This window comes from Ursus arctos, unplaced genomic scaffold (assembly GCF_023065955.2).
Source record: "Ursus arctos isolate Adak ecotype North America unplaced genomic scaffold, UrsArc2.0 scaffold_8, whole genome shotgun sequence".
NCBI lineage: Eukaryota > Metazoa > Chordata > Mammalia > Carnivora > Ursidae > Ursus > Ursus arctos.
This window is the reverse complement of record NW_026623100.1, coordinates 18,097,102-19,250,534: the sequence shown is the minus strand read 5'-3', so window position 1 is coordinate 19,250,534 and position 1,153,433 is coordinate 18,097,102. Positions and strand designations below refer to the sequence as shown.

The following is a 1,153,433-nucleotide window of genomic DNA, read 5'->3' as shown; positions in this document are numbered from 1 at the left end:
TTCTATTAAAAAAACCAGTAGTAGTATCCTGGCACGACCAAAACCTAGGATACTTAACCTTTTGTATCATCCTGCTTGTCTGGAAATAGGTTGAAATGAATTTGGTCTGTATTTGGCCTCATAAAACCCCATTTCACTTTAGAACACTTTAAAATTAATACTCTAGATCCCCTTGGATATTTTAGAGCTGAAGTTAATTGGAGAGAAAGGAATGGTGTTAGAAACTTCCTGAACTCCCTGCTGACCTTTAAGTCTTAATGAGCATTAGGAGGGAAACATCCAGATTTCCTTGTATTAACATATGATCTGTGCACTGCAGTTTCCTGACAATAGGCTAATTGTACATTCAGCTGAGCATTTTTAGATGCAATTGCCTCTGAGGGCTCAGCCAGTTGAAGCTGAAGTTAGCTGATGCAAACAATCACAGGTGTGAAAATTAATAATTATGATAGTAAAACCAGCATGGGAGGAGCCCCTTATTAAACTGGGTGATGGCAAACTTCTTCTTGGTTATTAGAACCAAAAGGAATGATTCCAAAAGGAATGATTAATCAATGCTTACAATTTCATTAATGTTAACTGTTTATCTTTTTTCCCACGGCCAGTGCAGATGTGCTAATGGATAATTGCTTTCTAGATTTCATTATGAAAGGGTCTATAAAATGTTGGATAATTCCATGCACTTCTCACAATTAAGTTCCTTCCACCCAATGAGCTGATGAAGACTTCTACTGCCACAAGATGGATGGATATTAGCTGCTCCAAATGACCCTTCTGTTAAATTGATGCCCCCTGGGTCCCAGAAAAGAACAGTCTGAAATATTTAGCAGACAGTACACGAGGACTTTATACTTTCATTATGGTACCTGGATCAGTTGTACAAAGTATGGAGGTTAAAAGCACACTTTGGAGGGGTGCCTGGCTGGCTCAGTTGATAAAGCATGCGACTCTTGATCTCAGGGTGGCGAGTTCAAGCCCAACATTGGGTGTGGAGCCTTGGATAAGGCACCTGGGTGGCTCAGTTGGTTAACTCTAGATTTCAGCTCAGGTCTTGAGATAGAGCCCCACGTGGAACTTGTGTTGGGCTCTGTACTGGGTGTGGAGTCTGCTTAAGATTCTCCCCTTCTTTCTCTGCCCCCTCCCCCCCTCCCTATCTCTCTCTTTCCCTCTCAAATAAATAAATAAACAAATGTACATCTTGGAAATGTATAAACAGCAGGCCACAAAACAGTAGCAAAACTTTTCTTTTGACATTAGTTCTAGCACAGTGTGGGTTAATATATTACAACCATCTTCTAACAATTCTTAAAAACAGTGCATTATAATATGATTTACTAAGTGCCGAAGGTACAATTTATCAGCACAGGAAAGGTTAGTCTACACTATGGATTCCTGAGCATACAAATGATCATATTAATGGGAACATTGTGAGGTGATATAAAATGGTAAGCATGAAAGCATAAGATTAAGTAAAAAGCTCAAATGCCACAATCATATTGTGATCACATACACTCTATTTGTCTTGTTAAAACTGAGTTGTATCCTTCAATATGGTAGTGCTCTGTTAACAGGATAAATAAAAATCATTCTTTAATGATGTTTCTTAAAAAATAGAAGTCCTAAGTCTAACTTCCTAATATTCTAATTTGGGATCTCTGTGTTGCAGAATAGTAACTTTTTTTTTTTTAGATCACCAGGCAATTATAATGCAGGAGACCTAGTAATGCACATAATAAATAGTACACTAAAGTGCCAGTAACAGTAGTAACTGTTGTGTATTGAAACCTAATAAATGCTAGGCACTGTTTAAGTGTTTCATATATTATTATTAATGCTCACAGCCAACCGGCAAGGTATTAGTTTCCCCATTTTATAGAGGAGAAAATTGATGCTCAGTTTAACTGACTTTCCAGAGTCTCAAAGCTAGTAAATGACTAAGCCTCCACAACTTCAGTGTCCATTTCTACTACCTAATTAGGAGAAAGTTGGCCCTCACCATATTTATTATAATATCCTAATAAATTATTACTGTGGCACTTGATTGATCTTCATCAGTTTTATCGTAACTTTTTGAACTAGTCACAAGGCCATGTTTCGTTACTTTTCACAAGTCTTAGCTTCTAAAAGTGCTTAGCAAAGACCTGCATCTTTCTAAGTGAAAAGATAGCCTTTAAATTGACTCTCAAATTTTTACAGTAAAATTAAGAGGGAAAAGTAGTGATTTCTTTTAATTATTTTTGTAATTATAATTATTTTAAAACAGTCACTTCTCCAGACATGTACAGAAACTCCAACTGGTCTTTAGTTTTGTTAAACTAAAACTAGATTCATTTTACTAACTTCTCCTTCAATTCAGTTAGTATACGGCAGTCAGAGAACTGAAAACCTAAGCAAACACACAAGCATTATGGGAAAAAAAATGAAAAAGTGTTTGACAACCACAACTACTACCAAAATTTTATTTACTAAATGTTGACCATAGCAAGAAGCAGAAATTTAATATTTTCCCATGAAATGGAGTAGTTCAGCTATTGAATGTTGAGGAAACCAGGAAAAGTAGAATCAGATAACCTGCTCTCTGGAGCAATTTAAACAAAGTCAGAAGGGAGAAGGACGGATTTGGTGCCTGGTCATCATGTTCCCCATACCTATGTAGTCTTTTGTTGTTGTTGTTGTTGTTTTGTTTGTTTGTTTTTAAATTTAAATTCAATTACTTAACATAAAATGTATTAATAGTTTCAGAGGTAGAGGTCAGTGATTCATCAGTCTTATATAATACAATACCCAGTGCTCATTACATCACATGCCCTCCTTAATGTCCATCACCCAGTTATCCCATCCTCACACCCCCACCTCTCCAGCAACCCTCAGTTTGTTTCTTATGATTAAGAGTCCCTTATGGTTTGTCTCCTTCTCTGATTTCAGTCTTACATGTTTATTCCACATTCTCATCACTGAGCCAAACTGTGCTGAGATTGTGAGGCAAAGAACAATCTTGAGAGTTGAAGCAGATAACTAGATGAACTTGATCTTTAAGTTCTACTCAGACTAGCTGAGTGCTCTAAGGTTCCCCCAGGCTAAACTGTGTTTCTAAGTAGACTTTGTTGTGAATATTATATACCGTGGAAAATTAAACAAGAAGTTGTGGGGTCACCTGCTATTTTTCAAAATGAATTGTTTGTCTATGGACTTCACACTGGGCATGGAGCCTACTTCAAAAAAAAAAAAAAAAAAAAAGATGGGGTGCCTGGGTGGCTCAGTTGGTTAAGTATCTGGCTCTTGATCTCAACTCAGGTCTTGACTTCAGGGTTGTGAGTTCAAGCTCCACATTGAGCTCCACTCTGGGTGCACAGCCTGCTTAAAAAATAAATAAATAAGCGAATTGTTCAGTTGGTCTAGCTTAGCATCAAGCTGGTAAGATGCCATTTTAAGATTGCATACTATGGAGAAAAATGAATATTAACCGACTATGAATTTGCAAGTCAAATATACAGATGAGTTCAGTATAATTTAGTGTCAATTTAATTATGCTTAAAAGATTTATGAATGAGAGGGCTTCAAAAGGATACCAATATAATAATTACAAGTACAAATAGTTTAGAAAGAACTAGACAGGACATTTTGAACACATCAGAGTTACTTGGGGTATTAATTTTTTTGCAGTTTTATTAAGGAATGGATGACTTCCTGGTTTCCTGGTTCATAGATTTTTTTCACTTGTGATTCATTGTTTAATCTATTTATTCATTGAATATTTAGAGGGTGTTTATTATATGAACCGTACTAGGCACCAGACTAGTTAAAAATAAAATGTCCAATTACAGTACCATGGGTTATATTAGAGTTAAGCTCAAAATGTCAGAAGATTATGTATAGAGGAGCAAAAACTAACCCAGGCTGGTAAGATCAAATACGGCTTCCTGAAAAAGATAGTGTTTCTTGTGAGTTTGAGGAAAGAACAGGAGTTAAGGTGAGAGGGAAGGTGTTATAAGTCTGTAACAGTATTCTGGAAACCCTGAAAATAAAAGAGACTTGGGGTGTCTGGGAAAATAATTAGATATGGTGAGAGAATGATCAGTGATAGGCTGGCTAGTAAGGATGAGACTGGAGAGGTACATAGGGGCCAGAGGATTTAAGGGCTTGTAGATCACGGGAAAGACTAGGCCTCTTTAACTACACGTGATGCAAAGGGCATGACCTACAAATTTCAGAAGTGGTGTGGTACCCAGCACAAGGGACTAAATATTTAATTAAAGGTTTTTAATGCTAATGAGTGTTCTAAATTAGCAACACAAAGCAATATTCGCAAGGACTTCAAAGGAAGCCAGCCACCTCCATTTAAGCAGCAGGTTTACTCCCTTTTTTGTTTCATTTCTTTTTGCCCTAACCAAACCTAAGCTTCCTTGGTTCTTCCATCCCCTAAGTGACTTAAAAATTCGCTTCATAAATAATTGAGGAGAATGGACTGAAACAATTCCAACTTCTATTGTTTAGTGATATATTTACTTACTTTACTAAAAGAAAGGTTTAATAAAGGAGATTACAGTACTAAATGTAGACATTGAATGTAGAAATATGCAGTTAATAAGCTTTGTTAGGAATATGGATAACAATAATAATTGAAGGGTTTTCTTTCTTTTTTTTTTCTTTTTTTTTTTTTTTTTAATTTAACATGCAGCTAGTCTTGAGGCTGAACTAGTCAGTCATTTCCCACTGATGGAAACAGGGTGAGTCAGAATGAGTGAGTTTTCCTGTACCTTAAAATGATGCATATTGGTATACCTTCTAATGAAATAGCATTGCTGTGTGTTCTTAAAATCTTTTTTTGCAAGTTATTGGCAAATTATCTTTAAATGACTGTGGCCATTATGTGAAGCCATGTTTTTATAAGCAATGATGACTTTTGCTAGGCAGTAAAATATTGTAAGTGGCTTTGGGTTTATGATTTTGTCTTAAAATTTTACATAAATGCTGTTGGTTAATGTTTATTTTTCTTTCTAGATATATCTGCTCCCATTAAATTACCACTAATGTTTCTTCCCTCTGGTGCATGACTATGGCCATAGCCCCCTAGGATTTAAAGAGAAAATCTATATACATTAAAAAGATATGTAAGTATTTGAAGCAGTAATACCAGTACTTTATTTCCCCTTTCGCTCTCTCATCTTTCTTTCAAACTTTAAGAAGAGTATTTTTTTTTTCTGGATTTTGGATCTATCAGCCTCTTTACTGATGACCTAGATCCTGATCAAATATTTTTATTTGCAAACTAAATCCAAGCAAATTAATCACCTATTTTCCTAACTGGTAGAATCTCTTACCCTAATGAAATTTTACAGGACACAGATTTTCTTTTTCAGCTCTGATGGCTATGTATACAGAACAAAAGTCCATTTTGTACTTTTCTTTTCAGTCATGTTTTATTTTATCTGTATTCATTCATAGTCATAGAGTTACTTAGCTTACCCATAAGTTTTATAGAAGAATGGATATTACTAATGCTTGTAAAAGATATATTTATGGTCATCACAGAGTTTATAATGCAATGCCAGCCAGTAAAAATTGTCCTCAAATTAAGTCTGTGATACATATGTGAAGAAATGTTTGATGTTTATAACCCTGGTCAGGAAAAGCATAGCCCCACAGGACTCTGTGCTTTGATCCTTCCTCATTTGGGTCTGGAGATCAGTGTCTCAGTAATTCTGGCCTTCCATCAGGAATTTAAACACATGGCCATCAGGCCCTTCCACTTATTGTTTCCTTCTCCCTCCTTTTCCAGTTAACATAGACTCATCCTTTAAGATATCAGCTTAAATACCTTTCCTTAGGGTAGTCTTCCCTATCCTCTTATATGAGATGGCTCCCTCTTTTTTATGAGCTCCTGATCTATATATTTCCTTTAAAGCATGTTTCACCATTAAAAACATAGATTTACATTTCTTTTTTTTCCATTGGTAAGAATGTTTTTAATTGCAAATGACAGAAATATAACAAAAATAGGATTATACAAGATAAATATTGCACAATATCTGAGTATCTTCCAGAATCTGAAGAGGCAATACAGACCAGGTCACTTCCAGGGACTGGGTTCTAGAAGCAAGGATAAAACTAGTAGGATTTCATTTCTTTCTTTCCAATTTATATCTAATTTATGCATATCTGTGCTTGGCTTTAACCTTTCCTACTTCAAATGAACCTTTTTCATCTGGTGGGCATCATGGTGGCCAGAAGTTTCTGAGCTCTTTCCCATTGTTTCCAAGTAGAAAAACCCAGAGAGAGGGTCCTCTGGGGTAGTTTGGGTCACATGCCCAACTTTGGACCAATTATTATGGATAGAGAAATATGCAGTACTTTGATTGGCCCTGTCAGAGAGACACGGCCACTCCCCTAGGGGTTGGTGCCTATTACCAGAAAAAAAAAATGTATATGTGTGTAACACAGACTCAATCTAGAAGTATGCTGAACAAACAAAACAATGGTTACTTTTGTGTCATTATTTATTTAGTATCCATAGTTCATGACAGGCTGGGAATGTGCTAATTTTCATCATCACCTTTTTTCTATTACCTATAATAGTGTCTGAAAAATCAAATATACTTGATATTTGTTTACTGTTGAATAAATGAATGTATGCAAAAAATTGTTTTAAGAAGAAAGAGGTTATATGATGAGGCAATGGATTCTGTTAGCGAGAATTTTGTAGTATAGGGAAAGATATGGATGTAATTCTAGCATTCTCTTTCTATGTATGTTTATTTTGGGGTTCACTTGCTTGAAATTTTTAAGTCTTACTTCAAGCAGTCAGGCAGTGAGACTTACATGGGGAGAAGAACATTAGGTGAACAGATGTTATATTTCCAATGAACTTGTCGTGCTGAGATCAAATGAGTTATATAGCTCTGCTTTAAACCCAGTGTAAGCCTAGATGAGGAGATGTTAGATAATTCTGACCCTAAATATTCCCCATCTCTTTCAATATGGCAACTTCATATTTTCCATTTAGAATAGCCATAGGCACTGCTCCCATATAGAAAGTGACCATCTCTCTACGTTTGCACCTGAATGTGGGTAACACTGACCCAGCCAGCATAAGCATGGGAAACAAGATACTTCTGAGGATCCTTTGACTGCCTGCCATCAAGTTATTTCCTGCTGGATTGGTTTTATTACATTCCTGGGAGCCTAATGTTTGTGAGAGTTTTAATTCCCATATTCCCATGTGAGGTTATTCTTGAGTCTTAATCACTTTCTCAAATTCAACCCTCAGGTCATGGTTGAATTTAACAGTAGTGTTCAAGATGCAAGTAGTTGAAAAAAGGCAAAGAGGCAGCCAAGAGAGAAGAGGGAGTCTACAAAATTAAAAGGGATGACCTGATACTTTGCGTCTACAAGGAAAAAGGAAGAAAGAGGTGGAGGTGGAAGGAAAGAAGAGAAGTGGAATTGAGGTAAACTTTTGCAGAACACCTACTGTGTGTCACATTCTGCTAGATATTTACGTATGAGGATATCTCTAATCATCTCTTCAACCCAGTGAGGTACCTTTAATCTCAGTGTAGCAGGTAAGAAAATGGAATCTCAGAAAAACTGAATAATTTTCCCTGATTCACACTAGTTCTCAAGTTTTTGCTATGGCTACTTCTTAGGGAATAAGATTTAAAAAAAAAAAAAAGTAGAGATAAAAAGATAAAAGAACCTGAAGAAAAGTTAGTTGAAAAAGCACCAAAGAAAGCTATATGGATAGTTAAGTTTCCAATTATACTCTTTTAATTTGGATTCTCTAGTTGCACCATGAAGCACCCAAAAATACATAATTATTTAGTGGGAATAATTTAACTCAAAAGAGGCAACACATTAGAAAGAATCTGGTTAGTTGAAATAGTTATTATATATGAAAGAGCTTAACTCGCCATTTATGCTGGAGACATTTTTCTCCCTAGGAAAATCTAAATGATTGAGTCATTCAAATAAAAGAAGATTCTAAATTCACTCCCTTTGGATGCCTCAGCAGCAATTAGGTCTCTTTTGAAAGAGAATATACATGCACCTCTTAAAGGGACTGCTAATTCCAAGTATGGCACAAAAACTCTTGCATGGAATGGGCCCACTCTGCAAAATATAGTGATATCCCTGTTGATATAATTAGATGTTGTTATTCAGTGGATCTAGTCTCTGCAGGTTCTGTTGTAATAAAGTTGTCTAATATTATACATAATAATTACTGGGCCAACATCTAAATGCATGCTCCTTCTTATCCACCCACACCTAGATAGTTCTTTTACTATTTTGAAAATTAAATGTTATTATTCTTTTTTATTTTAAGTACTGATTCTTTAGGCCTTTTCATTTTATGATCCCTTTCAAGCATCTCATTCAAAAAGCGTTTCTTTCTTTTCTCCTCTTTCCTTTTACCTCTGTCCATTCTTTAGTACTTTAAAAATCAATGTTTTGAAGTTGCATGCTGGTTAAATGACAGACCTATACTTATGTTTAACTAGGTTAGAAAATATATCCAGAGCATAGTTGGCTCAGACTCAGTCAGTGTTCAAATTTTGTCTTCTGCCAGAAAGCAGGAGCTACATTCCTAGCTTTAGATGTAACCCTAAATGTGCCAGACACTAGTATGTGCCTATCCAACATCATCTATCCCCCTTTTTCCTCTACTGAAGTATTCCAGTTTTGTTCAAGAAGAGAATGTGCCCAGCTCAAATCCTGCCTGCCCCAGTCTATCTTATAAGTAAAGATGGTAGAGCAGGAACATAGAAAGAGTCTCAGTCTTTGATGTTTTTCTCAACAAGCTGCACCAGCCCCAAACTGCATATTTTGTGATAAATAACCCTTTATGTGATAAAGTGGGGTTCTGTTGAACGTGACCTGATAAAAAGTGAATTAATCATCAATTCCTTATCTTAGTGGTTCTAGCCACTGGAACCTAGGCATTATCCTCCCTTGAATAATTCAAGTAAAAGGATATCTAAATGCCTACTTGGACAGGTAGCTGCAAATATATATGAATGATGTCCTCTTTGTTTTTATTTTAATTCCAGTTAGTTGATGTACTGTGTTATATTAGCTTCCGTATTACAGTATAGGTGAATGATGTGAAATTGTGAAATGCGCAAATCATATCACTGTACTCAGGAACCCTCTAGTCAAGGCAACTACTCTATGATTCTTTGAATATTAGGATTCAACTTGAACCTCTCGAGGGTGTGATCTTTTATTCTTTTCCAGTGCTTCCCATGGGTGATAGCCACCAGTTAGCCATCTGGATTGATATCTGATGATCATGTTCTTATCCTTATTCCACAACAGTGCACTTTGTAGGAAAAAGGAGTCTGTTATCTTCTGTGCACAGTGGAAAGTAATGTAAATTAGTGAATGGGTTGTGTTTTTTCTTTAGTCTCTGAAACAGTCCCTTTCTGTGACATTTCCCTTTACTGTTCTTTTACCTCAGTCAGTTTGGTAGCACCACTGTGCTCTCTCAACTCGTTCCCTTATCATGATTCTCTAGAGAAGATGTGGTTTTGGTTACTTGTGCTTGGAAAGGAATATATTTTAGTGAATCAAATATTACTAGTGGTATAGTATGTGGTAGGCCCTGAGAAATGAACAGCGAACAAAAGAGACATGGTTTCTGCCTTCATTGAGCTTATGTTTTATTAAAGAAGAAAGATATTTATGAATACTTTCAGATTGACATGCAAATAATTATAAACCTGGTGACCATAGAAGAGAGGAACTTAACTTTAGTCTCAGGGGACATAAAATGCTTTCCTAAAGAAATAGTGTGTAAGCTGAAACATAAAGTGTTAATGGCGATTACAAAGGAATAATGGTTTGTTTTCAAATAGACAGAAATGTGGTTGGAAGAACTAGGAGTACCAAAGTCTTAGGAACAGAGAGACTTCTAGCTGAGATGGACAGAAAGGACAAGAAGAAAGACTGAACATAAAACTGGAGATGTAGGTAGGAGCCAAACCACACAGTGCTATCTGCCAAGATCAAGTCCATTTTAAGTGTTATTTCAAATTGCCAAATAAAGGAGTTTTCCTCAAATGAAGGTCTTTCAAGCATCAAAAAGCAAATTAAAAAAAAGTGTTTTTGGAAATTGAAATTTCAGTGCTAGGCTGACCCTCTGAGGAAAATGCCCAAGTTTACCAGGTCACAAAAGAAACAACTGAAATTAAGTTGCCCTTGGCCCCAAAGTCTAGCATTTTGAAACATATACTTTCCCCAGAGGCCAGTAGATATAACTTAGGTAAATGATTCTCTGAGAAACTTATTTCTCTTGAGAAGAACACATGATTTCACCACCAAAGAATTGAATAAACTCGTGAAAACCCCTTTAATTTACTGAGGTCTAGTTTCTTCATATGTATATTGGGGCTAAAACTACCTGTTCCCAGGAATATATAGTGATTGTATATATCAATCAACTTAGTAGAAAACTTTGAAACTATAAACTACCCCAAAAATGCCAGAAGTTTTTTATGGATGCCATATTTATATATAACATTTGTGTGAGAATTGCTAACAGCCCAAAGGACCTAGATAGTTATAATCTTAATAGATTAAATGCATCCGGTCCCGTGTAATGCTTTGTTACTATTACATTTTAGAGATACAAAAATTGAAGCTTAGAGAATTGAATAAATTGCTTGATTTTATAGCTAAGAAATAAATGGAGTGCCTTTAAATCAAGTAGTTCAAGGAAACAGGGGGAAGCAGGAAGAAGGCTCCTCACAGAGCAGGGAGCCCAACACAGGGCTTGAACCCAGGACCCTGGGATCATGACCTGAGCCGAAGGCAGGCACTTAACCAACTGAGCCATCTAGGCACTCCTAAATAAAATATTTTTTTAAAAAAAAAGTTGCATTTGACTTGAGCACCTATTCAGAAGTATAAAGTTGTTCACAAGTTTCCCAACACCAAATGTTCATGTTCTCTTATTCCATTTATGAAAACTTTATACTCTTAAAGGATGTGAAGTACATTCACATTAAGACTTAGGTAACTTGTGCTTTTATGTTTCCCCTGTGGAGTCTAAAACAGTATTATAGAAATATAATTAACAATAAAATGACAGATATTGTCAAAAGGTGGCAGACACACTATGCCACACTGCAGCCTTCCAGAGGCTTAAAAATGACCTTATGTGTGTAGTTGCTAGTTACTTTCAAGTGAGACCAAATACATAGACTGTTGGATGTTTCAGTTTTCCTTTTATTGGGTCTGGGAAAAAATAGTTCTTCCAACATAAAGCTATGTTTAGTCTAGGAAACAAAATAATAGGATAGAGAATTAACTACAGTTTAATTTTATCTGAAAAATAAAAGGCTCTTATGGGACAATTTCAAGGCCCCATTTGCTTCCTTCTTGAATCTATATAAATTATTAATCTGTCTTTTCCTTTATCTTTTTAAGCAGAATATATAAGAAAGTGTCTGTTTTAGTTGAAATGGTAAAAATGGTAGTAAAAATGTACTGAGTCCTTATCAGAGATTATAAATCTAGAGCAGACGTTGGTAAATTAGGATGCATGGATCAAATGCTGCCTACTGCCTGCTTTTATTAAAACAATTTTATTGAAACACAGAAACCCATTTGTTTTCATATTGTATATGGCTGTTTTTGCACAATTCGAGTTGGGTAGTCACCAAAGAGTCTTTATGGCCCACAAAGCCTCAAATATTTACTATCTGCCCACCATTGTTCTGGAAATAGATATTACATGTGTTATAGAAAGACAGTTGGTAGGTCAGTTTGAGAGTCAGTTTAGCCAAGAGACCCAACAACACAAACATAAGTAGGGGAAGAAAAGAAAGCAATGGGGATGTTGTTGACACAGTCAAGAAGCCGAGTGGATTGAAGAAACAGTGCATTTACTGTGCAGAGTATAGTGAAGGAGCAGGGCGTTCTTATGGAGCAGGTGGTAGTCAGGGGCCAGGGTAGTATGGAGCAGAGTGTAATCAAAGAGTAGAGTGTGGTCAGGCAACAGAAGCCAGTTGTAGTCAGGGACAAGGTTGCAGTCAGGGAGCAGAATGTAGTTGTGAAGCAGGGTGTGAGTATAGTCAGGAAGTATGGGTAGTAAGGGAGCAGGGGCAGTTAAGTTGAATGTAGTTACAGAGCTGAGTGTCATCATGCAGCAGGTGTACTCCAGGAGCGAAGTGTAGTCAGGTGGAAGAATGCAGTCATAAAATAGAGTGCAATCAGGGAGCAGGTGTAGCCAGGAAGAAAAATGTAGGCAGAGGGAAGGGTGTAGGCAGGGACCTAAATGTAGTCCTGGAGCAGAGTGCAATCAGGGAGAAAGGTGTAGGCAGAGAGCAGAGTGTAGTCAGAGAGCAGGATGTAGGAAGAGAGCACAATATGTAGTGAGATGAATGCAGTCATGGAACACAGTATGGTCGAAGAGCTCAGTGTTGTCAGGGAGCAGAGTATATTCAGGAAGCAAGGTATGGTCAGAAGGAGCAGAGTGCAGTTAAGGATTAGGGTATAGTGAGGGAGCAGGATGTAGTCAGGTGGTGAGATGTAGCAGGATGTATAGTCAGGGAGCAATGTGTGGTCAACATGCTAGACGCAGTCATGGGAAAATGTATAGGCAGAAAACAGAGTATAGAGAAGGAGTAGGGTGTCGTCACAGATAGAATCTGGTTAGGGAGCCAAGTGTAGTGAAGGAGCAGAGCGTGGTCAGGAAGAAGAAATGCAGTCAAAGAACAAGTTTAGTCCAGGAACAGGGTATGGTCCAGGATCAGGTGTGGTCAGGGGGTGGGTGTGATCAGGAGCCCAAGAAGCCAGAGAGCTGGTGAAAGTCAGGCAGTCAGGGAGCCAACCCTAGAGCTTCAGGAAATTAGAAGGCTGGCATTGGTGAGATTGAGATACCAACTTTGAGTTTTAATTCTAGGTCAGAGTCTGTTTACCCTCTGGGCTCCCCACCTTAGCCCTACATAGAGAGATATCTAGTTCCTATTTTGAGCAAGGCACTGTGCTAAGTGTTCTTCCACCTGCTGGCTACACAATTGCTTGGACCAAGGACAGGTGTTATTATGGCCTAAAGGAAGTCAGAGAGCTACAGTGATGGAAACTGTTTTGTGAATGATGCCAAGGTACTGGGATCCTGAGAAAGCTTGACTCTGAGCTTCTATGGTTTGTGTTTTTGCAAATAATAATGAGAATAATTATGAAACCTGATACATGTGTACCTGCCAGCCTTAGTCATTGTACATAATGTTAGTTGAAACTTATTGTGTATCAAGAAAAGAATAGAGTTTTATATAATGAAATATAACGCTTTATTCAAAACGATTTGTCAGCTTCAGAGAATAGCAATGATGTTGTACAGTAAATTAAACCTTGAGTAGTTGGAGGATTTTCCCCCATACTGCCAGCTGTTAATACAGTATGACAATATACCCAATCAAAACCACATACTTAATTGCCTTTGATGCATTCGTAACTATATTTACCAGGGCTTTAATACACAACCCACAACACACACAAGCACCTTGATACACAACACACACAATCCTCCCACACATGAGGAATTGGAAAATAATTTAAAGAAGTGGTTTTTAGGAGGTAAATGCTTCAGTAGTTTTTAGATAGCATTTTCACGTTACATCTTGAGATAAACGTGTGTTTTTTTTTTAATTTCTCCCATATATTATGCTTAGTAATAAATAGTTCATCTAAATGTGCTGAGTATATCCTGGTAGTAAGAAACATTTATTGCCTCGTAAAATGAAAACCGAGTGAAGCTGTCAAGTGGAAGAACAATTAAGCCATTTGACTAAGTTGTTAGAAACAATAGCATTTTCCTGGACACCATGGACTTGCAGGAGAGTGCACATTTGAGGCAAGCATTCATGAACGCACACACATCCTACAGTTGTCCATCAGCACACATATTTGAGAAGGGACAGAAGAAAAGGAAGAAGTTCAGTCAGCTCTGATCAATGAAGGGCTTTGACCTTGCTTACAAAGAAACTTTGGAGTTTTTTTTGTTTGTTTGTTTTTAAGACTTTATTTATTTGAGAGAGAGAGAGAGAGAGCATGAGTGGAGGGGTAGGGGCAGAGGGAGAGGGAGAAGCCGACACTCCCGCTGAGCAGGGAGCCCGATATAGGATCGATCCCAGGACCCTGGGATCATGACCTGAGCTGAAGGCAGGCGTTTAACCGACTGAGCAACCCAGGCACCCCAAAAATTTGTTTTCTTAGTCTAAAATATGTATTTAGAATCTATAACATTACAGCCCTGTCAGCAAGCAAAGGGAGCAATAGAGTCAAAACCATACTCAGGACAAACTTAAAAACTAAGTCAGTAATGAAGAAATCTTTAAGAAAGCACTTCGTCCACTTCCCTAGTCTGTCACTTAGTCAGCAGTAGAATAAATATGGTGGTTTCCCTGTGGAGAGACCGCTTCTCTGTAGGTTTGTTCGGCAGGTTACATTTTTATTTTTATACTTTCTACAGCTTTCAAATGATACTTTAGGTCTTTGAAGGCCTTGTTCTCCTTTACAAAACTCCTATTCTACTCAAATTAGTGTAGTCACTGACCCACATGTACTTGCGTGATCTCATCTCTGTGTAGTTTCTCTTTCCTAGAAAAAGTTTACCTTTTCACCCATTAAAATCATACTCACTTGACTCAGCTGAAAACTGACCTGTTCTGTAAAGCTTTCCTTAAACACCCAAGCCTGAAATGATCTTTCCTCTGAGTATTTGTTTTACTTCTCGTGTGTGCTTTGATCCAGATGAGACTCCAAGTTAGCCACATTAGAATGACCTATTTCAATTCTACACGACTTAGGCATGCTTATCAAGATTTGATCAGTATTCTACACGTTTAAATCTTTGATCACAAAGGCTATGCTCTTTGTGAACATAGAATGGTATTAAACAAACATAGTCTCCAGATATTTTCCCCCTTGAAGTATATGTGTCTGCATTCCATATTTGGGGCACAGAGGAAGGAATTGGGCAGGTCAGTCAGAAAAATGGAACTGGATTTCAGTGTTATTACAGGAGGATGAGAGGTTAATTGCAGCAGCCACAGCCTAGGGCCAAATCAGCCTCTCTGACCCATTCCCTTCTACAAGAGTGGGCTTTTTTCTGTCTTACTCACTTCCCTAAAATTGTTACAGCAGAGTTGGGAATCTTTTTCTATCATTGCCTTCTTCCCTCATCGGACTCTGAATAAGATCCATTTTTATTGGTTCAATTTCCTTATCTTATTCAGGGAAACAAAATTTGATAAACTTAAGAATCAAAACATTTTTCTCTCCCTGTCAGATTTCCTAGAACAAAATAATCTTGGATTTTCCTTTATCATTAACAAAAGCCTGTTATCTGACTCTGACATAGTCTTTATGGCTTCTCTTTTTAAGGGGCTTATAGAAAAAAATACATTAGGTGGAAAACATTAAAACATTGCTCACCCTTTCTCTTGTTTTCACAAGGTTAAAGGTCAAAAACAGAACTTTAAAAAATGTTTCCTGGAGTCATTCATCTGCCAATTAACTTTTACTGAATCGTATTGACAGTATGCACCTTCAGAGACTATCTTACTCAGTTTAGGCTATTATTTTTTTTTTAAATCATGATTTAAACAATAACCATATATTTCTCACAGTTCTAGAAATTCGGAAGTCCAAGATCAAAGTGCCCACAGATTTCATGTCTGGAGAGAGCCCTCTTCCTGGTTTGCAGACAGCTGCCTTCTTGCTAAATATATCCTCGCATGGTTGAGAGAGAGCTGTGGTATTTTCAACTTTTTATGAGGCACTAATCCCCTCATGGGGCTTCTACCCTCACAACTTCATCTAACCTAATTACCTTCCAAAGACTTTATATGCAAATATCATCATACTGAGGATTAGGACTTCAACATATGGAGGAGCATAAATGTTCAGTCCACAGCCGAGACCTTCTACTTTTTGAAGTTAGGGATCCAATCATTACCTTTGCCTTTGTCTCTGATTTCCCTCCACCAAACCCCAGCTTCAGGAATACTACTTCACTCATGCCCTTTTCATCTAACTAACAATGATCAAGAGCTTACTGTATACCTGTAACTGTCCAAAGTGCTGGAGATGCAGAGATGAAATAGTACCAGGCATCACCTATGAAGGTACTCATTTTCAAGTTAGGGAGACAGAAATGTACATAAATGGTTACAATTCTGTGTGAGGAATACTGGAATAAGAAGAATGTTTCAGGTGCTATGTGAATACTAAAAAAGGAGTGACTAACTTCCTTGTTCGAAGATGAGTCATTCAGTAGTGCAGAAACCAGATGTGAATAAATGAGAAATCAGATCATAGTATCCTAAGAAGTTTATCCTTTCTATATAAATGTTGGAAATCTGGGGATGAAATTTTAGATCAGCATTAGGAAGCTAAAGAAGTATATACTTCTGTTCACACAATAGATGTTTTCCCAATAATGATTGATTAAACTAAGGAAGTCAGTACAAAGAGACACATGGGAGAGAACTTTTAGGATAAAGGAACAGTTCTTTCTGGCATTATAATGATAGATAACTGACATCATCCCATAGAGCTGTACATTAAAAGTAGTAAACTTTAAGGTATACAACACATACAAAAACAAAAGGAGATGACCCAAGTAACTTTAGAAAAATATATGTTTTGACTGGGAAGTGTAAACCATAAACAAAAAGAATTATACATAAACACTGTGCTCTAGTTAGTAAAGTTCTTACAGGAGCACAGACGAACAAGTCTGAAACTACTATATGTGTATACTGAGGAGGAACAAATAAGTAAATGGCTGGCAGATGGCAGGAATCAGGTTTCTCACTGTTGGAGAGGGGAGTTAAAGAGAAACAGCAAAGTAAGGCTAGAATAAACCTTTTGCTATGGAATTAGAGTCAGAGACATCAGCATGGTCTTAAATTTTGCTTAATATGTATACAGAGGGATAGGCACAGATATATATAATATATATAATATATATATTATAGATATATGTAGATATCTATAATATATATATATTATAGATATATGTAGATACGTGAGTTAGTATACATAAATATGTTACCTGTTCTGTCCACTGCTATTGGCAAGAAGTAATGAAACCTGAGGAGGAATGAGCACACCTAGCACACGAGGTTCATCTTGGATTTTCCCTGCCCTGGCTCTTAAATCAGCCATTTCTCCAAGAAGCCCTGGAAGGTACCATTAGACATTTACTCCATTTAATTGGAGAAAAAGAACCTCTGCGTTTACATAATTGTATAGCAGAAATTATCAGAGAAAGTATTTTGTGGGATCTATGGTTACACACTAGGAATCAAGATAAGAATTATAATTAAGCAATGCCCACAATATATAAACCTTACTATGGATATTTCTCTACCAGCATACTGATGAATGACAGCACAATCTGTGGCCCTTTCAGTCACTGCTTTTGAGAAGTAAAGGAGTCAGTCTTCACTGTCTTTTAGTTGACAGGCACTGAAGAAGCCATCCTTTATTTTTCAATGGATGACAATCACAGAATAATCAAAGAGATAAAGTGTGTCCTTTGAGGGACCTTGTTTTTACAGAATTAATTGCCTTGAAAACTTTTCTTTCTTGTGGGTTCCTTTTTTTTTTTTTTTTTGACTCACATAAAACATGGTTGTGTTAAATAGTTGTGTTAAACAAATAGAAATTATATAATTGTCATGGACTTGCTTATCTTCTATAGTAACTTTTTCTTTTAAAACATAAGGGTTTTGGTGAACCAGTGGATATAAGCGGTAGGAGGAAGGAGGTCATTTGATTGTAAATATACATTACCTTTTACACAAGAATGAAACTTTGTTCCTAATGCTACACAAATAACTCAATCAAGAAGATAAAGAATGTCAAGGATGATAATAGAACCACATCGGCATGGTGCGAACTTTGCTAAGTTACAAAGTGTTAGATATCTACTGTATATCTTTTATCTGAGTCCAATATGGAAAATAAAACCACTGTAAGTATTTTAGAAAGGAGGAATTTGGTGAAGGTAATTTGTTACACATGTAATAGAAGCGATAGAAAGCCAAATAGAAGATAGTGAGGCAACCCAGAGGTAAGCAAAAGAAGGTATGACCACACTCCTGGGACTGTGGGACACTGGGAAATTTTACCAAATCTCAGAAGCCAAAGTGATCTGGACAAAGTTGTAACTACAGTGATGGCCACTTTCAGGATATGGTGCCCCAAATCACCAGGATCTCTTCTTCCCACTCCAGTGTTTTGTCAGTGTGCATTATAGTGAGCCTTGCCAAAAACTAGCAGGCAAGAGGAAATGGGAGATTTGGTCACAGGATCAGAACAAGGTAGAGTGAGGAACAGGAGGGGAATGGATCTGAAAGCAAAAATGCAACCTAATGAACCCTTCTTTTGAAAATACTTTGTGTGAGATTTGAGCAGGAATTCATGTTTGCTTGTCAGTGAAGTTCCTACCCATAATAGATGATCATTTGCATGGATATTATAGAAAGATTTTATACCTTCAATGACAAGACAGAAAAATCTAAACACAGTATGTTTTCTAAAACTGTAAGCTACAAAGCGGAATGCATTAGATAAAGTGAGGAGGAGGAAGTTTAAATACATTATTTTTTTAAATCTAATAGTAGGACACTTCTTGAGAACCTGCCGTGTATATGCTCCTATATTATCTGTTTAGTTACATTCCAAAGAAATAAAACAAAAGAGATGGAACCTGCTCTCAAGGACCTTGAAAGCTATTTGTGGCAGGTTAATAGTAAGGCATTAGACAGTAAGTGAACAATGCAAAATCATAGAAAATTAAATGTTAACTATATTGGTGCAAATTTAAAGTAAATTAGATTTTCTTACCATAGCCACTTACTCCAAAATACTTCAGTTTTCAATCATGCTTCAAACCCAGATGCAGCACAAGATAGCGATCAAAAGAAAGTACTTGACACAAACTGCCTGGATTCAAATCCTGTCTCCACCAATTTTGAAAAAGTTGCATTAACTTTGTTTCTTAATTTTCTCATTTATAAAACTAGAGAATAATAATTGTATCTACCTTATAATATGGTTATATAGAGTAAATAATTACTGCATAAAAAGTATTTAGATCAGCTTCTGCCACAAATACTGAAGAATTATTAGCTATTATTTCTCATGAGCTGTTTACAGCCTTTCAATACAGAGGCAATGCTATTTTGATTTTCATGAGAAGCAGTAGTAGAACAAAACTAATTACTTTGCTCTTTGTGTTGTTCAATTTTATTTTTAATTTGCCTCATCTTTCAATGGATATGGATATGAAAATGCATATTTACACACACATATAAGCACTTATAGAAACATGTGCACACACACTCACACACATACTTATACCCACACATGCAATCTCTGAGCCTACAGACAAAGAATCATATTAAGGAGTGCCTGCCTGGTATTACTGCAGCCTAAATCCCTTACTACACTTGATACCTTTCTTCTCTTATCAAAAGAGAGGGTAAAAAAATCAATAAATTATTCATATGGCAATCTGATGATAGCTCAGCAAATAAGAAGGGCAATAGGACACTCCATAAGAAAAATTATTAAAACAATAAAATTAATCACACATAAATGACTTCTCATTTTATTTTCCCAACTAATTAATTTTTCACAAATTTATCTCTCTTGCCCAGTTTAGTATTTATGATATCAGTCTACAGAAGGAGTGTGTTTTGTGCAGCATTTTTGCTTAGGCATTATATTGATTTTTGTAGTGGAAATAAAGTGTTCCCAAATGTTAGCTGCTGCAGTTGTTGGCATTTCAGATATTTGAGCACATAAATCCAAAATTGTTTGGGTATATGTGAATAGAACATCAAAATATTATGCCACCTTTTTGTGGGGGGAGGAGGGAGATTAGGGATATTGGTTACTTAAAAAAAATCTATTGCTCTAAAAAGGTTATTTGATAATAACTTGGATATTACAAATATAATTTTTTTCAACTAAGGACAGTATTACTCATTTTTTTATGATGTAGATATCAAGGTAGGCAGACATAAGGAATTAAAGAATTCTTAATCCATAAGGTCATGAACATTATTTCTATGCCCGATTATAGAATTATAATCCTTTGTGGCCATTATAAAGGATACCGTAGCCTTCGTCTCAAGTGTTCTAAAGCCATCGTAAACACAACTGTTAATAGCATTGCACATGCCCCAGAATTACAAATCGAGAATTCCTTCTAAAAACATCCCATTAAAGAAAGCATTCTGTGGTACTGCAATGAGAACCACTAACTACAGGCCTTAAATGGAGTCTTTTGACTATTTGCCTTCTGAGGAATTTCACTGATATCCTACTGTTTTTCAAGCAATTAAAATGCAAATAAACATTTAAGGGTACTAGATTGGGAGCCCAGATTTGAAAAGGATATTACTCTATATTCACTGAAGCTGTTTGGTTTCTTTTAATTGAATGCTTCTTTGTGGATGCACTTTCTGATTAATACTATTCACCTCAGTCTTTTTACTGGCAGATAGAACTTTTGTTTCCTTGCTTTTCATACTAAAATTCAATTCTTCTCTCTTCCGTAGTTAGCAAGATTGTTCATCAAATAAATGAAAATAAATAAATAAACAAATAAATACTTGAAATTCGGCTGCACATAAATGTCTTTTCAGAGTTGGTAACTTAAAATCCTACGATGAGGTTTACGAATCTCTCCAGGATGCATTGAAAAGCAGGCATTGATGTTTGTTCACAGATAAAGGAATAGCAGCAAGTTAATGTTGCACTGTTTTCATCAACTAACTCTTCATCCATGAATAAATGTATGATGAAGTACATTAATCGGTGAAAAAGGACTCCTTAACAAAGAGATATCCAGATGGTGCTATGGCAATCTAAATGCTCCTAATGGAATTATGTGATGCTTCTGCAACTGATGTCAAGGTATTTCATCTCATCTTGTCTGCACATAGGCTGGTATTATCTCAGACTATAATTATAAGAGCTATCATAATTGCTCAAGGAATTGGTAGAGATAAAATTCCTTTCATAATTCAAGATTGAGAAAGAGGAATTTGGATTTCATGATATTTGTCAGAAAATGATATTACAGGTCAAGTGCAATTTTCAAATATAGTTTTATCTTTATTTCCCCATACAGTGATGCAAAAGACACAGAAGGACATAGTATAATATAGGATATGTTAAATTGAAATGTCCCATGTTTTTACTTTATTTTCCTCTTATTACATATCTATCCTTACCATCTCTAATATTCACCAATTGGAAGCAGTAGATCTGCGATCATAAGATTTATTAATAGATCAGGAGTTCAGAGGTGGTAAGTTGACATTGCAGTTCTCACGGAAATTTTCATGAAACTTCAGATGAGCCACTGGCTCCGAGATTAGTCTCTCCATATTCGTTTCAGCAAAAACAAATGGAGATTATGTAGTACAATAGATGTGCTTGAAGAGGTTAAGGGACGGGAAATAGATCATCTCCTGTTCAAATCGTTGAATGACTTTGTTTATACTGATAAAATCCAAGGTCCATAAGTAGGTTATGAAAGAATTAGAATATGCCATTCCAAATATGCCTCTTTGACATAAGGACTATTTTGGGCTAAAGACATGTGAGAATCAGCAGATGTAGGAAGAGTTCTCTGTCCTCCCCTTAACTGTCTAAGGCAGGGCATGTATTTCTTTTTGAGAAATGTGTTCCCATCTGTACCCAGAAGAGGAGCAAGAAAGTACTATTAACACAAGAGAAAGATGAATACCAAGACAAATTTGCATAAACAGACCTTACTGAAATAGCCCTCATCTTCCATTAGTTCCCTCATATATTTCTTAGTCATTTCCTCATGATTTATCATCCCTTGAAGTCCAAACACTCCTTCCTTTGTTAAAATGGTATATAAGCCCTTGAGTCTAACCACTTCTTTGAATTTCATTTCTCTTCTATAAACTCCTGTTCATGTAAAATATTCATAAAAATTCAATTCCTTTTTCTTCTATCAATCTGTCTGTTGTTAGTTTAATTCACATGACCTCAGCAGCTTAATCTATGAGGGTTGACAGCCTCTTGACAGCCATTTACTATCTAACCACCTATAGTGTTTTCAAATTCACCACTAATAACTTACCTACTCCAGTCCTCTAGTCTAGTCAACACGGCCTATTTAATCATTTGTGTCCTGTCATTTTTTTGCTTGCTGTCTAAATAGCATATGAATTCAAGCCCTGTAACATTATTAATGCTTTTACCTTTGTCATGCACTTGGTCTGAATCTTTCAAGTTGCATTTTAATTTCAGCTCCTTCATGAAGCTTTCTCTGACTCCTCCATACAGAGCAACTTAGTTCTCTGAATGCCAAGAGGAGTTTGGTCACTTCCACTCATTTATACATGGCCTATATTCCCTTGTAGTATTGTTTTGTTCACTTATACTTCCTCATTGTATATCCCTGGTGATCAGCAACCATACTTTATAGTTCTGTATGCCCAGTATTTAGCACAGAATTCGAAAACTCAAATGGTATTCAGTAAATATTCAGTAAGAGTGAATACTGATTGATTTGGCACATTAGCCCCATTAGGTTAAAAACAGGATACCCTTGACTTCTAAAAGTCAGAGACAGTTTTAAAAGGCAGAGATTTTAGCATCATGGGAAACCTGGAATGTTATACAGATAGAGCAAAATATGTCACATTGCCTAAACTGAAAGAAGGTTTAAGATGGGTCCATAGGATAAATAGTACCCTGGTTTCTTTAATCATTAATTAAAAATTATAGTGTATAAGATGTTTATAATGTGGACAGCAGCACCATGTTGTACTCTGATGGGTGCTTTTTAGTCATTTATTCCTTTGTTTTTCCATTTATTTAATAAGCTTTAGTTTACACTATTTTCTGGGATGTAATAAACCTTCCCTTGGAGGTGCTCAGAGTCTGAGTCAATCTGGAACCATGTTAAACTTATTTTAATGTATCACTGTAAACACACATAGAAATTATGTTGAGGTAATGCCACAGGGAAATAGTGTCTTTAGACAAAGAGATAAAGAAAACTTGCTTGAGTGTCCCAGGAAGGATTACTAGGATGCTACTAACAACTTTGGAGATGATTCTCCAAAACCCATTAATAGAGACTGCACAAATTGGTAATAAGAGGATAATCACTAACTAAATCATGCTTCTTGAATGCCTATAAAAGGGAAGACACTATATTTGCTATAGGTGGGAATGCAGTAGGTTTCTGCCTTGGTGGAGTTAACATCTTAGTGGTAAAAGCATAATATATACAAATATTCAATTACTTTAAAACAACAATGAAAAGTATTGTGAAGTAGATGTTTTGGTAGTTACATAAAATGTGGGTGTTGGTTGACTTGGGAGCTTGAGTTACATTGAGATCTGAAAGACTGAGAGCAAGGATTGGGTATGTGGACGGTAGAGAGTGGTAAAAGTATTCCAAGCCACAGGAAGAGTATGCACTTTAGGCAGAAAGGAAATTGGCCTAATCTATATTAGCTGGATTTCTATCACTTGTGCCAGTTCCATCTTCATTCTAGAGATCACCAGATGGATAAGAAGTTTGCTGAAGCAAATCACCACGAGGTGTCTGTCTCAGGCGGCCATTCCAGGGAATAACATTTTTGAAATGAATAAAAATAAAAGTTGAACATAGGCATTTGCTTTATTGCCTTAATTCACAACCTGGCTGAGTCACACTTGCTTTGGGAACTATAATTTTGAATTTCTGGACTTGAATGCATCTTAACAATTCTCTGCACGAATGGAAGGTGGGAAAAAGAAAAGTGTTAGATGTAAAAGCCAGACACACAAATAGCTGCAAGAGGGAGTATGACTTAGTGTCACTGAGGGAACTAAACTCAATTCTCAATTCTCAAAATCATGTTTAAAATATCAGCTGTGACACAACGTTAGGCAAACCCAGAAGAAAAAGTACTGGGTTCTTTTGCTGCCTGGGGCATATATATACCCAAAGTGTCTCTTTTTTGCCACAATTCTTTATTGGGACTAATTCTTAAAGGTTGGGATAAACTACCTAGGAATAGAAAACTGGGATACATTTTAAAAAATATCTAAAGCAATTACACTCCATAAATAAAAACTAAATTTGGACTACCCTAACTGAAAGGTGAACTGATGGAGAGGAAGCTTTCATTTGATTCCACATGAAATTCAAGTGGCAAATCAACTGAGAGTCATTTGAACAAAAGTTTATCACATAATAATATTAATTTACCTTTAATAAATTGTCCGAAGAATTGTTTTGGTATCAGAGTTAGGGAATACAATTTAGTACTAATACTATTAAAAGATAGTTTTATGTATTCTTACATTTCATGAAAATATTCCATAATAAAATTTTTAAAATAATAGAATATAGTTCCATCAAATTATTAAGGTCTCTGTCTCACTGTAATAACATAAAATTACATTTATTTAACTCTTTAAACTCCATTTAAAATAATACCATAGTTACTTGCAAATCCATTTTGCTTAAATCTTATAATACAGTAGATAACTTTGTAACGTTTGTAACATTGACACATAGCTAAGAATCTGTAGGTAATGTCCAGCTTTAACCATAAAATTAGGCTTGCTGGACACAAGAAAGCCTTTTGTCATTAAATGATAACATCTTTATAAGGAGAAAACTTTTAAATATTATTTTATACATCAGATTAAAGATAAAACAAAATGCTTAATTCACCCATTTTTTGGACAAATGTTTGTTAAGGGCCTACTCTGGGTATTGGGAACATAGACATGTAGTGATCCATTTCATATCATCAAGGTGCCTGGATACGTGTGGGGACACAGGCAGGTCTACTTAAAACAACTAAGATAATTGCCATGGTGATGTAACACAAAATACATTGACAGAGCCAAATGAATTCTACATTTCCCTGGAAATGTAGGTGGGAAATGGAAGGTGGGAAAAGGTGGGAATCCAGAAATTCTTCATAATATGAGACATAGTAAGACCCTTGCATGTGGAAGGTCTGAACTCTGCAAAATCACGGTAGATTGGGAGAATGTGGGAAACTCAAGAGGCCAAAAGCATTGGTCTATGTCAGAACTTTGAGAGGAAGATAGGAGAATTGATAAGGGCTAAAGGACAAGAATTCAGATGCTAAAGTTCATACCATGTGCTTTGTTTGAGTTCCTCCAGAAATAGTACTTAAGCAAAAGATGGAAGTGCAATTAGTTTATTTTTCAGGTGAATGCCAAAAGCCCTTAGGAGAGTAAGGGAGGGAGGTAGGAAGAAAGGTAAACAATTAAGAGCTTATTATGAAGCATGCTAACATTTAATCCCCTTAGTCCCATTGGGGAAATCTGAAGCCATTGTAAAATACAGGCCTGAGAATTATTCCACTTGAGCAGGCAAATGGGACTGGTGTATTTATATGCCAACTCCCTTTGGTCGTTGCTTAAGGGTGGGCGGTAATTCAGTGGTACTTCCAACCTACTGCACAGGCAGCAAAGCAGGCTCTAGAAACCAAATAAGACATGCAGGCAAAGAATTCAAGTGCTGGGAATTCAAGCTGTGTGCCCTGAAGCGATAAGTACAAGGTGATAGGCATAGGGTACTAACAGTTTCATGTAATTAAATTTATAATTTGTTAAACATAGGACACTTATGAAGGACAACATGCAAAAGAGGCTTACAACAGTGTCAAAAGTCATACTGCCTGAGTTTGGGTCCTGACTGCTATTCATTAGAAATGTGAAGTTGCAAAAGTTGCTTAACTGCTCTATGCCTCAGTTTCCTTGTCCAGAATAATGGAGATAAGTACCTTATAGGGTTATAGTGAGAATTGATTGAATGAATTCATAAAGGACAGTGAGACTAGTGCCAGTGGTAGATGTCCAAGAAATGTGAATTATTACTACAGTGATCAAGAGATTTTGAGCATGGAAGGCCATGATCAGATTTGGGGTTCAAGGGGGTAACAATAAGAGTATAGTGTGGAGGATGGTGCCACCAGGGGGTTGAATTTAGGCAATGCCACTGTGAAGGAGAGAAGAAAGTAAACTCCTAAAACGTTTTAAGGAAGAAATGAGGTTGGAGTGGGGATTTTTGACATGGGGAAGAGGTTGGATAGAACAGATTTGAGGGAAAGTTTGAGGGTTCAGGTTTGAACAAAGTTGATTCTACCCACCTCCAAAAAACTCATAACGTGTTTGTCAACATGGAAATATAAGAAGATACATTGATAATTCTGGATATATAGATACTGTTCAATGTATCTTATGACCAATGATATTAAAAGAGAAGGAATATATATATATATATACACACACACACACACACTCCATTTCCTCATTTAGGAGTCAGGAGATAAGCCCTTATTTCAAGTTATGGCATAAAAATATACATTATATAGAAAATGGAGTGGTGAAAAACTATGTAACTATAAATATATGTAGTGTCAAAGACATTACATGCTATATTATACATGTATTTCAAACACTGTATTTCTGTAGAATTCTGAAACATCCTCTGACAGTATATAGTCAATCATTTCCAGTCTGTTTAAATACAAAGTCTCCCCAAAATTCCTTATTGTCTATCTTGATAATTTTGCTACTTCACTCAATATTAAACTTCCTTTATTTTGCTTGTCTAAATTCATAGTGAATGAAATCAAGAGAACATTAGATACAGAATTATAAAGTTGGAATGCTATATGCATTTCTGAATTTCCTTATGAGAGATATTTTGGAGCTAAACTTTGGATTTGTAGTAAAGTAAAGATAGCCTAGCTTTGTTTGCTGTACTCGTAGTTCATGTTCTGTTCCACTGGTCAAGGAGACAGTGCAATATAGAAAGGGCATGGTATATGGTGCCTGGGTGGCTCAGTCAGTTAAGTGTCTGACTTGATTTCAGCTCTCATCTTCATCTGAGGGTTGTGAGTTCAAGCCCTGTGTTGGGCTCCATGCTGGGCATGGAACCTACTTAAAAAGAAAAAGAAAAAAGAAAAGTCATGTTACTTGGAAGTTATCCCACTTTTATTTTCTTGACAAGAGTATTCTACATAAAAATAGAATGGCTGGAACGCCTGGATGGCTCAGTTGGTTAAAGCGGCTGCCTTTGGCTCAGGTCATGGTCCGTCCCAGAGTCCCTGGATCAAGCCCTGCATGGGGCTCCCTGCTCAGCGGGGAGTCTGCTTCTCCCTCAACCCCTCACCCCACTCATGCTCTCTCTCTCTCTCAAATAAATAAAATCCTAAAAAAATTTGGCTATACTGGATAATCCCCTTTATTTTAAAAAAAGATTATAAGAAGAGTAAAGGATCTAAGAAAAAGGATGAGGCAAACTGTAATTTAAACTTTGGTTCCACCACTTTTGATTTATCCTTGGAAGTTTAATAATGTACACGTTTAAGGTTAACTATGATTTAAAATAGCAACTTGCTGAAGTAATGAATCAAGGTATCACAAGACATAAGCAAGTTTTATATCATAGTCAAGACTATTACGCTATAGAATGAGTGTTAAGGACCACTGTTTCCTGTGACAATAAATTATCAGTTGAAAACAAAAGTAGTGCATGCCCCCTAGATAATACTGACACAAGGAAGACTGAATACCCAATTTTATTTGTTACAACTTTGATCTCTCTTGAAGTCTTTGGAAGTTGGACTTGAGGTTGAGAGGGTCAAAAATATGAAGAAAACTTAAGATTTAAAAATACACACAGAAGATTCAATTTCATGAAGTTAAATTATCCATGTTGAACTTTTGATGAACTGAACAATATATATAGAAGGAATAGGTGTAGGAATAGACCATTTTCTTCCAAATTCAATAGATTCCATCTCCCCCCATTACACAATTCACCCATTGATTCTTTTCAACCCCCTAAAACCTATCAGTTCTATTATGAAACTTACAGACTTAGTGTGAGGCATTTATTTGTTTATTTGTTTTGCATATCTCCAGCTGTGCATACCTTTTCCAAGAGAATAGTTCTTATCAATATTATGAAGAAAATAGAGCAGCATATACAAAGTCCTGGCGTGTTCTTGCACATCCATGCATATCTATACACTGAAGCAGTAGTTTTCAAATTACTTTTCAATCTTATAGGAAAACTCAGTATAAAAGACATTAAAATATTTTATCATTAGAAATGCTAACTCAAATGATTCTAAGTCAGTCATAAAGAATAATAAAAACTACCAAAGCTGCTTGAAGAACAAAAATCCGTGTTGTTGTGTTTGTGGTTCAGACTTACTTCAGCCTCAATATTGTTAATATTCTTTTACCTTTTGTTTTTCTTCTTTGGTTGTCCGATGCTGCAAAAATTTTGGTTCAGGTACTGAAGTTGTTATCAGTATTAACTTTTGAAACAAATTTCTCACCTTTTAATGTCAGAACTCTCTTCTGATAAACAGAGATTGCAGAGGGAAAAAGTTAATCTGATTATTAAATGAATGTATTAGTGGCCTCCAATGTAATGATCAATATTACACATCCATGTGAGATGTATGTTTTATAAAAGCATGTATCTTTGACTGCAATTTTCATTACAGTTTTTTTTAGTGTTCATATAAGTATTCAGAATTTTAAAATAAAGTACCTGGGAAATCCTGGAAGGAGTTGTGAGAGCCTTTAGATTTCTCCTCTTAGTTTATAATATAGTTTGGAAATGAACAGTCTATGAAAACAAGGCCAGGTGTGAACAGAATAACTTTAGTGAAAATTAGAAGCACTACCCATAAAACTCTCAGCTTCTCCATCTCACTCCCAATCTATATTTATAGCACCATCACCATTTTTCTTTACCTCCAAATTGTATCTGAGAAAAAGATATCTCATTCTCAGACTAACCCCTTCACTTTTGCTCTAATCTCACCCCACTTTCTTCCCTCTAAAACCACACCAGTAATTTTTCCTTCATTCTCTTGAATCTTCATCTCTCCTCACTTGTTTGTTCTCAGTTAATAAGTACATAGTTTCCATCCTAAAATAACAGTAGAAATCCGGCTCTAACCCTTTATTCCCATACATTTAGTGCACTATTGATTTGCTTGCTGTAACATGTCAATGCTTTGAGAGTGCCAAATTCAGATTTGCCATTTTCTCTCCTTATATTCACTGCTCATACCGTAGCAGTAGTGTGTCTGTGCTTAATTTTGGGGGGAAAAGATCTCTATATATGTCATCACTAAACTTTTAAGTTAATTATCTGAGTTAATACTTCATTTCAGTTGATCCCTCAGAAAACACTCAAAATTTTTATTGCTTTTGTCATTAACTTCCTTCCACTTTGGGTGTCTGTGGACCCATCAGTTCATGAGTCTCTTTTGTTTTTTCCTCCAGCTTTCTTTGATGCCTTCAAAAGCTGTTCTGTCATTTTCAGAAATGACTCTTTCAGAGGTTTATCCCTGGCCTCTTTGGTTACTCTTACACTTCCTGGGAGATGTCTTCTATATCTTCTATATCCAGTTTCAATACTTCTCTGTAAATAAGTGACACCCAAATCTTTATCTCATACCTTGATCACTCTACTAAGCCCAGACTAGTATTATGGAACACATTATCTGCCAATTTCCACCACAACTTTAAAATTTAAATGTTTGGAATGTACTTTATAAATTTCCCTCATCATCTCTTTCTCCTAGTGTTTTCCTCTTGGTTAATTGTGCCTTTAGCCATCTAGTTGCCAAAAATCAGAAACCTGAGCATTATCTCCTCACCTCCTCCTTTCTCCTCAGTTCCCACAACCAACCAGTCCCCAGGTTCCAGGATTCTACATCAGACTGTCTCATTCATTGGAACATTCCCTTCTGTTTGGAATGTCTATTCTCTCTTGTCTAGCTTAAAAATATTTCATTCCTAAGACCCATCTAAAATGGCATTCCCACTATGAAGACTTATATGACACTTTCCAATAGTTACTCTCTCCTTAAATATGTTCTGTCAAACATTGTCCTGTGGTTTATATATCATGCCCTCTTCTTGTTAGTTATTATCTGATTATATTATTATTTTGTTATTATTATATAATTATGCTGTGGCATATATTATTATCTAATTAGATAATTATAAATGATTAGGTTATTGTGTAACATATGCTTTATTAAACCCTATCTAATTCAATGAAATTTAAATAATTGATTCTCTTATTCTTTATAATACTTGTTAAGTTCCATTATATGCTAGCTACGCTGCTAGGCATATTAATACCATGAATACTTGGAAGTCTAGAATTACTTGGTTGTCTTAATGTTAGCTAGCAGTTGTACTAAAAATAGAGCAACTATAGTATTGACTATACAAACCAGGACATGTTTCAGTATGAAAGGAGGTCCTATTTTATTTATTTATTTGTTTGTTTGTTTGTTTGTTTGTTTATTTTGCTTTTTAAAAAATTTTGAGTGTAGTTGACAATGTTATATTAGTTTCAGGTGTACAACTTTGTGATTTTACAAGTTTACACATTACTCTATGTTCATTACCACCTGTCCTATTACGTTGCTATTACAGTATCATTGACTATATTCCTTATGCTCTGTTTTGCTTAGCTTTTTTTTTTCCTCCCTGTGACTTACCCATTCCATAACTAGAGACCTGTATCTCCCCGTACCCTCTCTCTTTTTGCTCAACCCCCATCCTTTCCCCTCTGGCAAATATCAGTTTTTTCTCTGTATTTATAATTCTGATTCTGCTTTTTGTTTATTTATTCATTTTTTATTTATTCCATTTGTGAATGGAATCGTATAATATTTGTCTTTCTTAGTCTGACTTATTTCTCTCAGCATAATGCCTTCTAAGTCTATCCATGGTGTTTCAGAAGGCACTGTCTCATCCTTTTTATGGCTGTGTAATATTCCATTGTAGATATATACCACATTTCTCTTATCCATTCATGTACTGTTGGACATTTAGGTTGCTTCCATGTCTTGACTACTGTAAATTATGCTGCAATAAACATAGGGGTGCATTTATCTTTTCAAGGTGAGTAGAAGAAAAAATAATAAAGATCAGAGTAGAAGTAAATGATGTAGAGACTAAAAACAGCAGTAGAAAAAAAAATCAATGAAGCCAAGAACTTCTTTTAAAAGATAAACAAAATTGGCCAACACTTAGCCAGACTCATCAGAAAAAAGAGAAAGGACCCAAGTCAATAAAATCAGAAACAAGAGAGAAGTAACAACTGATGCCACAGAAATACAAAGAGTTATAAGAGAATACTACAAAAAATTATATGCCAACAAACTGGACAACTTAGAAAAAAATGGATATTTTCCTTGAAACAAACAATATTCCCAGATGGAACCAGGACAAAAATAGAAAATCTGAACAGACTGATTATCAACAATGAAATTGAATCAGTAATCAAAAACTACCAAAAAATAAAAGTCCAGGACCAGATGTATTCATAAGTGAATTCTACCAGACACTTAGAGAAGAATTAATACCTATTCTCCTCAAACTAATCCAAAAACATTAAAAAAAATCATTCACCATGATCTGGTGGGATTTATTCCTAGGATGCACAGATGGGTCAGTATTCCCAAATCATTCAACATCATACAAAGCATCAACAAAATGAAGGATGAAAATCACATGATCATCTCAATAGATGCAGAGAAATCATTTGACAAGATTCAACATTCATTCATTACAAAAACTCTCAACAAAATAAGACCAGAGGGAACATACCTCAATATAATAAAGGTCAGGAACAAGACAAGGATGTCCACTCTCACCACTCTTATTAAACATAGCACTGGAAGTCCTAGCCACAGCAATCAGACAAGAAAAAGAAATGAGGCACCTATATTGATAAAGAAGAAGAAGGTCTTGTTTTTAATTACACTGTTTACATGCGCAACAGGTAAAGCGGGATGTATAGTCACTATTTTAGTTGGTTTCCCAGAAAATAAAGGTTTAGGCAAAAATTCATGCTTATGCTTTATAAATGAGTGCCTCCCAAGGAGCAGGAATGAGAAAAAGAGGGGTTAAGAAAGAGAAGAATAAGAAAGATGAATAGAATATACATTACCTAGCAGTTCATGCAGAGTTAAGTATCACAGATTGTTCAGTCCTATGGGGCCTTCTTCTGAAAGACAATAAACACTTACTTCCTTGACGCTCCATTCTGTTGAAAATGGGAGAAATATTTTTGGTTCACTTTTGGGTTGTACATGTATGGATATAGAGTGGTTTCCTGGGACCTCAAATCTGCAAATCAGTAGGAAAACCTCTGGACACAGGTGAAAAAAGTGGAACAAGCATGATGCAAGACATTGTCAGGTGTGGAGTTGCCCAGTCACTTCAGTATTAGTTACCATATGATTCACACTGGAAAAAGTTACCAAAAACCCTAGTGTCAAGTGAGGCCAGGAGGATGTGAATGACACATAAGAGACATCTGTTACAGTTGACCTAACTAAATAGGATAAAATGGACAAAAAAAAAGCCTCTGAGTTTTGGATTTGATGAACTATCTCCAATATGATATGGTCAAAATTCTGAAGTATGAAGTGTATATTAAAAACTCATGTAATATTTGTATATTTTTATGATCAGCATCATTGACTGATGCAACTTTTATTCATGTCAAAGCAATACACATACTTGCATTAAGATATATATTACAGAGTAAAAATAATTGTCTTCTGTTATTCATAATTGTATAGACTAAAAAAGGATTTTTAAAAGTTCCATGCAACTACATGATGTAAAAACATGAAACACAAATATTTATTGATGATTTTATAATGGAGGTAAAAATTAAATCCAAATAACTACCATGTAGTTTAAAGTATGAGGATATCCTGTGGAAAAAATTATCTGCTGACCTACTTTACTATCTATAATTGACCCAATCAATGGTAGGACTAGGCCCCATCACAATTTGTGAATCACAATCCAATATTAAAGCTGTGATATCTTGGACAAAATTGGAAATTTAGGTTTTTAGAGGCGGAAAAAAAAATTGACTTGATATTGCTAACTAGACATAGATCAATGATACCGAGTAGGTATCAAAAAGCTCCACATACCAAAAAGTAGATGAAAATGAAACATTATCCTTTTGTTGTTATTATTAAAGGAATGCATGCCTGTTTTAATAATTTGATTATTTTGCTAGAGAGAATACTGTAGTATTTTATTGAAAAGAATAAGAGGGTTTCACAAATACATTAAGTAGACGAAATTGTTCAATACTTGTTTTGACTTGAGTATTAACTAGCTGGGCAAACTCAGGAAAGTCTTACCTCTCTGAGCTGCAGATTCTTCATACAAGTGGGAAAAATAATATGTGAACATTTCTGTAAACATATATTTTGATCTTCCCAATAACTATGGTGCTATAGACATAAAACAGGCTCACTGGAAAAACAGCATTGTTGCATGGGTTAAAAAATCCACTAGAAATAAAATAGCCCAGCAGGCCTTGGATGGGTCAGTCGGTTAAGCATCTAACTCTTGGTTTTGGCTCAGGTCATGATCTCAGGGACATGAGGTGGAGATTGAGCCCTGCATCCAGCTCCATGCTCAGTGTGGAGTCTGCTTGAGATCGTTTCCCTCTCCTTCTCTGACCCCCACTGCTTCTCCCCCTGCTCATGCTCTCTTGCTCTCTAAAATAAATAAATAAATAAATAAATAAATAAATAAATAAATAAATAAATAAAACCTTAAAAAAAAAAAAGAAATAACATAATCTAATGACATGCACTGCCAGTGTTTGTCTTCTTTTCTGCTAGGCATTTAATCAAGCTGATTTTACAGTGAGGTGAAGTGAGCTAAGATGAATAACCATGTAGGGGGACTCCAAAAGGAAGAACCCCAAAGTTTTACTATGTAAATCCATTTATTCTATTAATTAAACTTGAGATATTGAGAGTTTTACTGCCATTTGATTTATTTAGTTCTTTAGTTTAATTCTAAGATACATGTATAGTTTCAATAAAGTTATTGTTCTAACTACATGGAAAATACAGATATTGTTAACTTCGATTACTAGATCATACATTTTATCATCTCTGAAATCAAGAGGTGACTCATAACTAAAAGTAGCTGACAATTGTTTTCAGCCTTTTTTTTTTTCACATGTGAGCATTTCTCATATCAGGATGCATCTTATAGTTAATGGTTCTTAAATTCAATGAGATGTGGGAAGATATGGTTTGAACTTGACACTTATGATTATTTCACCACTAACACATTTTTGTAAAAAATGAGAATTCCTGCCCACCTACTGTATTTTAAAAGATTTTGTTCACCAGAAATTAAATTTATGTGCTAATAATTAACTTGTTTTTCTTTTCAATTAATCAAAAAGATGTAGCAGTCAATCAAATCTGTGAATTAGTGTTAGATAGCCAGTGTTACCATACTGCGTTGCACAATTTCTCCCATTTTGGCATTTTGCTTTGTTGTAGATAAATATATGATTTATATTCAGCTTTTTTGAAATACTGGAAATAACTCAAAGGCTGTCATTACTATTTCATGGACCCCTATGAGACCAGAGACACCATGTTGGGAATCACTGTACTAGAAAAATATACATTTCTGAATTATAATAAGTTCTCATGTGGTTTTACAGGTTAATAAATTCTGTGCAGGCCCATGACATAGGACTTCTTTATTTTTGTGTAGGTTTGATTGTTATACTAATAAGGAAATATGAATACTCTGTAAATCATTTACATTTAGAAGGCACTTTATACTGTTTAGAATGTGTAGGAGTCTAAAATTCTGAGAATTCATAGGACTTTAATAGAAACAGTGAAAGCATATTGTAAAAGATTAGATTGGAACTATATAATGTTCTATCATGTGCTTATTTTAAAACTTCATTTTTGAAGTTTATAATGCTCATGAGATAATAGTAAGTGAAAAAAAGCCAACTTTCAAATATATATAAAGTATTTATTGATTTTTTTTTAAAAGGGTATATATATATGTGTGTGTATGTGCGTATATATGTATTCATGCATATAAATATTAATGTATAATTACTGGAAGAAAATACAACAAAACAGTAACAGCAAATTGTGGATATACATACAAATGTTTATTATTTTCTTCTTTATACTTATATTTACATGATTATATATAAGAAGCATATATTAGTTTTATATTCAGAATATAATAAGCATTATTAAAAGATTAAGCTATGGGGGGAAAAAGGGCCTATTTCTTCACTCTAACTCTCTAACAAGAATTGCTAACCACTTCCTCCTTTTCAAATGATACGATGAACTCTTTTAAGGCAGAACTTTCCTTCCTAAGGGGCTCGTTCCCTCCCATGGGCAGAGTGGTATTTGCTTTGGCTTGAAGTTTTGCTTTCTGGTTCCATTAACATTGCCAAACTAATTTAGACACACAGCATAGCTGATGATGTAAAATATTATTTCACACAAGATTCCTAAGTTTCTTGAGATAAGGATGCATGGTTAGCCCATGTCTGTATTTCCATGTGTTGTATATTGTGGGTGCTCAATACTAATTCTTTGGAAATACTTGAAAAAGTTTGGTTGCTTTAATGCTGTCCTCATTCTCGAATGGTGCAACATCATATGCCATTTTACATTTATGAATTTCACCATGTATGTTTTAAATTGATAATCTTATAAAACATTTTATCCTTTTTAATAAGGATTCAAAAAACACTTTTAACTCTGAGAATTTAGGTACCTTGTTTAGATCTGTATAATTTAATTCCTTATAAACTATCATATAACTTATAAATTCATCAGTTATCTTATAAAATAACTATATAAACCATCTCTAGATAATTGAAAATAACCAATTATGTGAATTTTCATAAATTTTATAATTCAGGCCACCTGAAGGTTAGGCACATAAGTCCTGGAGTTGGAATGGCTATGTTTGAATCCTGGCTTTGCTACTCATTAGCTAAGCGACATCCACTTACTTTTTGTCTCTATGCTTCAGTTTTTTCATTTATAAAGTGGGTGAAGTAGAATTTACTTTGTAAGTTTTTTTATGCAGAATAAATGAGTTATTTATAAAATGATGATTAGTACAAAGTGTTTATTAAATAAATATGTACTAATTTATAGCAAAGGTGCTGATGAATTTCAATGGGGGAATATGTTTTGTTTTGTTTCATTTTCAATAAGTGGTGCTGGGGTAATTGGATATCCATGTGGAAAAAATGAATCTTGACCCCATACCTCATATGATAATAAAAAATAAATTTATATACAAATATGAAAAGTAAAACTACATAGATTCTAGAAGAAAATGTAGGAAAAATCGTCATGACCTTGGTATAGACAAAAAAATTTAGAAGACAAGTACAAGTCATTAAAGGAAAACATTGATAGATAGGACTTAACCAAAATTTAGAACGTTAAGAAAATAGGGACACGATGGATTAGATAAGATATATATATAATATATGTAGCCAAGAAAGTGTTCATATCCAGAACATATGAAAAACTCCTTCAAATAAACAAGAAAAAAAAAAAAAAACCATACAAGATAATCTTTAAAAATGACAAAACTCTTGACCAGGGACTTCACAAAAAAGAAAAGCAATTGGCCGGTAAGCATCTGAAAAAGTAATCAATATATTTATTCATCGGGAAAACACAAATTAAAACCACAATGAGATTCCACTTCACACTCACCATTGTGGCTAAAATTAAAGATTGACAATGCCAAATGTTGATGAAGCTATAAGACAACTAGAATTCTCATACTTTTCTGGACAGAATGTATGCAGTGCCATGAGAATGTGCCTTATAATTCTCCAAATCCTAGCAGCCTCTCTGATTGCCTTACCAAAACTCCCTTACAGTTGGTTACTGACTAACCTTTAGGTTGATAACCATCCAGCATTTCTTCTTAGCATCCTTCATGAGATGTTCAGATTTGCATTGTGCCTTGATAGCTCTCTCAGACTTCCCTAGCTCTCAAATTCTCTCACAAGTGCTTTCCCTAATAAAATCTTTGTACATTTAGTCCCATTTTAGTGACTGCCTCTAGGAAGACCTGGACTAACATGAATCCACTTGGGAAAAAAAATGTTTGAAATTAGACCCAAAGGCTAAGTACTTACATCATTCCAAAGTATAAGTCCAAAAGAAATGAGTACATATTTCCATTAAAAGACCTGTACAAGAATGTCTATAGCAGTTATATTCACAATAGCCCCAAAGTGGGAGTAACTCAAATGTTCTTTGGTAGGAGAATGAACAAACTGATAAATTTATAAAATGAAATACAATGCAACAATAAAGAAATGAAATGCTGGTACACTAGACATCATAATTGAATCTCAGCAGTATTTTGCTAAGTAAAATAAGTCAGACAGAAACAAGTATATAGTCTGTAATTCTATTTATATGAGGTTCAAAAACAGATAAAATTAATGATATAAAAAATAAAATGTCATAAAAATATTGCTCCAGTTGGTGGTCACAAAAATTAGTATCTTGAATATTAAAATGTTAAAATGTGTAAAAAATATTGAACAGAACATTTAAGGTTAGGTAACTTTGCATGCTTTACTATAGATTTGTTATCCTTCAATTAAAAAAATAAAAAAGATAGTGATACATTTATTACATGGCACATACAATATGTAGATATGTATAAATTATACACACATGCATATAACTAGAATCTAGTTTTCCTCAGTTAAATTCCTGTTTCTTTAGGTTGTTTGACATTAAGATAATTTTATTTTTTGAATTATTATCCGCCTTTTAAAATTTCACTTTTTAGTATTCATTCAAGTACACATGAAAGAAAACAGGATAAGTTGATGAACTATAGGTAAAGAAACCGCACTGAGAAAAAGATTACGTGCTAGGAGTTTCACTAGAGCCATTGTGCTGAGCAGGAAAACCCATGACTTGTTCTAGTAGGCAGATCCAATAGAAATATTTTTGGCTCAACACTCATCTCTAGCTACAGGCAATTGTACCTCATTCAAATAAGAAGCTTCTGTATGACGTAGAATGACAATTGTTGAAGAAGTAGTGGGAATGCCATTCTGTCTCTCAGCTGCTATAATTGGGTAGCTATATTTTGGGAAAGAAATATGTTTAACTTCCTTCCTTATGGCTACTGTCAATTTTTTTTCTTAAGAGCTAGACATGGTTTTGTGCTTGAAATGATTCTAGGATTTTTTTTTTTTGACTAGACATGGAATGAAGTTTTTTTCTTTGAGCACTGCTGTTGAAGAGAGGTTCTTAATTTTAAATAAGAATTTTATACAACATTTATGCATGCCTCCTTATTAGTGTGAGCAATTTTTCCACTTAATGCTGGTGAAAATGACAGAAAAAAAATCATTTCTGTTGGTTCGACTTCAGAGAAAAAAAAAATCATTGTACTTATTAAATAAACTTGCCATCAAGAGGCCTCTTTTTATTTGGATATTGAACTTCAAGTCTTGCAGGGCAATGAGTTCTTATGAGTTGTGTATAATTTATCAGTTTTATTTAAAAGATATGGAACTTGGAATGACTGTGCAAAGCACTTCAGTTTCCATTATCCCTCTGCTATCTATGTACGTACTGCGTAAATCTTAACAGGTTCTGTAAATGGAGCAATAACACCCAGGAGAATATGGCTTACCTATTCATGCCAAGTGTGTTACATTCCCAGCAGTCATAGGAAAAAAAAGAGATTTGGTATTGGAGGAAGCCTTAAGACAGTCATTCTCAAAATGTGGTCTGGACCTTCTTCTTTATCACTGAATTATATATTATTTTAAAATTCATATTCCTGCTCCCTCTACACAGAACTTATGGGCACAGAGCCTGGAAATCTATAGTTTGAACTTGCCACCCAGATGATTCTTAAATACATTTATTTAAGATCTTAAATACCTTTTATTTAACCCAAGAATAAGTGTGATGGTTACTTTTGGAACTACACTCACTGTGCCTGCTGACATTACTCATTCTACTCCCACAATATAAACTAGCACCAAGAAGACAAGGCAAACAATGAAGTATGGTATAATGTTTGTTATTCAAAATGAGTTTTAAATAATCCTGCCCATTTATTAGTATTATACCACTCCAGGAAGTAGCTGCATTTTGTCCTCATGTAAGAACTCTGTCTGTCTTTTATAATTTAATGATATCAAAAAGGACATCTCAGAGATATTACAAAATTATAGGTTAATTCTGGCATCAGTGATTGCTGTATGTTATAATGAAAAACAGTGATGTTTTTAAATTTTATAAAATGAACAAAAGAGCCAAAATGCTAATTATTGTCTCTTTACTATTAATCTAAAATTATGTTGATAAATTCAGAAGAATAGAAGAAAAATATTTTCCTTGAGGATTTATATTTTTGTAAAAGAACCAGGTGAAAGACAAGAATCTGAGACTTTTAGTTTCTTTTCTACAGACTTGATTCAGTTTCAGGCCAGAAATCTCAAAATTCTTAACAAACTTAGGACATGCAACACAAATGTGAGAAATAAAGGCAAAGCATTTCATTGTAGAATGATATTTCCTTTAGAGTTTGAAGTGGGTACAAGTGGAACTGTTAAATTTTACCAATTTAAAATGTGAGAGACTTGTCTATTACAATGATACCAGCTCGCCTTTCACAGGCTATTGGGGAGGCAGCCAGTTTTCTTCTACTTACTGAATGAAGAAAATTGAAGCTGAAGTAGAGAATTCTTGTCCAGGGTTCCAAATTTAGTGTCCTCACCTTTTTTGGGTGCTGATTTGCTTATTTACTCTGGATCATATTTGTATCTGTACTTTTACTAATTCAATGATGTAATGGTAATGGCCCACTTACCTCTTAATGTTAATGTAGGATAACTCTGAACAACATTCAAGACAGGGTCATAGCTAGATCTTTTTTATAATATTGCCATAATAATGAATTCTTAGTATTCTGTTATTAATTATTATGATGATAAAAGAAAAAAACTCATTAAGGAAAAGTGCTTTTGTCTCTCTTCTTCCTACTATCACATACAGGTAATGATATTCTTACTTCATTGATGGAAAATTTCAATTTTTTCCATGGATTTTTTTCTGAGGCCCAATGTTTATAAGAGAAGTTAATAAAATATAAAAAAATAATCTTGGTAATTGTTAAAAATAGTGCTTCAGGATTATGAGGTGAAATAAAGACTTTCTTTTTTAAAGAAGTCCACAGTAGGGTGTTAATATGAATTATAATGAGACCATGGGAAAGCACCTGGCTCTTAATACTGTCTCTAAAAAAGTTTCTAAAAAATTATGTATTTTATGTATATGAATATATATATGAATACATGTAATATTACATTATATTAAAATATATCAATTTATAAGTTATATAATTTGTATATAATACACATATATGTACATATACACAAATTATAAATCTACATCTCTGTATCTTCCTATAAGTATCCTAAGACAGATGCTCTATTCTTTGAGAAAGAGTTCCCTTGGAGAATTTCGCTCAAGTCTGGAATTACCCCTTCATCTCTAACTTTTATCATATGTGTCCAGACTGCTTCAAGCCTAAGGTACCTCTGTGGAATTCCGAAACATTGCAGTTTCGTAACTGGAAACAGACAATCAGACTTTCTCATAGGAAACCAAGCACAAACCTTGTGGCCACGGAACAGCTCTATAGTCTTCCCTTGCCCAGACCCCACTTTTTCAAAACTATAAGAATTTATTATGGTTCCAGCCACTTCAGGATAGACTTCTTAACCATTTCTCAATTTTGGCATTCAGTTGGTAATATTTTCTTAATTTACCTTCTCTACTGGCTTAAGGGCTGAAGAAAGAGTAGGGACAACTTCATAAAATACGCACGGTGTGGCCCAAATAGAATGCTTGTGGCTAAATGATATTTGACACTATTTGCAAGGCTAGCAATTTTAGAGCAAATGCTGGAGATTAACCTGCTCTTCTCAAGGAAGGGACAAATTGTTCTCATATCATTGCTAAAAGAGAAGTGTTAAAAAAAATGGATGCCTACTTGACTTGTCAGACGTGAAAAGAATCTTGGGCTTTGGAGCTAAGAATATAACCTTGTCTGCAGATTGATACGAGGCTGAGCCTTGGCTCTATCACTGATAGTACGTGGGCCTTGGACAATTGACTTAGCCTCTTGAAACTTCAGCATCTTCATCTTAAAGTGGGGATAATCCATTCAAAATGTGTTCAACCAATATGTACTCTGCTCAAGGCCTGCCAAGCATGCAGTGATGGTATCTAGTTTATAATACTATTGCAAGGACTGAAAGAGGTGATGGAAGTTATGTTTTTAGAATAGGCCTGGGACATAAAAAGGCACTCTATATATGTTCATTACAACGTTTTGTTGACTATTTTTTGATATTAAGTAATTTTTTAAAATTGAATTATATTTATGAAATAAAATGTTTAATATAGTCAATTCTTTAGAAATTAAAAATAGGTTTAGTGGTGATTTTTTTAGATTTGACATAAAAAATAAAGGCAACAAAAGCCAAAATAAACAAGTGGGACCGCTTCAAACTAGAAGCTTCTGCACAACAAAGGAAATTATCAATAAAATGAAAAGGCAATTTACTGAATGGAAAATATTTGCAAATGATATATATGAAAGAGTTATATCTAAAATATATAACAAATCTAAATATATAACAAATCTCATAAAACTTAATAGAAAAATTAAAAATGGGCAGAGGATCTGAATAGATATTTTTCCGAGAAGACATACAGATGTTGAACAGGTACGTGGAAAGATGATTAACATCACCAATCATGAGGGAAATGCAAATCAAAACCACAATGAGTTATCATCTGTTACCTGTTAGAATGGCTATTTTCAAAAAGATAAGAAATAAGTGTTGGCAAGGATGTGGAGAAAAAGGAACCTTTGTGTACTCTTGTTGGGAATGCAAATTGGTGCACTGTGGAAAACAGTATAGAAATCTCAAAAAATTAAAAATAAAACTATTACATGATCCAGCAATTTCATTTCTGTGTATTTATCCAGAGAAATGAAAAACACTAATTCAAAAAGATATATGTACCCCCATGTTCACTGCAGCGTATTTACAATAGCCAGGATATGGAAACAAGCTCAGTGTTCATTGACAGATAAACTAATAAAGAAAATGTGATATATTTCTCACATGTATTATATGTGAGATATTATTCAGTCATAAAAAAGAATGAAACCTTGCCATTTGTGGCAACATGGATGGACCTTAAGAACATTATATTAAGTGAAATAAGTCAGAGAAAGACAAATACTGTGTGATCTCACTTATGTGTGGAATCTAAACAAAAACAAAAAACCAAAAAGCCCAAAAACCAACCTTCTAGTAAGATACAGAGAACAGATTGGTGATAGCTAAAAGTGGAAGGTTGAGGGTATGCCAAATGTGTAAAAGGAGTTGAAAGGTACAAACTTCTAGTTTTTTAAAAAATGCCACAGTTTTTCAAAGTGGTTGCACTAGTCACTCCCTCCAGTAGTATATGAGAATTCCAGTTGCTCCACATTCTTTCCAACATTTGCTACTATAGCCATTATAAGGGAGTTGTTTGGGTATCTCATTTAGTTATGTGTCATTTCTCTGGTGACTAATGATGTTAAGGATATTTCCATCTGCTTTTTGGCCTTCTTTTGTGAAATATCTATTCTAGTCTTTTGCCCATGCTTTAATTGGGTTCTTTGTATTCTTAACATTGAGTTGTAATTTTTTTTAAATATATATTCTGAGTATAAGTCCTTTGTCAATAAATACAAATAGTTTCTCACAGTCTATGGTTTTAAATTTCATTAAGTGTCATCTTCTAAGAATAAAAGATTTTAGTTTGAATAAAGTCCATCTTATAAAATTTTCTTTTATGCATAGTACTTTCTATTTTCTGGGAAATCTTTGCTAGACCAGGGTTGTATAGATTTTCTCCCTTATTTTAATCTACAAATTTATGTTTTAACTTTTACGTTTAAGTAAGTGAACATTTCAACATATATTAATTCCTTTTGAGAATATAATCTTTTCTGTGATTTAAGACTCTTTCTTGGAAAATACAGAAGTACCACTAACAACTAACATACACATTTATTTTTTAGGTGAAGCTATTGCAAGAAACGTGCCATTGCTCTGTGAATTAAATAGGATAGCATGTTTACTATAAACAGTATAAGATCCTCAATTTTTATATTTAAATCTTTATAGTGCTAAACAGATGCTGGCTAAGTAATACCACATTTATTTTCATGAGTTTTTCTCTTATCCAAATTCTCAGCTCTCACTTTAGTACTGCGATTTAACAGTGGATAAATCAGATGAGAATGCAAAACCAGTACAACCTTTATAGAAGGAATTCAGCAGTATGTGGCAAAGTTGTCTATGTATTTATCCTTGGACCAGCAAAATGACTCCTGGAATTATATTTCAAAAATAAAATGGCAAAAAAGAAAGAAAGAAAGAAAGAAAAACAAAATAAAGTGGCAAAAATACAGAAACAAAAACAAAGTGGGAAAAATACAAAAGGTCTTTGCATAAGACCATTTAGCATAGTACTATTATATTAGCAAAAGTTTGGAAATAATTCAGCCATCATCAATTGAAGACTGTTGAATAAATTATGGTTCATCTACATTTTGGAATACTATGTAGCCACTATATAAATAGAGAATATATTCATACACTGTTATGTAGAAGCCTCCAAAGTGTTTGTTAAGTAAATGACAAATTAAGCATGGAGAAGTATGTATAGTATTTGTTCATTTCATTAAAAAAAGAGAGTAAAAACTAGATATATAACAGAAATTGTATGTAATATTGATTTACAATTATATAGTTTTGAATAGGAAGAATAACTTCAAGAATAAAATAATAAACTGATGAAAATTATCTAAGAGGGGAGAGTAAGTTAGAGGAATCAGGGATATACTTTACAGGAAATACTTTATTTACATCTTATTTACAACTATGTAAATATTTTACATAATTATAAGAAAACTTTAAATTCTAACAGCAGCTTCTAAGAACCAAAGGAAAAATGAATCTAGTAATGCATCAAGTTGGTGCCTAAATCATATACTGAGAAGTTATTATGAATGACTGTTAAAGAAAGTAGTTTGATGATGAATTCCTAGGGAGATACAGCACACACACATAAAAAAACCTATAAAATAAATCTCAAAGTACTTTCAGTAATCATATAGTAGTACTAATATCAATATTCTGAAATTATTTTATATATGTAGGAAAATATATGTACTTATAAATTAAAAACATTAAGTAAAATCTTAAAATCTTAAATTTTTATATTTTGACTGAAAATATTGATATAAATAATGACATATTTTCTCTTAGGAAAGAAAAAAAGGGGGCGCCTAGGTGGTTCAGATGTTAAGCATCTGCCTTCAGCTCAGGTCATGATCCCAGGGTCCTGGGATCCAGCCTTGCATCAGGCTCCCCGTTCAGCAGGAAGCTGGCTTCCTCCCTCTCCCACTCCCCCTGCTTGTGTTCTCTCTCTGGCTGTCTCTCTCTCTCTCTCTCTGTCAAATAAATAAATAATTAAAAAAAAAAAAAAAAGGAAGGAAGAAAAGAAAACTCTAGCTCTGTCCAGTGAATCAGCTTAGAAACTGATCAACATAGTCCTAATGGTATCTCTAGCACTGAGATTTGTTAGCTTTTTTTTTTTTAAAGATTTTATTTATTTATTTGTCAGAGAAAGAGAGAGAGAGCACGTGCACATGCACAAGCAGGGGGAGGGGCAGGCAGAGCAGGCAGAGTGAGAAGTAGGCTCCCTGCTGAGCAAGGCGCCCGATGCAGGATTCGATCCCAGAACTCCAGGATGGTGACCTGAGCCGAAGGCAGTCGCTTAACCAACTGAGCCACCCAGGCGCTCAGTTATTGGCTTTAAATAACATTTTACATTAAAAGGATGCAGAGCTTTTGGAGAAATGGCTAACTCCAGACCTGGGGCAGGAAATGTACAAATGAACTTGGAAGATCTAATTATAAGAGAAAGCAATGAAGTTATCAAAGACTACTAAAGTTAGGTCAAACAGAGGGAGGAGGCAGTTTGAAGAGATTCCCTGCTGCATAAAAGTGAGACATTGGTGAATATTCTAATAATAAAGCAAATGGATTGCAACACAGCAAACCTCTTAAACTACCAGTTCATGATAATGTAAAATCCTCTGTGGTCATTATATCACTCATCCATTACCAATGCTAATCTTGTGAAATAAAACACCCTCAAACTCAGCGGCTTAAGCAAAAATCATAGATTCTTGCTCATGTGTCTTTGGGGTTCCTGGAAGACAGCGACTCTAGTACAGGTTTTTCTGGGCTTGACACCAAGTAGCAGATGGGGTCCAGTTCCCCTCCACATTTCTGTCATCCTCTTTGGGTCTGCAACAGACTGATGTAAATGTTCTTATGGCAATGACAGAAGACAAGAAAGAAAGACCAACCACACAAGCACGTGTGAAGCTGCTTAATGCTTCACAGCTGCTAACATGCCTTTAGCCAAAGTAAGACTGAGCCTGAAGTCAGGAAAGAGAACACTCTGCTTCAGTTAAAAATGAACTAAAAAGTAACATAGCAAGGATGTAGACACATGTAGGATGAAACATTAATATCAATGATTTAATCTTCCACAATCACTTATGGGATCTTTTAAAGAGAACCAACTAATAATATAAAATATCAGCAAATAAGATATTTTTTTAAAATATCCTGCCTTTCTAGTACAAAGTATAAATCAAGATATTCAAAGAGTTGATGGAGAATATATTTCTTCAACTAATAAAAAAAGGGAAGAAATGATAAAATCAAAATATCATCTTTCTTAAATATTCTAGAATTAGAGTATCATTCCCTACATATAACAAAATAACATTTCGACCCATTGTCATCATTGCTTGATAAAAATATTACAAGAAAAGCTTATGGAACAAGGAAAATAACAATACCAGAGTGATCAAGGAAAAAAAATTAGTAACTAGCCTAAATAGACTACCAGTAGTCAAAGATGATAAAATTTGAGCAACGATAAACATAATAATAACAATACATTGAATTCATTAAAATATTTAAACATGAGTCATAAAGATATTAAACACAAAATTTATACAAGCAAAAATAACAGTGTTTATGTTATGATGATAGAAAGAAATTAACTCATTATTTTAAACATAAGAAAGAAAGAAAACAGGCATTTGTCCAGCTTTTCCTATATGAACTGTAACTCAGGGTAACCAAATAGTTGATAAGAGAAAGTTTCTCTTTATATGAGTATTTCAGTTACTAAATGAATGAAGGTTGAATGAATTAGAATATCACTATTCTATAACCCCTAATCAAATAAGCATCAATTGCTAACATTACCCAAAAAAAGACAAATGACTATTACATATCTCTTAAATTAGATATATAATGCCACCTGTAAAGGAGTATTCCCAAAAACCTTCTAACTTTAATCTAATCAAGTCTCTAGATCTTACCTCTAATTTATTTCAGATGCAAAGGGAGACAGAAACACATTACATTAAACCACAGGATGCAATTTGCAAAACCCATAGTTCTCATAGGGAACTATGATGTAGAAACTGCTTAGAACAAATAAGGTTGTCCATGTTTGATGATTATTAAAGTTGAGTGAAGGAACATGGAGGTTTTTAATAACATTTTTGTATATATCTGAATTTGAATAATATGTTTTTCTTAAAGTAAGTCACTGGGCATTTTTTGAAAGGTGTGATTTAAACAGATAGAACATGTCTTATTTTGGGAGTAGAGAGCCCGAGTTACCCTTTAGGCTGCCTGACTAGAGAACCAGAAGACAGTGTCTTATGGACATTTTCTAAGTCATCCCTTCTGAATACTACTTAGAGTACAGCCTGATATCAATGACATTGAGAAATTAATAACAAAACTAGAGTGGGTGCTACTTTCCAAGATTCAGAAGTTAATCTTTAATCCAGAGCAGTAACTAAAATTCCTAGAATAGGGGATTGAAAACCTAAAAGAAAAGCCTTACCCATGTGGCCATATTCATGTATTAGGCTAAATATGTTTCCGTATCTGATGATCAGACATCCTGAGTATCTTTATAAGTGACTTATGATGGTATATCATCACAACCAATTGTATATTTCATAATAAGAAATTCTTGCTGATGTGAGACAGTTAATGAATTGCCACCAATACTTAAAGAAGTAAGACAGGGACGTAGTAATTCTGTATCATTTATATTTTGTAGGCATTCATGAAGGGCTGGCGTTAAATGACATAATTTATTTTGTGCCACTAGACTGTGGTGTGCTAGAGCTATTCTCTTATTGCTCCAATGTCATTAAACCTCTTCACAAACGTTATCTAATAAGAATTTTAATAGTGCAAAGACAATGTGGCTCCAAACGAAAATGTGTAAGAACTGCTATTAAGAAGTATCTATCAGTGCTCTTCTTGTCTTAACTATAGAGGCTCTGATTTGCAGATGGGAGTTCTGTGTGGTTATCTAGCTGATTTTTCTAGACAGTGAAGACATTAGTTCCTGGACATGTGACTTTGAAGTAACAGTATTTATCGCCTTTGATTATGCTTTTTAATGAGGGCAATGTGAAACTTTGGCATTAGAAAGTGTGCCAAATGTTGAGTTGTATGTGAAGTCAACAAGCAAAACAAAATTTCAATTTGGGAGAAGAAAGTGAGGACACAGTCAAAGGTTAGGGAGATGGACGGACAGAAAGAGAGAAAGAGGGAGAGAAATACAAAGATACAGAGATATGGAGGGAAGGAGGGATGATGCAGAGCATATAAGTAGATACATGAATGAAAGTCTCCCTTACATCATCCAAGGTTGACAGTGTGCTCATGGAACTGGTCTTGTGTTGACAAAGTTGGCCAAAATTTAAATATTGTTAGTTTCAGGGAGGAGATCAATAAGTGATGATACTAGTACTAAAAGAATTAAGAATATGTCTTTCCCGTACCTCCTTTTAGGTTCATTTCTAGAGCAAGAATGCTGTTATATACAATCAGATGAATTATTCGTCTGGCTCTGTATGTCAACTCCCATATCCATGTAGGACATTTATAACTATAAAGATACAACATGAGATGTAAACTCCCCAGAAAAGGCATCAGAGAGAAATCTGAATTACAGTTCTTGCTCATGAGATGCTATTCTGTAATAACCTTGCTATTCTGTTATTTTGCTATTTATGAAATGGAGAAGAGCAGTCAGACATTCCTGTGCATTTGGAGGCCAATTGGCAAATGGATAGAGCTTTTAGGAAGACTGAATCATCCCACCAAACTATCACACTGAAAACATACAGATTTTATATATATATAAACAGAAGGATTAATACCCATTGGTACTCAAGTAGAGTACCAATTACATGGACAAGAAAGTTAAAAATACAGAGTCCTAGGCTCCATTCTTAGAAAATTTCAATTCAGGGGCGCCTGGGTGGCTCAGTCGTTAAGCGTCTGCCTTCGGCTCAGGGCGTGATCCCAGAGTCCTGGGATTGAGTCCTACATCAGGCTCCTCCACTGGGAGCCTGCTTCTTCCTCTCCCACTCCCCCTTCCTGTGTTCCCTCTCTTGCTGGCTGTCTCTCTGTCTGCCAAATAAATAAATAAAATCTTAAAAAAAAAAGAGAGAATTCCAATTCATTAGATAATGGAGTAGGTCTAGGAATCTGTATGTTAGTGAACAGCCCAGGTAATTTCAATATGTCTAGTTCCTGGAACATGATTGTCATAAACACTAATAAACTTTCACAATATGAAAAGAGGTAGAAATTAGAAAAATCTACATTTATTCCTCATGCAATTATAGGAAAATATTAAGGTTCTCATTGTAGGTTGTAGGTATGTTCATAAGCATATATATATATATCTACATTATATAATCACATGAAATATATTCTTATTCACATTTTTTAATGAAAAATAGCTAAAATGGTAAATTTCCTGCAAGGCAAATAAAATTAAAGTCTAGATCAACTAGGCGTAGAGTTCGCCAATTACTATCATTTTTAGAATACCAAATAGATTCTACTTTAAATTTCCAAAAGGCATAACTTAATAAAAGTAACATAGCTGTGAAAGCCCCATGAAAACATCAAGACTCATAAAAATTCCACACTTCAGGGGAGGGGGGGACATTGCATTGAATATAACCAGGCGCAGTCTCTGACCACTTTTTTTTTTCTTTCTTTCTTTCTTTCTTTCTTTCTTTCTTTCTTTCTTTCTTTCTCTCTCTCTCTCTCTTTCTTTCTTTCTTTCTTTTCTTTCTTTCTTTCTTTCTTTCTTCCTTTCCTTCCTTCCTTCTTTTCTTTCTTTCTTTCTTTCTTTCTTTCTTTCTTTCTTTCTTTCTTTCTTTTCTGCTTCTTTTAACCATATAGTTACCCTTAAGAATACTTTGCCCTGCCAGGAAAGATACAAGCAATAGAAAACTGCTGTTAAAGTCTAGCCAAGTGTCTCTCCAAGCATTATCCTTGGACAACCTGCAACAGAATCACTTAGTATTTACTTTAAAGTACAGATTCCTAGACCCTCCCTTATGTATATTAAATAAGAAACTGATTGAAGGGGTGGTTCCAGGATGATGGTGAATATCTTTAAAGAAATAATTTCCAGTTTTAGAGTTTGAGATGCACTGCATAAAAATGTCAATTCCTTAAGTACAACAGAGAGGAAAAAGGATTATGTGGCTTGAATTTCCACTGTATTTTCTGAAATTTTTACTTCTTTCAATACTGGACAAAGGAAAGCATCGGGGTGGGGGGCAGGGCTAAGATAAGGTGAGTGAGGCACTTCCCTTGGGTACAAAAATTAAGGGGCGATTAAAAAAAAAAGAAAAGAAATAATAAAATCAGGATAAAATGCTGTGCCAAGCCATATTGGAGATGAAGTAAAAGAAGTAATACTTAAAAGAGGTAATTATTTTTATTCATGATGGGTATTTTTGCATTAATTTTATTTTTTTCAATAGTATATTGAAATATTGTTTAACTTGGCTACTGAGTTTTTCAGCACCCCCTTAATTTTTGCACCAGAAGCAAATGCCTCACCCTAGTTCTGGCTCTGCACCTCTACATTGTGTGGAATGGACTTACCTCAGTTATTTAAAAGCCTGTGAACATCCAAGCACTAAAGGTTGTTTTCCTCCTATTGCATCTTCTCGGTAAATATGTTTCTGCCTAAAGGTAGGACCAATTATACTCCCCAAATTCAATCAGATCCATTATATAATGAAACCAAATGAACTTGTTTTCTTAGACTGAAATGAAAGTGGGAGTGCCCTAAAATACATGCTTTGGTTAATATTTTTTAAAATTTTAACCAGTTAATGTACTAAAAATGAAATAAGGTGGGAAGAAAGATGCATAAAGAAAAAATATATCATGCCAAACTAGAATGCCTATATTCAGGTTTGGGTATATAATAAAAATAGAGTTGATTAAAAATAATCTTCAACAACAACCTGCGTCTTCAAAGTTTCTACTTTATCGTTATTATTATATTTTGGATGGAAGAGTTTCTCTAAAGAAAATGTTTTGAAGTCCTATGACCAAGAAGAGGAAATCCAAGCCAAGTATTTGATTGCCTACTAAGTACCTGTTGGGACATATATTCATAGAAGCAGATTTTGTCATACTGGCTCTTTCACTCTTGCAGAATGGCACTATTGTCTTCCTTAGACTAAAACAGTTTGTTTAAAGCCTATGCAGGCAGGGCTCCTTAGAAAATTTTTCAAACATGGCATAGATTTGCAGGCTATAAAGGAATCAGAAATCTGAAAAACTCACGTAAATGTATTGTGTTGAGCACAGTTAAGGGAGTCAGGATTTGGGTAGATGTGGAAGTAAAATAAAGTAACACGTTGATGATAATTTCTTAAAAGCTTCCAAAAGAAAAATAAGCAAATGTATATGAGTAAAATCAGCAGTGGTGTTGGTCATCAATATGTTGATTGAGATTATCTCTAAAAATTAGATCTCTAGATCTGAGTGCTTTTACTCCCTATAAAAAAGTGCATTGTTTGATTTTTTTTCTACAATGAGATTGTTTTGCCTACAGACAAAATATTATAATAATTGTCACTTTCAAAAATATATTCATATCCTACTGTCAGTGGAAAAATTTAGGGGTTAGAACCTAAAAGGAAATTTGTTTGCATTATAAGGATTATGAAGCCCTAAGTTGCATCAGTTTTATATAGTAAAATTTTAGGGACATTAAAAATTGAAGTTGATCCTTTTTAGAAGTGTTTATGTTACTACCCTACACAGTGGTGGAGAAATGAGAAGGAAGACTGCTTTAGGTCATTTCAAGCTTTACAATTATATTATTTGAAATGCTTTTTCAAAAAAATCAGAAGGAGTACCATAATAAATGTTGAAGAATTTTGTTGGTTCTGTTAAGTTATTGGAGAAAATATTTTTATCATTAACTTATATGAAAATATTATATAAACCACATACAGTTTATCTTAATATAGGAAAGTAGACACCTTATACCAAAAACTTAGTTCATTTCAATAAAATAAATGACAAAGTTCTAACAATTCCTTAATATTTAAAGATATGGAATTTTTTCCCTTTGCCTCAAGCCTTTCTGGCAATTTAATAAGGGGGCATTAATACTCCTATTTACATACCATTTTTACTTACATTTGGTCCCAAACTTAACCATTAATCTTCATTTTAAAGAGTATTCTCTTATTTATCCATTTATTAAATATTGACTCTGTATCTACCAGGTAGCAGACACTGTGTGAGATACTTTGACCTGAAGAAACAAAGGCAGACAAGCTAGACATAATGACTGTCCTCAGGAAGCAAAAGCTGTAGGATTGCCTCATTTGCCTTGCAAAGACATTACCAATAAGAAGAACATTTCAAAATATCCAATCCATAACTTTGGAGATGATTATTCTGGAATCTCTCTACCCTGTAGATAATATTTACAAAGTCATTTAATTTTTTTAAAGATTTTATTTATTTATTTGAGATAGAGAGAGTGAGAGCCAGAGCTGGGAGACAGAGAGAAAGGGGGAAGCAGGCTCCCCACTGAGCAGGAAGCCTGAGGCAGGCTCGATCCCAGGACCCTAGGATCATGACCTGACCCAAAGGCAGACACCTGACTGACTGAGTCACTCAGGTGCCCCAGTCGTTTAAATTTTTATGGTGACAATTCCCTAGATTACTTTGAGGAATAAAGCAATAGCAAATGGGAAAATGCATGCTCACTCTTACTTAATTGATGATGAATTCTTTTTGAATAAAGCCTAGTGCTGATAGCCATGGTAATGTCATATAAAAATTCTGTTTAGGTCTTGAAGTCAAATGCATTCATGGTTTACACTTTAGAGGAAACATTTCTATGTACTCTCACCTAGGTGTACAGTAACAATTTACACATTGGGTAACTACTTCATTTGCATGCTTTTAAAATTTGAAAATTTGTAAACATAATGAAAAGCATGACTGTTTGCACATGAGATATTTGCTATTAGAAAAAGAAATTCTGCATAAAGCTATCTATTCCATAAGGACATACATTCTACCCTCTGTACCTCCTGCATGAAGAATAGGGCCCTCACACATACATACAGAAATGTCTTGACATCTTTCTAAGAGTGTAGTTTACAAATCCCTCCCTCGACATGTCATAAATTTTCTTTAATGATACAGATGATGGACATTCTTTGAGCTTCCACTTCCAGTGATGATAGAATGGTTTATGTAGATTCACTGGCCCACCAAGAACAGCTAGAAAAATCTTGAAAAAAGTTTACAAGCCTCAAGGAGCAACTGAAGCTGACAAGAGATGATGGACAATGATATGTAACAATAGGTAAGTACATTTTGATTAGACCGACAGTCTGCTGTGCTGTTACTTTCACAACATTTCCATTAGGTAAAAGGCTAAATCAAAAAAGAATGTGGCATCCAATCAAAAATTACTGGGCATTTGACAACAAAACCAAATGATTAAAAAAAAAAAAGATTTTAAAAAAGGAAGCACAAGTAAAATGACAAGTGATTCAGATATTGGATTTAATCAGATACAGAATTTGAAATAATTGTGATTAATATGTTAAGAAAATAGATAATATGATGTAGAATTTTATTAAAAAAACTGGAATTATAAAATAATCAAGTATAAATTCCATAACTGGACAAAAAACAACTACTTAAGTAGGAAAAGTTAAACGGGGCAGGTTAGAGTCCGCAGCAGAAAAAAAAAGTCAGTGAATGACATAAGTCAATAGAAGATATTAAGACTAAAGCATAGAAAGAGAAAATAATAGAAATTAGAAATTTAAAAAATCACTTGAGACATATATAATGTGGCGAAATTATCTAATATGTTTGAAATTGCAGTTCAAGTAACAAAGCAGAGAAATCATTGGTATTAAGCAATATGTGATAGGATACTGGCCAAGAATTCTTCAAAATTGATGAAAGACATTAAGTTACAGATTTAAGGAGACCCTCAGCAGGGAAAAACACAAATAAATCACAACTTAAAAAATCATTGTAAAACTGCCCAAAACCAGAATAAAATTCTTGAAACCCATCACTGGGCTGGCAATATACATTAACTTACAGAATCAGCAACATGACTTGACAGTGGACAGTTCAACACTCCATAACTGGTAGAAGCCAGAAAAAATTTGGGTGATAGTTTTAAATTGCTAAAGGAAAAAAAAATTCTAAATAAGAATTTTCTGTGAACTAAAATTTTCTTTTAAAAATGAAGGCAAAATCAGTATATTATGAAACAAAATTTGGGATTTTTTTGCCACCAGTACATCCATGCTAAATGAAATAACAAAAGCAAGTTTTCATACAGAAAAAAATAAATCTAATGAAACAGTTAAGTGAAGGAAGGGATGAAGAGCTATGGAAAAGTTAAGTATGTGGCTAATTATAAATAAATATTGACCTATAAAATAATAATAATAATAATGTATTTTCGATATTACAATATAGAAATATAATACAAAACAACAATAACACCAAAGCCAGAAAGGGACAAGGCATTTAAAAAGTCAAAAGCCCATGCATTGTCATGGCAATATTAATTTATGTTTGGCTCTGGTAAATCAAGCATGCATGCTATAATCCTAGGAAACCACTAAAAGCTGCTAGAGGAGAAAAATTAAATAATACAAATAATTCACTAAGTTGATAAAATGCAAGAAAAGAGAAGAAAAGAAAACATAAAACAGGACCATTAAAAAATAAATAGGAAGATACTACTAGATTTATGCCCAAATATATCAGGAATTAACTTAAGTGTAAATAGGAAAAGAACTCCAACTAAAACTTTAGAACACAACCAAATACAATTTATAGAGAAGCATGTTAAATACAAATATGCAGAAAGGTTAAAGTAAAAGGATAATAAAAAAGATATACCTTACAAGAACTAACCAAAAGAAAACTGAGTTAGCTACACTAATATCTGACAAAATTAACTTTAAGGCCACAGCATTACTAGAGATAAAAAGGGTTAGAGCATACTGATTAAAGCATTCATCCACCAAGAATATATAACAATTATATTTTTATTCAACAACTTATACAAGTATATAATGACAAAATATATTAAATATATAAAATTATATTTATTATAGCAAAATACATTAAAGTAATTTATAGAACACACAGCATATATAATATATGAATTACACGGTAAATAAACTTAATTTAATTGACAACATAGAACACTTATGTACAATAACACTTATGTACAACACTTATCTACAACACTTAGAGCAAACATTCTTTTCAAGCATATGTGCAACACCTAAAAAAATTAACATATATAAGCCCTTAACATAAGTTTCCACAAATTTCAAAGAACTGATATATAGATTATGATTTTTGATGTACAACATTATGAAAAAAAACCCTAATGTTTGAAAATAAAGTCATGTACTTTTTAAGTATCTAAGGATCAAAAAAGAAATTATAATTACAAGTGAAAAAAATACAATTTTTTACCCAAATCATAATGAAAATTCCACATATCAGAACTTGCAGGTGTAGTGAAAGTCATGCTAAGAGGGAATGCATAATCTTCAAAAAAGATATTTAAAAAGAAGAGTGACGATGGATATTATAAGTAACCATCTCAAGAACTTGGCTAAAAGCTAGAAAACATGCACTAAACTTGAAGAAAAGAAAAGAAATATTTTTTAAAAGCAGAAGACAATTATATGGAAAACAAATATACAATAAAAAGTTAACAAACCTTGACTCTTAAGAAAGATGATTAAAGTTATTAACTCCCTACCATGAGTTATGAAGGTAAAAAGAGAGGAATTAAAAATTACTAATACTAGGGAAAATGAAAGATTCGTAAATATTCTATATGAATGAACAAAATATAACGTCTTAGTTTAGATGGCCTCATTGGTGATTAATTTACCAAGCATGAGAAAAAAAAAATGTGAACATTTCCCATTTTGTTTTATAAGGATAAAATTACTTTGTTTCCAAATTACAGGCCATTCTCTTTCATAAATTTATATGTAGAAATCCTATATAAAATTTCCCAAACAAAATTAATAAAAGAGTAATATATTATGAACAAGTAGGGTATATACCAGGAATTTAAAAGTGATCAATATTTGCAAATTAACCAGTGTTATTGATTACATTAACAGAGGAAAGAAAAGAAATTTTATGATTGTATAAAAGTATGTTGAAATAGCATTTGATGGAATTCAATATTAGTAGACTGAGATTAGAAAGAAATTTACTTAACAGGATAAATTATATTAAAATGCCATGGGAATTATACAACAGGTATGCTTACTTTTGGTATTTTTTCTCTCCTTATTTTCAGTCTCTTAAATATTTATTTATTTGTTTGTTCATTTTGAAGATTTTATATATTTATTTGACAGGGAGAGAGAGAGAGAGGGAGGGAGAACACGCAGGGAGAGCAGCAGGCAGAGGGAGAGGGAGAAGCAGGCTCCCCGCTGAGCAAGGAGCAGGATGTGGGGCTTGATTCCAGTACTCTGGGACCATGACCTGAGCCAAAGGCAGATGCTTAACCGACTGAGCCACCCAAGTGCCCCTCTCTTAAATATTTAAAGAAGATTCCAGAATAATAATTTTATATTCTATTGTATAGCTTTCTGTTGTTGAAGTACTGTAATAAAATGATGCAGTGAATAAGGATATGGACTTTAGTTTTAGATTGCTCCATCAAGAAGCAATCTGTTAATTATAGAGGATGCTAATTAGCATCTCTGAGCCGTATCTATCTATCTATCTATCTATCTCTCTATTTTTTTAAGAGAGTGCGCACGTGTGAGCGGGAAGATGGGGCTGAGGGAAAGGAAGAGAGAATCTTAAGCCCAATACTCGGCTCCATCTCCTGATCCTGAGATCATGACCTGAGCTGAGATCAACCTACTGAGCCACCTAGGCATCCTATCTAAGTCATATTTTGTTGAAAGAGTCAGAGAGACAGAGAGATGGAGGGAGAGAGAGGAAATGAGAAAGCAAGAGAGCAAGAGCGTGGGAATGAGTGAATGTCTATGTCTCAAGGTTGTTATATGAATTAAAGTCGTGTATATGTAAAATCATCTAGCAAATCACCTCTTATACCTGTTTGTCCGTATCTGTGTTTCCCCAAACTCTCTATCATGTATACCATATTAGTTTCTTAGGGCTATTATAACAAATTATCACAAACTAGGTGGTTTAAGACCACATAAATTTATTTTCTCACAATTCAGGAGGCTAGAAATCTGAAATAAAATCAAAATGATAGCAAGATTGGTCCTTTCTTGAGACTCTACCAGGGAATCTTGATTGCATTTGCAAAGACCTTATTTCCAACTAAGGTTACATTCATAGATACTGAGGGTGAGAACTTCAATTTACGTTTTGGGGGGACAGAATTCAACCCGCAACATATATCAAGCAGGCAGTAAACTGAGAGAAGCTAAGAGGATTGTCCAGAGTAGTAAATGAAACTATTAACAAAGCCAGAACTAGAAACATATGTGATTCAGAATTCAGTGTTTCTTCTCATATGACAAGCTACTTAAAAAATCATCTTCATGATTCCAAAGGTAAACTTTTAGTCTTGATTGTATCTATTTATAGTCTATTCTATATCCTTGGCTGGATTTAGAACATGTAAATAAATCATTTGAAGTGTTGAACTTAGAGAAAAATAATACATGAGTGTGAGTTGGCAGGAGTCTGTGTGAACACAAAGTGAAGGTGACATATAGACACCCTGTGTGTCATTTCCAGCTAGCAGAGAGATCCGTTTTGTCTTGCACACAGTGGTTGTAGGGGTTATTATTTTTAATGAGCTAAGATTTTTTTTTAAATCAGAAGATTTTACTTCAAATTCCAGATTTGTAACTGCTCTTGAAAAGTCAAGATCTGGCAACAGTGGATCCACATGACCACAGGCTGCTAGAGCTGAGAAGTGGGGAGATAGATAGATAGATAGAGATAGAGAGATTTTTTTAGAGAAGCATGTGATTTTTATTTGCCCACAAAGCCAACCGATCTTCATCGTTTCCCTGGTTCTGTTTACCTAATTCATGTATATTGCATGCCAGACTTTGTCAGTCATTTCAGTCTGCTCTACTTGATCTAGAGAAAATTAAATTGCCTAGCACTGCCTACAGTCTCATGCAATGGGATGTCTAGATCAAGTGCACAAGTATAATTTAAGGTCCAGTTCATCTCTATTTTACTGTCATTTTTCCTTCAGCAAGAATAAATCTCTTATAAAAATTAAGCTCTTGTCAATTCTGATTCACAAGTATTTGAAAGACTGACTTTTTTTAAAATAAAAAAGTAGGTGTTAGAACTCTAATTTGTGAAGTTCTAATGGAGTATGTCTAATATTTACCATTGTCTTATTGCCAACATATTTAACTGTGTGTGTGTGATATGATTTCTAAGAGATATATATTTGATCATTCAGATGACCAAAATGTATTTCTCAGTTTTCTCTTTTTTCATTCACAGTTCCTGAAAGCATTTAGACTTGTAAAGGTGAAAAGGGTGTTTTTTAATTAATGAAGGCAACTTTTAGACCTCACCCAAAGATGGGGCTGATTACCAGAAGGACCAACCATGTAGTCAGATGGTTGGAACTTTCAGTCTTACTGTGTCACCTTCAGGCCTGCTGAAAGGGGCTAGAGGTTGAATCAACCAAGGGCCAATGACTTGGTCAATTACAACTATGTGATGAAGCGTCCATAAAAACCCAAAAGGACTAGGTTCAGAGAGCTATTAGCATGCTGAACCTGTGGAAATCTGGGGGAGAGTGGTACCCTTGGAGAGGACACGGAAGGTGCAAGCTCTTTCCCACACCTAGCCCTATGCATCTCTTTATCTAGCTGTTGGTTTGTATGCGTTATCATGTCCTTTAATAAGCTGGTAAATGTAAGTAAGTGTTTCCCTGAGTTCTGTGAGTCACTCTAGCAAGTTAAAAGAACTCAAGGAAGAGGTCATTAGAACCTCCAATCTGTAGCCAGTCAGATGCACAGGTAACAGCCTGGGGCTTGCGACTTGAATATGAAGTGGGAGTTTGGGGGGCAGTCTTGTAGGACTAAATCCTTAACCTGTGGAATCTGATGGCATCCCTGGGCAGATAGTGTCAGAATTGAATTGAATTCTTAGATATTCTGCTAGTGTCTGAGAATCGCTTGGTGTTGTGTCAGGGACTGGGGTGATGGCGTGGGGGAGCCTCCCTCTTCAATGTTGGAACTGGGCCCAGAAATACTAAAAGACTTGGTGTCAGTAGTGTTTGTGTGTTTATGTATGATTATATATTTAAATAATTATATATTTGTGTGTATATGTATATATGTGTGATTGTATGTTTAAATAATTATATATAATAGCAAACAAAAATAATATTAAGCAGATGCAAAGACGCAACAGGGTAAAAAGAAAAAAAAACTACACTAGATAAGAAAGATGAGCATAAAAAAATAGAGGAAAAAGAGAGAGCCCTGCAAAAATAATGAGGCTTAGTGATAGGAATAGGAAAGTGATAACAAACAAACAACATAAAATAAAATCACACAGGATGTGTTTAAAAAGCCAGCTACAAAATATTTCAGTTTGCTACCACAGAAAATTGATTTTGCTCAGATTTTTGGGGTAGAAATAGCTTAAATGGATCAAGGCACAAGGCTCTGAATTTCACTGTCATTAACTTCAGCACAATTCTCTTGCTCTTCCCTCAAAAGCCATAGTAAAGGTTTTTAAACAGGACTGGTTAAGCAAATTAACTGATTGCTGGGACCCAATGAAAATAAGTGTACAGCTAGATTCTGATGAATGAGAAAATTCCTTTCCTGGAGTCTAGCAGTTTTGAATGGAAGGGGTTGACTGTATGTGGGGGTGATGGTGGTGGTAAGGAGACAGTTTCCATACAGAAGGAGAAATAAATTTCTATAGGGAGATGACGAAGACAGGCTCAAGTATGCCACTAATCATGAGAGAAACTTCCAAACAGGGGCTTCTCTTGGTAACTCCTATTCTTCTTCAGAAAGAATTTTCATCATTAAGGGGGGTAAGAGGGGTGGGAGTAGGCATGGCAGAACATACCCAGGTGTTAGTGCTGCCCTAGATTTAAAAACATTGCCCATTGAACACACTGCAGGGTTCCCACAGTGAAACCTCTCCAGCAGGTACATCCTTTAGAACTTAACCACTATTCTCAAGTACCTATCCATGTGCTTCTCTATTGTAGCTTGACACCTTAATAATTACCATTATTCTAATTATTTGTAGCCATTTTAAAATCACATTCTCTTATGATTATTGAAAAATTATATACTCATGTGAAAGTAGCTTAGTTTTATGATGCTGAAGATTTTTTTTCAAGGAGTATGACATTGTGTAACATACTGAGTTTGCTTATTTCTCCTGAAAGTATCATAGTCAACTTCATAGGAAATTATGTGAATTTCTCTATATTTAAATTCTGGTATGTTTATTCCAGTCTATAGCTGAGTCTAAATCCCCACACTTGATTGTATTGCCTTGCATTTAGGAATTTCTCTAGTTGTTGTGCTGAAAATGAGGTTTATATAGCAGCATGTTCCATAACTATTCATCAACTTTTGTAACTAGAAAACTCATATTGGTTTATGTAAAGGAAAACAGCTAGAGACATTTAGCCACAAACCAAATAGCAAGGGTTATATTTGTTATTAAAATAAATAAGTTATTGAACTAAACAGTAGCATTCCAATTATGCAACAATGGTACTATAATTAATTAGAGGAATTCATTATTAATCTGAAATTTAGCTGAGAATACCATGTAATCTAATCTCTCCCTAGTAATACCATTATTTCAGCAGAAAAAAAAGGCTCCATTTTGATTACCTACATCACAGCGAATAGAAAATCCCCTCAGATTGATAAATCTTATTGCTCTTTTAAATTGTTTACCATCTTTAGCAGAAACATATTTGATGTGTATCAACTCGTATTCCTCTCTCCATTATTACCATGCATTTCTTCTTAAATTACTTATGCATAAAGTTAAAGCCCCCTTCCAAATTCATATCAATCTTAGGATTCATGGGTATCTCAAAGACTCCACTTTGCCTTAATGTTAATTGAGAAAGTAGGTGTTTACACTGATTTCCTAATGTTAAAGCACAAGCTATGATTGCAGCAATAAACACAGAGTCTCTCTGTATTCATTTATCAGTCAAAAAAATCTTATCACTTAGTTTCATTTATTTTTAGTGTAGAGCCAGTTTCCATGTTAGAATGCTCATTAATATTTAATACTATGGAAATATATTTGTGGTGATCATGCATTTCCATTTTCATTGTTGCAAAATGTTTACCAGTTTATGGCATGAGATATTACTTATGTTTCCATATTCGGGTTGTCAAAAATTCTCCCAATCAGACATAATCATAAACAACCATCTTGATTTCACAATTATCTCATTTGTTCTGAGTGGTAGCAAGGGGCAGGAGTTAAAATCCTTCACACATTACTGTAGCCTAAAATTGGTAGATTCTCTAAGGTGACTTGAGAGGAATTAGCCCTAGCTTCCACCTTTCTAGAAAAATACTAGATTGCTCTGACAAATGTTAAATTGCCTCAAAATCAGATCTATAGGAATAATTTTAAATTTCACCCACAAACAACAGCAATATAACATTAAAAACATCTCACCTGTTTTCATTAAGATATTTCATATAGTATTTGTCATTAAGAATGACATTACAACATTCAAAAGTTGATTATTTAGTTTCCCAGATTCCTCTTGATGAAACTCTTGGGAGGGAAAAAAGGAATTAACACTCATTAGCATCTGCATTGTGCCAAGCAGTGTGCTAGGTATATTTGATCATTGGATGAGAGGCATATGTTTAACATCACGGACATGAGTTTGTATCCTTCCTTGCACTATACCTGCTAGGTGTGACCTTGAGTGGATCAATCTCTCTATGCTTCACTTTTCTCATTGGCAAAATGAGTGAAATTCTAGAATTTACCTCATAGGGTTGTTTTGAGTGATAAACTAAGGTAATGTAAGTAAAGCACTTGGAGTGCTGTTTGGCATGGAATAGGCACTTAACATCAAATATTGGCATTGCCCTCATCAAATCTAATGAAGTGAGATGCCATTATACCTATTTTACTGATGAGGAAACTAAGTCTCAAAAAGCTGGAGCAATTTATGTAGAAACAACACAGGAAGTCCTACTTTAGAATAAAGTCAGAGCTTTTATCACTAAATTATGTTTTGATTTTTCCCCCATTCTAAGCACATACTGATAGTTTCCCCACTGCATATTAACTGAAAAAAAACCCAAACAGATTTTGTGGCTGTCCGTGTTCCTTAGACTAGATACAGTAGTTACTTTAAATCTGATAATTGCAAAGCACATTACTGCAGCACATAATGTAGTTCCTCAGTTTAGAGTGTGTGTGTGTGTGTGTGTGTGTGTGTGTGTATGTGTGTGTGTGTGTGTGTGTGTGTGTGTTTAAGGGGTGGGCACAGAGGACTTTTTGTTTTAAAACTTATACATGAGGAATAAGAATTTTAATGCACGTTTGAATGAAAACCATTGAAGAGAGCCCAATTAAAACCATGATCCAATGGAAGCTCTGTGTAGCCCAACTGAAGATAAGACCAAAATTTACAAGGGCAAATTTAAATAAACTAGATAATTTTTTGGGTCATATGCAATAGTGGCAATTGATTTTTTTTAAAAAAATAATTCCAGGTAAAACATAGGGCTTTGACTATTATGAGTGCATGTAGAAATCTGCCATCACCATAGGATTCACTGGTAAATATGCACACAAGATCTGAGGGGCATCATGGAAACTTTAGATTCAATTCTTAAAGATTGGTTGTCCATTCCACTTACTTTTGCAGTATGGTTTACCTCTATCCTAGACACATATGGGCATATCTTATGTGCTGTTTTCTCTAGAACCTACTGGTAAATGGTAGAAAAGTTTTTTAAAAAGACCCTGCTTTAAGTAGACTATTTGGGGGGCAGGATTCAAGTTCACTTAATGACTACATAACCTTAGATCAGGTATTATTTTTGAGTCTTAGCTCTACATCATTTAAAATTCCATTTATGTATTTTAAAAGTCATGTTAACAGTTATTATTTCAGTCGATTTCCAGAGAAATCCTATGGGATGAGTTGGCAATCACTAGTATTCCTATTTTAAAGCCAAGAAATGTAGATTTCAGAGAAGTGACTTCCACTGAGTCAAAGAAGCTAAATATCTTATGTTCAATTATTTGATCTTCACAACATCAAACATGTGGGAGCTATTAATATATCCATTTTACAGATGAGGTGGCTGAGGCATCGTAAGTTTAAGTATGTTACCTAAGGTCACAGCTAATAATGGCAGCGATGGAATTCAAGCCCAGACAATCTGATTCTAGTTCCCATCCACTTAATCATGTGACACACTGCCTTTCTTAGGGCAATAAAAATAATAAAACTTGTGGTTCCTGCCTTAAAATTATTTAGATTCTTTAACAAAGGAAGTGAAAGTATAAATATGCTTATCATAGGAATGAGTTATTGTTTCTTTGGAAGGAAAAGAATATTGCATTTGGAATGTATATTATTTCAGTACTCCTGAATTTGTCTAGGTCTTACAGTCTTGCTTTATAGGGCCTAGAGGCAGAAAATAGTTTTATCCTATAGCATTTGAGGCTGGAGCTGTTAGGGTTGTGGTGTTGAAATAAATATGTCTGCTGTTTCTGCTCTAAAACTAACCCAGGCTAGGAATATAATAGGGTTAGGAATTTAAATGTCCATAGCACTCAAACTGTAATTTAAAGCCACACACTTCGGACTTTTCTACCACCTATTCTGCAAGCTCCCTGAGAGTTAACTCCTTTGTCACCAAACCCAGCAATGCCTACTGGGCATGCCCAATGATCTGGTTAGAGCTTCGCATGCATGGAGTTTCGCTTCCTCCAGGTTTTACCAGCTGCAAAAGAAAGGAGGAGACGGAGAGAAGAGTTAAACAGGTAGAGAACTTGGTTCCGTTCAGAATGCCCGTGGCCAAGGCAGAGCGCGGAAAGCTGGGGGAAGACAAGAGGCTGTCGCAGAAAGCACCTTGTCAGACAGGCTTGAGTCTGGTCTCCAAGTTGGCGCGTTAGCCCCGTAGGTCCCTCTCACGTCTTTTTGGCACAGCCTAGGCAGATCGTGAAGATTTGAAGAGATCACTCAGACTAGGGCCACAGTAAGGGGTGGGGCAGGGACGTTGGATCTGGTGGAGTGCCAGCGACTGTGTGAGTCTTGCCTGTCCCTGCATTCCTCGAAAAGCTGCAGCTTTTCAGGGGTTCCAAACAGGAGACCAAAGCTCGCAAGTAAAACCGGAGCTCATCTTAATCACTGACTCCTTGCCCCCTTCCTTTTAGCTGCCGAGCTCTTCCCTGGCACCCTTTCAGGTACCCTCGCCCAATCACGACTAAACCCCGGAGAAGTGGAATCTCCACACAGGTTTCCGTGGGTCTAGCAGGGGCCTGGGCATGCTCAGTAGGCTACGTGGTTCTCTGGTTCTCTCTCTCTCTCTCTCTCTCTCTCTCTCTCTCTCTCTCTCTCTCTCTCTTTCTCTCGGGGGAGGGTGGGTGGTGACAAGTTAGAAGCTCTTGCGGCAGGTCCCCGCCTCCAGGATCGGGCTTCCCCTGCAAAGGGACGAAGCAAAGATATAAACACCTCGCTCCGCAGCATCCCGACCTGAAGGGGTTGTGCCCGCGGGCCGAGCCCACCAGTATCCCCGCCTGAGGACGGCCCGCCGCTCTCCATGGTACTGCGGAGAGCTCAGCTCCGCCCTTCTCTTTCAGAAGGACAGCACCCGGCGTCACGTAACCCAGCCTTCTCAGGCTCCACCACCGCCTCCTCCTTCCCAGCTCTTTCCCTCTCTTCCTCCTCCTCCTGCTCCCCTCCGTTGCCTGTTTTCCCCTCCCGCACTCCTGGAGATAGACGCTCAAGCCTGACGCCTCTGAAAAGGCAGCGACAGTCGCCTTATCCACAGACCTCAGGAAATTCGCTTTGACCGATGCATGCTTCAGGCTCTGGGTCCAGCTAAGGGGAATAACCGGGCAGGTAAAGAAGCTCAATTTGGGTTGGGGGAGGGGATGGGGCGAGGCAACCTGGAGAAGGATATATTTCTCCCTAGTAACTGAGCCAGGATCTGCCACAATTGCACAAGGAAGGATGGGTGGTGGGAGGGTGGAGGAGTATAGATCTTCGTTGTTTTGCATGAAGCTTTTTAAATAGATGGGAAGAAAATGAGATGGTGGAACTGAGGTAGTAACTTAAAGGCTGAATGCAGTGATTTATTAGCAAAAGAAAGAAAACAGACAAGTTAGAAACCAAAGCAATAAAATATATCTGTACCTACATCTTTATTTCCCTTCCCCATCAGCCCCATGCTGTGCCTATCCTTAATTTGTGCAGTTGACTCCAGGCTCCAAGAAACTGCACTGGTATTAGAGATGGAGCTTAGAGACTGGGCGGGAAAGCCAGGGAGAATTTGGGTGTGCATTGGTATTGAGGGACTTCGCAAAAGCGAGGGGGGGAAGGCACTTCTATAAATTATCCCAAAGATTTCAGGTTCTTTGCGATGGTATATATTGAAGGATGCATGGAAAGATATGTGTGCATATGTGTATGTGTGTTATAAACATATTAAAATAAATGCAACTGCAGCAGATGAGCATACTGTATCGATCCTTCTAGTGGCTTGGGAATGAATTTGATTCTAGAAACGAAAGAAAAGATTAATGAGGCTGTTAGTCTGCTTTTGAATTAGAGCGCTTCTTCCTTTGGCTGCAGTAAGGTTGTTTTTCAGATTCTTTTATTTCATCCTCTAATTTGTGAACTCACCAGGTTTTTCCGGCACCTAGAGAGAATCCTTTCTCCATATAAATACAGATACTCTCTCACACACAATGAGCTTCCTCTAAGAACTGGGAGAGTCAGTTGACCTCCCCTGTGGTAAGAATATATGTGTGTTCCCCCCACTCTCTATCCCTTAAAAAAATTGGCAAGGTATGCATTAGTGGAGGAGGGCAGGAGAGAGGGGTGAAGAAAGGTTTTGTGATCATGTCATATTAATTAATAAAATAATCGGCTCCAGTTGAGTCACACACATAGACACTCATGCTTGCGTGCGCGCGCGCACACACACACACACACACACACACACAAAGGTTTTCTAACACATAAGCTTCTGGATGGTTTCAAAGCACTACTCTTGATCTTAAAATTCCAGATTTATTTTGCAAATGACTGAAAAATTGGCAGATGCCCAAGTCCACTTAAAAATGAGAGTATATTGAATAATATGCTATCTTAGGATGATTTTTAAGATCACCTTTCTTTGGGCTTGGCACAGAAGTAGACAAGATATGGCTGGTGATTGCTGATGGTGTGGAATGTATCAGCCATAATAAATAAGCAACTGAGATTTTTATTTCTTTTTTATTTCTACTGAGCAATATGTATATGTGTGTGTGTTTGTTGTGTTGTATGTGTGTTGAAAAAGAGAGAACCAGTCATCAATTTCATCTGGGGAGGAACTTGAAGTGGGATCCCCTAGCTTGGTGGTGGCTCTCAGCTGACACCTGTAGGGATTGCTCTGTACTGAAGAGAAATGCTCTCAGTTCCCTCCATGCAGGAGCAGCAGCACAATGCGGTGCCATAAATTACTGCTAGTTTCAGCTTGTAAGAAAAAAAAAAGTGTTAATTGGATAGTGAGCTTCTGTGTCCAGGCAATAAATGTGTGTGCGTGTGTGTATGTGTGTGTGTGAGGGGGTGGGGTATAGTGGGAAATGCTGAGAGAAATGCATGTGTTTGCTTGACATGACCAGAAGAACCATTTGTGATTTTTTTTTGGGGGGGGGGCATAATGTAAGAGTAATGTTCTTTGGTTAAAAAAAAATGACTTAAAAACAATTCACTACTTATGATTTCTGTACCATTTCAGGAACCTGTCAGATTAGGGTTAAAGAGGTGATTTTATAATGAGTGATTCAAAGATATGATTTTATATTCTAGCATTCTGGAGCCATAGCAGCTAAGGTGACACACATGCCAACTGCTGGTCTGACCACACAAATTCTAAGAGCTGACAGCCAGATAAGGACTTGAAGAGGAGTTAGGATCACTACACTGTTTGGCAAAATATTAACACTTTACCCTTCTTTAGAGGAGTTAATATTATGGCAATTGAGACATAAATGCTGCCCCAAATAGATAGGATGCCAGTTAGATGTCTTCTCCTAAAAGAGATTATTCCTTTAATAAAAGGACAAAAATACTTGTTCGAAATTTAAAAGAAATTCCCAAGAAACTATCAATATTCTTTCTCTGAAAAACATAAAATGGTAAGAATGCTAACCAAATCCAAGCCAGCAGCTTCCAGTCGTGGTTTGATCTCCTTTGCCTGTTGTGAAATCTGTATTAACTGAGATCTGAGTAGGTTGTATTTTTATTGCCCATGTTATCAGTACACATGTTAAGCAGAAGTCCTTAAAAGGGCCTTTTTTTCCTCCCCTTCTCATAGTTTAAAAATTAAGCTTTCTCAGAAAAAGTAAAAGATCACCATAAACATATCTCTATAAAATTCTGAGAGGGTTGCATATTAACAGTTATAATGAACTGCAAGGGTGTAATGACTGATTGTAAAAGTGCAATATTAACTATTAGGAGACATTAGGTCTTCCTGGCTAGATCAGGACAAATAAGCCCCTTCCAGTAAGGTTAACTCTGGCTTCCTACCAGCTCTAGTTTTACACCTGGTTTCTGAGCTGAATAATAATTTATATGATACTATAAATGACTTTAGAACTTAATTTTTATTTTAATTCTCTGCAGATTTTCTGGGTCCTTATAAAAAGACAAAACCAAAATGCATCACCAACACACAACCAATTGATATGCTGGCATCTTAGCTTGGCCTTGCAGAGGGAGAGAGAAAAGAAGAGGAGCTGTTGTGACATCTAACAGCTTCTGGCTATTCCACAGCTTCTGGGTTCGAACCCTACTGTTGGGGAGGGAAAAAGAGAAGTAAAATCCAGCCTGTGAGGCCATGCATAAGGAATTCTGCGCTGGCTACAGTGGTGCAGGAAGTCCATGATATGACAGAAGAAGCAGGCCTTTGAAGCTACTCAGGGGTTAAGTGGTGCCATAAAGAGGCAAGGAACCTGTCTCTCCCTTCCGGTTTGGGACACCGCATCTGGAGGAGAAACACTTGAGGCATTCACAAGTATCCAAGGATCCTGGTTCATTGCTGGCTTCTTGTACTTCCCCGAGAGGTATTTGCTTCTTAACAGACTCTAACTGCTTTGCTTTTTCCCGGTACCACTGATGGTACCTGGCAGATGACAGTATTTGAGGAGTGAAGCATCTGTTGACACCACTGATGCCCTTGAACTAGGTCATCGGACTCAAATGGATAAGTGACTTCCCTTGACCTTCTGTTAACGCCTTTTCCAGAACGTTGCTTCCAAAGTGTATCCTCCCTTTGGTCTGGAAGATCTGCTGCTCCCCTGTACCACTGGGGTCTACGTTTTCCAGTTGGGAGGGGACTATCGGGAGAGAGGGAGGGGCTGCTGGAAGAAGAAGAAGAAAAAAAGAGCTAGATAAAGGAGGGTGCATCCCTCCTACTCCTGCCTATCTCCTTACCCTACTTGTTTCTGGACCCTTATTTCTACATCACGGTGTCCAGGACCATTTTGACCCTGTCGGCCCCGGCACCCCCCCGCCGCACCCCAGCCCCGAGCATGGGGACGGCGCTTCTCCAGCGCGGGGGCTGCTTTCTCCTGTGCCTCTCGCTGCTGCTCCTGGGCTGCTGGGCAGAGCTGGGCAGCGGGCTGGAGTTCCCGGGCGCTGAGGGCCAGTGGACGCGCTTCCCCAAGTGGAACGCCTGCTGCGAGAGCGAGATGAGCTTCCAGCTCAAGACGCGCAGTGCCCGCGGCCTAGTGCTCTACTTCGACGACGAGGGCTTCTGCGACTTCCTGGAGCTCATCCTGACGCGCGGCGGCCGCCTACAGCTCAGCTTCTCCATTTTCTGTGCGGAGCCCGCCACGCTCCTGGCTGACACGCCGGTCAACGACGGCGCATGGCACAACGTGCGTATCCGCCGGCAGTTCCGCAACACCACGCTCTTCATCGACCAGGTGGAGGCCAAGTGGGTGGAAGTGAAGTCAAAGCGCAGGGACATGACGGTGTTCAGCGGCCTCTTTGTGGGGGGGCTGCCCCCGGAACTGCGCGCTGCAGCGCTCAAGCTGACGCTGGCCTCCGTAAGGGAGCGAGAGCCCTTTAAAGGGTGGATTCGCGACGTGAGGGTCAACTCCTCCCAGGCCCTGCCGGTGGACAGCGGCGAGGTGAAGCTGGACGACGAGCCGCCCAATAGCGGTGGGGGGAGCCCGTGCGAGGCGGGCGAGGAGGGCGAGGGCGGGGTGTGCCTCAACGGAGGCGTGTGCTCCGTGGTGGACGACCAGGCGGTGTGCGACTGCTCGCGAACCGGCTTCCGCGGCAAGGACTGCAGCCAAGGTAAGGCCCGACGCCCGACCCACCGGGGGCCTCGGCCTGGGCAGGGTGCGGGGAGGCAGGGCGAGGCAGGCGGGGCCGGCTGGTGCATGGGGTCTTCCTTCTCTGGACAGTGTGTTTCAGCTAGTTTCAAGGTGAAGACCTGTTTGTGGCCTCTCTGCCTTAACACCTCCCACAGCTCCTCCCTTGGCATCCGCTTAATGGTTAAGCAGCCCCATTTCCGGGTTCAGTTTTCTCCTGGGAACCCTTTGTGCCAACCCGCTTACTTCCAAGGGGCAAGCAGAGTGACCTCTCCTCTTCATATCCTCGGGTTCTTTGTCAGGCTGCTCCCTAACTTCATTGGGCCATGGCCCGCCTGAATAACCGCTGTGCTTTCCTCTACCACCTCTCAGTCTGTAAGACACAGATGTTCCCCCTAAGATGCAGACAAGCATCTAGAAGATTGGGCACACATTTGGTGTGAATCAAGAATCAAGTGCAGGAGAGGTTCGCTCTGGTTGAGAGTATCCACGTTTGTTATTCATGGTGAAGGACAGAAGGGGAACAGGATTCATAGGAACTGCTTTGCCTTTTATAAGTAAAGTATAAAGTCCTGTCCTGGTTGTGGAAAAAGGGGGCCGTGGGAGGGGGCACATGTGAAGGTTTTCTGGATTAGAAGGAGAAGGGTTCTTGGAATTAACGTTAGCTTCTCTGGTTATGTCCAAGTCCAACATTTGTCAGTTTAGGAAAAATTATGTGATTTCTTGAAGTGGAAGACAGGTCAGCTAGTATTTAGAAATGTTAGAGATTAAATAACATATTTCTCAATTAGCAGATGTCTTGGGAAGATAACAGAAATTCAGACGTTGTTGGACTGGGAAGCTTCTGTAGGCTAATAAACAGGGGATGCATATGAAGGATTGCAAGAGATTTTCTGAGTACATTTAGCTAATGATATTTATCTGAGTAGGGGGGCCAACATGGATTCTGTTTTTAAGGATTGGAAGTGTGAAAAAAAAATCATACCTAAGTTTTGTTATCTCCCCTTAATAAATAAAACTCAGTCATCCATCTGTCTCCAATATTGCTACACGATGATGACCAAGGAAAAATATTGTATAAATACCAAAAAGCCTATGAACAGAAAGTGTCTGATATGAAAAAGAGGAAGCATGGATATATCTGTGGCTGAGCAGGAGAGGTGTCAGGGTTTAAAGTAGATAGCATATGGGTCAAATCAAGACAGCACATGGATAAATGACATTTATGGCTGCAATTGTTTTTTTTAAAAAAGATGAATTATTAAATCTGATTTTGAAAGCTGTGAGGACAAAAGCTCTATTGTGGCAGAATTTTATTGTATAATGTCTCCTGTTTTTTGTTTTTGTTTTTGTTTTTGTTTTGCTGACACTGCTATTAGGAACTAGCCCTTGTGAATCTTATTAGACTTGGCAGTTCTCTCTCATCTGACTTGAAGAGAAATGAAGACTTGATAAAATTTCTAATTGTTTAAACAGCAAAGGGAATTTGTTAGGAAGGAAAAAGCTGGTCATCAGAAAAAGAAGAGTTATGTAGCCTTCATGGGTTTATGGGGGAAAAAAGTAAAGGGTTATGTTTTTATGTTCTGCCTTCATGAAGGTTTTTGTTTTCATTATGTTTTGGCTTAAGTAATCATAGAAGCCTGTGTATTCCATGGCCTATGCTGCACTTCAGTTTGGCCAGTAAATTTCCATGGATTTAGTACCAGGCTTTATAGTTAGGTTTTACGAAAATATAACAGTACATGTTTTTCCTCTCCCATACCTAATTTAATTGTAAATCTTGAATGAAATAGCAGGTACATATGATGATTTGCTGTATTATAATTTGAAGCTCCATACCTCTGCACTGATTAATAGAAATACATTTTTAAAAATGAACATTTTATGGTAAAAATTGCTCTACGTATCACAATGCCACTTTAAAATACAGAGCAGACCATTTAATGAAGGACACATGAGATATAACTTCCTTCCTTAAATTAGGAAACAAATATGACACAATGACAGCTTGTTCTGTGTGGGAGGGTGTTTTAAATTAAAATTTTTATTTTCTTGTGCATTTTAAATGTAGGGATCCAGGGATCATGCATAATCAGGAACACTTAAGAGTGGAGAAAGCGTGGCAAAAGTAATATGTTGAAGAGAAGCAGAATTAGATGTTTCTGAAATGCATTTTATTTTGTCAGTGGATAGGCTCTTTCCATAAGAGGAAGAATTTGGAATTACCAAGATGCATAATTGAACGGTATAATACCTGATGCTTAAGGTAATTCAATTCAGAAAAGAGAATCCATCAGGATGGTTCTGGAGCATTGATTCGTTTGAAAATTTGATCTGAAAATGGAGTAAAAGATCACCACTAGTCACGAAAGGAAAACAAAAGGCTGGATTCTTTTGATTATCACAGAAATGGGAGATGGAGTGATAAAGGCAGAGCCGATCTGCCCAGAAGGATTGGCTTCATTTTTATGTATTTTCTCTATTTCATGTGTGTCAAGTGACTGTTAAATAATTAATTGAGAATGGATGCCTCTCCCAGCACCAATCATGAATTGATGGCCAGGGATAGATGGTTTCTATTCAGATGAAGTATGAGCAGAGCCCTCCCTCTAGCCAGTATTTACTCTGATTGCCACATTCTTTTTAAAAACTAGTTTAAGAACAAATCCACATTCATTAGAGAAAATTTAGGAAAAAAAATTAACAGCAAACATTAAACAAGATTCAAATTATATCTAGTTCTAACCACAATTTCTTTTTTAACTTAATAAAGTCTAATATTATTTAGTTGCCTTCATATTAAAAATAGAGTAAGAACTAAAAAAGACAATAATCATATTCTTTCTCTCTTCTCTCTTTTTTTTTTTTTCCCCTGGCCATGGCCCAGAATGTCTTGCAACAACTTGTGCATCTGTGGTTTTCTAGAATATTTTTATTTAATGATCTGAGTTTCACCCTTACTATAGTTTATTCAAGCCTAGCAAGTTTTATGTATTTATTTATGTAATGTTGGAAAGAGAACACAAGAAAGGTTATATGTCATGACCAGGTTAGTGGCAGAGCCCGCATACAAGAGCAGGCACTCTCATTCTAGAGCCCTGTATTATCTTCTCTGCTGAATAAGATTTCCATTTTATAAGGATTAATATTTTTTCAGGTTCAGGCATTATTCAAGAGAAAAAAATTATGTATAAATGGCTGATGGAATAGAACTAACCTATGTATTACTTAATGTTCTTTGACCCTGAAAATGGGCCTCAGAACTCTACTATCCAAGAATGTCGTCTTTCCTGAATGATGGATGCTTATGGGGCACATAGCTTTTTCAGTGAATCATACTCATCTAAGTGCCCCAGGACCATTATTATTTAATAAGTTTCTACTTAAGAGGACTAATAGTTTCTTAGCAGCTATAAAGAACTAGTGAATGCCATGGCTATCCAGCTTAAAAATGAGAATAAAAGGCTGATCAATAAGAAGTGAAGTTTTACTTTTAAAAATGATTTCCAGGTTTCACGCATTTTAGGGTCATTTATATTAAATTTTCATACTAGACATACTAGACACTTTTATTTACTTTCACTGTTTAAATGGCCATAAACACATATCCTTGCAATGGCTAATTACTAAATATTACTAAACATGGTAGTGTGATAGATGTCACTTAATAAAGCCCATGCTTTCTATGACTTTACTACTGTGACCAGATCGACACCAATATTCACTTAGTCATTTCTACATTCATTTCTTTATTCAACAAATACTGGTTGAACGCTTTGTAAGTGTCTGAGTAGCAGGCTCAGGTAAAAAAAACATGGTGAGTAAACTCTCAGAAATAGTTCCTACCTTGCTAGACCTTTGCATTCCAATGAAGAGACATAGTTATTTAAAAAGTAAATGGAAACTTAAAATGGTGGTATGTATTTTGGAGGACAGATACATGGTACTGCGAGAACTTAAAATAGCGTGAACTAACCTAATCAAGGAAGGTTTCCCTGAAGATTGAGGTTTAAAATCTGAGAGATGAGAAGGAGTTAACCATGTAAATGCAGAGGACAAAAACTAGGTACAAAAGTCTGGTATAAGAGTTGGCCTGGCATATTCAAGCAACTGAGAGAAGGCCCTGGAGTATGGAGCTCTTAGAGGAGTAGGGCCAGCTCTTTTGGGGCCTTCCAGACCATATCAAGGATTTGAATCTTTATGGTAAAAGTGATGGAAAAATATTTGAAGGAGTTTAGTATGGAAGGTGGGGAGGAGGGTGCCATTATCAAATTTATATTTCAAAAATGTCACTCTGGCTACAGTGTAGGGAACACATTGATAGGGGGCCAGAGAAAAAGAGAAAACATTATTTTCTATTTGTCAGTCAACAGAATTTGTTGAAGTACCCACTGTAAGCTGTAGACTGAGTGAGGGGGACATAGGGAAAAACAAGATTCTTTCTTTAAGGACCTTAGAATCTTTGTGAGTTTGGTTATATATAGAAATCTAAGGACATTCATTGTTAGGAACACTTGGTTCTTTCTGTAAAAAGTATCAGAACCCTTTCTGTGGATTATCATGTAGTTTCCTCAGATAAACCTAGCAAATCCATAGGCTTCTGGAGCCTGTTGGCAGTGAATGTCATACTATGTCGTGCCCTCCAAGAACCTTGCTCAATATGCCTTTCTTGTGACAGGATATATTGGTTGATTGATTCTAGGCTTTCAATATTTTAACTGCTGCAATAAAGAAAAATATTGCTTAGGTTCTCAATCTTTTATTTATTTGAGAATTTTTATTATGAGAGACTTTTATACAAAAACATTTGTAAAAACTATCACCGTACATATAAACTAGTATATTTATTCATTTCAATCCTATACTTACATAGTTATGCTTACTATATTTACTCGAGTGTGTAGATATAGATATCTAATGGGCCTGTCCTATTTATGATTTGTCTTTGAGACTCTCCTATAAGTTAAAGTTATTTACATGTATCTGCAGAGAAGCTAGGTAATATATTCGAGCTTTAAAAGCTTAAGTAAGATACTCTTATAGTTATTATAAACAGATAATACTTTTAGCATAAATTTATATGTATGCCAGTGAAATCATGTTCCAGTTTTGGATACCTTTAGATGAAATGTGATAATAAACTGATAAAAAAGTAACTCCTGATTGACTACAGGAAGGACCAGCACTATATAATATTTATGCTATTCTTAGCTGTATTGTGAGAATCAGCACCCTGAGCTACACTGGTTCCTGAAAAGCAGTCATTGACCACATTCTGTATCCCTTTCTCAATAAACATTTGGTGGCCACACCGCATGCAGGGTTAACTCCTATAAATGTTCATTGAAAATTAAGTATCATAGATACTTACATTTTGTTTTTTTTCTGGAGATATAAAACTGCTGTTTGAAGTTTTACTGCAAACTGTATTTTCAAGAAGTGCACACGTGTATATGACATAATTCAGAATAAATAATTTTTTGCATTCTGAAAGTTTTGATTTCATACTCACTTCACATATTCTAAAGGTTTTGAGTTTGGTGTATGAAACAATATTATGCAAACCTCCTATACTTTTTTCTTGTGCACTTATATATAATTTTATGGCTCAGTCCCTTTTCTATTACTGAAAAAACAAGAATTGGTAATTTTCTTGGTCTTTGTTAAATAGTAAGTCTTAAAATGTCCCAATAAGGTTTTGGAAAAAGAAAAAGTTTTTTGGTTAGTTGTATTAGAGCTCTTCCGAAATTGCATGCCTTTTTTTTTTTTTTTCTTCTCTTAAGCATGGATTTCATGTGTTTCTACCTGAATATGGGAATGGGTGTGGTGCTCGCTCAAATTCTTTTCTTGCCATGTTATTTACACAATGTGTGTAAACAGAATGTGGCGTGGTGTCTGAGCAACTAAATTCCAGATACGGCGTTGCCTGTAAATCAACTGTTTTAAGTAGAGCAAGATCACTAATGTTCTGTATTTCAATTTTCAAGATTGTAAATCGAGAAACACATAATCAGACAACTAATACATTGTTGTCTAGTACTTCTAATACTTCTAACCTATTTCAGAGTATGAGTAGTTAATAGATGTAAACTCCCAGAGAAACGTGAACATTGGGAAGAGATAACCAATGGCATCAGGGTAGATAGCCCTAAAATCTTGTAAATGTTAATAGTGAAAATGTTAAACATGTTTTTATAAATCTATGTTGGGGTCATTTTAGATGAAGTTTAGATTATTTATGCCCAGTAGTATATATAAGATTTGGTAGAATTTTCTTATTACACATTGATACGTTGGTACAGACAAGCTGAGTAAAGAGGGCATCCGTCCCCATGTTCCTTCTGTGTAAAATCTGAACAAATGAAATGAATAATTTAAGGCAGCAGCTAAATGAGTGCATATTATATGATTCTATTTATATGAAGTTCAAAACAGACACAACTAATCTATGGTGATAAAGTTCAGAATGGGGTTACCTTTTAGTGGTATTGACTAGAAGAGGGCGCAGTGAAGCCTTTCACATAATCTGGGTGATGTTTACATGGGTATATATGTATTTGTAAAGACTCACTGAACTATGTGTACACTTAAGATTTACATACATAAAGTATCTACACATAAGATATACACATAAGATACTTTATATATGCTCTACTTTAAAAAAATCATTCAAGTTATAAAAGAATGATGCTCAATGAATACATGTAGTGTGTACATATTCATGCCCTAAATACATATGAAAATGCACTTTATGAGGGAATTCTTAATGGAAATCCATATTTTAAAATGGTAGGCAAAAGTGTCAAATATTTCTAACATTCCAGAGAGCAAGTATATGTATATATGAATAAATTTTAAGGGTAAGGAGAGTATTCTGTTTTAAACACCTGTACACCTTTTAACTTGTTTCCAATTTCTTGTGTCTTTTGTAATAGAGATAACACATAGATAAAATAGAGATAACACAGATAAAATTAGCATCTATTGAACTAAAGTCCTACCAACACATTCAAGCAATGTAAGTTTTCCAATTAGGACAATTCAATTACTGGAATTTTAAGTGATTGAATGATGAGTATGTTGTAAGAGCTTAATAAATATTTGAATGAGTGTTGGGATATTGGAAAAAAAAAAGACATTACCAGTCTAACCATAACTCTCATAATATTCTCTAAATCTATAAATATGCATGGTTTCTTCCCCAAAATATTAGGCATAAAATTATTCAGAAGGTGAACTAAATGCCCCTCCTTTCTTGGTGCCATAAACACCTTTTGTGTTTGAATATAATTTGAAATTATTCTGTTCAGAATCATGTTATTGTTTAGTGTTTACTGAGTGAAAAACACTGTATAGTATGCTTTGTCCCTCTAAACTTCTGTATTCCTACAACATCGTACTTTGATAGGTTTTATAAAATTCCCATTTTACAGAGGAGAAAACTGCGGATTAGAAGAGCTGCCTTGCCAAAAGTCCCCTAGCTCAGTGGCAGAGCTGAAATCTGAGCCCAGGTGTGTCCATTGCCCCAGCAGGCAACTGTCTATTATATGACATAACCTGTGTGTTTTTCTTAATAAACAGCTAGTGGATGCTGGGAATTTGTTCTTGAGTTGTCAGCTTGCTGCTGATATGAATGGCTGACTTATAATAAAGCCTTCAGAATTGAAGATTGTGGCAGACCCTTACATTTAGTGCCATTTCCTAATGTCATGATAATAAAGAAACAGAATAGCTTGTCAGAATTCATTGCACTTTGTTTCTGTAACACTTGCTTATTTGCTGCTTTTGTTGACCTTCTATTAATATTATGCTTAATGGGTTGATTTTACTTTAATGTAACTAGAAATAAAGCCCCAGTATATTTCATCTAAAGAACTACAATTCTTAATCTTCTGAACGAAAATACTTAGTTTTCACAAAACAAGCAACACAGAATTTACATCCACTTCAGATAACATTATTGAAATTATCAAAATGCATGGTGATTTAGCACAAGTACAAAGATCTGTCCCCCTCACATAAGTAGACACTTAGACTTGCTGAGTTAGAACATGGTTCTGCTGAAGGTTTAGATGATGGTATACTGGACCCTTAATTAAAATTACATAATGAGAAGGTAGTGTCTCTTTTTGGATAAGTTTGGCTTCCCAACACATTGCTTAAAATTGAATTCAGGAGCAGTTCTTAGAGTTAGAAAGATGTATTCCCTATGCTATTTCTGGTATATATGAGACACTATTATTAGAAGGAAGTGGGAGGAGAACAAGACTGACCTGGCAAGCCAAAGTGCTGACCTGGACTCTTGTCTAGTAACTTGTGCTCAAAACTGTCTGTACTGTAATTAGAAATACACTGACGCCACGTTACAGGAAACTGGTGCTACTTCAAATAGCACTTTCTTAGGTTGGTTCCCAGGAGGGATCTGGTGGTCCAAAAGTTAGAGGAGGAGCTGCCAAGAAGAACAGTTGCTTCACAAGCACCCTAACATCAGGCGGGGCTTTCTGTATTTAATTATAGACATAATGAATTCTGTGCGGATGACATTCCATAACAGAAACAACACTGATCACAGTTTAGGAGCTGCAGTTGTGGGTGACCTAACAAGACCAGGCCTTGTATGTGAAACCAGCTAAGCTTAAGTGTTACTGAGGCATTGCTTGATTCAGCAGAATGAACTGCCCCAGTCCAGCAGAGGCAAGGAAATTAAAGACTCATGTTTTTCTTCTAAGTAATGATGTCTCTCTATAATTAAGGGTGCCTGGACTTTCCTTAGGGAAATAGCTGGCATGGTAGCATATAACTATAGCTGCCATATGGAAGATACTACTTTTCAGCTTAAACTCTTTATCTGAATGCAGCATTTTTTCCCCCAGCAAATAACGTGATTATTTATCTAAAATTGTTACATGTGAAGCTTAAGGGACTAAATGTTTAATTTATACAACCAGAAACATTGTAAAAATAGGAAGTGATATATTGTACTTCATGACCCAAATGCACAAGTAAATGTTTAAGACAATACTTTTATGAACCCCTATTTTAAAAATTGGGTCAACTTCCTGTGATATAGAGTACTAAGATTTTTTAAATGATGAGACATGTACTTTTCATATATAAATGATGGTGTGTATGTGTATAAACATAGATATATACAAACATATGACATATATAAGAAAATTATATAATGTAAGCAGAGAAGGATTTTTTAAAAGTCTTTGAAATGTTAAAATAAAATCTTCACATACTGGTTAAACATGTCATTAAAATATAATGTCTTTATGATTTAAAATACTCCATGTAATATATATATTTTTTCTACACAAGACCTTAGAAACCTAAAAAGTCTATGCTTTCGTAGTAAGGCAAATGACTTTCTGTGGTTAGGCATGGGATTCGAGATTTTGAAGTTTCTACAAAGTGCCATTTTCATATTATTGATTGACAACATTCCACCTATTCCTGGGGGTTATATGAAAATCTAACTATATTAAGTCTTGCTCTAAGATTGTTCTGACAGTTACCAAGAGTAATTTGCTTTGATGGAACTTTAACTATTGTTATTAAATAATAATAGTTATTATTTAACTATTTATTGAAATGAGCCACAATTATGTTCAAACACATGGAAAAAATGGGCTAATATTAATAATGGCATTTTAAAAGTTTTATCCATAAGAAAACTAGGGGGTTAAACTTATTTAATGAACTCCCAATGAGTTCAAAATAAGCCAACCACCACAGGGATATTTTGAAAGAGCGATTTAGGTAAAAAATAGTTCCCAAATCTCTTACCAGAGTAGTTGGAGAATCTATAAGAACTTTAGTTTTTAAAATTTAAAGGAGTCATGTGTAAGTTTCAGAACATGCCTTGTTGATCAGTTTCTATCATTATATGAGAATTTTTGGGTTCATGCATCATTAATTTTCTCTTCCTCTGGCCTCTTTAACCTTTGTTTAGATTAGAATGTTAGAATTAAAATAATATGGCTTTTCTGTTTCTATCACAATTTCTATTTTTTGGCTTTAAATAACATTTAAAGTTTTTTTTTTTTTTTTATTGTTGCTGATGTGTGTGTGTGTGTGTGTTTCACTTGAATTTTATCCATTGTTTACTCTTCTACTCTCTACATTGATTTCCTTCATAAAAACACAGGCAGTGGTAGAACTCCAAGAATTAGAGTAATTCTTCATCTGGGAACGGCACTCTTCTATGACTGTTAGCCGAGAGCTGTGCGCTTTCCCAGAGGTCATTAGAAATAAAGGATGATGGGTACCTCCCCTTCCCCTAGACCCAAGATGTTATCCATCCTGGACAAAGTCCTTGTTTGTATGACACAGAAAATGCTGTGTTTCATCCTAAATAGAGGCAATAAAAATTTGGATTGGGGCCAAATACACAATCCTGTAGTGTCTTCCGCCCACAGGGGATGGAGGATGGAAGGACGATGAGGCCTCAGGGAAGTTTTGGAGCTTAGGATGTGTAATAATTGAGAAAATGAGACTGAAGACTGAAAGAGGAACAGAGATAGGAGAAAAGAAGATGATTGGGGGGGTGGAATGAGTGCTGGAGAAGAAGGTAAATTGAGAGAGAGAGAGAACAGAATTTGAAACAACCAGAACACTGAGATCTGGTGAATTAAAATAAGAAAAGTCACACATCTGGTTAGTGGAGGAGGGGACTAGAACATGAATTTCTTGACTTCTAGTCCTGAGTTTGCACTGGAGAGCTAGGAGGAAGAAAAAGGCAAGGACAAATACATTATCATCTAAACTTTTAGTCACATAAAATAGAATCATTCTTTAGTAGGTTCTCGCAGTGTCATTGCACTTTTCCTGCTAACAACAGGAACAGCAATAGCAAAATCTTGCATAACTCATACTCTGTGCCAGGCACTATTTTAAGCTCTTTACACATTCTAATCCATTTAATCCTCCCACAACCCTATAAAGTAGGTGCGGTTTTCCCCAATTTACAGCTGAGAAAACTGAGGCACAGAGATATATATATTTTTTAAATCAGTTCACACCCTGGGCAGTTGCAAAATTGGCATTCATACCAAGGCTATGTAACCTCCTGAGGACGTGCCCTGAACTTGTAATTCCTTCTTTTTTAATAATAACTGAATGTACATCCTCCACACTCTCTTTCACATATGAGAATCTGCCCTGTGTCTAAACGATGCCTGTATAAACTAATGCAATTTCATTTTCTCTCCCTCTCAGTATTCCATCTAAGTGTTTAATAACTTTTCCTGGGCAGAATTTCTTTTTTAAATTTAATGAAAATCCTTTCTCTGCTGACATAAATTAATTATTTCTTGTTATGTCCTCAGTGGAAATAAAATTCATGTAGTCAATATCCCCTTGAATTATCATTATCTGCTTAAGAGAAAGAGTGCTGTCTTCACTGAGCTAAAAATGTTTTAGATCCGGCTTCTGTGAAACTGATCTGACATTCAGCCTCCTTGCCCTAGTAGCCACCTGCTTTATTTGTGTTACTCAGTGTTACCTCAACTCACTAATGCTCTCCCAATGCTTAGTTCCCCAGATCTGGGACAACCCTTGCCTCCATTAATCACATGCTACACTTTCAGTGACTCCCTAAACTTTCCTTTTGCTTCTGTCTGACTTGCTAATTTCCCATTGTATCTTGAAAATATCAAGATACATATATATATATATATATATATATATATATATATATATATATATATATATATCTTGGGCAGAGGCTTTCTGAAGTCCTTAGTAGGTGGTTGTTACTTGGCAGTTAAAAAAAAAACCAACAACAACAACAACAAAAACCTTCCTGTTACTAGTGTCTGTAGATCAGGCAGTCTAGAATTGTGTAAAGGAAAAAGTCTTGATAGCACTACATTTGTAAGCAGGAAAAGTAGGCCAAAAAAATACGAGTTGATAAACAGAAAAAAGAATTTGAACTAAGGAAAACTGGCAGCGGTAGTCTGGTCCACAGAGGACTACACAGTGGAAATGGATTTGAACAAGAATGTGTTGATTTAGGCCTAAGGAAAGAGAAAACAGCATTTGCTTGTAATTCTAGCATAAGTGTGAGAAGAGGCTAGCAGAAGTGGTGGGTCAATCTCTATTCCTGGAGATTCTTAACAATAGCTTAGATACACAACTGCCAGTTTTAAATTGCTTAGTATTTCTCTTTTTCTGGTCAGAGGCTTGGACTAAATGACCTTCAGAATACATTCTCAGCTCTTGTATCAGTTATATAAATAATCAAACTTTTTGGAAAACATTTAACACAAGTCTTTCAAATATGAGATGGAAATAGCCCAAAACAATCCCTCCCACCAAGCCCAAATGATCCACTGGTGGGGGGGAGGGGAAAGCAAGCAAACAGAAAAACAAACAAAACAAAACAAAAACTACTTTAAAAAGTATCTGAGGTTATAATTCACAGATGCATTTGGGTAAAATTTGGCATCAGCTGCTACAGGAGAACTTAGTTCCTGAATTCCTTCCTGATTGCCTTAACTGCTGTTGCTGCACATAGGTGTCCCTGGAATACACTCTGGGCAGGCTCTTTGCCCACATGCTTGTGTTTGCCCTGAGCCAGCTGCCCTTGTTGTCCTCTTTACATAGTGGATTGCCCCAGTTTCATGTTTCCTTGAATGGTCGAGCTCGAGTTACGGCTGCTGCCTGTATCTCAATCCAGTTCACACTTCCGCTTGCTCATTGTGCCTTCTCTAGGGTTTCCTCCCCAAACTGAACCCACCCCCACCAGGTGTGGCGCTGGGCAGCATAGCCACGTGATGCCCTCCTGTATTCATCCTTTTCTTTTTTTTTTTTTTTTTAAGGTTTTATTTATTTATTTGACAGAGATAGAGACAGCCAGTGAGAGAGGGAACACAAGCAGGGGGAGTGGGAGAGGAAGAAGCAGGCTCATAGCGGAGGAGGCTCGATGTGGGGCTCAATCCCATAATGCCGGGGTCACACCCTGAGCCAAAGGGAGACGCTTAACCGCTGTGCCACCCAGGCACCCCTGTATTCATCCTTTTCTATTCTGTGTCAATTGCTCTTTCTCTGGGAAACATAGCTTTGGATGGAAGGGGTTTTGACAGTGTTGTGAGTTGTTCCTGGAAGAGAAAGGGATGAGAAGCCTGAAAAATAATTTTTTATTTGAAAACAAAACAAAATAAAACCAAAGTAACCACAGCGTCAAAAAATACTTATTCATGGGTGCTTCGTAATGTGTATGGTTTCTCAGTACAACAGGTTACGCAAACCAGAAATCTAGTCTCATCTTTGAGCCCTGTGGTTTTTTTTGCCCATTCATGAATCCATTCATCATTCCTAAACCGCTTACTAGGAAGCCGTCCTACACATGATGAGACCGTAGCATCTGTGTGGTTGTTCACCTCTGAGTTCTCAGTGCTCTTGAAGACAAAATTTGGAAGCACAAATGAAAGTGTTGAAACCTAAATACAGGTATAAAACATTCAGGGATCAAAAATATGAATAAAACTTACTATTAATCACAAGGTATGAAGACCTATAATAGGGTGTACATTTGTACCATTTAGTGACATTATTGATATCCTCAGTTGTAGTTAAAATGATCCTTACTTTTGAAAAATCCACATATGGTGGTGTGCCTATGAAGAGTGACAAACATATGGATCCTTTTAAAAATTATAGTTAATGGATTGTTTCACACTTTCAATTAGGTTACCATAATTTCAAATTACTCCAATCACTGAATTTTTCCATATAAAAAGAAAACGGTGGTGAGCCATTAGTAGTTATAGAGGATAGGTAGAAAAAGCATCAGATGAACAAATACTTGTTTTGGCATAAACTGAACAAGAGAAGGTCAGGAAACTTGTTATTTTATCTTTTGGTGAAATACTATGTTTTGGTTAACCACTGGTCTAAGAATTCAAAGGGAAAGAAGTCATATTCTAGTGGAGTAGGCTGGCAGATACATGCCTGATTGTCTAAATTTGTTGCATGAATGCAATTAACGCTGTCACATATGTGAGCGGGTATAGTCATGTGCTTTCAGTGACCAAGTTCACTTGATTCCACTGATATACTATTTCAACCTCTCCTGTTCACCCGTCAGGATTGTTGTTACAGTCTTTACCACTTTTCCTGATCCCAAGCAGTATTCCTCATTTCCCCACCCAAAGCCATCCCTGTCTACTACTGGGATGATCCTTTAAAAGTAGTATTTCTTCTTTGGTTCAAGATTAAGGAGAAAGCACATTCTTAAGAATGGCAAGCAAGCACTTTATAAAATCTGTGTCTGATCTTCCCAGCCTCATTTCTTACCACTTTCTCCCATTAGAAATCTTGAGATCTAAGCCAAATAGATCTAACCTTGTGATCTATTTGTATTACGAATAATTATTGCATTTACATGTCTTGGGGCTGTTTCTAGTGCTATTCTTTCTGGACCAAAAGCCTTTTGTTCACCCTAAGTGAAATTTCACCTATCATTCATGACTCATCTAAAAGATCTTTCTGAAATTCTCCCTGACGTTCTTCCCTGACCCTCCTGCAGAGCAAATGTTGGCTTTGTATAGATCTTTGTTCATATAGTATTGCACTCAACACATTTTATTATAGTTATTTAACACCCCACCATATTTCTTCATGTGATTCTAATCCCCAGGGGAGCATTTATACTCCTATTTATTATTCTATTATATAAGTAAGAGCCAGCAGACTAGCCCATAGTAGGAGCTCAATAAATGTTAGTAAATTTAATTAAGTTCAAAATCTTAAGAAGAAAGTATTAAAGATAATGGTCAGAGAAAACAAGTGTTTCTTTAAAAGGGAAATACAAAAAGCCAATACATATAAGAAAGAAGCTTGATCTCAGTAAGTAAAGCAAAATAATTTAACGTGAGGTTATTATTTCTTGTTTAGCTGATTGAAATTAAAGAGCGTGATTGTACACAGTGTTGCAGACATGTGGCATTACAAGCACTCTTATCCTCTTGCACATCTTTGGTTGGAGTGTGAGTTACTACAACTGTTTTCAGGGGCAATTTAACAGTTGCTTTGACAATTTTAAATGTGTGTATCCTTTAACACTGCAGTTTCCCTTCTAGGAATTTTTTTAACAGAAATACCTAAACAAGTCTCACAAATGTATTATTGCTGATACATATTGCAATTGTCTGTAATGGTGAAAACAAATAAATGGAACCAGCTCAACTATTAATTAATATGTAATTAGCTGACTAACATTGGTAGACCCGTATACAATGCCTCACAAGATAATATAAATAAAATATATCTACATAAACTAGGATGAAATATGTTAAAATATATTGTTTAGTAAACATAATCAAATTACAAATATACACACACACATATATATAGTACACACACAGTAGGATTGTATACATATATGTATTTATGTAAAAAAAGTAAATACCTGGTAAAGATCAGATGTTTCACTGTCTTCACAGAGGGAGGAAAGAAAAAAATCTATTTAAATTGCTGTAAGATAAATATATTTGCAAGCTCTAAAACCAGATTAACAAAGGACGTTGGTGACTCTCCATCTTGAGGGATTTTCAATAAGATTTTGAAATGTCAAACTAATAGCCCATTTCAGAAGATTTTCAATAAGATTTTGAAATGTCAAACTAATAGCCCATTTCAGACTCACTATATGACTTACCAAGGATTTGTATCATCACTCTAGGTTGAACATTCTGTTATAGAAATAAAATCAGAATGTTCATGCCGTTAGAACAAAGTATGTTGTTAACCTTGAAGGATATATTCTGAAAGAATATCATAAAAGAGAGAATTACAGAATTTAAATCCTATATAATTGCAAAGATTGATTGATTATTTATTTATTTATTTATTTATTTAATTTGGACCCATTTGTCAGGTTATATGATTATTCTCCTGGTGTTTAACAGAGGGGTCCTTATAAGGTGCAGGGTCTGGAAGCAGATATAATATTTCTTATCAGCAGAGTGATTTCTGTTAATGTTCGATTTACAACATCTCCTCTTGCCCTCACCTTCTCCAAAACGAAACTCGAGAGATGGCTGAATAAGTCAGTGCTGTGTCTCAAACTGGCTTCATAGTCAAGTGTATTATCATTCTTGTAATGTCTTCTTTTCCTAATGGAACTTCTAGAAACATCTGAGAAGTTCCAAATGACTGACAAGGCTTTCCTGCTTTACTTCATACACGTGTATGTTATCAATAATTACTTAGTTGACTCTTTAATTTGTCTGAATTTGTGCAGGCATAATGGAAACTGACAATGCAGTTTTCCATTGAAAATTGTAAATGGATGACTAAGCTGAGCAATTCACATCCTTCCCATTCCTTTTGTACAGATATCTTATGCTACACCAGGATGCCTATACTTTGAAAATAGCTCATCTATATTCATTCACCCATGCATATAAATTGATTTGCATGCTCATTTTGCAGTTTCCAAATATGCATTTGTTGCATAAAGTTTTTCATATCTAACCCAAAATGGTTCTTTTACCTCTTCCTCAAAGATTTAGCTGTCATGAGCCAACTACACATGCTATTCAGGTGCTTGCACAACTAAATTTCTATGAAAAATGCTAAAAGCCTGTAGAGGAAAGACTTAGATCTTTCCATTAGTCATAATTTCTAGCTTAGATCTGGCCTTTATGGGTCACCTCCTTGAAATTATTCAGGGCAAGATTGGAATAAGTAGCAAGAATTTATTCAGATATCCAGATTATTTACCAACTTATGATTTCACTAGGAACTAAAGATATTTGGTAGAATGACTGATGGATTGTATTTTTTTTGCTTTGCCAACAACTAGCTCTGCCTTATTGGACATTGGATTCCTTTCACTGTCTATCTCTGATTTTCCCAGTTAAAACAAAACAAAAAACAAAAAAGCAAACTAAGTTAAAACAATGATGTGATTAACCTCCATAGAAAAATCCAAATATTCTTACTAAATTAAAGGCAATCTCTTGAAAAATATAAATATCTGAGTACAAGTTTTTAAAGTCTAACAAAATGTTTTGTGATCATGACCACTTATAGTTAAAATACTGTAAGCTGAGAAATTATCATTTTTGATGACTTTTAGTATTTACTGATAATCTTTATACACAATTTAAAATCATGTGTTATATGAAGTATAATTAATATATTTTTAAAAAGCCTTGAGTAACAATTTGTAAGAGGAGGAAGGAATTGATATTTACTGATTGTCTATTATATACTGGTATTATCAATTTTACGTATGTTATCCCATTTAATTCTCACCCCTACAACTAGATTTGATTTATTATTTTTGTTTTGCATTTAGCAAAAATGCAGAATGTCTAAGCAGCAAGGAGAGAATTTTAACAGGCTTCAAACCCCATAGGCCTCTACAACCCCACGCTTTCTGCCCCGTGTCTCCACGGTCACCACTCGCAGCTTTAGAATAGCTTGTGTAGGTCCTGTGCAGTCATATATATACAAGTGATCAAGAGTCATCCTCCTCTTTTTGAGAGCATAATAGCATTTGAGATACTCTTAAACTTTGAGAGTATTTATTTTATTTGGAACTTGCTTTTTGCCAATTTGACTGTCATATTTTTCTTTATACCTCATCTCTTTTATGTATGGATGAATGTATTTCCCAATTAAATGATGTATTGCTGGTAATGATCAAGAAGAGACCTTTAGATATCATTTCCAAAGACTTTACAGGAAGACCATAGGCAAACCTCAACATACATACAGAGTCCCTTGTTTTTGACTCTTATTTTCTTCATCTGATCATTCGTATGTTCCTGATTTTGTTTTTTTCCTTCCACTCTAAGAGTAGTTCTTTTTTCTACTACTACTTTCTCTTTTAAGGCTATATAACCTTGTGATTTTTTCCATTATATTTTGGCTTATTTTTCATTAAAACATTCAAATGATGTACCTACTAAGATGACAATTATTGAAAAGAAGGAAATATCTCAGAAAAAAATTGTCCTAACCTCTGCAGACTCTAAGGATTTGTGCACCTTTTAGTTAAATATATTTTATGACATTTTATCTCAAAATTTACCCAGTTTAAAAAAACGAAGATTCATGTAAAAATACTTTCTGTGAAAATGTTTATTTAATGTTATTTAACCAGTATTACTCTTTTCTCCTTTCAGAACTCTCAGTTGTCAGTAATTCCACAAACATAATAAAAGAGAATAATATGTAAAACACACACAAAAAGAATATAAGTAAAAATATGTTCTTAAGTGCATAGTGGTTAACTATGTATTATGTATCCTTTCCCTAAACCCATGACAATTTCCAGGTAACTTAGTTTGACTTTGGCATTTATTTCATAAATGACTCATAAAGAAAGTATATTCCCAGTTTTCCTGTCCTATCATCACCAAAACTTCTGTAAATAATTCAGAAATTGTAGTGCAATGCATTTTTGGCACTCCTTAGATCCCAAAACCAATAAATGGATATTGTATCAGTTTTTCTTTGGGCAATATTTTTTTTTTCCTTGACTTCTGTCTGTGCATTCCAGAAGTTGTTCAGAAAATCCTAGTTTTTACTAATCCTTTGATAATGATATGAAAAATATGTCCAATTACATATCAAAACAAAGATAGTTTATTACAAAATGGAACTCTGAAGTAAAAATGGATCAATAGCTATAGCTTATTATAGTGTCTGAGGTGGTAATCAATGCACCAGAGAGAAATTTTTAAACATTTATGACATTTTAAATGATATTTAAAGGCATTGGGCTTAGACATTGGGGACATATTTGTGATTAGATGTGCTTGGTCACTACTCTCATGGAGTTTATATTTCTGTAGGTGAATACAGAAATATATAAGGACGGGGTGCCTGGGTGGCTCAGTCGTTGAGCGTCTCCCTTTGGCTCAGGGCGTGATCCTGGAGTGCTGGGATCGAGCCCTGCATCGGGCTCCTCTGCTGGGAGCCTGCTTCTCCCTCTTAGACTCCCCCTGCTTGTGTTCCCTCTCTCGCTGTCTGTCTGTCAAATAAATAAATAAAATCTATCTATCTATCTATCTATCTAGTCAACCTTATATATATATACATATATATGTATATATATGTATATATATACTACAATATAGAATAACCAACACTAATGATAAAGTATATAAAACTCAGATTTAGGAGGTACAGAAGGCCTCCCAAAGGATAAGACAGCTAAGGTGAGACTTAGTTAACTAAGGAAACAGAAGGAAAAACAGAAGGCATGTGAGAAGAGACTGTTCCTCATTTGCAGAACTGAAAATAGATTAGAATTTATGGTACATAGAGAAAAAATGGTGAAAGTGGCTTTAATACAGGCCACAAACTAAGCTGTGCAAATCTTATAAGCTGTGTTAAGGGGCTGGAACTAACCTTTTGACTAGGTGGTAGAGTTAAAAGAACAGGAAGTAATGTAAGATTGTAATTTTAGAAAGACTGCTGTGACTACAAAGGTAGATCTTGGATCAAAAGCAGAACTGGAAATAAATAACTGTGGACCCAAATGAGACAAAGATGTTCTCATAAGAAAGCTCTGTGACTACCCCTAGATGGGTACATGTTTGGAAGACTGTCCACTTGCACTGTATCTAGAACCACAACAAAAAGTGTAGGTTTTTGTTTAGGGAAATAAGAAGAGGCCTAGAATTGAGTGATTAGGATATGGGTAGGCTAATTGTTGACTTGAGATGGAGAGAGTGAGAAATGGAAATGAAAGCAGAGAACGTACAGTGAAATCCAGAGGAAGATGTAGGTCATAGATCGGATTAACAGAGTCATCAGAGAAAACCAGAAGTGGCAAAATGGACGTATCACAGTAAATAAACTGCCTAATTTTTGCAAACAGCTAGATACAGGCAGACATGCATATTCTAGTAACTATTGGATATACTTTATCCTTTATTTTAAAGATTTTATTTATTTATTTGTCAGAGAGCACAAGCAGGGGGACCAGCGGGCAGAGGGAGAAGCAGGTTCCCCACTGAGCGAGGAGCCCAATGTGGGACTCGATCCCAGGAATCAGGACCTGAGCCAAAGGCAGATACTTAACTGACTGAGCCATCCAGGTGTCCCTATGCTTTATCTTTTGATGGCAAGATTCATTCATTAAGTTTCACCATCCTCTAAAATTAATATCCTTCAGGACTTTGCCCCTTTGATTTGTGTCCGTGCTTACAAACCACACTTTCCTTCTAATCCAGACTTCCCAGTTATCTTGGCATAAGCTCTCCTCTGGATGGGTGAAGAAGTGATTCTCCTAGTTTCTGATATCCCTTTAATTTCAAATAATATATTTATATCACAATTTATAGGTGAGGGAAAAAAAAAAAAAACAGCAAACTGCTGTGCTCCCAAATTTCTTTTTAACAAATGTTTATAAAGTCATGTACTTTAGTTACCTTTATGAAACTTAATTTTCTAAAATGTTCAAAAGTTTTAAAATATGTATATTTGTCATGTAATAAAATAACCAGGTTAATCACATGTCCAAAGATAATACAAAATGCTGGCAAGATGGAGAGAGAAGGGATGCGGAGCGACAGAAGACAGAAATAACCCGTACTGAAAGCAAATATTTATTTAGTGGCTGCTGTGTCTTTTTTAGGCTCTGCATATTTCCTTTGTTTTCTCACCCAGAATCTGTTTATTTATGCTATGTTTTTCCAAACCTATCTAAGGCTTTGCTTCAGCAGGTGTGTGGGCAGGAGTTTGCCAGTTATGTGTCCACCATCCATGGGAAAGTTAGCCAGGTCCTGAGCTAGGGCTTCCTTCCTCCAAATCCAGCAATCTGATAAATGGCTGGGTTTCTTTCAAGTTTTCTTCAAAAACCAAGAAGTGAGGGTCCATCTAGGATTAAGATGGGATGACTGGGAGAAAGGGGATTACTAAAATTAGATTTTAGCTGTTCTGTGAAAAGAGAACTTAAAAGTGTTAAAAAGGTGATGGTTGAATGGTAAGCAAAGAAGAACAGCCACTCTGTTCACTAGCTGTAATTTCAAAGTAACAATGTTCTTGTTTGGTAACAGTTACAAGAATAATTGTTACTCAACTCTTCTTCCTCCTTCCCTTCTTTCTTTTTTGTTCTTACCTTTGCTAGAAAGAAACATCTTTCTCTTTGGCCCATCTATTTTCATTTTGCTCCGTGAACAGGGGGACCCTGATGGGCAAATAAGTTACTTAATTATAATACATCTAGTTTATCTGATTATATTTTGGGCAGTCTTTCTTTTTTCAGTTAGAATTTTGTCCATGTCTTGTATAGTCACCCCAAATCCTACATGGAGGTAGATTATAACTAAATAAATCAATTTTTAAAGAGGATATTTTGATGATCAAGTGTGATACTAATTTTTAGAAAGGAAGTTTTAAAAAAGTTTCAGTAGCCATGATAATTAATCCCTAATCATTTTCTTCTCATTATGGAATATTGAGTAATTGGAATCATATGTGAACATGACCTGAAACACTGATCTCAATTGTCTATATTCTTTATTTTAGATTTGAATATGCTACAGAAGTAATAAATATAATTCAGTTAAACATAGGCCTCACATTACTTTAGTAGTGTATCACAGCTGGCCCATAAATTATAGTTATTCAACTATAGAATTCATAGTTCCTTCAAGACCCTATACTTGTATGCTGTTTTACCTTATGAGGGCTGCATATAATACTGAAAGCTCAAGTGAGGAGAACTTTAGGACACTCCTGGATAGTTATATCTAAAACCTCTCCTCCTCCTCCTCCTCCACCTTTTTAAAAATCATTCAATTCACCTGTTCCTTCAGCTGAAGGAGCCTATATTTTGATGTTTGAACTCAGTATTAATTTGTCATTAATTTGTGAAGAAGAATTTACTAAGCAATGAAAATATTGAAAATATCCAAGTTACAGAATCCATAGGATTTTGGAGTTAAGAGAGACCATGGAGGGTATCTACTACAGTCACTCTTATTTTAGAGATGAACAAACTGAGGCAAAGAGAAGGTGGAGAACTCTCCAGGTCACAAAATTAGTTTCATAGTTGGAACAAGAACACGAGCCCAACATAATTTTCCTCATTCCATGTTTAGATAGCAAAGGAAATAACACTTCAAAAATTGTATCTTGTATATTATCTTGTATATATGATGTAATATTTCTGATGATGTGTCTCTTTTTGTTCTCTTTTCATTACATTTATAGAGAATTCTTAGCTCTGTGTAGCCTGTTTGGGTTGCTTCATTCTTAGGTATGCAGAAGAGACTTTTAGATTCATAACAAACCTCTTTACATGCACCGGAAAATAAATGTGTTTTTCTTATGGAAAGTCATTTTAACAAATTCATCATTATAGGAGTCTCTTACTTTGTATTTTGGAACACAAAAGCAGTGGTGTACTACAGCAAATAAATCAAAACCTTCACAATATGGAGTAAGATTGTATTTTCTAGGAAGGCATGTCAGTTGATGAAAAGAGTACTTTCCTAGAAACACTATATTTTAATAGTGCTTCTGGTTGTGTCATAAGAGTTTATTTAGTGTACTGTGTCAGACAACATTTAGAAAATTTTATTAAATGTAAAATTTTATTTTTTCATATCAAGAGTGAAATAAGACTATTGCCTGTATTAATCAAATGCATGAATGGGGGATAGTTTATTTCTTATGTTTGCTATGCCTAAATTTTGATAAAACAAAGTTCAAATTTTCTGAGAGTATTATTTGAAAAAGAAGAAGAAAAAAGTATGCCTAACTGATCTCCCTTTAAAGGAGGTTACTAAAACTGGTGTAGTAGATCAAAGCCTAAGTGATTCATTCATTACAATTGTAATAAATGTGTGGATCTGTTTTTATTTTAAGTACAGTATAGTGCAATAATGAAATTAAGTTTGCAGATAAAAGACTTACAGATGCTCTTTTATCAAATTGCTGTTTTGGAAAGGCACCAACAAAATGATGTTCTAAGTTTGACTTTTTGCTCTGGCTTGCATTTGAACTCTTGCTCATTAAAGTTCTAGCAACACAATGCCTTTTCTAGGAAAACGACTTCTACTTTTGTTTGTTTGCTTTCACTGAATCTACCATTGTATGTGGTTGGAACCATATGGAGGCAGTAAACTTGACTTCAGCTTCCCTCTGTTTAGTACCCAAAACATTTGTTGAGTCCCGAGGGCACATGAAAACAAAACACAAAACCTACTCGTCTACCAAAGGTATTATAACCCTCTTTAGGCCTTATCATACTTTCCAATGTTCCTTCATCTGTAAGCTCTTGCATACTTGCAAGTTCCAACTATATTCTATAGCTTACTTTCAAATTATGATTTGTGCCTGGTCTAATGTATCATAAGTTAGGACTGTGTCTGATATGGAAACAGAAAAATGAGGGAGTAATTCAGTCATGGATACTATATGTTTTCCATAATTTCTCATCCTTTATAAGTAATGGCCATTGTTTTTGGTCTTTAATTTTTAACTTGAAATTAAGGAAACAAATTGAGTTACTGAATTAAGGTGCAATTTTCCCCTAAGTATTTATTTGTAGTATTAAAATTAAGGAAATTAGGAGATTAAAAAAAAAAAAAAACCACACAAGACAACACAACCTTGTCTTTCGTATTTCTACTTCCTTCCTCATTGTTTCCATCCTGTACTAGGCATCTGTTCCTCAACCATAAAGCCCCATTTCTGAAATGTTTCCAAAAATGTTTGCATTATCTGTTTTCATCTTACTGTTTTTGACTATAAAATAGTAATATTAGCAACTTTAGAGAATGTAGGGATTTAATGAATAATTTGTTCTTTCAAAAAATGGTTTCTTAACTCTTGTTATATGCTGTGTGCCATTGTAGGTGTTGAGCCGTATAAAGACAGAGCCTTGCTCTTATGGATATGTTCACATAATGTATTCTGATGCCAGAAAACAGCAAGTGCTATGAAGAGCATTAAAACAGGTTAAGGGGATAGAGAATGGTTAAGGGGCATTTTGATTTTGGGTAAGGTGATCATGTGGGGCCTTCTGAGAAGGTGACACCTAATAAACACAAGAAAGAAGCATGCAGTTCTGAGGTTAAATGCTCTGTTGCAAGTGCAGCAGGTCTGAGGTGGGAGGGAGTGTACTTGAATGCTCATGGGAGAGCTTGGAGGCCAGAGGGATTGAACACAGAGAGCAAAGCACAGCTCGAGAGAGAGACTGGTACGGTAACTGGAAGACAGATTACATAGAATTTGACAGGCCACAACATGAACTTCAAATTTTATTCTAAACCCACTAAGACACACCATTGAAGTATTTGAAAAAGAGGATATTATTTCTGTTTCAGTCACTTCAGAGAGAATAGATTGTAGGGGCATGAGAGAGGGAGTAGAGGAACCTCATATTGGCCGGATGCGAAGATGGACTGGAGTGGTAGTGGAGAAGGTGGGAAGCACTGGTTCATGCTGCTACATGTTTTGAAAGCAGAGTGGACAGAATTTGCTGATGGGATTATAGTAGGGTGGAAGTGAAGGAACATAATCAGAAATGACTCTGAAGTGATTGACCAGAGTATCTGGATGACTGGAGGGGCCCTTTGCTGAGCGGAAGGACTCTGGGGATGAAATGCTGAGCACTGTGCTTGCCACATAAGAGGTATGCAGTAAGCACTGCTTCTTATCCCCCTTACTCCACTGTAATCTTCCAGCCCCACACAAACACCCTCACTCCCAGGGATCTTTTATTCCAAACTAAGCTAAGAGAAGGTGAGGGTCACATCCGTCCACTGTATATGCCACATAATAGGAACTCAGTAAATATTTATTGAATAAATAAAAGAATAAGTTAGAATGATTATAGTGGACCAAAAAAGATAAGGTAACATGGATTGAAGAATCACCATGTGGTGTTTGCCTTTCTTCTTCAACTCCGGGTCCTATGCTAGCAAATTCCACAAAGGAGTAATACCAGTGATGGGGATCTGTAGGTGTGTTGGCAGAATGGTTTGGTCTTCTTCAGGTTAAAGCGTTTGGAAGCATACTTTGCTACAACATTTAAGCTGTTGCTATAAGGCTTTTTGCAGAATATGTTTTCAACAAGATAATGGGTATGTTTAGTCAATTTTAGTTTTAATTTTCTGGGAATCCCTTGCTCTTGTGAATACAATCGTATTCACTTATATGCTAAGAACGGTAGTTTCTAACACTTGGCTAACTGCATTTCATTCATTCATGTCTTAATTAATTTTACAAATATATATTGTATTGATACTGTACTGTGTGTGGGAAGGACGGTCCTTGTTTTGAAGGAGTTCCCATTGTGGTAGTGTATGTATTGTACAAAAATTTGTAAAGTACTTTGAAATATCAGAAATTTATCTACAAGATATTAAAATATGTTTCTGTCATCAATACCACTTTACTGTAGATTTATTTTCTAATCGTAACATTAATAGCTTTTTAATGGAGCATTAAATGTGTGGCAGGCATATTCTAAACACTCTACATACACATCCTCATGCAGTCGTATACTTAATAGCATTTACCTAAGTTGTGTCCAGCCAAAGTTCCTTTTTGAAAATCTATTAGAATCAAACATGATAGGTGAATGCAATCCATTATCTGTGAAGTAGTAAAAACAATATGATTCATGAATAACCGAATGCAAATCCTTTTAGCATGTCCATTAATGTAAAAGGCAATTTGAATGTGCAAGATTTGCCTTGGATGCTAGAGGAGAAATGGCTCTTGTGTTTCAGCATCCTGTTGGCAGTGGCATTCTAGTTAGCACAGGAGGGCTTAATTTGGGAATGAGAACATTCATTAAACACAGCTGAAATATATCTGACCTTAGTGTTTTCTCTGTGCATGTGTATCGTTGAGTTACAATTTGTTGCATATCAATACTGTTCATACCTAGTAAACTTATTGAGGTTTTTGGACGAAATACCTGACTTAGAATGTTTGTATTATAGTTAATTGGCAGGAGTAAATAAGGAAGGGGTGAAGTACATACAGATTTTCATCAGCTATCCTTAGTTATAAATGTAAACAACTTTTGGTCTGTCTTCCTCTGGCTGGTATTGACGATAGCCCTGCTTCTATTTTCCAAACTAGACTTGGCCTTTCTGGAATGTACATTTTCTTCCGATCTTCTCTTTTGAATTCGTCTTTTCTAAAAATTCAGAAATCTTCATAGTACACACATGCAAGTGTGTAAACAATCCACATTTTATTTAAGAAATTACGTTCATTATATGTTGGTCTTCAGAAGTATTGCTCAGGTTGTCTAAATTAAAATGCTTCCCCATTATATATTTTAAACTTGGAGATATTTCCTTGGGGAAAATTTGGTCCCCAAATTGAAAAAATATATATTAAAAAACCTGTATTTAAAGAAATTGCGATAAATTCTGTGCGAAATATAAAAACCTAATGATATATTTCAAATGTTTTGTTGCAACTTTCTCAATTTCACGATCCATAAAAAAGAGGGAGAAAGAGAAAATCCTCACCAATTCATTTCTCTCCCTAAATGCAGCCTACAAGGTAGGTAATTCTAGCAGAGACCCAGAAACTTCGCTTCTGTATTAGCCAACTCATGATGCTCACTCTCGACTTTTGTGAGTTTGGTAAAGCCTTGATCATGTGAAGAATTTAAATATCAAGGGAATCTGTGAAAGGTGGATTTTAACCTTCCCGCTTCTACAGTAGTAGAAAATAATATAGAAAGAGGTTAAAGTGGTTCCTCACTGAGTCCTAGCTCAGCCACTTAGTTACCTAGACTTTGCTTTTGAAAAGCCTTAAGCACGGTTTCCGTATCTATGAGAGGAGGAAGTTGCCCTGGGCAGGTTCTAAGATTTTGTTTTTCTAGCCCTAGAATCCTGAAGCTGTTGGTTTGATGAAGGCCAGAAGCGAGGTAAATGCATATTTGGAATGTGAAATGAAGTTTTGTGGTTTTTATTCCAGAGCTGTTTTCCATCATCACTACTGTCTTTGACACTAATTAAAATGTGTGAAAAATAAATACATATGCACATGCAAACATAAATGCATACATGCATACAAGACTTAAGCTAGTTTGAACTAGTCTTGTGCTTACTCTGAATGACTCAGCCTGTTAGGCAAGGGGCCTAAATTCAGCCCACCTTCTCCTACCTCATCCTGGTTCACAAATTTTTATCTAGGCTTTTCCTGGAAAAAGATGATAGTTTCCTTCAAGTGAGTATTCTTTAAGCAGAGTACATAGATAGTTGTAGCATTGTGCCATAAAAATACAGATTAAAAAAAAAAATGTTACCTTCTTCTCGCAAACTGCCTATTTATCATCTTTCCAGAGAAGTGATTGTTTTATTTCCCCTATCTTTGGTTTAGTCACAGGAGCTTAGTATTTCTAAGATATCTGCTTGTAGGACGTGTGCACTTTTTATTGTCAAAGTCCTATAGATTCCTCATACCCAAGACTTCCCTCTACAACAGCCTTATTTACCGGTGTATGGACTCAGAAGAATATAACCTATTTAAATGTGTATCTACTAAAATCAGCTGAATTTTTTAGAAAGCTAAAAGTTATGACCTCTAAGGGCCCTTCCTACAGTGAGAGATTGGACCAGGATGACAGCGAGGAGATTAAAGCTTGCAGGGCTTTATAGCGGCCGAGGCCTTTGCTTAGTCACACAAGAATTATTGCTGTGAATCTCTGAGCTGGGCTACTTTGTATAAAGCCAGGACGTGTCTGCAGGTGCATTTATCCTTGACTGAAAGATAAACTATGAGATGGGATGCAGTATTTATTTAAAATCTAGTGACATCTTTCAAGATTGTCCCATTTTCAAATGTAGTCTCTCAGATGTAGGCCCCTCTGAGATCTTACCTTTTCTCTGCCACTAATTTGTGGTGGCCTTGGGGTAGTAATTATTCTTGTCTGTGTCTCAGTGTTCTCATCTGGAAAACTAGAAGGTAGGACCAAGTGACCTCTGTGATCCTTTTCAGCTTCACAATTCATTATTTCCCTGTTTAAGCCCTTTTGTCAGCCCTTAAAGCAAGGTAGCTGTCCCCCAAATTGATAATAAGTGACATATTGATTGATAGTTTGGCCTCAGTAAATGTTCCCATCCATGTATTTCTTTTCCTGTGATCCTTTATATTCAAGATTGTTATCCTATGCTTATCTTGACCTGAGTGCAAATAATTTTCTTCAAGCTTGAGTGACTTCAGTATTTAAAACTGAAAATCATATTGAGAATGAATTTTGAAGAAAGGAATAAAAAGCCCAATATAACCACATCACTGTTCATATTTAGTTACCAGGTAAGGTTCAGGATATTTTTTATCCTGTGCTTGCTGTAGCTTTCATGGAGTTAATTTTGCATTTGGTGTTCTTGTATGTAATTTAAAACCCTATTTTAAATTTACACTTTCTAAAAACTCAGATGTGTGTATTACGTGTGCAATTTATATTATCTATAGCATTGGTAATTATCTGTTAATATTTATTGAGCATTTCCTGGATGCATGACACTCATCTAATGTATTCTCCAGTAGTGAACTGCATTTAAATTAGTAATACTCTTTATGGAAGAGACAGTTTGAAAAATATTCTATGGCAAACCTCATCATATTCAGAAGAAATCTAAAGATCAGAAGAAGATTAAGAAGCAAGTTAGTACTGTACCTGATAAAAAATCTTGGGGGTAGTGTATGTGGAGGGAAGAGCCCTAGACTAACCATATAAATCTGCCTATGGTGTACATTATCTGGGCTTCCATTTTCATTTAGTGAAATGAAGGAATTAGCATCCTTTCTTTATGGTGTCTTGCAATCCAATTACTCTGAGGTTAGTTTTCCTTGTAAACAATTAATACGTAACCATTTTCTCCCATAACCATCATTACCTTTCCTTAACTTAAAGAAACTATACTAATTAGTATTTGTATATTTCAAATATTCTTATTAGTGGCCTTTTTCCCTGTTCCTTGTATGTCCCTGTATTTGAGTTTCTTCTATGTGTTATTTCAGAAGTCATTAGAGAGGACTTAGTTTATGTAGCTTTTGGTCATAAAAAAAAAAATTAAGTTATTCTGTAAAAGCACATACTTGGTGAATTCTGTTTCATACTTTTGTACCTACAGGCTTGCCAATAACTTCCAAAGATATTTATTTGCAATTAACCCACATGTTATGTTGATCCATCTGTCTTTACTAATAGTCCGTCCTTTTTAAAATCATCCCCAGAACCTATTCTGGTCCCATGCTTCTAAAGAAACATGAATAGTATCTAGGCTATGTGAAAAAGGAAAGCTGTAGTAAGAAAACAGACTGAGTCGTTCCTAGATGAATGCACCAAACATAAAAAGATTGAAGGAGAGGTGAAGTATATTGAATTTCTTTCTCATTAAACCAGCTTCCTGATTTTCATTATATCTTCTCCTTAATCTTCATGGGGCCCTCTTTGATTTCTTTCAGGTCTAGCCAACAGCTTATTTTTATAATAGGTAGCATTCTGGCTCCAATGAACTCTTCCTTTTATAAGCACTAAGCCTATTTTGGGGCCCTCAGATTCACTGATGTGCCAGGTTATATTTTCTATTGTATGCCTACTGTGTGCTAGATAAGGAGGGAGATAGCCTTTTAAAGTCCTACCATGTGTAGCTAAAGAAATTTTTGAGGACAGAATGTTTACATTTAAATCCTTTCTGTTGCTGGTTATCTGTGTGACCTTGGACAAGGTTATTTAAGTTCTATAAGCCTCAGTTTATTTTCTATAAATGCAGATAGTGTTTATATCTATTTCACTAGTTGGTTGGGGAATAAAAGAGATCACTTCTGATTTAAGCACTCAAACTCTTTACTACTAGTTATGTTAGCTGGTATTTGGAGAACGTGTGTGTGTGTGTGTGTGTGTGTGTAATATGAAACAAAACATAAATTATTGATGGGTACCTGAGTCTGCCCTAGGTGTCTGCTCATGTTGGGTGCCATTGGTTATTATTTGGTTAAAAGATTAGATTCAGATATTGAGCAGTTTCCAGTTATAAGTATATAGATAAAAGCTGACATCTTGTTGAGAAGAACTTTGTCAATAGAAATAGCAGTGAAGTTTATTCATTTTCTCTTTTTCTTGCCCTCCCTATCTCTCTCAGTTGATATGGTGACAGTTCCTCATGGGATGGAGAGAAAACTGGTCAGGTTCTAAAGTATTATTCTATCCTCTTTTGGACTATGTCTTAGGCTTTTAGGCTGAAAGATTCATACATGCACATTCTTGATACTCTTCCTTTTTAGCCATTTATGATATAAATAAAAGTAGATAAAATGTCTGGAAAGTAGTGGCAGAAATTCCAGAGCAGCCACCAGATGGGGAAGCATTTCAATTGGGATCCTTTATTGAAACCCGAGTCACAAGAATGAGATTAACAATAAAAAGCTTGTATTGCTTTGGCATCTTTTAATACTTTGTATTGTCAACCTATTTTTATCTCAGAAGAATGTGCCCCTTGAATCACGTTCCTAAGACATTAGAGAATCTGTTTTCTGGAAATTTAGTATGTAGTTAATGCCAAACTGTTTTCTGGTACTCTTTTGCAAATCTTTCTCCTTGAAGTGCAAAGATTTCATTGACATGTGGAAAGAGGATGTATGAACAAATGAGAACTAGAAAGAACAGGGAACGCATTAGTATAGGAGTGAAGATATTTTGAAACGGAGCATGTTCTGCTGAAAGTTTATTCAGAGGCTATTGCAATAATACCATAGTTTTGAATGGATTATCAAGAACATGCAACGGAAAGTTGGTTTGCCGAGGCTTCCTGTTACAATCAGCTCTCCATTCTCACAAACATCCGTGTCAGTGAGATGCTGCAGCTGGACTTTTCTTTTCACCCATAGAGATAAATTATTTAGGAGGTCACTTTTCGCAGAAAGTGGAGGAGGGAAGGTCAAAAGGAATATCCCATTCCCCTCATTGTTAAAAAAATTATAGATATTTGTGTATGTCTTAGTATCTCTCACTTAATTATCATGTTCAGTAAGTGTGTGAGCTGAGAATTTCTTTCCCCGTTTCAGAGTAGGAAAATGAAACTGGAACACTTAAAGCTTACTCAGGACAACAAACAGTCTCCTATTTCTTTGAGAGAAAAAGCTTAGTCTGTCTCGTTCACTAATGTATTTCCAGGTTCTAGTGCAGTACACACAGCAGATGGTCAAGAAGTATTTTGCTGAATGAATGTATGAATACATGAAGAAAAGAGTAAATAAACATATGAATGGTGATAGATCCAGAGCACAGACCCAGTTCTCTTGGATTCCCCAAAGTGCATATTTTCCCTACTACTATTCTCTTCTATCTCCATTTCTACATATCCAGAGAAGTCGAGGATTTGAGAAATGTTGAGGTGTCAGCCTGGGAAAACTTGTTCTTTATGACACTCTCAGCACATTGGCCATCATGCAAGCATGTGATCTGGGGAAGAGCTGACGGGAGAAAAAGAAAGTTAGAGGGTGTTGGCTTATTGAAATGGGAGAGCAGAAATCACATTTTTAAATAGGGTGCAGAGATGAATGTGGGTCCAAATCTAAATTGGAAAAGTATTAAGAATGGAGAGGAGAGATAAGAGAAGACAAAGTCTCTGTCTCTAGTTGATGACAGAATTAAAAAAAAAAAATGTATTATCCCCAGATTCCCCTCTGTACTCTGCAGAGCAAATAGTGTTTCCATAAGTATTCTTCCTTAGTAAGGTAAGGGAGGGGGGGAATTCAAAAGAGCATTTAAGTGGTCCCTATGCATGTTTTTTGAAACTAGATTTTAAAAGTGTTTGTAAGAAGAGCTGGGGACGTTGCAACTAAAACTACAAATTTCAAAATATTCTAAGATGCTTAATTCTTACCGACCATCCCTCCAATTAGGAAAAAATAGCATAATTTTATAATATCTTAGAAACATTGATTAAAAAAAAAAAAGAATAGAGAATTCTCTGAGTTCCTGAGTTTTGAAACAAAGAAAAACAGGTGAAAGAGAAAGGGAAGAAAAGGTGAAAAAATAAGAGAAATAAATTGAAAGACAAGGGGGGAGGATATTATAAAGAGGGAAAGATAGAAAACTGGGGCAACAGAAATGTTAATGAAAATAATCTGTGTGCTTTGGGTGTTTACTATTTATGAGCCACTGTGGTGAGAATTTGCATGGATAATCTAATTTAATCCTCACAGCAACCTAATGGATTAGATGCTGTTGTTGCTCCCATTTTGCAGACGGGAAAAGTAACGTTTTAGGCAGGATACATAATTTAGGCAACCTCACACAGCTAATAAAGGGGAGCAAAAGCATTTGCAGATCAGGTATAGCTGCTGCTAAAGCTTGTGCATTGATTCCCTGCATGGAGCTTTTTGGAAGACTGCTACTTCATTACAGCTTATCTCAGTGAATTGTATCTCAATACACATTGTGGCTGTATTGGTTTATAGACCATAAGAGTAATACAAAATTAAATAGGGCAGGGAATATGGAATCACTGTTAACCTTCTCTCGGTTTGGTCTAAGGCTCGTGTATCATGACACTCATTTTCCAAAGAATCCTCTCCTTAGTGAGAAATTATTGACTTGGCATTTTTTAAAAGTGTTTAATGTTTTGTTTGTTTATTTATTTATTTATTTATTTAGAGAGGGAGTGGGGGTGGGCAAAGGGAGAGAGAGAGAGAATCTTAAGCAGGCTACATGCCCAGTGTGGGGCCCCACGTGGGGTTTGATCTCATGTCCCTGAGATCATGACCTGAGCTGAAATCAAGAGTTGGACGCTTAACCACCTGAGCCACCTGGGCACCCCTTGACTTGGCATTTGTGATTGTCCACATTGTCATAATAATGAAAGTCATGAAACCATATTGTTCACCTTATCAAGTGGTCCTTTGGGGAGAAAATAAATACAGTCTCTGTTAAAAGAAATTTGTATTATTTCAGTCTGGGTGCTTTGCCAGATGAGTTATTAAACGGGAACTAATACCATAAAAAAGAGATCAAGAATTAGGCTTATTTAGGTTTGCCCCTGGAATATTCATCAATGTTGCAGGCTGCATGTATGGAATAGATGGTACTCATGTGGCTTATTTCTATCAGCTGCATGTTAGAGATACGACTGACCCTCATAGAAGAATCCATATCCCACAAAACACTGTTGCATCAGAACTATCTCAGTTCCCTGGATAGACTTGAGTAATGTATGAAGATTTCAATAGCAGTTATCCAGATTTAGACTTACAGATTTTCTGAATTGAATAGAATATTGAGAGCTTGGCCTCTAAAATCAATCCTTTTTGATTGCTTACAAAAGATACGTGCTAAGGAAACATTGGAGTGAAGTGTAAAAAAGTAAGTCTGTATTTTGTAGAGCTCCTTTACTGCAGCTGCCACAAACCGGATAGGGACCAATTGGGGTTAATGGTGTTTGGCTTGAATAGCTCTAGTTAGCTAGCCATTAATCCCCAAAGAAATGCCCAGATTCTAAATTATTATTGATTCGTTGACAAGCTCTTCCAACAAAGCCAACAGCAAATGTTCCAGAATAACTCAGGACATATGCACCCTCTCTCAGAAGCTGCCTTAAGTGTATTCATACAAATTGGATGTAGAGTAGGAAGATACTTCAGTGATCATGAAGACTATACTTCTGGTCTTTCTCTAGTTAAGATTCTTGTTTCCTAAAATACATGTAAGATATGCTCAGATGTGATAATCCATGTGTTCATTATTTTGTTCTAAGTTTGTAACAGGTTCTGGGAGCATTGATTGTTCAAAATATGTTACACAAATTCCACTTGACAATGTGGGCAAAGGAGCATGCATTTCACAAGTTATATATTAACCTGAAACTGACTCCTTGTATACGGAAAGAATATTTAGAATGAGAAAATGAGGACCATGCCTTAAAAAGCACCTAGATTTCTGGGGTGCAATTTTTATTTTATTTTTAATAATTTTTATGGTGATGACTGTACTAACTTAAATAGGAAATTCTTAATATTTGTTACTAAATTAGTTTACATGATAATAGTCACAATATAAGGAACTATTTGCCCACATTTCACTCATACATGGATGCATATCTACTCATATGTGAATAAAAATTACGATAAATTTGAAAGAATGAAATTGCTAAGAGCTAACAACTACCAGATTACCCTGGAAGGAATTCTCCCAGTTTATACTTTCATTAGCAGCATATAAAGCTTTTGTTTTAATCACCTCACCAAGACACAATAACATCATGTTTCGCTTGTATCAGTCTTTAATTTCTATTTTCCTGCTCACTGGTGAGGTAGGACATCTTTTTACATATATAGGCCATTTTTTCTTATTTTTTTCCTCTAATTTTTCTGTTTATATCTTTGCTCGTTTTCCTTCTGTAGTTGTGAAATATTTTATGTACTCTGGATATTGATATTTTGTCAGCTATGTTGGGAACAGATATGTTTCCCAGGCTTACCACTGGCTTTTTAAACTTTGTGTTGTCTTTTCTTCCCTTAGAAATTTTAATTAAAAAAAAATTTGTAATATATTTTTTTATATAGACAAATATTTCAAAATCACATGTTTCAGGCCATCTCTCTATGGTCTTCTGCTAGCCAGGGCTGAAAATGAGAAGTCTGATACCAGTCTGATTTTTCTTTCTAATATGGGCAATTTTTATTCCTTTTCTCTGGAAGCTTTTTGGATTTTCACCAGAAACCTTCAAAATAAAAACATATTCTTCTATTCCTTATAAATGTTCTGAAATTTTATCAAGCTATCTGTATTTTTTTCATGTTTATCAACATTTGATAAACCTCTGAACCAAACATGTGTGTCCTCACTATGAGGAATTTTATTTTGCCACACCTATTCTGTCTGTTCGACCTGAAATTTAATTAAATAGATTTGAAAACTTTCTTAACTAATGTCCATGTCTGTTAAACTGTTTTCCATCATACATTCCACCTCCTCGATATTTTGCCTTGCTTTCTGGAAGTACTCCTCAGCTCAGTCTTTCAGTTTAGTAAGTTGAGCTGTAGCTGTAACCAATCTATTGCTATAGAGTTTTTATTATTTTATTTTATTTTATTTTATTTTTTATTTTATTTTATTTTTTTAAAGATTTTTATTTATTTATTTGACAGAGAGAGACAGCCAGCGAGAGACGGAACACAAGCAGGGGGAGTGGGAGAGGAAGAAGCAGGCTCCTAGCGGAGGAGCCTGATGTGGGGCTCAGTCCCAGAACGCTGGGATCACGCCCTGAGCCAAAGGCAGATGCTTAAGGACAGCCACCCAGGTGCCCCTGCTATAGAGTTTTTATTTGAAAAGTCTTATACTTAATTTCCAGTATTTCCATTTTTTAAAGTCTCAGTAAGTCCTCTTAGGCTCTTCAAATTTATACTTATATTTGCTTTTATTTCTTCTGCTCTCTCCAGTGTGAATTCTTGTTTTAGTAAGATTGGTGCCTCTCTTTCATAATGTTGATGGCCTTCAATTGTAGAATGATTTTTAGTTTTCTGCTTAACCTTGTGTTTGAAAATGCCTATCATGGATGTTGGTGATACTATTAGTTTCCATGTTGAGTATTGAGGAAAACAGTTCTGCTAGTTAAGTAATTGAGTCTTGAAGCCAGACAGATCTGAGCTTGAACTCAGCTTTACAAGTTAATAGCTCTAACCATAGGAAAGTTATGCAACCCCTTCATGTCCTAGTTTTTTTGTTTATAACGTAGAGCTCATCATCATGTCTACCTGTTGGAGCTAAGGATTTAATAAAAGGATGCACATAAAATTGCTGAGCAGAGTACGTAAAGTGTGGTGAGCTCAGTAAATATAGCTGGTGATGATGAGTTGATGACAGTGATGATGGTGAGAGCAGTGGTTGTAGAGGAGGATGAAGAGGAGGAGCTGCAGAACCAGGTGTAGCAGCAGCTTCTCCTCAGGGCCAGGAGCCAGTAGCCCTATGCATACATCCTCAGTGACCACATTTACTGCTTTGCCTAGAAGTAAATGTCCTTGCTGCGTGGTGCTCTTTCTTCTGCCACGCAAGTCAGGAAGAGTAGAGAGGTGGCCTGGCCCGGTGCCTGGAATGCCCTTCCTGGTTGCGTCTTCCTTCACTCCCAGTTCTGTAGCATTTTGTCTCATGTGTGTTTTAGTCTATGGTAAAGTAAATCTCTGGATTTACTTCACTCATTTATTTATTTTCTGTTTTTAAGATAGCCCCCAAAATCTGTCATCTGTCTCTGCCATTCTCTTTTATTTTCTGACATTCTTCTGGATCTTTAAAGAGCATATTTTCTGTCATTTCATGGATCTGGAATAGAAAGGAAAATTGACAGGTGTTGAATCTGCAATCTCAGTGCAATCTCCTGATAAGTTTATGGGCCGATTTAAATCATAATATTATATAATAAGAAATTCTTAAATCTATGAAGTATTTACAAAGGGAGTAGATGTTATTGAGAGGTAAATAAAATTTGGGATACAGTATAAGCTAATCACTCCTTAAGCTGTTTATCTTTTCAAATTCTCTTAATGCCATTCAGTTGATTTGTTGGTATTCACCAAAGAAACCTCCCTCTGCCAAAGTACATCTTGGCAAAAATAAGAACACAACGTGTTACCTTTATCAGTGTTAAAGATCGAGCCCAATATACTTTTAACTTATAATACATGCATTCACATTTGGTGGTAATTTTTTAAAAAGTATATTTTAGAAATAGTCATTCTTCCCTGTCCCAGTTAGAACCTACAGCCTATGACTCAGCAGGAAAAATCAAGATGTTTCTCTTCATATGCCTTTCTTCTAAGAATCTAAGACTTTTTGTATAGTAGGCAAATACATTTTCCATTTTTTTTTTTGAATTTTCACAACTACTTCTATGGGCAAAAGTGCCCTGAATTGTATATATATAGTCAAATAAATGTGGAACCTTTCCCTAGGAGGATCAACAGTTATTAATAATTTGTTAATTGTCCTCTGAGGAGCTCCCCAGAACATAAGGAAATAAAAATACCATTATTGTTGTTGTTGTTGTTGTTGTTGTTGTTGTTGTTTTAAGAAAAGCCTAGGACAAGCTACCAGGTGCCACAAGTGCCCTGGGACTTTAACCACTTTTTATCAAGCACCCATAGACAATATTGATTCAGTGTTCCCTGAAACAGGAAAGGAACCGTCTCTGAGCTAGAGAAGCACCCATAGTGTCTGTGGAAAAAGCACTTTCTATCCAGGAGAAAGTGAGAAGTATTTCTAACACCCTAAATGTAAAAAAGTAGCTTCCATCTCTCTTTTTGGGGAGGAAATTGTAGAGAAATAAATTTAAAAACATTTAATTGGACTTAAGTGGCAAAAGCAGAAGCCAAGGTATCATACTATATCTGGACTAATAAGCAACAAATGTTCTGTAATTTAGAAGTGTGAACTTCTAATATAACACATTTATAGTGAATTTTGATCAGGAAAGATGACTCTCCTAATTTGGTGAATAGAAAGACTTACATATAAAATTCCCTGACCAACCGATCTCTGTTTCTAAAGCAGAAAGAATCACTGAATGAAAAAAAATGAGAGAATAAATTAGAGAAGAATACAAGCAGTTGATGTTGCTCAGAAAGCTTCAGGAAATTACATGTTTACAAACCATGAAAGAACCAAGTTCATCAGGCGATATGATGAAATAAGACACTGTTGAGTTTGAATAATTTTATTGGCGGAGGATGTAAAATAAGATAGTATTAGGCACACATTAAAGTATCAAGTAGATATAAAAATATTGACAGATTTATTTTCATATTTTTCTAGTTTCAGCCTCATTCTAGTCAAAAAGCAAGTTTTATAAGCTTGAGTGCAAAAGGAAAAAAATTAGATGAGATACTGAATGACCTATCATTGATGCCTTTGGGTTAAGATAATGCTTCTAACGGGGCACCTGGGTGGCTCAGTCATTAAGCGTCTGCCTTCGGCTCAGGGCATGATCCCGGCATTCTGAGATCAAGCCCCACATCAGGCTTCTCTGCTGGGAGCCTGCTTCTTCCTCTCCCACTCCCCCTGCTTGTGTTCCCTCTCTCGCTGGCTGTCTCTCTGTCAAATAAATAAACAAAATCTTTAAAAAAAAAAAAAAAAGATAATGCTTCTACTTGTTTCTGGAAGGTAAAGTTCAGGTAAATTCTGGTAATTATTCATTAAGTATTATTGATGAAGCACTTTCTGAATGTAATACACTGTTAATATTAATATCAAGGGCTTTTTTTTTGATGGCAGATTAGAACCATTCTTAGCTTATATTCAGAGCAGGTATCCTGTGAACTCCAAATTAACTATTGATGAATTACAAAAACAGAATGGTTTCAGTGCATGACTTGCTTTTTTAAGATAGGCTTTTCATTAATAAAACTAATAGCTGAGCTGCCTAAAGTAATTTATTCTTGGGGCCTTATAAATAGATTTGATTTGTCCTTTAGATTTTTTTTTTATTTTGCAGTTGAAAAAAATCACTATAAAGAAATAGTTTTAAGCTAGTCATTTTTAGAAAACACAGTTGAACTATCAACTTAGAAGCTGGCAGGCTAAATTATAAGATAAATCTGTATAAATCTGTGTGTTTTTTCCCTCATGGCTTTTTGCCTGTTTGATATTTATTTCAAGGTGTTTTTTGTTTTGTTTTATTTTATAGTTTACTCCTTCATCCAGGATGAAATTGGAGTTGCCCCTAAAAACTGTCAAGATGAATGATGGAAGCTTAAATGCCCTTTGAGATTTCAGGATTAAAAGAGTCTATGTCAATTATATTCAGGGCCCCTCTTTTTCTCTTTTCTTTAAAAAAAGATATTTGGATTTATTTCTGTTAATACTATTGAACCATTGTTAAAAATATTTAATCCTCTCTCTGTGTGTGCAGATCACACACACACACACACTCATCCTTTATCTAAATAATTATTAAGCTCTGCACTTAAAAAATACCTGTCGCTAGGAGAAAATCCGTACTCAACTCTGGAATCCCTTTCTTGGTGGTTGTCTTTTCCTTTTTTAATTTCTGAGCCAAAGCTGGCAAAGGCATTGCAACTCAAAGGATTTATTTTGTAGCCTGTTCCTTTGGTAAGGAACTTTTGAATCAGTTCATGGTCAATGAATAAATGACAAAAATATAAACCATAATTTAAAAAAAACCCCACCATTAACAGATAATACAAATAACTGAAGAGACTGTTTTCCACAGTGAATGAATTGGGTAGGTTTCTTACAATTTGGGGAAATAAACATTTTATTTCAGAATCTGGTTTGCCATTTTGTTGTTCCCTGCCTTTAGAGTTTACATTAGATGATCACAGACAATATTTCTGTAATCACTTTTTGACATTTGTGTTGGTGCTACACATATGCATCTTAATGCCATACCAGGTCTCTGTACCTAGAAGGAATAACAAGCATTTGGAAAAATTGTTAAATAGGAGAGCAGGATACATTGGGATTTATGTAGAAATTCTTCTACCGCAGGTAATCTTTTTGGATATAAACCTGTAAGAAATATGGTCAAATTAAAATAAATGCATTTGTAGCAAAATGCAGGGAAATGCTATAGGGGATAGTTTTAGTAATTGTCACTTTCTCATATAGCAGTCTTACTGTGCAGTACCATTGTGGTATTTAACATAGTATCTTCACATCTATGGATCTTCTTGATTGAGTTAAAAAAAAAAACAACACTTTCTTACATGCATTTATTTACTCCCATCTTCTAAATTTGCTTCATAATGAAAGTTGGTTTTATTAAATGATTAACATCTTACAGTGATGCTCATTACCATCGTAATTACCACCACAATTCCTAATCAGTTAATATTTGTCACTTATTCAGAAGATGCAAAATAAAGAACAAAGCTCTTCTATAGATTAAAGAAAGCAGCATTTCAGAATTTTACTCAACTCTAGTAAAACCATATCAACAATAGAAATACTAAGAGAATAATAGGAAAAAGTAGCTTGTGGTAGAGTTTTGGTTTGTTTGTGTTGTTTACTACCTATTATTTTCCCCATTATATTTAGCAATTTTACTTTGTTATTTACAGAGAACAAACAACATATTGCTCAAAATATTTGGCTCCTAATCAGGGATCAAGTTTTTGTTAAAATCAGGACAAGCAGATGTTTGAAACCAGTGTTGATGCTTTAACCTCACTTTCAGGAAAATAAATATACTTGACAAAGAAGGGATATAGGAAAACGTCATTGAATTATTTAGGTCTGGGATGGCATTGTTTACTGAGTAGCCTCTCATTGCTGAAATGGAATCCCTTTCTTGTAAGACTCTGTGTAGTGTACTCAGAAAGAGTCCATGGGATTCTATATGTTGAATAAGATTCACTACTTGGCATAGCCAAAATATGGAGTTAGCCTGTGTGACTTGGTCCATAATTTTGTGCATAGAAGGTATATAATTTTTAAATTCAAATGAACTTTTGTGAATTTTGTCAGTCTGTGAAATAATTTATAATTTAAAACATAAATTATATTCCCCAGTATCATGATAAAGCAATTAAAAGAAAACTAATTCTTATTCTTATATGGTACACATCTGGCCTGTTATTCTGGTTTCATTGTGAATAGCTGGCTACTATCCCAAGATGAGCGTTCCTGAAAACTGGCGAGTTTCCAGTGTGTTTGTTAAACAAGCAAGATACTGTGCTGAGAATAGGGGTGGAATTGCTGTCACATTGTCCATTGGTGAGAAGTTCTGTCTTCCTTCCAGCTGGTATAAATATCACATCCATTTATCTCCGCTGGAGAATGAACCACACAGTCTTTTCTCATCATGGAGAGGAAATCTGGTATTACTTTTTTGGGGGGCACCAAATAACACAGTGATGGTCATGTAGGGTTTGTATGGTTTTGGCTATAGAACTTTTTAGTATTCCCCATAGTGACTAGCATAATACAACTACAAATGTTCAGTAGATGCTTACTAAATCAAATTTAGAAAACTTTAGAGAAGAGAATGGAACCTATGAATTAACCTGAAAAATATTTTTTTCCATGTAACTTTAGATACTCTAGTCAGGAAAAAAAAAATGGAAAATTACAATGTGAGGTCAGAATTTACACTATTTTTAAAGCAGTAATTTTGTTTTTTCTATACTATCAGAGTATTAGTTGTATATATTATCTTACACAGAGTATTATTGATAGTCCCACAAAATTACACATGTTAAGAAACCATCCAGGGATGAAAGTCGTTTAACCATTATGCATATTTTCTTTTTCTCATAATTCAAAGGGAGAAAGCACAACAGTGTGTGAAGTGACTAGAGTCAAAATCAGAATGTCAACTAGACATGCCCCTTAAGTTATTTTTTGAAATCTTCATTCTATTCATCCATCCAGTTACGCATGTAACAGCCTTATATTGATAACCTGCATCAGAGCATTGTACTAAAAAACAATCAGAAGAATGTACACATTTTAGTAATCAAATATTCATTCCAGCATTGTTTTCAATGCCAGAAGTTAAAAGGAAAGATGTCCAGTGAGAGATTTTTAGCTGAATTGGTATAGCCATTAGTAGCATATTGTACAGACATTAAAAACATGCTACAGATTATATAAGTGTATATTGTTGCCATGAAAATATATTGGTGATGCTACGGAGTAAAGCAGGTAATGAAATAATATTTAAAATGTCTGCCAGTTTAAAAACAAATCTATATACGATATGCATATGTTATATCCATTTGCATAGTATGTTCTCTAGGATATATTGCACACCAAAATTTTAATGGTGTTTTTTCCTGGGAAGTAAAATTACAGGCAATATATTTCCATATCTATTTTTTTCTTATTTGTTTAGAATGAACATATAATTTTGGAACATTACAAAAAAAATTTGAATATGTATAGATCATTATAGTACCAATAGGAAGATATATTACTTTGGAATGGCCAACTTTTAGTCAAGAAAATGGTCTGGTTAATTTAGCAAAATCTTCAACCTACTGCAGCACATTAGAAGAGAGGAAAAAAAAAATGAAACAAGACGAAATCAGAGAGGGAGACAAACCATAGAGTCTCTTAATCATAGGAAACAAACTGAGAGTTGCTGGAGGGAAGTGGGGGAATGGGATAACTGGGTGGTGGTCATTAAGGAGGGCACGTGATGTAATGAGCACTGGGTATTATATAAGACTGATGAATCACTGACCTCTGCCTCTGAAACTAATAATACATTATATTTTAAGTAATTTAAATTTTTAAAAAATCTACCCGTCTCCCCCCCAAAAAAAAACAAAACAAAAAGAGAACAACTGCCACTGTCTTCACAATCCTTTGCCTTTCTTGTTAAGGTTATTCATAGGTTAATGTATGCTTTTACTAATTAAAAGGGAATTCCTCCCCCTCCAAGCATTTCTAGTGTAAAGTACTTATTTGGCGCAATAGAGAACAGCTAATGAATTTGTATACTTACCTTAAATTCAGCCATCTCACAAAATTGTTTTAAGTCTGGTAGTTTCTCTTGGTTGGGAGGCTAATTATAAAAGTCATGTTACCTAAGAGTTTTCTTTTCTTTTCTAAAGCTTTAAAAGTTCTCATTCTCTTGTCTTATTTGCTCTACCTCCATTATATTGATAATAATAAGCAGACAGACCTGGCAAATTTTCTGTTTTAAGTACAATTATTTTAGTGCTTGTAGTCTATGATATTTACTGTAATTTTTGTTAAACAGTCTACTATATTTAAGAGGTCTTCTTCTATCCCTAGTTTACTTAGCGTTTTTTATATTGAGGACTAGCTGCTGGATTTTTCAAATTCCTTTTCATTGTCTATTGACGCATCATTAGGTTTTTCTCTTTGATTTGTTGGTTAATAGATAAGACCAATATATTGCCTTACATGGACCCACTCATGCAGTCTTGTAATAAATTATATTTAGTCTTGAAAAAAAAAAAAAAAAAAAAGAATGACCCCAAGAGGAGAGAGCTTTCCTTGCTTAGTTTTGTTTGTTTTAATCTACAGGTGTTTTTTTTTTTGTCTTTGTTTTTGTTTTTTTTTGTATTTTGGAAATAAGATTAGAAGAAATGCCTTATTGTTAATGATTAAGCAATTTTTTGAGTAAGGAAAGATGTGCTTAACTCAATATGATTTTTTTTTTAAAAAACAGATTTATAAAGTGATGTGAGCTAAGATAGTGTAATAAATGGGTACTTTGGTTTTTGAAAAGATAAGAGGGTTGAAGTGACTTATATAAATTCTATAGCTTGATATAGATTATGGAAAATAGGTCAGAAAAGGATAGGAGTGTACTTAATACTGTGGACAAGCTCATATTACTTTCAAGCTGTCTAATATTTCGACTGACTAGAGAAATTATTTTGCATTAAGATTAACTGTTTCTCAAATTTCACCTAAACCCGTAGTATTTCCTGCATGAAAATTTAAAAATGGAGATTATATTATTTTTTTACTGGGATGTGTGTGGTCTTTGTATACATGAATATATTTAAGAAAAACAATTTAAGTGATTCACAAAAAAGTAAAAAGTAATGCAAATCTTATATATTTAATGTGTATAGTAATGTATATTATATTAAAATATATAGTATAAAATATATTCATAATAAAATCTGACTGAATAGATATTAAATGCTTTTCATGGTTGTATAAAACAGGAACTTTTCTTTTATTGTGAAAAATTGAGCAAAACAGTCATCTCTGACCCCAAAATATAGCTATAATTACATTTGTAAAACAAACCAAGATGAAATAATGAATATGCTGTAAATGTTCTCTCTCTTCTTTCTTCCCTTTCTTTTTATTTGTAGTATTTCTAAATGTTAATGAGGTATCCTATTATGATCAATGGACCAAGAGATACTGAGTTTCATGAATTACTGTTTATGTCATTTTAACCAAGTTTTTTTTCACCCTTGTAATTCTATTATGCTGTTTGGTTAATTAAAAAGTGCTAATTCTAAGAATATTAAGTTATGCCTTGAAAATTTCAGATGACCTCTTGAACAATTAAATTCAACATGAGAAGTCATGTTTGACCTTTGATTCACATCCTTTTTAATTTCTGCAAGGAGATAATGGAATCATTGAATTCTTCTAGGCTATGTCTTAATTGTGAATCTCAGGCATATGTAGCAAAGCCTGCTCAGGCCATTCAGAATGTGATTTAATTGATTACTCTGTGGTATACTCAAATCTTCATCTTACTGAAATTTACAGTGTCACATTTCCTGATTACTGTGATCTTCTGACATTACAGAAATGGATTTTCAGTTTTTTCTCTATTAGTATGAATATAATGAGTTGCTTTTCTACTATGTATAATTAAAAGATTTCAGCTTTACATTTTAAGAGCATGGAATTTATCTTCATTTCACATGTGTAAGTTGTGTGTCTTAAATCATAAAAGGGTAATGTTTGGAGGGGAGATAACATTTTCTTTCTAAAACATAAATTAAAAATAAAAAGCTGTGCATGAAACAGCAATCTAAGGAAATGTAAGGAAACTGTTAAGATAACCAAGTATTCAATTTGTCAGTTGTCCTCAAAGGAAAAGCAAAAATTCAAGTGTGTGGATTCCAAAAAGATACTAAAAATTAGGACCTTCCTAGAGTTCTCAGAAAGATTAAAACAAGCAAAAAGAAACAAAAATCCCACAAAAAACATCTACTTAGACACTGAGGCAGAATCACTTTCTTTTTGCATCTTTGATTTTGCAAGAAAAAAAGAAAGACATAAAAGAACTAGTCACAAAGTAAGATAATAGGATGTATCTTCAAAGAGAATGATGAGGCATTAGAAGATAGTATAGGTCTTCATCAGAACATAGAGGTGATGCTGACATCCTTGGGAGCAGTGCCAAGCAAGGGCCCGAGATTATACACAGATCTCTAATCAAGGGATGACTCATATTATTTTTAAAACACTTTTTTTTTTTTTTAAAGATTTTATTTATTTATTCGACAGAGATAGAGACAGCCAGCGAGAGAGGGAACACAAGCAGGGGGAGTGGGAGAGGAAGAAGCAGGCTCATAGTGGAGGAGCCTGACGTGGGGCTCGATCCCGTAACGCCGGGATCACGCCCTGAGCCGAAGGCAGACGCTTAACCGCTGTGCCACCCAGGCGCCCCTTTAAAACACTTTTTATCTGAGCAGGGTTCTTCCCACCGTGGCCCTCAGCCATTGCTTAATCCAATGGGTCTCATTGCCTTTCTGATCATGATCAATCTCAAAGAAAAGAATATGATTTCTTCTTCTCCTAGCATTGATATTGCTCCCTGTGTATCTCCTTGTATGGCACTTCCTGTGTAATCTGTATGCTGTAGTAATAGTTATGCCAAAGGTATAGGGCTCTTTGATCGACTAATGTGGATCCCCAGGTCTGTGGAAAGTTAGGGCCATGTAATTGTATTCCCACATGAATCTACAGAGTCCTGAAGGGTCAGTTTTTAAAAACAACAGAGGGCAGGGGTACTTGGGTGGCTCAGTCAGTTGAACGTCTGACTCTTGATCTCAGCTCAGGTCTTGATCTCAGGGTGGTGAGTTTGAACCCCATATTGGGCTCCACACTGAGTGTGGACCCTACTTAGACAAACAAAACAAAACATAAGGCAAAGCCAATAATGACAGATGTTACAGAGATAGGATTTATCTTGTCAGAAAGTTAAAAAAAATAGGTTTAAGCTTAAAGATATTTTAGGAACAGAATATGAACTAAGACTCAGGCAGATGTGAACAAGGTATGGTTAGAGGTCCTAGAATAGAGTTTCTGGTTGAGTAGGGTGTTGTTTGTAGGTAACAGAGAATCATGACTAAGTTGTTGAAGACATTTGGTTCAAGGTTGCATTTGCTTTGCAGGCCATAGAGGGTTGTAGAAAGGGTGTGTGTGTGTGTGCGTGCACTCATGTGTGTGCGTGCATGCACGCAGTGAGTGTACTTAAATCAGTGATTTTCAACCTGCAGCTTGCTTTAGATTAGTGGTTCTCAAACTTTTTGGTCTCATGGTCCCTTAAATTCTTAAAAATTATTGAGAAACCCGAAGAGCTTTTGTTTATGTGGTTATACTTATTGATATTTATTGTATTGTAAATTAAAGCTGAGAAAAATGTTAAAAAATATAGAAGCATATCTTCCATTAGCTGTCAGGGTGATGACATCATCATATCATGTAGTTCCTGGAAAATTCTATCATACACTCCTTAGAGAATGAGAGTGTGAATAAGGCAAATGATGCTTTAATACTGTTATGTAAAGGATATTGATCTCACGGATCTCCTGAAATCATCTTGAGTACACAATAGGGTCCCTGGACCACATTTTAGGAACTACTACTTTAGAGGATCATAAAATTACTTCAGTGTCTTATGAGTAGTATTTGTGGGTTGGAATTAAATATGATAGAACAATGAAAAGGAATGGAGAATATGAATGTACTGTAGATCTGAAGGATACAATTTTTTATGAACTTTGTGTGTTACCATGTGTGTATTTTTTCATAATGCATTTTTTTCTTATGAGGAGTTTTAGTTTTAAAATTTTGAAAGTTACCTTTTAAAGTTACATTTATGATTGACTTATTCAGTGTAAGGATGAAGGTTAGCTTTTAGGTGAAAAAAAGCAGAGGTGGGGAGAATAGTTACACAGGCATGACATGGAGGGACTGATTTAGAAAATGCCATAAACGTGAACAGCCAGCTCGTTCAAAAAAGGAAGGACTCTTGGATGGATGTGAGGAGAATAAAAGCCTGAGTGCCTAGAGTGAAGTAATGGCTGCACTATCAGACAATAAGATGGTCAGCAATTTTAGGTCAACTTTTCTTAAATATAGCTGTGTCTCATATTCTGACAAATATGTTATTCTTTGCAGTTCCTTTAGCACAAATCCTGACCTCTTTTCTTCATATCCTGCTGCGTAAGCTTGAAAAGCACAATCCCCAGGTACTGGTCTCTTTTTGCTTTTCAAACCTAAAGATCTGTCAGGCATATATCTTATAGATGTGAGTGAATCATGGTCAAAATGAGAATAATATGGAATAGAAGCTCATTTCCTGTCCCTTGTCTGGCATTTTGTACAAAAAGTCCTTATTATTCACCACAACTTTTATTGAAATAGTCAAAATGTATTCACATCAAGAGAAAAAATGGCAATTTGAATAATCGAGTGATCTTCACTTAGGGAGTTTTGCACAACTCTCCCTCACTGCTTTCTGTTTCGATAGCTTGGGTCACTCAGAGTAGAGGGCACTTCTCAGGCTGTTCTGTAATCTGCAAATCATCTCATGAATGATAGTATCTCTCTACACCAGGAAGATTATCTCATGAGTGCAAGGACCTCTTATTATTTCTGTACTCTCACATTGCATGCTGTGATTTTGAGTAGACAGGGCTCAATTAATATATGTTAATTGATTTGGTCAATATGAATAAACAGAGAGCCTCAATAAATGTTTTTTTCCTTGAAACCCACCAATAATGACTGAGATAAATGACCAAAAATATGAAAATAACATTATAAAAATTCTGTAGTAAATAAAGATTTCATTAAACCAAAATGTTCTACCTGTTCAGAAATGAATAAAGATAATTGTTTCTTATGATGCCCCTAGGATATTTGGAGAACTTCAAAAGTCTTATAAATCACTGAAGATAGCACCATCGTTTATAATCATAGCTTAAGTGCAAATTCTTCTATACTTATATTATTTTGCTGCATTAGCAGAACTCGAAATGTTGAATGGGGTGATGGTTCTGTTCTACTTTGTGTTAGAGGATTAAGTTCTGCCTGTTCTTAGTACTGTCTTTAACAGGAACTCTGGCAAAATGATACAGGGACTATAAAATCTTGATATATTTTTAGTGATTGGAGAAACAAGAAATGTTGAACTTAAAAAAGATATTCCTAAAGCAGATGATAGCTGTCTTCAAGTGCGAAAAGGACTGGGTTCTTAGTGGGTGTTTTTTTGGCTGGGATTCAGTTATCTTTAGGACAAATGGGAATTATTATATAGGGACCGCAATTAGAAAGTCATCAGCCCTTGGAAGACTGGCTTCCCTTTTAACAATTGTGCAGAATAGTTCGTGTGTATCTCTGTTCCTCCTTGGACATTTGCTCTTGCCAGTATTTGCCACTGTTTTTGAGGGAGCCAGTCTGACGAGTTCAGCTAATAATTATTGCACAGTGCCACATCCCTGGCTGCTTTTAGGGTTGCCAGCCAGCTTCTAGATGAAATGTATTTGGATCAGGTCCCTACTCCTTGTTTAATATTTAGTCAGATCTGTGCTAAGGATCCCCAGACGGGGGAAGGGGGTCACGGTTAGTTTTATTCTAATCGAAAAGGGGGAGATAAGACATGAAAGGCACCATGACCAAAGCACCTACTCTGGACTGTCATGTGAAAGAAGATGTATAGCTAAGGGACAGGGACACCATGTGCAGTAACACAGCTTGTACCCTGCAGAAGGGCATCTAGCTGCACTGGCCAGTGGGGCTTGATTTCTAGCTGCTACTCAGCTCATCAAGTCTTGCCTTGAAGGCTCTGTGTCTCTATGTGGAGGTGGCTCATTTTCCAATTCCCACAAAGGCGTAGTTTAGAGGGGTGGTTGCCATGGCATAAAGGTAGATCAAAATCACAATAAAGCATATTTCAGGCCAAAAGAAAGCAATAGTATTGGCATGTTTATCTAAATTAATCACTTGTTTCTTTATCAATAGAACTTCTGAGGATTTTTTTTTTAAGTATCGAGCTTTCCAAATGAAGCACATAAAAATATACATAAATCATTACAAGAGCTCTACTGTTGAATCACTGTATTATACACGTGAAACTAATATTACACTGTATGTTAACCGATTGGAATTTAAATGAAACCTTTAAAAAATTACAAAGAAAAGAGCTCTACAGTATCTCATAGCATAAAATTAAAAGATTAGTGGGACATTATGCAATGATAACCCCATAACTTGTTATAAATATGACAACCCTGGGTTAAGTTGTTTTTCCATCTATGATAAAACAGTGAACTTTCAAAATTTCATTATTTGTTTTCCTTCAGCTGATCTTAATGATTTTTTTCTGATGGTGTAATAAATTTATTAACAATTGGGGTTAGAATTATGAATAATTCTTTACATAGAGTTCTTCAAATATTTAGATTTTCTGAGGTCTTCTTACTGTTCACTTTCACATAAATTATTTTTTTTATCATTGTTTTCATTGATGTGCTTTGTTATAACATGGAAACCCAATCTCTATAGGAATCTAATCACTTGATATGTAGAATGCCAGATGACTTGATTTTAGTGAGTAATGTCTTGATAATATTAAATATAAGGCTGTGAACTTCCAGTACTAAGCTTTGATCCAGATACAATTATTAAATAAAGATTTGCCTTAGTAGTCCCAAAGTTAGATGTATGTACAGCTTAAAAAAACATTTTTTTTTTTTTTTTTACATTCTGAGTGTTTTCTGACACTCATGAAACAATTTATTCAAATGTAAGTAGTTTGGCAGGTTCTAAATAGTACTGTATTTTCTGCTCAAAACTTTATTGTTAGTAAGTTCTTTCCTGAAAGATATTAAAACCTGCTAAAAATCACTGATTAATTACTATCATAAAATAATAGCTGGGTAAATTCATTAAGAGAGTTTATAATTATTTAAAGTCAGCCTCTTCTGGGGCACCTGGGTGGCTGAGTTGGTTAAGTATCTGACTCTTGGTTTTGGCTCAGGTCATGATCTCAGGGTTGTGAGATCAAGCCCCATGTGGGCTCTGCACTGGGCATGGAGCGTGCTTAAGATTCTCTCTCTCCCTCACCCTCCCCCCCCTCATTCTCTGCTCATGATCTATTTCTCTCTTTAAAAAAGTAAAAAATAAAAATAAAAAAAAATAATAAAGTCAACCTCTTCTAATGGGGAGTTGTAGAAGCAAAAAAAGGTAATAATATTTCTTCTCTCTCAGGTCTCATATCTTTGGGGGTAGAAAATCAATGTTATTATAATATTAATTGATGATATGTGCTCTGCAGAAAATTGGAAGTGTACATATGAGTGACTGGGTGGGGACTTGCAGTGGGTAGTCTAGCAAGATTTCCATGAGAATGTGATAATTGAAAAGCAAGTAAGAGTCCTCCAGTGCAGTTCAGGAAGAAGAGTGTTTCATCAGAGGGAGCATGCAGTGCAGAGAGGCTAAGGTGGGAAAGGGCTCAGAGTGTTCCTGGGAACTGGACTGAACTGGAGCAGGAAGTGAGAGGAAAGAGTAAGGAAATAAAAACAGAATAGAAGTAGAAATATAGACCAGGGCAAGGTGTTTGCATATTATTTTGACTGGTGTGTCAATTCTTTGGCAAGTTCTAAGCAAAAGAGTGATATGATACAACATGGAACAAATACGTAATCAGTAGAGTTGGCAAAATGGAAGTTACTGGAATGTTTTAAAAGAAGAATTAGTGAAGTAAGATAAAATCCAACTGGAGCAGATTAGGAGAAGGATTAGAAAAAGAAAGGGACAGCACCTACAGAAAATTTTCTGTGAAGAACAAAGAAAAGGACAGCTCTAAGGGAACGTGGGTTTACAGTAGTTTCTTCTTTTTAATGAGAAAATAAAACTCTATTCCTGAATGTTGTTGTGAATGATCTAGTAAAAAGGGAGAATTTGTGATTCAAATAAACTGTTTCATCATCTCAGAGAAAATCTTTGAGTCAGAGAAATGAGATGGGATCGAGATCCCCACCAGAGAGATTAGCCTTGACCTCTGATGGATGAAAGATGAATTTATCCACATTGGCAGGAGGGAATGCAGGGAGCTTGGGGTGCAAATGGGGGCTGGCTGGTATAGTTGGTGGTCAGAAGATAAAACACTTCCATTTTCTTAATGATAAATGGTTCAGATTGAGTGAGTGGACTGAGTATAGGACATTTGAGAACAGTGGAAAACATGAATAAAAAAATTTCAGCATCAGCACTGAGCATATCAATTAAAAAATTAATCATTGCAGGCATTATATAAAACTTTGAAATGTGGATGGCACTCTATTGATTGTATCACATGCTGTAATGAAAAGAAGATGCAGAGACCTTTGTGCAGGGCGGTCGGTCAAAGGGAATGGTAGGGTCAGACTTCCTGAAAAATTTTGCCATCATTCTATCCATTACTTTTTGATCACTTATTCAGAAGACTTTATTAGTAGTATTAGTAATATTTTAATTTTAAATTTCTAACCTAATCCCTCTTTTTAGAACTACTCCGTTTCCTAAGTTAGGAAGTTGTCCCCCGGGGAGTTCCTTAATTATTTCATTGAGAGGTGTAATCATTACTCATGAACTCCATGCATTGCTATTATCACCATGCTAAGTTTAGCCTTTGATATTTTCATCCCATAATTTTAGCCTACTGTGAGATAAATGAGCAGAAAAGCCAACGCAATAATATGGACTCATCAAATTTCTAGAGCTAGAAAATTCCTTAGAAATGATGCAGGTTAGCTCCTTTTGCTAAAAAGGAAACAAGCTCTGAGAGTGAAATGACTTACCAACATCAACCTTTAATGGCAATACTGGAAGGAGAATGAGGCTTCTCCATTCCAGCCCTTTGTGTTCTCTTACCATTTAGCAGTTAGTTTAGGGTAAATAATTTCTTTGTTTGGGATCATAACAGCTCTACAAATGAACATCTCCTTTCTGCATTTTGGGCTCTTCATGATTAGCGGACCTCTTATAGTTTTCCAGAACATCATTGGCAGACATGATCCTTCAAAAAAGTTGGCTGACACCATATTTTTAAATAAGAAATGTTATATTGGGAATTTACCTGGACAGTGTGCAGGATGGATTTAAGTAGCTAAAAGTGACTGTACCATTCAGATGAAATGATAGATTTTACTAGATTTTCTTATGGAAAATGTTGGAGAAAACACATGAAGATTGGAAATAATTTTGGATGTGTCTGTGTTAAATAAATATAATTGTCAAATATCAGAGTCTGTATAAATTTATAATATCTTTTAAGTTCAAGTGTATGTGCCTTATCTCCATTATCTGAGATCTAAGTTTATGTTATCTGGATTAGCGTTAACGAAAGGCACCTAATGTGGGATTAAAATGGAGGAGAAATTTAAAAAATATATTGAAATAAACTGATTTATTTATTTAAAACATTTTTTTTTATTATTTTAAACAATAAATTGGAGGATGACATCTTACAGCTTTTTCCTAGTTGCTGACAGTTTGGTTTGTTTTAATGCTAAACATCATAAAAGATGATTTTGCCAAAACAAAACACATAGTTTGAATACATCCAACAGAGCAATAGCTAATACAGTTTTTTGATTTAAGAAGAGGTGCTATCTTACTAAATAAAAATATCATATTATTCACTTTTTAAACAACAGAAAGAAGTTTGATATATAAATGTGCATAACGGTTATAGTATAATTTCCAAAGAAATCAAACTAGATTTCACCTTTCCATTAATTTCCATTACCACCCATTCATTTCTACCCACTAGCAGTCAGTCTACTCATGCAGCATTTGCCTCACGTATTCTATTAACTGATGTTTAGCAAATCCCACTCTCAATCTTATCAAATGATAGGCACTAAATTTTTGGCAGTCACATTAAAATTGAGTTTCTAATTGGGAAGAAGTGACATAATAGGTAGCACAGAATGCCTTTCTAATGTAATGTCCATTAAGGCATCTGCATTTGGAAGAGAGTTGAAGATTGTGCACTTTTCCAGAGATGTAACCCTCTCCTCATCATGCCTAATAAATGCCCACGGGAGGCAAAATAATAAGGGCCTCCATTATTGTCAAGGGGAAACTAAAGAAACAGACTAGACCTACAGGCTACAGGAGTGCTATTAATTGTAGACGTTACTTTTTTTGTTTGTTTGTTTGTTTTATCTCTTTTGGGATTGGGGGAAAAGCTGAGATGGCGCCGTCTAGAATATTTAATTGGCTTGTAGGCAGCTCTGTTAAGAATTTCCAGCCCCTGACATTTCATTAACAGCAAAGGATCATAGGTATATGTTACTCTCTTCCATATGAATAAGATGCATACGCATTTTATGGATTCATGAATGTGAAACAGCGTTAATTTTAAAAAAATACTGGATTACTGCATAGGAAGTGTTCATAATAACTGGACTAACTAAAGAAAATTTTAAAAAAGCACATTAGGGGAATTTTCTTTTATTACTATTGAGGAAAAAAAAATACAAAAAACTGATCATGCTATGTCTCCTGTATTGTGAAAGTCTCCGATTTTTAGTAGAAGGTGTAACTGAAGAATTGAAAGACTAAATTCTATGGGTGAGAGGACAACATGATATGGAAAAGTAGTGGTAGGCCTTTCACTGATCTTTTGTGAAAAGTTCCATGTAAATACATAAAACTAAAACTGTGTGTGTGTAAAAAGCCTAAAACTAGCATGAATATTGAGGTCCATTTTAATTAGAAAATTTCATTCTTAAGAAAAGGTTTTCCTTAAAAAAAAAAACTTTTATTTGTTTCCTTTGGCTACATTAGCGCATTCACCCATGTGTAAAATTTATTAAGCTCTACTAATTTCTTGTCAGCATTGAAACTATGGGCTTTATCTAGCATAATATCTGCATGGCATCAAAAAATCTATAAAAGATTTTACAAGTTCTATAAAATCATGGAGAAAGCAAAACTTAAATTATTCAAGCAAAAATAAGTGTAATCTGGACTATTAGATAATCATGGTAAGTCACTTTTGAAATATTTAAGTTTTAATAATGTAAGACAAAAACATCAGTTTGAAATTTATCATTAGAATAAAGTAATTGAATGGTTATTATGCAGAATGCTTTCAAAGAATTTTCTCTCCTGAGTTTGAAAGCAGAGACCTGTGTAAATTATCAGTAAACATGATAATCTCTATTTTATGACAATGTATTACTTTTCAAGGTATTCACAAAGCTAATATTTTCAATTCATGTAGTCCCAAGAACTGTACTCTTTCATTGAAGTAAAAACGTTTGTGTTCAAGAGCTTGAAATCACCTTAAGATAAAAATTATTTCAGGTAGTTATATTTTGCATTTGTATGTAAATATACATAGCTATCATACATTTGCATATACATGTGCACATACATAGTAAACACAGTCACATATATGCATATACCTATGTATGTGTATGTATATATATACTAAGTCATGGTGCTTTATTAAGATGTTTCATAATTTTTTGAGAGACTAGGATGGCTGTGAAAGTCATATAGTTCTCTCCCTTAACTAACTTCATAATGGATTCTAAGTTGTTTAATGAGAAGTACATTTAACGTGTATTCAGCTCTTAAAAATAAAATTTAAAACTGGAAATATATATTTATTATTTATTTCTTTAAATGCATTTATGTGGGCTCAACAAAAACTCCAGAATATGTTGCACATTTCCCGTCTTTAACTTTCATAAGTTAAAAAAAATATTGAGTTTTCAAAGAAGCATCAATAGGAACTGTTCATAGGAGTGACTTAATGGAATTTGGAATCTGATCAGATTTAATACCTGATTATATAACAATATTTTTATGAGAATGTACCTTAAGGTAAAAAATCCACCTGAAATAAAGCATTTATGAACTTCTGCCACATGATAATCTCTAAAGAAAATTGGATGTAAATGAAAAGTTGTCAGTCAAAATCAAGTAAAATGAAGGATACCTAACTAGGTTTAAACAAACAAAAAAAATCACGGTGACTTCTTTTATAAAATGCAAATTTCTTTTGGAGACAAAGTGACTGATCACAACTATTTAATACATTTGGATATTTGTAATTTAGGTTGTTATTTAAAAAAAAAGACACAATTAAGGGGAAGGATAAGGTTGTATCCTTTAACTGAGAAGTCATACTAATTTTTGTGTTCTCTCTCTTCAAGGAGAGAAGGGACAGAATGCATATTCTCTGTGCTCTAGCAGACTAACAAAAAGCCCTGCGGACTATATTATCGGTTTAGTGGTTATCTGAAACATATGGACTCATCCTAAATGTGGCCACAACTTTCCCATTGTTTAAAATAAAATACTGCTTGATTCTTATTCTAAACATGGGACTTGGGATGGCAGAAAATTTGAGATGATTAATAACATAGAGATTTTTCCTTTGCACGGTCTGAACATTCTACTGACTGGACTTTTTCAAATGTATCAATAATTCAGATGACAAGGATTTTGTAATGATTCTTGACTAAATACCATGACAGAATCTTAATACTTTCATTCCCCATTCTTCTGCATAGTAGGCAAAAAGTTAAATGCTGATTAGGATATTAATCTATTTTTCATCAAGAGAAAGGCAATGACACGTATTTGGTCCATTATTATTTGAGCTCAAATTAAATTGGAATGATGCCTGGTGCAGGGATACCATAATTCATTAAACAAATATATATTGTTGACTATTTGCAAGGTATTGTGTATGGGGAACAGAAAGTGGCCCTTGCTTGCAGAGCTATTCAATAAATAGAAGAAAATGATTTATTCAAACACTGACTTTGCTTGGAAAGACATAATTCTTCATTACCAGACTAGAAGTGTGTGCTTAACAGGGCGTGATCCCGGCGTTATGGGATCGAGCCCCACGTCAGGCTCCTCCACTATGAGCCTGCTTCTTCCTCTCCCACTCCCCCTGCTTGTGTTTCCTCTCTCGCTGGCTGTCTCTATCTCTGTCAAATAAATAAATACAATCTTTAAAAAAAAAAAAAAAAAAGAAGTGTGTGCTTAAAGGTAAGGTCCCCATCAGTCAGTCTTTCTGCTACTTTATATATTCAGGGGAAAAAAAACCCATCATGTCTTACCTTCTTTTTTTTTTTTTTTAAAGATTTTTTTAATTTATTTATTCGACAGAGATAGAGACAGCCAGTGAGAGAGGGAACACAAGCAGGGGGAGTGGGAGAGGAAGAAGCAGGCTCAGAGCAGAGGAGCCTGATGTGGGGCTCGATCCCATAACACCGGGATCACGCCCTGAGCCGAAGGCAGACGCTTAACCGCTATGCCACCCAGGCGCCCCCATGTCTTACCTTCTTAAACATGAATGTGAATTCCTGTTGTCTCCCATTTTGGCACACTGGCAGCCTCCCTGTTAATAATGATCACTGAAGAATTCCCTTTGTCAAATGTATGTAAGTACATAGTTCAAACTTTTATACTTATAAATTCATCAATTAAGGAAATTTATAAACTTTAAAGCTGTTGGAGGAAAAATAATAAGGGGGAAGTACTTTGTAATACATATGTATTAGAGGAATTACTTTATATTTTTCTTTTATTTTTTCAACTACTATAGGATATTTTCAGGAGATGAAGGAAAGGAAGAAGGAAGGGAGGGAGGGAGGAAGGAAAGAGGAAGGTTAGGATGGAAGGAAAGAAGGAAGGTTGGAAGGAAAGGAAGGATGGAAGGAAAGAAGGAAGGAGAAAGAGAAACTAAAGGAAGAAAGACAGAAACGGAGAAGGAAGGCAGGCAGGCAAGAAGAAAAATGGGAAGGAAGAAACTAGGCCAGGACTGATCCATTGTTTTCTTTAATATCAGAACAGTCTTTTTTCCCCCAAGATTTATTTATTTATTTGACAGAGAAGGAGAGAGAAAGAGAGAATGGGGGAAAGGGGCAGAGGGAGAGAGAGAATCTCAAGCAGACTTCCCACTGTGTGTAGAGCCCAACATATGGGGCTCGATCTCACCACCCTGAGATAGTGACTGGAGCGGAAACCAAGAGTCAGATGCTCAACCGCCTGATCCACTCAGGTGCCCTACTATTTGAACAGTCTTAATGGACAACAGCATCCCGACAATTGTGGTGAAATAAAAATGGACAGATTAATGAGGCGACTCCTAGTCAGATTAAAGAACAAAAAGGGAAATCTGCACTTGCAGCATATGCCGTAGTCAGTTTAATGTACAATCGGGGCTACATGCTTTATACCCTTAATGTGAAGGGAATACAGCTTCTCTTCTGTTTCTTGGGAAAAATCTGTTGTAAAATAATTATTCATGTAACCCAGTTTAGGGAGATATTCTGTAATTTCAGATGCCAGGATTAAGCCATCTTTGTACATTTCTGTTAATCTTGGCCGTGTTTTCCCTCTCCTCATGCCTTCTGTAGCGCTGAGTATAGGGAACACATTGCTGGCTGACTGATGATGAGCAAAACCTTAGGAAGTCTTTATCTGTGGTTTGGAGAAACTGAGATCATCTGGGGGCAGAAGCTTAACATACTAACTGGTGCACTTGATTTCTTGATGAGGCTTACCATTTTTTTTTAAAGATTTTATTTATTTATTAGGGAGAAAGAGAGAGAGAACACGCACACAAGCAGGGGGAGCTGCAGGCAGAAACAGAGAGAGAAGCAGGCTCCCTGCTGAACAAGGAGCCCCATGAAGGACTTGATCCCAGGACTCTGGGATCATGACCTGAGCTGAGGCAGATAATTGACTGACTGAGCCACCCCCTTAATTGTTTTTATAACATTCATGGAAACTTGAAAAAAAAAAAAAAAACTGAAGACAACATTTACAGCAAAAATACAATTTCTGAGGCAAAACTAATGATTCAGTCACCATCAACACAAGAAAGCTGACATAAGGCAATGAGATCCGGTAAAAGTTGGGCAGCTTGTAGCGTGGATCCCAGGTCTTGAACACAGTTACTTTGGGAAATAAAAGGAGGCAAGCACTGTGTTTTCTTGGGTTTGGGGATATAGAGAGAAGACTTCAAAACTTAGAAGCCGTCCTGTGCAGAGACCACACTTACATTTCCATGGTGCATACTGGAAGATTCTCCATCATTGGATTGTTCTGGTATTTTAAAGTACCAGCATAGAGCTCACCTAGCAACTACTAAAAAAGAAGCAGTGGCCCCAGGGGAGACTCACAAAGATAATCAGAATTTTAATTGGAAGCCAGATATGAAAAACAGTGATAGAGGGAACTACAAGTAAAGGGAGATAGGCCTTTTGTTATTATTAACTGTGGGCACATCCCAATTGTGGAATACAACAGAGATGAAGGATACATCTATAATTCCATTTGTTTTATATGAGTATGAGATGCCGTGAATGTAAGTAAAGAAGAGAGTATTTTGTTAACCTGGGAAGTAGTCATTAGTAGTTTCAGAATCACTTCATATGCTAAAAAGGTACTTTCAGGGCAAATGCCAGCTTGTTCTACATATGCTTTAGATTTTATACATTGCCTTTAGTTAGGTTTTTTTTTTTTTTTAATTTAATTTCTATTTTATTTTTAACCAGCCAGCTTGCTCTAGATGTTGTCTTCAGGTGTAACTGATAACTTACAGAAAATCTTGTAAATTTTCAAATGTGACACACAGTATATACAAGAATAAACCCTGTTCCCAGGAAGATGTGTTCATCCGTATGTATATACAATGATTTTTGCTTCTGAGGAAAAGGTTAATAAAAATCCCCTTTTTGGGGCCTGGTTCAACACCACAAATGCCCAGAGATTGGATCACCATTCTGGGCCATTTATCCACAATTAGACACCAACCAATGCCACTGAATCAGTGGCCGAAATGTGTGGTCTCATTGAGTGTGTTACATAGATTGTCTCCAGATGGTAGAGCTGAATCCCAGTTGATTATATTATATCCTCTCTTTTTATCTTTCTAGAACTTAAATATTCCATTGTGTGTGTGTGTGTGTGTGTGTGTGTGTGTGAAAGTGCGTGTTTTTTCTTAACATCTATTTTCTTTGAAATCAGTAACTGTAAGAATTAGATCAGCTATAGCCTTGAGTAGTATGGAAGAGTTATTTTAAAAAAAATGATGAGTCTGTCTTATATATGACTTTTTTTTTTTTTTTTTTTTTTTTTTTTGGTTGTGGTTCAGGTGTTAATTTCTTAAAGTGTTGTCCAGGGATCAGAAGCATTATCAAAACCTGAGATTTTGTTAGAAATGTAGAATCTTAGGTCCAATCGATACCTACTGAAAAATAATCTACATTTTAACAAGATACAAATATTGAAATTTTTACATTTACATTAAAATCTGCATATTAGTTTGAGAAGCTATGCACTTCGATGACTAGCCAAAACCAAGAGTAAAAATAAATGTTTTAAAAAATAATTACTTGTTAAAGCAATATTGAAGAATAATAGGCAGAAAGGATAGATAAAAACACCGAGACCAGGCTATGCCTTAGGGTCAGAATGAACATTTGGGAAAGGAAGTTGGAATTTGACACAAATTGTGAAGACAAATATGAACTCATGAAAGTTCCTAAATGTGTGGATGGGATGAGGGAAGGGATAAGTGGGAAGGCTGCTTGTATGGCAGGATTATTGTGAGTTCTGTCATTCTGAAAAACCAATAAAGATTGAAATTATGAAGACATTGACAAGGAATGACAGTCCATCCTAAGGAAATGCTTTTTGTACAGAAATGTGAAGTAATTATGACACTGTATTCACTTTTGACTTAACATCTGTAGAAAGACTGTTAGCTACAAGGGACCTGTATTTAATCAGGAGAAGTCTGTTGTGTATGTTGGTTTGTGCCTGACCTATCACACAGGATTCTCTGTGGTGTTACTTGGAGCTAAAGAGCTGAGCCAAGGAACTCTCCCAGGAATGGAAGCTCTATATTCTATGTGCATATGATTTGGTGGTGGGCAGACCATGGCTCAAACTCAGTCTCTATCTAGTTATGTGACTTAGAAAAGTCCTTTATCTTCTCTTACCTTTTTCTGCCTTTTTTTTTTTAATTGGGGGGAAGGAATAGGAAAGATATGGCTTTATAGCCTAGAATTATTGTAAGATTTCAGTAAAACAGTATATGTAAATCAGTTGGCATAGATTAAACATGCAAGTTATGGTAATTATCATTATTTATTAAAAAAATATTTTACAGCACAAGCCCTTGAATATGTTTGGAACACATTTTGGCAAATCGTAACAGTTGAGAATTTCAAAGAATCATCATTTGTATTTTGTCTAGGGTTTCTTTGGTCACACACACACACACACACACACACACACACAAGCATTATTGTAAAGGAACATAGTTTTATTGCCGCCATTTAGGAAGATTCATTCTAATCTTGGGTGATGCAATGACAATAAAATCTATTTAGGTTTTGAAAATCTATACAAGGCTTCTTAACGGAGAAAGTATTACTGTGGTTCTAGAAATGACACCCTGAAAGGAAGGATGGTATTCTGGAAAAATAGGAAGGTAGCATATTTCAAAAATTGTGCTTGATTTTATTATGTTATGACAAAAAGAAAGGGGGTAAGTGAATATAATAAAAATATTATAATGGCCAAATGGGATTCTTTTTTATTATTAAAAAAAAACCACATCCTTGAAAAGCAGTTTCTCTTCATAAAATTATAGTGACTTACTGTCATCTAATCACATTTCTACTCTGTTTTAACATAAACAATGTTGGAAAGGTGTCTAGAGAGACAGTGTAGGGAAGAGGAAAATTTATTTGGGGGTCAAACATTTTGAAACCACTGTGTACTCTGAATAGCTTACACTTCATTGCGTGTCATTTCCGTTATAGTGTCTAGAAAAAAACTTATAATCTAGAACTGAATTTTGATCCTTAGTGTACTACTCCTTCAAGATTCAGTTTTCTCATTTGTAAAAACGCCACTATAATATATATTTGAGCCACTTCACAGGATTCCTGAGAGAAACCAATACAATGGATATGAAGCAATAGTTATAGATTTGTCAGTGGACATATAATTTCTGAAGGTTCTGTCTCCATTATCAGCATATCTGTAAATACTGAGCAGTCAAAAGATAGATGCTCATTTCTTCCAAATATGTTATCTGATTTTTACGAAAATTTTATACACTACTCACCTGAACACAGTAACAATGGGACTGATTTAAGGATTAGAAGAGATATATGCTTATACTATATTATTTTTATATCATCTTTTGACTTCTAAGATACAAGTTAATTTGTGCAAACTCAGTAGAGAATGGTAATTTTCTTGGAAATACATACTTGTGGTTTTGGCTTGTGTTTGCCCTTGCTGTTTTTATTGTTTTGGTTGAACATCTAAATCTAGCCTGCTAGCATACTGGGAATTACATTTGCAAGAGATAGAATCTGTTTTACATTCTTAAAATATGTTTAAGCATACATTATTCCATTTTGGAAAGTAATTTTTACAAAGTTATCTACAAATATACATTTTGGTAATTTTCTAAAATATTTGGTTGTGTATGTAAATGCATCATAGTGTCAGAATGTGGCTGCTGGACATGGTAAGACCTAACTCACTCAAAAAATCCTGGGTTAACAAAACTGGATTGTAGGGACCACAAACAAATAAGAAGGAACTGTGTCTTGTTGTGAATCAGCGTGATGTATTTTGGAAATAAGTTTCCATCATTCTTAATGATTATAGACTTGGTATACTATATCGAAAAAAAAAAACCTACTTCATTGTTTTTGCCTTTTTTTAGTGTTGCCTTTTTTCTGTTTCTCTTTAGAATTTAAGCACAAATATTTATTTTCCCTATAAAACAAACTGTGGCAAATAAAATTCACTGAGAATCCTCAGACTACAGTCTGAGACTGTCACAACCATATAGTCCGTTCAGTTCAGTTTATTCATTTGACCTACGACATGGTTTCTGCATACGTGTGACCAACATGATTTTAAGGGTCTGTTTCTCTCCAAAACAAGCCAGAGTGTGTCACATTAGGACAGGACTCTATTTCCTTGGTCTTCATCAACTTCAGGACTTTCAGAACAGAAATAAAATAATACATTTTTTCCCAATTATAACAGGGTTAAAAGGAGAGAAAAATTAGCTGCATTTCGGAGAATGAGGTGGAACTATCTGAATATAATCTCCAAAACAATCATTCCTCTGTCACTTTAAGAGACTACGAAAACGTTAGCCCTGATTTTTTAAGCACCCGATAAAAGAAGTGAAACCAAATCTGTGTATCTCTATGGAGGGTAAATAGTGTACTTTTTAAAGAAATTGTCTTGAACATGCACTAGGTAGAAGAGTCCTAACAGTCTGCTGATATGAACCCAGATGCAAAGTAGAAATACCCTGCGGCCTCTCTCCTTGCATTAAAATAATCCGAGTTCAGGTCTCAGGAGCTACAGATTAATCCTGAAAGTGAGCGAAGTCTAGAAATTCAGATTTGTCTGGCCCCTCCATTGATGCCATATATACTTCCTACTTTTCAGAATTTATATCTGTGTCCTTTTGTGCACCAACTTCACTAGCTTAGGGTTCTTCCCAGTATTTATTTTCTGCACTTCTTCGTTTTTAAAGTTTAATTATCTTGTTTAAAATGAGACTGCAAGTTTCATATAAATGCTGAGTATATTCCAATTGTATTTATCCCAAGAAGAGATGACTGCTTTAGAAAATCAGATTGATAATTAGAAAAGAAAGGAAGGGAGGAAGAGGGAAGGAGGAAAAGGAAAGGAATGGGAAGGAGGGAGGGAGCAAGTTTGGAAAAAGAAAATCCTTAAATCTTTTTAAGAGCTTCTGTCTACATCTGATATGAAAAATTAGTGCCTTATTATCTGATGTTCTCTTTTGGGCTAATTTTTTTTATGGAAACAAATTCTTGATATTTAGTGTTTATTTCTCATCTGAAAGATAAGGGAGTAACATTGATTGTATCCACTTAGAATTTTTCAATGTGAGTCACTTTCTGAGAGTGATAATAGATTTGTTAATATTCTTAATATTAAAATCTACCAAAAGAACATTTGTTACAACTTAGGAAAAAGTAAACTGATATAAAAAATTATTTGGGGAACAAGGAGTCAAAGAAACAGCTGCTTTAGGGCTTTTTTAATGATTTTTTGTTTTTTATTTTTTAATGCTTTCAACATTGGAGAACTTTCATGTGTAAGAAAATGGTTCTAGAAGCAATCCAGGACCATAAGTAATTTTTAAAAAATTTCTGTATAATTAACTCTGTGATTTTGAGCAATTTCACTTCTCTAGGCCGCAAGTTTCCATTTGCTAAAACAAGATGTTAGCATGAGCTATCAGGCAATGTTACCTCCCATTTTAAATACCATGCTTCTTGAAAATAATCAAATGATATATGTGATACCGTCAGTGATGCATGTAGGTATATGTGCACATGCGTGTGCAGCTTCTTAAATTGATCTATAATTCGCAGACCATAAAACGCACTTCTGGAGTGAACAGTTCAGTGGATTTTACCATATTCTCAAGATTGTGCAACTGTCACTACTATCTAATTCCAAAAAGATTTATCACTCAGATTCATCACCCTTACACATTAATAGTCACTCCCTTTCTTTTCCCCAACCCAAGCCTTTAGGAACCATTAATTTACTTTCTTACTCTCTGGATTTGCCTATCTAGGACATTTAATATAATGAAATCATACAATTTGTGGACCTTTTGTCTGGCTTCATTCACTTAACATAGTGTCCTAATGTTGAAGCATCTATTAAGTGCTTTATTTTTTTTTTTTTTTTTAGTAGCTGAATGATATTCATCTGTATGAATGTACCACATTTTGTTTATTCCTCAATTGATAGATATTTGGATTGTTTCCACATTTTGGTGGAATAAAGCTGCTATAAACATTCTTGAACCAATTTTTGTGTGAACATATATTTTCAGTATCCTGAGTACATACCCAAGTGTGGAATTGTTGGGTCATACATAACTCTATATTTAAATATTTTGAGAACCTGACAGACTGTTTTTCAAAGCAGATGCACCTTTTTACATTCTAATCAGCAACTTATGAGGGCTCCAATTTCTCTCCAAATCTTCACCAACACTTGTTATGGTCTGCCTTTTTTACTATACAGATATCAAAGCTAGACAAAGTAATTTATGTAAAACTATATAGATCAATACTTCTTATAAATATAGATGCAAACATCCTAAACAAAATTTTGACAGACATTATCCACCAATATATAAAAATAATACTACATGACCACTAACTAGAATTTAGGATGCAATGTTAGTTTAATATTTGGAAATAAATAATTTCAGTTCATCATATTAGTAAACTGAAAAAGAAAAAAATGTATATGAAACCATATGATCATTTCAATAGATTAAAAAAAAGCGTTTTGCAAAATTTATTTTAGATTGATGGTTTAAGCAAGCAACCAAACTAAAACAGCAGCAGCAACAATAACCAAAAAAACACCCCAAAACAAAAACAAAAAACAAAAAAACTAATGGCAAACAGAAAAAGAAGGGAAGGTCTTTAACCTGATAAAGAGCATTTATGGAAAACCACAGCAAGATCATACCTAATGATGAAAGTCTGAATGCTTGTCCTCCAATAACAGGAACTAGACAAGGAGGCTCACTGTTTATTTGGTTTTTTTTTTTTTTTTGGCTTTATTGAAGCATAATTTACAGATAAAATTGTATATTTAAAGTGTACAATGTGAAAATTTGATATGCACATAATTGTGAAAGGATTCCCACATTTGCATTACTTAACACATCAATCACCTCATCTATTTATGTTTTGTGTGTATGTGTGTGTGTAGGAGAACACTTAAGGTCTAGTTTCTCAGCAACTTTCAGTTATACAACACAATATCATCGTTGTCAACTGTGGTCACCATGCTATACATTAGACCCTCAAACTTTTCATTTTGTAACTGCAAATGTATGCTCTTTTACCTACTTCTCCCCATTTCCCCCGGCCCCCTGACTTGGCAACCACCGTTTCTGTTACTGTGAGTTTTGTTTGTTGTAGATTCCATACACAAGTGACACCATGCAGCCTTTGCTTTCTCCTGTCTGGCCTTATTTCATTTACCATAATGACCTCTAGTTTCATCCATGCTATTGCAAATTGCAGGATCTTTCTTTCTTCTTTTCCTCCCCTTTCCTTTCAGGGTTAGATAATATGTAATATATGTATTTATTTTTCTTTAAGGAATGTCCACTTTGGTTATTTCTGTTCAACATTGCATTGTAGGGTCTATCCAGGGCAATTAGGTAAGACAAAAAAATAAATAGCATCCCAACTGGAAAGGAATAGATGGAACTATCTGTTTGTGCTGATTATATTATCTCATATTAGAAAATCCTAATTAAACCACCCCCCCACACACACGCACTTAGAACTAATGAGTTCAGCAAGCATGCAAAACACAAGATCAATATGTAAAAATCAGTTCTCTTTCTACACATAGCAACAAATACTCCAAAATTGAACTTAAAAACCAAGTCCACTATGGTAGCATCCAACAGTGCAGGTTGTTTAAGGACTTATTTCCAGCAGAAAGCATAAAGAAAAAAGGTAAGCTAACAATTTGGAAATAGTACTTACATTAAAGTACTTACGTAAAGTACTTACATAAAGCTGAAATGAAGGCTTAGAGACCCTCCTTGACAGCAGCCACCTGTGTTTAGAGTCTGTGTTGTTTACTCTTATGTCTAGAACAGTGTTGGGGACACAGTAAACTTGTTTAACTGCAGAGCACTTAAAGTTACTTTGCAACTGTTCTCTGCAGGAACCTGGGAGCCTCCTGTTCCCTGGACCATATTTCCTGATTGGCATATTTCCACATATTTCAGGAAAACAGTCCAATTTCCATCACTGATGTTTTAGAAAAGAAACTTTGGCCCGGAAAGACAGATACTCAGAGCAATTGAGTAAGACAAATAAATAGAGAAATCTGATCTCTACTGTTTTCTTAAAGAAATGTCACAAATGGGGAAAGAGGAATAGATGGGTTCTACTACAAAAACAAATCTTTGAATTGGCCTCTTTCTTTTTCATTTCTAAAAAGTTCTCCACTGTTCCCAGGGGATATTGTAAATGAGCTATAAGCCACTGGGACTTCAGGGCCAGGCTGACAGTTTAAGTTACCAACTGTTTTAAATGTCATTCAAATTTTGGTTTTACTTAATGTGAGAAAGAATCAGAAAAAAATAATTCACACAAGGACTCAATACTTACATAATTTGAAGTCATGTTTTTCTCCTAGATTAAAGAAAGCATAAAAATCTTTTAGTCTTTACTATTTAAAAATTTGGCCTAAATTATCCCACAAGTTTTGTGCATACAATAAAGCAATGGTAAAAGGCTGTCATTTATTGATCATTAATGTTATGCCAGGCATATTGCAAACCTATGTTTGGCCAGGGTTTTTCAGATTATTGGCTTTATTGACCTTTTGTGTTGAGCAGTTTTTTTGTCGTGGGCTTATTCTGTGCATTGCACCATGTTTAGCAGCATCCTTGACCTCTACCCACTAGATGCCAGTATCATTCCCACTCAGTTATGGGAATCAGAAATGCCCTGTGGGGCATAATCATCCTTGCCTGAGAACCTGATAACCTCAGAACAACTTTGAGGTAGGTATAATTGTAATTCCCCTTTTATATACAAAAAAAATTGAAGCTGGGAGAGATTAAATACTTGCTCAAAGACACATAGCTAAAAAGTGCCAGAGCCAAATTTGAAACCGGGTTTATCTTGATGTCTGCATGCAACATCTTGATCACCAAATTCTCCTACTGAATTCATATTTTTGGTCACACAGTAGAGGTTTACATAAGGGCACAGATTTTGAGAGCGACATGTAGCACAAAGCAGCAGTGATGATTGCGCTGATATTCCAAGGTCAGATGACGTTTTAGCTAACGTATTTGAACACCACAGACCCCCAATTATGTCTTTCATGTCCTTCTTTTCATTTCATGTTGAGGTGTGGACTCTGGAGTCAGAATGATTGTATTTCAATCGAGACTGTTTCTTTTTAGCTGCGTGGTTTGGGGAATGAGACCTGGTCTTTCTGACCCTTAGTGTCCCCACGTAGAGTTATCATATGTAAAGCGTTTAGAACAGTAAACGGAACTCAGGCTCTGTAAATGTTAAATCTCAGTTTTAAAATCTAATTTGTTTTAAGCCCATCACCTTCATAAATGTTACTAGAAGTACATATCAGCTTTGCTTCACTATGACCACTACCCAAACATTTTCTCTAATGCCTGAAGAGGATCTGAGTTTCTGGGGTACAGACAGCCACTCTTTCTTTAACACTGTTTCCCTACAGGTGTGTCTCTTGTATTTTGCTAACCCAGCTCTCGGTGGACAGTACTTTCTGGAAACGTTGGCCCTACTGCATAATGTGATGCTACTGAACTGTCTGGGAAAGCTACAGTTTTCATTCGTTTATTGATTCGATCGTTTGCCCTTCAAATAATTGTCACTCCCTACATTCCAGATTCTGTGCTAAGCACTGGATGAGAAAGAGGTATTGCCTTTTCTGTAAAAATGTTTTTGGGAGATGGAAAATGCAGCTTTGTCATATCCATTTAATGGAATCACTTCTGTTTTTTTTAAAAAAGTTTTATTTAAATTCTGTTTTGTTAACATAGAGCATAATATTGGTTTCATAATGGAATTATTTTCAAATCTCAACTTCAACATTATCGAGCTGTTTGATTATAAGCCAGTTGCTTACCCTTTCTGTGTTGTTTCCTCACATAGAAGAATGCCACAGTCATGGCTCCCGCCGCAGGGGTATTGTAGTGGTAGATGGAGATACTGTGTGTGCAGTACATAGCATCGCTCTAGCCTTTAGAGTGAGTGTGCTCTAAAGGGTAAGTTTTCTTCTTGGCTCCTGTATGTCAGCTCTGAAATAATAGTAATAAAAAGAAGACTATATGAGGACTTTCAGTTTGGTGCCAGATGTCAAGCCAGGTTTGACAAATGACCAGAGTGGCCGTCGGATTTTACGTGGATTCCAGCTAGGGTATCGTAGCACATTGGTGCATCCAGAGATGTAGTGAGACTGACAAGAAGGGTTATATTTTCTTGTTCTTGTTTAATGTGGTAGAACACAATCTGGGTTGAAGGGAAGGATTTGTTTGATTTTTTCTTTCTTTAAATACATCCCCTCATCCCTGCTCTTTGAAGCTTTTCCTATGATGCTAACCCCATTGACATCTTTCATCGTTGGTCCCATTGGCACTTTTTCCTAGACTTTATAAAATTCATTTCTTTTAAAATCAATTATTCTGAATATGTTTTGCTTCCCCAATTCGATTCTAAACTTGTAGGCGTAAATACATCTCTCTTTTTCTAGTAGCTTGTAGCACCTGCCATAGCGTGTTTTATATAACCGTGATAGATTAATGTGTGTTAATTGATTGGCCAAAAACAGTAATATGGAAATCGATGTGTTTTGCTCAGAAAGTGTGGGAGATGCTGACCTAGTCTTCCTCCAGTTGTTCTTTTCTACAGCCATTATCTGACATAGATTTAGGGAAAACTTGAGAAGCTTTCATACATGGTTTATTAATAAAATTCATTTTTAAACTGGCATATCTGCAACCTCACTTTTTAAAAAACCCTATTTAAAAACTTCCCTCTTAAAGAAGGAACACAATGGCTAAATAGATGACCACATGAAATGTTGCACAACCACCACTCGCTTCTCTGTAATTACTCTGAACTACACTGAAGGACACTCACTGTCCACTGCTGATGACAGTCAGGCCTGAGCCTTGCCTCTCCTGGTTTTTATTTACTGACAGTTTGGTGAACTGTGGTTTCCACCCTCTTCATAATGTCTCTGGTGTATAATTACTTGCAGCCTTCACTTTATATTTTTTATTGTATGAGTAGTGATTCTGGTCAGTTATGGATTAAAATGCTACTTCCCTAATGAGACCATTGTGTGTGTGTGTGTGTGTGTGTGTGTGTGTGTGAGAGAGAGAGAGAGAGAGAGAGAGAATCCCCCCACCACCCCCGCCACACACCTGACACCTTCTCTTTGTTCTCCTTCCCTAGCTGTCTTTCCTCACCTGCTGCACCCTGCATGTGAGTGCCACATGAGTCAGTCGTCATGGCTAAGTGTTTACCTCCCATCGGAAAGTAGTGCACACTCACACCTATAGGTCCTGGGACCCTCCTGACGCAGTCATGTGTCATCATCAAGTCTGTCATTTGCTTTGTTTGTTTTCGCAGTGAATTCTGGTTTTGGAAACTAAGGACTTTTCTTGGTGAGGAAGCTCCTGTTGAGTGCCCAGTTTACAGAAACTCCATCTCTGTCCTGGTTCCCAGCTTATGAGTAACTGAAATTCAACCTTGAATCCCAAGCCTTTTGATCAAACCACTTTTGCCCAAGGTCATTCCTGCTTTCCTGTCTGATTCTATGTGTTTCTGGAATTCTGGCCACTGTGTATTACTATATTCCCTTAATTATCTCCCTGCCCATCCATGTTTTCTTCCCAGCACTGCTGGACCTTGAGTTGAGTATTTACTCCATTTTCTGCATCTGTCAGTCCCTCAATTCCTGGATGTCTGTCACCTGCTCCATAAGTTGCTGAATCATCCCTGTGTCACACTCTTTATGGGTAGCATTTGCATGAACTGAAGTTTGCCCTGCAAGCAAACTTGTGAACTGAGTGTTGGCAGTAATGTGTAGTCAGCTTGGGAATGGAAGTTTCCACAGGGTGGTCCATATAACTCCATTCCTTCAAAAGAATTTCCTGAGTAGCTTTAAAATAATTGTATTAAATTGGAATTGAGTAGTAGTGTTGTGCTTTGGTTTTTGACTTCCATTTGCAAAAAGAAGATGTATGATATAAACATTATATAATGAGCATATGAGTAAGATTTGATGGTATATGATTTCTTTTTTTTTTCTTTTTTTAAAGATTTTATTTATTTATTTGACAGAGATAGAGACAGCCAGCGAGAGAGGGAACACAAGCAGGGGGAGTGGGAGAGGAAGAAGCAGGCTCATAGCAGAGGAGCCTGATGTGGGGCTCGATCCCATAACGCCGGGATCACGCCCTGAGCCGAAGGCAGACGCTTAACCGCTGTGCCACCCAGGCGCCCCTGGTATATGATTTCTACATATGGTATATATCATTTCTCCTCAGGAGGAGGAATAAATAGTTAACTTTATTAGAATGGATGAATATTTTAGGCGTCTGGGTATCATTAAAAAAAAAAATGTTGCTTTTGTGCGACTGTATGTAGGGGGCCGTGGGCTAGAGAGTTCTGAAATGAAGTATGTAGAAGGATAGATCCAAATTTTAAAAGTTGTTTTTAGGGGCGCCTGGGTGGCTCAGTCATTAAGCATCTGCCTTTGGCTCAGGGTGTGATCCCAGGGTCCTGGGATCAAGCCCCGCATGGGGCTCCCTGCTCTGCTGGGAAGCCTGCTTCTTCCTCTCCCACTCCCCCTGCTTGTGTTCCCTCTCTCTGGCTGTCTCTCTCTCTGTCAAATAAACAAATAAAATCTTTGAAAAAAAAAAGAAAAAAATAAATAAAAGTTGTTTTTAACTAATCAATGTGTGTATTTTGTCTCCCAAGGTCAGACTTCTTATCTTTGAAAAAATATATTTTATGTTTAACCTACATACAATATCCCATGTAATGACAAATGGTATGACTCAGATTTATCAGTTGAATATAGATGTAAGATGTACTTGTTTTGGGGTGCCTGGGTGGCTCAGTTGCTCAAGTGTCCAGCTCTCGATTTTGGCTCAGATCATGATCTCAGGGTCTTGAGATCAAGTCTTGCATCAGGCTCTGTACTGAGCGTGGATCCCCCTTAAGATTCTCTCTTTCCTTTTCCTCTTTAAAAAAAAACTAAAACAAACAAAAACCCCTTATCTTATTGCAACAGCTTTTTTTTTTCTATTTCAGTTTTTAGAATCCACATGATATATGATGTAATTGGTGTGGTCCAAATCACATGTAAAGAATTTAGACCATTTATTTCCAATGCTGTAAGCACAGCTCTTGAACTAGTGAGCTGGAAATAAGCTATACTTGACCACTTATATTCTACATAATTTGCTAAGTACTTCTGAAATATCCTATTGTAACAACCTCATAAGGTTTTTCATTGCTCTTAGGAAACTAAAACTCAAACACTTTGAGGAATTTGCCTAAGGTTATGATAATAAATTGCTGAATCAGGATTTGAACTCTGTTCAACAGACCTGGTGTCCACAGTGGGTCCATGCTTACCCTAGTCTACATTCTGTCAGGAAGTGGAAATGAATAATTAAAGGAAAGTTAAAGCCTGTCTCTTAAACCTCCCATTTGCCTGGCCTATTCTTGCCAGGCAACAGTGTTCATCTCTCTCAGTACTTTTCTCCTCAGTATGTATTGACCTTTTATGGATGGCAGCCTGCGTATAACACTCTGTTGGGCACATGATTGAGCATCAAGAAGCGTGAGAGACTACTCTCTCCTGGCAGCCTCCTTTTGGTTGATGAGTCAAAATTATCCCAATACAGATGATTAATAAAAAAGGCAGAGTATGTCAAGTGGGAGGGTGGAGGTAAAGCCCACTGTGATCTGGCATAGAAGAAAAAAGGTGGAAGATGATTCAGACTAGAGAAGGCACGAGTTAACTTTGGAGAAATAATTTGGGGCCAGATTGGATGGCCTGGCCTGACGCTGATCTGATATCTCCTAACAGGCATTTTGGAAACATGCTCCTGTACACTCATAGGAGGTGCCTTTTTGCCTTTTATTTTTAAAAATATTTTTAATAGTTTAATAGTTTAATTTGTTTAAATTTAAACTAAAATAGTTTGGTTTTGATTTAATTTTCATCTCTCACTTTTGAAATATGAAGTCGATGATGTCATGGGCCACGTCTGACTTGTTCACCTCTGTATCTCTAACACCTGCAACTCTCCCTAGCGTGTGGTAGGTTCGTAATAAAAATTTGGTGAGTTAGACAAAGTCTTATTCATTTTGCTTTCCAATTACTAAAACAGCTCATATTAAAGAGTTTTACATTGTTGAATGCTCTTTTCAATAAATTACCTGGATCTATTATTACAGACAAGGGGGGAATTACTAGGTTTATCATTTTGTTGTAGTATTTCTCTGTGTGAGAAAAGATAGAACTTTTACCAGGGTCTCAGTTTCAGTACTTCTTTTAAAACATATTTATATAAGCCCTGTTTTACTTTTTTAATTATAATTCATAAATAATCTCGTAAGAGAAGAGATGACATAGGTAATATACCACATAATTTAACATAATATAATTCCACATTGTCAATGTAAAGACGAAATATAAGAAAAGCTATTTTTATAAAATTCTGTGTATCTCAATGTGCAAATATTCAGGGATGTAAATAATAGAATTCATAAAAGGTAGTCAGCTGCTTATACCTAAATGTAGAAGCTCCATGGCTGTGAAGCCATATTCGCACACTAATTTTTTGAAATGATGAACAACTCTTCATAAATTCTCAAACCAAATGAGTTTTATGCTTCTGCAAGTTTACATAATGGTTGAATTCTGGAAACAAAAACAAAAGCAAACCTATAAAAGGAAAAACAAACAGCCACAATAACAAAAATCCAGTGAAAGTGGGCAAAAAAAATACTTGGTGTTTATTTGCTTAAAATTAGATTCTAGGCTTCAATAATTATAAATGGGCTATTCATTCAGATATATGTAGGGTGTTTAAAAGCTGCATGGGTTGTACTGATTGTCCCTTGCATTGTACGACATCTAGTATTCCTAACCCCGGCCTACTCACTGTCAGCACAAGCCCATTCTACATGTGTATCTACACACACACACACGTGCAATCACAAATTTAAAAGATTTGTGCCTTTGGGGTAGTATTACCCCCTTTGAAAACCATTGCTGTAAACAAATAAGGGAGGGGTAGGCAAAATTTATTTCTCTCTTGCCTTCATTTGAGGTACAAATTTCTCCCCTCAATCAGATCTACAACCACTGAAATTGGTTGCCTTCAGTCATTCTTTCATCCCATCCCTTTTCAGCCCTCACCTTGTCCTTAAGATGCATCTCCTGGGAACTATCCTGGGCTTTGAGCCTGTGCTTTCTCCACCCTTATTATAAGCTGCTATCGTTGAGTAGTTTAATAAAATCTGATAAATTAACTCCCGGTGTACTACTGTTGACATATAGGGACTTAAACCTTTACTTGAAAAAAATGTATGTGTGTATCATATGTGTGTGTGTGTGTGTGTGTGCGTATGTGTATATATGTGGGTGTATATTTATAGTGTGCATATATATATATATATATTTTTTTTTACCTTGATCAGAACTAGGACATCCTATGTAAACATCAGACCTCTACCACGTATCTGGGAAAGAATTCAGTTTTGCTGGCTTCCAAAGCCATTACATGCTTTTGCTAACCACCTATTATAAACCAGAACTGTTAGGTTATTTAATGTCTTGGAGATTCAGATTTTCCGGCTATAAAAATGGAAATGATAATTAAAACTAAAGTTATTATGTCTGTGATCATTAAACAACATGTCCTCTGTGTAACATTGTTAGCGTAAACCTAAGCACACAGTTGATGTTTGTGCTTTATTGTTACTAAAAAGTCTTTGCCTTTCACCTTCCTATAGATCTGTGGTTCCCAGTTAGGAGTGGTTTGGGTGGAGGGCCTGGAGGTTTCTACTGATATTTAGTGGCTGATGCCAGGAAGGTTACTTAACAATCCTAAAATTCATAGGACAGTCCCCTACAAGAAAGAAAGGTCCAGCCCAAACTGTCAATAGCACTGAAGGTGAGGAAACCCTGCTATAGATATATAGCATGTAGTCTTCAATTTACTGTTAGTATTTGCTTTTCATCTGCTTTCTTTTATTCTTAAAGAGAAAAAGCTCATGAACTCCGATTCACTGAGTTATTTCTGTAGTGAAAGCCAGCCTGAATTGCCAAATATATATTCTGAAAAACGAATGAGAACAAGGTATATAATTTCACATGCTTATAAATATTTATCTTTTAATTTTTATTGCTATTTTAAGACCCATTCATTTTCATTTTCCCTTCTTTATAGCTTTCCTGTTTGAATTATTTATGAAACTAATATCTTGTCACATTTTAGAAAATTTGTAGTCTTCAGAAAAGAAAGATAAATCCAGCCACTTTCTCCCACTACTTTGGGAAGAGAAAGAGTGAGTGGGAAGGTGTTGGAAGCATTTATAGGTTGCTCTAAACATTAGGCCAGGAGGTGGTTCCAGTATTGTTAGTCTGCTTAGCACATGAGTAACTAGCATTTCCATGCATGTTCTTGTTTTAATGAATATCTGCTGCCCTTACTTATATATAAGGTAGCAATTGAATTGTGCTTTTTCCAGAATCTTCTTTGTATATAAACACTTCAAAGAGAAATAGGTGAGACAGACGTAAGTGATAGCAGGAAAAGCCTATTTGTGGATCTGGATTCACTCATCTGTGGGACTGTCTGACCTGTGAAATGCAAGGTTAAGAAACGTGGGTGCATGGCAAGTGCTGGCTATGCAAGTAAAAGCTGTCCAGGGAAGTTTTTATTTTGAGCTCCCAATTTTTCCAAGATATCAGAAGATTCTTTCCTTGCAGAAACAATGAGAAGCTCTTAGGAGAATGAAGGCCTGAGTAGGAATGCAACCACACCATGCCTCGTGCTCTGAAATGTGTTCCCATTGGAAAACATGGCAGGATGTCTGGATTGCAGCAGGAAGAAGGAGAGTGAGAATGACCTTTTAATTCTGGAGACAACATGGAATTAGCAGATGAGAACTGTGGCCTTCTCTATGCCTTGCGTTCCCCAGTTTGATTTTTTTTTATGTGGAACTATATTAATAATGATTTTTTTAAAGGATATGTTTCAGTATGAGTGTGTGTAAACTGTTCAGCCAAGTCTATGTCTTGATGTCATTTTCTGACCCTTGGAAACATCAGAATTGAAATGAAAGGTAAGTGACTAAATTAGACACATTTAAAACTAAACACACTTTCATCCTGTTTATTTAACCGAATCCCTATTTCAACTCAGTATTTTGTGTTTGAATAGTGATTTTTTTTTTTTTCCTTTTCATTGGAGCCCCGTCTGTTATTTTGGAAATGAGACTATGTAATAAAATGCATTTCTATAATTTTAATACATTGGATAAGATTGTGATAATAGCCAGGTGTTTTCATCTGGCTCCTGTATCCTGCTTGCACAGTCCTAGGCACAGATCTGCTTATTAACAAACACTGGACCAACTAAGTGTATATATTCCCTTGGGTGTATAAACAGACTTAGCCTTTTTTCTTTGCTTCCTGGTTGTCACTTTCTGTAGCAAGTTTTCTTGGTGTACTCTAACAGCAGGTCTAAAATTGGTGGGTAAGCCATTTTGATTTCATGGAAATACATGTTCAATAAATTTATAGTGTTCTGGGAACTTTTCAGGAAAAGGGTGTCTTTTTCCTTGTCCCTATTTGTAAATTATCTCTTAATTCTTATGAAAATGAACTCTACATCTATAATTCAGTTGGGTGTCTTGACTATGAAACAGAGACACAGAGCAACTGTGTTCAATCAGCGACTGCCATAGAGAGAGTTGTCTATGGTGTGGCTGCTCTGAATCTCAAAGAGTTGTTCATTTTTATTATTACATGAGAGGCCTGAGGAACAATATGTATCAGGTGCCCCCTCAATCAGAATTCTTGACTGAGTGAATTCTAAACCAGTGAGACAGACTTCAGTAAATAAGTCTAGAGCAACCAGTGAACCTCAGAAAACCAAACAGAATTCGTACAATATTATCCTGCCTATCAGTATTTTTAATTTTGATTCTCATTATTTTATTTCCTGGCATTGCATTTAATATACTTTTTCAAAATTATTAGTCATCTGTTGCGTTTTATCCCCATAATTGAAGAAAGAGCACTTACTATAATTTTAAAATACTTTTAATTGTAATTGTGTTCCTTGCACAATTTCATTGAAGTGTGTTTTTTATGGTTTCATTTGTCATCTGGCTATTTCATTTATGAAGGATATCTAGTTATTAGTAACAATTAGCGCATAAAAACATTTAGAAATAATACCAGATTTAGTTTTGTGAAATTTGGAATCTCTTTAAATTGCCATGGAAGTGTTTATTAATTCTTCCGTAATAGTTAATAGTCATATGATGGCTTTGAAGTTTTGTCAATATTAAAATGTTAAGTGGTACATGCATTATTGGATAAAAGAAAACAAAAATCACCTCAGAAAATCATTTTAAGTGCACTTAGAGACAAAGACTTACTTTTTCAGGGAAGGAAAATGTGGTATGTGGCCCATATACATTACAAGCATGTTCTGGGAAGTGTGTTTTGAAATAGTAATATATTTTAAGATAAGATGAATAATTTTCCAGCATTACTGAAAAAGAATGAACTTACTTTGAGTTGAGATAAGTCAGTGTTTCGTAAATGGCAAAGGAATATGGTGGAACCATGCTCTTAATCTGAGTAAAGGAAATTAATACTTTGCAGATTGTGTAACCTATCAGATTGATACTGAGAGTGACAAAAAAACATTTTTTTTTCCCTTTTCACTAGTGTGAAAAAATAATTTAGGAAGTACACTTTAAGGAGATATTATACATGTAGATTTTACTAGAAATGGGAGGAACCTTCATAGCCTCTGTATGAGTGGCTCTATTTGGATGTGTACGTTTTCCTAAGCATTTGATGGAGGATTGTTCTATTGCTTTGTAAAAGAATTTTATGACATTGAATTTGTATTGATGGTTTTTAATCCTTCAAAGTACTAAGATAGACTCTGCAATGTAATCTAAGAACTATAATAAAAAGTTTATTCTGCCTAGTGTCTCTGTATCGTAGATGGATTTATTATCTTATCCAGCACAAAGTACTTTAGTTCTTCATTACTGTGCATGGGCAAACAGTAGTTATGATGTTCAAATGAGTAACTGTAATAACAGATTATCACTTTGCTTGTTTCAGTTCTCTTGAATTATTGGATATTCAGTTTCAGAAAGTATTTCTAAATTATTCAGTAAAAATGATTTATAAATAATATTACTTGTGTATTTGAGCTAAAGTAGTTGATGTCTCTCTTTGATTGATCTTTTCATTTACTCATTCACCAAATATTTATTGAATTCCCTCTCTATGTCAGGGGTTATACTAGATGCTGGAAATAGGATATCTTGAGATTTGTTTGTTTGTTTGTTTGTTTTTTCTAGATAGAAGTTGGTTTTGGTTAATTTATATGCTTAATTCCAGAAGTCAGCTCCAGCTTCTAGTACCCAAACTGATGTTAGACAAAAATGTATAGCTTTGTGTAGAAGAAAATTTTGGTCTCGAAGGAAAGAAACATTGGGAAATTAAAGACCTATCATAATGTCCAGTAAGGCTTTGCCAGTAGAACAGAGCTGCCTTTTTTGATTAAACAGTCTGTGAAAAAGCCTCCAGAAGAAATCCTATAAGTAGGAAGTCATGTATAGGAAACTGATGAACTATGCAATTTTTTTCATCCTTTCTTCCTGTTGGACAGCTTAAGCAACATTCAGCAAAATCAAGAATTATTTGGATTTTAATGGATTTCACTGCCTTCAGCACAAAGATCTTTAAGTCTTTATCACTTGATATTATCTCAGTGGGTATGTTTGTAGTTAACTTTCAAAGTTCAAATCAGAGATATTTGATGTTTGCAATTTATTTTCCATTCCCCCTTTTCAAATATACTGAGGTGAGCGTAATTTTCATAGTGCTTATTAGGCTCTCTTACAAATTTGATTGGTCTTCACTCGATTGCTATAAATAAAAATCCCAATGTAATGCCACACTGATGGAATGTAAGTTAATGGTTAAGTGAGTGTTCCTACCCTCATACTGTCAGATGTGAGAATAGTGGGGCAGTTTTCCTACACCCAGGCTGAAGGAATGTTAATAGTTCAAAATAATCTCTATGACAGCTCTTCCCACTGTTTAGTTTGAAGAACTATGTTAATAGGCTTCACCAACAGAATACAGAATTTCTATAGAAACAATTTTTGGAAATACCGGGTTGGACAAAGGTACAGGTTTTTATTTACTGCAGGACATGTTGGCATCTTCACTGTGCAATCATGCCCTGTGAATCTCTGACAGAGGAGTGTAAGTGTTCCAGACTTATTTGTCAAGGACTCCTTGACAAATATCTTTTTAATGCTAATGTTCATAGTGTAACAATATGCTCATGTTTCTAATGTCGTATGCACTGTTTCCAAATGTATTGGTCAAGGACTTCTTGAAAAACGTCTGTCGTGAGGAATGCACCTTGGGGCTGACTTTAGGAAGCGTTGCCATGATGGCAGTCTATAGGCTCCTAAGTCTACCTGATCTTTATCAAATTGTAGAATTCTAGACCAGCTCTGAGTGAGTTTTATGTAATTTGTATCCTCTGAGGTTATCCCAGGTAGATGTGACTTCCAGGGGTCTTGAAACAGAGCTGAAAAGAGCAGCAGTCAACAACAACAATGATAATAATAAGGATGATGTAATGATTCAAAAATATATAGCATTTTTTTTTCAGAATGCTTTCAGATTGTGAGTCACTTTAGTTTTACAACAAACTTGTGATAAATTCAGCTTGTCATTTTTCTTTCTAATTTATGTTTGAGAAAATAACGTAGAAAGGTTGAAAAGCTTGTCAAGTTTTCATGTCAGGTTTATACTCCTTTGTCCTTACCTGTTGTACAAATAATGCTTTTCTAAGATAACACTTTGCATTGTACTAGCTGAGAGTTAAGATCTAGGTCAGGGGTCAGCAAACTGTGGTTCAGGGTTAGGCAAACTATAACCTATAATCATACAGACCATTGGGCTAAAGCTGCCCCAGTACTTGTTTTATTTATTTATTTTTTTGGTAAAGTTTCATTGGAACACAGTAATACACATTTGTTTATGTGTTGTATGTGAGTATTTTCACACTATAACAGCAGAATTGAGTGTTTGCAGCAGAGACCACATGGCCTGAAAATCCTAAAATGTTACTCTCTGGCCCTTTTTAGAAAAGTTTGCCCACTGCACATCCAGATCATGGCCTGAACTAGAGGCTCTATATAGATGTTAGAATGCCATTTATATTGTACTGTGTTTAACCATTGTGATGGTTAGTAGAAAACATGGAGGTAGTTCCCCCCAAAAAGAAACCTATATTTGTACCGTTAGTGTAAATGACACTCAGTTGTTAATTTACACACATCCCTATGCATTAATTACAGTTTTTAGCACACCGCAGTGCTAGCTGAGCCTGCATCCTTCACACACAGGGTTATTTAATTATTGCTGCTAGAGGCTTTAATCAAGTCCTTCTTATAGAAAACAAACAAATGATTAGCCTTTACATTGCAGGCATAAACAGGAATTTGACTCATGAATTTCCTAATTATACTGCACCATTTTGAAAATCAGTTGGCATTCAAATTCTTGCTGTTACTCTGTGTACAATTTCCTTTTGCAAGATACAAGTATAGGATAAAAAAATTGTTGTTAAATATGTTAAGATTAAAGTTAGGTTTAATTTAAATATTTTTTCCCTACTTGCTCATAAAAATGATTAAATTGAAGTAGGGGAGTAATTAGGTGTCAGCTGTATATCAGCTACATGCTACACATTTTATATGACTCTTACTAATTTATTCTTACATTAGTGCTATGAGGTAGGTGTTATTATTTTCATTTTAAATCTGAGGAAATTGAGGCCCAGGATGTGAAATGACATGCCCAATGCCACATGAGAAAGTAGTTTGTGATGGGGCCTGATTGGGACTCCTACTCTCTGGGCCTGGCTGTGGGCTCCTTGTATACTGACACAGTGCCTCAGCCACAAGTCCAAGGTCCATTCTCCATGATTTCTGTAACTGGTGCCTAAAATGGATCAGCTCTTCCCCCTGTTTGTTTGTTTGTTTGTTTGTTTTTTAATTTCCAAGATGCCCTTTTAGTTGTGCACAACAAACAAGTAAAATTCACATCCCAGCTTTATAGCGGTAGATTATCCTGCTTATTCTTTTACCCATGTGAAAAATCAATTCTGAAATAAGATCTATGAGCGTCTTTTTAATTCTGTCTAAACAAAAACAACCCAGTTCTGCATATTTTGAGTGCTGAAGCCAATTTTGATTTTGCCAGAGATACAAGGTGGTTCATAATTTCTCCTTTCTGTTTCCTTCCATCATTTGTCAGAAGTCAAATGCCAAAAGGTCTTCCACAAATAAAATTTGCTTCTTGAGGGATTCTTTAAGGAGTTCTTTAGAAGAATAAGGAAATGTACCTATGGGAAATTATTTTCTTTTCTGTACTATTTTCTAACATGTTCTTAGTGTCTTTGCAGCATACATTCTTTTCTGAGACTTATTTCACAATACATTCTTCTTTACTTTGTGTGGAAGACTGATCTCAACTAGACCATGAGCCTTCTTTTATTTTCCCAGAGCTGCCCTGAAGTCCTCACAGACAGGAGTTTTTATTGAGATGATTGCTTCTCATTTAGATCTTTATAAGGACAGTGGGATATTTCCTAAGCCATGATTCTCTTACTTACATGGTGGAGGTTACTCTTGGTTAGGGTCATAATCCAGTCCTAGGTTTTATAGAATATTTCTACTGTTACAGAAGATTCTTTTGGACAGTCCTGGTTTAGAAAGTTGCATAAAAATGTCCTTAGACTCTATGTCTTGTTGCTAATGACATTTATGTATTAGTAGCTTATCCACTCCAAGGTCTCACTTTTTCATGTATAAAATGTAAAACAAAAACAAAAACAAACAAAAACAATCACATGGGCACTCCACCTGTACTCGATGCAGACAAATTTTAAATGGTATACTTGCAAATTTTGTTAGATGTGTTTTCAGATGCTCTTTTTTTGGTAGGGGGCTTAGTTAATTGGTTATTCTTTATCATTTTTTCAGAACTTTCAATACAGGAATCTGTTGGGAAGAAAATCAGAATTCTAGTTTCTTATTTAAAATTCATGTGAAAAGAAAAAAATGACCAACTTGAATTACAGTAAGGAGTTTAAGAAGTATGCAGCTTTGGTCTGATTTGGTAACCTTGGTTGTTATTGATACCATTCCTTTTAAAGTTTTGCTCATAGTTGTGACTCTGAGGCCAATAACCAAGGGTTTATCATGTGTTACAGAAGTGGGCCTTTGGTTTAATTTCTTAATCAGTTGAACAAGAAAATATCCGTTCCAGTTTTAAAACTCTAAAATTATAGTTTTCTAAATACCATTACACTTTGGGATTATTGTTTGTAAAAAGATAAATTCAGTCAGAATTTCAGGGGCCGTAAGCAGGATTAAACTACAAATAGGAAATAATTACATTTCTTAGTGCATTGCATTTAAAGATATGCCTTGGATAGTAATGTCTTCACAGGAAAGTCACTTAAATATTTAGTTGAGTACTATATGATTCTACACAATGGATGATTCAGTTATTTCTGCCAAGTTAGCTTGGCAGATGTAAAAGCATTGTAGTCAAAATACATCCCATTGGAACCAACAGATGTGTATCACATTTACCAGACTAGCATCCCTGAAGGTAGTATTTAGAAATGACTAAAAACAACTTTAAATTATATATTTCTCACATACATAATTGATGTAGTACTTTGAATTGTTTTAGTTAGATGGAGCATTTAGTTTAGTAACTACACATCAAGTACCGTGATGACCAATTTAAATGAAACCTGAGGTAATCGTTTTGACCAAAATGTGGAGAATGCCATTTTAAATAGTACCTTTCTGATTTTGTAAATCCTTCAAGGCAAAATTGGTAGAAAACTAAAATTTATTTGAGACCATCGTAAAATGTCACTAGTCTAACCATTCTAAAGATTCACATTCTATCCAATACAAATATGTGAGCTTAACACATGTCATTATAATTAATAAATCCTATCACTTATTAAAATTAAGAAAAATTTAATATAATTTCATTAAAATCATTTTAATTAAATGATATTTTAATCATTTTAATCATTTTAATTAAAAATATTTGTTTTTATTAATATGTCACTGTAAGTATATCATGAAACATTAGATTACATGCAGGAAACAATACTCGTATTTCACAGAAGCTGATTAAAAAAAAAACCTCCAAAATAAGCCATTATTTTAGTGGGATTATCTACATTTCAATTTTTTTTTTTAACTTAAATAATTTCCTTCCTACAAATAAAAGGCTACGAGCCTTTAGGGTACATGTGATTTATTTGCTAAATCTCCATAATGTAGAGGAAAGAGCACATAATTTGGGGTCGGAAGAGCTGATTTCTACCATTTAGTCCTTCAATTTTCATTTGTTCCCTCATGTTTATTGAGTATTTACAGCATGCCAGGCACTGTGCTAAGAACCGTGTATAAAGTGATAAGAAAACAGAAATTATGTATGCCCGGTTGGATTTTGTTACTTTCTTAACTGACCTTGGCCACATCATTTTAATAATTAATAAGATTACACTTATGGTTTTGTGAACTTCAGTGACAGTTCTGTTCTGCAGCTTTGCCATCATCTTCTTCATAGTTAGACCAACTTAAGAAGCAGCAGTCCAAGGAGGAATCAGTTTGGAAATGTCTGATTAATGAATCTTGAGCTGCCTCAGAATAATATTTTAATAGAAACTAAACCCTTTGATTTACCCGGCCCAAATAAAAATGTTTCCAGTTGTTCAAATTCTTTACTTCCGATGTAAGAATATAGTAACTAAATTTGGCCTATTGTGGCAAGTAAATCTTGCTATGAAAAGAAACTTAATCATCTTCATCCCACATTGCTAGTTTCATAGAAGCTAAGCAGGAAATTAAGATCAGAAATTAATTACTCATTAAATACATTTATTAAGCAGCTCTTATATGTACACACTAGGCTAGCAGCTGAATAAAGGAAGAGGAAGAGAAAAGGCACGCTCTTAAGCAACCAATAGTTTGTATGAGGGAGCATTAATTATAATAATGTCATGGCTGACATCATTAAATAGGTATTATCTATACATGAAATATTTTACAATTTGTCATTATTGACTAAGTGGTTTTGCATTATTTTACTGCTATGAGCCACAGTCTCTCTATGGAAAAAGTTGACATTTAGCTCATGGGAAAATTAAAGAAGTGTTCTGAAAAAATTGTATCTAGATTCCTAAAACTGATTTGTGGTGGGAGAGCCAAAAGGAATCCTAACTGCAGGCTCAATGTCATTTCCTTCTTTAGGGAGAATGAGACGAAACATTGAAGTATTGTCAGGAAATGCCTAGATTCTCTAAGGATTTCTAGTTTCTTAATGATTCAGTGTTGACTGAATTCCAGTTGACTCTGACAATTCATTCAAATATTTTTTCCTCTCATTTTGTGAATATTTTATTCATATTTATAAACTTTAAAGTGGTTGATTTCATTATTTATATTGGTAGACTCATGTATAATTATCAGGTTTATTTTCTCAATCTCCATTCAGAATAGTGCCCAAACTAAGAGAAGTGTATTAATTAAAAAAAAAAAAAAAGATGGAGTCATCTATTCGGTATTTTTTTTATTTATTTATTTATTTATTTATTTATTTATTTATTTATTAGAGAGAGAGGTGGTGGGGCAGAGGGAGAAAGAATCTGGAGCAGGCTCCATGCCCAGTATGGAGCCTGATGTGGGGCTCGATCTCATGACCCTGAGATTATGACCTAAACTGTAATCAAGAGTAGGACACTTAACCAACTGAGCCACCCAGGCGCTCTTATTCAGTATTTTAAAAAATAGTGACTTTTCTACTCTTTTTCCATCATGTTTTCCCACAGGTTGAGTATTACTGGCAACATTGCACATTTTGAGCATAATTTACCTCAGACAGCCATAAGGTACACATATCCTAAACTACTAGGTACTGCCACGAGCTACATTTGCTAGCAGATATTAGCCATTCCACATACTGTACATATGGTGCAACTATTTTTTTTTCCTCAGTTATTGTAATAATATCAGAAATCTATTGGGTTTTTGTGTCATATTATTTTATGTACCAGTGAGTTTTCTCTAGTAACACAGGATCTGAAGTAGTAATGTCTTAATTGAGGCTGCTATAAGAAGGTATCATTCAGTGGGTGGCTTATAAAAAAACAGAAATTTATTTCTCACAGTTCTGGAGATGGCAAATCTGAGATCAGGGTGCCAGCATAGTCAAGTACTGGTGAGAGCTCTCTTCCAGGTTGAAGGCTGTGGACTTCTTATTGTATCTTTACGTGGTGGAGAGCAGAGAGGGGAAGCAGGATCTCTCAGGACTCATAAGGGCATTGATGCCATTCATGAGGGCTCCGTTCCGATGAACTCACGTAACCCTAATTACCTCCCAAAGGCTCCACTTCCTAATACCGTCGTACTGAGAAGCAGGGTTTCAACGTGAGAATTTTGGGGGGATACATTCAGTCCGTAGTAAGTACTGAATCAGGATGCTGCCTCTGGTTTTGCAACACATATTTTCTTCTTTGAAAATAAGATAAATATATGGTTATGTCACATAATCTCTTTCAAGCCATTCTAATGCTAGGGTTGGACTAAGATGTGAGATGACCTCAGTAATCTGTAGAAATCAGCTGTCCTTCTCAATACTTAGTTCGCTTGCCAGACTACAGCTCTTTGGGATACCTAGATTGTTATTCATTAAGGTGTAGAGGCTATAAATATATTTTTGTTTTTATTCTTACATTGCCTCATTTCCCTTACTTTGTAAAAGTAGAGTTTGGATGTCACTAACCAATAGTGAAAAATGACGCTTTTTGATAATAAAGTGGAAAATGTTCAACTTTAAGAGCGGCCTATATTTTTTAAATACTGAAAATAGACTTTCTAGGTCTACTCTAAATTTTTGTTGTGCGTCTTACTCATTTTTATATAAAACATGTTCATCATTTCATCTCATAAATGTTTTTGCCATTTTTTTCCTTTTATTACTCCACAGTTAATGCTTCCATATTCAGAGTTATTTTTCTGTTTGTCCTCATAGTTTTTATTTGCTTACTCAATGATGCATTTGTTATCATGTAATAGCCCCTTAACAGGATCTTGGATTTTTATAAAATTAACTAGAAGTTTGAGCTGTTCTTTTTATTCTTTTATATAATTCTTTCCTGTTGTATTTCAGTGTTGCAGAAATCTTGATTCCTTTATTTGTCCGCTTGGTTTATTTTCCCGTAGGGTATTATTCAATAAGTATAATACCCTCTTATTCAGTAAGAGGCCTATTTTACGGAAAGGGAAATCTTTGACTTATTATAATGTAAGAGAATTTATTATATGAGATTGTGGGATGGAGGGTACTCTTTACTAATCTAAAAACTGCTGTTGCTATTAAACTATTGTCTAGTTCACACATGAAGTCTATGACAAATAATATTAAATGATCTACTGGAGAATACCGAGAGAAGTGGGGAGAAATCAGGAGAAAAGTTATTTAATTGCTTGTTTAATTTCACTTGAAAATTGAAACATATTTAGTATTTTCTCATTGTCTGTGAGGCTTAAGAAAAAGGACTTATGATAAAAGGGTAATTGTCCAGAGCTTATATTATCCAAAGACATTTTAGCATGAGAGCAAAGTTTTTATTAGAGTTATTTTCCAACTTTTGTTTTTTATTTTAAGGTTAAAATGGAAATATCTTATAGTTCTCCTCAGTGTACAAATTCAGTGACCATATCTAATATCAATTTAGGTGTCCCTTTAAAAATATCATTATGAATTTAAATTATTTCCTTTTATAAACAAAATAACAATCATATATATATATATATATATATATATATATATATATGCAACAGCTTTATATTAAAAGATATTACCAGAGAAGTAGTAACTTATTTAAAACCCTTAACAGTACTGCCCAGTAGGACTTTCTGCAATGATAGAAATGTTCATAATCTGTGATGTCCAGTCTGGTAGCCAATGACCACATATGACTGCAAGACAAAATTTTTGATTTTATTTAATTGTAATTAATTTTAATTCACCTGTAAGTAGGCATACATATCTGATGGCTAACATACTGGACAGTAGAGTTAGAAAATAGTTTTCTTCTCTTCTAACATGAACAAACATGTAAAGTTAAATAAAAGAAGAGAGGGAAAAAATAGAGAAATTTATATTTAATGCTTATTATCAGTAAATATATTTCCAGTGGAGTAAAGAAGCAGTTATGTTATTATTGATGATACTATCAAGTATTTATTGTAAGTAGTTTCCTATTCTACCCAGATTAATTTTTTTTTTCCTTTTTCAAAAAAAGATATTTATTTGAGAGAGAGAGCACAAACAGGGGAAGCAGCACAGGGACAGGAAGAAGGAGGCTCCCCGCTGAGCAAGGAGCCCTATGCGGGACTCAATCCAAGGACCCTGGGACCATGACCTGAGCCCAAGGCAGATGCTTAACCAACTGAGTCACCCAGTCACCCTTACCCACATTAACTTTTGTAGGAAAATATTTTTATTAAGAAGGATGTGAAAGTTTGAATTTGTTTATGAAAGAACAGACTAAATGGGTATGTGTGTATGTGTCAGAGAGATGGCACAGCTGCTTGTATGAGGTTTAGAGTTTATGAAGTGGTTACAATATCATGGTGTTGCCACCACACATTTTAAAGCAATATGTAATAAGTTATAACCTGATGAGATTATTTTGAAAATTAAATCTTCAGTTTGAAGTTGTTTGGGTCAAAAGAATTCGGACTTTCCAGTAATCAGAAAGCAGTTTACACGAATGTCAAGAAATAGTTATATTGCATTCCTGTAGTTTCTTTTTAAAAAATAAAATGAACGGTTTTGTATGATAGAATTAACATTTCAGTATGTTTTATAAGAGTCCAAAAAAGAAATCTCTTCATATTTCAACATGTTTTCTTAAGCAGTGAATGGCCATTTTAGGAAAAGATAAGATGGGGAATTATAAGGCTACCTTAAAGGCTTATATTTGTGGTGATTTCATTTTACAGATCAGTAAATCAGCAGATAAAGGGTAGATTGTTCAAGCTCATAGCTCCCTCTGCAGCATGGGCTTGCATTCATATGGGCCTAAGTAGTAGATATTAAGACAAATAACTACATATATGAAATCTTCAAAAATACAGAATTGGTTGTGCCTGTGAACAAACTATTTTCTTCTTAGCCTTTAACATAAACTTATTTTATTTTGTTTTTAAAGAAAATAGGAGTTTAGACAATCTTTAGTTTTTCTTCCTACTTGTCTGTTGATTCAAAGTTTAAAAGATTAGGACTTGCTGCTCAGTCCCCAGGAGGTTTACTATACAACATATATGTAAAAAGAATAAAAGTAATATTTTATCAGATTTGCGTTTTATAACTAAAATGAAAGGGCCAATATACTTTGTGTGGCAAATGTGTACATTACGTAACCTTCCAAAATATTTGATTGGGAATGTAAGTGTCTTTTTAAAAAGGATGAAAAATTGTGTGTGCTCTGAATGAAATAAACACTTTCCTTTAAATTTTAAAAACAGCAAGAAATTTATGGATAATTTTGCTCTTACATCTAGTGGTTAGAATGCCCGCAGGTCAACACGTTTATGAACCTGGTCTGCTTTTTGCTATTAAAGTAGGGCGAAGATTCTCTAAATGTGCTTTTTTTTTTTTTTTTGGTCTGTTTGTTTTGTTTTATTTTTTTATTTTTTTATTTTTTCCCTGGGAAATAATTTTAATAGCACACGGAGAAGAATCCTAGGAAATTGTTTTTTTTTTCAGTGAAGGAAAGTAAACAGTATTACATTTTCTTGACTTTATGGAATCAATACATAAATGCAATTAAGAAGGAAATATTTTCCATAAAATATTTCTGTCTTCTTACAAAAGAGTCAAAGAAATCATAAATACAGTCTTCGTACTCCTTTATTATATTACTTAAAAAAAGTGATGCTAATTGATACATTTTGGTAATAGTTCCAGGAACGTAACACAGATTTAGTAGACATGCCAGCATTACCCTATATTACCCAAATTCCTTATGCTCATTTTCTTTTTACAATTTTTGAAATCCACACAAACTTGGACAGGGAGACTTCAATCATACTTTCTATACACTCTTAGCACCTTCTACTTTTTACTTGGGTGTCTTGGACAAGTCACTCAACCATAGCAAGTTAACTGAGGAGATAATATAAAGATTATATAGGACAGTATTTATGCAAGTACATTTAAAGTGGTAAGATGACCTAAGTATTATTTTATTATTTATAATTTCTCTTGAACGTTTGGAGCAAGTTTCTTGAGATCTTCATAACGTTTTCTGAAATATTGTATAAAAGTTACATTTACTCTGTTTTCTTCTTCCTTTTTTTTTTTTTTAATCATTGCTGTTGATTGATTGAAGTATAGTTGACACACAGTGCTGCATTAGTTTCCGGTGTGCAACATAATGATTCAACAACTCTATATGTTATTCTGTGCTCACCCTCGCCAGAAGGGTAACTACCCATCCATTACCATACAATGACGTTATGATGCTATTGACTGTATTCCCTATGCTGTATCCTTCATTCACATGACTTTTACATTCCATACGTGGAAGCCTATACCTCTCACTCCCCTCTGCTTTCCATGGATTGATTCTCATGAATTTAATAGTGTTTTAGTTTAAGTTGATATTACTACAATGTATTTAGGAGGCAGAGAATAGCATCAACTTAGGAATATTAGATTTAAGCATATTTAACTATTACTGTTTGACCAGTTTTGATCTGAAAACAGTAATTTCATGTTTCAACCTCAGGTGTTATTGGACTTAAATGATTTCAGGCTTTGGAGAAGCAGAAGAATTCTTTGTAACAATCATCCTCCTGTTGAAATGTGCTGCAGTTGAAAAGCTAACTAGATATTTGGTTCATTATAGTAATATTTTAGTCAACCACAGGAGACTTCTAGATAATTTTGTGTACTATCTCATTTATTTAGAAAAATAAACAAAAACAGTCCATATCCTTTAAAATGATTTTCAGTGACCTCTATAAAACTTTAAAATTAAATTAGCCATGAATTATAAAATATGTAAATTTCTTGGGGTTTTTAAAATTTAAGTATAATTAATGTACAGTGTTTTAAATACTGAAAAAAATGAAAATTAAAAGCCCTGAAGAAGTGTTAGATCTTTTAATGGCCAATGGATTTTTTTCTTCTAGACTATTTGTTACGTACACAAAGGTCCATTGAATTAAAGACAATATGAAGTATTATCTTGAAATAAAATTTCATTTTCCTTAAATATAAAGATATATGTATAATTAACAAGTCAGTTTTATATGAACCTTTTTCTATTCAGTGTATACAAATCTAATTTATTAAACTCTAAATTTAGAACTTTTTTTTTGTTTGTTTACATTATGGTTGATTTAATCCTCTATTTTCATGCAATGGCCCCATACTTAAAATACGTTTGCTTTTTCTTAGAGAAATTAAGTAGATTTATTTTAGACTGGTCTGAGAAACTATAGATGAGTAAAATCGAAAGTATTTGGAAGTTTAATTGAAAATTCTCTGCGATAAAATAATCAGTGAAAAAAAATTGTATAAATCTAGCCTAAGTTAATTCTCTCAAATGAAGGGCCATTGGTGGTCTTCAGCAGTTCACCTATTCTCCATGGTGGTGTTGGAGAACCTAGGACACTCTGTGGAGTGTTCTCTTCTGGTACCACACAACTAGAGGGTATTTCCCATTCATTTGTTCATAAGAAAAGTCATATCTGAGTACTGGCACATCCATAAAACCGTGAGAAGTGGTGGTAAATTGGGTAGCTAGATAGGGATATATTTAAATTTATTCTCCCAACTCTATCCAAGAACTTTCCTGCTCTGTTTTCTAAAATATGATGACTTCAGACTTTTAGAAAGGAAACACTCCTCACCTCAACCAGCTTTCTTTGAAGTTGTATAACAATGATTGAGTTTGAGAAAATACATGCTAACACTCTGTTCAGTTTTATCTGTCAATTTCATATTAGGAAATGTTTATTTCTAAGTAAGCAATAAAACACTAAAAATGAGTGACATGAGCAGAAACAGGGTAGACTGTTCTTGTCACAGTTTTTATGGTCACTCATATATAATGTTCTTTTTGTAAGTCCAGCTATTGAAATTAATATAGCAATGTTCACTCAAAGTTAACATTTGTAGGGAAGAATTGAAGCTATAAAAGCAAAAGAAAATCTTTGTCATAGTCCCCCATGAAAATAAAATTTGAAATTGTATTCAGTATAGTTCGTGTCGAGCCATTCTGTATATATTTTAATATGTTGACTAATAGCTGTTAAATTTCATCAGGTCCATTGAACAGCTTACGTACCAGAAGAATCTGCCATACAATTATCCTTCCTCTCTCTCATCCTTCTTTCCTTCCTTCCTGTCCTCCTTACTTCCCCTGTTAACAGGATAGAGCATTTTGAATTGAAAGCCACGAACTTTGTAACAGAATTGGCTGCTGTGTGATGCAGAAAGAAAGGCAATCTGCAACTTAGGAAAGTACTATTATAAAATATCTTTGAATAAATAAGTTGAAACTCATATTTTCCAACAGAGAGAACACTCTTAGGCAAGGTGAATTTCTCAGACCACTTCACAAAGGACTCATTAATTCTATAATACACTTGAATCGTAGTTTTTTTGTTTGTTTGTTTGTTTTTTTACCAAAAGTGTAGTTGGATGTTGCTCAAAATGTTCCTAGGGAAAATGTTTTCATGGTTCCAAGTGTGATGCCAGGAATGTCCTTGCTGCTGCAAGTTGGTTTACTTCTTCTACTTCTGAACAGTGAAGAGAGAGAAAAAGTATTTGCTATTCTAGTTGGCTCCCCTCATGCCCTAAGACTGGGATGGCAGCAGGCTGGGTGGGAATGTCATTTAGGTAGATTTAAAGCAGGTGGCTGAGGGCACCTGTTAATTTTTTTTTTTTTTTTTTTTTTGAACTAGCCATTCCTGCCCAGGCTGTTTCTTTCCTTCCATAAGCCTCCATAATGTACCTTTTTGCTTCATTTGCTGTTTGAACTTTCTCTTGGTTCTGGCCAGCATTTCTCTTCCTCCAGCTGACCGCTACACAGATCCACAGTTTCAATGCTTTCCTCCATTTCCCAGTCCTTGAAGCATTCCCAGATGATTGAGGCTTTCTAAAGGCTTCCACTGTTAGCACCAAAGGAAAAATAAAATAAAGCAAAGGTCCATCTGGTGCCACCATGGGAACCAGACTCTGGTATACTGGCATTGAATCCCCCGAATGAAGGATAAAGTCCTGAAAATAATGTGATGGGCTGGAAAGGCAAGGATAGAAGCTAGCAAGCAGATGTATGTAAGAAGGAAGTAAAATTTTACTCTGTATTCCTCTTTCTGCTGGCCTGTACCACCCCCAGTTTCGTTGCTATGTACCCCACTTTGAATGGCATAGATCTGGGTGGGAAGTCACCTGCAGTAGAGGCAAATTTGCTGAAGGAGAGACGGAGCCAAAGAAAAATAAAGGGAGCTGGTCACAAGCAACTAGCAGAGAAGGAAGGAGGCCACAAGAGAGAAGGAATGGCCAAGTGGTGACAGATTCCTTTCAGCCAATTTTGAACATAAAATGTAGCACATAAGTTGCCTCTTGCTTTTAGATTTAGATGAAGCCTTTCATATTGCTAAACTTAAACGTTGATTATACAACAAGGAGTTACCTGTGATATGTTATATCATACTTTGATTTATCCATGTGTCATGATTAATTTCCTGATTTGCTTTATATTGAAGCAAACATATTTGTTTCCTTGCTCATTTTTCTCTTCCTAGAAGTATGTAATTAAAATTCTGTGCAAAGTACACTCATGATAAATTAAACTTACTGTCCTTGCATTCTTATAAGCTGGGGGCCAAAGGAAAATTTTTTGTGGAGATGTTCTTTTGAAGTAATTCAAGAATGTACAGTTTAACAGTCTGCAGCTTCCCTTCATGTCAACAGCACACAAAGTATTCGTAACACAACGGATGTTTTGGTGCCTATTCTCATTTTTGTGAGGAAAACATGTTTTATCCCAAAGAAAAAGAAAATTTAAGATATCTTTTTCTTGCTTTTATTCCTTATTTTCACAATGAAAAGGAAAAAAAATGAGTGTGATCTTTATAGGTGGCATGGTCATCATAGTAAAGTTGATGACTAAGACTCACTTCATGTACACAGCAGGATCAGTCAGCGAAATTAAGAATCCAGGGTTTTCTGCAAACCAAGAGCTTTTCCCTAATTTGACAATGTCCACAGGTAAGGCTGGATGGACTGCTTTCTGAATTACACTAAAGCAAAATACACTGGTTTACCTTTACACTCTGGCATGCCAATTTTTACCTTCTCTGTAGCTGTTAAAAATCAAGATACTATTTGATTGCAAAGGATCTACAAAGAAAAAGCAAGAGTTGATGTTATGAGGAAAATTATTCTCTTTAAATGCAGTATTCTTTTATTTCAAAAACCAAGTAGAAAGGAAAGAGAAAAGAAGAAACACCTGGAGAGTGATTATAAGTGATAGAGCTACTGCCATTTATAATTATGTGCAAATTATGGAATAATGTAGGGATCATCTTTAGGTTAACCAGATTTAATTTTTTTTTTCAAATTTATTTATTTTTTAGAGAGAACACATGTGAGCGAGCAAGTGGGGGCCAGAGGGAGCAGAGGGAGAGGGAGAGAAAGAATCTCCAGCATACTCCCTGCTTTTTATAATTGTGTGCAAATTATGAAATAATGTAGGGATCATCTTTAGGTTAACCAGATTTTAAAATTATTTTTTCAAATTTATTTTTTTTTTAGAGAGCATGCGAGTGAGTGAGTCAGAGGAGGGGCAGAAGGAGAGAGATAATCTCCAGAATCTTCAGCACACTCCCTGCTAAATGCAGATGTGGGGCTTGATCCCAGGACCCCGAGATCATGACCTGAACCGAAATCGAGTAGGATGCTTAACCAACTGAGCCACCCAGGCGCTCCTAGGTTAATAGATTTTAAATTAACTAAAGCAAACAAATGGATACCACAGGGGTAGAATAGAATGATGCAAGTAGAGTTGGTGTTTTTTTTTTTTTTTTTTTTTAAGTCTAAGATTGAGTCTGAAAATATATGGAAAGTCAGTAAAGTCTGTTCTAAACCAGCTTTCTTCCTTTTTTTATTCTATTTTTTTAAAATATAGGAGTTAATATATTACCCTTCCTTTTATTCTAGTACTTTATTTCTTTTTTTTTTTTTAATTTTTAAATTTATTTTTTTAAGTAGGCTCCATACCCAACATGGGGCTTGAACTCACAAGCCTGAGATTAAGAGTCTCACACTCTATTGACTGAGCCAGTCAAGCACTCCTGATTATTTTTTTAATCTGAGTCTTATGAGACAGCCCATTTTTCTGAACTGGTCAAGTCAGGATTTGTTTACACATTGGGCATGACTTGAATTTCCATACAAGGGGTCCCATTAGTTAGCTGGTTCTGGATGGCAGGGCAAGTCCAATGGTGCCCCCTGTGTCCCTGTGTCTTAGTTAATGGTGAAAGAAGAAAACTCTCAGGGGATCAGAATCAATGACTTTGATTTTATTATAGCACAACTTCCTTTCCTTATCTTACTTAGCACATTTATAAAACTGGTGTTGAGCCTGGGCCTGTTTTACTTTCTTTTTCACTTTTCGTCTACTGTTAGATTTTCATGTAGCACTTTACCAAAAAAACTGTTTTTCTGAGACTGTGCTCTCACAATCATGTTTGCCAGTCTTTGTTAACAGGAGTTAAGTCGGGCCATAGTAAATGATAGACTATTTTGACAGTTGAGTCTCCTCTAAACTCCCTGATTTTGTTCTTGTGTCCTATATATTAAACAATTTTATTTTTTCAAGCAAGCATCTTACATGGGGAATAGAAATTCAAAGGGTGGTTAACATTAGACAGAAGTATGTCTTAAACATTGAAATAATCTATATCTTTGTGTAATTTCCAATGTAGTAAAATAGATCTTTAATATTTATGTCCATGTCATGCCAGAGTTGCCATTGGAAAGTAGCAAATTCAGTCTTAATTCCTTATTTAGCAGATAAACCAAACCAATCAGGAAATGAATATCGCATACCAAATATTTGTCTTTTTTTTTTGTTATATCTTTTAAAATAAACTCTGGCAAACCAAGTATTTTGTATAGATTCTATTGTCCACATTTATCCACTAGCTATTTTTTATTATATGTTAGGACCCCATCAGTAAATGTGCCTATGTTGATATTTCAGTTTCCAGCTAATATATTTTAAACAATATTGATGATTTTTAATGCATTAATAACTTTAACAATTAAAAAGAGTTTTGCTGATCCTTATGAAATGGTACATTTGTAAGTTGTTTTTCTCAAAGTTCCTATATTTTGCTGTTGTTCTTTATAAATGCTTTTGATCAAATAACCACTTTTAAAATTACAGCTGATTAAATAAAAGAATGAGACTAGAAATGTCAACATGGCTATCTTTTATTACTGAAAATGTTTGATAAGTACTGAAACCTTGCTGTTGCCCTAGTCCTGCAAAATAGCTTTCTCTTCCATTTCTAATTGGATGCCAAACCCTGTGTATCGATAGTGCTTGAATTGTCTAGTAGTTACTAAAAATAGTTTAAATCCCATATACTTGCATTGTTTATGTGTAGGAAATACATGCAAAATCTGCTTGTATTATGTGTGTGTGTTTGTATATATACGTATATATGTGCACATATGGAAATACATGCAAATATATGAAAATATGTAAATATTATGTAGATTATATGGAAACATAAGGGGAAGTCTACCAAGTAGTGTCCTTATATTAACTATATTCATATTCCCACCCTAAACAGAAGTACTAAGTCAATAAATCATAAATTTTGCCTAATGGACAGCTCCCAAATGGACTTCTCTTGCAGTGATTACTTTTTCTAGTTAACAGTTTTAAAAATTAGCATTTTTAACAAATTACGATAAACTACCATTATTTTCAATGAAATATGAACACATTATAAATAAGCCATATTATAAATTTTAGTTCCATATGTTTATGTTGTGTTTAGGGAAAGAAATTGAAGTATTAGAAATACTTAAAGGCCATGATGGTAAATGGATTACATATTTTGTACAAGTGGAGTATGTTTAAGTGAAATATCATGGCTCTTGGCAATGGACTTTGTTTTATCCAAGTCCAAATCAGAGTTTAGGAATAGACTTTTTTTGGAATTGTAAATAAATAAATAAATAAAGCTTTAAAAATAATTGCCTAGGAAAACCACATCAGCAACATGTAAGAATAATGTTTATTTTACACAGGACAGTGAAAAACTTTTTAAATTTCCTTGCTCAGGACAAAATTTTGTCTCACATTCTTTAAATGCTGCCAATAGGCGGGAACCTGCTTCCCATGATTTTGTTTTCCCCTTTGAACGGTAGTGATGGAGCACTTGCATGATGTGTTTGGTGCCTTGCATGAGGAAGACATGCAAAGGCAAAGGTCCAGTCTGCATGCTGCTTAATGAATGTTTTTCCTTTTCTCTCCCTCCTTGTCATGTGCTTTCAGAAGACAACAATGTGGAAGGTGGGTGCTTTCAATTTTATTTTCCAACTCTCATTTGCCTTTTATTTCTTAGTATTAATAGAGTACATCTCGAATTTAGACGGTAAGTTGAACTTCTGAGCATTTGTTGATTTCTGGATTGTGTATCACTTTCCATATAGAACACGCACTGTCAATCCCATCAGCCTCTAAGTATATGAAACTCTTTCAGCCTTAACTCCAACTCTTGATGGATTCCATCATCCCATATAAACCTTAGAATACTTATTGCAGTGTTCTGTATGGAAAAAAAAAAAGATACAATCCTGCTTCTTTTATTTTAAATGAGAAAGTATTTCTTTGCAGTTTCAGAATACAGTGCATGATCTTTTCTCCATTTTTTTTCTTGATCAGAATGATTTATTTTCTTTTGGAAATGTTTAGCATTACATCACCTCAAGCTCATTAGTTTAATTTCAAATGATTTGACTTATATAAAGAACACAGAATAAAGCATTGACCATAAGAGGCATAAATTTAGATTAAAAAATAAGCCACTGGCCATTGGAAATGAAACTATACAGCACTCCAGCATGATTACTGGTAAGTATATTTGTCATATTCTGTGTCTGTTAAATAAAACTATAATATTTATTAAAGCTTTTCCAAAATTATCTCTGTCAAGGCACTTTGAGAAGGTTACACATTCTTCCTATAGACTCCAACAAACTAAAACATATTTCAACATTCGTATCTTTAAAGAACTTAAATGTATATGTCAGTGTGCTACCAAACAAATCTATCTCTAGATAGACCAAAGAATTGTGAGAGGGAAGCTGATGTTCTATCAGCTTATACAATCACAGCATTAACAATTCTTGCATAAACATTTAACTTATGTCTATATTTCAGAGGTGTTTAATGTATTTTATTTTGCTGCAATATTTTGAAATAGAACCATTCTGTAAAAATAACGAACATTTCTACAAAATGACAGATGTCAGAAAAAGACTTCCCACCTGAGGTTACAGATAGCTATTAAAGTTACTAAGATTTGATGTCTCAAAGAACAATTCACAGTAATACAAAGTTGGTCAGTAGCAGGCTGAATATTAGTTGCTTAGTTGCCAAACATTTCTATTCCATTATTCGAGTAAAACAGATTAAGATTTCAAAAGTAATCACCAATGACTGCTTTTCCAAGTGTTGGCTCTGTGTATGACTTCTGTTTTTCTATACTATAATTTTAATAGCATGTGAATATGTACTTGATAAAGATGCTATTACCCTGCGGGTCTGACAACTTTCAAAATAAGTATCATTTTATTATGCATGTTAATTGAGATTGAATTTTTTTGTAAGTACTTTTTCAACTTCTTTTGCATTTCCTTAACCATTCTGTAAAATGTTCCATGTTTTTGTTCTTTCTCCTTAAATCCAGTTGTATTCCAGGAAATCAGCGTAATAACCTGAATGCCTCTTTCCTCACACATGCATCTCATGAAAAATTTTGACAAGATTTTCAGAGTATAGGCCCATAAATGATTGTAATAAAGTTTATTCAATCATAATTGTAACATTCCTATTTATAACTTGACTTTGGCAATATAGTGGAACTCCCTTAGAGATAAGAAAGGTTAGCATGAGGAATGTGAATGCTTTTGAGATTTATTAACTTCCATCCTTACTGAGGTGGTATTCAAAACTACCATTCGAAGTGTCTTATATATTTTCTAAAAATTAGATCTTACAGAGACCATGCCCTGATTTAGTCTACAAAAAATTATAAACCATTTCTAGGAAATATTTGTAGTAGTTTTAAAAGTGAAATTAGATGAAAAATTATATAACCTACACAGAATCATCAACAGATCATAAACTTTTTAATCTGCCTGTGTGATTTTTTTTTATTACAATCACTTTGAAAATACAAAAAGAGGCTATATTACAGAAACATTAAACTTCTATGTTCAGTAGTCATCATATTTTGATTATATGTTGATTTGTAATTGTATCTGCCCCACAGAGATGTTTAAATACTCCTAAAATTTTAAGGAAATAATGCAGATTATTTCAGTATTGATATAAGTGGTGTGTAATATCATGTGGCTCAATAAAGTCTCAAATATATTTGAAATAATACTAGATGAAATATAAACTCTATTGAAATTGCTGTGTATATTACTATATTGCTCTAACATTTTCCTATATTCTTGAAACAGACATGGATTGAGGAGTAACTTTGTTTCTAAATATGGAATTAATGCCTCTCAGTAAAAAGTATCTTCTTGGATAGTAAGAGAGTTTTTTAAAAGAACATTAGCAGTGTTCTTTAGAAAAGGAGTGATTTCAAACTGAAGTAAATTGTCAAGCAACAGATAATAAGTAATTTAAATAAAGGGAATTCAGTATTATTTTAGAAAACTTCCTTGATGAAATTATGATTTATATAAAAATATAAAACATGATTATATATGTATTCACATTAACTCATAGTTCGGTATTTAGGTAATATTTAAGTAAAAGACTAAATAGTTTTGCTCTCCATGGAAAATTACTTGAGCCTATTTAAAGCTGATCTATTGTTTCCTAAAAACATCATTCTGTAGTAAATTCCAACTTTACAGCTGCATGTTTAATAGTCTTTTTTTTTGTATTGGAACAAACTTAGTTGCCACATGTGTCAGACAAGGAGACATTTCTGCATTATCATTTCAGTGTGACTAAGGATTTTTTTTTAATTCAATTATAAACCTCATTTTTTGATGAGGGGAAAAAGATCAGACCCAGCCCATGTTTCAGATATTCCTTTGGGTTTTTAAAAATATAATTTCATCACCAAAGAATAAGAAGCCCTGTGGTGGCAGTGTTCCAAACAGTCTCATCAAAGGGCACAAAGGGCAGATGCAATTTTTAAGGGATTGGTTGGATTTTAAGTCATGCTTTTATGCTCTTGATTGTTCCAACTGATATATCGAAGAAATACACAGGGCAGCATATGCCAGTGTTTAAATTGCAGTACTGTAACTCTTTGCCCCAAAGCATTCCAACCAGTGGTTGAAAGAATGCTTTTGATTTGCCTCTGTGATACAGACATGTCTCATAGGAAACAAGATGTCTGTCACTGAACATTTTTGTCACCGTGACAACCCTGCCTTCCCATGCTCCCTTGTTTATTGCTGACTGTGCTCTTGTTTCCCTTCAAGGTCTGGCGCACCTGATGATGGGCGACCAAGGTATGGGCTCTGTTCCTTTTCCACTCTGCTTTCAGTGTTTTCTTGTTCTGTAGCTGCTTTAAACCATCACTGCAAAGGATGGGCAAATGCTTGCAAATTATCTGGCTGCAAATTAAATACATAACTTCTGTTCACATTTTTTCATGTTTTTTCCCCTTTATTTGTTTGTTTGATTTTGGTTTCCTCCTTTGACTTTTATTTTCCTTCATTCTTTGCACTATAATATCTGCAAATAAATGAGACATAAGAATTTGTGATTGAAAGTTTCCATACATTTATAAGCATATGCAGTTAAGGGTAGCTATAGTAAAGAAAAACTGAGAACCATCAGAAGTTAATATCTGATATTCAGTTTAACCCACTGTACCAAAAAGAGTCCATTTTTCACCCATGCATGGCAGTTTGGGAACATGCAGACATCTTTGGCTTCTGGCTTCTAGAATGCTGAGTATACTGTTTCACAAAATCAGTACTTTTTCTACATATAATATAGTCATTGTGTATCTTCTTTTTTTGTGTAATCTTTTAAAGTGAGCATGGGTGTTTCAAGTTTTTTGCATGTTGCCTTAAAAAAAAAGGCAGATTTCTCAACATGTGCTGATTATAACTCCATGTGCTTTCAAACCCTTATTCATACTTTCTTGTCTTGTTTAAATTTCAAAGAGTAGCACATTTACATATATTCATAATTCTTATTGTTGTTTCTCTTTTTATTCTCTTTGTATGGAAACCCTTTCTTCATGGAACCATTTCATCAAATCCATAGGTAAAAGTAAAGGTATTACATTATTTTATTTCTTCTTAATATCATCTGTATGAATTACAGTACGTATACATTTTTGAAAATGTATTTAGACCTTTTTGCATTAGTAATGGGCACTGGGAGGTAGGTATGAGTGTTAATGAATGTTTTATTAATTTAAGGTAAGAAAAATCCATCAAAATGTTTCACTCTTTTTTTTCTTGCTCTTTAGAGTGATTTTTTTCACGTCAGCTGCTTATATAATTAGTATATTTAGAAATTAGCTACAGGTTTCCGTATCATTTTTTGCAGTATCATTTAATGGTAGCTAAATGATGAGCGTAGTCACCATAAATATATCATCTTCAAACATTTAACTCGGGAGCACGCCTGCCCCAGCCATGTTGCATTGGGATGTAAGCCTAAGCATGTGCAGCATTGAAATGGTACTGCAGCGCGCTCATCACCTTGTTGCCTGCTCGATGTCACAAATACACATTAATTCCACAATAACCTGAAAAGGCAGTACCATGAAAGAGACAAAGAAACAAGACAAGCCTGTTCTTTCTTTTGCACATACTAACTTTGTTTTAAGAACGTTATCAACCAGGTATACATTTCTGCATCACTTGGTAAGTCAGGCATGTGTACTCCTTGACAGCATTGATGCCAGATTAGCATGCTTAATTTGCCGTTCAGAGCCATCCACATTGTGTTCAGTGTTTTCATCAACAAGAAGTAGATAATACGTAGCTGTGGTTAATATGTATCATGGCCTTTAAATTAACCATTTTTAACTATGTATTACTGAATGTGCCCTTGGTCTCTAGTTTTTGTTTTTGTTTTTGTTTTTTTTCCCCATGGGTTGTTTTTTATTTTAAATGCAGGAATGTATCTTATCCTTAAATTCTCTGAATTTTCTTGTGCTCTGAATCGTAATCTGAATTGGGACAGTTTTTCACCTTTACATTTGTATCACCTAGCAGGGAATCTTTTCTGCTTGAAAAAGCACCTGAATTTGGGCCAGGCAATAAGTAAGAAATGATATAAGTTTTAAATGTGTAAAACTGAGCTTTAGAAACAAATGTTGCTTGGGTATTTTGAGCCAATTAAAAGAGAACATATGCTGTTGCATTTTGTGTTTTGGTCAACAATTTCCAATAATATAATTTAATCTTATTTTAGGCCTTCCAGCAACTACACAAATGACAAAATTTATCAATTGTTTTAGAGATTTCTTGTACCATTTGGGATGCTTTCTAAACTATTTAGGTCAAATTCCCATCTACTTCCCTTTCTTACTGGGCATTTCCTATCAAGTTCCTTCTTAGAGGACTCAAGATGGCATAGAGGGAATTGTATTTATATTTTATTTTACTGGCTGTGTGGAGTATATGCATATGTGTCTGTGTATGTATGAATGCCATGTATATACACAAACTTTCTAAATATACATACATACACATATACATTATGTTGTAAAAAAGTAACTCAAAAATAATCTTTTAATTCTATAGCCATTTAACTCTATGGAATAATTCATGTCTATACTCAGGTGATATTTGTTTTGATGTAATTAATGTTAAGTGTCACTTAACTTCAATCAGTTTTATTATGTCAGTCTTAAATGTTTTCTGTTGGCATGTGTGTCAAACATATTTTACTTCACTATTTTTCGTTGAATTGTATTCCTCAATCAGCACAAAACTACAGAGTGCAGGAATTTGGTTTTTCCTTTACATTTTTCTTCTGTTAATGGGTCCAGGATGCCTTTTGTCGTTAAATGGGGAAAGAAGATTTTAAGATAGATTTGAGTATTTTGCAAATCAGAGTGGTAACCTTTACATCTTGGTTAATTAGATGTATAGAAATGAGAAACATGATTTGTAAGTCTCCTTTAATTGCAAATCAGTTCAACAAATCTGCATTCTAGAGCAAAAATACAATCTTGATTGTGACATGGTGTGCACATTCAAAGAGTTTCAGTATAATAGGAAATGACAAACTGGACAAGTTAGTATAAATGACAGAATGGAAGTGCTGAGAACGTTAAAAAAAAATGTGATTAGCATTCAGAAAAGATAAAGATAACATGAATCAGGGGCTCCCTTAGGTAGCTCTCCTTGCCTTGTGCCACATGTCGAAGGAATCAAAAAATACCTAGAAACTTTCCATTATAGTTTCCAATATCAAGTTAAATCCCAGTTGTGCATAAAATAGGTGTTAAACCTGTCTAGTCTGAAATAATTGATTTGTATTGTAAATTAATGCGTCCCAAACTTTTCCATCACAGTATAATCCTGGAGCATTTTTCTTGACATCGCTGCCCTCTTTAGCAGTAGTCAATTCAGGGACTCTGAACTGAACATCTGTGCATTAATGTCTTTTCTTTTCTTTTCTTTTCTTTTCTTTTCTTTTCTTTCTTTTTGAGTCCAGAGGCAAAATTGGATTCAAGAACATTATTACTATCATTTTGATTTTTTCTATATGGATTTTTAAGTATTTTCTAAGTTTTTAAATGCCCAGTGATAGATGAATGCTCTTTCTTAAAAAGCAAAAAACAAAAACAAAAGTAACTCATCTAAAGAGAATGTTATTCCTGTTAACCTTCCTCAAACTCCTCGGTATTCTCCCTAGAGGTAAGCAGTGATATCACTTTGTGATGTATCCTTACAAAGCTGGTATGGATCCTTTCATACTCCCTAATTAAGTTTTCAGGGTTTGGAAACTGCAGAATCCCTTATGATGTGTGTATGACAAGAACAGCTAAGCCATATTAAAGGAGACGTGTTAAGGATCATTGCTATGTGTTGGCAGAATCATAATGAGTGAAATGGAAGCTTTCTCACTCTTCCCATAGGCCATCTTGCCTCATATTTTCAATTGGTCATTCTACTTCAAACTTTAGAGTATTTGTTTTCATGTTTTCTGAACAAGGCATGTCACCTTTAACTGGATGCAGTTAGTAATAAACTTGGTTTCAGTGAAACATAGCTTTCTTTGGGATAGACGAAGAGCGGTGTTGTCCAGAGCCAACCTTGTTTCTGCTAGTTGTGGCTAGATGGATCCAAGTGGGTTTTGTGAAAATCGTGTTTGCTTTCTCTTTTAGGCTGGAAATTTGTCATTAGTATTCTTAGGACCATTGACAATGCTAACTTTATTCTCCATTCTATTTAGAATATAGGTTTGTTTATTTGCCTGGGAATTGAGTTGTTTTTTTGTTTTTGTTTTTGTTTTTTCCATGATTGTTTGGTTGCTTCATTTCAGTAACTACTTATTTATGCATACTTTATTCTAATGGTTGTCTGAGAGAAAGGAATGACCATTTAAATCAGAAAATGCCAAAAAAGTTATGCTGCAAATCCAGCCATTGTGGCTGGTTAATAGCTCAGGAGCTATTAATAATTAACATTAATAATTAATGTATGTTGGTGTTTTGAATGGAGACTTGTATTTTCCTTTATAGCAATCATTTTAATTGTAATTATGTATTTATATGAGTGGTTATATATTTAATGTTAACTTTTCCTAGTAGAATGTAAGCTCCATGAGGGCAGGAAGCTTGACTTTCTTTTTAAACATTGTGTTTCCAGAATATTTTTCATACTGTATCTTGAATTTACCATTTTTCATGACTTAAGAATGCATGTGTGTGAGGTGGGGGGGTGCACATGGGAAAGGGTAGAGGTAGAGGAAGACACGGAGGGTTTGGAGTGGACAAAGTAGAGGGCGGAAAAGGAAGAGGAAATTTATGCAAATAACTAAAAAGAATTGTAGCAACAAATTACATGGGATCCTCTCTTCTCTGTCTCTCAACTTCCTTCTGATTCCTATCATTCATATCCTTTTTCCAGAGCTGCAGTATTTCTCTCTGGTAAGGCATCGCTCCGAAGATATCACTTTGTTATACCCTAGCATATGCACCGCGGTGGGTCTGTAAGGAAGTGAAGTCAGTGTATCTTTGTATTTCAGGGTTTTCAAGAATTTTAACGTGATTTGTTGTCACAGTGTCAAATGACCAAATTTTATTTTGTAGCTTTCATTGTTTATACGATGCAGAAATTTTCCTGAAAGTTAGATCTGACGTTATGCTATCTTATGTGGTATCCATGAGGTTTTTGTTTGTTGTTTGCTTTTGTTGTTGTTTCAAATCTCACTGTACCAACTGTAATGTACCAAAAGACCTGTTTAGATTGGGTTTTGATTGCAGGGTTCCAAAAGAGCCAAAATTTATAAGTCCTATCTTGTGATATGAGCATATTTGCTGTTTCTGCATTCATAAAATCTACAGCATTTTTGCAAAGTGAATGTCCATTTGACCATTTCAAATGAAACAGTAAGTATTTGATTATCCAGGTTTCTCATATTTCTACAAGGCCAAGGTATTACAAATACAGCTGTCAGGCATAAAATTACTGTAAAAGGGCTTAAACTTTATTGTATTAGTGAAAATGAAGATCTTAAAATAGAGTAATTTATAAAAAAATAAAATAGATTTTTTCTAAAAACTAATTGTATCAATATCTAGGTATAATTGATTCCACTACAATATTAGCAGTATCAAAGATAATGTGTTTTAAAATTTTATCTGTAATGTCACACAACAGCTAACATTTTATTATATGTACTCTTAAAATATATTTGATATTATTAATATTTAGGGGAAGAAAAAGGCATTTAGTATTTTTTATACATTTTCCTTTGTTTCTATGATTTTTGTTACCATCTTTTAATTCTTGCATTGCTAATTTGTGTATGAAGTATCCAACTTCAGATCACCAACATTATGATGCATATTTGTTTTATAACTTTTAAATACATTTTAAGGTGGTTTCTGATGTGGATCTAATTTGATTTTGAAAATATCATATTTCTCTTCTTCTATATGGCTTTAATCATATTTCCTTACTTAACTGTATAATATTAAGTATTCCTCATTATTCAGAAGCATTTGTGAATGTTGACAGAATTTTACTGTATTGAAATGCCTACATTTGGTGCATATGCAAACTAAGCAGTAATTTATTTTGAATTAACTGTTATTACTTTTACTGTTGGAGTACCAGGGGATGCTCCTCGTTCACAGTTATAGAACATGGAAAGACTAGAATTTCACTTTATAAGATCAGACATTAAATAGTTTCATCATCTTTATAAATATCTTCATCAATATGACATACATAGAAGCTTACGTGACTAGAATTTGGAATTTTTTGGTATTTCTTTAGCCTACATGCCTATCATCTTTGGGTATAATCAAGAAAAATTGCTTTTAAAGTAAATATTTATGTATTACCTCTTGTTGTAATTCAGTCATTTCTGTCATTATAGTTGTTACTAATAAGTCCCAGCTCCTTTGAATCTCTGCACTCGTGACTCTGGGATGAGATATTTCACATGTCTTCATTGAATTCTATAAACAGTGGTGACATTGAATAACTAATAAACTAAGCAAGGATTTTATTAGACTTGTAGTAGTAGATTAATTTATCCTTGGAGAAGAGCACAGAAAGGACTCTCCACAGTCTAATATTTTTAAGAATGAGGTAGTATAAATATAAATTTAGATGCTCTACTGAAACAGATCAAAAATGGCAAAAAATTTTAATTATGGCATACTAGACTTTAAAAGGATGATTCTTGTGGTGCCTGGCTGGCTCAGTCAGTGGAGCATCTGATCCTTGATCTTAGATTTGTGAGTTCAAGCCCCACATTGGGCATGGGGCCTACTAAATAAATAAATAAAATAAAAGGATGATTCCTTTTCCAAAATTATGATTTTATCTTATCTGTCCATTTCAAAATATTTTTTTATTAATCTAGATTTTGTTTAAAAAATAATATCAACACATTTAGATTGGTAAGAGGGAATATTTTTAAAATTTATGTTGGCTAGTGGCTTTAAAGAAAATTGTAATTTCCCAGAGTGCTTACCTCATATACTAAAGAAATCTGAATCTTGAAATAGAATCATAGAATTTTAGGGGCGCCCAGCTGGCTCAGTTAGTGGGGTGTTTGACTTGATCTCAGAGTTAGTGAGTTCAAGCCCTTTGGTGGGTATGGAGATTACTTAAAAATTAAATATTTTATTTTCTAAAGACTTATTTATTTATTTTAGGGGGGAGGGACAAAGGGAGAGGGAGAGAGAATTTTAGGCAGATTTGACAATGGGCTCAATCTCATGATCCTGAAATCACAACCTGAGCCAAAACCAAGAGTTGGATGCTCAGCTGACTGTGCCACCCAGGGAGCCCCCTAAAAAGAAAATCTTGGGGCACCTAGGTGGCTCAGTTGGTTGAGTTTCTGCCTTTGGCTCAGGTCATGATCTCGGAATCCTGGGATCTAGCCCCACGTTGGGCTCCCTGCTTGTGGGAAGCCTGTTTCTCCCTCTCCTCTCCACTTGTACTCTCTCTCTCTCAAATAAATAAATAAAATCTTTAAAAAAAATAAATAAATAAAATCTTAAAGAGACTGAGGGGCGCCTGGGTGGCTCAGATGGTTAAGTGTCTGTCTTTGGCTCAGTTCATGATCTCTGGGTCTTGGGATCGAGCCCCTCGTGGGCTCCCTGCTCAGCGGGGAATCTGCTTCTCCCTCTCCCTCTGCCTCTCCCCCCACTTGTACTGTCACTCTCTCTCTCTCAAATGAATAAATAAAATCTTTTAAAAAGTCATAGAATTTGAAACAGGGAAGAATGTTACAGATCATCTAAAAAACTATACTGTTGATTATAAGGCATGATAGGAGATATTATTTATTATGATAGATAAAACACTGTGGAGATTTTGAACTAAAATAACTGTTAGAGAATAAACAACCTTAAGGAAACTTTAAAGACTTTCCTCTAGGGGCGCCTGGGTAGCGCAGTGGTTAAGCATCTGCCTTCGGCTCAGGGCGTGATCCCAGCGTTCTGGGTTTGAGCCCCATATCAGGCTCCTCCGCTGGGAGCCTGCTTCTTCCTCTCCCACTCCCCCTGCTGTGTTCCCTCTCTCGCTGGCTGTCTCTCTCTGTCAAATAAATAAATAAATTCTTTAAAAAAAAATAATAAAAAAAATAAAAAATAAAAAAAAAATAAAGACTTTCCTCTAATTACACATTGATAATCATGAAGCAAAGTTTCATATTTTTATTCTTACAAAATAAATTTAGAGGTAATGTGAAGGAAATCAGAGTATTATATAGGATGCTATTGATTCTCATTTCAGGGTTTCCTTTTTAGTGGTGTAAAATTTTATTTTATAATAAGAGAGTGGTATAGTGTGATGGGCAAGAGTCCATGAAGTCATGAGACCTGGGTTCAGATCCTGTATTTGTCCTTGGGCAAGTAATATAGCCTTACATATATCAATCTTATGATCTATATTATGGGCTAATAAAAATACCCCACCTTCGAGGATATGTTACATGACAAATTGCATAAGTACTTAGAAGATGGTTGTTATCCATGGTGGCAATGAAATAAAAGAAGATACTCTGTACGTTTAGATTAAATGAATTTCAAAACTAATGATCTGTAATCTTCCACAGGTTTAAAAAACAATTTCTTAATATCTTCTGTCTATCATATAAATACCTATAATTTATGATTCTGTGATTGTTTTAAGTTATAACTAATTGGACCTCATTATCCTGATGGCCCATACTACATAGTATTGGCACAGTAAAGCATTAAAGGTTGATTCTACTTAATCAAAATTATTTAGATACTTCTCTAACACTTTACGCTTTCATCTTTCTCTTTCATACAATGATGAAGTTGAAATGGACTTGTCTCCCCTTTGAACAAACCTAGGAGTTCATCCGCAAAGTGCTGCTTTTTAGGTGCAAATTTGCAAGCTGAAGGAAGCAGGGAGGTAAATATTTTCTCAGGGACTTAAAATAACCATCCAGAGAAAAGTTCTTGTGAATTAATGATTTGGCTCAGTAAGAACTCCACAGAGTTATACATGAGTTGAGCTTATAGGAAACCACTTAGTCACCTGAAAACCAGATTTTCAAGGAAAAGCTAATTAGGGACTTCTCTTCCTACAGAGTATCATTGCTAGAAAATAACATGTAATTACCTTGAAATACTTAAGTACTTGGGTAGCACCCTCACATCCTTCAAGATTTTGTTCAAATGGCACTTTCTCAAGAGATTTACTCTGATTATCCTATTCAATAGTACAAGTTGCCCTTCTCCTTAACTGTCATACCCCAATCTAGTTTTTCTTCCACGATGATTATTATCTTCTAACATACTGTAATATTTTTTCATTTACTTTGTTCACTGTTTATTGTCTGTCTTTCTCCCTCCAGAATACAAGAGGGCAGAGACTTCTGCCTGCCCTGATGTATCTCAAGAGCCCCTAGAACAGTGACTGTCACAAGTAGGTACTGAGTAATCCTTGATTAATGACTGAACTAATTGGCTAAACAAGTGTGTAAAATTTCCTTTTAGATTTTACTACAGATATTATTTTTTCTTTCTTATAATACACTAATTTTAACGTTTCTTTTTTCCTTTTTGCTTTGAGGTAAATCTTCACATGAAGGACAAACTAAATCAATAAAAACAGATTTTTTTTTTCTCCTTGAATTGAGAGTGTGGACTCAGCTTGACCCTTTTGATCTTCCTTGTTTCCTGCCCGATTTAGGCGATCTCAGAAAATTTGGAAAGGATTTGAAAACCACCCCAACGACCACTGATGATCGGGCTCTTCCTTTTAAATTCCTCTAAAACCAGTCTTAACATTTCTTTAAGAAACAGACAGTAATTCATCTTTGTATATCTTTGTGTGTATATAGGTAACAGGAAGAAGGTCCTGCACAGTTGGCTTCTAAACAGCATTATTCATTGTGACTGTCAGGAAGTGTTTTTTGGCTATTCGTGAGAGGGAAATTTCAAAGAATGAAGTAGATCTGTTGTACTTCATGTATGTAGCTGAGCTTGTGCTTCTAACATTAAAAGAAATATATTCGTTCTTCTCAGGTCCTCAAATAGCTATTTATACCCTAAGGGTCTTTGACTTTTCCCCAGCCCAGAGATAGATGATCATATCTTCAAGTAGATGATATATCAAGTAGTCCGGGTCCACAGCCAGCTGTCGTAACCTATGGAACTTGCACTGAAGAACTACTGTGATTTGAAATCTCCAAATCAAAAACCAACGACAAAACTGCAGGGCCCAAGGTCATACTTCCCTTAAAATTAGTGTCTTATTGCTTGTCCTTTTGCGAGAGAGAGAGAGATAGAGAGGGACAGAAAGAGAAAGAGAGAGAAGGGTTTCATTCAGTTTCAGTCATGTATTACTAAAAGCACCAATGAGATTTTTCTTTATGTGGCACTCTTATACATGGTATAAAGCCATAGCCTTTCAGAATGGATGTTCTCAAGGTCTTTCACATTAAGAAATATAAGCACAGTGATATTAGTTACCATTTTTCAGGACATGTCTTTACACGTGCAAATTATATCTACTTATATACATGTGTATTCTGCTAAGTGCAGTTTTCCCCTTTCTGTTTGGTTTGTTTGCCTATGAATTGCTGTGTGCCTATGACCACATGACAGCTCATTCAGAATAGCATCCGTGGAAGTAGTATTTACTTTTACCAAGTAGAGTACAGGTATACTACCATAGTTGTGAACTGAGAATAGTGTTTTCTTTCGCCTTAAATAATTTTCTTAATACATAGCACAGATACAGAGCAGAAAATTTGACTACCCAAACACATGATAAGATAATTCAGGAAATTAAAATGACTCATGCATTATATGAAGTTTCTAAGCAGTATTGTATTTTTTGGCCTGAATCACCTGGTCAACTGACCCAGTTCTTCATTTCATTTTCTAAACTTGGCATTATAAAGTCAGTAGACATTTGGAGAAAATTAAATTACTCCATTCAAGGAAACAATCAAATTTAGATTGGACTAAAGTACTGCCAGAGGGATGGAAATCCCTAAATTGGTCAATCGTGATTTCAGTTCCCAGGGAAATCCTCATTCACAAGCTAACCATAGACTTTTTGCAGATAGCTAATGGCAAAATATGCCAGAAATCTTCTCTTAAACTTAGGGAACAGCTATTTTTGATGCTATTCTGACCTAAAAGAATTATGCGATGGCTTGTTATGACTGTCTTTCTAGTGATTATTTGTTTAGCTAAAAGAATGCAGTATCCGACTGACAGCAGGGCATACGGTTTGAATTGCTTCCCCAGCAGAGCCCTTGGATTTGCGCGGACCCGTCTGTATTTCCTGTGACCAGTGGTATTCTTTGTGAGAAGACTGAGTGAAATTAGGAGTCATTCATTGTGATGGAAAGGGAGAGAGCAGATTGCTCCAAAAGAAAGCCAGAATTTGAACTGATACATGTAAGGACAATTTGGTTTGGCACTTGCCTTCTCATTGTTTATAAAGAGTGATGTCATGACCTATTAGGGTTAAGACACTGTTGCTCTTCTCTTGAACATCTTCAATATGTCATTCCCTAATTAAAAAAAAAAAAATGTTCTGGGGTGCCTGGGTGGCTCAATTGATTAAGTATCTGACTCTTGATTTTGGCTCAGGTCATGATCTTAGGGTCGTGAGATTGAGCTCCGCATTGGGTCTGCCCTGGGTGTGGAGCCTGCTTAAGATTCTCTCTCTTCCTCTCCTTCTGTCCCTCCCCTGCTCGCTCTCCTTCTCTCTCTCTTTCAAAAATAATAAAAATAAAAAATATCTGATATAAAGGCAGACTGCTGTTTAAGAGAGGCTGGTCAAGTAACTTACCTCCTTCTTAGAACTTCTGAACAATTTCTCAAACATCACAACAAACTTTGACCTCATTACCATTGTTCTGACCCCCCAGTTCTCAAGTTAGCTGCTCTGCCCCACCCACCCACCAATCACCAGGGGCACATTTTAAAAATACTGATTTTAAAGGAATTTGCCTGATAATTTTATTTAGTAGGCCGAGGATGGATTGGAATCCTATACCTTTAAAAGGCCCCTCAACTCCTTCTAAAGCACAGCCATTTTGTGAAGTGTTACTGACTCAGTTAATTGGCTTTTGGTCTCTTAAGAATGGAAGTTTTACTTCATGGTGATGAAGGTCATTTATTTCTTCTTGCAAAGGGCATGTACAAGTTTTTAATTAAATCCATATTGCTTCTGCATTGAGAGACTTTTCTTGCTAATAAAAAAAATTTATCTTGCTTTAATAGAAGTTGGTCCGTTATGAAAAGATAGGGAAATAAGAGATGGTTTTTGAGTTAGGCCTTCCCTTTATCCTTGAAACTAAACAGTTGGTATTCAGATTAGTAAAAATTTCATTGGGCTCTCTCAAACCTTGTGCTAAAGGTCATTACAATTTTCATTGTGTTGAGTTCAGATAGGTGCTTAAAAAAATCAAATCGGATATGTGGCAGCATTTAAACTTTTTATGTGATGCCCACCCATGGATAATTTGTAATATATTCTAGGATCATTGTCCATAATAGGCCATGGTAAAGAGATTCAGATAAAGGGAAAACCAAACAGTAAATGCTGAGCTCACATAAGAAATAGTCACATATATGTCTCTATACAATGAAAAAGTTGATTATGATACTTTTTTTTAAAACTGGAGATTATGGTAAAAGAGGCATTAAATAAAATAAGAATATGCCATTTCTACAAAGGCCAAGCTTTAGGGGGTGGAAATTTGGTCCCTGGAGTCTATTAAAAAAGAAATAATGTTCTTATGAGACATTTTAGAAATGATTGACACAAGCATAAGACTTATATGGAGATATATTATCAGATTTTAAAAATCTACAAAAGGAAGGGATAAAAAAAATTGTTGTGAGTAGAAAGAAAATCAGGAAGAGGAGTGCTGAAGGGGAGAAGCTCTGGGGGTGGGGGCAGGGGGAGTTATCATGTGGCTGCAGTGACAACACAACATCATTTCCCCAGTGAGCGAAGATGTGGAAGAGTTATGGTTGCAGCCTGAGTCAACTTCAGGAACTAGAAAGCTCTAGAAATAGATGGGTACATGTTTCATGTGAAAATAACCCATATTGCCAAAGATATCTTGCCAAAGATAAATCTCTCAGTAGCCCTACCCTGTTACTTGCTAACTAACAAACATATAGTGTTTGAAAGTACCATATAATTTCCTTTTTTTTTTTTTAAGATGTTATTTATTTATTTGTCAGAGAGAGAGAGAGAGAGAGAGCACAAGCAGAGGGAATGGCGGGCAGAGGGAGAAGCAGGCTTCCCGATGAGCAGGGAGCTGGATGTGGGGCTTGATCCCAGGACCCTGGAATCATGACGTGAGCTGAAGGAAGATGGTAAAACGACGGAGACACCCAGGTGTCTCTGTACCCTATAATTTCAATTACTGTATCTGTTCTTAAAAAGAGATCTGCTGAAATGGGATACCAGACAACTAGACAGATATTTGTTGGTGAGTGAAACATCAGATGGAATTGTGCAGCTCTTAAGTGACCCTTAGTGAAATCTAGGCACATTGGCATGACTGGTAATTAGAGTCACGGAAGAATTGGAATCCACTCAAAGAAAGAACACTTTTTTTTTTTTTTTTTTTTGCCAAGGACCGGCTACATTAGTAGTAAACATTTAATCATTATATATACTCTTTGCTAGGCAAAGTGGATTATTCTGTCCTTAAGGACCATTTTTACACCCAATATTTACCTTTTATTTTAATATAGGCATAGTGGATTATTCTGTCTGTAGGAACATTGTTATGCTTAATGTTTACCTTTATTATAAAATTCTCTTGCTGAATTTAATTCATTAATTTGTTAGCCACTGCTATTAGAATGTCAGATCACTGAAGGCGGTGGTTTTGCTATTTTCAGCTTTGCGTGGAGGACAGAGCTTGGTAGGTGATATAAAGTGGACAAAGTTCGTGGAGATTGGAGTTGCGTATATCTGCATTTAGACCCTAGACTTATTATATATTAGCTATGTGGCTTTGGGAAAGTTATTTGACTATTCTGAAACTCATTTTCCTCATCTATAAAATCAGAATAATAAAATCTACCTCTTTTTGTTTGAGGATTGTGTGTATGATTATGACTAAAGTATAGATTTCTAGAACATAGTGAGCTCTCAATTGTAGGACGCGCGGTAGAGTACTGGGTGTCTCTTTCAGATAGATGATTCAAATAAAATTAAGTCATTTTCTAGGAAAACAAAAGGTGACTTTTAAAATCACCAACTATAGGGAGGAAAGATTTTGTTTTTTTAAAGGTCAAAGACATTTATCCTTTGTATACATGTTATAAAGTTTCATTGAGTCACAGATGTTAAAAAAGGGAGTAGGTGAATGGGGGAGTAGAAGAAATTGGATTTTTACATCCTTCCATTTTATTTTATAATGACTTATATTACTGTTAACACAATTATATTTACCTGAAGTGAGCCTAAGAATGCTAAGCAAGAATTACTTGTCATTTTTTTGCCTCTTAAATAACAAAGGCAAGATGTTTTCTTTTAACTTTTTTTTTTCCTTGATTAGAGTATTAAGATTCTGTTCAAAATGAAGTGGTTTTAGCATAAATCTGGTAAACGTTTTGCTCTCCATGCCTCAGTAAGAAAAAGCGCAGCTTGCTTTTGACTTGTTTTACTTAATTGCTTTTCTTCATTAAAAGATAATATACAATGAAAAAAATACCCAGAATTCCTTGCTGTCCTTGAGTTCCCTTCCTAGGTGTGTTTTGGAGAGTTAGAAATTACATGAAAGTTATGGGAGAGTGTTAATATATGAGAGTATATACAGATAGGTTTGGGAGGGGGTACTTATTCATGTGACTCGGTAGGTCTCTTAACACTTTGGACCCAGAGATAACATTTAAGTTAATAGTAGTTTACTAGGATTCAGACAGTTTGTGCTAATGTGTCTTAAACCAGGATAATTATGGAATTCACTGAAATCAGAGAATCACAGTACAGGTTTCCCCTGCTATCTGAAAGTAGAGCGTTCCTAAGAAAAATTTCATAAGCTTAAATGACATAAAATGATGAGGCAGTTACCATTAATTTACATGGAAATTGTAAATATATTTCCCCGACTTAAAAAATAACATCTCTTAGGCTCTTCTGAGACCTTAGGACGTATCTTGCTAATGGATGCACACAGTGAATTGAGACAAAGCACAGATGCTCACAGATGACGTTTGAAGGTATGGATGCTTGATGTTGAGATGCTGAGTGTAGTTCCAAGGAGCTTGAAGGGGCCACTTTTTCTGCTCCTGGCACATGCTGCTTCTGTAGTGGTTCACTGCAAAACAAATGCTGGAAGCTGTTTTCGCTTTACAGCTTTTTTTGTAAAAGCAAAAATCTTGTGGATTTCTTCAGGCTAGCTCAAACAGGTACTAGGGTAGATCTCCTGTAAAAGTGAAGGGGTATAATGTAAATGTTCAAAAACTGGTGTGTACATGTAATTGCTTTAGCAAGGAAAAGGACTTAATAATAGAATCATAAATTTGACTAAAACTTGAGAAGTAAACTAGTCCAGATGCCTACGCAGCAAACTCTTCTGTGGGTTCTGAGATCATCATCTGTGGTGATGATCCAAACTGTGTTTCCATGTCTAGAAGGAGAGTGTACTTGTGGCAGTCTTTTTAAGGAGAGTTTTAATTATTAAAGAGTTTTTCTTCTTAACTTGAATCAAAATATGCCTACTGAAACTATCGCCTATTAGCCATCTGCATGTTGTTATTGTTACTAACTAAGATATTTATCAAGTTTCTCCAGTGTGGTGTGCTCTCTGTTTTCAAATTATCTGGAGTTAAACACAGTCTGTCTAATTCCTCATGCACATTTAAAAAAATAATTTCTATCAATATATCCCCCACTGCCATAGCCAGACTCTGATTTTTCTTTTCCAAATTTTATAACTTCAGTTTCTAAAATCATTCTTCACAGTGTTTAAATCCTTTCCATGTTCTTCCTGGCCATCTCCTCCTGGTGTAGACATATTTTAACTGTCAGAGTATCTCTTAAAGCCAATTTCAGAATTAATCACAGTACCCCTGATGTCTGAGCAGGGAGGGCACAGTAAGGTGTAAGAATTCTCTGGTTTTGGAAATAATGACACCTATAGTCAGAGGTGTGTGTGTGTGTTTGCTATTTTTCTTTGTTTTGTTTTTGTTTTGATAAGTGTTACTGTTTTGTTGACTTCTACTAAACTTTTAGTTAGTTGAAGCCTGTAAGGTTTTCCACCTGAACTGTTGGTAATTCAACCTTATTCTCTACTCAACAATTAATTTTGTGAGCCTATTTCAAAGCATGAAACATATTTCTATTCAATTTCATCTTAAAACAGTAAAAAAGAATTTAAATATCTACCCAGTCTCCTATGCAAAATGCTGGGAATACAAAAGTAAATAAGCCCTAGTATACGGGAAGGTATCTGCCCTAGAGAGGTTTATAGCTCAGTAGTAGGTAAAGACATTAAAGAGATAAGTCCCATCAACAGTTAAAAGCCCTGTGATAGAAGTCATTTACAAGAACCAACATTCCTCATTATCTGAGTCTCATAGAATGGATGTTCACTAGATTAACATGGTTGAGTTGTGTATTTATTTTCTGTTGATGCCATAATAAGTTCCATAAATATAACATCTTAACATGAATTTGTTATCTTACAGTTCTATAGGTCAGAAGTCCAACATGGGTCTCACTAGGCTAACCTCTGTATGTCAGCAGGGCTGTGTTCCTTTCTGGAGGGTCTAGGAGAGAACCGGCTTGTTTCCTTTTCCAGCTGTTTAAGGCTACAAAAAAGCTACAGTCATGACTCCTTTCCTCCATCTTCAAAGTCAGTAATCTTGCATCTCTCTGACCATTCTTCTGTAGTTACATTTCCCTTAGATGTTCTTCTGTTTCTTTCTTCTGTTTATAAGAAGTTTGCTGATTATACTGGCCCTCTCTGGATAATCCAGGAAACTCTTCCTACCTTAAGCTGATTAACAGACTTATTTACATCTGCAACCTTATTTGCCTTTGCAAAGTAACCTAATGTAGTCAGAGATTCTGGGGATTAGGATGTGGTCATCTTAAGATGCCATTATTTCTTTGTAGCATGGGTAGAAATATTAAAGCAAAGGAAAAAAGTAAGAAAAGTCATGGAGTTATGTGCTGATTTTAAGAATTGGAAATAGAGCATGAATGCAACAAGGGAGCCTAAAAGATAGAACTGGAGAAACAGATAAGGGTCAAGATGATGAAAAGCCTTAAGGAACAAGATAAAATTTGCTTTTTAGAAAGATCACTCTGACAAGAGAACCGATTTGAGGAGTGAAAACTAAAGATAAGAAAACAGCAAAGCAATTATGATTTAGTCAAGAAGCATCAAGGGCTTATTCTTTTGTCTTAGCATCAGAGATGGAGAAGGGTGAGTAGATGTGCTACATCCTAATTCTTTGGGTTCAGCAGGACTTGTTGATTGGTTAGATGCAGGAGTGAGGGCAAGACGGGAGTCATCACTGACTTCCAGATTTTCATCCTAAATTTCTAGGTGGATGATGGTGTCATTTATCAAGACAGTGTGGATTAATGAAGAGAAAATGGGGGTGAGGAGGAAATGGAAACAAGCATACTCTGATTACTGTTTTAGATCAGGCATACAACCAGTCAACTATTTTGAGTCTTACCCTGTAATTTCATCCTTGTGCCATCTACAAACATGATTTACATCTACTCTTTGGTTTGTTTGTTTGTTTTTGTTTGTTTTTTTGTTTTGTTTTTTGTTTTTTAATGGATAAAAATATGGTGGAGAATAGACTCATCAGAATGCTGCCGGGGACCCACTTCAATAGCCACTATTACATCAGTCTGAATTCACTGTATATTACCATCCAACCAGCTTTGACTCTATCCTGTTAACTAGATCATATTTCTTCATGTATTTTAAAATCTATCTTAAAAATTCAGTCATATGCTTTGCTGAAACATTTAATATACTCTATCTAAATCATGAAGCATTATTGGGAAAGTTATTTGTATTCAGTAGTGATAAATATTTAATTAATTCACCTGATCTTCCACTTCAATATCTATGCTTAATCAGTGCACTCTGTGGGAAAGGTTCTTTGTGAAGCCGTTTGTGGAACATAAATACATATGTCAGGTTTATAATTATGTAAAAAATAAAAAAATAGTGACAGCAAAGTCCCCTAAGAGATTAACTCTTACTAGAAAAACGAAAGAAATTTCCTGGAGGAAGTAGTAGTTGAACTGGAAGAGGTGAGAAGTGAGGATAGAGGATAGACTTGGCAGGGAGGGGAGAATCTAGAAGATAGATCATCATGATCAAAAACATTGAAACAGTTACGCAGAACATGACACAATGTGGTTGAAACACAGGTGTAGCTAGAGGGAGGTTTAGGATCAGGGAACAGGTAGCATACTGGTCCACAATTGTAGTTATTTTTAATTGAATTTGAATACCACAGGGTAGGTATGCTTTCTCCATATCTATACATTCTCTATAATCTCCTATTGTGTGCCCTAACTAGATTTATGCATTGATATTTCTTACCTCGTACCTTAGATATTTGGTCTATCACCCTAGGTTGAAAAGCTTACTTTGCAATCAATACACAACCAGTTTGTGTGTGTGTGTGTGTGTGTGTTTGTGTGTGTGTATGTATTTGGGGGTGCATTACCATAGCCCTACTTTAGATTTCGTATACTAAGATATTTTAATGGCAGAGTGGATTGCAAATTAATAGTGTTGAAGGATGGTATCATTAGAGGAAGGTAATTGAGTTAGGAGGTTGTAAAAACAGTTCTGGTAGGAGGTAATGGGCACTAAACTATTCTAATAATTGGGAAAAGGAAGGAGGGATCAAATGTGAAAAGCTAGATTCAAAATTCCTTCAGGACATGGTCTCGTTTTTTCTATGGTGCTTAATATGGGGCAAGACACAAAGTAGATGCTTAATAAATGAATGGATGAGGACATCAGAGAAGTTGTATGTAAGAGGTTAAAGGAAGTAACTGAAGATGACCTTAAGAGCCCAAATATGAATACCTGGAAGGGTTATGCTTCTGAAAATGTCTGTGAGAGAAGAAATTTCATTTTTGATAAAGTTCAGAAAAGACATTCAGGGAGACAATTCAACCAACAGACGGGTGAAAATATGAATATGGCCCTCAGGGTGGAGCTTATAATTAAAAGGAAAAATAAAAATCTACAACTTGGATGTGATGGCTTATTGCAACTCATCAGCAAGAACATAGTATCAAGATAAAATATGGATTAGTAACTATTTTTTAAAAAAGGTCAAAACAATTAGTGCAGAGCAATCGTCTTATGGGTAAAGAAATTGAGAGAAAAATGTTTGTTTTGCCCAAAGCTGTTCAACAAATAAATGGGAAAATTGGTCCTAGAACATAAAAAAGATGTCATTTAAATCACATCAACACATTAACTTCAGTGCCTCCTGTTTCCCACTGAAAGTTTCCACACTGAGTCATTCTCTACTTAAAGGACAGCCATTTTAACCTCTTTTCTGTTGCCAAATCTGAAGTTTGATCCATTTGGAAAATTCAGCTGTAGACTGTTTATTATCAAGATAGTTTTTCCTAATTTTCACAAACTATTATAAAGAGAATGGGGCTACAAGAAAGCCTAGGCTGAAAGCTACCAATTTTATTTTATTAATTCCAGGTACTTTGGCCTGGCCACCCTGACTTTTCTCATTCCTTAAGTCAAATTGTTGTTACAAAACAAATTCTTAAGTTCTAAATTTCACAGAATTATGTAGGCCAGTGAATGTCAAGTTGTGCTTTATGAAACCGAAGTGTCTAGTAGGCACCTTAGGACTATACTGGGCATTAAGAGCACAGGGAGGAGAGGACTTAAAGCCTCTGCCCTGATACAAACACTGTACCATAGCCTTTCATCTGTTTTAATATTGAGCTGTCTTCAAGATTTTTATAAAAGAAGGATCTCTTATTTTAAAATATTTCTGAAACTAGAGGTTATTAATCTCAGGGCTATAACCAGCATTTCAGATCTTTTCCTTTTCCATTTGTGAATTACGTTGAAACACTCCAAATCCTCTTGCTTCAAATGAGTAAATCATAGAAATTAAATTTTATCATGAAAGTACCATGGAGTCATTTAGCCCGGTAGCGAGCAACATCTCTGGCCTTTGCCAGCACAGCTCCGTTAGCCTGAGGCCATATTGAGAAGAAAGGTTTTCAAGTTTTCACAACTAAATGAGAGATTTTCTACTGAGATAAGATAAAGGCAAACCTTGAGACATTGTTTACAGAAACAATGAAATATTTATATTCCGCCTTTTCTATATCTCATTGCTATATATAAACCAAATTTTATTTTGTATTATAATTTACAGAATGGCTATTCATAAAAGGCCCACAGAGTATATTTGGAGATACTATGTCAGTAGTATATTGAGAGTAAATATCACCAGTAAAAACAAATCTTCTCCAAAATTTCTATCATAATTCTTTGGGTAAAGAGTGATGATTTAAAAAAAAAAATACAGTTTCTTGCAAGACAACCCAATAGTCCCTTCTCAGACAACCCAATCTTTATTTGAAGCAGATTAAAGCTTTACCATAGTTAGAATGCTTTCCACTTTGATATGGTTTAGGTTAAATAGCTGTCATTTTGGTCAACAGCACTACAGTGGAGATAGTTAAAATTTAGGTCAGGGCACCCTGGATGGTGAATCCCTGGAAAGCAGAGAACATAAAGAGAGTTAGAAGGGTGCCCAAACTAATTTCAGTATCTTATTTATTTTAGTTATTTATTTAGTTAGCTTATTTATTTATTTCGGTAGTTAATCCTAGCCCTCTTTACATAAAAAGTAACTTCTTGTTCCTATAAAGTAATACACTGGTACTGGGTGGTAATATATGTTCAATATTTTCTTGTATAAAGTGATATTATTATAATCTTCTATTCTTCTTCTCAGCCCTTTTATTCATGAATACTTATTTATGGTTTGTAAAGGCGGTTCTGCAATCTCACTAATCCTCCCCTACCTTATCTCCTTCAAATAACACCAACACTAGTAGTTCAGATTGAGATGAATTTACGGATTAATATATTAAATTAATACATTAATGTTCAACTTTTAAAACATGTCCTTATCTATTATTTTATAGTAACTCTGAGATAAACAGGCATTGATATTTAACTCTCTTTGACAGATGAGAAAATATGACCAAGATGGTAACTTTCCCAAATTACACAGTTAATGGCAGAGTTAGAAATGGATGCTGGTGCTAAAGCTTCCAGCCTAAGGCCAGGCTTTATGCCATGCACAAATTTTTTGAGGGTGGAGTAGTAACATTTTCAGTGCTCCTTAATGATCCTATGTCTTAGAAGATCTGGAGATGTAGTATTTCTCAGTGAATCCACTGTTACCTCACAAATTTATTAGAAAGCAAAATTAACTGATATATATATATATAAAATTATTATTATTTTTTTTGACCAGCACTATATTCCAAAGTAAGTTAAAATGATGATTTCTGGTTTGGAGTCTTGAAAACCTTTCTGTTACAATTTGTGTGGATCTAATATATTACCTCTATTTGTGGCCTCTTTTTTTGTTGTTCCTTAGAAAACTTGTTTTTGTTCTTAACTCTATTCTAAACTTAGAATATGTTTCAGCATCCTTTTTTTTAAAATTTAGGTGTGTTTTTACTTCAATGGTTCTGATAAGCAAAATAGATAAATGCTTTCATATAATGAATATTGCTATGAATAAACTCTTTGTGTTGCCCATCTGGTTAAAGAGTGTTACTAGACATTGATGAGTGATTAATGATATTTAAGATCCATCAGGATCTAATAAAGTCATCCATCTCAATGGTCAATTGAGGTTAGGCTCTTTTAAAGGAAAAAAAAAAATAGGTTCTTCTCATTTCCTGAACCTGATGGCTCTAAATTCTTCTTAGAGAATCCCGTTATTTTCCAACTAAATGCTGGGTTAGTACTAAGGTGAGTAATGCCCGATCATGGCGTTGGGAGTGACAGCATATAGGAGGCTGTTTAACCCCTGTGTGTCTGCATCTTCTTTCTGCCATGCATATTGCAATCACAGATAGAAACATTCTGTGAACACTTTGAAATTCTGAAAAAAAGGCAGTTTAATAAATATAAATTAGCAACAGCATTGCCATAATTCACATTTATTAGAGGATAAGTGGACTATTAGAAATCTTTCTGATTTGTTGTTGATCTCTTTTCAGTTACCTAGTGATACAAATTGCATTTTCGTCTAATGTCCTACCACACTGAATCATTGTTGAACTTAACTTTTAAGAACATAAAAAAAAGTTGGGCGCCTGGGTGGTTCGGTAGGTTAAGCATCTGCCTTCGGCTCAGGTCATGTTTCAGGGTCCTGCCATCAAGTCCTGCATCTGGCTCCCGGCTCATTGGAGAGTCTGCTTCTCCCTCTGCCCCTCCCCCCAGCTCTTGGGTGGGCTCTCTCTCTTTCAAAAATAAATTTATATAATCGTTTAAAAAAAGATCATAAAAAAGAATATAAAATTTATTTGAGGTTTCTTAATGAAATTACCTCTTGCATATTCATTTTTTACCAGCACTCCAGGTAAGGAACATAGAAAACATAATGTTTCCCCATTTTTGTTTTCTTTATTGAATATTAATTTATTCACCACATTCAACTCAAAATTAAGGAACCCCTTCCTCTGGGAAATAAGCAGAACAAAATCATTGTATTTATATTTTAATGCTGGGAAACAAGCATTGATGAAAAAACTATATAGTATGTTAGATGGTGACACATTTTATTGTGAAAAATAAAACAGTGACTTGGACATGGGAGTGCACAGATGAGAGAAAGAAGTATAATTTTTATATGTTTGTCTGAAAAGACCCTCATTTGTCCAGTGCTGAAAGAGACCTGAAAGGGGAGATTCAGTGTATATTCAGTCCTTTTGATTCTTCTGAGAAATACCTTTTCCTTTCTACCTTGGGTGAGCCCAGCCTAATCTGGGTGCCCCTCATCAATCATTCTTACATTATTTTGTTCTTCCCAGATGATTGAGCTGATTTCTCTTTTTTAGGTCTCATCCTCTCTGGCTTGTGTGGTATCATAGAATGTGCTCAGAAATAGAGTTGTTTCCTTTTGTTGATTGTATGAATTCTAGAGTCTTCCACATCATTTTAGTATTTTTTAAGAGCCCTATTTATTTTAGAATTTTATCTGTAATCCTTACTCCCAGAAAGTAGATCTCTTTCTTTTGTCTTGAGTAAGTCATGCTTATTTCCATTTTTGTGCTCTTACTTATGACCTCCTTCCCAATTAAAATGTCATCTCTTTTCTGAATTTTGTTTCACTGAGCTTAAGGTTTGATTCATTGATAACGACAAATACATTTATTGTGAAACAAAGCAAAACTTAACCTGATAACCTCAGCTGGAGGCTGATCCCAAGTTTGTACTTAGACATTTACAACTGCTGTCTTTAAAGGACATGTTTGCAGATATTTACACCCCCATTGAAAAGTCGCCATGTGATGCAATGTGGAGATGGTGAGGGATCCATCATGCATATACAGATCCAGCGTTGTTCAACTCTGTTATTGTGGACAGTAGTCCCTTAAGCTAGTCTGTCACTCAAGGGGAAACTGAGGTTCAGACAGGTTGAGTGCCTTGTGTGGCCTTGGAGACATGTTATTTCATTTTTGTGTAGTTTAGTCTTCCCTTAATAATATGCACATTAATCTAGATTGCCTGATTCTCTATTTTATGATTAGGTGCTTTATTCACACCAAAAATTCCCTACTAGTAGCTTTCATACCTTATCCCTTCAGTTTTTATATATATTTTAAAATACCTTCTGTGTGCCTAATATCATAGTACATCGTCTGTATCTCCCATGACACGTAATATACTGCTGTAGTTGGTGTTCAAAAACCATTGCTGATTGCTTTGATGTAGAAGGCTTTAGAAAGCTGACATTTATGCTTCTTAAACTGCAGTTCATATATTTGACTTAATTCTGCCAGATATCAAAAGTTCTGTAACATCACCTACATGAGGTTATGTCAAGCAAAAAAGCTGTAAACAAGAACATAGAAGTGATTTGTGTGGTCTCCTGTCACCTTTTTTCCCCAGCCTCTCCACAGAGTTCTTTAATATAGCCTGGAAAATATTAGAAAAAGACAAGCTCAGCCTCTTTTCAAAGGGGACTTTGATATAATTTCTACCCTTTTTTCTTTCGTAAAGGTTCTTTTTTTTTTTCTCTATGTTTTGTTTTTGTTTCTTTTCTTCTTTGGTATTCTTGTTATATGACTAGCCTTGCATAGAAATATAAACTCTCAGGAAGGGGGACCCACATCTACTAGTTGTGGCTGGGAGAGAAGTAAACAACAGGGCCTTGAAATGTGGCAAAGGGAGCCCTGGAATTTAATAAACACAGTGTAGCCCAAAGACCTTCCTTTTAAGACCCATCCGACTTTATTTATTGTTATTTTTGTAAAAGCATTTACTGTTGTAGGCTTTGGGATCAGTTTTATCTAAGAAACATTTTCAGTTGCTTGCATCGAAGATTTCAGTGTTAAGAACTTCAAAAATTACAATGGCACCCTGCTAATTCAAATTATTGATATGGAGACTTGCTGCACATGCTTGAATTTTGTGTGTTTAGAAGTATGTGAAAAATCAGGATTAAAAGTCAACCTATTGCTTCAGAATATGGTTCATTTATTTTCATGACTGTAGTTTAATTTTAATTATTTATGTTTCTGCTGAATAGTCCTTTGGCAAATGTTCCATAGAAAATACATCATCTTATTTTTCAAACTGTGTCTGCATTCAAAAGTCTTAACTCTCTATTTGACAGGTATTTCTTTGAGTCATCTATATTAGGAAGTAATTTCAATCTGTCTACAAGAATCCTGAATTTGCTTTCCAAAATAGGTGCTATATTTTAAATCCAGTGTGACTCCTTAGGCATTTAATATGCTGAACAGAAAGCTTTCCTAGAGATTCAACCCCCTTCACTCCTGTAAATGAAAACTAAGCAATTTAGTCTTTCAGCTATATTTCACTGTTAATATTCTCTTCAATATAAAATATATTTTATGTTTCTAGATATGCTTTCAGAGCATTCATTTCTGGAGAATAGCTTATGAATGTGTTGTTATATTAAGCAATTAATGTTATAAGAAAATAAAATTTAAATAAGTAGGAATTTGGGTCTTAATACAATTAATTGATAATTCCACAGAACATTATACCAAAACTGAATCATATGAAAAATACAATACGCATTACCATTTCTTGCCTCACGCTCTGGTAACATGGACAACTATTTTATTTGCTATTTCATAAAACTGTGTTGTAATTCTTGGAACCCAAATATAATATGGGATTACTTAAAAAAACTCATTTGAAAAGTCCCACCCTTTTAGAATGAGATATGAGGGGCACCTGGGTAGCGCAGTTGTTAAGCGTCTGCCTTCGGCTCAGGGCGTGATCCCGGCGTTCCAGGATCGAGTCCCACATCGGGCTCCTCCGCTGGGAGCCTGCTTCTTCCTCTCCCACTCCCCTGCTGTGTTCCCTCCCTCGCTGGCTGTCTCTCTGTCACATAAATAAATAAAATCTTAAAAAAAAAAAAAAAGAATGAGATATGAGACATTCCCCCTCTTCTCTTATATATCATTTGAAAAGTGTTTCGGATAGAAGCTACAGTTCCTTCTATTTAAAAAATGAAACTGTAATTAAAATCTTTGTTGGTTACATTGAAAACAGAAAAAAAAAATGCTGTAAATCTATATAAAGGCCACTTCCAAGAAGAGACAATGTATAGAAAAAAGCAAAGAAAATAAGCTTCAAGTGAAAGGATCCTCCCAAGAGAAATAGGAGGACTGACATAAGGTTACTAAAATATTGACTGGAAGAGTCCAAAACTAATCAACTCAATAAGAAAACTTTATCTTCAAGCTCAACAAGATTTCTAGACCTAGTACAAATCAAGTAATATTTGGAAATTTCTATGTGACCTTTCAGATCTGAGCCAAACTTGTCCAGTAATTTTGTAGTCAAAACTAGTAAAAGGTATACTCTTGCTTGATCGTTCAACCCATTGTAATCAATTATTATTGCAATTGATTTTGGTTTTACTGGCATCAGTTTTATGAAGGAAGCTTACAGGCAATAAATGGCACTTGTTTAAAGTACAGGGCATTTCTATTACTTCCAAAAGACTATCTGCATCCCTTTGTGTAGTCTAGTCCTGTATCTTGCCCTGGACCCAGGAAACCACTTATCTGCCTTTGTCACTATAGATTAATCTTCATATTATAAAAATGTGCTCTTTTGTGTGATTTCTTTTACTCTGCATTATGAATTTAAGATTCATCCATGCGTTCATTTATGACAATTTCTTTGTATTGGCAAGTAGTATACAATCACCATGTTTTTATATGTATGTTTTATTTCTTCACCTTAATCACATTCTTATTAAGAGCTTCATTTTTAATTTGTAATCCCCTTGATACCTAGAATAGTCCCTTGCACATAGTTGAGATTGTTTGGTTGATTGATTCATCTGTCTGAAGTTAGATGTTGGAAAGGGGTTTTAGAATAATCCTGGTATCAGCTGTACTCATTTCTGGACAAAACATTTGTTAGAAGTCGCAAGGTAAGAGATAATTTATTGAACAGTTATAATATGCCCGTTAACAGTACAGAGTTCTTTGGCTGCATTATCTCATTTATCTTCACAACTCATCCTATGTGGTGTTAATATTATTATGCTCATTTGGTACGTGATACAGGGGATTAAGGAATTCAGCACTGATTATTCAAATTGATACGCAGTAGAGCTGCTTGACTCCAGCACTGTTGCTCTTAAGGACGTACCCTATTTCACCAGGGAAACAAAAACTTGTTCCTTGCTCCTCCTCTGCTCAAAACACTGCAGTTTCTCTCCATTTCTTTCATACTTACAACAAAAGTTCATACTGCAGCTACAGGGCATTATGTTATTTATTTCCAGGCTGCCTCTCAGATGTCCTACTCTCTCCCTCACAATGGCCTCCCTGCCATTGTTCCTCAGGCACGTGACACATGCTGCCATCTGGGCCTTGACAGTGGTGGTCCTTCCATCTCTCTGTAAGCTCACTTGCCTCACATCTTCTGTTGTTGCTCAGACTTCAACTCACTGAGGTCTAGCCTGAACCTCTGTATTAAATAGTGCAACCTCCACTCCTCACCTCCTGCCCTCCCAGTTCCTTCTACCCTTACATGTTTTCATGTTTTCCCTATTTTCCTTCATAGTACATATTATTTTCTACTATATCCCTGTATTACTCATTTTACTAGGTTTAACGATTGCCACCTGCCTCTCTGCAGAATGTAATATGCACAAGAACAGGTATCTTTGACAGTGTTGTTTCCTTGCTTATCCAGGTATCTGGAACAGTGCTGTCTTAGTTCAGGCTGCTAGAGTAATTACCATAGACTGGGAGATGTAAACAGTGAACGTCTACTTCTCACAGTCCTGGATGCAAGGAAGTCCAAGATCAAGGTGCTGGCAACTCTGTTCTGGTTGGTAGTTGTCAGTCTTCTCATTCTACCCTCACTGTGGAGAGCAGAAGGAGAGAGCAAGCTCTTTTGTCTCCTCTTACAAGGGCATTAATCCCATTCATGACTTAATCATTCCCCAAAGATCCTACCTCCTATTACTCTTACATCAGGAGTTAGCATCCCAACATACGAATTTCAAGGGGACACACTGAGTCCATAACAAGTGCCTTGCACATAGAAGGTTCCCAATAAATGTATTGAGGATATGAGCTGGGATATTTTTCATCTTCTTCCCCTACTAACTACTTTTTCTCCCCAGAAGAAATGGCATTAAGCACTATCTGGATGACTTAGGGACAAGGTAAAAGACTACAAACATTGATATCTAGCTGTATAACAGGAGTCCATAAAGAAAAAGAAACAATTTCTTATTTTAATCTCCTCTTACAATGCTTTATCTCTCATAACTTATTAGTTCATTGCTTCAGTGATTTCCTAGATTGCTTCTTAGAGCTGGGAAGAGCCTGAGGGTTTTGAGGTAACTTGGTCCAAAAATCCCAACTTTGGGAGATTTGGAGGGTTGTGAACCAAATGCATGTCACATGGGTTTTGAATTTGAATGCCTGTAGATGAAACTTCTTGTCAAAACTGTCTTTTGTCTTAATCCACCCTGACCCACTAACTTTGGCATCTGACCGCAAAACATACTTAATTAGATTGCCTCTAATACACCTTTATTTTATGGAAGAGAAAACAGACAAGTGGTGAAGTGAGTTGTCTACAATGAAATGATGACTTAGTGCAATTTTTTTCTGATGGGGAAAAAATCCAATATTGTGGAAGCATTTGCCGATCAATTAGAGCAAAGATTAATTAGAAAATGTTATTATTTCTGTCCTTTTAAATCACCTTTTTATTGAATTCCTTAACACCCATAAAATGGCTCATTGTTTGTGGGCAGGTAGGCTCAAATATGGTGTGTTCTGTTTCAGTATCATAAATTATTTCTAAATGGTCCAGGATGTACAGAAGCTTCCGTTAAACTTTATGCAGGGAAAAGTAGATGACTCACTCGTTATTTACTCTTGTGTCAATTCATTTGTGGTGAAAACCCTATTCAAAGTTGAAATATTTTATTTACTGGCTATTCGTGTTACTTTTTTGAAAAAGGAGCATGTGATGTAAGTAACATGGGATGGGGAGTAACATGAAGAAATGAGAACAATACCATTTCATATGTCTAGGAAGAATATAATATTGGCCAAAGGCCAGGAAACTTTTACTTCCTAGTCAGAAAACTATCTTATTGCTATTTTGAGCCATATTGATGTGATGATCTGTTTAAAGAAAACTTTCATGGCCATATTTTCTTTCAATTAATTTAAAAATGCAAAACAACATTTTTCAAATGATATCTTCTTCTGGTGGATTGAGTAATAGAAAATATGCTTTTTGGTAAGTTTATTTTTTAGTGCTGAGGTAATTTCTAAGTTATGTAACCACATAGGGAGCCCATCATTATATTAGCAGTAATTTTTACATTAATCTTTATGAACGGTGGTAAATATTTTTTCATGTTCAACGAGCCTTAGACACTATAAAATACATTTGTACAGTAAAGTACTTCCCATATTATTCCAGCTCTTTCTGTGTGTACAGAAAATATTAATGAAATGTTTCTGCTTCTATGAAAAGCATGTGGAAAATAAGAATTTCCACATGAATAATCAGGATGAGATCTTGAACTGTTCTTTTAATTGATTTAAATTCTCTTTGCTGAAAGTAATGAACAATTACTGACAATCTCCCCAATTTCATTTGTCAAAATTCTGAGAATGAGTCAACATTTTAATATATTAAGTGTTGGAAAATCCTGTAAGACGCATATAGCACCAGGGAGATCCTCATTAATAAACTGAAGTGCAGAAATCACTCTCTATTTGTGAATGTATGGTCTGACATATTTATGTTACTGTAATTATAATACTGTCCTACATAATTAAAGATAATGCTGTCAGTTCAATAAAAATAAGAAGCACATGGTAAAGACTTGTCCTACACTAACATTTTATTTATACGATGTGAGAGTATCTCAGGTGTAAGAACAGCTTGTAACATCTTCTGGTCTTTTAATAATTAAATGAGACAACTAAACCAAATCCTGTATCAAACCCTACAGAAGACTCTTCTAGTGAATCTTCCTTCTATATTAAAATTTTCATTAAAAAATTCTACACAGATGTCAAATATTTTGTTATGGGAAAGGCTCTTTTAGTATTCTAGTAGAATGAATGCATTTACAAAATATTTTTCTGTCTTTTTTGGCATTAGTCAAACTGTCAGTAAATGAAGGAGTTTCAATCATGCATTGATCTCTAAATGAACAGGTACTTCTGTGTGCACGTGTAAGCATGTGTGTGTCTCTTGGATCTTTGAGGGGTGCAGATGCTCAGATGTAGTTAGGGGTACAGAAAGCTGTTCAGGGGTAGGAGCTGTGAAAGAGAGAAGAGGAAAGAACCAAGATGGGTCAGGGAGGCAAGCCTCAAACTCTGGTGCAGATCTGATCATCTCTCTGCCGACTGTGGAAAGCTCTGCAGCAAAGATTGCTCCTTAGAGGTCCTGGTTGGGTAGAAATGACCAGGTCCCAATATCTTCACTGCCTTTCCTCAGCCTCCCCACCTCCCCACCATGCTTAGTCATTTTCTAGGGGCTGCCCAGAGAGCATGGTCTCAGTAGAACCTGAAAATGATCATTGTTGGGGGTTATCACCCAACTCTATTCCTTGCAGCTGAATATTGTGTTGTCGAAGGGACTGCTGATTGACACACAGCAACTGAACACCTTCATGGCAACTCCAGTATGTAATCACTTTGTGTGCATATGTTTATGAGTAAATATGTTTATGTGCATAATATGACATGTATGTTTGTTTATTTATTTTTATTTACTTGACAGGGGGTGGGAAGGGAGAGAGCACAAGCAGGGGGAGCAGCAGGCAGAGGGAGAGGGAAAAGCAGGCTCTCCACTGAGCAAGGAGCCTGATGCAGGGCTTGATCCGAGCACCCTCAGATCATGACCTGAGCCAAAGGCAGATGCTTAACCCACTGAGCCACCCAGGTGCCCTGCCATGTATGTTTAAATATGAAATGTTTATATAATTTGCAGTGGTATCTTAGGCCCAGTATGATCTTTAAAGTTTGTAGATATTTCTGAATGGTTTAAGAATTTTATGTCAAAATAATTTTGAAAAATCAAATAACTGTACCTGTCAAGCTAATGCGCCGTGTGCAGTTCAAACTGATTAGATGGCTTTTTCTCTGCTCAACTATAAGCACTGGAGCCTTCGTAAGGTCATCAAGTAAAGTTTGTACTGATGTATATTCTTTTTTTGAATGAGAAAAATATAAGTTGTGAGGGATTGATGAGTTGTGATGCATAATGTAAATAACCTGATATTTTACAACTTTAGGAAATATTGATCCTATAACCTTAGACGTTATTCATCTCTCAATTCCTGATAGCTAAGAAAAAACAGCTTGCTATAAAAAGCAACACAATTTGTATCAAAAATTATTCTCAATATTATATTTCCATTTTCAAGACTTCTTCATCCAGTGAACATGCCTAATAAATGTCATGTTCTGTATCGGGGACTTTTTAGCTGATATTCATTGCTATTCTATTCTGCCCTTAGATGTTGGCAATACAAGCTTCTTTTTTTTTTTTTTTTAAGATTTTATTTATTTATGTGACAGAGAGAGAGAGACAGCCAGCGAGAGAGGGAACACAAGCAGGGGGAGTGGGAGAGGAAGAAGCAGGCTCTCAGCAGAGCGGCCTGATGTGGGGCTCGATCCCAGAATGCCGGGATCACGCCCTGAGCCGAAGGCAGTACGTTTAACGACTGCGCCACCCAGGCGCCCCGATACAAGCTTCTATGTTTTGTTGCAATCCCTGTTCAAAAGCCATGCCTCCATCTCGTCTGAAGCAGCAGACCGCAGTTATCTTCTCTGCTTTTAAAAAAAAGAGTAGTTATTCCCATGGGACATTATATTCAATAGCTATTTATTTATGTGTTTATCGTACAAGATCGCATGCTCTATAAGGGCAGAGATTTTGCCTATATTGAATGATCTTATACCCCCAGTCTCTATAATAGGGCATGACATTATATAGTAGTCATTCAAAAAATATTCATAGATGGATGAATATTCATTGTATGGATGGATGGATAATAAAGTAATGTGGAACCAGATGACAATGTTAAGTGGTCTCCACCCATTCCTCAAAAATATAATTGTGCCTGTGTAAAGGCAGGAGTTTACCCACACCTGGGCGTATGGCATTCCCAATTCACGAGAAACTGTAACATCATGAGCTAAAAATGGATTTTTTCCCCAATAATACACTTAGTTTAGCAAGATAGGTTAAAGAGAAAAAGTGTTTTTCTAACTTAGGCATGTGATTTCATGAGAGTAGCAATCTGTTTTAAGCAGTCATTACTTCAAATAATGACTAATTAGTTTTTATAGAAACCTCTTTCTCTTCTTTTAAACATTTGAGAGTCTTTCAAACAGTATAATGGCACAAAGTCAGTGAGTCTCAAAGTCTTCTGTGAAATTGTATATATATATATATATATATATATATATATATATATATTTAGGAATAAACACAGTCAATTCTATTCATGTATAATTGTATAATGATATATATTGTATATGTATAATGATAATTGTATAATGATATATATATATTTAGGAATATATATGATATGTATATATGATATATTGTATATGTATAATGATAATTGTATAATGATATATATATATATATATATATATATATATATATATATATTTAGGAATAAACACAGTCAATTCTATTCATGTTCAGTAGAAAGTGAAGGAAGGGCAGACAATGTGGCCTTTGCAGTTCACCTGGTGTTCTGTGCTTTATGGTCAGTCTGGTAATCATGAGGCATCTCATCAATAAGACTAAAATTAGTATTGATTTCAACTTGCTACTTTTCTATTTCTCCTGCCTCTGCAGCAGCAATATAGGAGGTACTCTTTTCTCCATGTCATCATATCATGGTTTGCTTGGCCTACTTTTGCATTTCCTATTGTAAGATAGAAGTATGGATCTTTCAATAAATCACTAATATTTTCCCTAAATAATCAATAGTTACTGACAGATTATCTCCCTGGCTGAAAGTTATGACCTCAAGGAAGCTATAGAATACCTTTTCCAGAATGAGAAATCTAAGCCCCTGAGGAATAAAATACTGACTACCTATACATATGTGCTATGTTTTTGCTAAACTGGGGTTAAAATATGTAAATTTTGCAATAGTTTGTTCAAGCTTTAAAGATCTACTCTCTTAGTATATTCCTTAGGTTGAAGTAAAGTTTAACAACAATAACCACAGTGAAAAGAAATCTAATTATTAGCAGTTTGTGTTTTGTGCACAATACAATAAAACAGAAATCAAAGACCATTCTGTCTCACTAAGGAAATGGTATGTAGACATCTTGTTTCAGAATGGAGCTGTTATGAGCTATAAGGTGATAATTAAATGAATTTTCCAGTGCAGAATTATGTTCATGTTGTTGTTGTTGTTTTAATTGTTCAGTATAAATGGGGAAAAAAATTCCTGAACATAACGCTTTAGGAAGAACCAAAAATTCTGATACAGTAGTCACAGTCACACTCATGCAGGCTGACAAAATGCCAGATATATTTGATCTCAACTTTCAGTTATGGATGAATGCTAAATACCATTGAAGAGTAGCTAAAGACAAGTATGGTCTGACAAATCATACAAACAATCTACATTTTTCATAATCTAGGTTAAACTTTGAAATGAATAATAATTTCTTCAGTGGCCACCATTAAATTTAAGAAGTCTGTTTCTATCTCTTATTTCATCTTATGATTACAATGTACAACTTAAGTAGTAGTCTTCTATACTGTATTTACTCAGTGCTTGCAAGGTTCCTTGAAGGCAAAGACACTGTCCTTTCCAAGTTCAGTGAAGTACACGGTATCTTTTTTTTGGTTAGGCTAGAGATTCACTTCACCACCTTTTCAACGGACTCTAATTAACGATATAATATTGCTTGCCTGTATATCTCTCTCTGTTACCAAAACAGGCAGCAAAAGCACTCTTTAAAATTAGATAACTCAAAAGATAAAACAGCATTATATTTACAAGTTCCAAACCCTGCCCAATGCATACATTTATGTTTGATATACAAATAAACAGCCTCTCTATGAATGTGAAATCTTTAGGTTGTAATATGAGCATTAAAATAAATAGTAAAAATAGTAAATGGAAAAAAATAGTAAAGTTATGCAGTATATTTTAAGTACTTATAAATTGGATTTTTTCCCAAGATATTACACGTTTAGATTTTTATTTTCTGAAAGCAGCTGATAGAAAAGACTCAAATGAGGGTCACCCGGATGGCTCAGTCAGTTAAGCATCTGCCTTTAGCTCAGATCATTATACCGTGAGGCTTATGTCCAGCTCTCTGCTCAGCGGGGAGCCGGCTTCTCCCTCTGCCTACCACTCTGCCTGCTTGTGTTGTCTCTCTGTCAAATAAATAAATAAAAATCTTAAAAAAAAAAAGACTTAACTGTACAAGAAGGAATAACCTGGCATGATATCCTAAATGCTGTATTTTACTAAGTGTATATTATAAATTGTATGCAGTTGTTACACTTATGAATGTTTTATAAAATTTATTAAGTATTTATAATTTTTCATAGTATTTATATTTTCTGAAGTTTGCTTAAAGGGTAATTTAAGAATGTAAATTAATTATACTGTACTTAATTCAAATGCATATAGCAATTACATAGATACATTTGAATGTTAAAATTTCATATATTTATTTCTGGAAAGAACATACAAGTTACTTCATAGTCTTTTCTTATTTTGAATTTGAGGCTAAAAAAATTGGAAAGGATGTTATTGCCAGAAATTGTTTTTCATTTGTTTTAATGGAATTCAATTGATTTATGATTTGTCTGAATGTAAGGAATGTTTATTGAGCATTTGCTATGTGCAATGACAGGTGGAGTGAGATTCCTGAGGAAAGGAGAACATGGTTACTATCTTTAAGTAAACATACTACATGCAAATGTGCATAAAAAAACATAGGAATAGAGTGCTTTGGATGTTCTGAAGAGAGCAATTCAACAGACTTCCTGAAGAAAGGCACATCTGATATGAGCCAATTCGAAATCTTGGTGGGATTTTAAACACATTAAAGAGTAGTTATAGAGACTTACAGTTCACATTCAAATTCTTTATCAGCCCTCACATTTCCGAAGTGATTCTTTTTTTATTGAAAGAGTGAAAAATGATCAAGTTGTGACTACATGTAATGAAAATCTTGGATGCTGTGCTAAGATTAGACTTTACTGTTTAGGCTACAGTATCTGATTGGTGAAGTAGAATGCCGATTAGATACATTGTAATCTGATATTTCCAAACAACAAGTATGTGTTTCCATGTTGTGACAATCATAAAAAAATTAAAACAGGAAAGCAAACTCTGACAACAGGTAGTTATCAAATTTGTCAGGTCAAGAGAAGCCATTTCTTAATCAGAGTATGTACATAGTGATTTGTGCTAATTATCATATGAAAATTAAGCAAGACTTAAGTCACAGAATTAAAATAGAGAACCTGTGTTATTGTTCTGATTTTGTGTGATTATTGAGAGTACATTGTTAGGGCAATTAGGAATCTGCTGTTCTCAAAACAGAATTTGTTATAAAATTCAAGGAACGTTATACTTTTTTTTTTTTTTCTGAAGGTAATAATGTATTGTAATTACTACACTTCAAGATTCTCTGCAGAAGGAAAGAGGGAGGAGAAAGAGAGGGTGCAGGGAGGGAGAGAGGAAGAGAGGGAGGGAGAAAAGCGACAATTGTGTAGTCTGTTTTAACTCTCCCAGTTACTTGGTTAATTTTACATTCTCCACCCACCCCATTTGTATTCCTTCTGTTCTAATCTTTCGCACATCCACTGCTTTCTTTACCATTCATAATGGCCTGAGAGCCCTGGGCTGTTCTTTCTTAGTACTGAAAATGCTGTGTGACCTCGGCCAAAGTGAAATCAGAGGAAATAATGAATTTCAGCTTCTTCTGAACTTTCCTTTCCTTCCAGTCCATATATTCTTTTTATATCTTGACCATCCCTCCTCTTTCTTTTTCACAATTTCTAAAGGTTTTATCTGTCCTTTAATGTTTGGGGGTAATATTTATACTGTTTTTCTGGAAGATCTATAATTCAAGGAAGAGGTGAGGCAGTTTTGACTTGTGCAGGGAGTAAAGAAATAGAGGAGAGTACAGGTGCTATTCTCAGTGCTCTTCTGGCTGCATTCTGACAGATTTTTCAGGGTTCTCTCTTTCTGCCCAGCCACTTTTGCCACCATACTTGTTTTGAGGAATTGGAAGACAGATGCTGTTATTTCCCAGTGTAGGGATGGCGGTGACCAATAGAAAACTTAATGGCCAAATAATTTGTTTAAAAAACAAAACAATACAAAATACTGGCTATATATTCTTGGGCCTTTTTTTTTTTTTTACATTTTTTCCCTTAAAAGGGAAAATGGATGTTTCTGTTTTGTTTTTCTTTGCAAAGAGGAAAGATAAAATGTTAAGTTTTGTTTTTGTTTTGTTTTTTTTTTTTTTTACTATTTTTTACTATGTTTAAATATATGATTTGCTACTGAGCCCCTTGAGTCTATTCCTTAAACACCCAAACACCTCATACTGGTGACTAAGTCTCATCTTTCTTCTCACCGTTAGCATGAATTTAATGGGTAATACACAATAGCAAAATTAAATATATGATAGTTACTGACTACAGGCATACCTGTTTTATTGTGCTTTCCTTTATTATACCTCACAGACATTACATATTTTACAAATTGAAGATTTATGGCAACTCTGTGTCAGGCAAGTCTGTCGGCATCATTTTTCCAATAGCATTAGCTTACTTCATGTCTCCGTGTCACATTTTGCTAATTTTCACAATACTTCAAATTTTTCATTATTACATTTGTTATGCTGATCTGCAACCAGTGATCTTTGATGTTACTATTATAATTGAATTGCTCCCATATAAGACAGTGAAATTAATCTGTAAATGTTATGTGCGTTCTGACTACTCCACCGACTAGCCATTCCTCTATCTCGCCCCTCTCCTTGGGCCTCCCTATTCCCTGAGTCACAGAAATATTGAAATTAGGTGAATTAATAACACTACAGTGGCCTCTAAGCATTCAAATGAAAGAAAGAGTCACATGTCTCTTACTTTAAATCAAAAGCTAAAAATTACTAAGCTTAGAGAGGAAAGCATATGGAAAGCTGGGATAGGCTGAAAAATAGGCTTTTTGTACTAACCCGTTAACCAAGTTGTGAATGCAAACGAAGAGTTCTTGAAGGAAATTAAAAGTGCTACATCAGTGAACACACCAATGGGAAGAAAGCAAAACAACTTTAACGCTGCAATGGAGAGAGTTTTAGTGTTCTGCATAGATCAAAGCAGTCATAGCATTCCTTTAAGTCATAGTGTAATCCAGAACAAGGCCCTGACTCTCTTCAATTCTATGAAGGCTGAGACAGGCGAGGAAACTGCAGAAGAAAAGTTTGAAGCTAGCAGAGATTGGTTCATGAGGCTTAGCAAAAGCGGTCCTCTCCATAAAATAAGTATGTAAAGTGAAGCAACAAGTGCTGATGTCGAAGCTGCAGCAAGTTATCCAGAAGATGTAGCTAAGATAATGAATGAAGGTGGCTGCACTAAACAACAGATTTTCCATGTAGAGCAAATAGTCTTCAATTGGAAGAAGATGCCATCGAGGACTATGATAGCAAGAAAGAAGTCAGTGTCTGGCAAAAAAGCTTCAAAGGACAGGCTCACTCACTTCTTAGGGGCCAGTGGAGCTGGTGACTTTAAGTTGAAGCCAATGATTATTGTCCATTTTGAAAATCCTAGGGCCCTTAAGAATTATAATAAATCTGTCTGTGCTGTATAAATGGAACAGCAAAGTCTAGGTGACAGCACATCTGTTTACAGCATAGTTCATTGAATATTTTAAGCCCATTGTTGAGACCTACTATTCAGACAAAGATCATTTTCAAAGTATTACTTCTCACTGACAGCACACCTGGTCACCCATGAGCTGTGATGGAGACGTGCAGTAAGATTAGTGTCGTTTTCATGCTCGCTAACAAACATTCATTCTCCAGCCCAGGGATTAAGGAGTAATTTTGACTTTCAGGGCTTATTATTTAAGAAATACATTTCGTAAGGCTATAGCTGCTAAAGATGGTGATTCTTCTGATAGATCTGGATAAAGTGAATTGAAAAACTTCTAGAAAGAATATCCCATTCTAGATGTCAGTTAAGAATGTTTGCGATTCATGAGAGGAGATCAGAATATCAGTATTGACAGGAGTTTGGGAAAAGGTGTTTCCAGCTCTTACGGATGACTTTGAGGGGTTCAAGACTTCAGTGGAAGAAGTAACTCCAAACATGGTGCAAATAGGACGAGAATTAGATTGAGAAGCAGAGCTTTAAATGGGACTGAATTGCTGCAATCTCATGATCAAAATTTAATGGATGAGAAGTTGCTCCTTATGGATGAGCAAAGAAAGTAGTTTCTTGAGATGGTATCTACCCCGGTGAGGATGATGTGAAGATTGCTGGAAAACAATGAAAGGTTTAGAATATTAAATAAACTTAATTAATAAAGTAGTGGCAGGGTTTGAGAGGATTATCTCCAATTTTGAGAGAAGTTCTACTGTGGGTAAAATGCTGTCAAACAGCATCACATGCTACAGAGAAATCTTTATCATGAAAGAAAGAGTCAGTTGATGCCACAAACTTTAATGTTGTCTCATTTTAAGAAACTGTCACAGCCTCCCCAACCTTCATCAACCACCCCAGTGATCAGTCAGCAGCTGCCAACATTGAGCCAAGACTCTCCACCACCAAAAAGTTCTCAACTTACTGAAAGCTCAGAAGAAGGTTAGCACTTTTTAGCATTCTTTTTATATTAAAGTATATACATTTTTTAGGCATAACTCTATTATATACTTAATAGACTGCAGTATAGTATAAACATAATTTTTTTGTAAACATAATTTATGTATGCACTGAGAAACCAAAATAATTCATTCGACTTGTTTTATTGTCATATTTGCTTTATTGTTGTGGTCTGGAACCAAACCTGCAATATCTCTGAGATATGCCTGTATTATAAAGAAATGTATGCCTAATTGCAAGCTCCAAGGTATACCTCTGGACAGAATTCTGATCATTTTAACTCGTAGATATTAAAAGGTCACCAAATGGCTTGAGACATTTTCCAAAAGCTTCTTTTATTTCAAAATTCTGCCCTTTTCTTAGAATTGTACCGCAGAATTTGTTATTCATTATTTTTAGGGCAGGAGAATTTTTCTGAAGCTTTTAACTGTTCTGAGAATTTACAAATTCTGTTAGCTTTCTCACTAAAATAGTATTCAGTAGCGTATTATGTATCTTCCACTGACATTCTCTGAAAATCGTTAAGTGCTTAGCTTTTAGATAGGACTTTGAAAATCTAAAATAAATGAATGAATGAATGAATGAATGTAGACTGGATCAATTAGGGGAGAGACTTGGAATTTTCTTTCCCGACACCAGAACTCTATTTAGTGGTGGAGAACAATCTAGCAAAAGTGGAGTGGTCAAATCTCTCTAGGATGCTAAAAATATAAATTTGAATAAAATGAGGCTAGTAGCATTCAGTTTTAAATAATTTTATTAATTTTGTAAGAAAAATATGTTCACTAACTATAACAAGTACCCATTAAAGCTCCTAATTTCTACCAATTCCTCATCCCAGTTTTGCCATGTCCTGAATATTTTTTGAAGTTCAACTTACTAATCTTTTTCTTGAGGAAAAACATGTAGATATACAAGGCCAGGGGAACCCGTACTTGTGAATTGATGATTCAGATTAATAACCCTCATGTGTTTCTTCAGATATTTTAGACCTTAGGTTTTCCAAAGAGCAATATAGCTAGAGACAAAAACAAACAAACAGAAACAACAAGCAAAACAAAACAAAACCCAACAACAACCACCAAAAAAATTGTGTTCTTAAAGGATATTTAAAACTTGCCTGGCAGAATATGAGCAAATGTCTTATGACTGTTCAGTGGGCTTACTGTTTCTTAGATGGACATATTGTCTGTTTCACACAAACACTCCTACCCAACCACTCAAGTGACTATTGATAGAACATGGACTTTAATAATCTAATTTGTTTCCTAGCAGCATTTAACTTCCCTTGGGCCTTCAAAATCATATACATTTTTTTTTTTTTGGTTGGTAATTCTCTGCATCTTGAATCTTACGAGATTTTTGTCCAATTTATTCTGTGTTTAATTCTGTTTCAAAATAAAGATTTTCTTTTTTAAAAAAATTAGAAACATTTATTTAAATAGGAGCTAGGGTATTATTGAAAAAAAAATTAAACATTTGGGTCTCAGAATTTTCCAGAGCTTTATTTAAACCATTTTTTTTTGCCTTCCAAATGTGAACACATTAGACGAAAATTTCACAATATATGTTCCAGAATAGGAAGTAAATTTCTATATTTCCCACCACCTCTGTCCCTTTCATTTTTCTAATTTCTGTGTTCTTTCCCCTTTACCTAGCCTGTTTGGATAAACACCTTTATATGTAGTTTCACATTAATTAAGTCAGCAGTATATGTTTGTTATACTCCCCAGTAGACTACTTAAAAGGAAGTGCAAAAATGGTTTTAGCGGTCTATAAAATGATCAAATAAAAATTTCTGTATTAGTTATAATCAAAACCAGAAGCTTAGTCCAAACCAAATTACAGAGTTCTTTATATTTAGTCTGTGGGTTGAATTCCCTTATTTTATTTTGTGTTTTATTTTCCTCTTAAAGAGTTATTTGAGGAAAGACAATTTTTTAAAATACATTTATAACTCCAATCTTTTCAGACTAAACTAAATGGTTTAGACAAAGGGTGTGTGTCTGTGTGTGTGTAAAATACACATATATAATGATATAACTGTATAATTTATCAATTTATGGACACATTTACAATTTATTTGTAATTTAGACATTCTGGGCAAAATGACATCCTTAAACTTTCCCTAGAGTTCTTGATGTAGATTATGTCCTAATTTTATCATCAAACATATTTAAATAGAAAAAAACCTATTTTCTTTCACATTGAGTCCATCATGGGGATTATTAATGATGCTCACTGCTGGTTTCAGTAGGTATGTTCTTTAAGTCTCCTGGGACAGCTTCATTTTCATGTGTCAAGTTTTGTGTACTTCGAGATCAAGGGGGTTTTATCTTGGAAGTTTTCACTACAGAGCCATTATAACCCTTTTGATCAGTTTTCCTTATTCTAATATAAAATAGTTGTTGAAAACAAACATATAGATAGGTATTGTTTTTTTATGTTAAAATAAGATTGTTGGCAGAGTTGGCTTTACTCGTATATTCATTTTTGGTAATTTATAGTTAGGAAGCTTAACTGTTTCAACACCACATTTTGATTTTAAACATGTGTATTTAAGACATAACTTTCTTGACTGGTAATAAATGAGCCATTGGTTATAGTTAATAATGTCTATGTATTAGGATGTCACAGCAGACCAGAAAAGATAGTACATACTGTCACATCTAGGATGATAAATTTTACAAAACTGTGTTGCATAAAGATGAGCCCTTTTGTGCTACCTTGCAGGGTTGCTATAGTTACTGAGTGTTGCTTTATGGGAATTTCACTTTTCTTGGTAATATTAGATACTGAACCCAGAGTCTCATTTTATATTGTTCTTAAATCTCTTCTTTGAAAATAACCTCCTTTGTAAAAGATTCTGAATTATTTTTATGATCTTTTTTCTTTTTTCCACAAATAAATTATTTTGAATAAAGCAGAGAACAAAAACATTGAACATATGTTTTCCTTCCAGACACTGAGTATCAGAATTTTTTGCCCCCACTAATTACTGTTTTTCACTTTATAGAAAAAAGCTAGTATTATATTTTTTAAAAGGCAATATGTTCTCAGCTGGAAAACTCCATTTAATGGATACTATTAAAACTAGTATGTTTCTGTTATCCCAACTTAGTATAAGGCTGGGTTGTATGTTCCCATGAAAAGTGGATTTCAAACTGTCATAGAGTTTCAAGTTTCTATGAGATATTACTGCATTTTTATTGAAAGACAATGTGGTCTTAGAGAACTTAGTTCATATTCACCTCCTACAAGGTATGTCAGGTACTCGGGCTCCAAGGCATGAATATATTCTCCAACTATATGCCCAGTCCAGTTTCCACTCTTGGTATAGAGAGATAGAGGAAACATATTCTCCACATTCAAGGTATTTCTAGTTTATGTGGAAGGAATAATGAACTTCTGTCTTTTCTGGATATGTAACCAAATGGTGCTAATAACCTGTCAGAACATTCATATATTTTAGTAGTATTATAACTGCATTGTGTTATCTACAGTGCAGTAAATTTCTTGTTGGTAGGATTATATTTTCCTTATCTCCATATCTTTCCATTAAGTGTGATTAGATCCCTTATACTGAGAATATGTTCAAAAGAACTTTAGCAATAACACAAAAACCAGTGAACTAAGAGATTGTGTCTGTACATGGCAAAATGTTATTGTTATGATTGCTATAATAGCTAATATATATCGAGTGAAATGCTTTACCTGAATTACCTTGTTAAATTATTTAATCCTTACTTTATGGAGTAGATTCCATGTTATGTTATAAGTGTGTACATTTCACCAATGAGGAGTCTGAGGCTAAGAGAGGTAAAGTTACTTGTCCAGAGTTACAGTTATTAAGTTCAGAGATTTTAAATAATAACAGGAAATAGAACATTGCATCTTAAATTGTAGAATAAGATAAAGTAGGTTCATAGATAATTTTAATAATTTTGATAACATGATAAAAAGTAAAAGTGACATCAGCAAAATGGTGGATTGGGTGGCTCCAGGCTCTCATCCCCACAAAAACATCAAAACACAACAATGAAATGTCAAAACCAAACTTTCCAGCTCTGGAAAATTCAGAGGTTTAAAGCAACCAAGTGAGTGCTGAATTATGAATATACATGTGGTCAAAATAAGTACATTAATGCATGTAATGCACCACATTAATAGAACAAAAGGGAAACAAATGATAATTTCAACTGATGCTGAAAAGGCTTTTTACAAAATCCAACATCCTTTCATGATGAAAAACACTCATAAAATAAGAAAAGAAGGGAACTTTAACATGATAAACATTTTAGAAAATCACACAGCTAACATTACACTGAAAAGTAAAAGCTTTCCACTTAAGATTAGGAAAAGACAAGGATACCCACTTTCACCACGTCTGTGTATTATTGTGCCGAAAGTTCTAACAAGGTAAATTAGGGAAAAGAAACAGATCCAAATTGGTAAGTGAAATTATCTCTATTCATAACAAAACTTTGCTGAAAAAAATTAAAGACCTATGTAAATGGAAAGTTGTCCTGTATTCTTGGGTAGAAAGACTTACTCTCACAGATTCAGTCCTTATCAAGGAATTTTACAGAATGCTTATGAAAATCTCAGTAGCTTTTTTCCCCCTAGAAAAGAAAAAGCCTATCCTAAAACCCTGTGGAATTGCAGGGGGCCCCAAATAGCCGATCCCACCTTAGAAGTCAGAGTGCTCCATGTTTTTTAACTTCAAAACTCACTACAAAGCTTCAGTAATTAAACCAGCGTGTTACTGGCACAAGGACAGAAATTTAGATAACTCATGGAACAGAATTGAAAGTCACTACATCTGGTCAACTGATTTTTGACAGCGGTGTCAGTATCATTCATTCAGTGGGGAAATAACAGTCTCTTCACAAATGGTGGGGACACTGCTGGATTTCCACACGCAGTATTTGGTGCTGTATACAAATATATTTAAAAAATCATTTCAAAATGAATCACTGGCCTAAATAAAAGAACTAAAACTATAAAACTCTCAGAAGGCAAGTTTTCATGACCTTGAATTTGGCAGTGAGTTCTTAGGTATGATGACAAAAGCCTGAACAAAAGAAGGAAAAAAACTAAACAAACATAAATTGGCCTTAATATTATAAACAGTCGATGAGAGGAGGTTATCAATAAAATGATAATGGTAGGGACATCTGGGTGGCTCAGTTGGTTAACTGTCTGCCTTTGGCCCAGGTCATGAGGGATCAAGCCCCACATTGGCCTTCCTGCTTAGCAGGGAGTCTACTTGTTCCCTTCTGTCTTCCCGCCCCCCACTTGTGCTCTCTCTCTCTCAGATAAATAAATAAAATCTTAAAAAAACTAAAAAATAAATAAAGCAAATAATAATAGTAGTTGCCAGAGGTGGGGGTGGGGAGATGGGTGAAATGGATGAAGGTGACCAAAAGCTACAAACTTCAGTTATTAGATAAATAAGTTCTGGAGATAAAATGTACATTATGGTGACTATCAACACTATATTGTATATTTGAAAATTGCTAAGAGTAAATCTTCGAAGTTCTCATCACACACAAAAAATTATAACTATGCAAGGCAGTGGATGCTAACTAAATATATTGTGATAATTTTACAACATATACATATATCAAACATTTATACTGTATACCTAAAACAAATGCAGTGTGTATTGTCAATTATATCTCAATAAAATGGGGGGAAGTAAGAACATACTGCAAAATGATAGAAAATATTTGCAAATCATGACTCTAAGAGTTTAATATCCAGAATATATAAAGAACCCCTAAAATGCAACAACAAAATTACAACTCAGTAAAATGTACAGAGGGCTTGAATAGACATTCCTCCATAGAAGGCGGACAAATGGCCAATAAACACATGAAAAACAATGCCCAACATCATTAATTACTAGAAAAATACAAAGCAAAATGACAATGAAATATCATTTCATGCCTACTAGAATCTCTGTAGTACAAAAAATGGAAAAATAACAGATAGTTGGAAGGGATGTGGAGAAATTGGAATCCCCTTACATTTCTGGTGGGAATGAAAAATGGTGCAGTTGCTGTGGAAAACCGTTTAAAAGTGGTGTACAGTTTGGTGAAAAACAAATGCTTCCACTTATATTAAATATCTAGAATAGGCAAACTGAGAGAAACAGAAGTAAATTAAAAATTATTAGAAGCTGAAGGAGATTGAGGGAATGGGGAATGGTTAATGGTTATAGAGTTTCTTTTTGGGTGATAAATACATTTTGGAAATATATAGTTACGATGAGTGTACAACGTTGTGAAGGTAATGAATGCCACGAAATTGTACACTTAAAATAGTTGAGATGGCAAATTTTTATATGTATTTTCCCACAAAAGGGAACTTAAAAAGTAAGATAAATACTTAGAAGTAGTGAAAAATACTTTGAAAAGCAGAATTGCAGAAAGACGGAAGTATAGAATATTTTATCTCTACAAATTACCTATTTTAAGCCATTTATAAAAGTGATTTCTTATTTCAGATTTTCAAATTATGTGGAATTATATGAAGAAAAAGTAAAATTATTCTCGCTAATCCCTGCTCACATGTATCCTGTCTCAAAACTGTATTGTACCTTCCACAATTATGACTGAAGATCTAAATACACATACACATATTCATTTTAACAAAAAGTGAGTCCCATAGTACGTATTGTTCTGAAACTTTTTTTTTTTTTTAACCATACCTGGCAGATATGTTTGGATATCTGTTTGTAGAGACTTTTCTTATTCTTTTTTAGTTACCATAGGAGAGACTTTTCAGTTTAGAATAATGTGGAGGGGTCACAGTTTGTCTTATGTGGAAGAGCGGTGTGTGTGTATTTGTTGAAAGTGGTAACATAAACCTTAGGTGCATTTTCAGAGCTTTCAGTAACTCCTGATTCATCCCCTCCCGAATCCAGCTCATTCCCCCTTGTTTTTTAAAAATAGGCTCTCTGAGGAGTGAGTGAGTGGTCTTCTCCAGCTTACACTTGTTTGAGAATGATTGCAAAGCTGATGACTTCTTTTAGAGCTGAGTCATAGATTCAGCAGACTTCCAGACATATGGTGAACAAAACTTCAGCTAAGCTTAGTCACAGTTGCTATTTAATTGGTGCTACCTGGCTTCAGTGCTACCACGTTGGAATAATCCTTAGATGCTTCACATGTGTTCGAGAATTCATGATTGGCCATAAGATAGTCAGATTTGATGTTACAAAATCTGAAATGCTAAAACCCTCCACCCATCCAAATGAAAATCTATTACATGTTTCTTACATTGATCTAACCATTTACCTTTTTTAAAAGACTTTTATTTATTATTCATTTGTTTATTTGAGAGAGAGAGAGAGAGATAGCGAGACAGAGCACAAACGGGGGAGAAGGAGAAGCAGGCTCCCCACTGAGCTGGGAACCAGATGTGGGGCTAAATCTCAGGACAGTGGGATCTCGACCTGAGCCAAGGCAGACTCTCAACCGACTGAGCTCCCCAGTGACCCCTCTCCCCACCATTTACTGTTTTGTAACACAAAGACAAATCTACTTACAAAGATTCATTTTCTGTGGCATAGTATTTTATATCAGGCAATCTGTGAAAACAAGTATTTATCGAATATTAACTCTATTCCAATAGAAGTTTAAAATCCACATTTGAGAAATCAAATAATACTGAAAATATTATGAAATGAATATACATTCTAGAGGAAATAGATACTTAATACTTCTAACAATTACATTATGGGGGGAAAGTGGGTTCTTGATAAGCTAACGTTTGTGGTAAAGCCAGACAAATATTAATTTTCTACTTAAAATTATTTTTTAATTTAACTTACATTTTGGATAATAACATAGAGAAGAAAAGAATAGTCACTAGAAAGAAGGAATGGGGAGTAAAGAAAATTGTTTTTCTTATTTTGTGTTTGTGTGATTTGCTTTCTTAGATCATTGCATTAGGATAATCTCTAGATTTTTGATTTAAAAATTCTAGAGATAGTTTATAATTTCACTATTTTGTAACTGTATTCTAGCAGAGATGTAGAAAAACCAATTATTTAGTAGATAGGTTATCAGACTATATTTCTTCAAAAATAAATACAGTAATGACTTATTTTTTAGTAGAGGTTTGCAGTTGAAATTGCTTTACTCCCAACATGAAAACTTTGAATAATATAAATAGATTTATTTGAAAGGTCATTCTTCAAATTTATTTAAAGTCCTCATTTAGGTACTGTTAAATGTGCATTGGCATAGGAAAATTTGGATTGCTAGAAATCATTCCTGACTTAAGATCAATTGGAATATAATCAAACAGCTTTGATTGATACATTGTTGAGAAATAACATTTATCGTACAATATGTCAGTTTTTATCTATTGCATAAAATAGGTGGCTGTGTTATTTTTCTAAGTGCTTTTTTTCTTTAAAATTTTTTAGTTTTTTGACTTGTAAATTCTTGCCTGCTAGAGAAGCTAGTTTACACCATAAACTTACCCTTCCATAAGCTTTTTTTTAAAGATAGATTTATTTATTTATTTATTTATTTTATTTATTTATTTATTTATTTGAGAGAGAGAGAGAGAGAGAGCACATGTGCAAGAGTGGGGGAGAGGGGGGAGAGGGAGAAGGAGAGAAGCAGACTCCCCACTGAGCACAGAGTCGGACTCGGGGCTGGATCCTGCGACCCCGAGATCATGACCCAAGCCAAAATCAAGAGTCCGACACTCAACTGACTGAGCAAACTAGGCACCCCTTTCCATAAGGTTTTAAAATAATACACTTTTGTGATTTGTATTTACCTTTTTAAAAATGTTTATTTCTTATTGAAGTATAATAAACACACAGAAAGATGAACCTATCAAAGTACGTAGTTCGGTGTATTTTTAGAAACTGAGCACAGCCATACATCCAGCAAATGGGATAACATTCCTAGCACCTGGAAGCACCCCTTACTGTGTCTCCTCCAGGCTGTATACCTCCACCCCTAAAGATATCCAGCGTCTTGTGGATCTCTGAACAGACTAGTTTTGCCTGATGCTGAACTTTGTAAATATGCAGTCATCACAGTGTGCTCTTGTGTCTGGCTTCTTTGACTTAACCTTACATTTGTAAATCGTCATTGCCGTTGTAGGAGAGCATTCCTTGGAATGGCTAAATCACTGTTTATTTGTCCATTCATTGTTGGTGGGCATTTAGGTACTGTGCACTTTGGGGCTACAATGCATAGTGATGCTGCGAACATTCTAATGAACGTCTTTCTGTCAGCATTTTCTGTTTTGTATAAGCCTGGAGTTTGGGGTCATATGATCTGCAGATATTCAGGTACATACTACCAGTTTTCTCATAGTTGTACCAATTTACACTCTCACCAAAGGACATGAGGGTTCTGAGTCCTCCACCTCCGTGTCAGCACTTCATAATTAAAGCCTTTTCCACTGTAGCCATTCAGATGGATGTGTGGTTACATTTAATGGTGGTTTTAATTTGCATTTTCTTAAAGACTAATGAAGTTGAATATTGAACACCTGCTTATTTGTTCATCAGCCCTTTGGATATTCACTACAATACATTCGAATTTTTTGTTTATATTTCTATTTTATTGATTGCATTCTTTAAAACTGGTTTATGTATTCTGGATGTTACTCAAATGTTTTGTAAAAATCTCCTTTCACTCTTTGTTCTTTTCATTTTTTTTTTTTTTTAAGTAGGTACCATACCCAACTTGGGGCTTGAACTCAAGACCCTGAGGGCAAGAGTCACATGCTCTACTGACTGAGCCAACTAGGCCACTCCTCTTTTTATTTTTTAAAGATTATTGTTTAATGATCAGAAATTCTTAATATTAGGGCAGTCTAATACATTATTTCTTTCTCTAAGAGTTAATATGCTGTGTTCTCTTTATGAAGTGTTTGCCTACTTTAAGGCCATAAAAATATTTCATCTCCTTTGTTTTTAAAAGATATAGATGTGTGGGATCCTTATACACACACACACACACACACACACACACACACAAATTTCACATACAAATATTTTCATAGGGATATTCAGTTGACCTCGCACATTTACTGAAGAGAGAGTCCTTTCCCTTTTGTATTACAGTATTTACTTTGTCATAAATCAAGTGAATATGTGTATGTGGTTCTATTTCTAGACACTCTCTTTTGTTTTCTTGGTCAGTTTGTTTAACTCTGTGTCAACATTATAGTTCTTAATTATTATAGGTATATAATAGTGATATCTGGTGGGGCACATCCTCTTTGTTCTTTGCAATTGTATTAGCTATTTTAGGCACTTCGCATTTTGTTTGAGAATCAGCTTATCATATCTGCAAAATGTTTTGCTAGTATTTTGATTGGGATTGCATTGAACCTATAGATGAATTTGAGGAGAATTTACATCTTTTTACTAGTGAGTCTTCCAGAACATGAACATGGTGTATCATATCACACTTTTAAAATTCGTAGCAGAAATTATTTTAGATTTTTGTGTAAATGTCCTGTGTATCTTTTTTAGATCGAGTCTTAAACATATGATATTTTTTTGTGCTGTTCTAAATGATATTTTTAAACTTCATTTCTATTTGTTGCTAGTTTATAATGTCAGATAAAAATTGCACCTGACAAAATCAAAAAAGGCAAGGCATACTAGTCAAAGCTATTGCGATAGGTGAAAGAGGACAGAACACGTCTAAATTCAACTCTGCTGAAACAAAGTATGGGAGGGATTTTAAGAGCTGGAGTGGGAACATTGTAGGCCATCTGTTTTGTTAATTGTCCTTACCTAATGGAAAAGCAAACTTTCTCGTATCATCATAACTAGGGGGTTATTTACAAGTTGGAGCAAGATGCTCACCAAAGTCGGGCTTCTACCCTCATACAGATGGGGAAATAGGGGCAGTATCTTCCTTGATGATTACATCTCAAAGGGTTGGCTTTCAGGCCTTGAGAAAGACGGCCCTGAGTTGTAAGTCTGGCAAGAAGCTTGAGAAAAGATTTACATCTCAAAAAGGCAAAGAAATAATTTAGATTTACAAATTTTCTAAAGTAAATTCTCTAAGAAAAGGGACTAGAGAGTCTTCTGTGGTTAGACCATCTGGATTCTTTTAGAGCAGAGATGAGAAGGAGGTCAGGGGCCTTGAGGCAGAAAGAAGTCAAGCTGAGGAAAATGTTAAGACTGCCTTAGTCAACAGAAATATGATTGATTGTGCTACAGTGACCTTATACTCGGCAACTTAGCCAAATTCATTATTAATTTTAATAGTTTGTAAATCTTTGGATTGTTAAATATATAATCAGATTATATATGAATAGTGGCAGTTTTATTGCATCCTTTGTAATCCTTATGCTTTTTTATTTCCTTTTCTTAATTTATTATACCGGGTAAGACCTCCAATAATATCATGAATGAAATTGATGATAGAGGCATTCTTATTTTCAGCATTCCACTATTGAGTATGACCGTGTAGGGTTTTTGGTCAATATTTTTTGTCATGTTAAGGAAGCTTCCCTGTAAGCAGCGTATGTTTTAATTCCTATAAATTTCTATCATCTAAAATAATCGGAATAACATTAGATACTTCTCAACCATAAAATGAGTCTAATCAAATATTCCCTTAAAGTTTAAAATCTTAATATGAAAAGTTCTCTCATTGAAAGTTTCTTCTTTTTTATTTTTATTTTTTTTTAAAGATTTTATTTATTTATTCGACAGAGAGACAGCCAACGAGAGAGGGAACACAAGCAGGGGGAGTGGGAGAGGAAGAAGCAGGCTCATAGCAGAAGAGCCTGATGTGGGGCTCGATCCCAGATCGCCGGGATCACGCCCTGAGCCGAAGGCAGACGCTTAACCGCTGTGCCACCCAGGCACCCCTGAAAGTTTATTCTTCTGTCATTCAATGTCTGCTAAAGATATATATTAGTTATTGTAACCATCAGTTCCAAAATTCAGTGGCTTAACACAGCAAAGTTTTATTTCTTACTTATGATGATAGTTCAGTGAAGGTTGGGAGGATATATTTACGGTGGGGAACAGACTGTGCTTTCCCCATAATTTAGGAACATAGGTTCCTTCCATGTCATGGCCTTCACAGCTCTAGGGCCTCAGAATCCTCTGTGGGACCATATGTATCTGGTTGGCAAGAAAAGAGAGATGAGGTTTCAGGAGGGGGCAGGGTAGGAGGTTGACATCACACCAACCTAAATCCATTCAATTTTAATGTTTTGCCAAAGCTAATCTTTCTATAGAAACTATACTTTTACTGTAATATGTCATTGTTACTTTATGATACTAATGAATGCTTTTGCAACTCTCTTGAAATTCCTTTTTTCAGAGGGACTGTGATTTATTTTAAAACTCTTGGCTTATTTTCTCTTGATAGATTAGATGGATGGATAGATAGATAGATAGATAGATAGATAGATAGATAATGGATTTCTTTTAAAAGATTTATATAAACAACACCGTGCAGTTTTTCTCAAGTCTCAGGAAAAGAAAAACTAAAAGATAATATACCTAAGGTCCATATTTTCATGAAGGAATTCTTTCTTGGCATTCTCAGAAAATATATGTTTGTTTTACTTTTTTTTTCTAATTCTACATTCCATGTACACAAAAAAGACAAGACAACACAAAACAAAAACACATAAGAAATCAGAACAACCAACCAAAGTATTATCCTTTTTCCTTGCGACTTAAGAGATTGGTAGTCCACATAGAAATGTTACTGGTTCGAAGGAATCCCCTGATGTCAGGTCGAAGGCAAGATTAAGAAATGCTAACTGATGGAGTAGAAGGTTAAGGTTGACTTCATGAGAACTGGACAAGAGTGCATAGTGAACTGGTCACTTTACAAAGTGATCAGTACCTCCTGCTTATAAACGTTTCCATGTAATAAATATATGCTTATGGCACTGTCTGCTGCTTGCACAGTCATGCTTTCAAATAAAATAAACGTTAATGTGTTTGCATGCATAATATGCTTTATGCAAATCCTAAAAAATGATATTCTAAGAAAGAAAAACTTTTGGAAGCAAAGTATGTCTTTGAATTGGCATTTCTACACTTGATCTGTGCAGTTTTGTTAACTTTGCTAGGACAACCAATTTTTATGTTATTTGAATACTACTCAGTAATGTTCATTGGTTTTTTCCAGTGTTTGAATACTTGCTGTCACTGTGAATATTTTAGCAAACAAAATGCAAGGAGAAGATGTGAATATTGTGGACAACTTCAATATAAAATCTGAAAATAATTTAAAACCTGAATTTTGCAAAAGCAACCTTGATTTCAACAGTAAAACAAAGCTCAGAGGAAGTCTATAAAATATTGTGCTCAAACAGGAAATAAGCATATGAAAAGCAACATATAGCCTAATGCCCAACTTGAAGATCACTTTGGATTTACTCTTAATAATGACTAATGTCAATATAAAATGAAAAAAAAATTATATGTCTGGAATATTTCTCATAAAACAATGATCAGGGCTATCAGAGCAATTAGTTTGTGCACTTTAAAATGTCATTTTAAAAATGACTTTTAAATATTAAATAGCTGTGGTATTATCGTACAATTCTAAAAATAATTTTCTGGGTATATATGTTGTGTTGATGTTCTGTTAAAGTTTTCTATTTTCAAATACCTATACAAGTAAATATATTTTAATGTTACTGAAATATATAATATTGCCACAGTGTATTTGTTCGTAATAATAAACAGCTGTGCATGTGTGTGTGTGTGTGTATAAAGAGAGAGAGAGAGACAGAGAACAGAAAATAACTGAAACTTTGTATAATCCTGTCACAGAAATATGCTTTACTGGTTATCATGGTCACTTATTATTATTTAAAAACACAATGTTATTAAAAATGTAGACTAATTTAAGGTTAAGGAATTCCCATGAAGTCCTGTGAATTCCGATTTTTTGTTCCCGAATTCCAAAGATTGTTATTTTTCAGGAATTTGGAACACTCCTCAAGGTGACCATAAAAATACTGTGGGTGTACGTGGGTTCTTCTTTAACTGCATGCTAAGTGATTTTGGCCTCAATCTCCCTGTGTAAGACCCAGTACCTATAAAGCCTTTTATGGTTTGCTGTTTCTCTCTGGGTGGCCTGAGAAAAAATCGCACTGGAGTCTGATAAGCAATGGTTTAATCATCAGCTTTATCATTTACCAGCCATGTCACCTCTGCTATTACTTAAATTCTCTGAAATTTATTTTCTTCCACTAAAATACTGAAGGCAGTATTTTATGCAAGAAATAATGCATATAAAGTGCCTGACAAATAGTAGGAACTTCATAAATGAAGTTATTGTATACTTTTAAAATTGTACCATAGCAATAGGGTAAAAACAAACATAATAATGAAAGTCTTAAATTTGAAATAACTGTGTCTGATTTTAGTAAAAAAAAATATTGCCAGATATTTTACTTAAAGAAAGGAAATGTATAAGTGAATATATGTACTGAAATGTTAGGAAATTGATTTTTGATATGCTAGGCAGTATAATCTAATTCAGAGTCTAGAAAATCATAAATTCCACTATAAGATTTTAAGTCATTTTTCATGGAAATAGTGTTTTGTTTTGAATGATGCTTGCTTTTTGTGGATGCTTTACTGAAGGAGGGTGTGTTAGTCAAGAATCTGTTATAGCATTTATGTCATAATTTTTTATTGAAAATCATTACCCTTAACTGAAAGTTTCATGTACTTTTAATTCTATAAAATTTCATAGTCATTATTATTTGGCTTTTTAATTAGCACATAAATTTGAACTTGCCACAACTCAAATTAGAATGTAACACTTACCCAGTCCTGTTTGATCTCATGCATACCTTGTTTCCCATAACTCAGAAGTCATGTCGGGTAGGAGAGAAAACATCATGAATCTTTTCGTACTTAATTAGTAGCGTATCACTGTTTTCAGTCCTACTTTCATCAGCACCATGAGAAGAAAGACATCTAAATGTTAAATTACTGATATTGCATAGGAAAAGTAGAAATGGCCAACCAAAATAAAGGAAATGTTATTTTAGAAAATGTATGGCTAAATAATATTTAGCTTGCTAAAAACGTTAGTCAGCACTCTTCTATTTCTTTAGGAAAGCAAGGACACAGGAGAAATGTGTATATCTTGGAGCGGAATGTATTCGAGGCAAACAGATAATCTGCTTTTAGAGGCAAAAAGGGAAATAGATTGCTAAAGCAAACAAGAAAATAAAACTTCCAGAAAATGCTGAAGATTAGATTATAGGTTTCTATCTGTCTGAGATTTTAATGAATTATGCTTTTAAGCAGAGACGTCTCTCAAATTGTAAATCTTTGTTTTTGAAAAATACCACTTTTGGCTTATTTTCAGAGAACTTTAGTTTATATGAATCAAGTTTTGAGCTTGATAATCATGATAAATTTATTTGATTTAGCTGATAACAGGCTATTATTTAATAATCTATGGTCAGCCTTCAGATCTGATCTATGCCTCTTGACTTACCTGTTCCCTAGCATATTATACCTTGCCTCAACTTGTATCTTCTTCAGTCATAATTGTATGACTAGGGGCTTAGTACAGGCATTGTTTAAAGCTTGTTATCTGTGGCAGCTTTTGGTTGGTTCAAGTTAGTACATCTCCATATTGATATTTCTTGTGGTTTATCTTTTTCCTTGAGCCATCCGCAGAATTATTTTCAGTATGTTTCCATAGACCTAAGTTCCAAAATTGGTGATCACTGTCAAATTCCATTTCTTTGTGTCAGGAAGAAAATCCTGTCAATCTGAAAACAAAACAAAATGCAGAATGCCTGATCTGTTGTCTATGTAACCTAAGGCCAATTCTTGATCATTGAAGCCAAGATTTTTTATTTGAAATATAAAGAACCTCAGAAATCATAATGAAGATTAAACGATTGGTGCCAACAAATATTGGCAGTTGCCTTCCATGTCCTATGCGTTGCTCTGTGAGACATACAATAGTTAATGGAACTTATATTCGGATGCTTATGGATTATAAAAGTCTGCATGTAATATATCACCACTACTATAACCAGATACTTTTATTTTTCTTGAGTTTAGTTAAATTTACCTGTTCAACAAAAAATGTGGCATCATCTTGGCCTTTCAGAATACTACTCCCAATATCCATCGGCCAGAGGAAAGTACAGGGAGATGGCCTGATGTTGTGTGAGTGGAATTAAATTTACCAAGAGCTCACATATAAAGTTTCAAATAATTTTATAAAACATTCTAATTTGATCTTCTACCTCTTGTTGATTACTTAAAAAATGGCAGCTCCTTTGCTTTTTGGATGTGTTGTAAGTTAACTGCAGGGCAAATGTTTCAGCTCTCCCCATATCTGACTACAGAATTGTAGCAAAGAGAGCTATTTGTCTATGTCATTGTTTTCCATGTCCTCGGAATTAATTTCTTTTGCTATTGCAGAGTACCGGGACAGAAGGCATCTTTTAACCAGTGTTGAAAAATGTATTTTTATTTCTCCCATAGCCCAATTTGTGTGGACTCCTGCATAGCAGAACTTAAAACATGCCAGAGATCAGTCCCAAGTAAAAGAATGCCTTGGTGCATCTTTTTAATGCTATTCTCAGTAGCATTAGGACCATAACACGATTTGACATGATTCTTTTCCTGTAACAGATACTCAGATCCACAGATGCCTACAGGCACACCCAGGCACTTCAGAATAGCAAGAAAAGCAAAGGTGGAAACAAAATTCTAATTACGTATCTATCCCTTCACGGAATAGACCACAGGTAAAACTGGGAAAGAGTTTCTCAGCAAGTAAGTCCCACCTGCCCTCCTGGAACTTCTATCTTAGTCTTTTCATTTATACCTTCATGTGCTGCCTGTAACATCATATGGCTGATCTCAGATTGTTAAATGAAGAGACTTGCCTTTTTATGAAGGCAATTTCAACACTATGGGGGAAAATAAGAAATTTTGTTGGAGCTAAATGTTTGAAATACTATATAGACTAGTGCCCAGCCTTACACACTAACGTAGAGAGAAAAATAATTAGTAATAACTACAAATTAACTAGTAAATTGCCCTGACTTGCTTATATGCAGATTTTTTTAGGCACTGGGTTCAGTGCTTTTACTAATCAGAGTCATATATATAGATGGAGAGAGTAGGGCGGAGGGCAGAGAGGGCGACTGACTGAGATTGGTTCATGGCACTGGAGGCTGTTAAGTCCAAAATCCCTAGGGTAAGCCAGTAGGTCTGAAGATAAATTATCTAAGAGTTGGTGCAGTCTTGAGTGCAAAGGCTGAAATTTCAGGCACAATTTCTATGTTGCAGTCGGGAGGTGGAAGTCCTTCTTTGGGAAACCTCAGTCTTTGCTCTTAAAGTCTTTAAATGATTGTAAGAAGTCCACCCACATTATGAAGGGTAATCCACTGTACTTAAAGTCGAGTGACTGTAAATGTTAATTACATCTACAAATACCTTTATAGCAACATCAAGACTAGTGTTTGACCAAATAACTGATCACCATAGTCTAGTCAGGTTACATGCAGAATTAACCAGTAGAGTGCTCTTAAATACAAACACAAATAGTCTTCATCTACCTTGTAAAAATGTATTTATAATATCGTTAAAATATTTCTTTGTACATTAAAATTTGAAAGAGAAATAAAAACCTCCCTGATGAATTTACAAATCCGGCACAGGTGATTCTAAAGAGAGCTCTCCCCGCCAAGTATATCTAATAAAAGATTCTCAGGCTCAGTCTAGTAACCTACACTGTTCTTTGAATTCTGTGGTTGGCATAAAGGGAAACATGTACAAATGAATGTGCATTTTATTCTTCCCTTAATTAAATCCTTATAGCTCCATCACTTTAAAGGGCTGGTATCTTCTCTGATCCCCGGAGTTTTAGACACGCAGTATTTATAAAAAGCCAGTATATCAAGCCCATGTGTATTTCTTTTAAGGAAAAAACAAAATGAAACTAAATAGGAACTGCTGTCTATTTCACATGGTCTAGAGCTGTAAGGCACAAGGGAAGGAGGAGTAGTTTCTGGGTATCAGGCTCAGCAACTGATCAAAGAAACAACTTGACAAAAAGCAAAACAAAAACAAACAAACAAAAACAAACCTACTGCACCTTCTAAAGCTTCTCCACAGGCTCTGTTCACAGGAGAAATTCAAAATGTCGCTCAGCCTCATGTGGGTTTGAGGGGGAGAGAGGTTTGGGTGGGGACCTAGGAATGATGAAAATTTGAAGCAACAGGAGTGGGGTCTGGCAATGTAGAATTTGCGAAAGACAGTATTAGTTTTTTCCTGTTTTTGATTCTTATTGACAATAACTTTATAAGTCCCCTTGTTTTTAGGCACTTACTGTATTGCTTCAAAATATTTAAAATAATATCCCTTTTCACTACCATGATACCTCCTACCTTCAAAAACAGAATTTAGAGAAGCAGGGAAGGCAAACCTTGAAAACAGATTTAGAGTCCTTTTGGAATCTAATATTGGAGGTAGAGGAGTGGCAGCTGGTTGGATATGAATTCTTGGAAGTAAAATATGTTGATCACAATCAGTTAACATTTATAGAATGCTATATGGCTCCATCTCAGTAGATTTTTGCCAAGAAAAATAATTCTCCGGTGTTCTTGGATTTTGCATTCTTCTCACAGAACATGACTTTGCTAAGCACCCTCTAGCTTGTTGCTACCCGTATAACAAATTTCACTCATGGCTTTATGAGTATGACATTATAGTGAGGCAGTCATCACTATGTATTTACTATAACTGCATGCTTATTATCATTCAGATGCTCTAAATAAAATATATAATCATCAAGTTGTTTTCAAAAAAAGTTACAAGATGAAGCCAGAAGGGCAAAATATGGATTCAGAAAATAATAAAATATCAGCATATAGAAATATATGTGTGTGTATATATGTTTATCTGTTAAATTGTCAAAGACTGAAAGCATATAGAGTTCAAACTAAGAAGGAAATACTGCAGTGCAGTGGTCTAGAAAAGATGGGTGGGGATGGTGGAATTTGATCTGGGTTTGGAAAGAAGTTCAGCATTTGAACAGGTAGAGCAAAAAGTTCAGCTGTTAAGATATAATTTTTTACTCTCCATCCTTTAAATTGGCTGCTAAATAGTTGAGTGTTTCTAAAGCTTCTTCACAGGGCTCTATTCACAGGAGAAATTCAAAATGTGTCTGTGTGTATGTGTGTGTATTGAGGGGTATTCTGTCAAGCAAGCCAACATTCAACAAGGATACCATCTTGCAGATGAGTTCCTTAAGTTCTCATTGGAAAAGAGAGACAGAAATTAGTTTAAAAACATATGAATACTTCAATAAAAATGAAAAAAAAATACTATTGTGGATGTGTGGAGGGGAAAAGGGGGAAGTAAATAACTCTATCAAAAGTATTACAATATTTGGGGCTCCTGGGTGGCACAGTCAGTTGAGCATCCCACTCTTGGTTTCAGCTCAAGTCATAATCTCAGGGTCGTGGGATCAAGCCCCATGTAGGACTCCACACTAAGGGCAGAGTCTGATTGTCCCTCTCCCTCTGTCCCACCACCCCCCACTCATGCTGGCATTCTCTCTCTCACTTCTCTCTCTAAAATAAAATCTTTTTAAAAAAAGTATTACAATATTTAACCCAGGAACACTCTTTGGCCAATGAGAGAATCACAATTGTTTTAAATCAGTCTCACATATGCTCCTCAGGACTCATTCACCACAATAATATTTTGGATTAATTGGACATAAGCTTAATTGTCTCCTAAGCACATACAAAGTCAATGTCTATCTCTTCTACCATGTTACTGCTTGGAAATATGAAAGCTGAACAGTAGACAGTGTTGAGATGGCTGGCAATTTTTGGATATATATCAGTTGCTGTGATAAATTGGCATATTTTATCTCATTAGAATCGTGGATGCTTACTATAAGTTATGTGAAAGGAAATTTTTGAAAGAAATGGGGACCTCATGAATAAATATTAGTATTGTAATATGCATTTAATATGTCCAAAGAAATACCAAAGAAAACCAAAAGGTGAATATTTCTATTTTATTTACATCAGGCATGGAGCCTTATCCATTTTGTTTTCCTCATGTTTACTGCAGTGCTTGATATATGATAGATATCAAAAAAAATATATATTTGTTGGGTTCAATTGCATTTTAGTTGTAAAGCATTTAGTTGTAAAGCATGTAACAAATACTTGAAATAGTAGTTTCCATCGCTAGACCATAGTATTTTTTTTGTGGCTTTCTGAGTGGAATTTTTCATCATTATAATAATGTCACAGACATTTGGAAGTGTTTTAAGGAAAAAGAAATCCTTGCCAAATTTTCATTTGTTAGAAAAAGACTTGTTTTCAATTTGTTGTTTGTTTTGGGTGTGTGTTTTTTTTTTGGAGTTTTTGTTTGTTTTGTTTTTTAGTCTAGCTGAGTCTCACATTCACCAAGAAAAAAATTGTACTTCTACATTTCAACATTTTTAACTGTGGGATCTTTATTTGGGATCATGCCCTCCCATCAAATATTTACAATCCATGAGGGGCAGGAAAAGGATACCTAGTCTTACTAGTTCTGCTCTGTTTCTGCAAATACACACAACATGACCTTTAAAGAATCAGGCTGACATTAGACAATCTAATAAACAACACAGAATTATAGGCTTCCATCCACTTGCAAGGCCCGCTGCTTAGTTTTTGAATCCTTTGGGGCACTCAGTTGAGCTGGGTCTAGTTGCAGTTGGCAGTGCTAGATTCAGGAGTCTGTAACCTTTTCAACTTTGAGTTGTTATTGAATTGTTTTATGAACATGAGATAAGACTTGATTGAAGCAGAAAAATTAACTGAGGTGTTATTTGCTTCCGCTACCCATTAGTCTAGTTTCACCGTCTGCCATCTCAGAATCATAATTCCTGGGGTTTTTGTGCCTAGCTATCAAGCTGTTGGTTCTGTTGGTCCCATGCTAACCTCTACCAGAATCCCACAGGACAAAGTGACTGGGAAAAATCAAATCAAATTACTACTGAGCAACCTAGTTTTCCAGATGTAATGTAGTTGATAGGCATAAAGTATGAGTCTTATCTTGCTTCCTAAGAGCAAACTTGAAAGCTATAAAAAGGAAAGCATGGAAGAAAAGATGCTGGATTTTAGCAAAGGGATTTGATTATGTGGAAATAATGCAACAGCAGCAACAACAACAATTGTTAACATTTATTGAGGAACTATCATATGCTAAGCATGTGTCAGCTTTTTGATGGAATATCTCATTATTAGAGAGATTATATTAATACAACTTTAATATCTCCATGTGTAGTATACTAAGGTTTGGGGACAACTTAGTTTTATTTAATTCAAAGTTTTGTATAGTCCTGCCAAGAAAATCTACTCCATGTAAGAAGAAATTAAGTTGTAAATGTATTTCACTAATAACAAAAAGAATTAAGAATGTCTCAGCAAAAGGCTTGGTATTACTAGAGAATTTTCTAGTTAAACAAATCAAAACTGTTGGTTGCAAAATGTGCTAGTATAAATAGAATACCACTTTTTTTGGGGGGGGGGGTAAGCAGCTGATATGGCTTTTTAACATACTTTCTATTTGTGATCCTACCAGTTTCAATCTTTAATTCCTTCCATTTGATAATTTTCTTACAGATATATGCATTTCTAAGATGCATTTGACAGACATCTCCTTGGTGCACACAGATTCCCAATTCTCAACATAGTATTTGAAAATGTAAAGGATTCTCATGCTGCTTAGTAGACTGAAGAAAATAAAAATGGTAGCAATGTCTTAATGCTCAGAGTGCCCATTCCTGTGAAGGAAGGCCCCCAAAGGAATTCAACTTCTTTCCATCGAGGGTATTAAGGATTCTTTTTCTTTCACTAAGCGTCTTTCTGTGGAAATAAGAGAAAGACGGTCTCTTAGAAAAATAAAAGGGAATAAAGTACTTTACTTTATTGGCACCATTTCATTTGGGGTGGGGAGATAACATTTATTTTAGGATTCATTTACGCCACATTTTATCAAAAAATTTTCTCAAGGCAAGATCCTAAGGAGTAAGATAATTTCAAAGGTAATGTGGAGGAATGGTATCCTAAGGTTTCCTCTTTTCCCTATGTGATCTGTGTGCACTTGCTGCCTCGATGTCCTCATCTGTAAAATAGGAATGGAAAATATCCAGTTTGCAGGATAGTTGTGAGAATTATATGTGCACAAAGCACATGATGTGGAATGGATATCATGGTATTTTTAAAAAGATTTTTATTTGTTTATTTGAGAGAGAGATAGCACAGAGGGAGAGTAAGAGGGAGAAGCAGACTCCCCGCTGAGCAGAGAGGCTGATGCGGGGCTTGATCCCGGGACTCTGGAATATGACCTGAGCCTAAGGCTAATGCTTAACTGACTGAGCCACCCACATGCCCCTCATGGCATGTATTTACTTTGATATTCAATTTAAATTATTTAAGGTTCTGTCCTGGGAAAAAACTAAGTAGAATTACCCATTTTCTTAGAAATTTCATAGAAATATTGGATAAATGGAAAAAGTAAGGATAATATCCAAGCCAATATTTCTTTCTAAAACATCTGATGCTCCAGGGGCGCCTGGGTGGTGCAGTCGTTAAGCGTCTGCCTTCGGCTCAGGGCATGATCCCAGCATTCTGGGATTGAGCCCCACATCAGGCTCCTCCGCTAGGAGCCTGCTTCTTCCTCTCCCACTCCCCCTGCTTGTGTTCCCTCTCTCGCTGGCTGTCTCTGTCAAATAAATAAATAAAATCTTTAAAAAATAATAATAAAAAAATGAAACATCTGATGCTCCAATACAAAACAGAATTTGTTAATGACATTTGTTGTGTTTATTTTTAACTAACTTAATAAATACGTGTCAAGCATGTGTAATGTGTAATGTGCCAAAATACTATGTTGGGCTCCAGAAAAACAGGTAAGAGGCAGACTGTTTGCCCTCAGGGAGCTTTATTATAAATTGAATTAAGGAATTTTTAAACAATCAGGTCACAAACCAGTGGGGCGGGCTGGAGTCAAAGCTGGGTACCGTAATTAATAGCAGTTTATTTCATTCAATGGAATCTGAAGCTCCTGTCTTCCTAGAGGCGTTTGCAAGGTCAGCATTGTTTATCGCAGAGTATCATAAATCTCCAGTGACCAGCCTTTGGCTATAAATACAGAGAAATACTTGTGGGGTTTTTCTTCCATGTACAATATAGAACTTCTGGAATAATAATGATCTAACAGCTGCAGTCTGGGTATTTTGAAAAATTACTCAATCTTTTGCAGTTTATTAAGCAATTTGTATATAATGCCAAAAATATTCTAGAATGCAGGTATTTCTGAGTATTTCTACAAGTTCTCTAAAATGAGGCTATGGTAGTTCAGAGCCTAGACACCCCCATTTCAGAAATAACTTAGAACTTATGTATTCTGTTACCCCAAAAGTGCCAAAATCATCAGACCTGAAAATGAGTTCAATCATGATCAACTTGGATGCTTTACGTTTTTAATTCATCCATAGAAATATTAGACTGATCCATTTTAGGATTTCAAAACCATTTAGAAATAACTGTGTAATGAATTAGCAATTACCTGGAAACACATGGACTGTGTTCTATAGCAGGAATTTTAGATACTACGTTGTTTGTTTGTTTAACATTCTTTCCTGATACTCTGGGGATATTGACTTTATTTAATAACAATTTATACAGTGTTAGGTGCCTATCACATTCGATCCTTATAACAACCTTAAGAGTTGGATATTATTATTTTTATTATATAGGTAAGGAAACTGAGACACAGATAGGACAATTTGTCCAAGACCACACAGCCAGTGAGTGGTGGAGCTAGAATTCTAAGCCAAATAATCTGGGCCCAGATTCTGTAACCCTGACTACACTGAGAATCCCCTTAGCCCTAGATCTTAACACTGTGGAGGTTACCCTGGAGATGAAACATTAGTCACCTCCAAAATCTTTTAAGCTTCTGACAGTATATCCTGTAGCCCTTATGGCAACAGGGGCTTACAGTAGAGGTTGGAAGGGACTCATATTGGGCATCAGAGTGGGGAGAGAGGGAGGTTTTCAAGGGTATCAGCAACAAGAATATATTTGTTTTCTTGTTCATTGTATTTTTTTTTTCTTGAGCACCAGTTTAGGCAAAAGATCCAGCTACTTAGCAAGACATAACCCCAATGCCCTCTGCTTTGTCCCTTAGGCCCCCAAAGTACTCTACCATTCTGCTAGTTTTATAGCATCTCTAAGGTATCCATTAGACCCAGAGTGCCCAGTCCCATTGCTTTGTTTCCTACCCCACCCCCCATCAGACGTCTCTTGGCAACTGTTGCATACTCCACAACCTTCAGCTCCAGCAATTGTGTCTTTCCTTCACCAGACAAATGGATGGACCTTTCTGTATATATGCACTGTAGGACTGTATGCAGTCTCCATTTTTACACGTTACATTTTAGCTAATCTTCTGGTCTCACATCTGTCTCTCCTGCTAAGGGGAAAGTTCCTGGAGGATAGTGACTGTTCCTTGAATAAAAAAAGTCTCATTGCAGAGAAGAAATGTAAAAATGTCACATAGAATAATAACTCATTTATGTCATCAGGGGAAACGTAGGGAAATATGTGAAGAAAGTTAAGGGTAGATATCTCTGAGTAGTGGTTATGAGTGGTTATTTTTTTTACACTTTTTCTAAATTTTTCAAATTCTCTACAATGAAAATGAGTTGCTTTTATTAAATTAAAAAAAGCAAGCATGTCAAGCTCTATTAGAAATAAAAATGGAGTTTCTCACTGAATAAGAACATTATATACAAAGAGCTTTTTAAGAATAATTCTTAATGTGTGGAATGTAATGTTTAATATATTTGGATTAATGGATGAATAAAGAAATTGAATGTGACATCTCTGTTCAAACCAAGGACATCCTTGTACTTGAAAATTCTTTTGCACCATCCCTTCTGAGAATTTTAAAGCTCCCTGATATGTTTTTAAAGACCCTACATGTTGAGAGTTTTTCCTTTCTCTCAGTCCTCTATGGGAAAGACAAAAATTTGATATAAATAAATATGGAATTAGAATTATTATCAGAGATGTCCTTAAGCATATCCAGATCTAACAATGTGACATATGCCTACGTATTTCTTGTAAACTAAATTAATGATTATTTTCATTTACTCAGCATAATTTATTGTTCATATTTATAAAGTCCTGCTTAAAATGATACCACAAGATTTTAGAACTTTGTATAATCCTGAGCCTTATAAGCCCATTTGAGAGCCTGTGTATCCAAGTTAACTTCAAAGAAAATCATATTATAGATAGGATAGAATGGAACTCTTAAAAAATTTCTTGCTTTGTAAAATTTCAAACATATGAGATTAAGTCATTTCAAATGATAAATTGATAAATATATCAAAATAAAGTCAGGGAAAGGAGAACACTCATGTTTAGAGTTAAACTAAACATATATACATGAGATAGTTTCAGTAGATTTCTGGATATATTTCGGAATAATTAGAAAATGAAAGGTCTAGGTGCACCTGGGTGGTTTGGTCAGATAAACATCTGCTTTTGGCTTGGGTCATGATCTCAGGGTCCTGGGATGGAGCCCCACATTGGGCTTCCTGCTCAGTGGGGAGCCTGCTTCTCCTTCTCCTTCTGCCCCTCACCACCCTCCTCTCATGCTCACTCTCTCTCTCAAATAAATAAATAAAATATTTAAAAAAAAGAAAATGAAAGATCTAATTAACAGACTTTTCTAATTATTAGGGATTTATCCTATATACTACTGGTAAATGTTTAGTTTTGAAGAATTAAATTTTTTAATAAAATATATGATTAACATTGTATTTACAATGTGTGTATGTTCGGAATATAATTTAAAATCAGACCATGCCCCAAAATTATTATTAGCATGTCATTCAGAAAAATAGATTGACTTTATTCACAGCAGTATACTAACTTCTGGGGACATATACAGAAGTCCAATGCATAGGTACCACCCACAGACAGTTTGCAGTATTAGTGACTAAATGAAATATACGAATACAGATTACACATGGTCCTGTGTGAGATGGGATGAGTTGAAATGATGGACTGCTGAAGAGGTTCTCCTTGAAGCTCAAAGAAAGGAGAAATATTGTCAATGTCCAAGTAGAATTCCAGTCATTGGAGGGAAGGGAGCGAGAAGATGCTAGGCCAGAAAATGGGTTACATGGCCTAAAATATGGTGATAGGAAGTTGATTTCTGCATACCGAGACAAGAAGGTGTATGCAAAAGAATAGTAAGTTGTAAATGCAGAGCAGTAATTAGGACTAGATAAGAAACCCATATGAAGGTCTGGCTACAAAATGAGACTCTTGGGCTGAAGGAACTCCATTCAATGTGGAAGCTGTGGTAGAATGAGGAAGTCAAAGCTGACTCCATAATTTCAAGCTTGGGTAGGTAGAGTGTAAAAGAGAAAACCTATGTTTATTTGGATCCTTTGTAAATGAATATTTATTATACTAGGAAATCTGGGAATTTAGAGAGTAATGAGTCTATTCATTTTTTTCTATATTATGTATCTCCAAATTTCACACAGATTTGATCTGCCAGTACATATTTCCCTGAGTAGAAAATGTTATTGATCTGTCAGTAAATTTTTATAACATTCAAGAATCCAATCACCGTATCATTTTAGCTACCTAGAATTATGTAGAAATGACAATCAGTTTATAAGATGTAATTTTTAAAAAGCCAAAGAGCTTTTAGGGGACCTTATGGCTCAGTTAAGCATCCGACTCTTGATCTCAGCTCAGGTCTTGATCTCAGCATCATGAGTACAAGCCCTGCACTGGGCTCCATGCTGGGTGTGTAGCCTACTTAAAAAAACAAAAACCAAAACCTGAAAAACAAAAAAGCAAAGGGGCTTTTAAATGTCTTACTCACTTTGGCATTCCCAAAACTTATCATTGTACCTAGCCCAGAGCAGGCACTTCTAATGAATAATGTTTTTAATTAATTTATTAAAGTGTGTCCTTCAAGTTTAATGCCTTATGTTGTCAATTAACTAGAAATTTCAAATCAGCTCACATGTGTTGAGTTCCTAAAATGGCTAACAGTGTTTGGGTTTTGGTGGGTACTAGGGGTATAGTGCATTATACCTGACCTTATGGAATTCAAAATCTAGTGACATAAGTACCTTTTAATTAGATAAATTAGTTAATTAAATTAAAATTTTATTATGATTTATTAGTATAGAATTTCTAGGCTATGTCATCAGCTACATATGTAATTACATCACTGATTAAACCTCTGAGACTGGTCAGAGTTCCATGTCAAGGTTCTTTAAAATTTGATTTAACTTATACTTTTAACATGAGAATTAATTCTTATATGTATTAACCTTCCTTAGTCCTCCAAGTAATTAAAGCATTAATACTTATTTGATTTGCTGATTTTCATTTATTTTCAGGATTACTTTTAAATCAGTAAACCTTAACTGACAGCATTTTCTCCCAAACTGTTCTTTAGCAAAGTTTAAAAAATAATTAAAATTGTCATGGTGATGGTAGTGGTTATGCTGGTAATAGTAGTAATTCTGTCATCACGAAAGTATTGCCTATTAGTTCCTCATCCTTCTATTACATAAATAATAATTTCAGCCCTTTAACCTTGAAGATGTTTTAATAAATTAGTTTTTGTCTTCCTAAAAGAAAGGACTCACTTTGTTTTATTATTAAGCTTGAGGAGTTCTTACATTATAAGAAGTTTATCACATGTCAGTAGGAAAAGTATATCATCATGTCAATTTATTCATTTGAATTTATTTGGGAAAGAGAGTGAGAGTGATTGCTCATGGGGAGAGAGGGGCAAGGGGAGAGAGAGAGAGAGAATCTTAAGCAGGCTCCATTCCCAATGTGGAGCCCCATGCAGGGCTTAATCTCACGACCCTGACATCAGGACCTGAGCCAAAATCAAGAGTTGATGCTTGATCAACTGAGCTACCAGGTGCCTAGATCATATCACTTTAAAAAAGAAAAGTTGTGTCTGAGGCACCTAAAAAAGACTGGACCCTGACTATGAAGGGATTTCTACACTGTGATTTTACATCTTTGGACTATGTCATTTCACCTTAGAAATTGATTTAAAATCCCTGAATTGGTATTTAGGAAGTATTTTTTTTCCAAAATGGTATGTGTTTGGGTTTTTTAAAATATTTTTTTAGTTCTTCCCCTTGCCTTTATGACTATGATTTGAAATTTAAGGCATTTCTTTGGGCAAAAGGATATACTGAAGGATGGGGAGGAGATAAATCAATGTTTCCTCAACTGACCATCAGGAAAGCAAAATTGTTGCCAAAATGGAAATAAAATGTCAGTGAGTCTTCTCTAATTTTTGGCTTACATTTATAATATGAAGTAAGAAAAAAAAAACATTAAGTATTATAATTGATCTACAACAATAATCCTCAACAGTAAAATCTGGTAATATTCCTTTAAATAGAAATTTTAAGATTCTGTTTCTGTAATTCTTGCTAAACCTGAACAATAACTGAAAATTATTTCTGGTTGGGGAAAATGCAATTAAATCACCTTGTTAAAAGAACTTGTAAAGAAGCAATTTAATTATATTTTTCTATAGTTCAGATCATTATAAACTTTAGTGGAAGCATTTCTCTATAAAAAGTGCATCTTGTTATGTAGTTTAAAAATATTTTCTCGGAATTTAAGAAATGTGTCCCTTGTAAAATTAATTGCTGTCAAAAATCTTTCAGAAAATCATTCTTTTTAACTTTGCCCATTCTTATGAATCTTGCCCAAGAGTAATAACTCCCGTGCCTGTTGGAGTATTTAGTTAGACGCAAAAATGTAGCCAAAGTGCTTTTCAAAAAAAAAAAAAAAATACTCTGGAGACTTTTGACTTGTATAATTCACATGTCCTGCCATACTTTTATATTAGTTTTACATTGCAATTACCTGATAGATAATTGTCATTAAAATAATCATATAAAGCCATATCCGTCCAGCAGACCAGAAAAAAAACTGTTTAAAGTCATTCTGGTCTATTAAATTTGGAAGCTTGAGAATACTTTCAAGCAAATCTAGCTAAATAAATGTGCACCCTGGAGAGCAGAATGGCTTTTTGTTTTTAATCCATTAAAGGTCCTTTAATTTCTTCACAGTTCTCCGTCTGTCCCCTCTCAGCCATTTCCCCTCAGTGAATGAACATTTGCACAATGTCAGTGAGAAAGTAAAAATCCCCCGTTGATTTCAGTGAGCCATCTAAGCAGGTGTTTCAAATAGAGTCCCAAGAACTCCCAAGTACAGGTCTTAATAGGCACAGTGAGCATCTAGGACTCAGTGCTTTGACCAGTCAGAGCCCAGCCACAGCTGAGGAGTCGGAGGAGGACCCCTGGCCAGATGTGTTTAGGTAAGAATGTGCTCTGTATCTATTAGGGGTGGTATGTGGGAGAGATGCCAGAGTAAAGTTAAATATGCCTCTGCAACTCAGGGTGGACTTCCCCAGAAAGTTAGATAAGTGAATTTTATTACTGAAATAAAGTATTTTCAAGGTGGTTCCTTTCAGTTATCCTCAAAAGACAAATGCAAACAAACAGCCTGCAAAAGTATAGGAGGAAAGGCAGTGTCCTGGGCTATATTATCATTTACTAGTGATTGTGCCACAAGAGATCCTTCTCCTTATCTCATTGGATTTCAAGGAAGCAAAGAATTGCAGGGTTTTTTTGTTTTGTGTTGTTTTGCTTTGCTTTTTTGTTTTTTGTTTTCTGTAGAGCCAGTGAATTTGTAGCTGTTTGGAATTTTCTGAAGTATGTGAATTGACAGAGCTCTCTCTGAGTTCCATAACTTCCGATAATGACCCAGTTTTGTTTTGTGTTAACTCTAATCATTCCATTTTTAACCACTGTTTTCCCTTTCCTCTACCTGTCCTGGCCTTGTATTTGCCCTTAAGGAGACATGTGAATTAAAAATATATTACTCATGCTGTTAAAGGAGGTTAGGGAAGAGTCAATCGCTTGACAACTTTAACTTCTTCTGTAATGATAGCCATGTATACTGCAAGAAAATGACCTTTAGCTTAAAACAGTTCATATTGTGTCAGAGTGGATGACTCTTTTTTTTTTTTTTTTTTTTGGTTAGGAAATTTTAACTCTATTGCCTGGTCAGTTATCTCAAGAAAATTATTTCTTCATTGGGTGATAACATTTAATTAATCAATTTAATGCAAAAAAGCTATCATTGGAAGGTATACAATTCATAATAATTTATTCAGGTTCATTTCATTTTGAGAGTGGAAAAAAGGTAAGGATACATTTTATTTCACATTAACTGAAACTCTAATATAGGTATAAATCATCCCTAATGCAGCCATTAGCCACAGTTTCAATGTGGTGGACTTATTCCCACCATTCTATAATAATTGGTATTCAACAGTAGGTATCTTTATGTTCTTGGATATTTCATTTACATATTAAATTTCATTCTGAGGACCTAATTTCATAGAAACATAATTAGAAATAAGGAGTGAGAGACAGACCAGTTTGGAGGAATGGTGGAAGGTAACTGGTATTAGGAAAGAAAAAAGCTAAAGATGATAGCTGTGAGGTAAAGTTGATTTGGGATTCATTTTTTCTGCCACTGGTTCTGCAAGGTGTGCCAAGTTACTTAAACCTCAATTTTTAAAATCTGTATACTTGGAATTATGTGATATCTCTTTCTTAGGATTTTTTTTTTTTTTAAGTAGCCTCCACGCTGGGCCTGAGATCCCTGAGATCAAGACCTGAGCTAAGATCCAGAGTCAGACACTTAACCAACTGATCCACCCAGGCACCCCCTCAGGATGATTTTTAAATGAGTTAACATAAACATCAGTACCTGACGCAGAGTACGTACCCAACGAGAGTTTAATAGTATTAAAAAAAAAAAAAATTGAGGCCACATAGGGTGGACAGAGGTCGAACAATACAGTGGGTATGTACATGGTCTCTGGAACGAGGTAGACCTGGATTGAATTGAGGATCTTTGCTTCCTTGTTTTGTGACCATAGTGGTGCTGCATAACTGCTCTGAGCTTCAGTTTCCTTGTTTGTAAAACTGAGATGATAAAAAAGAATCTACTAATCTTAGGATGTTTCAATTTGGGCATCCTTCTCCTCTTTGGGTAAGACTATCCTTTTATTCTTTAGTAACGGAATAGAAATTGCAGGGTACTGAGAGACCAAGACTCGTCAGAGGACTTTCTTTCTCTTTACCCCCCAATAGCACCTTTGGCAGATAACACGTGAATATTCCTTGGGCTGCTCTCAGCTGTCCTCTGCAGTTCCACGTGTCCCTGGGCCCTAGTTGCTCACTCTGAGATGGAGGTGAACCGCAGAGAGCTTTGCCTACAGCTTCCACCCAGGCTGTGCAAGTACAAGCAAGAGGCATGATGTGGGGAATAATTGTTCCACTCCTTTTATTTTTCTTTCAGAGATTAAGTTAAATGGCTTTAATATTTTTTCTGTATTTTTTTTCTTTTACTTTGTCTGGGAGAGTGGGGAACCAGTTTTCCCTAGTCATCATATTCATCTCTCCCCACTTACTCCATTTCAGAAGAACTAGCAAGCATGCATTCCATAAGTGGTTCACAAAGCCAGTCCGTAGACCAAGCAGCATCAACCTCACCTGTGAACTTGTTAGAAAATGTAAATTTCTGGCCCCACCTAGGACTTGCTGAGTCAGAAACTCTAGAGGCATGGCCCTGGAACTTGTGTTATAACTATCCCTCCAGGTGCTTCTGATGGGACTAAAAGTTTGGAAACCTCTGTTTTCAACATAGTGGGCTCCTCAGAAACCAACTTTCAAGGAAGATCTTTCTGATGGTGAACATTCTCTCCCAATGACATAGGTAGGCATTTGGAAGAGGACCAAAGATCTTGGCATGCCTTCCTTAAAATCAATAGACAGTCTATTAATCTCATCAGTTTCCTGTGAGAAGTGAGGATTGTTACATGGCAGTGTCAGAGCATCTGCAGATTCTATGTAGGAGGTTTTCCCAAGTGTCACCTATCGTTTTATGTGAAAAGATTCTTTTGAGCAATTAGTGTTCAGCACAGAGTATGCTTTTGATAAATTATAGTAATTATTATTACTTTAAAACTAATCTTTATATTCTTTATTTTAAAGCTTCCACTATGTATTAGGTCTCTATAATTTATAAGTCATTTTGCTAGTCTACTGGAGAATGAAAATATTAATAAGACAGTCCTCTACTTCAAGGAGATTAAAATCAGGCTGAAGGTCATGTTTCTGTTTGACCCATAGGTTTTTAAAATTTCCTTATGGCCGGAAGCATTTGTTTTTGTTCACTGCTATTTTGTTCACTTAATAAAGTACCTTGATCGTGCTCATTGTTTAATAAATGAGTGATTGAATGCATGGAGTCCAAATACCTAGTGAAAGGAAAATATCCTGAGATCCTTTGTTTGTCTGTCTTGCCTTTTTTACCCAAAGGGACCAGCAGTGTGTTCTGTTTAAATTGAGTAAGACAGGTGGACACTTGTGCACAATGGAGACCCAGAAACACTAATCCCGCTGTTTGCACACTATTAAGACTTCTTTAGGTGTCCTGCACACAGGACTCTTAGGTTTACATTTCAACCTGAGGTGGTGCCCTATTTTTAAATGCTGGTGCTAATGAGACAAAAATCTCCCATCCCATGGGCTCACCGTGTTCTAGCAGATTTTTATTGCACATAGACCCTATGTCTCAAAAGGATTTGATAAATCAGCAAGATTTTGCCATTTTTTTTCTGTGTCTGGCTAGGGTTTCTATAATAAATTAGGCCATTATCCAGCCTGATAAGCAATCAACCCAATGCTATTCATTTGGATATCACTGTAATAGGGTGGGAAGGGATGGAGGACGGGGATGGGAAAATGTAGTTCTGCGCTTCAGCTTCAAGAACACATTAAATTGTTTTCAGATATTTTTAGAAGAAACCTTATGTCAAAAGCTTTTGTGTTAAAGTCTCAAAAAGTATGGCCGTTTACAGCCTAATCTTTAGAGAGTAGTGCACAGACACACAGTGAAGCTACAGGGTGTGAAAGCGGACAAAATGCACTTGTCCTTCACTCTGCTAACCTCGGATCAAGCTGTGCTTTTATTCCCTCAGCTGACTGTGAAGCAGATTGGCTCTGAAACTCAAGATAGTTTAAAACACACACAAACCGACTCAGCTAATTAGCATATTTGGAAAGTGTTTTGAAGACCTTTATTTGGGGCAGCATTCAGGAAGCAGCCCAGACCTGAAATTGCTGCAGTGGTGTAATTATTTATCTTAGACATGATAAAGACTAGAGGTCTTTTTGATAATCATTTCAGAAAGGTCATCTGAAAAACCTGATGATTCTTCTTAAAGTTAGCTCATCGTTCTTTCTTTGAGTAGCTTAGAAGGAAACATACTATTGAAACTCCTATGTTGTTGTTATAGTAATATAAACCCCTTGATAAAATATCTTACCACATATAAGATTGATACTGAAGATCATATTCTCCTTGATAAGGAACGTTTTCCTCTTTCTCCGTGTTCAATTTGCAGGCACTTGACTTGAATAGGATTCTAAGTCTGCCCTTTTGTCTTAGTCTCTACTCTGCGTGGCCTGGGTCATGCCTGTTTGTCTCACCCTGGGGCTCTTGTGCAGGACCTGGCCCAGAGAAAGAACTCAGTCAATGGTCAGGGAAGGTGAAATGAAAGAATAATTTGCATCGAATACAAACTCCTCTGTCTGGTTTTCTAGGCTCAGCCTGACTCTGTCGCCTGTGCTTCTGACTCCTTCCCACCTTGGCAGGTTAATGTCCTCTACCGAGGTGGCCAGATACCCACATAAATCCCAGGTCTAAGTCTTTGCATACTTTCTTGATCAGAAATAGCCTTTCATATCTTTTCACAAAATACCGTCTCCCACATTTTGAGGACCTCTTCAGCCCACAACTTAAGCCACAAAGACTTTTTTCTGATCTCCCTTTCCCTAAAATCCTGCTTAGCCTCTGATTTCTATAAGTAGAATTAAAATATTAGGTTGAAGTTGTTGGCATAGGGTTCTGAGGTTCTGAAAATCAAACAAATAGACAAGCAAAAAGATAATTGACCTACCTCACAGTTTGGTTTTGTTTTTCCTGATGTTGACATGTTGTTTATGTCAGGGACAGTGTTTTTATCCTCTTATCACCAAATCAATTTAGTACAGTGCTGTCCATGTTGTGGATAACCACTAAATAATAGGTTTTCTTCCATCTTTTTTTTTTTAATCAAAATCAAAGACAAAAACAAAAACTAAAAAAAAAACAAAAAACAAACAAACAAAAAAAAACCCCAAAACAAAAAACACCCACAAACTGTGATATATAATAAGGGCTTTAGAAAGAACAAAATATGAGGACAGTTTTCCATGTGGAACTGGATCCCAGTAGGGAAAAGCCTGCTTTATTAGTGTCCATAGTTTATAAGGGGATAAAAATAAATATTTAGCTCTAACTTTGATAAATGTGTATCTAATAGAGCATGAACATTCATTTTTTAAGAGGAAATGACATTCTGAGTGTTAAAAATGTGAAATTGTTGAAGAGTTTCTCCATGGGTTCAAGTTACTTACTTGCAAGGGCAAGTTGGGTATATCTTACGATTTATTTTTTGTCCAACAATGATTATCAGTGACAAGCATTTTGTCCATACCTTCCCCATGGCACCCTTCCAAATTGTTCATTTGTCAGACACACACACACGAAACCTATAATCAATCTGTATATATTTCTATTACACTTTTCCCTTCACCCACCCCCAAAAAACAGATATTGAAAAATTCCTCTTTTTTCTTGAACCTCTTCTATTTCTCTGAATAATCATTTTGTTTTTCTGTAAAATTATCTAATTTTGTCTTGCTTTTAGTAATTGCACATTGCCTCTAGAAATAATTCTTATCTGAACGTAACAAGATGATGCAGTGTACTGTGGCATTCAGCTAATACTTAGAAAATCTCCTTCTCTCTTGCCAAATCTTGCTTCTTTACATTACCCCCAGCCCCTGCCAAGGCATTGGTCATTTAGGGAGTAAAGGAGTCTGGTGGGGTGTTGGAAAACAAAGTATGGATGACTTCTGTATGCAGAGACCAAAAGCTTCACTGGACCCAGAGCCAGTAACTGTACAAGCGAAGTGAGCATTAAGAGAAAAAAAAAAGAAAATTTATTTCCTTTCTTCTCTTCCCTTTTTAAATATTCTTAGGCCATTAGGTTGAAGTACTGACTCAGAACAGGATGATAAGGGCCTCAGCATAATGAAAGAATAATGCCATTTGCTTTAAGATCTCAGTGGAGATAAGATTTACAGGCCAGGCTATTAATGAATCCATCAAAAGTTTATCTCTGCGCCGGACTTCCTATCAAGGAGGAAGTGCACTTCACTCAATGTTTTCATCTGAGAAAAATGAATTTTCTACTGATAGCCACTTTCTGGGCCCCCAAGTAAATCATTCTTGCATTGAGACTTTGCCAGGTGAGTTTTATTCTAGATAAAATGGTACAATTTTATATTGAAATGCAGATATCATATTAACAAGCCTAATTTCAACCATCTTGATTTCTGATTTAAAATCCTGGAATTTTCAGATGTCAATGGTTTGAGCTTAAGTATGACTGAAAATGATAATAGAATGATCTGCAAATATATAGTGTGCTCCATTGCTTTAGCAAAGAACAACTTTTTTTTTTTTTTAAGTAGCCTTTTGATGTGGTGTTTTTATTCAAGACTTTTTTTGTTTCCAAGCCAATCACTGCTGTTAATCTCACACTGTAAAATAAATTGCATCTTGTGTTTGAGTGGAGAAAGCTGTTTCTCAACTTAAATGGAAATTTCAAAATTCAGATTTTTTTTTTCCCCAACAAAGGAGTCTGGGTATGATTCAGATAGCAGCCTTCCAAGCTTGAAAAGGAGACAGCACAGATGTCCTTGAGAATGATTGTGCTCAAACACTGAGACAATGGTGCTTCTTCTTATGTTAGTGTTTTGTTCATTGAAACCACATAGACATTTTCTGAAGACACAATTTTCAAAAATATTAATTTGCTTTATTTGTGTCTTTATTGGCAATGCCTGTTGATGAATATGTAGTTTAACTCAACCAGCCTTTTGAGATTTAACCATAAACTACGAAGCATTTCACTCCAAAGTTTGTCTTGAGGCATTCTGAAAAAATCTGTGTAGATAAAACATCCTGAGTAACCCTCCCCCCCCAACCTCTGCTAATTTTAGATGTTAGGAAAATAAAACAGATACCCACCAATAAAATGCTGATACCTACCTCTGTAACCAAAGCACCCAGAAGCACGTGTAAAAGCAGAACAGAAAAGGATCCTTGCATCATATTGCATCATGTTTTAGCAGGTGTTGTAAACCCTCATCATCTAGTGCTGGGTTGAATGAATAATAAGGTTGCTAGGCTTTGGTCTGAATTCCATTCTGTTTTCCATCTATTTGTATTAAGCTTTCTATAAGGCAGTAGATTTGCATGCTAAATTAAATGGCACGGGCTGTAAGAATTGTATGACTTCAAAAGGAAGGAAGATCACTGAGGAGAGGATAATCAGTGATGGCTTCCTGAAGAAAAAGGCCTCGACCTAGACCTTGAAGAACTGTAGACTCATGGGGAATGATGAACCACTCTCCAGAGAAATCGAGGTCCTCATGTATCTTTTTGCAAAGAGGTTAATCTCTGAGTATGTACTTCTAAAACCTAGATGTTAACTGCCTCTTCATTTTTCTCGTAAGCCCTCCAAACAGAATCTACTTCCACAAAAGCATCAGTGAGCCACATAGAATTTACTAGTAATGATCGTTTAGAACAGGAAAGCAAGACCATTTTTCACATCTGAAATCGACACATAAAAAATACCGCTAGCCATAGCTATTCACCAAAGTTCTTTCCCAAACATGCAACTGCCAAAGGCTTTTTCACTGACCTCTCCACCAAGTGCCCCCCTCAGCCAAGTCCCTCCCTGCTGCCTGAACTCATCCTGGTAATATGAAGTTCTCTTTCCTACTCTTTCTAAAAACTGACTCAGAGGGCACACAGGCTCAGCTCTTAGCCTGAAGTGAATTTATCAAGTCATCTCCCCATGAAGCACCCAAGTAATTAAAATATTATCCGTATCATTCAATACATATATGCAATGAAAAAAGAAAGCAGTACTGTGAAATTCAGTGTTAACATTCAGACCGGTGCAAGAGTTTTGCCAGCTTGATCTAAAAGTAAGTGTAGAAGATTGGCCCTTGATAACAATATAAAAGGGCATTTGTCCCTGGTAGTGTGTGGTGCGCTGGACATGACAATTTTTGTAAGAATTATTAATGACTAGTTCTCTGAAAATTATTCATGACTCAAAACCTCTCTAATATCTAAACTAGTCATACCATAGGAATGGTATTCCTGCACAGGAGCGTGATATTGAAGTGGAAGATAACTTGTATATATCATGGCTCTGAAAGACTAAAGAATGCAGACTTGTCTGCATATAAAATTTGGGGGAAGACATTGATAATATATTAATACAAGATTTGCTCTAAGTTATAAGCCTAGAATGAATCTTATTTTTTTTTTCCACTAAGTTATTCTTTATCTCATCTTTTCTCCTGGAGTTTCTCTGGAATACAGTAAATGGGAAAAACAAGTAAGAAGATATGTGCAGGTTGAGAGAGAAATCTGTTTTCTAAGGTTCCTGCAAAAGACTTAACCATAAATATACAGGGCTGCAAACAGCCTGAGCAGGTTTCTCAGTCTTCCTCCTGCCTTCTGGGTAGGAGAGGTGTGGATGAATAATGCTAGCGAGGTGAGGTGATAAGCCCCTCAACATCCTCTTCCATAGCTGAAACTAGAAGTACTTTGTCATCAGACCGTTCTTCCCAGGAGTTCTAATGATTACTTCCCAGCAATGTAAGCATTACCTGAAAGGTTGAAGCTCATTATCTTTCATTCTGTCTTCAGGGAAAACTGAGAACTAGCTGTCCTCTGCATAATTATGCCCCTAACAAAATGCATTCTTAGAGATTCTGGCTTCCTACTAGGTGGAAAAATGACTACTCCTGCCCTGTTGTTCATTGTACACAGTGTTTTGTTTTGTTTTTTTTCCAGTTTGCACATGGAATCATCAAGTTCACATGCAGAGCAAGTGAGAAGGGGACTATAGGTATCAACAGGGACATTAAGAGAGCAAATTCTCACAAATATGTGTCCGTGGCACTCTATATGCAGTTCAAATAAATAGCTGGTCTTCCTTTCTTCTGCTGAACTGATATTTAAGACAGAAAGTACACATTAAATGGAATAATAAAAAGGTACAAAACTTTGGAGTAAGAATATCTTCTACATACACTCTCTTCCTCTTCCCCGTCATGCACTATTGGTTTTCTGGTAATTTAGTCGCTACTCCAAGACATTCAGAGAGGGTACTTGAACTGGAACACGGCAGCCAATATAAGAATAATTTGAGGAGCTTTTTCAAAACACAGGTTTACTGGCCCAAACCCCAGACACACTTAATTCAAATCTCTAGAGAGAGGACCCTATTATAATCTATCTTTTAAATAGTTGCCTGGTGCTTGCCAAGTAGGAAAAACAAACAAACAAAAATAACCCACAAAAAACCTGTCCTGGTCTGTGGCTCTTTCTTCTACTCTTACATGTCATCGACGGAGAATAATAGTTAGAAAGCCAAATAAAAAATACTTTTATAGCTGTAAAAATATTATATTTTCATCTCCCTTGTGCTTGCATTAGCTGTAGAGCAGAATCCCAAGTGGAAGAAAACTGAAGGTATCACACCACTTACAGAAACCTGTTAAAGTTGTCAGGAAGAATGACTGTCAAGCTGGGCCAAGTAAGATTTGAATAGTAGTCAGAAAAGCAAAAGGCCTTTGGCTATTCTGCCAAGCACCAAGTCTCATTTTCCTCAAACTGTAATAAGTTTTCAGTGAGACGTCTTGGAAATAGCCAGTCTGTTCTTTCAAAAGCCGTGTGGTTTAAAATATGTAAGACAATATAGCTTAAAGTTAGGCTATTGCTATTCAGAATGTACTCCGTTGAATGCACTCTTCTGCAGTGCATAGCAAGATGAATACACTCCACTTCCAATGGTAGGTTTCCATTGGATTTTCTTTTTCTTCCCCTTGCACTGTTGTGTGGATTTTAGCGTTTGGGTATGCTTGCATACTAGAACAGATCTTACGTGAAGACAGGTTCACATGGAAGAGAGGTTATGCTCTGTATTTTTAGTCAGTTAAGTGAAATGCAATTTTAACTTCTGGTAGGAAAATAAACGTGCATGTGTGTACATGTGTTATTTTTTTCTTTTTTGAAGTCTAATATAATTCTGTATTAAATGGCAAAATTGAATTGTGAGATGAAGTGACAATTTTTATAGCTATTCAAATAATAAGCCTCGGGGTCTCTAAGTTTAAAAGGAAGGGAAATATCTATTGCTATATCTGCCATGCTGATCACACAATTTCCTGAAAATGGAAGTGATTTCAATCTTGTCTTTTGCCAAGGAGAATTTTACAGACGTTTCACATTCAAAATGTAGTCATCATTTAAAGTAAGAAAATTGCACTCAATGGGGGAAATTTCATTAAAAACATTATTTTGCAAAAACTTAGTCTGACTAAAACACAGAAATTAGAGAAAGTCCGTAAAGTGTTTACAAAATTAACATTTTATGTAGGCAGGAAGTTCTATACTCTTTTTTCTTCAATTATGAGAAGATTTTCTCATTATGCTGCTCTATTTAAAGCTTGCTATAATTGACTTACGTATTAAAGAAAATAACAGTGACAAATACAGATTAGGGTGCCTGTGTTTATGGATAACAAGTTGTATAGAGAACCTCTTTGAGCAATTTATCCAGTAAGGGATATGCTTGGTTGCAGGGAAAATTAAATACCCGAATTTATCATAGGTATAGAAGAGATTTCTTCCTTAAGCCTGGAGTTCTAATCACATGAATGTATGATGGGGCTTCTAGCTCTATTTTTTCTGGCCCTGTTTCTCGCACAAAGCTAAGACATGAATAAAGATAGGTTACTACAAAAAAGCATCTCACATATAATTTGCAATGCCATCTCCCCTATAAACCACAGTCTGCTTTGCAAGTTAGGAAGTAAAACGCACAGACTGAATGGAACTTGCGACTCTGATACAGGGAAATGTAAGTGACCTGTTCCACTGCAAATAATCATAGAATGAGCCTTTGGAGAACTTGGATGTGAAGGATTCTTTCTCTCTGAGCAATGATAGCATGTTATCGCAGTGCTTTCATGCATATTTCGATTTTAAAATCTTCACTGATACCCTACAGTGAAATTGTTTTGTTCAGTAAGCGGTTGAAGAAATGTGAACATGTAAAATGTCTGAAAGTTCCTTTGTGCAACTAGTCAACACATGCAGACAGTCCTAAGACAATAGAGAAAGAGATCATTACAACACATTTATTCCACAAAGAACCACTCCTCTTACAAGTGTCACAGCATCTGTGTGGTTCTGGGTTGTTTTCAGAAGTGCACACTAATAGCGAATCAAGGTGGGCTTCCTAAGAACAAACCAAACCTGAATAATTGAGATTTCTTTTCTGGGAGAACCTCTTCGGGAATAATAGATACCTGCTTGTTAGCACAGCATTTTGAAAAATCCTTTATGATACTCTTGTGGACGGCAAGAGGAAAGGATGATATGTCTCTAAGATAGTGAATAATGTATATACTAGTTGATTTTAGGTGGTATTCAGATAAACATCTTCTTAAATTAATATTTCCTATTTGTGACTTATGCTACCAGTTTTTTATTCATGTCAATGGTATTCATTTTCTTTTAAGATACTATGAAAAGGTAAAAAGTGAATTCATTCCCCTCCAAAAGTGAACTTATTTAAATAGAAATATCAAGCAAATATTGACACAAGTAGTATGCATGTATGAATGAGAAATTAGATTTGATAACCTCTATTTTTTTTCCAACTCTGAGATTGTGTGAAAGAAATACAAAACCATTCTTCTCCCTAAGAAAAAAAAACAGAATTCAAAGAAGTTAAGTTGCTAAAGGTCTTGGACCAAAACCTAAGTCTTTTTGACAAGCAAGGCGGTGGCAGAAATCTGGCTCTCTGCTGGGATCCAAACAAATAGGCAAACTTATATTTCAATCATAAAAAAATTACACTTTAATTCTCTATGCATTCTCTTATGTAGCAACAAAATGAAATGAGAAGCATGTCAAAGACTCTTCAAAGTTCAGTTGGCTAGAAGGGCACCTGGATGGCAGAGGTGATTAGACATCTGACTCTTATTTTAGGCTCAAGTCATGATCTCAGTGTCCTGAGATCAAACCCTCTGTTGGGCTCCGTGCTCAGGGCTCAGTGCAGAGTCTGCTTGAGTTTCTCTCTCCCTCTCCCTCTCCCTCTACCCTTCTCCCTCCCCACCACTGCACACTCTATCTCTCTCTCAAATAAAGAAATCTTTTTATTTTTTAATAAGTTCAACTGGCCAGAGAAAAGAAAGAATCATTCCCATTCTTGCTTAGAGTTGCCTTCCTCTTGCCTTCTTTAATGGAATGGGGAGAAAAGAGGGCTGTGGTATTCCCCTTGTGTATAATATTCTAGAATCCATTTAAGAAGGTATTTCAAATATCATGTTGTAAAGCTACTATATGAGAGAATAGGTCCTTTTGCCTGGTCAAATCCTGTGAGGCCAGTTATCTCTCCTAGCCAACATTGTATTCACCTTCCATCTCTATATCCCATGGGTTCCAAGAACTTGGCCCATTCTCTCCCCTTCTGGCTACAACCATCTGCCCTTCCACCTGGGTTCCTTGACTTTCAGACCATCACTAACAGCTTAGCAATTTTTCCTTTAGTTTTTTATTGCTGAAAAGATCTTTAGCCCTTTGAAGTATTTTCTGTTGTTACTGACAATAAGAACAAAGACACAGTTAGGAGTATCTTAGTGTGTCTTTTCTTTTCAATTAAAGAAAATAATTTAAGCCACGACTAGCAAAAACTGTGAATTATAAGACACCGTTGTATCTCACTGAATTTAAGGGTCCTCATAAAGGCCTGGAAAAAGGTAATAGAAAGCAGATGAGAACCTTGGGCAGCCATGTTTCTGTTTTCTTTCCATCTCTCTTGTTGGTCTCTCCTTCTGTTTTATCTGTCTGTTTCATCTGGAAGATCTTTCATTTCTCATGAATTATCTTTAAGTTAATAAACCATACTCAGTTTCAAATTCCCTGAAAATCATATCACTCATCTTGTGTCAAGTGTATACCTCAATGTACAAGACTGAGTGGAGATAGGGCTTTTTTTTTTTTTTTTTGAGAGTTCTTGACAGACTCTAATCCTGTCACCCCATTTTTTTGTAATCTTGGTAATTAATTCATCTAGGAATCAACCTTGAAACCAATCTCACCTCCCTCCTTTTTTAGCAATAAATATCTAATCCCTTTAAGGCAGAAAACAATGGATACTAACTGGCTGTATGGTGGATTCATGTCCTTCAGATCTTCAATTCTTGTATTTTTACCTTAGAAAAGCATCTTTCTGGTGATCCCTATTTCATAAGGTTAGTCTGCTAGAGTGATTCCTTGTTTCTTTTCTTTATATCATAAACCCTAAGGTATGGAAAGCTAGTAAGAAAGAGTGATCCTGTTAGAAAGGAGAACATTCTACCCCAGCTTCATTCCCTCAAAAATAACAATGCCCACTTTTAGAAGAAAAGCAGTGGAAAATTTTCAGGCAATCACAATTAGAAGGCTTTATTTTCCAAGGAAGATATACTGACTGGGATAATTCTCTCAAGAAAACAAAATCTGTTGTTTTTGAGCATGTTTTTGGTCTGTTTAATTTTAGATGCCCTCTGCCAGTGATTTTCACAACTCAAGTATGTGTGGGGGGGGGAAACAGTTTATTCTTTGATATTGATTTTTTAAGAATGTGAAATAGTTTACTCACCATATAATAAACGGTCCTTTAAGCACAGAGGTGAGGAACCTTGTCAAAAGACAGTTGGAAATCATTTGTTCTTTAGATTAAAAGGACTTCTTTTAGTCTAAGAAGGACAAGTAGGTTTGTGTGTGGAACAAACAGAACTAGCTGTCTGGAATGTGACGTTGAAAGAATTCTGTGCCCACTCTGACTGAGGCAGGAAAGAGTTAACAGTTAGAGTGGGTAGTAACTGTGGGCACATGTGTAATCTGTTTTCTGAGGTCCAGCATGTGACTACCAACGAAGTTGGTATTTACTGACAGCTTCCTAGTTCCTTGTTAAAAGCAGTGGGAGAGGGAAGTCCAGATATGTACTTTTCCAAAACTTAGAATTCAGACATAGAGTGTGTAGAAGATTGGGGCGGGGGGCGGGGGGTATTGGGAAAAGTGCAGGTGGTCAAGGAAGAGATGGAATATTTTAGCCAAAAACTTTGCAGAAAGACCCAGGTTATTTGATTATACATTCTAATTCAAATGTTCTGGTTCAGGAAAATTAACACACAGGAAACAGCTGTTAAATTCAAAAGGCAGTGTGTCAAAGAGAAATTGCACCACACAAGTTAAATAAGTGAAGACTTTATTCAAGATCATTGTAATGGGAGTCAAGACTGTTGCAATAGGAGAGGGAGGTTAAATTCAGTCCACTGAAATGAAAGGCAGGAGAGTTTTGATAGATGGGGTGAACTAATGGAAAGTACTAGAGGACATTTGTGGGAGAGGTTGGTCAAAATGATTAGACCCCTCTGTGGTTGCTAATTGGTGCTTACTATAATTAGGCTTCTGCCATCTCACAACCACAGGGATTTGGGACCCTATCTTTCTTGATGATCACATGTCAAAGGGTTGTCTCCCAAGTCCTGAGAGAGTCATCCCTGGGTTGTAAAACTAGCAAGTATCTAGAAGGAGATTTATATCTCAAAGGGACAGAGAAATAAGTTACAATTCCAAGTTCTTTGAAGTATATGCTCTAGGAAAACGGAGGTCAGTAGCCTTCTTTTAGACTGGAAGAAACCTGTCTAAAATTTAGTCAAGGGCAATATTAAGGCCTTCTTGGCCTAGTGTCAAATTATATCTTTGTTACATAGTTCAGAATACATATGCCATAGCATTTTAGAGATGCTGGGAACCAGAGAGAGATCAACAGAGTTTTCTGGAGGTGGAGAGATTTCAGTTGCTCTTCGAAGAATCTTATAAAATAACTGGAAAGAAAGAAAGACATTTCTGCCAAGAGCAGCACAATGAATGATGACAGGTAAGACATAGTAAGTGCTACATGTGGGGAACCAGGTGGGACTTACATTTCATTAGACGAGTCCTTTCCTCAGTTTTAGATCAACTTGAGCAGCCTCCTTTCCTCCCTTACTGGAAGCCCCAAGGTGCCATTGTTCTGCCCTCCCTCCAGGGGCCAATCCATGCACCAACCCCTGGGTTCTGGCCCCCCAAGAGTGTGCAGGAGGACACAGACAACTCTACCACTTTCACTGCCTGCAAAGACAAGGCTTGGTAGATTTGTTCTATCACGTGTTTCCACCTACATCACTTTTGAGTCTGAGCAGCATAACGGGGAAATTTGAAACAAAATAAATCCTACAAAGCTCTAGACTCCTCAGGTGTGAATCCTTTCTGGACTGGTAACAGGAAACCCCACAGGGTTTTTCTTCAGGTTTTTTTTTGTTTTTTTTTTTTTCCAGAACTTAATAGCCATCAACTTTTCTTCAAACATTTCCCCCTCTAAAATTGTAGGTGAAAAGCAAGCCGACCACCTGCAGGCCAAGCCAAGGCAGAGAAGTAGGGGTTAGTTCTTCTGAAATACGTAACTAGCATTTTTAAACTTGTGCACTCAAGGTGATAACCCTGACTCCTTGAGGAATGGCTTTCCCAGGAAATGCTAGCATCAGGAAGAGGAATGGCAGAGTACCAATGGCTTGGAGCCTTAACTCTGGAGTCAGACCTGGCTTTCTATCCAAGATCCTTCTTACTTATCTGTGACCTTGATTGGTTCCACATTCTCGCTAAGTGCCAGTTTCCTGATTTATTAATTGAAATGAGGGAATCATAAATGAAATCATATTTTTTACCTGAATTATTATTTTGTCTTGAATTGTTGCTTTCATATTAAAAACAATGTGAACAATTTAGTAGCACAACTGCAGCTGGAATTTTTTTTTTAATTTTAATTTTTTTGACCTACACTATTTCTTTGACTACAGTGTCTTTTAGGGTGTAAGATCTAGCCTCAGCGTACTTCTAAAAATTTTATGCATCCTTTAGAGGATACAGAGATTTCATCAGGATATTAAGATAAATATAGTAGAATGAGCAAATATATACCGTAGGATTCACATCTTTAAAAAAAGAAAGAATTTCTTGCTTTCAGACCAGGAGTTGTTAACTGGTTACTGTAGTAGATTGATTTGAGTGAGCAAATTGATTTGAGTGAAGAACATTCCTTCTTTTCAGGCCTCACGCCTGAAATTTTGAGAATACTGATTCAAGACAGGTCTGTGATAGCTTGTTGTGGAGAATTCAATAAGACCTTGTATGTTTTACTGATGCTTGAAAAAAATGAAACAAAAAAAGCAGCCTAGTGGTTGTGTGCAGAGGTAACCTGTGATTCTAGGGGGAAAAAAAGTATGGAATTACTGACTAAGCCAATGGGAATTTTTATTTAAGTCATCTCTACAGACCTCTCCTATTCCTATCTACCACCCCCCCCCCACCACTTGTCTCCCACTATCAGATGCTAGAAAGGAAATTTTAATGTGAAAAACAACACTGAAGCAGTAATCTCAAAAAACCAGTCAGCGATATTGATATATGCTATTAGCAGTTGATTGTAAGCTAACATTCATTATTGCTAACAAATCGTCACTTTTGTCAAAGTGAGCTTTCATATGAATTTTCTACTTTTTTTCCTCTAAAATATAAAAAAGCCTTTATTTTCCTTTTAGTTTTTGTCAGAGTAGATATTTATACCAGACATGTTCATGAAGGGGAGAGGGTTGTGCATATCAGAATTACATAAGGACCTTTTAAAAACTTGTGTTTCAACCCTCACACCTTTGTAATCTCTATCGTATCCATTTAATATCTTTTGTGCATCTACTGTGTCCTGAGGACTATTCTAGGCAATGATTATATCGAGGTAGGTAAGTAGCAAGGTCCCTAATCTTCTGAGGCATAAATTTATGTTGGGAAACAGAGTTAACAAGTAAACAATCAAATGAACAAGATAATTCTGGATGATGAAAAGTGCCGTGAAGAAAACAAACCATTGTTTCAAGAGAGGGTGACTGAGATGGAGGAATTTTTTATTGGAAGGTTCCTTAATCTATCTGAATCACTTTCTTCTTTGGAAAATGATTTATAGTATCTACCATAGAAAACTGATGTGAAAATTAAGAATGATCACATATTTTCATTCTCTGGCTCATAATAAGCACTCAGTAAACAGTAAGTATTCTATAAATGGTAGTTCTTATAATGGTTTTGTAGGCGTGGTCCCTTTAGGGATAAGGATAACATCTGAAATGATCTCCTGGATTCATCCAAGCTATAGGACTCTCTCCTATTCATCTCAAAGGCAGTAGTTTTAATTCAGGGATTAGTTGAGGATGGCTAAACTATGAGAGAACTACTCTGTAGTTCTCATATCAGTCTCCAACCCATGATGCTTCCTGTAACCCAGGACAGTCTGTTTACCCCTTTTCTTGTGTTAAAAGTGACATACCAACTATTCTGGAAACCAGGAACATGGGAGGAATTAACAACAAAGATTAAATTCTCTTCAATAGGAATTCTAATAATATGATTTATACCGTTTAGTAGAACAGTTTCTCCCACTAATCTGTACACTCTTCTGTCTTGTGTAAGAAATGGTTCATTCCAAGTGTCTGCTCTCCAAATATCACCAACATCATCTGATGATAAGACAAAGCTGAATGCATTGCTTACTCTGGTAAGGGACTGCCTAGACTGGGCTATGACGTGGTCTCGGAGGAGTAAAGACAAGGTCAGAATAAATTGAGAATTAGAAGTTCGGTTTAAGGGGCACCTGGGTGGCACAGCGGTTGAGTGTCTGCCTTCGGCTCAGGGCGTGGTCCCGGCGTTATGGGATCCAGCCCCACGTCAGGCTCTATCGCTATGAGCCTGCTTCTTCCTCTCCCACTCCCCCTGCTTGTGTTCCCTCTCTTGCTGGCTGTCTCTATCTCTGTCAAATAAATAAAATAAAATCTTAAAAAAAAAAAAAAAAGAAGTTCGGTTTAAGGTGGGTCTTTCAGTGTAGGGACTTAATTGAAAATAGCTAAAGATCATAATGTAACAGTTAAGGTTTGATAAAAATAGCATTTGTAGGATTTGGAAGAAAGAGGTGCAAAGAGTCTTAGGGTATTAACCGTATGTTATTGAAAATGGATGAGTCTTTTGGGACTTTCCTGTAATTCAAAATCAAGTTATTTGCTGGACCATGAGTCTCCTAGAATAGTTAAGTTATACTAATGAGAAAAATGTAACAGCGAAGTCGTTAATGAATAGTAAACCAGGGAGGGGATAAGTAGTTTCATTTCCCAGTGGGAATTACCACTATGTGGGCTTCTCCTCCATTATCAATGAAATGAAGTTAAAAGGTGAGTGGGGCAGTTCCACAACAGGCATATTCCATGGCAGGGTACATAATAAACTAATAGGGGGAAACATCGGAAGTCCTTCTGAAGGAGGGAAGTCTCTCCATCTTTAGTTCAAAACTGGTACCTCCTTTTCCTCATTTTCTCATATGTTGAGGTCCAGTTTTCTTCTGTGAGGTAAGGGAACTAGACTTATACATCAAAAGCAGGAATTTAATACATTGAAAAATAATGTGCCTTATGTGAAGGTTTCAACTTATATGGTATTTTAAACATTTTTGATAAGCCTCCACTGGGGGAAAAGCATGTTTTAATTAAAGGAGTTAATAGCTTGTGGAAGAAGAGTCCTGGTGATCCCCTTTCCAGAGAGACAGGAGTTTGAATGATGGGGTTTCCTGGCCCTGGATCCAGGGTCCCAGCATGAGTGATATATCCAAGCTAGTTGGTGTCCTCCACAGAGCTCCCAGCTGTCTGGCTCTCTGAACTTGTTTCTCTGCCTTGCCTTCCCTTCCCTTCCCTTCCCTTCCCTTCCCTTCCCTTCCCTTCCCTTCCCTTTGTTCCTCTCCTCTCCTCTCCTCTCCTCTCCTCTCCTCTCCTCTCCTCTCCCCTCCCCTCCCCTCCCCTCCCCTCCTCTCCTGTCCTCTCTCCTTCTTTTCTTTTTATTCTTTCTGGAGATAATGAGTACTATACACACAGACTGCACCTTTACTACTTCCAGACTTGTGTAAATGATGAGATAGCTCTCTAATAATGCCGAAGGGACAAGATCAGCATAAGATTCTTGTAACGGAAACTATACATAATCTTAAGAACTGAACAATCATAGCTTCCAAATCCCTACTTTGCTAGCAGGAATAGGAAAGTTCTATTTACTGACATGAAACTTTATAATAAAGAAAGCAATCTTGCTTCATAAAAGCAATGCGATGTTAGAAGGGGTTCCATTGGGAGTCATTACTTGAACATTTGGAGATCATCCACTTTGGGGCTCATCTTCATAAATTAATTTTAATTAGCAGTTGGTTACCAGTTAATTACTCACAGACAATTTGACCAAGCTACAAAAACTAGCACCAGTTTAATTTCCAGGGGCAAAACAAACACGCATTGAGCCATTAAAGCAGACATCCTGATGTCATGTTGCATTTATTCTCTACTATGTAATTTTGACTAGGATCCCCATAAATTTTTGGCTTTAGCTTCTTTGGCATTCTGTAATTTGCTTAAGGAATCAAATTCAGAGAATTTTCAACATTTTACAGCATATGATTTATTTACAGTTGTCTTGTATTCTATAAAGATGCCTTAAGAAATTACCTAAGAGTCATTCTTCTAAATTGTTGATACTCTTTATTAATTGTTAGAATGTTTTCCTTCAGCCCCTCACTGTTCCCAGTTATAGTAACATGTATCTATATTCTAAATAGGATTGTGAATAGTGATACAAAACAATTTGAAGGGGATAAATATGGCAGGACCGGTGGCAGGGGATGATTTAGTGGAAGGTAAATTGATAAGCAGTTCTGCTGGTGACAGGTAACCTGCCCACTTACAGAGGAGTGCCCAGAAAAAGGAAGGGCAGTAGATTCAATGTCCTCTGTAAGGAGAGGCTGCGTCCATTTGGGGGGCCAAAAAAACCTGTGGAAAATAAAGCTAAGTTAGTTATTTGGTATTATGTGGTCAAAATGAAATTCTTTCCGTAAAATTGTGTTTGTTGGTTAATGTAAACCAGTTTTAGTAAGACTTAGGTATGTCCACATGTAAAACACCTTGTTTCTTCCACAAATTACTCATCTAAATGGATTATACTTCATTAGGTTAACTGCCAAATATGTACATTCTAGGGTTAATAAGTGGATTTGCAACACAAGAGTAGGGAATTGGTGCCAAGAATATGAAGACCTTATGAAATACACTGTGGTGGTTTTTCCAGAAACCTTCTAGATTACAGGAAACAGAAGGAGGGATGAACCATGAGAGACTATGGACTTTGGGAAACAAACTGAGGGCTTCAGAGGGGAGGGGGGTGGGGGAAGGGGATAGGCTGGTGATGGGTAGTAAGGAGGGCACGTATTGCATGGTGCACTGGGTGTTATACACAAGTAATGAATCATGGAACTTTACATCAAAAACCAGGGATGTACTGTATGGTGACTAACATAATATAATAAAACAATATTATAAATAAAAAAGAAATTACAAACTATCTTTCCTAGGAAATAACAAAAATGTTAGATGTGCTTATTTTATAACAGCCAGCTAAACAATAAACAATGCTTAGTTTTCAAAAACTGTTGACATTTGTCTTGCCAGAAAACAAGTGCTCTAAATAACAGATATTAAATTGAGGTAAATGTCCTGTGACTAACGTAGATCGTTTACACAACAGAAATAGAGGGATTTTAGCAATGCAAAATATGCACATACACACACACATGTAGCATTGTCACTTTTAGACAGTGACCTCTTGCTTGGATTGATTTCAATAAAGGATAGGAAAAGCTTAAATAAAATTAATTAAATGCAGGCAAGCGTAGGCATGAATGTGGCAATTAATTTGATTTCTGCAAGTAGCTTGTTAATAAATGGAGATAGGAAAAGCTAGTTATGGCTGGAAATTTCAAATTCCTTCAACAATACAGCTGTGTCATATTCCTGACACATACTGATGTATGGAGATAAATTGCCTGTCACTTAGTGTGGAAGATACTGCTTAAGTTGTACATTAGATGCATATTAAGTTGTGTAGGAGCCCACATTGAGTCTGTCTGTTTCCTCTAGGTAATGTAGCTCATTCATAATGTCATTTTCTTGGATGTGCTAAAGTGGCTAAATGAGCATAGAAGTTACTTATACATTAGCATGGTATGTAGAACATCACTATTTTCCATTTTGCAGAGGAGCATAAGCAGAGTTGACAGGGCTGAATTTATGCAGACTCCAAAAGAGACTCCAACTCTAATTAGCATTTCTTCCTAAATCTGGAATCGGGTGGGGAAAGTAAATTACACATCTGAGGTGAAGTCTTTGTCTTCTTCTGACAACCTACTTATACAAATTGGATGGGCCAGCCTGACAAACATGGAATGCTTCAAAGTTTCCTCTTGTAACAAGGAACTCTAAAGTCTTCTGTAAGATACAATCTCAGATAATTAACATGGGATTTCTGTACAGTTAATCATTTTTGATGAATCCCTCACTTCTAAAATGGATGTGATGAAGCTTATTTGTAGTGGGAAGAATTTTAATTGTCCATAGCACCCCTCTTTAGTATACAACTACTGATCTACTTACATGTTATCTAAAGTTGCATGAGGCATGGTGCAGAGCAAGTGCTCCATCTGATAAGGACATAGTGAGTATGTAATTGAAATTGGTCTTTCAGGCAGGCCGTGATTTGTTCTTCCTTTAGGCCCTCAGCATGAACTACCTTTCATTGTTATAATCTCTCTACACCATCTGGACCTCTATAAAGATGTTGGTCTCAGCGGTGAAATGAAAGACAAGGAGGATACTAAATAAAACTTACACAGTGAGAGAAAATTGTTATTGTTGATGCTAATCATAAGTATATCTTTTGAGCTTTTCACCTAAGGATATTAAAAGATTCTCTCAGTGCCAATCTTGGTCTCAAAGTTTTGGGATTGATGGCCACGTTGCTGTTCAAGGAGGTTAAACAATTTGACAAATAACAAATGATGAGACATGAGACGGAGATACTCTTTTTTTTTTTTTCTCATTCATTTAACAAACATTGCTACATATTCTGCAGAGATGATGAGCTAGGTAGTCTGACAATATAATTCACCATTCAATCTGAAACACCTGTAAGAGTTAAACGGGGAGCTACTAATAGTTACACTAGGATAAGAGACATATAAACTGGGACCATCCAGGCAAACCAGGAAGTAATACTATCTTATTTCTTGACAATGAAAAGATGCAAGTAGGTTTTCAAGCTTATAGCAGCTCAAACACACATTCTTTAAGTCTTTGCTCAAGTGTCAATGTCAAGTTGAAATCTTCAACAGCCCTAACAGCCTTTTCAGCCCTGACAAAAACGGCAGCAACCCTCAGTATTCCTTAATCCTTGCCCCTTGCCTTATTTTTTCCTTAGTTCTTATCACATTCCAATATACCATATAATTTATTTATCTTCTTTATTCTCTATCTCTCTTCATTATAACATAAGCTCAGTAATGGCAGGGATTTCCGTGTGTTTTCTTCATTGGTTTATTCCCTGCATACAGAGTAATGTCTAGCACACAGTAACTGCTAAATAAATCTCACTGAATGGGTGCATTGATCCATTTTGGAGCACCAATTTTGTGTTGGGCATAGTGCTAGATATTAGAGGTACAAAAAATGTTTCTTTATGTTCATGAAGCTTCTAAATTAGTTGGAAGAAATAATTATTCTTACAAGTGAAGTAAAAAACAAGATGTTTCTGGTCTTCCATAATACTTTCATTTTCCTCTTCATTTTGTTATAATGATTTTTTTTTAAGTAGGCTCCACAACATGGGGCTTGAATTCATGACCCTGAGTTCCAAAGTCACATGCTTTACCAACTGAGCCAGCAAGGTGCCCCTTTTTAAATAATTTTTAAATGTCACATCACTTTGCATGTACTAATAAGTGAATCATTTGATAAAAATCAAAGATCAAATGGATTAATAAGAAGTTTTCATTTTATCTCAAAGATTGAAAACATAGCTTTAGGGACGCCTGGGTAGTTCAGTTGGTTAAGCATGAGGCTCTTGATTTTGGCTCAGGTCATGATGGATCGACCCCTGAGTTGGACTCCATGCTCAGCGGGGAGTCTGCTTCTGTTTCTCTGTTTCTCTCTCTCTCTCTCCCCCCCCCCCACTGCCTTTACTCTCCCTTTGCCCCTCCCCCCTCATACTCTGTCTCTCTAAAATAAACAAATAGATCTTTTTTTAAAAAAAGAAAAGATAGCTTTAGAAATTGGATCATGGCTGCTTGGAAAGAATTAGAATAGAAACAGAGTATTAATGTTTTATTTTCAGTTTTAACAAAAGACTCTAAATAAAGTGGCTTAAAGGAATGAACTTTTGATGAGCCTTTTAACTCTGAAATCTAGGTATAAGCATGGCCATCTTGTCCCTGACAGCCCTAGGGAGAATCATTCTCTGCCTCTTCCAGCTTCTGGTGTTTTCTGCCAGCTCTTGGTGTTCCTTGGCTTGTGGGTGCATCACTGTAGACACATGGCTGTCTTCTCCCTCTTTGTTATCACATTGTCTGTCCTCTGTGCATGTCTGTGTCCAAATTCCCCTTTTTAGAAGTCATATTGGACTACTGTTTACCCAGAGATATAATTTTAACTTGATTACCTCTGCAAAAACCCTATTTCTACATAAGGCCACATTCTGAAGTAATGAGGATTCATATGCTACAATGTTCTTTTTTGGGGGATGGAGGGCAGGCAGTGGGGCACAGTTAACCCATAACAGTTCCTTTAGTTTCTACACAATTATAACTCTAAGTAATACCAAGAATTAATAGGAAATTTAAAAAAATAGTAAATTAAAAAAATATATATTTTACACACACACACACACACACATATATATATATATATATATATATATATATATATATATATATATATATATATATAATGAATGGTTATGTATGGTTTTAAAAATTACTTGGGGGATATCTCAAAATTGCTTTGCAATAAAAGATATTCTTTTACCATCATCTAAATATAAAGATCTTGTGGATCATTATGGAAGACAGAATGATTTTCATGATTTATATACATTTTTTAAATTGTTTATAATGGTTTTCATATTAATGCCTAAACTCACAACAGTTAAAGAAACGTGATTTAGACAACTAAAGATGGATTTCCGGATTTATGTTGAACCTGTGCAGTTTGTAGTAGACAATGAAACTTCTATAAAATTTGAGCAACTCTTTTTTCAGCCATTTATTCTCTGCCACTTCATAAGAACAAGGTAGATTGGGATAATTTTTAGCTGTGGTTCACTTAGACAATAACTAAAGAGGCCAACAACATAGAATACTGAAGGACTGGTAACGTACTAGAATTCCAAATCAGTAACCAAAGTAAAGAAATCATCTCACTGTGGATTACCATGAATTCATATTTAGAAATTTCTAGGAATACTTCTGAAAAGGAGTTCTATACCAAATTTCTGTATTTCCTTGTAAAAGTGGAATTATTTATTTTTATAATAACTAATACGTTTTCATAAATGTCAAGCACATTGACTCACTTAAATTGGTTAAAACTTATTCTGTCTCTTTTACTGACTTATGCAAAAATATTGCATGCATCTCTAATGTAATAAGAAATTATTTCCTTCTTACTATTACTATAAAAAATACTATTCAGAAATAGTAGCAATTTAATTAATCACTCCTAGGGCTAAATGCTTCTCAGATATAAAACTAGCAAATTGCCAGTGAAACCCACACAATAAGAGTAAATTTTTTCAAGATATTAGAATAGGTAAAATATCTTAGTTTGTACTTTTTTTTCTTAAAATTTAATTCTTTTCAATCAGTCAAATCAAATTTGATCTCATTTCAGACCTCCAGAAAACATGTAGTCAAAAGAGTTGTGCAAATCCATTAGCACCTTTGACATCTTCACTGAGGTTTAGAAAGTGTTTGGCAGAGGTTGCTGTGTTAAATAAAGCCTCCATTGAGCAGAGCTAGCGTGTTTTCTTCTGAAAGGCCCATTAATCTGTGCTGTATGATGGGACATGTTCTTAACAGAAAGCTCCTGGACTCGTTACCAGAGATTCTAACACACTGCTGACTTAATTCACTTCTTTCCCTTCCCTTGGTCAAGAGAAAGGCATGTGTTATGACATTGTGTGAGTGTCCTAATCAAAGACCAGTCCACTATCTTTTCTCCTAAAATAGTTTTGTTTCGTTTTGTTTTGTTTTTTTTAAGTGCATGTTTATTTTTGTCTTACCATTGTCATTGTTCTTATTTGCCACATCAAAGAGTGGCATACTTGAGAACCAGTCATCTGTTTTGTTGGGTTCAGTGTATTGTGTCCATGTTAAGAATCTTTCTGATTTCCTGAAATCTTTATATCTGCGCAGCAGTGGGGGTGACAAGAAGGGAAGGGGAAAGCATGGTGGTTTGAAAATGATGTGAACCATGAGAGAAAGGTCTTTCTGACACTCCTCTATCTCATGCAACCCATCACTATGATTCAGATATACACTCATAGTCTACAAAGTGTATAATCTGACAAGCATGTTTTTAAGACATAAAATAATTTCCTTTCATCAACATACTACTGTCTTTCTCAGTGCTGCTGAAATATGTCTCTGATCAATAGACCATTCAAAACATAGAACATCCTACCATGTAACTAATGCATGACTAGGCAATGTGATAATTTACATAAGTATAGAAATGGTCCTGTACATTTAGTGTTTTTCATCTAGTTGACTTTATTTTTCTTTATATCTTGCTTATTATATTACTGTCTCAATTCCTTAAATTCCCTCTGTTTTGCTTAATCAGAAAACAAAGTTATGAGTTAAGATAACAACTCACCATTGTTTAGTTTACAAAATGAAGAGAAGTTCTTAGAGTGAGGATATCTTTGTAGAAATATAACTTGACATTTTAACTACAAAGTCAACACTGATATTAAATAGAAAAGCAAAATAGTGGAGTATTTGAGGTTTAATACTAGATTATTTAACTTCATAGTTTGAATTTCTTGATTTGTAAAAATGATTTCTAAGAACTGACCTATCTGATACTGGTTTGTGAAACTTAGAAGAAATATATTTTCAATAATGTATTTGTTGTAAGTATACTTGCTATTATTTTGATAGACAATTACATGTAAATTTCTGAAGTTTAAGGTTTTTAAATATTTTAATATAGCTCTGAAATGACAATGTAAATAAATAGAAAGATGTATTTGGAAAAATAAAAATTTGACCCATTCTCAGCTTTGTAAAAGAATACATTGTATAAAAATTGTTATCTATATACAATGAGCAAGATCCTATTGGAAGTGTAAAGTAGGATCATTTTTGATGATCTTTGGAAATAGAATACAAATGCTTAATTGCATTGTTATGAAAAATTAATTTTTTCACAAAAAGAAAAAAGGGCTCTTGGAGTTTTTATCAAAGTGAGATACCATCATACTTCTTAATAGGCAGAAGGCATTTTGCTGATAATTTTGTTTTGTTGATATTTAGAGCAGCTAGCTAACTGACCAAAATTTAGTTGTAAATATTCAGAATGCCAACCTATTTTTTATTTGTAGTATTTTGTTCAATGACTGTTGTGAGGAATTCTTCAACAATAAAGTTGAAATCAAGTATAAAGTCCCCTATGCTGATTTAAATACAACTGTCAAAATCTGAGTTGACTGAAAAAATCCAGCATCAAGCACTGCCTAATAAAAATCTCTCAAGTGCCTCTTTCTAACCTATCATGAACATGTTCAGTGTCTAGCAAAATAATCTTGCATATTGTAGGCATTTATACATATTTGTTGGCTTAAAACGTTTCTCCAACTTGAGATAAAGGAAATTAAATTATAAATTTATATATTTATATGTTTATATATTAATATGTATTAATTATATTATTTTATATATTATATATAATTAATATATATTAAATTTATGTATTTATATATTTATAAATATATGTTATATATTTAATATATAACAAATTATAATTTACTGTACACATTTTATATATAAGCAACTTTATAGTATTATGCTGCTTTAAATATGTTAACTACATGGAAATATCAATTTATAATAAGTATATAAATTATATATTGAGTCATACTAATGCAATTACATCTAAATAAATTTTGCACATATATATTTATATCTGAAGTCACAGAAAAATAATTGGATCACTAGCATTACTGATTCCATCCCAAAAGACAAAGAAAAAATGTTATTTGATGTCATTTCAGGAATGATATTTTTAAATCCAAATGAAGACATGTCATATGACAAATGTAAATATAGTCATGAAGATACAATTGACAAGCTATTTGAAATAAAGACTGACCCAGGATATCCATTTTTCTAGAAGGATTGAGACTTTTGTTCTCAGAAGTTCAACGAATATGTATCTATGGACAGGAAGAAAACTGGCAGTCTTCAGGCAGATACGGCACACAAAAATGGTTAGTTTGACTGGTGTAGTGATTTTTTCCCCTTAGTTTTCTGTCTCTCTTTTTATTTAAATGTTTTTTTAGCAGAGCATGTACTCTGCACTTAGCCATAGGCCCCATCCCTCCCTGCTTCTGAAGCCTGGACCCTGGACATACCAGAGAGGGGAGCCCCTATGTACACATAGCCAAAAGTTTTCCTGTAGACCCAACTGTGCGAGTAAGGGAAGTAAGATGCCTGTTTCTTACTGGGGAGGGGTTTGTCACTTGAGGGATCATCTACAGTTATCTCGTGATTACTCACATACTGGTACGAGCCTGTTAGACTAGATACATGTGTACAAGAAAGGCAAAGAAGTAGAAGGTGAAGTTCCTCACTGTCCTGGCATGCAATTTATTTGATGAAAAGAGGAAAGAAACAATTTACATAATGCATGAAACAATTAATATTAAAAGAGGACAGCACTAGGAGTATAGAGAAGAAGACAAAACAGTAGAATTGTTGTGCATGACCTATACCCTAAGGAGCTCATTGTGTAGTTGCAGAGATAGAATCAGCATAAACACAACCTGCTAAAATATGTGTATGATAGTGGTGGGAGGTCAAAGGAGGAAGAGACTGTATGGGCTGAAATTCTTCCAGGTGTCATAGGGGAGGTGGAGTTTGAATTTGTATGGAAGAGGATAATTATTTGCATGCTGTAAGGAAAGGCCAACATTATTAATCTTGTGCGAGCAATACAAAATAAGCAAGGAGGACTTAAAAAGCAAACTGACGTCTTAATGTCTTGAAAAGTATCTGCAAGAAAAAGAAAAAGAATCATCTTGCTACTATGTATTAAATTGACACCAGCCTGTCAGGGAAAGCTGTGAATTATGTAAATTGTGGTTTTTTTTAAATTTTATTTTCATTTATTTGAGAGAAAGAAAGAGCACACAAGTAGGTGCAGAGGGAGACGGATAAGCAGACTCCCTGCTGAGCAGGGAGCCCGACATGGGGCTTAATCCCTAAATCCTGGGATCCTGACCTGAGCTGAAGGCAACTACTTAACCAACTGAGCCATCCAGGTTCCCCTGTAAATGGTGATTTTTAATAGCTGTCCTTACAATCATTTATTGAGCAATTGCTATGTGCTTGTCACTGCACTAATGTTTTATAAAATTTGTGACATTTCAATCTTTCAGTAGCACCATAAGTTAAAATTCATTTTCCCAATTTTGTAAGTAAATGAACCTCAACAAGATGAAATTACTTTCCCAAGTTAACAATGTTTGTACAGAGGACAGCCTGAATCTTACCTATTTTTTACCTGACTCAAACATTATTCCTGCCCTAAACCATTATGTTATACAGCCTTACCCAAATACAAAGAAGATGTTCAGTTTCTAGTTAAATAAATGACTTATCTCCCTCGTACTTTGAAGGGTAATATGATCTCCTTGTGCCAATCTTCAGAATATTCAGCTGGATTCTCACTTGACTGTGAGTAGATAACAGTAAAGTTATACAGTTCTGTTGTTTCCTCAGAACTATTGTACATTGTTCATTCGCTCATTCTTCAGTTATAGAAAATTAACACCTATGAAGCAGCAGGCATTGTGTTTTCCTCTGGGAATACAGTGATAACCAGGGTGGACTTCTTTTCACAGAGCAAAGTCTAGTTAAGGTGATGAGGCTATGCAGAGTATCTGTAGGATTTGTACTTTTTTAGCATTGTAAACTCAGACGTCACCATGCACCCTGGATCTTGATGTTGAATTGTTGTTCCAGGTGATTTATTTCAATTATATCTAATTTTTAAATTTAACATAAACTAATCAGTGTCTATAGTTATTGCCACAATCAATATCTGTTGTCCCCCCCAGATTTCTTACACTGATTCTTCAATGACTTAAATATTCCTCATATCCCAAGGATATGAAAACCTAAAGGATCCTCAGGTTTGTAACCTAGATCAAAATTATGGAAGATCACAGAAGGAAAATAGGAACAAAACATTTTAAAAATGAAAAATAAAACCTGTTCTCTTACTGTGCATGACTAAAACCCAAACATGACTCTTTTTATTATTAATTTCTAAAACTATAGCTATGCAATTCATTTTATGGTTTACAGTGGCTGATAGCATGTTTTCATATTTAGCAGATGTGAAGAGAGTATTTAAATGTTTTCAAGCACCACAATTTAGATATTAGAACATAGGGATTAACAGAGGCCTTTAACTACCCTCATTTAATTTAAGGAATTAACACAGAGAGATTTGGTGATGTGCCCAAAGTCATTCCTACCTTATAGATAAAGAAAATGGGACTCAGTGAGCTTAAATTATCTGCCCCAAATGACCTATTTTTTTTACGGAAAAGATCTTGAATTCTCACCTACCACCCTCATCTGATTTTGGCTGAAATGTTTGATGTCAGCGCTCTGCTTCCAGGGTCTTCCACGCAGTATGTACACTTGGGCAGCATAAATGAATGTGATTATGTTGATTTTCCTCTCACTTAAAGACTATTTTTTATTCTGGAGATTTATTCACCTAGAATTAAAATAATTAATTATCTCCAAGTTTAATTTTGAATGTTTATACCCATATTTCCTCAGAGAATTTTAATATTCTCAAAGCAAATGTCATCTACTGGCATGTCAATTATCATTATTATTGGAAACATTTACATTTTTTAAGTCACAGGATAAGATTAATCTACTAGAATTTACTTTTGAAGTAAAATTAAAACTTTCTTTTAGAACCAATAGTAGAATTCCCTTAACTAAATATCAAAATATTTTAAATGTAATTTTCTCTTTATTGTTGAAAAACAAGGCAGAATTATGTAAGAAATTGAAAGTAAAGGTCAAACATAATTTTCTTTGGTAGGCCTTTTAGTTTGCCTAAATGCACTCTTTTTTTAAGGATATAACTAGATTTTCATCTATATCATATTATTCCATCTCACACTTAGGAGTTTCAATCTTTCTGAGGAGGCAATCGAAAAGGTGACTCCTTTAAGATCAATTGTGGTTTATGAGCCCTGTTTGAATTACAAAAATTATAGGGAAGGTGAGACTGCAGAGTAGAAGATACCCCATCTGAAAGCAGCTGTGAAAAGTAAGCTCTCCCTGGGCTGCCTGAGGTTATCTGTATTATTCACAGAAAATACAGATCTAAGGGAAACCCTAGTAATTTCTTTGCCTTTCTGATATGAAAGAGGACAAATCTAATAGCCTGGTCTACACTGCTAAAGAGCAGGGAAGGACAATATAAAAGTAGGCTACAAAGGCATTGACTTAATCATAGAGTATTAGAGCTACAAGAAGGACGGACTCTCTCTCTAGTTCAGTGTTTCTCAAAGTGTGATCTAAGGACCATCTGGGTGAGCAACATTAGGGCTCCTTATTACAAAGGTAGATCTCGAGCTGTAACTCAGACCTGGTATTGAGCCTTACCTAAGAATCTAAGATACACACACACACACACACACACACACACACACACACACACAGAGAGAGAGAGATGGGGAGAAAGAGGGAGAATGTAGGAAAGATTAGAACGACTTATCTAATCCAGACACTTTACAAATGAGTAAACTGAGGCCCAAAGAGATTTAATAATTCACCTGAGATTATCTAGTTTGTTATCAGCATCCTTCAAATCCAGATTTTCTGACTTTTCATACCAACGATTCCCATCTTAATTCAACACCATTATGACACATGAAACCGGTCTGATCATTTAGACTAACTTTTTTAAAAGGTTGCCTTAGTTTGAAAGGTGACCATGTATTGATTTTGTTGTGGTTGTTTCTTTCCTCATGGAATTCAAGCAGCTGAATTGTCTTTTAAACCCACACAAAAAGAAACTGAGCACCAGATCCTTCAAAATTGCCGGGTCAGTTAATTGTCTGAGAGGTCCAAGATGTACTCATGAGCCCCATTTTGACCAAATTGACAAAACGTTATTCACTGATGATTTATTATCATCCCTGTTCATCTAGAGAACATATCCATTCACATTATAAAAACTGATTACAAATAACCATAAAGGTAGGAACAAAACCCATCCATGATCAATTTATTTGAATATCTTTCATTTAGTCTCTTGACTATTCCTTAATTTCCTAACAAGCCCACCTGGGTATTTGGCCATCTCAGTTGGTATCCATGTAAACTTGCTAATAGATTTGATAATTAATTTTGCGTTAAATATTTTGTGCAGTATGATACAAATTAGTTTTAATTGTTGGGTAGAAAAGATTCTAGCCTTGTTTGTTTGTTTGTTTATTTTTATGTCTGCTTAAAAGGAATACTGAAGATTTTCTAGTAACTTGGCCTGTTGCTGAATTTTTAGAAGTCCTGTTACAGACATAATACTTTTTTTTATAAAGATTTTATTTATTGGAAAGAGAGAGAGTGCATGCACAAGGAGGGGGAGCTGCAGGCAGAGGGAGAGGGAGAAGCAGACTCCCCACTAGGCAGGGAGCCCGATACGGGGCTCGATCCCAGGATCCCGGGATCATAACCGGAGCTGAAGGCAAACGCTTAACTGACTGAGCCACCCAGGTGCCCCTATAATACTTATACTGATATAAGACTTATAATGCAAAATAATGTTAACATTGAAACATTTGCTTTGTGTCTGTGTGCTTCCTTACAGATGTCATTATTAAGATCGTTTTCTTAAGTTAACGTAAAAATGACTTGTGGGGACAGAGAGGGAATTCTATGAATTTTAACACATGAATTGGTTTGTGTAGCCACCACTGTAGTCAGGATTAAAGAACATTTCCATCACCCAGAAAACATCCTATGCTTTCACTTTGTAGGTACAACTTTCTCCCACCTTTAACCACTGGCATCCACTGAACTGTCTACTGTCACTGTAGTTTTGTCTTTTTGTGAATATCATATAAATGAAATCATGCCCTATATGACCATTTGATACTGGTTTCTTTCTCTCAGCCCTGCCTTTGAAATTCATGCCCTTCGTGTGTGTCAATAGTTCATTCCTTTTTTATTGCTGAATAGCAGTATTTTCATTGAGGAGATGTACCACAGTTTGTATATCCATTCACCTGGTGAAGAACATTTAAGTTTCCTCTCACTGATGATTATGAATCGAGCAGCTATATATATTCATATGTAAATCTTCTTATGGATAGATGCTTTCCTTTCTTTTAAGGTAAATACTTACGAGTGGGATTTCTGGGTCATATGGTAAATGTAAATTTAACTTTATAGGAAATAGCCAAACAGTTTTCTAGAGTAACTATAACATTTTGCATTCTCAGCAGCAATGTGTTAGTGTTCCACATCTTTGCCAATATGGGGTATTATCAGTACTTCTTATTTTAATAATTCTAATATGTATTTGGTGGTATTTCATTGTAGTGTTCATTTGCCTTTTCCTGATGGCTAATGATATGTTTTTCTTCAAGGTCAATTTTTTTTATAGTTTCAAATTTTTATTTAAATGCCGGTTAGGGGCTCCTGGGTGGCACAGCTGTTAAGGCTCAGGGCGTGATCCCGGCGATCTGGGATCGAGCCCCACATCAGGCTCTTCTGCTATGAGCCTGCTTCTTCCTCTCCCACTCCCCCTGCTTGTGTTCCCTCTCTTGCTGGCTGTCTCTATCTCTGTCGAACAAATAAATAAAATCTTAAAAAAAATAAAATAAAAAAAATAAATGCCGGTTAGTAAACATACAGTGTAATATTAATTTCAGGTATAGAGTTACTGATTCATCACTTACATACAAAACCCAGTCCAATGGCTAATGACGTTAAACAGTTGTTTTTCCTCTGCTTAGTTGCCATCTGTATATTCTATCTGGTGAAGTATTCGTTCAATTCTTTTGCTCATTTTTAAATTGGAGATTTGATTAATGTTGAGATTTGAGAGTTATTTATATAGTCTGAATGCAAGTCTTTTGTCAGATATGAGATTTGCATATTCTCCTAGTCTTTAGCTTGTCTTTTTTTTTTTTTTTTAATGATTTTTATTATATTATGTTAGTCACCATACAGTACATCCCCGGTTTCCGATGTAAGGCTCGATGATTCATTAGTTGCATATAACACCCAGTGCACCATGCAATACGTGCCCTCCTTACTACCCATCACCAGTCTATCCCATTCCCCCACCCCCCTCCCCTCTGAGGCCCTCAGTTTGTTTCTCATAGTCCATAGTCTCTCATGCTTCATTCCCCCTTCTGATTACCCCCCCTTTCTTTATCCCTTTCTTCCCCTACCAATCATCCTAGTTCTTATGTTCCATAGATGAGAGAAATCATATGATAGTTGTCTTTCTCTGCTTGACTTATTTCACTTAGCATTATTTCCTCCAGTGCCGTCCATGTTGCAGCAAATGTTGAGAATTCGTTCTTTCTGATAGCTGAGTAATATTCCATTGTATATATGGACCACAGCTTCTTAATCCAGTCATCTGTTGAAGGGCATCTCGGCTCCTTCCACGATTTAGCTATTGTGGACATTGCTGCTATGAACATTGGGGTGCATATGGCCCTTCTCTTCACTACGTCTGTATCTTTGGGGTAAACACCCAGTAGTGCAGTGGCTGGATCATAGGGTAGCTCAATTTTTAACTTTTTAAGGGACCTCCACACTGTTTTCCAGAGTGGCTGTACCAACTTGCATTCCCACCAACAATGTAGGAGGGATCCCCTTTCTCCACATCCTCTCCAACAATTGTTGTTTCTTGCCTTGTCTATTTTTGCCATTCTAACTGGTGTAAGGTGGTATCTCAGTGTGGTTTTGATTTGAATTTCCCTGATGGCTAATGATTTTGAACATTTTTTCATGTGTCTGTTAGCCATTTGTATGTCTTCATTGGAAAAGTGTCTGTTCATATCTTCCCATTTTTTGATTTGTTTATTTGTTTCTCGTGTATTGAGTTTGAGAAGTTCTTTGTAGATCTTGGATACCAGTCCTTTATCTGTAGTGTCATTTGCAAATATCTTCTCCCATTCCGTGGGCTGCCTCTTAGTTTTTGTGACTGCAACCTTTTTCATGACACATCCCCAAAGGCAAGAGAAACAAAAGATAAAATGAACTTATGGGACTTCATCAAGATAAAAAGCTTCTGCACAGCCAAGGAAATAGCTTGTCTTTTCTATTACCCATTATTTCCACAGAGAAAAAGTTATAATTTTGTTGGTATTCAGCATTTCTAAATCTTCTCATGATTTCTCACTGTAACTATCCACCCCTTAGGGTTTTTAAGGCATTGGAGAAAAAACAGAAAATAGAATATATGATATCTGAGCCTTGTACTTATATAGTTCCTGCATTGACCTTCACCCTTAGCTATTCATTCTGTCATTTTTTTTTCATTGTCTTCTCAAACCAACTGACCCATAAAGTTTTCCTCTCTGTGTCAAGATCTCATTCTGTTTCCAAAACTGAGTCATGTTAGACCCTCCATCCAACTCCCAACACCTGTTAATTTCCAAGTTCAGTAGATTATCTTTGTCTAACTTTTCTTCACCTATAGGCATCCCTATTTTCTATTGGTGCTACTATCATCCTAGTTCAAGGTTTATCCCCTCGTACAAACCTTGCTAACCGGCCTGTTAGCACTGATTTACCAGGTTCTAGTCTAGCATGAATGCTCAAAATGATATTTTCAGTTTGTGATCCTTACTTAAAAGCTTTCTATTCACCATGGCTTAAAGAATGGCATCCAAACTTGGAAACCTACTATTATTCAAGATCTTCCAAACTTTAGCCATTTTTCCTTGCTTGCCTACCACTATTACTCAGAGTGAGCAGTTAGCTCCATTCAGAATGTTCTTTCTCTTTGCAGTGGTGCTGTATATAGAAATGGCTTCTACTTTTCTGATCTTGGCAAACATACAATCTAGTTTATAAAGCAACCTGGCTATTTGCATGACACTAAAAGTCAGCTACCAGTTCTATACTATTTTGGAGAATTATTTGGTTATGTTATGAACCTGAAAATATGGCCCGAGCATGAGGGTGGGTATAAGAAGAAAGAAGAAAACAAACAAACAAACAAAACAAAACAAAGTACAGCCATTTAAAAAATCTCCTTAGTAGGGGCACCTGGATGGCTCAGTTGGTTAGGCAGCCGACACTTGATTTTGGCTCAGGCCATGATCTCAGGGTCATAATCTCAGAGTCCTGAGACAGAGCCCCACATTAAGCCCCACATCGGGCTCCACGCTCAATGTGGAGTTTGCCTGGGATTCTCTCTTTCCCTCTCCTTCTGCACCTCCCCCTGCTCATGCACTCTCTCTGTCTCTCTCTGAAATAAATAAATACAATCTTTAAAAAATATATCTGCTTATTAGGGATGGAATTGAGAATTAAACTTTAGATTTTAACAAGATTTTTAGGAGAACCCACCTTGTGCACCCGTTTGCAATAAAAACGATCTCTCTAAAACAAATCGTAAATGTTCACATTAGCCAAAATTTTCCATTTATTTTATCAAATCTTTTTTATTAGGCAGGATAAGGTATTAGTAGTTTATATAATGAAAACATTCACTCTGATAATCTCTATCTAATGTCTTTCATTCAACAATCTGTTCTTTTTCCATATTGCATAATGTTGTAGCCTGTTTATGAAATTGTAGTACAATTTCCATTGTGTGATCACTTTATCCATTCTATTCTTGATTTGGGCACATTTAGGGTGTTTCCAGTTTTGTGCTATTAAGAATAGCATTGTTCTTCATAATATTATAGTGCATGCCGTTTGGTGAACCATGTGTAAGTCTTTTCTATAGGGTCTCTATTTAGGTATGGAAAGTCTAGGTCATGGAGTATGCTTATGTTGAGCTTTAGTGAAGACCACCAGTTTTTCAAAGTCTTATTTACTCAATTTTTTTAAAGGTTTTATTTTATTTTTTATGTATTTGAGAGAGAGAGAGAGAGCACACAAGTACAGGGAGGAGCCGAGAGGAAGGGAGAGGGGGAGAGGCTTAAGCAGGCTCCACTTTGAGCATGCTCACATGGGGGCTCGATCTCATGACCCTGAGATCATGACCTGAGTGGAAACCAAGAGTTGAACCAACCGAGCCACCCATGCTCCCTTATTTCCTCAAATTTTAAGAGAAACTGAATGAGCCAATTTATAGGAATCTAGTGTAAGAGGGGATGTATTATAATATTAAATGGACAGAAAAGTTAAAATTAGAAAAAAAAATGCATGTCATAAAGCTCTAACAAAGCAGAGAACAATGCTGCCCTAAAGAATGATGACCATGATTTTGGTACAGGCAGCTTATGTATAAATGAATGTGTTCTAAGACTGAGAAAGAACTGAGCCTTACTTTTTTTATAGTAGATAGTATATGATGCAAAGCTTTTGAATTTTTTTTTTTTTTTGCATTGAAAAACATCTGCCTAAGGTTTCGAGTGCTTTTAAATTAGCTTAGTCTTGAATAGGTACTAATAAAACTACTGTGTGTGACAATTGATAATAAAATCCCTGTGTCATGTCGGCATGTGGATGAGTGTTTTTTATTATTCAAAAGTGAACATGGGGCTTTGTTCATTTTCACAAAATATTCATTCTTCAAGGTAGTTTGGGCCTCCTTCCCTCTTCCTGCTAAGCTACTGAACTATCTCTAGTTTTAATTCCTTCTACCTGCCTAGATAATTTTTCATAATTCACATCTGTAGGTATTAGTAACTGAATCTATTGAAGAGCACAAATAAAAATGAAGTGCATTTGCCAGTAAGGAAATGCAAGCTCAGGCAATGGCCTGGGGCCAGTTAGGAGATCCATAAATGGATGCTGTGTTCTGTGTGACCACAGCCAGAGACTTTATGAAGAAAAAAGCTCTTTTTTTTTTTTTTTTTTTAAAGCAGGCAGTATTCTCTGTGTTCCTGTGTGGTTTTCCCTGATACCAAGTAGAACAGAACGCACATTGTGAGCTTTGGTAAGGGCCAACAGAGAAGACACACAGAGCACACTTAATTGGCTTCATTCATACTCTATAACTCTTTAAAATAAAATGGTCTGTTAAAGCAAAGTTATATATTATATTACTGAGAGTTAAATGTTACTTCATAAATAAAAACATTAATTTTAGATGTGGAAATCAATAATTTATTGCTGTGGTGACATTTGAAAATAAGTTTTTAAAAGAGTTTACTATGTTTTTCCTAATTTCTTTTTTCAATATTATAGCCAAAGGGTCGCATTTATTACTTATAAGAGTAGTGCCATTTGGAACAGTAAGTAGTAAGGCATATTTCCCCAAAGCATTTTATAAACATACAGTTTATTTGCTACTAATTATTGTGGGTTCGCACCACTTAAAAAAATAACTGCTCTGAAACAATAAATTATTACCAAATCCTGTATTGTGATATTCATAAAATCAGGCATGAATTCCAGTGTGAGTGAAAATGATAGCATTTCTGTGCTGCGAGCCCTGCTGCATTTTAATAAGACTTAGTCCATCTTATCGTGGCTTTTCATACCATTTATATCCCAGATGTATGTCTGTAATCTTGACCTCTATGATGAGCTCCTAATTTACATAACTGACCACCTACTTGACATTTCCACTAGGATGTCTAAAAGCTATCTCAGACTTCTTAGGACTGAAACAGAGCTGTCCATTTTCCCTTTCCAAACCCATAATTTCTGCAGAAATCCCTTCTCAATAAATACCATTATCATACACCTAGTGGTTCAAACCCAGTACTTCATAATTGTTGTTAATTCCTCACTGAGCCCCTCCCTGAAATACAAGTGCACACATGTCATCCAACAATTGAAAGACTGCGTGAGTCCACTTTCAAAACATAGCCTCAACTTCAGTGTTTTTCCGTTACCATAGCTAACACTCTAATCAAGCCATTGTCATCCAGTAACAAGATGACTGGAATAGCCCTTGATTTAATCCTAAAATCACTCCTTACTCTAGTTCTACACGACTTAGCACCTTTCTCTATCCATGACCCCCAGACTGTCCCGTACTTCACTCTCCTTCACTTGCTTTGTTTCAATCTTACTCATCTTTTCATGTCTTATGTACTCCAAGTTTGTTCCTACAGTAAGGCTTTTTTGCTAAATAAATGAATAAACTATGGCTACATTGGAAGCATTCAGGGGAAGATGGTGGTGGCGTATTATCTAAAGGCAGCCCTGGTGATTTACCAATTTATTGATTTTTTTTTTTCTTTTTTCCTCTATAGTCTATCACTTGCATGCATTCAGTTTAAGTACCCAAGAAAATTCTAGGGTCCAAGCTTTAAAAAGTTGTTATAAATTATGAATGCCTTTACCGAATTTTTATTTTTCAGTTAGCTTGATGCAATTTTAAAACATTTTCTCCTGTTATTCATCTCACCAATCAGAAGTTCCCTTACTGAGGACTGACTTCTGGAGTTCTGGTTCTTCTTGTAGTCCACTTAACTTTTTATCTGACTCCAAGGCTGCCTGCGTCTATTTTAGCTTAGTAATCCCCTGGGTAAGTGAGTATTTTTTCTGTCAGGGCCCCATGTGTACGTAGAGGCTTCGCGTGGGGACTGTTGTCTACCCTAAGAGCTTGACCCTTGACTGTGCCTCTGGCCTCCGCATGCTTATTCGTGTAGCCCTTAGGCCAAGCCTCTGTTTCTCCTTGCTGGGCCCTGGCATAATCTGTTCTCAGGGAGTCTCACAGCTCAAATACATACTAGTATTTTAAAAGCCGCTACTTTTAGTCAGAACTGTAAAATTATAGAATTTTAGGAATGGTAAATTTTTCAGGTATTGCCTACCCCTACATGTTTATATTTAAAATGTAAGTGACAACTGGTCAAGGTGTAGTAGTCATACCCTTAAAATATTTAAGATTATAAAATGCCACACTTAACATTTTTGTAAATTTAACTTCTTTTCACATACACACAAAGGCTTTGAATTACAGTGATAATAATATAAGACTACACTCTAGTTGTATTTTTCTTTCTTTTCTCAAATAAATTTTTAATATATTGGATATAAACAATAGATCTTGTTTCTTCTCTTCCTTTAGCCTCTAATTTTACAATTTCATTCCTCCTCCTTCCTTTTTTTTTTTTTTTTGCATGAAAAGATATAGTTAGAAGATGACTTCATAGGAATGGTTGTGGCGTCTTCTTCTGTATTATCCCCTATATCAAAAACTGCTCTGTAAGCAGGAGATTGTTTCTATGACAATCAGTCCATAGGATTTCCTATCACTTATTCAAAGAGTATGTAGGGAGGTGTGAGGGTAGGAGAGGACAAAGCTCCGCACAAGTGTCCCATGGTGTTGCCATTCACAGAGAAGACCATCAGATTTGTTGTAGATTTGAAGGACACAAGAATTTAAATTCACCTCCAGCATGGTAACCATCTCTGATTCATCTCACTCATCAATGCCTGTTTGATTCTTTGAGTCCTTCATATTTGGAGCTTACTCAAAAATCAGCAATACATAACCAATTATGGAACATTTACTGTGGCTCCAGCACAATTCTGGGTGCTCTCTAGGACCCAACATTTATTATTTGCCTTCTAGGAGCATAGAGAATAGTTTGGCCGACTTAATTAACATATAGACAAAGCACTTTGTGCTTTGGCAAAACAAGAATTTTTTCTTTCTTTTTTCTGGTCCTGCAGTTTAGTTTGAGGAAACCAAATTAATCCATTGAAAAGCAGTGCTATGTGAATCAGGAATATGGGTCTTGACATTGCCTCTGCCACTAATTACAATGACAAAGGTTAGCTAATACGTATTGTCTACTATGTGACTTTACTTATTAAAGTAAAGCCTTTATTGTACTACAGCTATATGATGGTAGGTATGCTTATTTCCCATTGTTCTTCCCAGGAAAATGTTTCTATGTATTATTTCAGATCTTCAGCACTTCCAGCTTGTACTGGTGGCCTACGGCAATAGCTCAATACCTCTGTCTTTCTCCTCATTCTGGCAGGCTTGGAATAACAGCCTTTAAGTCATTTTGTTAGTTATCAAAATTGTATGACACCTAAAATATTTGGCAACACTGGGCTTAATGACTTCTGAAGGGGCTGTTTGGCCTAGCATTTGAAGCATTGCCTGCCTAAAGAGATCTTAATATGCAAATAATTAAAGTGACAAAGGAGTCCCTGGAAGCCTTTCAGGCTCATTGGTGCCCAGGATCTCTGGTGCAAGTGCGCATCAATGACTGACTTGTGTGGTTTGTTTACCGAAGTTGAGTGAGCAAGTACTGGAAATGCAGTCACTGACCCTTTCCATTGTCACAAAATATGCTCAATAATCTATAATAAGTCAGAGATTCTAATTAATTTATTACAATATATAAGCTATAACTGTAAAAAAAAAAAGTCTTTGCAATTTAATTAAAAGGCCAGGTTCTTAACCTTAGTTAGGGGCATAAGCTGTACTGACAGGGCCTTTAAATACATTATTATTTTTCTAACTGTGCTATGTAGTTCTCAGGTTATATTAAATCTGGTAGGAAAGAAGAATGAAGATGAAGGACTTTAATATCTGAAGGATTTCACTAGCAAGGTAGCTAATTATCTTATTCATTATGTGCAAGGTACATGTTCCCCTCTTTCTGTTCCCTCCGAATTAAGTCTTGGCTAAAAATAAGGGTGATTCCTTTTGCTTTCTGTGATAATCTCAGCTTGATTAGATTTGGCTGCCATTTCTTTAAAGGCACCATGCGCTAACTGCATCTATGGGTTACCCATCTTACGCAAATGGCGGGAACTCCTCAAGACTGGGATGTGGTTGTGCATTTCTTGGAGGAAAAAAATACTCATTTTTTAAGGATTTCCCTTGTATGTGTTCAGTCAGTTAAACACAACCAATCTGGAAATTGTAGATCAGTGGTATTTGCAACCTTTATTCCATTTTCTCTTCAATAAAGGAATGAATTATTACTTTGAAGCATATCACATTTACTAATTTTTTTGATATTGAAAGTATTTCATGACAGAATTTGAGGGGGAAATTAAATTTATTTTAAAGGAAGAACTAAACTTTTATTAAACTTTCAAACTTAACTTTTTATATTTCTAAAAGTGATGTTAGCACTCACATATGAACAGATGAGCAATAGCTCATCCTTTTTGTTGTATCCCCTTTGTTAAAACTCTTAAATCAAAGGTACTATCACTTAATTAAAACAAAGACTAGAATTTATTCAGTCCTGAGTGAAAATAAGTTAATGTTTAAAATGTTTTCCTCCCTGAACAGTTAGGTCTTACCTATGAGTATCTTTCCTATTTTTTTTTTTAGAAAATGTAAAAAAGAAAAACAAAAGGAAACATTTCCAGCTTGAGCAGATTTGGAGTCTCTAGGACCGGTCTCCTGGCCCTATGATGCTTATAAAAACTTGCTACTTTGCCCGCCTCCTTGATCTTCTATTTTCTTATTTATGAGCTAACTTAATCTAAAGCAAGTATCACCTTCATCCCCTCTTTTTTCTTAGATTCCTTTTTTCACTTGTATGGTGTGTTGTTACCTTATTATGAATTTTATATTCCTTTAATGTTTTGTAACAAATAATCCAATAGCTAATTTTTTCAGCCTACAATCCTTTCTATGCCATTTAGCTGTTCTATCTTCCACAAGCCATTAACCAATAATAGCTTTCACTCCTATGGTGCTTATTCTGTATCAAACATCATTTTACATATATTAACCCATATAATAATCTCTACATCCGTATGAGAGAAATATTCTTCTTATACCCATTTTACAGATGGGAAGATTTAAGCAGAAAGAAGTTAAGTACTTTGCCTAATCCACACCATGCTAATGGTGGAGGTAGGATTTAAACTGAGTCAGGCTTCATGTTCTTAATTATAAATCTTGCTGCTTCTCTGAACTTCAGTTTTCTCATTAGTTAAATGAGTGGATTGGCACTGGTGACACCTACAGTTCTGCCAAGCCCTAAATAAATGAATATGTTGATAGGGGTAAATGTATATATGAAAATTTCACATTTGCTTAATTAGAAACATTCTCTTATTGACGATTTTCCACATATATGTTTTAAGAATGATAACTTCAAAAGTTTTTTGTTCCTATTCTCATTATAACCTGTAACACAATTATTCCTCATGTGTTCTCGGTAAGAATTTGGTTGGTTGATAAAGTGGTTGATTACTTGGCTTTTGAGAAATTGGCACTGCAGCACCTGGAAACCAGACTGGACAGGTGGCACCGGGAAACCAGAGCCTGAAATTATACCAGGCGCTTCTCCTCACTTATGACTGAGAACAGAACAATGTTCCAGTTTAGAGGTATTTGGGAAACTTTAGACACTGCTGTCTACTTTGTAGGATCACTTAGAAGGAGGATATGGGAAACAGGAAGGGCAGAAAGAAGACCAGGATAGGAGGGACACTTCGTGCCATACATCTTTCTGTGTTTTATGATTTTTGAGTTTTGTGAATATATCATCTGTTCGACAATTTGAATAAGTCATTGAGAAAAGTTTCTGTGGTCTCAGACTAGATCCTTAGCAGCAGAGCTGAGAAATCCTGAGGTCAAGGTTCTCCGCTGTTTTGTCTAAAAGCAACCTTCACTGAACTGCAAGAAAGTCATGTGAGTTCAATTAATTGGAATCACTCAAGCAGTGAGACTATGGGAGACAGTCCTCTGTAGGAAGTAGTGTGAAAAACTAAAATAACAGAGTGAAATAATCTAACAGGGAAACAGAATAATGAATGACAGACACCATCAGAAAGCAATTTTGCACTAAACCAAAAGGATGAGTAGTAAGATTAATACGAATTTAGAGAGGAGAGTAATCAGGATGAGCCAGAACAATTTTCTGGACCACTTAATGGCTCTCTTTTCCACATTCCCATCCCCGGAGCTAAGAGAGTAACATATATAGTCTATTACAAAAATACTAAGGAAAGAGAATGAGTCCTAGTTAATCCATCCTTGGTGGACAAACACCTCAATATTTTTGATTCTGCTCTACTTACTTTGAAGAGAAGTCTATAATTAAATTTAAGGACAGAGTGACCTGTGACCACTATGTACAGATGGAAAACATGTCTATTATCAAGCAAGTAGAGTGGTGCTGGTGCATCCAGGGACAAGTCAACGTGGTATAATGGAACAGGCAAACACAGTGACTGTTTTGAGCAAAGTCGGCTCAGTTCAGTGTCTACTGGCAAGGACTGATGAGTCAGGGATTATAGCGATTATTCTATGGCTGAATGAGCAACCAAGTTTTTCTTCTTTTTTTCTATTGTTGTTGTATTACAAAAGTCACATGAGATCTATTCTTTTAACAAGTGTTTAGGTGTACAATAGAGTATTGTTAAGTATATGCAAATTCGTTGTATGGTGGATCCCTAAATCTGTTTTTTTTTTTTCATCTTGCATGATTGAAACTCTATACTATTGGATAATAACCACCCCATCCCTATTCACCACCATTCTATTTTCTGCTTCTGTGGGTTTGACTACTTTAGAGACCTCATATAAGTGGATCATGTATTATTTGTCCTTCTATGACTGATGTATTTCACTTTGTGTGATGTCCTTTAGTTTTATCCATGTTGTGGCATATGACAAGGTTTTCTTCTTTTTGAAGGCTAAGTAATAGTCCATTGTATGTATGTATCATGTTTCATTTGTCCAATCATTGGTGTATGGACATTTAGGTTGTTTTCATCCCTTAGCTATTGTGGATAATGCTGCAGTGAACATGGAATTGCAAATATCTGACACCCTGTTTTCAGTTCTTTCAGATAAATACCTAAGAGTGGGATTGCTGGATCATGTCGTAGTTCTCTTTTAAATTTTTTGAGAAACCTCCATACTGTTTTCCATAGCAACTGCACCATTTTATATTCCCACCAAAAGTGCACAGGGTTCCAATTTCGCTACATCCTCACTAACACTATTTTCTGTTTTGTTTTGTTTTATAATGGACATTCCAGCAGGTGTGAGGTAATAGTTCCTTGTGATTTTGGTTTGTATTTCCCCAACAATTAGTGATATTGAACATCTTTTCATATACCTGTTGGCCATTGTATAACTTCTTTGGAGAACTGTCAATTCAAATTGTTTGCCCATTTTTAAATTAGGTTATTTTGTTCTTTTGCTATTGAGTTGTAGGTGTTCCTTATATATTTTACATATTAACCTCTTTTTTTTAAAGTTCATTTTTTTTATTATTATGTTCAATTAGCCAGCATTAACCTCTTATACATATGCTTTGCACATATTTTATCCTATTTCATAGGTTGCCTTTTTACAGTGTTGATTATTTCCTTTGCTGCATAGAAGGTTTTTAGTTTGATATTGTCTCAGTTGTCTATTTTTACTTTTGTTGCCTATGCTTTTAGTGTCCTATCCAAGAAATCAGTGCAAAGACCAATGTCATGAAGCTTTTCAACTATGTTTTCTTCTATAGTTTTATAGTTTCAGGTTTTACATTTATGTCTTTAATCCATTTTGAGTTTACTTTTATATATGGGATAAGAGGCCAATTTTATTCTTTTGCATGTGGATACCCAGTTTTACCAATACCATTGGTTGAAGAGACTATCTATCTTTGTTCCCATTGTGTAGTATTGACAGCCTTGTGGAAGATCATTTGACCTTATATATGCATGGGTTTATTTCTGGGCTTTTTATGCTGTCCCATTGGTGTCTGTCGTTATGCTAGTACCATACTGTTTGGATTCCTGTACCTTTGTAATTATCTTTTGAAGTCAAAAAGTATGTGGCCCCCATGTTTTTCAAGATCGTTTTGGTTCTCTGGAGTCCTTTAGGGTTCCATATGAATTTTAGGATTTTTTTTCTATTTATGCAAAATATACCATTGCAGGTTTTTTTTTTTTTTTAAAGATTTTATTTATTTATTCGACAGAGATAGAGACAGCCAGCGAGAGAGGGAACACAAGCAGGGGGAGTGGGAGAGGAAGAAGCAGGCTCATAGTGGAGGAGCCTGATGTGGGGCTCGATCCCGGAACGCCAGGATCACGCCCTGAGCCGAAGGCAGATGCTTAACCGTTGTGCCACCCAGGCGCCCCCCATTGCAGTTTTGATAGGGATTACATTGAATTTGTAGATCACGTTGGGTGGTATGGATATTTTAACAATATTAAGTCTTCTAGTACATGAACATGAGATGCCATTCCACTTATTTCTGTATTCTTTAATTTATTTAAGCAGTGTTTTATAGTTTTCAGTGTGTAAGTCTTTCACCTCCATGGTTAAATTTATTCGTAAGAATTTTATTCTTTTTCATTCTAAAAAAAAATTTCTGTATTCTTTAATTTATTTAAGCAGTGTTTTATAGTTTTCAGTGTGTAAGTCTTTCACCTCCATGGTTAAATTTATTCCTAAGAATTTTATTCTTTTTCATTCTATTTCATTCTTTTTCTTAATTTCCTTTTCAAATTGTTCATTGTATGTAGAAATGCAACTGATTTTTATATGTTGACTATATATTCTGCAACTTTACTGAATTTCTTGTAGTTCTAACAGGATTTTTTTGTGTGGAATCTTTAGGATTTTCTACATGGAAGATCATGTCATTTGTGAACAGATGATTTTACATCTTTTCCTATTTAGATGCCTTCTATTTCTTTTACTTCCCTAACTGTTCTGGCTAGGACTTCTAGTACTATGTTGAATGGAAGTGGAAAAAGTGGGCATTCTTACTTTGTTCCTGATGTTAGAGGAGAGGCTTTTGGTTTTTCACCATTGATTATAATGTCGGCTGTGGGCTTTTTGTATATGGCCTTTATTATTTTGAGATAATTTCCTTCTATATCTACTTTTTTGAGAGTTTTTTTCATGAAGTGTGTTGAATTTTGTCATAGGCATTTTCTGCATCTAATGAGAAGATTTTGTGATTTTTTTTATCCTTTGTTCTGTTAATGTGTTGTATCACATTCACTGATTTGTGTATGTTGAACCATTCTTGCATCCCTAGGATAAATACCAGTCTGTCATGGTGTATAATTATCTTAATGTGCTGTTGAATTTGGTTTGCTAGTATATTGGTAAGTATTCTGCACCTATATTCATCAGGGATAGTTGCCTGTAGTTTTCTTTCCTTATAGTGTTTTTGTCTGGCAATGGATTAAGGATAGGGTTGGCTTCATAAAATGACTATTGAAGTATTTGCACTTACTCAATGAAGTTTGAAGAAAGATTGTTGTTAATTCTTCTTTAAAGTTTGATAGAATTCTCCAAGGAAGCCATCTGGTCCCGTTCTTCTCTTTTTTTGGAAGGTTTTTGACTACTTATTCAATATCCTTACTCATTATTGGTCTGTTCAGACTTTCTGTTTCTTTATGACTCAATCTTGGTAAGTTCCATGTTTGTAAGAATTTATCAGTTTCTTCCAGGTTATCCTATTGTTGCTGTATAATTGCTCATAGTAATTTCTCATAATCCCCTCAAAGTCACTGAGATTCTAACTGGAAAAGCATTTACTATCCTATATCTCCTTCTAAGGTAGTTTTCTTGCTCTCTTTCTTTCTCTCTTTCATGGTCTCCTCACTTCCATTGCCAGAAATCAGATTTACCCAAACATGGAAATTCAGTCATGAATACAGAGAGAGCTGGTTGCTTACTCATGAAGCACTTTCTTGACACAATTTTGGGTCTCTGAGAACCCTATGGTTCTGAGAGGCCCATGTGGTCTGAGAGGCCTTATGGTATTTTTAAAGATAAGTACTTTAAAGATAACTTACCAATAATGTTAAAGCAATCCATATTGTTTTCATCTCAAAGAAAGAAACCTGAATTCTCCCTGGCTCATCTGTGTTTTTAGTATATTTAGGGAACGACATTTGTTGAGTCATTAAATTTTGGAATCTCTGCTTTTAGTGGGCCTTCTATTGGGGACCCAGTAGCAACAAACTCATGGTTCAAATTATCATCAGCGTCAGGGCCAGAATCTTCTCTGGTCTGGGTGACAACAAATTGCATCAACATGGGAGGTATTCTCTTCTTGCAGCTCCTAGTTCTCTTTTTGAAGCACAGGCTTTTCACCACACAAGTCAAACAAGCAGTACTTTGAAGGATCTTTCGCAGAATGAAACAAAAAGATCCAGATGAGCAGCCTCTGGTTTCTAACCATCCTTGCTTTGTTTCCCTTTTAAATTTTATATCTACTCTACTTGTTTAATTTCACCCTAAAACACCATGCATGCTATCTTCAAGGTTGCTGAAAGCTATTTGACTTTTTTTTTTTTTTTGGTGTGTGAAACATTCCTCTTCTCTCAGCATAAAATTCTTTGCTCCAGTCTGTGAGGTCAAGCAAACAGGACCACTGAAATACATAAACTGCAGTTATATAATATAATATCCAGTGAGAGTCCTGCACTAAACAGAAGAAACTTTAACATCATCCTCCCAAAACGTTCATAACATACTAGAAATAGGTCGCCATGTGACCTATTGTGTGTTTTCTAATGTGACTTCGATTCACCATTATATAGTTTATTTCCTTGAACATCAGGAGCAAACCACAGGGCTCTGGTTCTTAGGAAACAGAGGGATAACAGTATTTTGAAATGAATGCAATTAAAAAGAATAAAAGTGATATTTATGTGTTTTGGTTGCATTAATTATACTTCAGATTTTATTGGATAGCTGTTTATAAGTTGAAGTCTATCGAGGCATAGTGAAAGAGGACCCACAAACATAGCAGGTCTCTTTTACAGAAATTAGAAGTGGTTCATTTATATGCAGTTCCCTGAAGAAAGTTATTCTAACATTTTTTTGGTTAAGCATATGTATGACTTGATGTGCAGAAAGGTAAGCTCTGAGGATCCTTTCACAAAGAAAATTCTATGATTCTATTAAAAAACTATTGATTCTTTGGATAAAATAGTATGAAAATAATGCTTTGCTTGAAGACTAGTTAAGCCAGTTTTTAAGTATATGTTTCAATGAAATCTCAGTCTCTCTTAAAATTGCTGTGACACACACACACCACACATTGGTGTTGAAATAGCCATGGCATTTATTTATTCATGCTTTTCATTTACAATTTATTAAGGGGTCACAAAATTTTTTTTTTAAAGTTACAGTTTTAAAAGTTATTATATAGTATCTCCCCTGAAATACCAGAAATGTGGGTATGACTATTTTTAATAATTAGTAATATATAAATAGAAATCAGAATAAATACCACAGATTCTTCAGTAAGAGACTTTTATAAGACACAGATCTGTTACAAGATCCAGTGCCTGAAATATTTCTACCTATTGTTCCTCTGTTGTAGTATATCAAGTATAGACCCTGTAAAGATTTTAATTACCTCACCCCTTCATCCTGATCAAATAACAAATTAAAAAACATACGTCATCCTAATGGGAGTTAGAAAAAATGTAATGTCAATATGTCTTTTATAATTACCACTGCTTCTGTTGTCGTATTGTCTGACATACCTGTACACTGGAGACTTGTGTCTGTCTTGATCTGTGTACACGACATGCATAATCACTGAGGGTGCACGTGGTTTAATGAAGAAAACTTTTAAAATGTAACTTGCTCTTCATAAAGGAAGGAACAGGTTTTTCAGTAAGGATGAAGTAGGACTATTACAAACATGGTCAAGGTAAATAATTGCAAGTTGATTATATAAAAAAGAGGGGGGGAAAGATGTCAATTCACCTTCCAGTTGCAACATAATTTTAAGGATTCTGCCCCATTCATGTTCTGATTATAGGCATAGTTTTAGAATTCTCCTCTGTGCACCTTGTGCTTCTATGATATACAATCAGAAAGGGTATCAACATAGATTTTTTTAGAATTTTTCTGAAACTTTCTCCCTTTTGGGGGTAAATAATTGAATAAAATAAATGGTGTCCACTTTATTCCCAGTGAAATGCTAGGTAAATAAAGGGGACACAAAACAGCTTTTGAATTTAGTACTGTACCTCAAAAAATAAATGTGTATAAATTACAGATATCTGTAGATTTTAAAACAAGAACCTTTTCTTTCTTTCTTTCTTTCTTTCTTTCTTTCTTTCTTTCTTTCTTTTTCTTTTTTTGTCTTCTATTAAGACCTTTGAAGTCTTATTTGCAGGTGGTATAAGAAAATTGATCAAATTTCGGGTATAATTTTTATCTCATGTGGGTATAAATTTGGAAAGGGAAATAGGCAGGAATGAAGGGGTTTTTCAGATTTTATGTAGTGTGGTATACTTCTAGAAATTATTCTTCATTTTCCAGAATTTTTCTTTCTGTGGTTTTCCAGAAAGTACTTTCCTACCTCTTTCTGGGGTTGCTATGTAAATATGTAAGTATTGGAATAAAAGGCAATATTTCTTGGTTTATGAATTCATTTCACAGTAGACACCCAGGGCTTAGGAAATGAGAAGGAGAAAGGGATGGAAGTTTGAGGTGTTATTCAACCTTGGTAATGAATGAAGTTTTATAGTTTATGGTGATTTTAAAATTTAGGAAGAAAGCCTGGTCATATAGTATTATTGATAAAGTGCACGGCTGCTGCATTTTCCATACTGTTGCCGAATTACCCTATACTGGGAATGAATGACCCAAATTAGTGTTTTACTAATTGTGCCCTCATTTTTTTCTTCACTTTCTAAGAATAAGAATACTTCAGTTTTTGAATAAAACTGGATTATGATATCCTCTTTAATCTTGGTGGAATAAACTAAGCTTCTTAATTAAAAATAGATTAGTGAGAACAGAAAATGTGTTTAGTCACAATAATAAAATAATAGAAGCATTGTAAAGAATAATTAGTAGTTCAATGAAGAAAGTTTCTATGCCTATCATCATGATGGGTTTTTGTGTTTTTTGTTTTGTTTTGTTTTGTTTTATTACTGGGGTTGGGGATTATATAAGGAAGATGGGAATGTGGATCTTCTCTGGGTTAATGGCTTTCTCTATGCATGTTCACATCTTCAACCGCCAATCACAGTGCCACTCCTTTAACATACCTGGTTGATCTACATTTGGTAACAATTCTTTAAAACCCTATTTTCTGAGATGCCTGGGTGGCTCAGTTGGTTAAATGTCTGCCTTTGGCTCAGGTCATGATCCCAGGGTCCTGTGATCCAGTCCCGCATTGAGTCCTGCATCAAGTCCCACATTGGGCTCCCTGCTCAGCAGGGTGTCTGCTTCTCCCTCTCCCTTTGCCCGCCCCCCCCCCCCCGCTTATGCATACTCTCTCTCTCAAATAAATAAATAAAATCTTAAAACAAACTGTTACTTCCTTGAACATTCAGTATGTAAATAAGTACATGCACTATATTTATTGAAAACATAGTTTCTGTTAACCATATTAGACACAGACTGACAAAGAGCAAAATTCCTTAGGTCTAAAATTAGGACTTTCCTATGTCTTCTGTAGTGCTCTTTTTCTGTAATATCTGGGTGTTCCCCTGGTGATCTGATTTCCTTACCTCTTGACCTCATAAGGGCAACAGTTTGGTCTGATCTGTTGGAGTTATATGTGTAACCACAAATATATTATTTCCACATGATCAGATATTCAGTTCACCATTACGTTGGCAAGCACATGCTGCTTGCTATATGTTATTCACTTGGTTACTTCTATATAACTTCTTATTTAAAAATCATAGAAGTGACTGATGAATTGGTATTTAGTTCACATGGCTTCATCTACTAATGTAATTTAAATATATACTACATGAAATCAAATGCTTCAAATATTCCAAAAGAATATTTAAGTGTATGAGCAGCTGAGATATAGTGAGTTAGCAAGATCCAATCCCCAAAAGTTCTTAGAAAGTATAAATTTAAGTCACAGTGATTTTTCAAGGAAATCATTAGTGTTACTTTAACAGGTCTTTGAGAGCAAAGATATATGTTATATTAAGGAATTAAAGGCAAAATTTTTATACGTTTATTTGCAGGCCAACTATAACTTTTCCCCCCAGCTTTTTTGATTTATAATTGGCATATTATAACTTTTTAAATGAGATCATTATCTAAGGGAAACTACCCCCCCATAGTTCTTTTAGGTTATCTGACCCACTTTTCAAGTTATGCATTTCTTTATTAATGTTCTCAAAGTAAGATGCAAATACTTATTAAAGTATTAACTTACTTACACTGATTAATATCTGTGTTGTCTCAAGCAAGATACAATTTTTTTAGAGGAAATTGAATATATGTAGGGAACTCAGCCAGAGATTTCTACTAATAATGCCACTTACCATGCTTGTTTATGTTATAAGATGAATTTCTGGATGTAAAATGTTTATTGGAGAGATTAATGTTTTTGAAGTATCAGGTGGCAACTCTTCAGAAAGACACTACATCTTAGTAATAAACATCCTTTGGTTCACTCTCAAGTTTCAAAGCACTTTATTACTATATTCAGAAACTTTTGATTATCTATCTATTAAGAATGCTTGCTGTGTTTTGGAGGGTTTGAGGTCATTTGAAATAATTAAATTATTTAGTGTTAGGTAGCATGTATTTGGCCTCAAAGTAGCATCTTTAGCATATAAGGAAATTCTTGGCATTAGTGAGACTTAGATTCTTTGTACTTTAAGTCTAAGAATTGATCTCAAAAGATTGCTTTAAAATGTTTTAGAATAAATTCATCAACAGTAGATGGTACAAGGCATCAATAAAATTAATACGAAGTATATAGTCCTCCCTCGATGGATGCATGTTATTTTTATTTGTATGTGCCTATATGGAAAGACAATACACTAGTAGGTTTAGTGAAAAAACTGAATTGGAAGACCTGAAAGCCTTTTTAAAGAAATAAACTCAACAATATATTTCTATGTAGGCAATTGACAGGTATGCCTCCCTTTTCACCAATGAAAGAACAAATTTTAGTGGATGATTTCTCCTTCAGAGAGTCATTTGGATTCAACTCATGAAGGGTGGTGACCTCAAACCATTGTTATCGGACAGTTGTTTGGCAATCAGTGTGGAATATGTAAGTGACTTTGGTCTGGCTCTCTGAGACATGTATATATCACAATAAACTGGCGTTCTCTTCTCTAACCCGGGAATGTTTAAGCTGATTATCCACAGAGGTAGTTTAGTTCTTCTAGATTAAAATTTGCATTCTTTTATGTTTTTTGGAGCCCGAAAGTATAGAGCATAGCAAGCTTTACCTCAGGAGTTTTAATAGCCTGAAAAACATTCAACTTTTTCTCTATATGATTAAAAAAGGGAAAAATATTTAAACTAAAGATAAAATAATTTTACATGTTAACAGTTTCTAGAATAACATGAATTGTGTTGGATTATTTCCTCTGTCTTGGAAAGCATCTCCAACAGCTTTTCTCCTCTATTCATATGACACAAAATCTTTAATGTAACTATTAATGTCTAAGCATGAATGTTTGAGAGCGTAATGATCTAAAAGTATTTGGCCATTTGGCTTTGGGGAGCTTCAGGTAGAGGTCATCAAGTATCTTGATTTGTTCTTGGGAGAAGTTCCTATGGTCATGTTTAGGTTTCCTTGAGGACTTTTATTATCAGAAAGCTAGACTTTTTGCAATAACTTGGCAAAATCTCTGATTATTAATGAATATTAAATAAATTTTCAGGGGCACCTGGGTGGCTCAATTGGTTAAGAATCTGCCTTCGGCTCAGGTCATGATCGCACGGTCCTCGGATTGAGCCCTGGGTTGGGCTCCCTGCTCAGTGGGGAGTGTGCTTCTCCCTCTCCCTCTGCCCCTAAGCCCCACTCGTGCTCTCTGTCTCAAATGAATAAAATCTTTAAAAATAAATAAATAAATAAATAAATAAATAAATAAATAAATAAAATTTCATTCTCTTCTATAAAGAGACCCCTCTCAATTGCCTCTCAGTCTGTAAACTCTAGCTGTATACTGTACACTGTATATAATGTTCTACTGAATCTATTCAAGGAATTTGAACAGGTTAGAAGTTCTGTGTATTTTCTCAAAACATTCTCTTAGGAACTGTCTTTTCTAAAAAGTTTCTTATATATTCATGAGGAAATTGCACGAGTCAAGATAGTATTGTTTACCTGGAGTGACTGACAAAATTGTGATTATTTGTCATCTTCAGAAGGTCCTTAAAGCTTGTTACATCAATTTATGATATTGTGTTGAAGGTTAGGAGGTTGGGTTCACTAAGCCAGTTGGTTTAGTTATCTGGGTAAGTCTGAATATACTGATCTTTAAGTGTTCATTTCAGCACTCCTGAAATATAATTTAAATACTAGCACATTTTACCAAAATGAAATTTTCTGAAAGACTGATAAGTATTTTCCCAATGCAGTGAGAGTTTGAAAACCCTATATTTAAAATGTGTATGCCCTCCCTTGGTTTTTGTTTTGACTGTATTTCATTTCCTTGCATATAAATATCTTTATTTATTTACATTTCCTCTTTAGTCTTCGTAAACCTTTGAGTTTTCTATGCCTGATATAATGCCTATTTGCAATCAGGTAAGATTTAACTTATAATATATTGATATCAAGAATCACTAAAGGTAGTAATACAAGACCAGGACAGGCAGAATGAGTACTAGGTCAGATTTACAGTAGTAGAGCTAGGCCAAGGAAAGAAATTCAATACTGAAGGGCCCTCTTTGCAAGCTTGTGATGTGACAGAATTAAAGCTTATGTATGCTTACTTCTTCTGCTAGGGGAGCTCTCCATTACAAAAGCCTATCTCAGATGCCACTACCATCCCTTCATGCACTTTCAGTATTCATATCAGTTTGTATAGCTATCATAATACCTTTTGGGGGTAGGCATAAAACTCCTGGAAGGTCATTAATGGGGTTGGAACCCTATTGTTCTTGTCATTAATCATTTGATCTTCCAAATGACTTACCTCAGCTATTCTAAGGCCAAAACCTGTCGCTGACTTATCCCTTATAACCCCAGTATCTTAGTTAAGATTTCTCCAAAGCAGTGGTGAACAAAATGTTCATATCTGAGAGAGAAAAAGAAGTAGAAAAGAGAGAGGAAGAGAGAGAAAGAAGGAAGGAATCAAATATTTCAACCTGAGTCAGAGACTTCATGAGGTACTCATCCTTAATCCATTGACTTTTCTGGAACACTCAAGGATACCACAGTTTTTATAAATTTCAACACTTTCAGGAGTGTATGCTATTTCCATAATTCCACCTATAAAGCAAAATAAATAATCACAAATTACATTTTTAATTTCAGCCATATTTTTCACACTGGACTAAATATATATGAGATAAATTAGAACAGCAACACAAAGTTGGAACTACCAGGATAATGCTTATTAACAATTAGATAAAAATGCAAGGCAGATTATATTAAAGTTTCAGGTCATATATTTCTGAGTATAGGTAGAATAGAAAGCATGTGTTACTTCAGGCTTGAATCTTCAGAGGTGGCTTCATGAAAGACATAGGCAGCATGGAAGGGAAACCATCTTTTAATTAGAGGGGGGAAACACCTCATCATGAATAGACATATTGATACAATAAAATTTCTTTCTTTTCTTTCCTTCTTTTCTTTTCTTTTCTTTTCTTTTCTTTTCTTTTCTTTTCCTTTCTTTTCTTTTCTTTTCTTTTCTTTTCTTTTCTTTTCTTTTCTTTTCTTTTCTTCCTCTCTTTTTTTGCTTAACTTGCTCATTGTGAAAGTATCCCTAAGGGAAGTTACTGAGCAAGACATTCAGCTAAGTCATACATCTGTCATTTTTAGGGTTTATACTCCTTAAGCAGAGTGGAGAAGTTCAGTTATGTGAAAGTAAAACATTTGAACAGACCTTGAGTAAAACAATAACAGAAAAAAATATTATAAAAATGCATTTTGCTATTTTATGTTTAATAATAGGGTTAAAATATACATCATAATGAGGTCTCCTACCAAAATGATTAAATACAAGCTTATATATCTTAAGTTGTAAAGCATTAGTTTTCAGAGTAAAAGCCATCATTTGACAAAACATTTTCTTAACTGTAATTCTTTCAGTGTCAAGCCGGTATACAGTAAATGTTTTCCTCTCATGCTAATAAGGTTGACCATCATGTCTTAAGTCTTGCCTACAGCAAATTGGAAAAAAAAGTATGCCTGCTGTTACATTTAAAAAGGTACACTTTTATAGTGGTTTCTGATTATTTATAGCGGGCAGTGTGGATTTTAAAGTACAATGAAATGAATTGTGTCCTTCACTCAAACACATTTGTATATTGCCCATCAGAAAAATTAAAGTCAATTTCATGTACCTAAGTGGTAAATATGGCTGGAAAATAATACAACTTGAAGGGCAGAAAAAAATGTAAATAGCTATGGCCTCTAAGTGAAAATAATATATTTCCATGCAACTTTTAAAAGTCCAGGGAATAAGGAAAAGAGTGGAATGACCCCATAAAAGTAACCAGCAAAATAGATCATGACAGGTATCAAGAGACTTTAAGGCACAAAAGCCAGGCTCTTATGGAATTTAGAGAATGAATATTTCTCTACTTTTTTTTTTATCAAGCACATTTTTAAGTTTATTTCAGTTTTCCTCTATTTTCTAATCCCCCATTCAACACCATTAATTCAAAATGAAATCATGTGTAAGTGGAAAAAAACGTGAATATTAAAAATGAGCATCTTAAATTACTTGACATGTTTCCATTTTACTTCTACATAGAAGTGACCTTGTCTGTCTAAATCGTTCATGTGATAGGATTTCAGTAACCCCCCCCCCATAACTGTGTTATACCTCTACATGGTATTTTATGCAGTTCCTTTGGTAGAAGATGTGTTTTAGTTATTTTTTAAATCAATGACAGATACATTTAGATAATAATGACAGCTATGTGCCGAACATCACTGTAAGCATTTCATGTATATTACCTCATTTAATTCTCACAATGAGCCTTTTAGATAGGCCCTGCTTTACACGTAATAAACTTGAGGCACAAACTGGCTAAGCAGTTAATGAAGTGACACTGCTTAAAGAGAGGCAGAACAGAGATTCACATCGAAGAGTCGGGCTCCAAACCTGTCCTCTGTATTATATGGCACTGCTTCTTATATGTGTATGCCTTGGCCCTGAAGAAAACAAAGGGACTTAAATTCACAGATTTACAGTCATCCAGTAATACTGCTGATATCAAAGAATTTATTGGGGTTGGGGACCTGTTGGAGATAGAGAAGCAGTTCTGATAGTTAAATGGGAAGAGAGCATGCTCCAAATGTCTGAAAGTATAAGCAAACATTTTTGTTTGTGGTGGGGCTGGAGGCAGGGGGTGGAGGGGGGGGTTGTTGGTAGAGAAGAGGGAATTAGGAAGAGAAGCTGCAACAATAAAAAAAGACAAACTGGGGTATTTCTCCCTTTGTCTGAAGACAGTCTTGTACTTTTATATCCTCTTCCTATTCTTCAAAGTAGACAGCATTCACTGTATTCACAGTGTCAAAAAAGATGTGCTGACTTTATGGCAAGGGTCAAAAGTGTCAGTGTAGAAATCAAGGTGACATAGTTGAAAAAGATCCGGACTTTGGAATCTGAGAGACTAAACTTAAAACTTTGCCTGAGGCATGCATTTCCTATATGGCAGTGGGGATCACATCCCTCACGTGTAAAATTGGAAAAATAACATGCACTTCATAGGCTTATTAAGAGGATTAGTGAGTTCAAGCCCCACGTTGGGTATAAAGCCTACTTGAAAACAAACAAGAAAACAAACAAGAGCAGGTTCAGGCAAGGTAATGCTGGCAAAGCATCAATTTTTACACATGGAAACATTGAATAAATGGTAGCTCTTGTCAGTATAAGCTCCGCTTTGTCTATTAAGTGTCTGTAGATACCATGGTTCACTTAATACAAGGTGACCAAGGTAATCTTAATGATGCTCGCAATTGATCCAATTAAAAAAAAAAAAAAAACCTGGCACCTCAATCTTTTTATAACTGGTAATCATATTGAAAAGACTTATTTCTTCTATAGAACTGATTTGCTGTTTGAAAGGGGGAAAAAGGTAGGAGAATATCTCAGTAAAAGAATCAATGATATTTACTTTTCTCTTCTATTTTCCACTGTGGATATTGCAAGGACTTAGTTAATGGATTATACTCTAAATGTCAACCCAGAGAGAATTTAACAGAAAGTGCAGTAAAGCCTTTGAGGTTTGTCAGAGTGGTACAGAACATGTTCATGTGTCAAAGGCCCAGTCCAAAGGCCCAAAAGAATGACAAAAATATCAAAGCTCTGGGTTATTATCAAGAGAGTAAAAAAATATGTGGAGTACGTTGTTTTGAAAGCAAAGTCTTAAGTGTGGAAAAGAAATTGCCTAGCTCTGCCAGCATACCACTTATGATCTGTGCAAGCATCCCTCGTGACTTTCTACATATGACAATGATGCAAATAGTAGCATTCGGCAATACTGACCTCAAACAACATGCTCTATTCAGCTTACCATTCCCATTTGCAAGGATATCGTTTTGAAAATCTTCCAAAAATTCATTTTCTCTGCCAAGGGGAGAACTCAAGAGAATTCTCAGCATTGAATCCATTTTAGAAATCTTGCACAATGAGTAACTGCAAAAATTATACATTGACTATGCCAAGGGATAAAAATTATTATTCTTTATATTTAAATGATCAATAAATAGAAATATTTACTGTAGAGACTATGGCGTAAGCATCAAGGAATCCTTACCTGTAATGATGAAGGATCCATTACTCAATTGATGATGTATGGGGTTTGAATTAGTATCTCCCCCACTTTTCTCTGTGATATCAGACAGAAAAATAAATCTATGAAGTTTTCTGACAAAAAGGCTTGTCAAAACATCATCATTGAGGATCTCTTCATTAAGTGCATTTTTTTTCCTGTACTTGAAACATCTACTAGTAGTTCTTTAATTAAAATTGTATGTAAATGTAATCAAATCAGAGGAAATGAGTCCCTGGCAGATTTTACAAGAAGAGTAAGCAGAAAAGTAGGCTTTTTATTATTGGCGTTGGGATTTTGCCATGGGAAAATGTTGGAAAAAACAGCGTATTTGTTTCCTAGGGCAGCCTTAACAAAGTACCCAAAACTGGGTGGCTTAATGGGGCGCCTGGGTGGCTTGGTAGGTTAAGTGTCTGTTCAGGTCATGATCCCGGGGTCTTTGGTTGAGTCCCACATAGGCTCCCTGCTCAGCAGGGAGCCTGCTTGTCCCTCTCCTTCCGCCCCTCCCCCTGCTTGTGACGTGCTCCTGGGCATGCGCGCTCTCTCTTTCTCTTTCACTTTCAAATAAGCAAAATATTTAAAAACAAACCAACAAACAAGAAAACCTCATGGCTTAAAACAACAGAATTGCTAATCTCACAGTTCTGGAGAATGGAAATTCAAAATCCGTGTGTTGGCAGGGCAATTCTTCCTCTGAAACCTGCAGAGACCTCCTTCCTTGCATCTGGCTGTCTGCAGCCACTCTTCATGTTCCTTTGCATGTAGGCACATCTCTCTGATCATTTTTCACATGGCGTTCTCACTATGTGTCTTCACACTGGCTTCCCTCTGGGTGTGCTTTCTTTCCAAATATCTTCTTGTTTTTAGAGAAACAGTCATATTAGATTAGGGCCCATGATAATGACCTCATTTTAACTTGACTGCCTACTTCCAAACAAGGTCACATTCTGAGGTCCTTAGGGTTATGACTTCAATCCCCCCCCCCTTTCTGGTCAGGGGACATAGCTAAACCAGTAGCTTGTAGTAGAGAAGACCTTATAACTCTGTATCACGTATTATTTTCTTTTGTTGGGCATGGTTTTTCTCTGTTCATAAATATGAAATTATCAAAATCTCAAAGATGGCAAAGTTTGTAGCATTCTTATTCTAGGTTGGTGACATTTTAATGGTGATATTAGAACTTAAAAACCTTTGGCTATCTCTGCTTTTGAAGGGTCCACATGACGAAGAACCCATGGAAACCAAAATGGCAATGCAGTTTGATTTCATTTTAAGGTAACTTGATACAAGAAAATACACATTTCTTCAAAAGTTACATCAAGGATAATTTGTCTTTAGAAAGAGTTGATGCTTTAATCAAATCTTAGCCCTCATTTCCATTACATCAAATGTAGTCCTGAAATTATGAAAATGCAAATACAAAAACTACAAAAACTAGACTCATATAAAAATTTTTTAGGAACAAAACTATATATAACTTGAACTTTTTTTCTGTGAAAACCTTCAAGATAATTTAGGTTTCTTTTTGTTTTTAAAGGACAAAGAATAGAATTTGGGTCAAAGGTCTAATGTGATAGCATATGATGTTTTAGCCTTAGAGTTTAGACCTGCCATTTAAAATTTACTATATATAAGGATCCTGTATTTTTACCTAACAAAGATATTTTTAAAAGGACTTTATTTTTTAGAGAAGTTTCAGGTTCACAACAAAATTGAGAAAAATGTACTCCCTATATATCCTCTGCCCCATACATGTATATACTCCCCTATCATCAACATCCCTGCCAGCGTTGTACCTTTGCTATAATTGATGAACCCAGTTGGGCACACCACTGTCACTCAGAGTCCATAGTTCAAATTAGGGTTCACTCATGGTGTTACATTCTGTGGGTTTGGACAAATGTATAATGACATGTACCTACCATTATTGTATCATGCAGAGTAGTTTTATTGCCCTAAGAATTCTCTGTATTCTGCCCATTCGTCATCACTTCTTACCCTGCAACTCCTGGCAACCACTGATCTTTATAGGGTCTCCATAATTTTGCCTTTCCTAGAAAGATATAAACTATATAGTTGAAATCATGAAGTATGTAGTTTTTTTAAGTTGACTTATTTCACTTGGTAATAAGCATTTAAGATTTCTCCATGTCATTTCATGGCTTGGTAGCTCATTTCTTTTTGGTACCTAATAATATTCTATTGAGTGAATGTGCTACTTTATTTATCCATTTACCTATGAAGGACATCTCGATTCCAAGTTTCAACAATTATGAATAAAGCTGCTATAGACATTCGTATGCAGATTTTTGTATGGATGTGAAGCTTTCAACTCCTTTGGGTAAATATTAGGGAGCATGACTACTGGGTTATATGGTGAGGGTATGTTTAGTTTTGTAAGAAACTGTCAAATTGTCTTCCCAAGTGGCTGCACCATTTTGCATTACTCCCAGCAGTGAATGATTGTTTCTCTTGCTCCACATTCTTGCCAGCAGGATTTGGTGTTGTCACTTTTCTGGGTGTTGGTTGTTCTAATAGGTTTGTAGTGGTATCTCATTGCTTTTACTTGCATTTCCCTGATGACATATGATATGGAACATCTTTTCATATGTCTATTTTTCCTTATGTATGTCTTCTTTGGTGAGGTGTCTGTTAAAGTCTTTGGTGTATTTTTAAATCTATGTGTGTTCTTATTGTTGACTTTTAAGAGTCCTCTGTTTATTTGGGGTAATAGTCCTTTATCAGATATGTTTCTTCCAAATACTTCCTCACATTCTGTAGTATGTCTCTTTATTTTCTTGACAGTGTCTTGTAGAGCAGAAATTTTTAATTTTTAGATTTTTTTTATCAAGAAAACTATGCAAAATCTGGAACTTTTACCCAATCCTTTACTCCAAGAAATAATATAATTCACAGTAATGCTGGTAGACATAACTACATATAAATTACTGAAACCAAGTAACAGTTATCATAGGTTAATTTTTACGTTGAACAAAATCTGCTATCTGAAAATTTGTCTCAGAAAAATTGGGTTTGGTGGAAACTTTAACAATAATTATAACAAAAGCCTCACAATGCCAGAATAATATTAATAAAAAATTTTGATATGGACAAAACTGATAAGTGACTCACAGTTATTTTTTTTATAAAAAAGGTATTTCTATTACATAGAAAATAATTGATAACAGTAATTTTAGTTAAGAAATAAGGGAGATTTAAAACTTGGAAATGTAACATTTTGGAGAAAATTCATCAATTAATTAATTTAGTTTAATAGAAGTAAGTCAAGAAAATTCTGTGTAAATTCTGATGGTGTACTTGCATGCATTAAAAAATGTAAAAATACCTTTGAAGTCCATACAAGCAATGGGTCAAAGTAAAATGGTTAAAATGACAAGGTTAAAACTGTAGGGGTGCCTGGGTGGCTCAGTCCACTAGGCGTTCGATTCTTGATTTTGGCTCAGGTCATGATCTCAGGGTTGTGGGATTGAGCCCCACAATGGGCTCTGTGCTGAGTGTGGAACCTGCTTAAGTTTCTCTCTCTCCTTCTCTCTCTGCCCCTCCTCTCTCTCTCTGCCTCTTTGAAACAACCAACCAAACCACACAAACAAATTGTCTGTATTCCAACTTAGAGGTCAAAGACTATAGAGTCATAAAATAGTGTCTTTTGATTTTTTGTGCGATTATGATTCTTCAACATTCATTTTGTGAAACCACTTCTGTCATTCATTTCCACTTATTATATACACAGGATCTTCTGAGTTTAATTAAATTTAAATAAATTTTTAAAATTCTCGTGTGTGTGTTTGTGTGTGTGTTTATGTGTATCTTGAAGTGTCACAAAATTAGAGTTGGAAATTGATCACAACAAGTATTTCCTAAACAAATACCATGTACTAGGCACATCCTCCCAGTGCACCTCAGATTTCAGTGGTTTTGCTAGATAGTTTTCAGACACTCTCTCTCTCTGCTTTTTGGCTCATTCCTCTGCCCCTGACCCCCTAAAAAAGCAGGTATTTCTTTAGGTCAATGTGACTTTCAACTTTGTCATCATTATAGGAATAAAATCACTCCCTTTCCTTCAAATATAAATTTAAGAACTACTTCTTACAGGAATCCAAACATAGCACAAGATTTTGGGGAAGCTTAATATACCTCCTTGGAACAAAGTACAAAATAACTCATTTATTTACCAAGTAAATGTATTTTGAGCATCATCCTGCTGCATGTATCAATGACTAGGGGAGATTCGTCTATATTAATCTTTTCAATCCCCACAAAAGAAAAAAAGTTACTGAGAGATATAGATAGATAAAATTGAACCAAGATGTCTAGATATATTCTACCAAAAAGGAAGTAAAACTACTAAATTTTCAGCACTTGCTTCCAACAACTAAACTACCAACTGTAGAAAATGCTTCTCGAATTACTTCATCAAGATCTTCTAATCTTCTGATATTGCAGGTTAAAATTTGAATGTGTTTAATATTTAAACATTCTTTTTTTAATGACTTTGTAAGCTATTATTCAAAAGAGAGCTGATCTAGACTGTTGTAATTTTACTGCATTTGAGGCTCAAAATTAACCTTGTTGTAATATCTGATATGGCTTCACAAGTTTGTACAGAAATATCAATCAGTACATGGCTTCAATGGACTTTCTTTTGTAGGGAAAATGTGTTCTTCATTTAGGTTTGCCTCCTAAAGTATTACAGTTTTCTTGGTGCAGTGTTAACGTGTTGAGTCAGAGAGTTTCAGCAGCCCAAATGATGGGTGGTTCAGAAAAATAAGCCCTGGATCAGAGATACGCATATAAAGTTTTCACTCCCTTTTCATGTGGTGTTGAAACTCAATTGCTTGTCTGAATTATTTGTAAGTCCTCTTAAGACTTGAAAAAAGCAGATTTAAGAAGCAGTACCTGGTTGAGAAAGGTAGAAGTGTATTCCATTTATACAAAGTAGTTTTCAAATAAAACATGCATTTTGACTTTTTGAGGAAAATGTTGGTTTGGAATATTATTTAAAGGCTTAAATTTTCCAAGTCACAACAATTAACTTTATAAATATTTTCACTGCTATTGGAGTCTTCTAAGAAGTTAGTTAAATATAGCTTTTTTTTTTCTTCCCAAGTTGTTTTTATTACTCCTTTCTCTAAGTAAACTTTATATTGGGTGATTATTTCCCAAAAGACTAGAGTTTATTTTATTTCATAGTAAATATTTTATGAAATAATAGGATATATCTATTTTTAACGCACAATTTCCACTAGCCTCCTTCAAATAAATAACAAATATCAAGGAAATATTTAAATAGTTGAGTTCTTAAATGGACAAAGAAACCTGATTAAGTATTTATGGACAAGGAAACTGTTCTCTTAGCTTACACTGGGAATTTTTAGACATTTTTACAGAGAATGGTTTATCTGAGAATGATCATTTTCTCTGGCAAAAACTTACAGCCAAGGTAAATTTGAACTACTGGAAGCTAGCATTTATGTAGTGCCTGAGATGTACCATGGCTATGACATACTCTTGCTGTTGTTTATATTTGAGGCTAGATAACTCTTTGTTGAGTGTGTTGTTCTGTGCCTTCAAAGTGTTTAACAGCATATCAGACCTCTACTCACTGTATGCCCATTCCTTTCTTACGACAACTAAGTATGTTGTCAGATATTGTTAAATGTCTCCTGGGGGACAAAATCTCTCCTGGATGAGAACCACAGTCTAACTAAACCTGGACATTTGTTGTGTCTTTACTGCATTTCTAATAACACATCCATGACATGAAAATGGGAAGAAAAAAATCCGCAGTCTAAGCCTTCATGTAACAATAAATCAAATTATGAACCAATCAGGCAGAAAAAAATAAACAACAACCTGAAAAAACAAAAACATGTAGATTAATGGCATGGTTATAAAATTAAAATAAAAATTCTGATCGTTAATGTGAAGTAACCATGACATTGGGCCCTTAGAGCTGATCAGCAACTTTAATTTTTATTTTGTTTTTTAAAAGATTTTATGTTTAAGTAACTTCTACACCCAACATGGTGTCAACATGGGGCTCAAACTCACAACCCCAAGATCAAAAGTCTTATGCTTTACCAACTGAAACAGCAAGGCACAACCTGATCAACAACTTTTAAATACAAATGTCCTGACACCTTCACAGAAATTCCTTAACACTCAGAGAGTTCCTTTGTTACTTCCATTTATGTGGAATCACATGAGGAAAGCCAGATTTTTTAACAAGGACTGACAAAGTGTGAAATTTTCCTATGGCCCTCAGAGAGTTAATCTTCTACTAGCCAACTAGATCTTAGAGAGAGAGAGAGAGGGAAAGGAAGCTTTGATCATCCTTTCAAGACCTCTCCTGGCATTCTACTATTTATGATACCTACATCATCTGTGTGTCCAGAAGGTATTTATTCCAAATTGCTTATGTTCAAAACCAAGTGACACATCAGATAGGAGAGGATAGTTAAGAGAGTTTTCATTTATGGATCAGGGCATACTAGGCTATTAAAGAAGCATAGAAATTAATTTTAGGAAGTTCTCTTTCCTCTGTCAATAGTGGCCATTTTAGGAGCATTTAAACATGCTAAAAATGGTTTCTAAAAAATCCCTGCTGAATGTTGTGCAGACAATCTCACAACATTACCAACCTTATTTAACATTTCTTCCATACAGTTCCTTCATCAATAGGATAATATCAGCAAACACTGAGAAAGCTAAAGCAGCATATTTTAGAACTGATTTCCTCCAGATTTGGCTGGTGACTTTGGTTGTAGTGCTAATTAGATATCTTTTGAACTGTCAGTCATTAGTGATGGAACACTGCTTTGCTTTGTAGCCTCTTTCTCGCTATACTATTGTGCTAACCACATTTATTACACACTGATTGTGAGCCACTCATCCTAGCAGGCATTGTCATGAATAAGAAACTATGTATATAAGAAATAATATAATATAATTAGGGCCATACATCATAGGCATGCACCAAGGCTATAATTTATTAAGTAATGTACCAAGGAATACAAAGGAGTATCTTAAAAGTGAGTACATCAGTACTGTGTGGTTCAAGATAGTAGGGAAACATTTTTATTAGGTCAGGTGAATCAGAGATGGTGTCATGGCCAAGGTGAATGTGGAGTTCAAAGAGATCATAGTGATAGAATGGTAAACAACATAAACAAAAATATAAAATCATACAGGGAAGAGAGAGAAAGAAAGAAGGGGGGGAGAAGAAGGAGGAGGAGGTGGAAGGAAGGGAGAGGGAATGAGGGAAGGAAGGAAGAAAAGGAAGGAAGGAAGGAAGGAAGGAAGGAAGGAAGGAAGGAAGGAAGGAAGGAAGGAATGCAGGTGGGAGAGAGGAAGGGAGAGGAAAGGGGAGGGAAGGGGAGGGGAGGAGAGGGAAGGGCAGGACAGGAGAGGGGAGGGGAGGAGAGGAAGAGAGAAACAAAATGCAGTCATTCAGATGGAAAAAGATTGTTCTAAGTTTCCTAATGAGGAAAGAGACATTAACGTAAAAGTAGAAGTGAGAAATAAACTAATGTCTCTAACACAGTAAGTAAGAGCACATCTAGATTACTGTGTCATGATGATAATTGGCTTTTTCAAAGTGTGGTCCCCAGACCAATAGCATCAACACCACTTGAGACCCCATTAGAACTGCAAATTTTGGGGCACCCCACACTTACTTAAATAAGACCTCTAGGGCTCCTGGGTGGCTCAATAGGTTAAGCTTCTGGTTAAGTGTCTGCCTTAGGCTCAGGTCATGATCTCAGGGTCTTGGGATTGGGAGCCAGCTTCTCCCTCTTCCTCTGCCTGCCACTCCCCCTTCTTGTGCTTTCACACACACACTCTCTCTCCTTCTCTTTCTCTCTCTCTCTGTCAAATAAATAAATAAAATCTTAAAAAAAAAAAACAAGACCTCCAAGTGATTCTGATACTGTCTCAAGTTTGAGAACCACTGATCAACAGTATAGAATGAATTTGAAAAGACTGGAGATCTCATTTGAAAGGACAGTGAGTCTCCAAAACAAACATAAATCCAAACTAAGCAAACAGTTAATAAAATTATTTGAGGATAATAACTAGAGATATGTATGGAAATATAAATCAGGGTGGATTTGTGAGGTTTTAAAGAAATGGCTTTTTAGGGTTTGACACCTAAGTGGGTCATTCATAAAACCAATTGGATGAAGTTGATGAGCAAATTGTTGTCTAATTATATCACTGTAAGAATCTGGAAAAGGTTTTCAGGCGTAATATTGAATATAAAGAAAAAGTTTAAAAAAAAAATCCTAGTCTTCTGCTACTATACCATATTATCCATCCATAAAGTTGATGTAGATGGGCAATTATGTATAGGTAATATATTGCACATTTGGCAGTGTTTCCTTTGCATTTCTTTTAAAAATATGCATTCTTTATTTAAATACACTGACAGAGATGAGATCTCTCCTCACATTTTCATGCTGCTGTTCTGGGAAAGTAAATTATGCTGTGATAAAAAATAAGTAATTGCTTCTTGTGTTTAATTGATTTTTTTATAGAAATTACAATGCAGATTTGATTAAAGGAAGATAGTGAATTACCTACAGTTGGTTCACAAGGCACATGATGGTATGAAAGAGTGCCACCCAGCACAGAAATTATACCATCATTTTGCCTGAATGTGTTGAGTGGGAGATACTTAGAATTCTTTATGACTTATAAACACTGCAGAATGTTTCTTTTCCCATCTAAAGCAGTATGATAGGGACATCTATTTCACAGCCATAACATGTCCTGACTGTTAAATTGTAGAAGCCTTTTGGGGAGAAATAACTAATGCTAGACTTTAAATAAGAAAAAGTACTGTGAATCTGATGCTGACAAATGATGTGCCTTGTAACAAGGTCACTCCTGAAGTTTGCTAGTTAGGCTGTTTGAGACAGATGTATCAAAGAAACGTGAAAAGTGCCTGTAACCAGACCAAACAAGCAAACAAAAAGGATGACGTTCTAGTTTCTGCTTTACTCCAAGATTTCACAACCTTGGCACTATTGACATTCTGGGCTGGTTAAGTCTTTGTTGCAGGGATGGGCCCATGTTGTAGGATGTTTAGCAATGTCCCTATGTCTATCTACCAGATGCTAGAAGTACGGTCACAACCTCCCCCCACAAGCTGTGACAACCAAAAATGTTTGCAGATGTTGTTACATGTCTCCAGGGTCTCAAAATTGCCCCTAGGTGAGAGCCATTCTTTGATTTCATTGAAATAAAAGCTTAAACTGTAAAATGTTGCTAATTCAAACAGACAAGCAAACAAGAAAAACAACAAACATATTGTGTGTAAATCATCTTGGATAATTCTGCTACTCAGTCTCAGGGCCATTTTGTGGTTCCAGTTTCTTTTATGCATTCTTCTTTCTATCTTGTCCAGAAGTGCAAGAATATTATATTTTCCTCTCATTCAGTGAGTACCCTCATCCAGTGGGTCCTTTAAGTCTTACTTTGTTTATCTTCTGGTGTGAAGCAGGGGCCTCTTCTTTGGCTGCCTCTTCTTTTATACCTTTGAAAGAACAAATTCCTTTGTATCTGAAAGGTTTCATGCTAATTCCCTTGGTAAGAAAATCAGGGAATAAACAAGGGGACATTATGAAGGTTTTCAGAATTTTTTGGAGATTTTAGTGTAGTGGTTTCTGATAAGTTAAAGTCCTACTAACTTTGGATCTCTGCTTTCATATGAAGGATTTCCTCATGCAACTTAGCTCCTGTTCCTACCATTAGTGAAAGCTAAGTGGAACCTTAAATCAAAAATGGCCCTGCTGTCCCCCACTGAACATGAAGATGTCAAAACTGGGGAATAATGGTCTTAACTCAATGGACATTAATACTTCATTGATGACCACACAACAGAGACATAAGCTTTCCATCTTATGTAGACATGGTTTCTTTCCCTGGACATCCCCATACCATTGATAATCACACACTTTTACTCATACTATTAACTATTATAGGCTTTCATCAAACATTAATCTTAAGGAGTTTATTTTTGTTGGTTTTTACACAATTATTTTATTATAAATAGATGTTAGACCTCTAAAAAATGTTGATATTTCTTCTCAATAAAAATCACATTAACTTCCCAAAATGTATTTTTATCCTATTATTTACACTTAGTAGAGGCAAATATTTCTCATTAATTGATGCCAGTGTTTAATTTACCTTTCTACCCCAGGAGTGCTCAGCTCAATATCTGATGGTTGGTAGATTCTCATTTAATGTGAGATGTATAGGAGAAAGAGGGCCAGCTTTAGAACTATGGTAGCAAGACTCAAATACCGGTTTTCCTGCTTACAGCTTATGTGACTTTGGGTAAGTCACTTAACTTTTTTATGTTTTAATTTCTTCTTATTTAAAATTGGTATTGTGTCTATAATACAGAATTGTTGAGAAATGTTAATTTGTAATTAATGTTCATTAAATGGAATGTTTTCTTTACAAAATATTATAGTTTTATTTCATTTGATTCTTAACTAACCATTGACCCTTTTTTGTGATATAAGTCTCTACTCTCAGTATATTTGAAGAGTTTATACCTATTTTTCCATTAATAATATTTCAAGAAATTTATTTCTCATGTAACACCTAACCTCTCTTTACATACTCAGCTATCACCAATGTCATCCCTTCTCATGTTTATGTTAGAGAGGATGCAAATGTATCTATTTTATGAGCAAAAAACTGAAAGACAAAATCATCATGGTATTATGATACCAGATAAGATAGATAAAACCCACTTAGTCATTCCTCTAGTTTTTAATCTGCACTGTACTAGGCATAAAAGATAAAATCATGACCAAGATAGACATGATCCCTGCCTCATGGGCTGAGAATCTTGTGGAAAAGATAGAAAATTAAAGATTGATGATAAAGGGTTTTTTTTAATCATTTTTCTTCGATCATTCAGTTAGTGATCATGTTCAAGATTTATGTTCAACTTCTTTACTTTGTAATTACTTTCCATCCTTCCAAACTTCAGTTTTCTCACACATAATTCTAATTTTACATAAATCTCCAGAGAGATTATATCTTGCCCAAAATCACTCGGCTAATTAGTTGCAGAGCCCCTAATGTTCTTCCAAAGAACTATACTTCCAGTGGGACTGGAATTTATATATTCTTTGAGAATTTTTTTCTGTTTCTTTAGTTTTTAGTGCTTTCTGCACCTCCCCTTTAATTATTCATAATGCCCACCCACATCTCAGTTGTGACAGAGCTGTGTTTTCAGAGCACATTTTAAACCTATGTAGAACAGAAACAATAACAGAAGTGTTTGCTTCCAGAGGTTTCTTTGTGGTTCTGAATGACAAATAAGACCCTGACCCTTCTGTTGCAATTAATACAAGCAGATCTAAAGATATGGAAATTGCAATTTGATATAAAGGGTGTAATTCTAATTTTTAAGCAAACAGTATTTATTAACAAAGGTCTTAATTTTGAAATAACTTCTAAATTACCACAGTCTGAGGAGTATAATTGGGGTTGTGCAGGTCGAATATACTGCAGAGTATTTTTTTCTAAAGAAAACCTGAATAGATAAGGATTCAATTCATCACTGAGCTGTTCTTCAGCAAAGAGTCTTCAGTGGTCTCCAGTGCGCATTTGGCAAACTTAGGAGTGCACACCGAGGACCAAACGGAAGGGAAAAGCCCCAAAGCGAGAGGAGAATCTGGCCAAGAAGATGAATCCATATGCATCCTTTGGAAGCCAGATGAGCAGATGGTGCTGTTGACATTCTGTTACGAGAGTTGAGAAGCCTAGCCATCATTCTCCCTGGGATGGAAGACCACATCTTTCCTGCGTGGAAGAGAGCTGTACAGTCAAAACTAGGATTTTTCGTAGCAAAAAGTTTGGAATCTGCTCTACTATTTAGACTGTTTCTATCCCACAAAGGAATTTCTCCAATTTCCGATTCCACTGTTAGTATTTACATCCACATGTAACTGTGAACTGTAGAGTCAAGCTCTCCAAAGCTTTTCCTCTTAGTACATGCCTTGCTTTTGAGAGTTGCTTTTGTTTGAACCCATTTTGATTGCATTTACTACTGAAAGAGGTAGCAACATAAATTGAGTTTCAGTTACTCTTTTTCTCTTGTATCTGTTGGGTTTTTATCATTTTTAGAAAAATTACTCCAGAGAAGCTCAAAAATCAGGAACCAGTATGTATTTTATCCTCTGAGTTTGCTCTCAAGGAACAATGCAGTCATTTTTCTTAGTGGGTAATGTATTAACTCCTTGAAATAAGGTATCTCTAACGTTTTTGGTTTTATTTTTATTTACATAGAGGAGAATGAGTGGCCAGGAATTGAGATGTTTGGGGGATCCAAATCCAGAGAGGAAATGCTCGCTAAAATGCAAACTTCAAGTGACATAAGAGATCACCATGTCTACTGAGTTATTAAAGCAGCTGCCAATTCCAAATATTACTGTTTCTTTGGGTTGAGATTAGATTCCCAAGAGAGAACAAACAGAGTGGGTAAGAACTGAATGGAGTGTGTTTCATAATTAGGAAGCCATGGGACAGGTAGGCCTGGTTTCTGTCTGAGAACGATGAGGGGTGAATAAAGTTAAAAGCAGTTAATCCAATTATTTGGTGGAGGCTTCAAGGCCAACATGGCAGGAAAAACTGAAGGACCAGGTTTACAGAAGTTTAAGAGGCCAGCATATCATTACCAGTAGCAGAGACACAGGTAACAATGGGCTGAAAAAGGATTTATTCCTGCCTTGGCATGTAAAGCTGTCCATTCTCTTAAAGGAACATAATTTGGAAAACCTAGGACTCCGGGTGTTTTTGTCCATCCAAGCTAGGAGCAGGAGAAATGTAATGTTCTAAAATGATCCTTCTTCATCTCACCATGTATAGTAAAGTCCAAGTTTGATTGCTTTAACTATTCAGTAAATTAATATCTCAGGTGAATGGCAGTTTTCTTCAGTATTTTCCTTATGTACCAATTCTTTTAGAAAATAATTACTTCTTTTTATCTAAATTGGTTGGCTGTGGCTTCGATTCTGAAGTGTCTGCTGTCCATAGTTTACCTTAATCTTCTTCCCATCTTCCTTCAAAATCAACGTGTTTATTTGTATGCAAAGCTTCCATTCATTAACATTGCCGCCCACTGTCTCAGAAAGGCACTGCTGTTATTTTTGGTTTTATTTCAACTTCGGGATTATTTATTTTAGATCATTCTTTCCTACTGTAGCATGAAGCAATATTTTAATTTCATTGTCAAAAGATGAAAGACGTAGGAGTTAGTTACAGTTGCAATTGCCCTGTAGCTGAGATTGAAAGGAGCTGGAATCTATTTAAACTTGCATTGTGCTTGCAAGATGAAACTTCAATGAATCTTTGCTAAACCCTATCATTTCATGGTTGCGTTTAATAGAAAGAAGCCTTTTTAGATGTCACAGCCATGTTGTATTTGCCTTTTCTTGCCTTTATGTGGTGGAGATGGGAGCCAGGAATCAGATTTTGGGTCCAAGCAATTACGTATAGAAAGGTGTCTCTCTTGTGTTTATGTAGGAAAATAGGAAAATGGATAAAAGATATAAAATTATGATTTAAAACTTCCACCATTCTGGAATGATGAAATTTTTTTTAATTTATTTTTAACTCACAGACCTTATAGAAGCTATTCCTTTCCCTGTAATGTTCTTTTTCTCCTCCATCCCATTCCCCACCCTTGAATTTATACTTCTCCACTCCCTACACCTTTCTATCTCCCTATTATCCATCAAGGAGTTATCTTTTATGTAACACCTTTGTTGAAAAAGTTTCCATGACCACTTAAGACTTTAATTACCTTTATTATAGTGCTTATGTGGTAATTGCTGAGTTTACTTGTCTATTTTATCCTTGTACGTTGTAATCTCCTTATAGATAGGATGCATATTAGCCACCCAATGGAAACTACCATGGCTACCATTACTTAGGTTGAAATTTCTATCTTATTCTCAAAGTTGGATTTGAGGAGCCATTGTCAAAAGGTGTATATCCTTGTCCTTATGGGCTTGTGCTCTGTCTCTCTCCCCACTGCTTACACACACACACTCATACACATGTTGTCAGTAGTAGGTATCTTGGAAACAAGAGCCTGTGATATAGGTTACCCAAAACTGATGACCTTGTCCTTATCCTCTAGCATCAGACTCATATGAACATATTTTGTGTGGAATTGTTATATGACATTGATACACTGTAAATGGAAAGCTGTTGGCAAATAGTGTGCAAAGAGTGGGGAAGGCAATGATGCAGATAAGATAAAATACCCCAGTGAAAAAGTAGTATTTACTTCCTCATATTTTGGAGCACAAAACATTTTGAGATCTTTATCTCCACAGACTCACAGTAGATTAGTATACCCAAATGTCCAAGGCACTTCCATCTGCATTATGTCATTTAATCCCATGACGTCCCTGAGAAGTGGCGAGATCTCCATTCTAGATGACAGAACTGAGAATCACGAACTCAGAATGCTTCAGGACAGGTCACCAGTGCCAAAGGCACCCCTCATCCTCTGCTTCACAAATGCCCTTACTCAGGGAAAACAGTTAAATTATGGTGTGGTCAGGAAGAAAACGATTTTACTTTAAATTACTTGGTAAATTAGGGTGGAGGTTTTTTTGTTTTCTCACTTTGTGTTTTCCTAAAGAAACGTACCAGAGATCCACAGGAGAGATACTTGGATACGCTAAGAGATATTTCAGAGTATGATTGGAATCTCTGGTCAAAACGATTGAAAATACACGACAATGCTCTCCATAAAGCTCTCCAAAGATGAAGACAGCATCATTTTTTTTGACATCTCTTCTCAGTTTTATTAAGATAACTCCCCCTCCTCATATTTTCCACAGATGTTTTCCCAACGGTGAGAGTAATAATGTTAAAACAGCAACGCTACCTACAGCTGTAAATGTGTTCATCTTTGCACCTCACGCTTGCTGCACTGGTAGCGAAGGCCGTTCTGTCACCTTTAATTAAAAGCACACAAACAAAAACAGATGAAGACATTTCCATCTCTTCTATGATTTTATCCTGGTGTCCTATTTCACTGTTCTGCCTTCAAGCAGATTGACTTCCCTAATTTGAGGGAAGGTTGGTTTACCATTTGTAATTCTTACATAGACATTAATCAGTATAATTAAAATATGATAGCATCTGGATATTAAAAGCACAGGTGGAATGTGTTAATGTGGAAAACAAAAGGAGAGAATCTGCCACAGAAATTGTCTCTCTCTCTGTCTCACACAGACACACACACAGACACACACACACACACACAGATATGCCTCAGATCAAAATTGAAACTATTTTTAAGCAGGCAGAAGAATAATCTAGTTGCCAATTCCTCTACAAGGACTGTCTAAATCCTATAATCTTACTTGTCTTCAGCTCGATGGGGCTATAATGGCACAGAGGTAAAGGGAAGATCATTATTCTTCATTTGTTCCATTTATGAAATTCTGTCCGAAAACTCAGGCACCATGTTGGCAGGTGCTAAAAAAAAAAAAGCGCACTCAGTGCTTTCCTTCATTTCTTTTCTCAAAATTGGTAGGTATTGAGAATGTGGATGAAGGCTTTTATAGCCTGGCATTTAAACTGAGCCAATTTGTTATAGAGGTGAATAAAAACAGATTTTGTGGTGTCAGTTTTAAAGAGGCCCTCTTCATTTAGAGCCAGCCGCATGCCACACTCTCTGTGTTACATAGATGGCTCTCATTATGTGCATATGTGGTTTTTTTAATATCATAAACAGGGTTGCTAAAATGAAAAGTTTGTGTTTTGTACAAAATCTTTGTATTACTAACATCACATCCCAAGATTTCTTGAGTCAGTCTGTAGTCATTATTTCCGTTCTGCTCATCCTGTCATGAACTCTTCCTCCCACTCTTTATTGGCAGTTTGAGAGTGCAAGTGAAAAGCCCCACTCCAGCTGACTCCAGAAAAGGCAGGGGCATAGCTGTTACACCACACTGGGAATCCAGTCGTACGAGAAACAGCCTTGGCTGTGAAACAGCCTCCAGGAATGAAGGTAGAGATCAGGATACAATAGTAGTTGGACAACACTGTGGCTGATGTAATCACAAGTCTGGAATAGTCTCCTCAGAAACAAATGTCCATCGCTCTTTGTGCTAGAACTCCCTTGTACAAGAAACTCATGGGGCTACTCTATTTCAAACGAACGAATGAAAGCTTTCTGTACTCTGTGAGCCTTTCCACCTCACAGTTTCTGCTTGTTCAGGACTTTGTTTACTTCATTACTTTTTCTTACAGTCTTCTCCCTGCTTTTGTGTGTTTGTTTGTTTTGTTTTGTTTTTGTCTTTTTGTTTGTTTTGTTTTCACGTCTTCCAACAAAATGCTCTGCATTAGTCTGCTCTAGCTACCATAACAGAATACCACAGATTAGGTGCCTTAAACAACAGAACTGAATTTATCCCAGTTCTGGAGGCAGGCAGTCCAAGATCAAGGTGCCTGTCAGTGTTTCTGTTGAGCCTTCTTTTTCTGAATCAAAGACAGCTGTCTTCTTGCTGTGTGCTCATTTCCTCTGTGTGTGTACAGAGAAAGGAAGAGAGACTAAGAGGGGGAAACTGAGGGGATGCTGTTTCCTCTTCTTATAGGAACACCCATGTGTTCAATCACTCTTCCCACCCCTTATGACCTCATTAAAATTTAATTACCTCTTTAAAGACCCTATCTCCAACTATAGTCACATCAGAGGTTAAGGCTTCAACATATGAATTCGTGGAGCACAGAATTTGGTCCTTAACACCCTCTGATAGATGTCACTTTCGTGTGTCCCTGGAGAGAGGATCTCAATATGTATAGTGTCCCCATGACAGGCCCTCCCATTCTCACTACTACTATAGCCCTTCCTAAGGCCCTCATCATGTCTTTTGGACTCTGTATCATTAACTCCTTAATGAGTTCCCTGCATATGACCTTAATTCCATTCCATCCTTCACAAGCCTACCTAAAAACAAACATTATTTTGCCGCACTCAACCCTAAAGCCTTTTGATGATTCCTGATTACCTACCGGTTAAATTTCAAGCTTTGTAGTAACATACGTGGTCTTCCATGATCTCTTTATCATAACCTATCTCAAGCTTTACCCCCTACCACTACTTGTCCCATGCTTTAAATCTTAGTGATGATAAATTGCTGTGCTTTTTCATCCTTATCATGCTTTTCCACGCCTCAGTTTCCTCTACCTGGAACTGTCTCCACATTCTTCTCCAGGATCACTCTTATGCATACATATTATCCACTACCGACTCCTTCAAGAAGTTTTTTTTTTTCCCCCAGAAATCAAGTAACCCTTCTCTGCTCCCAAGGAACCCTGTGCACATTTATATCCTAGTATTTATGATGGTACAGTAAAAGTGTTTCTGCATCTGACTCTGACTAAAATGTAACAAGGAGTTAATTTCTTCAATGTCAGGGTCTATTTGTGACTCATTACTTAGCGCAATGCCTGATAAACTGTAGATACCCAATCACATATTTGTTGAAGAAACCTTCAATAGATCAGTCTGATTAGCCAATCTCTCTTTCCCTCCCCCACACTGACAACCCCACACACACACACACACACACACACACACACACACACACATTACCTCTCCCCAACGCACGCTCTCTGTCAATCTCTCTGATATATACACAAAATGCTCTACCAACACTACTTCCACAGTATTACCTCAATGTCGTTTTCTAGGATTTTGCCAGATTTGAGTCTCAGCAGGAGACCTGCTTGACCTGATTGTGTGATGCTTTGAATATCTGTTACATGTACCTTTGAGGAAGTGGAAAGTAATCTTTAAATATGGGGCAGGGCAAATGGTGGATGCAGAGTTAAGAACAAGGAACACAATAGGTTTACTACCAGGTTGCTTTCCTGGGTGAATAGGTGAAATGATAAAAGATACGCTGTCCACAAACAATAGCTACTTAGTCCTATGATTCCTGTCAAAGGATAAGCCAAGTAAAGGATATGAATATGTCTGTTGGAGACTGGTGGTTTAGCATGAGTTATTCCTACCCTTGGAAAGAAGTACATCAGTTATGTGTGAAGAACAATAAACTATTATGTATATTATGAAGGGATTTATGTAGCTAATGTATTGAGACAAAAAAATGTTCTAAATACCACCTCGCTGTGAATAGTGTTTACCATGTGGAAAGAAGGCAGGGAATGCTGGTCAAATAGAACTTGTGTCACCCCTTTTCCCCATAGATTTGTAGCTGCACCTGTGATTTATCTGGAGGAGTCCGAGAATAAGAGCGTCCAGGACAAAATAAGAAGAACAGGCTGATCTCTGATTTTGTTTAATTCTCCTAGGATATGGGCTTAGCCAGGAGTATAGCTGAATAGTTTAAAAAAAAAAAAATCATAGACTGAGAGCTTGAGAAATCCCCAGTAGGTGCCAAAGTTAACAGAAGGATCCCCTGCAACCAAGAGCATCAGCTATATCACCATCCCTATGCTGGCTGAGAACCAGGAGATGAGACTGTTCTTTATTTGATAGTTGGGTTGGCTGAGAATTATGTCAGTGGTCTGTGATGTAGGCTTTAGGGGCATAAACACTTGGCTGGAATTCAGGGTCAGAAGAGGCAATATGATATAATGAAAAAAATTAATATCAGGATTCAAGTCCTGGATCCATTGTTTACTACCTACATGATCTTGAACAAATCAGAAAATTTCTCAATAATTCAATCTCTTCATCTGTAAAACGGGCATGACAATAATAATAGAATAGGGTGATGGGGGAAGGGAAACAAATTCCTTCCATCTCTCTAAAGTGCAAGTCTCAGAAACATGATAGAACTTTCACAAATGTTGATGTTAGTTTGTGCAAATTGTTGTTTTTCCCCCCTCATAATTGTCCAGTGGCTTTTGCCTTTTCAATAGCCATTATTTATTAGTTAGCTCCTTCTTTGTTCACCACATTTTCTTCAACTACAGCCTTTTCCCTCTACTTCAGAATCTTCAGAAAATGACCAGAGTGACTGGTTTCAGATTTAAAAGAACCAGCTATTACTCAGGGAGGAATAATGATTAAATACTGGAGAGGAAGACCATGGAGCCCTCTGTACCCCCAGAAACATTTTAGTACTTTTTCCCGTGCTTCCACGATTGCTACGTGTAAGTGAATAGTATGTTATAGAGCTTTATAAACTCTACAAATTAAGTTTTTGTTAATATTTGTGTCTCTTTGTTAGCATCGTACACAAAAATGTAGAAATAAAAGAAGTTCTCCTCGACAGTACAACCAACCCTAAGGAACTCGGCATTCTCTTCTTAATATTTTTCTTCTTTCACTTTTAGAAATAACCCACAATATGAGTGGAACCAATGTCTTACTGGAGTTAGTTTGTAAAGCTTCTTTTATTTAGCATCCCTCCAAATCAAGAAAAGAAGACGTTTTGTAGTTAATTGTACATAGGGAGCAAAAGAGCAGAAGAGCATATATCTACTTAATGACCTCCTTTTAGGTGGTAATAATAGAATAATGGTGACCGACGTTTATTATTTCCTAGGTATCAGACACTGTCAAAAGCTATATATATATCCCCCTTAATTCATGCAAGCATTTCACCAGCTTTATGAGAATGAAGTTAATATCTCTCAGTAATTCATTTTTACAACAGAAGGAACTTAACCAAGTGCTTAATCAAGTACACTGAGCCAAATTTGAACTGAGGGAGTTTGGTCCTTAGCACACCCTCTTAACTAATATGCTAAAAAATATATAAAAATTTTTAGATTAATCTATCTTCTAATCATGCTAGGAATACTTGACATTTAAAAAAGCCTGTAGAGAATTGTTTTATAAAGTAAAAATTCACTGTCGCTTTAACCTTTTTACAAAGACCAGTTTTCAGAAATCAGTTTAACCAGGACCTACCCCTCATTTATTTTCTTTATGCTGATGTGTTATTGTTGTGATGGTACACCGTTAAGGCTAAGTCAGGAACAGAGTCTGAATGCTGAGTGCCCCTGATTCACTCTCCTTCCTTCTGCTGCAATAATATTTATTCTCATTCTGCATATTCAGGAAAAAGTCTTTGGAGACAGTTTTCCATAAATCCTTTGCAGTTCTTTATCTAGCATAGCAAGATACTGACTGCCCTTTTTTTTTCCAGACTATCATTTCAAGAATGGTTTATCATGAGTGTTCTTGGAACATAGATTATTTATATCTACGGGTTTCCCTCCATGCACACATATTGTCCAGTATAATAAAGATAATATTTTGCTTTGAAGCAAAGGGCAGGTACGTTTACTGCCCATTTTAAGTGATTGGTGCTTACTAAGCTCAGAGTTCCCCTCCTTGAACATAACCTACTGCATGTGCGGGTGCCATCTAGCATTCTTTGCATTCCTCTACAGAAAATGGGGATCACAGAACCAGCACAAAAAATACTGATACCCTGGCTATTGTTTTTGCTGCAGGTAATGAACTCCTCGTCTCTGATCTAGGACACTGTAGTCTTCTACCAGCATTTATGAAACTAAAGCAGGTTAACTTGTTAGCTTTCAAGTTGGGTAAAATCTCCGGGCCTTGACAGTCCTTGACACTAAGTATGCACAAAATCCTGAATCCAAGTATATTTCCAAGGGTAACATGAGCTGGGTATTATAAGTATTGAAGTGGAAGAAACCCAGAAAATGGTCACAGGAAAATTAAAGATGAAAAAACACCCAAAGTGGACTTATTACATTACAGTGGAAGATGAGTCATATCTCTCTCACTCACACACACACACACACACACACACACACACACACACACACAATGTAATTAATGCATTATGAAATGTTCAACTTAGTATTCAACAAAAACCCTGAACAAAAATTAAGAAAATAAATAAAATGCTATTTTCACATATTGAATAGGAAAAGTGTTTAAAATTCAGATATCCAACATTTAAGAAAATATAAATAGAATAAGGCGAACCCTTGATAATAGAATGAAAATTAGAATAACTCTTTTAGAAGGCAGTTTTCAAACAGCCTAGTAATTGTAATTTTAAAATTAGTTAAATAAGTAATCAGAAATTTACATACTGATTTATCTAAAAAGATGATCGTGGCATTGTTATTCACACAAAAAATAAGAGTAACCTGGGTATGTAATAATAAAAACTAATAAAATAAACTGATGGACAATCCACATAATAATATACCAGGGAGCCAGAGAGTGTTTAATGCTGTATAAAGTTATTCAGCTATACTGGTAAGTGAAAACAGCACATTACAGAGCAATATGTATGTAATGTTTCTATTTTTTATTTAAATGTATATGTATATAAGACAATCTTTTTCACCTTAAAACTTTATTTTCTTTTTATTGTGATATAATTGGCATAGGATACTGTATTAGTTTAAAGTGTACACTGTGACGATTTGACACATTTATATTTTGCAGTATGACATCCACTGTAGCATTAGTTAACACCTCTATCATGTCTCATAATTATCATTTTTTGTTGAAGACAATTAAGATCGACTCCTGGAAACTTTATAATATTGTTGACTGTAATCACTATGCTGTGCATTAGGCCTTCAGATGTAATCTTGAAGGACATACATCACAATGTAAACAGCTAAGGGTGGTAGGATCATGTGTGATCTTCACCCTGAGTACTTGCGTTTTTTTTAATTTCTAAAACCATGTATTGCATGCAAAATAAAATGTTACATTTTTAATCTACAGGGACTCTACTATTTGCCAGTTTAAAAGGACTTTTTTTTCTCAATTAATGTTATCCATGTCACCTGTTGTAATTAATGAACATGAGCACTTTGCACAAACACGTGCAAGTTTAAGAGGATAGGGAATCTGTGGCAGGATGTTCTTGAAACCCTTTGGACTTCTGAATGTTGAATATATCCCTCTTTCAGGTTTTTGTCTTCGCTGATATTTCTCTTGCTAAGATCCCAGGAATCATTTAGTTATTTCAAATGTCATCTTCTTTATTGATTTTATTTAAACCTTAAAAAATATCTTGCCCCCTTTCTTTTGTTAATTCCAGCAGCCTTGGTGTTTACTAAACCTCTTTTTGTTAATTCCAACAGCCTTTGGTGTTTACCTCTTGTCTAACCACAGTTTTACCTGAATATAGAATTAGTTGTGTGCCATTATTACGTCCCATATTCTATTATTAAGCCATGTGTTTCTTGAAATTAGGCAGGAGTCATAATGTAGGACAACACCTAGCACAGTTGCAGACTATTAAAAAATAATTACTAAATTATAACTGAATTCTGCTTTTACAAATTAGAGGGAAATGTCTTTCCTAGTTGATCTCTTTTCTTTTTGTTTTAAAAACATTGGGCTTGGTGAATTTCATTTTCTTTTCATTTTGTCCTTTGAATGAAGAGAGGCAGACACATCTGTAATGATTCATTGTTTTTACACCTTCAGTCCCCGAGGAATCAGACGTGATTGTCAGCGGCACCTGCTTCCGATGCTGCTAAATGTGTCTGAGGAGTTTGGTGACTGATTGTATCTCAGAAGCTCATCAGGTGTAAAAAAATATATAAATATTGAGATGACTAAAAACTACTGTCTCCTCTCCAATTATGTTGTTAATGACACAGTACCTAAGTCCTGCTCAGAGACCTGCTGCAAGATTGTCAGAAAAATGAAATGATAGTATTATCTAGTATTTGTGTTACATTGTCTACATTTTAAAGCATTTTCACATTCAGGCTTTTATCCTTGTAGTAAACCACAAGTTAGTAGAGCAACTTTATTACCCCTTTTTAACAACTAGAGACACTACACACAGAATGTGTTTGACCTCTCCCAGACCTAATTCTCAGTTCACTCTGTTTTCTTTATTTCATCAAGCTGCTTTTCTGACCCTTGAGGATTTATATCTGTTAGAACTTAGCCTTTTCAGATATTTAGATACTGTGCAATATTTTCTTTTGTATTTTCCTTAATAAGAATGTCAAGTATTTGACATTTTTCCTTTAAAATAGTCTTCTGATGTTCATGTAATGCCAGACAACCAGATACAGATTGGAATGTTTTTGTTCTACATTACTTGGCTTCCAGAAGAGCTTTCAGAAGCTTTACAGTAGCAGAGTAGCCAGTGGTAGTCAACATGGGCTGAGCCCCAAAGAAATTCTGCTTGTTAAATGTTATCAGGAAGTTGTCTACCAATCTCTAAACCATTCCCCAAATGAAAGCTGTGTTTTTGCAAAAGGTTCCCTTACTAACGTGGTACAATCATAGTAAACTAATCTCAAAATGTTTGCTTTTAGGCACTTGACCATGAAAACTTGTATACCATAAGTATTTTTCCTTGATTTTCTTTAATCCATTTAAAACACATATCCCATTTGCTTAAAGAAATTAAAAGTAATATTACAAAAAGTCATTTTACCTCTTGGAGGCTTTCCAGTTAATTTTAGCAATGTATATAATCCAATAGGAATAACTGGACCCTACTCTCTGTATTTAGAAAGTAAATATTCACCGTAAGAGAGTATATGCATCTTTTGAAATGGTTACCTTTGTCTGCAAGCATGCAGATGACCTCCTAACTTTGAAAGCCAATTCTAATGGGAGAAAATTGACTGGCAGATTTTCTTAGGCAGATACAAGAAGAAATAAATGGTCACTTAACTGTATACTGCAGTGAAAGGTTTATGTGCTTTAAGACCTAACATTAGCTAGTGTCCCGTTTCCTCCATGGAAGTAGGATTGGTGGACCCTGGCCCTGCGGGCTGAAGAATATTGGATTCTGACACTGTAATGTGGCAGTACTACAGTCTCAGAAAAAAACCTGTGCAGGAGTCATAACTGCAAGGGGCCTGGGGACTTGGGGATGTGCCTCCATAATAATGAAATATGAGCTTCACTTGGATTTTCTTATTGTTTTAAATGAAATGTCTGTTGGCATGAGTATTTACCTGTGTGTGTGTTTGCCTGTTGGGTTTGGTAAAAAGTGTTTCTGTCCAATCATTGATATACAGGCGTGTTCAGTCAAATGGAGAAGTTCCCACTGGTGAGTCAAAAGCTTGATACGAGACTTTAAAAATTGCGAATGTTCTAAAATAATGGATCAGAGTTTAGCATAAAAAAGTCCTCCCTTTGTCCATTCTTGGCATTACTAACGAATCCTGAACCCATGTCAAATTTCTGTTAAAATGATAACATATTTAAATCCACTTAAATCCAGCAGAAAAATATGCTATTTGAAATGTGTGGACCAAATAATTTTGTAAAGTAAATCATTCTCTAAAATACGTTTTTAAGTCTTGATCTTGATTTTTTTTTTTTTAAGATTTTATTTATTTATTCGACAGAGAGAGAGACAGCCAGCGAGAGAGGGAACACAAGCAGGGGGAGTGGGAGAGGAAGAAGCAGGCTCATAGCAGAAGAGCCTGATGTGGGGCTCGATCCCATAACGCCGGGATCACGCCCTGAGCCAAAGGCAGACGCCTAACCGCTGTGCCACCCAGGCGCCCCTTGATCTTGATATTTTATATCCAATTTTTATATCAAATTTTTGTTGATAAGTTTTTCTTGGAATTGTTCAGACTTGTGCCTAATGATCCACCAGAAGCTAAAATGTGAAGGGACATATGTTGTTCTCAGTACTGTCAAAATGTCAGTCGATTTGTTCATAATATCATTTTAAATGGCCCATTATGCATTGACTCTACAGTAATATTTTGGAATATTTACTTTATCTTAGATTTCAAGCATCGAGAGGTCAGAAACTGAGAAGTTTTTCTATTATAGTGCCAACAACCATACCACACCCAATTAAACAATACATAAATGCATATTTAGAGATGATTCCCATTCCAACAGAAAAGAATCACCCTGATTGAACTTGGGGATGTTTTCATGGAAGATTTAAACAAGAGATTACAAAAACACCCAAAATGTTTGAGTTGAGACAAAGTACAAACCTATAAATACTGTTTTGTTTTTGGTTTTGGTGAACAAAAAACATTCTGATTTTCCTTTCAACTTATTCATTAAATGATTACTTGGAAAGTCTCTCTGTAGTTCATAGTGACTACCTGCAGAACTCTGACAGTGTCCACTAATATATCAACCCTTGTCCCTTTAAAGGCAAAGCTCAATAAATAGTCAGTCTTTATAGTTTTGTTAGTTATCCTCAAAGTTATAACAATGGGAATTTACGAATTCTCAAAGCATATGTTAATGGAATGACAACAACTCTAACATGTGATTGCTAACAATAAATTGGTCGTTTTTCAGATCACAATAGAACAGAAGAGTTAGAGGAAATCTTTATAGAATCTAAATTCATGACGTGGTTGAGAAACAGAAATCCAAGGAAACGATGAGATTATCTCAGAGGAAAGTTGTTAGAATGGCACAGAAGGAAAGAAAATACAGTATTACTGAGATTTTGGTTGTCCTCTGGGACACAGGATGAACAGCTATTCTCTTTGTCATTGTTTGAGAATCCTATTCACCTGGGATGCTACTTATATTAACTGACTATATAGACTATATTATCAGATGGCTTGGATGGAGATTTAAATGCAGAAATGGAAACATTTTTACCACACAGGAAATCAGACTATCTTGGAGCTATTATGAGGCAAATTATATTGTCTGTTTACATTTAATTTAATTTAATTTGTGCTTAAGCCTGGGGCTGGAGTAGGGGATGGGAAGGCAACATTCTATATTTAGGAATTTATATACTAATAATGAAGACAAGGCAAGAGAAGAAAAATATGTAATCAATAGGGATAAGTAAATGTATCAAGTCGTGTTTGTTATTTTGTGCTTGCTTTTATTTGCTTGTTTTAGTTTAGATAACAAGTTTAGAAATTTCATTGGCAATTAAAGATAGGGAGAAAAAATATGCTGTATAATAAATAACTGCCATCGTAACAAGGATTTCATAAATGGTAAGAAACTATTTATGGATGAGAAGCAAGAGATACATCTGAATTGTCTGGATGCTTTCATGAGGAACTAGGACTTGAGTCATCGGGACTCCAGTGCAGTTTAACGGTGTGCTTTTTCAAGCCAAGATTCTTATAAAAGCTGGAATTGCAAAATACATATTAAATGCATGGCTCTAATCAGTTGATTATATACCAGTTTGAAGTAATTACAGCTTCCTTCATGATATTTTAATTTTGTGTAACATATGCCATACATGTAGTAGAAATTACATGAGCATTATTTTATAAAAACTACTTCCAAGAGAAATGCACAATCAGCTAAAATATAGTCTTAAAAAGAAACATATACATTTTTGTGTGACACACATCCAGTAATTATTGTTTAGTGCTACTTCAAAGAATTCTATAAGGTTTAAGAAATTGAAATAAGATGACAGGCATATTGTTCAACTGTATTAAGTGTCCTCAAATCAACCCATCTAAAATGTGTTTAATTTTATGCTTCCAACTATTTTCTTGAGTTGCTTAAGTGCAGATATTTAGAGGCTTTTTAGTAAGCTTAATCTTTCTTTCTCTCTCTTTTAAATAGATGCTTGGGGGGGGATGATGATATAATTTTAATATTCCAATGAGTATTTTTCTGTAAGGCAACAGAATCATTAAAAGGAACAAACATGACATGATTTTTTAAAAAATTCTGTATAAGTAAAAATACTGACCCTCATAGCATTTACCATGACTTTGGTCTTTATTGTCTTTAATCGAATATATTAATCAGTAGTCATAGGGAAAAAGGCATAAACTGATATGAAAGTTAATTTAGTAGGCAGGTTGTATGGGGTTACCTTACTAGGTAGCCTAGATACTGAGCCACTGGCACTTGGCTTGTTCTTTGGCAGTGTTCTTTTGCAGTCTTTGTGCTGCTTGTGGGTGAGCAAAAGACATTTGTGTTGAGCAGAGTGTGACTCCAGCTGTGTGACTCAGCTCAGGGCCATGGAAACTAGACCTTGTCCTTCCTTCTGCCAAAGTACCTCAGTTTAGAACAAATGGCCTGGAAATCCTCCCTCTCATTGCTTCTGCCACCCCCAGCCCTGTCCCACCTGGAATTTGAGGTCAAAAAACAGGCCAATTTATGGAGTGAGCTCATCCCCCTGAACAAAGGTGAAGGGATTTGCACTTACAGCTTCTGAGAACACAGGATTAGCTTGGGAGCTCACTGAGCTTAGCTCCTACACTCTACCACTGTTTCAGATTCAGCTTTTATTGATTCTCTCTTATGAAACATTCTGGAAGAAGAGGCGGAATTCAGCTACGGGTGGTGCAGGTCATTTATTTCAGTCCTTCTGTCTGGCAGCTTCTGTTTCTATCCATTTCCTTCCCCTGAAAAGGGAGAGGAATATAGGTTTGCCCGTGAAAACATTTAACTGCCTGTACCTTCCCTGTGTCTCACTGGAAAATAATAATAAATGTTAAGAGCTCCAAATTAAAGTACAATAAAATATAAGATCTGAAGAGAGATCCTTTGGACTAAACTTGAAGGAGTTGAATAAATAGAATAAGAAAGAGGGAGGGTTTTTCCATGGAATAGAGAGTGTGGATTAAGAGATGGTGCTAATCATAGTGGTGATGAGGATTGAAATATTATAGAATTCAAATTGCTATAATATAGAAATAAGAAATAGTCTTATATGGATAAAGGAAGTAAAGTAGGTGAAGTAGTTGTAGCACAGCTCGTTACCGAGATTTAATAAACCTTTCACTAATAAATTTTTGGCAAGAACAGAACACAAAAAGAAATGTTGTTCTCATGATGTCAAGGAACTGCACTGTTCTTTATTTGGCAGGATGAGGACAAGGCTCCTCTTTTGTCCCTGTTTGTAGGACACTGCCTTTAGCCTCCTCATGCTGCACCTTACAGAGAAGCCACAATGCAGACGCGTTTTCCTTCACACTATTCTTTCCTACATCGGCCAGCTACTTTTGTGCGGGGGATGTTTTCACTGTGTGGGTTTCAGCCTGTATTTAAGGCATGGCATTTGAGATATGGGAAACTCAACCAATGGCCAAGGATGGGTCAGGACAAGTTAGGCATTGTAAGTGGAAAGGCACATTCCTGTGTCTTGCTCTGATAGGGTTTGAAGAGCACCAAGAGTCCAGAAGCATTTATAAATGGCCTTCCTTTTTTGGGAAGTTATATATATCACAGGAGCCTCTGAACTTCTTTGTAAATGCTCTACAAAGCTGAGTTCATTTTGATGTCATTACTCCTGATATTTTTCTGACTTTTAAGTTTATGTTTTTATATTTGATTTTTTTAATAGGAAAGTCAGTATCATGAGCAGCTTTTATTAGTCTTGACAGTGCCTGGCACCGTGGTAGGCACATTACGTGACAAGTATTGCGTGAATACTTCTTGCTCATTATCAGCGGCTTGCCCTAGATAATGTGGAAAAAATGCTGAAAATCTTATGATGCATTCCACCTTATTTTTTTAAAGATTTGTTTATTTATTTTAGGGGGGAGGGGCAAAGGGAGAGGGAGAGAATCTCAAGCAGACTCTCTGCTGTGCTAGGAGCCCAACTCCCCGACCCTGAGATCATAACCTGAGCCTCAATCTAGAGTTGGACGCTTAAGCAACTGAGCCACCCAGGCGCCCTGACGCCTTCCTCTTTGTATCCTGAGGGAGCGTATTCTAGAAATCCTCACCTTTTAGATTGAGTTAGGTTGGACTTCTGTACATTAGGCAAGAACAACTAGGAATTTTGATTCATTGTCTACAGATTGATTTGGAGAAAGTTTGTGCTCCAGGACTCTTAGTCAGCAGGCGGGTACCCTGGTCAGCTAGTATTTCTTTATTGTCTATTATATGCTCATATCTGTGCTAGATATTTTGGAGGATTGTGAAATTTTAATATTTTAAAATACACTCTCCCATTCTCTGAGACCCTTACCCTGCTTTAGCACTTATTACTACCTGACCTTTTTTTGTCCACTTATTTGTTCTGTTATCATCTGTGCCTGTCCCCTCCAATATAAATTTTATCAGGGCAGGGATTCTGTCTGTTTACTGCAGTATTTCCAGTGGCTAGGACCTACTGAGTGCTCAGAAAGTACTTACCAAATGAATGAATGAACAAATGCCTTCAGGTTCACCCCAAACACAGGGCATTCTACAAATAACCCATTACTAAGCATCCCTGCAAACTCCTAGCATCCTTTTAAATACTTCCTTCATGAAAATACCTCTTACTACCCAAAACTCTTATTTGTATCAATAATCTATCTCCAAATTTATCTTCATTTATTTCCTGATTATACTGTTCACATTTTCATTTGTATGTTTTTGCTTATGTGTCTTGCTTAACTGGAAATAGCCTATTTCTGCACCTTTATTTATTCAAATAAATGGACCTGATTCAATTCCTCCTCTTGGCAGCTTCTACTGACAGTTCAGCTCACAATGAACTTTTCTCTCAACTCATATATTTTTAAAAAATCATGTATTTCCATGTAGGCAATGAAACTCTTAAGTTTCTTGAAGATAAAGGTAATTTTATTCATTCATTCATTTATTCATGCATTCCTTTATTATAAAATTTCAATATATATGTACATAGTGTACATACATATGTATATGTATACATATATACACACACATACATATATATATGTATATATATACATATATATACACACATACATATATATATGTATATATATACATATATATATATGTATATATATATGTAGAGAGAGAGAAAGGGAGGAGGGACAGAGGGAGAGAGAGAGAGAATCTTAAGCAGCCTCCACACCCAGCACAGAGCCCGATGGGGGGCTCAATCTCACGATCCTGAGATTGTGATCTGAGCCAAAACAAGAGTCAGGCAGTCAACTAACCGAGCCACCCAGGAGCCTCATAAGTTCTTAAGCAGTTGAGTAGTATTGGGATTTTGTGATTTTGGAGAATAGTTTTGACAATAACAAAGGGTGAATGGCATAGGAAGTGAAGGTGGAAATTAGAGACCATCAGAAATTTTCTTTTGGTGACTTTCTTGGTTTTCCCATGTAATCGCCTATCATCTCTTTAGAGCAATCTGCAGCCTTTTTCCCCCCCTACGTCTATCTCAGTCAGCTCTAAAATTGCATTGTCAGTTACTTTGATGATGTCCGTGCTGGTTCAGTTCAGAGATTTCATGAGTGTCCACCATGTGCTAGGTCGGAGATAAGTACCAACGGTTCAAATATAATGAAGACATGTTCCTTGAAAGCTAGGATCTAGAAGGCCTGTACATTATCCTCGTGCCATGTTTGAGAATATCGTGGATGCACATGGAATACTTGAAGGATTAAGAAATAGTCCTTTCAAAGTAAACATGGTTTACATCCATTAGCACTTATGACAGTTTTAAGCTGGAAACTTCACTTTCCACAAATCTCTGCTGCTCTAGAGTATTGAGCATTTACCTACAGTTAAAGAATGGACGGAATTCATTTCCTATAACGAGATTAAAAAAATTAATTCAGAACGATGATAGTTGAGTTTCACTGAAGTATGCATCTCTAATCACCAGCCAGAATGTAATAGATGTGTCTAGAAATTAATCATGAATCTAAGCAATGGCAAAGCCCATATTAAGAGCTGCCTTGTGAGATGGGCCCAAGTTTAATGCAACTGAGTGGATCAATAGCAAGAAAAAGCATTTAGTGGAGCCAGGATTCACTGATGCATCTTTGTAATTTACGCTATGCTTAGAAGGAAAAAAAAAACTCTCTATCTATACACACATAAGTATATATATTCATGCACATGCAGATATATACACACACGCACACACACACAATTACATAGTTGTAAAAAATTCTTCCTCTAAAGTAAAAACTAGGTCCGATTTTCTGAGACTGATTATTAATGATTTTTAAAAAATTGTATAGACATTCTTAGATTTTGCTAAACTTCTGCAATGTTTATATAATGTTATTGTCCTGACAAATCTTGTCCACCTGTCAGGGCACAACACACCCAACTGGTGTATGTTTCAAAGCAGCTGTTAATGGCAGCATCTGATTGAAAGTCCCGCATTGGAGATACAAGGAAGTACAAGTTAAGCCACACTGCTGCAGAATACAAATGACCTTCATTAGTGACTTTCTGGCTGCCTTGGCTTCTAACCCCCCTGGCAGACAATACAATTCCCAGACATTATTTGTTCAGCATTGGATTTGGATTTTTGATTTCTGAATTCTGTGCATGGTCCTGAACTAATTTTTCTTTATTTTGTCTAGGCTGTCAGTTTTTGACACTGTATGGTCACGTTAATTTCCCATTTTTTCCCCAAAGCAGATTCCCAGATTTTGCAGAGTTTCATGGCAATAATTTTTGAAGGCTTTACTAAAGTATAAATTTTCTTTATCATCATAATAAGGCTTGACAAATGGTCCTAAAGGATCAGGTAGAATTTCCTTGTAGCTGAGTGAGTTGGTTGTAATCAGGCTGTTTCCAGGCAACGGGTCCCGCGGTTACTGGTTTCTTAATATCTCTCAAGCTGGAATCTCATTCTGTAAAGGGGTGAGAAACCTTGGGAAAATAAATATGGAGAAAGTGATTTCTCACTCCTTCTCTTAACAAACCACTCTGTGAATTGTTTTTGACTGAAAAATTTATCCTACATTTGCATTAACCAAAAGGTATAATATTTCTGTGAATAAGACACCCAGAGAAATGAGACCTTGCCCCAGGGGAATGATACTAGTGCATTAGAGAGACAGCAGGTTTCCTTGTTGGAAATTAGGGGAAAGTCTGTGATTGAGTTGGCTAACCCATCTGTGATCCTATGGGCTTGCTTTGGCCTACCGTGGCTTAACTGCAGATTTTAAGGGCTGCCCTCTAGTGTTGGAAAAGATACCTTTGGTGCTGTCTAAAATATAGATAATCTATATGGTGGAGAGGGAAAAGGGGATTCTCTTAAAGCAGAATCCCAAAACCATACGTTATCCTCCAGCATTGTCAGAACCTCATAAACTGAGTGAAAGAACAGATAACATTTCTTTGTCTCCACTCGCTTTTAGGAGAACATGAAGTGTTAACACTTGCCACCTGCTTTATTGTTTAGGAAGTTGGTTTAGCTGAGACTATGTCTTGAAAAAATTCCAAGAAAAGTTTTGGTCTACAAGCTCAGGCTATCTGTGGGTGTGTTGTTGTTTGGGGGACTGTTGCTTTACCAGCTGATATCCCTGAATCCAAATGCATTTTGGGAATTTGACGAGGGAGTGGATGTAGGGTGTGAAGCTGAGGGAGCTGTGAACTATCCATATATAAGAGTCACACTAGGAGTGTGAACTTCCCACGTGGAGGTTGTCCGTGACCCAGCTGCAACCAGCCATCTCTTGCACATAAAATCTTCTCTGACGTTACTGCTCATCACTAAATCCTACAGACTTAGAGCTAGCAGTGATATAAGAGACCTCCTATTCAGATGCTTTCCTGCTATAAAGAAAAGAACAGAAGCCTAAATAAGATTGGTTCCTTGTCTGAAGCCATATATTAGTTATTATCATTTTCCACTAGTATCTGTATCTCCTTATCTCAGTTCAGTGCCCTTTCAATAGAACATTTTACATATGTCTTCTACTTGCTTAAGAACCATACTGCAGGGAGTCCTCAACAACAATCCCAACATTTCTTCTTTTGCATCAGCCATGGAGAAAGAAACACATCACATTCATGAGAAAAAGGAGTTGGCTGCACATTTGTAAAAATGTGCAGTCCCCAGTCCTGGGCAGAAATTCAGGGCCATGGGTGCCTGGGTGGCTGAGTTGGTTAAGTGACTGCCTTCGGCTCAGGTCATGATCCTGGAGTCCCGGGATCCAATCCCCATGAGTCTGCATTGGGCTCCCTGATCAACAGGGAGCCTGCTTCTCCCTCCGAACCTCCCCCCTCTCATGCTCTCTCTCTCTCTCTCTCTCATTCTTTCTCTCTAACAAATAAATAAAATCTTTTATAAAAAAAAAAAAGAAAGAAAGAAAGAAAGAAATTCAGGGCCAAAATCTTATCTGGAATTAGAAATACAGTTAATGTTTTTATTATTTGTTTTAAAATCAGCAAATGGAGATTATGATAAATTATGTCAGGATTACACTACCTGATAAAATTTAGCACTCATAATCAAAAATCTGAATTCTTCTAGTGTCTCTTTAGTGTACAGCTATATATTTAGGCATGTTTATAATAAAACAAACATTAATTGCTTGTCCTTATTTGTATTACATGTACGGCCCAGAGTTAAAATGCATTAGTAATGTAAATTACATTGCATAGGTAAATTCAAACAAACTCAGCATATGAAAATTTGAATGTGTTATTTAGGGAGTGACTCATTTTAAAGGAATATCTGTTGTTTAGCAAAGATATTTGCCAAAGCGCTGTAATACATTCACAGATTTTCTCATCTACTAGACTGTGACCTTCTCAAGGGCAGGAATATTTTCCATCCATATTTGCATCCCCAGTGCCTTAGCATAGTGCCAGAAACCTAGTAGTCACTGCATTACTGTTCCCTGAGTTGTCTGATAGAAATTCTCTCTGCCAAATACACATTTAGAACAGATTTACTTGGTAAACATTTATGGAAATATGTATAACATTACACCAAATACTGGGCACTTTAGATTTTAGTTTACAATCTAGTGGGGGGAGAAGATGTAAAAATGATCGATTACAATACAAGGTGCTAGGTGCAATAATAAAGATATCTTACTGTGTAAAGCCCATTAAACAACACACACACTCATATGTATATATGTATATTCACATATATATGAAACCTAAGACATTTTTAACTTTGGTATTTAAGGCATACGCTCCCATAATGGCCATGTACTTTTCCCCACAGCTATGATAGCTGTGTCATCTCTAAGTTTGACTGAGCAGGACCTTAGCAAATTCCCTGGGCAACTGCCTCCAGCATGTGGGGCTCCTTGAAATTAACTGACCTATTTGTCCAAATTCTTATGGGAGTCAAGATCAGAAGTCCTCCATCCAGTCATTGAATTCCAAGTATTTTGTTAATTTTAACGTTACTTTAATGTTTTTAAACAGTTTTCCTATCTTAGAAATGGCTTGGTATGGATAAAAGTCTTGGTTCATTCCTTTAGACAAATCTCCCAAGTACTGTTTGTTTCACTTGGGTATGACTTTCACTAATTAGCGTATTGCTTAGTGTTTAATGATGCTGGACTTTATACCCCTGCCTAGCTCTGTTGATGCATGTAGAAGCCTTGATCATAATCACATTTGGTATCCGATAGTACATTCTCTTCAGTTTCCCTCTCCTGCAAGCATGACACACCTCACTAGGCTTCAGTTAATACTACGGTTGATACCACAATGTGTGGCAGGACTTCTTCTTTCCCTTTTCCCTGGAGTGTTGATGACAAAGAAATAGGACGAAGTGTTAGAAAAAATACTCATAAACCTAGAAAGAGATACTTTTCCTTTCTTGGTGATAGCTTAGACTTGACTACCTCTTGTCTAAGAGGAAGTCCTTTCCCTTCTCTCTCTAAGACAAAATTTCCAAATTGTTAACTCAATAGAATTGTGTTACATTGCAGAAAGTCTAGGTAGTTTCTCTTATAATGTGAACAGTTAGGGTTATAGACACAGGAAAATGTGGTAAAGTCTACTAGAAAAAGAGAAGAAAAGAAAGCAGGTGTTTTGTTTTGTTTTTTTCCTGAAATTAAGTATTGTGCCTCAAATATCCTGCAAGATAATTAAATTGCTTTCATGGAAAGAATTTATCCCTTGGTTGGTCAGAGTAGTTTTCACAGAGCTGGTCTGATATCTCTTTTCTTCCCCTGCAAATATCAACCAGTGACACGAGGAGGCAGGAACTACCAGATGTTCTCTTTGTTTACAAACAACAGTGAGGACTGTAGCTTATAGGCAGTTGATATTTGAGGGAAGTTTCTCCACAAGTTCTACAAATACATGATTAATATCTTTAGCAGCAGGAACCATTGTAGGTGTACTCCCTTTAAGAGATGAGGTACTTATTTCCATTATTTACAGGGGAAAAAAAATGAGCAAATCAAGCCTTTGAGCATTTTGGCAATTTAGTGTCCCTGAGTTATGTTGATGTGATTTGATTTTCAGATTCATGACACTCACTCATTCACTTTTCAGTGAGTTTTTCTGAAGCATCTCTGGAGACAATGTGTCATAGTTTCTATGTCTGTGCACATGTTCTCTGCAGCCAGGATGCCTAGTCCAACGGCAGCTACTAACAGCATAACTTTGTACAAATTGCTTAACTCTTCTGAGTCTTTTTCCTCATCTGTAAAATGGATATAATGATAAGCATATTACATATAGGGAATTTTTGTGTATGAGTGACAATCAAGTGAGAATACCTGAAAAAACATAGTAAACGTTCCATATGTGTTACTCATTTTTACCTTCTCTGTAGCTGGAGCTGAAATAATTGCAAAAGGATTGCCAGCCTCCAAAAAGAATATTTACCTCAAAAACTCAGTTTTCGATGTCAGGTTTTACTGGTGCACTTAAAGTATGTTTTGCTTCTCATTTACTCAACTTGGAATTTTTTCAGGAATGTATCTGCTTTATGCTGTGTTTCCCCCTAATTCTGTAGGAGCAGAGACTTTTTTTGCTCACCATTGTATCCTCAGAGTCACAGTGTGTGGCACATAGTAGTTATTCGATAAATATTTGTGGACAGGAGGAAAGGAGGGATGAAGGGGGATAGTTGTGTCCCTGTTGCTCTGCATGGGCTTTTGCCTGTAAATCTCTTCCTGGCCAGTGGAATAAAATTATCCTTAGAACAAAGAGATACAGACTGAGGAGACGAGGGGGAGTGATGTTTCTTTTTAAGCAAAAGGAAGTACTGAAGGTTGTGGCAGAGCCTTAACCTTCTTTTAGTTCTAATGCTTCCCTGGGATGTGTCACGTGTCATCTCAGTGGGAGTGTCATTGGAGGGGAAAGTAGGACACTCCTAAGTTCCAAGAGGAATAAGTCAGTTGAAAATTTGTCGTAATTCAGTAAAAGAAGATGTCCCCTTTATTTTTTATGGCAAAATTATTCTGTGGAGGTAACAGCAGGGAAGGCAGGTCACTAGCTGTTATAGGCTTTTTCATTACTCTGTATAGGAAATCTCATAACTGACTTCATAGGATGAAATATCACCTTCAACAGCAGAGTTACAAGACAAAAGTGGAGAACTCTGACATGTGCTAGAAGAAAAATAATCTTTTGGTGTTGGGACCCTTCTCTTTCTCTTTCTGCACACTGGCCAGGAAGCTAAATTGGAAATTTTGTTCCTAGGTATAAAAAGTTTTCAGTTTATTAATTTTAATGCATCAAGTATTTATTAGGTACCTACTGTAATAATAATAATAACATTAGATAAGAACAATAATAATATGAAGGAGGAAGAGGAACCATTAATTAACTCTTATTAGTATTATATACCTTATATGTTTTATCCTACTTAGCAGCCACAAAAACCAATGGAATAGTCATCATTATTTCACAGATAAAAAAAATTGAGGCCTAGAGAAATTAAATAAGAAGTAATTAGTGGTAAACTAGAAGATATAATTGATCCCAATCCTCTCTAACCCTGAAGTTGAAAACCCATAGTTCAAAGAGTGTTTTGGGCAGTCAGGAAATGAAGTAACCAGTTGGGATTAATCAATAGTAGCATCATGTATCTTTCAACTATAGAAACTAGTCTATTCTCACAAAAACTTAGAGAGAGAAATAAAGATATTATTAATTTTATTATAAAACTGAGGAAGCTGGCCCTAAAGTAGTTTGATTTGTCCAGCTTCACAGAACTGCTGAGGGTGAGTTTCAAAACCTTTCTACTACACTATACTGTCTCACTTACTTTTTCATGGCTTTTTGAAATGTCATATAATTCATTCAATTTATTCATTTAGTCATTCCCCAGTGCTAACCATAATGCTAGACATTGAGGATATAAAGAGAAAGAAAAGGGTGAAAGAAATTGAGAAAGAAAGAAAGAAAGAAAGAAAGAAAGAAAGAAAGAAAGAGAAAGAAAGAAAGAAAAAAGAAAAACAAAATAAGACATTTCCCTTGATTTGAAGAGCTGATAGTCCAGGGAGACCGAGACAGAGCTAGGATAATTAGTGTGTGATAGATTGTGATAAGGGTCATGGCAATGTTAATGCTAAAGGAAAAGGAAGAGCAGCTCCTAGAAAGCTCTCAGAGGTTAAAGGAGGCCTCAAGGAGGAAGTGGTAAGTGAAGAGCATCTTGAAGAAGCTAAGTAGCCTATTTAGTAAGACAAGGTAGAGCCGGAGTCATCCAGGAAGAAGAGCTTGTGCAAAAAGCTCTAAGAAATGACTGGTGCCATTTAGAAAACTGCAAGTAATGCTGAAGGACACGAGCCGAGCTCGGAAAGGAGGAGGGCAGCACAGGATGGGAAGAGAAGGGGCTAGAAAGCTAGGAAAGGCCAGAACAGATGTTGCAGCTTTCTCCACCTTGCTGAGAAGTTTGAATTTAGTCTGCAAGAGAATGAGGAGACACTGAAGATTTAACAAGGGCCTGGTGGAATCAGGCTTGCACTAAGGTCACTCAGCAAGCAAGGTAGAGAATTAATTTGTTGGTGGAGGTCACGGTTAGGAGAGCAGAACTAAAGGTGGGAAAGCCAGTTGGGAGGATGTTGCATGAGAGGTGAGATTCCAGAGACTGGAACAATGTGAATAACTGGGGTGCTGGCTGTGAACAGTGCATCTCACCTCCAGACAAGGCAGCCACGCTCCGCATGCCCCACCACAATGCTGACGGCATCTGCCTTGGAGATTTGGTGTCTCCGTCAGCCCCCTACATATGCACGTACAGTTGGAAACCACTGGGATAATAGATACAGGTGTTGCTTGTTTGGTTGCGGGGGAGAGGAATGTTGAGATCCGAGATGTGTTTAGAGATTCCCAGAGACCTTTTTTAAGGGCTGCATGTGAAGATGAGAGTCAGTACGGTTTGGATACATGGTGTTTCGACAAGAAAGGAGCTGCCAGAGAAGAGGTGCTTTGATGGGGAAGCAGTGCCTCACAGTGGCTCTCTGAAGTCCACTGGAGGAGAGGCTTCCCTCAGCAGAAGAGTTTTCATAAAAGATACGGGACTTTGGGTCTGGGGGAACACCTAAGATTTGACTGCTGGGGCAGAGAGAACCGAGAGAAGAGAGGGGCCTGAACAGAGGTCTGTAGTTGGAGCAAGTAATGCGTGACTAACACCCTTTCCACGTGCAGTAAAATACAAGGGCCCTTCTCTGAATTTACAGAGGCTGGGTTCTCTGGACTCCCTCATGCTGAAAAGACATGTTGTAACTTGCCTAATAACTCATGAAGGGACAGATCCGTTTGCCAAGCTCCCAGTGGAATATTGAACACCAACTTGAGGCCTTTGAAGAATAATGAATCATAACAATTGACGTGTTTGAGTAGTACAGGATCAGGCTGTGTGCAGCGAGATTTTTAAAAATGACCTATGTGCAGTCACCACTAAATAGAGTTTCTTGAAGCGTAAACTGAGTCTATGATCTGCTTGTGCGGAAGCTGTAATTCTCCTAGAGGAAGCTTCCTGAGACTTGATAAGTGGAGAACACTTTTCCTCCAAGTAACTGCTGGTGCAAGATATAATGTAGGAGGGATCTTCACCCTGATAATCTTTATCAGTTGTTGACCAATTAAATGAGAACCTAGGTCAGTTAGATTGATAGTGCTAAAGCACTGGTCAAGAAACGTTCCGGATTAATTAATAAAATTCTTGGCTGCAGTGGTTCCCACCTCTGCTTTCCAGAGTGAAACAACATAAACATATTTACACTCGCCTCTAACTGAAGCAAAAATAGACTATAAGACTTATTCTGAAGCTTACTGATGGTCCTGGGGCATTAGCCCTTTTATAACTTAGATCTTGTGCTTTCACAGCACATCATTTCCAATGAACTTTTTAATGTGCTGTGTCATTGGATTTTTTGCCCAGCTGTGCTTATCTTATCTGATAGATCTAGGAGCTCAGACATAGAGTAATTAACCTTCCCCCAGTCATATTCCAAGAGGGTAGCAAAATTGTTGCCTAATGACTCACGGAGTGCCTCTTGGTTTATGCCAGTGATCTTGATATGTGTAAGTTATACAGAAGCACAGGCTGAAAAGATATTTTGCTTATGTAGAACACATCCATAAAGGTGCAACCTCTGAGCTTTGGAAGACTCTGAGCTCCAAGCTCTCCCCATCAGTGCCACTTCTGACTTTTTGGCAGGAGGTTGCACACAATGCACTGTGAGGTTTATAGATTTTGGTTTTAGATAGATGAACAAGAATTTGTATGAGTGTCTTTCATTCTTACCTTGAAATATACATACATAGGCAATATATGGTTTACCCCCAATATTTCATTGTTAAAGGGGATTTGTTTATTATGAGAAATGAAAGGTATTTTCTGGTTTAGATGCTACCTATGCACACCATTGCTCTCATATTTATGCTTTTGCCAAGAATCAATAACTTCTTTTTATTTTGGGTTTGCTCATAATCTTCATGTTAATGAATAACTCTAATAAACCCTTGAACATAGTTTTGTGATACCTTCCCTTAGGCAACAATCATTTTATGGGATGAAATTTCAATCATCAATCAGCCAGGTAAATTAGCTCCAAACTGGCTTGGAAGGAATCCTCATCTTAGAATAGACCACACTCCTATTATGTGGCTGTCTTGGAAGCACAACTTTGTGATTAGTTTGGTGAGAAGGGATGAGTGAGAGCTCTAAAAAGTGGTTTGTTTCCTTATAGTTTTTATTTCCAAACATGAAATTGGTCTGCATGACCTATGTGACCAAAAGGAAAAAGGACCATATTAACAGCAAAAAATGCCACCAACCTAATTCATTTTGGGGTGGGGAGAAAGGGACAGAATAGTGGTTATTTTAAAAATAGCTCATAAGAAGGAAGATATAATCAACCCTTGTTTCTCACTCTTTAAAGAATAAAATTCCATTGCATTAAATGATAAATAAGTCTTTACTTTTCATTAGCATCTAGATTTAGTTTTTTAACTAATTAATCTTGGTCACTAGGGAGTCAGCTATTAAATAAAGGTCAACAATTCTAAGCATCATAATTGCTGCTCTGCCGTAAACTGATATGAAGCATAAGGGAAAGAAAACCCAACATGTTTGAGTCTAGGAAAGGGACATTTGCATTCAAGTGTTGTGTCTGGTCCTGAGTTGGTTAAACTATTTTAGTTTCTTGTTTTAGTTTTAGAGAAACTCGAAGTTCCCTGGTGGATAAGGACCTCACTAATCTCCTCCAACTGCAAATTCCACAGACACATCTGCAATAAAGCAGTGCAAGAGAGCTGTCCGTTCCATTCTAAAAGTACATAGATTTCTTCAAGTTAGAGAATGAAAATAGTACCATATTTTTTTCTGCCTGTCTCCCTTGTGAGCATAGCAGATCTTATGGGGTAATATTGGAAAGAGGATCCAGTTGGCAATAGTGAGACCTCAAATGCTACCTCCTGTCTTGAAGGCCAGTGGTTTTGTTGCCTTCGACTTTTTCGTGGGCACGCCCATTTGGAGACCATTAGACCGTTCTACTGACAAGGCAACTGGTAGGTTTACCCGGTATTACTATACTATATTCCGGTATTAACGATACTACTCAGGCATCACTTACCAAGCCACTTGTGATGAAGTACTTTATTGGGATTTTTTTAAGGGGTGTTTTGTATATGTAATGAGCGATGTAAGACTTGTTCTCTATTTCTTTAGTGTTAAGTTATTGGCTTGTGCCAGGGTTTGTCTGGTTGCAAAATCAATACCAAAAGTGTGAGGTCCTTTTCCTGCTGCAGTCTCTCCTGAGCTCTTTATTGTTGCCTCTTCCACAGATGGTCCTTTTATGTGCTGTTCTATGTATGTGCCATAAGCCTTGTTTTACAGATTCTGTCACTGTTTCTGTTTAGCTCAAGTCCCTGTGGCCGGACTAAGGGTTCTTTAATTTCTGTGGAATCCAGTCGTTGGTTACGGAATGTGCTTCTCTGCACAGTTGAGAGGTGCTGTTTGTCTCCACACACTAGCACTTGAATACAGAAATCCTGTCATTCGGGAGGAAAATGACTGACTTCAGAGTGTCACCAAGAAAACCATCCCTTTTAAAAACAAAACAAGGTCTCTCACGTTAGTATGCCGGGATTCTTTTCTTTAAAGCATTCTTTAGCTACAGCAACACAGACATCTTTCAAAGACTGCCAGATAAGATGAGGCTTTCAGTTTTGACACATAAATATCCAACATGTATGGATTATATGTATGATATAATATTTATTAATTTTATTAGGAACTTACAAAAAGTGCTCTAGGACGGAAGGTAAAAAAGCATCTATAATTCCAATACTGCTGGTCTTGATTTTATGTCCTGATCTTTCTATGTGTATAATGTAAACAAAAAATTTTGAGATCATGTTGATTTTAACATATCAGAATATTTTTCTATTCCAATAACTTTTTAAAAAAATTAACTGCCTATTCTTTACATAAATGCATTAATATTACTCTTGTATTATTGCTGGTTATTTTGGTTGTTTCCAAAACTTTACCTTTGTAGATAATTCTGCAGTGCAAACAACACTGTCTGTATTCCTTTAGAATAGATTTCCTGATGTGAATTAATAGGACAAAGGGTATGAACAATTTCATGCTCTTGGTAAATATCACTTAATGGAATGTTGAAAGTGACTTTTATGCATCTAGCGGAGTTTCAGTGGGTTTTTTGTTTTGTTTTGTTTTTTGTTTGTTTTGTCATTGTGTTTGAGTTCTTTCTAAACAAATCCTGTTTAATTTACTTCAATGACCATTATTTGTATACTGGCATCCAGACTATGTATTGCTTTACTGGGAGCTTTACTACCATCCCTGTATTTGTGAGATGGAAACTTACAATTTTATTTTAGGTGAAGCCATACCTGGAGAACAGGGGTGACAGTCTCATGATGGATGATTTGGCCAACCTCCATTTTCTCATTGCTAAGGAAATAAGACAATATTGGAGATAGATCCCTGTGGGAAGGAAAGAGATTGTAGCAAAAAGAAGTGCAAAGAAAGGCCTGAGGATTTTCTGCAGACACCTAACTCACATTTCTGCTCTGTCTCTTCATAAACATTTAAGCAAATAAAATTAAATAAGCCAGCTCTTTCTCATCCCACTCCTCTGCCATCCCCTGCTGACCCACTAGATACCTTTTTGCCACATCTTTCACATTAAAAATGACCTCGATTTCCATTTTATCCTAATTTTACTGCATAAAAATGTAATATATTAGAGTAAAGGCAGCCTCACAGCATGAATACAGTCCCCTCCAGGACTGGCTCTCATTTTTGGAAAGCCTCAGGAATCTTCAGAGAGTAATTTGGCCTGGAATTCAAGAATAATTGTATTAGTAATAATTATTATTTTTATTGTTGTTGTTATTGTTAGTTTACATGTATAGTGCGGCCCAGTTTGAGTATATCTGATTTTCCTCAGGGGATTGAAAGCATTCTTTCTTCTCAGAGGAAGCAAGAATGGCTTCCCTCTCTTTTTTTCAAGCCCAACATTTTGTGAATCTTCATTGCAATTAGAATCAAAGCTAAACTTAGTTACAGTAGGTAATAAAGATTAATCCCATCTTTCTTGAATCACAGGCTGTTACAGCCAGTGAGTCTTGCTATCTGAAGAGAAAGAAAAATAGTTCCTTAGGAAGGAGCGTGGCTTCCAAGTGAAGCTCTGGTTTTGTGTTTGGCTTGTGGTAAATCAGTTATGTAATGTTGGAACATGCATTGCTGAATTTCGTGCTCACAAACTGGACTCAAAAAGCAGGATAGGATATGTAGTCGCCCACTTTACAAACGAGGAAGCTGAGATTCCAAAGGTTAAGTGGCTTATTGAGGGTCACATATCTAAAAGTGGGGGAGGTGAGATTTCTAGTCTAGTTTTACTTGGACCATATCATACTACCTAAAGTGAATAGGCTATAATGGAGTTTATAGTCACCTAACATATCACTACAGTGGGGCATTATTAGACTCTGGCTGGGAGACAGGAAAATAGGCAGATTGATCAAGAAGAAGATGAATACGAGTGTGAAGAAACAGGGAAGAGATTTTCCACAAATAATGAGATGAGGTCAGCTGCAAAAAAGTAATGGTTGGTCTGCACACACAGGAGATACTAGTGAAAGTTACCTGGTGCAAGACAGAAAGTGCTTTAGACAATCATTGTGTGGCAACTCGAATCCTCACAATCAAGATAGAGACTGACAATTTTCGAAGTGACTCGTGAAATGAGATCAACGTTTTAAAAATGTCTTGTGTTCAATAAATATCTGACTTTTCAGTAGAAAATAAATTCCAGTTTCTATATAAAAACAACTTGACATTTTTCAGTAATACTTTTTAATGAGCATTGCTCTGAGCTACAATATAATGAAATTTGCTTAAAAGTAGAACAGGCTGGAATGCTTGGCAGAACAAAGAGGCATATGGCAAAACAGTTGTGATTTATTGGCAAAGGCTTTCAGTTTTTGGAAAGCTAGAGGCTTTCGGCACAGTGGACTACATCTTGATATTCACTCTTGAAATGGAACCATAGCAAAGCAATATGCTTAGATTACTCTAGGCTGATGTATATTTTAAGCATTTCCCTTTGAATTTATAGTTATAAATATGGGCTGTGTTCATATTACAAAATGAAATAGATAATGAGGGGAATTTTCCTGATAATTCATATCCCATACCATTTTATATGACATACAGAAAATTCTGACATTTTCAAGGGCAAGGAGATGATTGATTGGGGGTGGAAGAAAAAGCAGTTGATTCTTCACTTCCCTTTGTGTTAATAATTGTGGGATGTTAAATTTAGTCTTCTATAAATTTACTGTAAGATTTTTTCTAGTCATTTATCTTATTTTATTGTGGTAAAAATGCTTAATATTAGATCTACCCTCTTAAGAGATTTTTAAATGTGTAATACAATGTTTTTAGCTCTAAACTTATTTTTAATAAATAATAGGAGAATGTGTGTATAAGTACGATGAACTAAGATCATACTGTAATAGTAAAATCACTTAGAAATGAGACCAATATCTAATCAAAAGATCAATGATCCCACAAACTGGCCTGATTACCAAACCACTAAATAACATTCCCTTTGTCTTTTAAAGAGAACAGGCTCTTTTTACTTTTATAATCTAGGAAATCTCAAATGAATAGTAAATGAATCACCTACCTATTTTCCTTTTATGGTATATCTGAATTTAATATGTTTATCAAAACTATTTATTTTCCTGAAATATTATTTTATTTTTCAGTTAAACCAGTACATTAATACTTTTAGGAATTCCCCTTAAAACCCAACTTGTCATTGTGAATTTATCGAAATGTGGAAAATGGTAAAATAATGAGCTACCGAATGATTTCCTTTTGGTTTCACTAATTTATGTTTGTGGCTTGTCAGTCACACTTTATACTCAGAAATTTGCAGTTGTAAAAAAATTCTCCCACTTAGGGATTAACTTGTCGGAGTTCATGGAACATGATATAATCATTTTCTTCTTTCTGTTCCCTTACCTAATCAGTCTCATAAAGTTGCCTGAAAACATTCGGTTTTTCCTACATTAACCTATCTGGGTACTTGTTTCCTTCCCTGTTCAGGCAGTGTCTTCTTGTAACAGCTTCAGGAGAGAGATAAGAAAAGATAACTGGAAATGGTCATAATAATGCTGCTAATAATTACAGTACATCATGTGAAGCAGGCCTGTAAGAGGGTGCTGTAGTCCCTGAGCCTCCGCTGCCAGCGGGACTGAAAATCAAGATGTGCATGGGAGTGATTTAGTTGTCTGTAGACTGCCCATAATGCTGTCGTTCCCTTTTCTCCTTTTGTGTTGGCCGTAATGGAGAGGCTGTGAGGCATTTTGTTTGTTTTTACTGGGAGCCTTCCCTATTCAACACGCTCAACACATCTATTTCCCATTTGCGATTTCCTCAAAACCTGTTCCTCTCCTGTCTAGATATAAAATAATGAGAAGTATACCATTTCAGCCTTATTTTATTGTATCTTATTTTTCTCTACAGTCTTAGCTATCTCAAAAACCCTAATAAAATATTTTTCCCAAAATATTAAAGGGAGAGGGAAAAGACTTTACATATATTTCACAAAGCTAAAATAATACTAAACCTATAAGCTTATTAAGCAAACAAACAAATTAACACCTAGATTGAACAATGCCAGTTTTGGGACATGTATATTTTTCCTCTGATGAAGTGTAATAAGTAAACCGTGTACATTGTAATAGGATTCAGTTAAATAGGATTTCTGTGATGAGTATACCAAGATGACTTTTAAATTAAAATTAAATACATCTAACTACCAAATATTACATTCCTTAATTTGGGGCAGTATTAAGGAACATGGACTCGTTTGTCTTACATATTTCAAACAAATTGCAGAGGCTTAGGGATCACTAAATTATTACTAATTCTTTCCAGTCCTCCAGACATTCTAAATATTACAGCAATCCCTGAATTTTCAATGTCTCTGGATTCTGGAATAAAATAAAATGGATGCCTTGGAAAAACCTGCTATTTGTTCACTTTTATCATGGTGTTGTGTTTAATAGGCCTTTAGTTGAATACACATAATGGGGAGAAATCTGTTCTGAAATGTAAATTAATGAAAGCTTTCCAGAGTGGCTTCCAAATAAAAAATTTAGGCTTCTTTTCAGAGCATGGGTAAGGATGAGAATTCTGATTAGCCACACAATGTAGATTGCTTTGTGATTCATCTCTGCAAATCAGCAGTTTGAAATCCTATAGTTAGCATTGGGTGCTCTCCAGTAAGATTTTATGAACATCAGCTTGGTATTTGGCAGAAATGCAATGTCAGTTGTCCAGACATCATTTTTCTCAATGAGCACATGTTTATACGTTAAATAATCACAGAACCAAATCAATTATAGTTTTATTTCCATTGGCAGAGGTTAATACCCTGCGCGGTGTATTTATATCGTCAGAAGGCGAAGTGTTGTGAACCTTGGAGGAAAGAAATAATTGTAAAAGTGGAGATGATAGGCCAAAGAACTGTTGTTTCTTGAGGATTTGGAGGCTCTTTTACCTATTGTTTATTTATCTGAGTTTATTTCCTTGGCTGATTTAAAAATAGTTCAGTTGGATTAAATCTAACAATGCTAAAAGGGGCTGTTTGAGTCTGAATGAACATTTTTAACAAGCTATATATAAACTAGCACGTTACGAGATTCTGTGCTCAGGGTAACTGTTCTGAAGTGGGCACACTGGGTTTCATTTCAATTTGGTAACTGTTTCCTGGTTCTTACTATTTGCCTGGCGCCATGCTGGGTGATAACGCAGTGTGGGAGACTTCAGCCCTCAGTTTTCCAGAACTGGTCTGATGGACTCTTCTCTTAAGCATCGTGGAGAAGTGGCACCTGTGGGAAGTTTTGCTTAAGTGAGTCATGTTCTAAGTGCCTCTTTTGTCTGGAAAATGTCTCATTTAATTGTATGATTATTTTTCTCTCTCCTTCCTGGCCAGGAAGCCTGGCAAATCAGATGTTAGAAAGCTGAACAGAGAAGCTTCTACTCTCTCATGCTAGAGATCTCATTAAAGCTGAGGACTGTGCACGTGTTTCCACCTCTTTGCTCACGCAAGGAGCACCAACTATGTGCTGAACCAAGCCTTGTACCTACAAAAGGTGTTATGTGGGATGCATCCTGTTTCTGCTCTGGGAATTGCAGCCTTCTGCAGGCTTGCTAGGGAGCTTCGTTAATTCCTGTGCAAGACAGTCTTACACAGACACTGGGTTCTGCTGCCATTGCTTGAAGTTTATATTCCCTAGTGTCTGTACCAGCCCTACTCTGGGGGCAGAGGAAATCAGGCCCTCAAGAATTCTTTCTCTAAGAGAGTGTACTTCGCCAACTCAGTCCTACCTTCAAAGGAAAGCACGAATGTACTTACCGTTCATAATCCCAACTGCGTACAATAGTGTCTAATGGGCTCACTATTCAGGTAGTAACCTCTTATTTACTCAAACTATGAGAACAGTTCTATAAGTGTGAATTAATGTGATTGAACAGCTCACAAGAAACATTACCTCCAAAACCTGCATGGCCATCACAGGCCCAGCTTGGCATGTGTGACCCCTCTTTCAGAACCTTTAGGTAGACCTTACTCTTGCTCTGCCAACTCTCTGTTCCAGTTCTTCCTAAATCAGAATGTATTTTTTTGTCTTATTATCTCAAAATTTGTTCCTAATGTGTAGCAACCTATTAAAAAAGAGTACATAGAGCAGACAAAGGGCAGATTACATGGCATTATACATGAAGGAACATGTGTCCTCTACATATTTTGCTTTACTAAGGAGAGTTGTTGAGTGTGACATTCTGAACATTTATTCATTTCCCTTGAAACTAGAAAGGTGAGGATTGTCATGTCAAGGAGATACATTCATTTAGAGTGACTAACTTGTGTTGGTGCTTTGGTGGTGGTTAGAAGAACTGCTTGTACAGGAATTTTGGTGGTGGTGCTAGGCAAACACTGCTGAGCCCACAGGGGAGGGATGTTTTGGTGTTCCCTCTCTTCCCTTCCTTAGCCCCTTTTCTGTGTTGCCCAACATCTAGTGAGCTACCTATAAGAAAAGAGCAGTCAGGTTTGATGTGAACTTTTAAATTTTTTTTTCAATTAATGATAACTAATACAAACCAAAAATAAAGTGAAACACTGTGGAAGCCACTAAATATGAATTTTTAAAAAATAACTGCAGGTTAGGTAAGGACTCCCAATATTATGCAACAAGTTCTACCATAAAATATTGTATCTTCCTGCCATTATTATCTGTCATCATCATCATCATCATCATCATCATCATTATTTTAGTTTGTATAAGACCAACATTAGAATATGGACTTCAGTGCTTGGTAAAATCTCCTGTCCACATGTATGGGTGGTATTTTAGGTCACACTCCCCTAATTCTGGATGTCGACAGTGTGGAGAATCAGTGTTAATGATGACTGTGTTGGTGGTGTTAGGATGGAATCAAGCATTTTATTTTTTAAATTTTTTTAAAGATTTTACTTATTTGTCAGAGAGAGAGCACAAGCAGGGGGAGCAATAGGTAGAGGGAGAAGCAGACTCTCCGCTGAGCAAGGAGCCCGATGCAGGACTCGATCCCAGGACCTTGGGATCATGACATGAGCCAAAGACAGACGCTTAATCGCCCGAGCCACCAGGTGCCCCAGAATCTAGCATTTTAAAGTCATAAATCTAAGATTGTGCCTATTATCATTCTCTATGATAAACTTTTAAAAATGAACTAACCATTTAGTTTGAGAGTGGTGGCAGGTGGCATGGTTAAGATGTATCAGTTCCAGTCACATTTTAACCATCATTTTCCTGGGTCCCCTTGGACAAGTTACTTACCTTTTCTGAATCTCTGCTCCATCATTTGTGAGATGGACGGTGGGCTTCAGGTGACCTTTAAGGTTATTTCCACATCTTAAATATTATAATTTTACAAACTAATTTTTCTGAATGGCCAGTAACAGTTATTTCTCTAAAGAATCCAATTTATGGATTGCAATCTAAAATTGTCATAGTATTTCTCTCTTTGAATTATTTAAAGAGGACCGTGTTCTCTGTTATACTGATGCGATGATGCTCTGATCAAGTATTATTTATTCTGAGCCTCTGTTTCTTCCTCCCACATTGTTTCTGAGGCCAGGCAGCTGCTGAGGGTTATGCACTAACTCCTGGGAAATCATCCAGTGCAGGAATGGAATCAGGAAAGGACGTGGGATGCCAAGAGGGAATAGGTGCTGACCTTTGTCCAATGTAACAACAATAATGGGATCCATGGAATTCTAGACTCTCTTGCATAGATCAGGGCCTCAGAAGCCACTGGTTTAGTTTTCGATGAGGCAGAGTGGATTGTCATGACACATTTTCTCGAAATGGATCACTTCTGAGGCAGCACGTTGTGTCTTTGGACAACAATAGTAGTAGTTTTCTCGGATGAATATACAAATCTAACCATTTAAAAAATCCACTGTGTCCTGATGTAGATCTTTGATAAAACGTGTGGAAGAAAATCTGAGGATGGATTGGGAGATTTTGAAAACAAGATTCAGAGACCAGTTTTTCGTAAAGGGTTCATTTCTAGCATCACTGTCAGTATGCCTGTTCGCTTTGCTTCTCTGTGCGATTGAGCCATCAGGAATCTTCTTTGAGGACTTTCAAGATTAGACACACTTGCTGTATTCAACTCCAACAAAACTGAATCCAGACATTCACTGACAATAGGTGTTATCTGAAGCAGTATATTGCTCTGAGAACTGAAAAGTTGTATATCTGATTTGGGGCATCTCTTGACTCAAGTGTTAATTATTTTTATTGCCCTCCAGGAATTTATAGTTGTCGGTGGCAGTTGGGACTCCAATTTTAAGCATTTGCCTAATTAGGTACATTAGTGAGATAGGTAATTCTGGGTGAGGAGCTATCGGTTTCCACAGACTCTTCCAGCCCCCAAACTAAATGTGTCCTAACCAAAGAAACAGAAGGAGCCTTGAAAAGTGTCTGAGGGATTTGGGGATTATTTATAATTTACCATGGAGCCTTTGTTGTATTGATTATAACTTTCTGTGCTTATGGGGATTAATTAATAGGACTAAATATGAAAGGCTGCACACTAATGACATTAACAGGAGCCATAATTACAGAACATAATTGCCAATAATTCTTCAATGGTTATTTTGTAATCAGATTCTTTTGAGGTTAAATGAAAATCAAGTAGACTTTTATTCATAGGGATATTAGCAATGCAGCGATGCATAATCACAATTGCCATTTAAACTCATCCAAGCTGCGCAGTGTGCTAAAGGAGGCGTAAGGTATTTTCAGGGGTAGTTGGGTGGCATCATTACAGAGGGCCAGAATGGGATGCCTTTCAAATCAGAGAAACATTGGTTCCAGTCTTGGTTGCATTACTTACTAGATGTGTGACTTCTGACAACCCACCGACACCAAACAAACCTCTATTTCTTTATCTGTCAATGGAGACAATGCCTACCTGATTGTATTATTTTGAAAATTAAGTGACACGATGCTTACAAAATCCTTAATGTGTCTGGTACATAGTAGGTACAGCTCAAAAAAGGAGACTGTCGGTGGCCATAGCAGAGGTAATGGTGTTCGGCAGTAGCCAGGACACTGTTGATGAGATGGACTCTGGGTTCACATCCCAAAGGCACCTCCTCCTTCCTGACTAGAAGTCTTATGTGAGTTGCTCAGCCACCTGTATGTCAGTTTCCTCATCTGTAAAATGGTGCCAGTGATTAGCCTACCTGATTTGTTCATAGGATTAAATGAAATAATCATCATTAGGGATTAGCAGATTAGCACATGGAAGTGTTTATCTTGTGACCTGTGTAAAAAAGCCTCTTCATGGGGGCATCTGGGTGGCTCAGTTGGTTAAGCGTCTGCCTTCAGCTCAGGTCATAATGCTGGGGTCCTGGGATCGAGTCCCTGGTCAGGCTTCCGCTCAGCAGCGTCTTCCTCTCACTCTGACCCTCACCCTGCTCTCGTTCTTTCTCTCGGTCTCTCTCAAATAAATAAAACCTTAAGGGGAAAAAAAAAAAAGCCTCTTCATGAATAATGAAGTAGAGAAAATTACCAAAGACAGTAGAATCTTGACCTGCCTCAAGAAGAGTTATTAAAGTCTGTTAGAAGGAGAAGGCAAGATATGTCAGATATAGCCTCACTGTCTTTGATGTCTAAATCAAACTTGGAATTCCACCATCTAGATTGGCTTGGGTAAGATGAAACAGAATTAAAGGAAGACCAAGGTAGAAGATAGAACCTTCAACAATCTAGCAGATGCTGCTCATTACATTGTGCCAAGAAAGAGATAAAAGATAAAAATTACATAAAAGGGGAGAAGTCTGTTCCCACCACACATCCACAGAGAAATCTGTGGGAATTGAGAGACATCACTCTAGGGACATCACTCTAGGCACGAACAGTCTGTTTCCTTCCTGCCCTCCCATTTGCCTTATCCCCCCAACTCCTATCCCGGCTGCCAAGAATGTACCAAGTAAACTCAACGTCAGGGAAGAAGTTCTTCAGAAAAACTAACTAGAGGTCAGTGGCCTGTGTGCAAAGCCACTTTCGAGGTATGGTTATCTTTTTCGGATTTATGTGAGCGTAAATGACCTACTGCATAAGCGTGTGTATCAAAGCTATACTGTCTAATGCCAGTCTCTGTCTTGCTTCATCTAATAATGTACTCTGAAACACAAAGCGTGTAAGGGAAGTCTATTGGTTAGGTTCATTTGTATTCATGAATACATTTCCTGGAGTTCACTCTCCTTATTCTCAAAGAAGCGTAAACCGTCTCTGGCCACCCCAGTTGGATTAAGGAAGCCAGCTGTGCAGTGTTCAGCTATTCCCCATCTCTCTCTCTCTCTCTCTCTCTCTCTCTCTCTCTCTTTTAATTCTGCTTCCAACCCACTGCCCTCATCTGTCTTCTACAACAGGATATTGATCAGCTCTTAAAATGGTCTTTTTCATTTCTAGACACTTTCTCTGTAGATACTGTAGGAGTGGAGGAGAATATGCTTCTGCCCTTGAAATGTATCCTGATTTCAGAACTGAGCAGTAAGAGCCTCTGATAAGAGAGACGACGCATAGCACCCCTCTAGTGACCAGCAAGGGCCCAGCCAACAACAACAGAAAAAGGAAAACCAGCCCCCAGTCTCGGAATGGCTTGTTTCAAAAGTGCTTTTGTGAACTGGTTGCTCGAAACTCACATCATTTTTTTCACTGATACAATAGTATACTCTGTCTTTTGTTCCTCAGGCCAGTGTTCTCTTGAAAGCCTCCTTAACCCTTAATGCCCCTGAGGCAGTTAGTATGGTACAACAACCACAGAACTTAGCAACTTTGCATATCAATTTTTCTGTAGCAAAGTTGATTTTTTTAAAAGATTTATTTACTTATTTCAGACAGTGGGGAGGGGCAGAGGGAGAAGGGGAGAGAGAGAGAATCTCAAGCAGACACCCCACCCCTGCTGAGCATGGAGCCCAGTCTGGATCTCATGACCCCAAGATCATGACCTGAGCCGAAATCAAGAGTCAGACGCTTCACCCTTTACCGACTGAGCCATCCAGACACCCCTATGGTGAAGTTGATTTAGAAATACAATTTTGCCAGGGGGGAAAAATGTCATCACTCAGGAATTGGAATGGGATTTCCCTAGGTTCAAGTCACTGCTGGATGCTCCTCTGATCTGAGCAGGGAGGAGGCTGGCCTTTGTCAATGAGAGGGAGGGGGGGAGCCTGTCTTTCTGTCTAGGTGTTTCTCACTCCCGTGTTTCCCACCACGATCTGTTAACCCTGTGGTGAATTCAGGCATGATTGGCTATGGCAAGACAGAAAGAGGGAAGCCATGTTCAAATTAGATTTCAGTTCCTTAATGGAAAGAGAAAAATGAAGGGAAAGAAATGAAAGAAATAGAAGACACTTCGCAGTGACACTTAGCACTTGTGGAGGAAAAAGTTAAGGCAGTTCCTTCTGAACCCCAAAGGGGCGGCCGTAAATGTAACGTATCTGTAATTTGCTGTGCACTTATCAGGGGCCAGGTACTGTGCTGGCTCTTCACTTGTATTATCTTATTTAATCCTAGTAAGAACAGTTTTACGTAGATACCATTATCAACTTCATTTTACGGAGGAGTAGCAGAGATTTAGGGGGATTAAGTATCTTGCCCAAAGTTGCATAGCTAGCGAGTGACGGAGCTAGGATTCCACCATGCTGGTTGGTTTCTGAAGGCTGTCTAATTAACCAGGATGCTGCATGCCTTCCAGCCACATATTCAGTTGGGGCGTGCCTGCCTGCCTGTAGTTGCTTTTCATTTAGAGGATGGGATGTGATGCATGAAGCATGAAGCAATGGATAAAGAAATAGCAAGTGATTCAGTCAGAAAATTATGATTCAGTTAAACCTCTTGGATTCAGGAAAAATTCCTTTGTATGCTTTTATTGCTATAATTTTAAAAGCAAATTCATTTTATCCTGCACTACTCCATGCTGCCTTTAACATTCTTTGCTAAGCATGTATTTATTTTGCAACAAGAGAAGAGCATTTTTTTAGTCTCGTTAACTATAATCAAAGTATTATGAAAATATGTTCATAATCTACAGCTCAGAGCAAGACAATTAAATAGGTAACCTCTCTGTACTTGAATTTTGCTTTAAGGAATCATGTAACTAGTCTGGACCTTAATTTACTCACCTATAAAATGGGCAAAATGGGTTTTATGAAGGTCAGTAGAAATGGATGGCAAGTGCTAAGCCTAATGCTTCAGATTTAATAGAGTCTCAACAAAAATACCCTTGATTATTAATAATGTTGTCTTCTAGTATTATTGTTACTATTACTAGAAATAAAATATTTCCTAATGTAACTTGTTGGTTATTCCTATTTGGGGATATGAACAGCTTTGAGAAAAGTCTCCAAGGTTCCCTGTGCTCTTAAATGGTGTTCATACTTTTTTTTTTGTCTTTCCAGATTGGAGATTTCTTATTTTATAAATATTATCTTCCTAGATTCATTATTAAATGTTATTGTTTTAATCAAAGTACTAGAAACTAAGTATAATAGCATCTATATCATTATTGCTTTTTATTGTACAGAGATATATAGTTCTTCTGACTATAAAAACATAGCTTACATTTTATAAGTACTATCTTCTAAATTGCATAGTTCAAGTTTTGAATGGTACATAAATATTCTCAAGAGATGTGAAAACAAATTACATGTAGAAGAAAAGGCTCAGTGCGCATGACAATACCAACCCCTCACAGTTACAGTGCCAATAAAGACTCCAGTTTTGTGTTGGCTCTGGTATAAGGGCAATCTTGAGTTAAAATTAGGTCCAGGACTAGTGAGTATATGACATTTCTGTGAGGGAAGAAATTGTTTCTGTTTTCATTAATCTGTATTTTCTTACAAAGGTGTAAATCCCTGGAAATTTGCTATCAAACGCTTTGCTGTTGACTAAAATTCAGTATAAAGTAGTTATTTCTATACTCTTGTTCAAGGTAGATTAGTATTTAACACCAAAAAGAATTTTAGGGTTTTCAATAAGGAAACAAGGCAAAAGATGGGTCTGTAATGAACTTCTTAAAGATCATATGATAGTTGAATCAATTAGACAGGATTCAGATTTTTTAAATGTCTTTTGCCATTTTTCATATGAACTCATAATACTGTTTTGTTTTGTTTATCTGCAAATTGCCTTCCTCATTGTGTTTTCAGAAAAAGGAATTGATATGGAAAATGCTTGGCATTAAATCTGGTGTGTATTTAATGCTCATGAAATGTTGCCTTCCTTTTTCAAAAACTGCCCAAACTTCATGTCCCCATTTCTCAGCTAACTTAAACTACTGAACCAAGAAATGCTCTTATTTGAAATATTTACTGACAAAAAATGCTAACCAGTCCCCTAGATTTAGTTTTCTTCCCCCTATTAGCAACTCCTTATTAAGCCTGTCAATAGAGTATGCAATTTTTGAATTTCAGTGACTTCAAGTATATAGCTCACTGATTTCTAGAAGGAAACCAGGACATTCAGATTTAAATTATACAAAGCAATAGCATCAAAAACAGGAGGTAGAGACCACTTACACTCAAGTTCAAATACCAGATCACCTAAGTAAAGCAAGGTCTGTCAAGAAGAGAAAACACACCCTTTTCAAGGATATTTAAGTGTTCTAATTGTGTTTGCCATCTCTTTCCAAAATGAAAATATCAGTTAGTATTTGGAAATCACCATCTTTACTTATGCTGTTTTTTTGTTTTGTTTTGTTTTTGTCTTTTTCTGCTACAATTTTGAAATGTGTTACAGCAAATTCTAGTGAGCTTGAGCAGGGTTTCTCTTGTCCAATCTATGCCACTAGCTAATTAGGGGATCTTGTGTCTGTGTACTGAGCTCAGAAAATTAAATTTTCTCACCTTGAGCAAAAAGGTAGAAACAAGTAATGTGTTGGAGAATATCTGCTGAAATCATTGTCTGTATGTCTGTGAATCCAAGGTTCTACCAACATTATTATTTCTAATAGTAGCATTTACCATTTATTATGCACACATTTAGTCTTCTCGAGAGACCTATTAGATAAGTACTATTATGCCATTTACAGACTAGAACACTGAGAATTTGGGATTAAGTAATTTGTCTATGATTACTAGGCTTGGGTTTCTAACCCAAACCAAAGCATTCTGACTGCAGAGCCCATATATTCCACGTGTAACCACTTGTGTAGAGAAATTAAGTTGTATATATTATTATGCTTATAATATATACTATATTATATATTACATGCAATAATATACACTTCTTATATATAATATTAATATGTGTGTGTATATATACACATATATTTTAAATCTCAAAGGTAAATTTCTTTCCTCCTGGAACATTTAGCAAAAGGTTTAAACTATACTTCATTTTCCTATACACTGAGCATAAATTGTTAAAATGGGACCAGATGAATGATAAAATTACCTAAACTAGATGATTGAGCAATATGTATTTATCATCTTTATTTCTCTCTCTCTCTCTCTCTCTTTTTTTTTTTTTTTTTTGGTTTTTTGTTTCTGGGTGATATATAACTAATTCATGATATTCATTGGCATAGGAACACCAGCTTGTTAGAACTAGAATTATTTGAATGAGTTTTTATGTTGATAAAATATTTCACATCACTTAGAGTCACAGGTCTCAGAGATGGCATAACTGGGACCCAGACCAGGAAAGGACAATGGAGACTCCAACCCTAAATTTCCTGTTTGAAATGGTTAGTGTTAGAGTTCCAGAGTAAATGGCGGCTAACATCAGTGATGCTAACATTTTCCGGGATTGCTAACATTTTCTTTATTGACAGTGCCCTGCGGAAAGATAGATAGCATGAGGAAAATGGAGAAAAAATAGAAAGAAAAAGAGGTATCATGAGACTTCACAGACTGAGGCACACACGTGCAAAGCCACCAGAAGAACATGGTGCACCATTACTTTTGCATTAAAATAAATGTGTAATAACAATGAAATTTTTAAAATACATGAATTTTTAGGACAAAATAAAAGATGTCAGATACATTTTATACTTTCTGTAGGACACAATGATTACACACTTCTGAAACTCATTTTTATTTTGTTCTCATACTGGCAGTATTGTTTTTTCATGGGGTGAAGAGTATATAATACAGATGTGTTGAGCAGAAAATTTTAAAATATGGCAGTATCTTATTTTGATCTTTTTAAATTAATATTGATTTTTATGTGTCAGTTTTATGCAGCCAGGGAGACACAATTATGCTCTAAGTGCAGTAAGTCATACCCTTCACAGATTTTGACAGAGAGAAGGAGTATTTTTAGTGGTAGGAGTTAATTTGCACTGGTGTTAATGCATGATAAGGTTGGTGATGATGTCTAATTGTTTCCTATGTTACTAGTTCAACTAAAAATAAGGTTCATGAAGGAAGCTGTGGGAAGTTGTCGGGTATGACAGTTTCTCCAAAAATGAATTGCTTAAAATCACTCTTCTTACTAATCAATTTCTGATTCCAGAATGAACTTTTATTCCATCCGTTTTCCCCTTTCCCTCCCCTTCACTCTTCTAAGCCTTCTACACTAAACATTGGGATATGCATGAAAAGTGGGGAAATTTATAACCTACTTTAATCTTTCCAGGAAAGAAATGCCTGGGAAAAATTCATTTATTTTTTTTTTCATAATTAACCATCTTTTTGACTGTTTCCTATAAATATAAACAAACGCACATTAACACGAACACAAAAATAACTGTCCATTAAATTGATACTCTGCATATATACAGTTTCTTTGGAAGTATCATGAATCAGTTGCACTAAAGGTTTAGCTTTATCATATTGAGATGGTCTTAAAAATTGTCCCTTCTGTTCTCATTCATATACTCAGAGGTAATTTCCTGAATGCTAACTGTACATTCTGCTGGATACTACATTCTGCTAGAATCTTGTAAAGTAAGATCAACAAGAAGATGTTAAGACTTAGTTTGCATCTGTGTCAGAATATTTCCTCTTTAAGGAAAATAATGCATAAGCCTATTATGTCACATAACTCAAAATCCAGAGGTCAGATAGTTTGACAGCTCCAGATTCTTTGGAATCTGGCAGTCTTCGCTCTGGCATCTTCAGAATATTGGCTTTTGTTGTTAAGCTTGTCCAGTTGTGGCCACAAAATGGGTGTCGTAACTTCACCTATCACATCATCATATAACCGTCTGCTAAAATAGCCCAGGACTCTCTGTGCACGGGTATATGAACCTTTCCCACAAGCTCCACAATGGTTTCCCTCCAGTCCCTTTCTTAAACCAATCAAAGGCATCAGAAGAACTTACCAAGACTGTCTTGGCTAATCAGGGCTCATGCATGCCCCTGGGGAGGGCCAAGAGTCGGGTTTCCCTAGAAGTACAAAGATCACTTGAATGCCTAACCAAAGTAAAGTGGGGAAAATGGATGGAAAAACAGCACAGTTTTTTAAGCTCTTTAGAGGTGAATACAAACAAACCAACGAAACCCCAGAATCTTGCTTGAGGAATATATCATGAACCATATGTACAGGTAAAAAGTGTGATGTGGTAAAGGCCGAGGGGCTTAGAGAAACCACCATGGACTGATGATTTGCCTGTCAACTGACTTTTAAAATCATGGACAATTTTTCAGTATTTGAAGTGATGATGAAAGTAACCAAATTCTATGTCTCAATGGCAATAAAAGACGTATTCCTGAATCACTCCACATATTTCCCTATGGACATACCAGGTTTTTAAGTCTGAGAAGACTTTAGCCCCTCTTCAAGTCATGCCCCATTGAACAAGTAACTTACTTAAATTTTGATATTTCACTGTTAAATAATGAAGGCAATGTTGAAATCCCTTCCTGCTGTGTCTCTTTATGAAAATGATAATATGAATAAATAAATATTGATGAAAGATGCCATTATGGAATAGGAAAGACCGGTGAAATAGAGTGAATAGTCCATAAAAGCTTATTCCATTTAGTAAATTTTCTGAGAATGCAGGTAGCCATCTTATTGGATTCATCTAACATTTTAATTAGTGTTATACACGTAACACATAATATATCACATATATACAGACAGACAGACATAAACAGATTAATACAGTTTACACCATATAAAATGTTGGTTTGTTTAGGTCAAAAATGAATATCACAAGTTTGCCTGGGTGGCTCATTCGGTGAAGTGTCTGCCTTCGGCTCAGGTCATGATCCCAGGGTCCTGGAATTGAGCCCCACATCGGGCTCCCTGCTCAGAGGGAAGCCTGCTTCTCTCTTTCCCTCTGCCTGCTTCTCCCCTGGCTTATACTCTCTCTCTCTGTCAGATAAATAAATAAAATCTGTTAAAAAAAAAAAAAAGAATATCACAAATTTCATATCGTTCAACTGAAGATTTTTAAATGGGTGGGATATAGATGAATTATTTGTAGCTAGTACTCTGTTTTCAGCCCCAGTGCATAATGAGGTATCTTGAAAACAATATTAATATGTGCTTTTTAATCATATAAGGAAGTCTCATTAATAAGATATTTTCAATGAATAGAATGCCCTTGGTCTATTTCTACTGTGCTACCAGAAACTCCAGAAATAATAGGGAGGATTTGTAAAATTTTTGCTATCTACAGATTTAAAACATACAATGTTGTAGAAATATCAAAGCTTACAGTGAATTGGAACTCAGAAACTTAATTAGAGTCCAGGTTTAGCTTTCTTTGCAGGTAATAGTCCTACAAACAATTTAGGAAACCTGGTATTTTAAGTCTAGACCAGGTCTTAGAGAGTGCTGATGTAAACCAAGTCTTCTAAAGATAAAGATAGTGGGTTTCAGAGATATTCACTGATTTATCCGAGACACACTTTGTGACATTTGTAACCTCTCCTCTAAGGCTGTCCTCACTAAACATCTAGTTGCCCGGTGATGCAGTCAGAATGCTGCCCTTTAGCCTCTGGGGCCCTGCTTGCCTTTCCTGTACATCAGGATTGTGAGGATTTGTTTCACATTTTAATTATATATTGTTATTCTTTTCAGGCATAAACTTGCTTTTCAGTTTTAATATATCTGAGCACCTTAGGGCCTTCCTTTAGTGAGTTACGTTTAATATTTGATTATTGAGATATTTCCTTCTTCTCTCCCCAAATTTATCAGATTGCCAGTAATGGTAATATTGTGTGGGATTCCAGAAAATTTACCAATATCTGCCATATTCTATGAAATAACTTAGACCCTCTCTGTTTACTATACTGGCTGGGAGTATTGCAGTATTTTTCTGTTATGCTTAGAAATCTGTAGTTTCTAAACCTTTACTGTACACGAAAAATTGAGTCTTCAGTGTGACATTCTCTCAGTTCTAAGTAAATTAGACATTAAATGACTATGTATTGTTTAAAGGTGAGCAGAGAGCTGGAATTTGAACTAGAAAAAATTAATTTATTTGGAATACACACAAACTGCTGCTTCCATCATCCTATGGAGATCAGTGACAAATAGGTCAGAGTATATGGAATGTTCATGCATCATAGTGGTGTGATGCCATTAATGTGAAAATTTCCCCACTACTTAACCAATATTGAATTTTTTTTCAAAATGGGCCCCAATAGGTTCTTCTTAAAACCAGCAATTTCACTGAATTAAGCAAGATTTATTCATTTATTTTTTTTTTAAGTGAATACAGTTGTTGGAAGGGCCACACTTGCTTTGTGGTAGATACCCTGCAAGCTAGTTGCAGCTCCGTTGTTTTTTGTTTTGTTTTTTTTTTTTAATCTATGCCATTTTAAGCCAGAAATTGTCCTCAAAAATAGTATTTAGTCTAAAAAGTAATTCTGCAATTAAATGTTTTCTCAGCACCCGTGGTTTCCAAGCTATTTATAATGCCTGTCCTCAGGTCAGTCTCACCATGCCTTGCCCTTTCTTTTCTTTCCTCTCCTCTCCTTTCCTTTTCTTTTAAATATTTTATTTATTTGAGAGAGAGAGAGCGAGAGCACAAGGGGTGGGGGGGGGGGTAAGGGGCAGAGGGAGAAGCAGACTCCCCTCTGAGCAGGGACCCAACACAGGGCTAAATCCCAGGACCCTGAGATCACGACCTGAGCCAAAGACAGATGCTTAACCAAATGAGCCACCCAGGTGGCCCTATCCTTCCTTTTATAATTTGCATGTTTGGAGAAAATTTGCCTCCCATAAAGCTCACTTGATAACCCTTTGTGATTCTGATATGTTGATATTACTCAGTGTTTTTTACAAAATTCTTGTACTCTTGATTTTTTTTTTTTTTTTTTTAAAGATCTTTGGAGCGCCTGGGGGGCTCAGTCATTTGGGCATCTGACTCTTGGTTTTGGATCAGGTCATGATCTCAAGGTCCTGGGATAGAGCCCTGCCCTGAGCTCTGTGCTCAGTGCAGCCTGCTTGAGATTCCCTTCTCTCCTCCCCTTCCCTTCCCCTCTGCTCGTTCCCCCACCTCTCTCTCTAAAATAAATAAATAAAAAAAATTTTTTTTAATTGTAAAATAATAAATAAATAAACAAATAAATAAATAAATAAAAGATCTTTAAGGGAAATTCTGTTTTCTCCGTAAGATCCTTGTTATAATGACTTTGGACTAGTGTCAGTAAGCTTTTTTGTAATAAAATCTTTTAGCCATTTTAGTAATTGACTTTTATTGAATAACCACATATTACAGTTAATATTGTACCCCCAAAAATTGCCAAGTATTGCCCTTGTATATTTACATAGAAGATAGAACAAGGCTCTTCAATAGAAGGTGAGCCTATAAAATTGTTAAGTGGCTAAGAATTATTAACATTAAAAAAAAGTATTCATGTCATTCTCCTGCAAATAGTCACCTGAATTAAATGTTACTAGTATCCTATAAGCATAGAATTTAAACTCATGGACTTTAGAATTACTTACCACCTAGGTTCAAATCCCAGCTGTACCATTTATGTTTTGTTAGACGCTGGGCAAATTATTTAACCTTTTTTAAGCCCAGTTTTCTGATATTTGAAATGGGAATAATACCATCATTCTCATTGAGCAGTTGGCAAGATTAACGAAAGTAATCTGTTTATATGGTATAGTAGGCATTCCATAAGTGAGAGTTTGTTATTGGTCTCAAGCCATTATGGTTTTCTTTCAATGGTTTTCAAGCATTGACCTTTAATACCATTGTCAGAAAAATGTGTCTTTCCTCACAATGTATCACTGCTTCCAAAATTAGGGTCAACATCTCAAATAGTTCATTTGTATCATTCTTAATTTAAGGTATCACTTGAATGTCCATCTACTTATTTGACAAATATTTATTGATGATGCACTAGGTCCCAAGCGCTGCTGTATGACCTGTGGGTCTAATAATGAGCAAAAGCAGGTTTTTTCCCTGTCGTCTTTCATATTCTTATAACGGACAAAGACACTGGGCAACTCCACAGCAAACCTAAAACTACAACCATATCTGGCAGCTAGGAAAGAGAGAAACATGGAGCCCTAGGAGTGTTTCAGAGATTCGGCCTAGTCAAGGGCTCTGGGGAAATTTTAGTAAAGAAATGACATTTGTGATGAAATCGGAAGGACGAAGAGGGGGAACCAGGTGACAAGGGAAAAGACATTCCTTGTAGAGAAAACCAGCACATGCAAAGGTCTTGGAGTAGGACAGAGAAGGGGAAATGGAGGTGAAAGGCCATTGTAGCTAGAATTCAAGAAGTAGGGAGAGAGTAGTTTGACATGAGACTGGATTTTGTTTCCAGAACAAGTGAAGACTTTGAGTTTTGCTTTTATTCTAAAATAGCAAAGAGACTATTTTCAGTTTTATGAAAAAGCCGATATGATCAGTTTTTTTCACAGATTAGGGGGGTTTGGAGTAAATGTGTGACAGCCTGTTAGGAAGGTATTGCAGGAATTCCTATTATAATGTCTTGGACCTGAATGAAGGCAGTGAAGATGGAAAGCCAGCAATACATCAGATGTATAGATTCAAGTAGAGGGAGATAGCAAGAATAAGAGGTGAGGTACCTTGTGGTCATTATAAGAAAGATGCCAAATAGGCAGTTGGATATTTGGATCTGGACCCCAGAAAAGAGATCTATGCTGGGATAATGTATTTTTAAGTCATCTGGGTGTGGCTCCTAACTGCAGGACATGGTATCGAAGAGAAAGGGATTTACTGGGTTTTAACAGGATTGGTGTTTGTTTTTCAGAAGAGCAATGGAAAGACAAAGACTAGAGTGTTACCAAAATGAAAAACTGTGATATCTTAGCTGGATGTGAGATATACCGAGCTCGTGTTTTGTAGTCATTTATTGAAATTTGTTGACACTTGGACTTGTTGAAGTCCTGAATATTTCATTTTCTGTTCTCTGGATTTATTTGCTTGAAATAATTTAGTAACAGAATATATTATCTGTGTACTTTGAAATGCATCTGCTCTGCCTTTTTAGCCAACAGAATAGAGTTTTGGGGTGTGTGTGTGTGTGTGTGTGTTTGGTTTATTATCTTCCTGGTGAGAAATATTTTAAGTTATAGGTACACTGCCAGAAAACGCATTTTTCTACAGCTCATTTGTTTTATAGAGACTGCCAGAGTGAATGGAGGACCTTATATGAGCAGGCAGTGGACCTTTGAGCCAGATGCTTGTTTTCACTCCTCTTTTATGATATTTGATGGTTCATTAGAATTCTGTCTTCACACCTAGCAAAACAGAAAGTAAGCATAAATATGATGTTTATTGTCACAGAAAGAAAAAAAAGCAATAAAACATTTAGGGCTATTGAAGTTTCTTCTTAGTCATTTTATCTTGAAATGATGACTTGCTTTTATTTTATTCTGGATTCACGTTAACCAGTGTAAGTGCATTCTTCATCCATCAGTGCTGAGGAAGAGAGGTGCTACTGAGAGGCAACATTTGTGTGCCATTGAACAGTGCTTTTCTTTGAAACAAAAATTTGCAGGAGATTAGGGTTAAAGTTAAAGGTTTAGGGCAGGGTTTCTGAAGCTTGGCACGGTTGACACTTTGGGTGGGATAACTCTTTGCCGTGGGAGCCTGGCCACTGTACTATGGGGTGTTTGGCAGCCTAGCTCTATTCTCTTTATGCCAGTAGACTCCCCCTTAGTTGTGACAACCAAAAATGTCTCTAGACATTGCCAGATGTCCTCTGGGAGGCAAAACCACTACTGATTTATAACTACTTCAGGGAATTTAAGAATAACTTTTAACAGCTAAGTCGAATGAAAAACTATGATACATAAACATCCCAGAACTACACCCCCTCACACACACACATACATGCACACATGGGAAAAAAAAGTTCTTTGGTAGTTTGAGTATTTTTAAAACACCTTATGCCATTACCTTAAAGTAAGAATTTAAAAGCACCTTTGTTAGTCCAATTCAATTTCCATTCTTAGAAATATCTTTGTAAATCACTGATTAAACCTGCTGAAAATGGATTTCCTTTCATCTAACCTCATTTTCAATGGTTAATCTTTATCGAAACTGTATTAACAGGTATTAATCTTCTCCAAAGATTAGCAAACTTGAAAAACAGTGCCAATCCTCAATCCGCATTTGTGTCTCCATTTAACTGTCGATTCTGGTAGTCTGACAAAAATAATAAATCATAACTGTATTTGCTTTTTCATTATTAAATGCAACTGTATCATCTATTTAAAGAAATAAAACAGTAGAAGGAAAAGCGCAGTCTGCAGAGATAATGAAGTCATTCATTCTTCACTGTTGGCCATTACATTAATCACTTAATGCTCATTTCCCATCTCAAATGAACCAATCATTAGGAAGGTGGCTGTTGTTTATCATTTGGCATAATATAAAAGAAGCTGGAATATTTTTTTCAAGATTTATTTTTTTTTTTTTATTTTAGAGAGAGAGTGCACAAGCACATGGGAGGTAGGGTCAGAAGGAGAGGGAGAGAGAATCTTAAGCAGATTCTGTGCTGAATGCAGAGCCTGATGCGGGGGTCCATCCCATGACCCAGAGATCACGACCTGAGCCGATACCAACAGTTGGATGCCCAACCAACTGTGCCACCCAGGTGCCTCAGAACCTTGAATAATTTAAACAAATTTTGGCTCAGTTATGATGTGGGCAATAAAAATAAATTATTTCCCAATTTTTACTTGTCGAAGTTTGGTTTGCTTTTATCAATTTAACTTATGCAATTAAATTTGATTTTTCTATATGTACTGGTCCACTGCCTGGCAACATTACAAAGTGCTGATCCAATCAACAGTAGAAACAGGTTTCAGTCTACCTAAATTTTTCCCTGTTGCATTATTTAAAGCTCTGAAATGGTAAATGTTTATTTATAGTATAATTAACAAAGATTTTCCCCTCATTCAGTATTTCACTCGGTGAATGACAGGATAGTTATTCTACTCCTGGAGTAGCTCCCTGTTGTTTTAGGTAAGAATAACAAACTAGCATCTAGTTTTGAGGGTATTGGCCACACCGAAATCTAAGCTACTTGATGTGATAGTACATAAATCTTTATGAATCAGGAAACAGAATCTCATGTACTAGAAGAAAATCTACTGAGGTCAAACTTTCTGTTTTATGCTCAGCTCAGTGCTTCTATTTTTTTGTTTAACTTAGGAATATCATGGGTCATAAGCGAGATGGATTCTGTAGATATAAAATATAGACATGAAAGGTGTGTATTACGGAGAAGTGGTAGACGCCAACAAGGAAAACAGTATGTGTTGCCCCAATGTAGATAATCTTTACTTGACTCTGTTTTATACTTGCTCAAGAGGCAAGTTTAAAAGAAAACTAAAGTCAAACTAATTTCATTCTATTTTGCATTAAATCTAGTTCTGACTATACAGCTCTAGCTCCATTAAACATATAATCTTATAAATACATATTTATCTGTAATTTTGAACATCTGTAAAATTTTCAAAAGAGGACATGATCTAAATATTCTAGGCTTCACTCAGTAAGAAATATGGAGTGTGTTGCTTTGCTCCATTGATACTGTTGCCCCGGTGATGGGAAACACTCCTTGCTGCCCCTCTCAGCTGATAACTGACTTTTGCCTGAAGTGTTGCTGTTGTAATAACAATTATGATGCTCAATTACTGGCTGAGAACATTGAGCTGGGAACAGTACATTCCCAGAATTTTTTTCTCTCTCCTTTTATTCAATTGACTCTTTTCTTTTCATTTTCCTATATTTTTCTCTCTTTTGAGAAGAAAAACACACCATTTTTTTTCACATCCATATGTGCCTACATATCTAATGTGAGAAATGAATTATATTTTTAAATATTTATTTTTCTACTTCATTATAGGTAAGAAGAGTACATGTGGTTTTATAACCAGCCTGAAAGTGTGATATATAAGTCCAGTGGTGACATATGCATATGCATAACACTGACATATTTTTAAGGAAATATGAAGTACTGAAAGGTCATGCCTAACTTTTATGACCTAGATAGAGGCAGACATTTCAAATGAGACTCAAATCAGCCCTTTCCCTGATAGTAATAGCACTCAGAACAGATATAAAATAAAGAACTTGGCCCATAGGCTAGTAGAAGGAAGAAAACATGGCACACGGAGTCAAATTGAGCAAATGGACAAAAGAATTTTAATATACAGGCCTTGGTTTGCATCTTTTGTTTTAGTTTGCAGAAGGCCTGTATTGATTATCTGTGCATTGATAGCTATGAGAAGATTTTCTAACTTGGTGGCACAGTCACCTTAGATGGAATGGGGGGTTCACTGCAAGGCAGATTCCTGGGTTCCATTCCCAGAGATTCTGACACAATAGATCAGATGTGGGTTCTGGGGAAGTGCACTTTTAACAAACACTTACATGGGTTCCAGTGCACATCACCCTCTTATCCCTTAACTGTACCCTCTGACCCACCACCAACCCCTCAAGATCTTCGCACTCATAGTCTTGCCAAGCTCCCAGTGACCTAGCTCATGCTCTTTCCTCCTCACTCTTTTCCTTCATCTCCCTGACAACATCTCCTCTGACTCTGATTTTAAAATCTCCATTCAGTGAGACTATTCTGTTCCCCTGAATTTTAAAATTCCAGGCAACTAACTTATGAAAGACTAGTCAGATTACAACTTGTCTTTAACTTGGAGATGTTCTGTTCAATTTCTGTAGCAAATTCAGTAGTTCTGACAATTTTTTAAGAGTCACCTCAATTCTCAATTCATCCCTGTTTCATCTCAATTTCTCGACAGTTTTCTTTGAGTCAGTGTATGTCTGTTTTCATATGGGAGAAAAAAATATGTATTACATCAAAGTGATAACCAGAGTTTTATTTCATTGTTGTTTCTTAAAATCTAAAGTATTGTTGCGGCTACAGCAAAGATTGAGGAACTAGGCCAGATATCAAGATTAGAGGACTAAAAGAGATTGTAATGAATGATTCATTCGAGTTATAGTCAAGGAGGAAGCTAGAAGTCTCAGAGTAAATGCAATCGCAGTAGGAGAGGGAGGGGGACATTTTGAAACCAGAGTAGAAGAAAACCAAAGAAATATCATGGACCAACACAATATACCACAATAAATTACATACCATCAAAGAGATGCAGGGAGACTCCTCTGGTTCTCTTTTCAAGGGCTGCACTCCTCAACAGTCAGATAATGAGAGAAGGTGGGAAAGAGCTCTGATCTGATCGACTACACTTCAAAAACAAGCTTTTTTCAAAGACATACACAGTCTGAGAAATCTCATTAAAGTTATGCCTCATTCTTTTTTATACTATAATAAATAGTCTTTAGAAACATGATACTTTATTGTGGCTCTAATGACTCTTGGTTGAATCTGACAGTACTGACGTCACACATAGTGCCAGTCAGACTGGCAATAGGACATTTTTAAAAAATTAGTAGAACATAAGACTCTTCCAAAAAATGATACATAAAACCCACTTCTCCATGAAAAATGAACGTGTTTCAAAAGAATACTGGCAACATAATCTTGGAGAGTTACATTATAAAATGAGAACAAACTTTTCTTCAATGTCATCCTTGTGATTCTGGCCTGTGTTCCTATTAATATCATGTAAATGTTATGGAAAAAGAGCATGCTGGGTGCCTCATCTGTCTTAGAGAGTGGTTTCGAGATGACAAAGGTAAAGAGAACTGTTTTAGTTGAGAAGGTAAAGAAAGGATGAAATTTCACTCAGCAGTAGTCTGTTGATAATGAACTTGGGCCTCTCCGTCATGCAAAACAGAGGCACTGTGTGAATGTGAGGAACCGACAGGCTCAGAGGAGAACGGAATTTTTGAGCCTTGCTTCCAAAACAAGCCTGAAGAGAATTGTAAGTCTGAAGCAGAAGACAGGCTGATGAATAGAGTTGTCAGGGAGAATGCAAAGCAAGGCGTGAATTTTGGTGGTGTCAGATAGCAACTCCATATTCCCTAAGGGACCCTGCTCTTTATGCTGATGAGAAGGTGAGGAGTGCTGGTAGTTCAAGAGAGGAAGCCTCCCTTCACTGTTTTCCATCTTATTTGGAATTGCTTTGTCATTTTCTCTCAGAAGACCGCATGCTCTTCCGTGCAGAGGTAGTCTGTCATACTCTAGCGTTGTAGTTAAGACTGCAATAGTCGTTAAGAGTTCCTGGGTTCAAATCCCAACTCTATAGATTCTGATACATTTTACGTCTCTCATTTTTTTTAAGTGTACAGCTTAAATTCTTTATCTTCTCATCTGTGAAATGGGAATAATTATTTTAACCGACTCACAATGTTATGTGGATCAAATAAGACAAACTTTGTAAAATACATAGCATATTAAGTGGCACAGTGAGACTCTTAAGTAAACCTTACCTGGATAGTTTAAATTCTCAGCTAAGATTTCAGTTACAGAGATCTTCCAGTCCTCAGGGAATTTACAATTAAAGGAGAGAGACCGCACCAATAAGCACATAATTCTTGAGTATAGGAAGTTTAAAAAGTTGTGGAGCATAAGGATGCAATTAAAAAAAAAAAAACTTGATGGGAAATCAAGCTGGAAGTCATTGTAGATTAGAGTAAGCATATGCTCTCTCCAGTTGGGAAATGTATTATATGATTGGAGGTGAAAATGATATTAAAAAATAGGTTTCACAGTAGTATATAAGACCTTTCTAAAGATGATAGATAATAATCATATCTAGGACAAGCTCTCCCCAGTGTGTTCAGTAAACTGTTATAAGCCATGCACTCAAGCCTCTTTGGGTCAGAGCAAAGGAGAATTTAGTAAATATACTAGCTCTGTAGTTTTGAGGATATTTTTCTAAAACATGCTGGCGCACATATAGAAAGTACCTGTCCTTCATTTGGTCGGTGGAAGTTATATTAGTAGACACAGAAATGCCATCGATTATCAGTGTTGTTCACCAGGGCAGTGTGGCAGGTGTCCAGGGATGTTTTGGCGTATGGGCTCTATATTAAGCAGACAGTCATTGTCTTAAACTTTTAGACACTAGGTGAGAGCTGCTGTTTCCAAGAACTGATATATCTAACAAAGACATCCAAAAACAGGAAGAGATACTCAAACCAAAAAGGTTTTGACATATTAAGATATGTTGATGCCAAAACACTATTTCCATGAAATATGGAAGGAAAAAAATCATCTTTTTGGCATTTAAAATTTTTAATTCCTGTTAGTTAACATACAGTGTAATATTTAAGATGTACAATAACGTAATTCAGCACTTCCATACATCACCCAGCGCTCATCACAAGAGCAGTCCTTACTCCCCATCACCTGTTTAACCCATCCCTGCACCGCTCTCCCCTATGGTAACCATCACTTTGTTCTCTATAATTTAGAGTCTGTTTCTTGATTTGTCTCTCTCTCTCTGTTTCCCCTTGCTTGATTGTTTTGTTTCTTTTCGTTTATTGTTCTGTTTCTTAAATTCCACATATGAGTGAAATCATATGGTATTTGTCTTTTCTGACTGACTTATTTTGCTTAGCATTATACTCTAGCTCCATAGATGTCTTGCAAATGGCAAAATTTCATTCTTTTTTGTAGCTTAATAATATTCCTATAGGGGCGCCTGGGTGGCACAGCGGTTAAGCGTCTGCCTTCAGCTCAGGGCGTGATCCCGGCGTTACGGGATCGAGGCCCACATCAGGCTCCTCTGCTATGAGCCTGCTTCTTCCTCTCCCACTCCCTCTGCTTGTGTTCCCTCTCTCGCTGGCTGTCTCTATCTCTGTCAAATGAATAAATAAAATCTTTAAAAAATATATTCCTATATATATCGATATTGATATAGATATAGATATAGATGTCACTTTGCTATGGTAGATGTCAACGAAATTACTGCCTATGTTCTCTTCTAGGATTTTTATGGTTTCAGGTCTCGTGTTTAGGCGTTTAATCCATTTTGCATTTATTTTTGTGTACGATGTAAGAAAGGGGTCCCATTTCTTTCTTTTGCACGTTGCTGTCCAGTTTTCCCAACACCATTTGTTGAAGAGATTGTCTTTTACCCATTGCATATTCTTTTCTGCTTTGTCCCAATTTTAGTATATGTGCTGCTGAAGCAAGCACTCTTTTCTGTTTTGTCAAACATTAATTGGCCAAATAGTTGTGGGTTTCTATCTGGGTTTTCTGTTCTCTTCTGTTAACTTATGTGTCTATTTTTGTGCCAGTACATAGTGTTTTGAATACTGTAGTAGCTTTGTAATATAACTTGAAGTCTGGAATCGTGATGCTTCCAGCTTGGTTTTTCTTTTTCAAGATTGCTTTGGCTATTTGGGTTTTTTGTGGCTCCATAGAAATTTTAAAATTGTTTGCTCTAGTTCTGTGAAAAAACACTACTGGTATTTTGATAGGGATTGCATTAAATGAGTAGATTGTTTTGGGTAGTGTAGAAATTTTAGTAAAATTCGTTCTTCCAATCCGTGAGCATGGAATGTCTTTCCATTTCTTTTTGTCATCTTCAATTTCTTTCATCAGTATTTCTTTGTTTTCAACATACAGGTCTTCCACCTCTTTGGTTAGGTTTATTTCTAGGTATCTTATTATTTGGGGTGTAATTGTATTTTTTTTTAATTTCTCTTTCTGCTGCTTCATAATTATTGTATAGAAATACAACATATTTCTGTACAGTGATTTTGTATCCTGTGACTTTACTGAATTCGCTTATTTGTTCTAGCAGTTTTTTGCTGGGATCTTTAGCGTTTTCTCTATATAGTATCAAGTCATCTGCAAATAGTGAGTTTTACTTCTTCCTTACCAATTTGATGACTTTTATTTCTTTTTGTTGTCTGATTGCTGTGGCTAGAACTTTCAGGACTATGCTGAGTAAAAGTGCTGAGTGTAGACATCCTTGTCTTGTTTCTGACCTTAGGGTAAAAGCTCTCAGTTTACCCCACAGTAAGTTTGATGTTAGCTGTGGGGTTTTCATTAATGGTCTTTATCATGTTGAGGTATGTTCCCCCAAACCTACTTTGTTGAGGGTTTTATCATGAATGGATGTTGTACTTTGTCAGATGCTTTTTTTTTTGCATCGATTGAAGTGATTGTATGTTTTTTATCCTTTCTCTTATTGATGTGATATATCACATTAATTGATTTGCAAATACCGAAACACGCTTGCATCCCAGAACTAAATCCCACTTGATCGTGGTAAATGATTTTTTTTAAGGTATTGTTGGATTTGGTTTGATAGTACTTTGTTGAGTATTTTTGCAACTATGTTCACCAGAGATCTTGGCCTATAGTTATCTTTATTTATGGTGTCTTTATCTGGTTTTAATATCAGGGTAATAATGCTGACTTCATAGAATGAATTTTGAAGTTTTCCTTCCTTTTCTGTTTTTTGGGATAGTTTGAGAATAGGTATTAACTCTTTTTTAAGAAGCCATCTGGTCCTGGAATTTTGATTTTGGGAATGTTTTGATTACGGATTTAGTTTCGTTGGTGGCAGTCAGTCTGTTCAAGTTTTCTATTTCTTCCTGATTCAGTTTTGGTAGGTCATATGCTTCTAGGAATTGAACCATTTCTTCTAGGTTGTCTAGCTTGTTGTGTGTAAGTTTTCATAATATTCTCTTGTAATCCTTTGTTTTTCTCTGGTGTTGGCTGTTATTTCTCCTCTCTCATTGTGATTTTATTTATTTGAGTCCTTTCTCCTCTTTTCTTGATAAGTCTGGCTAGAGGTTTATCAGTTTTATTGATTTTTTCAAAGAACCTACTCTTGGTTTCATTGATCTGTCCTATTGGGTTTTTTTCTTGTTTTTTTTGTGTTTGTTTTTGTTTTGTTGTTTTGTTGTTGTTTTTTTGGTTTTCTGTTTTAGTTTCTAAATCATTTATTTCCACTCTAATCTTTATTATTTCTTTCCTTCTGCTGGTTTTAGGTTGTTTATTGTTCATTTTCTAGTTCCTTTAGGTGTAAGTTTAGGTTGTTTAAGATATTTTTTACTTCTCGAGGTAGGCCTGTATTGCTATAAACTTCCCTCTTAAAACTGCTTTTGCTGCATCCCAAAGTTTTTGGACTGTTGTGTTTTCATTTTCATTTGTTTCCACGTACTTTTAAAATTTCTTCTTTGATGTCGTCATTGGCCCGTTCATTATTTAGTAGCATGTAATTTAACCTCCATATATTTGTGGTCTTTCCAGATTTTTTTTTCTTGTGGTTGACTTCCAGTTTGTAGTATTGTGGTCAGAAAAGATGCACGATATGACTTTGATCTTCTTGAATTTGTTGAAGCTTGTTTTGTGGGCTAATATGTGATCTATTCTGGAGAATGTTGGTCCATGTGCACTTGAAAAGAATGTGTATTCTGGTATTTTAGGATGGAAATGTGCTAAATATATCTGTTAAATCCATCTGTTCCAGTGTGTCATTCAGAGCCATTGTTTCCTTGTTGATATTCTGTGGAGATGATCTGTCCATTGAAGTAAGTGGTATGTTAAAGTCCCCTACTATTATTGTATTATTATTGATTAGGTCCTTTGTGCTTGTTGTTAATTGTTTTCTTTTTATGTAGTTGGGTGCTCCTATGTTGGGTGCACAAATATTTACAATTGTTATATCTTCTTGTTGGATTGTCCCCCTTATTATTATGTAATGTCCTTCTTTGTCTTGTTACAGTCTTTGTTTTAAAGACTGGTTTTTGTCCAATATGACAAAGTCTGGCTTTTTTTTTTTTTTTTTTTTTTTTGGACACCATTTGCATGATAGATGCTTCTCCGTCCTCTCACTTTCAGTCTGCAAGTGTCTTTAGGTCTAAAATGGGTCTCTTGTAGGCAACATACAGATGGGTTTTGTTTATTTAACAATTCCGTCATAGTGTCTATTGATTGGAGTGTTTAGTCCATTTACATTCAAAGTAATTATTGATAAATATGTATTTATTGTTATTTTATTATGTGTTTTGTGGTTGCTTCTGAAGATTTTCTCTGATCCTCTGTTGTCTTTCTCTCATCATGATTTGCTGATATTCTTTGATATTCTTTAGTGACATATTTGAATTTTTTTCTCTATATTCTTTGCATATTTATTAATTTTTTTAAAGATTTTATTTATTAATTTGACAGAGAGAGACAGCCAGAGAGAGAGGGAACACAAGCAGAGGTAGTGGGAGAGGAAGAAGCAGGCTCCTAGCAAAGGAGCCTGATGTGGGGCTCGATCCCAGAACGCTGGGATCACGCCCTGAGCCGAAGGCAGATGCTCAACGACTGAGCCACCCAGGTGCCCCATATTAATGGGTTTTGATATATAGTTACCACTAAGTTTGTATATAACCTCTTCTGCATATAGTAGTCTATATTAAGTTTATGGTTGTTTATGTTTTAACCCATTCTTTATTCCTCTCCTCTCAATGTTTTACATTTATTTTCTTATATTTTATAATATATATATTTTACAATATAATTTATATATAATATATATTACAATATAATTTATATATATTTTATTTTGTGAGTCCCTTGACTGATTTTTTAGAGAAATGCTCTTTTTTTTTTTTTTACAGTGTTTGTGTTTCCTACCAATTATACTGTCATTTTTTATCTCTCTCTTCCACTTGAAGAGTGCCCTTTAATATTTCTTGCAGGGCTAGTTCAGTGGTCATGAACTCCTTTAGTTTTTGTTTGTCTGGGAAACTCTTCATCTCTCCTTCTGTTCCAAATGATAGCCTTGCTAGATAGAGTATTCTTGGCTGCAGATTTTTCCCATGCAGCACTTTGAATATATCATGCCACTCTCTTCTGGCTTGGAAAGTTTCTGTTGAAAAATCCCCTGCTAGCCTTATGGGTTTTCCTGTAAGTTGCTGTCTTCTTTTGTCTTGCTGATTTTATTTTATTTTTTTCCTTTATCATGATATTTGGTCAATTTAATTACAATATGTCTTGGTGTGGATCTGGTTTTCTTTATTTTTATGGGAGTTCCCTGTGCCTCCTGGGTTCTGGATATCTGTTTCCTTCCCCAGATTAGAAAAGTTTTTAGATGCTATTCCTTCAAATAAATTATCTGCCCCCCTTTCTCTCTCTTCTTCTTCTGGGACTCCTATGAATGTTATTCCATTTGATGGAGTCACTGAGTTCCCTAAGTCTATTCTCGTTTTGCATAATTCTTTCTCTCTTTTGTTCTGCTTTAATTTCTTTCCATTACTTTGCCTTCTAAATCATTAATTTGTTCTTCTACTTCTTCCAGGCTACTGTTCATGTTCATCAAGCATGTTTCTAATCTTATTTATTGAACCCTTTATCCCTGCTATGTTATTCCTTATCTCTGTGTCTCATTCATGTCCTCCACTCTTCTCAAGTCTAGTGAGTATTGTTATGATCATTACTCTAAATTTGCCATCAGGCATGTTACTTATATCTGTTTTGCTTAGATCTCTGACTGTGGCCTTATCTTGTTCTGTCATTAAGGATAAATTCCTCTCTTTTCTCATTTTGTCTAAGTCTCTGTGCCTGATTCTCTGTGTTAGGAAAATCGTGTGTCTCCTCTTCTTGAGGTTAATGGCCTTAGGAAGGGGAAGTTCTGTAGTGCCCTGCCATGTAGTTTCCCCTGTTTTCCAGGGCCTGGTGCTTCTGGGAGTATCTTTTGTGTTCCTGGGAGTGTCTTTTATGTGTTCTGCATGTGGTCTTCCTTTGTGTCCTGGCTTCTTTATCTTTCAGGCCAGTCATCTGCAGAGGCTCGCTTTGCCTATTGTGGGCAGTGTTTTGTTCCTGATCTGAATGTAGTGTATATGAACTGGGTGTGTATTGTTCTGTTTGTGAAATGTAGCCTGTCACCACCACCAGGGAACTATGGCTCTGAAAAACTGCATGGGAAGACATAGTGTGACCAGGAGTTTGGGTTGGTCTTCTGGGAATAAGGAGCCTGCCATGTTGGGACTGAGTCAGTGAGTGGGCGATGCAGTTCCCTGGGCGTGGGAGTGGGGGTTTGGTGTAAGCAAGTTAGGTAGCAAGTTTTGGTGCTATGCTGGTTCCTGCAGGTGGCCCTGTGCTTTCACTAAGGAGCAGGGGAGGGAAATGGCACCAGCCAGTTCCTTTGCTCCTGAAGTGGTCTCTCCAGGAATGCTGTCTCTCTGGGACACACTCCAAGATGAGTGAATAATCTTTGCGCTGTGTGTCCCAAGTGCTCCTCACATTGCTGTTTCCACGCTATATGTCTGTGGTTGTTTTCCTGCCTTCTCTCTAAGAGCAGCCCAATGCCCTCTGGGCTCTATCCCAGCCAAGCCTACTGACCTTTAAAACTCTAGGCTTTAAGCCCTGCTGGTTGCAAGAACTCATGAAATCTCCACCCCCTCTCCCTTTTCAAGCCAACTGTTATGGGGATTCATTTTCCCTGTGTGCTCTCCTGTGTGCTGGTCTGTCTCTCACCCTTCTCCAGAACTGCAGCTTCCCTCCCACTGCAGCAGCCATGATCCGTTTCTCTCCCAAACCGCATCTCCCTCCTTCCTACCTTTTTTGATGTGGGCTTTTCTCTACCTTTAGTCATGGAGTTTGTTCTGCCACTCTTCAGGCTGGTTTCTGGGGTATTTAGGATGGTTTTATAGTTATCTAGTTGTCTTCATGGGATGAGGTGAACCTAGGGTCTTTCTACTCTGCCACCATCTACCCTCTTTTTCCAGAAATATCAACAAAAAGCCATTATTTTAGTTACATACACACATGCATACATTGTTGATTTTTTTTTGAATCTTTAGGAAAGAGAAATGTATATTTTTAGTGTATAATTCAAACTCAGAAAGCACAAAATTTTGTGATCTGCAGAAATGGACTATAGTATAAATGAGTTAGGCAAATTGTTACCTTATTATTTAACTTAATTTAATTACTAAGCTTACTGGGATAAGTGGAAATGAAAACAAGACTGATTCTTGCTTTCTGAAAAGTCATTTGTCAGCAAAATTTTCAGATTATTTTTTTTCTTGGTAGTAAAAGGACACTATGGGACATACATGTATAAGGCAAGGTAAAGCAATCTCTGTCTCAAAGTTGAGAATCAGACCTGCTATATATATTTATATGGTGCAATATTTTTTTTAAAAGATTTTATGTTTATTTATTAATTTGACAGAGAGAGACAGCCAGAGAGAGAGAGGGAACACAAGCAGGGGGAGTGGGAGAGGAAGAAGCAGGCTCCTAGCGGAGGAGCCTGATGTGGGGCTCGATCCCAGAACGCTGGGATTGCGCCCTGAGCCGAAGGCAGACACTTAATGGCTGCACCACCCAGGCGCCCCTATATAGTGCAATATTATTTGCAGCATAGACATCATTGATATGTATGCTTATTACAATAATTTTAAGGAAGATGATGGTACAGAATCTGGTTCTAACGCATGGACAATTTTCCAATGGATGGAAATAATGCATTTTAATAAAGGGTCGCCTTTTCCCAACTTATAAAAAGATATCTATGGATACTCAATAATCCTGACAATCCTGATAGAGATTTGTCAGTGGGATGGAGATTTCAGCTCAACTCAATATTCTTCCCCCATCACCTCCACCCACCTTCTTCTCTTCAAAGTCTCTCTCTCCTCTCCTGATTCATGGACTGCTAACTTCATCAGCCTTGACACGGGAGCCAATATCTTCTTCTCTTATATTGCCTTGGCAATAGATTTAATTAAAAATATAAATCTTCTGAGTAGATTGAAATCCTTAGAGCACTTTATAAATGCTTTTATTTTCTCATTATGGTAATCAATATTTCAGTCTTATATTTGAAAATTACTGTCTAGGTGTTAGTTTTTTAAGATCTATTTTTTTAATAGTGATTGATCTTTTGAGGATCATCATGGTTAATTTTTGTTTGAGGGAACTTGTTTAAAGAAAAACAAATAAAATGTATTATTTTTTTGCTATAGGGAAGGATGTTTGTGTGTTTGGTGTGTGTGTGTGTGTGTGTGATCATACATATTATTACTACTGCTAGAATAGCAAGAGGTGGGTTCCAAATTTCATAAATGAAGCATTTATGAAATACCATTATGGCTCCATCATTAGTATTACAATGTTAACCCAGTGCCTTTGTCTTCAAAGAGCATTAATGTTGTGAACAGAATCTTGCTTAGAATGATACATGAATTCTCGGGGTGCCTGGGTGGCTCAGTCATTAAGTGTCTGCCTTAAGCTCAGGTCATGATCCCAGGGTCCTGAGATCGAACCCTGCATAGGGTTCCCTGCTCAGTGGGAAGTCTGTTTCTCCCTCTCCCTCTGCCCCTCCCCCCCACTTGTGCTTACACGCGCACGGGCTCTCTCTCTTGCTCAACTAAATAAAATCTTTAAAAAAAAGAATGATATATGAATTCTTAATAATATATGAATTGTTTAACATGTGACTTCAGAAGGGGCAATTTTGTTTTAGAAAAAATATTTTTAATGTAATTCAATAAGGAATTCTTTAAGTGTGAGAGGCATTTGATTAAAGATATCTTTTAAAAGATCTCTGACAATTCTTGCTTTATAGGCTTAAAAAACTATGGATTTTTGTATGTATGTGAAATACAGTGTATTTCTCTATATGTTAACTTTTTTTCTAGTCCCTTTCAATTCCATGGGCTCCAAAAAGCATTTAAAAATGTTTAGAATACTTCTTATTCACTTAGTCCTCTTTGATGATTCTTTCTAGCCATATTCTAATTTTTTTAATTAGGCAAATGATATTCATGACCATGGTATATGATACTGATGAATTAAGATTCAGTCCCACTTGTTTTTTTTTGTTTTGTTTTGTTTTGTTTTGTTTTGTTTTGTTTTAAGTATAGGATGAAAATGAGTTATTTAGAATGGAGAGAATTTATATTGTTTAATTTATGTCACTCTTCTTTCAGTTAAGGATTTGAAATGACTACATTGGCGTCTTGTTGAAACAATGAGTCAGTGTGAAAATCTGTTTATTGACAAAAAGAAGTAACATGATGCCAGATACCATTTTAGATAGTTTGCATCATTACCTAAAGGATCTGTTACTTTCTGTGCAGCTCTGCACAAATTATTATTCCCTTTCTGTGACTTAGTTTGGTCCATTATAAAATGTGAATAACAGTATGACCTATTTTATGGAGTTACTATGAAGATTGAGTAAGTTACCTGATGTAGCACAATTAGAATAGTATTTAGCATAGAGTAAATAATCAAGAAATGTTAAGTATCATCATCATCATTATTATTGTCATTTCGATGTTCACAAACATCTATGATGAAGTATTATTGTTATTATCCCCATTATTACAAATGAGGAAACTGAGGCTCAGGGAGGTTGATGCTTACCTTATCTACTTCTAAGAATTATCTGAGATTTAAACATCAAAGATATTAAAGCATTTTTGAAGCATGAATCACAGTACAAACAAAAGGAGTTAAGCGATTATTTGAGGAAAGAGAACAAAGAACAATCACATTAGCAGGTACTTGCTAGATATGCAAGCAGTGAAGTGTGAAAGAAGTGGTTTTTGCATTTGGACTATAATTTATGAGGAATATGATTCTCACCGACTCTAGAATCATAAACTGTGCCCAGGATACCCCAAGGCAAAGCTTCTATGATACTGAGAGTGAAAGCTCTTTAATCTGACATTGGTTTATTTAAATCATACACAATTAGAAACAAATGCCATTCTGCAGTCGACTCCATGCTCTGCTGTTCTTTAATGAAATACCAGATAATCCAAACATAATTAATTCAAAGTTTATTTTTATGGGTATTATCTTTAATATTAATGAGGTTTGCCCATGTTTATTGGAATCATGATTTCTGAGATTTCTTTTTCTGTTTCATACTAAGAAAGTTGAATAATTGAAAACTAGCTGACAGATCTATTCTATGCAGATAATTTTTGTTCTAGTAGATAATGTGGGTTTTTGTTTTATCTAATAGAAGAGCTTCAGATTCGTTGTTATAAGAATTACATTTCCATGTGTACCATCCAAATGCTTATGTTTTTAAAAAATGCATTTGCCCCTTGTGCTGGAAAAATTACCCAGTTAACACCATGATAATAGTAGTGATTTTCAGGAAAGAATCTGTGGATCCTTTTCTCTGTAATTTACTTGCTGTTTCTGACAACCCTTCACAATGGCTATAATCAGTGTGGTGATTTTTCCCGTGAACTCTGCCCAGAGCTGCCCATCACTGTTTCACTCACATGTTTTTAAATACTGCACTACCTTTCCCAGTTTACTATTGATTGCAATTAATCAGTTTTTTTTTTAATTATTAAGAACTTTCCACTTATAAACACTATAAACATGAGTGAAATGTCTTTTTCTCTCGAAACACAGTATTATGGAATTTTATAATTTAAATAAATGTTAGGGATTATCTAGTGTTACCAATCAACACATATAGTAAAAGGGAAAGATGGATTTTCATAGGTTAAGCATCAAGGCCAAGTCACAAAGAGATTAGGTAAGAGATTAAACCTTTTAACTCTCTTTTCATTTCTCCATAATTCGCACATTAAGTGGCTTACTAATAGCAATGAATTAAATCTAAATGTGCAAATCTAAATGTAGGTAATTATTGCTTATCTCAATTATCAGAACACTCCCAGAGGGCAGACACTTTAGTGCTTTTGTTCACTGTTGTATTTGTACTATTTAGAAGGATGATGTCTGATGCTCAATAAATATTTTTGAATAAGTAAATGAATGATTAGTTGAATAATACCCCATCACATACATGCATAATTTTTCCCTTAATTACCTGTATTTTTAAATAGTGTGTATTTTACTTCTTTATTTACCTACATAATTTTTCTTTTTTGTATATTATGTACAATCTTACCACTACATTAAAGGTATAATATTTATCCACCCAGGGGCACCTGGGTGGCACAGCGGTTAAGCGCCTGCCTTCAGCTCAGGGCGTGATCCCGACGTTATGGGATCGAGCCCCACATCAGGCTCCTCCGCTATGAGCCTGCTTCTTCCTCTCCCACTCCCCCTGCTTGTGTTCCCTCTCTCGCTGGCTGTCTCTATCTCTGTCAAATAAACAAATAAAATCTTGAAAAAAAAAATATTTATCCACCCAGCTAGTATTTTGTTTTTTGTTTTCCATATGAAGTCATATGACATGTTGATTATTATTTTTCTAATTCAATTGACTAAATGAATTCATCCATTAATATGTTAAACAATTTAATTTCATTATTTAAAGAGCTGCCACTGAAAATATTTTTTTATAATTACGAACCATGGGTTAAAAATACATGAAATTTATATGAAATCTAACTTGCTGCTATTGAGAGTGTAAATGAGAAAATAAATGTTTAGAAATATTTGTCCCAATAGTAAAACTATTTCTATATCCTCTTCCCTACTACAGCCTTCGTTTCATGGGAAATAGTTTCCCATCCTATTTTCCTTCTTCAAGAAGATCTAGGTACCTTATATATGTTCTGCCAATAAAACAGCGTGATCTTTTTTTTTTTTTTTGGTCTTGGGTCAGATCCTCTTAAAAAATAGCATGGCTTCAAATATAACTTCTCGGTAGTTTAATTTAGAGGGTGTCGCCCTAGAGAATCATGATTAACCACAACTGTGGGGGTTTAGTGTAACAAAAACAATAAAGATCATCAGAATGCATCTTGTATTTGAGTGAGCACCTGCAATGGTGTGCATGCTCGAGTCACCTATTACCAAAAACAAGAAAAAGGGGGGGGGGGCAAATTAGAAAAAAGAGGAAAAAAAAGTAGTAAGAAACTGCCTTTCTGTCATCTCTTTGCTTTAGTGTTGAATTAACAAGCTGGTGATCTATAAGCATGTGTAAATTATGCTGTTTTTCAGTGCACACTGGGAAAACAAAAACAAAACTTCAGAAACAAACAAACAAAAAACATATGGTTATTGCACAACAGATCATTCACAGAGATCTGCAGAAGTCATCTCATTTTTTTTTTTTCCACTGAGTCTGCTGTTGCAATTCTGGCCACATTTGTGTCTGTGACCCAGGCTGTTTAAGGTCAGCCCTCAGCAACCCAGGTTGTACATGATCTGAGCTGGTAATCTATGCTCAGACACTCACTGCATGATGCTCACCCCTTCTCCAGACTGTGGGTAACTTTATCAGTGACAATCTTTCTCCATTTCTTAAATTCAGACAAACTGGCCCAGAGGAATTAATGTCTTCCTCTGAGATTCTGGCTTTCCTCCTAGATTAGTTGGTTGTTAATAACTCTGAATTCCCAAATAATAACAATAATTCAAACTCTTCCTCCTCTTTTCCCAGTGGCACAGCTCCAGATGCATGAGTGATGTGGCTAGTCATCAGAACACTAGACTTTGAAGAGAAACAGTCCTGAGCATTTTGGCTGTAAATAAATGGGAAGCTTTGGGTAACAATTCTCCAAGCCTGACAAGACCCATGAAATCCTTGGCCAGTTCTTAAAACTTTCCACTTGCAGACTATGATTAAGCACTTCTGCATTTCCAGTCTTATTTTACGTTTCATTGTAGTGACTGTTCACCTCATTTTCTTTCATGGGGCCTGTCCAACTGCAGATCTTAGAGCATTTTTGTTCTTTATTTCTCCTTTACACTTTCAGGATTCACAGCAAATCAGAGAGAACAGGAGTCCTTCATTACTTGGTAGGAGAGGCATGTTAAACTGACCAGAGAAGCAACCAGCATTTTTACCAACTGGATGACAATACAAAGCAAAACAATCTGTTAACTTCCAAGCAGAAGAGCCACTCCACTTCATTATCCCAAATATGAGAGGCCTTTAAGATCATGAGGGAGGCATTGGACCAAGGGAAGATGCCATATCTGCTATGATTCCAAAATACTGACTAGAAATTCAAGGCGCAAGATTAATCACAGTGAGGCATCTCGGGGCTCATGAGGCCCTCTGCAAAAATAAATCCTAATTAAGTTAGGAATTTTATTTTTTCCCTCATTTGGCGAAATTTCAAATAGGTTTTTTTTGTTGTTGTTACTAACACTATTTGATTTTTAAATAAAATGCATTTTTTTTCCAATTACAAATAGAAAATATATTCACTGTAGAAAAATCAGAAAACACGAAAGAGCAGAAAGCAGAGGAGATAAACAATTCTAATCTTTACATAACCATTATTAACATTTGCTGAAATGTTCTCTCCATATATTTTTGTGGGTGAAATTGTATTGCTTATATGTTACAGCCTGCTTGTCCACTTAATATATAACAAAAGTATTTTGAAGTCATTAAGTACTCTGCTGTCATGTGATTTTAATAGCTGTCTGGTATTCCATCATGTGGACATAGAATAATTTACCTGACCAATATCTGCTTGCTCATTTAGGTCATTTCCAATTTGCTACCATTATACTTCTTCCTTTATGATTTCTTAGTACTCTGTTCACAATGCCAATACTCCACATTATATTATATTATATTATATTATATTATATTATATTATATTATGGCTAATTGCGAATATATATGTTTGCCCCTTTTTGCTGATAACACCTTCATCTTTGGGATTTGGTCTTTTTACATCATTGTTCCACCAGCATCTAGTCCAGGATCAATGCAGGAAATGAAGTGTGTAACCAAACTATATGTATGAACATAATATGAAACCTAAGAATTAAGTTTGATATACACGTGGACCCGGTAAATGTTGACATATAGCAAAGACCAGGAAAAAATGTTTATAGTGTCTTACTGTGGATGCTAGTTTGATTTGGGGCTATCCTGCATTATGACCACCCATCCCTCCCAAGAGCAACAGAGGGTCTAGGGACCTCCTGCAAATAGAGCCTTTCAGACATCTGTCTTCTTTCAAAGTTTTATCACCAAGGGGCATTTTTTAAGAACTGTAACTGCAGCAATCATAGTTTAATTCTGTTAAATAAATTCTGGTATATGGTAGGTTAGGTTTTGCATTCCAGCTCTGGTCATCCCTAGCTATAGCAGTTTGGTTAAGTTATTTAACCTCTCTGTGTACCACTACTTTCTGTCTGTAACATGTGAGTATAAAAATGTCCACTCCAAAGGTTTATGAGGGAAAATTAATTAGGTTTTTAAAAAGTTAAATAAAATAATGTATAAAAATCGTAACAAGGCCTAACAAATAAGTATGACACCTTGGGCTTCTTTTATTTTTCCTTTCCTTAAATCCTCTTGACACTTCAGTCAGTGACTTGGTTTCCTGAGGATTAATGCTTCATGTAGTCCTCATCTGTTTGGCAGAGACAGAGGAGAACGCCCTATATGCAAGGAAATGAGGTCGCCCTGGCTTTCTGCTTTTCCCTTCTTTTAATAGTTATAAATACAGAAGTAGCTATTACATGTCAGAGGCGTCTTAACATTATGTATTTATAGTTAGGACAGAGCAAGGCATACCATTCTGAAATTCATGCTTCAGCATCTTGCTCATGGCTCTGATAGTTTTAAAGTTCATCATAAATTAGAGCTCATTTTAAAACCAGATCGGCACATGAAAGAACATTGTAGATTATCCGAACTGCTAAGGTGGAAGTCTGTGGTTGGTAGCTCCAGAGAGATTGATGGTTCCTTGGACGCTCTGCTCTGTGACTGGGAGTTGAAGGTGTAATCTGGGAGAGCAGATATGCGAGCTGTCCTCAGAAGTTGAACGGTCCACTCCAGCTAAGTCATCTAGACTGGGATCACAGTTTCCATGTTCACACCTATTTTTGTAGAGCTAAGCCTTCCATGCGTTTGGAGAGAAATACCTATTTACTAGGTACAGAGAGGGACAAGGAACTTCTCACCGCCAGAACTGGGTGAGAGTCTGTTGTTGAATCCCAGGCTAGAGCTGAGTTCTGGGCAGAACAGCTGTGGTGAGATGCAGGTGTTGTGTGGCATCTAGCCATGACTATCAAGCTGTTCATCTGAGTGGCTGGTTCAGGTTTCAGAGCTGGGGTGGGGAGAGGGAAACAGGAAGGAAGGAGAGCTAAGTGGCTCCTGGGAGCTTTTCTCCTGGTCTAGTGTTTCCCTGAACCGTAATTACGGTCATGTGCCCGAAGCCTTGATAGCAGGAACAGAGAATCTCTTTGGCGAAGTGCCTAACCTGTAATACGATCTGAGTGTCTTTGGACAGGCAGGAGATCCCAGAGAAACTGTGATTAGTGATTTATAAATGTAAAATAGCACATTGTGGCTGAGCACAGATCCTTCCTTTACACTCCTGAGAGCTCTAAGATCCATGAAAGAAGAATGTAGCCCTTTGCGTAGGTAGGAATGCAGATGCTTGTTTCAGCCGCTGATTCTTGTCCCTACCCTCCTGCCAGTAATACCACATAATACAAGGACCTCCTGTGAGCAAGGAGCCCCTCATGGCTCAGAGCTGTTGTGTGTGCTTACAGATAGGTGGAGTTCAAATGACAGGCAGAGTTCAAATTAACTGGAAGATGCAGCTCTACCTTTTTAAATGTGTCTGATGCGTAGCTTAGATCGGAGGAAATAAGGCAGGCTGAAAGAGACATGTTGGAACTAGTTGGACATAAACTGTCTATTTAATTTATGAGATTTTCTGGAGATAAATGTCTCTATTATAATTTCTCCCAAGGCTCAAGATGTGGCCTAAAAATAAATTAAGAGGGTATATATATATATATATATATGTGTATTGTATGTGTATATGTGTGTAGGTGTGTAGTATTGGTTATACAGACACTGCATTTTTGATCCAAAATCAGATCACATACTTCACATATTTACAGCAAAGGCATGAGCCAAACACCTAGACATCCTGTGCAGGCTGCAAATTTGGCACACTGAGGAGATTAATGATTTAATGCTTTTATAACATATTCTTTAAACATGTGTCTGTATTTATATGGAAGTCTGAGGGCTACTTTGGGCATGGCTAGTGGCTTCACTCAGCTTTACCCCTTCTGTTGTTCCAAGCATTTCACTGGAGATGATAGGGAGACCTCAGGAAGGCCACTGAATGTGAACCTGGTTTTGAAATACAGAGAGAATTTTAATAAGCAAAGTTAGCCTAAGGAACGATTTCAAGATTAGGAAAGTAAACACCTAGAAATTCCCGTTATATGGAATTCCAGAAATTCCAGCAACCTCAATGAAACCTCCATGCTAATAGCCACAACCAAGAAAAACCCAAATGATAAATAATAAATGTATTTTAAAATGGAAATAGTTTCCTTTTTTTAATAATCATTGTTGCTTGAATATGCTGATTATACTAACAAAGTGGTTTTCTTTTCTCCCATGTTCAATTCATTATAAGGGTTCATGAACTGGAGTTACACTAAGAGGTTTAATGAACAGAGCATAATATAAACAAACATAATTGTGACAGTTGAGGGATAAAGATGAGAAGTCTCCCACCTCACACTGGCTAGTCTCCAAATCTCCAATTCTTTGAATATCCTTCAGTATATTCCCAATGGCGGAAGCTGTAGTTTGGTTTTTGTTTGTTTGTTTGTTTGTTTATAACATCTGTGCAACACATCCTAAAGCAGGGATTAGAAATGGTCTGTTTAGTCAACTTAGTGTCAAAGAAAGAAGAGAAGAGGGATGAAGGAGGGAGGAAAGGAAGGACATTGAATGTCCATGGCTTTAACAAAATCCAATAAACCTAACAAGGTTACTGTGTTATCTCTTTTCCATAGTTCCTTCTTGTTTATATCACACACACACACACACACACACACACACACACACACACACACACCCTCTTTTATTCATACTCAGCACTTGACCTGAAAAAGCTTTGAACTTGAAACCTCTGCTGAAAGGCTCTTATTTTCCTGATATCACAGTTAGTGATGGCCTTTGTTTTTTTTTGTTTGTTTGTTTTGTTTTGAAAATGATATATTTGCATGGAATAATAGAGAAAATCTTTGTGTGTTTGAGAAGGGAGTGTATGGTTAGTATGGCTGTTCTTTTTTTTTTTTTAATAATATGTTTTTATTATGTTAGTCACCATACCGTACATCCCTAGTTTTTGATGTAAAGTTCCATGATTCATTACTTGTGTATAACACCCAGTGCACCATGCAATACGTGCCCTCCTTAATACCCATCACCAGCCTATCCCATTCCTCCACTCCCTTCCCCTCTGAAGCCCTCAGTTTGTTTCCCAGAGTCCATAGTCTCTCATGGTTCATTCCCCCTTCTGTTTAGCCCCCCCTTTCTTCTTCCCTTTCTTTTCCTACCAATCTTCCTACTTCTTATGTTCCATAAATGAGTGAAACCATATGATAATTGTCTTTTCTCTGCTTGATTTATTTCGCTTAGCATTATCTCCTCCAGTCCCATCCATGTTGCTGCAAACATTGAGAAATCGTTCTTTTTGATGGCTGAGTAATATTCCATTGTATATAGGGACCACATCTTCTTAATCCAGTCATAGTGATGGCCTTTGATTGCTCTTCCAGCTTTGGACTCATTGTCAAATAAATGAAATCACTGTGTGAACTTGAACACATTACTTAAAGTTTCTGACCCTGGTTGCCTTATGTGTAACATAGACACATGACAGATCAATAGCTATATTGTATTGGGATTATATACAGCAATATAAAGTTTGTTTTTTGAGAATAAAATGACTTCATCTTTTATTAATATGCAAACATGTTTCTCCCTCCACTGCCCATATGCCAGCCACGGTGTTGTCTGTGTGACTGTGTCAATCCATAGCTGACTTTATTGATGGTAATGTGGCTAAACCAGTTTTTTGGGCCTCTATACTCATGTACATATGCAAAATATTTATATTACAACATATGCTTTATTATCTCGTCTCAGAAAGAAGATAAACTTTCCATGGGGGTCTTTTTTTCCTCCTTTGACTCACATACATTGACATATCATTTGATGAATGCTTAGTATATAATGATGGGCTAGGTACCGATGTTTAGATGCATTTTTATATGCTAACTCTCATAAAAGTCCTAAAAAGAGGAAATTACTTTTATCTAAAGTCTTATCTTAAAAACCCATGCATTTATTCTGCCTTTCAAAGAATAGCAAAAAGAACAACATCCAGGAATAACTAAAGATGTGAAGATCAGAGACCCAAAATATTGCCCTAGCTTCTGTCTGTTGGACAGAACAAAGTACGTATTTCTAAGTGAAATTCTTCCACCTGATATCAAAAGAATTTCTATTTTCAAATGCGAAATCTTATTAAAATAATCAAAGGAAGTCTTAGTCTTGTCTGAAGAGATACCAATTAAGAGTTTATCATCCTATTACTGACAATCACAGTAAAAATTCACACTGGAAGCTAAACTATCATCATAATAAATATGGATATTATTCTGAGTAGAACAGAAATCTGGCCTAGAAATCTGTATAAATAATTGTATTTCAATGGGGTCAGAAGGGTTGGGGGTGGGAGGGATATGTGGAATATGGACACCAACCTATGAGACTTACTAGAATTTTCATTGAGGGGCGCCTGGGTGGCACAGCGGTTAAGCGTCTGCCTTCGGCTCAGGGCGTGATCCCGGCGTTATGGGATTGAGCCCCACATCAGGCTCCTCTGCTATGAGCCTGCTTCTTCCTCTCCCACTCCCCCTGCTTGTGTTCTCTCTCTCGCTGGCTGTCTCTATCTCTGTCGAATAAATAAATAAAAATCTTAAAAAAAAAAAAAAAGAATTTTCATTGAATCTTTAATCCTTACCAAATAATCAGGATTTGATGTCTTAAGATTCTTAGAATCTTTAAAGAAATAAATATTTAATAATTTTAATAATTTTTAAATTATTTTAATAATTAATAATTTTAATATTTTTAAAATTATTAAATATCATTTACTTCAGTAATGATAAACATTTTTTAACAGAATAACATATATCTATGGAATGCCAATTTTGAATTAAGTTCTTACCATGCTAGGCACTACAGAGGGTACAAAGAAATGAAATTAAGGAACTAGCTTCCAAGAAGCTAACAATCTAGTTTGGGCTCATATATATAAAAATAATTGAATAACACTAACATGAAGGCTCTTTTAGTTAATGGACTTTGTTTTATCCACCAGTCTATGTCCAGAGCTAAAAACAGTACTAGCACCTAGTAGTCACTTAATAAATATTTAACCAGACTAAACAAATGGAAGGGTGAGAGAGAAATAGTAGTTCCTGATAAGTAATGGAAAAGATATTATGAATGTCTCTTAGTAGTACCCAGATAGTATGGGATCAAATGTCAAATTAACCATAAAGGACATAGTTAAGGAGTTTGAAGGATGAAAATTAAGAGGATTAAAAGAAACTATGTTTCTGAAGGTGCCCATCATGTTGTCTGACATTTGCTAAATCCTAACAATTGCCAGTTCCTCAAATCTAATGTAGTAATTGAGTAAACTATGTCTTTTCCATAACCAGAGATATGTATGTGGACAGACATGATAATTTAGGTCAACTAGAATGAAATAAAGTCTTGTATTCATAACTAATGAGTTGCAGATTAGTAGACCACTTGCTTATTGAGTAAATTTATTTCCTTTGTTTTCAGTTCATAATTTATTATTTTTACCCATATTCTATTAATTTGTTTTTTTCACCTATATTTTTCACCCATGTTCTATTATTTTTCACCCATATTTTATTATTTTACTTTCCATTATTAGCCAATTGTTTGAGTCTCTCTTTTTCATCAGTGATTTGTGTTTTAATTTAGTCAGTATTGCATAGATTCCTTCCAAATATACTGTGGATTGCAGCTTCTTAAACACTTCTCCTCTGTGAAAAGAAATTGGTTTGTTTGTAATCTGTGATAACCTTCTAAACTTTGAAATGGTCTTTTTATATCAGGCTCTCTTTCGGCAATTCTGTTAAACATTTGTACACTGAAGTGGTACAGTATGCACATTTCAACTGGAAAATCATATTGGAGCATAGTATTTAAAAAAAAAAACACCCTGTCACATGGATAGATATTTAGACCTCAGTTATTACACCTGCATTATGTTTTCATTCCTTTCATTTATATCAGTCATCACGCACGTTGACTACTGCTTTTCAGATACCTCAGTAGGTATGTTGGGGCTAGAGAGTGTGTTTCATGTTCTCTGAACTCAAGAACCTTTATCCTTGGTGCGCTTGGGTGGCTCAGTCGTTAAGCGTCTGCCTTCAGCCCAGGGCGTGATCCCAGGGTCCTGGGATCAAGCCCTGCATCGGGCTCCCTGCTCCGCTGGGAGCCTGCTTCTTCCTCTCCCACTCCCCCTGCTTGTGTTCCCTCTCTCGCTGGCTGTTTCTCTCTCTGTAAAATAAATAAATAAAATCTTAAAAAAAAAAAAGAACTTTTATCCTTATGATAGCAATAAAGAATGCACACATTGTTTGAAAAAATAACTACAGAGAGGGATGTGGGTACAGTAAGTGCCAAATGAGTTGCTCCAAAAAAAAGCTCTGTAAGAGTTCAGGCAACAATAACATTGGAAAAGAGATCAGTAAGTATGGAATCTGATGACAGTGGGGGTGGGGACTTCACAGAAGAGGTGACAGCTGAGCTGGGCCTTGAAGGACGGATGGAGAGAAGCAGAGAGTGTTTCATGTGGATATAGAAAGAGAGAATGTGGCAGGTGCACTGAACAAAAAGGCGAGAAGGCATGATACAGGAGAGAGTGAGTTTACTATGTTATCTACGATGAAATCCAGTGTGGTGAGTATTAAAAGATGTCTGGAAAAATTAGGTTGGAGCTACGATGTTTGAGGGAGTTACTTAAATTTCTAGAAGTAGATGGCATATTTATAAACTCTGTATCTATGTAGTAATAATAACAATATTTCAAAGCAATTTCCAGTTTACAAATCACTTTTATATATCCAGTTTCTCATGTGATCTTTATGGTAACCCTGTAAGAAATATTCTTAAAGTTAAAATCATAGGTAATAGAAACTGAGGGTCAAACTGTGGAGGTTTACGCAATGTCACAGATCTGAACATCTGTCGGAACACACATGTGAATCCAAGTATGACCTTAAATCCCATGTTCGCCTTACCACTCCACTTTACTTCTGAGAAGATGACTACTAATCATTATCATCTGACTAAGATGAAATGAACTCACTTCTGGCTAGATAATACCATTAGAACAAACGGAGGCGTGGTCACCCTTTGAGAAGAAGAGGTTGCTTAATCTACATCCTCTGCATTATTTTCAATACAATGGCTCATTCGAGATTCTGCCACTTTTACCAATAAACAGACCATATATGGATTTTAACCTGAATTTCTCTGGAGATGCTGCAAACTCCTTTCTATGTCATTATAACATAAAATTAAATAGTAGTTTCAACTTTTTCTGATTTCACATTCCGTTCATATGCTAAATTGTTATGACATCTTTGTGATTTAAACATACCAGGTATCATTATGCCCACTTAACAGTTGTATGAAGGCAAAAAGAGAACAATCTACCCATCATCTGACTCGTATTTGTGGTGGAGCCAAGCATCCTGACTCTCAGATTAGCTAACAGTCCACAATTCTAGGCTGCTGCCTAGATACTCATCATTACAGTTTGCATTTGCTAGAACAATTGAGCAGCATGTATCAGAAGATATGAAAATATCTGTTGAGAAGTTAGCATATTTGGATTCTTTCTGGAAACTTGCAATTTCAAATGAGCTCCAGGCCTTTCTATCATTGTACTTGGTGCTATAAAATGAACAAATTAACATTAATCTATTTTTAGCTCATGTAACTGTGTACTAAGACACTTACCGTTACTAAAGATTGCTGGAGGGAGGACACTATCTTTCACTTCCAAGATGAGCTATACAGCAGAAAAATGGCCATGACTCTGATGTGATGTTGAACACACACCAATCTAGCTTCTAAGTATTAGAGACAAAAAGGGGTTATCTTCCTGGGCAATGACACTAAAAAGAGACAAATTTCCCATAATACATTACAGTGAGGTCTAAGTTATGACTTTCTTCTCTCCTCCTTCTAGCTGGATGTGAAAGATTTCATTTGGCTTCTTGCAATTTCCAGGAGGATTAAAGTACAAATAGTATAGCCAAGGGACCCATCAATGGCAATAGAATAGAGTTAGTTAACCTTGACTAAAGTTAATTTAAGTACTGGAAATGGTAACAGGCAAGGATTAGGAAGGCAGATGCTAGTTCAGACTTTTGTCATGTATCTTGCCACCTTCCCTAATGTTTCAACTAATTTGTTTCTTATTTTTAAAATAAAAACTGTGTACCTTATTTGCTGTTAGATACTAGTCATATAGTTTGCTCATCTCTCTGTTCCTTTGAAATTTATATGATCACTGTCAAGGATGTGATAGTATAATTCAAATTCAGCAAGACTTTAATTTACTGTACATTGGGTGATAATAAAAATATCAAAGCACATTACATTGCCTTTCTATTACACTTTTCCAAGAAGAACAGGGATCTTAACAGCATTTGATTTTGGTTTAGGAATAAACTTGTCTGGTTCAGGTTATTCCTCAATAGACCAAACAGGTTTTTATATTTATATGTGATGTTATGTTATGTTTTGGCAAAATTCAATTGATAATAAGGGGTAGAATAGTCTCTCTCTACAATTTTTTGCTAAGTACATTTAGACACACACACACACACACACACACACACACACACACACATACACACAAACACACACACACTGGGCTCCTAACCAGTTTCTTTCTTACACACGTGGAAATTGGAAGTAGAAGAGAACCTAGGATGTGTGTTTGAAAGGGGCAGGATGATTTCATTTTTTTCCTCTCTCTGAGCTGACTTTAACTCAGGGTCAAGCCCGTCACCCATAGCTGGCTGCTTCATGGTGCAGCTGGAACACCCCACATACGGAGCGTCTGCCAGCCTAGTGCTTGCCAGGTCAGGGCTCCAGAGATTCTGTAAAATGTTACTGTCTAAAGGCTTCTGATAAAATTCGGTGGTCATGTGTTAGGGCATTACATTAGAATAAGATTGTTTCTAAATGGACAGAGGGTTAAATTAGCCATTGTAACTGTCATATTTTAAATATAACTGTCAGAAATACAAGCACAAAGGATGTAAAGCCACATTTTTAGACTGGGAAACAAAATGAACAGAAGATAGCATTTTCATCAAATGAAATGTTTAAATTTGAATATTTGGAGAATAATTTTTCTGGGATTACCACCTTTCCCAGAGAAAAATTAAAGTTAAGGTATTTCGTCTTAACACCGCCTTTTGCTGGTTAGGCTGGTCCCCTTCATTAGATGCTGTAGTCATGAGGTTATACAGGGACACAAAGCCACCAAGCTCACAGGGCAGGGGAGCAGCTCAAATAAATTCTGCGTATGTGAGTTAAACTGCTGAAATGATGATGCCTCTGAACTAAGGACCAGAGTGAGAACCCTGTTGTGATTTTGGTATTAGGAGACAAAGATGTCATCTATTTTGTGTGATCTATTAGTGTTGTTAGAAGAATCAAATGAGATAATGTATCTAAAAGCCCTTTGAAAAGTGCGAAAGGCTATATAAGGACACAGGGGTCCTTGTTTGACCTACATTATAGCAAGATCTTTGATTAGCTGAGAAGCTGACCACACAGGGTAACTAAGAGACTGAACTACCATCCAACTTTGATAAAGGAGAGCTTGATGAAAGGGGTGATTTTGTTTATTAAATTTGATAACCCTGAAAGCTTTCTTAAAATTTTAATTTAAATTCATATAGTTGAGAAATGTTTTTGAAAAATAGTAATTTTTTTTGTTTTGTTTTGTTTTAGTATATAGAGTAGCAGCATCAGAAAGGAAGGGGAAGGTTTTGGAATCTGACTTCTCTTTTTTGGAACCTGATTCCCATAATTTATTGTGTGATCTCAGCCAGGTTAAGTTCTCTGAACCTGTAAAATAGACTAACCATTATATTTTTTTGAAGATCATGTGATTTAACATAATATATAGTACTTAGCATGTTTCTAGAAGTTAGTAAGCATAGAGGTAAATCTGACTTCTTTTCCCACCTGTAATAATGTAGATCAGTGTTGCACAAAGTGCAGTATCTGAACCAACATTTTAGAATTACCTGGAGGGATGAAAATGCAGATTCCTGAGGCCTGTTCCAGACCTTTTACAGGTGGATCCTAGGAATGCATTTTTCAGTAAACATTCCAGCTAATTAAACTTACCACGGTCAATGATTATTGATTTAGATAGAGACTTATAATAGAAGCTAGTATTTACTCTGCAAGGTTGTTCAATTTGAGGATATAGGAACAAAATTTTAAGCTCAACTGACCTGGTAACTGCATGGAAGTTTCTAGTTTCTTTACGTTAATTTTGTCTGTTTTGCTATCATTTGCTTCTTTATCCCAAGAAGAGCCAGAAGAGCGATTAAATATTTCTTTTAATTAGGGATCTTAGTAAATAAAGGTCTTCCAGGTCTTACTGTACTTCATTGTAATTCAGCATTGGATATGGATGCATGCAGAAAGAAAATTAATAAGCAATAAATCATGTTGAATTTGTCATCTCAAGAAACCAGTTTGAAGTTGATAAACAAACAGAGACCAAATAAAGATTTGTCCTTTCCTTGCCAAAAAAAGCAGAAGGAAATAGAAAAGTTCAAGCTAGATGCTTAGCAGCCCTGCCCCGTATGCTCACTTACCAGCAAAAAATTAGACATACATTTTTAATACGTTAAGCTAAATGTTGAGTCCATTTATTTTTGACATTTTTAAATGTTTATTCATAAATCCTTCAAAGATGGGTAAAGTATATTTAGGCTGAAAAATATGTCAATTTGACATTAACTTAAAAGTCTGAACCTTATCCAAAGAATAAACTATTGAAATTGTGGAGAGTATTAATGACATCTAATAGCTTGTTGAAAAATACATAAGTCAAACTCAAAAATAGGCAGAGCAAGAATAAGGTTTATAAGGATCTCTCTGTACAGAGAGGAGGTGTGTGTGTTGGAGGGGCGGGTGCCTCATGAATGAGAAAGAGGTATATATTTATAGCAGTGGGAACTGAAATATTCTGCATAGTGGTCTGAAGTTAATATATGATCAAGATATGAGTTTATAAATTTCATCTCTTTTGCAGTTTGTTGAAATATCAAGGCCCTTTGACAGTTATCAGGGATACCAATTATCTTTTCAGGAGGTTCTTTCCTAGCATGTGGTTGACAATTAAGTTACCTTAAGTAGTAATACAAGTCTACAGCTCCGTTGAAAGCTCTCTGTTCACCCATAATGTGAAGTTGCGAGTAGACGACTTTACCTGCTCTTCCTATTTTCACCTTACCTTCCTTATATAGGAAAGCCTTGCTTAGTTATTGCATACGTTCTCATGGATGCTTGCTAGCCAGCAATTTAGATGGCCCTAGATATTTCCTCACTCTTTGACCATTAAGAATGTAGTCTTAGCGCACCTTGGGGGCTCAGTCAGTTAAGCGTCTGCCTTGGGCTCAGGTCATGATCCTGGAGTCCTGGGATCAAGTCCCACATTAGGCTCCTTGCTCAGCTGGGAGCCTGCTTCTCCCTCTGCCTGCCCTTCCCCCAGCTTGTGCACGTGCACGCTCTCTCTCTCTGACAAATAAATAAAAAAATAAATTTTTTTTTTTTTAAAAAAAGAGTGTAGTTTTACTTATGTCAATTCAAAATACATCCTTTGGACTGGGATTGCTGGGGAACTGGACCACCAAAGTGCCTCCATTCTAGCTAAGCTCTTGATATTCTTGTGATCTTAGAGTAATATCCCAATCTGGCAGATGGTGGCCTCCTTCTAGGAATGTACAAATAATTTAATGCAAGCCAAAGTTCTAACATTCTGGAATAGAACCAATGGATAGTTCATTCTTTAAACATAAAATAGTCCTTACCCAATGGGCCAAGAGATCTGCCAGAATCAATTTAGAGCAGAGGTACCAAGCCAGAGAACAAAATCTTGTTTTGGTTTGGTTTATTTGTTTAGATTCCTCTCAGTCTTCCTGGTTTATTTCTTCAGGCTTAGTTAGGATGACCAAATCCCTGTCTGTGACTATTATTCTATATAAATTGTTAATGGTACCTCTTCTCCAAAATGTTTCCTTCTTTAAAAGTGTTCCAATTTGGTTGCTAAATTATGTGTCCACCCTTGTCAGACTACAAAGCTACTTCCTTTGGGAAGCCTTTTCTGACTCTCTGGAGCCAGATTGGATTCCCTTATTGTACTCTCTCATAGCACTATGCATTTCTACTTCATTGTATTTATCGTAAGTATAAGTAAGTTTTGGTACCCATAGACTTAATATGTTTTTCCCTGCTAGAGTATAAGCCTGATAAGGACAGAGTCTCTTTGTGGTTGAGGGTGGCATCTCAGTGCCTAGCAAGTATATAACAAGCATTCAGTAAATATTTGTTGAACACATGCATGTATATATTGCATGCCATCTACCAAGACTAAGCTCCTTTTTCAATAAGTGGGCCCATGTGGTCATCTATGAAGAAGTTAATGCCATCTGCCAATGCTGTGAGAGGGGTCTATACTGCCCTTAACATGTCTATGAAGCTCCTCTAAATGGCTCTCGGGAGGCCAAGAGTGGAGGAATATCCCCCCTTAGAAACCACCAGAAAATCTGCTGTCCATATGAGACCTGGGTTCCCCTTCGTAAAGGTCAGAGGCCACAGCACAAAGAGGCCTTTTGTGGGTTCTGAGGAGACTCCCTGGCTTTGAGCTACTTCTGGGGGCTTACTTAGTGGTCTTGACTCTGGCTTCAAGGCCTTAGGCTTTTTCCACCTGCCCTGACTCCCTACTTGAGTAGTCCCAAGAAAAGAAAATGTGAGAAGAGACAGAGAGGCTGGAATGAGGAATGTAGAGAAGCAGAATATATCCTACTGATACACCATAGATTTTCTCTTCCTATGTGACCTTATACTTCTCATCCTACTGTACAGAGTTATTTTGAGCAGGGGTACCATATCCTATGGGGAAATGAGTCTTCCCTTGTGGAACTTAGGTACTTACTGTCATTGAGCACTACATTTCAAGGACATGCAAGTCCTCTGAAACTATGAAGCTTGTCTTTCTCCAGGTGCTTCAAATCCTTTATCCTGGTATCCTGGGGACCTGGCAGGGAAGCCACAGCCCTGTTCCCAATAATAAGATCCAAACAATCTTATCACCAAGAAAATTAATTGGACAATAAGAGTAAATGCTAAGCTGTGCACACTAAGCCTATATAATTCCAGCCTAATGCTGATAAAATTGGTATTTTAGTTATCCTGTGCAGTCCTTTCAGTTACAATTGCTATGATATTTTGGAAATACCGAAAATGGTTCATGAACCACCAATACCTGCTTATCCATTCCCTGAGTACCTGAGACACCTAGATTAGGAATCATCACATGAGATTACCTCTAGTTCTTTTTTTCAACTCTAACTTTCCTTGACTGTAGATTAATTTATATCAGTTTTAATTTTCAGAATGTTGGCCAGCGTAAGAACACATGCCCTTGTGGTGGTTAGTCCTAAAATATTAATGAGTCGTCTATTCCTTTATAAGTCAAAGGTGAGTAGGCCACTTCTGTATAATACCTGCAATCCTTATAAAATATATAATGTTCAGTTAGCAATCTGCATTTTTAGGTATAGGGTATGCAGTAACGAAAGGCACCTCTAACATCGCTGGCTGGAGATTATGCAAGTATAACTGATTACTGAGATTTAAATGCAAGTGACATAATACAACACAGGAAACTGTAAGATTTAACAGAATCTGAAAATCTGAATGATGGGGGACTTTATCTCTAGGCAAAGAATGAAGAGGGAAACATTTTTCAACTAGATTGGATATTCTCTTCCGTATGAGTACCCACAGTTCATTGCCCCTGGTTTCTTCTGGATCGATCATATTGTTCTAAATGAATGATGCTGTCAGAGTTTTAAAGAATGACAGGGAGTTCTGCAGTCAGGTCTGGATATAATGAAAACGCCCTGGCAGCTTCCTTGGCTTCATCAGGGCAGCAGGATTAAATTTGAAGTGATAAAAAGCTGTTTGACTGCATTTTCAGTATGTTTATCAGAAGAAGCTGAAAGTACAAGATAACTTCTGCAAGAAATTTGGAAGTTGAAATGGGTATCAGAACCAGCTGAAAGGAATCTGCCGCAGTTGAACGTTACTCAGTTTCCACCGCCAAGAACCAGAACGGCACTTTTCTTCCAGAATTATTTTTAACTAGCTTGGAAGTCATCCAGGTTTGAATCTCCCAAAAGCAATTTGGTAAATGTGAGAGGGACTAACTGGGTTCTGATTCAAAAGACAGGTGCACCTGGATGTCTTTTGTACAACTGTGAAAATCCACAGGATGGTCATCACTTACCATTCCACAGTGGAACAGCTTAAGTGTGAAATGCAGTTTCTTCCAAAGGTGATGAAAGCCAGCAAGACATATCAAAGTTAAGCCAAGCAAATGCATACACACCTATTTTCCTTTTCTCCTTCCTCAGAAAAAATATCCGGACAATAAAGTGAAAGATTTATGACCAGAAACATGAGAGACAGCTGCATATACCTAACAGAAATTACAGTTGCCACTTTAAACCTGTCTAAACGATGTGCAAGTTCATTTGAAATGTCATGAGATAAACTGGCTACTACCAGCTGGTAGTTGTTAAAATTTTGTAAAATAAGGAAAAGTAGGAGGCTTTGTGTTAAACAAGGAAGCAAAAAATAGGTAGACTCTGAAATGGGAAATACTACAGATGATCCTGGATAAAGTCTCCCTGACGTGAATAGAGGTGTTTGCTTTGGATAAAATAAACCAGAATGTGTCCCATGCATCATGTGATTATTGCCTTAAAGGTCTTCTCAAACTCAGGACAGGAAATGAATAGATGACTCAGTAGGTATAGATAAAAAGGTACCCCAGATCCGTAGACTGTTTTGTTAGTTAGTTTAAAGGAGAGGTTACTCATGTTTCTTTGATAATGGAAATGTATTTTAAAGATTTACAAAGAAGGGAAGAAGATAATAATCATAGTGTTCTTGAAATAGCTGCATGTTCCAGGCTTCAAGAAAGAACAAGAACCTCATGATAATCAGGTCAGTCTATAGAGAATGCGATGGGCTTTAGCAGGAAGGTTGACTCAGATCCACGGCAGAATCTGGAGGATTACTGATCTAGTGCTCTCCCACTAATTGTTTTAAGTATGCAATTTGTCTCTCTTTTCTATAGTGATTTTTCTACTTTCCTTTCTATGATCAACTGACTCCTTTATCTCTAGCTTGATTCTGTAGGAGAGATGCTGATAGGTTTAGTATATTAACATTCTTCCTATCTATGCAGATCTTTTATCTGTGGGTACATAATAAACCAAAGGCCAACCTCTGTAAGGGCCTTCTTTGAATCAGGTGATCCCTGGAAAATCAGGTGTGGCCAGGGAGGTGACAGCAGGCAGTCTGCTTACGTACATGGAAGGACTTAGAAGGAAATGTTAAAAGAAGGTTGAAGGTTAACTGGTATTCTAAGGCTTGGCTAATCTACTTACCCCCAAGTGATTCAAGAAAAACATTTTATGTTGGCAGTTGAAAATAATCCAACTCCATAGGTCAGGACATTTCAATTGAAATTATGATGGTCATGATATACTTCATGGTGAGATATAAAGAAAGAAGTATGTTACTCTTATATTTGTTGAGCATTTACTATGTACCAGACACTTTGCTAAATATTTTTATACATTATTACCTTTAATTCTCACCATAAAGCTTTCAAATGCTTTGATAGGTTTAATATAACAACACTATCAGTTGATTAAATTTAGCCTATTATAAGCAATGAAATTGTATCCATACATTTAAATAAAAATGACAAAACATGCACCAATTGAATGAGGAGTTAGAAGTTTGACCCGTTAGAGTATGATAAAAATAAGTTTGATAAAACATTAATCTTTGTCTTATTTCCTGTTATAATCATCGTATTTGTCAAAATATCAATTTAACACCAAACTAGATAATTATTTATTCAGTTATGAGTCACAATAGATTCATACTAGAAAACAGCAATCCTTGGATGTTGTTTCTTATATATAAGTTATATAAATATATGTATATATGTGTGTGTGTGTGTGTGTGTGTGTGTATACATATTACTGCACTGCATAACTTCAGGCACTCATTTTACCTCTTGGAAGGTCAGTTTCTTTAGCTGTAAAAGAGTTAACAGTTTCTGCTTTATCATACTGACAGGTTTTGGTGAAAAAAATATAATTAAAAAGTGCTATAAATTGTAATATGGTGTTATTAATGGGCCACATTAATTGATGGGGTACCAATGTTTTGTTATTCTTATTAGTATTTAGCTTGTGCTATGTTGTTTTGGAAAATTATAATCATAAATATTAAGGGAAAGGAATTGAAGTGAAGGAAATGAATTACAGTGCTTTAAAATATCAGTATAAGAGAGAAACTATAATTCACACATATAAATTAGGGCACATGATGGAAACACCTAGGTTATATTATCTGATATGGCTTTGTAATATAATACTTGGAAATTTACCTCAAAAATGAAATCATTATTTAACCTCTAAATTAATACCTGAAAATCTTTTAAATGTTTTTGAAAGTACTCTGTAGTATACTGATCAAATAATTGTCCCATGGTCTTTTATTTTTCACTTTTTAAGGTAACACAGACTTTCTACTCCTTTAGAAATAAAAATTGTAAAGGGCTTGCCCAAAAGATGAACAATATACATTATAAAAAATGAGATTTGACCCAGTTGTGAACCGTAAAGAGGACAATTTGGAAAACAGTTCAAAAGGACTGTATTTGAATTAGTAGAGATCCGTGATAATCCATTTTAGGTCCCTATTAGTACAAGGGAGTGCATGTCACTCTATCGGTAGAAGATGCTAGAACTAGTATTGGTCACCAGCTTTCTTCTAGAACCTGATCCGCTTTACACATGGCTATAACCAGAAAAGTTTCCATTTATATATCACTGTAACACAGCCAGGTTTGTGAACACTGGAATAGAACCACCAGAATTTATTTGAGCTACATATATAAAACTCAAAAGTTAAATACCTTTTAGTCCATTCATATTTTGTATTATGGTTTTGCTTTCTTTTATAGTAAAGCTTAACATTCCAGGCTCTGGGTTTGAATCCTGCCTGACTTCACCACCTAGCAGCTTAGGCAAGTTTCTTATTCATCCTGTTTCTATTTTCTTAGTTGTAAAATGGGTTAATATAATGCATCTCACAGATCGGTCCACATGATTCAAGTGGGTGCTCTGTAATCTATGTTAAATTATTGGCATGAAGCCTGACCCATGATAAGGCTCAACTGTAGTAAATCATCCTCATTGTTGCATAGCTCCAGTCTTGCTTTATTATTCTTTTAGAGTGCACGGATACTCCAAGGGCCTTCATGTCACTCCATGGGTTTCTCTGTTTAGACAAGAGTCTATTTGAGCAACCACTGATCACCAAAACAGACCTGATACGAAACATCCCTAAACAGACAATAATATATGAAAAAGTCCTGTAAAAGCGGTACTAACCCATCTTTCTCTTTCCTTTTTTTTTCCACCTGAAATAAAACTTTTAAGACATGATTACTTCTTTCCCTTAATTGTCATTCTGACACTTAGAACTACATAATGTAGAAATCAGCTTCCATTTGTTAAAAGGTGGGGAGGGACAATCAAGTATCCACCAAATCGAGCAGGCTCTTTGAGACTGAAAAACGAAGCAGGCCTCTCCTTACAGTTTACACAGTTTTATTCAGGGTAACTTACTGACAGAGGTAGACAGTGATCCAGCTGCAAAGTCTGGACCTTAGTCCACAGATTTTTCAGAGCTAGGGGAGGAGCAGAAGGACCTTGTAGTGAGATCAAAGGGCTTGCATTCTCCCAATGGACAGCTAACCTTTAATTAGAGTTTGTGGCACCACCTGCGCGTCAGGAAAGAGAAGACTGTGTGATATCTAACAGATTCATGGGAGGCCAAAGCAAGCCTTCCCCCATCCCTGCTTTGACGGGCATTTCTAAGGTATGTTTATTAATCTCTAGGGGGCCTGTTACACAGAGCCCCAAGAGAGGTCATCAAACGAACATGAACAAGATGGAGGGCCGAAGATGGAGTTAATATTGTCAGCACTCCTGCAACGTTGATGCAGGACTGCAGCCATCAGAATGCAATCCCCTCCTATTATTCAACATACTCACCTTCTTTATAGATGAATTTTAGTCTTGTGCCCCTCCCTCCAACCCCCCTCTTACCATTAAAAATTGTTTTTTGCTTTTTCTCAGTGAACAGCCCCTATATATAGGTATTTTTTAAAACTGTCCTTGGAAAGCTTTAGCTTCTATTATTGTTTTGCTTTGCTGTAAAATCTACCTTACTTACAATTAAATGAAATATGCAGTCTTAACAGTAATAGAGTCCTTTACCAAAACATTGAGAATTTCACAAGCTCTTTTTCTTACTGTTGTTGGTAGTTTTTTTTTTTTTTTTTCCCTCCCACTGGAGATTTAGCTGTTATCTCTTGTTCAGGGCCTTGTTATTAAAGAAGGGGGAAATGAATAAAACAAAAGGGCTATATTGATAGGGGTATTCAGTCAAAGAGAACTCTGAATAAATATTTGCGTGATTATTTTTAACATTTGGAAAATAATTATAATGCTGACAATGGCTAAATAGCAATTTTATGCTATATATTGTTATAAAAGTCCATTTTAAAAAAAGCAAAATATATTTACCACAGTTCTTTATTTTAGTGAACTCATCTGAGGAGTTAGCTAAAAAAGGAGTAATCGTATAATGTAAATACAGCAAAGCCAAGAAAATATGATAGAATGTTATTGTTTTAAACTCTTTAATCTGAGCTACAGAGGTCAAAGTATTATAAATTCACAAAAAGCTATGCATACATCTATATACACAGAAAACATTTTCCCTATCCTTCTCTGAGTTATATTGAGAAGATAAACTATATAGTTTTGCAAAGCTTGTAACAGAGAACTGAGCTGTTTATGTCACTCTATCAGATATGCCTTGTAGTCTGTGTTTTATGCATGGTGAATACACTGTTTGTTTGTTTTTTTTTAACTGCAATATCTTTTAAGACAAACATCTTTTAAAACTTTTTCCCCATAGTCTGATTCATGACATGGTCTGTAGGACACTGACGTATGCTGTTTGGGAAGGGAGTTCCACATGCAGATATGTTTGAAAACACTGGTTTGAGCAAAATACCCTCACTCCTTAGCTCTTTGTATATAATAACAGGCATGGTGAATTTCTAAGAACACATAACATTTCCAGAACTTACTTAGCCATATAATATTTTTTCCTCAAAATGCCTTTAGGTCTTATTTTCTACGAAACAGTCTTTTCAGAAATCAAGTTAAAGAATACTGGCATTATATAATCATCATTTCACTCATTAGTGTATAGTTAAAGATAAATTATTAACAAATGCTTATTTTGTATTGAGTGTTTACCAAATATATAAAAAAAGCAACCATGATCAAGAACTGGTATCCTATGAGAGACGCAATATGAATGATTCTTACCATCACTATACTCATTCTGGTTGGGAAAACAAATAAGTACATTGCAAGGCACAACTGGAAAAATGGCAGAAGAGAGAAGAGAGGAGAAAATATGTTTACCACTCTTAACAGATTTTTGACCTATTATAGGCATCCAAGCATTTGAAGAGACATGAATGTTATAATGTGATACCAACACTAAATGGATAGATGAATGAAATGAGTTGTAAGGCCCTTTCAGTCCCTTGCAATCCAGTGATTTGTATGCATAAAACTGTCAGAGTATAATACATGACTATAGGCTATTAAGTACTAAGAATAGTAACAAAATATAGTAGAAATAGAATACAATTTGGAGAAACACAGACTCCAAATCGATGATATAAATCCAAGCAAAGAACTTAATTTTCCTGAGCCTCAACATCCCAATCTGTAAAATAGTCCTAAGAATTGCTATCCCTCTGTAGAAAGTAAAGGATACATGATCTATTGGACCAGGACAGTATGTAAGTGCAGGCAGGCTGGGTCTGAGCACAGAGTTCGGAGTCCTACAGGGCCAGCCAAGATGGTCCTTGGCTTTGTGATAGATAGAAATCAAACTAAGCTGGAGAAAGTGAAAACAAAATTTATTGAATAGCGTGAGTGACAGAATAGCAGACTGACTGTCTGGGAGACTTGGGAAGGAAAGGAGAATGAGTCTCATCATTGGCATAGGGTTAGTAGTTTATATTGGACAGAGGTCTAGGATTTCCTTCAGGAATCCAGGGCACAATGGAAGGCAAGTGTCAGGTGAACAATGGGTGTTATTGCATCAGTCACTGAAGGTAGGGGTGGTTGATGCCAGCATCAGCTGAGGTTTGTTCAAAGCTAATGTCCTGGAACATATTTGGGATCTGGCTTTTTTTAGATGTCACCGGTGTTTGGAGCTTAGGACAAAACTCAAAGAATGATTAACTTTCTTGCTGCCCCCTTGAAGTGGCTGCTTCTTTGGCTTATTCAGAGGCAAAATATAGAACCTGAGTAAATGAGGCCTAACACAAAAACATCAGAGACAGACCCTCTCTAAAATGAAGTCCCTGTAACTTCCGTATCTCAGTGTGACACATTGTTAAGTATTTCATGACTCTCAGATCTTCCTCAGCACATACGAAAAGGAGTACAGAAATTCCATACTTAATTATCCTGAAAGATTATAGATGGTAAATTTAAAAGAAGTCATAGGGTAGAATAGAATAACCAGGTGATGTATAGAATTGTTGAATCACTCTGTTGTACACCTGAAACTAATATAACACTCTACTTTAACTATAGTAGAATTAAAAAAAAAAAAAGGAATGTTGCTCCATGTGTAAAAAAAATACAGTAATAATAGTATATTTATTTTTGTTTGTATATGCCTAAAGCAATTCTGAAAGAATCAACAATAATAATAACAATAAGGACAGTTACCTTTGAAGGTGGTAGTGATTGGGAAGGAAACTGGACAAATGAGATACAAATGGGAAAGAGACCTTTCTCTGTATATTTTAATGCTTTTTTTTAAAGAAAATATTACCTCTTAAAAAATAGACTAGGTAGTTGTTAATGTCTAAGAACAGAGTGTCTGGCAGGAACTAGAGTTTACTTCTCTCCATGGTATATTGGGAGGACCACTTTTTGGACAATTTAAGAGATTAAAAACGATTTTTTTTTTTTTTTTTTTTGAGTTCCCTTTCCCTGCTCTTTGGAAATCTCTTGGTCTGGGTATAAAAAAAAAAAAAAATTATCATCACGTTTGTTTTTGTTTTTGTTTTTTCTCTAAAGAGACTGAACAACCAATAGATAAGGTCAGCCTTTATGTCTTAACTCCAAGATAGGCCCTATGAAAATGACTTAAAATAGGAACAAAATCTGATCTTTCGTTAGAGTTTTATTAGATTAATAATCTATAGCTGGAGAAGGATTCCAGGGACTTCTCACCTTAGTGATACTGTTACAACAAGGTCACAGAAACTTCGACTTTAAACTTCAAGTTTCATGGCGTACATGAGATGGTTTACATTTGCATCTAGAGAACATGTCTTTCTTTTTATTTCCCTTGAACTTTTCTCTTTTGTTTTAGCCTCACCGTTTACAGAGTATCTTGTCCAAAAAAATTACCACTGGCCAGGAAAGGATACAGTCTAGTCGATACTGATTTCATATAAATTAAATGGAAGAGTTGTGCTCCATCACTTTGACAACTGAATTACATGAAACTCAGCTGCAGATCAGGTGCTGGTTGCTTTTCCAAATGGAGCTGGTGGTGAAACAATCTCATTTGACACTATTAACAGTTTAGATGGCTTCAGATTTGGACAGCCCTTTGGAGCCACTTTCAACTGCATTGACCGAAAAGTTTAAACATCAAGTTTTATACAGCAGCCTTTCAAACAGGCCCCTATAGGAGGACAAATATGCATTTAGAACAAACAAGGGGAGTAAAATTTTAAAACAGTGACTGTTTATGACTTTTCCTACTTAGTCTTTACTCATACAAGCACATCTACTGTGTGCATAATTTGTATGCTAAGGAAGGCAGCAGGGAGAGCAGAAAGAGTGCAGTATACTGACCTTAGTGGATGTTGGTGGTATTTTGTGTGTACTGTTAGAATTACTTGGAATTAACATACCAAAGATGCTATATTAGTTTTTTTTATTGTAGCTGTAAAAATCACTACAAATGGCTTAAGACAGCACAAATATATTATCTCACACTTTTGTAGGTCAGAAGTCTAAATACATTGTGTTTAGTCTGAGACTTCTGCTTAGGCCAAAATGAAGATATTGGTGGGGCTGCTTTCCTTTTTGGAGGCTGTAAGGGTAAATCTGCTTCCAAGCCCGTTCAGGCTTTGGCTGGATTTAGTTCTATGCGATTGCAGGATTTGAGGTCCTCTTTCCTTGCTGACAATCAGCAAGGGGCTGGATTTTGCCTAAAGCTTACCCTCCTTCCTTTTTCATGCTTCCCACATGTGAATCTCCCTACCCCCTAGAAATCTTGAGTCCGTTTTGGGCTCAGTTCTTTGATTAAGCCTTCTGTCGCATCTCCCTGCTTCTAGACAAACATTCTCTGCTCTTAAGGACTCATACAATTAGATTGATCCAATTCACATAATCCAGGATAATATCCCCATTTTAAGGTCTATAACCTTATTACACAATCCCTTTTGCCATGTGAATGATATATTCAAAGGATCCAGGGATTACGGTACGGACATCTTTCATGGTGATGAGAACTCTGCCAACCTCAGGCAATTTCAAAAGAAACAAGTTGTATTACTGGAATTTTTAAGTTTTGGAATGGAGAGTTAGTGCTGTCCTTACAACTTACTCTTCATCATCTCATACTCTACATTTTAAGATAAAGTTTTTGAGAACAAGATCCTGTTTGCATTTTATGTTGTCTGCGTGGTACATATACAGGCTCCGCCATTGCCGTCTGTGAAAGACCATTAGCTCCTGTCCCCAAGGAGGTTTACAGGAAACTTGGGAAGATGAGAAACAATCCAAATTCTCATTTAAGTGATAGAGGTGATTAATGCTTTAAAGACACATAAATAGAGAACTTTTGGTGGTGTAACTGTGGGGAAGATTTCATAGAAAAGGTAATACTTCAGATGGCTTTAAAGCATGTTAGGATTTGAAGAGATGGAAAAAGAAAAAGAAATAGTCTTCCCATAAATAATGAATAGCAAAACCAGCGATCAAGAAAGAGAAAACCCTATTTGGGAGCGGTTCTACCTGGAGCAAAAGGTTCTACTGGATATTGTCTAGGGAATGAAGGAAACTAGTTGGTGATATTCTGTTCTTGTACTTTTCAGACTTTCGCTCTTAGGACCTTGTGGCACTCTTAAAATTGAGGATCCCTAAGAACTTCTGCTTATGTAGATTACACCTATCAATATTTACTATAATATTGAGAATGAAAACTAAGAAAACATTTAAATATTTATTTTATTTATAAATTTTGACCCCATTGCATATTACAATAAATATTGTGCTTTTATGAAAAAATAACTGTTTTCTAAAAATAGTTTAGTGACAAGAATGGCATTGCTTTCCATTATCAAAAAATTTGTCCACCTTTGCCATCAGTCTGTTGTAAAATCACATGTTATGTAGCCTCTAGACAGCTCCAGTGCATATTTGTGAGAAAATTAGAATGGTTTTGATCCTTGGGCCCCATGAAGGGGTTTCAGGGACTACTAGGTTTCCTTAGATAATACTTTGAGATCTGCTTTCCTGTATTGTCAACAAATATGTACTGCGCACCTACAAACTGCCAAGTCCTTTTTTCAAAGGTAGAAAATACAGGGTAAACAAGAGAGAAAAGGACTCTGTCTTCAAAATGCTTACTTTCTCATGAGAGAAGGCTGACCTTAAAATGAAACAAATAAGATGATTTTAGGTAATGACACATACAATAAAGAAAATAAAGCAGGTGTTGGGATGAACTGTGGTAGAAATGGTTCTGAGTTGTAGGAGATTTAGATATGGGGTAGTCAGGCAAGTCAAGTCAAGGCAGGGACTTTAATCAAGAGCTACATAAAGTACAGCCGTGTGAAGTTAGGAAAGCATTGTACTCTGAGGGAACAGCTGGGACAAACGTTCAAGTAAATTGAAGGGTTAAAGGAACAAAAAGACTGACCAAGAGGCTGAGAAAATGAATAAGAAAAAGAATCAGAGACATGGGCAGGACCCATTTCATCTGAGGACTTGTAGACCATGGTCAGGATTTTTGGATGGTATTCTCAATATTCTTTGAGGATTTTAAGAAAAGAATGACATAATCTAATTCACATTTTCATTTTTTTTTAAAGATTTTATTTATTTATTCGACAGAGATAGAGACAGCCAGCGAGAGAGGGAACACAAGCAGGGGGAGTGGGAGAGGAAGAAGCAGGCTCATAGCGGAGGAGCCTGATGTGGGGCTCGATCCCAGATCGCCGGGATCACGCCCTGAGCCGAAGGCAGACGCTTAACCGCTGTGCCACCCAGGCGCCCCTAATTCACATTTTCAAAACATCACTCTAGTTGCTATGTGAAGAAAGGTCTGTAAAAGAGCAAGAAACGGGGCGCCTGGGTGGCACAGCGGTTAAGCATCTGCCTTCGGCTCAGGGCGTGATCCCGGCGTTATGGGATCGAGCCCCACATCAGGCTCTTCTGCTATGAGCCTGCTTCTTCCTCTCCCACTCCCCCTGCTTGTGTTCCCTCTCTCGCTGGCTGTCTCTATCTATGTCAAATAAATAAATAAAATCTTTAAAAAAAAAAATAAATAAAAGAGCAAGAAAGAAAGAAGGAAGACCATTCAGGACACTGTTGCATTAGGCCAGATAAGAGATGTTGTTTCCAGTTCTTCCTGGAAACAGCAGAGGAAATGATGGCAGTCGTCAGATTCAGAATGGAGGTAAAGCTGACAGAGCTGATACATTAATTTTCCCTTTAGTCTGATTAAAATCCATTTCTTTACTTGACCATTTCTCTAACTTGTCAAATTCACTTTGACATATGTTCCAATCTTTCAAAGTCTTAGCACTTTCTGCCACTTATTGTCGCCCACAACTTTAACGAGCATCCTCTCCCTTAGACATCATTACAGCATATTAATCATATTGTACATAACTTACCTCACTGACCTGTAATAGTGAGTCTTTTCTAGAGCAATGCTTTTTGTGTATTCCAAATGAAGATTAAGAAAAGTTACTGTTAGAGGCTGAAATTATGACACCCAGACTTTTCTGTGCAAAATATTCCATTCAGAGTATATTTACCATTGCTCTTTCTACCTTCCCATCTCCCTCACAGCAAACATATCTTTGTCTCCTGGTTGTTGACAGCTTGCAGGGTATTAGCTTTGTCATACTGCTGATAAATTAGAAGATTGTCTATGAGCCAGGTTTGTTCAGTAGGGTGCTTGGAATTAACAGTAAGTTCTCAATAAAACAAAAGCAAAGATCTGGAAACAGGTGAAATAAAGATACTGTTTTCTATTTAAAGAATTTATACATTAGGCTTCCCCTGTGAATAGATTGAATAAACATCTGCTCAAATAGTATGATTTCATGGGCCAGGAAGATGCCCTTGGTCTTCAAAATGGCTCCTCTGTGACTATTGTTAACATATGAGACTTCATAATTATAATTTCTTCAACTTTGATGAAATAAAGATTCTGTTCTCTATTAAAATCAAAATATTCCCAAGGGAAACACACCAGTCCTTCCCAAAATCCATTTTTTGATTTTAATAGGTGTGTTGGTTCCTTTATCGAGAACTGCTTTGAAAGGTAGAGGATAAAGTAAGTGAGGTTCCTGGAAACCAAGAGGGAAATGAACAGACACAGAAGAAGAGGCAAAGAGTTTTCTCTGTCTGCTTTACCCCTCTGCCTCAACTCCCTTGTCCTGCATTTACCTCATCATCACCTTCTCTGTCTAAATATGATTTAGCTGGGTATGGAGGCATATTTAAAGAGTTTTGTAGACTTAGATTTCCATTTTTAACTGTCCATAGGTATATTGCTTGCTTCTGAGTCTGTTTTTCCCCTATCTGTAAGAAAGGAGATTTATAGTACTGTTGGTCACCTGGGTGAAGTAAGGAGTTGAGTGTATTTCCGTTCTCATTATTTTCTGATATGTATAGAACATTTTATGGTCTTCATAGCTGTGCCTTATATACTGTCTTTGAAAATCTCCAGAGTCATTCTAGTCAGATTTATCTCCTCCATACTTTTTTGAATATTAGCAAAACTGAGGTTCAAGAAATCAATGTGCCAAAGTTATATGGCCAAAAAGTGATGTGTTGAACTGAGCATTTGTCGTCCCTGCTTCCCTCTATATCGTTTTGGCTTTTATTACTATGTCCTAGGTAAAACATTTTTGTATTTCATAACTGCTAATATATTTTATTACTTCAAATTCTATTTCCGTTTTTACAATCGTTTGCCTTTATTACACTTTAACATAATTATGTAATTAAATTAATACTTGAAGGAGGAAGAGAAATCAGTTGGCCTTTGCCCCCCAAAGAAAGACAGAAAAGGCTTGGTAGAATCATCTTGTCAACTTTTCCTTTGGGTAAATAAACTAATAATATTTTCAAGGAGCAAGAGGCACATCTCTGACCTTAGCTAGATGGCCCTGGCTAAGGATTACCTATAGTGTATAGGACCCAGCATCTATGAAATAGGATTGCCTGGGGCATGTCACTACCCTATACCACTGGGTGGGGTGCGCAATGCTTTATCTTTGAAATTACTCAGCGAAGCTGGATACTGGGTAAAATATTTTAGTTTATGTGAGTATGATGTGACAATCCGATCCTCACATTTGTCAGTGGACAGCACAATCATATATTCTGAAGAAATCTCAAGTAGAAACATCAGAGATAAGAAGCCATTTTGTTTTCCTTTGCCTTTACCCAGATTGAAATGTTACTGACACAATAGGCTGGTAAATAGTCTCCCTATTGAATTGGTGAACTCAAAGCCACCCTTTGTAAACAGTGAAAATGCCTGATTTAATTTCAATAGTTATAAATCAAAATTAAGCCCAGGAAACTGGACCCATAAATAGCTGTAGAGAATCCAGCTGCTATTATTCTAAAGGCACTCTGAGATCAATTTGCATGGAGGTGATGTAGCTATGAGATAAAGGAATTGTCTTTCTGCCCAGTTAGGAGCAGTCACCAGGATTTAAAGTACCCAGTAGGGAGAGAAACCGGCAATTATTATTATTTTTTAAAGCCAAGGAAAGATTGTATTACTAAAATGAGGAATAAAGTCTATTTTTGTAATGATCATTTTTGTTCCATAGAACATTTTTCTGGATTAAATATGAAGATTGGAGATAAAAGGAATATCTGATTTCACCTCAAAGTCATTAAGACAAAGAATGTAAATCCCACCTCTCCTAATCAAATTAATTTGTCCGTTGATAGAATTTTTTTCTCTACTTTGGATTTAACCAAATGAAATGGTGCTTTTTAGAGTGTGACTTTGTAAAGAACAACAGACAAATCATTCATCTTGTGTGTTAAATTTTAAGTAGACAGTCCTCAGGCTTAGAAATAATTACTGCAATAAACAGATAAGAAAGGTTGTGGAGTGAAACAATGACTGATTTCAAGGATTTTTGTTAATTTTATAAGTGTTTATTTGTAATATATAGCTTAGAAGTTGACCCAGGTTATGGTTTTGTTTTCGTTGTTATACGTTCACCCATAAAATGAGAGGGAAAATAGGTCCAAAGAAGTAAAATAACATGTCCAAGATGACATAAATATGTAAATGAAAGAGAAAGTATTAGAATCCCTCTTTTTTCCCCTCAAATTGTTGTGATCTTTCCTCTTTGGTCTAACATATCAAATTACAATGTTTTATTATATTCTAGTAACATTTCATATATTTGTAGTTGGTATCCATTGTTTAAAAATACCATTAGTCTTTACCCATTAAATCATACACACGTCAGTTCCCCAAAACTCTAAAAAAAAAAAAATGCTGTGAAACATACTTTTAGGTTACAGACATTTCTGTGATTTTGAAAATACACCAACTTTCTTAAGTTGAGTTACTAAGACAGAAATTGGATCCTAATTACCATCTCTCTGTTTTTCTTTCATAATTTCCTGAGTCATTTGAGTGGTAGTAAAAAAGCTATCTTAGCACAGAAATAACAGAGCTCATTTATACAAAGTATTTATTTCGGCAGTGCAGTTATGACATCTTTTATTTGTGGTCACACAGGGTGTTCTGGACCAGTTCATTTGGTCTTTGCACACAAGTGTAGGCAGAACCAAGTGCAAACATCCCTGGATCCAGTGGACCATAGAAGCATGGCCACATTCTGAGGGACAGCTAGGAGAAGCCAGGAGGTGGCTTGGGAAAAACTGTTCAGCACCTGACTCTCACTGCCCAGTGGAAATGTCCTCCAATCCTGGGACTGAGGATCCCTCCTACACTCTTTCTGTTAAGCGTTTGAGTGTGAGAATCCTCTTTCCCCGGTTTCCTCCATCAAAATCTGGTCAAAGTGCTGATATCTTTCCTTTATATATTTTTGTATTTTCCCCTTTGAATTTTTGCCTTTAAAATATGCTTTCTGTTGTGATCTGAGAAACTTTGCCATATCAGAAACTATTTGAGTGTCAGCATCCAGCAGAGTCAGCAAGGCTAGTTTAGGGGAGTGGAACCTGGCAGACAGTGAAGTTCCCTGACTTTGCACGGAGTAGATATTTTTCTGTTCAACCCACGAATAATGGTGGCCTTGCCAGTAATAATTGGCACTTCCCATTTACAAAAATTCACTAATTGTTTTGAGTGTTTCCCAGATTGAATGTTTTAAATTAAATATAAAACTCCTAAATTGTCACAGATAAGGATACAGAGCCTATATTCATAAAATGAACATTTTGACTGGCAGATGAAGAAACAGTGATTGATAATGGGACTTTTGTGTTTTGCTAACATGAAAAAGCTGACAAGGACAGATTAGATGGGGTGTGAGTAATTATTTAAATGCAGCCCTGACAGAGTGCCTCATACCATCCAAAAGGAAAAAAATAAATAAATGAAAGGAGAGAAAGAAAGAAAGAAAATAACCCCTCTCCTCAGTTTTTAATCTTGGGTCTTCATTGCTGGCAAATCTAATGAGATTGATTGCAAAAATAGCTTTTTGTGATGGGTCATAAAATAAACAGGGACAAAATAGTAGATAAGTGATTTTGGATTCTTTGTGTTATATCATATTCGAGTGTAGCCCTTCACACTCTGATTCTGATTAGAATTTTAAACATGTCTGGGAATTAAAAAGAAATAGAAGTTATGAAAAAAAGATCTCCACAGAGTAGCTTCTTAGGCAGACTGGAATTCTTTGACCTTGAAAAGATAAATCCAGAACAAGCTAAAAACAGCACATAATATTACTGCTAATATACAATGCATAGCATGTAATTGTATATTACAAAGTAAGAATAAAAAGAAACAACCAGAAAATAAAAAAGGAATTATGCTGAAAATGGGGATGATATAATGATGCAATCTTTAATAATATTCAGAGGCATTTGTATTCCGTTTATGAAAGGGAGACTGCTTTCTTATGGAGGATCGGTTAGGTAATGTGTTCCAAAATAATTCGCCCCCTCATAAATAAATAAATAAATAAATAAATAAATAAATAAAGCTAACTAGGCTTACTTGGAAAACAAAAGAGGAAGGGGAATTAGTAAGAATTAGAAAGAATCTCCTCTTTTTTTATGGTCTCAAGTCAATTCATTTGGTATTTTTTTTTCTTTATTTACATACCCGGATATATCCTCTAAAGCCAGCCTGATTAAGTAGAGGATATAAATTAAAGGTTTTTCAGATGGGTGTAGGTAACTTCCATCTAGATAACTTAAAATTTATGGGGAAGTAAAACTAAGTGTGTATTGGAAGACTTCGCAAATGAGTATCTTATCTTCTCCACAGGGAATGGAAGCTGCTATTACAGTTCAGAGTAAGAAAGCAGAGGGAGGGTTTTGTATGGCAATAGCCCTGAGGCTGCCCAAGGGGTTCTCTGGCCACAGGAAGACTGACTGAAAGTGAGGGGGAGCTGTCGATACGCAATGGGACAAGAGTCTTAAAGGGAACTGGGTGCTTACTCCATGTTCTTTTTTGTCTTCATTGGTCCAATCTGCCAGTTCTATAAAATGCAGTATTATTCTGCAGTACAGAAGCAACAACCCTGATTGTAAAAAGTTAAAAAAGCATCACAAATCTTTACCGTGACATTTCAGAACAAAACTGGTCACGTGTATTGTTTCCACATAAAATAAGACAGTTCTATTTGTCCTAATGAAATAAAATGAACACTTGAAGACATTTTAAAATTTCTTCAACTTCGATGTTAAAAAAAATCACTTATTTGGATTTCTATCAAAATGTCTTATGAAATAACAAGATCATTCTGAACCTGTTAGCACAGAGTTCAGCTTATAAGAACTATTCTAAGAACACGCATTTTCGTTTACATGTAATACGTTTAGTCAAGTACTATATATTTGGCCAAGCCTAGTTCTATTTTCCTGATTTTTTTCTTTCTCCGTGTCATTCATTTTTCTGTTTACTGTTAAGCTAAGAAATTTCACTTCTAAAGATCACTTAGTGTATGAAACCAACTAAGCATGGCTCTCCTCATATCTTTAAAGCCTCTATATATTTGCCTACAAAGAGAGTATGGCCATTAGAGATTCCAGTCATGGCTCCATCTAGAATGTAATCATTGACTTTTGAAGTATTAAAAGGAAATGCCTTTAGAAAAATGTCACCCCCGGACAGTGAGGTGACTGAAACAGCATCCTAAATTTAACATCCAACTTAATACATCATTTAATCTGTTGTACCTGATGAAAAGATATTTCACATGGAAAATACAGAGAAGACAGTGCTTAAGCAATTCTCCTGGCTAGAGGAAAAGAATAGGGAGGAGAGTAGTTAATTTAATATGTGGGCGTGTGGGTATGAGAGTATCAGGAAAAGTACTTAACCATATTTAGTCTGCTTTGGTTTGTGCCACTTAGATCTCAGAAACTATAGTTTTCAGGCTTGGAGTTTGATGAGATCTGTGTTCCAAGATGACACTTAGGATAAAAATACTTCAGGTATGTACTGAATCCCCAAACAAACATATGTCCTCAAGGCCACTTACTGAGACTTTTATAATGTGATAGGAAATACATATTTGGTCTTTCTCCCTACTCCTGGCACAGAGTTTCTAAAATCCTTGAAACGTCCTGAGTGATAGACATCAGAGGAGTGTCTTTTGTTGTTAATAAGCTCCTTTCAACCATACGTGAGCTGATGAGGCGACCCCAGGAAGATGGGGGCTGGTTACCTGAGGAACCAACCAAGTGACCAGAGGTTGGAACTTTTAGCACCACCCCTTGACCCTCTGGGAAGAGATTGAGTTCAATCATCAAGGGCCAACGGTTTAATCTATCGGACCTACAATATAACAAAGCCACCATAAACACCATAACCAAAAGGGGTTTAGAGAACATTTGGGTTAGTGAACACATACCGGTGTGGGGAAGGTGACATATGGAAGCTCCATGCCCCTTCACACATGCCTTGCCCTATAGATCTCTTCCATTTGGTCGTTGCTGAATTGTATTCTTTATAATAAATGGGTAATAGTAAGAAAAGTGCTTCCCTGAGTTCTGTGAGCTGTTCTAACAAATTTTTGAACTTGAGGAGGATGTCACAGGACACAGCTGAAGAAGTGAGAGAAGCCCAGGTGATGGCCTGGGACTTGCAATTAGCATGTGAAGTGGGAAAGATTATTGCAGGACTGAGCCCTTAAACTGTGGTGTCAGCTCTGACTCCTGGTAGTTCCTGTCAGTATTGAATTGTAGGACACCCAGGTGGTGCCCAGAGACTTGGGGAATTGGTTGATGTGGGGAAAAAAACGCCACTCACTTGGTATTAGAAGTGTTGAAAGTAAAGGAAACCAGCAGGTTTTTTGGGGGGGAGGGGGACACATTGCAATTTACTCCTGTGACACTCACTCTCACACCTATGAATGTACTTGTGTATGACATCTCTGAGTAAAGATCCAGAGAAACCCGGAGACTTGTAAATGCTTTGCAGGGGTTTCATGGCTTCATGGCGTGATGCACTAGAGAATCCATCCATTGTTGCCTCTAGATGGTTTTTATTCTATACGTAAAGAGCACCATTAGAATTTCATAGGTCTGTGTGCTGAATCATTCATAGAATGGGCCACTGAATGCATATTTATGAATGCCTGGAATATTCTGTTTTATAACACCATGCTTTTCGTTGTGTTTTGCGTTTCAGGTTATGTACAATTATCAAGTAGGCTAGCAGCAAATTGAATCGGCTGGAAAGTTGAGTTTGACTTAAAATTTGATGTGAAAACGAAATGTCAAATCACGGCATTCTGTTTGCCATTGTTATTCAAAATACAGGCTGATGAGAAATCCCAAATGGGTTTATAAAGTTATTAGCCTTTGTTTCTTCATTTCAAGATAACTCTTGGTAGGCATAGTGATGGATAACACTCTTAAATGCAATTCCATTCCCATATTGGACTTTATTCTAGGTTCTTTTGGAGTATATAGAGATAGAAATAACTTGTCTTTTGTTACCTAAGAGCTTATCATTTCCTATGGAAGAGATCATATGGTAAAAATTAAAAACACAGTGTGAAACCAAGCAACCATGCTAAACATAGAGACTAGACATAAACCAAGGACTTCTGGCTAGGGAATCTGGAGAGCTTCATAGAGGATGTGATTTTGAGCTGGGTTTTGAATACAGAGAATTTTTTTAAATGGAACCTATTTGTCTATATAGGCATGGCATTTAGAGCAGAATTGTCTTGGTGTATACAAGTGATTACCCAAACTGATATGTAGTTGTACTGATTGAAATCTGTGAGGCTGATGGAACTGTTAAGCTGGTTTTATTTGTAAGTCTTGTTTTTTTTTTTTTTTAGGCTTTTAACATTTCTGGAAGAAGAGATAAAATGAGGGCTACAGAGATTGTACACTTTTATTGGTTTGTCTACAGTAATATTTTGTTTCAGTTTGCTTTTTAATGTAATAAGTCTGTATATATTAAATTTAGTTGAATGTCTATTTAAAAGGTTTTGATGTGGATCTCAGTACACTGTCTTAAAATAGAATAAACTGATTACCTCAAATCATATTCTCATAACTTAGATCCAATTGCAGAAAACCCAACTATTAATAGTCAAGAGGTATATCTATTTATTTTTAAGTCCCCAAATTGGAAAAGAATCCATTGCAAAGTGTTTGTAAGAAGCAAGCATAACTTAATATACCACGAAGGACCTAAAATTGAACATGCCACTACAGAGGAACATTCTGTGATTATCAGTGGCAGGTCCATGGTGTTCGTTTCCCTGTGACCTTTGAGCTTTGGAACTAATTGTATAATCAATATTCTGCTGGATTTCATACTAATTTTACTCTTCAGAGTGTTTGAGACATGGAGGGCCTTACTATCCAGCACATAGGTTGACATTAACCAAAAGTCCATAGTAATGCTGGAAAGGAGGTCCCTGGGAAGATAGAAGATACTGTCTCCCACTGCTTTCATCTTTGTATGAATCTAAAATATGCTTACTTATGGGCTGTACCTGGGCCCTAGAGACACAGAGACAGGCAAAGCAAATTCATTTTTCCTTCTCACCCAACCAAACACCACTCAGTTTTAGAGCAATGAAATCCCTTTAAAATGACAATTGTGGGAAGTGTTTAAAGAGGACCAAAATGGACTGTATGAGGCATGAATACATAAGACATACACGGAGTGTTCTGAACGGGTGTTGTGATCATTGCCAAACCATCAAGAAGTCAAATACAAATAAATGGATGGGTGAGTCTATGTTTTAACACAGACTGTGTTTAGCAGGTTGTGGTAGTGTGTGGAGGTGTGAAGATTCTGGATGCCGCAGATATTTGGGGACCCCTCAGGGACAGCATTTGACACAAGGAAAGAGACTTTAGGTAGGGCTGCGGATTGGGGCATTATCTGGGAAGAGATGCAAGTGAAGTGGATAGCTTAATACATGTGAAAACACAGGCTAGTTCTGGTCAAAAGCCCATTTTTTTCCAAGATTATCTTTATCTCACCTGGCCAACATTCTGTTATAAGGGGTAAAGGAGAGGCATCTGGGTGGCTCAGTCGGTTAAGCATCTGCCTTTAGCTCAGGTCGTGATCCCAGGGTCCTGGGATCAAGCCCCACATCGGGCTTCCTGCTCATTGAGGAGCCTGCTTCTCCCTCTGCCTGCCACTCCCCCTGCTTGTACTCTCTGTCTCTCTCTCTCTGTAAAATGAATAGGTGAAATCTTAAAAAAAAAAGGGGGGGGGGGTAAAGGAGCAATTCTGAGACATTCCAACAGGAAACCATACATTTTACCTGTTATTCTCTATTTTAATTCTTCTGAACATTGCCCTCCATCTCCGTATGAAGAATAGGACATCTTCTAGTTATCAAGGGAAGATTTGCATCTTCACGGTTTCCTGAAGATTTAAATGAGAGTCCTTGAATATTGTCTCACTCAAATCCTTTACTTCCAGAGGGTCCTCTCAGCTTCTCTTGCCTGTATCTTGTCAACATTATCTGTCTCTCCTATAGAGAAATACTTTGAGATGAAATGCAGAAATATTCTGCCATTTAAATAACAACCTCAACCCTAAAGGAGTTGCCTGAAATCTAGAATTAAGTGAAAAAAGCTGCTGCATATCCAAAATAACTTTCCCCAAAACTCCACACTAAAGACACATATTTTATTTCTTAGTGCCTCACTCTGAGCCGTATTGACTTATTCAGCACATCATTCTTAATGAGCCTAGTTATCTGGTTTCCCAGCCCACAACAGATTAAAAACAGCAAAGGAGAGGCTGAGAAGAGGCACAGTGACAGCCGAAGTGATGGCTGAACGCTTGACATTGAGGGAGGAGAAAGAAAAATGGTATGGTAGGCATAGAACTATATAACCATATGGTAAAATAATGAATGCTCACCAAGATGACCTCTGAGTTATCAAGGGAAAAAAAAAGATAATATTATGTTTAGAGATATCTATTTGGGAAGGCAGGAAGCCAGCGGTTAATGTATTTTATAAAGACTTCCATCTAAAATTTAGGTTTTGAGTGGGCATAAGCTTTAGGTGCATGGAAAATGCAGTTCTCCAGAACTGCTTTTCCAGGAAATACCCAGGTAAATGAGGTGTTACTAATCTCATCTTTAAATACCCTACTGATTTTCTCCTACAATTTGGCCATAAATAGTCTCACTATTCACTGGTTTTCAGCAGTTACCTTGTTATAGGACAAAACAAACTCAACATAATTTTCTCCTTCTGTTCAGTGCTAAGCATTTGAGTTCTGAGTTGATGCAATTGATAACTCACATAACAACTACCTAGTTATGGAAATATTAAGAGTCTTGCATCCTCCTCCGAACACAGACTTCAGAGAATTGAATTGAAGGTTAAGTGCAGGGTTTCATTTTTACCAAACTCAACAAAATAACTGCTGGCACTCTGTGGACATTAATTCTCATTTACATGCATAATACAAAAGATGCCCTGACCTAATCAACCCATCGCTGTGCATTTTGATGCATCTCTGGAGAGAGAGAGTCCTTGTCTCATTGACTTGGCAACAGTCCCTACCAGTGACCTTTAATGCTATTATACTCTCCCTGGGGAGGGAATTGAGATGTGGTGGACATAGCAGAAACAAGGCCTTTCCAAGAAATTGGATTTGAAAGCATGGTTTTTGTTGGATGTCTGTTTTTCCTTGTAGTTTTCATGTGGTTTTATGTAGCATTTTATAGATTGTATGTGTTTTTTTAAATTGTTTCTGTTTACTAAATAAGACAAGCAGCAGTATTTTTGCAGATAGAGGACCTGGAGCAAGTGGGCTCCAGACTATAGAGGATGGGAGAGAAGTAAAGGGATGGATATGAGAAATATTCCAAAAGTAACAAGACTTAGTGTCCAAATGAATATAAAGAATGAAAAGAATTAGGTGACTCAGAGTTGTGAAACTATAGCAATGGAGACAATGCTGGTGTCAAGAAACAACTTTGTGAGACAGAAAATGATTATGATTTGGGTCCTATCAATTTGGAAAGGGTAGAATATTTAGACAGAAATGCTAAAAAGTCCATGTACAGATAGTAATGGTGTGCAAAGGGTATTGGACAGTTGTCATTGTGTTGATTTCAGCCCCAAAGAGTGATATCCTTAACATTTAAAAGAAGGGTTGAGGATAAGAAATGAAAAAGAGTATCAAGGAAAACAACCAAGCTAGCTTCTTAAAAAGTAAGACAGGATAAAGTGAATGAAAATAATAATAATAAACCTTGTTTAAGTGAAGTGTTCATTTCATAGCATAAAAAACTGATTTCATTCATCCTGAAGAAGGAAGTAAATAAAAATTAAACCCATTTATAAAGACTTTATAATGTATAATAGTTCTTAGAAAATCATATTTCAAAATAAAAATGTATTCCCATTTTTGGTGATTTTATTATTTAATGGCCTAGTTCTCATCTAAGATCCAAAATCCAAATTCTCTAATTCATGTTCTTTTCACATTTGTCAACAAGGATGAGGGAAGATTCCCAACATTCTCCAAGAAAAGAGTAACATGTAAGCCAAGAATTTTATAATTTTATGAACATTTAACATGCTAATTTATTATTATCTAAAAATGTAGAGAAAACTTGAAACAGAAAGTGGGTTTCAAGGTTTTCCCTTATCAGTTCAGTGTGGACATAAACTGAGAAAAGACCGCATCTCTCAGTGTGTCCTAATCTACATCTTAACATATATTAAGTGATCTGTGAAGATGCTTAGGGCTTATCAATATGTGTCAATTCATGGTTACCTTAAAAGCTGGAAGAGATATTTGGGAAACAACTCAGCAGTAATATAACAGAAACCACCTAATATTACGTATTTTCTTGCTCGATTTTTCTAAGCTTTCAAGAATGTATTTTTACAGAATTATTTAAAATTATCATTCATGTTTAAGAATTTGTTTAAAAATGCAATTATAAATAATATAGTTCAGCCATCAGTGTGATTTTTTTTTTTTAACTAAACAGCATACTATGCTGCAGTTTGATGAGATTTGCAGTGGTAGGAGCAGTGGGTAACTAAAAGAACAGGAAATTCAGTTCATGGATGGATAGACGGCAACATGTAATAACCGTCTGATACCATTAAAGACGATTGTTCAATGAAAATGAGCTTTCCAAATAACGAATACTTTCCAGTTTATGCAGTAAAACTTTTCTTTTTCATTTTAGCATTTTGAAAGTAATACACATTTCCCACCCTGTTAAATGGAACCCACTAACATAAGTTAACCTCTTTTTGATGACTCAAGGTCACCATTATGAGCATTAATCATCGTACTGTGCTACAATACAGTAATTCCGATGGGGCTGCTGAGGTGTGTAAAGTGTGTTTGCCCTCATGCTAAGCTGCTCTGCTTCCTAAGTTCCTGTATCTGTCTTTTGTAATTCATTTTTTAAATCCTCCTTCTTTATGAAGAGCACAGTTGCTTGTTGTTATCATTGATGTGCCTGCTTATTGAAGCTACTTCCCTGCCAGAAGTGGCTGTAGACTGGAATGTCAAATAGCACAAAATTTCCAATCATGTCACAGATAAAGCTCATAGATTACAAAGGAGGTTCGAAAGAGTACTTCCTTGTGCAAAGTGAGTACCACTTCTGTGAAGAAATTTGTAGTAGTTGTTTCAGCTTTTGGATACCTTGTTTTCTGATTCTTATCTGGGTTCTGGAAAGTTAGGATCGCTGAATAGACACCTTCCAGATAAGTGTGATCTGTGTACACAGAGCAACCTAAAGTTGCTGCTTTTATATTATTGAAGTACTCTGCACTTAGTAGGCCCTCAATGGCTGCTGAATAAGAATGTATTTAGTGATATAACTATATCTGAACATAGATATATATACATATATAGATGTAAAACTTGCATATAAACATGTTAGTATATAGGAGGCTACATTATAAAATTTTGAAGTCACTCGCCTTAAAGTCTTATAATTAATACAAGTATTTAAGTGAATAAAATATGCATATGAGCTTTGTCTTTTAAAATTACTCCTGCATTACTGAGATTCCTTTTGTTCCTTTCCTAGACCTTAGAACAGACCATGTGCTATTTCATTGTGTCTTGCTAGACCTGTGGAAATATTAGCTATTGGAAAGTGAGATCTACATTAGTCTGTTGGAGTGGGAAGGTGTTATCTCCTGATAATGAGAACAATATTACATGTCACCATGACTTGCCTTTGTTTCCATCTTTATGCCTTTGGGATGACATCAAACTCAAACATTGTTAAATGCTTAAACTTAGTAGTGCCCTGTCTTTAGTGCTCTTACATATGCCAACCAAGGCATGGCACTTCTAATAAATCTCCTCCTTTATTTAATTTTAATAAGCCAAAGAAGTTTAGCACCATAATTTTGAGACTATTACCACCGCTTTGTGTTGAAAGTCAGTTCTCACCTTTTAAAAAGTAGGAAGAGATTGGATGACGTAAGTGAACAAGAACAATTTAAAGATGGATTGGTTGTATATTATAAGTAACTGGGCTAAAGATTTACGGAGATTTTCTTGAAAAAAAAGTAAACAAGCCTATATGGTTCTTTGTAGGTAGAAAGATGCTACTTAGTCATTGTCATCAATCTGGGTAATTTACTGGGACATATACATGGTCTCACCTTGTTCCCAGGTAGAGATACTATATTAGACAAACAGTTTTAGGACACTGAAAAGGAAAATTAATTAATCTAGGAGGGAATTCAATCTTATGGCCTTGATACAGTGTTCTGACCTACAAATTAACAGGCCTTGTATTTCTTTAATGACTAGCAGCTACCATTTATGGGCTCTTGCCCTGTGTCATGAACTGTGCTTTATATTTTATATACCATCTTATTTGATCCTCTCCAAAACTCTACAAGTTGATATTATTATCAGTCCCTATTTTATAGATGAGGCAGCTTGAGGTTTAGAAAGATAAGATACCATGTCCAAGATCACTGCTAATAATAGTGAGAACACAGTTTTAATCGTTGGCTGATTTCCAGCCATAATGTAAATGTGACCACATTCAATAAGTCAAATCTATATACACATTGTTGACTTAACATCAAACCACTTACTTTGATTAGTTATAAAAATGTCATGACTGCCAAGTACCAATATTTATTGCCATCAAATAGTTCAACAAAGCAAAGCTTCTGTTTCCCATTTTCTCCAAGTCTTTATGCTTGGTGGGCTAGAGAGGAAGGGTTAAATTTACTTAATACTAGAATTTGCATCTAGATTAGGGTTTACTAGTTTGTATTTGGTATTTTTTTTCTTATTACTGTCCACTGGAATACACATTAATTAGTATTTACTAGAATATTTGTAACGTAAAACTCTGCTGAATAGCTTGTTAGTTCACGTGTGCCTAAGTGAAGTCAAAGTTCATGATTCTAGACTGCTTCGGTATGGCTTGGGACCCCAGGATGCTTTTGTGTGCCCACTTGTACTACTATATTTCGGTTCCTTTTGCACCTGTCCTCCAGCGTAGGATGGGATATTCGGTCTCATGGCTGGCCTGACTCCCAAAATAGAAGCATAAGACACAGACCACAAATTCTTTTGTCCCTTGGAAGATTTAGCTCTGATTATTTTCTTAAAAGGGGTCAAGGTCCTTTCCATTTCCATTTGGCCTAGTCTTCTGAGCAATTAATCTATGCCTCATAGACATTGGAAAGATAGGTATTGATTTTTTTTTAAATGTGGAAGCAACACGTTTTTGCACATTTTTTGTTGTTGCTGTTGTTGGTTTCATGCACTTAAAATGTGGTAGATAATATAAAGGCCAATTGCCACGAGAGACCAACCTCTCTGTTTTTCGACGTCTTGGCTGTAGGCTGATGAATAAGTCCTTTGGGTTTGTAACAGGCATTGATACAAAAGCAGGATATATATAAAGAGAGACAATGGAATTGTTGTTCTGGAAAAATTATGTTACTGTTGCGGTATTAGAAACTTAAACGCTGTAAGATGTATTTGACCTCCTAACTTAAATGCCGTAAGATGTACTTAACCTCCTGCATCCTAAGGCAGGTTTCAGTGTTCTAGTGGGAGATAGCTGAGAGAGTCATTTTATTAAAAATGATGCCAGTGATTTGAGAATTAGACAACATAACTTCGAATCCCAGATTATCCTTTTTGTCCACTACGTGCTTAGTTTTTCTTTCTTTTCTAAAGTCACTCAAAAAAAGGAAATTTCTTTTCCTATAACAAACTTTTGATATATGCTAATTTCTTCCTTATGCCAAAACAATCTCCATTACACAAAGGCCACGTAATATCCTTGGTAACATTCTGTAAGTTATTAGTTTAAAAATATAAAAATCTAGTGCCTTCCAGGTCTTAGGGGCTCACTTGATCCGATTGACTGAAATTTTATATTCATGTTTTTGACGTTATATCAACATCATAGTAGTGTTTTTCTTGAACTTCATTTTAGCTGTACCTATAGTCTATTTTCTTTACTGAAAGAAAAAAATCTTACATGATATTTTAAAAACTTGTTTCCAAATTTAAAGCTAAGTCATGTCTGAACTGAATCCTTCATAGGTCTCTACATTGTGTTTAGAGTGACTTAGGAAATGTATTTGATAAAAAAGGAAAAAATCAATTCCGAAAGTGCTTTTTTTCTTTTCATTTATCCAGGCATCAGATACATCATTTTTATGTATTCATTGCACGATTTGTATATTTAAGAAAAATAGTGAATGCGATATTAATATCCTAAGTTAAATTTTAAACAAAATATGTTGAGAGGTTCCCTGAGGTAATGTTTAGAGGCAGCATATCTTCTAGGACAGGATGTTAAACAGGAAGCAAAAGTCCTAACTGTAGCACTTACCACCATATCACTCAGGACAACTTAGTTAAACTTAAAAGATGAATTTTCTTCTTACATATTGCTTTATTGGTAAAATGAGGATAGTTTTGTTAAACTTTTTGATTTTGGTGAGGCTCATGTAAGTCAAATAAAGGAATTTATTTCACAGTATCCTACTACCATCAGTTCTCAATGGTCAATAGAGAATACTTCCAAATCATCTCTAGTTGACTTTGATGTGTGGTGTGAGCTTTATTCTAGTGTACTTGGGAGTTTGTAATATCTCAAAACAATGAAACTGCGCTAAAATTTTGATTCTGGAAGAGCTAAAACATTTTTAGCTTTTCTTCCTTGCCTATATAATTCAACCATTCTCTCTTCTTTCCTCCAAGCGAAAAACAGACAACATGGCTTCTCGTTCTTTGATTCCATGTGGTCTAGTTATCTGCTGGCTTGGTCATGCTCATCCAAATGAGGGAGGACCTCAATTGCTGCCCCACACTGGGGGAGTCTTCCCAAAGGTTTGCCTCCTCATGCTCAAAAGCTATTCCACCATCTTAGTCCCTGCTTAGTATCCACCTGTTATTTTTCTCCTCCTTGGGAATCTGATCTCCTAATCCTCTTCTACCAGTATAGCATTGTGGAGAAGAAAATATCAATGTGGCCACTGTCCCAGTTCACAACAAGTCTATGTCTGCAGATTCCCCCAGGAGCTACCAATCTCTGGGCTCCAGAGTGACACCACATCTTGTAATAAGTAGATAATTTCTTCCTTTCCAACTGTGAGCCTCCATTGATTACTCAAATTTCTAATGCCCCTCTGTGTGGCCCATAGTCTCACATAGTTCCTTTTGAATTACTCTAAAGGCTATCTTTTGGGGGCTAAAACCAGTAAAATGAACCTCATGGATTCCAATTCATTTTCCTCAATCATCCTGCTCTATACCCCACCTCTGGCTCTTCCCTGGCTTTCTCTCTCCTATCATCATCATCATCATTATCATCTCATGCATATCATGTGCTATTGAGTTGGGACAGTGGAAGAGAAGAGAATATTCTCTGCACTAGCAACAAGCAAAAAGAAAAACAAATGTCTCAGGGAGGATTAACATATGGCATTTAAAATGTTCTCTGGGAAAAGAGTCTCTAGGGTTAACAAGTCATCACATTTTAAAAGGTGCCAAGAACTTGAAAACAAGATTTGCCAGTGCTGGTCAGTGAATGGTTGAAGACAGATTCCTAACAGTTGATTCTAAAACATGTAAAATGAATATATACTCACTCGGGAAAAAATTACCTTTACTTAATTTTTGCAATTGCCATCATAGCTACTTTGCATTTTTACAAGGATGTCATTTAGAATAATAGGATACTTTCTAAAGATTTTCAATAACAAACCATAAAATTCATCTAAATTGTTTAAAGAACTTTTTCTTTTGCATGTGAAATAAAACTTAAATTGTAATGTAGGCTTGTGTATTCATGTTATATTAATCCAAATAATGCTTGATCGTAATGTGTTGTTGAACTTGCCCCACAAATCTGTCCTATCAAACAAAACACCAGATGCAATGCTTAGAATGGTGACTTGATAAAATTAGATTCATAGAGCAGAAAAGAAAATGGGATGCTCTAAATAGATGTCATTAGCAGTTGGGAGGATGGAAGCAAATTATTCTGATAATACCTTAGACCCTTGCCCAAGGGACAGTTTTTAAAAAGGTATTTTGGATACTAAAGAAGATGACAGAATTAAGAAAAAAAAAATATGAAGGAAAATTTAGTATTCCTGAATATGGTTTGTAGAATACATCTTCTTATTAGTCATGATTCTAAATGATTCTGAATTGGCATTTAAAAGCAGGAGGTGATTTGCAGAATTACCAAAGGCAACATCAGTAATAAACTCCTTACGTGCATGAAGCAAGGGTGAGCTTGGGAGTGGAAGGGTGGGAGAGGGAGATCGCTTTTCCAAATATTGATCTGAGAGGAGGAATATCCATTTATAATTTTGTCCTTGGGCTTTTTTCCATGTAAATTTTCATGGCCTAGATACCAGGATTTAACAAAGAAACAACTGTCTTTTGTACATGCTCAGAAAATACATTTTCAGAAGTCCAGTCTAATCATTCAGCCTGTTGAGGTAAAAAAATAATTAATTCAGTGAAAAGTTCTCCAAACCAATTGAATTAACTAAATTGATTGTCTCTGTGACTGAATTAGGCCAGTAAATTTAGTCAAAACCATAGACTTTGCAACTGAATGCTAACACAAAAACCTTGAGTTGGCAAAAGAGATTGAAATACAGTGGTGTTTCTTAGAGAGCGTCAGGAAATAGGAAGGCCAATTTAAGACTTGTATCCTTAAGTTACAATACAACTAACTTATTCCAGAGTCTTTCAATAGCCTGAACATAGACGTTGCCAAAGATAAATTCTGGAAGAGAGTGTCAATTATACATTGGCTGTTGAAAACTCTTTGAAATTCTGACCGTGAGATTCTTCACAGAGTTAGACAAAAAAGTGTGTGGGAATGTCCCAAACCAGCTGTTCCCTGTGCTTTTTCCTGCCTAGAATGTACTATTTCTAAAGGCACAGACGTTTAATAAGAGTGTTCAAAAAGAAAAGACTGAAGGAGATACAGAAGCTTTCATGCCCCTTTGTGGCTTATTAGACATACAGTGCATGGTTATTGGGTAGCAAAGGACTGCTGTAGTGAAAACAGTGGTGAACAATGGTCTACCCTCTGACCTGTTACTCATGAATGGCCCCACATTTATTTATACCTCATTGGTCTCCAAAACAAATCCTTATTTTAGTCACACTTGCCACTTTATGGCCTTTAACACCTGGTATCAAATAATGATTCAGTGTTTTTACATGTAATTTTAAAATGAATGAATGCGGAATGAATGAATGAATGAGTTGTAACAGAGATTTATAATGACCCTGTTTCCTCTTTATCTCACAAAGCTTAATCTCTTTTTAAAGCATCAGCATGTAGCCTAAATGCTCCAGGCCTAATTGAACTTCCCCTTCTTTGAAACCCTTTAGCACTTGCATATCCTTACCAACTGGTATGAGAATACTACTTAATAGTATTATTAGAGCTAACACTTACGGAATGGTTAGCATGTGTATAGCACTGCCTTAAGCCCATGTTATCATCTCACTTAATTCTCAAACCAACTCGTGCAGCAGACTCAAATATCACATTGTACAGATGAGAAAATTGAAGCTCTCAGAGGGTATTTTGCCCCATATCACATAGCTAGTAACTGGAGAATCAAGCCCAAACAGTCTACTCTTAAGACTTAATTTTTGACCACTAAACTCTCTTGCCTTCTGTTTGGTTTCCCATGTTTGTTTGTTTGTTTGTTTTAATGCATTGTTTGTCTTCCTGATTAGATCTTAAGCTTCTTAATTCTCTTTGTCCCGCACAGTGTCCTTAATAGCACTAACCACAGTACAGGTAACTAACACAAGCTTAATTTATTAATTATTGATATTCTTAGCTAATATACTTCCTTTCATTTAATTATTTTTCTGGCAATAGTTCTTAAGATTCAGATTTCTCGAAGAATGGTGTGACGGAGTTCAACAACTAAAGTGTATTTGTGCCATGTTAATTTTAAACTGGAGTCATCATAGTGACATAAATGATTCGTGGTTTCATTGGTGAATTTTTGGGATGATGTATAAATATTGCTTATTTATATCCCGTTGGAATAGCTTGAGTTAACTTATTTCACTGTTGTCCAAAAGGAATCTTCGAGTTTATCATCACTTCACTGGCCAAATGCAAATGCTTATTTTCTCCTAATTGTGCTGCTTATTTATACAGATAAGCCAAATTCGGTTGATTTCCTGATACAGCATAAATTTAACTATGTTTTCCAAAAGCAGTGGTAGTCTAACACAACAAATTAAGTCATTCTTGAACTCTCTCTGTTTCTATTATTGACTAGGAACCCAATTTACTCCAGCAGCCTGAAGAAGCAAATGGTATTGCCAATCAATTTAAAAATCTATTGATTCCCAAAATAGCATTTGTGGTTTATAGGATTGCTGGGCTATTTCATTTCTTTCATCCATAGCTAGTCTTTTTCATTTCAAATTCAGCACATCTAAAATTAAACTCATTATTTTTGCTCCAAAACATATCCCTCTTCCTTTATTTTCTCCCTATTTAACTGGGCCACCATTCATCCAAGCCAAAAACCTGCAAACCATTCCCAACTTTTACCTCTCCCTCATCAGCAAGTATAAGTGATCACAAAATTCTGCTGTTTCCACTCCAAAATACTCTCAAGTCTCTCCCCATTTCTTTATGCCACTACTATAGCTGGACTTATCATTCCTTGCCTTAACCATTGTCATAGTCTCTCTGTTGTCCTCCCTGACTCCTATTTTGCCTTTTTTCTGTTTTCCACACTTAGTAAAACTCCAATGTGATTTTTTTCACTCCCATTAAGACAATTATTCCATATATTTCCCATGACCTAAGAATAAATGCCAAACTTCATGGCAGAGCAGAGAAAACCGCTTTGATTTGGCTTCCGCTTACCTAAGACATCTGCTTCTACTCTGTGCTCCGGCGATTTGAACTGGGGAACCTGGCAGTTCTTCACCAGTGCCTTCCTGTTTTAGGCCTCAATGCTTTCATTCAAGCTGTGTTCTCTAAAGAAAATACCCTCTGTCTATTCTACCTTTTTCTTTCCAGACCACATGTTCAAGAGTTCCTTACTCTTCTCTAAGTACTGGTATATCTTGTGCACATCTTTCTGAAGGCTTTTATTACACATTATTGTAGTTAGTTCTTTACCTGTCTATCTTTTCTACTAATTGACAGCTTTTGAAGATGCTGCTCTATGTCTTTCTGATCATTGCGTACTCTGATAAATAATAACTGTTTTATTAGTGTTAAATAGATGGGTTCATTTCTTCTTCCTATGTTGGTATTTTCCAACAATCACTTTTTCCTATAAAATAATTTTGCTGATTCTGGATTTCCCTGCCAAATAAAACAATACGGAGCAGACCTCTCTGAAGCATCCTGATGACCTTACCCATCCAGCCATGATTCCTGTACTTGCTAATGTAAACATCTTTTAGGGGTAATAGTGAAGATAATTTTTCTTTTGTGTTCTGCATTGCATTGAGGAGCTCAGTGTGTTTTTACATTCATTTTCACCTGAAGAGAAAAATTGGACACTGTAAATGTTGTACCGGAGGCATCGCTATAAAGTATAACTGCAAAGGGACTGGCTTCATATTATTCCCATTTGAATACATACATAATTTGACAAGAGCACTCCTTTTGTTGGTATTGGTAGAAAAACTAACAAGTTTCAAACATTTCTTTTTTAAAAAGTTTCATAAGGGGCTCCTGGCTGGCTCAGTTAGTTAAACGTCTGCCTTCGGCTTAGGTCATGATCGCAGGGTACTGGAATAGAGTCCCGCATCCGGCTCCCTGTTCAGCGAGGAGCCTGCTTCTCCCTCTCCCTCTGCTCCCCGGCTTGTGCTCTCTCTCTCTCCCTCTCTGTCTCAGTCAAATAAATAAAATCTTTAAAAAATCTTTAAAAACTTTTTCAAAAGCATCATTTCTAAAATAATAAATTGCAATTGAAAATGTATCTGGGTAATCTGGTCTATCATAGAAGTGCATTTTTAAGCATCTGACCTCAGAGATAAATAGACAAATCTGACAGCTAAGAGCTCCCGAGCTTTCTAAAGTACTCTCAATTTGAATTAGTCACTCTCTCCATTTGGTGGTTCTTTCAGGAGTCAGATTGTGTACTCTTACTGCCTACTTTGTAACTTACTGCCTATGCAGAGATATAGGTTAAAGAAATACCAATTAAGTAAACAGTTCATTTTCCAGTTTAATAAATCAGAACCAAATGATGGTTGCATTATATTTGATGTGATCTAAATGTGTTGTTTTGCCAATATAAAGATATGTCTGAATTATAAATGCATAGCGATGCTCACAAAAACATGTTTGATTTAACAGATAATTTTCCCAAGGGGTTTTCATTTCCAAGGGATTCATGAGAAAGTTTCACTAGATGTAACCATCTGAAGTGTATTTAATAAATTTAAAAGATAATAATCAAAAACCAGTTTTTTTAATAAGTATCACAAAGAATGTACACGATTTTATCCATAACAGAGCTAAGAGATTCAACTGAATACCATTTTGGCTTCACTTATTGACTTTTCTCAAAACTCTATTAAGCAAATTATTGACATTCACATTTTATTCAAAAGAAAACTGAAATGAGAAGAGGAATAAAACTTCAGAGTGGATGATTATAACACTGAATTTCAAAACTTGTTGTCTTAAGACCTCTATAATGAATTCTGTATTCCTCGTCCAGGGAGTCAAGTTCAATTTAAAATTGCATATCAAGTCAACAAGCATATGACTTCTCTTGACCAGAGCAATTAAAGACCAAGAGGGTGTTCTTTGTGGAATAACAAAGGTAGAGCCACTTTTCAATGACATCATGTTTTTAGTTAACTTGAATGTTACATTTCACTTAAAAAAAATGATTCACAAGAAATTTGTACTGGACTAACTTTGAACTGTATTTCTTTACCATTAATGGTTGAAGGTATGGTTTATGGCTGATAGACCAAAAGAGGCAATAAAAAAAAAATCTTGAAATTGCTGTTTGAAAAATCAAATTATTTAAATTCCTACAATATGCTATGAATTGTCGATGGAGGTTAGTGCCTATTATAACAAATTATGATTAGAAATATTTTTCAAAATTTATCAATCATTAAGTATTATAGATCATTATAGACTTATTCTCACGGATTTCTACATGTATTTTATACATTAGGTTAGGAGCTAAGTTGAATATTTAAAATTCGGATAGAGAACTGAAAACCAAAAAGAATCAGATGAAATATAAGAGCAATAGAAGATACACAAGTAATGTTAAATCCTAACGAACACACTGTTGACTTTTTTTAGTTTGGTTATTCCTGTCATGAAATCGGGTGGAAAATTCCCATTTTTCTCCAAAGATTTATTGCATCTATGGCTATCATGTGCTTACTGGGAGCTTAAATTCTGTTAGTTTAACAAAATGGCAAAAAAATATTGATGGTTAAAATATACTGCTGAATTAGCAAAGCTCCACTTAAGCATGAATTCTTTATTTTTGTACTTAAAATGCAACATCATTTTGGAATACAGAAGCTTTTTCCCAAGGCCAGCATGCTTTCCTCCACAACAAATTACACTCCAGGTTCTCGCTATTGATAACATATATTTAGTTACAAGATGTGCATGCAATAAGCAAAAATTGATTTGTGTGACTTGAGGCATAGTGAATATTTAATAAATTTGGTGTAATGAATATTTATCATCAGGAGAAAGAAATGATTTGAAAATAATAAGATTGATAATATAAATCAAGAAGAAGATTATCAGGCAATATATTGTTTCACTCCGTTCAGCAACTGGAAAATCTAAATTTTAGCCATCAAAGTGGGGGGAAAATGGTTTATTGTTTTCTATACAAATAGCCAAATAGATTAAAAACTAAAAGACTCTGTTAAGTTTCTCATAAAATATGCAGAATATAAAGTACTATTAATATTCTCTATCATTTCTTAGTTTCTATAGAAATGTGGAAAATCTTGTGCTCAAGAAAGATTCCCTGGCATTCGTTTGCACTGTCAGGGAAAATAAAAAGAGAGAGAGAGAGAAAGAGAAAGGGGAAGGGAGGGAGAGACGAAGGAAGGAAGGAAGGAAAGGAGGAAGGAAGGAAGGAAAGAAAAAGAAAAGAAAAATCTAGGATCCTAAGCAATCAGGTCTTTTTATATATTTTTTTTTATATATGGTTCAGTTATATAGTCTGATTTACAACAACAAAAATGCCATCAAAGCAGACAAAATCCACAGGTGGATGCTGAAATTACTGGGCAAAAGTTTAAGAGAAAAAGAATGTTTCCATAGTCTCAAAGTATCTCCCCCAGGGCATTTATTAACTACAAAGGGGAAAATAGTCACTTTTACAGTGCAGAAACACAGCAGACACTAACCAAACCAAATAATCCAAGTTAAAATCACCAATAATAAAACACAACAACATCATTTACCCTCCAAGGGTACTTAATGCACCAAGAAGGGTATATCAGTCCTGGAATATTCTTGCAAACATGCATAACCTCATCCTAATCATGAGAAAACATCAGACAAATCCAAGTTGAAGAATGTTCTACAAAATAAGTGATAAGTACTCTTCAAGTGTCAGTGTCCTTAGTCCCTCTAAGGGTACTGAGGAGACATAACAACTAGATGTGAGGTGGAATCCTGGTTTGCATTCTGGGACGGAATAAGGAAAACCTCGTAAAATCTTAAAAAAAATATGTAATTTGGTTAATAATATTGAACCAAGGTTACATTCTTTTGATAATTGTCCTATGAAAATGTAAAATATTAATGTGAGGGGACACTAAGTGAAGAGCATACAATAATTCTTTCTAACATCTTTGCAGTTCTTCTATAAGTTTAAATTATTTCCAAATACATTTTAAAAAATCCAAGTTATTCTTATATTGTTGTTTACCTTACAGTAAAAGCAAAAATTCATACCCACGTCTCCGTAAAATATATTATAATGGGAAAAAATAACATTGAAGGTTTTGAAGAGCACCTGTAAATTTTTCACTTCCTTTTTTTTTTTTTTTTTTAGTAATAAAGAAATGATTACTCAGTTTGCAAATCTGAGCAGCTTTTTACATGATCTTACAGAACACTTATGGAACATGATTGATGTTTTCTCAGCTTGAACCAATCTGTAGAAATCGAGTAGAATGAGAAAACACCTGTAATTATTCTTAAGCTATATAGTCCTGTGTTCTTCTAAAAACTAATGTATTCCTTTGGTAAGTACACTAATTTAGGATAATCTTAAAAATAATCAAATAGAGTAAGACAATGCTGACTATAGTTTTATGAAGTTGTTCTTAAACTTTAATTTGTTCAGAACAAAATTAGGGTATTCTAGTTCACATTATCTTTCTTTTTGAAATAGCTCTGAAAATTATGCTAGCTGCAGCCTTTTGGGAGATGGTCCTAAATTAAAGTCTGGTTGATTCAGTGTTTTTGAGTAACTGTGGGCAAGACAGTGTACTTTTCTGTGAAATCACTACTTGTGTTTCAGTTTCTCTACCTCTAAACTGAAGTTGCTCTGATGGTTTATATTGATTCTACTCTGGGAAACCATGGTGACATGTTTGAAGGATAGAGGATGAAATTTTTTTAAAAAATCATTGTTACTAGAAATATTATATGACATCTAATCAGGTGGCATCAAATGTAATGCAAAATAATTGTCATAGAGCTTGCTATAACTATGTTGTCCAATTTCTCAACTTTAATGAAATGGTTATTTAACAGTTATGCTCTATCTCCAAAGGAGGGCAATAATTGGTAATTATGGAAGCATCTTGTAAAGCTTAAAATATCATGTAGAAAGGTTATTTATTTTTGTTTGTATTTTTCATATTGCTCTTCGTTTCTATTATAATGATTATTTCAGTAATATATATGTCCTCTGAAAGCTTTCAGGGATTTTTTTCTCCAGCCTTAAACAACATGAAGTTCAATCTCCCTAATCTTGCAGCAAAATTCTAATATCTCATTGCTACCTCAGTTAATAAGCAGCTGAGCCCCACTGTGTTCCAGGTCAAATGGCTATCACTGCGGACCAAAGGGAGTAAGACTGGGCCTCTCTTTTAGGAGCTTGCAGCTTAGTTCTGCACACCTGTTTCTTGGTATTTCTCTGGGTGAGCCCTGTTTTGTGTCTAGCTGGGCACACTCTGTTTCCTGATGGCCGCCACTCCCTCCCTCCCATTTCTCCTGCTTAGATTTCCTTCTCTCCAGTCCTACGCCCCCATAAGCTCCATCACCCTGAGGTGCTGCGTCCCCTGACCAGCACAGTCCTCTGCAGTCTCTTCATCTCTACGCTGAAGAGCTCAGCTCACACTTCCTGTATGAGACGGTGCATCTAGGCTTCAGTATGTCATTTTCCCAAAAAGAGTGTCAGCAATTCCAGCATGGGAACCACCTTTTCCTTTCCTCTCTTTGCCTCTCTAGCAACAGCTGTGGGAACCCATACGGAACCAATTTTATTTTAATTTGTGTACCAGAGCATCAGTATAGGAGTCATTTCTCCCCAAACCTGAACGTTTTATTTGACTTTTCTTCCATTTCCCTCCTCCTTCCTTTCTCACACCCCACAAGAAAGCTCTCTATTATGAAATTGCCTCCCGAAATCCCTTTCCCATACTGACATAGTTCTAGAGCATGAAGCCAATGGTAGGCTTGTTTTGGACGAGGGGGATGATCAGTCCCTATGCTCTCAAGGCTTGTTTGCTTTCCAGCCTTCTTCACATCAGATTGCCCAAGAAAATGATGATACTTGAATGGCACACTGAAGTAAATAGGAAGCCATATGCCCTGGCTTACCCAGCTGCTCCAGGGCAAGGGTATTGATACCATAGCACAACTGTCCAGTTGTCAGTACAGCACAGTTCATTGCACTAATTAATTGTACAAGGTGATTATAGGGCAGCATTTCTTCTCACATTCTATAAGTGATGTATTTCCTTTTCCTTGATGAATGATTTCACAATTACTCCTTTTACATGAATTTCTGGAGACATTAGTGTAAGATTTGAAGATATTCTGCAGTAGTGGTTAAATAAGTTTGTAGACTGTAATAAATAAGCAAATAAAAATTGTCCACACGTTGACTCTACCTGTCAACTATTTGAGCCATTCACTTTGGCTCAGACAAAATAAATGGTTAAGCAGGGGATGCTTGAGACATCACTGCTCTTTCTCTATTTCATTGTCCCACATAGCTTATCATCATGAATGCTCCATGAAAACACTGACAAGATACTAAATTGCCAAACCAAATATGGTCCTGGATAGAAATAAACAGAGACCTCTGTTGAAAGAGAAGAGGGAAATTGAGATGTGAGGCACTGTGTTGACTACTAGGAATGACATATGTCCAAAATTCTTTGCAGTTCCCATTTTTTTTCTAAAGGCATCTTATTACTTAAGGATAAACTGTCATTAGATAAGTAACGTATAAAATTCTTACTTGTTTCAAGGCATTCTTTTTTAGATCAGAGACAATATCATATGTAAATGTTTTCTTAAAATTATCATGTACATTATGATAAAAATGACAGTAAACTTTGTGAATGGGACATAACAAACTTCAGAATATGGTTTCAGAATTATGGAAACTTAACGTTGTGGAATAGGTAGGATACAGAGATGCAGTAATACCTAGGTATATAAGGCTAATTCGGGATGACACTAGGGCCATATAAGTGGTAAAGGTAAAAAGGAATACAATGTTTTAAAGGAGGAAAATATCATTTGTAACCAGAGATAACAGGGAAGGTTTCTCAAAGAAGTTAAAATTAGAGCTGAGCATTGCAAGATGAATATGGGGGGGAAATTCAGAGCTCAGATTAGATGTGACAGTCCCCCAGTGTACTTCTTTTACCCCATTTGTATGACATTCCATCCTCATTCTTAAAAACTAGCGAGATAGTCAGCCCTAAGAGTCAGTACTCACATAATGCAGCTTCGCAACAATTGAAAAACTGAAAGAAACTAAAAATATCTTTCTCATTCTATGAACATGTATAACTAATATTATGTCCTTCTAATAATTTGAAGACCTTTATTCACCCAGTGCTTTTTGTAACACTTTACTACATGTTAATAGAAGAAACCCTCTGTTATTTTACTTCTCTGAAGATAACAATTATAAAATTGTCCCTGATGAATAGGAAACCATGCTGATAACTTGCAATTAAGATGCATCATCAGAAAAAGAAAAGTGCTGTTTACTTGACAGAGTTAAATTTCCAAAATGGAAAGAACTTGATTTAAATCTTTCTGGATTTTCTGTATTTCACATTTATAGTTTGTGGGGCGGGGGGGGTTGGGGGGGTTTTTGTTTTGTTTTAGAACAAAAGCACCAGTTCATAAATGATTAACACATTCTAATAGCTTTTGAAGAATGAAGAAATATTGCGTAAAAGAGCAAGTCATTAAAGTAAAACAAAAAACAAATGATTTTTCCTTAGCTATTTAAAAGCAAAATGATTTCATTTCACACTAGTTATACAACCTTCTCTTTCATATACCTTCACCATGGCACCCACATGTTTTCTTTTTTTACCCACATGTTCTTTAAATCTAGAATCTATAAGTTTGTTAAACTGTCTTTTGAAAAAAAATAATTATCTTATTCTCTCGAACTTGGATACTGTTTACCTTGTTTGACCTGGGATGCTAGGTCAGTAGTTCTAAAATATTGCAACAACTATTACCATTAATACTAAAAGCAGTTCTGACGTTTCTTTTAGTTACATGATCTATTCTGATTTACAAAGCCTTTTATCTTTTATCTATGGTGTGCTACTTCTTATTTCCATCATTTATGATCTTTAATTATATATATATGAGATTATATATATATATGAGATTATATATATATATGAGATTATATATATATATGAGATTATATATATATATGTATATATATATATATGAGATTAATAATGTGCTTCATCTTTTTGTCTTTCCAAATATGTGGCCTTAGCCCTAATTGGCTCAATGCACCTATTTTCCTGATTGGAAACTAAGATTTGTTCAGAAGTAATGCAAAGAGAGAGGGAGAGAGAGAGAGAGGGAGGGAGAGGGAGGGAGAAAGAAGTATCAGTTTCTGACATGTAAAAGAGAATTCCAGAGTAAGATATCAGTCTGATACAATCATTTATTACTATGAAGTAGATAAGGCATATATTATCATGATCATGCCAAGTGTTGGCAAGGTTATGGAAGAACTGGAACTCTTGTACACTGCTGATGGGAGTATAAAATGATACAGCCACCTTGGAAAACAGTTTGGCAGATCCTTAGAAAGTTAAACATACCCCTACCATATAAATCTAGACATTCCATTCCCCAGTATTTGTTCAAGAGAAATGAAAGCTTACTTTACTACAATGTCTTGTAGCAAACATTTGAATGTTCATAGCCACTTTAATTATAAGAGACAAAAACTAGAAATAGCCAAAATGTCCATCAACAAGTGGCTGGATAAACAAATAGTTGTATATCCATGCAATGGAATACTACTGAACAATAGAAACAAATTAACTTTTGATACACATAATAACATGGGTGGATCTCAAAATAATTATTCCAAGTGACTGTATCAGTCAGGATCCTCCAGAGAAAAAGAACCAATAGGGTATATAGATATAGATAGAGTTATATAAGAGAAAATTTGTTATGGGAATTGGTTCATGCAATTATGGAGGCTGAAACACACCACTCTCTGACATCTGCAAGTTGGGGAACCAGGAAAGCTGCAGTAAAATTTGGTCTGAGTCTAAAGGCCCGAGAACCAAGAGCTCCAATATCTGAGGGCAGGAGAAGAGGGATATCACAGCTCAAGCAGAGAGAGAAATAATTCATCCTTACTCTGCCTTTTTGTTCTTTTGGAGCCATTAAAGGATAATGCCTACCTGCACTGGTGAGGGTCCATCTACGTTACTCTGTTTACTGATTCAAATGCTAATCTCTTCTGGAAACACACACACACACACACACACACACACACACACACACACACATATCCAGAAATAATATTTTACCAGCTATCTAGGCATCCCCTAACCCGGTGAAGCTGACACATAAAATTAACCATCACAGTGACAGAAGCCAGACAAAAAAGAGCATGTACTGTATTGTCTCAATTACATTAATCCTAGAAAATGTAAACTAATATATAGTGACAGAAAGCAGGTCAATGGTTGCCTAGTGCTGGGAGGATGGGTAGAAGAGTTTACGAGGAAGCGCAGGAAAACTTCTGGGGTGATGAATATCTTCTCTATCTTAACTATAGTACAGTCTCATGAGTGTATACATGTCAAAACTTTTGAGATTATGCATTTTAAATATGTTCAGTTCAATGCATGTCAATTATATGCCAAGAAGCTGTCTTTAAAAAGAGGAGAGGCATTCAGTTAATTACTGGGAGAATTGCAAACAGGACCCAGGTCTCTGCCCTTTTGCACTACTAGGGCACACTGTGAGGTCCTAAGTTTAAGTCACATGATCCAGCCAAATATGGATTTAGAATTGATTCAATTCTCAAATATTATTAGAAAAGGAGGCCCACGTTGATTATACAGACCTCCCAAAATATAGCAAAATCAATCCCCTTTCCTACATACTGGGTTATTATAGATTGTGACCTTACAAATATGGATCCTCAAAATCTTTTGCAGAATTAGGCAAAGAAAGCACAGACTCTGTGTTTCTGACTTTTTGCTTCATTAATTTATTCTAGCCTATCTGATCAGTTGAGAAGATTGCCAACAGGTTAGTTATTTGATTTGACAGAGTAACTAGTAAGGAGATCTAGAAAAGTGGTTCCCTTGGTAGTAAAATGTAGACACTTGAGATACAGCTGCACTAAATAAATTAATTCTAATTGGGATTTATCAGTTAGAAGTTTGAGGATCAATAACAAGATAGAAATTCTTTCTGGTGGCCTTCATATCTATCAAACAGAGTATCTTAAGGTAGGAGAGGGCCCTCTCCTTATATCCCAGATATGTTTTAAAGTCTATTTTATTAACTAGCAGGAAAACAGTATATCTACTGAATCTAGTGCATGAAATTAGCATAATAATTAAAGTCTGACCTTAGTGTAGGTCACAAAAATTGTTTAATCTCTTTATTCATCTGTGCATACTGAGAAAGAAAGTGGCCTATGGAGACGCTAGGAAGCTGGGATCTATCAAAGCAACCATGTTACGTTAAAAGAACACAGTTAATTATGCTTTTCAGTTTATCACTTTTTTGATGCTGTAAAGGTTAACATGATTTGTTTTTTTTTTTTTTGTTCTCTCTTCAAAAAGCTGACATGTGAAAGAACCAAAAATTACACAAAAGTTTCTATATGAAAGATAAATACCTCTTTGCTTTTTATTAAGAATTTTTGTTCTGCTCAAAAGGTGATAGCATGAGGCTAATTTTCTTGCAAAACAGGACTAAAATATATCTTACAGCTTCATTTTCTCTTTAGGAACACCAACCCCGTTTCCCATCATGTGAACCTTACAGCTTTAGCTCAGCTTCAGTGTGAATATTGAAGTATGTGATTTGATTTCTAGACTCAAAACAGTTTCTGGTTGAGATGAGATGGCTAGCTTCTCTCCGCCAATACAGTGGAGAACACCTGCACAAAACAAAATTAACTACAGACACTTTCCTGTTAAATCTTCCAAAAGAATCAAGTGCTTTGCATCTGATTCCACATGGTAATTATGGGATTGAAACTGTAGAAGTTCGTTTTTACCACCAATGCAGAAGACAAATAGAAAAGCCCATGCCTGTCCATCTATCCCTTTCACACACACCTTACTATATAATCTCTTAAACTTTGAATTGTCACAAGTTTCTAAGCTAGAGAGTCAGGATAAACATTTTCTTCCGGATGGCTTAGGCAAATTTCTCTGAAGAGGGAAGCCTGCCATTCTTTAATTTGTATTGTAATCATTTTCTTTTTTAAGAGAGAGAAGAGACAAGTATTCTTATTAGAAAATGGAAAATGCAAATGGTATTTCCATTGAATTTCAAGATTCCGTTAGCATTTAAAATGTATTCAAGTAATTGCTTCATGTAACTGTATGTTTGTCATCTCTGTGTCATAATAGTTGGCAAATTCCAAGAGGGTGTGTTTCTTCACCATTGTGTTCCTAACCTCCCAGCACAGTGCCTGAACCATAATAGGAGATTCTTAAATACATCTTCATTAAAGAGTGAATTACTGAAATTAATGAACAAAATACATTTTTACTATTTAAATAGTGTTTTTCCCAGAGATCTATGCGATTGAGACTTTTGGTACATAGATTCAGAAAGCAGGATTTTAGCTGTTGGGAGACAGGCCCTAGATATTTTCAGAAAACCAAAATAAGAAAAATTAAAATAATACAAATATTCTTAAATCTTTAAACTCGGAATTGTATTTTGGAATACAGAAAACTCTAGTTACAAGAATGAAATAGACAAGAGAGTGCATATTGTTATAGGTATCGATCCCCCATCTCATCTGGCAACTGTCCATTTGTTCTCTGTTTTTATAGGTCTGATTCTGTTTTTTTGCTGTTTATACATTTGTGGGTTTTTGTTTTTTATTTTTTGTTTTAGATTCCACATCTGAGTGAAATCGTATCGTATTTTTCTTTATCTGTCTGACTTATTTCACTTAGCATAATAGCTTCTAGGTCCATCCATGTTGTTGTAAATAGCAAGATCTCATCCTTTTTTATGGCTGAGTAATATTCTGGTGTGCGTGTGCATGTGTGTGTGCACACACACACTTGCCATTCTATCGATGGACACTGGGGCTGCTTCCATATCCTGAGTATTGTGAGTAATGCAGCGATAAGTATAGGGGTGCATACATCTTTTTGAATTAAGTGTTTTTGATTTCTTTGGGTAAATACATAGTAGTGAAATTAACAGATTATATGATATTTCTATTTTTAATTTTTTTTTTAAGATTTTATTTATTTGAGAGAGAGAGTGTGTGTGAGCAGGGGGGAGGAGCAGGAGAGAAGCAGGCTCCTGGCTGAGTAGGGAGCCTGAAACGGGGCTCAATCCCAGGACCCGGGGATCATAACCTGAGCCAAAAGCAGACGCTTAACTGAGAGACCCACCCAGGCGCCCCTCCATTTTTAAATTTTTAAAGAACCTCCATAGTATGTTTTTTCAGTGTTCTCTCATTTTTGGATTATCATGACTTGATTGTTAATGTTAAATTTTGTCACCCTGCACTTTAAAAGCCCCATTGGGTCAGGGTTGGAATAGGCAGTTTCTTACCAAAGATCATGGATAAGAAGTCACTACACTAAAAACGGTTGAAGAAAAAGCCAGTGTCTAGGAAGCAGAAAGGAGAGCCCAACAATTCATTTACCTGAAAACAAACAAACAACAAAACCAGAAATTCTCCCAAAACCCAGAAATCTAAAAGACAGAGAGATGTAAGAATAAGCAGCAAAGATGGAAAAGAGTAAGTGATTGGGAAAAAAAGCTTTCTTTTGGAAACAGGAAAAAAATAACGGTTGGTGTGAGATTGGTGTTTCATTGAGCAAAAATATAGGATGAACAGTTTAAGTCAAAAGAGCGTATGAGGAAGACCAGCCATTAGAAATACTGTGAAACAGCTTAAGGTGTCTTGGATATGTCTTCTCCTGGCCTCCATCACCTGTATCTTAGTTTATCATCCCTAAGCATCATTTCTCAAGGAGTGGTTTATGGACCAGAATGATCTGTCAGAACAAACACCTGGGTGTTTGTTTAAAAATGAGGCTTCCCAGATGCCAATGCACGTCTACCGAGTAAGAATGACCATAGAGAGGTCTAAGAATCATTGCTTTTATAGTTTCTGGAAGATTTGTATCCTTTCTAAAGTTGGGAAGTCCTGTATCAAAACCTTCCATGCCAGTGGCCTCATCTTGCTCCCTATTACCTAAAATTAGGTTGGATTCTTAGTTTCCTAGATAAGACATTACCTTGTTTGAAATTGTCATTGCTTCAAAAACTAAAGGATCAAAATTTGCTATTCAACACCGTAAGCCATTCTGATGTATTAATTTGTGAAGTAATAGGCTTATTTTGTAGTAATTGTCTATGGGCAATCCTCTCTTTCTCTTGATATTCTAACCATTCATACTCCTCTTGGCTAGAATTTGAAGATGGGAAAATGGAGGATTGGGTAACTAATGGGGATGTTTGTAACAAGATGATCATTCCTTTGTGTCTCAAAACACACTGTGTAGGTGGCCACTCACTCTGCCTGTGCAAAAATCTAACTGAAGAAAGCAGGGTAGGTGTAATGTTCAATATACTGAAGGCAAAATGAACCAGCTGCTTTTCCTTGCAGATGATATACTTTTCTAACTCATGCAAGCCTTGGTAAGGACATTCTGTTTAGTTTGTAGCATTTCAGTGTCTGTTGGAAAGAATTGAAATAGACTTTATACACAGCACCCTCAGACTCTTGGAAAATATATGCTATGTACATTATAATATTAATACTGTCACAGAATCTGTAGGGAGTGAAAGCCTTACAGAATAATACAAAAAACAATTAGGAGGAATTGCAGTGATGGACGGACCAAACAATTCCTTTCTCAGGGTCTGCAAGTCTAAGAAGCCTTCAGGAAACACTTCATGAATATAATAACAGGCCTGCCCTGGAGAGAGGCAGCTGCTACAGTATTTGCATGTCAGGCATTTTGGTTTTTAATTGATATAAAAGTACCTGGGAGAGTTTTCAGATGATGCATCAGAAACTCGGATGATGCCACTTTGGGTTCTAAATAGCCATGAAAAGATAAAATTATTTCAGAAGGTAGGGGAAAACCCTGCTCTATATAATTTCATCATTTTATGAAGGCATACTGGTGCTGTCACTCATGTTACTGTTCCATAGAATGCTCCTGATGTAGCAAATAGAAAACCACACCAGCCTCTGGGGCTATGTGTCTAAACAGCCCACGGGTAATTACTGGGAACCCTTAAGGCACAGGCAAGGAAAAGTAGAGGCTATTAAGAATGGGGGCGCCTGGGTGGCATAGCGGTTAAGCTCCTGCCTTCGGCTCAGGGCGTGATCCCGGCGTTATGGGATCGAGCCCCACATCAGGCTCCTCCACTATGAGCCTGCTTCTTCCTCTCCCACTCCCCCTGCTTGTGTTCCCTCTCTCGCTGGCTGTCTCTATCTCTGTTAAATAAATAAATAAAATCTTTAAAAAAAAAAAAAAGAATAAACTATAGTTGAGCAATGTGATAGAGCGAAGCTCTATTTGCATTTGCTGAATAGAATGACACTAGTTTCTCAAAAAGGAAAGAGAAATTTATGTGCCTAATTTGCTTTTAGAGTCAGGCAGTCCGGGCTAAACCGGAACTGGGATGAGGAAACAATCGGGACAAAAATACAATAAGAAATAGGATGAAAAACATATCTCATTGTCAGTTCTTCTGTGAACCTTTTATTGAACCTCCTCTTCCCAGATGGGTTAGGAAATTTGTCTTTGTTATCAAAAAGTCCTGAGATGCCTCTACTCTGGATTTGTCACTATTTGCGGCGGGAACCTAAACCAGTCACCTGATGTCCGAAAATCTCAATCTCTTCATCTGCAAAATGTAGATAATAAAATTATTAGCATGAATACTGGCAAGAATGAGCACTAAACCCTTGATAATTACACTCATAATAATGATTTCATACTACATAAAGAAACTTGCGGTGTTATTTTAAGACAAACGTGTGTGCGCACACACAATGATTTTGAATTTTCTGAGGTCAGAAACTTTTTTTACCAGTTTTATTGAGGTATATTGACAAAATTGTATATATTGAAGGTGCACAGTGTGTTGATTTGCTGTAGTATACATTGTGAAGTGATTACAATAAAGTTAATTAAAACATCCGTCACCTCACATAGTTAACTCAGTGTGGGGGTGTGGGTGTGTGTGTGTGTGAGAGAGAGAGAGAGAGATAAGAATACTCACCATCTACTCTCTTAACAAATTTCAAGGACACAAGACAATATTATTTACTGTAGCAACCATGCTGTACTTAAGATCCCCAGCACTTATTTATTTTATATCTTTACCCCTCTATATCCAACTCTCAGACTAGTGCCTAGCACATAATTGAGACACCATACATTTTTGTTGGCTGCATTAATGGACTCCCTGAAGTTCTGGGAGTTCCTGCTCCAGTATCTTGTAGGACCCTCATTGCAAATCATAAGCAGCCAACCAGATTCATGGTATCTGCTGGCTTCCTGGGGAGCCCAATTATCAGACATTCACAGTGATGTAAACCAGTGGCCAAGGGTCCTGATCATATGGCCAAGTCTGTCACCTCTTCTAACTGCATGTTACACTTTACCCTTGCAGGACATCTCTTCTCCTTTCCAGATGGGTTTTAATGTTTCAGCTGGGAGAACCACCCCTCTTAAAAACCCAGACAAGTTAGTGGTATTAGGATATGACTTAGCTGTGGCACTGACTTACAAAGATATGAACAAGCCATTTCACCTCAGTCATTCTCAATATTCTTATACAATGTGGAGTAGGAGAAGTATTTGCTATTCCTTCTATTTCTAATGTCTGAGCAAAGGAAAGCAACATGAGAAGTTGTTAAGAGGCCAGAATTTGCAGAGAGAGAGACTTCAAGGCTTTGATCCTAACTTTGCAACTTATTAGCTGTTATCTTAGTAGCAGACATGGTCTTTTTTTTTAATGCCTCTGTTTCCTCATCTATAAATTAGGGATAATAATACCTACAAGAAAGAATATCTGTGATAGTTAAAGGATATAAGATGAGCAAATAGCTTAGTTTGTTGCCTAGTTCTCCTGGGCTCTAGTGACTTTCCACCTCTCCAAGGCAGTAAGAGCAGGCGTGAGGAGGCATTCATCCAGTTGATATATTTGTTGATCACTCCTGTGTACCAGGCACTGTTCTAGGTGCTGGGATAAATCACGAAACAAAGCAGACAAAAAGTCTAGTCCTGGTGGAGCAATTATAATGATAATTCTATTCCTTAATATAAAGTACAAGTATACTTCATAGATTCTATTGTGTCTTTAAAACCTCAAATCTAATTAAAATAGAAACTTAATTCAGGGTGAAATCAAAGCAAACTCAAGTGTAAGTGATGCTTATAATTTATTGTAAGGTATTCATCAAGGCATGGACTAATTCCAGACAGGGAAGTCCTATTGAAGGTTTTTTAAGGTTGTGGATTCAGAAAGAAAAGAGAGAGAGAGAGAGAGAGCACTATAATTCATACTGATTAAAAAACAAACCAGTAATTTTTCTTTAGAAACATTTAAATGACATATAGTTCCTAATATGGAAAAATATATTCCCAGATAAGTTTGGCATTTATAGAGGTATCTTTGGTTCTTAAATTTGAAATGATTTATGTATCTTAAAATTATAATATTCTTTATATTTTATGTCACAAAATGATTTTAAATAGATTTATTGCATTTATCAAGCTAACCCCCAGACTATATATCAGTATGCTACATATTCCAAAACAACTGATTTTTAAGCTTCTTGGATCAAATATAGCTTACTTTTTTCTTGAAGGACATATATTATCATCTACATCCAATTAAAATGGATCAGGGAGTAGAGCTATCAAATAAACTTGCTTTCTGTGCAGGAGAAACTATACATATTAAACATAATGAAGCTCTTTGTAATGGCTAAATATTGTAAGACATGTCCAAGAAAATGAAAAATAGTTTACTACATCAAAACATGTGCATTGGCAACGGAACAATGGCTTATATATCCATTTACAGTGCCGTGGAACCTTGAAGCGGTGTGTAATTGATGTATTTAGCATTTACCCTTCTTGATGGAACCAGGGGACCATAGCTCATGTCATCCCTTATATGTGTGACATCTGACTGGTGAGAGAAATGGAGGCCCGGGTAAGGGCCAAGAGTGCTGATGCTGAGTGGTGAAAAGGGACAAGCAGATGCTTCTTACTACCACCATTGCTAATAATCCACCTGAGGCTATCTTTTGAGTTTATGGTTCATTCTTCAGTTACCTGTTGCTTGTGCAGTGTGATAAGTGCTATGCTGTATGTATTCTGGGTGGTATGAAATTATACAGCCTGTTCTCAGGAAGCTTATACAATTCTAAAAAGGAGGAAGAAAGCTTTTCAAAAGTGGACATCATATGCATAGTTAGGGGATAAAAGGAAGCACTTTTATTCGTTTGACCAAAGGGGAGCTGATGTTAAGTCTGGACCTAGAATCTGGCAAATTCCACTGAAATCACTGAGGATGGCACAGAGGGAACAGCTGCAAAGGCTCAGAAACAGGAAGGTAATGAGACTGAAGAGATAGCGAGGGATGGAACGGGAGGGAACTTCCAAAGAATCGGTGTTCGTGAATGATGCTGGCGGAGTAATCGCCCAGAGATAGAAGTAGAGTTCAGAAGTGATATATTTCCAGAAGACATTTGTAGTAAGAATAATTTAGGTCATTCTTCCCATTACATAAATGTACCCTCCAAAAAAACCAAAAACACAAAAACAGCACATGCAGTTCCAGTAAGTTAAGAACTTTGGGTTTATACTTAAAAGATCTGTGTTTGTGTCTTGGTTTCAGGATTGTCAGTTATGTCCCTTGGGACAGGTCATTCAGCCTTCTGAAGCGAAGAAACCCCTGCCTGCTCTTACCTCAACTAGGGTTGTTTTGAGTTTGAATCAAATGAATTTATACCTTAAGTAAGGTGTGAATGCTTTCTGTACCCTGAGATGGACACTGCAACTGAAGGGTTTATATTATAGGATGAAATTAAGTAAAACAATGATTCAGGCGAAGCACTTGCACATTGAACCAAAACAAAGGCAACACATGACAGAAATGAAAGAAAGGCTAAGACTTGCTGAAATCATAACAATGAAATAGTCATTCTTGTAGCTTTATTCAGAGGCTAAATGCATAGACTAAAAGTCTCTCTTGAGGTGGAGAAGGAGACTCATGTCTACTTGTTAATTTACTGTCATCTGAGATGTGGCTGCAGTTCATTGTGACTGTATAGAAGAGGAAATCCAATAACATGGTTTACTAGTCTTGGTTCTGCCACTTAGGGCCTCAATAAACCCTACAGCCTCTTTCTTTCTCTCTCAATTGGGGATAATAATAGCTCGGAGCTGTTGTAAGGGTCAACAGATTATCCTTGTGATTGAAAGGAAGATGAGAATTTCAAGTGTAAAAGAGTTAAAAAGACATTCAATTTCCTTGTTCTTTTTGAGGGCAGAATGCAGAACTCTTATCTCGTGTCTATCCTTCAGCTCCGACAGAGTCCTGCTCAGTAGAAAGCAGAGTCACCCACCACTTCCCGGGGAGAAGGAAGGGGCTTTATAAGTCCACATTCTGACCTATCACAAGGAGCAACAATAATCATTTAAGAACTGCCTATCATGAATGTGGCATCTGTGTAGGCCCTGGAGAAGGTCCCTGTCCTGTGGCCATTTAACATTCCATTATGGGAGATGGACAACACATGTTAAGGATAAATAATTATGTACTATATTAGAAGGTATAGAAGTTCAATGGAGACAAATGGGGCAGGGCTAGGGGAGGAAGGGCAAGGGTGGGTGATAGTGGAACGAAGACTTGAAGTAGGTCAGAGAGCAAGCAATGCAGATATCTGGAATAACGTATCAGGCAGAGGAAAGCGCCAGTGAAAGGCAGTGATCCAGGAACTGTCTGGCTTGTTAATGTATCCGCGGGTGGTGGTTGTGCCTGGAGCACAGTGTGGGGCCTGGGGTGGCAGGAAGATGAGCTCACAGATGTAAGAGTAGGGACAGATCATGTAAGCCCTTCTAAGGATTTTGACTTTTTTTCAGAGATGGGAAACTACGAGATGCTTAGTTGTTTTTTGTCTCTGAAGAGTTTTTAATGAGATAGGAAAGCGTCTATGTCATGTTTCGTGGCTAAAGCACGAAACAAAACTAACAGAAAATATTAATCGTGTTTGTTTCTGGATGGTTCTTGGTGATGTCTCTTCCATTTAATTTCTTTCTTTCCAAAGCATTAAAAAAAAGAAAAAATCCTCTAGGATTGCCTTTTTTCCCCTTAAACCAATGAACAAGGGAATTCATTTTAATCACGGACATCTCATAATAGAGATCTTGTCTCAAGTGTGAATGAGGTAATGTTCTTGGTGAGAGGTGTTGTTTGTTTGTTTGTTTGTTTTTGGCTGTTACTTTATTCATTCTTGAGCTTGAGTGTAATGGTGAGGACGTGGGAGCTGTGGTGTAAATTGTCCTTCAAATAATTAATGGTGATAATTAATATTACACAGACAGAACTCTTCGTCTTGTCAGTTACGAATAACCAAGAGAAGCAGAATAGGCTACCGAATATATTTGACTATGCGTTTGTGAACAAAATTAGTATTTACTTAGGTGATAAATTAATTTCACTTTCCACTTACTAACTTCAGTTCACACGTTTTAATGGAGTGAAAACTATTTACAATGGAGAAAATTGGTACTTCTAGAACTTTATAAACTCCTGTTTCTCTAAATATTCACTCATTTATCTTGTCTTTTACCTTGTGACTGTCAGATCATTTTCATGACTTCTGGCTGCAACTATGCTGGTACAAATTGAATTGCTTTGTAGAATATAGATGTTACTCTTTTTATTGACACCTCTTCTGCTTCAAACTCAGAAAGGCTACTTATTTTCTCATGAGTGGAATTTGAGCCAAAGAATGACATGATTCAACTTTAAGATTTAAAAGCATCATTCTGATTTCTTGTGTTGGCAGGGACTTGTTGGGGGGGGGGGGGGCGGAGAGGAACAGGAGACTCAGGGACACCAGTTTGGGAGGTATTTCAGGAATCCAAGAGAGATGCTGGTGACACACGTGAGGGTGGCAACAGTGGAAACGATGAAAAATGATTAGATTCTCGATATATTTTGATGGTAGAGCAGATTTGTAGTGGTTTTACCTAAGCTTTCTGAAGCTGAGAGGTCAGTACCTTCTCAATTTTTTTAGTATTGGTAATTAGATTGAAAAGTGATTTAAGTTAATTTCACCACATTTATATGTCAGTTTACCCTCAAACGATCACTGGTCTAAGAATTCCTTGTCTTCTTCCTCCTTCCTTATCTCCTCCTCTTGAGTATATTTTCCTTGTATAAACATTGATACCAAAATAAGTGTCAATTTATAAATTTATACTACTACAAAGTTACAATTATATATATCAGCTATAGTTTTGTGGTGGGTAGGTAAATATGTTGTCCTAGCTTTCAAAGTCCCAAAGTCCTAGTTCTTGTCTGTCCCCTTTCTTTCCCCTGCCCTCCTAAAACAGAAACAAGTCTTCCCCATTCACAGGTATTTTTTCCCAACAAGATGCCAAAATGTAGCTCTCAGACTAAGTCATACCAATGTAGCTTTTTCGCTGTTAGCAAATATTTTTCATTTCAGTTCGTCATTTTACATCCAAACAAGCACTGCGTCCTTATCAAGCTGGACCGGCTCAGATTTTATTTATCAGAATTTCTCTAAACACATCCTCATTGGAAAGCATATACTCTCATGCCTAAGTTATAGGTTAGAAAAATCGGGGTTCCAAAAGCAATAGCTTTTCAATATGGAAAGAGGTGTTTGAAGAGTAAATAAAAAGGCATCCAATGAAGTCCTTTTTATTTCTTTATTAAAGCGTGAAAGAAGAAGTAGTGGTTTTTTTATTGTTGTTGAAAGGGAAAAGAGAAAAAAAAAAAAAAAACAGAAGAAAAAGTAAAGAGGGAAAAGAGAACTATATCTTGCCCCAGTGCTTGCTACTTTCCAGAAGAAAAATACGGATAACCAGATCAGTCCATTTTACTATTTAGTCATACTTTATTGCTTCTTTTAAATTGGCCAAAACACCACACATCAAACAATCCCGGTTTTCCAAACTTTCTATTTTACATCAAAATCTGACATGTTTCCCCCGCTTGCAAAGGACTTAAATTAATTTGACCTTTCCTGCTCTTTTGTTCCTTGCTTTGTTCTCCTGTCTCCCCATGTTCACTTGGTTGCACACTGTGAAATGGACAATAATTTTTGTTTAAGCAACATTTGAACTTTTGTATGGAGTCATCCTATTGCGTACTGATTAGATAGGAAGATGAAAAAGCCAGAAGGGAAGAAAGGGAGGAGGAGATAGTGTGGTTCTACTTGTGTGCCTCAGCTGCAGCCATTATGTCACAAAAGAAAAAGAAGGACACAAAATAAAAGAGGCAGGTGGAGAAGATAGTGATGACAGCTGAGTTCTAAATTGAAAGTGTTTCCAGCCAAGGGAATCCTACACTATCCATGAGGCAGTAGGAGAACAGGGACGTCTGATCATGTGGACAACATATTAACTTAAAGTCCAAATGATTGTACTGTACTGATATTTTAAGTAATTATATGTAGATCAAGGTATACCTGAAATTTTCTGTATCATTGATGTATAAATTTAAAATTCAGCTTACCTGCCTCTTTTCCAGGTAGAAATGTGACCTCAGCAACTTCATGAAGATAGATTGAGAATGAGTCATAAGCTGCAGGCATTTAGATATGGAAGTTAATTATATATTTGTGGGATGGCAAACACATCAAAGAACAGTAATAAGAAGAGGAATTAAAAAAATAAAAAGAACACTGAGACACAAATGAGAGATGGTCAACATTATAAGCCATTAGGGAAATGCAAATGTGGTTTTAACACAGTGAGATATACCCACTGAGATGTCTATAAACAAAAAGACAGGTATAACAAGAATTGGTAAAGATAAGGAGAAATTGGAACCCTCATACATTGCTGGTCGTAATGTAAAACTTTGGAAAATTTTTTGGCAGTTTCTTAGAATGTTAAACATAGATTTAACATATGACTCAATAGTTCCACTTCTAGGAATCTCCCCCAAGAGAAATGAAAATATGTCCACACAAAAACTTGTACATAGGTGTTCATAGCATAGCAGCATTATTCGTAATAGCAAGAGGTAGAAACAACTCAAGTATCTGTTGGTGGGTGGGTGGATAAGCAAAACGTAATATATCCATTCTGTGGAATACTGTTGTATCCCATATACTACATGGTGCCACATGGGTGAGCCTTAGGAACATTATGCTAACTGAAAGAAGTCAGACACAAAAGCCCACAGATTATATGATTCCATATAACTGTCAAGAAAAGACAAATCCACAGTGACAAAGATCAGTGGTTGCCTGGGTCTGCCTGAGGATGGGAACAGGGAATGACTGTACATGGGCACAAGATTTCTTTCTGGAGCAATGGGAATGTGAAATTAGATGCGGTGATGGTTTGCACAGTACTGTAAATTTACCAAAGCTTATCGAATTGTACACTTAAAAAGAATGAATTTATGATGCATGAACTATACCTCCAAAAAATATATGAGACTTTTTTTTTTTTTTTCAAAGATACAAATAAGTCAAAACCATGACTATAGAAGCCTGGAGGTCAAAGAGGGCAACATTTCAAGGAAGGATAGGAATGATGAATGGTGTCAGTTGCAGAAGAGATGTGTGAAATAAAATAGAAATGTAAGGAGACATTAACGTTGCCTCTCTGATTTTTACCAGGGAAGCCATTGTGCGGACAGTCCAGCCTGCAAGTTTCTGCAGGAAAACCTTCCATTACTCAGAACGCGTTATCTTTCCTACCACGGAGTAGCTCATAAAGACCCTACAAGAACGCATTCATTTAAGAGCGTTCATTATGCATAGAATGTTAGGGTTTGTTGTTGTTGTTGTTGTGTTTTCAGTGCAGCTCTGAGTAGACTATTATTATGCAGTGCTTATTTTAACAGGAGTTGATTAGGACCAGAAAACTGTCCTTGTTTATTATAGTTCCAAAGCCCCAGTACAAATTGTTCTAATCCTATCATTATGAGTGATGGAAAAAAGAAGGGGTGGGGTTGGGGATGGCAGGGGAATGAAAGAGAACATGTTTTGTCAGCAAGTTCACATTTTTACTTTATAGAGATAGTTTTCCTTTAGAAAAGCTCCTAAGGATAAAGTCAACTTTTATCTTTCAACATGGTCAGAGGGCATTTTACGCAGGAGAGAATTACAATATGCATGCACAACACATACTTCGAATCACTTACTTCGAATGAATCGAAAATAAAATAGCCCAATAATAAAACTACTGAAAATTTCTTATTTTTACCATGATCTAATTCTAATTCCGAGGACTTTACAATGTTTTGGGGTGATTATTATGGATATCAATTAGTTTCTTGCCAGTTATTGAAAGAAGCCGCGGTTAAAGAGCTATTTAGAGTGCCTGGTAATAAAGTTTACTGCAACCTAATTCATTAGATATCAGGAACCATAGAAAAATGGGTCCCTATTGTATAGTTTTCTACCACTTAAAATTAATTCCAAAGTGTTGACTAAAATGTCTATTACTTATTTTCCTACTTTTTTTTTCCATCTTCACATATTCATATTCTTAAAATTTTAAGTTAGCTTTGTACTTCTTGACTGACATTTTTGGTTTAAAAGTCAAAAGCTAATTAAGGACACAGTGAGGGGTTTTTAAAATAGACTCTGAGAGACTGATTTCCGTGTGTTGGTTGGTTTTAATAGCTTGTATTAGCAAGCGTTTTATCACCCAAATTACAGTGAGGTACAAAGAAAAATCCTAGGTTTCATTGTCTAGCATTTGGAAAAGCGCCTATTTTTCTGCTCTTTTGAGCATGCACATAATGAGCTCACCGAGTGTTTGTTTTCCTGACCTCTGAATAGAAAAGCAACCTGACATTAAAGATGGGGGTAAAATACTAGGCTGACGCCCATAGGTTTATTGGTGTGTTTGCTGTCACATTAATTGCTTGGAAGCATTTTTATTCAATGCTTAAATTTCAGAGTAGTTTTTTATGAGGATCCACAGGAAGAAAGCATAGTACCGGAAAGCGAATCATCCTTCGAGAACTGTGTTGACATCTCCCCAGAAACAATGTGCTGTGTTATCACACGACGTCAGGAGCTGTACGTTGCTTGCTCTGACTGAAATCATATTTTGTCATATATATAAAGGCAATGACGAGGAGGTCTGGCATCACAAAACAGGGGCCGCACACTTGGGGATCTTTTCTTGTATCGGAACCACTTTTCCTAACTACCTTACAATAGCATCAATAAAAGAAGTGTTCTCAGTACAGTATTATCACAGCACACATTTATATTACATCTGCATACCCAGAGGACAGGGCACAATTGAGGCAGTTCTTCAAATTCCTCAGGAACAAGAGCATTTCTGATTGGAATGGCCAAAACTGGGAGACAAAAACAGCTGGAGGGAAATACAGATGCCACCAGGGACCACTTCATTTTAATCTGGATTTAGACCACCTGTGGCCGTTAGACAGTGAAAATATAGGTGGCCACAGCTGCTTCATTTTTTCCTCATTTTAGGGACAGAGCAAGGGCAGTGATGGTGTCTAAGATTCATTCCCATCCATTAAACAAAGCAGCCCTTAATCAGTGAAGTTGGTATTGGGTGCCGGGGAAGAGTGCTAGGGAGTCAATATAACTTCCTCGCCCTGGAGGAGTTCTCTTCTAATGTAGGAATTTTCAGACAGTAGTATATAAATACATTTTACTCTGATTGCACTTGATCTTCCATAGGAATCAAGTAATGCAACATGTATTATTAGTCCCATTTGACATGATTCTAAAGACATTTAAATAACTTAGCTAAAGTCACAATGTCAGTGGCAGAAACAGACCCCCCCTCCACCCCCAGCAAGGAAAGACTGACACACAATAAAAAGCAAAACCAGTCAATCTATTATGGAAAAGAATGAGCACATTTCTGTAAACAGAAATTTTTAATTTGATTTTCCCCTCTTAAAAACCCAGGGCTCTTTAGTTGTGCCTGCCTCCATGAAGTTGTAGGAATTGTAGAGGGTTCTCCGAAAGGAGAGAAAGGCAAATTGTAATCAGATTGTATTCAAATTCAAATTTGAATACACTTCTATTATCCATCCTTTCTATAGGTTGATGAAGGAAACAAAACCTTTCAGGCAGAATGGGTGTTAAAAATTAAGCTGAATTCACTACTGGGCAGCCCTGACCCAGCACACAGGTATTGGGATCTGAAGGGAGGTGACATTCAGATTAACTGCCATGGAAAACTCAGAGACTATGAGTTTTGAGAATTTACGTGGATATATATTTATACAAGAGAGAGCAACCCCTGAGAAGACGCTCTCAAAAGCCAAATGTAATGGTGGCTTACAAGGGTGAGGGCCAAAGTTTCCACAAGAGAAGTGGATAGGTGGGTTTAAATAAGTCCGTGGCTTCTCAGTCCACCATGAGGGGTTACAGTGTAAATGAGTAGTTGTGAGGGCAGGCTGTTTGCTGAACCCATGTCCATTGGGGTTTTTTATGACTCAGTTGATCCATTAATTCTCTTGATTAGGTACAAGTAATATACTTGAATTATAGACCATAAAGGGCTGCAGTCTATTTTTTCCTGGTATTTCTGGTGAATTTTAGGAGAAATCGTTGCTCGGGTGTCATCTTTTGGAGCCTTGACCACTTGCTAACTTTCATCTTTCATACTTTCCAAATATAGGGTCATACAGAGGACAAGCCCAGGACAAATGACCTTTATCAGTGTGATAGCCAAAGTGAATTCCATTTGGTAGAGGAAGATGTTCACAAGTACATGTTTTATATATATTGCTTTAAATTTTGTCAGCCCAGGTAAAAATATAACTCAGAAATAGATCTACTAAGGGATTTTCCCTGACAAGAGTGTGATAGAAAATACTTTCTGCTAATGATCTCATCTGTAGCTTCTCAGCATTTCCAACTGTTAGATACTGTAAAAAAAAAAAAATGCAGTGTTGTGTGAAAGAGAAGAGGGTCTCTGTGGGAGGTTTTGTATTATGTCACTGTTGGCAATTGAGTCTCTGTAGAACCCAATACGGTATGGCATCTTTTTGGCTTGACTTGTAAAAGGGAGCTATTTATGTAGAATAATTCATGCACATGGCAAAATTAGTCTAAATTAAGAATTTAATATTATTAACTTTTCCCTGGGTACAAAAAAATGTTCATTATTGAAAACTTGAAAGAATCAGAAAGATTAAAAGCAAAAAAAAAAACAAAAAACCACAACACACTTTTATACAACACAGAACTGGTAACATTCTGGTGTATTTCCTTCCAGAAATGTGTTTATATATGTATGTGTGTGTATCATACATATGTATATATACAATATAATTATAATCATACAATTTATAATACAGTTTGTATGTCCAAGCTTTATCTTGTTCTTTATGTGGGAAGTATTGTTTTCCTTTATCATTAGAATGTGTGAAAGTATGATTTTTAATGGTGGCAAAATATTCCATCTTAACGTTGTTTCATAAGTTACTTAACAATTTCTCAATAATTGAATATTTTAATTATTTATAATTTTCTTGAAATTTAGGGCTGTAATGAATATCTGATATACAGAGTTTTGTTCACATTCCTGATTTTTTTTCCCCTTGGCTATGTTATTTAAAAGCAGAATTATTAGGGCAAGGGTAGAACTTTTCCTTGAGTCTTGAAACACCTTGTCAACTTAATTCCCTACAGATTGTACTGCTTTTTATCTTTACTAAGAGTATGAAGTGCTTGTCATATTACACCTAACCAGTGTTGAGTGTTGTGAGCTAAGCACAAAAACATTCCTGTTTTGTTTCTCCTTACATTTCTTTGAATGCCTATAAAGTTGTATAATTTTTCATAAGTTTATTGGTTATTTAATTCCATGGATTATTTATTCATATTCTTATCAGTTTTTCATTGAAGGACCAAAGACTTTCTCTGAACTGATTTTCATAATCTTAAATATTTTATACCTTACATGAGTATTAAACACCTAGAACAAGAACTATGAGGCCCTCAATACTGGCTAATAAATTAAATAATTTATATATTTTTTCCCTTGGCCAACTATCTGTAAGTTTCCACTTTTTTCCTACTTCAGGACAATCTCCAGAGAATGACCTAAACAAACATGTCTAAAGTTGAGATGTGTTTGCGAGATATGATTTGTTTGGCAAGTAATTATTCGATTAATAGGACCTCCTATTGCACAGAGATTCTATAGAAAAATATTAAAACAGTATTCCCAAATTGAATAATGTTCTCTCAAAGAGTGTAATGCTTGACCTTGAATTGGTCTTTACATTCACATTAGAAATTACCTTTTGAGAAAAATACTCTAAATTCCCATCTGTAGTCTTCCTACTTTCCTGCTGTCTCCTGCCTTCTTCCATCTCTTCACCTCAGGAATCATATCTGATCAAGGGGGAAACTGTAATGAAGGGTATAAGTAACAGAAGAGATCAGGGAGGGATGGCTAAATGAGGAAGGATCCTGGTAGTGGGACTTAAGGTGATTGTAGAAATACGTGGTTCGTGGGACAGGTCAGAGAAAAAAGAGGAAATGAAAGTACAGAGTCAGGAACAATGATGGCATTTGAGGAATTATAAGAAAAGTGAGATTTTCATAGTTGAATAGTCAAAACTATTTGTGTCACTAGTGTGAAAACAGATTGATGAGGTTTGGCTTCCTTCTCTTTTCTCAGGGAAAGATCTCAGATCTCCAGCCAAAGAGCTGATTCTCCTCAGTTTGAGCTCTCATATCACAGTGTGCTTACGCAATCTGGAAACCCATCTAAGGAATTTCAAACTTTCTGAATACAAAATGCCTTTTCCCACCAGCTAGAAGTCATTCTTGTCACTAAACAAATCAGCCAATTTCAGAGTATTTCCTGCTTCCACTTGTTACTGACGCAGCGTCTGGCTGAGAGAGTTCTTCTGGGTACGGGAACGTTCTGGAAAGTACCAAGGACTGCAGATTCAGCATGAAAAGAAAGTCTACCACCAGAATAGCTGCCTTCCACCTGTTTTGCCCTGATTCTTTCCTTGTATATCTTCATTCTCATAGTTTCTGAAATTTGTCAAGATCTTTCTGGCCTCAGAACTTTCTAGGTGTCACTAGAGGTACCTAGAATGTTCCTTGCCCTTCCCATCTGCTTTAACCCTTACTCTTTTTTCAGGTTCCAGCAACTGAAATGTTCCTTTTTAGGGAATCCCTTCCCAGGTTCAGTTAAGTATCTGCCATCAACACACATTTTGGTTTTCCTTCCTTGGTGACACTTTGAACAAATGTAATTATGTGATTTGTTTAATGTGTGATTACTGTCTGTTTTCCCTCTTAGACAGGGAGTCATGTAAATAAATATCATTCCTGATCTCACATTCAAGCAGTACCTCTCTTTTAGCTCTATAATCAAATTTGATTTTAAGCGAAGTAAAGTTTAAAAGGGTCTTGGATAGTAACAATAGAAAGTTTCATTTATATTTAAAAATAGTTTATTTGGTTAGTTTTTAGCTCTTTTGCTCATGTGCAACTTATAAATTAAATAAAAGTAATTATGAGTAATTCAGTCAACAGCTAGTTCCTGAGTGCCTCCTAGGTGCTCGCAGTGTCCCCGGAATGCAGTGATAGACAGCGACCATCACAGCAAGAGTCAAAACCCCCTGCCCTCACTGAGCTCACACTTCAGTGGGAGATGTGAAAATAAATCAATAATTATTCTATACCTTAGGTAATGATGAATGTTACATAGAAAGAAAAATAAACACCAGTAAAGTGACAGAAAGATGCAGGTATATTAACTCCAGAGGCAGCACTCCGTTATTTTTTATTATTATTATTCATTCTCATATTATTTGTTTTCTCTTAGAAATGAACATTAGAGCTACTTTTTTATACAGCTTAGAGAAAAATACTGCTTTCTGGTCTGTGGCTTTAAATGTGTATTTTGGATTTCATTTGGAATATACCTGTATTTGACATGTTATTTTCAATATGAAAATTGAAATTTATGTAGCCATGCTTCTAAAAAGAAAAGTTTATATTTAACAAACCTGTAGCTGTTGCCCAGCAGCTGGAATTGACTTAAATTGAAACATTTTTATTTCCTGGGTTAATAAGAAAAGTGTTGGACCTCAGTAGTGAAATTGCAGGAGAAAGATGGCTATTTCCACTTCTGATGTGATTTTATATCCCTTAGGGTTGCTACTGATAAGTAATAGCAAAGAATTATTTTCCTTCAACCTGTAGGATAGCCTAAATGAATGATCCAATTCAGAGGGAAGAATGTCTTCGCATGAGCTGGTAGATGAGAATTTTATTCTATCCCATAAGTATATGAGATTAAAACTCATACCAGGATGGTTTAATCCTTACTTTCTGACTATAGTGTCACAGAGATTAGCAATGTACCTGGGGGTTGCTTGTTTGTTTCCAGTTAAATTATTTGTTATTGTTTTCTTTTGATAGTGTCTTCCAGAATTTATGGGAGTGTTCCATTCCACAGATATAATTTTAAAGTAGTAGAGTTTGCTTGGTATTTATGTATGTATGTATGTATGTGTCTGTCTATCTATCTATCTATCTATCTATCTATCTATCTAAGTCTGGCAAGAAAAATATCCTTTCTGAGATCTGAAAGGGTAATATGAAATAAATCTTTTTCTTACCAATTCAGTTACTTTGCATAATCAGGATAGAAGGCTAAGGGAAGGCAAACATTTTGATGGAATTTTCTGTCAAATCATCATGTTTATCAAGTTAATGTAGATGTTTAAATTATTAGTATGCTTTACCTGCATGAAGATTTTAGGACTATGAAAGGCTTTCCCAAACATTACAAAATACTGACCTTGTGCAAGACTTATGTAAAGAAAATAATAAAACTTTTACTGAAGGACAGAAAACAGGATTTAAATGAGTAGAAGAAGAAAAATAATAGTAACAACTATGTGCCCCTGGACAGGATGATTCAAACTTTATTTTTTTTTAAAGATTTTTATTTATTTATTTGACATAGAGACAGCCAGCGAGAGAGGGAACACAAGCAGGGGGAGTGGGAGAGGAAGAAGCAGGCTCATAGCGGAGGAGCCTGATGCGGGGCTCAATCCCAGAACGCCAGGATCACGTCCTGAGCCGAAGGCAGACGCTTAACCACTGTGCTACCCAGGCGCCCCGGATGATTCAAACTTTAAATTAAGTGATAGAGTTAGGGCAATTTAACTCACAAGGGATTGGGGGCTTGACAAATTATTTCTGAAGTTAATAGGCAAGCATAAATCTGCATAAAAGGCTATTTTTTTTTTAGAAAGATGATCAGGTTACCAACATGATATTAGAAGGTACTGTGAGGGGCACCTATAGCTCAGTCAGTTAAGCATCTGCCTTTGGCTCAGATCATGGTCCCAGGGTCCTGGGATCGAGCCCCACACCCCATCCACTGCTCAGCAGGGAGTCAGCTTCTCCCTCTCCCTCTGCTCCTCCCTCTGCTTGTGCTTGCTTGCTCTCTCTGTCAAATAAATAAATAAAATCTTTTTTAAAAAAGGTACTATGAAATGACAATAATTAAAACAGTCTGGTTCTGTCACAAAAACAAACAGGTATATGGAGAAGAATAGAATCTCAAAGTGGATCAAGTACTTACGGATTTTAGTATGTGATGTGTGACGTTAAAAACTGTGAGGCAAGATGTAATAGTTAATAGATAGTGTTGGGATAACTGATTATACATGTGGGGAAAAAGTAGAATAAGGTTCCTCTTACATACCATTCATATAATTAAATAATAAAGGCATTGCAATATTATAGAAATACTAGAAGAGAGGGAGATATCTTTATAATTTGGGGAGTAGGGGATGTTTTATTAACCAAGAAATGAAAAGAGTTTGCCATGAAGTAAAACTCTAATGGATTGATTTTATAATATTAAAAACAAACAAAAATTCTGTACAGGATAACTGGATGACATTTTTGGCCAGACTCTATGCTAACAATTTTATAAGCATCAACTTATTAAGCTCAAGGTAAATATTACTTTTCCCCCCACATTTTAAAGAGGAGGGTTTGGAGAATTATCATGTTTAAGCATAGTCACAAAGCTGATAAATGATGGAGAGGTGATTTGTCTGCTGTGATTGTTGAGCCTGAGCTCTTAACCACATCAACAGGAACAAAGACAAAAGAAAATGTATTCACTACTCAGCCACCAAAAAAGTGAAATCTTGCCATTTGCAACAACTTGAATGGAACTAGAGGGTATTATGCTAAGAGAAATAAGTCAATCAGAGAAAGACAATTATCATATGATCTCACTCATATGTGAAATTTAAGAAACAAAACAGAGGAGCATAGGAGAAGAGAGGGAAAAATAAAACAAGACAAAATCAGAGAGAGACAAGCCATAAAAGACTCTTAATCTTAGGAAACAAACTGAGGGTTGCTGGAGGGGGGTGGGGTGGGGGATGGAGTAACTGGGTGATGGACATTAAGGAGGGCACGTGATGCAATGAGCACTGGGTGTTATATAAGACTAATGAATCACTGACCTCTACCTCTGAAACTAATAATACACTATATGTTAATTAATTGAATTTAAATTTTAAAAAAGAAGAATTTTAAAAATAATTTTAAAAACCATAACTAAAAAAAAACTATTTAAATTTTAAAAAAGAAAATGTATTCAGACACTATAATCATTTGCATTTAAACTTATTCTATAAGAAAAGTTAGCATTCACATAGGATATTCTTTAAAGAGTAACTTGCACTGTTATTGCTTATATGGTCACCATGTCAGTTTTGAAGAATTTAAAGGCTCTTCATAATAATCTTTAGTTGTGTTCAATACACCTTATTAGACTATATTTCACAGTTAAATAGAATATAACCTTGCCTCACTTCCTGGGATCATTAGACCAATATCCTCCCTGGGAGATAGTGCAAAGCAAACCTTTTTTACATGAAGACTTTTTCCTCACAAATGTTTGTCTATTTGATAGGAAAGAAGAATAAAAATACCTAGTGATGGACAATCCACCTGTTCTCCCTGCCCTCCTTGCCGCGAGCTAAACCTGAATAATAATTTCTAAATGTTAACCCTTCTTATTTTGACATTGGAATCGTTATCTTCATTTAGGTAGACTGCATTGTTGAAAATTATAATATTCATAACAAAAATTGGAGGTGCAATTGGTGTCCCTAAATTCACACCAGTCAGTAGTTCACCGTTCCCTCTTAGATGGATATTCCTGATCCGAGTGTTAGAAACATCTCCGCCCTTTCTAGAGGCCTTTTACACTTCAGCCTGAACCAAACTTTCTCATTTCATTTGCCATTATTCCTCATCATACCACCTTAGTTCCAGTCAAATTTTATGTGTTGTTTGATTTCTCACCTCAAAACCATCACTCATCTTCATCTCTTCACTTGCCAGGGTCCCTTTTCCCTAAATTACCTACATTTCAAATCAGTCATCCTTCAAGATATTATCCAAGTTTTACCTTCTTTATGAAATGTATCTCAACACTTTGAAAATAACCTCTTATTTTCAATTTCCATGGCTTTTTATATGCCTTGTATCATCTTTGCATTGTGAACGTCTTATAAAATAGAACGCGCATTCACCATTGTTTTCTTCACAGTAATTAACGTAGTGCCTCACACAGAGTAGGTCTTTAATATGTTCTTTAATTAATGATGTAATTAATTCCTCCGTGCTTCCATGGCCTATTTTGTACATAACACATTCTAAAATGGTACTTAAGATCTAAGGCTCTGAAATGCATCAGTTTAAAAAAACAAACTACCCCCCTGCCTTGACGGTTTAACTATTTAGCTATTTATATATGTATGTATGTACAGATCTTGATTCATGGCAGCATTTCTTTGAAAATCTTTGGGATTGCATATATATACGTATATATACATATATATACATATATATGTATATATATGTGTGTGTATATATATATATATATATGTATATATATGTATATATATACACACACATATATAATACGGAGAGGGGATGTAGAGGGAATGTGATTTTTCAGAGAGCAGACAGCATCCCGAAGGGGATGTGCAAATGTAGGGACTCTGGCAGTGGCTGTCTAGGAGGGAGGTCTCCTCAGGAGACACCTGCAGCGGCATGCAAAAGCGCTTGGAAGGCTCAGAGTGGCTATTCTGCTGAATAACTGAATATCCACAGAGCCAGGGTCCATGACCTTGAGCACAGCAGATCTTTTCTGCTGAATATGATCTTACTCCAAGCGAAGTCAAATTATTCTTCCCAGTCGCCAAGAAAACCTCAAAGCTTTCACACCACTTTGCCCTAAGAGATACCTCAAATCTGCTAAGGCAGCCCCGCAGGACGAGAGGACCACAGAATGCACTTGAATTGCTTGGAAGCATAAAACTTTCCATTTTGTACTGAATTCTGATGCATCTCGGTTGCACGCCAAGTATAAAAAGGACTTTGACCTCAAGTCGGAAGACTGAAGGGCTGCTTCTCTGCCTTCCTTGAATCTTAGCTAGACGAAGAATAAAGGATTTGTTTTCGTGAAGAGAGTCACAGGCGTGCCTGAGCCTGGGTCATTCTGTCTTGACCCATCTGCCCACTCTTCCATTTTGTGTCCTTTCAGCATTCAAGCGCCATGCTTTTTAATCAACCAAACAAGCAACTGCAAATGAGAGAAAGGGGGAAGAAACTCTTTGTCTTCAAATTGGAAATACATGTGAAGGAAACAGAAGCCAAATTTTATTAAAGGCTTTTGTGAGGAGGCTTTTAGTCAGCATTTGACTTGGTTAAAATCCGGAGCCGACTGTTTATTAAGGCACAGCAGCAAGGCAAGCAAAAACCAGTCCTTTGTGCATTTGTCTATTAGAAGAAGGAAGAGGAACTTACACACTGACAATTTCAGCTTGCGGTGTATAGACGTGTCAGCTCCTTAGACAGAGATGGGCCTGTCAGGGAGAGCTTGCTGATGGATGGGTGTCGGTGCCTCTCGTTAACTATTTCAGGGCTAGCTCTCATTCTGCATCTTTCTTTCTCTATCTGTTTTATCCCAGGACTCCTTTCCAGGCCTTTCTCTGTAGTATAGACTGTCCTTGTTTTTAATGTCCATAGTGGGTTATTTAGCTTCCATATTCTCTTCATTGGCTTCAGGTTTTATTCTGACCAGCAAATAAAGAGCACTCTTCAGGGCGCCTGGGTGACTCGGTTGGTTAAGTGAGTGCCTTTAGGCTCAGGTCATGATCCTGGAGTGCCAGATCGAGCCCCGCAGTGGGCTCCCTGCTCAGTGGGGAGTCTGTCTCTCTCCCTCTGATCCTCCCCCCTCTCATGATCTCTCTCTCTCAAATAAATAAAATCGTAAAAAAAAAAAAAAAAAAAAAAGAAAGAAAGGAAGAGCACTACTCAGGACAGGCTTTTAAGGATTTGGAACATTTGCCTTCTTTCAATGCTTGTGGTAAGTTTTGCCAGAAATACTTAAATCTTACATATTTTAATAACGAGAGTTTTGGATTGTGGCTGCATTTTTAACTTTAAAAAAAACTGAAAACAACTGAATTCAGCCATTTTTAAAAAAAAATATTTTGGGGCAAATGTGATTGAGTCGGTAGTAAGATACAATTCTACAATGCTTCCTTGGTGATGTTTTCTTCAGGAAGATACGCAATATCGGCGTGGGTTTTAGTTTACCATACTATACTGAATGGGTAAAGTATTCATTCATGTGGTTTTACAAAATGATTGGCCCTTAAAAGGAAACTGTGACTTTAAATCAGGTGCTTCCGAAGGTCAATCTAATAACGTTCTTGAAGGGGAGAGAGGAAGTGCTATTGTGTTCCCACTTTATAAGCTAAAATATGCCAACTACTTATTAATTACTCAAGCAATATGCAAATGTACAGCAGTACTATACACAGATGGTCACATCTAAAGTGTAAATTATAGCTTAAAAAGCTGAAAGACTTTGGCACATTATTATAACTAAATTAGAAGAGTTACAGAGGCACTATTATTACACATTAAATGCCTAGGTCGTATTTCTCTTAGCCCTTGATTCTCTACCATATCTGCACATTAGAATCATCTAGAATATTTCAGAGTATCCCTATGCCCAGGCCACACACTGAACCAATTAAATGAGTTTTGAGGTCAGGAACTGGGACTCAGGCACTCAATATTTTTCAAGGCTCTTTAAGGTGATTTTATGGTAATACCAAGTTGAGGACCACTATGAATATTAAACATTTTATCATATCACCTCAGTCTGGTATAACTAATGAGCCAGTAATTAGCTTCTTGTGAGGACACTTATATGTATCCAATTTATCGGGGTTTTTTTTACTGTGAAGTGATAGATTTTTTTTTTTTCCCATGTCATGGGCAATACTATCAATTTAAAATAAAATGCACTGTGTGTTTTTACTTTTTTAAAGATTTTTTATGTATTTATTTGTCAGAGAGATAGCACAAGTAGGGGGAACGGAAGCAGAGGGAGAAGCAGGCTCCCCGCTGAGCAGGGAGCCCGATCTGGGACTTGATCCCAGGACCCTGAGATCATGACCTGAGCCGAAGGCAGATGCTTAACTGACTGAGCCACCCAGGAGACCCTCACTGTGTGTTTTTAAATAGGAATATCTGAACATCTTAGTCAAAACCTTTCATTATAATACTATATACCAAAAGAAACTGCAAACTTCAAATGTTGGTGTTGAGAAGCTTAACATAGTGCAAATGTAGTGAGGTAGTTAAGATAATTACTTCACTTTTAAATTGTAAGCTGAGAAAAATAATAGTAATGTTGTTTGGTGATATGAAAGCTATAAAGCTTTAATTTTGTGTATTTTCTCTAGGAGTTATTAAAACTAGGTACCTAAGAAAGCGATTAAATTAGGATTGTGTGTCACGGTGGGGGAAAAAAAAAAGACTGGCCTATATTCTTCAAAATGAATTTTCTTTTCCCTGAAACTGTGAAGGTGTCCGTTCAAACCTATCCAAAATAGCATTAGAAATGCTGCAGAATGTAGTAGAAAGAGCTGAGGATTCAGTCCAGAGATCCAAATTCTAGTCGGAAGCTAAGAGGTTCTTGCCAAGTCTTTTAAATTCTCTGGGCTTTACTTAGTTTCCTTGTTTGTAAAATACAAAGGCTGAATTAAATCGGTATTTTTCAAAGTTAAGTGGTGAACCATTATTAGATTATGAAATCAATTTAGGATAATTCCTATTTCTATAAAACACAGAAGAGTAGATTACAGGTAGCAAAGTTGGTATATTGTACGTGAATCCTGGGTACCTAGGAAGAAATTTTGAAAGACCTTGAATTAGAAGATCTCTTAAAATTTTATAGTTTTCTGAATTGTTCATGAGAAAGGCATGCAGTATGGGGAATGGAGGTGGAGGCAACTTATTTCAAGCATGGGACATAAAATATACCACATATTCTTATTATGTAGTATCAAGGCAAATAATCTTTAGAAAGAAAAGACTTGTTCCAACAGGGTATTTGGTTCACTTACAACAAGTAGAAAAAGGCAGAAACAAGCATTTACAGCCTGTCAGTGTGGAAATGTGTCCCATCCTTGAGATCAGAGAATGGTCACTATAAGAAGTGAATGGATGCTTTGTGAATTATAAGTACAGTTTCAAGAGATGGTATTATTCAGTCTGGCCAGAATGTTCTCTTACCAATCAAATTACTTCCGTACTAAAAGTGAGAATGTGCTTTGATTTTTGGTTGTTTCATTTGTATTTTGTCTCACATTTTGTGCTCACTGTTTGTTGGGAAATGAGAAGCTAGGGAAGCAAGGGAGGCCCAGTGCTTTACAAAAAGACATTGAGTTTCAAATTACACTGTATACTGGAAGTAACTAGAAAGTAAATAATAATAAAGTATTGAGGCACACCAACCCAGTCTTATCAAAGTAAGACTTATAGGGATGGGTGCAAGAAATATGCTTTGCCTACCTGGGTGGCTCAGTCAGTTAAACGTCTGCCTTCGGCTCTGGTCATGATCTGGGGTCCTGGGATCAAGTCCTGCACCGGGCTCCCTGCTCGTTGGGGAGCTTGCTTCTCTCTCTCCCTCCACCCCTCCCCCCTGCTTGTGCTCTCTCTCTCTCTCTCAAATAAATAAAATCTTTTAAAAATATATACTTTTTTAAAGGTTTTCACAGATGATTCTGATGACCAGCCCTGTTTGGGATCAACTGGTGTAGAAACCCAGCTTCTCATCCCAACTTTGCCTATGCCTAGCTATAGGCACTAGAAAAAATCTCATAACCTCTATGAGTCTCCCTCTTTCAACTCCAAAGTTTACAATTTTTTTTTTTTTTGAGAGGGAAAGGGGGAAAGAGAGAGGAGTGGCAGAGGAAGAGGGAGAATCTTCAGCAAGCTCCAAACCCAGTACAGAGCCTGATGAGGGGCTCGATCTCACAAACCTGAGATCATGACCTGAGCTGAAATCAAGAATCGGATGCTTAAGCAGTTGAGTCGCCCAGGCACCTCTAAAGTTTACAATTCTGTGATTTCACTGAGATTTCTGATGAAGTTTCAGAGTTCAAATAAAGTTAGTCACAAATCAGCCAACATCCACTTTTTTTTTTTTTTACATTGGACTTGAAGACCTAAGTTTATATCATAGGTAAAACTAAAAAGGAAATTGTAATAATTATTCACCTCCTAAGAAGGACACTCTTTTCTTTTAATTGAAGTGTATAGTTGACACATAATATTACCTTCATTTCAGGTGTACAATGTAGTGATTCAACTTCTTTACATTAAGCTATGCTCACCACAAGTGTGGCTACCATCTGTCACCACACAACACTGTTACAGTACTATTAACTGTATTCCCTATGCTGAACCCTCACTGCCGGTGATTCATTCATTCCGTAACTGGAGGCGGGTATCTCCTGCTCCAGGAGGGTGCTCTTTTAGTATTAGGTCACAAGACCAACGGGTTGATAATGTCAGGTGCTAATGGATGACTCTTCTCACAATGTTCATGTTTTATAACCTGGCCATTCCACCCACTCTGATCATAAAAGTCTGATCTGGAGCAAAGACTTCTGACTAACACAAGTTGAACTAATCAGTTAATTCCCTTTGGAGAGTTCAGAATTTGAAAGGAGTTACTTTGAGTCTGAGGTTCACTGTTGTTGAGTTATATGAGTGATACAATCCCAGGAACTCTGCTGTGAGGAGCTTATATCTTCCCTGTGCTCCTTCCTTTCCAAAACTCTGTGGTTCAATGATTCATTTATTCTGGGAGCTACTTCCAAAATCTTTCTGCTAAATTCTGTGTGTTTGCATTTAGGCTAGAACTCTGCGGGTGTTGGGAAGAGAATAAAGCCGTAAGGAATTCACTGTACTTAATGAACCAACTTCTCTCCTATGTATCTAGAAAGATGCTAGTTTTGTACCATCGTTGGGAAAATTGAGAAGATAGTATTCAAATCAGATGAGGAACCTGGGATGAGAAGTGCTGAGCTAGACAGTGTAGATTTACGATGCTTTCAACACAGGTATGATAGATGGGATGAGGGGAGTTTATGGAAGAATTAGTATATAGTTAATAATATTAATTCCATAATCATTATATTACAGAGCCTCATTTTTAAGAAATCTAAAAGTGCGGTATGATAGCATGACCACAGTCATTATACTGAAGAAAACTCAGACTCAATTACATTTACTTGCCCATGATTATGTAGCACTAATCACAAAGTGGGGAACTGAACCCAGGGCTCCTAACTCCAAATTAAGGGCTGTATCCATAAGAAAACACTAACACTAGTCATTATTGATTGATTCTTCCATACTTTTATTCAAGAAGTATGCATAATCCTAAATTCATATAAACTTTTAGTAAGTAACATAAACTTTCTCTTAAAATATTTTATTATTCCAGGGATTGCATTTATATGGAAAAGTACCTTAAACTTGGGGGGAAGTTATCAAACACATTCTTTTAACACCCCAGCATACATAGGACTAGAAAATCTGTTGAAGGTGTTCTTTTCTGGGCTAACGAAAAAAGGTGATCAGAATAGAAAGTTTATTTCTGATAGTGTGAATAGAACATCTTCCCATGCCCCCTTGTTTCTCTAGATTTTTTAGTCCTCACAGAATAAGAACTAGCTCTAGGAGCCCAAAGAGGCAGAGGTTGCTATAGAAAGTTCCTTTTAAAAGCAGCAGCCATCAGAAATCTTTAAAGACATTTTAACTCTAGCATGTTGCCTGATTTTGACAGCAGGGAAGCAATAAAGTTTGGCACAGAGTTGGGCCTCAGTAAATGTTTATTGAGTGAACCAAAGAAACAGTGACTCAATAAATCAAGCATGTTACAGAACCACAGGATTTTAGAATTGAGAGAAACACTGGAGAGCACTTAGTCCAGCTCTGTGACTTTGCCAGGAAGGAAAACGAGGAGCATGGAGGCTAAGGGAGAAGGCCAGGGGCAGACAGCTGAAAAGTGGCCAAGTGGAAACCCGTGTTCCAGGTCTCCTGATTCTTAGCCCAATGTGTTTCCCTGAGAGAATGAAAAATAAAAATAACAAAAAAATCATGAATATCCCATGAGATCATCTTACAGGTCATCTAGGTACAAACCTGATTAAAAGGGTAAACCATCAATAGAGACATTTTTTCTAACTTTATGACATTTGTAATATTCCATCTCTTTCTTATTCCATGAATCTTAAGTAACCAAAATTTTCCTGGAATTAGGGTGCTGGGCATGATATTCTGGTTAATAAAAGAATTGGTAAAAAAAAAAAAAAAAGCTCATTTTTTAACTGCTAGACAGTCATTTGAAATATAGTAGTTACTTTATTATTTTTTTTTTAGATTTTATTTTTATTTATGAGAGAGAGACGTGGAGGGGAAGGAGCAGAGGGAGAGAGACAAACAGACTCCGAGCTGAGCTGGGAGCCTGACGCAGGGCTCCATCTCACGACCCTGAGATCACAACCTGAGCTGAAACCAACAGTTGGATGCTTAACCGACTGACCCACCAAGGCGCCCCTGTAGTACTTACTTTAATAATAATGTTAATAATAATTAGCAACTGATTCCCCACCATTTGCCAGGTATGACTGTGTACACAATTTCATGTTCAAGAGACATCTTCCTCATAGAATTATTAACTAGAGCCCCCTGAAACGAAATTATTTAAGTAACCTCCACTGTAAAGTGAACCTCTAAACACTGGCCAGTTGTCTCCCTCTGCACATACTAAAGACAGCAAAATTGACCCTTTCACCACTCCTAATGCACTGTCCACCTCCCAACTTCCCTGTCCACCTAAGCATTGAGGGATGCAGCAGGTAGGGGAAAAAAGACCACTAGTGCAGGGAATGGCCAGCAATCCCTGCACTGATGGATAAAAGATCACTCCAGACTTTACTGTGAAAATGAGGAGAAGGTGGGGGGGGGGGGTGTCAACATTCAGAGACAAAGACCCTTTGCTCTTCTTTGCTCCCACATTTATTGGTCCTTCAGGATAATCACAAATTCTTATCACTGTTTCTCAAGCACAGGAGGTGTGACAAGGGGTCTTACTGAAACTGGGAGGTTCTGTTTACAGGAAAGATACGATATGCTAATTTGCCTAGTCTCTGAGTTCTGCTAAACATAGCCTAAGGGACAATGCCTACGTCTCTTAGATCACAGGGTGGCTGTTGGGGCTAGGATAGTTTCGGGAAGGCTACGCCCTTCTCCGAAACCTTTCCTGCCCTCAGCGGCCTCTGTGTTACATTTAACAAGTCAGGTATTATGGCTGATGTCATGCTCTACATTAACTCCAACACACTAGGTCATACGTACTCCAGAATTGTACTGTTCAAGAAGTGTGCTTCCTTTGTCCAGCCTAACTGGGGGACACGGAGAATCATGTGTAGAACCTGATGATGCAAAAAAAGACAAGCTCGTATTCTACGTTCCTGATGCCTGGCAATGTATGCATCACACTGGCTGATCTGCCCTGTGCCTTCCTGAGGAGGGGAGAAAGGAACAGGCAAGGTGAAAAGAGTTGACAAAAGGAGTATAGCCTATGCTTTCAGCATTTGGTATAGCCAAAAAGATACCTAAGATTCTATGGCTCAAACAGACACTCCCCGTAGGCTGGGGCTTGAGCCATCTGGCCAGTATTCCAAGAAGGCCACTTGCTGGGCCAGAGAACTGATCTCTCTCTCTCTCCCCGCCCCCTTTTCTCCCTCCCTGTCCTTTTCTTGGTTATGCTGTCTCATTATCATGCTCTCTCTCTCTTCCCACCAAGCCCCTCCTTCTTCTTTCTCTCCTTCTCTCTCTCTCTCTTAATATTTAGAAAATGCAAGAAGGACAAAGTCTTAAGGCAGAGGGTAAGAAGATGCCTACCTAGCACCATACCACGTTCCTCCTCCCTACCCCCTCAATTCAAGACTATGAGATAAGGGATGAAATTTACATCAAATTTTAGGTTCAAATTATAAATTAGCCTGAGTTTTTGATAACCAATAGTGACCAGAAATTCAGTGATTCTGCCAAGATAATAAGAGATGGAGAAAAAAAGTGACTGTTTTTGCATAAATACATACATAAATACTGTTTCATGTTTATATACCATGAATATATGCCGTGGGTTGCGACTCTTTAATAAACTCACTACGCATACGTTATATTATTTAATCCTCACGACTACCCTGTCAGATAGGTCCTCCATTTACTGATGAGAAAACATTTTATTGCTTCCATTTACTGATGAGAAAACTGAGATTTTAAGGTAATCAGTTATTAATCAAATACTCACAATGTGAGAGGGAAATTCAAACCCAGGTGACTATGACTCCGTAGCTCACACCCCTATGGTCCAAAACTTCATAAATGTTAGTTTCATTGCTACCACTTCCATATATACCATAGTCCAATCTCCATACAGAAGTCAGACGTATCTTTTTGGAATATACATCAGATCATATCACTCCCCAGTCTACAATACTCCGGTGGCTTCCCGTTGTACATGGAATAAAATCTGAAAGTTTGACGAAGATCAAGAAGGGCTTATGTGACCTAGCCCCAGATCCCATCTCATTCCAGGTTACCTCTTGTTTCACTGTGCTCAGCGCTCACTGAATTTTTCTCCATTCCTGAAGTAAACCAATTTTTTTTTTCTTCTCATTTCAGGAAGTTGCCCTTTTGAGTTTTTTGTGCTTGGAATACTCTTTGCCCAGATCTCCCCCAGGGGCTCCTCAGCATTCAGGTCTTGGTTTCAGTGTCATCTGCTGAGAGAGCTCCCCTGGCCACCTACATCGGTCACCCTGCGCTGGTCATTCTTGCTCTCACTGTGCTCTTTTGTGTGTTCAGTGTCCTTGTTTAGGGTCATCTCTTCCTCACTTGTTGGATGAGAGTGGAAACCCTGAGGACCTTGTTTCCCAATGTATTTCTTACACCTAGAATAGTGCCTCCAAATTGTAGGCCCTGTACATGTAATTATGAAATGAATGATGCCTGTGAGTAAACAGTAATCTCCCTCTTGATTCCATTTTCAGTACCAGATGCTTTACATGTGTGACTTTTGGGTTCAGTATCACTGTCTTAAGATCAAAGGCGTGCCGTGGGTTACCAGTATCCCTTCTCTTCCTCTTGTGAAAAGAACGCTACCTTGCAATCTAAGTGTTTCCATTTTGTACTGATCTTAGTGTATGCTGACTAACTACTTTGAATTAATTTTATAACAAGTTAGCAGTTTATCTTAAAATACACACATACACGATAAAGTTAAACAAATTAAAAACCTTAGCCAACCCTCCTAAGAAGAAGAGTTATGTGAGTACATCCCTTCTCATCTCAGTTTCATTCCTCATTACACTTACCACATGTTTATTTACTCCCATCTCTAAAGATACTGGGGATGCCAAGATAAGACACATTTAGTGCTTTCTTTTAAGGATTTGTCATCATGGTTTTAAATATAGTAGGCCGTATTTAGTAGTATATATTTCCCTCATTGATAGATATTGTTGACTTTAACATGTTTCAAGTTCACTCAACTGTAAAAAATAGAAATGTGACAGCCCAGGCCCATTGATTTTCAGTGAGTTGGATCACATCTAGAATGAATGATGGTTTGTTTTCAGTTTCAGCAGGGGATGAACCAAGGTATTTCTAGAGAGAAATAAATGCAGTTGCATGAACCTCATTAAGTACATCCACTAGTAAAGATGACTTGCTAGATTGTACCAGGAGATAGACACCCCTTAGATTTATTCAGAAGAGTAGTTCTAAGTTCCCAAACCTACAGAGGATCCTATCGTAATATTGCCTAAAGGGGAAACAAGTTGAGAATAAGAATTCAGAGATTACCTCCAATGATTTAACGACTAGACTCTGCTGGGATGCATATTAAATAGATATGTGACACATATACACACTGATCAGATCGCTCTGATTCTTTTTTTTTCTTTCACAGTCTTTGTTTTTCCGACCAAAAGATGCAAAGTAGCTGATCTGGATGTTTATCCTTTAAGAGAAGTGCCATGATATCAAAATATTTTGTCTTTAATACTTAACTCAGACATCACACACACACACACACACACACACACACACACACATCCTTCTTACAATCCTTAAAAGCTATTCTAAATCATAGTTCGGTTCTCACAATAAGACTTTGACTTTAATTTCACTGGGATCACCTGGGGACTCTCATTAAAATCCAGATTCTGGGGGAATGAAACATGAGAGACTATGGACTATGAGAAACAAACTGAGGACTTCGGGGGGGGGGGGGGGAATGGGATAGGCTGGTGATGGGTAGTAAGGAGGGCACGTATTGCATGGTGCACTGGGTGTTATACACAACTAATGAATCATCGAGCCTTACATCGGAAACCGGGGATGTACTGTATGGTGACTAACATAATATAATAAAAAATCATTAAAAAAAAAGAAAAAAAAAAAATAAAATAAAATAAAATAAAATAAAATAAAATAAAATAAAATCCAGATTCTGCATCAGTAGTCTGCAGAGGGGTCCTGAGATTAACACTTCTCATAAGCTCCAAGTCATGCCTGATATGGCCCCTTGGGGAAGGCGCTGTTGAGATCGTATTTTCTAGGCATTTCCACTTTAGCCAACACTTTGTTCTTCCCTATGAGGTTCTCCTCCACTCTGCTCTTGCCTTTCAAGATGCCACAATTTGTGTCTATAAATTTGTGTATTTTATAATGTGGAGCAGTTTGCCACATGACCAAAATATGTGGATATCCCAAAATACAGATTTGTAGAATTAGAGGCAGCCCCTCTCTGATTCTAGAAAGAAAGCAGCATGTTATAAATTGGCCACTCTTTGGAGCATGGTTCTATAGACGAGTTGTTCATTATAAATTGCCCTGACCAAGTTGGTAATAAATCGATTTCATATTTGAAATTATTTACTCCATGTCCATTTTATAAATGAGGATTGTCTATAAATGTAGAGTATCTGTAAATTTGCTATAAATATAATTTTATTCCTATAATTATATGTATATTATATAATTTACTTCTTTATTAGGTAATCATTAATTGTCACCTAAAGAAATCGTAAGTTCATGTTGAGATTCTTTGTAAATTCTATAATCACCGAACTATGTTTTTACTTTGATTATGTTCCTGGTTTTGTCCAGGTTAAAATATGCTAGAGTCTAGTTGTCATAGATTCAGTTGTTGCGAGTTGAGCCTGAGACAGGCCCAGAAATTGCAATATTGCACACCTGGTGAATGCCAGAGTATCTGTTTATTGCTGTCCCTGTGTATCATATGATCCATGCAGAACTGATTGGTCATCAGCCCAGACAGGCACAGAGTGGCTTTTGGTTCCCAGCACCTGCAGTTATTTAAGCAATTGCAAATCAGTTGCACAATAGGATTGGGAAATTGTAGTAGAGTTTTGGACTGTGTCCTATTTCCTTTTGGAAAAAAATATGTTCAAGCTTAATCTGTATTTAATTATTGGTCTTGAATAAGAGACTCATTTCATGGCAATATCTGGGAAATAAGGAAAACCATGAGATTGGACTCAAGAGGGCAAGGGTTATATTTTGATTCTACACCAATTAGTTATGGGACCATAATTTTATCTGTTATCACTCTCTTCATCTAATAAATAAAGGTCTTGTGCTGAATAATATATAGATCTTCTTTAGCTTTCATATTTACTGACCTCAATAATATCATCATTAAGACTGTCCTTCTTTTTTGGGGGGGTTACCTGATAGATGCTTGGAAACTTATTCCCAGATTGGTTACTTTGAGGTATACCTAATGTGAAATAAAATCTTGAGTGATGAGTATTTTATAAAGCTTGATTTCTTGCTGCAAATAATGGAAGTTAGCCCAGAATTTAGATAGATTGTATCATATTTGAGAATTTTGGAATGATTTACAACATTGAATCACATAGAAAATGTAAGGAAAGAGTGAACTACTCTCCCTTTAAAGTAATGCTTGAGGCACCTGTGTGGCTCAACTGGTTAAGCATCCAACTCTCGATTTTGGCTCAAGTCGTGATCTCATGACATCAGGGTTGTGATATAAGGGTTGTGAGATTGAGCCTCACGTTGGGCTCCACGCTGGGCATGGAGGCTGCTTAAGATTCTCTCTCTCCCTCTGCCCCTCCCCCACCAGTTTGCATGTACATGCACTCTCTCTCTAAAAAAATTAATGAAATATATAAATAAATAAATATAAATAAATAAACAAAATAAAAGAAAGTCATACTATTTTTCCTTATAGTGATCAACTGATTGTTTTAATTTTTAAAGTACGTAGGGTTGTGGCAAATAATATGATGCTGTTTTCTGTTACGCTTCTTAGGGACAGGATTTAACCTGTGATTTTCAATAATCAGACTTTCCTCTTTCTGTTTTTCTAAACTTGCTTTATCTTTAAAGTCAGACAGCCAGGCTTATTATTTAATTTAATCATGTAAACTTCTAGTGCGTACCTTTGTTTAGTCAAGGATGTTTTTGGCACAATATTCTTGTGTATTTGACTTGGAGAGTAGTAAAACAAATGAAGTAAGTCTCTCACTCAAATATCTACTTTTTTTTCCCACATGTTGACTTTAGTTTCTAATTTGTGTTGAACACAATCTTAGAATCACGTAAATATAGTAAAACCTTAAAAACCTGTGTAATTTGGGATTGCACATATGAAAAGCAAGATAATCAAGAACAATAATAAAGGATATGTTTTTGGCATACATAAAAGGCCTAACATTCCTCATCTAAGTGGGGTCAACGTGACTTCTCTCTGCCCAAAGGCATCTTTGTCCTTAGGAGATAGGGTCATTCCCTTGCAAGTCCTTCACTTAGTGAGGAAGCTCACTGAACTTGATAGATGTGGAAACATAGGGCCAAATTAATGAGATTTTTGCCCCATGCATAGGCTGTGTGAAGGGGCTTCATCCTGAGAATCAATTTCTCTCTGAACTTGAAAGTCATTTCACCTCTCTTTGTCTGACATTCCTATCTATAAAGTAGAAATTCTTGGTGTTGAAATCAATCCATTTGTACAGTCTAACCTTCAAAGATTGAAAACTTTGTATCATATCCGATTAAGTGGTTCAGTTATATTTAAGTCCTTTTTATAGTGAGAAATTGGTTTACTATCAAATGAAATGTTCTACCTATGGATAATTCTCTTAGAAAGTCTTCATTATATTGACATATATTATCCCATAGCTTTTGTGCTTTGATTCTATTTACACCGTGATTCCACACAAAATGGAATTACTCTTCAAAGGGACATTCTTTCTGATATTTGAAGATGCTGTCATATGTCCCCTATTTTTTTTTTCCTTTAAGAGATCTTTCAGTATTTCATTATATGATCTAGAAGCCTTTCATCATTTCAGCATATATTGAAACACATTCTAGCTTGACGAAGTAGGAGTATAACAGGTGTGAGTGGACCAGCATTAAAGTACAAGAGCATGCCATCCCTCTTCTAAGCACTTGTATGAACATAACCATGCTTACGTGGACTTTTTTGAATGTCTCTAGCACACAGTTGATTCATATTCTAAGTCCTCCAAAGATTTTGCTTTATTTGGTTTTATCTCTTGTGCCTGGGAAGTCATGTTAACTATATTATTTGTTTGTTCAGTTGAATGGTTTTGGACCAGAAAATAGGACTCAGATTTATTCCCATCAAATTTAACTTTGTCGGAGTCAGCTCATCCAGTCAGCATAACAAGAATTTATAGAATTCCAAATTTTCCATTGAACTTTCCCTCAGAAAATTAGATGAGCAGAACCTGTATTTTCATCTAAATTATTGAAGGGATGAAAACTGAATAGGACTACAATCCAATGGCATCCTATTCAATCTCTTCCTGCAATTGTATAGCAGCATTAAAACAAATTAATTTATGATTTTAGTAAAATCCTCCAATTTTTTAAGTTTATTTTTTTAACTGTCTCTCTACTATCAAAACATTTCTGTGATTATGAAAGAAACTTCCTTCACCTTGACATCGATCCATCACTTAGCACCTTTAGAGTATGGTCCTTCAAACAATTATGATTGTATTTATGCAGCCGATATATTTCATTCTAAATGTGGTGAGGTTGTTTTGAAGGGCAAATGGCATTAAGGGATATTAATATGCATTGAAAAGTTTTTACATGATACATATTTGATAGTACTACTATTGCTATTATTTTAGTGTTCACTAATAAAAGTAGCATTAATAGGAGTACTGTCTTGCTCATATCACCCTATTAATTGGAACAACAATACTATGTCAGATGAATTTTTTCTCAATTATCCAGATTATTTAAATTGGATTATTTAAACTATTTTATTGAAATATAGCATAAATACTGGGAAGTGCACATAAGTCTACCACTGTGTGATTTTTGTAGTCTGAGCACACCCATAACCAAAACCCAGATCAAGAACAGAACATTACTAAGACTAAATGTTCCAATTGAAAAACAGGGTAACAGAATGGATAAAAGAAATAAGACCCATTTATATATTCTGACAAGAGACTCATTTTAGACTGAAAAACACCTGCAGATTGAAAGTGAGAGGATGGTGAAACATCTACCATGCAAATGATGTCAAAAGAAAGCCAGAGTAGTAGTACTTATATTGGACAGAACAGTCTTTAAAACAATGACTGTAACAGACAAAGAAGGATACTGCATAATAATAAAGGGGACAATCCATCAAGAAGATATAACAATTGTAAATATTTATGCACCCAAGATAGGAGCACCCAAATACATAAAAAAGTTAATAACAAGCACAAAGGAACTAATTAATAATAATACAATAATAGTAAGAGATTTAACACACCACTTACATCAATGCACAGATCATCTACACAGAACATCAACAAGGAAACAATGGCTCTGAACAACACACTGGAACAGATGGCTTTAACAGATATATTCAGAACATTCCATCCTAAAACACCAGAATACACATTCTTTTCAAGTGCACATGGACCAATATTCTCCAGGTTAGATCACATATTAGACCACAACACAAGCCTCAACAAATTCAAGGAGATTGAAGTCATACCATGCATCTTTTCTAACTACAATACTATAAACTAGAAGTCAATCACAAGAAAAAAATCTGGAAAGACCACAAATACATGAAGGTTAGATAACATGCTACTCAATAATGAATGGGTCAAGCATAACATCAAAGAAGAAATTTAAAAAGTACATGGAAACAAATGGAAATGAAACCATAACAGTCCAAAAACTTTGGGATGCAGCAAAAGCAGTTTTAAGAGGGAAGTTTATAGCAATCCAAGCTACCTCAAGAAGCAAAAAAAAAAATCTCAAATAAACAGCCTAACCTTACACCTAAAGGAACTAGAAAATGAACAAGAAGCAAAACCTAAAACCATCAGGAGGAAGGAAATAATAAAATTAGAACAAAAATAAATAACAGAAATTAAAAAACAATAGAAAAGATCAATAAAACCAAGAGCAGTTTCTTTGAAAAAATCAATAAAATTGATAAACCTTGGCCATACTTATCAAGAAAAAGAGAAAGAACTCAAATAAAATCGCAAGTGAGAGAGGAGAAGTAACAACCAACACCACAGAAAAACAAAGGATTTCCAGAGAATATTACATGCCAACAAATTAGACAACCTAGAAGAAATGGATAAATTCCTAGAAACATATAAAGTACCAAAACCGAAACAGGAAGAAATAGAAAATTTGAGCAGACCAATAACCAGCAAAGAAATTAAGTCAGTAATCAAAAAACTCCCAACAAACAAAAGTCCAGGACCAGATGACTTCACAGGTGAATTCTACCAAAAATTTAAAGAAGAGTTAATACCTATTCTTCTCAAACTGTTCCAAAAAATAGAAAAGGAAGGAAAACTTCAAAATTCATTCTATGAAGCCAGGATTACCTTGATACTAAAACAAGACACCACTCAAAAAGAAAACTACAGGCCAATATTCCTGATGAACATAGATACAAAAATTCTCAATAAAATACTAGGAAACCTAATTCAACAATACTTTTAAAGAAATCATTTACCACAATCAAGTGGGATTTAGTTCTGGAATGCAAGAGTGGTCCAACATTTGCAAATCAATCAATGTGGTACATCACATCAGTAAGAGAAAGGATAAGAACCATATGATCATTTCAATAGACACAGAAAAAGCATTTGACAAAGTTCAACATTTGTGATAAAAATTCTCAACAAAATAGAGTTAGAGGGAACATACCTCAATATAATAAAGATCTATAAAGACTCACAGCTAACATCATCCTTAATTGGGAAAAACTGAGAGCTTTTCTCCTAAATTCAGGATCATTACAGGGATGTCCACTCTCACCATTTTGATTCAACATAGTACTAGAAGTGCTAGCCATAGCAATCAGACAACAAAAAGAAATAAAAGAAATCCAAATCAGTAAGGAAGAAGTAAAACTTTCACTATTTGCAGATGACTTGATGCTGTATAAACAAAACCTGAAAGACCCCACCAAAAAATTTCCAGAACTGATTTTAGTAAAGTAACAGGATATATCAACATACAGAAATATGTTGCATTTCTATACACCAATAATAAAACAGCAGAAAGACAAATTAAGTAAATAATGTAATTTACAATTGCATCCAAAATAATAAGTTACCTTGGAATAAACCTAACCAAAGAGGTGAAAGACCTGTACTCTTGAAAACGGAAAAACACTTATGAAAGAAATTGAAGATGACACAAAGAAATGGAAAGACATTCCATGCTCATGGATCAGAAGAACAAATATTATTAAAATATCTACACTACCCAAAGCGATCTATTAATTTAATGCAATCCCTATCAAAATACCAATAACTTTTTTTACAGAACTAGAACAAATAATTCTAAAATTTGTATGGAACAACAAAAGTCCCTGAATAGCCAAAGCATTCCCGAAAAAGAAAAGCAAACCTGGAGGCATATAACTTCAAGTTATATTACAAGCTATAGTAAACAAAATGGCATGGTACTGGCACAAAAATAGACATATAGATCAATAGAACAGAAGAGAAAATCCAAAAATAAACCCCACAATCATATGGTCAATTGATCTTCCACAAAGCAGGAAAGAATACTCAATGGGAAAAAGACAGCCTATTCAGCAAATGGTGTTGTGAAAACTGGACAGCTACATGCAAAAGAAATAAATGGGACAACTTTCTTACACTATACACAAAAATAAATGCAAAATGGATTAAAGACCTAAATTTGATACAAGAATCCATCAAAATCCTAGGAGAGAACTCAGGCAGTAACTTCTTTGACATTGGCCATAACAACTTCTTCCTAGATATTTCTCCTGAGGCAAGGAAAAAAAAAAAGCAAATATAAATTATTGGGACTACATCAAAATAAAAAGCTTCTGCACAGTGAAGGAAACAACAAAACTAAAAGGCAACCTATGGAATGGGAGAAGATATTTGTAAATGACATATCCAATAATGGGCTAGTATCCCAAATATATAAAGAACTCATCAAACTCAACACTCAAAAACCAAATAATCCAACTAAAAAATGGGCAGAAGACCAGACATTTCTCCAAAGAAGTCATCCAGATGGCCAACAAACACATGAAAAGATGTTCAACATCACTCATCATCAAGGAAATGCAAACAAAACTGCAATCAAATATCACCTCACACTTGTCACAATGGCTAAAATCAACAACACAAGAAACAACAGGTGTTGGTGAAGATGTAGAGAAAAAGGAACACTATTGCACTGACGTAGGAATGCAAACCAGTGCAACCACTGTGGAAAACAGTATGGAGTTTCTCAAAAAGTTAACGGTAGAACTACCCTATGAGATAGCAATTGCTCTACTAGGTGTTTACCCAAAGAATACAAGAATACTAATTCAAAGGGATACATGCACCTCTATGTTTATAGCAGCATTATTTACAATAGCCAACTGTCCATTGATTGATGAATGGATAAAGAAAAAGTGGTACATTTATGCAATGGAATATTCTTCAGCCATAAAAGAGAACAAAATCTTGTCATTTGCAAAGACATAGATGGAGCTACAGAGTATAATGCTAAGTAAAATAACTCAGTCATAGAAAGACAAATTCCATATGATTTCATTCATATGTGGAATTTAAGAAACAAAACAAACAAAGGTGAAAAAAATTAAGAGAGAGAGACAAAGCAAGAAACAGAGTGTTAACCATAGAGAAGAAATTGATGGTTACCAGAAGAGAGATTGGTGAGTTTATGGGTTAAATAAGTGATGGAGATTAAGGAGTGCACTTATTGTGATAAGCGCTGGGTGATGTATGGAACTGTTAAATAATTATATTGTATACCTGAAACTAATATGATACTCTATGTTAACTAACTGGAATTAAAATAAAAACTTAAAAAGAAATAACAGAACACTACTAGCACCCCAGTGTCCTCACTAGTTCTCCCTTCATCTAGCCATTATCTTGATTTGCAACAGTAGAGATTAGTTTTGCTTATTTTTAAGTTTTTTATATATTTGGAATCATAAAAAGTACTTTTTTAAGTCTGGCATTTTCCTTTTCTTCTTCTTCTTCTTCTTCTTTTTTTTTTTTTTTTTTTTTTTTCTCTCCTTAGAGAGATAGAGGTGTGGGGAGGGCTGGTGGGGGGGGGAGGAAGAGAGAATCCCAAGCAGGCTCCATGCCCAGTGCAGAGTCCAACATGGGGCTGGATCTCACAACCCCAAGATCATGGCCTGAGCAGAAATCAAGAGTCAGATGTTCAACTGACTGAGCCACCCAGGAACCCCCTGGCATTTTCCTTTTTTACTTAACCTTATTATTGTGAGATTTATCCATATTTTTGTGTGTAGTTGAAGATCATGTATTCCCATTACTGCTCCTTTGTGTAACTATAACTCAAATTATTTATCAATTCCATCGTGATTGACATTTTGGTAGTGTTCAGCTTGAGGTTATTTTGCAGAATGCTGCTACAAACATACTGATATGTTATTCTGATCGTCTTTGTGTGAATTTTTGTTGAATGTATACTTACAAGTGGAATTGCTGGAAGATAGAGTATGCAGATATCCAGCTTTAAAAGGTATTGCCAAACAGTTTTAAAAAGTAGTTCCCACCGGTAATATATGAGAGTTCTAGTTGCATCATGTCTTCACTAACACTTGGTATATTTTGCCTTTGTCATTTTATTCATCATAGTGGAATGTATTGATATTTTACTGTGGTATTAAATTGATTTCTCTGAAGACAAAGTTGAACATCTTTTCATATGGATATACTATTATCATGGAGTGTCTGTTCATATATTTTGCCTGTTTTTTTTTTTCTGTTAATTTGTCTAGTTTTATTCTTATTGGTTTGTATAAGTTCTTTATGTATCCTGGATATAATTATTTTTTCCTATATGTATTGCTGTAAATCTAATTTATTTCGTTCTTTCTCCTTTCTTTCTTTCTTTCTTTCTTTCTTTCTTTCTTTCTTTCTTTCTTTCTTTCTTTCTTTACTGCCTATGTTTTCTTCTGGACTTTTATAGTGTCAGGTCTTATATTTAAGTCTTTAATCCATTCTGAGTTTATTTTTGTGTATGGTATAAGAAAGTGGTGTGGTTTCATTCTTTTGCATGTAGCTGTCCAGTTTTCCCAGCATCATTTATTGAAGACACTTTTTCCCCATTGTATATTCTTGCCTCTTTTGTCATAAATTAATTGACCATATAAGCGTAGGTTTATTTCTGGGCTCTCCTATTCTGTCAATCTGTGTGTCTACTTTTGTGCCAGTACCATATTGTTTTGATTATTACAGATTTGCAGTATATCTTGAAATCTGGGATTGTGTTACTTCCAGCTTTGTTCTTTTTTCTCAAGATTGCTTTGGCTATTTGGGATCTTTCGTGGGTCCATATAAATTTTAGTTTTGTGGAAAATGTTGTTGGTATTTCATTTCTTTTTGATGTTTATTGTTTTAGCACATATTAGAAATGCACAAAATATTCAAGACTTATATTTTAAAATGGAAATAGACCCGTTATTTACATGTTCAACAGGAAAGCATAAGTAATTACTCACTATGCTGCTTCTTATTTGCATATAACATAGCCCAAAACTTAATGACAAAGACTATACAGCAACAAAGAGTTGGAGAAAATATAATCCTTTTGTGTTGTAGAAAATAGAATGATTTATGCATTTTTATATAGAATACATATTCTTTCATGAAAAACAATGTAGCAAAAATATTTTTCCTGTTTAGATTCATGTCTCATTTATGGCTTTTTGAGGTAAGGATACGTTCCACATTGAATTTTTCCAAGACTTATGTGGTTGCCTTTAATGCAATTTGAATTACCTAAATTTTTTAATTAAACAATACAAAAGTGATGTTTTCATTTTTAAGTAATAGAAACATCATGGTGTTAAATGTCAACAACACTCATTTAACTTCAAAGCTTGCCATCTAGTGAATTGCAAACTCTTTTTACTATTTTTCCCTTTGGGTCTGCCACATTATCTGGCAAAGGAATCCTTTGTCAAGATGCACTGTGAATTATGCTGATTCGAAATGACATTAGGTCACTTGGATAAAATGCTACAGCTTTTTAACTAAACCAAACCTCTTTACACCCCCAAATTTTGTTATTTTGTTATTTAGTTATTTAGTTATTTAAAGGTAGTCAGAGGTTGAGTTCTAGTCTGCTTATGTTCCTGTCAAACTTTCTGAACTTGATAGTCATTTAAGCTTTATGGGTCTGAATTTTTTTTCTCCAAATTTTAATTTAAATTACAGGTAGTTAACATGCAGTGTAATATTAGTTTCCTATGTAGAATGTAGTGATTCATCACTTACATAAAACACCCGGTGCTTATCACGAGTGCCCTCCTTAACAACCATCACCCATTTAATGCATCCCCATGCCCACCTCCCCTCCAACATTCCTCAGTTTGTTCTCTATAGTTCTGAGTCTGTTTCTTAGCTCAATTTCTTAATATGTAAATTAAAAGGTTGGGCCAGAGGAGGGTCTCTAAAACTTTCTGTGGCTTAGAGACCTATACTAGGTATTCAGTGGGGATGAAAATTCTGCAAATATCGTCTTCAGATAAGTGGACCCACCATATATCATGTATGTATATATATATATATATATATAAATGAACCGGAATTCATGTGACTACCTATCATCAGAGGATCAGAACAATACGCAGAGAGAAGTGAATTGAAAGCAATGGGAATGCTATTTCTATTGATTATAGCAACCATTTTCTGAGGACTGAGACCTTTACAATATGAGAAATTCCCATGGGATTATATAATGCCAAATAGTGCTTATTGCAGTTGGTCAATTTTCATCTCATCAGCCCTCTCAGCGGCAGTAAGTAAGAATCACTCTTTATCCATGGCTTTTCCAAACCTGGGATTTTTCTTTTTTATTTTCATTTTTTGCCAATTTCAGGGTTATGACATGATATTTGAACATAATTTGGTTTTTGCCTTTCCCAGAAGGCTCATAGGATTGAGCATCTTTTCATTTATTCTGTGAAATTACTGTGCTTTATTTTGCCTATTTTCCCCCTTGTTCGTCTTGTTTCATATTGATTTATCAAAGTGCTTCACATACCCTGGATTGTAGTCCTTTTTAAATTAATATGGTGTAAAAATATTTTTAGGGCGCCTGGGTGGGTCAGTTGGTTAAGCATCTGCCTTCAGCTCAGGTCATGTTCTCAGGGTCCTGGAATCGAGCCCCACGTTGGGTTCCCTGCTCGGTGGGGAGTCTGCTTCTCCCTCTACCTGTCACCCCACTTGTGCTCACTCCCTCTCTCTCTCTCTCTCTCAAATAAATAAATAAAATCTTTAAAAAATTATTTTCTCCCGATTTTTAAATTTAGATTCTTTCTCTCTTTGTGATATTATCGATGAACAGATATTCCTAATTTTAATGTGGTTGAATGTATTGATATTGTATTAGTACCTTTTATGCCTATTTAATAAATCATTCCATAATTCAGTATCTTACTCCCTTGTCTTACAAAAATTTTACAGATTTACCTCAGTAACTTATATCCTTAGTGCATGGAGAATTGATTTTTGTAGATGATGTAGCGAACCAATTTTCCTTTATTCATATAGATAACCAGTTGTCCCAGTGCCATTTATTGACTAATCTATACTCTGCTCACTTAACTGCAGTGACGGACTTGATATAAATCATTTTCATATAGGCTTAGGATTATTTTTAGTTTCATTATTTTTATTCCCCCTTTTTTCATTTATCCTAATGCATTGTCTTCATTACCACAATTTTCTAATAAATGTGCACCTTTACACAAGAAAGTTCCTTCATCTTCTTTCTCTGGCATATCTTGGCCATTTGGGGCTCTTCGTTTTTCCCAAAGAACTTGTAGAATCAGCTTTTCACATTTATTTAAAAATTTCATTTAGATTTTTAATGGAATTTCATCAAATCTATAGATCTGTTTATATATGTTTAAAGCACTGACTGTCCTAGTACATAGAACCCTGCAGTCTTTCTGAAATATCTTGTTATAAACCCAGTACTTTTCTGAAGATTATTTTGGTCTTTCAATTTATACAATAATATTTACTAAATGATTTTTTATAATGTTTATAATTTTTATAATGTTATAATTTTATAATGTTTATAATTTTTATAATGTTCATATATTTTTCCTATCTTCCTACATTACCTAGGACTTCAAGTACAGTATGTTGATAGTAGGCGTCCTTTTCTGACCTTAAAGATAATATTCTAGATTCATAATAAAGTTGACATATCCTATTTGTTTTAGATTATTTATCACATTTATTAATTAGATAGGCAAGAAAGAAGGCATCTACAATTCTTAATGCCTACCAACTTTGCCAGATGCCTGTATATGCATTATCTCATTTTATCCAGAAAGACTGGTATAACTAATCATTTTCAGAAACTGAGATTTGAAAAGATGCATAATTGCCCCCCCCCCCCCAGTGCACTTAGCTCGACCTACTTCCCCACCCCCTCAGTATATATACTTATAAATATTTAGTTGTGCTAACTCCCAATATCAAGCCACTTGCCATATTGAACTGAACAGAGGAGTAGGCACCCTGACTGTAAACTTTCAGAGACAGGACTCAGGTCCACTTTGGCCACTCCATTATCCCTAAAGACTGGTACTGGGCTTAACACTTGGGAGGTGCTCAACCAATATTTTGAGTGTATGAATGGGAGGGACCCTCTAGTTTGGCTTGCATTGTCCTTGCTATGATTCTGCCACAGAATGTGATAGATTTGGCTTGACCACTAGTCGTCACTAATAACTTACTGGTAGGCAGTAACTTTTCTTCAGGGCTCACACCCTTGTGAAAGTCCCTAGGTGCTCACTGTTTAACTCTGTGCCATGCCTTTCCTACCTCAGCCACTTGTGGCACTGTCTGCATCCAGAGAGTCAGGTCATCAGGCACTGGTGAGACCTTGATTTGAGCTCTGATTCAAGGACGTGAGTTATTTCACTATCAAATTAAATAGCCTTGAGATAAAAACCTATTGCCAAGGGTAAGCCCCTTTCCAGCATGAACCGGCTGTGGACAAGGTAGAGATGTTATATTACCAGTAAAACAGATTAAGATTCCCCAGTATCACTTATAATTCTGTGTTTATAGTTTATCAGAAGATGATTCCAGACCATACTGTTTCATTTTTCTTGGCACAATACCATCATTGCCTAGGAAGTTGAGGAAGCTTTTGGCTTACATTCTTCCTTTGGTTAAACTCAATCAACCCCCATTTGGGGTTGATCTGTCTGACATCTTGTGGGATCCACATTGTTACTTGTAAATATAGTAAAGACAGATATATAGAAAATTTGAGACTTCATTTACATGCTATTCCCATGATGATGTGCTGGAATTTTTACCAGGCTCATAAAAGCCAGCCCTACCATCTGCTTGGTGAGATCAGGGAATGAATCGACAATCCAGCAGACTCCATTAAGCACGCTATCACTGCTCCCTCCACCCAGGGAGGGAACAGGAAAAAAAATGCACATGCTCTGTAGATCTATTTACTCCCAAACCAAATTCTATTTTTTTTTCTTTGCTTTCCCCTTACCAGATAATTTGTTATGGTTTCTCAGTGATGAAAATATTTGGCTCTTCACTGAGAAGATCTTTGAATATAAATGTCTCACTGAAAATTAAAATAACGCCTCAGTTGGATGGAGAGAATGTTGCAAATACACTGGAACCCATTGTTGCCAGCAGAGTAGAACCATCCAATATGCATTTATGGTACCTGATTCATGCCCTGGAGATATCACAGAGCTGCTTTCTCTCATCAGAGCTCTTGCAGTGATACTTAAAAATTAATTGAATTTTCAAGAATGTCAGCTTTAGCTATTGCAGTTGATGGCCCAATAGCTAAGGAGGTTTATTAAAAATATACTGCCACCTGCAGTACCATTTGACTCTGTTTGACAGGGCTCTTGTCATGAACGTTAATTAGACAGAGTTAATTTGGGGGGCTGATTAATTTTGTTTCTGTTAAGGTCTGCTGATCTACGTAGTATATTTCTTTACTTATGCACGTATATATCTGTTTCCCCCTAGGAAAAGAAGAATATATTGCCACTTTCAAGGGATCTGAATACTTCTGCTACGACTTGTCTCAAAACCCCATTCAAAGCAGCAGCGATGAAATAACTCTGTCCTTTAAAACTCTTCAGAGGAATGGACTGATGCTTCACACCGGGAAATCGGCTGATTATGTCAATCTTGCCCTGAAAAATGGAGCTGTCTCTCTGGTCATTAATTTGGGATCAGGGGCCTTTGAAGCGCTAGTGGAGCCCGTGAATGGAAAATTTAATGATAATGCCTGGCATGATGTGAAAGTCACCAGGAATCTGCGTCAGGTAACAGCGCAGCGGATAAGAGAGTTACTGGCTTTGTTTCTCACTACAGCTGTGTGTGTGGTACTTGAAAATCCTAACAACATGATATAGGGTTCCTCAGAGTCGCTTACAAATTAGCTTTTTCTTCTTCTGAGATGAATCTTCCTGCCATACTTGAGCAGGGGCATATCTAGAAAGTTCTGGGGGCCCAAAGGCTATTTTGATACGGCGACATGTGACAATTTCCCAGAGGGCTGCAAGGATATCCCTGCGACCTGCCCTTCCTGTGATGTGTGTGATTTTGTTGTGTTTTTTTTTTTAATTTTATTTTTTGTTTGTTTGATTTTAAATTATAGTTTTCATGGTGATCATTTGGAAGCATGCACATTGGGGTCATTAAATCACAGTTCCTTTTTTGTAGTAAAAAAATCAGTGTGTTTGTGATTTGGGATTGTATCAGTCCCTACTCCCTCTCCACCCCCACCTCTGAAATAGGGACAAGAAAAGCCCCTGAGGCAGAAAGAATGACTTTGGGGGCCTATACATCTCCTGAAGAGTCTGTTTATAAAGCCATTTTTTATTTTTAGCACAGATACTTTAAATCCCAAATGACTCTGGAGAGACCAGTTCATCTTCTACGTGCCCAGTTCTATTTGGTTGTATTAAAAAAAAAAAAAAAAATCCTTGCAAGAGTCTATATACTAGGAAAATATCAATTCTTTAGTAAATCTATGGGTCCACATATACTGTATGTTTTTAACTGAGGCATATTATTACAGTATATATATCTATCTATATATATATACAGATGGAAGTGAATAGATTGTCCTTTTATATTGAACATTATAAGTTCTGGTTATTATTTGAAATTTTATATTACAGTGTGTCATTTTGTTAAGTGTTGACAGTGACTAATTTTTCTGCAGTACTTGCTGATCTCAAACTAATATCCTTAACATATTTGTTGTTTCTCTGAACAGTTGCAGAATGACTGGATTGTCTCTGGTTTTCCTTTACTAAAACAGCCCTCTCTTTCTGAGCTGTTAACCGTCTAACCTTTTCTTTCCCGCTTCTGAAAGGCTTAAACTATCCAAACTTGAGGCAAAAAAGAATTTTAGGAGTACAGACATAGCCTAGCTAAGGCAGACAAGTAAAACTGAAGGACTCTTAGACCCTCAAAGACCTTTCAGAGGCCTGCTTGGCATGGGAGGGGCCCTGCATGCTTCACACCTTCCCTGGGGGGAAAAAGTCACCCTCCCCCCCCCCCCCCCCCCCCCCCCCCGCCCAGTGCAGCAGGAGACCACGGATTTCCTATAAGTCTGTCTCTTTGGTTTTCCTTTTTTTATTTTTTTCTCTCAGATTCTCACCAAGAGACCGGAGGCTCATTTGAGAGAAGCGCAGAAGGAAGGGTGGGGCTTGAGGAGCCCACTTTCTAGATTTGCCTTTGCTCAGGTTACAAACCAAACTGCGAATTGGTAGCTCAAAGGAAACTGTGGTTATACAGACGGGGTGCATGTGTGGCAGGACAGATTAAAAACAAATCCATTCTACTCATTCTATGTGTCAGGATCTTTGCTTTGTTTCATTGCAGTAAACTGTGACCCTAAAGTCCATCAATATGACCGAAGGAAGTTTTGGAGTTGAGAAGGAGTCCTTGTGTGCTGTAAAATTGAGTAGCAGGGCAATGCCAACCAATTCCTATGAATTTGCTGGGGCTGGGGTGGGTCAGGGTGGGGGAGGGATCACTTCCGGGCATAAGGCAGCAGTGGTCAGCTGATGAGCTTTAGGCTTTTGAATCCCTTATAGACTTTAAATGACTGTCAGATGTACTCAGGGAGACAAAGGGAACGTTGCCATATGTCTGTTTCTATCTAGTAGGAAGCGATGAACAATACTGGCAGGAAAAATATTACCTCTGTGGGAGGCCTATTTGTTAGTCTGCTTTTTTCTTGTAAAATTTTTTTGCCCTTTTTCTATGTTACTAACATGCTTAATAACTAACATGTCATTCATGGAATGTTTCATTCTACTAACCGTTACCTGAATCAAAAAATGTACTAACATGGTAGAGACCATCATATTTTTTAAGTAACGATCGTTATTCTGTTCACAGTTTTTAATTTCCTTTCTCCCCCCTTCTCCACAAAGCACTCAGGCATTGGACACGCTATGGTAAACAAACTACATTGTTCGGTAGATATCATTCTAATTGTTTCTTATTTTGGGTTTGCCGTGTGTTTTCTTTCTTTCTTTTAACTGTAGACATCATTAACAAAAGAGGAACTGCGGTTGGTACTCTTCTGCTTACTTTGACCTCCTTCTTTTCATCTGTTGTTGACCTTCTTATTTTTTACCTGTTCCTGTCAACTTCTGTTTTCCAACTCACCTGTAGGGGCATCGTTAACGTTTCGAACGTTTTGCATCCAGCTGTGGTTAACACGGGATAAGACAAAATGGTGGCTGGCCCGAGTGACCGCAAGCTCAGCCAGTCTCTAACCATTCATGATGCATGGCATGCACACCTGATTGGGGAATGTCGGAGATGCCACACCCACTCATCTTTACGTCATCACAAAGCAGTTGTGGTTTTTTTTTTTGTTGTTGGTTTTTTTTTTTTCCTTTGGTTCTCCCCGTTTTCCTTCCTTTCCTTCCTGAACTGTACTGTCGCTCCTGCATGTGCACATCCGCGTGTGCTGCTTTCACGGGTTGTTTTGCCTTCCCTCCCCTTTGGCATGGACTTAGGCACTTGCATGCTGAACAACTGCCGCTCAATAGTGCAAATAGTGACGTTGCTGGAAATAGCTTGCGCCTTTTATGTTAACAAGGTGCACGTTGTGATTAGTTAATAACAGACGACTAAACTTTACTAATATGTACACCAGCAGAACTAACCTAGGAAGCATTTTACTAACACCATTTTTGTGTCTGCTAAATAACTTTTGAGTTGCAGTAGGGATGATGCTGACACTAGTTCAATAATCAGTTAACTCTCTAACTAGTTTAGATCGCTTAGGGCTAGTTGAATAGAATCCAAGAATAAACTTCAAACAGACATGAAAATGGGTTCCGCCATAGGTCTAAAAATAAAAACCAAACAAACAGAAAAAAAAAAGCAAAAAAAAAAAAAAAAAACAAAAAAAAAACAAAATGAAAAAAAACAAAAAACAAAAAAACAAAACACAAAACAGGCATATCCCAGGATTACAGTATCTAGGTCTGAGTATAGCGTGTCCTTTCCCTGTGCTTTGTTATCTAGGTGACAATATCAGTGGATGGGATTCTTACCACAACGGGCTACACGCAAGAAGATTATACCATGCTGGGGTCTGATGACTTTTTCTATGTTGGAGGCAGTCCCAGCACAGCCGACCTTCCAGGGTCACCAGTCAGTAACAACTTTATGGGCTGTCTCAAAGAGGTAAATATCACTGTCACCGGAATCATTCCTAATCCATGATCCCATCATTTCAGATCCGGACTGAAAGCACCTTTGCTGAAGACCCAGTGTTTGCGGAGTCAAATGGCACAACCTTAAATTCAATATTCTACTGTTGTTTGTATAGGATGGGGGAGGGGGAGGCAGCTCATAGAACATTATGAAGGAATGAAGTGTGTCTTCTTTCGTAGTCTGTGAGTAAGTCACAGTTAAGGTCTGCATGGGCAGTTGTATATTAGCTATAAAAGAAAGTGAAACAAAGAAACACTGGATCTAGAGTTAAGTTCAATGCCTTGCTCATTTTTACTTGACTGTCTTAGGTGTTTTTAATACAGTGGTGACTTGCTTGATGATTACAGGAAAAAAGAAGAAAAATATTAGGATACAAGAAAGAAGTTACATAAAACAAAAACAAAATGAGTCTGTGTGATGAAATAATTTTGTTCTTATGTTTGAAAAATGTTCCGAAGGAAGTGAAGCTGTTTCATTTGTGATCTGATGAGCACACTTGATATTTACCTGAGCAAAACTATCAGGTTAAAAGATACCAGTAATTTCATCCCTCATACTCAGCTGTCCTTATCTGTTATAACTCTTGATAGAATTGGAACTTGTCGGGGTAGGTGGAGAAAAAGATTGGGAAGTCCTTGAATTTCAACTTATTTTTTTTTCCATAAAAGCTGCCTGTTTTCAATCAGGTAGAACCCAGTTTCTTTTGGCTGCTAGAACCAGAGGTTTCTCTTTTATTGTATGGCTGCAGTTCAATGGTGTAGACCTCCAAAATGTAAAGTTTAATCACTGAATTTATGAGTGATTAGCCATGGTGCTATTGGTAAGCACTTACATACTTTGGTTTATTCTAAAGAAAATATTCCAATCATATAACTTGATTCAGGTAAGCAATGGTGAAAAACAGCCACTGCTTTCCATACCCTTAACCTCTCCTCCACATATACGAACATACTGCATGGTGCAATAGTGGCTGGATATAGAAGGATCCCAAGAGGAATTTAAAAATGTTCATTTTAACAAATACAAGGAGATGCAGTTCTAGAAAAGTTGAATTTTTAACCATACTTTGTGGTGGGAGGGATAGACTGCCTCCCAGAGAGTAACGTTCACCCTTTATAAATATGTAGTATAACCCAGGACTTTGCTAAGCTCTGTGGGCATAATAAAATAATTATTATTTTCATTATTATAATAATAGCACTGGCATTTTTTTGAACTCTTATTTTGTGCCTGATGCTATCCTAATGCTTTACAGGGATCTCCTTGGTATAGGTAGTCATTTTATTGTCTGCATTTTTTCAGGCAAGGTCTCAGGTTTGGGAGCAGGTAAGTTTCTTAAGCAAGTCTCACAGCTAACAACTATTAAAGCCTAGAGCTTAATCAAAGAAATCCAGTATCAGAGTCTGTTGTGCTCTTAACTGCCGTAATATACAGTGTCCCAGCAGAAACGTTTGTTAGGGTCCCTGCCATGGAAGACTGTGCGAACCCTCAAGTTGCTTACAAACTGAAACAGCTCTTAGAAAAGTCTAATAGACTGTGAGGAATGAGGTATTAGATTGTGTGACAGAGTTATACCCTTTGGAGTCCAAGTGAATGAAATGAGTGAGATCTAGTAGAAAAGAAGATGCAGAGAAGAGTAAGAAGGTGAGAATCTCGATGGATGGCCATGGTTTAGATAGGCAGGGGATAGAGAAGGTGTTTCAGACAAGGGAGAAATGGTTAAAAAAAAAACAAAACTAAACTAAAAAAAACCAAAAACTAGATTTCATGGTAAGATGCCTAAAATCCCCTTCTGGTAAAGGGAATTGTGAAGGGGGGCGGGCACAGAACCACACTGCCACCCACCCATCCCATGTCCTCACGTTCACTGTGAACAGGCCGGCCTACAGTCAGTCCCTAGGCTCTGCTTCATTTATGGTCAGTCAGTCCTGCTGTGGGCTAGGAAGAGGAAGGGGATCTAAGAATCTCTAGCAGGAACACGACTGTAGCTACAGAGCTCTGCCGGCTATCCAGTAAGACCATGAGCTTTCCGGCAGTGAGCACAGAGGGTCGGCTGAACCTCATCGTCTTCTGACAGTTCAGCATGGCAGGACAACTTTTTGAGTGTAAGAAGCTGCTGGGGATTGCCGTGATCAGAAATGACAGTTTCCGATTAAACTGTGTGTCAAGTTAACGCTGTAACGTTTAAATGTTAATGAGTAGTAGACACATTTTAGAACTCATCTATTTTTATTTGGTTTTTCAATCACAAAAAATCACTATAGCACAGACAAGCCAATTGGTCTTCCCTGTGACATTCAATTAGCCCCTACTGAGCCTATACAATGCAGGTTCACTGTGTCATTATCTCTACAGGTTTTGGATTGATATCGCTCCTTTTTATTGATTAGCACCTCCCTTGTCTCTCTCTCCCACAGCCCGGGGCATGTGTGTGGAGCAAATGCTGCCAGGTTTTTTGTTTTGTTTTTTTGTTGTTTTTTGGGGGGTTTTGTGGTTTGGTTTTGTTTTGTTTTGACATGTTATCTCCCTCACTTTATTTCCTCCTGACACAGCAGAGGGTGCAAACGTACAGGCACAATCAGCCTGTAAATCAGAACATACCTGACTTGGGGGGCTTTTGGATGGGTCGTTGTTTCTGTCCATGTCTGAATTACTACTTATTTGGAATGCCCTGCTCTTCCTACTTCTGAAATGAAATTGTGACAGTGTCATAGATTTGGAGTTAAATCACCTCATTTCAGGTACATGAGCTCGGCAGAGTTACTGAAAAGAGAGGAACATGCCCATCTTCCTTCTCACCACTTCTCTTAACACTAAGCCCATAGAAGCCTTCCTTAAGCTTCCATAAGTTTTCTGCCCTGAAGCACATTGCATGTCTAAAACCTTAATTATGGTTTCATTTATGGCTCATAACAATTTGTTTTTCAGTCTGTTACGTAATCCCTTTTAGGATGACCAATCCTGGGGGAGATACTAGCAACGCCATGCCTGAAATCATAGAAGCAATTTTGGAGTGTTAGATTAAGAAGGATCCTGGAAGTCATTCTCCAAGTCCAGTCTCCTTATTTTGGAAATGGAGAAACAGACCTAGAGAAGTTATCTGACCTACCCAAGAGCAGTGAAGGGGTAACAGGAATAGAACACACAATACTGTCAGATAAAATAGAATTTTTGAATGGCTGACTGTTCTATTGTAAACAGTGGCCTGAAGTCAAAAGTAGAGATGGCCTACCATTCTCACTAATTCTCACGTTCATTCTTTAAAGATTAAAGTGTAGGGGCGCCTGGGTGGCTCAGTCAGCTGAGTATCCAACTCTTGATTTCAGCTCAGGTCAGGACCTCAAGGTCATGAGATCAAGCCAGAGGTCGGGCTCTGTACTGGGCGTGGAACCTGCTTAGGATTCTCTCTCTCCCTCTGCCCCTCCCCACTCGTGCTCTTCCTCTCTCAAAAACAAGTAAATAAATAAATAAATAAATAAATAAATAAATAAATAAATAAATAAATATTAAAGATTAGAGTGAAAAAAAAAAAAAAAAAGACATTACTCAACATGATGAAACAACCCAAAACCTGATGTTCATTAGAAACAGGGCTTTCCCTGTATGGTATTTGATAATGCCTATTTGAAATGAGACTTGGCTTGCACGCAGAGCAACGAACACTTGTTAAGAAAAGTGTTATTATGGGGCGCCTGGGTAGCGCAGCCATTGGGTGTCTGCCTTTGGCTCAGGGCGTGATCCCGGCATTCTGGGATCGAGTGCCACATCCGGCTCCTCTGCTGGGAGCCTGTTTCTTCCTCTCCCACTCCCCTGCTGTGTTGCCTCTCTCGCTGGTTGTTGCTCTGTCACATAAATAAATAAAATCTTTAAAAAAAAAGTGTTATTATATTTTAGTGATTATCAAATTTCAAAATAAAGTAAAATTAGTTTAACATAATTTGGCAAAACCTAACCTGAGTTTGTTTTTAAAAAAGAGGGAAACTTGAATGGCCAGAAATTTATAATAAGGCAATCAAAGTAGTTTTTTTTTTAATTATTTAAGTTTTCATCATAAATAAATCAAAAAGTCTTTAGAGAAATGTTCAAGCTCACTGAAAATGACTTTCAAGGATACAAATTTAAGAAAAGTTAAAGGGAAAAATTGTAAATAATAAATTACCATTATATAGCCCACATCTATGAAATTCCTGGAGGATGATAGGTCTTTAAAAATATGCTTTGTAAATCCAGTTTTTACAAAAGCGATACTAATCATGCTTTGGCAGAAACACTTGTTTATATTCTTTGCATTTTTTATAACATTGAGTAAAAGCTGAAAATATATGTTGCTTAAGAATTATTGATCATTTTAGTTAAATTTAATTTTTCTAGCAAGCAGTTTTTGAGTGACTGCTGCAACAGGCGAGGGCTTGGAGGAGCCTGCAGAAAGATAAATCACATCAGAGTGAGGTGCTTGGGGTCTGTCTGAGGACACCTACCGCCCTGCCCATTCACCTTAAGCTACTTGGGAAAGCATTTTTCCGTATAAAAGTATCACAGTTGATTCCTAAGGTGCTCATTAGAGATTTTTTTTAAATCTTCTAATAGAGATGAAAATCCCACTAATATGTGCTTCTGTCCCAATATTTTCACGGTGAAGGCTTCTGTAGAAATGACTTACAAGGAAGGGTCATGCCACTCCCTCATTAATCTTGCCTCAGAATCTACTCGTGCTATTATGCATTTCTTAGTCTCTTTGTACCTCCAAAATGCTTTGAAACACCTATTTCCCTCCTGCAGTGAAGATTATTTAACATAGTTTATTGGTAGGGAAATGAAAGTGAAGAGGGAGGAAAGGATTGACTTCAATAAAACAACCTAGAATCTTTTATTTGAAGTTTGTTTTTAGCCATATGTACCTGCTGGAAGTTTTACAATTAGTTATTTGAGTGGAGACACTGCCTGTGTGAGACAATTTAAAATGTCGCCACTAAGTCTTTTGGGATAAGCCTAAGGAGGGATTCTAGAGAAAAAGAAAATAGTGAAATGCTAGGGGGAATTAAATCCCTCCTGAAAATTTCATCAACCTAATTAGATCAACTCAGCCTTTAATTACACTGAGAAACTTTTAGCACTAAAAATTTGGAAGATGCTATGAGGTGGATGAAATTCAGAAAATATCCTCTTATGTAAGCATCCCTCCCCCCACCCTGGTAAAAAAAATAGTTGATTCCTATCAACCATATTTCCTATGGTCTTCTCTGCCATTTGCAGTGGCAGCTCTGTAATTCCCACGGGGTACCAGCGTCAACACTGGGAAAGAGGTACAAAATATCCTTTGTGCAAATACCCCTTAATTCCTATCTTTCTTCTTTTGGACAATAGTGAAGGCTTCCCAATTTAAACCCTTCTGTGGTAGAACCAGCTTGGCAAATGTTTGTCCTCAGGTGTCCTTCTGTTCTTATTTCCCTCACTGCTCAGGGAAGTGCCTGTCATTTACATGTAAGAAAATCCATGGCAAAATTTGCATTTTTAGTTACTTCCTGAGTTTTCAAGAGAAAGCTTTGTGACCTCTTGTAGAAATTTGACCTAGCCGGAACTTTGGAGGGTAAGGAGGTCTTCGCCCATGTCTGCAAATCATGCAATTTGGGAAGAGCGAGGACTTCTCTAGGTGAGAGGACCTTCTCATAGGAGCTCCAGAGTCATGATGCAACACATTTCTCCCCAGGTTTTCATTTCCTCCAGACTCTTCCATGTTGGGGTCCCTGATACCTATCCATACTTTCTGCCTTTGCTCTCTTCCTGTCACAGCCTGTGTCTCGGTAGGTGGCATTTGACAGTTTACGCTGCCCTTTCCCCAGGCCTCCTTCACTGTCTCAGGAAGGGAACTGCAGTTTGCATTTCCTTGGGACAGACGTGTCCCATTAAGATCTGAATATTTTTTTATTCACCATATCATTAGATAACTAGGGATAATACCACCGTAACTATATTTGGTAAAATGTCCTCACTTGAGCTAACCACTTAAAATTAGGTTTTGCTAACGATCCTCAAAATAATAGGCTGCAGAAAATAGAGAAGGATTCCTGGAACTCAAGGACTCACCTGTTTGCGTGGGGCTGACTTTTGAGAGGCAGAGTCTTGGCTTAGTGACACATAAGAGAGCTTGGTTTAGTCCAACTGGAAAGGAGGCAGATTGGCCTGCAGTGTTTTGGGCAGAGGTTCTTGTCTAGAGAGAAAATGAGTTTTCTCCATCTAATTTAAAACACAGAAGATGGCAGTTTGCCTTTAAAACCGTAACAAGAAAATGAGATTGAATTTGTGGGAATGTCAAAGAACTTGACGAATCTTTATGTGCCATTAGGCCCTGTCTAATTTCTTCAGATCTTGGAAATACTGAAATGTGTTTTATCTCTTCCACTGTAATAAAGTGTCAGCACTAAAATGCAAACAGGTCAATTACCTTTGCCTCATTTCATTTGCTGGACAGCAGACCACAGCTTTTTTTAAGTCAGAAATCCCTTTTTCCTTTTAAAGGTGTCTTTTCAAGAACCCATATGAGGTAATAATAATAGTGGTAATACTAATACTACTACTGATAATAATATCCCCAAGAGTCCTGCAAATGAGGACTCTTGAGATCTCAGCAGAATACATGTCTCTGAGTGGTGAGGTTGAACATGACCTTGATATTACATCTGTAAACTGAGTGTTCATGCTGATTAGACTGCATTACCTCAATGAGACCATCCAAATAAACCCCAGTGGTATAAGCTCTGTGGTATCTGTGTCTAGGATTATACTAGACACTATATAAAGGGACATTAAAAGTCAGAGCTATGACTGAAAGGATAATGCAGTAGGTATATTCCAGAGTAGTAATGATAATGTATTAATCATTTTCTATTTCTCACATAATATCTACAACATCCAGTGAATTACCCAATAGGCTTTTGCTGGGGGCATCAGCAGCACAGCAAACATAATTTACTTTAAAAAAAATAAATGAAACTGTTAAATAATTTGATATTTAGTATTTAAGCTTAGCAGCAAGAGAGTCATGGAAGAAAAGAACAATGTGTGTGTGTGAGAGAGAGAGAGAGAGAGAGGGAGAGAGAACTTAGGGCATTTTATCTTTAGTACAGCTCTTATTATTAAATCCCATAGTGGGGTGCACTATCATTTTTTCAGTGCCCTGTATGTTCAAAGGTAATACTCTGAGCATGACAATAGTTGCACATGAGTATTATTCCTACCTGACAGAGGACATGAGACAGGAGAAGTTATGTAACTGACTAGGAGAAAACAATGACTAAGTAGCGGCGCCAAGATCTGAACCTGAACAGTCTGACCACAGAATCTTTGCCTTCAACTGCTGTTCTATGTTGCTTCCTCTACTTGCTTCCCATTCCTTGTGCTCAATATTTTTATTAAAGTCCAATTAGATGAAATGAACTTTTTTAAAAGGTTTATTTATTTATTTATTTATTTATTTATTTATTTTAGAGAGAGTGAGCAAGCAGGAGGGGCTGTGGGGCAGAGAGGACTCTTGCAGAATCCTCAAGCAGACTCCTCACTGAGCACAGAGCCTGACAAGGGGCTTGATCCCAGAACCCTGAGATCATGACCTGTGCCGAAATCAAGAGTCAGCCACCTAACCAACTGAGCCACCTGGAGGCCCCAGATGGAATGAATTTTATAAGAACCTTGAGGGGAAAGGGAAAAACACAACAATACAGCCTAGATTGCTAGGACATTAAAGATTGTGTCAAAGAGGGAAGGGAAGGAACAGGAAAAAAAATCCTGGATGCCCAGTTATGCACGAGCTTCCAGTGGGATTATTTCTCCCACTGTTCTAACTGGTACTGAGATGTTATCTCCATGAGCCTCTTCTTCCCTTTAGCAGCCTACATACCTTTCCTCCTCTAAGGGGGTAAATAAGGTAAAAATGCTTGTCATAAGTTTCTGTACTCTGTAGCTGACCATATATACAGGGATACACAGAAAACACATTTGTAAGTACTTTGTAGACTTCTCTGAAGTATTGGCTTCATACATTGCTAAGGCTAAGTTTCCCTCTGTACACTGTAGCCTTGGGGACAAGTGAGACAAGCAATTGGGGCAGAAACCAGGCATTCTGCCATAGACACTCTTTGAGACTGGGTTCAGGGAGTCCCATCTGCTCAGGTCCCCAAGGAAGTGGAATTCAGCTCTTTAGTTTACAAAGCATCTGGTGAGTCCTTGCCTGGAATTCAGCTTTTTGGACATAGCAGCTTCTCTTCCAGGGGACCCACAGATTTTTATTTCCCATCATTTTTGGCAGAAGCCCCCATAGCCTGGAACTATATCAGCAGTTGGCATAACGGATTGTAGTGCTTTCAAATATCAAGCTAGCATAACATTGTTTGGTAGGGGGTTCAATGACATTTTAATTCTGGGGACTTGATACATTTTATAGAAGATGACATTTTCTAGCCCAGAAGAAAGCAGTGATGAATAATGCCTAAGACTGAATGTCTCCTCTTAATTTCAGCATCCACTAGAGTATCTTGTTTAAATTGTTCCATTTGCTTATAATTAACACTTGCATGGGTACGTTCAATGAGTCAACATTAATCAATACCCGCTATGTGCCAGGCTCAGTACTAGACACTGGGGACACATAGAATAATAAGACAATGGGCTTAGGAATCTGGAAGAAGAGCCTGACAAGGAAATAGGTAATTACAAGTTCTTTAAATAAGGTATCAAAAAGTGCTCTAGAAGTACAGCAGAAGCTGTGGTTAATTCTGCCAGAGGAAATCAATACCACTTCAAAGAGAAGGTGACAAAGTAATCCAAGTTATCCTATCTGTCTCTCTTTGCTCAGCTCTATAATGGGTTTTTGCCCCACTCTCAGAACTGGAAAAGAATAGGAAAGATAAAATGACTATAAAGGATCAGAAAACACATTATAAAGAAAAGGAAAAATTCCATGTAAGTGCAGGTTTGTACTTACCAAGTTTGAGCCGTATTTTAAAAATATGAAATCCATCCAAAACAAAGTGAAAATCTTGGATTTCATCTGAATTTCTATTATGAAATGATATACTCTATATACTTTAGTTCGTTGGATCAAGTGCTATATTTAGAAGAAAATTATTCCTGTGCACAGTAATTAGTCTTTTTCAAGAGAATTGTCACTATTGAAACACATTTAAAACAAATTAATTACTTTAAAATGAAAATAATTCTGGTATCATTCAGAAGCATGTGATTTTAAATAATAGGAAAATGAGATTTTTGTCTTTGTTGAGTAAATATTCTGTGCACAAAGAAATTGGTGACTCTCAGGGTTCAGTTTATTTCCCTGTGTATTATATGACTATGTCCTATCTACCAGGCTCCATACGAAGTACCAGGATATCAGATAATTGGGTTGATGCAGGTCATCTAATCAAGGTCTTAATAATTGAATTGCCTTTCAAATATATTTTTTCTGAGCCTAAGTTTGTAAATAAAATCCAGTGGGGATGACAGTAAGTGGTTATAGATTGATATTACTTTAAATTGCCTAAGATGAATGGCTTTGGAAACAGACAGACCTGGGTTCAAATCTTGACTCTCCTGTCGTTGTATAACCTGAGAAAAGGTACTTAATGTTTTTGTGCTTCAATTTTCTTCTTTCTAAAGGATTAAGTGAACTACATAATTAAAACACTTAGCATAGTGCCTGGTATACTGTAATATTTCAATAATTAGTATTAGCTACAATTATATCGCAAAAAGAACATACAACCTATATATACTTCATGGACACATGACCTATGTAGGCACCCAGGGCCCACATGTATTCTTGGTTTAGTATCTTACTGTTTCCATGTTGAGATTCTTAGTAACTTTTGAACAAGGAGCCCCTTATTTTCACTTTGCCCTGGATCCTACAATGTATGAGGATTTTCCTGATTGCTGATGAATTTATGAGATTTGACACAAAGTATCTCACTTTAAAAGTTATTTCATTTAACTATCCTAACAGCTTTGTGAGGAAATGGAATTAACTTGGGAATCACAAATTATTTTTAGTATCATTAAGGCCACATCACTAATACATGAAATAATTCAGAAAACCTCTGTTCATTGATTCTCAGCCCAGTGTGCTTTCCTTGTTTGTTCTCCTAAATTATAAAATAGTCACCTTCTGCATCAGAAATTAGTAAAGATAATTGAGAAACTCTGATTTTTTAAAGAAAAACATGGGTATCTTATTAAGAATTGAGAAGAGTCACGTAATTTTTATAGTTCAGATACATTTTTTTTTTTTTACCTCTTAAAGATAGTATCATCAGATTTCAGTTAACATTACTTTTCAAAAGCAGTTGCTGTACCCTTGCCTGCGTCTACCACCTGTAGACAGAGCAGAGCCTCAGACAGGAGACTTAAACGTTTGAAAGAGTAAATTAAGATTTTCTTCCCCAGTGTCCCCAGGCAAAAAGCTATGGTCACCAAAGATGGACATCAATCCTTCACTATCTTTACCTTTAGTTATTATTTAATAATTATTTGATTATGTATTAACCAACATATTTATATAACATTACATAGAATTTATATAGTATAACTTCTAAACAATAGTATGCAACTAAAAGCTGCAGTTTTTAGGTGATTTAAAAAGAAATAAAGCCCACCAACCACTCTTACCCCCCCCCTTAGGGATTTATCCTCAAGGTGTGGCCTGTGACCCAGCAGCATCAACATCACCTGGGAGCTTATTAGATGAAAAACCTCATGCTCCTCCCCAGATCTGCTAAATCAGAAGCTACAGTTTAATAAGATCCCCAGGTGATTTCCTATGCAAATTAAAGTTTGAAAATCACTGAGCTAGAGCACCTCAACTACCATATTTTATTGCCATCATTGACTATAAGATGCACAATTATGTTAAAATCACTAAGCACTGCCAATTAACCTAGGCTAGTATGCATCTCAGCTGCCACTCAGCTCTGAATTTTAAAGATCTTAAAATATAAGACAATGTACAACCTAGTAGCTTACTAGTGGTTCTGAATCTTACAGCCAGAGCCTCAGCATCTCAAAGTGCTCTGATCCCATGGAAACTCCCCCAGGCTCAGTTCTCTCCAAGGCTTTGTATGGGCTCAACCTTCTTTTCAGAGATGGACATCAGGACCTGATTACACGCAGGGCAGAGAAGCCACCTGGACACACACAGGGCCAACACTTTAAATTTAGGGGTGAATACAGTCTTGGGATGAGTCATATTTACTATCCAAGCAATAAGCTTTTGCTTCTGAAATAGTTGGAACTAAGCCCATGACCATTAAAGTAAAATTCCTGCGTGTTTTAGTAACAATTTTAAACTAGGTCTCTTAACCTTTATTTCATTTTTAGAGTACTGCTTTCATAGCAGAATTTTTCCCCTTAATGCTGAAAATTACTGTGTGCAGGTTTACTTGGGTTAATTTTCATTTTTGCATGGTAATATTCTTATGCTGCATTCCATATATACTCTCTATATTTTTTTAGGCCATGGTTTATATAGGATTATTTTACCTTACCACAATTTGCTAACTTAAACAGATTTCTATGTATTTATTTACATTTTAACAACTTTGTAATATAATGGGTTATGCCCTAAAGGAGGTAAACTCTTCCTTGGGTATAAATTAGACAGCTGGGGATTTGAGTCATTAAGGAACCATTTGGAGAAATGCTGCTTCTGCAGCATGAATTTTAATAAGAGCCCCCTAGAGGCAGCTAAGAAGTATGGCACTTTTCTAAACATTAAACGAACAGAGATGCCTTTAATGGACGTAAATGAGAAGACCATTATCTCAGGAAGAGTGTGCAGTGTGATGCTTATAGAAAGACAGGTCTATCTGAAGCAAGGTGACTGCAGACCTTTTAATAGAAGAAGGAGGTATCACAGACCCCTGAAAATTTCTTTAAGACACCAGAATTTTATGGCATTTTGTATATTTCCCTATTTTCTCCTAAACCCAGTTTGTAATTGGAGGCTATTTGTTCTTGAAAATATATTCAAATTAAATTTACTTGGCTTTATTAAATATAGAATAACACTAAAAATACCACCACTTACCCCCACCTTCCACCCAGGGAAATGCAGCCTTTTTTCACTTCATACAACTTTACTTGGCATGTTTAATAAACTCTTTCTTTTTGTCTTTGAAATACATATAACACAGGAAGCAATTAAATTTAAAGCGAGGTACCCAGAAATGTAGTTTAAGTAATAGGGCAGATTTTTTACATTCATATGACTTTTTCTTTAAGTAGTACTTAGGATCCTTGAGTAACAACCCTTCTAATTTTTTTTTCCTTTATTCACCAAGTCCTCACTGAGCACCAGATGTGTCTCAGGCACTGAGTCAATGCTGGGTTTACAAATATGATTTGCATTGCCTTGGCTAGATTCCAAAAACACATAACCATAATGATGAATTCCAATGCTTTTCCTTAAAAATATGTATCAAAGGACCGCCATAAGATGAGCCTGTGCTAGATGCTAAGTGAGGATAGAAAAAGATTAAGACACGATACAAGGGAAACAAACACGTTATTAGGTGTTGTTATTCTCCTTCTCTGTTCTCACCTTGGGCTTATCTCTGTCATAGCACTTATTGCGACTATAACTGACCAGTGTTTGATCACCTAGGGTTTCTCAAGAAGGTGAAGCCCAAATGCCCTAAGACAGTCATTGTACGTAATAGTGCTAGTTACTATCATCCCTGAGAGAATTGAGAAAATGGTTATTGCGTTCTGTGGTTCAGATAAAGACTCTGCCTGGAAAGAGCTGGGGGATGATTTTCTTGGTAGCATGAACTGTGGGTTTTATTTCTTTAGTGGCGGCACTTAGGGCATAGTTGGTGCTCCATAACCCTTGAGTAGATTTATTGTAATTACACTCAAGTGAGATAAGTCCTGTAACAAAGGTTTGTGCTACATTCTAAGTGAACACGGTACTTGCAGAGTGGATGAGAAATGTCAAAAAAAAAAGTTTCTCATGGAGCTAATATGTGAGTTTGGCCTTGAAAGAAAAGTAGTGTATCTCCAAGTGAACAAGATGTGAGATGCAAAGTTGAGACAGAGGAAAAATTGGAGAAAGGGCAGGGCCATAAGAGAACTGATACTGTGTTTGAGGGAACCAGGTCAGTCAGTGTGTGTAGGCAAGGGTGCGTTGAAGACAGGCCACAGTGATGCTGGATGAAAATTGGGGGAGATGAGAAATGGATAAAATGATGGCAGGTGTGACTGCTGCAGGGGCTGAGAGCTGTGTGTGTCAGAATCACCTGAGAGTTTATTAAACTGCAGATCCCTGTCTCCGCAGCTTCTGGTTTAATAGTGAGCCTGCATTTTTATTAACAATTTAGGGCGTTACCGATGCAAATGATGGAAGGACTTTAACAAAGGCTACCGTTTGTTACCAGCGGCCCCGGAGACTTCTAGAAAGGTCTGTGATAGGCCAGAAGTCAGTAGGCATGATCAAAAGACCCCAAGCCTCCAAGAAAAAAAAAAAAAGTACAGCAGATCAAGGGAGAGATGTGAAGGGTTGATCTAGGGACAAGAGAAGAACCAGGAATACCAAACAGTCCAGGGATTCCAGAAGTGGAATCAAGATGAGTTGCGTTTTGGAGGAAAAAACAGTAAAAAAATATGAACAACAAGAACAATCTACATGTTTCCACCAAAACAAAGCAATCAAACCAGTATTCTTCAGATTAGAATTAAAAGGAGTGAGGGGCAAAAGTGGTGGGAAGCAGGCAGGCAGGAAGGAAACTGGCTGCAATTTTTCATCATTCGGACTGTACATCTCTAACAGTTGACCAGCACGTGCGAAGGGTAACCCGGTACATTTGACTCAACCTCTGTGAGCACCGGGTGTTTCATGTGTTGGGTGCGGGGATGAAGCTTTGTATGCTTTGAGGTCCCTTCCTACAATAAGACTTATGTAAAAGCTAAAACCCTTGCTGTGGTAGTGGTTATCTGTACAAAAGATACATATTTGGGTTATAAAGCTCTCTTAAAATCCTACTCTCAAAAGTGTTCTAGCCAAAGGGGTTCTGACGTATCACTCTGAGCGATTTATCCTCAAGAGGTAGGAAAGATAAGAATTTCCAACCACTACCACCTCCCTGATCAAAAACAAAACAAAGCAACAAACAAAATACTTCTAAAATCTAAGAAAAACATGTGGGTTGAAAGAGATTCCGATCTGCTATTTATTTATTTATTTATTTATTTATTTATTTATTTATTTATCCATCCCCCCTTAGGGAAAGGTAGGCAAAGCATCCAGACTATTAAGAAATGGGGCATATGTAAGAAGAGTCTTTCTCTGCCCAGGCCCTTGAAGCCTTTCTGAGGCACCCACCTGCTTTGATGCTCAGAGCCCCACGTTCTCATTAAGTTTTACAGGTTCCCATCAAACAAGCTTCATTGCTTTAAGCCTGTAGCTGGGCCCACAGTCCAGTCATAGGGCATATGATCAAAACACTTGGTGCTGTAAAAAATTCAAAATACTGGGTATGCTTCCACTGCTCTACACCTCCCTGTGTTCTAGCAAAGGTAGCTGGATGAGCTCTGCATGTAATTGCCTCGTAGTCCATTTTGAAATAATAATTTGATCCCAGGAGGGGAATGGTGCTTGTGAACGGTGAGTAGATGTGAAGAATAATACCATTAGCAATTGGCTTCTAGGGACGTTTTCCACTGGAAATTCTTAGCATGGGCCAGGGAGATACCAGAGGCCAACTATGGCTCCTGTTCTTTGAAGAAAGAGTTCTCATACCAATCTCTCCTTCCTGACTCTAAAACTGGACTCCAATAAAGAATGGAAATTAGAGGAGCCATCTCTCCGGTTGGTCCTGTGATCGTACATGCTAAGCAGTGTGGGAGGAGGTGAAAGAGCCAGGGGAAAGATAGATGAGATTCAGAAAGTGCTTTCCCTTACTTTGGGTCATTAAAATCTGTTTTCATTCATACAACCTTTTATTCTATTAAGACCTGAATGTGCATCTGAACCTTTGATAATTTTATTAGGAAGGAAGGGGGGAGGGAGGGAGGAGAGAGACATGCACACACAAAGAGAGAGGAAGAGAAAGAACTTCTTTTTGATAGTCTTCTTTCTTAGTGGAAAAAAAAAGTGTACAAAATCCAAAAATAAGAGCAACTATAAGAAGGTGAATAATTATTTATTTAAAGAAAAAAATCTGAATGGGAAGCAATCTTTAAAGATACACATAATTAAAACCTTAAATAGGGGAGATCTCTGTGGAGCTTGAAGGAAAGAATTAGGAGACATGATCTAATCTAGCTTTCAGTGGAATTTTCCAGGATGCCCAAACCAGGAGGACGTAGGGCAAGACGTTCACTATCTCTTTCCTGTCCATAAATCTGCGGTGCTATATTTTTGTTTGTTTGTTTTGGTCCTAAGATCTCATACCCAATATAGTACATGTGTGGTTTTCTGTGTTTTCTGTGTCAATTTGAATTTCTCAGATCTGGATGAGATACAATGCAGTTTATTAAGTGTTAGCCCCTCAAATTGCCAGCCTTTTCCATAAAGCCATATAATTTTAAAGAAAAAAAAAAAAAAAAGCTGGGATCATTTAGTCCATTCAAAATGAAGAGAGAACTAAAGACATGTTTTGGCCTCAGTGTTAACCATTAGTAGAGCTAGGTAAAGAAATAAGCCTTACAATCCCTGCTCCAGACTCTCTCACGATATAACTCCCTCCATCAGGTCCCTTTTCTAGCTCCATGGAAGCAGCAAACAGTGCAGATATCAAAGATGTCGTAGTTCTGTTTGATAACACAGGGTTTGTGTCTGACTAACCAAGGAGACAAAATTGCCTCAGCGCAAAGGAGCTAAAGCTATCTTATGCAACAGTACATTTTCATGGTATTTAAATACACTGTAATCTGTAATGTGCAGGGCAAACCTGGCAAACACTGACAAAAAGGAAGTCATTTTTAAATCTGCCAGGTCAACACTATACAAACTTAGGAAAGTCCACCTGAAACAGATTTAATATACAGTAAAGTTATCATGAAAAAATTTTTAAAAACATGTGGGGTTAATTTCAAATCTCATACTCTGCTCACCACTCTTCCCATGACTTAAGCAATTTCTAAGATGATCATTTTGGACCTTCTTAAACACCTGACTTTCTTAGAATTCCATCACAGACGTCAAGGTCACGGTTTCTGAGAGTTAATCTCACAATCATTGAGTTCACTCAAGCCTTAGACATACTGTATCTGACACCATTCATCAGAATTTCTGTTGTTCTAGCAGCACCTAAAAACCATGGGTCTAGCATACATGTCAAACCCAATATACTATTTGAAGGGCAGATGCAAGTGTTAAATTCTCAAGTGCCTAAGCATATCAGATCTTTGCAGCGCTCTGATTTAATTTACCTATAACTGTTTTCTTAGATAGTCATCTCACTCCATAAACAGCAAATGTTGCCATCAAAAGAAAATACAGCAATGTATATATCATAGTGGTTAGGGAAAAAATACTAATTATACAAATGGGGAAACTAAGGCACAGCCGGATTAAGTGACTTCCCAAGTATGATCAGTATTTTTTGCCAAGGTGTGTCCAATAAGTTGCTCATCCTTGACCCATCCAACAAAATCTTCAGTTTTACAAAATAATCACCATGTTGGTAGAAGCTTCCACAGCAGTACCTAATACTTCTTTCCCCTAATGTTTCACTTACAAATAAACTTAGAATGTGTGGAGGCATTTTCTCATTGCCAGTTTTTAAATGTGAGAATCTTTTGTGTCATTTTACTCTTTTTATAATCTAACCAGAACTTTAATGATCACACGATTCTACAAGCATCTCTCAATTTAACCTTACCTTTCTTGTCTGTCATTGTATGACTAAAAAGTTTCTCAAATGGTGTTAGGGAAAGGTAAATACTTCAGTTATTTCTTTCTCTAGAAACTTTACTTCTAAGTAAAGTTGTGAGCTTTGCAGGGTCCATAAAACATGTCTTTCACATTTATTACTATTCCTTGGCACAGAAATCAAAAATTAGGGTGCTACTTAGAAATCCCCCCAGCTCCTTCAAATTTTCAGTCTCCAGTTATAGCCAAACTTTGCAGGTTATACTCTATCTGTGCCTGCAACCGTGTAACTCTAATTAAGCAATAGAACTCTAATTAAGCAATTATAGTATGTGCATTCTTATCATTTTCAGGGGAAAAAAACAAGTCCATTTTAGTTTGGGGTGTGTGTGTGTGTGTGTGTGTGTGTGTGTGTGTTTTAAGCTTTTCAACAACATGCTGTATTTGAACAGTTCTTTCTTCTTTTGGAGTCAGATACATCTCTTCTAAATTACTGTTTTTGCTTCTCATTTAATCTAAAACTCTGTTAGGTAATTTGCAATATGAATTTCTTATGTTAGCAGTTAACCTGCTTTCCTCCATTTGGTTTTGCGCCCCCCATTTTCTGATATGCCTTTCCGCATTCCTTCAGTTAGGCTTATAGTCACTGCAATGACTGAAACCCACCCCACCAACTGACAAAACAATTATTCACCCTTTCCACCCTGCTTAAAATGCATTAAATTTCTATCCACAACTTGAATTATAATGTGTTTTTTAGCTTCTCGTAGAAAACATCAAAACATTTCTGATGATTTCCTTTTCATCAAGTGCAACTGCTTTGACCCCAATTAGCAGGACAAATTTCCTAACCATGTATTTATTCCCTCTTCTGATGAAGAAATTACTACTTGGTTGCTGGGATGTTGACTTACACAACTTGCAGTGAAACACATTTGCTCTGAATTATTTCTCATTTATCCCATTCTTAAAATTCCTCTGTCATGCAACACCCCTACCCTCATGTCTTTGGAAAAACATTGCCAAGTATGTTTTCCTTATTACTTCATAATCTTTAAATAAAGAATATTAATTGGGGGTGGTGGGCCTGGGTGGCTGAGCCAGTTAAGCCTCAGACTCCTCGTCTCAGTTCAGGTCAGGATCTCAGGGTTGGAAGATTGAGCCCCGTGTCAGGCTCTGTGTTCAGTGTGGCGTCTGCTTGAAATTGTCTCCCTCTCCCTCTGTCCCTCCCCCTGCTCACACTCTCTCTCTCAAATAAATAAAATAAAATAAATCTTTTTTTTTTTTAAAAAGAATATTTATTGGGCATATTGCACTTAGCCTTGTTGGGGATACTTATAAAGTTTCCCCTGAAATAGCTTATCATCAAACGGGGAGGTCAGATGTCATGCAGTAAATGAACTTGTTTATTCCTTCAGTATTTAGTGACCACCTTCTAAAGGCTCAGTTTTCTTGGGGCCCTGTAGTTTATTCATTTTTAAAAGGTCTAAACCCTACCTCTTAGTGAACGTGCTGTCTAAGAGGGAGGTGGCTTGTGTATGGACTCTGGAGTAATACTGCCTAGGACTTGATTTTTGGTGTGACTGTGGGCAAGCAGGTCACAGTCTCTGTCCTTCGGTTTCCTCTTCACCTCATCTGTAAAGTAGAAACATAAAAGTACATATAAAAATAATTAAAAAGTATATATGTAAAATATAAAATATCTCATGAGGTGTTTCTGAAATTTAAATGAAATCATCAAAGGACTTTCAAAGGAACTAGGAGAGGTAGGAATGAGGGCTGATAAGGACGTGTATCACTGGCACTGAGGTAATGTAGAATACTATTTCATCTTCATAATAAACAGAGTGATTATTATTCTCTGTGATTTTTTTTTTTTTTTTAAAGGAGATGGTTGGGAAAGCTAAGTAGTTTGCCTGAGGCTTCATCCTATTAGTAGATTGAGCAAAGATTCAAACCAACTCAGTACTATGCTAAAACCTGTTTCAGGGCAGTGGCAGGGAGAGTGTTGGATAAAGGCGGGAAAAAATGAGTTTTGCTTTAGACTCATTCATTTATTTGTTTAACAAATTCACATGGAAGAGGTATTGAAGCTTTGGGAAAGGGCGGGCTCATCAGGAAAGGTAATGAGGAGAGACAGGAAGAGACTCATTCATTTATTTGTTCAACAAACATTTCTTCAACACCAAGCTGCATTCCAAGTGTGCACTGGCTGCTGAGCGGCAAACAAAAGCTATGTTGCAGTGCGTTAAAAACCTGCAGACAGTTTCCTCTGCTGCTATGGAATGCTCAAGAGAGACTAGGAGCCATTCACATGGAGGAGGTAATGAAGATTTGAGAATGGACATGTCCATCTGGGAAGGGAATGAAGAGAGATGGGAGGAGAATGGAACTACCAGAACCTTGAGAAGCATGCATGTTAGGAAATAAGGGCAGGGATAGAAAACAGGGAAAAGGGAGTCAGAAGGGAAGAGTTGTGTCCCAGAGTCTAGGGCAGTAGCCTAATGACAGATAAGACCATAGGAGGAGACAGCTTGAAAAGGGGCCTTATGCCTGGGGAGGAAGAGGTAGATCTTTAAAAATAGATTTCGGCTGCTGCAACATATCAGGGAGATGGTGACCATGCTGACACATCAGTCAAAGGTTTAAGGGATTGTGACATGGCTGGAGAGTTGTTCTCATCTGAGGCAGCCAGGACAAAGACCCAGATCAGTCCATGTCCCTCCCCACAGCAGACCCTTCCATATGGCTCTGCTCATTAAGAACCATGTCCTAGGACATTTTCATAGGCCTCATAAAGACCTGAGGCGTAGTCCAACAGGATTCTTCTTCCAGACAGACCAGGGAAATCCCTACTGCAATGTCTTGTGTATGGCGGGGCCCCTGAAGGCTGCCAAGCCAGATGGGCAGTGGGGCACTCCTCCCAGGGAGGACTGGCAAAGCTCACCATCTGTTCTGCTAGAGACAAAGCTTTTTCTTTGCAATTCTGACCTGACCAGGCCCTCTCGTCTAGTAGTTGTGATGAGATCATTGCAAAGTACACCGCATCCCAGTCCAGGCTCAGTGGAAGAGGAGGAGAGTTAAGTTAAGTGGGAGAGGAGAGAGATTTGTCGAGTTAGACAAATCTGCATTCCAATCCTGAGTCCAGCACTATTGATAAATTGTACAACCTCTTTGAATGTGACTTTTCTGTGTAATGAGAGAGGATAGCAAAATTTTGTGTAACGAGAGAGGATAGCAGAATTAAAATGAAATGGTATGGGGGCTCCTGGGTGGCTCAGTCAGTTAAGCGTCTGCCTTCAGCTCAGGTCATGACCCCAGGGTCCTGGGATTGAGTCCTGATTCGGGCTCCCTGCTCAGCGGGAAGCCTGCTTCTCCTCTCTCTGCCACTCCCTCTGCTTGTGTGCTCGCTCTCTCTCAAATAAATAAATAAAATATTTTTAAAAATAAATAAACGAAATGAAATGGTATATAGCAACATAGAAGCACATAGAGGATGTTCCAAAAAACAGAAGTGTATTTAATAGCATGGCCTATATAATGAATGACCGTAACAGCTGTTAAAACAGACAGGGAAGATCTGAGAAAAAGTAATGGGGTAGCTCTGAAAGGGCAGTGGTCCCAAGAACTCAGATGGCAGGAGGCTAAGGAAGAAGAAGCTGGTGAAGAGATAGAAGCTGTGAATTGTTTTTGTGCTTTTAAGAAAGTTGGCAGTGAGCAGAAGGAGAGAGATGGGCTGTTGCTGGAGGAGGTCTAATGCTGAAGGGAAGTTCCTAACTCCTGATTGTAACTGTGAAATCAAAACAAACATGAAACTCAGTTCTACTCTCGCTAAGAATAAATGTGCTTTCAAAAAGTTAGTTTTCTTACAGGTAATCACCGCTAGAGTTTTAGGGAGCCATTAGGAGAGAGAAATGGAAAATGCTGGAAAGATAATAGCTTCTGTAGTATGTAGTTTATTCTTATTTTACAACCTGTGTTTACTTTTGCATTGTTTTAGTACTTTGGCCCTCATTTCCCCATGCCACAGTAGGCTGAGGAGAGCCCTTAAGAAGCACGGATAATAATAGCAATGGAAGTTAAAATCATGTTTGACTCTAAGCCCTCACTTGAGAAAATAGCGGGGGTGCCGAGCCCCTCAAGTCCTTCCTCGCTATGGCAGTATACTAAGCGATGTGCATTGTCTGAGGCAGCCTTTCCGATCTTACTGGGACCACAATGAATACTATTCTTTGATCTGTTTCCATGAATCTTTTATGTGTCTGCCAGGGAGAATTATTCATCCTCACAATCTCAAATGCTGACCTGGCAGTCTTGCTAAGGTGCTTCCCTCACTCAGAGTAGGGTCAGGGGGGAGGGGTAGGGAGAGGGGAGGGTGGGGTGGGGCTCTTTTCTTACTCTGGCCCATAAAAAAAAAAAAAAAAAAAATCACAATAGAGGACTTTGGACCATACCCTACCTCCTGCAACAACAACAACAAACCGTCCAGAGAACAATTGAGTAACCCAGAAAGTATCTCTTATATCTCAAAAAAAAAAAAAAAAAAAAAAATCAGAGACCAAATTCCTCCCTGCTTTCAAAACTCAGAACATGTTTTTTGTCAAATCGGATCACAGCCTAAGAAGGGGTTCTCTTTTCTTGGTTAAGTGATACACTACTAGGGTCTCACCATCATTTCCAAAGCCCTCTTTATATTTTATTCCAGGCGTCTACCAGAACCTCATAAAATATACATCCGAGGCTCGATTTCCCTAGCACAGCAGAATTTCTAACTTGGTCATGCAAATTGGGTCCCCATTCTGGTGTTCCGTTAGTTTTGTTTGTTCCTTCAAAGCAAAGGTCTTCTTTTATTTCTTTGAGAGTTCATCCTAGAGCTTGCAGAGTCACCTGGACATAGGCACAAAATACTGGACTGCTGGATAAATGGACAAGGGAATTAGATCTAGAGTATTATAGAAGGCTTGTCCCTAAGTAGTATGAGAGTCTTCCCTAAATTTGAGACAGGATGGAAGGAAGAAGGGAGAGGAAGACCCTATGATGAAGGGTGGAGGGAAAGGAGAATGAGAAAACCCCAGGTTTAGCACTTTTTTTTTTTTTTTTTTAGGATTCAGGTAGGACTAGACTGAATGGAATAAAAAACCAAAACACAAACATAAATCATTTCTTCAATATTAAGTAGCACACAGCCCATTTATCCTATTTCTGTGAGTCTTTAGGAAGAGACGTGCTTCAGCCCCTTTTCTCCAGCCTCAGGTCTGTATTAGAAGGCTTTCCTTTTTGGCTTAATGGAACTCAGCAAAGCACACATTACCACGTCCAATAAAGTTATCAGGAGGCCTTTCTCCATGTTTGATGACCTGGAGCAAATGGCTTGTTCTATGACTCTCCCACACAGATGCCTACAGGTGTTGAAGGTTGCTGGGCAGTTCTAATGGGTATTTTGATTCTTGAGGACAAAGAAACTTATAGATCAATACATGAATCAAGTTTCACTTTAGGTAGATATGACCCTATGTCCTGATCTACCTTGATATTAAATATGAAATACAAAATCAAGGAAGTTTAAACATGATTTCATAAATGCAAATATACTTTCCTCAGTTTGGAAATATCTTTAGCTGCGATCCCTAATCAATTATATTATTGTTTCAGATTGCTAGTTTTAAAGGAATGGATCACTATTTATTAATAAGTTTCCTTTTTACAATTTTCACCTTTTTAAAACCTTTCTGTGGCCTGGGATGCCAAGGGTATCATTGTCAGACAACTTAAAGTGTATGATAATATCTACTTTTCTTTATTGTTTTTAATATATGTTATGTTTCATCCAATAACATGTTTTCAACAGCCTAGATGGGCTGGATATAAGAATAACTATCACTTCCTATTTAAAACATTAATCTCTAAAGTGTGGTCAAAACATGTAGATGTTACTAAATAAGTCAAGAGAATTTTGGCTGCTGTCCTCTTTGGAAGTAACAAATGAAATTGCATTTTGCTATTAATACACAAAATCTATTCTGTTAGAACCACTGACTAGAGGAATTAGATCTACCCCCAAAATAAAGCATTGTATTTGGGTCCATTTGATCATAAAATGTTTTCCTTTCCCCCCATCTATATCTTTTTATTTTGTGAGTTGTGATTTTTAAAACTGATAGTATTTAAGACAAACATTGAGTGCCTTGCCATATTTTTTATGTGGCACAGTTTGTGTCATTTTCAAACTAGGGGACATATGGGAGAAACGTACTTGTAAATCCAGTGCCCTGTAAGTGTATCTTACTAGTCTCCACCGGGGCTAGATGACACAGGCTCCGTGGGCTCTTGTCCAGTCCTCTCGTCAGTGCGGAAGTACCGAGGCAGAACTGGACTGATGAGAATGAAGAAAACGTACTCGAAACATGTCTTTTACATTCACATGAAATGGATCACCTTAGTTATCCTATCACAGGGTTGTTCACCTGATCATGCTCAAGATGAGAAGATTCACAAGAAGTAACACTTGATCTATTAAACTGATGACTCCATTTAGATAAACTGCACAAACATTCTGATCTTAGAGAATGTCATTTTGAAGTGACTGAGGGTAGGGCATCCGGTGGAGGGGAAGGAAAAGAATGTGCTCATCTGGCCCAGGCCACGGCTGTTGAGGGCTGGCAGTGATTGATCACTACATTGAGTTTGGCCCATTTGGCTAGGATACCTTCCTAAATAAATGCTCCAAGAAAATGCTCTGCTTCCCCATCTTCATGACCAGCTTCCTGCCATTTGTGTTTCAAAGCCAGTTTTGTCCTCTGCACTCGAATGAACTGTTTTTTTCCCAGAATTTTTTCCTTCAATCTTTTTGTGACCACGCATACACCACGCACAGGTGTTTCTCACTATGAGCATCCTTGTCACTGAAATAGGTGCCTTAAAGGAAAAAAAGGGGGGGAGGGCATCAAAAGGGTCAAAGCTCACCACAACAGATTACACGGTCTTTATAGGTGGACAGTGTCTATGCTCTGAAGCCTATAACCCTCTCTGTCCTGGTTAAAGAGAAAATGGAAGGCGTCTTTGAACTCTTACTCTTTGCTCCTTGAACCAAGAACAAGCTCCGTTTCCAGAGTGACCTCTTCTGACTCTGTTGCCACCACAAGCCCAAAGAACCGTCCTGTGTTGTCACTTTGGAACTTCTGTCTCTTCTCACAGATGCTCTCTCAGCTCAGGTACTTGCTCCCCAAGTGCGTGAAAACGCGTGACCGGCTCCTCTCTTCCTTCTGGCGTGCACAGACCGTAGCAAGTGTCTGTTTCTGCACTGGATTGATGGCTTGCATCATCATGAAGCCTGTCTAGATGTGTCACTTGCCCTTGCAAACTCTGAAGTTGACTGATGGCGTTTCAAATCTGGCTTTAACAGTTAGTGATTGTGTAACTTGAACAAGTTTCTTTACTTCGTCTGCAAATACAGTTACTAGAGTAATCATAGCAGCGAGCAGACAGGGCTTCTGGTAAGGATTAAATGAGGTGCTGCCTTCAGAGCTTAGCACAGTGATGGGCACAGAGCAAGTGATCACTAAGCAGTAGATTTTATTTTTATCCCTTTCTTTATTATGTGTTCTTGGAGTTTGCTGCCAGGGGCATGGCTGGAAAGCATTCGGGCTTGCTTAACCAAGGTAGAAATTTGGATCCAGCACAATAACTGTTTGAGATCCACACAAAGGATTTTAGAAGCCTCAGACATGTAGTAATTCTGTGGAAAGGGAGCTTAATAGCCAAGGAAGAAAGCCAAGCCTGAATCTTCACTAAAGGGTGCTTGACTCTTGTTTAACACACAGACTGGGGCGCCCTTCCCTGCTCAGCTTTGGTGCATCCGCTGAGGGGTAAGAAATACGCACCCTCCCGCCTGAAGGACACCCTCCTCCCCAGCCCAGCACGGAGACCTTGCTGATGTCAACCCCTTAGGAAGAACCTTCGAGTGCAAGAGAGAATCATATGAGCAGGAAGGGAACTGAAATAAGATTTAGTGAAACATCAAGGAGCAAAGAATCATAGGCGTCGTGATGATTAAAATCAGATAACCCAGAACGTCCCTCGACCTACATTCTTGCATCACCGTCATCTTTTGTCCTAGTTTTTCTCCTTTCTGCAGGTCATCGTCTGTCCTTCATTAAAGGCCTGCCTCAAAAGTATATACATGGTAGAACCTTCCTTGACTGTCCTACTTATAAAAAGAGAGACGACTCCAGACTTTATACTAAACAGCTCTTCTTACCTTGTGAATCTCTTATTTTCCCTTTATCTTCTCATCAGACATTTATTATGTGCTCACTTTATACAATAAATCAAGCTTAGAGCTGGGGATAAAATGTTCAACAAACTTCAGTCTCTGACCTCAACTGGCTCTGCTTTGTGTCCTCTCCTCACCAGATGGTTAGCAGAACTGCTGAAATGCCGTGGACATCTTCTCTGCTTCTTTTCAGCACACTGATCCCAGCATTTGTACATGTGTTGTCATCCATTATATCAGAACTGTCCACCAAAAAACAGAGATGTCAGGGGAGAAAACCATGTTTTGCAGAACATTGTCTATTCTGAACGGGGAGTTGGAGTATGTAGAATGTAGTGAGACAATTGCTGGAAGTGTTTGGTGAGTTAATGTTAGTTGTCCAGGGGAATTCCATAGAGTGCCCCATGCTCTCACTGGTTAGGAATGTAAAAGTATTCAGATCATGGGGAAGTTGTCCATACTAGCAGAATAGTCTGGATTGTTCCATAGATACAGTGGCATCGCAGAAAATAGTTCATAGGCGATATTATGAAGAACCAGCACTTCATGGAGCTATGAAACAGAGCATGCATTGTGCAAGCACATTCTAGGACCATAGCAGCATAAAATTCCACTTTTTGAAAAAGTAAATGCAATCTTGACAAAATCTCCAGTTGAGAATTTGTCTAATGGTTCTGACTGAAAACTTCATGTAACCGATTAAAAAAAGAACACAAAAAAACTATCTAAAAATATATTTGTAACATCTCACATTATAAGGGGCGATGAAGTTTACAGTGTGTTTTCATTTATTTCACTATGTTTAATACTTGAGCAACAAGGGACTGTACTCAGTAATTGGCACATAATGGGGACCCCATCTATACATTTATTCATTTGTGTCTCCATTCATTTCATTCTAATATTTGTGAAGAATCGGCTATGTGCCAGGATACTGTGGATGTGACAGTGATTAAAGCTGAATGGTTTCTGACTCTCCATAGTGTTTACACTCTAATAGGCGAGATGCATGTCTAGAAAGCCAGCAAGTTAGATACTTGTCTATTTTCGGAACAGATATAATTAATTTTTAATTAATCTGAGAAAATTAAGGAAGTAATAGGTAACTAAGTAAACTTAGATAAGCTACGAAGTAAAGGAGAACGTCTAAAACGGAGACATTCTGTGTGAATGACTGTGCGCTTTCACCATCGCACGCCAGTCCAGGGTGGGTGAGGGAGCAAGTCGTCGTTCCTGCCACCACCGCCCGCCCCCAAGCCCTCCAGGGCTCCTGCTGCGTGTCTCCCATGTGGTCCCATCGACATGCACACTATGTATATTCTGCATGCTTCCCATTAAAATACACAGTTTCATGAGGTTCACATTCTTTGAGTTCTTTCTGTGAAAGACCCATTATCCCAGTTATCATTTGACTTTAGCAATGCTACTGTTATTATTTGATACTGATCAGTATGGCTCTAATTCTGTTTTTCCACAGTGCTGCGTAGTGAGACACGAGGAATGTGTAAAAGAGCAGCCTCCTCACGTGCAGAGTTTGCCTGTTGGTTTTTCCAAAAAAAAAAAAAAAAAAAAAGTTTATTGATTTCTAGTTGCCATTTCTGAAAATTTCACTCTGCTAGAGCATGGTCTAGGATGAGCGGAACTGGGTTTATGGCGTGGATGTGTGCTGTGGGGAACAGTCACTGTGATATGGCCAGTTTCCAGTGGGTTTGTTTGTAGGGATTCTGCTTACAGGTGAAATGCCTAGGTTTACTGAGTGCCAAGAACATAACAAGCACTTGGGGGGGGGGGAGGGAGATAACTTTTACTAGAAAAGTCATTTTAATAGTTTATTTTATTTACATGTATTTAATACTAATACCATCTTAACAGTGGTTGGCACGGTTAACTTTGAAAAGAGCAACTATATGTCATCACAATTGATCCTCATAAGACTCTCCTAAGCCTCAGTTGTTTGGATACCACTTTCATAATTACATCATATTTATAGGTTACCTGTATTATGATTTGCCTAATATTTTACATTTAAACTTGGTTTACTTTTGAAATTAATCTCGTCCTAACTGATTATCCAAAAAAATGACAACTTCAGTATGCTGGGTACCCTTTTTTTTTTTCTTCCAAGTACACATTAAAATAAATATAGCTTGGAAATTAAATAGAGTTTCAAATCACCTAATATCATCCAGCACACCCCCCCGGGTATGAGTCCCGATCTTCCAAGTTACAAGGCAACTTTGTGAAATAGGTGAAACAGGAAATGTTATGTTCATGTCAACAGTGAGGCAGCTGTGGCTCGAAGTTCAGCTATGTTTGTAGTGTGACACCATCTTTATAGCCAGAGTTGGAGAGATTATATCTCACCCGAGGTCAGGGAGCTGGATGGAGACAAAGTTGGCACTGGAACTCAAATGGCATATCTCACTGTTGTAAATTCATTCTAGCACTCTCTCTTTTTGGAAGTTCTCCTAATGCAGAGCAGAACCGATTTATTGGTACCACCTGCAAGTATAATAATGATATTCATAAATATTTAGTTTTCAGGCATAAGCCATGAATCCAAGGTATATTTTCATAAAGCTGATTATCATAACAAGTGATTTGTAGTAAAATAAATTAAAACATTGTTAACATTTGTAAAATATCTACGTGTTCCTCTAACTTTGCAAATTGTTGTCAGCAGTTGTTGGGACTAGCTTCTATGTGTGCCAACCCCTTCCAACTAGGGAAATGGTAGCAAAACAGATACTAGAACTCTCACTTTCACTGGAGTGGAAAGGAGTTTGAGGTTAAAGCAAAATAACTTTCAGTAGGGAGATGTTGTGGAGTTCCTAAGTAATATTTCTTATTCCTTTGTGAGGATCCCTTTTAGTTAAGCCATAATTGCTTTTTTTATGGTGAATAAGGCTTTGACCAATATACTCATTTGTTCAAAAAATTTTGAATATGTGCATACTCTGTATCAGGCAGTTTTAGGTGGGAATACAGTAGTGAACAAAGGGGAAAAAATTTACTTTCTGGAGCTTATACTGTACTGGAAAGACATAGACACTGAATAGATTTTAAAAACAGATAATTAATCTGTCACTGGTATGTGTTTTTGAGAAAAATCAAGTAGGGTGCTGCTGGGCTGGGAGAGGAGGAGCGTAGCAATTCCACATAAGCTGGTCACAGAATTCTTATACCGAGAAGTTTACAAGGGAGCAAAACCTGAAGAAGGTAAAAGAGTGATCCCCTGTGCCTTTCACTGAGGAAGAACATTCTGGGAAGAGAGAAGAGTATGCAAGTGCAAACACTCTGAGGAATGAACAGATCTGGGGTGTTCCAAAAATAGCAAAAAGGCCAGTGTGGCTGGAGCAACGTGAGTGAGAGGAGATGGATCAGAGAGGTAAGGGGACAGTCGGAGAAGGACTTGGGCTCTTGCCCTCAAGTAGTCACCAGCCCATTTTCTCCAGCAAAATTCTGTGTGTCTCCGCTCTCAGTAGGTGCTTAGAAGTTGTTGTTGCCTACCAGAATGCCTGAATGAATGCTGCCAAATAGGAGTGAATGACCCCTTTCAGGAGACTGGCACTTCCCAGAGTTAGCACCCACCCCTTCACTGAAGACGGGTCATGTGAATCACTGACGGCAGCGTCAATGAACCATGTGACTGACTGCAGTCATTCTCTGGGCTGATTTCCCATCAGTAGCCGGCTGACACAGTGATTGAGAAAAAAAATCATTCACTGAATCAGTAGAAATTTATCTATGCTTTTGATAATTTGCATGGTTTCATTGAAGAAAGAACAATAGTTTCTATTTATAAAGAATGCTGACAATGCCAGGTCCTGAGTAAAGTACTTCACACTGATTTTTAAAAATTTAAACTTCGTTATAATCCCATATCATTTCTTGCCCTATTTGTGTAGGTAGTTGTTTTTTTTTATTGTGGTTAAAAATAAAAACACATAACATAAAAAGTTATCATCTTAACCATGTTTAAGTTTACAGTAAAGTATATTCACATTGTGGTGCAGCAGGTCTCCAGAGCCTTTTCATCTTGCAAATCTGAAAGTCTGTATTCATAAACAACTCTCAACTTCTCCCTCTCCAGACCCTGGTAACCACCATTCTACTTTCTGTTTCTAGGAGGTTGACTATTTTAGATAGCTCAGGTAAATGGAGTCGTACATTATTTGTTCTTTGTGACTGGCTTATTTCCATTAGGGACAGTTTGGTTGTTTTTGTTCTTAATTCTAGTCTTACCCCTGAAGAAACTAAGGTATAGAGAGTTTAACTTGCTTAAAGCCATCCATTTACTAAGCAGCACTGAGGACTTGATTCTCTATCTGGTATGGCATCCATGCACTTGACTATCCCACTATTTCTCAAACCAGAATGCTCAGAATGCATGGAGGGAGGGTGGCGTATATAAATTTTTCTTGGGGATCTTCGTTTTTGTTTTTTTTTTCTTTTAAAGTTTCCATACACTAATCAAGTTTGAGAAACAAAGGGCCATACTGACTCTCTGACTTTGTGCCAGATTAAAGAACATTCCAGACTTCCTCACCTATTATTTTGTTTGACACATTGACCTTTTCATTTGTATGTGGGGCTGAGATTCAGAACTCTCTTTCATATTTCCATCGCATTCACGTAGGTCTACTGTGATTGAAGCATTTTATGCATTTTATGCAACACGCCAAAGTATAATGACGGTATTGATACTGACCATGTATTTACCGAGATGGCCCATTTATTTCGGTTTTCCAACCTTATGTCAAAGAAAATCCTTTATCTAATAGAGGGAAATTTTGTCTTTCTTGCTCCACCACCTGCACATTTCCAATTCATTTGATGTTGAAATAAGAATAGTTCATCATATTCATTTTCTCTGCCAATAACTGCCCATTTGTTCCTTACTTTTTTTCAGACAGAGAGCTAAGATAATTTTAAAATTGTTAAACATAAAAGAGACACTTTGGATGGTTGGTGGGAAATAAATAGAACATTTACAGTGACCACATTTTCCAAACCAACAAAACCAGGACAGACGGGCTGACGAATACAAGTGTATTTATGGGGTACGTAGAAGAGACTATTTGATCAAGACTGACCTAGAAATGTAGGAACATATGGTCAGCCAAACAACTTGGTATTTTCCCTTTTTAACATATTGAGTTTAAAAGATAATTGTTGGCTTGCCTTGAACAAAAGTAGAACTTTCTTAGTACAGCAGGCCTTTGAAGCCATTAACTTTGGGAATGGGTGGGGAAGATATCTCTATGCAGACTCCAACACATAACTTCTTACTCTCCTTCAAAATATTCTGTAGCCAAAACTTGAAATCAGACATTTTCAAGAACACACTAGCACAGTGCATTGAGTAGACTTTTCCTTTCCATATACTTAAAAGAAGGAAAGGAGAATTACAATTTTGTCAGTTCCATGGTTTCCATTCAACAAGCATTCCTGGGCTGCAACCATTATTTGTTACTTGGGGTCAAGATAAGGAGCAGATATCAGAGATCTAAAGCATACAGAGCACAATGAGAGAGATACTGTTAATAATTTTATTGTAATATTTTGTGTATCATTATCTTAGTTTTTATATAAGACTTGACAGTTGAAGATTCATGGGGACTGGGACATCTGTTCTGGATCTTAAACTTTCAAACTTTACCTCTAGAAAAGAATTTCTAGATTCTGTAAACCTTGAACATAATATACTCAGTACAATACTTGATATGTAGAAGGTGCTCAGTAAATTTTGGCTATTTACTCAGCCTTTGCACATTTGGTGAGTATCACTCTATGCCAGGTGTTGTGCTAGGTGCTAAGATGTTAAAGTTAAAATGTAGTTTCTGATTTCAGTACATATGCATTCATCCTAGAAACAGGCAGGTAAGGAAGCAATTGCAGTACTCCATTGTAAGTCTGTGTTAGAAGGAAACCCTTGATACTAAGGGAGACCCAGAGGGCAGTGGCAGAGAAGGCCTCCCAGCCTTCGATATACTAGTGAGTTTTAAAACCTAAGTTAATCAAGTGACAAAGTTGGGGGTAGGGGTGAGGGTGAAATGTATCAAATGATTAAACAATGGGCTCAGAGAAAAAGGAAAGATGAAAGAAATGAAGGGAGTGAGTCCATATATACAAAAGCATGTATTTCTTAGGGAGAAAAACAAAGTTTGTAGTGATTGGAGTTTAGGGTTTCTGAAAGTGAGTGACAATGATGAAGTTAGGAGGGTACCTGGGATCAGTTATGACAGCCACTGTGAGGACTGAGGCAACTTGAACCCGTAGGATTCAAGTTCAGATATTCAAAGCTACTGGAGGTGTTCCTGAGGAAGTACTTATATAAGTATTTTAGACATAAATGCAATCCTAAAAAATAAGATTTTTTTTGCTTATCTGATCCCAAAGTGTGATTAAGAGCTGAGAACTATTTAGACTGTATGTTAACTTTACTAGTGGTATTCCCCTTCTCTGTTTCCTTTTTCTATCTTTATTTTCTCCTATTTTATCTTTTTTTCCATCTGCTAAGTAATTATTTTTATAGCCTATTTTTAGGGTCAGAATTTTGTTAGCTATATATAAAACCAATATCTAAACCAAATCTGCAATTTATATTAAGAAATCTGTTAGCTTTGCAGCTAAGAAAACTTTTTGAAGATCAGAAAAAATGTCCCGGATATTAACAATATTGAATTATTGTGAACTATCATATACTCCCAAACAGAATCTTATTAATTTATGGCTGTTTTTATCAGAAAAGGCATAACCTCCCATAATGGTATACTAGAGTGAAATTTCACTATGTACACAGCATTTTTTTTTTTTCCTTAAAATTGTCATTGCCCACCATGGTCTAAGCCATGTTTCAAAGAGCATCTAGTTTATAATACCTATAATACTTAGCTCATAGTCTTGGGTCTGCCTCTAAATAGCTGTATGTTCTTGGATAAATCAGTACTATGTTCCAGCTCTTAAGGATAATCCAGTTTGGGGGCACCTGGGTGGCGCAGTCGTTAAGCGTCTGCCTTCAGCTCAGGGCGTGATCCTGGCGTTCTGGATCGAACCCCACGTCAGGCTTCTCTGCTAGGGGCCTGCATCATCCTCTCCCACTCCCCCTGCTTGTGTTCACTCTCTCACTGCCTCTCTCTCTGTCAAATAAATAAATAAAATCTTTTTTAAAAAAAAAGTATAACCCAGTTTGGCTGCACCATTCCTAGCTATATGCCTTGCCCAGACAGGCAGCCACACACTGTCCTTGGCACTCTCAAGAGACCTTGAGAGGCTCCCGTAGTCTTTTATCCTCACAATCCTGACATTCTCACTTATGATCCCCCTAAATGTTATTTAATGTTAAACCCGTTTCTCTTTGTTGGTTCCCTTTGCACCGGAAAAGATTATCACAGAAAATTCTTAAGAACTTAACACATATTTGTTGAAAACAATAATTAAATTCAACCCTTTAGTTTTCTTTTACTAGGCTACAAATCTGTCCTTCATATCACTTACATATCTGATGGGAAGGTGAAATATAGCCATTTTTAATTTCTTTGATTTTTAATTGTCTGAAGAGAGATGAATAAACTATCCATAGAAGTGGGAATAGTAATATGAGTACTGATTATTATTTGAACTAGCTATTATCAGGACTTTGGCACGCACAGGTAAAATATGCTGCCATATTAAACTGAAAAGTGTAGGTCAGGTAAGCATATTTCCATCGACCATTTTTTTAATTTTTTTAAATTTAAATTCAGTTAATTAATGTATAGTGTATTATTAGTTTCAGAGGTAGAGTTCAGTGATTCATCAGTCTTATATAACACCCAGGGCTCATTACATCATATGCCCTCCTTAATGTCCATCACCCAGTTACCCTCCAGCTACCCTCAGTTTGTTTCCTATGATTAAGAGTCTCTTATGGTTTGTCTCCCTCTCCGATTTCATCTCTTTTTTTTTTTTCCTCCTTCCATTACGCTCCTCTGTTTTGTTTCTTAAATTCCACATATGAGTGAGATCATATAGCATTTGTCTTTCTCTGATTGACTTATTTCGCTTAGAGTAATACCTTCTAGTTCCATCCACATTGTTGCAAATGGCAAGATTTCTTTTTTGATGGCTGAGTAATATTCCTTTGCATATGTAAACCACATCTTTTTTATTCATTCATCTGTTGATGAACATCTGGGGTCTTTCCATAGTTTGACTATTGTGGACATTGCTGCTATAAACAGGGTGCAGGTGCCCTTTCAGATCACTACATTTGTATCTTTGGAATAAATACCCAGTAGCGCAATTGCTGGGTCATAGAGTAGCTCTATTTTTGAATTTTTTTTTTAAAGATTTTATTTATTTATTTGACAGAGAGAGACAGCCAGCGAGAGAGGGAACACAAGCAGGGGGAGTGGGAGAGGAAGAAGCAGGCTCCCAGCGGAGGAGCCTGATGTGGGGCTCGATCTCAGAGCACCGGGATCACGCCCTGAGCCGAAGGCAGACGCTTAATGACTGCGCCACCCAGGCGCCCCTATTTTTGAATTCTTGAGGAACCTCCATACTGTTTTCCTGAGTGGCTGCAGCAGCTTGCATTCCCACCAACAGTATAAGAGGGTTCCCCTTTCTCCACATCCTTGCCCACAGCTGTCCTTTCCTGACTTGTTCATTTTAGCCATTCTGACTGGTATGAGGTGGTATCTCATTGTGGTCTTGGTTTATATTTCCCTAATGCCGAGTGATATTGAGCATTTTTTCACGTGTCTGTTGCCCATTTGTATGTCTTCTTCGGAGAAATGTCTCTTCATGTCTTCTGCCCATTTCTTGATTGGATTATTCATTCTTCGGGTGTTGAGTTTGATAAGTTCTTTATAGATTTTGGATACTAGCCCTTTATCTGATAAGACATTTGCGAATATCTTCTCCCATTATTTCGGTTGTCTTTTGGCTTTGTCCACTGTTTCCTTTGCTGTGCAAAAGATTTTTATCTTGATGAAGTCCCAATAGTTTGTTTTTGCCTCTGTTTCCTTTGCCTTTGGAGACGTGTGACATGTCTAGCAAGAAGTTGCTGCGGCCAAGGTCACAGATATTGCTGCCATTTGTTCTCCTCTAGGATTTTGATGTATTCCCATCTCACATTTAGATCTTTCAACCATTTTGAGTCTATTTTTGTGTATGGTGTAAGAAAATGGTCCAGTTTCATTCTTTTGCATGTGGCTGTCCAATTATCTCAAGACCATTTATTGAAGAGGCTACCTTTTTTCCATTGGATATTCTTTCCTGCTTTATCAAAGATTAGTTGGCCATAGAATTGAGGGTCCATTTCTGAGTTCTCTAGTCTGTTCATTGATCTATGTGTCTGTATTTGTGCCAGTACCATACTGTCTTGATGATTACAGCTTCATAATACAGCTTGAAGTCCAGAATTGTGATGCCACCAGCTTTGGTTTTCTTTTTCAACATTCCTTTGGCTATCAAGGTCTTTTCTGGTTCCATACAAATTTTAGGACTGTTTGTTCCATCTCTGTGAAAAAAGTTGATGGTATTTTGATAAGGATCGCATTGAATGTATACATTGCTCTAGATAGCATAGACATTTTAACAATATTTGTTTTTCCAATCCATGAGAGTGAAACGTTTTTCCATTTCTCTGTGTCTTCCTCAATTTCATTCATGAGTATTCTATAGTTTTCAGAGTACAGATCCTTTGTCTCTTTGGTTAGGTTTGTTCTTCGGTATCTTATGGTTTTGGTGCAATTGTAAATGGGATCTATTCCTTAATTTCTCTTTCTTCTGTCTCATTGCTACTGTATAGAAATGTAACTGATTTCTGTGCATTAATTTATATCCTGCCACTTTGCTGAATTCCTGTATGAGTTCTAGCAATTTTGGGGTGGAGTCTTTCGGTTTTCCACATAGAGCCATGTCATCTGGGAAGAGTGAGAATTTGACTTCTTCTTTGCTGATTCGGATGCCTTTTATTTCTTTTTGTTGTCTGATTGCTGAGGCTAGGACTTCTAGTACTATGTTGAACAACAGTGGTGACAGTGGACATCCCTGCTGTGTTCCTGACTTTAGGGGAAAAGCTCTCTGTTTTTCCCCATTGAGAATTATATTTGCTGTGGGGTTTTTTGTATATGACTTTTATGATACGGACATGTATTCCCTGTATCCCTACACTGTGAAGAGAACAACACATTTTTTAAAGCCATTAACCCTTTCATCATTTCTTTAAAATGCTTACTATGTGCCAGCCAGTATTTGAGATTCAAGAAGTATGGCATTTCTCAAAACAGACAAAAATTACTGCCATTATAGAACACCTAGTCTTAAATTTCTGTATTCCTGTTTTATAGATGTCAAATATGTATGGGAAGGCTAAACCTCAAATCCCAAATCCCTAATTCTGTTGATTTGTTTCTACATAGAATATTCTCCTCCAAAAAAATTTTTTTAAGTGAAAGAATTGTTACATTTTTAAGATTATATGACCTTCAGTTAAGGCCCTTTAGTTATGTGGATGGCCACATTCTAAGACTTTTCTTGAGACTCCATTAAGTTACATTTAATTCTGTCATTATTTTCTTTAATAAGTATTTGGGCCCAATAGTGTTCTAGATGGTGTAGGAAATGGGACATACGTCATATGTCTCAGTCCTCTGCAGCTCTCTCTGCCAGCATCTACTGGAGAAATTGGTCAGTCAGAATTTTCTTGTAAACTGTTACTCTTAGTTTTATTTCTAGAAAAAATAATATAGTTCTCTATGTTAATCAAGTAACTACTAAAAATAATTATATACTCAGACCATAATTAATTAACACCAATATGTTTAATTAATATAAGATCATTTTGAAAAACTCTTATTTTATTTTATTTATTTATTTATTTTAAAGATTATTTATTTATTCGACAGAGATAGAGACAGCCAGAGAGAGAGGGAACACACGCAGGGGGAGTGGGAGAGGAAGAAGCAGGCTCATAGCGGAGGAGCCTGATGTGGGGCTCGATCCCACAACGCCGGGATCACGCCCTGAGCCGAAGGCAGACGCTTAACCGCTGTGCCACCCAGGCGCCCCTGAAAAACTCTTATTTTATAAACATTTCAAAAGGAGAATTCCTGTGAATACCTTTGTATATGGGTATGGGTTTGGGGCATTTATAGGAAGAATGGATGTATCAATAAACAATAGACCTAAAATTAAAAATTAGACCCAGCACCATACTTTAGGGAATTTTCATCTCTGAATTGATAATTTGCAGGTCTGTTTTGGAATTACCTTTTTCTTCTTTCAAAATATGTGCATGGGTTTTCTTCTGGAAATATTAAACTTGGACACAATTTATTTCTGTAAGTGTTTATTGAATATTTATTACGTGCAATTACCTAGTCCAAAATCTGCAGGGGATATAAAGAAGAGTAAGACCTATTTTCAAACCTCATGGGAAAAGAGCTTTGCAAGAGGGGAAATAAAGCAAATACCGTGGAGCAGAAAACACCCCTTCTGCATTGAAACATTCATCTTAAAAAGCCACTGTTAGAAAATGCAACCCTCTCAAAATAACTTTGGTGACACTGTCGTCTTTTCTGTGTGGATCTCAGGGAAGGATGTACTTGACATTCGAACTGTTGCCAGTGGGGGGATTGTCTGCACTCACCGGGTTGTATTTTCCCATTAGTTTCTTCACAGCACATCCAGGCGAATCTGGTCACGTTCAGGTACGTGGAGTTCCCAGCTCACTCTCCCCGCCCTCTCACTCCAAATAAGGTCGGGGCTCTTTGTGACTTTATGGTCCCTCTAGGAGTCTAATACAGGTTCCCCCTATTTAGCCATGCGACCTTCGCAGCATAAAGTATAAACGAAATCAGTCCCGTCCCAGACTTCTTAATCGCTGAAGACAGTAGCTGAGAATCGGTTTTCTCCTTCGTCCCAGCTCTGGGAGCTGAGTGGCAGCTGCCCTGCCCCTGCATTAGAAGCTAATACAAAACCAGGCATTTTACTTTACTCACAGTTTGGTGAGGAGGGTTCATATTAAGATTAGCATCATTTGACTTCAATATAAAATATTAATTTTTGGAGTGATCTCTGTGGAGGACCATGTCAAACGAGAAAAGAAATCTAAAAATGGAACATGTGTTTGCGGTAAAGAAGTGATGGTTTCATGATACCTGATGCAAGGCAAAGCCCAGATGCCTTCAGTGTTGAAAGCGAGTTGGGGAGGGTTGGTAGTAAGAGAGTGGATTTCATGCTATTAAGACTGTCATCAGCACCTCTCCAGTGATCCCAAATCAGAATAATAACAGCACGGTTTGTTGATGTGAACAATTTACATCTTCTCCTATGTACTCAAGGCATAAATTTAAAAAATATTTAGCATATTTTGCTATTTTTACATACCGTACCGTACAATACAATACAAAAATGTGGGGCTGTGGTGGTAGATACATAAAGCTACACATGTGAGATAAAATTGCAGGGGACGAAGTTCATGCACGCTCACAGATACATCCCTACAAATAAGAACGAAGTGGGGGAATCTGAATAAGACAGGTGGGTTATATCAGTGTCCATATCTGGATTATGATACTGTTCTAAAATGTTTCATTGTAGGGGAAAATGAGTATGAGGTACATGGCATTTCTCTGTGCTTTCTTACAACTACATATGAAGCTACAATTATCTCACTACAAAATCTTTAAAAAACTCACAGGCTTGCTGTGCAAATGCAGCTTCATAACGAGTCTCCTGAGCATTCCTTTCAAACACTGTGCACCCTAACCCTTCCTGTATCGACATTCTAGAACAAACCCTGTCCTGAACCCTGGACAATGTTCGCCTGCTGTGAACACATATAAAAAGAGTGATTTATGAAAAATAGAAAATTTGTTTAGTTTTTCCCAAATTTCCCAAAGTCTAAGAATGAAAAGTCCAAGAAAATCTAGGGCATTGAAGTCAGTTTTGAGATTGTAGATATTCAGGGCCATTGTGTGCCTCATAATATTTTTCATGAACTTGTCCTGGGGTGGGTAGCACGAATTTTTTAGTCTTTAATGATTTTATGAAATTAGTAAGAAAAATAATTCCTTTTTTGCTCAATTTAGATTTCAGTTCGCCTAGCTTTTCATTTGCATTTAAATATGATGTCAGGAAGTCAGGCCAGGCTTCATAATGCTTACATATGTACAAATGCCCAAATAAAAAGATAACTAGATCACATTATTGCATGCTGCGCATAAGTTCATTGGTTAATACCTGTCTAACAATCTCTTCCATTTCTTAAAAACTTACGTTTTCCAATCAAAAATAACTATTCTGAATGACTGCAACTTCAATTTAGTTTTTTTTTTTCCTTCAGAAAGGCATACCACCGGGCTATCTATAAAAATATGTATTCATCAGGTACCATTACCATGACTATATGTACTATAGCAGAGTTTTCTTTATATTGGTTCCAAGTCTTCAATCATAATGATAGATGTAATACCCTACATTTTCTCAATTGGTATTTTTATACAACGTTTAATTTAGCTATAGGTTGTAAAACTACCTGTTAATATTCTTCAACTAAACATTTACTTAAAGTAAAACTGGAATTCCATGCATCGTCTGACCTTAGGAACTAAAATATGGCATGTTTGAGGGCACTAATGATAAGGTAAAATCAATCTTAAAAGTCTACTTAGCATTAGATTTTTTTTTTTTAAGATTTTATTTATTTATTCGACAGAGATAGAGACAGCCAGCGAGAGAGAGAACACAAGCAGGGGGAGTGGGAGAGGAAGAAGCAGGCTCATTGCAGAGGAGCCCGATGTGGGGCTCGATCCCAGAACGCCGGGATCACGCCCTGAGCCGAAGGCAGACGCTTAACCGCTGTGCCAACCAGGAGCCCCAGCATTAGATATTTTTACCAGTTATTCCCTTGTTAGAGAAATCTTTAGCTAGTGTATATGCAGCTCGTAATTATCCATTTACTGGTGAGACTTACTGTATACTTACAGATATTAAAAAACATTTTATTTTGGATTCCAGATTTTTACTTGTGCTAGTAACAGGGAGAAAAACCAACATGTTAGAATTTCATCTCTCATCTCTCTATACCATTCTCGGAGTTGTCCATCGGCTGGCATTATTTATTCATTGATTTTTGTATGTGAAGCATCATACCGAGAATGATTTGGAAGTGAAAAAATGCTGAGATTAGGAATTGGAATAATAGTTAAGAATATTCACAACCAATAGGTAGTAGTTTATCACTTGCTATGATGGAAATATAGATACAAGTTCTGGGGGAGACTGTAGCTGCTATCCCCAAGGAGCTTATTATTAAGGTAGCAGAAAAGATTAGCAAGAGTGTAATAAATTCTCACACAGAGGTATAGTATTTGCAAGTTACAGCTCCGAAGAAGGGCTACTTAACCACAGAGGGGTTGGGGGAGAAGGCCAGGAGGCCAGAGGAAAGCGGATGAGAGAATAAGAAAGGGGATCAGGGAAGCCTTAGTTTAGAATTAGGAATTAGCGATGCTTTCAAAAAAGAGCCACTGTCATCGTATGCCCTGACCAAACCAGATGCAAACAAATTCCTTTCTTCGATGCAGGACCTGCATCTATTTACATAAAATGCAATAAGGAAATTTGGAGGCAGTTTGAAGGTGTGTGTGTGTGTGTGTGTGTGTGTGTGTGTGTGTGTGTGTGTGTGAATTAGTGAAAGTGAGGCTATTGAATTTAAGTTCAGAAGTAAAAAAGAAATTTATTTCAGGTAGCTTAAAATCAAGCTATTTTGGACACCTGTGTTGTACAGTATAATGAAAAAAGGAGTAAAAATGTGATTCAACAGGAAGGCAATCAGGAATACACTAGTTTTAGTTTGAAATGGAAATATAAAAAGTACTTTTAGGGTTTGTGTGTCTGTCTGTCTGTCTCTCTGTCTGTTTTGGACCTCAGCATATATGACACTGTCATATATAATAGCCAGTGAAGTCTGTAACTGACAATAACTTGTACCTGGAATTTTGTCGCTAAAAAGCTACAATATCTAAAAATGTTATTATAAGGTATTACAAATTCTATAATTCATATGTAAATTTTCTTATTTATTTATAGTCACCCCCACAGCATAAACTTTGTGTAGGTGTATATCTCTTTACAAAATAAAGAGTTTTCTGAAAATATGTGTATGAAAAAAGCACTGGTAAGTCCTATTAATAACCAAATTATTATTCTTTCTTTCTCTCTCTCTCTCCCAGCCTCCCTTTCTTTCTTTGTTTCTCTGATTCTCACCTTCTCTGATTTTCGTGTTTTATAAATAAAGATCATCTTCCTAGGTTGGTTTTAGCAAGGTCTATAGGTTAGAAACATTTCTTTAAAAAGAACTGCCATTACTTATCATTATCGGATGCAATTTAATTTTTGCCTAGGAGGGAGGGCAATTACATTTTTGAAGGAAGTCATGCTCTGTTTCCAGAGAAAAATTTGCTGATGAAATAGTTCTACTGTTAAAGAGAAGCATGACTATTAATGCATTGAATAAATATTTACTGAACACTTTCTTGAGGCCAAGCACAGTGCCCGGGGGGGGAAAATGGTCAGCAAAATAGATGTGGTCTCTGTCTTCATAGAATGTGCATTTAGCAACAAATTATAGGTAATAAAAAATGATAATAGAAGAAAGACTAATAACTATTTTTAGCATTTCTAAATTGCTAATTTTCTAAAACTTACTCCACCCTTTCATTCAATAAAATTAGTGAACGGAGAGATCAGAATTCTCTGGCGCACACAACTGTAGTCACATGGACACTGTCATGAAAGAGAATGCAAAATTAAAAAACAAGAAAGTAGTTGGACAGAGCTTTTTGCCTCTAGGAAGCAGGTCCAGTTGGCTTCCATGTTTCCTGCCCAAGGCCCACCACTAGCCCATATGGTGCCCCTGGAGGAGATGTAGCCCAGCACCAGGGCCGATGCTGAGGACTGGATTTCAAGGCTGATTGTACAGCTATGCACACAGACCTCTTCACTCACTCTGTGTCACACTCAGGTGAAGCTCAATTACTGAATGTTCCTATTAAAAATGATATGCAGTCAGAATGTTTTTTTGTGATGGGTAAAAGTACTGAATTCCAAAGATCAATGGTAACAGAATCCCAACATGTGTCTTCCAAACCACCAAAAAGGTTATACAGACATCATTCAATACTAAACATTAGAAATTAAGTCTTTAAAACATGCCTCTGGCCACCATTTTTACCACACATGGCGATACATCATATAAGCTAAAGCATTCCGGTGATGTATGGCTCTAATACACCCCAGAGAGTGTGCTCTAAGAGCATATTAGTGCAATGCATCATCTCTGGGGGAGGCTGTATGATGCACACGCAGCAGTCTACGGCCCAGAGGGAACAAGACTCACTTTAGCTCCTCCGGCCAAAGCATGGGGAAACCCTGATGCGGTGGCTGCCCAGGGATCAAGGCAAGGATACCGCACAGCCTGTGGGCTGTGAAAGGAGCCCGGGTTCCTGCTGACTCTCAGCAAATGTTAAGTAAAAAATCCAGAGAACTATAGTGTCATCAGTGGGAACCCTGAACACGAATGGGATAATTCACTCTGTGCCATTCCCTTCTGGAAATCACACTTCTCGTTAGATTTTGCAGTGATCTTGGGTGAAGTTAATATTTGGATTTCTCTCTTGGGTGGATATTAAGAGACCTTAGAGAGCTGGAGTGAGATGATGTTACAGTTTGTTACTTCCTTTCTGTATGCATCTAACCTCTTCTGTTTGAAGTTAATTTGATTTTGCCTGCATGGAAAAGGAGCCTCGGGAAATGATTTTTTATTAGAGATATGCTGAACCGTTCATTTTCCAAACTTGCAAACTGGAGGAAACGGCAAGGTCCTTGAAGACTGAACCTTTTGGTGTACAACTGAATTTCACTTCAGATTGCCTTTCTTGGAAAAACCCAAAGCTCAAGCAGTTCTGAAGGGCATGCCCTTATGGGCATTTGACAGTTTAAGTGAACTTATAAGATTTTTTTCCATCAGTTTATCATATCTCTGTTGGTTAGATGCCATTTTACATTACAGCTCCATTTTACTGACATTTAACACACACACGGTTTCTAATCTCTTCCTTGGTATTTGTTTATTGACATACTAGAAGAGAAGTAAAGGTGGACTCTTCTATCAGCAGCTTAAGGCCTTCTAAAACCCAGTGCTTTGTACACATGCTAGGAAGAACTTTTGGAGGCAGTTTGTGCATATGCAACAACACAAACAGCAAAAGAAATTTTAATAGCATGTATGTTTTTTATATAATATGAGGATATATATATATATATATATATATATATATATATATATACACACTAGTGAGAAGCCACTTGCTGCTGGATTTACTAGAGCAGTGGATGTTGTCTTCGTACCTCCAGGAAGCATTGGAAGAGTTTACTAGGGAAGTTAGTCTTTGCACTTGACCCATGGCCTAATGACCTGTCATCTTTTATGTGTGTAGTTAGAGTGATGCAGTGGAGAAAAAATCACCCTGTTATTTCTTCCCCCTAATTTCAAAAAGTAGCTTTTGCATCAGTGTGTACCCAGCCTTTTTCCTTTGTAGCTTACACATCGTCCTAGCCAAGGGGGCGGTGTAGTAGATGGAGTTAGGAACTAGGAGTCAGTGCTGTGGAGCCACCACTGGGTTCCACTCTCCCTTCCGTTACAAGGCTCTTTGTGGCTTGGTTGGGACAAGCCACTTTAGTTTGCTAACTCTCGGTTTCTTTTATCTGTGAAGTGAGGATGATACTAGTACTTACTATATGGGGCTATCAGAAAAAAAAAAAAAAAGAATGAAATGAGAATATCCCTACAAAGTTCTTTGTACAATGCTTGGTACAAAGAAAATAAACGATAAATGGTAGCTATTATTATTATTTTGCAGGTGAGAAACTCACATTGTCAAGGAACTCTGACTTCTCCATTATGTTTTTTGAAACTACTCAGTTTTACATCCTTAGGGGGGGCTCCATCTCCAATGAGCAGCTCATTACTATCCTTTACTTGCTTATGACATGGACAAAAATACAATTATATTCTATTGTGAGCCTCAAAAATGTCTTGAATTTTCTTTTACTATCTAATAACTAACCTTATACCTTCTAGGATGCTTCTGTTTCTCACAAACCAATTCAAAAATTACCACCAACACACATCTGTGGATGATACACACTTCTCACCTAAAAGAGCCTAAGTTTGTTTGCATATTATCCACTTCTTTTACAATTAAGACAAGGCTAGAAATACTTGGAGTGCTGAGAAGGAAATTAGACCGTTGTTATTCCTATTGATCAAATGAGAAAAATGAAAAGGTACTTACCCAAATTCACACAATTAATGGCAGTGCTGAAACTAAAAACAAGATTCTCAAGACGCTGAAATTCATTCCAGTGCCCAGTAGGTTCTGTCTACTGAGAAAATGAATAATTCTGAAGATAAATGTTGGATAGGGAAAAAGAAAATTAGCCCTTTTGTCACAGACCTCTCCATTTCTTAGAGGTTGTCAGGGTCCATTCATTTCTTAGAACTCATTTGTTGGGATTTAGTGTGATATAATGGAATGAGCTTTTACTAGCTGTGTGACTTTGGGAAAGTTACTTAAATTCTCTGAGCTTTGATTACTATAAACGGAGATACAAAAACATAGAGAATTGATGTAATAATTAGTGGAGATGGCTGCAGCGCCTACTGACTGGTACATGCTAGACGTTAGTCAGCGGTAGCTCTTACTGTTCTCGTTATCTACGGGATGAATAATATCCCCCTTCTAAGAGATGGGCTAAATAAGTCTATTTTTATAAAAGAGATATGCTTGTGGAAGCAGAAAAAGCCAGATCAGACAAGAAAGATCCTTACATTTAAAAAAATAAAAGAGTACAATTTTATTCTTTTGGTCTAGAGGGCTTTGGAAAGGATCTCTGGCTGCAGAATTTAGCCAAGCATCATGTTTATTACCTGTCTGGAGTTGACCACATATTTTAAGCATCACAAAGCTTTCACTATACAGACAGCCTTACTACTATAGTAGGATGGGAGTAGGAAAGATATAAAAATTTATACAATGTAAAGAAGTTAGGCAGGGAACAATTTTTTTTTTAAATTTTTTGTGGTACTAATCTTTTTAATTTTCCATTCCTGTAGTTGGTACTTTGAGGGCAAGTGATGCAGAAATTTTCCGATTTTTGGTCACTTATTTTTTTTCTTGTTTAAAAATATTTCTTTTAAGTGAATGTTCAGTCAATGAAGATTTCAAATTCTCTATCAGAGTTTTTTTCTGCCTCGGAAGGGGTTATTTCTTTTTCCACCATCCCCAGCATCTGGGAAAAGGGTTTCTGGTTTGAAGGCTTTCCTGGGGATTATCTCTGGCTTCCCTGAGGTGTCCCACACCCAGTCTAGTCTCTAGCCATTCTTTGTGGACTGAGACATGGGTGGCCTTGGCTCATCGTTTGGGCACTTTGTTGATGTTGATCAGACAAGGAAACTTCTGGACTCTTGGTTCTCCTATTGTCTCTGGGTCCACCTGGGGATCCCAAAAACTTCTCTGCAATCTCCTGGGGTCTTTGGGACTTCTCTAGGATATCCCTCTCTGTCATTGCCCCCTCTCTTCCTGGTCTTGGTGAGTAGAGCACCAGGCTTGAAATCGGGGCTTCTCTGAAAGGCTTTCAGGTTCCCTAGAGGAGTATGGCTGCAGCACCAGTATATTCTGTGTTCTCCAGACATATCTGGGTGTGTGATCTTCTTAAGGTTCAAGTCTGGTAAGGAGGGTCACTCTATCTACCTTCTTTTCCATTTATTTTCCCCCTCTTTCTAAGCTCCTCCCTCCAAGCATCTGAATGGTCTTTTTTCCTTCCTCTGTGGTAGGAAGTTATTTGTCCTTTGTGGTTTGGTCTGTGGTTCACCTCCTACTCTGCAGTGAAATGTTAAAGTGCTTTTAGATCTGAAAGATCAAATCCTTTTAGGTTTTGATTTTCCTCTCAAAAATTGCAGCTTTTACAAACAAACAAAAAATATAAATGCTTATTTTATGACCTCATTGCAGACTTAAAAAATACTTATCAGACTTAAACCTAAGCAAAACTGCACATTTCTCAAATGTGTGCAGCCATAAACTTAGCGGGTCAGGGAATCAAGAGAAAACAAGAAAAGATATTACTTTAGACAAAAATACACTGGGACAATCAGGAATTAAGTTTAAAAAGGATAAAACTATACAGGCTTAACCTCTAACAAATTTTATCTCTGCTGAATCTAAGAATCTAAAAGGCACTTCTTTCTTGGTCCTCTCAAGACCTGGAAGACTTAATGCAGTGTTCTCGAAATTTCTAATTTATTGATTGAGTTTCCTTCCCTGTGCAAACATAATCTTCTCAATAAGTATTTATAATTTACCTTTTCGGAGCAATCAGCTATTAGGGTTGTACTTCTCTTAAGTATCACCCTGGGAAACATTTTATATTGTGGTGATTTAAAGTAGTATCTCTTTTAGAGGCTTCCTGGTGTCAACTAGATTCTTTACGAAACAGATCCTTGGGTTTATAGCTAAAGCTATGACCAGCAAACATTTGTATATTGCTCCAGTGTAGACATTCTGATTTGGGATTTAAACCTAGGCCTGCTTGTGAAAGGAGAGAGTCTTTATTTGCTAAGCGATTTCTTGTGACCTGGTCAAAAACAGCTGCAGTGACTGTCGAAACCCCTTCTTCCGTCCCCACCTCCCTTACTTTTTGTTTACTTGCTGGTATGTATCAGTAAGATAAAAAATATTACCATTAGTGCCCTCATTTAGAAAAAAAATGCCAGGAAACAATTACATTATTATCATTACCATTACCAATATTTTTCCATTGATATTTATTCAACAAATGTGGAGAGATTTACATCTTCCTACCATGAAGTGTGGTCATAGAACACACACTTCTCTTTGATTCAATCAGAAAGGTGATCAGGATGTAGAAAACACTTTGATTTCAAAATAAATGTCCACCAACCTTAGCAGCAGTTTGAGTCTTTATTTAATAAGAGTCAGCATTGTATGGACATCATGAAAGGTGTCATATAAATTTGTCATAACATAGGTGTGCAATAATAAAAAGAACACTTCTGAGCCTCCCATCACTAGTCAGCATGTCCATTAGAGGTTTTTCTTCTGGCGTGGATGGGTTTACTTTAATCTACCCACGTTTGCATCTGTTTCTTTTCATGACCTGTGGATCACATGTATAGCCCAGCTGCCAGGGCTTAGGGTTGCTTTCTGCAAGTCAACCACGGAGCAGAGCAAAGACTCAAATGAACAGCTCATAGTGAGAGTACACGAATAAGGGATCAATGAATGAAAACACCCCTGAATTTGCTAAAAGTAAAGTTTTTCTTCAGTAATACCTTAGCATGAGGAAGAAGGAGCCAAATTTTGCCACATTCGTGGATTTGCCACATTTATAAGAAATTAATTGTAAATGCAATTATAAATCTCAGTTAACCACGTATAATGAATAGCACCAACCTACTTACCAGTACTATGGAAACACCCAAATTTTTGTGTGGAAGAAAGGCATTTTATATTCTACTTCTCCTGGGTTTTTCTGCCTTTGAATCTTCCTCTCAGTACTCTGCTACCAGCCCATGTCCTAACCCTTCTTCCTCTCTGGAATAAATTTTCCCAAGAGCCACGCTTACTTTTTCTTATTCTTCAAAGATTCTCTTACCCTGATACTGGCTTATTATAGGCCTAAAAATACATCAATAGTCCATATTCTACAGTTGGGCCATTGAAGCTTTTGTTTTTTCTTTAATTTAGTGGTAAACCAGATAATCAGAAATCCACATGTATGAACAGCATGAATTGGTGACAGCGATTACTTGAAAGGACCATGTATCAGTCATGATATAAAGGCTTTATTCTGGATTATTTATCCTTTTGTTTATAATCCTTTACAATGCTGTAGTTACAGCATATAATTATAGTGCTGTCGAGCATGGGGATGAAATTTATAAAATTATATTTTATTTTGCTAATTCTTTAATGTAAGAACACTAACTATGCACCTGTAGGAGTTAGTTCATCAGCAGTGGCAGAGACTAGGGGACTGGATTCTATTGGCCTTTCAGTGCCTGTGAGCTACTGAATTTATTTTTACTTACTCATTACAGTTTTATAAAAATATCTTGAGTGGGTAGTCGAGTTTGTATATTTGACCTGTAGGTTGGTGGGTGATGACAGAGATCTATTACAGTTCTCAAATCAATATGATTGACTCTCAAGGTGATTTAATGACAAGTCACTGAATTTGATATAGGTATGTATGTATGTATATATTCAAGCCTTGAAATTTTGACTAGTGTCTGTAAAAGCTCATGCCAAGATCTGTGTTCTTGGGCTCATGAGTATTATCAAAGTTAACGGCCATGTAGGATTGTGTGGGGAAAAAAAGGTTGAGGTAGGCATAAGCAAGATTATTTGGTCTTTGAGGGGCTTGGCTTATTTCTGTAATGCTGTTAAGAGCAAGGACCTTGGATTCAGACTGCCCGGGTTTGAACCTTGGTTCTGCCACCTACTGCATGAGCTCAGTTTACTCATCTGTAGAATGGGGACTCCATCACTACCAGAGTCATGGTGCACAGCTCCACCGACATTATAGTCTAATGAATGTGCCCCTGGGAATTCTGCAGCCCTGGGCTTGTTCTTCCATCTCAGCAGGTTGTCCTGAGGACTAAATGAGTAAAGTGTTTAAAACAGGGTATGACTAAGCATGCTGTAACTGTTTGCTATCATTATTCTTTGGGTAAAAGTGGTTTTATTAATGATAGTTCTATTTTTATTGGTCTCCAAAGATGGCTTTCCTTCCCCAACCCCAAATACTTCTAGTTACTGGTATTTGTTCTAATAAATAGATTTTCAACAAATTAATTTGGGCTAGGAAAATACTATATTGCGGTGCTGTACCAGGCCATTTTGGAGCATGAGGCAAAAAGAATAATCAGTAATACTCATTCTATTTTATTTAAAGTTTTTATATTTTGTTCACCATAGGATTTTTTTGCATTGATTTAAAAAATTGCATTGAAATATTATGTTTCTTGATTACTGAGTTTTTAGCACTCCCCACCCCCTTGTATTTTACATCTCAGGTGAGTACCTCACTCACTTCACCTATCTTATCCTAGTCCTGGCCCTGCTGTAGTGGACTTCATCTGTTGTCATGGAAAAAAAAAAGTCTCAAATCTGTGCTGACTCAAGGGGGCTGTAGCAGCCAAATCTAAATCCAGACCCTGGAAACTGACCCTTAAAATGTCATTCCTATTCATGCTAAATCTCATTTTTATTTTCCAGTTACAAGGTAACTTAGAAAACCTTAGTTTAAGGAATTCTTTGAAGTCAAAGCAAGTTTTGTATTCACTTGATAACATGGCCAGGTAATTTGGTCTTCAGAGTGAAATGAGCACAAAGTAAGCGTGACACCAAATTAGAGTATCCTAGGACAGCCATGGGAACAATGTTATCCTGAAATCAAGAGATAAAGAGAATAGGATGAAACTAAACCAAAGGGGATTTTTTTTTTTTTTTAACCAGTAGTGTTAAGAGAATCCCACTTAGTCAAAGGAGCCAGATCATAGAAGAATAGAAAAAGGCATAGATGCCCTTTACTTGTAGATAACAAGGTTGAGAAAATGTGCCAGAACCAATGCTGGCTAAGTAAACAGGAACTCAGCCAATATCCCATGAACTAAAAACCACATCTATGAGTTTGTAATCAGATAAATGTTGAGTTGCATTACTGTTCTGTCATCTATTTGTGCAATTTGGACAAGATCCTTAAATTCTCTGAACCTTGGTATGGAGATAAAGATTATGAGAAACAAGGGTGTTTCTATAATGGAGCTAATGCATGGGACACACAGAAGGTGCTTAATGGTTGGTTATTGGTGCTATTATGATTCATATTAATATATATCAAGCAACATGCTCGCTAATCAAGGACAATTAATAACAAGTGGGTGTAGATGGCCAAACCCAGGGAACTGTCTGTTGGGGGAGTGTTTCAGTCCTGAGCCAGGATAGATGACAGCCAAGCAATTAGGCCTGAAGAAGAAAACACATGTGTCCGTTTAGCTACCGGAGAGGTGGCCAACCTAGCATCAGATTAGCATTTATGTGCTGATGAGACCAACCCTCTTAATTTTGAATAATGTGAAAAAATGGCACCAAACAGACAGGAACCCAGGGAGCTAGCCAGGCCTCTGATAACCCAAGATGCAGGGAGGCTCCAGTAAGCCAGTAGAGAGAGAGAGCTAGGCTAACTCAGGAAATTGCTCTTCCAGAGAGGGAAGGGGGTTGGGACATGGGCTGGCAGAGTGCATAGAATTGAAGGAAGGATCTAAAGACAGTGATATCCGTGAGGAGGTGACTGCAACAGGCCTTCCTTCCACACAAGCCTGGACGTTCCTCTAGCAATGGCAAGTAAGCTCGTGCTCTCCATCTTAAGTTACTAAAAGATACATTCTCATCTTTATTTTCTCAAACTTGGGTTTAATTTTTTAAATTCCCTCCTCATTTTGTAGTACTACTGAGTAAAAATAATAATGATAATAATAAATAAAATAAATAAAAAATCTTTTGGTGGATTAGGGACTTTTCTGAGCCTACATATTTCAGGGCTTTTTTTTTTTTTTTTTTTTCCCCTTCCCAGTCCTCAAAGAAAATATAACTGGTAACTGATGCTTATACAATATCTAGGTTCCTGGCCAAATCATTTTAAAAATATAGCCATCTGGATGTTTGTTCTAGGATGTTCAGTCACTGCTGCTGCAACTTTTTTTAAAAAATGCAATTATTATTTCTTAAGTGAAATGAATAAACTGATTGTATCTTTCGATAACATCAAAATAGGTTTAGATTCATCTCCGTAAGGAAGAAACATGTGAGAAATTACATAAGACTCCATTTTATTTTTCTTAGCCGCTAGCTGAGTATCCCAAGCAATCAAGACATTTAAGCATATTGTCATCCTCCAAAGCAAAGGGATCTCATTCCCGTTTCCCTCCCGAAATTGTGAAACATTTCCCTCACTTCTATTCATAGGCCACCTGAGATACCCAAATCCAGCATTCATTTAATCCTAGACACCAAAGTCAGTTTTCCTTGCATTGTGTGCGAGTTTGGTCTTTGCATTTTTTATTTTAGTGAATTTTCCTTGGCAAAGGCACTGCTCCTGCCTGGGAGCTGACTGAGCTTCCGTAGAGCCAATATGTTTCTCAGTTCTCCAATTTAAATTCTGCCAAGAATTTCCTAACGTGTGCCATGAGAAATTCAGCAGCACATAAAACCCCATTCATTAAATAAACAGTTAACTAAGCAACCCTTGGCAAAAGGCACAACCCATCTGACATTTGAAGCACTAGGGACCTTCCAAAGGAAATAATTAAAGAATGCATTAAGAAGAAATACCTCAGCGCTGAGCAGCCATAACTGAAAAATAACAGTTCACAACCTAGAGTCTCTATACTTTTTTAGGGTCCTCAAATTAGAAATGAAGAACAGTTACGTATGCTCAGTATTTCAACAAATCTAGGAAAGGCTACATACTTACCCACTCTTAGCATAATCTAAATAAAACAGCTATTTGCATCAGGCTGGAGTTCTATCAACTCAGTGTGATTATAGAGGCAATCTCATTATGCCTTTGATAAATTTAAAATTACAAACAAAGTATTCCTTAATGAATACCTTTTGTTTGGTAGATGAAATCTCTCAAAATGCAAAGTTCATGGGAGATAAGGAATCGAGTTATGAGATTTAGGAAGTAATCATGTAAGCATGAAGATTTGAGGATGATTAATTACTTGAAGGATGCTTCTTTACTTTTTAGAGAAGCCATTTATTTATTTAAATGACCAGCATTCCTCTCTTATACATTTAAGATCATTAATAATAACAATAATGGCTACTCTTTACTCAGTGCCCAAGACCAAGCACTTAGTACTATATGGGCTTAAATAATACTACAAAATAAGTGTTAACTTTATTTGAAAAAGGGGAAACTACTTCAGAGAAACCCAGGAATTTCTCAAGACAGTGTAGTTAAGTAGCAGAGCAGGAATTCAAACCTAAGGCTGTTTGAGTCTGTATTCATATCTATAGCTATACTTACGTATCATATAATGCATTGCTTCAGATAATATTAAAATTATGGGGCACATTTACACACAACATCTAGTTTACAAAATATGTTTATCATGGATGGCAAAAACAGCAGCGTTGGCTGTCTTAAATACAAGCTTCCCTGTTTCCTTGGTGGGTGCTCGGGTGTGGTCAAGAAGGAACGTCTGGGAGCCAGGGCAAGAGAGGGGATTAATACAATGTGACTAATCACAAATTTGATAATCAGATCTGGAAATCTCAAGTCAACAGGGCTTAATAGAGTTGTAAGGCTTTTATTGCTGAAGGAAACTTAATTATCATCAAAACAGCCCCCTGGAAAGAAAACAAGCAAACAAAAAATTATACGGCCTATTCCTGGGTCTGGAGAAAGCCATTCAGATTCTACCTTCTCCACCACTTACTAGCTCGACATGAGCTGTGCGGCCTCAGGCAAGCGGCCCAGCCTCTTGAGAGCCGCAGGAAAGTGGAGCGCACTGGGCTTTTCTCCTGCCTTGAGAGTCATTCAGCCTGTCCTCCAAATCCGTCTAAGGGACTGGCACTCAGTCCTAGCATTTTCCTGCAAGGAACTCTACCTGGACTTGTGGTTATTGCAATAGAATTAGTGTGCTTATCATTTCATTTTCCTCCTAGTTTTATTCTTCTCCATAGGTGTATATCTATCCTCCAGCTAATATATAATACACTTTTCTGGCATGAGGCCAGATTCTCTGATGTGTTAAAATCAAAATTATTATAATCACTTATGGATGGTAACTTTACACATAATTGTAATAACAGGAATGTAATTCTAACCAAGTTATCATTTCCTTTTGCTATTCAAAAATCTCTAGGGCACCTGGGTGGCTCAGTGGGTTAAGCACCTGACTCTTGATTTCAGCTCAGGTCATGGTCTCAGGGTTTTAAGATCGAGCCCCATGTTGGGCTCAGTGCTGAGTGTGGAGCCTGCTTGAGATTCTCTCTTTCCCTCTCCCTCTGCCCTGCCTTCCGCCCCCACAGACACATGCAAGCTCTCTCTCTCTCTCTTAAAAAAAAAAAGTTTCTTTAAGTGAGTTTGAATGAATAATTTGCCACCAGCTTTAGCTGGCTACATTTTGGAAAGCGAAATCTGAGTGACTATAATAGTTCTGTTATATATATTTATCTTATCTATGCAGAAACCAGAAAATCTATATGATGCAATGTATAAACATTATTAGAATAGTTAATGTAAATAGCTTAGTAGGAGAGACCTAACATATATTAGAACACACTATAGAGATATAATAATTAAATGAACTGGAACTGGATGAAAGAAAGAAAGAAAGAAAGAAAGAAAGAAAGAAAGAAAGAAAGAAAGAAAGAAAACAATAGAATGCTCAGAAACAGAATCTTGTACAGTATGCGTAAGAATTTAAAAATGTGGTAGGCTTTACAAATCAGTAGAAAAAGGAATTATTCAAAAAATGCGTTGGCTCAAATAAGTAACTATCTGGGCAGGGGCACCCAATTGGATTTTCACCAGCAAAGAGAAGACAAAATATTTTCAAAAATATTACAAAGTTACACACACACACACACACACACACACACAAATAAACATCTATAAAATTAATAAACATTGTACAAAACAATATGTTTATCAAATCTCTCTTGATGGAGGACTTTCTAAGGTAAAGAGGATGAACACAATCAAAAAGTGATAGTAGAATGAAATGTTAATGCTTTGGCATATCCAAACAACATAGAGTATGTCATGGTAAATGGACAGAGGAAGACCAACTACATAGTATATGGTATTTTGTATGTATGTATGTATATCCATGCATATTATGGACATACATATACTAGATGGTATATTATATACTAATAGCCACCCCTTTAGAAAAATGTAAAATTAGACGATGGGGAAGCTTTGCTGAGCTTGTGGGGCTGGGGATGCAAAAGAACATGAATTGGTTAATCCAGACATAACATTTGATGCCACTGTTTTGTTATGATCAGTTCTAAGACATCATTCTTGCTTCATTGTAATATGGGTTCCCTTAAAAAAAAATAACAATAAAGCGGCCTCCTGTCCCTCATTGAGACTGGTAGAGGATTTTAAAAGTTTTGGGATAAAGCAGACATGCATTGTCCTTATTAGCAGCATCTGTCAGCTTGGAATAGAAGCTTTAAACCCTAATTTATGGCGTGTCACATTCTGCAAGATCATGAAAGACTGATGCTGAAAATATCTTCATCACTTAGTTGCAAAATAGCGGTAAACATTGCAAGTTTATTGTTTCTAGTTAACTTTTCCAGTGTCTTTGTCAATGCCATTAGTGGGGGAAATAACTGCAAGATTTTTCCCCCTCAGGACTTTTATTTTTATATTTGAATGTCAGCTTATTGTGAAGCGATCACAGTTTTAAAGATAGAATTGCCTTTAAATCAGTTACGGTTCCCTTTCTGCCATGTTGCTGAAAAGACGGCTGCTTTTCATTTGCAATTGCTTTAGGGCCTCTCCTGTTCCACGCCTGTGCTAGAGACGGCTCATCGCTTCATCATCCCATTTGTTTTTGAACAGAGTCAAAAAAGAACAGAACACCGAATTCCTCAATACTTGCTCAGGATCAGAGCTTGAGGCCAACTGAGACAGTGCCTGAGCTTATCTGAGCCTCAGTTTCCTCATCTGAAAATAGGAGGATTTGATCTAGTTTTCAGTTTTTACTTTTCAAAAATAAATATCTCAAATCTCGTGTTACTGAAATAGTGGTTCATTTTTCCAATCCCCCCCCAAGGGCATTACTGAGTTACTTTGAATCTTTAATTTGAGAGAAATAGACATTCCTATTTAGTGGAACTCAAGTCGCCATACACCCAGATGCCACTGAAAGCTTCATGAAATTGAGCTGTTAACCCCAGGACAACACAGGCTTTCTGCTTCCATGGCTGACTGAACAGCTGGCATCCAAGGTTGTCTAAATAACCGTAGGCACTTCGCTGACGGTGGAATGAAGGAAGCGCAAAGCAAGAGGGTGTTTTCTTCTGCTTTTCCTTCTTTTCGTGAATAAGATGTAGTTGACCATGTCTAATTGGAACGAAGCAGAAAGATTTCTTTCTCTACATTGCTTAAATAAATATTGCTACTTTTTGTCCTTTCCAAATTTCAACTAATTTTTGGTTTAAAATTAATAAGTCACATAACTTTACTAAGAAATGATGTTATCGTAGACTATTTTTACATAACTTAATTAGTTTATTTAGGTGTGGGGAAAGTTGCAATTTGGTTGAAGATTTTAACTGCACATAATCTCTAAATTGTATTAGATTATGAGGCCAAAAAAACACCAACTCTACTGTTCCCCACCCCCCCACTCCCGCCCAAAAAAACCCAACCTTCTTATCTTTCAAAATTCCTTATGTAACTCTCTTTCAAATCAGATTTTCTGAATGCTAGGTATTGTTTTTACGGTGGCATTGGGCTACTTGGAGCAGGGCTTGTGTATTTCCTGTCTGCCACCCCCCCTCTGACTCAAACCCAGCCCAGGGATCTCTGCAACTAGATGCAAACCTGCCTCGAGTGGTCATATTCAAAGCATAGATGAAAACTTCTCTGGTGTGATATTCTCAGGAAAGCTAAAATCCTGTCAGTCCCTCAGTTAAGTGCAACAGACTTTTTTTTTTTTTTTACCTTTTTATTATAAGCACATTCTGTGCTGGGCTCTCAGTATAAGAAAGTGAACAACATTGGCAACTTGACCTTGGGTGGAAGATGGGACAATAATGAATGCAATGATTTTTTTTTTTTTTTAAGTGACCACTTTGCCTCTGCTTTGCTCTTATAATTGTCTCTCCATGGTGGCAGGAACATTGGAGAAAATCTGTTTAATTTTCTCATTTTTTTAATAATAATTTTTTTTTTGGGGGGGGGGCTGCAGCCCTTCCTTTGGAGTGAGCCAAGCTTAAAAGTGCTGATATTTGTTTTTAGGCCAAGACATTTTTGATTTCAAATGAGTGAGACCATCTGTGTGCTTTAGCCAAGAACTCTGTAATTTCTGAAATTACTAAATATGCTATTACTATTACTAACAAATATGTATATTTGTATTTTGGTGTGTATATGGTATATATACATATGTGTTATCTACTTATCCACTAGCGATGTGCTATATATTCTAATATATACGTACATTTTTTCTGGACATCAATTTTAACAGGTTTGACCTATTATGTATAAACGCATTTATACTAGGTAATGTATAAGCTGTATGTATGTGTATGTGTTCAGATATAGTTTACACATTACAGATAAATACACCAATAACAAATACTCATGAGAAATTATACTGGTTTATTCTAATATTTTAATTCTAATACTTTATTATATATATATCCTAATATTACATATATCCAAAAGGCATAGCTGTTGAAAAACTACACTATAGTTCCAGAAACAGAAATAAGCCCCATTACTTAAACTGGATTTGAAGAGACTTTTTTTTAAAGATTTTTATTTATTTATTAGAGAGAGAGAGAGCACGAGAAAGGAGAGCAGCAGAAGGAGAGGGAGAAGCAGGCTCCCCGCAGAGCAGGGAGACTGTCGTGGGGCTCCATCCCAAGACCCTGGATGATGACCTGAGCTGAAGGCAGACACGTAACTGACTGAGTCACCCAGGCGCCCCTGAAGAGACATTTTATTTTTATTTATTTATTTTTTTTTTGAAGAGACATTTTAATCAGTAGGCACACGAAAACGCTCTCCTGCTCAGTTGTGATATTTGATTCATTTAGAGATATTTTAATAAGGAAAAACAGAAGGAAAGATACTATTTTTGTAATAATCCATGTAACTCATAGCAAGGTCATCCTTTTGCATGGTGGCAAATAGCTGTTTGATTGTGAATCTCTTGCTTAGCAACTGCTATCAAAAATATATAAGTGAAATCATAAATGAAAACTGTAAGTGAAATTTCCTGCTGAGACAAACACAGAGTTTGAAGTTAATGTCATTAGCTATTCACAGTATTTGACAGTCAGAGTAGAAGGCATTCAGTGAGCCCTGTGTCTCCATGTTATTTACTGATAAAATAGGATAATGTTTTCTATTTCCTAGGATGCTTGTGAGGGACAAACACAAAAAACATACACATTTCTTTTAACAGGTTCTGACAGAAAATAAACACTCAGTAAATCTTAGCTGATTCTTGTTGTAGTGGTTGTGGTGGTTTTGTTGATGTCAAATGCCAGGGAAGTTCTCTCAGGAGTGAAAGCAGAAGCCCTAGACTCGCTGGCTTCCTATGTATGTGCTGTGGTTAAGAAACCTCAGCTATAGAGAAAGCCTGCAATATACATGCCAGGATACAAAAAGAAGCCCCAGTCTGCTGTGATCTCTTTGATCCTGCCGGTTGCAGCCTTGTTAATTACTGTAAAACATTGAGCAGTCATCTATTTTGTACCATGTTAGCTGTAACCTTTGTTACAAGTCCATTCATTCACTCCCAGAATAATAATACTGTTATTTATGATAACACACTAACAAGAGCAGCTGATATTCACCTGGGCCCTTCTTCTGTGCCAAACCCTGTTGTTAGCACTTTCATTGAAATATAATTTATTGTTGACAATACCCCTAATGTGGTAGGTATGATTACTCCATTTTACAGATAAAAGTGAGCCTCTGTACGGTCGAAGGACTTGTACAAGGTCACAGGATTGCCAGTGGGTGAGTTGCAATTCTCTTTGAAATCTTGAGAACCAGATTCTTAGCCCTTACTTATTATTATTCCCAAGAATGGAAGAGAACCAAGACTCAGAATAAGCCGTTCATGTTCTCAGGGAGGTCGCGACTGAGTCTAGGTCCCTGCATCACTCCTTAACTGAATGCAGTGCCCATCTCATCACCCTGTATACTCTCATAGTTAAGATATGAAAAGCCTTGATCAATGCATGTTAATGAATGCAGGAGCCTCATGAAAATTTCTAAGCTGAAACATTTATTTATAACAACATAAAAACCATTATTTGAGTAGCACATGCTTTCTACCGATGCGCATATTTCACACCCTCCCACTTCCTGTGGAAAGGGCCTTATCTCTCAGCCACCAGTTCTTCAATACCATCTGTACAAACCTTAGATACATATAATCCTTGATGTATGTCTGTGTACCTAAAGATGTAGCGAACATTCTCTTTACCTAACGGATTAGTGTTTCAGTGTATCTCAGAATAGAGATTATCCTGACATCAAAACCAAAAAGCCAGACATAGAGAAGGAACGATGGAATGTCTTTTACCTTTGTCCCAAATTACATAGATTAAGGATTGATAGATATAACATGCTTTTCCTTTTTAGATATGTATATTTTTTTTAGAAATTAAGAAACTGAGAGATAGAAAGGTTAGGCAAGTTGACTTAGATAAGAGCTTTGTGTTTAAGCTATGTCTATACCCAGACTCTAAAATTTTTTTTTCACCTATTTATTTCCCTTGCCTTTTTAGGATTAATATGAAGAGCAAATAAAATATTCAGTGACTGTCTACCTCAAATTTCAAGCCTAGGAATATAAAAATACAGATATATTGCTCCTGTTCTTGCAAATTTAAGTGTGAGGGACATTTAAAAAAAATTGTAGACCAAAACAAAGAAACAAACAAACAAACCACCTAGTTTCTTTCATGTTTTTATCCCTTTGGGATTTATGATAAAAGCCCATGAAGCGGAGAAGTGAAATTCAACATTGTGAATTACTCTTCAAAAAAACAAAGGAAAAATCAATATCCCCCCAAAATCTTAATTTTATGAACAGACCCAAATGAGTGTACAATACTATCATCACTAATTGTTAAGACGATAGCGTATATAGATATTTTTTGAAAGTTGAAACTATTAAGTAAATACAACTTTTGACATAAATAAAAAAGATATATGAAAAAAGATATATGAATAATTGTAAATGTTTGAGAATCATATTATCTCAGAAAGAGTAAAAAAATAGCTTACATGTGAATTTTTAAAAGATTTGGAGTGGCTGCTGTCTACTTATTATTATAATTGTACTATATTCAGGTCATCTGAAGAGTATGTCTAACTTTGGAAAAGTAGGGTGATTAGGAAACCTGGGCCAGATGAAGTAGTAGTGTAGTTGTGAGAGCTATCAGCCTGCCTATTCAAAATTGCTTTTCTGTCTTCTGGAGTTTCCTTTCAAAGAATGCAAAATGAGAAGGAAAAAAAAGTACATCATGCTTCTCCTCAAGGTAGTTCTTCTAGGAAGATGATTCGACCGCTGGAGAATTTTAACTCAGGTGTTTTTCATTCTGAAACTAATTTAAGCCCCACAATATGAGTTTGAAGATAAAGTTTTCCAATACACCGGCCAACTTGCGTTTATAACTGAACATGCACAGAAGTTTCCACATTTTTCTAAAGAAATAGACTAAAAATAGTAACCAATTTGTGAGATTAGTCTGCAATACCACATCTGTAGATGCTTTACATAACTACATTGGTAAATATCGTTCATAGTAGTCTATAATCTGGGACTAGGTTAAAAGAAGTGAATAAAGAATTTTATTCAATTCTCAGCAAATATTTGTTGAGTGTCTACTTTGTGCCGGACACTGATCTTGATGCTTGACTACAGTGAGCAAGATCCCTGTCTGCACAAAGCATAGATTCTGGTGGAAATTCTTTTTTTTTTTTTTTTTCTTGTGGGGTGGGGCACAGGGATTAGGCGTGGAGGCAGTGTGTGTGTGCATGGCTGACCCTAAGTTTGCTGATCAAAGGAATCCGTACTTTTCTTCTCCATTTTCTTGACCCTCCTTTTCGCCAGGGCATCCAACTCATTCATGAGATTATAAATCACTCACTGAAATCCTTACCTAGAATTGCCCTAACCCCACGTCCCTCAACTTTTTTGTAGCTGATATTGGACTCATGAGGCAATATACCCAGCCTTATACCTACTTACTCACGTCAGAAACACCTGACTCTGTTGCAGTGGTTCTATTTCACAGGCAATGTGTCAGCGTAGGTCAGTGTTATCATCCGCATCAATTAGGTCAGAAAACACTATACTCATTCCTGATCAATATCTTTGTCAAGGGAATCTCCAAATAATAAAATATAGATTGCCAAGGAAATTGAAAAAATATATATATATATAGGCTTGGGTAGCTTGAAAGTCATGGTGAGAGGTTATACAACTTGGAAACTCATCCATGGAAACCATTTTCTCCACTTCTAAAGATCCTCAAAGAAAGACAATCCTAAATCAACTTCCCCAAGGCTTAATAGCTCTTTCTGTCTTCAAGAAAGTATGCTTAAGAATTAATCTAATTCCCTTTTGTTATTGCTTGAGTTCATTTTCTTTTCTTTTGTTGTCAGTATTTGCTTATTAAACCATTATACATATTTGCTCAAAGAATAATGGATATTCTTTGTAATAATCCTCCTTCAAGATAAAGGTAAACTGAAACACCAGGACTAGCAGTGGAAAGATGGGACTTCTTTGGTTGGCACAAATCAGGTATAAAACACCAATCATATGTGTGTGCTTAATTTCTAAGCATTTCCTTAAAATGAATTAATTTACAGTATTTCTGTGTCTACTAGATGATGATGAAGAGATGATATTTATTATCATGCAGTTTGATGTAGTTGATATTTATTGAAAATCTCACAATGTGCCTGGCATTGGATTGATTCCCTTTATGTAGATTCTCTCACCTACATACATTTTCTTCTTTAATAATTACAACCATCCTGTAAGGTGTTATCTCCCTAAAAGGGAAAAAAATAAGGCTTGGAGAGATCATGCAGTTAGATATATGTTAGCGCTGGTATTTGAACTCAAAGAGTCTGATACCAGAGCCTACATTCTTTATCACTCTGAAAAATAAAGTATCTATTAACAAATATCAGGAAATTCATTAGCCACACTAACTAACTGTTGGCTCAGTTAGGTTTTGCCGTAGGTTTGGAGGAAATAACTGCTATATTGACCAGTTAACCGTATAGCACTAATCAGACACAGGCTGTCTTTTTTTTTTTTTTCTATTATATAAATATAAATGAATTTAGAACCTGTCAGTGTTGGCTGCTATGAACTTTTGAATGGCTTCTTAAAATATTTTAGATAGTTCTCTGGAAGTAGATAGCTAATTTTTTCTTAAGTCAATATGACATATGTATTTTAGAAATGTAATTATACATGGTATGCATTTTATAGAGGTGGGGTATGGCTCTCTCTTTATCTTTATGTCAGAATGGCTTCAGGTTTTTAGGTGATGTGATAGCAGATGCATGATATTGGGAGCCCTGCCAGTGGATTTGTCCAATGTGCCATTTAGAGTCCAAAAACCATAGGACTATCAATGAGCAGTCAGAACCACCTAGTCAATTTGGATGAAGTGCCTTGGGAAATGAGAATACAGGACAAACTTTGTTCCATATTTGTATACTTTAAAGTAAAATGGAGCATAAGTAATACAGGTTGAATGGATTTAGAGCCAACATTGTTCCAAAGTTACCCAACATTATTCAAACAGTTGCTAATGTAGACCATAGGGGGAAAGAAAGCGTCTGCTTTTTAGTTGTATTTTATGATTTTTCTGAGAAAATTCAGGATGTTTTCCACCTTAGCTTGTTGTGATTATCTTACAAAGTTTACACTCATTATGGCTATATAGACCATAGACAAGATCCTATATTTTAAGAGACTGTTATACAAAATATCTGATTTCAAATACTTTAGTAGTGGGAAAACTAAAAAACCTTTATATTTAATAAACAAGTATAATAGCCAACAACAAAAGCAAATATGTAAGTTTGAGTCTATATATGCTTGAAATAATGAAAACTGTATGCAGATTCACTCAAATTATTTGAGTCATCTGCAACCAGTTGGGATGTGTGTATACACACATTATTTGAGTGAAATTAGATTGGAATGGTTACTGTTTGATGAGTTGATACTTGAATTTTATTTGGCTGAAAAAGCTATCCTATATATCAAAATGCACTAAACATTGTGTTACATGCGTTGCAAACATGTGTTGCAAGTTACATGAATTGAAGACAAGTTCTAAATACTGAAATATGGGCCTGGTTTCTCACTGCTATCCTCTGCCCACAGGTTGTATATAAAAATAATGATGTAAGGCTGGAATTATCTCGACTTGCCAAGCAAGGAGACCCTAAGATGAAGATCCATGGAGTGGTGGCATTTAAATGTGAGAATGTGGCAACTTTGGACCCAATCACCTTTGAAACCCCAGAGTCTTTCATCTCTTTGCCTAAATGGAATGCAAAGAAAACAGGCTCCATATCCTTTGACTTCCGCACAACAGAGCCAAATGGCCTCATTTTATTTAGCCATGGCAAGCCAAGACACCAAAAAGATGCCAAGCACCCTCAGATGATAAAGGTTGACTTCTTTGCTATTGAGATGCTAGATGGCCATCTCTACCTCCTCCTGGACATGGGGTCAGGTACAATAAAAATCAAAGCCCTACAAAAGAAGGTGAATGATGGAGAATGGTATCATGTGGACTTCCAGAGAGATGGACGGTCAGGTAATTTATCATTTTTTCTATACTTTTTACCTGCTGGAACACTCGTTTCATCCCTCAACAAGGGAATTAAAAGCAAGACATATTAAAGATTTCCTGCATTTCTGTCTTTAGGGTAAAGGAAATTGTCTGTTATTATTTCTGTTTTACATCATATACAAATCAGAAGGAGCTAATTAATCATTATAGTTGGGCATCAAACCCCACATGCTCAAATGACTTCTGGAATCACTTCTTAAATGAACATTTATTGGATAATCAAGTGCTAAATCTTGCAAGAAATTTTATCTTGAATTTGCAAATGACAAAATTCAGGGTTCTTGTATTCCCAATTATTGCTTATTATCATTGGCTGTTTGGAGGTGCCTGAAGTGGCAAATACAAAATATGAAAAAAGAAATTCAACAATCCACATAGAAAATCCTTAGTTTAATTTTTAATCCTTCGTTTAATTTTTACCCAAGTTGGATCTGTGGTATCATAAACACTTTAATCAATGCCGTAAGATTTCAAGAACACGGGCAAAACTCTGTTGACTTCCAAATAGCTTCCCTTTCTAATGAAAGATGTTTGGAATTGAGCCAATTCCTCTGGCTTCCTTTCGCTACGCTTTTTACTGGAGGGGTGTGTGTGTGTGTGTGTGTGCGTGTGTGCGCACGCCTGTGCCTGTGTTGTGTATGTGTGTGCATGATGTGTGTGATTGGGGAAAGGAGGGGGCATTATAGGGAAGGGCTGAAGAAATAACACTTACTTTTACTAAATGCTACTAAACTAAAAAAACATTTGAAATTTGAGAATGGATTAGGGGACTTAAGGAATTGACTAGCATTAGGTTTGTGGGGACAGGATCATCCAGACAGAGGAAATAGCATTTGTGGAAACCAAGAAAGTGAGAGAGACTGAGAAAAGAAGAGGAGGAGGGAGAGAGAGAGAGAGGGAAAGATAGAAGCAACTTATTTTATGTATATAACTTTATATTATATCTTTTTTACTTTCTTCACTTGTGCTCCCATGCTTTGATTGTTCCTCTCACTTACAAATCATAATTTGTAGCTAATTCTTCTTATAATAGAAGACAATGGAATTTAGACCCAACCACTCTCCTCCCTTCCCTCAATGCACTGCCTTATTTACTTATGTATCATACCATGCGCTCTGGATTTTCTACTAAATAGCGATGTAAGGTTGGCCAAAGCATTTTTTGTGGGTCTGAATTTCTTCCTTCATAAAACATATTGGGAAGGACCCAGTACCCAGTATTGACTGGCTCCCAGAACCGGTGAAGGGGTATCAACAGTGATGGCATCTAGGATTCTATATTTTTGCAAAGCTTTCCAGCCGACGATCAGCATAGACCAGAGAGCACTTAGTGCTTCTTTCAGATCTAGTCATCTGTGATCACCATCCTATTTTAGGAGGACCGAGCTGCAGTCCTGGGGGTGAGTGCCCTTTCATAGATCGCTTTGTCACTTGTGTCCTCCCAGCTTCCCTGCAGAACTGTGTCCTAGTTCCCTCTTAGTCATGCCTTGCTTTCCTGCTCATCAATCAGAAAGATTGTGATTGACATCCTACAAATATATTTTTCTCTCCTTTTGCCCAATAAAATAAAGAAATGGAATGAATAGGAATTGGGAGGGAGTCAGCGGTGAGGGTGGAAAAGGAAGGTCAGAACCCACTGCTCTGATCTCAGATAGTTCGGAGACAATTTCTGGTCCGTCCCTCTCTGGAAACTTGGTCCCCTGCGTTCTTTCATTTCCCTAAAATCTTCCACAGGGAAGATTAGTTACCATTCTGCGCTACCTGTACTTCTTTTATCATTTCTATTATCTTAGATGACTGAGAGTAGACAACATTTCTTTTTTCCTGCTGCATTTATACTGATTGCATTAGAAATTAGATTCCTCTTTGTTTTTTTCTGATTTAAGCTGAGAAGTGTACATTGAGGGGAATACAAAAATTTAGTAATAGAGTACCTCCCTTTTGCTTCTTCCAGCCTGTTTCTATCAGAGTTAGCAGTTGATTGGCTACTTAAGAACTTTCAAACAGATCAGGCTCCCCCGGTGGGAGCCTGCTTCTTCCTCTCCCACTCCCCCTGCTTCTGTTTCCTCTCTCTCTGTGTCAAATAAATAAATAAAATCTTTAGAAAAAAAGAAAAAAAGAACTTTCAAACAGAAGTCTTAAAAAGAGGAATGGAGCATGGACTAATCTTGTGCTTTGAAATATTAACTTCTGGATGATATAGTTTGACTTAAAATACACCTAGAATAAAATTTTTAAACTTACTCTCAAGTATGTGTATGTACATGTTAGACTCCATAATGATTTATTTTTATTTGTTTACTTATTTATTGAGAGACAGAGAGAGAGCAAGTGCAAGCCAGGGGAGGGTCAAGGGAGAGAATCTCAAGCAGACTCCACCCTGAATCCAATGTGGGGCTCGATCTCACAACCCTGAGATCATGACCTGAGTCAAAATCAAGAGTCAGATGCTTAACAAACTGAGCCACTCAGGCACCCCAGACTTCATAATAATTTAAAACATAACTGATTAGATTAAGTGGACTTTTTTTTTTAAGATTGTATTTATTTATTTGAGAGAGAGCTCATGAATGGGAGGAGGAGCAGAGGGAGAGGGAGAGGGAGAAGCAGACTCCCCACTGAGCAGGGAGCCCGATGTGGGGCTCGATCTCAAGACCCCGGGATCATGACCTGAGCTGAAGGCAGACACCTAATCAACTGAGCCACCCAGGAGCCCCATTAAGCTGACATCTTTTGGAAGTTCAGAAGGGGCAAAAATTACCATACTTCAGATCAGTTGTATTTCATTCACCTAGAAATGAGGTATTTTATAACTACATGAGGAAATACGTGGTTAATGCCAAAATTTTAATAAATGCAAACAATGTATAAAGGGAGAAAAAACCAGCCATTATTCATTTGATAATGGTAATTTATTCTAGTCTTAAGTGTTGATGTGGTCTAATTAATTTCCCAAGGTCCTTGGATGACCTATTACAATGAGAGTTGGATAAATGCCTTAATCCTCAGGCTGAATAAAATCCATTTTTTTCTCTTTAAGTTCTTTAATTCTTCCAAATTGCCAATAGTTTATTAACTGCCCTACTTGTACCCTTATTGGAAAAGGTCAAAAGCAGAGAATATCTGTGTTAATTTAGAAAGTTCAATGCTGGATGGGAAGATGAGAAAGATGCCTTAAGACAGTGTAATTTACATTAAGAAAGAAAATAAGACATGAGATTTTGTTGGAATCCAAAGGAAAGATTAAGTTAGTATGTTTGGCAATGTACAGCTAGTGAAGTACTTTTATGTGATCACAATTTCAGATTAGTGAATTGAGACAAACAGTGTAAAAACCCAGGCTCATTCACTACACCAAGTTCTGCCCTTTACAAAATTGAAAGAAAAGAGAGCTCATTTTATGTTGGCCTAGCTCAAGGGAATTTAATGTAATGTTAATAACTGAAGCTGTTAATATTTTATATATAGTATTTTAATTAAGTTCTATATTTGCACACTGCATTGGTTTGGTATAAAGCAGCCTTTTAAAAATTGAATGAATAGCTCTACTAGCTTTTATTTTACTTAAAGGGTATTTCTGAGTTAGGTTGGTGAAATACCAAGATTTATAGCTCTGTTAAAACTAAGAAACGTAGAATTTCAAGAAATAATTCATTTTATCCATTTTTCACACCAGTTATATTCAGAGGCTATATGAAAATTAGTCTTAATATAACGTGGGAAAATGATACTTCTATGACAAGAGGTCAGTGTGGGCTGCTTTCTGACTCATGGATGATGAAGTTTGCCTGGGATACTCTTCAGCTGAATATTTAAAAATATTTAATGAGCCATTTTCTCTGTTATTAAAGTAGAGGGAGCTTAGCGCTGAGAATTATTCTTTCTGCTATTGACCATTCTAAAGTTAGTAGGAATAAAGTCACGGCCATTAATTTGATGTCAGGAACTATTGGTTACCTTGGTCAGAAGTAGGGTTAAAACCATATTTGGTGGACAGACTGAATTTTTAATATTCCCTCAACAATTTGTAAAAGAAACCTATGTATGAAAGGGAATGTCTTATTTAAGCTTATACCTACAGGTCCTGGTACTTTCTTGTGCAATAGCAGTTGTTTAATAAATATTTGGTACAATGAAAAATAAATAATAAAAATATGTGAATGGCTCAATGCCAACCCACCCCTAATATTCTAAAAATAGTAGTAGCATCTTTACATTTGAAGAGTAATAGCACTCTTTTAGTTGTAATGCAAGTTTTTAAGGAATTTACCCTACTTCCTACTTCCTAAAAGCAGTTTACACAATATAAGATAATAGATGCCACCCTTTTTAATGAATACAAATCCCTCCTCCAAGCCCAGATGTCAAAAAAAAAAAAAAAAATTGCAGTGAGGAGGTTACAAAATTATTGGAGAACTGTGGTAAGCCTGGTACGAAAATGACAAGCTCTTATCAGAACAGGACTGCTATCTTTGCTTGTTCGTGAGATCACTATATCGTTTAGCAAACATGCAGGTAGAAGGAAAATTAAGGGAAGGTGTTCACTTCTTTCTGAGGACTGAGATATGCAGTCACAGTAAGCATGCTAATGACAGGGAAGACAGTTACCTGCACGGCCCATCATTCTGGCGATTTGCCCGTTAGTCCTCTGTTCACTAAAAGGAGGATCTACGAGCCCCTGTGAGAAACATTGCCTTCAGATGAATACTTTTTCTAGAGCTTCATTGTCAGCACAATTAATTGTATTGGGTTGTGCATCCCTTCTTCCATTCTGTGACATGGGGAAGAGACATTTTATTCCCACTTTGGCTGCTACTCTTGGCCACAGCTGCTCTCTTCTTCTGTGTACAGCATAGCTTCTTCTATTGCCTGCTTAGTCTGTGACCAGTGACATGGGGCCTGGTAGGCTGAGCCATGAGTGGCCTTTTCAGATCCTGGTCTAGACTGTCCAAGGAGGAACCATACAAAGTGCAGGCATGATTTCCTGGTCAGAGCGTAGGATTTGAGTGCTCTAAAAAGTGAATATCTTCCATGGATAGCGTAGCTACTTAACAGAGCAAAACCCCTAAGTTGCTGAGTTAATAAAAATGATTGAAGAGGCTCATTACTCTGCAAACTTTGCAGGACTTAGAGCTGAACACTTCCTTATCAGCCCCTCTTCCCTTTCCAGAGCTCCCCTTTCCCTCTCTTTTGCTCCCAAACTTAATACAAAACAACTGTGTTCAGGTATTTAACTGAAGTGTGAATTGTACTAAAATTAGGATGAGGTTAATGACTGTTTTCTTGGGGCATGAATATTGTTTAAATTTGTATTAAGCTCTTTGGCTCAGTCAAGGGTATCCTCTCAAGTATTCTTATAGCAAACTGCCAGTATTTTTTTTTTTTTTTTTTTTTGGCAAACCATCATTACACATTGAAATCAAAGAGAAAACTCATTATTATTGTCAAATTCTGCTTGTGTACAGCAGGGCACAGCAGATTGTATCAGTGGTTATTCATGGGTAAGCCTACATTTAACAGCTAAGAAACCATTGAGATTGAATTGAAGTCATAGAGTTCCAGTTTAAGAACTAGAAATTACAGTGGGAAAGGCACAAGGCTCTCTCCAGAGCACATAATTAGAGGTTTATAGTAATCACTGTTTGATGTGAACAGCACTTTCTAGCTATCTATTACCAACACTGATTTCTGTGTATACCATTCATGAATCACCACACTTAAACATTTCTACTTGAACAACCATTAGACGATTTCTCTGTTTAGGTCTTGATTTAAACTTGCTCTTTGACTATAAACATTCCTCCCATGCCTCTACCTACTAGCTCGCTGCAAAAACTGAAATAGTTTTAAATAAATTTATAATATTGTTTTATATGCATGTCTGTAAACCACTACACATCAGTGGGAAAACTGAACCACTTTATCAATAATTTATTAATTATTTGACTATCCCAATGACCAGATGGAGTCAATTTTGCATAAATTTATGAAGTTAAATTTTATTAAACCAATGCTTATGTTCATTTCTTTATTTTGAACATGTTTAAAAAGAAATAAAAAGTCATCTATTTTCTTTCCCCAAAAAAATATTTTCAGTTTTGCACATTTTCTTCCAGACTCTGTTAACATGTATATGTATATATATATATATATATATATATATAATATATATATATATATATATATTATATATAACATACATACTTACTGTTACTATATAATAAACAGAATTCTTCATTGGAAGTCTGATTATAGTAGATGGGTATAATTGACCAGTTATAGAGATATGAGTATTCGGGTTCCTGTTACCAATTAAATTTCCCATCTAAGTGAATAAACATTTGAATTGTAAGCTGGCATCTCATACTGGCAGAGCTCCACAGGAAGCATTCCATATCCTGTGACAGTTAATAGCTCATACAGAATTAATAACTTGGCATTCTTATTTTATACTGCGGTCTTATAGGCTTGGTACATCAGTCAAACCCTGAGAGCTGGAACCTGCTCTCTCAATCTACCAAATCTCCTTTCTGGGTCTACCAGTTTAAAGGGCAGACCTCGGAGGATGGTGTCCGTTGCACCCTGAGGAAATAGGCAGTTACCTGACCACACCCAGCAGCCACGACTCTCATTGTGGAGTGCCGAGTAGAAATCTGGAAAAATTCTGCAAAATAATATTTTAATTTTAATATTTTACTATTTTAATTATAAAGTATGCCACTTGATTGATGTTTACAACTCTCCGACATTGTGTGTAATCATCTTAGAAATTTGTATGTATACATATTGCTATGAGTGTGTATGCATGTTCTTATATGTGCATGTGCTTACCACATGGGATGTATGTAACATATAAATATGTGCTATTGGTGAAAATGTTCAGGCGTTTCAGAAAAAATACGTAGGGCACCTGGGTGGCTCAGTCGTTAAGCATCTACCTTCAGTTCAGGTCATGATCTTGGGGTCTTGGGATCGAGCCCCATATTGGGCTCCCTGAGCAGAGAGCCTGCTTCTCTCTCTCCCTCTGCTGCTCCCCCTGCTTGTGCTCTCTCTCTCTGTCAAATAAATAAATAAAATCTTTAAGGGAAAAAAAAGTATGTACGAGTTTCCCCGTGCCACACACCTCCCTCACCAATTCATTCCCTCCTTCACAGGTAACCACGTATTTCCACGTCATTTCCTTTGCATCAATATAACTATACATATAGTTACACTTATAAAATAAATGTAGAGCTTTTATTTATATGAACAAGACCATTCTTCACCAATTATCAGGTTACTTAAAAAACTACTGAAAACTTTTTCTGTGCTATTCTTTATAGTGGCATCATGTATCTCTGAGTTTGAACGTATTAGAATTGACTTAGTCATTTCTCTATTGATGGACATTTAACTTTTTACTTTTAAATTTTTTCACCTTTTTAAACTAATTTATAAAGAAAATTTTCATGTTAGGTCATTATGCGTGTTGATCAGAATTTTTATAGGATAAATTTTGAGAACTGGAATCACTGGGCGAATTGCATTTTTAATTTTGAAAGCTAATGACAGGTCATTGTGCTAATAGGCCATTTCAATTTCCACTTGTCCATAGAATATGATGTGCCTTTTCCCCCCTCATTGTTTCCCCTTATGAGATATTATCAAACTTTTAAATTTTTCCAAGATTTATATCTTCATATGCTGGTTTAATTCCTGACATTCCTGGCTCATGGGTGGATCCAAATAAGGAGAAAACATAAGAATAAGCAGAAAACTGAATATTAAAATTTTATTTTTCTTTGTTTTTAAATAAACTTTATTTCAGTCCCTATTATAAACCTAACATTTGACATTATGTTCTTAAAAGACACTAGGGACTCCTGGGTGGCTCAGTGGGTTAAGCATCTGCCTTCCAGTCAGGTCATGATCCCAAGATCCTGGAATCAAGCCCCGAGTCGGGCTGCCTGCTCATCCGGGAGTATGCTTGTCCCTCTCCCTCTGCCCTTTCCTCACTTGTGCACTCTCTCTCTCAATCTGACTCTTACTCTCTCTCTCTCAAATACATAAATAAAATCTAAAAAAAAAAAAAAAAGACACAAAACTAAAAAGAAAGAAACTATCCACTCATAATTCAAAACTACCGTTGTCAATATTATGGTTCATTTTTTGTACTATTTTGTTGGAATTCTGTATTTTGCGTTTTGCATCATACTATATAATCAGTGTTTCATTCTACTTTTAGCACTTATATTATGTCTTGCTACTGCATTTAATTTGTTGATAGAATATGAATTTGGGGCACCTGGGTGGAAGGATTGGTTAAGTGTCCAACTCTTGGTTTCAGCTTAGGTTCTCATCTCAGGGTCATGAGATTAAGCTCTATGGTCAGCGCAGAGTCTGCTTGAGATTCTCTCTCCCTCTGCCCCTTTCCATCTCTCTCTCTCTCAAATAAATAAAATAAAATCTTTAAAAAATATGAATTTGACAAGTAAATTTTTAAGTTTTTGGAATCTGATTCTCTTCTGCAGTGAAAAGTTGAAACAGAATAATAGAAAAATAAAATTTGTATGCAACTAAAATTTATTTTAAGTAGTAATTTCAGAAAATTTTATTCAAAAATGAACCTTAGTGACACCCAGTCAGTTCCTTTATTTTTCATAAAAGCCACATTGGGGCCTAGTGAATCCAGTATTTGGCTCACTTGCCAGCTAGTTATTTGCAAAAGCTGAGCATGAAAGTTGGTTTCCTCTGACTTGGCAAAGCATTCTCATAACACACTGTTTTCTGCTTCCCATTTCCTGGTCACTTAAACTTCTGCAGTAATTAAAACCAAATTACCTTTTTTTAAATCTCCCCTTCACTCTATGCTCTTTTCACCCTGAAAACTAATCTTTTGGAAGTGGAAGGGCCAAGAAAAATTATATGGAAAAAAAACAAACAAACCAACTAACAGGTTACAAATACCAGCAAAATGGGAAAGATGATTTCCATTTTTATAAACTAAGAACTGTTTCCAACAGTTTTTCCACTTTAATGTATACTTTTATGTAAAGCATGAATTCATTAGTTATGCTTCATGAATATTCTTAAATAAACATTACTTTGTCTATTTGTCACCTTTGTTTTACCCTTCGCATATGCAATGAAAACGAACAGGTTTAAACATTAATATATGTTAGTGTGATTTCTTTCTTTTTTAAAAAAAAAGATTTTATGTATTTATTTGACAGAGAAAGCACAAGTAGGGGGAGCAGCAGAGGGAGAAGCAGGCTCCCCGCTGAACAGGGAGCCTGACACGGGGCTGTATTCCAGGACCCTCGGATCATGACCTGAGCCGAAGGCAGACACTTAACTGACTGAGCCACCCAGGCACCCGTTACTGTGATTTCTATGTTAAGATTACAAAAGTCATATGTACAGAAATACATTTGGTTTTTAGCTGAAATTTTATTTCTTTAAAAGCAAAATAACATAGACAGGTGCTCTGGATTCTTAAATATTGAAGCATGTAACACTGATCCAAATAAGTCCCCAAATAGGACTACCATCTACAAATTTTAACAATTCAAATATAGCGATGTTTACATAAAATACTTACTTTACCAAAAACTTTATAGGTAATTATAGTGAAAGAAGGTAAAATGTATGAAATAATCAAGCTATTCAAGATAATACATAAATAGTTGTAGTTCTTGGATTAGAGAGATAAACCAATAATATACCCAGATTTTTGTTTTCTCTTAAAAATTATTTACATCTGGTCCTATCTCAACCTTTGCAAAATTCTCATTTTCTATTGATATATACCAACTACTCAGTTGTCTCTAATTATCAAAAACAAGGTTTAAGTGTTCATTTCATATTTTCTTGGTAACCACTGCTTTTATAACTCAATTATAATGAATAGGCACTTAGGGACCTTAATACTGAAATTTCACTATCTTCAAATATATGTGTTAAATTGGTGTAAATGAATTCAGTGATTCTGTGATGAATCTTTTGCTTATTTGAAAATGTCCTTTGATTCATTTCAATAATAAAATCATTAAGGAATTTGGGATTCGAATCCCTTATCAGAAATGTGTACATTTCAGGGCATTTGCATATGTGTAGGCTAAATATGATATCAATAGAAATATAAAATAAATAGAAATATAATATAAATGGAAATATAATGTAAATGAGTTTGACTCATATTTAAATACAGTTTTTATTTTGTGACTCTTCAGAATATAAAAATAATAGTTTCCATTCCTACTTAAATTAATTTCTACTGTTTCCCTTTTTTTTTGGCCATATTTTCTACAAAGATATTCTAAAATTTAAGTACATATGGATTAGTAAACCTTGTAGAGAAGATAGTAGTTGCTTTTCAGTCACGGTTGTCTCATTCTATTATATTTGTTTGCAGAATATTTGTTTTAAAGATTTTTATTTATTTGAGAGAGAGAGCGTGAGAGAGAGCATGAGAGGGGAGAGGGTCAGAGGGAGAAGCAAACTCCCCGCAGAGCAGGGAGCCCGATGCAGGACTCAATCCTGGGACTCCGGGATCATGACCTGAGCCAAAGACAGTCGCTCAACCAACTGAGCCACTCAGGCGCCCTTCAAAATATTTTAATGAATGATATCTGATATATGTATATGCTCAATGTACCTCCTTACCTTGAATCCAGGGCTAAATTAAAGTTCTAGTTCTTCTTGGATTATATTGGAGTTGAAGTTAGGATTATATTGCTTTTGCTTTCTCTCTGATCTTGCGTTCCTTCTTCCCAAGAGAACTCTAAAATTCTCTCTCAAAGAGACAATGAGGAGCTATGGGAAAAACATCTTGTCCTTTATGTTAGTAACCTCTCAGCCTGTGGTTTTTGAACTGTGGGTCAGAGCCTCTTAATCAGTCCTGAAATCAATTTGGTAGGTCATGTCCAGCATCTGTATTAATAAAATAATGTAAGAAAAAAATATCAAAGTTCCTCAGAAGTAATAGAGCTAAATATTTTTCTGTTAAACTTTTGTTTCACCATGTGTGTGGGCCGGGGGGGGGGGGGGGTTGCTTGTGTGTGTGCACTAGACTGTATAAAATCTGTGGATTAACTTAGGTGTCGTGATCAGAAAACTCTAGTCTAATCACAAAGTTATAGTGAATATCTCACTCTGGCCACAACAAACACATTCATAACAACACACTGGAATTTTCTTACAGCACTTTGTTCAAAGCAGGCACCAACACACCATAAATAAAAATTAGGATATCCAGTCACTCCATCCTCACTGTCAGATTGTTTATGGGTGACTGTGTGAAATTCCTGGCCCAGTGAAGACATCGTGACTATGGAAACTACGTAGTGTACTGAGTTGAGCAAACTCTGGGGGGGAGAGGAGAGCGCAGGTGTGATCCAGCCATCGAATTCCTCATCTCGGGAACCCTCCAAGCACCTCTTAGTGCAGACTTCTAACACCACGTGTTCACCAAGTGTTGTTTTTGGGTTTTGTTTTGTTTTGTTTTGTTTTTCCTCTTGAGCTGAATCAGACTTGTTCCATGAGTAAGAAGGCATATGGGAAAATTACTTATTTTTTAAAAACAAATGCCCACTCTTGTAAAACTTTGTCATCGTTCACTTGCTCTGTGTCTCCTAACAGTTGCCTCTCAATATCATATATTCATTTTTAGAAGCCTTTTTGAACTAATTAGAAAACAGGGTGTGGCACTTGTCATACATTTGTCTTAAAAACAGAAATCACTGTGTTCATTCCCTACAACTTCTCGTAGAATACATGTAATATAAATATAATATATACACATATATATACACACACATATATATATCCACCTTTCCTTTTGTCATTAATACCCTTTCTCATCATTTTCTAACTTCCATTAGCCGCTGCAGAGGGTAGGGATCATCTTTTAACTCACTTCTTAAAGCATTTTGGACGGTTAAAAATGCGTGTCATGAAATTCTATTAGGAAGAGAAAAATGACACCATTCTCTCTCAAAATCATATATTTCATTTCCCCCAAATGATATTTTTTCTAGGTAGGATTTTATGGCACCTATATGTTCCTAAATGTGTTTCCTTCTAGTCACTTGCACAAATGTGACCTGTAAAAGCGAATCCATTCTTCTTTTGCCTTTTTGCCGCCTCCCTCCAAAATCCCTGTTAATGCTCCTCTTTGGAAGGCCAAAATAGCAATGCCTTTGAGTGTTTCTCCCCTGGGAGCTTTTTCCATTTCTTTCTGTGGAAGTCTAGAGAGACAAATGCCCCCTTAATGACTTGGCTGCCTGTGCAGTCTCTGTCAGTGGCGTCCATGGCCTTCTCTCACACGAAAACAGATCCCGTTACACTGCCGGTCTTGAGAAATGCCCCTTCTGCTGGGGTTTGGAATGCTCCTGGGGACGGTGCAGACGCTGGCGGCCCTGCATCCTTAGTTAGAAGCATGTTTCACATTCATCACAGGCTGTATTTTCACTTGGACCTTAGGTATTTTGAGAAACCACTAAAATGCATCTTCCTACCTATCCTCTGCCTACACTAGACTCTCCCTTTCTGTCTCTACCTCTGTACCCCATCTTCTGTCTCCTGGCTTCCCTTGGATGTCTGCCCCCCAAATCCCTGAGGCGCTCTGTCAGCAGCTAGCATGGCCCCAAACATTTCTAATCTACTTTCTCTCTTAATACTCTACCTATTCTGCTTTTATGGTCCAGACCTGAAAAATGAATCTGGGACAATCTGGTAACGTATAGTGGGGTGTCCTTTTCAGGTATCATATTTTCATTTTTATAGATATCCTTCTGGAGATAGAACTTTGGCGGAATTTTGAGTAATCTGGTGGTACACAATAGATGTTTTAATCAAAAACTGTCTTCTGTCTTTCCTTTTTTCTTCATTTAATGGATCCTACAAATATTTTTTCTGTGATTCTCAGTTAACCCCCTGTGAATGTCTACCTTTTCATCCTTTGCTTAAAACCAGGGTTCCTGTATATTTGTAAACTAATAGAATTATTCTCCTCTTACATTTGGAGTGAGTGGGGGAAAACTTGTCAATTTAGATGACTAACTAGTTTGGATTAAAAATTTTTTTAAAGTAAACAGCCAGTTTGACTTGGTTCTTGTGATGAATCATGATACACAACATTTATGCAGTGCTCATTATAAACCAGATAATTTTATTAATATCACTTTATTTTACCCTTAAAGCAACCATGAGAGGTATGTCTTATTATTAGACCCATATTATGGATGAATAGACAAAGACCATAGAGCTTATCAATAGGCTGATAGTTAAGAGTGGTGAAGTCAAGTTTTGACACAGATGATCTGTCAAACTATTATGTTCATTAAAAGCTATCACGTCAGGTAAAGGTGGGGAGATGCAAACTTTTTTTTAGCTTGCAGATGCATACCAGCTTTGAAAATGAGCACTCACCAAACGTGAATCTGACTTTATTCCAAAGGGCGGTATATAATGTCAACTTCTCCTTCTTTCTTTTTTTTCTTTCCTGACTGAACTGTCAGAGAGCGATATAGAATGCTGATTTCTCTTTCTTTCCTTCTTTGTTTTTTAATCTTCCTTTTTCTTTTCTTCACTGAACTGTGGAAAGCTGACCGACACTCTTGGTCGGCCGTCCACTTCGGTTTTCATTCCCCTGGGAAGAATAAGAAAGGCACCTGAGGAACAGAAAGAAGAATCAGATGAAAGGGAGAAAGGGTGATTTTTCGAGCATGTTGCACTCCATAAAGACCCGTGTGTTCTCTTGTCTCTGCAACAGGTACCATTTCTGTCAACACACTGCGCACGCCCTACACGGCACCTGGTGAGAGCGAGATTCTGGACCTGGATGATGAGCTGTACCTGGGGGGCTTGCCGGAAAACAAGGCTGGCCTCGTCTTCCCCACCGAGGTGTGGACTGCTCTGCTCAACTACGGCTACGTGGGCTGCATTAGAGATTTGTTCATTGACGGCCAGAGCAAAGATATCCGGCAAATGGCTGAAATTCAAAGTACTGCTGGAGTGAAGCCCTCCTGCTCAAGGGAAACAGCAAAACCGTGCCTTAGCAACCCTTGCAAAAACAATGGCATGTGCAGGGATGGGTGGAACAGATATGTCTGTGATTGTTCCGGAACAGGCTACCTTGGCAGGTCCTGCGAGAGAGGTAGGATTCCAAAAACCAAGCCGCTGACTCCCCTGAGATGAAAGAGTATTAAATGTTGACCTCAGACCTTAAACTGACCATGGGAGCGTAAAGTGTGCTCTACTGATGTAAACTCCCTGCAGGCCAAGCAGCCATGCCGAGCGCACTACTGATGAGTCCTAAGGGACTTTCAGAGGGGCTGATTCTGGGAAGACACAGGTTGGAGTATACTGCAGGAAGAAATATTTGAGTCTTCCATATCCTCTAGAGTATGGAGTATCTAAGAGTATCTAAGATGTATAATCGACAACAACCACTGTCTCTTTTGCCCAGTTTTTAATTTCAGGACCCTAGAAAATAAAAAAGGTATGAATTAGAGATCCAGTGCTAATATCCATGACCCGAACAAGAGCATGTGAGGCACCTTCCCTAACATTGTGGCATGAGACTGCAGTCAGCCTGCTTACATCACCAGTCCGCTTCCCCAAGTTTGAACTTTAGAAAGTAAGGTGACTTTCAGTCGTCTAATTTACACCGGCAGTTTCAGAAATGTACCATAATTTCAAAGACACTTACCTTTGCCTAGGACCTGAGTGACCACAGAAGATGTATTTACCTCTATGGTGTTAAGGCTCCGGTGTGTCTGCTGAGCTGCTGAACAGTGGCCTCCCTTTCTTCTCTAGTAGGAAACACAGCCCACATTTTTTTTTCTTTTCCTCTCCCATTAGAAGGAGAAGAATAAGGATTAAAGGAAGAGTGAAGAGTGAGGACAAACCACTGTTTGTCTGCAGACTAAAGGGGGAACAGGAGAGAAACAAAGTCCTCCCATCGACCTAAGAGTGTCAGATAAATGCTTTAGTCACTATACCCATTGCCACTCATCTTCGACGATGGAACAAAAAAATCAATATGGAAAACCATCCGATGAAGTTGTTCTATTGTCCTCTCAGGCTTCAAATAACATCGCTGCGTTAGACATTTAGCCTGAAAGCACCTGGCATGTATTGTTTAAACCATGTACATTTAGTCTTCTTTCCCCCTTTCCATCCTGAAATTAATTTGCTTAAACTCACACTTCCTAGAGAACAAAAACAGTGATTTTCTAGAATCCGAAGTTGAGATGTGACTTCAGTTCTTTGTCTTAATAAGTGGTCCAGCGTATCAGTTCTATTATGAACGTCGATCAACATTAAAAAATAATAATAATTTAATAACATAATAATGATCTTAAATTACCAACCAAAATACTGCCACTGTTCCACACTATACAGTTAGATATGTCAATAGATGGGTAAGTAGTTTAATCAACCAGATTCATTCATTCTCCTGGTACCGAATTGCAATTCCTATAAATTGTCATTGGAGGCTAGCTATTTCTGTGTAGTGTCACTCGGAGGGGGTATATTCCCTGGGAATTCCCTCTTCTCATTTACCCCTCAATTTCAGTTTGTTTCAATAGTTTGGTCTTTGGAAACTGGCAAAAGGGGCCAACAACAACCACCAAAAAGGCAACAAAGTTTGTAAGGTATATTACAAGTTAGACATAATGGGAGATTTGCAGACCTGTGTGATTTAAGCTCTTGTTTCCTTTTTAATCACTCAGAGAGCTGCCAGCATTTTGATGCCTCCTGCTTATGTGAAGCTAGGAAAGGATATAACCCAACTGTCACACAGATTACAAAAGCCTTCAGTTAAATATGTGTGGTGTACCACCCTGTGGCAAGATCCCGCTACTACATATGGCAGAAATAAAAATAGAAATTGTCAAGCTTCCTGAGCCAGAATGAGGGAAAGGGAATATTTATATTTTGCAATAATTAGAAGGAGGGGTGGCAAGCATATGTAGATTTGCAAATGAGAATTTAATAGCAAGCTTCATCACTGGGATTCAACATACATTTTTATCTGACAGGTGGCTAGAAATTTCTGCAGATTTCTTTGTCTCCAGGTTGGTTGTGTGTTGAGGAAAAAATGGTCATTTTTGTGTGATTTTTGTTTCCAGACTACCCAGCATGTTGTTAGAAGTCTTTGTTTTTCAGAATTAATTTCCTTGCTCACATTATGGTATCTCCGGAGAACAGTGGTGATGTGGGATGCTTGTCATGCTCAATACCACAGAATTTGGCTTCCGTCCAGTTCCCAGTTATGCCCTAGTTCAGTCAACATAAGATCGTGCCCAACCCTTGAGGTTTCCAATTCAAAAGAAAGGGCTTTGACTGTGGTTCTTCTCCAGATATACTCTGATCACATAAGGCTGTTAATCACCTAAGAGTTGATTGACAACTTCTGAAATTAAAAAAAAAAAAAATAAAGATACTAATAGTCTCTATCTTACTATTATTGAGCAATAATTGATAATTTATAAAGATTATTATTCATAGTAATTAAAAAGTGTGGTCCAGTCCTTGGATAATGCAGTGTGAGGAATAATATTGTAGTCACATTACTACAGGAAATTTTTATTCTGTATTAAGTAAGCAAAGGAAATTATAAGAAAGAATGGAGTATTTGCTGACTTAGGCAACTAGGAAAACAGTATTTTATGTGTATCGATCCCATAAGGAAGAGTAATATAGAAATAGTGTTCAACTGAATATAAATTAAATTCATCATTTTCCCTCCCACTTTATTTTTAATGAAGCTGAGAATTTGTGGAGACTTGGCCGTGTAGAAATTATTCTTGGTTATGTGTATATGTTGTAATCAGAGGTCTGCTTTATACTTGTTTGTTAAAACTCTAACAGATGGAGGGACAGATGTCAGAGCAATATAATTTGGCTCCCTGTCTGATTTTCATCGTTGCACACAACATGTGACTGCCTTTCGGCAAAACTGAGCACAGGTGTACACTTTAGACGGCAAGAAGGAATCCTACAGAAAAGCAGATTTATCAAACTTAACGACAAGGGGGAAGGAGATCCAGGAGACTAAGCTGAAACTTTCTTCTCCCCCTGTGGGAAGTGTTGTCTTGGAATTAGCCTTTTAAAGTACTCTTTTGTGTTCTAAGTGGTAAAATAATTTTACTAATCTGAAAGGATGCTGCCAAATAGCATAACCTTCAAATGTCAGAGTGTTGTTTACCATTTATTTGGCAACTCTAGACTCCAACCTTGTGCATTTTCCATTGCTTGTCTAATTAAACATTAACTCTAATTATGAGGAATCATTTAGGTGTTCATTTGTCGTTTATCAACAAGTTATTTTCACATTGGGAATTATTTAAAATGTACTCAAGTTTTATTACTTTACTATGTTATTTCATTCCTGCAGTTTTTTGGAGAATGTTATAGGCTAATGACTCGATTATTTTCCTACTTTGGATTGTATTTCATACTACGTTGGTGATCCATTGTCAGTCATCTCTCTTTCTGGAGGGGTGTTCCCCCTCCTCAGTTTTTAATCAGATTAAGCTGCATTTTAGAGAAGATTAGAAAACCATTTTAAAATGTGATTATTGAATATTAGGCACTAGATTTATAGACCAAATAAATAGAAGAAAACTAACAACATTTCAGTTCTTTTATCAAAGATACCAAAGAACTGAGCAATTGATAATGACTTTTAAATGCTTATTCAGGCGTTTGTTGCTCTATAGATATGAACAATGACTGGCTGTAGTTTAGGCAAAGAAATAGTAAAGATCAACTCTCCTTTAATATTATACAAGAAACACGTTTTTTCTAGTGTTCACGATAGCTTTATTTATTTATTTATTTATTTATTTATTTATTTATCTGAGAGAGAGAGAGAGAGAGAGGGAAAGAGCATGGGTGCAGGGTGGGGAGGAGCAGAGGGAGAGGGAGAGAAAGAATCTCAAGCAGACTCCCTGCTGATCGCAGAGCCTGATGCAGGGGCTCAATCTCACAACCCTGAGATCACAACCTGAGCTGAAACCAAGAGTCAGATACGTAACTGACTGACCCACCCAGGCTCCCCTTAATTATTTTTTGAGTAAAGGACTACTAGCTTTTCTTTTAGGAAACTTATCTAATAACAAAAATATGTGGTATAATATAGAACCACTGTATTTTAAAAGGATCATCCTTTCTTTTCTCAAAGTCAGGTCCGTGCCTAGCCACAGGACTGCTATTTTGATAAATGGACCTGTTTCCTAGTCTGTCGATTGTGGTACAGTATGTCCTTCAAAGCAGATACTTTGTTCACATACTTTACCAAAATTAGATTCCACTTACAATAGGCAGAGTAAATACTTCACTTCTTTAGTGAGCATTTATGTAAACTTGGCATCCAAACTGAAATAAGCTCTTTCATACATCTTCAGTATCGAATGCAATCATTAATTCAGTTAAGTACGTACTGTGGCTCTCCTGTGTGCCTGGCCCTTTCCAGGGCCCTCAGCTGCTGCTAGAACAACATATAGGAGAGCTTAACCCCTGCCCTCACGACACTTATATTCTAAAAGGTAAAACAAATAACAATATACAAACAAATAAGAAATGGTAATCATTAAAAAAATGAATAAGTAAATATGGAATAACTGGAAGAGGGATTAATGGGGTGCTTGGAGCAGACCTCTTGAAGTCCCATTTGACCAGAGACCGCAGTGCCAAAGGAACCAGCCATGTCGAGATTTAGGGTTAAGCCTTTTAAGACAGAGGAATCCAGGGGCGCCTGGGTGGCTCAGCCATTAAGGGTCTGCCTTCGGCTCTGGTCATGATCCCAGGGCCCTGGGATCAAGCCCTGCATCAGGCTCCCTGCTCAGTCGGAAGCCTGCTTCTCCCTCTCACACTCCCTTAGCTTGTGTTCCCTATCTCGCTCTCTGTCAAATAAATAAATTTTAGAAATCTTAAAAAAAAAAAAAAAAAAAGACAGAGGAATCCACGAGTGCAAGTATTGAATGAGGGGTGAAATCAGTGTTGCTGGAGTTCACTAAACAAATAGCAGAGAAGCTGAAGGCTGAGGCCATTGAGAAGGGCTGGGGCCAGATCACAGAGAACCTTAGAAGTAGAAAAGGAGTATAGCTTTTATACTAACTGCAGTGGAAAACTATTGGTGGGAAGTGAGGAAACATAATTTAAGGAACATAGGGATATAATCTGATTTTACTTTTTTTTTAAAAGTTTGGCTTGGCTGCGGTCTAGGTGGGAGATGGGAGCGGAGTCAGAGATAGTTTTGTGGTTAAGGGTAAGAAGTGATAAATTCAGGAAGTGGATTGGAATAAGAGCCTACAAGACTTGTAGGCTTGCACATAGATTGGGCATCGGAGGGAGTTGAAGAGAAAAATCAGAAAAGCTAAGTTCCAAACAATGGGATTATGCCATTTACTAAGATAGAGAACATTGGCGAAGGAGCATGTTGAGTTGCTTCATTTGGAGGGTGCCTTTAGTATTCAAATTGGAAATATTAAGTGGGCAATGGATGAAGGAGCTCAGGAGAGAAGTCAGGACTATTAATAAATATTAGGGGGAGTTGACCAAGATCCCTTAAGTCAAGGGGTATATGGAAGAGAAGAGCACCAGGAAGGGAGACCTGGAAGGAACCATCCGTTCTTTCTCGGTTCTGGATGTGCATTCAGTCCCATGATGACAACAACTAATGATTAAAGTCTGTCAGAAGCAGTATTTGACTCTCCTGACATTTTGAAAGACAAACTTGCAAGACCACAACTCCAGAATATAGTCCTAATAATAAGCAACTGTATCAGTAAAACTAATTGTTGTGCCTTGTAAATAGGCAAGATAATGAGAATTTCCTAGTTTACTTTAATTTCAGGTAGTTTTTCTTTAATTAAACGGTACTCTGAGTTGTCAGAACCAATGAGAAAGCGGAATTACTCATACTTATTTCGCAACGTTCCACCACCATATGGTGTTTAACATTAAAGAATTCTATTTCTTAAAGCAGGCAGTTTGTGATCAACCGTTTCTGCTGTCCTCTACTTTATGTGTTTAATACAGTATGAAGCAACTTCCCTCTTAAAACAGTCCGCTTTAGTTTAGTAGCACACACCCACACAGGCTCCGCAGACCCACCCCCATGTTTATCCAATACGACCCAAGTACATAGTTGTTGACTTTTTGGTGATAGCTTCACATTTTCAGAACACCAGGGTAGTTCGTACAGGAGATGTTTTCAGTTCCCCCTTACCTGTAAATAAAGCTTAAAATGAAGTTTCAGTTTGTGTCTTTGTAAAAATTAATTAGCTTGTTAAACAAAGTGACTCAGAAGAAGCGTCACCTGTTGTTTGGACCTACTGATTTTTCTTCTCTTTTTGAACATCACCTTTGGTAAAATGTTGGCCTTATTCCTATCCTTAAGTCATTTCTTTTTCTTTTTTTGATCCTATGAAGGCAGAAATTCTGAAGGAAGATAATGTTAGTAACTTCTTTTAGAATCATGGACTTTTAGGGTAGACGAAGGCCTTGGAGATCCTGGGCTAGACCCTCCTCACTTTGTCGATGAAAGATCTGGAGCTCAGGCAGATTTCGCAGAGCTCGTCAGCCGCCTAGCCGCATGTAAACACGCAGTGAGTGATCGCTAGTGCTTCATCCCAGGCTCGTACTGCGGCTACACACGAGAGAATGTGAGCTCTGCCTTTGAGAAGGGAGACACCTACATAAACACTGATAAGCCAACATGATGAATGCTACAGATAGAAAGGGCTGTTAGATCCGAAAGGGAAGTAGTGCCATCTCTGTGCCGGTACTTCAGCAGAGACTTCACAGAAGTCCTCTTCACTGTGATTCTCGTCCAGGCTTAAAAAAAAGAAAAGAAAAAATCTCATTTCTTAGGAAGACGAGTTGGGTTTGTAGTGTTGTGTTCTATCTGGAAGCCGTTAACAGGTCATGCTTTTCCTTTTCAAAGTATAAAGGTACCAAACTGACCAAGAACTGTTCCATTCATTTCCCATCTGTAGAGGCAACGGTTCTGAGCTACGATGGGAGTATGTTTATGAAAATCCAGCTCCCAGTGGTGATGCACACGGAGGCCGAGGACGTGTCCTTACGGTTCCGATCCCAGCGTGCATATGGCATTCTCATGGCAACCACCTCTAGAGACTCGGCAGACACCCTCCGCCTGGAGCTGGATGCAGGGCGCGTGAAACTGACGGTCAATCTAGGTAACAACTCGCCTTCCCCCATTACTAATACTTTCCGCTTTTTGTTCAGTTTTGCCTGCAAACATTTACCGAGTAGCCTGTTTTGCCATGGAAAGTTAAAACACTTAATGGTCTCATTTTCATCATTTAAATTAATTTAGGTTTTGGGGGCATCTTTTTATTGTTTCATTTTGTTTAACATAATTTACCATTTTGTGATTTCTACCACGGAGGATTCTTAAAAGGGAAGCCGTATGTATCAATGAGGTCAATTGAAAGCATAAATTGTTAGGCTCGAAGAGACCTCAAATAATTTCCATTGTTATATTTACGGATATTCTGATTTGCTATAGAGGATACCCTTTCCGACGAATCAAAGTCCATCCGCTTTTACTTAGATAACATCTGCACAAAATATCAAATTTCTACTTCGTGTCGTAGAGCAACAGTTGTTTTTACTCTACACCCTGGGCTTCTCCTTTGACTGGTCACCTTTGTGGTATCCCATCTTTTCTGTTTGGAAATACTGTGTGGTGATATTTTGCTATCAAACAGCAATCCACAACCCTTCAATGCCCAAAGACTGCGGCCCGTAGCAAACAGCCATGAGAACACTAAAACACAGGCTCTTCTACAGAGAAATAATGCTTTCCTGCTTCACTGTAGCATTAGGGGAGAGTCACTACAGTAAAACCTCAAAAAGCTGTATGAAATATGGGGGAGGGCTAGGCCGAATTCAGAACGAGTCGGAATTGTAGACGTAAAAAAATACGCAGTTTTCTTTTCGATTCCATTCAAAAACAAATTGATAGCTAGAAAGGCTTCTTAAAGAAAGGTCTTACTAGGCTGATTTTAATGGGTGGATAAGAATTACCAGTAGTTAGGACATCGTTTCATGCAAGTTGTGCCATCAGTGTACAGGGAAGTACTGGAATTCAGTTTCCTTCCTGAAGTTGATCCTTGACAACTTGTTTAATTTTTTCTCAGGAAATCTCTGTTCATAAAGAATTACAAATATTCTGCCCAATAAGCTTCATTATTATCATTAGCTCCAAGAGGAGTACCGATTAATGAGGTTTTACTGTATTTCCTGGAAGTGCTAAACACACCCAAAAATAAATTAATGGAGAAAGAAAAATAAAATTTGAAACATAGATTGACAAAAAGAATAGTAACGTGATGAGGTGAGGCATTTGTGGAATTGTGCTGGGCAGAATGCTAGCTCATAAAATATAAAATTATTTCAGTGATAGCTTACTGCATACAATTACATTCAATTAATATTAGTTAAATAAAGTTAAATAATAAGGGTGTTTTTTAAAGATCACTGAAGAATGCGCTGCACTGTCATTTACTGTTCTGTTAGAGTTCCCTCTAGTGACAATGATAGGTTACTACAACAAATCAAAGGAAATCGCCTAATTGCAGTAAAGGGGCTGCGAGCCAAAGTGGAAACACTCATGGGAATTTTCCAACAGCAAAGCATTCTGTGGAAAGAGTTGTGTAGGTGCTGGTCCTTGGCTGTTTGCAACCACTTTTCTGATGCGGTTGACGACACATGACAAACTCAGCTATATGGAAACAGAATCTAGGTTTCTATTCTTCATGTTCCCCAAAGGCATTAAATACTACAACTAAAACCAACAAATATGTATCTATACATAAAATAAACATAAAACATCCCACACAGTCCTTTAAAGACAACCCTGATAATCACAGTCTGTGTTATTCAGATCAGACATTCTGTTCTTAGAGAATCCGTGTTTATAGAGGAAGCAAGTGTACAAAAAGGAAGATCAATACCAGTGTTAACCATGACACTTAGTACATAGAGATAACATTGTTAGCTCCTGAGAGAGGCATAGGCTTGTGTGCTCTGAAGAATGACATTACTCCTTAGCCACTAGAGGCTTCTAAAGGAAAATACAGTCGTTTCTTTCTTCCTCCAGTTAATACAAGGCACAGAATCCAGCCAGTATCTGGCTGTTAACCTTTTTTGCCTACGCCAATGATAATAATAACAAAAGTAAAATACATTAGGGTGAGATTAGAATAACTTCAACTTGCTCTCCATTTGACCACCACAATTCTCAAGAGTTCTGTTGGCCTTTGTGGGATATTAGACTCTGAAGGTCCAAGATGTCTGAGCCTAGCTGGGTTTGCACTGTACCCCATTGTGACGGAGCACTTTTTAATTATGCTGAAAAGAATGATATGTTCTTTCACAGATGGGGAGAAAGTCGCAGCCAGTCTAAGCCAAGCATCTTTGACAGTTAACAACTCTTTCTTTCACTTAGATTTGTCACCATGTAGCTTTGTTTGAATTGGCCATTTAAAAAAAAAAAAAAAACCTTCTATTGTTGTTTCCAATGTAAAGTTTTATAACAATGAATCTGGGTTCTAGAAGTATGTAAAGAATACATGATATGGAGTGGCCATATTTGCATGTGTCTGTCCCCGGAAGGGTGGACTGTGATTTTATTGGATGTCTGCAGCTATTACCTTGAAGGATAAATTTTCATTTTTCATCTATTCTTCCCCATCTAGATTGTATCAGGATTAACTGTAATTCCAGTAAGTGCCTATTCAAAATTTTTAAAATGTTATTCCTCCATTATGATGTAAGCTAGTCCAGAAAAAAATGAAAGCAAGAGAAAGATGTTTATCAAACTCATGAATTCACTTTTGAAGTATACCAGTCCATCATCTGGGTTGTAAAAATTCATTTTGAAATCTGTCCAGCTGAAGACTTTCCTGCTATAGTTCCTACATCTAAGTGGGAAAAGAGGTGACAAATGTTTTAGAGCAGAAGGTGCACAAACCTCCCTTGACCTTTGATTAAGGAAAGTAGCATTTGTATTTTGCCCGATCTTGGACTCCAGTGGCTCTCTTCATCACCAAATTAGGAAAAAAACACTGTGGGTCATATTTCCTTCACTTTCTGTTTTTATCTCTTGACTCAAAATATAGAAAAAATTGAATTCCTTTTATTTTGAGAGCTACTATTAAACTCTTCTAAATTCAGCCAAAATTTTACTTAGAAAAATGTATTTTTCAACGTTATATATATACATATAAAGAAAATTACTTGTCTAAGAGTTGTTTTCTTGTTCATTAAGAGTATTTACATGATGAATTTTTACATCCTCATCACATATCTGCAAAAATAATCAAAACCCTTCAAATCTGTGATATGCATGCCAAATGATGAATCAGAAAAGATGCATGGACTGAGTTTTATTTGACTATGGACTAGAGAACCTGAAAGGATATAAGGACTGTGATTTTATTTTGAGTTGTAGCATTACCTTAAGAATAAATTTATTTTATTTCTTTACATAAATGTTTAGGTTTTTCCTTTCCAGTTTTGCTGACCACATTAAGGAATCTCCTCCATTGATACCAAAGTTGTTAGCTTTGTAAATAAAATGGTTCTAACAAGATTCTAATCTCTCATTGTTAAAGTCAATGAGAACAAACATTTTCTATATCCTTGGAAAATGCTGAATGTGAGTTGATGAAGCGTACTCCCAAAACCATTGGCTGTTTTTGAAAACAGCGATGTCGTCCTCTGAGGAACAAAATGGTGGTGTTAAACGTATAAAACAAGAAGCTTCATCTAATGAAATACATACTACTTTGAACACCATGCTTCTTATAACTCAGATTTGTCTTCGAATATTTTAATATTCATTTTAAAGTTACATAAATGTGAATCTTTCCAATCATAGCAATAAAAAGGTAACTGAATCATGACTTATGAAAACTTAAATTGATAAACTGTCATACAAGGCATAAACATCATCTCGAACAGAACAATTCCTGAAATAATCTTTCCAAGCTCTCACACAAATGGAATTTTTCAAGGTTACATCAGCTCCTCTCAAACCCCATCCCACACTTCCTGAGAAGGAGCACAGTTTTTGCAAGTCTCACGTCACGGTCCAGTTTACTTTCAGCTCTGGGGCACTGATGTGGGCAAAGTGGCAATCATGAAATACTTTCCCAAAGCTAGATTTGTGCCTTAATGCAGTTATCGATGTCCTTGATACATCCTGGGTCTTAGAAAATAATTGGAGGAAAATATTCCTTTCTAGACTCCTGTTTTATGTGCTCTTGTTTATTTATATTAAGCATACAATAAAGCATGAATTTCAAAATTTACAAAATGTAACTATATAAACTCTAGTATTTGGAATTCTAGTATGAAAATTAGCCAAATCAAATGTGATGCTGTGTTTTCTGACTTTTTTTGAAATATATATTTATAGTCTAATTACCCTTGTTAGACACTTCTCTTCAGTTGGCTTATATTACAAGATTCTAATATTAAGCACAGTCTTTTTTTTTCTCTGGATATTCCACAGAATAATACCTTTGGGGACAAAGGTTTTTGCTGGTTAGTGAAATTTTTCCCTTTTTAAGGAGTATGCGTTACATGTAAATTACTTGAATTAAATGAATGATTGTGAGCTTTCAGTGCACACCTCGGACAGGACTGCAAATGCCTTAACTTGACAGCAGTCACTGGAAAGAACATTCGATGAGCAGGTAACACTTTCATTTTCTTTTGCCTTTAATTTATTTGGGGAGTAGTGGGCAGATATGTCAAGAACCCCAAGTTCCATCAAGAATTCATGTTATTACTCAAAGTTAGGAGAGGGAGGAATTTACATATCAAACAATGCAAATCTAATTCATAGTGATTAAGCAAGCAGAGATTTCCACCTGGAGTGCATTTCCTACCCCATAAAAATATAAATTAAAATCTCTGTATCTCAGGATAACTTGTAGTCTGAGAGACTGATTTATTACATTTATCCCCTGTAAACTTTAAGTTTGTCTGAAACCGAGATGAATGTACGTTTATTGAATCACAGCATCTACCATCTACCATCATCTCTAAAAATCATATCATAACTAAGATATCAACTGTATTATAAAATTAATATGACATACCTCAAGTGATATTTTTAAGAAAATTTCCACAACAAATATACAAACTATAACATAAAAGATTATGTTAGGTTGAGAATTAATATTAAGCTCTAAATTATTAAGGTTGGATGGGAACATTTTCAAACTTCTCTACACTTACTCAGAATTGCTCTGCTCTTTCCTTTGGTGGCTCCATCCTTCTTCATCCTCTCCACCCCCCAGCGTAGAGCAGATGTTACTTGATAAGGAAAAGAAAATATATACGGAATCAGACTATCCAATCTTTGCCCTTGAAGAATAGGTAGAAGGTGAAGAGGGGAGCAGATCTAGCTGCAGGTGCTCAGGCGTGTGGGACCATCAGAGACAGCAGGTGCATTCCTTTGTCAACCATTTCTGTTTGAGTAGTTTAGATGCAGCCATAGAGTCTTCAGTGGATAAGCCGGGACAGCCTTTTGTTCGGGTTCCTTGGAGAAAGAGCAGATTTGAATTCCAGACAGCTTCTCTGGCAGATTCTTTGTTGCCACCATTTTTCCTCCTCATAGGAAGAGCTGTCAAGAATCTTTAAATGGAAAGAGAGCCTGTTTTCATTAAAAAATCAAAAGCTTATTTTCATATGTGGAGAGGGTAGTTTTTTAAAAAGAACCGTCTCTATGAACAGTGGTCATATCGGTGTCAAAATGTATGCTTTGATCTTTCAGATTACAAATGGGATGTCTCTGCACACAGTCCCAGACCAATCCCAGCTCTCTGACATCCATTAGCTTATATCATTGCTAAAATATGTTTCTTATCTGCCACTTGGAATTAAATTAAGGTCAGTTTGTACAGATTCATGGCCTGGAAGGTAAGCATGGAAGTGTGTTATCTCCCACTCTCCATTCTCCTCTAGCCACAAGAGAAATAAAGGAATAGTCAGATTCCTCACGCCTTCTCAATCAACTGCAATATTAAGAGCGACGTTCTGCCATCATAAAATAATTGTGTGTGGAAGTTGCTTAAAGAACCACCATCTTTTAATGCATATCATTTCTTCTCTGGACGGTATTTCAAAAAGGTAGATGAGAAAGGACTCGAAAGTCATATTCTTCTAACATAAAGAGAAAAAAAATATTTGAGTTAATGAAAAAAAGACAAGTTGTAGACTATTTTACAAAAAATAATTATTGTAGAAATTACAAACTATTAACAAATTATTACCGAGAAAATCCAAATCAGATTGAGTCGTACTCTTCTGACACATTAATTATTTGCATTAAAAGGTGTGTTTGACAGTCTCTTCCTTAGGTTCATATTAATGGACTTAATACATCTTTTAAAAAGTATAAAGATTGCAAAGGAAATGTTTTAATCCTTATGAAATTATCTCAAATTCATTATTACTTCGATCTGTAATGGCCATCGTTCTTACTGTGTATTCTCTTTGTCTGCCAAAGTACATAGCCGAGTGTCTTGGTTAGCTCTGAGATAGAGTTAGCAAGACAGTCTCAATCTTAAATTTGGTGTCCAGCAGTTCCCTATAATACTTCCGAACTCATTAGACTATGTGTTTCTCTATAATTTTTTTCTGAAAGCTTGGATTTGTAGTGCTATATTGCATCTTTAAATCATCCCAAATTTTATTCTTTCTCCCTTTTTCTCATAATCTTAAAAATTGTTAGTGCTATAATCCTTAGCAATTTAAATATATTGGACATTTGAAAACAAAATATGTTCCTATCAACTATAGATGAGTCCTAACTGTCCTATAATTAACTAAATATGTAGTGGATGCAGGGAGACTTCGTGCTTATGTTTTTGTTAGTATTTCTTTCTTTCCTTTCTTTTATTTATTGTTTTATTGGTGTATTTGCTTGTTTTTATCTTTTCAAATTAAAGACATAATTACAGAAGTCCTTCTTGCACAGAGGAAGGCTTGGGGCCACCTCTACAACCGCATAAAAATTTTATTTTAATATAAACTCATGATCTCTGATGTTTCTTTTGCTTGTATGCATTATTTTGTATGCTTGTATCTGTGTCTCTTCTCCTGCCCACCTGATCTTTCTTCCTACCAAGATGTACTCTTCCTCTCCACTTCCAGTATCGTTTCCTCCTGTTCTGTTTCCTCTTGTTTTCTTACAAGAATAAAAATTCTCTGGGTTGACAAAATATTTTAGTAAGCAGATCTTCCAACTATTTTTAGCTTCTCATAGAAAATCATTTATCTAGTGCAAAGACAACAAAATTGCAGATCACATTAATGTGGACAAAATGTCAAGGGTCGAAGTTGAGCTCCTTTTATTTGTAGTTCAGTGTCTAAAGTATCAGAGAGAAAGAGAATGTGAGGCCGAGTACTTAACCTCACTTTGCACTTAGATAGAGTGAAGGAACACTCCGAGTAGTATGTTATTGGAAAATGTACTGTGATGGATGTCTGGAGTGGATAATAAGATCTTTGTATTATCATTTTATTACCAGAATGAAAAGATCAACTGGATATTAGTTATCACCCATTTTTTTTTATGTAGTAAAAATGGAAAGCAATAAAAGAATGCAAAATGTCAAACAGTGGCACTTAAGCCACATTAAATTGCTTTGATCAGGCCGCTGTTTGGCAGGCTTCTTAAAAAGATAGAAGGAAATTTCTGGGGACTGGCTCTTGTTAACATGAAGCAAATGTTCAGTTCAGAGCAGGCGTCCAGTGCCTACAGACCAGACAACTTTGAAAAGGCATCCTCTAGCTCTGGCCCACACGACTGTCCCCCAGTTTGTAGAGTTATGTTAGTCATTGCCTCTCATGACTGGTGCTCTTCATCTGCCTAGGACAGGAGCTGCTCAAGCAACAAAGGAAGATGACCATTGAAATACGGAACATGAGAGTTTTGCTTGTTTTTTCAGTTACTGTCATTTTTGGTTTGGGTATTTTTTTTTTTAAGCTGAAAGTAGATATAAAGGAAAGGAGAATAAAAGTTCATATATCATTATTTTTAGCAAAAATCTAAGGGAAATAAAATATTGAGACCATAGATTTCGGATTTAAAAAATACCAAATAGTTAAACAAAAAGGGAATTAGCACATGACAACGAGTCTTTAGAGAAATATCAAAATTGGAGTGAAATTTAAGGAACAACCATTTGGATTATCTACATTTAAAGTTTATGAGAATTATAAAGAAGAGTACCATTTTTCCATGCACATTTAAATGGCTGCATAGATTGGGCAAATCTTAGTGGGAGAGCCTGAGAAGTAGAAGACTTGGGTCCATTTTCATGAACAATTAATCTGTTCATTGCTTATGTACAAATACAGAATGCTGCAATATTTTAAAAGACCACTCTTTTGTGCAGGTGAAGAATACCTCTTGAAATCAGGCTCAATTATTAATTGATTGTTTGAAGCATTTTCTTATTGCTGTTGCAAAGGCTGTGCTCAAAGTGATGCAAAATTCCAGATTAGGGTGCACGGAATTCATCAAATTCGCTTTCGTTGTTGAAACTCGGTGTTATAGCAACGGCCTAGGTAGATATTGTCAGAAAGGCCTAGAAAGTTTCAGAAAACCACTCTGACTTGATATTCCTTTCGTTTGTGTGAAAAGGAATTTTTTTTTTTTATACACAAATATCACCAAAGTAAGAGACCACAGCCTGTTGGTGAGATGTCTTTGTCTGTTGTGTTATTAGAAAGAGCTGGTTTGTAACTATCCACCACTCCCTTCATAATTTTGAGTTTCTTTTTTCTCTTCCGCGTTTTTATTTATGTATTTCTTTTGGTAGGGATGTAGCATTTCAGTATTTATCACTGACCCAGAAAATCAAGGATATTAATTTGAATCGACATTTCTTGCCATTAATAAGACTTTTTTTTTTTTGCTTCTAGTTTATTTCATTGTGAGATGTGTGATTCAAATTTCATTCACGTTAAAGAAAACAATAATCTTCTTCTGTACTGGAGCATTTGGTCTTTTACTTGTACACCCTGGTTTGGGTTCATAGAAAGTTAACTGCTAAAAAATCAAAAAGACTAAAAAGAACTCAATAACTTCCATTTAAAACAACGTACAATTTTTAAGACAGGCTTGATGTTCAATGATGATCAAAGCCCCATGCCACGGCACTCATTTTATTAATATAGAGAAATATAGATTAGAAAATTTTCGGGGCGCCTGGGTGGCACAGCGGTTAAGCATCTGCCTTCGGATCAGGGCGTGATCCCGGAGTTATGGGACCGAGCCCCAGGTCGGGCTCTTCCACTATGAGCCTGCTTCTTTCTCTCCCACTCCCCCTGCTTGTGTTCCCTCTCTCGCTGGCTGTCTCTATCTCTGTTGAATAAATAAATAAAATCTTTAAAAAAAAAAAAAAAAGAAAAATTTTCTACAAGTTTTAGGGGAAGGAAAGGAAAAACAAAATAAAACAAAAACAGGGAGACAAGCCATAAAAGACTCTTAACTCTAGGAAAGAAACTGAGGGTTGCTGGAGGGGAGGTGGGTGGGAGGATGGGGTAACTGGCTGATGAGCATTAAGGAGGGCACTTGATGTAATGAGCCCTGGGTGTTGTATGCAACTGATGAATCACTGAACTCTACCTCTGAACCTAATAATACAATATGTGTTAATTAAATTGAATTTAAATTTAAAAAAAAATTCTACAAGTATTGTATTCCTAATTTTACTCAAAAGAAAGCCATTAACAATTTATACACTATTAATTGCTTATTTATCAGAGAATATGAAAACAAATATGATGGATTTCAGTTCCTCATATGGTCACTAGAAAGGAGTTATGCATCTGCTACCTGCTGAAGTAGATGCATAATTTAAAAAATGATTCCTTTGTTTACTTAACTCTGGGTCCGATATGAGTAATACAAGCATTCCAGCTTAGCTTCCATTTATAGGAGAATACATATCCTTAAACACCAAGGTTTACAATGTAGAATGTGATTTTTTTTTTTTAAGATCTTGGAGAAGTTTGATGATTTTTCAAAGTTTTAGTCTTGAAAAATAGGTGTTTTTTTAGATTAATTATTTATATATATTTTACTTATGAAATTGGCAGTGTTTTCTGAGAAAATAGCTATTTGAAGATGTTTGCATAATTTGAAAATGCAGATTTTTTTTAATTGAGACAAATTGCAAAAAAAAAAAAAAAAAAAAAAAGGAGTGGCACCTGGGTGACTCAGTCGTTAGGCGTCTGCCTTTGACTCAGAGCATGATCCCAGGGTTCTGGGATCAAGCCCTGCATCGGGCTCCCTGCTCTGCTGGGAGCCTGCTTCTTCCTCTCCCACTCCCCCTGCTTGTGTTCCCTCTCTCACTGGCTGTCTCTCTCTCTGTCAAATAAATAAATAAAGTATCTTTAAAAAAGGAGAGAGAAAAAAATGTAAAAGATTCCGTAGCCTAAGTTTCAGAGAAATTCTTGGGTTCGCATTTAGTAAGTTAGTTTCCCTAAAGACTATGGTATACTATATAAACACTCATCAAAACATAAAATATATTATTTTACATTGATGTCTAGGCACTCAATAATTTGATTTTAACCTAGAATTTTAGAATGTTTTTATTACAACAAAAACTCATGAATTTAGTTCCCACTGACTCAGAAGTTATGTTTAGTCAAATCTCCTATAGATTGAATTTCCCTATATACAAAAAAAAAAAAAAAAGATTGTTAAGCCATTGGATACTTTTACTAGATAATAAAAGTGTATTTCTAATCCACCTAAGAGAATGCACTTCAAAAAAATTCAAAAAAAATTCAAAAAAAAAATAAAAATTAAGGATAATTGATACACAATATTACATTAGTTTCAGATGTACAACATAGTGATTCAACAGGTTTATACATTATGCTCTGCTCACCACAAGTGTAGCTACCCTCTGTCACCGTACTAGGCTATTAAACATCATTGACTCTATTCCTTATGCTGTGCCTTTTATTCCCATGACTTATTCATTCCAAACTGTATCCCCCAGTCCCCTTCACCATCTTGCCCATCCCCTCACCCCCCTCTCCTCTGGTAACCATCAGTTTGTTCTCTGTATTTATAGGTCTAATTTTGCTTTTTGTTTGTTTATTCATGTCTGTGTGTGGTTGTGTTTTTCAGATTCCACTTATAAGTGAGATCATATGGTATTTGACTTTCTCTGTCTGACTTATTTCACTTAGCATAATACCCACTAGGACCATCCATGTTGTCACAAATGGCATGATCTCATCCTTTTTTATTGCTGCATAACATTCCTATATGTATATTCATATACATGTCATACGCACACACACACACACACAACACCACACCTTCTTTATCCATTCATCTATGAATGGACACTGGGTTGCTTCTATATCTTCGCTATTGTAAATAATGCTGCATTGGAACATGTGGGTGCATATATCTTTTCAAGTTAGTGTTTTTATTTTTGGGGAGTAAATACCCAGTAGTGGAATTATTGGATCATATGGTATTTCTATTTTTAATTATTTGAGGAACCTACATACTGTTTTCCACAATGGCTGCACAATTTACATTCCCACCAATAGTACACAAGTGTTCCTTTTTCTCCACATCTTCACCACCACTTGTTATTTCTTGTCTTTTTTATTTTAGTAAGAAAATACACTTTTGAATGCTTGATAAGAATTTGTTTAACTTCACTCACTATTCTTATCTATTCATTAAAAATAATCCCTGAAGAATGTTACTGATCAATACTTCAGAATAATAATATATTTCTGTAATATTTTATGTTAATTTATATTGTACCTCTGGGGGTTTTTTGTTTTTGTTTTTGTTTTAGTATTTAAGGAATAGACATATATTCAGGTAATATTAGTTAGTGAAGGTTTATTATAAGAACACACTAAGAGTAGATATAGACAGGAAATCACCAGTCACAACACGGCAGATTTTGTAGAGATTAGAATGAGACTCAAGAACTGAAAGATTGTTCAATGCACAGTGTGGCTCCAATGGCCCAGGTATTTTGCCATCCTTTCACCTGCTGTCACTTAAGACCCCCTTCTCAGTGTTGTGTCCTTATGGTAACTTCATTATGCTGTCTTTTCTTCTGGTGCTCCTGCTACTCCTCTCCTCTATACTAACTTGCTTCAGTTAGGTTATAGCTTCTATTTAGTAATGTCTTCTGCTTGTTCATGGTATCTTGTCTCCTGCCTCATGGTTTCTGTTCTCTGCTTTTTCCTGTGCATGTCCTCTGCCTTTTTGCTGCTCCTTCACCAACTGTTGTCTCTATATAGGTTATGTATTCAAACTCCCCTAGAAAGAGAAATAGTGGATTCATTATTTATTGTTGTGCTCTTGAGCAGAACTTTCAAATAATGTCACCTTATAAGCTACTGACCAGATTTTAGCCTGGGGAGGGGGGCACTGATGCCAACAGGTAATCCCATCAGCTGTCATCAGAGCAGGGACCCACGTAATATATTCTCCTCAAAGGAATGCAGGAGCAGAAGGTTTTCCACACAAGCATCTTTTTTCTAGAGTATCTAATTAAAAATGTTTTCTCTTTACCCATAAGATACCCATAAGGATTAAAATTTCTTCAACATATAACTGGCTAACATATGATGCAGTGTCCTCAGAGCTCTTATCCATTTCTTTTACTTGTTACCAATGGGAGCAAAGAGCAGGTTGGATAAGTGCATTTTGAGAACAGCTTCCTCAAAGATAAAGTAAGAAATGCTAAGGGAATTTAAATTACCATTCTTTTTATTTCATTTAATGCTGAATTATTTGCTCATTGTTATTTGTTCTTTGAATGCATCACTCATAAAGTTGTGAGAATTCTTTACCCGCCCATCACCCTTCCCAGGAGATCAGTATAAATGTAGACTTGAAATATATTGTACAAACTACTATCGAAGTAAATTAAATTTCAAAGTCAATTGTCTCTTTCTATAGATAATTATTGTAGTTAAAATTTCTTTGGAAATGTAGGATTTAGAGTAAGAATGACCAATTCTCTTCTAAAATTTGCATACAAATAATAAAGGCAGCCTGTGAATACAGGCACTCATTAAATTGTTGGATACTTGGGGAAAAAATCAACTCATTTTGGAAATCAAGAAATTTCCAGTATAAATAAATCTGTACTGCTAGAGAATCCAAAGAATTCTGAAATGTTTTACATTTCCATAGGTATAAAGGAAATAGCTAATGCATGTGAAAATTAAAACCCAAACATTATAGAACTAGTATACTATACTGGCATGACTTAAAATTGTTATTACTGATTTTTCACGCATTATAAAGGTGTCCAATAAAAGAAAATAAAAAATTAATGATTTAATAAGTTATACAAATTCCCTTGAAATACATACATATTCATCTAATAGTGTTGAAATAGGGAGACCAAAATGGAGGTAGGACATGATAATGATTACAATAACATTTAAAAAAATAAATATAGAAATAATAATAACCACATGGAATTCTGAAGGTGACGTTATAGGTGATGAGATTCTTGAAGTATCTTAAATGTTTATAAATTAAATTACTTTATCTGAAGTTTCAGTTCAGGAAATCAACTGAGAAGCTTTACACTGTCAAAAATAATATTTGGGTAATTGATCGAGTCTTAAACTGCTCAATTAAGGAAAATTAGTTCAAACAATAGGCAATGAAGAAATAATTGGTATCTCCTATTTTTTGAGTTTTTAATTGCAAAATTGACAAAGAACCACAGTAACAAAATGGCTTTTCTGGGATGTTTCTGAAAATATAGCCCTCAAAATATTTATAGCACCTGCTATGTAGATTGTGGATAATTTTTATTATCTTTGTTCATTATCTGTAAATTGTAAATTTTGTAAATTTTCTTTGTAAATTTTCTACAGTGATTTTCTTTCTACTCTACCAATTTAAAATATGCAATCAAAAGTGAATAGAAGTAAGGCTTTGTTAAGATATAATGGAAACCAATCCCACCATTATTTAGGACAGTCTAGGATTACACTACATCATATGTGGTATGTTATGGTTTGTATATTTTTAAATGTATTTGGAGACTAAATTTCCCACCAATTTTGACTTACAAAACAGTCAAAATGAGTCTCTTTTTGAGCAACACTTGGCTCCTACTTAGAAATAATATTCACGTTTGGAAACTAGAGGAAACAGAAAATATAAAAAGTAGCCTAACATTTCAGTTCTCAGAGAAAAATTTTATTCATATTTTAAATGCCCTTATAACACATAGTGCTTTGCATGTTACATTCTTAATATATGACACATTGTGTAATATATGTTTCTTTAAAACTATAGCTTCATGGTCATTTGCAACATGTTCTTTTATTTTAGCATTTTTATTACAAACATTATACCCAGAATGTGACTATAACATGTAGTATTTTAAAACCTAATCTATTGCTCAGCTTAGATTTTCTGCCAAAGTAATATAAAGCAGGTTCAGGTCATTGAACCAGCTGAAGAAAGATAAAATAGAGAGAAAACATATGTGTACAAAAGTAAGTTCTATTATGATTCATCAGTGATCTCAGAGCAGTCAAATTAAAACTGATTGGAAGCATCTGTGAGCAAGATCTTGAGAAACAAACCAGATTGGAATAACCATGAATGAAAAGACACTTACAGATGCATTGCTGTAAATTATCATTGACTGTAATCCACTAAGTGAAAGCCTAATGTAATCTCATCATAGGAAAATTGACCGGGAACAGGCACGCAGACATAACATTACTTCTAGCAGTTGGTAGACCAGCTCCAAGGAATCTGCAAACACTATCTCCTCAGATTGAGCAAGTTAACTTGACATAAGATTTAACTGCTAATAACTGGTGCTAGAGTTGGACAAGCACCTTTTTAGACTACTTCCAGGACAGGAAGGCAGGCCATTCATTTCAGAAGATTTTGACCCAAAGATGCCTTCAAATAAATGAGCAATCTTAATATTTTCCCATTACTAAAATAAATGGTTGAATTAAGTCATAGCACTCAATAACTAAATCATAGCACTTAATGACTAAAAGTTAGCCTGATAAATAAGCTAATGACAATAAAAGAAAACAATCAAGTTAACACAGTCTGTTATTGCATTATTAAAATTCAAAGTAAAGAAGGATTTTGTAAGTCATCGTATCATTGCTTGGGAAAAAACATATATTATTATTCCAATTTTTATATGATGGATGGATGAATTATCATGTGTTACTTGTCCATAGCCCTCTTTGATTCAGTCATTGAGGAAAGAAAAAAAAAAAAAAAAGACCAAAACAAATGAGATGCTACAATTCGAAATTTCTAAAGACAAAATATTTCTTATCATATTCCTTAGAATGTGTTTTATTAAAAAACAATAATTTCATAATGGTTAAGACAAATACTGAAAAAATACTGATTTTCAAGCAGCACAATGGCTTCCTAGGGAAAAGAAAAGAAGGGGACAAATAAATTAACAAGGTCAGGAATTGAGAATTATTTATTTATTCTACTATGCTTTTTATTTTTGGAGAAAGTTTGTTCAAGAATACCCTAAAAATAGTGAGGGACAGCTAAATTCTATAAATTCAATCTTTAAAGATATTCCAATGCACTTATATTAACAAGATACGGAAAATAAAACACAGGTAAACCATCTTTCCTTGTGTCATGCAAAAATACGCATTCTTCTTGGCCTCATAAAAATAAATTCTATAACTATTATAATAGAGTATTCAGATGAGGAATAATATATTTAATTAAGTAATCTCTGTGTTTTATACTCTAATCGCATTGCTTTTTATGGATTGTCAAATATTTGTAAATTTCTGAATGCTCAATATCTGTGTGCTTTTTCATTTTTTCATTCAGATAGCTTGACATTTGTAAGTATTGCATAAGACAAGTTAAATAAGTATCACTGTAAATCAATATAATCCTTTTCATGTTACACCAACTCTGTACATTTTCCAATTATAATGCTTACTTAAAAGCACATTAACTATTTAGTATTCAATTATACCTGCAAGTTATCCTATTATGTGATAAGCATTTCTTGGAAATGACCTTTTTTCCTTAAAATAAAGTCACAGTCCAAATTTTTTCTTTCAGTATATTAGTTTATTTTATGATGCTTCTTCCTAAACTTGCCAGTTGAGCTAGATTAGATTTAAAGAGTTATTTTAAAACATTCTTCAAACAATATGTTTATATAATTTGTGTTCATTTTTACTGTGCTGTAAATATAATTATATTCTTAAAAGGTAATTTATATTTCTTAAAATGTATGTTTTTCACATTGAAAATTATTTACATCGGAGATACTTATCCTGGTCTGTCATAAATGGGTACAATCAATGTCAATGCTATAGAGGCTAAATATTTCTTAGTAGATGATTTAAACCTTGTTGATTCATTTGCCTAGAGCTATGTATGGTATTAAGCCAGATATGGAGCAGTACGTGAAGCAGCTACATATGCTAAAGTTTATTTTGTAGATCATAGAATAGGGTTGGTATGAGTTAGGAAAATGGCAGAGGAGTCTCTGCAGGGCATTTCCAGCAGCTCTCCAAGGTCAGATCTTTTTGCAGACAAGGCCAGTGTTTTCTTACAATCACTCATTAATTCTTGAATCCCTCAATTCCTAAACCAACTATTTTCTTTGCATTTGGAAATTATTGACTGCTAGCCTTAGGCATTTTGCTCTCCCAGGGTCTACACAATATTAAATTTATTTTCAAGGGAACTGAGTAAAATAGCTAGCCAAATAGTTAGCCAGATAACTGAGTTACCCAAACTCTCCACCTGTACCACTTACAGATTCCGTGCTGCCAAATATGAAAACAGAGGGATGAGGCTTTCTATTTCCTGATACTTCCCAGTGAATGTAAGCTAAAAGTTAATGGAGTTAACTTTTCTTTAACTGTTTGGCTTAATTCAGTATCAAGAGATATTTCCTCTAACACACACACACACACACACACACACAATCACACAATCCAACAAACTCTAAACAAATACACCCGTTCAGTAAATATTTAGTGAATGGCTATTACATTCAAGGCACTGAGCTGTAGATATATGATATTTTCTTTGAAATTTGAATACACTGAAGGGAAGATATAATAATAGTGATAATATAATAGTGAAAATAATATTATTACTATAACTGAGGGCTTACTGTGTACTAGGCGTTGCTTTAAATTATTCAAATGCATTAAATCTATTTGTGTTGCGAAGTATCTCTATTACTAACTTACTTTACAGATACAAATACTGAGGCCCAGAGAACTTAAATAGATTACCCAAGTTCACACAGCTAGTAACTTACGGAACTAGGATAAAAACCAAACCCGTGAGTCCAGACACAGGCACCGGACCAAGATATAGGGCTCAAGCACTTTCTAAAACACAAGGACAGATTTAAGTAACAATCTAACCAAAACAAGTACAATGTAATTAATTAGCATGTTACTATTTTATTTCTCCAGAGAAATTAAGTAGTTTATAAAATGCCTTTCTCCTGTGTTCATATTCATTTTTGAAAAACTAACACCTAGAAGCTTAATGTCTCACTTTATATGATTTACTCAAAGTACTTTTTAATTAAGGAAGGGTAGTTCTAATATTTTTAGTATAGAGAAATGTGTCTATCCTCAGGACTCTATACACATCACTTTGCTTGTACAGAAAAGCCAAGCAGCTCTCTTCATAAAGACATCCTGAATAATTGTCAAGGATGTACCCTCAACTAAAATGAGGAGAAGTTGAGGAGAGACAGAGAAGAGGGAGGAGTTACATGGCTTGGCAAGGAGCTCCACTTCATGATTGTTACGATAATTATTAGTATGTCACCAAGCCCAGGTCCTGACTGATGGGCACCAGACTTGGCCAGTAAGGCACCTCTGAGTCAGCTTCTCTGCTACCCCAGAGGCCTTGCCATGAAGTGCAGACAGTATGGGAAAGGTGACCCAGCTTGCCTCTTAAGTGAATAAATGAAGTGTTTTGCTTCCAGCCTTGTCTGCACATTTCTGAATATAGAACTAAATTAAACTTAAAATAAATAAGCACAAGACGTAATTCTCCTAATCAGGGCTGGCTTCAACAGCGTGTAATTTGTGTAATCACCCATGGCCCTATGCCTAGAAGGACCTGTGCTTATCCTAGAAGGACAGCTGTAACTGTCCAAAAAGTCTTCATTTTGAAAAACAGCCCCACGTTTTCAATTTGTACTGGGATCGCAAATTATTTTGTTGGTCTTTCCCCTCGTAATGCTAGCGAATAGCAGAAAAATAATTTGGAAGTACAATTTCCATGTGTCTAATTTTAATTTATAATTAAATTCACTAACTGATTCAAGTGAGAAATAAAAACAAAAGAATTTTGCTCCCAGCCCAATATCTAGACATAGAGAAAGATAACATAGAAACATTTAATGAAGAGTTACTCCTCTCCCCTCCTTCTCCTCCTCCCTCTCCTTCTCCTCCTCCTCCTTCTTTCTTTTTTAAAGCACAAGTTAGATTATTTCTTTGAAGTAATTCTTTTAAAACCAGAAAAAAGGAGAAATCAAATAGCAGGCTGAAGGTGTCATCATTACGACCTGAGAAACCCGTCGTCTAGTCACTTACAGGTGGGAATGCTGCTGCCAGGAGCTCTGACTCAGGCATAAGGCACCATGGATCTAGCCCGTTTCTCCTGCTTTTCTCTCTTCCCATTATTGTCACAATGACAAGCCTTGTTTCCAGCTTCCCACAGGGTCCTGCCTCCCACTAGCCGTTACCACCCTCAAAGTCAACTGCCAAATAAAACTTGTTCGTATCCGGAAATGTGGATATATGTAGACACCTAATTTTACACACACACACAGATACCATGCATTTTAATAAAGGCTTCTATTCTAAATTTGTAGAACCAGGAAAAGTAACTAAAATTTAGAAGTGGAGGGACCTTGGGACGCCTGGTTGGCTCAGTTGGGAGAGCCTGTGACTCTTGAGTTTAAATCCCACGTTGGGCATAGAGTTTACTTAAAAAAAAAAAAAAAAAAAAGGCAGCAAAGGGACTTTCCCATTGGCTTCTGACATTTAAAGGCTTTTTAAATTGCTTTCGTTTTTTGTTATGTTGTTTTACTGACAAGAAAACTCAGACCAGGAGCAGTGAGAGGGAGAATCAATTAGCATAATTCATGTTATGCTAGATTTAATGGCAACATTGAATCTAAAACTCATGTCCCCAGACTCTTAAGTTCTTGAATATATTTCCATTAGTTATTTCTTTAATACCCCATGTAAAAGTCTACGACATAAGGGAATTTAAATTTGTCTATTTATTTACGTGTATTTTATAGGGGCTTGAAAACTGCAGCACACAGGGGTCTGCCTCTTTTAACACATATTTTTATTGAAACCAAGTCACACCCATTTGTTTCCATATAATCTATGGCTGCTTTCACAGTACAATGGCAGTGTTGAGTAATTGTAATGGCAACCATATCCTGCAAAGCCAGCATAAATCAATATTGTCCTACTGGTTTCATTTGAGTTTAGTAATTCTAGGTCTAGAATAACTCGGTGAAGTTCTTTCTGTCTTCTGCCTACCCGTGTCAAAATAAAAATGACGAAATTGCCAATGATAATAATTAAATCTCATGAATTTAGAGAACTTCACTATAATATTGTGCTCTTTCATGTTGCCACAAGGTTGGAAATGGTGCAAGGCTAGCTCTCTTCCTTCCAAGAATGACAAAATTTTTAAGTTGGTTAACAGGAGAATATTTTTATTATGTTCTTACCAAGTATTCTCATTTTACAGATGAAATATGAGGCACGGAAAAGATAAATGACTTACTTAAGGTGACATAATTAGTTGATGGCAGACCTAGGGAAAAAAATCCAATTTTCTCCACCATCCCCTCCTATAGTGGAAATGAAGGTGAAAAGTAACGAGCTAGTGTGATTACTAATCAGGTCGAAAACATCTATCATTTTTTATCAAGTGTATGTCCTAGTGGTTAAATCAAGGCTCTATAGTAGTAGATTTCAAAGAATTTATTTGACTAACTACTGACTCCCCCCTCTCACTCCCACACAAACCCCTGCCTCTCTGTCCTACGCCTTAGGTTGGGGTTATCTTCAACCCTCTTAGGAGTAAAATTGTAAGGACACTTGAACTTCTTACGTGGGTAGGTTGTAAAAGGACAATCAAATTGAACTAGACTGAGGAAAACTGAAATGTTTATTGTGTCTACTTCTACCTGTAATAAATAACTTTAAATTATTTAAATTAATGTAAATTAATGAATTTTAGCTACAGAGTCACCAGAAAACATAGTGAATACCACCAACTAGAAAACACTTATACCGTAGCTTAAGCCCTGTTAAATACTGTTAGGAAGCAATATTTATTCTTGCTTAACTTTCACCTTAGATGCAGAAAAAAATCACAGTCACGGACCAAATCGTAGAGTCAGACCTTGGTGTTCTTCAAGAAGATCAGTCTAGTTCAGCATAATATAATGGCAGAATAATTTAAAGAAAGTTCACTAGACTGACAATCTGGGGAACTTGATTCTTCATTTAAATAGCAGAGCATCATCTAATTGCTTCGGACCTCAGGGTGTTTGTAGACGGGTCCATGGGCTGCTCTACCTCCCACATCCCATCTAGTTCTAAAATTCTTTAATATAGCATTATCCTTTAGAGCTGACTTGTGATTCAGCCTGGTTAAATATTAGCTATTGTCATTCAACCACAGTGTACCTTTCTTTTACTGTCTGCAAATCATTTTGGAGCCTGTGGAAAAGACACGAGAAGGGACTTGGAAGACCTCAAGATCTCAGTCTTAATTCCACTCCTTACTGCCTCTGAGTCTTAGAATAATACACTCAACCTTTCTAAATCTACTTTCTTAACTAAAATATGGGGGGGAAAGTCTCTATGACTTAAATAATAGGTTACAGTAAGAATCAAGTGTAAAATTACAAATTTTAACTCCCTTCAAAACATGAGGAATGATTATCTTTAAAATAGAAACAATGCTATTGGCTTTCTTTAAAACCTTTAGAATATTGCTTACTAAGTCTGCTTGGACTCCTGTAACAACATTCCATGGACTATGTGACTTGAACGGCAAACATTTATTTCTCACAGTTCTGGACTATAAGTCCGAGGTCACTGTTGGCAGGTTTAGTTCTCGGTGAGAGCGCTCTTCCTGGCTTGTAGATGGCCACCTTCTTTCTGTGTCCTTCCATGATGGAGAGAAAGAGCTCTAATGTCTCTTCTTACAAGGTAACCAATCCTGTTACGGGGCTCCACCCTCATGACCTCATCTAAACCTAATTACCTCTCAAAGGCCCCACCTCCTTCCTAACACCATCACAGGAGGGATTAGGGCTTCAACAAATGAATATTCAGCCCATAACACTCACATTAATGCTGTGAGAAAGATGTTACTGCCACTATTTTGATATCCTCAAAAGAAGAGGAAATCTCAAAAGGAATTCAGATCATCGATGACTGTAGTGACTATAATTTTGCCATTAAAATTTTTACAAGAGGACAAAAGACTCTCAAACTCAAAATTAAAACAGTTAAACCATCTTTCTTTACGAATTCCATAGTTTTAAATGTGAGAATGTGAGATCTCTAAGGTATTACCGAGATCTCCTACACCATCTCCTCCCTTTCATAAGTAGGGTTGTTGAGACCACCAGAAGCTGAATGTTTTAGCAAATTGCTGATTATGGGGCACCTAAGTGACTCAGTTGGTTACGTGTCTGCCTTCAATTCAGGTCATGATCCCAGAGTCCTGGGATCGAGTCCCGTGTTGGGTTCCCTGCTTGGCGGGGAGTCTGCTTCTCCCTCTGCCCTGCTCATGCTCCCTCTCTCTCTCAAATCAATAAATAAAATATTTCTTAAAAGATTACTAATTATGTGGCTTCAGTCCCAAAATGATGGCCCTTCTTCTATATCATGCCTTTAGTGCCTTTAGAGGTATGGTGTGCTGTTTAGAGATTTCCGTCTACCAGGACTTATGCAGAGGGTGTGTAAGATTTCCTGACATTGTGATCATTCTGCAGAGCAAGCTGGGAGTCATAACAAAGAGCAGCTTTCCCATCCCCTTCATTTAGATGTAGGGCAACTGAGAAGTTACCTTTCTAGCCAAAGGTCGTATAGCTGGGAGGCAGGCTAATGCAGGGGAAAGAAAGCGTGCAGTCTTTGAGTCCGCTAAACCTAAGATGGAACACTTTTCTATCACATTTTAGCTGTGTGACCTTGAGGCAAGAAGTTTTAGCTTCCTAAGCCTTCAGTTCCACATCTGCAAAGTGATAACAACGTAAAGATGAAATAAGTTAACAGATAAAATGCCTGGCACATAATAAGCATTTACCAGCCCCCGACTTCTTTCTTAGTAGCAAATCAAGGGCTAGCAACCACAATTCTTAACTCCTTGTCCAGTGCACTATCCATTACACTTCAAGTTGCATAGATAACACTGTTGTGAACTGAGAATATTAAGTGCATTTTTTAAAACCTTGTCTTCCAAAATCAATCTCTTCACATTTTTAATAATGCAAGAAAGGAGCTTGAAGTTGGCCCACAGAGATTTTTATGAACCAAAGGGTTATTTTTAATTGGATTTTGTGCCTGTTGTTATGGAAATAGTTGTTTCATAGATTAAGCATTATGACTTGAGAGCAAGATCAAGCCCAGAATGGGGTATAATGATGATATCACTCCTAAGCTTCTTTTTCTTGACAAAACACTTTTAAAATTAAGAGAACAGGAGTGAAGCTGCTTCAAAAGCACATATTTCTAAGAGAAAAAGTCTTCCTTATAAAAATAGCTTTAACATGATATATTCTCTTTTCAAAGATCAAAACTAAGAATGACCCATGCTGCCAGTAGGATGCTAAGATTCTGCAGAGTTATTAAGCGCTTCTTTCTTCACTATTGAAACTAGAAAGAGTTCCTTTGATCGTGGAGCTTGCTTTCAACATTTGGTCTCAAAGCTTTTTTTTTTTTCAGTTGCTGAACTAAGAGGCTTCGTCTAGTTATTTAGTGATCAATCTCTCAAAACTGTCCTGTCTAGACTCGTTTTTATTCATGTATCCGGATGTGTAATTTAACTTTTCTAAAGAAACAAAAAGAGATTATTTCTAATCTTAATGATGGTTTCTTTTAAAGACATGAAGCAGTTCCTCCTGTAAAATTTAGCTTATCTCACTGGTTTGTTTTAAGCCCCAGAGAAGCCTCAACCAAGAAAGGCAGAACTTGCACCTGTACAACCTAAGAGAGAAATCAGGATAGCCAGCAGCACCAAGAGCAAACAGTGATCTGTTGTCGGATAGACTACTGAAGTTCTTCTGCTTGGTTCTATTCTTCCTTCCTTCCTTCCTTCCTTTCTCTTTCTCCTCCTTCTTGGCCTTTTCTATGTCCTCATCTGATTCTTGGACATTGATCAGTTTTGCTGGTAGAATTTGGTTAAAGAAATTATGAACCTAACCCTGACTCTGAATCAGTTGAAAGTCATGAAACACAGTGATGTCACATCTTGCATTATTTTAGCATACCAACACATATCTGTACTTGGAAAATAGGAGGAAAATCCATCACCAAAAAAAATGTATCTTTAAAAACTTTTCATTATTTTTTCCTCAGTGCATCTTAGTGTCAGATTAGTGGAAGTACTTTTTTTATAGTTAAAATTTTCCAGGCATATTAAAGTGTTTTTTTTTCTCCCTTGCATTGTTTTTAAGTGGAAGAGGAATATTTGTCTAGCTTTGTCATTTCAGTGATTTCCACAAAATGACTTTCTAAAGTAATTTGTCTGTTCTAAGCCAATGTAAATCCATTTGTAATCCATTCGAATGGATTTACATAGATTCACCGGCAGTTACTTTCCCAGGTGGTTCCATTTCTTGCTTTTTTTTTCTTTTGGGCCTCAGCTGGGAATCCCCGCCCTCTAGTACTGTTTAATCTCACTTTTCTTTCTCCCTTCCCACCCTACACTTGGCCCTTATTGGCTGTGACTTTTTTTTCCCCCTAAGAGTCAATACTTTGACTAAAACCACTCCACCAGACCTAGTTTTTAGACACAAAATTCCATACACTTATGAATTTTGGTGAACATCGGAGGTGATGTAAGAGTGAAAAGCAACCATCACACACGCTGTGCCGGGCGCAGTCTCCTCACCAGAATCCAATCGGCCATTTGCTCCAGCTGCAGGTGCTTAGCTAGTTACTTATGGTCCGTTCTCTCCCTGAAGTCAGACGCTACAGCACTGCTATCTGCTTCATTAGTAAGAAAGCCGTAACTGCAACGATCAGAGAATTCCTTGGGAACAACAACAACAACAAGCAAGTGTGTATAAATTTGGGAGGCTTCCCGATGCTATATTGACTGTGCCTATTTATGACAACAAGGTTCATTCCCTTGTCTGATCAATGCATAATGTTAAAGATTCTTCTTAAAGTGTCACACCTGAATGTCTGTTAACTTGTCATTTTCCTTGCTTGCTCTGACTCTAATGGGCTTGAAAATTGATCCAGCCAGTCTCTTCTCTCCTCTCTCTCACCTCTCTCTCATTTCTTTCTCTCTTGTCTCTCCTCCCTCTCCCGTGCTTCCCCCCTTACTTTGTCTCTTTCTCTCACTCTCTGTGAGGTTCATTTGCTTGACTGATTCTGAGTGTCCATAATGACTGTTTGGCATATCCTACAGGCAAAGGTCCCGAGACCCTTTTTGCTGGCTATAACCTCAATGATAACGAATGGCACACAGTGCGTGTGGTCCGTCGAGGAAAAAGTTTAAAGTTAACCGTGGATGACCAACAGGCCATGACAGGTAAATCCCCGTTTCCATTGCCTTTTCTTTTGCTGAAGCTTTAGTCCTTCCCATTTCTTACAGAGGACTATGAAAACCAACTACACAACTTGATGCTGATACACACAGTTCATTTTTTGTTCCAATTTTTCCAGCAACAATGCCATTTAATAAGCAGCATGTTAAATGTTTTTTCTCTCAAATGAGCAATACTTTCATGTCATGTTCTTTCCCGTTTAATAATTCAAGAAGATGTTATATATTTCAGTGTTGTGGCTTGATAAATATCTTAGGGCCTCATAAAATATTGAAGTCATTGTTTACATGCAATTTCTGTTCAATTTCTTTGTTTTTTATATATTTTGGTGATGAACAGCAGCGAGTTATACTTTTTAGTGTCTAGGGAAATTGATAGATATGCTGGCATTCTGTCGGGTGAACCACTTTTTCATTATAAGCTGTAATAGATTATTTCTGGCCGTTTACCTCAGTTGGTTAAACTCTAATATTAAAGATTGCATGTTCAATCCCTGACATGTAGATTCCTCACTGAGGTGAGCTGTATAAAAGTCCACCCCAGAGACTTAGGGAAACCAAATGAAAGAGGAATCGGTGCACCTTTGTTCTCTCTGCTGAAAATAACTCCAAGCACATGACCCGCTGGGATATTAACTCTTTTTCTTTTTTAGAGAACATCTCTAAAATTATTAATTATTTTAGAACAAGACACAAGACAGTCCTTGTGCAGCAGGGAAGTGTGTCCTACATTCAGTCCTGAGGGGCTCCCATGATCAGAGATCAGTTGATTCTATCAATGTGGAAATAGCATGTGTGGGATTTTAACTTTTAAGAGAATCATTTCTGAGTTCAAATGAACCAAACTACCAACTTCTAGCTGTCTTTACTATCTTACATTTCAATAGCCCTTTATGGTTTTCCAGAACTTTTTTCTACATGTAGGTGCAACTTTATTTCAGAATCCCCTAAAGAGCTTTAAAAGGACCAGTTCCTGGCCTGACATCATAGAAAGTCTAGGAAGAGCCCTGTGATTGTTTTTCTTTTCATTTTGTTGTTGTTGTTTTATTTTAGGTTTTGGGGGTTTTTTATTTGTTTGTTGAAACTCTCTTCAGAGGGGACTCGCACGCAGCTGGTTCATGGATTAGCGTTTAGAAACCACTACTATGTTATATCATTTTGTTTCCTGAGGAAGAAAATAAACCAGAAAGCTGTTAGCATAAGCCTTTATTCAAAATTGCCAAACATGAAAAGGCTCTAAGCAACTGGGTGAACTTAGGCAAGGAAAGCAGAATTTTTGCCGGGCTTTGGCAGGAGTGTCAAATGAAGTTCATGTAGTTTTGGTTAAGGGCGGCTCTTAGAAGAAGAATGAATCATTTTTCTAGATTAGCCTCCATCGTAGGGATGATTTGGGTTTTATCAAAAGGAGCAGAAATGAGTTAGTGTCAAAGGTCATGTGCAAGAGGTTGTGAATACATAGCTCCTGGGGACAAGGACATGTGAAAACCACAGAGGAACACTTGTCAGTCCCTAAGTGTGTCTTAAAGGTCACACAGTGCAATGAAATGGACAGGACATATGTATCCTCACTTTACAGATAAGGAAACTGAGGTTCAAAGGGGTTAAGTGACTTCTGTTTCTTTGAAATGCCACTGTTGCCAGAACTTAGAAGAGGACCAAGAATTGTCTATATTGTTGCTGTTGTTGTTTTGTTTTTTTGACTCATGGTCCATTGCTTTATATTCATTAATATCCTAATACAGGTATGAGTCAAAGACAAGTACTTTCCCAGACATAACATCATGTCACAAAGACATACACACATCTAAAACTCAAACAAACTGATAGTCTAGGGCAGTAGGTGATGGACTGAATGGTTGACGTAAGCGATTCATATTCTTGGAGTTCAGAAGAGAAGTTGAGGACCCTGGTTTAGGATAGCTTAAAGCAGTGGATTATATTTGAGCTAGGCTTTAAAGAGAGGGTGATGCAGATGATGAAAGTATGTGGGGGGCATTCCAGACAGAGCAGAATGGCTCCAGTGGGGCTACACAGACCAATGTTCAGGGGGCAGGGAAGTTTTGTTTTCTTCATGCAACCATATGGTAGTTGACAGGGCTAGAATGACCTTTGGGGGCAAATGGGTCAATGCTCTCAACTAAGGTGTTTATTTTTCATGGACTTTCAGGCAATTGGAAAGCTTGAGAGTAAGCTGGAAAATATTTTTTGAGCAAAATGAATCCTGTGGTAGATGCTTCAGGATGTAAAGTCCTAAGTCCTGAACTACAGTGGATGAAGAAAAGATAGAAATAAAGTATGGTGTAATACATTTTGTTAAATTGTCTTTAGAAATAATTTCAAGTTTACCAAAAAAAAAAAAAAAAGTTTCAAAAATACAGTACGGGGGCATGTGGCTCAGTCAGTTGAGTAACTAACTCTTGGTTTCAGTTCAGGTCATGATCTCAGGGTTGTGGGATCCAGCCCTGCATCGGGCTCCGCGCTCAGCACAGTCTGCTTGTCCCTCTCCCTCTGCTCCTCCCCCTGCTCATGCTTGCTCTCTCCCTCCCTCTCTCTCTCTCTCTCTCTCTCAGACAGATAGATAGACAGATAGATAAAATCTTTTAAAAAATCAATTTTAAAAATTTAAAAAATAAAAACAGTACAAAGAACACTGATATATCTTTACTCTTATTGTATCCCATTTCCTTTGACATTTTCACTCTCTCCTTTTTTTCCCGCCATAACCAGTTGTGCAAAAATTAAATACAAAATGGCCCTTTACCCCTAACTACTTCAGTGTGCATTTTCTAAAAATAACGATATCCCCTTACATAACAAAGAGTTACCAACTTCGGTAAATGTTGCTCGGATGCAATATATTTTATCTGTTCTGTCATCCATATTCCAGTTTAGTCGGTTGACCCAGTGTTGTCTTTTATAGCATTTCCCCTCCAGCACAGTGTGCAGCCTGGGGTCAGACACCGCATATAGCTTTCAGGTCTCTTTAGCCTTCTTCCATCTGAAACATTTCTATTGACTTTTTTTTTTTTTTTTTTTTTTTTGTCTTTCATGACATTGACATTTTTGAAATCTATAAACCTCCCACCTTTTGTCACTGTAGAGTCACTCATTTTGTGTTTGATGTTTTCTTGTGATTAAAGTCTGGTGTTGCATTTTAGGGTGAAATATTGCATAGTGTCGCTGTGACCTCCTTCCAGTATCCCATCTGAAGGCACAGGACGTCCCTGTCCTTGACCGGTGATTAAATGTAACCACTTGGTCAACACTTTGTCCAGTTTCTCCGCTGCATGAAGAGTATGTTTTCTCCCTTGTCACTAATAAACTGTGGAGAGACATTAAAACCATGAGAATAGCCTGTACCTCATCAGAGGTTCACCCAAGATTTAGCATCCATCGAAGATTTTCTCCTGATCCAGTCTTTACTGCGGTAGTTACGAAATGATTATTTTCCACCTCCAGCACTTCTTTTTTTCTTTTCCTTGTTTTCCTTTCTCTCTTCCTTTTCTCTCCCCTTTCCTTCCACTCATCCTTCCTTCTTTACTTCCTTCCTTTATTTCTTCCTTATTGGTATGAGTTTCTGTTTTTCAAACAGTTTATAATTACTTTACTTAATTATTTTGGTGCTCAGACTGTCCCAGTTTGGGCCAGTGTAAGTCCCATGAAGTTGGTCTTTGTCAAATTCTGACATGGCCCACCCCAACATTTTCAGGGTTTGTTTTTTTGTTTTTGTTTTTGTTTGTTTTTGCACTTCCTTACTTGTACCGTGACAGAACATTCCAGGCACAGCTTATACCTACCGTACTCCTGCCCTGGAATCAGCCTTTCAGTCTTCAATTAGTCACGAATGATATTACCAAAATCTGGGTAGTTGCAGTGCTCAGTGGTCCTCCAGTATATTTGTTTCCTGATGCTTTCAGCAGGCAAAGATAGGAAATATGTTCAAGTATGCACACATACACCTGCATGCATACACACACACACACACACACACATACACCCTGAACTGAAGAATGTTCCTCTGTGGTTTTCACCTGTCCTTGTCACCAGCACCTATGTATTCACAACCTCTTGCACATGACCTTAGACACTAACTCCTCATTTCTCCTCCTTTTGATAAAACCCAAATCATCTAAAGAGTGGATGCTAATCTACAAAAAATACATATGCACACACACGCATATACATGTATAGTAGAAAATATGAGTTCGCACTGCTACCTCCATATCGACATCATTGTTTCTTGACTTCTCGCATTCTGTGTTTCCATGTTCCTTCTTCCATGGTGGGATCCTTGGTCCCAGTAAAGTCAGTTACTCATGTGCTAAATCCAACAATCATTCTAAACTAGTTTCAGGATTACTTGAAGTGGCCCACACCACTACAATTAATAAATCAACTAAAAGAAATTAGGATTAGTTTGTGACTCTTCTCATTCTCCACCGCCTAACACTTAACAGATACAATCAAATGCTGAGTTTATAAGTAACTTGGATGATAACTTGGCTTGTTTCCTTCCTTCCTTCTCTCCCTCCCTCCTTTTTTTTTTCTTTTCTTCCTACCCTCCTTTCCTTTAGTGTATAGTGTTCATTTGAAATACAATTAGTTTTATTTATTTCAATTTAATTTTTCTTTCCCATTCTTACGTCCTTACACTTGTGGGTATGTACAACATTAGCATTCTTTTAAAAAATCAGTGCAACACATTTTGAATTAAGAAGTAATGAACAGAGTGTGAATACGATCAGTGTAATATAGAGAATTCCAGAAATGGCCCCTAAATGAATTGCCATCTAATTTTCATAGAAAATTCAAGATCTATATTTTCAATTGCATAGATTCCTATTAAGCTTCTAAATGAAGAGCTGTGTTCTACCTCAGTGAATTGCCTTCTTCACCTTTCAGTGAATACATCACTCCTTTGTTTACTTAAATGGCCACACATTTATCTACTACCAGCAATCATAATGTTAGGAAACAGAATTAACAGATACTTTCATGGATATAGTTTGCTTACAGACGTAGGAACAAATGAGTGACCTATTCAGTGAGGGAACTCCCAAGAGAATTGACTGTATTGAGGAATCCTGCCTAAGCTACCATCACGAGTTTCTATCATGCTGTTCCTGGGCATGGACTAGCTCTTTGTGGCAAAGATACTCCTGTCCCTGTGGCTGGTTCACACTCGGACTCTGGCACCTAAGACTTCATTAGGAATTCACAGGCCATTGATGAGGTTTGACTTACGATCTGAAAGAAAAGGGATCCTTTTTAGAATTCCCAACTTTGGGGGCGCCTGGGTGGCACAGCGGTTGAGCGTCTGCCTTCGGCTCAGGGCGTGATAACGGCGTTATGGGATCGAGCCCCACATCAGGCTCTTCTGCTGTGGGCCTGCTTCTTCCTCTCCCACTCCCCCTGCTTGTATTCCCTCTCTCTCTGGCTGTCTCTATCTCTGTCGAATAAATAAATAAAATCTTTAAAAAAAAAAAAAAAGAATTCCCAACTTTGGAAGACAAATATATCCTAAGGCATTTGTCTAACAGGTTTTTGTTCAGTATGTATTATTAAAATTATAATATTCTTGCTCTACCAACTCAGGTGTGCAAGAGATGGAACATTTCTTAGTTGCCTTTATGTCAATTTAAATTGGCACAATTTAAATCAGAAAGGCCTTAGGCATTTTTCTGGATTTACAGGATATTTAATCATAGTTACCGTTGCCCCCACTCCCTACTCCCCACCTTGGATCAGGCAGAGGCCCCTCTTGTCTTCTCTCTGCACTTGACCTTGAAGAAAACACTTTTCCAAGTTTGTCCTTCGAATTGCAAGAACCCTGTTGCTCCTGTCCTAAGTGGTAGACTGGGTCTTTGTTGACTCCTGCCAGGATCTGCGGGCTGCTGTCCAGGTCCGGTCTCCCTATGTGCACCTCACCCATTTTCTCTGAACCCTTGACCCTGAGCAGAGAGCAGGATGCTGGAACTCAGCACTTATAAATCCCACCAAAGTTCTCTCTCCTCTCCCCTAATCAGTGGTAATCCCATTGTCTCTGTCAGCCCTGAAATGCAACCTGTTCTCTCCTTTTCTTTTCTTTTCCTTCCTTTTTTTTCCCCTTCCTAGAGAAACCTTGATCAGGCCCTCGCAAAAGACTAGAGAAGCATTGTTTTCCAGCAGCTTCTACTTCCTGCCAAGAAAAACCCTTTGAGGCAAAATACTTGGCTAGCTTTTCAGAATTGAAGGAAGAACAAAATATAAACTAGTATTTCAGTAAATTAGCTTGCCATTTACTCTTTCTCAAAATCGCCCAAGGCTTTAGAGCAGAAATTTGATTTTATCCTGTGCTCTGTAGGAGTTGATGTTTTTTTTTTTTCCAGTAGTAAAAACCAACATGGTCTTTCTCAGAGTTTAAAGATGAAGGGGAATATAGGCCAAATAAATATTGATGATTCACCCAAATTATGCATTCCCCCCCTCACCTTGACCTCACCTTTTTCTTTCCCCCAGCTCCCAGCATCTTGCTGCACAGAGCTAAAGGCAATTTTATTTTCACATCAATTTACCTTAAATTGGTGAATTTTCATCAAGGTGATTCATATTTGGGGGATCATGTTTTGTGAGAGATCTCACAAAAGCCAACAATTCATAAGAATAAAAAAGTCTCGATTTATATAGCATGGAAAATGTTTCCAAAACGGGCATTGGAAACTTGCCACTGAGGCTTCAATTTAGAAATGGAACTTTTTTCAAACACTCCAGTGGCCACTTGAAGCCAACCATGAATCAGGAAAGCAATGGGCTATTTACTTATTTGTGTTTTTGGTTTTGGTTTTTGTTTTCCGTTTTTTTTGGAGTTTTTTTTTTTTAATTGGATTTTACAGCAAGTCGGGAATCACTAAACAGGAAAAAAAGTAAAGGAAAGTAGTAGACACTCTTCATGCATTTCTTCCTACATTTGACCCCCTCTTCAGAGTTAAATGTACTGTTAAGCCTGTGTTGAACACAGCACAGTACACACTCAGGCCATTCATTCTTGGGAATGTCTGCGCTCACCTAAGAGGCATGAAAGAAACTCAAGGGATTCCCTAGGCCTTGGGTGGGACCGGGTTCTACAGGCTGTATGGGGCTCCCTAGGTAGGGATTCCTTGGGTTTCAACTCATCGCTTTGATGAGGTTGGGGAATATAGGTGAGGTTCAGTGGGGTAGAGTCCCGAGCCGATGACCAAGAAAGAATTCTTAAGACGCCGTTGGTGCAAAATTGGTGGTTTATTAAAGCACGGGGACAGGACCCGTGGGCAGAAAGAGCAGCTGTGGAGTCATGAGGAATGGCCCATCATATACCCTCAAGTTTGGAGGGGGTTAAGGATAGCATAAGTCTCTAAGGAATTTTGGAAGCAAGGTTTCCAGGACCTTGAGGGGGCTAGCTATTGTTGGGAAAAAGTCATTTATTACCGTCTAATAACACCTTAGTCATGAGACCCTTCAGATGTATATCGGTGGGCCATATGCTTGGGGGATGATTGCCAACACGTATCTTGGGGGGGGGGGGTGCGGTTAGAGATAAAGGAAGTTTCCAAAGGAATTTTTATAGGATCTTGGTGGAGTGAAGGGGGTCAGGCTAGCACTGCCTTTGGCCCTTAGCAAAGTATTAACATCGAGGCAGCTGAGTTCCCAGAGGAATGTCACTGTGCGCGTTTCAAGGACTGTCAATGGGCTGTAGGTAGTGAGGAAATTAACTGTGTCTACATACATTCCCTCCTGGAAGCTAGGTTACTGATAGCTTTGTCCTTGTAAACTGCTAAGACATTTGTAAACTGAGGGAGACTCAAGTGTTGCAAGATTGTGGTCTCTATAGGTTAACTGTTTCTTTGTCCTTTAGGGCAGCCAGGAGTGCCTGAGGAATGTTGCATACTTCCCAGGGGGAGGGGGTTGCAGGGTGTCAGCTTCTGCTTTGTCCTCAGCTTGCCTTCCGTTCCCTCATCAACGTAGTCTGTCTAAAAACTCTGACTCTATGTGTTTTGAATGTGTGTGTCTTTTGCTGAACAACATTTACGACACGTGCAGTTCCTCGAGCCAGCAGGCTGGGCGTCGTCATCCTATAATGGAGCTAACCTGAGTTCACTCCTTGGTGACTTACAGATCATGATGACACCAGGTGGAGTTGTCCCACAAAGGACTGTATTTGCAGCAAATAAGGAGATCAGGAGCAGTAATTGCCAAGCCTGTGACTCCCTACACAGGAGGAGAGGTGTTCCTTTTATTTAGGGTTAGGAGGAATATTCAAAAAAGAGAACTTTGTCATCCCAGGTAAAGTCTTGCTCAGGTGTAGAAAGCACACCTACACCTGCGGCATTAATTATGGTAATGAAGCTCGGGCTCCTCCTTGGGCGGAGACTGTAACATTATAACGAAGCAGAGGAATCTGTCGGAGGAGGGAAGGGGTTCTGGGCAGGCTCCGACGTTGGTATGAACTGGATAGGGTCTTGGGCCCTTATCTCAGGTAAGGAATGTAGGGTCTTGCTTACTTTTGAGATAGCACTGCGAGTTTTTACCCCTGATTTATTGTCTCTGATATGGTTAGGCTATTTCCAGGCCTGGTAGAGACTTAGTTTTTGCATTCCCTTTTTCTCCTTGAAGTCCTTAAGTACTGACGCTTTTGCATTTCTTCGTAATTCTGACGCCTCCTAGGAGGCTCTATGGGGAGTGTGTTGGGGCAAGGAGGGCTAAAATGACTTCTCTCGAGTGTCACAAAACCAGGGTCTCATTTGTCTTTTGCCGGAGACCCCCTAACTCTTTCTGCTTACAGTTTCCCTCCTCTCCATCATCTATACATTACTGGTAAATCCTGCAGATTATATCTGTAAAATTATCTCATTTCATACATCTTTTTTTTTTTTTTTCCCACTTCTGCTATAACTCTCCTTCAAATTGTCTCCAGTCTACACTGCCTACATCAGAGAGCTTGAGCGTGCGCCCTAACACTGACTCGTGGCTTCTGGCTGCCGAAAACCCTCCCGTGCTGATGAATGTAATCAGGAGACGCTGTGTGTGATTAACTGGCCCACGACTCTCCTTCCCGTTTCCCCGTGAGCCACTAATTTCACTTACCTGAGTCTCCAGCCCCAGGGTCTAGCTCTTCACCTGAAAGCCTGTCTTCAGCTGTTTCCTCTTCCCGGAACCCACCTCCCCATGCTGCTTCTCCGGTTCTCAGCATGTCTTTCTCGTGTTAGTCCTTCAAATTTAACTTAAATATCAACTCAGGCCCCCGATTCCACGCTTACCAACACAACTCCCTATTTATCAAATTCATAGGAAGTGTTTTTGGGGTTTTATCATTATATATTTTATTATTTCCTTACCTCTTTTTGTCTGCCTTTCCCCGATATACCATGGGTTTTGTAAAAACAGGAGCCAAGTCGGCTCGTCACGATATTCTCTCTTCATGACCTAACACAACACCGGACACCCTAGATACACCACACATTGAATAACTTCAAGTGAATTAGCAAGTTGATGTACGTCTGGGGGTTATTTTGTTCTGCAACCAAAATGTAGCCTCTGAGCAAGACTGAACATAGAATAGCTGATACTGTATATCTGCTTGGGTATAAAGGTTTGATTTGCATAGTAAGACTTCTGTGCAGACACACTGTCCAGTGGTTGTTTCTCGTTGGTGAGTATTTTCAATCTGGAATACCCATCCCATACCCTTGGAGAAGCGTTTTGCTAACTCACCCCATCTCTGGAGAAGACACTGCATTTTTAAAGGCTTGGAACCTTAAAAAAATCTTTCTCCTTTAATGTCCTTTATTTTTTCATAATCAATATATGTGTCTAATAGTAGGGGTGGGGACATTACTGCCAGAGGATTAAACTCGAGTAAATTCTGAGGGGGAAAAAAAAGAATGTTTAGAAGGCAGCAGTTAATGTCTTCTTAGTGGATAATGGCTTTGAGGTGCTAATTTTCTCTTGTGAGCAAGCCTATCTGCTGTTGTTGTCAATGCGATTTATGTATGCTTATTAGAGAAAGAACAGACTCTTGACCATAATGATTTTTCTTGTAACTGGGCCATGGTTGCTCCCAAACTGTTTTACCACCTTTTTATTATTTATGTTCTGCATGCATATTCTATTCCTTTGAGAAAAGAAAACCGACAATACGTGTTATTTTTATCACTGAACTTCTCAGTCCTGTTATACCAAAGGTGCTTCCCTATTTCAGAGCTATCAAGAACTTGACAGTTTGAGATATTTAATTTTAAGTATTTGAAATTTGGGGGAGGAGTGGGCTAGGGGGGTGGTATTTCCTTACTGTCTATAGGTTCACTAATGGAGCTTTTAAGAAAAAAACATGGCAGTTTCAGGCTTGGGGTGGGTTCATTGAGTTAAGGCTCAGATTTTAATATAATGAAAAAAATAAAAAATCCACACAAGGAAGTATAAAAGTCCAAGTGACTTTTTTTTCAGCCTTTTATATTGTTCCTTCTATACAACTTATTAATTCAATGTTTCTGGTGTGCTATTTGAAAATTATTAAAGGCTCCTTTTATTTGTTAACAGTGAGGTAGTTCGCCACAGAATAGTATCGAGGTCATTGAACAAAAGAACTGAAGAAGGAGAGAGAAATGATGTCATACAAGAAACCAGAAATGTTAGGGATTTGATAGTATTTTTACATCAGACAGACAAGAAGGAGGCATCATGGGAAGGAAGGTGGAGGAGAGAAATTATTTACAGTCATATTTTTTGTATTAAAAGTTTGCAGACACAGAATCGGAAGAGAAAACTAATAGCTAAAAAAAGAACATGTCAAGGGATGGCAAGAATGCTGTTACCAGGATCAAGGACTAGTAAAGAGGTGTGGAAATTAAGCGGAATTAAGTACAGCTCAGGGGAGAGTTTCTTACACCAATGAGTTTATAAGCATCAAAATCAATTATGTATGTAGACAGTTTTTCTTGCGCAAGAAAAAGTATGCCTTTTATGTTTCACTTACTAGCATTTCCTCAAAATGCCATCGAATATTTTACTGTCTTGACTAAGGAAATGGAAATCTGTCAAACTGGTCAAGGGGGGCCCACGGAGATGGTTGTTGAATCTTCATTACACCTGGGAAGAAGGATCAGTGCATTTTCTCAGGGGCTGATGCTGGGATTGGTTCTAATTAATATTTTCATTAATATCATGGATGACGGGATAGGGCAAGCTTGATAAATTTTCCAATTATGCCAAATTGAGTAGTGAAGCCGGCACCTGGAAGAACTTGATTGCAATTTAAATGACCTTTTTGAGTTTCAGAAGAAAGCAAATGGCAGTTTAATTAGACAAGAGCAAGATACTGGGAGCAAATCGCTAGCAACGTTAAGAGTACTTTATGTTGTACACTGAAAAACAGGTTCACATCTTTATTTTACCTTCAACAGTATAGGTAGGTTACAATAATCACCTTAGAGGTAAAGATGGGATTTATTTGGGCTTTCATGGGGTTGAAAGAGTAATTTGGTGGGATGCAGAGGCAAGGGGGCTGAGTTGAAAAGTCAATCAATAAATAAATCTGCAACCAAATTTCATACATTGTGCTTTATGGTAATGTGTGCTAATTTTACTCATATTCTCAAAATTGGGCATGCCTTGATTTAGCGTAGTGTACCCGCTTTAGAGCACAAAACATAAGTGCAATGAAAAGAACATGGGTCCAGAAGAGATCAGCAGAAACTCTGCAGTGGCTGGGAGGCGAGTTCTAGCAAAGACTATGGGAATTGTTCAGCACAGAAAAGGGAAGGTGAAAAGTGCATTTTTACCTTTGGACACATTTTCATGGTTCATTGTTGGAAGAATAATCAGCCTTTCATTTTATCTATTGAGTATAGGAAAATATACAAGCATTTTTTTTTTTCTTGAAGAGCATTTCTTTATAAAGAAAAGCACATCCTCACCAAGCTGGGATGTATCACTTTCTAATGAAATGATTTAGGACAATCATCACCTTAATTCCTCCTTCTCTTCCTTCCTTCCCGCCCTCCTTTCTTCCTTCATTCCTTACCTCCTTTTTCTTTCTCTCTCTCTCTCTCCTTCTTTCCCTTCCTTCCTCTCTTTTTTTCTCTATTTCTTGCTTCCTTTATTTCTTCTACTTTTAAAAAAATTTTCTAACTTTGCCTATTGAAGGTGATTTTTGTTAAGGCTATAATTTGGACAGAAATTAAAACCTGACCTAAGGAAGTTTTATTAAGTATCCAGCCTCACCTTTTACTATCATTGTCATGTTTTTACTATATGTAACTGAATGTCAAAGGGTATTTGGATCCTTGTATTTTAAAATGTGATATTGTCATGGAAGTCTAAAGTTGGGCGTTTCTTTCGGATACAAAAAAAATAATCACACATTATCTTCCCTTCAGGTCAAATGGCAGGCGATCACACAAGGCTGGAGTTCCATAACATAGAGACTGGCATCATCACGGAACGCCGGTATCTTTCTTCTGTCCCTTCCAACTTCATTGGACACCTGCAGAGCCTGACATTTAATGGAATGGCATACATTGACTTGTGTAAAAATGGGGACATAGATTACTGCGAGCTCAATGCCAGATTTGGCTTCAGGAACATCATAGCAGACCCTGTCACCTTCAAGACCAAATCGAGCTATGTTGCCTTAGCTACATTGCAAGCCTACACTTCTATGCATCTTTTTTTCCAGTTCAAGACAACATCCCTAGATGGACTAATTCTATATAATAGTGGGGATGGAAATGACTTTATTGTGGTCGAATTAGTTAAAGGGTGAGTATATGTCAGTTCAATGACAAATAAAAATTTTCAAAATGGACCTCGGTATCCAAAAATATACGTTAAACAGATGTGTTGGCTTCGAAGGCGATGGGCAGGGGGTGGGGGAGTGGCTTAAATAATGTATTTGCTCAGATCACTTCTTATCTTATGAAGATATCTTATAAAGTTAATAGGAAATCAGTAGAGTCTTCTCTACCTACATTTTCATACACAAGGTACAAGTAATACTGAGTTATAATCACGATAAGCATTCCATGAATCGTATACTTCAGATGTGGGTCTCCTTACTATGCACACTGTAATTCTACAGAAGAGTTTCTACAAATGTATAGAAATGTGTGCTATTTAAATATCTAATATTAAATAATCAGATTACTTTAATTCCACAAAATCGCATTTAACTCGAACTTAATTCTATATCAGAATTCCTCGAAGAATTTAGAAGGAAAGATTTTTGTAAAATTTCCTTGAAACGGTGAGGAAAATTTGATGTCTTTTAATTGATTTGGGTACTCATTCATTTAATCAGTGACATTATAGCATAGCTACAGTGGGCTGGAGAATGTACTAGGCTCGAAAGCAGGTGAACACATAGATATAACAGAAAAGCATTATGAAAAGTTGCCTGAGATGATCATGTGGAAAGGTTCAGGAAAGTCTTTAGGGAAATTAGGAAAATGTATGAGGCAGGGAGTGGATATCAGAGCTGAGTCTTGAAGGATGAGTGCACATTTCCTGTATAAGAAACAGGCCTTCAAAACAAAAGAAGAGCAGGTGCAAGAAACTGGCAAAAGATGAAGGGTGTGGTGGAAATAGGGAATGAGTAGTGAAAGGTGACCTTCCAATGTCATAAGGTGGGTTGTAGACCATGATGTTAAAAATAAATTTTCACTATTTACTATAATGCAGACAGTGAGTAATCCTCTTGGATGAAATCATATTGTTTCTTATTCTCTTGTTAGCCGAGCCTCTATACACCTCACTCTCAGACTTCTAGCAAAGATGGAACCACATGTGAAAAGATCTCCATTTCTAATATCTAGTTGGACTCCATCAAAAATTCAAAAAGTGATGGCACTTTCTCAACCTTTGCTTTTTTTCCCAGGTACTTACATTACGTGTTTGATTTGGGAAATGGTGCTAACCTCATCAAAGGGAGCTCAAATAAACCTCTCAACGACAATCAGTGGCACAATGTGATGATATCAAGGGACACCAGCAATCTCCACACTGTCAAGATTGACACGAAAATCACGACACAAATCACCGCGGGAGCCAGGAACTTGGACCTCAAGAGTAAGTGCATCCTGAGTCAGAGTACAGGGACGAACCCACATGGGCTCCACTCACATGGCAGGTCCTTTGTTTTGCAGTGTGTGTATCTACTGTTTGCAAGGACTGACCAGAATATCATTTCCAACACATGATTAATAATACAACACACAAGCCTCTGTTCCTCCTCTTTAATGTGGCAGAAACATATGTATTTTTAATAGCTCAAAAAATGCGACCTCTAAGAATGCATGCATGATTAAAATTTAAAGAGAAAACATGTTCTTAGACTTGATACTTTAAAGATGAGTAGGTTGTTTGCAAGTTTCTTTAGTCCCTACAGTTTTTAATCGATTTGGGGTCAGGATAGCTATGTACCTAAGGAGTTTCTTCTAGGGCTTATTAGTTTTCTTTCCTTGGTGAGGTTTCCCAGATACTTACAAAGCCTCTGACCAATAGGGGTCTGAGCTTGGCCTATACCCTTGTGTCTCCAGCAGTGAATTTGCCACATCCTACCCCCAACACACACACACACACACACACACACACACAATCACCAGCTTCCATCACCAGCTGCTAAGAAAGTTTAACAGACTTTTTCCTTCCCTATTGATTTCTCAAGTGAGCAAGACAAATGCTTAGAAAACATGTCAATAACGGGAGAAAATAACAGAAGCTTCTATTTGAATGAGCCTTTGTGATTCACTAAGAACATATCCGTATATCCCATCTCATTTAACATGGCAGCAAGCATTGGATGAAGTTTTATCAGCATTTTATTATGTATGTAGAAATCTGAGCTTTGAATGGCTTGCCCAGGGATAAAACAACTGCCACAGTAAATACACCCCCCACCCCACGTTCTGACGCACGCCCCCTCCATTGCTCCTCTACCCTTATGCATCCCAAAGCCCTGCAGGGGCTTTGTGCTCACATTTTTGCTTGATAAGGGCTGTTGATTTATATTGATGGGATCTTTTCCTTTGATTCAAAACGTAAATACATGGGGAAGTTAGAGAAATGGAAAGAGAAAATCCAACAGAACTCTTTCTAGAAAAAAAAAGGCTCTTTCTAAATCAGGTGAAGGAAGAAAGAAAAGTGTTTCACGTCCTGTAATTGAAGAATATATTTACAATCCCAGGACTCTATTTGTCCAACACATAAAATGTGTGATAATGGCTGTCTTCCTTCTTTCAGAGTGGGCCTCTTGTTAACTTCAAAGCGATCCTGTTTGTGTCCACACAGCTAATAGCTTAGCTCAGGAAGGAAAATGAAATTCAAAGGAAATGCTGTTTAACAGGCTAAAGCTCTTTCTCTTTCTTCTGACTAAAGTGAATGGAGTGCATTTTCCGTGTTTTCGTATTTTGTGAGTACCCCTGTTTTGCTCAGGGTGTTCAGGTGGTAATTGTCAAGGAAAGGGAGAGATTGTGACATTTAGTGTGCTGGCCACGCCAGCCACCAAAGCTAAATCTAGATGGTGTCCTGTTTGTGGAGGGGGAGACCTCAGTGAGCATAAATGAATGTCACTGGAAACTGTGGACACTGTGCGGGACACTGAAGTGGCTGGAAAAGAAGCAGTTTGTGGTTGGTGGAAGCATGTGACCTGCACAGACCTACGTACACATTGAGGGTATAGCGAAGTAAGGTTCTATCTCATTGGACAATTAGGGCTCTGTCTCCTGAGGTAAATATTTGCTTATGGCTCATTAAAAAAATTGAAATGAGGGTAATAGGAGGTCATGGTATAGCTTTCTTTCTGGTGGTGGAGGGGACTTTTACAGGTCTACGTGACCTTCAGAGCTGATTTTGATTAAAATAGTCAGTGTTTCATGATTCCGAATGTAAGAAGGGCTTTATCCACAATGCAAAAACTAAAACTATGAGTTAAAAAGTGCATTTTATATAATATTAAGATACTAAGCATTGAATTCTGACTGAGCGCATCTGTATTTAAAAAAAAAAAAAAAAAACCAAAACACTATTTAAATTTGAAGCGAAGTTCCCAGGTGAATAGAGATTCCATACTGACTATCCCCCTTCTCCTCATAAAGTTCCTGCATGTTTACAAATTTATCAGACTATGCCAGAAAATGGAAGCAAATTCCTAAAATTAAAACTTAAAAATTAAAAGCCAAAGGTGTGGGCTTATAAATTGAATGTGTGATCCAGTGGCGACGATCGCCCCAAAGAAGCCGCTTGCTGCGTGTGCCACTGACTAGAAGGAGCTTGAGAGCGTGGGCATGTGGTAACACATCGCCTAGCTTCCATCATTACCAAATTTTGGTGTGTGTGGTGAGAGGCCTTGGTCAGATGAGGAGTATTTACTGAGTTTTTGAAGAGGAAGAAAGAGTTCCTGTCATGAGAAGCTTTCTGTCCCATGGAGCAAATGGACTTGGGTCATTTAGGGGACAGAGAACAGGAGGACTTTTAGAGGAAGGTGTGTTTAAGGGATTTCAGAAGGATGAGTAAAACAACTAGGCATTTTCTCCTTCCCACCTGGATGCCCACTGGAATTAGGGAGGGCTAACCGATGTAGGAGAGCATCTACAGGACCTCTTCTCTCTGAATTGACCAGCATTGTTTTCTTAGCATGCTCATCACGTAGAATTCAGACACTCCAAATATGGGAAACACGAAAGGTGACCTATTTTGGTCGGTGGTTTTATTTCATGTATATTTCCCCTTAAAGAATGAAAAGAAAGTTATCCTATTTACACTCTACTTTAAGTGTCTGCCATAATCTTATTTCTCCTCAAAGTGAGGTCAGCCAACTGGACTACTTCAGAGTCCTGTGGTGGGGTCCATAAAATGCAAGTTTCTGGGTCCTGCCTCAGACAGACTGAAGCAGTAATCATTTGACAGTAATGTGCAGGAGATGGCCGGTGTCTGTGTTTTTGAAGAGCACTCACTAATCTAGATGCCATGTGTTTCAGAAGCCTGAAAGGATGCAATGTCCACGTTGAAGCAAAATTTAAGTCACTTTTGAATTTAGTACAAATCCTGGTTTTAATTGTATTTTAGAATTTTATTTGTTTTGTTTTATCAGGCCTGGCTCAAAGAGACATTGGTGGCTTCAGGATTATTTGAAGTATTTTTATTCCTCATGTTACCATACCATAGAAAGACACTAGAGGGCAGCATCAAGCCACAAAATCTGCCAAACAAGACTGAGGTTGGGGGGGAACTTCAACAAGCTCTGCTTGTGCTGAAGCAGAATTTCTTTGTCTTCAGCCATCTAATAATGTTTTGGGCCTTCATAATAACGCACGCTTTTATCTGTATCTCTGTGTCATTATACAGACAGGGATTTAGTGTAGACGTTTGCAAGCTAGGGACCATTTATCCCATTCCCCACCTTGACTCCGCTGGAGATGGTCAGAAACGGGCAGGAGTCTAATGATCTTTCTCAGAGAAGAGGAATTCCATGCAGGTGACCTTGTTTAAATTATCTTTCGTAGCACTGCCGAGTTCTCGGGGGGGTTCTGTGTCTCTCCCTGCTGATAGAGTTTTGCTTTCATCTTTATTTCCCAGCTGTTTGTGTTCTATTCCCTCTGGCTATTATGTACAAGCTGCAACATGCAATGAAAAGAGCCGCATAAATTTGCTCTCTGCAATGATTTCCTAGTGCAGCTGCACATTCATTGTGGGACTTCTGAGTCCTGCCCCCTTTAGAGAGAGAAAGGGTTCATGTAATTCTTCCTTATGTTCCTTCTCTTGTTCCTGTATTTGGCACATTTGTATGTTTGTATATGTATGTGTATGAGAAGGAGCTAATATTTATTGACTTTCTGCTAAGCACTAAATAGATTTAAACAAAGTTATGTTATTTCATCCTTGCAGTTACCCAGGGATTTGAATTAAGTTCAGTCTTGCTCATATATTAATCTAGTAAAACAACAAACATAGGCAGAAAGGACTGTCTTTGGCCCCCATTTTCCATGGGCACCCCTCTTTAGGGCATTACTTAAATTATCCTCAATTTGCTAAAGGATAAACTTATTTGATGGGGAAAAAAATAGATTTCTGAGCGCAAGGAATACAGTGCCCTCAGGTGGCCACTTAGCAAACTAGTTACAATTGAATAATCCAAGTACAGACCACAGCTAGGTCAGCCTAGGCAGAGTGTTGCCCTTTGTTCTCCCACTGGGACCCCATTCCTTGCCCCCAGGGGCTTTGAGCAGGCTCTCCTTGGTCTTCCTATCTTATCTCTTCTCTCCTTTTGACCATTATCTGCTTTTTAACCTTCTTGATATTCCTCCTTAAATCTTACTTTGAAAGCAGCCACCTGCTATTGTTTATCCTGCTACCAAGGCCACTAAAAGTTTCCATAATCAGAGACAACCAATCAGGGCTGTCCTTTCAAATACATTCCGTCTCTCAGCAAAGATTCGTCTTGATCCTACATGGTCTCACTCAGCTGCCCACCCTCTGCAATCCTGAATATAACACCTACGCCCCCCCTCTCTCTACCCTTTAATGTTGCTATTTGACAAATCATTGCTGCTGTTCTTTCATGATTCTGATTTTATTCCCATGTCCTGATCATGTTTCAATATGCCCGAGCTGTGTATTTTCAGCTTATATGCCTTGCCCAGATAATTTACTCGAAAAGAAACTTTCAGAGAGGAGTCCAACTTTGAGAGTAGCCTTTTAAAGCAGGAGACAGCATTGAAACTGGAGGCAAGTGTCTGTTGTCCCGTTGGTTAAGCAGTCTTTATTGGATTTTCTTTCTTTTTTTTTTTTTTTTAATTTGTGAGGAGCCGAGATCTATTCACATTACTTTAGTTAATGGGAGATTATTTTAAGGATCCATTAGGAAGAGATATAAGAAATCCTTTCAGAGGATGAACAGCGAGGCTACTTAGAGAATAAGGACTTTATTCTGATTGTCGTACTGGGATCTCAAGAGCAACCCTCCTAGTTGTTTCCTTGTACATGAATATCTACCGCTCCCTAATTCCAAGCTCCATGGCCGACCCCCTATCAGCTGTGTCTACTCCCACTGAGATCATTTCTCTCTGATGCCTGACTTTTCCCACTCTTGGCTTCTGCCTCATGGCTTCAAACCATTGCTTTTGTTCCTGGGCATTATCACTTTGTCTCCTTCTCCCTCTCTTCATCTCCCTTTCAAATTCCCCCAAAGATGTGATCTCATAGAGTGAGTGGACCTTTCTAGAACACAAGTTCATGGGCTTTACCCCTGCTGTTGTGGGTTAGGCTCACTTCCTCTGGCCGAGTAGCTGTACACACAGACTAGACTTGCATTGGCATAAAACCTGAACTTGAAAGATGACCCCTGGGAAGGAGGTCGTGGGCTGAAAGGCTCTGTGAACTTCTTAGAAGGGAGCGGGGTGATTTCCTTTTTCAGAAGGTTCACGAGTGTCATGCCAGAGGTGAGGAGGAGGGAATGAAGGGATTTTAAGCAGGAGGGTAGAGTTCACCGTGCATTCTACAGTCCTTCCTTTGGCTTTGCTGCAGAGGATGGGTGCAAGCTGGGGGAGAGAGACGACTTTGGAGGCAATCGCCACAGTGCAGAACAGAGACAGTCAGGCTCTAAGTATGTAAAAGTAAGACTTGACATCTGTTACTCTGTTTCCCACACAAGAATTGAAAGACAATTAGAGCTATGAAACTATTGTTTCTCTCCTGGTGTCTCCACTGGATTCCCAGGCTTTGCAGAAATCGGTCTTCATCTGGTCTCTTTACTGCAAGGCCGTTGTCAGTGTGTTAAAATCTCACTGTCACCCTCTCTCCCCGTGAGATGTCTCCTCCCCATGCCCAGTTGTCTTGGACCTGCTCTCTGACCTTGGGCATGGAAGTTTCTCCTTCTGCTTCTCTGTAACCCTTGGACCAACTTACACAACTGAACAGAGTTCAAGTTCTTTATTCCCAGTCAACGATTCTGTTTTCTTTTGTATTCCTCCACTTATTGTACTAGTTTTGGAGTCTCTTCCACATCAGGCATAGGTTTTCTATGTTTAAATTTTTCTACACCCTCTAAACCTATTATTTGAAGTTTACCTTTCCACCATTAGGATCATAGGAGTTTAGGGCTCAAAGTAATCTTAGAGACAAACTGATGTGAGTATTTTTTTTTTTTTTTTTTTTTTTACACATGAGACCAGTGTGCTCAGGGGAGATGTGCCAGCACCGCCGTACAGATAATTAGTGTTTCTAGATCTGGTCTTCTAATTCCCAGTTTAACACTTTTTACAATAGGCTAGGGAAGACAAGTTTTATTGCTCATAGCAACTCAGTTGGCTACAGGCGAAAGCCTGGAGCAACATGCTGAAAAGAAATCTGAGAACTTCCGTGGACTTACTGGAGAAGACTCTTCATGTGGTCATGCCTAGGCTCAAGATGGAGACTGGTGGTGTGTGGGTCACCTACTGGCTTTTTATTTCTGATGCAGCTTTAAAGACCCCAACCCTTCCAATCTGCAGTTGCTTGAGGACAGGTGATATAGGTGCTGAAAGCCCCCATGCTGGTTTCTGCTCACCCTTGACAATGAATGGCTGAGCTCTGACACCCACAGGCCTTGGCTTGTGTGCTTGGAATAGCTGAGAGGAGGTCATGTTCCAGCAGAGATAGCCTTCCCTAGTCCTCCCACAGCAAAGTGTGGGCTCCTGGAAATCTGAATCAGGTGCTCAAATGCCTTTTGGACAAGGTGCCCATTTACCATGTCCCAACAGGATAGTGATTAGACAAGATGAGCTCTTAGAGCTGGTGACATTTATGCTGTGGAGGAGAAAGTGCCTACAAGTGCTGAGGTGGGTTCTTAAGGGTCAGGTACTGCTCACAAGACCTCACCTCATTGTAGCTAGGCCTTCAATGGCCGTCCCTCTTCAGGGTATGCCTGGGATGAAGCTGAGATGTCTTCTTAGAAGTTGGGCTTCTTGGTCAAGAGCTCCCTGTGTTAGAACCATCTGAGAAACTAAGTTTGGAACATCTCTCTCACTGAAGAAGTACTTGGGTCTTCAGAGAAGCATAAACCCATTCAGACTAATTTTAATGAAAGAAGTGATACGAAGTGTATCATTCAAGGAACACAAGGGCCAGAGAAAGTTTAAGACTTGACCTCATGAGAGCCATATTTGGGAAACCTGTCAGCAACAAGCCAGCATCTTTACTCTTGGTCTCCACTGGGGCTATGACTTGCTTTCTCTTGGCTCCCCAGAAAGCTCTCATTATTTCCCTCTCTGCAGATTGGCTTTCCCTGCTATCATAGACATTGGAAAAGGGACTCCTGGACCTGGCTTTTCACACCTGAGCAATTCCAACACCCAGGAGAGACTCACTTGAGTTTAGGAGTCCTAGTGCCAAATTCTTGGAGAATAAAGTTGACTGGAACATAACATCCTTCCTGTGACCAGGATGAGCGATGGCAGGAGGCCGGGTCATACTGTACAAATATGAATTCTCTGGATTTGTTTGAAGAAATATTTGGAGAGACTACTTGGGAGTATAAGTGGAGCCATCAAAGGCTCTGAAAGGTCATCTGTAAGCTCCAATGCAAAAATCAAGGTGGTGTGTCTGCCTTGCTCTGGAGCAGGGGTTGGGGTGGGGGGCTACAGCCATCAAGACGGTAGAAAACTGGGCTTTGCATGGCACCAGAATGTTCATATGACTAAATTCGCAAATACTTGCATGGACAAAATTCTGTGGATGGAGTGGGACTGTTGATCTGGGGTCAGAGACAGCACATTAGATACGAAAGCCAGAAGCAGAAGTCAAAAGCTCACTGGATTTTTGGGAAACTAGGGAATGAGAATGCTAGATTGTTATCCTCTATGGAATTGGAAAGATTTAAACCGGCCCTTCTAGATCTATAAAGAACAGAGCGGCCATGGCTGACTTGTGGGTAATATTACATTGGTTCGTTATAGATCTCAAAAGTAAATATCACTGTTACTTTCAGGGGTGGTTCCATTTAGTTAGAATTTAGTAATAATGCGGATCCAGCCCTCTTTTACTGTAACCCAGAGGTCACAGTAGTTTTTAGTTTCTCCTTTTAATCCTGAACAATTCCTCTTGAGCCATCGTTCAAAATTAGAATAGACTGGAAATGAGTTGGTCTTAGGACAAAGATACCCCTACCACTGTACAGAGATGCTTCAGAGCCATTTCTGCCATCCTGACTCTCTTTTTTTTTTTTTTTTTTAAGATTTTATTAGAGAGAGAGTGAGAGTGTGTGTGCACAAGCAAGGGGGAGCAGGACAGGAAGGAGAAGGGAGCAGCAGGGAGCCCGCTGGGGGGCTTGATCCCAGGATCCTGGAGTCATGACCCGAGCCGAAGGCAGACGCTGAACCAGCTGAGCCACCCAGGTGCCCCCGAAACCTTGATTCTTGTAGCAAAGCACATTTTTCGTGGCGCCGTGCTGCTGTTGGCCCGGTATTTTGACACACTGGAGGGCACCTCCAATACTACTTTGGAACTGCATTAGCTCAATCAAGCTTTCTTGTTAATGCCACATTAATGTGGCTTTCTCTTTCCGTCCTTAAAAGGGCCCCTTTCTTGACCTTTGCAATTAATTATTGTGGTTTTTCTTGAGGATAAGCAAGAAGCAATATAGCATCGTAATTAAGGACACAGGCTTTGGGGTCAGATGGACTTAGGTGAAATAGCATCCCTCCTATTTATTTTATGTATGTCCTTAGGGTACATCACGGTGCTCGCAATCATGGCATACCCTTTGCTAAGCATCAGCTAAGAGATTTACATAGATCGTCTCTTCAATTTTCATGACAAAGTGGTGAGGTTGCTGTACTAAGCTCCATGTTACAGACGATAAAACTAAGGTAAGGTTTTAGGGAGGTTAAACATCTCACCTAAACAGTAATTATAGTGATATTAAATATTAAATAGTTATAATAATTATTTTAACCGTTTCTGAGGGCTTTTCATATCCCATGCATGGTTATAAATACCTCACACATGAGATCTCGCTTCTCACAACAGTGCCCAAGATCAGCCGAAGTGCTCTTTGAAGCTCAAGGGTTTATAAGGAAGGGGACCTCGTAAGGCCCACCTGGGTAGGACAGGCATTGGCAATATTTAGGCCACTTTTTCCAGGTTCCTTAGAGGTTGCTTATTAACATTCTGAGGCAGGCTGCAGGAGGCTCCCCCGCCTCTCCTGCTCCTACCCACTCTTACTTCATTACACCTACTACTCACATTGCTCACCATCGGTGCCCCTTGAAGCTCCAGGACTGGAAAAAGACTTGCCCAAGCCCTTTAAGGTCCTGTGCTAATGTACTGTACCACACAGCAGACCTTTGGCATTTATAAATTGGACACGCACGAGTCTGTTTATTTTTGAGAAGCTGGATGGTCTGAGACAGAATTATTTATACTTTTGCTGGGACACAAGTTTGAATCATGCACAGCAACAGGGCGCTATGCAAAGAGTTTTTGTGAAAGCAACTGTCTCCTGGCCTGGCACTTGTCTTTGTTCTCTGTTCAGAGATGTATAAACCGCCTTCATTAGTGCCATCAGCATCATAATTAGTAACTTAATAAATAATGGCATTTATTGAGTACCTATGTGTCGGACACTGTGTTAAGGGCTTAAATGTGAAATCATTAAATAAGCATGATGTTCAAATATAATCAAGCTACAATATTATTTTTTACCTCAAGCCAACACTTCGGAATGTATTTGTACCATATACTGGCTTAGCGGAAATGTTTGGGTTCACTGTTAAGACAATTCTATAATCATTTTACATTACAGAACTTTTTAAAAAATTATTTGCAGTCGGGAAGTGTGTGAATTTTACATTGAGCTGTCTGTCATGTTGGCCTTTTAGCCAGGACTTCAATGTTGATATTCTTTTTCACAGGTGTGGCTTCTTAATCTTTACAATTAGATGAGTGAGATATTAGTGTTTCCATGTTACAGATGCGAAAACAGAGACTCAGGAAGGCTGAGTGAGTTGCCTAGAAATAGAATTTGAACCCAGGTTTGTGGAAGTATTTAAATACTACTATGTGTATTTGCCAACACATAAGAAGGAATTTCTTCGGAATGTCTAGAGTGAAAGATACTGCTTTTTTTTTAAATCTTAGGGTGAAATGATATTTAATAAAAAAAATCCCCTCTCCATATAAAACTTCAAACTTGTACATGACTACATTGTGTAGCGCTGAAAATTTCACTTGTGGTAATTACAGGAGAACTGGATATTTCTACTTTCATTTTCTACACGATCTTCCCACACATATGCTTGCTTGGAACCTATATATTGGTTCTCTCCCCTCAGCCTCTGAAGTCTTTCTCAGGCATTATAGCCAACAATTTCAATTGTTGTATGTTCTTAATATGTATTCTATAGGACATTTACGTTTATAGGTACTTAAAACAGGCCCAAGCAAATTAAGTACTTGGTTGGATGATCGGACAATAGCCTGTCAATCAGTCCTTAGCTTTTATTTATAGGCCATTTGCAGTCCATTCTGTGGTTGAGCCCTCCATTGTGTTAGCCTTTAGGGAAGGTTGCCCACACCTCCCTGTTCCCCTTTTTGTCATTGTTGTTAAGTATGAGCTTTTCTCTTTAAGAATAATTTAAATATTGGAGGAACAAAGTATTTGGAGATATGCAGTAGAGAATTATAGTATTCTAGTGGGATTTGATAGCCTGATTGAGAATATTCCATCTTTCAGGCACAGAAGGAATCCCTTCTTTGAAATAAAAAATATATATATAAAGTTCAGATACTTAAGGAGAAAAATAAGACTTTTATTTGACTCTATAAAGCTCATGTATTTTAGAAGATTTTTGGCAATGTCCATAAAGTTTTTTTGGTGTACTTATATCATTTTTGTCCTTCCAGGCGATCCAAAAAAAAACCACTGGTGGCTTTACCCTCTTCTATTCTGTACAGCTTACTTGAGACAGCTGCCACTTTTTTGACCTGCATTACAGGCCATTATTATGGGGAAGAGCTGTTCTTCTAAACTTACCCTGTATAGCACTAGATCTTCCCCACCCAAAATAAATGTTCCTTTATTTTGAAATAGGAAAAGAAATTTTCTTTGAGTTAAGGAAAGTTATTTTGAAAAAGAAGCAAAGCCAAATTGCTATACAGAACTACTCAAAATCTCAGGAAAGAGAAGATTTGCACAGGTCCTCTTACTGGTCCCTTAGTTACACGTCTCTGTTAATTTCAGGAATAGTCATTTCTAAACTCCTCCACCTGTTCTATTCCTGTCACAGAGATGGTTTTTAGCAGAAATGGGAGGCCGTGTAGTGTAGCGGGAGAAGAGGTCGCCTGGGAGTTGGAGGTTTTGGTGCCAGCATCGTTCTGGTACACGTTGCATTGCCTTGGGCATTTAACTTACCTTTTCAGAAGGGTGGTTTGCTTACCTGCACGTGGGGTTAATAATAACTTCCTGCCTATCGTGAAGAACTGGTGTGAGGATCAAATAGAATAGAGGGTGGCTCTGTGCATGTTTAAGGTGCGACATTATTTTTGAGATGGAGAACCTCTGCACGCCGTGCGCAGTCCCAGAGAGCATCACACACTGAGTGAAAAATGAAACAGGAAATGGTGACAGGACTGTCTGATGCTAAGAGGATGTCTAAGGTATCTGCACTGGCTGTCAATCGGATGAGGAACAGGAAAAGTAATGATAGTATCTGAACTGTGTTTTCACCTAAAGGCAAATTTACAAAGCCATGAGACAAAGTTAGCTTGGCATGAATTTATATGCCTGAACTTGTCTCCCATCTGCCATGGTGTCACTGGCATAGAGTGGGTTTAAAAGAAGATGGGTGGCTACACACACCTCCGTAGCGATTTCATTTTATTATTTCCCATTTAGCATGCCCACCAGCTTTTCCTCGCAGTCTGTTGGCCAAACACACAAACAGAATCTGTCTTTGTGTTGTAAGTTTTATAATCCTACTTTTAAAACAAAAATTCTTTTTTTGGGCAAGTGTGTTTTGAAAATATCAGAAACAAAAATTTCAGAATGTTGAAAGCCTTATATGTCCTGTTTATAAACATAATGTCACTATTAACTCCTAATGCTCACCACAAGGAAAACATTAAAGTCTGAATGTGACTTGATCAGAGCCCCCGTCCCCTACCTGTTCATACACAAGTATTAAGCTGGGCCATCGATGAATGCAGGTGTCCTACTTAACTCTTTGTAGGAGGCAATTGAAAAATAGCTGCCATATCTAAAAACCAAATTGGGGAGTCCTAAGAATTCTACCCACTCGTCAGAATTTTGATACCTAATATTAATGCAGAAGCAAATTGATTTTGTCTTGATGAGATTACTCATTTAACATGCAGTTGAGTCTCCCGTTGTCCTGGACATCTGTGTTAGTGTGCACGGACTCCTGCTAACATTTATTACTGTTACTTTCCTCCACTGGCCAAGATACTCTAAAACATTCCTGTATTTTGTAGTCATGGAGCTATCCAAATTGGCCACTTGCCACTTGGAGTATACAGTGTATAAACCAGTGCAGAGTCAGTGAAAACCATCACAGTTTCAGGGAACCTGTGCTTGGAATCAGGCCCTGCCATTTTCTGGCATTGTAGCCTTGAATCGTAGTGTCTTCATCTGTGACATGTTTCCAAGATAACCATTATTCCTTTTGTCGCTCAACAGGCAAAAATCAAATGAAATGATACGTGGCCAAGTGCTCACTGAAGTTTAGAATACTGCACCAACATCAGTCGTTGCTGTACTCTAAAATCAATGCCATCTTTTCTGGTTTTGACCATGGCAATGCTTGGGGCTCAAAGCTGTGGGGAGGCTCTCTCTCTCTTGCCCAGACAGGGATCTGTACATTTGAATTCAGTTGTCTCTGTGATTTTTGTGAAATTGAGAGTCTTCTTAGCAAAAGCAGTCTACTGCTGGATGTGGGAGCCTGCTGCAGGATCTGGAATACCTGTGGCTGGCAAGGAGCTAAGTGATAGTAGCCACAGACCAGAAAGACTCTACTCCTAGGAGTCCTTGAGTGGTGGCCCAAGGGCTGCACGGAGCGAGACACTTGCAAACTCATAGTGCACATCGGGATGAACAGATTTCCTAGGGCAGAGCATCAGGAGTCCACAAAGTCAGCTTGGCGCTGTTCTATGGCCACAAGCAGTAAATGCATGCTTTTCTGTGATGCCAACAGGGTGACAGAATAGAAGAGCTTGGAGAAATAGTGTGAAGGGTCCACAGCGTGAAGCGCACCTACAGAGGCCCCATGAATTATATCCTGTGTTTTTATGGAGCAACGCAGAGAATGGCAGACCAGCCAGAGACAGAATGAGGCAGAGGGCCAGGGTGGGCTGGAGTTTAATTTCCCACAAAGATTTTGGCACTTATTTTAACTGCAAAACGCTCCTGAAGGGGTGCTCTTCAACACACATTGGTAGCCTAAACTCTTTCTGCGCTTCTGTCTTTGCCTGCCTCTGCAAATCAATTCAATATATGTTACTTAAGATCAATCATGGATTGGGACGCCTGGGTGTGTCTCAGTCTGTTGAGTGTAGGATCTTGGTTTCGGCTGGGTTTGTGATCTCACAGGTGGTGGGATCGAGGCTGCCTCTGGCTCTGTGCTCAGCAGGGGAGTCTGGTTGAGATTCTTTCTCTCCCTTTCCCTCTGCCCATCCCCTGCTCATGCTCCCATGTGCCCTCTCTCGTGCTCTCTCTCTCTCAAATAAATCTTTTTAAAAAAAGTGATCATGCATGACTTTATTAGAATGGAGAAAAGATGCCACTGCATTGAATTGTCTTAATGAGTTGGATGGCTTCACTTCTGTGTTCAGGAGAGGAGTCAGTAAAAGAAAAATTCCCCAAAATTTACTTCATTATTTCTCAGGTGGAGGGAATGAGGGACAAGCATGACTGCTATATTCATAAAACCTTCACTATGTCTTTATTGTGCAAGTGATTATTTAGTGAGTGCAAACCCGCCAGTCCATCCATTCATTACCAAGTGAAAATGAGAACATAAAGATGCTTAGCTCATGATCATTTTTCAAGGAATTTATAAAATTATGGGAAGATAAGATAGTCACACAAAGAACTGGGGAAATATATGGTGATTGTCAGAGAAGAGGTTCAAAATGTTATGAACACTCGAATACTGCTAAGCCTCTGGTTTTATTTAGAAGCTGGAGGGAAGTATGGAAGTGATCAGAACACAGGAGAAGACCGATATGGTGTTGATGGGGCTGGGACAGTAGATGACAGGCTCTGGCATGAAAAGTATATGAGGAGAAAGGTAGACAAGAACTGGAAAAAAAATTTTAAACGGAGGGACAAATATCTGAGGTATTGGCAAAGCTGAGTTATCGATTCTTGGCAATAATTTTAATGAAAGGTGTGAGATACAGAATACAGTTTAAAAATGATTTGAAATTTCAATTTGGGTAGCAGGGAGATGAGAAATGTGAATGTTGTAAATAGGGATGTCTAGAAGTAGTTTCCGAGGGCAGGGGAGAGATGATGGCTTGATTTTAGGCTGAGGCTTAGAAAGCCAGGGTAAGCCTAAAGATATGGATTTACAGGTGTTTACCACAGAATTAAAGCCAGGTTGTTTTAGGACTAAACCTCATATATCAAGGAAGACTAAGGTATAGAGAACTTGAGGAATAACGAATAAATCAAACTGGTGACCACTGAGCATCTCCTCAGCAAAGAGTTTCTAAAATTAACCTGATTTTTTTTTTTTAAAGAGACCTATAAAAGACACAGATCTTCTATCTCAGAGCAAAACATCTACTCAAATTGCCAACTTTGACTTCAATATTGAACATTTGGTGTCTTCTGATCTTAGATGTGGTCTTGAATGGTGCTTGTTGTTTAATCCCACGTGTGGTTTGTTATAAGTTTCCATTTGTCTACTCTTAAGCCTAAATGTGTTACAGAAATATTAATGACTCCCCTTGCTTCTGCCCTCAGTAATTTAACATAATTTATTTAAGCAGTCAGAGGAAATAGTAATTTCAGCTTTCTCCCCAGGAAAAAAAAAAGAAAAGCAAAAAACCAAACATAAAGTAAATAAATGAGTATTTGTTCCCTGGGGATTAAAGATGATTTTTTTTTTTTTCTTATAACAGGGCACACCTGTTGTAAAAACTGGTCTAGATTTAATTTGTCTCCCAAAGAAAAGCACGTATTAAAGTATATGGTCAAGATCTGACCTGCAGATGTTCGTTTGTAGATGTGCAACAGAAGATTAAAATTAAAGATGATACAAATTTGGGGTCAGAGTTCATTTGTTCCCTGGGGTAAGGGAAGGTACTTTTCCAACAGAATAACTCTCAGAAATAAGCCTAGTCTGAGTGCACATTTTCTGCCAGCCAGTCACAACAAGAATTGAAAGAAAAGTTAAGACTTGTGCCCCAGTTTGCTGTCCAAGGTCCAATCCTGCCAAAGCAAGGCCCCCAGAATTGTACTTTCTCCAGTCCAGCCAGCAGGAAAGAAAGGCAGCAGGAATTACTTCAGTCTTCCCCCCCCCCCAGTTGCCACTTACAAGAGATTGCGGGAGCCTTCTTAAGTTTCCCTAGAGTCTTAGCCATCCAAATCCACAAAGCAGTTGTTCTTTTTAATGTATGCTCTTTTTTAATTAAAAGGAAAGTGAGATGTTTAAGAAGCACAGAAAAAAAAAATTCATATGAATAAACAGGAAAGCTGAGTCAAAGAACTAATTATACCTTGACTCTTGCATTCTGCTTCTGTAAGGCAGAGCTTGGAGTCCTCGCTCTAATTGCCGTATGCTCCCTGTTTTAACAAAAGAGAAAAAGTCTTACACCACTTCATTTACCTGCTTTTGGTTGATGGCTCCCAAGCCGCCCCTCCCAGCCTCAGCATCTCTTTCTGAAGACCCTGGTTCATATCATCTGATCCCTAGGGAATCACTCCTACTCAAATTCCACATGTTTAGTGTTGAATGCAGTTCCCTCACTTCTGTCCAAATTATCACTGCTTCAAATTCTGCTCTCTCCTAGCCCGCATGACTTGTATTTTTGGATTTCTCATTGTCTTTTTTTTTTTTTTTAAACCAATAGTCGTAAATTCTATTGTGTTACTCAATAGGCTTTGACTTTACTTATCCAACAGTATTTATCATGGCTCCTGTGGAAACTCCTGCCTTCCAGCCAAGTCTGGCCCTTTATACTTTCTTGAATGCTGTATTTATTTTATCTGTGCTCCTCTCCAGGCCAGGCGCTACATTTGTGCTATTACGGAGTAATGTATCCTATACTTTCTTCTGGTCTAAACTCTTCCATGATGTTCCACGTTACAGTCAAAGTCCACACAAGCCTTTTATTTTTCTGGTTTTATAAGGCACATTTAGCTTGAATCTTCTGACCTGGCCCTTGGGCTTTATAGAATTCTTGTGTTTCCTAATCTGTTTACATCAGATGAGAAGATATTTACCAAGTCATTGTCTTCTTTTTGTTATCAGGTTCAGTGAGTTTGTAACCAAAAACGTCAAAGGAGCCTTTTGAGCTTCTTACAGCACAGGGCGAGGCATATTTCAAGTATACACGTGACTGCAAACTAAGTCAAGTAAAATGAGACATAAATTTGACATCTTGTCATTCCATTTATACTAGAAACAAGGAGACAGCCTAGACTTCTCGTTCTTCTGTATCTCTCACTACAGTCAACCTAGAATGAGGTACACTATAGCTGTGCGGTCCTCACCAGACACACCAACCCCGTCACACCAGTAACCCTCGTGTGCTGAGTACATGCGCTCTACCCAGTGCTCGCACACCTTCTCTGTAATTCTCACAGCCTGGCGAGGTAGGCGTTTCACATATGAAGAATCTGACTCTGAAAGAAGTCACGTAACTTAATGTGCCTGCACAAAGGCAACCAGTAAGTGGCGAGGCCAAGGATTCTAGCCACATGTAAGTGAAAAGCCTGTGCGCGATTCCCTCCTCATTACTGCACAACGGCTGGAGTGTGGATACCTGTGTTATCACCTCAGATCGTTCCACAGATAACAGTCTTGAGAGACTGTGTGTATATGTTGCACTAGTCTAAAGGGTATTTTGAGATTTCTTAAAAAAAAAAAAACAAAAAAAACTTTCCAAATACTTGAGGTTATCTGGGTTTATGCATGTTCTCAGCATCTCCTGCTAAAAATGCCCCAGTTCCATCATTGCCTTGTCAATTGCATACATGGCCTACTTAAAGGTTAGGAATAAAAATCAACCCTTCATCAGCTTGGAGAAGGGGTAACAGACTGGCTTGAAGACTGTAGGAACCTGTCTCTTACTAGATGTCCATCCTGGCTTTTGTTCACACACAGGGTCATTAAAAAGTATATCCTCCTTTCCGTGCACAGGATTTTGCCTGCAAGATCCCATTAGTGCTAATGGGTCATTTTAACTTCCATCACCTCAAGGATCAAAAGGAGAAGCTGCATCTTTGATGAAGTGCTAATGCTACATGGGGCTCAGGCCACTTAAGGGTTTCCTTTGTTCTCTTCATAGGGCAACCCACCAGGGGACTTCAGACCACTATCTACGATATGAAGAGTTTATAAAGACAGTATTAAGTGGTGGTGCTAAGTGCAGCTTCAGGAATGAAAATGAGAATGCATTCCCTACTTACAAATCAAAATCTCATCCACCTTAGTATTTGATTGAGGCTTATATCCTGCACTACTTGAATCAATATTTTCTGCTCTTTAATAACACAAGGGAAAGATTACTACTTCTTTTCAGTAATCTCTGAAAAGTTGTTCAGGCACATATGTTTGCCAAGAGGAAAAAAATAGGATTGTGGCAGGAAGCGGGGAAAGGAAGTAAGTGCTTTTTAGAATTAGCTCGCTCTCTCTGTGTGTTGCCTTAGCATTCTTCCTTTCTCGATTCTTTTCTACTGTGACCTCAATCCATCAGGTGGCTGACAATGTGTACTGAGTGCCCACGGTGCTTGTGGCCCAGTACGAGGCACTGGGGGAGAATGTGAAACAAATAGAGACACAGTCTGTCTCTTCCAGGAGGTTGCAATCAGAAAGAGGAAGGACGGTTAGCAAACTTACGGTGTCCCATACATAACTTTCAGTATAAGTTCTACCTCCAAAAAGCCTGTAGCAGTGCCAAGAATTCTTCAGTTAACTCCCCTTTGTTCTCTAACACTATATCCAGTAGGCCTGGAGGAGAGTTGAAATTTTCTAACAAATTTAGTTCAACAAATGAATGGAGGGAGCATCTCCTCCCACTGATGTGTGACATGTAACAGTGTAAATCTCTTCCCAGAGTTTCAGATGTGCAAGAAAGGTGACTCTTTTTCTATAACTCACCTTGGTTTCCACTTTGAGTTCTGATTCTTTGAGTTAGTGAAAATGTAATCTCAGGCAATTTTAGTACCTTTATTTCCCTGAGATTGTGTCTGAATTATTTGGGGTGGGGGGGACTTCACTGTATCAATCTTTGGGGAGATACAGATTACATAGGAGCTGGTCTCGAGTATTCTGTATTCATAGCTCAGGTGCCCACTGAATTGCCAGCATCTTCCTTCTCGTGTGCATGAGAAGGTCATTCTTTTTCTGTTTATTTCTCTGAAACTCTGGGAATTGTTGTGTTGCTCCCATACCGCAGTTGGAATATGGGAAATTCTGTGAGGCTGCCTAAGTTCCTAGCATGTCTGAATCCACCAGGCACTCATCTTTTCCCTCTTGCCTCTGGGTTCTCTTGAACACAAATCAGTGTCATTCTGTAAACTTACCTAAAATTTTGACCTCCACAGGGGCTCAGCCCTGCAATTAGAGCACTGTCCTCTTTTTGGTATTCATCGATGACTATGCTCACATTTCTCTTCCTCCAGTTTCTCTCCTGCTTGCCTGATGAGAGGCAGGAAAGCCTTACTCTTCTCATGTAATTGCCTGCATATTCTGTCTCTTTCATTCCTTTAAGAGTCTTGGCTTTTAAGACTTAAATGAAGAAAGATAATTTGATATCTTTGGGTTTTGATTGTTATCCTTTCTCGAGACAACTAAAACACAATAGTTTTACATTTAAGTGAGAAGAAAAACCATGGAGAAAAAGGAAATAGAGTGAAAAAAACAAGATATTTCAAAAATAGTGTCCCATCTCAGATGAAAACCATGCTATTCTTTAATATTAAGAATATGGCCAGACGTCAAAGATGTTTTATTGAAGAGGTAGGGGAAGTAAGCACATTCGGTACCTTCCATACAAATTACGCAGGATCAGTGACATCCTAGTATAATACCTAGAGCTTTAGTTAATAGGTCAGGGATTAAGTCTTCAGTTTCTAGGGCTAAATGACTTTAAGCAAGCTCACTTTACTCCTCAGTACAATTCAGGACTGTTATATCCGTGGTTTGATTTCAGCCTACTTACAATCTGGTCAGTTAGCTTATCACTATTTCGTGGATGCTGGCAGAAGACACAAGCTTTCTGGATCAGAGACCAAGGACTTTGTTACTCATGACTCAACAAACAGGATGAGAGTTCACTTGGGTATCAGTTCTCCTTTATCCCAAGTCCCATGAAGACAACACAGAGGGACCCAGAGAAACATTAGGAATGTAGGAGTTTTGTGTTACATTGGGGAAAAGGCAGCAAGTGGCATGAAAGTTTGGGTGGCTAATGTGAGAAAGAAAATTCAACTGACAGTGAAAGGTCAGAAAAGTAGATTGCTCAGTAGAGTATGTTAGAGCTTTTAAACAGGAATATATATTATGGAATATTGGGGTTACCCTCCATATCTTCTGCATTGATTGTTTACTAAAGTCAGTGAATTACATCTACTCAGATGTACAGCTTTGGCAGATGATCTTTGGGAGGAAATGAAGCATAATCAAACACGGATTGCAATCTCTCTTTTTAAGTAGTGGCCCATGAAGTTGGGAAATCTCACACCTAGAGACATGAGATGACAAAGCAGAGCAAAGTGTTCCATTAGAAACTGCAGTAAAATTAGAAAAAAAAAATAATCGATAACTTGTTAACAGATCCCAGAGCAGCATAAAGAATTCAGAGTGGTATAACTTCACCTAAAAAAAAAAATACCTGAACAAGGATGTAATATTCAGATATATGCGACTGTTATGGGAGTCAGTTAGTGAAGATAATGGGCTTAAGCCTAGTAAAAAGGGTAATAGTGGACCCTAGAGAGAATTTGTTGAGCTTCTGATGAACTGAAAGACCCAGAGTTCTCAAAGCAGAAGGTTGACTGAGTATCTACTTCATTTTTTTACTGTGGCAGATACTTCTTATATTTTATCTCATTTAATTCTCATGAAAACCTATAGAACAGATTTTATCGTTTATGCTTCAGAAATGAGGTTTCTAATGATCCGAGAAACTGGAAAGAAAAAAAAAAAGTTAAAAGCCGTAGAGTTGGTAAATAACCAGGCTCGGATTTCAGTGCAAGGATGTACACCTCCGTGTCCCATATTCCTTCCACTCGGCTACACTGTATTGACAAGCTTCTTCAATCCCTGTGGAAATAGCTTCTAGAAATGTCTTTGAGTGCTGATGTATTACTCAAACACTTCTGTTGTTTTACACTTTTAGGGAAATATCTAATTATAGATATACTTTTGAAATTAATGAAATATAAACCAAACTAATTTTTTTTTCCTGTCCTACTGTGTGTTTAAAGGAATGACAAGTTACTTTGGTGACCAAAACTTTGATCTTCCTACAGGTGACTTGTATATAGGAGGAGTGGCTAAAGAAACATACAAATCTTTGCCGAAACTCGTCCATGCCAAGGAGGGCTTTCAAGGCTGCCTGGCATCAGTTGACTTAAACGGACGGCTTCCAGACCTCATCTCAGATGCTCTTTTCTGCAATGGACAGATTGAGAGAGGGTGTGAAGGTACTAGATCTTTGTTATCAAACTCTAAGTAATTCTAATTCCACCCATAAATAAGAACAAATCTCTCTAGTCAGCAAAATTTATTTCTGCCAACTGTTCAAGCCCCAACATAGGGCTTAGAAATCCTTATTTGTCTTTTTCACTTTTCATCGCGTGAATCCTAAATTTTCTGGACTGTTTGCAAACCTACAGTAAGGCCTTATGTAAGATGGGGGCTCTGTGGATGGATCTTGTTATTTTCTGCTCCTTCGTATTCGGTAGTTTGCCTAATTAGTGTGTTAATCAGTTCTGCAATGCCTGCTTTATAACGTTAAATAGATACCCTGTTTGGACTAAAAAAATAGTTTTGCTTCCGCAAGTGTCAATCATTTTGAGACTGTTTTTTTCAAATCTACATTCAGCAAAATATAACAGGAGAATAAAGTTCAGCTACCCATTGTCACATCACTGTTTGGTTTGTATCTACCCAGCACAAGAATTTCTTCCGTATATCATCAGTTTGTTTTAGCAAAAATTGGTTTCTTCTATTACCCAAGACTAATATTCCTTTCTTGAGAAATGTGCTCAAGAGTCTTTCTGTTCTTTTGTGCTCTCTATCAGACTAAGATCTGTAGGAGTACTTTTTGATTGCTACTTTCATTTTAGATAATTTTCATTTCAACACCTCAGATTATTTGAGCCAATTCTCCCTCCATAAATGTAATTTAATCACATTATCCTGAATTTTGGGGCTCTGAATGTGTTGCTGCTTCTCCTTTAATGTTGAAAACAGTTTGGGCTATTTTGAAAATTTTAGATTCATAAGGAAATTTCATATGGGAGAGGCAAAGAAAGACATACGAATTCCTATCCCCCAGGAGATTATGAATCATCTCTTCTCGGCCAAAATAATGCCATTAGATTTAGCAATTACCTAAGTACGTGGAGGGTTTTGGCTTTTTTGGGTTTTTTTTGAAAATACGTTTTTTTTTTTTTTTTTTCTCTCTGCAATATATATTCCCCTGAAAAGTCAGGTGAAATTCAAACTGTTTCAATCCTGCCAGAAGATAATGCTATTTAATAGAAGACTTTGTTGAATTTTTTTAATGTTATTGCTGTATTTATTTTCTTTATTTCAAATTATGATATAACACTTGTAAAGCAAAGAGAAGCTATTTTCTCCATTTACCAAAGGAAACAAGATTGTTAAGTGAATAATTCCTCTACTGGGTGGATATAAGAATGTGGTTCATAACTTGGATTCTTGAAGGTGATCGAATCAGTGAGAATATGTACATTAAAAAAAGGAAAAAACACTACAAACTCCTGACACTATTTTTTATTTTTTTTTAAATAGGCCTTTCTACAAGTTGTTTGGTAAATGACTTCTCACCTACAGAGATGTTAGGAGCAGACAGACACATTCACAGCTAAACACCCACAGGATGGAAAACCAAACACACACATGACCCCCCACCATGGGCACATACGTTATTTGTGTGGGTGGGTAGAAGGGAAAACTAATGAAGGGAAGCTGTACTGAGAAAAGAGTACTTGGTTTTATTTTCTAACATAATCCGTTAAGCAATTTGATTAAGATGATTATGCATCCTCTTGGGTAACAAATTACTGTTTGAACATTTGAAATCGTTCCATAGATTATGACATGGGTTCCTTCCTTACCTTGTCTATGATGCTTTAATATTTGAGCTTTAATAATGTTTACCCTCTTTTTACCCCCCTTTATTGTTATTCTTAGAATGTTACTATGCCCCTGCCTTTCTGCCTTGACACTTCCCTGATTTTTTCATTCCAACATCAAGATTAACAACTTTTAATTTATGGATATTTCTATCCTCTATAGTTTCTAGGAATAATTTCAGATGTAACTGTCATCGGTGTAATTGATGAGATACACATGTTTTTAGGATTAGTGATCAAATTCTAGATGCTTGATCAATTCTCTCTCTAAAGATAGTTGTCTCATGGAATTTTAAATCCAAATCACATTGGAATCACTTAACTTTCATATTAATAGAAATAGTATAAATGTGACAATAACCAAATAATATCTTTCAAGATTTTCCATCATTCCATCCTTTCCTAATAACCACTTGCTACCTTCCATTTTTAACTAATTGCATTGGATAATAGCTGCTTTTATTTATATGACACACTGGTAAGGGGAGGAAGCTTGCCTTGTCCAAGTCCCTTCAGATGAATGTTTCTCAAACTTGAACCAGTATCAGAATCCCCTGGAGAATTATTAAAACCTAAATTACAGAACCCTACCCCCAGGGTTACTGCTTCAACAGGACCCTAAAATTTCTGTTTCTAACATGTTCCTGCAATGATGCTGATACTGTTGTTCCAAGGACCACATTTTGAAAATTACTGCTAGGGTAGCATTTTCCTGCTTGCGTATGAGAAAAGAGAGACCAGCGATCCACCAATAATCAGGTTTAATTAAGTTCAATACTGAGTCAAGATAACTTTTGTACATAAAGTCAAGGGGGAAAAATTAATTCAGACGCTCTTTGCATAGTTTCGTACCACTCAGCCCCAGAACTATAATAAGCTACAGAAATACTTAAGTATTAAAGCTACCATTGATTTAGCACTGGTGACAATAAGTTTACATATTCTTCTCCATTGAATCCTCAAAACTCTGTAAATTTGGTAGTGCTGACTTTTTTTAGATGAGTAAATTGAGCCTCAGAGATGTAAGGTGACCTTCCTAAGGTCACACAGCTCGTACGTGGATGATGGAAGCTTTGAACCCAAGCTTGCCGTACTTGAAAGTGCAGGCATCAAAACACTTTCTTGCTTCTTTGGTTTCCAGAGATTTTAGTTTTACCTTCACTTCTTTTCTTTTTCAGACATATCCTTATACTTAACCACTTAATACAAATGTCCTTGTGGCTTGTTCCCAATTTTATTCAGTGATAAAATAAAAGGAACATTACATAACTAAAGGGAAAATAAATTCAGGGCTTTGTCTTGTGCAAATGCCTGTCAATGTTTAAATATTGTTCTCGAAGGTGAGTATTTTGAAAAATGTGTCTTGTCAGGCATAGGCATGCATTCTCTTGTAATATCTGAATATAAAAAGACTGTTGTGATAATGAAAAAATAATAATAATAAAGCATGTCTTTATGTTCACATAAAGGTTTGGCAGGTACTCTGAGTTGCGGCTCTGCCATATGGGCACATTCATCTTCAGAATTGTAGTTTTACCATTTTTAGAATTTAGTATTATGTTGCAATTGTATTTCTGATAATTTTTACAAAAGTAAAAGTAAAAACGATAATCTGGCTCTTCATCCATTCCTGTTCTTGCTCTTACCTTCTGCTGGGCAGGTAAGGGTGCAGCCACGTATTGATAACCAGCCCCTGACCCAGGGCACTGCGGTGCGCCACTCCCTGCTCCTACGCTTGTCCCAGGACAGAATGTGCAAGGAGTATTTCTTTAAGTATTTCTTGTTTGTTGTTGTTTTTTTTTCTAAGCAAACAATAATTATTTTCAGTCTCTAATGCCGTGGGGTAAAGATCATTAGACCACTGACCTCACACAGATTGGAGGAACCACAAAAACTAAGCAGTTCAGTGGTTCTTAGTTCTTTGATGAGATAGGTGAGAAAAACTGTTACATCCGTTCAGGGCTTCCAGGCCTGGGAAATTATCATTAATAATAACTATTATTATCATTGCCATTAGTATACCTATTGTTGCTGTTATTATATAATTAGTTGTTACAATGTTATGATTTCTTAATTTGTGAGAACTCGCATAGGTTAGGCTAAATTCAATAACTTTCTATGAGGAATACCTTTACTGAGAAAACTGTAATAGAAATACCATTGTAACGAGCATGTTTAAAAGGACATTTTACGAAAATGTCAATTTACACAAAGGCTGATTACAGGTAGTTCTCATTTATTCACTAAAGCAGTTACCTCATAGGCTCTCAGCGTTAATAGAATCTAATTGGGCCGGTATCGTTTTTATATTTTTGTAAAACCTATAAAATTGTGTTGACTAGGAAATATCTTTGGTTTTCTACTCTAAAGCTATTTAGATGGAGTGTATTCGCTTTTTAACCTTCCCTAAGATAGTCCTTACTAGTGAGGTTCTATTGTAATAAATATTCACAGGGCAGTTTCGAAGAGTTGCAGGGAATTAGGAAGGTGGGGAAAATGCTGGCGTAACTCTGAAATCCTTAAGCGATATAGGCCCAGCCCAGTAAAAACAAAGATAAACACTCCACGCTGGAAGCTTGTAGAGGGATTTTTTGGTAAGTGGAATGGCATCGCAGTTTGTTTCTTCCATCCCTTACTTCTCTCATCTGCCCCAAATGATATATATAGTACATTTTGATAGTTTGGTGTCACTCTGAAGTCCAGCTGTTGGCAGTGAATGGCTGGCATCACAGTTTCAAGCCTTAATTGCAATTGCAAGATAAAAAGATGTAGAGGGAAAGAGAAGTGGAACGGGATAATTGGTCTGCTAATGACCATGGTCTACACTGTATCTGCACATGACAAACGGTGCCGCGTGTTCCAAATAAGCAAGACGATCGCGTTGGTTATGCATTCCTATCCAAGAGAGGAAACAATACAAAAGCTCTTTTAATTTCTTTCATTACATGTCATCAGCTCAATTAACCATTATATATATATCTATATATATACATATATAGTGAAATTCTAATAAATTACCGCTTTCTCATTTTTGGCTTCTCTTAAGATTTATGGCTGTTAGTATTAATTTGTTTGCTCTACATAGCATTTTTTTTCTCCCCCTTTACAACAGCATGCTTTTTGAATCTGAACGTTCTTCTGTGTTTGCCCCATTTTGGTATTGCTTACTAACATTTAATATATTTTGCTTTTTTTTTTTTTTTTTTATTTTGCTGACAAAGTTGCATTGATGAAAGCTGACTTGCAAGGTAGATAGCCCTGTGTGTAAAAAACAAGACTGAAACCCCCTAATACAGAGTGGAAACCCCAAAATAACATTTTTTTTTTACATTTTTGCAGTAACTGTTGTTTGGGTTCAGATTTAATTTTTCTCCTTCTTGAACCTTGTGCAAGAAACCTCATTTTATAGCATAGTTTGCATAAAGGCTTTCAGTCTTGAATATGTTTGTATAGTGATTGCCTCTAGTGCTTTGATCATCTTTTTTTTTTTTTTTCAGTTTTGTTTCTCAGTGTTCTAATGATTCCTTAGAAATAGACTAGAATTCTTTTTACTCGTATGTTAAATGGGAGCATGTCATTTATACAGACTTTTTCATTTTATGTTTAACTGCATGAATTGTTAAAGCATGTGAATCGATACTTGCCAACATACCTATCAAAAACACCCAACAACCATAACTTTATCCATAGTTTGTGCAGGGAAACTTCTGGAAACTTCTAGGGCATTTTTGCATAACTCTTTTCAGTTACTTAGCCAATCTTTATCTCAATTTCATGAAGCTCTAATCTCCATTTCTCATGGTGTCTCTATTCATTGCTCAGAAGTTAAGGAGATCCATGCATTTTTTTTTTAAATCCAAATGGTGATAGAGAATCACTGATGATGGAATGAGATCACTTGCTACCATGATCATACTAGAAGCTATGTGCTTGCTTTTACGATTTGTTGTTTACTATTAGAATGTATTTTTGTCCTATATTTGAAACTTCAGAAAACCTTCCTATTACAGCTTCTCTGTCGCTAATTCAGGTGTGTGAGCTAGAACTTTCAACACTGGTTTGGTCATGTAATTTGAGGTGTTGGCAACTACTATATGTGACCTAGCTCATGTACAAAACACTTGTGGATTTTTTTTAAAGAACCCAAGTTTCTTTTGGATTATTTTTGCAGGACCCAGCACAACCTGCCAAGAGGACTCCTGTTCTAATCAAGGCGTGTGCTTGCAGCAGTGGGATGGCTTCAGCTGTGACTGCAGCATGACTTCCTTCAGTGGGCCGCTCTGCAATGACCGTAAGTACCTGTCTGAGCGTGGACTCAGATGGTCCTCATTGCTTCCTGTTCCTGTGTGAGGCCCAGGCTCTGAAGCTGGGAGTCTTTATATTAGCTGTAAGTTAAACTGTCCTAGTGAGGAGAAGCAGCTGTTTCTACAGAAAGGGCATTTTTGAAATGCTAAAGTATTAATCAAGGATGCCATTAGCTAAATGCTGTGATGACGGTGAGCCTTTGGTTTGCAACTGTTTACTGTAATTTTTTGAATTGCTAATGGTCACCTTATTGAAAATATTTTCTTCGTTTCCTACCTATGACAATCCTCCCCTGGTTTTCAAAAGAGATTTCTTACTGCTTTATATTAAATAATATTTAATTCCAGAAGATTATATGTTGAGGGCTGTAATTTTCGTGAAAGGTGACGTGTCTCATTATGCTTCTCTTTCTCTCTTTTTAAACCCGTATCTGCCTTTTGCTTTAAAAAACAATGTTTAAACTTTGTCCTTCAAGTACTCTCTCTTATATTCTAGCCACTTGTGGATTTTTCTTCCTTTTAGTCTCAAATTATAAGCATGACTCAGAAACACAGCATTCACGTTATATCATGAAATATCTGCTAGTGTCTCATCTGTATGGTCGCAGTGAGAATTTTAAGACTGAATTCACTGGTGTATAGGAGCAAGTCCTATTTCTTAACTTTCAAATGGATTATGCTTACAGCACTACATCAACATGGTAAAAGCATTTTCTACAAAACGACAAATTCCACTGTATCGAGAACATTTTTCTGACAAAGTCTGCTGCTTGTGAAACCGAGTGCATAATTTATATTATAAATGGGACAACATTTAAGGAAAAGCTCTAGGATGGAAGTGGCAATGATTGAAGTTTTGGGCTTTGGGACAAAGGCTGGGCTTGAGTACGGATTTAAAGGAAGATTAGTGTTTGTTCACTTTGACGTTTGTCTGTTTGAGACTCTGTTTACGCCAGTATATTTGTGTATGGCAACGTTGAAGATGAGGTCAAACTAAAATATTGCACTGAAGTGAGTTTAGCAATATGGTACAACTCCCAAGCTATCTTCAGAATTTCTCTTCAAAACACTGCACACAGGTATAACAAACCATTATTACAAAGTGAAATATTGGAAGAGACCTGTAAAGATCACACCACCATAAAAGGGGAAATATTTGGCCTCCATCCTACCAGCATCATCTTCCATAGAATTACAGGGAACTTGAAGCAGGAACATGTATTCAAACCATCATACATTTGCACAAACAATAACCCCTGTTGGGGTTCTATAAATAACCTTAAATGGAGGCCCAGTAAATACTTCATGTATTTCCATGTACCTAAAGCAAAGCAAATAAAAAGCCTTATATATGCTTTTAATATATGTACATATGTATACAGAATAGTAACTTCCTGCATTTGCTCCTGCCCCATAGAAAATAACATAAATTTATTTTCAAGGACAAGCAGAAGACTGATGACTTGTTATGATTTTATTATGGTAAATTTTTAATCCTGAATATGATCCTGACAGATGTATGACTACATGTGGTAGCTCAGAGGGCTTTTTATTGCAGGAAAATGTTTTCCATTTTGCTAAAGAACTTTCTCTGCCAAACTTTGCTTAATCTAGTTTCCATGTTTTATAAAATAGTTGCCATTTGGTTGTGTCAGATTGTGTATTTTCATAGACCAGTTAAGTTTGAAGAATATAATTTTCTGTGCGTATTTGCTAGACATTTCCTAACGGAACATCAAGATCCTACCCTAAGTATCATGCTGTCTTCACATCATTTTTACAGAAAATTATTTGAATGCTGCTCTTGGGTGATAGTGGTGGTGATGATAATGATAAGGCTATTTGTTATTTTCTTGTAAATAAGGTAAATGTCATTCAATAAATGTGTCTCCTGATATGCCTCTTGCACAAATCAGCATTAAAATTACTTTGGAGGGCTCTCAGAATATATACATTTTGATTAAATCATTACCTCTTAATGGGTTTTCTGGAAATAGGAAATGGTTTCTTGGTTTGTGCATGGAGTTTTGGTGGTGAGGATACGTAGGTATAAATCAATATCTAAAAGCAAATCTTATTTTCATATCAACTTTAATTTGTAGAAAGTACAATAGCAACTGCTACTTTTGTTAAAAGGTAAACTGAAGCATATTAAAAATTTTAAGAGTTTGAGCAAAAACTGATTCAAAATGGGCAGCGTCCAATCTAGCAGATAGAAAGGAGCTCCAAGGAGCTGTATGAAATGAAAGAATTATAGGCAGAAGGGAGCAGGACAAGGGAGCTATACTATGCAAAAAAACAGGCTGGTTATTGAAAAGTTACTTTCCTTTAGGGAATGGCAGGGGTCTGTGAGGCAGATTACCTAACTATTGCTGATCGAGAGATTCCTGATTGACTGGTTTATGGGAGAGCCAAAACTGTAATTAAGTCTTGGTTTGGAGACATGGGGCTTAGCATATAAATGACTCCATTCTGGGTCTGTTGTCTTTTTCTTTTTTTAATACCTTGAAGACGTGCAATTGACACGGCAATAAGAGTAACAGGCCATGTTTCTTCAGTTGTTAAATTCAGCAAAATAAGCATTATTTTTCTGCATCTCCCTATTTTTCTGAGTTGCACAAACAATGTGATTCCTGGGATTTTCACAAACTCCTTTTCTGTATAGAGGTTGGCTTTTCTTTTCTTTTTTTTTTTTTTTAAATAAAGCTATTTAGGTCAGTTTATTTTTTAATTTCCTTCTGTAGCTTAGGTATTTATCCATAAATTCTGTGACAGCAGTCTTCAACTGCATAGAAAACAAAACAAAAACAAACAAACAAAGGAAAATGAAATAAAGTATTTTAGAAGGGGAAAGAACACACCACATTGCAAATAAGACATATTCTCTCTAAAATAGACCTTCTGAATATCATCTCTCTGATAAATTTCACAGAGTGGGTTAGAGTAACTAGAAAAGTTTATTTATGTTAGCCTGGAGATATAATTAACAATGGAAAGATGGGAATACTTTTTAACTTGTAAGTATAATCTTGGGTAAATCATACTAATTAATGCACTTAAAGGAATCTCTCAAAAAAGAGGCACTTACGTAAAATGATGCCAAAGGCTACTTTTAAAGAAAAGTGCTTGTGAAACTCTTTTTTCCCTAGAAAATTGCCATGTAAATGACCTACTCACTGAGAGAAGCGAGTGCTGTGTTTATGTGGGTAGGGTGGTGAAGTGTGGTGGACTCAGCTCGATTCTTCCATACCATTACTGTATTTTAGGTCCCTAATATTATTTGGGGGGGTTATTGTAGTCATTTCCTGGTTGAGTTTCCCATTTTTTTATCCCTTTCTCCTCCAATCTGTCCTATGCCTCCTTACCAGTTTTGTTCTTCCTTCGTTCCTTTGTTCTTTCTCCCTAGTTTAAATATCACCAGCTCTTCCTGATTCTCCTAGCCAGAGGCAATATTTTTCCTCCACTGACTGCTATGAACTTTGTTGATGCTATTTTATCAGCCATCATTATTTAGGTTTGGTCTTATCTCCCTGTAAGACTAAGACTACATGCTTCTCCCACGCAATATTCTTTTTTTTTTTTTCGTCTGATAAGCCCAGTGTTTTGCACATCATGATGCATATAATTGGTAGTAATAGTAACTTACTAAATCCGCCCTGACTCGAGGCATGCATCTTGCATAAGGGTTTCTAGTACATCCTCAGTGGTTAACAATACTTTCCAAGTTCATCGATTTGGAGTTTGTGAACCTCTGTGGTCTGACCCTAACTTTCATTTTCATCCTTATCTGTTGCAGAACCTTGTCTGCCCATATGGCATGTTAGTGCCAATTAACTTACTTATGGCTTTCTGAACAACATTATACTTTCCCAATTTCCTCACCATTGCTTATGCTAATTTATCCTCCTGGGGAATGCACTCATTCCACCTGGAATGAATTCCGTTCACTCTATCTGTTTGAAGAAATATAATTTCATTTTCAATCTCTACTTAACTGTTTCATCCCATGGAAACTTCTCTAGTCCTGGGAGCTGGGCCTTACCTTTCCCCTCCTCTGAAATCCTAGAGTAGAGGTCTTTTTAACATACCATATATTGTAGCTCTTTGTGAACTTTTTCTTGGGTGTAACCACTTACTTGGTGCTTGCTATGTGCCAGGCCTGTGCCGAGAGTTTACATTCATTATATAAAAATCAACGTATCACCTATTCACACGCACACACACATACACCATCATCAAACCATTGTGCTATACAATAATTCTTTTTCTACTTTCACCCTATGGTGCAGAATAGAATGTAACTATATTACCTAATTTAATGTCAGGTTGGAGAAGATGAATATGGCTATGATCACATGGAAAGTAGTGAACATAATAACATTGTCACATTACATTAGTGCAGAATTGTTGTGTGCCAAATTACAGTTCAGCTTCAATGGTGTCTGTTACCATAAGGGAGTAATACATCATAGTGCTGTTATTTTGGTACTAGGGGGGTATGGTCCCTGCCATTAAAAGACTATTTTCAGAATTCTAAATTTGCCAGAAGAAAATCCTTCTGATAGGAATTTATCGTATCTTCGGTGTGAGAATTAGAAATGTTCACTGAAACAAGATTTGACTGTGACTTGTTACCATGACATTTAAAAATATATTCAGCTTTGTTTCTCACCTTTTTTGTTGTTTGACAAGAGAATCCAATATCCACTATTTGAGCATCAGCATCAGAACTACTGGAAATGAATCATAACACGTATAAAAATAACTGGATCAAAGTCACATTATTTCTGTCCCATTTAGAGCTGCCAGTAGTATTAAGCTGTGAGCTGATTTGTTGCCAGTACCATTTAGGGATGAATAAAATTTAGCAATTAGCTATGTCCACAACCAGATCCTCACTGTGAGTATGATGAATCTTATTAACCTTGAATCATTCAAGCATTTCTAAATGGCAGTCTTTAAGTTGTTTAAAGCAATTCATAAGCAGTATTTACAGATAATGCCATAGAAAAATTATCTATGGGGAAACAAGGTCAGACCTATCTTATGTTAAACTATAAAGAATTAAAATATTATTCATACTGATCAGAAAATGCAATAAAAGAAAGCATCATATATGATAGAGAAATGTACTTTATAATAGAAGTATTATCTTCTATTTAATAAAATTTATCTTTGTTCCTGTGGTAATAGACATCATAAAAGTAAATACATAACAGGAAGCATTGGTCTTTTCATATTGCAATTAAGCAGTTAAATGACAGTTTTAAGCTTTATCTATATAAGAAAACTCAAGTGGGGAGAAAACCCCAAAGAGTGGTGTAGAGCACTGCTATATTTGAATTATCCAGATTAGTCCCCTGTATTGTTCATCAGGTAAATGATCCATGACTCTGAATAGCTTTTGACTCTGTGTAAATGGTGCCAGTTTGACCCCAGAAGTCAAGAAGGAAGGCCCAGTTGAATTTTCCCCCCTACAAGTACGCTCTAATTTTTCTGGCTCACTTAGCATTCTAACTGCGTAGACCTTCATCGGGCTCTTATGTTATTGGTCATCATCGCAGGGCTTATGTAACTCTAGAGGTGGCCTTTGATGCTTGCGTTCCTGGGGTAATACTGTCACACCCCACCAGAGCCCAACTAGACTAGGGCTCCATTAAGAGAAGATTCTGCCAGTCACCGTGGCTAACTGTCCTTAAGGGATTACAGTGCTTTCCGCTCTCACTAGATGATACTTCAAAGAGCTCTATGACCCTAGTCTGTGTCTGAATGATTTTTCTCTCTCTGTGAGTATATTGTGCTGAGGTCTCTCACTTTGCTTTCCAGCTATGGCAACACAGCAGGTGCAGGAGCCAGCTTAGGGTAGGGAGACTGTCTGAATCTAAGGTATGCATTTTTTAAACTTGAGGCCTTTAGATTTACTTTTACTTTTTATAAAATCGCTTTTACCTCACCAGAACTGAGGCACCGAAAGCCCTTGTGAACAAAATGAAGATCAATCACGGTAAATTCTCAGAATCCTGTTTAATACTAAATAAGTATCAATGATAAATAATTTAGCATCCATTTATTAATCAAGAAGCTGTGTGAAAAGAGTAAATGTTAAATAATTCTCCAGCTTTATAGAATCAGATTATCATGGGCATGTTTTTATTGTTTTTATTTGTTTTTTTTTCTTCCTCCAAGTTTTTATTTAAATTCCAGTTAGCTAACATATAGTGTAATACTGGTTTCAGGAGTAGAATTTAGTGATTTACATACAACACCCAGTGCTCAGCACAACAAGTGCCGTCCTTAATCCCCATCACCATTTAACTCATCGCCCCCACCTCCCCTCCAGTAATCCTTACTTTGTTCTCCATAGTTAAAGAGTCTATTTCTTTAAAAAAAAAAAAAAAAAAAAAAAAAAAAAAGGAATCTATTTCTTGGTTTTCTGTCTTCCTCCCACCATGTTCATTTGTTTTGTTTCTTAAATTCCACATATGAGTGAAATCAAATGGTATTTGTCTTTGTCTGACTTATTTCACTCAGCATTATACTCTCTAGCTCCATCCACGTTGTTGCAAATGGCAAGATTTCATTCTTTTTTATGGCCGAGTAATATCCCATCATATATAATCTCATATGAATGAATCATATGAATATATGATGGACATTTGGGCAATTTCCATAATTTGGCTAGTGTTGATAACGCTGCTATAAACTTCAGGGTTCATGTATCCCTTTGAATTAGTATTTTTGTATCCTTTGGTAAATGCTTAGTAGTGCAATAGCTTCATCATAGGATAGTTCTATTTTTACCTTTTCGAGGAACCTCTGTACTGTTTTCCAGAGTGGCTGCACCAGTTTGCATTCTCACCAGTAGTGTAAGAGGGTTCCCCTTTCTCCACATCCTTGCCAATACCTGTTGTTTCCTGCATTATTAATTTTAGCCATTATGACAGGTGTGAGGTGGTATCTCATTGTGGTTTTGATTTGTAGTTCCCTGTGATGAGTGCTGTTGAGCATATTTTCATGTGTCTGTGGGTCATCTGTATGTCTTCTTTGGAAAAATGTCTATTCATGTCTTCTGCCCATTTTTTAACTGGATTTTTTTTTTATTGAGTTTGATAAGTTATTTGTAAATTCTGGAAACTAACCCTTTATCAGATATGTCATTTGCAAATATCTTCTCCCATTCTGTAGAGTGCCTTGTAGTTTTGTTGATTGTTGCCTGTGCAAAAGCTTTTTATCTTGATGGAGTCCCAATAGTTTATTTTTGCTTTAGTTTCCTTTGCCTCAGGTGACATATCCAGTAAGAAGTTGCTACCGCCAATGTCAGAGAGGTTCCTGCCTATGTTCTTCTCTAGGATTTTGATGGTTTCCTGTCTCACATTTAGGCCTTCCATCCATTTTGAATTTATTTTTGTGCATGGGTAAGAAACTGGTCCAGTTCTTTCTTTTGCATGTTGCTTTCTAGTTTTCCCAGCACCATTTGGTGAAGAGACTGTCATGTGTATGTTTTTAAAGAAGGTGTATAAGATCAAAAGTAGTTTGACTTCGTGAAATGTTTTATATTAAAAGAATACAATTGTGATGGAATTTGGAAGGAAGTGATTAGATACGGCAAGTTATTTATATACTTTGTCACTGTGGATATACCTAGTTACTGCAGAAGAAGGACTACAAAATATTTTAATGTAGATCACACCAACCTATTTTAATGCTAATGACATAATTAATAGGTATTATATGCATAAAGTTTACATTTTATAAAACTTACATTTTTCAGACTTCAAAAAATCTTATTTTCAATTTACAAATAAGGATATTGAGGCATGTTCAGTTAAATAATTACTTTGGGCTAAAATAACTAATAATTTGCACAGACAGTATGAATGCAGGTTTGTCTAACTTGAAGCTCATATTCTTACTTGCACCCACAATTCCTTTCAAAGAGGGATAGATTCAGTGTAGATGCTGTTGAAATTTCCCAGATACAAAATCCCTACAGAGGTTAGTAATGACTGACAGTTAACATTGCAGATTTTTTTCCCATCTTCATCTCACTCTTGATTCTTATATTTAATTTTAAGCATTATGTTGCAGGAAACATGCTCCTCCCCTCAACTGCTCAGTTGCCGCTTCTGAAGATGAGTTAAAAATTTGTAGCTGTCTAAGGCGTGTACTGTCATTAACTTCCAAGTCTGTTATAAAAAGGTACTGATTATGAAAGAGAGATGGGGATTTTCTGTGATTTTTCTATGACAGCCTGAGTTTCTTAAAAATGATAATTTAATCTTTGATAATGAAATCAGGCGAAATATTTCCCAAGATTCTTCTACTTCAATTGGATTCACAATGTATATTATGGGGAACAAGCAGGTAAGATTCAGAATTGTGCTAACCAGTGAATGCACACTGAGTGTTTCGTTGTGTTGATTATATCTCAGTTTCCTCGTTATATAGCTGTTGAGGAAGAAAGAACAACAACAAAAAATGAAGTCAGAGATTAGAGTCGAGTCTTTGAAGGTTTTTGGAAGACACCAGGGGAAAACACAAGAGAATGCATGAAGCCCACATCCTGAAAAGTCGCTATGAGATTAATAGTAAAGACCAAGGGCCCCTTATATTTGAGGAGAAGGGAAAGAAAGCTCAGGGGAAATGTGCAGAGTCCAGAAAAAGGTCATGATAAAAATAACGTTGTGCTTGCATTTAGGAGTAATTCTAGTCATAAAGAAAAAAATATTACTGTGAAGAAAATGCACCTTCACCAGTGATCCTTTTTCCTTCCCCGAACAAAGCATTCTGTGTCTTTAATGAGATTTACTATAGCAATTAAAAAGTGTAGGATTCTTTTATGGGGAGGAATTATGGTCTCCTCTGCAGCTCAGCGCTGTTACACATTGTTACTTGTCTGGTAGCATTCTCCAGCAGCATAAAGTACAAGGATGGTCTGTTAGCTCGGGGTATTAGGAAGTGTATGATTTTAATGACCCTAATGATCTAAATTCACATCTCTCAGAAAATGGCCTGTAGAGCCTGAGGCTTAATCTCCCCAGGATTTGGTGAGATAGGAAGGTACAAAGGCGTTTCTTAACTTGAAATGATTTCAGAATGAAACAAGTTTCATAAAAGGATGAGCTGATACAGAAGGATGTTTTAAAAAAAAAAAATGGGTCGCGAGCAAGGAGGAGGCTGCATTTGACGGGGACAGAGGAAACTGTGTTCGCGTAGGTGTGAACACTTCTTATAAATATATAACATATGACCCTTTAGGGGGAGAAACAGATGGAATATGTAGCGGGAAATAAAGAATACATTGTGCTTGGTTTCTTCACGGGAATGGCACAGAGTGTATTTTGATATTTGGCTTCTCCTGTTGGAAAGCTTTCAAGGCTTCATCTGGATTCCAGCGGCTCAGGGCAATACTGACCTTGGGAATGGTGCTGGATAAAAGCAGACCTTTAGATATGTTTGCGAAGCTTTTTCAGCTCATGACATGATACATTAAAGATCTCAGCCATGTTTCCACATCAAATCCTTGATGGTCACTTTGCATGCCCACGAGGAGGAATCTAGAATTGAGGATCTAGATTCCTGCAACCATCATACCCTCAGAGTAAGACAGTGTTGCTGACACTGTGGGGTTCATCTTCCATGACATCCATCATGAATCCATTCTCCTAGGTCCTATTCGGGGCAAGAGCTCCATTTTACTAAATTAAAAACAGAAAATTGTCAGAGAAATACCATTTCCTCTCAGCCGCAGGAGACATCACAGAAGTAATTAAACTGGATTTTGGTGTGTCGGGCACATTCCTTTTATTGACAGTGACAATAATTCTCTAAATCAAAACCTGGAAGCACTTTCAGTGTTGTTGAAGTGCAAAAGATAAAAACTTAGGGTTCTGAAAATGACATCAGTCTATGGAGTGCAGTGAGAGTCTGCTGTGTGAGTTGTGAACGCAACCTGTATTCTGGAGTTTGGTGCCTACGAGCTCTGTGACAAGGAGGATCTTGTTTTTAGCTTAGTCCCTGCAAACTATATTGCTATAAAACCAAATGGAGTAGGTCTTTAATACGAGCTATCATTTGTGGCTTTAAGGTCACCCAGAAATTCCAGTCTCCCTAACCCCAGTATTTCCTTTTCTGATGTTGTTAGGTTTTGTTGACATCCGTTGTCTTGACATTTCTGCATTCCTTCCTTCATCATTGAAGGTTCTCCACATCTCGCTCAACAAATGCAGCTGTACAGTATGCTTTAGCTCTCATATGCCCAGCCATTCGCTCTGTGATACATACGTACAGGAACACACCAGTGTAGTCCTGAATGCTCTCTTTGCCTTCATCTCTGATGAACGACTGACTCCCTCCCCTGGTTGGTTCTCCTCAACTTCCGCTCTACCCAGGAAAATTCAGACCCAGCTCAAATCAAGTCTATCCAGAGTAAGACAATTTCCAGTTGGTAGGTGATTCTTCTGCTTCTGAATCTCCAAATATTTACTGTCCAACAGGCATGGGTTTTGTTATTTTTTAATGTGTGCTAACCTTTATTCCCTAGCTGTATTTTACATCATACTCTACTTTTGATATTATTTATCACAGGCCTAGCCTTTATAATGCTGAGTAGTATTTGAAGTTTAGTGTTTTGCAAACCTCCATTAGTTACCTGATTTTTTAAAGATTTTATTCTTTTAGAGCAGGTTTCGGTTCACAAAATATTAAGAGGAAGGTGCAGAGATTCCCCCATGCCTCCTGTCCCCGCGCATACGTCACCTCCCCCATCAACATTGCTCACCAAGGTGGTACGTTTGTTACGATGATGAACCCGCACTGACACATTGTAATCACCCAGAGTCCATAATTTACAAATTAACTGATGTGTGCACCCATCCCTACAGTCGTTTAAAAAAAAAATACACACACACACACACACACATATATACATATTATATAACATCTGGCAGGGTAAGGTATTATGTTTTATCACATTACTGTAAATGCATTTTTCATTATCTTTATTCCCGATGGTAAAGACCCATGTGGAATTAGAGTGTATGTAGCTAGAAAGAAAGTGCTGTAAGTAAAGATCTGTGTATTTGTCGGGGAATGTGGGTGAGTGTGTGTGCACGTGCATGCCCACGTACCATGGGAGAGGGATTTAGAAACATGACATTCTATTTTCTTCAAATTCTGCTTGAGTCTACTTTGTAGATTACATTAAATTTAACAAATTCTGGGACCTCAGTGTTTGCAAGGTAACTATTTTTTGTTCAGTTTACTTTTTTTCATTAATTAGCCAATACCTGTTGGAATAATCACATCATTATGAAATGCTACACTGCTTATTTGATCTTTTTTATAAGCTTTAATAAAGTTTTGCAATGTTGGGGTATTTTTCTAGCAATAGTGTAAGCTCTCTTGGGGAAAATAATACTATTTCTCTTATAATGTCACTTGTGTGCCCTGATTTAGTCCACCAGTGTCCTTGAAGAATTCTCTGAATGTTGCCTTTGCACCAGCTCCAGAAGAGCCAAATGCCCATTTGGTGTTACATAGATGGAGCTCAGAATATTCTTATTGTTTTTTTTTTTTCTTTTCCATATTAAATATGATGAAGATAGCATTTGTATATACAACTGTACCAATTACAAGAGGCTTACTTGGCCTAATTGTTCAGGTTCAGTATTTTAAGCAAATTTGCCTAAAATCAATTTAGTAGGATGGTGAGTATTCTCTACTTCCCAATCTACTTAAACCATAATAGATCTGCCAAGTCTAGATTGACAGCATCAGAAATAGAACTTGCTTGGTTGTTAGAAGCGTTGAGAAAAAAATTTAAAAAGTAATTTCCAAGAATACTAGACTTTGTCTACCTTAATCAAAAAGAAGGTAGTAGAATGAAGGGGCTGGAATGTCATTGGTTCCCAAATTGTCATTCCTGGACCAGCAGTGTCCACATAACCTATGAATTTGTTAGAAATGCCCATTCTCCAGGCACCTGGGTGGCTCAGTAGGTTAAGCATCTGCCTTCAGCTCAAGTCATGATCCCAGGGTCTTGGGATCGAGTCCTGCATCAGACTTGCTGCTCAGTGGGGAGTCTGCTTCTCCCTCTTCCTCTCCCTGCCACACCCCCTGCTTGTGTGCTCTCTTCCTCTGTCAAATAAATAAAATCTTTACAAAAAAAAGAAAAAAAAAAAGAAATCCCCATTCTCATATTCAAGACCTCCTGAATTAGAAAGTATGGTCTGGGTCCCAGAAATATGTATTTTAGGAGACTCTGGATGATTCTGATACACACCCGGGTTTGAGTACTATTAGACTAGATGATCTCGAAGGTCGTCTTCTTAGTTCTGTGCTTTCCAGATAATGTAAGACTTAATGAAATAAAGGAAGATTTGCCTAGGAATTTTTACAAGTAAAACATCATAACTAGATTTATGAAACAGTTTCAACACAATCTTGGATGTTTCTTACATAGCAGTTTAGAAGAAATAACACAAATTTTCATTTTGATTATCAGCCTCCTCAGTTGGCGGGCAATCTTAAGAATGTTTGAAAAGTTCCCATTCACACTATTCATGCTGTGAAAAATCTAGTTCTAGGCAAAATTTCCCCTGCAGTATGAGGAGAATGACTAAACCCAAGTGTACATCCCTCTGTGGTTATCCTGAGAGGTTCTTTGGAATAATATTCTGATAATTGATATAGATTGGGAAATAAAGTATTATTCTTACCTGCAAAAGATTTGTAACCTGGAAGAAATTTGAGTCAACCAAACCACTGTCAAAAATGCCCTTCAAAAAAAAAATGCCATTTATAGAAGATAATAATATTCTTCCTTTTTTGTTGCCTAAAACATTCCACATCGCTACCTATCCCTTACCACCTGCTAAATGAATGTCATCTCAGTTCACTAGGAATTCCCACATATAGTTTCCCTTCTCATTGACACATACGTCGTGCTAGTACTGTCTTCATATTTGTTTATTTATCTGTACTCACATAGAATGATCAATATCTGACAAATCTTCAGCTGCAATCCCAGTTTGTGACCTTGAGCAAGTCACAAGGTTTGTGAGCCCCAGTTTCCTCATTATAAAAGTAAAAGTCTAGTTTGCCTCATCTTCAAGGTCCCTAGAATTCCAGCGGTCTGTGATCCATTGTCACTATATTCTTTACCTTCTTTTTCCTCAACCCTAGACCTATTTTTACTTATATTTAAGGCTCTTCTAAAACACAGCCTACAGATCAGTCTCACCACACTAATCTTAAGCTGTATTTTAGACAAAGACCTTTCCTGCCAAGTCCTATAAAAAGGAAGAACTTGGAAAAAGAAATCTGATTAATGGGCTGTCTTTCTCTCTGAGAAAGGAAACTTTGAATTAATCCTGAAACGCAAGGTGAAGACTTCAGCTATTTGTTTCTTTTATGTTTGTATTGCTATTTATTAATAGCTCCTTTCAAATATCTATTTATATCAAATTTGTCTTAAGCTGAAAATTTTACTGGTGTAGGGATCATGCTTGTGTCCTCACTTAGCTAAATGCTAAGTGTAATTATTATTGGTACTTAGGTAAGTGTATTTTGGTGATTTAAAAAAAAACAGTAATATAAGTAGGGGTGCATAATTGTTAATGTGATCTGGAATACAACAACTAATGAGCATCTACTGTGTGCTGAGTTTTTTACATTTTTCTTTTCCTCTTCGTACCATCCTTGCATAATACGGATACTGGCATCTGTTTTACAAAAGCTGCATCTAAGGGGAAGAAGTGCGCCCATGTTCGCATGTTAATTAGAATAAGAATTCAGGTTTATCTCACTTAAAACTCTATCATCTGCCATCCAGAGATGGCATTGTGCAGTCTCTCGATAATGAATAAAATAGTCAAATTGAAAGGATTTCTGTGCACTCTTTACTTCCTTTTCAAATATTTTAGAACACAGAAGGTGAATTAAAATATGCAGGTATCCTCAATATAACAAATTGTGAAGTTGAAGAAGAATCGATACAGAGCAAGTTTAGTCCTATTTTCCTTTTGAGTCACTCCCCAGCAGGCCTATATGCTATACTGATACATAGTAACACTTGTGACCAGCGCACCTGTAAAACTTCATCAAGCCTGCAGCATCAAAGAGAAAACCTTTGTTAAAAAAGGGGAGAAAGAGAGTGAGAGAAGACCTTTGTATACCTTCAGTGAATGGTCAGACTCTAAGAGTAACACTTTTTATGAAGTAGAGTATAGAACATTCTGAATAACCCAGGAAAATACATGTGTTCTCTATTTAAAGATAGTGCAAATTTGGGATATTGTTGACAAAAAAATTCACAAAACGATAAGCATGTGATTTTTCCAAGTAGCAGGTTTGTAGTCTGAAGTTTTGGTGTGTCAGGAAAGGATCATCTTTGACAGTGAGGCGTAACCTTCATGAGGTTGGCTCTTCCTTTTATGATTTCTACACTTCCTAACAAATAATTTCCTCTTGCTAAAAATATTATGATTTAATTTTAGTGAATCCTGTCTCTCTGGCTGATACTTAACACTATGTAGGAGACTTTAATACCTCTGCTTCTGGTCTAGAACACTGCTGGTAGGAAGCGAGAAATGGAATAAAACATCGTTCCAGGGGCGCCTGGGTGGCACAGTCAGTTAAGTGTCGACTCTTGGTTTCAGCTCAGGTCGTGATATGAGGGTGGTGAGACTGAGCCCCACATCAGGCTTCATGCTGGGCAAGCGTCAGCTTGGGTCTGTCTCTCCCTTTCCCTCTGCCCCTCCCCACCCCTCACTCTCTCTCTCTCTCTAATAAATAAATCTTAAAAAAAAAAAAAAAAAGAAGAAGAAAAGCATTATTCCACTTTTCAAGAGTCACTTGTGCAAAAACGGGAAGGCTGAAGTCTCTCCTGTAGATTAGGAATGTATTTACATAGTTAATTATCCAAATCTGAGACTGTTATTAATTGTGCATTTACTAGGCAAAGCACTGTGAGAAATAGGGAAAATAAAATGATTGGGTCCCTGTCCCCAAAAGAGTTATCATTTTAGTTGGGAGAATGATTCCCAAGACCCAGGGCAGCAGAGAGTTTTGTCTGCTTTCTTCTATGACCTATCACAAGTGCTTACAACAGTACTCGATACTTGATAAGTACTCAATAAATATTTCTAGAATGAATAAAATGCGTTCTTTGCTAATAAGATAACTAGTAATTTAAGTGCTCATTGTGTGATGAGTTGTTGTATGTGAATTCGGAAGACAGGATAAGCACAGTAATGCTCTAGGTAAGTGGAAAGATGGGAGTGAGGTGGACCTTAACGGGACAGAGAGAAGCAGGGAAAGCACTTCGCACAAGGGAAGTAACATGAGCAAAGGTGATTCTGTAGATAAAATATTCACAGATGCAAATACATCTATTGAGTACCTTCTAGAACATTAAATACTCTACTGGGGGGGGGCATCTGCGTGGCTCAGTCAGTCGGGCATGTGCTTTTGGCTCAGGTCATGGTCCTGGAGTTCTGGGATTGAGCCCCACATCGGGCTCCTCGCTCAGTGGGGAGTCTGCTCCTTCTGACCCTCCCCCCTCTCATGCTCTCTCTCTCACTGTCAAATAAATAAATAAAACCTTTTTTAAAAAAAATATTCTGCTAGGTTCTGTGTATCCAGAAATAAACAAGAGGAGTCTGTGGGTGCAGTGCAAAGATAACAGACTTGGGAGGGAAACAGATTTGCATTCTGATGGCCACAGCCACGTGGATTAATGTATCTGAGACTCAACTTCCTCATCTGTAAAATGAGGACGTGATTACAGATCTTGCAGGGTTGTTTGGACAATTAAAGGTAATAGATGGTAAGATGCTTACTGTACCCCCAAACTGGTCAGCATCCTGTAATTGTTATCTGATGCAATACTGTCTTCATGTTTGCTTTCAAGGAGCTCATAGATAAGAGGAAATGGCTGGCATGTGTACAGATCATTACAGTTTAAGAAATGCTTTAATACTTCACTTGCAAATGTGGTCTGAGGACCAGCAGCACCTGCAAACTCATTAGGGATGCAAACTGACAGACCTCCCCACCTGCTACACACGGACTGAATCAGAGTCTGCATTTAACAAGATGCCAGTTGATTCATATGCACATTGAAGTGTGAGAAGCACTGGTCTAATAGAAGCATGTAACTAGGCAGAGGAGGGAGTGGCGATATCGACCTACGGAACTGAGGGAAGACTTCTCTTAGTGAAGTTTAGAGGAATTCAGATCAAAGTATTACAGATGTGTGGCTCAATTTGTTTAGTACGTCAGAATTCCTAATTTGAAAAATTCGGTGAAGTTTCACTTTCTTGACATCACTATTTACATATCACATGGACTTTTAGTAATCCCCTGGTGTTTAGCAGGCCAAACAAAGGCCAGGGTAACAATTTAATCAAAATGAGGCCAATCCTTGCTTCCTGCTTCAATGTATGGGGATAAGCTCTAGAATCTAGCATTTACAATGAACCTATCCATAAGGAGGTCTGAATTCACCAGTCCTCTCCCAAGCAACTCAGAATGCAGACATTTCATTGGATAATTTAATTTAACCAGAAAGGTCTTGGCAGACCCTGCCTCTTTTTGGGCCAGTAAATGGGGTAATATAAAAATCAGTCATTCAGTGCTCAGAAGAAAATACCCAGCTTTCCCTAGGCTGTCCCCTTGGACCCCTCTGGTTTAACACTCATTTTCTTTTTAATGTTAGAATTGCTTCTATTTTATGTGGAGCCACGTGGTTCTGTTCATTGAGTTGGTAGGTGGCTCCAAGCCTGTAATTATGATCTTGATTGTCGGCTGCCAAAGTACAAAAGGAAACCGTAGTAATCCACTCCGGTGCTCTTTAGTGAATTGTTGCATATGCTTTGTGGTATATTGCTGCACATAAATCTCACAGTACCAATAAAACTATTAGGGTAGTAAAAGATATGCATTTTAATTTTCATAGAAAGTGTCATAAAATTCAATTAACTACACTTTCCCAAACAGCAGTTCACTCTGGGAAGCCCAGGGTTTCCTAATCTGGAATTACACAGTCCTTTCACTTTCCCTGTGACCCCCATTAATGCTTTAATCATTATACCTGCTTGTCATCTTGCACTGTTATCATCTCCAGGGTCCCTTTGTCTCCTTAGCTTGGTATAATTTTTTTTCCAGCTTCTCTACTTAGAGCTTCGTAAAGGTGCTTCCAATACAATGGAGGTTTTTTTTTTTTTTCTTTTTTCTTTCCTATTTCCTTAATTGGAGGGAGATAGGGAGATGAACAGCATAAATAATCCACACAAATTTAGGGATTATAATTACCCAGGAATGGAGTAGAATGTCCTTTGGTGCTATATTCACAAGTAACAAGGAAAAAACAGAGAGATCTTATTTATTAGACTACAGGAGAGTCTGACTAACCCCCACTTCGCTAATCTATAAAAATGAACATCCCTCCCATATTTTTAGATTGTTCACCTTCTTCTCAAAAGTAGTTTAATAGCATAGACTAGAGAAAGGTCCCCTGGTGTTCAGATTTTATTACTTTCACTGACTAAAGTGCAGTACATTTCCTAGTATAATTACACCCCAGTTGTCACAATAAATGAACACAGTATATTTTACGATACACTTTACTTGCTTATTATCATGTTTGTTCACACATCTCTCAGACTTAATAACCCATGGGGGGCTTCTACCATCATTGGTGAATGGAAATTAGTGAAGTTCTCTATTTCATTTGGGCAAGATTTTTATTTCAATTGTAAAAAGCCATAAGCAGGATGAATAGTAGATTTAAGGAATTTAAAAATATCTGTAGCTAGGTAATATTCCCCTGCTCACTGTGTGACTTTTCTAAATCTCACTTGTAATCTCCCAACACCCACAAAGGTGAATTTTAGCTAAATGCATTTTTAATGGAGACCAACTGATGTTTCTGATTATTTTTAAAAACAAAAACAAAGAACACCCTGGATGTAAACAGAGCTCTCTTTTGAGATATTTATTGAGATATTTATATTTGATTTGGGTTGACCTTACCAAGGACAGGGTTGCTTCCTAAACTTATGGTAGTATTAGAAAAAAAAAATCAGAATTTCCATTTAGTTTAATGAATTTGGAGTCAAAATAGAACAATGCAACCCTATGGGAATTAACATTTGAAAGATTGTCCATTATACTTGCCATATGACATTTGTAGACCTCATCATAGAGATCAAAATGTAGCATGACAATAAAGAGATTATTTTATTTGATAAGAGGATAAAGAAATTGCATGCCCCAAATCATGTGGTGTTATATTAAGTTTTTGTAAATATGCAGGCATTTTCCTTCAAATCAGACAAGACACGGTCACTTAGGCTTGGCCGTAATACAAATACTTAGGTTCTAACTTTTTGGCAAATTTAAAAACAAGACATACTTGTAGGACAATTAAAAATACAGGAGAAATAAAAAGCAAAGTAAAACCACCTGTATTTCTACAATCAGGCTTCTTTTCTGTTAAAGGAAGTTTTCAATTCAACAGCTAGGAAAAAGTCACTCAATCCTTGCTATGTCCTTAGAAGTATTTTAACTATTAAAAAAAACAGGAAAGCACAGAATAAAATTAAATTTCCTTGCTAAATCTAAGACAAAACTGTGACATAACAATGAGCAGCACAGTATTGGAAGAGTAACCACTAGGTAGTGTTGTATAGTTCTAGACTGCAGAAATCTAGGGGGCACCATCTACCTCATAGTCATAGAATCATTGAACCATTGTTTTGACAGATATCTTGGCAACTATGTGTCTTGATGGAAGGAACTGTGCCCTCTTGTTGTTGTTGTTCCTAGAAAGTTACCATATGTGCTACAGTAAGCAATTCAAGATGGTATATAATCAAGAGCAACATGATCTAATACAGTATAAATCCCACAGTGAGGAATAATTTAAACTAGGCCTTGAAATCCATCTAAGATCTCCTTTCACGAATTTAAAAGGCTTAGGAAGTCAAGGATGTCAGTACCAAGTTCCCAGATGTGTCTCTGGGAACCAATGAGGAGGAGTGGTAAGTAAAGAGTAAGGGCTTTCCCTACTGCTGGGTGGCTTTCTCTTGAGGATATTTGCTTTTGGCAATCTTGAGGTAGGATTGACACAGGTGTCCTCACCCTGACATAAGCCCAGTTTCCCTGCCACATCCTCTGCTTATTTGCTAGAAAATCCTTCCATGTGTCATTGCCTGGAATTAACACTTACACCCATCCAACCTACATTGAAGTGAGTCCCTCCCCGTGGAGAGCACAGGGACAGTTAGGATGCCATGGACACAAAGATAAGCAAACAGAAGTCGTGGTTCTTCACCTTGCGGAGCTTTGAGTATGTTTCGTTGGAACACCAGGCACTGATACACTGATCATAAATCTCCACAAATTGTTAATTTTTTATCTTTAGTGCTGAAATGGAGAGTGGTTCACATACGGGAAGTATAACAGAGGTGGGTCTTCAGTATCTCATTGTTCAAAAATCATTTACTTAGCATTTGAGGTCGGACACAGCCTTTTCGTTTTTCTTTGATTGCAGTCATTCATTTTGTGCTCCAAGAGGTACATGGACAGAACTATTGTAGATTTGTTAGGTTTACGCATAGAGATTCACTGATTTACTCCTGTTGGAAAACTACTCTTTGCAACTATTTGCCCGATACTGAGCAAAAAGTATGGAATTTATTTTCCTTTTTTTTTTTTTTTTCCTTTCAAAGATTTTACTTATTTATTTGACAGGGAGCACAGGCAGGGGGAGCTGCAGACAGAGGGAGAGGGAGAAGCAGGCTCCCCGCTAAGCAGGGAGCCTGGCGCGGGGCTTGATCCCAGGACCCCTGGATCATGATCCAAGCTGAGGGCAGACACCCAACCAGTTGGGCCACCCAGGCATCCCTGGAATTTATTTTCCTTAAGAGTATTCTGTATCTCCCCTGATTGTTGTAGTAGGTTGTTTTGGTTGTTTGAAGTATTGAATGCCACCCAGAAGGATTTGTCAAGAGCAACACACAAATAATGCTTTCACAGGGACTAGAAGGAAGAGAACTTAGTGGGGGAAATAGTGGTTGAGGTCCAAAAGGAATCGTGCTCCCACAGTGGCAGCAGAAGCAAGTAAGGGGCACCATGCTTCCTATGTGTCAGCTGTTTGGTGGTAAATTTAAAAGGCTGAGAGTAAGGGAGAGGCAACTGAGGCACTTGCCTGTATGCAAAATTTAAGGGAGCACTAAAAACTCAGTAATTAGTGCAATATTTGGGAAAAAACAATGATAAAAGAAAACCAAAAAAACCGTCTGATGAACAAAATACCAAACATCTAAATCAAGGCAGAATCAGTATTCCTGAGCTTTCCTTTTGTTTCAGACTACACTATAACTCCGCATACCACTGTTATTAGTCCTGTCTTTATATGAAATCTTGGCATTTTATTCATCATGAACCAATTTTGATGTTTAAAATATGAGTTTTGATTTTTAAGTATTGCTTTCAAATAGTATTTGTCTTGATCACGGAGTTTTGGTGCCCCCTCAAATATTGCTCCTGCGCTAAGTGCTTTCCCTCTGTAGCCCTGGCAAATGTCCACTTGAAAGGAGCCCAATGGACAGACGTGTAATTAGAGCAGAGACAGAGCTGCAACTTAAACTTGGCTCCGTTCGTTATTAATCCACAGGTCCCATGACTTCACTTGCAGGGCTGCAAATCAGAAGACAAATAAATAATACCGAGTATATGACATCATTATGGGTGCTGTGGGGACTATAATTTGCAGAGGGGACCCAGCTTCCAACAGGCTAATCACAACCAGGGAGTTAATTGCATTCCCTTGCATTTCAGAAAATTAAAATCAGGCAACTCTTCTCCACACTGTTTTCTATGAGATCTTATTACTTTTATGTATATTTATTCTTTGTGTGACAGAAAATGGATACCCCACGGCTAAAATGAAATGTCTTTTACTACGCCCTAAGTTGGCGAAGACTAAAGATTCTTGTCAGAGAAGAAGGAAAAGATTCATCGCACATCTTTGATTGTGTTATCATTGGATAGATATTTATAAAGCACAACTTAAAATCACAAAAGCAGTGCAGGAGAAGGTAGAAAATCCATGATGAACATTTGGTGGGTAGCAGCCTTGTTTGCTCCTCAAAAGTACCCCGTCTGTAGCACCAAAAATTCAAATAGCCTTTTATGTTTAATTCTACTTCTTATGCCCCAGACACATGTTTGTCATTAAAGGTAATGAAATTGTTTTTAAATTTCTAAATGACAAACTGCTAAGAAATTGACAACATCCTGCAGGTAACTGAGGACACGTTTTATAAAGGGCCTATTGAAAACCTAGAGGATTTAAAAGTTTCATCTGTAAACACACATAAGAATATATGTAACTGTTTTGACTGTAATGTACTTGGAATTTTGAAGACTGTATTTAAGTTCTGTAATAAAACAAAGAGTGACATCAGGCATTTTTTTGGCCATTCTTAAAGATCCATCTCATTCTCCTTCTACAGGAGCAAAAGTTAAGGTTTAGAGATTGCAAATACTTAGCCCAAGATCAGACCTTCATTTAGACATACATACTAACTAGGGCCTCTGGAATCCTAATTCTCAGACCAGTCCCCTTCCCACTCTGCAGCATGACATCGTTTAGTTACTAAACAATGTTCTGCCACTTCAGCTGGCAAACAACAATGAAACATTACTGTGATTTGTCCTCACACAAATCCACAAGTGAGCCAGTCCGTACCCCACACTTTTATATGACTGAAAGCCATACTTGAAGACAGAAGCCAGTAGAAGAAGGCTCTCTCTTATTGGCACATCTCCACTTCTTTTCATATTATCCTTTGGATTTGTTTTTACTCTCCTGTCTGGCTTATCTACTCAGGGACCCAGTCTTTCAGTTATTCCCCTCCCACCCCTGGAAACTTCAACATTATTTATTGGATTATACTAATCTTAAAATCAAATAAACCAAAACCCTTACTCTTGACCTAACATCCATCTTATGTACTTTTCCTTGACTCTCCTTCACAGCTGAGCTCTGAGAAAGTTTTTAATGATAAATGCAACCCAGAATTCAGTATTCCACCCACACCATTCTGGCTTTCCTGGCAGAACTCAGCCGAAACTGCTCTTTCTAAGAGCACCAATAACCTTTGGGTTGTCAAATCCATTAAACATTTTTCAGTTACCATCTTAATCTTTACTGGCTTTGCTCTTTGATCACTCCCTTGTTCTAGAAGCATCATCCACCCGTGACACTACACACACCTGGTTGTCCTCATCCCTTTGTGATTTCTATCCAGGTTTCTGCCAGTTCTGCCTACCTCTTTAATGTTGAAGTTACTCAGTTCTTGATTTTAGAGTTCTCCTTGTTTAATATCCCCTAAGTAATCTCATCCATCCCTGTGTCCCCAAATACTACCTTTATGCCACATGTTTAAATTTAACTCTTCCCACATCTTCCCTCTCCCCCATCTGTCTCTTTATTTTCCCCTATTTAGTCAATGGTGCCTTGATTTGTCTAGTGGAATAATCTATAAAATTTTAAACTTCAACCATAAGTATATATTTAAGAAAAAGATTTTTTTGGAAAAGTATTTGCGTGGCATTGCATTTGTCTTTTATTACAAATGTTTCAACCGTGGGTCTCATAATATTTCTGGTTTATAGACCTTAGAAATAATAGCAATGACAGGCAACATGTAGGTCCTACTATGTGCTAGGCACTGTGGTAATATTTGATAGGTACCAGTATTATCCCACATCTTATGAATGATAAAACCAGGACCATAGAGCTATTAAGTGTCAGAGCTGAGATTCGAAGCCATGCAGTCCGGTTTTAGGGTTCTTACTCATAAAAACTATGCTATGCGTCCTTAAAAAGGTGGCAGTGATGGGCGCATGTGATTTTAGCCCAGTAACAGTCATGGATACATATAACGTTAAGCCAGTGTATTGAAGGCTGAGAACAGACTCAACTAAAAGAAATTAGCAGTGCATTCTGATCTAACTTTGTAAACTTTTAACAGTGCATAGAAAAAGCTGAGGTTTTATCATATCATCTGATTCTTTCCAAGTTTTTTGACAACACAGACTTGAGTAGTAGGTGTATATGCCTTATGGGCAGCAAACCACCAAATCAGATGCTGATGGATAATCATTTTTTACATAAGCTTTCAGAAATTCACAATACATTTTTCATTATTTTGACATTCTAAGACCAAAATAATATGTCACTGGTTCGTCTCTATATGAAGCCTTTCCTGTTTCTTCTACCTACAACTACATTTATAATAATTGATGTTTATAATACAGAAGTCGAGAATAGGTCATATATATAGACAGCCTGTTGTTTACATGGAGTGGGAGTCTTGGACAAAATGCACAAGCCCATTATTTTCCTGCTAGACTCTTTGGAAACTTGTACTGGTTTTTCGTCTTCCCCAACTACTGGAAAGAACAAATGCCAGTCTTCCCAATTAAGATGACATTGGTGAATTTCAAGTTACACTAAAATAAACTTTGTTAAATATTTCATATCTTTGGAGAGTTTATAAAGTTTTCATTTTTAAAAGATTTAAGAAATAGAACTGTACCCAATCAAGCCTGAATCTTTTTTTTAATTAGCTAATTAGAAAAAAGAAGGAAGAATAAATGGAAACAAGTAAAAAGAGAATATTCTTTTACCGATAGATAATTAGGTAGCTAATCTATAAATCAAGGAACATTGAGACAAGTGGCAACATTTAAGGAAAACTTTCTACGTTGCCTGAATTATAAGTGTTGTCATTCGTTATTTCTTAGGTTTCTTAAGTGATAGTATATAATCTTCTGTGGTGTTCTGATGAAAAACCAAATTCAAGAATTCTGGAGAAGAAAAGGTACAAACCTAGAAGAATCAAAAGGTCTGGAAATTCAGTGAGCTCTGAGTTTGAATTGCATAAAAACTAGATGAACATGACGGGGAAAAAATTCAGTAAACAAGAGGGATTATTCTTGATAAAGGGCTGAGATGAAATGGAATCACATTAAATCTGTTGTGGATTTATTTTCCCCCCTACACCATAATGGATGAACTTTAAACTTTTTTACATCAAAACAAAAGCAAACTTTGTCTGAACAGTTATAAAAGCATTATATAAAGATCATGGTAGGTTGAAGGTTATATGCATGTGCTTTCTTTAATAAAACAATATGTCCAAAGGGAAAAGTAACTCTAAAAACAATACAAGATTTTTGTTTGTGACAATCCCAAACCACATTGGAGGGAGGAGGCGTTATTGCAATAGGAAAAACGAAGGAAGAGTTTGTTTTGTTTTGTTTTCTATTTAAATGCCACCTTCCCAATCAAGCCATTCCTGTCCATCTTATATAAATTCCATACCACCCACCAGCTATTCTTTACCCCTTCCTTAACTTACTTTCACTTTTAAACTTCATTGACATCTATTGAACTCTTTTTTTTTTAAAGATCTTATTTATTTATTTGAGATAGAGAGCGAGAGCATGTGCAGGGGGGAGGGGCAGAGGGAGAGGGAGAAGCAGGCTCCCCACTGAACAGGGAGCCCAACTTGGGGCTCGATCCCAGAACCCTGGTATCATGACCTGAGCCAAAGGTAGACACTTAACCGACTGATTGATCCAGGAGCCCCTAATCTTAGATTTTTAAATTGCACATTTATGGTATTTATTTTAATCTGTAATATGGTGAGTCTATTGTGGAAAAGACCTAGCAAATGACATGTCTTTCAGTAGTAATATTATTATTTTTATATTATTATGTAATATATAAATATGTAGTAATAATATAAATATGACATATAATTAATTTAGCTGCACTTATATGGAATTTGCCAGGAGTCAGGCTTTCCGTCTCGTTTACATATCAGAAAATTTCAGAAATATTTTGTTAGGGGCGCCTGGGTGGCACAGCGGTTAAGCGTCTGCCTTCGGCTCAGGGCGTGATCCCGGCGTTGCAGGATCGAGCCCCACATCAGGCTCCTCCGCTATGAGCCTGCTTCTTCCTCTCCCACTCCCCCTGCTTGTGTTCCCTCTCTCGCTGGCTGTCTCTATCTCTGTCGAATAAATAAATAAAATCTTTAAAAAAAAAAAAAAGAAATATTTTGTTAGAGCTCCTATAGCACTGTCAATACTATATTTGTACTTTGTGTTCATATGCTTCCATTTTGTTGCGTATGGTTTACCCCAAGTAGATCTTGAAGCTCCTTCAAGCATGACTGTATTTTATACTATTGTATGTTCTAGAACTTAGCACATTGCTAGCTACCCAGTGCTTACTACTTGTGACATCCTCTAAAAGATGTGGCTCAGTCTTTCGTTGCAGGTTTAGGTTTCGTCATCTAACACAGACGTAGTCAGCAAGGTTCAGAGACATCAATCGATTAGTCATAGAGCTCAGTAGCATAACCTAAAAGTGCAGTCTATTGCTTGTTTCCAAGCTGCAACTCCTGATGCTGGACTTTTCTTCACCATGTCCGATCTTTATCTTTTAGTGGGACAAGAGAGCCACCAATCTTACTGACATAATTATGGTGTTGTTGTTGTTGTTTGTTTGTTTGTTTGTTCATTTGTTTAAGCTAGCTGTCAGAACCCAGAGTGGCCCCTGCAGACTGGGTGGTGTTACTTTATGTAAGGCCCAGCCCTCCAATGACTGCCTACTTAGAGTAGTTCTGGCAGCTTTCCAAGATGACAGTGCAAGTGACAAGGTCTCTAGCCAAACGGAGCAGTATGCAAATGGTAACAGAATGCATTGTGGTCATTAAAGAGCCCACTGAGAGATTTATTTTAGAAAATATTTTCTAGGGGCGCCTGGGTGGCACAGTGGTTAAGCGTCTGCCTTCGGCTCAGGGCGTGATCCCGGCGTTATGGGATCGAGCCCCACATCAGGCTCCTCCGCTATGAGCCTGCTTCTTCCTCTCCAACTCCCCCTGCTTGTGTTCTCTCTCTTATTGGCTGTCTCTATCTCTGTCAAATAAATAAATAAAATCTTTAAAAAAAAAAAAAAAGAAAATATTTTCTAGATTTGTCCTTAATGCTATTTTTCCTTCTTCTGGATTTAGTGGCAGTTTAGAGCACATGTAGCCACAAAGCCCCCATGTATAGGAATTATCCATGCTCTGATTATTGATAAAATATGTATTAACCTTTTTTATTCCCCGCTAAATCTTAGGACCAGTCTTTTTTGAATACGTATTTGAGAATCTTTTTCCTCCTTTAGTTAGAGTAAAAACAAAACAAAAAAAAACACAAAAAACCCCCATAAAAACAATATATGACCTCAGTGAAGTATAGCACCTGCCCAAATATACTCATAATGTGAGAAAAATTGCACTTGCCAGATTGTGCTGATCATTTACAAGTTGACACAATGAAGTGACATCTGTGCTTAAGCAGTAACCTGCCATTTGCTGTCAGCATTTTTGAGTCAACTCAGAAAAGTCCATTCTCCCCAATTCCAGTAGAGTCAGAAGGTCTTCCCAGGCCTATTTCTGGACAGGCTGAAAGCAAAGATTCGTTGCCTGACATTTTGCTGTGGCTGCCTCTAGTGAATTATGTAAAACAAATCCCACTGCTCATTTTCTCTATCCAGGCTGTGTGTCCACAAGCAAATCAGCAAAGTGAGGTGCACATCCAGGGCTCTTGTGCACCCAGTTAACTTCCAGCCATGCCCGGAGAAGAAGGAAAGAGAATAGAATCTTTTTTTTTTTTTTTTTTCTTCTTAGTTGGAAATCAGAGCCACAGGTGGAAGGACAGGAAAGTTCCTTTTGGTGTTTGTAGTTGTCGCTCTTAGAAGATGCCACGCTAAGTCTGCTGTAATTCGGTAACTGACGTTCTGGGGTTCTCTTATTTGACTGGTTGTTGGTATCCAGGAAGACTTTCCTTCTCTTTAATTGTACTAAGTTTCTGTTTGATAATTGCTGTGCAGTGAACATCCCCAAAAGAATCTGACTGGGTTTTGGCACCTTCTATCCCAAGATGTAAAGCCTTACATCCGCACTTGATCCATGACTTCTCAGTGACCAAAGGATCACTAGTAGCCAAGATATCAGGAAATTGGGAAAATTTCCCTTTTCATCTTTTCAGAAGGGAAACATGCACCTAGGGCTGTCTTTACCATTAAGTAAAGTCATTAGGAACCTACGAGCATATTTTCAAGATCAGAGACAGGGTTTTGCCTTCCCTTTTCACTTCCTTCCCACCTCCCTTCAGCTCCACCTGCCCCAGCACGTGACAGGGATGCAGAGACGCACTGCACACAGAACCACGTGGCGGAGCTGCCACGTGTGCACTGACACAGAAGCTATTTACGGACGCAGAGGGCAAAGCCATTTTATTGACTAATAGGAGATGAGACTTCAAATGAAAATAACCCAGGGCCTTGAATTAGAAGAATTATTTGTGAGATATAAATAACACAAGATCCTTCCCTAATTAAGCATCCTCATGGGGGGGGGGATTGTTCTAGGTTGCTGGTGGAAGGGCAGGTAGAGGGGAGAAAGGTTTTGTGCAAAGAGGACAAGTGAAAACGAAAAGGTTGCCTGGACCTTACAGATACATTAAATACTTCAAATGCTCATTTAAGCAGGTCTGCTAGGTATTTATAGTTTTTTTCCCCATGTCTTTAGCAAAGAATTTTTTCGCTTAAGTAGGCTTTTCTGTAATTATTGGCTTTGTGAAACTGAAACGGGCCTTAAATATTCATATAAGAGCTTGGAAGTTGGCACCCATGTGTGGTTTTCCCAGCATGGATTTGGAGATTGAAAGGCTGCTTGTAGCTACGCAGCATTGAGAAGGTTTTGTTTTATTTTTTTAATTTTTTTAATTTATTTTTTTATTTTTTTACCATGGAGATCCTAATTGCAGTGAATATTTTGCCTAGTAGAGAGGGTAGGGTCTGGATACTGTGGAAGGTAATTATGATTGTTATTAAGAGACAAATTACTTTGGGAGCTAGAATAATCTAGTATAGGCATTCTTCATCCTAGTTTTGAGATGCCCTTGGGTATCTCCAGACATCGCAAGGGGTATCACAAGACTCCCCCAGCAAAATTAATTTTACTCTGTCCTACTTTTTAAAAAATATGGTACACAGCACTATTAAAAGAAACAGAATCTCTTGTAATCAAAATATGATAGAGATGGCTGCAAGTACAAAATATCGATGCCATGCCTGGTCCACTATCCATTTCTCTGTTCTGAAAATGGTCAACTTTCAGGCAAAAGTAGTATCTGCCCTGAAACCTATCTAGGATATAATAAGAATAAAATGATTTAGTATGAAAGTATGCCTTAGAACTAAAAAAATTCCATACTGATGTAAGATTTTTTTTTTAAAGCAGTAAGTTCTGGAAAACTCTGCTACATTTAACAGACAGTGGAGTTGTTCGGTAGGAATAAAATGGAAAAAGAAGTGCTAATCTAGACTTCTTTCTCAAAAATGTTTTGTTTTTTAACTTCAGATAAGTCATTAACATTTCTAGGTCTGTGTTCTTTCCCTATAAAGTGAGGGAGCTCAACTATATGAGTTTTTAATTTCCTTATACTTCTCTAATTCTGTGATTCTAGCAAGAAAAATGGATTCTTAGAGCAGAAAGTAAAGTCCTTGATGAATTGGAAAACGTCATCTTTCAAAGTTTCTTCCATTTATTGATATATCTTCTTATGGCTTGGATAATGTTTTCATATACATATTTTCATTCGTTCATCATAAATGAGGCAAGCACAGCAGAAATCACCTGCATCTTACACATGACTTGTTACATGACTTATATTACGAGCACACAACTGGTGAATGGCACATGTGGAACTTGAACCCATCTCTCCTGGATCTAATGTCAGTATCAGGTATCCAACTCTCTCTCCCAAACTTAGCAACTTTGATCTTTGCTGTCTGGGAAATGTTCATTATTTCAGATTGTTTCAATTTTGTACAATATAACCCCATAAATACAAGTATCTTACTATGTGATTTGCATTTTGAAATAGATGCTTACATCTCTGAAGGGTGGCTTGGTACACCATGATTTTCATTGAGTTTTGACAGCAGATAATTTAATCTTGGTAAATACAATACTGTATCCTGACAGAGATATAAATATGTGGGCAAGCTGGGTTAGCAAATTTCTTAGCACTTTCGATGCTGTTTCCATTTCTAGAAAAAAATCAAGTCTGAACTGCAGGAAGGAAAAAAGATACGGTTTATGAAAATGGCTAGAAGATGGCTCTGAACAGTGGTGCTTGCATGGCACAGTTGGTTAGGTGTCATACTCTTGGTTTCGGCTCAGGTCATGATCTCCGGGTCATGGGATCGAGCCCCATGTCTGGCTCCACGCTCAGCGCAGAGTCTGCTTGAGATTCTCTCTGCCTCTCCTTTGGCCCCTCCCCACACTCATGTTCTCTCTTTTTAAAATAAATGAAGAAATCTTAAAAAATAAAATAAGGCTCTGAACAATGCAGTCCAAGACAGACAGACAGACAGTAGAATTGCTGTTGGTATCATTAAATCTCTCCCACACTTTCAAGATTCACGTACTGAACAAAGAAACTAAAAGCTTCTCTGAATTGACTCTAAGGATATACCACTTCACAGTTATGAATAGGTCATCTAAAGATGACCTTCCCATTTCATTTTGTTTTTCTCAAGCTTGGCATCCATCCAGCTTGTAGGAAAATGCCGTTTCTGATTCAAAATGTGTCACTCTTACTCCAACTACCTCACTGTCGTTCGCTCAGGGAATCTTCAGTCTTGGGAGATGCTCTGAAAGGTGGTGGTGGTTGATTTATTTGTTTATCTATTTATTTATTTGTTCATCTTCATGAAGAAGTTGTGTGAAGAAGGAAGCAGGCCTATAGGAAAGCAGGAACTGGCTTAGATGCCAGAAGCAAGGAATAAGCAGGAGGTGTGGTGGTGTTTAATATGAAATTCAGAACCTACTCAAAACCTAACTATCACTGGGAGATGAAAGAGCAGCTTGTTCGGTTGCTACGTCAATTAGCAGGGGCTTTGTGGCCAAGAGGAAAAAGCAAAAGCTCTCCCATCTGCTTTTATTTCTGAAGCTGCCTCAGTATTGGGCAATTGACCTCTTCGTCCTGTTCATCATTTGCATACAAAATACTCTTTACATTTACCTCTTCTTTCTCCCCGTCTTCCTTTTCCTCCCTCCCCCTCCCATCCTTTCTGTCTTTCTTTCTTTCCCAGACTGATTTTTGGGTGATCTGGGTGATGATGCATTTTACCGTATTTTTGCTGCACATGGCATACTTTGAAGAAATCAGAAAAGAATTCTTCTTTCCCTCCTGGTAGCCACTTTTCTCTACCCCTCATCCAACATAGTGTATTCCGTCAATGAACAGATATTTGGTATCCGTAATGTGTTTAATGCTGAGAAAATATATACAATACAGATTTCTTCCACCAGAGTTTCAGAAGACATGCTCTATCCTTATTAAGTGATAATACAAGTGAAATGTTAAGTATAAGGCAAAGTAATAAAAAGCATCAAGCAGCTGAATACGGAATACATGTACTATATAAAAGTATATGTATTTTTAAATGCACACTCATACATTTGAATTTCAATAAATACTTGGTGAAGATTGACTCAGAAGACACTGTAAATAATAGAAGACTCAAGTAAAAGTCATCTAAACAGTAAGAGATTTCTTTTAGCCCTTAATGAAAAGTCTGGAAATGAAGAGTACGATAGGACTGGTTAATTCAGTGGTCAGAATAAGTCATCAGGAACAAGAAGTTTTCCATCCTTCCATCTGATAGCTTGAGTGTGGTAACTGTGTCTGCTTTCTTCATCGCAAGATGGTTGAAGCTGTTCCAGGAACAGGAGTTCACGCCCATGCATCAGTTTTTATTAAGAAGAAAACCTTTCTCTGAGGGTCCCCTTTACCTTTCAGTAGGTCAGTGTTATAGGATGAATGTTTCTGTCCCCCCTCCCCCAAATTCATATGCTGAAATCCTACTTCCCACTGTGGTGGTATTTAGAGGTAGGGCCTTTGGACAGTAATTAGGCTCAGATGATGTAGGAAGGTGGGGCTGCCATAATTGAATTGGTGTCCTTATAAGAAAAGGAAGAGACCAGAACTTTCTTCGTCATGTGAGACTACAGCAAGAATGTAGCCATCTATAAGCCAGGAAGGAGGCCCTCACCGAGAACCCAACCATGCTGTCACCCTGTTCTTGGATCACCAAGCTTCTCAAACTTTAAGAAATTAATATCTGTTAGTTAAGCTACCCAGTCTATGGTATTTTGTTTCAGCAGCCAGAGCAGAGTAAGACAGCCACTTACCTCGACTGGTTTAGACCAATCATGATTAAACAAAATCTACCTCAAACACGATGTCCTGGATACTGTGAGGAATTCTGTACAAAGAGAATAAGATGAGGCCATGCCTTCAAGGAAATTATGGTAGAGTAGTAGGGCTTAGATGTGTGTACTGGTCATCATCATGCAAGGTGGTTAGAAGAAAAAAGAACAGGGAAGAAGAAGTAGTTCATAAGGGGGGGGATAAAAACTGTCTTGTTTTGAGAAACCAGATTTAAATGAAGGGAAAGGCATTTCAGTTGGAAGAAAGAATAAGAACAATGTGGTTTTGCCCAGAGAGTGACAAGATGGCACCTCGCTAGACCCTTACAGAGATACAAACGTGAGTGGCATGGATTCACAAGGGCTCCTTCAGAGAGATTGGTGACGATAGCACATATGAAAAATGGAAGGCAGAAGAGAGGAAAGTTAGTACAACAGAAAACATGCACTAATTCAGTAAAGCAGTTCTTTTCTGAACTAGACTGATGGCAAGGGGAATGGAAAGGAAGAGAAATGTATGGGAAGAAGTGTCAGGGCTGGGATGCAGTGAGCAGTGCGGAGTCAGAGTTGAGTAGGAAGGAAGCTTGGGTGTGGCACACATTTATTGACTCCCCGCAATCAACTTAGAAAGCCTGCTCCACAAATACGAGCTAACCTCAGGCAATATGCTTGGCAAGTTATGGAAGCCGAGCATCACATTTCACATTTTACAGTGGCATTACTTGCCTCATTTAGTGGTGACGATGACAATGAGGCCAGTGGAGTGCTGACATATCGCCTGACGTATAATAGGAATTCAGCAATTGTTAATTCTTCCTTCTCTTCATAAAAGTGATGGGAAGCAGATATAGTGATAGAAGGAAAAGGTTTTAAGAAAAGAAAGTTGAGAGCCGTCTTATGCAGAAGTCAACAACCTTTTGTGTAAAGGGCTAGATAGTAATTATTTTCAGATTTGCAGGTCATATGGTCCCTGTTGGAACTATTCAACTTTGTCATCGTAGCATGAAAGCAGCTGCAGATAATATGTAAATGAATGAGCATAGCTGTGTTCCAATAACACTTTATTATGGACAATGAAATTTGAATTTCATAGTATTTTCATATGCCATGAAATATTAATCTTCTTTTGATGTTTAATGTAAAATATTTTAAAATGTAATAAACATCCTTAGCTCTTGTGTCATACGAAAACAGTCAGCAGGCTAGACTTGGCCTGCAGATTGGAGACCCATGATCCCTGATTTTAAGTTTCCTCAATTTCAAGGAATGAAATAACAGGATATTGAGTAAGAATGAGCCATTAAAGAGCCACAGGAAGAACCAAGAGAGTATACAGAAGTTGGACTGCTCAGACATGTAGCGTTTCCATCACGGCAGACAGTTCCATTGAACAGGGCTGGTATAGAGAACGGCTTGCTGGTTTTGTTTTTACCTGTGTGGAAGTCACTGAGATTAAAATGAAACTACAAGGATACTCAAAATTTGCACATAGGTCCTCAGCCCGGAAACCTGGAAACATTAAAAAAAAAAAACAAAAAAAAAAACAGTTTCAAAGACAAGCCCATGGCTCAACCTAGGTTAAGCTCTGCCTGACTGATAGGCAAACTGACAAAAATAGAGTTCAATTGTGTGACAGTTAAGGATTTAAAATCCAAGGCATTGAAGAGAACAATGGGAGCAACTGTATTCATTCTGTTTCTTTTTTCTCCCACTCTCAAATTTTCCCTTAATGGCTGAGTCACGCAGGTTAAATGCATGTGACAGAGTGTATTCTGTTGTGTGCGAACATAAAGGGCACATGCTGAAATGCAGAACATTAATATGTAAATGAATGCAATTTTTCATAATAGGTATATAATGGAAGTGCTTAAGAGACAGCAAATGCAGCAGGTATTTTGATCAGTTTTTAATTTAATAGCCCTTCACCTGATAACTGTGCCCCCTTTGTCTCATTCCATTATTACAACAGAAGCTACATGGATGGGGCACAGCCCATGATCTCAGAAACTGGGGTGGTTCTTTGGGAGATGGTACTCAGTTACCACAATTATTAGATAGGCATTCATTAGATAGTGTTTGTGTGCAGAATTTTGGATATTTTACTAACTACTCTCCAGTCGGAGTTTGTTTTAATAGAAGTATTAGCTGGCGCATAATGTTACGTTAGTTTCAGGTGGACAATATAGTGATTGGACAAGTCTGTACCTTATGTTATACACACCACAAGTGTAGCCCCCTTCTGTCACCACACAACACTGCTACAGTATCATCGACTGTATTCCCTATGCTACACTTTTTATGGTGACTTAATCATTCCGTAACTGGAAGCCTGGACCTCCCAGTCCCCTTCACCCATTTTTCCCTTTCCCCACCCCCTTTCCTCTGGCAACCATCAGCTTGTTCTCTGTATTTATGGGCCTTCTGTCAGACTTTTGAACAAATCATCATTAATTCTAGAAAGATACTGTGTGAATTAACTCTTGATCTGTTTTTCACGGACCTGTTTTTATTTTCTCCAGAAGTAAACTTTTGAATATTATCTCCCCCTCCCCCTGCGAATAAAGGTGTCTGTAGTTTGTAGAAACTCTGTACGGTCTGATGCCTGTCAGGTGACCAGTTGTCAAAAAAGTTGTGAAAACGGTACTATTAGTGCTATTTTTAATTCTAAATATCATGGTAAATAGGGAACTTTATTTCCGAAAAAGATACATGGCACAAATATATTTCTTCTATGGAAAAATTACATGAAGTAAGACAAAGTTCTAAGAATATAGACATTTTATTCAATATGTACACATTTACGTATACACAGTTGCTTATTGTTCAGACAAGCAATATACTCACAAGCATGAATCTAGAAATAAGGTACTAAAACTCTGTGATGTTGGGCAAGTTACTAAATTTTGCTGAACCTCTTTTTCCTCTTCTGTTCAAATGGTTTTAATTACAGCACCTTTCTCAATACATTTTTGTTCACATTAAATGAGCTGGTGAAAAAATAAATAAATGAGACAATGAGTAGCAGTCCCTAGGCTAGAGATAAATGTGGTAAAGCAAGCTTTACCTTTCTTTTCTTGTTTCTCTAAAGCCCTAGAGCTAATAAATGTTCAGAGACTCATATCCGGATCAGACCGTCCAAAGAACCGATCCTCTTCCCTGCTCCATGGTGAGAAACACCATCCTTCCAAGCATGTGTCAAGATGCCACACACCTCAGGGATCTGGGCAGTTTATAAGCAATAATTATACAGGAGCATCTTCTAGGAAAAACAAAATTAATGAATATCTAAATCTCTTACGGCTGAATACAGTTTACAAAATGGAGCCGTTTAAGTGTGCTCACAAAAATTCTTAAAACCACAATTTTAAAAGTTCTTCTCACTGAAAATATATCCCTTATTTTATTCTTAGTTACAGTTTGTTTTTGCCTTCCTTGTTCATCTTACTAGAGCCTCTCTTGAATGACAAAGCTCTCACGAACTGGGGACTGGCTTCTTTCAGGAAAAGGAAGCAGTAGAACTTTGCCTGTAGAGAGGAAAGTCAGTGAGTCAGGACTTTGAGTGTCCATTTCAGATTCTTCCGTCCTCCTACAGAGAAACTACTTGTCCTCATATCCATTTTCAAATTTCGTATTCTAAATTTCACGTTCTAAATCCAGGGCCTCTCTCTGAAGATAGGCATTTTTGTCGAGGCATGACAGAAAAAAGAATATCAAGAAAAAGGGAATGAATAAGACATGATTTTTTTTTTTTTTTTTTTTTAGAATGTTACTCTTAGCCCTTGGGATTATGTCAACAGAACCAAAGGACAGTATAGTTCCTGACTGAGGCGAGGGCAGGGAGCAGCCAGACTTTTGCCAGAATGATTTGGATTAGATATTTGTCATTTTTCGTTTGCTGGAGAACTTCATGACCTTCCTTCCAATTGGCTTTTACTGCATCAGGAAGAGGGAAGGCAGCAATTAAACCACCAATGTCACACACGTTGTTGATGTCTCCCTAAAAGATAACCTACAGTTACAGCGGTGTCTGGGTGGCTCAGTCGGTTAAGCATCTGCCTCGGCTCAGATCATGATCCTAGGATCCTGGGATCGAGTCCCGCATCAGGCTCCTTGCTGGGCAGGGAGCCGCCTTCTCCCTCTGCCTGCTGATCCCCCTGCTTGTGCTCGCTTACTCTCTCCTGACAAATAAATAAATAAAATCTTTTAAAAAATAAAATAAAAAGAAATCTATCATGAAAACTAGCCTAATGGGTCACACACATACTTTGTATATGATCAGAATAAAAAACTGGGGTATCTCTGCTGTTTACAGATATGACAGGAAAAGTGAGAGATATTGATTAGTTGTCAAAATGTTGTTTTGTTTTGCTTTCGGAATATCTATTGCATGACTTTCCCAAATTAGACTGTTGCATAATTACATATCAATAATTTATCCTAAAGAAAGTTCCAATAACTTCCATTTAGTTATTGCATAGGTTTACATATTTATAAACCGATGGTTTCCAATTTGGACATTGCTCTAGAATTTCCTGAAGACAGTAGATTATTATTAAAGTATTTTATTGTTATTATAAAAATGCATTTGGGTGATGTAAGTGATTTAGTTGATTAGGCAAGACAGCTGTGATTTGGAATCCACCCTCTTCATTTGTGAGATCTCACTGTAAAGTTAATGTCCCTCTTCTCATAAAGGATGGGGGAACTAAGACTTAGCAAATTTAGCAGTAAACATATTGTCTTCGTATTTTAAGACTGAAACATTCAAGTGTTTCTCTCACTGCCTTCACATGTACATTAAATGCTGTCATTGTGCAACACAATTCTGAACTTTCGAATCTTGAAAAAGGCTGTGAATTTAAAGAAGGACTGTGTGAAGCAAAGAGAATATATATTTTGTCAGTCATGGGAGTGGCACGGGAAAGAGACCCCCTGTGAAATGCGTCATCCCACAGAACTGGCTTGAGGTTCAGGTGAATGTATTCTGTCCTTTGGGCATGGGTCAGGACCTGAATTTGCAGTCGGAGTTTTCAGGGCTAAATGCAACAACAACAACAACAAAAAACTGCTTCCCTCAGGGAAAATGAAAGAGAAGATTTTACAAGACTGACCTCTAAAGAATTGGTATATTAGATGTGGAAATCATCCTGGTGGAACTCAGTTAGATTTCTGAAATCTCTCTCCACTCTCAAATAGACGTCATCGTGGACCTGAAAGTGGGAACGTGGGAAACAAGATATGACACACTGTGTTGCTGTAGAATTGGGCAAAGTCTGCGTGCTTTTTAAAGTTTGTTTATGTAATACCTCGAAAACTAGATTAACTGAGATCCAGTCCAATTTTTGTTACATTACGTGAATTTGAAGGAAAAAAACACACATATTTTGTCTTCCTCTGAAGATGAATGCTGGGATAAGAACTTATGTAATTGATTAAAACCATCGACACCATATGGCTTCATCGGTGGAATTAGATGAGTAACCTAGTAAGTCTCTTGTAGGGGCAGTAACTAAAAAAACACAATTGGGGGCATTCACAGCCCTGTAAGTTTTAGTACTTGGAATTCTGTTTCAAAACGTTAATCTAGTTAAGCTGCTCTGCTAAGAAACGTGAAATTTGGAATTTCCATAAAATAGTTTAGAAAATCAAAAAAGGCAGGATGGGTTTACCAGGAAGTGCATGACTCATATCCTTCCAATAATATCATTTTATTTCAGGCACCACAAAAGCTGTAAGTACAAATAGTTACCTATTGAAGGGATTTTAAAATGTCTCTGCAACCGGTATCATTGATTGATGCAAACAGAGGGTGGGAAGTGCTAAGGGTGTTCACGGTTTGGCATGCCCAGTATGCCTCCTCTCCTGTAACCTACATTTTCCGGTTTTGAAGAATAGGAGTAAAGTGCTGTTCAAGGGCCTCGAGGAAAGAACGAAGCTTCTTGGAAATGTGTGTGGGTCTGGCCCTGGTGCCCCTGTCAGGGGTCATCTGTGACAGCGCAGCTCTGCATCTCAGGGGCACCATGCTTTTTCGGAAATCCTTAGATCAAACTCACAAGAAGAAGGAGGCGTTCAGTGTATCACAGGGAACCAGCCAAAGCATTTCAACAAAGAGAAACGAAGCCTAGATCGGAAAGTGTTCAGGATTAAACATCTTGCACTTAATTTACAAAAATCAAGCTGTCCATAATTATGGCCTCATTCTGGCCTTTAATTCCTAATGCACTGTCTGCCTGTCCCAACCCTAGCCCCTACCTGAAATTCGGTTGATCGTTAAGACAAAGACCAACTTACAGATGATAAATCTGACAGTTAGACAGTAGCGACAAGACAGGAAGTTTGCTGGGTGAATGGATGTTAATAATTAAGACGAGACATAAGGTGAAACTTCTCAGATATCCAGATATGTAGGTTAAGTGAAGGCACATACTCCCAGGCAAGATATTGATCAGAGCGTAACAAAAAGGAGTCTGTTCCAGTATAAAGTCTTAGCTTCCCAGTTGTTCCGAGCAACTACTGGCATATAATAGAAGCGATCATGTTTTAGTGTCGTATCTTAGGATCTTGACAGAATATTTTAAAGCTAATTATTCCAATCACAAAAGTCCTCGGGAGGCAGTGGCATGCTTATCATTGAATTTCGGCATTTTTAATTTTTCTAGCAAAATGCATCCTGCGGCCTGAAGTGGTGATATAAATTACAGCCTGTTTCTCAACAAGGCTTTCCTTATTACTGAGATCCAGTCCCTTGTTTCCAAATAGGAATCTTTGAGAGCATCAGTGAATTGATAAGAAAGATGCTTCCTTTTCTAAATTATAAATGTGTCATGCAATAGGAAGTAACGAGTAGTTAGTGGTATTAATCTGCCAACAAGCAGTGTCTACAAGGACAGAAAACTGGAATCAGAGAAGAGAAGGAGCCCCTGGTACAAGCCAATGAGGCAGACTTTGAGAACAAATACGAATCTAGGTCTAAAACTCATTAGAGATGAGTACAGTATTCTTGAATTCTCCACAAAGCTTTGCCTGGAACTGGGCATTATATAAAATGCTAATAGAAGTCATCAGATTAATTAAATCAAGTAGTGTTTGATGCTATTAAATATGAAGAAAACATTTTTAGTATCACAAGTGGTCAGAGCTGGCCCAGCCAACGCTTTGTCACTGACTGTGGTGAGAGCTGTTGTTGGACAGACCCTTACCCTCACTTGTCGTGTACTTTCTCTCTAACCCCTGCCCTCATCCAGCTTAACTGGAAACAAGCAGAATGGCTTTCAGTTCTTAACAGTATCAGAGGTTCTAGGCCCAGACACAAGTACCTTCTTAAAGACTTGCAAGGACTCTCTGTATTAAATTATTCCTGGTGGAAGGTAAAGAATCATGATGTTCTTTTGTTTTTAAAACATCCACTGGTGTCTCATTGTAGTTAAATAGAAACCAAACCTTTTATCATGGTCCATAGACCCAACAAGATCTGATGCTAGTCTGTCTGCACACTGTTTTGCCTCTGCTAGAAATTTTTTGTTTTAGAATGAGACAAACTAGATCTCATCTCAGGACCTTTGCATCTGCTACTCCCTAGTCCAGACACCACAGTGATCACCCAGCTGCCTGAATGTCCGGCTTCCTCTCATCTTCAGATCTCTGCTTTGATATCTTCTCTTCACAGAGCTCTTTTCTGACTCCTAGATGTCTCTTTCAAATCACTCTTTTCCTTTATAGCATTGAATAAGGTCACGATTTTATGCTTTACTGCATGTCTATCACCTCTACCACCTCTAACACAGGGATGTAAGCTCTCCAAGAGCAGGGGCTCTGCCTCGTTCATTGTTGTAGCTTCAGCTCCTAAGAGACATAGGAGGCACTTAGTAAGTATTTTTGATTAATTAACTGATGATGAGACTAATTTTCATATTTCATTTCTGGTTTCCTTTCCAGAGCAATAAAGCAGGTACATTGCTCCTTCTCTTCATTTCTAGTTGTTTATCTTCTTAAGGTGATTTCTCTTGCAGTTGTTAAAGGTAGAGGAAGTTAGTCCATTGAGGGCACAGAAGGAGACAGCATCATTGGGAAGTGTGGCAGAATGACCCTAGCACTTAACGGCTGAGGAAAGGTCGGAGGGGGGGGGGGAACATGCGCAGCAAAAGGAGGTGAGAGTTAACAGGAGAGGATCTGACCCAATTATTTGAGAATTCCCAAAATGTTCACAAATACTTTCTTTATGCTGGGGAATACAGCCATATTCCTGCTTTTAAGGGCTTACTTCTGGTTACAGGACTAAGAGAGTCAAATAAAAGAACCATGGATTTAAAGATAAAAGCAAAGACAGGAATGCAGGAGGGAAAGAGGACTTCAGCAAATACAGAAAACCAGGAGAGCAATACCCTGCACCAGTGAACAGTCCCGACTTGTCAAGGATTCAAAGTACAGAACAGTGGGATAAGCGACTGAAAATGTTAGTTTATGCCAGACTTTGTTGAGATTTGAATGTGAGGCTTTGGTCTTCATAGTTGGACTAGGGGAGCACACGTTTTCAGTAGGAATATGACAATGACATTTAAGTAAGAGCCGTGTATCCTCAGTATACAGGCTAAGCTTAGTACTCTCCGAAAATGGTGAGCAAGTTTGGGGAAATGTTTGCATGTATTTTATGCCTAAAGAGTGTCCCCTGTAACTGCCTGGTGCACTTCTTCTGTTATCTCATCTGCCCGTCAGCTTTTGCTGTGTTACTTGTCATATTTGTGGTTCTGGCTTGCTGTGGTCAAACCAGCACTTCTCTGAGAAATAGCACATCACGAATCCAACCCTCATCTGCACTGAGATAAGTGATTGAAATTGATCAGCAGTTGTGAAATATTCTGCTGTGTTTGTGTGTTTTCAGCACAAAATCTGGACTAGACCAACATATAACCAACACCATAAACAAGATCGTATCCGCCAGACTGAAATGGTAGCTTCAACTGAGAAGCAGATCATCATGAGATTTCTTTCTTGAGTTTGCCAATTCAAAGTCCAGATGCTTGCTTCCATAGATGCTAAAATATTTCTAATAATACTGGTTCTAAAGCAGACCAATTTTATTTTAGTTTTTCATGGTTTGTCTTTCTCTAGAAAAATAATCAGCTCAGCGGTAATATGTTTTCCTTATTACAATGTTTTATCTTTATTTTAACAACAGGCTGTAGTTAGAATTCGTGGGTATGCAAACTGGTATTTTTGGAGGAAATTAAGTCTATTATCATGTTACACTTTGTACCATTAGAATCTCTGACATTCTAGAACCATACGTTTGAACCGTACAATTTTTAAAAGTTGTGTATCACTAAATAATGTATTACCTTATAAATTTTACATTTTATTTTATAGCTGACAAGTTAAATGTGATGTTTCTCATTATCATTCATTTAAAGTCAAACATCCTAGCCCAAATAAGCTCCTTTGAGAGTGGAGGTCAGGGATAATTCATTATGTGAAGAATTCTTAACTTGAGAGCATATGCGAAGGAAAGTTAGATAGGGAGCTCGAACTGGAGAATTACAGAGAATACAGTGCCTCCAAAGAGTTTGGTTGTTGTTGTTTTTTTTGTTTTGTTTTGTTTTTTAATAGTCACAGACTACTAAACTGGCCACACTTAAACTATTTGTGGTTTGCTAGAATTGCTTGTTTCATAAGGAGAAAAATTAAGAAAATAAGATAACTCTGTGGTGCTGATCTCTTGATGATGAATGATGCATCTTGCATACACGACTAGTTTGTCACTTTTAACTTGCAATATTCACTTGTTTAGCTACAAAATCCACTGAATCACTCTCTTTAGGAGTCCAAATATTCTAGTGCGCATGGGTGATGTCATCCTGGGGGTAATCAACATAGTTCAGTGGTTTTGAAGATAAATTGAAACTTGCTAATTATATTCATCTTGTGAAAACTCAGATTAAAAAGAGACAGCCATATGAAAATTAAATACATGCAGCCCAACTGAATTATATTGTTTCATGTCTGTGCTTTCTAAATAATAGATAAGGTAACTATACAGAATGATTCTTTTGAATCTTCTGACAAGCATGATTTTTGGTGTTTCTAAGATGTATTCTTTGCTTAATAGGCAAAAGAAAGGCTTTACTTTCCCACTGATCTAATATTGCATGAATTTATATTATAATGTAGCTCCATTTAGAAAGTGAAGGGGGAGGGGAGAATGGATGTAAATTATATCTTACCAAAATGTACAACAGGTTTGAAATTGAAAATTGATGTTTTAACATGCAAAGTGGAAAGCCACAATTAATTGCTTTTTTTTTTTTTTTTAACAACAGACTTCATGGTGAACTTTGTAGAAATGTTGTACAACCTCACTATAAAAGCACTTTGACATTATGAGTACCCCACGGGGGAAAGGGGGGGGCAAAGGGGGACAGATTTTCCTGACTTTGAAATAAATCAGATTAATGTCTTTTCCCCATCTAGCAACAGAGAATCAGTTGCAAGATATCTGAAGAAAAATGTAGTAGGCCAGAGGGATAGAACGATACCCCCCCAAAAAACCCTCATTGTTTTGACTAGGGTGACCAGATGCATCTGTTTGCTTGGAGCAATCCAAGTTTATGCCTTTTGTACAGTTGCTAATTATTAATGGTACTGCCTTTCCTTTTCTTAAGTGTCCCTTTTTTGAATGATAAATTATGATTACCTTAATAATTACTTACCTGACAAAAATAAGAACCAAGGTTAGGTGGTTGAGCATTCTTACTAGTCTTTTACCTTGATTCATAAGTTCATGCACAAGGAAATCATGGGTAACCAGAAAAGGGGGGGGGGGAGGCTGCCTAGGATGTTCTTTAATCACACAATGCCAGAACCTCATCCTTGGGGTACTATTAAATGAGATAATCCCCATGGTCAACTCAACACTAAAAATAAGTGTAGCTGTGTATCATGGCAAGAGGTGGCTCAACCACATTTGTTTTTCCATTCACCAGAGTCAGGGAAATACGAACACTCCAGCAATGACAGCAAACACCAATAGTAACTTTTGCTTGCAACAGAAACCACCCCTGATTTGTTTTCATCTTTGTTTTACTTTGCATGGGTACCTTCTATAATTCTGCTCTTTTCAGTGTTAATTTTCTTCATCTGTTTCTATTCCCTCTTCTAGCTCTGTTCTTTTTGTAGAAGGATGAGAATTCTCTGTGCTATGTTTGGTGTCCCCCCCCCCCAAACATTTTATCTCTGTTCTCTCTCTTTAATATAGGTCCCCGTTACAAATGTAAGGCTGGCCTGATCACTTGTTCTCTGTCTTCAGTGCATTCAGATTTATTTGGTGCAATGCAAGACTGTTAACTAGGATACAGGGGAGGGCTATTTCAGTGTTATTTGTAACAAATAAAGTTGAGATTTCAAAAAGAAGTGCATTACCTTTTTTTTTTTTTAAGCTTTTATTTATTTATTTGACAGAGATAGAGACAGCCAGCGAGAGAGGGAACACAAGCAGGGGGAGTGGGAGAGGAAGAAGCAGGCTCACAGCAGAGGAGCCTGATGTGGGGCCCGATCCCATAACGCCAGGATCACGCCCTGAGCTGAAGGCAGACGCTTAACCGCTGTGCCACCCAGGCGCCCCAAGAAGTGCATTACCTTAACCATGAAATTTTCAAAACATTCTTATAAGAGTGTATAATAAGAAGAGATGCAAACAGATGTTTTCTGTAGTTTTTGTGGCTGAGCATTATTTTCTTAATCTTTGTATTTTATAAGGAATAAACGTGTTTTTCAACTTATTCAAACTATTATATCCATGCAAAGTTTTGTGGGTTTTTTAATGTTTCCCTTTTCCCTTTCTCTCCTTTCCTCCCTTCCTTCCTTCCTTCCTTCCTTCCTTCCTTCCTTCCTTCCTTCCTTCCTTCCTTCCTCTGATCCACCCTTGGAAAAGACATTAAGAAATAAGGAAAATTGGACAAAAATGTAATGGAATACTCAGAAGAACAACAGTGTGCTATAAGTCAATAGCAGTTACTTGGATGATAATGCCACTTGTACTATTAACATAAAACACTTTTAACTGTGGGCCAAGGTGACTCTAATGAGATTCCAGGTCGGGGACCAGTTGATGCAGGGATGAATTGCTGGGTGTGAAAGTTTAGCTAAGCGCCAGACTATCACACCTTATGTCTGTGAATAGATACTCCAGACCCAAAACCCATTACTGAGTATGTCTTCTGAAAGAGTAACTGATTGCCTGAGTCCCTTTCAGATGTACTATTTGTTCAAGCCTGGGGTTAACTGCCTGGATAGCAGCATGATTTTACACCTCTGTTCCAAAACTGAGAGGAATTAATTGATCAAGTGTGGACATCTGATTTCTATGCCTGACTCAGAGATCATTGGTTTCCTTCATTTGATGACAGCCTTGGAGCAAATCATGCCCTCCTCATTAATTGTATATTTTATCCTTATTTAAGATTTGACTTGAAATTTTTCAAAGGAGAATCAAAAGACTTTTGCAACAAACATAATGAAAATATTATAATTATAAAAATATTACTAAAAACATGACAAAGTACTTGTCACTTAAATATGATAAACCGTTCATGCCTTTATACCTGTTCGTAGATGTATTAAACAGCAAATTAATGGATTTGCTACATATATTGTAACTCCTTTGTGTTAATAGCATCCCAGATATTTAAAAGTATATATGAATCTTGACCTGTATTTGAGAATAATTTCTATATTATAGTATAAAAGTTGATAATGGAGTAGAAATATTATTGATCACCCTTGACCATCTGGATGAGTTTGTTCCATTGAGCGAATTACAAAGGGCACAAAGTTATACCTTCCTTAAAATTCACTTTTTTAGTGACCATTGTAAAGTCAAAGAGAACAGATCTATTAAATGATGATCGACCTAATCAAAATGTATCTGCAAAGGCATTAATCAAAGTATTGACTATTTACCAACCACCTGCCAAATGCAGAGCACAGCTGCCTTCCTCAGGTGTCTGATTTATGTCAGTCACTCAGTGAAAGTCTTTGACGATTGATGAATGTGTAATGTACATTTATGATCTGCAGCCCCTGATGTAAAACATCTGTGTATTTTAGAAAGGCAGCCAGGAGGGGAGACTATGGGTTGAGAAATGATTCTGAACCAAATTATTCTGGGGGATAGTGCTTGGACAGGGATAGTTCAAAATTGCCCATCCAGGGCTCATTGGAGATACCTGCTTGCTTGGAAGGTACAAGATAAGGCATGCATCCAGTGGCCCAAGACAGAGACCCTCTCCCCTCCTTCTATCCCATCTGTTACTAATTTCATCTTCTAAATGACTCTAGAACACAAGAGGAAAATCCTTTTTTTTTTTTCTTTCTCTTCTTCATCTTCTCCCCTGGTTCAAGTCATCATCACAGACTCCTAGAGACTCCTAGAACCACCAGTAATGTTTCTAAAATGACATTTTATTTTCCTGCTTACCACTGCCCAGTACCTGGCCCCCGCCTTACCTTCAGGATGGTCCTTCTTCTCTAGACCTACAAGGTGACCACTTAGCCTTTTCCCCTCCCCAGCCCCATCTCTGCCTCACCCTGTCTTTGTCCTCCGCAGTCCTCTTCACCCTCAGGAACTTGTTGTCGTTGCTGGAATGTGCTCTCCGTAGGGCTTGGCACAAGTTATTTCCTCAGCATGTTTCTTCATTTCTTTCATTTCTACTCATTTTCCAGGCTTCAGTTCAGATGCTGCTGCCTCAAGAAAGCCTTGCCTTCCTGCTTCCCACCGTGCAAGCGATGTGCCCTTCCTATGTGCTTCCAAAGCATTTTTACCTTTATTTAGAATTGTTTGGATTGCTAAATTACTTGTCAAGCCATCAGCTTCTGTGTGAGCATGAAGGTTGTCTTCTGAACCAAGACCGATGCTAATCTCTATGACCAAGCAGAATGCCAGGTCCTGGGAGAATGCAGAATGGCAGCCCTTAGGACCAAGCACAATACCAGGGTTTTAGCCATTGTCAGAAATCCTGGGTGGCTTCTTCCTCTAGGCCAGGGCAATTTTGCAGTCTTTTAACATTAACAGGGGATGAGAAGTGTTAGGATAAAAAGAAACACAGTGACACATTACAAAGGTTTTCAGCTGCCCCTTTTATTCTCTACCCAGTAGATTATTACACAGCTTACAGATATTTCCACATGCAGTTCCACTTTGTTTGTGAAATCTCTTTTGTTTGAAATGTTCTAGAAGATCAAGGGCACACAGCCTTTTTTTTTTTTTTTTTTTTTTTTTAATTATTCTTTTTGGAGGTAGGATGGGGAGGTAGGTGCAGGGGGAACTGCCCTCAACTAGGCATCTGCTTGTAAGAAAGAATGGTCCGGCCCCTGTTTGAAACATTGCTGGAGGCAGAAATGAAATTCAGTCAGAATCTCCTTCCTCATTTAAGGTGGGTTCAATAGGCAGGTCCCTCTTTACCTTTTAGATAGGGCAGTCAACAAGTGAGCTGTTGCTTTTTTTTTTCTAGATTAAGTTTGCAGAATGAATCTTTTAAACATAACAGATGCAATTCATTTCAATAATGCCAAGTGTAACTTTCCAAGAAAGATACACACATACCTTAATCGATAATGGGAAGTTATAATGTTCATTTCCATATTTCTCCTAAAAGAGAAGGAAAATAAAAATCTTTAACTAATGAATGAAAGAGGACATGAGATCTGAAATGGGATGTTTGGGGAGATCACCTGGGACAAAGAGAGAGAGCTCAAAACTTACCCGAACAAGTGTAGAGGCCAGCCTTTGCTTTAGTTCCTCCCAGTCTTCTTGCAGCCTGTTATTCCCGAGCTTCTCCTCCCTGCCTACCTTCTGTCTCCCTCCCCTGTTAAATTTCGTTTTCTCAGTGAGACCTTCCCTGTTGACTCAAAATTTACAGTCACTTCCACAATTTCCAAATCTCCCTATCTCCCTACTGGTTTATTTTTCCCCCATAGAGCAAAGTACCGCCTACCTTACAACATTGCTTATTTATTCTATTTATTGCTTACCTTCCTCCATTAGAATGCAGGCTTTTTGAGGGCAGGCATTGTTGACTTTATTGTTCACTATGGTATTCTTGATGCCTAGGGTAGGGCTGTCATATCGTAGGTACTAAACAGATTCTTGTTGAATGAATAAAGGAATTTTATTTGTGGTTGGCCTATAGTTTTCTGGCCCAAATTTGTCCTATCTGAAGATTTTCATTCTCTGTCCATTCCATTTTAATCCTTTATTTTCATCTGAGAAAGTAATATTTCAGACAGTATTTCTATACTACTCATTACTTTTCAGTTTCTCTGTTTTGCCAATATCCTTGGTCTGTAAAAGAAATAAAAGAAGGTAAAGTCATACAGATAGATTTAGAAATAAAGATATATAGATAGCTTTAGTCTTCACATTTAAAAAATTCACATTAATTACACCTTTGAATGTATTGTTTACACGTCACTTTGGATAACGAAGTGTTCCTATACTAATTTTAATGCACACATACACAGGTGTGTGTGTGCACACACATATTAGTATACTCCACTTTCCCCAAAAATCTGACTTAAGGGAAATTAGAAAGCATGTTATTCATTTTCAGTTTTGTTTTTCACATTGTTGGGTGACTACTAACAATCACTCATAGAAATAGAAGTAGAGGGGCATCTGTCTGGCTCAGTCAATAGAGCATGTGGCTCTTGATCTCAGGGTCGTGAGTTCAAGCCCCACATTGGGTTTAGAGTTTGCTTAAATAAATAAAACTTTTCAAAAAATAGGAATAGAGAATTTGAATTCATTCACAGTGATGAAACTAATAAACTCCAGAATTTTTGTCTTTTGTTGTTGTTGTCAGTTAGGCATATCACATTGTGAGGGATTATGTCGAGATCCTTTTGAATCAATGTAAAATGTGCAATCCAACTACGTGATAAAATATCAGCCCAGAGTCAATATTCGTGATGATTTGTGATGTAACATAGCTAATTACAGTTAGAGAGGCTGACGTGTTTTTATACACTAGCTGATTTTATGTTAGAATTTATAAAATCATGTCACTAAAACAGATGTAAATAGCAAATGAGACATTCCTATGTCTAATAGTCCACATGCCTCTAGTGAGGCTGTGGCCTAATGTGCTATGGGTATGAAGAATCAATGCCCGTTATTATCCACGCTTCATCAGAACACCCAGAGAACCTGTGCAGTGCTCACTAGGCATGTTGGAGCAAATGCTGTCTTCATCACAGCTTCTGATAGTCACATCAGGCAGCAGCTTGTTTCAGCCAATCCATAATGCACCTTGTCAATCATGGGAGGTGAAAATACGGTGATTAGATTCCATGCAAGCTATGAAAAAATATGCTTTACACTGTAACCTCTGTTTCTGGTTGCTAAAAGTTCATAGAAATGAGTTCTGTGAATGGGAGAAAGGATTAATCTGTGGTGTTAAAAATAACTTTAATTATAAGTTAATTTTTATAATGTGAACTTTCTTGTTACTCTGATTTTATTCAAAGGCCTTCAATTGATAATAATTGTCTATTTTTTTTTTTTCCATTTTAAGAAACACTAAAATTCATTGCAGACTCCCTGCTTCTAGAAAGTTGTTACGGTCACTCTGTATTTTCTGTCACTCTTTCCCTCTTTTATAGAAAGCCATGTTTAATGGGTCTGTTCCACTATTAGTTATGAAGTGGCAGGGGAGTGGTGGGAAAGATTAATGGTATCCATGAGCCTTAATAGCATTTTTTATTGTAGGTCAGTTCTGGTATACATAAGATATGTTTCTGAATTTAATAGTTGTCGTATGAACTTCAAGGCAAACAGAGCTGTCTTCACAATTTTTTGCAGTTTATTTACCTACCTCGTGTTATTGACATTACATTTATTTAATCAGTGCATTTAAAAATAATATTTATGGTGGTGCCTGGGTGGCTCAGTCAGTTCAGTGTCTTCCTTTAGCTCAGGTCATGATCCCGAGTGCCGGATGGAGACCCACATCGGGCTCCCTGCTCAGTGGGGGGGGTCTGCTTCTCCCTCTCCCTCTGCCTGCTGTTCTGCCTACTTGTGTTCTCTCTCTCTCTGTGTGTCAAATAAATAAAATTTAAAAATAAATAAATAAAATAAAAAAATAAACATAATATTTATGGAAATTCAAAATGGAATTTGAAGATTATATAACCTTTGAAATGTTCTCCTTTGAAATGGCAGTAGTAGACATGGAATTTTTCTCTCCAGTATGCCATGTAATAAATTCTGAAGAACTTGGTATACTTTTAAAGCAATTATGATTTAAAGTATAAATTAAAAAGTAGAGCACGGTCTAAACCCTTAAGATTTTTGTCCAACAAAAGATGGGCAATACTGAAGGATTTTTATATACTTTATGCCTTTTTGTAAGCATTTCTTTCAAAGAAATACTTACACAAAGAAAGGCATGTATGTCACATATTATTTTTTTTTAGTTTTAGAAAAATTAGATGATGTTCTTTTATCATTGTATTAATGTTTTAATATTTATAATTATTACAGTAAGATCAAATTCTTAACATGAAAATGTCTTAAGCAAATACAAATATTTTAAATATATGTATTCTAAAATAGTTAAACTGAATTTTATAAATTGCAAAAAATAATCCTATTATATAAATTTGCATTAAACACTTATTTTCCCCATTTAAAAATTCAAAACCCGACAGCCATAAACTAATGTTTTTGTGGATTTATCAGTAGTTATCCTAGCATGCAATCCTTTATAGTTACATATGTATATGGATATGTACTTTTGAATGGGGAGCAAAGGTGTATCTTTCTAAGAATCTTATTAAAAATCCCAAATATAAAATACTTGTTTGAATTCACAGTTTCCACGAAGGGAACCATGCAAATGGTTGTCTTTTATTAGTTCAGCTATAACTTAACACAGTTCAGATGGCTCAATCAATATTCCAAATCACTTCCTTAAGTCAGAAGCTCGCCTCCTTCTCTTCTGCTTCAGGAACCAAGAGCAGAGTAATAATTCAAGGAAGGCGCTTCGTGGGCTCTCTTTAAAATGGGTGAGGCTCCGAAGAGAGGTGGCCTGGCTCAGCACATTTGTAGGCTGTGGTGCTTCTGGTCTACATCGCTCTTTGGCAAGATCAATAGGCCTGTCTAGAACAGTTTCCTCATCAACACCCCCTTCGTATAGTTCCCTGCTGAAATGTTTGGAGGTTGACATGGGAGTTTAACCAAAAGAGTGAAATTTTCACCCTTGTATTCTTTTATTTGTATTCATTCACATATATATATATACACACATATATATATATACACACACACACACACACACACACACACACACATACATACATATACACACACACACCCCCCCCACACCATGCATGGTACTGGCCTTTGTGAGAGAAGAATGAGTGTGGATAGTCCTTGCCTTCAGATATTTGCTGGGAAATATGCAACATATGACTATATAGATAGAGATATATAATCATGAGGTATGTTTACACACATATACATGCGTGACACGTTCACATTTGTATTTGACATCCTATATACTTCTGAGAGGCAGATATATACAAAACCAGTTCATAATGGTTGGTAGGGTATGACAAGTGTCACATGTGTGTTTTAGAAAATAAAACAATAGGAATTCTGAAGAGGAGGAGAGTGGCACAGTCCAGAAACCAAGGGAAGCTTTGGGAGGAAGTAAATTCCAGCCAGACCTTAAAGTTCTACCATGCATTGGCAGAAAATGGAGTAATTTGGAGAGATATGATAGCTTTTCCTTTGTTCTATCCTCAGTGCCTGGCAGAGACCTTAAAAATTACTTGTTAAATCAGAGAACATTATCGTGGAGCTTCTGCATCTTTGTCTGGGTGCAGGGAATGGGGGAGGAGTAAAGAGCGAAGAGGTGTTAGATGAGGCACTGAGGGGAAGGCACAGGGTACAGAGATCAGCATGGCCCTGGTCAAGGGTTCATGTAGGGTATGTCAAGGTGAGGTTGGACAGGCATTTGAAGCCGGAATAGAGGGAGACTTGGAGACTCTGGACTCTGTCTTATACCTAATGAATGAACAATCAATATTTTGAAGAGTAACATGATAAAAAATCTGTGAAGAGAAGATTTAGCCACTTGTAAGGAATTGCCTAATCATATCTGTCAGATAACATACAATTGCATCTTACAGCAAACGTCATCATTTCCATATGTTGAGCTAGCACTCTGCACTCTCCTGTATGCAGCTATTGTGATGACCTTAAAATCTCATCATCTGGGAATCTGAAATCTGGAAAACCATATACATTGGTGGTAGCAGAAATAAGATCAGAAAGAAATTTTCTGATTCCAAGTCCAGTGTTCTTTAAAACCGTCAACTGAAGGGTAGTTATCTACCATTTTGAAAGTTTGAACTGGTTTGGATGATGCTGCCCCAAAGGAAGGAGAGGATGCTTCAGTAGGTCTCTCTATTCCTATTTTGGGAATGGAAAGCCTAGTGATCACCAAGAAAAGCAAATGGCCGGGGCGCCTGGGTGGCGCAGTCGTTAAGCGTCTGCCTTCGGCTCAGGGCGTGATCCCGGCGTTATGGGATCGAGCCCCACATCAGGCTCCTCCGCTGTGAGCCTGCTTCTTCCTCTCCCACTCCCCCTGCTTGTGTTCCCTCTCTCGCTGGCTGTCTCTCTCTCTGTCAAATAAATAAATAAAATCTGTTTAAAAAAAGAAAAAAGAAAAAAGAAAAGCAAATGGGCGCTTCCTCCTACTCCATGGCACTGCTTAAGGACACAGCAGGAGACACATGCTTCCTTTGCAGGAGAGGCTTATTCCCAAGACTTTGAGGAGCCAGAAAGAGACAAGAGGGGATTTTTTTCTTATTGCTGTTATCACTGGAAGTCCTATGAGTAACGAAGGATGAGCAGGTTTGGTCACAACATCTATAAGGCTTTGAAACTCTACGGGTGGGGAGGATGGTATTTGACGCATTGCTCCTCTCCTGAGGCAGGGTGAGCTTCATGAGCTAATAAGTCTTTTCCATCTGTGATATCAAAAGACAGATTTTTACAGCATTTGGTGGGGAGGGTTAAGCATTTGGGGACCACATGGAGATTATAAAGGAGAAAAATCAAGGGGAAAGCTGCCTTTTTGGCTTTGGCATGCATCAGACTCAAGCACATCCATGAACAACATCCCCAGCCCAACCCCAAACAAAGATAAGCTGAATGCCACTCCAGACACTGCCACATGTCAGCGTTATTTTTCTGCTTTCAATTATTGTGTCAGTCGTTTCAATTTAGTCTCCGTATTCTATGTGTATTGTTCTGAAAAGGTATGATCAGATTAAGATTAGACAAATACGAAGATCAAGATGATGGAGGGAGGGAGAGAAGGAGAGGGGAGGTGCAGGTGAAACTATTGACTTGACGTGGCATAAAGCATTCCTTCCGATTAGCTGTAGTTATTGGGAAGGGAGGGAGAGAGAAGAAGCACAATATGGACTGTAAATTTTTTATACCACACTCTCACTCACTCTCTCTCTCTCTCTCTCTCTCTCTCACACACACACACACACACACACACACACACACACACACAATTTATGTTAGTCCAGAATTTCAGGGACCTTGGATTTTGAAGCCTACCGAAGAGTGCATTTTTCACTGTTAATGCATGCTCTCTGATCTTATCCATTCATTAAACACTAGAGAGCACCAATTATGCCAGAGGAAGTAGTGCAGAATGGTCAAAGCCGCCTCAAAGCAAGGCTGCTCCTCCCAGCCCAGCTCTCTCACGGAGGCTCTGCAGCCTTTGGACAAGCGCTTGCCTCCGCGGCTACATTTCTCTTTGGTGAAACGAAAATGAAAACAGTGCCCAGAGTTGTTGTGAGGACTAAATTAAAGAACGCATGTCGTGCCCATGGTGAGTGCTCAATAAATACTCTTTAGCAGTGTGATTTGTGCCAGGCACAGCCTCAGCCAGACTCTCAGGACTGCTCCGAAATGCTTGCATTCACCTGCTGTAGACTCTGATTCGTATTCTTCGCAGTGGCCTTTGGGGCTGTTTCACCCAGTTCTGGCGAGACTGTACCATTCTTGAGAGTGAAATCTTGGAGGGCTGGGATTGTTTCTTATTTAGTCTTACATTTCCCAGATTGACACATAGGTAGTGAAAACACTTACTGAATAAATATGTTAAGGGCAACCAGTATTTATTGAGTCCACTGTCTTTATTCTGCATACAATTTAGTTGCATAGGAACAACAAACATAAAAATAATGAGAAAATAGTGTAAGTGAGGATATGATGAAGGTCATGCTGTATACAGAGAATAAAGGCTCTGGTCTTTAGGAGAGGAGTAACATCAGTGCGGTTGAAGACAGTGAGCTGAGACAGAATTTCATTGGTGTCTTGAAGGATGGGTAGTTTAGATATGCAGAGGGGATAATGGTATAATTTCCTGTGAGAAGTCATTATACACTTCTGAGCAGAAAAGTGGCAGGTTGATGACAGAAATGTTCAAAGGAGACTAGTTTATAAAACCTTTAAAGATATCTTGGGGCAAAGAAAGAAAATGTTACACATGTTTTTATAAGTAAATCTTTTAACTTTATAGACATGGGGGATTATAGGAACAATCTAGCTTTTCCCATCATTGGACAGATTAGAATATTGATGCCATAGTAGTTAAATAATTTACAAAATAGGGGATTGAGTAATTTTTAAAAGATATGCGATGGATAATATCCGTAGGTTTATCATAGTGTGTGCAGGAAATGAGCTCCCTTTTCATCATATCCAGAGGTGATAGGCAGAGAGGCACTAGAAGTTCTCAAGATTGTGAGGTGAGGTCTTCCCATTTTCTAGGATGATCAATCAATGCACAAGTTGAACTTACGAATGCTATATGGGTTAAAATTGTGTTTGAGGCTTGGGCTTACAGCCTGATTAGCGTATCAGCCTCCCAAAATAGATCATTTCTTTTAGCTAATGGTTTCAAAGGTGCATGGAACAGAATTACTCATCGGATAAGATCCAAAGGAAATATATTGTGTGATCATTTTCTCTCTCTTCAATGGACAGACTGAACCAAAAGTTATTGTGTGTGTGAACATACATAATACCTGATATGGCATTAGTTTAAAATGAGTATAAGTTTCCTATCCTGCCTTTCCACTCAGACCCCTACATATATCTAGCTAGACATGCCTGTGAGAGATCCTATTGACTGCAGAGTGAAACAATGAAATTCATGCAAAGATGGGGTTTCTCACTGAAAAATAGAGGTCATTAAAGAAGTGTGGGATTTGGGTGCTGTCCTCAAAATGCCCAAGAGTTGAGGAATAGCATTTTGGAAAAGACAATTAAAACCATTTTTATTTAACATTTTAAAAATTTTTTTCAGAGAAGAACCATACTGATTTTTAAAGTATGTCTTTTTCCCCTCAAGGAGTTAACTTTTTCTTCTCTGTTTCTTCCTTTATTTAGTAGATCAAATTTATGACTGTGTCTTCTCTTGAAAGTTCCATTGTGTTTTATGGTAGTTTTCCCATCATCTCTCCTCCCAGTAGATGTGGAACCATTATTTAAACACTTATTGCCAAAGGTATCAAGAGTTTATAGAAAGCAGAAGACATTGGGAAAACATGATGTGAAATCAAAACTAGGGATTGCAAAGGTATTAGAGGTATTAGGTATTTAGAGGAGAAGAAATACCATGAAAAATTAGAGGCTCTGGAGTGTGACTGCTTAAACTCCCATTTTAATTCTGCCACATCCTAGCTGTGTGATCTTGGGCAGGTGATTTACCAATCTGTGCCTCAGTTTCCTTATCTGTGAAACATGATAGCTACATGACCCAACATGCAGAATTTTCGTGAGGATTAAATGAAGTAACACTGATAAAGCACCTTGAACACTGAATGACTGGGGCCCCTGGGTGGCTCAATCAGTGGAACGTTGGACTCTGACTTCTGCTTAGATCATGATCTCGGAATCATGAGTTAAAGCCCCGCATTGGGCTCCGTATTCCACACAGAGTCTGCTTGAGATTCTTGCTCTCCTCTGCCTCTCCTCCCACTCACATGCTCTCTAAATAAATAAACAAATAAAATCTTAAAAAAAGAAAATTGGCACATAGGGAGTACTTATTAAGAGTTAGCTGTTATTATTTCTCCTGTAATTATTTATTTAGAGTATAATATTTCTATCATGCAAATATGATTAAGTCCTTGGGAAAGTAAAGCTCCCAGTTTAAATAATGTGAGTGAAGAGTCAAACATGAGCCAAAACTAGATCTTCTGGATCCCAATTCCATTTGTTTCCCACTGTAGCATGGGGTAAGAAAGAAAGTAAGAAAGGTTCTGAAGAAAGAAAGCAGATAGGAAGTGGAAAATTTGTTCTTGTAAAAATCATACTTGTTTCAGTTCCCTAACCAGGTACTGACCAACATGTGAATTCTAGGAATTTTTATTTATTCTTTTTTCACTGTTTCCTACATTGAAGCAAATCCCAGTGTCTCTAGAAGTTTGTGTTACTTTTAAGGTATTTTAGTTGTTTTTTGTTTTGTTTTTGTTTTTCCCACTTCTTGGAATTTGTCAGTGTCTAAGCCAAATACAGCATTTGAGCTGAAAACACACCATTATTGGTAACAGCGTTATGTTTTCCATAGTGTCCTTAATTCCCATCTCAAAGAATTCCCTGCCTACTTTGTTAGGCAGCCACATGTTTTGGGCCTATATTTCCATTGAACATCAACAATGAAACTGTTCTGTATCAAGAAATATTTATCTGTAAGTGTTTAAGTGGAAAGAGCCCTAAGAGCTTACTTTAAATGGAAGCTACGAGAAACTTTGTATATCCTATAGGCCAGGCATAGTGTCCACTTGGAAGATTCGTGAAGGATGCAAGATTAGAAAATATACACACGTCCTGTCTTTTTTTTTAAGCTCCCCTTCTTGGCATAGTAAATTGGGGAAGAGGTCTTATTCTGGACCAGAACATTTGTCAAGCATATCTGGAAATGAAACTTTGACCATAAAAGGGTGTGTCAATGTGGAGAGCCTAAAAGAGGTGCTCTCCTAGGCCTGTATTGACCTCTGTTCAATGAAATGAACAGATTGGAACCCCTGGACTTTCAGGTCAAGCTCCTATTCCCCTACTAAAAAGCTTCCCACTGGTAAAGCAGACAGTCAGAATTCCTATACTTCTAAGATCCCCTCATCAGCCCATTGCTTGACCTTCAGTGTCTAACTTCAGTTCCTAGAAACATTATTTTTTAAAACCATTTCCAATGGATTGTTCAAAAAAAGTAATTATACAAATTCTGAAATCCATACTTTTAGGGATTTCTACTCTTCTTTGAGAGAGTACCCGTGGGTATCATTTGTGTAGCTAGAGCCTACATTTTAGTAGAAAATGAGCTATAGAAGACTGAACTGGTTCAATGGGTCCAAGGACATGCCTGGATCCTGAAATCTCTCCCACATCAAACCTAAAGCTTGGTCCTTTTTTTTTTTTTTTTTTTTTAAAGAGAGAGAGCGCGCATGTGCGCACGCCAGTTAGGGACAGAGGGAGAGAGAGAATCTGAAGCAGGCTTCAAGCCCAGCACAGAGCCCAGTATGGGGCTCCATCTCACAACACTGAGATCATGACCTGAGCCAAAATCTCAAGAGTTGGATGCTTAACCTACTGAGCCACCCAGGCACCCCTAAAACTCGCTACTTCTTAATCGCATAAGGTTCCATTCATGAGCTTTTCACTTAAGTGTATGAATTTTTCACCTGAAGACTGAGTGGGTCTCCCAGGGAGGTTAAAAAAAACTATTAGAATCCACACACATTACTGTGCATTGGTTTAATCAGATGGCTTCCTGCCCTGATTTGGGCTCACTGCCCAATGGGGAGCCTGCTTGTCCCTCTCCCTCTGCCTGTCACTCCCCCTGCTTGTGCTTGCTCTCTCTCTGTCAAAAAAATAAATATTAAAAAAAAAAAAAAAAAAGGAATCAGATGGCTTCCCTCACCAAATAATGGAGGGTACCAAATAACAGAGACTGTCCTAGGTGAACCACTGGCATTGGAGTTTTTAAACTTACTACACTGAGCACAGCTATGGTATAAAATACCATAAAAGGAAGAAGGCAGAGCAAGCATTGGAGGGTGGCTGGGGGGGTCGCATGTGGGACACAGAAGGTAACGGATAATGGATTCCTTTCTCCCAACTGTCCACTCATCTTCCATATATAGTTCATTTTAGAATTGTGCCCGGAGAACTCTGGCCCTAATTGTTGCTAGTACAATGTTGTTCCAGTTCCTAACAATTCAGAACATCTTATGGATCAGGTGAATTATGCTTTAAATGAAAGCTACAGCCTTATTAGATTTTTCAAAAATCTGATTAGACTTGAGTCTGTTCTCTGAAGTCTCTCATAATTATTTTGCTTTTCAAAATTCTATCAACACAGGTAATAAGAGCAAATATAAAATATGCATGTATTATTGCCAATACATACAATTTCTTAAAATCAATACTAAAAAGTTGCTAAATTTTTTGAAGAAATCTTACACAATGTTATATTTAAACATCATTTTATTATAGTTTCTTTTGAGGCTCATGAAAATTAATTATCCTTAGTCACAATTTCTTTTTCCAATTTCATTTTTACAAGTACTTGTCAGTGTGTTGTTAAAATAAGGCCAAGTCAAAAATACTTTTTTTGTATATGCTTCCTAGATATCAACTGATACATAGCCAGAGAGAAAGAGCATAGCCTAAACAGGCTGGAGTGGAGTTTCTTAAAGTTGAATGTGTGTAACGATTACCTGGGGAGACTGTTAAAATGCAGATTCTGATTTAGTAGGTCTGGGATGAAATAGGAAGTTCTATATTTCTAACAAGCTCCCAGGTAATGCAGATGCTGCTGGTTTGCAGACTAACAGGAGACTAGAGAGTCTGCCATTAATGATTACAAAGTAACCAGGAAGTTGTCTTAGTTTTCTTTACCCCGGTGTCCATCTCTGTTCATCAACCAGCAATAGCCTCTTTAAGCGTATACTCTAGTCTTTGAATGCTGAAGAGTCTGAGCAGCAGAGACGGTGTCAAAGGTAGCTAGGCCCCAGTGACTCCCTGGAACATTTGCTCCCACGGCAACAAGGTCTAGTGTTTCCGGCCTGGCGTACCTTGTGATGACTCTACAAAAAGTTAGTTTAATTGTTAATCAAAGTGTCCCACCCATCCTTACCCTTACATTCATACTCATTTTACTTAGTGCCATGGCATTCAAAGTGCTCTTTCTCGTGTGTCATCCATTTTTACAACAGCCTTCTGCAGTAAATGAATGAGTTATTACCATTATTTTCATTTTACATGTGAGGAGCTGAAGCTTAAGAGCTTTGAGCAATACCACATAGTGATGTAGAGAAGCCAGGGCTAGGCCTACTTGTGATGGGTTCTGGGATTCTTTATGCATAACCCAATCCTGTCCTATCCCGTCCTCCCACTCCCTCTCATGGTTATGTAAAAAGAAATACATGGAAGCAATATGCATATATTCCTTTCACTTAGGTGACTTTTGTTCAAAACGCAAAACCCCCTTTTTGTGGCCTATCAAAGGAAAGGATTTGCTCTCCGGAAGACACCACTTCCAAGACCTCCCAGCAGGGGGCACTATGGCATCGGAAATGCAGCTTTGCCTGCTTTTTACAGTTCTCAGGGTTTTTGTTTTCGTTTTTCTACCCCTACTCTGTGTTTTCACTAGGTCCTTATTCAAATTTATTAGACCGGCAACATAAACTGTTTATTATTGGAAACAGTTCGTCATACTTTATCATTTAAGCGTGGTTTTGTTTTGTTTAAAAACAACAACAAAGCTGTGGAAGAAATTATGGCTGATACAACAAAGATCAAGTTTCCCAGTAGGAAGCAGTCCAAGATGGCAGCGTAGGAAGATCCTGAATTCACCCCATCCCACAGCACACAGCTACGTATGGAACAGCTCCACTCTTAAAGGGCTCCCACTCAGACTTGGGGCCCAGTGCAAAAGCAGCAATTTGAAAAAGTATCTAGGCTATTTGTGAAGGAGGTACACTTGCTAATCTTACAGAGTCTGCCAGAGGGGCAGGGTCCTGCTGGGACTTTCTCGCACAAAGATGCTGCCATGTACCATTTGTGCATTCTCCCTCTACTTTACCAGTGCACACGAGCTCGCACAGTTCCTGCAGTTTCCCGATGCCCTGTTAAAGCCAATGGGTGTACCCTGCCCCCACACTTCTAGCTGCCCTGCTAAAGCCCACAGACACACTGAGCCCCTGCACTCTCCAGATGCCTTGCTAAAGCTCGCGGGTACACACAGACCACACAGCGGGCTCTCTTTGATTGTCTGACTCTGGTGGGCTTGTGTTCCTGAGTCCTTTGGGGCCGTACCAATTAGAGAGGCAGTTCTTGGCAGGCTACGACCCCCAGGGCACTGCACAGACAGCAGACTGAAGCACAGTTCCAGTTTCCCCATGAAAAAGGTCTATTTATTTCCCTTGGAGCTTCAACCTAGGGCACAGGCTTTGGGTTTGCCACACACCTAGAGGCTACAGAGCTGCTCTCATGGAACATGGGCCAGAGGACACCATCTTGTGTTCTCCCTAAGCATAGCTACTACTCACTAGTACTTCCCAGAGAGGAGCTTATACAGTCATCTAGTGCCCCAATTCTTGCAGTGTTGCCCAGGAGACTCCTCCAGATCACCTGGTCTGCAGGCAACCTGTGTCTATGACTTGTGGTCACACTGGGCTGTATATATTTCTGTACTTCAAAAGTTGCGATCTGAGGGTCTGACTCCTAATCAGCCTGAAATTAGGGTCTGACCAAGATCATATTCTCTGGAACTCTGGCAGGTCTTGGCATACCATCAACAACGGGGGCCTGTAAAAAGTAAATCAGGCTGCTTCAACAATTACAAAAGTCCAAGAGCTAGGGCAGGATTGAACAAGTTTCATCTACACTAGGCAACTTCTTCAAGACTGGAAGAAGTAAGTAGCTGTTTCACCTAAGACATGGAAATAAACACAGAAAGTCAAGCAAAATGAGGAAACAGAGGAATGTGTTTCAAACAAAAGAGCAAGATAAAATTTCCTGGAAAAAAAAAAATGAAACAGAGATAAGTAATCGACCTGATAAAGAGTTCAAAGTAATGGTCATAAAGATGCTCACCAAACTTGGGAGAAGAATGGATGAAAACAGTGAAAACTTCAATAAAGAGATACAAAATATAAGAAAAGTACCAAATAGGGCAAAAGAACACAATAACTGACCTGGGGGGAGGGGGGAGGACAAAATTAGAGGGGTTTAACAGCAGACTAGATGGAGAGAAGAAAGGACCAGTGAGCTAAAGAGCAGTGGAACTCACCCAAACAGAGTAGCAAAAAGCATAAAGAATTTTAACAAGTAGAGATTGCTTAAGGGAAATATAGAACTATATCAAGCAGGATAAGATTAGCATTATAGGGGTCCCAGAAAGAGAAGAGAGAGAAAAAGGGACAGATAACTTATTTGATTGATAGATAAATAAATAAATAAATAAATAAATAAATAAATAAATAAATAAAAATGATGATGATGATGGCTGGAAAATTTCCTAACCTGGGGAAGGAAACAGACTTCCAGATCCAGAAATCTCAGAATGTTCAAAATAAGATGAAGCCAAAGAGATCCACACCAAGGCATAAGTATTAAATTAAAATGTCAAAACTTAAAGGTAGAGAATCTTAAAAGCAGCAAGAGAAAAACAACTTGTTACATACAAGGGAAATTTCCTCAGACTATCAGCAGATTTTTCAGCAAAAGCTTTGAAGGCCAGAAGGGAGCATGCTGAAAGAAAAACAAAACAAAACAAAACTTCCAACCAAGTAATACTCTACCCAGTAAGGTCATTCAGAATTGAAGGAATGATAAAGAGTCTTCCAAACAAGCAAAAGCTAAAGGATTTCATCATACTAAACCTGCTTTACAAAGTATGTTGAAGTGACTTCTTTAAGCTGAAAAGAAAGGGTACTAATTAGTAACAAGTCATATTACTTACTACTTATAATTACTTGTAAGTAATAGGACTTATTACTAAATAATTACTAATGAGATAATATAGAAGTGTAAACCTCACTGGTAAAGGTAAATATATAGTAAAGTTAGTAGATTAGCCACTTAGAAACCTAGTGTGAAGGTTAAAAAACAGAAGTAGTAAAAATAACTATTACAATTAGTTAAGGGATACATAAAATGAAAAAGATGTAAAATTTGACAACAAAAACAAAATGTGCTGGAGGGTTTAAAAATGTACAGTTTTAGAATGTATTTAAAGTTCCTATCAATTTAACATACTCACACACACACACACACACACACACACACACACATACATGTACATATAATATGTGTAAGTCTTATGGTAACCATGAAGCAAAAACCTGTAATAGCACATAAAAGATAATGAGAAGGGAATCTAAGCATAACATGAAAGTCATTAAACTATAATGGAAGAGAGCAAGAGAGGATGAAAGGACAGAGAGGAACAGCAAAATAGCAAAATGGCAATAAGTGCAGTGGCGCCTGGGTGATTCAGTTGGTTAAGCCTCTGCCTTTGGCTCAGGTCATGATCCCAAGGTCCTGGGATCGAGCCAAGGTCCTGGCATCAAACCCTGCATTGGACTCCATGCTCAGCAGGAGCTGCTTCTCCCTTTCCCTTTGCCACTCCCCCTGCTTGTGCTCTCTCTGTCTCTGTCAAATAAATAAAATCTTAAAAAAAGAAAAATGGCAATAAGTACATACCTATCAATCGTTACTTTAAATGTAAATGGACTAAATTCTCCAAATAAAAGACATAGAGTGGCTAAATGGCTAGAAAAACAGCATATTTATACACTACCTACAAGAGATTCACTGCAGATGTCAAAACAAAACACAGTGATAGATATAGAGAACTTAACAGTAGTTTCTAGAGGGTTGAGGATTGGGTCAAATGGATAAAGGGGGTCTAGAGGTACAAATTGCCAATTAGAGAATGAATAAGTCATGGGGATATAATGTACCGCACAGTGACTATAATCAATAATATTTTAGTGCATACCTGAAAGTTGACAAGAGAGTAAATCCTAAAAGTTCTCGTCATACAGACACACAAAATTTGTGATTTGCTGTGGTGACAGACTATAACTAGACTTACTATGATGATCATTTTGCCGTGTATACAAATACGGAATCATTATGCTGTACAGTTGAAACAAATACAATGTTATATGTTAGTTATGCCACAATTTGAAAAGTTTCCCATAAAAATAGTTTCTCTTGTATCTATACTTCTTCTTAATTAGTGGGTTTAGTAAATCAGATTGTGAAAAATTGAAGATATGAAGGCTCTGTAACTTTGATCCCTTGGTATCTACAGCAAATGCCTGTAGTATTTTTCTTCTGCTGCAGATTAATTTTATTTTCCAAACAGAGCAATAGATAAAAGAAGATAAACAATGCTTGTCTGAGTTCCTCAGGGTTATCATGTTCCACAGATCCAATCAGAATAAAAGGCTGCTGTTCTAGGTAGGTCTAAGGTTGAACAGTTTCTTATGTCAAATGTTCAGTTTACTCTGCTGGGATTCTTACCCCTCCCTCACCCCCAGGCCAACAGGGGAAGAGAAGTCACCTTCCTAGAACCAAATAATATGAGTGAGGATCTCCAGGAAGTGAGAAGGCTGTCACGAGTTTGCATGGTTTTCCCCAGTTTTGAATATAGCAACAAGATGTTGAAATATCAGGAAGGGATTTTGGAAAAATCACTCTGGTTGTGATCTAAGTCACTTTTAAATGATTTTTTGTTTGTAAGGAATTATAATACCAACCATGGGCTCTTGAGAGAACTCACCCATCCCAGGATGGTATCCATATGGAATAATTGCTCCATTCTCCCCTGTGCATTTCCATTTCATCTGCCATTAGATAGAACCAATTAAAGGTTTGTCATATTGGGGCCCAGCTGCCTTCCATCTAGTCTCATTGGGGTACCATGAGTCATGCTATGGAAAGGATGAAATAATCAAACTTTTTGAGCTGGAAGGAATCTTACAGATTTTGTTTTATAAATCACTCAAGCCCTCCTCTGTCTTCTCCATCATCAGGGAGGAAGCCAAGTCTTCAGTAGTTACATCGTGTCTCCAGGTGTTCATTTGTAGCTCCAAGCAGAAGCCAGAACCTCATTTTCTGACTCTCCTACAGTTACATTTGCTCTCAGCAGTGACTTTTCAAGTCACTACCAATGTCAATATTTGATTCAGTCATATACATTAATAATACTTTTACTAGCAGATCTTTCCATCTAGAACAATGGATTAAAAAAAAATTGTTCCCATTTTGGCAACATAAAACTCAGTGTAAATAAGCATCTTACCAAATTTAAGGTGAAAGATGAACCTGAAAGTCCAAGCAAAATGCTTGGTATCAAAAGGGAGGACAGTGTGGTAACAGGACCAGAGATATTTGGAAAAAATCAGGGAAGAAAACTTAAATTTGAGATATTCCCCTGGTTAATTCACTTTTCTCAGAATTAGGAAAGGATTGCAATCTTTCAGCCTTAGAAGGAGTACCTCTCAGTGTAGTTCACCACACTCACTGCCCTGGAATTCTATTTTTGAAACAATTACATAGCATTCTCATGAATAATCAGTTGTAGGCCTCTCATCTACGCACTTCTGAGATATATTCATATCTTCAGTTTTTACCAAGTCTTATAAAACATACTTCTTACTTTGCAAACCACTCTTCTTTGTTTGCCCAAAGCACACTTTTTTTTAAAGTGTCAGTATTCAGAATCCTAGCATTCTAATAAACTTTTTGATAAATTTATAGATTTCAATCAGAACCTCATTTGACATAGGGGAGGAAAGTATCTTTTTACTCTAACCTTTTAAGTACTCAATGGGGACCCCATATATAAAGACAGATTAATACAGTGAAAAACATAAAAATTATTTAAGGTAAGTTTTATGTGATACTGAAGTCTTTGGGGATTGGAAAAAAATGGTTACATCTGAGTGTTTTTATGGTGATTTGATAACGGAAATTTGTGGAAAGATACGATAGGATAAAGAGTATGAGCTAAGTATGGGGGAGATTTGGCAAGGCCTGTTCATTCAGGTTCCTCTGTATTCTTTATCTTCAGAGATAAGGATGCTTCTTTCCTCCAGTTACAGGGAGGGCACCTCTCACAGGAGATATTTATGGCCCGCTTCAGGGGAAAGTCAGGAGGTCTTCCTGCACACATCACTTCTCAGATTGTTTCTGCTAGAGATATTCAGTATGCCAAGGTACGGTATTTTGGGGGTAGCCTGTCCTGAATTCCGTTTCTTACAAGATTGTTAGTTTATTCCAAGTTAGTCCAAAGGAAGCTTCTTAATTCTACTTTACCTGGAAACAGTGTTCTTGTGATTTTGCTAATGAGGATCTTATCTTGGTGTCTGGGCATTGGTGCTTTTTGGTCTTAAGGCCAAAATCTTTATCCATGTTTTGCTTTTCTTATATGCATTCTTTTTTAAAAGAAGAGCTCATGTCATTGCACAAATTTTTAAAATTTATTTGCTTTTATTTATTTGCTTGAGAGAGAGAGAGCACAAGTAATGGGAGCAGCAGAGGGAGAGGGAGAAGCAGACTTCCCGCTGAACAGGGAGCCCAGTGCTGCAGGACCCTGAGATCATGACCTGAGCCAAAGGCAGACGCTTAACTCACTGAGCCACCCAGGCACCCCTCTTATATCCACTTTAAGAACAAATCTATTTTTTTTTTTTTAAGATTTTATTTATTTTAGAGAGAGAGAGAGATAGCAAGAGAGAGCATGAGCGGAGAGGAGAGGGAAAAGCAGGCTCCCCTCGAGCAGGGAGCCCAATGCAGGGCTCAATCCCCGACACTGGGATCATGACCTGAGCAGAAAGCAGATGCTTAACAGACTGAACCACCCAGACATGCCAAATCTATGTATTTTTAAATATGCCCCTACTTTATTATATTCATATAAGTTACTGGGTTTCTGAGCCCTGTCCTCCATAGCACTCTTTTCCCTTTTAAGGTTCTAAACAACTTGAGAATTTAAAGAGGGGGAAAGAACAGGTGTAAAAACAAATATCCTCTTTGGTTTAGTCTCTTCTGCTACATGTCTCATTTCTGTAACCTGGGAAAACTCATACATGCTTGGAATATAGGAAATATTTCAACATAGTAGAGAGTCACATTGCATCTCTCATTTGTGATTTTTTCATCACATGTTAATATTTTACACCAGCAGGTAACCATACCTGCATGCAAAGCATGCAAGCAGGTCAAGACAAGCAGTGGAGGAGCCAAATATATTTGCCTATTCAACCTATATTCTTTCTTGGGACACAGTTAGGCCATAAGCTCTGGTCTACTAATGTTGACTGCACTGTTCTCCCTGACATTCATGTACTTTGCTCATATCTCTAAGGAATTCTCAATTCTTTCCCAGACTACTGTCCATCAAACAACATTTCACCTTTTAATTTTAACTAAAGACCTATTCTTTACTATATTTATTAAAAATTAGATGTCTTTCAGTGATAGTATTTTTATTAGGATTATTGATTTTTTGCAAGTGCTCTGGGTACACAGTTTGGTAGACTGGGGATAGTGTAAGTTTTTGCAGAATATAAGGTTTTTTTAAGAACACCTCAGCAGACAAAGACTATTTTGGATAGCATGACTTAGTTGTGAGAGCCACATAAGCCGGCTAACTGGATGCTGGTTACATAAGCCTAGATGCCAGGCACATGAGTGATGGACTTTGGGCAAGATACATTCATGGAGCAGAGCCCTTGAAAGAGCAGAGGGACCTGGGCTTCTCACTAGAAGCTCCCTGAAGAGGAGGAACCTTGAGACTGAGTGAAGTATGTGTAATTATTTTTGTCAAATTTACCAATCAGAGGCAGAGAGATAAGCCAAGAAGAAAAAATAAAATCCTTTTTTGGGGGAAGATTTTATTTATTTGTTTGTTTGTTGGCATGCATGCAAGCAGGGTGAGGGACAGAGGGGACAGAGGGAGAGAGAGAATCCAAGCAGACACTGCACTGAGCATGGATCCAGTGCAGGTCTTGATCTCATGACCCTGAGATCCTAACCTGAGCCAAAATCAAGAATCAGATGCTTAGCTGACTGAGCCACGCAGGTGCCCCCCAAAATAAAATCCTTTATAATGGAATAGATGAATGTGTGATTATGGAATAAACAAAATGTATTCCCCTCTAATATTACTGGAAAACACTACTAGAAAATTTTGAAAATATCAAGGAAGACATGTAAAAATAAAATAGAATGCAAATAACCCATTCTCTCATCAGAGTCAGTCATGCTTAATAATTGGAAATATCTCTTTCCATAACTTCTCCTGTGTAAACCTGATTTTATGCAAGACTTAGGAATAGCCTTTCTGTCTGTCCTTAAATTGATATGTACTAGCCATTTTAAGAAATGGCTTAGGTCTTCTAAGAACTCAACCCTTTAAAATCTAGATTCAAAAAACCAAACCAAACCAAAACAAAACCCCACATAAAAACAGAGAGAGAATAGAATAATCAAGCTTACTCTCTGTTTGAGTTGGGCTTTTTAAAATCCATTATGGCCTCAAATCAGTCCTGAAAGTAGTTATGCACATATTCGCCCAGACACGTTATAATTTATTCCAACTGAGTAGAAAAGAAAGTTTATTTCATGTATGTACTTGTACACCTACTCGCCCAGCCCCGACCATCAAACAGAGAAATGGCTGGCGGAAACTCAGAGTGTCTCTCAGCCCCACCATTAGGCTGATAATTGAATAGCATATCACTTTTATACTCCCAAGCCAGATGTTGTGGAACTCTAGAAATGGTAATAGAAAACACATGGGAGAAGACACCTACTTAGGGAACAAATACGTTTCTTACCCAGTCAGATTATAAGTAAATCCTGTCCAAAGGCAGTGCCCATTATTCCCAGTGAGCACACTCCCACAAATGGAAATGGAAATGGAAAGTTCACTTCTCTTTACAGAGAGATGACTGTATGCATGTTATTTATCAGGAACTTCACTTTAGTTTATATGTGTGTGTGTGTATATATATATATATGTATGTATATATATATAATATAAAATTATATAAATTTATTTACATTTTCACGAGCATACATGTGTTTGAGGTCTCATGTGTATCCTATGTAAGATACACACATTATTTATTTATTTGTTTGTTTCTTACTGCCTAACATGATAAGTCCCTTGGCTGTATTTTCTATTTTTTTTTAATTAAATAGAATTCTAGTGCTTGAATAACATCGCATCAAAGTAGTGTATATTCTTTAGTTACCTGAATTTACCAGATGTACTTTCTCAACAGAAAATAAGATTGCTAAGGTAATAAGCACAGTAGTAAGCTTTAACACAGGCAGAAATTTTAAAATTCTGTGGTGTCCGAATCTATGAAAAAGTGTGACCTTAGTGGAGACTCAAAATAATGCAGATTTGCTAGGTTTCTATGTGCTGGGAGTTATTGGCAAAACTTAGCCAATAAATCAATCCTATTTAATAGGAGAAAAACAACCTAAGAGTCTATGGACCTGAGGAATGTCACAGCCTCTTAAAACATAGTCACCAAATCTTGCTTGTGGGTGAAACACTGTTTAAGATGATCATGATTTTTCCGACATTCTTCTTTTCCAGCTAAACAATTCAGAATATCATCGCATTATTTGCAGAATAATGAATCTTGTTTTGAGTGTGGGAAAACTGTATTTTAAGAACATTGCAGGGTTCTGTTTTGTTTTGCAATTTTACTATACTTGTTGATCAGTTAATTGATTGAAATTAGAATGGGATTTTTTTTTTTTTTTGAAAGGGAGAAAGAGAGGGATGAGATGGGTAGATAGGGAGAGAAAGAATCTTAAGCAGGCTCCACTCCCAGCATGGATCCCAATGCAGGGATCGATCTTGTGACCCCAAGATCATGACCTGAGGCAAAATCAAGAGTTGGACGCTTAACTGACGGAGCCACCCAGGCATCCTAGAATGGGATTCTTTTACATACCTGTTACCATACAGGAATATGGAACTGGGTGCAGGAGACGCACTTTCTGCTCTTCATACGGATTCAGTGTCTTTCCTTTTCCTCTTTTATAACATGCTGAGAACTCACAAGAAGCTGCAACCCTCAACCACTTTGACCTTACGTTCAAAACTTAAGGAAACCAAAATGCAACTCTTCCATGTATTATTCAGAAACCTGTCTTGGAAAACATGAAGAATAATTAAAGATAGGCTCTTTGCTGTTTTACTCCACAGAGTACCTTACAGTTGCTAAATTTTAACACTTACCATTGTAGAATGCTTGAGTATTATGGCACTATTTGGACAATTCACCCAAGGATCTGTCTCTCTCTGGTTGTACTTATCTCTCTGCCCTGTCTTGTGATCATGCCTCTCTTACACACTACATTAGGAAGGACTAGAACAAAACTAGCAGAGTTGTTAACCTCAAAAAGAAGTTCTCGGTCATTTTTTGACCACTCTTCTTCGTGACTCATTCCATTACAGACAAACAAAAAGCCCTTGATAACAATGAAACATCACTCTAAAGAAAAGTCAAACACATGGGATATATGCGTGCTTTTGCTTTGTAACAGGAGTGTAGATGATTCATATGTGTTTGCATTGTGTAAATGTTTTAAGGTCTGGCCTTAATATAATTGTGGGTCACAAATAATTTTGATCCAAACGTGCGTCATTACACGGAGTAGGGGTAGGCAAAAGATCTGTAAAGAGTTAAATTGACAATAAGAAAGCTTAAATAAACTGGATTTTATCATTTAAAGCAAGAATGATAGACCTTGAAAAGCATTTCCATTGCTACCACTGCCCAAGATGCTTTGATAAAAAAATATCTCCCTCTTAAGTTGTGGCCCTTCTGGCTCTCTGCGTGTGTTCATGCACAGGCTGCCATTTGCATTACTCCCAGGCGCTGGGCAGCAGCCAGATTTTTTGTTGGGATACTGAATAGTATTCCTGCTCAACTCTATTAAGTACTAATTTTAGTTTATGAAAACCAAGTTATTAGTAATTCAATAACTAGTAGGTTACTAGTAAGGACACTATAGATGTAGGTAAATGGCTTTAAAGACGTTGGTCGTTTACATTGGCTTTACATTGTTTATCTCTAAGGGCCTAACATATTTGGATTAATTGAGTTTTTAGTGTTAGTCGGGGTGTCCTGGAGGTTTGCTAGTGTCAGTGAGCTCTACACTGAAAATCACAAACAGGGACTAGATCTAGCTGTCACAAAGGCAACGTTCAGGTTCCTCTTGAACAGCTGTCTGATGTAGGACAAGTTACCTAATTACTGTGTTTCTCATCTCTAAAATAAGGATCCTTATATCTCATGGGGCGATGACAGGGAACTTAAGTAATACAATACCTCTAAAGCTTTTAGCACATTGCCTGGTATAAGTTATACTATAAACATTAGCTATTGTGACTCATTTTGTTATCTTCGACAGGTTTCAGCAGCATAGCATAAGAATAGTACTTGCATATGTAATTGAAGTGAATGAAATCAGACTGCATTTTAAGACTAGCAAGCATATAAAGGCCCTGTTTTTGTGGGCTTCTTTCTTTCTTTCTTTCTTTTTTTTCCTTTCTTTCTTTTTAATCTTTTCCTAGAGTTTTATATGTTAGGAGCCATTCCCACATCAGAGGTGGCCAGATGCCTTGTCATATCTCTCAGGTTATTGAAAAAGACTTAAATTTTGTCTTAAGTGTGAGAGTGGACCCACTGGTAGTTTTTAATCATGAGAATGACTTCTATTTTTACACATGTAACTCTGGCTTCAGTGTAGGCAACAGATTTTAGAGAAGCACGGAAAAAGGAAAACCTGTTAGGCTGCTCTACTAAGAGTCCACACAAAAGAAAGTGGGAAGATTTCCAAGTGAGGGCAGACAGTACTTGCTAACAGGTTACATGTGGGGTCTGAGAGAAAGCAGGATTAAATATATTCTTTAATGTTGACCTACTAAACTTTGAGATTGGTGGTGTCACTAGAGGAAGCCCAGGGTGAGAATGAAAATTGCAAAATCAAGGGCTTTTCCTTTCGGGGGCCAGGATGGAGTGGAGAAGGTTTTTATTTGTGTGTACGTGGTAACACTTTTGTTTTAAGACATAAAAGTAAATGTCTGGTTTTGACGTGCCTCGTAGCCATGCAAGTAGAGGAGTGAAGTGCATAAGTAGATAGATGAACGGGGATTGCCAGGAGGAGCTGAAACTGGAGATGATATGAACTTATGTTTGCATCATATTATCACACAGAGACTGATGAAAGTCACAGACCCAACAAAATTACTCAGAAAAGGAGTTTAATGGAGAAGAATTATGAAAACTGAGTATTCTGATATTTGGAGGTCACATTAGAACAGAAATCTAGCAAAGGAGACAGAATGAATGGTCAGCAAGGAGGAAAAACAGAATTAGTGTGTGGCATCCTGGATGCCAAGAAAATAAAAGTGTTTCAAGGGAGAAAACAATCCACTATGTCAAATACTTTATTTATAGAGGTAGAGAAATAGTCCTCGAATTACAAATCCCAGGAAATGACAACACAGACAACAAAATGGCTTCTCTCTTGAGATGACACCTGTTGATTTAAAAACATCTTTGGTTTCTTTGCTACCTTTGATTTGTCTAGCATAATTCTCTCCCTTATTTTCTTCTTTCCCTGGGAATTGTATGTGTCAGCAGCAAGTGTGCAGTAATTTTCTCAGATTCCCACAAAGAGAGAAAGTCATGAAGAAATAGTAGATTAAGTCTATTTTTCAAATCGGTCTTTTCCTACTAAAGGAACCCGTCATGTAACAAACGACAGAATAAACTACTGAGAAAAATGAAGTTGCTATGAAAAAATGAGGAGCAAAGTGCTTTTTATCCCAAATTTTCACAAAATTCAAGACGAGGAGAGATCTATTTTGGAACAGCTTAATTTTGCCCATCTTTCTTATTTTTCATAAATCGCTTCTGCACATTTGTCAAAGCCAAAATATCTTTAGTCCATTAAGTTAACAGGCAAATTCTTGTTCTTCCTGTTTTGAAAACAGCACACCGTCATCTAATCTATCTTCCCGGATATTTCATGGAACTTCTACTTGAAGCACCACAAAGTTCAAATTCCAACAAGCAGATAAATGACTAACAGGCTGGGTATCATTAGAAACATGACTTTGTCTAAAGAAGTTAGTTCTGAGAATGAATGGCAGTTAGGTGGGAAAAATAGAAGTAATGTGTAAAGTCTTAGAAACCGAGGGTATAAAAGTGTTTTAAAGGAGGAAAATATCCAATATCCAGATACTCTGTCTTGTTCTAGAAACAGCCCATAAATGGCAAAACCTAGAAAACTGTAACATCCTGACAACAAAGTGGCTTCTTCCTTGCGATGAATCCAGTTGATATGAAAATATCCTGGGTTGATTTGTGGTCTGTGATTTGTCAGTCACAGTTTTCTCCGTGTTTCTTTTTTCCTAGGAATTGTCACCATGTCTTTAAACTTTTGAGGAAATAGAGATTTTACATAACATGCTGATTTGTAAACATTGGTCATTTTGTTTTTAGTACAACGCCTTGGCCAAACCATTAAGTCTGTAGGCCTGATCTAGCCCTAGGGACTACCTTTATGAAATCTCTTCTCTATCGTTTGCTTGTTTTATTTACATACTCACTCATTTACAGAACATCCATTTATCAAGCGCCAACTAGGACCAACATAAAGAATATGACTCCCCCATTAAGGTTCTCTTTATCCTCCATGACTTTATCTTAGTTCTCTTATTTTTCAAATGACCACATTATTTTGAACTATGAAAACATAGTTCAAAATTAGTACTTTAGAAAAACAAAATTAGTACTGATTTATAATATCTAATATTTAGATGCATTTTTTTAAAAATTTTCCTCCTTTTTTGCCTATTGTTATCTAATTGTCCTTCTCATGACTTAGATGAATTGACATTTCCGTTCCTCTCCCATGATCCTATCATCTGGTAATTTTTTAGAGGCAGTGCTGGCAAAATACCAGTACAGAGAAATGCATCGTCTGGTGGTATTCTGTAAATAATCTAAACTCAGTCACCCTTCCTGAACAGGTGATGACAATAGGGGTGGCTAAGGAGATTGGAAAGGAAATAAAGCAATCATATAAAAAAGCTTACCTAGGAAGGTATTTGCACATTAATTCCTCCTTTAGGGTATTTTTTTTCTGGTTCTGGCATTATTAAATAGGTTCGGTTTATTAATTTATCACTAGTTATAAACAATATATGTGATCAGATCATTTTAGAAATGCATGATTGCCTCTGTCAGTGATGAACAGATAATAACTCAAAGAGACACCTCAGCAATTATCCTAGATGGCAACTCTTTGGTGAATTGATAAGCACGTTTCATAATCTGCCTCATTAAGTAACACAAAAATTAATCTTCAGAGATGTTTATAAGTGAAAAGAAGTCAATCGCTCATAAGATTTTTTTTTGGTTATCAGAAAAATAGAAAAATATATTAAATGAGGTAGTTCCCTTGTATATCCCTGTCTGAATTGTACAGAAACCGCATGTTAAACGGAGAAAAGAAAAGGCGTAATCAAGGAAATTACTTTCAGTTGTTTCTCATTCCTCCCTAAGCCATTTGTTGAGGCCTGACCATTTTAATTCTCATTCTTTTGTGTAAATTAGAAGTTTAGTAACCAGCAGAGAGTCTCAGATCAGGGATTAAGACTCATTGATCTATTTGGTAAAAGCCAGCCTGTCTTATTAGTATGTTAGAACTTAAATAAACTAGAATAAGAGTCCTTGCCAAAAAGTTCCATTCTAGCAAAGATCGATGTTGTCCCTATATTCCTAAGTCTTTAATGCCAATGTATTGGATTTCTAAAATAAATGATAGAATTGCTATTAAGTATTTCTAAAGGAGGTTGCTGTTGTTATATTTTAAATAAAAAATAAATTTAAGATACAAGGGATTCTCTTCTCAAGTAAATGAATTATTTTTAAAGCAATACAATTAGATTTAGCCATAACTAAATTCACTAAGTCAGGATATTCTTAGCCCAATAAGATTTTGTTCTGTAAGCTTTATGTTTAACTCTGTATTCCCACTCCATACTAATGCTGAGTCAACTCAGGGTCCTGCTTTCCAGCATCTTATCTGTCTTATAAGTTTTATTTTTCTGTTAATGCTTCCTACTCTTTCTGCAAACTTGTGAACCACCTTAATGCATGTGCGTCAGGTTCCTCAGTAAAACCCGGCCCTGCCCTACCCCCAGGGTCTTTGAATTTTGCTGCTCCAGCTCCTTGAGCTCTACTAGGAGGGCCAAAATGCACCAAAGTTGTTCCATAAGTTAAAGGTGACACATTTCCAAAATCTGGGAAAACCAGTCCAGAGCAGAATGTGTTAGAATAAACAGCATCAGCTCTGTGCTTCATCGGGTTCTTCTTAAAACTCATGGTCCTTTGGGTAGTTAAATACTAATATGGCTCATCGAGGACTCTTGTCCCCAACATTTGTAGTACTAATACAGTAAGCACAACATAACATTTTTCATTAAATCAGTGCGTGAGCTGAACCAGACTGTGTAAAACAGTCACTCTCAAGAGTAAGAAAAAATGTTCCTAAATTCACAGAGGTCTTCTCTCAATGTGTAAGTTATTGAATAGATTTAAAAAGTTTTAAAAATGTACAAGGGAACCTGACTTTTTTATTAATGAAATTAAAGAGTAGGATCCTTATGAGGATTTGTCATATTTCCTATAGACCTCTTGTCCCCTAGGCGGTAAAATCCCTTTTAAAGAGCCAAACCCATGATTTATTAACCTACAAGGGATTTCTGTAATGAAAACAGGAAAACCAATGCTTCGTATTTCTGCCTTGGTTTCACCATTTTAAGGAAGGAATTCATACTTACAACATAATTTGATATTTTATACAGTGCAACACTACCACTTAAAAACAACAACTGAAAAAAGATTATAGGAGTCAACAAGTTATAAGAGGTAGACATTTAATTGACTAACAGGGTATAAATGATTCTCAAAATGAGTTTGACATAACAATCTGGAATTTTAATTTGTTAATTCAACCTTTTCAAGAAAGGAAATCAGGTATCATAATATCACCAACCATAATCAGCAGAGCAGTATTTAAAGCGTTCCAGTTGAATATGAGTCCCTGCCCTGGGGTTCGGGAATTTTAGCAGTTTTTTTTTTTTTTCAGCAACATGCATGGAGCACGTACTGAGTGCCAGTTGACTCTACTAAGCACAGGAATCCATTGGCAAAGAAGGCAGACAAGTCAACTGACTGAGGAAGATGGGCATTGACAACAAATTAGCGATTTACACATTTGAAATTGTGGAAGACGTTTCAAAGAAAGTGAAGAGAATTATAGGGTAACCTGACCTAGTTAGTAAAGTTAAAGAATCTCTGAGAAGGTGACTTTGAATCTAAATAACAATTGGAAATGGCTAGGAGAAGGGGAAGAGAAAGAGTCAGTATTACAAACATACTTTTGGTTACAACCAAGAAGTTTACTTAATAGATCAGAGATGTGTCCAGATACTATCCATACTAGGAAATCTAACTCCATTATTTATGGTGATAAATAGTTGGTACTCTGGTGGACCTTGTCTCAGAACTTATTTCCCAACTTACCATCTCTAACTGTAACCATGTGAGAATTATCACTGGACCAAAGGGTGTTCAATATTTTAATCTACATTTTAGGGATATCGTGAATGAAGAGCAATGATACTAGACATATGTATTCATGTGAATGCCTACATCTGTGTATCACCAGGATATCTGGTCAGTTTATTTAAAACTTCCATAGTCTTTATCTTTTGCCTTATGACACTGAGTGACTTGAAGCATGTTCCCCTCATCAAATTGGTCACATATCGTGCTGCCTGTGGACATACTTGTAAAGCCACAGTCGTGTAGTTTTCTTGGTTTAATGTGATGGCCACATAAATGATTGGATTATCTATGAAATTCTTAAGAGTGGCAACCACATTTTTGTTGTTGTTCTGTTTTATTTTGTTTTTTCTATTGTAACCATGAAGTCTAGTACATAACCTTTAGTGAATGGGAGACATTCAATAAAAGGGTCTCAGATAAATGGATGAAAGGTACCTTTGAAAAATTATGAAAATAATGTCCTGCTATTCACAGACTATCAGGATTGGTTTCAACAAGTACCCTGAATTTCAACATAATTGAATGGAATTGAAGGAGCATAAAATTATAATTCTGAAACAACAGCACTCCTCAGAGAATGCCCTTCTGTCAGAAGCCAGATTTCAGAGTTGCTGCCAACTCCCCGATGGGGAGCATTTCTGGAAGATGTTTTCACATTCAAGCTACAGGAAAACCAAACCCTAGCTTGTATATAGGACAGTAAGATATAGTGTGACATTTAGATGCGCTCTGAGTGACTGTGATAGAGCCAATACCCACACACACACAACAGCTTCTAAACGTTGACAGAGCTGAGGCAGGTCCTCCACAGAAGGATGACCTCTAGAAGGCCATCGAAGAGATTAAAGATAGGGCCATGTTTGATGGTGATTACAAGCAATCACAAATATATATGTAGTATATTTGATATACTAGTAGGTTAATATGAGTCTCGTGCAACTGAAATGACAAATCCAGTATCTTTTATTCGTAATCCATCTATTTTACTTCACCATATTATGAATGGTCTAATGGAAAATCATGTCCAAAAAAGAAAAAAAAAAAAAAAAGCAGTCTTCCCACCTGTCATGGTTGGTTCTGCTCCAAAATGGTTTACTCAGCATGGACCTTTCATCTGTAGGTGGTGAAAGCAGCGAAAGGCTCTGGAAATAGGAGACAAAACTAGAATGTTCTTATGTTAAGCTCCTTTAAGATCAGTTGAAAATTTTAATTGTGATTAATTATCTAATCATCTTTAGGTTCCCCCTTTCAAGATTTGTGTTACATTACCAAAGCCCCTAGTGGATTTGATATTTATTGTCCACAGCAAGTGTTTTGTAAAATGTTATGAAATAAAGGTATTCATTTCTTAATTCAGAGCCTCCCGGGAGTTCATAATGGTGCTGATTGTTTCAAAAGTAATCGAGTGTTTAAAAATACCTTGAGAAATTAACAGGACCTGTTTTTTTTTTGAAAATGCCGTTAAGAGCAATCACAGATTCCCCGAAGAGAGACTTTATAGGACCATGCACTTCAGCTGTCAATTATCTCTCCATGCTGTTCCTGTAATTTTAGCCTTTAGCACAACTAACTGCATTGAGCTGCACTTGGCATTCATTTCTCTTACCTTAGCAGAAGTTCTCTATTTAGGTATGAGTAAATAAAAAAATGCAAAGGTTGAAAAAATTATATATTTTTAAAGGACAGTCTGTCCCTATGTTGTTAAGGAGACATAATGAAACTGACTGCTCTTAGGTCTGTTCACCCTCCTAAATGGTTGACCTGAGGGCACTAAGAGTAGTGTCCCTGTGAGAGAAAAAACTTCAATTGACAGCAATTAATTAGAAATGGATTTTCTTTTTCAGATAAAATTGTTTTATTATCTGTTATAAAGTTACCTCCCCACCCTGAAATCCATGATAATTGTTACAAACGGGATATATTTTAAAATATGTGAGGAACATCAAGCAGATTGCCTGAGCTTCCAAAAGGAATCTTTCCCCATTCCTGCACCTTCTTATTTTTATTCCTCACATAAAGTCCCTTGTTTTATTAACAATACTAGGAAAGCTGTATACTCATGGATTAAGGGAGTATTACATGGAAAATGTGAAGAATCACTAAATAAATCAGACCCTGTCTGGTTGGATTGGAAACTGAAGGCAATTTTTTACTGTTCCCTTTACAAGGAGTCAAGGAGTTTTAAGTCTAGAAAGGACTTCAGGCATTTTCTATTAGATCATTGGGGTCTTGTTTTGATAATGGTATCTCTTAACACAGTATTGTGTAAGGAATACATGTTATAGGGGCGGTAAAGGAATTTTAATAATTTAATGATTTTCCCCTCCACCCTTCTAGATTTTTGGCTGAGACACACCTGTAATAAAAAGATTAACTGGGGAAAAACATACGGCTATTGAATAACATGTATATCCACTGTACACATGGGAATACCCAGGAAAACTGAGGAACCCTCTGAAACGGCCCAAGATACCACCTTAAGGAACACCTCCAGCTAAAGACAGGAGAAGATGTTGCGGGGTGAGGGATGCCAGTGAGGGGAGGTTGCCAGGAAAAGCACAGTCAACAGGGGTAAGGTTGTTAGGCAGACTTAAGTCAGTGTCTTCTCTATTGCTAAGAGTTTCTGGAGATTTAGTCTTCCTTCTCTGCCCAGTACAAGGAGGGAGACACCCTTCCAAATGGAGATTTCCCTTATTAATATTAATGTCTCTTTCAAAAAGGCTAACTTCTACTCTGTTTTCAGAGCTTTTCTGAAAAAGCTGTTTTTTCTCTCTTATGTCTGCTGTTTTTTCTCTCTTTTAAAGATTTTATTTATTTGAGAGAGAGAGTGAGCAAGAGAGAGCACAAGCCAGAGGGAGAGGCAGAGGGAGAAGCAGACTCCCGGCTGAGCAGGAAGCTTGACGTGGGGCTTGGTCCCAGGACCCTGAGATCATGATCTGAGCCGAAGGCAGATGCTTAACTGCCTGAGCCACCCAAGTGCCCTGTCTGCTGTTTCTTAAAAATAATCAGCCTAAACTAATCCTTCTGTCAAAAAGACATATTTTAGGGTGGAGAATTCTCCCCGCCACCCCTGCTTCAATGTAATCGTGTATGTAAAGCATTCAGTTCCTGCCCAGCCCCTGGGGGACATACCACTAAAAGGAAGCGGAAGAAGAAACTAGAGGTCAACAGCCTACACACCTTGTTCAAAGCCACCACTACTAGAATCCAGTAGTAGCTTCGCCCAGTATGCTTCCCATTGCACCAATGCCACCCCAGCCTTGGGGGATATATGCCTGAGTCAGCAGGTAACAGTACTTGTCACATTTTCATTGTGACTTGAAATCATAAATACTTGAAGTTGTGAGGGAATAAGAACTACCTCTGATAGCCCTCCAGCGCAAGGGTAGTTCCCTTTGACTATCTGTCCCTACTACCTTCTGCTTGAATGCCTCAATTTGGTAGCTTTTTAGCTGTTTGATAGACTTGATTATCTTAATCTCATTCATCTGTATTTTTACTTTGTTTTGTGCCGGTTCATCCTGGGTTTGCTGAAAAGAGAGAATAGCTCTTCCACGACTCATTAGTTGAAAATATATATATATATATATATATGCACATATATAACGTACTATGAATTATCAGCAGAGTCTCATGCCTGGCTTTCATTAAGATTATCATTAATTAACATTTCTAACGTCTTTTCCAGCTATATTACCATTAAACCAAATCTCTAATGTGCATTTACAAATTACAAATTATGTTTTAAATCTTAAGTGCAAAAAATTTATTTTTAAAAAGGTTTTATTTATTTATGTGACAGAGAGACAGCCAGCGAGAGAGGGAACACAAGCAGGGGGAGTGGGAGAGGAAGAAGCAGGCTCCCAGCGGAGGAGCCCGATGTGGGACTCGATCCCGGAACGCCGGGATCACGCCCTGAGCCCAAGGCAGCCGCCTAACGACTGCGCCACCCAGGCATCCCATTAAGTGCAAAATTTTTACATTTATGTCTGTCAAATGATATTTTGCTTATAATGACCAGTTCTGGTTGGTTTGTATCTTTAGTTTTTTTTAAGTGAATTTGGATAATGAGGGATTTTTTTAAATTATATTTTTATCAAAGTAGTCATCATCAAATAGAAATCAGGAAGCGTAGGGGCCAAGGGCAGGCTGCCCCAAGATGGGCCACTTTGTCATGAATGTTGTTTTGAGTAAAAAGCAATAGAAACCCAGTAGATTCAGGAAATGTTCTTTTCCTCCCCCTCAGCTACTTACCTTAAGTCAGTAAAAGAGCTATTAACTGAGATTCCTCTTTCCTAAGAAACTCATCTGCACAACAGCGCAACCTTTGTTTTCCAAACGGATGAGATGCCTTCCTGCTAATGGTCTTCTCCTCTTTGTCTCCTCAGACCCCTACCCTCCCTCTCCTTAGCTCATCTTTGGACTTTACATGTCTTTATGGATTTTCCATATGTATGAAACTAAATTTAATTTTCTCCTGTTCATCTGTTTCTTGTCAATTTGATTGTCAGTCCAGCTAGAAGGACCCTGGAGGGCAGGAGAAAATTCGCCCTCCTAGACAAAAATACTGAAAGATTGGGGCACCTGGGTGGTTCAGTCGGTTAAACGGCTGCCTTTGGCTTGGGGTCATGATCCCGGGGTCCTGGGATCCAGTCCCGCTTCGGGCTCCCTGCTCAGCGGGCAGCCTTCTTCTTTCTCACCCTCTGCCACTCCCCCTGCTTGTGTTCTCTTGCTCTCTCTGTTAAATAATAAATAAATAAATAAATAAATAAATAAATAAATAAATAAATAAATAAAAATCGTTAAAAAATTGAACGATTTTATGTACAGATTTATCTATATATCGACATTAGTATAATTATAGATACATACGTTTATACATCTATAAAGAGACATGTATGTGTATATAGTTATTAATTTCAGTGATGAGCTATAACCACTACATGTATTTTGATACATGTTATACCACCTTTTTTAATGCATATTTTGAGAAAGTTTTTTAATGTAATTTTAATAATAATTTAACTTTTTTTCTTAGGAATTCTCTGAAATTTAATTCTCTTAAGATTAATTTTCAATTTTGGAGTCATTTTATAAATCTAAGAGGTATGCCTCCTGGTAGTTTTATCAAAGCTATTGATACAATTACTGGCCAGTGTGGGAGCTCTATGATAATATTGGTTATTGGTATATTAAGTTGGGGGGGGCATGAGTGAGGAGGCAACTCTTATGCACTATAAGAAAGAGCTTGGAGAGTTTCTTCGAAAAGGGAATAAGCTGTGGTAGAAATCAAAGTGGTGGTAACATACAGCTCAGAAAAAGAAATATGAAAATGGCATCTTGCCACAGCTGGTTTACTCACTGACAGTGCTGGTTTGAGGTATAAGCCACATGCCACCAACATTCCTGGGTATAGCATGAGTGCATGAATTTCCTTGGCTTAATGTAGAAGTCACTACGACTTCTGAGATTCACTGCTTTCAAATGCTTGCTGCCAGGACTGAATTAAGGAAGTCGTTTGAGTAAGTTAACTATGCTGTGGTTTACAAAATATTTGATTTATTAGGTTCTGACAGGAGAAGATCTAACACTGAGACAGGAACTCAGTTGTTCACTGTGTGAACAAGAACAGTGTGCAGCCTCTTAACTGCCCAAAGCAATGCAAACATGGCTTTACTCCTGCGCTAATGTGCACACTGCACTGGAGAGGCATCTCTTACGGCTCTGCATAAAAACAAGTCTATTTTTTAAATGGGAAAACTGGGGAAGAACGGAGGATTTTCATCCTTGGAGTTGCTTGGGGGTGCTTGGATTAAACTGAAGTGTTTCCTGTTATGTGTGTGAAATATATGTATATTTCAGTATTTGTATTTTAAAGTGTTAGTGGAGTTCTTACAAAGGAAAGGAGACTGGTCGTTGAAACTAGATGTTTTCTCTAAACAGATGTACTTTAAGGAATTTTATTTGTTTTTGAAGTAGAGGAGGTGGCTCAAAAGACATTGATTGGAATGCTGTTCCAAGATTAAGGGACAGATGTTAGCAATTGCCAAGAGCTGAGTGAGTGAATAATTCTAAGGAATAGGTGGAACAGACCTGGGGGAAGCAAAAGAAACAGGTCCATGCATGTGAGTGGAGAATATGACAGGCTCATGTGTGGCTCGATAGTGAAAACAACTTTTGAAAGGTATTGGACAAAAAAGGGAAGATAGTGTGAAGGTCATAGAATTGAAGAGAATGTTAGCTAATAAGTGCAGTTTCCAGGTTTGAGGTGGAGTCGGGCTTTTCTGTGAAAAATGGGCAGTCCATAGACCTAAAGACTTCAACCATCAATTTTTAACGGAGCTCTGAACAATGCATTTTGGAGATGACACATTTTTTTAAGTCATCGTAATTTTACTGTGTTTCAGTAGGAAGCAAAACATCTACCTATTTTTTTTTAAGCTGTATCTCACTGAGGGAAGTCTATATTCTGACAAAAGTCAGTTGTCTAGGCAAATAAAACATGCAGAAGTGGGCTTAAGTGGAATTGGCTTTTCGAGAATGTTCTCAGAAGGATGGATGACCAGCTGCCCTTTCCCAACTGGTCTTTTTGTAGTACTTCTGCTTGTGGTGAGAAACTATCAGGAAAAGATTTGATAAGGTAGAATTCCAGCAACATGAACTCCCAGGGCTGAAAGAACCCATAAAATATCTTCCTGCCCAAGATTTTCTATTTTATGGTTAAGAAAAGAAGTGCTGTAAGAGATTTGAGCAATGTATAAGATGGGTTATTTTCAGGAAGTACCAGAACCTATTTTCTTCCCACTCTTAACCCAGTTTACTTTTGTCAGGATTAGTCCCTCTGGGAGAAGAAAAGAACATCATTGTAGGTGTGGCCAATATACAATTGAAAGTGATGCTTGGGGGGTACCTGGGTGGCTCAGTCGTTGAGCCTCTGCCTTCGGCTCAGGGCGTGATCCCAGCGTTCTGGGATCAAGCCCCTCATCAGGCTGTTCTGCTGGGAGCCTGCTTCTTCCTCTCCCGCTCCCCCTGCTTGTGTTCCCTCTCTCGCTGGCTCTCTCTCTCTGTCAAATAAATAAATAAAATCTTTAAAAAAAAGAAAAAGAAAGTGATGCTTAAAATCTCATTTGTTTGGGGCCTAGGAAATGTCACACTATTTGGGGGACAGTGGATCCTTTTTCCTTTCACTGTTAGCAGATTTTCTCTCTTTTGTTCCCTCTGCGGTTTGTATTATTATTACCATTCACCTAGTGCTAGCTGCTGTTGGTGAATCTGAATGGGAAACAGACAGGTGATGGGGTCCAAATACCTCCCTGAATTTTCCTAGTGTAGTTCAACACTGAATGATCAGGCTAGATGACCTTCTGTTCTGGTTGTCTTTTCTCCACTGAAATCCTTGCGATAGTATACTGAGAAGACTTAACTTGAGCTTCAAAGTTTAATGCTAAAGGGGTGGAAAAAAATTCCTACCCATCTAGATTCTTGGGCTGGTCTAACATCAAATTGACATAAGATGGATTAACAGGATAAAAAGATTAATTTCAGACTTAAGGGAGCCCCATAAAAATACGAGACCCAGAAAATAATTAAAACTTACATAGCATCCTGAGCTAAGGAAAGGGGAGGAAGACCTTTCATAGGAAAACAAGAGGAGATGTTTGGAAAGCAAAGGTTGTCCTGTTATACAAATGAGTTTTGTAGGGGTTAAGGGCAGGCTACCCCAAGAAGAACCACTTTGAGATGAACATTATCTTGAGTTAAAAGCAATCAAAACCCAGCAGATTTAGGAAAATCCCCTTATCTCCCCCTCAACTGCCTGTTTGTACCAGGAAGAGAGCTATTATTAGAGATTCCTCTTTACCTGGGAACCTTATCTACATAATAGGACACCTTTGCTTTCCAAATATTTCCTTTTACTTCCTGCTAATGGTCTTCTCCCCTTTATATCCTCAGATCCCCCTACCCCTCTCCTTAGCTCATATAAGCATCTTATTGATGCTTACTGTTGGAATGCCTTACTGTCTTTGGAATTTCCATGTCTGTGTGGATTCCCCATTTTTACAGCATTAAATTTGATTTTATCCTGTTAATCTGTCTCATGTCATTTTGATTCCTTTTTTTTTTTTTTTTTAAGATTTTATTTGTCAGAGAGAGAGAGTGTGCCCACAAGCAGGGGACGTGGCAGGCAGAGCAGGCAGAGGCAGAACCAGGCTCCCTGCTGAGCAAGGAGCCGATGGGGAATCCCAGGACTCCAGGATCATGACCCAAGCCAAAGGCAGTCGTTTAACCATCTGATCCATCCAGGTGCCCATCATGTCATTTTGATTCCAAGAACGGCTAGAAGGACCTTGAAAGAAATTCATCCTACCCAGCAGTTTCTTAGGTAAAAATGTATCTCTATTCATAGCTGTCTTCCTCATACAGCCCCCCTTTCCGGTATAAATTTAGGCAGTTGAGGGGTAGGTAAAGAGATTTCATGAATCTGCTGTGTTTTGATTGCTTTCAGCTCAAAATAATCCCTATGCCAAAGAGGCATATTTTGGGGTAGCAAAATATGCTCTCTTTTAAGGTAAATCCAGATTCATACTGTTAAAAGATAAACTGAGGCATATTAACAATTTTAAGTATTTGAGCAAAAATCTGTTGGAATCTAGCAATACCAAACTAGAAGTGGTTAGGAGTGCTCCACCACCAGGAGCCAAGGGAAAGACTTGGAGAAGGTGTAGAAACGATGGAAATTATTTGATTGGCTTTAGCTTAAAACCTAGCTTGCTGTTTGTGTTTGGTTATCCTTAGGTTTTAATTTCTTAACCTTGAGGCATTTACAGGTGTAGGCTTTGGTTTGCTAAAGTAAGCCACCACCACATTACAGCCACCTCAGTGTAATGACCTTCTTGCTTAATTAATTTAATAATACTCATTTATTCCACAACCTGATTGGCCCTGGAAGGATCCATAAGAAGAAAAATGAATAGGATCTACCTTCAGGTCGCTTGTGACCAAGAATGTACATGACAATGGGAACAATTCTAAGGAGAAGCAAGCAAATGGCAATGAGTAAGCTAAATACTGTGGAGAGAAGTACTGGAAAGATCTTGAGTAGGAGAAAAGGTATAATGAACCAAAGGCAACTGAAGAAGTTTTCCTAAAGGAAGATTATCTCTAAATTAGCCAGGCTTGGGATGCCTGGGCGGCTCAGTCCTTTAAGCTTCTGCGGTCAGCACAGGTTTTGATGCCAGGGGCCTGGGATCAAGCCCTATGGTTAGACTCCCTGCTCTTCTGGGAGCCTGCCTCTCCCTCCACCCCTCCCCCTGCCCGTGCTCCCTCTCCTTCTCCCTCTCTCCCTCTATAAATAAATAAAATCTTAGAAAATAGATAAGTAAATTAGGTAGGCCTTTGGGACATTACCAATAAAAACCATGACTTTCCATTAGAATAAAGATCTGGAGACAGCTAGCTGACTTCCACAGTAAGTCAGCCTCCCACTGCCTAGCCCCTTCCCATCCAGAGTTGGATCAGAACTGGTCTGCACACGGGGAGCCCATAGAGCTGAGAATTTCCTTCCATGTTGGACTTATGTGACAAATCACTGCCTAGGGAGAAAAGATGCCAGTCCAGGAGGAAAAGCTTCCTGGCCATAGACTGAGATCTGGCATGTTGCATGCACTTAATAAATGTCAAGGAAAAACAAGTGATGATGCCCAGGAGAAAAGTTTCCTCCTTGTTTCCCTGTTTTCCCTTTCGAAGAAAGGCAGTCTAGTTTTGGCCTTTTTATTTTTTCTCATATCTACTGGTGTAGATTTCCCCTATCATGTCCCAAGGTAATTCACAACTAAATGGAATCTATAAAATTCTTGATAGATTTTCAAAGACTGTAACTTATTTGCTCTTTGCTATTTCTCATTCAGTGACCTAATGTCATAAGAAAATTAATGTCATTTCAAAATTAAAACTGTGACAAGGTTTTAAAGACAAATCAATACAATGAGGAAGTAATATAGTTACAAAAATTAATTTAACAAGAAGATATTGAGTGCCTACCTTGTATGAAGCTTTGTGTGCTAGTGATAAGAGTTTCTGACCTTCACTGAAATGTAAGATTTGTAGGGCTTTCTTCCTTCTTAGTTCTGGTCAGAGATAATACCTCTCTGCTCAGCCTATACTGAAAGCCAAACCAATCTTTTTAGACTTTGCTTAAGATAAATCCCATTTTATGAGAGATAAGATAAATCTCCATGCAGGCATGGAGAATCAACTCTGTTGCCTTCCCAAACTCTAAGCTTTACTATATGGAAATATAGGGCTATTATGGATCCTGAAGAATCTACTTTCAGAAATTACTTCAGATCCAAACTTGATTGGTCAAGAGATTAACTTTTCTGCCTGCCTTCCTCTCTGGGATACATAGGATCTTGCACTAGCCTAAAGACTCATCTTAAGTAATTCCTATAGGACATAGCTATGGCTCCAGACCTTAGAATCTCTGATCCTCCTCTTGGCAAAAGTCCCTCTGATCAGTTGACCTACACTGGAGTGTATTTGCTATTGATTGATAAAAGCCGAGGAGGCTGGTTCTACCGTTAGATGAAGCTCGGCTCCTTCACCTTACATTTAAAATTAATATCTGGACCTGGTTTCTCTTGATGGGCATTACTCTCTCAGACACCGTTCTATATTATTCTAGCTCTTTTACACAGCCAAAAAGCAGTGTTCCTCCTGATTAAAAGCTCAAGACCCCTTTAGACCTCTCACTAAACTCCAATTTCTGCTTGTCAGTTTCTCCACAAAACTAACAAGACTAGCATGGCCCAGTGAATGATCACCATCTTCTCCAGATACTCTTTAGTAATTTGTTCTTCAAGAGTTCCTTTCTCCCCCTTCTCTTGCAACCCACTCCTCCATATACAACATAGGATATAAGTACCCAGAATGTTGTCATAATGATAGAATACCACCTCACTCATAAGTTAACAATAGTAGTCCACTGATGCAAAAAGGACAAATTTCTATCCTTGGAAATATATGAAACATTGTCTTGTTCTGTAGATTTTTTTAACGTTCATATTGTTTCTCCTCAACTTGGACTTCTTGAGGTTAGGAATATTCCATTCGTTCAATGTTGGATGGGTATCTGTTATGTTCCAGACATTTTCCTGCATGCTGGGTATAAAGAGTAAGACCTATCCATGAAGAACTCTCTATCCAATGGGTTAAATAAGATACAAATAATCAGAACACAGAATATTACTGCCATGACTGAGGGAAGGACAGGGTCCACAGGTGACCTGCATGAGAGAATGACTGATTCTGGCTATATTCTTTAGAGGACCTAAAGTAATACCTTATGTTTATTAGGCTTACAAGACATATTTATTGGTGATGGTAATGCGGTATAAGTAGAAATTCAGAGAAGAGAGAAGGTAGAAAATAGCCTTTCTTAGAATTGAGATATCTATCAAGCTTTGTGATGTTAAAAATGCTGCTCAATAATAATGGGTAGCTTTTATTTTTAATACTAGCAATCACTTAGAGTTATAAATTGCTACCATTTGTTGAGTGCACATTATATATCGGGCACTATGCTATGTACGTTGCATATGGCACATTATTCAATCTTTACACATTCCCTACTGGTTGAACATTTTTCCCACTTTATGGATGAGAAAACAGAGGCAGAGATAGTAAATGGCTGAACCAGAATTAAAACCCTCTTTGTCTTTCAAATTTCTCCACTTACTCTATTTTGAAATTTAATTTAAATTCAGTTAATTAACATATAGCGTATTATTTGTTTCAAAGGTAGACTTCAGTGATTCATCAGTTGTATATGACGACCAGTGCTCATTACATCACGTGCCCTCCTTAATGCCCATCACCCGGTTACCTAATCCCCCACACACACCTCCCCTCCCACTCTACTATTATTACCAATCAAAAATTGGGGCTAAATATTTCAGTGTTTCCAAAACAATTTATTATTTGTAACAGTTGTACCGAAACATTAGGCCCATTTGACAGTTGGGATAGTCATGGTATGTTACTCAGTATTACTAGAAAAATTAATGTTGAATCTATTAGAGGGGAAAACACACACACACACACACACACACACACAACCAATTTTAGCATCATTTCCCAGCGACGGGGAATGCTGAATACTCGAATAAACTTGCATGCAGTACCCAAAATTCTTTAGCTGTTACAAATTTTATAATGGTAAAGTGGCAAAGCATAAAACCAGTGTTTAAAATTGAAAACAGTACCTGAGTTCCTAATGAAAAGTTTAAAAAACGTTTCTTGGAAGTATTTTCAGAGGCATTTCCTCAGTTAAGATTTACACTTCATTTTAAATAAAGATTTTCTTCATATTGGATATTATCCTTGTCGGTTACATTTCCATTTCTTCATTTATTGTTTTTGTAAATCTGTGATCAGGACTGTTATAATAAAACTTGTCACTACTTATAACTGTTCACTGGGAACATAATCTTATTCTCAAAGGGTTAGACTATAAACAAGGATTAGTGTCACTAAACACAATATGGTAGAAGTGGGTGTTTAAAATGAGTTACAAATGTTTTAGAGACTTACAATAAAGCATGCATTTAATAAAGAATTAAGCAAGTCTTGTATCCTGTTATTGTTTAGTTACACTGTTTGTGAAAATTTCCTCCTTTTCTATACCCCCTATTTTTTTTCCAAATTGTGCATTAATATTAGATTGCTTTGGTATGTATTGCCTTAATCAGAAAAGCATATGAACTAAAGCCAGCTGTGGGACTGCAGAGCATCTCAAAGATGCTATAAAGGGGACATAAACAAGACATTAGACCTCTTATTCTCGCTTGCTCTCTTTTTTATTGCCTAGCTCAGTGGTCTGTTTTATAGCCATGGTGCTCTGCCTAGAAGTCAATATTCTACCTGCAAGCTAGACTGATTCTCAGGGAGGTAGGAAATCGTTGACTGTGGAGTTGTACACAATAGAGTTTGTCTGTTTCACTGTTATTTTTCCCTGTCAGTCTCTCTCATATTCATTTTCCATCCCCTTTTCTCTAGCCCTTCTCGGCAAGCATTCCTAAGTAAGTGTATATGTGTCAGGGGTAGAAAATGGCGTGTGTCGGGGAAGGAAAGTGAGTACATTGACTCCTTGGGGATTTGACTTGGGTCACCCAATGTGTGAAACAAAGGGTCAGTTTTGAAAGTCGTCCTGATAATCTGGTTTCTGTCCACCTCTCTTCTCCCTTCTTCTGAACTATGCTTTTCTCTGTCTTTCTTTTCCATAGTCCTTTTTCTTATTTCTGTTTCTCTCCTCTCTTCACACACATTCGAGTATGGACATTTCTTGTTTTAACAAACACTTACTGAACGTCTGCCTCATGACAGGTGGTCTACGCGGCAGATACTCTGCTAGGACGACACCAAGGAGCAGGGCAGCATCCGTCATGTCTCTGGAGAATATGGGAAAATATACATTAAACAGACGATCCCACAAAATTAGTGTAAAATTACATAAGTGGGAGAAAAGTCCTGGAAGTTTTAGGTGTGTGAAGTAAGAGAGTCTTAACAGAACATAACTTCCTTAAACTATGGGTCAGGGAAGGTTTCTCCTAAAGTTATAAAGGTCTAATCTTGAATTCCTTTTACAAATTTCAAATTCACAACACTTTTTTCAGAATAAACTGCTTTGTTTTATTTATAAAATTAGGAAATGGCCATCTATTTCTATTTTTCTCCCTCTTACTATTCATATATTATTAATAGCTCTAAATCATTATATTCAATGAATATCAGCATCTACCTATAGAAATTTCTCTTGGAATTAATATGTAAACATATATGCCAGGGAAAAATACCCAAAAGAAGAAAGGCCGGTTATTAGCCTGGAACTCCATTATTTCAGGAGGCAGGCTTATTGACAAGTGGATATTTACACGGCTATTCTAGCTCATCAGTTACTGAGCACCTATATTGCATAATTGTTTTCTCCTTTATACCTGCTTCATCTAGCCTGGTTTTAATTGACTCTTGAGACCAAGATTTCATGACTCTTGGCAGATACCCAGAATCAGAGCTGAATGATATTGTCACTGAACTTGAACAATTAAAAAGAAAAATCCTGGGGCGCCTGGGTGGCACAGCAGTTAAGCGTCTGCCTTCGGCTCAGGGCGTGATCCCAGTGTTATGGGATCGAGCCCCACATCAGGCTCCTCCGCTGTGAGCCTGCTTCTTCCTCTCCCACTCCCCCTGCTTGTGTTCCCTCTCTCGCTGGCTGTTTCTATCTCTGTCGAATAAATAAAATCTTAAAAAAAAAAAAAAAAAAAAAGATTAAAAAAAAAGGGGGATGGAAGTTACAGCAAACCTCCCAAAGAATATCCCTTTAATCCTACAATGTGTTGAAGCTACCCAGATAGTGCTGGTAAATTTGTTCAAATATTGGTGAAGTGTGGGTCTTTTGGATTTTGATGCTGTGGTTTTTGTAACAACCTGATACTGGAGACAAAAAAAAAAAAAAAAAAAAAGTTCCCCTGTCGTTTGTTGTTCATGAGGAAATGAGCTGAGAGATTCACCTCACAAAATTTTCAATTAATTCAATTAATAAAAATAATGTAGATGCCTGCAAGGGAAACATTCATGAAAAGACCCATAGTAGATGTAAAGATAATTTCTGCCTGGCTGACAGCAGATCATGTCATTACAAAGTATGCACTTTGTTACCTTGGGGTCCGGACAGTTTGAGGTAGAGTTTAGAATCACAGATTTTTTTTTTTTTTAAGATTTTATTTATTTATTTGACAGAGATAGAGACAGCCAGCAAGAGAGGGAACACAAGCAGGGGGAGTGGGAGAGGAAGAAGCAGGCTCATAGCGGAGGAGCCTGATGTGGGACTCGATCCCATAACGCCGGGATCACGCCCTGAGCCGAAGGCAGACACTTAACCGCTGTGCCACCCAGGCGCCCCATTTAATCTTATTTTTTTTCCAATCCCACTTCAAATTTTGATGAAGTAGCAAGGCTTAGAAATGTCCCCGATGGAATATGAATGGAGACAAATAATTTTGCTTACAACCTAAACCACTAAATTTTTAAGTTTTCATCAAAATCGAATCTCTCATTCAGATGTGTATGGTAGGAAATATTTTTAAAAGTTTCAAATGGAATTTCTAAATGTATTTTCTGCAGGTATTAATGAAATAATAAAAATGATTCTTTTTTTTACCATTTATTTCACATTCTCCCCTCAGCAATATAGTTATATATACTCAAATATTTAATTAATATTGAATCACAGAGCATAATTTTTTTCTAATATATTACTATCTACAAAATTTTAATTTACTTTCCTCAAAAAGTTAATCTTTTTTGGCTTTTTGTGTCTTATTAATCTTAGATGCCATCCAGGATTGTTATATTATCTTTTGAAATACATTTTTTTTTTTTTGTCATTTGTTTCCTCCCTCAGGACTTTGAAGCTAAGGCCTTGCTCTAGCCAACATCCTCTGAGCTGTACACAGTAGGAGTTCCAAGTGAGTCAGGAGCTAACTGGAGGATATTTTGTGTTCTAGAGCCAGGACTATATAATTCTATTTCTAGGACTGTTGATTAGTTTGTTTATTATTCTCTGTAAAGGCGTTATGTTAATCTTCTTACCTCAGACCCTTGAATGCTTTTCTTTAAAAAAAAAAAAAAAATTGGGGGGGGTGCGCCTGGATGGCTCAGATGGTTAAGTGTCTGCCTTTGGCTCAGGTCATGATCCCAGAGTCCCGATATCGATTCTGACATCGGGCTCCCTGCTCAGTGGGGAGTCTGCTTTTCCCTCTCCCTCTGTTCCTCCCCTGCTCGTGCTCTCTCTCAAACAAATGAATAAAATCTTTAAAAATATATTTACATATTTTATTAATTTTTGGGGGGGGAAGGGCAGAGGGAGAGGGAGAGAGAGAGAGAATCTTAAGCAGGCTCCACACCCAGCGCAGAGCTGATGCAGGGCTTGATCTCACGACCCTGAGATGATGACCTGAGCTGAAACCAAGAGTCAGATGCTTAACTGACTGAGCCACCCAGGCACCCCTTAAAATATATATTTAATTTGTTTTTCATTTGCACTGGTAGATCAACCATCCCTCTTGTATCTTATGGTAGTCCTGATTTCTTTTTCCAACTTTTTATTGTGAGGAAAAATTATATTATGTTACACATAGCTTTCCTACTCTTGAGCTCTGCAGTTTTCAGGATACTTTGTATATTGGTATAATCTTTCTGTTTGCCTAATTTCCAGCTTAAGCTTCCTTTCACATGCAAAGAGATTTAAAAAGATACTGCTGTTACTTTTTTTTCCTATAGTTTAGAATCAGCTGATATGCTAAGAGGTAGCATATAATTTCAGGATTAAGAGCTTTGGAATTAAATACTCACACTCAAGCTCCAAGTCAGAGACATACCACCTGTGTAAACTTTGGCAAGTTACACTTAAAACTGTCTCAGAAAATCAACATCTTCATCTGTGAAATGGTAATAATAGCTAGTTATTAAAAATCAAATTTAATTCTAAAATCACATGAAACGCTGTTGGAAAGTATCTGGCTGGTATTTGGCATAGAGTATGAGTTGGGTAATGATTTTGGTTGTTTTTAAAATCATTAACCCAATAAACTAAGCCTGGTAAGAATATATGTCATTAGCAATGTCAGTTATTCAAAGGCTAGCATGCAATTTCCCCTTGATAATAGTAATGTTAAACTGAGGTATATTAAAAAAAGGTTAGAGCGGCATCCGATATATCTTGAGTGCAAGTGTATTTATAGAAACTATATCTAGTTACTTCCACTGAGATATAAACAAGTTTTTGTACCCACAAAATTGCACTTATTTTTAGGCCACTGGTGTCAACAGCTACCTCTTCAAAGAAATTATTTCTTTTGATCCATTTAGTAACTTGATCCCAGCTGCATAAAAACAGACTTGCAGTATTTCATTTTTCTACAGACTGCTGATGGCTGCATTCCATAACTTAAGAAATCTGTCAAAAGGAAGCCTCTGAAAAGCTTTCACAGAAACTTGTTGCATTTGCTTGTATCCAAAGTGGAATTATTTGCAATCCACAAAATATGGATTTTAGGAATATAGTTTCAAAATATTGAATGTGATTCTTAACTCTCCATCAGCTATTGACTATTACAACTCTCGTACTATGAAGGTGACCATGCAATCAGTAATTACATAGTTTTCTGGTGAGTTTAATATTTTCTCTTTTGTCATGTGGGATCAATCCCTCAAATAAAGAGAATGTGCCCAGGAATACCATGTGCTTATGGGTGTTGCAATTGATAATAATAGCCTCAGCAGAAACTATTTATTACAGTAGTGAATGCCTTGACCACTTGGCAAAAACTCCCCAGTGCTTCCACTCATGTCTCAGTTTATTTATTGGAGTTGGCAGTTGTATGTGGGACTTCAGTGCTTTATTATTACTATTTAACTTTAATCACAGAATATAACAATCAAAAATAAAGAAAAGAGGTAAGTAAAGAGAATCCAACGGCATTCGTCATCCAGTTCTAACAATTATCTTATAGGCCAGTACTGTTTTATCTATAACCTCAACCCTTTCCCTTTCTACCCTCCCGATAGATGATTTTGAAGTAAATCCAGGGCATCACTTCATTTACCTGCAAATACCTCCATTTGAATGTCTAAAAATGTAGGGATTTAAAACAAAACAAACAAATAAATGATCATCATAATTTTGGTACTGTTTTGATGGTATGATAGCCAAGCCTAGAATCGTCTCGGATGCAGTCCATCCAGGACTCTCTTCTCTCCTAGGACTCTCAGAGAACAATACAAAATGCGTACCTAAATTCTTTCAATTTAGACTTCTCTAAAAAAATCAAATTAGAGCACCCAGCATTGACCAGAGGCCTAAGTAAAATCTCCCTCACAAATCTGAATCTTTATCACTACACTTTTTACATCTTTCTGTAAGTAAGAGTTTGAGAGCTGGGGGAGTTGTGAGTTCACTTAGCCATTTAGCTGCCAGGAATGGAAGAGGGATATCATCAGTGTCTAGCCTGGTCCCAGGGCCATCATCTCCGTACATGGGAGGCGAAAAAAGACTTTGGACCTCACTGTTGTTTAGGGACTGTTGGATCTCACCAGGAGCCAGGCAGAGAAGGATCTATCAAGAAGAGTATAGACTTACAAGTCTCACTCACCCAAAGTGCACACTCACACTCGTTAAGGTATTAGAATAAAGTGGAGATTTGATAGAAATCTGATTACTGGGACCTTTGTGATACCCTACTACCCAAAGTGTGTTTTGAGCAACATTGGTGTTTTCAGAAAGGGAAGGTCTTGGAGCCTGAAATTTGTAACTTGCAGTTGGAATCACAAAGAAGCACTTATGGCAGGGGATATTTTTGAAACGTACTTAGCTATAGGTATTTTATCTTCATAGAGCATTTGGTAGGATTAGTGCTCCTCATAAGTCTTTGAGGAATAAAGATGTGAAAAATCAATATGGGAATGGGAAAAAGGGACTGAGTCTTTTGTCTTGACCATTTATTAGGTTTAAGTTATTTGCATGATTGTCACGACATCACTGAAGTTTGGGCTGTCAATATACATTGAGAGAAATTGTTCTTTGGAACTTTTAAAACAAGTACCTGAAGAAAATTTTTCTAACACTTGAAATGGAAAAGCTTTATACTCCAAGCCATCTTTACTCTTTTCTTTTATAAATCTGAAGTGTTCTGTTCTTTGTTTCTGACTCAGCTTGTGGAAAAACTGCTAGATTTTCCGTATAAAGTAAGAGTGTGTAATGTTTCTCTTCTGGATATTGCACGTGTTTTATTTAAGTACACATCATTATATTAAAATAGGAAATGTAGCTATCTAGAGTTGGTCTGAATGGCCAAGTGTGTCTCTTGCTGTGTTTGTTTCAGATGGGAAACTTCTAGAAAAGGCGTTAGCCCCTGATCTTCCCAGTTATACAGTAAAATATTATTATCCTCCTGGGGAAAAAAAGAATAAAATAAAATAAAAAGGCAAAATACCCACCAGAAAGAGATATTCATGGACAGTCAGATCGTAAGTGGAATGTTGTTTCCAGTTTTGGGTTACAGGCTTATTACAGAAAATCGACAAGCTGAAATGTGTTCCTTCCAGCTCTATATGTCTGTGAGTCTAAAAAGGCAACTAGAATACTGAGGGATCTTGGCTCTTCTGACCAGAGAAGCACAGGTTCAAGGTACTACACCTGTCATCTTCTAATATTTGAAAGGCATTCTGAGTAACCAAAAAATGGCTTTGATTTTTGTGGCTCCAAAAGGCAGTACTTGGACCTTTGTGAAAAAATATCAGAAGGAAAGTGTATGGAGATACGAATATCTTTCTAATGGCTAGAGCTTTGAGCCATGCTAATATGAGCGGTAGTGAGTTATTAGTGTCCGAGGATCCCACGCAGAGGTTGCATGCTCTCCATCAGAAATAGTATAAGGCTGATATTGACTGTCAGTTTGGGTTATATGATCTTCAACTCTTTCCTTCTTTAGGTCTAAAAAATATTGTAGTAATTTCATTTCCAACAGTGACTATCCCAGCTAGATTGAGGAATATTTTGAGAGTCTGATAAAATGATGGATCCTCTCTCCATAAAAATGCACGTATGTGTACACACAGTTGGCATACAATTTGAAGGTTCTTGGTCTCCTTGAAGTTTATTCATAGATCCCAGGATAAGAATCTGGTCTGTAATTTAATTCACTTTCCAACTCTGAGTAACTCATATAACCCAGCTAGGCCATAGAATCATCATAATTAAGTGTCATGATTAGATGATGTTTAATGTAGATAGAGCCTTCCATTCTCAAAAAATAATAAAATATTTGATTTTATTAGAAAGTAACTCTTGAGTATAGGACCCATTTTCTGGAGGGAATGGAAATGGAGAACAGGGGTCTTTTTACAATTCAAAAAACTGAATCCTGAAGAATGGAGGCAATAAATCCTCATTTCTCTTGTCGTGGACATAAACAACATGTTCTTAAGTCAATTTCCAATTTTGACTTTTGGCTATTTGTAAGAATAAAATAAGAGCACAGAAGGTTTGTGTGGGAGTTAGACCTGAGTTAAAGAGGAGGAATGCCTTTTGTAATAAAAGACAATTGAAAGGCTTGGGTGACTGGGTGAGTCCATCTTACAGCTCATTAACACTGCCCTTAATTGGCAGGGATCATTGCTGAGTTTATCCATGTGAAGTAATTATATATACAAACATGCACGTGCTTATAGAAATGGAAATGATTGTCTTTAAATCAATTTTAAGAAGGGAAATAGAGATCCATATAGTCTTACTATTACAGCACGTATTTGTTTTATGCTACTTGTTTCTAGTATGGTCTATCTTCAGATAAAGCTGTCTTTAGTAGTCTCAAAAATATGATACAGGTAATTCTCAGTGTTAGCAAGAGTAGAGCAAAGGAATTCAGTCAAAAGGATTAAGTAGAAACTTCATTAGCACTTTTGAATTCCAGTTCATCAAAGTAAAGGAGTTTTTGAATAGCCCCCCATCTATGCTTCCCAGCTATAAATTCAACCTTTTTTTGTCCCTATTCTTCCTCCTTCACCTTTCTCTTTCTTCTTCTTCTCATAAACATTTATGGGGCATTCTAGGAAGTGCCTAATGCTATAGGAAAAAAAGTAAAAGGATATACAAAGAACCATCCGGGCAGGACATCAACTCTCAAGGCATTTACTATCTAGTGGCAGACAGAGGACACCCTGAGCAAATCAGCATTTCTTTGTTTCTCATAAATACATACGGACATGCCAGAAAGCATTATCTTAAAAGCAGTACTAGACATTTACAAGCACTTGCTCTGTGCAAGGCCTTTGGCTGGCGAATATGTGTGAGCGCCAGTTTTCTCCAGTCTCCTGTTAAGAGTGCAGATTCCCGAGCACATCCCCAGAAATTCAGTAAATCCGGGGTGAAGTACAATTTTAAATTGTGCTTTCATGCTAAGTACTGTAAGTGGGCAGCAGACTGCATTTTTAAAGAAAACCTGCTTATGAAATGGAGAATCAAAGCAGCTTATGACACGAACCTTCTAATGGGGCTGCAGTATAGCTGGAGAGACAATGTCTGTACACACAGATGGAAAACACGACGTGGTAGCTGACATCGTGTCACATAAATGGCACCAAAGATAAGTGAACAGAGCATGAGAATGGACAGAGAGTCTTTTTGGAAGAGTTAGCACATGAATAGAATAAATATCTTCAATAAATAGAATAAATATCTTTTCTCAAAAGATATGTTTATCTCTGCCCATTAGGCATGGTCCTTACTCACTTTATGTCACCGTTTTGGTATTTTATCTGCATTCTCAAATTTGCTCAGTTCACACACAACCTCCTCTCCACTGATTCGGTGATCCACCCCCATTTTTCTCCACTACAGTGCTGGGAGATGATGATCATGATCGGTCTGTGTACTTTTAGGAAGCATCAGCTCACAAAAATGGGTGGGAGGAGATGTTGGTCACCACGTCAAATAGCAAATCCTGTGGGAGCTTTGGGTCAGTGATTATTTCCGTATCCCCCACTATAGAAATGCCAATTAGCTTCAGATATGTGAGGGTTTGAGACCATAGGAGATGTCGTGGAGGGCAATCATAGTCCAAAGTTATAAAGAACATAAAAAACTGGCTACTTTTTCCAATGAAAAGTGTGTAAGGTAGGCGTGCATCAATTCTACCAGAATACTGAAGACAAATAACATCTTGCTATTTTAATTTATTTGCGCCTATTTACTTGGAACTGTAGGGTGTGTTTAACATGTTGCAAGATCTATCCAGGTGATATGGCACAAAAGGATAAGAATTCAAGTTTAATGTGAGTACTGATAAAACTCTTTATGCTTATGATCAAATAGAGTGCATATAAGAAACTTAGAAATTCGTCATTTGGATGGTACAGTCTAATTGTAGAAGAGTCCAATGGAAAATACATAGAAAATACATAATATATGATGAGCTAATTTGCTTGTATGGTTTATTTTACATGTGTCCTCATTCCCTCTTGTCTGCAGTTGCTGAGATTTCTTCACTACCCACCTTTTTCTCAGATCATTATGATCTTGCCCTTCTATGTTCTCCAATGAGATCTCTTCTCTTCCCCTTAGACTACTTACTTTTAGGCTTCCTAACTGGGAAACATACAGTCTCAATTTCTTAATGTTAGAATTATTTTATTTGTCTTATACGTATTATGGTACTCCCCTCCCTTACCCCTTTCAGAGGAACGTGGGACACATTTCCCTGGAGCTAAAGACACATGATTGAAAATATCTAAGATAATAAACATAAGTCTACTTTCCTGTGGTTAGTTACCTAGCTCCCCAAGAAGGTACTTGGGGATGAGTTAATGTGCCTGGCCAGGGTATAGGCAAATACATCAGAGGGTGGCCTTTGTGTTCTTTCTCAGCAACTCTTACATAGGAGTCTACTCTTGGTTTCCTTGGCTAATTATTAGATCTAAAGTTCTTTTTATCATTTCTCACAAGCTTCATCATTTGCTTATCCAAGGAAAGACTCACAGGCAAGATTCCAGGACAGGGGAATAAATCAGAAATTCCCTTGTGGGAATGCAAATTAGTTCCAAATCCCCAGTTTCTAGACAGTTCTTTCTGGAAACTTCACTTATTTGAGCACTAATATCTTCTTCCTAAAGAATGTGTTTCCACCTGTTGGCCCTTCCTCTAGTTACAAAGCCAATAAAGAATATATTCATAAGGAATTTCTTCTGTATGAAAACCCTACAAGTGTTTGAGGATGTCTATAATTATCTCCACTTGTCTCTGCTACACCTGACTGAATATGGCTCCTCTGAGCATCTGGTCGCTCTTCTGTTTGTCAATGTATTTTTATATACATATAATATATATGTATATATATATATATATATATACATATATAATTTTTTTTTTTTTTTTGTTAAGTAAACTGTATGTCCAATGTGTGGGGTCAAGCTCACACCCTGAGATTGAGAGTCACATGTTCCACTAACTGAGCCAGCCAGGAGCCCCTCAATGTATTTTTTAAAATGGGGCACCCAGCATGTCCAATTGTACCCCATATGTATTTTAAGTAAAGTTCAGAGAAATGAACTGCATGCTTGATTTTAGTTCATGCAAGTGTCTTTTTAAGAGTTGTGTCAAATTGTTGTCTATTTTTACATTTTTGTTCAGTGACAATTCCCTACTTCTTTTTATACTAACTACAATCAGGTTTTCCTCATCCTGTGTTTATGCTGTTTATTTTCTCAAACCTATGTGCAGGATTTTACATTTATGCTTGTTCATTTTTCCTGCTCTGAAGCATATGGAAGTCTGATGAAGAGGATGCCCTGCCAGTTGAAGATGTGTTTTATGAACTCTATAATAATTGAAACAATCTTCATTCCTCTGTAGGCCCTCTGGGAGTCTTCCTAGATAATTTTTATTTGCATTTGCATGAACACGTATGCAGAAGAAAAAATAAAGCCCGGCTTTAACTTCTTATCTGTACTTTGGAGGACAGTAGGAAGTAATGACAGAGACATTCTTTGGTAGGTAATATAACCATCGATCTCAGGCCACAGTGGTTTTCTGGCTGCCCGAGTCAACAACTTGTTGCTTGTATGCACTTAATCATGGTGCGGTGCCCAAGAGTTAGGGCAATTGAAACTCTTTAAACAGACAAGTAATTGCATGTGTACATCAAAGTTAATAGTGGCCTTGAAGAATGACAGAATATTAAATGCAAGGGAATTGTTTGGATCAATATTTGTTTCTTAAAAACTTCATAAACAGCATTTGCCAAATAGGTGGTAAGCACCTGGTCAATAAGCATGTCTGAGTTGTGTGCATTACTGCTTTGAAACTCTCTGAGTATGAAACTGTATTAGCTGAAGTAAGAACACCCCTTCAGCTCCAATTTGATTCCATCCACAGGGAAAGTTCTCTAAGTCACAACGTACATATCATCGTTTCACAGACTTCAAGAGGGTATTGGGATCACCCCAGCTCAAGATAAGGAGGCCATAAGTCCGAGGACTCATTTCCTCGACTAGAACCAGGCCCCTAATTGCTTCTTTCTGGATGAGCTCAGGGCCTGGTACAGATCCTACTATGGAATTGATGCTTAGTAAATATGTGTTGGATAAATAAATTATTAGATACATTGATGAACAAATAGCAAATAAATATATACCAGCCTACTCACAGTTAGATGCATTGCCTGGAAAGATGAGTTTATTACTGATAAACCTAACCCACTTCAGAGACCCCCTGGTTCTATGTGTCTTCTGCAGATTCTAATTCCCTAACTCTAAGAAATGGAACGTTCTCTTCCTTTTTCCTGGCATGCTCAGGGAGGGGAGGGAAAAAAAAATTTCCCATCAGGTCCATAACGTTCTTTACTAAATGGCATTTTCTTCTTGTTTAAGGGCGTTGGATAGCTTTATTTCCCAACTATCATCTTTAATGGGCTCCTGTATTAAAGCAGCTGCCTTGACTTTAAACAATGCATGTGGTTCTCAAGAAACCCAAAGCATATTCTGACTCTTTAATATTAGTTCTGGGGCAGTATGTCACCTACTTTGCTTAAGGATAAATGGCTCTCCTATAGCCCAGGGTGGCTGGCTGACTTACTCATATAAGTAATCATCCTTCCAAGAAATGAGTTATATGTTAGGTATGCATTTAGCTTCCAAAAACCGATAACCTGACTTATATCAGATGGTTTATTTTTCAGATCTAGGAAGAAGTCCGGAATTAGATGACACAGGGCTAGTGAAACCCCTGCAGGAAAATCATCAAGTATTTTGGCTCCTTCTGTCTTCTGGTTTCCTTATCCTCGGAGTGTCATTTTGACCTCATGGTCTCCGAATGGGTATTTCCCATCGGCACTGAATCCTCATCCAGGGCAGGAAGAATAAGGTTTTGTGGCAAAAAGCCTCAAGGGACATGCTACCCAAGTCTGACTTTTTAAAAAAAACCATTCCCAATGACTTCTGCGTACATTTCCTGAAGATTAACTGGGTCACAGAGGCACTCTGAGTGTAAGGGGGTTTGGGAAAACAAGTATTTTTAGTGGGGCATATTGTTATCCTACGTACTTTATTCCCCCTTTACCCAAAAAACAATTGGTTCAATTTGCCAGGGAAAAGGCAAAATAGATACTGCGTACCAAACTGTAAGTGTCTGCTACATCTACTATTCTAGACTCATAGCTTGATCAGCAAACCAAGGACTGGGCTGCCCCCCAAAAAACTAGAATTGAGCAGTCACCAATTTGTAAAAGGAATCTTGGTATTCCTGTATAGATACTGCCTAGTGAGTCATGAGAAACCATAGGATTCTTTAGTGCTAGATGTGAATCTTATTCCAAATCATATTTTTATACTATCTGGAAAATGACAACATATTTTCCGTTCTGTGACCTCTCAGCAATCTAAGTCTTGCTTTCATTTTGTTTTGTTTTTCTTGTTTTGTTTTGCTTTTTTAATTCCCATTCCTGGAAGCCCAGTGAATTCAAACTTCATTGGCCCAACTAACCAGTTTTTATCATTTTATTATTGGGTTGAGTAATTTGCGCTGGTGAAAATATCATTCATCCCTCCAAATCCTACTTATCTCAGCCATGCTGAACTATTTCAACCTTTATCTAAGGTTATTTGATTGCAACAGACAAATCTTATTCTGCTGGGTTGTAATAGATCTGTACTCTTCTAATTTGGTTTCTGTGTCTAGTTTTTAATCCCTTTAATTTTCATAAATAATTTCCTAGTTTATACAGTAGACTATCCCACCAAATTTAGAAAATATTACTCCAGTGATACATAAAACGGAAAATATCTTCTATGTTAATATACTTCTTCTCTTGCTCTTCATGTCTCCATGGGCTGTAGAGTTTTTAAAAATGCCTTAATAGCATCCTATTTCGACAAACTGGAAAAAAAAGAGAGAGAGAGAGAGAGAGAAGTACGGCAATTAAAATAAAAGCTAGAGCTTTGTCCACTAATCAACCACTGTGCCTCAAGTATCTGCTAATAGCATGAAGGGTAGAATGCTAGGCAGATAAAATTGGACAATCGAGGAATAAGTTAAAATAAATGATAAGGTTTTATCACAACTTCATTCTTTAGTTATGGGACTTTTTGTTCTTAATTATTATGACATGACAGTTTTCAGCATAGAAAATATGCAACTTCCTCAAACATGACTCCTATAAGCAATAAACCTCAAATAATGGGGGGGAGGCAATCTGTGAAAACAGGCTCATTGAGTTTTCTCCCCCAGGTTTTATATGTGGAATTATTATTTGCCCTTTTTATTTACTTATTTGTTTGTTTGTTTGTTTGTTTGCTTATTTAGTAAAGACTTTATTTGTTTATTTGACAGAGAAATAGAGAGCCAGAGAGCACAAGCCAAGAGAATGTCAGAGGTAAAGGAAGAAGCAGGCTCCCCACTGAGCAGGAAACCTGATGTGGGGCTCGATCCCAGGCCTCTGGGGTCATGACCTGAGCTAAAGGCAGACGCTCAACCATCTGAGCCACCCAGGCACCCCTGCCCTTACTATTTAAAAGCATGTGTTACTTCTCCTGGCATGTAAATGCATTTTAAATTAAGATTTTTCACATGATATTCCAGGGTACAGTTTTGTGCTACAAATTTCCTCAAATCGGAATGTAATACTGACTGATAGCAGTGGTTAATATTCTTGTGAACCTAAAAGGTGAAGCAAACAAAATTGTGAAATTTACATAGTTTTCAATTTTCTAATGCTAGCAAAGGGGAGCTGCTTGAAAATATAAATCACCTATATTTTTCCTGAGGAAAGAAAAGCAAAAGGCCTCACATAACAGTTCAAATTCTTCCTTGAATATCTTTGGCTTGTGTAGCAGTTTCGGTTTTTGTTTGTTTTTTCTTTTTCCTTTTTTCCCCCCATGCTGTATAAAAGACGCGCTCAGAGCAGTACAACATAAAGGAGAGCTGTTTTCTTTTCTTTTTTTCTTTTCTCTTTCTCTCTCTTATATTGATTGCCTCAGAGGGTCTGTGTTTGGGGGTCTCTTGCAGTTTCTCTAGAGACTATTGATGTAAATTGAAGAAAATCAGTATTACTTGAAAAAATAACTAAAACTTTGATTTAACAGTACAAAAGAGGGTACTGTCTAATCCCTCAAGTAGGAAATTGCTTTTCTTCATGATCCATTGCTTTCATACTGTTTCTGGCTGCTACTGTGGGAGGAGAAAAGACCCACCCTTACCATGTCTGTTTTCTTACCTCTTACTGGTTGGCAGTAAATAATAGTTGAAATAAATAAATTTAAATAATAACAGTAAAATGCATGACCGATAAGATCTTCAAGTCTCAATTGGACAAAAAAGCAAGAGATAATTTGCATGGGAACCTGAAGTGAGAAATTAGGACTTTGGCCAAGTGTAACAGTGGGGATGTGACTTTCCTGTGGCTCTTCTATATGGTACTATAAATATTAGATGGAATGGAATAGCACATGCTCCAAAACTGGGGATTTTTTGACAGGGGTAGTTTTTCCTGCTAGATCCTTTAAATTATTTCCTTGACAAATGACAAATCAAAACATTGCCACAGTGAAGGGATACTGATTGTGTTGGTGTTGATCTCCCATTGCCCATTAAAGTGTCCAGTTTTCACCACTGCTGAAGCTGGTGCTTGCTGTGCTAGGAGGTAGAATTATTTTAAAGCAAGACATTGTGAATTGGACTTAAGTAGTTTCATTCTCAATGTTTGGCTCCTAATTTTTATTAGTGTGTGAATCTTTACATTGCACAGAAAATTGAAAGCTTTCTCCGCTCTTAAAAATTAGAACAGCAAATCTAGTTTTAATTATTTAAGGGTAAAGGTAGATTGAACATTTATTTCTTCTCTCCATTTGGATATAAAATATTTGAAATGTTTCCTGTATCACTTTGATTAAGTACCTAAAGTAAAATGAGGGTAAACTAGTTCATTGGAAAATAATATATGAGGCAGTCATCAGGTATGCATTTTAAAAACCATCAGATTTTCTTTAATACTGTCGTGTGTTAAATATTGAAGACCACACCATATGCCCAATGAAAGCTTCATTAGAAAGACATTAGTAGATTAATTTCACTTGCTGTGTGGTTTGTTTTATTTAGAATGCAGTAAGGTAAGTTCATTAGTTTGTAGATGTGATGTTTTCTACTGTACCCCAAAGCAGCTAGGAACAATTCCACAGAGGTCTGCAGATCTACTAACACCTGTCAAGATAAACACACAGTTCTCTGGGGGAATCAGCTCAGCAATAGAACAGAGAAAATCTGAGCAAAGTAATTCTTTCATGAAAGAGAAAGAAGACCAAAAAAACCCCCCAAAAACAAACAAAAACCCCAAACCCACAACCAACCAATGATTAATGATTTTTTGAAATGCCTCGGAGGTCATATATTTCTCATACAAGTATAAAAAATATAATCTGTCTTTTAAGAATAAATGTTTGGGGACATATACTACTCATTTTGAAAGAACTATTCCAAGAGATTTGAACTCTGTGGAATGATCATGCAATGTGAATGGAGCCATTGAAAGTTTTCCTGACACGTGTAGCTTAATCTCTCATCTATCCCAGAACAAGTATATTAGATTATAAATTCTGCTATGGTGATATTATTTGAATGGTTATAGTTAAAATGGTGCCAGTATTTCCATTATAAAATCCTATTTTCAAGGATTTATAAGTTGCCTGTAAATGTTTGCTCTGCAATTCAGCTTGGCAGCAAGCATCTTTGCTTGGTGGTATTTTTTCCCTCCCTTTTACATATTATAAGAAAGAAAGACATCTGTTTATAGCATGAGTAGAAAATTTGACAACAAATTCCCTTATTCTTCAAAACCAATTTGTTTAGCATTCAAATCAGAGTTCAGCCTAAATTTCTTATATATTTTAGGCAATAAAAGAGCTAACTGAAAGCCTGTAAGGATAAATTGAAGATGATTTGTTTCCTTTGTCTGTTGGTTTTGGTTATTTTAAACTCCTAAACATGGAGATAGACTTAACCAGTTCCTTTGATACTTTATTCATTCAGCACAATAATAATATCCTTTTTTACATATCCCAGGTATTTTTTTTTTAGGTATTTGTGATAATCTATCTTGAGAAAGGAGCAAATAACTGGCAAAGTTTGGAAAAAGTTCCAACGGAGATATATGTGTTAAAATTTGACAGAAGAATGAATGAGATATTAAGAGAGAAAGGAAGGAGAAAAGATCATTTTTACTGAGGGAATAGCATGGGCAGTGGTAAAGTGGTAAAGTGAAAAAGTGTGCTGTGTGTTTTGGGAAAAGAAGAGTTCTGTGGCTGGAACCAAGGATGTTTGTAGCGGAGGTGACAGAAGTTGAGATAAAGACAATTAGAGGTAGTGTGGAGGCAAATTTTGAAGAGCTTAATATGCCATGTTAAAGAACTTGGACTTTACCTGGAAAACAGGTATTTGTAATGAGATAGTCATACTAACTTAACTGTAGTACTAATAACAAAAAAATCACTCTTGACAAAATGGGTAATCCAATACGTTTATCCTGAATTGAAAGGGATTAGATTATAGATCCCAAATAAACCTATTTAGAGATTCAATTCAAATGGCATGATTAAATTCCTTTCTGCAAACTAAAATGGTAGCATACATTCCAGAACATATATTCATAAAGATAGATGGAATTGGTTTATGTTCTAAGTGCTTGGGCATTCAGGGAATTGAACTCATCATATGTATATGATGTCTGGTTCTGGATTTGGATATCTATATTTGCTAGGGAATTGGAAATTATATGTCAGTTTTTATATCACCCTAACTTGCCTTATAGTTGTCTTGCCAAGTCTAGCTCCATTCTCAACCATCCCATGCTTCTTTCTTCTGCAGTGACGGATCTGCTTGACAGACTGCTGGTGAGTGCAGGCAGAGAGATTCTAGGTTGTCGGTTTGGGTCACTGATCTTTCCTGTAGCCCATGCTGGTCAGACGGGAGGCCTGATAAGACAGGACCTGAAAGGGACTTGTATTTTTGTTGTGTGTTTGTTTGTTTTATGGTAATGGACTATGTGGACAGCCAGTGTCAGGTTTTATATGGAAACAGACATTCTCATCATTTCTGATTTATTTCCCCATGTCATAAAAGAAAAGAATAATTGATTCAATAAATTAAGTAGGTAAGTAAATAAAAGTTAAAATTAAGTACATGCTAATACATATATATACTAGGTACCAGACACTAAGTACTTTACATCTGTCAATTCATTTAATCTTTGCAACAACCCTACAATTATCAAACCCCTTTACAAGTAAGAAAACTGAGTTTAAACAACCTTCATAAGGCCATGTGGCTAATAAGTTCATAGAGTCAGAATTGAATGCTAGTGTAGTGTCTGAGTTCCTGCCTCTAGCTTCTGGCCAGGCTAACCGAAGAAGGGCTCAAATACAAAAGATAAGATGGAAGAGAACTTTTTAGAATCAATTAATTCGTTATTTTTAAATTTTATTTATTTATTTATTTATTTATTTATTTATTTATTTATTTATTTTCTGAGCAGAGTAAAGGAAAGGTGTGAGATGAAGACATGTAGGGTTAGACGGTAGACATCTTGAAGTCTTTAAAGAATGCTTTCAAGAGGAGATCTGGGAGCAGCACTACTGTCTACGTTGAGTACACTGCTAAGAAGGCGACTTTATTGGTAAGGAGCTTAATTAGAAAACGTGCCCAGTGTTGGTTAATAAAACCTATGGCAAAGACTTAGACATTTAGATGGAGTGGTGGTTCTGAAAATCTGGTTCCCCTGGACCTGCAATATAAGCATTATCTGGACACTTGTTCAAAATGGAAATTGTCAGTACCTCTACATAGCAAGGGAATCAAAAAGGCAAAGCAATCTATGATGTAACAAATCCTTTTAGTGATTCTCCAGGACACTAAAGTTTGAGTACCACATAGACACAGAGACTAAGAGATTACTGGGGAGATGGCCAAACTGGACTATAGACTGAGTAGGGAAGAGTTTAAAATAGGGCTACATTAAGAATCACATTATAGGGGCATCTGGGTGGCTCAGTCAGTTAAGCAGCCAACTCTTGATTTCGGCTCAGGTCATGATCTCAGGGTCCTGAGATCAAGCCCTGCATCAGGCTCTGCACCCAACAGGGAGTCTGCTTGAGGATTCTCTCTCCCTCTCCTTCTCCCCCCATGCACTCTCTCTCTCTCTCTCTCTCTCTCTCTCAAATAAATAAATAAGTCTTAAAAAAATCACATTACAGGTCGTTGTCATTATTATGTTTATAGCACTGATCTAAAACATGTACATATGAACGAATGACAGTAACTTGTATTTAGTGCTTAATATACTTTAGAAACTGTTCCACTTCCATTACAAGAATCATTGTGTTATAATCATTTTACAGGTGAGGAAACTGGGGCAAGGGTCCATTAAAAGCAACATCAAATGAATAGTAATGATGAACTCAAACTCACAGTCTGGCAGTCAAGTCCCATGTTCTCCCACTGTGTTATGAATATATTCACATCACATAGCATGAACCTATGGAAGAGTGTGTCAGCAACACAAGTTGGCTGAAATAACTGTACAAACAATTATGATGACAGAGATTAAAAATGACATATGATTGGTTGATGCCCAAGGAACCCCCCCAACATTTAAAGATGCGGTTGCAGTGAATATATAACCCCACCTTAGTGCCTAGCCAGTAAATTTAGGTAGGATGTCATACATGAACTTTTTATTAAATAGGCCAAGAGAAAAGAGAGAGAGAGAGAGAGATCATAAAACACTTCCGCCCTAAACACAACTAACCTGGCTTGAATAAATCTAATCATGCTTTACAAATCAAATTGCACCTCCAGGCTTTAATTTAATTTGAGTGAGTTGGGTATCATGTTGGGCTCCCCTTCTCCCTCTCATTTGGTATGTCAATGTGGACGTTCTAGGTAATAGCTATCCTGACAGAATTCACCAATCTATATCTAGGACTGGATTATGTGTGGTGGGAGATTAAGGATAGGAAACAGTTCAGATAAGGAAACACGTCATAAATGAAACTGACTTTCCAGTGACATTATTACGTCTGTGGGCCTCCAGGGATGCTTTGAGCCCTGGCATATTTTTTTTTCTTGTTTTTGTCATTTGGTTGGTTGGTTGGTTGGTTGGTTGGTTTGGTTTGGTTTTACTCTCACCGCTCTTGCTCTCTATTCAGATCCTCTCTCAGAATGCCCACAGGGACCTGCACTAACCCAGAAAGGAAACAGTGTCAGAGGTTTGTCTCCACAGCTTCACAGATGATACCCTCTCCTGAGCCTTTACCTCTTTATTCTCTCTCAGTCCCAACTCAGAAATGTACACAGAAGGATATGTGGGGTCTTCTTGCCTTTTCATTGTGCTGACATTAGTAGAAATGCAAAATGCAAGACTGACACTCTTCTCATTTTTAATTTTTAAAAGATTGGTGCTGCCTGTGGGTTTTAATATACTTCCCCTCTGCTGCTTTTAGTGTCTACTTTTCTATTTAAAAAGCTTAATACTGAGCTGTAAGAATTTCCAATTAAGTTTAAGGAAAACAGGAAAACGTTGAAAGTGTCTGCCTGACAACCGTCCTGTTACTTGAGACAGAAGGGTTGATTTTTGAAATATGAAAAAATAATTTGAAATGACCTGTCCTTTTCCATTTCTCTGCACACCCCCCCTTCTACTCACTCTCTTCTCTCTCCTTCCATTTCCTTCCTTTGTTTTTCTCCCCTCAGCTTTCAGACCCATCTCCCATTTCTTAACACTGTCGTCCAATGTAGGCTACCTGACTTCTTGTTCATTACAAATGATCAGCTGTGAATGGGCCTAGGACAGTTTTCCATGCACAGCTATTAGGTTCTTTTGGTAGATCTCAGTAGCCACAGTGGTTAGAGGCAGGGGAGCATTTACCACTCTTCCAAGAGTCCCCAAAGTGTGGGCCATAGTGAATGTGAAATGCAAGCCAACTGCTGCTACAGCAGCGAACATTTATTAATAAGTAGGCGCAAAATCTTATAGCCTGTTCTGGAAGTGGATGAAGTTCCAGCTCTTGGCTCTCTTAGGGACATGAAAAATGTCTTACGAAAAGATTTTGCAAATAAGGCAGCGACCAGCTCATCATCTGTCAGAATTAGGATCTGATACGAATCAAAAGTAGCACCCACTTCCTATGGTTTTGTGATGATTAAATGAACGAATACATTTATAGCTCTCAGATTTGTGCCCGTTACAAATGTGTTAGTTCTTAGTACTACTATTATTGTGGCATCGCTCCTTATGGTAAAGGGTGAATGACCTCTTAGATTCACAAACTCTATTCAAGTAAAAGCAAAGCATGTCTGTAAAATATTTTGGCTAACCCACTGATCTCAAATGTTAACAATTTCACGAGAGAACCCATTCCTAACCTCCATTACACCAATTGACAAGCCATTTATTTCGCAAATAACCACCTTTTTTCAACACACGTTGTAATTAATGAGCAAAGCCACATCGTGATTGGAGATGATGATAGCCAAGGCTTCTAGATGCTACCTCTGGCTTCTGTGATTCTGGCTGAGGCATTGGAGCATGAATTCTGGATGAAGGCAGCTGACTCTCCTGGGACACAGAACACTAACACACATTTATATTACACTGTTTATGCTGAAATATTTAAGAGTAAATGACAGGCAGCCGAGCGCCATGTCTCCTCTAACCAGTTCCTAACTCAGCTGACAACAGTTTGTCAGGTGCTGCCTCAGTTTCCTTTAAATAATGCAGTTCCAGCCACAAGGACTGACGAGCTGAAGAGACATAAAAAGTAAGCACACGCTTTATCTGGTTCATCCAGATTAGGCAAAAGTTTGTTCACAAGACTTTTCTTCCCTTTTTCAACAGAGAATCCTCCTTATTCCACCAAATTACAACCATTTGTAACAAATGTCGCAGCATCAGTATTATAGCATTCACCCCAGAACCCCCTAGGTATCACAGAGGCGCCCTAGACACCTGCCTGAAAACTGCAGCTACAGTGTCTTCTTTCAAGGCAGCTGTAAATCTTTCCTCTTTAGCTCTGGAGATTCCAGTAAAACCGAGATTTGTAGCCTATCCTTTCCCTAACCCTACCTTTATCTCCCTAGGCCTGAGACAATATAAGGCAGGCAGGAGAGCCTCTTCTTCATTGAATGCTCTTGAATTCAGAATCTTCTATACTTTACTCCTATAGCTTTAGTTTATATAAATCACTCTCCAAAGTCCCAGCCCCATCCTTCTCTGTGTTTTTTAAGAGAGTAACAAATACAGTAAATCCTCATTATCCACAGATATGAATTCACATCTTCACTAAAATTTGTAACTCCCAAATCAATAATAGTGGCACTAGGGTGGTCATTAACAGACAGGCACAGAGTGGCAAGAAATTTCAGGCCCTAACACCCAGCTCCCAGCAGAGGCCAAACAAGGCAACACTCCACCGCCTTCTTGTGTCAGCTCTCATGCTATAAACAAGTCCTCTTTTTGTGTTCTGTTCAGTGACATGTTTTCCACCTATTTGTGTTTTTTGTTGGTTTTGGTTTTGGTGATTTTGCTGCTTAAAATGGCCCTTTAACATAGTGCTAAAGTTCTGTCTAATGTTCCCAAGCATAAGAAGGCTGTAGTATGCCTTTCAGAGAAAGTAGGTATGTTACCTAAGCCTAACTCAGACTTGAATTATAGTGAGGTTGATGATGAGTTCAGTGTTAGTGAGACCCCAAATATATTAAATAAGGTGTCTTTAAACAGAAAAAAACACGTAAAACAAAGTTACATATTAACCGGTTGATGAAAGTGTTGTGACTGGAGGTTCGTGGGAACCAACGCCTAGGAGCAATGGTTCAGTGTTCCCTAATTCATTGTCCAGTAGTGACTTTATAGACCATAACTACAATGAATAATGAGACTCGACTGTATGCACCAAGAGGCTAACTTACATTTCACATATGCCTAGCACTTGAGGGAGTACAAATGAAGACTTGACTCCTCTCCCCTTCAGGAATCTACCATCTGGTTGGAGAGGCAAGGACAGATCAACATCATATACAAGGGTATTGGAGAACAATGCAGTGCTCTACATTTCCAGTCAATGGAAAGGAACTGAAGAACTGTACCCGCTAACCAGCTTGAATATGTTAGACCCATATGGAAGGAGAGACATAATGCCTCAACTGTGGGAGCATTTGATATATTTTAAAGTACTCTCACATTAAATATTGCATTATAGCCTTCCTGCCCTCTGGGATTGTTAAGAAAGATAGGAACATGACTATTTTATAAAGGAAGCCACGGAGCCTCAGGGAGAGGCTAAGTGACTAATGTGACATAACCAGTAAATGGCAGGGCCGAGAATGTAGCCCAGGTTTCCTACCTCCTAATCCAGTGCTCTGTCCGTATTGACACTGTAAGATGTCACAATCAGAATATTACCTAGAATCGTAAAACCGTACTGTTGGGATGATTTTCCTCTTCTTTTTGTTTTGAAGCTTACTTGATGTATTAAAAATGAATATGCACACCCCTTGGCTAATGAATCAAAGTACACTTGCTAAAAAAATAACAAAATGAAGAGGAAATGGCCTGGGGATATGGGTGGGAACAGAACACAGTGGAAGGTGCTGAATTTGGGTTCTGTTGCTCTTTGAACAGCTGTGGGAAGTTGGGAGACATGGTGTATTTAAGTAGATAAAAACACATTCTCTAGCATGGCTAAGCCATGTCAATTCAGTGAACTACTGAAGAATTACTGTTCTTTAGTAGAATCACATAAGCTTGACAGGAACGCGAGATGCTGGATTGCTACAGATTTGATTTGTTGGCCCCTGGATAGTGGTTACACAGTGACCACCGGAGTCCCAGGGTGACTCTGAATGAAGTAGGATGCAATATACAGTCTAAATGACCACTTCCATGAGTGGCTGATGTGAGTCAAATCCTCCTAGTATTACTTTTTTTTGCCCCCAATACATGACTTTGTATGTGTTGATCTAAGGGATTATATAGACAGTGAGGAGCCTGGCAGAAGTAGTGCTTTATCAGAGTTGTTTTCCTCTGTTTTTAAATAGAAATAAAGACAAAAAATGTTGAGCCACTCGACATGTCATAGTTTTTTATCATCTTTTGGGTACCAGGAAAGTATTTCAGTCATAGTCCTGAATCATATCTGCTAGCCTCCAGTGACTATGGTCCTCCTTGCCAACTCCACTTGCCGTCCTAGATTTTTACTCTTAGGTGTGTGTTGGCTTTGCTGGTCTCTCATCTAGGACATGCAGCTTTCAGTTAAAGATGCGGCATTTCACCCACAGGATATAAATGTCCTCTCTTCCTTGGAGGCATTAGATTTAGAAATATTTGTTTCCTATTGCTATGTTCCTTATAAGAAAGGGTGACAGAAAGGCAGAACTCCACCCTTTCAAAACACCATCACAGCTGGGCTTTAGGGATCTTGGGGTGCCTAAATATCCCCCAAATGTTTGAAGTACAAGCAATCTCATTCACACTGTTTCTTTCTGCTTTCCTCCTCTTTACCACCTGTCTCCTTCCTCTCTTTCATTCTTTTTCTGTCTCTTCCTTGGCTGCCAAATTCACTCAGTTTTTTTTTCCCCCTCCTCCTCCTGTGTTTTGGTTCCCTGCACTTCCACTGCCTTATATGAGATCTGGTATTGTAGTGGGAACGAGGACTCTTTGTTACGAGTAATATGTGTAATTAACAGATCACCAAAACTGATACTTGAGAGATGGTGTCAAACCACATTTAGCAGATTGGGTTTGAACACCTGGCAGAACAAGTTTGGTCCAATAAAAAGAGCCGAATTCTTTCCCTTTTAAGAGCTCTCAAGACACTGGTTACATCTAAACCGTAGGGGTAGGGGAAGGGTGCCATTTGCCGTTGTAATTCAGACGGAGGGATCACCTGGCAGAGGAGGGAGAGTTGCTTTTTAGGTGTTCCCCGCATCGCCGTACACGTGTCCCTTTGATGTGTGGAGAATGCATGAGAGAGGCAAAGCAGGGCGATTTCTGTGGGAAGCTAGACCAGCCTCCCTCGTTACATAGGCTCGTCCTCTGCATTGCATCCGAGCTTCCGTGATTTGCTGTTTGGAGACTGCAGATTTGCATAGAGCCCCTCGCTTCGCCAGCGTGTGTGGTTTTTCTTTTCTTTTCTTTTCTCTTTTTTCTTTTTCTTTTCTTCTCCCCCCTCCGCCCTCCTTCGTCTGCTTCTTCTTTTCCTCAGCTCCCTTTCCCCTGTTCGATCCCCGCTTCCTTCATAAGGGTGCACTCTTCCCTCTGAACCCCTCGCCGGGCGTAAGTGTCAGGAGGCGGCGGACGCGGAGATTGCCTCGGGAGCAGGCGATGCGCGCCGCTGCTCCGCGCGCTGCCCGGGGGAGGCTGGCGCGATCCGGCGAGCCGGCCGGGGCTGAATGGAGGGAAGGGGTGCCTCGATTCCATGGGGTCTGCTTCTCCCTTGAAAGGAGGTTGGGCCGGCGAAGTGGCCTCCCCAGTCCCCACACACAATGCTAAATGGATTTACCTAGTGGATTCGCGGTGGATGGCTGTCATGTAGAAGTGAGGACCCTCCGGGAGGAGCTTTAAACAATTTCCCCGCTCCCCACCCCCCGGCACGCACTCTCGCCCGAAACTCTTTGGGAGTATCTCTCGAGAACCTGGAGCCCTGGAAATCTGGGAGCAGCCGCTCGCTCCGCGCTCGCTGTTCCCCGGGGCTGCCTTCCCGGACAAGCCCCCCATCAGCTGCATTTGCCTCGGCTATGTTTCGGATTCTTTGGGGTGCAAGGCACGGCGGACTCCAGGACCCCGAGAAGACTGTCCGAAGGAGGGAGAGGATGGGTGCCCTGGCGCGGTGAGGTGGCCGGCCCCTCAGCCCACCCGGAGCCGCCCGCTCCCCGGCGCCCTCTCCCCTCCCCGCGCCCCAAACTTTGCCTCCCGCGGCGGCTGCCCCTCGGCGGGCGCCCCGCCATGTACCAGAGGATGCTCCGGTGCGGCGCCGAGCTGGGCTCGCCCGGGGGCGGCGGTGGCGGCGGCGGCGGCGGCGCAGGGGGGCGCCTGGCCCTGCTCTGGATAGTCCCGCTCACCCTCAGCGGCCTCCTAGGAGTGGCATGGGGGGCGTCCAGTTTGGGAGCGCACCACATCCACCATTTCCATGGCAGCAGCAAGCATCATTCTGTGCCTATTGCAATCTACAGATCACCGGCATCCTTGCGAGGCGGACACGGTGGGTCTGAGGTGCCAAGTTCTCGCGGGTTACTCCCTCTCTCCCTTTCAACCCTGCGCTCGCTTCTCGGCCCCTAAGGCTCAGAGAAATGGGAGCGCGAGGAAGGGAGGTGCATTTGGGTGTGTTTGGTGGGAGCCACTTATCTCTTTGAAGACAATAGAAAGGGGCTGGGGGAAGGCGTCGCGGGTGTTTGTGGTGAGGGGTGGGAGGGGCGTTTCTTGTCGGGGTGCCGGGAGAAAAGATGTGGGCGCCTATTAAAGGACCATCCCTGGCCGGGCGCCTGGGCCCCGCGGGAAGGGGGCGTTACTAGCCAGAAGGTCACTCGGTGTGGCCGGATGGGGCGCCGCGCGCAGCCGAGGGACCTGAGCGCCACAGAGAGGAGGGCTCTGCAGAACCTTTTGTCTGTGCTGTGTGTGCTGCCCCACCTCCTGCCCATTTTCCCAGGCCTGGGGGAGGGAGAGGTTCCAGCTTGCACATTCCTTCAAAGTGTGCCCAGACCGCAGTGACAGTGAAGCGGTTGGTCCCAGGACTCACTCAGCACGCTGCCAATTGCTTTTGCCCCCACCTCTTCCCTTAATTGGAGAAGGTAGGAGAGTCACCGAGGCACCCTCTCCAGTGTCCGCCAGCCCCTTGCCAGGCTCGGAGAGGACCTTTGAGCACCATCGCCTTTACTCCACCACCCCAAAACAAATACACTTCTCTTTCTTGGTGATTGGACTGAGTTGTTTTTTAAACAGAGCAGAGAATGGTTTGGCTACCCAGACCCATCTCCCCACAGATCTTGTCTGAAGGTTTTTGGGATGAGGGAGGTCCTGATTCCTTCTTACTCAAGAGTTTAGTGCTTCCCAGAGAGGACAGGTGGGTCAGTGCCAGCTGATCTAAGCCAGGAGGTCTGCCTGGAGGAGAAGTTAGAGTAGAGAGAAACTATTCTGACCCCAGGTTCCCTTGTCAAGAGCAGAGTGTAGAGAAGAGCCTTGGTTGGTAGGTTTCTTCTCCAGAGCAGCCAGCAATGTAAGGCCAGGTTCCTCTCATCTTCAGATAAGTGCCTATTTCAGATTCCCCGAATGGCCAATAAATAAACATTGAACTGTTTTTGTGAGTCTTTCCCACTACCAGTGTTTCTTCTGTCCCAGAGTCAAGTCTGCTACTTGAAAAGGCAGGGTGAAAGTTGTGGAGACTTAAATCCCTTATGGCCCTTTCCCTGCAGGTCCCCTTCCTCTTTCAGACTTGGTTCAGCTTTACATCCTTTACCCCTCTCTTTAGGTAAATATTCTCCCCAGAGCAGCCGCTGCTCATACTAGGATGGCCCTCTTCCCCAGGGCCAGGCTTCCTACCTGGAAACAATCCTGGTTAGATAGGAGAAGCTATAGCTTAGCCTAACCGAAGAGAGAACAAATCCTCCTGACACTTCCTCTTTAGGAGTGGCTTAGAGACACACCTCGATGTGAGTCCTAGGAATCCCTTCCCCTCCTTCGCTCAGGCCCCTCTCCGGAATTTTCTCTAGTTCAGAGTGGCTAGGCTAGAGAGGAGAGATGCCCCACACCTGGGCTTCCCCTTAGCTGAGAAGAAGGGAGAGGCCCGATCCCTCTGTAACCACAAGGAGTTTCTGCTGTTCTCACCACTTGCTCACAGTATTCCAGGACCTTGGTGCTCCTTTGACCTGGGTGCCGTTCTCACCCACTGCCCTGCCTTTGTGCAAAATTGTGTGAGTCCCGGGGGAGGAAAGCAAGTCAGGGTGCAGGAGGGGCAGACAGAGCGTGGGTGGGTGAGGTGAGCCAGACAGGGGTATGCGAGGGAGGTGGGGCGTCTAATTGTACCAGTGGGAAGTGCTTGGCTAATCATCTCATATGCATATTAACTTCTCCTTTTCTGTGGCTCTGCATCTCCTGAGGGCTGAGGCAGCTAAATGGGGGGCGCCCTGGGGAAACAGAGAGAGGAGAACACCGAGGGGCCCTGCCGCAGAGCCGGCACTCCTTTCCCCTTCCCACTGCAGCTCCTGCCCCAGTCAGGCGCCGTCTGCTGGTCTTCACAAACATTTCTTTCCCTCCGGAATACAGTGATTGTCTCTGTATGTGAATGAAAAACTAGGCACATCTATCATTGAAAAAAAGGAAAGGATAGAAGATAGTGGAGAAAATTGTATGTGAGCAGTGATTGGTATTATTCTTTGGGGTCAGAGAACTTTCTCTTTCCTTTGAAGGTTGTGTTGTATGGTCATATTTGTTTTTGAAACTCCCCACCTTCCTTGAACATACTTCTGGAGGAAGATTTCTGATTCCTTTTTTTTTTTTTTTAAATCAGAGTAACAAACTTACCTGTCAGTAGCCAGCCTCCGCCAAATAAAAGCTGGCATGAATCTTTCATACTTCATCCCTTTCCTTCCTTGAACAGAGGGAATTAACTCTGGCTAGAGAACAATCAAGGAACATTACGGATGAAATAAGCCTCTGGGAGGGGGGATGGAGGGATGTAGGTGGGAATGCAGAGGGGCTGAGAGCAGGGCAGGCAGGGTGGTGGCTTAAAAGAAACCTAGTAAGAAATGGGTGATGTTGAATTTGTTGGGTAAGTAAATTGCCTGAAATTTCGGCTAATTAGGCTAAGGACCCACAAGGAAATAATCTTTGAGCCTAACAGACGAGGGTGAAGGGGAAGAGCAAAGGTGAATGACAATACGATAAATCCCTAGCTAAAAATGAAGGCAGGTGTAAATGAGGTTTAGTTCAAAATTTGAGACTCCTGAAAACATACATATGTTGATGAACAGATGAGCCAGCCTGGTTTTTTGTATTAGAATTTCTTGGAATCATAACCTTTTTTTTCTCATAATGGGGAAGGAGTGTAAATGCTTGAATGTGTAAAAGAAAAATCATGTATGGTGTATTTTAGGGAATAAAATCGAGCCTACCCTCTGTGTTTTGAAAACTGCTGGGTTGACTATCCAGGTTCATTCTTCTTCATTTTCTCATCTTGCCATGCTTCATTTGCACTATTATGAGGTGTCACTTACAAGGATTGCAGGGTGCTGAAAGCGCTCGTGGCTACCCTGAGCATCTTTGTGCAAGCTGACCCAGTTGCAGAGATTATGATGAGGATTTTTTTTAAATGCATATGAAAAGCAGGTTTTGAGATCAACGCAGAATCCATTTTATTTTGCACGTACTTAAAAATGTAAGTGATGAGAACACCTCCATAAAAAATTATATTTTTATTTAAAAAACCAGAGAATTGTATGACTGTAAGTGATGAAAAGCAAGCCTGCTTATAATTAAGAATGCTACTTAAATCCAGCAAGAGTTCAGAATAGACTAGTGTGTTCAGTTAGTATTTCTTCAGCAAAGTGCTGTATGTGCCAAGCATAGAATGATGTCAGTGCCGTGCTCGGGTTCCCATCTCTTCTCCTGGTTTTCCTAAGAACCTCTACATACTTTCAGAAATTAGTTTAGAGCCTCTCAGTAGTTTCAGGAGATAAAGGAAGGAGAAAGCCATCGTATAACTGAGCACACCGGGGCTAGCCATTCTCCTCCCACAAATATGAGCTCCGGAAATTATACTGTCATGATTAGCTTATAATATTAAAGGGCAAAAGGGCTTTCCCAGAAGGGAATGTTAACAGATTTTGAAAGTGTGGTTTGTAATTGAAGCAGCCCAATGCTGTTATATAAGAATAATAATTATATCTTGAATTTATAACATTTCTCTTTCTGGGGCACTTCTGTACATAAACTAACTTCTAAGAGGAGCTGTTGGTTTTGGAGGGAGTTAGAATAACATTTTCCTGGTAAGGCTACTGAGGCATATCATAGGTGCACCGAAAAATGAAGCCAAATCTCTGATAAAGTCAAAGAGGAGTTAGAATCAAGGTTTCATGGCCCAAAGCCCAGAGCAGCTGAAATGGTCCACCATGTGCGTTAGTGGTTGATCTCTTGGAGAAGAAATCATTACAAGGACCAAAGCCTAGCATTTTGCTTGCAACATGTATTAACAATAATGAATACTGTAAGAGAGGCTGGTGGCCACCTCACTGATGTCCCACTGCTCACTTCATTGATTCTGCTGAGGAGGGTTTTGTTTTTCTTTCGTTTTTCTGAGACATAAGTTGCTGTATGATACAGCGATCCCTTTGCTCCTTTGTCTAGGAACCAAGAGAGTTAGCAAAACCTTTTGCAATATACTTAGTGTTGAAGAAAAATTTAGCCTTGCTGGTAATTAATTCATATGTGTGACCCAGAACGTTTTTGGCTGTGAGTATTCAGCTGAAATAGACATTTCTACCCCATACCTCTTTCTTACATTGGCTTCTTGAACAAAAATATGCATCACTGCAATGCTATTTTAGATAAGATGGTCGGCTAATATTTCTAGAAGTTTTGAATCAATCATGGGCCAAGTAGTCCAAGACTCTCAGCTAATTTTTGGTCGCCTCCATCTCTAATATATTTATTTTTTTAGATTGTCCATCCGTTCTTGAAGAAAGTATGTAGTATATGTGTGTTTCTGTGTCCGTGCATCAGATACTATGGAAGGCCAGATAATAATCGGGATAATGGGAATAAAGGTAAGAGGAGCAAGTTCCCCAAGGCAGGACCATCAGAACGTTTGCAATCCAGTTCTAAAAATCCAAGCTATTGTTAGAAAGGAGTTAATCTTTAGGCAAAGAAACAAAACTTGTTCTGTAAAAACAAGTAGTCTCTGAGCATAAATGCAAAAAACAGGTTTATGTGTGTGTAGCAGTTATCTGGGACTCAACATGAAATGATCTGATAAAAACATCAAGATAGCGGATTTTATCTACATTATGTTATATTGTCCCTTAATATTAATGTTCTAGAAAGAGCTCCTTGCACAATTGCTTTTCACTGAGTTGCATTTATTTCTTCTAACAAAACATAAAATCTTTTATTTTTTAAATAGAGATAAGTCCAGTTTTACAAATGTATTTAAGACAGGGACTTCATTAACTTAAATTCAGACTACTATAAAAACAATTGGGGCAACTTGGTCTGGTGAAGATAATTCACAGATGCATATCTATGTGAAAATTTGGCCACTGCCACTTATTAGCAGTATATAAGTTTACTAAACTACTTATCCTCACTAAAACTGTTTCCTCAATCCATAAAATGAAAATATGAGTTGTATCTTAGTGAAGAATAAATGAGACCATGGATTTGATGAGAGCCCAGACTATAATAGGGCCCAAATAAATGTTTATTTAAAAAAAATTAGACATTTAGTTTGTTTACACATCTTGGCTATTTTGAGGAGTGCTCCAATGAACATAGGAATGTGAATATCTCTTCAGAATCCTGATTTTAGATCTTCCAGATAAATGTAAAGAAGTGGGATTGCTGGATCTTATGGTAGTTTTTTGGTTGTTGTTGCTTTGTTGTGTGCTTGTGTGTATAGGTGTGTTCTTCTTTTAAAGAAATTCTGTTTTTCATAATGGCTGCACCATTTTGCATTCCTACCAACAGTATACGGGGTTCCAGTTTCCCCATATCCTCGTCAAAATTTGTCGTCTTTTTGATAATAGCCATCTGAAAAGGTATAAGGTGATCTCTCATTGTGGTTTTGATGGAATGGATTAAGAAAACGTAGTACACGCAGATAATGGAATATTATTCAACCTTAAAAAGAAGACTATGCTTCTGCAGTATATCATGGGTGAACCTTGAGGACATTATGCTGAGTGAAATAAGCCAGTCACAGAAAGACAAATGCTCCCCTTATATTAGAGGTATCTAAAACAGTCAAACTCATAGAATGAGGGAAGGGAATGGTGGTTGCCAGGAGCTGGGGACAAGAGGAAGTGGGGAGTCACTCATCAGCAGGCATAAGGTTTCAATTGTACACAAGATGAGTAAGATCCCACGTATCTGCCGTACAGCCTTGTGTTTAGAGTGACAATACTGTATTGCACACTTAAACATTTGTGAAGCAGGTAGGTCTCATGATAAGTGTTCTTACCATTTACAATCAAATTTTTAAAAAATTAGAAGAGCTTTCAGAGAGAAGACACATGAGGTGGAAAAAACAGACTTGAAACCAGGAGACTTGGGTTCTAGTTCTGATTCAGCTGGTTATGCTGTTCATCCTCAGAGACAGCTGTCGGTGCCTCATTTTACACACACCCCATGTCTCTTCTAAATGAAAGACACAATCGGTTTTCTGATGTGCTATGACCTTAATGATAATGTCGAACATGGCTTTTTATATTGTTTTGTCATTCATATGTATAATGTTTTAATTGGACTAAGATTAGTTCCAACTTTCAGTTCTAAGTTTCCTTTGATAAAAAGAATCTCTTAAAATCCTCATACTCCTGTTGTCTTTTCCCAGAGGCTTATTGATTCTAAACATACTGTAACTGTAACTGGAGATATTTTTGCAAAGATTGTATTTAGGTCCCTTAAGCCATCTAGTTGTCCTCCTCATTACTTAGAGGTGGCTTACTTAGGTTCACAGGAACCATGGGGCGGTGGGTGGGCAGGCTCAGGTACTTGCCTAAGACTTGCCACTCACCTGAGGTCCTAAGGAGTATGTCTTAGAGAAGCACCTGCTTCCTTTGCTTGGGCTTTTTGTCCAGTTCTTTTGGGTCTGTGTGGGCTGTAGAATATCTTCCTGCACAGAAATTGGTAATAGCCTTTTAAATATTCCTTTCTCTCACAAAATGCAAGATTTTTTTCAGCGTTGATCATATAACAATGAATTCCCTCAAGCTTTAGACAGAAACTTAGTAAAAACAGCTATATTTTAAGTATATATTTCCACAGAGCCCTCATGTAAAGTGTCTCATTTAATCATCATCATAACCCTGGCAGGGCTTATGATCACAATTTTGCTGACAGGGAAACAGATTTAGAGAGGCAATGATTCTGCCAGGGTCACTTAATTAATAAGTATCCGCAGTACTTTTGCTTTTCCAGTACAATATGATAAGAGGCAAGGGTTTTTTGGTTTTTTTTTGTTTTTTTTTTAATACTGCACTTAAATTTAGAAGACCTGAATTTTGTCCCAGTATCGTCATTTTCCAATTCACTTCTCAAAAAAAAAAAAAAAAAAAAGTTTCTTCATTAAGAATAAAATTGGCCAAGGAAAGGTAGCTAACCAATACAGTTATTAAGAATTGTAAGTGACTATGTATGTGAAATTTGTATCTCCATTCTAGTGGAATATATTTTAATTAATACTACATTTATATGTTTAGCTAAAAATAGGTAGTATGATGGGTATGGATTAATAAATAAGGGGCATTTTCAAATTCAACTTAAAGCATTATACTCAGGCAGTGATAAATAACAGTATTAATTAAGTAATGACAATTATAATAAAATATATTATGACTAAAGGATGATTCCTAAGCAGACTTTGTGTTAAACACCAAGTATACAGGCAGATAAGAAGAAACTGCTGTGTCTGTCATTTTTGTGAACTTGGTATCTGCGGGATTTTTGCATTGGAACTGACGTAGTGGAGAAAGGTATTTCTCCAGTGTGCTTCCAAGATACATGGTTATATACATATTAATTTTACATGAAGCTTGTATGAATCTGGTAACCGTGTGTGCGTGTGTGTGCGTGTGTGTGTGTGTGTGTGTGTGAGAGAGAGAGAGAGAGAAAGTATTACACCCCTTTTAGTAATGGGATCTCCGGTTTAAATGTATTATGTAATGTGACCCACATTATGGACTTTGTTATATGTTCATGTAGTTTTTTTTCCATATAACTATACTGGTGAGAAAAAGTATTATGAAATACCTCTGAATTAGCAACTAGAAATAAGACATGTAGGGGCGCCTGGGTGGCACAGTGGTTAAGCATCTGCCTTCGGCTCAGGGCGTGATCCCGGCGTTATGGGATCGAACCCCACATCAGGCTCCTCCGCTATGAGCCTGCTTCTTCCTCTCCCACTCCCCCTGCTTGTGTTCTCTCTCTCGCTGGCTGTCTCTATCTCTGTCGAATAAATAAATAAAATCTTTAAAAAAAAAAAAAAGAAATAAGACGTGTAAGTAAATGGTAAAGAAGTGATTTTTAATGTGTGGTAAAATACAAGGCAGTGACATTTACTGACTTGGATGTCGGTTCTGCACAGTTATTTTGATTATGTGAGTTGCCATTGGACTAACATTGGTACATGTAATTATTTATGTGATTCAGCCTGTCTTGGCTATTAGTTACCATCTGGTCATCATGGCATATTTTTCTAGATGACTACAGGATTCAGGGCTGCTAAACAGAAGTGGTATTTTTGATGCTTCATAGAACTGAGATGATTTTGGATTCTGAAATGTCTAATTTTACTTTAAGGTTGAATTATCTAAAGGGTGGATAAAGCATAAAGCATATCACTCTGAGTGATTGTGATGCTGTTCTAAAAAAAATACTCTCAGGGCAAATAGGGAAGTTCAGTGTCATAGAATTCCAGGAGTATCCACGTAGCACTTTTATTTGGGTACGCAGCAGGATGTTTAAAGAAGTGTGTAGCTTTCCTAATGAACTACCTTTTCCGATTTTTTAACATCTTGCTTTTGTTAATCTGATAAATGCTCTAGTTTGTATCTATGCCCTTGTATATGTCATTACCTTTTCATTATCATGTACTACAATCTGGCATAGAGTAATAGTACTGGAGCATGACGAGTTTAAATACCACGAAACTTTTGCCTAGAAGGTGTATTATAGAAATTTCACATTGACTTCCAAGAGTCTTGCCATGTTGGGCTAGTCATGCTTAACATACTCATTGAAAATTGATCATTTTCTGCATTACCCCTTTCCAAAGTTGAAGTAATGAAACTTTCCTCAACACTCTAGACTTAACTTCCTTGAAGTGTACTTTTAACATTTTCAAAATTGCAATACACTGTATCAATCATTTTCCTTGGCTACTGTCAGAGTGGTAACGTATGCTGGAGTAAGAAGAACAATAAATATATCTCTGTCAGCACAGTGGCTAATTGGACATGCTGTTATATATGCAAATAATGTATTTGGTTTCTCCATTTATTCTTCTCCTTGGTACTTGTCCTAAATGTGATAATAGAAGTTTTGATTCTGCAATGGACAACTTAAACCGTAATCAAAAGTAGAATGATGCTGATGGATTTCTGATAAACATCTTTTTACAAAAGCCTATGTTTTTGTATATGCACAAGGTATCGATTGTCTGGGTGCCTTTGTAATGATTGAAATATATGATAGTAGTCTATTTGTACTTGCCAGTAATAAAAACTTTGCCTCAGTAATCTTTTAAACATAAAACTTTGCTTTTACTTTTTAATAAAACAATTTTAATTATCTTTACAAGAGAAATTAACTCAGCTCTTGCCTTATAGTAAGGAAGTGACTTAAATACTGTTTAGGTATTTCACTGTTTCTTATTCCATCCCAATAAAAAGACTATGCAGAGGAAGAACTAGGACTATGAAAGTGGTAGTAAATGGCCAATTACGTCATTTACTTATTGACGAATCACTTAGTGCCTGTTATACATCAGGTGCTGTTCTAATCCCTTAACAAAAGAGCAACTCATTTAATCCTCAGCACTTGTGCAGTAGGTTATATCAATCTCCCATTCTACACAGAAAGATATTAAAGCACACCCAGGTTAAGAAACGACAAGTTTATAAAAGCTAAATTTCTGGGGCCTGGAATTAAACCCAATCAGGCTCACTCGGAAGCCCATGCTCTTAACCCCTACTTTTTGCTCCAAACAAATGTAATTTGTCTTGACTGAGCATTTTGTTTTCTCCTCCAGCTCTTATCACCAGCAGTACATAGGGGACCAACCAAGGATGACTATCTGGATTTACTTTGTTTAATTTCCAGTTAGTCATTCGCTGAAGGTTTAGACCCTCATCCTTATTTTCCAATTTGTTTTTAAGCAACGTGTTTTTTAACTACACGTGGCGTCAAGAGGCTTCTTTGCGCCTCCCTTCCTCATCACTTTATTCGTTTTGACTAACTTATTAATCTCAGAATCCACCACCGCATCAAGAGTAAAGGAGTGATTGATTTAAGATGCTTATTAATGTTTATTAACTTCTTTCATTCTAGTTGGCAAATACATTCCCCACCAAATTGATAGATCTGCTGTGATAATAGAGTACTTTGCGAGTGCAGCCATGATTTACAATTAAAAATGAACAGTTGCATTTTATCTGATTATGTGATTATAGTCTTATGAGATGAAAAGAATCCTTCTATAAATGGTTAAAAAAATTGTATAGTTTTAAAGGCAGGGTATAGAGAAAAGACTGACAATTAATGAACTACTTTGAGTATTTATCCTGATTTTAATTATGGTTTCTTAAATATGAAATCTTGAATATTTTAAAAATCAAATTGTGTTGGTTATATATGCATGGTATTATATGACTACATAAAAAATTTAAGCATTATTTCTACTCATTTCTAATTAGGCTGTAAGTTGGGCCATCATTCAGAAAAGGTGGTAAATTTGCTTTGAAGTTTGAGTCTCTTAGCTGCATTTTTCTTAAAGATTTTTTTGTTTGTTTATGTTAACACCCCAGAAATTCTGGGAATTCTGTAGCAAGAGAAAGGATTACTCTTTTGGGTCTCCTTGTATCCACTGACTTTGGGCAAGTTTCTAAACCTTTCTATGCCTCAAGAGTAAAATTTTACTCCTCAAGAGTAAAGTAAAGCCTATAATCTCTACTCTGTAGTGTTGTTGTGAAGACGACTTTATGTAATCATCTGGCACAGGGTCTGATAAATTGTGGCTGCTTTTCAGCTAGTAGATTAACCTTTCTCCAACAGTGGGTCTTCTTGGCTCTGGACTCCATTAAGGAAAAATCCAGGAAGGGTTGAATTTAGTTATAAACATGACTATCCTCAGAGTCTTTTAAAATTGATTGTCTTCTCATCATGCCAGAGTGACTTGCGGGATTACTTACATAAAGACAAGGGGTTGAAATCGAGATCCTTTCCTGGTATTTGATTCATCCAAGAAAGGATAGCACAGATATTAACAAGAGGATACTATACATAAACCCAACAGTTTTTATGCCCTCTTTCCCTTTGGGAGTTAAACCAGGACACCTGTATCAGGGCTAAACCATAAAGGCTATTGGTGCATCTTAGTGTGGGACTTTTGTTTTCTTTAGAAGTTTCTTTTTGAATTTAGATTGGGACTCCTTAAATTTGGGTAGCAGAGGAGACAGCATTGATGAGGAGAAACTTCGGAAAATGATTCTATGTGTTGTGTTTTGTTTTGTTTTGTTTGTTTGTTTTGCCTAATCAGCCTCTGGAAATGTCAGCAAATGCAAAGCCAGCTTTACCTGGCTATATTACAACTGAAAGAGATTTCGGTAAGAGAAACAGCATTTCCTGGCCCAGAATCGCTATGTCACTTCTTTTAGACTGTGGCCACTTTGCTTATACAATAGCCAAATGCTGAGAGAATAGCATTTAAACAGAGCATAAGCATTTGAGAATACTAAATCAAATGCAAATGCCCAGCAACCGTAATTTAATCACCTATTTTGAAAGATAGCTAGCCAATTTCCTAAAATAAATGAATGTTTTAACAGGAACTTAATATCCATGCTTGATTTTTTTTTTTTTATCCTTTCTAAAAAGAGGCTATCTTAGGGAGTGTGTAGTAGGCAAAATTTCATGATAGTTGGAAGCAAATTTATTTCAGGCATGTGATCACCTGAGATGATGCAGACTTTGAGATCGAATCGCTTCACTGGAGTGACCCATTACTTCCACACCCCAAAGTGTGAAGAGACAGAGGTGGTATCAATAGATAGTAACTGAGGATTTCAGTCCAAGCAAGATGTGTTTAAGATAAGTGATTGATAAGATTAAAGTTGTCTTTGTTGCGCCTCCCCCAAGGTTTTCTTATTGTGGTATGTGAGTGCCACCAACAAGTTTAATCTCCAAAACCAGGTAGCTTGAATTTTCCCCTAAATGAAGATGCTTTATAGATAATAGATAAGGAAGAGTGTTCTTGGAGAAAGGAGAAAGCATTGCCTGGTGCCTCTGGGGCTTAAGACATAGGAGTCCAAGTCCCACCTTATGCATTCGTGCATCCCATAGGGTATTATTTTGGAGAATCTGGAGACTCTTCATAAGGAGCGCCTGCCATTCATGAAAGAGGGCCCTGGTGAACGTGCCTTGGCAGTCTGCGCTATGGCCGTGTAGGTGTTTAGAAGTCAGAGATACAATTTTCAGCAGAGACACAATTTCTGTAGAGACCTGATTCTTAGTTTAACCGTAAAACACAATGCTGCACTTACTAGACACTGGCTTTGAGCTGCTAGAAAGGAGAACGTTCCTGAGTGATGGAAAGACACACAGAGAGACAAGAAGCCCCCCAAGAGCAGGGCAGAAATCCATCCTTCCCTTGCCTTTAGGAAACCTGATATCCTTACTGTTCGAAGTCCTGCATCTACAAAGAGAAAATGCTAGAGGAGGTATATGTAGGGAACTGATTCTCTGTTTTTATATCATTTCTTTCATTCAGCCTCCTCATTCACAATATGCAGATATTTAGGTTATTACCAAAATGTGGGGGTTTGTACACTCTCTGCTGGCAAATCACTGTTCCAGCAAGTGCCAAGAATACAGAGAGCAGTCGTCAATCACCAGCACTTAACAAGCGCCTGCTACTTGGGTTGGGACATTGTTTTAGTGACTACCAAAGGATACAGGGCCTGAAGAGACCATCAAATCCATTCTGCTGCCTTGGGCTTTAAAATTCAACCTGCCTGCCTCCTGTCCTTTCAGGCGCCTCAGGGAGGCCTTCCAAATCCTAAAGCAGCTGGCAGGAGATGTGAGGCATATCTCTTTTTCACTCCACCGCTGCTCTACAGACCTACCAGAGGCCCCATTTACACCATCCAGTGGACTAGACAGCCACAGATCTACCTTCTTTTCAAATTTCAATAGGAACCTGGTCCATATCCTGTCAGTGGTTGGGGAGATGTTTCATTGCATTTCTATTCACATTTGTAGAGCTTTTAATTATTAAAAAGTGGTTTCTCATGTGTTTTTCTTACATGATACCTACAATAAGCCTGTAAATCTCTCATGGCAGGATTTGCTCCATTTTGCAGTTGGGGAAACACTGTGACGTGGTAGCTTTAGGTGGCCTGACTTGGTCACATGTTTATAAATGACAGAGCTGGGACTTAAACACAGTATGTTGGTTCCCAGAGTCCAGTTCTGCTTCTGCCATGCATGTAAGTGAGCACAGGGTCTGTGTGTGCTGTCCTCCGAAACCCAGACACGTGAGTGTGCCCAATGATGCAGCAGGGATTCTGGGAAAGAACCACTGAAAGAACCAAGTGTTACAGATCTCCTGGGGCTAGTAGTAAAAGGAAGAAGGAATCGAGGCCCTTTAGATAAAATAAAACTTAAAAAAAAAAAGTTTATTTGATGATGAAGGGAAGGAAAAATGTTTCCTATACCTTTCAAAGTCTTCCAGCTGGAGTAAGAATTAAGTTTACACGCAACAGATTAACAGTAGAACAAGACCAAACTTTTATTATTTGTTCATGAAGGCCTAGTAATGAAATTGAGACCAGATAATGAATAAAGAAATGACCAAGACAGGCAGTTTTTATACTTTTTAGATGGAAGGACAAAAAATCTTGAAGAATTGACAGGACACAGAAAACTTAACTTTGGGAGCTTCAATTAGTAAAGAATTCTAAACAGAATTTGGTCTGGGGTAGTAAATTAGTAAAAAGTAACAAGGGTTATTTTACAGCAGCCTTTCTGGCCTTGAATTTCCTATCTCTGGTGATAAGGGTATCTCTTTACCTCCTGTCCAGAGAGGGTACCTTTCAAAAGAGAGATTTATTTCCTGCTTTCAGTGGAACGGAGAGGGTCTGAGTGTCCTTTTGCTCAGGCTGTCTCTTAAGTAACTTTTATTTAAAATAAACAATATGCAAAAGTGGCATATTAGGGCAGCCTGTCCCTGGCCCCTGCAGTGAGATGGTCAAGATTAGAGATTGGCTTTCAATATATTTTATTAGCGTGATGGTTTAATTTTCTTGTTGCTTATTAGGGTTTATCTTTTGGAAAAGAAATGAGGATTCTAGCTTGAAGAATGAACTTACTGTCTCTTTATCATTTTGAACTAATTCAAAAAAGTATACATAACTCTGGGAAAGCACTCTTGCTTAACATATCTTCATTTACCTAATGCTTTAATTTTTTAAAAAGATGAACAGTAAGAAGCCACATATAGTTAAAATACCCCAATTACTTGTGTAGAATTATTTAAGAGCACTTGGAAAATTGAGATATTCTGTCAAGGCTTAATAATTACAGCATTTGATTCTTCACAAAGATGGCAAAGAAACTTACAGAGAGAGTAACACTTTGGGAATGTATTTTGCTTATAATAGAATGAAAAATGATGCCAACCTGGCATGATGGTCAGCATTCTCCTGAAGCAAAGATCTCTCCAACTAGGTGAAAGTAAATGTTTCCAGGTGAGACCTTAGTTTAGAGATTATGCTGAGATATGTTCAAGGTATGTGTTTGTAGAGACACTGCCTACATTTTCGAAGCAGCATTCTAATTCCTCTATATTAAATTTTTGAGGACAGGGAGTATGGTATTTGTTGTACCTATACCACCTAATAGAATGTCCAAAAATAAATACTCCAAGATACAGAAATGTTTATAGAATGATTCCTAGAAAGCCTCTTTATACAGAAGCAATAGTATGTTCATCCTGTTATTTGGAACTGGCTTAAAGCTAGTCACAATCAACAGTGTATGATAATTTGAGCCATATAAATAGCTTGAAACATCTAAATATTTCTCCCATTGCCTGTGATTCCACCATTAAAGATTCATTCTTTAGTGTCTTGATAGCTTTCGTTAAAATTTGTTGTATGTTAAAAGAGCATGAAATTTGGAGTCTACCAGTCTAGATGACCTCTTTAAAATGGGATAAAAGTGACAGTCCCTGTCTTTATTGAACCATGTTATGTGAGGAATAAATGGCATAATGTTTGTAAAGTGCTATGTAAATTATATTTAGGGAGAATAAAAACATTTTAATAATATATGTAAGCCAGTTACTTAGGAAATTGTAATACTTTAAGCTGGTGTGAGCCGATGATTAACATTTAAACTGTATCCGAATCACCTAGAGAACTTATTAAAACTACAGATTCCTAGGCTGTACCCCTAGAAATTCTATTCAGTAAATCTGAGGTGGGACTCAAGAATTTGCATTTCTAAATATCTGCTGTGAGAGGTGATAATGTAAGTGGTTCTTGGACAACTCTTTGAGGAATGACTTTACACTGTTATCAAGTAGTATCTTCAACTGCTGGCCTTTTCCTAGCTCTTTGTAAGCCTCCAGCACATATTGTCTAATGAACAATTAGAAAGTGATTACTTTATATCCAGCGAACACAAGGATGTCACTTGGACGCAAGGAGAATGGTGTGGGAAAGTATCTCGAACCTGATATCACATTAGCGATGTCGGTCTTGAGAGTATTAACAAGGATACTAACAAATTGTTGTCTTTTGTCTTTTTCCTAGGAAGGATTGTTATGCATAATAACTGTTCATACAGGAAATAGACTACAAGCAGATTCCCTTTAAAGGCTCCTAGCTATTGTTTTGATGGACTGGGGTATCCCTGCATTCAGCCAACTCTGTTTGCTCCATAGTTATAACTTTGAGGGTCATGTGTATGTGAGTGGATAATACATGCACACAGACAATTAAAAATTTTTGGTCAACACTCTCCTTTTGCCCTTCCATTTATGCATTCTTAGGTTTTATATTCTCAATATCTTTAGAAAGGATTTTTTTTTCTTTTTAGTTTATAATGCAAACTAAGATGTCCTTTCTTCTTTTTTTCCCCAAGTAAAAAAGTCTTTTAATGGTTATGAGGGGGATGGGTGGGAGAGGGAGAGAGACTCTTAAGCAGGCTCCATGCCCAGTGTGGAGCCCAACACAGGGCTTCATCTAACAACCCTGAGATCATGACCTGAATTGAAATCAAGAGTCAGATGCTTAACCAACTAAGCCACCAGGCCCCGACCATGAAAGCTTTGATGCAGGTGTTATTTTGGCATACATGTCATCATACCCTATTTATAATGTTTTAGATTTTGTACGGTCTTCTCCAAGTTTCATCCCCTTTAATGTTTGTGATTTTTTTTAATGTTAAATCTAATTTGAACTTCCTCTTTCTTCATCTTATTCCTAAATCATGTATACCTTTCTAAAAAATGACGTTATCACTGGGTTATAATTCCTCATTCTTTTTGGCTCTATGCAGATGACAAATATATCTCTGGAATCAGAAATTTGAGGTAGTAATAGGGAATTTAAGGACTGACTAGTTCCCACCCCTAATTTTACAAATGAGGACTCTGAGACCCAGGAAGGTTAAATATTCAGTTCTGGGTCTCTTCCCCGGCTCAGTACTCGTTTCCTCTTAGCTTTATTCATGAGTTACCCAAAATTTGAGTAATCTAACCATATCCATGCCTTTCTTTGTGAGGAATTTTAAACCAAGTGACCCCCATGGTAATAAACAAGCTCTGAGACACTGAACAAGTTTTCCACTTATAAATTGAGAATATCTTTTAGGTTTTGAGCTACTTTGTTCATTAAAATTTACTTGAACTGAGAGCAACCATAACTCCTATGTGCACCATTAAGCTGACAGTTTTAAATGTTTCCTTGCTTAATTTATATTACTATAGAGATTTTTTAAATGGAGAGAAAATAGTGTTGGGGTTGGGGGAGGTGGGGAAAAGGTATTGGGAGGAAGGATTTTCTAATGTGAATATCCTTGGGGATGCAAGGTTGAAGCATGAGGACATGGCCTTGTTTTAATATTCTGCCTTTGTTAACGAAAGAAGGAAAAGGAGAGCCTTCGTGTATCTTTAAATTCTTTCTGCCAAACTCTTAAGACATTTGGAGATAGCTGACATTTTAAATAGTATCTGTTATTACTGTACAAGATTTGGAAAACAGAGAAGTTTGAGAAAAAAAAAATCCCTAATCATAAGCACTATTAAAACTTTGGTGTTTCTAGTAGTTCGTCTTTATACTTTGAAACATTAAAAAAAAAGATTTTACTGTACATACCGTTTTGCATCCCTTTTTAAAAATTGAAAATATATGTTAAACATCTTTCCTGACTAAACGATAACTTTTTAGTGGCTGCCTAGTAATCCACCTGGACCGTATGTATTTTACCAGGCCTTTTGTTGTGGAACAGTTAGATTGTTTCCATTTAAAAATTTGAAAAACACTGCTGTCATAAATGATACATAAATACAGATATCTTTGTTGTGCACAAAGTGGAAATTTTAAGTTAGGAGGTACAGTTATTTTTAGGTTTTTGGCACTCATTGCCAAACTGAGTTCCACCCCCACTCTCCAGGGTATGGGTTACATTATCTCCTGTGCTGTGCTTCTTGGCACACTGGCCTTCCCAGTTTATCATCACCATCTCCAGTCATTGTCATTTTGTAGGCCAAAAAAAAAAGATAATTCATTGTTTTAATTGTTTTACACTCTTTTGGCTTTTACTGTGTTTGAACATCTTCATGTGTGGATTTGCCAATTACACTTCACCAAATTGCCTATTCCCCACGGTTTCCAGTCTGTCTGGTGGTGTATTCCTTTTGTCGAGTTGATTTGTAAAAATGTTGTCTAAATGTTGTTAACCCTTATTGCATGTATTGTATATGTGACTAACATTTTTTCCACAGTTAATCACCTGCCTTTTAATTTTGTTTACAGTGCTATTAACATTTAGAACTTTAATGTTTTCCTGTTTTTCTCTATTGTTAATTACTTTTTTAGTCTTCATTTCACCCTCCATCCCATAGAGATGACTCTGCATGCCAGGGTAGTTTTTTGTGTTTCCACAGGCGGGAGATATGGAGCCAGCATTTAGTCAGATAACTGTGATAGAAATGACAAAAGACAAGGTGTGTTAGAAAGTTGACCAAGCAAGCACTTCTGGGTCATGAGTAAAGTGTAGGAAGCTAAAAACAGTGCAGTGAGGTCTTGGAGTTTAGGAGTTCCATGGGGGTAACAGAATTACTAGAAAATAATTACGGAGTTTCCAGTTCTTAAGAATACCTCAACCTAGAGAAAGAGAGTGAGGTAACAAAATGTTAAGTACTTCCTCTTTTCTGTTGCTAGCCATGGCCTCGAGCTGTTTACTTGTGCGGTAGCATGGCCTCCCCCTCAAATTGCTCCCTGTTGTATGAATTTTGTTGACTGCTCTGCTTGCTTTGGAGCAAGGACCCTACAAGGAAAATATGAACACATGTGTACTAACTTTGGTCTATAATATTAAGAAGTATACTGAAGATCGTTTTTTCCCCCTTTTTGTTGTGGATTTTCCCTTTAAAATTTGGAAGTATAGGGACACCTGGGTGGCTCAGTTGGTTAAACATCTGCCTTCAGCTCAGGTCATGATCCCAGGATCCTGGAATCGAGTCCCGAGTCTGGCTCCTTACTCAGTGGGGAGCCTACTTCTCCCTCTGCCTGCCGCTCCCCCTACCTGTGCTCTCTCTCTCTGACAAATAAATAAAATCTTTCAAAAAATTGGAAGTATAATTTAAATATGATAAAATGTACAAATTTAAAGTGCACAGTTCAGTGGAAGAAGTTTAACCATTTACGGCCCCCATGTAATAACCATTTGCATCAAGACAGAACATTTTTATCATTGTTGATGGTGACTGTCAGTGGAGAGCTTACCGTCCCATCCGACCTGCTATTTTGACTTCTGCCATCACTGATGATTTTTCTTGTCCTGAACTTCATATAAATGGAATCATAAAGAATAGTCTTATTTCTGTCTAGTATCTTTCTCTAAGCATACTATTTTTGAAATTTATCCATGTTGTTACATGTATCATTAGTTCTGTCTTATTTCTGAGTAGTATTCCAGTGTATGGCTATACCACAATGTGTTTATTGATTCTCACGTGAATGGACATTATGGTTTATTTCCAGTTTGGGATTACCATGACTATGGGCATTCTTAAATGAGTTGTGGATAGTCATTCATTTCTTTTGGGGATATACTTGGAACTAGGAAGCCTGGGACATAGAGGAGGCATTGATTTAGCCTTTTAGACAATGTCCCACGGTTTTCTGAGGTGGCTAGATGACTTTCTAGTCTCACCGACAACGTATGGAAATTCCAGTTGTTTCACATCCTTGTTACATTTAGTATTGTCAGTATTTTAAATTTTAGCCATGCTGTTAGGTGTGTTCAAAATTGTGTTGTGGCTATGCTGGCTAAACCGAGCAGAGTGACAAGCAGGATAAATGTTTACACACAGAAGTTCTGTATCAAAGAGAAGCCTAAGAATTATACAACATGTGTTTTAAAGCATTTTTTAAGATAGTATCAATTCTGTATAATTCTAAAACTAAAAACTTAATGGGCACAGAAACAAGTATATGTAATTAATGCTAAATAGTGTTCAAAGATAAGGTTCCATGTGAAAACTTCAATTATACTAAAGTCTCAGGTCCTCTCTCATAACCACCCGGCTTCCTTTGGTATTTTCTTTTTTTCTTTCATTATATGCTTGAGATTGCAGCTGCCAGCTTGCAATTTGATTTAGTAGCGAACTGTTATTTTAGGAAGTTAAAATACTTGTAAAGAAGTACTTTCTAATTTTATATGTGCTAAGGTTCTTGCTGTCTTTAGATACAGCAAGTACAATATAATAATCTCAGTAAACATCTGAGGAAGAAAATTATTTTTAAATTAAAGAAAAATTTATCAGTTAAGGCAATTGCTGCTAAAATTGTTTTATAGTTTTAGCTGAAATTGCTTGTTAATAATTGCTGACATTAACTCAATACATCTTTCAGCACAATATTCATAATACTTTAATTAATATGGTAAATATTGGACTGTGAACATACATATTTTTAAAATATGAAAAGTCAGTGCTTGAAATAAAATAAAATAATGTGGCTTCTTTTCTTTGTTTTGATAAAAACTGATAAACATGCGAATGCAACGAGGAGCAAAATACTTACTTTGCACTTCTTTTTGAAAATATATTCAGTATACAGATCGTACTTAGAAACTTTCTCTGCTAAATATATCTCTTCCAAGTTTTTGCTTATTTTCTTTTGAAATGCTAATCATTCTTATTTATTAGAATCAACAGATTAGGGAACTGTGATGAAGAAAAAGTAATATATAGAATTCTTGTTTTTTTAAATATGTTTATAAATTTTATTAGATTCATTTAAAAATAAAGCATAGGGGCCCCTGGGTAGCTCAGTTGGTTAAGCGTCTGCCTTCAGCTCAGATCATGATCCCAGGGCCTTGGGATCAAGCCCTGTTTCAGGTTCCCTGCTCGATGGGGAGCCTGTTTCTCCCTCTCCCTCCGTCCCCCAGCTCGTGCTCTCTCTCTCTCTTGCTCTCTATCTCAAATAAATAAATAAAATCTTTTAAAAAAGTGTAACAAGCACATACAATATTAGTGTAATGATGGTGTGCTTTTAAAAAACTTTTATTTTAAATTTCATATCGTTAACATACAGTGTTGTATTAGTTTAGGGTGTACAGTATAGTGATTCAGCACTTGCATACATCACTCAGTGCTCATCGCAACAAGTGCACTCTTTAATCCCCATCACCTTTTTCACCCATCCCCCACCTTCCTCCCCTCTGATAACCGTCTTTTGTTCTTTATAGTTACAAGTCTGTTTCTTGATTCATCTTTCTTTCTCTTTTTTCCTTTTGCTCATTTTTGTTTGTCTCTTAAATTCCACATGAGTGAAATCATATGATGTTTGTCTTCCTCTGACTTATTTTGCTTAGAATTATGCCCTCTAGCTCCATCCATGTCATTGCAAATGACAAGATTTCATTATTATGGATGAATAATATTCCATTGTGTATATATACAACATCTTCTTTATCCATTCATCTATTGATGGGCACTTGAGCTGCTTCCATAATTTGGTTATTGTAAATAATGCTGCTATAAACTTAGGGGTGCATGTATCCCTCTGAATTAGTGTTCTTGTATTCTTTGGGTAAGTACCCGGTAGTGTGATTAGTGGGTCATAGGGTAGTTCTATTTTTAACTTTTTGAGGAACCTCAAAAAACCGTACTGTTTTCCACAGTGGCTGCACCAGTTTGCATTCCCTCCAACAGTGCATGAAGTTTCTTGTTTCTCTACATCCTCTCCAACACCTGTTGTTTCTTGTGTTTTTGATTTTAGCCATTCTAAAAAGTGTGAGCTGATATCCCATTGTGATTTTGATTTGTATTTCCCTGATGATCAGGGATGATGAGCATCTTTTCATGTGTCTGTTGGACATCAGGTTGTCTTCTTTGGAGAAATGTCTGTTCATGTGTTGTGCCCATTTTTTAATAGGATTATTTATTTTTGGGTCTTGAGTTGTATAAGTTGTTTATTTATTTGGGATACTAGCCCTTTGTTGGATATGTCATTTGCAAATATCTTCTCCCATGATCACGTGCTTTTCTAATGCTACTTTGTATGTAGCATTTGTCTCTGAATTGAAGTGGGATCTCAAAAATATCCCTAAAATTAGAATCAAGTTTCTTCTAATTGTAAATTATAGAGAATTATTTGAATAACACCGCTAATTAATATTGAGGGAAGACAGATACATTGCAGTTGAGATGTGCTGTGAGAATCAAGCCATAGATTTCGAGTTAGGCAAATCCAGAATTTGAATTTCAGTCCTCCTTGGTGTGTGACTTTGAACAAATTTCTTCATCTTTTGCTTTCCCTCAAAATGAGAATATGTGTTAACTCACCTTCTCATGATAACTGAATGGATCTATAAAGTGCTTGTCACTAGAACAGGAACACATTTTAGTTCCACTCCCTTTTAGTGAGGTTAGGAAAACTGTTCTTTTTTATCTCCCCCTGGAACCTGGTGAAGAGCATTGCATTTTTCTTTCCCATCTATTTGCATCCACCCTTCCACTGATCATCAGCCTATAGGACCTGTCCTCTAAAAGCTACAGATTCAATAGCTTCATATAAGCACCGTCCTTTCTGGTCTTATCAGCATAGGGTACCAGTCTTTGTCCTTACTTTGTTATGATTTATTCTTCCCTCAATATCTATTTCCCTGAAATACATCATTTTCTTTCTATTCTGATTATCCCATCTTCTCCCTCTCTCCCAGTTCCTTCCTCTCTCTGTCAACCAGGTGCAGAGATTCTGTTTCAGGTTATCTTCCCTCTGTCTACCTTCTCTTTTTTGGTGATTTCATTAGCTATTTTCATTTCTTTCTCCTCTGTCAACTGTTCTGTTGGATGTTTAAACCCATGTTGGACTTTTTCCACCTGAATTTCTGGGCAGCACATCAAAGTCCAAGAATGAAAGTGAGCACATCTTTTCCACAACTAGAAACTTTTCCTAGAAAACTAGGGTGGAGTTCTTTAGTGGGGCCTAAAGCTAATATAATTCAATGAGTGTCAGTTAAGGAAAAGAATGCCAAATATTAAATAAAAATGACCACAGCCTCTCTAGTGCCACCTCGTGTGAGTGGAAGTGTGACCAAGGACAATTTAGAGTGGAAAGAGAGGCTTAAGCAGTTGAGATAGAAATTACTTATAAATTTTACAAAAATACAGGGCTGTGTGAACACACTGCTATGGTTTCTCCCACCTGGGGCTCTGAAAGAAGTCCCTATAGGTGAGTGACCCTAAAGCTTTAAGGTTCATTAGCTTCAAGTAAATTGATTTTATCCTCTTATTCTCCCTAGCTCTTAAATGGAGCCCCTGTTATTCTGGTCACGAGGGCTCAACATCTTTAAATCAATGTCTCCTTTCCTCTGGCTCAGCGCCCAATCACTTGCCTGTTTGCCGATTTTGCTTTCTTAGTATTCCACTCCTACTGCCACCATCCAGTTAGATCCCAGTACCTCTTGTGGATACCGTTTCAATAGTTTTTCTCACCAGTCTTCCTATCTCGAGTCTTCTTTTACTCAAAGCATACTCAAGCCTTCATCCCTTGATACTTAGTCTCCCTAAAGTATTGCTGTCTTTCCCCTCCTACCAAAGTAAGTCCAAATAGTTAAAATTCCCAAATCTTATATTCAGAACCTTCCCTTCCTTGACTATAGCCTTCTATCTTTCCATGATTTTCCAGCTCTTTCCTGAATTACTGATCTGATATCCATCTCATAATCTACCCTGAATCACTTTGAGTTTCTAGAACATCTCTTTTGTTTTAGGCAGTTGGTTCTCCCATACCTGGAATTGTATGATACTGTCTGTTGGATCCCTATTTATTAAAATGAAGTGTCTTCTTCACTTAGGTATTTTCCATGTTTTCTAGTTCATTGACTTGCCTAAAGTGTATGTTTACTAAATCATTGTTTAATGAACAAGTACATACAAGGATATTTTGGAAAAGGACTTAGAGGGAGCTAGATCAAATAATGATTTCAGGGGTGCCTGGGTGGCTCAGTCGGTTAAGTGTCCGACTCTTTATTTGGCTCAGGTCATGATCTCAGGGTCAGGATCGAGCCCCACATCAGACTCCACACTCAGCACAGAGTCTGCTTGTCCCTCTCCTTCTGCACCTCCCCTCCACCCCACTCTCTCTCTCTCTCTCAAATAAAAAAATCTTTAAAAAAAATATTGATTTCAAACACTTTGTATTTTTCTTTAAACCATGATGCTTTCTACCAAACCATTCACAAGGTCAGAATATTGACTACCCAGTGGTGTAAATAAAATTTGAGGCTGTGAAGAAAATGCTCCATAAATGGTCCATCCATGCATTTACCGAAGCCAAATTGTTCAGCTTCCCATCTTCCTTTTGATTCTCCCTTAACATCGAAAGGGCCTATTTGCATTGTTTTACTTAGAAATACATATGGAATGGCTCGTGTAGGTGTGGGCTACTATGACTAGCTCTGGAGTCTCACAGTGGGAGGCGGACTTCAAAATTCAAGCACTAAAGTTTGAGAACTACTGTTACAATGTGGTACTTGAGCAGCAGCAGACAATGGCCAACTGTAGAGGGTACGGTGAACTACAGGGATTTGTTAATTGGGTGGAAGAAGGTTTCTGATAAAGTTCTACAGAGGGTATGGCATTTGGGCTGAATCTTATTTAATAGTTTTTTATGCTTGCATTTTACTAAATTCTAATATAGCTTATCATATAACTGAGTCATTTTAACTTTTCAGAATCATAGTAATACTAAAATGAATTTATAGTTGGGAGAGAAATCATTGTAGAATATGCTTTAAAATGTTCATGGGCTGATGAATACAGAATGGCTTACAGACAAAAAACATGGGTATCAAGGAATGGACTGTCCTCAGGGCTAATAGTATCCTTTAAAATTTAACTCTATAAGGTTAATTTTTAAATTATAGTTTTAGAAGTCATCTTTTCAAGAATGAGTATTTTCTGTAATTTAGGATGAATGACTTGAAATATAACTAATGGGAAAAATAAAATAGCATTGACTTGTAAGTAAATCTTTGGTGAAGACAAGGAATGAATCTATATTTAAATTCATATTCTGTCTCTACTCATCCTTATTAGTTGTCAAATCTAATGATAGAGAGCTTTGCATAGTTACAGGGTAGCATAATTCTAAAAGAGCTATCTGAAAAATTCCTTGTCTAAGAAATCACTGTTGTCAATTCCTTACTTAAAACGTGTATACATACTACAGAAGGTATTGTCTAGTGATCCAGGACATTAAAACACTTTACTGGAAAAACTTAATGTACATGAACAGAATGGCTCTTGAACTAGTTTGTAAAATCCAACTCCTCTGTCCATATCCTGTCCTGGCATACCACTATTTAAGGTGTATTTGGAGCATTTTTTTTCTTTTTAAATATTTGTTTTGAGGCTGTTCCTATTCTGTTACAAAACTGAGGTGGTAAGAGGGAGTGGCCCTGATGGTTCTTGGAGTAACCTGGTTAGCCCTTGTCTCCAGGTAACCGTCCTTGATGTAATGTCTGGGCAAGAAATTATTGCTCGACTTCTGTATTATAACCAATTCTGCCTTGAAGAGCACATCAATTAATTAACAAGTATGCAGAGGAACAAATACAGCATATAATTTAATACATGACTTAGACCTGACTCTTTTTTTTTTTTTTTTTTTTTTTAGCTCCGTGGTCATGGTCAGGTCACCTTACTAAGCTGAGTGTTAGTAGTAACTTGCCTGATTCTCATCTGTAAAATGTAGTTAATAATTATTACATAGTATAGTACATATAAATTTAAATGAGATAATATTTTAAAATCATTTGATGTAGGGGCGCCCAGGTGGCTCAGTTGGTTGAATATCTGACTCTCGATTTCGGCTCAGGTTGTGATCTCGGGTTGTGGGATGGAATGCTATGTTGGGCTCCATGCGCAGCTTGGATCTCTCCCTCTGCTATGTGCACATGCATGCGTGCTCTCTCTCTCTCCCAAAATAAATAAATAAAATATTTAAAAAAATAATTCAATATAACATCTGGCATATAAGTTTTTTCATAGATATTAGTTACTTTTAGTTACTTTATTATTTTATTATTTTGTTATAGAATGAAATATAGTAATATTGTAGAATGGAACGCAGTACTAGAGGTACTGAAAGGTAAGGTTAGTTAGTGCTAATTTCTGTTATTTTTCTCCAATTTAAAATAAAATCAAACAAGTAGCACCATGCCTCTCCCAAAAGTGATCTTCTGAAAGGCAGCCAATATTCAGTCCCTCCTAGTGCTTGAAAAGTTCTCTTATTTAAAAACCAAAAGAGTGTTCATTTTGTCACTTAGTCTCCTTTTTTCTGCAGATCTTTGCACTGTTTAAACCATTTACAGTTTAAAGGTGTAGAATGTGTCTCTAGTGCACACCATGGAAAATGCGAATCTTCCTACATCCTAGGTAGGAACTGCAGTTTGTTTTTCTCATGGAACAAATCTCAGTTCACCAACTGTCTTGATGGGACATGCTGAATTCGGTAACATAATCCCTGTTAGTTCTGTGTCTTTTTAGATTTCGGAATACAGACAGGAAGCCAGTATGTGTTGGACCAGTGACCGTGTCGTTTTGGGTGTCACTTTTTGTGCGTTTCTTTAGTGTGGAGACATGCATTCCAACTACACATTTTCTTTTATGTTCCGGTTTGCCTGAATACTATGCTATCTCCCCGAATGTGTACATGGCTAGAGGCCAAAGAATGCTTTTGTTCCAGTGAGACTGCCTAATGTTAATGTTTACATGGTTGTTGGCTTTGGGACTTGGGCTTTAGAGGGTGATGATTTTCTCCTTGCTTCCCTGCCTTTTTAGTTGTTAATAATCAATCCTGAATGCCTGAATTCTTTCAGGATGGCAAGGACTTAATTTGCCACCACAGATTTTCCTACACAACTTCAGGGCTGCAGTAATTTGGCATGAGAGAAGGTGTGAGCTGCCAGCAAATTATCAGAGGATAGAAGAGTACAAATCATTGCTCTTTGAATCAGATGGCATTCTTTGCACATTGCATTAGTTCAATGATGAAACAGCCAGATTTCTGGGTGTTTTGTGGTCCTTCTCTTCATATTCTCATCGGAGCAGCTGATGGGATCAGCCATTAAACTCCCCTTCGTATCTCATAGCAATAGACCCTGTTTTTCTTCACATTCTTGAGCTTAATTCCATATTCTATTTCTACAGCCAGGAATACCCTCCTTCCTCTTCTCTGACTTTTTAGTTCCTGTCCATTCATTCATTCCCTAAATCTTAGCTCTGTTCTTATGTCCTCTTAACTGTCTTCCCTTGATATACACTCCTGATCACACTGAGCTGCCTCTCATTTGAACTTCTTTGCCTCTTACTGTCACTGCCAAATCACTTGGCACTTTATTATACTGTTTTCCATATTCTGCCTAACTCTCTCCATGTGTAGATCTTCTCAAGTGTAACATCCTAATTGTAAGGTGCTATGTTTCTTTTCTATTCCTTTACAAAATGAACCCATCCCTACCTTCAGACTAACCTACTGATGAACACATGCTACAAATAAGACACTGATATGAGACTCAACGAATACTTACTGAAATCACTGATTTTTCCCCCCTCTGGCTAAATGAGAATAAATTGTTTCAAATGTCATAATTCAAGACTTTTCTGATTAGAATTGGTAGTCACTTGAACTTGTGTTTTTAGAATGTTGTGGAAACTATTTGCTTATAAATGTATAAGTCACCCATCCATTTGGGATGGTCCTGATTATGGGAAAAGCTTCCTGAGTTGGGGTTGAGGGGAGGGATGTCGTGCAGATGGTTAGAAATCTCAGCCTTCCCAGAAAAATGATTATACCAATGATTATACCCAAAAAAGAGATGATACCATCTATTACCCAAATACCTCCTGTTGTTATAGTGGTTTGCCCTCTGGGTAGGAGAGGAGGTGGGTCTTGCCAAAATGACTGTGTTATACTTCTCACAGGAAAGATTGCAACTTATGTTAGAACTGAAGGAAGCAAGAATGGAGAGGTGACTCTGTAGTGAAGTCAGTGCTTGGGGAACAGAGGGAGGATGTATAAAGGCAAGTGAGTGGTGGACCCAAGGAATTCAGTAGACTGTGGCTGAAAGCCACCTCTCTACGTCGAAGCTTCCAGGCCTGGGGGTCTTCTTCCATCTTTAAGGTGCTATTCCCTTCTCTCAACTGAGCCCTGATAAAATTTCCTTCAAGCAGGTGCTTCCATAAGTGTCGATGAGTGATTGGAAGTGGGGTGAATTGCACAGCTCTTTTTGTAAACTAGTATTATCGTTTGAGTCATTTTCTCATAAATTAGTTCAGTCGGTTTGATAAAAGTAGTTGGGGTGAGGGGCGCCTGGGTAGCGCAGTCGTTAAAGCGTCTGCCTTCGGCTCAGGGCGTGATCCTGGCGATCCGGGATCGAGTCCCACATCAGGCTCCTCCGCTGGGAGCCTGCTTCTTCCTCTCCCACTCCCCCTGCTGTGTTCCCTCTCTCGCTGGCTGTCTCTCTGTCACATAAATAAATAAAATCTTTAAAAAAAAAAAAAAAAGTAGTTGGGGTGTGAAAAAGGGTAAGTAACAAAGAGGAAGGCCTTCCTTTTGGATGAAAACAAATTATTTTTTCACTGGTCGAGTCAGTCAAAGGATCTCTTTGTACAGTAACAGCATTTGGACATTTTGAAGATAAAGAAGTTTGCGATCAGGGTATGTCAGTGCAGTCACTGAATAATATTGGGCACTCAAAAATGATGGCGGGCTGAGCCACTGTAACGATGTGCTGCACTTTATGAAGCATAGTATTTCTAATTTTATTTGTTTTCATTTTGCATAATGCAACTCCAATATATAATTAATGATGAGGAAATGCTATAAAACTGAACCACAAACTAAAATAATTAAACAGACATTTTCAACTCTCAGTTGGTATAACTAGAATCATTATTATTCCACTGACGTTGAGAAAATGTATGACTCAGAGAATGTCCCCAATTTAACCTACAGTTTTGCCATGTTTCCTTAAAATGTGATTTTTGATGAAAACTCCAAATTTGAAACATTAAAAGAAAAGCTGATCTTTCTGAATTTGAAATTTTTAATTATAGTGATTAAATTACAGTTAACAATATCAAATGTACTTTTTCATTTTGGAATTATGTTACATATAAAAGTTCTATAACACATATTGTAAACTACAGTGTAATTGTAAAAATCTCTGTGCTGGGCACATGACATTAGAAACAAAGTACTAGCAATATCTGGAGCACTTCTGTGTCCACTTCTCCCCCCCTCCCCCCGAGATAGCTACATCTTGAATTTCTTATTGATGATTTCCTTAATTTTCACAATAATTTAACTGCGTGTGAATGTGCACTAAATGGTACATTAGTTTTGCCTGGTTTTAAATTTTATATAGATGGAATAATTATTCTTATAGTTCTTTATTTGTTTTGTCTTTGAAACTTACTTGTTTCAGATTTATTATAGAATTTAATTCATTCATTCTTACCACTGTGTATCATTCTAGTAAATGAATAAATCACAGTATTGTTTTCCACTCTACCACTTGTGGGTATTTGGGTGGTTTGGTGTTTTTGTTCTCACAAACAGTGCTCCTTGAACTTTATGTGTGACTCTGAGTCATAGTCAGGAATTTCTCTGGGGCATGTGCATGGAGTTGGGATTGTTTGAGTGCATATAATGGATATGGAATGCGCATGCTAATTTTACTAGTGAAATTCCTTACCATTCCCTTTTCTCCATTGGGGTGTAGGGACACCTATTGCTATGTGTACTCTACTTCTTAACTGTTGCCCATCTGGTGAGTGTGCAGTGGTATCCCACTGTGATTTAATTTGAATTCTCCTGATTGGTGAGGAAGTTGCTCCTTCTTTCACATGTTTCTTCGCTGTTTGAGTTAACTCTTCTATGAAATATCTGTTCACACGTTTGGTCCTTTTTTTCCCCTAGTAGACTACCTTGCCTTTATTGATTCTTAGAAGTTAATGGCATTTTCTAGGTACATTCTCCTAGTTTGTGGCTTGAATTTTCACTCTTTTTTTATGGTATTTTTGGGGTGAAAAGGAGTTATTTTATAAGGATAATCAATATTTATCTTTGTAGTTTGCATTTTGATGTCTTCTTTAAGAAATAATTTTCTACCTCGAAGTCATTACATATAAAATGTACATACTTACAGGGGCGCCTGGGTGGCGCAGTCGTTGAGCGTCTGCCTTCGGCTCGGGGCGTGATCCCGGCGTTCCGGGGTCGGGCCCCATATCAGGCTCCTCCGCTGGGAGCCTGCTTCTTCCTCTCCCACTCCCCTGCTGTGTTCCCTCTCTCGCTGGCTGTCTCTCTGTCACATAAATAAATAAAATCTTAAAAAAAAAAATGTACATACTTACAGTTACAATGTCTAGAACCAACTAATATCTTCTTCTCAGACAATAGAAGGACCTTTGAATGCTTTAATTTCCATCATGAGCTCCTTGGAATGACATGCAATTGATGGCTTTGATTTTAGTTTTATTAGCCCCATAGATTAGGTACAGTTTACATTATTATAGAGTATTTCTTTAGATTTACTGAGAAGTTTACCATTTCCTTTCCTTTTTTTTTTTTTTTCCTTTTAGATCTTTCTTCTGGGATCTTTCTTTCTTTCTTTGCATTCTTTAGAAGTTACTCTAGTGAGGGTCTTTTGGTACTGACTTCACTTGTTTTTTAATTCTTTGAGAATGTCTTTATTTTAACCTCATTCTGAAAGATTAATTTACTGGGTATAGCTATTGTGGTAGAACAGCTATCATCCCATACTTCGAAAATATTAACCCCATTATCCTCTGGTTTCCATTTTAAGTGTTGAGAATCAATTGTAAATCTAATTATCGTTTATTTCTGACTACTCTTTCATTCCTTCTGTTTTTACGATCTTTTTTTCTTGTGGTTTCTATTCTTTTACTACCATGTGTCTGTTTAGGTAAGCATTCTTTCTCTTTTTTCTTTCTCTCTGGGCTTCCTGACGTAAGGATTTTCATCATTCATCAATTATGTAGAATTACCAGCCTTTCTCCCACTCTCTTTCTCTTCTCCTTCTGGAACACCGACTACATGTATGTTGGATGTTTTCATTACCTATCTCCTCCATGTCTCTTAACCTACTTTCATAGTTTATCTGTCATTTTTAAATGTATAACAGGAAGGGTTTCTCTGAACATGTAGTTCACTGTAGTGCCAGGAAACATTCCCAAAGCCCATATTTCTGAGGAGGTTTTTAGTGGAGGGGCAGGTAATAGACATAAGATTGCAGTTGAAGTGGAAATGTCTTACTACTTCCCCAGATTTCTACTGCATTTTCTCTCTTCATCCCACATTACCAAATGCTCTTCCCCAAACATTCTACTAGGTAGGGAAAACTGATTTCACCCTTGACTATGTAGCCCTCCACTTTCTAACTAAAATAGGAAGAGCTCAAGATCATGGTGTTCAGGACACCCTAAAGAAAGGCCCCGTTCGTCTATATTCTCATTATTATCTTCTTTCTTATGCTTTCCAAATCATAATACCAGTTCCTCCACCTCATGCCATATCCTGCTTTCCACATTGCAATGTCACTATTTCTCCTTGATCTCTCTCTCCTGGTTGAACTCTTGAAGTCTTTTAAACTTTGTCCTTTCGCCTTACCATTTATCGCTAGGAATGGAAACTACCACCAGTAATTTCAGAAGAACTCTACTCCTGTACTTCTAAGATTGAACTCTGAAGACAAGTTCCTGGGAAGCATTACCACAGTGGTTAGTTTCCATAGTACTCTTGCCACTGTCCTTTAATAATGCATCTTTTAATAAACTGGCTTTTGTAGGCTAGCCTAGAAACCTAAGCATTATTTATTTATTTGTTTGTTTATTTTAAGCACCTTTTATAACATTAATTCTATGGAAAAATTGATACGTTGCTTGGTACAACTGGCTTATAATGGACTCTTGGCGTATAGCCCGTTTGTAAGCCGGGCACTGGCTGTACAGGAGAGAATTTGGATCACTGTGGGCTGGGAGGGAAATGCCTTCTTTAAACCAGCAATGCCACAGATTTGAGCATTGCATATTTGTTTTGTGTAATCTTCCGTCTAACTGTGAGCAAAGAGCATGACTGAAGTGCTGCTGATTATGTCTAATGTTTATAGATTCCATTTTAGTAGAGCAGACTGCTACGTTCTGTCGTTCTATCTTAATTCTAAATATGATTTCCATTGTCTCCCCTCTTTTGTCACCCAGCAGCAGAGCAGTGAAGTAATTTTACCTTGCAGTTCAGTAACTTTTAATTGCCTGTTCAGTTTCACTTGATTCTGAGAAAAATGGAGCTGCTGCCTGTGCAGTTTTAGTTGCCAGAACCTCAGTTGTTAAGCGCTTAAATACTAAAACAGGAAAAGTGCTCATGTATTCTTCAGAGAGAGAAAGCAGAAAGGAGATCCCGCTGCGTTGTATTGTGCTCCTTATGCCTTTGTGGTTGTGTGTGTGTGTGCGCACACGCATGCATTTTTATGGAATCAGAGCATTACCTACAAAATTATACACCAAAGTGATTATCTGTGAGTGGTGGAATTATCAATATTGTACATTTTCTTACTTAAAATTCTCCCCCCCTCAAGCGTATGTTACTTTATAATCAGAATTTTAAATTATTTCCAAAGGTGGGTAAAATCATGGCATTTTAGGGGTACCTGAGTGGCTTAGTCAGTTAAGTGCCTGCCTTCAGCTCTGGTCATGATCTCAGGGCCCTGGGATCAGCCCTGCATAGGGTTCCCTGTTCCACGGGAAGTCTGCTCCTCCCTCTGCCTCTCCCGCTGCTTGTGCTCTCTCTTTCTCTCTGTCAAATAAATAAATAAAATCTTTAGAAAAAAATATTTTAGGTTGGGAAACACTTTGAGATCACCTAGTCCAGCACCCTCATTTTAAATGTGAGAAATATGAGGCTCAGAGGGATCCAGGAATTGCTTCAAGCCTCCCTAGACTCAGGTTAAGACCCATGTGAGCATTATTGTAAATGCTGATTTGTTCTCTCTGATTCTTGACATTGGTTTTTTATGATCCTTGTGAAGAACATACCATCCTCAGAACCTTTTATTTCAACTCTCATATAGTTAGAAACTATCCTGTGTTTTCATTTGTACTTCATCACTACAAAACCACTCTATCTGAACACAATGGCATTTTAAAAAATAGATTTAGAACATCATTGATGCATGTATAATCATATGGTATGATTTTTTTTTTCCTCTGCGGGATTAGAACTCTTCTGGCTTTATGAGTGATGAATAATGAGGAAAAGGAACTTGATTCATTTAGAGGAAGGAATCTGCGTATTGTAGTGTTGGTGAGTTGTTTCTAATTTGAGGTGAGGAGGAAGAGGAAAGAAAGGGTGAAGTATTTTCTAGAAGTTTTTCATTTTTTTTTTCTGCATTTTTAAAGTGGCAGAACCCTTTCCCTTTTTCTTCCCCCCTTACAAACAGCATTATACAGACCCCATATGGGAAATAGATGAAAGTAAATCTTATCTTTTTGAAGCAGGAAAGGTGTCTGCAGAAACTAGCATTTCTTAGCATTCCTTAGTATTCAGGTGAGAGGAAGACTGGCTTCTACCATCAAAGTTTGAGGTCTTTAGATAAAGACTACTACAGCCAGAGTATAGCTATTCTGAAACTTTCATCTTGGGTATGAAAAATGTATATATGTTTTTTTCTCTTCAGAGTTCCCAGATACTCAAGAGTACATATGCAAACACTTGTCTGTAAATTGTTTTTGTCAATAGTTCCGTTGATTAAACTACATATCTACTATCAGATTAAAAAATCCCCCATATACTGTGCTTGTATGCTCACATATGAGACATTTAGAATAGAGCTTTCCATGGCAGCTGCGAAAGTCTTTGTGCTCTGATTCTGTCTGCAAAGTAGAAGGTGAACGGGTAAAATTATGTAAGTGTGAGACATTTCTCTTCAGTATCCTCAGCTACCTTTTCTGCACTCTTTCTATTCCCTGAAGACATTAAATATCCTAGCAGCCCTGATGTCTTTCACGAAAGGGAGAGTCTGATACCAATCACTTGTACATTTGTTTAATTGGCCTGGCTACTCCTGAACTAAGATGCTGTTAAGGACCTCAACTACTTAGTGGCATGTATCCCTGTGAGCTTTCTATCTGCATAAGTACACAGTTGCTCCTGTACATTTTGATGCCTGCCTGGATTTCCTCTTCTCACAATGAACCCATCATCACATCCCCAAAGGGATTAAGTGTGCTAGCCGCCACAGAGCAGTTTATCCAACAAACAGCCTCAGGGTCCACATCTTCTAGGGCAGGAAGACTGCTTGAAAGGGGTATTTGGCCTGGCCTTCCTCCTATTTCTGTGGATCCTGATTGCCAAAAATCTCATGAGCATCTTAAATGTATAAATAAACACTCATCCCAGGAGTACGGGTGGCATAGAGGAATCAAGTCATGATGGTGTAATTATGAAATGTTAGGGTAGGAACTGGGAAGTAGGAGTGAGCTTAAGGAAGGGCAGAAGGAACAGAATATAGTTATTCACCATCATGGCCTTGTTTAGTAAAACTGATTTAATAATTTTTGATTTACTAGAATTTATACTAGATTTTTATAGCTCAGGTCAAGCTCACTTTGTCAGAACAGTATTCCCTACCTCTTTCATCCAATAGAAGTCTCACTTTCTTCTGAACTTATTTTTTGTAACATTCATTTACCCTTATATAATGTTACCTTAGACTTCTATTTATCTCTTTATATATATGACCAGTGTCCTCTGCTATCAGTGTTTTAATATTTTCTGCCTGTGACAGTGTCTTAGTTCAGGTGCTATTATAAAAATCCATAGCCTGGGTGGCTTAAACAACAAAAATTTATTTCTCATGGTTCTGGAGGCTGGAAAGCCCAAGATCAAGGTACCAGCAAATTGGTGTCTGGTAAGAACCCTCTTCTGGGTCAGAGACGGCCAACTTTTCATTGTGTCCTCACATGACGAAGGAGGGCAAGAGAGCACACCAGGGTTCCTTTTATACAGGCACTAATCCTATCCATGAGGTCCCCACCCTCTTGACCTAATTACTTCCCAAAGGCACCACCTAATACCATCCTGGGGGTAGGATTTTTAACATATGAATTTGGGGGGGGGGGGGTAGAATGGGAAGGACACAAACACCCAGTCCATTGCAGTCAGTGATTCTCAGGGGAGCCCTGGCATGCTCTAACAAATTATCCAAGTAGTGCTGTGCATGCCAAAGTCTGGGAATCGCTACCTCTGTCAAAACCAAAAATCCTTTAACCCAGGGTGGTTTATTTTTGTCATTGTTTTGTTTGTTTATTTGGTTTTAGTTGGTGGTGAACAGGGTTGCTGAAATTGCTATAGATTTATTTTGGCTTATCCTAGGAATAAATCTGATATAGTCATTTTCTAGGGACTGGTTGAGAGGAAGTGACAAGATTCAGGAGGGCAGGGTTATGAATAATCTTCTGAGAAAATTCAGAAGAGATCTCTGATTCCTAAAACACACCTCAGTTTTAGCATATGTACGGGTCAGAATCCAGTGGTGGGAAATGTGGTTACACACTCAGTAAAATAACCTGAACTATCAGAGGGGGGAAAAAAGCATTGAAAACGTAAGATCACTATAAAAAATAGCTAGATTGATCACAGCTTGTGACCTTGTAAAAAAACTGCAAAATTTTCCAAGATCAAAAACAAAGAGTAGTTATCTTGTAGACCTACCACTCTCTTGCCCACGTCAGCTCTGTCTACCCCATCTTCTTTTCCTTTTTTGCCCCCTATATAACTATGACTGCTCTCCAACCCTGCATAATTTGTTCACCTTCTAATAATACAACCCTTTCCTCAAGGTAAAAAATCAAAATCCTGAATCTGTGAATATCCACATTCCTCTGTGAACTACGAATGAGGGAGAAGTCTCAGAATTTGGTTGGACTGACAAGGGGTAAATTTACTAGCCATCTTTCCCAGGAGAAAAATTGTCAAGGAAATGAAATTGCATTAATGAATGAATTGGGTTGGGATACCTAGCTGGCTCAGTCAGTAGAGCTTGTGACTCTTGATCTCAGGGTCATGAGTTCAAGCCACACATAGGGTGTGGAGCCTACTTAAAAAAGATGCTTAAAGAAAATGAGTGAATTGGGTCAAACTCAGATAGTAGTGAACTTAGGTAGTGATTAATACTACTAATAAAGCATTATTGTATCAGCATCTATTACTTAAGGCCCGGATGATGACTAACTATATCCTGTTCTTTTTTTCCTTCCCTTCTGCTCACTCTTGTTCTTCAATTACCACAGTAGCCTCTCAAAATTAACCAATTATTACTTTATTCCTTAAAACAATTCCCCTGCTCCAAGTGCCGAGGTATTTATTATTATATTTGTGTTTATATATTTAGGATGCTCCTGAGGGTTTTTGGTTGTCCCCCCCCCCCCAAATGTAGGTGGAAGGCCAAGCTAAATATTCCAAGCAGTCTCCCTGCCCTGGAATTCAAATAATAGTGAGAGAAGTTTTAATTTTCTAAAGAATGCAGGTGTCCTCCACTTTTTATATAAGTATTTTTCATTTATTTTAATTCCGGACACAAAGAGCAGTGGTTGCACAATATTTAAAGACCATCATGACGTAGTAATAAGGATAACTGTTGAGTTCCCTTGAGTCGATAATGTCCACAGGACAGTGTGAGCTGTTCTATGAAAAGTACACCCACAGATTAATTGATAACAACCCCATGTGAGTCATATTAATCATTAAAAGGTGTTATGTATCAGTGTGCTTTCACAGACAATAATTTTGGTTACTATTTCATTTTATGCATTTTTTTCTATTTGGTTTTTTATTATGTGAAATATAACCAAGCCTACAGAAAAGTGAACTGAGCATAAATACGTGGCTAAGTGAATCATCACAAAATAGACAGTTGTGTAAACACTACACTTGTGGGTCTAGCCAGTACCCCAGAACCTGCCCCCAGGCCCCCGGCCAGTCATTTCCTAGCTCCTTATCCCCAAAGGTAACAACTCTTTTCACTTCGTTCCCTAGGGTTTAATTTTTCGTATATTTATAATTTATATAAATGAATCATATAGCACGTAGTTTTTCCTCTTTCATGCAGTTTGGTGTTTGTGAGATTCACACATATTCTTGTATATAGCTGTAGTTCCTTTTTTAAGTTACTGTATAGCATTTTGATTTCTAAATATGCCAAAATATGTTTATCTAATTTCTTATTGATGGACGTTGTTTTCTCTATTTTGAGGCTATTATAAATATGACTGCTCTGAACATTCTTGTCCATTTTACTTTATGCATATTTGCACGCATTTCTATTTGGTATAAGACAGGAGTGAAATGGGGGAATGCTGGGCCATAGAGTATATATTTCTGCGATGTTAGTGGATGATGTCAGTCTGTTTCCCACAGTGGCTTTACAAATTTACATTCCCATAGTATCTTGTCTACACTTGGCATTGTCAGTCTTTTCAATGTGAGTCCATTTGGTGGTGGTTTATAGATTTTCTGCATTTCCTTTTGATTATTGTGGTGTGACTCTCCTTTTCCAAAAGAGTTGCCATTTGTGTCTTGTGGCACAGATATAAACACACTTCACTGCTTCAGGGTATGGGAATACATACCACTGGAGATATATGTTTTTATATTTCAAAACATAGAGGCAAATGTTCCTTTGGCAGCTACTCTTTATTTCAGTAAATTGTAGAAACTGTGCGATCCATATCATGTAAGCATTTGGATATTTTTGCGTTCCAAATTTCTAATTCTAATTCATTTGACACTTCTTTTTATCATGAAAAAATATTTTGTAAGTTCAAAAGTAAATTTTGTGCCCTGAGAAAAATTTTCCCTTTATTTACTCATACTTTTGTTGTTGTTGTTGCCATCAGGTTTTTTTTTCTCTTAAATTTCTAATTCTTCATAAGCAGCACTGTGAATAATATCATAAATTCTGGCTACCTCCTGTGTGGTTGTGAGGGCAGGGGGTGCCTGGTTGGCTGCCATGATCCATCCAGACTAAGATTGTCAGTGCAGGGCTTTTCATTCTTGCTCTCGAAGGGGGTTTAAGACACCTTTGGATGCCAAAATTTACATACCATAAGTAGATCTTATTTGCCACAATGCATATCTCTAAATATTCAGATTCACTTTCTTAGTTTGTAAACAGAAACTCCCCAGAATTACCTTTTGGTAAGTCAATATCTGGGAGCATTTGATCCTTTTCGATGCCCATTTTTGTTTTGTTTATTTGAGATAATTTGTTAAATTGAGTGTGTGGCACACTCCATTGTGATTTGATTAAGCCATCTTTGCAACTAGTTTTTCAAAAATAGATAAAATAACCCTCGATAATTATCCTTTTGTAAGCATTTGTAATATAATGTCCTATTTACTAGAAGAGTAGATGGCATTACTCTTCTTAGCTTATTGCTCCCATAAAATAGAAAATAATTTTTACATTTATTTTTGGTGTACAGCCTTTGCCACTATCTAGGAAAACATGGAATTTATGTTGTACAAATTAGAGGATACTGCATTTGTTTCTTCAACGTTTTTAATATGAAAAATATTAAGAAACATAGTATTGTAAAAAATATGACCCATCATCCCACCAAATGATAATTATAAATACCATCTTGTAAAGTAAGATGTAATGATTCTTCTATCTGTTCTGTTAGTATCTTCTTCACAAATTCTTTCCTCTCTCTCTTTTTTATATCAATTACAGAAACACATAGTTATGCATAAATATATACATATAAATATATATGTTAAAAAAAACGGCTCTGTGACATCCCTATGTAATTTATAGGTTAAATTTGGTTATGTTCTCTAATAATTCCAAAAGTATTACACCAGTTAATATTTGTTACAGATTTAATTTTTCATGTAATGACAAGTAATATTCAAATTGATAGATCATTCTGTAAGGAGAGTCATTTGAGGACAAAATATGCTGTATTCTTGTACATTTGCCTGAGGTGGAGTCTGTTTCAGCAGCCTGGAATCCAAATAGAAACAAAATATCGTTTCAGAGAGTACAAGATGCAGTGCTCGAATTGAGCAGCCTTGGGCACAAAGGATCATTGCTTCTTTCAAAGCCTCATTCTGAATGAAATATATTGAGTGGTAGTTGGTTATTTTTTTTCCTCCCTTTACAGTGTTGCAATTTTGGTTTTCTATGAATATGTGCTGGGAGTTGGAGGACATAGAAATTTGTGCTCCCCCTGTAAGGGGAACCATTCTAATCAGCCAGTTACGTTATCCAAGAAACAAAAAGGAGGGGGCAATAAACAGTCTTGGTCAAAATAATCCCCAAGCCGATTTGTGGGCTTGAACTGTAGCCTTGGCTGATCCCAGCACTAACAGGAGTAAGACACTCTTCTTCCTCTTGCACTGCATTCCATCTCTGCTCTTAAGACCCCAGGATGGGGCTTGAAGCATCAAAACTGTATTGTAGCTGTATGTAGCATTGAGTAAATACTTGTGGGTTGACCTGGAAATCTAATATAGCATTTTGATTAAATAATAAATATTTATTAAATAATTATTCTGCTTAAAGCTGAGAGCATTAGGCAGTTTTCTGCACACAATGAGTTTTCATAGTACTTACAGAGATATGGCTGTTTTGAAAATAACTGTAATAGCTGGTAAGAAAAATATCATGAAAGAGGCTTGATGAGCCATGACGTGAATTGCATGGAAGGTGGATAGCAGCTTGTCCATCATTCACCACCTGGGTCAGAATATCACAAGCAGTTGTAGAAAATCAACCATTTAGTTCCTAGTTTGAGTTAGCTAGACCGTGGGTGAAAAAAGGAAAAAAAAAAAAATAACCCTCACCAATGACATTGGCTAATTTGCTTGCCCTCAGACTTTTAACAAGGACATCTTGTTAAAATGCAGGATTTTTTTTCTGTAGATCTGGAGTGGAGCCTGAGAATCTGGAGTGGAGCCTGAGAATCTGCATTTCTCCAAGCTCCCAGTTGATATTCATGTCAGCAATCCTGGGACCACACTTTGAGAGCAAGGAACTAGATCTTATGAGAAGCAAAACAACAACAAACCACAAAACAACACCCCTCCCAAAATAACAAAATAACTAACAACAACAACAACAAAACCCTCTTAACTTACTTGATCAAAGTTAAAAGAGGTTGAGTCCTAATCCTATATGATAAGTAAATCAATTTGATGGTTCATTTTACTTGGTTGATATTTTCCTTCAAGGTTTTGATACTTGAGGGCAACTGAGGAAGGCTTAGTTTCATGTTTTGCTAAAGCGGGATATCAAAAGAGAAGGTAAACATTCATACCCAGAGCTATGTCTAAGCCTGGAGGTTAATGGTTAAATCTTAAGCTATTTTTGGAACATTCAGTAGTAATAATCTAAAGACAGACTGGAATGTCTTCTTCAGTTTGAAACAGAAGACTTCAGTGAGAGTGAAAAATATATTTCTCAATCAAATTTAATAGCATGATGACTAGATATGGAATTTTCATTTATTTCCTGATAAATCAGAGGACATGTTATGCATAGTTTATAACGATAAGAAAAATGTGTCATTATCATTATAGTTAAATCTGATAAATATTTATATATAAAACTAAGGGAGAGATTACTTTTTTCTCCTACTTTCCATGTGTCTACTTCCATTCGTTGCTTCTGCCTAAAACACAGGGTCATGGACGTGGGAACTACAGGATATGAGAGCAGTTTATTTAGTAAGTCTCTCCTTTATCCCAGACTGCAGTAAATAAAAGATGATTTGTCACTGTTCTGTGAATAGAACATACCAAAAGGAACAGCAGCTGAAGAGGTTATGGTATGTAGGAGCTGATATTTGATAAAGCAGCATTATTTACATGAAGATGAAGTTCTGTGCTTCAAAGTGACTTTCAAAATGCAGGCAATTTTAATTTGAAGCTTTCTTCTATGTTACAATAACAATAATAATTGTAATAACTGCAACATTTCTTGGATACATAGTGCCTTTTTGCTACTCTGCTCAGTATGTTACATATGTTACTTAATTCAAGCCTTCCAATACCTCTGAGCTTACATGTCATTTAAACCACACAATAGCTACTAGCTGAATATTAACATTTTCTCCATTTTATAGATGAGGAAACTGAGAGGTTAAATACCTTGCCCTAGCACAGAGCTAGCTGATCAGGATTTAAGCTTATTGATCCTTTATCCTGTTCAACCAAGGAATAAAATACACTCACAGATCTCAGTCCTGAATCTATTCATAACTGTAACCAATACATCTTGAAAGTTAGGAACTTTGCATGTACAGGGGCTGAAGAAGTGTACACACAGGCTCCAGAGTCCTAATCTTTTTTCTTTTTCCCTTGGAGAAGCTATAGACAAGGTTATATTCTATAGGGCAGACCCACACAAATCCTAGTGACAAAGGGAGCAAACTTAAAAGGGACTGTAGTGTAGGGTAAATGTTAGCTTTAAGTAAAAACCCTTTTAAGAAAATGAATCTCATGCCAAACTATCATTCAGCAAGCATGAGTATTTACTGAGTTCCTGCTACATGCCTAGTATTGTGCTAAAACTCACAAAATGCTGTATTGCAAGGGCAAGGGGTTTGGATTTTTCCCTCTATTAGTGCATGTATATCATCCAGAACTGACAACGTGACAAGCTTTATTTACTTTAGATGCATACCTCAGGCCCTGAACCCTAAAAAAAAAGGTCCATTCCAAGAACCAGACACGTCATGAGGTCCATTTTACCCATGAGTCTATTTGCAGGAACCTGTTTGGAAGGGGACAGATGGGGTAGTTTTTGTTAGGCTTCCTAAGATCTCAGGGCAGCGCTGTAGTGTGATCTTGGAAGAGACTTTGGAGGAAGGGCTAATTTGAGCAAGTGCAATTAATAATTGTTTCCAGAGAGGCAGCTGGCAAGGTTCCAATGGTGGCATCAAAGGGAACAAAAAAATTAGTCTAGACAATGCAGGCTGGGAGCGTGTCACGTCTCCACATTTCCTGGGTAACAATTTGACCTGACTTTGTGCATAACTAAAAGAGTGTCCACCATGGGGGTCTGCCAGAAGAACCAGGCCAAAATTTTGTATATGTGAAGATGAATTTGTCACAGTTGGGGATTTACCACGTATAAGATGAAAAAAAAATTTTCCCTCATAAATTGCATTGGTATTACTTTCTAAAACAGCTTCTGGACACATTGAAGGGACCTAAGAGACACAAACTCTCATATTATAGATGAAGGGGACCAGGGCCCTCACATTTGGTGGCAGAGGCAATGCTGAAAGCTGAAACTCCTGATTTCCCACCAGTTTAGAGATGAAACTGTGTGGCCCAGTAAAAAGCTGTATGTATAGATAGTACAATTTCAAAGACATCGGTGTTTGAGGATTTTCCAGTTTGGACTTGTAAGAATATCTTGTTTTAGATGTGTTCTAAATTGAGTTCTAAGTAATAACTAGGGTTAGTATAACCAAATTATAGTCAACCTTCTTCTTTAAAAAAAAAAAAAGCATCAAATAATAAATATATTAGATGGGAAAGGACCTCGGATCCAATGTCCAACTCTAGGCAATTAAAGTATTGAGAAAATACCTCTCTTTTCATTCAATGATTTTCTTTAAAGAGCGATCCCTTGATATTAAGTCCTAAAATCATCGCTAATATTTAGAGCAGCTCTTATGTGTCCAACACTTCATTAAGTGCTTTACAAACATATCTCATGTAATCCTTGCCAAAGCCTTAAGAGATTAGCAAACTATCTCCATGTCACAGGTGAGGATTATGAAGCTAGAAGAAATTAAATAACTTGCCCAAGGCCACACTGTGGCTCAGGTCATTAACTAAAAATCTTTCTGACTTCCTGGCTTCCTTGTTCTTCAGCTCCTTGTATACTGCCTCTCACTAAATACGAATGCCAACTTAGATACAGTGTGCACAAAGCTCCATGAATGACAGAATTCCATTTGAGATAGTTTCTGCAGCCAAGTTACATCACTGATTACCTGGAGCTTATCATGCCCCCTTTATTTTTATTTCATTTTTTATATTATTATTAGTTCTTAATGGTCATGCAGGATTTCTAGAAATATGTGTATAAACCCAGAGAAAGAAAAAGGGGAAGCATTGAGAGTCATTAGTGATTTCAGTGGATCATAGTTTAAATAAACTCATCATGAAAGCACTTGAGAGTGAACAGGAATAATGAAAATAGTCATTTGGTGGTGTTTTCACATAGACACGGTTTCAGTACATTGGGCCTGATCGCCAATTATAATGAAAAATGAAATTGTTTAGAAATTGTCTAAACTTGGTTTGAGGCAAGGTCTCGGACTGTGATGAATATTCAGAATGAGCAATTAAATCTATTGCCATTTCATTTGCAACCTTTCTATGTTCTACTCAGATGACCAGGAGTAATGCCAATTAGGGCCTGTTGTTAAATAGCCTCTCCCCACTTAGTGACTAATTAAATTGGCTTTCAGGCTTTAGAGATGTTCACAATTAGAGGACTCCCCCAGTCAAAAAGTTAATCTTCTTCTTGATCTTTGCCTAATCTGTCATATCCTTAAGCTTTCAAAACATATAATGATGATAAAAGCAGAAACCAAATAAAAGGAAGAAAGTAAATTCACACAGTAGACAGTACCTCGACTGTCTTCATGCGCGTTTTGTCTAATACATGGTATCAATATTATGCGTTATTCAAGAAGACATAGACCTAGTTGTTAAAAAGACATACCTAACACACATATAACATATATACACACGTAACAACGAAAAGCCACTGTGATCCCTAATCCCTTCTTCAGTTTTGTTCTGCCTCTAAGCCACTATTTCTGCATTTTGATCACACCAAAAAATGTCAGTATTTAAAGTTGGAAACCAAGTCTGTTTCCATTTTAACCGAAATGTAGGAGGAGGGGACACAAAGAGTGCATCAGTTTTGAATTTGAGCTAATGTAATCAGTGACTTGATTTGTGTTTAAAAAAAAAAAATGTAAATGTTTCTTTGAAATCTGACTTGGCCTTTGAAAGGGAAAAGAACTTACTGAGAAATCTGCATTGACAGAACAAATCCTACTTGCAAAGTAGAAACCAATGTTGTTGGCTTGAGTAGATCTCAAGTCAGCTGTGAAATTCATAATCTTTTATCCATAAAATAGCTTCTCCTCTGAATGACAAAATTATTTTTGAGCTGGTGTTTGCCAAGTCTAAAGACAAAAGGCTCAGTGTGCACACCTGAGCACAGCTTCGAGCTGGCTTTCAGATAGTTGCTTTCTTAGCAGTCACAGGTGCTACTGTTCTGAATTAACCAGTGTGAATATGCCTTTAATAAGTTAGACGTCATCTATTTTATTAGTAAAAGTCCAATAGCATAATGACTTAAGAAGCAGACGATGAATTCAGTGATGTTTGGCTCTTATTTTATAGCAAGTAATTTTTGTAGTGTGTCCCACTTTCAGTACTTTAAAGTCCCAATAGATTAATCTAGTTATTCAGGGATTAATTATCTTGAAAGACAGAAGACTGGAGGCTTCTTCTTGTTTGATATTCGGTTTGGTTTTTAAAGTACCAGTGATTCTTGAATAATCACCAAGTGTTAGGTGGCCAGTGCTCTTCTCTTGTCTCATTTTAAAGAACACAACCATGAGGCAACAGGTAGGGGCCAATTCATCCAAGAAAAATCAAGGTAGGGTCAGTCTGACCATGGAGGAAGGAAAGGGTTATTTCTAAAAACCCATTCTTGCAAAAAGGGACAGGAAATTGGGTAGACAGTTTCTCTCTTCTTTATAGCTCCCAAGGGCAGGAACACCGGGGATTCCAATCTGGAGAAGACGCTTTGTCATGTGTTCCCTGCAACAAAACAGTTTGGAATTTGCAAAGCATGCACTTTGGTAACAATATTGAGAAACAAGCCACAAATAGACGTTTTCATAAATTTGTGACCCATGCTTGTTAGCATATCCACTTGTCATTTGATATAAACTAATCTGGTAGCAAAGGAGATTTTTGGGCTTTGGTTATTAAATATTAATCATTAATGATTTAAGACTTGAAACATTATGAATCTATTGACCTGAGATTGTGACTTGAATCCTGAATTTAACAAATAATTTTTTTACATCTGTTATGTGTTTATTATAGTGTTTAATTTTAAATCTAGCTATTGGATCATCACTGGAATTACATGAGCAGATTAAAAATAAGATTACAAAATTCAATCGCTTTTAAAGTCGGTAGCTCTGTTACTTATTTCATTTTTAAAAAGGAATCAATCCCTCTTGGTCTCCAATATCATATTTTAAACAGTCCTGTTTTGTCTGGTGATGATGTGGATATAGTTTAATTTTACTGACAAACTCTAAATACAATTGGGTCAATAAGTACTTATATATTAATGGAGGATGCATATGTATTTAATGTTCATTGAACACTGCTAAGTACTTCGCATTTCATAAATTTATCTTAGAACCCATTCTTTAGGATATAATACCTTGATAATAAAGGGAGGGAAATTTGGACAGGTACAAAAAATAGACTTTAATTAATAAGATATGCTTTCTTAGCTCTGTAAAATTGATTTCCTGTGGAGTTTAAGTACAAAGGAGGGGCATTTTTGTTTATATCTTATCCAACTGCAAAGAGGGAAGAAGTCTCTGAACACAAATGCTGAAACTGGCTTTAGTTGGCTCCTGGGGACTTGTGACTCATTGAATACAGACAGAGTATATACTACATATATCTACAGTTCATCGCTACTACCTGTGCTCTCCTTGATGTTTGGAATATTTTCAGCTTCTACTTAATCAAAGCTAGTTCATCTCTCTAGAGAGCCTAGAAAATTTTCAACCCTTCCAGCCTTTTTAGCTTAGTTAATAGACCACATTGTCCTTGATCCCTGTTGTATTCTATCAAAAATTCACTTACTGTATGGAGTTCTGGGTACATTTTGGGTTTGTCTCTCTAGGGTTTGGTTGACAATTTATTTCAGTGTGCCAGGTCAAAAAAAGCATTCTGTCCAGAATAGATAACAGGAGAACACATTTTTCAGTTTCCATAATCATGATAAAGGTAACCAGCCTTCTCAATATGTCATATCAATTCTGCTGCATCTTAATAGATCTATGGCTGTAATCTTTTGTGTCAGGACTTTCAGCTAATTGGGATAAGTTATGTATGTTTACATTACTGTTATGATCTATAAAATGGTTTTTTCTCTGTAGTTAGGTAGACAAAGATTTCTTGTATTATAATTTTTGAAATTGTTTGCAATGCAAGACTGCTAAGGAGGACAGAGAGGAGGTCAGAAGCTTCCAATTAATGTTTATGCTGGATGTGCTTAATTAATATATTTCATAGAACAATAAATGTTGAAAAGTAAATAGAATTATTTTTTACCTGAAATGTATAAAAAAGAATCTAGAGGTGAGTAGGTCTCTGGTTTTTGAGATCAACAGTAATAGTCAAGGTAAGGTGTCTTCCAGTAAATTTTGGCTTAGTTACAAAAATGCCCATTTTTATGGCATAGTCCACTGATTGAAAGCTTTCATTACTTACACTAAAATACACTTGAGAGGTTTACAGAGAATAATTATAAGAAAGTGTTTAAGGCTGGATAACTTGTGGTAATCCATAGATATGATAGACAATCATGATTAATGCATGATAATGACTTAAATTGGATATAAAGAATGGAAAGCTGGAGAAATGTGGCCACCCAGAAATGTAATTAATAAAACTTTCATGAATTCCAATTACTTTGTCAATTCAATACCAGCCAAACTCTCTTGGTATTAAAAAAACTAATAGGCATAGTTTTGCCAGAAACTCATCATTCTAAGTAACAGTCTTCCTTCCAAAAATTTTACACTTTAATGTATGTATGCAATTCATGGATGACTTTGTGAAAATTGAAGTGTGTAGTGAACATAAAGACTGCTGATGAATGTTGCAGATGGCTGTGAGCAAACGACATGCTCTTGGGTGATATTGCTTAGAGGGAAAAATGTGGACTGATTATTACTCTTGCCCTTACTCCAGTGAGATCCGAAGAAGAACAATTTATAGTAAGGCACTTCCAGATTTTTTGACCTCTTGGTGTTCCAGACAAGCTGAGTCCAGAAGCTTTCCTCTGGACTCTAGATCAGTAAAACTTCTAACTATTAAGAAATGAATATGTATTGTATGTACGTATGGGTGGATGGATAAATATGATCCGGCCCACTGTAGCAAATAAACAAATACAGATTTATTTCTCAGATTGGCAACAAATATTCTGAACTGTTATTTCTCCCTGCTCCCTTTAAAATGCAATTAAAAATGCAAAATAGGGATACTTCTAACATCTTAAGGACTGTAATCCTCAATAAAAGAGTGTTCTCCTGCAAGCTGAATAAAAGGAGACATTTTCAGCCATTTTCTGGTGTTCATGTGTGGAAACAAAGTATTCCTTTAATTTGGGAGAATGTTTATTAAAACATACCACATTTCTATAAAGCTCAAAGGTGGTATTAGTACAACTTCCGGGTTTACAAATCAAAACTGCAATGCATTTTCCAAATTGGAAAATGAAGGATAGAATTCACCTTAAGAGAATTGGTCTTAGTAATTAGTTGTCAACCAAGACATTTTTGACTTCTGGCATGGTGGATTTTATAATCTATAACTGTTAATAAAGATGACTGACAAAATTGTGCCTTGAATCCACAAATAATCATTTGTTCCCCTTATGTATTAATTGGTTAAATTCTTCTTTGTTTCAAGACTACAGAAAGCCCTATGGCTCTTAGTTCATTTCTGAAATGTTAACTAAAGTTATCTAAAGCAAAGTGGCTATTCATTATTGAAACATGGAAACCTGAATCTCTGCAAAAAGAATCTTTATGGATTCATTTCTTGATACATGGGAATAGAAGGGGAAAAAAAATCTCAAAGAGATGGGCTCTGTTCTCTGTCATATAAATTCCAGATAGCATTTTGGAGGGCAAAGAAAAATTAAAAAGAAAAAAAAAATCTCATTATAGTTGTTAGTATTCTCTTTTCTCTATTCCACTGAAAACACAGCTTTCTGAGACTTGTCATACTCAAAAGTCCTGTTGTGTTAATGGAAAGAAAAAAAAAAACACAAAGGAGATCTTTGGTAAGATCTTGTACTCGAAGGAGTTTGAATTTTGAATTCCTTAGGGGATGGATGTCTCATTCATGTTTATAAGTCTTCCACTATCACCAATCAGTTTGTCCCTGGCACTAGATAGGCACAGTGCTAACAGAATTCAAAACAAACAGGTGGTGTGTATACCTCCCCTTGATTCTTTAAGCCATACATCTGTGTCCTTTTTCAATTCGCTAGTTCTCCTGTGTTGCTGCATCAGGTCTTAGCAGTAGCTATAGGCCAGCATAATTCCAAAACTGCTACAGACTGGCTACATAAAAGGCTGCAGGGTGCAGAGTGTCCCGTAGGACACTGCTGCATATAAAATAATCATTTTCCCCTTGTAGAGGAAGAAAATCAGCAATTGCATTAACAAAGCCACCCACGTTGAGATTTCTGAATACAGTCAAACAATGTTAAACAAATGGATTACCTCTTAATTAATTACGCAAATATTTATTTAATATTTGCCAAATGTACAGCATTATGCTAAATCATGGGACCAAGCATATGTACTCTAAAGCCAGACTGCCTGGATTCGGACCCTGGATCTATCACTTGACCTCTCTGTGCTTGAATTCTACATCCGTAACTACCTTAGGTAAGAAGTTACCTTTTTCAGATTATTGTATTATTTAATGAGTGAGTATATTAAAAGCACCTAGAGAACTGTCTGGCACTTAGGAAGTGCTACAGTGTGCTTACCATTATTGTATAGGTTCTGTTGCAGGTGAAAGACATAAATTAAAAATGTCTTAAACAGAATAAAAGTTTATTTGCCTCTCATATAAGAGTTTAAGCCATAAAATCTGTACTCTGAGCAATAAAATCTGAATGAGGCGGCTTTTCTCTGCACAATTTCCAGAATTTTTTCTTTCGATTCTAAAACCCTAACGGATTGTCTTCATCTGCTTGGTCCAAGGCAGATATTCACATTGGAAGGAAAGAAGAAGGTCAGTTCCTTTTTAAGGGCATGACTTCGAAGTGCCATCAGTTTTGCATATTTCTTATTGGCCAGAATTTGGCCACATAGCCACTTAGCTTCAGGGCTGACTAGAAAATGCTGTCTATATATTGTATGGCTATGTCCCCAGCTCAAACTTTTGTTACCTGTAAAGTGGAAAGAAAAGTGAAAGTTTATTAGGACAATTCTCACTCTCTGGTCACTGCATGTGAGTTTATCTGTGGCTTTCCTACCCAGAGCCGGAGGATCGTGGTGCTGATTTTCCGTATTACATGCAAATACATGGGAGAAAAGAACCTTTGCATTTTTCAGACATATGAACATAAATACGACTCAAATCATTACTTATAACTAAGTTACTTCTGGCATCACTAGGATCAGAGTGGTCTTAACCCATTTATTTAACCCAACTTTCAGGCTTAAATGACATTTTTAAACTTCAAAACCCACAGTTCCTTTGTTGATATTAACTTTCCTGATTTCTCTTTAGCTTACAAATATCCATTAAAGCTATTCACTCTTTCAGGGAATAACTACTCTGATTTCCTTCCTCCCTTCCCTTCCTCTTTCTCTCTCTTTCTTTCTTTCTCTCTCTCCCTTCTTTTCCTTCCCTCCCTCCCTCCTCTTTCTTCCTTCCTTCCTTCCTTCCTTCCTTCCTTCCTTCCTTCCTTCCTTCCTTCCTCCCAAATGGCCATTTGGAAGGCTCTGGTCTAGGAATCATTATGGCGATGGGAGTTTGATCCTTGGTCTTCCTTAATTACCTTCATATTTCTTTGAAATCCATTACTTGACTTTTTCTTCCCTAAGCACTAATTTCAGAAGCCTTAGATTTGTTCATAAAGGCTTAATGGATTATAGATTGTTTATTAGCCTAAGGAAATAGGTTTTATTTAAAACATAGCCATTTCAAAAAGACTGGAGCAAAGTAGATCAGCAAGTTAGACTATTTTTTATTGCTTTATATGGTCGTGCAGGTTAACCACATTTCTTCTTTTATCTTTTTTAAAAATAGGGAACAAGTTGAAATAATAAGAAACTCATTTTTTTTTTCAAAATGAGAGCTTGTTATTCATACTATGTACTGAATATGATTTTCTTATTGAAATTAGAATAATGATGAGCTACTAAGTGGAAACTAAGTAGTGGAAGAAACACATGCAGACTTACTAAACTATTATACAAGAGGAAAAAAATTACCAATTCCTCAGGAAAAATGAAGGTTTTTCAAATAAATAAATGTAGAAGTCAGTGTTTTTGTTTGTTTGTTTTTAACATTGGGCAACGACCAGAGTAATCAATCTTCTTTAGCATTACTTCATTTGGTAAATGAGAACCATACAAATCTGCTGGAGAGGACTGGATGCAGATATGGAACATACTCTTAATGCATCATCATTAGAGCCAATATATAGTAGACAACAGATTTCTAGCTGATGTAGAAATTCAGTCCTCCTGTCATATTACAGCTTTCCTACTTCAGATACGTATTGGAAAGGAAGAGAGGATACAATTGTATAAAGCCGGAAGTGTGAAAATCTTATTTATATATATCTATATACATATATAGATATCTATATCTATAGATATCTTATTTATATACATATATATATGTATATAGATATCTCTATCTATCTATCTATCTATCTATATTCATAAATAAGCCATTTCCTGAAAGGGTCTGCTTGATTATGTAGCCCCATTCCCCACAGTGCTAGCTCAGGGTCAGATCAATTTTGAACATAATGAAAGGATGGTGTTTTCTCCTGCATTATGCCAATATCTTTTGAAAATTTCGTATCTACAGAAGACAGGATCATTACATTTGAAAAGTGGACAGGACACCCATAGAGAGTGTTATCTGAAATAAATGTTCATTTCAAAAGGAAAGTTTGAGTGACTTGGTCTAGCAGCAGAGATACCCCTTAATCATAAAAATCAGTTTTAAGGATCTTGCAGGAGGCAGGAAATATATCCACAGACAACTAAGCTATGTTCATTTCCCAAATATTATGTGTAGAATAAGGGATTGTAAATAGATTATGTAAAAAATTATTAAAATGCTATACTCAGCAGAAATTTTAGAAGCTAGGTCTGAGAAACTATTCAATAGAAAGGTACTTGCTTATTAAGAGGAGAATTTCTCTCTTGCGGAGAAAAGAGGTGGCAGGTGAAATATTTTTTTTAGGTTCTGTGGATATTTTAAGTTGGTGATTTAGCAAGTTGGTCTATAAAGAACTTCATAAATTTGGAGAGGTACTGCAGAAGGCTAACAGGAATCTTGATTGCTAGCCTGGGTTTCCATATAATTTTTAGGTTTTCTCACTGAAGATGTCCCTGGGATTTCCCAACAAATGTTCAAGAAAAATGTATTAAACTGAGGATAGGATTTTTCTGTAGTATAGTGTTGCTTAGAATAAGAAAGTCAAGGGGTGCCTGGGTGGCACAGCGGTTAAGCGTCTGCCTTCGGCTCAGGGCGTGATCCTGGCGTTCTGGGTTCGAGCCCCACATCAGGCTCCTCCGCTATGAGCCTGCTTCTTCCTCTCCCACTCCCCCTGCTTGTGTTCCCTCTCTCGCTGGCTGTCTCTGTCTCTGTCGGATGAATAAATAAATAAAATCTTTAAAAAAATAAAAAGAATAAGGAAGTCAAGAAGAGAGTACAAATAAATGTCTAAATATTTAACTATTTCTATTCCATTTGTGTTATTTTTTTAAAAAAATTTCATCCTTGAAAAACCTGTGCCTTAAAACAAGCAACATTATTTTTCTGTAAAGGCATTGGGACCTTGACGAAAGGCGGCAAGGAGGAGACTTGTCATCATCTTTGATTTAGTTCTTTGCCACTTCAGCACTAGGGCAACTTCATCACTGAATCAGTTGTCATTTCAAGACCACCTTATCCTGTTAATTCTAACACTGGTTTAAAATTAGGCTTGTTGGGAAAGGCTAAAGAATTGCGATGTGCTAATCAAGAAATGGAGAGAGTAAGGGGAAAACTACCTCAGAGCCACACCGGAGTATTTGATTCTCTGACCAAGTCAAGGGCCTGGTTTTTGTTTCCTCGAGTCCTTTGCCCACATTGCCCATTTTACCCTTAGATATGATTGAATTCCTAAGCATCCGTCAAGACCCATTTGAAATTGTTACCTTTTGGGGAGGTCTTCCTCAACACTGCAGGGAAAAATTACCCCTCTCTTCTGTGCCTAGGTTAATAGCTTATATCACCATTATGATCATTTCACTTCGGGGTTTTGATTATTCTATTACAGTACCTTTAGCTATCCCAGGAACTAGTCAGATCTCAGTTAAATTATCACCAGGTTTCTCTTGGTTCTTGACACGTGAGGCTCCTGTTTTGAGGTATAAGGTAGAATGGAGAGACAATGTGAAACTTTGAAATAAGACAAACCTACATTTAAACTTGGGGTCACATTTACTTTGTGCTGAGCTTTAGTTCTCTTCCCTGTCAAATAGAGACAGTGAAATATACTTTACTAGATAAACATCGGTTCTTACGGTTACTCATAACCAAACTGGCTCCTCAAGTTTTTTCCATGGTCCTTCATCATCAAAGACCTCAAGCCCAAGTCCTGTGGTAGTTGCATGAAGCCAGTCGTTTTGGAAGCACTTTCTTCCCTCACGTACTCTCCCATGCTTCCTTTGTGTAGCGAAGTTGGATGGACGAGTGACAAAGGCTTGGGATCCTTTATGAGTATGGTAGTTCTATAATTAAATGTAATCAATCCATAATTTATCTAAAATGATTGTATATCAACTAGGCATGAAACCTAAGTATTCCATTCATCTTCATATAGTCGCAGTGAGTATTACTAACATGGTCTTAGAAACGCTGCCCACTGAGGACAATCACCTAGTCACAGCGTCTGGAGTAACGGCTTTTATAAAGCAGTGATTCTGTGGTTTGCATATGCTGGTGATTAAAACAGATTTAAAGGTGTTGCTCTGTTCAAATAAATTTAGGGTGAATTCCAAGGAAATTACTCTGATAAACTAGTGAAGCTTTTTACAAGTAAGTGGGGGTTTGTCCTCTCTCCCAATTGTCTTTCAGTGCAATAAAATTTTAAGATTTGCTTAGTTATTTGTGAAGCGGTCTGCATTGTGGTTTTGTGAGAAATTCCCTTATGGCTACTGACTTCCTCACTCTTTACAGAGTAATCTTCATCCTCATTGAAATTTCCAGTTATTTCTGTCAGATTGCCTTTTGAAGTAAGTCAGTCTGCAAATCTCCCAAAGACTGTCTGGAATTTGGTAAATTAAGCAATGACAGAATAAAACAAAATTCAGAACCTACATTTGTGAAAGGCATTTTGTAGGACAAGATTGAATTCAACAGTACCGGAGTGCAAGTTTAAATTTATTTTATTGTTTATATTCTTTCTAGTCAATGTAATTGCATTAGTGAACAGATTTTTTTCCCACAATGGTTAATATTGAACAACTATGTACTATTTCTCGTTATTGTGATTTTCCATTTAATATTACATACAGAAAATATGACAATATTAACTAATGACCTTGCATTGTAAACATATTTGCCCTGAGTCTCTTTCATAGGAGTGGGGATGGATACAAGCTCTCTTCCTCCTTATAATCAAAGCACAAATTTAGGAGATGGTCATCTCTGTTAATGGTGTGCTTTGTAATGTTGATCCAGAGTTTAGCAGTAATTATGAGATTCAGACCTAACGTTAATTGACACCACGTGCTCTTGTACCTAGTGAAGGGGAGGCAGACAATCAGGGCATGAGAAACAGAACCACAGAATATGGATACCCTTTCTAGTCATAGAATACACAAGCAAAGCACTTCTAATAGTTAATATATTCTGTCAAATCTAAATTCTTGCAGGTCCATAGCCAGGGCTAGACCAAGCAGTAATTTCAGAGAAACCATTCCTCTTTCCTCTTTTTTTGGAGTTTTGCTGTCCTCTCCTTCATCAATTCCTAGGGATAAAGTTTTACTCGGGAAGACATGAGGTTTAAATCTTCCCAGAGAGCTTGTGTATTAAAGGGACTGTCTGAAAACGGAATGGATTTACTATACCAGGATCTTGTTTTCACTGGTCAGTACTGATGCTCTTTTGGTAAGATCTTGATGTTATGTTATGTTCTCAAACCGCAGAGATCAGATTTCACTTAGCTCAAGCACTGTTCTTTCCTGCCACTCCCTCACCACCACTCCGCCCCCCACTGGATCAGATATCCCATCCCTCCTGGATGCTTTTTTTTTTCTTTTTTTTTTTTTTTTAAAGGGTAACAAATAAAGCCAGACTGGAGATGGCATCTTCCCTTGCACATCAAGCCTCCCCACCCCGCAGTCCCGCCAGTGTGAGGTGGTCCCACTCACGTTTCCCCAGGGAGCCACCCTGAAACTGGGCAGACACCAGGGATAGGAAGAAAAAAAAAAAAAAAAAAGGGAGAATCGATACTTTGTTTGACATGCTTTGTTTGACAGGAGGTATGGGTGGAAGGGGTTCCTGGTCAGGGCTGGTGTCCTGGGTTCCCCTCAGCCATGTGAAGAGACCTACGCTGGCACTGGTGGTCCAGGGGAACCAGCCAGGCGAGATCAGCCAGAGCACACTGATTTCAAAGCTTGTGTTCCTTTCGCCCTTGGCCCTTTCTCAGTGGGCTCCCCGATATCCTTCCCCCAGAACTTGAGGCCGATAGCTCTCTCAATTTTGCCCAGAACGTAGTTACTAGGAATGGCTGGCCCACTCTTGTAGTTCCCAGGGACCCTTGGCTTTCTATTGATTTTCATAGCCAAGTCCTCCCGAGTCAGCCCCTTGTTCTGCCAGCCCTGCTGGATCACCTTGCCTATCTCCAGGTATCCAGTCATGGTGCAGTTTCTCAGTCTCCGGGTTCAGCGTGGCCGATGATCGAATGCTGTTTGTTTTGGCCAGCGGCACATTTCTTGGAATTCTCCACATCTTCTCATCTCTGAGTTGCTAAGATGGCCTGCTTCGACTTAGCCTGGGCAGCTGTGGGCCCTTCTTGCAAAGCACTGTCACCGTGTCCTAGTCACTCTCGGCCACAGCGGGCGGGCAGGTCCTGCGCCGTTCATATGGTGGCTCCGTGGCAGCTGCTCGAGACCCCCCTCCTGGACACTTTCTTGTTTGATCTATTCAGGCATCTTTCTGCTTCACAGTGAGCTTCGTCAGCATGAGGACAGTATCTTATCCAACTTGTCCCCAGTTCTCAGCCTGTGGTGAATCCTTATTTAAAGAACATATGAACAAAGAGATTAATATTTGCTATCTAAGTTTATTTTTTATAACAGAATACAAAGCATTCTAAAACAAATCTGTAAAATGTTTCTGTTGTTACTCTTTCCAGATACTGTAAATATACTTGCTGTTGTTATTGTTGTTTAAGTAAGCATAGTGGAAATGTGGTGCATTTCAAGGAAAATGAAGATTAGACATAATAGTACATTTGCTGTACAGATAATTGGCTGCTAACTTAGACTGTTTCGTCACTCTCTGAAGTATTCTACAATTAATTATTTTGCTCTCATTTTACTTCATAAAGTGACGCATTTGCTGGAAGTGGCTATAAAGTCATGAAACTCATTTGAAAAATCTTATCAGAGGGCCCAAAGGAATGTTATTCTTTTAGGAAGTCACCTAGGATTATACACACTTACTACAAAGATACTGATGCTACCCAGTGGGGTTTTAGAATTCTCCGCTTCTGATGTCAGAGCCAAGTTATTAAATGCTTACCAAATCCGTTGCATTTCTGTGGACACAGATTTTTTTTCCCTTATAAAGAGGAAACCCACTTAGGTTACTGTGAGAAATGGGAATGTAAAAAATACATATAGGAAACCTTCCCAGTAGCCACACAGCTAGGCATTATAAAGAACTAGAACATGGTCATGATGCATGAAATATCATAGCAAATTAAATGAACTGATCATTTTACCATCACCTTCTACCTCAGAGATGGCACTTTTCGGGTGCCTCATCTCCCTGTCCCTCTGATTTCTGAGGCTGTACTTCTCTTTCTAATGACCTTACTGGTTTCTACTGACTTCTCATTTCTTCTATCGCCTTTCCTCCACTTCTCCTTTCCTTATACCACTGTGTTGTGTCTCCTCAAGAGATGTTCTCTTTGGATTTAACATATAGAATTTAAGCAGATGGAGTTCCTTTGCCATATTGCTTCGTAAATCCTCACCTCCCTTGTTTCTTCCCTGTGGAGGGTACCTTGGCCTATGGCATGGTGTATTTGGGCAGTTTCTCCTAGATGGGGCTGGCGTATTATGCACAAGGAATCCCTATGGCCACTTCCGTCAGAGAAGTTTGTGAATATGGAAGGCACTTTGGGTTGAGGACTGTCTCTGGTGTGTATTCTTTATTATAATTATATATGATTATATGTGTATTAATACACACTCATATATGTTTTTATAGCTGCATAGAAGTGTTGATCACAGTGGTCAGAGAGATGGAGAAGAGGTAAGACTCCGAAGTCTGGAGTGAGCAGCAGGAGCTGAGACAACTTTGATGTGGAAAAGTGAGGCAGGCTTGGGGATGAGAGGAATTGGGTAGAGAAGGGAGTAAGTCTTTCACAGGTGGAGAAAGTCAGAAATATTTGAGACCCAAATGAGTGTAGAAACAGAAAGACGAAGGGTGTGTATGCTTAGGGGACCGACAATGGCTATATGTGTGTGTCTTCAGCTGGTTTTTACTCCTGTAAGTGACAATAGCCTTGCTTTGTACGGAGTTCACCAATATTTATTGAGGTGTCCCCTTCTATTCCAGGCAATGTGCTTCTCTCTTTTATTCACTGACTATAGTTCTAAATGCCTTAAGATAAAAAATAGGAATCAAATCCAAGTTTAATGGATCAAAATTTGTCATCATTGAGACTATGTAAGAGACACTGCAAGCTGTGTCAGAGGCACATTCTAAATACGTTTGAGCACTGGTAGCTTCTTCATGACAAATTTCAAAGGGTCTGCTTTGAAGGGAACAATATTCATTTTGATCTGTAAGTTCTGGTATGTTTCATGGGGAAAAATCTGTCATATCGCTTTTTTTTTTTAAATTTAATTTATTAGAGCGCGCACAAACAGGGGAGCGGCAGGCAGAGGGAGAAGCAGGCTCCCTGCTGAGCAGGGAACCCCACGTGGGGCTCAATCCCAGGACCCTGAGATCATGACCCCAGCCGAAGGCAGCTGCTTAACCGACTGAGCCACCCAGGCGCCGCTGTCATATTACTTTTTAGCTACACATTACCTAAGTCGGTCTTGAGTTTTCTAAAGGCATAATTTTTGTGGCCTTGATCCTGGGTAAGCCCACTCAGAACTCTTAAGTGCTTTTCTGAAGTGGGAGCATCAGGACTGACTGTGAGGCAGTGATCAGTTCGGACCAAGGGCTGCAGGGACTGACATGGAACCTGCCTTTAAATTTTTATTAATATATTTCAGAACTTGTTAAAGGTTGAAAATGACTGATGATGCTTTAAAGTAGGGATCAGCATTTTTTTTTCTTTAAAGGGGCCAGATAGTAAATGTTTCAAGCTAATGGGCCATAGGCCTCTGTCGCAACTACTCCATTCTGCTATTGGATGCTTGGATGCAAAGGCCACCTTAGACGGTATTTAAAGGAGCAGGCATGGCTGTGTTCTAATATAACTTTATTTACGGACACTGGAATGTTACTATTACATAGCTTTCACATCTTACAAAATAGTTTTCTTTCTTTTCAATGATTTAAAAGTGTAAAAATCCTTTGCTCACCAGCAATACAAAAAGAGGGGATGGGTTATCCCATGACCTTAGTTTTTGACCTTTGACTTCAATGAAGACAGGAGCATTTGGGAATTCCCCACGTGGAAGGCTGGGAACCTGCAGGCTGCCCTCGGAGTTGGGGCAGCTTCCAGGAGCCTTGCTGTGGGTGAGTTATCTGCAGCTCTGGTGTAAAACATTTCAGGAGTCCCATTAAGGTTTAATAAGCTGGCGAAGGAGCAGCAATGCTGTGCATTAGAACCTTCCCTGGCTGCTGTGAAAATGCTTACTCAAGGCTCTGTAGGCCCCGTAAATACCAGGTCCTTCGGAGGCCCCTTTGTGTAGATGAAACGGGGTGCTAGAATTTATTTCTCCTGTAACTTAAGTTCCTGGACACACCAACTACACTTGCAGTTTTCAAATAAAAGTCGGTTTGGATTTATTTAGAGGCTTTGCCCTCATGGAAGAAATATCCGAACAATATGTCTGAGAGTGCAGGATACTTGTCTCTTGAAAATTCGGCAGGCCTCCGGCATGGTTAAATTACTTCAAGCTGGTACTGGGGACATTCCTGTGTGACTCACAGGAGGATGGCCTTTCCGTGGGTTCCTGACTTCCAGGGATAATGCCTCTCTAGAGGTAGGTTTATGGATCACAAAGGCAGCGTTGAACATCTGGCCAACTTGTTTTCTCTCCTTGGCAAAGTATGGCCTGTTTAATTATTTCTCTGAGTCTGGCCAAATGCCCTTCGATGCCTCACATAGAATGGGTGCCCAAGCAAGCAGTTGGGGGGACAGTTTAAGCTAAAATCCTTCCTTGTTTTTAAATAGCTCCTCATATTTCATTTTGGTACTTGAAGGAGAGGAGTGCTCTAATGGATACATGCGTCTGGGAACGCAACGCAAAACAAAACAGGATTATTTGCGGAAACTGTTTAGTTCCTGGGAGTAGGAAAGCCCATGAGCCAATGTTTCCTAACACCAGATTTTTTTTACCCCTTAATTCAGAGCCTTATTTATTTCTTTCTTTATTTATTTATCCTTTCAACTCTGGCAGTTCAGCTCCAGGAGCAAAATGAAAAATCCCTTTCCCTCCTATAGTAAGTATACACTGGCATGATTACACTGGAGGGTTTCTCTCTGCTATCTTTCTAGAAATAGAAATACTCTGCTGTCACGTGGCTGCATTACAGCCACATTCGGCGGGTAATGGTATCTCAGCTGCAGGCAAACGGGCCCCGAGATAAAACGCAGCCTCCTATGCCAGCCTCGTGTGAGGAAAGTGCTCATTAGTCAGTCAGACTGTCGACCGTGTAAGGCAAAGCGCCTTCTAAGCCATGGCGTGCGTTCCCTGGCCCCACTCTCTGTCCAGAGGAGACCTGATGTTGCGAGTGTTGTTTATTTCTTTAAATACTAAATCTATTTCTCTGTTGCTCCAAACTAGCACTCCGAACTGCAAAGCAGTCCAAAGCAGTAGATTATCAGGCACCCACAAGACCGCCTCCCTTCTTCTCTGCTGTACAGTGTGAGTGTGAAACCTGTGTCTCTGCCTCCTTCACTGAGATCCCCTGGCCCTACTGGCTTGACAACCCAGGAACCTAGCATTATCTTCTATCTTCCTGCAGACGTTGTTTTCTCCATTATGAATCAGAAGGAAGGTTCACATAGGACAATTCTAATGATTACAGTCAGGCACAGGCCTGAGATTATGCCTATCATTTATACCAGGGAATACCCATACTTTTTAAAGAGGATATTTGGAGGCAAGTGTGACTCTTAAAAATCTGTATTTTCTGGCTCTCTTGTTACCTACCGAACAACTAATGCAAAGCAGACCCAATTGAATAAATTGTTTGTGTTTGGCAGTTTGTGAAAAAGGTCTTCCTCAATTTTGGATAAAGTACTGGGTAAATGAAATAATTAAGTGCCATCTGAACGTTTTTGGGAGGAGAAAAAAAGCGCTCCTTGCTTGTCATTATCTTGCATCCGCGAGTTTCTCTTGTTGATTTTTCCTTTCTTGGTTCTAAATGTGAACTTGGAGAGTTTGTGCTTTTCCATACATGTGTGCATTAGGGACAATATCTGGTACTATTTCTTCAGAATAAATCTGAAAACTGTTTTTCACTATCGTACTTAATTATCTTCCTTTATTGTCTTCTAAAACCATCTTGCAATTTCATTTAAAAATTAATTTCTAATTGTTACTCAGCATATAAGTACCAACAATAACTGGGTTGGCTCAGGAAACATTACCGTTTGTGGTTTAGAATTCTGAATATTGCCTTTTTTCTTGTAAAAAATTAATGAATTTGCCAAAGGTTAGCTGATTATGGAATGTACAGATATCATATTTCCTTCCTATGCACTGAATTCAAGTGTCTTGATTCTATTTGAAATCAATAGCAGTGAGATGCTGTATGCTTTATAGATAAGTAATTTATATACATGGCTATTTATAAGTTATATAAATGTGTTTGTAATGCATATATTTGCGATATGTACTTCAGTTTAATTTAAGACCTTGATTACTTAGCCCTGCCCTGAAAATTCGTAGCTAATATTAAATTGCATTTAGAATTATGGTGAAATGACACTTACTTTATGTAGCAGGAAAGAAGCCAAATAATATAGAGTTTTGGCAAATACATCAAAATAGTTCCTGGTTTCTAATAAGATGTCTTCTATCAGTCTTGATTTATGTCACACACTAATATAAAAGGACAGTAGTGCATAAGTGAAGATTTCCGTGGAGAATAATACTGGAGGGGCGGAGAGCAACACATTAGGACCACAGATTGCGTATTTGTCCTAGGGGAGAACTCACCGTCGTAGGGGAAAGGAAGCCATCCAGCTTCAGATATCTTGCTTGCATTGTGAGAAAGACCTCTGACAGTTATCTCTCTTATTCTTTTTTTTTCTTCTTCAGTTATCTCTTCAATAAATAGTAATGTGCAAAACTTCGATTTATTTGATGGTCAGTCCCTGGCTTTTTAACCTCAACTTGAGAGCTCTGCTGAGTTGTATATGCATTATTGCTTCACACCTTCTTGGCAGTCGGCTCTGTTTAAATGTACTCAATCTCCTTCAGCTCACCATCTCCATAACCAAACTAACTTTCTGTTCAGTTCCGTGTCACCTGCTACTTCCCCTTTCTCAATGTATTGACAGTCACCACTAGGTCAGCAAGGTCAGAAACCCAGGAATTGTCCTACACGTCTCACCTTTCTTACTTGTCTCAAAGCTTCTCCATCACTGAATCTTGTCTGTGGTCTTTTCTTAAAATTTCTGCACGTAACTCCCTCTTCATTCTAACCTTGACTGTTTTAGTTTAGGAATCTGTTTCTTCTCACTGGGATTGGTGCAGTCACCTCCCTAAAAGGTATTCTTTCCAGTTTTATGCCACTCTGAATCATCCTTATGTCTTTACTGTGGATTTTCTCACCTCATCAGTATTGCTATGTGGGGCTAGGCAGTTCTTTGTTATAGAGGGCTGATGGGTGCGTTGTACGATGTTCAGTGACATCCCTAGCCTCTATCCTCTAGATTCCAGTAGCACTTCTCTCCCAGCTGTGACAACCAAAACTGTTTTCAGACATTGTCAAATGTTCCCTGGGAGCAGATTGCCCCCCATTTGACAACCATTGCTTTAGTCCCATTATTAAATACAACTCCTAGCAAATAAGTATTCAGGAAGTGTTTGATGAAAAGTTTATTGATATGATGCAGCATAATTACATGCTGTTTAAACATCCAAGAGAAAGATTTCTCTGAGTTTTTGTTTGGATTGGACATTAAGTAAATCTTCAAACACATATTTAAGCTGTGTACCAATAATACATACTTTTATTTCAGGCACCTCCCTCTTTGTTGTGTCTGCACCCCACCTCTACCAGTTCAGGGTCCGTACTCCAACAGGAGAGCGCCTTAGTGCCCATTCGTTTTACAAGATCATTTACAGATCAGTCGATCAGGAAATGATAGTCTAGAAATGTTTCTGGGTCGCAAAGAAAAAAATTTAATACATATGAAATAATATTTTAATACCACTTCTTAAATGAATAAAGCAGGCTGTAACTTATGGGAAATTGAATCTTCTAATCAGCAACTAGTACTTATTTTCATTTGTTTAAAATGTAGTTTTATCTACCATGTGGTAGACTAGGAGAATGATAACATTTGGAAACAGAGACCAGACCATTTCATTATAATCCATCTGTGCCCCAATGAAGAGTGTACCCTACAGTCAGATAATAGAAAGCAAACTTATCTTGAGACTTGCTATAGTTAGTCATCTTCCCTCTGCTGCAGCTCCTATCTTAGGGAAATAAGACTTACTAATATTCAGACGATGTGAGCTCTGAGCAGTGTCAAGAAGAAAACATTCCTTCAAATACTGGTTAACATCTAAAATAAAAATTGTGTAAACACCCTTTTGGAGGACAACAATAACAAATCTTTATCCGTTGGAAGTTCCTTTCCCCCATAATATTTTCCATGCTTACTGATACTGAAGATATATTAAAAACCATAGTGAAAGATTAAATATACATTCATTATCATGTTGGGGAAGAATGTAGAAAGGAAAGACATTATCTGATTAAGTTTGAATTCAGGAAAGTATAGGAATAATGTTAAATGTGGGACATAAGTGCACAAAGCATGTAGGTACTGAATAATCCAGTGGCCTGGATTATTTTTATTTGATTTTGTATACTTGTTTAAAAAGTAGTGAGGCTCTAGCTCAATGAAATGATAAGGCGAAGTAGTTTATAAGCTTATACCTATTGGTGATCATGATTTTTAGAACATTGTAAATTGGCAAGTAACTTCATTAAACCATAGGGAGTTCTATTCATCAATCCTTTGCACTGAAATGCCAAACTCAACATAAGTTAATGTACAATGATGATGATGATGATGTTAAGAAGAGGTAGAAGCGGAAGCAGCAACAGCAATGAGATTATTACAAAATGCCACGCTATTTCTTAGGGGCTAAAAATAATTTCCCAATTATCAAGAGAACACTGAATTTCAAACTCTAATTTTATCTTAATACTTCTGAGATAATGTGAATTCATATATATTTATAGGAACTCTTTGAAGTATCTTTTCAATTATACAGCAATCACTTTTCCTCGGGATTTTGTAATGTATTCACAGAGATAACAATAGGATGTAAGAGATTTTTCTAGTTTTTTTGTTTTGTTTTGTTTTGTTTTCTTTGGTTTGGTTGTTTGGCTGGTCCTTGTGGTTTATCGGTTCATCTTCCATCCCTTTGAATAACATCTACGGCACATTTATACATCCCGGTATTCTATACTGCCTGGTTGATTCCTTCCATTACTAGATCACTGGTTTGTTTTCCATATATTTTCTACTGGGTATAGACCTTTGCTTAGGTAGCTTTTGGTTAAAATTTTCTATGTTACTTTTCGTAACAGTTGCGAGTTCAGAGTTTTTCGTTCCGTTATGGATTGCTGTTTTTTTCCAGCTGTTTCAGTTGCTTTTGTTTGCTGAAAGGTGAGCTATATGGGTGTTTTTGAAATTCTTTTTATATGGGTATTCCTGTAAGTGAAGGACGGAAAGATATATAATGCCCTAGCAAGTGAATGCGAGTAGAATGAACACCAAATTTATAGAAATATTTCACAAAGTGAAATTTCGTGAAATTATTTCTGAAGACTTTTTGTATATTGAAACATTTAAATTACTATCTTCTTTTTTAAAAATAAAAAAAGATCTTTCACTTGGTTTTAAAATACCAAATATTATATAAAACAACAATCTCCTGCCTCATCCTGCAGATTTTCCTATGTTGAATGGAAGGAGGCGTGTTAGGTGCAGCAGGAGCCTAGAGTTCTGTTGGTGGCTGAGAACTGAGTGGAGAGAAAGCATTGACTGACTACAGTGTACTCTGTGGTAGGCTCTCTCCTAGGTGCTGGGGATATGATGGGGAACAAAAGATAGTCTTTGTTCTTACAGAGTGTATACCCATTGTGGGAGACAGCCATCATAAAAAAAATTCAAAATATGTAGCAATTTTAAAACTATCATAAGTGTCAAAGAAGAAGAACTTAGGATGCTATAAACTTACATAATAGGAGACTCTGATCTCATGGGGGAGGCCAGCAAAGGCTTCCATAGAGGACTGTCATTTAAAGTGTGAAATGCCGGGTGAGTGGGAGTTCATTAGGCAAAGAGGGGAGAAGTCCTGGGTAAGAAAGTCCAGGCTGGAGATGCCTGGGTGGCTCAATCCGTTAAGCGTCTGCCTTTGGCTCCGGTCATGATCCCAAGGTCCTTGCTTGGTGGGGAGCCTGCTTCTCCCTCTGCCTCTGCCTGCCGCTCCCCCTGCTTGTGCTCTCTCTCTCTTTCTCTCTCTGACAAATAAATGAATAAAATCTTGAAAGAGAGAAAGAAAGAAAGAAAGAAAGAAAGAAAGAAAGAAAGAAAGAAAGAAAGAAAGAAAGAAAAGAAAAGAAGGACCGTCCATCCAAGCTGGAGGTATAGCACAGGCACAGGCCTTGAGGCATTGGAAGAAAGAACTCTTTTAAGGAACTGAAATGTCACTGTTGTCGTTCATCAATAGCTGAGAATCCTCAAAGGATGCTGCATCAGTACTGTATCAAATGATCACTGTGATTTCCAAGGGAAAGCACTCTCTCAGTCTTGCATATGCAGTGAAAGCTCAGCATCATAGCAACCCTTAATACCACTTGTTGTGCATCCCTTGTGGTTCTTTTCTTGGTGTGGGGAGGAAAGGATGGAAAACACTTGTCTTAAAAAAAGACTTACTCTGATCGGAAGTAGAACAAGGGGCGGGGGGGGGGGGGAGCAAAGAAAAAATAGCGCGAGAGGGATGGAAGAAGGGAGAGCTTAAGACATTTGCCTAGAGTTGTCCAAATCCAGCCTTGAGGACAATAAGCATGGAGTTTCTGATGAGACTGGGTAAGAGGACAGGCCCTGTTAATAGGGGCCATTGGTGATGTCTGTTGAGGAATTTGGTATTACAAGGGAGAGCATACATTAAATCATAAGCTCTGGTTTTAGACTCAAATATATAACAGTTATGTATAGCAGAAAGGGAAAAAAGTTAAAAGAAAAATAAACATATATAGGACACCAGATATCCTTCCATTTAAGGAGTAACTGGCAAATTATTAAGATGGTGCCTTCTTCAGTCTTCATAAAGGACACCCAATGTTAAATTCAACTTCCTTGTTCAAATTAAAGTCTTAAATTCTACACCAGGAAAGGAAGTTATTGATTCATTTTTGGCAAGTGCATTTTGTATTTTTAACGAGAAAGATATTTAAGATTACAAGCAGGCTCAAGTTTGAGGACTCTTGCTCATTCCTTAAGCATTTCCATCAAAATACTTAAATGAATCTTGAGGAATAGTTGCTTTTATGTTGTTGAAGAAAAAGCATTTTCTTTTTTGAGTATCCTAAAAGCTGGCTATTTACAAGAAGTTAGAGACTATTTATAGAATAGACAAAACAAAAACAACAGCAATAACTAACACTTGTATCATACTTGGCAGTCTATGGAGGGATTCCACATCCATTAGCTCATCTGACAATTCTTTCTGATTTTTATTCATTCCACCCTTCCTGTGTGCTAAGCAGCCCAGAAGGCTGTTGGGGCAACAGTGAAGAAGGCACACACTGCTTGCCTCTTGCTTCACACAGCTTATAGTTCTCAAAAATACAGGGCGAGAGGTGAGTTTTACATTATTCCGTTACAGATAAATAATCCACGACTCAAAGTTGGAACAAGTATCTGTGGTGAAAAGAGGTCTTTCTGGCTTAACTTAAGCCAAAGAAGATGTTGATTTGGTTAGTCTCTGTCTTCAAAGTGAGATCAGGGTTGATAGTGTTGTTAATTGATAAATTACACTTAAAACATGTGTCTCTCTGTGGGTCTCACCCACTCAAAATTAATTTGGTTGCTCCAATTAGTCATCAAACAGTGGAAGAAATGTTAACTTGCATTTTACTTGGAATTCATATTTTCAAAGAATTCATCTGACTTCACGTTATGAAAGGAGATAAAAATATAAAAATAGAAAGTAAACAATATGACCCAAATTACACCATTTATTCCAAACTTGGAATTATATCTTAGTATGAGGCTGTGATGAATGACTTAAAAATACTGCACATTGCCAGCTGAGTGACCTGCCTAAAATTAAATATAACTGTTTCTCTCCTTGGCTTAAAACTATTTAGTGGATTCCCATCACATAAGTCCTAAATTTCAGAATCCTTTGTGTGGCATAACAGCTCTTTATGACATAGGCTTTGCCTACCTTTCCGGTAACATCTTCTGCTTCCTACTTCTCACTTAATGTTCCAAAAATGCGAGTATAAAACACAGGTGGAGAAGACCATAAAACTAAAAAAATAATAACTCAAAAACAGTTTGATTAAATATATCAATGCATCATACCTCAGGTATGAAATAGAAGTTTGCTTTAGGTAAATAATTTTATGATAAAAGGGGAATCAATTTCTCAATAGTAATGCGTATTTTTCTTTAGGCCAAACAATTTAAAACTCTTGCTTAATTGATATGTTTATTGTGAAGGTGTTTGAGAAAGAATTTGGGTTTTATTCTGCTGACAAACTAATTTTGCTTTATGATTTGAACAGTGAAAAGTTGTAGACTGGTGCGAATACAAGGTCTACAGGAGTGTCCCACCTAATGAATTTGAGACAGTTGGATCTGTTTTATTATTTTTAATTTAATTTAAAAAATGCTTTTAACAACAGGTGTTTGTTGTTTATGTTTATCTTTTTTGAGGGGTGCTTTATTTTGTTTTTTAATTATTTTTTTTATTTTTTTAATTCCAGTACAGTTAATGTACAACGTTAATTCAGGTGTGCAGTGTAGTGATTCAACAGTTGTATGCATGACTCAGGGCTCGTCAGGTTGAGTAGATCTCATTTGTTCGGTTCTTACTAATCTGAATTCCTGGATTAATTGGAAACAGTTTGTCTTTAAGCTCTTGGTTTGCGGAAGAGGACCTCTCCCTTCCTTCCTTAGGGCAGGGACGAGGAGCACACTTTTATCATTAATATTAATAGTGTCCAATATTTATATGATACTTTTCAATTCATTGCCCCATTAAACTCCATAGCCCCATTTTTAAAAAGTAACTTTACTTTGATTATAAAAACATAGTTTAAACAGACTGTCATTTTCACTCACCAAGGTCTCTGTAGCAGATACATGTTCCCAGCACAAAAAAAGGAAACAAGGTTTTGATGATGCTATTTTACCATTTTGGATTTTTTAAAAAAAAGATTTATTTATTTTAGAGAGAGAGAGTGTGCATGTGAGCATACAAACAGAGGGAGGGGCAGAGGGAGAGAGAAGAAGTCAAGCCGACTTCCAGCTCCCCCTGCCCCCATCTGGCTCTGAGCCTGAAGGGAGGATTTGACCTCACCACCCTGGAGATCATGACCTGGGGTGAAACCAAGAGCTCTATGCTCAACTGAAGGAGCCACCCAGGTGGCCCTACCATTTTGGATTTTTGATATAAAATAGTAAAGATGCAATTTACCTTGGCCCCTCTTTAACATGGCCCCAAAATATAAATTTTTAACCCAAACTTATGCTTGTTCAAAATGTGTTCTAAATCTCCAGTTCTTAAAAATAAACAAACAAAAAGCAAAACAACAACCAAACAAACAGAAAACTCTCTTCCTGATCAATATAGTCTTTTCTGAGGAGAGTCTCTGAAGAGCATCTTTTGTCCTCTTTGGATTTAGGAAATAGTGAGTTAGGGATCCCAAACTACTAATTAATGTGCCTCAGAGAGTTTGAATGATGGTATTGTCTGTGATTTAATATTAGAGAGTAGTTGACCACTTATTAACCCTGTACCATATTTGTCGTGGGTTATCCTCACAGTGTTCTTCAGGGGAGATATTTATTATTCCCATTTTATAGACGAGTAGACTGAGGTTCCACCAGGTTAAGTACAGCTTGAGATTACGTAGCTAAGCAGAGCAGAGCTGCGCTTTCAGCTCCAGCCTGTTGGGCTCCCAAAGGCTAAGGTTCATCATGATTCATGCCACATGGCCATGTGATTATTATACTTTCGATAAGTGGCAGCCTCAGAAAATCTCAGGAGATTTACAATTTGAAAACTTATTGATTTAAAGCAATCGTATTAAGAATCATTTTCTAAAGTAATAATGCATTTTGTAATGTGAATAATTGACTTCTAATATATCTGCTTTGTAAGCTTAGCTTTTCTGTAGAAAGATTTTTTTTTTTTTTTTTTTTTTTTTAAAACCAGGAGGGAACCTGAATTAAATTTCCAGGATAAATGTGAACATTTAAAGTTAAAAGAAAGTGGCTTAGTGTAACTGCCGTTTTGGGTTATTTTAAAATTAATCTCTTGAGATCATGATGTTTTCAACCTATGTCCACTTTAACTTTTCTATTTTCTGTTGTAATTTATGAATCACTTAATGTTTTATTATCTCTACTAATTTAAAAATGATCCTTGCTACATTGTCAATAATAGTAGCTATAAAACAAATATTTTATCTTTCAAAGTAGTCCATAAACAATTACTATTTAAGGCATCGTCGCTGTCATTTATAAAATGGCAGAACACAGTTTCAGTTTGATTTACTTAAAAAGCTTCATCAGAATTGTTTCGTATGTGATTCATGTAGATTAATTAATGAATCATGGTCTTTTAATAACTTACCCAACCAACACTAATTCTTCATAGCCGTCATGATCCTGAGGCACACAACAAAAAGAATTTAACGTTGAATAGAAAAAGACAGCAAATGCATACAATATTTTTGGTTCTTTTTAGTACAGTCTATCTTTAAGCTCTTGGTTTGTAGAAGGTGACCTTTTACTTCCTTCCTTAGGGCAGGAACCAGGAGCACATTTTTATCATTAATAATAAGAGTATCTAATATTTTGAATACTTGAAAATTTCTTTGACTATTTCTAGTTTTGAATAGTTCTCTACTAGAGTCAAAAACTTTGCTGGCATGTTATGCCGAGTGCTCATTATTAAGATGCACACGATATTGATATATTTTATAGCTTTTAGACTGTTACTGTTTATTTTGGATCTATTTTCTCATTAAACATAAAATGTTAACAGCCATATTATTATAAATTTGGTGATGACCAATATCTTCATATATTTTTATAGATGGCTCTGTCATTTGACAAGCAACTGATGGGTCATTTGGTGGATAAGGTACAAGCAGTAATACCAACACCATTATTTCTATTTTGGACAGGCCAATGATTTGAAGACTGGTTCCCAGGGAATAGGAACATGGTAACTGATAGCCACTGACAAATGATGTGACAGATATCAGGCCGTTTCTTTGAACACATATTCTTTTAAATCTTGAAGTGTAAAATAAGGGCAGAGAAACTTGAACTTGGTAAGAAGGGTGAATGAATGGCTTGTGGCATAATTGGATAAGCGTGACATTTTTTAGTTTTAGGAATTATTATTTCAAGAGTATACTTTGTAACTAACACACTACTTCTAGATTCTTTTAATGATCAGTCAGGCTGGTGAGCCATCGTTAAGTTCTTTTGTTCTTAAATAATGTCTTACCAGAATTATTCCAAGAAGTCTTGGTGATACTGCTTATCTCAATCTGGTCATATTTCCCCACACTGTCATTGGATGCCATCCTATGCTTCACTGTGGAACACAAAGTGGCCTTATGCTCGGTAGGGTTGCATTGTCATCTTTCAGTTTTGATGCTTTTGTAGAATTTTTTCTGAAGTGGTAAATAAATGCCATCATACTTTAGTAGGCTGCTCTCTATTAAATGTAAATACAAAGCCCTATACAGAGCTTTTATTTAAAAAATGTAGTGGCTCCCTCTGATCCTTTGGGCCCAATTTAAGTTGTTTCTCTCAGATTATAAGTGGCCCATTAAGACATTCTTTTTTTTTTTTTTTTTTTTTTTACAGGAGGCACTATCCATGGTCGATGTGTATGATTCCAACAGTATTTGATATTTTGAGCCATATGACAGATTCCACAGAATAACCAGTGCCTTAGAAATAAATTTCTATTGTTTATAAGCCAAAAAAAAAAAAAAGAATGCTCATATTTTAACTGTCACCCAGCACATGATGGCTTCATTTTTGTTTTCCCTAACAGTGTGTTAAATAAACATTTCTAATAATGGTAGTTTGTATAGAAGGATATGGATCAAATTGAAGGTTGCATCAAAAACGTAATGAAAAACAAAGATGGAAGCATCCCCTGGGACCTCCACCCAGAAATCTATAATTTGGGGTTGTGTAAGCAGATACACAACACTGTGACCTTAAAGGCACTTTGTGTTTTAGTGGGTGTGCTACAAAAGCAGTCCAGCTCTGATCCATCATGATGATATCCTTCTAAAATAAAGTATATTTGTTACCATCTCTTTTGAGCTCAGTGCTCAAAACAAAATGGCCTGGACACTGCATTTTTACAAGTTCCTCACTTAAAAAGAATCTCAGAGCCTTTTTGAGCTCTCGTTGGCCAAACAATATGAGCTTCCTATATTCTTAAGAAAGCCAGAAAGCAGCAAAATAGAGTCTTCCACTCCAGATTTTTTTCCCAGTTGAAGGAAAGTCAGAATTGTTAATAGCAGGCTTTGTTTTCACGAGACTCCTTGGTTACATGTATCTTCTGAATACAAGTGTTAGGCTTATTTATTTACTTATTTATGTACTTAAAAAAAAAAAAGTGTGTTTTCCATAAGGTGAAGGATTGTCTACAAAGATATAAATACCCCTCCTCAAAATCAAAAGAAGCATCAGGGAACGTTTTTCTTTCTGCTCTTTTTGAGTGTCTTTCCTTTCTGTGGTTAAGTAAGCACTGCTTGAGTACACAGGCCATTTTACTTTAAATGTTTCCATTTTGCCTTTTAGTCTTCCAAAATGGGCCAGTAAAATTGCAGATTTTTGTTTTTTTGCAAGGTAGTACTAAGCTCTAATAGGATCATCAGTGTCATCATGAAGTCTAGTGATTTGAGTGGTCCATTTTGCGGTAAGCAGGGCACATTAAACAAACATGACCTTTGACACAACTAGTTACACAGCAAATTCATTTCTAATATTTAATACATTCCTTTGATAACTAGCTACCCCAAATCCGGGAGGCTAGGATTATCCAGTTTTCTTTTAAGTTTAAAAGAGCTTTATTAAGAGCAAACAAGGATTCCATAATTTATTAAAGAGTGAATTTCACCAAGATGGGTTAGCAATTAGACATATAAATTAGAAGGGACTCAGTGAATAAATAATAAATTGGCATAATAAAGTGTTAACATATTAGGGAAAGAGAAAGTTTAGGTGAGGAACCCAGTCCTTTAAATGAAGGTCAAGGCAGAGACAATAATGTTCTGAATGCTATTATGAGGGACCACCAGCCATGCATAGAAATATTTTCAGTCTGAAACTTTGAATATTGAAAATGATTTTTAAAAATATTGCCTTTGGATGTCAATATGAATATTTGTCTTTGGTATTTTTAGAAATCCAATGCATGCGCTAAATAAAGCAAGTTAGACTAATATGTGACAAATTAAATCTTTGTTGAAGTTACAGTCTGCAAATCTTTATTGATTTTCATAGAATTTTTATAAGCTATAGTTTCTTGCTGCAATAATCATCCTTCTAGTTAATAACACAAGGCTTAAACAAGTAGACTTGGTTTGCTTTGTGGCTGTTCATTTATTTTCCATTCAGGCAACTTTCTTCAGCTGTCACTCTGACATCTAAATTGGGTAGTTCATCGTAAAAGATAACATTGTTGTCCAGGAGCTTCACTTCCAATTATTTAAGACCTCTAAAGGCACAGAACAAATGGAGTGATGATATTCTTGGTGTTTAAAGAATCTTTTTTTTTTTTTTTTTTTTTTTTTGCTCAGCCTGTTTTGTAGTAACCATGGTCAATACCTTGCCATTAAAATCATATGAAGGCTTCATAGCTATTTGGCATCAAATCTGTAACATGCGCCACACTTCTAAGCTGAGTTAAGCATACAAAGAGAAAATCTGTTGCATCAAAGCCTGTTTTTAAATTTTGACTTAGTTCACTTCTACAGAGTTAGATTTTTCTCGAACCATCACTCCAACATCTAAATTTGGTAGTTCATCATAAAAGATCACCTTGTCCAGTAGCTTCACTTTGAATTTCTTAAGACCTCTAAAGGCACAGAACAAATGGAGTGATGATATTCTTGGTGTTTAAAGAATCGGTGCTTATTTTGTCTAGTATCTTTTGCAGAAACCACAGCCATTCCCTTTAGTGGAGGAATATCACCTTTACGTTCTATTGATTCCCCATTCTAAATGGAAGAATTAACTGTTAAAGAAGATTTGATTTCTGTCATAGTTTTATTTGCTCTTTTTTTTTTCTTCCCTGCTCTCTTGTAGCCTATTTTTATTTCCTTCGTTTTTCTTTTAGCCCTTGTTTCAGAGAATCCATATTTTCTTTTGATTTCTTGGAGACTCGAGTGTCCATAGTTTTTAACTAAATTGTGCAGGATTTTTCCCCCTGGTGTTTATTCTTCATTTGCCTTTTTTTTTTTTTTTTGTCATAATATTTACTGCTTTTTTCTATCTCTAATTTTTCACTGGGGAATGTTGTTTTCAGGGCCAAGTTTTGTTGATTGATAACGTGGGGGGAACTCAGGGAGGGAGGACTGAGGAAGCAGTCGGGTTCCTTCTCATCTCTTGTCTCATCACCTGTCTTTATCAGCACTCCTGTCCCTGTGTCTGTCTTTACTCCCGACGTAGCTGTTAGGTTCACAGTGAACTGCTGATGTCACAGGGCTTACCTGCCGTGATGTTATTTACTTCTCTTCAGCTGACCAACGTGAGAGCTTTTATTACCTACTTTTCCCCCTTATGTTGTTGAACCTGTAATCTGTTTCATGCGAAAGTAAGAACCTGTGTGTTTCCTGATTGACATGCCTCCCCAGTTCAGTGACTCTCCTGCAATTTGTCCTGACACCCAGCTGTTCCCTTTCGAGCACTTTGGTGCCTGGGGGTGTGAGACTTACCTCTGAGGGGCTCAGACTCCACTGCCCATTACCCATGGAGCTGCCTCTAACCTAGCAGCTTTGTCCTTTACCTAGGTCTAATTTTCAGGGCAATTGGAAGCACTTCTACATAGGTTGGTTGCTTCCTACTTTTATTGAGATTTCCCCCCCATTCTTCTTGTCTTTAAAAAAACCAATTGGTTGGGAAGAAAAAATGGGGGGAAAGTATGATCATTCTACCGTCTTTCACCAGAACATCCAAGTTGTAATTCTTTTATTTTTTTGCAATGCCGAATTGTCATTTAAATAATTCTAATCAATTAATTTAAAATAAATGCAACACCTGTGAATAGGTTTCTCCACTGATCTATAAATATGTTAGAATCTCTCCATGTGGCAGAAAAATATAGCTTGAGTTGTGTTTGCAAGACAGTGACCTGAAAAATCTTGTTAAAATGTATCACTTGTTCTCATTGGGTTTCAACTTGTCCTAATATATTTTAACACCTTGATGGTTTAGACTGAAAGCACCATGTAAAGTAAGACTGAAAAAGAGAATAGAATTTTATGGAAATAGCCACCCCTAAAATATCCCCTGATTATAGTGCACCATTCAAAAAATAGTCGTTTTGAGTGCCCACTGGAATGTGGGGCTGAAAGAGGGGAATGGAAACAATTATCATTAATTTTTCTTTCACTGAATCTTGCTTAGGGTCCCATGTAGACAGGCAGACAAATTTTCTGAGCTCCAAATTCCCCTTCTGTGGTGAGAGATAATAGAGAATGTATATTGGTCTCTGCCCCTGGTTCCTAGCACAGAGGTCCTAAAATGCTTGTAATTTCTTAAGTGATAACAACATGAGGAACATCTCTTTTTCTAATATTGGTCTCTGATTTCTATTCCTGATGTCAAACTCCTGAAACCCTTATAATTTCCTAGGTGATAGGAGTGTTTTTTGTTCTAATGAGACAACTCTGGGTGGGCTCCTTGATGGCTCCTGGAGGAGGGCTGGTCACCAGAAAAACCAAGTCATGATTAGAAGCTTGGAATTTTCCATCTTTTCCTCCCTCATTCTCCTGAGAAGGGAGAAGAGCTGAAAACAGAGTTCATGATCAACCATGTCTATGTGATGAAGCCTCCATAAAAACCCAAGAGTTCAGGGCTCAGAGAACTTCTAGGTTGGTGAATATGTAGAGGTACTGGAGAGTAGCCCACCTAGCGAGGACATGGAATCTCTGGACCCTTCCCATATACCTTGCCCCATGTATGTCTTCTATCTGGATGTTCATCCATATCATGTCCTTTGATAGACTGCCAAGCAAAGTATTTCCCTGAGTTTTGTGAGCCCCTCTAGCAAATTAATAGGACCTAAGGAGGGGGTCGAGGGACATCTCATTTATATAACATTTATAAACATCTCATTTATAGCCAGTTGGTTAGAAGCACAGATGACAACTTGGGCTTGTGACTAGCATTTGGCATGGGAAGGGTGGGGCAGTCTTGCAGGACTGATGCTCTGTTTGGATAGATAATGTCAGAATTGAATTAAATTATAGGACACCCAGCTGGTGCTGCAGAGAATGGCTTGGTGTGGGGAAAAACCTCCGTGTGTTTGGTGACCAGAAATGAAATGTTTTATGTGAGTTGTGAAGAAGACACTCACAGGGATAAAGACCCACGTTAGGGAAGAACTGGGTTTTTCCCCTCTACAGATGGAATACTGAAGTTAAATTACCTCTGGTGATTAAAGTATCTTCCTTTCCTCTGATTCAGGGACGGTACTTTTCACTGGGTCTTTTTATGACCTGTTTCAGAGAAGAAGAGCAAAGAGGGGAGGACCTTCCTGAGTGACCTTCCTGCTTCTTTTTTCAAACTCTTTCAGTTTAAGATATTCGCTATGCCTTGATGCCAAACTTTGGGGTAAGGCGTGTTGAACCCCATTGATGTAAATGGGGGAAGTTCTATGAAACTTGGGTAAAACATGGGAGATTCTTAATTATCATGGAGGTTGGAATTTTTTAACTTTTTTAAAGATTTTATCTCTGTATGTCCAAAGAACAAAATTTGAAACCTATCTCTGTAAACCTTTGTGGGGAGAAAAAAAAAAGAAAGAAGGTCAGGAGAGAGTTAATGGACAAATGTGGTGTGTGTGTGTGTGTGTGTGTGTGTGTGTGTGTGTGTTTCCCCCAAGTTGGACCTTTCCCACTGCTTAAGGCTCAGTGTTAAACTCCACTTTGACAGAACTCCCAGTTCCCATATGGTAAGAGTTATTTTTCAGGACACTTACATTAATTCAATTTGCAGTTTTAAAAGTTCACTAATTCAGATCTCATTAGGAAATTTAAGAATTGGTTGACAGAACAGCAGGTCTTTGGCTGGTATAGACAGAGCATCTTTCTTAAAGAAAAAAAAATATATAAATATTTGATGTTTCCATGGTTATAATAAGTTGATATAAGTTTATATATTTATGACTATATAGGAAATACAGTGAAGTTAAAGAAAAAGAAAATTAGAATCACCCATAATTCCATTGTCCAGTTGTAATTATTATTATTGTTTAAGTAGATATCTTTTTAGTGTTCTAAAAATGAAAATATGTAAATACATAGACACAATCATTTTTAAGTACAAATTTGGAATCGAGAGCACATACCATTTTATATCTGTTTTTATATTTAATGTGAGTGGACATTTTTATGGTTTAATAAATATTTTAAAAGGGAATTTTTAAATAAATAAGTAAAACTCAAATATAAGGGCTGGACGTATTTTGCACTGAAATGCACCTTGGCAGCTCCTGGCAAGCTGGTACTAAGAACATTGACCTCAGGAGAAGTCACCCTCTGCCCCCTGAAAAGGGCTCAAGGATCTCCGTGTTCCCTTCATTTACTAAAACACTCTGGGTTGAAAATGACCTAACTCCTTGGAACCAGCAACTGAATCAGATGAATGATGGGCAAGAAAAGGCATGTATACCAGAACTTAAAGAAATCTGTATTGTAAGAAATCTAAAGTTACTTCCTAAATCCAGTAACACCTAACCTCTTAGCGCTGGAATCCCAACTATGTTCTTTTGGTCCCTGATAAAATCACTATTGTGTTTTGACTCTGAAGTCAGCCAAATAGAATTTGCTTCAAAGGAAAAGTATATGGTCATTTGTCATCCTTATTTCAATTTAATTGTAATCTCTCCCATTATTGGCAGCTGGGTATAATTACCATATTTCATATCTCTTTTTTGAAAATAGAAGTAAATATGCTTGAAGGAACCTAAGTGAAAACAATAATATATCACTTTATCGAGAGATATAACCAAAAAGGAGACTGAGCTGATTTGCACATCCGTATTGCTAGACACAGGGAGAGAGCTGTACAAGCCATGTCTTATTCTCAGTCAAGCATTGTATTCATTAGATTGTGCTGACAAGAAAAATAGAGTGAAAGTTTCCGAGGGAAAGCAAGTGATGCAAAGTCCAAGATGAGAAAAGGAGCCTGAGGTGGGAAGGAGTCTGGTAAGAATAAGTAGTTTAAGTAGAATACAAGTCAATTTAAAGAAATTGAGAAGGAGAATTGAAGGTGAGGAGAGAGAAAGTATGGAGGATAGAGTATGTATTCAGCAACTTCCGGGTCCAGAGGAGAAAATCAAGAGGTAGAGGGGAACATGATAGAGAATTTCATTCTTTTCTGCATTTTTTTTTTTAGTTTTTTTTTTTTTAATGTTTTTTAAGGTTTTATTTATTTGAGAGAGAGAGTGAGTGAGAAAGAGAGAGAGCACAGGGGTGGGGAGGGGCAGAGGGAGAGGGAGAAGCAGCCTCCCCAATGAGCAGGGAGAACCGACGTGGGGCTCAATCCGAGGACCCTAGGGATCATGACCTGAGCCGAAGGCAGACCTTAACCAACTGAGCCACCCAGGCGCCCCTCTTTTCTGCATTTTAGATAAACAGTTTTCTTTGGAGTGTCTGTGGTGAACAGTAAATTCAAACGTCATTTAAAAATGTATCTTTTTATTTTAGGTGTAATTAGATACACTGTTATATTAGTTTCCTTCAGGTGTACAATGTAATGATTCAGCAATTCTATACATTAGTCAATGTGCATCACAATAACTGTGCTCTTAATCCCCTTTGCCTATTCCACGCACTCTGGCCACCACTAGTTTGTTCTCTATATTTAAAAGTCTATTTTTTCCTTTTATCTCTTTTTTTCCTTGTTCATGTCAAACACCTCATTATTAAGTTATCTAAAAGGAGTTCAGGCTACCCAGCACGTGTTTTCCTTTTTGTAGAGAAAAATACAAATATTTTGCTGGATATCTAGAATAAATCGTACAACAAAAGGAAAAACAAAGGAATAGACAATCTTCCACACCTGTGATGACTGTTAGAGAATAACAAGTTGCCTTGTCAGCAGAAGTACCAGAGGTCATGTGACCCACATAGGGTGGCCTCTCAGGCACTGAAACAAAAGTGCCTACTATATGATAAGCCCTCAACAAATGTTACGTTTCTTTCCTTTTGGTACAACACTAGTTGTGATCTTAAGCAAGGTCCCGCCCCTCTCTTGGTGTTTGATGTATAAAGCAAGGAGTCCAGACTAGACGGCCTTCTCCTAGCTTTTCCAAATCTAAAATGCCACAATTACCAAACAAAGCAAGCTTTGTCAGATAGTCAGAAACCGTAAGAAGACATGGCCCGTTTGGTGTTATTCACCTGCTCCAGTGTCACCATTTAAAATCCAGGCACGTGCCATCATTTCTTTGACACAAACATGCAGCAGCATTTGCAACTTGGAGGGTCAAAGCAAACATTGATTATGCGCCTACACTATGCTAAGTATTTTGCTAGGAGCTATGTGGCCTAGATAAAGAATCTGGCTGACACAGTTCCTCTCTGCAAGGAGCTTTGGGGTTTAATTGAGAGGTGAAACAAAGATAACACGATCCAATTGGAAGACAAAGAGCTAACAGACCCTATTTGACTTGAAGTGCTGAAGTTGCACTACAGACACTGTCTGGGTGATATGTGCTGCGGGGGTTCAGAGTAGGAAGGAATCACCTCCTGGGATCTTTGGAACTCAGGCTAATGAACCTTAAGTGAAGGGATTGACTCTCTGAGTCTGTGAGCATAATTATATTCCATAGCCACGGGCTATACCTGAACTCCCCAGCTGTTTTGTAAAGTATCGTGTTAATGATGAAGAGCGATACAGAAGGACAAATCCTCCCCACTGCTTAATTCAGTACATGCTCTTCAGGTTGCTTATAGGTGGAGTCCTAAGGCTAAGGAGGATAATAAGAAATTTGTGTCCATGAGGAATTAGTGAGCTTTATACTTATGAAAGTAAAGACTGGGGCACCCGGGTGGCTCAGTTGGTGAAGCGTCTGCCTTCGGCTTAGGTCATGATCCCTGGTTCCTGGGATGGAGCCCCGCATCGGGCTCCCTGCTCAGTGGGGAGCCTGCTTCTCCCTCTCCTCCCTCTGCCCTCTGCCATGCTCTCTCAAATAAACAAATAAAATCTTAAAAAAAAAAAAAAAAAGAAAGAAAGACCAATTTAGTTTTCTGTCATAATTGTCCTCTCTCTCTTCTATCCACACCCAACTCATCTTTCAAATGTCAGTTCTATCTTAACTTTCTATCATAGCCGCCTCTGGATCTCTGTCTTTTTAGAATTGACATTATTTAATGTCTATTAAATGAAGTGACAGTGCAAAACACATTTTGAGAGTCATAAAGTGCTCTTAAATGTGTAAATATTATTTATATGGCTGTTACTTCTAAATTGGCTCATCTGCGATGTGGCTATTATATATTCAGTATATAAGCTTTTCTTCTGTTCCCTGTAATATCTCAGATGCTTTGGGCATTAGATAAATATTTCTTGATTAGTTGTTATTAAGTACCAGATTGAATCAATGCTGTGGCAGTTCAGATAGGAAAATAATCTAACAGGTGCCCTCCCAAAGAACATAAGGACTTTCATCCTTCTAGAGAAGTTAAAATGTTGATATTCTTATTGCTTTTTTTTTTTTTAAAGATTTATCAATTTATTTGGGAGAGAGAGAGAGCCAGAGAGAGAGAGCCAGAGAGAGAGCCAGAGAGAGAGAGAGAGAGAGAGAGAGAGACAGAGAGCTGGGGGAGGGGCAGAGGGAGGAGACAAGCAGACTCTGCTGAGCTCAGAGTCCAATGCCAGACTCTGTCTTATGACTTTGAGATCGTGACCTGTGCTGAAATCAAGAGTTGGATGCTTAACCGACTGAGCCACCCCGGCACCCCCTTATTGCTTTTTATTTTCAATTTTGAGACCATCCAGGATGTAAATTGTCCATTTGAAAATTAAGGCATTATTGTAATAAATGTTTCCTTTTTTGTTTGAGGGAATATGTATACTACAAACATTGTTTTTCTGAACTTTATATTATTTTCTTTTTCAAGGACATACTGATATATTTAATACAGTATCTCTGAGAGAAATACGGATACCATTTAGTTGGTTTGCCATTGGCCAGAGACAGGCACAAAGTCAGAGACAGGACTAACTTGTATTTATACTTAAACTGTTCTTTCCTGTACCTTTCTTGTCTGTTTTACTCATTTGCCTCTCTGCCTCAACAAAGGAACAACTGATTTTTTTTCTTTTTTCTGACAACCGTATAGAGCACATTAGGCTCTGAAAAACAGAATAGCAGCAGACCTGTACAAAGGATTGCTTTGGGAATTCTTTTAAGAGACATGATCATAAGGTGCACACAAAGCAAATAATTAATTCCCTAGGTGGCTGTGCTATCTGTACGTAGAGATTAAACGGAGTGTTCCATAAGTTTTCTAAAATAAGGAAGAAGAAGTAATGTTCTTTATACTCCTTTATCCAAGTAATTTTGACATAGGTGAATAGAGTTATGTTCTACCACGCTTTCTTAAATACCAAACGTAGCCTTTTGTGTCTGTCAACTGGACACCATCCGTCCTCTGTCACAGTGAACTCACTAATGACATGGAAAGGCCTATTAGGTAAAGCAGTAATGAGGAAAGACAAAAAAAAGGGGGGGGGGAGACAGAATGAGAGGTCACCCCTGTCATTATTATTGACAACTGACTTTCTTCTTTCCCATCTCTCCCTCCCTATCTTACTACCACTCCCAGCCAACCACCACCTTGCTTATTCCAGAAAAATTTTTTTAAATTTATTTTTAGTGGTATTTTAGTCTCAAAGCCTTAACCTTGCGTCTTGTTCCCTGCCTGCTTAATTTTGTGATAACTGCAGAGGTTTATTTCTACTCACATTTAATTATATAGAACTAGCCCTGTCCATTCTAGGAGGGTTCTTGGAAAACACATGGAATCAGTGAGTTAAAAATTGGTCCTCAAAACTCTGTCTTTATGTGACTATCTTCTAGCTTTGCCTTGCCCCTCTTGTGCATTTGGAGAAAGTAAGATAAGCAATCTAAGCCAAAGAAGGTATTTCTAAAGTAGAATGTTATCTTTCATGGCCCCTAAGGAATAATATTTGTTCATTTGTTTGTTTTTAAGTGTAAATGACTGTGGTGAGGAGGACATGTTGTGATGGAAAGACGACCTTCTTTGGCCTTGTGTCCTACCATCACCTTTGTTTAATAAGGTGAAAAGGTGAAACATTTATGGGAAAATAATATTACTCTACATTTTATTAGAAAATTTCACTAGCACTTCGATATTCAGATGCACTTTGTGAAATCACCTTTGAATATTTCTGTTTTAATTATGGCAGTGGTCCTTCCCTTTAGAATAATAGATACCTATAGGGGCACCAGGGTGGCTCAGTTGGTTATGTGTCTGACTCTTCATTTCAGCTCACATCTCGATCTTGGGGTCATGAGTTCAACCCCACATTGGACTCCACACAGGGTATGGAGCCTACTTAAAAAATAAAATAAAGTAATAGGTACCTCTATACTATATAGAAGAGTGCTTTTTGTTGTTTTTGGTTTCTTTGTTTTTTTCTTTGCTTACTGCTATCAGAAGGAGTTTCCCACAGTGAACCATTCATTTTTTCTAGTAACTAATGGCTCATGTTGTAATGCAATAGACCTATCTATGACTTTATAGTATTGTGATTTAATCATTATTAAATGATTTTGACAGAAGAGACTGGCAATGTAGTCACTGAGTCTCCTCTTCATGATAAGCCTTTATACTAGTTTCCCCTGACGTTGTTCCTATTATATGGAGAGTGGTTTAATTCTCATGTCGAAAGTATCTGCTGTTTTCTGATTCTCTGGACTTAGTAGGTTGAGTTAGTGGGAAGTTTCTTGTTTCTAGGAATTCAAAATCAGATCAGAGGACATTTTGTTCTTCAGTAGCTGTTTTCCTTACCCAGGTCTTTTCTACCAAAGAGCAAATAATATCCCCAATACATGAGGACCTAGAATTGATGAGTTGGCCTTTCCCTAGAATAAATCCCTTAGAATGAAGAAGCAGTACCTGTACTTCTTTATATGATAATATTAAGCCCATTCATATTGAATGTATTTGAAAGAAAAAAAACTGAGTTAAAAGTTCCACTGTTTTGTAGATGTGGATTAATATGGATAGTAGAATTTTCTTTTCAGGCAATTTTTGGGATTACATCAATCTGGAAATTTAGTTTTCTCTAAAAATATTTATAAATATAAGGGCGCCTGGGTGGCTCAGTCGTTAAGCATCTGCCTTCGGCTCAGGGCGTGATCCCGGCGTTCTGGGATCGAGCCCCACATCGGGCTCCTCTGCTATGAGCCTGCTGCTTCCTCTCCCACTCCCCCTGCTTGTGTTCCTTCTCTTGCTGGCTGTCTCTCTCTGTCAAATAAATAAATAAAATCTTAAAAAAATGTATTTATAAATATAATAAATTCATCAGTTAGTATATCTCATCAATTGCCATAATTCTTCTTTTTCTTGTTTTCTTGAGATCTGGCATCACAGACTTAATTTCACAATAGTTGGACAACCTTTTCCTGGTGAAGGTATTACTCTAAAGAAAGTAGATGTTTAGTCTTAATATGAAAGCTTCTTGTCTCCAAAAGACAGGAGCCTTAAAAGGTAGCTCTTCTCTGAAATGTATCCTCAGTGTTCATCCAGACATGTGCTCAGGGCATTCAAAATCTGTTAAGAAAACTGAAATATAACTGTACTCTAATGTTCTGGGGTAGTTTCTTCATTTTACTGTAGTAAGGGAAATTATCCTTTTGCTAGAGTACATGACAATGTCCTTCTCATTGACCTGCTTGCATTGATTTATTATTATTTATGTTTCTTTTCTTCTTTCTTTCTTTCTTTCTTTCTTTCTTTCTTTCTTTCTTTCTTTCTTTCTTTCTTTCTTCCTGTTGGTTACCTGTTACTGCTGATGGGAATATGGGAATGCCTATTTCTTTTTTTTCTTTTTCTTTTTTTTTTTAAAGATTTTATTTTATTTATTTGACAGAGACAGCCAGCGAGAGAGGGAACACAAGCAGGGGGGAGTGGGAGAGGAAGAAGCAGGCTCCTAGTGGAGGAGCCCGATATGGGGCTCGATCCCAGAACGCCGGGATCATGCCCTGAGCTGAAGGCAGATGCTTAACGACTGTGCCACCCAGGCCCCCCAAGGGAATGCCTATTTCTTATTTGTTTCTCCCCGTCTGACTATAATTTACCTTCTTTCAAAATGCTTGCACTGTCATTTATCTGGTTCTGAATTTTGCTTTGAAAATGCTTTTGTTTTTAGAAGCAAGGAGTGGTTAGTTTCCTTGGATATGAAATGGTAATGGATTTCTAGAGTCCTAGTGACTGTTCTACAATGTTATCTATTCTGTTTGTGTGTGTGTGTGTGTGTGTGTGTGTGTGCGTGCGTGTGTGTGCTCACATACACGTGTTCAAGTATGGCTGGGGTTTTTTTAATCACTAGGGATTTTTTTCATTTCTTCTCTTTAAAGAAAAGATAAAAACACAAATCTTGTTGAAAAAATGGTTTCAACATATACCTCACTGTCATATTATTCTTAATTCATAAATCTGTTGGTTGTTACAGTTATCCCACTGCATAAGGTTGTACTCATTTCCCATACAAGTCATTTTAATGCATGAGAAGGAATAAAGCAGATTGAAAGCTTCACTCAACAGACTAGGTTCATTAAATCTTAAGGACCCTTATGATATTGAACTTGAGAAAGATGAAAGGGAGTAACAGGCCATTGATTTCACACGATGTCACTTGCTAAATGGTTTCTAAACCAAGAGAGCAACCTTTAAACCAGTTTTGGTCTTTGTTGGTCCTGAGCCAAATATCCAATCCAATCAATAGAGTGATACAAAGTTAAGTTAATGTTTGAGGATGTAGCCCACACCCTAAACAAGCTGCATTGTTGATGGTGTTAAGACTGGTGGGGCGGACAACTGGAGATGCGTGCTCTAACTTCTTAGTCCAATGTTTTTGCTCTTATGATCCTCTTTATTTTTCTCTTTATTTATTTTTCATTCTTTCTCAATACCCAAAGCATTTACAATTTTCCTCACCTCTTTTAAGTCCCTTTATCCTTCATTTCTGTGCTTGTCACAATTTCTGCAATACGGAAATACTAATCACAAATTATAATTAAATCTGTTGCACATGACCTATGAATGTTTTCCATCAGAGCTGTCTATATATGTTTGAAGAACTAACAGTTATCTATACTTAATGATTTGTTTCATTTGGAGTCCTTGGATAGGTGAGTATGGAAATTGCCTTAGATTCATTTATTCATTTGTTGAGAGCGCAAAGGGTGCCATGTTACAATAAGTGCATTATATTTTATTGCTTTAATATGGGACACTTGTGCAAAGGGCAGACTTTTGAAACCTGAGAAATAAATCACTGTAGATATTCGTAAGGTTTTTTTTCTGCTCGCTAATTCTATGCCCTAAGACAGTTCATTTGTTGTATTTCTTCTTCTCCTTAGGTAAAAATGACCATTGCCGGCCAGTTAGCCTTCAACAGGTGCTTGAAAGACAAACAAACAAAAAGGCAACACAATAGATGAAATCCAGCCAGCATGTAGGGTACTGTCATGTAACTCAGAAGGAAACAAGGTTTTCTACCCTCTGGTGTGAAAAGTTTAATGACATTTCAAATGGTACTATTAATCCACCAGGGAGTGAGCACCTTGATGATATAACTGGGTGTCTATAAAGGACTTTATATCCCTTGCCCAAACCCCCAAACACATGAACGCAAACAAATGACTGCATTCTTGGTGCACGTGGATGGTACTGCCTAAGGTTAAGAATTGTTAAGCTTCAGACTGCTTAGCTGATACCTGCTTTCTCAACTAGAAAGACGGCAAAAATGATGCAAGTGCAGCTACAGCTGTAGAGAATATGCTTTCACTTCCCCTTGTATTTTCACAACTTAAATTGACTGGTGAAATAGGATAATGAATCCCTTTCTGGATCTGAGTCATATTTGTGACAATAGAACCTACCAAGGCTCATAATCATTCCAACTTGGAATGATTCTGCTCTTGTAAGTAGGAATTATCTTAACATGTATTCACAAAACAAATCAGCCCGGGTGGTTTCTGCTTAATAACATTTAACCCAACCTTTTTAGTAGTAACTGCAGTAATTATAGATTTTAGACCAAGAAGACCTTAGTAATTACATAACTAGGTTTTAATAAACTGGGGGCTCATTTTAGGTTGTCATTTCTGCAGATTTCATATTGTATTGATTTTGGATGGAGTTGCTAGGCCAGTCACGTGGGGTATGCAATTTCAGGAAATGAAAATGTTAACTGCTAGCAGTGTTCAGCTAATACTGTTTATTTTTTTCCTTGTATTTATGCCTCAATTTTCCATAAACATAAAAAGAATTAGTATATGAAATACGAGCTCTTCTAGAATATCACTTCGTGATCACGAAATATAACATTCTATGCAATTATTGCTTCAAGTCGAATAAGAAGGAAAATCTCCACTCAAAGAAATCTTTTCCCGTTATGTGCTACAGTGTCTTGTTGGTAAACATGTTTTCTTACTTCATACTTATGACCGTTGAGCACTGCAGTGTACGCAGACATCAGGTTCATGGTTAGTGCCAGCGTTAGTGAGGTGATGTTTTAAACTCAGAGAATAGAGCTGGACTTGACAATACAGATTACCTGGAACACCCCCTTATTTTCAGAAGAGGAAGAGGAGGATTATTAGACTGTTTCAATAACTTTGGCAAAGTTACAGATTAACAAGTAAGGAGTAAAGCCATACTTTCATCATTTCTGGTTGAATGCTTCCACATTACATGATGACTTCTTAACTGTGTTCATCTGCAATCTTATTTTCACTCATTTTTTTAACATAGAACAGATAGATTTACTAATGAATTCAGAGCACAGACATTGCTGTGATGAGAGAGGTAAAGGATCCAATTTATATTTTAAAAAAAGATAATGTATTTTTATATATTTTAGGTTGCTAAAGTATCTTTGCAAAATTATCGAGATCTGTTTTGAGACTGAATTTGCTGCATTGTTATTTGTTTGTTTTAAAATTGAACTCCTGGGGCGCCTGGGTGACTCAGTTGGTGAAGAGTCCAACTCGGTTTTGGCTCAGGTCGTGATCTCATGGGCTGTGAAATCGAGCCCTGTGTCAGGCTTGGCACTCAGCGGAGAGTCTGCTCGGGGGCTCTCTCCCTCTGCCCCTCCTCCGCCCCTCACTAAAATAAATAAATCTTACATTGGAAACTGGGGATGTACTGTATGGTGACTAACATAATATAATAAAAAATCATTAAAAAATAAATAAAAATAAAAAGGTAGAAAATAAGGGAAACAAGATAACCACACACACAAAAAATTAAACACTTACATCCTTTTTAGGTATTTAGATATTTAACTTAAGGAGCATTACTGTTCCATAAGCATATATATGTGTATATGTGTGTGTGTATACATATATATATATTCTGTGTGTGTGTATATATGTATATTCTGGATTTCAGGTTTCCTCCATTTTCGACAGCACTTTATTCTCTGTCGACTTCATATAACATTGGCTACTTGCTGCTTTCAAAAGTGTCATAGAGGAACTTTCATTTTTGCCACCTTTCAATTTAACTCCAGGAAAAATGAACCTCTTTGGGCTTACCTTGGAGGGTTTTCTTGTTACATAAATTTGTCAAGCAAAGTCTGGGAATATCGTTAAAAATTGGAGTTAGTGCATATGGCTTCATTTGCAAGGCCAAATTTGGCCTAGAGTAATGTATACGTAACTCTCCTGGGTGTCTGAGGAAAATCTGATTTTCTGAAAATCTGAAATCTATCTGGGTGGTGGGAAGTTGAAAAGACACAGAAAGCCCATCAAATCTTTTTGAGAGTTTTTTTTTTTTTTTAATTTTTTTAATTGAAAAGAAGGAAGATTGTACAAAATTCATTAACCACATATTCCCACTTGGACCCCCAATTAAACCTGTCTCAAAATTGAATCAGTACTTTAGAGCAGCCATAGAGGAATAGAGGAAGAGACTGCTCTCCTGAGGATCCCGGGCGTCTCGTTTTTACATGTCACTGTTTTGTCTGCCCGAAATCTGTGCTTCAAATGCATGGCTTTAGCTGCTGTGGTTTAGTTCTTCATGCATCTTGGACTAGCACTGCTCTCATGTTTTCTCTCTTTTCTGGAATTTTATTTCCATAAGTTAGGTCTGTGCCTGATCTTATTTCAATTATGCAAAACTGCTTCTTTCCAAGAAAAAGGTTCAACTTCTTTTTGCCACTGGTGTTTGCAATGCATGAAAGGAAGTGGTTGAATAGGAATTATGGTTCTTTTCTATGCCTCTCACATTTCTTTCCCCCTGAAGAACATGGTTATATTCCCCAGAACAATAGGATCCAAGATGAGCTGAATCTCCCTTCCTCTTGAACCAAACCCTAACGTTTCCTACATGTCACTAAAGGGATTGCCATGTATTCTTGTGGAAGATGTAGAATTGAGAAGGTGGTCCAGTCACATTGTAACCCCATGGAGTTGCATATTCAATATGATAATTTCTAGCAAATAGTAAGCAAATCGCTTATTCTGACAAAGTCAGTATACTATGACAATTTTCCAATAGTTGGAAGTAAAGGGTTTAGACATAGATTTGCTTTTTAAATTTGCCTAAAGGCATCATATGGACCACTAGTAACCATGCCCATATGTTCTAGGAGACAGAGGGTCTAGTAGACTTAAGTTATAGTTACGATACAGAATATCTAACTAGACTCATCTTTGGGGAAAAGCCTTACAGTAATTTATCCTGAGGGTCAATGGAGTTAAGAGTATATTTCCCCATAGTTATAGATTCCATAACCACTTCTCTCCTTCCACTTTTCGAAGGTGCAAAACATGCAGGTAACTCACCGTCATCTATAGATGCTGGGATTTGAGCATAAGCTCAGCCAATATTGTCACATTTGACCCTATTGCTACCTATGTAGCATAACTGATAAACCAGTGTATCCTAACTTACTAAAGTGTTCTGCATGCAGAAAACAGTTAATAACATTTTGATGAGCAGAGGAAGCAAATCAACTAGGCACAATAAGTTAACCAAGCAATTACATGCAGAGAACCAAGTAGCAATCAAACCTAAGACATGCTGGGAGAATATTATGTAGTTAAACCTCTTCCATAAAACAGTTTCTTAAACTTATTGGAAGAAAAGCAACACTGCAAATGTTCACATGACAAATGTAGCCAATCGGGTGGGTTTCATAGAAAGGTCTTATTAAAAGCTAAGTATGACGTCTAGAGAATATTTTAAAGGTGTCATGGAGATATAAGATATCTGCATCTTGCAAAAAATTATTTTAAGAAAAAGTGTATACAATAGTTTCCATTAGAACATCGTTTCTAATTTCTATGTCTGACCCATTAGTCACATACTGAAAAATGTCTTCCATGTACACTTCAGTGTGCTAAATATTATAGGACTATAATGATGACATAATATTCTCACATGGAAGAAGATGACTGTATTCAAACATATCAAACTCATTTCTTACTCGTTCTGTTCCTTGTCTGATGCTTTCTATTTCATTGAATGAATGGCATAGTATATACCCACTTTCTGGGTCAGAAACCTAGGAGTGACCTTTGATTTCTTCCTCTTCCCCTTTCCACATCCGACTGATCATTAAAAACTCTCACATTACCTCCTTTATGTTCGCACATCTGTCTACTTCTTTTCAGAGGTCATTATAGTTTATTGTTTTGTGAGATAACCTGCTGGGCCTCCTTGTCTCACCTTTCCCCCACCCATCCCATTTTCCACATAGAAGCCTTGGTGATCTTGCTAAGATTTGAAACCGATCATGTCATTCCCCCCAGTAAAAATCCCCCACGTGATCCCTTTTTGCTTTAGTATACCCCCCATCCCTGGCATGAGTCTCTTTGACATGCTGAAGATTATCTGGGAAGAGTATGGTCTGATGATAGTAAAAAGCATGGTAACTAATTTCTCTAGGGTGTGTCCAGGCTACTTTTAGAAGAGAAGTTGTTGTTCTGTGCATTTTCTTACACGGTAATTCTGGCATGCTATCACCTCTTCACAAGCACAGAAACATTTGATTAGCTTATTGGTGAATGCCCTGTGAAGTTACAGTGGAAATTACCATTTCCGATTCTGAATCCATTCCATACGTCTTACTCATGGGTGCAGACAGTGTGGGTTTTATGGTTTCGTATTGTTCGCGGGATTGAAAGGGAAATTGCTTGTGCTATTTTGGGAATCTGCACCTCGAAATGTGTAATATAGTACGTGGAGGAGAAATGGTATTTGCCAAACAGATAAGGGCATGATAAATGAATATGGAAATAACTGTTGGTTACAAATATTAAAATGGCAGAATTAAAAAATGCTTGAAAATTTCTCGATATGAGAATCTTCACACTGCTTGAAAAACCATAACATCTTGTGGAGAAAAAGTGTTACTTTTCTATCCTTCAAAATGCCCCTTTATAATTATTTTAAATGGTTATTTGCATGAGAATAAATAAAATCCCAGCTTGAGAATTTTTCTTGGATTTAAAGCTTGATTATTTTAGTTAAAATCTGAATTTGAGTAACATGTAAAAGAGACTTATTTTAGTCCGTTCTTCAAGGGAAGGGTTATTCTTTGGTATTTTATTTGTTCTGCTTTGTTATTTTGACTTCTCTGTCCCCAGTGTGATGTTGGGGACAGCTCACCTTCTCTGATCAGTGAACATGACATTTTATTTTCTTTCCTGAGATTAGGTATGTAATATATACACAGAGTTTTTATTTATATGAGTTTTAAGTATACGTTCATTAAAGTTGAAAGAAGAGTGCGTAAGTATACACATATGATTACATGAATATATATAAACCTATACTCCAAAATAACATATATATGTATCAACAGAAAAATCAATAGTTTTTCTTTTATTCCAAAGTTAACAGTTGAATAGAGGAAATAGCATATATATATATATGTACATATATATCTATATTTTAATCTTTTTTTTCTCAGTACTCTCAATATATAGGATTCTTCATGGTATTTTCTAAATTATAGTTCTTTTCAAGACACCAAGAAAAGTTGCTGACATAGGTTTTAACACACTAGGCTTTTCTTTGTTTTCCAACTTCTAATTAAGAAGTTCCTTGTTATACTATTGTACAAAGATATTTAATTCCAAAACATCAAATGAAAAATAAAAGATATCCTTAAAATAGTTTGGGACATGACATATTTTATTTTGTTCACCACATCAAATGTTGTTAGAGATCTATGAAGTAACCACCTAGTAGTATTCTAGACTCTGAGGTAAATACAAGGAACCATTACAACTAATTATTATCCTCAGGATAGAATATTAGAGACAAACAAAACAAAACGGATACAAAATGAAATAGGTAGAATTTACTCCATGTTGATGATTATGTATTTGTTTTTTTGTGGTAACTATTCTCAGAAAATGGAGATTGAGTGCTCCCTGCATTGCTATAGAAGTACCTCATAATTCACACTAGGTGAATGTTACTCCGAATGTTGCTATAAAATGTTATTTAGCATTTTGATTAGTATATGAAAATACCTCGAAGTAAAATTTTTCCCAATTTCTCATTACTAAGCTTCCCTGATAGTACTTTTTTTTAATGTTGTATGAAGAAGTACGGATTTTCCTCTGAGAATGAGGAAGTAAAAATCAAATGAGGAAACAGTTTTCTTTTTTTAAATTTTGACTGGGTTACGATTGCTCTTTCTGAGACTAGCTTCGGTGGCAGAATAGTCTAATAAATATGAATGGGTTACGGAAATCAAAGAAAGATTGTACCAAACAAGTTAAACAGGTAAGGAAGACTCCCTCCTTCCTTCCTTCCTTCCTTTCTTCCTTCCTTCCTTCCTTCCTTCCTTCCTTCCTTCCTTCCTTCCTTCCTTCCCTCCCTCCCTTCCTCCCTTCCTCCCTCCCTCCCTCCCTCCCTCCCTCCCTCCCTCCCTCCGTAAGGGAGACTTTACTCAAAACTTTTCTCATGGGGGAAAAGCTAGGACTCCACTGCACTGAAACAAAAGGCAGGAGACCTTTTAAAGCCCTGGGGTGAGCTGATGGGTACATACTAGAGACCGCTGTGGGTTGCTTAGTGTAATTATGTCCATCGTGCTTGCTAGTTGGTGCTGATGCACTTATGGCTTCTCTACTTCTGCAGAGACTGGGAAGAGGGGTCCTATCTTTCTTGGTGATTACATTACAAAGAGATGGTTCCCCGGCCCTGGAGAAAGACATTCCTGAGTTGTAAAACTGTCAACAAGCTGGGAGAATATTTATATCTCAGAGGAGCTGAGAAAGAGTTTATAATTATAAGGTTTCTAAAGTGAATGCTCTATATTCGATCTGAAGGGTCATTGTGGGTCAATTAATTTCACTTTACTTCAGGGTCACAGACAACCTCCTTTCACCGTGTTTTGCAAATGTGCCACATTGGTTTTGTAAGGAAGAAAAGAGTTTGGGAATTGGGTAGATCCATGAAAACATGTGACACCCCCACTGTAGAATCTGCCAGAGTGAGTAATGTTGGTTGACTATACAAAGAGTAACAGATTATTACTAGCCTTCTGTGGAAGGTTTTGATAAGAAAAGTTTCACATTACTTTGTGACCACAGACAAATCATTTTACCTCTGTAAGCACCAATTTCTTTCAAATTTGTAAAATAGAGATAATTATAGTTTCCCTATCAAATTTACTTGACTGTTACAAGCATAAAAAAGTAGATGGGAATGTTTTGTCATATTGTTTTAAAGGCTACATAAACACCTTTTGCTGTAAAAATGAGATCTCAAAATACTTAGGTATGAATAAAATGCATTTTTTTCCCCTCACATAGTAGTTACACTTCAGGGGGCACAGGCTGGAAGAGTACAGTTCTCAACCTGTGGCTTCCATTTCTAGGTCTTAAGGCAGCTGGCAGCTTTTTGTCATCACTCAGCAAGAAAAGAGAGGGACGTGGGCAGGAAAGCACAAGTACATTTTTGCCCATGTATCATTGGCCAGTACTGAGTCACTTGGCCCTGTGAAGCTACAAGGGAGAATGGGAAATGTAGGCTAGCTGGGCAGCTGTATGGACAGCTGATGTTCAATTTAGCTGTATGCCCAGCTTCGAGTTCTATTATTAAAGAAGACAGTATGCGTGATGGTGAACATCAGCGGTCTCTACCATTGAGATAAATGGAGGGAATGACCAAGACAATAGAAAGTTTAAAAGGGACAACTTGGGTAGTATCAGATAGCTCAAGACAGTGCAGTGGGTTAATAAAGTACCCAAATTAAGTCAAAGTGACAAGTAGTTCATTCTCAGAAAACAGACTTCCTGCTTCCTCCTGAGGCGCCCCCCCCCTTTTTTAATGCCTTCTAGTGTCTGATGCGTATAATGCTACTGATAGTGTCTGAACAATGGTTACAAAATTATCTTGCATTAAAAGCCCATGTAGCCAACCAACTATTATTTAATGCTAAGTATGTTTAATGGGTAACCATGTTTGGTACATGGTCTATGAACCTAGTAGCATCATTTGTCTCAGTATATTGTTGAATTTTCAGAAAGCCCTCTATGTTATGTTTTAATTCTTGCAAATTGCATGCCAATTTAATACGAGCTGCATCTAAACAGTAAGTAATTGCTTATGATAATGAGTGCAAACTAATTTGCTAGAATATGTTAATATTCACAAAGCACTTTTATACTGCCTGCTGTTCCAAAAATACTGCTCGCTTGGTTAAATGTAGCTTTTAGATGGCGTTAGTGTCACACATCTGACTAAACTCATTGCTTCAGTAGTATCTACCCAAAAGTCATATGACTATGACTTCAGTATACCAAAGAAGAAACAAAAAGGCATGTCGTCTTTTGATAAATGATTTAGAATATTCAAGGAAAAAAAGGAATCACTTTCTTAATAATTAATTCTAATTAGTGATTGATAGTAGTAAGCTGACTAATTAGTGATTGATAGTAGTAAGCCGACTATACCGAGTTAGAAATGGCCTCTTTTTCCCTCAAGAGTCATAAAATTTAATTTAAATGACTTCAAAGACAGATGGCATGCAAACTTCATTTGAATACAATAACCAATTTAAAATGAATTGAACTTTTAAGGATGATCCTAGATCTGGATGTTTCTAAGTTTGAAGCCTACTTCAGCCCTTAGTAGTGCTCTTCCCTCTTTGCCCTATAGGTCTTTCTCAACCATTTTCAGAGATGCTATTTGAAGATGCTAGAGCTCAAAGACTTATGTTTCAAACCTGAGGGTCTTTTGAGACTGGGGACCTGAGCATTCAAGGATCTGAGGTGCAGATTGGAACCACCTTGTAATTTTAGTCTAGGAAGATAGAATTTTATGAACCAAATACAAAAGAAGAAAGGTTTGACACTTCCCTGCCCCAGGGCTGATTTGGCACTTTAATCCACCTTCTAATGTTTCAATCATTTCAACTTCAAAAACAACTCTCACACGTAGTTATATATCTTCACATGGGTGGTGAAATAGAAAGATCTCTGTAGAGAACCTTTTTTTTTTTTTTTAACCACTTTCAAAATTCATTTCCTTTGTTGAATTTCATTGGCTAAATATCTTCAAGGGTTAAAAAACTTCCCTCTTTGGATTTTAAATTATAAATACCCACAATTGTTTGTCAAAAAAAGTGGTCTAGCGTCCCAATTTTTTGCTTCTTATAAACTTTATTATGAAAATATGTGGATTGATACATCTCAGAATTGGCTGAATTTTATTCTTGTTTTCTTCATATGCTGTTTTAGAGAGCCTAACATAAGGAATGAATAAACAAATCAGTTACACATATTTTATTTTAATTTTGGTTACCGTTATTGTTACTTTTTCTACTAAGCATAGAGCAAGACTTAAAAACAAATGAGAGGGGCGCCTGGGTGGCTCAGGGTGTGATCCTGGAGTTCTGGGATCGAGCCCCACATCAGGCTCCTCTGCTGGGAGCCTGCTTCTTCCTCTCTCACTTCCCCTGCTTGTGTTCCCTGTCTCGCTGGATGTCTCTCTCTCTGTCAAATAAATAAAATCTCTTAAAAAATAAATAAAAAAATAAATAAAAAAATAAAAACAAATGAGAAATGGTTTTATTTCCGATAAAGATAGAATGAAAAGATTTGTAATAAATAGCAAATATCACCAAGACACTTATTAAATAATGTTTCTATCTTATGACAGTAGTATCATGTTTTTTTCCCCTACATTTGCGAAGTTATGTGAATCTTTGTAAGGAAATTTGCATTTCATAGAATTATGAATATACTGAGATACTGGAACTGATCTAATCTCTTTTTAATACTGACCTTGAACAGTCCTGATTTCAACTATGTGATTTGTACTCTGTATTTATCTAGAGACTTAATTCAGGACACAAAGAGATAGGAAATAGTGGTGCTTAAAAATGCATCAGCTTCTTTAAAAAAAAAAAAAAGTAACTTCCCATTAATACAAGCGGATCTAGGGCTTATTTCTGAAACCCATTTTGTGCCTCTGTGACTTTTCTCATGACAGTCCTGCCCACAATAATATTTTTTTCTCCTATTTTTCCAGAACCGTATTAAATTCTGTCTTCCCTAAAGAGAATTTGGGGGTATTTTGGGAGACCAAGTGAACTCTTCAGTTTGCCTGAGGTAGAGGGTTGGTTTATATGGAGGCTGTTTAAAGTTAAGATAATTTGGTAGAGGGTTAAGTCTTTGAATAGAGGAGTGATTACACATGTTATTTCAAAAAATGAACTTTTAGTTTGTAAGGTAGATTTAAATTAAGGAGAGGCAGGATGGTATCATATCAGTAAGATGAGTATTATGTTTAAGATTAAAGGTGATGTAATATGAGCAGTGGCTCTAAGAATGGGAATATAAGAGAAAGTCAAAAATTGACTTCTGATTGAATGAGTAGTGATAGTTGTGGAAAAACTGGATTCTAGAGCTTTGACACATCCCTATTATCTGCAGGTCTAGCATTGTGCTTTACACATAGCAAATGCTTAAATAACTTTATCGAGTGTAGGGATGTTTTTATTCTTGGATTATGCTGTTACATTGCATTGTATTCTCTTTCTCCATCAGTGTTCTTCTGCTCTTGTCTCAGTATTGTGTTTTGTTTTTGTCAAAAATCCCAACTCCTTATTTTGAGTTAGAATCTTTTCCTACCATCTCACTAAAGCATCTGGCTTTCAGCCTTTCAAGCAACCTCTAAATTAAACTCACACAGGGTTTTGTTTTGTTTTGTTTTTTCCTTGTTATGTTAGAAGAGATATGAATCTTTCCTCCATATTGACCACTATTCCCTGTCTTTGTACTCATCTCTTTCATCACAACCACAGTATATACAGTTGACCCTTAAACAACATGAGTTTGAACTGCATGGGTCCACTTATATGCAGATTTTTTTTGAGACAGTATGCACTGCAAATGCATTTTCTCTTATGATTTTTCTTAATAACATTTTCTTCAGCTTATTTTAGTATATAATATGTATGACATATAAAATATGTGTTAATTGACTATGATATCAGAAGGCTTCGGTCAAGAGTAGGCTATTGGTAAAGTTTTGGCAGAATCAAAGTTATACTTCGATTCGCCACTATAGGTCAGTGTCCCCAAACCCCACGTTGTTCAAGGGTCAGCTATACTAATTCCTACACATGCAAATATCAGTAATATATTAGAAAAAACTTTGTTAGCATTAATACTATTTTCTTTTGCTTTTCCATGGCACTAGTGTCCCTCTTAGATTCCAAACTTATAGAAGGAATTAGCTCACACTAGTATGAGCTATCATAAAGTTTGTGATATTTTACTAGCAAATGGGTTTATTTTGGAAGAGCAGAGAATTGCAATTGAGGTCATACAAACTATGGCAAAACCATAGGCAGGTCTAGAGAACAAAGGAGAGGAATGTTCTTTTATAGAGGTAAGGGAGGAGTTGGGAGTGGCATTTACAAAGAGTCCAGGGAGTAAACTAGGAGTCCTAGAGTGTAGTGGCTTTTCATTGGCTGACTTGTGGTAGTTTCTCATTGGCTAGGCTGTTGCTGAGCCAGGAGAAAATCTTTCTTCCTCCTTCTGGAGTAGTAAAGTATAGACTTCTTCTTATTGGGGACTACAATTGAGGAAGAGTGGTAGGGCATGAGACCTCCCCCTTCTGGCCTCCAGACTGCATTTTAAATGAGGTTTCTTTTATCCAGTTGTACAATTTCAAGAGCTAGGGATTTTTCAAGCTACCTTTGTTGCATAGATTCCCATGGCCTACAATCTTTTTTTTTTTTTTTTCTTGGAGGGTTTTTGTTTTATTTATTTATTTATTTATTTTTTAATAATGATTTTTTATTATATTATGTTAGTCACCATACAGTACATCCCCGGTTTTCGATATAAGCCCATGGCCTACAATCTTACTCAAGATTCTAAATTGCTGTTCATGATCAATACATTTCTTTGTTTAAAAGTTATTTTGAGGGGCACCTGGGTGGTGCAGTCTTAAGCGTCTACTTTCAGCTCAGGGCGTGATCCCGGCATTATGGGATCGAGCCCCACATCAGGCTCCTCTGCTATGAGCCTGCTTCTTCCTCTCCCACTCCCCCTGCTTGTGTTCCCTCTCTCACTGGCTGTCTCTGTCTCTGTCAAATAAATAAATAAAATCTTTAAAAAAAAGTTATTTTGAAGTACTTTTAGATTTTTTTAAAGATTTTATTTATTTGAGAGAGAGAGAGAAGGAACAGGGGGAGGGGCAGAGAGAGAGGGAAAAGCAGACTCCTTGCTGAGTGGGGACACTGACGTGGGGCTCAATCCCAGGACTCTGAGATCATGACCTGAGCTGAAGGCAGATGCCTAACTGACTGAATCACCCAGGTGCCCCTTGAAATACTTTTAGATTTACAAAAAAAGTTACCAAAAAAAAAAAAAAAATGCTCTCCTTATCCTTTCAGCCAGCTCTCAAAGTTCACATCTTATATACCATAATACAATGATTAAAACCAGGAAGTTAACATTGATACCATGTACTAACCTATTCTTCAGCCATTCTCAGTTATCCCACTAATGTCCTTTTCTACAGTCCGAGATCTAAACAAAGGTCTCACATTGCATCTAGTTGTCATGTCTCCTCAGTCCCTTCCATTTTGGGACAGCTCCTTAGTATTTCTTTGTTTTTTCCTAAGCTTGACTCTTTTGAAGAATGCTGCCAGTTATTCTGTAGAATATTCCTCAATTTCAGTTTCTTGCATCTTTTTTAAAAAAGATTTTATTTTATTTATTTATCAGAGAGAGAGAGAGAGAGAGCCAGCACAACCAGGGGGGATGGCAGGCAGAGGGAGAAGCAGACTCCACACTGAGCAAGAAGCCCAATGTGGAACTTGATCCCAGGGCCCTGGAATCATGACCTGAGCCAAAGGCAGATGCTTAATTGACTGAGCCACCCAGGTGCCCCTGGTGGCCCCTGTATTAAATATGTAATGTAAATAATTCAAAATAACCTCATGCACTTTTGTGTTCAGGATTTAATTCCACTGCTCAGGGCAGGAAACAGTGTCACTGTCAAAAAGTTATAAGGTCTTTTTGGTATAGAATAGAAGTGATTATTGTGTTAATAGTAAAAATTTGTTCTTTGCATCTGTGTTCGGTAATTCGGGAGCCTTAGAATAAGCTGAAGGCAGGGATAGCTTCGGAGGCAGGATGCTTACAATAAAGCTTTGCAAAGGCCTCACACCTTTTAAAGATTCAGGCTAGACTCTGAAAATGTCAGAATGTGAATGAGTCATTTTTGCTAAGTGTCATTACAGAAACTTTGAGTCTCTCCAAACCAGTCCAGGAAAGCATCATTAAAAAGACTCTAGAGATGATTGAAGTGAGACCTTGATTTGTGAATTTTTTAGCTTCTTTTTCTAAATAAGAATCAGTCATTTGATCTCAGCTCTTCACTGTATCGTGGAAAAGGCACTAGGAATAGAGTTGGCTACAGACCCTCACTGTCTGTGACATTGAGAAACCACTTGCTTTCTCTGGGCTTCCATTTTGTCATTTGAAATGGAAAGATTTGCTTAGTTATCTCTAAGAGTGTTTTAGCATTAAGTCTATGCTTATGTCACTTTTTTATAACATTAATTTTTTGACACGATAGTTCTAATGAATTCTTGACTCTGGAAACTTGATGAAAGCTATTTTCACTATTAACTTTTAAAAAAGAATAAATTTAAGGACATTGTTATTAGTCAAGTACAATTTTCCTAACAGCTAATAATTTAAAGAATTTATTAGGGACTAAATAAAAGGGGGAATGAACCATGAGAGACTATGGACTCTGGGAAACAAACTGAGGGCTTCAGAGGGGAGAGGGGTGGGGGATTGGGATAGGCCAGTGATGGGTATTAAGGAGGGCATGCATTGCGTGGATCACTGGGTGTTATACGCAAACAATGAATCATGGAACACTACATCAAAAACTAAGGATGTACTGTATGGTGACTAACATAACACAATAAAAAATTTAAAAAAATTAAGAGAATTTATTAGGGACTCACACAGCTTATTGTATATTCTTTAAAATAAGATTTTTCTTTAAGTACCTGAAGGTGTGATTTCTTCTCTCCCATCCCTGCTGCCCATAGCTCTAATGCAAATTGATTACTGAATTACTTGTAAGAGACTTTTTAATAAAGTTCACTTACTGCTGGAGGGAGCCTAGGTTCAGAAGGGAAGACATAAGCATTTGATGTTCTTAGGGTTATTGGTTGTGGGGTTGCTTTGCTTGGTTTTATTTTTAACTTTAGATCACTTTGCTATCTTTATGAAGTTTTTTCCTAATCTGATTGGCAGAAGGAATACCACTTACTTGTTTTTCTTTTCAGGAAGAGAACTTAGATCCCAGGAGCCTTTTAAAAGTTTCCAGGACTTAAAATTTGATCTTGGAACAAGCTTGGGCCACTCAAACTATTGAACTCAACTGTTCCTGGAGGGAATATTTTCTAAATAACATGTTTAGAGAGGGAAATAATAAATAGCTTAAAAAAAAAACCATATTGCAAAGAAATCACTAAAGTGGAGTATTATTGTATAGATTTTCTAAAACAGTATTCACTGCCTTGAAAATTATCTCAAAATATTCAACTACTTATGTGACTTTGATCTAAAAAGATATAAATATAATTACTCTGGTTTATCATTTTTCTGCTTATTTTTTAAGGTTACCATTAATCACTGCCTTTAATATTGTCACCTTTTCAAAGATTTCTTAAAAATCCAAACTAGATGACATGGCTGAATACCATTTATCTGACATCTCTCGTAAACTATCCTTCCCTGATATTTACCTTTAATGCACAGGTCCTACCTGTTCGGGGGACCAGGGCTCTGTGTTTTAAGTTTTATATTCTTAGCTTCATTCACATAATTGGCAAATATCAGACAGCCAGCAGGTATGTCAGCTTAAGAATTTTTCTTGTTTCAGTTAATTTCCTTATAAGACAAAAAAAGAGAGTAACTTATCCAGGTGACTACACTTGGCTTCAGTGATTGATGATGTAGAGTCATAACCGCCCACAAGACCAGTGAACACCATTCATATCTCTTATATGAATGCTGTCTTTTTGATTGTGCAATGCACAATCTGTGTGTAATTTGTGGTATCTCTGAATAAATGTCTAGGATCTGGACAGGGTAGGTCAGCCATGAATCCACTTATATTCTAAAGAATTACTTCAGTTATTAAAGAGGAACACACTTGTTTTCAAAAGAATGGATACATTTTTTCATGTAGCATACTCTTTCCATAAATGTCAAAATAGGAAAATGTCAAATATCAGAACGAGAAATATACGTGATGCATTTTTAAATATATTGTTCTTCCCAAGATCGCAGAATGTAGAATTTTTATTAAAGAAAATGCAGACTATAGAAAATACGGAATATTTATTAGATAAAGATTTTTATTAAGAGAAAAGTTTTGGGCCGGTAGGGAAAAGGAAAATTTCCTCACTTATTGAAGTGCATAATTACTGTTGAAATTATCTTGGAGAGTAATAATTCCCGACCTTATAGGAATCATGATAGCTTTTTGCTATTCCATCTTCTAGATGGTTATATTTTGATTAACGTTTCTTATTGAATAAGCACCCACCACTTTTTATTTTAAAATGGTATCTTGGCTGAGCCAGAGCCGAATGTCATATAGGCCAGCTTAGTGGAGAAAATTCCTCTGCTCGCACATCTCCTAAGTCTACTGTAGAATGTGTGATCCAGCCTCCTTTGATCCCAGGGCAAGTTTGGGAGACATGAATTGTTAATGCCTAGCGAATCCTTGGAGACCCGAGAGTCTAGCAGTATCTCTGATTTGTATGGGGTTCAAGAATCTTCGTGAAAGAGCCTGAACTGAGTTCATGATTGGTGTTTAATAGACCAGCACGTGTGCAGTGACCCTGGATAGTGTCACTCTGGGAAACTCCACTGGACAAAAGCAGGGTGTTCACAATTTTGACTTTTCCCATCTTTCCCAGTTTGCATGAAATTTAATAAATAGTCATCAAACTGTTTAAAAAAAAAACCTCAAAAAATTACCTTAATTCCTAAAGGTCTGGGATTCTGGTGGAACATGTGACTTGCAGTATATGAGAAGCCTCCTGTTGTTTTATCTTGAATGTTGTAATGAGCTACTTTGAAAAGGCTTTCATTGTTTGGGAATTGCTTTAACTCTTCTTGACTTTCTTTGCTCTGGTCTGATGCAGACTACAGCCAGTACCGAAGCCATTTCAGTGATAGGTCATGTTTCTTGCGCTGTTTCTTTTATTAAGGACTTATCTGCTTTCTTTCTCAAAGATATACAGGTAAAAATCCTATGTCATTTTCTTTCTTTTTAGCCAGTTGTAATGCATTGGTCAGTTCTACCAAGTCTCTGTCCTCTACAAAGAGGCTCAAATTATGAGATATGGTCTTTATTTTCATTTTCTTTCCCTAGTATTTGTTCATCCTTAGATGAACAGTAGAATTGAGCTCTGTCTCTTACTTCTCAGAGTCGGCGATTGTTGTTACTACTTTTCAATTTAGAGTTGATCACATATTTTGGGCAGGAATTCTTATTACTTATTACTTATTTGTTCCATTCATCTCTTCTGGTTATAATGCCCACCTTTCCTGGGTTGTTAATGTTCCTATTATGAAACAATAGTGCTCAGTTTCATGAAATAACTCCTTGTGATCTCGCAAAGAATTTACAGAAACTTAAGCTGCAATAAGTTGTTGATTTAGTGTACATGTGAGTTTGTTAAGATTTATTCTTTTTTTAAGTTTCACCAGTTTAGAAATTTTACTATGGTTGAAAACTTTTTTTTTTTGGTCATAGAAATTGACCTCCTCATTGTTTTTGCTTTCTATGAACTTTACTCAAAATAATGCCTCTGCAGGTAGAAATTGTTCAGAAAATTTAAATTTAACAATAGCATCTGCACAAAGTTATAGAAGGAATAAAAGCTCTTCTTGCTTATAATTGTTTTATTTTAATTCCATCTGACTACCTTAGTTTAATTCCAAACTTTAATGGGGAAAAAAGGGTTATATCCCTGTTACATTTAATAAAATGATAATGGCCTGAATGTTTCATGTTGGCTACACAGTGACATTTGAATTATAGGCTTTCAGAAAGGAACCTTTTATTCGTATACGTATGCGTTAGAGATTAATGTTTAGAAGTGATTATTGTTCATATAGCAAGGATGCAGAGCAACTAGTAAACAAGCCGACCTATGCATGCCGATTGTGTTTCTTTTTCAGGAAGGTTCAATCCATTTGGGGGAACATATTAACTTTTGCAGAAACAAACGAGGCTGAAGTGAGCACATTTAGGGAAGAGATGGTTGGCAATAAGACAAGGAGAGGAGAGAGCCCTTTATGTAAATAGATGTTAAATAAAATCTAAAAATATTTCTTTTTATAACATCACAGGCAATTCAGACATTAGAAATAAGAGCCCATGTATAATTTTTACAAACATTTATTGCAGCATAAAGTATGTTGACACAGATAAATTTGCATCTGATGGAACCAGCTCTGCTAATGAATTTGCAGTAATACAGATTTGCTGCACGACTTAAAAGTGGAGATTGCTGAAGACCACTTTAAGTTTTAGTCATCCATACATTCAGTGATGTGATGGATGTCGAGGTTAATTTGCAATAAATCCATTAGTAGTCATGGCACTGATGTGTCAGTGATTGTCATATAGCACCATGCATAAATAATAAAGGTGACACATTTCTTCATGTGCCTTTCTATGTTCCTAAAACGCTCGGAACGGTGATTAAGATGTACTGTTGCTGCACGTTGAATTCACTTATATAATACAATAAAGCATGTTAAAATTAAAATAATAAAGCTAGACTGCAGTTCATTTTGTATAGACTTCCTCCTTTATTTAGCAGTCGAAGTGAATTTTTTTGCATCGTGCTATAAATCTTACCATGCTAGCTGTTTTATGATGATGAACTAATATTCTTTTTCTCATGAAAGCTGCCATGTGATGCAATTTAATATCCTTCTTATTGTCAACTACTAGTGAATGTAAATAATAATATAATGGGTTTTTATGGAAAAACTGCTAATCCAAGGAATGAAATACTGAAAAGTTTAATAAGAACTGGGGTGGAGGAAAGTCATTTCTTCAAAGGCATTTGGTTTTCACGCCAACTTTGAAATGACAAACTTTTCCAAACTTATTAAAATAAAACAACAATGCTGCAGTGTTAGTTATTTAATAATTTTTTTGTTATTTTTTATTTTTAACACACGCACTTGCACGCGCGTGCGCGCGCACACACACACACACACACTTCCACCACGCACACCATCTGTTCTCTGTAAAATTTACTGGGCACTTACCACATGCCAGGAATTGGACTAAGGTGTTACTGTATGGTATCTCATTTAATTTTGGCAGGAGCGCTATGAGGTAGATAGTGTTAGTATCTTGTTTTGCAGATGGGATATCCAAGACTTAGAATAAATAGGTTGGTCAAAGTCGTTGTTGCTAGTAAATGATTGAGCTGGAATTTGAACCCAGGTCTATTCAGAGCCTGCATTCTTAATTTTTTAGCTGTCTACTATATAGTAAGTACATCATGTCCTTGTTCAGAAAAATGCATGCTAAATGAAGTCGATTTTAAAACTTTAGTCATCTGACCTGCTGTATTTTATTGTGGGAGTACTGTCATATTTTTAAGGTTACTAGAATAGAATACACTGTAATTTTCTATCTTGATAGAAAGGGGATTTAAGAACATAGGAGATTTTGTAGAGTTTGACATGATTTTTTTTTTTCTTTTAAGAAAGCCAAGATGCTTATAGAGGTAGGGAAAGAGTGGCAGGGGGGAACTGGACATCTAATTCTCTCACTTATGGAATTATCCTGATGAGAACAATACAATCCACTGTTGAGCATACAGAAGAAGAGGCAAAAGAGATTGCTTTCCAGATGTATCTGGAGAAAAAAGATGCTAGAAATAACTGCATTGTTTGGCACAAAGTACAATTGTTTTTGCTTTGTTTTGGTAAAACTTGAAGTGGAAAGTCATTTTAAGGAAGACAGAGTAGTTAATAGCATGCTAGTTGCCAAGTCTTAGCACTTACTGAAATATGAGATGAAATCAAATTTTGAGTAACGATGTTTGTACTGTGACATTTACCTTACTGAAAATATAAACCTTTGAATTATTATCCTCACATTCTGTAACTGAGCAACTAGAAACTTTCATAGTTCCATAAGTTTTGGGAAGTATAACCTAAACTAAATGTTAATTTACATATATTAAATGTTCTGTCATTTCACATTTACATGTTATTTTTCTTTTTTTAAAAGCATTGTGAGGTGAAAGGACAGTATATGATCATGAAGTGCAAATGTCACTTTATGGATATGAGACATTAGAATATGATAACAGTTGGCCTTGATAAATTCAGACTGACACATCCAATTAACTTTTTCTTGACTGTCTTGTTATGATAACAGAAACATTTCTGTAATAAAAAAAAAAAAGTACAAGAGTAGGAGTCTGGATACTAGGTTTCCTACCAGCTCTGCCACTTAACCAAGGTTGCAACTTTAGATAACAAATCAATCTTTATGACTAAATCTCCTCAAATGTAACATGGGACTATTGCTTCCCCTACTTTCCATACAGAAGTAGAGAAGAAATGAAAAATTGTTGTGAAACGGATATTTTAAATATTAAGAACCACTCTGGTGTAAGATATTTTACTTTATACCACCTTCTTCTGGTGATTCCGGAAAACATCTGAATTCTTAGATATGTTTTACATTGTTAGGCAGCATCTCTAGTTTTGAATATTTGTCTTAATTCATAGGAACTATGTAGTCAGTAGAGAACAAAGTTAATTAAAAGCTGCAAAATAAAAGTAATCAAGTACCCACATTCAGAGGTCACCACCACAGTCTCCTGTTAAAGAAACCTTCACTTTTATATGTTCTTGTCCGATTTTTATCAATGTAGTAGTTTTAGTGAGACCTTCAATAGTTAATCATCTGAGAAAAATGACCAAGCTGAAAAATATTTATCAATTATTTCTTGCTTATCAGTATCCTGAGTAATAAGCTTCTGATGATGTAGAATAATGGTCCTGGAGGCTCCAGGATTTCTGATACACAAATCTCTATATTCTGAATGGTTTTTACTTGCATAATGATTGTACCTTTGAAGTACAACTTAACTATTTTCACAGGAGAGAGATAAACTACTTTCATGCATTAGTATCCAAAGAAAATCAACAGAGAATGCATAGCCTTTCTGCCATTGCATTCTAATAAGGTTCTATTTTATCACTTTTACATTTACAAGTATCCTGACATGTTTCTATTGTCATGTCTACCCAAGGCCTTCTGAACCACTCAGGCAGGAGGCATATTGCAGAGGTCTTGGAGTTTCTGAAAGGCCTGTGGAAATGTTTCAAACAGAATACGAAGGGCAGTTGGCTCCAAAACACAAAAAGAGAAAACAAAATATTATCAGCTATTTAATTAAATTAACTCAAACATGACATTAAGTCAACGTCATTCAATTGTTACATTTGGTAATGACAGAAATTTAATATATAGAAATCTTAAAAACATCCTGCTATACACTCACCTTTTATGTATAAGCCTTACTCTTGGTAGAAGCTATTTTTCTATAAACACAAGATGCTCTGTGCCCTAAATTTAAATATTTACTCTTACCACTTTCCTTACCATGTTTGGCGCATAGTGGGAACACAATAAGTATGTATTGGCTTCCTTTGTTATTGGAAGTCTATATTAACATTTATAAATTGTATCCTAATGACATCCATTCCTAGGATAACTTCGCAAATATTTCTGTGGTCCCTTTTAGTGTGGAGAAAGGTCTTTTCTCCTCTCTTTCTCCATATATACATATACATATACATATATATCTTTGCATGTCTCTTCCAAATGTTCTGACTTAGAGATTCCATTTTATTGCATTCAGCGAAATAGATTCTGTTGTGGTGTAATGAGATAGGACTTAAGTGCATTGGATGCTTAGTAAACTTGTTTGAAACAAAGCTCTTTTTAAAGTAAGATGGATAATTTACTGACATCAACACCATAAATTCAAATTTGAACATTCACCAGAATGAGGCTATGATATACTTAGTATTGTAAGACTAGCATTCACTTTTGAAGAAAAAAATGGGTTTTTTTGTGATCCTGGATAGCTTGACAGCTACTAGATATTGCTTGTTAAATAAGATCTCACTTTTGTTGATGAGATCTATTATCTGTATTTTCCTGACATGACTGCCGGGGCTTATGACGATTTATCCATTAGTTATCATCTGTCATATGTGAATAGACCCTTTCCCTAAATCCTAAAAGTTGATTGGTAGTGTAATGGTGATTTGCTTCACTGTGCTGTATGACCCTGTCACATGCACATGCAACTCTTGTTTCAAAAACAAGTTGATATATGTTTCAGCCAAAGTTAGTGTTTCCTGCTAAACTATTTCTAAAACACAGGCGGGGAGAAATAAAACCCCATTAGATTCCAGGCTTGTCCAACTCAATGGGAAAAGTAGTAGTAGTAATCACCCATTTGTTCTGAAACACCTGCTGGTAGGTTTAATGAGTATATTAAAAACTGAGCTGCCTTGAGAATTCTTTTAAAAATCCTCTGTTCTCTTTCTTGAGCCTGTTTGATTGAAATCTGTGATTTGCTCACTGTTTTTGCCATAGTTCATGTTGGTTTTTCATTTTCGCCATAGTGCAAATTTAATCATTTATGGATATGTCAATGTAACAAATACAGGAAAGTTGTTTACCTGATGCATTTGGACTAATTGGTTTTGGTCTTTCTTTTCCAGCTGGGACAACATATATCTTTAGCAAAGGTGGCGGACAAATCACGTATAAGTGGCCTCCTAATGACCGGCCAAGTACACGAGCAGACAGACTGGCCATAGGGTTTAGCACGGTTCAAAAAGAAGCTGTATTGGTGCGAGTGGACAGTTCTTCTGGTCTGGGCGACTACCTAGAGCTGCATATAGTAAGTACTTTAAAAATAAGATTCAGCTTTTATTTTTTATTAGTTTTTTAAAAAAATGATAAATAACTTATAATTCTGCCTTTTGGATGTTTCTCCTTCCCAGTAACCAGCACTTCGGTACAGAAAATATAAATACACTTAGGTAATAAGACCTTAGTCCAACTGTTGTTGCTAAAAATGTTCTTTACAATAGAAAATATATTTTTTTGGTTGTTAAGTGTGAATTCCTCTCAAGTCTCTGTTCACAAAGATTTATTTCAGTATGTTTTTAGTGACTTCAGGCAGACTTGCCAAATTAATAAGCTGAGTTATTGCCTAGTTGATACTGTTCCATCTGATTAGAAGCATGAGGTTGTAATACTGGTAACATCAAAAGATCTGAACCCAGTGTCCTTATTTCTTTCCTCACTTGAGAAAAGAATTGTCTAAAATTAACATGCAATGGATGGGAGAAAAGGGAACTTCAAGGGTAATTAGGGATAGAAAAGAAAATGGTGAAAAGATTGTTTCTATGCCATCTTATACTCATTTTGATACATAAGTGTGAAGAAAATAAAATGGACTCTTAGCATTTATATCCTGGGATGATTCCTTTTTTCCCCAAGCTCTAAGCCTACTTTAAGAATTCAGTCAGCATATCATAGATAACAAATTTTAAAAAAAGACTTTTTTTTTTTTTTAACTTTTCAAAGTTGCCGTAACTGACTATAGCTTGGAGACTCTGCCCTATATCTCTGCATTCAAAGAGTTACTAAGTTGTATAGTTGTAATTCTTTATGTCATTTTATAGCAATATTTGCCAAGTACATGCAGTCTCTCACTGTTAAGTGATATTAATATTTTACTAATATATAAAAGTAACAACCATAGGAAAGTGTCGCATATTCAAAAAGTCTAATGGGTTCTTGTCATCATAGTTCTTAGTTGAATATCTGTAATTTCCAGAAGGTTTAAAAAGTATATAAGTCTCTCCCCATTTCCCCTTTTATCCCTGAGGTATAGTTTATCCTTTCTGTCCAATGTAATTATGTAAATTTGTTTTGTTTTCCTTTTGTCTATCCCTATAAGTTCTCCCTTTACCAGCACCCATGCCTCAGAAGACAATTTGATTAGGTCAACACACTATTTTCTCTTAGAAACTGGCCTTCAGGTGTTCATTCTAAAATGATTAGGAAAGCCATCAAACACCAAAATGCATGATGGCAGACTTTTGTAGGGTCTTAATTCTTGAAGATTTATTCATTTATTTTCTTAATCTTAGTTTTCCACTAGACTTCTAGAATTTCCATTTAGCTGAGTAGGGGTTTACACTGACCACAAGAGCTGAATTCATTGCTAATCTTAGAAGAAAAGGAAAAAAAAAAAAAAACCCACAAAAACAAAAAAACACCTCAGCACAACCATTATTGAACTGTTGTAAATTTTCAATTCAAAATGCAGTTGTCAAATAGGAACCCTGGGAAAGTAATTTCAACTGCCTTTCAGCAAATATCTAGCAATCAAAATTGAAAGCATCTGGATTTTTACGGCATCATAAATAAATGATCAGTTGAGATAAGCTTAACTAGTGCAGCAAGGAATCTTGCTGTTTAGAGTAATCTCAACTTTCTAAATGTATTTGCTCCATTCTGATTGAAGAGCCTTGCTGCTTCAAAAAGTAAATAAATAAAAAAGAAAACAAGAGCTTTTCCTCCTGAAAGAAATTACTTATTGATCCATTACCAATTACACATTTACCCTGAGAAAAGGTTCTACAATGATCACTCTTAAATCATAAGGGGCTATGTTACTGAATTACTCAAACCACTGTTGTTTGTTTTATGGTCAGAGGGTTTTAGTCTACAAGAATGGGTATTTTTTTTTTTTTTCCAATTTTGATCAAATGTGGGCTTAAGAGTCCCTTCATATGTAATGGATTGCCTTTCTAGGTGTCCATAACAACCCAGTACCTTCCATAGCTCCTTTACTTGCTGTGGACCTCTGACAGCTGTCCTGTGAGGGCCTCCTTCTTTATGAATCTCCTTCTTGGTTTGCCTGCCTATTCACTTTAGGTTCAGTCTTTGTCACGACACGTTCTCCCTCTTGGTTTTGCTCTCTTCAGACTTTTGCTTGATCTGAGAGCCGGTACGTGACTGGGAAATGGAAACTGTATATTGGTTTCCTGGGCTTACTAAACCTTCCCCTTGTTGGTCATCCCTACTCCTCCTGTCTCCATTACTAGTACCCGTCTTAGTCCAAATCTGGCCAACTAAAACTTATCTCCCTTCCTTTTCTCTCATTGCTTGCAAGTTGTGATCAGCCATTAATGACTCAGCAAGTTGCTTATATGGAGACAGGTTACTTCTTTCCATGTTTCGACATACTAACAAAATGAACACAAGGCCAGTGTTGTTTTGTATTGCATTTTATATTACTGAAGCTTACTTCTAACTCCTATAATGTTGGGTACTGGGAAGATGAAGAGAAAGAGGAGTTAGAAATTTAAAAATGCAAGGGGAAGGGAGGAAGAGAGGGAGGGAGAGAGGAAGAGAGGGTAGGTGGATCAAAGAAGGGAAGGAGGAAGAAAAGAGAAGAGGAACGAAGTGTCTAGGGACCAGAGTTGTTAACAGCAGTGGAAAGAAGTATTCTTAATAATAATATAGATTTGAGAATATTCAGACCCTATTTTATCAAATTATTAACTACCTTTCAGTCTATCCCAATTTCTCTCAAGTCATTTCTTCTGCTGCTTTCAAGAATGGAAATTTGAAAGGAAAACAAGATTTATAGTTTGTTTATTAGTGTTCTTTGATTTTGGTTTATGAATGTACCTGATTTAAAAATTAACCTGATTAATACCATACATGATATGTTTTATCTTTAAAAGTTAATTATTATTATCCATTGAACTACCAGAAAAACTTCTGTAACCCCTCAAGGTCAGCCAAATATAAGCTCTGTACTAATCTTTAAGAATTGTTTTTCTACCCTTAATTAGTAAATTAACCAATAAGTTGGTTGTACTCCTCAAAAGGTGCTCTGGTCTTGCTGAAATGTACAATACCATTTCAGTTAGATAAGTTTTAAAATATGATTGCCACATAATTTCAGTGAACATGTGAATGTCTGACATCATCCCTTTTTATCAGAATGATTATGTTTGATTTTTACTTGAAAATATAATCATATTTAAATTTTGATTAATTATACCTTTAAAACTATAACAACTTAGAATAAAATGGTTTTTGATTCAGGTGGCCTAGTTTTTATAGATTTTTTAAAATTATATAAATATTAATGCTACTACTGTTAATCTCAAAGCCATATGATGTTGCTATTGAAATTTGTAAGTTTTTAGGAGGGATGAGGGCAAGAAAAACACACAAAGGGAGGAGCAATTAATTAACATAGGGCCTAGAATACAAGTACTCAATATATATTTTCTGAAATAATAAATGAATTAATGAATTATATATTGAAAATATGGCTTAGGTGAAGAATAGGCAGTCAGCTTTTCATTAGTTAATGTGAAGTCACAGATGCAGTTTAGTTTCTATATATCTCAGAAAAAGACATGTTTGTAACATAGAATAAATGTAGCACGTGATACGCAGTAGCTATATTATTGAAAAGTTGCATATTTTTATTGATGTTGTTTTCTGAGTCTTCAAGTAAGAATTGATTATGGTAGTTGATGGTTTAAAGGAAGAGTGTGGTAGGAATTTTTGTTGTATGAATGATTATCGTTCCTTAGTAATTATCTCATTTATTGTAACTTACCTTTATCGTGAATTGTTCTCTAGTCATTTCATATCTGCCCACTACTTTCCAATAGAGATAAACTGTCTAATGGCAGAGAACATAATTTGATAATAATGATGATTAATAAGAAACATAATACAGAAATGGGGCTTTTCAATGTTTATTTCAGTACATGCTTGAAGCCTATTCAGAAAGATTTTCTGAGCAACTAGAATGGCCCAGGCCTGTGTTAGGCTCTATGGTTACAAAAATAAATGAGCTTACCACTTAATAGTTATCTCGGTAACTATTTGTTGGATGAATGAATGAATGAGCCAAATGGGCTCCTGGTCACCAGGTGGCTTAGGTTATTCATAGTAAACATACTTTGTCTCAAAATGACTCTATTTGGGTTCATCTCCATTTCCTCCTCTTGCAGTTTTAACTTTCTTATCTACATATTTGTAAGAATATAAATGATGATAGGTTTTTAAGGTAAAGAATATAAAGAAGTGACTTCTAGGCTGTAGGGTGTTATACACATTCAAATTAGTAATGTTGAAGATTATTTAATCAATATTGAGTAAAAAAAATCTTAGAAGCAATAAGCAAAAAAATCTGATTTATTATAAAAATCCATTTATAAGGTATACCTAGAAATGTTACCAGTGTTGCCCCTCTAGAGGAAGCATCTCGTATATATCAGTCTGGCAACATTAATTAGAGATTACTTAACCCCTCCTTGACTTACAGAAGAAAGCCAGTACAAATGTGCTCACTCACTGGCATGAATATTAATGTGTGCATTGGTTCTGACCAGAGGAAATGTGTGGAGGGTGTTGGAGAGGATGAGTGAAGAGTGTTCTTTGAAATTCTTTCATCTTGGGAGCTTGAAAGAGCATTACAAATCTGAATAGTGAATTGTTGTACATATTTGCCTTAAGTGTTTCTTCTTTGTACTTTCCTGGGTCGGAAGCCTTATTTTTGAAACCAAGCTCTTAATTGATTTTGATTTAGAAATACACCTTTTGATCAGTGGTTTTAGTATAGACTAGAAGCGTAATATATTTAGAGTAAATATTACTGGTCCCAAAATAACTTATCGATATCACTGACAAGTCAACACTTTCTCATCTTTCTCTGCATCTCTACATTTTATATTGCTTTAATAAATTTTGTTTAATAAATAAACATTATTTAATATATTTTATACTTTGTAATACTGCTTTATTAAAACTAGATTTAAAAGCATCTTTTTAAAGTCAGTAATTATACATGAGTACGTATCTCTATCAATAAGATAAAATCCAGTTATTCCTCCACAGGAGTTTCTTGAATTTAAATTATGTTCCATCTGAAGTTTTCTTTCTAACCAACAGATTTACCTGTTTTGAGAGTTTCACCTTGCCATATAATATTTAAATTTGACTGTATTAATCATATCAGTAGATATTTTATTTGGTTTTGTTTTCCAGGTTCTTACATGAATTAGAGAACATGTGACCTTTTTGGCCAGAATTTTGCAAGAAAGACTAAAATGATGTCATTTTACTGTGTGTTGTAAAATTCTTGTTCTAACTTCTAAGGTACGAAGGATGCAGGTTATCTTTAGGGAAAATGAGGGAAGTGACAGTCATAGGTCTGATGGCATAAGTGCCATCCAGATACCTTAAAACAGTCTCTCTTTTGGGGACGGGTATGGTCAAGTGCATCAGTTCAGACTACTTCTCTCATCCTTTCCCCTTGGAAGTTAGCTCAGTTTCTCATTTTCTGATTTACTCTTCTTACCTTTGGTGCATCAGTACCTCTCTGAATTTGATTTCTAGATTTCTAGAATCATTTCCTTCTTTGAAATTCCATTGCTGTGAGATTTAATAAAAGAGAAACAGAACAACTGTCTCTGCATACACCTCCTCAGTCCGTGCACTGATCAGTTCTACTTCTCCTCCTGTCTCTATTCTGAATACTTTCCAGTCCATTTTATATACTTACATCGGGTTAATTTGCTAAAATGTTTCTTTGAGGCACTGATTTCTCTATTGAACACAGTGATGCCTCCCAACCATACACCGGTAAATGTCACAGTCTATGCCTCATACTTCATGTCCTCAACATTCTGATCTTAATTTTCATTTTCAGACCCATTTTCCTGTAATTCTACAGTTGTCTTTCTACCCCAGTAAAATTTATTCATTTTTTAAATTTTTAAAAAATTTTAAATTTTACTTATTTATTTATTTTAGAGAGAGAGAGAGAGTGAGGGGAAAGGCAGAGGGAGAGAGAGAATCTTTTTTTTTTTTTTTTTTTAATGATTTTTTATTATATTATGTTAGTCACCATACAGTACATCCCCGGTTTCCAATGTAAGGCTCAATGATTCATTAGTTCTGTATAACACCCAGTGCACCATGCAATACGTGCCCTCTTTACTACCCATCACCGGTCTATCCCATTCCCCCGCCCCCCTCCCCTCTGAAGTCCTCAGTTAGTTTCTCATAGTCCATAGTCTCTCATGTTTCATTCCCCCTTCTGATTACCCCCCCTTTCTTTATCCCTTTCTTCCCCTACTGATCATCCTAGTTCTTATGTTCCATAGATGAGAGAAATCATATGATAGTTGTCTTTCTCTGCTTGACTTATTTCACTTAGCATTATCTCCTCCAGTGCTGTCCATGTTGTAGCAAATGTTGAGAACTCGTTCTTTCTGATAGCTGAGTAATATTCCATCGTATATATGGACCACAACTTCTTAATCCAGTCATCTGTTGAAGGGCATCTCGGCTCCTTCCACGATTTAGCTATTGTGGACATTGCTGCTATGAACATTGGGGCACATATGGCCCTTCTCTTCACTACGTCTGTATCTTTGGGGTAAATACCCAGTAGTGCAATGGCTGGATCATAGGGTAGCTCAATTTTTAACTTTTTAAGGGACCTCCACACTGTTTTCCAGAGTGGCTGTACCAACTTGCATTCCCACCAACAATGTAGGAGGGATCTTTTTTTTTTTTTTTTAAGATTTTATTTATTTATTTGACAGGAGAGACAGCCAGCGAGAGAGGGAACACAAGCAGGGGGAGTGGGAGAGGAAGAAGCAGGCTCCCAGCAGAGCAGGGAGCCCGATGTGGGGCTCGATCCCAGAACCCTGGGATCACACCCTGAGCCAAAGGCAAACGCTTAACGACTGAGCCACCCAGGCACCCTGGGAGAGAGAGAATCTTAAGGAGGCTCCATGCACAGTGCAGAGCCTGACACAGGGCTCAATCCCAGGACCCTGAGATCATGACCTGAGCTGAAATCAAGATGCTTACCCGACTGAGCTACCCAGGTGCCCCTATTAATCCATTTTTTTTAAATGAACTTCTTGTCATTTTTCTATATCCAATTCTGCCCAGATAGTTTCTTCTCATTTCTATCTCATTATCTGGATTCTACTCAGTCATCAACTTCTCTTTTCAAATGTTGGGTGTTTCTGGGTTGTCCCTGGGATCTTGTAGCCTTCTGAGCTAGCAGAAAGAAGTCTAGAGCTCCAGAATCTTCTTGGAAGAACTGCTGAAACAATGCCCAGGGCATTACCTGGGTAGAGAAAATCTTATGCATAGTTGGAGCAAAATGATCACTATTCTTCTTGACCCATTACTTTGTGGTGGACCTCCAGTTATTTTACAGAATAGCTTCAAATCCATTGTCAGGCCCTTATAAGTTGCCTTAGCAAATCTTTTCTTAGGACAAGCTGCCAGAACAAGAGACCTCTTGTTGAATCTTTTCTAACTATTGATAGTACTTCAGTTTCTTCTGTAGCTATTTTTCTAAAGCTTACTTTCAAGTAACATCTCTTTTGGTTCATTCAGCACATTTTTATTGATCATTTTTGATGCAGTTCATACTGTATTAGTTATTTATTTCTGTGTAATAAATTTACTCACAATTTAGTAGCTTAAAGAGAAAGCATTTATAATCTTATATGAGCGTAGGAATCCAGGGGAACTCGAGCTAGTTATTAAGAGATTCCCAGGAGAAGACATGGTTAAGATCTCCCATGCTCAGAACATATCTGATATGTTTATTCTTATGACCTAGACAGAGCCCACATGTCTGAGGAAGAAATGATAAACCGCAATGAAAGCATATGAAAACAGGTTATTAAGGATTCTGGCTTTGCAGAAGTCTAAACACAATATTAGATTGATGGAAAAAGAGTAATGAAGACATTGCTTGAGGGTTAGGAACTAGTTCAGGGAATGCATACTGAATTAGGAGTCATTCGTACGCTGATCAGGAAAACTCCTTTTATTGCACAAAAAAACACTGAAAGCCATAAGCAAAATGCATGAGAGTAATAGTTTAAAAATGCAAACAGCATAGCAAACGTGTCTGCCACAGATCAGGAAACAAGATGAAAGTGACACTATGGCAGTGGAGTCCTATTAAGCCTGATGTTGGGCCACTGTACACACAGGCAGCTCATTTCAACAAAGGAAGGAAATGACCTAGGTGAATATAGAAGGGGACACTCAAGTTAATAGTAGGCACAAATAATCTACATTTAAAATCAGGAGGAGAGAACTAGAGATAATGTTCACTGGGCTTGAGAAAGTTATTTTGATGAAAACAAATACTTTCAGAGCTGTGAAATCCAATATATGTTGGCATTAGGAGTTTTGGAAGGTGGTATGCTGGACCTCTGGAGTGTTAGGTTAAGACAGAGGAGGCCTGTACCCTCCTGGAGACCAGGAGGACTAGCTGTTTAACTTTCTGACGACACACACAGCCCTGGAAGAACGTCCTGCCCCTGCTTCCGAGAAAATGCTTTAATGGTGGGCTCTTCCTATCAAGAAAAACACTTCCTCCTAAACCTTCCTGCCCAACAAAGAGTAGAAACACAAGATTGGCAGACCAGAAAAGCTCTTTGGTGAAAGATTAAAATTTAATGGGCTCTTAGGACTTTTTTGTCTATGAAAATAAATTGATCTTAATATTCTTAAAATTCTACTCTGAATATTAGCTAGGAAATATAGACTGCTCACTCCCAAATACACATCTGCTGTCCTGACTTCCGCTCTGATCACTATACTCAGCATTTACACCTCAAACTTACCACGTCAAAAACTGAAGTCGCCATCTCCCAACCACATACCCATCTAACAATTACAGATTAAAACCGGATATGTACTCCATGCTTACTCTTCCCACCTAATCTGTTTCTCACCAAATTCCAGAAACGTTTCTCAGAATATTATGGAGGAATTTCAAATTGATAGAGTGAACAGGGTATCTATGCCCATCCCTGACCAGTCTTGTCAGTTGGTAAGGAGTTGAGAGACATAGTCTCGCAGAGCAGGGAGGGAAGGGGTACAGTCATGGGTAGAGTGCTGGGATCCATGCCTGACTCTCCTTGTCTCCCCCCCCCCTTTTTTTAAAAGATTTTATTTATTTATTTTAGAGAGAGCATGAGTGGGGAGAGAGGCAGAGGGAGAGGGAGAAGCAGACCCCCTGCTGAGCAGGGAGCCTGAAGACACTGGAATCATGACCTGAGTCGAAGGCAGATGCTTAAATGACTGGGCCACCCAGGCGCCCCCTCCCTGCTTTCTGTCACTAGGAAGTACTGTTTCTGTTTATCAAAATTGTGTATACAGACACCTAGTACTTTACTTCTTCTGGACAAAGCATTGTCAGTTGTCTGGAAAAAAATTGGCAAGATACCTTTACTACTTTTTTTGTAGTCTTTGTACTCTCCCCTGTTTTTGTTGGCAATTTTGTGACCCGTGTAAAATTCTGGATTCTGAGTAAAGTAATTAAGTTCCAATGGTCCATTCTTCATTCATGTTGAACAGTGAGATGCTGAGCAGCAGTAAGCATCAAGAGAGCAGAGACTTTGATCTATTTTGTGCATCTTTATATCCCCGGGGCCAACTTAAGCCTGGAATTTAGCAAATGAGCAAAAAAAAAAAAAAAAAAAAAAAGTTGAAGTAATCTTTCAGTTGTACAAATTCTGCCAATTTAAACTGCATATGTGCATTCTGAGAATGTTCTAGGGCAATAGGTCAGTGCTGCTCTGGTCAAGGGCATTATCTCCTTCAGGAGCAATCAGTTTATATTTAACTTCTTCGGGATGAGTTACAGATGCACATGTGAGCTAACTACTAGCATATTTCCAATATATTTGTTCCATCTTTATGTACTGGTATCTTGAGGCAAGTGTCTGCTGAGCCAGACCGTAACTGGTTCTGGTGGGGAACTCCTGGCCTATAGTTCCAATAGCTCAAAAGACAAACTCCTCAGCTGGGCTTAGTTTCCAGCTCCTGATGCGGCCACTTCCCCTGCAACTCACACATATTCTTTCTTTAATTCATGCGTTTAACAAATCTTTCTATTTTATTTTTCCCCACAAGCACCTTTCAAGGCACTGGAAATACGGAGTAAAGTGAGGCCTGGCTTTGTCCTTAAGTAGCTTAGAATTTAATAAATAAATTTCATTCTGGTGATACATTAGCCACAGAATACAGACATAGGCCGGTATTCCAAACCTTCTTGCCGTAAAGGCACGATGAAAGGTTTTTAAACTCTGTGAAGCACTCTTTAACGTGCTTTTGATAAAAGCAATTAATAATCTCATTACTATTCTAAGCTTACATATGTTATCCCATCTAATATTTAGAAAAACCCTATGAGGAAAAAATATTACCCTCAGTAGGTTAACAAGGAAAGGAGGCACAGGTCACACAGCTGGTGAGTAAAGCCAAAACTTGAACTCGGTCTGACTCCTGAGTCCATGTGCTGAACCTCTGGGCCTTCCGTGTGGGGGGCAGGAAGGAGGACAGGAGGCAGTCAGTTTTCAGGTTACACCCGACGAGTCTGCTGAATCCAGTTTTATAAAGCTGGACAACCTTAGCTCTTAGCATAGCACACATCCTCGTGAATTACTGAGCATTCCAGATACTCAGCTACGTAAACCATCTTCTAGTTAAATAAATACATAGAAAGTTATCTGGCCGACTAATTGCTGCAACCATTTTGTAATTAGCTAGCCAGCTTCTGTAATTAGTCTGACTTGTAAATTTGGGGCATACTTATTTTTAAAGGCAGAGAAATGCAATTTTCAAAAAAAATATCTGTACATAGTGAAATGGCAGTCAAAAAACATAGACTTCCAGAGAGCTTTTGTTCATGCTTGTTTCTGTCTCTGAAATTGGCCTACTTCCTCCCATTCCTACCTGCCCTCCTCTCCTTCCTAGTCTGGGGCATGTTTTATTTGTCTGGATCATATATTGCATTTATTTCTAAAGCTTTCCTTGGTCCCCTACGGCAAAACTAATCATGTCCTTCTTGGTACTACCATAGCACTTGGTCTTTAATGCTCTTGTATTATTGACCAGCTCACAGCTCCTCTCCTTCGTTGCCTTCCAGCTCATTAAATTGCGAACTCTTCGAGGTCACTGACCATATATTATATATCTTTATATCTCTTTATTTTCAGACACTAGCACAGTGCATATTAATGCATGTTAATCATGTTTACTGATGAAGCAATGTGTATGTGTGAGTGAGTAGAGCCTTTCTTTTTGGCTTGTGGCCTCCTGCGCCCCTTCGGCCCCAGGCTGGTAGTTTTCCGTTGTAGTGCAGGAACTCGCAGGAGGAGCGCTCTCCTTGGAGCACAGTATGAAGTAGACTCCCCAAGGATAATGGTGAAAGCCTGTGGCACTGTCCTGGGACTCCCCATTTGCAACCTATGAAGGCTTACACACTCAAGGCAGAGGCTCCAGTGCTGGGGCCTGTCACCAAATGGTCTCATTATCCACATGGTATTCTCTGAGGGAGGGAAGAACGTCTTTCGTCTTAGGCCATTGACCTGAGCCACTTTCCAAACAGGTAATCATTTCTCTGAGATTGAGTCTAGGCATGCCTTTTATCTGCTGTCTGTATTATTTTGCGTGTTTATATAAAAACATCTATGATACACTCCCCTGCAATCTGACTTGATAAGAGATGAATCCAACTGGAGAAAAAGAGAGAAAGAAAGAGAAGAAGAGAAAGAGACAGGGAGAGAAAGCAAGACAGGGAGAGAGCAAGCCAGCCTTCGGTGGTAATCAACCTTAGTTGATTATGGTGTGGAGGGTAATCAACCTTCACTACTCTGGCAATTTGACCATCCTCTTTTTTTTCCTTCCTGCTGTGCTAACCTCTGACATGTGCTTAAATGATGGAGGTGAAATGGATTATTTGTTAAAAGAGTTTTTAAAAATGATTTGAATTAATATATATTAAATGCTTGAAGGTACTGTTAATTATCTTAAGGAGGGTTAAAATTAGCCTCTGAAATAATTCTTGGCCTATTCATTTGCTTAGTAAAAAGAGCAACAACTAAACAATACTATTTAGCATGTATTGAGTACTTACAATGGACCAAACACTAAACACTTTGCATAAAAATTATTTAATATTCACACTAACCTATTGAGGTATGAATTATTGTCTCAATTTTACAGATGAGCAAACTGCATTTTTAAAGAACTGACCCAAATCACATAGCCAGTTCTGACTTCAAAGCCCCATTTTTCTTTTGTGCAAAGGAAAATTTCAGGCTAGCTCAGATACTTTTTCAAATGATCATGCAAACCAATTTGCTGATCCCGAGGCACTGAGTCTTGACTGTGCATTGCATTGTGAGATCCTTAAGCATGGGCATAAGGTGGAACTTCTGTATCCTTCAACAAGAATTCACTAAGTAACAGTAGCGTGCCGTGACAGAACACATGATATTTGGTATTAAAACTCTTTTAATGGGCGGAATTAATAGATGTTATTGCTATTTTTTGAGTCGCGCCTAAATGTCAGGCTAAACTAACACTACCGCAAGGCTGTTGGCCTTCTGTAGAGATGAAGATAAAAATAACCTGCAGCTTCCAGCCTTTCCCCAGGTTCTAAAGCTAATGCCCAAAGCCTAGACAGCTTGTCCTACTTTTTTTTTTTTTTCCTTAAGTAAAGTCTCTGTATCTCAGCATGTAAATGGGGGGGGGGGGAGGATAGGGAATATATCTATTGCTTGTATTTCTTGCTGATTGGGCATCTTCCTGACAGAAGTCTTCAAAGGAAAAAGTAGGTCATCCTCTTCATTATTGTTAATTAGCAGTAAAAGCCGGGCTTTGGAGGCTGAGTTTCCCAGAGAGCATCCACAGAGACGTGGGGCTGAAATTTTAGCAGTTATATGTGAAGTGGGGTCAGGCAGCCGGCCATGTAGGTTTCAGAGCTGAGTTCATTTGTTCTTTAAAGGACAGGAGAGGATTGCAGAGAAATTTCACATGTGGAAATGGGTTGTAAATTCTAGCCCCCCTCCCAATGCCTGATTCCAGACCACTGGCTGGACGGTCATTTGTATTACAAAGAGTGTTGGATAAATGAAGTGGCTGGGGATGTTTTTTGGTATTTCAAACTGAAACGTAGTATTGTTCATTATTATGGGAGGACTATAGTATAACCATCAGCTTCATAATTAACTAGCTTTCAGTGAACTTTCTCCTCAGTAGACTGTATTTCTATTATTTAACTGTCTTTTTTTTTATTTACTGCTTTTTTTTTATTCTTCTGTCTAGACATAAAGTGGATTCAATAGATTAGTGATGCATAGAATTGGGTCCTCAAGGCCAATAATATTTTATAACAGGCTGTTCAGAGGGAGTTGAATTTTATTTGTTATCCTGTGTCTCTCTTTATTTTCCAGCAAACAACTCACATTTTTAATAAATTTTATCTTCTTAGATCATAAAAGTACTTTCTGGAAAGTTTAAATACAATGAAAATAAAAGATAAAAACTGCCTGTAATGTGCCAATCTTTTTATTGTGGTGTCTGAAATTCTAATCTTTAATTTTATGCATATCCATATATATTTCTTTTCTTTTATATATATTTGGTGTATATAAATAGTTGTATATATGCCGACACACCAAAACATTTTTTAAAAAAGATAAAAAGTTTCTGTATGATACATACTATTCTTTAGCTTGATTATTCTTATTCAGTGTATTTTGGACATCTTTCCATTTTAGAGCATACGCTCTTATACTTACTTCATAATATCCTACTGCATGCACGCACTACAATTTATCGAACCATTCCCTAATGATGGATATTTGGTTTAATTGTTTCAGAATTTTTACTATTACAAAGGATAAAAGTTTTCTTATTTTTGTAAAAAAGTATTTTGTATGTGTAATTTTTTTAGCAAGATAAATTTCTTTCTTTCTTTTTATTTTTTTTTAAATTTTTATTTATTTATTTAACAGAGATAGAGACAGCCAGCGAGAGAGGGGACACAGCAAGGGGAGTGGGAGAGGAAGAAGCAGGCTCATAGCGGAGGAGCCTGATGTGGGGCTCGATCCCATAACGCCGGGATCACGCCCTGAGCCAAAGGCAGACGCTTAACCGCTGTGCCACCCAGGCGCCCCAGCAAGATAAATTTCTACGAGCAGAGCCACTATATTTAGTGTAGGATTGTCCTCTAAGAACACTGTACTGTCAAACATTCCCACCAACAAGTATATAAATATGTCACAAATGGGGCATTTTAATATAAGTACAAACTGCCCTCATCATTCCTTAAGAAATTGAGCTCCATGGAATGATTTTTCTCTCTGGCCTAATTTGAGTTGAGTGTGTTTGCATTTTAATCATTCCATTGGTTTAGAGGTGATACCAAAACCCCTTTAGCTTTGGTCACAATTTTTCTCATATTCTGACAACATTCTCAGAACAGCAGTGGGCTAAGGGGGCTGGATGGCAAGTTCATGAATCATGTAGCTCTTTTTAGGAACACAGCGCTGCGTAGTTTTCTGAAGAGCCAGGCAGGCAAGAGGTTAATGTCCCAGTGGGAGGCAGAACTCCTTTCCGTCAGCCTCTGTGTTCTTCACCTTCCACACATTCCATAATTCTTCATTTTGCCTCTCATCACTTCTTATTTTAATCATGCAGTCCCCAGGACTTGTGCCACAGCAGTGGAACGTGACAGGCTTTTAAATGTATGAATATTGTCAACATTATTGTGGTTAATCTTAATATAACAAACAGAGTAACAATGGATACGTTCTGCTATTAAGCGTTTAGTAAGGCATAGATGTCTTAGCTCTTGATAGCTCATTTAAATGAGAAAGTTCTCAAGCTCAGAAAGTGGATTATATCAAGGGACCAGCTATATGTTGTGTGCCATTCGATAATGGCTAAGATTAAACGGAAAGAAGTAATGTTCAGAAGGGGGAAAAGATGGAGCTATTTGAGTTTTTCAAATTCTACACGTGATTATTTACTTGAGTCTTATTGCATCCATTATGAGCTAAATCACAGCTGATAGAACCACATTTAAAATTTGAGAATATTTTAGTTCGCTTGTCAATTTTTTTATTAGTAATACGTGAATATAATTTAAACATGCGACATATTACCCAAATGGTAGTTTTTCTTCGAACTTTTTAAATGGTTTGCAAGGTGCTACCACCTTGAGTTTTACTAATGAAAGGTAAAATTAAAATATGTAACTGTGCAGTTTAACAGGCACTGAGGATATTTGATAATGCCACGGCTGTCTATATCATACTCACTAACATATTTAATAGCTGAACAGATGCATCTTGCTATGGCAACACATGGTACCGAGCAGCAGGGAGTCCCATTTGACAAGTCAGTTTTTATTTTATTTCTTTATCCCAAACCTTCTCTAATAATCCCAGATTTCAGTGTGTTTTGATTTGTTAGGCAGCAAGCAGATAAGAGAGATTCTGTTCTCTGCTGCTTATTTCCAACAGGTTGTTTTGGCTTCAAGATACAAAGCCCGTGAGATTCTAAAATGAAATAACAGGGCAAGACTGGGTAAGACACACAACACAGAGAACTACATATAAATAAGTTACATGTATTCAATACAAAATGGATATAAAGTACCATCTTCGAGAAGAGTCTATAGTGTGTCATGTGGAAGCATCGGATGAGTAAAGAAAATTCTAGCAATCAGCCTCCCAGTAAATATTAGTTATGTGGTAAGCAGGTTGTTTAATTGTGGTGGTTTGCGTATACGTCTTCTAGTTGCTTTACTTAACTAGCAATAACTCTTGTCAGCAGAGATGCCCAAGGGAAATTGGGGTTGTTTGGTGTTGCAAGATTTGCTCTCTGAGGATCAATTCGTTGGAGATTTCCATGAGCTATTTTCCAGTCCTTTAATTGCCTGTGTCTCAGAAACAACAACAACAACAACAACCACAAACAAAGTGATACACATTCTAAAACTAAAATAAGATGAGTGTCTAGCTAATTTATTTTGAGATCCACAGAAAGATTAGCAATTGATAATGGACCATTCGACATAGATTTTACCAAAGATCCTGTGCAGCTATATTGAAAACTGTAAAATTGTTGAAATTGGATACATTGTATTGCACTTCAAAGATTTCTGGCGTGCTTTGTGTGGTGAGGGAATTATACTGTCCTGGAATCTAAAATGTGAAAAAGCTTGGTTCAGATCCTATGGAGTGTCCTAATGCAATTATCAATTATCTGAAAGAGACAAAGCAGTTGGAGATCTGCATCGTTATCCACCATCTACTCTAGCAGGGTCTGCGTAATCATCACCTAGAATATGTTTAAGCACTCACAGTGTTAGTTTTTCCCCGGCCCCATGGCTATTATGCGCAATCTATCTTTGCCTCAACAATCCACACTAATTCAATGAGTTCAGGGTAGCCCTCTAGGTTTGCACAACTGGGCGAATTAATTTCTTTCCGTTGCAGGAGTGGTGAAGTGTTTTTCCTCCACTCAGACTTTTCTCTGTTGTAATGGTAAACCTCAGGGAGCTGGGCTGATTATGCTTTCTGTTACTGTGACTCATAATTCACATAATTCATGTAAGCCTGCCTGTAAGAAAATACTACTAACTAAGTGGTCACTTCAACTTCTGTTTTCTGGCCAATAGGTCTGAAGAGCTGCAATATCTTTAAAGTGGGACACTAGGATGAGAGGTTTGCATACTCTGGCTATAGCCTTGTTGTTCCATTTTATATTAAGGATACAGGTATCCCAATAATCCTTTATTTTACACTTGATTTGGTTGTTGAAAATAAGACGTAAATGTAAACCTGAGCTCACAGGGCCTTTTTATCACCTAGGCTTGTTGACAAACTTTTGGTAAAATTCTCATATTCTGACTATAAAAGTTCTTACTTCCAAACCCAGAGTCTTATATACCAACCAGAATGTTGTTCTCCCTCCCAAAATGGTACATAGGAAGATGGTATTTGAAATAGTGAAAACTATGTGGATAGCATACAGATACAGTGAGTCACAAACCAAATTCTCATCTTTGAGGAACTCTGAAGTTCGATGGAAAGACAGCTAGTTGTAGCTATTTGTCCTCCACTATGCTTGAGAGAGAGATGGCTCTAAGCGCATTTGATTATAAGGAAAGCACATCACCCCCATGTAAAATGCAAATGAATTTTTGAAACATGATAACTATTCACTCGGAGGAATCAAACCTGTAACTACTGGAGTTTCGTGTATTTGGTGAGCATCACAATGAAGCCAACACCCAAATTTATAGGCTTTATTCAATGGAGAGTAAAAAATTTAAAGGCTGTTGGTGTGTCTCTCTCTCAATCTATTTTAAAATACGGAATAAAATTAAATGTTTTTGGAAAGGGCATTCTTGTCTACTTTGTTTTGCATATAGAAAACAGGAATCTCTGTGCTTTTAAATTAAGATTAACTAAAATGTCACTAGGTCCAAAAAGCTGAAGTTTTCAGATCCCTGATAAGTTTCAAGACATGGAAAGGTAGTTCACTTAGGTGTTCACTTGTTTTCTGACTCCTTATTAAAGACTAAAGATTTAGAAAGTAAATGGATCATACTGCTGTGGTTTGCTGAAGGTTTAGATTCTGTCTTGGACTCCGAGATACGCAAATGTCTTTCTATCCAAAATTACGGGTGTGGACGAGACTATAATGGTACTTGAATATGGGGCAAACTGAAAGACTTTGTGATCTGAGGGAAATAAAGAAGGTCCTGAACCTTAAGGAGAACACAATCAAGTCTTGAGAGTACTGTGGTGGGATATTATTCCGTTCTAGGAGAATGGGGTCCATACCAGAAGCAGAGAGATCTCTCCAGAAGGATGTTTATAGCTAATAGACCTTCAATCCCTACTGGAGGTAGGGAGTCATTCATTCATGAATCATTTGCTGAGGACCTTCACTCCCAAAACCTTGTTAGTTTCTTAGGAAATAAATTTGGATAAGAGATTACACATGCTTCAGTAAAACTGAAAAGTAGTGAAGACAGACATTTAAAGAAAGAATTTTTAAGTGATGTAATAAAGATAAAATAGAAGCACAGGAACTTACTTTAGTAGCATAAGGGAAAGAATTCCGAATTTTGCTTTGGTTCCTCAGGAGCACCTTTGTAGAGCAGGTAGCGTAGGCATGTGGGGGTGAGTGTGCCAAATACACAAAAGTAAGCAAGAGCGAGGTGGGGGGGGCGGGCACCAGGAATAATATAAGCTAAGGGTAGATATAGCATGGAGTGTCTTATTGTGTGCCCTTGAATATGGTCCAGAGTAGGCATTGGAAAATGTTTCCTGAAAAAATGGTTGAACAGGAAGCGTCTTATTTGGTTTTTCAATAACAATTATTTGGACTGAAAGAAGAGAAGCATCGAGATTTTAACAAGTGTTTAAGTGGTGTGATACTATGGGGAGACTTAAAGTAACATCCTGAAGCTTCACTGTTCAGTTGCTTTCAGAATGGCACTTTGGGTTATAAAGGTTATAAAGATGACCTTCAACCAGGCATTCTGGTGGAGGACATGTTACATGTTACAGAATGCTGTAGCCCATACTCTCCTAGGACTTTTTTTTTTGGGGGGGGGTCCCCTGTTGTAATTGGTTCTGTCCTCTTTAAAGATGATCCACATTGAGAGCTGAGCCCCTATTTATGGGAGGTTTTTGTATAATTACGTGCTTTGACAAAGAGTTTTAAAGTAAGTAACTCTAGGCGCACCTGGGTGGCTCAGTGGGTAAGCGTCTGCCTTTGGCTCAGGTCATGATCCTAGGGGCCTGGGATCGAGTTTCGCTTCAGGGTCCCTGCTCAGTGGGGAGTGTGCTTCTCCCTCTGCCCCTCCCCCAGCTTGTGCTCCCTCTCCATCCTCCTCTCTTTCAAATAAATAAATAAAATCTTCTAAAAAAATAAAGTAAGTAATTGTAGATCCAGCCATAAGAATGATGGTCCTGTGATTTTAGGGATTTTTTCAGGCTTTGTTTTTTCCAGTCATTTGGCTGCTCAATTAATTCAGTGGGCACAAGGTACAGCAATAGCCGTGGTGTTGAATCATGCTTAATATTTTACTATAACTCTGAATCGCACATTGAACATACTGTTTAAAGATGATTTTTAAAGATGTGGTTGAGAATAAATTTACTACTTTTTAAAGTCTTTGCTATTCTTAACATTAGCAAATATTATTCTATAAAATATATTTACTGTGATGCTCATAATCAAGGACTGGGAGAAAAAATGTGGAGAATATTAACAGTATTAGGAGTCACTGCTTATGCTCTATCTGTTTTGCTACAATAACACTTCTGATCCCTTTCTAATTACCATATTAATCTTCACTAGTATCTGACCCAGGTGTTATATACCAGGATTGCCAGGAACATGACAAGGTCATTGCTTTTGACCTTTGAGGACATTATGAAGCAGCTATTTTTAGCCACATCTTTTGGAGGCTGCCAACACATAAAATAGGTTCTGTTATAGATATTTCTTTACTTTCTAAATGTAATAATAATATTTCACAATATACTGTGTGTAATTTAGACCTTATGATTACTCTAGATTTGAATTCTCTGCTTAGAGGACAGCAGATGCATGTTTGGAATTACCCACAAATATGAAATCCTTTCTTTGAAATTATGTTAACATGGTGCCATTGATCATTAAAACCTGAGTTGAACTTTCTGTTCTACAACATATGCAGAAAATTAGTGTGGCAGTTCTGTTGTCCCCAGAGGCTTTGGCTTCCTGAGCTCAGTAAAGCACTCTGATTTTTTTTTAATGGCTTGAAAACAGAAAGCTGAAAATGAGAAAATGTCTTTTGGCATGTCCCAGTCTCTCCTCATTTACATTTAAAAAAAAATGTAGATCTTGCAGAATTTCTTGGTTTGGTATCATAAAGATAAAAGGTGATTCAAAGAGGGGTGCCTGGGTGGCTCAGTTGGTTGCATACAGCTGAGTTGGTTTCAGCTCCGGTCGTGATCTCGGGGTCATAGGAGCGAGCCCTGCGTGGGGCTCTGCGCTCAGTGGAGAGTCTGCTTGAGATTCTCTCTCCCTCTGCCCCTCCCCCCATGCTTGCTCGCTCTCTCTCTCTCACCCTCTCTCTCTCAAATAAATGAATAAATCTTTTTTTAAAAAGTGATTCAAAGAGAATAATTCTGCCTTAAAATTCTAGTTCGTAAATAGGAATTATGGGTTGAAACCTATAAATGCAATTTATTTATTCAACTTCAAAATCAAAGTTTTTGTATTGGACCAGTTTCCCATGATAAGTTGCTACTTCATAGTAGAGCATCCAGTTTGAATACAGTTTAATCAATATTATAATATTTAAAAGCATCGAAACAGGAAAATATCGCCATAATTTATTAACTCCTCTAGCTTTAAAGTATAAAAGAATAGCCTTTTGACATTATCTTCTCACTCCTCTACTCCCTCTACATTTTTGTACTTAAAAGCATATTTAGTTGCTTTAAATATTTAACCAATTTAATCTGAGGTTTAGCTACACTCATTTGTGAAATTAACTTTTATGTCTGATAATTTATTGATGGATGGTTTATCCTCTAAAGAGTTACCTAATATGATTTAAATATTCAAATGACAAATTTCGACCATTTTCCAGTCTAATATAGTTGATTATGTAACTACTTTTAACTGTCCTATTTTTACAACTATTGTTCCCAAAAAAGGCTTGCTCGTTGTAGTTGCTCTTAACACCTAAACCGTCGGAATATTGACTGGGGAATCAGAAGAACATGCCAATTATTTGCTTGCTAAAATTTTCTTTTGAAACTTCACTTTGCATGAGGCCTTATGGTTGGCTGAACTATGGAATACATGCTATTGAACTGAACAATAGGCAAAAATAATTGCCTGCTAAACAAAAATTTGACTATGTGATAATAATTCCTTAATTCATATTGTCTTGCTTTTCTACTACTTTTATTAATATGATGATCTCATATTTTATGTATTGTTTTATGTTGAAAGCATTTTACTCATAATCTTTAAAACAACTCCCAAAGGTATAGAAAGTGGTTTTTATTGTATATATTTCATGAATAAGGAAACTAAAGCCTAGAGAACTTAAATGACATAATGATCAGAATTCACGTCTTCTGATTTCCATCCAAATACTTTTCTACCATACTTTAATTTGTAAATGAAATGTTTCCCTCAAATATTCTGGTCGAGCCCATCTTAGGCATAGAGAGCTATAATATTCATATTCGATAGAGATTATGTTAATACAAATTTGACTCATTTGTTGATTTTGAAGAAACATATTGACCCATTACACATGATCTTTATTTATAACTAGTCTTTATTTTAAAATGTACTCCAAAAGCATAATAAGGGCTTAAAATTCTTTGCTTTCAGAAACCCTTCTTATAACTCTTTTTCTTTTAACGCAAGACTAGAAAGAGGCCAGCATATTCAATCAGATAGGGAAGTGAGAGTAGGATTGGGTTGGAGGGGAAATGTAAAGGGGCAAATCCATTGTAAGAAAACAATCAAGGAAGTACTCATCAGAAAAATAATTTTAACACTTGGGAGAATATAGAAAATAATTACATACATGAAGTATCGTCTGAAATGAATTTTGTGAGGGTTATAGCCGCCTATCTCATTTCTGTGATGTGTAGAATTCAGGTAAAGCTCTGGCTGCAAATCAATGACCTGGTTATATTAACGTGAGCTGAGTCCTAGCTATGCTACATATTTCATTTCACCTTGCATCATTTTATAAAATCAGGTTAATAATACTTTCCTATCTACCTCACAGAATTATCCTGAAGATCAAATGAAACAGAGGATGTGGATGTACTTTAGGACACTGATAGCATCATATAAAGCTAGATGGTTTCCAAAAATCATGTAGGAAAGTGGTCTCGTTGTCTTAGAATCAGACTATGTGAAAATAGAATGTAGGTTATAACTTTTACTTGAAATCTAGAGAGATATTCGTAAAGATTTTATTTTTACTTATTTAAGAGAGAAAGAGAGAGAGAGAGAAAGAAAGAGAGTACAGGTGGGGGGGAGGGGCAGAGGGAGAAGCAGACTCCCCACTGAGCAGGGAGCCTGATGTGGGGCTCGATCCCAGGATCCCGGAATCATGACTTGAGCTGAAGGCAGACACTTAACCCACTGAGCCACCCAGGCACCCCTAGAGAGATATTCTTAAGAAATTCTGAAAAATCAGAAGAGTTAAGCTTCTATTTTTAAAATTTGGAAGTGTCTGGAATAAAGATTGGATTCAAATTATCTTATAATATAATTTTGTAACTAGGTAACAGTTTTTTTTTTTTTAACCTACAGAAATTCCTATTAATGTTGTTGCTGAAGCTCGTATTAGTCATTTTTTTCTAGGAAAAAATTATCCAAATTATTTGATAATCTACCCCTTGAATACTGAAAGTATGCAAGATAAAGTTGCAGGTGAGGTTGGAAAGATCTGAAAATATTTAGTCTTAGGGATTTGCTGATGGATCTCTTATGTAAGTCATTCAGAAAAGATAAAGACATATGTGCTCAAGATTGTCTCATTTTAAGTACAGTAAGTGGCTATGTTCCAGAATCATTGCATTCATAGAGAGAAATTCCTAGTTACACCTAAAGGGCTTTGTCCTTGCCATAGCCTGATGAAAATTATCCAGTACCCTGAATGAAAATACAAAAGATATTTTTATTCAATTTACAGATGAGATGAGGATTGAAGTCATGGCTAATGTGTGAGTCTCTCAAGTTAGAATGAAGTGACATATCCAAGAACATCAGATTAACAACTATAAAAATAAAGATCCATATATGAGTAAAACACAAAATAAACAGCAAACAAATAAACTTCTACACCTTAATGATCAGCCTAAAGTTAATATAGATCGCCAGAGTTAGGAGGCTCCCAAGTAAAACTAATCAATTTTAGGATACATTAGTTTTGAGAAAGATGGGGGTGATGAATTCCTCTTATCTATACTGATCACTCGGCTGGTGTTTTGTGTACTGCTCTTTTTGTCACACTCTCTAAAAGGAATGTCTTCGGAGGAGAACAGGAAGATAATGAAAAAACTTGAAGCAAAATTAAATGGCTACAAGGAATTAAGATTCTTGGTTAGGAGACCCAAAGGAGAGAACTTGAACCAGTAGGTAATAGCTCAAAGAGGCATTATAATTAATTGACCTGAAGAAATATCTAACAGTCACAACGGTTTAGAGACAGAATCGGATAGTGAGTACTGAAGAGGTAGTGAGTACTACAAGCCACATTTGTGAGGAGTCTGGACAGATTAAAACACTAGCCAGCTGAATAAACGAAAGGAACTCCCAATCCTATTACATTTTTTTACTATTTTATTATATTGAATAGGTAAATTGATTATAGCAGAAATTGACAAGCTATAGGTAACATACAAACTCAAAATTATGGAGAAAGATGTGCCATGTTATTCTGCAAACCCTATAGTAAGCCTAATTTTTCTTTCCCATCCTTATAATCTTCAGGTCTTACCACTTTTATTCATTCAGTTCATTCATTTAACAAGATGTAAAGGTCACTCAACAGTGTTAATAAAATGCAAGCTCCACAAGGGAGAAACTTTGTCTTGTGAACTTCTGTAGCCTCCATACCTAAAACAGTGCCTGGCTTCTTGTAAGTAAGTAAATAGATATAATTTCCACTGAATAAAGATATCATAGTCCAACCATTAATTTCATAGATACTGAGATTCAGAAAGTGCAAGCCTTTTCCTCCCACGGAATTAAAGACTTCTCTGTTACCAGCTGGGTCCAGAAGCCAGATGCCCTTGGTTCTACCTAGTACACTTGGCCACTGTTTCTCAAACTAGGTTCCTTCGGTCCTCAAGTGTGTGCAACACTACCGTAATGTCAAAATGGCAACATCAGCTCTTCTCTGCCATTGTATTGATGTTGATTTCTATTAACCATTATAATGACAAAATGTCTCTTAAGTAAATTACCACTGGGAAAGCATTTCAAAGGCGGTATTTTCATTACAACTTCGGTAATTCTCAGATTGGACTCTATAGGCACATTCTTACAGTCTAGAAATTCTTAGGATTGAGGAGCACTTTGCTATCATAAAGACTTGCAGCTGGTCCCTGAGTGACCCTCCTAGAGATAGCAATTCACGTTTGGATTTTATTTGCCCTTGTAGATATATATCATGCAAGCAAGGTGAGAGGTTGAAGTGTTGAAGCATGATGTCTGCAAAGACATGTCATTCTGCCCCCCTACTTCTTTTCCAGGTTATCTAAGTAGCATATAATTCTGTGTCCTAAGAATATTTGCTTTTACTTTGCTTCTTTCACTTAAAGGAATTCCAGACATCCCACACCATCTTCAACTTCTTTTTCCAGTTTTGATAGTAGAGACTTACATATATAAGACAAAATCTGCCATTGATTTAATTAACAGTTATTTATCGAGAATCTCTAAATTTTGTCACTTTCTTAAGGACTGGCTATAAGATGGAGAAACAAAATAGACAAAAATCCACGCCTTCACAAGAATTACATTGTAAGGTCACGCTCAGGCTTTCAAAATTAGCTGTTTAAAGTGGCATAGTCGGGGCGCCTGGGTGGCGCAGCGGTTAAGCGTCTGCCTTCGGCTCAGGGCGTGATCCCGGCGTTATGGGATCGAGCCCCACATCAGGCTCCTCCGCTATGAGCCTGCTTCTTCCTCTCCCACTCCCCCTGCTTGTGTTCCCTCTCTCGCTGGCTGTCTCTATCTCTGTCAAATAAATAAATAAAATCTTTAAAAAAAAAAAAAATAAAAAAATAAAGTGGCATAGTAATGTAATGGGTAAAATAATATTTGGGATAAAACTATTGGTATGATCTTTTCTAGGCCAACTCATTTATTTCTTTGCAAATTCAAAGCGTATTTTGATCACTGCTGTGAAACTACTGTTCTTGTTGACTTTCTATATTTCTTCTGAGAGTTTCTGTGTTTATAATGAGGTTAGTAGTAGGAGTTAAAACTTTAAAAAGTATAGATTACTCACAAACTTTTTTTTTTTTTTAAGTTACAGTTTTCAGTTCTGGGAAAATATGCTCACTGCTCAGTGAATCCCAAGCTTATAAATTAGATCCTAAGGGGACAGTTTAAGGGACAGGAAACTTCAGCAGTGAACATAGAGTGTATTCAGTTTGCTAATAAGCAAAAGTTTTAGTGTATTTCTTAAGATGTATCAGGCCTTTATATTGATTTATTTCCATGAACGAGGAAAAGGAAATGTAGGATTTACAAGCAATGCCATTGTAGCATATCCCTGAAATTGCCTGCAATTGCCAAATACTGTATTTATTAAATGAATGAAAAACAAAAATTGCCTGTCTTTTTTCCTTTTTATTTTTCTTGATGAGGTAAAATTAGTATACATCAAAGTAAGTTTGACCAACTAAGAGATATTTGGTATTTAGGACTGAGAGTGGTAAATATTTTGTGTATAGTTGATACTTAAGAAATTCGCCTACAGAAAAATATACTACACTAATATTTTGAGTTATTTCTAGACTTTAGTTTTCATTATGCTGTCATATCCTTGTGTATTTATTGCATAATAGTAGGCTTAATTAGAGCTTACAAATGTAAAAGGCTTTATAGGTTTCAATACATAGGAAAATAGATATCTGTGATTATACAGCTGTCATATTTCTTTTGCTATTGCACTAGAGATCATAAGCACATTATATTTTCTTTATTATTTTCTAATATGGAAATTACAAATTTTATAATTCAGATTACCAATCTTTTGCTACAGAGCCTTAATCATCTTTTCAGTGCAATGAATATTTGCATTTTAAAATACAAGTAGTTGATCATTAAATGTTATTTTGCAGTATGATTGCCACATATACTATCAAATTTAGGAGACAAATACTCTGAACAAGAAATCAAAGTCTTATATAAATATAACATATAACTATATGTGTGTTTATTCACTGAATCCATCTACACATTTGGGGAACATTTGTAAGTGGTTCTTACAGTTAATTGAGATATTGGCTTTTCTAAGGTCTAAGAAGGACCTTCCTCAATCAGTTTTCTTCCAAAGTAAAGTTTTGCTTGAATCTAGTGGCCACTTTTAATTATTTTCAAATCATCTTGATACATCCAAATGTTATTATCACAAGCCATTTAGAGAAGTGGATAATGATAATTATTCAAATTTTTCTTTTTAATAGCACTTATTTATCATTGCGTTAATTTTGTTGTTTGGGAATTTCTGACAATAACTATCCATCACTTAGGCTTGATTAAACCACTTAAATAGTACGTATTTATGTGAAGTGCCTATTTTATGAGACCAAGGCACAAGTTCCCCATATCTAAAAGTAATGACTAAAATGTTTATTTTTTAAAAGCTAAATATTTCTATTTGAATGATGTCTTAAAATAGACATATAGTAATTTATGATTGGGAATAAAATTGTGTTTTTGATTGTGCTTTACATAATTTCATAGCTTGTAAATAATCTGTTTCTTGCCACTGCTTTAAATATATATTTAGCAAAGAAGGATTTCGTTCGTAGTTAAAATACCTGGGAAATACATGTTCCTACTTAGTTGCTAAAGGAATAAGTTATTTTTTATTGTCTCAAAAGTATCATTGTAATGAACATATGCAGTCTAGATATAAATTAGTACATGGATCAATAAGTTTATTGCTTTTACAAGGTCCACTTAGTAATCACTATCAGTGATTATTCAAAATTACAGTGCATTTTATGCTAATTGCAGAATTATTCCTGGTTTTCTAGTAATAGCTATGACTCATAGAAAACATTTCTAATTAACACCTGTGAATATGGATGCAATTAAATATTAATCAGATTTAAATTTTAGAATAATACACCACCAATCTTCTCATCTCCAAAATGCCAGTAGATTGAAATTGGATTTTTCTAGTTAGGAAGTTGAAGTTCATGACTTAAAGTATTTTGAATAAACCAAACACGGTATGATGGAGAGATAGCTAATTCCTTATAAATTCATAATATTCAAGTCTTAATTAAAAAGTTGAAGGGGCGCCTGGGTAGCGCAGTCGTTAAAGCGTCTGCCTTCGGCTCAGGGCGTGATCCCGGCACGCCGGGATCGAGTCCCACATCGGGCTCCTCTGCTGTGAGCCTGCTTCTTCCTCTCCCACTCCCCCTGTTGTGTTCCCTCTCTCGCTGGCTGTCTCTCTGTCACATAAAAAAATAAAATCTTAAAAAAAAAAAAAAAAAGTTGAATGAAGTGTGAAAACAACATAGTCTATTTCTTTGGGCCAAAGTCCATGCATGAACCTATGTTGGATCTCACTGCCCAAGATGTACTAGCCAATTTTGACTTGATTTTTTTCAAATTTTTATTGTACGATATATATGATAACATTTACAGAAGCAATTATAATTTTCTATTTGGATTGAAGAAGAGATATTTGAGAATTGAAAGAGAACATTAACATCATTAATGTGGTATTATAATTATTAATAGATAGACATTAATAAGCTGTAATACAGTGTTATAATTATTTATTATGCATCATTAATAATTATATTCAGTGGTTGCAAAATAAATTCTTGCAGAAGCTTAAAGTACAACTAACTTTTATGGTAGTTCTAATCTTACTCATTTTTTATTAGACAAAACAACTTGAAAATACGAAATCACATCTATTCAGTTAATGAGAACAAATTAAAATACCTGCCAAACGTCTTCCATGTTTTTATTCAGTAATACACATATTTCAGTAATTAAGAATGTAGCCATTGGGTTCTAACCAAAGTAAATAGAAATTCCAAAAGAAAGTGATTATGTTTGCTTTAAGTACCTAAGTATCTATACCTTAAGTATCTGTCCTGACAGACAGATGTGGGCTAGGAGGCAGACCCAGCCCTGGTTTCATACCTGTTCCCTGTCTCCTGATGGCTGCTGGCTGCCCGGAACAGCAGCTTCATTGGGGTCTTGTCCCCTCTATGTTTTTAGTCAGAATTTGGCTGACAGAGAGGACTGGGGCTTCTTCAGAAAACCTCAACGGAGGGGCCCTGCTCTGAAGACCAGAGGAGAAATGGACATTCCTCTAGTCTGCCATACCTCTGGGGGAAGTGGAGTCCCTGAAAGTCAGGACCCCTGGATCTTCATGTTAGGTGTTGTGACCTCCCACTTTGACACAGTGCCTTAATTTTCCAGCCCCCAAAATGGGTCGCAAGGATCTTGGGGGTAGAATGTGTCTGTTTGGGGTTTGGAAATAAATAGGGTGTATGGGAGAATTTCTATATGTAAGATTTTCTCTCCCCCCCCCGCCGAAAGTTGAATCGGGAATGAGCACCAGGCACAAAAATATGTTCTTTCTGACCTGATTTCTTGGTAGAATTTGATCTCACGGGATAATCTTGTGCCAGACTATCCCTGGTAGCTGGTCTTGGTGCCCATCAGCGCTGGGTAGTGCTTGCAGATCCCAGAGTGATGGATGGACAAAACTTTTAATGAATATAATTATATTATGTTAATGAATAAATTTTGGATCACGAGTCTGAGAGTTTCTACCTTTATAATCTTCTAAACCTCCATGTTCTCATTTGTGAAATGAGGGCTCACTGGGTTAGACTGAATAAATAAAAATAAAGTGAAGTAAAACCTGTGAATGGCCTAGCATAAAGTTCGATGCACCATATGTACTGGATAAATGGTAACTATTATCATTTTACATTAATGACTCTTGAATTAGACTCTTCGGCATCTGTAGCATATTAAATCATCAGGGTTCAGAGGGACCACTAAGGTTCAGGTTAACTCCCTCTCTCAACCCGGGAATGAAACACTAACTAGGCTAAAGTCATAGCTTTGTCAGAGAGCTGGGGCACTCCAGTGGTGCAGGCCACGGAGATACTGAGATTGTTTACTCTGTTAGTGTTAAGAGTACTTTACAATCTTGTAATCTTGGTCCCCTTTGGAGTGTAGGCATAGATTCTCATTCCTTTTTCATTTCAAGCTTGGGCCAGAACAGTTTGAAATGAAGAAATAAGTGGTGTGCAGTAAAGTAACATGTCATATCGGCTGCAAATTTGAAACAGAAATTGCATATATTTAGTCTCTGTATTAAATGAGGTTGGTGTGAGAAATCTGATCACCTAAAGCTTATTGAAGTAGACAAATAAAAAGACCCAAATGTTAACATCAGATGTGTCAGCATAAGAACATTGGCACATTTTAAGAGAGATCATGGCTTGTTTTTTTTTAAATTAATTAAAATCAGAAAGATTTGTGTTGTAGTCAAATGTAACCAAATGTGTAATGAGCTATTTATTGTCCTTCAGTGTATCTCAGGCCCAAAGATGAGAATGGTGGGTATCTGGGAACCTCCGCATTCTAAGTTAGAGAACTGCAGGGAGGTGAGGTGGACCACAGCTTCTCCAGGCTTATGGAGAAGAGTGAGGACCTTTCTCCACCATCTCTATGCTCAACTGAAATAAGGAGAGAACTGGAACAGAGGGCTTTCTAGTGAATGTAATGTTGGAGAAAAGCTTGTATCCCCAGAAAGGGAGACACCTTACCAGAAGGATTCCTAAAGATTGCACGTGACTCTCAGACGAAGGGACTGGAATTGTATCTCCTTGTTTTAATGTCGGCTTCGTCAGTAACTGGGCTGACAGAGAGTTGGCAGGAGACACCTGCGTGCTCACTGTTCAGTACGATGAGGATGTGCGTGTCTCTCGGCCGCTTGTCAGACACCTCAGAAAGTCCCTGGGAGGGAGACCATTGTGCTGGCACACGAGGTCTGCGCACTCAAGCAGGGTGCCCCCAGCAGCAGGAGTTCCTGGCTGAGAAGGTATGAGAGTAGTTGAGGGGGAATCAAGCCCTCCACTGGAGGGCACTGTGTAGTGCATTTCAGGAGAACCTCATCTGGAGACCAGACATGGGGTCTTCTGCCAGCCCCTTCAGGCCGGGAGGCTACGCCTAACTGAAGGAGCACTGCCACTGTCCAGGGCCCGGAAGGAAAGGGTAACCTTTTTCTCCCCCTCCTTCTCACCCCATGTCTGAGAAGAAGCTGGCCCTAGAAGAAAGGGAGAAGGAGGTCTATAGGTGAGATCCCAACCAGGAGTTGTTTCCCCTCCATGCTGCATGGCAACACCCAGGGTTCTAACTGGTGCTGCGTGAGTAGCTTTGGAGTGACTGAAAAGCTTTGAACTTGGGCCAAGATACCATTAAGAGAGATTTACTAAATAAAAAAGCCGATTCAGTGGAGTGTAGGTTGAAACAGTTACTGTGAAAGGACTTAAAACATTCATATTTGTTCCTTGAGAGTTTAGATACTTGAACAGTCAGCTGCTTTTGTGGACAAAGGAACATGCATCGCCTTTGAAACCAACCAAGGTACACTATACACCAGCTATGGCACCTTAAGCAAGTTACTAACATCTGCAACCGTCTGTTTCCTTATTGGTAACAAACTCCTTCAAGAAGTCGAAGGGGGATAATATAAATTAAGCTACTATAACAGAGCATAACATATATCAGTAAATATCAGATTTTTTTCTCCATGTGCACAAGAGATTATTCAAAAGACAAGTTAGAGATTATTTTTTAAATTTTATCTTGTGACAAGGTGGGGAAATATGAGAAGTATTTCAAGAGCAATTTAATGGTACTTTCCTACTTATACTCTTAATAGATCCATATATGTTTTCTAACCTGAGAAGACTCTTTTTTTAATGTCAGGCAGATCAGTTTTGGTAAACACCAGTCTTACTGCTCCTGAAATTTAACATACTACATTGATGAATCTTGTTTACTTTCTATCAGTATATTCATGGTGAATTTCAACATCCAAAATAGTTTTTGAATTTATTCTAACTATGTATTTTCTCTGGAAAAGAGTGCTAGAAGAGCAGCTATTTTTAACCTAATGTACACTTAGGATACAGATTTCAATATTTCTAAACGGGCCTAAAATGGGCAGCACCCAGGTTCACTGGGTGTGTGTGTGTATATATATGTATACATACACATACATATATATATATGTGTGTGTGTGTGTGTGTATACATATACATACTCAGTTTCTTGGATTCATAATATATAAAACATTATATATTAAATATGCATATATAATTTACATATATACTATGTATTTTATAGATTATATACATAAATTGATGTTGTTAAACATTTTTAAAAGTGACAAGTTTTTAGACATTACTTGAAAACCAATTCAGGCCTAAACCAATAAAACCTTACAGATATTATTTCAGAATCTTAGCCTAAGAGCCCGTACTGTCTAGGCTTATTGGCAGATCTAGGTCATTTTCCACCTGCTGTGTGGGGCGTGATTATCGCAGAGCACATGGTACCCTGGTGCTCAGGTGTAGGTAGAGGACATGGCCACCAAGAAGGGAGAGGAATTAGGCTGTCTAAAGAAATATAATAAAGAGAAATGGATTGAAATTAAGTCAGGACAATTTCAGCTGACTAGGAAGAAAAAAATGTCCTCTGAGATCTTATTATCTTCTGACATATTCTCGCATGGGAAATAGTGAGAATGCCATGAAGTGTATAATTTAAAATTGGCCTGGCCACCTAGTGAAGACTTCTTGCTACAAGGATCTGTCCTTAAACTGGTTTTCAGAGGCCTAGTTTTAAAACAAAATGTGTATGTGTGTGCGTTTCTCCTTCTATCTATACAATTTATTTTATCATATATATGTTTATATGCATTCACACATATAATTTTTGCCATGGAAAATTCTCCAAATAAGGAAGTTTTCTAGAAATTATTTTTAATTGGGGTGGTTAATTTTTCTTTGTTTTGAAGAAGCTTTATTGAAATATAATTCATATATCATCTCGTTCACCCATTCAAAGTGTACAATTCAGGGTGTTCCAGTCTATTGAAAGCCTTGTGCCACCATCCCCATAGTTGCATTTAGAATATTTTCTACCTGCAAAAGAAACCTTTTCTCCCTTCTACTCCCAGTTCCTAAGCAGTCAGCGCTTTCTGTCCCTGTTCCTTTGTTTGGCTGGAAATTTCATATGAATACAATGAAATATGTTGTCTTTTATGATGGGCTTCTTTCATTTAGTGTGATGTTTACAAGGTTAGTCCATGTTGTGGTATGTATCGGTGCTTCAGTCCTTTTCAACCCTGAATAGTATTCCATGGTATGGATAAATCACATTTTGTTTATCCATTCATAGATTGATGGACATGTGAGTTGTTTCCACTTCTTAGCTATTATGAATAATGCTGCCGTGAACATTTATGTGCAAGTTTTTACATGTACAAGTTTATACACACACCTATATATAATTTTACAGTGTAGCTTCTGTGCATTGTATTTGAGGGGGGTCTTTTGGGGAAAGAATTGAAATAAATGAAATGAATTACAGTGTATATTCACACTTAAGAAATACTTTAAAACTACCAGAACCACTGTTTTTGTGTAGTTCTTTTCATCAATAATATCTATCCTTAAGGTTGATCTAAGAGTAAAGTATCTGTTGGGTTTACAGGAAAGAAGAGGATATTTTCATATTAATCCTTTATATATAAAATCACATCTAGTTTTTTACATAGTTTCACTCATTCTAGAGCACATATGATCATCTCCATTTTGCAAATAATAAAACTAATATACAAAGCTGCTCGTGACTGCTCAAGGTCATGTGATGTATTAATGACAGAATTTCCATGCAATTAACTTGTCTGATTTTTCTAGTTTGCTATATCTGGATTCTCATCTCAACTCTGTCACTTGTGTGTGTGTGTCTTGACTGAGATACTTGACCTTTACCAAGTGTCATTTTCCTCATCTTTCTATGGTATTGATAATGTTTACCTCATATATAAGATTATCATTAGGTGCAAATGGAACAATTCATGTAAAACTTTGTGAACTTTACATACATAGTAAGTGTGCAAGAGAGATTAGTAGTTGTAGTAGCAATATGGTAGAAGTAATAGTAGTCGTAATAATAACTGAGATTAAAACTCTGATTTTATGGTAACTAATCCAGATTTTTATTTTTTTGGTGTGCTAGACTACATTTATGTAATTGGCTTGCCATTTGGCTATTTTGGCCACCGTGTGTGTATAATTTCACACCTACTCTTTGGCCAAAAATAATCCAAATGCCACGATTTATTCACATACATGAAATTACACACATCCATATACACATTGAGTGGCCAAAAATAAGTATCCAACCAAATGGCAAGCCATATCCAGAAAGTTTTATACACACGCACACAACTAAAATATCAATTCATGTAACACTTCACATTTTTAAGGCACCTTTTAAAGGTTGATATTCTCACTGCACCCAGGGAGCGGCACGTTAGTCAGTGGTCTAATTTGTCTGAGCTCATAAAAATAAACAACTTGGAAAGTTTGAAGGACTAACAGAGCCAATATCTGCCCTTGAATTAGAGGCAGTCTTTTTATCTTTTACCCCATTTCAGATATGTCTTACACATACACTGAGACACACACACAGACACACTTCTTATATTTTTATTTTAACATTGCATTTTTTTATTAAAGGAAATTTGAAAACAAGTTTAAAAGGAGAAAGATAGTCATGAAGAGTACCATCACTCAAACCAACCTATTTATTTCCCTTCATATTTTAAATTATAGATGATTTGGTTATACCGTCTCTACAATTTTGAATGCTGCTTTTAAAAATTAACTTTATAATGTCAGCATTTTATGTTATTGTAGTCTTTATCAATATAAGGTTAAAGGCTGGCTTTTGGGAATTGCTCTCCCATGATGGCTTTTCTGTATGTAGTTTAAGTTCACTTTAGTAGTCTTCGGGTTGGAAGCTACATAACCCATAGAAACTTGAAAATTTGTGAAAAACATATTTTGTGAATCATTTCACATTGTATTGTCTTTATGTTTTCTTTCTCAAATTCGGATTGTATTATTTCCTAAACACGGTGAAATTCAGGAATTATTTTTTCTCTAGGAAAACTGGTCCAGTCATTACTCTGCTAGGATTAAGAAAGGCTAATTTCAAGATGAAGCTGTTGAGAGCTCTCAGCTCTAAGAAAAAGCAGAAGAGGAAGAGGAGGGTGAAGGAGGAAAAGGAGAAGAAAGGAGGCGGAGGAGGGGAGGGCAGGAGGGGAAGAAGAGGAAGATGAGGATGAGGGCAACTCTTGATTTTTGAACAAGTTATTTGAAAAGCCATTTTGAAAGGATAGTGCACATACGATAACACAAATAATAGGACATATATCTGCTCCCATCTTCCTTCCACAAAGATGACACCCAGGGAGTTAATCTTTTCATCCGAAGGACATGGACTTTCACAGCATTTTGCTATCACTTTTGAATGAGAAGCGCAATCTCCGTGATGTCTAGGGTAAACTTGTGTGTGTGAGTACACCTGTGTGGCAGTAGAGAGTATCCAGAGAGCAAGGCAAGAATTAACCTACTGTGTAGAGTAAGCCAGAATATAGAAATATCAGTTAAAAATGGAATTTCATCATTACACTTACACTATGAAGAGGCAATATTGGCTGGTCTAGAAATGCCTGAACCCTTCAAACACAGGTCTTGGTACAAAAATAAAGTTCAGAAATAACAGAAGAGACATTGAAGAATGTGAAGACCCATGTCAAAAACCATAGAGCTGGTTTGATTGTAGGTTTTTCAGAGTTTGTGGTTCCTATACTGAGTTGTGAAGGAAAAGTTAGGCCAATTTAACTTGCTGTTGTTACCTTTGTAAAACTTGAGGAAAACAGCTATTTCTCTTTGACTTCAGTCTAAGCATGCTGACTTTGACCCTTAGAACTCAATTATTACTTTAAGTCAGTTATCAGAAGGCCTGACAATAGATTTGTTAGCTCTTGACCTGCACTGCAACCTTGGCTCTTCAGGCTCTTCTTAGTTTTGCTGTCCATCGTTCCCTTTCAGGCTTCAGAAAATCTTCCTTTTTATTTTCTGAGCTGCCCTTTCTGGACCTTCAATTCCTTCTTCCATTGACACCCAGCCATTTTTAATCTCCATGACTTTATTCTGTTCCTTCTTTTTAGTCCTCTCCCCGATTATTGAGTGTACCATGAAGTCAAACAAACAAGCAAACAAACAAACAAAGCACAATGATGGTTTCCACTTAAAAGTCATGCTTTTTCACATCCTGTGACTTTGCGACACCTTCCTTACCTTGCTCACTTGCTACCCAAGACATCATATTTAGTTTTATTATCAAGGTTGCAGTTACTTGGCCTGTCTTCCCTAATCTTTCCTCATATCCACTTATCAACATAGTCCTTGGACTACTTAAAAAAATCTTTCTATTCAGCTTAATATCTGTTTTTTATCTTATAAACACGTGAGAGAGGATAACAAAGGCACCAATGGTCCCAGAAGAGAAACTCCAGTTAAATAGCTTGTACTTCTCCTTCTTCCTTTGAGAACTCGCATTTATCATCGGTGCACAAATTCAATACAACTTATGTTTTTTTAATTCTTCTTATAGTCATTCCTCTGTAATTTGTCTCCCTTTCCTTTCACTTACTGTAACCTTTTGATTACTTTGTGTGCAGTGCCTATCATGGTACACAAGATATAGTACCTGTGTATGAACACATCTCTTTTCTACTTTAATTTGTGATGCATTTGAGACTGAAAAATAGGCACAGTGCCTTGCACAGAGGAAATATTCTATAACTACTTATTGAGTAGAAGTAGACTTGTTGGTCTTAGAAATCATGGGTGGGAGAAAAACCCAACTTAAGGGGAAAAAAATTAAGTATAGTTACGGCAAAGAGGAGAACTGCAGTTGCAATGGAACTAAGAACAGTGTGAGGCCAGTCCAGTGATGAGCACTGTCTGCCATCTTGGAGTAGGTCTTCCATTCCATTCAAAACGTTTAGCCAATTATAGCCACAGTGAGACTCTTCAGTGCAATCTCGTGAGACTGAGCTAGAACTGCTCAGTTGGCTGTCCTGAATTACAGGCCCACAGAAACAGCATGGATAATACATATTTATTATAGTTTCAAGCCACTTAGTTTTGTGGTAATTTATTATACATCGATAGTTAATACATCCCCCTTTCTTAACAAATCTAGTTCAATGAGACACAGAGGATCTTCTATAAACTCAGATGATGCAAATTGTGAGAAGAAAGCACTCAGTGAATAATTTTAAAACCGTGTGAATGCATCATTGTCCCTAGAGTTACATGGATTTTTAAAGCTTCACTGGACCCTTGCCCTTTAAAGATATTCGATGTGCTTCTTACATGTAAGAGCTCATTTAGAACATCCTCCACTGAGTCCTAACAGTGTTATTGTCTCTGTCATTTGTTTTGTAGACATCATTAACCACGTTAGATTCTACTTTAGTGTATCAAGAGTTTTTAGTCCCCCACAGGTGATTCTGCGGTGTAAGCCAGGCTGAGAAGCACTGACCTGCCTTATGATTATTGTATCTCTGTGCTCCCCATTAAGGTAACCTACTGCATAGCAGTGAGCGTATTTTGTATCTGTCTGCATGGCATATAGCACCATACCTAGGATGGAGCAGAAAGCTAATAACTATTTGTTTCTGATTTTATGCAGCATTATACATCTTGAAAACAATACTTGAAAAGACATTATAATATTGGTCTTAGAAATTAGTCAGTGAGCATTTGCATAGTGTAATAGGAATAAAACCAGAGAAGACCAAATGAGAAGAGAAGACCAAGACAAAAAGGAAGGAGGGTGATTCAAAGGTAAATACTGTATTTTCACTTTTTAGGTGGCATATTCTTATTTAGTGTGGACTGATAAAAAGGCAAGGATGAAAAGAGAAAGGAAAGAGAAAGCAAGGAAGAAAAGAGAAGGAGGGCAAGAGACTGCTAAGCTAATGCAAGTTTCAGGGGTCTCCAGAAAGTTCTTAGCAATGATTCAAACTTTAGTTTTCTAAAGTTGTTCTTACTTCTGAAAACCATGGCTCAGTACACCAAGATTCTATTTCACTCATTGTATCTGGGTTATATTTACTTCTTGTAGAAATGGCCTAGAGGAAACCAAATGATAGTGTTGCAGATTGCTACAAAACTTTTGATATATTGGATGCTTTTGACATTAATGTTGGCAAGAGGGAGAAAAGGCTATGAGATTTTTAGAGGGGTTAGACCGATGAGAGCCTGCTCAGCTTTCTCCATTTACACTCAGTAAATTGTGTGTTGCTATCGGCAGGCTTGTCACAGTTCTTGCCAAAACATTGGTTACTTCTTGTTATTGTTAGAAAATCTCAGATTCACAATTCCAGTTTTCTCTTCCATGTTTTAGGTCAAGACTCATCTGTCTGAAAGAATATGAATAGCTCAGAATACTATATTTCATAATAGAAAAATTAATGAGGCAGATTCATTATGATTTCAGACAGTGGATAAAACAGTTTAAAGAAAAGGAACAACGCAGTGTTTACAAGCATTTATTATAGCTGAGATTAAGAGTTCATCTAGATTCCCAAGAAATACATCTAGTAGGCAGCAAATGATATGATATACATTCATGGGCTGTTAAGTATTACAGAAAGCTTCCAGTAGGTATTGTTTATTGATGGATATTCCCGTTGCTAAATCAAAATATTTATAACAATTGGCAATAAGTAGACTGTCATTCATAAACCATAGAGTAATAAAAGTGAAAAATAAAGGGATTATTAGCTGAGTCCAGCAGTACAGTAACTGCCTCTTAATGGGCTCTTCCCTCATCTACTTTCTCATTGCAGACATTGTGATTCGTAATAGAAGACTGCAGGGATGGTAGAAAAATTTGTCCAGAAACAGTAATAGAATTACAGTATTTTAATGACTGATTTTCTGGGATGAATTTTCCACTTTTATTTATGAGATTGTCCAGACAAAGAGAATAAATTGCATTTAGTGCAGTCTCTCAGGGAGAAATATGTCTCTTTTTTAGGAAAAAAGAAGTGGACCATCTTGTATCATTTGGTTAGTTAACGTACTTGTTCCTATACCTCAAAGTGATACCGTAAATTATAAAAAAGTGAATGCATGATCTCCTGCCACTCTTGGAGAGAACTCATGGACAAATCCTTCATTAAACTAGCATTAACAGTTTGGCTTACCAGAAAATTTAAATAAAGATACTAATATACTCATTATTCACTTGTTAATGTCAGAGGGAGAGTATTTGTGTGAGAGAGAGATCTCTCACTTAGGCACACATTCATTTCCTTCTTATATTTGTTTTATTTCCTTTTATAAACCATAAGCCTTTAACATTCTCAAATGCAAGTTACTTTTTCTTTTTGGTTTCCAAAAAGAATGTATTTCTCTGGGACGAGGTGACTAATTTGAAGCAAGCCTGGCTTCAAAATATGATTTCTAAAATACTCGTTTTAAAAAGCCTTTGCTGAAATCCTTAGACTGAAGTCATTGTCAGGAAATCTGGACCCAGCGATGGATATGTGAAAGGGACTTCAGTGTCAGTCTCTCCAAACTTATTTCTGAATTGTGTTGTATTTCATCCAACTCATGTGAAATCAAGTTGTCCTCTACACATGTTTCTGTGAGAAATGGTGGATCTCGATGACAGGAGCTAATTGGAAGCTCTCTGAACCATTTCCAAGGTGACACAAAAAGGAGTAATGGTTCCCTGTGATCAGGTTTTCTCGCCTCTGGGCACTCTTGGGTCTGTGTTCTGATACTGCGTCACCGTTCTATGCTTGGCCAACCGCTGGCGAGTGGTAGCCACTCTGTTCTCTTCTGCGCCAGTGGGGACAAAGGCAGGCTTTTTGATTTTGGAGAGGCACCTATCCTCTAAAACTCACTGAATATATACACTGACAACCAATCACATACCCAAGAGTGCTCTTTAGAAGAAGGAAGGCTCTACCATAGCGGGGTACAATTTTCAGAGCACATGAGATCAAGTAAAACTTGAACCTTGGGACTTCACATGAAGCAAATATTTTAACATGATCCATACTAAGGGATAATCTGGAGTGGGTTTTTTTTTGTTTTTTTGGGTTTTTTTTTTGTTGTTGTTTTGTTTTGTTTTGTTTTAAATAACTATACCTTAATGGTGTCCTGAATAACAAAGGGCTCCTTTTTTGGTGCCTGCATATGTCTAGAGTGATGGTTTTGTCCTTGCCCAAAGTTGGGCAGCAAATTAAATGGGTTAAAAAATTGTGTGTATGTGTATTTTAAAAAAACATTGAGTTGCCTTTGGAAAACATAGCTGCTTCCAAGAACTGTATTTCTTCAATTAGGTTGTGGATGTCTAAGAGGCTGAGAAGAATTAAAAGGGATAATTGATGGTGGGAAAATACAAGAAGCTTTGGGAGGTTGTGTGGTGTAGTAGGGATGGTGCTGGATTAAAACATTAGAGCACTCTTCCTCTCCTGCATGTACCCGCAGCTAGCTGCATGACCTTGGATAAGTCACTTTGCCCCAGGGCCTCATCCTATAGGATGTGTGGACTGTATTAAATGATCCTGATGGTCCATTCTTTTCCCAACAATGTAAAACTTCATTTGAATGTATGTGCCAGCTGCTAGGTTCTTTGTTCTTTCTAGTCTTTATAAGAACCTCAGGAAACCTGAAGTTGCAGTATTTTAAATCATTGTTTGGTGATCACAGTGCCCCAAGGATGAGGTGAGGGCTTGGGGTTTATTCACACCATATCCATGTGGATGCAAGTGAATAGTGGCATAGGGAAGATAGGAAATTTACCCCACAATGAGAAAGAAGGAATTGTCTTGAAACTTCCAGTGCAGCTGAGTAAAGACTATGAGAAGACAAGAAGTTTGGCTTAATCTTAAACTAAGATTTCTTTTTCTATTGAAAAGTTGACAAATATGTACAGAAAGATTGACTTTGCATATTTTTTATTATTTGCCATGAAATGGATGTAAATAACAAAGGATTTATGAATCCATATTGTTTCCTTTGTTACAGTTTTTTTTTAAATAAAGTTGAGCTTTATATGCTTTAACTTGGAATGCTGAAATGCAAAGTGCAGTTTTGTGACTAGACTTTGAATAAGCCATTTAAAATATCTTCATTTTCTTATGTTGTAGTCCACAAGCTAATGAGGGGTTTGGTAGGTGTTGAGCAGCTGTGATAGCAGCATGTCTCTTTATTTATTGATGAAAATCCCATGGGAGACTTGTGTCTGGAATAGAGAAGTAGCTCCAATCATATCTGTGCTGGATGAAAGAAAATAAGCAAGGGGCAGGGGAAGCTTACAGAAGAGACTTTGGATATGGCTTATCACTGGTATTATCTTTAGAAGGAAGTCATCAAAGATGAAAATGTGAGATTTGGAGATTAATGAAAAAGTAACATTTTTTTAAAAAACAAAATGTCATAAAAATAGTAATCGAGCGAGACGGGAAAGTTTGCATTACTTTAGTCTCTTGAATGTAGACCTCAAAGACATCACCACACTTTAAATGAATTAAAAGATGACTCTGATTTGTCAACTTTTTGAGCTGGAAGCTGCCCTGTAGAGTGTCTAATCCAACTTTTTCTTTTTGGATGAGGGAACTGTGTCCACCTGCTTCAGTGTCCACAATCAGCTGATGAGTTAATAGGCAGGTAAGATTGAGTCCCCAGACAGGACTTCAGGTTCCCAGACAAGTGCCCACTGTGCTTTCAACAACCCTTTCCTAGATGACAAAATAAGTGACAAGGTTTTTATACTGTTATGCTCCTCAGAAAACCACCATTGGCTATTTGACCTTACAGATTTTTTTTCTGTTTGAAATGATATTCATCAAATGCGGTACAGTTTTCTGAGAGAAACTCTACTAGGAAAATTCTGCGCATGTTACACTAACATTTGATGAAGCATTTTAAAGTAGAGAAATAGGATAATAAAGAACAATATCAAACAAAACTATATTAGTTGAAGGAATATAGATACACTTTCTGTATCTATGAAATGTTTATGTACATTGGGTACTAGTGAATTCTATATGTTGTCTCACTTCCGTACTGATTGTACAGTGTTAAATATATTTATGTTTCTTGATTTTGTGAGGTTGGTACATAGTAGAAAGAAACCATGGAAAATTATTTGATCTAGAGAGTCACAAAATGTGACTGGCACACTAGGTGACATTCTAAACTTAAATTTGACAAGATATAAGCATCATTCTTTGCCATACCACTTTTGATGGTGTTAGGGAACTTCTCTGGAATTATAAGTAAGAATGTTTTAGCATTAGAGAACAAAGACATTTCTCAGCCACAGAAATTAGAACATGTTAGTGACTTTGGGGAGTTACTCTACCATAAACACAAATTAGTAAGAAATGGCATTTAAGAAATTGCACCCAGTATCACCAGTGTTATAGCCTGCCTTGGGTCTCCTGGCTCTAGGGTCAGAACAGAAACTATGTTAATATTATATTTTAAATCATTAATACTATTAGTTGTCCTAACAGTAAGAAGAAGCTGGATCACCATACAATCCCATTATCAGGAAATATTTCTGTCTTTCCTCTAAAATATTCATTCAGGCGTACTTATTGCCAGTTGCTCGGTCTATACAAGATAAGAAGCAATTATGGAAATGCCTGGCTGGGAAGGAAGAAGGTGTAAGAATCCAAAGTACTGCCTGCACAAAAGGCTGTGTTTGTAGGATTACTTTTTTCCCGTGAATACATATTTACAGACTTGTAAATATTTTAAAGAGCCTATTTCTCCTCACTATCTAAACAGAACACGAGGATTGATAGGAAATTTAAGAAGTGATATTACAAATATGCAGAAAAATAGACCATTAGGCTATAAAATGTGAACGGTCATTGAAGTTTAGCACAAAATGTAAAATCGTTATTGAAACACTGCAGTTTGTTGTATTATGAGCAAAGATCATGCATAATGCAGTGGAGAAACAGGGAGCGGCCGGATCACGCACAATCATTTAGACTCGATTCTCTGGACACGAAGAATTGATCTTTGAAGTGATCTCTGATGAGATTTGGCTGGACCCAAGTAGCTTCTCCAGGGGAATGTGTTTGGTTCTCATCTTGCGTCCTGTGCATATTTATAGGCTACAGAGTAAGAATGACTTTAATTATGTATGGACTAAACTTCAGTCCGGGATATATTTGAGTTTTTAACTGTCCAGGTGAAAAAAAAAAAACCTTCTACAGATTATCCAGGTGCTTTCTTGATAGGCACAGAGAGTGGCCCTATGTAAACCCTTCATCTGCAGAGCCAATATGAATTTGAAGACACTTCTGTTCTCCTCAAAGATGACCTCAAATTGATCACAGAGTGAAGTTTTAGAGCCTTCACTGTCATATTAAAGTTGTTTTCAGAAAGTTAAAAACATTTAAAATTAACTGTTGTCTTTTAATGAACAGAAAGGAAAATGGCAGATCACTCAAAGAAATCGCTTTAAATTGGGCTAGTCCCTGGGTGTCCCTTCGGGTAGCCGTCTTTAAATGAACTGCAAATTCATCTTGAATTCCTATATAAATCTCTTAGAGAAACCCATTGTCATGAAAAATCCCATAAATTTTCCATACCGAGTAAACTAAAACTCAGGTTAAGTAATTGATCCAATGTTGTAGAGTAGAGATGAGATTCAAATTCAAGTACTTGACTTCTAAACATTCTCTTTCGAAGAGAAATGCAACATCTTTAGGATTCTAGTCCATGGATTGTATATAAATTGTGGCAATTAATGTTATTTTACAGTTGGAAGATTGGAGGGTAAAGAAGCTGAAATAAATTCCGGAACTCTTAATAAAATTTAAGGAAAATTTATAGCACCTTTGCCATAAGGATAGCTAGAAAGTATGGATTTGTATTCTTTAGTTTGTATATGATATGTAGCTTCTAGGTCAGCTCACAGTATGGTGAAGTGATGCCTAAAGCTTCAAGAGAATACATATACAAGGTAGCTCAGGTCTTCCATTAGCTGCTAGAAAACCTGTGAAATATTGTGGCTCTCAAGATAACCTGTGGATGATTAGTGTAGACATAGGCAAGTTTCAAAATGGGAAACCTCGGGGACACAAAATTCAGATGATGATTAGTCCCAAATTAACTCACATTTTGATAAGTTTTGATAATGTCCATTCTACCACTACTTCATTGGAGCCAGACTATACTGGTCCAACTGTAGTGGCCCCATATGCTGATTGCAAGGCCAGTTAAATTGGTGAGCAAGTCACTTAACTCACAGGATTATTGTTAAGATACAAGCAGTTTAAGTACATAACAGATAGTAATCACTACGTAAGTATTAACTATTACTAATGTTAGTAGCTATAGTGGTATTATTATTATCAACAGTGTAGGATCCACATTTGTTTTCTCAAAGTGGTTCATACAGACACTTTCAAATTGCCCAACTTTTTTTCCCCCTAAGTTAAAAGAGAATATGTCCTTGAGATACATCTGTGGTCACAGAATGAAAATGGATGTAAAATATTAAAAGAAAATTATACCAGTAGTTGACCCCATTATTCTTTGAGTATCTTATTATTAATTGAGAAAATTTTATAATGGATATTTTTGAAGTACCAGTCCTGGTGCTTAAAATATAAAAAGTAAGCTTCTAATTTAAAAGAAAATGAGATTTTTGTGGCACCATAAACTGTAAGCTTTACTCATGGCAATAACAGCAGATACGTGGATTTCAAATTTTTTTATGTGTCACCAGTAGGGGAAGAAGAGGGAAAGGTCTCTCAAAGCTATGTATATGATATTGATCAGTAATATGCCACAGTTTATGAATATCACTAACACTGTTGCAAAACAGGAGGAGGAAAGCATGGTAACTGGTTGAACAATTTCATGGTTGTTTTGTTTAAAAAGTAAAGGAAGAAGAAATCTTAAGCTATAAGTGAGGCAATACTGGAGCGTGCATGACCACTACTTTATAAAAGGCTGCATCTGATATATTTAGAGAAACTAAGTTGTTGAAGACTTTCATTTTTGTAGTTCTGGTTTGGAAGCAATGTGTTTTTATCAGTGTTATGCAACCACCACTTCTTTTGATGATGAAGATATGAAGGAACCACAACAATTGAATTATTTTTATGAAAATGGATAAATCAAACATGGTTAACTAATTAAATTATGTACAACTGAATAAGAAAAAGAAAATAAGGGGCACCTGGGTGGCTCAGTTGGTTAAGCGTCCGCCTCTTGATTTCAGCTCAGGTCATGATCTCAGGGTTGTGAGATCAAGCCCTGCGACGGGCTCCTTGCTGGGTGTGGAGCCTGTTAAGATTCTCTCTCTGCCTCTCCCCTGCCCCCCATCTAAAAAAAAAGAAAGAAAGGAAAAAGAAAATAATATTATTGTACAAGAACACTGACCCTGTATCAAAAGGAAAATACCGTTCTTAAACCAGAATAGTTATCTTGTAAGTCAGACAGGGTTTAAGTCACTTTTGGAGCATTTCAAGAGTAATATTCCAAAAAATAGCTCATAATGTCCCCTTTAAAATTTGTATTTTTACTACATAGTAAATATATAATCTTCCAAATCTATGCATGTATATGTATTGTTTTATGAAAATAAGTTTATATTATATAAAATATTTTGTTACCTTCTATGTCAATTACTATTGGCTTAGGAATATATCCCCATATCATTGCATACCATTATCATCCTTCCAAGTTGCTATATAGTATTTTATTGAATGTGTATTAACTAATTTGTTTAATCAAATTATTTTCAGGATATATCTGAAAGACAAATATAATCATGACAAAGTTACGTTATAATAGTCAGTCTTTTAAAAAGTACATTTCATGCTTCCAAGATAATGATAACTATAATCAACCATGAAAAAGCTAACTATTTTCTATAGCAGATTTCTTATTGAATAATCTAACCTAGTCTGATAAGTAAATGAATCAAATTAAGTACTGAAATTAAGAGTAAAATACTTAGAACTCTTTCTGGGATATAGACACAATTTTTGTGGTTACAAATTGAGCTGCTAAATAGGATGTATTACATTTTTAGGTCTTAGAAACCAAGTTCTATTTTAGGTAAAATCCGATTTCAGAATGTCATTTTCTTCAAACATTATTGAAGCATGTTCTCTCTTTCTAAACATATTTATTTATACAGTACACGAAGAATTGGTTCTTTATATTTTATATTTTACTAGACAGTATTTTGATTCTTACAATGCTATATTTTGGGGAAAAGAAACACACATCAACTTGTCTAAAAAGTTAATACACAGTGGTACATCCATACCATGGAATAATGTGCAGCAATAAAAAGGAACAAACTATTGATACACACAACAACTTAGATGGGTCTCAGGGGGACTACTGAGTGAAAAATGTCCATCTCAGAGATTACATACTATATGATTCTATTTACATGCCATTCTTAGAAATGATGAAATTGTAGAGATGAAGGAGAGATTAGTGACTTGCCAGGGGTTAGGGATGGATTTGGGGAGAGAAGGGTACATGTGGCTATAAAGTTGCTGTAAGGGGATCCTTATGGTGATGGAGTAGTCTGTATGTTGATGTGGTAGTTACCTGTAGCTACACATACAATTAAATTACACAGAACTACATGCACGCGTGCGCGTATACACACGAGTGCATGTAAAACTGAGAAAATTGGCATAAGCCCTGTGGATTGCACCAATATCAATTCCCTCATTTTGATATTGAGCTATGGTTATGCAGGATATCGTCATTAGAAGATAGTGTGTGAAGGGAGCACAGGTTCTCCTGGTACATTTTTGCAATTTCTTGTGAATCTGTATTTGAAAAGAAAAATTAAAGGAAGTAAAATAAATGTTTAACAACTTAAAACAATGTTAAGAGAGTTTAATGTTCAAATTTGGAGTAGTTGGAAAGAACAGAGACTAAATCAATAGAAAATGATGATATTGTTTAAGGCCGCATGTTGCTACCAACAGTGCCTTAGTTAATATTGAGTCGAACTTCAAATGATTTTTTATAATGGTCTATACACTTGAGATTAAAAATAGCTGTATATATTTCAGACAAAATTATCTTTGAAATTAGAACATATCCACGAAGCAGGTTTTATATATCCTTGAGAAAAGCGTGTAACATATAAAATGTTTAATGCAGCATCCTTAATTCATTTATGTGTGTTATGATGGCATATCTGCTTTCTTCAAAAAAGGTAATCAGCTTTTATTACTCTAAATACATTCTTACTCTTTTTTATTTTTTTAATTTTTTAAAAGATTTTATTTGAGAGAGAGAGGAAGAGAGAGAGTGTGAACGAGTGGGAGGAGGGACAGAGGGAGCAGACTCCCCGCTGAGTAGGGAGCCTGACGCGGGGCTGGATCCCAGGACTCTGGGATCATGACCTGAGCTGAAGGTAGATGCTTAACTGACTGAGCCACCTAGGTGCTCCTTACTCTCTCTCAAAGATAAATAATATTTAATTGCAAAAATTGTTGTAATAATTAGAGATAATAACTTAAAATATTCACCATTTCCATGATCTCTCTGTGGACTCTGTGGTCCTTTGAGTTGGTCAAAATGAGTATTTATTGTCTCCATTATAAAAATTAGTACTCTGAAATTAAAAGCTCCAATGTTTATCAATGACTTAAGATTAGAACTCTTTCAACTCTTTTTCTTTCTTTCTTTCTTTCTTTCTTTCTTTCTTTCTTTCTTTCTTTCTTTCAGGAGAGGGACAGAGAGGTAGGGGGAAGGGCAGAGGAAGAGAATCTCAAGCAGACTCTCCACTGAGTGTAGAGCCCAATGAAGGACTTGATCTCACAACCCTGAGATCATGACCTGAGCCAAAATCAAGAGTTAGACGCTTAACCAACTGAGCCATCCAGGTGCCCCATAATCTATTACTGTTTCATTCATGATTATTATGCTCTGTTTTACTTTGGAAAGCTGAGAACAGTCAGTTAGAATACATTATCTGGGCATTCTCCATGTACATACCGTGTAGTGTGAAGGAACTCCGGATGAGACTCAACCAAGTTCTTGTCCAGAATCTACTGACAAACTAATTCTGTAACTTTGAGTGATTTCATCCTCTTTGAGTTCAGTTCCTTCATAAATGAAATATGTAAAACACTAGAGTTGGTTTAAGCTTCTATGCTGTTCTAATACTTTGTCAAATCTATATCCCCTTCCTACTATGCTGAGTTATAATCCTCTTAAAAGTTTTGGTATGGCTCTTTCTAGAAGACTTTACATTTGATCGTTTACTACCAACTGTACTTATTTTTTGAGCTATATCTTTATACATAATATGAAATTATGCTAGCTAAAAAACACTTTCATGTTAATTTTACTTCACCATTAAAGAAATACGTATTTGCATATTTAGATTTCCACAAGATAAAAAGTGCTATCGATTTTTTTAGTAGTCTTGAAATCCTTTCTCCACTCACCCTTGTGATAAAAAAAAAATGAATTATTGGTAGAGAAGTTGGCAAACTTATTTTAGGTACTAATTAAAGTATACCTACATTTTGACCTTGGGATGCCAAGACTTTAGCCCTTTTCTTTTTATCCAACGTGAGTTTGTGGACATATGGTCAAGGAATCTAGCTAACAGCTATTTCTCAGGATAGGCATTGTTTATGGTCTCTGGGTTTCGGGTGTGATGTTTATTACCTTGCTTATCACATTTTAAAACACAGACCCAAGCAATGATTTTTCGATTTTGTTACCTATGATTTTATGCTTTAACCTATGTAAGCCTTACCTCTAGATATATCTCTTTCCTTTTTGTTCATCATTTTGCATAATTTCTTTAAGCTCAAGGATCACATCTGATCTGTCTTGTACACAGAATATTCATCAAAACACCTGGGAAATTAGTAGACAAACAGTTGCAGAACAACCATTTTAAAGCCATGTTTGAAATAAGCAATTATCTAAAAAATTTTAGTTGAACAATTTTGTAATTTCCCAAATTGTGTTTCTTAATAGACCTTTGAAAACATAGATTAAGAGATATCTCTTATGTCTTCTCAATAAAATATATAAATATTATATATGTACCAATGTGGGTGGCTAAATGACAGTCCAGAAGTACTCAGTGTTCTTTTAGCCTTTGAACAAAGTATGCATGAAGGACTGCAAGGGAAATTTTTCTGAGCTCCTTACCGTCAAGATTACAAGGAGTGTGGCCCAATCAATCAATAATCCTTTAGTTTTTAAACTGTTTGAGACATTTGGAGATGAAAAGGTTATAGGAGAATCTACTCATCTGTCATTTCTGAGTAATACACAAATTGTTCCTGTCCTTTTTGGGACTGAACCAGCACAAACAGAGGACCTTGAAGACATAACTTCTAAAAGAATACAATGAATTCATATTTGAAATCCTGAACATAACATTTCTTCCAAGTACTTTTTAAGAGATCCTTATCCTTTCAAATTAGATCTCTTTGGCAATTTATAAGCAGAAGGGAACCCTTCTTGAAATGTTGGCATGAAGACTCAGGACTTAGATTTATTCACTAATCTGTTAAGGGTGTAGCAAAGTAAAGATTTCCTTGTTAATTTTGAGCAGGATAATATTTACAGAAAGGGAAGATAGGGAGGAAAAATAATGTTTTAATGAGAATTATGACCACAGGAGCCATATTATGCGTTTCACTCATTTCAGGTGGCTCAATCAAATAGTGAAAAAGTCATGTTTAGTGGCAGATGGTTTCAATATACTTTATAGATTATGGGTATTTACATTCGTGTTACTGACATTTCACAAGTTTACAAATCAACACTTAACTGCTCTAAATATTTGTGTCTTTAGTAAGTAATTTTAACATTTGAAATTTGAAACTATGCAGAAATGTTAAAGTGATTGGGTGATAGGGCAGGGTGTCAACAGTGGAAAAAGATTTATAGATAATGAGACTGTCAAAGCTCTTCTGAAAAGGAACTCAGATTGAGTAAAACTGTTGTAAGCAAAAGTAATTTGGAGTTTAAGAAAGTGATCATTTTGGTCCCATGATAGTATACATTCATATTAGCATAATAAAAGCCAGCTGTTATAAGAAATAACTCAAAATTTCAGTGGCTTAATATAATAAAGATCTATTTCTGGCTCCCACCATAATCAACCATAGTTCAATGTCAGAGTGGAAGCTTTTCTCCATGAAGTAACTAAAGGACCGAGTTTCTTTCATGTTCAGGCTCCACCATTGCTTAACGCCTAGAGTCCTTCACTGCATCCAGATCTTCTGCATCCAGTTGTTAAACAAGGAAGGAAAGAGAGCACAGACAAGGTACACTTGCTCTTCTGAATCTTGGACTGGAGATATCACACCTCATTTCCACTTTTGTATTATTGGTGAGAACCAGCAACATGCCCCACTTAGCTAGAAAGAGATAGGGAAATGTGATCTGACAGTGTTTCCAGAAAGAAGGAAACCTAGCATTGTCTCTGCTCAACATTCAAGAAATTCAATAGTACTATAGTAATAGCAATTCAAATCCAGGAACGGATTCCAAGAAATACAGCTTCAGAGTCTATACTCTTAAATACCATTCTATACAGCCTCTCCTTATGGAAAAGAAGTAAGTTCTTAGTGGTACAAAATGTATGCCATAAGCAGAAAGTAGGAGACCAGATGCTTTTAATTCAGATCTGAGTATTTTTGGACTTCTATTTCTAAGAGACTTCTGGGCAAAACAACTCCATAGATGGTCCTGCTGATAAGGCCACCTTCCCTTCTCTTGGATTCCCCACAGCTTTTTCTTTGACTTGACCTGAAATCTTTCACACATGTCCATTCTCCTCCAAGGCCACACTACTTAGGCAGACCTAGATAAATAAATGTGTGTGTGTGTGTGTGTGTAGTAGCATGTGATAAAGAGGAGAGGTAACCTACAAAGAACTGAAGAGCAAGATTTCTGGGACCAGCCTGCCTTGACACCAGCTCTGTCTTTGCACTTACTAGCTGTGATACCTTGGCTAATTACTTTGTCCCTGCATGCCTTAGTTCCGTTGTTTGTCAAATGTAGGTAATATATCATAGAGTTGTTAGAATTAAAAAGCACTTAGAATATGCCTGATACTTGTCTTAATTTTTTACAAGTATTAATTCATTTAAGTGTTTGTTAAATTTAAAGGGAGAGAGAGAGAGAGACTGAGTGCTCTGAGGATCCAAATGGAAGGAGAGAGTTTTTAAGATCTTGGATTTTGAAATGTTTACTGATTGAAATGAAAATAATCACGCTGATAGTGGAGTGTGTCTTCCTTAAACTTCTTAGTGATATTGTTTTCCAAAAATAAATCTTATTGGAATAAGATATGTTTTGGCTACAAGGCCTAACATACACACACACACACACACACACACACTCACACACGTATTTCATTTGCCCCTGCCTTATATTCTGTTCTTTTTTTAAAATAGGGTAGATAGATTTTTGAAAAGTTTTACATAAGAGATGGCATTTTTTAAAGTAATGAATATTAGATATAAAGTATTTTTTTCTCAGTAATTGATAGAGAGTAGACACTCTTGAAAATATAGACCCTTGGTCCTTATTCCTGGCCTAAAGGTGGCTGTTTCTATTATGTAGAGTCCTTAAAATCATTATTAGAGAGATGAGTAATCTAAATATATTAATTTGATATATATACTTTTGGAAATGTCTTTATTTTGAGAAAATGATGGGATAAAGGTTGGGATAAAACTATATTCGTCTTCAACATTTGTTTGATAATGAACGAAGGAGCCTGTGTGGAATATCAGCTCATGTACATTTAGAAGATAATTATTATCCAAAGAAACTTCCTGTCCAATTTTAGTTAAAGATGCATTTTTATGACCCAGTTATAAAATGTTGTACATGGAAACATATTCAGTATAAGTGCTGACACAAACTTAATTACATCAGTGCAAATGTACTTGCTATAATTTTAAGCTAAAGAGTTAAGACTGTTGTTCAAATAGCACCCACTTAAAGTGCAGCCAGAATCCGCCTGCAGCTCTCTGCCAGAACACTCCAGATGGAAACCATGGTTGGGGAAGTCTGTGAGTGCAAACTCACCTTTAGTCTGAGTCCATGAGATCAATTCCTTTGAAATAATTCTTCAGCCTTGGCACTATTGACATGTTGGACCAAATAATTCTTTGTTGTGAGGGCTGCCCTGTATATTGTAAGATATTTAGCAGCATCTCTGATCTCTACCCACTGGATGCCAATAGCATCCCCTAGTTGTGACAAACAAAAATGTCTCTAGATATTGCCAAATATCCCCTCGGGGGTCAAATTACCCAGGATTGAAAAACACTGCCTAAAAATATTGGAACAACAAATACATCCCACATTTTTTCATATATTAATATATTGAATACATATTAATATATTATTTATTGAAACATGTTAATTTTTCAAAATGCAGGGAAGGAGTGTTAATATTTTTTTCAACAAATTCAATATTTTTTTCAATAAAAAAATTCCATTAATTTTTCAGTGAATATAGGTATTGTCTTTTTAAAGTAGAGATTGTGGAGTTCCTGGGTGGCTTAGTTGGTTAAGCAGCTGCCTTTGGCTTAGGGCATGATCCCAGGGTCCCGTGTTCGAGCCCCACGTCAGGATCCTCACTCAGTGGGGAGCCTGCTTCTCCCTTTTCCCCTGCCTGCTGCACGCTCTCTCTCTTTCAAATAAATAAATAAAATCTTTAAAAAAGATAAAGTAGAGGTTGGTTATTCAAAAAACAACAACATTCCCACAAACAGGCATCTTTTTGGCAGGAGAAGAGCTCAGGTTTGCTGATTTTTGATCTAGTTGTCAGTAACAAATTGACAGCTGCTCAGTATGAATCCTATAGTATCATACGCCTTTAAAATTAACTTCCAAGCTTCAGTTGCCAATTTTTATTCTATTGTTTCATTGAAGGAGCAGATGCTTCTGACCAATTTTCAGTGTTGTACTAACAAACAAGGTAGACGATAGCTTTAGCTCCAGTCTTTTCCTCCCTGCTCGCAACTAAAATCACATTTCAGGAAATCCTTCCCTGTAAATATCTTCTAAAATTGGTTGAAACGTAAGTCACAGCACATGCTGGTCCTTAATGCTTACGCTTAATCACAGATTTTGACTCAGGATCATTCTCTCTATGATAAGTATACATTGTTAGCACCATATTTTAATGCCCCTTGCTGTAACAGCTTTATAATGAGATCATTTAGATGTTTTAGCATCTAATGCTCTTGCAGGGTCCCTAATTAATACACTTCGGTTGGTGAATTTTACTCAACGGTGACTAATGTGATGGTAGTATTCCTGGGATCTATTCCCAAAGCCGATCTACTCCCAGTAGCTATGAAATATGGATTATTGTTATTTTTATTTGGAAGAGCTTTCTTTTTATACCCACTAGTTCTGTGTAATAAAGATAGAGATCTTTAGTGTATCACATCTCCCTGTGACAATATTCATGGCTGTGCATTTCCATAGTGAAAGGTAGATGGTAACACTTGCTCAGAAGAAAGGGTGAGCAGGCTTCCGGTTGTTGAGAACCACTCAGAAGGGGAGCAACACAAAATCCAGAGCAGTGCATACCAATATATGGGCAAATTCATATGGACAAATACAGATTTATGGCTCTAGTGAATAGGGAATAAACTGTAAGAAAGAATTCCAACCTAGAGAGCAAAGAGTTATGAGAGATGAAAAACAAGAAGGGAAGGGGGACCAGAGTATTAGAAGTGGCAAATGTGGGAGCCAATCATCTCTAAGAACACCACAGACATTAATCTAGGATTTTAAACTCGTGTTGCGATAAATGATATATTTTTCATCTAGAAGATCAAGGAAGAATTCTTATAAAACAAAACTTAGCTTATACAAGTAGGTAAGATTGGAGGAGAGGAAGAAGACCTAACATTTATTGAGAGTCTATCGTGTTCTAGGTCCTGTGCCAAACTCTGAGAGTGGCTCTTTTTGTTAGAGAACAGCTATTTGGTTTTAATAAAATCTAAAAGAAAAAAAAAAAAGGGAATGGGGTGGGGATTAATTTTCACAAAATAATAATCCATGGAGGATATTTCAAAGTAATAAGGAATGAGAAGGCATATTTTCTTTTTTTTCCCCTCCTTGTAGCTCTCAAAAAGGTGTGAAAAACTTGCCTTTTTAAATATAGAAAATTAATAATACACTCCTAAGGTTGTGCTTTGAAGAACTTTTTAACACTATCTTTGACTAAGGTTAACAAATCAAACCAGTCCCTCACCTTTCCCGTAGGTGTAAAGAAAGTTCTCACAACAATTCTCTTTCCAGCATAATCTGATGGAGTGATCAAATTTCTGGAGTGGTCATTACTAGTAGTGTGGACTGAGGACAATAGGGAGATATATTGATAGAATAACCCTACTGCGCAGTTCTTCCTATTTATTGTCCTTCTTCAAGTAAACAAAGGAGTAAAACTTATCAGCAGAACAATGTCAGAAAAGAAATACTTGTGTGTCAGTGTGAGAAGATAAATAAAGAGTTTAGCCTTGATATGAATGGCCAGAATTTCTCTGATCTAGCTTTCTCCTATTGGAGAGGCAAAACATTGAATTGTTTTTCCAATGAGGCAAATCAGGCCCAGAGAAGGTAACTGATTAGTCCATGTCATAAGGCCAGTACAAAGTGGAATGAAGATCAACAACCAAATCCCTTGCCTCTGGAGATAATGCACCTTCTATTTCAAAGAGCTGATCTTCTATCCATGGTTCTGAACCAATGAAAAGACCGTTTTCATATAATCTCAATAATTTATTGTATACCTGTTATATTCCAGGCAATGTGTAAGGGACAAAACGATAAATAAGGCTCCCCCCCCCCTTTTTTTTTTTTGCCTCAGAAGAACTTAAAGCCTAGTCTTTCAACATTTGATTTGTCAGTTGATTGCAATTCAAAGTATTAAGCAAAAAAAATCTCCTAATAACCCTTAATTGTCCCATGGTTTAAAGATACCTATGTCTTCTCTGCCTTTTAGTAGATAATCTCATTCATGTATGCCATGTACATGTAGAAGAAATTTGTTTAAGTACTCAGTTATTTGAATACATCAAAGCTCTTTTCATTATTAAAGAGAATGCTTTTTAAAAATAAATTAATTTTTTTTTTAAAAAGGGAGGCAAACCAAGAAATAGACTCTTAACTCTAGAGGACAAACTGAGGGTTACTAGAGGGGAGGTAGGCAGGGGGATGGTTTAAATAGGAGACGGGTATTAATATTGCTCTGTATGGTAACTAGCTGGAATTCAGATGAAACTTGGGGAAAAAAAAGTAAATCATTTTAATTATAAATATCCCTTAAAGAAAATTAGGAAAATACATAAGTATTAAAGAAAACTACTAATGAATTTACCCAAAACCAAAAATACTATAAATACTACAGTTTTGAAATCTTTGAGCAGAAAACATTTTTTTAATTTAAGATAATTATGGTAGGACAGATTCTTCCATATGACTACGATCACTGTCTCAACAATTATCAATATTTACAAGGCCTTTAAAAGAGGGTTGTACACATTTATAGGAACTCCAGCAAGATGTGGCAGTTCTGCTTCAAGCACCTCACCAGAATTGACTGTTATCATTAAAACTAAGCATTGAACTTTGATGATAATTGCTTGAAAATGAAAATATGAAAAACAAATAATAGGATGCAGTGCCTCGCTTTAGAATCATGGTATATGCAGAAGTGAACCGATGATCTGTAGGCAGTGGAAGAAAGGAGGAGGAGCAGGGGCTGCCTGCATCTTTCTGGATGCCTACCTGTAGCTGAAGCAGCCTTGAGCAGCTGCTGTGGTTTATTTTTATTCTCCACCTTCTTTTTTTCCATCACGGCTCTTATGAGAAACTGTCAAGAGTGCTCCAACATGTGGTGTGTAAAGGGGGTATCCCTTTAAACATATACTTTATTTATCATTTGGGGACTGATATTATCAGGGTCATAGATTCGTACCATGTTATAATGAGGTACTCTATAATAAGGTTTACTGAATTCACGAAAGCTCCTTTTCTCCTGATGAATACCTTTGTGCATGTTGCTATAGAATCTGTATCACTTTCAGAAAACAGCAGCTAACCTCAGAGGAGGGAAGGGAGAGAAATGATCTCCCAAGTTCAGTGGGTCTAATTTGTTTGCATATAATATTCATAAAATCATACCCATTTTTGATGAAAAACTCACCTCAGGGCATAAGAACAAAAGAAAAACAGGTAATTAAAATTAATGAAACAAAAGCAGTAATTATGTACACAGTTGATCAACAAATCACTTCAGGTGGTCCCAGAATTTATTTATCTTGTTTCTCTGTGGCTAATATGCTGATGTGAATAGATAGAATAACGTTGTTTACTCATATCTACTGCCTTCTCTCTGGGAGGGGTGCTAAAATGTAGAAGACTTCCATCTTTTTGTGAAGAGAGCAGCTTGATATTATTGAAGTATTGTATGAGGTGTTTCCTATTAAATCCTAAAGCCAGTGTTCTCCAGTTGTCCTGAATGACTTTTCTAGCTAGGCTAACAATGAGGCTGATTCCTTTGAACTGAGAAGCCTGAGAATACCATCTTCACTAGTCTCTATGTCATCATTATGAACGTAAAGTGTTCTCATATATTCTTCCTTGTTTCTCATTACAAAGAGGACATTCTCATCCAACATGGCATCCTCCTTGGATCCCTCATAATCTCGAGAACTACTGCCTCATTCCAACTACTGCAGTTACCTATATGCCTTCTCTAGCTACAAGCCAATATGCTTTTTCATTGGGGACCTCCAATGTAAATCATGATTAAGTCTTGTAATAAGTATACTTTATGGCATAAATGGTGGAGCAGGGATATGGTGAGATGTTTTAGCTCTATGGATATCACAGATGGCTTTCTTTCCTTTTGTTCCACTTCTAGTCAGTAAACCAGTGAAGTGTTTACTGTTGCAGTTCACCATTTATAATCCAAATTCCACAGTAAACTTCTAATTCATTCCCTTTGATCCCTTTTTGTTGTTACGAGTCCCCAAGGGAGAGAGTAGAATGTTCTTCCAAACCTTGTGTACCTTCTGTTTTGTGGGCAACATGTCTCAAATTATATGCAGTATTACAGAACAAAAGTAGCATGAAATCATTGGTAATGATTGACTTTGAATGAAGGTGACATTTACCATGGACTGTCTTCCTTTCAGCTTGTGAGACACCAAGGAAAAATTCTGAGCCTACCCAAATTTAAAGTTATCCCAAGCAGAACATTGGATAAGCCAGAATGAACAGGCTGTGTTAAAGAGATTTTCTCATGCAGAGCCATCCAACCAATCTGTTGCTGGCATTACCAAAGATACTCAGGCTATCTGGCCAAGTTGTTCTCAGAATTACAGTTCATATAGTTGGTATTCAAATGCAACTTAGCTCGTGTAATTTTTCTTAGAACATTAAACTCCAAATGTTCCTTCTACTCCTCTCATCTGAAATACATTGAGGATCAGAGATTATTTACATTGAAGGGACTGTATGTGTCTTCTATGAAAAAACTGAGATTTGAGAGATAATGAGACTTCTCTAAAATTGAAGGTAGGCCTAGAACTCAGATCACTGAAGTCTTCCTCTCCTGAGACTTGCATTCTCTTTCTCTGCTCCCTGCTACCTTATTTACTTCCTTTCTTTTTACAAGTCAATGCTGGTGTGTGTAGGGGGGAGAGGGGAGAGAGAGAGAGAGAAAGATAAAGGCAGAAGAAAGGAGGTAGGGAGGGTGGGTGGGAGGGAGAGGGAGAGAGAGAGTCTTATTATATAAATGTTATAAGGTCATTATAGTTCAAGGCCCTTATGTGACATCCTTACGGGACACCTGTGTAACATAATTATATGTATTCAGTGAAATTTGGATCCAGACAGGGGTGTTTGATCACAGATGATTTTGCCCCCAGGAGATATTTGGCAATGTCTGGAAATAGAGTCCATTGTCACAACTGGGTTGGGAGATGTTACTGACAAAGCATAGAAGCCAGTTATGCTTTACAACCTAAAATTCACAGGACAGCCTTTACAACAAAGTATGATCTGGACCAAAATGTTGATAGATTGAGAAACCCAGGTCAAATGTACTGAGCTGTTGAAAAACTTTCTAAATTGCTTAAAAGGTGTTTACTTGTAAAAAAAAATAATAATAATATATATTTTTTTAATTTTCCAAACCAAGGAAGCATTTGGTCTAGAAAATTTGAATCAGAGCCGAAACATATATGACAACATAATGCATTTGGTCAAAGAAGACATATCAAAGTTTGTTTTGTTTGTTTTTTAACAATTTGTAAGATGGGAGAAGAAAAACTTTTTATCCTTTATTCGTGGCCCAAGGAGGTCAGTGATTGTCTTAGCCAGGTTAGGCCGCCATAACAAAATACCATAGAAGAGATGACTTAACTGTTACTTTTTCATAGCTCTTGCATGGTTCTTGAGGCTAGAAGTCCAAGATCAGAGGGTTAGCATGGCTGGTTTCTGATGAGAGCACTCTTCCTAGCTTATAGACCGACTGCCTTCTCTCTGTCTCTCTCTTTTTTTTTTTTTTAAGATTTTATTTATTTATTTGACAGAGAGAGAGGCAGCGAGAGGGGGAACACGAGCAGGGGGAGTGGGAGAGGGAGAAGCAGGCTTCCCGCTGAGCAGGGAGCCCAAATCGGGGCTCGTTCCCAGAACGCTGGGATCATGACCTGAGCTGAAGGCAGACACTTAATGACTGAGCCACCCAGGTGCCCCGACCGACTGCCTTCTCATTCATTCCTCGGTTGGCAGGAAGAGAGAGAGAACACATGCACATGCTGTCCGGTAAGGACATTGATCCCATCATGAGGGCCCTGCCTTCATGATATCATCCAAACCTAATTATCTCCCAAAGGCCCTATTTCCACATACCATCCCATTGGAGATTAGAGCTTCAACTCATGAATTTGGGGGCAGGGGCAATTCAGTCCATAGCATTTATAGCAATGATGATGCTAAAAGTTACAGCTTTGCCCTCCTCATTGAACAACAGGGGAGACTTAGTTCCAAGCACCTAGAACAGTGCTTCATGGGCTAGGGATTGAGTAAAAGCATGTTGACTGCTCCCCTGCCTGAGAGCTTTCCTGAGCTCTTTCTTCCCCAAAAGGCATGAGGAATGACTTCTCTCCAGGAGGAAAAAATGTGCAGGGGCACCTGGGTGGCTCACTCGTTAAGCGTCTGCCTTCGGCTCAGGGCGTGATCCCGGCATTCTGGGATCGAGCCCCACATCAGGCTCCTCCGCTGGAAGCCTGCTTCTTCCTCTCCCACTCCCCCTGCTTGTGTTCCATCTTTCACTGGCTGTCTCTATCTAAAAAAAAAAAAAAAAAAAAAAAAGTGTGGAATTGTCTGAAGACCATAATTTGGGAAGAAAAAGTAAAGGGGTAAAGGGAAGCTGAGAAAGGGTACCTTGTCAATGAAAGATTTGTGTGTTTACTGACTTTTTTTTTTCTTCCCTCTCTCCTTCATACTGTGTAAATTTGGAATTGTTTCTACCTGGTCTGGCTTTCAAATACATAAAACTAAGCTATTTTTTGTTATAAATGAAGACATGTGTATAAATGCATACACACACACACACACACACACATTTGGTATTTGTGTGTATCCACATATATTCTTTCATTTATAACGACGAATCTTAAAGTGGCAAAGTCTTAATGCTTGGATATTTGCATAATGCGTTCTTCTTATGGCAGTGAATTTTAGAGAAAGTGTAGAGGAAAATTGCCACAGGGTGATGGTCTCCTGCTGTTAAACAAATTCTACCTGTTATTTGCAAAGCCAGGAGCACTAGAGGTATACTAACTGTCCCTTACTGTAGTGTGTAATTAGGAATATCCTGAATTATCTAAGCCACAGGGGAAAATAGCAATCAAAAGCAAAATGAAAACATATGTTTTTTCATAGGAGAGGCTGAAAAATTAGAGATCGAATGGATACATTGAAAAGTAACCTTTTCATGAAATGTCCTATCCAGCTGCAAATAATCATTAACAGGCTTGAAAGACAAAGGGAATATGAAGTGTCAAAAGCAAAGGAAAATCAGATCCTCTTTACATGAGTACAGTCTCAAAAACTGGCTAGTTTTAAAATGCATCTCTGTGGTAATGATGCTATGGTTTATATGTATTTAATGATTGTTGCCTAGAATATCTCCAGAATTATCAAGTCAGGAAGGACCCCACTCCTGATCTGTGGGACCACGTTGTCATAGGTATCATGATGGATGTTGAACGACCTTGCTTTGGATTTTGTGCTTTGACCATCAAGAAGCATTCTTGACCATCCACTATCATGTGGCTCCGTAAGTCCTGCTCTCTAAGCTTCAATTTCATGGAGTATAATATGAGGATAGTAACCCATAGCCTACCTACATTGCAAGCTTGTTGAGAAGTCCATGTTGATAGCGGCAATCAACAGCATGCTACATGTGAGCTGATAAAATTGCATTATTATTTTAATGCTTATTATGATGATTTTTTAAATGATTATTGTTTTAATGACTACTAGGCTGATTCTATTGCTCTTCTGGATTTTTAAATATTCAACCATTTTCTTTTCTGAACTAAATTGGATAATCACCACAGTGAATATTTATCACGTGGTTAAAAATACCAGAAGTTGGGTGCCTGGGTGGCTCAGTCAATTAAGCATCTGCCTTCAGCTGAGGTCAGGATCCCAGGGTCCTGGGATTGAGCTGCATGAGGCTCCCTGCTCAGCGGGGAGCCTGCAGGGAGCCTGCTTCTCCTTCTCCCTCTACCCTACCTACTCGTGCTCTCTCTCTCTCTCTCTCTCTCACTCTCTTTCAAATAAATAAATTAAAAAATACCAGAAGTTTTTTTCCTAACAGTTTAATGTATATTAACTTATGTAATCTTCCCAACAATACTATAAAGGAGTAATCTTATCCTTATCAATATTATCGAGATGGGAAGAAGTTAATGAGGAAAGCTCAACTAATAAGTGGGCAAGTGCAGATTTAAAGCCAGATCCCTGTTCTGAAGCACTGTGCTCTGTGGTGACAATCTGATACGCATGTCGTATGTGTGTGCCTAGTATAGTGGCTCGTTGAATCCGGATTTAAAATGCAGCATGCCCCCCACATCCTTACTCGGTTTTTAATAGCAACCCTGAAGTCATCTCTGTCGTAGTAGTAGCAGTCGTAATAAATATGTTGGATAAGATGCTTTATGTGGATGTTTCGTCTTTTACAATAAATCTGATGGTAAGTACTCTCATCATCGTTGTCCTTATTCTGAAGTGAGGAATCTGAGGCTCCAGTAAGTGAAATAACGAGACCAGACTTTTATTGTAGTTAATGATTAGATTGTGTCTGATAGAGACTCTGTGGTTCTAGAATCTGTATCCCGAATCACTACATTACCTCTTTTTGGTATTTCTTTTTTTCTTTTCTAACGTCTTGCCACATTCCTTCTACTTGTATAATATTGGACAGGTTTTCTGCAGCAATGAAGTAGTGTATTCTAATCATAATGGCCAATTTAGGGTAGGCCCTACCTTATGTATTCATTGTTGATATACATCAATTGTGGTTCTTGTTTATTCTTGTGGGGAAGAGGATTGATATATTCTTTTAGGGAGGACTTGTGGTAGGATCCATCATCTGAAGAAAGACACTCTGTGCAGAAGCACGTTAATCTGACAGATGGTCAGAGTTTAGAGCCCAGATCTTACTTCTGCATTGCCCATAATAAATAAACCATATTGGAAGGTTTGAGTGTACAGAGGGAACACAGAGAATTGATTTAGGACTGCTTGCTAGATGACCTTATTTTACATTAATTTAATATATCGACCGAATTTTAAAAGTCATGCCCTTCATAAAATGGCCTAAGGATGTGTATATGAAAATTAAAACATTAATGCAAGCACATAAAACATAAAGCAGCACTGGTAGAAAACACACAGCAGGAAAGTCCTTTGGGGTATGCTAACATAAAAATGGACTCGTCGTGCATGTAGGTATACACTACCTCCTAATGACTTTAAAATAATCTGCATGCCGAATAATTATCACGAAAAATACTCATTATGTCATTGGTTCAGGGTTTTAAACTGAGTCCTTGTGGCTTGAAGGTCACTGCCTTATTCTAAGGTCATTTTGGCTGCTGTATTCAGTCTGCCAAGCCAGGTAGGAATTTTAGATATCATTAGTGTCCTCATTACTCTGCTGATTGACTGAAAGGCTTAGACTTTCTTCATTCCAGCCATGCATTACCATGGAGAAGGCCTAGTATATCTTGAAATAGGAGCATTGAGAGTCAACGGGAACAAAATCTTCCCATTACCAGATTTAGTGCAAGTTTCTAGAGACTTTCTCATTGTATATATTTGTTTATACTCCATCTTGCCTGAAATGGGTTTGAGTTGTTTTCTTATGATTTGGGCTGCTTAATTCTGAATTCAGTATCAATATTCTTAGGGTAGTGATGATCCAGGTAGCACATGCATGTTCCCAAGAGTCCGTCTTGATTAGTTCTCTCATGGACTAGAAAATGAAAAAGGAAATGACTGTAGAGTAACAAGGAAATGTGGATTGTGTATGTGTTTATTTATACATACTGTGTCTGGGAAGAAGGTAAATAATTCCTTCGAGATTAAGGCTAAAACAAATGAGTAATAGGGAAGGTGGGTTTCCTGAAAGCCAGATGTCAAGGAGTAACCCAGTCCAGAATTGCCAATTTTAGTGGCTACAGTTCTACTTTAGTTTTTCCGTTTGTTTGTTTGTTTGTTTGTTTGTTTGTTTGTTTTTTAAAGGGGGATTAGCCCAGCTAGGGAAACAGGGGTAAATATCTCCGTTCTAGAACTTGGTTCATCTCCATTTTCCACACACTGTCTTTAGGACTTTTGCCCAGCCCCAGATTCCAAAAAGAAAATCCGGCTGCAGACAGTCCTTCAAGAACATCCCTGCGACTTCCTCAGGCTCACTCATTTGTTTACATGTGACTTCCTTTGTTTTTGCTTTTATTTTTCTAATTAAAAATAGTGCTAAAAATACGCAGACTAAGAGAATATGAAAGTCCTAATATACTTGAATTTTTAGAACTGGAGAAGTAATAGCATGAAAATATTAATAATTATCCTTAATAAGTTTAAAAAGTATTTCAGAAGGCATTATTGTTTTGTCTATAATAAGCTCAAGAAAAATTATTTCAAGAGCCTATGGGAGCAGTTTCATCTTCTATTATTGAGAAAAAGATGGTGAGTTCTCTTCTGGTAGTTGCATAGCCATTTTTATGAACAGATCAAGCAGAGAAAGCCACGGCTATTCATCTGTTTCTAATAAATTTCTGTAAGCTCCTCTTTAGAACAATCCCATGCGCATTTAATGTTTTCTTCTCAGGCAAGCAAAGTGGGTTTTCAGATGATCAGTGACCAGGAAAATAAATCTAGAGTTGGAAGGGGGCATCACTTATTTATTTCCTGTCCCTGGGGCAAATATGTCAGTAACCCTACCAAAATAACTGGCTCTTCACTGCATTTTTAAAGGTATCCAAGATTGAAAGTGCTATGACTATTACTTTTATCATTCTTCTAATATGGAATTGTCCCTTTAGCAGAGTACTCTAAGTTACTGAATGTATTCTTTCTGGTATCTAACTAGACTTGATTTTGCATTCCCTGTCCTCTTTTGCCTCAGCTTGGCAAATTATCTTCTTACCCCCAGTCTGTTCTTCAGAATCATCTTCAAGCAGCTAATGAATGTTGCCGAAGTGACCCAGTTGAGGGACAGTTAGATTATAATCCCTTTCTCCCGTGATCAGATCTTTTCATGATCACTATATATTTCCCTATAACACCTATAACAATGTTTTTCAAAGTGTGGGTTGTCACCCATTAGTGAGAACTAAAAATATATTTAGAAGTTCCTATTAGTTTCCCAAACAAGCAAACAAAGTAGACTAGAGTAGATAAAAAATAGAATGGAAAATACAAGTATAGAGTAAGGTTAGTTATTTTGTTCTTGAAACTTTATCATCTATCTATCTATCTATCACATATACAAATGTACTAGTTTTCCATGTAAAGTGTATTTCTATGGGTCATGGTTCAAAACATATTAGACTTATTGTAGGATAAAGGCCAAGTATTTGGTCTGATACTAAGACTGCCATGACCTGTTCCCTCTTTTCCTCTCCAACGCCATCTCCCTGGGTTAGATTTTATCTCTCGGACATCCCAGCCATACCAAACTGCCCAACACACAACGTGAAGGGCTTTATTTTCACCACTTTGATTTCACTTGAGCTGACTCCTCTGCCATAAATTCCATTCCCCTTTCCGCATCCGTTTCAGCAATGTAATTTCTGTTTAACATTTTTTGCCTCCTCAGATAATGAACTCTCCCAAGAAATCTCCCTGAAATTCCCTTTCTCAGCAGGGCAGTGTGTCCATTTCTTGTTCTCCTGGGCCCCTTTCCGCAATAACTACAGTATAGTGCACTGATTCAGAGAGTGGGCTCCTTGGAGCCAAATTCCCTAAACTCTTGAATCCTGAGTCTTCTGCTATCTGTGTGGCATTCAGCAAATTCCTCAAGTTCTGTGTCTCAGATTCCTAATTTGTAAAATGAAAATAATGATAACGTCAACCGCACAGAATGGTTAATTGAATGAGTTAATACATTTAAGCACAGCCTAAAATACTTGGTCAACGAATAGAAGCTAGAATTATGGTATTACATTTGCTTCTGCCTCTAATGAACATTCTCTGTACGAAAATTCATATTCCATTTGAAGATGCCTCTGGCGAGCAATACTTTTGTTTACTTTTGTCTGGATGCCTTAGAGTCATAAACTGTTTGTGTTGGAGTGGAAAGGAAGGGGCACAATGTTCTTTTTAACCACCAGCTACCATTGGGATAAAGAAGTGATGAAAAGAGGAGAAAATCACCATCAGCTGCCTTAAAATTCATGGCAAGAGTCTTGGATGGATCCAGCCGCTCTAGAAGCACCTGCAGGTTTTCTTCTGGGACAGCATTTACATAAGTCCTGGGCTTGTCAACCACCTCATCCAGAACCACTTTGTAAAATGGAGTTTTGGCCTCTGGCCTTCCAACTTCTTTTATATGTCAGTAAACCTGCCATCAAACAATCTTATTTAGGCCTCAGGGTCAGAGGATTGTGGCAACCATAAAAATGTTCCAATTGATTCATCATCACTATGTATATGAGGTGAACACAAAAGAAAATATAAGATGGAAAAAAAAAATCAAAGCTCCATTAATTCTATTCCCTCCCCAGTAAATGTCCTTTCTAATAGCATTCCTCACTCAAATTTCCACTCTTCTGTGAACATCAGCACGACCTTAAATGAACCTGATTTTTTAAAAGGCCGAATTATGTTGCTATCCAAATTTTAGCCAAGATAAAGTGTAAAGCTACTTTCAGTTGGGTGTGTTCCCAGCTTGGGGGCTTTAATTCCCCACAAGTAATGTAGAAGGTAGATAAATAATTGCTCAATTTGCTACTGTGCCAATTGAGGTTGGATTTAAAGCTATAATTATTAATTTTCCAGTTTTCAGAATTTGTGATACATAATTTTAATGTTTGCCTTGTTCGTTTCAACTCATTGTGAGCATCCATAGGCCACTGCCTGCCATCACTAGACCATTTGTACATGGTCCCAAGGCAGAGACATATCCTTCATATTAGAAGGAAGATTTAATTTGCACTCAAACAAGACATTGCCCTAATGCAGTCAGAACTGAAAAAAACCTTTGGAAAAATGAGAAAACTGGTATAAAAGCAGTGTTCTGTGACATGTTCATTTCAGAGCGAATATGCATGGATTTTCATATTTGAGAGATCTCTAGAATCCTACCCTCTTTAGTGGAGAAGATAAACTGTACTTAGAGTTGACTTTCCCTGAGTGCATCAGGTGTATAATCCTGGGCCATGGCCCAGAGGCAGGTGTACCAAGACCAGTCAGTAAATAGATGTGACCCACTTGACATATATTAGAATTATCTAGGGGAACTCTTACAAAATCACAGTGGCCAAACTGCCCTCCAGGCCAGTTAACTCAGAATCTTTGAAGGAAGTGAAATCTAGGCATCAGAATTTGTTAAAGATTCCTAGTTAATTCCAATATGCAGTCAAGATTGAGAACCATTATTCCAAAAAGTTAATAGGTAAGGTTTATAAATCCAAGGATTTATAAATTAGTTCTTTGACAGTACTTTCTTTTTCTTTATGAATTAGGGAGGAAAGTGATATTCAGATCATTTTTAGCCTCATTCCTTCCCAAGCAAAGGTATTTTCAATTCCTTTTGATCTTAACCTTGTACTGGTTGCCAGTAGTACCAGCTGCCAGCCAGTACAGTAGCTTTATTTTAAAAATATTCTCATAGCAAAACATGTGTTGTAAAATTAACAGTCATCAATGGAAGTAGAACAAGATGAAATGACCTTTCCTTTTGCCTTCATGCTCAAAGAAAGGACTTCCTCCAAGGAAAGATAATTAAGTTTCTTGGAGAGTGTTCTTTGATCTTATTTCCTAGACATCTCCTAAAATAAGAGGGATGCTCTTTTTGGCAGGGAAATGTGAGGTATTATAATGCAACAGGGGGAGAAAGAGAGGAGCAGATTTGATCATCTCTGCAGTTTTGTTTTAGTTCATCATCAACCTTTATTTTATTTTATTTTATTTTATTTTATTTTTTATTTTATTTTATTTTATTTGAGAGGGAGGGAGAGAGAGAGAAAGAGGTCGGGGGAGGGACAGAGGCAGAGAGAATCTTAAGTGCGCTCCATGCTGGGTGTAGAGCCCAATGCGGGAGCTTGAACTCATGACCCTGAGATCATGACCTGAGCCGAAATCCAGAGTCAAATGTTTAACCAACGGAGCCACCCAGGCACCCCATCATCAGCATTGTTTTACCTTACTCATTAGTACTCAGTTTTGAGACTGAGACTGACTGAGTACTAATGACTAAAGGCAAGCTGCCTTCCCCATAGAGTTATTCCCAACTAGTGATCTACTCCTCCTTTTAAGCGGCCTGGGACTTTACCATATGACATAAAACTAGTACTTCATTGTAGATCATCTGCATGTTACCAGCCTATTAATAAACCATGGCAGTTAATGACCAAATTATTTTGGTGCTGAGCCTCCATCCTATTTGACTGTAGCTTTTACAGAGTTCACTGCACTGCCACCAATGAATATTTTCCACATCACCCAGGGTGCTTGTATGTGTCTGCCAACTAATCCTAGTTGCAGTTAGCCTCTGATAGTTTTTTGTTTGTTTGTTTTTGTTGTTCAGATTATAACAATCCAGGATTCAAAATTCTTGGGGAAAATTTTTAACCCAGGCCTCATACGAAATGTTTCCTGACATTTATCAGTTGCTTCATGGATATTCAATTAACGGCTTTAATTTAATAAATAGTATTCATTCAATAAGTAGATTATAGTATCTGTTTCTTTTTTTTCCTGTTGCTGCTGCATAATCCACTACCACAACGTTGTAGCCTAAAGCAGCACCCATGTATTGGCTCACATTTCCGTGGGTGAGGAATATGGGTGGGTTTGATTTACTTCTCTGCTTATTGTGTCACAAAGCTAAAATTAAGGTGTCAGTTGGACTGGGTTCCTATCTGGAGATTCTGGAGATGAAACTGCTTCCAAGCTCCTTCAGAGTTGACATAATTTTGTTCCCTGTGGCTGTAGTCTAAGGTCCCAGTTTCCCTACTGGTTTTCAGCTGAGGGGTCATTCTCAGCTCTTAGGGGTGGCTCTGCCAGCCTCGCCCATGGTGTCCTCCATCTTGAAGCTAGCAACCGCATGCCAAATTCTCCTCGCATTGTGTAGTTCTCTGACTTTTCCTTTTGCCTGATTCTAAGGCCATGCCCACATCCTAGGTGTTTGGTAGAGTAGCACCCCGCTTCTGGTACCAAAAGCTGTGTTTGTTTTCTTTTGCTGCACAGTACATCACCACAAATTTACCACCTCAAAATGGCATGACTTTATTATCTCACGGTTCTGTAGGTCAGAAGTCCAGGCAGGCTTACATGCCTTCTCTACTCCAGGCCTCACAGGGCTGGACTCAAGCCATCCAATGGGCTGGGCTCTTACCTACAGGCTCTGGGGGAAAACCTGTTTCCAAATTCATGCAGGTGGTTGGTACGATACAGTTTCCTGTATCTGTACTTCTGAAGTCCTTATTTTCTTACTGGCTGTTAGCAGGGCCTGTTCTTTCTTTCTAGAGGCCATCCTCATCCCTTCTCATGTGGCTTTCTCCATTTTCAAAGCAGCAAATATACGTTGAGATCTTTTCATGCGTTGCATCTTTCTTTTACTTTTCCCACTATCTGGAAAGACTTCTTTTTTTTTTTTTATGTTTTTTTATTATATTATGTTAGTCACCATACAGTACATCCCTGGTTTTCGATGTAAAGCTCGATGCTTCATTAGTTGCGTATAACACCCAGTGCACCATGCAACACGTGCCCTCCTCACTACCCATCACCAGTCTATCTTCTGTACATTTAAAGGGTTCATATGGTTAGATTAGGCTCACCAGTTAATCTCCCTTTTCCCGTGTATGTCATAGGTATAATATGTCCTCATATTCACAGGTTCCACCCCCGTGAAGGGGATAAGACAAGGGTCATTGCAGGTTATTCTTGGAATCTATTGACAACAGTATCTCTAGGGAACACATAAAACATAAAGTTGTGCAAGACTCTAGCTGACCTAAGAATATATATAGTATGGTCAGATGATATCAGCAAAGCATTAGGTGGATATGATATGTGGGTAATAATAACAGTGTTTGCACAGTGTAATCATTTAAAATCATTTCTAAAAGCTTTGTCCAATTTATTGTTTACAAAAGCCCTGCAACGTAGAGCTCCATATTCTCATTTTACAGAGGAGGAAACTGAGGCTCACAGACCTTAAGTGAATTGACATAAGTCTCAGAAATACTGTCAGAACTGGGGCTTGCACCTAGGTATGTTTGATTTTGAGATGCTTAAACACCACATGCTGCTACCCCTGGTACCTCTAACATACAGCTTATGCCCCTCACTAACCCATGATGGTCTCCTTATTTGACCATTATGTGGACCATCCCACGCTTTCCCCCATTTTCTAGTTCCTCTTCCTCCACATGAAGCCCAATTAACCACTTAGGTCTTCTTCGACACCCTCAAAGAGATGAGAAGAACCAGAGGGTCCCTTTCTCCTTTACTTCTTAGATTCTCTCACCCTTAACACAGGCTGTTCCAGCCAGCCTCCTGCCTCCAGAAATCCCCAGGTGAGTAGCAGGCATCTCTCTCTCTTCATATATAGCTGTAAGCCACAGGGGGCAGGTATAAAACTCAGTGACGAACTCTTCAGCTGGTTCTGCTTCACTCCTATGACAGTAAGTACAGATGTCTGGTGGTGTTGTGCCAGTGTCCCCATCTAGGCAGCTGCTATGAGTGTTTCCTTCAGAGTTGTCCCTCAAAGTGTGGTACTTCAGTAGGGAACAGAGAACAAAATCTCCATATTCCCCATTAGGAATGCTTTGTGTCTTTCCTGACTCTCAAATCATCTTATGTAAATTAGAAAAGTATATTTAGGAGGGGTGGATTTGGGGGTGGTGACTACTGTTGATCACAGCCCTGGCAGGGGATCTGATTCCATACTATTTAGAATATGAAGTGTTTATTTCTTCTTGGTCCTCATAGTTACCCCCCCAGCTGCCAAAGCAAAGACAAGAGAAGTACTATTTGATAGTCTGAATCTTCAGTTCAGGGCTGGTTTCATAGTATGTGCTCAATGCATACTCTTTGAAAATGGCTATCAAGGGCTCTAGTGTCATTTTAAGTAATTCTTCATTGAAAAAAGAACAACCTCTCATTTTGTTTCTGGTCTTTTCTATATTATTGGAACCACCAGAATCCAATCGAAATTTTTATGATCTTATGCAAAAGAGCAAATATCCTGACCACACAATGATTTTCTCCAAGTTCTGTCAATCAAGCAAAATCATTTTAACTTGGGGAGTAGAGGGTGCCTTTGCCCCTCCTGTGATGAAATAGTGTCTTTCTGTTGCTGTGCCAGATGGCTCTCATTTATTTAAATTCTTAAGTAGAATTTATTTAAATATATTTGATTTATTTTATGTAATTACAATAAATATCAATATAATTAAGTGATATGACAGTATTGGTCATAATGAAGTTAATCTTAATGCGGTATAAATAAAAAATCACAAAACAACGTGAAGTTGGTCTGTTAAGTGTTTCAAAACTAAAGTACAGTGTAAACCAGTATGTCCTAACAGAAGAAAAGGAAAACCATGAGATTAGATAAGAATGGATTGCTTTCAAAAAACCAAATAATGGGCTCCTGGGTGGTACAATCGGTTAAGCATAGGACTTTTGGATTTGGGTTAGGCCATGATCTCAGAATAGTAAGATCAAGCTCCCGGTCAGGGTCTGCACTCAGCTCGGAGTTTGCTTAAGACTCTCCCTCTCACTCTGCCCCAACCCCCAATGCATACGTGCTCTCTCTCTCTAAAACAAATCTTAAAAAAAAAAAAAAAAAAAAGCCAAGTAATGATATCCCCTTCCATCTCTGTGCACCTGGCCCAGAGCGATAGTTGCAATAAGATCAAGTATAAATGTCTCCACATTGCCATCTTACTTATGACTTGGTTCAGCCCTGATAATCCGTATGTTGTCTTATATTTGAACAGTGGTATTATGAACATTTCTAAATTAATAACATCAAGAATAGACCAAAACTTGTGTTTATGGTTGGCACATATTAAAAGGAAGTAAATATTTATTGTACTTTTTACGTTCAGAATAATGACCAATTTCTATTTGTATGAGGTTTCAATCAGAGGAGAAAATTTTGGAGGAATGTTTACCAAGAAAAGCAAAAAGCAAGTGTCGGTTCTCAACTGCACACTAACCTGTAAGAAAATTCTTTAGCTAAGACTTGAAGCATATTGTGACACTGAGACAGAAGCAAACTGGCCACCGAGGCTTAGAAATTAAAGCATGGGGGCGCCTGGGTGGCACAGTCGTTAAGCGTCTGTCTTCAGCTCAGGGCCTGATCCCAGCGTTCTGGGACCGAGCCCCACATCAGGCTCCTCCGCTGGGAGCCTGCTTCTCCCTCTCCCACTCCCCCTGCTTGTGTTCCCTCTCTCGCTGCTTGTCTCTCTCTCTGTCAAATGAAAAAATAAGATCTTAAAAAAAAAAATTAAAGCATGTTTGCAAAAGCAAACAGAGAGCCTAGGTAATCTTCAGATTCAAGCTGATCTGTTTCTCTTCTTGACTCATTTCTAGTTACAAAGGTCACTTGATTTGAATGGGGCACTCAGTTGTTACTCATGGGTAATTTAATAGAAGGAAGGTAATTTTATTTTAATATTGACTGGACCTGATTGTTAATACTAGGTGACTCTTTGCCTTCAACCACGCTGTTTTGAAGACCATTTAAGCTAAAAAAAAAGCATATGAAAAGTATGTAAACTTCCAAATTACTTGGGATACTACCTTCTGTATGATTATACGGTTGAAGTCATTTTTGTTGCTCAGTATTTGAAATTAAAATGTCTAATTTTTAACTCAATATTTAAGATAGAAGTTGACAGAGGTTTTAAATTTCAGTCTTACATTTATATCTCCAGAGCTTTTGGTAAGAAAAATTTTAAAAAAACACAGATAATGAAGAAGGATTTTGCCTACAAACAGTAAATGCAGCTATGATTACTTGTGTAATTAGCAGACTGGCATTTTTAAAAAGAGGAAAGAGATTGTGTGTGTGTATGTGTGTGCGCGCTTTTAATTTAAAAAAATATTTAAAATAAGGACAGCATTTAAAAAATGACTTTGTGGAAAATGAGAAATTTGTAGTTCCGCTATAAAGTACATTTTTCCAAATAATGTCTGATTAAGGCTTGAAGATGCCATGAGGTTAAGCAGAATGGCATTAATTATCACTTGTATATGATTTTGAGAAATAGCAAAATGTCTATGTTCCATTGTGTGTACATGAAATATACATATGAAATCATCTTCAGGGTTTCTTATGGGGTTGAGATTTGTGCCCCTTTCATTATTTCATACTTTTATGGTCTTATCTTAATCTTCTGGTTCCTTTTCTACCACAAAGGTTATTTCAAAGTGCAATGTTGCTATTGATTTTCCTTTCTATTTCTTTCTTAGAGTAATTCTGCCGAAGTTGCTGTGTAAACATCACAGGAAATAGAAGCAATCACTCTGTTTTAAGATGAAATTTTACCCTGGCAATGTTTATAAGCAGAGTTTTACATTTAGGAGATTGTGAGCTTTATATAAGGTTTATGAAGAGCTTCAACAAATTCATTTTCCTGGTTTGAGTTAGCTCGCCAAAGAAAGCAATTTTATTTGATACAAGTGCCAGTAATAATGTTTTCTCCTTAACACCATATAAAACACTGCCTAGTTCTTATGTAGTTTATTGCCCTGAGTGATAGATCAGTTTCATGAAATCAAAACATAAAAATCAGTTTGAACGGATGAAGAGCAGTTTGGGTGCAACTTTGGTCAAGTTACCCACTTTGTTACTGAGTTGTATTAAAAAGTTGATTTCTTTAATACAGGCTAACAACTGGTGATTTTTAAATCACCTCACAAAAGTAAGTCAATCTCTTATTCATTTTAGAGACAATTCTTTATCATGATGATCAGACATTTTTTTCTTCCTCCTCAATTCTTGTGTATCATAGACTAAATCAGCAGAATGATTTGCATAAGGAAGTTCTAAAGCCATTCATTTCTTCCTTCCTTCAATCAACAAATTTTACTGAGCAACTTCAATGTGCCTGACACTAAAAAAGGGGGTGGGGGCAAGCAAGAGTCTTCCTTTGAGGAACCCATTGTCTAGTGGTAGATAGACATTATAGTGAATATTCTAAAATACACTGCTGACTGTCAAGGCAGATAAATAAAAAACTTACCGAATATTCCAGATGCTATAACACTTTGCCGACCACTGAAGCAGGTTTCAAGCAGAAGGAACTGGTCTAGATCTACAAGAAAAAGTAACTTTCTTGTCAAAACTCCCTCCATTCTGCCTTTGCTCTTCAGGGATCATCGTAAGAAAGAAGAGTAAGAATGCACCTCATCTCCAGATGTGTGTGGTACTGAGTCAGGTCTTCTCGACATTTTAAACCTGCGGCTTAAGTAAGTCCGTTGGATAGAGTCCCTAGTAATACCACGCTGCTCCTTGTTGAAGTATGCATTAGTTTGGAGCCAAACGATTTGAATAGGCATATAAATTGAAATGAGACACATTAAATCTAATTGAATTCTAGTACGGACTTTGCCACTAATTCGTGATTACCTCAGTTTCCTCATTAGTGGAATTTAGTTCATAATCCTTGCTCCACCCAATTTAGAGGACCATTGTGAAGATGAAGTAAGATAATAGATGCAGATATTCTTTGTAAAGTTAAATCTGCATAATGCAGATGGGTGGTGGGTGGTGGTGACATTAGCTGTGGAGTACCAGCGAAGTACGACAGGCAGTCCTGGCAGTGTTGATACATGATGACAGATGACGTTTCTAGAGTAAGCGTGAAAATGGAAATGAGACATGTCAAATCTCATTGTCCACCAGAAATGCCATTATAATAGGGATGACATTTCTGACCAATAGCCTAATGTCTTAAATTATAGATATCAAAGCATATGCCGTCCGAAATCAAACATTAAGTCAGTTTTCATGTTATAGTAGAACCTTTTCTAAAAAATAGTGTATATAATGTTTATTTTAAAAAGCCCAGAAAAGTCTCACATTGCTGTTTTTAATATTATGAAGTATAGCAGACTCTGTAGAATTCTTGTCTTCTCAAAAATTTCTGACTTATTGCAACAAGTGAACAATACCAAAAAACATAAATCCAAGCTAGGGTTCTTGGAATAGTGTTTGACCAGCATCACTGAGAACACTCTGGAAAGTGCCTTTGCCCACTTAAGTCTTTTTGAACAGTTCTTTAGGATTTATTTAGGGCATATTTACTTGCCCACATTTTCTTGTAAATTTTCCTGTAACAAATTGCTGTTCTGACATTTTATATCAAAAAGACTTTTTTTCCTTTAGTTATCATTTCATCAGTACTAGCAGCTGTATCTCATCTCATAACCTCTTGATCACACTCAGTTTTGCACCCTTTCATCCTTATTGCTTCATGATATCAAAAAGCCAGAAAGGTTTGGCTTGAATTGAAGCCAAACCCATAGGTTATTTATGGCTAGTTTTGATACGGAATTTTCACAATCAAGTCACAAATGTGTGTATTATCTCACCAATCAGATTATAATGGTCAGGAAAGCAATGCTTTTTTATCTTTCTAAAACATTTAGAATATTTGTCTATAAATTAACAAGTCCAAGTCTTAGACATTAAAGAACTTTTTCCCCACAGTATAGTCGTGTTACTCTGAATAATTTTGGAACTATCTCCAATATCAATAACCTGTCACACAATAAAAGTTCTCATTATTTTATAGCAATGGACTGCTTTTTTTTTCTCCCAAGATGATTTCCCTGGTTCTTTGCCTCTTTTGCATCTCCCCCTTCTTAGTCTTTTTCTTGCAGGCAGAGGACTCCAGTGAAGGATGGGGCTACATCCTTGAATAGTTTCTTCAGCTATAAATTGCCCGAAGCCGCTTATTACTCATACATTTTATCTATTTCACATGAGAGTTTCATACTAGCAGTTTGAGTCTTAATGACAAATTATTTTAAGATTAGCAGTTTTTTGTTTGTTTGTTTTGTTTTTAATGGTATTCACTGATTACTAAGAGACGTGCGCAAGAGTTGATCTTTTGAAATGGATCTCTGTTTTGAGAGGAGTTTTGGTTTTGTGGAGGGGCAAAAAAATACTTTGAAATTTTCCAATGATAGAATGGCAAGTTGCACTGTTTATAATCCTCCAAACAGTGAAGATCTGAAACTTGTTATCTTGGGAGATTCCATTCTGAACAATATGCTTTGAAACTTCAAAATAATTCACCAAAGATCTGGAAACAGAATGTTTGTCTTTGTTGGTTTTTAAGGCTACTTTTGAGCATCTGTTGGTTATATCGTTGTGAAATTCTGTAAACACATCAAGAAGCGACTGATCAGTTCCATGACTGTGATCTTATCAAGTCTGGCCCTCTTGCTTTTTCAGCAGAAGTATATAGCATATTGTTTTTAGTTTTAAAAAAACGAAACAGAGACTTTCATTCCTAGAAGCAGCATTTTCTATCTCTCTGATCAACATTGGCAGCTGTTCATTTTCTGCTTGAGTGAACTTCGAGGAAGGCAGTTACCTTGCATGTGATGAATGGTAGGTGATCTTTGGCTGTCCCCATCTTACAGTTTTTGTCTCATCCTGATGAGAAAATCGTCTATCGCTATGGACTCATAATAATATTTTATAGAATCAGTCATTTCTTTACAAGTGCCAGAAACCTGTCCCTTAATAAATAAGGTAACAAATATGTAGTAGAGAAGGAACTGTTAACCTTTTCTATCTTAAGGAAAACAGATGATATTCCACCAGTGATGCCGTAAATGCTGCCATGTAGTAAAATACAGCTGTGATGGAAACAAATCAATGGCTGTGCACTCCAGCTTTGTGGTTTCTGAAGAGAAGGTCTTGGTTTCTTTCCCAAAGAACTTTAGCGTTTAATTATATTCATCAATTAGACACTTCAAAGTAAACCATTTGCTTTGTATGAAAAATCGGGATCAGGACATTAACCCTGGGATAATAATGTTGAGAACCCTTTCTTTCTCTTCCAATTGTGCTAGACATCACCCTGTTCCAACATAATTTAATTTCTCCTGGTGTTTTATGAAGTAAACGCATGTAAGAAAATGCGCTGTCTGTGAACGTCAGCAAACATGATGAAGGGCTTGACGAGGAAATGTGTTACCCTTAAATGGATGAAAGCTGGAGAACAGTTAGCTGAGTACTCCCTACTACATTTCACATCCTGCTAGGCTCTGAAGAAGGTGCATAGAAGTGTAGAAAGACAAATGTACCACAGGTATAGATGCCACCAAACTTTTCAGAACTGAATAGATTCTGTGACCCTTGCATTTCCTTTTACTGTTTTGACGTTTTCTCCACCCGTCCACTTTAGCCATCAGCTTTATTTCTTTTCCTGTAATTCTCCTTCTTGAATAGCTCCCCCGCCACTAGCAAGGCTTCATCCATCCACTGTCTGCAGATTACTGCTAACTTTGTATTTCCACCTCTACCTCAATCATGAAAAGATCCTCTCAAAAAAACACCTCACCCTTAACAAGTCGGGAAGATCTTCCCACCAAACAACTTCTGCTCTCCACCTGATTTGTTAACAATAGTGTTTTCCCCAGAAATTCATGGCGACGCTGTAGAAAATGTCTTTGAGGGTCCCCCACCTCGCCCCACGGCAAACTTAACAAACCTGGCTGAATTTCTTTGTATTGTCTTCTCCAATGACAATATCCATTCTTTCCTTTCCATTCTTACTGCTTCTCATATCTGCTGCTGGACTATACCTTTGGACCATTCCACCATTGTTTTACCTGCTTCTCCCTCCCCATGTCCAAATCTGTTCTTGTATACACCTTGATTCAAATATTCTTGAAAATACAACCCCGAGCATTTATTCAATAACTATTTCTGAGTTTTTATTTTGTAAAAGTTATTATCATGTTGAACTGCCACCAAGGAGCATATTACCTATAGTGTTATGTATTATATGTAGAGCATATCATATATAGCTTATTACATGTCATATAATATGGAAATATTATGAAAACCTATACTTATTTCTGTTTTATGTTACATCTTTGCACACGCATTTTCTCTACCTGAATGAGTTAAAAGGATTAGTTTCGAGACGCAGATACAATGCCAACTCCTCTTGGAGGGAAATCCATGTGGAAATGATGTCAAGTTGACTTTATTTAGGATTGCATGCATGTCTTCTCTCTACCACTAAATGTTAGTACTCTTAGAATCAGAACCTATGTCTTATCCATCCCAGATCCATTCATATCACGTGACAAAAGGCGTTTTAATGCCATGGTTAAGCACATAAGTTTTAATCCTTGCTCCGTCTCTGAACGGCTGTGTCCTGGACTTGGCTATTTAATAATTCCTGCTGATTAATATTGTCATGAGGTTTACCAGAGAAAACACACACAGAATACTTAGCACAGCCTCTGGAACATAACAGGCATTCAACAAAAATATTAGTTGTTATTGTTGTCTTAGCATATGTGTGGCCCTTAAGAGAAAACCAAAATGATATTTTCCTGTGGTAGTTTTAGTGGTTTGTGAATTATAGATGTCTATGTGTGACGGAAAGTTCAAACCAGTAGCTGCCCTGTATGCCTTCATGGTTCGTTTCCAAATGACCCAACAAGGATGTTTTAGGAAAGAGGTGGGATGTATATTTATCTTATGTATTCTTATATTCTCATTCCAAGGAAGGAACTAGAGAAGGATTAAAAGTATGGTGTAACATTACATTTTATTGGTTTTCCTTTTTTGGTGGGCTGGATTTCACAATTCATTTGGTTTTCAGATTTCCTCCATATTTTTAATAACTGCTTTTATCTTATATTAATGCTCTATAGTTATAAGTTGTATCCACCTTCATGCATAAATTTGAACATTGCAGTAGCACATGGGGATAGAAGTGAAAGAGGCATTGGTATTCTTTTTTTGCAGGTGAAAAAAAAATTAGAGAAGTCAAGATCAGTGATTGTCCAAAGTCGTTCAACCATTAAATGGCAAAACCTGAGTTAAAACTCAGGCACTCTGGAACAGAGCCCTTTGCCATCCCTCATATACTACATACTGCCAGCCTATTTGTTTAACAAGGACTTCTAGAGAGAAATAGCCCTTGGAGTGACTACCTAGTGAAAGATCCCTTTATTTGGTGTTTCCAAGCTATCTCCACAACTAATTTAATTACATTATGTGACTTTTCATTTTTTAAATTTTAACTTTAAAAATAACATCTAATATATTTTTTTCTGATTCCAAAAATAATACACATTTATTGTAGGAATTTTGTGGAACATAAACACAAAGAACAAAATTAAAAATCATCTATAATCCCACTATCCAGAAAGAGATAGTTGCTAAAATATTGATGTCTATAATTCCAAATGTTTATTTGCATATGTATTAATTTTAAAATTTTTCTTTAAGACAGTAGAAAACTGTGATACTACTATCTTGTATCACTTGTGTCATCATTTTTCACTCTGTGTACTTTGAAAATTTTTGTTATCATTTTTATTAGTTGCATATACTTCCAGGATGTGAATATGCCATGCTTATTTAATCCATCCATTATCTATAGACAAAAAGGTTTTAGGTTTTCAGTTGTAAGGCAAAACGATGGCTGAAATCTTTTTAGATTAAATATTCTGTATATGCATTATTTTTTTTTATTAATATAAATTCCAAGAGGGGAAAAAAAAAAGCAGGGTCAAGGGAATGTCAAATCTTAATGTTTTAGACATGTATTGGTCATTGTTCTACAAAAGGATCTTTTGCTTTCTCCCATGTCATTTTGTACTCCTGGAAGCAGTGTCTGAGAGTAACACTTTTAATGTCAACATGCATAAATTTGTCAACATTTTAATTAAAATACTAAAATTAATCCTTCCTTTTTTCCTTTAGTAGCCTATAGGTATCAGGTTCTGTAATTTGGGGTGAAGGAACTGTATTTCTGTGTATGAAGTCTCCAAACAAAACAGTAGATGAGTGTACTCTCAAATAATTGCTCGTTGGACACTGTCCATACTACCCTAGAGACCTGGGAATGCTGGAGGCATTTTCCCTGAGTATTTTATTTACTACCAAAAATAGGATTACATAGTATTTAGCAACTTGTTCCCATAATAAACCTCTGTCATTTTCACTGATTTTTTTTAAAAAAAGAGTCTGAAATGTTGCTGTCTTTTTGACTGTGCATTTTAGTGTGCACTAAGTGAATATGAGTTAGAATTATTTTGGTTGTAACTGTCACAAAGGCAGCCTGTACCATTCAAAGAGGGAGATTTATTGGCTCCCAGAATGGGAGGACACCTTGAATAACCAAGCTGAGGGAGGAAGAGTGTTCGGTCCAGCCCTAGGGATTCAGGCACTGTCAGGAATCAATCAGGTTTCCTCTCTGCCTCTCTCTCTGGTTGTCAGCTTCATTCTGTCTCACTGCAGACTGCATTTTTCCTTGCGGTAGAAAACTTGATTTCAGATAGCTCCCAAGTTTTGTTGCCTTCATCTTTGGCCCCCTGTGGAAAATTTACCTAAGTGTTTTGGGGGCAATATCTGAAGCCTCAATATCCCTGAATAGGTGTGGGAATAGATACTTGGTTCTAGACTGAAAAAGCGAGGTGAAATTTCCACCCCTGGACCATTCCATTGTGTTTATGGAGATGCGATACTGTGATTGGTTCAATTTGGGCCCATTTCTGATCTATCAACTCTGACCAAGGAGGCAGGATAGCAATAGCATGTGACAATGCATATAGGTTCTGTCTATATGAAGAATGGGGAGGAATAGGACCCAGTACAAATGAGGGGCAGTGTTAATAATCCCAGAAAAACAGAGGCAGTGCCGAGTAGAAATAAACAGAAATAGGACTCTGACACATAATATCTGAATGATTCTTTTTTATCCTGCAATACCCCCCCCTGCACTTCAGAAACTGTAAAGATGTGCAAAAGGACATACAGATCCATATACATATATTTAGCTGTGATATGGTTTTGCTTCCTCAGGAAAATACTGACACTAGCACAATATGGAATTATTAATAGGTAAGAGCATTGCACAAACTAGTGAGCTTTATTTCGTATAGAAAATGAATAGAATTAAATATCCAGGATAGAAAATTTAGCACATTTTTAGTTATATCCTCCCCTATTTCTGATGATGTCTAAATGTAGACGGAATGGCAAGAACGTGGGTTATTTTTTCCAAGAGTGTGGGCTGTGTTTGTCTTTATAAAGTGCAGTGTCTGTTGCAAGTGCTGTTCAAACCTCCTTAATAGGAATTAAGTAATAGAGCTTATGCTTGAAGACCATGCAACAGAACCCACCCATTGCTATGCTTGTCTCTTTGATAAATGATGTGATACAAGATGATTAGCTCAAGGTCAGCTCACTGAATTGTAGTTTGAGCAAAGCTCAGATCTTCTCAAAGCGATCAAGAATGATTTCTTTAAAGGTAATTGAGTCTACTTAGAGAATTATCTATCAATGCTCTCCAGGAGTGGCAGAAGAATTCATCAACAGAAGACAAAAATATTAAGAAATATAAAAGACAGAATTTTTAGGCTCAGTTTAGACCCAGTGGATGGGTTGAATTGGAAATTCTACTTCCATTTGGTGTCAATATTTTTACTGATAAGCATATTACAGTGTGAAGGTGGTATGTCAAATGGCGTGGCCAATAGACCGAGAGCCCTTGCAAGTGGTAATGTAAAAGGACTGGGCCCAGGGGGCTAAATCTTTTCTTGAGGCAAGAGTACTGACTTTTTTTTTTTAAGCTTATTAGTCACCAAAGGTAAATGTACAGAATCGAGTCAACACTCAACATGTTAGAATGTTTACTATGTGCTTTGCACTGAGCTAAAAGCTGTATATATAAAGATTTAAAAAGGATACTCACATCGCTTATTGTTTAGTAGAAGAGCTAGCAGAGCAAAGAGAAAGCTAGAGTGCGAGAGTAAGTTCTATCAAAGAGATGTAGACAATGTCTTTGAGAGGCCAGGAGTAGTAGAATGAATTCTGCCAAGGGCACCACTTTTCTGATCTATTATTTCAGGCAAAATCTGTGCATTGCTTAAAAAACCTTTATTTTCACTACTTAAAGTTGTGCTCTCAGGGAAAACATACTGTTAATATGAACTTAAAAAAACAGGATTTCCACCTGGAGATGATTGTACACACTACGTATTTAATTAACCCTCCTTCGGCACACCCATACCAAGAAAAAAGTTGATGTTGTCAGTATGCTGTTTTTCTGGGGCAGTGCTCTCTGTGAACATGGGATCGATCACATTTCTCAGCACTCGGGTGAATCCTCAGACGGTTTACAGGACAGGCTTTAAAATGGCAGATATTTACTCATAATAGATGACAGCACTTTGCTACTGAGAATCTGGTTAAACTTTGTGTCTCTCTATCCTTTGAACAGTAGTATCAGGGACACTTTCTGATTGCCACTCTAAATTATGTAACAGCCAAAGAGAAAGAGAGGAATATGCCAATGCTTAGAACCTTTCCAGAAAGCCAGTTGGCCCTCTGGATATGCAGGTGCCTGTCTAGTACTGGGCATATCTGCAGGAAAATAAAAACAACTAAACTCAACCAAATGGTGATGAGAATGATGACGTGAGCAATTTATCTATTGGAGAAATTGGACTTTACTTTCTTGTCCTTCGTGTATTTGTGTAATAGTACTAATTAAAGCTAACATTTATTGAGCAATGTAGCAAGTGCTCTGCTTGAATAAAAAACTTACTCCTTAAATCGACCCGATTAGCTTTGTACTTATTAATGAAGAAACTGACACACACAGAGGTTCAGTAACTTACTGGGTCATGTAGTCAATAAATGCTGGAGCTATCTGCCTCTGGAGCCCGTGATATTATTACCATAACCGTCTCTGTAAATGTCTAGCTTCCAAATGACTTTTACAACTTTTTTTTTAAATGTTAGCTTAATATTCACAGGTGTCAGATTCTTACCCATGCTACTTTTGTTCTTTAAACATGCATCTGCTTTTGTATATGTATTACCAAAATAAATGTGAGAATAGAGGCATCTCAACGTCAACAAGCATATCCTCCCAAGTTATAGGATAGGAGAACCTGTAGAACCCTATATGGTTGGCAATAGTTTTGACTCCCAAATGTCCCACTTCATCCCAAGATCCATTTCACATCCAGACTGTAAGAGATCATTTCTTTTACAGAAGGCAAGCAGCATGCATCCGTCAGCCTAACAGCCTTCAGTAATGAAGTCTGAAGCCTTTCAGTGCTTTAAAAGACACCATGGGATCTCCAGTTAAACGATTTTGTATTTGCTTTTGCTGAAAGAAAAAATCCTGTAGTTAATGTTTGTTGTTGTTGTTGTTTTGTTGTTGTTTTAATGGTAGAAACTTGTTTGAATTATGGTAAAGTCGAGACTGGTTGAATGTCTTTTCCCTAATTCTCCAAGTGGGTTAGAGAATGAATGTAGTCAGATGGGGAGTTAATGAGAGTGAGAATGGCCAGTATAGTGGATAAATTCTGAATTTTGTTTGACTAGAATGGTGTTGATAATGTCGCTTAGAGTTTTATTTTAGCCAGATGTCACTTCGTGTTACAACCAAGTCATTGAGAAGTGTTAATTTTACCAACAGCTCATAGAGTCACCTCTTCTCCAGATATACCATCTGTTATTCATTTGCCCTTTTAGCTCTTTTTACACTAAGGATGCAAGTGTCCATAAGAAGACCCTACATAATATAGAGGGTGCTAAAATAGTTCATTTTCAAATATATAATTATCTAGATTTTCAGTGATTGAGAAATCTTAAGAAAAGTTATCTGGCTGCCTGTACTCTGCTAGCTCTGTACCTGGTGGAATTGTGGCTAGAGGAGATGAACTATTCATTATAGGATTTGATTTATCCTTTTGTTTTCAGTGTTTAATCATTCATTTATTTGTTTAATAAACAATGTTTATGTTTTGTTTATAATGCTGCTTTTAAATATTGTTTGCAAAGCCATGTGGGTGGGTGCTGTGGAGGATACAGATAAAAATAAGGCGTGTGCCTTGTCCTCTAGGTGTTTGCAGTCAGCTTTTCCTGGGAATCTTCTAAGGCACTTACTTGAAAGAAAACATCATCACTCTTGTTTCCTCCTAGCTGTGTGCAATTATTGCATTTTTGATAGAAATTTAAATAACTGCAGTGCTTGCTGAAACTTCGACCTTCCAAAGATCCCAGATGTGAGAGGGGTCTTTATCATTCCTCTGAAATATCTAGTGAGTATTTATAGAGCACCCACCAAACAGAGCATCTGTGCTGAATGTCATAGGGCAAACAGAACGAGAAAAAAATGAACAAAAATTTCCCTAGGACATTCTTTATGTAAGACCTAAACATATTTTAAAAGTTCACAACATAAAGTGGTATAAGTGAAAATGACTGAGTGGTGGAGAGTATAAATGCTAAATACATTCAAAAGAGGAATAAATTCAAAGGTTGGGAAAAGGTTGCCCAGAAGACTGACTTAGTATGGGGGTATCAAATTTCAATGGGTGAAAAGCACAAAGATATGAATTTCAGGGCAGATAAGGTTTTGGAACATGCATCAACAAAAAAGGGTTATTCAAAGAGAACTTGATATGTGTGTGTCGGTTTTTAGCCTTAATAGAAAAGCTTTATTTATTTTAAATCTATTTTAAAAATCCTAAATGCAAAGCAACAGAAGTAAAAACCAAGGTATAATCAACTACTTTTGCTTGAGACCCTGTCCTTCTTAAGATTTAGGTTCATAAATAAGCAAAATTAGATTCCTTTTTCACATTCTTTCATTCACTAATGTATTCATTCACTCATTGCTTAAATGTGTCTAGCTTTGTGCTATGTACTTGACATTTAGAATAGCCCTGAAGGGTTAAATAACTCACCAAAGGAGAACATCGGCATGCCATTTGAGATTTCTCTGTAGTGTGATGGGAGGCCATGTGGTTCTGTTGAGGGATTTATGGACTGATTGCGTAAATGTATTTTCAGCTCTGGGAGCTGCTGCCCTCTCCGTTACCAAACCGAATTAAAGTTTGCGGGAGTCTTTCTACATTGGTGACTTGAATTCAGCCCATCTCATGTATTTTTATTATTATTATTATTTGTTTGTTTAATGTATTCTAGTTTGTAAACCCACAAACTTTGTCCAAGAGATATCAGAGGTAAATTTGCCTCTTAACACTGATTTATTCTATTTGTTTAAATTAATGATATATCACTCCACCAAATACCACTGGGCAGAATCAAATCAAATTACTTTACTTAAATTAGATATGCTAAGTAGTTCTAAAGTGTAACTTTAAGGAAAGCATTCTGTGTTTAATGTTAAAATGTCTGAACATTTCGACAACTCAGAGAAAATAAAATCATATTTTTGGAGATTATGACATTTTTCGAGAAAGATTCTCAAGGTTATTGGCAGAAAAATGAAAGACTCTGTATTACAGAGTATTGGATGAAGTCTCAGTGGAGGAAAGAAAAGTCAAAGAAAGAAAGTGTGAAGAGTTTAGTAAGGGATGACAAAGAGTCTGTTACAAGGGATTCATGATGCAAAGAAATGGAATAAAGCGAAATATATATGAGAAAAATAATTAATGATGAAAACAATGTATGATACAGAATGAGGAATCAGAAAGCTTTATTATAATACCAACCAGAAAAGAAATAATACTTCTCTCCTACAGGTGTGGGCATTCATCTGCTCACATTTTATGTTTTAATTGAAATTCTCATTGCTCATTGACCAGATCTCTTTTCATTTATTTTCACAGCAACTTTGGTAGCAGCAAAGTAATCATTTAGAAAACTATAATGGAATGGGCAATGTACTCCCTTAAAATATTTAGCATACTGTATATAACTCAACAAATGCAATTCTTCCTGCTTTTAATTTTACAAGAAACTACTAACTGTATTCATTGGTTGTGTAATTTTTTTTTCATAAACCTTGTCCTGCTGAACATCTCTGCTCTCTGCAGTGCATCTTTTTTTTAAGTGACATAACACTATTACACAAGTTGAAAGCCGAACCTCTGGCAAATTGAAAGTACCTCCAATTTAAACCAGATCTCTGCCTTGTAATATTAAATTAAAAGTTGTCAGAAAGGAAGATATTTTTAAAAGGACATTGTTGTATTTTCAAAGGGACCAGATCTAGTCCTGGATTTCAGAGTTTCTTCAGTAAACACGAGGACATTTTTCTTCTCTTTGATTTTATTTTCTGAATCTAATTCCCTCCCCTGAATGACTTAGATACTTTTTTTCTTCAGGAACACAGTATCTACTGCTTACATCCATTCCAATGGAAAGCTGATATATTTTGTTACTTGAAAAATACATCTTTTGGGGCGCCTGGGTGGCACAGCGGTTAAGCGTCTGCCTTGGGCTCAGGGCGTGATCCCGGCGACCTGGGATCAAGTCCCACATCAGGCTCTTCCGCTATGAGCCTGCTTCTTCCTCTCCCACTCCCCCTGCTTGTGTTCCCTCTCTCGCTGGCTGTCTCTATCTCTGTCTAATAAAAAAATAAATAAATAAATCTTTTTTTTTTTAAATACATCTTTTGTTATTTGCTTATTTTGTTACTATCTTATTAGAGGAATTAAAATTCAAGGTTTCCTCCATTTCCCAAACGTTTACATGAAAACAAAGCCAGATTTCAGTCACCTAGATAGTGGAGGGAATTCAGTAGAGGTGGCTGGCTCTCATCAAAATTATGTAGGTGAAAAATATGTTTTGATAATCTGCAGTTCTTTCCTTGATGAATAAATAAGGCTTGATTAAAAAAAAAATCTCCATCTTTCTTTTTTCCTTTCCTTTCCTTTCCTACCCTAGTGTGAGTTTAAGAAATTGTGCGTCTTTCCCTTCGAGGTATTTGCATTTTAAGACTGATCTCCAAAAAGTTGAAATAAACAAAATATTAAATTTCATGAGAGTGTATGGAAAACAGTTGCAGTGCAGGAGGTCAGTGAAGTTTTACCAAGAGATACGAAGCTTCTGTAAGGCTGACTCTGTTGGTAGAAACTGTCAAACTTGATGTATCATTGTATAACAATGCATAACTTCAATTGTATAATGACCATAAAAATCATGATTATTTATGTCATCAATATCTTATATATGTATTAGATAGATAACTAATAATAGCTACACATGTAGCTAAATCATCACATCTGATGATCATTCCATAGTAACAGCTTTATTCCATTTAGCGAGCCCTATATATTTTGCTGGCTGGTTATTTTTCTAACATGAATTTTAACTGCTAGCTGAGTGAGGGAATTTATTTTTTAATTGTAAGCCTTCCTTTTTGGGTTAAATGGAGTTTTCATATAATAATCAAAAAGTTATCATAATGTGGGACAATGCTAACATGGTAAGACTTTTACAAATTTAATGAGTCCCATCTTGGTGCATACCCTTTCTATTATCTCCTTGGGGTATCCCTTGTGGTTCCTACCTATAATTCTATTAATGGTGTCAGTAATGGCATTGTAAAGGATTGGGCTCCAGGTGTTATTAGTATATATAATGATTCGGGGAAGGGAAATGACCCACTTTTAAGTTAGATCAGCTTTCTGTCCCTGTCATCTACAGCATACTAGCTTTGGTAAATGTAATCTACTCTCCAAGCGTTCTATGATCAAATGAGCTCTGGGAAACAAAATCCCACCTGTGGAGGGTAGTGATGTGCTTGGCCATACAGAATTCTGAGTAATGCCATTAAAAACCATACAGGATAAACTTATATTAGCAGATAACCTGTCTCATTTACTTGCCAAGGGGAATTTTTTTCTCCTCTGTTAACATGATCTAGAACACATTTTCCTGTTGTAATAATCTAGGACCTATTTCACTTGAAGGGCATACTCCATTTGGTATTTGCCATTATGAAAGTTCATCTGAAAGATTATGGTACAATGGAATCTAATTTAAATAAAATGCTTGGGAAAGATGCTATGTTAATTAATTAAGGACCAGAAGGAGCACTAAAAATATTTGCGTCGTTAGGGGTGCCTGGGTGGCTCAGTTGGTTAAGCATCTCCTTTTGGCTACGGTCATGATCCCAGGGTCTGGGATCAAGTCCCACTTTGGACTCCCTGCTCAGCTGAGACCCTACTTCTCCCTCTGCTTACTGTTCCCCCGGCTTCTGTGCTCTCTCTCTTACTCTCTCCCTCCCTCTCTCTCTGACAAATAAATTTAAAAAAGTCTTTTAAAAAATGAAAATAAAAAAATTTGCATTGTTGGGAGTTACTATATAAAATGATTACGTCATTCTATTTTGTATTTATTATCCCAGCCAACATTTTGACATTGTTTTTGCTGATTTAGGGCACTGTAGGACCTATAATTCCATTCTGTCACTGATAACTATCACATAGATGCTAAGCTATAGGAAAGTAGACCAAACGTATACTTAACATAAAAGTGCATTGGAATATATTTCTATTCAATTTTATGATAATTTTATTTTTTAAAATAATAGAAGTTAGGAAAAAATAAGTTAATGCAAATTTTGGTCATTTGTGTTCTGAGCAATTGAAGTTTTCCTTATTGCCCTTGCACAGGCTTCCAGATTTGATCCTATGGCACTGTTGAATCCACTCAGTAATCATTGAAAATCTCATCTTTGCAATGGACTGCCCAAGCATTGGATGAATATAAAACAAAAACAAAAACCTGCTTGGAAATTTTTTACCTTAAGGAAATTGACATAACGTGGTGATGTACTTCACCATACTAGACTTAATATGTCTGGAACATTTTCTCAATACAAATTTCACAATATTTTTTTTTTCTAAGTTGTTTTAGGAGTTCTAAATATCTACTTAGAAATGCATAGTTACCGTTGAGGTTATTACTTTTTGAATGAATTGTTATGATCGTAGCTGCAAGTTTAATCTTCTTCCCTCTCTCCCCTAATATACACAGAGATTGCTTTATTGCTTATTGATCATCAGTTTCACAGTTTTTAAAACTTATTTATTTATTTATTTATTTGAAAGAGAGCGAGCGTGAGTGAGGTGAGGGGCAGAGGGAGAGAATCTTCAAGCAGACTCCCTCCTGAGTGTGGAGCCCAACGCAGTGCTCAGTCTCACAATCCATGAGACCATGACCAGAGTCAAAACCAATAGTCAGGTGCTTAACCAATGAGCCACCCAGGTGCCCCTCACAATTGTTTCTTTATGACACAATTTTATTATTCCTCCACCTTTCTTTCTTTCTTTCTTTCTTTCTTTCTTTCTTTCTTTCTTTCTTTCTTTCTTTCTTTCTTTTTTTAAGATTTTATTTATTTATTTATTTATTTATTTATTTATTTATTTATTTATTTGACAGAGAGAGAGAGACAGCCAGTGAGAGAGGGAACACAAGCAGGGGGAGTGGGAGAGGAAGAAGCAGGCTCCCAGCAAAGCAGGGACCCCAATGCGGGGCTCGATCCCAGGACCCTGGGATCACGCCCTGAGCTGAAGGCAGACACTTAACGACTGAGCCACCTAGGCGCCCCTATTCCTCCAACTTTCTAAAAAGTGTTTACCAATTCCAGGAAAGTGATAAATTTAGTCCATCAGGCTAATTCTGATCCCTAGCCCATTGACAGAAGTCTATTATGAGCGTATAAAGTAAGACCTCACCTATCCATAGCACCATGGTTAACTAACCAGGAGGTAAATGGTAATTTCCTTGAGCTGTCAAATACATATCCAAAAATTACCTGCCTTCTAGTCAGGAAAAGGTCTCCAATCACTCATATATTGGGTATTTAATCTTAGCCCATTCATAACTCCAAAATATTTTCTTGTTTCTGAGTCCAAGATGTGTTAGAGGAAATAGTAGACAGGAGAGTGAACAGGTGCAGCCCACAGGCAGGCGTTTTGACTGCAGTGGTGACAGTGGAAAGGCTAAGCAACTAAAGAAGAAAGAAATCCTTTCTTTCTGTCCCCCAAGAAACCAGATTTAAGGACTTAAAAAAAAATTGTGGCTCTGCTATATTGTATCTTGTCCTGGGGCATGGGGGGAAATGGTATGAAAGACATTTCTGGATCATTTGACAAAATGGGGACAGAAATAGTAGATTGGATCAAATAATGTATTATATTGGTAACTTTATTGTGATGATAGAAGAGGGTATCTCTATTAGGAAACATACACTGAAATGTTTTGGGGTAAAGTGCCAGGATGTATATAATTCACCATCTAATGGTTAAAAAAAAATAATTGTTGGTGTGTTTGTGGAGGGTGAGGGGAAATGGTGACAGAGTGAGAGAATAAATTAATAAGTGAGGAAAAATGTTAATAGCTGAATCTGGGTAAAGGGAATATGGGATTCTTTCTGATTTTTTTTGTGTCTTTTCTATAAGTTTCAAATTATTTCCAAATAAAATTATTTTTATTTTCTAATTTCATTTATTATTATTATGGGGGGGAAGGGACAGAGAGGGAGGGAGAGAATCTTAAGAAGGCTCCATGCCCACTGGGGAGCTTGACATGGGACTCGATCTCACAACCCTGAGACCATGGCCTGAGCCAAAATCAAGAGTCGAATGTTTAACTGCCTGAACCAGCCACGTGCCCCTAAATAAACTTTTTTTTTAAATCATGGTTTGAAGGTTTATTGTATAACATATATTCAAAATATGTTATTTTATATATTTTTATTCTCCAACCCAATAGCGTACATTCATAATGATGATATTAAATTAACGAGTAAATATTGAGCATCCCATATTTAAGAAAGCAAGGTCTATATAATTCATTTCAAGGACAGTTTTATCACATAATTAATCTACAATGTTAAGCTTAGGATATTAGAGGAAAAAACCTTCAACCATTGGATATAGTGTTTCATAAACTTTTCAATAGTATAGTTGAACCAAAAGTTAGGTATATGACTTAACTTGTTTTTAGAAAGATGTTTTTAAAAATATTTTATCAACAGTACAGTCTGATATTACTCCATGTCTTTTTATCTTCTTTCTTATAGCCCTATTTGTTTTTTTGCTGGCCCAGTTCAATGAGTAAATCACTTATTTTATATATATACATATATGATACATACACACTCATAATCATTCCATACTCTAAATCAAAGGTTGTGATTTGATAGAGTTGGTGTCTTCCTTATGCATGTAGTTTAGATATGCCCAGTTTACCCCTTCCTGTGATAAATGAGATTCCCCTTTCATGAAATTGCAGTGGGGATGATCTTAAGCATGGTGTCCATATAACCCCTGTAGGTGGCAGTATCTGCCAGAGCTTACCTGCCAGTCAGGAAAATTAACAGGGGCTACGAATATGTCGATGTAGGAAATAAAGGAACAAAGATGCAGACAGAACTGAGAGCACCAAGGCCCAGGTAGGGCTTGAAACTGAAGGCAGAAGAACAACCAACAAATGTGAAGAAAGCTTGCTGGTTGATCTGTTGTGCCCTCGTTGCTATTGTCTAAAATTTATTGTCTAAAATGCTATCGTGCTCTTTAAAAGAGCAGAGACTGAGGAATATTTTGCAGATCCCAAACCTGTCTCCTGGGCTGAGCCTTTTCATCAGCCTCCAAAATTCACGTGGCTATAATTTGAAAGATAATTCTGCTGTAATTGTTTTGAAGTTGGAGTGATAGGAAATAATTTCTTTCTCACGGAAGGAACCAAGATTATGTTAGTAGCTTTCAGGGCCAATGTTTTGCTTTGAAAATCCATCCTAATTTAATCTATGCAATGGAAGAAGAGAAAAAAATAGAGCCATAGTTTTGGAGGATATTAAAATATTTTTTGTAGGATTCTTTGAAAGTCTTGTTAGAATCAGTGTAGATTCTAGGGGCGCCTGGGTGGCACAGCGGTTAAGCGTCTGCCTTCGGCTCAGGGCGTGATCCCGGCGTTCTGGGTTCGAGCCCCACATCAGGCTCCTCTGCTATGAGCCTGCTTCTTCCTCTCCCACTCCCCTGCTTGTGTTCCCTCTCTCACTGGCTGTCTCTATCTCTGTTAAATAAATAAATAAAATCTTTTAAAAAAAAAAAAAAAGAATCAGTGTAGATTCTATTAAGCTTTGAAAATATTTTGAAAGGTAATCAGTAAATCCATTTAATAAATCCCTAAGCATGTACTTGGGGCATGCTGAAGTCTAAGCACTGACGGTCATCAACCAAGACATTGCAGTCTAGATGCGAAGCCAAGACATGATAACTCAATCATTATGTGATAATAAAATAAATCAATGTGGGGCACCTGGGTGGCTCAGTCAGTACAGAGTCAGACTCTTGATCTCAGGTCTTGACCTCAGGGTTGTGAGATTGGGCGTGGAGCCTACTTAAAAAAATAAAATAAAAATAGGGGTGCGCCTGGGTGGCTTAGTCATTAAGTGTCTGCCTTTGGCTCAGGGCGTGATCCCAGAGTCCCGGGATCGAGCCCCAAATCGTGGCTTCTTTCTCTCCCATTCCCCCTGCTTGTGTTCCCTCTCTCGCTGACTGTCTCTCTCTCTCTGTCAAATAAATAAATAAAATATTTAAAAAAATAAAATAAAAAATAAGACAATGCCAGAGAGGTCACATGGTGTGTGCTCTATGAAAGAGATAGACAATGATTGCTGGTCAAGTCCTGAGAAGAAATTACTAGCTTTGAATCTAGGGTTCCAGGAGGGACTTGGCTCTGAAGGATGAAAGAATTGAGATTGGTGAAGAGAAAGGTTTAAGTTATTGGAATTTGAGTGAACTCAAGGTTCAAGCCTGTCAATAGGCTTGCAAGCTTTAGAAAACAGGAAATAGAACAGTCTAATGAGAGTGGATAGCCTGTGTCTAGAAGGGGAGGAAAATGACCGAAATAGAAGAATAGAGCCAGACTGTGAATGTGGAATACCTGATTTACAAGTTTGGATGGATTGTGTAAGGTCATTTAAAGTTATTTTTGTGAGGCACCTGGGTGGCTCAGAGCGTTAAGTGTCTGCCTTTGGTTTAGGTCATGATCTCCATATCCTGGGTTCGAGCCCCATGTTGGGGTCCCTGCTTAGTGGGGAGTCTGCTTCTCCCTCTCCCTCTGCCTCTCTTCCTGCTTGTGCTCGGTCTCTGTCTCTCTCTCAAATGAATAAAATCTTAAAAAAAAAATAAAAATAAAGTTATTTTTGCAAGGAAGTGGTATGATGAGTGGGAGCTTTTTAAAGGATGATTAATTTGTAGAACATTTACACATTTGCTGCTCTTTCTGTCCATAGGTAATAAAGTGATTTTTAAAAGTTACATAGTCTCTCCCTTGTTTGGTATCTGGGTTGATTTTAATTAAACTTAAATCAACCCATAATAAATTAGTGTCTTCCAGCCATGAGTGTCTCTAAATTCCCTTGATAGCATGAGCCATTGCCTGAGTGTCCTTGTAGCTGTAAAATTCTTTCATATTTTTTAACCTAAATTCTCCCCACTGCGCTTAAACACGTAACTTTCTGAACTGTACCCATTAATGGAATTAATTGGTCAATCTTTCTTTGCTGAATGTCTCTTTACATATTTATAGATAATTCTCCTCTTACTTCTCCTTCCCATGTGGATTCCTCCCTCCCTCCCTCCATCCCTCCTTCCCTCCATCCCTCCATCCATTCCTCCCTCCCTTCCTTCCTTCCTTACTTCCTTCTTTCCTTCCTTCCTTCCTTCCTTCCTTCGTTCCATTCTTGGGTTTCACTTTATCTTCATTCTCACCTTCTTGATTTTTTTATAGATTTATTTTTTTTTGAGTATAGTTGACTCACAATATTACATTAGTTCCAGTTGTACAACATAGTAATTCAACATCTGTATATACTGTGCTCACAAGTGTAGCTCCCATCTGTCACCATACAACACTACTGCAATGCCATTGACTACATTCCCTACGCTGTACCTTTTATTCCCATGACTTATTCATTTCATAACTAGAAGCCTGTATTTCTCACTGCCCTTCACCCACTTTGCCCATTCCCCCACCCCCTGAATTTTTAAAATGGCTATGTCACTGTGTATTATGTGTATATTAACTGGCCTGATAAAATTTTTAACAGAAAGGAGTTTTATAGTCCTAAAGTTATTTAAAGTCCTTAAAAAAAAAAAAAAGCTTAATCACCTTTCATGGTCCAATTTAAATACTACCTTCTCTAGGAAGCCCTCTGTCATCTTTGCACCCCATGCTGACCACCCTCTTCTTTGAAACTCTTGATTGATTTAGTCATTGCCACAGAGTATAAGTCTTACTTCTTGTTTAGACTGTAATTTTTTCATAGATTCCTGTATGTTCATCTCTTCCAAAATATCTATACCTAGCTTTGATGTTATAGGTGTATCTGTTTATATATATAAAGAATAGGTGGAGGTAAAATTATGTATGTGGTGGAGCAGAGTATGTATAATACTTTGCAGACAGCTTACCAAGATCAGATTGGCAAGTTGATCGTCCTCGAGTTGGAACCTGTCCACGCATGTTTTGCTCGCCTACATAGGGGCTGATTGAACATTTAAAATATTTTTAATTGGTTGTCAACATTTAAAAATTAGGATGTTTCACATAAACATCAGGATCTCCACTATGTTAAGAAAAAGAAAAAAAGGAAAAAAAAATCAGACTATCTGACACAGTGGTCTGTGTTCTTGCAGGAGAGTAATCAAGTGGAAGTGAGTAGCTGCCATTGCTTTCAGACCGACTGGGAAGACTCAGTTTTGTGGGAATAGCTCCATTTCTCCCCATCTGTATTTTGAAATGCTATTTGGCCTCTCTAGGCACTTGAGTTTGTGACTGCTGTCCTAAACGCTTGGATAAATGTCGAGTGTCCCGGACTGTCTCAGAATTCCTTTAAGATGTACAAGTAACATGTATCTAGTAACATCCTGAACTTGGTGTTAACGATGGTTACCAGACTTTAGATGTGAGAAGAGTGACATGGTCAGCTTCTGAGAAGTGAAGATTCCTTGATCACGTTCTGGGGTTACTGAATCATCAGGTCTAGGGAAATCTACATTTTTAAAAGACACTACAGATAATAGTGATGCGTATGTTGTTTGTATCACATTTAGTGAAAACTTCTTGTGCCTCTTGGTCTGCGAAGTCAGATGTACCTTTGCCTTCACTGATGGAAATCAGCTCAATTTAAATAATAAGCATTTAAAGTATAAAGTCCTAGGAGTGGGCAAAACAAGCTCTTGTGCTGTGTTTTTTATCTGCATCATTACTAGGCACTTTATGTATGCTATTTTGCCATAATAATAATTCTTGGATGAATACCCTTGTGATTCATCTTAAAAAAAAAAAAAGAAAATGAAAACTCTGTGCTAACCAAATTTATTTAAGTTTATGTATGTCTGTTTGTGTATGTGTGTATAAAATATCAATCAATCTTATTTTTTAAAACCTAATTCTGCTCAAACTAAATATGCTCATATATGTTAGCACGATAGGCTACTGCTCCCATTATCTATCATAAAAAAAAGGTTAAACTTGGAAAATATTATACTTTTCCATGTTGACTTGTTTCTCTTGATTTGGAAGAGGGTCTTACAATATGTTTCCTTAGTATAGATAAAATAGTCTATCTGACTGGTCAAATAAGGGTGAAATTAAACTTTTTTCAATTATATCTGTAATTCCATAACCATTGTCACTTGCTCTTTGTGCCAAAACAAATGTAAGTGAGGTTTAATGAGATTCACGAGGTTATTACTGACGGTGTTTGTTTCTTTTAAAATACATGACATCATTGGCAAGCTCAGAATTGATATGCTTGGATACTGAAAAGAATAGAACATTTCAATTTTATGTCAGACCTTTGCCTTAACTTTAGTAAAAAAGTAACTGTTGAATTGTCTACTTAATCTCCTTGTGGGAAGCTTATGAATATTTTGGATTAATGATATGACTGTCATTCTCCTATAAAGGAATAACATTAGTTCAGGTTTACATGATGGCCTTTGTAATAACTTCCTTTCTCTTCCTGTGATTTTTGAGAATGTTATACATTTACAAAATGGACTCTTGACCTTTTATCTTCGCTTCTCAACTCTTACCTGATTTCTTTGGTCCACATCTCCGAGAACCATCCCAATTGAGGAGTCAGTCTTTTATGGCTCACATTCTATGTTATTAAACACATGAATCACTTTGGTCTTATGACAAACTAATGGGACCATTGTTCCTATCCTTCAGAAGGTTGTTCTTCAGGGACCTTTTGAGTGTGGAGAAGAATGGAACAAGAAAATAAGATAACTTCAAGCCTAATAATCAGAGGGCAGCGCAGCCCACAAGAATACCATTGTTAAATGTTTCAGCACACTACAAAATAGTCTGAGGAATTGCCAACCTTATTATCATTTTGGCCAATGATTAAATTCTATTTGAAGTTACAGCAAATTGGAAAAGAAGGATAGGTAAAAAGTGTGAGGAAGGGAATAAAACAAAGGGATTTCACCTTTAGATAGCTAGCAGAGGGCAGTGAGAGGTGATAGTTAGCATTCTAATTCTATTGTCATAGATTTGCCTAAATTCTTTGTTCATCTTTCTAAACACAAACAACTTCAGGGAATTTAGTACTAATGTGTTACAAATGGCTCATTGAATTCCTTTCCTTTTCTGCCCCAACCACTAAAGGCTCCTTGGAAAGAGGTAGAGAATCTCTCTTTTTTCAGTTTGCATTGTTTTCACTACAGAGAGAATTTTTAAATATAGGAAACCAGGGTAATTGAGTTGTATTCCTACCCACCCATCCACCACAACTCAACAAAATTGAGAGATTCCTTAAGTGCAGTGCTGTCTCCACAGTCCCTGTACTTAGAAAATTGTTTAGAGATTCCAACTAAATTTATTTGCAGGAAAAAAGATAAATGGGTTTTTCTTTGTTAAGTTTTCAGGACTACATCAATATTTTTTTAATGTCAGCTTTTTGTTAGAAAAAGATGGTTTAGTTTGGTTTAGAATTTTACAAGTCCAATTAAATAAGTAAAAGTAACAGGAAAAAGTAAAAAGTCTCTTTCTCCCTCAGAGCAGAACTCTATTTCAGGAAAAAAAAAAACAAAAAACACTAAACAGAGAAGGCAACAAAACAGAATTTTTCTTTTTTTCTTTTTAAAATGTAGTTTTTCAAGCATTCTTTCATAAACAGCCTACCATCTCTTCTACTCCTGATCAAAATCAAATTTACTTTTCTCTCCAGCTAATGACTTTCTGAGTGGCAGGCAGGCTATTTTTTGACACAGGGAATAATTAAGAAGAGCTGAATTGACTAATTGAGAGCTGTATTTTTGGTAAAGTACTAGTTAATAATGACTTGGAAGTTTTGTCCTGGCTCTAGATTTAGAAAGAAATTAAAGTTATTACATTTCTTCTTTTTAATTTTGATTGACAGGCATAGTTGGGAAATATAGTTACAGTCAAGTAGAATAAGATTCCGAGTAAATCAAGAAAGGTTTGTTTGGAATTTCATGACAGCCCCTGATCAATGACTTTATCTGTCTATCAGTAAACTTTCTGGAGAAACTGGTCATCATTCATGGCCTTAATCTCCAGATGTGGTAGTAGCTCTATGCTGAGAACTAACATGTCCGCAAATGCTCACCCGTCAACCACTGAAAATATGTGTGTGGGGAGCACCATGGAAATCACTGATCTGCATGAGTCTAGAGTGAATTGAGTTTGATGAACTCATTCTGGCCCAAGTGAAGAACATTTAGCTGGTTGGTCTCTTACCTTTCAAAGTTATCAAAGCAAAATCTTCAAGTGACAGTGTTAGAAGTATTTTCTGTTAGGTTCTTTGGTGTATGTCTTTGTTTAGCACAAATTAGAAATGTCTTGATATTTGCAATTTCAATAAGCAAAGTTAAAAGAGATTGATTCTCTCTCTAGTTTTAGAAAGTTATTCTCCATTTCTCTTCAGACTCGCAGTGAGGTCATTTATCTCTTCTCAAATGTGTACAAATGGGTAGCTCTCCATTTATTCTGTTTGATTTCTCCTTTTATTCACTGGGACCCTAACAAACAAATTATTATTTTTTATTTATTCAATCTTCCAGATAATGCATTTTGGACAGTAAAAATAATATCAGTTTGATATTCAGTTTGCACATAGGATTTCATGGCTGTCATGCCTGATTAGGGCAAAAACATTTCTTTCCCTTTGCCTTAAAGCTACAGCAAATGCTGTGAGTCTTGAAGGACACTGAGGGTTCGTTCACACCCTTTCTAGGGAGGAAGATAGGTATCAATTGTCTGTTAGGGTATGACGTCTTACCAACCAATCAATAAATAATCAGAGTCTTTTAAGAATTACAAGCTATAATATTACAAACAGAAATAGTTTAACAATATTAAATGAAGTAAGAAGATATGTCATAAAAGCCCATCATGTTCTATCCCTAAGCCAGAGCTCTTGACAAAACAAAAGGAAATTTGAATTTAGATGACTTTCAGGATTTCTTGAATAACTCCTTTGAATCAACTTGTTCCTTGACTTGGGAGCTTTACCTATCTCACTCTGAACAATTTATTCTCTCAGGTAGTTTTATTTCTTCTTTCTGTGCAATTCAGCCCTACTCAACGTCCTTCATTTCTGGGTGGTGGGGACGGGGATTTGTTCTTTTTCTAGAACTGCATAACAACTTTCATAAATAAGTAAATGATTTTATGAAGGGAGATCTTAATTAGAAGATGAACTTTCTATTTCTTCCTTTCACTCTTCCCAGCAGGGAGATATTGTTAGAGAAAATTGGACAATATTTTAGAGATGAAAAGAGAATAAAGATCTATTGTTTTGAAGACTGGGCAAGTAGGAAAAGTAGGGCAAGTCTCTGGGTTGCATTTGTGAACCATTTTCTTCTCACTGAGATGCTTGACATCTACACAAAATAAGACAGTGGAATTGGCCAAGATTAAATGTAGGCTTTGCATTATCTGTGTTATGTCTCAATTTTCTTGCAAGAGTACTTTTTTTCCCCTCAGTAGTATTACTTGACCACAAACCGATTAGTGAATCCATAAATATCCTCTTCTACATGAAACACTACAATGAAGATAATCATAGCCTTCACTTTGATCAGACATCAGTAGGCAGCTTGTTTATCCTGTATAGTTTGTAAGAAAAACAAATCAATACATGTTTTTCTGCTGTAGTATTTGGATATAATGTCCCCCCTAAACATTTCTGTCTTCATCCGCCTATTATAGCTGCTTAAATCTCTTATAATGACTTATAGAAAAATGTTTCTTACTAGCTGTTTCTTTCTTAGTTTATCATGTTACCCAGTGTTTAGTAGAGTACCTTGATAAATATTTGTTCAACATACAAATCAATGCATTTGTTTATTACCAAGAATTCAGCCTAATCTTAGACAACAGGAAGCATGTTGCCTTGCAATTGCTAATGACAGCTTTGGGATCGGAAAAAGAAGCCCCTGTTATATTCTGGCTTGTGATAGGTTTGCTTTCTTGTCTGAAACAGCCCAATGAGCTAGCAGGAATTGTTGGGGGTGGGAGAGGAGTAGCAGAGGGGTGAAGTGCTGTCTGCTCAGATTTTTGGAAATAGATTAGACAACCGTCTCTTCTCGTGTTTCAAGCAATTACCTGTCAGGTGTATATCAGCTGTGTTGTCAGGGTTTTCTAGTGCATTAGTCGTTTGTCAATGATGATATCACAAAATGGGCAACCCCAGACTGAGTTTGTGGGTATAAAAGAGGTAAGTAGACTTCACTAAGTGATGTTTGCAGCTAGGAGATTTAAGAGGAAAATGTGTGTGTGGTGAGAGAAAGAGGATAAAGGGAAAAGCAGTGCCTTCTGAGGGTTGTGTTAGTGTCTCACTTTGGGATTAGGGCTGGGAATCTGCCTCCCGCAATCTCTTTGTTTTTGTCCCCAGATTGGTGATCAACATTTGGTCTATATTTTATCAATAACTGCTTGAAGCATGGTGAGGGTTTGTTTGTTTGTTTGTTTTTAATTTTGAAGATTTGTTTATTTGAGAGAGCGAGCACTAGTGGGGGCAGGGGTGGGGGGAGGTGTGAGGGGGAGGGAGAAGCAGGTTCCCCGCTGAGCAGGGAGCCCTATTCTGGCCTTGATCCCAGGACCCTGGGATCATGACCTGAGCCAAAGGCAGACATTTAACTGACTGAGCCACCCAGGTACCCCGAGGGTTTTCCTAATGGTTTTGCTAGTGGTTTGTGTCCCATGCTGTGGAACTCATTCCATGACAAGACCGACTTTTAAGAAGTTTCATTCAGTTTTTTACAACCTAGAGTCTTTATTGAATCAGTTCTGCATAATATCTTTAATGGTGGCCGTGAATCTCTGTCAGACACGTGGTAAGGAAAGACTTCTTATCTTGATATTCTGATTTTTCCAGTTACTTTTGATTGATATTGGCAGCTATATCTCGAAAGACATTTTGTTGCTTTTCAAAAAAATTCATAGTTCTCAATTAACTTCAGACCAGGGCACCTGGGCAGCTCGGTCAGTTAAGTGCCCAGCTCTTGATTTCAGCTCAAGTCATGATCTCAGGGTCCTGGGAATGAGGCACTCAGCAGGAAGTTGTCGACCCTGCTCGCCCGCCCTCGCTCGCTCTCTCTCTCAAATAAAGAAATCTAAAAACAAAACAGAACAAAAACCAGTTAACTTCAGACCACACAAGTGACTTTCGCTAGTATATTCTTTGACCTGTTGACTTAATCTTGGACTACGCTGAAATTCTTTGTCTCGAGAGTGTGAGGTTTCCATATCTAGAGGCTCTTCTTCCCAGGACGCACCAGAGTAGGTTTCTCTGCTTGAATCAGACTCCAAGGGCGGTTACTCTCAAGTAACGGGAGAGAAAGCCTCAGTTGGAGCTGTTCCTAATTAGCTCTTATTAGGTCTTCTGCTTCACTGAAGGTTTCCAAATACAAGGGGAGTTTAAAACATGAACAAAGAAGTGTTGTCAAGTCTTGGCTTTGCCAGTGAGATGTTTGATACAGGGAAAATAATTCCTCAAGGCTTCCACTTCCTTATATGTAGACAGTAAACGCTAGTTCCAGTGATAGATAAGACCCTTCCTGTTGTATGAGTCTATGACTTCTGGGGCATTTATGTGGTTATAAGACCACAAGCAGAGGTTTGCCTTTTCCCTTGTCCATGGCTATAAGTTAGCTTTTTTTTCCAGGGCACCAAGTGACTTACTATTTTTTTCTTAAATTGTCACTCTGGATCAGAATCTAAAAATTATTAGGATTTCGATAGATTCCTGTGCGCCTGGAGAAGAGTCCATATATAACACCATGTAGGCTGGTGTGGTGTTGGTGTAGTATGTCTACTCCACCCAAGTTATTGACACAATTATTTACCCTGGAGAATTTTCAGTGGTTGTTCTGATCTAACAAACTTTCATGAATTAACTTCTCTTTTGATCTTCTCTGTAATCTCAATTATCCACTTGTCAGTGACCTCCATATTGTAGATTGTACGAAGGTGTATTCCCAGACCTTATATAACCTAGGAGCAAAGTGTTCCCGTGGACCTCAGCCCTTCTCTGTTCCAGCAGCTTGCCTCAGCTGCTTCCCCTATGACTTCAAGTATTTCATGCTTTTTACTTGGCAGTCCAATCTTAAGCAAGCTACATGGGGATTTGTTATCTCCAACTTCACAAAGCAGCATTCTTTGCTGCTTGCATCTGATACCTGACCACTGGGTATTGGTCTTAGATTGGTCCTTGTACTCTTGGTATATGTAGCAATATCCTCACTACCTCCCTTGTACTTTCCCCTCCCCTCTCCTTAAGATATCGACTTCCAAGCCAAGTATAGTGTTATGCACACAATAAAGGTCATCGAAGAGGTAGAAATATGTTCTTTTTATCCCATCAAGTGTGGCTTTGAGAGTTAAAAGGCAGACATCTTTTAAGGCTTAATTGCCTAGATCTCAGCAGGCTAGAGAGGAGACAGCAAGGTGGAAGAGCCCACAAAGCCAGAGGTTTAGAACTTACATGGAACACTTTCCTGACTTTCTCTCTGTCTCACTGGACTACTCTCCATACTCTCTTACGAAATCTATAGACATGAGACCTTTTCATCATATTTTTTTTTTTTTTTTACTTCTAGGAAGCTACTCTGAGAAAGTCAAGGTCTCCAAGGAATATAGGAAACTATAGCTGAGAACTGAAGCAATATATGACCAAGAAGTCTTTTTTTTTTTTCTTTCTGCAGTTCACAGCAAAATAAGATATTTTAAAGAGATTAGAATTGGGGATGTGAACTCGCTCATAACGAAACATACAAAGTGGCAGAACTGCACACACCTGACAGTCTCCACATGTGCTTTATTGTTTTTTATTTTTATTTTTTAAAGATTTTATTTATTTATCTGACAGAGACAGAGACAGCCAACGAGAGAGGGAACACAAACAGGGGGAGTGGGAGAGAAAGAAGCAGGCTCCCAGCGGAGCATGGAACCCCATGTGGAGCTCGATCCCAGGACCCTGGGATCATGCCTGGAGCCGGAGGCAGATGCTTAATGACTGAGCCACCCAGGCGCCCCTCCATGTGCACTTTAATCTGAAGTTTGGTTGCATGGATTTTTCAGTTGCGTTAATGTCTCTTTTGAAATGCTGATGTTCCTGTTGCCTTTGGATCTATACAATTAGCACAATTTTCCAAGAGCAAAGTAGGCTTTAGGTCGGATGTATTTCAATTCTTGTGTAAACGGCACATGGCACCTGGAAGTCGCTTTAGAAGTGCAGACGGGAAGGGGTCATTCTGCACCACTGTGTGTAGCAGAACGGATGACGTGTGCACACGCTCCAAAACACAACAAATAGCGCTCTTTTTGTTCATACCTGTTCGACAGCACTGTAGGGACCATCTAGTGTATTTATTCCTTTCACTACTATTGACTTGTCCTAACAGTCGACTAACCCATACCTACCAAGCCTTTGTTCGATGTTTGTCTTTTTTCCCCCTGAATAAAGCCTTGGGCATAGGACTAGAACTCAGTAATTACAAATTTCTAATTCCTGACAGGCAGGAGTTTACTTTCTCTGGCCTTTAACAGCCCATTTAGCCTCTCCAGCCTTTACCCATCAGCAAAATGTAAATAGCTGAATTAATGTGAATAAAGGGCTTTGAAGATGAAAACTGCTCTGCACTGTCAGTGGCAGCAGAGCCCTTCTTCCTTTAGTGAAGAAACATTTATTGAACTTAGTGTCAATTCTGTGCAAAGCACTTTAGGGATCACAGTGATGTACAAGACAAGGTCCCTGTCCTCAAGGAGGGTCAGTCCCATCTTCATGACACCCAAACCTGAACTGGGAAGTCGTGACTAGTGCAACGTTGGGCGTGGTTAGCCATTGCACGACTGGTCTTGGTTCTATCATGCTGATGCACATTTACCAAAGAAGATGCTAATTCCTTATCCACAGTTATAAACTCAGACAGTAAGGTTGGTTTGTCAGTGAGAGTCAAAGGGATAGTCCTTGAAACACTAGCCTCTCGAGATGCTCCAGGACAAAAGTGTTAATGATTAATAAGGTCGGGAGAGAGCTGCATAAATACACTCTCTTAAAGATGTACAGTGAACATGCTTACAGCTTTTCAACTCAAACGGAGAAACACATTTTTGCAAATCTTATCTAATTTTACTCCATTGAATATTTATATCCAAATAATTAAAGAATCTCGCAAAATTGAAATGGGTTTCCGAGATGCCCAAATGATGCCTGAGCATGGTTGCAAGAAGGCATAAGCTTCTCTTAATATGGGACCAATAAAGACATATTTAAGTTAAATGAATTGGGCAATGTTTATGCAAAAATATTTTTGATCACTTTGGTATGAAACACTGTTAGTCTTTATTTCTAGAGAAGAATTGGCCAGGATCCCAAATCCCTGGATGCTGCACCAACTGCCTTCAGCTGCAGCCCCTCCTTTCAAGTCAACACGGGGAGGATGCCCAGTGCAGGGCATCCCAGAGACCCCAGCAGATGATCAGTGGGTTCAATGCCTCTTTGGAGTTCATATGCTAAGTAGCCATGTAAATGGTTAATAATAAAGAAAACTGAAGTGGATTCAACCAGAACTTCCTAAACTTGTCCAACACCAAAGTACTTTGCTGTTTTTGTTGGTTTGCTTTTGGGTATTTTTCTATTCCACTGAGACAGCATATAGAACATATTAGATAACAGCATTTCTTGCAGCACACTTTGAAAACTAATTAAGTACAGGCTACTTTCTTTAATTTCTAGTCAGGGTTTTAACCCAAATCTTTTTTTTTTTTAAGATTTTATTTATTTGAGACACAGAGAGAGAGAGAGCACAAGTGGGGTGAAGGGCAGAGGGAGAAGCAGACTCCCTGCTCAGCAGCGAGCCCGATGCGGGACTTGATCCTGGGACCCTGGGATCATGACCTGAGCTGAAGGCAGCCACTTCACTAGCTGAGCCACCCAGGCACCCATCACCCAGATCTTTTGCCTTTCTCCTGCTTGAGGAGCTGGATCAGTCTTCCCAGCTCTGAGAAAGTTATAGGGATGATGCGTTCTGTTTTTGTGGATTGTTTCTTCCCATTTTTGCTCCTTCTGCTGAAAGCTCCACCTCGTGCTGTTTGCCTTCCACCATTTCCACAACAGCTTCTTTTGTGGGTGGAGCAAAGGAACTGAGGAGTGTTGCGGGCTCTCTTTGTAGATAGGAGTGAGTGTAGATAGGATATCTTCCAGATGGAAAAGTAGAAATCTTCACTTCTGGGCATTCAGGGCAAGACTGGGAGGACATCAGTAGAAAGAGTGGACAGAATTGTGTGTGATCTTGGGACAACTTATTCTTATTTCTAAGTCTTATTTTCCTTATCTCTGCAGTGGGAATAGTAACTTGTTTACAGAGTTGGTATGAAAGAATAAATGAGACAACCTGCTGACTTATCATAGTATCTGGGATTTGTTGTTTGGAGTATTAACTCTGTATGGGAAATATAAATTACATTTAGTTTCATTTAATTTTCAGCTATAATTGGGGGTCAATTCAAATAAAAACATTAAAATTTAGTATGTAGACTTTCTCCCTAGCATTAAAATGAATATTTTCATTCATTTTATTGGAACTGTTCGTGGCGTGGCTAGTTAAATATCTGGGTAACTATAGTACATAATCCTGATGTGGCCCAAAACAGGCCCTCTCTTATTTTTGCTTGGCAAGCCCATAAAGACTATTTTTTACTTTTCATTTTTTTTATTTTTAAAGACTTTATTTTTAAGTAATCTCTACACATAACGTGGGGCTCGAACTCAACAGCCCTGAGATCAAGAATAGCATGCTCTACAGACTGAGCCCACCAGGTGCCCCTGGTTTTTATTTTTTTTTAACCGAACTGATTAGTATCAACTTGGTTTTCATATTTCATTCCATGTCTCTGTACTGTAGAATTATTAATTTGGTTTTTATATCGTGATGCATGGAGCATAGTTCATGAAACCTAGCAAATAGTTCAAGCAAAATTTTTTCTTTAACTTGTTACCTCTCCACCCTTTCTGGGTATCTGACAATTATTTTTTAATATGAAATTCCTATATAAATTGGACTTTAATTGTCTACAAATCTTTTTTCTACGTGGGAATAACTACCCTTTCATATATTCCAGTAAGAATCTGTCAAGGCAGTAACTTTACCATCTTTACTTCACTAAATTATGTGGAATTTTAGTAAGAGAATGCATGTGAAATAGTCAGAAAGGTATCCAATTAGTTTACGCAGAGGTGGTAAGGGCTTTGAACAAAGAAAGCTGACTTTATTTCCCTCTAGTTTTGCATAAGTAGGATTTCAAGAAAAAGTGCTTTATTGTTCAAATAAATATTGTAAAACTGAGGTATTCAAATAAAATAATTTCCCTTGTTTGATTGGCTTTCTGTGCCATCAACTAAGGCGTCATCAAAGATATGGGTCTTCTTTCATATTTACCACCTTGAGGATTAATTTGCTTCAGTTCGATTTGCTCTTCATGATAAATGTGTTCATTATTTTAAACTGTGTGCTTATTAAGAGTATTTGGATTTATTTTAGTTTTGTAAAAAGATTTTATTTATTTCAGAGAGAGGGAGAGAGCACACACAGGCAGGGTGGGGGGCAGAGGGAGAAGCAGACTCCCCCATGGGGCTCCGTCCCAGGGTCCTGGGATCATGACCTGAGCCGCAGGTGGACACTTACCTGACTGAGCCACCCAGGCGCCCCAAGAGTATTCAGATTCAAATTCATGTTTTCCACGGCACTCTTTTTGAGCATCAGAAATGCATGCAGAAAGCAGAATGAGAGTAATTTCACTCTGTCCATCTATTTTATCTTCTTAAGAGGCGAATTATCCACATCTTCTTGGAGCGCCATCTGTATGAATATTTGTTGTTGAAACCCTGCCTTTCATTGCCCAAAGGCAGTGAGATGGTCAAGCTTCTGTTCACATACTTCCTGATGGCATTGTATTATTTAGGATTCTTTTTAATGCAAAACAGAAGAAATTTAACTCCACCTTGCTAAAGCATCACAGCAGTTGTATTAGCTAGGACTCAAGAAAAACTGGACCCGGGGGATGAAAGATGTCCTTATGACTCATTGTCTTTGTCCTTTTCTTTTTAAACATCTCTATGACCTGCCCTGGTACCACCAAGCTCACATCTGATCAGATATGTTTTCTCAACTATAGCTCCTTGTGTCAGGCAATGTCAAGCAAGACAAACCTCCCAGTTCTCAAAGATATCTCTGCAAAGATATCTCAAAGATAGCAAAGTAACCTGGAACCTTTTGAAATATTGAATCAAGGTGCCATGTCTTCCTTTTTTTTTTTTTTCTCTTACCAAGGTAACCAATCTTTCAGCCATTTTACATGTGGAATAGTGATGAAAGGAGGAATACATGATGAAAGGATAAGAATGAAGAATAAAAGCCAAAAGTTAATGAAGGGACGTTCCTTTTATGAGGTTAATCTCTGCTTGGTGCTCCTTGGCGTGTTTAAAAGCCCTTCTCCGTCAGGCCAAACTTAAGACTGCTCTTTTCTCTGCTGACCCTTTTTCTTTTGCTTCATATCTTATCTGATCTTTATTATACCGAGAAGAAAATGTGAGAAGGTATTTTACTCTGATTTAAGACTTAGAGGCTATTTCTGATAGGTTCAAGAACAAAGTAGCATCAAGCTTTCGTATTTATTTATTTCATTGTGTTCTGTAGCATAGTCATAAGACTTCCCGGTCTTTACTGTCCTCCAGTTCTTGTACCTCTTAATATATTGACAGATACGTGAGAAGGAGCGTAGTAAGGTATCTCAGAAAGAAGATGTATGAAAACAGTAACATATTGCCAGTTTTCCGTGGAACCTTGGTGATGATATGAAAGAGCTGAGCAGATACTGGTAAATCTCAGAAAATCCAACTCTGAGTAACTCAAATAGCTAGGCAAATTTTATTCGAGACCAAAATATTTTTCACCGTCGTATTTTAAGTGACAAAAAATTCCATCCCATGACAGGCAGGTGTGGAATTTTGAAAATTTTTAGGTCATTTACGATTTAATAATGCTTTGAGTTTTGTTCTTTTTGTTTTGTCTTGTTTTGAATTAGAGCAGTGTGTGGTACAAAGGTGAAGTGAGCACTAAATAAAATGTGTGTGTGCGTGCGTGTGTGTGTGTGTGTGTGTGTCACTTTACCTTGCCCTTTTAAGATTCCCCCATGTCTTGGTTCAGATTCAGTTATTGTCATATGTTCAGTTGATCGGCTCTGATTCCCATTATCTTCCCAGTGGATGGAGGAACCAAGAGTGACTGGGGAACTGCAAAGCAGAGCTATTAAATTTATATTTACTGCTAATCATTTCAACTCCTGGCAGACAGCCTAATTGCTAGCACAAAGAGGATGCTCATGAGAATCATGGTCATATAACTTGCCCGGTGACTTTCAGTAAGATACATGGCTTGTGAAAGCTCTTGGCTTATTGGGAGAGTAAATATTATTGCAGCTTGAGTTTCCTTGTGCTGTTTCCAACTCAGGATTTATTAAATATAATTTAATGAAATCTCTAATTTAAAGAGATGAACCAAAATGTGATTAGCAGTTTCCCATCCTGTCTTTTTGGGATGGGCAGCAATGCATAAGCTCCTCAAAAGACCAAAAACTAATCTAGGGTTTTTTCTATGCATAGTTTCCATTAATGTTAATGACTTTTTCTGGGCATAGTTTCTATTAATGTTAATGAGATGCACTCTTGAAGAAAAGAAAAGGGAAAGAGAAAAGAAAACTGATCTCCATTTGCTTCAAGTACTTTCCAGTGTAGCTCGAGGATGAACTTGTCGTGATAAAATACACTGACTCCAAAGACCGGGAATTATTCACCTCCTACTTTCGTTTTCATTCTGTCTTAGCTTTTCTAAAATTGTATTTCTGGAAATCTATAGAAAATACAACTATCTCCGTTGTCTCAGCAGTGGCAACTGTTTACTTCAACCAAGATCTCCCGCATTTAGTGTATTACATGACAATTTTTCTTTTATCTGCAGAACTGCACCAGTAGCTACCACTTAACCAGACCTTATGCTGTAGGTGATGGAACAATACTCAACTATGAAGGAAGGGGAATTATAGTCTGGAAAAAAAGACAAGAAAGGTGTTTTTCTTGATACTTAGTCAAGGTCAACCAAACGTCTGCAGGGAAAGAGCAATATTCTTATACATGCTGCATGCTTAATATGTCAATTTTTATAATAATGTTTAATGTGTTAATGTTTTTGTCTATGTTTACAATCCTGCCTGGTGGCAGCCTTTTAAGAGTCAGTCCAGGCACCAAAATGGATCAAGTACATTTTTATTCTAAACACTGTAATTTTCCTTCCTTTGCTATTGTTCTTTCGCTCTGTTCTGTTCTGTTCTGTGGTCTCTAGAAGAAACCAATATATTTCCTAATGGAGTAAATAGGTCACTCAAAAGTCATTCATAATTTTCCAAAACAAATAACTACCCCTTGTTTAGAAAAATCTTAGCTTATACCACAGAAAAGCATACACACAGACATGCAGACACACCCAGACACGCATACACAAATGAATAGATTGAACTTCTTCAAAAAGCTCACTTCCAAAAAGTATCCAGGTTCTCTTACATTATCCTGGCATGAGCGCGGCCTTATGTGTATCTGTGTTAAACTCTGCGGGCATTTTTCCATTTTCTTTTCTTTAATTTTCTTTATTGCTAATTTTCATCCCATCTGTAACTTGGTATTCATGTCCCTAGATCAGCATATAAATGAGAATTTCATTAACTTTAAAGCTTAACTGTAACCAAAAATATTAATATTAAAGCCAGAATCTTAGTTAATATGTTTTTTATGGAAAAAGACACGATTTTTCCTCTCTTTCTTGTCCCTGGGTTGTCCCAGTTTCATCTGTCTTTTCAGTTTCTAGCTCAGTCTGAAAAAATGTCTTGAAAGAGAAATAGCTAGATCCCTGTTATCCCCAGGATTTCATATCCTGTCAGCCCTTGCTCTGGTACAAGGCCAGACATCTAATCTTATATGCTTAAAGGCACATGGGAGAGAAAACTCTGGAAATACAAGTCGGTGGTACTAACAGATTTTAAATGAAAAAAGAAGATAGTGTAGATTTTATTCAAGTGTGCTAATTTTACATTCAAATGCTACTACTGAAATTTAGGACTGCTGAGAATCAACATTGTGATTTGATGGTTAATGTTGCTGCCACATTTTCAATAAATCAAACATTGATTATAGCACGATTACAGACACTGGTACTGTGCGGAGTATTCAGAAGAATATAAAGAAGTATAGGCAGTTCCAAATGGGAATATTTATATTAATCTATATATATACGCAAATAACCACAGCACGTTGTTCTGCATATTGCTGAAGACAGTAAATGTTTGATTAATAAATGTATGATGAGTCATGAATCGATGGTTGAATAAATTCAAAGGAGCTAAAGAATTTCTAGATGCTAAGGTCACTGTGAGAGATTATGAAAGGGTCTTTGAGGAATGTCTTAAGACCAAAATTGTAGTAGTGGGAGGGAAAGATTGATTTCACACATTTTAAGGCAAATTTGGTATACATTTACTCACAAAATCATTAGAAATAATAATATGTATGATTTCTATCATAAGACATTCTAGAAAAGGCAGAACTATAGGGAGAAAAATCTGGTGAATTGTTGTCAGGTTCTAGGGGAGAGGGTCAGAGGAGGGGAAAAACAATAAAGTTTTTGAAATACATTCTTTGTTGTGTTAGTAGGCCCTACGCCTATAAGAAAGAATGCCTGCCTTAAAAGATCTTATTATCTAATTTGGTAAATTAACCCAAATTAATGTGCGTGGTTACTGTAGTAAAGGGGAAGAGCAATAAATTGAGATTTAGGCATGGTGGATTCTGTTGCTCTCCTGGGTAAATTGCTTACCTTATGTCAGCCTGTCCTTCCATCCAGTATGGTAATAGATTGACCAGTAGATGAATTCTGAGGTCACTTTCGGTTCTAAAGATTTATGGGCCTATTATTTTGGCCTGGTTCCATGTGTTAACAATGAGCAGAAGTAGCTTGCTTGAGAAACCACCTATAATCTATACTGAGATATCATAAAGTACATGAAAAATGATATTCAGAGTGCAGACAATGTAAGCACAAAATAACTTAGATTCAACTCCAAGTTTCAATTGCCTGTTTAAGACAATCGGTGACCACAGGAGCGCAGAATTTAGTTTGGGAACTATTATACCCAGTATTTTTATTAGGGTCAAGTGTGGCCATCATTGTCAACCTTCAGTCTACCTTCATGGTCTGCCAGCAGCATTTTACATGGTTGAATATTCTGCAAAATATTTTTTCACTTGGTTTCTAGAACCACATGCTTTTCTCTGATTGCTTCTTCATTGGCTCCTCCTGATCTTGAATTATTAGAGAACCCTAGACCTGAGTCTTAGAGTTGAGGCTCTTCTCTTTTCTATTTATACTCACTCCTCAGGACCCCAGTCTCTCTCATGACATAAATAACATCTGTATGTGACACTTTCACATTTTATCTCTAGATCTAGACTTATATCCCCAATTTACTACCCAATCCTGTACAAGCATTAGTTGTCAAAAATTAATCTGATATTCCTCTCAAAATATACTCCTTCTATGATATTATCTATCTCAAAGGATGGGGCTCCATACTTATTGTTGCTTTTTCCAAAAACATTGAGGTCATCTTAAGTTCTTTCTTTATCCCACATCTAATCTGACAGCAAATTTTGTTGGCTCTACCTTAATATGATTTGATTATAATTAAAATGTAATAGAAATTTAACCATCTCTCACTCTTTGGCCTACTAAGTTTTCTCTGTACTTCAGTCTATTCCCGAAGAAGCTAAGAATGATCTTTCCAAAATTTAAATCACATTATATCAGTTGTCCACTTAAAATCCCCCCCATACCACTATCCATATCACCCAGAGTAAAATCCACAATTCTTCCACTGACTTGTAAGTTCCTATATGATTTTATGACCCCCCCCACACACACATAAACACTTCTTTACCTCCTAAGTACTTTATTCCAGCCACGCTGCCTCTTCCAACATGCCGTATTTGCTTCCCCCTCCTAGCCTTTGTATGCGATCTCTCCTTTGCCCAGAACCCTTTTCTTCCAGGTGCTCACAAGGTTCTTTACCTGTTACCTGTAATCTTTATAAGGTCTCCTTTCAGTAAGGCACTCTCTTGCCACTGTGTTTTTCAGTGCTACCCACTTACGCTTCCTCTTCTCCTTTCTTTTTTATTTTCCTACCAGATTAGGCAGCGTGTATTTCATGTATTTATCTAAGTTACTTTGTTTCCCCACTCTAGAATGAAAGCAATAGGAGGCCAGAGGTTTTACCTTTTGTTGTTATTATTTTCTTTCCAAATTCAATAAGAAATATCTGATTTCTCAAGAACATAATGGATGCCATCTTTGGCACCTGAAAGAGAATCTTTGCCCTAAAAAGTATTGTGAAACACACCCAGAACAAGCAGTCTGCTGCTAGCTGTTCCAACGCACACCTCTCCCACTTGAGCAGGGCATGTCAGATGAAATTAAAATGCCTTCACAATAGCCAAACAGGAAGAACAAAGCTCCATGCTTTGTGAAAATAGCAAGTGGGGAGGGGATTGCAGTTCACATGGGTGACCTCTAGGACCCTGGAAAAAGAACTCTTTGCCCGACTGCTTGAGATAATTAGCATAGTCAAGTGTCAAGCATTGAGGACCGCATTAATACAACTCCTCAAGGAGGCATTTTTACTTGGAAAAATTAGCTTTTCCTCTCCAAAAGTACTGAAAAGACATCCTCCTCCAGCCTCTGGTGAGGATCTGAGCTTCTCCATTATCACATCTGGTAACAGAAGAGAAGGTACTTCGATTCATTGTCACATTCAGATAAGTGAAAAAAGAAACTTCTCAACAAGTGTGAATAGATTTTGGTAAACAATGGAATTTTTTTTTGAAGGGATATTTAAACAGCGCGTGTATCTGCCCTCGTGCATCCTGGCTCTCTAGACTGGGAGGCCTACCTTCACTCGTGTTCAGCATACGTTATCACCAAGCAGGCTTTTTATGAAAATTCAGTGACTGTACCACTTCCTCTCCAAAGATGTTTGAGGAGATTCTCTAAAGAAAATTGCCTTCACCGACTTTGTTTGTCTAATACGTGCTGCTCCATTTCATATGAAACGTTGTTTCGTATTGCACTCTAAGTAACCCAGTTTTATTGACCTTTGGCAGTCTTTAGGAAAGGTCTCTTTTTTGTGGTTTACTTTAGATTTAGTATAAGTACATCAATGATTCAATCTCACTAAGCCTTAATAAGAAAGCACTAAGATGTTTTCTTCCTTCCCAATCAAAAGAATCAGTGTATCCCTCAGATTTGCACCTTACTTATACTCTGTTCAATAAGAAGCTTTTATTCTGAGCCACAAAGTGTTTAAGATATTTTGAAACACAACCAAGAAGGTTTTAAATTCAAGTTCTACCACTGGCTGCTGTATGATCTTGGCCAAATCCTCTGTAACTTAGTTTCATCATCAAGAAAATGGGGATTATTACACTATTTAGTTATTGTGAGGTTTCAATGAGTTAGGTATGCTGTGCTTAATAAATGTTAACTCCTGTTATTACCACACTCCAAGTTCAAATATCAGCAGGGTCTTATGGAGTGATCAGTAGCTTACCCCAAATTCCCTTAAAACTAATGGAAGTACAGGTTTTGTGGCTTTAGGGAAGACAGAATAAGTGAAAGGTTTTGTTTAAAAATTCATAAAAGGACTAGTTTTTCATAACCTACACTGAATCTGTGTTATAATAAATTCCAAACAGGGGCAATATTTAAGGAAAACAGAGAATATGTATTATTATCAAATCAATAAATTCAATGACCTTATGAAATATACATTCATGTTTAAATAACAAGTGAAGACAGTGGGAATCGGTGTTGACACTGCCGTTTCACATTGTGGATAGCATGTATCTCTATTACGTAGCAGAGACATAATTTAAAAAATAATTTTTAAAGTTGTAAGGATGATTTGTTTTTGTTTTTGTTTTTTTAAAGATTTTTTATTTATTTGAGAGAGAGTGTACAAACACAAGTAGGGGGTGGGGCAGAGGCAGAGGGAGAAGCAAACTCCCCACTGAGCAGGGAGCCCAATTTGGGGCCCCATCCCAGGACCTGGAGATCATGACCTGAGCCGAAGGCAGATGCTTAACCAACTGAGCCACCCAGGCACCCCAAGTATGAAATTTTTAAAGATTTATTTATTTATCTTAGAGACAGAGGGTGTGGGGGAGGGGCAGAGAGAAAGAATCTCAAGCGGACTCCCCGCTGAGCACAGAGCCTGTTGCAAGGCTCTATCTCAAGACCCTGAGATCATGACCTGAGCTGAAATCAAGAGTCAGATGTTTAACCAACTGAGCCACCCAGGAGCCCTATCAGGATAAATTTAAGTTAATATGTTTATCCCTAAAAATAAACTATAAACAGTGTTGTGGATAATAGTTTGCTAGTATCTAGTTCCTATACATAGGTTCTATCTTTAGCCATAACATGTATGTGTGCATGTATGCTTCGAGTGCATGTGTGTGCACTCGAGTCCTTGAACATTTTCCAGAGTCTTAATCATGTTTTATAAAGATGTATAATACTAATATATATTTATTTTTTAACCTCGAGATTTTATTGATATTTTCTTCTACCTCAGATATGTTTTGTTTGAAAGTACTCTACAAGTCAGAATGCATTGAGGTTACATTTAAGTGAGAAACAGAAAGTCAGAATAATTTCAAACATAATATTGTCTTTGCTTTTACGCTTTATTGTTGGCTTCTCGATCAACAATAGAACAGGAAATCTATTAACAATCACTCCAAGCAGAACATACGATGGATTCCAGAGAACTCATTGTGTGCACATGTTAAAAATATGACGCCCTTTCTTTCACGGAACCGAAAACATGTTTCTAAAAAACTCATAAAAATGCCTTTCTGCAATACTTATGGGAATGCATATTTTGTATCATTTTTCTCAAATGCTAGTGGAAAAGTTTAAAAAGAACAAAACAAATACAAAAATGACCCAAGTAAATATAGGAAAGTGGCACTAAGATATATTGGTTAGGTGGCAGTCGCAAGTTGATATGTGAGCTAGAAGGCTTTATAATATATCCATGTATTTTAGTTCCTTTTGCCTTATTAGTTGAATTAGGATTTTGAAACAAAATCTCTTGAGCTAGGATTACTCTCTTTTACTATATTTGCCACTCAACCTGGACAAGACACTTTCTGAATTTTACATTCAAATGCTAGATATTTTAAAGAATGAACCTCCTCTTTCAACCTTTCTCTGTTTAGGGTAAGATTTTGCATCTCCCTAATCCCTGCCACAGGCTTTACACATGACGAAGAAAAGCCAGGATAAAGGACAAGAAGAAACTGGCAATTTCTTTGGGGGCTTTTTAGAAGGATTTACAACCACACTTAATTGTGACTTCTGCTTCTATTTCCCACATAAAAGAAAGCCCTAAGGTGTCTACCTTGGAAATACATTTAGCAGGAAAAGTGTCCTGTGACAAAAATCAATGAATTTTGATTTTTTATTCTTAAGAACTTTTTTCAGCACACCCAGCCTTCAAAAAAAAAAAACAAAAAAACCCACAAAAGACATAATGTTTAGAAATTCTAACAAAGCATAACCTAGAAATAAGATGATGTAGTGGCTACTTCTGGATGAAGTTCGGATATGCTAATTTTCAAATTAATATGTGAAAAGATTCTAACCTGGATTGGGTGAGCATCATGAAACTCTCTGTGTCACAGAGACATGAGGCATCTGTTCTGAGCCTGCTGGCAAATATAAATCTAAAGCTATTAGAAAGTCTGCGAGACCAACTAAAAATGACAGGTTAGCATACAGGTATCGTGCCTTTTGCAATGCAGTCTTTTCCCAAACAAAAATTAATCTGGCTTTAAATGGCCATAGAAATCCTTCCTACTGGTGAGTTAGACTTTTGTTCAGCATTCCAGACTTAGGTTCAAAGAAAGCTTTGACTGATGTCTGTCCTTGATTATGTCTTGATCCATTTTGCAGCCAGTAGAAGCAAAATGTGAACATGTGACTCAGTAACCACTAAGCCCATTGGGACCCCCAGATTTCTTGAGATCAGTATCTCAGCACTTCACTACTACAGTTTCTAAAAAGAGTTAGGGAATCTGCTTTTGAATTTGATGAAAACAAAATCACACTAGAGCCACACTCTCTATTTTTGTTCAGCTACTTTTAAAAGCTAGAGAAAGGAAAATTTATTTAGAAGACACCCTCTTTTATTGCAATTTTTCTCCAGCTGAAAAATTCACCAATTAGAGTACCATAGTCAAATTGCTATTCCAATTTTTGTCTCAAAGAACAGAGAAAGAAAGAAAGAAAGAAAGAAAGAGAAAGAAAGAAAGAAAGAAAGAAAGAAAGAAAGAAAGAAAGAAAGAAAGAAAGAATATATTTAATATGCTCCACCTGTAATCTTAGGAAGCTAGAGCAAGGGGGGGGGAATTGCATATAATTTACATTCATATTATTTAAAGATTTCTTTAAAACATTGTTCCTATCCATCAAACTTCTGTATACATTAAATCTTGCGACTCAAGGCGTGCTCTGCGGACTGGCAGTATCATCATATCCTGGGAGCTTAAGAGAAATTTAAAATCTCAAGACCCACCCCAGATCTACTGAATCAGGATCTCCTTTTTAACAAGATCTCAGATGACTCATAAACACAGTAAAGTTTGAGAATCCTTACCGTACTGTCTTCTTTTTTAGTATCTTCATGCGGGGACATTTTCTGTTGAGTGTAACACAAAGACTTTACTTTTGCATTTTCCCATAAATACCTTTACCTTCAGGTTAATTTGCTAAATCACAGTCATTCTCTGGGAAGTTGGCTGCCCTAATGTGTGTTTCCTACAGTAGAAGAAAGAACACCTAGGTCTTTCTTTAATTTCTTTCTTTTTTTTTTTTCCCCCAGCATATACTTACAACAAAGACCCTGCCAATGCTGTAGCGTTTAGACAATACTGTAAAAAAGTAATTACATTAAATTTCTTAGCGGTAGAGGCCATGGGCCGATTCTAGTATTTTTCACAACAGGAATTCTGGTGAGTGTATCTTATGTATTTTTGTCACGTTCTTGTCCAAATTCACAGGTGAAAAAGATTTTTTTTTTTCCTGACAGCCCGAGGCTTTATGATTTGGCTCACTGAATCGGTGAGAAGTACTCATTGAAACTCTTCTGGTGGCTGAGACATGTACACTAGTCTATTACTTATACTATCTAAAGCAGATTGTTCTTTTTTGAGCCACATAACAAGAAATAATTTTTGGAAGAAGGTGCAATCACTTAACACTTTCTCCTATAATCCATCTTAACTTCAGTATTTGTCTATTCTGATTACATCCTGAATTAAATATATATTTTTAAATACTGTCTTCTATCTTTCAGACTCAAATGTATGCTGCACATAAATTTTATTTTGCTTACTCAGTTTATGCTCGTGTTTAGATTATGGATTGAGTAGCAGGGTATGGAAAATCTTCCCCTTGGCTCTCTTTATTCCCCTCATCTTCAGGTCCAAAGAGTTTCATGGGAACCCCTAATAATTTCGTAATTAAAAAGTGGCTGTTATTTTGCACAACACTTTGGGAATTTTGCTGACTGAAAAGAACTGTATAAATTTAACCGGAGTTTATTGTTTTATGATCCTCAGTTTTCAATGTGAAAGCAGCAGGGTATGAGCTGACACTGTTTCAAGGTATATCTGCGCTTTCAGTTCTTATTTTCTTGTCCAAACAGGTTCTGATCAAAATAATCACAAAGGGATATTTTGAAAATTTCTGCTACTTTTATTTCCAAGGCTTTTCATGCACACATACATTAAACACATAATGGACACACACACACACACACACACACACACACACACACACACAGATGATTTTCTGTTCTTTTTGTGACTCAGTTCAGAACATCATGAAAATGGTTAGTTTCTCTCAACATCCCACTGCCTCTCAGGGCCCCCCACCCCACATCCCCATTAGATATCAGAAAGGTGTGGGAATTTGTAAGTCCTTTTTGGTAGGAGGTATCACAGGAAAAGAATAGTATCAAGTCACAAATAGTGAAGAGAAGGTAGCCTTAATCAATAGCATTAGCTACCACCCTGCATTTGAGAAAAGGCCATTAACACTAATACTACTAAATGCCTGAAATCACCGTTGTTCGATTTGCCTGAAAATATTTAGAAATGTCAGTGTCAAGGAAGTGGGGTAGAGGCAGAGGATTTTGCCTGTTCCTCAGAAGAGTAGAGGCAAAGATTTTTCTTGCTTTATTAAGCCCTACATCTGTACATATTCAAGCCCTCCACTTTTAGATATGCAAGCAATTTTGGTGACTTATTTTAAGAATCCTTATTTTGAGTGTCCTTTTTCAGTTGTGATCTGACCCCATTGAAATCTCCAGAGAGTTTGGGAAATGCTTTCCAGGTCTAATCTTTGACTTCCATGTTCTGATGTATGATTTCTTCTCATTGCAATTTTCCCCCCACCTTCTTCCCCAAACATAAACAAAAGCTTTAATTGATAATTTGTTGGGTTTCTTAACTGCTGACTTAGCACTTTAGATTTTATCTCTAATTACCCCTATGAGGTTCAGGTAATAACTAACTTCACTGAGTTTTTCCAGCTTCCCAAAGTTGTTTATTAGAGCCTGCAGTACCGTGTCATAAATCTTTCCGATAAACTTCAATTGCTGTAGTCAAGCCAGTGGAAGATCAACAAAAATTGTGCAGCTTTTGAGAGCACCCCAGCAAGAGGTGCAAGCAATTATTTCTTCAGCCTGCAATGTGTTTGCCTTATATTAAAAATTGTTAGTCACAATAACACAGAGAGATTGAGCTTTGGGAGAATTTCAAGCTATGTCTTCAGGCACATTTGGAAAGGTTCAAAAATCAATTAGGCAAGAAACCTAACTACTAGTATTAAAAAGATAGCAAATGTAATTGCTTAGCCCCAAGACTGACCTGTGAAAAATTACTTTTCCTTAATAAGCCTTCTTAATAAGACAGACTGTTTATAAATTGAATATAAATATATATATGTATATAATTCTGATGTAACAGGAAGACTACTACCACTGTTTATATTGGACATACACTAGTAGTATTGAAGAAATATTAAATAAAAATAAATGAAGCATAGAGCTGTCTAGATTGCAAGATTTCCAGAAGTGAATCTGATTTCTCCTTTTTCTTCAAGACAGGTAGTGTAGGGTAACGGTTAACCCCAAACTATGCAGTCAGATGGGCCTAGATTGATCTACTGCTTATTGCCTACACGAGTTGTGTGAGCTTGAGAAAGTTATTGAACGTTGTAAGTCTCAGGCCATACCCAAAATGGAGCTAATAATGGTACTTCCCCCATTGGGTGGTTGTAGGGATTAAATGAGAAAGTGCATATAAACTGGTTTGACCATGCCAGAATAAGAATTAGTGCTCAAGGAATATTGATTCTTGTTGGTATTATCTCAGTCTGGGTGAACTCCTAAGCACCTCAGAAATTTATTTCTTCTGTGGTCCTACGGTATATTTTTTCTAATCAGTGTTTATATATATAACATACATATTTGACTAGATTTTAATTTTTAGAACAGTTTGAGGTTCACAATAAAATTGAATAGAAGGTACAGAGATTTCCTCTATACTCTATATCCCTACACATGTATACCCTTCCCCTTTATAAACATCTCTCACTCTAGTGGTACATTTCTTAGAGCCAATGAACCTCTACTGACACATCACTATCACTTACAGTCCATACTTTACATTAGGGTCTCTTGTTTTGGCAAATGTATAATGACATGTATCTGCTATTATTATATCACTGAGTTGGCACTGCCTTAAAAATGCCCTGTGTTCTGCCTATTGATTCCTCCTCTACCCCCAGATCCTGATAACCACTGATCCTTTTACTGTCTCCATAGTTTTGACTTTTCCAGAATGTCATACAGTTGGAATCATACAGTGTACAGCCTTCTCGTATTGGCTTCTCTTACACAGTAACATACATGTACAGTTTCTCCATATGTTTTCATGGTTTCTTTTTAGCACTGAATAATATTCCATTGTCTGGATAGTACTACAGTTTATCTGTTTAATAAACTTGGTTGCTTCCAAATTTGGGCAATTATGAATAAAGCTGCTGTAAACATCCGTGTGCAGCTTTTGTGTGGACATGTTTTCAGCTTATTTGGTTGAATACCAGGGAACACAATTGTTGGATCATATGGTAAGAATATGCTTAGGTTTTTTAAAAAACTGCCAAGCCATCTACCAAAGTGGCTATACCATTTTGCATTCCCACCAGCAATGAGTGAGAGTTCCTTTTGCTTCCCATCCTCACCAGTATTTGGTGTTGTCATTGTTCTGGATTTTGGCCATTCTATGAGGTGTGTAGTGGCATCTCGTTGTTGTCGTAATTTGCAGTAATGACATATGATGCAGAGCATCTTTTTATATGCTTATTTGCCATCTGTATATCTTCTTTGGCAACGTGTCTGTTCAGGTCTTTGGAGTATTTTTTAATCTGATAGTTTGCTTTTGTATTGATGAGTTTTAAGAGTTTACTGTACATTTTGGATAAACGTTGTTTATCATATATGTCTTTTGCAAATATTTTCTCCCAGTCAGTGACATACTTTTTAATACCAGTAATAGAGTTCAGTTTGTGTATATCTTACATTAATATGTCAGTACTTTATATACCTTCAAAAATAGGAAACAGACCCTGAGTTTGTTCTGTATCCTCGATAGCACCTGTCTAGTCCTTTGCATGATGGAGATACTGAATAATGATTAATTGACCAATTGAATGATTAATATCTAGTGAAAGTCATTTCAGTGTACTGACACCCCAAATTAAGAAGTTTTACAAAAGCACCCAGGACTAGTGGCAATAGGTGAGGCCTGATAGAAATTATATGATCCTTCTCATGCATCAATTTTTAGCATATTAAGATAGATTGTAAATGTGTATCAAGGATAAAGGAAATCATAAAAAGATTATCCTAGAATCAGATTTAAATTTTCCAAAGGCTTTTCAGAGAGAGACTTATGGATAGATCATTTGTATTGGCAGAATTATGGTCACTGGATTATACAACAGATGTCAAAGAGGCAAGTTATGAGTGATCTTTTTGGGTACAGATTTTAAAACTTCTGTGAAAAAATAATACCATAGCAATGGTGAAAAGTAGACACTAATTCATTTAAAAATATTTTGAGTGTCTACTACATGCTGATGCATTGTGTATCAGCCAAAGGTCAAGTTGATACAGATGTACCCAAAAAGCTTTATAAAGTAGTAGGACAGAAGAGTCATATACACAGATAATTATGGTACTTGGTAATTATGTGTAATAGTATATACAAAATCAGGAGAGTAAGAAATTAATTTTGGCTTGGGAAGGGAATCGTTGACTCATCTAACTGGTTTTTATTAAGCACCTACTATGGTTCAATTTCCATGCCAGATAATGGGCCTCAGGGTTGAGTTGCAAAAACCCCATAACTTCAAGATCCGCATTGTGCAGGAATCAGGTCCAAGGGTAGGGAGAGACTCTCAAGGAAGGTAGGGAAAGACTCCCAAGGAAGACATTTTGGAAAAGGTGGCGTTTGGACTTGGCATCAAAGGAGTGCTAGGCTTTGGGTATTTGGAGGTGTGAGTAGGTGTGAGTGATGAGAGGGGAAGCACATTCGGGACACTGGCAACATAAATGGCATAGGCACTTGACTGTTGCACATTCAAAAAACCAAAGAATCTGTGAATTCTTGATTTCTTTTGATGATCATTTTATATCTAGGAATGTATTGTTAATATACTAGTAATAATTACGTTTATTGAGAACTTACTTTGACCTAGACATTATTTTAAACACTTCTCTTTTTTTTTTCTTGAAAACTCATGTATTCCCTGCTAGATCTCTGGGCCAGGTTTGATACTTATTCCCAATTTTAGTAAAGGAAATAATGGCTTGCCTCACGTGGGACTGGGGCACACCTGCAGGCATATTTGGTGCTGAATTCTACACTGCACATCACAGCCATGGGAAAGCTCTTGAAGCCTCTCAGGATTCTGCCTCCACCAAAGAGTTCACAGTTCAAAATATTTTAAAAGGGTATTTTAAAAGATGCTTGCAAAGACAAAAATGTTATGAGAGAGAGAGAGATTGTTCTGAGCCAGTAAATATAGACTTATCAAGTCTAAAGTTCAAACAAGAAGGGTCTTGTGTAACATGGGTTTGTTTTTGTTTTCTGGAAAATGATGGACAAGGAGGGGAGCTGCTTGGCTGAGAGGATGTAATGATGGGAAGAGAGAAAGCGAAGTTGTCTGGCTCCTGTTTAGATTTCGTCTTTCCATCAAACAGGATGATACAATAGAAAGGATAATATGAATCTGAGGAAGTTTAAGCCCAAGATAAACAAGAGAATTAGTGTTTTCAGACAGCAGAGCTGGAAGGGAGTATTTTAGATGAAGAAAAATGTTTGAGCAAAAATAACACAGGTGGAAGATCTGGAAGGGGGGTGGTAAAGTCCTATAATTGCAATTTGAGATCTGTAAGAATAAATATAGGAAAGGTATCTTGCTAATGAACAGTGTGCACGGGTCTGAGAATTTTAGTCTACTAAATGCTCATACCTGCAACTAGTGAGCATGGCTATTAAAAAAAAAAAAAACCCAGACAATATTGATGGAAGAATAATTGCTTAATGAAGGAAGATAGTGCACCGTTGAGCACCCGTCTTATGTATTGCATTTAAGTCAATGTACTGTGTTAAGGTCCTTGAGAATCCAAGTTTATTAACAAACTGGATATGTGAAGGGTGAACAGTTAAAAAAACTTCTCTTCATGATTGATAGTTAAAGAATGGAAAATGAGTCTCTAGGGGAAGAGTTGAGCTGAGGGTGGAAGAAAGACTGGATAACAGTTTTCAAAAAGGTGAAGGGCTGTCATATGGGAAAAAGATACAGATTGCACTGTATTGATCCTTACTGCAGACACATTAAAGAGAGGTAACTTTCAGTTCAAAAGGATTTTCAAAAATGACTAGGCTGATTTGAGAAGTAGTAACATCACTGGCAAGTTTCAAGTAGAACCTAGGTGTCCTTTGTCAGAGAATAGCTTCCTGCATTAGGGGAGAGTCTGGGTCTAAGACCTCTTCCCAGTGCTAAGATTTTGGTTATTTTATTAGTCAGTATTTTAAGAGTCATTGGCAAAGCCCCTCTTATTTCTTTCGCCAATTACCTCCTGATGCATCATGGAACAATCTAAAATAATGGACCAAGGGAAATCCTATGAATTTCCTATGTTTATGGTCTTCAAAAGAAATAGTTGTTTGCAACTTAATGTTTTAAATAATCTGAGCGAATATGATGGAAATAAAACAATTCAAAGGTATAAGTTCTGGAAAGGAAATGAAAGGCAGAAGATATTGACAATTTTATCTTTTAGAGTACTGATATTTTAAAAGGAAACTCAGCTTACAGGCATTCTCTTAAACTATCAATAGGGGAACAATAGAACATTTTTATGACCAATAATGTAAAAGAGTCGATACACATTGTATAGTCTAAATTAAAACCTGGGGGAGAATATTCATTCAGTTGCGTTGTTGAATTATATTTGGTAACCACTACCATCCAATAATGGAGAAACAAGACAAAAAGAGATGCTAGAATTGGCAACATTTCTATTCAGATGCCACCCTTGACCAGTTTTTTATTGCCTAAGACATTATTTTGCATCCACACACACACACCCGACATACAAAGTTGGAAAGAGAGTTAGACTTGAAATTATTTTTTATGTTGAAGTTTATGCAAATTAAGAGGTCTGCTTTCTCAACATTCTTTATTGCTAAGTGTGGAGGGATATCTGGTGTTCTCTTGGTTGTGATGATTGATTTCCTCTATGCCCTACTTGTTGCTTGCATTACACAGACAGTCCCCTGACTTCTGATGGTTCAACTTAGATTTTTCCACCTTATGATGATGTGAAAGTGATGCACATTCAGTAGAAACTGTTCTTCAAATTTCGAATTGTGACCTTTTCCGGGACTAGTGGTATGTGGTACCATACTCTCTCGTGACGCTGGGCAACAGCAGTGAGCTGCAGCTCCTGAATAGCTGACGTATGTACAAGCATTCTGTTTCGGCCTTCCGGTACAGCGTTCGATGAATTACATGTGAAATCAACACTTTGTTATAAAACAGACATTGTGCTCGATGATTTTTTCCAACTGTGTTTGGGGCATGTTTCAGGTAGGTTAGGTTAAGCTCTGATGTTCCATAGGTTAGGTATATTTAAATGCATTTTCAGCCTACAGTATTTTCACATTATGATGGGTTTATGGGGGATGTAAGCCCATTGTAAGTCGAGGAAGAGCTGTATATCTGCCTTAGCTTGATACAAAGGATGGGATACTTCCAGGTGGCCATGCCATCCCCCTTGTGCTTAACAAAGGTTTCCCTTACACAGTAAACATAGGTTTATTGTGGTAACTACATCAACATCATGGAAGTGTAATTGCATATAAATCAAAACCATTGTCAATATAATCATGCTGAATATATTTTTATTTTGTGTTCTAGACTGTCTTTATTTTTGATAGGTTATATATAGCAGAAATCCAGGAAGCATCATTCTACATGCTCATCAATAAATGAAAATAAACTCACCCTAAAATAAAGGTGAAGCATTGCTCTCTGTACACATTTATACTATCTCAGTATAGTTCTCTGGCCTCAGCCAAAGTCAGTGTAGCTGCAATCATGATGGAGAACCAGCCGAGTGTAGGGTCTTTACCCCCACCCATTGCAGCAGTTATTGTCAGACATCTCAACATCCTGGTGGAAACCAGATTTGGTTGTTTTCGTTTTCTTTTCTTGTTTTGTTTTGTTTTGTTTTGTTTTGTTTTATAGGATAAATAAACAATCACAAATCTCAAGCAAATAGAAGGAGTATGCTATTCAGAAGTTACAGCAATGCCCCTTTTGTTTATTGGATTTTTTTTCCTTTAGTCTGTTTTTGGCTAAATATTCTATTTATTGCTCAACATTGGGTCTCACAAATTGAACCATTATAAATGAAAACATATTAAGGTATGTGAAAATTGAGAAGGATCTGCAGAATAGACTAGACTAGACTAGACTAGACTAGAATAGAATCCTACGCCTGAAAAGGATGATCTGGAAAATGGAGATGTTTAGCCAAATGAGGAAATGGAGACAACAGAGTCGTCAAATAATTCGTTCAAGGTCACAACTTTGGTTAGGGACAAAAGTTACAGCTTCCTTGGTGCTCAGGCTACCATTCATTGTTCATTCTTTCTATCATGGGAATTTTCTAGCACAGGAGAGAAAAATAACATAATAGACTTTGGTGAACCCATCACCCAGAGTCAACATTTACAATCATTTGCCAAAAAATGTTCATATACTTTTATGAAACTCGTGTTTCTCTTTCATTCTAAGGTATTTTGCTGAATGTCTCCTACTATTCTTTATGAGGATGTATGTATTTATGATTGGCCGCCTCATTCTTAAAAGAGTTTTTTGGAGATTGGCCCTTAATGCTCTTTGAAATGCCTATTTTTGTGTCCAACAGTGTAGTTTCAGTTTGGTAGCAGCAGTGTGGGATTGTTTTCCTCTTTTTTCCCCAATAATTTAAACTATTATTTCCATTTCCTGTCATACTGATTGCCATGTCTAAAACAAAGCTAAAACGTAATGATGGTAATGTAAAAATCTATTTCTTACTTTAATGGAAGTGCTTTTAGTGTTAAGTATGATGTTGGCAGTAAATTTAAGGTAGATTTGCTTTTATCCTGCTAAGAAATAGTCTCCTATTTCTAGTTTACTCAGTGACTTTTTTAAAAAAATCAAGAATGGTTTTAAATTTATAGAATTTGTCTTAATGATTCATATCGTTTTTCCTCATTTGTCCTAATGATACATGTCAGTAAATTGACTAGTTTTTGAAACATCATGGCATTCTTGATATACACCCAACATGGTCATGTGTGGCATCTGAAGTCAGAAAGAACTAAGCTTGAGTCCTGGGTTTATACTTAGTGGCTGTGTTATTTTGGGCCACATTTCCTCATCTGTAAAATGATCATAGTAATACTTACCTCAGAATTGTAAAGCTAAATCAGTTATATTAATTGTCACACAGGGACTGACTCAGTTAATGGCGCTACCTGAACCAGCCATCTTTGTCGTAGTGGGTTATTCATTTGCATGCTATTGAATACATGTAGGGAATATGTCAATTAGATTTTTATAACCTATGATTATAATATAAATTGGCCTATGGAATTGGGATTTGGAGGAGTGCTACATTTCACTGACTTTTATATGAGGAAGTTCTAATTTTATGAAGTTAGGTGGGTCTTATCTATCATTTTGGGTCTTATCTATCATTTTCTTTATTCTGAAGCAGGTTCTGTCACTGGGGATTATCTATTTCTGTGATTTTTTTTTTTTTTCTCACCAAAGGTAGTATATAGCACTGTAGTAGTCAAAATAAGCAGATTCGAATTCAAGTCTTCATTCTTCAACTGATTAGCAGAGTGACTTTGGGCAAGTGACTAAACATTCTTATGTCACGGTTTATCTATAAAATAATGGTAATAATAACATTTACTTCTCAGAGTTAATGCGAGAATTCAATCATATTTAGTAAATATTTATTTAGTGACCATTATTGGCCAAAACTGTATTCAGTGCTATATTTAAAAAGATTAAACTGGGACCATAGGAAGTACTCATTGACAATTAAAGATTATTGCTGATATTATCAATATTATTAATAACTGAGGCATAAATTGTCTAGGCCAAGAGCCTTTTATCCTGGTAATTTCTGCAGGTATTTCTGTTCTAGTTTTAAATTTTTTAGTTATTTCTGTACCAGTTTATCAGTTTCAGCTCTGTAACAGTGTATGAACATAACTAGGTAGATAACTGGGTAGGTATTTATTCTATTTTTTAAGGGATTGACAATTTGCATAGTGTTTCTATTGTAGTGATTGAGTTTTAAAAAATGTGTCCTAGAAAGTAACATACGATAGTATTTTTGGTAGAATAATTCTAAGGCCAGTAAGAAGTTAAATAACCATAGTAATTTTTTTAAAAAAAACCTCTATAGTGTCTTTAAAGATTAAAGAGATGGCAGAGATGTACCTTTTACAACTTTCAGCTGGATAGGATGAGGGACAGCATGTCACCATTGAAACTCTTAGGGGAGTTTTGGTAGCAAGAGAATGAAAACGGGAATTATTTTAGAAAATTAGATAATAATGCTGTTTAAAAAAATAAGTTGGATTACAGCTAAGATGTGGCTCAGGAATGGGTGAAAATTCAACAATACTTGTGAAACGCTCAGCTGGTGTGTGTGTGTGTGTGTAAGACAGCATGACAAATTTCTTGATGTTGAAAGGTTATTTTAGGTGTTATTACTGAGTTTATTTTTTGTGTGTGCATTTATTTGAAGAACTTGAATGTTGGCTACTTTTTGAATTGATAATTATGTACCATATAGGTTAATGATATGTCTTCCATAACCAGTACATTTCGGTGGTCTCTACTAATGTCAGTGCAGTCATTTGTTAGGAAAACATGTTAAAACAGTTCAGCGCTTGTAGCAGAGATTGGACATTGTGACCATTTAAGCTATAAGATGCATTAAAAACAGAAACAAAATGCTTAGATGGTGTTTAAACTTATGAGAGAAATTTATCAATCCCTCTAGAAAATGTTTTTGTAATTTCTTTTTATGGAAGTTTTTTGGTTGAAATAAATTGTAAGAGCAGATTTTGAAGATACCTGATAGAGTTAATCAAAACAGGAAATTGTATTATTATTTCAAGGGAATATGGAATAATTTAATTTTGAGTAGGAAAGCTAATCAGAAGCTTAATGTCACCAAGCCAATTGTGCTAGGTTCATATTTGTTGCATTTCGGTCCAAGCTGAAATGCTTCCCACATCTCTTACTCACCTATCATTAAGTGTAATTGTTGAATTTTGTGACTTAATCATAGACTGTTACTTGTTAGTTGCTAATTGGAGTGCAACTGGAGCCAATATTAAATATTCTTCTCTCTGTTGACATCAAAGTATGCTCTTTGCTTGAGGAGAAAGAATTTCAGTTATTTTTTGTTCACTTTTTAGTGCAGCATAGGTATTATCTTTATGATTTCTTGCATGAAGTATTCTCACAGAACTGATACTCTTGGGCAATATCTTAGATAAAATTAGCTCAAATTAAAAATGGTATCATTAAAAACTAGACCCATGCTTATATGCTTAGGGAGAAAGAAAAGATGACAGTGATTGAGAGGCTGGTTTCAAACAACTAAGATAAAAATTAAACAACTTGAAGAATTTTGATTTATTAATAGAAAACTTTAAATATTCATGGAAGGAGAATGTTAAACGGCTTCGAACATGGTCATTATATTTTTAAGAGAGGGGTTAAATGAGATAGAATAAGAAACAAGAGTAATAACATTTCTAATCATGACCTGGAAAGTTAACTAAGTTGAAAAATTATAATAGAAAAATACCTCCACTGGGTCAATTCATATTTCAAAGTTCAGCAACACTACTTATTAAATTATCAATATTATTGTGGTACGAAAATGATAGTTTATTTCATTTCTTCTAAAGCCATTGAAAAGTTTCATGTAACGGTACTCTACAAAGTTTTTTTTTTGATACACGCAAACAGTTAACAAAATTCAGATCTGTATCTATTTGATTATGGATTGTAACATTTGAGGGCTTGACCTGCTGAAAAGTTATTAATATTTCGCTTGAAATATTAGGTAGAACACTAGGGGAAACTACAGCTAAGTTTCTCATTTCCTTTTCAACTGAGTCACATTTCGTTTAGCCAAACACCACATGACTGGCTTTGTTATGATGATGACATATTCTGTTGGATTTGATGGAAGTTTGAAGCTCATCTTCCTGAAATGACAACTAATACTAAAAGTGATTTTAAGAAATCTATTAGCCGTGAGGTGGAAAAGATATTAGAGAAAAACAGGGATGCAGACAAGTGGGGAGAGAGGAAAGACAATGGCCATTTTTCCAAGTGCTCTTCCCTAGAGTTTTTGAGCAGCTGGTGACATTCAGACTTACAACTAAACCTAGAGAGTATCATGCTTCCATTTCTGTTCAGAGGGCTCCTGAAGTATGAGAAAATCTGCTCTGGCCCCAAGATACTCTCCTGCGGCCTCTTCTATTTCCAGTGGATCTTGAAGAATGTACGGAGGCAAATAGCATGAAGGGGTTGAAAACATGAGTCTGAAACTAGATAGGCCTGTGTTGGATGTAACTTGATGATATTTTAGTTCTGATTTTAGAGAATTCTCCTACTTGCTTTGAGTTTCAAACATGCTCAACATGATGATTGTAAGGCTGACAAATAAGAGTTATTGTGAGGATTAAAGGAGTGAAGGTTTGCAAAGTAATTGATACATGGCTTGGTATATACAATAGAAGGATGTTGACAGCTCTCTCTTCCCAAGAGGTTTACTGATACTACACCTAAATGGTAATCTCTTCTTAGAATCTTGGACTCCTTCTCAGAGGCACACTGGTATGGCTCAACATCCACAATTTGGAACCAGATTGCTTGAGACCAAATCACAGCTCTCACACTTATTAGGCAGGTGACTGGGGTTAAGTCATTAAATGTTTGAGACTCAGTTTCCTCATCAAATAACTGGAAATAATCTTATATATTTTAATACAGTATCTTCTGTAAACTGCTTAGAAGGGGTGCCTGGCACATAGCAAGTATTTGAGAAGGGTAGCTGTTATCACCATCACCACCACCGTCGTCATCGTCGTCATCATCGTTGTCATCATCATCATCATCATCATCACGTGTCTGCTGCCAAATATAGCCCTTCCCCTATATCCACACTCATTTGGGAAGTTTGGCACTGATATTATGAAACAGTGAATAAGTTAGCTATGGTTCCCATTTGGCCTTAGAATGATATTAATGATTAATTTCTCAGTGGATTTTTACCTTCTCGGGTTTGGTTTGTGTTCATTTTGAAGGAGTGTACATGTTTGGCAGGGTACATGTATAAGTTGGATGTGCGATCACAGCATATCAATCTTGCAGTGATATTTAATGATTAAAGTTTTCTCACGGATAACCCAAGTCCATTGAAGAATACCGTTAATCACATAAGACACAGCCTTCCTATATGGCACTGGCTTTTCAAGTATTGTCAGGACAGACCTTTATGTGTCTTTTGTACTCCAGTGGGTGAACATTAATCAGTTTTTGCTCCATAAAAGGGCATTTCCATAGATAAGCCTTGTACTTTGCTCAGCAGATTGATGCCCAGCTCCACCCTGAAGTCCTCAAGGTTCTTTTCCCCAAAAAATATAGAGGATCCACAATTTGAAGATGGGGGAAACAAGGAAGGAGGTAACCGGACAGAAACAGAATAGCAAAGATCCTAAAATGTCCAGAACATGGTATATTCATGGAAATTAAAGGCTAGTGTGACAAAGCAGTGAGGAAGGGAAGGAGAGAGAGAACATGTGTTCCTTTATAGAGGGCTGATAATTTGACTTCCTTCCAGATATTTATCTTACAGTCTATCTTTACCCTGTTATCATAATCCATAGTCTTCTCAAAATATCCTCTGGCTCTTCTAGGTAGACAGTAAGAAGGGATGACCTCAGGGAACCTCCACTGGTTACTGCTCTCAAGAAGACAGCAATGAACATTTATCTCAGGTTCAAAATGTTCATGAATTATTTACCATTGAGTACTTTGTGTGTTTTCTCGTTAAAATTCTTGGCCAAATTATAGGAAAAACTCATATTTTGACTTCATTTATTTGAATTTTTCCCGAAGTAGGATTGGACTAATTCCTTCTCTTGGTTGAAATTCATTACCTAGAAAAGTACATTTTAGGGACATGGGTAATGAACCTTGTTCATTATCTCTTCCAGGTGAACAGGGAGGTAAAAGAGTCAAGGGTGAAAACTTTTCCTTCTTTAACTAGTTTGTGGAGGGTACTTAAAAAACTAGTAATTTCAAACAGTATTTATAAGGTGGAAAGTGTACAGAGAACTCTTGCTACATCTTAAGATAAAAGGGCTCTCTAGAGAAATAAGTTAACAAGACGTTCTACCCACAAAGAAACTAAATGTGTTACATTAGCTTTGAAATGTAAGCATACAATGATGAATCATTTTTGACATTGTAGCAGCAAATGAATTTTGGAAAATGTGGTGAGTCCCTGTTGATTCAGAAAGTCTTTATATATTTTATTTCATAAGGCACATTGATAAATGAAACTTAGGAACAAACAACTAGATAAATGTCAAGATGCATACTGTTCGGTTCTACATTTGTATTAATATTTTTCCATTCTTAGATTGGAAGATCTTTTAAGTGTGCTTAGCTATCTGTTTTCCAATTGCTTTATTTGTGCAAATGAAGATTTTTCATTTTTTATATGTACTTTCATAACCTACTTTTATCTCCTGGATGAACTTTCCAGTTAATACCTACATATATTCATACAATTGACATATCTCTGTTTCTATGAAGCATCTGTATATTTATATGTGTATCTACATTTGTACATAAAAGCATCTGCCTTTATACCTACATATTTTTGTTCCTTGAGGCCTGTGCACACACTCTTTTCTGTACCTGGCAAACTCTTACTCTCATACTATTGATTTCTTCTCATCTTTGGCTCCTCAAAGAAGCTTTCCTTAACCACTCAGTGCCTCTCATAACATCCTGCTCTTTTCCTTCTTGACATTTAGCACACTTTATATGCTAATATAAATTTTAATGTAGAAAGAGATAATTCAAGTCTTAAGCTTCATGTTGACAGCGTTGCCACCAGTTTTGTTAACCACTGTTTATTCAGAACCTAGCAGAATATCAGCATAGTAGGAAGTCTGTTTGTATTTGTTAGATTGAATCGAATGAATGAATGATTGTTGAGGACAAAACTTGTGTGTTAAGATATTTCCAAAATTTTAGTGTCCTTTATGCAAGAAAATCATGTGGTTTAGGGAAATGAATGTATTTAAACACAACTAACACGGGTGCCTGGGTGGCTGAGTCGGTTATGTGTCTGCCTTTGGCTCAGGTCATGATCCTGGAGTCTCAGGTTTGAGTCCTGCGTCAGGCTCCCTGCCTGGTGAGGAGTCTGCTTCTTTCTCTGACCCTGCCCCCTCTGATGCTTTTGCTGTCTCACTCTCTCCCCCACGCCAAAATAGAAAAAGACTAAAAAAATTTTTAAAAATAAACACAACGAACAAATACATTTAAAAATTTTTGAGCCCTAGAAAGAGTGGTATAGTGTTTTTGAGAAATACACTGCACCTAATAGGCACTTGATAAACATTTCTTGACATTATTTTATTTTATTGTATTTTATTTATTTTTTTATATTTTCTTTTTGTGGCAATATTAGTGTTTGAAGAAAGATCATTATCTTCAGGAGTTTCGGCCTTAGAGATGCCAGATGCTCTTCTGAAAACTCTCCTCTGCCATCACACACATGAACGTAGATTCATTTTTGAAGGCTGCAGAAATTGTTACTTGGTATGCTGGGAATAATAGAGCCTTGCTGATTCTATAGAAAACAGTCTTTGGAAAATGCTTTTCTCTGCCCATATGCACACATTTGCTTTTTCTGAAGACGTCAGACAGGTAGTCCTGGACTAGATGTCAATAAGAAAGAAAAGGAGAAAGGTAGCACCGTCAGTTTTTCTCTTGGAATGCATTTCAATTAGGGATCTGCTTGAGGCTTGTGAAAACCAAGATAGCATTATTAAAAAGTCAATCCATCATACACAGTTGAAAATACTATCTCATTATTATTTTTCTGGTTGCAAGTCACAGTTCACCAAACACAACTTTAAAAAATGTTATCCCCTCCATACTGACCTTTTCATTTCATGTATAGCTCGTAAACATTCATCAACTGGAGCATTAAAAATAATTTTATTTATCTCTTGATATTTTTTTAATACTTAAAAAAATACAAAGGCTAATTTTATTTTACTTAAAACCTAGTTACTGAGGTAGCATTTACCATACAGAGAACTTAAATCACCATCCAAAGATGTTTCGTCTATTTGTCTGAAAAATGTGGTACTCTGTGCTATGGAAATTTGGAACATTACAGGGTACTGTAATTATGTAGTCAGCTCTCCACAAAAATGATGGTCCTGGGATACAACAAATAAATGAAATCCGCAAATAATCCCAAGCCTTTTTTATAGAAAAACCTTTTTACATAGAAATGCCAACAACCAGCTGAATTGATAGAGCCGAATGTCCTTTCCCTATCTGGTTCCTGGTGGAGGTAATAATAAGCAGTGTAATGGCCCAAAGAGAAGGAATCAGAGAAAAGCAGAGAAACAAAGGTTATGGTTTTAATCAGTGCTGGAAACACAGTGTTTATTGCACAAAGTTTCCTGAATGACTGTAAAATGTGAGCAAAGCTAATTTAACACCCAACCAAGGATTTTAAAACAACAGTCATAAAACAAATCAAAAAACTTAAAAAAAAAAAAACACACACACACAAGCTCTATCTTATGAGCCCACTGCACTTTGAGCAAGGCTGAACTTTAGCCAGTGTGGATCTTAGCTTTTCTTGCACAGATTTAAGGAATTTGTCATGATGCCACGTCAGGTACCATGGGCTAAGTATTCCAACTGGAGACATTACCACTGAAAATTACGAGCCTTGCATAGGCCGCCAGTCAGTGCCTGTTTTTTGCTTTGATATCTGGATTTTTAAAATTATTATTCAGGGGAGGATGCTCAACCATAGAACACATTCTTTATATATAAGAACACATTTAGGGGCGCCTGGGTGGCACAGCGGTTAAGCGTCTGCCTTCGGCTCAGGGCGTGATCCCCGTGTTATGGGATTGAGCCCTACATCAGGCTCTTCTGCTATGAGCCTGCTTCTTTCTCTCCCACTCCCCCTGCTTGTGTTCCCTCTCTCGCTGGCTGTCTCTATCTCTCTGAAATAAATAAATAAAATCTTAAAAAAAAAAAAAAAGAACACATTTAAAGATGGGTATTTCTACTTGGTGGTGGTTACCATTTCAGTGGATGGGAATACAGAATTAATGATCCCAATGGGATGATTTTGATTCCCAAGAGCATCAGATGCTTAATTTCATTCTTCATTGTGCATGATATCATGCAGAGATGTGCTGTTTCGACCACAGTAAGTACAACAAAAAAGGCTTGATGACATCTCTGAACCCATGGCCACTATGGAGAACTTGTTCATAAGGGTTCAAGAAGGTCTTTCCAAATATAAAGGATAATCTGGTTTTGATTCAACTGATGAACAAAATAGAGATAATCTCCAAATATCAACATTAAGTTATTGCTCCTTTCAAAGATATATGAGCCAGTCACTTAATGGGCTAGTTTCACCTTATATTGTTTTGATTCTTGATTTAATTTCCTCTAAAGACAGATAATATGAGGAAAGGGAGGCATTAAAAACACTTGGTGTTGTCTTTGGAACTCAGCATCTATCCATCCTCAAAAGAACTCTTTGACCCTCCTCACCTAGCAATACCAAGTCCTACATACCTGGCAAGGCAAAAGTGCTTGCTCATAAAGACAAGTCCCTCCATCCCTGCTGGAGTGAGGAGTCATAATTTCTTAGGAAATAACACATATGATTTCCAAAGGTGTGCCAGGTTACTCTGAGACATTGACCTAGTGGGATATCCCCCTGCCCTTCCCAAATTAGAGAATTCCTGATTAAATGCTACAGTTCATCTATTTTATAAATTTTGAAAAAATTAAAACACATTCAGATTTCAGTGTCTTTGATGTATTTAAAAAAACTAGTTATTTCTAAACTGTGTGTATGTGTGCGCACATGCTAAGTGCTTAGCCATTCATGTAGGCTTTTCAGAGTTCTAATATCATTGAGATGGGAGGGGTCATAGAGGTTGCCTAAGCAAGGAGTCTCTGCTTCAGCACAACCAATGGCAGGACAGTGTATCCCATAGGGGAGCATGATTAGATTTTAGAATATTCTCTCTTAAGCCACCTGGTAGATAGATGCTCTGACTCTGGTCAAGTCTCAGCCTTTTTGAGCTTTAGCTTCCGCAGTTTATAAAATAGACATGCTGCTTCACAAGTGTTGTGACGATCAGTGAGTTATCGTGTGTCCTAACTAAACTGTAATGGCTATATAATTCAAGCATTGCTTTAATTAACTTCCATCAACCTACTAAGGAGCAAAACAATGTTTTCCAAGTGTAAAAATAATAATAATAGGAGCAATAATAATAATATAGCTCATAGGCACTGGGTAGCCATTAAGAGTGCTAAGAATTTTATATGCATTATCTCATCAAAAGGAAATTGCAATGTAATGAAAATGTTCTGAAATTAAATACTGGTGATGGTTGCACAACCTTGTGGATATACTAAAACCACTGAAGCATATATTTTGAAAGGGCTCATTTTATGATATGTGATATTATATCTCAATTAAAAATTGTATGTGACAGAGTTTTGGAAAATTACAAATGTACAGGTCATCTGCAAAGTGCTGTGAAGAGTACAGTGAGGCATAAATCAGTTTTTTTTCCTACTCTCAAGCTCTCTGTAATATAGTTAAGACATTAAAACAGATGCATAAAAACTACCACCCACAGAAGTACCTGTGGGAGGACTGTCACAGGCTTACACAGAGTATTCGATACACCGAGGACCAAGAGATGAGTACAACCCTCGAGGAGGATAGTATCATTGTCCAGGATATAGTGTCATGGAATCAAAGGAACTCTACAGTTCTGTAGAATGGAGTTGGATAGAAAAGGCATACTACCCTTAATGGAGATGAGATTTGATGGGAAAATGAAAATACCGTTTTCTTAGAAAGTATTACCCCAAATGAGATCTTTCTGAAGTGGCATCGCTGATGATCTCTCCCACTTCTTGGCTTCAAGATCTTTTCCTGGAACGTGGACGACTTCGAAGTCGTTCTTTTTTAGAAAGCCCCTCCACTATGGTCAAGTCCCAGCACCGATATTTATTAGCATTATGGTTTGGGACACATTATTTAAAGTCTCTGAGTAAATAGAAAAAAATAGCACTCAGCGTTCAGGTTGGCTGGGAGTTTAAAGTGATAAATTGTCTAGAGCTCAATGGGTTGCACGCAGTGAGCACTCTGGGATGCAGGCCCTGGAAAGAGATGCGAGACAAAGGGAAGATATCTTCTGTGTTCCTGGATGTTTTTGGTATCCACTAGCTGTGTTACAGCTGTCTACATGCTGACTTGCTCCTGCCACACATTCAGGGGCTCCCTGAGGCCCATGAGAGCAGTTCCCCACAGTGCGCCCTGCTGCTCCTTGCCGCTCCCTCAACCTGTTTGTGGGTGTGAATATTTGCATGTGCGACTTGTCTTCTTGATTTGACTGAAAACTTCCTGTGGGACAGAGAACACACTTTACCTGTTGGTACTGTCTACACACTTAGCCCAGTGCAAAATGCATGTTATATATTCCACTTTTTTATTAGCTAAATGAATAAAAACTATTATTCAATGGGAAAAGTGGGAGACAAGGCGGTAGTACCTTCTTGTTCTTGAAATGATGATGCTGAGTGTGTTTTATGTAGGAGGAGGGGTAGTGCATTTCCAGCTCGGGGCCAGGTTGCGAGAACTAGAACAAAAATATATCTAGATTGGTAAACACAGTCTTTACCAGATTAGGAAGACCTCTTAGTCATTCATTTGGAAATGTATTTGGGTTAAATTAGCAATTCTCCAAATCAGTCTGTTTGTGTCGACGTGAGAGAACAGGTGGCTGTCTGACACATTCTGTAGTGTTACTTATTCCGGCAACAGTGACTGTAGGCCCCAGAGTCTCCCTGAGGCCTTAAAACCTCTGTTCCCTGGTGAGGATTAGTCTCTGGAGGAGCAAAACATAACATTCAACCTGACTCCCACTTCAGTTGGCGATGTAAAATTGGACCATGGGAGTTGTTCTGTATTCTGAAATGAGCATAAGCATTCAGTGTATTTGAAGGCATTGTCAAGTTTTATCCAAAGTGGGGCCCTGGAGTATAAGACTGTATCGTGTTGCACAGCAGAAGCTTGTAGACCAGAAGTAAGTGTTCTTGCCGATCTACGTGCCATTCTGGCTTGCACCCTTGTTCATCTTGTTTGTTGATACTCTAAAAGTATGGTAAACAAATAAAAATAACGGAAGATAGTTTTTTTTTTTCATTTTTGGTTGTTTTCCTTGACATAGTTGAGCCGCACAATTCTACATAACATCCCCAAAATAGGGGGGAAAAATCAGTGGACAGGATAAATCTTTACATTTATGTACTCTGTTTTCCCTGTTTTGTATGTATACAGATTGAAATAGATCTGCATCTGTAACATTCAGACATCTTGCTTGAAGTACGCCCAAGAGATCAAGTACACCATTACATTAAATCTTAATCTTGGTTAAAATAAATATTTTCAAGTGAATATGTGATTACAGATGGAATTAAAAGGTGCATGAAACTATAGTGCCACTTGCTAGAACTTTCAAGTTCCTTTCCTGTGTCATCTTTCATGTTTCCTTTTAACTTGGTTTAATAATATGATCCTTATTCAGAAATGAGCTTTTGTGAAAAAATCAGTAATTACTTTTGTCACTATTTATTTAATGAATCCATGGAAAGACTTCATTAAATTATAAATGCCTTGTTACTGATATTCTCATAATAGATTTTTGAAATTATATGTGAGCCAGTTATCTATTTCAAGGAAGATACAATGCTGAAAGATCAGTGCGTGTCCAGTGAAATTACTGCTGGTTTCGCTAATACAATATTCATGAGAATTTGCCAGAGACAATCACATTTAATCCCAGAGAATAAGAATTTGAAATGGATTCTTTTGAATTGTAATTATCTATTGGCAAGAAAGTTTAGCAAGTTTTATTGTTTATATAATTGAAATGACTTGCTGTTCTGTCAATATGGGAGGGGTGTGTTTTGAGGATATTTACAGTTTCTGAATGAAATCATAAATATTGGTCCTCTAGATATGCTTCGTATTAATATTGTTTGGTTTACGTGCATTTTTAAAGACTTATTTATTCATTTTAGAGGGAGAGAGTGAGCTTGAGCCAGGGGAGAAGGGTGGTGATTGGGGAGGGGTAGAGAGAGAGAGAGTCCTAAGCAGACTGAGCTGAGTGCAGAGCCCAACACAGGGCTTGATCTCAGGACCATGAGATCATGGCCTGAGCCGACATCAAGAGTCAAGAGTCGGATGCTTAACCGACTGTGCCACTCAGGTGCCCTTTTATGTGCATTTTTAATTTGTTTGTTTTCAGGGATAAAATGGACTCTATGGCTTGATGCTGGGTAGGGTAAATTATGTCTGATTTCATGTGGAGTCTGTTGTCTGAACCTACTTCGGTGGTATTCAGTTCTGTTCTAGCTGACTGGAGTTTGAATTCATGAGATGTTAAAGGTTTTGGAAGTCAAAGGACCAAATCAAGATATCCAGGAAAGGATGGGCATAGATTAAAAGTCAGAAATTCTCCACGCATCACCAACCCTCGTTGTTCCTTAATAGTTTTTTATTATGTGGCAAGAAATCAATCACTGCAGAATCTGGGGATTTCTATATCCTAGAAAATATGCATTTTACATTTGATTTTGCTGAAAAAGCTAGGGACAACATAAAGGGACTTTTTTCAGAGTTTGTACATATTGTACCTTTAGCATTGTAATGCTTCTATTCACAGAACTTGAATCTCGTTAATAATTAGAACTCTGATAATAAGAGACTATTGTGGCCTTCCTATCAGAACTAGTAGGGAACTTTAAGAATTCCTTTCCATCTATCCTGGGATAAGAAACATGTCTGTAATAGGAGAAACCCTAAAACAGTGGACAACTCCAGAGTAACGGATATCTTCATGCACTTGTTATGTCGAAAGGGCTGGTTTTCTAGCAGGAAAGATAAAACAGGTAGAAAAGAACAGCTAGATTAACCAAATCTGCTAACTGCAGTTATAGGATGACCCAGCATTCCTCAAATTCAGCCTAGCGTAATCATTAGGAGCGCAAACTCTAGAGCGAGACTGCTTGGGCTGAAGCACAGCTTTTCTCTTTCTAGCTGGGTGAACTTAGCCAAGTTACCTTTTCACTCTGTGCTTTAGTTTCCTCACCTGTCACATGGAGATAAAATAGTACCTATCTCCTGAGGCTGTTATGAGAAATACCAGCGTTAATGTTTGTAAAGTCCTCAGGACACTATAAAGTTGTTTGTTGAATAAAGGAAGCAACAAATCTCTTAAATAAGATTCTTAAATTCACCCCCTCCGTGGAGCTATATCACACACGTGTCTAAGGGAAACAGTACACCTGAACCCTGCATACCTTTTAAAATTGCCCTACTCTTTGATTTTGAGTTTCCTAAGAACCAAAGTCAGAAAGGAAGTACGATTTTAAGTCATATTGCCCATCAAGCCCAAAACAAATAAAAGCACATAAATTAAAGTCCATATTCACCTAACTATAAGAAAGCGATCTTTTATAGATAGTAAGAAGCAGAAAAAGAAAAAAAGGAACCTTGTGCATATCAGTATGAAGGGTACAACAAGCACTGTCCAAATTACATCTTCAGATACTTCCATTTAGTTGATGTGGTTTTGTACAAGATTTTCTTAAAATAACTCTGAGTGTAAGCCGATGCCATACTCTTGCCGCCTAGTTCAATGATGGGAATCCAGTGAGAGGTTAAGAGGATGTGGTCCAAATCTTCTGGTTTTCTGATATTCTGATTGTAAATTTCTGCAGGAATGGATAGATTTTATGTCCTTTGGACCCTTCTTCCCCCATGTTGTTCCTCTCAACTGAGGTTTGATGAAAGGTGAGCTGAAGACAGTTTGAGGTTATGTACTCTGTGGGGGGCCTGCAGTGTGGGTATTCTGTGCTACTGATTAAGGGCAAATCCACACACTTTACAAATCAGCTGAGCTTGTGGTAGAGCTGACAGCCCTGCTGCTAGAGACTGCTTCTCGGAGGCCGAGGACATAAGCGCACTCTTCTTTGCTGCCTCATAGTATGAAATTCTAAGGTTAACAGTCACAAACTTTGCACTTAGAATGATTTTAATGCTGCTTTGCATAATTCAGAGAGGAGGGTAATTTTAGATAACTGCATCTTGGCTTAGGTATAAACCAAAAATGAGGGACTGAATCCTAGTTCTACTTCCTGTCTATTAAGTTACCTGACCTTGAATAAGTCATTGTACCATCCTGTGTCATAGTTTCATCATCTGTAAAAAAAAATTGAGTGAGTTTTAGGCTTTTAGTATTTGATGACTCTTTTTGTGAATAAGGACTAAGAAACTGTCCTCACTAAATGCCTGTTCATGTGCCCCATACCCTTGAGGATGCTTTTCTCTGTTATGAGTATTTACCATTTGTCTCTAAACAGACTTAATTACTGTGATTTTTACCAGTTATTAAAAGAGAGAATGTCGGGGCGCCTGGGTGGCTCTGTCATTAAGCGTCTGCCTTCGTCTCAGGTCATGATCGCAGCGTTCTGGGATCGAGCCCGTATCCGGTTCCCTGCTCAGCGGGAAGCCTGCTTCTCCCTCTCCCACTCACCCTGCTTGTGTTCCCTCTCTCTCTGCCTCTCTCTCTGTCAAATAAATAAATAAAATCTTAAAAGAAAAAAAAATCTTCTTTAAAAAAAAAAGAGAGAAAATGTCAAGTCTTTCTTGGGGGGGGATGGAAAGAGTAGAGTAAGGGAACTATGTTAGAGACATGATGGGTTGTCCTTTCACACAGGCAGCTGTGCACCTTTTCTGTGGCAACCTCTGGGAGTTCTCTTGAAAGTGTTTCTATTGGCATATCAATCATCCATTAAGAGATGCTCCAAATTGACCCAAATGTCAAGAATCTTGCTTTCCAGTACATGAATTTGTCAAAAATAAAATTGGAGAAGAGCAGTTGTCTGAATCATGTTCTTGAACAATACATTGTATGTAATTTTTTGTTTAAATTTGTGGTTTCCTTGAACAGGGACTAGGAGGGTGGGTGGGAAGTAACTACATGACAAGAGAAAATGCCTCTTAGAGGACCTAAATAATGTTATGAAAGGAACCCAAGATGAACTTAACTGAACCATGACTATCTTGAAGGAAGTGATTATACACACACACACACACACACACACACACACCATTGTATACACACACACACTTATCTCTGATCTCTGCTTTTACTTTTTATTTAATTTATTTAAACTAAATTGGAAAAAAAAATTCACCCATTTCCACCACCCCTCATCCCCTGCTTCTTGCAGTCACCAATCTATTGTCTGTATCTCCAAAGTTGGTATTTGTTTGTTTAGATTCCACATATAAGATCATACAGTATTTGTCATTCTCTGACTTATTTCACTCAGCATAATGCCCTTGAGGTCCATCTGTGTTGTTGAAAATGGCAAGATGTCATTTTTAATGGCTAATATTCTATCATATATACCATGATTTCTTTATTCATTCATCCATCAATGGATCCTTAGGTTGTTTTCATATCTTGACTACTATAAATATTGCTGCAGTGAACACGGGCGCATATATCTTTCTGAATTAGTGTTTTTGTTTCCTCTGGATATATACCCAGAAGTGGAATTACTGGATCATATGATAGTTCTATTTTTAACTTTTGAAGAACCTCCATACTGTTTTCCATAGTGGTTGTACCAATTTACATTCACATCCACAGTGCAAAGGGTTTTCTTTTCTTCATATCCTCACCAACACTTGTTATTTCTTGCCTTTTGATAATAGCTGTTCAAACAGGTGTGAAGTGATATCTCACTGTGGATTTAATTTATAATTTCCTGATGATTATGATGTTAGGCACATCTTGTTATGTACTGGTTGGCCATCTGTATGTCTTCTTTGGAAACATGTCTATTCAGATCTTTGCTCATTTCTAAATCGGATTGTTTGTTTTGTTGCTAGTGAATTGTATGAGCTCTTTATGTATTTTGAATGTCAGCCCTTTATCAGATACATGATTTGCAGTTATTTTCTCCCATCCACTAGGTTGCCTTTTCATTTTATTGATGGTTTCCTTTGCTGTGCAGAAGTTTTTTAGTTTGATGTAGTCCTACCTACTTATTTTTGCTTTTGGCTTGAGATTAAAAAAATCATCAGCAAGACTTGTATGAAGGACCATATTGCCTATGTTGTCTTCTAGGATTTTTATGGTTTCAGGTCTTACGTTCAAGTCTTTAAGACATTTTAAATTAATTTTTGTGTATTGTCTAAGATAGTGGTCCAGTTTCATTCTTTTACGTATGGCTGTCCAGTTTCCCAATGCCATTTGTTGAAGAGACTGTTCTTCCTCTGTTATATATTCTTGGCTCCTTTGTTGTAGATTAATTGGTCATATATGTGTGGGTATATTTCTGGGCTCTTTATTTCACTGATTTGTGTATCTGTTTTTTATGCCAATAACATAGTAATGTAGCTTTGTAATATAGTTTGAAATCAGGGAGCCTGGGGGCGCCTGGGTGGCTCAGTCGTTAAGCGTCTGCCTTGGGCTCAGGGCGTGATCCCGGCATTCTGGGATCGAGCCCCACATCAGGTTCCTCTACTGGGAGCCTGCTTCTTCCTCTTCCACTCCCCCTGCTTGTGTTCCCTCTCTCACTGCCTGACTCTCTCTCTCTGTCAAATAAATAAATAAAATCTTAAAAAAAAAAAAAAAATCAGGGAGCCTGATGTCTCTAGCTTTGTTTTTCTTCCTCAAGATTGGTTTGGCTATTCAGGGTCTTTTGTGGTTCCATGCAAATTTTATGATTCTTTGCTCTATTTCTGTGAAAAATGACACTTGAATTTTAATAGGGATTGCATTGCATCTGTATAATGGTTTGGGTAGTATGGACATTGTAACAATATTAATTCTTATAATCCATGAACATGGAATTTATTTACATTTATTTGTGTGTTCCTCAATTCATGTCATTATCTTAAAGTTTTCAATATACAGGTCTTTCACCTCCTTGACCAAATTTATACCGATGCATTTTATTCTCTTAGATGTAATTATAAATGGAATTGTTTTCTTAATTTCTCCTTCTGATAGTTCATTATTAGTGTAAAGAAAAAGAAGAGATTTTGGTCTATTGATTTTGTATCCTACAACTTTACTGAACTTGTTTATTAGTTTTTTTATGGAGTTTTTTTTGGTTTCTATATATAATGTTGTATCAGCTGTAAATAGTGACAGTTTTAATTCTTCCTTCCAATTTGGATGCCTTTTATTCCTTTTTCTTGCCTAATTGCTGTGGCTAGGAGTTCCAACACTATGGTGAACAAAAGTGGCAAGAGTGAACATTGTTGTCTTGTTCCTATACTTAATTCTTATTAAATGCTGACTAATCAGTATAACTTCATACAACTTTTTTTGTCCCCTCCTCCCTTCCAGCACCAAGGAAAAATTGGAGTTAAATTTAATGTTGGGACAGATGACATCGCCATTGAGGAGTCCAGTGCAATCATTAACGATGGGAAATACCATGTAGTCCGTTTTACGAGGAGTGGTGGCAATGCCACGTTACAGGTGGACAGCTGGCCAGTGATCGAGCGCTACCCTGCAGGTAAGCCAGTGAATGTGTACTGGGGGAAAATTTTATGAAAAGCAAACTGGAAAACAAAGCAGTATTTTGCGTCCGTTTCACCAAATTGTGGGTTTTCTGAGAAACCATCAAGTATTTATTGGACTTTAAAATCATGTGAATGTAATGCTGTCCTAAACTGTTCTTGATACAGTGTACAAATGACATTTTATAGGAGAACTTGAAGGCACACAGTATTGTTTGCAAAATTCAGGACATCAGTGAAACCAGAAAAATGCACACATGAAAGGCACAACATGTCAAAGTTCTTTTTACTGGATCTTTGCATTTGAACAAAGGAAAGGCTTTGTCAAAAGTAACAAGAGTTAAAATTTAAAACTCAGGGAAGGAATATTACACACTTTTCTCTGAAAGAAAATGGGACCAGGTTGTCCTTTGATGGTGGTGCAGAGCTGAAACTCATGAAAGGTCAAGAGGGCCATGGGACAAACAGAGGAATAGTAAAGGAATGATATGTAGTACTCTGAATCATCAGTTATAAAAACATGCAACTAACTGAAATTTGTTTTCACTGTCATATGACCATATGGGAGTTTCACAAGGGTTCTGTTACACTAGCATTACTCTTTTCAAGTCTATAAAATGAATGTCAAGCTATTATTGATAAAATAAAAATTACCTTTTTCATTGTTAATCAGCTTTGTCAGTTTTACATTATTGAAACAAAAGCAGTAGATGAGAAACTTAAACCAATGTTACCTGGGGTTGCATATAGTCTCAGTTTTAAAAAAGCATGTTATTTTTAAGTAAAATACAAATTAAAAGTATAATGGTTATTTTACTTCATTTATTATCCTCTTTATATTTTAGTACAAAAGAGGTTAATAAAAACTTCAGCCTCATTTCTCTCTGCTCCCCTTTTAGATACAACTGACTTGTACAACAGATTTATAGCACAGTATAAAGAAAGAATATAAAAAGTTTTCATTTTGTACAGTAAAAATGACTACCAAAATGTGCATAAGCCTCTGTTACAAGTTTTTGTTTCTTGTCAGAAATAATTTGAGGAAATAACTAACTTATTAAATAAAGATTAATTTTTCTTGGTACTGACTCATGATTAGGAAATGTCTAATGAAATGTCTGTGATGCCCTTCTGGACCTTTCCTGATTTAAAAATATCTACAGCTTCAAGCCTCATTTCAGATCTATTCTGGTGCTCTGTAAATATTTGCTGAATTAAGTATAATAAAAAAAAAACCCAACTCTGTGACAAAATTCAGAAGCAAGCACATTAAGAATATGTCGTGCCCATTATAATACTGGGAAATAGTAGGCAGTCAATAAATATTTGCTGAATAGATGTCCTGGGAATTATCCCAATTTTACTCCTCAATTATAAGAATGTACACCTTCTTTTACCATCTGTAATAGGATGAAGGAATGGAAGATTTGGAAGGAAAGTATCTTAAATATGCATGCAATGTCACATCGCTCCTGCTAATAACCCTATTGCATTTACTGAAATCCTAATACAAAGGTATTTTTCATAAAAACTATGTCCTTAGTGAAATTATGGAAAAGTAAATTGGTGAATTTCCTAAAATATGGTGAATTTCCTAAAATATGGATTAATCAATACCTGTTTCCTGAGAGGAAGTTAATGCACTGGACACCATGAAAGATGTAAAGTAGGATAAGATCTAGGCCCTGTCTCTGGGGTTGTTGTATCTGTGAGTAGTGGAGCTGAACATGTAAATTGACAAATCCTATTGCTATTAGAGTATGGCAGTTGCCTCTTGAAGCCTAGCGTTGTTTCTTCACCAATTAAATTGTTAAAATTATTTCATTTTAGTAACTTTTTATTCTTGTCACACTTTCTGTACTGCTATTGGTAAGAACTCTGCTCTAGAGAATGTTAATGGTGACCCATGAGGGGAGAGAGGAAGTCCCACTCTCAAGTTAGTTTGGGAAAATCTGTGTTAAACCAAGTTTAAAATATGTATACTTGGACTTTATTAATACCCATAATGCATCTCTAAAAGAGAAATAGAGTATGCATTTCCCCAGCATAGATAATCAGAATCTAGTTTTCTAATGCATTGGGGTAAATATTTTGTCTTTAAATTTTTCTCTACCTCTTTGATACAGTGTATCTGATTGACAGTTCTTTAATTGTGCACATACTAGATACTATGTACTAGGTGTAGTTCAAACAAGATATGATCTTTTCTTGTGGCAAGCCAGTGTCCAGTTTAAATACTAGTAGTTGAGATTGGGGCAGTAAATTAATTAAGTCAACAAATATTTGTCCATTTTTCTAGACTAATATTTGTTTAACACATACAGTGTCTCACTTACCAATTAAATGGATGCTCAGTATAGAGAACAATATAAAATATATTTAAAAATCAGAAGTTGGCCAAAAAAAAAAAAAAAGCTGGCAATATCACGATAATTAAGGAGTAAATCTTTAGAAATAGTTTTAGATACAACCTCTTGTATATTTAGTCAAAGATTGTATGTACCCTTTCAGTAAAAAGTATTTTAGATATTAATTAATCAAGCATGAGCAAAATTGCCGTTATTATGAAGGTTACAAGCAAGAGTAAAACACAGAATTTGTCCTCAAGAATATTAGAGCACCTGTGGGGAATTTAATATATACATATAAAATGTTAATGATCAATATGTAAAGAACTCAGGAAAGTCACCATTGTTGTTATCAAGTGTTTTATTAATCATCTGTTCTTTGTGCCTTTCAGCATGATGTTGAGGTAGGAAATAAACCATGAAAATTTCAAATACTTTCTTCTTCTGGAGCTTTATCTGTAACAATGCCATGAAGGCTGAATATGAATTTCGAAGTATATGTCACCTAGAAGAAAGTTTTTAGAACAAAGTGATTTTACGTATGAGGCAATAGAAATGTCTAGTATATGTCTTTTATATTGGTTTGTGGTATGACTATTTTTATTTTAAAAGTTTTTTGTTGTTGTTATTCTTCATTAGAAAAACAGCTGGACTAATGCTTTTACCACCAAATCCTATAATCAAAGAAGCAGGAACCAACAGACTATATTTGGTTCCTTTTAAAGTGCCTGCACTGCAAAATATAGGTAATAAGGATTGAAATTAGTAATTAAGTATAGCACTTAACCTTCCATTATAGGGCTTTGTGGTAAGTGCTTTTATATGAAGCAATTCATCTGGTAACAACGCTATACCTTTAATGAAAAGCACCTAAAGCATTGACCAGTGGTATTACCCAGTAATTGTCTAGAAGGCTTTCATAGAGAAACTAATTAGCAGAGGTAGATTTTATGCTCTTTTCAAGTATATGAAATATTCCTTTAACTCAACAATTCGTATTTTAGAATAAATATTGAATTTTCTGAATAGCAGACCCAGTTTCCATTAGTTTTTGTACATGGAGCAATGAATAGGAATAATATTTTGCAAGCCATTTAAAGTTGAGAAAGCCATTTATTGGTGCTTATTAGTTAAAGCTCTAGAATATAATGCATCGTTAATCTCTGATTTGTTCCTAATTATAGTTAAGTAGCAAAATTTCTCTCTCAACAAAAATAGATTTCTTTTCTCATAATGTTAAGCCACAGAACTTAACATCATCTTACTTGCCCAGTCTAAAGATTGCTCTAGGTAAATCACAGTTGCCTTTGAAGATAAACCATTGAGTTTATTTGTCTACCAGTGTGCCAAAAAAATATCCTTTACAAAAGCAAGGCCAAATATTCATTTTATTCCTGTCAAATCAACACATCAAATCAACAAGTGTTTAGAGGATATGTACTACATTAAAGGGACATACTATGCTTACCATTTGGTTACAGAGATACATAAAAAATGTAGGAGAGTAAAAATATACTATGTGAGAAAGTATAAGAGTTATCATATAATACTTGGTTAATTTCTGATTAAGAAATACCCCCTCCCCCACAAAAAAGTAAAATAGTTTCCAAGGAAGAAGAAGCCATTTTGGAGTAAGTGGTCTAGTAATACTATGAAAAAAAAATAGGAAACTTGACTTGGGTCTTGAAAACCTAGATTTTTACTTAAAGGATGGCATGCATTTATTTTAATGAGATTAGCAGGAAAAGATAGAGACAGAACATATTTAGAAGGTTATTAAACAGTCCAGATGTCAAAAGATGAAGGCTTAAAGTAGGGTGATAGAAAATAGAGAATTAATACAGAATACAACAGAAGTTCTGGTCTTCAATTGAATAGGAGAGTCATTTTTACTTTTTAGTCTGTCTCTCTGTCTATCTGTCTCTCTCACCAGCAATTTTTCAACATTCTTTTGCTGCAATGTGTCATCAGACTGCGGCAAGTAACAATGAAATGGGAAATTGTGGTAGGAATGAATAGAGAAGCCAGAGACATGGTTCTCGCTTGCTAAGAGTTTAGTCTTTTGGGCAGACAAGAAGGATTCAGAAAAACTAACTAATGTCAAATAAAATGGGTCAGTTTCAAAATTGCTAGTGAAGAGTATAATTGACACAGAATTTTTAAAGAGGAGAAAACGGTGGTCTGCGATGATATAGAAGAAGATTATTTGGGAATAGGAAAATTTGAAAGAAAGAGAGGAATCGCCCAAAGAAAGACACTATAGAGATAGTGTAAATATTTTTCGCATCATCATTCGGTTTGGCTCAAAGATCTTATGGGTATTATCTCTAAATCTTGATTTTGTTTTCATCTTCAAAAATTGGTAAAACATTTCAGAGCCCAGGAAAGTCATAGTGATGATGCCCCTTTAAGTTCTATATACTTAGTTTAGATTGAGTGATTGAATTTTAGTTTAAGTCATCAATAATTACTGACTATCTATTTGAGCTGTTCCATCATTCACAGATTCCTCGTTGGCACTAAGTGTTGGTCAGTTTGATGGTCTTGGTGTTTTTAGCTTTAAGTGAATTTTTGCTATGTATGATGTCATTGAAAAAATCTACCTCATTCATGATCACAGCATTTGAAGGAGAGAAGGAACTTCAAAGATCTTCTATTCCAGTTCCTTTATTTTTCAAACAATAAAATGGAATCTTGGAGACGCTAGTGGATTTAATCAGAATCACTGTGCTAGTTAGTGGAAAAGTCAAAATTATACTTGGAAACTCTTGTTTGCCAGCTCTGTGTACCTTACTTTATACTTTCTGGAAGACAGAAACCAACATACTTCAACATAGCAAGGTATGCTCTTCATCGCTAAATATGAAGACTTACACGTTTGGTCATAGTTGTGTATGTTGGTCCATGTCACAGTCTGTTACTTCTGCTGACCAACACAGACACATATACACACAAATCTTACAAGTGCTAAAAAATAATAACACGTGGAACAATAATTTTCTTAGAGAAACTGTAGTTATTTTATTTTCACCAAATTTGGGGTCAGTAACACTCATTAGTAGCCACTGGTTATTTTTTAACCTCACTTTTAAAGCAATATTAACAAATCAAGTAACCTATTATGAATCATCACTATTTAACTGTTCCTGCAGCACTCAACCTTTAAGTTAACATGACTTCAAACTTTATACATTTATTCATTTGCTATATTTATTTCTCAGTGACATTATTTGAAACAGTTGATTTCAGTAGCCAGAAGAGGAGTGAGTCATTAGAGGATTCAGGTGTTAGAGATCCATAAGGATTATTTGGGAGAAAAACCGTATCTTAATAGATTTGTCACATGTCTTGGTTAAATGTATTAGGTATGGGAAATGTTTGAGTGAATTTTGTTTCCCTCCTACAGAAAGTAAGGCAGTGAAAATATAACTTTCTAATGGAAACTGATAAATCATAGAGAAGACTCGAATCATTCTTTGAGTAAACAGCCAATTTTTGGTAGAGTCCAACAGAAGACATGATAATCAGGACTTGTCACATAGTAGGCTACTTTAATAATTATTGCATAAATCCAGTTTCCTCATTCAGTTTCTATGTAAATACATTGTCTTTTGCTCTTAGTCTTTAGCCAAAATATCTTTGTGTGTATGTGAATATTCATGTGAATATATAAATGTTTAGCTTCTAGTTGATGTAGTTAACTGTTTACTAACTAAGATTTTCCGAAGTAAAGCTTACATACTATGAAATATCTGAAACTTCAAATACTGTAGCTGTGTTAGGTAGAATTAGTGACTAAAACTCTGACTTTTCCAGTGTTAATTATCTTCTTTCATGGTGCTCAGTTTTTCTGAGATGTTGGAGGCTTTTTTTTAATGATGAAACATAATGAACTTTTTATTCAGCAGTGTATTAAATATACCTACCTAAAATGCCTACCTGCAAAGAGATTGTATCCAAGGAGATAGAAATGATACATTCTCATTCTCACGCATTTTTATAGATTCTCAGTGACCTGGGTTTTTTGGTTTTGGTTTTGGGTTTTTTGTTTGTTTGTTTGTTTAACGTCAAAGTGTTCTTACAGTTACTGTAAGGCAATCACATTAGGATTTTTAATTTTCTGACAAAAGAAAGAGAAAATTCCTCTGGTGTTTTGGTCGGCTTTGGCATCGTTTATGCTACACAGGCTAACGAACATAGATAATATAAATAAATACAAATAGCACTTCTTCATGATTTCCAGAAGATTTCCCCTTTATCTTCTCGTTCCCCACTATTGTTTCCAATGAATTTTAGTACTCTAAATTCTTATCATAATAAAGGTATGTTTTGATCCCACTCCTGAAAAATACTCACGTTACACAGAAAATGGCATTATCATAATTTTAAGTAAGGATAGCCAAAGGAATTGAGTTTAGGGAGTTTTCTCCAAAGGTATTGATAGTCAGGTTAATGAATTTATCTACTGCTTACAAACGATGAATGACTAATGTCACATACAAAAAATTAGTTGCTACGACAAATGCTCAATTTAGGTTTCAGGAGGTGAGGTGGAAAATGTTTAAAGAAATAGCTAAAGAGTGAAGGTCAGAGAAATTACATTTTTAAGGATCTTAGGCTTTCAGGAAACTTCACAGCTTTTCCAAGTGTTTGGTTGATTTTGATAAGATTTATAGTTTTGTAGCAATGCTCTTATAACTTCATCAGTATCAAAAGTATCTTTCTTGTATCACATAGTTGATAATTGGAGTTCAAAGTAATAATTGTTGAGGTCAAGATTGACCAAGAGATGCTAAAATTAGTGCTTAGAAGTAGGAGTAGAGACTAGTAACTTATGTAATGTAAATATGTCTCCTTCAGGAGAAGATAGAAACTTTTCACGGAGAAACTCAGCAGAGCACCCTAACTAAGTGACCAAACTAACCATCATCATTAATAAGAAACATTGACTTCATGTACCTCCTGACATAATGGGCTGAGAAGGTATTCTCAACAAAAATTCCTGACCTCGATCTAATCCTGACAAATGTGATGTGGGAATCTGGATTGGATTCTGGAATAATAAAAGCACATTACTTAAAAACTGTTAAAAACTAATAAAGTCTGTACTTTAGTTAATAGTAGAATACTGATGTTAATTTCTTGGTTTTGATAATTATTCAATGGTTAGTTACATTGTGAACAGTGGGGAAAGGTGGGTGAAACATAGGTGAAGCTCTTGTTATTATCTTTTATAACTTTTCTGTAAATTAGTACTTTTTTTTTAAAGATTTTATTTATTTATTTGACAGAGAGAGACAGCCAGCGAGAGAGGGAACACAAGCAGGGGGATTGGGAGAGGAAGAAGCAGGCTCTTAGCGGAGGAGCCTGATGTGGGGCTCGATCCCAGAACGCTGGGATCACGCCCTGAGCCGAAGGCAGACGCTTAACGACTGCGCCACCCAGGCGCCCCTGTAAATTAGTACTTTTTAACAAAAATTTAAAAAATGATTTCTATCCAAAAATACCTTTTAATCAATTCTATATAATATTATTCCAGAAAAAAAAAAAGATTTTATATTAAAACTTCATGTCTTTGTAGAACTGGCAGGTCAGATATAATTGTTGTGATAAATTATACATTAACATGTTTATTTGGTTATTAGAAAAGCACATTTATTCCTAAGAAATATAAACCTAATTTCTATAACAATCCAGAGGTGTAACCTAATCTAATATTTTAGTTAGTTCTTAATTAAGACAGAATGACATAATAAATATGAAAGTCTTTTGAAGTATGAAGCCTTTAAATAGGCCATATATTAAAATTTAAATTATGATGATGAATATTTTGTGTCAAATTTAGCCTCATGGGTTGAGTATTTGTCAAAGAAAGACTTTCATCTTAAACATTTTAAAGTCTGTTTTGTTTTTAGCCTTTTATATCTGACTGTATTAAAAAGTAGCTGAGGTTTCTACCTCTCCTGAAAATTTGAGACTAAATTCCCTCATGTTAAGTATTATTGAAGTAATTTTTCATCTTGGGCATATTATCTCTACTGGTGGCCTGAATATTTAAAATATCCATTGAGAGTCCAAAAGAGAATATACCTACCATAAGTCTGTCTAGATATTACCATATGCATTTCCAATGAAGTATTTTAGGTGAATTTATGAGATATAAAACTGGACAGAATAGAGGAACATCTAGCTTCATTTTTCTAGATAGTGTCAACTAATTGATAACATGCCATAATAATTTTTCAGGGTCACCTTTGCTGGAGCATTTTAAAAGTCCACGTAGAGCCTTCAGCTTTCTCATCTGTTATTTTTATAGTTCAATTTGGCAGAGCTGTTGGATGAGAGTGTATTTTCTGGTTAGCGGAGAAACAAACCAAAGGAGCTTTTTTTTTTTTTTTTTTAATGCAAAAGTTTGCTTTGCTGGAAAGGGGAGCAGGATGGTTACAGTCACAGAAGTTAACAGGCCTGGGGATCATTAGATAAGGCCTGTACTTTATGGAAGTGTAGTTCAAATAGAATGATAAATCCATAGAGTTGGCTCAATGAGGAAATTGGTATCGCACAAGCACTGGGGCAAAGAGGTAACAACTCACCCAAAAGCCCAGACATGCACAGAGCCCGTTCAAATTCCTGCCTTTTGTAGGATTTCATATCAGCAAGAGTGAGCTAGACAGGCCTTCTTCTGTACAGGAAACTGTAGGTTCTTTTACATACATTTTCTCATTAGCGCTCACAAAATCTTTTTAAGCCAGCTAATAGTATTTCCTTTTGATAAATGAGTAAACACAGAGAGATTAGGTTACTCGCTAAGGTCATAGATCCCAAAGCTCACTCCAGTACTCTGAAGTATTATACAACATTGCCTACACTATTTATTCTTACTCCTTCTAAGAAAAAAAAAAATCAGAAACATTTCTTCTTGGTTCCCACCATGTTGCATGTGCCTAAAACTTTGTTGTGCTGAGGTCCTGATACCAATGGGTATTGCTCATTTTGTTCATATCTCTGAGGGCTATTTAAGGGTCCCTTAAGATGTATAGCATGCTCATAATTATGCCCTCCCCTGCTGGTCATTCTTTTGTTTTTGTTTTTGTTTTCTGGTGATTGTTTATTTAGGCATAAAAGTGAGTGCCAAATCCAATTTGTATACCCCTCTTAAACACTAAAGTGCAATAGGAAATATAGACCACATGTCAAATGACCAAACTTCACACATATGCTACAGACCTAACACAAAATTAAAGGTGGGGTAGTGTGAAGCTTAAGGGAGAAGGTTCAGGTGTCAGACTGCTTGGGTTTAAATCTTAGTTACAACACTTTGTGGATGTGAGACTTTTCACCAAATTCTTTAATCTCTTTGTACTTCGATTTCCTAATCTGTAAAATGCACTAATGATAGTACCTACCTCAGAGGGTGTTTGAATGTTCAGTGAGTTAGTTCTTAGTTTCAAAATATTGAGTAATTGGTAAAAATTCGGTAAGTAGGAAGTACTCAATACATGTTAGCTGCACTCTCATTAATCATAGTAATCCACTTTTGCAATCCTATAATTGCAGTAGGTACTAATTTCCCCCATTTTAGTGTGTATTTCCATCTGAGAACAAATTTATCCTGTCTTGGCTGTCAGACTTGGGTTCACACACTTGGAGATAAATCTTTCCAGAAGGTTCCAGAGATGTAATTGCCCTACATCCTTCTGCTGTGCACACCCCCCCCCCCCCCCCCCCGTCGCCAAACTCATCCTGAGCCAAGACAATACAGGAGTGGTATGTGATGATCAGAGAAGACTTCACAGAGGACTGGACTTTGGGCTGGGTGTTGGAGAATCCTTTGGATTTTAGTAAGTGAGCGTTAGAGAGACCAGGCTAGCTGGTGAACAGGCCACTGCATATGGTTATGCAGCTTGGGTGATTAAATGGACTGCACCAATATTCCATAGCTGGAATCCAGTCTATACTTGGATCAACAAGTCATGGACCCTGGCATAGAGGATGTCCCCTGAAGAAAGAGCTATCTTTTCCTTCTTACCAAGCACCTTGGGTTTACCCATCCTTTTATCTGGGTGTTAACTATAAGAGAAATCCCCTTTCTCAGTTCTGCATGATGGCACCCTATAATTAGGAGACCATAAAAATTATCATTCAAACACACACAATTCTGAAAGAGAAAAGAAACGATAGCAATAGTTACTACTGCATAATAGGCACATGCCAACCCTATCCTGGGCAATCTGGAACACTTGTCACTTCACCTATAAGCTGCCCTTATTGAGATTATTGCTTGTCTCTTACCTGGAGAAACTAGAATAAACCTGTTAGTCATTATACTAGGTGGCTGGGTTTATTCCTATTCAGGTAGGAAAGCTAAAGATACTAATTAGAAAATGACTCTGGCTGAACTCAAAAAAATAATTTTAACCACATTTGAAATCATTACTTTTTATCTCCTAAAAATATTTTAAAGTATCAGTACATTCTCAGTCACTCATGAATCTTGTGCTTAATTTCCTCTTTTGCTTAACCAAGTTTCACATATCTTATGTTTAATTTCAGTTCAAATTTCTTTTATCACTTTCTGCCTGAAGATAATTTTCTCAAATATTCATTTTTTATTCTGAATTAGAAAGCATTGAAAAAAGGTAAGCAAATGGAATAGAAAGAAAGCATCAGAAGATTGATTAAATTCTTTAAAGTGCTAACAGTAGACCCAAGTCTTAAGACCTAGCCATTTCTTTTCACACATTTTACCTTAAACTCTTAATGGAGGCCAAAAACCTTGGATTCTCCTTTGATCTATCAATGAATATCCGTTACAACCCATTTCATGGTTGTTCCATGATGTGCTTGCTAGAGGTGGTGGGGAACCCGGGGGAGCAAAAAACAGTCTTTTGTCTTGCAAGAGTTTGAAGAATAACTGAGGAGGGAAGGTAATTCAGAGAGGTATGAATTTTATGGGAAATGCAGCATTACATAGCACAAAATATGAATATGAGAGCTGGAAGAGATATGAAAAAGAGAGGAAAAATAATATGTTTAGTGCTTAAAAGAAGTAAAATCTAAGTCTGTTCCTGAAGGGATAAATGGACATATATTGGTGATGAGTCTAATCTAGGCTGAAAAGAGAATGAACCCAAGAGCAGAAGTGGTTAAAGATTCCAAAATAGCACAAAAAAATTGTCTTATTCCTGTCTTGGGGTATTCATGGTAACCTCATACTATTATGCTAATAAAAGCTGAGAGAGTAATTAAAGAAGGAGGGTCAGAACCACTTTCTTCCAGAATTTGTGGGTTTCTATGGGATATCTATACCCTGACAAAAGAATGGTTTCTTTGGGAATATCAAGAGTTAGGAACAGAGTTAGGGGGCGCCTGGGTGGCACAGGGGTTGGGCATCTGCCTTCGGCTCAGGGCGTGATCCCGGCGTTATGGGATCGAGCCCCACATCGGGCTCCTCTGCTATGAGCCTGCTTCTTCCTCTCCCACTCCCCCTGCTTTTGTTCCCTCTCTCGCTGGCTGTCTCTATCTCTGTTGAATAAATAAATAAAATCTTAAAAAAAAAAAAAAGAGTTAGGAACATTCTTTTTTTTTTTAAGATTTTATTTATTTACTTGAGAGAGAGAGAGAGCGCGAGCGTGAGGGCACAAGCGGGGGGAGGGGCAGAAGGAGAGGGATAAGTGGGCTCTGGGATGAGCAGGGAACTCAATGAGCATGGGGCCCATGCCTGGATCCCAGGACCCTGGGATCATAACCTGAGCTGAAGGCAGACGTTTAACCAGTGAGCCACCCAGGTGCCCCCAGAGTTAGGAACATTCTGCAGATTTCCAGTTTAAGTTCCCCCTGGGCTCTCAAAGAGAGGTCTGTGAGGATAAGGTGAAATTAGCACTGTCAACCTGGACAAAGTTGAGGTAACTGTTGCTAGTGGTGTGTACCCATGAAATTTTAATAAAATCTGGATAAATAGGTAGTGATCAACACAATGGAGTTTCATTTCTACAAAGATGTATATTTCCTTTTGCAACTGAATTCTTACTCTAACTAAATTATAACTTCCCAAACCATCTTACCCTCTTAAAAAATTCCTAACTTAATGTGATTAATAACATAATTCATCTTTTTATCCCCATAGATCAAAATCTTTTACTTATTCCATCAGATCAGGCACTGGAACCACTGGTAGGTGCCAGTCCACTAATTCTTCCTTCACATTTCCCCATTCCATCATGTCCAATCCGTGCCGGCATTATTTTAGTGATGTAAGGCCTTTATCACAGTTGGGCTCCTTGTTATCAACTGTAAACCATCTATATTCCTCTTCGGCCCTCATTATTGCAATCCATTTGATATATAGCCAAGATGTTTATCTTCCTGAAGTTGCTTTTATCATATCTCTTCCTGCCCCTCAGTTCTTCACTCCCTAAAGTAGGCAATATGAGAATAGAATTTATATGGATGAAGGGAGACGTATAGTAGGGTTCATTGCCTTTCTTTCAGTTCTGATATTTCACAGGAATTTTATTTTTCCAATTTTAATTTTTTTGGTTTTTTTGTTGTCTTTTTTTTAATGTTTTTTTATTATATTATGTTAGTCACCATACAGTACATCCCTGGTTTCCGATGTAAAGTTCGATGATTCATTAATTTTTTTTGTTTTTATATGTAGAATTTTTTTTTGAAAATCTGATTTTCCTCGTTTATATTTTTCTAAGTATTATGTTACCAATTTCTTACCCTTGCAATGGGAAACCAAAGATTATAGGTGTTTTGATTTGTTTTTTACTATATTTATCTTTCCAGTTTCGCACTTTGAACTTTAATGTTAGTCTGTATTGTCAGTATATTTTAGTAAAAGAATCTCACCTTGTGTAATCATCACCTAAGTAGGAATTTATTTTATGCAGTGTTTTGTGAGGGGTTTCTTCTGTGGAAACTTTTAAAATAAATTAGCAACTTAACACTAACACAATATTTTAAATATTGTGTCCAGTCATCTGTGTTAATGAAGCTACAGGGGACCACAAAGTAAAGAGAATGGTAGGATCGCGTTTGTTTGTTTGTTTGTTTGTTTGTTTAAGAAATTCCATTTAATGATATGAAACGTTAAACAGTTCCTTTTGCAAAAGTTGTTCTATAGACATAATGGAACTATGTGTATACCTAGACCTATTTGTAAATATAGGTGTATATGTAGGTGTATATCATGCTGATACTTATATATTTTGTGCTGAAATCAATTCCATCATTATCTTATACCTTTACTAATGCAAACTATATATTGGTAGAGTTCATTCTATTACTGTGCTAACTACCAGAATTATGGTGCAGAATATTATGATTTAAAAGCTAATCCAGAGAAGGACAAAATGATGTCTTCAACCAAATTTGTAATTTGTAATTAAAATGGGTACGATTTTGACATTCACTTGGTACTTTATTAAAATGCAAACCCAGGAGTATTCATTTCCAGACCTTTTAGCCATTGTAGCAAAATACTATCACATCTGCTTAGTATCCAAGGTCTATGATTAGGCCAACAATATATAATTTTAAATCATCTTAAATCATCTCTATGTTAGTTTGCTAGGGCCTCCACCGGAAAATACCAGAGACTAGATGACTTAGAGAGAAATTGATTCTGTCATTGTTCTGTAGGCTAGAAGTCCAAAGTCAGGGTGTTGGAGGCCTTGATTTCTCTGGAGACCTACTCCTTCGCTTGCGGATGGTCACCATCTCTCTATGTTTTTACATGGTCTTTTCTCTCTGGGCACCTGCCCCTGGTATCTTTCTATGTGTGTCCAAATTACCTCTTCTTGTAAGGATGCAAATCAGATTGGATTAGGGCCCACCCTAAAGGTGTCAGTTTAACTGCATCACCTCTTCAAAGTCCCTATTTCCAAGTACAGTTGCATTTTGAGGTGCTGAGTTAAGGCTTCACCATATGAATTTCAGGGGATAGGAGGCACAATTTGGCCCATAACAATCTTCAAGTAGTTGAAGGGTCCTCATGGAGGATGTCCATAAACTGTGTATTTCCACTGAAGTCAGCACAAGGCCAGTTGGATTTTAAAGACTACAGGAAAAATTTTAAATGAAATAGTAATTAGGCCAGAGTTGTATGACCCCATTGATTTAGCCCTATCCTTGAAAGTGACACAGCGTAACTATAGATGTGCTAGATTGTAAAAAGGAAGAAGAGAAGATGAAGACGAAGATGAAGGAGAAGAAGAAGAAGAACAACAACAACAACAACAATAAGAACAACATGTAAGTGGAGAAATTCCAATTGTCCTTACTAGTGGAGTATCAGCTTGAACTTGGTGAAGACATATTTGTAGTTTTATCCTTCTCTCCTTTCTGTTCTATATTTAGGGATCCACTAGAAATCACAGGTGGCTTAAGTTTAAGGGGAAATGCTGAAGGCAGTAAAGAAATTAATACATAGGTTCATTCTGAGAGATGCAATGAACTATTTCTCCTGTGTATCTACTGCATTCTTTAGGATGTCTGAGTCTTAACTGGTGATCTCCACCCAAGCTGGGAGCTACACTTAGGCCACCTGCAGGTTTTCAAGTCTGTTCCTGTCAGAGTTGATTGGATGGGAACTCTCCTGAGGATGTTTCCTGAATCAGAAATATCCCCCAAAGTATAGTTCCCCAGATCACAGGTGTTTGAGAAACCCAAGAAAAGATTTTACTTGGATAAATTTTGGACAAAAGTGGTTTGCAAAGAGCAGCCATTGATTTGAAGAAATCATATTCCCTCTTGAAATTGTCCTCTCTTATCTCTTTAGTACTAAGAATATAAAATGAAGAGGAGACAAACCTCTTCCCGAGCATCATAATGCACTTCCCCATCCTCTTGACTACTTTTTATAAAATCGAAATCTCCTAAAACCTAACCTGCGCCTGCCTTTTCTCTTCTTGAAATGGCTGTCAGAATAGTGACATGCTTCAGTGGGTGGGTAGAAAGAGAAGCCAGAGGAATGTCTGCCTGGTGAGAGGTGTGTGTGTCTGTATAGCTGAAAGAAGAAGGAAGACAGTTTGCAATATTAAACCTATCAGAAAAATGTAATGGCTTAATTATAAAGATCTCCCTGGATGATGACTCAAAGTCTTCATAAATTTGTCAAAGCGCTATGAGATAGTTAACAAAAAAAAAAAAAAAAGATGATGATGATGACGAAGAAGAAGAAAAGAAAGAAAAGACGTAAAAAAGAATATGCCAGATCAAAAATTTCAGTCTCTTAAAGATATTTGCAGAGTTAGAAACATTGATCATATCTTGGTTTTCAATGGGTCTAAAATTAATTCCCCTATAAAAACCTGCGGGTTTTTATAACGTAACAGCATATGTTAACAAGATGGCCTGATGTGTGTCTTCTTGACAACCCTACCTTTAACTTGGGATCATGGGTCGTTAGCATTGGTTAGCATTGGTGGCCACTTGAGAGGCCATAGAGTCCATTAACCACATTTTACAGATAATGGGATTACCTTGCTTTAGGCCACTCAGTATCCACTTCTGTTCATAGTTTCTGCTGCCCATTTTTAACCACAAGCCTTATGGGGGAAGAAGAAGAGTTTGAGACATTCTTTTGAAGCACATCTCTTTGAAGCATTAATATACAGATTAAAATATCATTTTGAGACCTCAGTAATAACTAAAGTTTTCCTCTTCTGGAAGCAGCTTTGTCTCTATGCTGCTGCACAGAACAGATGGTGGTCTCCTGAATTTCATTTTCTTTTAAGGCAGGTACCTTTGGCTTTTTCTTTTTGTGTGGCCTCCGAAAGTTAATGACTTCCCTTCAGTTGTTCCCCTTGGCTTATAGGTAGCCATGCATAAACCTCTGAAAACAGGTTCTCAGAGGTTTGACATTGCTTTGGAGAAAATGCAGTGATTTTGACAAAGTATCTGTGGGGTTGAGGGCACACTTATAATAAATCTAGTTCCTTTATTTGTCTTAGGAAAGAAAAATTGATTTTTCTTAACACCTTTCTGATGTCCAGAAGGGTGAGAAACAATTTCTGCAATCTCTATATTCCTGGAGACATGCGTCCTATTAGACAGATTAGAGCAGACAACAAATAATGACACAACCACAATATATTGCTAGTATTTACTAAGGGTCTATCTTGTACCACGCACTGTGCTAAGAAATTTACATGTACTGTATTATAGCAGTTATTCTTACAAATACAAAAAATTGTATAGATAAGAAAACTGAAGTTCAAAAATACTGTGTTCCTGGTCTCCTGTTACAAAGCTAATCACTAGGAAAGCCAGGATGTAGAGCCCATTATCCTTAGCCATCGAGAGTTCTCTTTCCATTTCCACAATGAGTCTCACCACATGGGCTTATTTGAAAGAAATCATTGCAGAGGGGCGCCTGGGTGGTGCAGTCAGTTAGCATCCAACTCTCAGTTTCAGATCAGGTTGTGATCTCATGGTTGTGAGATTGAGCCCCACATTGGGTTCCACACTCAGCACAGGGTCTGCTTAAGACTCGTTCTCCCTCTGTCCTTCCCCCCTCCCAAATAAATAAATCTTTTTTAAAAATAGGAAAAATGAAATCATTGCTGGTATGCAAAATACGTTTTTATTGGGGGTAAGTCATCCTAGGGTTTTAAGTTCAAATCTATAGTATTTGATCTGTCTACAAAATATTAGTTATTTTAAGAGTTTGTACATTTTATAAGACTAAGGAGGACTGGCCATCATCCAGCTGTATCCCAGCCTGCCCTTGGTACTTCCGTGTAATCTTATTTCCATGTAATCTTAAATAATTTGTGTGCAGTTGACAAACCCCATCTTTCTAATTGGAAAAAAAAAATCTTCCTGCATTCCAATTACAAGTGAAGGAGAGAGATTGGTCCATTAAAATGAGATTAGGATGCAATAGTAATCTGACTTTTCTTTACTAGAGAGTAAGGAACTTTCTCAGTATAATTTCTAGTCCATATCAGATGATAGATGAGACATTTACTTATTTCCTCTTCCTTAGACCAGTCTAAATATTAAGAAGATTAAAAGTCAGGGTTGGTGTGAGAGAGTAGAAAATTGAGCTATACCACATAATACTCTGATTCTCAGAAATTGAGAACTGGGAAAAGAAGGCTTAAATATACATGTAAGCTCTTATTAGGGTGGATAAGCTTAAATGTTTTGACATGATTTAGAGGGTACTTAAGATTCTCATATCTGGGAAAATGGCAAAATGCCATTTTTAAGGTAATGTGGAGCTGTTCTTACATTTCATTTTTCTTTTTCTCACCATTGAGTGATATCTATCAGTAGCCCTCTCTGTTTTTGTAGCTGTTAAACCATTCTTCTGTCTTAAATGCTACACAGCTAGCACAAAAGAACTCCTTAGTATGCGTGATAACAGAGTATGACCTTTAATTTATCAGAGCACATTCTGTATTCTGTTATCTGCTTGTCCCTGTTGCTTTTTATTTCTTGCCACTAGTTTTTGATATGATATTCTAGTCCCTTTGCATTAGGAACTCAACAGTGAGATCCAAAGATCACAAGGTTACCTTTGCTTCTGTTGGAACAATATCCAAAATGAAATGTTTGAATGTAAGTGGCATGTACAAACAAGTGCTTCTACGAATCGTTGTGTAACGGCATGCTAGGTATCGTAGAGTAGTTCCATGTTACAGCGGGGCATGAAGTGAGAAATTTCTTACCGCAGTTAGATGCGCACTGAGCTTCTAACTTCTTCCCCAAAGTACTGTTGAACTCTGCAGTAGACAGCCTGTGGCCTTCATGTCCAGTATCATAGTCTCGCAGGAAGATGTTGTTTAACTGGATGTAAGGGCCTACCGTTTCGTACAAGGAACTGGGATATCATCGGAAGCATTAGTCATGAACAGACTTTGGTCTATCTGAGTGGTCTGTGCTCTCTCCAGATGTTTAAGTTAAGTGGGCTGACTGACGAGGTACCTGAGTTGTGCCACCCTTTCTTTGTATAGCACTGCATTCAGAGCTCCATTTAATTTATAGAAATGATGCTTTTTCTTAAGGGAATGATGGGAGCAAAACTGAAGTATCTATAAACATAGTATCAATATGATATTAAAATTTGAGAAAGATCACCCATAATCCCTCCATCCCAACTCAAATACTTTCATTTTTGCATATTGCCCTCAAATTCTTTCATTATATTTTATTTAATAGTTTTAACATGGTGTGTATTACATGCTTCACTTCACATGGCATAAATATTTTAACTGTTTTTCATTTATATTTACCATTAGTTTGAGACTAAATATATTCTACCAGAGAATATATTTACTTAAAAAATAGATCTACAGGTATATAGCTTTATGAAATTAAAAAGAATAATCAACCTTTTCGGGATTAATATCCACACTAGAACACATTTTTATCTGGTTATGATTTCAATAAAATTTAGGTTGTTTGTGATCTAGGTAAAATCCTTCGTGTTCTGTCACACCTTCTGTGTTTGTGTAGTCCATTGTCCTCTCTGAACTGCTGTGGCAAGTACAGTTCTTATAGTGGTGAATTACATACTGATGTGAAGTTATCTATTACCCTGAGCTTCTATTTAACTTCCTTCATTTTGCCCCTTGATTCCCCACCGTGTAAGCTCTATAACAATAGGATCTATGGGATATATTGATGTATGCCCAACACAGGACTTTCAGAGTACACTGTCAGTGCTTATGTATTGACTTCATTGAGTCAGATTGCTTTCCTAACGTCTACCTAAGCTATACTAAAGAAACAAGGGATTTAACTATTGGAACTAGAGAAGGAAGGTGAATTCTTTTGGGTACGTCAGATATGTCTAGGAATGGGTGCACGCATTGGGTTATTGATGAATGGTATTTAAGCACTGGGTCCCTGGAGATATGTAAAAGGAAAAGCAGAGATAAGAGATGAGCAGGGAAGAAAAAAGGAGGAAATGTGAAGCCCAAGCAGAATTCATTTAACATGTTGTAGAGTCCCATCCCTCTTCCCACAAGCCAAGAAAATGCAGTGGTCTTCTCAGTCACGACTAGGAGGACCCACTGTCCTTTAACAAAGTGTCTCTGGAGAGGGTCAGCATCAAAAAAAGCTGTGAACTTGGTAGATTATTATGCTTGGGACTTGTCTTATAGCTAAGGGGTTAAGATAAGGAATGCTTGGAGTATTTTATGTCTCAGGTGCCTTGCATGGCAGGGCATCATTATAAAAGGAAGAAAATGGAATGCTGTTCCTCACTGGGATCTCAACTGTAGTAGATCTTCACTACCTTAATCTATAAAATAGAGGGGATAAAAATGTACTCCTGATAAATCCTAAAGGATTTGGGAAGATTACTGATTTTATGTGCCTTAGAGGAGAATCTTCCCCCAAACTTCACAAAACAGAACCTTTAAAAACAAGACCATGATATTTTCCATTATACAAGAGAGTGCCATAAGGATTAAAAGGAAGATGTTGGGGCTTTACGCCTCAGGCTGTTTGAGACTTTTTCTTAAAAAAATAACTGTTGCAGGGAGTAGCTTAGGAGTCAAATATACCTGGATTCAAATGGTTCCTCCATCTATTTTGCATGACATACCCGTAGTTATATCATCTATTTGAGCCTCATTTTTTTATCTATAAAATAAAAGCTATTTATGGTCTGGGATTAATATGAGGACTAAATGAAAGATAACCTATGTAATAGGCCAGTAGCACAATAAGCATAAAAGCCACTTGATACATTATTATCCTGTTTTCTGGTATTTTTCTGGTAGTATTTTCTTTAACAACTTTACCTACAGACCTCATTCATACTTAAAAGGTGGGTTTTCCAAAGTGCATGAAACTTAGTTGTAGGCTTACTAGTTTGTTTAGTCCTATTGTCAGAAAAGAATCACTTTTAGATGCTGGTGGTATGTGTTTACAATTCCATAAGGTCTTAAAAGTCCAGAAGACAATCCAAATCCATCACTGCTTCATATTAGCCATGAATCAGGCAAACTCTGGAAGACCTATGCCTTCATGACTAAAAGATCTATGATTTCTACCACCTGATTTTATAGAGATCCAATTCTGTGTCATTTTTGCCTTAAAGGACAGACATTTTCCTCACAAGCAATTGTTATATTGATGGACTTTGGAAAATGCTAGTGGGGGAGTCGACAATTCACTTCATTTTCAAGAAATCACTAATATCAATCTAGAAAAGGATATTCTTGAAAATTATGCATATTTCTGAAGATTCGTTGAGTCTAAGACTATGTGTCTTATGTATGGTTCATTAGAGAGTTGAGGCACTTACAGAAATTTCTCCCTGATCAAATCAACCATCAGCCTTCTCTGCAATTAAAAAAAAAAAAAAAAAGGTTCCCAAGTTGGTATTCATTTCTCTGCCAATGTATAAGCACCATAGTGGTCCTGACTTCAAGCTACACATCATTGGCTTACCTTTAAGCAGAAAACATTTTACTTGTGACACTTCCTTGGCCTATGTTTACTCGAATGGCAAAATCATAATTGATGAAAGAGGAGCAAGATTAGGGAGCCATATATTCATGTATGTATGTATGCATGTATGTATGTGTATATATATATCTCATTAGTGGTACTAACAACTTTACTGATTTTGACTCTTGAACAACAAATACCACAGCCCTAGTGGATTCATTTTCCACTGAGGAATTACCAACTGGTTACCTTGCACCCAGCATTGTGCTATGCACAAGGTGTATAACAGTGAACAGATGGACCAGACATGACCCTTATTTGCAAAGAATCTAAAATTTAGAATCAATTTTGTCATGATTATCAATACTGCTTTTAAGTATTATAATAGTGCCTAATGGAAATCTCTAGGCTAATTTGGTGGAGGGGGTGCATGGGGAATGCTTCCTTGAGAAACATATAAACTGATACTTAAAGGAAAAATAAATTGGCCAGACTCAGACGTGTGTGTGTGTGTGTGTGTGTGTGTGTGTGTGTGTGTGTGTGCGCGCGCGCACTTATGTCGGGAGTGTTAAGGAGTACCCAGAGATGCAGAAATTTGCATAGCAAATAAAATTACATCTTCAAAAAGAATTTGCTCCGTTAAGGGAATTGAAAGAAGTTCAGAATGACTAGAGTTTAAAGAATTAGAAAAAAAGTTGTTCAAGATGAAACTGGAGAAGGAGTCAGGAGACAAATAGATGCATATATTGTTATGTATACATTTTAATGATATAGCAAATAATGTAATACATAGGACAAATATTTTCATTAGAAAGCTTCATTCTTTCACCAGTTTGTTCCTCCAAGCGTCAGTGATGTTCAAAATCCACTTATTTGAAGCATTATCAGTTAAGTTAGCTATTACTGTTTAGTTTGGTTTGCATAACAATGACACATGTGGCATTTAGTGGGAAATTATGTGATGATGCTGCTTTTAAAAGAAGAGTAATTTTACAAAACTATGTAAAACTTTTGCTCTGTCAATGAAGACATATCTAAATCATATCAAAATGACATGTTCTCATTTAAAAGCAAAAGGTCTAAAAACAGACTCTTCATCTTCTCTGGAGGTATGTATAGCTTTTCAGAACCCTTTTGTGTTTCCTCTCCCAAAGCTCAAAAGTCAGGAAAATAAGGCTTCAGAAGAAGCAAATATCTTTGTTTTTACTTTCATATTATTTTGGACAAATTTTGGGTTCATAGCACTGCTTTTCCTTACTTTTCTTCCAAGTACATTACTTTGTCGTATAGAAAACTGCCACTTTTCTTTCCAAGGAGAAATTACACATCAATGGTGAAGATTTATGAAAATGAGAGGAGAAAAACTATGTATTAGCAAAATTCATATAGCTTTTCTCTACTGACCAATATTCATAAAAATATGATTACAATTTTATTGCGTTTTGTTCTCTGAGTCCCACCATGAAATTTAACTACAAGTCAAGGATTTGAGTTTTATTACTCCTTGCTGCTTACCTTGATTCTTTGAAATTACTCTTGTTTCCTTGAAGACTACTGGTTCATACAAAATTAATATTCTATAGTGTGACCAAACACTGTGGGTTAGGTAAGAGAATGAAACTATCTGGGATTCAATCAAAATATAGAAAGTTGTACTCCACATCTGAATGACCAGATTTTCCTTTTTATTCTTTAGCCCTGGAACCTTGTTTGAAATACCCATTACATTTAGCACTTTATACCTAAATGGCCACTCCAGTGAGAGCTTACTCCTAGAAACAGATTCTGGAAGCCTGCCTTTTGTCAAAAATACTGAATCCTGAAATTAATCTAATGTTATGTATTAATTATAGTCCAGTTAATAATTAATTTAAAAATACTGAATCCTCATACAATTCGAAGGAAAATAAACCTAAGCGCTACATACTCTTTCATTGCTTGGAAATTACTTCAACAGAGATGTGTATGTCGCTGGTGACATTTTCAGTGGAGGTACCAATATACTTAACCCACATAAAATCAACTGGAGGAGAAAGAAAAGAAAAGGAAAACCCCATTCTAGTTTTATTAGTGTGCAGGAAGTATGAGACTAAAGTATGTCTTAACTTATTCAATGAGAAGTTCTGTTATCATAAACCTAATTTATGTGCTCAATAGATTGCTGTAGTAGATTTGTATGCTTTTTAAAAAGTTGAAATTCTTCTTGGGCTCTTTTAATAATTCCAAAACAAATAGGTGTTTTATAAGTGGGTCATTATTACTTTATCTTTACCTGATTTAGGAAACCTGAAAATGAAAATAGCTTCTCCCAAAGATTCACCTTTGGCTTGATTTGAATATTCAGGTACATTCCACTGGTTTTTTGTTTGTTTGTTTGGTTGGTTAGTTGATTGGTTTGTTGGTTGGTTGATTGGTTTTGTTTTAAGATTCATTTATTTATTTATTTTTAGAGAGAAAGCATGCACCTGGGGAAGGACAGAGGGAGAGGGAGAGAGAAACCGTAGCAGACTCCTCGCTGAGCTCAGAGCCCAATGTGGGACTCAATCCCAGAACCCTGAGATCATGACCTGAGCCAGAACCAAGAGTCAGTTGCTTAACGAACTGTGCCACCCAGGGGCCCCACATTCCACTTGTTTTTAATCTCTCCTGTCCATGTTAGCCTGCTTCCTTTGACCATGCTCAGAAGTACTATGTAATGTTTCTACATCTCAGCATGTTTGATATTAGATCCCAACCCTTTCCAAAGGAAAGAAAAGGTCATTGGAAATTATATTTATCTTTGACCTTTCTCAATCAAATTGGTTGTTTTATGTCCTTTATACTACATGGTAAATTTAGATGTATATCGAACTATGGCCAGGATTAAAAATGAGCACAAGCATACCAAATTACTGCTTGTTTTGTAAATAACATATCATTATGAATTTCTAATAAAATAAAATACATTTTGAGCAATTTCTTAAAATAACATACCTCAATAATGACTTTTCATATGAAGCTTGTTAATGAAAATCCTGAGGTGGAGGCAAATGTAGGCTTATTCCTGGTGAACCTAAACAGTCTGAACTATTTTATCCTCAATAGTAAAAGGGGTTTGGGATTCATCTGTTAAAAGAAATCATCATTACAGTACTCTATTTAGATGTGTCTTTGGTAGATAGTGTATTTATATATAATTTTGTTACAAGAGAAGTCATTAATTTTTTATTCTAGTAGAAGAACAAAGAATTTGAAAACTAAAGTAAACATATATTGAACTGAAATGAGTGCCATCTGATTTCCCATCATCCATTACTCCAACAAAGACTAAAGTCTGTCCTTTGATTTCAAAATCAATCTCTCTTTCAAAAAAAAAAAAAAAAGGTCTCTGAACTAGAAGGCATCTGATGCTCATGGGTGATGGGATTGTATGGTACCATCCATGTGGCTACCTTTTTAAAAAATTATCACATCTTTTTACACCTATCTCTGTTTCCTACTCAATTTTTTCTTTGTTGTTGTTAGGTGGCCTCTGTGTTATTCATTGGAAATACGGTGTTTATATTGCTTTAGCGGAGTCTCATCAAGGGTCTTTAAAACCTATTGTTGACTTAAATCATTTCAATCAATTATGTCAATTGCTCTGTGAGTACCAAAGGTATGAGAGCAAATTGTATGTAACTGTGTATATATTTTTCATGTTTTTATGTGCTCTTTTTCTAAGCTATTCAAAAAGAATACACAAAGCCGTCAATTCTCCCCACCAGTCTTACTTAGGACTTTTCTCCTTCCCTACTAATACTATGATGACTTATTTTGTGGCGTGAGGCAGTTATTATTAAACAAGTAATGAACTGACTGTATGGATGTTCAAGTCAGTAAAGAGATAAAATTATAAATGAACTATGTGATGTTTCCTTTGGAAAATCAAAGGGAAACTCGGCTAGATGGGATTTATTCTCTGGGGATAAGTATTTGCTTTCATTTTCTTGTGAACATTGTTAGGCTGTAGGGTGAGATAATGCTTCCATGGAAGCTATCAGAATTAAAAACAAGATTTTCTGGGGTGCCTGGGTGGCTCAGTCGTTAAGCTCCTGCCTTTGGCTCAGGGCGTGATCCCGGCGTTCTGGGATGGAGCCCCATATCAGGTTCCTCCGCTAGGAGCCTGCTTCTTCCTCTCTCCCTCCCCCTGCTTGTGTTCCCTCTCTCACTGGCTGTCTCTATCTCTGTTGAATAAATAAATAAATCTTTAAAAAAAAAAAAAACAAGATTTTCTTCAGTACCTCAATCCACAGATATTTCATAGGAGATTATATGATAGGTGTTGTGCTAGCACTGAGAATACAATAATTAACAGCACACACAGTGGCTGACCTTATAGAACTTCAGAGTTCAGAGGGAAAATATTTATAGAATATGCAATTACAAGGTCAGTGCCTGTTCCAAAGGGCATGTATCAAGTGCTAGGGAAACATGCAGTCAAGTGTCCTAATCTAACTTGGGGACAGCAGGAAAGACCTCCTGAGGAAATAATCCTTCTGCTGAGAAGACTCCATTAATGAGTCATGTTTGACTAAGGAAAAATGGAAATGGGGTGAGAGTGAGGAAGAGCATTTCAAAAAAAGGAAGTTACAAGTGCAAAAGCCCAGAGGAAGAAGGAGAGCCTTAGAAAAATTGAAAGAAGTCTCATGAGGATGGACAGAGGAGAGCAAGGCTGGGGCAGGCATGAGATGAGGAACAGGAGGTAGGAAAGGACCAGATCATGGAAGTACTCATAAGTGTCATCAGGGGCTTGAGATTTTGTCCTAAAGGCAATGAGAAGGATTATAATAGACAAATGGCATGATTAGATATTGTCTGCCATGTGGAGAATGGGTGCAACTGATGTCAGAGAGGACACAGAGAGGTCTGTTAATATGCTGTAGTAGTAACGGGGGAAGAGGTGATTTGGAGCCTAAATTTGGGTGGTGTCTGAGGAAATAATCATTTCTGGTGATGGGAACGCTCTAGCATGAACAACTGCATAAGGAACCACCTAATTATAAAGTTATCAGGAGAGTTATAACAGTGCAAACTCATATGAGTGTTGGTGGACAAAGAAGTTAATAGAGCAAAGAGTCTGTGTTTTTGAAAAGCTATTTCCTGTGCGTCTATCAAATTATGCATATAGATGTTTATCACATAAATCAGATAAGAGCCCAAACCACATATTCATCATTCATCTCCCTGCTTTAAAATAACCAATATCATATCTTAGTGTATTTTTTCCAAATATAATTTGTATGCAAGTACACAGAAGAGAACACAAATTGTGTACTCTTTTAAAACAGATAGGCTTGGAATTTAAGCTATTTGTATCCTTGGGGGTTTTTTTTGTTTTTTTTTGTTGTTTTTTAGATTATCAGTATACTAAAACTATCCCTAGTTGACACACGACCATATGTTAGTTTCAGTAATACAACATATTTACATTTTAAATTAAGTACTAATGCATGAAATATTATTAGTCAAATAGACATTCAAAGGACAAATCAATAAGGTCTAAGGGACAGTTCTCTATTTCTCTGAAAGTATGTGACTAATGGTGGGGTATTTTTATGGTAAGGTTGGTGTATAGTGAAAACAGTATAAGAAAGTACTTACAAATTATTCTGAGAAAAATTTATATCTATTATCTCTCTGAGCAAAATGCTCCAGTCTTTTCTTGTCAGCTGTGCTACCTTCCAGTATTTCTTCCTCCTCTGAGTTCTCTGAGCTTTTGCCAAAACGTCTTAGCTCAAATGCTATGTTAGTTAATTTTCACAGAATAGAAAAACTTCTTGCACTATATACAGTTGAGCACTGAGAGGGCAGCCTGGCTTCTTCCTAAGTGCTTTATAGATCAAGTTTACATTCCTCTATTTGCAAGCATTATTCAAGGTCAGTTTAAACTGTGTTTCTATCAGATAATGTTTTGTTCAAAGAAACAAGGCTCCCACTTAGCTTGAATCCGTGAGTAGGAAACACCGTTTGTGGCTTGTGTTTGTTCCTTTACACTGTCATGCCTTCTTTAGAATAGTTTAATAAAAACAGATATTTGAGAATAAAAGAACATACATATAATTTTGTTTCAAATGTGACACACTTCAAGATGTTAAGCTTTAAGTGAAACTGAAGGACACTCAAAGTCACTTTTGTCAAAGCCTTTTCCTGTAATAACATATTTGGATGATGCAAGATATATTCCCTTGTGATGTCCAAGTGATTGATAAACCAATTTGTGTGGAATATACAAGAACTATTCAGACTTTGTGGTTTCCTTAAATGAGATGAATAAGAATTTCTATTTTCTGAATAGGACATAAAGTATTCTAGGCCAATTTTAGATGCTTCAGTGTGCCAAAGATGGTATTAAGTTTGGTGTTCATAAATTACTAATCTGGAATAAGAGGTTGAATGTATTTTGAAAACTTAAACCTGTTTCACCTGAACATGTTTAACTAGTTAATAAGAAACATCAAAAAGACAAAACCCTGAGATCAATGGTCATTTTTTTGTAAAGCTATTATATGCTGTTTAAATTGGTTGTTCGGGTCTGTCTATAACATAAGTTTAATAACCTAGCTCAAATGCAGATTTCTAATTTTCAATTAACATAGGAATAATTTTGTTTGCTAAAATAAAATAAATGAATGAATGACAAGTCTGAAACATGAAATGTTCTAGGTAGAACTTTTTAAAATTCCAAATTTCAAAAAATCATGTGGCAACTGTATAGCTCAAGCTTTAAGTATTAACTTTTAACCTTTGACCTTACAGATTTTAACCAATGAAATGTCTCTTTAAACTTTAAAGGAAACAATGATAACGAGCGCCTGGCGATTGCTAGACAGCGAATTCCATATCGACTTGGTCGAGTAGTTGATGAATGGCTACTCGACAAAGGTAAAAAACATTGATTAAAACTTCAAATAAAAAAATAATTTGAACATAACCAAGTAGTACTTCATTGTAACACTAATAAACATAAAAAATAAATTTTCCGTAAAACTAAATTAAAAACAAATTTAAAACAGTAAAATGTAGATAGTAATATTTGCATACCTTGTATAATAATTTCTATACATTTTTAGACGTACCAGCTGTTTAATAATCTTACCCTGTTAACTTAAGGTTAAAGGGACTGTTAAATATAATCCACTAACAATCTATGAAGGTACTCACAGCAAGCATTAACCCAAAATGATAAATCATTCATAGATTATATTACATGTTCCAGCCTCTAAATTATTAACTAAAATATATGTAGTTCTGATATCTTTATTATGGTCCTGAAAAGCAAAACAAAACAAAACAAAACTCTTGGTTTAAACTCTAGGCATCTTAAATAGTGGGCAATATGGATTGCCAGTCAAAATGAAGTCCCTTTAACGTTTGCAACCTTCTAAGAGCATTTGAGAACAAGCCCTAATTAAAACTGAACTTAAAGTTGTGTGCATGCTTTTTATTGAGCAGAGAGCAATCTGCTAAAACTGGATACTCAATTTGATGATATTGGTACTGTTGCTGAGGATTGCTGTTTGATGGAAATGTGCCATAATTTCTCCATCGGTTTGTGTATCATTCCTGAAGCCGCTTTTTACATCTGAAGCTATTTTTTTTTCATTTTGTTTTATTTTAATAGACTTGCTGAAAGCCAATCAGAAAAATATTTTTGGATTTTTTTGTCTCTGACATGCTCAGTGTAAACCATGCATTTCTTTTCAGTGTGATTGCCGGAAAAATAGAATAATTCAAATAACAATGGACTATGCCTTCAAAAAAATAAAATGTTTTTAAAGACTAGCATATAGATACTTGTGGCCATTACATGAACAATGAAATTTTTATCATAAATTTAAAATTAGACTTAGCTGCTCTAGATTAGCTTCTGCCAGTGGTAATTTTAGAATGACAAATACTTGAAATGTTAGAGATCTTACATTTTTTTAATTTAACAATTTAGACTTAAGAGACCAACAGTATAAGATCTTGAGGGAAAAGGGATCCACTAAAAATTGATTTATAACATGTATCTTTGATTGGTCTTTTAGCAAAAGCACTACATTTACAATAAGTTGAGAATTTACAAGTATTTGCCAATGATTATGCATTTCATGGACACCTCATTTATAAGCAATGAATTATGAGTCAAATGCCTCTCTTATAGTTTATTGCTCTCATTATCCACCCCATGAAAGATCTGTTTTATCATCCTTTGTAGAATGTAGAGTTCACAATCAACATTTTTGCATGTATGTAATATTATTTTTACAGGGCGTCAGCTCACAATCTTCAATAGCCAAGCAACCATAATAATTGGCGGGAAAGAGCAGGGCCAGCCCTTCCAGGGCCAGCTCTCTGGGCTTTACTACAATGGCTTGAAAGTTCTGAATATGGCAGCCGAAAATGATGCCAACATCGTCATAGTGGGAAATGTGAGACTTGTTGGTGAAGTGCCTTCCTCAATGACAACTGAGTCGACAGCCACTGCCATGCAGTCAGAGATGTCCACATCAATTATGGAGACCACCACAACCCTAGCTACTAGCACAGCCAGAAGAGGAAAGCCCCCTACGAAAGAACCCATCAGCCAGGTGAGTATGTGGATTTCATTCCTTTGTTTTGGAACTGTGGTGATGAAAGTAGGCTTTTCTGCATATGTGTCTTTTCTAAAATGGGACTGTTTCTGATCTCAGGTGCCATGGCTTTGAGCCTTGCTTAGTATAATGTGCTCCATTTGAATGTAAAATGTGTATATACTGTTGATTTGAGATTTGCTGATTTGTGTTTGTTTGTTAGCTGCTACCTGGTAGTCTTGATTAATAACCTTGGTGTAGCCCAAGCTGAGGGGACTGCCTGCTAATTACACAGGGTTTTCACTTCTTAAGTTACATAAACAAGTAAATTAGTGAAGTACTTGAAAGGCCTTGTTTGTTCAAGCTCAGCACATAATCAAAATAAAATAAAACAAATTTGAAGAGAAGTTGCATACAAATTTCTATTGTATTTTGAAGTGTTCAGAATTTTGAATTGATAAGCATGTGGTTCTAATGGTGAATGATAGGGCTACTCTTTTACTGTTGTTGAGGGGGGAAATTTTTATTCTATCCTTCAAGTTCCTTCTGGCTGGTCTAAGAATGAAATTGGCATGAAGCCGATTAAAAGGGGGGAAGAAACCCCCAAAGTTTGATTACATGTGCACAGTCTCAATAATAAAATTGAGACCCAAAGAAATGACCAAGGCAGTCAGCATTTATACTTTTTAGACAAAGAAACAGATATCTGTAAGAAATTTAAAGGCAAAGAAATCTTAAGTTTGGAAGCTTCAATTAGTAAGGAATTCTAAATAGGATTTGGGCTGGGATAATAAATTAGTAAATGTAGCTAAGTTTATTTATAGAGCCTTCTCAGCTCTTCATTTCCAATGTCTGGCGATATGGATGTCTCTTTACCTCCTGGTACAGGAGGACACCTTTAATACGGAAGATTTATTTTCTGCTTTCTGAAGGCAAACGAGCATCAGGGTGTTCCTCTTGCACTGACTGTTTTGGTAACTTTAATTCAACATAATCACTATCCCTAGGCCCCCACACTGTCTATGAGAAAAATGCACTATTAGTTTATCTGAAGGCCTTTTTTGTATTACATGTGATTAACTGCTCTCACCTAGAATTCACTTCAATGAACTTATGTCTTACATCTAAAAGTTTTGTAAACTAGAATTTTGAAATGCCAAAATTTTATAACTTGGAAGTATATTAATGCAGTCAAGGTATACTTAGTGATTGCATACTGTGTCAGGAACTGGCAGTGCATCCGTGAAGAATAAGAAAAAAAAAAAAAAAAACCCCAAACAAACCACCTGCCTCAGAGAACACTAATAGAATCCTATAGACATACTGTGAAATGCCACTAGATCCCTAAAGGCATTTCTATAGCCTTTGTATATATTTTGTTGTGATGTCTTTCAGACTTGTGTGTTTTCCTAGGTCTAAATTACTTTCTTTGTTTCATTTTTAATAGTGACTGAGTGTATCTGGTAGATGCCATATAAAGCTTTTTCCAAATACATGATCCTAACTTCTAGAAGACTGTACTCTAAAGAAACAAGAATGACAACAATTATTTTACATTTCTTTTATTTCAAGTGTTTGAGACAGATCTAAGTGTCAAATTTGGAAAGAGAGTAGAAGGGTGAATTCTGTTCGTATTAGCACCCTATCTACTAATTAACATATATTTACCAGAGAAAGAAAAAAAACAGATTCTGATTTTTACTTTCAATAAGAAGGAGTGGGAAGAACAGAACAGGGAGAAAATATCTTAGGAGAAGAGAGATGTTCAAAATTTACAGAGATATCTGTAAATTCATAAATGTAGTATTGCATATTATGTGCCTATATGCACTATTCTTTCTCCCTCCCTCCCTTCCTTCCTTTCTTCCTTTCTTCCTTTCTCTCTCTCACTCCACCGCCCCGCCCCCTTTATTTTTGATTTGCATTTGGCCACAAAGTAAAATGAGCTGTCTCACTGGGTGTTCATCAATGCACATTTATTGATCATTCTACAGGTGCCATACATTGTCCCGGACACTGGGGATGTATTAGCAACAATGAACAAAAACACTTGTCCTTATGGAATATACATTTTAGTAGAAATGTGTGCTCATAGTATAATCTTTCTGTTGATTTTCTCTCTCTTGTTTCAGTTAATAAGATTTTTAATAATAACACTTAGTCCCTTGGATAAAGACTTGTGACTTTAGAACTTTAGACAGATTTATGCATATCCGTCAGCTCCATTTGATATACTTTACTGATATTTCATTAATGATTTTTATTATGGCTGTTATTTTATGGTTTATTTAACAATAAATAAATTATTAAGGTGGATTCGATATAGGAAAATGAAACGCATAGTAATCGATAGACTATTTCTTTTACGTAAAATATTTCCTAAGAGGACACTGTAGGACAATCAGAGTTGGAAATGTTCCTGGGAGTAAAATTTGAAATAATCAGAGAATTTTCTTAGTAGTCTTATTTCATCATTAATGAAATTACAATTGCCTAAGTTCTTAGGTAAACCAGATGTACCCCAAAATAAGGAAAGCCTTACCAACCTTTCCTAGGATGTAGTTTATCAATTAGTAACTGCTATATATTAAGAAATTCTATTTTTTGAGAAAACGTGCAAAATAGCTATTGCATTTGCAAGCTCAATACCTAGAAATGAAAAAATAAGAAGTTACGCATTTTATAGTATTAATTAATATAAGAGGAAAACAGTTAACCACCCATTAATTTCCAATGAAAAGAGTCTCTTTTATTATAAGCTATTACATGTTTAAAGACAGCAGTGGTTTATGGAAGTAAATGATCTAATCAATTAGTGATTATTTGGTTCATTTGAGGAGGTATTGACTTAAATAAAAGATTACTAGGTTCATTAAAAAATAAATATTTTAAATCTTTAGATTTTTAACAGACCAATAACAGCAATTAAATAATTTGAACTAATATGCCGCAAATAATCAATTGTGGCAACAGTGTTTTCAGGTTGGACCAACAGGTTTCAAAATGATCTTTTATAATGATATGTATGTGACTTCAGGTAATAAGGTATGCATATATGGAAAAAAAAACTACTAAAGAAGAAAGCAAATTATTTATTTTTGATTAACAGAGTAACTTATTGCAAATTCTTTTTACCTCACAATTGATTTTTAAAGTGTCCTTCAACTATGAAGAGATCACTGATAGATGTAGAATTTAAATTGTTTGTTGGACTTGTCAAAGTCTTGGAAGTTTAAAATATAGAGAGGGATTTGTAATGCTAATTCCAGGACTGTAACCTTTGACCCATTTTTGCAGACTGGATGAAGCATCTTCCCTCAAACCCTGTCTGTAGTGGCTGAATCTGCCTGCTTTTATCAACTCCCTTACTAAATTGTGTACCAAGAGGGGTCATTTTATTTTTCAAAAGCCATACTGGACTGTTTTCTCAATCAAAGTGTATTTTCTTCAGTGATAACACTGAGCACTTAAGCTACAATGGCAATGTACCTTGAGGAGATTGCATGTTTTAGAACTATGGAAACAGATTTTTGGTCAAACAAAATTAAATTGGATTCATTTCAAATAGATGAGATGAGGTTTGTTCAGCCATCCTGCTTGCAGGGCAAGTGGTAGGGGAGAAATGTATTTTCATTTTTTTACAGAGTCAGAGAATTTTTATAAAAAGAGTATTTATCAAAATGTTGTCCCATAGGATCCTGTTTACTTTCCTACTTAAAAGTAAATATGCTTTTAAAACAAGTTTTTCTTCTGCATGATGATCAAATTTCAGACTGATGTTTACTTTAGAAAGACATGATTTATATCTTGAAATAATGAGGACATTTGCCAACTCTTCTGAGTAAATGGCTCTTAAAAATGTGAATATAACAATATCAATGGTACTTTTTAAAATTATACCTTTTTATGGGCATTATGTAAAGTTCATAAAATTTGTTTTACTTAGATATTTAATACCTAAATGTTTTCATAAGACCTGCTCATCTTAAAAAAGAGAAGCTTTCCAAACCAGGGGAATGTACATTGAAATGCACACTGGTGTTTAAGATCTTAAAGAAAGGGAGAGAGAGAGAGAAAAAGAAAAACTTTCTCCAAGGCTACTCTCAGAAAGCAAATATTTGCAAATAATTGCTAGTAAAATTTCTCGGGATGCTGAGAGCTTCTTGGGATGAGGGACAGGAGTGTCATGCAAGATTTCTGGCTTCTGAGTGTTCCCTCTTCTGAATAATCTGGCAATGTCTTATGATCATATATAGCTCCACATAAATGAGTAAAAGTAAGCGAGCCTTGCAAAGGGAAACGTTCACTCCCTTTGGTTGCAGTCTGTAGAGAAAGGAAAGTGAAGCTTGCTATTCCTTTTAAGATCAAAATTGTAACATTTATTCTGTTCTAGTTCTGTACGGCACTTTGCAATCTTTTGGTTCTTTTCTTCAAGACTGTTTTACAAGCTACATACACACTGTAGAGCAGCATATGGGTCCCTAGAAATGCCTTTTCCTTAGAGGGAATGCAAGAGAATGGAAAGCACACAGTCGATCACGAGACGTTTCCACTCTCACCACAACCACTTACCTTGTTGTGCGGCTTGGATAGGTTGGTTACCGTGGCTACACTTTGGCTTTACTACTTCTCTAAGTGGGTTAACTAGGAATCTCTGGAATTGGACTCAGCTCTGTAATTTCCTTGATACTAGTGATGATGTTCTTCATTATGTCTTCTGATGATTATGTCAAAGCATAGATTTCACCCTTGACTTTCACACAGGACGGCCGTGCGTCTCTGTTGGTCTATATAGTTCTTGTGTACCCCTGGTGTACCACTGTGATTATAAATACTGTCCCTTTTTGAGTTTTCAAAGCATTCCATTTTGGTCTACCTATTGTACTTTCTTCTTACATCATACATAAAATCCGTCTTTGCAAAAAAACCCCAAAAAACCATACTTCATAAAAATAATAAATAGTGAAGCCTTGTCCTTTGCATTCAGAACAGTAACTGCCTCTGGTATCCTTACCTGGTTTTTGAGAATCCATAACCTTTTTCATCTTCTTTTTATCTTATTTCAAAAATCTTGAGAAAGGAGAGCGAATAAGGCTTTAAGAGATTCTGTTTTTCCTAGTAAGAAATTACAGAGTAGGGCAGAATCAGTAAATATGAGTGAAACGTACTGGAGCAAGTCTGTGGTTCTATTAGGCTTTTTCCAGAGTGGACATGGCAAACCCACTCAAGAAAAGGAACTGTTGAGCATTTAAAAGCATTGAGAGGTTGTCAGAGACATGTGTATTTCACATATGCAGTGTCCTACTGAATAGCATCTGATTCCTACGGAATGTTCCCAAAAGAAACCCAACTAGTGTTCATGCAAGAAAAGAGTATTTGAATATATTGGACACTGCTATTGTTTCCTGGCAGCATTGGAGATGCTCATGAAAAATTAATACTATTTGTTTGAAAAATGTAAGCAGAGTGCACACATATTTCCATGAAAAAATATTTAAAACTAACAAAATGCACTTTGTAGCTTCAAAAACAAAATTTTATTTTTTTATTAAAAATATGAATTAACCTCAGCTGTGGCTTCATTATAAAAAAATAATAGCATTACTTATAATTATGTGTGTTCCTGATAACCATTCTGCATTTTAAACATACTGGTGACATGAATAATTAATTTTATTTTTGCTAGTCCAGTCATTCTGCTGAATTCACATAATGTACATTTTTACAGCAAATTTTAGTGCATATTGGAAAGAAAAACACTTGGGTGTAGATTTAAAAATATAAAGCGTAGTCTCCTGAAACTGATGGTGCCAGGTACGAAGAGGGTAATTCATCGTAATTTTAAATGTAGGTAAGCAACTGCTACTTAGGTGTTTTCCCCCCTCATTGCTGGTGAGCAAAAGTGTCAGGATATATACATTTTAAAGAATTTTTTTAAGAAAGCTCTTCTGCTTGGTGCATTTTCTTTAGGACCTGGAATTTTTACTAGATAAAAAGGTGTCCTGTTGGTGGACATAACCTTGGTTTTGAGACATCGTCCGACACAGCTAGTTCTAAACAAATATATCCATCTACCCATCCATCCATCCACCCATTCACTTCACGCATGTTTGCTGAGCAATTGCTGTATACCAGGCAGTCTTCTTCAGACTTGGAAATAGAGCACTGAACAAAATTAGGCTTTTCTGCATAAAGCTTACATTTTAGTTAAAGATGGACATAAACATTAGAACACATCATACACAGGATGATAGCACGTAGAAGAAAAAGGCAGAAGAGAGGGGATGCTTGTATTGGGGGTGGGTGGGCATTAAATGGCAATCCTTTTGGACTAACATGCATAGATTATTAGGGATAGAGGCATCAGTTATAAGAGAACAGTAGCATGTTAAAATTCAGACTTATTCTTAGATCCAGCGGGATCATACCCTGTGTGGAGAGTGTTAGTGACAACTAGCTGCTGTTTTAGGAAATTAGAACAAAAGTGACACCAAGATTTATCTTTTTCTTTTCTTTTCTTTTTTAAATGAGGAATGCCCTTAGTCTAAGACCTGGTCCAGGTGGGTGCAGCGTGGGGCTCCCAGGAAGACAAAGCGCAGTGGGGGCACTCAGGATATGCAGCGGGGCTTCAGGTATGTGGAGGCAGTAAGTGCAGGCCCTCAGGGAGGAGCGGGGCAGGACGGGCTGGGGTCCGCTGAGCGTTGGGCAGCTCAGAGGATGGTAGAAACAGGCCACAAGCACTGCTGCCAAGACCACTCTTTACAGAAGGAGCCCCATCCCTCAGGATCTTGGGAATTCTGTAGGCTGGCAGAGGAGTCCTGCGGTGAGAAACACTTGAGTGCTCCAGGCCCCAGACTCAGGAGGAGGTGTGGCTCAAGCCACCTATAAGGCAAACCCCAATCCTTCTTAACACCACCCCCCCTTCCTCACTCAGAGTCACAAAGAGGCGCACCCCCCACCTAGGGACCTGGCCAGGTCCAAGGGAACAGGCTCTGGCCCAAAGGTTCTGCAGGGATGGGACCATTCTGTCCTGCAAGGTCAGAACCACGAGGGAACTGTGCCTACTTGCCGTGTGTGGTCCTATGGACACAAGACTAATAAGCGTCTTGTTAATTAAATCAGAAGTATAATCAGAGGCACCTGGGTCAAGCGTCTGACTCTCGGTTTCAGCTCTGGTGGTGATTTCAGGGTCGTGGGATCGACCTGCATCGGGCTCTCCACACTTGGCTCAGAATCTGCTTGAGATTCTTTCCCCTCCGTCTCCCTTCCCCTGCACTCCTCCCTCTGCTCAAGCTTATGCATGCTCTCTCTCTCTCTGTTCTCTCAAATAAATAAATAAATAAATAAATAAATAAATACTTTTTAAAAAGTACAATCAAATTCTAGGATATATATATATGTATGAGGAAGAGATGAAAACTCAGAGTATGGCTTGGTATTATTACTGTTATTCTCCGTGTGAGAAAATTGAGAAACTATATAACTTACCCAAGGTTATGCAGCTAGCTTATTTTCAGAGTATTTTGAGGTGATCTTGTCCTCTGCCCTTAAATATGGCTTCTGTTCAGCATCTTATTACTTCCTATCTTCTCATAGTCTTAACTAGTTCCATGTGATCTCCACACAAGAGTCAGTTTGTGCCTTCAAAAACTGAAATACGGTCATGATATTACTTTCTTTAATACATCCAGGCTTTTAGGGTAAAGGGCAGCTTCCTTGGGATGATGATCGGGACCCATCCTTCACAGCTATCCTCCTGGCTGCCTTACTAGAAGGTTTATCTCCTCCACTCTCCTCCTTACCCTTCCATCACCTCACCTTCTGACTAATGACTCACGGTGACCTCTAGAGGTCATGCATTTCACACCTCTATGTCCTCGTGTTGGAAGGTGGGGGAGAGACAGTAAAGCATCTCCCAATCTGAGTAGGCCCTGTGAGACTGAAAAACAAAGCAGGCCACTCTACACAGTTTACACAGAATTGTAATCAGGATAGTTTACTAACAGGGGGATCCGCTGGAGGACGAGCCAGCTGTGCAGTTAGTCCCCACTAGTCTGGACCTTAGACCACCAATTCTATAGCGCGGGGACATGCACAAGGGCCTTGTAGTGAGATCACAGGGTTTGTCTATACCTCAAAGGACTTGCATGCATCTAATTGACACCTAACATCTAATTAGATCTTCAGTGTGTCAGGAAGGGGAGAGATCATGTTATCTTTAACAAATTTATGGAGGGTCAAAGCAAACCGCCCTCCATTCTGGCCTTGGTGGGTATTTGTAAGGTGTGCAAATTAATTTCCAAGGGGTCCTGGAACATGTGGCCCCAGGGGAGTGAGTGAGCAGGTGTGAACAAGATAGAGTGCTAAAGATGGAATCAGAATTGTCAGCTCCCTACAATTCAGCATGGAAAGCCCTTCCTTTCTTCACCTTCCTACTCCCTTCTTCATACTCTGCAGTTTCTCGCAGTCTGATTCTGCATAGTGGGAAGGGACAGTCTGAAGAGGCAACACCAGTGTTGGCTGTTAGGGGGCAGTGTTGCATAGTGGTCAAGGGCATCAACTCTGGAAGCCAGAATGCCTGTCTAAATCTCAGCCTTACTTTCCCCACGTGCTGGTTGTGGGACTCTGGACAAGTTATATAGCCTCTTAATACCTGTTTCCCACCTATAAAATGGGGATTATGGCTTCATAAACTTATGGTGAGAATTAAGTGAGCCAATGTACTATATGCCCTATATAGAATTACTGCTACTTGACAATTTTTTATTACAAAAAAAATGGAAATTTCATATGGTTCATCCTAAAATATAAAGAAATAAAAAAGTATCTAACACATGTAACCATTACATACATGGTACTTTTGTGTGGAAAACATGCCTCAGGTATGAAGTATAAATTAAAGCATCTTTCTTACCTGTGAAGCTATTTTCTCTGCCCTTGAAGACATAGTTCTGACAAAAAGAAAAAAGAAATAGCTCTTAACTGATGTTTCTAAGTGAAAGCATCAGTTGTTTGGCATGTACAGAGCAGAATTCTTTCTTGAATGAGGTGTTCTCCACAGGGAGGCAGCACCATTCCTCTAGAACATGTGTCTGGGATGGGGAAGGACAGATCATTCCGGGGGAGAGGTGTCATTGGCAGTTAGGGAGAGAACGCCATGAAAGCTGGACACTGTACATTGAAAAACTACCCACTAATCTCCATACCCTGCACTATTTTACTCAACATCCCACCACCACCACCACCCACCGCAACAACAGTGACTTCAGATTCTTGTTGACTGAACAGCCCAGAAATTTCCTGTAACTGTTTCCCAGCTATTCTCAGAAGCTAATTCAGAGTATGGTACCGAATCTTGCAAATATGATTTCTGTAGCTGTCCTTGATAACATGTTTTGATTAAGGAGCTTAAAAATTCATGATATACTCCTTTTTTCAACTTGGGTAAGAAAAATATCAAGCACTTCCAGCTGTGAGTTAGACTAACCTAGTTTGGGGATTCTTGATATAATCTCTTTTGATATAATCTTTATTAGCATTGGAGAAATAGGATGACAAGACTTTGTATCTAAAACTTCAAATGTGGCAGTAATTTCAGTATTTTCTCCTAAAGCACTGGTAAGGTTGGCACCTTTTCTAATATTTCTAGTCTCAGTTGTAGGAAAAAATAATATATTTTGATTAAACAATTAGTTAATGTCAAAGTAGCAAGAATACAACCTTATTTTCTTATTTTAGTTTTGATCAGTATTGTAAATAATTTGTGCCATTATATTATGTGAACTTCTGGTTTTTGAGTACACAGGTATTTGTATAATACCTGTTGATTTATTCCTCTATTATACGTAGTAATAATTTTCATTGAGGGGAAGGAGAAAGCAAATCATCAAAGCATTAAAAAAAAGGATAATTGTGTGTGTATGTTGTTTGTATACATGTGTATGTGTGTTAATGGTGCTTATCTTTTTTCTTTCATGATAAATATAAAACAGTAAGCTTTGTTCAATAAACTACTGTCAAGATTAAATTTAAAACTCTATGATAATTTCTAGAACCAATATTAGATTTTCTTATCTTTTGGCATCACTGAAAATTTACCTAACAGTAAAAAATATAGTAATATCATTAGGCTGGAACCTCAAGAGAAGATTTAGCTAATTCATCTGCCTTGATACAGCACTTACAAAACAGATCCCACTGTATTCTCATCATCACTGTTCTCTTTATAGAAGATCTCTAACAGACAGCACCAATATTAACCAACGGTTTCTCCGGTAAACATTCTAAATGGTAATTAAACAAAATGAAACATAGCAGTGTATGTTTATGTGTGTCTATATATATTTTGACGATGGTGTATGTTCCCTAAAAATCTACAGTGCTTCTACTTAAGATTATAAATTAGCAAATATCTTTTGTATACCTAACATATAAAATGCACTTTTCAAGGTATTATGTTCTTAAGCATGAGGGTGAGGTATGTAGTGATTTAGGGTTTTATAACTAGAACCATTTTTCAAATATTTAAATAATCAGTGAATCCGTACATAAATTATCAAGTGCCCTAACTCAACAATAGCAAAGCTTTTGTACATCACTGATGCATAGACTATTATTAGCAGCATCACCAACATAATTGAAACTCAGAAACAAATTTAAAGGAGGGAAGATATTTTCATCCCTTTTTAATAACAAGCATATTGAAGCAACACACTTGTATTACTTCACATGCCCTGAGGTGTTGGCAATGTGCTAGACACTACCCTGGCTCTGGAATTACTCACATTCTTGGGAAACCTTCTTCTAAAATAGATCATCCAGTCCGTAGATTTGATAGGGTAGATGGTGGCCTGGCCCCTTTTGTGCTCTTTGAGGATTTTCCCAGTCACATGGGATCTAGAGACTCCCCCTAAGTGGCATAAGGGAAGCTGAATCCTCTTCATCTTTACATGGAATAAATACAGGGTTGAGGAGGCCCCAGAACTGTCCGTTACAATGTTGGAATAAAATATGAGCCAACAGTAATCATGTTTATCTTGATGACAGATTCCTTGGGAGAATCAGCTACACTTGCCTAAGCCAGGTTTAACGCAGCATCTGGCTTAGTACCCTTGTCCCCAAGCTGCCACCCCTCTTTTTCCTTCTCCCCTCCCTCCTCTTTTTTTTTTTCTTTCTTCCTTCCATGTGCTAGACCCTCTTTTAGGTGCTGTATTTTCACACATGATGACCCAAATTTCAAAGAAGAGAAATGGGCCTGAATTTGGGTATCTAGGTAACAAATACGTTGTACTATCAAGTCTGTAAGCCTGGTGGGCTAACCACGTGAGGAGTCTCTCTCTGCTGTACCACATTATACTTGCTCTTACGAGGTCTCCTCTAAATATAGCCCAGCTTTTAAAATTCAGCAGTAAATGGAACACTTGAGGGAAATTTATTTTCATATTTTCTACACCTCTAAGTTTATTTCTACAGCAGCTATCCCTGAATACGTATCAAAAGCTTGCGTGCACAGCTACAGAATAGTGTAGTTACTTGTGTTCATGGATCTAAAGGAGTATCAATTTCTTTTAGAAGAAAATAGAAAATCTCTATATTCCATTGAAGGGAAGTTTTCTGGTTCTAATGCCCATATATCAGAAATGAGAAAGGTTCATCAAGATTCTTTCAAATTTTGTGGTGACATTCCTAACCCCGACTTTTCCATACACAGCATTAACTGGCCATTAGTAATAATTCTAGACACAGTCAACGTGGCAACCCATCTTAACATAAAGGAAAATAAGCCATCACAGAGCAGCCAAATGACCTACTTTTTCTGTTATGAACTGATCGCTTTCTACTGTCCAAAGTAAGAATTTTCCTTGTGGTTTCAGATACAGGTTTAATGACATTTGTGACTAAAGTTGTGCCTGTTCTATTTAATTGCCTCATTATCTTATAGACTCTTTTCATTGTGGCTTTCCATTCTATATTGTTTGGGAACTTTATTCAGAAAAGGAAAAAAAAAAACCATGTATAAAGCACTTAGTCTAAAGTTTGTCATTTCTGTGTTAACAATAAACCAACATAAAATTCAACTTCTCTAAACACAAAATCCAAGTTCCCACTTTCAGTCTTTTGCATGTGTTGCCTCCTTTTACAGGTATGTACCTATTTCCTCCTTTTTTCCTGTACTATGACTATACCTGTGGTCTTATTAAAATGGACTCTGCATTTGTAAAGTTCTCAAGCTTTGCTTATCTAGATGGTACACAATTTTAGGCCGTGCATTTCACTTGAAGCTTTTCCAAACAACCCTAAACAGAATGCATTTCCTGTTTTCATAGCACTTTGGAGAGAGGTTATTAGACATTCAAATAAATAGATAAATAATCTACCTACCAGGGCGTATAACCTTTACTTCAGTTATCTTTTGGACAAGTGCCTTCAACCCCAGATCTGTGCTTTATTCATCTGTGCATACTTAGCACCTCACTTGGTGCCTGATGCAAAGTGGACGCTTACTAAGCAGTTTTTGAATAAAGAAATTAATGGTCACACAGAGTGCATATTCCAGTGCTGGGATAAATACTGTATATTGCCTAGTCTTGAGTTTTTCTGGATTGATCAATATTTGTAGAGAATGAAGATGGTACACATAAGAAGGGAATAAATGAAATCGTTTCCTTCATATGCAAAGTAAAGAAATGGTATTAAAATGCTGTTTGTTGGGTTTTTAAAAATTGTATATATATTTATTTAAGAGAAAGATATGGATGTGATTTATAGGGGCACAATTCTCATTTCCGTTTGTATTATTGACATTCACATCAATCCAGAAAGGAAGCTCTTGTAGTTATTCCTCAGATGGAAAGGAGTAGGGTACACAACAGTACAGTTTTGTCTACCAGGTTACAGAATATCAGGAGTAAAACCGTTTTCCAGGTATTAGTGGGGTATCATTTTTAGATTATTATGTTTTACCTAGGTGGGGGCAGTGCTAATGATCCCTCTTTGGGGGAATATTTGTTATTGGCGTAATTTAGAATTGCTGACACATCATAATGACAACAAGTAGGTTGACTTTTAGTCAGATTTATTATTGTTTTTAATTTTTCCACAGCAAAGCACCTCTTATTGTCTGTACAGAAGGCTGACCTCTCCCGTTGTTGTCCGTGGTGAGCCAGTCATATTGCTCATATCTTGGAATATGGACTATCTCAAGAGCCAGGAATTCACATTTCCAAGTAGTTTGTCTGACTTTTGATATCCCTACCCAACTTTGATGAGTAACAAATAGGTGAAAATATTTGGAGGGCAGTAAGGAAGTTTGATAAGATGAGACCCATTACAGATCCAGTTTGCACCAGAGACCCTTGGCAGTATTTCAAGGAAAGCTCATCACAGTCTTGATACGTGGATGTTAACTATTGCTGGAAACCAGATAGATCTGGGGAAAGTGTACAAATCTTCCTCAACTTACGATGGGTTTGTCAGGATGTCCTGGCAAGTCGAGAATATCCTCGATCAAAAATGCATTGAATACACCTAACCCGAGCATCTGGGTGGCTCAGTTGGTTGAGTGACTGCCTTCAGCTCAGGTCATGATCCCTGCGTCCCAGAACCGAGTCCCACATCAGGCTCCCTGCTCAGAGGGGAGTCTGCTTCTCTTTCTGACCCTCTCCCCTCTCGTGTTCCCTCTCAGTGTCTCTCTCCTTCAAATAAATAAAATCTTTAAATAAAAAAATACACCTAACCCACCAAACCTGATAGCTTAGCCTAGCCTACCTTAATGTGCTCAGAACAACACCTGGCCTGGAGTTAGTCAGAATCATCTAGCACAAAACCTATTTTACAATAAAATACGATTTTGCTCGTAGTTTATTGAATACTGTACTGAAAGTGTAAAGCAGAATGGTTGTATGGGAACAGAACGTATGGGTTGTTGACCCTCAAGATCGCATGGCTGGCTGGGAGCTCCGGCTCTTTGCCACTGCCCAGCATCACAAGGAGTATCCTACCACATAGCACTGTCCCAGGAAAAGCCCACAATTCAAAGTACAGTTTGTACTGAATGCATATCACTTTTGCAACATCACAGAGCCAAAAAATCAGAAGTCAAACAATCATAAGTCAAGGACCATCTGTATAATGTTTTGAAAAAAATAGTCATTGCCAAGTTTAAGCTTGTAAAAACTGTGATATTTTCATAGGCAATTTAAAATGAGAACCAAGTACAAAGATCTAGATAAGTAAAGAAGAGATTAGAGCCTGCTGGCATAACACTAATTGGACACAAAGACTTAAATGAAGTTTGGGAAGTGGAGTGAATTCCTGATGACAGACAAATCTAGACAAAGCCTAGGAAATGTCAAAGGAATTTATTCCTGCTGTGTGGGTTACTTGAAACTACAATATATTTAAATGGGTGGTACCTGAAATTGCAAATAATAACATTAATTATAACCTGCTCTTTTACACTATTTTGGAAGCTAATAGCAGGATGCTGGCAAAATTCACTTTTATGCTTTGTTGTATGTATGCAAAACAAGTAAGGGTAATTGGTAAATTATTTTCATTAAGGTAATACGAGCACATGAAAACAAATCAATGTGTTTTAGAATATAGTACATATGAAGAGCAACAGTCCGCCATCCATCCCCTCCCCACTTCTCGTCTTATTCCCCAGAGATGATATCTTTTCATAATTCTTTCAGTAATTAATGTCCCATCTCTAAATAGTATACTTCCATTTATTTATTTAACCCTTTTATACTATATTTGTACAATTTCCAGTATAATAACTGAGGGTTAGCTCCTGGCTTTAATCCCTTCCTTTTTCTTTCCTTCTTCTCTTCTGAACTATATACAAAGGTTAGTTATTTTTTTTTCACTTTAAGTAATATATGTACATCTCCATATCTCATTCTGTTAGTTTATGACAATATCTTTTGAATGTCCACATTATTAAGATGAAGACATTGTATTCCTTTCCTTTCCCTCGACTTTCCCACATCTCACCATCTCATAGTATTTCTAGCGATGTTAATGTTAGCATTCTGTTTGACAACCACAGCCAAGTCTCCCATATTTTATCTATGAGGAGTTTGAAGTGGAAAAGCAAAAAAGAACATTTAGGTTATCATTACTACATAAATAGCATTAGATGCCAGTCTCAGTTCTGCATTAAGATTACATTTCTTTTCTTGTGAGTCCAATATCACATTACCTGGACTGCTCAAGGGGGGACATTCCCAGAATCAAGGTCAAATGGATTCTCTTCCATTCTATCAATTGCTGCAAACTGAAGCATTTTATTTGTTTCGTGTTTGGACTCGTCTTCAGAGTTTCATTTTTCTAGGAGTTCCTCAATATTTTTTTTTCTTTTTTTCTTGCATGGCTTTCCTTGCCTTTGTTGTATCATCACCCTAAATTCCCACTCTATTTTATTTTTTTTAAGAGATTTTATTTGTTCGTTTGTTTATTTATTTGAGAGGGAGAGACAGAGATAGTGAAAGAAATATTGAGAGAGAGCATGAGCAAAGAGGAGAAGGAGAAGCAGGCTCCCTGATGGGCAGGGAGCCGGATGTAGGGCTTGATCCCAGGACTCTGGGATCATGACCTGAGCCAAAGGCAGACGCTTAACTGACTGAGCTCCCCAGGTGCCCCTAAATTCCCACTTTAAATCATACTTTCAGTTCTATCAAACCCTCCTTCCTCCTCTCCCTGATCCTGAGATCTCCTGTCTGGTCTTTCTGTTCTCGAAGTGTTCTGAAGTGTGACAGGAGACCCTACTCAGGTTAACTGGGCAAAGTGTGTAAGAGGCAGACTTTTCTTTGGAGGTGGAAGACACTGATCTTAATGCCAGAATGAAGAGAACATCCACAGTAAGACCTTGACGTTTCCTTACACCATTTCTTTGCTTTCAAGAGAATGGTCTGGATTTTCATTTGTTAGTTTGTTTCTGCTTTGGGGTAAAAAAGCTACTTTGTTCTATATTTTAGGTGGTTATATTAATAATCTATTCCTGTGTCAGGGTGCCTGGTGGCTCATAGTTTAAGCGTCTGTTAATTTTGACTCAGGTCATGATCTCAGGGTTGTGAGATGGAGCCCTGCCTTGGGCTCTGCACTGGGCCTAGGGCCTGCTTAAGATTTTCTCTCTCTCCCTCTGCCCCTTCCCCCTAAATAAATAAATAAATAAATAATCTATTCCTTTGTAATAAGTTATCCCCATAATTAGCAACTTAATAAGCATTATCTTTCCTTTTTTTTTTTTTAAGATTTTATTTATTTATTTGACAGAGAGAGACAGCCAGCGAGAGAGGGAACACAAGCAGGGGGAGTGGGAGAGGAAGGAGAAGCAGGCTCCCAGTGGAGGAGCCCGATGTGGGGCTCGATCCCAGAACACCGGGATCATGCCCTGAGCCGAAGGCAGACGCTTAACCACTGAGCCACCCAGGCGCCCCTAATAAGCATTTTCTATCTCAAAGTTTCTGTAGCTTAGATGAATCTGTGTGAAGAATATCTGGGTGCCACTGGCTCAAGGTCTCTCATAAAGCTGATGTCTAACTGTTGACCAAGACAGCAGTCTCATTTGAACCTTTGACTGGAGGAGAGTGGGCATCCACTTTTATGTTCACTTAAAAGTTTACCATGTGGCTATGCACAGGCTGTGTTTTCTCACATGTAGGCACAGGGCTTCCTCATGTTAGCAGCTCACTTCCTCCGGAGCAAGTGATCTGAGAGAAAGAGAGACCAAGCAAGAATGGAAGAGAGCTCATCTGGGATGGGAGACTTTTTATAACCTAACCTTGGAAATGACATTCCATCATGGCTGCTGGAAGTTTGGCCCACACCGAAGGAGAGGAAATTCCATAAGGGCACGAATGGCAGGAGCTGAGGATCTCAGAAAACCTTCTTCGAGGCCTCCAGGATGTCACAGAGCAGGGGAATGCCAACTGCTGTGATGTTTATGTATATATTCTCCCAGTCTCCTTCTAGATCATCTCCAGATTGGCTCTCACTGACTTTGTATCCCCTGTATCTCTCTGCAGCATATTCATTTTTTTTAAATTTTGTTCAGTTAGCTACTGTATAGTGCATCATTAGTTTTTGATGTAGTGTTCAAAGATTCATTATTTACATATAACACCCAGTGTTTATCACAACACATGCCCTCCTTAATACCCATCACTCTCTTACCCCCCTCCCCCCAACCCCCTCCCCTCTGAAACCCCCAGTCTGTTTCCTGGGGTCCATAGTCTCTCATGGTTCTTCTCCCTCTCTGAATTCTTCCCCTTCAGATTTCCCTCCCTTCCCCTATGGTCCTCCATGCTATTCCTTATGTTCCACATATGGTGAAACCATATGATAATTGTCTTTCTCTGCTTGACTTACTTCACCTGGCATAATCCCCTCCAGTTCCATCCATGTCAGTGCGAATGGTGGGTGTTCATCCTTTCTGATGGCTGAGTGATATTCCATTGTATATATGAACCACATCTTCTTTATCCATTTGTCTGTTGAAGGGCATCTCGGCTCCTTCCACAGTTTGGCTGTTGTGGACATTGCTGCTATGAGCATCGGGGCACATGTGCTCCTTCTTTTCACTGTATCTGTATCTTTGGGGTAAATACCTAGGAGTGCAATTGCTGGGTCATAGGGTAGCTCTATTTTTAACATCTTGAGGAACCTCCATACTGTTTTCAGAGTGGCTGTACCAGCTTCTGTAGCATATTCTAAGCTGTGCCTTTTTCTGCTTATTTTACTCAGTAAGCCTCTTTGATTCACTTCTAGTATTCTCCTAGAAACCTGTTTGGAAATCTCTTGATTGTGCTAACTGCATACTTTTTCTCCGCATTGTTGAGTTTACAGCCCACTTTTTGTTCTGCTAGTTTTTATTTTTAGGGGGCCTCAGTGAGGAGAGACACAGGAAGCATCTATTTTCTCCTTCAGTTTGAACTAGACATAAGGATTACTACTATGAAGGAATTTAGATAGTTCAGTCCTGCCTTTAGTCACTGTGTAGAAAAGAACGCTCTTTGCATTTCAAGTGACTTCTTTTCACATTCAGATGACAGATGGGAAGTCTTCCTGTGCCCACAATTAATCTCGTGTTTTAACTTTTAACAGATCCAGATATATGAAGAAAACACTGTATGGTTCTTATTTCTGAATTCTGAGCCTCCTCATCGTTCCTCTCTCAGCTTAACCTGCTTGCGCAGTATCTACTTGCTTGAGTATTTATGGTTTTGTACTTATACAAACCCCAATGAATCTTTTAATCTTCCCAGTTTGGCGAAGTTTAGCAATAATCATTTAGAATCAAAGAGCAATCACAAAAATTCTAAATGACTCTGTGGTTGATAAGGCCTGAGTTCTTTTGCATTATTTTATTGTCTTTCATTTCTGATGGTTGGAAGTAGATGATGTGGTAAGCCAGCAAAATATCCTTCAATCTCTCTAATATCTTATCTTTAATGAAATCTTAGAAGGAAATGGGCTTATATTTCTGACTTCATAACCCTCTATTCATCAATGAAGAAAAGCCAAAATGAAAAGCCAGGTGTAGTTTTGCCTTGGTATCCCAATTCAATTTGTTCCAGAGAGTGAGGAACAGAAATGGTACGGAGATATTAGAGCAGTATTGGAAGAAGAAGAAAATTTTTATTAACTGTATTCCAGCATTCCAACTTTTAAAACTTTTGACTTCAAAAACATTCACATGGCAATTTTGATGGCAATTAAAGCGAGATTGTTGCTTGCTTCTCTAAAAAGGAACTCAGAAACTATCGTAATAAAAAACAAAGGAGAGAAACACTACATTCAAACCTAACCAAACCTGATGCATTCTAGCTTTTTATAGTTATCTATTTTTTTTATCATTTCAAAGTTAACTATTCCTCTTTACTCCGAGAAAGATATTCTATTCGTCTAATTAAATTAGCTTAAAATTCTGTTTTACACTCCTTTTTAAGCACTTCCATCTACTCTGTGTATCAGTTAGTTTTTGCTGTGGTACAAACTACTCTAAAACTTAGCTCACAAGTGTGTGGTTCTGCAGTTTGGATTGGGCTTAGCTGGATGGTTTTTCTAATCTGGGGTGATCTCAGCTGGTCTAGTTCATATGTTGTTGTTCACCCATCAGGCTGAGTAGGTACTGGTTGGTCTAAGATGGCTCATTGGAACAGTTTCCCTTATGTTCCGCATGTGTCTCATCTGCCATAAGGCCAGCTTAACACAGAATTCCATGAGTGAGGATGCAAAAGTGCAAAATCTCTTGAGGCCCAGGCTCAGAACTTGCATGATGTTGCTTTTGCTGCATTGATAAAGCAAGGCACAAGGTCAGTCCATATTCAGGGAGCAGAACTGCAAGTATTGCAGCCATTTATAATTGATCACAACTTACAGAGTTGGACCTGTATTTGTATTTATGTACCAGCCTACCATATGATAAAATCATGCTGTCACATTAATTTTTTTATAGCCAAAAAGTCAAGACAAACAAATGTGTCTATAGCTTTGTTAAAATCTGAAGTATTTGGTTAACAATTTGAATACTGTCTATTTCCATTCTACCCACTCTTCCTATGAAGATAGCCTCCTAAAAAAAGGTTTTGTTATCCATTCCTTCCTGGGCTCGTGCAGTATCAGAATAGCTCATTTGTTCTGCTGACAGCAGGTACTATTTAAATCCTGTAGTTAGCTTTCTCCCCTTTCTTCCCTAGAGGAATTCAACAGCAAACTTTGATGGTCAAAGATCACATCAGTCGAAGATCACTCTACTACAAAGCACATGAATCTGTTTTGAGATACAGTGTATTTATATCTTTCATGGTCTTGATTAAATAAGCTTATCACAGTCACTTTTCCTCTGTCTGCTTTACACATAAACCCATGTACCTTTACATTTTCTTCTGTTTTATATTTTAGGTTATTTTTTTCTTGGTATATGTTTTGCAGCTGTCATAATTTTCCTTTTTTACTGTTTTCTCATTCAAACTATTGGCAAAAAAAAGATGTCAAAACTTAAAGGAAGGCTGTTGTTTTCCTCTCTGAGAATAAGAATATTATTTGGATTATAATCTATATCCAGAATTTTGCTTTTAATTCACCTTAACATTCCCATGAAATCTGCTTAAACATCTGGCAGAAGTTAACAGTTGCATTTTTTTTTTCTCAATCCAAAAACACCTGAAGAAACAAAAAAGAACACTCCTCTTCCATAAAGTGGGTAGAGAGATGGAAATCTGTTACATGGGAAGGGAGATCCAGGTAGTTAGAATTATAAAATATATATTATGAACTGAATGTTTATGTTTCCCCAAAATGCATATGTTGAAATCCTACCCCCCAAAGTGATGGTATTGGGGGGAGGGGCCTTTGAGAGGTAATTCGGATTAGTTGAGGTCATGAAGGTAGAGCTCCCCATGAGTGGGATCAGTGCCCTTAAAAAGTCATGAGAGGGCTTGTTTCCTCTCTGTCTTCTCCACCATGCGGGGATACTCCAAGAAGTCAGCAGTCTGAATCCTGGAAGAGGCCTCTCAGCAGATCTCAACCATGCTGCTGCTCTAATCTTGTACTTCTAGCCTCCAGAACTGTGAGAAACAAAGTTCTGTTGTTTATAAGCCTCCCAGTCTATGGGACTTTGTTACAGCAGCCCAAACTGACTAAGAAAATATGGTATCTTGATTCAAGTAGTTTGAACTTCTAGAACAGCAGAAACACTGATACTCAAATGCAGATACCAAGGAATATTTCATAAATCTAAAGAGATATGTTTTGGATATCATCCCAACTTTTGATTTAACTTCCCCACGCGTAGCGTCTCATTACATATAACCAAGTTACATTGGCTTTTATTTCTTCTTGAGATGTGAAGTCAATAAAATGTTCTCATTTAGCATCACATATCCTCATTTTTGTGTGATGAAATGAAAGAATGAAATATAAGAAAGACACATGACTTCAACTCTATATAAGACAAATAGAACCAAACTTTTTTTTTTCAATTTAAAATAATGAATCCTAGTTTTGATTTACATTCTAATGCGGGCCAGTCTCTTCTGCTAAAATCTACTCATTTATTAGGCTACATATAAATTGTCCAAGTGAATTTTAGAATAGCAATATTCAGATAAATCAACATAGAAAGTACATTTTTAGAAAGAAAAGGGAATGTGTTGGAAATAGTTAAGACAGAGATCGATATGGTTACAAGCAGTACACATTCAAATATTGACATTTCTTCATTCATTTACTAAGCCAATACTTGTAAAACACCTGCTAGAGGAAAGTACTATTTTAGGCAGTGTGGAAATGGCAGTGGACACATTGAATTAAAAACTCTGCCCTCATGGTGCTTAGATATCAGTAAGTAGAGAAAAATATGAAGAAAATGCATAAACAAACTATATCCCCTATTAGATAACAGTAAATACCGTTGAGAAGAATATTAGCAAAGGAAACTAGGTAGTGATTTCATGAAAAAAAACAAGCACAGGAAAGGCCTTTCTGTCAGGCTTAGTTACCATCAATGTTCATTTAAAACATTTAATTTAGATGACATTTTCCCTGAATCACTTATTTTGATTGTGAATGCCTCAAACATGACTTTAGAGAACCTTCCATGTAGCTCTACACAGTGTCTATGCCACCTTGAATTCAGTTTTTGTGCTACACTCCTTCGTTAGTATGCAGAAAAACACAGACTACCTCCCCAGGAATCTATCTGTACACAAAACAGCTTACAGACAATTTGAGTGTTTTAGAAATCTGAACTTGATTCTTGGAACCCGCTTAGAAAATTTTGAAGTCACTTTATTTTTTTATTTGTTGTTTATTTCAAGTTTTAATTTAAATTCTATTTAGCTAATATATAGTGTAATATTGGTTCCAGGGGGAGAATTTAGTGATTCATCACTGACATGTAACTCCCAGTGCTTCTCACAGCAAGTGCCCTCCTTAATACCCGTCACCCATTTAATGAAGTCACTTTAAATTACGTCGCCTAAAGTCAAGCACTACTGTAGTAACAAATGCCTTTTCATGAAGGCAAAAATATGTCAACTGAGAAGGAACTCAGCCTTTCTGTACAAGTGATAGTGACAAGATTTCAGTAAAAATCTGTGATTTCTACTCTGTATTAGTCTGCTCTAGCTGCTGTAACAAAATACTACAGACTGAATGGCTTAAACAACAGATAATTATTTTCTTATGGTTCTGGAGGTTGAGAAGTCCAAGATTAAGGTGCCGGCTGATTTGGTTTTTGGTGAGAGCTCTCTTCCCAGCTTGTTGACAGCTGCCTTCTTACTGTCTTCATATGGCCTTAGATGCATATACATGGAGAGATCTCTCTATCTTCTTCTTCTTATAAAAACACCAATCCTATTAGATTAGGGTCCTATCTTTATGCTACTTAATTGTAATTATCTCGTAAAGACCCTATCTCCAAATAGTACACACAGGGTCAGTTAGAGTTTTAACATATGAATTTGGGTGGACACAGTTCAGTCCATAGCACACTTAGAACTTGAAATAGATGAGCTCTCAAATTGGAAGCTCAATGTACATTACTAAAGTCTGCAAATTCAACCTCAATGACCTAACCATACTTCCTTTGTAAAATCTCTAAAATTGAATTTTTTTTTTCTGTTCTTCCTACCATCACACTATTTATTTACTTCGAACATTGGCAAGCCAATCTCTCAACTGGTCTTCTTGTCTCCAATCAATCTTAAGTACCGCCACCTAATTAATTCTAGGAGTATCATCATAGCTAATGTTTCAGGTCAAATTTCCCATCCTCCAGGAGAGCCAAAGAAAATCTTAATTGTTGTAGGGAATGGACAAGGGAATATTCATTACAAATGAACAAAGGTGCCTTTCCTCTCTAGCACATATCATCAGACGTTCAGCATATTTAGAAATCATACTCTTCCTAATAATATTGGCTGACTAGTCACAGTGAAATAGCATATCTATCATTTTTATTATTCTCCAAAAGGAATTTCAAATTGAATGGTAGATATTATCTTTTTTAGGCCCCATATTGAATTCTTTTTAACAAATTCTAACTGTTACAAAGGATGATATATTCACTCTTTTTAGAACTGAGTAGGGGGCAATTGTGTCTTTCATTTTATTAGAGTTAGTACGCTCTTAAGGAAGGCCAGAAACATTCTTTAAGAACTAGCAAAACCAGGAGACATGTTCTCAAATAAGAATGGCTCATCTGTAAGTGGTGAATTAAGGGCTGAGAACTAGATTTATCTTTCAATACTTCTCGCTAAAAGGGTTGAACTTCCAAACAACCCCAAAATGATGCAGACATGGAGAGTCTTTTGAGACACATTTCTAGCACTTAATAGCACTTGGTCATTTTATATGATGCATTTGGATGAGACAAATTGCATTGCTTTTCCTTTCCGCATTGATATTTTCTAAGTACACAATTAGGTATATGGAGGAGCAAGCGATTAGCCTCTGACAACAGAAGAATTGGAAAAATGATATTTGTTCACTCTTTTCATCCTCATTGAGTTAAAAGATTTCTAAATTCTATATTTTCTGGCGCCTAAGTGACTATACTTTATACTCAAAAGTACAGTAAAAGTATACTCAAAATCTGACTAAGGAAATTAAGTTCTATTAATTCGTACTGATAAATTCTGAATTATAATTAAAATGTATTTGGGTTATAAAAAAATAAAGAAAAACATTCCACTAGTAATAAGCAGGTTAATTTAGATAGTTATTTTGGATATACCTCTGGATTCCATTTGTAGCTCATTCTGCTTGACTAAAAATACGTTAACTTTTTCAGAATACATCAAGATCAATAGTGTAATGACATAACCTGAGTTTGAGCAGTAGATTCCATCCAAGCCTGTTGCTTTCTTTATATAGATTCACAAAACTTACTACTTTAGTCTCAGAAAGGAGTGTTAATAGCTACCTAAAAGCCATTTGGATGTTAGAGTTATGTAACTTTACATATGCTTAGTAGAAAAGATAGGCTTTGTACATTGGTCCATATGCTATATCCCAAAGAGTTCTTCAGAAAACAGTTCCACTGTAGGTAATATTTTTTAAATTATAAGCCAGGAACTCCTCCCCCCGCCCCAACACCCCATGTGCAAAGAATTAGCTGTCTAGGAAAATCAATTTCCTAGAAACATTTATAAGACTTCAGTGCCATAGAATTTCTGTATTAGTGCAGGGTTTTGAAAAGATTCTTAGTTGGTCTCTCTACATAATCTTTGAAATACTTAAAAATTCTCAGTGATAGGGGTGCCTGGGTAGTTCAGTCGTTAAGCATCTGCCTTCGGCTCAGGGCGTGATCCCGGCGTTCCGGGATCGAGTCCCACATCGGGCTCCTCTGCTGGGAGCCTCCTTCTTCCTCTCCCACTCCCCCTGCTGTGTTCCCTCTCTTGCTGGCTATCTCTCTGTCACATTAAAAAAAAAAAAAAAAAAAAAAAAAACTTAAAAAAAAATTCTCAGGGGCGCCTGGGTGGCGCAGTCGTTAAGCGTCTGCCTTCGGCTCAGGGCGTGATCCCGGAGTCCTGGGATCGAGCCCCACGTCAGGCTCCTCTGCTGGGAGCCTGCTTCTTTCTCTCCCACTCCCCCTGCTTGTGTTCCCTCTCTCACTGGCTGTCTCTCTCTGTCAAATAAATAAATAAATAAAATCTTTAAAAAAAAAAAAATTCTCAGTGATAAACCTTAGTAAAGCATTGAGACGTCCCATAACTAGTTACTACTAACTAATAAAATATATGTGATTTTTTTATTCTAAGCTATATACCTTGCTAAACCAACAACTCAGCTATACTTTATGGCATATCTCAAGTTGTATATTATCTGTGAATGTTTCCTGTCAAAGTAAAAAAAAAAAAAAAAGTGCCAAAGGTTAATAAGTAGGAGGACTTCATTTGAGATTATTGCCAATGGGAAATTAAACTCAACTCCATTGAAACAAAGAGCTGCAGTGTTTTAAAGATCTGAGGTAGGGGATCATAGGCCACCTGTGTCTGCTAATTGTCCTTACTCAAAGGGAAAGTTAACTTTCTTGATTCTTTATGATTCTTTATGATGGGATAGTTTCATAACTTTTTTTTTTAATGATTTTTTATTATATTATGTTAGTCACCATACAGTACATCCCCAGTTTCCGATGTAAGGCTTGATGATTCATTAGTTGCGTATAACACCCAGTGCACCATGCAATACGTGCCCTCCTTACTACCCATCACCGGTCTATCCCATTCCCCCACCCCCCTCCCCTCTGAAGTCCTCAGTTTGTTTCTCATAGTCCATAGTCTCTCATGTTTCATTCGCCCTTCTGATTACCCCCCCTTTCTTTATCCCTTTCTTCCCCTACCGATCATCCTAGTTCTTATGTTCCATAGATGAGAGAAATCATATGATAGTTGTCTTTCTCTGCTTGACTTATTTCACTTAGCATTATCTCCTCCAGTGCCGTCCATGTTGTAGCAAATGTTGAGAACTCGTTCTTTCTGATAGCTGAGTAATATTCCATTGTATATATGGACCACAACTTCTTAATCCAGTCATCTGTTGAAGGGCATCTCGGCTCCTTCCACGCTTTAGCTATTGTGGACATTGCTGCTATGAACATTGGGGTGCATATGGCCCTTCTCTTCACTACGTCTGTATCTTTGGGGTAAATACCCAGTAGTGCAATGGCTGGATCATAGGGTAGCTCAATTTTTAACTTTTTAAGGGACCTCCACACTGTTTTCCAGAGTGGCTGTACCAACTTGCATTCCCACCAACAATGTAGGAGGGATCCCCTTTCTCCACATCCTCTCCAACAATTGTTGTTTCTTGCCTTGTCTATTTTTGCCATTCTAACTGGCATAAGGTGGTATCTCAGTGTGGTTTTGATTTGAATTTCCTTGATGGCTAATGATTTTGAACATTTTTTCATGTGTCTGTTAGCCATTTGTATGTCTTCATTGGAAAAGTGTCTGTTCATATCTTCTGCCCATTTTTTGATTTATTTGTTTCTCGTGTATTGAGTTTGAGAAGTTCTTTGTAGATCTTGGATACCAGTCCTTTATCTGTAGTGTCATTTGCAAATATCTTCTCCCATTCCGTGGGCTGCCTCTTAGTTTTTCTGACTGTTTCCTTGGCTGTGCAGAAACTTTTAATCTTGATGAAGTCCCATAAATTCATTTTATCTTTTGTTTCTCTTGCCTTTGGGGATGTGTCGTAAAAAAGGTTGCTTTGGCCAATGTCGTAGAGGTTGTTGCCTATGTTCTCCTCTAGAATTTTGATGGATTCCTGTCTCACATCGAGGTCTTTCATCCATTTGGAGTTTATTTTTGTGTATGGTGTGAGATAGTGGTCAAGTTTCATTCTCTTGCATGTAGCTGTCCAATTTTCCCAGCACCATTTATTGAAGAGACTGTCTTTTTCCCACCGGATGTTTTTTCCTGCTTTATCAAATATTAACTTTTAATAGGAGTCACCTAAGATGGGCCCATCACCTAAGATGGGCTCCTGTCCTCTCACAAAGACCAGGAGATAAAGATACTGTCCCTTCTGATAATTACATTTCAATGGGATGGCTCCCACATCCTTGAGAAAGACATTCCCTAGGTCATAAAATTGGCAAGAGGCTTTAAGGAGATTTATATGCATTTCAAAAGGAGCAGAGAAAGAATTCATAATTAAAGATTTTCTAAAGTAAATGCTCTAAGGAAAGGGAAGTTGGGGCCTATAGTCAGTAAGAAACTTTTGTAAAATGGGGCGCCTGGGTGGCTCAGCTGTTAAGCATCTGCCTTTGGCTCAGGTCATGATCCCAGGGTCCTGGGATCAAGCCCGCATTGGACTCCCTGCTCGGCGGGAAGCCTGCTTCTCCCTCCCACACTCCCCTTGCTTGTGTTCCCTCTCTTGCTGTCTCTCTCTGTCAAATAAATAAATAGAATCTTAAAAAAGAAACTTGTGTAAAGTGTATTCCAGCTAAAGGGAATGTTAGGAGTGTCTTAGTTACTCTTTAACTCTTCCAACCAGAAGGGTCCACTTTCTCCACCAAAATCATACAGCCTTTCTTGTCTCTACCACTCACTTGACACAGTTACCCAGACTTGTTTAATACAAAACTGTGTGTGTGTCTCTGGAGAATTTGTGGCAAGGTGCAAAGTACCTTATATGTGTTTTTTCTTTCAAATTCAAAGTAGTATTTTGAGGAAGGCATTCATATAAGCTCCATTCAGGAGAAGACCCTGTGACTTCTTAAGGCGAAGCCTAAGAAATCCCAAGTCACACAGCCAATATATGGTGGTACCTATATTTGAACCTCTGCAAACTAAATGGGGAGCCCGGTATACTCTATCGCTGTCATAGTTGACTCAGGCTGCCATAACCAAAAACCGTAGATGGGGTGGCTTAAACCATAGGAATTTATTTCTCACAGTTTTGGAGTCTGGGGAGTCCAAGATCAAGGTGAGGGCAAAGTCAGTTTCATTTAAAGCCTCTTTGCTTGATTTGTAGGTGGTCACCTTCTCACTGTGTGCTCATATTGCCTTTTTTTTTTTTTTTTTTTTTTTTTTGGTGTATGCATGTGGAGAGAGAGGTTACTCTCTCCTTCTTCTTAAAAGGCCAATAGTCTTAAAAAAAAAAAAAAAAAGACCAGTAGTCCTATTGGATTAAGGTCCCACCCTTATGATCTCATTTGATCCTAATTCCCTCCTAAAGACCGGATCTCCAAATAGAATCACTCTGGGGATTTAGGGCTCTGAAAGAAAAACTTCATTTTTTTCCTTAGCCCACCACTCTACTCACAATACTGTCTACGAGATGAATGTTTTTCTTATGTTTTGTTTGTTGGTTTGTTTTCCCACGCTCACCAATTCTCCTACACCAGTTGGGTATCCTACAGTTCAATTCAGTTCTGACACTGTCTACCTGGAGTTACTCCTCAGATCCCACAAGTTAAGGGCTCAGTCCCACAGGAATGTCCTCATTTTAGATGCCAATGACAAGTCTCAGATAGTCACCTATACTTCTGACTGATTGGCTGTCAATTGGGATTCACACAGCCCCCTCCGTGAGTTCAGTAATTTGTTAGAATGCCTTATATGATAAAGGATATGATAAAGGATACAGATGAAAAGCCAGATGAAGAGATCCCGAGTACAGGATCTTCTGTCCCGGTGGAGCTGGGGTGTGCCACCATCCCTGTACATGGATTGTGCACCAATCCAGAAACTCTCCAAACCCCTCAGTTCAGAGACCTTTATGCCACTTTCATTATGTAAGCATGATTGATTATTAACTTAAACTCAACCCTTCTCTTCTCCCCAGAGGATGAAGGGTGAGGTTGAAAATTCCAAACATCTAATCGTGGTCTATGTGGTAGTGATCAGCCCACATCCTAAACTACCCAGGAACCCACCAGGAGTTGTTTCACTAGAACAGAAGACACTCCTATCACCCAGGGAATTCCAAGGGATTTAGGAACTGTGTCAGGAACCAGAGTCAAAGATCAAAGAGCAGAGCAAAAGATATTCTTAGGGAATTAGGGAAATTACACAAGTCAGGAGCCAGGAACAAAGACTAAAATATGTAATTCTTATTATATCAAATTATCACAGGCCTCAACATAAGAATTTTGGGGGAGCACAATACTTTCCACAGTAGCTAACTCCATAACCGCATTGCAGCACTACATGAAGATTGGTTCTATATCTATATTTGATTATATTTGAACTCCTGCCTTGGTCATAAATTTTTTTTGTTTATTGTTCAACTAACCCCAATTGAAGATTCCAAGACTATTACATTAAGTCCGCTTTGCCTCATAGAAGCACTGTCAGAAGTGGGGCGCAATGAAGTATCTAGGATATGCTAGACTTTTTTTTTTTTCATACTTTGTAGAGTGAGGAAAGAAGTAAGGGTCAGAAACAGCTGGTGGCTACCTAGTGGCCTGGCATCATATCCTTTTATTTGGTGACTCATTTACCGCATGCTCACGAGCTGTCAGCCCTACCATGGCCCTGGCAGTGTGCAGAGAATAAGGCCCAGGTGGCACTCTGTGGGGCTGCCCGTTAAGATGGTTGAAGCATGTCTGTAGAGTGAGAATTTTTTTGTTTTAATTTGGATCCTGACAACCTATATAACATTCAGTAGGACATGATGCTCTTCATTTTCTTTCTGTGAGGAATAAGATGAGGTATATCTAATCATGAAGCTATCAAAGGGCAGTCAGATTATGTTTGGAATCTTGAGAATGAAAACAATGCTTATTATTTTAGAATCTGGGTCTTTTGTTTTAAAATACCTGATGTCCCCATGTTAGGTATCTGGGAAGACCAGATAATAACCTGTCTTTAAAGAAGTGTGCACAGAACCCTCCATGTTTATAGGACTGTAAAAGTTCCATCGGTATCTCTACAGGAGTTTTAAGGAGCAGCATTTTAACAGTTTACTCTGAAGGAACTCCATTTGAATGACTAGAGAACATTTCATATGATCATGGGTGAGGGCAGAAGTAAGAGAACTGATAGAGAGACAAAGGAGCTTCTGTATTTGTCAACAGGTTTTTCTTCTCCATAGTATCCTTCCTTTTTGCATTCATTCTGTAGTCTCAGTACTTATTATTTCTAAGACAATGTGCAAAGCATTAGGGCATAAACACAAAGATCTTGAAAACAGTCTCAGCCCATAGAAAAGCAATGCAACTTACTAGGAAGGAGAGTTTATTCACTAGAACAATCACAGTGAACTTAATGGAGGAGTGGGTGTCATGTTAGGTCTTAATGTAGGATAGGGTTCCGATAGGTGGGCACATAGGAAGATGTGTTGGGAGGTAATAAGTGTAGATGGATAAGGGTGTTAAGATAGAAATTTCCTTGTTTAGGAGACAGAGAATAGAATACACAAAGCTTGTGTTCCTTTGGATGTTGTGTGGAAAATAGACTTAAGTGAGGCAGGAATGGAAGAGGGAATGTCAAGGCAAGGAGGTAAGACATCAGTGTCATGAAATCAGCTACTTTCTATGAGTTGTTCTCAAGTTGTCTTCTTTTTCATACTCCATCATCTGGGCAATATATTCCCAGGGCAATAATCTTAAAAGGAAGTAAAAGAATCCACCTCCCTGGGTTAAAATAATAGCACATTTAATGAGTCATAAGGAGAAGGAGTGTGTCCCTTGTTAAACTTCAGCCATCCAATTTTTTATTCCAAGTATGCAATTTTAATGGGTTTCAGGAGAAATGTGTTCTTTGTAATTCCCCCAACAGTTCAGAACTTATTTAAGATGTCACTAAACCCTTTGAGAGACAGGAGCACGCTTTTATGTTTTGTAATTGATGAAATGTCCCTCCTAAATAAATCTCACATTGCCCAATCTGATGACATGAATAATAAAACATAACCGTGTGAAGGGAATAGCCATTTTGAACAATATACAGGCAAGAGATATTCCTTTGCTGTTGAAAAGTAGAGCACATTTTCATGATGAACTAGGCTCTCCAGACCACTGTAGTAAACCTCCTGACATTAAAACTAGAGGACATTTTAGGACCAAATTTGCTAAGGAAAAATTTTGTTTTAAACACAAATTATGGTGTTTCAGATGGCACGTGCCTCAAAATGGAATCGATGTTGCAGGTCAAACTGAAAGGACTTTTTCTATTCCTGAAGGCAGACAGTGAACTTGGGATGGTGTAACAGTGAGTGTACTCTGTTACTAAATGATAATCAGTATTTCCCATTGCTTTACTGATATATTTTCTAAGGAAGTATTTCATGCTGTGCACTCAGCAAGCCATGTCTGCAAGTCATATGCCTGGCTACCGAAAATAAATAGATTGATACCTTCCAGTGAACCGGTGAGAACAATCTAGTAGCAGTTTATAAGAAAGCATTAGAGAATGTCCACAGTTGAAGCTGTCCTGAAGTTGGATTAAAGCCCGCCTTTGCATATTTGCAAAATTTGTTAGGGATTGAGAGTCAGCATGATATTAGCCACAGAGCGGATCTGTATTCTCTTCCTGGCTCACCCACTTCCTAGCTGGTGACCTTTACCAAGCTGCTTAACCTGCATTAGGTATCCACAGAATGAGAAAACTGTAACCTGGTTTGCAAGGTGATTGTAAAAAAAATACAGCAGATGAGGCCTGTCATATTTCTGACACCTAGAGATACTTAAGCTAATATTATTTTCAGCAAAATGTTTAAAAATGTAGACTTCTAAGCATTTTCAAATTTCCCTCCGACTTGATCTTGTTTGATTTTCCTGTTTTCACACACTGTGCTCCTCATTCACTCTTCCCATCTTAGCCTCATTAGCATTAGCCGTTTTCCTGACTCTCGTGGATTCCATTGCCTAGAACAGCTTCCTTCCACATGACACTGTGCATCTAATTTCTCCACCTACCGAAATATATAAGCTCCAAATCCATTTCAACACTTCTGACCCCTCATTTCCACTTCCGTGTCTCTGTACTGGACAGTCTTCTTACCTTGAAACCTCATTTCTCTTAAAACCTACTTAGGTTTGCTACTGCTTTCCACGCTTTGTTCACAAATCATCTCCTAAGACTAGTTATGAGACTCTGGTGGCATATACTCGGTACACGTCTATTGTAGAACTAGTTAAAAGGAACATTCTAGGTGTAGGATCTGTAAGCTCATCTTTGCCTAAAAACACATTTTTTTTTCTCATCTCCTCTCCCCACCTCTGAATTACCAGATTATAAACCTCTTTAAGACTTGAACTCTATATTCTCAGTTATTGTGGATCTCTTCATAGTACCTAGTACAATGTTTGAAAAGTTATAGGCTGAGTATTATTGAGTATCATACTGTCTTAAAACTAATCCATGAATCTCATTCATTAGCTAGTCTCAAATCCTTATTTTATAGTTGAATAAGCTAAGGGATTAAACACTTTATCGTGGTGATGAAGCTAGTTGCAGAAATGGGACCAGAACCTGCTTCTCTGCTTTCAGAGTTTAATTCTTTAGCTATAGCTATAATTGATAAGAAACCTTATTTATCTTTCCCATTCTAAAGGAAACTGTGAGTTATCCTGTAGGGTAGCAGATATATTGTAATTTTCCCACAGATACAAGGTGATAAGATATAAGTATCCAGGAAAAGAGGGACATAAGACCAAGGGAAACTAATATTTATACTTGAGTTTAACCTTAGCATACTTCTAGATAGAAGACATTTTAGAAAAACTCTCAGGACAAAGAAAGCCCTGTGTCTTGTGTTGATGGATACTACAGCTGAGTACTCAAAGGCCTAAGGTCTTGATTAGACTTGATTTCAGAGTCTCGATTCCTTATCTGATCTGCTAAGGATGTAAGACCCATTATTTAAACCCCTCTGACATGCATATGTACACATATCAGGCAAACCTCAGCTCCTACCTACTACAAATCACTACCTTCAGTGAATCCTTGTTTCTTCCCTATCAGTGAGGAAGGGAGGACACACAGTCCCTTGGCAGACAGCAGAATGATGAATTACTACTTGATTTCAGCAAAAACTATATATGTGGAGACCTAGCTTCATTCGTAAATTAAGTATAGTAGCACCTATTCCTGGAATGCTGTGAAGATATGAAATAACCATTATAAAGTATTTAGCATAAATGTCAGATACTGTTAATATTGTCTTGAATGTTTCTAGATAACATATACAAAGTAGTTTTTTATGTTAGAAATTACAAATAAGGGGGCAACTACTTTTCTAAAATGTATATTTGAAACTCACTATATGGTACGTGATATATATTGTCTACCCCATTCATCCCACCATGATTTTGCTACTTAAATATTTCAATTCCTTGGATAAGATCCAAGGGAGACCATCCATACCAACAAATTCAGCCTTGAAGTGAATAGTGCTAGAACAATTATGCTACTGAGTTGCTTTTTAAAAGGTTAACCCACTAGTTCTGCCTTTGCCTCCCTCATTTATGAAAGTGATACTGGTTAAACATCCATGAAGCATTATATTAACCTTTTATTCAAAGTAAGTAAGAACCAGTTCCAGATTTTCATGGCAAACATGTCATTGGTCACCAGTTGAACACATTTACAGGAGAAAACATGGCAAATTTTCATACACACACACACACACACACACACACATAAACACACATGCACACACACACACAGGTACACAAATTGACACTAGCCTCTTTAATGTTGTTGGGTTCATTTTGAGTTGGATTTAATGCCAAGGCAACTGCAGTCTCATCAATGTTTCTTCTAACTTACAGCACGTGTTTTAAAATAGTATTGAAAAATGTAGTGATGAAGATAAAAACACATATATAATAATTCTCAATCAAAATCTCAACTTAGAACAATGTAGCACACAGACTTACTAAGCCACATAATGCCATGTTATTTCTTTTTAAGAAAGGACAAGAGAAAGTTTCAGCAGTGATTTATGCTCTTCTTATGGGTTCTAGTATATTATGGAATGTGACAAGCATATGCACATATATCAAGCAAGTCTTAGCACCTGCTACAAATTACTATCCTCAGTGTTTCCTTGTTTCTTCCCTGGTTATCAGTGAGGAAGGACACACAGTCCCTTGGAAGACAATAGAATGATGTAGTACTACTTGATTTAGACAAGAATTGGGAATATAGATAGAGACCGTAACCCAGCATTAACTAAGGATGGAATATGGTTGCCACAGAAGCTTTATTTCTACCTACTGTGTAAGAAATTCTGATAACCAATAAATTTACAAGTCACTGAATAAAAATCTAATGTTTTTATTCTTTGACATTTCAGCAACTATTCATCACAGATTTTAGAAAAATACTAGAATGAATATGTAGGGCACAACTAAATATAGCACGTCTTTTTTTTTTTTAAATAAAGAATTTAAAATTATTCTGTATTGCCTTGATTGTGATCCAAAGTTTTACGAAAGGAACTGTGTGTTCTACTGTCTCATCTGCAATTGTTTGACAATGTCCTATTAAATTCCAGATTTGTATGCCAGTTCTGAAATTTTGTACACATTCCTTAAATTTTTTTTCACAAGAATGTTGAATGGGTACTAAGTAGAATTCTCTGTTTTTCTAAATGATTTATATATTTCATTTATATTATTTTGGGAGGACAAGATTCTTGTGGTAGGGAGTTAATTATGTTAGAAAATCTAGTATCTTTGGGCACCTGTGTGGCTCAGTCGATTAAGGTCTGACTCTTGACTTCTGCTCAGGTCATAGTCTCAGGTTTGTGAGATTGAGCCCCGCATGGGGCTCCATGCTTAGTGAGGAGTCTGCTTGAGATTCTTTTCCTTTCCCTTTCCTTCTGCCTCTCCCCCCGCTCATGTACGCTCTCTCTCTCTCTAAAATAAATAAATAAATATTAAAAAAAAATCTATCTTTCTATGTAGCAAATCATTAACTGCAAGATGTAATATGCTTTTTAAATTAGCACTAAGATGCCACTTATTTCATTTTCTAAGAGTCAGTAGCCAGGATTAGAATAATAAAAAATTATTTATCATTTTTAGTAACATTTGTTTTATAGCCCTGGTATTTGAATTATCTTTTATGCAGGATGATAAAGAGAGTAGAAGACTCTTGAATAGATGCTTTATCAAACTATATGTTAAAGATGACCTGCACACTGTATTTTAAAAAGTCTTTCAAAATGTTTTGATTATTTAACACCGTTGAGGAATTCTCACGTCTACGAAGACAGCACTGAAGAATTCTCCTAGTTTTAACGAGCATCATTGGCTCCTTTATTATTCTTCAGGGAAATATAGGCCAACATTGGAGTCTCTCACAATTTATTTCTTTAAAAAAATTACTTCTTTTAATGTTTCTAAACTGGATACATTTAGTAACTATTTGATATATTCCATAAGGGATTTTTTTAAAAAAAGATTATTTTCCTGCCTAAGAGAATTGCGAATATGCTTATCGCCTGTCTGTCTTGGCTTACACTCTAATTTTGTGACTTGTGTCTATGCGTATTTCCAACCAAGGAACCTTTCTGTGATGCTATTCCAGCCGTATTCAGCTTGCCCAGCTTCTTTTTTTTTTTTTTTAAAGATTTTTTTATTTATTTATTCGACAGAGATAGAGACAGCCAGCGAGAGAGGGAACACAAGCAGGGGGAGTGGGAGAGGAAGAAGCAGGCTCCCAGCGGAGGAGCCCGATGTGGGGCTCGATCCCAGAACAACGGGATCACGCCCTGAGCTGAAGGCAGACGCCCAACCGCTGTGCCACCCAGGTGCCCCAGCTTGCCCATCTTCTATACATACAACATAGTAAAGTTTTACAGATACTCCCCATCAACATCTTGAGAGTAGACACTCCTATGCAACTTGATCCTTAAACTAGAGAAAACAGCCTATGCTACAAACTCCCGGAGCCATCTCAGAGATAGCACTGTTTGTGTGGAGGTAAGACCTCAGTAGATGACAGTGTATTTCCCTCCCCTTTCTTAAAGTGCTGACTGGTGTTCAGCTTTTTGCAGAAGCTGGATAGAGCTGCTAGGCAAACACTGGCATCAGGATCTATTAACAGTTAAGAAAGAGCTTAAGTTGTGTGCTGACCACTTCAATCTCCTAGCTAATAATTAAATGAAATTTTTAATTTAATGCATTTTACAGTTGCTAACTTAACTGGCTTAGCATAAGAAAAATGCTTTCAAACATTCAGGTTGAATGCATGTTTTTTACTTTTTCCCCTTCTAGAAAAATTGAGAAATGTTATTTGTAGTTATCCCAGTGGAAGTAGGAAGGGATTTTGGTAGATATTAAATGACCTTTCTGTTGGAATTAAGTTTATGGGTTTGTATGTGTAAAATAAATTATATGTATATATATTATAAATTTATAAATCATATATATCCAACTTAAATTTTAAAAAAGAGAGCTATTTATTTTTCTTCTAAAAAATGGAATACTTTGGATGCCTGGGTGGGTCAGTTGGTTAAGCATCTGACTCTTGGTTTTGGCTCTGGTTGTGATCTTGCAGTCATGGGATCAAGCCCCAAGTCAGGGTTCACTCTGAGTCTGCTTCTACTTCAGATTCTCTCTCCTTCTGCCTTTCCCTGGCTTGCTCTCTCTCTCTCTCTCTCTCTCTCTCTCCCTCCCTCTCAAATAAATAAATAAAATCTTTAAAATATAAAATTGGAATGCTTAAGCTGAAATTATATAGATCTCCACCCATCCACAACTGCTTATCATGAATCTGTTAAAATCTTTTAAAACTGCTACCAAGAGGTGAAATAGGGCATTCTAATTGTTCTAAATTTATCTGGAATTGTCAAGTAAATAATATGATTGCATATCGATTTCCACCACCAGCTCATATATGAGTTATATTTAATTCTTTTGAATATTAACCTACAGAAGAGAATAAATCTTGCTGGGAAAAACTGTCCAGGTGGGTGCGGTGTTTACAAATAATTATGTTTGGAAACATTTGCATTTTCATATTAAGAATGTGTCATAAGTACACTTAGAATATACAGTTATGAATTTTAGGATAAAAAAAGAAACTGCAGAAATTACTTTAGCATGATGACGTTTAAACAACCTAATTAGAATGACTGTAACAATAAAACTATGTAAGAAAAAGACCAACAGGTACCTTTAAATGCTTCTTATAAGGAAGGATACACAACCATTCGTTGTTTATTAAGCACGACACAGTGTTTTCCTTTTGTGTATAAATCAAAAGTATAAGTAATTCGTTGCCCCAGCGACGAGCTTAGAGTGTAAAATGGGGGGTGGCTAATATGTAGTATATTTAACACTGGTACACACATATGCTTAAAATGATGAAGTTGGCCTTCAATAATGTACCATACGCTGTGAAACTATCTTGTTATAATCAATCAAGACCTATCTCTGAAGAACTAAGGATTCAAGGGAGGATACAAGAGAAGCACAGAAAAGACTTCTGCCTGTCCTCAAACAGCTTTCAAACTTGTTAATGAGACCAGACTAAATTCAAAATAAGAAAACCAGAATAATAATTGCTAACCTGAGGGACTATACAGACAACTAGAAGGGCGAATAGGGCTGAAGAAAGGTTAATCTCTCAGTTGTGCCCAGGGAGAGGATGAGTAATCAAACCCTATACACTGGGGAGGATGAAAGCACAATGAGGTAATGTTTTGGAAGAATTTGCAAAGCAGAGGCAGTGATTAGGAAATGTGAAGTTCAGTTTGCTTGCTGCCTGACCTTGTGCCTATTCCTTCATCTGTATTAACCTAGTAGGTCTTTTCCAGTAATATTTTCCCGATATTCTCAACCTGCCAACTCATTCTTTTCCTGATTTTTTTTTCTTCTCTATCCCACTGAGACTCAGGATGCTGAGCTCATCATAAAAGAGTATCTTCTGTGCCCCTCCCTCTTGTTCTTTTGCCTTAACCCATTCAGCCCCTTCCACACAAATAAGAAATTAAATGTTAATGAAACAGTTAACTTGAGTCTGTTGTGGTAGCACTGGATGTGTTAGAAAATGATAAACCAGGATTGCTCAGGCAAGAAATTATTCCTCCAAATAATTAGAATCCTGGGTCTATAAAAACATACTTTTCATATCAAATCAGCAGCTCCTAAATTTTAGGATAAGATAGCTGACAACAATAGAAACTTTTACATATACTCTTATATTCTTTTCCCCAAAAGATGTAAGAACTCAGAAGAAAAGGAAAGGTAAGACAATAAGACAAAAGTTTAAGATGTAAGAAGAAATAAAATGCTGAAGTCATAGCATTTTGTCGTGAAGTCATACTTGGAATGGGCCCATTACGGCCTGCACATTTATTTTCATGACCCCTTCCACTGAATATCCAGTTTCCCCCCATATTACCAGAGGTCCCTGCTTGCTCTTTGTGCAGCAAAAAAGCGAGCTTTGGTCATTTGAAAAGTAATTTGACAGACATTGAGATCTTCTATTTCCCGAATACATAGCTCATTAATGTCAAGGCAAAGAAAAATAAACCAGCCCCATAAAAGATCATCTGGAGAAAGTCCAGCCTTATATGCCAGAGGCGCTTATGGGAATGACATTGTGACCAGTATGCTAATGCAGAAATGTAATTTTATTGTTTTAAATTCTCCCAGACTGGAAACATCTAAAGAAGTGCCTTAACGTTTTCAGCCCACAGGAGGCCCTTTGATGCGTTCCTACTGCAGAGAAAGCATCAAAGTTAAAATCTAAAAGTGTGCCAAACTAGAGTGTAAATTATGTATCACATTTAAATCGACATCTTCCTGTCTTAAAATGCCATAGCATCCTGACTCAAAATCTAAGAGTCACACTACTTAGACAGTGTTCTGAAAAGAGTTCCTGAGCATTAATGTGACCTGCCCCTAAATGGAAACTGAATGGTTTAAAGAGTAAACCCAGTACTTTTAGGAAATCTTTGACGTTACAGAGGAATTTTAACCACAGAAGAACTAGAGTCCATCATTTGTTACTTGTTGTCCACTACATATTTAAATATGTGCTTTCCAGCCTTTGTGGTCTTTATGAATTGATGAGTCATCAGAAGGTATCTGGGTTTGGATAATGTAAAGAGAAAAAAAAATGTTGCTTTGTCTTTGCTTCTCAACTATATAGCCTGGGGAAACAGCTCCACCAAAAACCTTACTTCTTCTTAAGTAAAGCAAAATTCACTGAGGTATTTATTCTTCAGGATACTCTAGGCGACAGTGATTGGGCATTTCACTATTTCATTTGAATGGGAAGGCAAAATTACCATTTTATAAGTTGGGACTTGTAAAAACATGCTCATGCTTTTTCCAAACACAGAACTCATTCCAATTTTTTAGGTTTTTATTTTGTTGAAGTTTTTATTATTTAACATTGATTTTCCCTGGTGGTGTTAACAATGCTATTTTCATGAAGACAAGGGGGCAGTTTGTGGTTAATTTTGCTTAAATATTTTGACAGTGCATCTTTTGGGGTTTGTTACTGCACATTTGAAAGAAGTGTCTGTTGTGGCCGAGGACATAGAGCTGACACATGATAAAACATAAATAATAATGCTTCCTATTCATATCACATTTATCATCCAGAAGGGCCCAAAGTGCTCCACACATAGCAGGGAAGGATTATTATGCAGCAGGCCTAAACGTTTACATGATAATACTGTAAAAATGCCGATCAAATGTCAGTTTCCAGTATTATGCCTTAAACTGTGAGCTGAGACACATCGTCTATCTCCAAAGCTGGAGGAGAAAAACAAAACAAAACAAAAAAACAAGTATAGACAGTCTGGGAGGTGGATGGCTGTGATCAATCTCATTCATCAGTTCCAGGCTGTCGTTCTGAGGAACATTATTACTCTGCCGATTGCATAGTCTTAGAGGGAGCAGGGAGGAAAGTGCCAGCCTGCTCACTTCATTGTAGAGTGGCTTGGAATGATCAAACTTGGTCTCTGTGTCTGAGGATAAATTTCCTTGATTTAGTCTCTCTTACAGTCCCACCTGTCCACCCCACTGCATCTCTACCACTGGCAATGCAGTGTATGCCATCACCCTATCTGACTTCCTTCTGTCACTTCAAGGTTACTTGACTAGAACCCAAAGAAAGGCCCCTAGTAGGAAATGACACCTAGTTTTCTTTGAATAATACTGAAACCCATGGGCTTTCCCGATGGCTCATACTACTCCTCTTGTTCCCCATTATTGGTGCCTCACCTTTCTGAGCTTTACCTACCTGGTTGCCAAGGTCCTTGGAATTGCTTCCTCTTCACATTCCCTTTAGACCAGGGGTCTTCTTAAAATAAAAATAATCCTCAATCTTTTCATGCTCAACAAAACTCCAGGAAGGGAAAGGGAACTAAACTTCATTGCACAACTACATATTTACTTCAAAACTTTACACATCCATTTCACCGATGTGTGTGGGTTGAATGCCTGTATAATGTCAAATACGGTTGGAAATATTTCAGTCTAAGTCTCAAAAAATCCTGCAAGAGAGATCATGTTATGCCATTTTACAGATGAGAAAGCAGAGTCTCAGTTGAAGTCTGAGTTTTTACAGGTAGAACTTTTCTGGGATCAAAAACCATGCTTTGGGCAGTGAGTGTGCTTTTGGCCATATTAATTTATGATTCTCTTTTTGTCTCTCTCACATGTGCCTTAAGATTTTTAATGCTCTCAAATAATAAATGAACCCTGCAAATCCTTCCTTATCTTTCATTTATTATTAATGATGTATGGAACCTTATCATTAAAAAGGACCTTCCATGAATATTATTAAGATGGGAAATCAAGCCACACACGCAGGGTCAGGTACCCCCCTACCTAACCCCAGGTTTTTTTCTTTAGCAGGATTCTCTGTTTACCTTTCCAGAGGGAGGGGAGCCTTAGATCATTTATTGTCATTTCTAAGTTATTCCCACTTCTTCCTCCTTATTCCCGCCATGGTCTCCTATAGTGAGATGAGTTCAGAGGAGTTCTTGCTACACGATCCCGAAACTTCCACATTAGAGAAAGGGCAGACATTTTCCCCTCCTGGCATTCTTTCCCCCACTTTCTACACAGCTCTGATCAGAAGGGGTGCAGGTAGATTGTCCCTCTTGCTAGGACGCTTAGGCATATTGTACAATCTAGGGACACTTGGAAGGTACAAGATATGCCTCAATAATTGCATTTTTAAAACACAGTTGTGGAAAAGCTGGGCTTTTTGTCGCCCCTACATAGCCAAAGCCTGGAAGAAATGAAGAGAAGGTCACTGATAATAGCTGCTCTGATGTCAATTTAAGGTCAGATATAACAAAATCTTTGTTATCTAGAACACATCACTGAAATAGCATTAGATGGGAAAGTCAGCCACTGGATAAATTGCAAAACAAGAGACAGGAGTCTTGACTACACCGGCTGTGATATCATTACCTAAAATAAAGAAGTCTGGTCTTTTTGTAATATTTCAGTTAAAGTGAGGACTACTATATTGGGTTATTTCTTTTTTTTTTTTTAATAGGACTTTATGCTAGATTCTTCCGGAGAAAGATTATGGGGAAGCAATAAACAATATTGGTTAAGAATCCAGTCTCTAGAGTCAAGTGGTTGGAGTTCACAGACAGGCATTACTGCTTGTTTATTAACCGTGTGACATTAGACAAATTATTTAACGTCAGTGCTTCTGTCCCCATAGAGTTAGGGTGTGTTACCTTCCTGGTACTTGGATGTGTTCACCAGTCTGGAAGCTCTCAGAAAGCTGTACTTCCGGGAGTTTTATGGAGACTTCATCACATAAACATGATTTATCATTAATTCCATTTCCAGCCCCTCTCTCCTCTCTGAAGAATGGGGAACAAGACTGAAAATCCTAAGCTTCTAATCATGACACTGTCTTTCTGGTGACTATCCCCCCTGCAGAAGCCCACCACCCCCAGAACAAAAGACACTACTATTACCCAGAAAATTCCAAAAGATTTAGGAACCCTGTATCAGGAACCAGGGTCAAAGACAAATATTAGAACAAAAGATGATCCTCGTGCTCTTATCACTTAGGAAATTACAAGGGTTTTAGGAGTCCTGTACTAGGAACCCAGGGCAGAGATCAACAGGCTTTATTTCTTGCTTATTAATGATGGGACATTGGGCAAGTTATTTAACATCTGTGCGCCTCATCTGTAAAAGAAGGTTAATGAAAAAAAAGTTAATGAATTTAACTCATAGCTTGTTGTTAAGAATAAATCGGTAGTTCTCAGCTAGGGAGATGTTTCCCTTAGGAGATATTTTTCTTGTTTTTCATGACTTGTGTTTCTGTGGGAAGGTATGAGGTGCAGAGTATAGGTGTTTACTGGCGTCCAGTGGGCAGGAGTCAAGGATGCCGCTAAACATCGTACAGTGCACACAGCAGTCCTCTGCAACAAATAATTGGTCAATGTAAAATGTCGCTTGTGTCAAGGTTGAGCAAATCTAGATTAAACGAAAGGACATACGTGAAATCCTTAGAATAGTATACAGTAATGCACAGTAAGCACTTAGGAAGGGTTAGCCATTATTATCATTCATTATAAAGTTTAATCGTCTTGCCAACTGTTCTTCCTTAAATAGCATTCTTGGGTTGTTACTCTTGATAGAGAACCTACACCTTCTTATGAAATGGAAATGATTCCAGCGCCACTTAACCCCATCCGCATTCTGCTGTAACTCCCATCTCACCATTTTCATTTCTTGTTTTTGATTTTTTTTGTCTTATATTTCCCAAACATAAGCTGGATTAGATACATATTTTTGTTGTTCCTACTATTAGAATTTTCATATTTTACTTCTGCCCTACCTGGATCACTCTCCTACTATTTCATCCACGTTGCTTCTCTTTAAATTCCTACTGAGGACTTCTCTCCACATAGCCCTTCCTGACTCGCCTACTTGGCTCTCGCATGCCATCATTATAGCCTCTTCATCTGCACTGGCGGGGCCTCATTGAAACTACTACATAAATCATGTCATTTCTCCTTCCTGGGGTTTGCTTTATCCCAGAGTTAAGGACTATCTTCCGTTTATTCTGTTCCTGCATTTAAAAATTGGCCAAAATTGATGCTCAGTTGTCATTGGACTTTTCTTTTGTTGTTGTTGTTTGATATCAGAAGAAATTTTGAAAAATGTTCAATCCAATGGTTCTTGGTTCTATAGATTCTAAGAAACAAAAGCAATAGCAGACATTTTACTACATAAGAGATATTATAGATCCCCCCATGCATGAGGCCCTCAATGAATTCAGCGTGAGTTGCTAAGGCATAACACATCAAGATAAAAATAATCCTTGTTAAAGCAGAACACCGTAACTCTGGGTACGAGACCACCAATTCAAGGGGTGATATGATTCATCTTAAAGGGAGTATTTAAATTGGCAGCTCACTTTACATCGGAAACCGGGGATGTACTGTATGGTGACTAACATAATATAATAAAAAAGCATTTAAAAAAATAATAATAATAATAAATAAATAAATAAATTGGCAGCTCTCAAAGCCAGTAAAATCATCTGTGCAGAATCCTAAGCCACACCCACACACTGGAATGAGCAATACATTCCAGGTTATTCTACGTATAGTTGTATTTGAAGAATGAACAAAATCCAAGCAAACCCTCTAGACTATTTACAGGGCTATTCTTTCCTGAGGATCTGGGGATAACCCTTGTTTACAGTGGCTAAAAAAGAAAACTAATGAAAGCAACTCTTGGACGTGAAGTGATTACATCATGATCTTGAGTGCCCGTTAGGAGAGGGATATTTAATGGCTTTTCAAAGGAGATCATAGTGATAAGCAAACGTTAGAGCTTCTTTTCAGACTGTATCCCATGTAGGCAGGGATTGATTCTCCGCTATTAAGAGGTTTTCCAACCCTTTGTCCTCTCCCACTCACTGAGAAGGGACTAGCCACAAGCCCTGACGATCCCCATGAGAGTAATACTTTCAAATACGCAACTCCACTCCATGGATTGACACAAAACAATATTCAAATGAAAACTACTTTGGAAAAGACTTCATTATAGGGACATTGCTAAAAGAGATGGGCTTTTCCATTCACTATATTGTAAATTCTAAGTCTACCTTACTTTCTTGTTTATAACTGTATACCCAGCCCTGACAGAGTACTTGGTACTTAGTAGGAATTTCATTTCTTTAGTAAGTAAATAAATGAGTGAGTCTTTGGACACACTATTATGGCAAAAGCAATATGGAATTCAAAGTAAAACATTCAGAATATAGACTCTTTCCCTGATAAAGAATTCAGTCCTCCCTCCTCTTTTTTAAAGAAAAATGAAAGGCCAAGATTGTTTGTGACCTGTACATAATGACAGAATTGGTGAAGAATTGGCAACATGATTGATATTTTATGTGAATTGTAACTTCTTTGTCTTAAACAAGGATAGAGAGGCAAACATTTGTTTCATAAATATGCTAATCCATACTTTCCACTCAAAATATTAGATTAAAAAGGACACAAAAATGTAAGAAGTTATAAAATGTAATAGTGATATCTCACGCATTGCCTTGAAAAAGATTTCATGCCTGTTTCTTCTTTGCTTTTACTTTTCTAATAATTCATGTCCCTGTTCCGGTCAGGAAATAGATGGACTCTTTTTCATGAAAAAAAAAAGACTATAGTTTAAATATGAAATATTCTAGATCATTCATTGACTGTTATAGTTTTTACCAACCCCATGAAGAATAAAGAATAGAAGGCCAGAATGCTTTTAGGAATAGAAAAAGACCATTTTTCTGTTAATCTTCTTCCCATATTGACCTTAGACTATTTATGTATGCCTAATATCCATGCTTATTTCTTAAGATTTAGTATCAGTTTGAGAAATGATTTAGTTCTAGACCAATCAATGCCTTGGTTAGCTATGTAATCACAACTTAAAAAATGAATTTCTTTGAACCTCCATTCTCACGTATATAAAATTAGAATAGAAGAAAATAAAATTAGGACATACGTAATGTCTACCCACCTCCAACTTGCTATGGTTCTTTGCCTGCATCTTTGACTATGTTTCTCTATCTTTAGATGAATGTCCTCACCCTATTTAAAAGAAAGAACTCCTGAAATTGTCATTATTTTGGATTCACACACCTTCCAAATAAAGATGAGCCTGCACCTAGAGTTCTCCATGCTTTCTAGAGGCTGGCAATTTGGCCGGTCTCTGAGTAATGAGGCAAGAGCTTTTTTTTTTTTTTTTTTTAATTTTTTAAAAAGATTTTATTTATTTATTTATTTATTTATTTATTTATTTATTTATCTATTTATTTGACAGAGAGAGAGAGAGACAGCACACAAGCAGGGGGAGCAGCAGAGGGAGAGGGAGAAGCAGAGTCTCTGCTGAGCAGGGAGCCCGAGGCGGGGGCTCAATCCTAGGACCCTGGGATCATGACCTGAGCAGTAGGCAGATGCTTAACCGACTGAGCCACCCAGGCGCCCCAGCAAGAGCTTATTTTTATTAAATTATGTAAATACAAGTCTAGTTACCTGCTAGGTTCTATTTTTCCTGGGTAGGCATTACCTGTGCTTATAAACAAACATTTGAGTACACAGTTAAGTAAGAGTATAATTCCAATGCTGATTTAATGTTTGTCCTCAGTTTCTTTCAGTTTCTCTCCTAACGTCAATACGTAATCCTTTGGGTATCCATGTGACTCTTGCTGTTATTCATTGAACATGTTTTTTCTGTGCGTCTGCCAGTCTGAATTAATTGGCCATTAAAACAGTTCCTTGTTCATTTTCAGCAAAGCTCCTAGCCTTCCTAAATAGAAAGATAGATTTCACATCTTTTCACTTGGAAATGATGTTGAAATCTTGTGCTAGAGAAATGCTTTAGGGTTTCTTTCTGTAGTGACTTCATATTGTGCCTCCTGGAGAATATGTATTGTCTATGTTATTGAGAATTTCTTTTGTGCGGGTGTGGCCCCTGGAGACATCATTCTCTTGAGAAGCTGGGCCTGGTAACCAAAACACTATGCAGCAGGACCAGAGGCAAACTGGATTTGAGAACACTTCATACCCTGGCCTGCTACAGTGCCTACGTCTCTGCCCTCCTGTGACGAGGACCATGCAGATGGTGTCTGTGGGATCTTACATTATCAGCAGGCTGGTCAGAAGAAGGAGCTAGCAGGAAGTTCTCGTAAAGAGAGCCTTCTAGTCCATGGCTCTACAAGGCTGCCTATAGATGAATGTTTTTAGGTCTGCTTATCATTTTTATCAGATCTGACGTGGATTTTAAAAATAGATATGGCTGCAATATCAGATCCCAAGGAAGCCTGTTGAATTCATCGAGTGTAAAGAGCAACATTCAAAAGAAATCTTGGGTTTGTGGTAACCAGTATTTCCAAGATGGGACAGAAATTAGCTCGACCATCCCAACAAATCCCAGTAAGTACAGGGTGTCTGAATGATGAGATGATGTGTGACTTCCCAGTGGAAATCCATCTCATCCAAATATCATTTGGTAGTCTCCTTTTATGAATTTAAATGATTCCTTTTACTTAGGTGTTTGTTTCTTGGACAAAATGGATTTGACAAATTACAGCCTGTTTTTTCAGACGGAAATAAACAAATTGCACGGTATAGTTGTATTGCCTACTATGTCCGTGGAATAACTGATTCATGCAAAGAGAGTGCAAAAAATATATTTAATCCCATTACAAATTAAAATAATGGTCCACAAACCCAGATTATGCCTCAAATCTCCTGATGTCTTAGAAAGAACAGTGATTTGGAGAATAAAAATTTGAGCCATAATTCTAGATTGATTATAGCAGTTATGCAAATGTAATTATAATTTTCTGTGCAGAGAAACATATTTAAATAGAAAGCACTGCAGTGATCTTATTCAGAAGCTACTCTGGTGAGTACTTTTACTGTAAAGAAGAATTTGGTGTATTTTAATAATTGTCAAGCGACCATTATGATTGTATTACTATACTGTGTAATTTTCTTGAATTGGATATGTCTCTCTTTTTGTACGATTTTAATTACTAAAAGTAATGACAAACCTTAGTAAATATGCTAATTGTACACAATAGCGATTTTCTCCATGCAGGCATAAAATTCTTGAAAGCATTTTTGCACTTGTAAAGGAAGGAGTCTGTGCAGGGAACTCACATGAAAGCCATGAAGGGCAGCTTGTATCTACTCTGAGATTCATTAAAATCAAGGTGAGGTATCCTCCTCCAGCAAATAAATTTCAAACAAGCTATTTTTTTATGCTTTGAGCCTACCTGGTACCATGGTTCTTGACCGAACTAGAGAATTGGAGAATTTGGACTTTATCCTAGCTGATAATGTCTTTTAAGTTAAAAATGTGAAGACTTCTCTGTTATGGAACTAACAAAAATTTACATCTTTCTGGAACTGGTTCGATGGTGTTAAGATCTGAGTGAGAAAAGGTAGTTCAGCTGGTGAATAGATGTTGCAGGGTAAACAGCAGAGGGCCAGAGGTCAGAAGACCTTTGTCACCAGCTAGCTCTATTCCAGATATTCTTGATATGCCTGCCCAGGGGAGGGCATTGTTTAATGATTTCTATGATGCCCTCCATCTTTACTGTTCATTGGGTCTAATCCTAGTGGTTCTTCTTGATCCCCTGTCTTTAGTGAGAACTTCCTGTGCTCAGTGACTGACTGCAGAGATTCTGTCAAAGCTACCACCGTTCCACTCATGGCAAGGGCTCATCAAGAACTATGATAGTTCTCCTGGCCATGGTGCCTTCCTTGAGCTCATGAAAAGTCTGCACATGAGATAGAGCCAAGGCCAAACATATCTGGTTATTGTCATAAATGCAGAAATTCTCTAAGGAGACTTTCAGCTGAACTCTTATTAATTGAACTTTTGGGGAAAAAAAGCTGATAACTGTAGGATTATTAATTGAGACCATCCTAAGCTTTCTGACTCATGGTGATTTGCTAGCTTGCAGAGATATTTTATGGCATCAATTTATTATGAAGAAATTCATCTATCTGCTTGAAAACCTTCTAATTAAAATTGGCAACACTCTCCCTGAACCATATACATACCCCCTAGTGACGACATGGCTCCTGTAATGTAGAGTAACCAGATTGCTTCAGATAGTAAAAGTGTTGAGTAATCTTGTATTCTTTGAATTATTAGCGGGCCAAAAGAAAACTCCAGTCCTGAAGTAGAAAGTTTCCTTTCCCCTCCAATGACTCTTGTTTAACAGATATGTCATCCTATTCCAAGTCACTTAGCAAACCTCATGTTTGGTCAGTGCTATTTAAAACATCGATCCTTTTATTTAAGGGATATCTGCATACTTCAGAAAACAAAATCCATAGATCAAGTGTCTTTGTATGTGAATGCTCTTTGCTACTCTCCCATTGTAGCAACATACATTGATGGTTATACACATTTAAAGCAGATGAGCGAATCTCTCAACAGATCCTTGATAGGCTTCTTGGGTTCAGCATCCAAGTTTCATACCAAAGTCCAAAATTACTTTCTGGGAAGATAGAAAATTCCTGTGTTTCTTTCTTCTAGACTCTCACCACAGCAGTTCACGCATGACACGGAACGTGCGAGTTTTCCATCCAAGCAACGCTCCCATTCTCTGCAGGCACCCACGGGAGGTCCTACAAATCAATTCCATTCTGACACTATCGAACCAGAGTTAGTGTCAAATCCCACAATTTAAAAGCTCAGAAGACTATCTCCCTTCCCCCATCTTCAGATGCCAATTACAAGTCCAAGTTGTCACTTATGTTTCTGACCAACCAACTATAAATCAGGGGTTCTCATGACCCCCTTCTTGGATTTTACTTGTATTTCACATTTAAAGCATATTACTCAGTTTTGATCCCTTGATAGCACAGAAACTTAAAGTTGTAAGGCACCCGGGAAGGCATGTAGTTCTGCCATCTCCCTGGTATAAACTTTTCTTCAGTGTTCTTCACAGACGATCATCTAGCCTGTCCTCAAAATTTTTTTGTCCTCAGGGTAATCTGTTCTATCATTAACCATTCTGAACATAAGGAAGTTTTGTCTTAGCCAATAAATTTAATAAACTTTTATTAAATCTTCATTATTTGTACTGCATAAGGCTCAACCTCAGAAACAAAGATAAACAAAATGTGATTTATCCCTGCAGAGAGTTTTTAGTCAACAGTAGAGTTTCTTATGCAAGCAACAGTGAAATGGGATTGGTGCATTATATTTGCATTATTAGTGATACAGTCAATATGCTATATGAGCAAAAAGTCTGAGATTAGGTACTTGAAGAACCTAAGTATGCCAGGCAGTATTTTATCCTTTTTTTTTTTGGAGAGATGGGCATATTGACAGGTTGAGATGAGGGAAACAGCAACCAAAGGAGAGAGTCTGTACAAAGGTTCAGGGTGTGGCAAAAACCAGGGTTAGAGTGGTGTGTGGGATGTGTAAAGGGGGGACCTATAACAGAAGTTTGCAAAGAGATATGATGGGCAGATGATAGACAATCTGCTAAGAGGGCACTTGTCTGTAGGCATTGGAGAGCCATTGATATTTTCCAACCCAGGGAATGGAATTATTACAGCTGTTCTTTGGGGAAATGACTCCACCGGCTGGTTGTAAAATGATGTAAGAGGGAAGAGACTGGAAGCCGAGTGATCACTAAGGAGACAATTGCAGCAATTCAAGAAAGAGATAATGAAAATTAGAAGTAGGGTAATGGCAGTGGGAATGTGGTATAGGCAAGAGGAACTTTGCTGAATCAAGGGGACTTGGTCACTGATTGAATGTGAGGGTTCTGAATGGAGAGGATGGATGTCAGAGAGAAAGGGGCGGACAGAGGAAGGTCCATATACATAAGCACTTACTGAGGATCCATTAGGTATAAGAGCAATGCTAGTCACTGATGAGGCACAAAGACAAGTAAGGTGTGATTCCATATTCACTCAACATGCATTTGTTGGGTGATTTCAATAGCATGGGAGCTAGTGGTAGGTAATACTTTCGAGACGCTCTCTTCAGTACAAAATAGATTCCAATAAAACTAACAAGTCAAACTGTGATTAAAAAAAAAAACATACTACACAGGATGGGCAGTAAATTTTCCTCAGGTGGCAAATTAGGGGAAATGCATAGCAATCAGAGGCTTCAGCTGGGACAAAGGTCTATGGTTGGGAACATGCACAGGATTTTAGAGAACTGGAGGATTTGGTGCCGACACAGGGTAATTAGAATGTAGGGAATAGTAGGAGACGAGGATGGGAGTAATCTAGAACAGATGCTTAGAAAATATTGTATACACCATGAAAGAGGTTAGATTTTAATTCTCTAGATAATGGGAAGCTCTGAAACAGTGTACTTGTTCTTGTTGTTTGTTTTGATTTTAGCGGTGATGTAAAGTTATTTGCACTGGGTATTAAAAGATAATACTGGTGAAGAGTGAATGATAGATTCAGGAGTATGAAATCCTAAGGCATTGGACACCAGTGACTAGATTCTCACGGGAGCACAGGTAGGCAGTGGTACTAATGGCTGAAGGTAAGAGTTGGGTTGGTAAAAGGGGGAAAGGATGTAGAGTCATTTTAGAGGCAAAGCACGTTCCCATCCTCTCAAGCACTAGGAATCAGGATTTAACACGTGTAGAAAAGTCTGTCTCTTCTGCTCCCCACAGTATACCATATTTTTGTTCTCCATAGCATATGGCTGTATTAACATTATGGTTCCTTCCTGCCAGTTTCCTACTATCTTTTCACAGTGGGTAGTTATGTTATGAGGATTATTTTATCTGACACTTAATAAGAATATGATCTATTGATTGGTAATTCCTATGTTATTTTTTCTTGCAGCAGGCATAATAAATTCATAAAAAACATTCAGTAGTGAGCTCTGAAAAAAAATAGTGTTTTGTGAAGCCTCTGTCATTCCATTGGTTACTATGGATTATTACCTGGCCGTAGGGCAACAGACTGCCCACTGTTTTCTAAATGGTGGTGCCCTCACGATGCCATGTTTAAACATTCATGCTGTGGATCTATTCAATTCAGAAAAGCTTTCCAGAGCTTTAGCAAAAAGATGAGCAATAGCTTTTACCTCCCTCTGTCTTTTTTTGCGCTTTAACGAGATTCACATCATAAGAAATGAGTACGAATAATCTGCCATGGCGTTTGGGAAACAGAACACACCTAGCATTCTCTGCCTGGATTATAATTCATAGCATCAAATTCGCTACATTACTGTTAGAAGCTACTGTGTGTTAGCCCTACCTGTTCTGCAGGTTGTTGATTTGAGAGGGAACGGAAGGTGAGGAGGGAGGGCGAGGAAGAGATGGCTTTGAATAATTCTATGAATTTTCAGAGGGAAAAATCTGAACGAATGAGGCAGGATTTGATATTATAATCCCACTTTTGTGAGCCGTACTGTTTTGATGTGCCAAATAGCCTACATTGGCAATAGTTAAAAGACTCAAAAAAAAAAGTAGTGCATCCTCTAACCAGAAAAATAATTTGTCTACCAAAAAAAAAAAAAAAAAAAAAAAAAAAAACCCTAAAACAAAAAAAACAGAAACAAAACAAAACAAAACAGTAGCTCGTACAGAATGACATCAGAGAATACCAAAGAGTCTTCCATATTCTTTTTTACAAATATGACTTAAGTTTTACATATATGTTCTTGTGAGTTTTGAGAGACTGACAAAGACTTTGGAGTAAAAGAAATATTTTATTATCATAGAGTCATGAAACACAAATCTGCCCTCATGACAAGGGTTTATCTGGAATGTCCCTCTGACCCTGCGACTGCCCTGCTTAAAAGGTTTAAGCTATGTGGATTCCTTAAAATGAACTACAAGGCCCACTTTGATCCCGCCCCTGCCTGTGTCCAGCTCCATCTCTTATCTCTGCCACCCCACCAACTAAGCAGTTTCCTCTAGAAATACCCTATTTGGCCTCCTTAAGTTCACTGTGCCTTTCATGCCCCCGAAGCTTTTTTCTAATACCTCAGAACAATATGTATTACATTGTTTCAAATTATACATTTCTCTCTCTCCAACTAGATTTTGTCAATAAGTATTTCTAAATAGGAGGGGACAGCTGTAAGTCAAGGGAAGCAAACTGTTCAAGGTTTGGTGTTCTATCTGGAAGAACATAAAAGTACAGTCTTATTTTATGTCTGCAAGTACCTTACAGAATTGCTCATCTTTTCTTACCCATAGCTCCTCAAGGCATACTGGAAATATTATCTGTTTCAGATGTAATCTTGAAAGATCGCCATATTTTCGTTTGTAAATTTTAAAACAAGGGTGTAAAAAGGTAATAAATAATTTTAAAGTTTACAATAGACTTGAAGGAAATTGAGTTAAACACGTGAAGCAAAAAAGCACATCCATTTTCACGAATGGCCTGTGCACATTTAGATTGAACATTTTGCAAATTATTGTTTTGGATAACTACTTTGCAGTTTCAAGGAGGGTGCCAACAGATTTTATCAACTTTCAAATCAGGATGAAACAATATTACGGGGATTGAGAATAAATATTACATCGACAAGATTAGACACTCATTTCCTCACACTGGCAAGATGTAATAGAGACATCACAAATTTGAGAAATAAAATGTTCTTTTAAAGTAGCATAAATTCATGGTTGGCATTATGAATATAGATGTTTAACAGGAATAAGCAAATGTACAAATTGCCTTTTGTGATTATGTTCCAAAGTTGAAAGCAGCTAGCTATACAATCTTAACAAGCTATTTCTCTTCCCCAGGCTTTTGTGCTCTCCTGCATAAATTAAAACAGTTGGACTGAAATTACAGTCAGGAGATATATAGCCTGCATATGACCTCTATCACTTAGCCCCTCCTATGCCCATAGCAGATATTGATAGATAATTAAGAGTAGTCTCTTCCACTGAGCCTCAGAACCCCACTCAATAATTTAGAAAGCCACTACTATTTTTTAAAGATTGCGTGCGTGAGTTGGGGAAGGGGCAGGGAGAGGGAATCTTCAAGCAGACTTCCTGCTCACTGTGGTGCCGAATAGAGGACTTGATCTCAAGACCCATGAGATCATGACCTGAGCTGAAACCAAGAGTCGGATGCTTAACCAACTGAGCCACCCACGCACCACTAGAAAGCCTCTGCTTTTATACAAGAGTTGACTAAGAGAGGAAAACTTACTTTCCAGTTCTCAAATCCCATGAATCTCTTGGGCCAAACTCTAAATCATAAGCAAGTTCATCCCTCGAAGTGGGCAAGGTGAAATAGTTTCTGATATGGTAAAGCACTCGAAGGCTTAAAATGTTTGGCTATATGTCTTTGCACTTTCTAGGCTGTTATGTAGTATCATCACTTTTAATTTGTCCTGCTTTCCTAACTCTTCCCCCAGAAATTAATTTTCATTTATTATTTAATTCTTCCCCATCCCAGCCCTTTGAGATCAGTAGAGAACGGAGTTGGGCTTTCTGTATTACTTTTAGTGATACAACCAAGTGTAAGCCAGGCCTAAACCAGCACATGAATCCCTTAACTCCTAGCCTGTTTTTCTGGAATGGCAGACAGAGTGGAGTAGACAAATGATGGAAGGAGGGGAGAAACTAGTCAAAGCCAGTAATATGCAGGGTGAGCTCTGTCAGCAAAACTACTCAGCTTTTACATTAAAACAAGCAAATATCTCAATCTCCCAACCCCACCCTCAAAAAGGCTTCTTAGTTCATCCCTTTTTGCTAAAACTTCTGAACTTGAATCTGAAGCTAGAAAAACAAACATCACTGACATTCTAGTACTCTTGGCATTTATGAAGTCCAGAAGCTACAATATGACCTAGAGGAAGAACATAGATCAAAAGTAGGTCTTTCCGTCCCCAGTATATTTTACAAAGATGAACTTCGCTATGGCTTTGGCCAGGCCAAGTCTGTCCAGCCTGCAACTAACACTGGACCTGTGTGCTTAATACAAACAAATGTCAGAAAAGTGATACCAGGGCACTGAACCCCAGGTTCCCATTCTTCTCTAAGAATTCTACATGGAAGTACGTGTGTTGGTTTTCTGTTGCTGTGTAACAAATTATGACAAACTCATAGGCTTAAAACAATGCACATTTACTATTTTATTATTTCTGTGGGTCAGGAGTCTGGACACGGCTTAATCGGGTCTTTTGCTCAGGCTCTCAGAAGACTGCAGCACAGTTATTGGCAGACTTCAGTTCCTTGGGGTTGTAGACCGAGGCCCTCAGTCCTTAGAGGCTACCTGCCGTTCCCTGCCATGTGACCCTTTCGTAAGCCATTCACATCATAGTAGCTTGCTTTTCCAAGGCCAACAGGAAGGTCTATCGCTCCAGTCTCCCAAGACTAAGTCTTTGTAACATACCCTAATCAAGGGTGGGACACATGCACCATTTTATAGTAGCTGAAAGCCAGTCATAGATCCTATCTACACTTCAAGGGAGGAGATTATAAAAAGTCATGGCCAACACGAGGCAGAAATTGTTGGAGATCCCTGTAAGGTGTCTGCAAAAGTATGTGTGTGCTAGAAAAGAAAAAAAAGATGATATGTTAATATTTAAATAGAAGTTTGTATGTACTAACATCTTATTTTCATCTATTAACTTCCTTAATTTTCACAACTTTCTAGTAAGTAAATGTTATTATTATCCTCATTTTATAGGTAGGGAAACGGAAAGAGAAAGTTCCAGCCACTTGTCCAAAGCACACAGCTGGTCAAAAGTAGATTAGGAATATGAATGCAGATAACCTGACTGCGGAGTCCATCCTCTTAACTTGTTATATGTCTCTTGTAATAATAGCTTACTCGGTTATAGTACCGGCTAAGTGCTTTACAGATTTTAATTCATTTAAGCTGCCAGTGATTACACGATTTTAGTATACACCCCATTCATCACCTTTAATTTTCAGACAAGCCAAAAGAGACCATAAAATTAATGCTTTAATATGATTGCCTCCCATGGAAGTGATAATAAATACTATTCATTGAGTGGTCATTTTGCTAAACAATCCACAAATAATATTTCATTTATCTTATAACCTCTCTATAAAATAGGTATTACCATCCACATTTTATGATGAGGACTCTCCATTAGAGGCGTTAAATAGTTTGGCCGTTCTTTCTTGGGTTGGGGCTCAAATCCAGTTCCCTTTGACTGAAAAGCGTGGCGTATTACAACTGCACTCTCCGGCTTATAGGGCATTGCCAAGCTAGTGCATCTTCTCTCTTTCCTTTTCAGCAAAATGCGCTGACTTATTGGATTTGTTTTGTTGTAGGAAGAAAATAACAATTTTATGATTTTTATCTATCTGAAATTGGGGGTCTGTTGTCTGGCTTTCACAATTGAGCAACCCCTGGTTGACCAAGAAAGCAAATGTAGGGAGTTCATTTTGTAGCTGTCTGCAGCCCATTCTGTCAGAGCTCATCTGTAGCTCCAGAGTGTCTTGCTTGCCCGTTTTGTGCTTGGATTTCTAAGCTGAATTCCAGTCATTTTCACAGGGAACAATTTGCAGGGCCAGGAAAGGCAGATCCTTACCCCCTTGCTGTGTGTTTCATCACACTGATATCCTGTGATTAGGAGAAAACCTCTAGACTCTGTGATATCGTCTGGAGTTATTTTCTTCTTATGTTCTGTTATTTCGGAATATATTGGTACAGCGTGGCTTCATACAAATCTCTCTAAATTATGTTTACTCTCTTTATTTTATGCCTCATCTTTTCCTTCTGAGTGCCTGTTACTGATTCCATTCAGAATTCCGTGGAGGTAAACATTGATTTAATTAAAGGTGTGGGGTAACAGACTGGTGTGCTAGATTAAATTAGTAAAATAGATATTGCATCATATTAACCCAAAAGCTAGCAGGATGTCTGCTTTCACTGACACTGTTACTTAGATATTTGAATCATATGTAGCTAGACAATTTCCATTTCTTTTCATTATGCAGATGTTTAATGGAAATTGGGATTTTGTTTTATTCTCTTCCTACTTAAATGATAAATCTTGTCTGCCCTTGGAAAAAAAGCACAATGTAGATTCAAATGTGCTGCCAAATTGATTTTTGCATTTGTCCTGCTTTTTAGCCTTGACTGGTTCTGTAGTTCGCACTTTTAGTGGGTTCTTTCTGCGCACTTTGGTTCATCAGGCTAGGAGCAGTTTATCACTATGGAGAGACTTTATAGCCCAGGTGCAGGAAAGCTACGGGTTATCAATTACTCAGGAGAAATTCACTGATGACATAACATCTTGTGGGGGGCACTGAGAGGCCCTTATTGAAATCTGTCTTTTGCTTTATAATTAAGAACCCCGTAGTCTTCTTAAATGGCTTTATTCCATTATATGTGCAGTTTGTTTTCCGTTAAAATGTTTAAACGCCCCTTCGGGTAGAGGTAGGAAATAGCACTTTAAGCTATAGTCAGTCATTTACATTTTAGTATAAATCAATTCCAGACTCTTTCTTTAGAAAGGATTTTTAAAGTTAAAGAATATGAAGATGATATATATTCAGATTTGTGTGTGTGTGCTATTAGGTATGTACGTGGGGAGAGGGAAACTAGGAAGGGATATGTTTAGCACAAAGAAGCAGGAAGTCTGAAAACAAACTTTATTTTCCTAACACTTTACTAGAACTTGACATGAGTGTATTTGATGATAATATTGCTTCATTTTTTGATTACTTATTTAACACATTCATACCATAAAGAACCTGAAATTATATGAAAGAACCTAATAGCCCTTAGCTCTTCAATCTCTACATTTATTCAAAGACTATTTGGGGGCAAGACATAATTTTAAGGAACATACAGATTTGTAAGATTGGTCCTCTTCTAGTTTAGTACTTGACTTATATTTAAATAACAATTTATAAAGATATAAATTCCGTAAGAGAGGTGGAAATTAAATTCTGTGCTAGTGTAGAGAATAAGAGATATGGTTTGTGTGGTGGACCAGGAGATGGTAAGGAAAATCATTTGGGCGAGAGCAAATGTAAAGTCCACATTTACATTTTTAGAACTCATTTATGGGAGAGTAATCTTTAATGCCTTCCTCAGAACTAGTGTACCTTTAGTTTAGACACAGTTCTTTAAGAAAAAAAAAAATGATTATCTAATGTTTTGCTACTCCAAGTGTGTTCGAAGGACCAGCAGCATGGGCGTCACCTGGGAGACGGTTAGAAACACAGAATTTTAGTACCTATCCCAGAACTCGTGAATCAGAATCTGCACTTTATCAAGACCCCTGAGTGGGGTGCCTGGGTGGCGCAGTTGTTAAGCGTCTGCCTTCAGCTCAGGGCGTGATCCCGGAGTCCTGGGATCGAGCCCCACATCAGGCTCCTCTGTTAGGAGCCTGCTTCTTCCTCTCCCACTCCCCCTGCTTGTGTTCCCTCTCTCGGGGGCTGTCTCTCTCTCTCTCTGTCAAATAAATAAATAAAATCTTAAAAAAAAAAAAAAAAGACCCCTGAGTGACTTGTTGCACATTAAGGTTTGGAAATCGTTGTTCCGATACTTCTCTGCAAGATAATTTCCCTAAGCTTTGACACTTTGGGAAAATCATGCTTGGTTGGACAGGGGCTGATGGAAGTAGGCAGGCTGAGTATAATGAGAGCAATAAGACAAGGCAACCAGTGTACATCATACCAATAAGAAAGGCCCAAGACAATGTATAAAGAGCTTACTCAAAATTAAAAAAAAAAAAAAAAAAAGCAGACCACTTCAAGCGTAGGAAAGAAGCTCAATATGCCTCAACAATTCCTAAGGGATTCTCTGTGTCACAGAGAATAATTATTATTCATAATCATGAAACCCATGTCATTATATTTTTTTAAAGAAAGGTTAAATTACATTCATTGTCCTTTGATTAAGAGGGTGGGAAAGTGAATAATGTTTCAGAACGGTTTTTAGCAAAATTTGGTTCATTTTACCTTTGAATTATTACTTGAAGAGGCGTGCTTCAATTAACATGGGCTTTGGGTATTAAAAAACTGGATGTTCCCAAGAAAATGTTTTTGGAAAAAGTTTGATATTTAAAAAAAAAAAAAAAGTCAACCAAGCAATTATGGGAAATTATATATTTTGGAGTGAATTCATTTATACCTATTTTATAATTTTAAAAAAATTGTCTATTCCATAAGAATTCCACATGGTAGACATCTTCCTTCTTATTGCACAGTTTCAGGGGTCACAGAGGACATAATATTCAGTTAAACTCCGGAGGCATCGTTTGTGGAATGCTGTGTATTGGAATGTGGAATGTAAGTGTAGTTCTCTGGTGTTGTGTTGGGCCCTGGCTTGGGGACACAGCATCATCTTTGCAGAGTTTAGGGCAGGAAAGGTTTTGATCCTACCCTGCCTTTCCTTATTTGCTTGACCTGGGAGGCTTGCTCTTGGGGACAGAAGAGTGGACACCACAGTGTCCTGTTGCCCCTGAAATTGCTGCTTAAAGGCTAAACAGCAGGGCATTTCTGTTTATAGAGGTCATCCCACTCTGCTGACCAGGCTATCTTTTTGTAAAAGCCATGCAGCAGCATTTTATAAAATCCCTGAAGTGCTGGTCACCCGGGCCAGCCCGGGACTTGAAATAGGCAAGGTGGTTTTCATTACCCTTGTTTTAAGTCTCCTTTCCCTGCTTTCCCTCCCTGCCTGGAGTTGCCTCTGCAGCCCCGTTTCGGGGCTTCCTCAGGCTCCCAGGCGTGCACTATCTTCTGGCTCTCTCAAGTCTGCAGACCTCAGCCCTAGGAGCAGCCTGTAAGATAATGATTGCCCATGTACAATTGGGGGAGACCTAAACCTTACATACCCTTGGAAAAGAAGTAATTTAGGGAGATTCTCTCTAATTTTATGGTGCTTTGAGGAAGTATACAGGTTTATACTGAAAAGAGAGAGTAAGCATCCCAAACGTTGTGTTTGGTAAAAAAATGAATAAAGAACCCTGCCTTGCACTCGTAGGTACTCAGAAATATTTGTATAGTTGAACAGTTAATGTTCTGTTAAAGATATTTCAGAAACCAGGGAACTTATGGGTGAGGTAGCTTTCTTTAGAAGGTCTTTTTCTCCATCCTTGAATTTATCTATAGTGGGTTGCCTTATACTTGGGTGATGGATAATCACAAACTAGTTAAAATGATGACATTTGAGCTAATAATACTATAAAATCACTTCCTCCAACAACCTATGTCAAAATATCCTGACTAAATAATTCCCTTCTTATGAATACACATCACTTAAATTTTCCCAGTGGTCAATAGCCACACTTCAATGATTCTATTTTATGAGCTATAATAATAAATTTTAGTAATTGCTTCTGAGAGTTCTGCACCTTTATCTCTTAGTAGGAGGCACGAATTTTTATTTCTAACTGTCCTTCCACTATATTGACCCACCGACATTTCAATGTACTATGTTCACAAAAGGATTCAGCATCTTGCTCTCAAATATTTTTCTCTTGGCGAGTTTTCTATATTTTGTTAATAATACTTTTCTTCTCTTGGTAACTCAGGGGAGATAAACAGGTAAATATATTTAAAAAATAAAAATGCAATGTAAGTGTTAAAGAAGAACAGACGTTATGGGACCACCAAGAAGGATTGGACAAACCATTATTGATGCCCTAACATAGTATATTTGACGTCTTCTACTCTATATTAGTTACCTATTGCTGCTGTAAGAAATCACTGTAAATACAGTAGCTTAAGACAACACAGATGAATTATCTTACAGTTCTAGAGGTCAGAAGTCTACAGTGGGTTGTCAAGGCTGCATTCCTTCTGGATGCTCTAGGGGGGGACCGTTACCTTGCCTTTTGCAGTTTCTAGAAGTTACCTGTACTCCTTGGCTCATGGCCACTGGCGTTTTTTTCCCATCACTCTGACCTATGCTTCCCTCATCACACCTCCTCCGACTCTGACCTCCTCTTTCACTTATAATGACCCTTGTGATTACATTGAGCCTGCTGGGATAATCCAGGATAATCTCCCCGCTCAAGATCATCAGTTTAAAGTCTGTTTTGCCAGGTAGGTAACATCTTTACAAATTCCAGGGATTAAGATGTGGACCTCTTTAAGTGACCATTATTTAGTTTACCACATACTGTAAATTCTCAATCTGTCCTTGTAGTTACTGTCTCCTCCTCAGTTCGGGTGAACACAACCATCTATCGGCCCACATGCTTTCTTTCTTCATGTCTTTGCTCATGTTTTGTTTTTCAAGGAAAATATCCTTCCACTTTCTGTACATGTCTAAATAGTTCCCATTTTTGCCTAGGAAAAGTCAGTTATCTCTATTTCTAGAATTCTTCCCTGATTCTTCCTTGTAAGAAGTGATTTCTCCCTTCTCTAAAATTTCATAATATTTATCTCTGCTTTTCATGACTCAAACACAAATAGTTTTAGTTCGACATAGAAAACAATATGTCTTTTCCCCTTCTAGACCCTGAGGTCCTCAAGGGTCCTCAAGGCATATTCTACATGTCATTTATAATTGCACATCCTGCTTACCCCTACCCCACTCCCAGCTCCCTGTATAGATCATTGCCCACTATGGGTGCTCAGTAAATATTTTTTGAAAGGATTAATGAATTTCTAGAAATCACCCTGTCATTTTGGCAGAGTCATGAGACCCGAAGGACATGCACTCAGGCTCTTTTTTTTTTTTTTTTTTTTAACTATATAGCATGGTGCCGTCTATATGTGAAATACAGGTTATTCCTTTCCTTTCTTTTCTTTCCAGTATATTGATTGCTGAGAATAATATGAAAAGTACTAGGCTTTACCACTTTTTTTTTTATATGTTTACATTCAAGGTTTTATTTTCTCTCAGAAGACCAACTTAGGACTCAGAAAAGAGGAAATAAAATTTCAGCACTCCTATAATTACAGATGACAATGTTATTAAAATGTAGAAATTCAATTTTTAAAAAGTCAAGTAAGGGTTTTTTTTTCAAAAAGCCTTCATTTCACTTAGTAATTCCTGCATATCTAATTGGCAGAAATTACAAGTTACCTTTCTCTCATTTTTCTCCTCTACTGAGACCTTAAAAATGAGTTTCATGTCTTGATTTTACAGATTTGACAGATGTTACCACCCTCTTCAATCACTGCAAGAAATGTGTATCCTTAGCTATAAGAAAGGTGTGAAGGAGATTGGAAAGAATGATCATTTTCTCTCCCTTCCCCAGGTGTTTTCATGTTACCCAGGAGTGTTTCAGTCATTCTTTTGAGTTGGGTGAAATTATAAGAACTACACATAAATATGTCGATATTTCATTCTCCTACAGCTTTGGATGTGAGACAGCAGTGTGACAGAATCCTGTTTTTTTACACTTCAGCAATTTTTCCATGGTGCTCTGAGCAGAGTGAAAGAAAGCTGCTAACCTGTTTATTAACTTCTAGAAATTCACTCTCACCTTTTGCCTTACACAAAGTAGAGTAGTTTGTGGTTTGCTCATACCGTCAAATAATTGTTGTAAATGAGCATGACGGGCTGAGGGAGTCATGATAATGGTTGTGAGGTTGCGTCTGAGCCTCGGGATGACCACATTCTATCTTTGTTTCCTTGAAGTAGTTCCCTTAGCTGGGATGATTTACATGACTTGAGGTACCCATAACTAGGTCGTGATATTCGTATTTTTCCCAACAGCTCTCTCCTGTGTAGTTTAAGTGTCCTCTAACCTTCAAGAGTGTGAGTGGGTCAAATGCAGTAAATAATTTGGCTAATCTGGGGTTGCCCTAGGCGTGATGTTATCTGTGGATTGAAGCTACTCCTTTAGTGCCTTACAAGGACATTCCCAAAGAAACCTCCTAAATAGACTGCTTTTGTCTTTATATAGGTCCTCTTGCTTCAAACACGCTAATAGACAAAGATCCTGCTCGTACTCCATGCCCAATTCTGCCTTCACGTAGTAATATTTTGAACTATTGGGTCCCCCCAGTAAGAAAGCATGCCGAAGAGGCAGGCTTCTCTGCTGGAGTCATCATCACACTGGAAAGAAAGTCTGAGCTCCAGCTCTGAGCCTCCAGAGGCATTCATGAGGAGTGCCCCCATACTGTCCTTCATTACTGCTTCCTGAGGGACTCCGCTTGTCGGAGAGAGGGAAGGAGCCCAATGTGATTCTGGAGAAGCAGTGGTTTATTTCCCATGCTCAATTACCAGCTGCATTGTTCCTGAGATAATTCTCTTTGAGTACAAGGCAGGAAATGAGCCAATGCCATCTGATGGGCTTGTGAGTTTCAAAGTTTGACTTGAGGCAGCAAATACCATCACAGCCAGTTCTTCTAAGACCATTTCGAGACAAGCAAATGGACCATTCATGTGAGTTAAGAGGCAAGGTTAGACACCCTATCAAGGTATTCAGGGACAACATTCAGAATTGGTGAGATTTTTATCTGCGATGATAAGTAATTATTATTTTTCTGTTTATTTTTTTAAAATGTCTCCAAATCTATCTATTTTCTGCATGTATTTACTAAGTAGGTAGGAGACATATACTTAGTACTTATTTATGACAGTATTACCTTGATTGAGTTGCTCTGTCTAGACCTGGGTAATTTTATACTTTGTTACCACTGAATTACCTACAAATCAATAGAGAGAATTAGGAACCAAACCTCAAATGTAAGGTAATACATGTGGACAGTTTTGAAGCTTGGTATTTGTGCCAATATTTTCCACAACATAGATTCTTTCATTCAACATCCAGTGCCCTCTGTGAATCAGGATTTAAGAATGATATGATGAATAGGATTACCACTGACATCAAGAACCTAATAAATAGTAAAATTGTCCTTCGTTCATTCCTTCCCACTCCTCACTTCTCAAATTAACCCATCAGTAAGCCCCACAACACTGACTTCAGAACGGTCCCCTCTGCCCATCTCCACTGCCACCACCTTACGACAAGCCACTGTCACCTCTGGTCTACACTGCAAAACCTAACTCGCACCTCAGCTTCTCATCTACTCTGCAAGTAGATTCATTTTCTATTGGTAGATGGTCATTTTCTATTGACCATACAACTGATCTTTAAAATATGCAAATAAAATTGTATTATTATTCTGCTCTTAATACCTCCACTGATTTCCCATTACACTTAGAATAAGGTCTCTCAATTCCTTACTTCTCCCATCTGGCTCTCTCCCCTGCCTTCTCACTTTCTCACTGACCCTCCTTGGGTCACATTATCTTTCTTTTGTCCCTCAGATGCTACAAACTCTTTCCAACCTTAGGGCCTTGGCATAGTTGTTCTCTGGAACTCGAACCCTCTCTCCCCAGGTAGTCATATTTTAGCTTCTTCTGATTGTTGTAGTCCAAGAAGCTTTCTGGGAACACCCAATATAAAGGATCCTCCCTTTACCCTATTCTATCACCCTTTGATTTTTTTTTTTAATTTGTTTGTTTATGTATTGCTTGGTCAGTTGGATGGTTGGTAGAGAAGAGCTACTCCTGATATCTGGATGCTGGTCTAACCCATACAGCGAGGCATCAGTGTCATTAGAAGCTGGCCTGGCACTCACAGGTTGACTGTGTTGTTTGCCTGTTGGAGAGAAACAATCTCAGAGAACACCAACATGAGACAAAGTCACTCTGAGACCATCTACCATGATCTACTGAAGCAAAACAAGGGTGCATCATTATTTTGTTTAAAAAGTGATATAACCAAGGTCCCTGTAAAACCCACAAAATGTCAAACCATCTCTTGGTAAAATGGGCAACTATTACTGTCTACCTATCATAGCTTGATCCTCGCTCTCATCTGCACTTGTCATAGATAAGGTTTACAGAGATGCCCAGTTGTAGACTTTCCTCCATTTCCTGACAGCCTCCTATCCAGAATAAAGTCCTGCTTTCTTAAACTCTTCCCCAAATCAGCTAACGTAGCCCAAACTCTTTGATAAGTCTTTCCTAATACCACCTTACTGAAACGCTCCATGGTTCCCCTTGGTGTGTGCTAGCCCTTGCTCCAACACTTAAAAAATCCAACTTGTTCAGTTACCATTATGTTCCTAGTGGTCTCTGGCTCGAGGGCATTGACAGTGGTTGGTTTGTTGGTGGGCTCTTGGTTTTCTGACGTTTTCTAACTAGAAGATGAACCCCTTTGGAGCAAGGGCCTTATTGTCTTATTCACTACTGTATCTAGTCTTAAGTAGGTTTGCCATTTCAAGGACCCAACACATATTTGTTGAATGACTTATCTGGTCTTTTTTATACAGAGGTTTAATAAAATAAAGTGATTTGCACATACAGATCCTTGGCCTCAAGGTTCCATTTAATGGATTGCAACCTGAACCACAAATGCAAGTGCTTCATTTGCTTTTTATAGGCCAATGGCGCACAAGCCATTGAAATTGGATTTTCACACTGTGATTAAGAGTTACCCACCAGCTTATGAAGATTTAAATAATCTCAGCATTCATAAACTCAGAATAGCATACAATTACAGTCACTCAAATTCAAACTGAGTAATCTAGAGTCTGGGTGCAGTATCCTGCTGGACAGTGTTTCACAGTGTCCACCACACATGCTTATGAACAGGTAGTAGGAATTCCTACCTGACTTCTTTTGGGTAGTTTTCAATTGATGATAGTTTTGTTTTTTAAATTAGTCTGTTGTAAGTTTAGTTTCAGCTTTTGCAGTATAGTTTAATAGGTTTTTTTGTTGTTGTTAATGATACATAATTACATCAACAAATATTTATCAACTATTAGAATTTCAGACATTTATGTTTTAAAGTTCAAATATTAATCATCCATAAATCTCCCCCTATTCCTTGCTTCCAGATTCACTTGTATAAGGGCATGTCAACACATTATAAGTGTTGAATAGGTAGGATAGGCAGGATTTGGAGTTCTTTTTCTACCCACGTGGGTGGGTCAAGAGCAAAATTAGTTTAGGATGTAATACCTAAGAGAACCCTATTTACAGAGCCACTAAACCTTGAGGCTTCATGCTTTGCATTCAGCCGTGAGTTGGGATAATGTGGAACTCCTCTGAAAGCAAGACAACTAGCGTATTTCCTGTCCTATGACTTATGACAAAGGAAAAGTCAACTCAGATGGGTGAATCTTCTTTTTATTTCCTAATCCAGCAGCTGTTTTGTTTACCCAGGTTTTAAGAGGGAAAAGCATTTTTTTAATGGAACGTTCTGCTTTTATTATAGAATAGTCAAAACAGTTATCTGATTACCAAAGCAATGGCAGGCACTAAGTCTCTCTCCATGGGTTTCTTCCCTAGGTTTGGAGATAATAGAATGATTTTGTAAGAATCAAAGAAATTATTTATTATGCAGTAAAGCCTTTAATTTAAGAAGACTCTTTCATTCTTTAATATATACTTTGCCAACCATCCCACTCTGCAACAGTTCAGCAGGGATAAACGTATAACTGTTTCATTTCTGAGTTACTCTGTGGGTGTCTCTCAAAGGATCTGATTTTGAAGAAGAAAAAATAAAAATAATAATGATATTTGTTGCTTTTTTCTTTTCATTCATGGAGTTGTGAAACTCTAGCTTTTAATCAACACACTGACATTTCTTTCCATGCTATTAGCTTTCGGTTGTTCTATAATCATGAAATTACAACTAAATATACAAATTGATTAAACCTTGAAATATCATCTGCCTCATGTGTCAGGGCGATTTTTACAGGGAAAAAAATGTAATAATAACTTCCCTAGAATTCTAGCTTCTTATGTCATATTTCTCTCCTAAAAGTCACAGGTACTGCCTAGGAAAACAACTTCTCTGCATCTGGAATAAATTCAAATAAAATTAGCTTCTTCTGTTTAAGTCGAATGTTGACATAATGGGCTCATAATTTGACAAACTGTACAAATGCTACTATAGGACATATTTTAAGGTCATTAAAGGGACCATAGACATCATGAGTTTCATCAATCAGTCAATCAGTTAATCACATTTTACATGCTGATGTTATACTGTAGTTCCATGCAGACCTACCATATGCTGTGAATGATATCTGATATTCTGAGACATTGTCTTCTCCATCCGGAAGCTTTCAAGCAGGGAAACAAGAACAGCACATCCGTGTAAATTAAATACTAAAAAGTAACAATGTAGTCTCTAAATAGTATAAAAATTTTAGAGCATTGATTCTCAAAGTATAGTCCAGGGAATTTTGATGTAGGAGGTGGGGGAGCTATCTATAGGACATTTTCAATGAGGTGAAAATGACTTTCATAATACTAAGATTTTATTTGCCTTTTTTGTTCTCATTTTCTCCCAAGAATACAGTGGAGTTTTTCAGAGATTAAATGACATGTGATTTTGCAACAGATTGAATGTAGAAAGATATTTGCTCCCAGATATCTTCTATTAAGCCCTATTTAAAGGATTTGCAAATGTGTGAAACAATGCTATGCTCTTCAAAATTTTTTTAAATAGTTATTTTTTAAAGATTTATTTATTTGAGAGTGAGAGAGAGGGGCAAAGGGAGAGAGAGTCTTAAGCAGACTCCTCACTGGGTGTGGAGCGTGACCTGGGGCTTGATCTCATGATTCTGAGATGATGACCTGAGCTGAAACTAAGAGTCGGACACTTAACCAACGGTGCCACCCAGGAACCCCAATAGTTATTTTTTAAATGTATGTTATTTTTATTAACATGTAATGGATTCGTTTTTGTTATTTTTAAAATGATTTAATATTTAACACTTTTTACTTATAATTTGTAATAGAGTAAATATTCATAGATATAATCTATATAAACAGAAGATTTTTTTGGAGTTTTTAATAATTTTTAAGAGTGAATATTGATATGTCCCAGTCAGATGTAAAGTGTGTTTTAAGTAATGTATTAATAGTAATGGTTTAACTTCTAAGGTGAGTGAACATTTTTGTTGTTTTAAATCCTAGGTGGAGTAGATTCAAGATGGGCTGAGGTGGCTTCCCACTCACTTGCACTCCAATAGGCCTTTGACAGTGAATGGGAAAGGATGAGGCTGTAGCCAGCCTGCTGGGACTGTGCCTGGGCACGTGTCACACCTGTGCACTCCATTCGTCATGCTTGTCAGAGTGGGGATGAAGTTGGGGATCTCTGAGGTGGTTAGCAGCATTTATGGAAATGACAAAATGCAGTGCACACTAACGATTTCATTGGTTTTGATTGATCAAAGTAGAGTCCACATACAATTGATGACTGAAATAAAGCCTAACATTTTCCAGAACGGGCAAAATCTAGTAAATCTAGGACACTGTGAAATAAAATGTAGCATCTTTCCCAGGCTTTGTATGAAACTGTACATAATTTGAAAAATTCTAAAATCAATATTTACCTTGCCAAAGCTTTTGGCCTTTATTAAATATAGAACACTAATTATTTCCATAGTTGAATGAGCCATGTCAAAAATAAATTACTGGGGCGCCTGGGTGGCACAGCGGTTAAGCGTCTGCCTTCGGCTCAGGGCGTGATCCCAGCGTTCTGGGATCGAGCCCCACATCAGGCTCCTCTGCTGTGAGCCTGCTTCTTCCTCTCCCACTCCCCCTGCTTGTGTTCCCTCTCTCGCTGGCTGTCTCTGTCTCTGTCTCTGTCAAATAAATAAATAAAATCTTTAAAAAAAAAATAAATAAATAAATAAATAAATAAATAAATAAATTCTGTAGAATCGTAGAGGTGAAAGGGTCTGCGTAGTGCCCAGCAGTAACTCCTTCACGTTAATGGTTAATGATGATTGCTCCTGTTTGTTGACCATTGAACGTGCGCCAGTTTTTCTAGGTGTTCTGTATTATCTCATTTATACTTTATGGGAACTTTCAAAATCTATATTGCCATTTTTCTCCTTTATGGATAAAGCAGCTGGGCCTTAGAGAGGTTGAGCTGACTAATTGATCTGCGTCCCAAAGTGAGGTCATAAAACCAGAGCTACCTGATTTCACGGCCCATGCTACTATCATGAAGATACTGTCTTCCTTGTGGTCACATGTGACATGCATTTGATTGGCAAAAGCGATGCAGTCCCTTTATTTCCTAGACACGGACACTCCGGCATAGGCTGATTAAGTGGTTTGTACAAAATCCCAAAATAAGAAACAAAGTCCATACCCCCTCACTTTGTTTGTTAGGTGAACGTATCAAACACAATATAACGTATATACCTATGACTCATCCTTTATCCCTGAGCTTTCAGGATGTTTTCTATGGAATATAATTTCTGTAGCACTTACAAGATACTGTAGTAGGATGTGTATGTGTGTATAGGGGTGTGTGTGTGTGTGCTCTTGGTGATGGACTTTTTTTTTTTTTTTTTTTTTTTTTGTATTTCCCACATTTTTTTTTTCTTTTTCTTTTTTACCTCCTTAGGCTGTAGTATGTATTAGTTGAATGACTGAATGACAGTGAGTGAATGGTCTACTATTTTGCTTTCCTGGGCATAAGTTCTAGAAACTACCAGGTAGGATGAAAAGCAGCCCCCCCTTCCATCTGCCACTGATTTTAATAATAGTCTTCTGATATTATTTATTTTTCTAATGAATTATTCATAAGCATCTCTTCAGCACAAATATTTCTGTTGCCAACAAAGCTGTTAGTTTGTTTTAAAATCACCAGTCTAGTTTATACTGCTTAAAATCTCATTTTCTCAATTTGGTTAAGTAACAAAATTCATCAAGATCTAATGATTTTATTAGAATGAGGGCTAGATTGTGACTCAAAATATGTGAATACTGGCCCTGGTTTTTTCACTTGTTAGTCACATTTCTATGCTTTAAATTTCTTATCCTTCAAATTTTAATTATGTTATACTTGCTTTGTGTGAATTTCTTACCAGGTTTTAGTTAAGGATAAAATGAGATTGTATATGTTGAAATGTGACAAAATTCATAAAGTGATATATAAGAATAATTATTGATTATATGTTATTAAGTAATTCATTACTGGAGGCTATTTTTAAATTTGCATTCTCTCTGTAGTGGAGCCATATGCATGCCACAGTTTCCACAAGTGGTTTCTAATCCTGTTCTCTAGCCCTGACATTTCATCCATAAAAGGGGCTTCATTTTGAGCTACAAAGAAACATTTTCTGACTCTGGTGTACCCAAAAGTCATTACCTAAGTATTCAAAGAGTTGATTCACAACATGTCACAGAATCATGCCAGCAAGGCCCCAAAAGTAGATCAGTAAAAATATAAAAATACAGACCTACAGAATAGATAAATATAAAAAATATATAAATATTACAAAACACAACTACAATAATACAAATGCCCTTAGGACTGGGTGGCCCATAGTAGAGTTGGTGAAAGAAAGCCTTTTTACCCAGAAACACAGGAAGAGGCTTGGGCTTTTGCATCACATTTACCCATTCATTCATTCATTCACTCCCGTAATAAGCGTTTATTGAATGTGTAATATATGCCCAGCCTTGTGCTAGAGGGTAAGGCTCCAAAGATGAAGTAGACAGAAGCTCACCGTGGAGTTACTAATCATCTGTGAAACAGAAAAAGAAATATGCAAACTACAACAAACAAAACTATTAGATAAGTGCTAAAATTGATACTATTACAAAGTACTCTGGGAACACAGTGGGAATAATGACTAACTCTGCCTAGGGGCTTTGGGAAGGCTGCAGGAAAGAGTAGCATTTGAGCTTGGTACAACACAATGTGTAGGAGTTTACCAGAATTTTTTTTTTAAATGGGAAAAGGGCATCTCTAGATAGAAAAAACAACATGTTCACACCAGTGAAGATGTAATAGAACATAGCATGCTGGAGACAATGTGAAAATTAGAACAAGCCTTTTGAAAAGTACTTTGGCAGATTGTTTCGAGATCTATAAAAACACTTATGTCTTTAGACCGGTAATCCCACTTATGGGAATTTATCTTATGAAAAAAATACACAGGAAGAAAAATGTTATTTACAATAGCAGAAATATAAAATTGAGATGGATCCGTTATCCAAAAAAATACAAAATAGTCATGTAAATTATAGTATACCATTTTGACTATTATTGTTACAATGATAATAATGATATTCTAAGTCAAAGTGGAAAATGTATATGCCATCATATTAAATTACAAAACAATAAAGTGTCGCTTTATTATTGTAACTATTTAAAATTATGTGTATGTACAGATAAGAAATGGAAAAGAATGTGAAATGAAATCAAAACAATAACAACAGCATTAACAACAAAAGTTTTGCGAAGGTGGTCACGGGATTGTGAGTGCATTTTTTTTTTTTTTTTGTAGATTGACTTTGTTGTGGTCCTGTCATTTACTAATTCAACTAATGTTTATTGACGATCTCACATGTACTAAAAACATTGTTAAGTCCTCCAGTTGAAAGGATAAAGGAGTTTATCATTTATAAAATAATTTTTAATAATTTTGAAGAAAAGCACTTTTACACTCTCATGCCTTTGCTAAAATAATTAACTCTACCACTTTCAAGACCCAACTTGAATGAAGTCTCTTCCAGGAGGCCTTTTCAGAATCTATCCATCTCATCATTCCTAATCCCTCTCTAGATTTTCCAACCTTCCGTCCCTCAAAATGAAAGACATTGTGCTTTAAGAGTTGAATCGGATAATTCAACATGTCCAAAGCTGGTGTCACGGTGGGAGGGCGGTGGAAGGGGAGGTACATAAATGTGTTTCTCAAAGTAAGGTTTAAAAGAGTCTGCATCAAAATCACTTGCAATACATGATAAGCCTGTGGTTTTTCATGCTCATCCCTAGAAATTATAATTAAGTAGATCAGGGTGGGCCCCGAAGATGAACGTTTTTAACAAACACTCTAATTCTTAGGCATCTTAAATTTGGAAACCATTGTTACAGAATATTGAGTCTACATGAAATCATTGCGTCTGTCTGCTAGAATTTCTCGTGTAACCTTATATGAGTGACCAGTTGAGAATATCTCTGTTCACCGATTTTCTTATAATGTTATGTTCATTCCAAGATGAGCTTTGTTTCTGGCTTACGTTTCACAGTTTTATTAATGGAAAATATTCACTCTTGATAAATAAAAATGTGGGTTCTGTTTGTCCATGTGCTTCTGTGCATGCATAGGATAGGGGAGTCATGCGTATGCTTCTGCGTAGGTATCTCTTCAAGGTCATTCTTACTGCTTAAGATATCATTGTGTGGTCCATTGTCAAGGAGTGGAGGAGACGGGAGAAAGGAGACTTACATTTGATAGTGTCTGATAAGCTGTGTTCACTAAAAAGCAAAAGTTTCTCGCAGTCTGTTAATGCACCTCAACTACCTATAAGGTTTTGTGTTCTTTTTTTCTCTAGTCCTTTTCGTTCCTTCCCCCCTTCCTCCTTTCCTTTTCTTCCTTCTTTCTTTACTTCCTGCCTCTTAATAGACTTGACCACAGACTGTGGCTTTTTTGCTTAACACTTTTCATCAATAGGCACCAAAAATATTTGGTCACTAATGTCTGTTTGGTAAAAGGCATTTTCCTACTCACAATACCCTGAATACCCTGAAAGAATTAGGGGCGCCTGGGTAGATCAGTCGATCGAGCATCTGAGTCATGATTTCGGGCTTGGGTCATGATCTCAAGGTTGTAAAATCGAGCCCCGCATCAGGCTCTGAGCTTAGCGGGGAGTCTGCTTAAGGATTCTCTCACTGTCTTTCTCTCTCTCTCTCTCTCCCTCTACCCCTCCCCCAGCTCGTGTACACATGCATGTGCTCTCTCTCTCTCTTTTTTTCTCTCTCTCAAATAAATAAATAAATCTTAAAAAAAAATCGTGAAAGAATCAGTACCTTATTAACTTTGTCCTTCGGCTCTTGAGTTTGGATCAAAGTGAACAAGTTAGTCATCCTTCTGTCAAAATTTTTTAAAAATATATAGTACACCAAAAATTTCTGAAAATTTTAAAAACAAGTTAGGGAGTAGCAGTATAAATCCTAAAGAGATTAGTCTGAAAACAGCATGCTTTAGCATTGTTACCCTTTGACCTCAAACTGGCCAACCTAGAAGCCAGCTGGGAGAAAAGCAATGAAGAGAATTCTGTACAGCATGCGCTCACTTCGTCTTCATGAATCCCTGCTGCACCTTAAGCGGGCTGGGCATTTCTGGGCGGATTTACTGTCTTAAACAATTGGGGAAGCTTTGATGTGATTTCTGGCAGATTCTGATCTCATAAAAGAAAACTTACCCATCTCTAGAGGTCTAGAGAACCATCCTAAGAAAACCCTTCTTGGTACAAATGAATTTTAGGATATGTGAAAGGGGCCTGCCTGGATATCCGCATATTCATGGTTTCTAATTGCAGCAGTGGTTAGGGACCAAGACAGTCAAGTGCCGTATCTAACTGTGGCTGTAAAAGAGTCATCCTAGCCTTCAAAATGTTATTAATTGCATATTTCTTCTATGCACATCAGTCTTTCTTGCTGAAAAATATTTTCAACTAAAATATTCTTTTACGTTGTGAAGTCCAATTTGGGAAACTGTCTCTTAATGGATGTCTCTAAAGCACCCGTATTTTTAATTTTTTGCTATTGTGCTGCTCTCTGTTCAAGTTTCTCTCCTGGTAAACACTAGTCCAACACTTTTTTAGTTTATGCTTTAAAAAAAGCTTCCTATTTCCATTCACAACAAATCCTGTTGACATGGCTTTTCTTGAAAAAGAATTCTGAATTTGAAACTCAAAAATGATCCTAAGGTTCTTAAATTATGGAGTTAGGATGCTTATTTACAATGCAGATTTCAGGATCCGTCTAAGTCAGAGACAGAATCATTCTCCAGGGAAGGGCCCAGAAATCTGGATATTTAACAAGTTTCTTTCTTGGGTCTTATGCATACTAAACTCACAGAACAACTCTGAAGCACCAGGAGTAATTCTGATTTGAAAAGAACATTGGATGTGTGGTCAGTAAACTTTCCATCACTAGCTTCATGGGTACAGATGTTATTGAAACCCTCTGAGCCTCAATTTCTTTTACGTTCCTTATTTTTAAAAAGATTTTATTTATTTGTTTGTTTGTTTATTTATTTGAGAGAGAAAGCATGTTGTGTGCATGAGTGGGGTGTGTGGGGCGTGGGGCAGAGGGAGAGGCAAACTCCCTGCTGAGCGGGAAGCCAGACACAGCCAGATCCCAGGACCCTGAGATCATGACCTAAACCAAAGTCAGATACTTAACCTGAGCCCAAGTCAGATGCTTAACCTACTGAGCCACCCAGGCACCTCTCAATTTCTTTTATTTTTAACATTAGTATAATAAATTTTAGAGTAGAGTGTTATCAAAAAAGATCATATGAGGCATCGTTTTTTTGTGTTTCTACTTTTACTTTTGTTTTACAACAAAGCATATGTACCTACAGAAATAATCAATGTAAAAAACAAAACCCATAAGATTAGAGTAGCAGAAAAAAAATAAGATTTAGAATATATGAAATTGTATTTATTTAGGCATTAATTCACATCCTACTTTTGATATGTACTTGCAAATATTAAATTGATAGTTAACAGAAGTTCAGTGGTGCCCCATGGCATCAAACTAGGACTGCCATGATAGGGAGAAAAAGAAAAAACAATAAAAATTTTAAATCAAGATAATCTGCTGTGGTTTTCTACCATTTCTATTTTTTCCCCTTTTCTTAAAAAATGTAAATGATCCAGAATATCTCCCCACGTATATTCTCTCACAACTAGAGCTTACTTCCTGACATATGTCTTTTAAAAGTCATCCAGGCACCCTATTTCTCATTCATCATGACTGTGGTGCAAATACAGACAAGAGAATTTGCATGAAAAAAAAATCTTCAGCAGACATGCACATTCTTCTGAGGGAGGAGACTCAAAGCTTCTCCTTTTGTGTTTCATATCTTATAAATGCTCACTGGAGGATCATATTCTTTCCTGGATAACTAAGGCTTTCAATGCCTTAATCCAGCATGACCGGGGCAAGGAGGAGTCTTTGAGGCCATCCTTTGTCTCTTACTTGACATCATTTTCCCCCTTCCTCTAATTCTTCCTGTGGTTGATAATTATGGCGATTTGTGAGAGCATCTTGAAACTGGCCGATATCATGTTCACCCATTGACTAGATTGAGAAGAATTCCACTGTCACTTAATTCAAGCCAAGTTATTTAACCTCTCTGCATCAAAATCCTTCATCTGTAAAATGAAGGAGTTGGACTATGCAAAGTATAAAACGTCTTGAAGTTGTAAAGATCTATGTAAAGAGAATTATGACATGCGATGTTCACACCGCACAGTATGTAATTGTATCTGTAGATCTGTGGCTCCTTTTACTGATCTCTTTCCTTTCTTTCTCTCTCTCTCCCCCTCCCCCGCTCTCTGTCTTTGCCTCCTTCCATCTCTCTCCCCATCTCTCCCCTTCTTTATCTCTTCCTCCCTCTCTCTCCCTCCCGCCCTATCTCCCCCCCCCCACTGCTTTCCTGCAATATTTTCTTATCAAAAAGAGCATTAATTTGACCTAAAACTGCTCCAGTGTCCTAGTAATCCAGGTAGCCGTGTGTCTCAGCTCTGTTGCACTGACCCTCGATGCCACAGGCTTGACCAAGTGTGGAAATTGGCCTGACAGGAGTCATAGAGGGAAAGTGCCTGAAGCTGTCCTGAGAACTCTGTTCCCAGAAACCTTGTCTAAGGATGGAAAGACTGGGTGAGGGCCTGGAGAGAAGGACTGCAGACATTGTTTCTAGGGGATGCAGTGGCTCTCTGCCTCCTCCGCACACTCTGATGTGGGATGGTCTGAAATAGCGTTTGTTCTCTCGCTGGTTTACAGGTGTACCTTTGTGGACTCTAAAGCAAGTACAACTGTAAATAGCCTAAGAGTTACAATCTGAGGGTCATGAAAGGGCCCTCCCCTTCAAACATTCTCCAAATAGCCCTCCTGTGGTCCCTGTAAATACTACCTTTTCTGGCCACATCTGTAAAAATCCGAACATGAGGAGGAATAAGGACCTCAAGTCTTCTGTATTATTAGTTTCAGTGAGATTAATTTCTTACACCCTTTGTTTAATTAAAGACAAAACTAAGGGGGTGCCTTGGTGGCTCTGTTGGTTAAGCATCAGACTCTTGATTTTGGCTCAGGTGGTGATCTCAGGGCTCAAGTGGTATCTCAGGGTTGTGAGATCCAGCCCCCTCGTCAGGCTCCCTACCCAATGAGAAGTCTGCTTCTCTCCTTCTCCCTCTCCCTCTGCCCCTCCCCCTGCTCCTGGGCACGTGCTCTCTCTCCCCCATCAATCAATCAATCAATCTTTTAAAAACAACAAAAATGACAACAAACTATGAAAAGTGGATTATTTGACCTGTCTACAGCATTTGAACAAGACCCTAATGACCCTAAAGACATAGGCTTTTTACCATAGGCTTCCAGGTCACTACACTAGGAGTTTTTCTCTTACCTCCTCTTACTCATTTTTTCTTATCTCCTCTTCCCCAAGACTTCTTACCTTTGGAGGAATCCAGGGCCTGGTCCTCAGTCCTCCTCTCTTCTCCACCTGAACTTTCTTCCTTGTCACTTTACAATATACATACTTCCCATAGTACAGAGTACTTTTTGTTTTTAACCTCTTTCTAAACAAGGTAGAAAAGCATAGTATTTAGTACATGTTTCTCAATCTCGCTATTGACATTTAAGGCCAGGTAAGTCTTTGTCGCAGGGGCTGTCCTGTCCCCTGTAAGATGATGAGCAGTATCCTCGGCCATACCCACTAGATGCTAGTAGCACCTCCCCAGGTGTGACAACTAGAACTATTTCCAAACATTCTCAAATGTCCTCTTGGGGACAAAATCAGCCCCCATATACCACTGACTTAGAATAACTTTGTATAAAACACAAAAATCCTTTAATAGTGCAAATTATAAGCCTTTGACTTAATTTAACCAATTCAATATTTTTTAATGTTTATATCTCTTGAAATGCTAGGACTCTGAACAACAGCCACAAAAGAGTGAACAATAGACTCTATAAGCCAAGTTCTGTCTCTTGGATAAAATAAGCTTGTGCCAAGCAGGAAACACAAGAAAGTGAATTTCATTTTGGCTTTAGCCCTACACCATTATTCGTTAAAAAAAAAAAAAAAATGCACATTATCTTGCCTTTCAAGCAGCAGTAAACAATATCCTAAATTAAGATTCATGGTTGACTCTGCCACTTCTTGCTAATTGCATCCTGCTGAGAAAACTAAGGCTTGGAGGGGTTAATTTGCCCAAAGCTCTGCTAATTAACCAAATCGTTTACTTCTCAGTTCTTACCTCTAAGAATCAGAGATAATTTAGGTGAATTGTCACTACAAATTGTAGAGCTCTTAACACCTGTAAGTTTGTATTGTTATAGGCATTCAGGGATGAAAGAAGCGGAAGATGAATATGGTTTGTGGAGGTCTTCAGCTAAGATTGCCAAACCCGTCTCTGGCAGCGACTTTTTGCCCACACCTGCCTATGTTCTTAACAAGAAAAAAAGCAGGACTTCTTCCTCCTGTCTCCCTCCTTTCCCCTCAATATTTTTGGTCAAGTATCTAGCAGTCATTAAATTAAACCATCTTTTTAATTAATTAATTAATTTTAAATTAGAAAATACCTAGACTTGATGAAACATGTATAAAATCGCCTAATAAAACTATGCCTTAGTCCCACCTTTGGCCTCAGCTTTGCTCCCTAGATTTGATTTTGATTGTTGAGGATTATGTTATTATTGAATATATAGGTCAAAATAGAATGAACATAAAACAATATTTATTTTAAAAATTTGAAAAATGCTTTATTATTTCCTGATAGTCAATAAGAGCAGAAAGAAATTTGCAGAAAACTTGGCAGGGTCAGAGTTTCAAGAATGTGTTTAAAAAATAGTTCCCAAGGTGAAATGAGCTTTGGAATTTCAGCATTCTAAAGCTCAGTGACAATTTACTGAGGAGGGCACATCCATCAGTATTTATTCTCAGGGTTGTGTTTTGGGTTTTTTTTGTTTTGTTTTGTTTTTTAAAGTGGTGTTGGGTCACTCTACATGAGTTAGAATTAATCTTTGAAAATGCATGGATATAATTGAAACCGAGCGATGAAAAAGATAAAGAGAAGTGCCCTGGTACTCTTTCTGTTGTTCCTGAAGATTGTACACTGTTTCTTTTGGGCTTCCTCTTCTTTTTTTTTTTTTTTTAATCTCCATCATATTGCCATTTGAAAAACAAGGTAGTCTCATCACTTATAACCTTACCTGTCAGACTGGATACAGTCATCTCGGTTATCTTGAAGAACTGTGCAACGTGTCTGTTATTACACAGTGATCAATGGAAGCAGATGTATTGGGGGATATGATTCCATATGGTATTCCAGATGTGGGGCCTTTGCTTCCTAAACAATTATTTTAAATTTAAGAGGAAAGACAAAAAATAAGTCCATATTTCCATCACTGTATAATACATTTGTTCTTCAGGCTTTAGGAAATGAGATGTCTATCCTTTGGTGCTTGTTTGTTTTTATTTTTAATGATTGATAAAATGGCATATTTATTGGGATTTAAATCATGTTTAAAGAAGAGCAGTTCTAATTGGCAGAAAAGCGTAATCATGTACTTCTTATTGTTGCATAATTGCCTTTACAAAATCATCCCATAAAACTACTCATTATAAACTTTGCATTCAAAAAAAAAAAGTCATTCGTTAAGTTGGAAATAAAATTATAATTACAATTATAAAGCTTTGCAGCGAGTCTGTTAGGAGGGTTGCATGCTAATTGCATAGTTTAAGCTTCTAATTTAATATTAGGTGAAAACAGAATTATCTGAAGGGAAGCACATAAGAGGTTAAGGGCTGGGGTGTTAAAAAAGTTTCCCTTCTGTTTTGTGATCACAATGCATTAGAAAGCAATATAGAGAAAATTCCTTGTGCATGAAAATAGGTCTTTATTTGGGTCGGACTTAGAGCGATGTCCGTTGTTCTTCTACGCAGTCACAGCCAGGGAGCAAATTCAGCAGCAGCAAAGCCTAGACTTTTTGAGCGGGGCGCGGGCTGGGCTGTGTACCAACAGCCTCGTCAACAGCCTCGTCAACTGCAGACGGAACTGCAGCATCGCTTCCTGCAGTAGCGCGTCAGCCATTGGCTCCTCGGTGACACGTGACTGATAGAGGCTTTTCTGTGTCTTTTCTCGCCCATCTGTGTGCAGGGCACTGATAGGCCAGGCTGATGCGCAGGCAATTTATCATCTTGATCTCCCACTGAGTCAGGGAGCTCTCCTGTCACCAGTATTGATTTCAGAGGATGGACTAAATTTCCTAGGATTTCCATTAAGAATTAAGAAAAAAGCTCTAAGCACGCAGGGTAGCCAGACAGACATGGATATGAGATGGCACTGTGAAAACTCGCAGGTAGCTTCTTCTCTCACAGCCGGTGCTCAGCACAGCTTAGAACTGCAGCATGCAGGGTTTAAGATGCCAGAAGCCTAAGAACAATGATAATGAAAATAAGAATAAACTCTTTTGGATAAACTAATTTTAAGATTTATGTTACAATATTTATTTTTGGAGATTGCATGTCAAATTTATGCACGCTCTGTATGAAATGTAGAAAGGTTGCTTTAATTTTTTAATGTCCTTAAACCCTGAGCATGGTTGCTTCTAGTTTTGTTTGCTGCTTTCTGTGAGCTTCAGAGGTTTTTTAGCATGCTTGTGGCAAAAACAACCAAGGATTGTGTATGTGTGTGTGTGTGTGTATATGTATATATGTAGTAAGTTGGTTCAAGTAAAAGCATGAATAAAAGCTGCTTTCAATACTTGCCAGACTGCTTTATTATTGTTAATGACTTGGTGATAATTTTGCCTAAATATGCTTAGATTCTGACCATGCATGCTTTTGCGGCAGAGTGGGCTTTCGTGGAGAATTTGTAAAGCTAGAATGCCTGAATTAAATGTATGTTTGGTACAACAGAAAATGTATTAGTGGTCAACGATTAAACCTGATTAACTAATGGAAATATTTCACGATGGTAAGATTTAAATAACATTTACTTACACTAATTACTTCTGCTTTCTGAAAAAAATGCATGTCTGGGATTAATGAAAGTGTTGATATTCTTGAAATATAAATTTTGATTTCTTCAAAGATAGATAGACAGTAAAATTTTAATTTTTAAAAATGTATCGAGGTGAAAGAATTTTGAAATACATATTTTTTTAATGTTAGCCTAGGAAAGGTTTCTAAAACTGCTGTTTGTGTATGTGAGAGATTATGTGCATGTTCATGTGTGTGGGAATTCTTTGGGGAATTGTTTGATACCCCCCCCTAGCTAAGTCCTTATTCTTGTGAAGAGGGAAAGAGCCTTGGCATTCAAATATTTCCTAGGCCCCTGGGAATTAGAGCCAGCAGAAGCAAGAGTGTGGCCAGATGGGACTGGCATGCTTGGCAGTGAGTGGAGACAATAGGTGGGGGCGGAGCAGATGGAGAACAGAAGGGATTGCACATCAGAAAAGGGGAGCCTCGAGGGGAAGAGTCCTCTTGATAGCGAAGGAAGCCTGCCCTTTCTTTTCAAGGCAACTCCTGAGTGTGTCTTCCTTTAATTATAAGATAGAATGTCAGTCTGTTGTAACAAATATTTTTCATTAAACTAGGTAGCCCCTGCTTCATAGAGTAAGGAAGAAATCTCATGAATAGAAGTTGCTTTACCAGATTATAAATGGTGTGTTGTCTGTTTGTTGTAGTTTGTAATCTTTTTCTTTCTGCCCTGTAAAGGAAAAGTAGGAGCAAAATTTAAATTAAGCTATTGTATTATTTGAGTTGGTGGTATCTAAATATAAATGTGGCAGTAACTACTAAACTTATATACCAGACTTTAGATGATTCAAGCATCTGTAGGGTTTGCTAACTTTTTTCCTAAGTAAGCTTTCAATTCTGAAAATATTAAAGCCCATGCTGACTAATCTACCATTATTTTACTTCCGGCTTATAAATAGATGTTAGTTTCTAGAACAATTTTGAATGGCTTATTTAAATATTTGTTAATTTTATCATGAAGCTTGGGAGCTTTACCAATGTCCAGTTCAAATTCTGAAATTAATCTCTCAGAATCCTCTTTCAAACTTTCTGTCACCAACCTACCCAGAGAACTGGGCATAGTCTTTACCCAGAAAGGCCATAGGACTGGGAAAATAAATGAAAATCAATTTACTTTTGAATTCTGTAATTTTAATAATTCTTCCAAAATTTTAAGGTGAACTTAGACACAATTTCTAGTCCTAAATGCAAATGAATTTGACCAAAATCATGCTGCCAAAATCTATCAATAAAACACAAATTTTAAAAGTTTAAATATACATTTTCTGATCCATGGGTCACCTACAGCTCACTTAATCATGTGGTTGGTGGACCTTGTATATGGAGAGAATTTCCACTCTCCGAAGGAAATTTTGCCATATTGCATGTCTCTCTTGACTTACCTTTTCAACCTTGGCTTGACAAAGACCTATGACCTAGATCAGAGAATGAATCCTTTATCTTTGACACCTTGAGGTATTCGAGATAATTTACTTGGATCATTGATACTAATTTCCCCAGAGTTGAAGAATTAAGCCAGTTTCTTATACTTTATGCAGTCCTTTTCCTCCTTGTCCTTTTCTTAGAAATTAATGAAAGAGTCCACTAAGCATCAGAACATTCTTCACTTGGCAAATTCCATCTAATGTTTTCAAGAAGAAATAGAGCCTGCAGACAGAACTTAGGACAGATGTTTATAACTTGGAGGGTTGACTGGTGTTTCTTAAGTAAGAGGACCCAGTGAGAAAGAATAAACATTTTCACTGACTTTGTACAATCAAGGTTGCCTGATAGGCTGAGAGCCACATTCTCTTTCCAGGCAAAGTGGAATGAAACAAGGAGAGCGCTGAAGTGGTATTAAATGGCTGGTCAAAATAGCGTTTGGGCTCAACTGCCAAACAAATGTCTCACCAAGACATTAACCAGGGAAACGCTTACATATTTACATAGTAATTAGTGATGTAGCATTGCATATTAAGGGTGTTTTGGGTAGTTATGATGAAATGTTACTGTCTGTGTGCCTTCCATATGCCCCTCTAATTTACGAAATGTGCTCATCCCACAGCATCTGGGTGCATTTATAAGCTACGAGTGCAATCAATGAACTCTATGATGGATGCAGTAGGCAGAATGCTAAGTGATGGGAAAAGCCCTCTTGGCTTACACTCTTTAGTTTTCAAATGGGGGGAGAAACATGTAGCCAGCGACTTTTAACCTTCGTCTATATTAAGTTTAAATGTTTTGAGAACTAAGCTTACACTCTGCCCACTTGGAAAATAACTCATTTGAAACAAGATTTCTTCCCAGTCAAAATAAGCATTCTTAATTCCAGTGTTAAGGAGCACTAGCAAATTTCATATAGGTGAACAGTGTTAGTGGGTATTTAATTTTACTTGGACCCAGTGGTACATTTTGTTATTCAGTCTTTTCCATCATTTCCCATTTCCTCTACTTCCTGTCTTTTATTTCTCTGCTGCTTTACCTGTCGTTTGTGGACTCAAATGCCATTGCTCCAGACCTCAGTTTTACTGAGCAGTAAGCTATGGATAAACTCAGCAAAGCATAATGACACCAAGTTCTGCTTTATACATTTTTATGTATATTTGGGCTTTCAAATTTCTTTGACTTCTACTAAGGTTACAGTATTGACCTGGGAAGATTGGTTTTACTTTTTGCCGCCTTATTTACATTTACTTGACAATTGATATTTGAATCTCCTGGAGACTCCCTTCCCTCATCACTCTGGCCCAGAGAGTGGAACCAAACACAGTAATATCTAGTAGAAAAGCAATTTCCAGTATATCCACTTACACTATTTCTTAGAATAGAACATTATAAACCCATGGGTAGCTCTAGTTGCCCTTAGCACATTAAGACGATATGAGTCCAAACTGCATGATAACCGGGAAAAAGCAAAAATATATGAGATATTTTCTATTTTGTGTCACAAATTATGAGTGATTATCACTATACATTCCCATTTGTTCCTCAAATTTTTACCTTCATTTAAATTCACTTGATGAAGCATTAGTAACTATCCCAGGACTATTTTCCAAAATCAGTTACATGTTTTTGTTTTCATCGTTGTGGGGGGGGGGGGGGTGTGTGTGTGTGAGAATAAAATTTTACTTTATTCTTAAAAAGTCCAGTTAGTTAACATACAGTGTGATACTAGTTTCAGGTGTACAGTATAGTGATTCAACAATTCTAAGTATTACCCAGTGCTCATCATGATAAACGTACTCTCAGACCCCCTCACCTATTCCACCCATCCCCCATCCGCCTCCCCTCTGACCACCGCAGTTTGTTCTCTATATTTAAGAGTCTGTGTTTTGGGTTGTCTCTTTTCTTTCTTCATTTGTTTTGTTTCTTAAATTCCACATATGAGTGAAATGATATGGTATTTGTCTTTATTTGACTGACTTATTTCACTTAACATTATACCCTTTAGATCCATCCATGTTGTTACAAATGACAAGATTTAATTTTTATGGTTGAATGGTAGTCCCTCGTACGTATATTTGCATGTGTGTATGAATATATATGTTGTGTGTATGTGTGTGTGTGTTGTGAATATATATATATATATATATATATATATGTGTGTGTGTGTGTGTTGGATATATTTTTTGATACTGCATGTGAAGCCACAGTGTAATTATTTTCTTGTTAACTGAAAGACTCAAATACTTTTCTGACTATTTTCCCACAACTATAATATAGTGGTAACAATGACTTGAATGTTAACTTAGGGGACCAAAAGAAATTAGACTCCTAAAGAAATTTGTATGTTCTCATCTTTGTTTCTACTGTTTTTTATTAAAACACAGTGGGTTTTGTAGGATACCACAATCTTGATTCCCAGCATATTTCAGACTTTTGACCAAAAATATGATTATATGAGTTTACAGCCTGGATTTATTGGTAACTTCATAGATAAAGTAGGGGTTTAATGCTGTGGGGAAATGTCTTCACCTATCTGATCTTTTCACGTTTTTCAGATTGAAAACTCTGCTAGAGGTTCAAAGATAATATCTTCCCAGTCAATTGTCCAGTGATGAATTTGCTTATGATAAAAAATATTTATTATGTATATAGAAAATAGATTACATATATAAATACTATGTATATATAATAAAGTATGCATTATATATACAAAACTAAAACTATCTTATGACTTCAAAATATTACTATTTTATTGCTGAATCAGTATTACATAGAGTTTTGATTCTTTTTAAAAGCTTATTTTGGAGTTGCACGGGTATAGCCTTAGGTGTCAATTCTCAATTACTCATGTGTAACCTATCTACGTAATGGGTCACCTTGCATGACCACATCTGCTTTCTAGACCATTTACCCTCCCACTGGCTTAGAAATAATTGTTCTCAATTATGTACCATGACTTCTCTTAATTAACACAGCTAGATTTGAGTGGATCTATTCATTAGGTTTGCAGTAGGACTACAAGATTTTCAGAGTTGAACGTAGTATGTGTCTGTATAAAAACACTGCTAAATATTTAGAGGCTAAATAATAGGTTTAAGGATACATATAACAACCTAGCAATTCCAGGCAGAACAGCTACTCCTAGGTTTATCAGCAGTTTTCGTAACCTTCAAGAAATGTATTATTTCTTTCCAGAATATTGACAATTATATTTAAGCAATTATCTCAGTGGCTTTTATACCTTTGATAGTTAATATCTGTTATGATATCTACTGGTTAATTGATCTATACCAAAATTGCTAGATGTGGTGGGTGACTCAGAGGAAAATAAGATATATATCTCTTGCCTAAAAGTCCAGTTGAAGAGTCAGGACAAGCACACATAAAACTGGAATACTGAAGGCTGAACTATTTTGCCCCATAGTATCGACTGATGAACACATACTTGCTGCACATCTGCTATATACTTCATGGTAGTTTGGAAAAAGGAGAGGTCATTATGGGTTAAGCAGATGCATGGATGTTATTTTGCTGTATGTTCCTTATGTTTATTTAAGCAGCCCTAGTTATGCAGTCACAGAATAAAAAGTAACACAAAATCAGATCAAATCAGGTGAGCCACACATCCCATCACACCAGTACCAGCCTCTGAAATGGTGTGTAGGGCCCTGAGGTATTTGAATGGGAAGCAAGGTTCCAAGTAGCTTGTCTCAAAATCAGTCAAGGTGGCTGTTTCCTGTTCTACATGTTCTCAGGATAACATATTGAGTTTTAAAAGCTGGTGTTTATGCTCTGTGAGTAATAAAAGTAAATGCAAAATATGTACAAATTTTTAATTTAAAAATCACCTGAATATTTGGTTTGGATTCATTCTCTTTATTCGTTAAAATTAGCCCTCACTGTTAAACATTTTCCTTTAAAACATAAGGAATTGGTTTCCTTTTACTGATGGGATGATTTGAAGTATTGAGTCATTTCTCCAGTAGTAATTTGGACACTTTGGAGTAAGTATAATTATCTCAGGCTACAAGTGTGTTTGTAATTTGAGCGTGTTTGTAAATTGAGTGTGCTTGTAAATTACCCGAGCAATATTTTCAATCTGCCTGATTTTCCTTCCTTTTCTATCTTTGATTCTATTTTCTATTCGAATGATATCCACTGTAAAGAAAGTAGAATGGAGATGATATAGGCAGGAAGCAAGGGCTTGGCCTTGAATGAAATAATTTTGAATAGTGATAATTACATAAACAGTCCACTCGTGTTATTAAAATAGTTATCGATTCTATTATTTCCTCAGTAAGTGGCTTAAAATACAGTGAGTAATTATGGAAAACTTCATGAACCAGTCATGAGTCCTGACTGAAATGATACCTAGGTGCAGAATATCAAATTGAATACTTCTTGATTACTTTTCAAAATCTCAAGCTAGAGGTGGTAAGCTTAGGTCAGTGCTTGAAGGCATTCATGCGACAAGGGTTTCCTAGATTCCTGACTTTGTGGTTTCACACGTAGCCAGTGAAATTTCATTTTTACTGCTGTTGGTGATAAAATGGTATCATTTTAAACAGAAGGCTACTGATGCAATAACAAAGTAAATACTGATTTTAGCCGCTTTCTCTCTTTCTCTCTCTCTCTACCTAGCAATTCCCTAAATGATGCTCAACTCTTTGTAGTGCTTTAGGAAGAAAGACGAGGTTCTAAAATGATAAGATGTAGTAGAAAAATATATGCTTGGTTTATTTGAAAGTCTACAGTGTAAGGACATTTCCAAAGACATGCCAATCAAGTGAGGCTAATACATGTTTTCTGTCTGTAAATATCACAAAGGGGGTTGGATTTACAGGTTACTTTGTTGTGGTTGTGGTAGTTATATTTTTTCCTTTATGAATGTATCTGCATCTTTTTAAAGAAAATTATTTTATAAATACCACTTTGGCCAACTTATATGTAATATGTAAGATTTGATCAGATTAGTATGCATCTTTTATTTTTTATTTTTTCAAAGAATGCTCTAATTTAAATACATAGAAATGTTTCAAACATAGAGTCCACTCTTCATCCAACTTCCCCTAATATTAATGTTTTATTTAAGCATTGTTCATTTGTCATTGCTAAAAAATTAACATTCACTATGCTCTTTGGGAGAAGTGATTTTTTTTAATAGAATTTCTGCCAATGAGTGTCATCAGACTCTATTTGGAAAATTTCAACATTACTCGCTTTGAATCCCATCAATACCTAAGAGAATTCTCCTCACTGAACTACCTGGAATTTCTACTTTGAAATACGTACTCAAGTATTTTAGGAGGAAAAACAGTTAACAGAAAAATAGTCCTTTTTGTTTATATCTATTTTTCTTTGCACTCTTATATATGTTGGTTTTATTTTGAAGTTAGTCAGAGATTCTCTTTTTATTTCCGTGGGAAATGTATACCATTCTCAGCCTAGATTGTTCTTCTAAACTTTAGACCTTTACAACCACCCCCAATTTGCCTCAAATTCAACATGCCCCATTGTGAATGGGTTATTTTGGGAGTTTAATCTTAAAACGTTTTCTTTTAATGGACTTATGTAAAGAGATTGCACTGGAGAAATTTTTACTGCTGTTGGTGTGATGAAGACCAACTATTTAATTTTCTGGTACTTGACTTCCTTCTCCATTTTTAAGGTGAGGGCTTTGTAGATCTAATACTTTATGATTTTGGAGTGTGAATAAATGTGAATTTCCTTTAGAAGAAAAGTTTTTAAAGAAAAGTGGTCTTAAGACATAGACTGCTTTTCATTTTGTTGAATCAACTTCCTGAAATTTTAGATGAATTTATATATGTAATTTCCTTATGGGAATTTTCATTTTGAAACTAGTGTGAGACTAATTCCAGTGTTGGCTAGCATTAATTTGAGGGAAAGCTCCTTTTCCATTTCCATAATCAAGAATATAGAGGCTCATTAGCATTCTATGGGCAAGGCTGATAAATTGCAGAGACTTAGTGATTTGGAATTCTAGAAACCCACAATAGGAAATGCTATAGAAGAAACAGTATCTTTTCATTTCAACATCATCTTGACAAATGAGGAGAAATGTTGCAGTGTGTGCATTACAGAAGCAAGCAAAATTCTGTGAAAACAAAGGAAAGGAGTCCCATACTGCCTGTTCTTGTGTGCCAAAACCTCTACCTTTGCTAAGAGACCTTGAAATTATTTCAAATCTATTTTTCATACAATGAATGCCAAAAGAGCTAAATTATTCGTTGTAAGTGAAAATATTTATTACCATGTGTCAAGAAACTCTGATTCCCTTTCTGGTATTCCTAATAAGAACCCTGTGGTGTAAAATCATGGGCTGAATCTACTAAATAATTAGCCACGTGAATACTGTACCTACCGTGTATATTTTTAGGTTTTATATCAATAACTATTTTATAAAGTGGTGTATACTCTGGACTAAAGTCCTTCATCCCCAAATCAGCTTCGCATTCTTCTCTAAGAAGTAAGGTGCCCTGTGGCTTCTAATGGAAGTGGAAAGAAAAGTGGTGACACAAGCAATCAACAACACAGTCTGAGAAAAATTCTCGTCGCTGATAAAGATTTTTGAAAAAATAAGTTTGATAAGTGCCAAATGAGATCCTCAGAGAGCAAGACTTTGTAAGCATTTCTCTATAAACATGGAAAAGAAAGTGGGTCTATATTGGGAACAAAAGGTTAGATGTGTAGGACAAATTATTTTTACGGACGTTCACAATGTATATATAAAATCTAATATAGCTTGCAAAATGTCTGTAGTAATTTGAAATAATTGGCAGGGAAATATTTTTAGGCACAGGCAAATGGAATTAGAATTTTGACATTTATAATTTCAAGACTTCATATATGGAAGTTGCAGTGTTTGCATTTTTAATTTTTTTTTTTTTTCTATTTGTCATCAGCATCTACACATGGACAGGATTTGGTGGATAGTCTGGGAAACCAGCATTCTGGAGTACCAGTTGAAATGTACAATGAGGTTTAACTTTTAATATAATCTTATGATAGATTTGACTCCCAGAACACAGTTAGCTTGAAACACTTCAACTTTGAAGCGTACTCTAGACCCCACAAAGCTTAAGAAGTGTTGTGGCCCCAGGGAGAGTGAAGAAGGGCAAGGTGTTAGGAGGTGTGTGGTACCCACCCTTCTCAGCCAGCTCCTTCCATCACGGCTATGTGAAGTGTAGGCTTGGATTCTGTTATGGCAGCTCTGGGGCATGTAACCCATTTCCCCTGCTTAGTGTCTTTCTTGGCTAATCACCTATTATATATTTTATTCTATTATGGGGAGTAACTCCTCTTACCACTTTAAATTTACTGTAGCCAGTAGAATTAACTTTTGGGAAAGTATGCCTGTATTCTGACAGGATTTCATCTGATAACTCACCATTCTTGGCCCATTTTAGTTGAAGTCCCTGAGAAATTGCTTCTAGTTGTTTTATCTTCTATTATTTGGTGAAAAATATTCAAGAACAGGAAAATCCTCTACTGCCCACTTTTCTGTTCTGTGTCTTAAGGTTTGGTATTTAAGAGGAGTGAGGTCTTTGCTGCCACAGACAGCTAAAGCCTAAAGCCTCAGCTGAGTTGGTTAGCCCTGGAGCAGAGCTGGTTTGATAGATTGTCTTATTTTTACTTGTATATTTTCTAATGCTTTTTTTCCTCTTAAACCCCTTTCTAGAATTTTGGAACCAAGATCTCAGTGAGTGAGACATTAGTCCTACTTTCCTAAGTGTGAAAGACCTCTGTCATTGGTCTCACTTGTAAAATGAACTGAGACACCCTCCCACTTTTCAAACATAGGTGGAGGAAGCTCTTTCTCTCCTTTTCTCCTTCTTCTGCTCATTCTTTTTTTTTTTTTTTAATTTCCTATTTTCTTTGTCTCTCTTATTTTAATTTCTCACAGAAGGATGCTATTGGCATCTATTGCTTTCTTCTGCCCTATTTGCGTCACTTAAGAGTCAAGTTTTGAGGGGCGCCTGGGTGGCTCAGTCATTAAGCATCTGCCTTCTGCTCAGGTCATGATCCCAAGGCCCTGGGATCTAGTCCTGCATCGGCCTCCCTGCTCAGAGGGAAGCCTGCTTTTTCCTCTCCTGTCCCCCTGCTTGTGTTCCCTCTCTTGCTGTCTCTCTCTCTCTCTCTGTGTCAAATAAATAAATAAAATCTTTTTTAAAAAATCAAATTTTGAAACCAATATATGGGTATAAAATTGGTAAGTCACTAGCCATTATTTTTAAACCTCATGGAAGTCAGGAGAACCAACTGTATTCTGTGACATTGAGAGGAAATACATTGAGGGGCACCTGGGTGGCTCAGTTGGTTAAGCGTCCAACAGTTGATCTCAGCTCTAGGTCTTGATCTCAGGGTCATAAGTTCAAGCCCCCCGTTAAAAAAAAAAAAAAGATAAGATTAAAGAAAAGGAAGGAAATATATTGAGCACGACCTAATTCTTAGATGAATAGGATTCTCTAGATTTGAGGAATGGAAAGTATGATTACTCATTGTAGCAGGAATTCATTGGGCAGAAACTAGAGTCCTCAGGATATAAGTACTGGAAATTTAATTTTTTTTTAAAGATTTTATTTATTTATTCGACAGAGAGAGAGAGACAGCCAGCGAGAGAGGGAACACAAGCAGGGGGAGTGGGAGAGGAAGGAGCAGGCTCATAGCGGAGGAGCCTGATGTGGGGCTCGATCCCATAATGCTGGGATCACGCCCTGAGCCGAAGGCAGATGCTCAACCGCTGTGCCACCCAGGCGCCCCTGGAAATTTAATTTTTAGTTAAGCCCTGATACTTCCTTTTTAATTGTGCTGGTTTTGTTTAGTTTTTTTATTTTATTTTAATTTTCTCTTTTAAATCACGGGTATAGTATTTGTTGTGGTTGAAATTATTTGTTATTTGGTGCCTTAATCCTTAGGATTAAATATTCGAAGATAAATGATGGAAGAGTAGGCAAAATGGTATTACTAGTAATGACCCATCATGTGACAGTTTCCTTCCTTCAAATCATGGTGAAATAGTCGATATTCTAACTACCTTAAAACCACTAATTGTTTTCGATAAAAACTATCACATTTAGCTGGAAAGTAAATTGTTTAGAACCAATAAATTTCACTTCCTTGATAAAGCATCAGGCCCTGTATATTTTTGTTTTATCTGTGGCTGCGAGGCATTTCATGAAATCGAAGATTATTGTATTTATGTATTATGCATATACTTATATACTTTTAAGACTTTGATTTTGAAATGATGATGGATTCACACATAGGTACAAAGAAAATACAGGGAGATCCCCCACACCCTCTGCCCAACTTCTCCCCATGTTAACATCTTACATGACTGTAGTCCAATATCAAAACCAGAATAGTATATTGCTATAAATCACAGAGCATTTTCAGATTTCACTAATTACTCGTGTGCTTGTGTGTGTACGTGCAACTTCATTACATGTATGGCTTCCTGTAACCACCACCACTATCAGAATACTTAACTGCACCGTTACCACAAGACTGCCCATCTTACCCTTGATGATTACAATTTAAAGGGACCTGGGGGGTCATCCACTCTAACCTGCTCACGTTGGCGTGGGGAGTGCTTTGCCTCAGGTCCGTGGCTTAGGTCACGGTTGAATTCCTAGTTGGCGCAGAATGCTGTGTCCTATCCCAGACCACGTTCAGACATCCCACCTTTCATTCTCAATTTATAAAGTAGGCACTTGTTGCTCTGCAATTTTAAAGATAAGAGAATTGAAGCAAACAAAAGTTTTAAGGCAGTTGAATTGACCCATTTCATCACAATTCTGGATTTTAAAAAACTCAGATATTCTCCTCCTATAATACTGGATTTATAATAGGTGAAGGGAGCATTAACTGTTCACAGGAGCATTCTTGGTATTTCACACAAAGCATGTGATATAGGTAATCCATGTTGCTTTATAGGGATTCAGCATGGTTGCTAAGGGGGAGAAGGTGCTCTGTTGTCATCTGTAAGGAATCCCAGAGGTTTAGCTACACATTATATAATTGGTACTCTCCATCAAAAGAATTGAATGCCTCCTCTCTCCCATTCACACACATACACACCAGAGAATTTAGGAATTTATTTCCCTTTCCATTTCACCCTTAATGCGTATACTTAGTTACCATTTTTAAAACTATTGAGGTGAGGTTTTGGGGGTTCGCAAATGGGGAGGGTCATGTGATTTGACCCACTTAACCTGTTTCGCATCCTGTTGGGGACAATTTTCAATACTCACTTTGGGAATGAATCTGGTTATAGAAGAGTAGGACAGAAATCATTTGGAAAAATTGTAGGATCAAAGACTTTTCTACTATATCAGTATCATGGAAATTAGAGATGTAAAAGACCCATTAGCTGATTTTGCCCTATTTCCATGGAAATTGCAGTGAACATTTTTCAAAAGACCTAATCTATTTTTGTTTAAAATGGAACTCAATGTAGATTCTTGTTAGAGCTTGAAACTGCTGATTGTTGTGTTTTCCGGGTTGTTTTTCTTTTTAGATCCACTTGACAGTTTGCATAGCTAATTATTGTGTTCTCATTTGTTTAATTCCAGCATTCCTGTAGGCTTTTTTAGAGTGGGGGAGGGGAGAAGAGGACAGTCCAGTTTTAAAGTACATCAGCAAGCTGTTGAATCAAGGAGTGTGGGGGGTTAGAGAGATTGATTGTGTGTGTGTGTGTGTGTATGTGTGTTTTGTAAGACAGGTCCACATTAAAGCAGTAAAGTGAATTTTAAATAACTGCCAGGCTTTGGAGCTAATAACACTTTTGTGAAGGTTTTGTCAGTAACCAAATGCAAGAGATAGCGAGGCCTCTGGTGGCCTCATTTTATGTGGGGCACTTTGGATCGTGATGGATCATTTGCAGCAAAAGCTTTTGCTAGGAACGCTAATGAATATGCAATCTTAGAAATCCAATTTTTTTTTTTTTGCTAGTGAATGAATTTTTAAAAAAATATTGACTTAATTTGCAGAGTACAGTTGACGGAAAGAGCCTTATAATTGGAAGAGAATTTGTTAAGAATTATTTTTATATCAAATAGATAGCTTCAAAACTTTCCATTTTTAGTGTTCTGTAGATTCCATTTACGGATGGGGTAGGGGGGATGCTTTTGTTAAGAATCACTGCTTCTATTGCCAATGAATCATGAAACCATTGTGGAGGATTTAGAATTTAGAAGCATCAACCCAACCATTTAAGAACAATTAAGGTAATGATGGTTCAAATGAGATAAAATTACTTCTTTTGTATGTGTTCTTGGTGATGGTGATGGTGGTGATGGTATTACTTTTTCAAGGGCTGGGGGGGAGCATTTGATTTAATGACTAGAATTACAGACTTCATCTTCTTTCCTGCATTATAGGATGGGATCCTTTTAAAAAGATCCTCCGCAATTCATTAGACTGAAAGTTTGCTTTGATTGAGCACCCCTAAATAATTACCATGCTTCTTTAAGGATATGTTCATTTCGAATGAGAAAATTAATATGAAAATTCAGTAGAAAGTTTTTACAGTTAATTCATATTGAGAGTGCAACTCTGTGTTTGCAACAATGGGAAAAGTGATTATTGTTGGATTTATGTACACAGCTTCCCTTAGAGCAGCCAAAATAGTGAGGCTGGCCAGCTAAGAGCAGATAATGAATGACTAGATCTTTACATTTGCATAGATAGATAGATAGATAGATAGATAGTATTTTGTGGTTTCTAGTTGCTATAAGCAACAGAGACAGTTATTTCCAAGCCTTTCAAGACACAATGAATGGCAAACATTGTGTGCCTAGCAATTTGAACCTCCACATATGAACTCAGTTGAATGCTTGAGAGCTAAGATGAAACTCATACACATTCTTGCAAACCATTGCCATGGCAACGTACTTAAAATTTCCAAGGTCTGTCTCCCTCGAGTTTGCACCTGCGGTTAGCTTATTGTGAAACAAAAAAGAAGGCTTTCCAACTTGAAAATGCTTTGGAATGGTTGGGAGTATGTTTTGAAATAGAGTGGAGTTTGAAAGTTGAAAAGCAAAATAGAACATTCAGGGGGAAAGTACATTTGCATTCTTCATGCAATATTTGGCTTTTTTTCTCCTCTTCCTTCACAATACTCTAGGCAAGGGTAAATGTGGAGAGTCTACCTATTGTGGTTATTAGGGATACTGGGGTTTTGCCCACGTTATCAAAAAACATGCGGCCTCCTGGCATGCTAGGTAACATACGTGCATGTCTTGTATAATAGTAAGAGGCCAAGAATAGCTGAGATTTATTTAGTGTTTATTATCACCAAGAACAGTGTTAAGCACTTCATTGATCATGAGTTTCTTAATTCTTACAACTATGTGGCAGAGACTGGTAGTGCATCCTTGCCATTTTACAAAGGAGAGGTTAGATAAATCATCCAGGTTCTAATAACTCCCGATCGAAACTCTGGCTCTAACGTATGCACCAAATCACCAGGAGCAGTGTTACAAGATCCATAACCAGTACCAACACTCCTCAATTCGCCAGGTGAAAAGCTGCTTCTGGGAAACCAGGAAAGGGGCTACCACAGACAGCATCTCTCTCTCTCTCTCTACTCAGAATACAGGTGAATCATAAATACAGCTAAACCCTTGCTTGGGTTCCACCTGTGCGTACAAGCAAACATACCCTGCAGTCTTTCAGGTAGCTTGGTGGGCACAGAGGGTAAGGCAGCCACCTTCCTTATCCTATTGCTCATCTCTCTCCCAGCAGACTCCGTGGAGCAGGGGGCGAGGCTTGGCTTCTATTTGATTAGATCTCGGCAAGTAGATTGAGGTATTTAGGGTGTAGTTCCTTGGCTTTATGAAATAAGGAAAGCCTATTTGAGAATCATCATAGTAAAAATGTTACCGGCCTGGTGACTTAGAAATAAAGGCACTACCTTCAGAAGGAACATTGTATTTTGAGGAAACTAACGAGTCTGTGGATGTGAAGCCGTGCGCCTTGACGGAGGGCCCTAAACCACCCGGCCTTCCCTATTAGAGAGCTTCTCTGACCCTCTTTTTCTTATAGCCCATTTATTATTTCTCAAAATAGAGAACTTTGGTCATCCGGATTTCCAGCTCAAAGCAGATCAAAGGAGTGATTTTGAAAGGGAAAGGGGTGTCTCTAAAGGCTGACATTGATAGACAAAAGAGAAAAATGAGTAAGAGCACGCACTGATTAAAAAGTGAGAGAGGAGTGGGAGGGCCTATGACGCAGGGCGCAGCCGCACGCTTGAGCACGTGAGGTCACCGCTCTGTTGAGGGTTCCCACGTTCCTCACCGTGATACCAAGCTATCAAGAAAAGCTTGTCTTCTGAACCCTTTGGTTAAAAGGGGACACGTTGGTGATTTCAAAGATTCTCAGGATTACAAGTGACATTTGCGTGTGTGCGAACAGAAAGCTTATATATGACCCTTCATCAGCAGGCATCCCGGTAATGAGAAGGAAGGGAAGGCGGCAGGGGTTGCCCGCAAAGGAAAAGGGCACAACCAGGTGGGAGAGGTATGATAGCAACTTGGAGGTTGTGTGTCGGAACTGAGTGGAACTGATTGTAGATGCAAGGCTGGAGAGAGAGGAGCTGTCCAGGAGAGGACGTGCTTAGTCACTTAGCCGTCGAAGTGTTTTACGTGTGAGCTCTACTTGTCACCATGTTTCTAATGGTCAAGGTAATAATAATAGTAACGTGTGAAGAGCAGTTGAAGAAGAAGAGGTCATTAGACAATGGCATAACCAAATAAAACACTCAAATACCTGCGAGAAGAGTTCAGTGGAGATTTCACCGAATGAAATGTGCGCACAAGGCAGGCTCTCTGAAGCTCCGGGTGCTCCGCAGAACACAATGCGCAGAATTCCCCCATCGCATCTGCGTGCTTGTCCTGCAGGCGGTCCTTCGTGGGCTTTGCAGGGGCTGCTGAGGGCTCTCTGCTCTGGCAGCTCGGGGTGATGTCAGCGGATGCCATTCCCTGGTGTTTCTTAAAGACCTTGCTTAAAATTTTCAGGAATACTTAGGGCAGAATCGAAAAAGGCAAATCATGTTTGAGACACTTGGGGAAAGTAGCGAATTAATCCTGTGGCTATTTTTTTACCTTCTTACCCAACCATAAAACCGGGAGCAGTGATGGGAGGGGAATGCCAACTGGATGGAGGGCCGGGAGGTAGGGTCTCGTTCTGAGTCCCACGCCGAGCTAGGTAGTGATTGGATCCTGTGCACCTGGCCATGCCACATGACAGTTTTCCTCTCTTTACCATAAGGCAACTGGGATGGGTATCTTTGGGAGTCTCCCAACTCTGAAACAAATACAACTGGACAAATTCTAGGTTACAGCACACAGCTGGGCAGAAAAGAACTCCCTGGCTTTTCCGTGTATTGATGATATGATGTTTTTTGAGGTGTTTTAAAAAGTGCTCTCATATCAAATATGTAATTTACTCTGTTTATAGAATGTTTAAACATGGGAGTGTGGATTTAAGTCAGAAATTACACTTGCTTTATGAAGAGAATATCTGTGCCTAAAGATCTCAGGAGCCCGTGATACGAACAACTTCCCCCCGCCCATTGCACGGAGAGTGAAGTGAGCGTGTGTACAGAGCCAGCTGTGTCTATGTAATAATACTGTCAAAACATCTTCTAAATGCCAGCCACTGTGCTAGACAGGGCCTCTCTAGCCCTAGAGAATTATTTTTAATATTTTATTTATTTATTTATCTGGAGAGGGAGAGAGCCCCCAATGGGGGGGAGGGGCAGAGGGAGAGGTAGACTATCCAGTAGGCTCCATGCTCAGTGCGTGGAGCTCGATCCCAGGACACTGAGATCATGAACCAAAACTGAGAGCTGGACGCTCAACCAACTGAGCCACCCAGGCATCCCTAGCCCTAGAGAATTTAATACTCTTCGTAATCCTGCCAAATAGGTGTAAATCACTTCATTTGTACTTACGAAGAAACCTAGAGAAGTTAGGGAACTTGCCCAAACTCACACAGCTAATAAGCAGCAGCTGGGACTTCAGCCCCATCTGGCTAGCTCTCACACCTCGACTCCTTCCGTGCTCAGTGGTCGAAGAGCAACATTCTGCTCATGGACAGCCTCTATTTGTCACACACCTGAAGTTCTCCATGCAATTCAAGGTAGGGATGTTGGCTCTCTATTACGTTCGCCCTCTGCGTAACTCCTTATTAATCAAAGGTATTCAGTAAATGATTATAAGTAGGTGAATGAATTAATGAATGAGCGAAGCTATGGAAGAATCAGTCCAAAATCTCAATTTTGTGAGTGCATTCTGTCCCACACATATTTCTTGCTCCGAATTTGATGGCTGATCTAAGCCAGCCCTTATCTTTATGCAGTTTATTTCAGGAGAAAAATAAAACTTTCATCTCATTGTTAGATATTGAAGGAAAACATGATAGAGGTATAGTTTCTTTATAATCAAAAAAAAGTATTTACAACGCAAGACTATTGCAGTAGAGTTCAGGGGGGAGGCAGACTTGGGGGGTAAGCATCCAGAATGATAGTTAACTATTTTTTCTCAGTTTCTTCTATAAAGCAGGCTCTATCTTATTGCTTTCTCAAGGGACAGGACTGCTTCATAAAAACAGGCAGACCGACTTATTGCAAGACATTTTTAGCTTTTCCTTCTTTCTAACTTTTAGTCATTCTCCCTTTTCAGTTAAAGATACTGTCACTTCTTGCTATTTCTCTACCATAAATTTCCAGCCATGAGGTATAATGTGGAAACCAGTTATAAAGTTCCATTGTCACTTCTAGAGATGTTAGAGGCAGATAAAATCTTTGAAAAAGTGTGATTTTGCCACAGTTCTCATCTCCCACTCTTAGGAGTCATACTCCTGGAAAATAATCTATACTTGCTCACTCTGATTTTGAGATTTAATGAGCTGTTATAAATGAGCAGTTGTGACAAACACACACCTCAATGTAGTGAGCTTAGGAAGATGACCATCAGGAGTAAGGCTATTGGACATGATTCTACCAATTCAAGTGTCATTGTAATATTTCTTCTGTTTTTTAAATCAAAATGAATCATGCATGCTCAATTTTATTAATTTTCACCATCATACTCATTTTCATAAAAGACTTTTATTTAAATCGCAGATATTTTAAAAAGATAAGCTAGGTTTAGAGTGTGATGACTTTCTTCCATCTTTAGTGAAGTATATTGACAAATAAAAATTGTATATATTTAAGGTCTGTGATAATGTGCTGATATACATATACATTGTGAAACAGTTCACCACAATCAGTAGTGATGACATTTTAAATCAACTCTATTGAACTCTTGTGATAGATACTCCAGGGGTGTTAAACATGGACACAAACTCTGTCCCACAGAAGTACATGAAATGAAATAAAACATACACCTGAGCAGTTCCCAGACTTTTAGACTCAACATAGTTTGGAAAGGCAAATACCTCCACTCTTCTGATATACTAAGAAAATATTTAATTAGTATGTTATTAGTTAATTATTGTATTTAACTAGTATAATATTAGTTATTAATTAGAATATTATTAATCCATACAGAAGACACAACCATAAGCAGTGTCATGTTATAACTACAAATACAATCGCTATAATAGGGGGCATCGTGCTGCTCGGATCACACCTAAAGAACATCTCCCCTTCTCCCCTCCTCCCTCTCCTTCTCTCTCTCCTTTAATTAACAGTGTTTGCTAAGTGACCTGTTCTTCCTGTGTATCTGTTCATTTAGATGCTCTAGACGTAATAGGGCATACATGAGAAGTAAACCATGGACATAGAGATAAAATAAATCAAGTTGTCACCATCTTCTAGGTCCCAGGAAACTGAGTAAGGAGGAGAACTGCAGAGGACTCCAGTGTCCCTGCCTCTGTGCGATGACTCTGTAGGAGAGCAGGCCTGGAGAGGAGGGAATGACAGGGCCAGGTGTGGATTGGTACTACCTGTCTTGTATATTACCTTGAATAAGCAATGCTGAAATGAATCCTATCCTAGTAGGAAGGGGATCAGCCCAAGAAAAGCAGCGTTTATGTGAGGGGCCAGTCGGATGAGAGAAACGGATCCTATTTAACTGAGGGGGCAAGAGGATTTCAGGACATGAAGAAGAAAGTTATGCAGTTAAGTGGATAGTCGGGTGCCCTCTTTAAGCTCTCCCCAGAACTATTCTTTATAGTGTCATATAAGGAACAAAAATAATTCCTTATTAGTTTAAATAATAACATATAAACCCTGCATTGTAGCAAATCTTGTACTTCTAAAGTGCTTTCATGCATATCAAATTTGATTCCTACAACAACCCTGTGAGACAGAGAAGTTATTATGATTCACATATTCAAATGATCGTATGTACATTATAGTATATATACTTACATGTATATACTTACATGTATAGGATATATATTCTTAAGTACTGTTGAACACACAAAAACTAGTCCGAGATGATGTGTGTTGCTTAAAATCCAGATTGCAACTTGATTTTTGAACTAGCATATATTTTCCATTATTGATCAGCATACTAAAAATTAAACTAAAGTGGTTGAAAAGTACACTGTTTCAAATATGTACTGGGGAACCAACGTAAGCACCACAAGGAAAGAAGCAGTCAGATATGGAAGCTTGGAGTTCCAGTTTAACTATAATCAGAAAAGATTAGATCTTGTCAGCATATGAATGAAATAGCATTATAACATCTGAGCCAGAAAATGTTTACTCTCAGTCAGCCCTTGGTAGAAACACCCATTAAAGTACTGTTCAGATCTTGGCTTATTTGGGGGAGCTCAGTTTAGAACCTTACATATATTCAAGTCATGGGTCAAAAAAATCAAAATTAGTTTTCTGCTAACTAAGTCATCATCATTTCCAACCACATCCCTATTTCTTGCTGTTCCATACACCAAGCATTGTGTAGAATAGAAGTTCTCATATGTTCCCAGGTTAAAGCTCTATCAAGAAGACATTGGTTTTCATACTACTCAGTAGGAAAGAATTGTTTTGGGCAGCTAGCTTCCTATGGCTCTTTCTACATCTTTGATTTTGAACGTCTAATTCTAGGGCCATCGTGTAAATGAGACTACCCTAATCAATGGTCATATCTAGATTGCATGTGGAAAAATTGCCAATATTATTAATAAACTACCACTTCCATTTATTTATTTCTAGAATGTAATAAGAGAGAATTTGACAAAACCTGAATGATGGTTGTGTAAGAAAGACAAAAATAATTATCTCATTAACACTTATGCTGTGAAAGCAGTAGCTTTCTCAGGGGAGAACTTGGAAGCTGGAAGGATTCTCATAGGGGGGTTTATGAGAAGAGGGACAAACAGTTCATTGAGTTAATTTTTGAGAGAGAGACACTGTGGGGAAGGGCAGAGGGAGAAAGGGAGAGAGAGAGAGAATCTCAAGCAGACTCTGAGCTGAGTGTGGAGTCTGACATGGGGCTCAATTCCTCAGGTCGTCAGATCAGAATCTGAGCTGAAATCAAGAGTCAGATGCTTAACCAACTGAACACCCAAGTGCCCCTCACTGAGTTAATTTTGTAGCCAAAATGGCCTGCAATGTTCTAAGTCAAGGAGAAAGAATAAGCGGAAAAATATTCAATAATTTATATTTCTCTCAGTCCCCCAAAGTTTAGTTATGCATTTTGTGTAGAAACAGGAGACATGATGTTTAAGTCTTTAAGCACATAAGAAAAGATTGCAACAAGTAAATAAAGAACTTTCAGGATTTACTCCACTTCAAAATAACTGCAATTATATCAATATTTGAATTTTTATAACCAGATTTAAAAAATTGAACATTAGCATTCATTTTGTTCCCTTTTTAGTGTCGATTTAATGTGCTGCCATATTGAGTGGTGCAATTAGCTGTGTATGTGTGTCTCCTTGTATGCGTGTGTGTTTTCTTCATGACAATTGTAGTGGTTACTTATCTAAAATCCAATAATCTCCTTTGCCACCTTTTAACTTATCTTAAACATATTTTTCGTCATGTGTCTTTATAGACCATATCATATCCTTTAAAGGACAAAATGGGTTTGGATGGATGGATGGATGGATGGATGGATGGATGGGTGGTGAATGGATAGATAGAAGTCATCTGGGATAAGATAAGAGACAATCACAATCTGTTGAGGTCAGTATAGTCTCATAGCTTTGTCCCTAATTGGCACTATAATTGTGTTCAAACAAAAACACTTAATTTTGCAGCTGTTTCCTGATATGTAAAATGAAGAGTTTAGACTAATGATCACTAAAGTCTGGCCCAGTGCGGGAAGATGTATGACTGCTTCACGAAAACATGATTCTTTCCCCTAACATGTTAAATGCTGACAACGAAAGCTTGAATTTTGGAGACATGTTAGTTGAAATGACCCATCATTGACATTTTACATTGATAAAAAAATCTGTTTTGGCATCATTACCAGTAAGGATTTTCAGGTCAACCTGTGTGACTAATTAGTTCGTTCAGTCATAGTAGTTGGAGTAGAGATTCCTACTTAGACTTAGCTAAAAGCCTAGATTTGCATTATAAACATCTGTCAGTACTCATTCAATTTGGAAATGGCCAAACACATTTTGAAAGTGCTTTGTCCGAAAGCAAATCAAATAGAGAAGAAACGAGGTTGATCACAGGCTATTCTGGTTTCCCCTTCAGCATCTTCCCTTCACTCCCATCAGTCTTCGAGGCTCTTATACCCCACATTGTAATGAATGAGAATCCAGAAGAACAGACTATTACAGTATCTGTCTGAAAATTTAAACTGCGCTTTAACTTTGTCCTCTGGCCAGCTCTCCCACGTTGCTTTGGCTAAAAATGGAAATGCAATATAAGCATAAAGGTCATCAGTAGCTTAAAAGAAATAGTATGAGAGAGGTACTATTTTTTTAAAAACATAAATTTAATTTCAAGTTTTCTGACACCAGATTTCTCTTTTGCAGGTTTGCTACTTTGCATAACTTTGCTAAAATATGATGTCCTTTTTTGACTAAACAGAAATCCAGTTCTTCTCTTTCTTCCATAGTTCCTTTAAATTCATTTTTTGTGGCATTATTTCCTCATCCCTATCTTCCCCTTTGAGTTTTGCCTGTCAGGATGACCAGTATCGAATACATATAAAAATGCGTGTTAAAATGAGTAAGATGTTGTGATCTCTTTTCCAGGGTGGGGTTTTTCTATCCAACCCACTTCTACTGGTTGGGAGCCATCGCATACATTTTAAATAGTCACAGAATTTTTGAAGAAAATTGAATGGCTTTCAAGTCTGTCTTTTCCCCAAGCAGACAGCTGATTTATGGTCACTTTTTGTAATAACCTGAGGCATCAACTGGGAAAAAAACATTAAAGAAATGTGAAAGCTGGCTGTTTTCAGAGATATTTAAGCTTTGCCCTAAATATTCATGAATGCCAATGTTCAAACATTCAAATTGGGTAAATGAGTGCACAAATCTGTGTTTTCTTGAGCACGCACTTAACTATAATGCTCAGAATAATAGCACCTTCACCTGCATTCTGCATAAGCGTGTTGTTGGTGAATACTTAATGAAGTAATAGTTATGGGAGCGCTGCTACATTTCAAGAAAAACAAGCCATTTGAATTGAATTGATTGTTATTCATATCAGTGAGTGATTTGTTCCCATGCTTTAGAATAGAGCAGGCACAATAAGTTATTTGGAGATAGGAACCACAACTTATACCTTGCTAGATAGTGACCATACTTTGTGCCCATCAGAAATGCTATGCCTACATGAGGTGTTTCGTATTTGTTGGTAACTAACTGATCCTCAGTTTTTTTGTTACTCACGTGCTGGAGCTAAAATTCATGCTTCACGTATTGGATTGCAGTCATTGCTTTTGTTTTTACTAGATTAGTTAGCCATGGGATTGACATCTTTCTATGGCATCTACTACTCAGAGGAATAATTGACAAATAAGAACCCAAAGCTAGATTGAGATCATGGAAACTACCATAGAATCTATGCAGAGTCTCTAAACTCATTTTGCACCTTTAACAGGTTGTTGATTAACTAAAATTACCTTTTGGATGTGTTTGTTTATTGGTTTGGTTTGGCCAAATTGACCCATGGTTTGGAAATTGTATGTAAGTACTACAACTGGGTTGTTTTTCTGCAGTTTTCCTCTTGAAAATTGTCACTTCCCCCAACCCCTAGAAACTTCTTGTCTTATAGATTTATCAGTGCTATGCATTGGACCTTGGCTTGGGCAATTTGTAACACTAATTCTGAATCTTGACTTTTTTTTTTTTTTTTTTCATGGAAACATGCCTCGCAATAAATCTTTTCTGGAGAGACTATCAGATTCTGTCCTGCAAGCCAGACATGAATGCTCTTTCACTTTGAGAACGGCTTCACACAGACAAAAGTATCAGCAAGAACAAGTGTCCATCAGTCAGCAAAACATATCTCATATCAGCTAGCTCCATACTCAACCTATCCATTGGCTCAGTCAATTCAGTTTAAATGTCCACCACAGTAGTGAAAGATTAGGCTCAATGCTCTATACAAGGGAGCACCGTTGCTTGAGACAATATGTTTCAACGTTGTATTTGGGTGTATAGCCAGATAAACTCTTTCCATTTAGAAACAAAGTTTCATCACAATTTTAAAGTAACTCATGAATTTCTTTGTGGACATCAAATTCATAGTGGACATCCTTTTGCATAGTGGGGAAAAAGCAGCAGGTCTGTCCTGATAGAGTTTTCTTTTAGGTGTTTCATCAGAATATATCAGTCTTCAGTAAAGCTGTTTATCATAGGAATAAAGTGTAGGGAAGCTGTTCTTAGTAGAGATAAAACCTTACAGATGAAGTTTATCTATCCTCTCATCATATCTTTTTGCCACACAGATAGGCATTTGTGCTGTATTTTTAAAAAGTGAGAGCAAGTAAATGTGCAGTAAATTCCACCATTAAAGGTTGGGGGAAGATGCCTGTAAGTAAGAAATAACGAACTAAAATACACCAGTTTCTCTACTTTCTAAACCACCAGATGGTGTCTCTCTTAATAACCCTGGCTATCTAGTAAGTGAAATAAGTTGGTGTAGCTCCTTGCTATACACATCCTCTCTCCCCGTCCTGATTACATTTTCGTATCCTATAACATGTTGGGGTTTTCCCACAGAGCATGAGGAATTAAGTTTCAGTGCCTTTATTTCTTGAATTCTAGCCACATCATTTTTTTTTCCCCTAAAGGTAAGGAAACCTAGGTATTTTTAGTAGACATTTTGAATGAGAACGGATGCTTGCTGCGTGAATGTAGGGGCCACTCTGAAATAGGGAAGACCAGCCTGGCACTTTGACCCGTGAGTGGTTAAATGCACAGTTAGGGACATTTATCTAAATGGACAGTTATGTAAAGCTAATGCTTTTGCTTGATTACTATTCTGTCTCTTTCAGCAGGTTGTCTCTTTTCTGAAAAAGGTTATAAACATCAGGGAAAGTATACTGAAGAATAGAATTGATTAATGTGACATATTTGAGTTTCTCTCTAGCACTGTCTCAACAGCGTGTCATAGAGAGGCAGCCCCAAACACAGTGAAGTAAATTTAAATTACCCGGCTTTGGCTAGAAGATTGTTCAGTTAATTCAGTCTCCGAAATGAAATTTTATTTTTTTCCCTGCACTTGAGCTGCTTCCTGATTTTTCATAGAGTGATGATTTCTGCCAAGGCAACTATTGATTCAGGATCTTTTATTCAGAAGACCATTACTGGTTTTCCATTTCTGAGGGGAAAAAATATGAAAAACAAGAACACATATTCATCATACCAGGAAAAGTACATTAAAAACTAAAATTTAGTTTCACAGTAGGGTCGTATTTGTACAGTGATTTTTTTTTTCTAAATCAGCCCTGTGGGAGGGCTGTAGACAGTAGTCTTTATTTTATGATGTTTTTTGTTATTTTAGGTAGTGTTTTGTGAAAGATAACACTGAGAACATCCTCACACTTTCTGTTTGCTGTGGAATTGTTCCAGAAGAATGTAGAAAATAGGTCAGCTTTTAAAACAAAATTTAACTTGTGTGGCCTAAATAGTTTAGTCTTCATGAAACACTATCCACTGAGTCCCACATTTTTAGCCCACAAATTTATTTTAAGAAGCAGCCTTCATTATTTATATTTGATGTTTGATTTCCATTCAGAATGTAAACCTAGGCAGTAAAAGATGGAAGCTTAGTTCAACAAAATACCAATATAGCTACTGTATTTTGATATAAATACTAATGTGAGATCTGGAAAGTTGAGAATAATTCACATGTACCATTTCCGGTTTGATATCTACAATGATATTACATATATATATATATATGTGCAAAAAAGATTAAATCAGTGCTATATTTATTGAAATAACAACAGTAATGTTGATAATATCACAACCTTTATAAGCATTTACAATGTGGTCCTATTTTAGATGGTTTTTCTGACTAATCCTTACAACAATAGACACTTTTATGCTTTCCGTTTTTTCAAATGAGAAAAATAAGGCTCAGAACAAGTTTTACACTTTTAAAGCAGAGTTTCACAGCTTCCCCACTATTGACATTGTGGCTCATAAAATTCTTTGTTGTGGAAGGGCTGTCACGTGCATTATAAGATGTTACTTCTCTGCAAGGGAAGCTGCTGCTAACATCCTATTTGAATAGGAATCTCATTGGATTCTAATAGGAGCAGACAGCTCCCAAGGAGTCCGCAGCCCAGCTGTGACAACCTAAAATGTCTGCAAGCATTACCAAATGCTCCCCCGCCCCCAGCCCCAGGTGAAGGAGGAGAAAGGGGGCAGTATCACCGCTGGGATGAGAAACACAGGATGAAAACATTTATTCTCCTCCTCCTCCTCCCCCTGTCAAGAACAGAACAACAACCCTATACTAATTTCATCGATATAATTAAAATTCCTCAAGGGAAATGAGAAATTCTCTTGTAACCTTGAAAGTAACTTTAAAGAGTATCTACTGTGGTTGAGAAAAAAGGAGCTTTCCACTAGAAGTTGGCTCTAAAAAAAAAAAAAAAAAAAGCGGATAATCTGCTCTGGGGTGAATTGGAACAATTGACCTGCAAGACCTCATAATCCAATAACTTGCTATTATCAAGTCTGTTTGTTATCCTGCAAAGTGTGCTGGTGCCAAAAGGAAGATGGGTTTTGCCTTTTAAAGCTCACTTTAATGAAAGATACCTGCGTGACCATAACACCAATTGCTGGTAGTTGTCACTGACACAAACAGTTACAATTCCAGGAAAACTGATACTTTGAACCAACTCTTTTAAAATAACAGCAGCAAACTAAACGAATCCAGTCGCCCAACTGTTTCTCAGGGGAACGAAGAGCAAAATCAACATGAAACCATCTCAAAATGCTCTTTAAATCCTTGTATTTATTAAAAGTTACATTATGAGGTGTTAGCATCTGAACAAATTCTTTATTTTTCAGTAATTAGAGACCCTGCACTTGAAAGAATTTTAAGCCGAGTTTTCATCACCATAGAGTATTATCCTTCATCTTCATTTTTCAAAATGGCATAATTTTCCTAACATTTGTTTATACTTGAATCTCTGACCGTACTAAGTCCTCCTTTAATGAAAGTGAGTCCTACCATATTTGTTTGCTTTAATGTAGGATCTCTATTATTGTAACTCCATTTTTTTATTATAATAATATTTTTTATTGTATTTATTATGTTAGTCAACATACAGTACATCCCCGGTTTCCGATGTAAGGCTCGATGATTCATTAGTTGTGTATAACACCCAGTGCACCATGCAATACGTGCCCTCCTTACTACCCATCACCAGCCTATCCCATTCCCCCACCCCCCTCCCCTCTGAAGCCCTCAGTTTGTTTCGCAGAGTCCATAGTAATTCCATTTTTTAAATAAGGACTTCATCAGTGTTGTGGTTCTGAGTATCATCTAAACAATGATAATCTCCTGAATTCTTAGCTGATGTAATGAGATATTTTCTGTTGTATACATTGAAATCTTTGTTACTTTAACATTAGCCAAATCTGATGCAAACCTTCACAATTTCCATGCAATATCTATGCTGAGTTTGCTGCTTGTAAGTGGCAGTAAAGAACAGCCTTTGGTGCTTGTAAATGTGTTGACTATGTGGCTAACTGCTAGGATTTACACACTCTGCTTTTTATTACAGTGATGGTTATCTTTTTTGCTGTAAGTGCAATGAAGCAACTAGAATGTCACAGAGAAAACTGTCACCTCTATCCTTTTTGCAGTAAAATATCATCCCCCCATATGCTTTTCATTTATTATGAAACCTTAATAATGAAAGGGACAATGGTGAAATGATACCCGCTACTGAATATTGCAAGACTAAGAATCAAGTATAAAAGCTATACACACACACACACACACACACACACACACACGGAGACATACAATTCCTCAAATGGACTATATTTGCTTCCCTTTAATGCATCAGTGAAATATATTCTCTACTTAATCTGTGTTTCCTGATAATGACAAGCTATATCTCAAAGATTCATCAAGTTCTACCTGGTCATGAATATAAAAGGTTATAGCTGTTCGGCTTTTAGGAAGCCAAGCACAAGTACTGCATAAAGCCTACTGATGCATACTTTGTAGCACTCCAGGGTTGTCATAAATTTCAAATCATCTGCTTCTGCCAGGTTGTTTTAAACCCCTGTATGCTACTGTGGGCAGCTTTTCTGTGAAGTTGAATGAATGGGTATCTACACGTTGGCTACCACCATTTCCGTGTCCTTATATAAAATCAGCTGTATTCAGGTTTTCACAAATATGCAAATACTTCCCATGAGAGATCTAAAATGGGTTGAAAAATGTAGGCTCTGTGTCCTCAGGAAGGCAAATATTGAATTTGATTTTTCAACCTCTCAGGAAAACACAGACGATGTTTCATTTGTCATTGAGACAAAGATGAGAGTATCTGCTAGGTCCCTTTATATTAATCTACTCAATGTGATTCTTTTACAGACCACAGATGACATCCTTGTGGCCTCAGCAGAATGTCCCAGCGATGACGAGGACATTGACCCCTGTGAGCCGAGCTCAGGTGGGTTAGGTTAGTCGACTTTTTTTCTTACTTTTTTTGCTCTACTCTAAATCTGTGTTGCATGCTATGGTCCTTAGATGAGCCTTGAATTTATATCTAGAAGTGCACCCCATTAAACACTGCCTCATTGTGAGACAAGGGGTTTTGTTCTTCACGTGGGTAAATTTCCCCACATTTATTGAAAAACAAATTTCAAAAACAAACCCCACAGAGATCATGTATTTCAGAGAAAGCAGTGGGGGACAGCACACAAGGCTGGTGCCTTGCTGTTCACATTCCATTAACTCACAATGTAATTTTTGTGGATAACGGTATAATGAGCTTTCCCTTGGGTCACCTATAGTAAAATTGTAAAGCTTAAAAATTGCAGTGCATTGTGGAAAATTATTTGACCTTTCTACTGACAAAAAGTCCCCACCGCTCACTCTGCCAGCAAATTATCTTAAGTGATAAATTTCTGAATTTCCGAAGTAAGAGTATTACGGCAGTAGTAAAACAAACAGCAGGTGGAATCCTTGATACATTTAATAGAGAAATATTTGATTCTTGCCATGTCTCCCTAAAATTTAAGCTGGTGCGTTTTAACTCTAGTCGATGCATAATTTCTCCTCCTCCTTTGTGATACAGTGTGACTAACACAAAAATACTGTTCCCAAAGCAGCCCCGTACCATTAAGTGATGGCCGTGAACTCTGAAAATGAGTGAATCATAGGCTGGGTTTGCTTCCAGATATTCATTAATACCAAATATCAGGGTCATTTCCATTCGTTTCCTCTGTAAAGCAGTGTTTCTTCAAATGCACTAATTTTCTTGTTTAAGTGAACAAGGTGAGTGAGATGAATATATAGTACTAACCACTGTCGGCTAGCTCGTGACCTCTGTAGCTGTCACGTGGAATCCTCGAAGAACTTCATGTCACCATAAAATAACTAATTTGCATTCTTCTGAAGACTGTCACTTTAAAGTGAATCCATTATTTTTAAAAAAGGGCTCAGGATACGTATCTTGCACCTCCTGTTGAATATTGGGTCCCCCTGGTTGTAGCCACATACTCTGAGCACTGGGAGCAGCTGCTAGGGGCCAGCAAGGAGCGGGGACTCAGAGTCACAGCTCACAGGAGAAGGTCAGGAGACGGGCCGTGTTCTTGTCCTCCTTCCTCTGACCTCTCCACCTCACCCGTCAGAATTCTCAGCCTCCGGAATGTGGTTAGAACTCTGAGGACCATTCATTCCATTCCTCCAGTTTATTGGTCTCCGCAACAATTCCCTTTTGCTTCTCTGGACAAATAAGGTCACTTCATGATGCCATCCTGGGCCCCTTTGCCAAGTTCCTGCCTTTTTTTCCCCACTGGTATTCTCATTCTGTGTTAGTAAAAACAAACAAACAGACAAAATCCACGTTATTTCTTTTTTGTCCATTACATCAGCTCCATTTCTTTGCCTTCTCCTTCCCTAAATTTCTTCTTTTTTTATTTCTCTTACTTTCACAAGTCTGATCATGACATTCTCTTTTTTTCATTTTATTTAAAAAAAAATTTTTTTATTATGCTCAATTAGCCAACATCATTAGTGTTTGACGTAGTGTTCAATGATTCATCAGCTGTGTATAATGCCCAGTGCTCATCACGAGTCCTCCTTGATATCCATTACCCGGTTACCCCACCTCCCCACCCCCCTCCCTTCTGTAACCCTCAGTTTGGTTCCTGGAGTCCAGAGTCTTTCATGGTTCATCTCCCTCTCTGATTTCTCCCCATTCAGATTTCCCTCCCTTCCCCTATGGTCCTTCATGCTATTCCTTATGTTCCACATATGAGTGAAACCATATGATAATTGTCTTTCTCTGCTTGACTTATTTCGCTCAGCATAATCCCCTCCAGTTCCATCCATGTCAATTCAAAGGGTGGGTATTTCTCCTTTCTGATGGCTGAGTAATATTCCATATTGACATTTTTTTTTTTAAATATCTGATTTTCTCTGAGACCCTGTAGCCTGGATTGTTCATAAAACAAAGTTTGTTATTAGGTGTTATGTTGTACATTGGGGGGTGTGTGTGTATGTGTCTCTATATTTGTATTTGATTTTATTTTCCCAATTAGCATTTTCTTGAGAGAATGTTGATTTTTGCATTTCTTACTATATTAACATAGTGCTGAAAGCGGTATGGATTCTTACTAATTACAGTACTTGTATTTGGTTTTTCCTCAGGCCTGAATCTTTCTTTTGCTGAGTATAGGCCATCATCCTCTTTATAGGTAGAATCCTCACCCTGAGTACCTAGCAAATTCAGTGCGAGAACTCTAATTGCACTTAAAATTGTTGCTTATTTTTTTCCTCTGCACGACTGAATGATCCAGTTCTTCTAGCCACTGCTTACAGGCCTTACTAACCTTTCTTTATAGACCAGTTTACTGTCTCCCCCTTGCTCTAGGGACACTGGCCCTAACGACAGGATGGTGGGAGGTGGGGGCGGGGAGGAGGAAGAGAGGAGAGAAAGAGAGAGGTTACCCTTTCGTCATCCTCTTTCCTTTTCATTCACCTGATTTGTGTCTGTTTCCTTACATATCGTAGCATGATGGAAAGTGAGGAGCCGTTTGGTAATAGCCATACTCTAGACAATCTTTCCATCCCATCTTCTTCACCATACTTGCTCACTATCAGAAACGATCTTGCTTACCTGTTTGTTACTCGTTCATTATGGTACAGCTCACATCGCCCCACAAGAGCATAAGCTCCGTGAAGCAGGAACCATGTTCGTCTTGGCCCCTGCATGGGTTTGTTGGGTGAATTTTCATTTTCTTCCACTGCATCAGAGTCCGTTGTCCAGTGTGCGAGGCACGACAGCTACTGACTGTGTGTGATGACGGCTCCTTCCACACTCTTGCACCAAGTCTACCGGAACTTCCCATCCCCTCCCTCGGTGTTTCTTTCCACACTCCATAGCTCTCAGTTCATCAATTCTCTTAAGGCTTAAACTTCAGATTCTGTTGCTTCAATGTCATCTTTCTCTGTAGGCTCTTCTTGTGATCTTACCTCTCCTTGGTAGTGTCTTGATGGTGTATTTCATGAATGCACCTCTTTCTGCATTACATTTTGTAAGTGACTTTTTCTGTCCAATTCCCTATGATTTTTTTCATACCCATCTTTAATAATTCATGCAGTGTTGCTCTTTTGGCAGACTTGGCTCTGCGTGACAGCTTCTTATGAGATCCTTGGTGTATATGATTTTTTCCCCTATTTTCCAACTATTTTTTTGAATAGCAGTATTTTTTTAAAATCATATTCTAATCTGAATATTGTTTCATTATAGGATGCCACTCCTGCACATCTTTGTTTCTCAGTGTACCGATGTACTGGTTTTCTTAAATATATTTTTCTTGCTTGCTTTTCATCTTGAATACAAACGTAAAATAACATGAACAAAAACTGTAGTTGCTGCTGTTGTTAGACTTTAGATACTGTTAAATATAACTTGATAGAAATCATTTCAGATATCAGCGGTCATATTTTGGGAAACTGATTTTTTTTTTAGGAAAGTAACACGCTGAATTAAATATTCAGAAATGGATATATCTGCTATGCACTTTTCCTAATCCTTAAACAAGTGAAAGAAGTTGGTTTTTTTTTCAAGATTTGTTTACTTATTTGAGAGAGACAAAGAGTGGGGGTAGGGGCAGAGGGAGAGAATCTTCAAGCAGATACCCTGCTGAGTCCAGAGCCAGATGCAGGGCTCAACCCCACGACCTGGAGAACATGATCCAAGCCAAAACCAAGAGCCGGCTGCTTAATGACTGAGCCACCCAGGCACCCCAACAAAAGAAGATATTTTTTGTAAAAAGATGCATAATTACTTTTACAGGTGGGTTGCCAAAATCTTCTCTGTATTTCACACTAACCTCTTTCAGTCTCCCTGAATATTTACCTATGAAGGCTCTCTAATCACCCTAACCCACCCTCTCTTGAAAAAATGGTTTCTTCTGTGAAAATGGACTATGCTCATTTAGGTGCCTTCCTAAGTTGTTACTAATGAAACAGGAAAAATCTGGCATCTTCTTGAACACAAGTAAACTATATCTTTTATCAAGTGTTTGATAAATTTGAATTATTCTGTGGTTCCACTCAAAACTCTTAATGAAGACGGAAGTTGTATATTTGGTGGATTGTCAATTTCACCATTGGTCAAGCAGTATTGAGTCCTACTTTGCCACCCACTGCTCTGTTAAGCTCTGGCAACAAAAATAGAACGTTTGCACCTTCAGTTACATTCTACAAAAGGACGTCTTTCATTCTACACCACACACTTTTTCAGTTATTCTTTATGATGGCTGGATTCTTCATCTTTGACATTAAAATATTCACCTATTTTTTGTGTGGTTGCAAGAATTAAAACAAATATATTTAAGGCACTAACTGCAATGCCTGGCATGAAATAGAGCATGAATGGTTGCTTTTCATTTTCCCAATTCAGTTATATATATAAAAAAAGAATATTCGAGCTATTTTTTCCTTTTACGTAATGCTGTTACTTTTCCTGGCTGAAAATTGGTGGGCAACTGATGAAACCACTCAGGCCTCCTGATGGGAACTGTATGTGTTGAAACTGGCTCAGGAGCAACCCCCTGGGTGAGAACACATGGAACTCAATTATACTTGATGCCAGCCACACTGTCCTGCATACTAAGCATTAGGTGACAACTTCACATTGGTATAAATTTAGTGCTTGAGAATATGAGAGTGTGGCTTTACAATTTAGGATCTAATTGAACCCCAACTTTTAGAATGAAGCAACTAGGTCACAGGCCACCATTGCCCTAAAATGCCTGGTTTCAGCTGCCTTGGACATGTTACACGTGGATGACTTTTTCTTCACACGTTTCAAAAAGACTTGCAACTTCTGTGCTTTTCCCTCAGCCTAGACATACGAGTTGTTAGATTAAATGAATTAATATATGGAAAGCATGTTGTAGGACAGTGTCTTGATCATAATACATGCTGTATGAGTGTTTACTGTTATTACAGTTTGTATCATGTAAATATACATAGTTTTCAAGACACATTTTTTTTCCACACGAGCAGAAGGCTTTGTAAAACAGATTTCTTTGAAATCTTATTTTTTTTCACTTAGTAAGCTGACAAAATGGCAACCCTGCAAACCACTTATGTTCCAAAATGACCCTTAATCCTGCCCATGCATCTTAGTTTTGAGACCCTCTTCTAAACAGACCTCTTTCTCAAAACTCCTGAAGAAATTAGAAGAGGTGACATCTAAGACTGTATCTAAGACTAAGACTATAAATGAAGATAATGATGCTCTTTCGTGTGGGAGCTTCCCGATGAATAACTCTAAATTGTCATTTGTTAGAGAGGAAACAGGACCGGCTTCCTGTTTCCTGGGAGCCCACTTAGGAAGGATAATTTCTTCTTAAATGTATAATGCTTAGAATGATTTGTCTATGCTCTTTATGTTTGTGGGTGGGGGCAGGGGGGTAGCTAATAAGATATTGGGCCACTTTCAAATCAAACTTTTTTCAAATGAGAAAAAGAAAAGCTTACCAACTAACAAAAAACTCTGAGTAGTTATAGAGGAAAAGGACCGTCATTTTTGTGGCAATCTCTTAAGCATTAGCTGAGCGAATGGGGATAAGGTGATCAGTACAGCCCCTCGGAGAATACCTGTTGATTGCCCAGCAGTTCCTTCACATTGAGTGCGGTTCAGGTTATATGAATAATGATAGATAACACTAATAACTAGTCTTTAGTGAAGATTTATTCTGTGTTCGTCATTGTTCTTAGTACTTCATAAACATTGTGTTTCATTATTTTACAAAACTATGAAGTATTTTCATAGCTAGGGAGATTGAGAGAGATTAAGTTACTTTTTGTAATCGGAGAGAGCTGGGAAGCTCTGTAATTTAGAAAAGGTGGGCTTTTAATTTCTTGGAGTGCAGAAGATTGTTCTAGAATTCAGGCACCTCACAAGTATAGGATTAATTTTTTAAATGTTCATTTAAATAATTCCATGGCTGGCATAAATTTAAATTTGATGGCAAAAGGTCCTTTACATGTATTACTATTCATTAGGCTAAATTTGCTGCAATTACCATGCAATTTTGAGTGGTTTTCCAGTACGCTATTTTGAGAAAAGATCAAAGGATTTCTATTGAAGTGATCCCATTAACCACATTAGGAATAAAGATATGTATACTGAACAAGGCGCATCTTTTCATTAAATAAGTAATCACAATCATTTAAAGGAATATATCACTTATGAGATCATATTTTTAGAGCCTGATTAGATGATAATTTTGTGCTACATTTAAATTTTGTGTATGTATTATGTAATTATTCAAAAGCAAGTTTAATTAGTCATAATAGCCAATACATTGCTGTTAAAATGGAAGTTTTGAGCTGTAGCCAGAAAAACAGCAATAATTAGAACTTCATTTTTGGAAACATCTAGAGTATCTCCTGAGCACCAGGCCACAGTCATTGCCAATCATATGGAGTCTGGGGCCCAGCTAATCGTAAGGGGGCAGGGCAAGCACCTGGATTTGGGGCACTGATGGGCTAGTAGGCTTTCGCTGTAGGGCATTCTGGTGTAGGAATCATTTTTTTCCCATGTAAATTTAATTCTCCAGAAAACTAGAATAAAACTGAGTGCTGTATGGTTAAAACAGAAGAAAGTCATTAGACATCATTTGCACTGCCTTTTCCCCTGTTTTTCTGAGAGCAGCAATGTCAAAACAAAAATTACATTGGGCAAAATTAAACAGGCAAGGAAGATTTATTAAAGGTTATTGTAATGCGTGGAGGCCAGAACTCAACCTGAGCTCACCTTGAACTGAACTGAGAAAGAGAAGACTTGAGGGTTTTTAAGAGCTTCCCTGGAGGGATCATAGACCACCTGTGGTTTGCTAATTGGCTTCACCCAAAGAAAAAGTAAGCCTTTTCCTTCAAATTTCTTCATGACTGGAGGTGGTGTTACAACTCCTGCTCCCAGGGAGGCTCCTACTTCCCACAGAAACTGGGAGATGAGGAACTGTCACCTTGAAGGTTATATTTCAAAGGGACAGCTCTCAGGTCCTTGAGAAAAAGAATCCTGGTTTGTAACACTAGCAAGAGGCTTTTAAAAATATTTACATATCAAAGGGGCAGAGAATAAATAAGAAATTGCAAGTTTTCTAAAGTAAATGCATGAAAAAAGGGGGAGGGCAGGGGCTTAGAAGCAGGAAGAAGCCTATCTGAAGTTTGGTCAAGCTGTGGGGAATATTAAGGTCTCGGTCAGTGAAGATGATTCCACCTTTCGAGGCAAACAATTCCATTCACCAAAATTAGTTCCTACCAGGAAATCAGTAGGAAACAAAATAATAAAAAGTGTTTTTTATTTGTTTTCAGAACACAGTTTTTCTTCAGTGTGAACTATTTTGACCTTTCTGTTATTTTGGAATTCTTTTTAATTTTTTTTATTTGAGAGAGAGAGAGAGCATGAGGGGGGAGGGGTTAGAGAGAGAAGGAGAAACAGACTCCTCACTGAGCAGGGAGCCTGGTGTGGGGTTCCATCCCAGGACCCTGGGATCATAACATGAGCCTAAGGCAGCTGCGTAACTAACAGACAGGCACCACTAGAATATTTTTTTTTTTTTTAACAACAACAACAACAACAACAACAACAACAACAACAACAAAGAATGGATGATTGCCACACATTAGAAAAGCTCTTAAGAGCACTTTGGAAGAATTGTGTTCCGCAACAGGGAGTGAATATTAGTTCTGGCTGTAACTTTGGAGTCAGATAGAGCTAGTTTGACTTGCATCCCTTCCTGGTCTTGGGAAAGTTACTTAGTCTCTTTGACGCTCAATTTCCTGGTCTGTAAAATGGGGAGAATAGAGTTGTTACAAGACTGAAAGAAGGTGATGCATACATAGTGATTAGCAGAGTGCCTGGCACATGCTTACGGTAACACAAATAATGATAATAAACCCACTGGCGAACCGAGGACCTGTTGCTACTAGCATGGGTTGCACGCCAGTGCATGCTTTATTCTGTCTTCGGGGAAGGCCCTCATAAGGCATGCAGATTTGATCTGAGTGAAAAATGAGCCACAGTCCCTATCGATGTTAGAGAGAGAGTAGCTGTATGCCAACATCTTAACTAACACATGATTGGCTGCTTATAATTATTACTTAAGAGGTGAATGGGTTTGTTATGTTAGATTAAGCATACTTGAAAGTCTGCAAAAAGTACCTGGCTGCTAATATAGAACGTTCCTATATTAAGTAACAGAGAAATCTATTCAGTAGTGAGTACGCAATAAATTCTTAGTCAATCGACATGTATCCAGCCTTAAAACATTAATAACCTTTCACATCACAGGTCATTATTAGAAAATGCTAAATTACTATAAGAGTCTTTGTTGTCATTTTAAAAATATTCACCAACCCTGAAGGAAGAAATGGGGTATAGGTTTGGCAAAATAGAGGGTAAGTCCATTTCTTTGGGAACCTGAAATCCAGGAGCACTGAAATCATGTTTTCTTGTGATTTTTATCAAATACCTGTTTTGGTAATGGAATTGGTTTCCTGTGGAGGTTTTTTTGGTATTTTATTAACTACCTTTCCTCAAATGATATGAGGTAACCCAGCATATTCTGAATAATACCACGTGCCAGGGCGTGCTGCTTCCGTGAAGAGCCATATGCTTTCTCTGTTGGTTCATGTGCTCCAAGGAGCAGCAGACGCTACCTTAGACTTCAGTCTGCAGGTCTCCTCCCTGTCATCGGACCTGTTGATTGAATCACTGTCATCATTATTAACTCCTAACCCAACCTCAGTGTTATAAGAATGCTGGCATTGGTAATAAAATAGGAAAGACAAGAAGACTTTATTAATTTTCCGGGTTAAAAAAGGGTGTATTAACAATGCCAATATAGACAGAGGCCATCAAAGAAAGAACACTAGTAGAAAGAGAAGTACCAATGCTGCCACAACTACCAAGGTCTTCCATTTCCTTGACCAGACTTTGGGAGTCAGAGTGTCTGCGTTTAGCTACTTGCTGTGTAATCGGAAGCACAGCATTGAACTTCTGTGTACTTGACTTTTTGCACCTGCAAAACAGCATGAATAATGGTAAATACTCATGACCTTGTTGTGCTGATACCAGACACAGTGCGTGGGGAGCGCTTCACGTTCAGTCTGCCACATAGAACCTTTGACAATATACACTAACTTTTATTAGTAGTACTAGCAAATTAACGGAGGACTAAACCATCTTATAAATGGAAATAAGCCTATATCCCCTGGCAAGAAGGAGAAATGTTAGTAATTGACACTTGAACACCTAGAAAATTTTTTGAAGTGTTTCTGAATTCTATTAGCATAAAACTTTTCTCAGTAGCCACTACGAAACTAAGAAGACAAGAGCAGTGCTTCAGTTGGGATAAATTTAGGTTGTGAGGATGGGAAGAGGGCACATATCAACGCTATTCTAATTTTTGGAGGAAAAAATTGCAGGTCTCTGCCCCGCTGAGCTCTTGAGAAAAGGAATGATTAGTCTTCCTGGCTGTGCTTATAATTGGCCTGCACTTCCTAAGACATTCAGGTAGACTGGGCCACAGGACCTGACCAGCCACAGCACCACACGCCCACTCCCCGTGCTGGATGGCCTCCCTTCCGTATTTCGCAGCTCTAGGCTTGACATGCTTTCTTATGAGCTCAGTGGAGAACCTGCCTTTCACCTCAGCGCTTGTACTTTCACCAAAAAGAATGTCATCTTTTTCCAACAAAAGAAAACTGAGACGGCAATAGCTTTCCGACAGGAACATAAAGATGATCACCCAAAGTGAGTAGACCCAGTGTTAAATCAGGAAAATTATATACTTCTCTAGGGCCCAGAATGACCTTGACTTACACAGACAGTGTGCAGGGAACCTGGTTAAGGAGCAGGGCACCTAGCACCCAGCGACAGCTCCGTAGCTGAGACCCTACCCTGTATTTCATTCTGAGTACACCACAGGATTCCAGAGCAGGAAAGGAAGGAGGAACAACGAATTGACCTAAGGATTTTAGAAAGAAACCTAAAACCTCATCAGAAGAGCTGTTATTTCCAAGATAATAAACCTTGCTGTCAGTGATGACTAAAGAGTAGCCTGAGGTGATTGATTCAATGATACCTAAAAATATAAAACATCAAAATGAAATTCTGAAAGAGGGAGAAATTTAATGCACTCCAACCATGGGAGCCAGAGAGCACTGATCTGTGACAATAGAATGTTTCCCAGATAAATAGAATCAAGCTCCTGATGCAACCTGACAATTAATGGCCTGAATTAACATGCCCTGCAAATTAAGTGATCTTTTTGTCACTTGAATTCGCAGGCCTCCATGCATGTTAGGCCACTCCCTGACTGCAGTGACCCCCAAGAAGATAATGTCCTCGGCGGTCAGCATCACAGCTGAGCGAGCCATGGTGCAGAGTACATATTGCAGGAGTGTCTGATGGTTGGGACAGCTGCAGGTTCCATACCTGTTGTGTGGAAGACGCAGGGAAAATCATCAGACTATCCTCGTTTTTATATCGTACTTGATCCTTCTCTGAGTGCTTTCACATTTATTGTTCTACCCAACCTGATTTTCCTGAGAACCCCGGGAGGTAAATAACGTACCGCCATGATGTTCGTGATGAAAAAATGTTAACGGTATCATAAATTGTTAAGGGTCACTTAGTAAGTCAGGTGCAGTACCTGGGCTAGAACCCAGTGTCCGATATTCCTTTTACCACTCTGCAGTGGTTTCCTAAAATTCTGCGTGATGCAAACTCCTTTTGCCGTAATTGTCAGATAGATGGCAACAGGTGCACTGGAGTGGAGTTGGAAAGGTAGAACTGGACAGCTGTGTAAAAAAGAAACCTAAAGTGTTCAGTTCTACAGGAAAGGATGACATTGAAAATACTAACAATTGTTCTGTGGTCATAAATGCAGACGCACCGAATGTATAAAGTGATAATAGCTATGGACATACTTGAGTATGAATTTTGTCTTGCTACTTGTGAAGCCTAAATAACATAACCTCTTTGAGACTCAGTTTCCTTTCCTGTAAAGTAGTGATAACTCCTATACCACAGAGTTGTTCTGAGGCATAAATTTAGATAACGTGTGTAAAGTGCACAGCACAGAGCCTACAATATACTAACGATTCATCAAAAGTAACAGTTATTAACTGCATAAAATCAGAAAAGAAATTTAAGCCTCACAGTGAGTGAGAAGGCAGAGTAGCTGCAGTGAGCATCAGTTGACAAGTCATGTGAAAATAGTTCTACTAAAGGTAAATCTATGCAATATTTAGGAGCAAATAAAGAAGGAGTTTTTGATAACACAGTATATTTAAGGAAGCTAACACCAAGGTATTAGGAAATCTTTTCTGGAGCTCTTCAAACCCTGACCTGATGTGTAAATTGTAAAAAAAAAAAAAAAAAACCAAAAAAAAAAAAAACCCAAAACAAAAAACATGACAAGCAACTTCTGTCAGAGAACCAGAGGGAGGGCTGCAGTATTCACACGCACGCACATGTGCGTGCACACACACATTGCTCACTACTCTACTTACAATGTTGGTGCCGTTTTTGTCTCCCTATAAAGCAGGTTCCCCCTAAATTCCTAGTTCCAGGCTTGAAGATTCTTTGGAATGAGTCCTCTCGGTTTTTGTAAAGATGGGTTGTTCAACTTTCTATATGTAAAAAAGTGAAATGCATCTTAAAGAGAAGTGATTTCTGGGTGTATGTATTCCTAGGTGTTTTAGTCGTTAAGCTAGCAGGAAAAGAAGCTATTTTGCTATTGCAGAGTATACTTGAGTAAAAATCAGTAATGGAGAGTATAATCTACATTTCAGAATATAGCTCTTCTTGCATTTTCTGAAATTTAATACATTTTGATGAAAAACATAGACTCTCGAGTCTTCCTAGCTGATTTTCTCAATTATTGCCTATATGGCTTTTCTTTTGCATAACAATTATAGAAAGTTTGGCTGACTGATGAGGCTCTTTTCAACTTCCTTTCCAATAGACACAGTCTTGAAAAATACCCTAGAAACTTCTGCAACTATTCTGCTTATTTTGAGGAAAGAGCTCCAAATTAGCTCTCAACTATTTGTAGTGCTGTGGGTGTCAGATGATGTTGATGTAAATAAGACACCCAGATGAACCAAACTGGAGACTGCTAACTTGGTTGATTTTAAATAACTTAGTGACTTAGTCATTGGAAGTAAGTGGCTTATTACTTGGAGACATAGAGAAAACAAGTGCAGATATGATACTTGCATTGATATAAATCGATCCCAATTTGCCTAAGCACAGGAGAAGTGATTTCTGGTTTAATGAAATAAATATCATATTTCCTTCTTTTCCTGAAGATATTGGAGGGGCTGGGAATTAGGTAAGTATTGAGGGAATGATATTTATGATGTCACTGTCAGTGTTTTGCCCATCAGTTTATTACCTCTGAAATCAGAGGTCTCTCACATTTTTTTAATGGTTAAATTCACCCTAGTCTACCGAAAATTTATGAACTCAACAAAAATCTCTTCCTCTAATCAGTCAGAAAGCATACATTCTTTAGTGTGTGTGTGCAATCTTCATTAGATGTTAGAAGGTGAGGGAAGTGGTGGAAAAGACAAACAGAATTACAGGAAGCTATCAAAGTCCTAGCAACATAGTCTGGAATTGAAGAATCAACCCAACAGAAATGAGACATTTAAGTAAGCTTTCACAACGGTGTGGGTTCCGTACTAAAATGGAGGATGGCATGTATGGTTGAGGGGAGATTGGGATGAATGTAGGTTTCCTACAAATCCCCCCATACATCTTCGTGATTCTGCTCTTGCAGCTTCAGGCCCTTCTGTCTCACGGTTTCCTTCTTAATCCTCAGTGCCTTTCCTGAGTTCAATCTAGAAACCTGGATCATTCTTCTCCTTTAAGTCTCAATTCAAGTACCTTCTACCAGAGGGCCTTTTTCTGATGTCCCTTTCTAAAGCCCCCTCTTCATTATTATCTCTCTTAGTACCAAATTTTGTGACTTCTTTTAATATTCTGTTTAATTTTAAAGTTTTCTTATATTTTCTGTTGTATTTCTAAAACACTAATATATAGACTTGGGTACTTGATATCCTCAACATCTTATATGGTACCTGGTAAATCGTTGTTACTCAGGAAATATTTGTTGAAAAATTTTAATCAGCTTTTTCTATTTGATTTTATTTCCCCCTTTTTTCCTACCTCCATACATAAACCAAGGGTAACAACTTGACATGAATCTTTCATATACCTTTCACCATGTTCCTATTAAAAACATATAAATATAGGGTTGTTTTTCTTTCTTGCCTTATAGAAGCGGAAGCATGCTATATGAATTAAACTACCTTTTCTCCTTTACTAATATATTATGGACATCTTTCAGGTCAACAAATTTGACTCTAACTCCTGTTTTCAACTCTATTAAAATTCTAGACTATGGGTGTGCTGTAATTTATTCAACCACAGCCTTGTTATCAAACTTTTAAGTTTTTACACATTTTTCTTTTCTTCTCATAACATTATAGCAAACATCCTGTATTTATATATTTATGTGCTGGTATATTTAGTTATGTAGACTATAGTCCCCAAACTGAGGTTGCTTGATTAAAATATTTGTGTAATTTTTTTTAACTTATATTGTAAAATTCAAGCATATAATAAGTTAGAGGGAATTGTATAATGAACTCACATGTACCCATCACCTACCTGCAATTTAATCTTTTAAAAATTTTAATAGGTATTATTAGATTACTTCTAAAAATGGCTGAAGAATTCATATTCTCACCAGCAAAATTGCCCTCTTCCCAAATAAATATGTTTACTACATTATCATTATTTCTTTCTTCTTTATTCCTCTAATATTGTTGGGGAAAAAAAAAACCCTCCTTATTTTATTTTGACTTCCATCCTAGCGAAATCAAGCATCTTGTCCTACATTTAATCCATTTGGATCTATTCTTCACTTGCCTGTGTGTATTTTTGTTCATTCTTCTATGGATTGTTTGGTCTTTTTCATATCACTTGATACATGCTCTTTGTATTTTAAAGGTATTAACTCTTGGTCTGTCATATGTGCACAAATATTTTTTCTCTCCTTTTCATTTTCACTTGGTTAGTGGCATCTGTTTCCCCCCAGAATTGTTACTACTTATGAAGTCAAATATGCTGATCTCATCATGTATGGCTTCGTTGCATGGTCTGTGACCTGTATGTTAAGTTTTATACCCACCTTCAAATTTCTTCTCACTCTCCCCCAACATTCACTGTGCTACAGCCACTCTGGTATTTGTTGAGTTTCTGAAACACAAGCTCTTTCTTTCTGTGAGATCGTTCCTCCTTATTCCTTCTGACTAGAAGACTCTTCTGCCCACTTTTCACTTGACTAGTCTCCAAACCTTTTCCATGTGTCAGCATAAATGTCACCAAGTCAGGTCTTTCTGAATCTCCAGTCTAAATCAGAAACCCTTGTTCTATTCCTACGTGGTAGCTACCATTTTCTTTCATCACACACGTTCCAGCTGTCACTTTAACTGTATGATTCTTGGTTGGCATATTCAAGGTCCATGAAGGCAGTGTCAAGTGTGTATGGCTATCCAGTCTACCCCCAGGCCCTCGTACAGTCCTTGGAGCATAACTCGAGTTCACTAGGTATTAGTTGACAGAATGAGTGAATATTCTCAGAAAACTTCACAGCAGACAGAGCATTAAGCTAATTTTGAGGAATAAGTAGTGTTGACCCAGGCACAATGAAAAAGATCATATGAAGACAGGCATGTAGGTAGAGTTTTATTGACATGTGGAAACTGGGGACAGCAATGAAGTTATGACTGCAAATTCCTTGGAGAGAAAGGGAAGATAAGTTTGAGTAGGTAGCTGTGGGCAGACCATGAAGGGCCATGAGGGTGGTAGTCACATTGATACTTGAGTAAATACCTTGACACTTTCAAGGTTCTAGTAAAACCTTATGGGCACAACGACCATGTTAAAATTTATGAAGCCTGCGGATGGCTACGCTACAGACACACAGTTTACAAAGTATAAGGTGATTGAAAAACAGCCTTCTGTAAATGCCGTGATCCTCTGGCTTCCCCCAGAGATGGGGGAGAATGTGTGCGTTCCTCAGTTTTTGCTGTGACCAAATTCATACAGGGTATGATTGTTCATTGCCTTTTTTGTCCTATGGGGTGCCATTTGAGGTAGTAGCTTGTCCTCGTTGGTGCTTTCTGCTGGTCAGGCACACGATGAGGCTAGCATCCGGTCCCATGCAGTATTGACATTTCTGGTGAAGATAATCCCTCAGTCCCCTCTGTGGTGGTGGGCTCTGTACTTCCCTTCACACAGGTGCCTTTGTGGCTTCCAAAGAGGAAACCTTAGATCAAGGAGCCACACAGGTGGCAAAGGCTTATTGATTTGCAGATTCTTTCTGAATCTCCATTTTATTGGAAGGGCTAAGACGCGTCAGATGTGTCCTCTCTCAAGCCTTTTGTCTGACCTGCTTGAGCAAACTTCTGAATATGCAAGATGGGTGGAGTTGATACAAAGGGAAGATAGGAGGGATCTGAAACATCCAGCATTCCTCACCTCTCAAAAAACCCCAAGTGAGTTGAGATGAGAGCATGCATCCAAATCTTTGCCTGCCTGCTTTCTTGCAGCTGTGGCATTTAAACATGCATTCTTTTGAGTGATTGCATCATAATTGTTTCTTCTGACCCAGGTTGTATTGAAGCACAGAAGAGGAAAAAAAGAATAAACTTCATTTTCCTGGAGATAGGGGACAAGACTGTGCTAATCTCAATTCACAAACACCCCAGGAACCTACAATTCCAATTTTCTTTTCACAGTATTAATGAAACTGGGTACTGGAAAAATCAAATCTTCCCCCATAAATCTGAAACCATTTCCAAGACTGGCCTAGAATTATAATAATTTCCACATCTATTAAAACACAGTACAGTGTTCTGTTCTAATGAGATCATTTTAGGCAGCTTTTTCCTAGGTGGGTAGAGAGAGAAATTTAAAATTGATTACTTTAATTTATGATAAAACCAGAAAGACTGGTCAAAGACTCTTAGTGAGAAAAAAATTTAATAAATGCATCTTGCCAATAATTTTTAAAAAGGATTATTGGGGGACAGGATATCTAACAATTCCAGGTAGCAGAATGATATATGTTGAGCATGATGGAGTTTTATAATCCTTTAAATAGCCCTCCTGATACAAAATATATAGCTCATATTCCTTTTTTTTTTTTTTTTTATCACTGGTGTGTTTTATTCCTTACTATTTCTTAAACGTGGCAGTCTCTTATATTTTTTTTTCTTAAAACTCTAAAGCTGAATTCTCGTTGTCATCAGTATATAGTGAAACTCACTTCATCCTTGATGTGACAGGGTCATGGCTGATGACGTACCTATACACAGTCTGTATTGAAGAAATAAAACCAACAATAAGAATTGCCTGGAAACTGTAATCTTACCCTACAAAGCTAAGTTTGGAAACAACATAAATATAATAAGATTACAGTGGAAGAACAGCTCATCCAAGTATACAAAATAGTTTCATAAAAATGACAATTTGAGTGATAAAAAGAGCATCTGATAGCATGGTTATTGCCTTGGTGAACTCACCAATGGAAATATAAGGTCCCACCACCCACCAAACCCGCATTTTATGTGACAGGAATTAGGACTTTAAGCATCATTTCTTGTGAAGTACTGTGAAAACATAAGAGCCGTTTTATTTTTTCATAACAATACCTGATTGCTGTTTTTCCAGTCTCAGAAAGAATAGCCAAAGGATGCCAGGCACTTCCCACTGCAAAATGAAGCCTCTTTGGAAAAACTGGCTAATGTTCAAAAATTTACCTTCCAAAATTCATGGTTATTTTAGCACTTCAGCTGTGAATCATCTTGCTAAGTAAATATGGGCTTTATGTTCCCCATTTGCCTGAACTAAGGCTATGACTAGATACAATCAGACAGTGGCACACTGATGAATATAGGCTTCAGTGCAAAGCTTAATGACTTCCTGTGCTCCGCATATCCCCATCTGCCTAACAAAAGTTTTTAAGATTGGTAATAAAAGAGCATTTATTTTGATAAAGCATAAACTGTAAACAAATTTAGAAGGTTAAATGATAAAGTAAACCATTCAATATGAAACACAAAGACTATGTTCTGGTGAAACAATCACATTTAGACTTTTTTTTTTTTTTTTTTTTTTTTTTTTTGCCAGTATGGACTGTTATGTATTGTGGTTTGAAATTAGGAGCTTGGCAATAGGTTTTGTCACTCATTGAGCACCTTGCTGACCCATTATGCTCTCTGAGGGCCACCTTCGAGGACAAATCATGAGCTGGGAAAGGGCCCCACAGAAGAGCTGGAGAAAGGAGGAAGTAGTAGGAAGAGCAGAGAGGAGGGTTTGGTGGCAGAGGCCAGAGGAGCTGGTGAGGAGTGAGACCTGCCACAAACAGTCCTCTCTCTTCTGTTCTCTGCCATAGCCTCATATATCACTTAAGCATGTTTGTTCCATGGTGTTTTTTAACTGGGCCTAAATGAGTTCTTATTTGGGGAAATGATGTTCTTTCACAGATGCAGTGCCAAAGGCTGTCAAAAATAAAGAAAGAACATACATCAGGACAATTTCTTTTCCTGTCGTGGTAGTTTAAAATAACTATCTCAGCAAACTTACGGATAAGTTAAATTTTTAAATATTTCATTTTTAAATTTTTCGTGAAAGCAACAAATGCACTTTTATTCTTTTTATATGACAAGACACTGGAATGTGTCCTTTTCACTAACAGAGCATTTTCCACAATGAATTATTATCTGATACAAATCAATTGGTTTCGGGTATAGTATGGAGCTATGTTAATAAGTGTCCTGATACTTGAAAGACTGTGCCTACCTAAATAATCACAGTATTAATCAGACAGTGAAAAACAAGAAAACACATAGAGCTGGCGTACAGGATTCTTGACAAATCTGGGCCAAAGCAGACTGTGTAGAAGGCTTCTAAGAGAGACCATCAGATCTTACCAAATATTTGACAGAGATAAAGAATTAAAAATCACTTTTTCTCTGTCTTCTAAGATAACACTGTTTACCCATCTGTGGGTCCGAGGAGTACTTTCATAGCCATTTAGCTGAAAAGTAGCTTCTATGAAAGAGGTTATAACCCTTTTGACAGCTCTCTGTCCTTGACAGTGCGGTCAGTAGCTTCTGAATCATTTAGGCAAAAACGCCCACGGAAATCAAAAGCCTTCACATTGCCCTTCAGGTGCTCGTACGTGCTTTCCCCACAGGTGTAGACCGTGTAGTTTACACTCCATTCCGGGTGACTCTGAGCATACGTGATGATGGGTGTGAATGACACAGGAGGAAAAGCATCTGTTGTTTTAGTGTTCACAGAAATTGTGTGTAACTCACGATGCTTTCGTACTTTATGAATCATTGAGATAGTATATAAATGGTCACTTAGGATATTTCATCTGCTCTTTTTTTTTTCTTTCTTTTTCTTGTTTTTTGGCTCACTACCTAACCCTCAAGTCAAAATATGTTTGCCACCCACTGCAGCTGGAGGCTTGCCTGTTTGCAGGCGGGAGAAAGGATTCTTAGGTGTTCTCGCTTACTCAAAACCTACCCATCCCCAGTCCTCCCCAGGTTTTCCGTTGACTGGGCTCTTTGTGTCTCTGGTCCAGTTAGCTTAGTTTCACCTTAAAGTCCATTAACTTCTGACCATTCATGGACTCACTGCTAATATGTATATATTCCATTCTCTTAGCCCCCCCCTTGACTCTCTTTTACCTGTTTTGAAAGTGTTCTCTTCACCTGCTGGGACAGAGAAAGGTAGATAGAGTGAAAGTAAACTGTAGTTCATTTGTTTGTTTTTTTAGCCCTGCTGCTGAGAAAACACATACCGATTGTCTTATTTATTTAAAATATCTTGATTTAGTGTATAATGGAGTATAAAGGGAATGCAGAATTCTCAAGTACATGAAATAGAAGAATTGCTAATGGATGTCTCTGATCAAATTCCTTTTTTCTCATTGTTATAAAGGCTTAAGAGGAGATGACTGTGTTTCTTTTTTGATATAAAATTTTCACCAAATTATGTAAGAAGGCATTTAGCCTAATTTTTAGCCATTTCTATGATTCTCTACATTTAAATGAATATGAAATTTCCTCAGAGGTTTTCCAGTGATCATCAGAATAAACCGTTAATAACAACAAGTGAAGCCACATTTATAATTTATAAATATATTTAAATTTTCCTTGCCTTTTTTTTTAAAAAAAGATTTTATTTATTTGAGAGAGAGAGTGGGGGAGGAGGGGTGGGAACAGAGGGAGAGAGACAAGCAGACTCTGTGCTGAGCATGGAGCCTGATGTGGGGCTGGATCCCAGGACCCTGAGATCATGACCTGAGCCAAAACCAAGAGTTGGAAGCTTAACTGACTGAGCCACCCAGGCACCCCAAATTTCTCCAACATTTTATTGTCCATCTGGGAGAGATGTGTTTAGTGTATAAATAAATACTTATGATCTTAGCACAAAAGTTAAGAAAAAAATGTCATTTATCTTTCAGATTTGAAGCAAAAACAGAAAATTAAATAATCAGTGAGATATGGAAGCAACTTCATATATTGCAAACAGACCTATAATAATACCTGTGGTGGTTATTAATTTTTTAATGTGAATCGGGGGAAAAAGCATAAAGTGTTTCATCATCGGGTTTTGGCATTTTTTGGTCGGTTATTTTTAAAAAATGATGTTCAGAGTCTTCATTTACATATGGGTTACAGACATATTTTTAGGACTGCATGTGACTTAAGCAACATTTTGGCTAGAGTTGCAAAAAAGGCAAGTATTTTCCTTAAATAGGAGGTGTTTATCAAATGACTCCATGGCAAAATTGAAGCACTTGCGGCTTCGCTTGGGTCTTTGAATCTCATTCTAGTTTTGACATCAACTTGTTGCTGTACTACTTACACGGTTGTTATGAAAATATATCAGAAATATTTGAGCAGATAAATAAGATTAAAATTCTTGGATAAAATAGTCCATGTATAATACCAATTCCTAACTAGAAAAAAATGAACATAGATACTCTTCGTACAAAACATTTAAACCCTGCGTTTCATTAAAACGCTCAAGTCTTCCCGGCATGAACTATATGACAAGGATTTTATAACCATTTTCCCCATTCTTCTCTGACCAAGTGAGATCATTAAAAAAAAAAAATGCGTTTAAAATAAAAGCATTCCATCAGGGTGGGGGAAAAGATTTACGTAACACTTAAATAAAACCCTTTCTTTAAACACCGAAGACACCATGTTAAAAGAAGGATCCAGGGGCGCCTGGGTGGCACAGCGGTTAAGCGTCTGCCTTCGGCTCAGGGCGTGATCCCGGCGTTATGGGATCGAGCCCCACATCAGGCTCCTCCGCTATGAGCCTGCTTCTTCCTCTCCCACTCCCCCTGCTTGTGTTCCCTCTCTCGCTGGCTGTCTCTCTCTCTCTGTCGAATAAATAAATAAATAAATCTTTAAAAAAAAAAAAAAAAAGAAGGATCCACAAATGAGCAAGTAACAAGTTGTCGTTCAGTGAAAGTTCGCAGCTGAGCCAACTGGCCAACTTTGGCAAAGACGGCTATTTGAAAGAGCAAGGGCTGCCTTTGGTTTGCGAGGTAGTGACAGAGTTCCTGCAATAGGCTCTATTCTTCTTGATAGGAAATTAATTTCCTGTAATCAAATGCTGCGGATTATAGTCTTTGTCTCCTTCCACCTTGGCCACAGAAGCAACAACGAGGTTTTTTATTCAGCAACATTCCGTGGGCTTTTGTAAAAATCAGCAGTGACATATGCAGCAGAGAAAGGTTTCACCTGATACATTCTGCTGCTCCAGAGCACAGCATAGAGCTGCTTTGAGCTGAGAGCTGTGACTTTGTCAGTGGCTATATGTGTAAGGCTTTATTTGGGGAAGGAAAGGAAAGTGACAGCAAGAAACCCCCCATGATGCGGAAGAAATCTTGGTGATGTTTGAAAATGGGATTACAAAGCAGCACAGAGCTATGGCTGGTAAATGGTTACCAGTATTTAATAGGAGCTTCTGTAGAAATATTTAAAAAAATAGCTAGTAAGTGATGGTGAATAATGGTAAAAGCACATGGACTAGTGGACTCATGGACTAGTAAGTGATGTGGTGAATAGCTAGTAAGTGATGGTGAAAAATGGTAAAAGCTCATGGACTAGTGGACTCATGGACTAGTAAGTGATGTGGTGAATAGCTAGTAAGTGATGGTGAAAAATGGTAAAAGCTCATGGACTAGTGGACTCATGGACTAGTAAGTGATGTGGTGAATAGCTAGTAAGTGATGGTGAATAATGGTAAAAGCTCATGGACTAGTGGACTCATGGACTAGTAAGTGATGTGGTGAATAGCTAGTAAGTGATGGTGAAAAATGGTAAAAGCTCATGGACTAGTGGACTCATGGACTAGTAAGTGATGTGGTGAATAGCTAGTAAGTGATGGTGAATAATGGTAAAAGCTCATGGACTAGTGGACTCATGGACTAGTAAGTGATGTGGTGAATAGCTAGTAAGTGATGGTGAATAATGGTAAAAGCTCATGGACTAGTGGACTCATGGACTAGTAAGTGATGTGGTGAATAGCTAGTAAGTGATGGTGAATAATGGTAAAAGCTCATGGACTAGTGGACTCATGGACTAGTAAGTGATGTGGTGAATAGCTAGTAAGTGATGGTGAATAATGGTAAAAGCTCATGGACTAGTGGACTCATGGACTAGTAAGTGATGTGGTGAATAGCTAGTAAGTGATGGTGAAAAATGGTAAAAGCACATGGACTAGTGGACTCATGGACTAGTAAGTGATGTGGTGAATAGCTAGTAAGTGATGGTGAATAATGGTAAAAGCTCATGGACTAGTGGACTCATGGACTAGTAAGTGATGTGGTGAATAGCTAGTAAGTGATGGTGAAAAATGGTAAAAGCACATGGACTAGTGGACTCGTGGACTAGTAAGTGATGTGGTGAATAGCTAGTAAGTGATGGTGAATAATGGTAAAAGCACATGGACTAGTGGACTCATGGACTAGTAAGTGATGTGGTGAATAGCTAGTAAGTGATGGTGAAAAATGGTAAAAGCACATGGACTAGTGGACTCGTGGACTAGTAAGTGATGTGGTGAATAGCTAGTAAGTGATGGTGAAAAATGGTAAAAGCACATGGACTAGTGGACTCGTGGACTAGTAAGTGATGTGGTGAATAGCTAGTAAGTGATGGTGAAAAATGGTAAAAGCACATGGACTAGTGGACTCGTGGACTAGTAAGTGATGTGGTGAATAGCTAGTAAGTGATGGTGAAAAATGGTAAAAGCACATGGACTAGTGGACTCGTGGACTAGTAAGTGATGTGGTGAATAGCTAGTAAGTGATGGTGAAAAATGGTAAAAGCACATGGACTAGTGGACTCGTGGACTAGTAAGTGATGTGGTGAATAGCTAGTAAGTGATGGTGAAAAATGGTAAAAGCACATGGACTAGTGGACTCGTGGACTAGTAAGTGATGTGGTGAATAGCTAGTAAGTGATGGTGAAAAATGGTAAAAGCACATGGACTAGTGGACTCGTGGACTAGTAAGTGATGTGGTGAATAGCTAGTAAGTGATGGTGAAAAATGGTAAAAGCACATGGACTAGTGGACTCGTGGACTAGTAAGTGATGTGAATAGCTAGTAAGTGATGGTGAAAAATGGTAAAAGCTCATGGACTAGTGGACTCATGGACTAGTAAGTTATGTGGTGAATAGCTAGTAAGTGATGGTGAATAATGGTAAAAGCACATGGACTAGTGGACTCATGGACTAGTAAGTGATGTGGTGAATAGCTAGTAAGTGATGGTGAAAAATGGTAAAAGCACATGGACTAGTGGACTCATGGACTAGTAAGTGATGTGGTGAATAGCTAGTAAGTGATGGTGAATAATGGTAAAAGCTCATGGACTAGTGGACTCATGGACTAGTAAGTGATGTGGTGAATAGCTAGTAAGTGATGGTGAAAAATGGTAAAAGCACAATCGTAGTCTCCTTAAACGGTTCCACTTCTGCACAAACACACCCACACACCCCGTTTATAGACACATACCTATATAGCTGTTACATATACAACTTTGAGATTCTTTAAATTCATTCTGCGTAATTTACAAAAAATAATCTTTTGAAAATTGCAGCATTTTTAATTCACTGACTCGGAAAAGCAATCTTTTTCTGTAAGACAAAGGAGAGGACAGAGATTCAAAGAAAACACAATCCATAGAGAAAAATGGCCTGGGGGCGAGGAATAGGATAGATTTTTATCTCTGTACAGTTCCTATTCTTTTAAAAATTTTTTCAAAAAAAAATAGGTTATCGTGTAGAGAAAAAGAGCTTCTCCCCATCCCCCAGCCCTCATTCACAAATTAAATCCCAGGACTGTTTCTCTGCGTCTGTCATCAATTTCAGTGCCTGACTGTGCCCTGGAGAAGACATTAATGAACCCTGTAATCCATTTCTTGTATCCATGGAAGAGCTTTATTTATACTTTGGAAAGACTGAAGGAGAATTTTGCCAGTTGAAGAAAGTAGGCTAGCCAGTCCTTTATTCATTATTATCAATTTAAAGTACTGAATTTTGACTCATACCCGATTTAGATAGTCTGTAAAACCAAGAAAAAGTATTTTCCTACTTCACCCTCCCAAACTTAGTTTTGGTGGTCACTCAACCACGGCTAATAAATAAGTGGCACATATATACTTATAGGAATAAATAAACCCCTGGCAGACAAGGATTTAGTTTTGTTAAAACAAAAGTTTTAACTTTTGTTACGTTTTGTTAAAACAAAAAAGTTTGTAAAGCTATGACTAAAATCACACTTTTACAAGCAAGCATGAGAAGTCTATTCAAAATGCGTGGATTATCCTATTGTTCAATACTATAGTCATTACTGTATGAGGCAGTATGATTTCTAAAGTACTGCTAAGCTTAGCGATCATGGTTCAGAGTCTAGAGTTAGCCCTCAGTGTTCTATAACAACATCAACTTGATTGCTAAGCTCATACCCTCTGATATTATAAGGTAGTGTCATTATGCTTTTTTTTACTTTGTCGGGTTTATGATTTCTCACCTAACACATCAGTGTGGCCCTTAAGAGCTACCTGAAGGTTATGTGGGGCTGCACGTACAAAACCTTATTAACAAAACTGATCTGTGATAAAGAAAAGATGGCAACAAATCTCTCCCCAAGTGCTTTGATTCATAGTCCCTAGTTTTTAGTGACCACGAGGCATAGGGATCGCTACATTTAGCAGCAGTGTACGTCTCCTAAAGCAGTAGGTGTTACTCCATTAGGCATGGAAATAGATGGTGACTGTTAATACAGCTCTCGGGCATTCAGTGAACTCAGGAATCACGCTCTGTTTTTTTCCCCCTCTTTCCTACAGCCAACCCCACCCGAGCAGGCGGGAGAGAGCCATACCCGGGCTCAGCGGAAGTGATTCGGGAGTCCAGCAGCACCACGGGCATGGTGGTGGGGATAGTCGCCGCCGCCGCCCTGTGCATCCTCATCCTCCTCTATGCCATGTACAAGTACAGAAACCGGGATGAAGGCTCATACCATGTGGACGAGAGTCGAAACTACATCAGTAACTCAGCGCAGTCTAATGGGGCTGTCGTAAAGGAGAAACAACCCAGCAGTGCGAAAAGCGCCAACAAAAATAAGAAAAACAAGGATAAAGAGTATTACGTCTGATCCCAAGATCTTAAAAAGACCCTTGTATAGAAATAGTCTTCATTTTATCTGAGACATAATATAAACTTATTTACTTTCCTTTTTACGAAGCACATACAAAAGAAGACAGGGAATGCAATCAGGAAGGAAAGACTGTTTTTAAAAAATAAAAACAAGTATCTCATGCTCTTGTTTCTCCAAAAAAGAAAGAGAAAAAAAAAAAAAAAACACAGGGGCCAATAAATTCCCTAACATCCACAGTGTTTTCATTTACTCTGCCTGTCTTTATGTTGCTGGAACATTCCTAAAAGACAGTGATGACCGCACGCATTCATAAAGCAAAGGAGTATTACAACATCAAGGCACAACACAAAAATAACACAATACACACCACAAAAAAAAAAAAAAAAAAAAAAAAAAAAAGAAGCTACCTATGATCCTGGATTTAGCCAAAGTGCTAGCGCTTTCCTGAGAAGTCAGTTAGTCCGATTGCCAGAGAAGACTGTGTCATTTTGAATGACCCAACCTGCAAACCTTTGGGTTTGCCACCTGGCGCAACTGGAGCGGTGGTTGGAACTTGCATTTGAAACAAAGTGCTGGCTTTTTTGAAGACTTGTGTAGGAACACATTCAAAAAGCCCCTTTCTGGTTGTGAGGGAAAAAAAAAGTATGGAGGCCTTATTTTCAACAATGTGAAATATAAGGCACATTTCACACTAAAATTTCAAAACAAAACAAAAAACAAAACCAAGAGGGCATAGATGCAATCATTGGGAAATTTTCATGCACGCTTAATATGTTATTACATATGTTTATATAAAATCCATCTCTGTGTGCTTTCTGGACTGTGATAAGTGACGTTTTATAGCCTGTTGTATAGAAAATGCAAAATATATCTCTGCTCTTCAGCCATTTTTGGTAAATTCAATGTTATAAGTGTTGCTAAGTATAGGGAGTTTTATGACATCAGAGCAACAATTATTTCAGGGTTTTTTTTTTTTGCCACCATTATAAATTGCCACAATTACTTACTTTTTTAAAAAAAATTACAATGTAGTGTTTATTCTAAGGAAGATATGTATGAATGTATATAAAAAGACTCAGCTACTTTTTTTTTCTAACATGTACAGCCTTCATTCTGTTGCAATTAAGTTTTAGTATTTGTATGAAAGGTGTGAATTAGAAGGTAAAATATATACATATGTATCTTATAATCTTCTTTTCTCTCCCCAGTACTCACATTTTCCACATACTTTCACCATTTACAATCACACACACACACACACACACACACATACACACACACCAACCCAGAGGAATCCATCAGATATGATGGAAAACCCGAGCATATATATAACAGCAAATGTTTACTGACAAATTGAAAAGCAGGAAGGAAGGAAGATAGTTGTGCCAAGGTATTGATGAAAAATGGGGTGATTTGCTTCATTGAGATCATGCTCCCAAGAAACCCTGAGAATATTTTAGGCCCTAATGAAATGGAACCTTTTCTTATGAAATAGAATATCACTGGTATATTGCTGCATGAATATGAACCATTATGTGGAGGAGGTTACAGAAGCAAAATTGGTTAATCTATACCTTAACCCTGGCTGCTGCAATTAAAAACTTTGTTTCCAATAAAATTATATACATATATATACATATATATATATATACATACATATATATATGTATATATATGTATATATATAATGCCTCTGAACCTGATGTGCATGATATTGGAAAGTAAACATTTTCTCAACTAAGAAAGTATTTTCAGTAATTTTTGATTCTGTATTACTATCCATCTAAAAAATCATTATTTGTTGATTATTGACCACATTTTAACTTTTCTGGTTTTACATATATATCATTAAATATAGTTTTAGTTTAACACACATTAAGTAATAGAAAAGTAGAGATTATACACTTGTTTTTGCATATTGTTTGGACAATGTTCATAGCAATAAATTATTAATGTGAGCAGGCAATGCAAAGGAATGCATTATTAGATTGGAAAGTGATGCTTCAGTAAAAATTGGTCGCATTACTTTAACATCTCCTTAAAGAATGATAGTAGATTTCATAAAAGAGAATACCTTTACAATTAGCTTTAATCAGCAAAGGCAAAAAATGCAAAACATCTTTTGTGATACTTCAGATGATGAAAAAAGCCAAGAAGTGGCCTGGATTTCAGACATACAGCACCTTAGAAATATGTATAGTTCATAGCAAATCACCACTATCTATGGTTGCCAAGTAATTGTGGCGTGTGAAAAGTCCTAAAGGC

At 36.9% G+C, this 1,153,433-nt stretch overlaps 2 protein-coding genes and 1 pseudogene across 4 annotated transcripts; 2 read left to right on the top strand and 1 right to left on the bottom strand.

Moving 5' to 3' along the window:
- The first annotated feature begins 64,475 nt into the window (after window positions 1–64,475).
- On the top strand, window positions 64,476–167,656 carry LOC123000215 (neurexin-1-like). The gene is made up of 3 exons (XM_044378181.2): window positions 64,476–64,613; window positions 67,389–69,068; window positions 167,574–167,656. Exons 2-3 carry the CDS (start codon window positions 68,297–68,299, stop codon window positions 167,654–167,656), a joined length of 855 nt encoding a protein of 284 aa, XP_044234116.1. The 5' UTR covers window positions 64,476–64,613; window positions 67,389–68,296.
- Window positions 167,657–333,762: 166,106 nt separating this feature from the next.
- Window positions 333,763–1,152,774, top strand: LOC113245852 (neurexin-1-beta). 3 transcript variants are annotated; one of them, XM_044378176.3, is made up of 19 exons: window positions 333,763–334,005; window positions 479,606–479,907; window positions 482,035–482,079; window positions 483,143–483,304; window positions 544,745–545,183; window positions 558,973–559,356; window positions 566,213–566,416; window positions 568,943–568,969; window positions 590,977–591,099; window positions 603,504–603,885; window positions 605,000–605,190; window positions 625,817–625,990; window positions 631,842–631,961; window positions 849,807–849,988; window positions 990,887–991,058; window positions 1,018,644–1,018,733; window positions 1,020,105–1,020,424; window positions 1,126,235–1,126,322; window positions 1,150,858–1,152,774. In XM_044378176.3, exons 1-19 carry the CDS (start codon window positions 333,903–333,905, stop codon window positions 1,151,163–1,151,165), a joined length of 3,816 nt encoding a protein of 1,271 aa, XP_044234111.1. In that variant the 5' UTR covers window positions 333,763–333,902; the 3' UTR covers window positions 1,151,166–1,152,774. The 3 variants fall into 3 exon arrangements, with proteins under 3 accessions (XP_044234111.1, XP_044234107.1, XP_044234105.1); XM_044378172.3 differs by lacking the exons at window positions 333,763–334,005; window positions 479,606–479,907; window positions 482,035–482,079; ... (8 more) ...; window positions 625,817–625,990; window positions 631,842–631,961 and adding an exon at window positions 743,841–744,461; XM_044378170.3 differs by lacking the exons at window positions 333,763–334,005; window positions 479,606–479,907; window positions 482,035–482,079; ... (8 more) ...; window positions 625,817–625,990; window positions 631,842–631,961 and adding an exon at window positions 744,206–744,461 and having other exon boundaries at window positions 1,126,235–1,126,313.
- On the bottom strand, window positions 798,717–800,117 carry LOC113269086 (endothelial differentiation-related factor 1-like; annotated as a pseudogene).
- Window positions 1,152,775–1,153,433: the final 659 nt, after the last annotated feature.

Excerpts from the sequence above, each read along its gene's own strand:
- LOC113245852 (XM_044378176.3), top strand. The coding sequence starts at position 333,903 with ATGCTACCTCCTGTCTTGAAGGCCAGTGGTTTTGTTGCCTTCGACTTT. Across the intron at positions 603,886-604,999 it reads GTGGTCGAATTAGTTAAAGG|GTACTTACATTACGTGTTTG; the intron begins GTGAGTATATGT and ends TTTTTTTCCCAG. Across the intron at positions 631,962-849,806 it reads TGGGCCGCTCTGCAATGACC|CTGGGACAACATATATCTTT; the intron begins GTAAGTACCTGT and ends TTTCTTTTCCAG.
- LOC123000215 (XM_044378181.2), top strand. The coding sequence starts at position 68,297 with ATGGGGACGGCGCTTCTCCAGCGCGGGGGCTGCTTTCTCCTGTGCCTC. Across the intron at positions 69,069-167,573 it reads CGGCAAGGACTGCAGCCAAG|GTCTGGCGCACCTGATGATG; the intron begins GTAAGGCCCGAC and ends TTTCCCTTCAAG.